We start from the raw sequence: 940,000 nt of genomic DNA on the forward strand, positions 1-940,000 counted from the left end.
CATAATGAAAGCATTCCCACCAAACATACACTATTGCTTAGTGACTTCATAATGAAAGCATTCCCACCAAACATACACTATTACTTAGTGACTTCATAATGAAAGCATTCCCACCAAACATACACTATTGCTTAGTGACTTGATAATGAAAGCATTCCCACCAAACATACACTACTGCTTAGTGACTTAATAATGAAGGCATTCCGACCAAACATACACTATTACTTAGTGACTTCATAATGAAGGCATTCCCACCAAACATACACTATTACTTAGTGACTTCATAATGAAAGCATTCCCACCAAACATACTGTATTACTTAGTGACTTCATAATGAAGGCATTCTCAACAAACATACACTATTACTTAGTGACTTTGTACTGAAGACAATCCCACCAAACATACACTATTACTTAGTGACTTCATTATGAAAGCATATTACTTAGTGACTTCATAATGAAGGCATTCCCACCAAACATACACTATTACTTAGTGACTTCATAATGAAGGCATTCCCACCAAACATACACTATTACTTAGTGACTTCATAATGAAGGCATTCCCATCAATCATACATTATTACTTAGTGACTTCATAATAAAGACATTCCCACCAAACATACACTATTACTTAGTGACTTCATAATGGAGGCATTCTCACCAAACATACGCTATTACTTAGTGACTTCATAATGGAGGCAATCCCACCAAACATACACTATTACTTAGTGACTTCATAATGAAGGCATTCCCACCAAACATACACTATTGCTTAGTGACTTCATAATGAAAGCATTCCCACCAAACATACACTATTGCTTAGTGACTTCATAATGAAAGCATTCCCACCAAACATACACTATTGCTTAGTGACTTCATAATAAAGGCATTCCGACCAAACATACGCTATTACTTAGTGACTTCATAATGAAAGCATTCCCACTAAACATACCCTATTACTTAGTGACTTTAGCCTAGACTTCCTTTGTCAAATAGCACACGATATGTCTGAGTTTTTTAATGACTTCAACTCACTCCAAGCTGTTAATGAACTAATAACACCAAATACTAAAGCTTATCACTATTTCTTTATAGACTTCATAATCACTTCTCATTCTGCAAACATTTCCTCCTTATCTACACCGCCCTCCCCTACCTTAAGTGACCACTGCCCTGTAACATTTCACATTAAAAATATCATTCTAAAACACTCCCCAAGAAGTCTTCATTCAGGCAAAAATCACCTGTTAATCTCCCTAAATTACTACCTTACCTCTCCCTCTTAGATTGGTCTCCAACACTTCTTCTATCAGATGCTAGAATTTCTGCAACTTAACTATCTCAATTCCTCCTCAACTTACAAAAGACTTACTACCATATAGTAATCAGACTGTTCAAACACAATAAAACTGATTATACAATGACCCCCCATTAATACTCAAAAACGTGCATGCTGATTGTTCAGCATGCACATTGTAAATCAGAGTTAAAGTAATGGAAAAAGGTCCAGTCACCCGAACATTTTCCATTACTATAACTCTTTTTTTACAGCAACGGAGAACGCAAAATCTCTGTTGCTTCACACTGTCTCGCTATGTTAAACTCCTTTAACATAGCGAGACAGTTTGTAAAAAGCAATGGAGATCTTTCTTTCTCCGTTGCTTTTACCCACAGCTCTGATGTACTGCATAGGCATACGCATGCGCAGTACATCAGAACTGCCGCAGAATACCAGACAGCTGTGGAAGGGCAGCAAGGAGGCATTATACAATGCCATTATTTAAGTAGTTATTTGTTTCTGAAATAATGTCATTGTATAATAGCAATAACCCACTTCTGGGTGTGGGTAATGCTGGATTTGCCCATGGTTGGCTTTGTTTGGCACTCGGGCTTCACCCTCGTGACCAAACCACACTAACCGTGGGTAAAAACAGCATTACCCACACCCAGGCGTGGGTTATTGCTATAATGTCTCATTGAAGAACTTAAGATGCCAATGCAGCTCCATAATGATGCTTGCTGAAACTGGAAAGGAATCCACATGCCACATAACAGAGAACTTGACACCTTCTTACACAACACCAAACAAGCAATTCACAAACACAAAATCAAACACCTAAAAACAAAACAATCCTCTGTACTATACTACCAAAAAGATTCTGGCAAAAACTGAATAACCAGACAGACAGAACACCTCCAGAGGAAGTCCCCAACAAAAAAATATATAACATAGCATTCTGGCAAATTATTACCTTCAGACTTTCCCCAAGAGTTCTCCCACTTGCCCACACTACCATCCATCTCCACCTCAAACCTCTAGTCTGACCTAGCCCCCAAGAATACATACCGCTCATTTCTGTAAAATTACAAGTCACACCCCTACTACTTTATTGGAAAGCTAGAAGGGCATTAATGCCTGTGCTTGAAATATTTGTATGCATGTATATGTACTAGAACCTCTAGATTCACCTATCAGATTTGACAGCCTATGCCCATGCCCATCGTTTCTATACCACTGTAGTGACATCTAGTGACTCCATTAGTTCACATCTATAACCTTTGCTTCACAACCAAAATCATGCCATTAATACGGAAATTAGCTCTTGTCACACCAACCCAAAGGAAATCAAAGAATCTGATACTAGCCAGTACTAGTCCATTTCTATACTTCTCACAGTAGACAAAATCCTTGAGAAGTTTATTTACAATCATCTTACCACACACCTCAAAAAAAGCTAACTGTTCTCCAAGAAACAGCAGGGATTGTTGTCCAGAACTACCATAACTGCACTATGGACCCTAACTGACAACATCCTAACAAACAGATAAAGATAACCTAACAAGTGCAGTTTTTGGTGTCTTTCACATGGCTGATCTTTTTCTGTACTACTAACACAGCTTATGGACATTGGCATAAACCCAGAAACCACCAGGTGGGATCATGGACTTCCCAAGAAACAGATCCTTCAGAGTAAAAATATGGCTCCTCCCTTTCTCAAACTACCTCTACTCAGTCAGGAGTTCTGCAAGGATCAATACTTGCCCCCCATACCATACTCAGTCTTCATAAACAAATTTAATACTTGACCTACTGCAACTAACCCTCCTTCTCTGTACAAATATCACTCATTTACAGGTCAAGCTCTGCACATAGAGAGCCAAAGTAAATTTCAAGCAAACCGCTTACAATTAAATAATTTGACTTATCACAAAAAACTCCTTCTTAATCCAAAGAGAACCAAATCAATTTTCTTTGGGACAAACAAAATGCCCCCCCCCATCCCAACTCCAGATAACAGATCAGTTCAACAACCACATAGAAATAATCACAACCTTTCGATATTTAGGCATACGGCTTAATCAGTTCCTTAATTTTCAAGACCAGATTAAAAAAACAACAAATATCCAAAGTAAATTCTTATTCTGAACCCAGAACTCTCCATTTTTCTCTACACCAGCCAGAGCAATATTAGGAAAAGGTATTCTACTCACACAACTTTATTATGGCTTATCACTATTTTTCCACCGCTTCTGTGAAAAAACAAAGTGATCTACAATCCATTTCCAAATAAGCATGTCACTTTATTTCTAACTCTCAAAAACATTAACATCACAGTCTATCAAAATCCAAATGGCTACCTGTACAAAACAGAGGCAAGTTACTCCTAAGTTTCTAGCTTACTAAATCAAGATGCACCATCTCCACTTGTTAAGAAGCTCATCACAACCAACCCAACCTATAACCTGAGACTCTAGTCCACGCCAGGCTCAGCACTCCGAACCCCCAAACCAAACTGTATATCTCAAACCACATCTTCTCAGTCTTCACTCTCAAACTATGACATTCTTTCCCAAAACATCTCAGAAACATCTCCAGTTGCCCAAAATACTGACCACAACTCAAACTATAATACAAACACAGCATAAATGCAAGTGCCACAATACTGGACATATAACTTAAATCTGACTAAATCAGTCCCTACAAGACCTTGACTGTTTCCTGTTTCAGCATCTGATACAGTCATACATAATGAGTATCAACTGTCTCAGATATAAATATGCACATAGCTGCAGCTAACTTAAATGCGAATTTGTAGCAACTTCACCACAGCTTAGACATTGTGCATGTAACTCTGTACTTTTCTTGCACATTTCTCTTTATATCCCTTTATTATTTGAAGTTACACTCAATTTGATTACACTTCTGGCATTCTCTCTTTTTTAAATACCTTTATTGAATTATCACGTAAAAGGGTGGCCAAGGTGGTGCAGCGGTTAGCGTGGTTACCTCACAGCAAGAGGTTCTCTGGTTTGATTCTCGGCTGGGGTGCCTTCTGTGCGGAGTCTGTATGTCCTCCCTGTGGTCGCGTGGGTTTCCTCTGGGTGCTCTGATTTCCTCCCACATCCCAAAGACATGCAGTAGGTGGATTGGACACTCTAAATTGGCCCTAGGTGTGTGTGTGTGTGTGTGTGTGTGTGTGTGTGTGTGTGTGTGTGTGTGTGTGTGTGTGTGTGTGTGCCTTCTGTAGAAGGTTGGGCGCCAGGCTGGCAACTCGACACCTTAAAACACCGCTGCCAATTATGAGCGGACAGATGATCCACTGTGGTGACCCCTAACTGGGAAAAGCCGAAAGAATAATAATAAGAAGACTGAATTATCACGTAAAGACATAGGCAAATATACATTTATACAAAAGCAAACAAACCATATTAATATAGACCCAGTTGGAAATATTATATATCACATATACTCTTTTGCATAATCATCAATCTAACATTACATAAATTGATAACTTCCTGCCTTCCCTTAAATATCACTTTTTTTTTCTATGTAATTTGCTCCTACCCTTTTCTTAAGATCCCACCTCCAGTCATACCTCTCAACCTCTTAGAGCAAGAAATCTGGACAAAACATGACAAAATGGGGAGACAAGACAGGTTTTAAACATGGCTCTTACAAACTTAGGAAGTTGCTAGAGTAACAGGGTTTGTGTTAACATTTTCTGAAGAATCTGAAGTCTGAAACTCAATTGCATCTCATTAGTGAATTACTTCAATCCTCAGATCAACCCAGTGATTTGACAAAAAAAACACATTTTATTAGGACTAGATCAAAAATATGAGGCAAATGTCTGGACATTCTGCAAAAATCTGGATAGTTCAGAGGCATGCCTCTAGTTCTTTTATCCCGGTTCAATATTCAATACTTCAAATACAGTTGATTTAGACGTTGATTTCCATTTTCTAGTAATTACTTCTTAGGCAGCCACCAAAATTAAACTTAACAAGGCCTATGTCTAGGCAATTCAGATCCTGTGCCCCAGCTTAAAAAATAATTTAATTATACCAATTTGTTCAATCAATATTTCTGGCAGAGTTTTTCTGTAATGAATGCTTAAAGTTGCCAGCTCATTACACTCCCAAAATGTATGTCCCCAGTTACCTCTTTCTTCCTCATCACACCTCCCACATTTGCTGTCTTACCTGAGGAAAATTATTTGCCTGGGATACAAAAATACCTATGCAAACACTTCCAAGCAAACATCCTAAATCATCTAGACCTTACTGAATATTTGGGAACCATACATATGTCCTCCCATTGTTTTCTTGTGAACTGATTATCCAATCTGTCTTCCCAATATTTTCTATCCTCCTCTGATTGATTCCTATAGTTATTGTGCAGTATTTTATGTGTCATGCTAACTAACCTTTTTTTTAAATATCAGCTTCTATTCTACATTCTGAAAGCTCTACTAGAGTAGGTCTTTCACTTAGGATTCCCCTCTCCTCTTCTCTTTGCCTGATAGGGAATGCAGTCTCTAGCCTGCAATCCAAAAGTCTTCTTTGCCTCTTCCCATTCTATTACCTTTACCTCTCTAGTTATTTGCTCCCATACCTTGGTTCCTTTGCCAGTTTTCTCTGGTAAATTCCATCCCCTTCTTGCCTATTCTCTGTACCCTTAACTACAATCATCAATATACTGGCAAAATCTCCTTCCTCATGTTGGCTGAGTTCTTATAGATTCATAGATTGTTACTAGGTTAATGACATGGGGGAACTTTCTAAACCTAGCCAAGTTTTCCTGAAAGAATAATATTGTTCTGTATCCAAATAGGATATTTAGGGACAAGCGTTTATAAGTTACCTCTGTCATAAAGGGCATGGGTGCAGGTCTGGTGAAAATTTCCTACTCCTCATCCACTGGTGTAGGGTGCACTTAAACTGGATAATAGACAAACTCAACTTTCCACTGATGGGAAGCCTGTTCCATAGGAGGAGCAGTCTCTGGGACAAATAGCTGTCTGTCCCGCATATTCTGTTTAAGTCATAGACAAAATTCAGGTCCTTAGACCTTGTGTTTGTGGTTCTGTTTGACTTACAAATGAGCAGGAGATTCATAAGTGTGGGGTTTGCAGATGTCTTGTAAGCCAGGCATATATCACCCCTCAGCAATCTATAGGAGTTTGAGTAGAGAGAAGGGGCTTTAAGGCACTCTGTGTAAGGCAGGTTTGTTACGCCTTGTATTCTTTTTGTAAGGAACCTCTGAGGTCGCTCTAGTTGCTGCATATGCCTGGTCAGGTACATACCAAAGGCAGCATTGTACTCTATGACTGATCTGATGACGGCAGAGTACAGTGGGATAATGATCTCTTTGGACCTAGATGCCATGCTCTTACTTATAAGTGGCACAACATAAAATGGATTTCCTCACCACTGTAGACACATGGTGGTTGAAGGTAAAGCTACTGACTACATGCATATCCAGATCCCTGACCACTGGGTCGAATATTAGGGTCATATTATCAACATGGTAATTAGGCAGGATGGTTGACATCCCAAAGGGTACAATTATGCATTTCTTAGCATTGGGTTTAAGACCATGACTTTGACATCATTTCTTATCAGAGATAGGCCTTCTTGAATAATGCTAGTGTCTGCAGGGGAGATGACAATGATCCCCAGCTTGCAATCATCTGTAAACTTAGTCAGCCATGAACCTTCAGCATTTGTTTCCATTTCAGCGAAATAGATGCCAAAAAGAATACTTTTTGCGATTTTTTGAATATAATATCCTGTATGGCTGCTGTTACTCCAGTCTCTCCTGGTCTCTCCCTGCTTCTTCATCATCCACTTCTGCTTTGAGTTATAGCTTTCTGCTTGTGTTGTGAGCCTTAAATGTGTCACTCTAAAGTATATCTTCAACTCAAGTAATACTAAACCACCTTGTTCTATTAGAAAGACAAACTTACCCCACTTGACTCTCGGCCTTTTCCCCTCCCAGATAAAATAATTCTGTTCTTTATTAGTTACTCTCCAGAACTATTCCTCTGGTTGATAGAAATATGCCTGACCTGTATATAAAACTAAAGGGACTAAAACATTTTTACTGCTTGTATCTTTCTACCCATAATCAAAAAACAACAGCTTCGAGTTTCTCAGTTTTTGTACTATTTTTTGTTTAGACTTTTCCCATATATCTTTAGGTGCGATAACAGAATCTTTTTTAACCCATACTCCAAAATACTTAACTTTGTCGTGCCCCTATAAATATGTGTATTGCTGAATCAATTCATGTGTGGGTGTATAGTTTACAGCTATAGTCTTTGTTTTACCTTCATTAACTTTATATCCTGAAAAGACATGAAACTGTCTAAAAATGTTCCACAACACTGAGATGACCTTTTCTGGTTTTATCAGGTGCAAAACGTCTGCAAATAAAGCCAACTTTTCTTAATTATCACATGAGGTGTGCTCTCTTTGATCAAATTAAAAAAAAAAAATTACAGTAGACAATTGATACAAACATGCTGTGCAACACATTGCCCAAGACTTACTGTATGCTTTGTTCTTAATGGTTCAAAACTCTACTTTACCAAAGATTTTGGTGTCTTCCTCATTAGATGCATTTTCTAGCAGTGGTTTATGTCATATTTTAATGAGTATAGACCTGGCCAGTTCAATATTCGCACTTCAACTGATTTACTGAACATGGAATAGTATATATGCAACCATGTTTGAAGCTTTAAAACCACTGCAAAGACAAGGCAATACTGCTGACTCTGTGGACGGAAAACATGACTGTCCGGGTTTACACAGCTTGCAGTTAAAACAGTTCCTTTTCTACAGTGCCACCTTATTTGAAATCATGTAGGTGGCACCATATGTTGAGGTCACACAACCTAATGCAGTAAAGACTTTATCATAAAGTGATATGTAAAGTTAAACAAAGATGGTGTACTGTGACAAAATCTGTTAACTAGAAACAAAGTCACAAATGCACTTGTTTTCTATCTACTGGTACTCACATGTGGCATCATTTTACTTCACAGTGGCAAGTCATAAACAAATGGGTTTAATGGCTTTGAAAAAAAATATGCTTAGAGACATGGTTCTTAAAACATATTTAGTGACCACTTCAGACTGGATTCTTCCAGCAGTACAGAACTTTATTGAGATATCTGAAAATTCGTTTGCTTTTACAGACAGTAAGGTTACAACATTATTATGAAAAGAATTTACATGATTTTTACTCACGTCTGCAACTTTAACTGCACATTAATCCTACAGAGAAAAGGCACAAACTTGGAAGGGTGACATTAACTTAAAGCAAGCTTTGCTTAAATCTATGAAAGAACTATTTTGCTTCCTCCCAGATGTAACTGTAATCCGTCCTAGCTGTACCAGGCAGTGGTGAAAAGCATTTGTAGTTTGAATGCAGTGCTAATGAATAATGGAATGGAATGCATTTCTAGATACATCAATAAATAAAAACAAATATTACATTCTTAATTATAGTGATATGTTAAAACTGATAGTAACAGTATTTTGTTTCTCTTGCAGGTAAAAGAGAAATACAAGAAAAGACTTCCATTGCTGTGCCTATCCATGTACCGATCAGACACTGGCTCAGCATTAGTGCAACATATGTGTGTAGGTAAGTCTACTCATGGCAATACCTGTTGTGGAACTGGACTCAAACTGATTAATGAGTCTCATCCTACAACATAGAATATGGAGCACACCTACATTCATGTGATGTACAAGTACATGACTGAAGTCTTGAGTCGCAGAATCCCAAAGACTAAAACAAATGAGCAGAAAAGACTGACATCTGCTGAATCCCAAAACCTGTTCAGGACTTCTAAGTGACTCCACTGACTCTTTGCCTTGTGCATTAATGGTCTATGTTCTGGTTGTTTTAGAGTTATCATACAGGAATCCTTCATACTAATAGAAGGGCAGACATTTTAAACTAAAAAACAAGCTATTTGTACAATTACAGTCTTGTACACTTTAAAAGTGCCTGAAAACAAAACAGTTTTCAAGACATTTTGTAGGACAGGCACCTGGTACACCACCCCCACCTATTCACATGTATTCCACCTCTATGTTCCTATATAACCTTTATGGAAGGAAATATCAATTTTGCTAGAAAACTGAGCATTTCTTCAAAGCTGTAAAACCTTTGAATTGAGGTTGTGAGAACAGGGGAAGTTGAAACAAACATGTTTTCATTCATTTTAACACTTCCAACTCAACTTGTAAATACTATACATTCCTTTGTTAAAGCATGTGCTATAAATTAGCACACTCCTTAGTCCACTTTGTGTATTTTTTTGCTTGAAGCATCTTAACAACAAACCACAATCACAATCCTGTGAATCAAATATTCCTGGCAAACCTACTACATATACTCTTTCTAATATGACTACACTACAAGATATTTGGAAAGCACAAGTTTCAAGAGTTTTTCCTCCAGCCTTGGTGCACGAGTTTTGGTTCAAACATCAGTCATGTACCTGACACTCACAGATTGTCTTTGGCTTTGTAAGATGTTTCTTACATACTCTTAATACAAATGCAGCAACTTGGGGAGAGATAGTGTCCAGTCATACTGGGAACGGTCATACTTATTGCTTTATGCAAGAACTTACTGTGTTATTGACAAGATAACAGTATTGCAACATTTTCCATTTGTGTATTATATTACCCCACAAAAGCACATGGAACTAACTACCATACTCTAAAAAAGCACAATAACATAATTATTTTGGATTACAGCTGTATGTAAAAATTCCCACAGTTTAATTCTTGCTTTGAAAATTACCATACAAGCTTGGTGAGACTGTACCATAACTCCATATCTGTGACAACATCTCATTCACTGTGTTACTAGTTTCTTTTGAACATCCTGCTAATTGGGACTGATGTGAATACATAAGCAATATTCCTCAAACCTGCCAAAAAAACATGTGACATAGCGGCCACCATGGAATCTGCTTTGCTTAGGTCATGCAAAAGATATACAGAAAGTGGGACAGCCTTATAGCCAAGGCAGAAACGTAAGAATGTTCAACATACTTTGTCTTAAAGGGAATGTTTACTTTCTTCTTTGGTTTTATCCTTCATTTATAATTGCATCAAATAATTTGCGACAATAAAATACATAGATACTTATCATTTCTGCAATGACTGCTATACCAATTAACATTTAAAAATACTGAACATGGTAGAAAAGTTAAGTAAAAAATAATACTTAAAAATAAGTAAAAAAAATGTAAAACAAGTCTTGCATAATACTTTTTGACTTAAATGTCTCATAATAATTTAGGCAATAAACTCAGATAAGATGAATTATGTGAAAGGCAACTAGGAGCTAGCCTTGTCTTCCTTTAGGTCATACCTGCAAATGAATAACAAAACACATTATTTCTAGTCTGACAGAAAAAAAAACAACAATCAATTTAGTTTTCATTTTGTTCTTTTTTCAAAAACAGAATGTTATCAGTAATTTATTCTAAAAGGCATGGTTATCTCCCACAGACACAGAGGTTTACACATGACAAACCACACATATCAGAGCAAAGCAGAGGGCTACAAGGATGGTTCAGGTGAAACAACAGAAATATCTACATTTCCGCACAATACTTTGTCAGGTATGTTGGGGGGTGCTAATGGTTTTAAATAAGAAAATTTGTTTGAGCTGGGATATGGGATGCAGATTGCCAGACACAGTAAGGCCTTACTAAGTCTAATGCTATTGGCTACAAAAAAAAAATACTAGAAAACTGAAATCAAAATCTAAACCATCTAAAATTGAAGTACTAAACACTGTAAAGGACATAAAGGAACTAGAAAATGGAAGCAGCAAAAATAAATGGAATTTGTGGAAACAATACATAAAGAATTGTGTTCAGAAGAAAGAGTGAAATTTAATACCTAAATTGCCCTGGCCAAGGCATTTGACACAATACCCCACTCAGGCATAGTTGACAAACTCAAGAGGTTAGGTAAAAACCCATATGTCATCCAGTGGACAGCCAACTGTCTCACAGACAGGACCCAGGAAGTTAGAATTGGGGAGTCCACCTCTATAAAGAGGCCAGTCACAAGTGGAGTCCCTCAGGGATAAGTCCTTGGACCGTTCCTTTTTGGCATTTACTTCTCAGAAGTCAAGGCCAATGTCAGTGGTCTATGGCGGACTAAATTTGCAGATGATTGCAAATTAGGAGCTGTCATTGAATCTCACACTGACACAAATGTTCTCCAGGAGGGGCTGACATAGACAAACAACTGGTGTCAGAGCCATGGACTAAAACTAAATGCCAAGAAATGCATAATAGTATCCTTTGGGAGGTCATCCATCCCTGGTAACTATCATATTGACAACACACCCCTTAGAGTTGACCCAGTAGTCAAGGACTTAGGGACACACATAGATAGTAATCTAGCCTTTCATCACCACATGTCTACAGTGATGAGGAAATCATTCTATGTTGCACAACTTATAAACAAAGGTATGGTATCTAAGTCCAAGGAAGTCATTGTTCCACTGTATTTGGCATTCATCAGACCTATCATTGAGTAAGTGGCCCCTTTGGTATGCACCTAACCAGGCATATCCAACAATTGGAATGTCCACAGAGGTTCCTCACTAAAAGACTACAGGGCATAAGTAATATGTCCTATGCAGTCCACCTCAAGGCCATATCCCTGTATTCTGTCTCCTACAGGCTTTTGAGGGGAGATCTATGCCTGGCATACAGTACATTGTCAGACCTCACTCTGATGAACCTCCTGCATATTCACAAAACAAACAGCACCAGAATTACCTGTTCTAAAGACTTAAACCTTGCCTGTGATATAAACAGGACCTGCTGGTGAGATAGGTATGTACCCCAGAGACTACCTCATCTATGGCTCAGGCCCCCCCATCCACGTGAAGCAGAGTTCCTCCCTAACCAAATTCAAGTGCAACTTGTACAATTGGATGGGAAACTGGAAATTCATCCATGGTTTGGCACCTATGTCTCTAATGGACACAGGTAACCTGTAAATGGTTCATCTCCCAGGCCCGTGCTTACACTTAGCAAGGGTATCAGAACTTGTCAGAGATTTGGGATGCATGGCTAGGCTTAAAAAGGCCCTTGTGGTCGTTAGCCTAGTAAACACCTATAAACCTATGATCCTATCATGGGAAGGCAGGAACTGAGCAATTTATGTACTGTTGGAGTGTATGAAAATAACAATGGTATTATGTTTTTCTTCTTTTTTGTTACTCTATGTGTACCAAGATCTCTTTTTAAAAAAAATGTCATGTTTAATGAAGATGTTTAAAAAAATGTGTCCCTCCTGACTCCAGAAAATGGACATTCTTTATAAACTCCAGGCTGTGTAATGCAAGTCCCTTATTAGCCATACTCTGATCAACTTGTACATGATCTCCTCAGTCCAGTACAGCATTAGGAGATTACAGTGCTTTAACTTTTGTGCCACGTTAGGGCCCACAGCCCCCAAATATACATCTCACAAGTCCAGATTCTACACTGCAATGATTAGGTCCTGGAGAAGCTTTCCTCTCTCATTAAGTCAGATCAGAGGAAGAAGTGGGCTAGACTCTGTGGATTTAACACTGTCTTCTACCTAGACTAAACTGTGATTGTAGGGATGCTGACACTAGGGACACAGGCTTAGGCACATGTCTGAGCAAGGTAGTTTGGATGAGGTTCTCAACCCTACAGGAGAAGCTCAGAGACTTCATCCTGGAAATTTTTTAATGGGGTGGCATACTTCTCTTCAGTCAGCCCTCACTGGACTTGATAAACTAAGTCTTGAAGAGGAAGCTTATTCTTCACACTATGGTGGATCCTTATGTTCCTGCTTTCCTCGCTACTCTTTCCTAACCAAACCAACACCAGAAGAGGAAAAAGCCTCATCACAAATCAGCCTATGGGAGGGTGGTTGTTCTCTACGTTTTTTTCCAGTTTGGAAAGATACCATAACTAACCAGTGGTTTCTGCATGTGGCCATGGTCATCAACACCTGAGCTCTTAGATTACTACCTAGACATGGCTCTGCTAAGGGAACTCTGTGAACAGGCCCAGACTTTTCTTCTGAAAGGGTGTTTAGAAGCCACTCCTGAAAGGGTGTTTAGAGGCCACTCCTTCTATGGAATGAAGCACGAGATCCTAATCTATCCTCTTTTTAGTTCTAAAGGGAAGGGTAGTTTCACTTTCACTGCAGACTTCAGCAGCTTCTACCAGCAGATCTGGTACAGTATGTTCCAGATGCTAAGTTGCCAAAGGTCATGCCACTGCCTCCTCAGAGCTCCTGGATTGTGTCTCTGGACATAATAGATACAATTTGGCATGTAATTCACTAGGACCCTCATAGGAGATTCCTTCTAGTCACAGATGGTATGTGACTTCATTTCTAGCAGAAGCAGTCAACTTAGCTTTTCTTCAAAGACAAAAGTGCTCATCAAGGTGTTATACATGGGGTGGAGAGTGCCTTACAGGAGAAGACCCACATACTTCCCTACCAAGGTGACTGACTCCTGGTGGCCCCATCAAGGTGCACTTTGGTAGTATCTCAGCAGTGAATGCTTCCATACTTTTCATCATCTCTGATGCCAGCTCAATTGGTTGCCTATAAAGGAGCAGAGTTGGACATTCCCCAGTATCAGTCATTCCTGCCCAAAGATAAGGCCTATAAAGTTACAAAATTGGTATCTTGGCTCAAGGTACAGCAAAGGGTTTAGTCGCAGACACTGTTGTACCTTTTTAACTTAATGGCAGCCACAGTCCTAATAGCGCAATTTGCATGCTTGCAGATGCAGCTAATGCAGCAAACTGAGGTGCTATGAATGCAGAGTCACTATCCACTCACTCACTCACTCACTCACTCACTCACTCACTCACTCACTCACTCACAGATCTGATGTTAGACTCACACCACTGGGCCTTGGAATAATACACAATTCTCAAAAATCTCCACATGCCCATCCATACATTTAGCGGAAATCAATACAGATCCTCATAATGGATGCTTCTCTGGTGGTGAAGTTCTCCTTAACTTCACCCCTGTTAATAGAATGAGGTCTGTCCTACCGAGGAAACTCGGCATCTATCAGATGGCACTACAAGCACTCTTCCTACCCCTTGTGGCCTTAGGGGAGAAGCTCCATCCTGGTCACCTTGTAATTCAGTCTGACAGTCAATACACTGTGTGATATCTACACAAGTAAGGAACATGCAGCTGTGCCCTATCTACAGTAATGCAGTTGTACCTCTGGTAGTGGGCACAGACAGAAATATTCTAGCAGTTCACATCCTGGATGAAGTAAATGTGCTGGTGGAATCCCAAAGCCATTACTCTAGCCATCTCCTGGAGGTGAAGATTAAGAAAGTGTGCCTGATTTGGATCTGTGGAATTGGGGTGCTCCAGAGATCAGCCTACTTGCCACTCAGAAGAACTTAGCTATTCTTTGTCTTCAGAACTCAATAAAGAAAAGCAAGGGGAAGTTATGGTGGATGCTTTCTCCATTTCACAGTAAGGGTGATTCCTGTACAGCTTCCCAGCATTCCCATTTACTCCATGACTCATTGCGAAGTTCAAGGAAGCTAGCATAAAACTAATATGTATTGCTCCATGGTGGCTGAGAAGGGTATGAATTTAGACTTTACATTTCCAGGTGGTACAAGAAGCTGAACCAGATGTACCCCTTATTGAGAGTGCCAAATGACTTCATCTTAGGATAAGACTTCTTTTGTTAATCCTCTGATCCTGCAAAATCTTCAAGCTGAGGTTTCATAAGTGACTGAAGCCATCAGAAAGCCTTCTTCAGGCAGATCTATGCTGACAACTGGAAGAGATTTTCTGCATGGAATGGTACCAAATACCAAACCAAGTAGTAAGTAATTCTGACCTATCTCAAGTATCTCTCTGACCAAGGTGCATATGTCACCTGTTTGTGCCCATCCTGAATTTGAGCAGGACTGTGGTCCAGTACTGGCTGGTCATGCAGTTCCTTTAAGGAGTGCTACATCTTCATTTGCATTTGAAAATAAAAAAATCTCCCTTCTGAGACCTGAACTTCAGGACTGACAGACTTTCCCATCCCACATTCAAACCACTGATTCAGTGGTGCCAAAGTTCATATCTTGAAAACTGCTTTCTTTGGTGGCCACCACCTCCACTCATGGAATCCCAGAGCTGCATACCATCACGTGTAGGGGACAGTACCCAGTTTTTCACAAGGATCAGATATCCTTTTAGTCCATCTCATGTTTCTTCCCAAAAATGATGTCTTGATTACTCCTGAATCAGTCTATTAATCTCTGTATTTTGTTCACCTGGGTGAAAACTACAGACCAGCAAACCTTCCAAATTCTGGATGTACACTGTCAGCACAGGATTCACCCAAAGGAGAGATATGACTTTAAGAAGACTGTTGCTATGTTGTTACAGGAAAAGAATGTCTGGTAATCACCAGGCAACCCCCTTCTTAGTTACTTGCCAACTGCATCATCTTTTTCCTTCAGGTGGCTCACTGACCTTTATAAAAATACTATCTACAGCCATGGCAATAAAGTCATGGCTGCTTCCAGTGTTTACTTCAAGAAGGTCTCAGCTACAGACAGTTATGTTGTGCTGTAGCCACCGGGTCCTCAGTTCACACCTTCACCAAACATTATTGTCTTGAGTGCAACTCTGTGAGTTTAGCCTCCTGTACTTCAGTAGTCAGCTTTCGGATCTTAGCCATTTATCTGTCCTTTGGCTCCTTCCATCCTGGTGTATTTAAACCTTGGGATTCAACCTCATTGAAGACCCCCAAAAAAGGGTCCTTCTTTTTGGGTCCCTAATACTATCAGTCCACTCCCCCAATGCTTGGCAGGCTAATCTGGCTAGACGAGGTTGTTGTAGATCTCTGTAAGTTGGGCATGTATACACTTGTATACTAGTTTTTACCAGTCTGAGTTTTAAAGCTGACTGACTCAATAGTTAAGCCTCTACCTCACAGCATCAGGGACTAAGGTTCAAATCTACAGTTGCTCTTCTGTGAGGAATTTGCATGTTCTCTCTGTGTCTGCATGGGCCTTCTCGAAGTACCCAGTGTCCTCCCAAAAACATGCTTATTGATTGGTTACTACGAAGTGTATATACAGTACATACATGTATATATATTTAACCATTACCCCAAAACAAAACACGTGCAACACATAGCTCACAAAGCCAGTGTGCCGAACAGTCACAACCCTTAAGGCTAAACAACACACCTGATACACTTGTAAAAGGTGACTCTATCGTCAGGCACACTGACGTCCCGCTCACCAGGCTGAACAAGGAGAAGGTCACGGTGAGCTGCCTGTCGGGCGCTAGGATCCGCCACATAACACAAGCACTCAGGTCACTCCAAGGCAAGTACAAATATGACTCAGTCATTGTCCATGCTGGTGAGAATGACCTGAGATGTACCTCCCTGGACTACATGAAAAGAGACATAGAGGAGTTCTCTGAGCATGTAGCCCAGGCCGGTATGACCCTGACCTTGAGTAGCATCTTACCCTCACCAAGAATGATGCCACAATATGAAGACAAGATGATCAATTTCAACAATTGGCTTAAGTATTGGTGTCATTCAAAGGGGATCCAATGTCTGTCAGCCTGGGATGACATGCTCGACAAGCCACGATGCTTCGCTAGGGACGGCTTGCACCTGTCACCCCTGGGCTTTTGGATATTGGCAAAGGCTCTTGCTGCCCCCATAGTGCCTTTTTTAGGCAAGGCTCAAAAGACAAACCCACCTCCATAGGTATCACAAGGAATAAGTAACTAAGAGTAATGCTACTCAACGCCAGAAGTCTAAACCTCAAGATGCATGCACTCGAAACTCTCCTTAGCATGGAGAACATCGATATCTGTGCACTAACAGAAACCTGGTTCAAGGCTCCCAAGAGCACCCCAGCACTACCAGGTTATACCTCATACCATGCTTTTCGGCCCCAAAACTTGGACCGAACCACAAAAGGAGGGGGAGTATCAATATTCGTCAAAGATACCCACACCTCCAGGTTGGTGGCACAGCACAAAGCATCAGAGACTATCCATGTGCAACTAACAGTGGGTAAAACTGCCTTCCAGTTTATAGCCTGCTACAGACCACCCTCCCACACCCAGGAACCCCACTCGGCCTTCCTGAGAACACTGGAAAATATCAAGGTCTCTCCAAACACCATTATATTGGGCGACTTCAACTACCCAAACATAGACTGGGAGCATTACTCTAGCTCCAACACCCTAGCCCAAAGGTTCCTAGAATTTATAAACTCAAATGCTATGGAACAACTTGTTACCACTCCCACAAGAGGGGAAAACATACTGGACCTGATCATCACCAACATGGGGACTCTATGCTCCAGACCAGAAGTGTATCCCTCACTGGTAAGATCAGACCATAAACTAATCTCACTGGATATTCACAACCCGACCCCACCCCCTGCCCAGAAAACCACAGTGAAAAACTTCTCTAAAGCAAATTTCACACTCCTCAAAACCGAGGTGGAATCCTTCAAAACTCCCGGGCCTGTGGAAAATACGGCCCAGACCGCAGAATCCTTTATAAACGCATTCTATGAACACCTTCAGGAATGCATGGATTATGCAATCCCAAATAAAACCAAGACCCAGTCCTCCAATCCCAAAAAGGGAAGGCATCTCTGATCAGTATTAGCAAAAAACTACGGGCACTCATAAAATCGTCTAAAGCCAGCTTCGAGAGAGAAATTGCACAGCACACTAAGGATAATCACAAGGCTTTCTTTAGTTATGTTAGGAACCTGGGTGGGAATTCCCAGATATGCTCAGAATTAGTCCAAAATGACAAAAAATACACTGAACCCACAGACATTGCCAACATCCTAGCTGACAGGTTCAGCGCAAACTTATCCCCCCCCCTCCCCACCAAAAGGGCAAATATCTATCCCAGCAGAGTGCTGCCCCCCTGACATCTCAGATGCTCAGGTAAGAGCCGCCCTCTCCAAAGCAAAAAACACAGCATCAATGGGACCAGACGGTGTTGTGGGCTGCGTCCTACATGAACTCCAAGAAGAGCTAAACCCAAACATAAAACTACTGTTCAATCTCAGCCTTACTACAGGATATGTACCCAAAGAGTGGCGTACAGCAACAGTGGTCCCTCTCCACAAAGGTGGTGCCTCAACGGATCCTGGAAACTATCGCCCCATAAGCCTGACAAGCTTGGTCTGCAAAGCTATGGAAAGGATCACCATGGACCTCATAAATAAAGATATTGGGGACCTATAGACACTGGATCCTACCCAGTTCGGCTTTGTTAAGGGCAGATTCTGCCTCTTAAACCTGGTCGATTTCTTTGAAACAGTCACCAAGGCCATTGACGAGGGGAAGGTGGTCCACACAGCCTACCTGGACCTCACAAAAGCCTTCGATACAATATCCCACTCGGGCATTATAGATAAGCTCACCAGCTTAAATATAAACCCCTATGTCACTAGATGGGTTGCAAACTGGCTCAAGGTCAGAACCCACATGGTTAGAATTGCTGGAGCCATGTCAGACTCCAAACCAGTTACAAGTGGCGTCCCACAAGGCTCAGTCCTGGGACCTCTCTTGTTCGGTATATATTTCTCGGAGGTACAGGCCAACACGGAAGGACTGTGGCTGACCAAGTTCGCAGATGACTGCAAACTGGGCGCCATAATCGACTCTCCAGCTGACACAAGCATCCTCCAAAAGGGACTCATAGAAACAGACAACTGGTGCCAGAGCCATGGCCTCAAGCTAAACGCCAAAAAGTGTATAGTCATCCCTTTGGCAAAACAAAGTGCCCACAAATTACCACATAGGTGGTAATCCATTAAGTACAGAAGAAGTAATTAGGGACCTGGGGACCCAAGTTGATAGCAATCTCTCATTTGACAACCACGTGGTCAAAGTGGTTAGAAAAACATTTTATATAGCCCACCTAATCATGAAGGGATTCACATCTAGATCAGGGGAGGTCATCGTGCCTCTTTACTCATCCCTCATCAGGCCCATAACTGAGTACAATGCTCCTTTTGGGATGTACCTTACCAGACACCTGCAGCAACTGGAAAGACCCCAAAAGTACCTCATGAAGAGGATCAAAGGGCTCAAACAGATGCCATATTCAGTGGCATACCGCCTGCTCAGAGGCGATCTGTGCCTGACGTATAAAGCCCTGTCCAATCCGGAATTAATGGACATGCTGCACCTCAGAAAATCCAAATCCCATTGAGCTACGTGCTTGAGAGACTTGAACCTCAGCACTGAAATAAACAGGACATGTTGGAGGGACAGATTCATAACCCAGAGGCTCCCTTCACTCTGGAATAAAATCCCAGTCCAGGTTAGGCAGAGTCCCTCATTGACTCTCTTCAAGAGGAATCTTGATAAGTGGATGGGAGATTGTAGGTTTACCCCGGGTATCACTTCTGTGTCACTGTTAGACAGAGGCACAGTATACTAACCTTGAAAAAGGGCACAGCAAAATTAATTTAAAATGGGTGGCGAAAGCCAAACACACTCTGGCTAGGCTTAAAAATGCCCTAGGGCAGACAGCCTAGTATGAACCTATGAACCTATATATATATATATATATATATATATATATATATATATATATATATATATATATATAAAGTATACATTCCTTTTGGTGTTGTCGTTGTTATACTTTGCACACGCTAGCATTCAAAATGAATATCAGAAAGTACAAAATATAGTGGAAAATTACATTAATAAAAACATGAAAGCAATTCTTATTAAGGGCAATTCAAATTAATGCCTCCAATAACTAATACATCAATATTCCAGAGAAAAACGTCCATGTGTCTTTTAAAATGCATTTAAAATTATTACTTAAGTAGAAATTTCCATCAAAATCTTAAACAATGATATCCTGAAACCAGTTTCAGTGACATTAAAATATCTCAGCTGGTCTAGTATGCCCAAACCTGTAAACATTCCCAGTTTCATGGAACTTCTGAAATACTAACAGTGCAATGTATTACATTCTTTAACTTACAACACTGAATATATTATATTCTGCTGTAACATTGTGAATATATTATATTCTGCTGTGCCCACTCTTTTGAAAGAAAATATACACTGCAAGTGACATTTGTACTACTCAACTGCAAGACTGAACTCCTAATGTAAGTTGCAGATCATTCAGTCCCTCCTGTAGGGCTAACTTCCTCAGTGTGAATTCTTTATTCTGGCAAACAGACTAAGACGAATATTAGAAGATACAAACAAAACTGATGCTCGTGGTACAACACAGTGCAGTCATTCATACAAAGTCACCATGCAACAGCTATGACTTTTAAAAATGAGTGACATGCAGCAGATAGTGGCATTTGTGATATTGTATATACAGCAGTTTAGCCACGGAGACCACTTCAGTCTGGCAGGTACATAAGCAGCAATACTCACTGCAGTGCAAACTGTCTGGGTATGGTACTGCTGAAATCTTTGTTAAGCAGCAGGACCTCTTAATGACAAGTTAAGTGCTTAGCAGTAACTTCTAAAACTGTGTGTGCAAAGCAGCTCTGCAGTCAAACTGCCATTAATACTTCCATGCTCTATATACAAGTGAACTCTTTTGCTCCTGTGTGTGCATCGCCATACACATGGCCTGCCTGAGTCTTGTTTTTACTGGACGTTTATTTTATTAATCAGATAAACCCACTAGGAACAAGCCTCCTTTTTCTGCATGATTTGGGAGCACTGTCTGATTAATTGACTTACTCATAGTTACATAATATGGGATATGCCAGTCTACGCATATGAGCAGCCCACAGGGAACAGTGATGGGGAATACTCATGTGTTACTACCAGCTTACTTTAAAATTTTTAACCCCTATGGCAGACTTCCCAGCAATTTATTATGAAAGGCCTGGATAGAAGGCAAGGAAGAAGAACCAGGAAATTCTTACAACATAACACTTGGTCTGACAACTCTGTCAAATGAAGTACACTGTTAAACTCAAGTGCACAGTACAAGTCTATACCAAAGGTTAAGTGCCTGTGGTACTAGTGTTAAGTGTAAAGCCTTACCTTAAGGTTTTATTAGATGCAGTATTTCATTTTGCTGTTCACCATTTAACAGTACTACAAACATACCATCTGGTTTTCTCTGGCAGAAAATTATGCAGTGAGGCATGCGGACTGTCTAATTAATGGATGACTATCTCAAACAAAAACAATTGAGAGAGACAATTGATTTGTTTTACAGAAATCTATAAACTATGAGGGACAGAAGAAATGCTTTTGCATAGCAGCAATATGAAACAACCACACACCTTTTCTAAAACTCATACAAAGAGATCAGAAAGTGAACATACTGGTTAAAAAACTCAGAACATATTTTGTTATTAAATATGATATGAATTAGCTTCTAGTGGCAGGAAGTATTCCTTGCAAATTTTATTCATCCTTTAATTGAGTGAATCCATTAGCCACAAGTGCCTCATTCCAGAGGAAATCTAAGAACGCTCAGTGGATACACGACTTCTTCACAGTCACACAGTAGGCAAAGACCACGGGAGGCTGTTAGCAGCTCACGGCCTTAATCCCAGCGAGAATGATCTTCCCATTAAAGCTGATCAGACTCGAGTCACGTAGGCTATGCAGTCGCAGACTAAGACAGAAGCAGGCAACAGGCTATGTTCTCCTACCCAAACAAACAGGCAATTTAGACGTTTGTAAGGTTCAGGATCAAGAAGACGAGAAGGGAGAACTCGGTCTCGGTCTTCTGAAGTAGTCATGACCTAAACACTAGACTGTTACCCCAGCTAGTAACCCCCCACAAAAGAAGACCGAGGAAAGCATGAGCGCAAATTCCATCTCTGCAAGTGAACCACAAATAGAAGCCAAGCTTAACATGTTCACCACATGAAAATCAACAGTGAATCCATAACCTCCCACCTGACCTCTGCCAGAAAGTCTGGCAGCAGTGGGCATGGGAATAAGTCACAGGCAGAAAGAACATCATACTGGAGGAGAAAAATCATCCACCAATCCCGTCCCTCAGTTCAGCTGAAGACAGCAAAACTGAGGAAGAACCACGCTTCCCTGATTTGTGAAGCAACTGATCTAAAGAAGATCTCAAACAAAAACGAGGCTTTGCATCATTGCATTTTCTCTGTGAACACCTCACCGTCAGTAAGGCATCTTTCCTGTCTGCAATGTTAGCCACATCCTCTAAATATGTACGGGGTGCCAATATTCACTTCTAGACTTGAAGCACTTAAATGCACAGAGAGCTTCTTTTAAAGAACTTCACTGTTTATACTAATCAGAAGAGGTTCTGTAGAAAGATGGCATGAATTCCAGAATCCAGAGTATATAGAGTGGCTGTCAACTCCAGAAAGCAAATGTACAATTCCATTTCCAGTGGGTTCCAGCAATTCTGGACTATAAAGGGATGCAAGAGAGTTCTTAACCCTCCAGTGAGGTTTTCTTAAATTTGGAAAAAGGAGCTAACTTTTAGATTTATCAAAGCAGTCTAACCTGCTAGTAAATATTGGTAAGGATGTGAATTTAGATGAACATTTTGAGTCACAAGACCTTACAGTTAATGGCACCAGACCGCATATTAAAGGACTAACATGTGAAAGACAGTGTGAAGAATTATAATTTATATGCTGCCATGACACCCAACAAATCCAGAAACATACTAGCTGAAAACAATCCACCAAAAGCATCAGATGGAATGATCAAGTTTGCAGCTGAAAGAACTTGCAGGAGTGCATAGATAAAACAGCTGCTCCAAAATGAAGATCTGAACAAGCTACACTGACATAAGAAAGACTCGTCACATGATGGAGATGTTGCAGACAAGACAAAACAAGTGATTCAAACACAAGTGAGCTTCAGGAGGGCATTACCATTAACTGTTTATCCAGGTAAAAAAAAAAAACAACCAGACCTGGACACTGGAGGGATTCTGCTGTCACTGCAAGTCATCTGAAGCCCCACTGTGTCAACATTAGGCCATCGAGAAGTGCTCCTTTCACAAAATGCAGATTCCCAGGCAACACTGAGAATATTCTGCATCCCTTTTCTAAAGAATCTCAGTGTGACACTTTGCATGTATCACACCAAGCGTATACAATAGCACTGTTGCGGCAGGGAGTAAGCATTTATCATACCAAGCACGTACAATAGCAGTGTCGCAGCAGGGTGTGATGCTATCTAAAATTTGTCACAATTCAAGTTGTTGGTAAAGGCACTAAACCATTAAACTTGCCTTAAGCTTCCGTCATTTTTCTGAACTAAAAACAGGCATACACAGCACTCCAAGTCATCCTCAACTAACTGAGTTGCCGTAATAGTTTGCTATCAGAGAAGAAAATAAGCCTACACCAGTAAGTCTAGAGAGATGGTCCAGTCTCTTAACTGTGGGTAGGAAGGGAGAGTTTGTATCAGTTCCAAAGTGGCAATTAAAGCTTGAAGTATCTTGCACTCACTGATCCTTGGTGACAGAGCCTAAAACTATTAGGAAACATTTCCCCTCATTTTACCATCACTCACTGTCCTGGGAAAATAAAGGAATGAAGTCAACACTAAGGGTGCAGGGCTACATGTTTTCGAAACTCGACTGGAACTTTAGGGAAAGAGACAGTGATTTGAGAATTTGGCTGCCTTATGACAAAGATGCTGAGGTTTCTTTCTATGAAAGTTTTGTGACTGCCATGTGAATATGAGTGAGGACACACAGCTCCTCTAGAGGAGTATGACTATACCACTGCTCTAGGTTCCCAGTAGTACCTTTTAAAACTCTGCAAAAATGGAACACATCTCTATAAGTGCATCCAAAATCCCCTTCTTGAGTTTCACTGGATATATGACAACAAGCCACAGTGAGATTTCTACACTACACTGATGAAGTGCCGGTATCACTACACGTCGTCAAGCTTGACATTTCTGGGACTATAAAAAATACCATCTAAAAATCATGTACCTCTTTTGCAGGAATCGTCCTGCACAAATAGTCCTGGATGCAGCATCTGAAATGTTACAACAGTACCTGGCCACATAAAAGCTGAGTAAGACTATTGTAAGAAAAACTTCCACCACGGCCTGACAGTTTGATGAACTTGACAAAAAATAAGCTGCTGTTAGAACTCACCATCTTAAAGAAACCTGAAACTATATTTCATATGATACAGATACTTAGGGAACTGACTGCCAGACTGACCGAGTAAAGGGTGTATTCCAGACAACCAGCAGGACAACAATATCCAGCACTTGACAATGCATTAAAGAACTTCTTTACTGCTACTTTATAAACGGACTAAAAATGAGCAGGCCAGTTTCGCTATAGCTTCCTCAGTGCTCATTTCTAATTAAAATATAACGGGGTCTTAAACAGATTTCCTAATCACATGACAGATTTAAATGCTCCTATATCCAAACAAGCAATTCACCATTAAACAGTACTACAAACACTGTCAGGTTTTCTGAGCCAGAAAATTATGCAATTAGCCATGCGGACAGTGTATAATTACTGGATTCCTTTTCCAACCAAAAGCAAATGAGAGAAGACAACTATTTCTTTTCAGAAAATCCATAAACCCTAACTGATAGAAGAACTGCGTGCGTGCAAGCGTGTATGTATGTATATACACACACACACACACACACATAAATAAATACAAAAATAAAAACAGTAAGAATAGTTTCCTACTCATGTAAAACAGACCGTTATCAAATTCAATACATGTTCATGTACCTTGTTCTCAACGTCTAAAAAAAAAAATAAGAACTTCATTAAACACACTAATACTGACATCTGGTGGACTTTCAAAATACTGTATACCAGTGGTACAAATTGCATATTTATGGGTTGAATTGCCATTCCAAGTTCTTTTAGTTTTGCTTATTTGTGCTAACTGTATTAACCAAACAATTATGGCCCACTGATGAAGTGATTTCCCCCAGCTGGAACTTCTGGATGAAAACTTATTTTCTCTCTTTTGGACATAGTTAGAACGAGTGTTTGTCACTGCTCTATTTGACGTTCTGTTTTTTGGATACAACAGCTGATTTTGACTCCTGTCATTTGGCTGCTGCCTGTTCTCTTGTGTCTGCTTACATTGTACACAGATGCTGACATAAAGGGACTTGGATTTCTGTTGATGATATCTGATTTTTTTAACCCATGCTTCCGAAAGTTTTAAGGTACTGTACCCAGGAGGATCAAACTGATTTGAGCTCAATGATGAACCAACAGTGAAATTTCTCCTTGAGATTAATTCAGCATTTTGGTGGTCTTTTCTGAAGAATATCTTCTGACTAACTTGTCTGATTTGCTTTACCTAGTCATCGTTTTAGAAAAGGTTTTCACTATCATGGAAACTGTTATGTATTTCCAATATAATCTGAATTAATGGATTTTGCAGTGTTAGGTTGTTCTAGATTATGATTCAGCAGTATCATTATTTTGTACAAGGCGGCCGCAGTGGTGCAGCGGTTAGCGTTGCCACCTCTCAGCAAGAGGTTCTCCGGTTCGATCCTCAGCTGGGGTGCCTTCTGTGTGGAGTCTACATGTCCTCCCTGTGGTTGCATGGGTTTCCTCTGGGTGCTCCAGTTTCCTCCAACATCCCAAAGACATGCTGTAGGTGGATTGGACACTCTAAATTGGCCCTAGGAGTGAGTGCATGCATGTGTGTGCCTTCTGTGGAAGGTTGGGTGCCAGGCTGGCAACTCGACACCGTAAAACTCCACTGCCAATTATGAGCGGACAAGTGATCCGCTGTGGCGACACATAACAGGGAAAAAGTCGAAAGAAGAAGTATCATTATTTTGTATACACATGCGTGCGTAAATGGGCGTGCCTTCGTTGAAGTTTGGGCGTCGAGCTGGCACCTCGGCGTTTCGTAAAAATCTGCTGCCAATCATTAGCCGACAGGAGTTCCGCTGTGGCGAACCCTTACCAGGAAAAAGCAAAAAGACAAACAACAACAATTTATCACTTAATTTTATAATGTGGACTTTTTTTTTTCTATTAGGTTCATAGGTACTTACTAAGCTATTGATCTGTAAGAATCTTTTGGAAGCTTAGCCTTACATTCACAGGGTAGTTTTTAGCCTTTATATTTTATGTACAAATAACCCACAGATGGGCAGAATAAGAACATGTTGGGACATGTACACATTGCCTCTATTTAAGAGGGATAAGGCTGCTGAACTGTGGTTGAATTTGCAGTTACCCATCCATTCATCTAAACTGCATTTGAATAGAGTACAAGAAATACTTTATGCGGAGTAAAAGATGGTACCATAGAAGTAAATGTTAAGTTGTCAATCTCGCCTTCATTCTTGCTTGATGGGTTCGGAGCCGATCCCTCGGCTCCGACTCGGCACTTGCTTGCTAAGCTCGAGAGTTTCTTCTACCAGCTCGAGGCAGCCCCATATCCCATGATGCAAGGCGGTAAGTCCCCAGATCTCGTTTGCCGCTTCGCTTAGGAGGTCTTCTTTTTACCAGCTCCTGGTAAGTTGTTCACTTTTGTGAGTTTTAAGCCCCTTTTAGTCAAAAACTTTGTATTGATAGTTTTTAATTTTATATTATCCCCTTTCTGACAGAAATTCCCTGTCTCCTTTATTTTTTGTTAGTGTATCTTAAAACCCTATCCCATCCCCCCCCCTGTTAGGGTGTGTGTATTGGTTTTGTAGAATACCTTTTGGTATTTTATTTAACTTAATTTTGACTGGTGTGTGTGTGTGTGTTTTTCGGCACCATGTCAAAGGAGAGGGTCTCAGGTTTTAAGAAGTGTGACTCGTGCTGTCAGAAAATGTCTCTGACAGACGGTCACACTTCTTGCCTGTATTGTCTGGGCCCTCTTCACCTGCAGGACTCCTGTGCTATTTGTCACTCCTTCAGCCAGAGAGTCCTGCAGGAGAGACATAATAAACTGGTTCTTAGGGGCCTTCTTAAGCCGGAGGGCTCTCCGGCTAAGTCGGCTCCATCAAAACCAGCAAAAGTTTCCAAGGCCCAGGCTTCTGTTTCTAAGCCTGCGGCCTCGGCTCCGACTTCGTACTGAGTCGAGATCGGCTCCGGCTGGAGCCGATTCTGGCTTGATAAAGCGTTCGGCACCGATGGCTATCGGTGCCGAACCTATTTTGTCCACCGATGTCGGCGCCCGATCGGTTCCGACACCCATGTGGCACAGGCATCGGTGTCGGCTCGATCGGCTCCGACACCGTTACTTTGGTGGCTGTATCGGCTCCGGCTGGAGCCGATACATCGAACTTCCTGTCGGCTCCGAAGTCGGCTCCGACAGGATCTATAGTATCGGCTCCGATGGCTCATTCCACGAAGAGGTTGAGGTCTCCTTCCTTGGTGCCGCTACTCTCGGCTCGGCCGCCTCTTCTATCGAACGGAGCCATCGGAGCCGATCTTCAAGGTCATCCAGGTTGTCAGATCATGACCTAGAGAGAGTGGTCAGTAGATTACTCAAGTCACAGGTACTGGCCCAAATGTTACACAGTCCGTCTCAGCAGACGACTGTTGGTCCACACCCCATTACAGTTCCTCCTTCAACTCTACCCCAGAGTTTGGAGTTGGAGTCTTCGGGCATGGTTACTGCTACGGCTGGGGACGGATACCCCCTTCTGTTCCTTCAGCCTCTACTCTTATCTCCTCTTCTTTAGAGGGATTCGGTGGTCGGGCTTCCATGGTCTCCTCCGAGGGGTGAGTGGCATCGGACCCTTGTCCGAGCCCGCTCTTCCCCTTGGAGCCTCGGCCTTGGTGAGCTCGGCTCCGACATCTGCCTCGGAGACTTCCCTTTCGGTGGTCCCGGGAGTTCCTAGCTCTTCGGAGCGGGTTCTCTCGGACCTGCCTGGGAGGGGAGCATTCGAGGTGATGAAGAGTGTACTGGCCACTGGTATCAGTCAGCAGTCTGTTCCCGTAGCTCCTCCCTCTATAGTACCTGTTGACATCTCTGCCACTTCTCTTGCTACAGGACCCAGAGATCCTCCGCCTCAGGTTTCCCCATTGGGAATTTCGCCCTCTTCCGAGGATTCTCCTGATGTTATGGGAGATCCTCCTAGGAAGAGGACTTGTAAGAGGAAGCATGTAGACTCCCGAGTCTGTCACTTCGGATACTGACTTTGATGAGTCAGAGGGATCCCTAGATCCCCTCTGAGGATGTCTCCTTCTCAGACATCCTAGAACTTCTGAAACAGAGGGAAACTGGCCCACCAACAATCCCTCTGAGGATGAGTCAGTATACCTAGAGGCGTTTGGATCTCGGCCCTCCACCTCCTGGGTGTCTCCGCCTTTCGACCCCCTTATGCAGGTTATTGCACGAAAGGCGTGGGCAGCTCCTGACTCTGTAGAGCCAGTCCCTAGGAGGCCTTCAAAATTTATCACTGCCCCGAGTGACAAACAATTCCTTACCAAGGGTGTCCCGCTGATGCCATGGTGGTGGCTGCGGCCACCAAAAGGAACTTGCAGATCCTTCCGTGCCCGTCCATCCTCCTAATAAGGACTCTAGGACCATGGATAGGTACGGCAAGCGGATGTTTTCCTCAGCGACCTTTGCTATGCGTTCGCTGAATTATCTTTGTCACTTCACCAGACTCCAGAGAGATATCCTGAAGGAGCTGGGAGAAGTAGTTCAGGATCCTACAGCTGCAGGGGCTCAAGAAAAATTGCTTCGCAGCTAGGAACCCTCAATTCCATTGCTAACTCCTCCATGCGGCTAATATCTTATGCTGCGGATGGAGCGAGTAGAGCCGCAGGCACAGGTGTGGCTCTTAGGCGCCAAGCCTGGATGCGGCTATGTGATTTTGCGGATCCTTTAAGGCGTCCTTCACAAATTCTCCCTTTGATGGGTCAGCTTTGTTTGGCCCTCAGGTGAAGGAAACCTTGACCAGGTGTGAGCAGGACGGCAAGACTCTTTCTGCTGTTGGAGTCCGTTTTTCCACCCCTTCTAGGCCTTATCCCAAAGGACAGAAGGGTGGGAAGATGTGGTTCCGTAAATCCCAAGGAGTCACGCCAGATTCACGTGGTCAGTTTACCCCTAGAGGCAGAGGGGTAACAACAACAGGCGCGCTCTAGAGGCAGAGGGGGTCCGAAGAACCAGGGAAACAGGGAGCCTCTCTCTGATAAGCCCTTTCAGCATCCCTGACGTGTTGCCCGGCTGTCCCTCCTTGGAGGCAGTCGGGGGAAGATTATCACTGTACCCAGAAGCCTGGCATTCCCTCACTCAAGACAGATGGGTACAGTCGATCATATCCAAGGGTTACATAATTCCTTTCGAGGAAAGTCCCTTACCCTCAAGTTCCCTTCCAGATGTACCACCCGGTCTAAGGGAGATTGCAGAGTTAGAAATTGCAGAACTACTGCAAAAGAGCCATTCAGCCAGTTACAATAGACCATTCAGAGCCGGAATCTACTCAAGGTTCTTTTTGGTCCCCAAAAGACGGGAGACTGGAGACCAATATTGGATCTCAGCAGACTCAACAAGTCTGTCAGGAAGACAAGATTCGAATGGTCACTCTTCAGTCAATTCTGCCCTTCTTACAGAAGGACAACTGGATGTGCTCAATAGATCTTCAGGATGCGTACTATCACATCAAAATTCACAGACGCCCAGGAGATTTCTCCGCTTCGGCTGGGGTCCAGTCACTTCCAGTTCAGAGCCCTGCCCTTTGGTCTCACTACAGCCCCCAGAGTGTTCACCAAATGCATGGCAGTGGTCACGGCTCACCTGAGACGTCAAGGATTCCAGGTGTTTCCGTATCTCGACGACTGGCTCCTGTCAGCCACCACCAGGCATCAGCTTATACAAGCCAGGGATTACACAATAGACCTTTGTTCTCATTTAGGCATCTCAATCAACTTCAAAAGTCATCCTTATCGCCCTGCCAGTCTATTACCTTCATAGGCGCAAACTTAAACACTGTTAGGATGTCAGCTACCCTTACAGAACAAAGAGTTTCAGACATTCAGACTCATGTCAGGATCATTCTGGCCAGCAAGAAAGTACAGGCCAGAATGGTTCTAAAGGTATTAGGTCTCATGGCTGCGGCCATTACTCTTCTTCCCTGGCTCGATTCTACATGCGCCTCCTTCAGTGGATGCTGTTCACACAGTGGTCATACCAGCAACTCCCAATGCGTCACCAGATTCTGGTGACACAAACATGCAAAGAACATCTTGCTTGGTGGATCACATCGTCTCAGGTTCACCAAGGCAGGTGCTTTGTACCTCCGTCCTCGATAGCCACTGTCACCACGGATGCCTCCCTGATCGGGTGGGGGTCATTATCAGGGCAGGATGGTTCATGGGGCGTGGCAACCGTTCGAGTACCATCTGCACATAAATGTCCTGGAGATGAGAGCAGTGCTTTTAACGTTGCAAGCCCTCAACGACTTTCTTCCCGTAGGGACAATTGCAGTCCACACAGACAACATGTCTGTAGTTTGGTATATCAACAAACAGGGCGGAACCAAGTCCTACCCCTTGTGTCGAAGCGCTCAGACTATGGCAATGGGCGATCTCCTCTCATCGGTTTCTGGTAGCAACGCATATCCCTGGGAAAACCAACATTATAGCGGACAGATTGAGCAGAGCTATTCTCATGCCTCACGAGTGGTCTCTCAAGCAATCTATAGCGGAAGAGATTTTTCTGGAATGGGGTCGCCCATGTTGCGATCTTTTTGCTACTCCCCAAAACAGCAAATGCCCAGACTTCTTCAGCCTCTTCCCTCTATCAGGCCATCCCCCCAGAGACGCTCTGACCCAGGATTGGCCCCAGGGACTTCTTTATGCCTTCCCTCCATTTCCTCTGATCCCTCAGGTGATCCAGAAAGCTACCGTTTTGAGAGCCAAATTGATTCTCATTGCCCCTTACTGGCCTCGACAAGTTTGGTTCCCGTTCCTCCATCATCACCTTTTGGTGCAGCCGTGGCATCTGGACCCAGTGCCAGATCTACTGATTCACCAATCCGGTCAGCTGCACCGGTCAATCCCTTCTCTCAACCTCACAGCATGGTTGCTCCACTTCCTTCCTTAGCCAGGCTTCCTTTGATCTCTAACCCAGTTAGAGACATTATAGTAGCTTCACTAAAATCCTCTACCAGGAGGATTTACACAAGCAAATGGAACGTTTCTCTTATTGGGCTAAGGCCCAAAATATTGATCCTTTTACTGCCCCTGTTCAGGCAGTTCTGGACTTCTTAGCAGAGATTTTTCATGCAGGCTCCTCTTCTTCCACAGTCAGAGTTCAGTTGGCTGCTATTTCTAATTTTCATGTCGGGATAGCAGATCATAATATTATGTCCCATAGGCTCTGCAGGGCCTTCTTGAAAGGAATTTTCCTACTAAAGCCTCCAATCAGGAATCCTCCTCCTCAATGGGATCTAAATTTAGTGCTGACATCCTTGATTCTTCCCCTTCGAGCCAGCTGTTTCTTGTTCCCTGAAATATCTTTCTTGGAAAACTTTATTCCTAGTGGCTATTACATCTGCCAGGAGGGTGTCTGAACTTCATGCTCTTTCGGTTCGACCCCCCTATTTGATTTTTCACAAAGACAGAGTATCTTTGAGAACTAATCCATCCTTTTTACCTAAGGTCGCTTCAAAGAACAATCTGAATCAATCCATTGATCTCCTGTATTTTTCCTAACTATTCAGATAGAGCTGAACAAAAGCTACATTATCTTGGCGTCCACCGTCAGCTTAGATATTATTTGGACAGAACAAAAAATTTAGAAAATCTGATCAACTTTTTGTTTCCTATGCGGATAATAAAAAAGGCCTTCCTGTTTCTAAAGTGACTTTGTCCAGATGGCTTTCTTGGTCATCACTGAAATTTATACGATCGGGGAAAACAGCTGTGCTCAAAACCTAAAGCACATTCAACTAGGAGTTTAGCTACTTCTACAGCTTTTCAAGCTAGACTGCCTTTGGACACTATTTGTGCAGCGGCCACTTGGGCCACTCCTCACACTTTTGTTTCCCATTACAAATTGGACTTGGCCTCCAGGGACAGAGCCAGTTTTGGCTCTACAGTCCTCAAGAGTTTGTTCCATTGAGCCACCCAGGATAGAGGTGCTAGGGACGCGGTCCCATCAAGCAAGAATGAAGGCGAGATTGACAACTTAACATTAAGAAGTTATGTACCTACCATAACGTTCCATGTTAGTTGTCTTCTCTCGCCTTCTTTCTTGCGACCCTCCCTCCTTCCCCCTGGCCTGGACAGACCTTGTATAAGAAACTATTATGCTAAGAACCATTCAGACCTGGTCCTTTTTACATCTGTAAGTTTCTTCTTCCTTTGGGAAGTATTGTATGCTTGGTGCTATTGCCCTTTGTTAACAAACGAGATCTGGGGACTTACCGCCTTGCATCATGGGATATGGGGCTGCCTCGAGCTGGTAGAAGAAACTCTCGAGCTTAGCAAGCAAGTGCCGAGTCGGAGCCGAGGGATCGGCTCCGAACCCATCAAGCAAGAAAGAAGGCGAGAGAAGACAACTAACATGGAACGTTATGGTAGGTACATAACTTCTTATTCTCTTTGATACATGCATGTCTGTCCCTCCAACATGACTTGCTAATCAGCTGTAGCTCTGAAAGGACAGAGTATGTTGAGGAACAGGCTTTGAGATGGTTCACACTGTTTTTATGACTTGGGCCTTTTTGTTCTTAAGCAAGAAGCATTGTGCTTTTTTTCAGTTATGATAACTATAAATATCGGGAATGGCATTATACTCAGTGACCAGCCTAATGAGTGCCGAGTACAGTGGAATGATTACATCCCTCTGGGCCTGGATGCCATACGTTTAGATATAACCTATGTGATGAAAAAAGATTTCCTTACAATAGTGGATACATAATGATCACAGAACAGTTCATTGTCAACAAAGGTTCTCAAATTCTTGACTACGGGATCAATTTTCAGGGTGTGTCGTCAATATGACAGTCACAAGGCGTGTTATGCTTTTTGAAGGATACAATTATGCATTTCTTGACATTTAGTTTTAGACAGTGGTTTTGACACCAGCTATTTGATTGAGACTTGGGATTTTATGATAGAACCAAGTTTTCTTAAGAACTTCTATTATGTTTAATTAAAAATGTGTAACTGAAGTTGAAAACTGAAAATGGGTGACAAACACAGATGCTTTTATAAAGCAGAGGAAGCAGAAGCCTTAACTTACTTATGAACTTCTTCATAAGTAAACCACAGAGCAGTTGTATTTGTAGTAAGTAATTTGAGGCTAGCCCCCCCATTATTATGGGTTAGCAGTACCATCTGTTTAATCAGGTGCTCTAAGTGTCTGGCCATATGGTCCAAATGACTGCCATTATAAGCAGGACAAGTCTTACAAAGATGGTTGGGGTTACATAACTCTATTTAACTATATCTGGGTAAGATCATGCGATTACCTTGTTACTTTTTGACAGGCTTGTATTGCACTGCACACTGCCAAGGACCCAAAGATCATTTCTGGGGGGGGGTCAGTGGCAAATAATTACAGTCTGCCTTATGAAATAACAGGATAATTTGACCAGTGTCTTCCAAGCTCCTTATATTGATTTGCCAAAACAAGAAGCATGGACAGAATCACCTTCTGATGTAGTTCTTACAGATCCAAGTACTCAAAGAAAGTTTTCTGTCTCTTCTTAATTTGTGCATTGGAACCCCATTACTTCCTCAGCTTATCAAAATAATTTTCCTCAGGAAGGGGCAGTTGCACCCAAAGATACCGGAAACCACACTCAATGAAGATACTAGTGAAATGACGTATTGAGACTGCTTTTTGGCAGCAAGATTACTAATTAGCATTATGGAAAACCTGTAAACTCTTAACTTATATTAAGAACAGGATCCCTGCCGAAGTCTTCATCAAGGACTTCAACAGGACTTTGGAACAGGATGTCATCCACAGGAAAGTCAATGGAACTGACCAGTGGACTTTACTGATAATTTTCTAGCAGTTCAAAGGAGGTCTGTAACACTGAGTTAATAAAGAACCAATGACAGAAAAGAAAACTACATTTGTTGTCCAGTCATCTGCTGCTTGAAGTGTGGAAGTGGAAAATCCATAATATCCATTTCCTGGAGGAGGAACGGGAATGGGTTTCAGGACCTTAGATCCTATGGTAGAGTGTAGGAGGCGGGGCAAGCTTGACCAATATTTTTGCAGAGACAAAAGAAAGAGGATTTCGTTGTGGAGATTACAAGCGGAACTTCCTATACTAAGGTGATGGAGACATTACTTTTCAAGCAAACTTCTTCCTAACCAAAACAGATGGAAAAGGCCATATTTACCTGACCAGCAGAATTGATAATACTTGGCTGCTTCATGCTTTTCTCTTTAATGAAGTCCTTTGATGCTTTCAATAAGTGTATCAGGAGAAAATTCATTGTCTCCAGAGAAGCCACAAAACTTCAGCTAATGATCAAGTTAGGACAGCACAGTGGTGCAGCGGTTAGCATTGTCGCCTCACAGCAAGAGGTTCTCTGGTTGGATTCTCGGCTGGGGTGCCTTCTGTGCAGAGTCTGCATGTCCTCCCTGTGCTTGTGTGGGTTTTCTCAGGGTGCTGCAGTTTTCTCCCTTGTTACAAAGACGTGTCTGCAACATTTCATTTCTCCCCTGGCCTCTGCTGAAAAGTGGCCTTGTTCCAAGTTGGACTTTCCCAGTAAACAAATGTTAAATAAATAAATAAGTCCCAGGTCTTATGTGCATATATGCTACTTATATTGCCTGGTGATCTTTTGGCCATACAGCTTGATCTGAATAAGCAATATGCCATCTTCATCTTGTACAAGAAAAAGTATTTGAAGACTTGAAGAAAAGAAACTTAAAAATGAACAGTTCTCCTCTGATAAATGATAAACCAGTCAGAATTTAGAATTCTGTGTCAACTTCCTTAAAAGACACAAGGGAAAAAACTAAGGATTCATATCTGACTGCTGCAAGCCTAACTATCTAGCCCTCTTGGCCTCCATCTCACTCATTTATCCTCCTTGATCCATGTGAGTACTACCAACACAGTTGATGTTTGGATACATCACCGTTGCAGTAATAACATCCTCCATCATTCCCTTTTCTCATATTTCCTTTTAGATCTCCCCCACTGGTTCTTATTACTCTATCTAATGCTTATCTCAGGATGGTGTCCATACGTCCTCTTCTATACCAGTATTCTCTTGTGCCACCTCGATATACAGTGCAGATGGAAGGCACCCAAAAGCTTTCTGTACTGGCCAGACATCCAGTCTTATATCAAGATGAGGTTCCCCTTATCTCAACCTTTCCCTTTTCTCATAGCATGTAAATAAATATAATAGCGCTCTAGCCTCCCTTTGTGGTGAGGCAAGAAAGCTCTGTATTTTGGTGTCTATACGTCCACCTTTATACCAGTATGCTCTTGTGCAGCCTCGGATGTACACTACACATGGAAGGTATACTGGCCAGATATACAATCCTTGGCAGGATATGTCTCATAAAGTATAGACTGCTGCAACAGTGATCTATTTGAACATCTACTGTTATGGTAAGTTTGCTTACACAACTGTACTTTTTGTTACCTATAACAGGATAAGAAGGATGGAAAACCTAATGTGCATGGTCTAAGCCACAACCTTGGACCACGGAAAAGAAATCTACAGCACCAAACGTGCCCTAGTGAAGAACCTCCTTAAATTGTTTAACCTGAGCTTAGTCACAGGATTTGTCCCTGAAGTATGGTGAGCTGCAGTCATGATGGTCTTTCACAAGAGTGACCCTACTACTAACACAGGAAACTACAGACTCATTAACCCGACTAGTCTGATTTACAAAGCCATGGAACCCATCATATCTCGCCTCGTAAACTAGGACATCAAAGACCTCATCAGACTACACTCACTTCAAAGGGAGACCCTGCATACTCAGTTTAGTTAACTTTTTCAAGAAAATTATACAGGCTGTTGACACTGGACATTTTGTTCACACAGCTTACTTGGATCTGGCCAAAGAATTTGACAGTATAGCCCAAACTGGCACTGAAAACATGCTTAATGCCTTAAAAGTACATCAAAATATGGTAAGGTGAAAAGACAACTGGCTGAAAGGCAGAACTTGAATAGTTAAGGCGACAGACACTTCCTCAGAAAGTATAAATGTAATTAGTGGTGTGCCACAGGGCTCAGTACTGGGTCCTCTCCTTTTTGACATCTATTTCTTTGACCTTTGGACTAGAAATCAGGACCTTCAATTTACTAAGTTTGCAGATGACTACAAACTGGGCCTTATTGTCAATTTTCCCTTGGTTACCCATTCATTACAACAGTAGCTAACCCTCATTAACAAATAGTGTAAAATAAAATGTGAAAAAGTGCAGTATTGTCACATTTTAAGTAACTCTCCCTCAATGTATAGTGCAGCCAACATCTAACTCCAAAGTGATAATGTAGACAGGTTTCATGAAACCTGGATTGATAACTTCCTCTCAACAACCATGTAGCAGCTGTAGTCAGAAATTCCTTCTATTTAGCACAATTAATATCTAAAAGTGTATTAGCTGGGTTAAAGCAGTTATCACCCCTCTTTACACAGCACACATATAGACTAATTATTGAGTACAATTTTACCTTCAGGATGCAAGTCTATATTAGAAAGATGAAAGATGAAATAGGCGAACCCAATATGATCGACACATAAATGTCGATCTACATAAAGAGAGAAGGACAGAAACGCCGAAAGACAACGCCGAGCGGATTTCTCTGGACAGCAGACTGATTGTGGGGATGAGGAAATATATCCTTTTCCCCACTGTAGAGCGGTCTCGGAGTTGGTATATATAAGTGGGGGGGATGTGAGGGGTGCAGGGGGGCTTGCCCCCCTGCAAAAATGTTAATAAAAGTGTTTTGCGTTGTGTTTGTTTACTTTGGGTTTACTTATGTGTATGGCGCTGTTGCTTCCAGGAAAGTGTTCGGCGTTGTGTGTTTCGGCGTTTCCGTCCTTCCCTCTTTTTGTAGATTGACGTTTATGTGTCACTGTTTTGGCATTCGCCTATGTCGGGTTTTGTGCTTATAATATAGACCCCAGGATGCACCTTTCTAGACATTTTAAGCAACCTGAAAGGCCAAAAAGGTTCTCAACCAAGAAGATTGTTGGCATAAAGTTCCTGCATTACAAGGAAAGGCTTCAAACACTATCCTTTTACTCTGTTTTTATAGGCTCTTACATGGTGATCCATGCCTTGAATTCTACTTCATTACAGACCCTGTTCTCCTTGATCTCTTGTATCACTGTAAGTCAAATAGCTCAACTAATACAGAAATGAGAAATTACATCTCCATCAGCATAAAAATAAAAGAAGCTAGAGAGACAAATATGTTACTCAATGCCTACTCCTCCTCTGGAACAAACTTACTATGCAAGTTAAACAAAGTGACACCCTTCAAAATAAAACCTAGATGATTGGCTGGGGACCCATAAATTTACACCAGGACTGACTGACTTTGCCTTTTTTGAGAAGGGTTACAGCATGATGGTAGATATTGGCAAGATGTAATGGTCTTGTGACTCAGTTGTCTTGTATTTGCTACGATCCTAAGAAAAGACTAAAAAATGGTAATACCTTTTGGCATTGTGTATGTGATAGAAGGGAGCAGAAGAAGGAATTAAAAATGCTGTCACTCTAGTAAGAAAATGGAGCAAAATGACCTGGCTATAGTTGTCTTCACAAATAATGCTGCTAAGCCTCTAGATGTGGACAATCTGTTCAAATTATCAATTTTCTAAAACAAAACCATTCAAAAAAGCCTGGATCCATTTCTCTGCTAACAAACTCATAAGTAACAAAAGACATCTGGAGAAAGAAGGACCAAGCAAGTTATTTTAGACATAGGGGAGTGGTTTAGTTTACAGCCTGGGAAAGTTTAGCGATTTGAGCTCTTAAGAACAAGGTGGCCCTAAGTCCTTTTTTGGGAAGGGTTTGCAGGCTCATCACAATGACTCTCCTTTTTGCACCTAATTGACCTATTTGTTCCTCCTCTGAGATGAGAACCCTCTGGCCATTTCATTCCCCAGTGGAGGTAAGAGTCAGGTATTAGGAAGCAGGCCAGGCTGCACATCCTGAGGATAATCATATCCACCCTTTCTGCAGCTGCTATAGTTGCACTGGGAAGTGTATGAGTACTTCCACCCATGCACGACCTCCTGACCTCAAAGCACACCACTTCTAGTGTGGTCCACACTAAGGTATTCGTGCTGCTACAATTGACAATGTAGCAAGCCAAGCTGTCTCCCTCACCCAAGGATGGATGAGCCAGCACTGACCTCTAAGTCCCATCATCCCCCACTCAATCCGTTCAGCACTCATGCCTTTAAACAAACATGGGGGTCATTTGGGTACAATCATGGCTTTATGCTTCTGTGCCACTGAGCCAGGTTTGGTGGTCCTAAATCCTTTGATCCTTTGCCTCCTTAGCATCTGCTGTTTAATGAGTACCCAGGCTTCTAACTATAGGTTTTTTGGGTACCACTGAATCTTCCTCGTGTGCATCCTGGCAAGGGGAACCATTGAACTTCATATTAGTTTTAGTCCGCATGATTCCCCCCATGTAATCCAGTGCTCTTAGAGCACTTGTGCAGACATGACTGTCTTCTGGCTGAGATTCAAAGAACCAGCTCAGTTGCAGGGCTCTGTTTTGTGGCAAGAACAACTTGTTCTGTTTGATATTTAACAATGCTCTCAAAACAAATGTTGTCCTTCTTACAAGGTTTGCCTTGGATAGATTTGGGGAAAATCTCAGCAGGAGGGACAAATGTTCTAGCACTTAATGACATTCTGCACTTCCCCACTGAATTTACTTGAATAAGGCAATCATCCAGGTAGGGGTAAATACAGACCCCTGTGTTCTAATGTGGGAACACACCAGTACACACTTCATAAATAATCTGAGTGTGGTGGCTACACCAAATGCCTGGAAGGTGAACTGGGAAAGAATTTTAACTGGGTCCAACTTTGTAATAACATTTTTTTGGTTACCATTGATGTTTGTAATTTATTTTCGGTCATACCACATGAGACTGGCCTGAGTTGGCTTGAGATTCAGTTACTAAAAACAGGTATATATGATCAGGACACTATCAATATCCTGTTGGTTTTAATGGAGCTTGTCCTAAAAAACAACTATATTTATTTTGAGGGTCAGTATTTCAAGCAGGCCACTGGTGTAGCTATGGGGACAGCATGTGCCCCCATATTTGCAAATTATGTCACGTCTCATTGGGAACAAGAATATGTCTTTAACAGTGAGTTTTATGGGTATATTTCTTGGTAGACTCAATTTTTGGATGACATATTTCTTGTATGGGATGGCAGTGAAAAGTTATTAAAAATCTTTTTTTATTACATCAATGGTACAGTACAATTTTTAAAGTTTACCTTTGATTATAGTATGGAACACATTACTTATTTGGATGCGTGTCTGAAGATAGATAAAGGAAAAGGTAGATCAGTTTCAGAAATTCATCGTAAACCAACCTTTTCACATTCATACCTGCATTTTGATAGTTGTCATCCCTATTCACAAAAAAAGTCCATTGTTAAGGGGCAGTTCGTGAGGGCTGGCAGAATGGTGAGTGAGGATGACACCTTCAAGGCAGAGGTGGATTTTACTTCCCAAATGTTTATAAAGAGGGGCTACCCTAGTAGAATGGTGAGCAAGGTGGCTAAGGAAGTAGTAAAAAAGCAGGCATATGGCATTTACAAGCCTATTTTGTGCAGGTCAGATGGAGACAATTTGAGATTGGTGGTTTTGCAGAAAGCTAAAATAGATCAGCCCAATAGGAAGCTTAGTTTCATTACAACTTTCAATTTGGATGCTGAGGCAGTTGCTGGAATCCTTAGGTGTAACTGGGAAATTCTATTATATGATCATCACATTGCACAAAGAGTGGGGTCTGCCCCTGTGATTGTTTACAGAAAGGATAGATCTTTTAAAAATCTGCTTGAGTCCAAGGGACATGAGAATTCAACTGTTTCTTCTAGGAGATGGGGGAATTTTAGAAGCGGTATGGGGAATTGCTGTAGGAATATAGCAGAGACCCCAGAATATTTTAAGTTAAATGGTGTGAACATTCACATAACGGCATTTTAACTGTTGCAGCAAAAATGTGGTATACCTGGCTAAGTGCCAGTCATGTCCCACCTTTTATGTGTGCAAAAACCTGTAGATGGTTTGAGGAGAGGTTTCATGAACATCTTTTGGACATAAGAAACTGTAAAATGACCAATGCTTTGAGTAGGCACGTATTTGAAAATAAGGACCACATTTTTAGATTTTCAGTTTTGCAGCAGTTGGTTAAGGATGCTCAGGGGAGGGTGCTTGATGTGCATCTAGACATCTGTGAGTTAAGGTGGCAACTTAGGTTAAATGCCACCCAACCACCTGGTATTAATGAAAATGTAAATATTGCTTGTATATTGAAATTAAATCATAGTTTAGGGTAATGGCATAAGCTGTGGTTAATGCCATTATATGTATTTTAATGCATAACAAGAAAGTAGTTTTTATGTCATGTTTTGATGTGAATGTAATATGTATTTTAGGCATTTTTATGTACATTTCTTATCTGCTTTTGGGTTGATTGGTCATTATTCAATTAGTCAATTGGGTGTGGTTTTGTATAAAAGTACTGGGTTATGGAAATGGCATTGTTTTAAAGAAGTCCCTTCAGTAGGGAAGAAAGTGCTAAAGCAGTGTGTGTTTATGTGAATAAAGCTGCTATTGGTTCCGACCTTCTTTTGTATTTAGAAAATAGTAATTTTATCAAATCATCTATACCCCTAAGCCCATGTGAAATGAATCAGGCAATAACAAATAATAGGTAAAATGTATAAAACACTGCATGACAGCTACAGAAATCAAGCAGAAGTCATCAAGAAGGAATGGGAAAAGAGAACCAGTAGACAGATACCAAAAGAACAGTAGCAGTATGTATGTGGACCACTTAAATATGCAGCAAAATTCAGGAGATTCAGAATATTTCACTGGAAGTGTCTCCATTCAGTGAAGAATTTGTCTTAACTAGTGAAATGTTGCACTTCAGCTGGGAAACTGACTCAGAAGAAGCCAAACATAGGGAGACATCACTGAGCATATTATTATTGGCAGCTACAAAAGCTACCACTAGAAAATGGAAATCAAAAGGCAAACCAATGGTTGGTGAGGTACTGAACATCATGAAAGAACTGAGAGAAGGGAAGTTATCCTCTTGAGCCAGAAGATGGGGAAACATGGTCTCAGTAAATGGATAATGGCAAACTGGTATAGTCAGGACATTCCACTAAACAGTCAAGAAGATCATTAAAAGAGATAAAGTTCCTGGATGACAGATGAGATGAGATGTTATCAATCAATTAGGAATCAAATGCAATGTTACACTCACTTTCAGATATCAAGGAAGATTAGAAAGAAAAAAGGGCATCATCAGAGGCCTGAAGTAAGAGTTCAGAAAGAGATATATGATAGGAAGTTAAAAAAGACATGAGATAAACATAATTAGATAAACAGTATTACAATGAGTCACATGAGTTTACAGCTGCGTTAATGACAAGTAAAATTATAGCTGGATCTCTGTTCAAAAGTACTTACTGCTTCTTAAAAAATCTACAGAGATTAAGGGAATTAAACAGAAGTTAAATTAACTACTTGGCAGTGTACAGTGGGAATGACATTTTGTATTAAAAATATGAAAGTAATGTGATTATAAATACTCTTGCAATGTAAAACAGAAAAAGAAACATTACTGGTTGGATATATGGACACTTCTTTTTTATTCTTAAAACTATATATCACACACATAAATTTTAGTGATTGTGGCTGTTGCCACTTTTCCAACCTTTTCTGAGGTGTACTGAAATATGATCTCCTTACCTAACTCTCTTTTGTAAAAGAAAAGTTCATTAACATGCATTCATTAAACCTGTAAAACAGTATCATTCTATGTAGTTTCTGTAGGCTTCTTCTGACAAGGCAGTAGTTACACAGACGGCATGGGTTTTAAATGTACGATAACCAATGATACTGCCACAAACTTACCACAGTGTGACTCCTTGGGAGAGGTCAATGATAGACAGATCAACCTGAACCTGGAATAAAAAAAATAGATTGTTGAGGAGCTGTTTTATAAGTAGATCAGGACAAAACTAGATGTCTACTGATACAAAGAAAGTGGAACTGCCTACCAAAAATGGAAAATTAGAGCAGTCACATGATCAATACTGTATCTGTGTTATTTTAATGCAGGGAAAAGCAGAGCAGGTACAACATCTTAAGCAGCACAAACACATATGGGAAAGAGCAGACCATACAAGACAACTTTCAACTTCAAGTTTATGCACTACAGAAAAGTACAGTAAGAAATAGATACTTACCACAAAAGGTTCATAGGTAGGTACTAGGCTGTCTGCCCAAAGGCATTTATAAGCCTAGGCAGAATGTGTTGGCTTTCGCCGCCCCCTTAGATTAGTTCCCTGTGCCACTGTCCAGCAGAGTCCCTGAAGTGATCCCCAGGGTAAACTTTGTTTCCCATCCACTCGCTAAGGTTTCTTTTGGAGTGTTAGCGAGGAGCTCTGCCTAATGTAGATTGGAATCTTGTTCCAAAGCATGGGAAGTCTCTGGGACATGAATCTATCCCTCCAGCACGTCCTACTTATTGTTGTGGTGAGGTTTAGATCCCTAGAGTGTGTGGCTCGAGGGGATAAGGTTTTCTTTAGGTGGAGCATGTCCATCAATTCTGGGTTGGACATGGCCTTGTATGTCAGGCAGAGATCATCTCTGAGTAGGCGGAATGCAACAGAGTACAGATGGAGTTTCTTAAGGCGAGCTGCATAGGGCATCTGTTTGAGGCCAGTGATCCTGTTGGTGAGATACTTCTGTGGTCCTTCCAGCTGTTGCAGGTGTCTTGTAAGGTACATCCCAGATGGGGCGCTGTACTCTATGATGGGTCTGATGAGTGATGAGTAGAGGGGCACAATGACCTCTTTTGATCTGGATGTGAACCCTTTTGTGATTAGGTGGGCCACGTAAAAGAATTTTCTAACCACTTCGGCAATTTGATTATCAAAGGTGAGATTACTATCTTCTTGGGTCCCCAGATCCCTTATTACGTCTTCCGTATTTAGGGGACTACCACCTATGTGGTAGTTTGTGGGTACTTTGTTTTTTACAAAGGGGATGACTATGCACTTTTTGGCATTTAGCTTGAGGCCATGATTTTGACACCAGGTATCCGTCTCAGTGAGGCCCTTTTGGAGGATGTCTGTGTCAGCCGGAGAGTCAATTATAGCCCCTAGTTTGCAGTCATCTGTGAACTTGGTCAGCCATAGTCCTCCTGTGCTTGCCTGTACCTCTGAGAAGTATATGTCAAACAGGAGGGGTCCTAGGACTGAGCCCTGGGGAAAGCCACTTGTAACCGGTTTAGAGTCGGACCTAGCTCCTGCAACTCTCACCATGTGGGTTCGGTCCGTGAGCCAGTTGGCAACCTATCTTGTGACATAGGGTTTTATGTTCAGGCTGGTAAGCTTATTTATAATACCAGAATGGGGAATGGTGTTGAAGGCCTTAGTGAGGTCTAGGTAGACTATGTGTACCACCTTTCCCTCATCTATAGCCTTGGTAACTGTCTCAAAGAAGTCCACCAGGTTTAGGAGGCATGCCCTTAAAGCCGAACTGGGTAGGGTCCAGTGTTTGGAGGTTCCCAATGTCTCTGTTAATGAGTTCAATGATGATGTGCTCCATAGCCTTGCAGACCAAGCTAGTAAGGCTTATAGGGCGATAGTTCCTGGGGTCTGTTGTGGCTCCACCTTTGTGGAGCAGAATAACCATAGCTGTGCATCACTCTATGGGTACGTAACCTGTGGAGAGGCTGAGTTTGAACAGTGTGTTTAGGTGAGGGGTTAGTTCGTCTTTGAGCTTGTGTAGGATGCAGCCTGGGACACCGTCTGGTCCCATTGATGCTGTGTTTTTGGCTTTGGAGAGGGCTGTTTTAACCTGTCTGTGACTTCAGGGACTCTACATTCTTCTGGTATGGTTATGGGCCCTTTTGGGGGTGTGAGGGGGGTGAAGTTTGTGCTGAACCTGTCTGCCAAGATGTTGGCGATATCAGTTGGTTCAGTGTATTTTGTGCCATTCTGCACTAACCCCGAGCAGATCTGAGCATTGCCACTTAGATTCTTGACATAGCTAAATAATGTCTTGTGGTTATCTTTGGAGTCCTTGGGTAGATTTCTGAAATTAGATGCTGCAGGTAAGACATAATACACAGAACTTGAGCCAATATGTGCCTAGATTGGACTCCTCAATCTGTTTTTAAAAGTCTAAGTACAGCCTGAAACACTTAACATTCATAAACTGTATCTCAGTAAAAGAGAGAACCCTTCCATTTTAACACCATTTCAGTTCAGCCAAGCACAGATGAGGCAAAGTAAGGCTCAAGTTATGCTCTAGAGAATCCAGCAGTGTTCAATACATTTTACTGAGAAGTCAAAAAAGTATTTGACATGACTCCATAGTTAAAGTGAATACAAAAGACAGAACTAGAGAGCAGGAAATGTATACCTGCAGAAACAGCACATCTTATGGAGAATAAGTTATTCCACAGTCACCTCCTGTAACTCCATATCTTCAAGATCAACTGTGTCAGGAGGTCCTCACCTCTTTTAACATCCTGACATTATGTAGCACTTTTCAGGTGACCATTCACACACATTTCCTATAAACCTGGTCCTCCCTTCAGGTTTTCTAATGTTGCTAATATGGGATGATCACAACAGAAAGACAGATAAATCTACCCCCTTTTACCAACAGGTAATGGCAAGAACACTGATGAAATAATAAAAAGTACTAAATTATACTCCCCCCCCCCCCATTCTCACTCATTGGCTATTCCACTGCCTGGGCCACTAGCTAACCCTGGGTTATCTGTGTTGCAGTCAAGACTTTGTCCCTCTGCATCAAAGAGCTGACATAGACTGCAGATAAAAGGGTTTGCATGCACTATGTCACCAAACTACAAATACCTGTACTGAAACCATCTTAGAAAATGTTGTAAAAGTAGACAAGCCTCTTCATGCAGTAAGGGTTAAAGAGCTCAGAAATGGACTTTTCCGATTTCATATAACAAAATGTTGTGCAATCAATTATGCAGTTAAAGACTAATGACTTGTTTGGTAATCACCTTAGCTATGGTACCTTGAGCATTTGGCATGGGTTGCATGGTGCCAAACTCGCTACATTATTGCTTATGAGTTCAACTCACGTTAAAAGTATGCAGAAGACCATCCTCTTTGTTGTGTTTACCTAGAAAATAGTTAAATTCTTGAATGATAATGAGTTACTTTAGGCAAAAAATAATACATGTTAAGTATTCACCATATGAATCAATCTTCAACAAGACCCTTTCTGGTGGGGGTGACACTTGGGTCCATCTTTCTAGGTCACTCACATGACTTGTCTGAAATCTTAGGTACCCCTGTTCAGGGCACTGCACCCATTTAGGTCACAGTATAGCATCCCTCCTCTGGGGCTAAGGAGTGTACATGCCTCATCATGCCTTACTTTTTACCCTGCTTAAACAGAAGGATGAACTGTAAGAACTCAAGCAAACTAACAACATTATAAAATTATAAATGTGAAATTTACTTGTAATAGCTAGGACATGAAGGGTGGGGAAAAGACCAAACTACTGACGGCCTTCTCACAGAAACTGCACTTATATTCTATCTGTATCAGGTGAACTATTAGACAACCCTCCTTGAAGGGTCATTTGTTTATTAATCTCCACCTAATTCTATTCTGTAAAATACAGGTGGGACACCTCAGGGCTCACCGCTTGGATCTCTGCTTTTTGGCATACACTTCAATGACCTCCAAAAAACATAATTCCATACCTATGACAGACTAAATTTGCAGGCAACTGTAAGCTGGGTGGTACTGTCAAACAACCCTCTGATATAAATTCATCACAACAAGAACTGACCCATACTAATCATTGGGTACAGAAAATGGTCTGAAACTCATTGCAAAAGAAGTACAGTATTGTCACATATGGAAAATAAAATCCTCCCTCATTGTACATAAAAGTTAATACCTCACTCCAAGTACAAACCTAAGAAACTACGAAACTCCAAGGAAAATCTTAATCCCATCTTGGAAGAGACCTTGGTTGGGTAGGCATATTTATTTACTAACTTAGCATTTGTTAACTGGGTAAGCACATAGTCCAAGGACCCATGTCAGGCACAACACAGGCATTGTGAGAAAGATTATACAGAATTAAACAAACATTTGCAAGAGAATAAAATGAAAAGAATACATATAAAATCACTGACAGATACATTTAGTTGAAGATACATAAATATTAATCGCCATAAGCACACAGTAAAACCTATAAAACAAATATGGTAGTAGTTCTAATGCCTATCTGAAGTACAAATACCTGTACTGAAACCATCTTAGACAATGTAAAAGTAGACACGCCTCTTTGTGCAGTAACGTACAGCTGTATATGTAAACATACCATAACACTAGATGTTTGCATGATCACTGCTGTGGTAGCCTAAGCTATACCGGTTATATCCTGCCATGCTAAATATTAGTAGCAAGCCTTATATACCATTGTTAATAATCATATATTTATAACAAATCAGTCTATAGCTGTGCTATTAGGTACACATGCTCCAGAGACCTCAACCTCATTGCCACAATCAACAGAACATGCTGGAGGGACAGGTTCATAACCCAGAGACTGCCCTTGCTATGGACTAGGCTTCCAGTACATGTCAAACAGAGCACCTCACTTGCCCTCTTCAAGAGAAACCTTGATGAGTGGATGGGAAATAGAAAACTCATCCCGGGATCACTCCAGTGGCTCTATTCGACAGAGTCACTGGGAACTAAGGTCAGGTGGCACAATGCCAAGGTAATCCTTTGGACTAGACTTGTAAAGGCTCCAGGGCCATTAGCCTAGTACACACCTATGAACCTATAAACAGTTTAAACCACATACACATCTGCATACATTCATATCTATTACACAAAGATTATATACAGAACAATGACTAATATATAGGAATGCACAACAGATTCAGTTTAGTTTGTATAGTTTCTAGTCATTTGGATAACTGCATCTGCTTCTACTGGATGTTCTTTCATTTGTTTACTAATATTTTTAAGATTGGTAGTGTCCTTTTTTTCTATAAGATTGTTCCAGGCTGCAGGGGCAATTTTTGAAAATGCTCTTTCAGTCTCTGACTTAGTAAAAGAAAATCTATGTAATGTAAGGTGCCTCCAGAATTTCTATGTGAATACCATCTACTTCTTATCTGTATTGTGTTCATTAGTGGCAGAGGGCTGTAACTTTAACACATTAGTTTGTATGTGAGGGACTTATAGAAGGAAGGTTGCTCTGGCTGTTGTAGGTAACCAGTTAGTTTTACTTAAGTTTGGGCAGTGATGTGCTGTTTTCTGATTTTTTATAGCATATTCACATTTTGATTAGAATATAAGGTTGTAATAGGTAGGGGAGATTTTAACTTTGATATTTTACTGACAACCTCAGATGTTCCAAGACAATCTGTGGCAATTTTCAGGCTGTCTAATATGTTTTGCTCTGCTTGTGCATGCCTGCAGGAGGCAGTCATACAAGTACTGTTAAATGTGGACCTCTTTTATCTTTAAAAAGGCTACTAAGGGGGCCACATGCATTGTAAATAACTTGGCTAGAGTGGAGAGTCCAAAAGGCAAGGAAGTAAACTGGTGATACTGAACTCTGAATCTAAACCCCTGCAACTTTCTGTGATCTTTGTGGACAGGGACATGCAAGTATGCATTCTTCAAATTCAGCGTCATCAAAAAGACCCTTTGACACATTTAAGAAGACTAAATTCAGCCTTCAGGGACTTTTTAGGGGAGCCAGAAACATGTGGTAGTAGAAATTTAACCCTTCTTCCCACTTTGACAACTTTGTTTTGCCCCAAATCAAGTAACTGTTGCACCAAGGGCAAGACAAGAGGTAGCTGCTCCATTAGTACTGAAGACACTCTCATAAAGGGAAGGACAGTCTCAAATTCTGTCCTGTAGTTTTCCTCAATGGCGCTAAAAACCTAGCTGCTCAGGGTTATCCTCATCCAGTCCACCCAGATATGGCTAAACATGCCTAGTGTACAAGATGTTTGTTGGGGATGGGGAGTAGCAGTGGGGGAGGAGTGGAGGTTCGTATAGTAGCTGTTCGGAGTGAGGAGTGGACCATCTTCCTGCCTGCCTTTGTTTTATGCTGCTTTATTCCCATATCCTGACTGCTTCTCTTTCATATTTCTTAACTCTCCCGTGTTACATGGATAGCTTCTGCTGTATTTAGGAATTGAGGGAGCGATATTTCATGTCTGAATGACCTTATCTTTTCCTCCATTTTTTAAAGATATTTCGAAAAACAGTACCAAACCGATAATCTCTGTCTAAAGGGGCACCTAACAGCTCTTCGTTGATGTTGTCAGACACACCTGTACCCCAAGCTAAGCATAGCATCTGATAACCAAGCCTATGGCAGCCACCCTAGAGACAAAATTCACTATACTGTAAATGCTTTTAATCATATGCTTACTGATGCTTAAAAACAGCTGAACCATCTTCTGGACCTGGAACTTTAGGAAGTCACCCTGAATTTCTATGCATAGGTCTTCAATTGTTGTCAGGTTACCCAGCTGATGTCTGATAATACGTTGTGGGTTTTTGTTCCTCCACACTTGAAAGGTCAGAATTTCTCTTTTTACTGTCTGATGCCTCTTTCATCTCCCACATGAAATGTTTCCTCACTCTAGTAAGGGCAATGCTAAAGGAAACCTCATTTTTTTGGGATCCTGATGAAATGAAGTCACCCTCATTTGAAACACATGGCGGGGGGCAATGACATTTGGGTACTGCAGGTCAATATCTTCTCCTTGTCCTCCTTAGAGGATATGCTGGTGTCTGCAATGTGAAGGATATCCCTCTTCTGCTTGACCTGCTCAGTGGGAGTTAGAGACAGAGACTTGCCCCCAATTGCTTGACACTGCAAGAAGGGTTCCTGAATTAACAATTAATGGGAACTCATTTCCTGGAAAGTGAGTGTCATCCTGGACTCAGTGCACTACAGAAAGGGTGCTGTCCAAACTGATAAAGAGACACCTCTTAAACTCTTAGCATTACAGGTTGATGGGTGAATACTAAGCTAACAGCCCTGAAGGGCCGTTTTAAACCTAGCCAATAACCTGTGGTCAGAATCAAACCCTGTACTTTGTGTCTATGAAGTAGATACCTTAACCTTTATGCCAAACTTCCCTTTGTTCCTCCTGCCTATCACCCCTGCATTCTAAAGGGGTTAAAGTTGGACTGCAGGGAGATTTCCCTTGAGAAACCACTATACCCTGAAGTTAGAGAGCTGCTATTTTAAGAAAAGCCAAATGCAGTATAATTTCTATCAGGACTTTGGCTCCGTAGGAAGTTCGGGTGACTACCTACATGTCCACCTCTGAAGGGGTTGGACAGGAAAACTGACATGCTGGTTATGGTACCCTCAACCCTACGTGACAGAGTTAGAATGACTTTTTCTCTGTCTGTCTCTCTCTATTGTCTGTCTTGAGGCACCTCTCCTCAACCATGTTGTTGATGCTCTTTCTTATGTGACTTTGAAGGACAGGACCTTCTTCCAAAAAGTTAGACTGCTCAAACACCTGCAACATGATGTTTAATTTCTTCTGCATCAATCTGTTTTTTTTTTTTTCTAGCTAATTCACAATAAATCTGGGAATCAAGCGATAGGTAAAACTCTTAAGCACAAAAAAAGACACTAGAATGAACAGTCTTTACATTCAAAGAATTTTCATACATGCCCAAGGCATACCCCAAAAACCACTATTAATGCACTTGGACAGAAGAAAACTCCTTTGATTTTCATGAAAGTAAAGTTATTACTGTTGTCAAGTCACAGCAATAATACTTATGTTGTTAGCTTAGGAAATGGGCAACCAGAAGCTGCTCTAGTGGTGTAGAAGGATAAAGCCCTGACTACAGCCTAGCCAACCTGGGTTCAGTTAGTGGCTTGGGCAATTGACCGAGTGGGAGGAAAAGAATGGGACTGCCCATCCAAAGTGGGATGGTGTTCACTGATGCACTCCCAAATGGGAGGTGTGGTCCTAAGAGGGGAGATACCCTCAGATGTAATCAACGAGTGTGGGAGGGAAGTGCAGAAAGGGAGTGGGTGGGTCATACATAAAAACTTCCCCTGGACAGAAGCACAGACGAGCAACGCCCCAAGAACACCCTCAGGATCCACGGCCAGCACCAGCAAAATGGAGTAAGTCTGAGGGGATTGGAGAGCTGTTACACCCAATGTGGACACTGGGTACTGTGGGCTGGGCCGGTACAGATGAGGTCCGAGGGGACCAAAAAAAGATATGGGTTACCAGTAATGTGCTGGTAGATCTGTTAAGAAATCTATTTTTTCTGTGTTTTAAAAACTGATGGAAATATGTTACTATCTGAGTCCTTAGTATCTAAGAGAAGGTTTCTGTAGCAATGCATTATACCTTAACTCGTATATTATCTTCTATGTCATTTGTTTAATTGTATAACATTGTCCGTCCCATAATAGACATGTATTTTATGACACTTATGCAAACTGAACTTTTCTTGTCTTCATGCATCACAAGCTGGGCTGGAAACTGGTAATTTCTGATCAGTCTCTGGTAAGCAAGTATAAATAAATAGCTAAACAGGAAGATAAAAATAAATAAATTCTATCTGGGATTATGCCTAGATGAGTCACTATAGCTCACACTTTTAAAATGGAAACTAGGAAGCAATTATATTGCTGAGAGACTTTACAGTATGTAAACTGAGGAACATACAGTGGGTGTGGGCTATGGTCAGCTGACATGCATTATTACCTGAAAGAAGCGATGCCTTGAAACAACTTTCTTTTAGCTATCACTGGCTACAGCTATAAAACACTCTGTAAACACTGTAGTATGGGACTGCAGAAATTACATTTATTGACAGAATATAAAATGGGTTTTATGTGCCTTTTCAGGGGATGAAGGAATGTTACCTTTATTACTATTACCTTAGTACAGGTTTAATAAGTGAGACATGACCTTTGTCACCACTGCTCTTCTGTCTTGCGCTTAACCCATTAAGCTGTCTACTTAACAGATTAGGCCTTAGTTACAATGTGGCTCCCAGATAACAACAAAATGTAAAGATTTCTCATCTTTTTGTAAACAATTTAAAACTGTATAGTTCATCAGATGAGGAGCTGAAAGAACTGCTCATGGTCAAAACTTTCTCAGGTGATATAAGAATGTCATTTGGTCTTGATAAATGTGCAAAAGCAACTTTTAAAGCAGGAAAGTTGCAGTACCAAGAAAATATCAGTCTGGACAGGAATGTCATATAAAAGAACTTGAGCAGGAGGGCATGTATAAATATCTGGAAATTGATGAATACTAGCAATAAAACATGAGCAAATGTGAACAAAACTCAGTAAGGAATATTTTAGAAGACTAAAATTAATACTGAAAACAGCCCTGACATCTAGGAACAATTTTCAGGCTATAAACCAATTTGCTCTTCCTCTTCTAACTTACAGTTTTGGGGTGACTGACTGACGCCAAAAGGTATTGGATCAGTTGAACAGGAAAACAAGAAAAATGCTTCACTCATATCAAATGAAATAAAAATTAGTGTATATTCCTTGTTTTGAAGGAGGTATGGGCCTCCTTGAAATTGATTACATGTACAGAGCTGCAGTAGTGGGACTGCATACATAACTACTGACCTCGCTAGATCCAAACATAGTGAAAGTTTTGAAACATGAAGAAAACAAATCTAAGATGACTTCCCTGCTTAGTTTAGCAGAAGCATATTGGTGTCAAGCAAGAATGGAAAACAAAACAGAAGTAGACAAAAAAATCAGGCAGCAACTGAATGTGCCAAAAAAAAAAAAAAAAAAAAGAACATAAAGAGAAGGATCAGATGAGAAGACAAGAAATGTGGAAGAGACATAAATACAGTTGCAAAACTCCAGGAACAACCTCATGTCTATCAGGATCTGATGCAGGAATGGTTAAGTAGAGGTGAATTTAAATCAAAGGATGAAAGGTTAATATTAAGGTCCAGGATAGTCTACTATGTTCACATTAGTTTACAAAGTCCGTTGAACATGTGGGAGAAACAGACAAATGCAGGTTCTGTAAAACAGAACCGGAAACAGTTGCACACCTTATTACTGGGTGTGATACATTAATGGCAGAGGTCCTGCACACTGAAAGGCATAATAATTTGGTGAGGCTGTTGCATTGGGATTGTACAAACATTACAATAGTGGAGATGTGAGCCACAAAGCATTACAGAGAATTAAGAAGTTTAATATCAAACAGGATTACCCATTACCAACAGTTCAAAAAATAGATGCAAAAAACAGATATAGTTAGTCCATGAAAAATAGCACTGATGATTGAAATTATTCCTCTTACCTTACTCTGGGTTGCTGTGTGTTCCCAGCCCTGGGGTAAATAGGGTCTTTAGGTAAATTTCATGTAATCATTTTTTTATATCAGGGATGTAACTCTACAGCTACCAAACCTTATTGCTCAGTAATACTTTGAGGAGCTGCCCTGCCTGCTGAATAGCAATATTTTCTGAACAGTACACTGCAGTCTTCCCAAACTAAAAGAACAGAACCCATCCTTCCCTGTGCAACAGTCCCCTCAAGGGAATACATTAAGTGAGAGAAACTACCAAACCTTATTGCTCAGTAATACTTTGAGGATGTGCCCTGCCTGCTGAATAGCAATATTTTCTCAACAGTACACTGCAGTCTTCCCAAACTAAAAGAACAGAACCCATCCTTCCCTGTGCAACATTCCCCTCAAGGGAATACATTAAGTGAGAGAAACTACCAAACCTTATTGCTCAGTAATACTTTGAGGACCTGCCCTGCCTGCTGAATAGCAATATTTTCTCAACAGTACACTGCGGTCTTCCCAAACTAAAAGAACAGAACCCATCCTTCCCTGTGCAACAGTCCCCTCAAGGGAATAAATTAAGCGAAAGAAACTACCAAACCTTATTGCTCACTAATATTTTGTGGACCTGCCCTGCCTGCTGAATAGCAATATTTTCTCAACAGTACACTGCGGTCTTCCCAAACTAAAAGAACAGAACCCATCCTTCCCTGTGCAACAGTCCCCTCAAGGGAATACATTAAGCGAGAGAAAGTATGTACTTTAAAAACTACTGTCTGTAGACATGTAATTTTGTACATTTACTCTCACTAGCCAGGACAACCAGCAACCAAACTCTATCTGTTCCTAGACCTAGTCTCCCTTCCTCTCTCCTTTAACCTTTGTTATAAACTCCTATCCTACCATACTCAAACTCTGACTTCTGCTACCCTCCCTTCTCTCTCCCAACAGATGCTATTACTGCAATCTCACCTCTGTCCACTAGGTGGCAATATTTATCTACACCTTACCTATTGTCCCCAAACTCACTTTATAGGCATCCCGACTCCTTGTTTCAGTGTATAGTCCCTCTCTACCCTCCTACCTTTACCTTCTTCACTGCTTTACCACTTTGTATTGTCCAAATACTATCCAGGCTATCTGTTACCTACCTCTCACCACCTATACTTACCTTAACAATTAGTGCCTCTGATTGTTCTTCTAGGATTCGCTTCTTCTTTTGCTCTTCCCCGCTCCGTTCGCCCTGAGGGCTCACTCTGCTCCCCTACCCTGCCCCCAAATTCCACCCACCCCCACTGGTCCTAACTAAATACCCCACTGGCCACACCCACTACATTATCACCAAACATAAACTCCTCTCCCTTAAAGTACTAGTACTCTACTCCCAGCAATTCTCTTCCTTCTATCTTATCTGCAAATATCCCTGCATTTTACCTCATTCATTTTGTTCCTGCAATGCCTCTACTATTGCACCAAACATGCCACAATCGCTTATTTTTACTACCACTGCTAACTATCCTAACTATTCCCTATCTACTTCCTCACTATGAACACCAGACAAGTCTAGGATTTCACTATCCCATCAAGCAAACCTCTATACCTACATTTAATCTTCCTCACAGTTTCAACAACTCTTTCTTCCCAGCAAAGCATTTGTCAGCCAAGTTTCATAGACTTGCTCACATTTCTTACTATAGCCCTAAAGCTAGAAAATTCCAAAACCTAACTTCTAAACTTTTACAACTCACCCTAAGAGTTCAAATCCACATCCTCATAGATGGTGATAAACATCCAAACCCTGGTCTTACCTCAAGTACTGTTACTAAGCCTGATACAACAACTTCATCTACCACACAACTACTTACCAGGACCCCCAACTCTCTTCTAATAGCTCATCTAAATATTCGAAGCATCAATAATAAACTTTCTCCTTTGCATGCCCTTATAGATGTATATTCATTTGATATCCTCTGCCTTACTGAAACCTGGCTTAACCCATCAATACAAGATACTGTAGTTATTCCCCCCGGCTATAATATCCAGAGACTTGACCGTAATGCTAAGAAGGGTGGAGGCATAGCTATACTTTATAAAAATGGACTACAAGTTACCTCAGTAGACCCCAAACTACCTCTTTCTAGTAATGCAGAGATTCTTATATCAAAGTTTCAGCTCAACAAATGTAAATCCATATATATAATCTGTATTTAACTTCCCCCAGGCAATAACACTAACACACTAGAAGCCATTCTAAACTGGCTATCCACCAACTATCCACAAGAAACCATAATACTTGGCAACTTTAATATCAGCTGGATTTCCTGCACAACTGAGCAGCCTTCTACTCATATTAATCTATATGGCTTTACCCAAACTATAACTTCCGCTACCCGAACCAACAAGCTTAATAACAAAAAAAGCACTCTAGACTGGATTCTCACTAATACTCACCAGCAAACGTAAAAATCAGGCACCCTCCCAGAAGATATAAGTGACCACTCACTTACCTACTTAATCAGATATAAGACTGTATCTCCAAACTTAACCACCTATAGGACTGTAAGGACCAACAAAAACTTTAACCTGGAAAGCTTCCAAACTGAACTTTCAGCCTGTGACAGGACACACCTCAAGCATCTCCTATTAGATGACGCAGTCAAATACTTTAATATAAAATTCTTAACCATTCTAGACTGCCATGCACCTATTTGTAAAATTAGAACTAGAACTAAACCAGCCCCATGGCTCACTAAAAATACCAAACAATAATCCTCCAAAGAAATAAACTATGGGCCAACTGGTGGGCATCAAAAAGCCCTTCAGATCACCTAAAGTTTAGGCAGCTAAGAAATGAAACAAAAAAAGCAATAGTGTCTGATAAAAAGAACTACTACTGCCATCTTCAACAAACCCACCAGAAAAATCCACAAAAATTCTGGCAAGGCATAAATAACCTCCTACATCCAGGACACTCTTGCACTCCCACTCCCTCTGGCTCTAATCATAATAATCCTACCCAAATAGACAACTCATTTATCACTTTCTTTACAGAAACCGTTCAATCCCTGGCCAACCAACTATCTCCTAGCATCACATGCTTTTCCACTGCCATGATCAATAACTCTCTCCTATTTCATTTTCAACCAGTTCCCACATCCCTTGTCTGTAAACTTATCCAGCAGCTTAAACCCACCACACTCTCTGCAGATCAGCTACCTGCAGAATACCTGCAAAAATCAGCTAAAGTAATTGCTTACCCCATATCCATCCTCATTAATAGAACAATTTCTGAAGGATACATCCCATCCATCTGGAAAGTCTCCCACATTATCCCCCTGCATAAAGGTGGTACTTCCAAGGACTTTTCCAACTACAGGCCCATAGCCATATTATCCCCTGTTGCAAAGATAATGGAGAAATGTATTCACAGGCAACTTTTAACCCATCTACTTGGAAAAAAATCTACTAGCCAACTGCCAACATGGTTTTAGACCATTTCATAACACCACCTCTGCTCTTTTATCCTTTTCTGACCATATTAATAGAAATCGTAATAACGACACTATCCTCAGCCCTCTTTATTGATCTGTCAAAAGCCTTCGACATGGTCAACCATCACCTCCTCATAAACACTCTCAGAAACCTGTCATTGGATGATCTTGCTATTCAGTGGTTCCAATCCTACTTAAATAATAGAAAATAGGTTGTACTATGGGCAAATACCTTATCTTCCCACCTTACAGTTACCCTAGGAGTCCCACAAGGATCCATATTGGGACCTTTACTTTTCTCCATCTTTACTAATGACCTCCATTCTGTAATCCCTCAAGCCACCTGCATCCAATACGCAGATGACTCCACGCTTATATGCTCTGCCACTTCCCCATCAGAACTTCAATCCCTAACCCAAAAGACCTTTAATACAGTTGAAAATTGGCTCCTGTATAGATATCGTATCTTAAACCCAAAGAAAACAAAAATGCTACTATTCACACCCAACCGTAGAACCTCCCCACTTAACTTTACCGTAACCTCTAGTAATGGAACTATTATATCTCCTGATACTACCACTAAACTACTCGGGGTTCTAATTGATAATAACCTCTCTTATGAGCCTCACATCAATAACACTATAAAACAGTTAATAAGAAATTAGGTTCCCTCTATAGGATCAAGCCCTTTCTAACTCCATTAGCCAGAATCACCATTGCCCGCACCCACCTTATATCTACTCTGCTTTATGCCTCTCCTATCTATACCAAATTATGTAAAAGTGCTCTGAATAAGCTGTCTACCTCTTACAACAATATTGCCAGATTTGCTGCAGGGTCCTCCTATAGAACCCATCATTGTATCAATTTGAATCAACTAGGCTGGCTTGAATTGCCAAACCTAATATTATTCAATCAAGTAATTGTGTCCCACAAGATCCTGTACCACCCACAAAATACTCCTATACTCACTTCCTTGGTCACCCCCTATAATAATTTCAAAACCCTGCGCTTATCTAACAAACTACTAGTACAAATATCTAAATCTAATAACTCAGCAGGGGACACTCTGTTCTCTAATACAGTGGGTAAAACCTGGAACAGTCTACCCAATCACCTAACTTCACTATCCTCAGCTAACCTATTTAAAAGTAAACTTAAACCCTACCTCATATCACACTGGCTATGCCCCTGTTCTAACCCAGATTAAACAACTAACCCTTCCCATTTTAACATGACTCTCATCACTTATCTTATTTAGGGCATGTACATATGTATATAGTGTCTGTCTTTATCAACTAAACCAGTCTACTTTTTTAGACCTCGTGTGTAATTTTTATAGTATGAGTGTGTTCATGTACTGCTTATAATGTACATTCACTACATTTTTCATTTTTTGACATTTTTTTTTGTGACTTTCTAATTAATAGTTCTAATGTCTTTATAAATATCATAGTCCTTATGTATTTGCTGTTTAACTTGTGCAGCTTTTCTCCCCGTGCCTCCACTGAAAATGGACATATATCCAGCTGGACTAGCCCGGTCAACAAATGTAAAATAAATAAATAAAATAAAAATTGCTACATCCAGTGACTACACTGTCTTACAAAGAGGCACAAAGTCATGAAACACCAGGATTTGCAGGCAGAAATGAGGACAATGTGGAAGATGGATACCCAGACAGTTCCAACTGTAGCAGGAGCAATGGGTCTCAAAAAAAAGAATTTGCAGTTTTATTTAGATATACTACTTTTACATGTAACACCATATGAACTCAAAAGGAGTCAATTCTGGACACATTGCATGTTTTGACATTACAATACCCAAGAGTCCTGCTTAGGTCACATGTGAATGACAGTTTTATAATCTCACACAAACGTTTACCACTATTATGGCAAAGTGCAGGAGACTTTGTTATTTCTGTCTGAATGCATAGCAGCTGAATTTTCACCTGTGAACTAGAAAACCAGGTCTGGAAACAGGCTTGGCCTGTTGATTTGAAACTTTGGCAAAGCAGAGCTGTAACTAGGGCAGGGAGAAGGGGTGGTTGCCCTGGGAACAAGCTGCCAGGGAATGTGATTGGCAGGTGCAGATGGTATGGAAGGATAATAACACACTGAATTATGAAGCTGCAAGGATATTGTGGCTTCATAAATGAATACTTCTACTGCATTTATGGTCACAGCTATAGTGCATAGTGTGTGGTGATGTAGGTGTAAGCAAGCTGGTTTTTACATTTGCAGCAAGCAGTATGCTACACTTTTAGGCAGAAAGACTTTTTTTGGATCTTCAGCTTTGACAAAAACTTTTTTCTTTATCATATATTTTTTTTTTTTTTACTCAACTTCGAGTTGAGTGAGACACCAGTTCAGGGAATTGCACAAGACACAACATGACCTAGCTATGGTTCTGTGGAAAAGAGCGTGAGTGGGGAGTAAAGCATTATGCTGTATACGGACTTATTATGTTGTATACAGACTTTCCCCTGCTAATGGACAGGTCACCTCAGGTCAGTCATGGAGTGATCTCTGGTGAGGAAAGAAAATCCCCTCCTGATGGACAAGTCACCGCAGGTCGGTCATGGAGTGATCTCTGGTGAGGAATGAAAATCAAAATCTACCAGTGTCAGTGCAGCATGTCTTCAGAAAGCAAATGAATGTCAATGTAGGACACTCTAGCATCTCAGCATGATTGACACTCAAGAATATGACAGCCCAGGATGGCAGCTGCTTTGTCAGCATCACTCCAGTTCCAAACCAAGCCACAATGACAAGAAATCCTTGCCCATGCCCCTATCACATCTGTCAGAGAAGGAGCAACTCAGCAAAGTGCAAAACCATAAATGAAAACAGTATGGTGAACAACAGAACAGATTATGAAGGAGATTAGCAGTGATGAGGAGGCACACTAAACTGACCAGCAAGTCAGAGGTCCACAGTCCATGGGATGAACAAGAAATACAATTTTCTAAAAAAACAATGAGAATTACTTTATGGTTAATTTACTTTAAAAGCACAGCTCTGGTTTGCTCTGAGGAAGCATTCCTCTATGGCATCAGTGACCACGGTTTTATTAACAGCCCAACCGCTGCATTACTACTGAGGTAGGGAGAAAATTAGCAGCTTATGGTTTTTGTCACCTTTATCTAGAGGAAAGGTATACAGGGTTCACCCTGTCAGTCTGTCAGAATACAAGTGCCATCTGTACAAGTTAAAATAAGCCAGGCTTAAAATTATGCATAATTGATTAAATCATATGCTTGCTATAACCTTTTCTTTAAAGAAACACCTTTATTAAATTAACACTTATGACATAGGCAATCATACATTTATATAAATGAAAACAAACTATATCAACATATTTTTAGTTACAATCATTATATACCATTATAATCTATCCAGTCATTGTCAGTCAAACATTACATGGCTCAATTAAATCCTGTCTTCTTTTAAACCTCATTCCTCTTCCAAAATGTTATTCTGCGTGTATTGTTCCGACAATTCCCATTTTTTTTCTATGTAATTTGCTCTTACCCATTTCTAAAGATCCCATTTCCATTTGTTTTATCTCTGTTACTAGATTCACTGCTTCTAGTACAGTTGGTTTAGACTTTGATTTCCACTTTCTAGTAATTGCTTTTTTGTCAGCCACCGTAATTAGACTCAGCAAGGTCTTACTATGTCAAGGCAATTCCGATTCTGTATCATAGCTCAAAAAATAAATTCATTAGTCATACCAATTTACTCACCCAGTATTTCTGACAGGGTACTCTACAGGAAATATTTAAAGTCTGCCAACTCATTATACTAACAAAAATATGTTCCCAATTATCTCTTTCTTCCCCATCATGACTCCAACATTTGCTTACTTGAGGAAAAATTCTTTGGCGTCTACTTGGGGTATACAAATACCTATATAAACACTTCCAAGCAAAGATCCTACATCTTCTAGATTTTGTTGCATATTTGGGAGACATACATATATCCTCCCATTGTTTCTTTGTGAATTGCTTATCCAGTCTCTCTTTCCAATCGTTTCTAACCTCCTCTGATTGATTCTTATACTTATCATACAATATTTTGTATGCTGCACTAATTAATTTTTAACAGCAGCTTCTGTTCTAGATCCTCCTAAAAATTATACCACTGCTTAGAATCTCTATATTTCTTTCTCTTTGCCTATACTCCGACATAAATCCTTGATAAGGAAGAAAGTCTCTAGCCTGCAGTCCAAATAAATTTTTGGTCTCTTCCCATTCTATTACATTTCCCTCTCTAATTATTTGCTTCCAATACCTTGGTTCCTTTGCCAGTTTTCTCCAATAAATTCTAGCCCCCACTGGCCTATTCTCTGTATCCCTAGTTGCAGTCATTCCTGTCAGCAGAATCTCCTTTCTCCACTCCCATGTTGGCTTTTTTTTTACACAAGAAACATCTTTATTAAATTATCACGTATGACATATACAATTTCACATTTATATAAATGAAAATAAACCACACTGACACAATCTCATTTGCAAATATTTTACATTACAGACCATGCTGACACAACTGCAGCTTCAAACATTAAACATCCCTTACAATATATCCAGTCATTGTCAGTCAACCATTACATAAGCTCATTCAATTCCTGCCTTCTTTTAAATCTCTTTCCTCCTCTGTATGCTTTGGTAACACACTTCCCATTTTTCCTGTGCAGTGTGCTCCTACCCTTTTCTAAGATCCCAAGTCCAGTTGTTTTATCTTTGTTATTCTCTTCACTGCTTCTGGTAAAATTGGTTTAGACTTTGATTTCCATTTCTTAGTAATTGCTTTTTTGGCAGCCATCATAATTATACACAGCAAGGCCTTACTATGTCTAGACAATTCTGATTCTATATCACAGTTCGTCAAAAAATAATTTCCTTAGTTACACCAATTTGCTCACCCAGCATCACCAACAGAGAAGTCTGCAGAGAGTCTTTCAAGTTTGCCAACTCATTATACTCCCAGAAAATATGTTCCCAGTTATCTCTTTCTTCTCCATTATACCTCCAACAGTTGCTGTCTACCTGAGGAAAATTCTTTGGATTCTACTTGAGGTATAAAAATGCCTATGTAAACACTTCCAAAAAAAGATCCTAAGTCTTCATATTTGGGAAGCATACATATATTCCCCTATTGTTTCTTTGTGAATTGCTTACCCAGTCTCTCTTCCCAATCTCTTCTAGCCTCTTCTAAATGACTTTTATAGTTAACATGCATTATTTTATATGCTGCACTAATTATTCCTTTCTTAAAAGCAAATTCTGTTTTAAATTCTACTAAAAAATCTACCAGTACTGGTCTTTCATTTAGGACACCCCCATTTGCCTATACTCTGATATCAATCCTTGATATGGAAACCAATCTCGAAACTGCAGTCCAAATAAGTTCTTGGCATCTTCCCATTCTATTAACTTTCCCTCCTTAGTTGCTCCCAATATCTTGGTTCCTTTGCCAGTTTTCTCCAATAAATTTCACCCCCTCTTGCCTATTGTCTGTATCCGTAATTGCAGTCACCCCTATCAACAGAATCTCCTTTCTCCATTCTCATGTTGGTTTACTTCTTATAATACTTTCTGATACTTTATGGATATAATATTCTGTATGATTACTGTTATTCTCCTTAAAGGTCTACATCCAAAATCCCACTCTCTCCTTGTTTCTTGAGCTTTCGCCCTGTTTCATCATAATATCATTCCACTTTGAATTATAGTTTTCTGCTTGTGCTACATATAGGAGCCTTAACTGTGCTGCTCTGAAATACCCTTCAAATCAGGTAATCCCAATCTGCCTTGTTCTATTGGAAGAATCAGCTTATCCCACTTGACTCTTGCTGTCTTCCCCTCCCAGATAAAATTCTTCAGCTCTTTATTAATTGCTAGTCACAACTTCTCCTCTTGTTTATAAAAATTTGCCTGACCAGTGTATATAACTAAAGGGACTAAAAACAATTTAACTGCTTGTGTCTTACTATCGATATCCATATAACAGAGCTTCCATTTTCTCAGTTTTTGCATTATCTTTTGATTAGTCTCTTCCCACATATCCTTACTGACACACAAGAATGATGTTTAATCCATACTCATAATTAATTCATTTTATCATGTCCCCATAAGTATGGATATTGCTGAACCAATTCATATGTGGGTATATAATGTACCACTATTGCCTTTGTTTTAGCTTTATTAATTTTGTATTGAAAATATATGAATGTCTGAATACATTCCATAGTACTGCAATCTCCCCACTTGTCCTCATAAGTATGGATATTGCTGATCCAATTCGTAAGTGGGTTCATAACTTACCACTATTGCCTTTGTTTTAGTTTCATTAATGTTGTATCCCAAAAAGATTTGAAACTGTCTCAATATGTTCCACAGCACTGAAATATCCCTTTCTGGTTTTGTCAGGTATAAAACAATGTCAGCTGTAAACAGAGCCAGCTTTTAATAATAACACACAAAACTATGTACATCTTCAAATAGTTTTACCCTCCTAATAGGAACACATGTTCCAAACTGACAGACACACACACACACACACACACACACACACACACACACACACACACACACACACACACACACACACACACACTCAAACTAACCTTAAAGAAAGGTTATCCATACTAAGATGCATTGTAGCCTGTGGTTCTATTAAGTGCTGTCTGGTTTTGTCTTATCTTTATAGGTCTCTCAGCTGAAAAAAAAACATTTGAATGATTTCAGAAAACATTTTCTCCAAGCAATTTCTCTTTATCAGATTGTGTGATAAAGACATGAGAACCAGATACAAACTGCTTACTAGAAAAAAGCCGTATAATTAAAATATTATTTTTCAATTACTTGCTTTCTCATAAAACCTGGTACTACATTAAGCTAATGACCTTAACCCAGTCATTCCCCTATGCAAGAGTAAGGAAATGCACACTAAGTTTCTTCTCTCATGCTCTTTTAACCAGATTGTTTTTACACTGCAATGCCTACATTTCTTAAAGACTGAACAAGGGAAAAGAGAGAAGAAGGGAAAGAAACAAAGGACAGGAGTGCCTATTTACATACACTTAAAAATAACTGAACAAACTTTACTTTATAACATGCAAAGAAAATCATGCACTATTTAAACAGTTGTTGTGTCTTTCGGCTTTTCCCGGTTAGAGGTCGCCACAGCGGAACTCTGGTCCGCTAATGATTGGTAGTAGATTTTTACATACCGAGTTACCAGCCCTGATGCACAACCTTCAACAAAGGTACGCCCATTCACACACGTCTCCACGCAGCTGACGCACAACCTTCAACGAAGGTACGCCCATTCACGCATGTCTCCACACAGAAGACGCTCTAGCTGAGAATCGAACCGGACAGCGTCTTACTATTAAGAAAAAAAACTTTCTCCCTCCTCAGAGTATTTTTCTGAACATTAATGACATGAAGTAGGGCATATGTTTTAGAGTACCCTACAAGTTTAACAAAGTCTAAAAAGGTCCATTTCCAGATTTTCTTGTTCCGTCATGTTTCACAAATATAATTTTTGCTTTGTAATCCCACATTTGTCAATTTCCAAGTTGCTGATTTTAGTCTCCAAACGTTAATGACATGAAGTAGAGCATATGCTTTAGAATCCCCTACAAGTTTAACAAAGTCCAAAAAATCCTATATTTCCAGATTTTCTTGTTCTATTCCTGTTCATCTCCTTCTCCCAAACTCTCTCTCTCTGTTTCATTTCCAATGTACTCTCAATTCTTTTAGTTAACTCTTGTGTGTTTTTCCCTCTCTCAAGTATTTTCCATTGAAATATTGGGAAACGTTTCACTGGCACAGTCTGTGTGTGGGTGGTCTTTATTACCCAAAGAACAAGCAGCAGAATCTCCTTCTGTTTCACAGCTCAATTTTGGTTGGACAAACTTTTGTATTTCTTACTTAGCATGTACTTCATCAAATGTTCCTCCAGGGAAAAATATTTTGAAGATAGCTGGGTAAAGCAGTTTGAATTTCATGTCTGCTCCTCGACATTCCCTGAATAATGGAATAAATGTATTCCTCTTCTGCCTGGTGTACAATGAGTAGTCATTCTCCATAAACACTCTGCTGTGTCCTACTTTTAGTATTATGCCCTTCTGCCACAGTTTTGTCAGAATCAACTCCTTCTGCTGGTAAGACTGCATCTTTAGAATTAAAGGTCTAGGTTGTTTTCTCATAGACACATTTGGAACATACACACTATGTGCCCTTTCAAATTAACAAGTTCTGTTGCGGAATATCAGTCCAGTTGCTTATTTGTGCTTTCATACAATTAACACAGTCTGCTCCTTCCAGCTTCTCAGGTACAGCAAAAAAATCTCAGGTTTTCCCTAGGTGCTCTGTCCTCTAATTCTATTATTTTTTGAAACCTTTCTTCTTGTGCAGACTCATATTCAGCCAGCCTTTTCTTCATTTCAATCTCTGCGTTTTGCAGTTTTATCACCTTATCTGAATATCTGTTTAAAGCATCTTCCATTTTTTTACCAGCCATTTATTGTTTGACTTGACATGCTCTACCAGTGTTTTGTTTATTTTAGTCAGGTCTGTGTGCAGTTGTCTTATACTTTCTTCTAGAATACTGGAAGTCATGTCTGGAGCTTCCACTGCTTTTTTGCTGAACAGCTACAGTACTTTTCCCAGTCAGTGTTTTTGTCACCTTTTGTAGCTGATTTTCCTTCAGGTCCTTTGTATTTCTTTTTCCTGGCATACAGACAGTGCATTTACTAGCCAGTTACTGAAATTTACCCAGAAATCTAGGTTCACTGGCCTTCTCTGCTAAGTTTCTGTTTTCACACTGGAAGAGGTAGAATTAAGCTGTTAATCAATGTGCAGCCGTCTTGGAAGTCTCGCATTCCTGTATTGGCTTAGTTCTTAGAATACTTTCTACTACTTTATGAATACAACATTCTGTAGGATTATTGTGATTCCCCTTAAAGGTCTGCACCAAACTACCAGTCTCTCCTTATTTCTTAAGATTCTCCCCTGTTTCATCATCATCCCTTTCCACTTTGAATTATAGGTTTCTGCTTGTGCTACATACAGAAGCCTTAACTGTGCAGCTCTGAAATACCCCTTCAAATCAGATAATTTCAAATCACCTTGCTCTTTTGGAAGGATTATCTTATTCTACTTGACTCTTGCAGTCTTTCCCTCCCAGGTAACATCCTTCAACGCTTTATTAATTGCTACCCACAACTTCTCCTCTGGTTGATAAAAACATGTCTGACCTATGTATAAAACTAAAGGGACTAAAACATTTTGACTCCTTGGATCTTGCTATGCATATCAATAAAACAGAGCTTCCAAGTTCTCATTTTTTGTATTATCTTTTGATTAGTCTCTTCCCATATATCCTTAGCTGCCATTACACAATCCTTTTTAATCCATTCTCCTAAGTACTGCATTTTATCATGTCCCTATAAATATGGGTATTGCTGAACCAATTCATGTGTGGATACATAGTTAACTATTGCCTTTGGTTTGTCTTCATTAACTGTGTATCCCAAAAAGAATTGAAAGTGTCTCAAAATGTTCCACAACACTGAAACATCCTTTTCTGGTTTTAATCAGGTATAAAATAATATCATCTGCAAATAAAGCCAGCTTTTCTTGACTACCATGCCAGCTATATCATTGAATTCCTGACTCTCTTATTTTCTTTGCCAATGGTTCTAAAATATAACACAAGTAACAAAGGGGAAAGAGGACACACCCCTTCCTGGTTCCTCTGCTCAAACAGAACTTATCAGAGAGGAACCCACACACTTTAATTTTTGCCTTCGATCCCTCATATATCCTCCTAATCAACTTAATAATTTTATCAGGGAATGCAAATACTTCCATTGCCCTGCTCGTAAAATCCCATCTTACTCTGTCGATTGCTTTCTTTGCATCAAGACCCACCAACAACAGTGGTATATCATTACATTCTGCATCCTTCTGGATCATCGTTCTTTTAATGTTGTCAAATGTTTGCCTCCTCTCCACAAAACCACACTGGTACATACCTATTAATTTTGGCATCACTGTTGCCATTCATTAAGCCATTATAAACATAAACACTTTATAATCATGGTTTAAAATTTAAATCGACTTATATGAAGCTGATTCTGATGGGTCTTTAACATATTTAGGTATTATAGCCAGCATTGCTTTTTTCCAGGATATTGGTGCTTCTCCTCCTTTTAAAATACTTTTAAACCAAACCTTCCAGATCTTTATCAGTTTTTACCCTCCTAGCTTCCAAACATCTGCAGGAATACAATCTATTCTTGGGGTCTTTCCTATAGACTGATTATACATCATCATTTTTATTCATCATTTTTATTTCATCTCCTCCTATCCTGTTAGTAATTGAACCTCATCTACCTCTAACCTTGTTCTTCCATAAACATTTCCAGTTGTACCTTTTCTTGATTTCCAGATTTCTCTACTTTATACAGATTTTCATAGAATTTCCAAAATATTTCTAGTACTGCTACAGGATTTCTGCTTATCTTCCTTGTTATAGGCTCCCTATGCTTGGCAACAACCCCTTCTACTTTCTGTTGCCAGAGTCATTTTGCTGAAAGTTTTTGTGGTCTGGAGTTATTATCAAGTGCTTGGAATAACCTTGATGTCCCATTGTGTAGGAGAGGGGATGGACAGAGTACAAAGTAGAAAATACCTCCTATCTTGCAGTGTGAAAGACCAGAGCCACTGCCTAATTCATGCCATGAGATAGAATGGCACCCATGAAACCTGAAGTCAACATGTAGGCGAACAAACAAGAATTTGGAATGAGACAGGAAGCACTACCAGAACCTCCTGCTGCATGCTACAGAGCAGTCTCACATTCAACAGTGATCCAAAGACCTGAAAACATTTTATAATTTGTGATTTCACTAGCATTTCTGCTTACCTTTCCGATCATCTCCTTCTCAAGAGACATAAAAGGCACAGTATGCTTCACAGAAACATCCAGTTTTCTCTTTTGTGCTTCCTCTTGTAGCATCTCAAACTCAAACCTATAATATTGGATGAGAATAAATATCATACAGTCACTGCCCACATTCTAAGCCATAATTTTCCTTCATGTACTGACTATATCATTGTTATTTACATATCTGGCTATTGCACTCAACTTTACAATTATACTCTGATAAAGCAGATGACTGAAATCACAAAAGGACAGGTGATATGTACTATCATTAAAAATAAAAACAGCTGTACAGTGACTCATAATGTAGACACTTGTGTCAATAACAGCAGAAAAATATTCATTTTAACTGATTATGGTAGGCTAAAACACTAGAATGAGATGCACATGCAAGTTCCAAGCAAGCAAGCAACCTGAAGGAAAGCAGAAAGAGGGAGTGGAAAAATATTTAATTTACAGGTACAGCACAGTAAACCTGACAACTGATACAGTGTTAAAGGGATGAAAAGTACAGCAAAACTAAGCTGGGTGAAAAGAAACAGACGGCATCCACGCGTGCAAGGAAAAACAAAACCACTACCTGTAACCACATTCAGGATGTCCTGCAGGCGCACATTTACATTGATATGCCATGGCAGTGGGGACAGTGCTGACACTAGTAATGTGCCTGACCATTACATGACATTTTATATTTGTTAACCAGGTAGGTGGGCTGATTTGTTGACCCTTTTCATACATGACCTGGAATGAGTTATACAACTGTACTTTGCTACATTTAATAATAACAAGAGTTACTACATTGTCTACATAATTATAGGTTCATAGGTTCATACTAGGCTATCTGCCCGAGGGCATTTACAAGCCTAGCCCATCGTTTTGTGGCTTACGCCACCCCTTTAGTATGGGGAACTATACCCATTATTTTGCTGTGCCTCTGTCGAGCAGTGACACTGAGGTAATCCCTGGGGTATATCTGCGATCTCCCATCCATTGGTCAAGATTTCTCTTGAACAAGGCCAGCGAGGTGCTCTGCCTCACATATACCGGGATTTTGTTCCACAGCATAGGGAGTCTTTGGGTGATGAATCTATCCCTCCAGCACGTCCTATTAATAGCCGTGTCGAGGTTTAAGTCTCCGCCCTTGTGGCTCTGATGGATCTAGATTTTTGAGGTGAAGCATATTCATCAAATCTGGGTTTGACATGGCCTTGTATGTTAGGCAAAGGTCACCTCTGAGCAAGCGGTGGCGACTGAATAGAGCTGGAGTTCTTTCAGTCGGGCAGCATAGGACAGATTTTGAGACCCTTTATCCTTTTGGTGAGGAACTTTTGTGGCCTCTCCAGCTGCTGCAAGTGTCGGGTCAGATACATTCCGAATGGGGCATTGTACTCAATCATTGGTCTGATGAGTGATGAGTAAAGGGAGACCATGACCTCCCTTGATCTAGATGAGAATCCCTTCATGATAAGGTGGGCAATGTAGAAGGTCTTCCTAACTACTTTAGCTACATGGGTGTCGAATGACAGACTACTATCAACCTGGGTCCCCAGGTCCCTGATAACTTCTTCTGTGCTCAGTGGATTGCCACCTATTTGGTAGCTAGGGGTAACCTTGTTTTTCCCGAAGGGTATGACTATGCATTTTTTGGCATTTAACTTTAGGCCATGGCTCTGGCACCAGTTATCCGTTTCTGTGAGACCCTTCTGAAGGATATCTGTGTCAGATGTGTTTTCTACTATGGCGCCCAGTTTGCAGTCATCTGCAAACTTTGTCAGCCATAACCCTCCTGTGTTTGCTTGTACTTCGGAAAAGTAGATGCCAAACAAGAGTGGGCCCAGGACTGAGCCCTGTGGGACACCACTTGTGACAGGCTTTGAGTCTGACATGGCGCCAGCAACTCTGACCCTGTGGGTTCTGTCACTCAGCCAGTTTGCATGTGATGTATGGGTTAACATTTAAGCTGATGAGTTTTTCAATGATACCCGAGTGGGGTATTGTATCGAAGGCCTTCGCCAGATCGAGGTAGGCTGTATGGACTGCCTTTCCCTCATCAATGGCTTTGGTGACTGTTTGAAAAGTCAACCAAGTTTAAAAGGCATGATCTGCCTTTGACAAAGCCAAACTGGGTTGGATCCAAAGTCTGCAAATTCCCTATGTCTTTATTTATGAGGTCCATTATGATCCTCTCCATGGCTTTGCAGATAAGGCTTGTCAAGCTAATGGGCCGGTAATTTCCAGGGTCGGTGGAGGCACCGCCTTTGTGAAGTGGGACCACAGTTGCAGTGCGCCACTCCTGGAGTGCGTATCCAGAGGTAAGACTTTGATTAAACAGCTGTCCTAGCTGTGGGTTTAATTCCTCATTGAGTTCGTGTAGCACACAGCCGGGGACACCATCAGGTCCCATGGATGCTGTGTTTTTTGCTTTGGAGAGAGCAGTTCTCACGTGGGCGTTGGAAATGTTTGGGGGGCTGCAATCGTTTGGTATAGATATCTCTCCTTTTGGGGGGAAGGGGGGGAGAAGTTTGCACTGAACCTGTCAGCCAGTATGTTGGCAATGTCTGCAGGATCAGTAATCTTCACATCATTTTGAACTAGTTCTGAGCATATCTGGGAGTTTCCTCCCAGGTTTCTAACATAGCTAAAGAAGGCCTTATGATTGTCTTTTGAGTCTTTAGCTATTTTTCTCTCAAAATTTGCTTTGGATGATTTTATGAGAGCTCTTTAGCTATTTTTCTCTCAAAATTTGCTTTGGATGATTTTTTGAGAGCTCTTAGTTTTTTACTTATAGTGATCAAGGGTGTCTTACCTTCTAAGGATTTTGCTCTATCTTGTAGTAGCTTCCTCCTTTTGTTGTAGAGTTTGTTTATGGCTGGGGTCCACCAGACTGGACGCTTGCCTTTGGTACAAAGAGTCTTTGTTTTGCTTGGGATTGCCTTATCCATGCAGTCCTGCAGGTGCTGGTAGAAGGCATTTGTAAGTGATTCAGTGGCTTGAGTACTGTTTTCCGCCGGCTCGGGGGCCTTAAAGGAGACCACACTAGACTTTAGAAGTGTGAAGTCAGCTTTCGAGAAGTTCTTTACTGTGGTCTTTTTTATTTCAGGTGGGGTGGGATGAGGACCTCCAGCGAGATTAGTTTGTGATCTGATCTCACCAGTGAGGGGTATACTTCCGGTGTTGAACATTGTGCTCCCATGTTCGTGATGATGAGATCAAGTATGTTATCTCCTCTTGTGGGGATGGTGACTAGTTGTTCCATGGCATTTGAGTTTATGAATTCCAGGAACTTTTGGGCTAGGGTGTTTGGGCTTGAGTAGTGTTCCCAGTCTATATTAGGGTAATTGAAGTCACCTAGTATGATGGTGTTTGGTGATACATTTATCCCCTCTAGTGTTTTCAGGAAGGCCATGTGAGGTTCCTGAGTTTGTGAGGTGGCCTGTAACATGCTACAATTTGCAGAGCAGTCTTGCCTATGGTTAATTGCACCTGGATGGTCTCCGATGCATCGTGCGTTGCCACCAGTCTTGAGGTGTGGGTGTCCTTGATGAATATGGATACCCCCCCCTCCTTTCTTGGTATTGTCTGGATTTTGGGGCGGGCATGATATGAGGTAAAACCTGATAGTGCTGGGGTGCTCTCAGGAGCCTTGAACCAGGTTTCTGTCACAGCACAGACATCGATGTTCTCCATACTGAGAAGGGCCTCGAGTGCGTGCATTTTGAGATTTAGACTTCTGGCATTGAGCAGCATTACGCTTAGTTTTTTTCCTTTTTTTGTGTTCTAGGGTGGTAGGTTTAGAATTTGAGCCTTGCCTAAAAAAGGCAGTATGGGGGTGGCAAGAGCCTTTGCCAATATCCGGAATCCCAGGGGTGACAGGTGCAAGCCGTCCCTTGCGAAGCAGCGTGGCTTGTCCAGCATGTCATCCCAGGCAGACAGACACTGGATCCCCTTTGAATGACACCAGTGTTTAAGCCAATTGTTAAAGCTGATCATCTTATCTCTGTATTGTGGCATCATTCTTGGTGAAGGTAGGATACTGCTCAAGGTCAGGGTCATACCTGCCTGGGCTACATAATCAGAGAGCTCCTCAATGTCTCTTTTCATGTAGTCCAAGGAGGTATGTCTCAGGTCGTTTACACCAGAGTGGACAATGACTGAGTCGTATTTGTACCTGCTGTTGAGAGACCTGAGTGCTTGCGTTATGTGGCGGATTCTAGCGCCCGACAGGCAGCTTACTGTGACCTTCTCCTTACTCAGTCTGGTGAGCGGGACGTCAGTGTGTCTGACTATGGAGTCACCAATGACTAGTGTGTCTGGCATTGTGTTTGGCCTTAAGGGCTGTGACTGTTTGACACTCTGACTGTGAGGTATATGTGTTGCAGGTGTTGTGTTCTGAGGTGGTGGTTGTTTGGGTGTCTGCTTTGGTGGCCTCTGCTGTTTTGGTAGATTTTTGATCAGAGCCTCCGAGTATGTCTTTGTGTGTTTATGTGTATGATTTGAGGTTGTGATGGTACTATGTGAAACTGGGTCTATAGTGTGTGTGGTAACCTTCTCCTCCTGACTGGTCTTGCCTTTTGATTTAACAGGTTACTACATTGTCTAGATTCTTACATTTGCTATAACAAAACTTGGCTCTCTATTGAAATGTCAGCACTTGCAATGCGGAGTGCCAATAAGCTGAAAAAAAGACCAAAAACCCAGAGAAAAGTGAATCGTGAAAATCACTCTTCTCCTTTAAACTTATTTTCTGCAGGGGGCAAGCCCTCCTTCACCCCATACCCTGCCCCAAACACACACACACACACACACACACATATATATATATATATATATATATATATATATATATATATATATATATATATATACATATATACGCACACACACACACACACACACACACCAAATGCCAAGATCGCCATATCTTGGCGAAAAGAGACTATTCTGAGAAAAGGCATTTCAGACTTGGTATATGCAAGTCCAGTCTGCTGTAGTAGGTCCTGACATTTAAAATGGTTACCACAAAAGTTAGTCTTGTCACACAATACAGTATACAAAATGCCCATAAAAGTAGTGGCAGCTGGTGACTTCAAAGCTAGAGGGGGCTGCAGAAAGCAACCAAATGGGTGGAGCCAACTACAGTGGGGCAGGGATGTTTTATAGCAAGTCAATAACCATTACCTATGATCAAACAAATGTGGTCATTTACTTTCATCCACAGACTACTTCAGTACAAACTCACTAATTATAGCTACTTAACTGACTATATACACCTTAGACGTCTAAGCCATAATCAACACTCCATGGATCACCCTGTTACCACTAATCTTCCCTGCACTGCTCCAGTTTTCCCCTCATCCTGCCAGACAGATTACTTATTTCTTGCTTTTCATACCTCTGTCATACTTTTTTTAACCCCCCCCCCCCCATGCTTTTAACACTCTCTAACTGGCCAAGACCCCAATGTAATTTAAATTTAGAGGAAGTAACTGAGTTAAGATGGGGGTTGCTAGGACCCCAGAAATCCTAAAGATGTAACTGCACTGAGGTGCATCTCAGATTTTTTTTAACTAACTTTCGACTTAACAATGGCCTGAATAAAAAAATCGTGAGTTAGGAAATATATTCAGTCTTTCTGGGAATATTGCTTGCCTTCCTAGCCCTCCTAAAAGAAAGTTATCCTCTATGTACTCTTGTGTTAGAATGGGATGAAAGTAACAGAACAAAAGGACGGAGGCATACATTATACTGCTCGAATGTCTGGGAGAAGGAACCAAAGCACTTGGATAAAATTCACAAAGAGAAGGGGACTGCACATAGAAGGAATAAACTGCTCAGAACTCAACAGGAGAACCAAGTGCTGTTATATGGCAACACCAATCGGTGCAACACACTGCCAATGATCAGTAGCTATCACACACATCCTGCCTGGACCACTACAGACAGCTGTTCATTGAGTGCAGTGCTGATGCTTGACTATCACAACATGTGACAAAATATACACACTACTTCTGAACAACCAGAATACTAAAGGCTTATTTTAAACAAATGACAACACTACCAGTCACTTTTATCCACAGACAACCCCTGCATCCAACTTTATAAAATGCATATACCTCAGATATCATAATGTAATACAATAGAAATACCAACAATTGGATAAAGTAATTTACATTAATCCCCCTACATAGCTGTGACCATCAATTATTTCCCTAATGACCCATTCAGTAGTTTGTCCATGTATGAAAAAGCTCTTCACTGACATCAAAATTAAACACTTTCCCCAATGCCCCCTTCAGTACTTTGTTCATGTACACACAAGCATTTCACTGACGTCAAAATGAAACATTTCCCCAACAACCCCTCAGGTACTTTGTCCATGTATGTACAAGCATTGCACTGACATCAAAATGAAACATTTCTCCCAATGACCCCTTCAGTGGTTTGCCCATGTCCTCACAAGCACTGCACTGACGTCAAAATGAAACATTTCCCCCATCTACCCCTTCAGTAGTTTGTCCATATATATTAAAGCATTTTACTGACATCAAAATGAAACATTTCTCCCAGTGACCCTTTCAATGGTTTGTCTATGTATGCACAAACAGACTCACAAATAGATACAGTGTAACACACACACACACACACACTTTAAGTACTCACCTTATTCCCACATCCTGACAGTAGCACACATAGTGCCTAAAAAGCATACTTTAAAATTAATAAATTTTCCCCAACCACATGATTCCTGTTGCACATTACTTTGTTATGCAGTAGTCTGTTAAGTCGCTCACTGAATGATGCTAATGTCACTGCTGTATGTTGCTGATCGAACCCAATTGCTGATCGGGAAGCCAAATGCTGTGCTACTTTTAAATCACTACAGTAATTATACGAAGCAAAATGTTTTTGTTAAAGGCAGTGAAAACAGTCACCAAAGACATGACCAAGTAGCTAAAAACCAAATTCAACGATATATGCAAAAAAGCAGCAGACAATAATAATTACAAAAAGGTAAGCACTTTCACATTCTAACAAATGCTTCTTCAGACCAATAAAAGTACAATTAAAAACAGAATATTTAAATTAAGCAAACTGACTGGCATAACCAGTCTGAAACCACTCAGAAACTAAGAAACTGCTCCATTCATAAAAACATGTCACATGATCCCCCCACATCCAATCAATTAATCCAAATTGTTCACACCTCCCAATACCAAACCAGGCTTCAAGGTGTACAGATAACATACCAAAGTGAAACTTGTAATACGAAAAATAAACATATCTAAAAGCATACAAATCATATCAAAACAAACAATAAAAATTAGTAAAACCCTACCTAACAAGCCTCTGCGACTTTAGCTTATTTTGCAGAGGTACACGTTTTTTCAAACCTGACCTTCTATTAGCCCATAACAAAATAATCCATTGTAACTCACATGATTCAGTCCTGTTACCTAAATCACCTAGCCTTTCTGTATTAAACAACCTATCCACTTCTAAAAATCTAAAATAATGATTTTTCGCCTTCACTAGCAACATGCTTAGCAACAGCATTACACAAACTATATTTACGTATATGATATAAATGCTCTCTCATCCTAAATCTTAAAAGACCTATTGGTTTTGCCAATGTAAAAACATCTGCAAAAAACACAATAAGCAAATAAACCAGAGTCCGCCCTAACTCTGAAGGAATATAATGTTCCTGTATCAGGATGTTTAAAAGCAGTTTGTACTATCAATCAAATGACAACAACTGCAACAACCATAAGGAAATGTACCAAAAACACCTTCATCCAAACCAAGATAATTATTATTCAAAGGATAGCATAACAATCTCTTTAGTGAACACCTATTCTTTTAGCGAAAACGAGGTTTGGTACCAATAAACTTCCTGACATTGTCATCAGTTAAAAGAACAGACCAATGCTTCCTAACAGTATCTGTAATCATTTTGGTATTACTACTATAAAACATAGGAACCATCACCTCAGTCCTTCCTAAGGCGGACCCAGCTGTGGTTATCTGTGCTGAAGAAGAAAAATAGGAGTTTGATCTGGTTTACCTCATAGCTATACCATAAGTCAGTCCATCCTCTAACGCCTTAGAACAATATCGTCTACTATCCTTTTTGTTGTATTGGATCTTCTCAGATCTCCATGCATGTTGCAAGGGTTTGGAACACAACAGAAAGTTAACTTTATTTTTTATGGAAAAATAATAGTTGACCTTATGAGTTACCACACTTTTTTTTCTCTTTTTAGCTGGAGGCTGCAGTCCAGCAACCAGTACCATGAGCCTTCTGAATAAAAGCAACCATAACATACAGCAACCATAACATACAGAACAGAAAATCGCATATACTTCGTCAAAATACTTATGGTCCAAAGTATTTTTCTTGTTGTACTTTGTACAGAAACACCACACAGATACCAGTTTTACTGTCTGAAAGAAATATGTTAGCATATATACTGATTGCACAACTTTCCTAACATAGTCGGATCACTGCTAGTTGTGAGAGTTACTAGACCAGTGATTAGTTATTTCTATTCAGAAATTATACTTTATGATATTATAGGCATGACTTTGTATACTGCATGCTGGTGATGAACCTGTTAATGCTTGCTTTGAGATGATTGTTCAAGATACTCAAAATCTGTGCTTTTTGCAATCTGTACCACATTTACATTTGTTCTGAACAGAGGAGTGGTTTAGAAAACCTGCTTTAAAGAATTTATTTTTTTTGGTCTTCAGATTTGGCAGTTACGTTCTATGGTTGACAGGGTTGAGTTCTGATGGCTCTTTTGGCATTTGACATGGGAGTTGTTGATCTGGAAAGAAAGTGACTTTTGTCATACTGAATTATGCTGAGATGAGTATGTATTTGCCTTTTTGTGCTGAAGGGGGACACTGATCTCAGTAAAAAAAAGGTCATAGGCAGGTGTACAAAGTAGCTGGTTGCACCATTTCTCAGGAATACATAGCAGTGATCAATGCATGCACGACTGACCACATTTTGCATTTTTTTGTCTAAATTGGGAGGTAATAATCTACTTGAGAGAAAATCTTTTAAAATTACTGTGTCCCACTGAGAATGCCAAAGTGGGGACTAATTAAAGTCCAGATTATAAGAATGTTTCTACCTGTTCTACTGATCTACTGTTATTGACTTTCTTGTGCTGATTTGAGTTTTGAGTTTCCAGCTGCTGCCAAACGACAGATTTAGTATTAGTTTTATTTATGTGATGATCACTTCTGTGACATCTGATGAATATGCTAACAAAGTCTTTATATAGTGACTGCTATACATGTGCTAAGGAGGATCCACTTTGCAGAACGTTGCAACTATCAAGCACTGCATTTAGATTGAGTGTTTTCAGAATCAGGTCTCTGAAAAACATGGAAAAAAAATAGAGTGCCTAATACAAATCATTGAGATGTGCTTTTTCCCCAGACTTTACCATTTAAATGAGAGCTGTTAACTCATAAAGTAATGGTTTTGTTTGTTAAGTAATTCTGAAATGAGTTACAAATACTACTGATGATTCCTGCTTCATGTAGTTAATTAAGAAGCATGTTGTGGTTAACTGTTACTGCGGTGGTGGTGCTGTGGTAGCGTTGTCGCCTCACAGTTAGACGGTGCATGTTCGATTCTCAGTTAGAGCGTCTTCTGTGTGTCGACATGCATAAATGGGCATTCCTTCGTTGAAGGTTGTGCGTTAGGCCTGGCAAGCCAGCACGTAAAAATCTACTGCTAATCATTAGCAGACCGGAGTTCCGCTGTGGCGACCCCTAACCAGGAAAAGCCGAAAGACAATTTGTGGTTAACTGTGCTAAAGGATCCACTTTTTAAATTTCTCACTCCTCTGGCTTTAGGCCTGTCCTGTCTAACATTTAGCTGACCAATTCATTCCTCTTCTGAGATGACAACTTCTTCATTCAGTCCCCAGTTAAGGCAAGAGCCATACAGCTCATTTGTTCCCTGACTGACACAAGGACCCTAACAGCCCATTTGTTCCCCGACTGAGATGAGGGCCCTAACAGCCCATTTGCTCTCTGACTGAGATTACTGCACTAGCAGCCCATTTGTTCTCTAACCGAAATGAGGGCCCTAGCATTCCATCTGTTCTCTGACAGAGATCAGGGCCCTAACAGCCCATTTGTTCCCTGACTGAGATGAGGGCTCTAGCAGCCCATTTGTTCCCTGACTGATATTAGGGCCCTAGCAGTCCATTTGTTCCCTGACTGAGAAGATGGCCCTAGCAGCCCATTTGTTCTCAACTGAGATGAGGGCCCCAGCAGCCGATTTGTTCTGTGACTGAGATGAGATCCCTAACAGTCCATTCATTCCCTTTTGACACTGAAAAATGGGCAACAGGTCAGGCAGGCATTTACTGATGTGGAGCCCACCCTTCCTACCATACTTCTTCCCTGCATTGGCTGATGGCTTCACTAAGATGACACTGGAGCTTCCTACGTGCGTGCCTCCACATGCCCTAGGGACTTTCGACCCTGGCTTGCATCATGAGTTATGCGACTATCAGTATCCAAACTCATGTTATGAAGCGTGACGCAATGGGTCACACTACCTTCCTTCCCCCAGGGTAGGCAGACCAGCAATGGCCACTTGCTCCCACCATCCCTTGCTTCAGTCCACCAGATGCCCATGCCACTAAATGAACTCAGGTTGACTGAGTCACATTCAGGACATGGCATGCTGAAGGCCTTTTTAAATTTTTGCAGACTACACCTGACAGCTGTGCATTATCTCAGTGAGTCTTTGCTTAGTTAGACACCACAGCTCTGTACGGGGAATAGCTGTTTTGAAGTGAGGGTACTATACACAGTAAGTTACTGTAGGACTTACTGATAAATTAGTCTTTCTATAATTTTTACTAGGATTGAGAGTAAGACTATGGGTTGGTAGTCTTCCAGCATTTTGTTTTATTGTTTTTTGAAAGTGGTATAGTGAAGGTGTTGTTCTGCATTCTGGGTACTATGTGTGAGACTAAAGATTAATTAGATGAGACAGAATTTTGTAATTATTGGCTCCATGTGATTGAAGAAAAATGTGTGTAATGTACTTAGTCCTGGTGATTCTAGTTTAAAGATTTTGTAATCAAGCTGTGAACTGTACAACAGGGTTATATTCTAGCTATTCTCTTGCTGTGCACCTATTATCTTACAAGCAGGTACACTGATACTCAAGTGTATAGGCAATTTTTGTCTAAAAGTGCAGTAACCTCTGATACTTCTCACATCATGAGGGAGTGAATTTATGCAGCTGGGGTGGTCTTTATAAAGGCTTTTTCCCCTCAGATTTGTTAAAGGGTGGCTTGACCAACAATGATGTTTTCCTATTACTTGAGTATATGAAGTATGTTATTTACATGTCAGAAAAAGATAAAGGGAGAACTTAAAGTGCTACAATCCTGTCCCAAAACAAAATGTACATTAGAGAAGGCACCAGCTCTCATTTTAATCTCATTTTAGCTAAAGAAAGTTAACAGGAGAGCTGATTGGTTAGTCATTTCAATCAAAATGTATTGGTGATGTCAAAGTCAGTCAGCCAGGTCACCGCACTGGCAGTGGCACATGCTGGGGACAGAGGATTCAGGCAAATTATGGTGACACACATTTCATTTAAATCTGCTTACTGATGCTTTCTCCCAACAGAATGATAAGCAAGAGCATATAAAATGAAATTATTCTGTCCAGTCAAGGCAAAGGATTCCTTACTCTACATCATAACAATGTGCATTTCTATTTAGTCAAGAATGTGAAATCCTTCATGGTGCAAATCTTGAAGAAATCATTGGCCCTTGTTCAGATATAGGATCTCAGTGAAATGTGTGTTTATTTTCATTAGTATTATATGTATTATTTGTCCTCATTACTGAAGCAGTCAGTCTGGACATCTTAAGTTTTGAAACACTAATTTTGTATCCATCAGTAATCACAGGAGTCAACCAGTTACTGTATTTGAACTTGTAAGCCTTTAAGTTCTGCAGTTTATGTGTAGCTCTTTGAGAACAAACCCACCTGTGGCATCTTTTTGACATCAGCACATGATAATACTACAACAGTACACTAATACTATATGGGTCACATCTCCCTGTGATCATCCCATCAACACCTGCTGTGCCTTCCTGTCTTGATGGCAGTTATGCATGCCTTCCCATAGTAGTTTACCAGGGGCCTGATGAATAGCTAATTTTACAATGTTGCTTTGTAGAAGATAGTAGTTCTCTTCTCAGTCTTTCAACCTCTGAATATTACTGACTCACTCTTAGTGATCCAATTTCAGTGATGAAATTGGGTTCCTAATATCACAAGCAGTACCAATGTACCTACTGCAGAAGGGCATAAAATCTTGATCCAAGTTATCCACACACTCTTCGAAGAGAGCACTTAGCTGTTGTCTGTACACAAATCATTATGAAGGGTAACTCTCAGTGAAAACTCAAGTGACAAATGTAAAGCTAAATGCCTGTCATCCTTCTCTGTAGCTCAAATGAATGGCTGCTGAAGCAGAAACATGGGTGGTATGCATCTTCATGTCTTACAGTGACACATCAATCACAAGTTACTTACATGTCTTGGACCAGTACTTCATGCACAGGTGACTCATACTGGACCAGTATCTCATCTAATAGTTACTGGTACTGAATCAACACTTCATACACTGGTGGCTAGCACTCTTAAGGACACCTCCAGCACAAGTGACTGACACTAAACCAATACCTCACACACATATGACTGGCACCAGACCAGCACCTCATGCACAGGTGACCGGCACTAGATCAGCTCCTTATACACAGTTGACTGGTACTGAAGCAGCACCTCATGTACATGTGACTGGCACTGAATAAGCACCTCATACACAGTTAACTAGTACTGAACCAGCACTTCATATGCAGATGGCTAACACTCTTAAGGGCACCTCCAGAGCAGGTGACCGGCAGTGGACCAGCACCTCACACACAGGTGACTGGTGTTAGACCAACACCTGACATACAAGTGATTAGCAGTGGACCAGCACCTCGTACACAGGAGACTGGTACCAGATAGCATCTCATGCATAGGTGACTGGCAGTGGACCAGCACCTCACACACAGGTGACTGGTGTTAGACCAACACCTGACATCCATGTGATTAGCAGTGGACCAGCACCTCGTACACAGGAGACTGCCCCTTGACCAACAAAGATGACTGGCACAAGAACAAATGCTCCAAGATGCAGCTGCGCCCTATCCACTCATGGCTTATCAGAATTCCTCAGAGTACTGCAGTTAGCTTCCACTCACCAGATAAAGGAGAATACTAGTTTGGATCCCAAGTGCAAGCTCTGCACTTTTAACCAACTAACTAGAACTATACTCTTGAGGCTGATCACAAACAGAAGTGCAAATGTGGTGCAGTGGTCAATATAAATAATGCTGTCCTGGGTTTGTTTCTAACAATCTCTACTTATACACTGTATGACTGTGCAACTGACTCACCCAGACTGATACACTGTGTGGCTGGGCAACTGTCTTGACAGACTGACTTCACACCCAACACTTTGATGGGTAGACATAAGACCGCATATATGAATGGCATATGAAAATATAATCTTAAGATCAAGTTGAAGGGAAACCCTAACCTGAAGGGAACTACATACTTGACATGGTAGTAGGGAATGACAGAACAGTGCAGGGCCTTGGTCTAGCTTCAAACTATACTCTTAACCTATGCACTCTTTCTCACCCACTTGTTAATCTTCCATCAAGTGCTGAACATTCCCCATATGTTCAGAGTACTAGGAGTGAATGAGGGCTCCAAATGTGCAGGGAGCTGTGACAATCTTATCAACCTTCAGTGGTGAATCTTCAACTCAAGAGATGGAAAAAGCAGAGAATGCTCTTGCTCTGAAGTCTGCATCAGATACATGACCCAGGGACTTGAGGATATTCTCCATTTGACAGCTGACTGGCTGTGTGAGTGTGGAATGGTTGGTTCACGATCTCTGGATCTCACTCACAACTACCACAGTCAGGGTAATGCTTCTCTGCTCTCTCTCGCCACCATCAGTGGATGATATATGGGATCTCTGCCCCTCATCAGATTGGTATTTCACAACCAATAAAGGCTCAAGAGGCCACCACAGTTATGGCAGACTCTTTAGCCGTCTGGGTCTTTAACTGAAGTCTGCCATCCCATTCCATGATTTCTGGCTCCTTCCAGCAATCATATATAGGACCCTTCTGACAATCCCTGTGCTAGCTGGCCATTCTTCACCACAGGACCCTTGCAAACAAACAGAGGCCTCAAGTTTCTCTCATAATTTCTCTGGCTAATGCTGGTTAAGTGCTGGCATTTGTGATGGGATTCAGGCTCATGCCCCTCCCACAGACAACACAGGAAGTTCTTATATGCAGGTTTGATCTGTGGTCTGACAACTGCTGGAATACTTATTTTTACGGCACTTAATGTAGTATTTTTCCAATGATGTGTATTGGAACTGAGAACTGAATTGCATGTGTATATAAAAGGACTGAAGAGTGTAAAGGTGGCACGTCCTCCTACCTTGGTACATGGATGTCCTGGTGAGCAGAAGTCAGAGGTAAGTGATCCTCAAGAAAATGAAGATAATACAGTTAAGAAATGCTGTGATAGGTGCTCAGGACAGATGAAAACAGCTGTTACCCTTTGACAAGGCTCTCTGTATTATGAACTAATGTTTTTCTATGTATTTTAATATCACTACGATACATTTTTACATGATTGACTATCAAACAAAATTCACTAGGTGCTGGGCAGTGGCTTGCTCCTTCAATTAAAGAGTCCTTGAAAAACTGGTCTACAGAACCGTCACATCTTGGCCATCATATCCATGTTCAATGTTTATTGAAAATGCTGGCAAAAGATAATCTGGCAGCAGAATATATATCTGCTCCTCTGTGCTCAGTGAAAAATCAGTGTTACTACAGTTTCAGCTCAATCAATTCATGCTCTGCTTGAGATGGGTCAGTTAGGGAATTAGTCACATTACAATTTGCACAGTCTTTAGTTTATATGTATCCATCACTTATAAACAGGTCTTTCATTTAAATAACAGCTTCCTGCTCTAAATGCATTCACATTTATTCAATGTTAAGTCATATTACTTGTCATTTTAATGACACATAAACTTCTCTCTCTGAACAATAAACCATGCAGATAATCAAATTTATGGACTTTAAATCTATACCTCATTCAAGTTACATCCACCTCAACAAATTCCTGTCAGCTCTGGTTTCTAGTGAAAAATAAATTATGTATATGTGTAGCATTTTTAAACACATTTCCCACACTGCTGGAACTTGTCTTTATTGGTAACCGAATCAGACTACTGTTAATTAGTAAGACTTAAATGTATTAACACATGAACTGCATCATCCCCAACTAAGTGAAAAAAGCTGCAACTTGAACTTCTTTATTATTTTCAGTTAATCCTGAAAAGGTGTTATAAAGATTAACTTTCTGCACCCATTGCTTCTAACTTTCTGCTGAGGCAAACTGTAAAACCAATGACGCTGCTAGAGAGATAAGTAAAACGGAAATCAGGATGAACGTTTAGCAGCTGTATGTAAAGGACGTAGTGGAAATCAAACCGGTTACAATTTACACCGTCTCCAAAAGTAAGGCAGCTGCTTAATAAGTGATGGCTTATTTCGACTTCTGCAAATGAGTTGTGGCACTTGCCTAAACTCATTGCCATTTTGTTCGCTTTTTATATAAGTTCCATTTTGTTTCATTACTCAGTGGTGTTTCAGTTTGGCTTAAGTCATTTCTGCTGGAAATGGTGATTCTTCTACTTGCAGTAACAGATTCGGAGTTTGCAATGTAATTTCATCAATTTACAGTGTAATGGAATACTTCAGTCAAAATGTCAGCACCTTCTGTGAAACTAACACTTTTTTTCATTTTCATTTTCATGTTGTCTAGGAGCTGCTTCCAATGATGAATTTGCTCCTAATGTCACAGGTTAAGTTCTTTAAATGCAGCACTGTTACAGTTTTTAATAAAGATCTTGTGATGCTGGGACTGATACAAACGGTGGGTGTTTGGATGACTGAAGAACTCAAAACTGCATGAAACTGATGAAAAGGTGAAACTACAGAGACTTCTACTATCCTGCTGTGGTAGTGTGAGTTTAGCAATACCATGAAGGACATACAGACCAGGTAATATTTCAGTATTCTGCAACATCTGCTCTTTCTGAAGTGTCTCCCAGTAACACTTCTCTATGAAGTAAGCTTGCAGCTGTAAGAATTAGTTTAGTCTGAATCTGTGACCACTTGCTGCAAAAATATTGTTGTATGAGTGGACGTTGACATAAATGGGACAAGCAGGAATTAAAAAGGACTGAGACTTAATAAAAGGTCGACATCAGTGACTGGCACTTTTTTTAGCAGCAGGATGTTACTAGGGCAAACAAACTGCAGTCTCAAGCAATAGCCATTACAGGAAGTTCAGCTATAAAAGACAGCACTCTGTATGCCCTACTCTGTTCTTTTTTGGAGCCCTGAAAAGAGACAATCACAGATATTATAGCATCAAGAGCTATAGAGGAAGACTAATAAAGCCTCAAAAACATTAGCCAAGGTTATCAACACAAAACACAAATAGCAATATTAGAATCATATTTGTATGCAGTAAACCATTCCCATATATACCCACAATAAAAAAAAAAAAAAACATGGAGGATAAGAAAAAATGCCCAGATACATACAGAATCATCCAACATAAAGCAAATATGCATTTACAGATGACAATAGAACCAACTACTAACACAGACCATCAGACTCACAAAATGTACAGGATCAGAAGGAAGGAGTTTTTTTTCTATTTAACACTGATCCCATTATATGAACCTGTACTTTATCATTAGTATACGCATTGTGCAGAACCATGTTCATTAGATGGCTCACTGCTGCAGGAATTACAAATTGAGCATACATGTTATGCAGGAAAGCTAAAGTAATTTTTTTCTGTAATTCTTGAGTGGGCATCCAAAAATTCAGTTGGCCGTTAACGGGAATTGCCTTTTTCCCCATCGTAGAGCGATCTCGGAGTTGGTATATTTAGTGGGGGGGGGGGCACAGCCACCCATGTCGGGGGGGTTTATTATTAACTTGATTAGGGTTTTGAAGTTTGTGTTTATTTGTGTACGCCCCTGTGAATTTCGTCCCGAGAAAAAATTTGAGGACATGGCCATTCGCGCTTTAGAGTGTTCGCTCTTTAGGTGTCGATGATTATATGTTTGAAGAAAAATCTCTTTGAGCATATAGTATAGACCCCATTTGAAGAAAGCTGTCATGGTAACTACAGTGCTGATGGAGTTAGCTGTAACTTCGTCAGTCAGAAACTTTTATATGTAACAAAATAAAAAAAAGTAATGCAATTTAGCCAACCACTTGGAACAATACTGTTTTCTCAACATAAAACATAAATAACTGCTCAGACTGCCAAAGATGTTTTTCACTGCAGTACTTGTGTTGACTATCCATGTCCAATATTTGCAGAATTACATCTCATTTATTCTCCTGAAGACTGGTAGATAAATGGACTGCTTCAGAGAGACTTTAGAGACCACCTTGGGTATAAAGGAAGGACTGTTTTCCACAGATTCCCTGTCACTGTGGAAAATGGTATAAGAATTCTTTACACATTAAGACTTAAAAGGTCAGCAAGCTTTTTGGAGTTGGTAACCGCTACCAAGAAAATAGTTTTCATCAAAAGGTACTTTAACCATATTCTACTTACAGGCTCAAAAGGAGGTAAAGTCAATTTTCTAGTAACAAAGTTTAAGTCTTGACCAAGAGAGACAAATGTCTTGGATGCTTCATTTAAAGAACTTCCTTGAGAAAATGTTTCAGAGTAACATAAGAAGCCAAAGTAGGACACCCAGGAGTAAAGGAAAAAATAGCAGATAACTGAAGTTTCAATGAAGAAAAAAAAGCCAGCATTAAAGAAGGAGGGCAGTACTGCAAGGCATATGAACTTGACACTCTTTCATCTCGACACCAAAAGGAAAATCATCTCCACTAATGTGTGTGATTTTTTTTTAGTAGTGTTAGTAGAGAGCATCTCATCCTCGTGCATGAAAGGCAAGACTACTAGAGAAAAGACATATGTGTTGAGGACTTATCCTCATGCTGTATGAGAAGTCACTGGTGAAGAGGTAACATTACTGGTTGAGCAACCATTATCTGTACTAAAACACAGCCATGACTGCCTTGGCCAACACAAAGACCTATAAGAATGAGACTTGCATTTTATTTTTGCCATTACAAAGAACTTTTAGAAATAATGCAGTTGGAAAAATATATTTAACAGATCCTTACTCTAGAATTTGGAATAACAAAACTGAGAAAACTGAAGGGTCAGATGAAAGACCAGCAGCTGCATTTCTAACTAGCCTCCTTCACTATTATCACAAGGAAGGTCTGTCTATCTATGCTCCACTCAAGACAGATGGAAATACCTGTGCTTCTAGTGTCTGTCAGGACATTCTGTTGGCCTGGAATGCACATGGCTTGAAGAGAAATGTCCACCTGAATGTCATGGCCAATCAGCAGGATAACAATGTGCATCTCTCTTTTTGCTGATGTGATATGGTATTAAAGTACTTTCTGTTACTGTTCATTGGATCCCACTTTTAAGACTGACCGGAATGTTGTTAAAATCAGATGGCTAGACAAAATCTCGAAATTGATTAAGTGTAGTTTCTTATGGGACTGGGGAACTCTGTAGATGAGCTTCCCAGCTAAAGTCAGAAGAGTCAGTGATCAGTTTCTGATTTGAATTTAGAGAAACAAAAGGATGTCCCTATCACAGGGCAACATGATTTTTCCACCATTGCAGTTTCTGTGTAATGGCTTAGACTAGTGTAAGAACATATTCCACAGAAGGGCAGTTCTAATTCCATAGGCTTCTGAGATACTACTGAACATTTCTCATGCGTAATCCTGCTTTTGAAATAATCAGGATTGAAAAGGACAACATTTTTTCTGGCCCTTTGGCCAGGATGATCATCTGTAGGAATCAATACTGCTCCTATACCCTCCTCTGATGAACTGTCTTGCTTCATGGAGTGCGGCCACCATCCTGGGGGATCATTCAAATCACCTTCATGGAGGGGAAGGAAAGTAAGGCATCTTTACCCTGTGATATCTCTTCCTGATTCTAGAGATTTTTTTGTATTTTTTTGTATGCCCTAGGAGTGCAATGTGCAGTGATGTATACTTATGACCAAAAGTACTCCCAACCATGATGTGCAAATGACTGCGTTCTTCTGTGTGTACACAAGTGTAGGCTACTCAAGCATACTCCCCGCCATCCTTTCAGTGTCACAAGTCACCAAAGTTGCAGAATGCTCTGCCTTTGTGCCAATTTGATGGCTCTGAAGAGGACATGAAAATAGTCTTGCTGCTAATGTTTGCTAGGACAAATATGAAAAAAGGTCATCATTACTTGCACCTTGTCTTTAGGAAGAAGAATTAATGAGGGTTTCATCTCAAGAATAAAAAGCTTCTACTGACATGGCTATAGCTTTTCTTTGATGAGAGATAAACCTAGACTCTAGAAACACTGAAAACTTTACTATGAACTAGTATGGATTAGGAAATCATAAGATAAGTTAGGTACAAATTCCCTTCAGAAAGAGGTGAGTGAATTCAAAAGCCATACACATGGTAAGCACTCAGTATGGATATGGATGTCTTTCACACAAAGTCTAAGAAGCTATTAGTGATTCTTGTGGATAAGGCTGTAAAATGATGCATCCTACATATCCACATACAGTCTTGTGGGCCTCTATTCAGGGGAGACCCAAGGTGGTATTTCTACAACTGGATGAGATCTGGCCAGGGCTTTGGGGAAACTTTCCCTTCTTGTTCTGAGTGTGTGTTTGTGAGTCATACATATCTTCTGGCTGTGAAGTTAAAGTGGAGCTGTAGGAATTACGGCAGAGGTAAGGAAAGAGTTTTGTTGATTGAAAGAAGAAGTTAAATAGAAGTGATGTTGTGGAAGATGATACTGTTTGCCTGTCCATCGTACAGAAAAGAGAGAGCAGAACACTGAATGTGGATACTACAAATAGTAACCATCTTGCTTAATTCGAGCATGGATTAACAAAAGAAATGATTGTGAATGAAGTAGCATCTGAAGGGTTAACCAATACACAACTGTGTTCCCTAATGGAGAAAGACAAGCCAGGTGAGGAGTTGGTGCTTTCCTGGTCTGAGTTGGTGGAAAAAAGTTTTTGATAAAAAAAGTGAGGACAGTGAAATGAATGCTGTGACTTTAGATGAGACTACTGAACATCAAGCTGGGTCATGGAAGTATAAGAAATAATACACTGCAGCTGAGGGACAGAAAAGTCTTCAAAAAGGTACTGTACAATCTTAAAAAAAATGAATACAGTAAGCATTTGAAACAAGGATGATGCTATCTATAGATACTATGAGTGGGACAAACTGATTCTGTCACTGGGCTTTACAGTTAAGGACATTAGATCATTCATTCATTTACGGGAAAAACATTTTTGTGGTGTGACTTTCGAAACAGAGTTTTGATGGACAATTTTTTTTCTTTTTGTGAAAGGAAAAAAAATGTTTTTTCCTGGAATAATTTTATTTTTTCAGTGCAAGGAAATAGATTAAAGGAAACAATTAAGGTGCAGTTTAGAAATGATGAAACAGAAGAACTTGAAGTTAAGAAATGTGTCTAAATCTAAAGATGAAACAGGTTTATGGAATGATAGTTGGGAACTGGATGTTTTGTAAAAAAAAAAAAAAAAAAAAATGAAAATGATGCTATTAAACATTTGCTTACTGTAGTTTTTGTAAAAGGAAATAATGAGCAGTTAGGTTTACTGACAAAGTTGTGTTATTGTGAGGATATCAAGCATTTTATTTAAAAATGTGATAACATTAGATATAATCAGTGTGGAGAAAAAGGTGATGAGTAAATGTAAAAAAAAAAAAAACATGTAGGATATGTAGTAAAGAGAGACATTTTTAGTCTGACTGTGCCAAAAGTAAATACAGGAATATTAATAATAAGGATAGTAATTAGATGAATGAGATGAACAAGGTGAGGAAGATGAGGATGTCATTGTACATGGGGAAGGTTTGAGAAAGGTTTTGAATGAAGCAAATGAGTGAAATGATAAAGAAATAATTAAAGAAGAATAAGCAGAGGAAAAGGAAGATAGTGAAAAAATTACGTGATGATTTGGATAGTGAAAAATCAGAAGCAGAAGAAGAGGATGTGCAGCGTGTTAGAAAAAAGTACAACTGGAACTAGAGTAAGGGTACGTAAAGATTGTTTAAAAAAGGGAAAGGAATAACGTGCTTTTCTTTCAATGTCTATAGTTTGATAAATACAGGAAGGAGATTTGCCATATTACAATGTCGTGGAAAGTATGAAACTGAAGTGATTTGTACACAAGATACTAGATTAATTTCTGAGCAAGATATACTGAATCTTAGAGCTTTATGGGGGTGAGATTTATTGGAATTTGGGAAAAGAAAGGTGTTGAGGTGTGGTATTGTTGTTTAAGGATTAAGTTAAAGTCCTGGATTTTTCTACTATATCTGCAGGTAGAGGGACAGCCATTGACATAAGATGGGTTGAAAATGTATATAGGTTGATAACGGTTTATGCTTCAACAGTCTTTTTTTCCAAACTTCTTTATTAAATTTACACACATGACAAAGGCAATCTTACATTTATATACATGAAAAACATACAAAATGATATCACTTTAGTTGCAAACATTTTACATTACAGACACCATTGAAACAACTGTAGTTGTAAACATTATACATCACTTATAACCAATCCAGTCATTGTTAGTTAAGCATTATATAGCTCATTCAAATCCTGCCTTTTAAACCTTGTTCCTGCTCTCCATATATTGTTCCTATGATTCCCATTTTTCCTATGTAGTTTGTTCCCTCCCTTTTCTGAAGATCCAAATTCCAGTTGTTTCATCTCTATTACTATATTCACTACTTCCAGTAAAGTTGGTCTAGACTTTGATTTCCATTTTCTAGTAATTGTTTTTTTGGCAGCCACCATAATTAGACTCAGCAAGGCTTTAATTTTACTATGTCCTGGCAATTCCAATTCTGTAGCATAACTCAAAAAAATCATCTCCCCAGTCAGTCCAAACTGCTCACCCCAGCATCTTTGACAGAGCAGTCTGCAGGGAATCCCAATTGTCTGCCAGCTCATCTCACTTCTAAAAAATATGTTCCCAGCTACCTCTTTGTTGCCTGTCACACCTGCAACATTTGCTATCCACCTGCGAAAAAATTCTTTGTGGAGTCTACTTGGGGTATAAAAATACATGTGTAAACACTTCCAGGCAAAGATCCTAAATCTTCTAGACGTTGTTGCATATTGGGAGATACACATATATCCCCCCATTGTCTCTTTGTGAATTGCTTATCCAGTCTCTCTTCCCAAACCTTTCTAAGCTCCTCTGATTGATTCTTATAATTATCATGCAATATTTTATAAGCTCTACTAATTATTCATTTTTTAATGACAGCTTCTGTTCTAGATTCTGTTAAAACCCTACCAGTGGTCTTTCATTTAGGAGCCCCCTATTTCTTTCTCTTTGCCTATACTCTGAAATTAATCCTTGACAGGGAAGGCAGTCTCTAACCTGCAGTCCAAATAAATTCTTGGCCTCTTCCCATTCTATTACATTTCCCTTTCTAGTTAGTTATTTGCTCCCAATACCTTGATTCATTTGCCAGTTTTCTCCAATAAATTCCAGCCCCTCTTGCCTATTATCTGTATGCCTGACCACAGTCAACCCTAGTGGCAAAATCTCTTTTCTCCATTCTTGTGCTGGTTTGGTTTTTAGAATACTCGCTATTTTATGAATATAATACTCTGTATGATTTTGGTCGTTCTCCTTAAGAGTCTGCATCCAAAATCCCAATCTCTCCTTATTTCTTGAGTTTCCTCCCTGTATCAGCATCATTTCTTTCCACTTTGAATTATAGTTTTCTGCTTGTGCTATGTATAAGAACCTTAACTGTGTTGCTCTACAATACCCTGTCAAATTAGGTAATCCTAGTCCACCTTGTTCTATTGATAGAATCAGCTTATCCCACTTGTCCCTTGCTGTCTTCCCTTCCAGGATAAAATCCTTCAACTCTCTTTGGATCCACAACTTCTCCTCCGGTTGATAAAAGTATGCCTGACCTGTGTGTAAGACTAAAAGAACTAAAAACATTTTAATGGCTTGTATCTTAGCATCCATATCCATATAACAAAACTTCCAGTTTCTCAATTTTTGTATTATCTTCTGTTTAGTCTCTACCCATACATCCTTAGCTGCCACCACAGAGTAATTTCTAATCCATACTCCTAAATACTTAATTTTATCATGTCCCCATAAATATGGATATTGTTGGACCAGTTTGTCTGTGGGTACATAATTTACTGCTATTGCCTTTGTTTTGGCTTCATTAATTTTGTATCCCAAGAAGATTTATGCTTCAACAGTCTTGATAGAAAGTACAGTTATTTGAGAGCTAGAAACCATACTTAATGGTTAATATGAAAATTATTATAATGGAAATTTGAACTGTAGTCTGAGAAATAAAAAGGAAATAAGAAGGCTGGGATAGATAATTGAGTAAAACATGTAATGAAAAGTGGTAAGTTGAATGTATGGTCTAAAAGTGGATGGACATATAAGAAGGGAGTTAAATAAACCAAAGTTGACAGAAGTGTAGATGAAGTGGAGTTTTTCTGTTTAATGGGTTTTAGATCACAAAGCTATTTTGGATGTAGTATGGAAGGAATATGGAATTTATAATGGGAAAGAAGGGGGTAAAAAGGTTAGATGTAAGTAATGTGAATCAGAAAGATTTCCAAAGGAAACTATATCAGCTATCGAATGATCACTTGACAATGAGAGAGTTTATACATCATGGACTGAGTGGTGGGGTATATTTAAATTAAAATGTAAAAGTGTTTTCTTAGAAATGTTGTTACAAATGTAAAAGTGTTTTCTTAGAAATGGAGTTACAGAGAAAAAAAACAATCGATGGAGTTAGAGAAAAAAAATCTATGGAGGTACAGAGAAAAAAAACAATCAAGTATGTTATAATAAGATATATAAACAGATGTTGAATAGTCTTGAGGAGAAGAGAAGGATTTTCTGGATTAAAGAAAGAGGTGATTTTTAAAGAAAGCGACAAGAAATGTGAGAGTTTATTATATAACCAAATATATTTTTTGTAAGGAAAGAAAGAAGAGGTGTTTCTTTATTTGGCTAAAATAGTGAAGGTTGAGGTGGGTATTGTGAGGGAAATGAATAATAATGGCATTATTGAATATAAATAGGAAGAGATTATGGACATTGTAGAAAATTTAGTGACATAAGCATACAAAAAAGAAAGGTTGTGGGAAAGAGGTTTTTTTTTGGCAGTTAAAAAAGTTTTGGAAAGAAAATACAAGATTTGGAGAAAAGCATTAGTTTATTAAAATTAGATGATTTATGAAGTGTACACATCTATGAAAGTATGGCTTCTGAAAGTATACAGTGAATAGTTGGGAAAGAGTGAAATGAAGAAACACATTTGTGAAGAAATTATAAAAATTAATTTGGAAAAAGAACTGGGAAATATGCCAAATTAAAAATTGGAGACCTTTAACATTAAATCATGTTGATTATAACATTTTTATGAAATTTTTGCACATGAGGTGTAATGAGACTTTACATGAAGTTTTAGTTGAGGGTATTTTTGGAGTGAAAGGAAGGTATACTTAAGATTTATTAGTGTTAATAGGGGAAACTGTGGATGATGTTAGAAGTGGAAAAAGTGATAGGTTGGTTGTACGTGATTTTAAGAAAGCTTTTCATTGTGTGGAACATGAATGTTAATGGAAACTTTTGGAAGAATATGGTTTAAAAGGGAAATATGTTCATTAAGGTTTATATATAGATATAATAAGGTGATGCTTTTAATTAATGGATTGTTTATGTCTGATAAAGTTTCGAAAAGCAGTGCAAAACACTCTAATGAGTAAGGTTTTACTTTTACTGCTTCACTATGAGGTAGGTGTTTCTCAAAATGAAATGTGCATAGTATTATGTTAGAAATTGTGTGGGTGTTCCATGTGCTACATCTTATGCTGATGATCTTGTTTGATTGCTAGGAGTACATTTTGTATTGTAGATGAAGAATTTGTTGAGATATGTTATTAAATGGTTAAGGGTCATTGGTTTTGAATTAAATAAAGAAAAGAGTAGTGGTAACTATAGGAGATATTCCTTTTTATAGAAATGAAGCAAGTTTGTTAGGATAAACATTTGAGATAGTGTAAATTAGAAAATCAAAAATATTTGAAAGGTATGGAAATTATTTATCTCATGTAAGAAAACTGTATATTTAATAAATGCTGTTATCACTAGAAAACTGATTATTGTCTAATACGTTTGTTATCTATTAATAAAGAAAAAGTACTGGGAACTGTTTTTGCTGTTTTGGGGTTTCTAGGTTAAATTGAGTTAAGAGGGGTGCTTTACATTTGCATGAAGAGGAGAATGAGGTTAGTTTTATTAAATCTGGTAGTGTACTCTGTTTTATGTGGTCATTTAAAGCTTTAAGGATTAATTTATATGTTTAGGATTTTAGAAGTTAAATATGCAGATTAGAAGAATTGTAAAGAAAAGAAAAAAATGAATATTAGAAGGGGAGAAATAATGGAATATCAAAAAAAAAATATTTGGAATGTAGAAATTAAAGAGGTGAAAATGAATAGAAGTGAGTGATGTGTGGATCTTGTGAGGAGATGGTATGGAATCAGTCTTTGGGAAGGGTTAGGTAAAATTATTAAAGCTAACAAGTACAGGAAAACAGATTTAAAAATAGTAGAATGTCAAGATTTTGGGGAGTTTAGGTATAAATAAATTAATGATAAAAGGGAATGTAAGGTATAAAATTTGGTCTTAAAGTTCATATTTATTTTGTAATGAGTTAAGAAACCATACAACATGCCTTTAGAGTGTGAAAGGGTAAAATGTTTATGGACAAATTTATTAAAGAATGCGTTGTGTAAGGGATAAAAAGTTAGAAGATATAAATATGAATATTGTTTGGGTTTTATGGGGGTAAAAAACAATTAGTGATAAGTATGATATTTGTATTTTTGGTATTGTACAGAACATCTGAAAAGCAAGACTGAAAGAACTTTTGTTTAATAGGATTTTGGATATGGCTGCAATTTTTGGTAAAATAAGATTATGGTTGTGGCAACATGAGTGGGGAAGTAGTGATAATTAAATTAATCAAATTGTTTAATGATGTATAAATAATCTAAATACTGTATATATTTTTATACAATGTGTCTAGCATGAATGAAGGATCCCTACTTTTTTTGATAAATGGCAAGGGATCTGTTACATATAACTGAGCTACCACCAATTCAAGCAGATGGGACCTTGGTTTAACATCTCATACTAAGGACCCCCCCCCCCCAAAAAAAAAAAATGATGCACTGCAGTATCAATAATCCAGTCACCTGGAGTGGGAATACAACTCACAGCCTTCTGGTATTCCAGCATCAAAGATAAGAGTGCTAACTGTTGTGCCACTGCCACTGTTTCATAAGAAGTTCCATAAGGTTCAGTTTTGAGCCCTGTTTTCTCAATTAACAATATAATAGAAGACTTACCTACACTTAATCTCAGTCCATACGCTGATGACATTTTACTGTTGGAACCCAATAACTCATATACAAACCTACATAATTACATGTATACTCCTTTAGACTTTGCCATAGGATATCAACTACCAAACTGCTTCTCAGTCCTAAAAAAACAATGTAATGACATTGGATTCATCCCCAAAAATATCAATCTTACCTTCTTCATTCTTAAAACCATTATAGGTAATACAATCCCTCACACATTGACCAATCCCTCAAACTAGGTAACCATACTGACGCTATTATAAATGCAATCTTTTCAAAACTAAAACTCTATTGCCGGATTTCTCACCCCCCCCCCTTCCACAGCAGTCATAACTGTAATTGCAAAAAATGTACTCCTAACCAAAAGGGAGTACTGTCTACCCTTTCTTGACCTGCAATCCACCTACAATACTCAAAAGTTACACATTGCTGAAAAAAATTGATTTGCACTTTTACCAGGCTCACAAATGCAAAACTGTAACCTCATCAAAGAGTTACACTTGCTATCAGTAAACGAGTGGACTGCATATCTATTTAACTCCCATCTGTTCAAAATATTAAAACTAGGACATTGCCTATCTGCAAGACATAAATTACCATTTAGGGAACAGAAATAGACAATATGATGACATTACACTACTCAAACCCACAATTCAAAAATAAAATAGGGGAAAAAACATATACTCGACTAGGGACTGTCTCCTGGAATAATTTGCCTGCTGAAATTAAATTAGTAACTAAACTGAAAGACTTCAAAAAGGCTCTACACAAACATCTTGTGGAAATGATCTGCAAGTGATGCAAGACAATGGGTAATCTAGCAACCAACTTGTATATCTATTTTGTATACACATGTGATTGACTAAAAAGTCAAACTATCCCTATTCGCTTAAACACTGAACTGTCCTGAGATTGTGGTACAGTGGGGATGAGAAAATATGCCCTTTTCCCCATTGTAGTGCAAGCTTGGAGTTGGTATATATAATTAGCAGGGGGTGTGGGAGCATGCCCCCTGGTATAATGCTGTTTTTGAGTTTCTACATATGTTTGACTTTTTAATTAGTCAATAAAATGAATCTGATCGTTTGAAATTCGACTTTTTAAAAAGTTGATCATATGACATAGATTCAAATAAATTATAGTTATATATTTATTGCCTTTGTATTGAGATATTGTATGCTGTCTTCCACTATGTTTATATTGATAAATAGTTTATTTTATACTTATTCTATCAAGATGAAAAGGTCAACAGACTAGCGCATGTAACCGGTCACAAATAATAGACAGATAGAGGGACAGATGGATGGATAGATAGATAAATCTTGCTAAGTGATGACAAAAGTAATTAGTAACCTTACAAGTGCTCTCTTCATAAATCTCACAAAGGCCTTTGACTTCAGCTCACATCCTCCTTCTTTATAACATAATAAAATTTATCAAACACTGACAAATCTTATCCAACAGACTCTTCAAAACTGAAACAGGCTCCTCCATGTAAAAGTGTTCCTCAAGCTTCCAAAGTTCCCTTATAATTTTCTCAAATTTCATCAACAAATCAGCTAATGACCACATAACTCTGAGCTTATACCAGACCATATAGTCATATTTAAGTCCAGACCCCTTCACTCTGAAATACAAAATCAACTTGAAAAAGACCTACACACCCTTAACAAATGGGTTAAACTACAGTAGACTACTACTATAATAAACTAAAAGTATGTTTTTTGTCACTGATCAGAAACTTTACAAATCTCTAATCTTGCTAGATATTAAATATAGTACAAAATCGCCGAAAGGTAGCCACTTAGTCCAACAAGCCACTCGTGGATATATCTTGAACGCTAATTTTATTTTACACAAAGAAGCGTTTTCGCCACAGTAAAAACGCAGCTTCATCAGAATTACAGAATTCACTCATCATTCACAAGTTTTAAATAACACAACAGGAAGTGACTTAAAAAACGTCAGAGAATACATCCTTACATTGAAACACACCTTTTCTCATTAAAATTTTTTTGGTCAAACTATAGAAGAAAAATAGATAAATATGTTCCTAAACAAGAAAAACACATCTACATCAAGATGTGTAATAAAAGTAAAAAGCCTTAATTACATAGGATAAAATTAAAATATTTTTATAATACTTTTTTAAATATTTTTAAAGTATTTTTAAAATAAATAATCAGTTAATCAACTTAAAAATCATTGTTCAAACAGATACCTAAACCTAAAAGAGTTTTTTTGCAGTGCATACTACCTCAAATAACTCCTCAATTTTAAGACGGCAGCTATGTTACAGTTTTCATTCAAACCTGGAGCTCTGAATGCAACTAACATAAGCTGCCATTCGAGCTCACGGGTCTCCAAAAGAAGAGATGAAGGGCCACCTCTAATGCTAACCGGTACATGATCAATACCCATAAAACTAAAAGAATGCCCAGGATTTTTGTCAATATGCTTTGCCAACGCATTGTCACCCCTATTTTTCTTTATCGCATAAAGATGTTGATATATGCGTTCACGGACCTTGCGGTCCGTCTTGCCTATGTAAAAGGCTGGGCAGCAATCGCAGAAGGCAGCATAGACAACAGAACAAGTTTGACAATTTAACCTGTAATGAACCTGATATTTTTTGTTTCTAATTTCAAATGAATTTCCTGTTTTAATAAACCTACAATAGTTACAGAGACCAAACGTTCCTTTCTGTCTATTGAAAGTCTGTGTAGTCTCTTTCCTTTGTAGAAGCTCTTCAAGGTTGCTACCTCTTTTATACACTATATAGGGAAAAGGGCCCAATTTATCCAAAAGATCTGGTGTACTGGAAATGAAATGCCAATTCTTACAGATTATAGAACAAATGGCTTGGGAATTAGTGTTAAATGTGGTAACAAAACTTAAAGTGAACTTTCGTTCATCATTTGTAGGCACAACATCAGCGGTAGTAATCACAATATCCTCAAAAGGGGCAACACTACAATATGTATCAGAAGCGGAAGCACATTCTGATTAAGGAGGGGTTTATAAAACCCGTCCAGCCTTTTCTGGTTAACTTCCGTAAACAGTTCATCCAATAAGTCCATAGGGTAACCTCGGTTGCCAAACAACTCCTTTAAAAATTTACATTCAATAAGAAAATCAGCCAAGGTACTGCACATTCTCCCTGCTCGAACAAGCTGGCCCTTAACAATGGACCGCTTTTGTTTGAAGGGGTGGTAACTGGAAAAGTGCAGAAAAGAATTACAATATGTCGGCTTTCTATAAACAGTCGACAAAAAAACATTCTTATTTAAATCCTTGACTAATTTTACATCAAGATAATCAATCTCTGTTGTAGAAAATTTGTATGTAAATTTTAAAAATTCAGTAGTTTCATTAATAGCTTGCACAAATTCTCTTGCTGGTTCAGCCCCTTCTCGGAATAAGATGAAGATGTCATCTAGAAATCTAGTATAAAAAATGACATACTTCATCAATTCAGGTTTACTCAAAAGGAAGTGCTTTTCCCAGTAAGCAACAAAGAGGTTGGCAACACTTGCCCCACAAGGGGAGCCCATAGCTACCCCTTGTTTTTGTAGATAGTACTCTTTATCAAAGATAAAGAAGTTGGATGTAAGAACAATCTCCAATAACTCGGAAACTAATTCAGTTTCACTTTTAGGTGCTCCCAATTCAATCAATAACAGCCCAATCCATTCGACAGCTTCCAAATGTGGAATGGAAGTATACAGATCGACAACATCGATCGTTAAAAAGTTGTAAGAACTGTCGAATGGAATATTATTGATGTTCCTTAAAAATGTCCAGGAATCTTTACAGATACCTGGAATCAGTTTAAGATATTTTGATAGAATGCTATCAATCAATGGTGATGGAAAGATGCTACTGAAGTAGTGAACATGGACAAGCTCCTTCAGCATACAGATGCACGAGACAACTGAGAAGCGCACACAACACTTTATTAACGTTACAATTTCTTCCACGTTTGTGTCTCCATCAGATGAAGTCTGCTTTTGGAGATGAAAACGTGGAAGAAATTGTAATGTTAATAAAGTGTTTCATGCATTTCTCAATTGTCTCATGCATCTGTATGCTGAAGGAGCTTGTCTGTGTTTACCACTCTTTAGGATTTTATTGGTTTTACTAGTTGGTGTTTCAACTCTCCTTATTTTTGAGTTAATGCTCCTGAAGCAGGTCTGGGGACTGGGCTTGTATAAGGAGGTTGTCGATATAAGGGAATATCTGAATTCCCTGCAACCTGCAGAATGCTATGACAGGAGCCAAGCATTTTGTGAAGACTCTTGGTGCCATAGAGAGACCAAAGGGCAAAGCACAAATCTGAAAATGCAAGGAAGCAACAGAAAAACTAAAAATTTCCTGAACAGAGGGTGAATGGGGATGTGATGATAACCACGTTTTAAAGACACCATGAACCCTTGGGGAAGAATGAGAGGAAGAAGAGAGGGCAAAGTCAGCATTTAAAGTAGGGGACTTTTAGAAAGATATTTAAATGGGAAAGTTTCGGGATGGGTCTCCAGGGGCTCCTGGGAATCAAAAACATCCTGGAGTAGAAACCTTTCCCTTGTTGGGAGCAAGGGACCTCTTGAATCATCTCCTGAGAAATGACCTGAGGGAAGAATATCAATTGATCCTTTGGTGCCTCTGGAATACCTCTGAAGGAGGCCTAAGCTTCCCAAACCATGAAATATCCTCTCTGGATGATGGAGAGGACCTAAGAGTCCTGGGTGATCTGGTTCCAAGCAGCAAGAGAGAGAGGGAGGGAAAGGGGAGTGAATGGCCCTGGAGGCCAACAGTCACAGGCTACCAGGCTTAGGTTGGGACTGAAAAGGCTGTTTTTGAGTCAGATCGGATGGGGCACATTTACAGGAAGCTGGTTTTCTAGGGCCTCTTTTACTTTTAGAGGAAGATGGCAGGACAGGCTTTCTCACAAAGGCGGTGTTTGCTGGATATTTCCTTTGGAACCTGGGGACTGGAGAAACCAGGATGTGCTTGCGGTCCTGTAGCTCCTTACCTTGTTCCTGTAAAGATTTTAATAGGTCTGCTGCCGAGCTACCAAATAAGCTTTTATTGTGTAGGGGGGCGTCCATCAATTTTGCCTTGAAGTAATCAGGCAAGGGGTGTAGCCTGAGCCAAGAATATCTTCTCATGACTGACCCAGAGGTCACTGCCCTAGCACAGGCATCTGCAGCACAGGCATCTGCAGCATCGTAACTGCACTTGATAGATACCTGTGCAGAGGAGTTGAGGACAGCTGCCAATTTTGCCTTGGTTGGAAAGTCTGGGAGTTCTGAAAGAGTTTCCCTGCATCTACAAGAAAGCCAGGGAATACTTGGCCATGTGGGTCTGGTAAATAATTGCCCAGAAGGCCAGAGTGGCAGAGATGCAAACCTTTTTCTTCAGTCTTTCCATAACCTTGTTCTCTTTATCAGAGGGCAATAAGGAGGTGGAAGGAATTAACTTGAAGGCCTTTTCATCTGAAACTGAAAAGGTAGCAGGGTCAGCAGACACAGCTTTGAAAAGAAACTTGGAGTCCTCAGGAATTTTGCAGTACCTATCTAGATGCTTGGGAGCAGGAGGGTGAGAGTCTGGGAACTGAGATGAAGCCATGAATGCATCCAGGAAAGCTGGCAGGACTGGGAGAATGGCAGAGGGAGATGGAGAATCCATCTGCAGGAGATCATGCTACTTTTTTATGTTAGAGACTTCAGAACAGTCCCACTTAAAAAGTCTTTCATTTTCTGGGAAGTTTCTCCAAAAGAAATATCCTCCCCAGGGGAATCTGTACTATTAGATTCCTCATCTGGGGAGGCATTACCCAGGGGGGAAGCAATTTGGGTGGAATAGGCCAATGATTCCTCACCCAAAGAATCCTCCTTACCTGAAGAGGAATCTGCAGCAGTCCTCTTGAAGGCAGTGGAAGGAGAGAAGGCCTGTAGAGGGACAGAAGGAGAGGCCTGGTGCAGGGCCATGAAGGCACTGAAAAGGCTTTGAGAGAAAGCCTGCCAATCATGGGTTTGCTCTTGTGAAGCATGATGCACATGTTTTGTCTTTAATTTTTTTCTTTTTAAGGGCTTCCATGGGGTGAAAGGTGGAAGGGCTGGACATCAGCCTACATTTCACTCACAGTAAACACATCCTCATGCACAATGATTTGGGTGACACCATGTAGACCTTCGGAAATAATGAGCCATGGTTCCTCCTTTTTTCCCTAAGTTGGACGCCTGCAGTTCCCTCACGGACGTGCTGGTAGATTCCTTCGGGGCTTTCCCTTTGGTACCTGCCTCAGGGACATCCATCAGCCTCGGGGTAAAATGCCCAGAAGAGAGGATGCAGCTGGAAGTTCAGGCCGAGATTTCTTGGCCTTTTTCACTAGGGCCTTGTCTGACGGACCCAACGTCACCACCATTTGCTGTGCCAGACGCTAGAGACATTGGTTTTCTAAGTAAGGTATGAGCAATGCTAAGCGGCTCCTAAGAGTTTTAGGGATGGATGACTTACAGATAGTGCGAGTGGTGTGATCGTGGTCTAGGTCTAGACAGAAAAAGCAGAGGTCATGGACATCTTCATGTGGAATCTGCCTTCCACACTGACACTTGCCTTTCCTAGCTGACATGAAATCACCCAACAAACAAGCAGCAGAAACAAGGAATTTAATAATTAAAAAACACAATGGACTACTTATCTGGAACACAAATGATCTGATGAGTGAATGTCTTGAGCAGGCGATTATACAGGCGGCAGAAAAGTTCTGAGGTTGGTGCACCCTGATGTCCACTTTATACCCATCCCTTTATAACTGACGTATGCGGGATGACATATGGCATCACACGTACGTCGCAATAGCATGCAGACTTTTGTATAATGGTCCGACGTACAAGTCAGCCGGAGGCGGACTCCCTAATGTGATGAATTCTGCATTACATGAATAGAAGGACACTGAAACAATACTAAGTTCATGACCTTTAATCATACTTTGAGTTAGGAATGGGGTCCATGGTATTAGAAACACAAAAGACTTGGAGAAATAAAAAAAAATAAAAGTGCACTGAAAACAGTAATCTTTAAGAGGAATTTGTCTTTTACAACTACATTTGTTGTGACTTTTTTCCAAAGAAGTTATGCCATTTGAAAAAAATCTCTCTAAAACTTCAAGCAATAGCAATAACATTAGAATACAAAGACAGTCAGAAAAAGCAAATCCAAGTGAACTTATCTTTTGCATTTCAAGCCTGGAATCATCCAATGAACTCGCCTGAAATGGAGCATAACAAACATAACCATATCCTTCAGCAGCAAAAATATAATTGAAGATAGTACAGGTTTCACTCCCTTATGCTGCTGGACTGTGGATAGTAAGATGGGAGATGGGGTAACTCATCACTAGTGGAGTAAATGTCAGTACTGCTATGGAAATCTGATATGAAAAGACATCTACCTGCAGCAGAAATCATGTTACGGAATAGGACCTCAGTAGTTATCCCTTTGAAAAAACATTTGCCTTTTCTGGAACCATTACTATCATTAATACACAGACAAGCTGTAGATTCTACAGAACGACATATTTTACTCAAAGCAGCTGGTCTACTGGTGCAGAAGTTAAAATGACACAGAAAGCCGAGGCTTGGTTACTATCGCAGGAGCTAGATGCATAGACAAGAGGAAAACAGGATTCACAAATCAAGAGCCAACAGTCATGACTTAGGTGGGAGGGTAAAAGAATCGCACTGACAGTATTCCCTTCACATTGGTGTTGGTGATCATAGATATAAATTAGCAGGTTAAAAATTAATTCCAGCCATAAGCAAACATCCAGTACTAGTACACAGTATAGTATGATAAGCTAGCTTTCATGACACTACAAACCCAAGCATATAGATGCTGCACACACACAAATAAAATGTCTCTCGCATGTAATGTGATATTCTACATAGCTACCAGATCCCCTCCCTTACTGTAGCTCAGTCCAAACTCAACAGCCCCTAAGATTGTCTCCCCTTTGAAAAGAGGAGAATCCACCTCTGGTGATATGTTGACAATGGACAAATTCTTGATTCTGTGCATACAGGGATAAAGCATGACAATAACCCAGATGGCTTGAGTTTGAATAGTTCACAAACGACAAAACACAAGAAAAATGCCCAGCAATTGTAGAAAATAAAGCACCAGGAGTACTTCTAAAGTAAGGCAGCCACACAAAAATCATCCAGTATTCCAAGATACAATTTGAAACATCATTTTCCCTCATTTAAATATCCTTATAAAACATGTCATGTGATTAACATCCATTTTTAGCCATTTTTAAAATTCACGGTAATAAAATTATTTGTATTTCACATAATAAAAACAAACACATGCATATTATTAATAAAAAGACCTTCTACTTGGAACTTCATACCTGTTATACATATACATAACTGTGTAAATCCTGCTACCTTATTTATTAATCTATTTATTAATTAATTTATTTGTTCTTAATAATTACTCAACTACTAGCTAAAATCTATACTAATCATGTATTCAATTTATTCTACTATTAAAATTCATCTGCTAATAATAGACCTACCCCTTTACACTCTTATTTATTAATGGATCTCAATTTTTTTCTACTCTCATATTAAGCATACTATTAATTGATATCCTATCGTTCAAGCCTGGTTTCATAGTTGCATTCAATAAAACTTGGCAAAAGGTCTCTCTAAATTCCAAAAAAATAGACCACTTACCTACTCTCTCTTATTTTTTAACCTTCTCCAGCACACAAAACCTAAATTTCTTAAAATCCTTACACAACACTATGCCTGTACAGGACATTTGTGCCATCTTGTTTTTTTAATGGCATAGTTGTGTTGGTATACTCTCTTCCTCAACTCATTTTCAGTTTTGCCAATGTAGTAGGCCCTACAGGTTTGACATAGGGCTACATATATAACTCCCTTAGTCTTACAATTGTAATTACCATTGATGTCAATAACCCTATCATAACCTTCAATAGTCAAGTTCCTTGTTTCATACATAAATCTACATTCCCTACAACATCCACAAGTACTCATTTTCCCAATCAAAATCCTATTCCCCTTATTTTGGTTCCTTTCAAAAAGGGTTTTCATATTATTACCCCTTCTGTAAACTATCCTAGGGCTGGGGCCTAGCTTCTCAATAAGACCAAAAGCCCCAAACACTCCATTCCAGTTCTTCTCTAGTATTCTACGAATTTCTGTGGAATGCTCATCAAATGTTAAGGTACAACTAAATGGGCCCACTTGTGCATTAGGTCCACCCATTGTCATATTTGGATTTTTGTGCAGGGGTGGGTAGCTTTCCATCCTTCTTTCTATCACATATATTTCCTGTCCTTCAACTAATGCCTTAGGATATCCCCTAGCCAATAACATCTCTTTCAAAATGCCAATTTCCTCCACAATTTTTTATATTCACTAGTTAATCTGGATACCCTAATCATTTGTCCTTTAATAAGATTTATTTTCTGCCAAAATATATGTTCACTATCAAAGTGTAACAGGATATTTGAGTAAGTGGGTTTCCTGTAGATTGATGACTCATAACTCTTACTACTCATGTTCTTATATAGATGCACATCCAAATACTTAACCATTTCCCTTCCTTTAGTACTTGTAAAGGTTAGAAAATTCATAGTGTTGTTAACATATTCAAGAAACTCATCAGCCTCGTCTTCTCTCCCTGTCCACAAAATCAGAATGTCATCTAAAAATCTATAGTATCTGTAGATATTAGCTTTAAACCTTGAGTCCAAAACAAATTTTGTTTCCCAATACCATAATACTACATTTGCAAAAATCGGGGCTACTATTGCTCCCGTTGCCACTCCCCAAATCTGTTTGAAGTACTCACCCTGAAACCAGACAAAATTGTTACCCAATACATGCTCCATAAGGGTTGATAGCATATAAATTGAGTCACTAGAGAATCTAGTACCCTCCCTAAGGGCTTTTTGGAACATTTCCATACCTTCCTCATGGGGGATACTTAGGTATAAATCCTTAACGTCAATACTTAAAAAAGTCACATTTTCCTCAAATTCAACCTCTGCTAAACTTTTCAATAAGTGCCATGAGTCCTTCAAAACATGATCCTTCCCCTCAAAAAATGTTTTCAAATGAAAATCCACCATTTTAGCTAGAGGTTCTATTTTACTTCCTCTCCCTGCCACTATAGGTCTCATCAGTGGATCAGTGACAGATTTATGGATTTTGGGTATCCCAAAAAATGAAGCAACTTTTGGATGTTCTACTTTCAAAAATCTTATTTCCTCATCCATAAAACTGTATTCCATAACCAGGTCCTCAAGTATAAAATCCAACCTTCTATTAAAAATGTTAATTTTGTTCATGGAAGCTGGAGTAAAATATTCACTATTATTTAAATGCCTCAGCATTCTACTAGTATAATCATATTGGTCCATTATAGCAACCCCACCTCCTTTATCGGGTTTCATCACCCTAATATTATGACTCTTCATTAGTCCCCTTAACACACGATCCTTTTCTTTAGTAAGGTTACCATGTCTGTGTCTCCTTTGCTTACTATACAGGTTCCTAATTTCCATTTCCATATGTTTTTCAAAAATAGCTACCGGGGGGCACTAAAGGGGGGTTGTATTTGCTCTTTCTAGACAGGGACCCATTCATGTGTTTATCATCTTCTTCACTTTTTTCACCCTTTTCCAATAATATTTTCAAGTTAATTAATCTCGAAAATAACTTAATATCTAGTATTGTGTCCACTCCATAATTCTGACCTTTGGGGACAAATGTAAACCCTTTTGATAATAATTCCCCATGATGTATTTCCAACACCTCATTGTTGTAGTTATATATCTTCAACCCCTTGTACTCACTCACTGTAATTTTAACTTCGTCAACCTCAAAAGTGTCTGTTGTCACATTTAACTGACCTATTTCATCAACCAAAAAGATGTTCGTACCATTTTGTGTACTCCCTGTACTTACAGACCCATGCAATACATTAGTTCAAACATTTTGACTTTTGTTAACATCATATACTGTTCTTTATGCATTAACCATATTTTCATCTTCTTCCTCTATACAGTAATAATCAAGCCCATCATCCCCAACATATACATACCATACATTGGTCCTTTTAAATCACCTGTATCAATACCATAATCAGAATCAACATCTGTTTGCACTTCTATCACATTACTAGTTGAATTAGTTACATTTTTACAAGATTTTTGGGCAGTCAATTCTTCATGCATGTTTCCAAATACATTACTATCCATAACAGTGTTACCTTCATCATTGTTATAACTTTCAACCCCATCAGCCCTTACAAACACAGCATTCATCGGTCTATTAACAGCAGCCAAATTTAAATTGACCCCAGGTATTTCGTCCACGTACACTTGGATCACATCATTAACAGACTTTATGATTTTTTCGTCAGCATTTTGGGCCTTACGATGATTAACCATTGTATAACATCTGTTACCTTCCATAGTGCAATCCTTCACAATACTAGTACATTCAATATAATCAGTTACTTCTGCAAAGTCACTTGGCAGGTCTTCCACCCCTGCACAGTTACTACTGCACAATTTGACACCAGTTATTTGCTCTTTAAACACACCTTCCACAGTCTTAGTCGTACCCTTTTTACATGATACACTCACCGCTGGTGGTAATGCGGGGGTCCTCTTTGCCATCTGCCCCGACCCCCCCTGCTGTGCTCGATCCCCCCCACATTCTGACCTTTGTTTCTCGGTGTCCAGTGGCCATTTTTGTTTTTTAGCCTTGCTGAACGCCTCGGCATTTTCTGAAAATCCTGCCCCCCATTACTGTTGACATTAGATTCGCTAAAAACTTCTCTTTCATTCTCCTCGTCATCAAATGGAATTTGGTTATCCTGCTCCTTCACCTCAACAAATGACACTCTCAGTTGTATATTGGTCTTAGGAAGGGGGTATGCTTTCTTATTTTTATAATCCTCTTCATCTCTTTTTAACTACTTACCTTTCCTTACCTTAATAGTTTTTTTATGCTGTTCCACCCTTCCGAACACACCTCGATATAAACCTTCATTACAACTGAACACCTCATTTTTAGTGATCTCCTTTTGTAGGTGCACAATCTCCTCCTTAAGCACTGTTAACTGCCGCTGATTGTCCCGAGTTAACAGCCGCATATATTCCATTCCCATATGGTCAAAAAGTTCCAATAACTCCTGGTGTAACACAGAGCCACTTACAAAGTTGTTAGGAAAGTTCCACATCCTCAGACCTTTCGGTACAAGTTGCACCCTTATGCAGTCTTCCAGAAGGCATTATCCATTTGCAAGCCCCTAAATTTCTTCAACCTTAACATTTGATGAGCATTCCACAGAAATTCGTAGAATACTAGAGAAGAACTGGAATGGAGTGTTTGGGGCTTTTGGTCTTATTGAGAAGCTAGGCCCCAGCCCTAGGATAGTGTACAGACGGGGTAATAATATGAAAATCCATTTTGAAAGGAACCAAAATAAGGGGAATAGGATTTTGATGGGGAAAATGAGTACTATTGGATGTTGTAGGGAATGTAGATTTATGTATGAAACAAGGAACTTGACTATTGAAGGTTATGATAGGGTTATTAACATCAATGGTAATTACAATTGTAAGACTAAGGGAGTTGTATATGTAGCCCTATGTCAAAGCTGTAGGGCCTACTACATTGGCAAAACTGAAAATGAGTTGAGGAAGAGAGTATACCAACACAACTATGCCATTAAAAAACAAGATGGCATGAATGCCCTGTACAGGCATAGTGTTATATGTAAGGATGTTTAAGAAATTTAGGTTTTGTGTGTTGGAGAAGGTTAAAAAACAAGAGAGAGGAAGTAACTGGTCTAATTTTTTTGAATTTAGAGAGACCTTTTGGCAAGTTTTATTGAATGCAACTATGAAACCAGGCTTGAACGATAGGATATCAATTAATAGTATGCTTAATATGAGAGTGGAAAGAATTGAGATCCATTAATAAATAAGAGTGTAAAGGGGTAGGCCTATTATTAGTAGATGAATTTTAATAGTAGAATAAGGTGAATACATGATTAGTATAGATTTTAGCTATTAGCTGGGTTATTATTAAGAACAAATAAATTAATAAATAAATAGATCAATAAATAAGGTAGCGGGATTTACACAGTTATGTATATCTGTAACAGGTATGAAGTTCCAAGTAGAAGGACTTTTTATTAATAATATGCATGTGTTTGTTTTTATTATGTGAATTCCAAATGATTTTATTAATGTGAATTTTAAAAATGGCTAAAAATGGATGTTAATCACATGACATGTTTTGTAAGGGCATTTAAATGAGGGGAAATGATGTTTCAAATTGTATCTGGTGAAGTTCTGTTTTGTATGTGCTGAATTAAAGGAACGAAAGCGCTCATACAGGCTTTCTTGGAATACTGGATAATTTTCGTGTGTCTGAGTTTGAATAGTGTTTTTTAGCACTGTAAGTGCTCACCGGAAGAGGACTGGAAGTGAATGTGCATTGTGTGCATGGGGGGGGGGGGGTGGCAGTTGCTACAGTCAACTTATTTCCACCACACAAATAAAAGCTATCAAGTAACTTGAATGACCAGGACTATGGACATGTGCTTGACAGTCCCAAGCCAGGGGTGACAGCCCTCATAGTTTTTGTGTGAAATCACATACCTACAGTGATGTGTGTGTTCACATTAGCCACCAGTAGCAGGGGTTAAAACCTCATTAGAGATGGCTTTATTCATAAGATGCTGGTAATGGCACAGAATACCACCATGGCATGCTGGGGATACCTAGTACAGGGGAATGAAATGGTTTCAGACTGACAAGACAAGGCTAAATGGTCAGCAGGCACAGAGAGAAAAAAGCACATAAAAATAAGTTAACATTGGGGCTACAACAATAACGGCGGTACATGGGGATGTTGACTGCTAGCAAAGGTCAGCAGGACAACTGAACCTCTGAAAAGAGACATATGTTGCCACCCAGAGCAAAGTAGAGCTAACAGTAATGCTATATGACTGCCTAGTCCAATCAGAGCAAAATATTGCCCAAGCTCACACTTTCAAGATATATTATCTGAACTTTTGTCTACCTGTGGGCAACAAGCTAATCTGGGTGACCAATATTCAACCTCAATGTACTTCCAAGAACTTATAAGGTACCCCAGTGGTTCATGTACATTTGCAGTTGTCAAAGAAGCTGTTTCTGTAGCTTGACCCTAGTTATAGCATTGATATCCACTGTATACTACGTACTGCAAACACACTTTTTCCTCAAGACAGTGTGACAGTGTTTTACCTATAATCCCTTCATCTAACTTACTGTCACTCCGATTCCTAGCATTTTACCAATGCAGTACCCTATAGAGGAAATGAAGACAGCAGGTCCATGAGTACTGACAAACTCAGACACGTCTGGTTTAGCTAGAATAGATCCTTACAGCCTTGTGGCTTTAGCTTTGCTTACATGTTTACATAATTTTACTTATCCTGTGTCTGTACCCTAGTTTTCATGCACTGTGTAACTGCTCTTTACCACAACTGTCCAGTGCTGTATTGTTAGTGCTCTATATTTTTCCTTGATTTCTACAACATGTGATAAATGTTACCATCTTACCTTTACCTTTGTGCAAATCCCTTTGCCTTGCAATGGCTGTGGCTGGAAAAAGTCCATCCCATATCATCCTCTGTCCCATGTTAACAAACAGAAAGCATACACAGATAGATGCAGGAGTGCTGATTGTGATCTGGTGCTAACGGTGGAAGTCTAGTCTAACAATGAAATAAAACTACCTTACCCAGTAGAAAGATAGGAGCTTAGGCAGAACTGATGGACATCCCCATCATTCAAAAGAACTAAGAGTAAATGAATTTGATCCATTTCACATAAAATGGGGAAATACTATCTATAGAAACATGTCTAGAAGAAATATTTATTTTTCTACACTGCTTCCAGGCTCTGTGAAAAAGGTTCATGGAGATCAGTGAGTACAAATGAAAACAAATACAAATAAAAATAAGTACAAATACAGACTGCTTTTTCTTCTACACTGTTTTGCTGCCAACAATCAGTAATTACCTGCTACACTTCTGCGCCTAACTATTCACTTATGAAAAGCAGTGGTGTACTCTTGGTATGTAGGATTGGTGGACATCAGGTTCTCTAAGGCAGTTTCAGCTAGAATAGATCAGCCTTGTCCATACCACCCTCACTACACAGTGGTGAGCTGCACAAGAATGTTAGTCCACACCTGAAGTGATTCATGAAGAAAAGCATGCATTTACATTGATGAACTTCTTGCTGAACTCTGATTAACAAAAGTTAAGCCACCAACTCCTATTTCATTGAACATAACCATAACATGAAGTGAGAGTTTACTATACCTCTCAACTGTACAGATTTTCACAGACTGTCCAGATTTTAGACTCATGTTTTTGGCCCATTTCTCACAAAATCGTGTTTTTCCTGGCAAATCATTGAGGGTTAAAGTCAGAAAATTATGACAGACATTTGAGTTGTAGACTTCATATCCTTCAGAATATTCATGCCAATGCAAAACCTGTTACTCTATCAATTTTCTAAGTTCATAAGAGCAACATTTAAAAAGTGTCCCTATTTTTAGGCCTTTGTCCCCCCCCCCCCCCCCCCATTATTGAAGGCATTTTCCAATTTTCTTGTTGTAGGGGATGGAGAGGTATGGAGTTCACTCAAGTATGTATGGGAGTTAATAAACTTTCCTGTTATCTTCCAAGGTTTATTGATGTTGAACTTGGTAAATATCACTGTATTTTTATTTCTGCCTCTGCATCACCTCAGTAATGCGTGCTAACCCTAACCCTGCCCCCCACCCCAACCCTAACCCACACCGTAAAAATCCTTCCTGTAACATTGCCACTATTAAGACAAATAGGAGGCTAATGTTATGGGAGATTATCAACCTCTATAGTTTACCTTTAAATGATCAAAATATTAAAAGTTTGAACTGCAAAAGATTGAACATAGTATATTGTACACTTATTATACTGAAACTTGATAGATCGAAAGAGGAACTCACTTTCCTCTTCTAATCCATTAACCCTACCACTAACTCCAGCCATATCTTGTTGGAATAGAAGTACTGTTATGAGAAGGGTTATTCCTAAATTGAGGTGTAGAGTTGGGATTAGTGGCAAGGCCAGGGTTAGGGTTAGCAGCCAGTCGTAAAACCCACACTTACCCCCAAAATCTTGTGCATTCAAACAAATGCACATTCAATTTTATGGGCACACATGGCAAAGGTTTAACTAAATGAATGCTCAATCTTTTGCAGGTGACCAGTGTATATATATATATATATGTATAGATGAGACTACTTTGATTCACTGAAAACTCATTTCACTGAATTTCAAAACACTCACACCAAATGGCTGAAAGTTCACATCACTGAAAACTTGTTTCACTGAATCACATTTCACTGAATTTAAGTACTATTGGGCAGATAAAACGTATATGCCCTTTTCCCCACTGTAGTGTAATCCTGGTTTTTATATATACAGTTATGGGGGTACAGCCCCCCACATTGGGGGGTGTGGGGGGCATAGGCCCCACCTACTTTTGATTTTATATTGTTAGCTTTCAGTGAAATGAGATTTATAAATATAAAAGCTAAGTAGGTGGGGGGGGGCTATCCCTCACACACACCCTAACTATATATAATAACTCCAGGATCGCACTACAGTGGGGAAAAGGGCATATACATTTTATTTGCCCAGCAGTACTTTCATTCAGTGAAATGAGTCTTCAGTGATTTGAGCTTTGAGGGTGAATTGAAATTCAGTGAAATGAGTTTTCAGTGAATCAAGGTAGACCCGTATAGATATATATGTGTAGGTGCACACGCACACGCGCACACACACACGCGCACACACACACACACACACACACACACACACACACACACACACACACACACACACACACACACACACACACACACTCAACTGTATGTGCGTGTGTGTGTTTGTGTATATACATGCAAACATACAAAGAGAAGAGAGAGCTCTGGAAGGGTAGCTTGCCACCTACAAAAAATATTTGTATTTATTTATGTAACTTTTTCAGTTCTCACTTTACTCAACAAATTTGTTTAACTGGGTTGATGAGTTGAGAATCACTGAGTAATGCGTTGACTTGAAACCACCAGTCCTTGATAAACACAGGCTACCTGTACCTTAATGTAATCACATAAATGTAATTTTATATAGCTATAGAATCTGCATCATTTAGTTGTACAACAGCTTAAAGACATTTCTGCAATATCCTGTTTGTACTATTTTAAACATGAGACTTTTCCAACTCTCCATTCTTAGCTTAAGAGGACAAATCTTAGAATTCCGCTGAGCTTTGGTGCATATTGCTATCCGCTGGTCTCTGCCAGGGACCCCAACAGCATCCATCACCTGCACTGCCTTCCCGCATGGCAGGGCAGCAGCTGCAGGTTGCTCTGCCCTTCCCAGACATTGCCATAACTAATACTAGGCTTACTTTTCATTGTACTCTGGATTCAGTGTTTTTTTCTTCACAGCAGTTTTCCTCTTAGTGACTCGATTCTTGTCCGGAAGCAGAATGAGAGAAATGTAGGGATCACAGGTATCTTTTGATTTCAGCTTCCTGTTGAGGAACAGATCAAAAATAAGTTAAAGCAGCAGTCACATTCACAACCTTATTCTAATTTACTGTTTGCCCACAAGTTTTGCTGATCACTGTACTACACAATTTGATTTCCACAATTCCAGAGCAGACAGAAAATACACACATATGAGGCAGGATGTGTAAATAATTAGAAAGTATATGCATTTCTATATAACAGAGATACAAAATGGAAATGACATGGTTCTAATCGTATGAGATATGAAAAACTGCAGTTTGACAGCTGATATGTGACAACATGTAGAAAGAAACTCAAATTCTAATGGCAAATAAGGATCACCTGTCCCACCTATTCTGCCCACTTTCTGGATAAACTGCACATCCTAATTAACCAACAGCTTCCTTCTCCTTCCTCCATGGAATTATGCCTTTTATAGGTTCATAGGTTGGTACTAGGCTATTGGCCCTATGGCCTATACAAGCCTAGCCAAACAATTCCCTGGACATTTCTTCCCACAATATTTACAAGTAGGTGGCATATGAAATCACCATTGGTTCATAGGTTGGTATTAGGCTATCAGCCCTAGGGCCTATACAAGCTTAGCCATAACAATTCCCTGAATATTTCTTCCCACAATATTTACTTCCCTGGACCCCTGTCTAGGAGGGCAACTGACGTGATCCACGGGGTGAATTTCCTATCTCCCATCCAATCGTCAAGGTTCCTTTTGAAGAGGGCCAAGGAGGCACTCCGCTTGACACGTATGGGCAGTCTACTCCAGAGTATGGGGAGTCTCTGAGTCAGAAATCTATCCCTCCAGCATGTTTTGTTCATTGTGATGACAAGGTTTAGATCCCTGGAGCGTTTGGCTCTGAGGGATTGGGATTTCTTTAAGTGGAGCATGTCCAACAGCTCAGGGTTTGACATGGCCTTGTATGTTAAGCAGAGATTGCCTCTGAGTAGATGATATGCCACAGAGTATAGCTGGAGTTTTTTTTAGACGGTCAGCATACGGCATCTGCTTTAGGCTTGTGATTCTTATAGTGAGGTATTTCTGTGGCCTTTCAAGCTGTTGCAGATGTCTTGTGAGGTACATACCAAAAGGGCCTTTGTACTCTATAATGGGTCTAATGAGGGATGAGTACAGTGGGACAATGACCTCCTTTTTTCTGGATGAAAAGACCTTAGTGATGAGGTGTGCCACATAGAAGGATTTCCTGACTGTTGTGGCGATGTGGTTATTGAAGGTGAGACCACTGTCCACCTCTGTCCCTAAGTCTCTCATCACACTTTCGGTGTTTAGTATACTACCACCAATGTGGTAATTCATGGGTATACAGTTTTTCCCAAAGGGGATACCTATACATTTCTTGGCATTAAGCTTGAGCCCATGGCTCTGGCACCAAGCATCTGTTTCTCTAAGGCCCTTTTGTAGAATATCCATATCATTTGGGGATTCAATAATGGCTCCCAGTTTGCAGTCATCTGCAAACTTTGTTAGCCAGAGTCCTTTAATGCGGGCCTGTACTTCAGAGAAGTAGATGCCGAACCAGACCGGTCCCAGGACTGAACTCTGAGGTACTCCACTTGTCACTTGTTTGGAGATGGATTTGGAGTCGGCTACTTTTACAGTCTAGGTTCTGTCAGTAAGCTAATTGGCAACCCGTTGAGTGATGTAAGGATTTATGCCCAGCTTAGTAAGTTTATCTATGATTTCAGAGTGGGGGATAGTGTTGAAGGTCTTGGCGAGGTCCAGATAGGCTGTGTGGACCACCTTACCCTCGTTCACAGCTCTGGAGACTGATTCAAAGAATTCAATCAGGTTCAGGAGACAAGATCGGCCCTTCACAAACCCAAACTGGGTGGGGTCCAGTGTTTGAAGGTTGCCAATGTCTTTGTTTATAAGTTCCATGATAATGCATTCCATGCCCTTGCAGATCAGGCTCGTCAGACTGATGAGATGGTAGTTCCCGGGATCCAAGGTGGATCCCCTCTTGTGGAGTGGGATAACTGTAGCTGTGCTCCACTCAGTAGGCACAAAGCCTGAAGTGAGGCTATGATTAAACATGACACTTAGGTGAGGTGCCAGTTCATTTTGTAGTTCATGTAGTACACAGCCTGGGATGTCATCTGGTCCCATGGATGCTGTATTCTTAGCTTTGGAGAGTGTGGTTTCTACCTGTGTTGCCGTGAATACCAGAATTTGGTAATCTTTTGGTATTGAGATGGGCCCTTTAGGGGGTGAAGTTGGCACCAAATCAATCTGCCAGGATATTGGCAATATCCTTGGGATCAGTATATTTAATGCCACTCTGTTGTAGCTCAGAGCAGATCTGAGCATTGCCATTTAGATTCTTGACATAACTATAGAATGCCTTGTGGTTGTCTTTGGAATCTTTGGCAATTTTATTTTCGTAACTATCTTTGGAGGATTTTATGAGGGATCTCAGCTTCTTATTAAGGTTGGTAAGGGAGTTTTTTGCATCCTGAGATTTTCCTCTTTTCTGCAACAGTTTCTTCCTTCTGTTGTACAGTTTGTTTATGGCATGGGACCATCAGATTGACTTTCTTTGTTTGGAGGAGAGCATCTTGATTCTATTTGGGATGGCAGGATTCATGCATGAGTGGATGTGCTCATACAGTGCCTTAGTGTAGGATTCAGCAGTGACTTAAGTAGCATGAAGTTGGCTTTGGAGGATTCAGCAGTGACTTAAGTAGCATGAAGTTGGCTTTGGAGAGGTTTTTTACGGAGGTTTCCTTACTGGGGGGTGGGGGTGGGATGTGGATGTCAGGAGTGATTTGCTTATGGTCAGACCTGACCAATGAGGGGGTGACCACTGGTGTGGAGCATCTTTCTCCCATGTTGGTAATGACCAGGTCTAGGATATTGGAGCCCCTGGTGGGACAATGGATTAGCTGATCCAGGGCATTGGAATTTATGAATTCCAAGAACCGTTGGGAAAAGGTGTTGGTACCCGAGTAGTTTTCCCAGTTAATGGCAGAGAAGTTGAAATCACCCAGTATTAGGGTGTTTGGTTGTGTCTTGATATTTTCCAGTATGTTTAGAAAGGTGTAGCGAGAATCTTGGGGCATGGTGGGGGATCTGCAGCAAGCCACAATTTGGATTGCAGTCTTACCTAGTGTTAGAGAATTTCAGATGCATTGTGTTGGGCAACTAGCCTGGAGGTGTGAATATCCTTGGTGAAGATGGACACTCCTCCACCTTTAGTGTTTCAGTCTTGGTTTGGTGGCCGGAAAGTGTGGTAAGAGTTGTAGCCTGGTATTGCACGGGTGTTCCCTGGAGTTTTGAACCAGGTCTCAGTTACTGCACAGATATCGATGTTCTCCATTTTTAGGAGAGCCTCGAGAGAGTGCATTTTGAGGTTTAGACTTCTAGCATTGAGTAGCATTAACTTCAGATTTTTGAATGCTTGTATCTGTTACAGTGGTGGTTTTGTCCTTTGAACCTTACCTAAAAAAGGCACTATAGGGGTGACAAGAGCTTTAGCCAGTAATCTGAATCCCAGGGGTGACAGGTGCAGACCATCTCTGGTAAAGCATAGTGGTTTGTTGATCATGTCATCCCAGGCAGACAGATACTGGATCCCCTTTAAATGACACCAGAAGTTTAGCCAACTGTTGAAGTCAATCATTTTGTCCTTATACTGTGGTATCATTCTGGGCGAAGGCAGGATGCTACTCAGGGCTAGGGTCATACCTGCCTGGGCCACATGATCTGAGAGCTCTTCCATGGAAATGACATGGTTCTAATCCTATCAGATGTGAAAAATTGCAGTTTGACAGCTGATCTGTAACAACATGGTGAAAGAAACTCATGTATTCTGACTTTTGACACTATTTCTGATACAATGAGCTTTCCAGAAAGTCTATTCCATTCATCCAACACCTGAGCCATAAAAACATGTTCCTTTTATGTCCTCATCCAGCACTTCAGCCATAAAAATACATTCCCTGTATGTCCTCGTCCAACATCTCAGCCATAAAATACATTCCTCATGTCCTTATCCAGCACCACAACCATAAAAATATCTTCCTTGTATGTATCATCAATCACCTCAACTTTAAAAATACCTTCCTTTTATGTCTTTATTCAGTACCTCAACCATAAAATACCTTGCTTGTATGTCCTCATCCAATACCTCAACCATAAAATAACTTCCTTATATGTATCATCCAGAACCTCATCCATAAAAATACCTTCCTTTTATGTCCTCATCCAGTACTTCAACCATAAAAATAACTTCCTTGTATATTTTCATCCAGTAACTCAGCCATAGAGATACCTTGTACATTATCATTGAGCACCTTGGCCATAAAAATATCTTCCTTATATGACCTTATCCAGCAGCAATAGCATAAAACATTTTCTTTGCATATGCCCATATAGCACTATTGCCATAAAAAATGACCTTCCTTGAATGCTCCTTGAACCTCCCATCTAGTTTCTTCAAAATCTTGATGTTAACAATACCATCATAGAAATTACTATATGACTAGACCAATCTCTTAACTTTCAAATACACATTGAAAACATTGGCAAAAAGCTCAACACACAACTGCTCTGGGTGAATAAGCTATTGCCTCTTCTGTCCAGACCTGCCAAAGCTGTAAAAGACAAAGGCATACTCTTATCTCATCTTGAATATGGACTACCCATTATAGCTACAGCCTCAAAGAAAAATGCCACCGCCTTACAAACTATCTCCAAAAAATCTGCTGGTTCATTACTGATTCCCCCAAAAATGAATGCCACTGCTTAACTCTCACCAAAGCTAAATGGCTCCTAGTACATTTGAGTCAACCTCCTACTAGGAGCTCTAATTCACATAGCCCTTTCTCCTGAGACATCACCCCCTCTCACTCAGAACTCCCACATATAATCTCAGGGGTATCTCTCAATCTGAACCCGCACTATTAACTCCAAAAAGTAATCTTTATTGCACTGACCATGCATTCTCCCTCCTAGCACCCAAAATAGGGGACTCCATTCCTTTCTCAGTCCGAGACATCCAAAAGTACTCTGACATCAGACAATAGCTCAAAGAACACCACTTCACCCCAGCAAAGTGCAGCTGCACTCCCTCAGGTCACGTTACATGATCCTGCAGCTCTCTCACACACCCTGTACCCCTATTTCATCCTTCCTTATCTCATCTTGTCATCCCCTTTACTTACTGCCTCTCATTCATCCAACTTCCCTCTTTTCTTTGCATCTCTCTCACACTTCTCCTTTCTTTTCCTCTTACCTCTCACATTTTCTCTGTCTTCTCCCCATGGTATCCTTTTCCTGCAACTATTCTAAACGTGCCTCTTTCAATGTCTTTATATCTCTCTACACATAACAATATGCTGCTATCCCTGTAACATAAGCCAGATCAGTCATTATTACTGCATCATATCCATAAAGCTCTGCTAAGCATAATTCCATTTTTCCATCCACGTTTTGACGTTCTTAACTGCTTCTTGAACTAAATGCTGTAGCATATTCTTGCACCTGTAAATATGTATATAGATATAGAATACATATATATATATATATATATATATATATATATATATATATATATATATATATATATATATTTCCCTTTTTTAGCATTTCCTTGTATCTGTAAATATGTTTTGTTCATTTCTTATGTGATCATATTCACCCGGACTGTGCCTGCAAATGGTCCACTGAGATCAGTGCACTACCATGGAAAACAAATACAAATAAATAAATAAAATAAAAAAAGTAAAAAAATCTACCCTTTTATACTCCTACAGCACTTTTCTGAAAGAGTGTATCTACTCTGGTTATGCAAATTTGTTTATGTTGCTCTTCAAAACAGTAAATATTAAATTCTAGTAATCTTTCTTTATGTGCCTTCTTGTGAAGACCATGGCAAAATTTCTGTTGCCTACTCCATATTGCCTGTAACCTGACTATATGCTGGTAGAAATTATATCTCCAACACAGCTATGCGATACTTCAGATGAGGTCTTACCAGCAGCCTATACAGAAGGGTAATAGCTGTTTTTTTAGGTCTACTCTGTTTGGTTAAAATGCCTGAGCTCTAAACATTATAGTTCACACATTTCTGCACACAGCCCATTACCTAGAATACATAATATAAGCCTGTGAGCAAAGGAATTAGGCAAATACGCCAACAGTTAAAGTAAGTATTTCTGTTGGGGAGCAAGCTCGGCTCGCTACACTCCCCATGCTGGTGCTTCCCCCCTTGCCCATATATTCATACTTTGAGGTCACTTAAACTCAGCGAAAGCATAAAACGGAAAAAAAATGATTGCCCTTTTTTTTCCACTGCTCTTCAAACTCAGAGTAATTTTAACACACACTTTCATGCATAAGTACACAACTACAACTTGTAGAGAGAAGGACAAACTGATTACCCCTCAAGTCAAACTGCACAGGCAAACAACAGTCAACAATTAGGTAAACCATTTTTTACTGCTGGCTTGTATTATAGGTTCATATACTAGGCTAATGACCACTTGCACCTTTTTAAGCCTAGCTAAATATATCTGACAATTTTTTGGTACCCAAGGTTACTTTAAGGAATATGTGTGGGCTTGGGTAGTCTATATTTACAGGCTGTTTCTGTCTATTCAAGACATAGGTGTCAGATTAGGTGTAAATCTCTGATTTCCTACTCACTAGTCCAAGTTATGATTAAACTGGGTTAGGGAAAAAAATCTGCTTCACATGGATTGGAAGCCTGTTCCAGAAAAGGGGTAGTCTCCTAGACACAAACCTGTATTTCCAACATGTTCTGTTTACATCACAGACGAGGTTTAAGTCCCTAAATTGAGTAAGTCTGATGTTATTTGTTTCATGAATGTTTAGGATGTCCATCAGAGTGGGATTAGCAGATGCCATGCACGCCAGGCACAGATCGCCTCTCATCACTGCATTTAAAAGACAAATAGGAATAATATCGCAGAACAATATTCTCAGGACATGAAATTTGACTCCTGCTGTGAGCTATCACAGCGGCAAACAGCTCAGATTTGCCACTATGACAGACACGAAGGGAAGGTGTTTAGGGGAAGGAGATAAGTTTAAGGACTACAACTCAGGCATAACAAAAGAATGAAAATTGGCTACTTTAGAAAAAAAAAAAAAAAAGAAGTAACAGGCACTGAGAATACCGTCCTCTGTGATTATCCCTATTTGTCTTTTAAGTAGTCAATGAAAGGCAGAAAAAAAAGAAGTTATGTACTTACCATAACGTTCCATGTGAGTTGTTCATCTCGCCTTCATTCTTACAGATGGGTTCGGAGCCGATCCTCGGCTCCGAGTCGGTCTACTGCAAAGCTCGAGGTCTTCAGATAGCTCGAGGCCAAGTCCCTATCCCATGATGCACCTAGAGTTACCTCAGATCTTGTTTGCTGCGTATAATAATACCATACATCATTCTAACACTCTATAAGAGAAAGCTATAGAAAGGATGAGCAACCAGGAAGAATCCAGCATCTCAGTCTTCGAAAAACCCTGGAGGGGGTAGGAGGGTGGGAAGTAAGAATGAAGGCGAGATGAACAACTCACATGGAACGTTATGGTAAGTACATAACTTCTTTATGTGAAGTTGTTCTATCTCACCGTTCATTCTTAAAGATGGGTAGCGTCCCAAGCACCATCTATTTTGGGTGGCTCATGGGAGTATGAATTTTAGGACAGTAGACCCAAAGGAGGCCCTGTCAACTTTGTAATGAGTGATAAAGGTATGAGGTCTTGACCAAGTGGCTGCTGCACAAATGTTATCTATAGGAAGTCTAGCAGAAAAAGCAGAGGATGTAGACACTGCTCTGGTATAATTATCCGTAATTTTTTGTTGTAAGGGCATATTAGCAGCTGAATAAGCAAATGTGATACAATCGGATAACCACTTAGAGTTGTTTTTGCCGCTGGCATACCTTTTCTGGAATTTGAAAAGGAAACAAAAAGCTGTTCTGATTTTCTAAGTCCAATCCAAGTAAAATCTGAGCTGTCTATGAACATCAAGCTTGTGCGGCATATACTCTAAGTTGCTGGAGTGACTGGGGAAGAACACTGGCAAATCGATAATTTGGTTAAGGTTAGCTTCAGTACAAACTTTAGGCAAAAAGGAGGGATTAGTTCTAAGTGGGAGATTGTCAGCATGGAAAATCAAATAAGGAGGCTTAATGGACAAGGCTTGAAGCTCTGATGGTCACTGTGGCTTGCTGGTGGGGGTAGAACAAAAGGATGACCTATTGTGACATGAAGAGAGGTCAGTCACCACTGAAGATCCTTTTTGCATGTGTTTGTGATCATTATAAGATGAGACATTGGGAGCTCTTGGTAAGACCACTGAGTGAACAACAGCCATTGTAGAATTCACATGTGCTTGTGACCCAACAGTATGGCTAATATTGCAGCTGCCATCATGCCTAACAATTTTAGTACTTCTGATGTTGGAGCCTTGTTTTTGGCTATGATATTGTGGTCATGCTGATGGAGTAGTAAGACTCTTTCTGCTGGAAGTCTCAGAGTGGTGGTGGTGGTGGTGTCCAATTTTGCTCTGATAAAAATGGTATGCTGCGATGGCGACAAGGCAGATTATCCTGGGTTTACTGTAATGCCCAGCTGACTGCAGAGTGAAAGAGTAGTGTCCCTGGCTTGTATGAGTTGATGCCTGGTGGTGGTGGTGGTGGTGAGGACCCAATCGTCTAGGTACGGAAACACCTGGAATACTAAACGTCTCAGGTGAGCCGTGACCACTGCCATGCATTTGGTGAACACTCTAGGGGCTGTAGTGAGACCAAAGGGCAGAGCTCGAAACTGGTAATGATTGGCTCCCAGCTGGAAGCGCAGATGATCCCTGAATGGTCTGGCCATTTTTATGTGGTAGAAGACATCCTGAAGATCTATCAAGCACATCCAATTGTCGTTCCCTAAAAAGGAAAGTATTGACTGAAGCGTGACCATCCAGAACTTCTCTTTCTTGACAGATCTGTTTAGTCTGCTGAGGTCCAATATAGGACTCCAGTCCCCTGTCTTTTTTGGAACTAAAAAAAATCTTGAGTAAGTTCCGGATCCTATCTGGTCTGCTGGGACTGGCTGGATGACTCTTTTTGTTAGCAACGATTGGACTTCTATTGTTGCCTGACCCCTGTAACTGGGTGGAACGTCCGGGAATTTTCTTGTCAATGGAGGGGGTGCAGCGAAAGGAATGAAATATCCTCTGGAAATGATACTTTGTAGCCAGTTGTCATTTGTTATTTTGAGCCAGACGTCTGGATACAAAGATAAGCGACCCCCCCAACTGCCTCTAGAGTAGGACAGTCAGGCCTCCTTTCAGGAGTGCTGGAAGGGCTTCCCAAAGAAATTATCTCTGTCGCCCTGATTTTGCGGACCCCTCTGCCACAAGGGTGGCATCTTCCATTATTGCCCCCTCCTCTGCCCCTGGAGGGGGGTTCACCACATGTGTCCTGAAAGGCTCTTTGGACTTTGCGGAACTACATCTCCCCCCCCCTTTGACCCTTGGGGTAGGGTCTGGTAGGGGTGGAAAAATGGACTCCGACGGCAGACAGAGTCTTTCCTTCCTGCACACACCTGGTCAAAGTTTCCTTAACTTTGGGCCCGAAAAGGGACGAGCCATCAAAAGGGGTATTTACAAAGGATGACTTAAAGGGCTCCGCGAAGGAACACAAGCGCATCCAGGAGTGTCTCCTAAGAGCAGTTCCTGTACCCGCTGCCCTGCTCGCTCCATCAGCTGCATATAAAATGAAGGGCATGGATGAGTTTACTATGGAATTGAGGATAGAAGCTGAGAGGCAACTTTATCTGAAGCTGCTGCAATTACTGTACCCTGAAGAGTATCTCTGCGCTCTTTTAGGAGATCTCTTTGCAGTCTAGTGAAACAGGTTAGATAGTTGAGCGAACGCAGTGCAAAAGTCGCTGAACTGTAAGTGCGCTTCCCATATCTATCCATGATCCTAAACTTTCTGTTAGGAGGATGAATAGAGGAGGAAGTTTCTGAAATTTCCTTTTTGGTGGCTGCCGCCACTACCATGGCATCAACTGGCACACCCTTAGTAAGAAAGGATTTGTCCTGGGAGGCAGAAATAAATGTATTAGGCCTTCGGGGACAGGCTCCATGTGTCCGGAGACTCCCACGCCCTTCGTGAGACCAGTTGCATAAGCTCATCAAAGGGCGGAGACACCCAAGAGGTGGAGGGCTGAGACCCGAAAGCCTTCAGGAGAACCGACTCATCTTCAGTAGGGTTGGTGGACTGCCAGTCACCCCCCTTGCCTAAGGATTTCTAATATCTCAGCAAATGAGATTTCCTCAGATGGGGACCATGGGGACACTTCTGATTCATCCAAGTTGGTATCGGATGTGAGGGACTCCTGTGGGGAGTCTAAATGCTTCCTCTTACAGACTGTCTTCCTGGGAACCTCATCAGTGGTGGCTTCTGGTGAGGTCTCAGAAGAGCAGGGGCCACCCAATGGGGCTTCCTGAGGCTCTGGGTCTCTACGCTTGGCAAGGATCTGTGAAGCAGAAGCAGACACAGGCCTTTTTGGGAAGGAGGTAGCCGGACCTGAAGTTGAAGATGTCTTAGGAGACATAACTTTCCTTATGGCTTTGAAGGCACCTCTGCTCCGATGAGAAGGGACAGATGGATCCAAGGAAACCGTCGATACCCCCGACACCGGGACAATGGGGCTCTGAGCCAGAGGTAGGAGCCGAGCTCATCCGAACTGACGCTCTGAGAGGCAGAGTCGGAACAGACAAGTCAGTCTGACTATCCTCCCCGGACCCGACCAGATAGTGTCGACTCCTAGATTCCTCGATCGCCTTCAAGGACGTCAGAGTAAACGGAGCCGAGGACACTGGAGCAGGCGTCGGCTTTGAAGGCTCAACGATCATCAAGTCTGACTCCTCCAGCTCTGAAGGGCCAGTATGGCTCGGAGGAGGAAGAGTAGTAGATGGTAAAAGGGTCTTCTGTTCCAAAGCTGTTCGGGTCAGAGCCGATAAAAATTTTGCAAAGGCCGGTGCCTGTAAAAGCTTCTGCACCACACAATCCATATCCAACTCGGAAAGGCTTATCAAATACCGAGAAGAGTGGATAGAAGGAAGTACAGACTGCAGGAGTGGAGACTTAGGCACTTCGGATACCAGTTCCAAAACCAGGGACTGGCTCCGAAAGGATAAGACGGTCGGCTCCGATGTCTCTGTCGAACCGACGTTGAAGATTTTTTTGATTTCTTTACTTTAGAAGAAGTAGAAGCCTTAGAAGACTTTGAGGATTTGCTGGACCAGTCCTGGTCGCTCAAAGCTTCTTGAAAGGAAGGTTTAACTAAACCTCTATCAATTAACTTTCTCTTTCTCTCCTGGAGAACCCTAGAAGAGAAAGAATGACAGATGGAGCAGCATTCCTGGAGATGCAATGCTCCCAAACAATAAACACAATTCACATGAGTGTCAGTGACAGACATTTTCTGCCCACATTTAGGACGTCTTAAACCCTGCTTTAGGGTGTTTATCTTTATCATGGTCAACCATACTGTAACACAAAATGTCAATAGGGTGCTGTAAAAAAACTAGACACATCCAAACAAGAAATATCAAACAAGCCCTTTTAAAACTATGGGCTTAAACAGTAATCAGCACACATAAACACTATACTATTTATCTACTCTCTAAAGACTAAATATATCAAAGTTGTGACAGAAAAGTCACGATACAAAGGCACACAACTACAATATAAACTAGTACTGCACACACTCTACACTGTTTATCTAAACTCTAAGACTAATTATACCTAAGCTTTGACAGAAAAGTCCCTATTCAAAACTCTAAGGACTAAACATAACAAGCTGTGACAGAAAGTCACTACTCTACGCACACACTACAATCTAAAGTACTATAAAAAATTTTAACATTGCCTAAAATAAAATGAGGCCAAGAGAGCTATTAATAGTTTAGCAAAAAGGAACAACAAGGGAAGGAAAACTACAAAATAATCTATAAGAGCGAATCTAAGTATCTAAAGATAATTTTTTATTAGTATGATAATATATTTGCAAGAAAAAAAGGTTTTACTGGACCAAGCTAGCGAGAACCTCCGATCTATTGCAGCGGCAAACTAGATCCGAGATAACTCTAGGTGCATCATGGGATACGACTTGGCCTCGAGCAATGTGAAGACCTCGAGCTTTGTAGTAGGCCCAGAGCTGAGGATCGGCTCCGAACCCATCTGTAAGAATGAACGTCGAGATAGAACAACTTCACATCTGTAATTAAATCTGACTGACTAAAAGAAAGCATGGTATACGTGAAAAGGCTATAATGTAGTGTACTGACTCACCAGATGCGCAGTAGCAAGCACCACCCAAAACCCTCCCCTGTTGTACGTCAATTGGAAGTATTCAATATTCATCCGGTGTGAATGAATATTAAAGCAATGCTGACTTCGTATTAAAAGAACGTAACGTTTCACAAAGCTTATGTGAAAGTTACATTTTCAAGTTAAATATTCAAAATTGTTTCACATTTATTTCAATGTATAAACTGGCACTAACGAAAAGGTGTTGAATTGAGGTTATGGAAACAGTGCGAGTGAGAGATTTTTCTTCTTTAAAAAAATTGTTTGACAAAGAGGGCCAAATCTATTCTTACAATTGTTACGCAATTTGTTCACACAAAGGATTGCTTATCTAAACACAATATCTTCCACAGTTTAAGAGGGAATCGCTGAAAACAATTTGCAAATTCAACTGCTAGGGGCAACATTTGGAACAATGTATCCATTTCTCTCTCTTCTACACTCCATCCTTCTGAAAACATGCTAAAATTATTACAAACCGGACTCGCATAAAGTCCCCTCCCACATCATACCGAATGCTCATAATACTAGACCCAAAAGATACACAAGCCACTCTTAATGACATATTTAAAGGTTTCATAAAGATGTAGAAGACCCACTCTGCTACACTGCTCATGCGGACCCAAACTTATGTTGTGTATTCATGTGATATTTTTATAGTACAATTATTTGTATCTGTACAAGTTAATCGTATGCATGGTGTCACTGCCTAATATAAATGGCATGTCAATCATGCCTCATTTCATATGCAACTGTTCACGCCAATCACCGGAGCCACGCCCACTCCTGTGCAAAACTGAAGGTGAGCCAGTACACTACACTATCGCCCGTGAAAACACATGTAAAGTCAATGGATCGACAGGAGCTTATGGGCTATGATGTAAAATTTTAAAGACAAACCTAAAGGTAGACTAAAAAATCAAGATGCTGGACCCCATGTGGGCTGACTCTGGAATTACATTAACAAAAAAAAAAAAGTATATTGAGTCTAAAAGTGATGCTAAAATGTAGGAAACATCAAGACGTGTATTATTTATTTATTTATTTACCAGGAAATTCCAACTGAACACAGGTCCTTTTTCAGTGGAGGTCAGGGGAGAAAAGCTTCACAGAACAATAAATGAGCAGCAGAGTACATGAAGAACAATTGAAGATACATGCAATAGCAAATAATACATACTGCAGCAAACATTAGCTATACATGCAATATGAAACATAGCAATGAGCAGATACACCAATACCTAGCTAGAGCCTAGCAATCATCCGTTTATTTTATTATTATGCATTTGTCAACTGCTTGCATTATACACTTTTGCTTGCTACTGCTTACCTTTTAACCAATTTATATTTATTTATTTATTTTGAAAAAATAAACATGGTTTTCCATTTGAGTGTGGTTCTCCTTTAATGACCTAAGTAAATTCTGTTGCAATCCTCAGATGGGTCTCATTGCTAAAACTGTTGCAGATGACTGATTTCTACTCCCACTTAAACAGCTGGATCAATAAGTCAGTTGGCTATTTGCAACAAATATAATGAGAATTTTAAAAACAAATCTCTGTGGTGGAATACCCACATAAATAAATGACATAACAAAAGATACCAGTGCTGTACTATAGGGCTCAGGATGATGCCTCTCCAATTTGGCATCTATATCTCAGACTTTCATGCCTATGGTTATCTAAGTTTACAAACTGTGTTATTTGATCTTCTGCTGACTCCTAATTGCTTCAATATTCGTTAAACCATGTCAACAATTGATGTAAGAGCAATTGTCTCAAATTAAATGTGAAAAAAATGTAGCAAAGTTCATTTTGGTATACAAAACATATTTACATACCATATAGCTAACACACTCCTCCAATCAGACATGGTCATAAGGGATCTAGGCACCCTTGATAATTCCTCATCATTTGACCATTGTGTCTCCACAGTGGTTTGGAAAGTCTTCTATCTGGCTCATCTAATTTCCAAAGGCACCTCTACTAAATCCAAAAAAGTCTTAATTCCCCTTTACTCGTATCTCATCAGACCCATTATTGAATATATTGGGGTTCACAACAGGTGCATGAGAGCCAGGCACTCAAAAATCTCTGTTTCATAGCCAGGGATATGAGCACCTTGTAGCTGCTGAACATAAATTATGTAAGCAAATTGGTGTAAAAGGGTACTGAATTTAATTGGTTTTGTCTGATGATGTTTGGTGACTGCACTAAACGAAAGTGCTTACCAATAAAATTATTTCTGATAGTGGATGGTTTGCCTTTTTTTTTCTACTGCCAGCTTTTTTGTGTTCCTGTTGTTTTTTCCTAGTTCAGTGGTGATCAGTACCTTGTAGCTCAGCTAGACTGCTGCTCATGTGCAAACTTGGTTATGAGTTTGGCCAATCAGCTGTGGGAGAGAAGCACTGCTCATGCTTGGATATGAGTTCAAGTAAGCAGCTGTGGGGAGGGAGGCATTTAGGATTAGCAAGTGGGAGGGATGTTTAGAATTCAATAGTGGGAGGGGGATTTTAAGGTTAGGGAATGGGAAGAGAGTTTTAGGGTTAGGGAGTAGTACGGGAGGTTTAGGTTTAGGGAGCAATCAGGTAATTTTGGTTTAGGGAGCAGGAAGGGAGTTTTAGGGTTAGGGAGCAATTGGGGAATTTAGGTTTATGGAGCAAGAAAGGAGTTTTAGGGTTAGGGAGCAATTGGGAACTGTAGGTATAGGGACTGAAGTTGGAATTTTAGGTTTAGGACGTAATCATGGACTTTAGGGTTAGGAAGGGGGGATGGAGGTTTAAGGCAAGGGACCAAGAAGTCTGGTTGGAAACTGAGTGGGGCTTTTCTGTTTTGGGTTGTGGTAGATTCCGGACCACATGCTCCAGTGACCTCAACCTCATTACCACAATCAACAGAATGTGCTGGAGGGACATGTTCATAATCCAGAGACTGCCCTTGCTACGGAACAGACTTCCCATACATGTCAAACAGAGCACCTCACTGACCCTCTTCAACAGAAACCTTGATGAGTGGATGGGAAATAGAAAATTCACCCCGGGGATCACTCCAGTGGCTCGACTCAACAGAGGCACTGGGAACTAAAGTCAGGTGGCACGATGTCAGGGTAATCCTATGGGCTAGGTTTGTAAAGGCTTCAGGGCCATTAGCCTAGTACACACCTATGAACCTATAATGTATCTCTCATATCTGGAACAAATTTCCACCACGTGTGAAGCAAGTAGCACCCTTGCCACCTTCAAAGTAAATCTAGATAATTGTATTGGCAACTTCAAATTCTCCTCTAATCTATCATGTCTTGCCCACCTTGAGGCTGGAAGGAACCTTTGAATGGGGGTTTTCACTAGGCTTGTAATAGTTTGCAGACTGATTGCCTAGTAGTTGCCTATGAAGCTATATACAAGGAAGAATTATTTAACCTGGTAGTGAACTGGGGTGATTTAGCAGACAGGCCAAACATACATGTCAGGGAAAGGCATCACCTTAGCACAGAATGGATAGTGATTGTCAAAGCTAGAGTGGAAAGGTACATCACTGTGAATTTTACCTGTAAATGAAGATGGAATTGAAAGGGTGCCAATGAAGCAGAATTGAGGTGTAGGAATTCATGTACTAGGAAAAAGGAATAACAGAATGAAACAGAGGAACAAACAACAGGAATTCTGAGTAAGGGTGGGCAGTATTACTATGCAATGCAAGAAGTTTGAAAAGGTAGATGGCCAAGTTGAAAGCAATGATGCAGGAAGGGAGTCACTGATATTAAAGAAACATGAGCTAGTAATAAGAGAGGTCTATAACAAGTGATGTCAATGGCAAGGGCTGTTTAGAAAAGACAGAGAAGGAAGGTTTGGGAGGGTTATTAATAATCTACCTCAGGGATGGGATCAACTGCAAGGTTTGAGAGCAAGAGAATATCACCCCATTAAGGCTATAAGGAAGAGACGATGGTCAGAACCTAAGGTAAATACATCTGTGGCTAAGAAACAAGAAGGGGGTGTGCTGGTAAAGTGATACAGTGTCATCCTAAAGGCACATCAAGGAAGGAAGATGACTGACTGGAGGACAAAATAAAAGGATGGCATAAGAGAATTGCAGGGGTATTTACATGAGACATCTGAACTTGACAGGTACAGAGTGGGACATCCACACTCTAGCGTGGGATTGGAACAAGGGTTAACATATGTTTCAGACTGCAAAACACTTATCCATCTGATGCAGGACTTTACCAGAAAAGACAGAATACTGTCATGGCTCTAACCAAAGCAAAGGATGTCAGCAATGCCCAGGTGAAGGCACTATTTGCCAACACCATTTTTGTTTCAAATGATGTAGAAAGATAAGCTTTCAAAGACAAACTCATTTGTGTGGGACCTCGAGAGGTGGATTATGTTGAATAGGAGGAGATGATAAAAGGTTAGTTAAGGATGTGGAAGAAAGATGATGCAGTTAATATACTGTGGAATTAGGTCAGGAATGCAGAATTCAAGGATATGAACAAGGACTTGAGAAAACTGAAGAACAGAAAAAGGCCAATGAGGCTACAATGTGAGGCTGTTTAATGGAAAAGAGAGGCAAAGTAGATGTAAATGAGAGGGGTCAGGGAGGTTAAAAAAGCACAGTACAAGGATGCAAACAAAAATCTCAAAAAGAAATTGATAGAAAAGTTGAAGAAGGTAAAACAAATGCTTTTATGTATACTACAGAAAGGAAGAAGAAAAGGGCATACCTTGTCAGGCTGAGTAAGGATGAAAGGTGAACAAAGAAGACGGGAACACGTAAAGGCAATAATGACTAGTTTATCTCACTCTTTACAAAGGAAATGAAGGACAGGGCAGCATGCTAGGGGACAGACAGGGAAGAGTGTAGACGAAAGGAAAGAATCACTAGGAAAGAGAGAGAAAAAGGGAAATTGCTGTGCTAAGGGAGGATAAGGCATGGGGACCAAATGAGCCACCTCCTGAGCCCTTCAGGAATCTGACCAGTGTGCTCAAGGATTCTGTGATAGAGATCTTCAGTAGATCGCTGGCCAGTAGGGGAGAGCCTGAGGTCTAGAAGTCATGAAAAGCAGTCCTCTTGTGCAAGAGAAGGAACAGGAAAATCCACAGAACTGCAAGAAAATTAGACTAACAGAAGTTGCAGGGAAAGTAATGTGAGAACATTATGAGGAACAAGCTGGTTGTTTTCACTAAGGTCAACAAGTTTGTGACCAGAAGCAGCTGCACGTCAAACCCAATCCAGTTTTACAAATGGGTTATAGAAAAACTTAATAGTGGAATTCCAGCAGATGCATTTTACCCAGACTTGGGAGAGGCTTTTAACTCATTCCAAACAGATGGCAGCTAAAAAAACAGTGGGGATGAGCAAACACAGATTGCGGAACTTGACTGCAACAAGGATGGAGGATAGGATCCAGAAGCTTGTGGTAAGACTTTCATTATCAGAAATAAGGAACATGGCTAGGGGAATACCAGAAAGGTCAGTCCTGGGTGCAGCGCTTCCCAATGTGTACATTTCAAACATATGTGATAGAACAGAGGACCGTATCATTTTATTTGTGGATGGATCAAGGATAGATGCAGAAGAGAAGGGCAGAACGAGTCAATTAAAGGACTTTAAAAGGCTGCCAAAGGGGGCAGAAAGTTAGCAACTGAACTTCACTGTACACAGAGTATTGCAACTGATCCACAATGACCTTGGTATCAACCAAAGGGACTGGTCTGGACCTGATGGAAAACAGAGCTAGAAAAGGACCTGGAAGTGTGCAACCCATAAAGAATGCAGCACAAGGAGCACAGTTAGAGGCTGTGGCAGCAGAAAACAGAATATTGCTGCATGCCTGCAAAAAGATAGATTCCAAAGGAAAGAAATGATATTTGCTCTACCATGCCCTGGCCAGACCACTCCTTGATTTGCAGAGGCCACAAAGGGAAACAGAAAGCTGCCGGAAGACATCAACTGTACGGCTAGAAGTCTGTGTGGGCTGGAATGATAAGGGCATCAGCAGATATTAAAAAAGCTAGAAAAAATCTCACTGCAGACAAGAACAGAGGATAAGTGGCGAGGATGCACAAAAAATGCATGCAAGGTGTGAAGGAGTCAATCTGAACAGAAAAGACGTAGATAAGAGGGGGCACAGGCTGCAGAAAGCTACAGGGCCAGCTACTCACTGATCTGTTAGGTACTTCATATACAGCACTGTGGTTACATGAAAAGAGGTCATCAAATAAAATGTCAGGCAATTAAATCCGGAGAGACATTCAAGGTGTGAGATAGGCAGTGAAAGGGGAGGAGTTGGCAGAGAGTTCAATTCTGTGTCAAAGACAGCCCAGCAGGGATAGAGATGCTCAAAGCTAGGATGGAAAGGTACCTCACAGACCAGGCAGTCTAAGAATCTCCTTCTGGTATCAGGAAAAGTACAGTTGTGTAAGTAAACTTACCATAAGAGTAGACATTCAAATGATCACTGCTGCAGTAGCCTTAGTTACAGGGGTTATATCCTGCCAAAGATATAACAGCCATCCAGCTTCCAAAGCTTCATCCATGAAATCAAACTGTCAAATAGCTCGAGATGAGCTGACTAAAATGCAAGTTTGGGGCAGGGCTTTCCTGCCAGCAGAGAAAGGGAGGCTGAGCCCTGAAAAGACAATGCTAGGAATAACAAAAACACACATGCACTCTGACATAAAAAAACACAAAAACAAAAAACAAGAGGGATGGAGGGAGGGAGTGGCTACTACAACAGTTACCATTCAAACATCTATTGTAATGTTAAGTTTACTTTCACAACTCTACTATGTTCATCATATTGATCACTGGTGCAGTAGCCTTAGTTATATGGGTAGACTACACTACCTTACTACATTTGGGAGATGAATGGAGAAGAATTCAGGATCCCCTGCAGATTGGTCCTAACCAAGCCTGACCTGGGCCTAGAGAAGGAATCAAGCTTATTGTGCTTTGTAAAAGTTTGTACACAGAACCAAGTAGCAGCTTTTGGAATACTTCTAGAATTCAACTCTTTCCAAAATCCACAGATGAAGCCAAGACCCTGGTAGAGTGGGTCTTGACCCTGCATGGAATAGTTTTGTTATGATGAGTATAACAAAAGTTAATTTCCTTAAACAACCACTTTGAAACAGTCTGTTTGACACAGGTTGACCCTTCTTACCTTCATGAGAAATGAAAAATTTATCCAAAGATATGAATGACTTTGTTCTGTCAAGATAGCACCAGGGTTTTTTGTGGACATCCAAGGTATGGAGTATCTTCTCCCTCTCATTTTTTGGTTCAGGAAAGAAAACTAGAAGATGGATAGTTTGGCTTAAAGTAAACTCGGACACCACCTTAGGCATAAAAAGATTAGTTCTCAAAGAAACCGTTTTGCTATGGAAAATAAGATAGGGTTAACTCATCATAAGAGCTTCCAACTCAGATACTCTTTTTGTAGAGGTAAGAGTAACAGCAAAACTGTTTTCCAATTTGAGAACCTCAAGTCAGCCAGGTTAGCTGGTTCAACTGGAACAATTGTTAGTTTCTCTAACACAATATTAAGATGACATGGAAAGGCCACCGGTTTACTTAAAAGCCTCTTGCGCAAAATCCCTTTCAAAAACATTTTGACATGAGACTGCATTGAAGAGGAAGATCCATGGGCAGACATGCTGAAATGGCCAATAAATGAACTTTGATAGAGGAGTGAGAAAGGCTATAAGATAGTAACTCTCACAAATATTGTAAAATCAGAGAGAAGCTAGACCTGAATGGGTGCTGGTTATGTTGTTGGCACAAACTAGAAAACCTTTTCCATTTGCTAATATATGATTTTCTAATAGCAGGCTTTCTTGCCCCCATTAGTACCTGCTACATGTCCTCAGTAAACAGGTGCCTAAAAGGAATTAAGGCTCTATTATCCAGGCAGTCAGCTGAAGTTGACTGATGTTGGGGTATATCAAACACCTCTGTTCTTGTATCAGTAGATCCAGTCTGTCAGCAAGCTTGCAGTAATTGCCCCTGGGCATTTCCAAAAGAAGTGAGAACCATGGTTGCCTGGGCCAAAAGGGAGTCACCACAATGATCTAGGATGATTCCTTCTGACTCTTCAGAAGTACCCTGGATATTAATGGAAATGGTGGAAAAGCATACAGGAATATTCCTGTACAAGGAAAAGAAACAGCATCTGTCTTCCAAGTATTTTTGCATAGAGTCCTGGAACAGAATCTTGCCAGTTAATTGTTGAGAGGAGGTAAAGAGGTCTACTTGAGGAACTCCCCACAGATGGATAACATTTTGGAAGACCCCCGATCTAGTTTCCATTTGTGATGGTCTGCCCTCGTCTTGATCAGCTTGTCTGCCACATAATTTTTCTCTGACAGAAGCTCTGATGGAATGTGGAGTGTCAGTAGAGTGAGACTGCGCTGTGAAGCTATACCCCAATCTAACATGATCAAAGATGATTCAGAGAGCTGAGTGCCCTGATCAGGGCAAACATCTCTTTGATATCTATATTCTTGAATCTGTCCTTGGCGTCCCCCAATCCCTGCACTTTTAATCTTCTTAAAACTACTTCCCAAACAAAGTCCAAGGCATCTGTGGTGACTGACTGCTTTCGAACAGGGAAGGAGAAGGGGAGACTTACATTTAAGGATATGTGTTGACTCCAACAAATGATATTTTTCTGATCAATCCCAGCACTGGGATTTGAAAAGGGAACTGGTGCTGAAACCAAAGAGAATTCAGATACCACTGTATCTTTCTCATGTGGAATCTTGTCCAGGCTATCATAAGATTCATAGTAACCATGATAACTCCAGATCATGAGGTATTCCCTCATAGTGATAATGGTCTGAGTGGAAAATCTTAGAAACAGACTGAGATATAGGTCTACTTTTTCCTGTGGAAGAAAGGCTTTTTGAACAGAGGTGCCTAGCTGAAATCCCAGGAACACAATCCTGCGTGAAGGAATCAAGAATGACTTAAATGTTCTTCAGGAATCCCAGCTTGTGTAAGAAATCTCTCACCCAAGACAGAGATTCCTGACACTCTGAAAAAGACTCTGCAAAGATAAGCACATTGTCTAAATATAGAAAAATGTGAATACTCTGTAGCCTGCAATGAGCTACAACTGGAGTCAAACACTTTATAAACACTCTTGGTACAGTGGATTGTCCAAATGGTAAGGCGGACAACTGATAATGTGATCCAAATTTAAAAAAGAAACAAAAAACTTAAGAAATGTCTGAAGTCTGGATGAATAGGGATGTGATGATAGGCATCTTTTTAGTGTAGTGTTACCAGGAAGCTTGAAAGAGGAAGAAGAGGTAACAAGTTGTGAAGTTACATCATTTTGAAATTGGGCACTATCACAAACAGGTTCAAGAAAGAAAGATCCAGAACTGGTCTCCAAGCGTTTTCTTTCTTTGGCACTAAAAACATTCTTGAATAAAAACACTTCCACATTTGGGAAAAAGGAGCTGGTTCAATCATTCAGCATCTGATGAAGAACTGGTGGAAAAAAGAATCTGATCTGGAGGATGCGGAAGGATTCCTTAGAAAGGAGGAATTTCCTCTCACTGCCATCTGTAACCTTGATGAATAATCTTCAGAACCCATTTGTCTGAAACTATCTGTTGACAAAGAGAAAAATGGAGATTCAGACTTTCTAGGAGAAAAAAGGGTACAGGATGGGAGGGGGATCACAAGGTCTCTTGAATAGTCATTCAGACTTGTTAAGACTGTCCTTGATTTTGGGAGGTTCATAGCTTATCTTTGGAATCCTCTTGCCATTTCTTCTTAAAAGTCTGCTAACCTTTATTTTTGAGACTGTTTATTCTGCTATTTGCTAAAATTGGATGAGTTACTAAATCCCTTAGAAAATATGGAAAAGGAGGGCTGAAAAATCTTAGAGACTCCCTAGATCAAATTACCCCTTTCACCACACTTTTTTTTCATCACCTCTGCAGCAGAGGGGACAAAAACTAAATCTCTAGCCAAAAACTAATTTAAAATCTCACTTTTAACATCAACTGTGAGGTTTTGAGAATGCAGCCATGCAAACCTCTTCAAAACAGTACCAGTGGCCATAGCCCTTGAAAAAGTATCAACAGTCATGCACACACCGTAACTGAGAGACTTGTGTAATAGAAGAAAGTGAATTACTTAAAACAGATTTTTCCTTACAAGAAGGAACTGTAGATAAAACATTCCAGATGCTTGTACAATTAGAACAAACTTTAACATACAAGCCTGACAATTCAATATTTTGAAAATTAAAGTTGCAAAGTATACACTTTTCCCCCATACTTATCAAGTTTCCCATCTTTGTCAGAAAGAGAAGGATTGGAATTAACTAAATGTTTAGCAGCAGTGGGATAAACTAAAGCTACAGCTGCTGGTTCAGGTTTGGCAATAATGCATAAAAATTTAAAGAGTGAGGAACTTTACACATCCTATCTGCTTTCTTATGGACAGCTGTCTGACCAACAGGAAAACTGCAGCAATAAAACACACATACACTAAACCAGACAAAACAGGTGGAATGGGTCTAGGTTCTGGAAATTTCTTCTGTAAAAACTCATAGTATTTTCTGAAAGACTGAAAAACCTCAGTTATCTCCCACTGAAACAGTGGCACAGTCTAGCACTAGTCTTGCAGAAACAGAACCCCCTAGAGGAAAAATCATAAACTGATCTCTTTTCTGAGTCTGAATCAGAAATCTGAGGAGAAAACCCTGTATCTCTCCCTGCATCTTCCTGTTCAGATTTAGAATTTTGAATCTCTTTAGGAAGAGAGGTGTCCCTCTTTCTTTTACCAGAAACTACTTTACAACAAGTATCAATAGTCCGAATTAAAACCTGAGCCAGATCCAATAATCTACTTCCCTCTAAGGAACTTAGAGGAGGAGTAGACATACACTCATATTTCTGTTTCTTTTAGATGGAAAAATGGGGCCAACTGTGTTACTACTGGCACAACAAGGAAACCTTCCCTGTTCCCTCTCCCAGGACCAACAAGAGTTGCTCTCCCTTGCCCACTGAGGGGACCCCAACAGCTGCAGAGGATGTGTCTAACCCCTGGCCCACAGTGATTGTAGGTGCTACACCAGAGGCATCTGGGGTAAAAGATGAGGGGTCTGATGTACAACAAATGGCCACAGCAGAGTCACCCACCTGCAGCTGAGGCAAATCGTTAGCCTGCTATGGTGGCAAAGGCTGTTTGGTTAACTTTTCCTTTTTGTGTCTGGAAAAAGGATCAGCTGTGGGACTGGTAGTTTGTTCCATGATCAAGATGTAAAAGATGCCTCTTTCCAGAGAAAGACAAGCAACAAATGCCAGTAAAAACTACAACTCTTTAAAATACACTTTTTCATAGAAAAATACAGTAAAAAGCACTTTAAATCACACAAGACCCAAAAAACAAAAATAAACATAATTATTCCACAGGGAAAAAAAACCAAACTTTTTTTTTAGTTATTTTACACATCTTTTAAACTGAAAGGAAAAAAAGAACGCTTCTGTTTAAAAGTGCCATAAAGTATAGTGACAGTCCATTAAAACACAAAAATCCAAGATTTAAAATAACTTTCCTGAAAAGAAAAATGATAACTTGTTTTCCCAAAGAAAACTTATCATCCCGCAAAAGAACAGCATCAGTAAATGCTTGAAAGCCTTAGAAGACCGTACTTTTTGGTAGCAGAAAATCTTTGAAGGGTTAGGTGTACCAACTTGTCTTTTTTTTTTTCTTTGATCAGAGAAAGCTGTTTGACAGTCATGGCATGTGGAAGGTGACCTGAAGCTTTGAAAGCTGTCCAGCTGTTATATCCTTGACTAAGGCTACTGCAGCAGTGCTCAATATGATGAATATGACCAATTCAATCTAATGTGGGAAGGGAACTACAGTTATCAAACAGATTATTAATGTACTTCAGGAAAATGGAAAAGAGTGGGTCTATCTAAAAAAAACTTTGGGTAAAATCCTGTTCTGCCAGTTTTTCTTCCTATAAACACCATTAGCCATTTATATTGTTATTGTTTCTTGTGCTGTTTTTGTTGGCTAGCTAATCTGTATTTGTCATACTTACATGTACAACAGGTAAATGAAATTAACAAGGAATATAAGAACACCACCTTTCTCTGAAAAAAAAAAGCTACAGTGGACAACCTCACTATTTGGAAGGCACGCCTCACAGTTTTGTAAGAGATCCATGTGCCTTCTTATAACTTGACAGTGCAGTATGGGGCTCAGACACTTTTAACAGAATCTCAGACAGTGGCCTGGAAGCAGAAAAATTAAACAGCTCTTTACCTAGCCTGAAAGCCACAGTCTCCTTTCTTGAAAATCAGCAGCAGTTTATTCTTCCTGAAACTACTATCTTAGGAATTCCATTGCACTTAGATCCACATAAGGTGCTACTGATGGGGATGCTTCATTATTTAGGAACCTAAAAAAAAAACTGCTCAAGTATTCCTCCCATCTACACTAAAACACTAGCATTGGAATGGAGCAATTCATTAACAGTCAATTACATCCTTGTCTGCAACCTTGTCCCCAAATCAGCAGCTTAAAAACCATGGTTATGCCTTAAAGAGAAATCAAGGTCTTGCTAACCCACCCTGTAACCCATCCAACCTAGATACAGACAGACAGAGACACACACACACACACACACACACACACACACACACACACACACACACACACACACGCACACATGCACACAAATAATTATGCAGCTAGATCCTCTATAACCACAACGTTGTTACCTGCTCAAGCACATTTCATGACTCACCAGAGGGAGTTAAAATTCATTTATCAAAAACTATGCTACTGAATTAAGAATATATATACATTGCTCAGTGGGGAGGTACAGCCAATCCCTTTAAAGATTTAAAGATACCATGCCAAAAGACATAATTTTATTTGCTATATACTCTGGATCCCTTAAAACCTACACTGGGGGAGGAAGTATGTTTTTTACAACCATGTAAAAATGCCATTGAGAAAAGAAATTCTACAACTTCAAACAAATGTTACTTTCCATAAAAATCACATTGTCTTAGTACATTAGTAATCCCCCAAAATTAAAACAGAACTATATCCATTGTAGAAAATATATACTACAAACTATACTTGATTTTTTAGAAGGATGAAATGATTGACTGTGTTGTGTTATAGAAAATTTGATTATGTTTTACAAAGGAGAAAACCAGAAAATACTGGGGTCTCGTGATATCACAAGCTGGTTTGCCACCTGCTATCTTCTTCTGTACACCAGCTCACCTATGTCCTTGCAGATTTTTTTTTATATACTGAGCACTCTTATTCCATTTTTTATACACCAGGTTGCTTTTCTCCAAACTGTTACTACTACTACCACCACCAAAATTACAGCAGTCACTGATTCTTTTACCAATGAAAAAGTACCCGGGTCTGATGGGAGCACTTAAAAATTGCAACTGCCAATTATTACTCATCTTGAAAATTGCAACTGCCAATTATTACTCATCTTGAAAATTGCAACTGCCAATTACTACTCATCTAATACACTACAACAAACCAAACACACCTGCATACACACACATACACACACACAACTTGGGTGAGGGGCATCATTGACAGTTTTGTGTGACTTAATTTGAAAATAAACTCTGATGGCAAATACAAACCACTTTGTCCATCTAGCTTGCCCATTTTATTTCCTTTCGTCCTTACTGGATAGGTTATACATTCTGCTTAAAATAAAAGTCCACCCATGCAAGCAGTTTAACTCAAACCTTTTCCTTACAGTATAAATCCAGTAGAGCTTAGTTACTAAAAAACAACCCATACTTTATAAAACTTTTATTTCTTCGCTTTGAAGAGAAAGCCACATACTTTTAAAAAAAAAAAAAAACTTAACCTCCCCCATGCTTTGTCAGAGGAAGTTGTGACCACCTGCATGATATACTACAGACAGTCTTACACAGGCAGTGCTCATCAATCTTACTGATGTCAACAGATGCTATAAACACATGCATAGTGCAGGAGAAATTTTCTCTACTGCTTTAGTTGCAGAGAAAAAAAAGACACATATTGGTGCAGAAAGCTCACCACGTTTTTTGGAAAGTGATCCACTTGCTGGAAGCAGTCTCTTGTTGATGCAACATTATTACTGACAATAGTGTTTCAGTTTTAAACTCAGCACAGATAAGGGTCTATATTACATTGTCGAATTTTCAAAACTTCAAATCTGATATGGTCGATACCATATAATCGAAGTCTTGAAACAATAAAACACAACAATCTACAAAAACAAACCATTTAAATGCTCTAAGCAGGGGGGCAAGCCCCCCTGAACCCCCCACATCGGGGGTTGCACACCCCCGCTACTTAAATATACCAACTCCGAGATCGTACTACAGTGCAGAAAAGGGAAATCTTCCCTTTCCATGCTGTATGGAGATCTCCGTTAAAAGATTTGAAGTTTCAAGACTTCAGTCATATGGTGTCGACCATATCAGATTCAGAGTTTTGAAACTTCGATCTTCTGATATAGACCCCACAGATAAAAACTACTAATTTGTAATTCTCAAGGACTATGGTTTTGATGAAGTGCCAGTATAACAATATGGGGGTAGCAATGCAACAAAAGTGGGAAATGCCACTCATGAAGACATCTGCGTCTCAGTTAAAAAACCAGAAAAATCTCATAAAACAAACTCAAGAAGAGAAGGGTGTAGCTTCTTTGTGCTATTGCTGCATTATAAGGACAAAAATAACAGGTTGTAAAAGTAAAATACATTTAAGCAATTACAGCACATTTGTCCAACAGCCATAATAAAAACACATACATTTCTTCCCACTGTACACACTGGTGAATAGCAGAACAAGTTCTTTGAGGTGGCAGTTAAGAGTTTCTAGTTTACAATAACAGCTTTGACACCTCTGGAAGAGTTGGGGTGGATTTAAGCAATAACCCATGCCTGGGTGTGGGTAATGCTGGATTTACCCACGGTTGGTGTGGTTTGGTCACGAAGACGAAGCCCGTGTGGCCAAACAAAGACAACTGTGGGTAAATTCAGCATTACCCACACCCAGAAGTGGGTTGTTGCTATTATACAGTGACATTATTTAAGAAAAAAATACTTACTTTTCTTAAATAATGGCATTGTATAATGCCTCCTTGCTGCCCTTCTGCAGCTGTCCAGTATTCTGCAGCAGTTTTGATGTACTGCTCATGCGTATGGTTACGCAGTACATCAGAACTGTGTGTGGAAGCAACGGAGAAAGGAAGATCTCCGTTGCTTTTAAAAACGTGTCTCGCTATGTTAAACTTGTTTAACATAGCAAGACAGCTTAAAAAAAGCAACAGAGATTTTGCTTTCTCCGTTGCTTTTTTTTAAAAGCTGTCTCGCTTTGTTAAACGAGTTTAACATTGCGAGACAGCTTTTAAAAAAAAGCAAAGGAGAAAGAAAAATGTCTGTTGCTTTTTTTAAAGATATCTCACTATGTTAAACTCTTTTAACACAGCGAGATAACAGCAACGGAGCTCTTCCATTTACCATTAATGTCCAACAAAAAAAAAAAGACATACTAATGGAAAAAGTCTGGGCAACCGGACCTTTTTCCATTAGTATAAGTCTTGAATTATACGTTTTGGAATATTAATAGGGGGGGGGGGTCGTTGCAGAATTGTGAATATCTGATGGACTACAAATTGTCTGCCATATCAAAACCTGCATTTAAACTACTTTAAGGATGCACAGCTGTTATGAAAAGGTTAGAAAAACTGAGAGCAATGTAAATCATGGCAATTCAGGCAAAAAGTGAAATGTTAGGTTGCAAAAACTGCAACTCACACTACTTCCATTCTACTTACAGATGAGTTAAAACATTGTGTTTATGTCTAGCATGCCTTGTATAAGGAGAATCTGAAATGGATTTAGGGAACCAGAATACAAAGCAGTAAAACAAGATTATGTGAGTACTGTATGTTCCAAGACAGCTATTTTGTGCTAAAACATTAAAGCATCACAAGAAGCACTTAAGAATAGTTTTGATGTATTAATATAGTTCAGATTACAAAGATGCAAAGAAAAAAAAAACACATTTGAGTTCAAAGTGGAATCTTCCTTTAACCATTTTTTTCAACCCTTGTAAGACCTATGTTATGCCTGTCAAACAGTCACATATATTTCTAAATTCCTTTACTGTTTTTGAATGTATGACCATCTTAGGAAGTCTGTACTTGCTAATAGTGACAATAGTATTCACATGAGTAACCATAACCAGATGTAATGAAATTTCAATTTGCTTTGCCTGGCAGTCCCCCCCCCCCAAAAAAAAAACTGCTTTGTTAGGAAAATGATTCTCTTTCCATCAAGATACAGCAATTTCGAGTTATCTTAATAAATTTGAGGTGCAAGAGGTTTCTTGCATGTGGGGGATTAAAGCCCCACAGAAAAAATATAACCAGCAATATTTCATTGTCAAATGCCAGTTCAGCTAATCAGCTGTGGCAATACTACACTGGAAGAGTATGTCTTTGACTACTGGTGAATCATCTGTGATAACTTTATATAAACACGTGATCTGTTTTGTTTTAATTTCTCCAAGTCTTTTGGGTTTCTAATACCATGATGGAAATTTACCCCATTCCTATTTTGGGGTATAATTAAAGTTCATGAAATTAGTATTGTTTCAATCTTTGATGTTAGCCTCTGAATACAGACCCCGCACTGTATCCAGAATTAACTCCTTCTGCAATGCATATGGAGTTACATGTATCAGTAGCATCTCTAAATATGACTGTAGATTCTTTTCTATTAGACACGTTGCTCCTACTACTGTTGGAACTGTCTGTGTATCTTTCTTCTACATTGCTCTCATTTCTGCATGCAAATCCTGACATATTTTATGACTTTGTGTTTGTAAGTGAGATGCTATACACCTTAGGTATAGCAATTTCAGTGACCAATGACACATTTGTCTTTTTCATGGACTACATCTTGTTTTCTCTCATCTATTTTTTTAAATTGTTGGTAATGGGTGATCCCATGTGATGTATACTTTGTGGTTCATGTTTCCAGTGCTTCTCAGCTATTTCTATACTATGGTGTTTGCACAATCCGCAATGCAACAGTCTTGCCACATTATTGTGCCTTTCAGTGTACAGACCCTCTGCCATGAGTGTATCACAACCAGCTACAAGATGTGCGACTGTTTCCAATTGTTTTTTTAGAGCCTACATTTGTCTGTTTCTCCCACATGTTCAACAGACTTTGCAAACCAATGCGTACGTACGCTATTCTAGGCTGCCATTATTAACCTTTCATCTTTTGGTTTTAACTCACCTCTCCTTAACCATTCCTGCATCACATCCTGGTTACCATGAGCTTGTTCCAGGACACCTCTATACTTGCCACTATATTTATGGATTTTCCACATTTCTTTCCTTCTAATTAATTTAATTTTCATTAAACAAAATTTGATATACCATATGCTGTTCTTGATGTTTTCTAAATGGTAATGATGCTAAATTATTTAATGGTTAAAAATATAAAGAAAATATCTGACAGCTAAACAAACCACAAGACACAGAACTGTGAAGGAGTAGACCAAATCCTTTCAGAATACAGAAATGAAAGTAAATCTGACACTGAAGGCAGGGCCAAATGATTACCAAAATGGGTGGGGAACGGAAATTTGCTTAAAGGCTTTCATAGCAACTCATCTTTTAAGGATGACCTCCTAATACATGAATATGTAAACCATCAATACATTATGAAAACAGGCTTCTACTTTACTCAGGTACCCAAAAAGCACTACATACATATTCAGTTTAAGCACTCACATTAATTGCTACCTACCTGCAGGCATGCACAACGACAAATAGCTTTCCGACTTCAGAATTATAGTAAATTGTCAACCGTATCTGACCAAATGGAGAGTCGAGCAACTCAGACTTACTGAAAAATAAAGCCAATGAAGAAAGATTATTTTCTGTAATGAGTGACAAAATAACATAAGCCATCACGTTCTTTCATATCTTGAAATATATCCTTTATTGTTTTTCTCTTTATTGAAACAATGCATATTTTCAATTTTTAATCTTAAACGTGAGTGTGCTTCAGTAAAATCTACAGTGCAGCCAGCTCTGTCCACGGTTTCTCACTTATCTTCTATTACGATTCCTAAAGAAGGCCCAACATCACAACTATGTCCCAGTGAGTGTCAACAATAAATTGCTCCTAAGGTACTTATAAAGGTGACAGAATTTTACTGGTATTATTCCCAAATGTAGAGCATACCCAGGTGGCATACACACACACACAAATACACACACATGCATTTAGAAATCAGGATTCTCTGCCTTGAATCTGTTGCTTGTGGTGGCCATGCATCATGCAGCACCACTAGACTTGCATCTGGTGGCAGTTAACAGCCCAAACAGCTAACCACCTCTGTTCAGTTAGGCACATGTCACTTTTTAATCACTTGTCCTCCACTTATTTAACAATGGTGACTCATTTCACCATTTTGGTAAAGGGGGTAATAAGCCCTGCATTACAATCATTTAGTTAGACTTAAGTCATGCCATAAACTGGTATGTGAATGATAAGTTAAGGCTACTCTATGCCAAAGTAGCTGTTAACTGGCAGGTATGCCAATCCTCTACCCAAAGACTACACAAAATGAAAGTTTATTGAATTTTCATTAAACAAAGGATTGATTTTACTTGGCTCAGTAATTACTGAACTGACAACATGGATGAAAGCACAAATATCAAATAAAGCAGCATCCTTCCCATAACATCTAATGCTTGCTGCAGACATGATACTTATTTGACTGATGTTAGAAATCTTACAAATTCTCTCCTCCCATGCAGTACGGTACTCTTGCACTTTTATTTAGAATTATGAAAAGCATGGAAATATTTTATTGCTTACATTACCTGAAGTCCAGCTTTCAACCATTATGATTACATAGCAGCTAAACACATTGTTCTGTTACCTAAATACAAGTCTAACAATTAAATAAAATCCTTCCTAATATACCTGTCTGTGGTTGAGAGACGCTGTCTCAAATCACGAGAAGAAGCAGAGGGGGGACTGGCTGGAACTGGTATGGAATGCACATTCTCTACTGTTTCAGAAATATGTGAGAAGACCTCAGAATCTGGGAATGTGGGAGTTCCAGCTGTCACATCACTCTCAGAAAGCACAGCGCTGCTTGTAGATACTGTTCTACCAGATAACTGATGGGGAACCAAAACCTGCAGAAAAAATAAATTTAAATGCTGAAGTCACAAAAACAAAACCAGCAGAAAACAAAGACTGAAGTCTAACACTGACATGCCACAGAAAGTGTCTCAATACTGAATCACTTAGAAAGTGGTTTACATTCAGCAACCTAGATAAGAAAGTGAAAAATTACATCCGCTCCCATGTTGCAGAGTGATGAAGCCCTGACTGTGACACAAATTATCTGAGTTTGATTAGAGATATGGGCATTGGAGGGGCCAGGTTAGGGAGGATGGCAGTGAGTGGCTGCTGCACGCTTGCCTATTGTGGTGCAAGGAATATGGCTCTAGCTTACCACTTGGTTACACCTAGCAGAAATAATTGGTACTGCACCCACGTGGCAAGTGTCTGCCAAGCAGCACAGTCCAAGGAGCAGCCCAGGGAATAGTATTTCTGTTTTGTGTGTGCAGACACATACAAGCTTCCTTGAGGTGGACAGCACTGTGGCGCTCATAGAAGTCAGCTAGGCAAAGTAACTCTAGGGGTAGGCTGCTTCAGAAGAATTGCTAGTTAGCCCACTCCTTACCATCTAGCTTTCAGCTCTGGGGAAAGAATAGGCCAATAGGGTTTTCTGGGCAACAATAAATGGGCTGTAGAGCTCTTGCCTGGCTTAGCTTAGTGATACCTAGTTCTCACCCTGTGGAACATAATGAGCGAACTGGGTACAGGTAGTGCTGCCATCTGGCAAGTTCCAGCAGAGGTATGAATGGCTATCTGCAGATTTGAGCATGCAACTGAACCACTTCTTCTGTCAGATCTGTATTATACATTACCTACAATTAATAAAGGAAAAAGAATGTCAAAAACTTCTTCAGTACCACAGAATTCAGGACTGTACAGCACTATAGAAATAAAAAGAAGTTATGTACTTACATTCCATCTGTGCTGTCCATTTTCATTCTTCCTCAACTGATGGGTTTGGCTCCAAGTCCTTGGATCCGACTCAGCTGCTGTGAAAGCTCATGGCAACCTTGAACTCTCGAGCTTCTCCCTTACCCAGAATGCACCAACCCCCATTACCTCAGATCTTGTTTGCAGACTACAGCAGAAAATAACAATTACTCTTATGTAAAGAACATTAAGGAATATATAGCAGAAAAGGTAAACAAAGCTATATCTGGAGCTTTACAGTGCAAGGAGTAGACTCAAAAACCTGTTGTATCCACTTGCTCTTCCCAAAAAAATTAAGGTTGGGGGTCAGTGGGTGGGGAGTTGAGGAAGTGTGAAAACGAACAACACAGACGGAACTTCATGGTCAGTACATAACTTCTTTATCTGATGATGTCAATTTTCATTCTGTCCTCAACTGATGGGACAGACTCCCCAGCTACCCAAATCCCAGGGTGGCCTCAAGGAAGGATACACCTAAGAATCACTAAGCGAAATGATGCCCTACCTCTGGAAACTAAGTCCAGTTTGTAATAAGAGATGAAGGTGTGAGGGGAAGCCCAAGTTGCTGCTGTACAAATGTCATCCATGGAGACTCTTGCTTGAAAAGCTGAGGAAGCTGCTATCAATCTTGTTAAGTGAGCATGAAGTTGTTTAGGAAAAGGCAAGTTCAACCTGTTGTAAATAAAGGAAATGCAGTTAGTAAGCCATTTGGCAAGGGAAACTCTAGACACAGGCTTGCCCAATCTCCCTTCAGCAAAAGAAACAAATAACTGATCTGAAGCTCTGAGGTCCTTTGCTCTGTGTAGACAGAAATGCAATTGCTCATGAATGTCTAGTAAATGTAACAAATATTTGCCTTTGTTTGTATAATCTGGGAAGAAAACTGGCAGATTAACAGCTTGGTTAATGTTGGACTCTGATGCTACTTTGGGCAAAAGGGATGCATTCATCCATAATGTAACTCTACCCTTATGAAAAACTAGGCATGGAGGCTTCACAGATCAGGCCTGAATCTCTGAAATTCATCTGGTGGAAGTAATGGCCACCAAAAACAAGGTTTTCCCAGAAAGAAATTTGAGACTGCAATCATGTGCAGGTTCGAAGGGAGGAAGAACTAGAGCTTGCAGTATGTGAGTTAAGTCCCACGAAGGAGAAATATCTTTTAGAAGTGTGCCTAGTAGAAAGGTTTTACAAAGTTTATGGGAAGCAAGTGAAAAGCCATCAAGACCAATATAGAAATTAGAAATCACTGCTAATTGAGCCTTTACTGTTGAACTGGCCCCTTGATTAAAAAGCAATGCCAAGAACTCTAGGATAGTATGAATTGGTGCAGAAAAGGAGTCCACATTGTTCTGAAGTGCCCAGCGCACAAATCTTTTCCATTTGCTAGTATAAAGTTTCCTTGTAGGGGTGGTATCAGCTCTGAGAGCTCTATGGATCCGAATGGACCAAAGAACTCGGAGCAAGTCTTGGATATGAGAATACAAAGTTTCTTGGATCCAAAGCAGACAGGTCTGGATGACTCGGATCTGAGGACTCTGTGGAGGTGTTGTGGATGTATGGGCCTTCTGACCCGATGGAGTAGGAGTCAGGAAAGGGGTAGGTTGGCTCTGCGCTGAGAGGATCTTTCTCATTAGCCTCTCCACATCCTCTTTGGTCAGACTTTTGGAAGAGTGGGAGGATAGAGCAGATGGAGATTTAGGTCTCTCCAAAAAAGGGGAAGGTACTCTTCAGGGAACTGGATCCACTGATTTAGACAAAGTTGACTTTAGTGTTTGATCTGAGATCTTCAGGTCCGACACATCTTTATTTTTCAGAGACTTTGGATCAAAAGAAGACATTGGATTCAAGGACAGCTTTTTAGACATTATTGGATTGGAAGAAAGGGATGGATCTGAGAGTTTTTGGTTTCTTCTTCAATGGATCCAATAAAACCATAGGATCTGAAGAAGCCCTTTTCACAAAGTTCTCCAAGCACCTGGAGAATGCAGAAGAGGTGCTCGAGGAAGCATAAGATATCTTTTTAAGCTTTTCTTTAGACACTCCAGAGATAGCTTCATCAAAGGAAAAAGGCAAGGGACCCTTTAAAATAAGTTTATTCCTATGATCTACCAGCACTCTCGGGTTGAAAGCATGGCAGGCTGCACAATTTTTCTGTAAGTGAAGTGAGCCTAAGCAAAAAACACACAGGGTGTGTGAATCAGAAAGATGTATCTTCTGACCACACTTTCCACATTTTTTAAAGCCTGCCGGGCTTTTCTTCTTTTCAGCCATAAGCACACAATCAGTAGATACAACAAAATGACCAATGTACTGAGAATACAATTAGTATGTGTATATATGTGTATCTATCTATCAATACACACACACACATATATATATATATATATATATATATATGTGTGTGTGTGTGTGTGTATATATATATATATATATATATATATATATATATATATATATATATATATATATATATATACATATACATATATATATATAAAACAAAAGATTACAGAATTTTTTTTTTAAACGGAATAGAAAGAGGTTGAAAAACTACCATCGAAGGTAGTAAAATGTAGGCGAATGTATTGCAGTATTACAGTAAAGCCAAGGAGAGAAAAAAAGAGAAATGAGAGAGAGATATTAACAATAGTACCAACAGCATACTAGTACAAAGGATTTAAAAAGGAGATAAATTTAGAGAACAGAATATGAAAAAAATCACTTATTGACCTAGTAGCTCGAGAGACAACAGAAACCACATCTTTCACCTAGAGGTGGCAAATGAGATCTGAGGTAATGAGGGTTAGTGCATTCTGGGTAAGGGAGAAGCTCAAGAGTTCAAGGTTGCCACGAGCTTTTACAGCAACCGAGTCGGGTCTGAACCCATCAGTTGAGGAAGAGTGAAAACTAACATTATCAGATCACTGGACTACCTAGGGTTCCAACAAGACAGATGGGGGGGAGTGAGAGTGAGTGAGTGAAATGAAAATGAAATTGAGGGAGATTAATGCATGGAAATGATAACAAGGGACAAAGTAGATTTACAAGGAACATTTGTATTATGCAACATAAGAAGTGACAGCACAGAGCAACACATCTTCCTGAAGGATGTGACTGTGGAAGCAACAATTACATGGGACTGATTCTTCTGCTCAGGGTTGCACAGCACAAGGAGGAGAAGTAACACATCAGATTATCAGTCACATCATAAGCACAGAGACATCCAAGATATGCCTGGCATACTAATTCAGTAAAATCAGTACTGCAGTGCATGAGTAGAGAGCACATCAGGTCGCCAAGGGTAGACTCAGCAAACGTAAAATGACAAAAGTTCACCAAAACTGCATTCAACAACAGTTCTGCGATCTTCGAGTTGGAATATATAAAAGTTTTGGGGGTGGCCCTCCACATGGATGGGTGCTGGGAAGCTTGAGTTCCTAAAAAAGAAACTTTCCTCTGATGTTCTCTGAAGGCAGTTTCAATGAACATTTTTTTATGTTTTTATGTTCACCAAAACTGCCTTTGGCAAGACAGCATGAATCCCATGAGCAGTAGGTATAAAAACCTACCTGATCCCTTTAAAAATGCAGACATACACATAGACATTGTTGGTGGAAGAAAGAAATAATTTGTTAAGTCCATGCACGACACAGCTACAATCTTGCAAATGCCCCCTACCAAAGTATTACTATCCTAGTTGTTCACTGACAGGAGACAAGACATCTGACTATCTTACCAGTGACAAGAAGTAAGAAATAAACTCAAGCAGCTGAAAGTGTCCCTGTTTGGGCCACACCACTCACATTGTTGTTACAGCCAAGACCTTTAACAGCATAAGACTATGGTGGAATGAATACATCGGGGCATATGCTTGACAATATGTACTAGTTGTGGCATTACTACAGAGCGCATTGCTAGGGTGATGGGAAAATGAGAATATTGCAAGACAAAGCATCCACTAGATAGGCTGGCCCAGACCAACACAACTGTCAGGCTGAACAGATCCATAATGCACTTCTGTACAGAAGGCAGCTTCATCCTCAGCACTGTGCACAGGGAGCAGTGCACAAACACAAAAAGGTGCAGGGCAACTAGTAGTGGGTATCAGATGTGGTCTGGACCCCTTTCACTAGGATCTGGTAATATGTCTCAGCTCTCTCCACCATAGAAATATGAACGCAGAAGACATTAGGAGACATTCATTTACAAAAGTGCTGCTCTTTAAAAAATGCAAAATGAAAAACACATAGACATATTTACATTCTGCTTTAATATGAGCTCATGTCCACTGCCCATTACTTATTTCTTCCTTTCTGGAATGCAGGCTACGCAATGGACCTCTAATTTTGTAATATTACATGGTCAGGTTTATCATAGGATGAAAGTTTAGCTTACAAGTCATAAACAGGCAACTTACTCCTAGCTGAACCCTAAGCAGGATTTCACTATCTGTACCAGAATTTGCAAGTGGGAACCAGTGATCAACGGTCAGCAAGTCAGCCTGGAGCAGATGGGATAGAGGAAGACTAAGTGATCCCAGTTTTTCTTTGCCATCATCTTTGACCTGCAAAAAGAGTTGAAAAAGCAATACTGAACTGTCAACATAGACAGGACATAATGCAAATCAAATACAAATCTGCCTACAGGTTCTTGAGGCTTACCTGTATGTCCAGAACTTGAACATATGGGTCCTTGACAAGGAAAGAAAAGGCCTCTTCCCAAACTGGAGTGTCTGTCTTAGTACAGGTCTAAAACAATAACAACAAGAATGAACCTGTTACAGATGATGCATTAAATCAAATTAACAATGATTATGTAAACAACTTGTGTCCGTGACTACAACTACCTACATGTAGGTTTCAGGGACATTAAATAAGATAATGCAGTAGTATTTCAACCTGTCTCTCTGGAAAACACGTCATCAAAATAGCCATCATAACATTTATTAACTTAAGACACCTCAGTGTTTTGAAACACGGCATATGTCCCTTTACATACTAAGTAATGCAGTTACTAAGTAGATGATGAAGCTCAAAACTACTAAAAACAATGGCTATTGTACTTACCATAATACTGGATCTTGATTATCCATGTCAGTCCTCTTCAAGGATGGGACTGGACATTGTCAGGCTAACGCAGCAAATGGAGCTCCTCCACAAAGCACAAGCTCCTCTCAATCCCCAAATTCACCACTCTCCCTCTTTAGCTCATCTAGATTTTGAATTTCTATTTATTTTTATTTATTTATTTTCAGTTTGTTTGCCAGGATGGTCCACTGGGCTACAAGAAGCCCATTTTCAATGGAGTCCTGGGGAGAAAAGCTCCAGAGAAGTACAAAATAGACATAGTAATAAGACAAATATAATATACATAGAAATGCAAGAAGTTACAGAGTAACAGGGTGCAATAACAATACAAATTACTTTTCTTATAAAATGTGACTATTCCAACAGTTAATGTTAGTTGTTATCAGACAGTAGGTGGCTCTTTAACAGACATATTAGCTTGTGGAGAGTAACTGTGGTTGGGAAAGCTATGTAGGATGGGAGCAGGAACATTCCCACTGTGAGTTTACATGGGAGTGGAGTAAAGTTTTAAAAGCAGAGGGTTTGCTAGTGGTACGGATGAGTGGTGGAAGTGAGTTCCAGTGACGTGCTATGGAGAAGGATAAGAGATGATTGCCTGGTGGACGGATAGGTTTATGTAGCTCAATAAGATTTTGAAAGTTGGATCTTAGACATCTATTTGGTTGATGCATTCGGAAGGTAGAGGTAAGGGAGGGGCAGAGAGAGGGGCTAAAAATAAGATGTGAGAGTGTTCAATCTCGCCTTTGTTCTTACACATGGGTTCGGAGCCGATCCTCGGCTCCGTGCCGGCCGACTGCAAGCTCTGCATCGAGAAGAAGCTCGAGGACATCCAATACCCACAATCCCCCTCTGCCTTTACCTCAGATCTAGTTTGCCGCTGCTGCATACGCATCGCTGGGGACTAGCTCGAGGCTTTTACAGATAAGAATTTATCTTTCTGTTTAAATTTTTCAAAAATTTTCTTCAATATAGTCTATGAATAGTTAGAGTAGGTGTGTGAGTGGACTTTGATATCTCGGTTCCTTAGATTAGTTACTTAGTTTAACTAAAGGGTACAGAGTTTTTCGGGCCTACCTCCCTACTTTAACAACTTGGACTAAGAATTGTGTAGTCTGCTTATTACAGGATTTGACACATATTACCGGATTTGACTGTTTTTTTCATTGGAAGTGACTTTTAATTACTGGACTGTCATTCTTTCTTGTTGTCATGTCAGAAAAATTAAAATCTGGCTTCAAGCGTTGTCAGTGTGGCCAAAAAATGTCGGTCACAGACAACCACAGTTCCTGTGTCTACTGTCTTGGCCCTCTCCACTTACAAGAGGACTGCTCTATTTGTCACTCTTTTAGTGGGAGGGTCATGACAGATAGGCGCAGGAAACTGATGGATAGAGGATTGCTGAAACCCTCTTTCCAGGAGGCCTTGGATGCTTCAGACCAGGCATCCAAGTCTTCGAAGGGGTCGAAGGCGTCGGAGCCAAAGACATCGGCTCCGAGCTCTTCGAGTTTAGTTGGATCACCGGTTCCACAGACTTCGGGGCCGAGTGTTCAACTGTTGGCAGTTTCCGAGCCTCGGGTCTTGGAACCGGTGACGGAGCTCCCTCCACCGACTCTATTGAGGTCGGCTCCGTCTTCGATCCCTTCGACTCGTTCTTCGAGAGCCCTTTCCGACACCGACGTGGACCGTGTGGTGCAGAAACTTATGGAGCATACGGCTCTGTCCAAGCTTATTTCGGTCTCCTCTCAGTTGATGTCGAAACTTGAAGGCCTGCCACTATCTCCATCTGTTCCTCCTCCGAGACCTGTTCAGTCTTCGGAGCCGGAAGAGGCTGACCTGATGATTGTGGAGCCCTCGGTGCCAGAACCGTCCTTTTCTCGGTCGGCACCGTTTACCTCGACTCCATCCGATCCGGTACCGGAGTCTCGGGCCCGAAGATCTGTCCTTGGTTCTGGGACCGAGAGTCGGACCGATGTTTCGGTTCCGACTCTCCCTCTCGGGGCCTCGGCACGGATCGATTCGGTTCCGTCCTCGGGGTCGGTGCCTTCGGCTCCTGTTTCGGGGATTCTTCCCATTTCTTCGGAACCGGGAGATACCTCGACTCGGGACCCGGGGGCCTTCGACCTCATGAGGAAGGTGTTGTCTACTCAGACAACCACATCAGCAGGTACAGCTTCTCCTCCCGCAAGGACCGTTATCCTCCTCTGCACCCACGGCCACGTCCAAGCGTCGGGCACCAGTGTCTCAGCCACCCCTGGAGGGTGCCCCCTCTTCCTCGGAGGCTTCTTCGGATGCTCCCCACGAAGAAGTTCCTAGGAAAAGACTGTGTAAGAGGAGACACTTGGATTCTCCACAAGAATCCTTGACATCTGATACTGACTTAGATGAGTCAGAAGGGTCCCCTAAGTCACCTTCAGAGGATGTCTCTTTGCTGACATCTTGGAGATCCTTAAACAGAGAGGTGACTGGCAAGCCCTCCCCCCTTCTGAGGATGAGTCAGTTTTGCTGAAGGCATTTGGTGCCCGTCCTTCCTCCTCCTGGGTCACTCCGCCCTTTGATGAGTTAATGGATTTAATTGCTCGAAGGGCGTGGGAGACTCCTGACACGGTGGAACCTGTCCCTAGGAAGCCAAATAAGTACATCACGGCACCACAGGACAAAGCTTACCTTACCAAAGGAGTTCGGTAGACGCCATGGTGGTGGCAGCGCCACGAAAAAGGAGATGTCGGAGTCTTCCTCATCTGTCCATCCGCCTAACAAAGATTCTAGGACCATGGACAGATACGGGAAGCGCATTTTCAGTTCAGCGGCTTTCTCTATCGGTTCCCTGAACTATTTGACCCATTTTACACGTTTACAGAGGGATCTAGTCAAAGAGTTGGGAGATACCCTCCAGGGTGCTACAGATGCCGCTGTCTCAGAGAAAGTTACAGCGCATCTCAACACCCTTACGTCCATTGTGAACTCGTCCATGAGGCTGATATCCTATGCAGCCGAAGGATCGAGTAGGGCAGCGGCTTCAGCGATTGCTCTTCGTAGGCAATCCTGGATGCGCTTATGTTCGTTTGCGGAAGCCTTCAAGTCTTCCTTTACTAACGCCCCATTTGATGGAGCCACACTTTTGGCCCTAAAGTAAAGGAAACCCTTACCCGGTGTGAACAGGAGGGAAAGACTCTGTCTGCTGTCGGAGTCCGTTTTCCACCCTTCCAGACCGTACCCCAAAGGGCAACGTGGTGGGAAAATGTGGTTTCGAAACCCCAAGGGTCTTTCCAAACACACAGGGTGATGCCCCTCTAGAGGCAGAGGGGGCAGAGGTGGAAGACGCCGCCCTGGCGGCAGAGGGTCCCAAAACCAAGGTGACAGGGATAACCTCCCTGGCAAACCTTTTCAGCACTCCTGAGAGGAGGCCCGACTGTCCTGCTCTGGAGGCAGTCGGGGTCGCTAGCTTTATACCCTCAGGCCTGGCAAAACCTTTCTTCAGACAATTGGGTAAAAGCATTGTTACCAGAGGTTACAAAATCCCGTTTCTATCCACCCCATTCCAAAGAGAAAACTCCCAGATGTACCACCCCATCTGCGAGACCCAGCAGCTACGGAAATTTCAAAGCTGCTAAGAAAAAGAGTCATCCAACCAGTCCCAGCGGACCAAATAGGATTTGGAACTTACTCAAGGTTCTTTTTAGTTCCAAAGAAAACAGGGGACTGGAGGCCAATTCTGGACCTAAGTCATCTCAACACCTTTGTCAAGAAGGAAAAGTTCCGAATGGTCACGCTTCAATCGATCCTTCCATTCTTACGGAAGGACGACTGGATGTGCTCAATAGATCTGAAGGACGCATACTACCACATCAAAATGGCCAGGGCGTCCAGAGATCACTTGCGCTTCCGGCTGGGAGCCAGTCACTATCAGTTTCGAGCCCTGCCCTTTGGTCTGACCACAGCCCCGAGGGTCTTCACCAAATGCATGGCAGTGGTAGCGTCTCATCTGAGGCGCCTAGGATTCCAGGTGTTTCCGTATCTGGACGACTGGCTCCTGTCTGCCACCACCAGGCGTCAACTGATACATGCCAGGGATTACTCCTACAACTTTGCACACATCTTGACATTTCAGTAAATTTCGAGAAATCTTTGCTACAGCCATCACAGCATATCTTATTCATAGGAGCGGAATTAGATACTCGTCAGTTAGTTCTAAAACTTCCGACAGAAAGAATAGTAGCACTTCAATCCAACATTTCCCTTCTGCTGTCGTCCAGGAAATCCCCAGCAAAAATTGTTCTGAAAGTTCTGGGTCTCATGGCAGCTTCTCTCATAGCAATACCATTGGGAAGACTGCACATGAGAGTGCTACAATGGCTTCTATTTGCACAATGGTCATTCCAACAACTTCCACTGACTCACGAAATATTGATAACGAAAACATGCAAATCACACCTAATGTGGTGGTTACAGACTTGCAACCTATCCAGCGGAAGACCATTTGTGCTACCCACACCGTCAGCAATGATAACCACGGACGCTTCCCTGATAGGGTGGGGGGGCATCTTTCAGGGACAGACAGTCCAAGGCGAATGGACCAATCTGGAGTACAATCTGCACATCAATGTTCTGGAGTTGAGGGCAGTGTTTTTGGCGTTGCAACACTTTGCTCCCCTTCTTCCTCCAGGGACCATTGCAGTTCAGACAGACAACATGTCCGTAGTCTGGTACATAAACAAGCAAGGGGGAACCAGGTCCTACCAACTATGCAGAGAGGCCATGAGAATTTGGCAATGGGCAGAGTCCACCCGTCGCTTTCTGATCGCAACGCACATCCCGGGGTCATCCAACGTCATAGCCGACAGGCTGAGCAGGGCAATACTATTGCCTCACGAGTGGTCCCTCAAACAGTCAGTTGCGGAAAAGGTTTTTCGCAAATGGGGCCAGCCTACCTGCGATCTGTTTGCGTCTCCAATGAACGCCAAATGCAGGAGCTACTTTGCCCTATTACCCTCCAGGGGAAGTCCCAAGGGACGTGCTGGTGCACGATTGGCCCCCGGGTCTCCTATATGCTTTTCCTCCATTTCCCCTGATTGCAAAGTTTCTGCAGAAAGCAAACAACCTTCAGAGGACTATAATTCTCATTGCTCCGTTCTGGCCTCGTCAAATTTGGTTCCCCTTTCTCTTGCGTCACGCATTCGGGACCTTGGATGCTGGACCCAGAGCCAGATCTACTGACTCACTCGTCAGGAGTTCCTCACCCATCCCTGGAATCTCTCCATCTAGCAGCTTGGCTGCTCCGCTTCCCTTTTTAGCCAGGTCAATCCCCCTTACATCGGCGGTTCAAGATATTTTGGTAGCTTCTCATAAAGTTTCCACTGTAAAGACTTATACTAGTAAATGGAAACGTTTTGTCATCTGGGCGGAGTCACATCAGTTGGACCCTGTTACAGCTCCGTTGAATAAGGTCTTAGAATTTCTAAAAATTTATTTCAGGAAGGAGCTTCTCCGGCTACCTTAAGAGTACAGTTGGCTGCCATTTCTAGCTATCATATAGAAGAAAGTGGTGCACCTATTATGGCTCACAGACTCTGTAAAGCCTTTTTAAAAGGTTCTTTTCATATCAGACCACCAGTCAGAAGTCCGACATCACCATGGAATTTAAATTTATTGCTCTCTAAATTGATGTTACCACCCTTTGAACCAGCTTCAAGTTGCACTTTGAAATTTTTGTCATGGAAAACATTATTTCTGGTGGCTATTACATCGGCTAGACGGGTGTCTGAGCTACAGGCCCTTTCAGTCAAACATCCCTATTTAATTTTTCATTCTGACAGAGTATCCCTACGCACTAATCCATCCTTTCTTCCCAAAGTTTGTTCTACTAGTAATATTAACCAGTCCATTGAATTACCCACCTTCTTTAAAGACCACTCTAATAAATTAGAGTATATGTTGCACAAACTGGACGTCCATAGACAACTCAGATTTTATTTGGATAGAACAAAAGATCACAGGAAATCTGATCAGCTATTTATAGCTTTTGCTGACAGCAGAAAGGGTCTTGCAGTTACTTAAACGAACTCTTTCAAGTGGCTAACTGATTGTATCATTTATGTTTATGAGAATTCTGATCAAACATTATCAGCAAAACCCAGAGGACATTCTACCAGATCAATTTCTACATCTTTGGCTCATGCAGCTCGTTTACCTTTAGACATCATTTGTGCGGCTGCTACTTGGGCTAAACCACATACATTTATTTCTCATTACAAAGTGGACAGGGTTTCTAGGGATAGGGCAACCTTTGGTTCCACTGTGCTCAAGAACGTTCTCCCTTGAGTTCCTCAGGATCATGGAGCTAGGGACGCTACCCATGTGTAAGAACAAAGGCGAGATTGAACACTCTCACATAAAGAAGTTATGTCCTTACCATAACGTTCCATGTGGAGTGTTCATCTCGCCTTGGTTATTACACTCCCACCCTTCCCACCCTTAGGAAGAACGTTCGATTTGGTGCCTGGTCTGGAGTATTCTCCTTCTGCTGTTGCAGTATTGCTGTTACTATCATACTCTTGGTATGTTTGTATATATGTACTTTTATGTATATAGTTGGCAGGTGTGCGTGCTGTATGTCTGGTTTGCTTGCAAACTAGATCTGAGGTAAAGGCAGAGGGGGATTGTGGGTATTGGATGTCCTCGAGCTTCTTCTCGATGCAGAGCTTGCAGTCGGCCGGCACGGAGCCGAGGATCGGCTCCGAACCCATGTGTAATAACCAAGACGAGATGAACACTCCACATGGAACGTTATGGTAAGGACATAACTTCTTTTTTGTGTGCTTGGATCAGTTGAGTATAGATGAGGTAATTGGGTAGCTCAAGCAAGTTCAGTTGATGTAAGGATTTACAGTGGTGGGTAGAGGATCTGTGGCCTGTAGCAAATTTAGAAATTTTGTAGTAGCAGGAGGAGAGTTTTGACTTGAGGGATGATTGAAGATTAGTAAGGATAGAGGCACCATATAAGAGGGAAGGGATGAGGTAAGTAGTAGCAAGAGTGGTCCTGGTGGCGGGAGAGATGAAGCGGTAGTGGCGGTAGAGCATGACAAGTTTATTGTGTGTTTTTTTGATGTTTACATGTATATGGTTATCAAACTTTAGTTGGTCATCAGTGAGGACTCCTAATAGTTTTGCAGTGGGGACTATTTCGAGAATTCGAGAACGGTGTTATTTTGGCTGGTGACAGAGAAAGAGTTTTATCTAGGATGGTGGTTTTAGAGTGCCAGGTGGTTGTCAAGCATCCATTGTTCAGTAGAAGAGAAGGCATCCTGAGTTAATTTCGCTAATGAATAGGCTGATGTGGCAGAGCAGATAATTGTAGAGTCATCAGCGTACTGGATGAGTTTAGCATTAGGAATGACAAGATAAAAGTCATTTATGAAAATGTTGAATAGGAGGGGTCCTAGAATAGAACCTTGGGGCACACCTGTGGGAGTAGTACGGAAAGATGAAATGGTTTTATTCCACTTGGCTGCTTGTTGTCTGTTAGTCAGGTAACTGGTACACCAGTTGATAGTTGCGTGGGAAAGATTTAGTTTGGAGAGTTTAGTAAGGAGCAGGTTGTGAGAGATGGTGTCAAAGGCCTTAGAAATGTCTAAGAGGAGGGTGGACACAATGTGACTGGAGTCTCGGGCCTTGTTGACAGTTTCAAGGATGCTATTACTGAAGGATTCTAGAACCATAAGAAAAAGGTTACTGCAGACAGACAGGAGAAAGCCAGGAAGGCCACATCCCTGCATTCTTCCCTTATAAGGCCCATTATTGAGTGCAATGCCCCATTTGGCATGTACCTCGCAAAGCACATGCAGCAGCTGGAGAGACCACAGAGGTTCTTCACCATGAGAATCCAGGGCCTCAAAAGTCTGCCATACACAGATAGGCTAAAAGCCCTATCCCTCTACCCTGTTTCATACAGACTCCTCAGAGTTTACCTCTGTCTGGCATACAAGGCGATCTCGGACCCTGCCTTAATGGAACTGCAGCATATTCGTAAGTCAAGCTCCACTCAAGTAACCCACACATGTGGACTCAACCTGGTCTGTGACATCAATAGGACTTGTAGGCGGGACAGATTTGTGTCCCAGAGAATCCCCCATTTGTGGAATAGACTCCCTCTCCATGACAAGCAAAGTACCTCTTTACCCCCTTTTCAAGTGCATCCTGGATAACTGGATGGGAAATATAAAATACATCCCTGGGATTCCACCCATGTCCCTGCTGGAAAGGGGCATCGGGTGCTGATTTGTCTATACATGGCCTAAACTCTTGGCTAGGCTTATAAGGGCCTCAGGGCCAAAAGCCTATAACTTCCTATGATCCTATGAAACAATCGGGGGGGGGGGGGTTGAGGGATGTTTTTTTTTAAGTGAACAGATATGTTTAACTAAGATCTAATTGCAATGTTAAGTACATAACTATTGTATCTTGGATTATCCAGTCAGTTCACTTCAAGGATAACATCCTGGGTAGCATCATGACCCTGAAGGAAAGCAATGACCAAGATATGACAGCTAGTTTATAATGTTTTGCAAAAGTATGCAGTGAAGCCCACACAGCTACAGTGCAGATATCATTCATAGAAGAATTGCTGTTGCCTCTAAGCTTGTGGTATATGGCTTAGGTTTAAAAGGAACAGATTTGTTACAGGAGGTGTAAACAAAGGAAATGCAATCAGACAGCTGTCTGTACACATGACTTTGCACACCTTCTGACCCATTTCAGAAGAGAGAGAGAGAATGAACTAATTATGTTGTCTAAGTTGCTTTGCTTTCTGTAAATTGATTATCAATTCTTTATGTACATCCAGACAATGAAGGTACTCTCCCATGTTCGCATATCAAGGACAGAACAATGGGAAATGGATGGTTTGTTGAATATTAGTGTCAAAAGTAACTTTAGGCAAAAAGGAGAAGTTAGTCTGAAGAGCGACTTTATTTGTAAAAGGCCAAGTAGGGGTCTGCAGAAAAAGGGTTTGAAGTTCTGAAACTCTGCTACCTGAAGTCACTGTCAGAAGAAACAGTGTTTTCCAAGACAGGAATATGAGATCAGTAGAAGTTGTTGGTTCAAATGGAGGGTCGGTCTACTTCTCCAACATGAGGTTAAGGTTCCAAGGTAGGGAAAGATCCTTGACTGAGGGGGGACTAAGATTGTTTCTTTCGGGAAGGCTTTGCATACTTTTTGGGAAAACAGATATGGAAAAACTGAAGCTTTGATGGAAATATGAAATACTTGCCAAGTGCATTGTTATCATGGAGAAGCCACACCCTGTATCAAAAAGTGAAAAGACAAACTAAGATGGAAGGAATGGGAGATGAAAAGGGATCTAAATCTTGTTAAATAGCCAATAAGGAAAATGTTTTCCATTTTCTTTTAAAAAGGTTGTGAGTAGAAGGTTTCTAAAAAGCAGTAAGGGTGTGGATTACCATGGGTAAGGATGAAGGGTCCCTGGCTGTTAAGGGAAATGGAGATACCATACTGCCAGTTGAAGGGATTGACAATCCAGGTGAGGCATGTTGGACAGATGGGGTAGGAGATTTAGAAAGGGATCTTGAAGCAGAATCTTGACATTGAGATGAAGCAAAAGCAAGGGGAACCACAGTTGTTGAGGCCATTATGGGGCTATGAAGATGACTGTCACTTTGTAAAGTTTGACTATCTGGAGAAATCTCCTTATCAGAGGAAGGGGGTGACATAATAAAGACCTGGTGGCCAGTGATAAACCAGAACATTCCTTTGGGCCTGACTCTGCACAGGAATAAGGGTGAAGAAGTTGTTGCACTTGGTGTTTGTCAGGGATTTAAATATGTTGCAGCATGACTTCCTCTTTCACCGGAATAACCTCCATGCTACCTGTGGGTCAAGGGACCACACACAAGGCATCCAAATGCATCTGCCTGGGCCTGTCTACTAAGCAGGTGGTCTAACTAGGGATGTACACTACTGACAGAATGCTTTGTGGAGAGATTGCTCAGTCTCACACTCTCATGGCTTTCCAACACAGTAGGTTAATAGCTGGTGTCATCTTACTTCTTTATATACCACACTAAGAACACATTGTCAGTGCGGATGGTTGTAACACCCTGGGAAGGAACTCCTGGAATAATTACAATACAAAAATGACTACGCTCATTTCCAATACATTGCTATGAAAACTGGTCTCTTGTGGGGACCTCGTCCCTTGGAATGTCTGCCCTGAACAGTGCCCACCCACCCTACTCCATCCCAAAGTAGATGGCCTTGGTAACTGTGGTAACTGTGAAGTGTAACACTAAGGGACAATCTGTGCTGAGGCTCTTGCTGCTCAGCTGCCAAATTAAGTGGCAAAAGCTTCATAAAGTAGGATAAGATTGCCAATGTCACCCTCTGGATGTATCTAGCGTACCCAGTGGGTCCACTGAAAAGTCTCATACAATGTTTTACACATGGTACTAGATGGATTACAGCAGCAGTTATAGACTGAATTGGGTGGGGAAGACTGGTTTAAAAGATGCTGTACCACTGATTGTATGGACAGGATCTGGTCATGACAGAGTCTAAATAGCTTGGGTATGTGTACAGATGGTATCCAATAAAGACAAGATTCTATGCACATTCCAGCTGTGATTTTGCCATGCTGACAGATATTCATACAGTCAGACAAAGATGGAGCAACCAATTCCTTGCCTCAATTAAAGACTCCTTGGTGGTAGAGACTATCAGTTATCCAGGTAACAGAAAATACAGATATGTGAAAGACAACCACTGACATGCACTTTACGAATATCAGGGGCAGAGGCGAGACTAAAAGCATGGCCTGAAACTATTAATGACTGGCTCTTAGTCAGAAGTGCAGGATACTGCAGGAGACATGGAAGAATGGAATGCACTGTGACCATCCAGAATTTCCTTTTCACAACATAATGATTCAGACAATTAAGATCCAGGACTGGCCTGAGATCCCGTATTTTGCTGGGAACCAAAAATAATCCTGAATAAACTCCAGATCCTCTCTAGTCTGGTGGGACCTCCTGGATGGTTATTTCTGAGAAAGCTTAATATCACTCTGGCTGCTAAGGTAGGATGTCTAGTAATAGCAGGAAGAATGTCTTTGGTACTTCAGAAAAGGTCATTATGTAGCCTCTGGCTATGATCTCCTGGACCCATTTGTCCTGTGTGATGGCCACCCATGCAATTTGGTGCAGAGAGAGAAGACCACTGACTGCCTACACAAAGGGACAGTCAAGCAAGTCCTAAGGTGTTCTGCTGCTGCCTCCCTTTGTGGAGGCCATGGAAACCCTGGTTCTGTAGAAAACCAATGCCTCAGGGCAGCATTCATTCAAACAGCTTCTGTGACTGTGGAAAACTCAGTTAAGAAACTTTTTAAACTGGTAATGTTGGGATTTTTTAATCATAATTTCCTGCACCCTTCTGACACCTGAAAAGGATCTTTCTCAGGCCATGATTTTAAGTCCCATGGCAGTCAAGGTCTTGTCCCAACTGCTCACTCTTGACCAGACACTCTTTCACATTTGGTTCACAAAGCAAGGATTCTTCAAACTGGGCATTAATGAATGACACCTTAAAGTTCTCTGCAATGTCACATGTTGTAAGCCAGGCAAAGTGCCCCTTGGTAATAATGAACAACTTAATGTTCTGCAAACTCACAAAGTGTGAGCCAAACAAAGTGTTCCATGGTAATGCTGGTCCCAGATGCTCTGGCCACTTCATCAAGTGTGTTGTGTAAAAGCTGCTTGACCAGAATGGAAGTGTTCAACACAGTCAACACCAGTGCCTTGATTTATCTGCTGCTATCAGCTGTTGGAGGTCTTTGCAGTGAATCCAAGCAAACTCTCACTTGAAGCACTTCATATGCATGCTTTAGTTAAGAGCAAATATGGCAAAAGTACTTGGTGCAAAGGCAAGCTTCTCCACAAGATCCATTGCCATGGAATCTTTAATTAGGCAGATGGACTGTTGGGCTCTCATTAGAAGACTGTTAGTGGCCACCACTGCCACCTTTAGGTCTGAAAGGGCTCCTTTACTCCAATATGGTCAGTCATTAGGAGGTTACAGTATCTTGCCAGGTCCCCTGGAATGGGCTTAGCCACATTGGGATCTTTAAGTAAAAGTTTAGTATAATTGGCTGTATTTTAATTGTTTACAGTTGGTAATGATTACTACATATGGCTATTTAAATCACTTGTGTATCTTAATTAATTGTGTTCTGATGAAGTCTACTGATTTCAGTAGACGAAAAGCGCTTCATTCGATTGTGTGGATCATTAAAGTGTCTGTGGATTTTTACCTTCTTGGTGTTTACTTTTAACGTGACGACTGCCAGTGATCGCCTTACTGCCTGACTGTGTTCTTTCCTAGTTTTCTTGTGTATTTAGTTCACATTGGGATCTCACCAAGCCTGCTGCATGACCAAATGAATCATATGCTTTATGGGGGAGGGGGACACCAGCCAAGATGTAGATGGGGCAGTTCAAAGGGTCTCCATCAGAAATTCTTCATTAGGATTGGGAGGATCTATGGACCCCATCTGCTCCATCAGTTCTAAAATTACCCCAAATTTGGGGTTATCTGGAGGGCACTATAGTAATCCCTCACTTTCAATTAGGTTTCAATTAGGAGTAAGATATTCTGTTGGAGAGTCCATGTGCTTCCTTTTGTATGTCCTCTTCCTAGGCACGCCAACTGAGGAGTCTTCTAAGTGATGGGAATAGGGGTCTAGCCCTGAAGAGTGTTGTCCTTAGTGGTCTTTCAAAACTCTGTGGGTCTGGAATTCATGACTGGTGCTTAAAGCTTGAAATTACTGGCTGTCAATGAGTGGATCTGAGATTGACGGTATGTCTGTTCTGCCTGACCATCTGGACCCAGAGGTTCATTTTCCAGGTATTTGAAAGCTGATTAAGTGCCTGTGGCAGCCAATGAGAACAGTACTGAGGCAGTTATCAACACAGAAAATGTTAGAGCTGGTTCTCCTACACATAGGGACATTGATCCCATGGTCACAGATAATCCTAAAGCTGGCATTGGCACTGAAAGATTGAATGTCAAAGTGACAGATACAATGAATGGCCCTCATGGGGACAGCACTGACATGAATACTGAATGGTCAATGTTGACCTCTCAGTACCTATTCACTTTCAGCATTGAAGTGATAGGAATTAAGGATAATAGAGGTAGCACAAAGGGGCATGCTCTCTTGACAAAGAAGCAGACAGAACTGGCAGCACAATCAACTCTGACACTCCTGGTGCTGAAGCTTGGCCCAAGGAAAACACCTCAGAAAAAGTGCCTGGGGGCTTACCATATCTGCCCTAGAGACAAAAGGGGAAGTAAGTACACCCATGTCAACATGTGCTACAAATCATACTGCATGGAAGAGCTTCTGACAGATCTTACCAACCCAGCTAATAGGCCAGAAGATTGCCTAGACTAGATACTTGAAAGAGCTCCTCTGAGGAGAAGCTCCCAGCTCTTTTTTTTTTTTTTGGAGAAGGGTCCTGGACTACAGAAATCTGAATGCGAGGGGCTCCCAAAGATGTGATCTGGGAGGAAGCCTGTGATGGGGGCTTCTGTGGAGGGTCTGACCTAGACTGGCATGAAGGCTGGACAGGTTTAACAGACTGGGTCACCATCTTGGGCATCTTGGGAGAGGATGGTCTGCTGTTTGGATAATTGTTCTTTCTGTTTTCCTTCTTGTTATTCTTCTTTTAACTGTTGTCTTTCCTAGTCTAGTCTGGTGGAATAAGCCCATTCAGTATAAGCTTATTACATCTTTCCTGGATTGTGAGATGCCTGAAGGCCTTGCTGATATCAATAGAACTCTTAGATGATCCAGCCCCAGGCAAACCACACACAGCTCATGGGTGTTCTGGAGTAGGATCTTGTGGCTAAAATGGCTACCCTTACAAAAGCTTGAGGATCTGTTCATGATGATATCCCTAAAGGTTAAAACAGTGACAGGAAAAAACAAATGCCAAGCCAAAGCTTGCAGAAACAACACTACCAGGGCAATCACAAGTGGAGTTACTCAAGTATCAGTACTGGGACCTCTCCTTTTTGGCATACACTTCTCTAAAGTCAAGGCCAAAAATCAAGGGCCTCTGGCGGACCAAATCTGCAGACAGCTGCAAATTAGAAGTAGTCACAGAATCCCCCACTGACACTAATGTTCTCCAGGAATTACTTAAAAAGACAAATAACTTGTGCCAGAGCCATGGACTAAAACTAAATAGCAAGAAATGTATAAAAGCATCCTTTGGGAAGTCATCCACCTCTGGTAATTATCATACTGACAACACACCCCAAAGGGTGAACCCGGGATTCAGGGATATGGGGGGCACACATGTAGACAGTAATCTGCTAGATCATCACATTTCTACAGTAGTTAGGAAATCATGCTATGCTGTGCAAGTTATAAACAGAGGTATGGCATCTAGGTCTAAGGAAGTCACTGCTCCACTGTATTCGGCATTCATCAGACCCATCATTGAGTACAGTCCCCTATTTGGCATGTACCTAACCAGGCACATCCAACAACTGGAACTTCGAACAGAGGTTCCTCACTAAAAGAATACAAGGAGTAAGTTACATCTTATGCAGTCCATCTTAAAGCCCTGTCCCTGTATTCTGTCTGGTACAGGCTGTTAAGGAAAGCTCTATGCCTGGCAAACAAGGCAGTGTCAGAACCCACCCAGATGGACCACTTGCATATCCGCAAAACAAACATTACAAGAATCACCCATTCTAAAGATTTAAACCGTGCATGTGACATAAATAGGACCTGCTGGAGAGACAGGTACACCCATGTGAAGCAGAGTTCCTCCCTAATCCAATTCAAGTTTAACTTGAACAAAACTGGATGGGGAACACGAAATTCATCCCTGGTTTGGCACCTATAACTGAAATGGACACAGGCAGCCTGTAAATGGTTAATCTCTTAGTTTCATTTATCAAGCCCTTGCTTACACTTACTAAGGGTAAAACTTGCCAAAAGATTTGAGATGCATGGCTAGGTTTAAAAAGACCCCAGTGTTCATTAGCCTAGAACACACCTATGAAACTATGAACACAGAAATCCTAACAGAGAAATAAAGATATTCTAGTGAGTTTTTTTTTTTTACATGACAACAAAGTTAGATCAGTCCCAAAGGCCTGTAACTGGGATTCGGGAGGAAAAGAAAGAAAAAGACAAAAACTGACTGACTAATCTAAATGAAGGGGCTTGTGTTTTTGATTAAGGAATGAGGTTGATTTTTATAAGCCACCTTAGCCTTCAATTAGATGTTGTAATTCATATCATTGTTTGCTGCAGTTTGTGAATTTGGTTTGTTGAGCTTGGACTGTCTCTTGCAGTCACTCATTCTTTGTTGATAGAATAATCTTTTGTAGAGTCTTCATATTTTCATAAGTGATTTGGATCTTAGTTGGCATAGTATATGTTGCCATGATAGAGAACACTTAGTGTATTGGCAGGTTCTGCACTTGTATACTACGGACATTTAGGGGTGAAATTAGCAGAGTAGAAGTAGCCTGCAGGTGGAGTGTTGGAGCTAGGAGTGGCTAATGGTCAGACAGCCACGATATCTAGTGTGGTGCTGGTGATACTGGCTCAGTAGTAATCTTCAGGAATATAGAAGGCTGCATGGGGTTGGAGAGAATTGGACTTGTGGAATATCTCCCTTCTCATTTTGTTAGGAGTGGAGGCTATATTTAATAACTGACATGGGATGGTGGTGTAGCATGTTTAGGAGCAGGAATGTACAACCAAGGTCCTTCAGACTTGTGATGGAGATCATTTGCCTTGTTTGCATGTGTTTGGATGTCACTTGTCTTGGTCATCTAAATAGTTACTCTTTGATGGTGTAACTGCAATATGCAAGCAAGAACAGTTACTAATCATTTGTTCATTTTATTAAATCATGTGATAGGACTGTTGTTTATTCAATGTCATTTTTCTAACATGGTGTTAGTTGTGGGTTGGAGGGTTGGTAATCGAGATTGCAGAACATTGTGCCTGTCCCATTGCTGACAGGTTAGTTTTTTTGGATTCTTTCTGTTTTTCAGTGGGAGGGTGCGATTACTGGGCTGTCTAGATTACATTGTTTTTTGAAGGGAGGCATTCATGGTGAAAAGTACAGTTGTGTACACTTACCATGATGTTCAAGTGTATTGACTGTAGCAGTCATCACATTTGGATTATCTGCTTGCAGTAGCCCTCAGTCGGCCTGATTATCAAAGTCTTGGGTCCTGCATCGGTTGCTGTCTCATCTTCCATGACGTCAGGTAGTCAGGGGTATAAAGCATGCAGCTGATGCCATTACATCAGTTTTTCTTGCCCTGGATGGCAGGTGCCCCCCTAATGGGAAGCAATTAAATATAAATATCTAAGGTTATACCTCAAACAAAAAAGCAAATACACCAAAAAGCTTTTAAGCATAGTAAAGGAGAATAGAGGTATAGCCAAAAGAAGTCAGGGGGCTGGAGGGAGGGTAACTAGGACTGCAACAGTGAATACACTCGAACATCTACATTTATGGGAAGTGTACACAATTGTACTATGTTCTTTGTGTTTCACTGTTGCAGTCATCACATTTGGGTAGATTCCCAAAGCTAAGGATGGAAGGAGGAATTTAGATAGCATTAGGACCAGCTATAAGGCCCTGCAAGACTGCAATGGCAAAGCCAACTCTGGATTTAGAGAAAACTGGCAAATGGTAATGCTTGGTGAAAGTATGTACAGAACTCCAGGTAGCAGCTTCTAGGATGTCCCTGGTACAGACACCTCTGAGAAAGGCTGTAGAGGTAGATGCAGCCCTGGTTGAATGTGGTCTAATCCCCTGAGGGATAGGTTTTCCATGGTGCTTATAGCAGAAATGAATGCAATGGCCTATCCATTTAGAAATGGTTTGCTTTGAAATAGACTTTCCCTCTGCCCCTACAGCAAATGTCACCAGCAGTTGTTTAGATTTCCTTTGAGGTTTAGTCCTGTCCAAGTAAAATCTAAGTTGTCTGTGCACATCTAAGGAGTGCAGTATCCACCCCCCTTTATTCTGTGGATTAGAAAAGAAGGTTGGCAAATGAATGGACCGATTAAGAGCCACACTGGATACTACCTTGGGCATGATGGAGAGATTGGTCCTGAGGGAGACCCTGTCCGCATGAAAGATGATGAAAAGCTCCACTTCCATAAGGGCCTGTAATTCAGACACCCTTCTTGCTGAAGTAATTGCTAAAAGGAAGACTGTTTTCCAAGAAATTAATTTTTACTCTGCACTTGCAGCTGGCTCAAAAGGAGGAAGAGTGAGTTTTTCCAATACAAAGTTAAAGTCCCAGGCTGGAGTTGGGGTGCTCCTGGGTGGTCTTAAATGTTTGGCCCCTCTGAGGAACTGCTTGAGCAGTGGATGAGAGAAGAGGGGTGGTTCTGTGTTGTAAGGAGATGAAATGGCTGAGGCATGAATTTTGACGGAGGAAAAAGGAAGGCCCTTGTGAAGCATCTCAGTTAAGTATTGAAGAATCGGAGGTAAACTGGGCGCTGCTGTGCCCATCATTTGAGTTTGGTTCCAGGCACAGAATCTTTTCCATTTTTCAGCATAAGATTTTCTAGTACTAGGCCTCCTTGCCTCCAAAATGACATCCAACACTTGTTTACTGAGGGATGGTAATGGAGAGATTAGGTAATTAGCCAGGCTGCCAGGTTCAGGGTTTGAAGCTGAGGGTGCATAATCTGGCTCTCCTGCTGTGACAGCAGGGTAGAGGTCTGAGGCAGGTGCCATACAGCCAGCATTGACACACTGCACAAGAGGGGGTACCAGTGTTGCCATGGCCAGTCTGGAGCAATCAGTACTGTCCTTGGTTTGTCCTGTTTGATCTTTAGTAGTACTTTGGAGAGGAGAGGAAAGGCATAAACTGATAGATTTTTCCAGCTGAAGGACAGAGCATCCACTTTCCAAGCTTGTTTCTGGGGAGTCCTTGTGCAGAATTTGTCCAATTGGGAGGTCTGGGGGAGGCAAACAGGTCTATATCTGGGCTCCCTCATTTGTTTATCAACAAGTTGAAAGTCTTTGGTTCCAGTTTCCACTCGTGTGGGTCCATGAGATTTCTGCTTAGTTCATTTGCCAGTGTATTTAGTTTTCCTGGCAGGAATTGAGCCTGTAGATGCACTTGGTAGCTCAAGGCTGTGTTCCACAGAGCCATGGCTAGTCTGCAGAGGGGGTATGAATGGGTACCCCCTGTTTGTTTATGTACCACATAACAGGGGTGTTGTCTGTCTTTACCATTAATTGTCCTGGAAGAATGTGGTCCTTGAAGGCTGTCAGAGCATTCTGTACAACTAACATTTCTTTTTGATTGATATGCAGGTGCATTTGACTTGGGTTACATTTGCCCTGAATGCACTTCCCTGCCAGGTGAGCTCCCCATGCATAGTCTGATGCATCTGTTGTTAGGGTTTGGACGGCAGGGGTAGAGTGAATGGTAGTCCCTTGTTTGGTGGCAGGCCTCTGCCCACCAAAGGAACTCTAAATGTAGGCAAGGTATGATAGGAATCATTACTTCTAGATCCTGAGAATGTTGACACCATAGGCGTTTTAGATACCACTGTAGTTTCCTCATATGCAGTCTTGCATATGGAATTAATAGAATGCAGGAGGCCATGAACCCCAAGGCATGCAGTATTTGCCTTGCAGATAGCAGGGTTTTTGTGGCCATTAGTTTGAAGTAAGTTGTCAAATGAATTTGTTTCTCTATCATGAGGAAATGTGGGAAGTTGAGTTCAAGCTTGCTCCCGGGAATATAATTTGTTGACAGAGTACAAGATGTGATTTCTTTTTGTTTATGGTGTACCCCAGACAAGTTAGCACCTTTTGTACAAATGCCAGATGATTCAAAAGTATGTCCTGGCTTTCTGCCTGAATTAGACAATCGTCCAGGTATGGGTATATTTGAATATTTCTTTGCCTGCAAAATGCAATGACTGGAGCTAGGCACTTTGTGAATACCCTGGGCGCAGTAGATAAGCCAAAGGGCAATGCAGAAAATTGGTGCATGTAGCCTGTTTTGAAGCGTAGGTATCTTCTGCAAGATTCCCCTGATTGGGATGTGTAGGTAGGCTTCCTTTAAATCCAGTGTTGCCAACCAGGCATTCTTGCCTAGCATAGGAGGCAACTGGTGAAGAGTTAACATTTTGTATTTTGGAATCACCAAAAAGGTGTTTAGGACAGAAAGGTCCAGGATAGGACACCATGAGTTGTCTTTTCTGGGTACCAGGAAAAGTCTTGAGTAGAAACCTTGTCTCTTTTCCTCTTCTGGTACAGTTCGAATAGCCTTTATGCTTAAGAGAGAGTACTTGCTTTTGAGCCTCTGCCCACTGATTTGGGGGTAGATCTGGCCAACCGTTTGGGGTTGGTAACGTGTGGAAGTGAAATCTGTATCCTTGGGAAACTATATTTAAAACCCATTTGTCCTAGGTAATGAGTTCCCAGTTTTTGGCCTGCACAGCAATCTTTCCCTCTAAAGGAGCAGTCAGTTGAGAAGTGTTTGGAAGTTTTAAAGTTAAGTCACTGAGACAGCTTACCGTAGGGAGGTGTCTTATAGGTTCATAGGTTCATAGGTTACTACTAGGCTAACTGTCCTTGTGGGCCATTTTAAGCCTAGCCAATTACCCCACAAAACCCTTGTGTTGTGTCTATAAACAACTAACCCACCATTAGGCCACCCTCCCTCCCTCCCTCCCTGATTTGGAAGTGGGAGGCCCCAACTGCTTAGTCCTGTGCATACCCTGGGACTGAAGCCTGGGTGTTCTGCTGGTTTTGGGTTTGGACTGAGAAGGCCTAGAAGAGGCAGGAAAGGACCAATTCTTAGAGGGTCAATGCCTACTAAATATTGGAGGCCGTACTTGTAGAAAATCTTTAACAGTTTGCATAGATTTAGCTTTTTCCTCCATCTTTTTAAGAACTTCTTCTGCTTTGTTGCCAAACAGGTGGTCCTGATTTAAGGGGGCATCCAGCAATTTAGTTTTAACATGATCTGGCAAAGATTGCTCCTTAAGCCAAGCATGCCTTCTAAGTACAGACGCAGTGACAGCAGCCCTGCAAGATGCCTCTAGTGAATCAAAACCACACTGCAAAGTATGTTTTCCAACCTGTTCAGCAGAATGCATTAAATCCTGTAAATCCTTATTTTCAGCACAGTCAGGAATCAACATAATTTTCTGTTTAAGCAATCCAATAATATGCTGCTGATACTTTAACATATGAAACTGGCAGTTTAAGGCCTTAATGGCCAAGGTTGCAGAAGTGTATACCTTCTTACTCCATCTATCCAGCGCCCTGGAATCTCTATCAGGGAGGGTAGGATTTTTTGGCAGTAGTAGCCTTAATGCCCTTGGGTCCCTGTGAAATGGTCTCAGGATCCGCAGTAGGATTTTTAAAAAGGAACTTGTGAGAGTCGGGAACCCTGTAATATCTATTAGGTTTTCTGGGAGCAGGAGGTAAAGAGTCAGGGGCCAAACTACAGTCCGAAAAGGCATCGTCAACAATGTCTAGTACAGGAGGGATAGCTAAAGGCCTGTGTTGGAGCAGGCATAAGAAATCCCTAAGCCTCTTTTTAGAATCAGAGTAATCCTGGCTTTCCCAAAGAAAATGCTCCCTAAGAGTATGCAAGGTTTCACAAAAAGAGAAATCCTCTGGGGGGGAAGAAGAGGGAATAGAATCCTCTGCATCAGAATCCTCATAGGTAGATAAGGGTAAACCTGGTCATCAGAGGAAACAGAAATTTCAGAATCCTGGTCAGAAGTATCATAAGCAAATTCAGTCCTAGGTCTCTTAGAGGGGGAAGGCTGGCTTCCCCTGATTAAAGTAATAAGGTCTTCAGCCATTCTTATCATTTGTTTTTTAGGCATAGAGGCCTGACCATGCGGTCTGGGCATCAGTTTTCTAGGCATGGTTCAAGTTTTAGGCCTTGAAGAAGAAGATTGCGTAGATTTAATATGCAAGTCAGTAGGCCTGAATACACCCTCAAAAGCCGTTGCCTGCACGTCTCCGGACCCATCCAAAGTAGAGACATCCACAGGTTCCACAGTTGAAGCATCTCGTAGCATACAGGACTCCGAATGGGTCTCAGTAGAGGCCTGCGAATGTGAAGTAGCGGGCATCAGGGGCTGCGAAAGCACCTCACTGAGTACAGGCGAACTGGCGACTAGCTTAGGAGAAGCATCGTCAGCAGCTTTGGACCTAGGCGGCCTGTCTCTGTCTTTATCTTTGCATTTTTTCAGAATGTCGGTAGTCGGGTGGCTTACCGAAGACATATCTGGATAATTGAACCGAGTACCAAAATATTTAGAAGCGTAAATATACAGACGACGAATAGTTCATTGTTTAAATAAGGCACAAAACCGACAGCGAGGTACGTCGTGGTCAGAGCCTAGGCAAGGAATACAATACGAATGAAAATCTTTATGAGGTATTTGCTTTCCATAAGAAATACAATTACTGACTTTTACTGACATCGGTTTAGAGCAAGAAAAAGTTTCCCCAACGGGGTACTTAGCTTTAGTTGAAGACTTCGGTTCTGAAACTCGAAAACGAAAAATTCAGGAGTCGGCCGACCGGCACTTGCGAACTGCTTCTGCTTTGGGCACAGCATGGCAAGAAAGACTGATGTAATTGCGTCGGCTGCATGCTTTATACCCCCGACTACCTGACGTCACAGAAGATGAGATAGCAAACGACGCAGGACCCAAGACTTTGACAATCAGGCCGACTGAGGGCTACTGCAAGCAGATAACCCAAATGTGATGACTGCAACAGTGAAACACGAAGAACATCTGAAGGTTACATCTGATGCAGCCTGATATTCAGTAGGGCTAACTACTTTTAATCTGATCATGTGGTAGTAGGTGCTCTGTTCTACAATTTCATAAACTGTGGAAATAAGATGTTGGTAATTTTTAAGGGATTTTATTTTTATTTTGTTAAGTATGAAAATTCATTGAAGACCTATATATAGAGCTATTTAAGTATCTTGGAGAAAAAAATGCCTATATTAAAAGAATTGAACAGTTTTGACCATAAAAAAGCTGAGGGGGGGGCAAACAGTGGTATATTTGGTTTTAGTAAGTTGCGTTTGGGAAAATGCATAGTCTTTGATACTTTTCTCTTGATGTTTGAAGTAGATCTGCCAGTTAGCCTCTTTTGAAAGATCATGGATGGGAGATAGGAAATTTACCCTGGGGATCACGTCAGTCGCTCTGCTACACAGGGGTCCAGGGAAGTAAATATTGTGTGAAGAAATATGCAGGGAATTGTTATGGCTAGGCTTGTATAGGCCCTAGGGCCAATAGCCTAGTACCAACCTATGAACTAACTAACAATCCAGCTGGCAAATGGTTAACATACAGATAAACTTACTGCTACCACAATAACACTTAGACAAAAAAAACTAAATCACTATGGTTAGCAAAGAGAAACATTTATTTATCTCAACACAAGCTGCATAGATTATACCTAATGAAAACAATGGCAATTTAGATCTCTGGTAAGCAGGGAAAAGTGGTACTTTGTTGAAGACAGGGAGAAGCCTGAGCTGTGTGAAAAAGCTCTGTTTCCTGTGTCCACATCTGGAGGTGGCCAGTCCCAGCCTTCAAGTTTATTGATTGGATATCCAGGATCTTAAAATTTTCAGAAATGTAGAAAATAAGTAGCTCAAACAAGCAAACATCCAAGCTAGTTTTCTAAGGAATGTCAGCAAAAAAGCTTAATTGACTCAAAGATACTAATAGAAACATCAATTTATTAAAATAAAAATCACATGCGTTTTCACACAAAAGGTGCTTTATCAGATGTGTAAAAGCTTATGTGTTGTTAATTGTTATTTTAATAAAAATAATAATAATAAAATGAAACTATAAAGTGCTTAACCTTGGCAATAAATCTATTCAAGATTTATAGTGGCGTTCACTGTTTGCTTTATTTTGCAGTGTTCTTGGTTTTTATTATTTTAATAAATTGCAATTTTTTGGTACATTTGAGCCAAAGGAGTTTTGTTTTACTGATTTCCAGAAATCAACCCACCTAAGGCACTTGAAAGCTACCTCAGCAAGTTCACTGACAGACATGTACAATAACCTACAAATATTAAAAGAATGGGAAAAAAATCCTATAAACTGCCATTTCCATTGGCACAAAGGGATAATGCACTGACTATGACCTATGTAAGCAAAGTTCACTTAGCAGCACAGGTACCTGTTTTGGACCTGATGTGGGGGGGGGGGTGAGATGGCGTTTCCAGCTCACCTCTCCTTGGGGAGACAGTGGAGGGTGTGGGAGTGCATGTCTAGAGTGCACATTCCATGGCAGAATCCCAGTACAGACCAGAGACTTCCACAGGAGCAGTAGCTTGGTGGGGGGGGGGGGGGGGGGGTAGAGCTGTGTTGAGGTGTTACATCTTTCGTGGAAGCAAGTGACATTAATTCACTGATGCCCAGCTGCAGGTTGAACGCCTGGTACGCTACTTGGCATGCACTCTGGGTTAGAGCCATATAAGAAAATAAACCATGATGGCTGCCTAAAATGACATTACCTCTAATGTGGTCTTAGCCCAGATAAAGAGGGACAAATGAGTCAATTAACCAAGGGGTGAGGGGGTGAGGTGATGGTCAGCAGGCAGCAAGAGGGGAGAATATAAAAAAAATACCTCCTATAAATTAGTTTAGAAATTACACGATGATAAACCTGACCTGTCTGGATGATGAGGCGATGAGCAGAGAAACCAAACATATGATCAATGAACAGTCATATACAGAATGCACAAGATAATTAATTATACACTGACACAAAGATATGGACCTTTAAATATAACACAGTTCTATGTGACCTAATAACTATCTCACTAGAAACAGGGAAGATGCCATTTAAATCCTGATTTTACAAAGGACAATACCCAGTGTTAGAGGACTAACAAAGATGCAAGATTTCAGATTTAATTAGTGGGGTATAGTACCTAACATATGTATCTATGTTCATTATGTCTTTGTTACATCTGAAGAGAGAAAGAGATCACTAATATGGTCGGTGGTTCATGGTGTAATACATGCATCTTTGCTAGTCAGCTTTTACAGTGAAATCACTGCATACATAAAGTACAGTTGTGTACCCTTACCATAAATGTAGATGTTCGAGTGTATTTACTGTTGCAGTCATCACATTTGGTTATCTGCCTGCAAGTAGCCCTCAGCCCGCCTGAATACCAGAGTCTTCGGATTCCTGCGTCAGATGCTGTCTCTTCTTCCATGATGTCAGGTCGTCAGGGGTATAAAACATGCAGCCAACGCCATTACATCAGTTTTTCTTGCCCCAGATGTCAGGTGCCCCCACAATGGGAAGCAATTATATGTAATGGTACATCTCCATCAAAAAGCAAATACACCAGAAAAACTTAAATATACCTAACAAGAAGGAAAGGTAGAGCCAAGAGAAGGCAGGGGGCTAGAGGGAGGGTAACCAGGACAGCAACAGTGAATACACTCAAACATCTACATTTATGGTAAGTGTACACAACTGTACTATGTTCGTGTTTCACTGTTGCAGTCATCACATTTGGGTTGATTCCCAAAGCTAAGGAAGGGAGGAGGCAGTTAAAGAGCATTAGGGCTAGCTATTAAGCCCTGCAGGACTGCAGTGGCAAAACCAGCTCTGGATTTAGAAAAAATAGGTATGTGGTAATGCTTGGTGAAAGTATGGGCAGAGCTCCAGGTAGCAGCTTCTAGGATGTGCATGGTAGGGACTCCTCTGAGAAAGGCTGCAGAGGTAGATGCAGCCCTGGTGGAATGTGATCTTATCCCCTGTGGGGTAGGTTTTCCATGGTGCTTGTAGCAGAAATGAATACAATGGGCTATCCATTTGGAAATGGTTTGCTTGGAAATGGCCTTCCCCTCTGCCCCTGCAGCAAAGCCAACTAGCAGCTGTTCAGATTTTCTGTGAGGCTTAGTCCTGTCCAAATAAAATCTAAATTGTCTGTGCACGTCCAGAGAGTGCAGTATTCGTTACCCTTTGTTTTGTGGATTACGGAAAAAAGTAGGCAAATGAATGGACTGATTTAGGGCCACACTAGACACCACCTTGGGCATAAAGGAAGGATTAGTCCTGAGGGAAACCCTGTCTGCATGGAAGATAATGAAGGGATCCACTGCCATGAGGACCTGTAATTCAGACACTCTTCTTACTGAAGTGATGGCTAGAAGGAAGGCTGTTTTATTAGAAAGGAATTTCAACTCTGCTGTTGCAGGGGGACAGTGAGCTTTTCCAGTACAAAGTTAAGGTCCCAGGCTGGAGTGGGGGCTCTCCTGGGGGGGGGGTCTTAAATTTTTGGCCCCTCTAAGGAATTGTTTTAGCAGGGGGTGAGAGAAGAGGGGTGGCTCAGTATTATAATGTGCTGAAATGGCAGAGGCATGAATTTTAATTGACGAGAAGGATAGGCCCTTGTGGAGCATTTCTGTTAAGTACTGAAGAATATGAGGTAAGCCAGGCACCGTTGTGCCTATCCCCTGAGTCTGGCTCCAGGAACAATATCTTTTCCACTTTTCAGCATAGGATTTTCTAATACTAGGCCTCCTTGCCTCCAGAATGACATCTTGCACCTGCTTACTGAGGGGATGCTATTGGAGAGCTCAAGGAATTAGCCAGGCTGCAAGGTTCAGGGTTTGAAGCTGAGGTTGCAGAATCTGGCCCACCTGCTGGGACAGCAGGGAAGGGGTCTGAGGCAGGTGCCATGGTTCCAGCAGTGTCATACTGCACAAGAGGGGGTACCAGTGCTGGAGTGGCCAGTCTGGTGTAATCAGTACTGTCCTTCGCTTGTCCTGTTTGATCTTTAGCAGAACCTTCGAGAGGAGAGGCAGAGGGGGAAAGGCATAAACTGAGGCTTTCCCAGGTAAAGAATAGGGCATCCACTTTCCAACCTTGAGTGTGGGGAGTCCTTGTGCAGAATTTGTCCAATTGGTAGTTCTGAAGGGAGGCAAACAGGTCTACCTCTGGAGTACCCCATTTGTTCCTCAAGAGGTTGAATATTTTTGGTTCTAGTTTCCATTTGTGTGGGTCCATGAGATTTCTGCTTAAGTCATTTGCCAGTGAATTTAGCTTCCCTGACAGGAATTGAGCTTGTAGGTGCACTTGGTAGCTCAAGGCTGTGTTCCACAGAGCCATGGCTAGTCTGCAGAGAGGGTACGAGTGCCCCCCCCCTGCTTGTTTATGTACCACATAACTGTGGTGTTGTCTGTCTTTACCAATAGTTGTCCTGGAAGAATGCGGTCTTTGAAGGCTGTCAGGGAATTCTGTACAGCTAACATTTCTTTTTGATTGATATGCAGGTGCATCTGTCTCAGGTTCCATTTGCCCTGAATGCACTCCCCTGCCATGTGAGCCCCCTATGCATAGTCTGATGCGTCTGTTGTTAGGGCTTGGGCAGCAGGGGGTAGAGTGAAAGGGAGCCACTTGTTGTGGTAGCAGGCCTCTGCCCATCAAAGGAACGCTGTCTTTATACAAGGAATGATAGGAATCATTGATTCCAGGTCCTGAGAATGTTGACACCATAGGCGTTTTAGATACCATTGTAGTTTCCTCATATGCAGTCTTGCATATGGAATTAGTAGAATGCAAGAGGCCATGAACCCAGGGCTTGCAGAATTTTCCTTGCAGATAGCTGGGGTTTTGTGGCCAATAGTTTGAAGTAGGTTGTCAAATAAACTTGCTTCTCCGGAGTGAGGAAAGCCATCTGGGAAGTTGTGCTCTAGCTTGCTCCCAGGAATACAATCTGTTGGCTGGGTACTAGGTGAGATTTCTTTTTGTTTATTGTCTACCCCAGTGAGGTTAGAAGTTTCTTTACGAATGCCAGATGTTGTAGTAGCAAGTCCTGGTTTTCTGCCTGAATCAAACAATTGTCCAAGTACAGGTGTATTTGAATATTTCACTGCCTGCAAAATGCAATGGTTGGAGCTAGACACTTTGTGAATACCCTGGGCACAGTAGATAAGCCAAAGGGAAGTGAAGCATAGGTATTTCCTGCAAGATTCCCTTATTGGAAAGTGCAGGTAAGCTTTCTTTAAGTCTAAGGTTGCCAGCTAGGCATCTTTGCCTAGCATAGGAAGAAACTGTTGAAGTGTTAGCATTTTGAATTTTGGAATTACCAGAAAGGTGTTTAGAATAGAGAGGTCCAGGATAGGATGCCAGGAGCTGTCTTTTCTGGGTACAAGGAAAAGTCTTGAATAAAAACCTTGTCCCCTTTCTTCTGCTGGGACAGGTTGAATAGCCCTGATACTGAGAAGAGAGAGAAAGTACAGTTTTGTACCTACCATAAATGTAGATGTTCGAGGATCCACATTGCTGCAGTCCTAACAATTGGGTAGTCCGCTGTCCAGTCGGCCCGAATACCAAAGTATATGGCTGACGTCGGTCAGGGCGCATTAGACTGACGTCAGTACGTCAGGGTACTAATGCGCATGACCGACGTCATATCCTCAGTCTTTTCTTGCCCCAGATGTCAGAAGACCCTAAAAAGACAAGGCCCAATATACCTGCACCAAAAATATGCACAATATATACAAAATTATCAGCATATAACCTCACCTACACAACCACACCTAAACACAGAGGGGAAGGAGGGAGGGTAAATTGGACTGCAGCAATGTGGATCCTCGAACATCTACATTTATGGTAGGTACAAAACTGTACTATGTTCTTCATTCCACATTGCTGCAGTCCTAACAATTGGGTAGAATCCCAAAGCAGAGGTAAGGGAGGCTGGCAAATCATAAAGAAGCAGGAGCTGACAACATGCCTTGCAAAATAGCTGTGGCAAAACCAGCCCTAGACTTAGAGTAGAGAGGAAGGTGATAATGCTTAGAGAAAGTATGCACTGAACTCCAAGTAGCTGCCTCCAAAATATCCTTAGTTGCCACCCCCCTTAGAAATGCTGTTGAAGTGGCAGTAGCCCTAGTGGAATGAGGCCTAATCCCAGCTGGAATCTCCTTGCCATGATGGGAATAACAAAATGCAATGCAAAACCCAATCCACCTAGAAATAGTTTGTTTTGACACAGGCTTGCCCTGAACTCAAAGCAAAAGAAACAAACAACTGCTGAGACTGCCTAAAATCCTTAGTCCTGTTTAAATAATAACGCAATTGCCTGTGTACATCTAAAGTGTGCAAAATCTTTTCCCCTTTATTTTGGGGTTCTGCATAAAAGTAGGCAAATGAATAGTTTGGTTTAAAGCCACACTAGAAACCACCTTAGGCATAAAGGAAGGATTAGTACGTAATGATACCCTATCCTTATGGAAAATCAAAAGGGCTCTACTGCCATAAGGGCCTGCAACTCAGACACCCTTCTTGCAGAAGTAATAGCCAACAGAAAAGCAGTCTTCCATGACAAGTATTTCAATTCAGCAGTAGGCGGAGGCTGATAAGGTTGTAGAGTAAGTCTATCCAACACAAAATTGAGATCCCAAGCAGGAGTAGGAGCTCTACGGGGGTCTTATATTCTTTGCCCCTCTAAGAAACTGCTTGAACAAAGGATGCGAAAACAATGGTGGGTCACAATCATAGTGAGCTGAAATTGCTGCAGCATGAATCTTAATGGAAGAGAAGGACAAACCTTTGTCCAATAACTCAGTAAGATATTGAAGAGCCACACTCAAATTAGGCTCAGAAATCTCCAAATTCTTTGCTGTACTCCAAAATAAAAATCTCTTCCATTTTTCTGCGTACACTTTCCTTGTACTAGGTCTTCTAGCTTCCATAATCACATTCAAAACTTGTTGAGGAAGTTGAGACCTGCTGTGTTTCAACACAGAATATGCCAGGCTGTTAGATGAAGAGAGTGAAGCTTGACATTGAGCAGATGACCGTCCTTCTGAGATAACAGATGTGGAATCAAAGGTAAAGGCCATGGAGGCTTCCTTACCAGACTCCTTAGTAGTGGGTACCAGTGTTGCCGAGGCCAATCTGGAGCTATTAAAATCATCCTTGGCTTGTCTTGTCTGACCTTTAATAGCACCTTTGGAAGAAGAGGCAGAGGTGGAAAGGCATACACATGAAGATTTTTCCAACTGAAAGACAGAGCATCCACTTTCCAAGCTGTGTGATGAAACCCCTTTGTGCAAAACTTTGGCAGCTGGTGGTTTAGTGGAGAAGCGAACAGATCTATGTCTGGAGTTCCCCATGACACTGTCAATGTCTGAAATACATGAAGATCCAGTTTCCACTCGTGGGGATCCATGATTTGTCTGCTTAACACATCTGCTAAGGAGTTCTGTGCTCACGGCAGAAACCTTGCCTGAAGAGTTAGTTGCAAGCTTAGCGCAGTCTCCCATAAAATCATTGCTTGCCTGCATAGAGGATAAGAATGTGTTCCCCTTGCTTGTTGATGTACCACATGACAGTTGTGTTGTCTGTTAGAATCAACACCTGCCCTGGAAGAAGTAACTCCTTGAAAGCCATTAATGCAAACTGGACTGCTAACATCTCCTTCATGTTGATATGTAGATGCTGTAGTCTGGCAGGCCACTTGTCTTGTATCCACTTTCCATTTAGATGAGCTCCCAAGCAATGTCCGAGGCATCTGTCGTTAAAATCTGACTCGCCTCTGGCGGGTCACAGAGAGTCCCTTGTTTAGGTGACATTCCTGAGCCCACCACAAAAATTCTTTTTGAAGGCAAGGTATTATTTGAATGACAGTGTCCAAATCCTGGCAGTGCTGTGTCCATACATTTTTGAGATACCATTGTAGCTTCCTCATATGCAGTTTGGCATTGGGAAGCACCAGAATACAAGATGCCATGAACCCTAATGCTTGAAGGACTGTCCTTGCAGTCAGCACGGACTGATGAGATAGTTGATGGAAGTAAAGTGACAGACTGTTTTGTTTGTCCGGGGTTAAAAAGGCCATCTGGGCTGCTGTATTCAGTCTCACACCCAGAAAGCACATGTCTTGAGAGGGTACTAGACTGGACTTTATTTCGTTCACAGAATACCCTAGGCATCTTAGCACTGCTATAACATATTCCAGATGCTGTAGAAGGTCTTCCTTTTCTTGAGCCAGAATCAGGCAGTCGTCCAAGTAAGGATAGATTTGAATTCCTTTTAGCCTGAAGTAAGCTATCACTGGAGCCAGAACCTTTGTGAATACTCTGGACGCAGTAGATAAGCCAAAGGGCAATGCAGAGAACTGATAATGAGAATTTCCAGCTCGAAACTGCAGATACTTCCTGCAACTTAGCCTTATAGGCACATGAAGGTAAGCTTCCTTGAGATCTAAAGTTACCATCCAGTGATCTTTGCCCAGCAGAGGTAAAAGCTGTTGTAACGTCAACATCTTGAACTTGGGAATGTCCAGATAAGTGTTGAGGATAGATAAATCCAAAATTGGTCTCCACGTGTTCCCCTTCTTTGGTACTAGGAACAGGCGAGAATAAAATCCTAGGCCCCTTTCTGATACAGGGACTGGCTGAATGGCCCCTATCTGGAGTAACTGAGAAATTTGCTTGTGAGCCTCTTTTCTTTGTGGAGGAGGAACGTCTGGCATGCCTTTGAAAGGGGCAAGGTATGGAAATAAAACCTGTAACCGTGGTGAATGATATCCAACACCCATCTGTCTTGAGTAATTAAATCCCAATTTTCTTTGAAAAGAGACAGTCTTCCTCCCAAAGGAGCTGCCAGACGAGAATCTACTGGCAGCTGACAAGGCAGGTCATTGAGTCTGTTTACGAAAGGACTGACCCCTGCCCTCACCAGAAGTCTGAGCAGGTGAACTCCCTGTTCTAGGCCTAAAAGAACCTTGAGCTCTGCCCCTACCACATCTAGACCTACCCCTAGACTGGGAATCATAAGCAGGATATGTCCACCCCTTAGCAGGCCAATTTCTACTAAACTTGGTGGCTGCACCTGCAAAAATCTTTAACAGTTTGCATAGACTTAGCTTTGTCCTCCATTTTCTTTAAAACTGCTTCCACAGGCGAACCAAACAACACATCAGACTGTAAAGGAGCATCCAAAATCCTTGTCTTAACATGCTCAGCTAAATTCTGATCCCTCAACCAGGCATGCCTGCGAAGAACAGAACTAGTGGCAGCCACCCTCGAGGAGGCCTGTACAGCATCAAAACCACATTGCAAAGAATGCTTACCCACTTGTTCAGACACATGAACTAAATCCAGCAACTCTTTACACTCAATACCTTCCGCCAAAGCATCCACCTTAGATTTCAATTGTGAAAGGAGATAATTTTGATATTTTAGCATGTGAAACTGACAATTCAACGCCTCATGGCTAAAGTGGAAGAAGTATACACTTTCTTTCCCCATCTATCCAAAGCCCTTGCCTCTTTATCAGTGGGAACAGGATTTTTAACAACAGAGGCCTTAACACCTTTAGGTCCTTGAGAAACAGTCTCGGGTCTGCCCTAGGACTCTTAAAAGATACTTATGAGCTTCAGGCACCCTATAGTACCTATCAGGTTTAACAGGAGCAGGAGGCAAGGAATCAGGGTTCAGGGAAGCCTCTGCAAAAACATCTTCTACCACATTTAACACAGGAGGGATAGCTAAGGGCCTATGCTGGGGTAAAAACAAGAATTCCCTAAGCCTCTTCCTAGAATCAGAGTAATCTTGGCCTTCCCATTTAAAGTGCTCCCTCATGGAATGCAGAGTCTCTGAAAATGAGAAATCCTCAGGAGGGGAAGCTGTAGGAGTGGAATCATCCACGTCAGAATCAGAATAAGGAGGATACTCCTGCAAGTCTTCCGCAGAAGACTCAGAATCCTCTGAACACTGTTCAAAACTCTCAAACTCAGGTTCCACCCTAGGCCTCTTATCAGGAGGGGGCATAGAACCTCTAATCAGAGTAATCAAATCTTCTGCCATTTTAAGCATATGTTTCTTAGGCACAGAACCTGAAATCCTACGAGAAGCCGCCACTGAAGCTAAACTTGGCCTACCTCTCAAGGAAGTTTTGGAAACAGAAGGAGAGGCTCTAACTACCTTGGGAAGAGAGGGAAGAACAGTTACCTGAGAAGCCCCTCAGCCTGGCCTACCTCCTGAGAAGGCACATCCTGCAACAGTAAAGTCTCTGCCTGAGACTCCAAAGAAACTCCTGGCAAAACCTCTGGCTCCACTGAGCCTTCTAAAGAACCCACGCCTGGGACTGCCCGCTCATCAACCCTAGGCTTCACTGTTTTGTCCTTGCGCTTTTTGACGAAGCGGGCGCCGGAGCATCCGACGGCATTTTATAATTACAACGCTTCCCAAACACTAACCTGGCACAGTCTAACCGTCTCTTAATAGTGCGTTTGTTAAATCTAGCACAAGAGCGGCATCCAACAACGTCGTGCTCAGGCCCTAAACAAGGTATACACAAGGTATGGTAATCCCTATGAGGTATCTGTTTCCCACAAGAAATACAGTTATTCACTTTTCTGACATCCGGTTAAATACTGAGGCAAGAAAAAACCAAAATGTTCCCCAACGGGGTACTTAGCCAACTTTGATTCGGTCTGAAACTCCGACTTCAGAAAATTTCAGAACGCCAACCTGCACTCGCAAAATTGCTTCTGCATCGGACCATGCGGCAAAAAAGACTGAGGATATGACGTCGGTCATGCGCATTAGTACCCTGATGTACTGACGTCAGTCTAATGCGCCCTGACCGACGTCAGCCATATACTTTGGTATTCGGGCCGACTGGACAGCGGACTACCCAATTGTTAGGACTGCAGCAATGTGGAATGAAGAACATCCTGCTGTTGGGCCTCCACCCATTGATTTGGGGTTAGGTCTGGCCAACCGTTTGGGGTTGGTAGTGTGTGGGAGTTTAATCTGTATCCTTGGGAAACTATGTTCAAAACCCATTTGTCCTGGGTTATGAGTTCCCAGTTTTTTGCATGCAGGGAGAGCTTTCCTCCTAAGGGAGCAGGCAGTTGAGCAGGGCTTGGAAGGGTTAAGGTTAAGTCATTGTGCCATTTTTCCATAGGGGGTGACTTACTACTCCCTGCTTTGGAAGTGGGAGCCCCTCATTGCTTAGGTCTGCACGCAGCCTGAGACTGTAACCTAGGTGGTCTGCTGTTCCTGGGTTTGGACTGAGAAGGCCTGGAAGAGACTGGAAAGGACCAATTTTTTGAAGGCCAATGCCTACTAAATCTGGGAGGCTGTACTTGTAGGAAATCTTTAACAGTTTGCATAGATTTAGCTTTTTCCCCCATCCTTTTGAGGACTCCTGCTTTGTTGCCAAAAAGGCAGTCTTGGTTTAAGGGAGCATCAAGTAATTTAGCTTTAACATGATCTGGCAAGTTTTGCTCATTAAGCCAAGCATGCCTTCTAAGTACAGACCCAGTGACAGCAGCCCTGCAAGATGCTTCTAAAGCATCGAAACCACATTACAAAGTATGTTTACCAACTTGCTCTGCAAAATGCATTAAATCCTGTAATTCTTTATGTTCAGCACAGTCAGGAATCAACATAATTTTCTGTTTAAGTAGTCCCATAATATGCTGCTGATACTTTAATATGTGAAACTGGCAATTTAAAGCCCTAATGGCCAAAGCAGCAGAAGTGTATATCTTCATACCCCATCTGTCTAAGGCTCTAGAATCTCTATCAGAAGGGGTAGGATTATTGGCAGCAGTAGCCTTAATGCCTTTTGGTCCTTGGGAAATGGTTTTTGGATCCGCAGTAGGATTCTTGAAGAGGAACTTGTGAGAGTCAGGTACTCTGTAATACCTGTCAGGTTTTCTGGGGGCTGGAGGTAAAGTGTCTGGGGAAGGCTAGATTCCAAGAAAGCATTATCTACAATATCAAGAACAGGAGGGATAGCTAAAGGCCTGTGTTGAGGAAGGAGAAAGAAATGCCTAAACCTCTTTTTGGAGTCAGAGTAATCCTGGCTTTCCCAGCGGAAATGCTCCCTAAGAGTGTGTAAGGTTTCACAAAAGAAAAATCTTCTGGTGGGGAAGCAGAGGGAATGGAATCCTCTGCATCAGAATCCTCATAGGTAGATAAGGGCAAATCCTGGTAATCAGAAGGAACAGAAATTTCAGAATCCTGATCAGAAGAACCAGAAGGAAAATCAGTTCTAGGTCTCTTAGAGGGGGGAGGCTGTCTTCCCTTAATTAAGGTAATAAGGTCTTCAGCCATTCTAAGCATTTGTTTTTTAGGCATATGGGCCTAAGCCTGCGGTTTGGACGTCAGTTTTCTAGGCGTGGTGCGAGTTTTAGGCCTGGATGAAGATGATGGCATCAGTTTAAAATGCAAGTTTGTAGGCCTGAATACACCCTCAGAAGTCGGTGCCTACACAGCGGCTCCAGACTCATCCAAGGTAAAGACATCCACAGGTTCCATAGTTGATGAAGCATCTCACGGCATACTAGACTCCGAATGTGTCTCATTAGAGGCCTGCGAATCTGAAATAGCAGGTATCAGGGGCTGCTAAAGCACCTCACTGAGTAACAGAAGTGTCATCGGTAGTTTTGGACCTATGTGGTCTGTCTCGGTCTTTATCCTTACTTTTTTTGGAAGATCAGTAGTCAGATGACCTAACGAAGCCATTTCGGAGTACTGAGACCGAGTACCAAAATAATTTGCTGCAAAGATAGCCTGACGACGAATAGTTCGGGGGTTGAACAAGGCACAAAACTGACAACGAGGGACGTTGTGGTCTGGGCCTAAGCAGGGAATGCAGCACAAATGAAAATCTTTGAGGTACTTCCTTTCCACAGGTAAGACAATTGTTAACTTTTATTGACATCAGATGGAGCAAGACAAAAGATCCGCAACATGGTACTTATCTTTTTTGAGGACTTTGTTTCTGAAACTCGAAAACGAAAATTTCAGGAGTCAGCCGACCGGCACTTGCGAACTGCTTCTGCTTCGGGCACCACACAGCAAGAAAGACTGATGTAATGATGTTGGCTGCATGTTTTATACCCCTGATGACCTGACGTCATGGAAGAAGAGACAGCATCCGACGCAGGAATCCGAAGAATCTGGTATTCAGGTCGACTGAGGGCTACCTGCAGGCAGATAACCCAAATGTGATGACTGCAACAGTGAAACACGAAGAACATCTGCAGCTTCTTAATGTGGTTTGTGCGTTACCAGGATGGTTAACAGTTGTCATTTACTTGGATTGATAACAACAAAGATGAAGAAATTCTAATATATTATTTATGAATTAAAAGAAATATTAAGCCATGCATTTGGAGGAAGGAACACAAGTGCCACCAGTTAGTTTCTTGAAAAGCCTAACTAAGCTGTTAACAAGGAAAAGATAAAGTCCTAATTACAAATGACTAACCTAAAAACAATACATAGTTATAGCTAGAAAGGTGAACAGACTAACTTCCATACAGCAAAAATTAGAGAAAAGATGTACTAAATAATAATTTTAGAACAGAACACATTCTTTCATGTCCAGTTTTTGAGCTTAACGATTCAGCAATTTTCCACTCATCCGACAAATGTTCCCTACCTGACTGTTCCCTAACATTTTAGTGTAACACTTGATTTTTCAGAATAAATATAATGTGACATAATGGAACTACAGTGCAGACACTGTCATTGACAATGAAATGCCTTCCGACTTAACAGCAATTAGTATTATACACTGCTGTAGTGTTCGACCAGTATGACTGCAAACTGAACTGCTACTTACAAAGTCTTTCCTGCTTGGGTTTGTACAGCAGATAGGCTTGGACTTTGACTCAATGGGACCACCCCACCAACATAAACTAACTATTGGATTTTTCCCCTTCTGATAACATCAACTGAGTATAATGCTGGCATTTCTCTAGCTCATGCCATTAGGGATACTGCTACCTCCTGCTGGTACACAGCAAAATATCGGTTTTAACATGGGTCGAGATAGGTGTTCAGTGTTATTGCCGAACTACAAACCTCTCCCCTATCTCAACCCATGTTAAAACCCATTCCTAGGTTGGCTTTTGGTCTTCGATATTACCGTTTTTGAACTTCCGTGTTCGACAACAGTACAGTCGACGGAGTTCACTTCGACATTCTAATAGTAAACCAAAATATCATGTGCTGGGCTAAGATGACATGCTTGACTTTGGCAGTTCTTCTCATGCAGCCTCTACAAATTAGGTAAGCACAATATGAAAGTCAAAGAAACACAAAAATATAAAACTATACATTTACCTGACTTAGAAAAAAGCTGTTCAATGATGCAGGACAGAAAGGCTGTCCAAGTACAAGGGAAGATTGGAAGGTAACAGTTGCTGCAGGCAGTCTTTTCATGGCCCAGTGGACAGAGTGAGTACAAATCTATTATATACCACTTACTGGAAAAAAATTCAAGATGTAATATTTTAACCTCCTAAGGAGAAAAATGTGATGGGAAAACCAAAAGGCAAGGCCTCGTAATGCTAAGTCCTAAAGGACTAAGGTGCCAAAGGATGCTCATCTTCTAGAGTCACAGTCCAGGAAATAATTTTTGGTGAAGGAGGATGTGACACAAGTCTGCAACAGAAGGGTGGGGGTGGGGTCCTCCCTCTCATCACTGTAGATAACCTTTCAATGTATTGCCATTAGTGTAGAAGGCTGTCATGCTGGCAGGCTCAAGCTTTTTTCTTTCTTTATTCACTACTTCTCCTTCTCCACCATGGCCAATAGGTGCATTGCCCTGGGAAGGCATGCAATGCCAAACACATGGAAGTGTGTTTCCACTCATCCCGTTTCTCACTATGCTGTTGCCTTCTGGCTTGCCCTACTAATTGAGTTTGCCACTGGCATGTCCCAGGCAGCACTAAAGAAGTGGAATCTAAACACTATCTTCCCACCAGGACACATGAGCAAACATCATCTGCTTGCTCCAATTCCTCTATCTGGTCTTCCAGTATCTAGATTTGCTAGTCAAACTCAGGTTGCCATGGTTTCATTCAAGGCTGTATCCCTCTGTGCCACAAAGTTGACTACATCCTGGCAACTGCAATCAAATCACAACAGAGAATCCTACTGGTAGGTATGTCAACAGCAGAGAATGTAAAGAGGTAGCCATGCACTTAGGTAGGCAGCCCAATGTAATGCAAATGAGGGGAAGTTCCTGTACTGCCAAGGAAATAACAACCTGAAACTACACCTCTGACAGCCATCACAAGGAAATGGCACTGATCTTTCCTCCTTACTGTTAAGGAAATAATGCATCCACCATTAACTACCTACCCCAACAGGTCTGCACAAATCAGGTAAAGGGAGGGCTACATTGTGCCATGCGGTAAGCAGGCTGCTCCCCTAAATGCCTTAATATTAGAACACCCTTACCATACAGTGCTCTTTAATCCTGAACTCAAGAAGATGGCTGCAAATATGAGTGAGGGTTTCTTCCAGCTACCAAACTCCACTGGTAGGTGGCCCCTTTCAGTGGCATACTATCAGATCCATATTGCCTCTTAGTAAAGGAAGAATGACTGCATGCCATACTGTTTGTTCAAGCACCACACCATGACATGGCTGTCAGACCACAACAGGGGGTGCTCTGGACTTAAATCCCTTATAGATCTTGAAGGATGACAAACACCACCCTCAGCTCAGGATAGTTCATATGAATATCCCTTTCCTAAGGCCTTTTTTTCCCAGTAAAAGTGAGAAATCCAATTAGGCTCCCCAAACCAGCATGAAAGCATCCTCATCAACCACTGTAACAGGTTCTGCTGCTAGAAGGAGAGATCCCTTTGATGATGGTGGGCAAGATCAGCTGCCTCAGATCCCTGTGACAGGGGTCTGACACATAATAAAGGCCTATGAGGGCATAACTACATTGCATTACTGACATGTCACTACCCAATACAGCATCCTCAACTGCAGCCATAAGAATGTGATTATGGTGACAGTGTCCAACATGAGGCCAAAGAAGTACAAAAGGAGTGTATATATTTGTTCATTCCTATGCAACTGCACACAGCTTGCTCTGCAAGCATGAACAAGGAACACTAAAGAGTTTCCATGCCCTTTGTAATAACAGCAGTTGCCTTGCTGGGGCAAATAAATTTTCTCTCTCAGTTTAAAATGAACCCTCAAAAGGCCTGTAAATACAAAGGGATCCAAGCATGGGACATTACCCGGAACTCCCTTCAAAGAGCTGTCCCAGGTAAGGGAAGACAAACAGTTAATCTTCCTGTAAAGCTTCTGCCAACAATGGTTAATTGCCCAGTACAAAAAAATGTATGTTTAAAGAGGAGAAATCAAACTTCAACACTTTGTAGTGAAACTCAGCCAGCATGAAATGTAAGAAACCATCTGTATGGACCAGTAATCCACCAAAAGGCAATCATCATGTTCATTGGCAGCATCTGAGCATGCTGGAGAATTGCCATTTAAAAACTAAGACAGATATGCATGTTGAAGCTACTGTGGTCAACAACAGCACAACTGTAATCTTGCTTCCCTTGGAAAAAGGGCAAATGACAAAAGAACCCTGTGTCTTTATCTGACAATAGAAAATCATTTGTAGCCTGCTTTGAGAAATATTGTCAGAACCAGGTACAGGAGATTTGGACTGGCAACCTAGTCCCTTAGTAGATCTCTTTTTGTGGCATGCCATAACAGCTTTTATTCATGACAGTCTACAATCACACACTGTTAGTGGTAATGGTTCCCCAAGCTGAAGTGAGACAATGCTTGATGGCTGGAAACCGTCTTCATCCTATGTGGAAGTCTCTTCTTCCTCTTCTTCTTGAAGTACTGTGTAGGTTTAGAGAAGAAAGAAAGAAAGCAAGTGTGGCATCACAGGCACTATTTGCAGTGGTCGATGCCAATTTTCTGTTTTGGAAGTGTCTGACCATGTCCTACGAAGCCTGCTCAAAACAGAATATATGACTCTAGAAAGAATATTCAAAATGGTCTGTCTCACCTCCACCTGAAAGAAGGTGAGCCTAAGACAGGGCATCTGGTGCAGACATACTTCTAAGCCTACTACCTTAGCCAAAGTGTCATTCTGGTCAAAATTACAATTGCCTGAATGAAAGCTCACTGAAGACTCCAACGCTGAGGGTCTTTTCTGGAAATTCCTTGATATAAAATCAAGGATCTCTGCCAACTTTTCCAGAAACTTGTCCACAAGGGAGAAAGAAAGTCCAGAATGGCAGAAGAGAATGCCTTCTTGTCCACCCTGTCTAAATCTTCTGATTCATTATATTCCAACAAGGTTCAAAGGTGCTATGGTCTCTGGGACATATATTGACTAAATGGATCATTCAGCAGTTGGCCCTGGGATGTTTTGTTAAGATGACCCTTCTTGGGGGCAGGGTCTGGCAGAAGGTATTCACCTTAATGCGAGTAGAATCAGGAAAATGTGGATGTTATCAAGCTGCACAATGTCATCTTTCTGTTTGCATTCCAATCATTATTCTTTTTACACCAGGAAATGGTCCAGCCATTTATGGGGTGAAGACAGAGCATCAACATATCTGTCAATACAAGACTTCATAAATGTAAATATCTCCCCAAGGGATGAGGAGGTAACTGCCAGCTAAATGGAGGGGAATTTTTATTACACTTCACTGTCTCAAAAACGTAATGCAGGATCCTCAGAATCCCCTTCCCACAGGCAGACTGAAAGAGGGAGAGACAGTCACCCTAACAGTACCTGCATCATGGGGTGGTATGAGCTCAACTGACATGTAAAAGCAATCACTGGATCACAGGAGTGGACTAGCTGTCAGTCAATGTGGCCTCAGTAGCAGGAGCACAGCAAGCCAAGGGTATCATCATCATCAAGAAAGCTTGGGCAGAGCGCTAGGAGGACACCAAACCATGCTCTCTGTAAAGGTGTTGTCCAACAGACTCAAGGACATATCTCATAACATGTTGAACTGTTTAGGCATGTCAGTGTGTGGGCTATACCAAAGAGTTGTATTGTATGGGAAGATGCATGGGAATCTTCTCAACCCTAGCTGGTCAGCCTTTCTCGACTTGTAATGAGGGTAAGTGAGAGTAGCAGACTAATAGTGCCCAACAATTCACTGCAGTGTAAGATGGCAGGGTACTGTGAAGCTCCAGACACTACACTAGTAAACTCAATGGTTACACCCAGGAAACAACATGAGGGATTGTCAGGCTGAATCTTTCCTGATCACCTCAGCTAAACTCAACAAACTCTGAAACCATTTTAGAAAAAATTAATAACATTTAAACAAGCAATCATTACTCAAAAAATAAGGGAAAAATAGTAAAATTAAACACAAAATAAAATATAATAATTCATAGAAGAAACCAAAACTACTAAGATGCCAAATACATTAAATATTTAATATTTCAAAATCACAAGAAAATATTTCAAATAAAATTTGCTTTACAACATATTATATAGTGCACAGCAGTTACTTTCCCAACCAGACTTTAAAACAAAAATAATCCACTAAGAAGTGAAATAAACTGGAGAGTGTTGTCAGGCACTAATGAGCAAAACCACCAATGTGATATTGCTAATCCTCGTTCATTCCTTACGAATGGGTATCGGTTCTGACCTCGGAACCGAGCCGGCCATCTTCCAAGCTTGCATCAGCTACAAACTCTCGAGCTAAACTCTTACCCAGAATTCCCCTCTCCCTCTTACCTCAGATTTCATTACCTGCATCGCCATTTGGTCGTGTCAAGCTACTTCTCTTGAGCTAAGTATAGATATTTGTTGTCAGACTAGTCTAATATAACTTTTTCTGTCAGAAAAGTTTATAATTTGTTGTCTCTTACTTTATCGCATTTAGCAACTATATTTCCTTGGGTTTCCTTCTCTTTACTCTGCACTTTTTTACCGCGAGGTATTTTCTCCCTTACCATCATTGGTAAACTCTTCCTTTCTTCATTACCTTCGGGTATTCTTTCGTACCATTGCTGGTACCCTTTCTTCTTTCTCCTTTTCTATCATGGCAGATAAAAAAGGTAGTCCAGGATTTAAAAGGTGTTCAGGTTGTGGACACAAATTACCTACATCAGATGCACACTCTCTGTGTGTCTATTGCTTGGGTGAGTCATTTATCTGTTGACCCGCCCTGTGATATTTGTAAGAACTTTTCCAACAGAACTTTGATTGAGAGGAAAAATAACTTGTTACTGAAGGGACTTCTTAAATCTCCCTTTTCAGAGGCTACTTCTGGGTCGGAGGCTTCAACCCCTCCTAGAGCCCATAAGAAAAAATCGGATGATCCTATGAAGGTCAAGTCTCTGCCTTCGTCCCCGGCTGGGGACTCCCGCCAACCAAGACCTAAGAAGGCTAAGATTTCTGCTTCAGAGTTCACTCTGTCGGCCCCAGCGCTTTCAGTACCTAGACCTTCAGCACCAAGGCCTTCGGCGCCATCAGTGATTTCGGCTCTAGTCTACTGTAGCCTTTACTATATCGGTACTGAGGGGCTCCTCGGTTCAGACTACTAGTACTACATCAGCTCCGACTGTTCAGTCAGCGCAGATCTTAACCACATCGGCTCCGACATCTTACCCGGAACTGACACCTCAGTTATTGACACCAATTTTGTCGGTTGCAGCTTTGGTACCGGCAACCAATTCAGCACCGATCTTTTTGTCAGTGCAGACCGTGACCTTGGCACCAATGATTTCCTCGGTGCAAACACCTGTAGTCCAGTCTCTCTCGGCACCGTTGTTCTCAGTGCGGACTGGTGAAGTGGGCACTGAGCTTGTCTCTTCTGTGGACAGACCTGTTTCTCCCTCAGCTGTGTCCATGAGTTCCACTTGAAGCCTTTCTGAATGTGATGTGTTGTGTCTTGTGGATCAAGTGCTTCTGGCCAGAGGTATTCTGCCTCCCAGGACCTATCCTTCCTTGGGAGGTGATCACCCATCACCAAATACCCCTTCTTATTCTCCTTCTTCATTGCCTTTGAAGCCCCTTGATATAGCACAGTCTTCCCCCTCTAAGGCTCCCTTTATGGACCTCACTAAGGAACCACAGTTGCCTTCATGGCAGGAGAGTTTTGCTATGACCCAGGATGATAGTTGTGACACCCGTAATTTGAGGTTTCACAGCCATCCGGGGACTGCGGGTCGGCAGACTGAGCCACTTAGGGGAGGAGTGACCCCTGTCCTGGACACTTACCCCTCTTCAGGTGGACCAGCCTTCCAACTGATGGAGAAGGCTTTGGCATCTGCTGGCGATACTATACTGTCTATCTCCCCGCCGTCCTCTGGACCGCTATGTTCACAAGTCGCACCTAGCGGACACTGGGCGCAAGGGCCTCAGGATGTATTCCCACAGGAAACCCCCTTTCCGTTGTCTTCCCCAGGTTCCCCCTCTGAGGAAGTTCACCGGAAAAGTTTGTGCAAGAGGAAGCACATGGACTCCACAGAGGAGTCCCTCACTGAAGACACAGACTTTGATGATGGGGAAGGATCCCCTCAGTCACCCTCTGAGGTATCCTTTGGTGATATCCTCGAAATCCTTAAACAGGGAGGTGACTAGCAGCCCTCTAATCCGACCTTTGAGGAGTCTGTGTTCCTGAAGACTTTTTGCGCCTGGCCCCCTACCTCCTGGGTTACTCCACCTGCCTATGAACTGGTCCGGCTCATTGTTCAGCATGCATGGAAGGCTCCTGATACCATTGAGGCTATTTCCCGGAGGCCAGATAAGATTTTGTCCCCTCTTGCTATGGATCCCCATTGGTCCAAAGGTCTTCCTGTGGATGCTCTGCTGGTGGTGGCCGCAACCAAAAAGGATCTGGCGGAAGAAGAAAGCCAGACTGTCCATCTGCCTAACAAAGAGTCCCGGGCCCTGGACAGGATAGGGAAGTGCACCTTTGCATCAGCGACCTTTGCTATCAGGTCCCTGAATTATATGGCACACTTTACCAGGCTCCAAAGAGATCTAATTTCCGAGCTCTCTGAAACCTTGGCTGGTGCTGTGTCTGATGAGGTCCGTGCCAAAGTGGCCTCTCAGCTGGCCACCACTGAGTCAATATCTAACTCCTCCATGCGACTGATATCTCACGCATTAGAAGGAGCAGCTAGAGTGGCGGGTTCAGCTGTAGTCTTGAGATGACAAGCCTGGATGCGCTTGTGCAATTTCGCGGAACCCTTTAAGGCTTTCTTTCTTAATGCTCCCATTGAAGCCTCTTCATTGTTTGGACCCAAAGTTAAAAGCACACTGGCCAGATGTAAACAGAAAGGTAAGACCCTTTCTGCCATAGGTGTCCATTATTCTTCCCCTCAACGTGCCTTCTCCCAAAACCAAAAGAGTGGGAAGATATGGTTCAAGAAGTCTCAGGGTCCTTTCCGTGACACACAGGCCGAGTTCTCCCCTAGAGGCAGAGGGGGAAACTCACAGAGAAGACACCCCTTTCGGGGCAGAGGGGGTCCACGTAACCAGGGTTCCAGGGACTCTCTTCCTGGCCAATCCTACCAGCGCTCCTGAAGAGAGGCCCAACTCCTTTCCTCTGGAGGTGGTTGGGTGTCGTTTCTCCTTGTACCCTTCTGCCTGGCTAACCATCACCACAGATTCTTGGGTACAAAGGATTATAACCAGAGGTTATCATATCCCCTTCAATCTTTGTCCTGCCCCTTCAAAAAACCTACCCGACGTTCCACCCAGTCAAAGGGAAGAAACAGCACTAGAGATAGCAAAGCTGCTAAGAAAAAAAGGCATCCAAATAGTCCCTCCAGACCAGATAGGATTCGGAATCTACTCAAGACTATTTTTGGTGCCAAAGAAAACCGGGGACTGGAGACCAATTTTGGATCTCAGTGTATTGAACAAGTTTGTAAGAGTACAAAAATTCTGGATGGTCAGAATACAGTCTATCCTCCCGCTTTTGGAAAAAGATGATTAGATGTGCTCGATAGATCTTCAAGATGCGTACTACCACATAAAAGTGGACAGGCCATCAAGAAGATTTCTGCACTTCTATGCGGGAGCCAGTCACTACCAGTTCAGAGTACTGCCCTTTGGACTCTCTACAGCCCCCAGAGTGTTCACAAAGTGCATGGCAGTCATCACAGCTCCCTTGCAACTTCAAGGATTCCAGGTGTTTCCATACCTAGACGACTTGCTCATCTCCGCCCCCATCAGACATCTATTGGAAGAAGCCTTGGCATACTCTCCCCTCGCTGCACAAAGGCTAGGCATAACCATAAACTGGCAAAACTCTAATCTCACCCCATCTCAGTCCACAGAATTCATAGGGGTCATCTTGGACACAAAGAATTGCAGAGCATCCATTCCAGAGCACAGAATTCTAAGGATAAAGCAACAACTGATCCCAATCCTTTCAAGGGAGAAATCCACAGCTCACTCTGTCCTACAGCTGTTGGGTTCCATGGCAGCCTCCATCACCATTGTCCCCCTGGCCAGGTTTCACATGAGGCTTCTACAATGGCTACTGCTCACCCAATGGTATCCTTTCCAATATCCTCTTTCAGCCAAGATTCGAGTAACTCACAGGTGCAAACAGGATTTAAATTGGTGGATGACCCACAACCCGTCACAATGGTCTCACCCCTTCTCCCCCCAGCAGCCCAAGGCTACAGTAACCACGGCCGCCTCCCTGATGGGGTGGGGGGGGCTATGTCAGGGACAGACAGTCCAAGGCACTTGGTCCGAATTGGAGGCCCAACTGCATATAAATGTTCTAGAGCTGAGGGTGGTGCTTCTGGTGTTGCAAGCATTCTATCCCCTGCTGCCGTCTGGGATGATTGCGATACAATCAGACAATATGGCGGTGGTCTGGTACATCAACAAACAGGGTGGAACCAAATCTTACCCCCTTTGTCAAGAGGCCATGAGGATATGGCAATGGACGATGGCTACCAACCGTTTTCTTCTAGCAACGTACATTCCCGGGAGTTCCAACGTGATAGCAGACAGACTCAGCAGGTGCATTCTACAACCTCACGAGTGGTCCCTGAATCCCTTGATAGCGGCGGAGATCTTCCACCACTGGGGCCGTCCTTGCTGCAACCTCTTTGCATCCCTGACCAACTACAAATGCAGCAACTACTTCGCCCTGATTCCCCCTCTGGGACAGTCACCCAGGGACGCTCTATCCACGATTGGCCCTCGGGTCATTTTTATGCATTCCCACCTCTCCCCCTCATTCCCCAGTTTCTGAAGAAAGCCCGTCGAATGAAGAGCAAGGTGATCCTCATAGTACCATACTGGCCTCATCAGATTTGGTTCCCCTTCCTTTGGCCTCACCTGCTAGATCAACCATGGATTCTCCATCCAACCCCGGGGTTGATCTCACATCCGCAGAACCTGATTCATCCCAACTTGGACAGCCTGAAGCTCACAGCTTGGCTCCTCCAATTCCCTTGATTGCCAGGCAGAATGATCTTTCTTTACCAGTACGGGACATTCTTATTGCATCTCATAAGTCTTCCACTAGAATTACTTATCTAAGCAAGTGGAAAAGATTTACCTGTTGGCTGAAAGAAAAACAAGTAGATCCCTTCTCAGCACCGGTGTCAATAATACTAGAATATCTGGCCGACCTATTTCAATCGGGTCTATCGGCCTCTACCATCAGAGTTCATTTAGCTGCAATATCTAATTTCCATGAGGGTGTCCAAAATTCCTCTCTTATGTCACACAAATTATGCAAGACCTTCATAAAAGGTGTGAATCATCTGAAGCCCCCTTTTAGAGAACCTATTCAACTGTGGGACCTGTCATTAGTTCTACAAGCTCTAACAATGCCACCTTTCGAACCAGCTTCTTCTTGCGACCTCAGATATTTGTCATGGAAAACCTTGTTTTTGGTCACCATTACTTCTGCCAGACGTATCTCTGAGCTTCAAGCCTTATGCATCAAGAGTCCATACTTGATTTTTCATAGAGACAGAGTGTCTTTGAGAACTAATCCTTCATTTCTGCCAAAAGTGATCTCTGAAATGTCCATTAATCAAACCATTGAATTGCCAGTTTTCTTCCCCAATCATTCAAACAAAGGAGAGTATTTCCTACATACCCTAGATATTCACAGGCAAATTCGCTTCTACTTGAACAGGACTAAAGCCTCTCGTAAATCAGACCAGTTATTTTTGGCCTATTCCGGACCTAGATTAGGATGTGCTGTTGCTAAGGTCACATTGGCTAGATGGTTGAAAGACCTTGTGACCTTCATTTATACACAACATAATATTCCATTGCTTACTACCATAAAGGCTCATTCGACAAGGTCGATGGCAACTTCTGCTGCCTTCCATGCCAGAGCTTCTTTACATGACATCTGTGCAGCTGCAACTTGGGCTACGCCTCATACCTTCATCAATCATTACAAATTGGATTTGGCCTCCAGGGGAAGAGCATCTTTTGGTTCTATGGTGCCCAGGAATGTCCTTCCATGAAAGCCTCCCAGGAATACAGGTAGCTGGGGACTCTGTCCCATACGTAAGGAATGAATGAGGATTAACAATATCAGATAAAGAAGTTGTCTTACCATAACGTTCCATCTGTATTGTTGGTCCTTGTTCAGTCATTATGACCCTCCCTCCTTCCCCCTCCTGTGGCTTCTAGTGGATATCACCATCCGGGTCTTTTAGGTCATTTGACCAGAGGTAGCCTCTACCTTCTTTTGACTTGCAAACTCAATCTGAGGTAACAGGGAGAGAGGAATTCTGGGTAAGAATTTAGCTCGAGAGTTTGTAGCTGACACGAGCTTGGAAGATGGCTGGCTCGGTTCTGAGGTCAGAACTGATACCCATATGCAATGACTGAACGAGGATCAACAATACAGATGGAACGTTATGGTAAGACAGAACTTCTTTTTCCTCTCCAGGAAAGAGCCAGTAGTCAGCAGGCAATCATGATGAGTTTGTGAGTGAAAGGTTTTATCCAATGCCTGGCCTCCTCATCTTTTTACTGTTTCCACTTTGTCCAGCACTGACCTGACTTCAGATCATGACAAGTACCCCTCTGCAGGGCATTGCTCTGGCCACACCCAAAGACTATTTTCCTAACAGTGATGCAGCTTCAAACATTTGCACTCTCTGTGCTGGGCTGGAATGAAACACTGGCACCTACAATCATTTTTGCATTCTCTGTGCTGGGCTGGAATGAAACATCGGCACATATGATAATTTCTCCATTCTCTGTGCTGGGCTGGATTGAAACACTGGCACCTACAATAATTTCTGCAGTCTCTGTGGTGGGCTGGAATGAAACACTGGCACCTATGATAATTTTTACATTCTCTGTGCTGGGCTGGAATGAAACACTGGCACCTATGATATTTTTTATGTCAAGTGTCTCTGTCAGGTAGTACAGACAGTGCTGGGGGGTGATTGGATGACAGCAAAAACACCTAGAAATTTTATGAGATTACAAAACTGAATGTTGGAACTTTCCAACAATGCACTCCAGGAGCAAGCTGTGTGACAGGCAAAAATAAAAAAAAAAAACTGGGGAGAGCATGGACTGAAGATGCCCTCCAAGCCTGGCACATGATATGATAACCTGTGTGACAGGAGGTGCATAAACTGAGCAAGAGAGATAACACAAATTTTACGTTTTACAAACTCTGGCTATAAGAACAGGAAGGCAGTTACCTACAGCAGAAGTCCTTCAAATCAGATCGGTATCACAGCAAATACTTCCTAAATACTCATACCTGAAGTAATGAACCCTGTGTTAGGTACAGCACTGAAATAAAACAAAGGACCCAAATGCATGGTACTAGGTATAAAGGAGTCTATATTAATTCATCGAAGGTTCATTCATCAAACCTTTCTTTACCGAACCCTAACCACTGAATGTTCATTTCAATGAATGGTCTCATCGAAAATAAATTTAAACAGGTAAACTTAGCACTTGGCCAAAACAACACTGGAACAGATACCACAGTATGTAAAATCCAACAAAATGGGGGGCTGCCCCCCCCCAACTATATATATACCAACTCCGAGATTGCACTACAGTGTGGAAAAGGGAAAATTTGTGCTGCTGGCCAACTGCTTCCTTTCCCTATGTAAATTTTTCGCAGATATGAACAAACACTGAAATGAACATTCGATGGTTAAGGTTCAATGAAGAAAGGTCACTGAAGTGAACCTTCGATGAACTAATATAGATCTGGTATAAAGGGCAGTTAAAGCTTCTCTATGTAGGCATTCTGCCATGTCCTGGTAGCACTCTAAATGTCAGTATATTTCCAAGTTTCACATGCGCCAAATTAAAGTATGATGCCTTCATAAGAAAAGTGAGCTTCTGACTCATCATTACCATAGGCTGGCTAGCTGATGAAGTGCATAAACGCAGTTAAGTTGATTCACTGCACTCGGACTTTGGCAATGCCTCCATAACACACTGGTTGCTGAAAATGAAGTTTAATGGGACAGATGTGGGTTAAAACTCTTGAGTTCAGTGCAGAAGTGACCGAAGAGCAGACAAAGGTAGGTTATGAGGGGAGTTCAATCTGGATTACGATTCAAAGGGTGCTGCAATAGAGCCAGTGTTGCTTAATGTTTATTTGTGAGACATTAGTTTGGCTGCAAAGGGTAAGACTATACTGTCTGTGAATTATACTAAATTAGGTGAGTTTGTGGGTGAGGAGGGGTTGTCTTAAGAGGGATTTGGGGAAAAGATGTTGAGTTAGGCTGGGGTTAATTGAATAAATAAAAGATACTGCATCTAGGACACTGTGATGCATTTATGGAACATTACCTCATGGGACAAATATTCTTCTTGAAAAGTTAAGAAATGATTTACAGATGTTGATCTGAGAAACCCAAAAAAGTGTGAAAAGGTGGTACCAAGGACAACAAAATAAAAAGATGCATTATGGGGGTATTCCAGAGATAGGCAATCGTGGACATACAGTCTCTTGCCTGGACCACTAGAACTAGTGTGACAGTTGCTTGAACACTGCATGTTGAGTTGGTAGGTGATTACACTGTATTTAATTTAGACCACTAGAACTTGTGTGACAGTTGCTTGAACACTGCATGTTGAGTTGGTAGGTGATTACACTGTATTTAATTTGGACCACTAGAACTCGTGTGGCAGTTGCTTGAGCACTGCATGTTGAGTTGGCAGGTGATTGCACTGTTTTTAATTTGGACCCCAAGAACTTGTGTGACAGTTGCTTGAACACTGCATGTCAAGTTGGTAGGTGATTACACTGTATTTAATTTGGACCACTAGAACTTGTGTGACAGTTGCTTGAACACTGCATGTTGAGTTGGTAGGTGATTACACTGTATTTAATTTGGACCACTACAACTTGTGTGACAGTTGCTTGAACACTGCAGGTTGAGTTGGTAGGTGATTACACTGTATTTAATTTGGACCACTAGAACTTGTGTGACAGTTGCTTGAACACTCCACGTTGAGTTGGTAGGTGATTACACTGTATTTAATTTGGACCACTAGAACTCGTGTGGCAGTTGCTTGAACACTCCATGTTGAGTTGGCAGGTGATTGCACTGCACTTAATTTGGACCACTAGAACTTGTGTGACAGTTGCTTGAACACTGAATGTTGAGTTGGTAGGTGATTACACTGTATTTAATTTGGACCACTAGAACTTGTGTGACAGTTGCTTGAACACTGCATGTTGAGTTGGTAGGTGATTACACTGTATTTAATTTGGACCACTAGAACTTGTGTGACAGTTGCTTGAACACTGCATGTTGAGTTGGTAGGTGATTACACTGTATTTAATTTGGACCACTAGAACTTGTGTGACAGTTGCTTGAACACTGCATGTTGAGTTGGTAGGTGATTACACTGTATTTAATTTGGACCACTAGAACTTGTGTGACAGTTGCTTGAACACTGAATGTTGAGTTGGTAGGTGATTACACTTTATTTAATTTGGACCACTAGAACTTGTGTGACAGTTGCTTGAACACTGCATGTTGAGTTGGTAGGTGATTACACTATTTAATTTGGACCACTAGAACTTGTGTGACAGTTGCTTGAACACTGCATGTTGAGTTGGTAAGTGATTACACTGTATTTAATTTGGACCACTAGAACTTGTGTGACAGTTGCTTGAACACTGAATGTTGAGTTGGTAGGTGATTACACTGTATTTAATTTGGACCACTAGAACTTGTGTGACAGTTGCTTGAACACTGCATGTTGAGTTGGTAGGTGATTACACTGTATTTAATTTGGACCACTAGAACTTGTGTGACAGTTGCTTGAACACTGCATGTTGAGTTGGTAGGTGATTACACTGTATTTAATTTGGACCACTAGAACTTGTGTGACAGTTGCTTGAACACTGAATGTTGAGTTGGTAGGTGATTACACTGTATTTAATTTGGACCACTAGAACTTGTGTGACAGTTGCTTGAACACTGCATGTTGAGTTGGTAGGTGATTACACTGTATTTAACTGTGTAATGTATGAGTAAGAGATTAAAATAACAAAGTAAGGGTGTGGGCGGTGAAGGCCCTAATGAAGGGGCACAGACACGTATGCCATCCTTAACTCACACTAAGACAAACTGAAATACATGTGTAAATTAGGTACTAGTCAGAATGCAACCAGAGTACTGGGTGCAGTTCTTGAGGCATTAGAGAAAAAGGATAGCATGATAGTTAAGGAGAATAAGGTAAGAAGTGCAACAGGAGCATTAGCATTTTCCAGTTATGTTTATTTGAAGGACTGAGAGATGGGAAAAATACATTAGTACTTTTTCACACTGAAGGCACAGAAGTTAGCACATGAGGAAGTTTTTTTTAGTATGTGTGGACAAGAGGAATGAAATTTATGTGTGGCTTATGTGGTGTAAAACCACAGAAACTTTTGTCATGGGGTGAAATACGTGGGATGGGAATGTGTAGGAGGAAAAACAGCAAGGAGTTAGCTGGATCAGTTTTGTGGGCTAGATTACACAGTGTCTTATAATGTCTTGTATGGGCACTTCACAAAAATGTATGTACATCGTACCAGTTCAGATTCATTATAAAAGAACCAAAAATCATGAAAAGTAGTTGTCATTAATAGCAGGTGCTCATGAAATCTAGCTCTGCCATTTCCATGGCAACAGTTTTCAACACAGCAATCCAGTTAAATGAACAATAAAGGATATTCTGTACTTTAAAGAAGCTACAGTTCCCCCATCTGTCACCAGCTATAACAGCTGCAAACAAAGCTGCAACCACTAAAGAATGTGTATGGGAATATAAGAAGTTAGTAACCAGGAGGAAGATGGCAAACTGGCAACACTTACAAAAGACGAAGAAGTTTGTCTGTTTATTTGTTTTTGTTGACCAGCAAAGTCCAACTGGGCAGATCACATTTTCAGTGGAGATCCAGGAACTAAAGCTCCATCTGAGTAAATTTATATTAACAAGTTAATTTCAGACAGTTCTCATGAAAAACAGTTAAATTTCTCATGAAAAAACAAACATATTTACAAAACAGGTGCATACAGTGAAGTATTTATATCAACAATTATAAGTCTATACAGTACTTGTAGCTCTAAATTATTGAAGGAAGTAAATGGATTGATACTGCAGAAGGAAAAACGTTGTAAAGAGGTCTAGTGTTCTTAAATTTCAGTAAAGAAAGGGTTGCAAGGAGTTCAAGATATATAATAAAGTAAATTATAAAATATTGTAGGAAGGAAGATTTTAGTATTGCTTAGCTTTGTAAAGAGTCCAAGAGATATAATGAAGTAAGTTACAAAATGATGTAGGAGAGAGGAGGAGATGGTAATACTGTATAGGAGGACAGTGGTTATAGCATATGACAGAGAGTATGGTATAGGATTAGTTAATTAAAACTATAATTCTGAGCAACAATCTATTGTTTGCTAAACAATAAAAATATTGACAATTATATACACTGTGAGATCACCACTAAAAGAGCAGGTTAGCAAAATTCATATTTATTTCTTGATGCCTACTGCTTGATGCTTAGATAGTTAAATGAAGCAGTTTTTTTCTAACTTGTTTACTATGCTTCTGAACCCTGTACCATCACACAACAGTGTAATCTACCTCCCAAAAGTATTACTCAACAAAGTAGGCAGTACAACAGGACTGTACACACCTTATTTTTACACTGAACATCTAAGACTTTAATCAGGTAAGTCACATTGGCTGATATTACTCACAGAGAGCCAGAGGAGCCTGAACAGTTATTCACAAATTCTATATAGACCAAAGAACAAATTCACAGAAGCACAGTTCTCAGAAAGGCGCTTAACATGAGAGTTGGGTGCTTTGCTGTGTTAAGCCATACTTTTCATCCCTGAGAAGTGTGCACAGTAGGGCACAGCACTTCTATCCTCGCTCACCACCTCAAATAGACGGTGGTACTCAAACTGGGATCATTCTTTCTGCAGGCAGTAAGGAATTCCTTCTCCCATACAACAGTGGAGATGAACCTCTGTATTTGTGTGTGATTGATATGACTAGGACTTGGACCTCAGCAAAGCAAAACATGATGTCTATCATAACTCTCAACTGTCCCTAATGCTGCAGACTGTCCCTGATTTTGCCTCATATTTTTGCCATAACCCTCTTAAATGTTTTTTTTTTCCCAAAAACATTTTTATTTTGTTCCCATTTTCATCCATGAGAAACAATCACTTTATCCAAGAGAAGTTATAAGTATTTGATCAAAGGTTTTCCTATTTTTGCCATGCTATTTTTACCCTCTTAAATGTTTGATTATTTGATAAAGTAATAAGGGTTACAGTCAGTCAATACTGCCAGACATTAGAGCAGCCTTCTTCTTATTGACCAGAAAATGCATAATGATGAAAACTTTGTTATTCTACTTGCACTTTAAGTGAACTACCGTAATAATTAACAATTGTCCATGATTTTGGTCCTTTGCCCCCCATATTTTCAGTTCTGTCCAGATTTCTTGTGCAAAGAATTGGAGAAGTATGATCCCTAACACGTCAGATGTCTCAACTGCTTTACTCAAGAATTATGGCCAAAGCAAAAACAAAAACTGGGGGAAGAAATGGATAAAAAAATGTAATTATGTGAAAATGTTATTGATTAGTTTATTTATTTAAATATGTTTATTAACCAGAGAAGAGCATCAGTCTACATAGACCTGTTCAGACTGAAGCCAATAACACTGTATTCTGTATTTAGAGACTGCACTCAAAGTTACACAGAAGGAAAATGGAGGCTGAGGGAACCAAACTGCAGGTAAAGTGAAGCAATGTAGTAAGAGATGCAAGCATTACTCCTCTCCACTAATGCCCAGATATGTAGGAGGATCAACTACAGATAATAGAAATGCTCAACATTTACATGGGGCAGGACAAAAAAAAAACACAGGATGCAAAATGGGAAACAGCTGCAGGATATGTAAGACAGACCTTTAACCACAACAATGATCCACTGAGTGCATGTCTACAGTGGCTTGTATAGCCATCATGTGCCTGTGGTACACCCTGAATTCCTGTAGTGGCTATGTGCCTTATAATAGATTTTTTTCTTTACTACTGCCTCCCATGTTGTAACTCTTCCTCCTCCTCCTCCCTTGCGATCTCCTTCATCCTTATCATTCACTGCTGGGCCTCCTTCACCCATTCATGCAATTCACTGTGCCAATTTGTGTTTCAGTGATAGCAATACATTGGCTGCAGAAACTCTACCATTCAAAGAACATCTAGTTGTCTTCTACTGACTAGCAGGGCATCATCCCTTCACTTCCTTCTGTGTGCTACTCCTGGTCAGATACTGAAATAGGTCCAAATGGATCAGTGCTCTATTTGTAAACAAATACAATAAAATTAAAAAAAAAAAACAAAATAACTGTCAGATAAGAAAGCATAACTTTTCTAAGTAATTCATGGGAGTGACATCAGAATTTCATTTTTATTATTTTGGTATGCAGTAGCAGATCAGAGATGGAGGAGGTGCAGAGTCAGAGCCTACAGCCTGGACTGCTGTGGTTTTTCCAGCACACACAACTGATTTATGAGTCCAGACACCACCTTGCTGTGGAAATTTCTAGATATGCTACTGGTATGGAAAATTCCTATAGGAAAGATCAATACATGATCATTTATAAAACTATTCTTCAATCTCAACTGATCAAAAACTCAATTCTCTGGCAACGCACTCCTTCACTGAATCTGTAATTTGAGACAACCCATTGATTCATTCATCTTGAGAGACCTTGGTGACTCATAGCTAAAAAGAGCAGTGATCTCAGACATCTTGGTTATCAGGACAGAGTGGAATCCCTCTCTGTACTTAGTCTCTTATAAACTCCTCTATGGAGATTTTTGTCTGGCCTTTCAAGCTACGAAAGTTTCAGCCCTCTTTAGCCTCCTACGCCTGCACAGAACAAATGGCACCTAAAATAGCCGGTTAAAGGAACCAAGCCTTTATCAACAGATAGATGAGACACACTGGTTTGGTAGAGTCACATCCCAGTGTATCCCGCACCTCTGGAAATGGCAGACTGCTGTACATCTCAGTGACACTAAATGAAAAATAATATACGGGAATGTAATCTTGGTGCTATGTACATGCTAGATCTAGTTTGTAAATATTTTATTTTGTCTTTTTCTATCATACATTCTATTTTCATTCAGGGTGACAATATACATTTGCCCACCAGATGGAGACAAAGGATTTTTTTCCACCTACATGTTCATAGGTTTCTGTTCAGTGGAACCAATGCATATTAAAAGCTATGGTTGTTTATTTTTCTACACAAAATGCAATATTTATCAGGATGGAAACATTATTATCTATTTATGCCGCCTGTTATATTTTTTCTTTTTCCTTAAACACGTTTTTTTACGAGTGCATTGACTGATGGAATGTTCTTTGGAATGGTTATCTGCTTCTGACTGCATTATATAATGGGCAGTATTCGTTGCTGTCTTTAGAATAAACTGATGAGGATGCCACTAGTGAATCTAGTTAGTGTACATTAAGATCATGGTATTGTTTATTGTGCTGTGTTGTGATGCTTAATAGTTATTGAACTATCTTCATATCACTTTGGAGTTTTTGATTGTGGAGTTTACGTACACATGTGGCTGGATCAATTATTTGATACTGAACAGGCACAATGTTGACATTCGGAATATCAATATAAAAGTGTTGAAACACAGAATGTCGACATTGTGAGCATGATTACCCTGCAGTGGGCTAAACCAACTGCAAGTGTTTTTACAGATGGAGGGGGCAAGCCTCTCTGCACTCCCCCTGGTAATTATAAACACTGAGTCCAAGATCACAGACTCCCTGGGAAAGGGAATACTTTCTTACCTGAAAATTTTGATCTCTTGCACGTCAGCAATCTGTTTCTGTCAACCAAATGGTGGACCAAACAGTTGTTGATGTTCTGCCCATTCGATAGGAAATAAAAGAACCATATTTATCTGTGCGTGTGTATACAGCAAAAAACATTATGAAGCCAAGAATAACAGACTGAAAGAAACAAATATGACAAGTTGTTCAAGATGGCTTCAAGAGATAAAAGTGATGGGTTCAGTATTTCGGGCAGTTGTTTGGTTAGGGAGCAGAGAATATTTTGTTTGTAAATGAAAGGGGAGCTTCAGAGATAATACTGGAGCTATAAATGGTAGAGGACTGGATTGCAAGGTCAGACAGCATAGAATGGGACGGAATAAAAGGAAAAAAAGAAGGTCAGTAGATGGAACGGAAAGAAAAAGGTAAGGGTAAGAAAAGCTGAGGATAACCGGACACGGGCTAAAACTGTAAGAGGACTGCAGACAGGTGGGGTGGCACAAAGTAAGATGAATAAATTCAATGAGTCTGGAAGGGTGATGGAGGAGCTTCAAGCAGTGATGTAGCAAGGGAATGTGGGCATTGCTGATAATCAAAGAAACATAGGCCAGTGACAATTGGAGGTATGACCTGGAGATGTCTGGGTACAGTTTGCTCAGGAAAGGTAGAAAAAGAGAGAGATAGTGGTGGGATGGCAATCAACATAAAATACAGAATTAAAATGGAACTTAGAGGGGAGGAAGAGCACCAAAACCTACAATGAGGCAAAGATGTAATCAGGATGAAAAGCTACATTATGGCTGAGGAAGGAAGGAGGAGGAGGGAGGACTGATGGAGCCACGTGGTGTATTACTGACCCTAGAGAAGAAAGCAAGATGAGAGACTGGAGTAAGGAATTAAGGAGGGGGTTATTAGGAAGAGAGAATAGTCATGGGGGGTTATTAGGAAGAGAGAATAGTCATGGGGGATATGAGCCTGGCAGGAGCTGACTGATGGATCCCATGCTGCAGGGCACAGAGGGAGAAGAAACTGAGTGAGGTCATTATCTATGATGGAGTCAGCCAAATAGTGATGAATTGTACCAAAAAGATAAGAGCATGTCAATGATGTCCGGGTTAAGGCACATTGGTCAAAAATCAAACATGACACTGCATGGTTTAGCATAAGGAGGAAGGGTACAAATAAAAAGACAAAGATGATGGTGTAACATTTTAGAACAGTGGATTGCACTGCTCTGGAGGACATATTCAAAGATACGTTTGCAGACTGAGAGCAAATCAAACAAAGAAACTAAGGAAATGGGTAGGGATGGAGTAACCAGAGGTATGGATAATGGTATGAGGAACAGGAAAAAAGACAGCAAAAAAAGAAGGCCAATGTAGCTAACCAAAGGGCTAGCAATTAGGACAAAAGACAGGGCCTACATGAGGTGGAAAGGGGGAAGTGGGGAGCTGAGGGAGGCACAGTACAAGGAAAATAAGAAAAGACAATAAAATTGGTAAAGACAGAACAGTTAAAATTTGAAAGAGAATTAACAGACTGGATCAAGAATGGAAGCACACTTTTTTTAGGTACATAGCTGAAAAAGGGAAGGGAGTGAGGGATAGAACTGGCTAGGCTGAGAAAAATCTGGGAAAGATATCATCAAATATAGGGAAAAGTACAGATACTGGATGAATACTTTAACTTAGTTTTAACAAGTGAAGAAAAGGTGAGGGTGATGCCATTCCAGGAGGGAGATAGGGCAGAATAGGAAGAACAGGAAACAGATGGCAATATGTAGAGACAGCAAATTCACAGGAAATTTATCAACAGATAGATGAGACCTCTGGAAATGGCAGACTGCTGTACATCTCAGTGACACTAAATGAAAAATAATATACGGGAATGTAATCTTGGTGCTATGTACATGCTAGATCTAGTTTGTAAATATTTTATTTTGTCTTTTTCTATCATACATTCTATTTTCATTCAGGGTGACAATATACATTTGCCACCAGATGGAGACAAAGGATTTTTCACCTACATGTTCATATGTTTCTGTTCAGTGGAACCAATGCATATTAAAAGCTATGGTTGTTTATTTTTACACAAAATGCAATATTTATCAGGATGGAAACATTATTATCTATTTATGCCGCCTGTTATATTTTTTTTTTTTCCTTAAACACGATTTTTACGTGCATTGACTGATGGAATGTTCTTTGGAATGGTCATCTGCTTCTGACTGCATTATATAATGGGCAGTATTCGTTGCTGTCTTTAGAATAAACTGATGAGGATGCCACTGGTGAATCTAGTTAGTGTACATTAAGATCATGGTATTGTTTATTGTGCTGTGTTGTGATGCTTAATAGTCATTGAACTATCTTCATATCACTTTGGAGTTTTTGATTGTGGAGTTTACGTACACATGTGGCTGGATCTATTATTTGTTACTGAACAGGCACAATGTTGACATTCGGAATATCAATATAAAAGTGTTGAAACACAGAATGTCGACATTGTGAGCATGATTACCCTGCAGTGGGCTAAACCAACTACAAGTGTTTTTACAGATGGAGGGGGCAAGCCTCTCTGCACTCCCCCTGGTAATTATAAACACTGAGTCCAAGATCGCAGAATCCCTGGGAAAGGGAATACTTTCTTACCTGAAAATTTTGATCTCTTGCACGTCAGCAATCTGTTTCTGTCAACCAAATGGTGGACCAAACAGTTGTTGATGTTCTGCCCATTCGATAGGAAATAAAAGAACCATATTTATTCATGTATACAGCAAAAACATTATGAAGCCAAGAATAACAGACTGAAAGAAACAAATATGACAAGTTGTTCAAGATGGCTTCAAGAGATAAAAGTGATGGGTTCAGTATTTCGGGCAGTTGTTTGGTTAGGGAGCAGAGAATGTTTTGTTTGTAAATGAAAGGGGAGCTTCAGAGATAATACTGGAGCTATAAATGGTAGAGGACTGGATTGCAAGGTCAGACAGGATAGAATGGGACTGAATAAAAGGCAAAAGAAGGTCAGTAGATGGAAAGGAAAGAAAAAGGTAAGGGTAGGAAAAACTGAGGATAACCGGACACGGGCTGAAACTGTAAGAGGACTGCAGACAGGTGGGGTGGCACAAAGTAAGATGAATAAATTCAATGAGTCTGGAAGGGTGATGGAGGAGCTTCAAGCAGTGATGTAGCAAGGGAATGTGGGCATTGCTGATAATCAAAGAAACATGGGCCAGTGACAATTGGAGGTATGACCTGGAGATGTCTGGGTACAGTTTGCTCAGGAAAGGTAGAAAAAGAGAGAGATAGTGGTGGGATGGCAATCAACATAAAATACAGAATTAAAATGGAACTCAGAGGGGAGGAAGAGCACCAAAACCTACAATGAGGCAAAGATGTAGTCAGGATGAAAAGCTACATTATGGCTGAGGAAGGAAGGAAGGAGGAGGAGGGAGGACTGATGGAGCCACGTGGTGTATTACTGACCCTAGAGAAGAAAGCAAGATGAGAGACTGGAGTAAGGAATTAAGGAGGGGGTTATTAGGAAGAGAGAATAGTCATGGGGGGTTATTAGGAAGAGAGAATAGTCATGGGGGATATGAGCCTGGCAGGAGCTGACTGATGGATCCCATGCTGCAGGGCACAGAGGGAGCAGAAACTGAGTGAGGTCATTATCTATGATGGAGTCAGCCAAATAGTGATGAATTGTACCAAAAAGATAAGAGCATGTCAATGATGTCCGGGTTAAGGCACATTGGTCAAAAATCAAACATGACACTGCATGGTTTAGCATAAGGAGGAAGGGTACAAATAAAAAGACAAAGATGATGGTGTAACATTTTAGAACAGTGGATTGCACTGCTCTGGAGGACATATTCAAAGATACGTTTACAGACTGAGAGCAAATCAAGCAAAGAAACTAAGGAAATGGGTAGGGATGGAGTAACCAGAGGTATGGATAATGGTATGAGGAACAGGAAAAAAGACAGCAAGAAAAGAAGGCCAATGTAGCTAACCAAAGGGCTAGCAATTAGGACAAATGACAGGGCCTACATGAGGTGGAAAGGGGGAAGTGGGGAGCTGAGGGAGGCACAGTATAAGGAAAATAAGAAAAGGCAATAACATTGGTAAAGACAGAACAGTTAAAATTTGAAAGAGAATTAACAGACTGGATCAAGAATGGAAGCACACTTTTTTTAGGTACATAGCTGAAAAAGGGAAGGGAGTGAGGGATAGAACTGGCTAGGCTGAGAAAAATCTGGGAAAGATATCATCAAATATAGGGAAAAGTACAGATACTGGATGAATACTTTAACTTAGTTTTAACAAGTGAAGAAAAGGTGAGGGTGATGCCATTCCAGGAGGGAGATAGGGCAGAATAGGAAGAACAGGAAACAGATGCCAATATGTAGAGACAGCAAATTCACAGGAAACTAGCTGTCCTTCTGGAGGATAAAACGCAAGAACTAAATGGACTGCTGCCCAGAATCCTCAGAAATATGGCTAGTGTGCTGGCGTACCTCCAATAGAGATACTTTACAGATCAATGACAAGTGCAAAAGTGCCATATGACTGCAAGATAGCAATTAGGGCATCCCTGAAACATAGGGGTGGGCAGAAAACAAGAGGAGGAAGGGCAATTATGGCGAGAATCCTGAGTGGAAGTTTAGTAGCATTTATAGAGGAAAGCAATGTCCAGGACAGCAAACAGCATAGATCTGTGACCAAAATCAGCTGTCAGCTAAACTGGCCCAATGTTATGGGTTACACTTGAACTTGACAGGGGAGCTCCAGCAGATAAGTCTCTCTGGGACTTCTGACTCAGTCCCATGAAGGCGGCTGATACGAAAACTGGAGGGGCTGAGGACAAGACCAAGAATGAGGAACTAGATAGATGTGTGGTTGAATGGTAGGACAGATAGGGTTGTGGTGAGAGGGACAACATCTCAAATGACAGAGCTCTGCCCTGGGTTAAGTATGTTTTACTGTGTTTGTTTAAGAGATACATGAGGGGAATATGGAGCAGGATCACCTCTTTGCTGATGGCACAATGATAGATGCAGCATGGGAAGATGAGAGCCTAGTGAAGGATTTGGAGAGATTGAACAAGTGGGCAGAAAGGTGGCAGCTCAGCAAGCTGCTAAGAATGCAACTATCAACAGTTTGGATTCTCCTGGACAGGCAATTCTACGTCACCACTGCTGGTTTTCTTGTATGTGATGAAAGATTATCAAATCAGGCCACAGTGCTAAGAAAAAAAAGTTGATCGCAAACATGCACTGCTGTCCAATAAAGACAAATATTTTTTTACACTATTAAGACCAGAAGGTAAAGCATGCAAAATTTATGGTGGGTGATGTAACACTTCTTTTAAAGCACCAGAAACCATCAACTGTTGCAGAACTTATAACTGCAAAACCTAAAAAGGCAAGCACAACAGCTGAAAGTGTAATTATGCCATTCTGTCAGGAAAAAGAATTACAATATTTGAAGCTGCTGTCAAGGAAGTTGTGAGCGCACGAATGTATGGCATAACAATCAACCTGAAGACATGTCATTTGAGATTTTAGCATGGCTTTGCAAAAAACTGTTTGCAAGTAAAGTTGCTGTGACAAAACTGGATGTGTTAACTGACATCAACAGGAATGCTCAACTTCTGACCTACATCGTACATGTTGATGGCAACAGCGTAGTTGAAAATCTCCTGTCTTGTAAACAAAATATATTGCCACAAGTCCAGAGACTTCTTTTGACATGGAAGGTCTGCAACAGAAGTTTTTTTTTTGTTTTTTTGCATAGAAGATGTCGCTTCCATGACTGCTAAATCAAAGAGATTTCATTCTGACCCATGTTTAGCAGCAAAATCTTGACATGCAGCAAAATCTTGACATGCAGGTGAACTATTGCTTTTTACACTGTGATTCAGTGTTTGTATAACTTTTACAAGATCATAAATAATACTTGGCATACCTGTAAAAGTGGTCAGTTTCTTTAGGTCCTATGTAGTAAAGCCTTGACCGCATTAAATATTATGTGAAGACGATCACAAAGTTTTGCTTCTGCATAGTAAAGTATGTTGGTTCAGTCATGGCAAAGTTTGTTCATGCATAATGCGCTCAGAAAACAACTGAAGACTTCCTTTGCTAATGATGGGTTGGAATTTTTTTTCTTGCTGATGAAATGTGGTGGGCAAAAGTGACATATCTCGCACATGATTTTGGACATTTGAATGAACTAACACAATGTGGGGGAGAAGTATAACTGTACTGTTCACTGCCGACAAGTTTTGTGGCTTTCAGCCGAAGCTGGCACTGTGGCACAAAAAGGCATCACAAGCAGTGTGTTAGAAACGTTTCCCTTCCCAGCTGCTGGGAGAGGTGTTAATGAAGAGTATTTGTAACTATGTGGATAATCTTCATCTAAAGTTTGCCTCTTATTTTCAAAACATCGGCATTGCACAGTACAAGGGTGTAAGAAATCCCTTCAGTCTGCTATACCACATGCCATGAAGTTGGACCATACTGCTCAGGAACAACCGAGTTTAGCCTGGATTGCACATAACATTGCAAATGAAATTTAGTAAACTTGAACTGGCCAGGAATACCTGAAGATATCTCAAGTTTTTGATATTCTGCTGGCATTTGCCACTTCTTAACTATTTTAATCAGGTCCTCCCTGCATGACTCGAATCAAGAGAAAACTGAGATCTGAAGTGAAATTTGCAGAACAGGAGCTAAGAGTTTGTCTTTAAACAATTTTGCCGTGAATCCAGAAATTTTCTTCTTCAAAACAGACCCACATTTTCTACATACAGCATAGTACATAACTTAGCTTAAATGCTTTTGTTGATGTTGTATTGTAGTAACATTGTAGTTTGTGTCTTAACTCTGAATAATGAGCAAAATATCTTAGTTTCAGCTTACTTCACAACAGGGATGCCATGCCAAAAATTCTACACTGTTAAGAGTGCCATGATGTGAAAAAGTATAAGAACCATTGCTATGGGGAATGGGTTTGTTGACAACCACTGCTACAGGGGTTAAGGATATGTCCTCCAGAAGAGCTGTACACATTTACTCTAAATTATCAGAAGACTGGACAAGTAAAACAACATCACAGGCATGAGAATTTTTACAAGACTGGACTGATACAAAAAAAAAAAACACAATTAAGTCTACCCCCTCTGCTCACAGAAATCAGATACTAAATTTCAGAATGCATACCTGGTCACTTAGTTAACTTTTTCTATTGGCTATCACCTGTTTTTCCTTACATCTCAAATATCACAATCTTGCTGTGCTTTTCATATATATGTATAAATAAATTCTGTCTGTGATATGTATTTACCTTTGTCTTGTAAGGTACTCCTCCCAGATAAAGCTCTGCAACAGGATTGGGTGCTTTGTTGCCTTTCTTCAGCTGGAAGAAGAAAAAAAAATATTTAATTTTATGTAAATTTGTCTACAGTATTTTTCAAAATCAGCTGCTGTTGTGATCACAACAGTGTATTTGCCCAACCTGGGGAAACATGCAGTGGAGCTCAGATACTCCTCTATGTACAGCAGGAAGTATATAAGACAGCACTCCAGAATTAGTCACTCCTGCAGTTTTCACAGCTCAGCAATAACTGCTTGTACCCTCACTGGTGCTCCACTCATGTACCCTTCACTGGTGCTCCACTCACATACCCTCACTGGTGCTCCACTCACGTACCCTCACTGGTGCTCCACTCACGTACCCTCACTGGTGCTCCACTCACGTACCCTCACTTGTGCTCCACTCACTTACCCTCACTAGTGCTCCACTCACGTACCCTCACTGGTGCTCCACTCACATACCCTCAGTGGTGCTCCAGTCACGTACCCTCACTGGTGCTCCACTCACGTACCCTCACTTGTGCTTCACTCACGTACCCTCACTGGTGCTCCACTCACGTACCCTCACTTGTGCTTCACTCACTTGCCTTCACTGGTGTTCCATTCACATACCGTCACTGGTGCTCCATTCATGTACCCTCACTGGTGCTCCACTCACATACCCTCACTGGTGCTCCATTCACTTACCCTCACTAGTGCTCCATTCACTTACCCTCACTGGTGTTCCATTCACGTACCCTTACTGGTGCTCCATTCACATACCCTCACTGGTACTCCATTCACTTACCCTCACTGGTACTCCATTCACTTAACTTACCCTCACTGGTACTCCATTCACTTACCCTCACTGGTGCTCCATTCAGAGCAAACACTGACAATGCATTTAAAAAGTATTCCTTACAGTGGAATAAGGAACAAAAATTAGAGTGGCACAAACTGATTGCTGAAAGATTTTTTTCCAGACTGGATGCAGCATGGCAGATATAAAGAGGTGGGATGAAATGGGGGTGTATAAATGTAGTGGGTATAATACATCAGAGAAAAAAAGAAAAACTGCACAACACGACTTCTGCTTTTCTATCTGCTAAAACCTAAAGAAGAGCAGAGAATTATTTGTCCCCTGAAATGCTCGCGCACTAGTAACATCAAGTGCCAAGAGACAAAAAAAAAAAAAAATGCTGAAAATCCAGAGAAGAGTGAATCTTGTACGTTGCTCTTTTCTTTTAAACTTCTTTTTTGTGGTGAGCCCCCCCCCCCACATACCAGAGGTTACGTATATAAACTTCAAGATCACCATACCACAGAGAAAAGGGAACATTCTGACAAATGGCCACCTCTGACCTCTGACTTGGTATATATGCAAGTCCATTCTGTCAAGCCATTCAGTATCCCTATTACAGGATTCACGCATGCAGGTCCTGGCATTTCAAACTGTTACTGTATTATTTTCTTCATAGGACATGAAAGAATGGGAGACAGACCTAACACATGGAAGAGACAAGAACATGGATGTTTCCTGTCCCAGATGGGATGGTTGATATGTGTGTGTATATATATATATAGCACAACTTATATGCAAAAGACAGTTCCATGGACACAATATCTTATCACAGTTTTTTTGGCTCTCTGAAAATAATGAACAAAGCGAACCTCCTGGCTGTGGTGCTAGGAATATCTGAGTGTAAAAATATTACTTCCTGACAAAACAAACTAGATATGCCACGCTACTGTCAGATCAATTTATAAAATGTAAAGTTTAACATTAATTAACATGCCTTCTATTTTTTTGTTTTAAAAATGAATTTAACATATCCCAACACATGTTTTGAAGCTCAAAACTCCAAAGGATGTGAGAAATATCTTTTTAACAGCTGTTCTGTCTACATAAGGAAGGGTCTGGGTTCACCTCCATGCAGAGGGCTTTGCCTCCTACTCAGCCCTGCTTAGTTTTACCCGAATTGCCACAGGTCAAGGGTTAGAAAAATTACTCCCAACATTTCCGAAATTTGGTCTTGAAATTCTGTGTTTCAGAACTTTTAAAATCTATACTGGGCCAAGGAAGGTCCAGATGTAATCAGACAGCTTGAAAGAACTTTCTCAGTCTCTTGCAGAAAGAACTGGGAAAAACAGATAAAGGTAAAATTTACTGTTTCCACCCTATCACCACCAGTGGGCCCAATTTCAGAAGGCATCACTCTGCATACAAGCAAGTCGGGCAGTGGTCACATTCCATGCACTGCTCGCGGAGGGTGATAGGGAGTGCCTTCTCACATGATTTTGTACCAACCTGTAGATGAGAGACAAAACAAAATCACTCTCTCTACAGTATAACAACCTCATATTGTAATGCTCAAAGGTCACAGTAGAAAAGAACAAGCTGTAACTTAATTAAGCCTGGGCTCTGGATCCATTGCACTCTGACTTCTGTGTTTTGCCTGCTATGTTATCCTCTCCTTTCCTAGTCCTTGCACAAGGCCTCCCTTCATTACATTTAAAAAGAAGTTAAATACTTATTATAGAGATGAACTTGCATGGCTGTTAAGTGTTTAACAGACAGATGGACAGATCTGCATAGTTGTGGTTTATCCTGTTCAATCCACAGGAATGACACAGCATATTTCATTCTACTCAGCACAAAGAAACTGCAGCTATACCGGTGACTTACCATAACAGTAAACACTGGAGTGTGGCCACTACTGCAGTCAGAAAATAACGATCTCTGCCACATGCTGAGTTCACTTTCCAGCCTGACTTTCAGAGCTGAGCACCTTTCCTCCCTGTCCCAGCTAATGCCACCTTACATCAGATCTTCATGTACCTGATATATGTGCTATCTGCCCACACCATCTTTAGTTCTTTCTTGATGCATTTATGATCACATCAGGACATTGTGTCTCAGTCCAGAGACAGTTCAGGTCCACAACTAAGATAATAAGCACCTCATTGGGGAAAGTTTTCTATCTACATTATTACAAATTTGTACAATGGTTTTCCTTTTCAAGTTTGTGCTATAATGGACGTTTGGAGGAGCAAATGCTGTACACAGAAGTATGGGGCATGTCTGTCCCAGAGAAAACTAACAGGTGTGCCTGTAGGTATCAGATTCCTCACCAGTGGGTATACTACTTAACTCTAAAGCACAGCATTGTTAACTGTCAGAATTGTCAGGATTTTATCCCAATACTGTTAAAAGAATGCAGAAAGCGACCTCCATACATACGTGACTAGAGAGACTTGATGTCATCCCCATGTCTGCAGAGTCACAGCAGCAAAGCAACACAGATGTCCCCTTAAAAAGAAAAAAAAAAACAGGAGACGTGAATGCCAAAGGAGAAGACAGAGGAGTCCCTCAAACTTGATAGTTCACCTACTACTCCTGGGTCTGAAGAATTAGCTCCTGAAGGCACTCAAACAGTTCCCATCCCTAGCAACCATTACAACCAAAACCTCTGGTAATACTCCTTGGGAGGTCTCAGCACCTTCAGCCCCTACTATGTCCCACTAGACTTAAAGACAGACATAATAGCCCATGTTAGATGTTGGCAAGGCAATGCTGTGGCACTAACTTGGTTGTAAAAGGGCAGAATGAATTCCCAATAGTTAATTTTGAAGAACAGGTTGAGATGAGGGAGTATGGAAGCAAGGGAGGACAACCTGAGGCTGTGCAGGGTCAGAAGGGGGTGAGGGAGGAGTATTAAGTAACCCAAGATCTGATTTTTCCACACCTCATCCCTTTATCTAGAAATCTAACTTGCTTTTCCCTAACTGCCTGTACTGGGTGCTTTTACTTTTTTTTCTCCCTCTGTCTCTCTCTGCACTCACGCTGTTTTAACTTCCTTTAATTTGGTCCTGTCTTGCACATAGTTAAACATTATGATGATGCTAAGTGATCTGTCAGACAGTGTCCATTAGGCCGCAGTATTTGGTAAACAAGGCCTGTTTACAGCATTCCTGTTTGTAGTGTATTACTTGTATTGGCACTCCCTAGTATCCCCATTATTTCTCTTCTCCTCATCATCCAACATTTAGCCCGCCTGACTCACTAGCGAAATTCCATTCATGTGAAGGAAAGGCCAGCACTAATCTAAAGTGCTACCATTCCACTTTTTCTCAGCCCCCCTCTTCAAAAAATGCCTGAAAGGTCTGGAAGTTCATGTTGGAAACCTTTATTGTTTTCCACCATTTCGATCGCTGGCTATTTGTAGTATTTCTCAAAAATGTGTTCAGTGTGGACGTTCAGCAGGGTTATTAAGGTGCACAAAAGAACAGTACCATGTGCTTCTCATATGCAGGGTGCACCAGGTATTCAGTAGAGAGTTCAGCTACATGGTGCTCCTTACATGATTAAAGAACAACAGAGCTGGGTGGGGGGGGACAAAAGAAAGTACAGTTGTGTACACTTACCATAAATGTAGATGTTCGAGTGTATTCACTGTTGCAGTCATTATATTTGGGTTATCTGCCTGCAGGTAGCCCTCAGCCGGCCTGAATACCAGAGTCTTGGATTCCTGCATCGGATGCTGTCTCTTCTTCCATGATGTCAGGTCGTCAGGGGTATAAAACATGCAGCCGACACCATTACATCAGTTTTTCTTGCCACAGATGTCAGGTGCCCTCATAATGGGAAGCAATTATATGTTATGTTACACCTCCATCAAAAAGCAAATACACCAAACAAGAAGGAAAGGTAGAGCCAAGGGAAGTCAGGGGGCTGGAGGGAGTGTAACCAGGACTGCAACAGTGAATACACTCGAACTTCTACATTTATGGTAAGTGTACACAACTGTACTATGTTCTTCATGTTTCACTGTTGTAGTCATTACATTTGGGTTGATTCCCAAAGCTAAGGAAGGGAGGAGGAAGTCACAGAGCATCAGGACCAGCTAATTAAGTCCTGTAAGACTGCAGTGACAAAACCAGCTCTGGATTTAGAAAGAATAGGCATGTGGTAATGCTTGGTGAAGGTATGTACAGAGCTCCAGGCAGCAGCTTCTAGGATGTCCCTGGTAGGGACTCCACTGAGGAAGGCTGTAGAGGTAGATGCAGCCCTGGTGGAATGTGATCTTATCCCCTGTGGGGTAGGTTTTCCATGGTGTTTATAGCAGAAATGACTGCAATGGGCTATCCATTTAGAAATGGTTTGCTTTGAAATGGCCTTCTCCTCTGCCCATGCAGCAAAGCCAACTAGCAGCTGTTCAAATTTTCTGAGAGGTTTAGTCCTGTCCAAATAAAATCTAAGTTGTCTGTGCACGTCCAAAGAGTGCAGTATTCGCTCACCTTTGTTTTGTGGATTCGGGAAAAAGGTAGACAAATGAATGGACTGATTTAGGGCCACACTAGACACCACCTTGGGCATAAAAAAAAGGATTAGTCCTGAGGAAAACCCTGTCTGCATGGAAGATAATGAAGGGTTCCACTGCCATGAGGGCCTGTAATTCAGACACTCTTCTTGCTGAAGTGATGGCTAGAAGGAAGGCTGTTTTCCAAGAAAGGAATTTCGACTCTGCAGTTGTAGCTGGTTCAAATGGAGGGAGAGTGAGCTTTTCCAATACAAAGTTAAGGTCCTAGGCTGGAGTAGCTTGCCTGGGGGGGTCTTAAATTTTTGGCCCCTCTGAGGAATTGCTTTAGCAGGGGGTGAGAGAAGAGGGGTGGTTCAGTATTATAATGTGCTGAAATGGCAGAGGCATGAATTTTAATTGACGAGAAGGATAGGCCCTTGTGGAACATTTCTGTTAAGTACTGAAGAATATGAGGTAAGCTGGACATTGTTGTGCCCATCCCCTGAGTCTGGCTCCAGGAACAGTATCTTTTCCACTTTTCAGCATAAGATTTTCTAGTACTAGGCCTCCTTCCTTCCAGAATGACATCTAGCACCTGCTTATTGAGGGATGCTATTGGGGAGCTCAAGGTATTAGGCAGGCTGCAAGGTTCAGGGTTTGAAGCTGAGGGTGCAGAATCTGGCCAGCCTGCTGGGACAGCAGGGAAGGTGTCTGAGGTAGGTGCCATGGTTCTAGCAGTATCATACTGCACAAGAGGGGGGTACCAATGCTGGCATGGCCAGTCTGGTGCAATCACTATTGTCCTTGGCTTGTCCTGTTTGATCTTTAGCAGAACCTTTCGAGAGGAGAGGCAGAGGGTGAAAGGCATAAACCAAGAGGCTTTCCCAGGTAAAGGACAGGGCATCCACTTTCCAAGCTTGACTGTGGGAAGTCCTTGTAAAGAATTTGTCCAACTGGTAATTTTGAAGGGAGGCAAACAGGTCTATCTCTGGAGTCCCCCATTTGTTTCTCAAGAGGTTAAATATTTTTGGTTCCAGTTTCCATTCATGTGGGTCCATCAGATTTCTGCTTAAGCCGTCTGCCAGTGAATTTAGCTTGCCTGGCAGGAATTGAGCTTGTAGGTGTACTTGGTAGCTCAAGACTGTATTCCACAGAGCCATGGCTAGTCTGCAGAGAGGGTATGAGTGGGTTCCCCCTGCTTGTTTATGTACCACATAACTGTAGTGTTGTCTGTCTTTACCAATAATTGTCCTGGAAGGATGTGGTCTTTGAAGGCTGTCAGGGAATTCTGCACAGCTAACATTTCTTTTTGGTTGACATGCAGGTGCATCTGACTCTGGTTCCATTCGCCCTGAATGCACTGCCCTGCCAAGTGAGCCCCGCATGCATAGTCTGATGCGTCTGTTGTTAGGGTTTGGGCGGCAGGGGTAGAGTGAAAGGGAGCCCCTTGTTCTGGTAGCAGGCCTCTGCCCACCAAAGGAACTCTGTCTTTATACAAGCAATGATAGGAATCATTGATTCCAGGTTCTGAGAATGTTGGCACCATAGACTTTTTAGATACCATTGTAGTTTCTTCATATGCAGTCTTGCATATGGAACTAGTAGAATGCAAGAGGCCATGAACCTCATGGCTTGCAGAATTTTCCTTGCAGATAGCTGGGTCTTTGTGGCCAGTAGTTTGAAGTAGGCTGTCAAATAAACTTGTTTCTCTGGAGTGAGGAAAGCCATCTGGGAAGTTGTGTTCAAGCTTGCTCCCAGGAATACAATCTGTAGGCAGGGTACTAGGTGAGATTTCTTTTCGTTTATGGTGTACCCCAGTGAGGTGAGAAGCTCCTTTACGAATGCCAGATGTTTTAATAGCAAGTCCTGGTTTTCTGCCTGAATCAGACAATCGTCCAGGTATGGGTATATTTGAATATTTCTCTGCAAAATGCAATGGCTGGAGCTAGATACTTTGTGAATACCCTGAGCACAGTAGATAAGCCAAAGGGAAGTGCAGAGAACTGATAGTACATGGAGACTGCCCTAAAGCGTAGGTATTTTCTGCAAGATTCCCTTATTGGAATGTACAGGCAAGCTTCCTTTTAGTCTAAGGTTGCCAACCAAGCATCTTTGCCTAGCATAGGAAGCAGCTGTTGAAGTGTTAGCATTTTGAATTTTGGGATTACCAAAAAGGTGTTTAGAACAGAGAGGTCAAGGATATGACACCAGGAGCTGTCCCCTTTCTTCTGCTGGGACAGGTTGAATAGCCCTGATACTTAGAAGAGAGAGAACCTGCTGTTGTGCTTCTGCCCACTGATTTGGGAGTAAGTCTGGCCAATCGTTTGGGGTTGGTAGGGTGTGGAAGTGGAATCTGTATCCTTGGAAAACTATATTTAAAACCCATTTGTCCTGGGTTATGAGTTCCCAGTTTTTTGCATGCAGGGCGAGCTTTCCTCCTAAGGGAGCAGGCAGTTGAGCAGGGCTTGGAAGGGTTAAGGTCAAGTCATTGTGACATTTTTCATTAGGGGGGTGTCTTACTACTTCCTTCTTTGGAAGTGGGAGCCCCCCACTGCTTAGGCCTGTGCGTAGCCTGAGACTGTAACCTAGGTGATCTGCTGTTCCTGGGTTTGGACTGAGAAGGCCTGGAAGAGACTGGAAAGGACCAATTCTTTGAAGGCCAATGCCTACCAAATCTGGGAGGCTGTACTTGCAGGAAATCTTTAACAGTTTGCATAAATTTAGCTTTTTCCTCCATCTTTGTGAGGACTTCTTCTGCTTTATTGGCAAACAGGTGGTCTTGGTTTAAGGGAGCATCCAGTAATTTAGCTTTAACATGATCTGGCAAGTTTTGCTCCTTAAGCCAAGCATGCCTTCTAAGTACAGACCCAGTGACAGCAGCCCTACAAGATGCTTCTAAAGAATCAAAACCACATTGCAAAGTATGTTTACCAACTTGTGCAGCAGAATGCACTAAATCCTGTAATTCTTTGTGTTCAGCACAGTCAGGAATCAACATAATTTTCTGTTTAAGTAGTCCCATAATATGCTGCTGGTACTTTAACATATGAAACTGACAATTTAAAGCCTTAATGGTCAAAGCAGCAGAAATGTATACCTTCTTACCCCATCTATCCAAGGCTCTAGAATCACTATCAGAAGGGGTAGGATTTTTGGCAGCAGTAGCCTTAATGCCCTTTGGACCTTGGGAAATGATCTCTGGATCCGCAGTAGGATTCTTGAAGAGGAACTTTAGAGAGTCGGGTACTCTGTAATACCTGTCAAGTTTTCTGAGAGCTGGAGGTAAAGTGTCTGGGGACAGGCTAGATTCCAAGAAAGCGTCATCTACAATGTCCAGAACAGGAGGGATAGCTAAAGGCCTGAGTTGAGGAAGGAGTAAGAATTCCCTAAGCCTCTTTTTGGAGTCAGAATAATCCTCACTTTCTCAACAGAAATGCTTCCTAAGAGTGTGCAAGGTTTCACCAAAAGAAAAATCTTCTGTAGTGGAAGCAGAGGGAATGGAATCCTCTTCATCAGAATCCTCATAGGTAGATAAGGGCAAATCCTGGTAATCAGAAAAAACAGAAATATCAGAATCCTATCAGAAGAATCAGAAGGAAAATCAGTTCTAGGTTTCTTAGAGAGGGAAGGCTGGCTTCCCCTGATTAAAGTAATAAGGTCTTCAGCCATTCTAAGCATTTGTTTTTTAGGCATATGGGCCTGACCATGCAGTTTGGACATCGGTTTTCTAGGCGTGGGTCGAGTTTTAGGCCTGGATGAAGAAGATGGCATTGGTTTAAAATGCAAGTCTGTAGGCCTGAATACACCCTCAGAAGCTGGTGCCTGCACAGTGGCTCCGGACCCTTCCAAGGTAGAGACATCCACAGGTTCCATAGTTGAAGAAGCATCTCGCGGCATACTGGACTCCGAATGGGTCTCAGTAGAGGCCTGAGAATCTGAAGTAGCGGGTATCAGGGGCTGAAAAAGTGCCTCACTGAGTACCACCATACTGGAGACTAGCTTAACGGAAGCATCGTCAGCAGTTTTGGATCTATGCGGTCTGTCTCTGTCTTTATCTTTACATTTTTTCGGAATATCGGTAGTCGGATAGCTTACCAAAGCCATTTCTGGGTAGTTATACCGAGTACCAAAATAATTTGCTGCAAAAATAGACCAACGATGAATAGTTTGTGGGTTGAATAAGGCACAAAATTGACAGCGATGGATGTCGTGGTCTGGGCCTAAGCAATGAATGTGGTATGAATGAAAATCTTTATGAGGTATTTGCTTTCCACAGGTAAGACAATTGTTAACTTTTACTGACATCGGTTAAGAGCAAGAAAAAGGACCCCCAATGGGGTACTTCGCTTTTTTGAAGACTTTGGTTCTGAAACTCGAATAAGAAAATTTCAGGAGTCAGACGACCGGCACTTGCGAACTGCTTCTACTTTGGGGCACCACGCGGCAAGAAAGACTGATGTAATGGCATCGGCTGCATGTTTTATACCCCTGACGACCTGATGTCATGGAAGAAGAGACAGCAGTCTCCAAATCCGACTTCAGACCAGTGATAAGTGGAGTACCACAAGGTTCAGTCCTGGGCCCTCTCCTGTTTGGTATCTACTTCTCTGAAGTACAGGCTAACACAGAAGGTCTTTGGCTAACGAAGTTCGCAGATGACTGCAAACTAGGAGCCATAATCAAAACTCCTAACGATGTGGACATCCTACAAAAGGGCCTCACTGAGACAGATGCCTGGTGTCAAAGCCATGGCCTCAAGCTCAATGCCAAAAAGTGCATTGTCATCCCCTTTGGTAAAAACTCTGTACCCATGAACTACAACATAGGCGGTAGTATACTTAACACCGAAAGTGTGATAAGAGACCTTGGGACACAGGTGGACAGTAGTCTCTCCTTTGATAATCACATCATCACAGTAATCAGGAAATCCTTCTACATGGCACACCTCATCACAAAAGGTTTCTCATCCAGAAAAAAAGAGGTCATTGTTCCCCTCTACTCATCACTCATTAGACCCATTACAGAGTACAACACCCCTTTTGGTATGTACCTCACAAGACATCTACAACAACTGGAAAGGCCGCAGAAATACCTCACAAAGAGGATTACTGGCCTCAAACAGATGCCCTACACAGACCATCTCAAAAACCTCCAGCTTGAAAAATGGCCTGTCTTACAGTGCTTAGAGAAGGTATGGACGATGATCCAGAAAGCTACTTCACAAACATCTGTGCAGAAATATTTCAGAAAAAGGCAGCAGAGATACCTTTTGCTCTTCTACAATGAGTCTTTCCTTTTCCTTTTAAGGCTTTACCATGATAATCTCAAGAAAAGGCAATGCAGTTAGCTAGCCATATGGATAATGTCAGCTTAGATACAGGTCTTTCCAGCTTTCATTGTTTGAAAGAAATGAAAAGCTAATCTGGGTTCCTCCATTTTTTTCATTCTAGCCATGTAAAATTTTAGCTGTCTGTGGATATCCAGGGAATGCAGAAGTCCATCTCCTCTGTTTTAGGGCTTGCGAAAGCAAGACTGGCAAATGGAAAGTCTGTTTCAATGCTAGGTTAAGAAACCACATTGGGCAAAAAAAACAGGTTAGTTCTGAAGGCTTTTCTACAATGATGCAATAGAGTATATGGCGGGTAGCCTTCAGGGCTTGGTGATCAGATGCTCTATGGAGAGATGTTAACAGCGACCAGGAAAAACATGGTTATCCTTGCCAAGATCTTAAAGGCACAATGATCAGCAGGCTAAAAAGGGTGAAATGCCAGCTTCTTTAGAGCAAACTTCAGGTATTATGGAATGGCCACTTCTTTTCTGGGTGAGGTAAGGTGCAGCATTCACTTCAAGAATAATTTGTGTACTGAAAAAAGAAGGCAACATGGGTTTCATTGGTAGGAAATGCAGAAACTGCTGAGAGGGTGACTTTACTGGGGCACAGGCTAAGATTACATTATAAAAGGTGTTTTAGGTAAGTGAGGACCTGTTAAACAGCGCCTTCTGTGGTACAGTGCTTTGGACTTTTCACCACAAGTAAAATCTTTTCCACTTGCCTAAGTGTGATCTCCTGAAAGTAGGTTTGCAGGCATCAAATCAATACAGAGAGAGAAACTCTGAACAAAGGTCTTTAATTTTGGAATCGGGGACAAATCCTACATGATGTCTAAGACTGGTAAGATTTGGCTACAGTAAGGTACCCCTAAGCTGGGTCAGCAGGTTACAATGAATTAAGGGTCAATGGGTATTTTTTTTATGTGATGCAGAAAAAGGAAGAATCAATGCTGTCTGGGCCAGAAAGGGGCAATCAGAGTTAAAACTGTCTAGCCCTTTCTGACTTTCACCGACATTTTGGAAGTCAATAATATGGGAGGAAGGGCATACAGGAGCTACTTTCTCCAGTGGATTCTAAAACTACTGATCATTCAAGCCTGCTTGCAAGGGAATCTTGAGCAGAACCTCATGATACGGCAGATAGATTGAGTGGAAAAGAGGTCTAAGTAGAACAACCCTACCATTATGTGGCATTCTTAAATGCCCCTCGGCCCAGTGCACATTCATTGGGACTTCTTGATCTATTCAGCCAGCCTGCTATTTTGTTCAGCTATGAGGACATGCAGACTGCCTGAAAAGGAAGTTCTTTTGCAGAGCCAGTTTCCATGCAAAGTCGCTACTACCTAGTCTACATACCTGGTAAAGGTAAGGGGGTCATCTTGTTCATTGATAAACCACATATCACTGCTGTGTTGTCCATCATCACAGTGAGGGTACTAGCTTCAGGATATCTTTAAAAAATTGCAAGATTTAATAAATCAGTGCCAACACCTGATTAACAACAATGTGCTGTATCTGTGATACCAGTTCCCCAAACTATATTTTGAGATGTGTGCACCCACTACCCCACCCTAGGAATAAAGCTTTCATGGTCTGGATCTGAGTGGTGGTTTGGGCTTGAGAAATGGCATACCTACAGTCCTTATCAGTGAAACTTGTTGTGGACAGCAAGGGATCACAGGTAAGGTTATGCCCAAGGAGTGCTGCTGCTGTAGCCATAGATTCCACAGGTACAAACGAAACCTTCTCATGTACAGCTTCATTAAGGAGAAAATCAGATTTCAGGCTGATATGAGAGCACGGAGGGCTTACGTGGTAGTTATGTGGTGCCTCATGGAGAAATTTAGGAAAGAGAAGCTGAGAAGAGAGAGCTTGTTTTAAGGAAAAAATAGTCTGCCTTCTCAAGGGTTCATGACTACTTCTAGAAATGCCTTCACCCTGGAGGGGGACAGACTCAAGTTTTGCTTGTTTCTAGAGATCCTCATGTTTGTTAAACAGCAGATGATCAGATTTAGAGCTGTCTGAGGTTTCACCCAGGATGGGGTCTAGCTCAAGCAGTCATCCAGGGGATGTACACATTTTTTAAATGCCCTTGGAGCAGTGGAAAGCCCCAAAGGCAATAAGGTGAACTGAAAGTTGTAGTGCTCTTGTCTAAACCTGAGAAACCTCCCATGGCCTTGTAAAATGGGGAATGTGGCTGCAGATGTCCTTCATATTTGAGGTTACCATTAGTGCATGTAGCATTAACAAGGGTAATGCAGCCTGCACCATTAACAAATTGAACTTTTTTACCCTTGTAAACTCACTTAAGGCTGAGATCTACAACAGATTAGTCATTTCTTGGAGACAGAAACCGTTCTAAATAAAAGCTTTCCCTTTTCTCTGCAGTAGAGCAGGCAAAAAGTTTATCTATAACCCACACTACAAGGGCCACCTTTTTAACTTGTAGATATCAGCTCCTTTACCCAAGTATCCAAGGTTACGGCAAGCTATTTATCTTTGACAAAATGAGCCTTCCTCTTATCAGGGTTGGTTTGAGGGGGATGGAGTAGGATTCTGTCATACAGTCAAGAGAAGTTAAGATAATCTCATCTTTCCATTAGTGTCCTCAGTAGAGTCTGCATTTTCTGAAAATTGCTTAAAAATATTTCATCCGAGATACTCAAAGCTGCAGAAGTGGACAACGATTTGCAATATGAACCAGGAACTTGCATTCTTTGTTAGGCAATGTACTGTTAATGAGCATCAGCTTACAGCCCCTCCTCATACTGAACATGATGATCGCTTGGTCTGTGGGGGGGGGGTTTATGCAAATCCCTAGCCTTTTGTTTTTCATTCAGCAGAACCAGTCATGTTTCTTGGGTAGAGAGGTTGTGAGCTCCAGGGATGCATACTAAATAGCATACTCAAATGTCTGGAACAAAGTAATGGCAGTGGGATTTGGGCTTATTTATGCTCAACAGCCCTGAGTACCTCTTGTGGGAATCTGATAATTCCTTTGAATCCAACTTAAAATGCTGTTACATTAGGCTTATGGGCTCCTTGAAAGAGATATACTCAGGTAAGAAGCAGGCTGGCAGTCACTCTTTGTTATCAGTTCTATAACCCTGGAGTAAATTTGTGAAATGTATGCCAAGTCTCTGTTTTCTTCCTCATTCCCTCAGAGTCTGATTATGGTTGGAATAAAAAAAATTCTCTTCCTGGATACCAAAAGTCCTGAGTTCAGCTGCCTGAAATAGGGGATACTAATTCTTTGATATTTAGCAATGTATTGACAAGGCAGATGCTGGAGGGACAAACAACCCAGGACCTGATGCCCAATCCAAAGATAGTCAAGCTGGTGTGACTGGGGAAGTGGTCAGGTGGTAAACTTAGCAAAAACAGCAATGAATGCCGACAAGCTCAACATCTGGTCCATGAAAATAGCAGATATCCTTGGGTATTTCTAACAGGGAATGTACTGCATGCTGGTCCACAAAAGATGCCTGGTGGCTGACATCCATCTGTGACCCTGCAGTATCAACAGCTGGGGCCTGATCATCAAAACAAGGTACTAGCCTACTGTTGACCTCTTTGGCAGCTTTGGAAGATGGCTGTACTACAGATGCTGAAACTGGGGGCTTACCAGTTGGTGCCTTGTAGAACTGGAATCTTCAGGCTTGTGTGGGACTGATAGGGTCTCTGAGGTCTCCTGCACCTTGCCTGCATCACTGGTTTTACATATCCTGCCTACTTCAATGGTTTCAACTTTCCTGAGACCTTCCATTTTCCAGCAGCAGTTTTCTTTGACTTTTTTAGGCTGATTAAGAGAAGATGTCCTTACTGGCAATGTCAAGGGTATGTGTATCCCTTACTGTATTGATAGTAACTGTTGGTGCTTCAGAAAGGCTTTCACATCTGTAGCTGTACATTTGGACACTTTGCATTTAAAATCCAAGAACTCCCTGCACTTATCTATAGGGTGATCCTCTCTCAGAATGAAATGGCAATGAAGGTGGAAGTCGTTTGGTGAGATCTTGCATAAGCACACCTGTTGATATATTTTTCTGGGGACATTAGCAGCCATAGAAATACAAACAGAGAAACTGCAGTAAAAAAAAAAAATAGCATACATAGAAATTAAGGAAAAAAACTAGGCAAGCAATCTTGGGGACAGTACAATGCCTGTTCATATACACCTTTAAGTAGACACACTTAAAAATAAAAATTCTTGTTATCCTTTTCAGCCACAAAAATAGTTCTTCCTCCCAAGTTGTGCAGGGCCACAAATCATAGGAAGCTATCCCTCCAGAGAATCCTCTTTATTTGTTGGTATATATTTATGTTCCTAGTGCTGGTGTTTGTACAGACACTGGTTTTACAAAGAAACAGGAAGTCAGACAGGATTGGGTCTTTCATGACCTGAAAACAGGGTCACACATGATGTTGGAGCAACTGGCAGGACACTAAGTTATAACTATAAGGAGACTTGTGCTAATCTGTCAGGATACTCGAGTTGAAGGATTGAAGGCTTTTTTTGTTTGTTAAAAATCTTTGGAGTCTTTCATGTTGAGTAAAATGGTTGGGTTTGTAAATAACAAGTGGGGCACTGTATTCCATGAGGGGTTTGATAAAGGAGGAGTACAGTGGCAGGATGACTGCTCTGGATCTCGACAATACTCCTTTGGGAATTAACTCAGCCATACAGAAGAATTTCCTGATATGTTGGAAACATGATGACAGAATTAGAGAGAGACAGAGAGAGAGAAAGAATTGTCTGCATTAAATACCCAAGTATATTATTACCAAAGCCGCCTGAAGAGGAGTATCATTTACAACGTATGGGGTGGGAGTGGCTTTTTTGACAAATGCTACAATGCTGTACTTTCCTGCACTTACGGTGAGACTGAATTCAGTACACCAAGTATATGTATATTATACCCCTTGCTGGAGTGTCTAATATCAGTGAATAAGTGGATAACAGTACCCGGTTTGCAGTCATCAGCAAACTCGGTCAACCACACCTTTTGGGTATTGGCATGGCTATTTGTGAAATAAATTTGGAAGAGAAGACTCTCCATCACTGGTATGCTACTAGTTGCAATTTTATGTTCAGAGAGGTTACCGACAATTTCTACAACTTGGGATATGTTGGATAGCTAATTTGCAATCCACAAGTAAATGTAGGGCGTTATGTTATGTTTATCTAATTTTGCAATAATACTAGCTTTAGGTATAGTACACAAATCACAAAATAATCATAGCACAACAGCTATCAAAACACGTCAGAAATATTAGAAATAATATCTCCAAAAGAGTACTTGTTACTTTCTAAGAAGGTTTTGGTGGCAGCGATGAACTGATGACCAAATGTCCTCATTATGGCAAAAAGAATTAAAGATAGTGTGGACTGCTCAAACCACTCTCCCCTTTTAAGCAGTGTCATTCTGATGTCTTTGACATGGGGAGGAAATCACTGCACACGGGATAACCACAGCTCTGGACATTGGGTCAACTGGGCAGATGTTTACTTGCAGTGAATTCCAAGTCATGACAAATGCTACTGTAGCAGTGATCCACATGATTTACATTTTGTGATACTGGCAAGTACACTTTTTAAAAGATCCTTGGGGAAGATAAGGTTTTATTACATCAGGAAGGGAACAGATATGACTCTGCTTTTCAAGACTCAGAGTAACAGAAAGTATAGAAAGTTCCCACTTGTCATCTTCACTTCAGCTGCAAGGAAACTATGGCATAATCGTTGTAGAGAAAGATAGTTATAATCAATAGGGTACCAAAGAGGTCAGTACCTAAGCTAGCCTCTTTCAATATGTTTATAAGTGACACTGCAAGAAATCTGAAAGAAAAAAATATGCAAAGTCATGAAATTAAGTTAATGTAAATAGGAGCAAAGAAGACATGGAGAAATGTCAAACAGCAAGGTTTGAGGAGCTGTTTATCATTCATTCATGTCTTCATTCTCTTATTGCCTGCTGTAATAGGCTAAGAGGTTGAATAGTGGAGGATAGGTATTGCATTCATAATCTTTAAAAACATGTGGCCTCGGATGCAAGACAGAATCTGTACCTGAAAGGGGTTAAGATTTTGAAGGTTGAATCAAACAAAAAAAAACTGAGTTTGCACACAAAATATTTTAAATAGGACACAAGCAGAAAGCTTTAATTCAAAGTGGAAAGAGATGATAATAAAATGGGAAAAATCAAGAAATAAGGAGAGAGTGGGATTTTCAATGCAGATCCTTACGTAAAATAAAAAAAACCCAGACAGAACATTATATTCATAAAGTAGCAGAAGGTATTCTAAGAATTACACCAACATAAGAATGGAAAAAGGAGATTTTGCCAATGGGGATGACTGCACTAAGGGGTACAGAGAATAGACAAGAGGGGGCAGGAATTTACTAGAAATAATTAGCAAAGGAGTTAAGGTAATGGCAGCAAAAGGGATTTTAAGGAAGGGCACATCTTTGTATGGCCCAAAATTAGCAATTATGAAGGTACGACCTTAAACAATGAGGGGGGGGGCACGCTAAACAACGCAATGACATCACTATAGAGAGTTTTGAAGAGGAGAGGAGAGGAATTTAGGAGCGAGAACTAAATCTAACGCTCCTCCAACTATTAGCGTTCCTTTAGCGATGACTTCAACAGCTCGTTTAAATGGTGGAATGGAAGGGAAGCAAAGGCTGGAATCCATTGAGCTAGTGTCAACAACTTTTGTTCACTCGAATGAAAAAGTGGAAGAGAGGCGAAGGCTGGAGTCCACCGAGGAAGTGCAACAAAAGAAAGCCATATCAGGAATACAAAATGATGGACAAGAAGGTACATCAAAACAGGTTTTTCACACATTTCCAATAAAACTGAATACTTCAGAGAGACAATTACAGAGAGGCAGGTCATACAGCATGAACCGCAACAAAAGGAAAATACCTACAAGCCCTCCAGCCCTGGGTGTATACTAGAAGGCATGGAGAAAGGAAGTATAGTTTTAAATATTTCCTCAAGGAATCTGACTGAACATGAAAGAAATGTATTGGAAAGGGGACTTTCTTTTATTCCATCACAACGGACTGAGGTAACTGATACCACTTTAGATCTGCACATGTTTGGTAGGAATGTTTTGCTAAAAATGCTTTTTAAAAATCAGGGTGGTGAGCCTAAAGATGTTAATGTATATAAGAAACCTAGTTTATTTATTCCACCCAGCCATCCAGTTATTGATGTTTTTATTAACATTTGTGAAAATGAAATATTTGAAAATGTGAATGGTAAAAACAGAACTAAAACTTTCTCCAATTTTAGCAAGGATGAATGGAATGCTTTAAAACAATTACAGTCTGACAAAAATGTTATCATTAAGCAAGCAGATAAAGGTGGCCCTGTAGTTTTAATGGATAAAATGTATTATGACGCAGCGATGTATGAAATGCTGCAGGATACTTCTGTATATGAAAATATCAGCCAAGCTGATATGGAGGGGATGTTATCACGATTGGATGGGATACTATATGGTTGTTTATTAGATAATACCATCTCAAATGAGCTATACGATTACTTTAAGGTAAAAAAACCTCTAGTGCCTAGCATACATGGTCTGCCAAAAATCCATAAGGATGTATATCAACCTCCTTTAAGACCTATAGTGTCAGGACGTAACTGGTCTACAGTCTATCTCCATATATGTTGAGAAGAATTTAAGAATGTTAGTAAATAAGAACAGGAATATTCTAAGAGACTCTAAGCAATTCTTGCAGGACCTATATGTGTTTAATAATGCATATGAAAGACAAGATGGAGATCTTCTATTAGTAACACTAGATGTATGCTCGTTGTTTACTTGTATTCCGAATACAACCGGATTAGAATTGTTAAGACAATATTTGCTGGAAGAAGGGACATGTGATGGAAAGAAAATAGATCTAATATGCTTATTAATGGAGTTAGTTTTAACCAATAATGTGTTGAGTTTTGATGGTAAGTTATATAAGTAGAAAGATGGTATGGCCATGGGGACAGCAAGCGCAAATAGCTATGCCAATCTCGTCATGGCCACATGGGAAAACAGGAATGTGCTTACTAATGAAAGATGGCCCCAGATCCAATTTTATAAATGGTTTGTTGATGACCTCTTCCTGTTGTGGAGTGGTGATGATGCAATGTTAAAAGAATTCACTACAGAAATTAATAACAGCACTGACTTTCTAAAATTTGAGATGAAATACTCTAGACAGGAAATAGAATTTCTTGATGTAATGATTAGTATGGATGATGTGAATGGGATAACCACCAAGTTGTTTAGGGAGAAATGCCATAGAAATACTTTACTCCATAGAAGCAGTATGCATCCAGGACATATCTTTAAGAATGTAGTAAAAGGGCAAACCCTTAGGACTTCAAGGCTAACAGCCAGGGATGATGAATTTAAGGAAGAACTAACTAGTCTGAAACGCAGATTTAATGAAAGGGGTTACACTGATAGTATGACCTCAGGTATCCTGGATGCATCTATTTCATGGAGAGATAGTATAGGTAAGCCATATTTTTCAATGCCCAATAATGATAGAACAGGTTACGTTCAACATAAAAATGAATCTGTTAGATTCTCTACTTATTTTACCAGCGATGTGAATATAGTAACCAATGTAATAAAAAAGAACTGGAATATATTAACACAGAATCCAGAAATCAAACAAGTTGTAGGGGAAAATCCAAGTTTTATATTTAAGAACAGGAAATCTTTGTAAAAGGATGTTATGCTATCCACATCATAATAAGGGACAAGATATGGCAAGAGTAAAAGGGACGGTTCCTTGTGGTAGATGCAATCAATGCATATACATAAATCATGAGAATGTATTTACACATCCAGACACTAACCGAATATATGATTTTAGTGTAGCAGCCAACTGTAACACAAACCATGTGGTCTACTTGGCTGTCTGTCAGAAATGTTCTGCATTTTATGTGGGCAAGACTGACAGACAGCTAAGATTTAGAATCAGGGAACACATTAAATATTAGGAATGGTGTTGCCACTAATGCGTTAGCCAAACATGTGTCCTCTGAAGGCAATGACCATAATTTCATGTTCTCAGTTATTGAGAGAATTATTCCTAATGAGAGAGGTGATGATATAAGGAATCATACAGAGACCTCTGAAACTAGGTGGATTATCAGATTAAGAGCTAATAAAGGAAAGGGCCTTAATGATAGAAAACCCTTGAAACCAGTTTTGAAGAATAGGAGGTTGTTCAAATGAAATTAAATTATTTTAATGAAAGACAGATAAACATATTAAATATATATTTTAATCATTTGTAACTAATTCATTTTTAACTAATGCATTTTATGTTACAATATTTATTACGTATCTATACTTTAAATGTTTTCCAGTATGACTTGTACATATTGTAGAATGACTGGTTTTACTTTAAGTGCTAATTACTTCAAGCATTAATTGGTTTGATTTGATTGGTTTGAATACTGTTTAAATATAGTTGAGTAGGAAGTGTTTGTTTGAAGGTCTGAAGAAGTGATATGTGTATCATGAAAGCGCTTACCTGAGTGAATAAATTTACCTTGGATTTTATCTACCTTTTATTTATCCTTGGACTGTGTTTAAACTAGGACATTCTGTGCCTTGTTTGCTTCACCATTTCTTTGTGGATTTTAATGGCAGCAAATAACTACAGAGGCAAAGGTTCAATAATGGGAAGAGGCCAAAAAGACATCATAATCATTAAGGTGTGGTAAAATGGAAAGGAGTCTTTTTATTCGGCAAGGCAGGAAGTCCTTGCTGTTTTGTTGTGTGCAAAACTAAAGAGAGTTTCTGCTGCTAGCAAGAAAGGCTGTACTTCCTTAGATGCTTTGTGCAAAACTGAAAACTGTGAAGCTCTGGTTGCTGGATTACCTACAGTTTGTATAACCTGTACACCATAGATAGAGACTGTTCAAAGCATTATAAAGTGCTGATACGCATTGTAAAGTGCTGATACTGCATTACAAAAGCTACTACTTGTCTACAGTGGACACAGAGCCCTTCATGTACAAATGGCCAGGACACCCTGGAGGTACGGTTTACTGGCAGCTGTTTAAGAACTACATTCTGGCTACAAACTGCTACATGAACTCTGTCAAAGACAATGTGTAAGCTGCATCTAATGCTGCTGCAGGTCAACAGGGATCATTTTACAGTCCAGTCACATGGACTACAAACTTGAGTGAGCAATGATTACATCACAGCTAAAGTGAGTGTAAGGCCTGTTAACCATTTTCACTGAAGATAGTGTTTGCTAAGCTTTGTGTAAGAATTCTGAGCTTCTTTCCTTTTGTTTTAATAAGGCTGCACTTCAAGTGACGGCATTGTTTTACCCTTGCCTAGTATATTTGAATAAACACATGATTAAAAGTCTATGAACCAGGAATTTGTATGCCTTTCCTGAAGGCCATAAGCATCAACACTGCTACATGCTTAATCCATTTTGGGTCACAAGGGAGTTGGAACCTATCCTTGCACTCACTGGGTACAAGATAGAAGAATTAATCCAGAATGGAGCACCAGCCGAATGCAGGACACACACACACACACACACACACACACACACACACACACACACACACACACACACACACACACACACACACACACACACATTCTCACACAACATACAACTAGAATAATGCCACCTTTCTTGTCAGACATCTTACGGATGTGGGAGAAAATTGAAGTATTCAGTAAAAACTCACTTTCATACAGTAAAGACATGCCCATACCTCATAGAAGGCACCCTATCCATTTAAAAGAATATAATACAGTCAGGAAGCCAAGAGTAAGAAAAAAAAGTACAAAGTCTGAGGGAAGGCAGAAGCAACATAAAAAAAGAAAAAACAATGTGAGAAAGTGACAAAGAAGACTGAAGAAAACTGGAGTGCCCAGTAAGAGGCTTCACCAAAAAAAAAAAGTCACCATCATTCTGGAAACTTCACCTTTGTAACAACATAGACAAGCCAGAGAGAACGACATAAGGGTGCAAGGTCTGCATCAAAAAAAAAAAAAAAAAATCAACATGAAGAGAGAATAGAAGAGCTTAACATGTACAATGATGGCATGACACAGAATTTTTGAATGTGCCTTTTTTCTTACAGAGAAGGTGGCAGATGACTGGAACAGTTTTCCTGAAGAAGTCAGGGTGTCAAAAACAAACAAAAAAAACTTTTTAAAATCATGTGGATTAGATGTTAACTACTGTTTAAGTAGAATCTGCAACTGCCAACTTCTCTAAAACAGACCAGAAGGGAAGTACTACAACAACATTATCTTTATTACTTCACAAAACTGATACTTTCTGTATGTTGATTAACGCCAGACTAGCTAAAATGTAGCAGAGATACATGTTTCTGAAATGAACCCTTTCATTCCTCCCACACCCTCCCCACTCTCTGCTTTGACTGGATAAAAACAAGAAAAAAAAGAAATGTAAATTAATCACATGTAACCTACCCTGTCTTTTTAGCATTCTGTCTCTCTTTCCCTGCTAAGGTGATGCATTAGGGCCTTGTTCCTCAGTATCTGCAGGATAACCATTTCACGAGCAAGTCAAATAACAGTACTTCATATTCCATCTTTTAAATTGAAAAGGCTGCCTAAAACACTTTAGTCTTTATTTTAAGCAACTTGTCCATCCACAAAAGTGCTTATGCATAATTAAGTTCACAATCTTCATTTGAGCTGCTAAACCAGGAAGCATCAAACCTAACATCATGCCTTCATGTGTTATAGTGAGTTATTCTCAAAGCTGAAAAGAAATCACTTGCCAAAGAATTTTTGAATTTCACCTAAGACACTTTCTGGATGCATTTCTTTTTGTTTGCTTTTATACTGTATTTTTCAAACTGCTACTTTCTGGAGTCTGTAACCCTAGTATAGAACAGACATATCTTTCCCAGTTCACTCCTGTACACTCATGTTATATAACAGACTTTGCTCCCAGTTACAGTGTTATGTAACTTGAAGGAGACACCACAAAATAAGGCAAACAAATATTAAAATAATACTTTTCTACTTGCCTCTATTAGGTCTGACCTCCCCTTTAAATGTACTGTTTATTTGCTTATATGCTTTTGTTTTCCTAGGTATGGTGTTCCCCTTTCAGTTGAAACCCATGGAGAAGAAGTCCAGAAAATGATTACATTAAAGAAATTATTTAATGCGTACAGCTAGCATTTAGCAGCAGTTTTACACAGAATGAGGAGACATTCAATACATACATGCAGCATTTAGTAGCACTTTTACATAGAACTAATAATAAATGACAGTATGAAAAACAGCATTTGGGTAGTTATTAGATGAAAATCAGTCTCATGATATAGTTCTAACTACACAGACAGTATCACTTGAGAAGAGTACTTATGGTAGTGATCTAGCTAGAGAAGTTATTTTAGCATGGATTGAGGAAGGTAGTATATTATGTCTTAATAGGTGTGTTTATAAAGGGGAGAAGTACAGTTACATTAACTGTCTAGGAAGATGCAGCAAAATACTAGTGAAAATGCATCTGCAGTACACAGAACAGGCCAAATGTTGGTGACTGACAACCATTCATAATACATTTCAGTAAAAACGCTGCCTGTGGTCATCTTTCCCTTGTTTTGTATTATTTTTCTGTCATTCTAGTACACAATGAGAAAACTGTGAACTTCTACCTTTCATGATACATATTAAAATCTAACAATAGCTTCAACAAATGTCAGTCTTTAGAAAGAACCTGATATTTGCGTACAATTCTGCGTCCAGGGCAGCTTAACAGCTTAATGGATTTGACAAACCTTTAGAACTTGCACATACTGAAATTAACCCAGGGTTTTTTTTTTGTTTTTTTTTTTAAGTGTCATGACTACATTTCTCTCTTCTGTTCTGCATTCTGGCTTCCCCATGTGCCTAAACACGGTGCTGTAAAAGCAGTCTTAATTCTGGAATACAGTAAGCTAGACTGCTGGTCCATCTGAACACATTTTCCCTGAGGATACCACGCTACAGGAGAGATGGCAGTTAGCACAACTGGTGAACAAAGATGCATGAAACCAGGGCTTATAGAGTATTATGTGTGACTGCTTTGTTAGTAACGAGCAACTCTTTCATCAGTGGGCATGGACACAAAAAATATGCCTGTTATAATATAGTAGACTTGCCTTCTTTACCACAATTCCATCCACATTTCACTCATCCCATCAGCCTGATTTTATGAAGACAGTACAGCAGAAACAGCTGTAGCAGCTCTGAAGTCTTATTTTATTATTTGAGAGTCTGTTCCTGTGTTGGATGGCTCTGAAAATAAGACTGTACAATCTGTGGGTTGTAGGGAACTAAACCATTATCTATCTCATTTGCCTACTGTGTCACCTTGTGTAAGTCACTTAACCATGCAGTGTTTAGCACCAATTGGGAATTTGGGCTAGGCTCTTCAATGGTGCCCTGGACTGCAAGCCTAGTAACAACCTATGAGCCTAATATTAACAATATGCTTCAGTTTCTGTAGGACAGACAGTAACACAGAACTCAACAAGCAAGCTAAAGGAAGCACATGCTATGAACATACTTGCAAACTTTCAGTAATTCTGTTAAATCAAAGCAAACATTTTACTCTGGACATGGAGTACTCACTGGGAGCTGCTGTGCTCGATCCACATATACAGCCAAGATGGCGCACGATAGATCAATCTTGTTTTCTTTTGGGGTGGCATTATTTATCAACATAACCTGAAAAGGAAATGAAATAAAACTGATGAAAATGTAAAATATAAAAAAGTCACATAATACAAATAGTTACAGCATGACACAGTAAATTAATTTACAGAAATATAAGATTCTTCTGAAATGGTTCCACTGTGAAATATCAGAATGCGATCACTTGGAAATCACTTCCATGTTCACAACAAATTACACACATTACAGGGGACAAATCACTCTGAACTCTTCACAACCCTGAACTTTACACACACACAGACACACACACACACACACACACACACACACACACACACACACACACACACACACACACACACACACACACACACACATATCACAATTCCATGATGGCACAACACTGGGAAAAAAAGTTTCCCAAAGCAGTGTACAGGAGTCTCCAGCATCCACTGCTTCTGCTCCAACAAGAACAAACAAGTGCTTTTGGAGGAACCATGGAATAAAGAAACACTTGGCAGTTACCTGAAATGCAGCAGTTTTCTTTGTGGTATAATAGCACTACAGGCCTACCTGGTTAAAATGTTTAAAATGTAAAATTATTAAACTATTTAAAACTGGGTTGCACAAAAGTAACGTCTTTTGGTCTTGGAATATCAATTAGCAACTAACTGAAAGCCTAATAGGTTATGAACATAACGATGACTGTCCAATAGAAAACCAGCGATAAGTGCAAAGCATGCACTGCCATCACCAGCTAATAGATTAAATAATATCAGGTTTGTCAGTTGTTTCTTTTCTCAAGTGCAATTACAGCATGCTCCTTAATGGATAGACATCATAAAGGTAAGATAAGGGTAAATGTATTAAAGACAAATCAAAATTCTCAGCAGAAGCACATGGCAAACACAAAATAAATAAATTAAATAAAAAATAATAATGATGATAATTATGATGCAGACGGTAAGAAGATCAAAGGTGAAGCAATGCAAAACCGGGCAGGGGTATCCCCTTTCCCCTTTATTTGCATTATATTTAGAACCACTGACAAAGAAAATAAGGGACTCAGAAGTTCAAGGATGTAATTGGTATGGTAATCAAGAAAAGCTGCCTTTATATGCAGGTGATATTAGTTTGTACCTGACAAAATTAGAAAAAGACATTACAGTGTTATAAAACATTTTGAGACAGTTTCAGATTTTTTCGAGATACAAAATTAATGAAGCTAAAATAAAGGCAATAGTGGTAAATTATGTACCCACACATGAACTGGTTCAGGAATACAAATATTTATAGGGACATGATAAAATGAAATATTTAGGAGTATGGATTTAAACATGATTCTTGTGTGGCAGCTAAGGCTATGTGGGAAGAGAATAAATAACAGATAATACAAAAACTGAGAAAATGGAAGCTTTACTATATGGCTATGGATAGCAAGATACAAGCAGTTAAAATGTTTTTAGTCCCTTGAGTCTTATAACCAGGTCAGGCATATTTTTATCAACCAGAGAAGTTGTAGGTAGCAATTAAAAAAGAGCTGAAGGACTTTATCTGGGAGAGGGAGATGGCAAGAGTCAACTGGGATAAGCTGATTCTTCCAAAAGAACAGGGCAGAGTGGGATTACCCAATTTGAAGGGGTATTTCAGAACTACACAGTTAAGACTTCTATATATAGCACAAGCAGAAAACTATAACTCAAAGTGGAAGGGATGATGATGAAGCGGGGGGAGCTGAATAAACAAGGAGAGACTGGGATTTTGGATGCAGGTCTTTAAGAAGAACAATAATCATGCAGAATATTATATCCATAAAGTAGCAGAAAGTATTGTAAGAACTAAACGAACATGGGAATGGAGAAAGGACATTCTGACTGTAGGGATGACTGCGCTTAGAGATAAAGACAACAAGCAAGAGGGGTTGGAATTTACTGAAGAAAACCAGCAAAGGAGCCAAGGTATTGGAAACAAATAACTAGAGAGGGAAAGACGACAGAATGGGAGGACACCAAGAATTTATTTGGACTGCAGATTAGAGATTGCCATCCCTATCAGGGACTGATATCAGAGTATACGCAAAGAAAACTAAATGGGGGGGGGGGGGTCAAACTGAAAGATCAGCACTGGTAGAGTGTTTAATAGAATCTAGAACAGAAACTGCCATTAGAAAAGGAATAATTAGTAGGGCATATCAAACATTGCATGATAACTATAAGAATCAGAGGAGGTTAGAAACGATTTATAAGAGAGATTGGATAAGCAATTCACAAAGAAACAATGGGAGGCTATATGTACGTTTCCCAAATATGCAACAGAATCTAGAAGATTTAGGATTTTTGCCTGGAAATGTTTACATAGTAGACTCCAGAGAATTTTTCCCCAGATAGACAGTAAATGTTGGAGGTGTTAAGGAAAAGCAAGAGGTAGTTGGGAACATATTTTCTGGAAGTACGGTGAGTTGGTGGACTTTAAGGATTCCCTCTGGGATGCACTGTTGGAGATGCTGGGTGGGCAGATTAGTCTGATGAGGGAAATGATTTTTCTGAGCTATGATACAGAATCGGAGTTGCTTAGACATGGCAAGGCCTTGCTGTGTCTAATAATGGTGGCTGCCAAAAAAGCAATTACTAGAAAACGGAAATCAAAATCTAAACCAACTATACTGGAAGTGGTGAATATAATAACACAGATAAAACAACTGGAAATAAGATCTTTAGAAAAGGGTAGAAGCAAACTACACAGGAAAAAATGCGAATTATGGGAACAATACATCCAAGGGAGGAATGACGCCTAAAAAGTAGCAGGACTTAAATGAGCTGTGTAACGTTTGAGTGAGACAGATTGGGTAGATTATAAGTGATGTATAATGGTTGCAACTGCGTGTGTGTTAGTATGGTTTGTGATGTAATATGTTTGTGACTAGGATTGTGTGGGTTTGGTATGTTTTCATGGTTTAATTAAGTTGTTTCTTGTATAAAAAAAAGCAGGAATTGAATAATTTATGTAATATTGCTTAGGGTATATGCTATATAGCAATACATGTGAAGTATAATGTTTGTTTTGTTAATATAGTTTGATTACTTTTATATAAATGTAAATCTGTCTATATCACAAGTGATAATTCAATAAAGGTGTTTGGGGAAAAAAGGTGAAGCAGTACAAAATAAATAAATGAAAAGTGAAGCCATGTACAATTGTAGCTTAAACATTTCTAACGTGACTTTGCTTTACAACATACAGCTGAGTAGCCAAGATCTGTCTGGGTGGATGGCTCAGTGGTCTGATTTATAATTGGCTTTGTTTCTTCCCAGCGTCTCCAGTGCCCATATCATGCCTAGCTGGGTGCTTGTTAAGTCGCTCACACTGAACGACTGCCTCAGCAATGTTTAAAAATAGTAAAAGGAACAAAGATTAGCTTACTACTGTCCCAGCTAATAACATTAAGGATATTTATTCAATAGTAAGGTATACCCATTGGATGAAATATTAAGTGATGCTGATGCACCTTTGTAAACACTAACCTCTGCTATTTTAGCAGCTTCCCTAAACCTGCAGGTCTCAATTTTGTGCTTCTTGTAGCCCCGTCTTAGCCTAGTGCTGTTCTTTTTTAACACTATTGGGATTCCTTTCTTTTTGTATTTTTTTCTTTAATAACAGACTTATTTTGCTACACTCACAATTCAGTGCATACTACAGATACGTATGCAGGGTAGGTGCTCTGGGTTACTGCACTGCACTTGCTGTGCCCTTTAACTTCTGATTTATATATATAAGGCAGACTGTCAGTAGTTACAAGAGCTGCAAAGTGGTTTAGTCTAATCATAAATCAAAAGTTTATAGTTAGGCTAGTGATTCAACTTTCTTTAGACCACTTTTTTATTTTAAATACATCTAATAGTACTATCTGACTGTTTGGTTAGCTTGCCTGGTTCACCCCTGTGCTACAGGATTTCTCAGTACTGACATGCACAAACTGATTGCCTTCCATTGATGTGAGAGTTGTGACCCAAGTTGCTCTTATCCTGTCATCACTTCTCAGCTACCCCATCCTTCATTATATTTTACTATAGCAACCCCTCCTACATTTCCCAATTGTCTTTAACAATCAGAACATAGCCAAGCCTATAACATTTTCTCACAGTATCAGCATGTGTTTTTGTTTAGTATAAGTTCTATGACAGGCCTGTACACACTGAGAGATGCCATGTTTCAGAACATGACAAAGGCCTGTTAACGTGCTGTCTTCAATGACATTATAAAGGCATTTGACTCAGTTGTCCACATGGTCATTTTACACTCCCTTCATTGGCAGAAATACGCTGCAAAGTAATACAATTATTCAAATACTAAACAATTGGCAATTTAATATAAAAAATGCTACCACATTATGCCATTCTGTTCCTCTTATCAAAGAAGTCTCACAATGATTATTACTGTCCCTGTACATTTTTCTTTATTCATTAACAGGCTGCCAGCTGCCCTCCTCATATTCCAGTTATTTTATACACAAACAACTTGGTGATGGGCAGAGCAACTGCCTCATCCACCAATTTACGAAATGCAGTAAAATGGGACTTTCACAGCCTTCAGACTGGTTTCTTCAATACAAACTCTCCTTAACACAGAAAGAACAAATCCATGTTATTTGGAACCACTCACAAATTAGACATCTTCTATGTAACCTCCAGGAAATGACTGAAACAGTCCAACAATACAGGCACCCTGACTCCAAAATGGCAGCAGTAGTACAAGCAGCTACAAACAGAGGTCTGGGCCTGAGAAATATTTAAACGACAAATGCCTTCAAACTACTGTAAATTATTTACAGAAACTGATAGCTGAAGTATGTACCAAATCTGGAGGGTCAATAAAGAAGATAAAAGGTGAGGTAAAGGGGAGATCAACTATCAACACTCAAAGAGACAAAAGAACATGAAGCAGATGTGAAATAGTGGGCGGTAATGGCAGCTGAAGGAAAAAAATTCCTCAGTCATCCTAGAGACAGACTGACCAAATGCACTTTGAGATTTTCAAGACAACTGGCTCCCTATGTGAATACACAGAAATACACAAAAGAAGGCTGCAGGAAAGAAAAGATGCATATACTCAGGCATTCAGAGGAAACAACTGGGTCACAAATTGCTGGATGGAAGGTAAAAGGACAAAATAGCAAACGTTAACTAAAATGTGAGCAAATGGCGCAGAAAGTGACTGAACTTGATGATAGGTCATACAGCGAAAACTTGAGGTTTACAGCTGTACCAGAACAAATTGAAGGAAGTACTATATAATGACTTTATGAGAAAAATACATCAGCACATAGACTGTTCTTGCTGATATTTAAATAGAAAGAGCACATAGATTATAGCATTCCTAACTTGACACTGGGAAAGCCGCCAAGACCAACATTGGTTAAACTTCAAACATACCAGCTAAAAGAGAAAATTCTTTCTGTTTTGTGGAAGAAATAAACAATCATAAAAGCTGGAAACACAAGAGTCTATATGTATAATAACATTTTTTGTTTTTCTTTTTTTATTAAAAACACAAACAAACATTTTTCTTTGTTCAATAAAACTTTGCAGAGAAATAAAACTTTCTTTCAAGTTAATATACCCTCGTATTACTATGAGTCTTCTCTCCACTTGGCTTAAAAGCTTGCAAAGATCCTTAACAAACACAAGATGAAATGACAAAAAAAAACTACACATGGAAGGAGGTAATGAAGGAACACGTAACCAGTCAACAGATGCAAAAAAAGAAATGTATACTTCAGTGGGCAGACTTCTTACAAAGCCCTTTCCTGGTTCTCCAAAGAAAATGATGGCTAAAACAAAGATGATGAAAGAGCTTTCAAAGAAACATGAGACTTTCCATAAAAAAAAATACACTGGGAACATTGAGAGAGCAGTACTTGAACTAAATGGATATGGATATATGTCTTTATGGACAAGGATACTTCATACAGATAAATCTGAGTTGCACTCTGAATGTTACTTTAAAACAATTGAAAGTTGTCTTGAAAACAAATGAAATCAGTAAGTACTGGAGAGAAAATACCTGTTTGATTAATATAAATGTAAAATACAAGTATTGTATTTCACATTTTACTTAAACATGAAAGTTTACGTCTAACTGTGGCAGAAGCATTATATTGCATACTGTCTGATGAAAGTGTCATTTGTTTTCAAACTGCAAACTGTGTGTTCTATGACAGTAAGTGAGGGAAGGAGAAAAAACAATAAATGAATGATGAATGAAGAATTAAACAAATATATGTTGAAAATAAGTAGGCAATAATGTATAAAGTTAGCTCTGGTAATTTATGCACAGTGCAATAATGAATAAAAGGTTAGAGACAAGTATGTTGACTGAACGTAGGTAGACAGTACTGCAATAATGTCTAAGTGTACAGGCAAGCATTGACAATTTCAGAAGTAACACGTGAACTGAAAGCTGTAGGCAAGTGAAACAGATTATGGAGAGATTCTTTGAAAATGCACTTGTAACATTAAGTGAGGGTAGTAGTTTAAATGCATGGACATATATGTATCAGCAAGGATATTTACTCAAACTAAAATGTAAATTGCACACTGAAAGATATTCTAATACCACTGAAGTCAGTAAGTACACAGAGAAAATAACAATATATTACATACTTTTGATTAAAGTGTCATTTGTCACTTGACTGCAGATCATAAGGTCTTTAGCCTGTGGGATGGCTTGTTTCTAGTGCTTTTGGAATACAATTTGCATATCTACTACAGTCAAAGGTGGGACATAGCTGTAAACCTTACTTACTGACAAACTATGACTGATTTATAGAGGATGGTGTCACTCTGTTAGAGTTAAAGTGGAAATGTTAAAATATGTGTACCAGGTCCAGGAATTAATAAAATTGTAAAGCAACAAACACACTACATAAAAGAAGGAAGGCAACAATGTAGGGCTGTTTAGCAACACAAGGAAAAACAGCAAGCTTCAGAAATAATATTTAAATTTCTAACTGCAGGAAGATGAAAGAAAAGATAAGTGATATATAGCAAATGCTCTTTACCCCAAAGGAGTAAATGCTGTTTTTACAGAAAGTTAATTCTACTGCCTTGAGAAAAATGTTTATATAATTGGTATGTTGTTTATTTTTTTTTTTGTGTAGCAAATGAGTTGTGTGTTGTTCAAATGAAAACAAAAGATAGGTTCAGATGTGACAATATTACACAAAATATATAAACTGACACAAAAAAGACTATGAAGGACTAGTTTGTACCAGAAAGACAAAGAATATGTGCAAATAGAATAATAGACAAGTTTTATTATGTCTCAATTGAAACATCAATATGGGACACTAATGAGATGGTAGACAGGAAAAGGCAGAATAAGGTTTTGACTTATATTTACAATAGTAAATATCTATTTAATAAAGCAAACAGAAATATTAAGGTATGAAGTCACTGCTCAAACAATATGGTCACTAGTTAATTTCTTATCTCAAATTATATTGTAAATAGTTAAGTTGTGTGTTTAAGTGTTTTGCTTAAAGATCAATGCTAAATCAATCTAATAGAAAAGCTGTTTGTTACACATAGATTTACATGCTTAATATGAGCAAGTAACTGAAGTTAAATGTAAGCACTGATTGTCTGACATAGCGCTACTTTATTAGTATTGTATAAACGTATGATTATAAAACCGTTATATTATCATGGTATCCCCAGAAGTCAGTAGACTAGCGGGACTAATACGGTCAACTAAGGAATGATACATAGATAGACAGATAGACAGATATCAGCAAATCAGTGCCAAAATAACAAGTGCACCATACATGCACCATACATGGAGAATACATTGTACATAAAAAGTGAAAATAGTGTATACAGGAAAAGCTTGCTCTTAAAAAAAACAGATACATTAGGATCTGGCTGGATCTAAACCTCAACGTTTAACAAAACATTTAAGCTACTAAAGCTACTGTAAACAAAAACTTCTTCTGTACAGGAAAATGTCCCTCTTCAAATCCCCACCTGGAAGGCTTGTAATATGGAAAGGAATCACTCCTCTATGACTACAGTACTGACTTCCCTTGATTGCAAGGAGAATGAGGCATCTCATCAAATATCCAACAGCATTCATAGATGAAGTTATCTCTCTCTCTCAAGTTATCTCTCTCAGTAGAAAGACCGCACTATTGTTCTATGCATTAAAAGGCAAAGGTCTGACAATTAAACATAGATCAACATTACCTGTAGTTTTATTTCCTATAAACTACTCAGCGTAACCTTTCCTTTTTTGCCTGCGTATTAACCAAAAGAAGTTCTCCATACAACTTGAATCTCCCCCCTTATACCCCAAACTACTCACCCTCACAATAAACTTCATTGTACATACCATGCTCTCTCAATGCTAGAACCAATAATTTGGGAATCCCTCCCCACTAATATAAAGTTCACATACTCCTAACAGAAATTCAGACTGCAATTTAAGCATTGCCTATGTAAGACAATAAATGCAAATGCTTCCCAAACTCCCCTGTTACCATGGTTACAAGGCACAGTTCCCAAGTTCACTTATCATAATGCTTTCCACTACTGTTTAATCACCCATATAAATGACAGGCACTTCTCCAGTAAGACTCATTTCTCTTCTATAACACTATTTTTCATCTTCCATCCTTGTTATCTTACTTCTCTCAGTATGCCTTAAGCCCCCTCTCCTGTCCACATCTGATCTGCTACATTCACTATTACCAATTAAATTCCAATCTCTCTATAACTTGTGCACGATGTACATATTGCAGATGGAAACAGTTTAACACCTATATTGGATTATCCCTTAAGACACAGGCAAACATAGATTTACATAAAAGAAAACAAACCATGTTAAATTGTTCACAGTTACAAATAACATACATCACCTATATTCTCTTATACAATTACCATCAATCCAACATTATATAAATTGATCAATTACTGCCATCTCTTAAACCTCACTTCTCCTCCAAAATATTATTCTGCATTTACTGTTCCCAGAATTTTCATTTTGTATGCAATTTCTTTTTCCCCTTTTCTAAAGATCCCACTTTCATAGTTTTTAAATTTGTTACAATATTCACTACTTCAACTACAGTCATGTTGGACTTTGAATTCCATTTTCTAGTAACTGCTTTTGTGTCAGTCAATGGAATCAAACTTAAAAAAGCCTTACTATGTCAAGGCAATTCAGGTCCTGTATCCTAGCTCATAAAAAATAATAATTTCCTTAGTTACACCAATTTCCTTACCCAGTATTTCTGACACAGTACTCTGTAGGGAATTTTTAAAGTCTGCCAACTCATTACCCTCCCAAATCATATTTTCCCAGTTACTTCTTTCTTACCCAACAAGGAAAAAAGGATCCAGGATCCAGGAAGCCAGTAAGCTAAGTCAACAGTAATAAAACCAGTAAATTCCAAAGAGCACTCCGGATTCATAAACACCAAAATAAACTTTTAATCTTTCAAAGCTTTTGGGATTTCTCCCTTCATCAGTGTTAAAAACATTAAAAAAAAATATCAGTCAGTTAAATACCACATTCAAATTTCATCATTAGTACAAGGTTTAAAAATATATTCACTACATACATTCTTGAGTCTAAAAGTCAGCATTAAAAACTACATCACCTGATATTCTTAGACAGTCTCCCATCCCAGTACAGACCGAGCCCAACCCAGCTTAGCTTGTAATATCAAACAGGATCAGGTTTATTCAAGATAGTACAGCTATCTAAGCAGATAAGTGCACTTAATAAAGGAACCATTTCAACTTATTTTGTTTTGCTGCAAAAGTGGTTCTAAGCTAACAGCTGAGTTAATGCCAACTTCATAATCAGCTTGAAGTCGTAAAATCCATTCATATTCAATAGTTTCTAATTTATTATTAAAATTACCACCGCTAGAGCTTTTTGCCAATACGTACACAGCCTAAAGTTAAATACATGATCAGAACCATAATCAGACACATGCTTAGCTAGAGAATTTGTACTAACTTAAATCCTTATGTCCAAGCGGTGTTCTGTAATATGTTCTTTTAGCTTCTTGGTACTTTTTCCTACATAAAAACTAATACACTTTGAGCAAGTAGTCAAATAGACTATGTTGGTGGTACTGCAAGTGGCAGTGCATTTAAAGTGATAGATCCTTCTTGTAACAGGATGGACAAACTAACAACTACTACATATTAATTTGCAACAAATGCAATTGTAGCAGGGAAAAGTGCCAACCTTAACATTGGATCTATGTGTGGTAATTTCCTTAACATCTTTATAACAAAGATGTTGTCAAACTATCTTCATATTAATCAATTTAAACATCTAAAAAACAAGTTTATTGATGGGAATAACTAAGCTTTAACTTAAGAAAGTTAGTAGTGTTGTTTAAATATCAGATGAATTTGGCCAGTCCTTGCTCACCATCCTCCCAGACATTTAAGAGATCATCAACAAACCATTTGAAAAAAAAGAATATACTTTGAAAAGCAAACGTAGAACTAAAGACATATTCAACTTACCATTGATTAAGGGCCAGGTTAGCATATGTGTTTGCAATGGGAGTGCCCATCACCATACCAGATAAATGATGATAAACTTAATTTTCAAATATGAAAACATTACTGGTCAATACAGTTTTAAGCAACTCACATATAGTTTCAATAATTCTTCCAGTTAAAGTACTATTACCACATAAAAAATGACGAAGTGCATCAACCCCATACTCATTTGGAATAACTGTGAATAGGGAATTGAAGTCAAGAGTTACAAAAACATAGTTGGTGTTTTGTTTACATTAAGACCATTCATAAAATTTACACAAAAATAACCTATCACAGGCACTTTCTCAGATCTAATACACAAATGTTAAAACATTCATTAAGTACACACTTTTAAATCTGGGCAAGGTAAGGCCCTAGATCTCAACACAGGTCTTAAAGGTACAGAATCGTTTAAACCTTTCCCAGTCAGCAAGTAGTTCTAAAATCCATTTTGTCTCTACACATTCAGTCTTAATTTAACATCACCTCTTTTAATACTAGGTTTAATCAACTCTAGTACCAGAAAACTAAATCTGTGGGTAGAATCAGGAACTAAAATGTGCCTAGCAAGGGCATTTCTAACACCTTTCTTAGAGATATCATTGTTATGCTCATGTATCCTTGTCCCTTAGGGCCCTATTCATTTTACCAACATAACATTCACAAACCTTGCAGACAGCAAGATACACTAAATTTGAACTTTTACAGTATGTATAAAAGTTAAATTGTTAAATATGTCCAGTCACAATATTCTTACAACTATTACTACTACACACATATTTATACATATTACAAAATTTACATGAATATGTCCCTTTCCAGCATGACAGCAGTTCACTTTTACTCCTTGCCAGTTTATAACACAATAACTGTTGCAAGGACTGACTGTTCTTAAAATAAAAATTAGGAGTATCACCCAAAAAGTTTTTGTATTTCTCATCAGCAGAACTCTGAAGTACTTTTATAATGTGATAGTAGGACCTCCAGGATATAACACCAAAAAACCAAGAACAAGAACCAATAAACCAAATCCAAACAATTTAGGTGGGAAAAACAGAAGGCACACATTTCTTAGCTGAAAGTGTTTAATAAAATTGAGCACTTTCATCTGTATGTATCATCAAAACTTCTTCAAAATACAAAAAATAAAAAAAAAAAATCAAGCAATTTAAAAGTCTCTCTCCCCTTCACATGACCTTAATTAACAAATAATCAAATAAACATATAAAAAGCTCTGACAAGTCATTGCTTAAATAACAAAAACAATTTCCATTAATAAATTACAGTTACTAAATATGAGTGCAGTTTTAATACACTAATAATAGACATATTGTCATTAAGACCAAGAGGTGTTAGATAATTCAAGCAAATTTGCCACTTTAGCTCATTGAATTCAATCAAATCCTCCAACGGCCTACCATGAATATCTCTATGAACAACATCCAAATCAAAAAACAGAAACTTGCAAGTAGGATATACAGAGATATGCTTAAACAGAGCATTATTTACATTCTTGTTTCTAATGTCCAAAGTGTGTTCATACATCTGGTCCCTGAAGCTCCAATGCGTTTTACCCACATAGAAGGAACAACATTCAGTGCATAAAGTAATATCTATAACACCCCTTGTGTTACAGTTACTATAACGGGAGGACCTAAGATGATGTCCATTAATACATATCCCATCAGCCTCATACACAAACTTACACATAGAACAAGTATCACACCTAAAAGTCCCATTTGTCTTATTAGTGTAGGACAAAGAAGGTGTCATCACTTTCCAAAAACTGTTTAAGGGATTTAACCCTTCTAAATACTAACTGGGGTACATCACCAATAATTCCTGTGTACTTCTCAAAACAAGAGAAAAGTATCCAGTGTTTGTTTTAGTACTTCAAAAATCTCAGTGTAGTCTACTGTGTATTTTGTGACAGAAGAGGTGCTGTATCTAGATGTAACCTTTCCATTGGGAGCAAACATTTCCTTGGGAGCTTCTTGTCGCAAAATAGGGCAAAAAATATCCTTTTCCCTTTTGGACTTGACTTCATCAAACATCTTAAGAACCAAATCCAAGGGATAACCCCTATGAGTAAACATAAATACAGGTTTATCACATTCAAGAGAAAAAGTGTCATCTTCGGTAACAAATGTGTCAGTCTAACTGCTTGACCTTTAACAATCCCCCTCATGTGAAAGTCAGGATGACAACTACTATAATGTAATAAACAGTTCAAATATGTAGGTTTTTAAAACACATTGCTAGTAAATCTCCTATTAATGACATTCTTGCCGATAGTGACATATAAATAATTAATAACAGTATGACTATAAACATGTGTAAAATGGAAAAATGAAGTACTGTTATTTAGAAAATCAATAAACCCACCAATACCTTCCTCTGGTGCTTGCCATAAAAATAAATATGTCATCTGAAAAAACGGACAAATAATTTCCATTGGGGGGGGGGGTCATGTCCCCAAAATGTGGGAATAAGATCTTCCTTTCCCACTGAAGCATAATGTTGGCAAAAGTAGGGGCGCAAGATGCACCCATGGCAGCACCCTTCTTTTGTAAAAAGTATTGTCCATCCAGAAAAACAAAATTGTAATTGTGTGTAAAGTACTTATCTCCTCATGACTTAAACTTGTGCATTCATAAACTCAAAATCATTCATGAACTCATAAAACCATTCCAGTCCAACACAGTGGGGTATAACATTGAATAGATTAACAACATCCACAGTTAAAAAATAAAATCATCAGAGAAATCTACATCCTTAAGCTTGAATATTCAAACTGCTCAAGAAAAGGCTTCAGTTTGGTATCCACATAGGATCACAGGAGGTTACTAGGCTAATGGCCCTGGGGCTCTTACCACGCCTAGGCAAGAGTTTATCCCCCCAAAGAACCTCAGTCAGCGCCTGTAGCCCCTGTCAATGAGAGACATTGGTGGAACCCCAGGGACAAATTTGTGGTTTCCCATCCACTCATCAAGGTTGCCCTTGAAGATGGTCAGCAAGGTACTCTCTTTGAAATGTATGGGAAGTCTATTCCAGACACAGAGCATCCTCTGGGAGACAAACCTGTCTCTCCAGCAGGTTTTGTTGAGGTTGCTTATTAGATTCAGGCCTTTTGAACAGGTAGTGCGCAAGGGGTTAGACTTGGCAGGGTCCAAAATTGCCTTGTAGGCGAGACACAGATCACCCCTGAGCAATCTGTACACTACTGACTAGAGTGATAGTGATTTGAGCCTATCCACATAGGACAGGTGTTGGAGCCCATGGATTCTCTTTGTGAGCTATTTTTGTGGCCTTTCCAGTTGGTGCAGATGTTTGGGGAGGTACATACTGAATGGGGTGTCATACCCAATTATTTGTCTAATGAGGGAGGAGTACAGAGAGGTAATAGCCTCATTTTTTCTGGAAGCAATCTCTTTACTTATAAGATGACCCAAGTAAAAGGCTTTTCTGACCACTGCAGCTACATGACGGTAGAATGCAAGATTGTTGTCAACCTGAGTTCCCAGGTCTCTCACCACAAGTTGTGTGCTTAGGGGGTTGCTGTTGATGTGGTAGTCAGCAGGGGCCATGTTTTTGCCGAATGGTATAATGATACATTGTTTTGTGTTTAACTTGAGGTCATGACTTTGACACCAGTAATTAGTTGATGTGAGACCCTCTTGCAGTATATTAACATAATCTGGATAGTCAATGACAGCATCCAACTTACAGTCGCCCACAAACTTGGTCAGTCACAGGCCTTTTGTCTTTGCCTGGACCTCTGAGAAGTAGATGCCAAACAGTAGGGGTCCCAAGACAGATCACTGGGGAACTCTTCTAGTGACAGGTCTGCTACTGGAAGTGTTGGCACCAATTTTGACCTTTTGGGTCCTGTCAGTGAGCCAGTTGGCCACACACCTGATGAGACAGGGATTTACGCCAAGTTGTGTTAGCTTTTTGATGATGCTCAACTGCGGGATTGTGTCAAAGGCCTTGACCAAGTCAAGGTAAGCTGTATGTACTGACTCACCAAGGCCCTGGATGAGGGGAAAAAGTCTCAAAAGAAGTCAACCAGGTTCAACAGCCAAGATCTGCCCTTGACAAATCTGAACTAGGTGGGGTTAAGTGCTTGGAGACTGCTTATGTCCTTGTTTATGAGATCCATAATAATAGCTCCATGGCTTTACAGATCAGGCTTGTCAAGCTAATGGAGCAATAGTTTCCAGGGTTAGTAGAGGCATCACCTTTGTGCAAGGGGATGACAATGACAGTTCTCCACTCTGCTGGAATGAAGCCTATACTTAGGCTGTGGCTGAATAGGGTGCTCAATGAAGACGCTAGTCCTTGCTGGAGAAGGTGCAGAATACAGCCTGGAATACTATCAAGTCCCATGGAAGCTGTGTTCTTTTGCCTTGGATGGGGCCTTTAACACTTGATCTATGGAGATGTGAAGTGCGGGACAAGTATTGGGGATGCTGAAAGGGCCTTTGCAGGGGACAGGGGGTTGAAGTTTGCCCTGAACTTATATACTAAGAGGCTGGCTAAGTCAATGGGATCAGTGTAAGTGATAGATACTATTAAGTACTAATTCAGAACAAACCTGGGTTTTGCCATGGAGGTTCCTGATGTAACTGAAGAAGGCTTTGTGGTTTCCTGTTGTTTCAGAGGCTAGTTTTGATTCATAATTGGCTTTAGTGGTTTCCACTAGTGATCTAATTTGCTTGTTGAGGCTAAGGAAGGAGTTTTTCCAATTTGGAATTTGTTCCTTTTTACCCTTGGACAACGTTTCTTTCTTTTGTTGCAAAGGCTGTTGTTAAATGAGATAGATCGATGATCTGATCTCACCAGGGAAGAATATACTACGTCAGTGGTGCAGCAGTCACCCATTTTGGAGAGAACCAAGTCCAGAATGTTATCTCCCCTTATGGGGGATGAGATGAGCTTGTCTAGTGTATTAGAACTAATGAAGTCAAGACATCATTGGGAGAGTGCATTAGTGCAGGAATAGTTCACCCAATCTATGGTGGGGTAGTTGAAGTCACCACAGATCAGTGTTTTAGGGGATACCGTGATGGACTCAAGTAGATCCAGGTAGGAGGAGTGGGTGTCCTGAGTCATGGGGGGAGGGGTCTATAGCTAGCTAGAACTTGGATAGGTGTTTTGCCAACTGTTAGTTGCACCTGGAGTAGTTCCAGTGCATCATGCAGGCAAACTAGACTAGAGGTGTGCCTGTCCTTAATGAAGATAAGAGACTCCACCACCCTTAGTCTTCCCAACCTCATTTTGGGAGGAATGTGTGGAATGAATGAATGAATGAATGAATGCCTGGTAAGGCAGGGGTGTTCTCTGCAGCCCTGAACCAAGATTCCATGACAGCACAGACATCGGCATCTTCCAGTGCAAGGAGAGCCTCCAGCGAGTGCATTTTCAGGATAAGGCTCCTCGCGTTAAGCAGCATGACCTTCAATTTGCATTTTGACAGATCTTTTATGTTGGAAGATTTGACTTTGGAACATTGCCTAAAAAAGGCACAATGGGGGAGGCAAGAGCCTTGGCCAGGATCTGGAATCCTAGTGGTGACAGGTGGAGACCATCTCTGGCAAGCATCGAGTCCTGTCAATCATGTCATCCCAGGCAGATACTGGATCCCCTTGAAATGACACCAGAAACTAAGCTAATTGTTGAAGTCAATTATTTTTTGTTGGTATTGTGGTATCACTCTTGGTGAAGGTAGGATGCTGCTTAGGGCTAGGGCCATACCTGCCTGGTACACATAATCTGAGAGCTCAATCATGTCTCTGTTTATATAATCCAGGGAGTTATGTCGCAAGTCATTCACACCAAAATGGACAATGACAAAGTCATATTTGTACTTGTTTTGGAGAGACTTAAGTGCATGCGTGATGTGGCAGATTCTAGCACTAGACAGACAACTGACTGTGACCTTTTCCTTGTCTAGCCTGGTAAGGGGAACATCGGTGTGTTTCACAACTGAGTCGCCAATGACTAGTATGTTTGGTTTAATGTTATGCCTTGTGGGCTGTGTGGGTTTATTGTTTTGCCTTGTGGGCTGTGTTTGTGAGACACTGGTGTGTTGTCTGTTGCGTGTAATGCATTTGGTGTTGTGTGTGGAATGTTTGAGAGTGCGTTTTGGAGGTCTCTGCTGTTTAGGTACATTTTTATTGAGGACCACTGCACAAGTGTGTGTGTGTTGTGCTTGGCTATGTAATGTGAAGGGTGCGGTGTTTGTGTTGGCAATCTCTTCTTTGTCAGTAGTTCTGACTGTGGCATGAGACAGCATGGATTCCGGGTTACTGATATAGATGCATTTCTCGCAAGTAGAAGAATTATGTGCTAGGAGAAGAGGGCTCTCAGTAAACATGAGGTAGTTCCTACACTGTCTCAGTATGCCCATGTCGACCAGGCTGGCAGGAGAAACTGATGGGAATTGTCCAGACATAGTGTCCACTTGGGTGGACTTGCAGAGAGGGTTTGATAAGGGTTTGCCCACAAGAGTGTAGACCACAAAAACCCCTTTGCCCACAAGAGTGTAGACCACAAAAACCTTTTAAATATAAAGTAACTGGCCTGACGCACAAGTGCTAAAACCAAAAGTAAGATGCTTAGAATAACAGATCAATTTAATCAAGCTACTAACAAACAGTAATAAATGCAGCAGAATAAAAGCACATGAACACCTAACAGCACACAACAAAAATAAGGTAATAAATTAGGAAGAACACAATTACAGTAAAACCAGCTGAATAAAGTGTATTTTTGTAAGTGGAGAGGGAGGAAACAGAATATAGTTCAAGATTAAGAAACTAAGGGGGTTGGCCCTCCCAAATGATCTCACTGCACTCAGTTGAGTGATCAAATGAGATGGGACTGGGAGGAATGTCCAAACTCAAAGAAACAAGGGTGGTAGTCCTTCCCAAATAATCTCACTGTACTGAGTTGAGTGAGCAAATGAGATTGGAATGAGTGGAGTGGCCAAAACCAAATTTACAGCAGGGGTGGGCAGTTCCAAAGCCACCAAGATTTTGGGTGGGAAGGAGGGAAAAACAAACAATGCAGACAGACAGAGGACAGCAATAAACAATGAAGGAAATATATAAATGCAGTACAGTTTTGTTAACTATTACTGAAACAGATAAAGTGCAAAAAAATTATACTTATATCAGCCTGGTATATCCAGATGGTTATAGAATCCAACACAGCCAGGTAATTAGCTCTGTACAGAGCACAACTTCACAGAAATGTAAAGCCTTTGTAACAGAAGTACAACAGAGAAATCCTCAGGCAATCAGATAAACACAGAGGTGTTGACCAATAGCTAACACCTGAGGTGGGCCGACTCCACAGAATGCAAAGCAACCCTCCACCGTGAAACTAGCTACCGAACTAACCTTGAGAAACAAACAATGCAGACAGACAGAGGGTAGCAATAAACAATAAAGCAAATATATAAATGCAGTATGCTTCGCTAAAGGATCAATTTGGAATTTACTAGAGTCCACTATCGACCTCAAAGGGGAGTCAGTTATGCTTTTGTGAATTTTAGGCAGTCCAAAAATAAATGGCACACTTTGGTGTTTTACACATAAAAAGAAATACATTTCTAAATCCATCTGCCCTTGCAAAAGCAAATCATGAAGTATAAAATCAATTTTTTGCATGACAACTGCACAACATTCAGAGAAGTCTCCTCATAAAAATGGTCATCAAAAACATGAGTGTATATATGTTACAAATAATCCACCTTGATCATAATAACAATACCCCCCCCCCCACACACACACACACATCAGGTTTCATCACTCACACCTGTTTATCCTGACATAGAGATTTCAGTAGTTTTAATTCAGAGTCAATTAAATTCCAACAGTTTCAGTCCTTGTTCTTAACTAAAATATTATGACACTCAAACTCACAGAGCTTCTCAAACAAAACCCAAGGCAAAGGTAGGGCGGGTTAAAAAGACTCTTTACGATCAAAGGGTTACGGCAAAACTCACCAGTGTTATTGTCATAAAACAGCAACCTAAGATTTACTTTTCTCAAAAACAACTTCAGGTCAATAACTAAATCAAAAATATTAGAACAAGCTATAAGTACAAAATTAAGGCATTATTCAAAAGGTCTGCATATTCAATTCCATAACCATTAAAACTACATTTATACAAAATAAAGTCACCTGTGGTGTTGTGTACCAAACCTGGGCCTGTATTCTCCAAAGAATCCACAAAACAAAAAGATGAAGATAAACTCAATTCTTTCTCTTCCTCCAACCACATCTGGAATAATTCCGGTGATTTTCCCAACCAGGATTGCCTCATTCCCAGGTGATTCTGCTTGTTTCTTATCCTTTCTGAACATCTGGGAGGAAGTGTTCCTAAAGAACGAAACTCTTCATCACCAACTGTTTGAGCAGAGGGAACAGAGGTACTTAAAAAGTTTTTGGATTCCCCGGGGGTCTCAAAGCCCCTCAGTTTAGGGTATGCTGTTCCATGTATATAAAAACGATCCTTCTCTAATTTCTTTTCTTTTCGATGTCGAACCTATTCAGCCACTTTATCCACATTTAAAAAAATGTTCTGGTAATCCCCAATGTTACATGGAAAATCAATATCCTTTTTAAGTACATTGTCCAAATCAAAAGGTGCTTCAACAAAGTATTAGTTTAAGAGTGTGCACACTTATGCAACCAGCGCAGTGTACGTTTTTTATTTATTTATTTTCCCCCCTAACAGACTTGTGTTTCAATTGAATTGTACAGATTGTAGTCACAATAAAGGTGGGAAAAGTTTTGAAATGATTTATTGTGGTCTCATTTTTTTATATCACAATAACCTGGCATTTTAAAGGGGTGTGTAAATTTTTTTATAGTCACTGTTATTTTTTACCCATATGTGAACAGTGATAGCAGTCTTGGAAAAGATATTTTTAAACAAATCAGCCAGGCGATGGAAACTGCATTTATTTTGAATGACTCTTTGAATGTATATCTGCAGAATAATCTCATCATCTAGACGTTTTTCTCTGAAGTAAACATGTTCACCCTAGGGTCCCTATGTTTATATCAAACAGTGGAAAATACTGGTGTCTGATGTCTACCTGCGGCTCTTACAGTTCAATCTGCTGAGCTTATCTGCACTGACATTCAGACCAAGATGACAGGATATGCCCCAAGGTAGCAGAGCCAGCCTACATAGTTGATAAGTACGGGTACCCCTTTCTGTATGTACTACATTACTGTGGTAATGTAAACAGACAGCAGTTTATCAGATGGAACAGGAACATTTCCCTGTTTCTCCTCTAGATAACTTTGTAGTGTCACTAGGCTACATTATCGATCCTTTGATCCCCTCCTATTTGCTAATATGGTCACCCATCATAATAAAAAAAAAAAATCACAGATCATACACTATGCAGATTACTCCACAATCCTTCTGATTCCACTCCCACTGTTGTCAGCCCCAAGCTTCAAGATAGCGTTAAGTCTTTACGGCACTTGCTCAGCAATATTGGTTTTCATGTTAATACTAATAAAACCAAATCTATGCTGTTTACTCCCAAACAGAACCAACTCTCTCACACAGAACTGTTCCTTGGCTACAGTATTGATTTAACTCAAAACTATTCTTCATCTAGCCTTAAAATCACTTCTCATGATAAATATCCCACTGAAAAAGATGAATAAGCAAAAATCCTGGAGGAACAATTATGAATAAGCCAAAAGCTGATAAACAGTATCAAACCTTCTCTTTAGATCAAAACAAAGCTGTTGCTGAGACAAACCTTTCCTCATCTCAGCTTCCTGAATCAATGTTACCATTGCATACTAACTTACCTCTTTACTCTGTGAACCTTTACGGATTTCTTCCTTCCTTACTCAAGAAACCCAAGTAAGCCTACAACAGAATACATCACTTTGCTACTGGGTACCAAGGTCACAATCACCACTGTGTCGTTCTGCAATAACTACACCATCTCAAATTCACCAACCATCTAACTCAAATTCATCTACAATTTGTCCAGAGAATTCTTTACAACTCAAATTGCCTTTCCTTAGCTAACATTCTTACTTGGTATAAAACCACCAGGAAGTTAGATAATTAGTAGGTAGACTTATTTTTGGCCCGTAACTCCCCCCCCCACCAAAAAAAAGATACAATATTGTATGCCACTCAGTGTGCGTGTAAGAAAACTTTGGAAGATGTACTTCTGAGTCTAAAGCATTTAACAGTGAAGTAAATGCTTTCAAAAAAAATTGGAATTGCAGTTGTGATGTCACTTAATACCTAGACTTTCTTGCTCTCATCTTTGCTCTCTTTTCATTTCTTACAATTCTTCTAAGCAAACCTCATGGTTAACTTTGCACATGATATATGTTATTGCAGTGCTTTTATTCTACCTGTTTCCCACTCAAGACCCTTGACTTGGGTACCCTTTAAATCTGCTGTCATTCAGTCCTTGTGCATCCCTTAGTTTTTGTATCCTGTCAGTTATATCTATGGTATCCTATCATTACTGTTATCTTAACCTGTCCACTGGAATTTTAACTAATGCAGTTGGTTTAATGCCGGCACAACTGATGAATAAACTATTTGAAATGTTTTATCAAGCCTCGTTACTTCTGACCTATACTTGGATTATACTGTACTATCTATTTTAACATAGCTAGTTAATTTATAACAAACTCGTTTACTCATGTTTGCTATGCTCTTTCTTTTCTGTCACACTATTGTACATACTGAACTGTTTTATGATGGAGATTTTTTTTCTCTGTATTATGCTGAAAATAGGTTTCCAAATTGGGCATTCATGGCTAATAAATGTAAATAAATAATCTGTGTCCACTTTCCAGGATACCGTCATGTCATGAAGGCTTTCAGGATCATAGGAAGTTACTAGATTATTGGCCCTGAGGCCCTTACAAGCTTACCCAGGAATTTAGCCCATGTTCCAACAAGTCAGCACCTGATGCCACTGTCCAGCAGGGACACAGGTAGAATCTCAGGGATTCATGGCAGAAAATAGTCGGCATCTCTCTTAGGATGATGTGCTTTTTTGGACATGGATGGACTTTAGGTGCCCAGCACCTTGATGTTACTTAAAAGAGCTTCTCAATACAGATTAAACACATGGATAGTCATGTTCTGGGAACCCTGTGAAATAAGGAGGAGAACCAACTGGTTCTTCAACACCCTGATGGAAGTAATTACAAGTAGAAGCTTTCCAGCTGGGTGCCAGTACTGTACCCAGATGCTATTTAGGTACCACTAGATCTTTCTCAGCTGTATTCTTGCCAGGGTAGCTGCACACTAGGGCTCTGAGAAACCCTTCTACTGACATCATCATTGTCTTATGGGCCAGGCCCAAGAAGAACAATTGTTCCATATGGAAAACTCTATCCTCTTTCAGGAAAAGCTTGCTCTATGCTGTGTTCAGAAAGGGCTCTAGAAGAGTTTTGATCTTCTCTGGAGGAAGGTTCCACTTGCGTCGCATTCATTGAAAATCCCATGTTAGTAACTCTCTGCATACAGTATGCTGGGCCAGTTTGCATCTCTTCTGCAAAGGATAACTGAATGATATAACAATTCAGGCACTAGTAACGATGAATGTCCTGGGATTTAAAAGTATGAAAGCATGGTGCTAAGCATTCAGTGAACCCTCTAGTTGTTATGTGGAGACCAAAGAGTCTGTCTGCCTGCTCTAAACCCTTGTGAATGGGAATAACAAGGTATGCATGTTTGAAATCCTGTGTGACTGGTGGAATAACAGGGCGTGTAATGTTGCAAAGTTAATATTCTAAAGTTGTATCCCTACAGGTTTTTGATCGACTTGACTACATCTAGTATTACATCTAATAACCCTGAATAACCACCCCTCACACGGATTTTGCAGGGGAACCCTCTCCATTGTTGAATTATTCAAGGGGCTGAGTGATAGCCAGGTATACTAGCTCTGACACAGTTACAGATGGTTTAAGCATTGGTTAACAGGTGGCTGTAAATTGAAAATTTAATGTTGCAGTTGCTTTCACTATATGTTGCATTGCATAAGCTGGTGGTGTGCATTTTGGAAATTTTTGCCCTTTTCTCAACTGTGATGTGATTGGAGTTGATATATATAATTTAGCGGGGTAAGGAAAGGGTGGTGCCCCCCACATCAGGATGCAGGATAGCTTGCCTCCATGCAAAAAAAAAAGATTTTTAATGTTTTCAAATTACCAGTATCAATATTTATTGTTCAGTAATTGGTGATTTTTTGTAGTATGAGTCAGTCACTTATAAGTAAACCACTAGCTCCTGTTGGTCAAGGCGGGGGGGGGGTGGAAGGCATTCCCAATTCCCAGGAAGGTAGGAAAGGTTCTGAATTTTGTCATTTAGCTAGAGACCACAGCCACTCTTACCTATTTATCTGATGTTAGTCTGAGCCAATCTTCCTTGAAGTAGGAAAGTGTCCTTCCCAGAATGCGGGGGGGGGGGGGTTGGGAGAACAGGGTGGTAGGGGAAGAGGAAACATAGTACTGCCCTTTCTTTTCTTGCAAGAGAGTAGACTTACATTCCCAGTCATGACCTAGATGTCTGACTCTATATCTGTTAGTCAATCAAACTATCAAAATAATTAATAAAAAACTTGGCTCACTATATAGAAATAAACCTTTCTTGATTCAGTTAGCTAGGACTGTCATTGCCCATACTCACCTACTCTCTACCCTTTTATGCGCCTCCCCTATACTAACTTGAACAAATCTGAACTTCATAAACTCTCAAACTGTTACAACCACATTGCCAGATTTGCCACTGGCTCTAAATATCGGACACATCACTGCCATAACCTTAAACTACTAGGGTGGCTAGAATTACCCAGTTTACTTCAGTAAAATCAGCTCATAGTAGCACCCAAAAACACCCCTGGACTAAAAAAAACCTCATCAATTCCTATTGTAACTCCAGGCCACTCTGTCCTTCTAACAAACTGCTGGTTCAAACTTACAAATCTAACAACTCAGCTGGAGACTCCCTGTTTTCCAACTTTGTTGGCAAAACCTGGAACTCACTTCCAGCTGACCTCACTCTAGTACCCTCTCTCACTCAATTCAAAAAAAGCCTCAAACAGTATTTTACAACACACTGGTTATGTCCATGTTCCATCCTGACTAACTCCCCAACTACCCAGTTAAGTATTCACCCACTACTCAGCCCCTACCCCTCTCTCTCTAAGGGTGAATGTGTAACACATGACTCAGTACCTCCACCATGCTTTCGATCATATTATACCCCACCCTACTCCATTCCCTTACCCTTTTACATCTTATCACGTTCTTGTAGGACTGTGGATTATTGTACTCTGATGCCCTCAGACTATAGCATCCTTACTAACTAGGCTGTAGTACATGCTTTTCCTCTTGTATACTCCTGCACCTGAATACTTACTTTTTTCCTCTCTTCTTTACTGTATAAAAAAAGTACTGTATGTAAGTCTGACTTTCTCTAATGCCCTTTTATATGACAGTCTATAAACCCCATCTTATTAGCCTTGTAATGTGTGTGTTACTATTACACTTTGTATACCAAGTTCTACTTTATCATGTATATTATTATTATTATCTGTATTACTGGCGCTTTTCTCCACAGGCCTCCATTGAAAATGGACATGTATCCAGTCGGACCATCCCAGTCAACAAATGTAAAATAAATAAAAATAAATAAATCTGCTGCCCCTTCTGGCCTGATGTTTTCCCCAGATACCCTTCTTTGTTTGCACTGGTACACCTGTAATTTATTTCTTTATAGGGGTCACTTTTTCATTGGATAACTCTTACTATAAATAGGTAAAGGAGAGTAAAACAACTGCTTTACTGATCCATTTCTATTTGTCTTCACTTATAATCTCTTCAATATATCTTATGTGGGGGCAGACAGCACATTCTTGTCCAGAAGGGCATCCAGAAGTTACTTCTTGTCATAATTAGGCAAAGGTAGAATCTCTATCCATGTGCTCCTGCTGTAGGCATCTATGGCCTCAGACTCACATTTTAATGCATGTTGTCCCACCTTGAAGGCTGTCTGAGTTAGGATGTTGAGCCTGACTTCCACAACCACAAATCAGATCTCCTTTGCCGTACCCTTTATCTGCATTAAATATATTACCTATGGTATTTTATAGTATAAAATGGACAAATTATAGTTCTAAGGGTCATGGTCGAAGTTGGCCATGCCTGACTTATACCCTGCTCTCCTTATCATTTGGGAGTGTACTATGTCCTACAGCCAGTTCAGATCCCCTGGTCACATCCACAGAGACCACTGGTGCACTGGCTTCAAAGCATTTATAGATACTTGCAGATGTCTTGCACCATATAAAGTCTTTCAAGCACTTACGGGGATGGGGTTGAAAATCGGGTTCTAAAGTGCCACTTTAAAAATATCTTCAAAGACTTATAACACAGGCAGAGTGGTCATCAGCCTAGATTCCACAACTGACAAGAGACACTGGTATCTTTTTTGCCATTGTGAAACCTCTGTAGATCTCCATTTAAAATGTTCCCTCATCAGACTCAGTTCTTTCCAAATAAAACATCTTCTAGAGAGGAACCTGACAAGACAGTCTCCAAGTCATCTGTATCATATCCAATGTCATATCAGTAGACTAGTAAATAACCCACACAGACATAGATGTGGTCTAACTTCCATGATATCTACATTCCAAGTGATTTTTACAGAAGCAAGGGTCTACCACGGAGCTGTAGCTAGGTCAACTGACAACATGGGCAGTCCCCACACTGGCACCCCCTAAAAAAACAAAAAAAAAGGCTTCTTCCAAAATTGAAGACCAAAAAAATTTAAACAGACTCTTGACTGAATTAAAGGGCTTCTGTGAGCTCTTTCCTACAGCTACAAACACACAAATCTACTAAATACAATAACTTAAGTAGCTGCAGTATCAAGCATATCAGCTTCTTAAATGAACATCAGCACTCATGGCCAGCGTTATATATAGGCAGCCACCTAAGAGCACATTTCTGCTATTTATTTATTTTTAAATGAACTGCAGCATTTCTTTAATTTGACAGAATAAGTAAACAAATAAATAAATCAACTTCTTTGGGTGTGTCTGGTTTGTGGCAGCAGCAGCAGTATCAGTATATTTTTGAAAATCCTTTTACTTTTTTTCTGGCATTGTTAACTGTGATCTTAACAAAATGATTTCTGGTTGTTCTTTTAGTAGCTCTTCATACATTATGATTAGTAAAAAGAGTAGAAAACCTGCAAGAAACCAAACTGAACTGCTTTCTTCGGGTGTTCTGAAGCTCTCCTGAGAAGAGCTCCACACAGATTATCTCAGTCTTAGTGCATTTAACAACTGTCCCTTAACTCACTCATACCAACAATGCTGAATGTGTTATTTATGGAGTCATTCATGCAGCATTAACTCTGCCTTAGCTCATTCTAGCCTACAGCTCTTGAAAGGCAGAGCACACAGACACTTTGTTATACTTGTATCCTATGTTCTAAGATAGTGGAAGGCTTGTATAATGGAGGAGTGGCAGATATCTTTAGTCCCAGAGCAGCCAATTTGGAATACTCAACACAAGTTCTAAGGTTTCTAGCTCTCTTCACAAAGATCTTTTTGTTAAAAGTCCTACAGTACTTGCAGATGGCTACATCACGGTCCTCACCACAACAAAACTGACACTGCAAATGGTAGCACTCAAAAGAATTTTGTCCTACAGTACTGAATTTGTGATACTTAGTGCCGTGACTAAGCAGTTTGAATGTGAGAAAATGATTTTAACTAAAAAAAAAGGCAACAAGTTTCATTAATTGTTCAGCTAAAAATATTTTTCTCATGGTTATAATTTTGGAATTATATACCATGCCATTCCAATTCAACCTGCTAGTGGTCAGGAATGTAATACTTCATTAACTGACTGTTAGCAGATGTTAATGAGTTAACATCTTCTATCAGGGGTTAATCCTGTGGGACAGATCCTTAGCAGATAATGCCACTGTTTATGCCACAGCCCAATGGAAAATGCATCAAAAAGGCCAGACCCTTTTTTTCAAACTCAGAATCTAAGGACCCTTCTGATAAAGGGTCCCCTTTTGTAGAGTAGCTAAATAGCCCTGTGTACACCTTTTAAAGTCAAATTGCTGAGACACTACATGTGATGTCTGTACTGTAGCCATCGGAGTTTCAGGCATCAGTATGCCCAACTGTCCATCTAAGGAGCAAAATGACTGACTAGTGGAAGCAGTCTTCCCATCCATAACAGCAGTCTGCTAAAATTGTCATAACCTACACTGCACAGTATAAAGCTGTGGGACTTGCTTTTGATTCTCCTGAGGAAGGCCAATTTGGTGATCTGCACCAGGTTGTGACGCAGCAACTAAAGTGTTGGTTTCTGAAGTCTGGGTTGTTTGCAACATCATTACTGTCCTGCAGTCTACTTTTAACAGAACTACCACTGGTGGACTGACTGCAGAAAAGGTAACCTGTGGCAGAAGTTGATACACCTTGGCTTTACTGGATTAAAAACCTAAGGCCTACAATTAGCTGTCCAGTTCGAAAGTCTCATGATCTGCACCCACAAACTCCTTGACTTGGGAATTCCTTGAAGTATCAATTTTGTGGTGTTTATGACAGTGTCTCATGGATTCCTTGAGCTTTTCTCCAATGGAAGGTTTGCATACTGGGGGACGAGGCAGAAGTCTTTAGTCCCAGGGCAACCAATTTGGATACGCAACAAAACATCTAAAGGTTTCAATGTCTCCTTTGAATCATGTTTTTTTTTTTTTTTTGTTAGAAGTCCTACAGTGTTTGCAAATGACTGCATCATACTTCTTAGCAAGACAAGACAGATACTTTAAATGGTGGCACTCTGACAAAATTTGTCTCCCAAAAGTACAACTGCTGATTACTTTTTCAATGGTCACCACTGGTCACCCTCCCCACAAAAGAAAAAAAAAACTATTAGAAAATTCTCAGTAAAAATGTTAAGCAATAACAGCAGTAACTAAAAATGCAAGTGACAAAGGATGCTGATCATTCCCTCAGTATTTGCCTAGAAAGGACTGACAAACGTGGGTAGGATGGACAACTGTTCACTTCATTTGCAAAAGAAACTAAAGATCTCACAGGCTGCATTCTGTTTTATAGACTAGTTTTATGTTACATCCACAGTGCCTTAGACAAAGAGTGTATGACTGTTAAAGAAGTCTGGCTGGAACTCTTTGAGATCCCATTTATCTACAAAGGGACTGCAGCAGTGATATTTTATGACCAACATCTGAACTTTACTCCGATACAAATTTCTCCAAAGCCATTCCAGTTGTTTGCTTATATGTTTTAGAAATACAAATTAAGTGCCAAGGTTTGCTAGGAATTTCATAAACAGTCTACTGATCATGAATTTTTTGCAAACATACATTGAAAACATGTTAGTATTAACAGAAGCTGTATTCTTCTTTGTATATTTAAGGGTTGTGCTCTGTACTTGTTTTCTATTGTGCTTATTTATTAGTGAACTTCACAGTATATTTGTCATCATACCTTTTCAATTTCTAAAGGATCGGCCTTTGGTGGCAGCCACTCCAGTCTCAGGTGCAACTTCCCAGATTTAACATCTGCAAGGGCAAACCACTGAAAAACAGAGGCAGAGATCAAAACTACAAGCCTCTGCATTTTAGTACAGCTGTTTCAGCAAGGAATATGCAAAATATGACTCCTACCTCATCGATGTATTTCTTTGCCATAATGTCAGACAGATTTATTTTAGTCCTGAAAAAAGAAGAAAACATTTAAATATCACGGGTACTTGCAGAAATTAATACAGTTAGTTCACTGCCTGCAAAGGATAAAAGTAGTTACAATGCTGTGTCACTTCTAGCGCTAGAAATATATATATATATGTATGGGCCTACTTTAAAGTATTGAATTACCACTGCATCAAATCCCACATCATTGAAATAACATCTCAGAAACTGCAGAACATCGAACATCCGAAACATCGATAACTAACCTCAGGGAAAAAAAAAACAAAGCAAATCAAACCCACCAATGTGGGGGGCTTTGTCCCTCACCTTACCCCCTAACTAAATATACCAATTCTGAGATTGCACTACAGTGGGGAAAGGGCAAAGATCACCATGGTGGCCCAAGTGGTTATTTTCCCATGGAAAGTTTTCAATGTTCCAGGTGTTTCATGTTCTGTAGTTTTGGCGATGTCTTCTCGATGATGTAGGATTCGATGAAGTCATAATTAGATACTTTGAAGTAGACCCATATATGTACATACACACACACATATATATATATATATGTGTGTGTGTGTGTATATAAACATGCACATATATATATATATATATATATATATATATATATATATATATATATATATATATATGGGTCCCATTCAAAATCCTGAAAGCTCAAAATCCTGAATCTCAAAATCCGAAACACAAAATCTTAGGGTTAGGGGTAAGGTCAGTCGGTAGATATTAGTGTCTTTGTATTGGCATATTAGCATTATTTGTGTTTTCAGGATTTTGAGTTTCAGGATTTTGTGGATATATATATATATATATATATATATATATATATATATTATACATATACACACACACAGTGGATATAAAAAGTGTACACATCCCTGTTAAAATGCCAGGTTTTTGTGATATAAAAAAACGAGACCACAATAAATCATTTCAAAACTTTTCCCACCTTTAATGTGACCTATAACCTGCACAATTCAATTGAAAAACAAACAAATCTGTTAGGGGAAATATATAAAAAATAAAAAATGGACAATACACTGGTTGCATAAGTGTGCACACCCTTAAACTAATACTTTGTTGTGTGTTCACACCCTTAAACTGATACTTTGTTGAAGCACCTTTTGATTTAATTACAACATTCAGTCTTCTTGTATACACACCTGCCATCAAGAAACTCTGATTAATCCCAAATAAAGTTCAGCTGTCCTAGTAAGATTTTCATGACATTTACTCAGTTGCCTGCTACACCAAAAGCCATGGTTTGCAGAGAGCTTACAAAGCATCAAAGGGATCTCATTGTTGAAAGGTATCAGTCAGGAGAAGGGTACAAAACAATTTCCACAGCATTGGATATACCATGGAACACAGTGAAGACAGTCATCAAAAAGTGAAAAAAACATGGGACAACAGTGACCTTGCAAAGAACTGGACATCCCTCCAAAACTGAAGAAAAGACCAGACAAAAACTGGTCAGGGAGGCTGCCAATAGACCTACAGCAACACTGAAGGAGCTGCAGGAAATTCTAGCAAGTACTGGTTGTATACTACACGTGACAACAACCTCCCATATTCTCCATATGTCTGGACTATGGGGTAGGGTTGCAAGACAGATGCCTTTTCTTACACAGAAAAACATCTAGGCCTGGCTAAAATTTGCAAAACAATGTATCAAGTCTCCCAAAAGCATGTGGGAAAATGTGTTGAACCTTTTGGCCACAATTCCAAAAAGTACGTTTGGTGCAAAAACAACACTTTGCATCACCAAACGAACACCATCCCCACGGTGAAGAGGGGTTGTGGCAGTATCAAGCTTTGCGGTTGCTTTTCCTTCAGCTGGAACTGGGGCTTTAGTCAAGGTGGACGGAGTTATAAACAGTTCCAAATACCTGTCACTTTTGGCCCAAAACCTTCAGGCGTCTGCTAGAAAGCTGAAGATGAAGAGGAATTTCACCTTTCAACATGACAATGACCCCACACATACAACCAAGTCAACAAAAGAATGGTTTCACCAGAAGAAAATTAAAGTTTTGGGATGGCCCAGCCAGAGCCCAGACCTAAATCCAATAGAAAATCTGTGGGGTGACCTGAAGAGGGCTGTGCACAAGGAATGCCCTTACAATCTGACAGATTTGGAGCGCTTTTGCAAGGAAGAGTGGGCAAATATTGCCAAGTCAAGATGTGCCATGCTGATAAGACTCCTACCCAAGAAGACTGAATGCTGTAATTAAATCAAAAAGTGCTTCAACAAAGTATTAGTTTATGGGTGTGCACACTAATACGACCAGCTTATTGTATGTTTTTTTTATTTTTTATATTTTTCCTTAACAGATTTGTTTTTCAATTGAATTGTATATGTTATAGGTCACATTAAAGGTAGGAAAAGTTTTGAAATGATTTATTGTGGTCTCTTTTTTTATATCACAAAATCATGGCATTTTAACAAGGGTGTGTACATTTTTTATATCCACTGTGTGTGTGTGTGTATATATATATATATATATATATATATATATATATATATATATATATATAGAAATACATATACATATATATATATATATATATATATATATATATATATATATATATATATATATATATATATATATATATATATACATATACACATATATATATATATATATATATATATATACATATATACATATATATATATACATATATATATATATACATATATATTTTATATATATATATATATTATATATTTACATATATATATATATATATATATATATATATATATATATATATAAATACACACATACACAAAGATATATATAGACAGATATACACATATGCATATTTATTTTGGAGGTGGAAAGTTTCTTATATGGTGACAAACTTCTGTCTGAAAACATATATGTTTGTATTTATGTATCCCTGGAATGTTTCTTCCCATATATGTCCTTTCTCTCTCTCTATTTTTGAGTGTGGGCACCCTATCAATGTTAAAAGAGGTACAGTACAACTACACAAACTCTGGTTATGTGCAAGTAAGGAAACTCAAGACTTAAAAAGGTCAACACACCTATGTTTCAGAGGTACTGTATTATTTTTAGGGAAATAAAATGCACAGAATTCAGGTTCTGCAAAATAAACTTCAAGTTTTAGTTCATGTCACAGTACTACACTGCTGATTTATTTATTATTTTTTTCAATATTTCTTATTTCACTGAAATGTGTACAAATGTTCTGCTCCTGCTGTACACATTTACAAGAAATTAATTCCTCCTTATCCAGGCTAATTTTAATCACAGCTCATGCTGGACCAGTGAGGACTACATTTTCAACCCCTGATAAAGACTCGTGAACTGGGCTACATCAGAAGGGGCAACTTAACAGAGTTAGGGTCTAACACAAAATTTTACAGAAGTCTCACCTTCCAAGGAAATCATCTTTATCCACATCTTTATCGTAAACATCAATGTCCACCTGCTGACCCGGAACTTCATTTACAATGACCTGGAAGGTGAAAACAGTTAGTTATCATGATTATCTTTGGACATGTTATCAGACACTAAACAGTTTGTCACTCCAGGCAAGGGTGCAGTTGCATATTATTACATTTATAGCATATGCATCTTCTGTCAACATAAAGTATGAGGGACTTAACACAGGCAAAACTACGATCTACATCAAAAGATAGAATGGCCACAGCATCGAATCCCAGTTCATTGAGACCAGAGCATCGAAGAAACTAATTGTCGAAAGCTGACTCGTTCAAATCTCACTGCATCAAATTGCAATAGTTGGCCAACAGCTCAGAAATCTATGTGCAAGTCAGAGTGAATACAAATATTTACTACCATCATGTTATACATACCAAAGTAACATGGAAGATGCTAACATCTCAGCTGTTGGCCAACTATTCAATTCGATGAGGTGAGATTTAGACAAGTGGGCTTTCTTGAATTATATTCTCCGATGATCTGGGATTCAATGTTGTGATGGTTCAGTCTTTTAATGTAGATCCCCAAAACTATGATCAAAATGTCAGCAAACAAAGGAAAGGTAGAGGCTCAAGGTATTCTGATGCAGGCCAACAAGAACACCACAATATCTGACGGCATTTTACTTAAGGTCTCCGAACTCATACCAGTTCTAAAACATCTATCTCTGCACAACACAAAACAGCTTTCACATGCAGCCACTTTGAACTAACTTTGTTAAATGCTGAGCAGTTAAGATTAGTTCCCAGCTACAGAACTTAAAAAGCATGACCGTGTTAAGTAGGGGGCCATTTACTAGCTTTCTAAGTGCTGCACTGCACAAGTGTCACTATCCCATGCCCCCAAGCATAGTGTACTTTACTAGAATACTGAGAAAGAAGCAACAGCTGCCATGCAGAACATCCCAACATTATGTACATCAAAAGATGTCTGTGTTGGCAGTACATCTTACCTCGTAAACCTCAAACCATTTTGGATTCAGGTTGTTATCTATGGTCTTACTGCGAAAGGATTTTCCAGCCAAACGTACAACTGCATATGGATCAGATTTGCCTTTTATCCCAAAAACTTTGTCTTTAGCAATCAAGTCCTCTGCTTCGACTAAATGAATCCGAACAACACTCTAAACAAAAACAAGCAGGAAAGAAAGGGTTTACATTTATTTTTCACTAAAGCCGCAGCATCCTTTGACATTTTATATGTATCTGCACTATGGGATAATATACATTAAAAAAGAATTAAAATGCCATGTGTAATAACAGAAGTTACCATTAAGGTAATCCATGTGTAATAACAGAAGTTACTGTTAAGGTAATACGCCTGTAGTTCTCAGATATAACCAGTGGCAAAAACAGATAAAGCCTTGACTACAACCCAGACAGCTGAGGTTTGAGAAATGTCTCAGGCATCTGCTGGAGCTAGTTTATGTGGGGGAGAAGAGACAAAGACTTACCATCTCACCTCTCCTTTGGGGGGAGGGTCTTAGAACATGCTCAGGGTATACGTACCTATGGCTGAATCACTCCTGGAGACCAGAGATCCCACAGAAGCACTGGTTTCAGGGGAGGCAGGGCTGTCAAGAGGGGACTTGCATGTCTGGAGGGGGTTACGTCATTTGCAGAAGTGGGTAAGATACCCTTTGATGCCTGCTGCACACCAAAAGCTGGATGAGTTACTAGGCATGCACAGAGGGGACAAGGCTGGGGAAAAAATTGGGAAATCAAACCACTGCTGATGGCTGCTGAAATTATGGTCACTCTTGGTCAACTCTGACTCAGGTGTAGGAGGGCAAATGGGCCAGTTGGCTGAGAACTGGGCTGATGAATAGCAGGCAGCAGGGAAGAAAAAAAAGTTAAATCAATACTACAATATTAAGAAGGCTGTACTGCCTTGGAAAGTACTGCATGAGGCAGCAGTAAGTCATCAGAAAGGTTCATAGTTGCTTGGTGCAATGCAGAGAAAGGATGGGACAAGGTTATAGAAGCAGCAGCCTCAAAGGGTTAACTGTAACATATGGATGGACTTTCCAGGACAGTGGTCTTTTTCTGTCTAAGCTTCAGACAGTCATACTTTAAAGTAGCAACTTACAAAACTATTTGTTTTCATGAAAAAAAAGTGAAATAAATGCCATTGTACAGAAATACAAAAGTAAGCTGACTGCCTGCTAAACAATGTGCACTTCTTCTAGACAGTAAACAAATATATATAACCTATTAAATGAATCCTACTGCACTCTTCTCATTAATTAAATTTTGACTCACTGTAATGCCCATCTACTTATGAGCCACAATGCATAGTACTCTGGAGACGAACCTTTCACTTAACTATTTGTGAAAATGCTTTCTCTGAATCAGTCCCAGCCAGAAGGAATGCATTTCCTGATGATCTAAGACAAGGGAATAACTTTCATAAATTATTTAAACAAACATCTTCAGTAACAATCGGCCTGTAACTGCTTTTTGATCGTGATAAAAATACATTATGATTTGCAAATCTTGACAGAGATGGATCAGTAATACCTTTGTATGAGTCATGATCAACATATTATATAATGATATACTATATGTCATGACTGACACATACTGTTACTAACTCAAGTTATTTGACAGTTTTGTCTGTTAACTCACTCTCACTGCTGCCTTCTCATCCAGATTGCATACTGATTAGTTTCCTTTTGTTATCTATCTAATTTTATAAAAGCAATTACTTTCAAACTATCATGTATTTAACCTATATGCAATATATTACTTGTGACTATTATCACATTATTTCTCAATACTACTTCTGTAATTCCCTCTAGTAAATAACTTATTCTGTATATACTAATAATTAGATATTTCTTGTATAACTCAGTTGTACTGTAATACCATTATTACTTTTAGGCCTGGGAAATGTCTGAAAAGGATCCTTGAACCAACCCATTCTCCTATTTAACTAATTTAAAATAAAAACAAAAACAGGCTCCCTATTGAAATGTCGGCACTCAAAATGCTGAGTGCCAAAAAGCTGAAAAAAAGACCAAAAGCACAGGAGAAGAACAAATCTTGAAAAATCACCCGTCACTTAAAACTTCTTTTTGCGGTGGGCAAACCCAATACAACCCCCCATATATACTTATATATATCAACTCTGAAAACACCATACGTTGGCGAAAATGGAATATTCTGAGAAATGGCACCTCAAGCTTAGTATTTACAAGTTTGATCTTTTGGCCATTCAATCTCTTGAGTTTTGGGACTCGCTTTAGCAGGTCCCAACATTTCAAATGGTTACCACAAAAATACCATAAATATATCTGTAACAGAAACATGGTACCAAAAGCAGAAGGACTGGGATGCAAACATAAAACGGTTTACAGCTTGGAACGGGGACTGGATGGATGAAATTAGTGGAAGTGCAACTATCTCTACAAGGGAAAGGAATCAAAGCAACAGGACAAACAAGTCAGTCTTTAACGACTTAACATTGTCAATCTCTCACTTTTCAGGTGTTCTCTTCAATCCTACCTCACTAACTCTGTTTAATGAACATGCTTTTCTACAAATAAATTGTATTTATCTTTTTCAATGTACTAATCTTTTAATTATCTTCTAATCTCATTTAGAGACATCAGATTTGCATTCTGTGGAATGACTTTCTGTTTATACTTTGAAATAATCATGAGTAAGCAGAACAATAACAACGCTCCTGACTAGGATGCCTTCCTTCGGGGTGGAATTTGCACACTCACACTTTGTCTGTGTGAGTTTTTGCTGGGCGCTCCAGTTTCTCCCCATATCCAAAAGACATGCTTTAAGTGAACTGGTTACTCTCGAAACTGCCTATTGTGTCTGTACCGTGTGTGTGTGTGTGTGTGTGTGTGTGTGTGTGTTTCGGGAAGTTTCTCCTTTCCCGACTGTTGAGGGGCTGCAGAGTTAGCATACATAAGTTAGGAAGGGCATGGGGTGTGAATGGGGCTTCTTCCACTGCATAAATGTTTGGTTTCATTGCTCAAATGGGTATGAGGTCCTTTGTGTTCTCAATCAGTTGATTGAGGTATGTTTTATTTTTTTGAGCGATTATACCTCAGTCATTCATACAGGGAGCCTACAGAATGCACAATGGTATAGTGAATGCAGTTCTCACATTAAAGGGTAACAAAACATGAGCAACCAAAGTAATCTGTACTGGGCAGGCCCATGTCAATGTCTTTGTACGTGAACCTGCAGAAGGCCTGGAAAGATTTTTTTTCTTTTTTCTTTTTTAATGATTTAAAATTAGACCACAGGAGTGATACAAAAACATGTAGAAAATATGACAACAGACCTGGCAAGACAGAATACAGAAATGGACAGAATAAACATCATCAGCAGAAAAGGAGTTTATAATACCCATGTACAGTTTAGAAATATCATCAGTACAATGATAGGCAGGAGAGAAAACAATTCGACATTTTTTAGCAGTTCAGGAGGCAACAAAAATATTGCAAGATTTATGTCGTAAGCCATCCAAAGTTTAATATGTGCAGTCTTAAGGAAAGTAAGAAGATATAAATTTGTAAGTACATTAATCTACACAGTCCAAGTGACGCAATCTAAAAAAATAATAAATAAGAAATGGCATGAGAATATAAAGGGAACAGCTTTGGGAGATAAGTAATACTTCGAAGTGCTGAATGACTGGGGCAGCTTCTGAAAAGGTGACAGATACAGTTAAAAGACTGACTGCATGGCAGAGACACAAAACTATCCTCACCAGGATGGAGGAAGGCTACATAAGCAAGACCTGCAGCTTATGTGATATTTAATGTATAGAATATGTGGGTCACATATCCCTTATCTGTAAGCAGATCTGTGTCAATACATACTACCAGATGTATGTCAACTGATTAAGAATCATGCGCGTCAAAGTCCACACCCTGGATGAATTACTCTTCAATGGTACTATAACTGAATCTGCATATAGAAAGATACACTGTGTGTTTGCAGGAAGGCAGCACCCCCTGCACTCCCACACATCCAAGACCTATACATATTAAGTCCAAGATAACTCTTGAGATCACACAACAGTGAAGAAAAGGCGAGACTCCTGTATCCTACCTGTTCACCAATCTACCATAATAAACCAATGTACTTTGATTACCTTGACAGTCAACTAAAATAAACTTGATATATCTAAAGTCAAGTGAAAAGGCACTCAACCATGTTACATAGTTTATTCTACACTTGTAGGACCAAGAGTTTGACTGAAAGGAAGATTTAAGAGGCTATAAGGCTCTAAATAAAAATCTGCAAAAGCAACAGAGACCTCCAAAGCAGACATCCAAGCAACCTCCACCCCCCTCAACACAAACCATGAAACACATACTTCACAAAACCAGTGTGCCACATAATCACAGCCCTTAAGGAAAATAACATACCCAACACACTAGTAATAGGTGACTCTATAGTCAGGCACAGTGACTTCCCACTCACTAGGCTGAACAAGGAGAAGGTTACTGTTAGCTGCCTGTTGGGTGCCAGGATCCGCCACATAACACAAGCACTCAGGTCACTCCAGAACAAGTACAAATATGACTCTGGCATTGTCCATGTTGGTGTGAATGACCTGAGCCGTACCTGCCTGGACTACATGAAAAGAGACATGGAAGAGCTCTCTGATCACGTAGCCCAGGCCAGTATGACCCTGACCCTGAGTAGCATCTTGCCCTCACCAAGAATGATACCACGATATGAAGAAAAAATTATCAATTTCAACAATTGGCAAAGTTTCTGGTGTCATTCAAAGGGGAGCCAGTGTCTGTCTGCCTGGGATGACATGCTCGACAAGCCATGCTGCTTCGCTAGAGATGGCTTGCACCTGTCACCCTTAGGCTTTCGAATACTGGCCAAGGCTCTTGCCACCCCCATAGTGCCTTTTTGATGCAAAGCTCAAAAGACAAACCCACCGCCATAAATAGTACAAGTAACAAAAACCTGAGGGTAATGCTACTCAATGGCAGAAGTCTAAACCTCAAAATGCATGCACTTGAGGCACTCCTCAGTATGGAGAAAATCGATATATGTGCAGTAACAGAAACCTGGTTTAAGGCTCCAGAGAGCACCACAGCACTACCAGGCTACAACTCATACCATACATTTCGGCCACTGAACCCAGACCAAAATACAAAAGGCGGGGGCGTATCCATATTCATCAAGGATACACCACACCTCCAGGTTAGTGGCACAGCATGATGCTTCAGAGATCATCCACGTGCAACTAACAACGGGCAAAACTGCAATTCAAATTGTAGCTTGCTACAGATCACCCACCATGTCCCAGGACCCCCATTCCGTATTTCTGGAAACAGTGGGAAACATAAAGGCCCTACCAAACACCCTAATATTGGGTGATTTCAATTACCCAAACATTAACTGGGAGAACTACTCAAGTACTAACTCCCTTGCCCAACATTTCCTAGAATTTATAAACTCAAATACCCTGGATCAACTGGTCAACACTCCCACCAGAGGTGACATATTGGACCTGATCATCACCAACATGGGCGACTGGTGTTCCACACCAGAGGTCAACCCCTCACTGGTTAGATCTGACCATAAACAAATCACTCCGGATTTCCACATTCTGCCCCCACCTCTGGTCAAGGAAACCACCATGAAAAACTTTTCAAAAGCAAACTTCATGTTACTTAAGACTGAGGTGGAAAGTTTCAAAGCCCCCATGCTAAAGGATAACACTGTCCAAGCTGCAAAATCCTTTACTAATGCATTACATGGGTACCTACAAGAATGCATGGATCGTGCTATCCCAAGCAAAACCAAGATTCACTCCTCCAAGAAAAGGAAACCAATCTGGTGGACTCCTGCCATAAACAAGCTATACAATAGAAGGAGGAAACTAATACAGAAAAGAGCAAAATACCAAGAAGGGAAGACATCCCTGATCAGTATCGGCAAGAAACTACGATCCCTCATAAAATCAACCAAGGCTAGCTTTGAAAGAAAAATTGCCAAGGACTCCAAAGATAACCACAAGGCATTGTTTAGCGATGTCAAGAATCTAAGTGGCAATGCTCAGATCTGCTCGTTGTTAGTGCAGAACGGCACAATATATACTGAACCGACCGATATCACTAACATCCTGGCAGACAGGTTCAGTGCAAACTTCACCCCCCTCTCACCCCCAAAATGGCCTATAATCATACCAGAAGAATGTAGAGACCCTGAAATCACAGACACTCAGGTTAAAACAGCCTTCTCCAAAGCCAAAAACACAGCATTAGTGGGACTGAATGGTGTCCCAGGCTGCGTCCTACATGAGCTCAAAGAAGAACTAACCCCTCACCTAAACACACTGTTCAAACTCAGCCTCTCCACAGGCTACGTACCCATAGAGTGGCGCAGAGCAACAGTTATTCTGCTCCACAAAGGTGGAGCCACAACAGATGCTGGGAACTATTGCCCTATAAGCCTGACTAGCTTGGTCTGCAAGGCTATGGAGTGCATCATCATGGAACTCATTAACAGAGACATTGGGAACCTCCAAACACTGGACCCTACCCAGTTTGGCTTTGTTAAGGGCAGATCATGCCTCCTAAACCAGGTGGATTTCTTTGAGACAGTTACCAAGGCTATAGACAAGGGAAAGGTAGTACACAAAGCCTACCTAGACCTCGCAAAGGCCTTTGACACCAGTCCCTATTCTGGTATTACAGATAAGCTTGCAAGCCTGAACATAAACCCCTATGTCACAAGATGGGTTGCCAAATAGCTCACGGACAGAACCCACATGGTGAGAGTTGCAGGAGCTAGGTCCAACTCTAAACCGGTTACAAGTGACATTCCCCAGGGCTCAGTCCTAGGACCCCTCCTGTTTGGCATATACTTCTCAGAGGTACAGGCAAGCACAGGAGGACTATGGCTGACCACGTTCGCAGACGACTGCAAACTAGGGGCTACAACTGACTCTCTGGCTGACACAGACATCCTCCAAAAGGGTCTCACTGAGACGAATACCTGGTGTCAAAATCATGGCCTCAAGCTAAATGCCAAAAAGTGCATAGTCATCCCCTTTGGAAAAAACAAAGTACCCACAAACTACCACAGAGGTGGTAGTCCCCTAAATATGGAAGACGTACTAAGGGATCTGGGGACCCAAGTAGATAGTAATCACTCCTTTGATAATCACATTGCCAAAGTGGTTAGAAAATCCTTCTATGTGGCCCACCTAATCACAAAAGGGTTCGCATCCAGATCAAAAGAGGTCATTGTGCCCCTCTACTCATCAGATCCATCATAGAGTACAATGCCTCATTTGGGATGTACCTTACAAGACACCTGCAACAACTGGAAAGACCAGAGAAGTACCTCACCAAGAGGATCACTGGCCTCAAACAGATGCCCTATGCAGCTCGACTGAAGAAACTCCAGCTGTACTCTGTTGCCTACTCAGAGGTGATCTCTGCCTGACATACAAGGCCATGTCCAACCCAGAATTGATGGACATGCTCCACCTAAAGAAAACCATATCCCCTTGAGCCACACCCTCTAGGGATCTAAACCTCACTACAACAATAAATAGGATGTGCTGGAGGGATAGATTCCTGTCCCAGAGACTTCCCATGCTTTGGAACAAGATTCCAGTCTACATTAGGCAGAGCTCCTCACTAACACTCTTCAAGAGAAACCTTAACGAGTGGATGGGAAACAGAAAGTTTACCCCAGGGATCACTTCAGTGGCTCTGCTGGACAGAGGCACAGGGAACTAATCTAAGGGGGTGGCGAAAGCCAACACATTCTGGCTAGGCTTATAAATGCCTTCAGGCAGATAGCCTAGTACCTACCTATGAACCTATATTCCAAAGCACTCAGGAGGGTATCTGCCAATATGCAAAAATATCTCAATTTGAAATCCTAGATTCTTTCCCCCATTATGACATCATACTGCAAGCAGAGTATACCATATATTACCCGGCACTATGCCATCACTACAAGTCTAAGTAGTACATACTATCCCAGTAACAAGTAATGAGATTCTGCCACAGTCTATTTAAATGAATGTCATAGTCTGTTACTCATATAATCTGATGATAATGGAGTTCTCCACATAATGTCTGAGATTCCCCCAAATCTGGGGTCTATATCAATTAATCAAAAGCTTAATTTCATTTAAGAAAAACATTTATTAGGAAAAAACTAGTTGCCCACTCACCAACTGTAACAAACAAAACAAAATTTAAACTCTGCAAAGTGGAGAGGTTCACCCCCCACTCTTCCAGCTAAATATACCAACTCTGAGATTGTGCTACAGTGGGGAAAAGGGCAAATTCCCGATGATGGCCAACCATGTCCCTTCCCTGGTAAGAAATTTGCTTAAACAATTGTTCGCTTAATTAAGCTTTTGCTTAAGCAAGTTTGATAAATAGCAATTTGCTCAAATAAGCTTTCGATTAACTGACATTTTTGGGGGTCTGGCTTCTTTATCTAAAAAGCTGCCAATTAATAACAAGACAGCATTATAAACATCAATGTATAAGTAACAAACTGACACCAAAACTGTTAAAAATGTTAACTGATTGTCACATACTCAAATTTTCATATTTTTATTCATAGTTTCAAAACTGGGAGATCTACATTTTACTGAGGGGCACAGTGTGAAATGAACACAGTTGTGAAAGACAGAAAAATGTATTGTCAATGCCCACTTATAGTACCCTATACTGGAGATAATGATACTTGTTTGCTAGCAATTATGAAAACATGCAATGTCTCCATATTTAATATTGTCAAAACCAAGTAACTTACAAACTATTGCATGGCATTAATTAGGAAAAAAATTAAATGATGTTAAAGAAAACTGTTATTGAAATTTGTACTATAAGTTGTGCATCTTCACAGAGACTCAGTGTTATTTATATTGCTACTTATAGAATTAAACATACTTTTTCATATATATTTATGTAAATATCTCAATAAAATAAATCATTCAAGAATATATTGCCGCCATACTAAAGCTCATGTCTTGGCAAGATACGATTGTCACTATTGAAGTGATACCCCAACCCCATGTGCAAAATGGGAAAAAGGGGGTTGAGGATAGATGGATGGATGGATTTGAAAATTCATGTCTGGCTAACAAAAAAACAAACAAAAAAAACAAACACAAAATAAAGTGGGGGGCTTCACCCACCACACACCCCTCAACCTAAATATACCAACTCTGAGATCGGACCACAGTGGAAGAAATGGCAAAGTCCCGAAAATGGGCCAGTGATTATTTTCCCTGGAAAAAAAATCACTGTTCCGTGTTTTCAGGATTTCACGGTTTTGATTTAAAATGGTTGATAAAACAGCGTTCGCTATTTTAAGCATTCCCTGATATACTAGGGAACCCATGTGTGCATGTATGGTATAAATACATACATGTGTATATTTTTATATATATATATATATACATACACACACACACTCACATAAATAGGTATACTTGTGCAAGCCTCCTGCACACCCCACCCCACCCCTGCTAATTATATATGCCAACTCCAAGGTAGCACAATAGTGGGAAAAAGGCATAAAACCTTCCACAGTATAATTTTGATTTTGTCAAGATTTTGGATTTAGATATTTTGCAGTTTTGATATTTTGACTGTCAATCATCTGACTGTTGATATTATGCTGTTTAGATCATTTGAAGTACACCCATATCTATTGTTTTATCTGTATATCTATCTGTACAGCACATACACACATTTCTGTATATATGAGTGAATGTGTTTGTGTGAGGGAGATGAAATGCCTTTTTTCTGCTGCTGATATGTATAGAGTAAGACTCTGTAAAACAACTTGTTGAGTCCTACTCTCAGCATTAATGACTCTCATGGCAGGAGATGCACACAAAAACACATTGACTCAGTTCCCACACCTCAGCTGTGTGAGCAGATTTTTAACAGACACTTAGTAAAGGTCTTTGCCATGGACACCACCTGGTTTAAAACTGGCCCTGCTAAGAGGCATGCACAGGAGGCTGCTGTACCTAGTTTGGGGGGCTGAAGAAGGTGTTATTATTTCATTAACTTCCTGACAATCAAACCTTTAGAGGCATACACAAAAGGCTACTATAGTTTTTGAAGAGGTCTGGGGACACCATGGTGACTATGTATGGGTGGGGTAATGTACTTGGGGTGGGGGGCAGCAGAGAGAATATGGAGGCAGCAGCACTAGATTCTAGGGTACAAACTGATTAAAAATGTTTATACTCCTGTCTGCAGGCCCTGGTTAAAGGCAGATAGCAGTAGCAGAAGTCAGTGACAAGACATACTGGGTGATGTGAGAAGGAAGCTGTAAAGAAAAGATGGAAAAATAGAAATAAATTATGTTATAATTAATGCTAGCTAAAATGGTAACTTTTCATTAATAATATGGAATGTTAGTTTGTTATAGCAAGTAAGGAATCCAATAAAGTCTGCCTTTAAAACATCCAACTTTTAAACATGAGATACAGGTTTGAAAAAAATGTTATGATCTCCAAATGAGAAAATAGGATCTCTGACAACAATGTAATAAGGTGATGTTGAAAGAATTTATGTTTTGGATAAAATGTGCACGTTCACCTCTTTCCCGAAGTGACAATCTGAACTACTGTGTAATGGTTTACAGGGCTCGGCCTTCTTCTCTACTGGATCTACTGAGTCTCCGATCTGATCAGCCTTTTTACCATCCTCAGCTCGTTTCACTGGCTCATTCGGAGATGTAGGGTCAGCTGGAGGACACGGAGACACACCGGCAGCAGCATCTAAATACAAGATCTACAAGACAAAACAGGACACTGTAATCAAAGTATGTTTTTGGAGAGAAGTGTTTCTCTTAATATCAAGTTGTCCTAGAAACTTCTGTACAAATTACATAAACACTAAGCATTCTACCCGCATGATGTACTTATCACATCCATTTGAAGAATGAATCAGTTTGTCTGGAGGGGAAAGGCTAGCCTCAGCATTTCTGTCTTTACTAAAACACAAATGGAAGGACATCTAAGCAAATCTTAAAAATAATTTTGTCAAGAGGATCACAGAAATCCTAACTCTATAAATAACAAAGCTAACAAATTTACTTGAGCTCTGTATCTCTTCCTTCGGTAATTTAAACATAAACCTACTAATTATAACACCTGTGTGATGTGGATTAACATTAGTCAGCAGGTAACTGCAATATGTGTAAAACTGCCACATAAAAAATACTGTATGGGTCACAAAGAAATTATCCACTACATCACGGAGTATAACATACAAGCATACCCATGTACATTTTACTTTCTGCGCTACAGGTTTTCAGTTTTTTAACTTTACTTTGTACTGCAGCGTACCTTACCATCTCAGCAGGCTTCCATGGCAAATTTTTTTCTACTGGCAATCATCCATTCTATCAGCCTTTTTTTTGTGGCCCCGTGCCCTATGCTGACCATAGAGCCCTACCCCCCCAACCAATGAAGCTGTCCACCACCCCCACACACACATGTCCTCCATGCCTGAGCTGCTAGTTGAACTAGGAGTCATGTGGGTCACAGTCAGGGATTTATCCCCCTGTCCCACTCCGCCAGGATACCACAGTGCTATTTTACTTCAGAGAAAAAGAAGCAAACTTTCTCTGCCTGATGTAGCACAGAAGCTAGGCAATGCTATGATGTTGCAGCAGAAGTGAAGCTAAGGACCAGGGTAAGAACAGCATTCATGTACTTAGTTGGTTTGAGGACAGAAAATAATAATAAATTATCCCAAAAATTAACACATCTTCTAACTTAAAATTGTGAAAACTGCACTCCTCACATAAGTACACTGAAAACACACCAGATGTAATAAAGGCTACACCAAAGAAAGGCACCACCAGTGAGCTGGGACCAGGACAAATGGGCCACACAATTAGTACAACAAAGAAACTTTTATGAATATCAGTTTGGTTAAAAAATGGCTACTGACTGAAAGGTTCGTGTACTTTATTTTGTATAACTATTCATGTATGAGACTGTGCTAGGTAAATTATAAACTCAAGGAGAACAAACACTACAGAAGTGAGAACAGGCTGACATTTCCCATACTATCAACAAGCAGTGCTTGATGACTGCACAGTGAAGTACTTTATTCCCATGAAGTTAATGTTTATTTCTTTACTTCCTGTTTGTCTAAGCATCTGTAAGCAAGGAGGAACAGACTGATCATAAACAATATAAACAATTGCCAACCTTAAGCAGAAAATGCTTTAACTTACCCTCAAGATAACCTTCAGATAAATTTGGCTGCCTGGGCTTGAGTGATCCAGCTTGAACCACTGGTCAAGAGTGAGTTCCTTACTCTCCAGCAAACGGGACAAAGGAAGAGTCAGTGATCCTAGAGTTAGCTGGCGGTCATCATCTTTTACCTATAAAAGCATGAAATAAAAAATTTAAATCTATGCAAGAATAAATGCACACTTCAACTCATAACTAACAGCTACCTGACTGTAATCTGGTAATCCAAAGTGGGAAACAAAAGAAAATATACCAATCACTAAACTCACTAACAATAAAGCTCTGAACAAAGTATTTTGTTTATTTCCATTACTTTTACTGTGCTGAGTAATGTCAGAACTGTCCGAAAGTATTACTAAAGAAGCTTCAAGAGAATGACTTGTGTCAAAAGAATCCCAAAAGGCAAGTGGGTGGGGGGCATGGTGTGGAGCTCAAGAGAAAGGAAAGGACTGAGAAAGAAGGATGGTGGGGGCATTGCAGGCCAATGAAATGGATTACATTGAAGATCATATGAGAATCTCCCTTGTAGAGGAGGGCAGCTAGACAGCTAGTATCCCTTTTTCAACGGACAATGGACATTTATTCCTGGGAGATCTCCAGACTGTTGAGATAAGTACAGTAAAGAGAAGGAGGTGATGAAGGGTGGCAGTCCCATAGGGATTGTCTGCAGGATTACACTGGCAAACACAGTTTCATAGCTTCTTTCTGCTTGTACTGGTCACCCCTAGGACTTTTGTAGGATACTGAATACAGTGAAAAGGCCTCCATCCTCTCTTGACAGATCAGGTCCTTTAGTCCCATTATCTTTTTTGTCAGGAACCTTTGGGCCTCTTCAACTACTTGATTTGTTTAGTAAGATACATCTCAAAGGGGGCATTGTACTTGATGAAGGGCTTGATAATGCAGAATACAGAGGGGTCAGGACTTCTTTGGACTTAGAGGAAACAATTTTTGAGATCAGCTCTGCCAGACAGAAGGATTTCAAGATCACTTGAGTAACAAGCAACTTGTTGATTAAAGAACAGATAGTTATCTATTCATATTCCAATATCTCTCACAACATCTTAATTTTGGAGTGAGGTGTTTTCTATACTGTGAGCTGGGTGGAGGGTTTGTTTGTCAAATTCAACAATACTGCATTTTTCAGAACTCAGTTTTAGCCTATTTTCTGTGCACCAGCTATTGATATGCAAAAGTTCACTTTGTAGCTTCTGCACATCAGAAAAGGATTTAAGTTTAACACCCAGTTTACAATCCTGTGTAAACCTGGTTAAGCATCATTCCTGATTTTTTGATTTGGAGATCAGAGAAGTATATGCCAAATATCAAAGGTGCCAACATGAAACCAAGTGGTACCCCACATGTTAACACATCTGACACCCTCCAGTACGGGTTCTGGCCCACAGAAATTGTTATACATCTAACTACATAAGGATCAATTTGGAACACATTTAGCTTGTTCATAATGTTGGCATGTGGTATAGCATCAAATGCTTTGGTTAGGTCAAGGTATACTGAGTGGAAAGTGTGACCACTGTCCATTGTTTGCTTTACCCTCTCAATTTTTTTTTTCCAGTCATTAGACAGCATCTGCCCTTAACAAAGCCAAATTGCTGGGAGTCGCATCTTAATATGACTTCTTATATTGTAGTTTATTAGGTCTTGATGAAGTTATTGCCTTGGTTAGACCCTCCCCCCTTTAAAACAGCTACAGGAGAAAGGGCTTTTCCTAAATTTGGACCTGCTCTATGGGAACACTTACCAAATAAGGTGAGAAAGCAAGAAACTTTGACAACATTTAAGAACAAATTATAACAACACCTATTTACAGAAGCTTCTAGTTCATGCTTTTGTGATAATGAATGGACAAATACTATAATAATCTCAGTTTGAGAATCTCTGGACAAAATTCAGAAAGATTCTATCCATCCATCCTAACTGGCCTTTGTAGGTACGGAAATTAGCATGAGGGAGAGAATCTCTGATTTAGAGACATGGTAAAGCTGCAGAGAAAAACACTTCATTAGCGGCTCATTACTACGTCTCTGTCTGAATTGTACACTGCTCTGTCACACTCCCAGCATGCACACAAACATATCCATGCTCCCTCAAACGAGTACCTACTGACAGGCTGGCATTCAAACTCATGGAATCTCTCACCCACACACCTGCATGCCTGTTCACACACAAACACACACACACATGTACACACACATGTAATCAATAAAGTTCTGAGTCTGGAAGTCCCTGCTAGAGGGAATTACAGCAGTCCAAAGAGGTTGAAACCAAGGCAAGCATTGACTGAGAGGATCCTCAGATTGAAGGAGAATATTCCGGAGGTGGAAACAAGACTTGATGAGAAGTGATAGCATCAGTTTGTCATCAATAACCCCTACATTATGTACCTTTGACATGAATTCCAGACCATCACCACAACAAACAGGATTACTTTGCAAGGCTGGAGTAATGGATTCTCAAGAAGTAGTATTAAGAACCATGACAAATTACTTGGTGGTACTGAGTTTCATCCACTTCTGGATGATTCCAAGTCACCCAAAAGATGTTTTACAGCATAGTTTGCTGAGAGAAACACAGAATCATGTGGCATCACCATAAAACTGGTAATAAAAATCCTTCCCCAAATAATGTCTCCCAATGGAAGTATGTACAAACAGAGGAATGAAAGACCCAAGAAAAACTCAAAGGAAAACTGAACACCACCATTAGTAGGGTACTCTGAAGGAGAATTAACACCTGAGAGTACTCCTTGTGACTGTGCCTGGCTCTGAGTTACAGAGGAATGAAGCCCTGATTGTATCCAAGGTGAATGGGGTTATGCTGTATTTTCAAGATGGCTGCACACTGAGTTAATTCAGCTCTACCATTGTGAAAACAGAAACTCAGAAAAGAGAGCCAGTGAATTTGTCTTTTTGGGTAAATTTCAGTTACTGGCTTGGAAGTGTACTGCCTGGATGCCAGCAAAGAAATTTAGAGAATCTGAATGAAAATCATCCACAAAATGTGTGGAGAAAAAACACTGCTGGAAAGAATCCTGCTAGCTTTTCAGCAAAAAGCAGTTCAACCTCCAGCTTTTGTGCAAGAGATATCTTCCAGTAATCTAGAGCAAAAATAAGTCAAATGTGCTCAGAACTGATTAAAATAAATGAAATGATGAAGCAGTATATCAATTTAAATAACAAAAGGCTGGAATAAAATAGAAGAAGCTGTAAACAGATAGTCAGATGAGCTGATGAAACTGTAAAAATCAGAGGATGAAATGAAGAAAAGGCTGCATCAATAATATGTATGAGTTCAGAAAAAATGTTAAGACAATAACTCCAATTTTTAGCACAACACCTCAGGCTGACAAAGTAGAAAGGGCTGTTGCCAAGCTTAGGGAGCCCATAACAAGAAAAATAGCCAGAGGTCCTGTAGAGGTATTAGAAATATTTCAGAAATGTTATAAAAATCTGTATAAAGCTGAGAAATGTGGAAATCAAGAATAAAATGCAACTTGGAATGTTTATGGAAGAATTAAATATGCCAAGGTTAGAGGTAGATGAGGCTCAATTACTAACAGGATAGGAAGAGATGAGATAAAAATGGTGATATATAACCAATGTACAGGAAATTCTACAGAAACGGATGGCATTCCTGTGGAAGTTTGGAAGCTAGTAGGAAAGAAAGTGATAAAGATCTGGAAAGTTTTATTTAACAACATTTTAAAAGGGGGAGAAGCACCAACATCCTGAAAGAAAGCTGTGGTGGATGTAATATTCATCTCACCACTGTTCCTCATTGTGCGTACTAAACTGGCTAGATCTCCCACATTATCTTACTATTTACAGTTAACCACCCCACACAAATGTATATACAAGCCATCAAATTGCCCTGCCCTTTCTTCTCTACTCACTCAGTACCATCCAAATAGACCTCTTCGATCTGAAAACCAATTACTCCTGAATGTAGAAAAGCCAAACCTCTCAGCTGGTTATCTCCCTCCCACCATCAGTGAGGACTACCAGCAATCCAGCTATCTTTAAAAAGTCCCTGAGACAACACCTTTCCTCTCTATGGCAGTGCACATGTGCCAAAATGGCAACTCCCAAAACCTGACTGTATCCTCAATAATTCCATATCTTCATTTATTACTACTCTAATATATCTAGTTCTATCTAAAACACTTAAATACAATGCTGGTACTGCCTGCTATACTTGATCTCCTATATTCAAGCTTATAACTTCATAAGTGTTAATTACTCAGACTAAGCTACTCACATTAAGTAACTTAGTTAACCTAACTTGTTATACCCTAATTGTGTAATCCACTTTGTCCTAGACATTGTACTCTTATATACAATACTCTGATTTTAAATTGTCAACTGTGACACTTCTGTTCCTTGTACTGATCATGCTGATATATTGTACTGTATTGTATATGTATTGTGCATTGTTTATATTATGTGTTGTTCATTTTAGTGTGGAGCTTTTCCCCCTGTGCCTCCACTGAAAATGGGCTCACTATGGCCCGGTGGAGCATCCCAGCAAACAAATGCAAATAAATAATAAAATAAGTAATACCTAAAGGTAGTAAAGACCCATCATATCCAGCTTCATATAGGCCCATTTCAATTCTAAACCAATGATTATAAATTGTTTACGTCTATAATGGCCAAAAGAATAGTAAAGTTGAGGCCAGAATTTATAGATACGGATGAATGTGGTTTTGTGGAGGGGTGGCAAACATTTGACAACATCAACAGAACAATGATGATCCAGGAGAAAGTAGAATGTAAGAAAATACCACTGTTCTTAGTGGGTCTTGATGCAGAGAAAGCATTCAACAGAGCAAGGGATTTTATGAGTAGGCCAATGGAAGCATTTGCATTCCCTGATAAAATACTAAGGTTGATTAGGAGGATATTTGAGGGACTGGAGGTGAAAATTAAAGTGGGGGTCCTGTATGAGCAGAGGAACCAGGCAGGGGTGTACTCTTTCCCCTTTGCTGCATGCATTATATTTAGAACCACCAGCAAAGAAAATGAGGGACTCAGAAATTCATGGATATAATTGGTATTATAATCAAAAAAAGTTGCCTTTATTTGCAGATGATACTATTTTGTACCTAATAAAACCAGAAAAGGACATTTCACTGTTGTGCAACATAATGAAACAGTCTCAATTATTTTTGGAATACAACATTAATGACGATAAAACAAAGGCAACAGCTGTCAACTATGTACTCACACACACAAACTGGTTAAGTAATACCCATATTTATGGGGAAATGATAAAATGCAGAATGTAGGAGTATAGATTAAAAAGGATTTAGTTATGGCAGAGAAGGATATGTGGAAAGAGGCTAAATAAAGGATAATACAAACATTGAGAAACTGGAAGCTTTCTTTTATGGATATGGACAGCAAGATACAAGCAGTGAAAATGTTTTAGTTCCTTTAGTTTAATACAAAGGTCAGACGTTTTTATCAACCAGAGGAGAAGTTGTGGATAACAATTAATAAACAGTTGAAGGATTTTATCTGGGAGGGGAAGATGGCAAGAGTCAAGTGGGTTATGTTGATCCTTCCAGTAGAACAAGGTGGTTTGGGATTACCTGATTTCAAAAGGCATTTCACAACTACACAGTTAAGGCTCCTATACACAGCACAAGCAGAAATGTATAATTCAAAGTGGAAAGGATGATGATGAATCAGGGGGAAGCTCAAGAAATAAGAGACTGGGATTTTTGATGCAGATCCTTAAGGAGAATAACAATAACCATACAAAATATTATACTGATAACGTAGCAGAAAGTATTCTAAGAATTAAGCCAAGATGGAATGGAGAAAGGAGATTCTACTGATAGGGATTACTGTAATTAACTGTACAGAGAACAGGCAAGAGGGGGCTGGAATTTACTGGTGAAAACTGACAAAGGACCCAAGGTATTGAGAGCAAATAATTAGAGAGGGAAAGGTAATAGAAAGGGAAGAGGCCAAGAATTCATGCGGACTGCAGGCTGGAGACAAAAGCTACTGTTAAAAAAGGGAATAGTAGGGCATATAAAATATTGCATGATAACTATAGGAATGAATCAGAGGAGGTTAGAAAGGATTGGGAAGAGAGACTGGATATATAATTCAGAAAGAAACAATGGAGGGATATATGCAACAAAGTCTAAAAGATTTAGGATCTTTGCTTATAGGTGTTTGCACATGTATTTTATCCTCCAAGCATACACTAAAGAATTTTTCCTGTGGTAGATTGCAAATGTTGGAGGTGTGATGGGGAAGAAAGAGACAAATGGGAACATATTTTGGGTGTAATGAGTTGGCAGACTTGAAACATTCCCTGCAGACTACTCTGTCAGACATACTGGATAAGCAAACTGGTGTAACTAAGGAGATTATTTTCCGAGTTGTAATACAGAATTGGAATTGCTTAGGCATAGTAAGGCCTTGCTGAGCTTAATTCTGGTGCCTGCCAAAAAACAATTACTAGAAAATGGAAATCAAAGTCTAAACTAACCATACTAGAAGTAGTGAATATAGTAACAGAGATAAGAGAACTGACAGTGGGATCTTAAGAAAAAGGTAGGAGCAAATGACATAGAAAAAAATTGGAACTGTGGGAACAATACATGCAGAATAATGTTTTACAGGAGGAATAGGGTTTAAGGGAAGGCATGAATTAAATGAGTTATGTAATGCTTGGCTGGCAGTGACTGTATAGAAGATTATAAGTAATATATAATGTTTACAATTGAAAATATGTCAATATGGTTTGTTTTCATTTATATAAATGCATGACTGCCAATGTCATACATACTAATTCAATAAAGATGACTGTTGCCTAAAAAATAAAAAGACAGAATGCTTTCTGAAGGTCACAAAAGGGTGAGCAGGGTCCTCTTAGCAGCCCTGGTACTGGAGGATCAAATGAAAGAGGAAGGGAGCATGGCTGACTCACATCTCCCTGGTGAAGGGAGGGTAGTGTGCAGTCATAGGCATACAACTCAGTGAAAATTATCCAGTGAAGCACAGACAAATCACCACTAAGTGCTTTGGGGTAGGGGCAGGACTGTTTGGAGGGATCATCCCTTGTGGAAATGAGGAGACATCCTCCATGGTCTACTCATTGCACATCCCTTCCTCAGTGCTTCACCTGGTATATGTGAGGAAGCAGGGCTAAAAGCTATAAAAAGTTAAAACCATCCCTGATGGCTATCTAAATGATAGCCCCTTTTGGTTGACCTCTCCTGCTGGGGATCATCGACATACAGCAGGAAAAAAAAGTGGCAAAAAAGAAAAAAAAATAAATCAACAAAATAACTACTCCTTGGGACTGAATGGACAGGAAGAGGCAAACACATCCAGAACTATACATGCAAGGCCACAGTAATACTGAAAATGATCAAGAAGGACCCCTGATACATTACAACAAACTGCTGACAACAGATCAAGCAGGAATAGAAACAGAGTAGTTTTCTTGGTCTCCTGCCATTAGGAGATCACTAAAGATGCCAGTTAAGACCATCTCAGTACTATATCTGGACTGAAAGCCAGACTAAAACTGATCAGTGTTATTACTTCACTTACAGAAAGAAACAACCTGTACATCTGTCACCTTGAACTTTACTGGTAAACAAGAGGTTCAATGTCAGGTAGTATTTACCCAAGCTATCAGGATCTGAACCCATTTTTTAGAACTGGGGAAACCCATGCTTACTTTAAAACAGTTGGAAATACTCCCAGTATGAGAAAAAATGTGACAAACTGGTATACAACTGGACCCAGCATCTGCATTCTGGAAATCTCCAGTCTGATGGGGCTCACACCTTCAACTAGTCTAGTGCAAGCTAGACACCAAAGAAATAATATATGTATAATTAGTAACAAACTCACTTTGATTTAAAGAGAATAACTACCTAAGGACCACTGGCTGTCCCTGTCAGTTCAATGGCTCATCTGCTGCTATCTATATTTGTTGGGAAAACCAGGTTTGCTCTGACCAGCTTGGAATAATGATGTAACTTCTGACCTTTTTTCAGACTTCCTCATAATGGATTTTTCATTGTGTGACAAGAGCAAAAATGTAATCAAAAAACAACCCACTGGCCCACCAGGTAGTCACAATATATAAAGAAAACATACAAAACAAAACTGAACAATCTGCAGAGTATTTAAAACAAAAAGTAGCGCATAATTCAAATGTAATAACTAAATATAACATAAAAATTCAGACTGAAATTTGGATCTGTGCATGATAATTTGATATAAACTTCTTCATGATACTTTCCAGTGAGTTAATTTTTTCTTTAATTAGAGACAGCTCACATAGATTTAAACACAATTACACATTCTGGTCTCTATTTCTTACATTTAGGAATACTTCTGGAATGAGAAGAACTGGAGGAAAACCATAAAGAAGCCCCTAATCCAATAGGACTGAGAATATAGTTGTCACCTGTACTCCTGTACACGGTATCCTGAAACAGAACTTGAACATTTAATGATTCACTTGGGACACAGGTCAGACTATCCTCAGTTTTTTCCACTTATTTACAATTTCCAGTTTTCAGGCTCCATGACTTAACGTTCAGTTCTTTGTGATCACCATACATAACTGTGTTCACAAAAGAGCACAATGATCAAAAGGAAATGTTTGATCAATGTAAAGCACTGAAAAAATGCTTTTTTGCCTGGGAGAAAATCCCTTGCACCTCTCTGATATGAAGGCTATACTCTCCCCTGACCACCAGTACTTATAAATATGAGCTCTGAGTCCATATCTCTGGGAAATTGAAAACTCCAATGTATTATAGGTTCATAGGTAGGTACTAGGCTATCAGCCCAAGGGCCTACATAGGCTTAGCCAACAAGGTTCCATAGCTTACGCCACCCAAGAAAATTATTTTCCTGTGCCACTGTCCAGCAGAGACACAGAGTGATCCCTGGGGTGTATTTTCTATTTCCCATCCACTCATCAAGATTTTTCTTGAAGAGAGCTAATGAAGAACTTTGCTTGACATAGATGGGTAGCTTGTTCCAGAGTATAGGAAGTCTCTGGTACAGGAATCTATCCCTCCAGCGTGTCCTGATTATTGTGGTGACAAGGTTTAGGTCCCTAGAGCATGTAGCTCGGAGGGCTTCTTTAGGTGTAGCATGTCCAACAGCCCTGGGTTTGACATTGCTTTATATGTTAGGCAGAGATCACCTCGGAGGAGGTGATATGCTATGGAGTAAATCTGGAGTTTTTTGAGGCGGTCAGTGTAGGGCATTGTTTGAGGCCAGTAATCCTCTTTGTGAGGTACTTCTGTGGCTTTCCAGCTGCTGCAGATGTCTTGTGAGATACATTCCAAAAGGGGCATTGTACTCTATAATGGACCTAATGAGTGAGGAGTAGAAGAGAACAATGATCTCTTTTTTTCCTGGATGAGAACCCTTTTATGATGAGGTGTGCCATGTAGAAGGACTTCCTGACTGCTGTGGCGATGTGACTATCAAAGGACAGACTACTGTCCACCTGAGTCCCAAGGTCTCTTATCACGCATTCCATGTTAAGTAGATCGCTGCCTATGTGGTAGTTCATAGGTACAGAGTTTTTACCAAAGGGGATGACACAGCACTTTTTGGCACTGAGCTTGAGGACATGGCTCTGACACCAGGCATCTGTCTCAGTGAGTCCCTTCTGTAGGATGTCCACATCATTTGGGGACTTGACTATGGCTCCTAGTTTGCAGTCATCTGCAAACTTCATTAGCCAGAGGCCTTCTGTGTTAGTCTGTACTTCAGAGAAGTAGATACCAAACAGGAGAGGTCCCAGGATGTTACCCTGTGGTACTCCACTTGTCACTGGTTTGAGGTCAGATTTGGAGTCTGCAACTTTTACAGTGTGGGTTCTGTCAGTGAGCCAGTTGGCAACCCATCTTGTGACATAGGGATTTATACCTAGTTTAGTGAGTTTAGCTATAATTCCAGAATGGGAGATGGTGTCGAAAGCCTTGGCGAGGTCAAGATAGGCTGTGTGAACCACCTTACCCTCATCCACGGCTTTGGTGGCTGCCTCAAAGAAGTTGATCAGGTTCAAGAGGCATGATCTGCCTTTAACAAACTGGAACTGGGTGGGATCCAGAGTTTGGAGGTTACCAATGTCTTTGTTTATGAGTTCCATGATGATTGAAAATCCATCAGACACAGATATCCTTCAGAGAGGTCTCATAGAAACGGATAACTGGTGCCAGAGCCATGGCCTTAAGCTAAACGCCAAAAAATGTATAGTCATACCCTTTGGTAAAAAAGTTACCACATAGGTGGCAATCCATTAAGCACAGAAGAGGTTATCAGGGACCTGGGGACCCAAGTTGACAGTAACCTTTCTTTTGACACTCACATTGCCAAAGTGGTTAGGAGGACCTTCCCACCTGATTATGAAGGGATTCACATCCAGATCAAGGAGGTCATTGTTCCTGTACTCTTCACTTATCAGACCAATGATTGAGTACAATGCCCCATTAGGAATGTATCTTACCCGACACCTGCAGCAATTGAAAGACCCAAAAGTTCCTCACCAAAAGGATAAAGGGCTCAAAAATATGCCATATGCTGCCCGACTGAAGAAACTCCAGCTCTATTCAGTCGCATACCGTCTGCTCAGAGGTGACCTGTGCCTGACATACAAGGCCATGTCCACCCGGAATTAATGGACATGCTCCACCTCAAAAATCCAAATCCACCAGAGCCACAAGAGCAAGAGACTTAAACCTCAACACGGATATAAATAGGATGTGCTGGAGGGACAGATTCATCACCAGAGACTCCCTATGCTGTGGAACAGAATCCCGGTCCATGTGAGACAGAGCACCTTGCTGGCTCTGTTCAAGAGGAATCTTGACCAGTGGATGGGAGAGGGATCATCTCTGTATCACTGCTGGACAGAGGCATGGCAAACTAATGGGTATAGTATTCTTCAACCTAAGGGGTGGTGAAAGCCACACAACTCTGGCTAGGCTTATAAATGCCCTAGGGCAGATAGCCTAGTATGAACCTATGAACCTATACGTTCCATGGCCTTGCAGACCAGGCTCGTCAGGCTGATAGGTTGATAGTTCCTGGGATCAGTGGTGGCTCCCCCTTGGTGGAGTGGGATAACTGTTGCTGTGTGCCATTCCAAGGGCACAAAGCCTGATGTGAGGCTATTATTGAACATGGTGCTTAAGTGGGGAGCCAGTTTGTTCTGAAGTTCGTATAAAACACAGCCTGGGATGTTGTCCGGTCCCATGGATGCTGTGTTTTTGGCTTTAGAGAGTGCAGCTTTTACCTGCGTAGTTGTGATTACAGGGACTCTGCTTTCTTCCTGTATAGATATGGGCCCTTTAGGGGGTGAGAGGGGGGTAAAGTTAGCACTGAACCTATCTGCCAGGATGTTGGCAATATCAGTTGGTTCTGTAATTTTCATGCCTTTGTGCTGTAACTCAGAGCAGATTTGGTTGTTGCCATCTAGATTCTTGACATAGCTATAGAATGCTTTGTGGTTGTCCTTGGATTTAGTGGTGATTTTGTTTTCGTAGCTAGCTATGGAGGATCTTATAAGGGATCTCTGCTTCTTACTGAAGCTGACCAGGGAGCTCCTCCACTCATGGGATTTTATTCTCCTTTGCAACAGTTTCTCCCTTCTGTTGTACAGTTTGTTTATGGCAGGGGTCCACCAGATTGGCTTCCTTTTTTTGGAGGATAGCATCTTAGTTCTGTTTGGGATAGCACGATCCATGCACTTGTGTAAGTGCTTATAGAGTGCATTTGTGTAGGATTCAGCAGTTGTAACTGTATTGTCCATCTGCATGGGTGTCAGGAAGTTCACCACTTCTGTCTTAAGAAGCATGAAGTTGGCTTTGGAGAAATTTTTTACTGTGGTTTCCTTAATGGGGGGTGGGGGCGGGATGTGGATATCAAGGGTGATAAGCTTATGGTTGGATCGGACCAATGAGGAGGTGACTTCAGGTGTGGAACACCGGTCACTCATGTTGGTAATGACTAGGTCTAGGATATTGTTGCCCCTGGTGGAGGTGTGGATAAGTTGATCTAGGGCATTGGAGTTTATGAATTCCAGAAAGCGTTGAGCTAAGGAGTTGGTACACAAGTAGTTTTCCCAGTTAATGGTGGGGTAGTTGAAGTCGCCCATTATTAGGGTGTTTGGTTGAACCCTAATATTTTCCAGTACATCAAGAAAAGAAGAGTGGGAATCCTAGGGCATGGTGGGGGATCTATACAATTTGGATTGCAGTTTTGCCCAGAGTTAGTTGCACTTGGATAACCTCGGATGCATTATGCTGAGCAACTAGCCTGGAGGTGTGGATATCCTTAATGAATATGGACACACCTCTGCCTTTGGTGTTTCGGTCCAAGTTACATGGCTGAAAAGTGTGGTATGAGTTATAGCCTGGCAGTGCAAGGGTGCTCTCTGGAGCCTTGAACCAGGTCTCAGTCACTGCACAGACACTGATGTTTTCCATTTTAAGGAGTGCCTCGAGTCAGTGTATTTTGAGATTTAGACTTCTAGCACTGAGTAGCATTACCCTCAGTTTTTGCTTGTCTGCTCCTGTTATGATGGTGAACTTGTTTTTTGAACCCTGCTTAAAAAAGGCACTATAGGGGCAGCAAGAGCCTTAGCTAGTATCCGGAATCTCAGGGGCGACAGGTGCAGGCCATCTGTGGCAAAACATCGTGGTCTGTCGACCATGTCATCCCAAGCAGACAGATACTGGATCCCCTTAGAATGACACCAGAAGCTTAGCCAATTGTTGAAGTCAATCATTTTGTCCTTGTACTGTGGTATCATTCTGGGCGATGGCAGAATGCTACTCATGGCTAGGGTCATACCTGCCTGGGCTACAAGATTGGAGAGCTCTTCCATGTCTCTTTTCATGTAGTCCAGGGAGGTACATCTCAGGTCATTCACACCAACATGGACAATGACAGAGTCATATTTGTACTTGTTGTGAAGTGACCTCAGTGCGTGGGTTATGTGGCGGATCCTGGCACCCAACAGGCAGCTGACAGTAACCTTCTCCTTGTTTAGCCCGGTGAGTGAGACATCAGTGTGCCTGACTATAGAGTCACCTATGACTAGTGTGTTGGGTATGTTGTTTTGCCTTATTGGCTGTGGTTGAGTGGCACACTGAGTCTGTGGGCTATGTGTCATTTGGGTTGTGTTGAGGGATGGAGGTTGCTTGCGTTTCTGCTTTGGAGGTCTCTGTTGCTTAGATTATTATTGAGAACCTCGGCGAATGTTTTTGTGTTACTATGTGTGGGTTTTGGTGGTGTAGATTTAGTGAGACTATGTGATGAGTGTGGTGTGGTGCAAATGTTTACCTTCTCCTCATGACTGTCAAGTTCAGTCTTGGTTGGAGAGAGCTTTACTTCCAGTTTGGCTAGATAAGTGCATCTCTCACAGGTTGTAGTGTTGGATGGTAGGAGGAGAGGGTTGTCTGTGTAGATGAGGCAATTTCTACATTGCCTCAAGATGCCCAGATTCATCAGATAGACAGGAGAGAACACTGGGAGCTGACCCTTGGACTGCCTGAATAAAAAACTATTTCCTCTAGATAAGTGTGGAAAGTGAGTACAAGAGCTGTTTTTCTCTAAGCAAGTGAGAAAAGTAAGTACAAAAACTGTTTTCCTCTAGGTAATGAGGAAGACTGAGTGCTATAGTAATTAGTAGCTTATTTAGTGCTTACAAGTTCTGAACAAGTGCTGAGCATGAATTAGCAAATTTAAGTGCTAAAACTAAGAATCTGTATCTGCACTAAATGAGTTACAGGACAGAAACAAGTGCAAATGCAGTCTTTCAAATCAGAAAGTTGAGAGAGATGGAAGATTGCCCAAATGGCCAATAACTACAATTTCTGGGCCAGAACCAATCCTTATGTGGTAGACAGGTTACCTAGTGCTTACCACTCCCACTTATAAGATAAAAGGCTTCCCTCCAACACAGAAAGGCTTGGGAGGCTCAGAAGCTTACATACAGTCCTGGATACAGCAAATCTGTATCTGGAACACTAGTTACAGGAAAGGTAGGAAACAGGCTTACAGTTTTTTTTTTTTTTTTACAGAAAAGTAGCAAAATCAGTAGTAAAAACAATTTGCATGCAGTGCAAGCTAGCACACTTGCGTATGCAACAATATTAGACCAAACACAGTTTAAAAAATGCAATTAAATTAAAAAGGAATAAAAGCAAGTGCAGAAAGAGTTTATTAGGTAGAATATGGAAAAGAAATGGGACTAGGGGAGTGTCCCAGATCAAATCTACAGTGGGGTGGGCAACTGCAAAAGCCACCAAATTTAAACTACAAACCAAAAATAGGGAGGGTGGGTGAGACAAAACAGTTTCAACAGAGATCTAAGGAACAACTAACAGTACAAACTTTAAAACCAAAAAAAATATTCTCAGCTCTATATATTTGCAGATCAGTCTCTCAGAACAGTGAGACAACAGTTTCAACAGAGATCTACGGAATAATTAACAAACACTATAAAAAATACTCAGCTCTGTACATTTGCAGATAATCTGTAAGGCAGTCTCTCAGAACACAGGTTCCAGCAATTTGAATGCAGCTGTTACTATACCAACTGAAGACACGGCAGAAAATGGGGGTGGGGTGGGGAAAACAGTTTCAACAGAGATCTAAGCAACAACTAACAGTACAAACTTTAAAACCAAAAAATATTCTCAGCTCTGTATATTTGCCGATCAGTCTCTCAGAACAGTGAGACAACAGTTTCAACAGAGATCTAAGCAACAATTAACAAACTCTGTAAACAAAAAAAAAATACTCAGCTCTGTATATTTGCAGATAATCTGTAAGGCAGATCACAGTCATGATCTTTAAAAGTAAAAGACAGGAATCAATTGCACACAAGTTACAACACATTATTTTATCAATCCCTAGTGTGGGTATTTAAGCATTCCATTTTCCATTTGGGTAGCGAAACGGTTTCAATGTCATACCTGATAAGGAAATTTGCAGACAGTATATACAGACTGCTTAAAGTGGCAGGTTGAGACTAACAAATCATCATGGGCAGTCTACACAAGGGATAAGAGGGGGTTGCCACATATTTACTCGTGTTGCATCAGTGTTGCAGTCTGCCTCAACTTGAAATGCTCTTGGTTTCAAGACTGACTAAAAGCTAGTACAGCATAATGGATGACCATCATCTACTTCAGGTTAATGCACTGCTATCTTTACTCCTTAAAACCATGGCACTGGACTCCAAACCCATAGCATATATACTGTACAAGCATAATCTGACTCATTTGCTGTTGGTCTCTGGCTTGGTTCTGGTGGTACAAAAGGAGATTGCTGTTTCCTGAAGGTGTGATCATGCCATCATTTGAATGTCATGGTCATGGCAGGAATCAGAGGAGGAAGTGTTCTGTTGGCTGTCCTGATTCCTGTGGTACCACCAGACCTTTCTTATGTAACCTCACATTCAGGACTAAGACTGCAGACCAGAACATGTAGTCTTGGTTCCTGTAGAAAATCCTGGCATAAAGGCACACCCTGGAGAAAATAAATTCACTTATTAACCATATTCTGTCCTCAGGACCCTGCAGTTCCATACCAAGGTGACCATGACTAATGACACTGATCCAACACTTTAACTTCAGCTTTTCTAGTGCAAAAAAAGAAACAGAAATAAGGCCTAATAATTTTGCCAGTTTAAAAAAAATGGTTACTGGCTAGTATGTACATTAGCTTGATGCCAGCAAAGAAGAAATTTAGGGATCCTGAAAGAAAAACAATTAGAAAAGGTAAACAGAAAACACTGACAGGGAGGAATCCTACAGCAGTTCAGCAAAAAGCAGTTCAAGCTCTAACTCTGGTACCAGAGATGGTTTCTAGTAATTAAGAGGAAAACATAATGCGGATGTATTCAGACATAATTAAAATAAATTAAACATTAGTGCACTTTTTCTTAAGGTTAAAAGTTAATGTTTTCTGAAAGGATGCAAGCTGATTTCACATCTAGGAGGGTAATAAAGATAAGACAAGAACAGACAGCAATTAGTGTAAGTAGGAGCACAGTCTGTAACATGAGATTTAGCATGGATAATCTTAATTTTAGGCTAATGCCTATGAGGGCTACTGTCAAGGGAGGAGGATTACACTGGCATGTATTTATATTCCACTTAAAACTGCTATTATGGAGATTAAGACAATTCTGAGAGAAATAATCAGCTTTCAGCAGGGAAAATAACCTGTAGTGGGGACTTGAACTTGATTCACAACAGTGAGGATGTATCCTGGGGACCTAGAAGAAAAAATATAACAAAAGAGGGTGGATTTCTGAAGGAATTTATGAAAATATTTGGTATGGAAGATGTAAATTCCGTAGTAAGGATCTCAGAGAGAATTTATAGGTTCATAGGTAGGTACTAGGCTATCTGCCCGAAGGCATTTATAAGCCTAGCCAGAATGTGTTGGCTTTTGCCAACCCCTTAGATTAGTTCCCTGTGCCTCTGTCCAGCAGAGCCACTGAAGTGATCCCGGGGTAAACTTTCTGTTTCCCATCCACTCATCAAGGTTTCTCTTGAAGAGTGTTAGTGTGGAGCTCTGCCTAATGTAGATTGGAATCTTGTACCAAAGCATGGAGAATCTCTGGGACAGGAGTCTATCCCTCCAGCAAATCCTATTTATTGTTGTGGTGAGGTTTAGATCCCTGGACCGTGTGGTTCAAGGGGATATGGTTTTCTTTAGGTGGAGCATGTCCATCAATTCTGGGTTGGACAAGGCCTTGTATGTCAGGCAGAGATTATCTCTGAGTAGGCAGTATGCAACCAAGTACAGCTGGAGTTTCTTCAGTTGAGCAGCATAGGACATCTGTGTGAGGCCAGTGATCCTCTTGGTGAGGTACTTCTCTGGTCTTTCCAGCTGTTGCAGGTGTCTTATACGGTACATCCCAAATGGGGCATTGTACTCTATGATGGGTCTGATGAGTGATGAGTAGAGGGGCACAATGACCTCTTTTGATCTGGATGTGAACCCTTTTGTGATTAGGTGGGCCACATAGAAGGATTTTCTAACCACTTTGGCAATGTAGTTATCAAAGGACAGATTACTATCTACTTGGGTCCCCAGATCCCTTATTATGTCTTCCATATTTAGGGGACTACCACCTATGTGGTAGTTTGTGGGTACTTTGTTTTTTCCAAAGGGGATGATTATGCAGTTTTGGCATTTAGCTTGAGGCCATGATTTTGACACCAGGTATCCGTCTCAGTGAGACCCTTCTGGAGGATGTCTGTGTCAGCCAGAGAGTCAATTATAGCCCCTAGTTTGCAGTCGTCTGCGAACTTGGTTAGCCATAGTCCTCCTGCTCTTGCCTGTACATCTGAGAAGTATATGCCAAACAGGAGGGGTCCTAGGACTGAGCCCTGGGGAATGCCACTTGTAACCGGCTTAGAGTCGGACCTAGCTCCCGCAACTCTCACCATGTGGGTTCTGTCCATGAGCCAGTTGGCAACCCATCTTGTGATGTAGGGGTTTATGTCCAGGCTGGTGTGCGTGTCTATAATACCAGAATGGGGAATGGTGTCAAAGGCCTTTTTGAGGTCTAGGTAGGCTGTGTGTACCACCTTTCCCTCATCTATAGCCTTGGTAACTGTCTCAAAGAAGTCCACCAGGTTTAGGAGGCATAATCTACCCTTAACAAAGCCGTACTGGGTAGGGTCCAGTGTTTGGAAGTTCCCAATGTCTCTGTTAATGAGTTCCATGATGATGCACTCCATAGCTTTGCAGACCAAGCTAGTCAGGCTTATAGGGCGATAGTTCCTGGGGTCTGTTGTGGCTCCACCTTTGTGGAGCGGAATAACCATTACTCTGCGCCACTCTATTGCTACGTAGCCTGTGGAGAGGCTGAGTTTGAACAATGTGTTTAGGTGAGGGGTTAGTTCTTCTTTGAGCTCGTGTAAGATGCAGCCTGGGACACCATCTGGTCCCATTGATGCTGTGTTTTTGGCTTTGCAGAGGGCTGTTTTAACCTGAGTGTGTGTGATTTCAGGGGCTCTACATTTTCTGGTATGGTTATGGGCCCTTTTGGGGGTGGGGGGGGGGTGAAGTTTGCACTGAACCTGTCTGCCAGGATGTTGGTGATATCAGTCAGTTCTGTGTATTTTGTGCCATTCTGCACTAACTCCGAGCAGATCTAAGCATTGCCACTTAGATTCTTGACATAGCTAAATGCCTTGTGGTGATCTTTGGAGTCCTTGACAATTTTTCTTTCAAAGCTCATCTTGGATGATTTTATGAGGGATTGTAGATTCTTGCTGATACTGATTAGGGATGTCTTCCCTTCTTGGGATTTTACTCTTTTCTGTACTAGTTTCCTCCTTCTATTGTATAATTTGTTTATGGCAGGGATCCACCAGAATGGTTTCCTTTTCTTGGAGGACTGAGTCTTAGTTTTGCTTGGGATAGCATGATCCATGCAATCTTGTAGGTGCCCTTAGAATGTATTAGTAAAGGATTTAGCAGCTTGAACAGCATCATCCTTTAGCATGGTGGCTTTGAAACTTTCCACCTCGGTCTTAAGTTATGTGAAGCTTGCTTTTGAAAAGTTTTTCATGGTGGTTTCCTTGTCTGGAGGTGGGGGCAGAATGTGGATATCCAAAGTGATTTGTTTATTTTCAGATCTCACCAGCGAGGGGTTGACCTCCGCTGTGGAACACCGGTCGCCCATGTTGGTGATGACCAGGTCCAATATGTTGTCACCTCTGGTGGGAGTGTTGATCAGTTGCTCCAGGGCGTTTGAGTTTATAAATTCTAGGAAATGTTGGACAAGGGAGTTAAGTACTTGAGTAGTTCTCCCAGTTAATGTTTGGGTAACTGAAATCTCCCAATGTTAGGGTGTTTGGTAGGACCTTTATGTTTCCCAGTGTTTCCAGAAATGCAGAATGGGGGTCCTGGGACATGGTGGGTGATCTGTAGCAAGCTACAATTTGAATTGCAGTTTTGCCCATTGTTAGTTGCAAGTGGATATTCTCTGAAGCATTGTGCTGTACCACTAACCTGGAGGTGTGGGTATCCTTGATGAATATGGATACGCCCCCACCTTTTGTATTTCAGTCCGGGTTCTGTGGCCGAAATGTATGGTATGAGTTGTAGCCTGGTAGTGCTGGGATGCTCTCTGGAGCCTTAAACCAGGTTTCTGTTACTGCACATATATCGATTTTCTCCATACTGAGGAGTGCCTTGAGTGTGTGCATTTTGAGGTTTAGACTTCTGGCATTGAGTAGCATTACCCTCATTTTTTTGTTACTTATGCTATTTACGATGGTGGGTTTGTCTTTTGAGCCTTGCCTAAAAAAGGCACTATGGGGGTGGCAAGAGCCTTGGCCAGTATTCAAAAGCCTAAGGGTGACAGGTGCAAGCCATCTCTAGTGAAGCAGAGTGGCTTGTCAAGCATGTCATCCCAGGTGGACAGACACTGGATTCCCTTTGAATGACACTAGAAACTTAGCCAATTGTTGAAATTGATATTTTTTTCTTTACACCGTGGTATCACTCTTGGTGAGGGCAGGATGCTACTCAGGGTCAGGGTTATACTGGCCTGTGCTAAGTGATCAGGGAGCTCTTCCATGTCTCTTTTCATGTAGTCCAGGGAGGTACAGCTCAGGTCATTCCCATCAACATGAACAATGCCAGAGTCATATTTATATTTGTTCTGCAGTGACCTGAGTGCTTCTGTTATGTGGCAGATCCTGGCACCCGACAGGCGCCTAACAGTAACCTTCTCCTTATTCAGCCTAGTGAGTGGGACGTCAGTGTGCCTGACTATAGAGTCACCTATTACTAGTATGTTGGGTATGTTATTTTGCCTTAAGGGCCGTGATTGCATGGCACATTGGTTTTGTGAAGTATGTGCTTCATGGTTTGTGTTTGGGGGTGGAGGTTGCTTGGATGTCTGCTTTGGAGGTCTCTGTTGCTTTTGCAGATTTTATTTAGAGCCTACGAGTATGCTTTTGTGTATTTGTGTGTGTTTTTTGCCGATGCTGGTTTAATGGGTCTATGTGAGACTGGTGGTGTGATGCAAGTATTTCCCTTCTCCTCTTGACTGTCTCATCCAGTTTTGGGTTGAGACAGCTTAGCCTCCAGTTTGGCTGTATAATTGCATCTCTCGCATGTAATAGTGTTTGGTGGTAGGAGGAGAGGGTTGTCTGTGTACATGAGGCAGTTGTAACATTGCCTCAAAATGCCCAGATTCACCAGTTGGACTGCAGAGTGCACCTGAAACTGCCCTTTGGACATGCCTGGGTAGGTACAGTGAACTGTTTTACTGAATGGCTGGTAAGGTTGAATAGACAGCCTTGTCCTTCTGTACAGTATGGGGGGGGGGTCTAGTGCTAGGGTTTATAAGTGCTTGCAATGAGTTTTGAGCAAGTGCTAGGCTGAGAAATTAATAGCTTGAGTGCTTAAGTTGAAAGTTTGACTAATTCCAAGACTTTGTGGAGCCAGGAATAGTTATACCCTAGCTAACTGACACTGCCCAGCGTGCAAAACCAGGCAAATGCGTTTTTTATAGCAGGGAAATGAAAGAGATAGAAATTAGCCCAAAATGGCCAATAAACTACTAATTTCTGGGCTGACACCACTCCTCCAGGGACAGATAGGTTGCTCAAAGCTCCCCTCTCTCACCGGTGAGCAGAGAAACTTCCTTCTATCCAAGTAAGGTATGGGAAAACACAGATATTTGTAATATAGCCCTGAATTCAGCACTAACCTGAAAACTGGACTATACTAGCTTAGAAAGGTGGGGAACAAGTATGTTTGTTTTTTTTTCAGAAAATAAAGCAGATACAATTAAAAAAACACTTTAAATGCGCAGAAAAGGATACTTATTTTTACATATCTCAGATCAGAATTGTAGTCAGTGCCCCTAGTAATAAAGTAGGAAGAAACACAAATACAGTAAAAGCAGATGAATAAAGTGCAATTTTTTTATATATATAAAATAACAGAAAACGAACAAACTGATTTAAACAAGTTACCCAATTAACCAGAGAGTGATGCCGAAGTGGCGCAGCAGTAGCATTGTTGCCTCACAACAAGAGGTTCTCCCGTTCGATTCTCGGCTGGAGTGCGAGGAGTGCCAAATGAGATGGACCCAGGAGGAGTGTTCAAATACAGACTTACAGGAGGGGCGGGCAATTCCAGATCCACCAACACTAACACCAACACAAGAACAAGGAGGTGGATGGGGAACTAACTGCAGAGACACACAGCACACTATTCTGTGAAAACAATTAGGTAACAGAAAAAAAAAAATTGTAATACAAGAAGACTGCACTTAAGTACTTACTTTAAAGCAGGTGAGAGTAGCCCAACAAGTCTCTGTGAAACTTGGCATATTAACATTCTCAAACTTTGTGGCTAGCACTTAAGTTAAATGAGCAAACTTTGACAACATAAAATATCAGATAACAATGATAGGAGACCACCACCCCTCACCCCTTAGAGCAGAGAGACACAATAAGCATTCTGATTGACAATTACAGCACAAATAAATAAAATACAAACTGCAAGTTTAACTTGACAACAGAGACTAAAATACAAAACTGCAAATTAGCACACAAGTTAGCACTTAACTTCAGCTTCTACTGTAGCCATCAAAAGTCTTCCAAGTTGAGCATAAAATTAATTCTCAAACTTTGTGGCTAGCACTTAAAGTACGGCGGAAGCCCTCTAGGCAAACAGTTAAATATCAGATAACAATGAAGTGAGACCACCACCCCCTCTTATAGCAGAGAGACACACAGCACACTATTCTGTGAAAACAATTAGGTAACAGAAAAAATGAAATACAGTACTTTTAAAACTGCAAGTTTGTACTTAACAGAAGACTAAAATACAATACTGCAAGTTAGCACTTAACCTCAGCTTCTAATGCAGGTGATTGTAACCAAACAAGTATCTCAGAAGTTGAACATAATCCCCAAGGTACAATAACTGGGCTAGACAAGACAGAAATTATATGTTACATGAACATGTGTATTCAATTGAAAGCTTCGACACACATCCAATAACTATTTCAGATCATTTTATGAACAGGGGCAATGTAAGCAATAACGACTAAGATAAAAATGCAGGGTAGTGAAGTAAAAATTGACAAAGGCACTTCCCTGCCTATCTATTAAAAAGAGAGAAATATAAAGAAAGTGCAATGGAAATTATTTGAGAGTTATTAGATAAGATACAAATTTCTTTAGAAGTTACAGCTAGCGAGTGGGATAAAATGAAAGTGGAGTTTACAAATAGGGAAGAAATGAAATAAAAAGAGATATGGTTAAGAAGTAGCAAGAATTAATCAGATGGCTGAGAAAGGTTAAATTATTGCAGATTAAGTGGAATCTCACAGAAAAAAGTGGCACAAATGCAGAGTGCTAAAAAGAAAATAAGGGAGTATTTTGACAATACGCATGAGTATAGAAAGACTGCTGTTAGGAAACTGTTTTTGATAACAGCTCCAGAGCACAAATATGTTAACACAATGACAGAAAGTAGAAAGGGTTCTTGCCAAACTTGGGAGCCTAAAACAAGACAAATAACCAGAGATACTGTACAGGTATTAAGATATTTTTTGGAAATTTCATGAACATTTGTCCAAATCAGACAAATGTTGAAATCAAGAAAAAACACAAATGGAAACATTTTTTGAAGACATTAAGTATGCCAAAGTTAGATGTAGATGAGGCTCAATAATTAACAGTTAAGATAAGAATATGAGATAAAAACGGTGACATACAACCAATCTACAGGAAAAGCTCCAGGTACAAATGAAATAGTATTTCTGAGGAAGTCTGGAAGCTAGAAGGGAAGATAGTGATAAAGATCTGGAAGGTTTTGTTTAACAGTATTTTTAAAAGAGGAGCAGCACCAACCTCCTGGAACAAACCTATGGTGGCTATTAAACCTAAAAATGGTAAAAATCCATCAGACCGAGCTTCATATAGGCCCACTTTAATTTTAATCCATAATTATAAAGTGTTTATGTCCACAATAGCCAAAAGAATGGCAAAGATGTTGCAAAAATTCATAGCTATGAACCAATGTGGTTTTGTCGAGGGGAACAAAGATTTAACAACATTAACAAAACAACAATGATCCAAAGGGAGGCAGAATGTAAGAAAATACCACTGCTATTGGTGGGTCTTGATGCAGAGAAAGCATTCAACAGAGTAAGCTGGAATTTTATGAACAGGGGCAATGTAAGCATTTGCATTCCCTGACACAACAATAAGGTTAATTAGGAGGATAAATGAGGGAACAGATCAAGAATTAAAGTGGGTGTGTTCCTCTCTGACATATTGTGTCTGAACAGGGGAACCAAGCAGAGATGGCCCCTATTCCATTTGTTATCTGCATTATGTTTAGAGGAATTGGCAAAGAAAATAAGGACTCGGAAATTCATGGATATAATTTGCATGGTAATCAAGAAAAGTTGGCTTTATTTACAAATGGTATTATTCTGCACCTGATAAAATCAGAAAAGGCATCTCAGTGTTATGGAACATTTTAATACAGCTTCAAATCCATTTGGATATAAAATTAACTACGATAAAACAAAGGCTATGGCTGTAGAGTATGCATCCACACATGAACTGGTTCAGCAATACTCATCTTTATGAGGACATGATAAAATTAAGTACTTAGGAGTATGGATTAAAAAGGATTCTGTTATTGCAGCTAAGAATATGTGGGAAGAGACTAACCAAAAGTATTACAAAAACTAAGAAATTGGAAGCTCTAGTTTGTGGATATGGATAGCAAGATGCAAGCAGTGAAAATGTTGTTAAGTCCCTTTAGTTTTACATAAAGCTCATGCATATAGCTATTAACCAGAGAAGTTGCAAACAGTAATTTATAAAGAGTAGCAGTATTTTATCTAGGAAGGAGAAAAGGGCAAGGGCCAAGTGGGGTAAATTGATCCTACCAACAGAACAAGGTACTTTAGGATTACCAGATTTGAAGGGATATTTTAAAGCTGCACATTTAAGGCTTATAGGTTCATAGGTTCCTAGGTTCATAGGTTCATAGGTTCATACTAGGCTATCTGCCCTAGGGCATTTATAAGCCTAGCCAGAGTGTGTGTGGCTTTCGCCACCCCTTGGGATGAGAATACTACGCCCATTTAGGGTTTAGTTTACTGTGCCTCTGTCTAGTAGTGACACAGAGATGACCCCTGGGGTAAACCTACGATCTCCCATCCACTCATCAAGATTTCTCTTGAAGAGAGTTAGTGAGGGGCTCTGCCTAACATGGACTGGGATTCTGTTCCAGAGTGTAGGGAGCCTCTGGGTTATGAATCTGTCCCTCCAGCACATCCTATTTATTTCTGTGTTGAGGTTCAAATCTCTTGCTCTCGTGGCTCTGATGGATTTGGATTTTCTGAGGTGGAGCATGTCCATTAATTCCGGATTAGACATGGCCTTGTACGTCAGGCATAGATCACCTTTGAGTAGGCGGTATGCGACTGAATAGAGCTGGAGTTTCTTCAGCTGGGCAGCATATGACATATGTTTGAGACCCTTTATCCTCTTGGTGAGGAACTTTTGGGGTCTTTCTAACTGCTGCAGGTGTCGGGTAAGATACATCCCAAATGGGGCACTGTACTCAATCATGGGCCTGATAAGAGAAGAGTACAGGGGCACAATGACCTCTCTTGATCTAGATGTAAATCCCTTCATGATAAGGTGGGCAATATAGAAGGTCCTCCTAACCACCTTGGCAATGTGAGTGTCAAAGGAGAGGTTTATGTCAACTTGGGTCCCTAGGTCCCTGATTACCTCTTCCGTACTTAATGGATTACCACCTATGTGGTAATTTGTGGGTACCTTGTTTTTCCCAAAGGGTATGACTATACATTTTTTGGGGTTCAGTTTAAGGCCATGGCTCTGGCACCAATTATCCATTTCTATGAGGCCTTTCTGAAGGATGCTTGTGTCCACTGGAGTATTAATTATGGCACCCAGTTTGCAGTCATCTGCGAACTTTGTCAGCCACAATCCTCCTATGTTTGCTTGCACCTCGGAAAAATAAATGCTGAACAAGAGGGGTCCCAGGACTGAGCCCTGTGGTACACCGCTTGTGACTGGCTTAGAGTCTGACATGGCTCCAGCAATTCTGACCTTGTGGGTTCTGTCCTTGAGCCAGTTTGCAACCCATCTTGTGACATATGGGTTTACATTTAAGCTGGTGAGTTTGTCAATGATGCCCGAGTGGGGTATTGTGTCGAAGGCTTTTGCAAGGTCAAGGTAGGCTGTGTGAACTGCCTTACCCTCATCAATGGCCTTAGTGACTGTTTCAAAAAAGTCGACTAGGTTCAAAAGGCAGGATCTGCCTTTGACAAAGCCGAATTGGGTAGGATCCAATGTCTGTAGGTCCCCAATGTCTTTGTTTATGAGTTCCATAATGATCCTTTCCATAGCTTTGCAGACCAGGGTCGTCAAGCTTATGGGGCGGTAATTTCCAGGGTCCGTAGAAGCACCTCCTTTGTGGAGTGGGACCACTGTTGCTGTACGCCACTCTTTGGGTACGTATCCTGTAGTAAGGCTAAGATTAAACAGCAGCCTTATGTGGGTTTAGTTCCTCTTGAGTTCATGTAGCACACAGCCCGGGACACTGTCCGGTCCCATTGATGCTGTGTTTTTAGCTTTGGAGAGGGCGGCTCTCACCTGGGCATCTGAGATGTTGGGAGGCTACACTCTGATGGGATAGATATTTCTCCTTTTTGGGGGGGGGGGGGCAGAGAAATTTGCACTGAACCTGTCTGCCAGAATGTTGGCAATATCTGTGGGTTCAGTGTATTTTGTGTCATTTTGGACTAACTCTGAGCATATCTGGGAGTTTCCACCCAGGTTTCTAACATAGCTAAAAAAGGCCTTGTGATTGTCTTTTGTGTCTTTTGCGATTTTTCTCTCAAAGTTGGACTTGGATGATTTTATGAATGATTGAAGTTTTTTGCTAGTACTGATCAGAGATGCCTTCCCTTTTGGGGATTTTGCTCTGTCATGGAGTAGCTTCCTCCTCCTGTTGTAAAGTTTGTTAATGGCTGGGGTCCACCAGATAGGACGCCTGCCTTTGTGGGAATGGGTCTTAGTTTTATTAGGGATTGCATGATCCATGCATTCTTGAAGGTGTCCGCAGAAGGCATTTATAAAGGATTCAGCGGTGTGGGTTGTGGTTTCCACTGGCCCAGGGGCCTTGAAAGATACCACTTCAGTCTTAAGAAGTGTGAAGTTGGCTTTTGAGAAATTTTTCACTGTGGTCTTCTGTGCAGGGGGTGGGGGTGGGATGTAGATTTCCAGAGAGATTAATTTATGGTCTGATCTCACCAATGAGGGGTATACTTCCGGTGTGGAGCATTTTGTCCCCATGTTTGTGATGATCAGGTCTAGTATATTATCTCCTCTTGTGGGAGTGGTGACTAGTTGTTCCATCACATTTGAGTTTATGAATTCTAGGAACCTTTGGGCTAGGGTGTTGGAGCTTGAGTAATGTTCCCAGTCTATGTTTGGGTAGTTGAAGTCTCCCAATATTATGGTATTTGGAGAGACATTCATACTCTCCAGTGTCTTCAGGAAGGCTGAGTGGGGTTCCTGAGTTTGAGAGGGTGGTCTGTAGCATGCTACAAACTGTAGGGAAGTTTTGCCTATGGTTAGTTGCACCTGGATGGTCTCCGATGCTTCGTGCATTGCCACTAACCTGGAGGTGTGGGTATCTTTGATGAATATGGATACTCCCCCTCCTTTTGTGGTTCGGTCCAAGTTTTGGGGCCGGAAAGCATGATATGAGGTATAACCTGGTAGTGCTGGGGTGCTCTCAGGAGCCTTGAACCAGGTTTCAGTCACTGCACAGACATCAATGTTCTCCATACTGAGGAGGGCTTCGAGAGCATGCATCTTGAGGTTTAGACTTCTGGCATTGAGCAGCATTACCCTTAGTTTTTTTTCACTTGTGTTTTCTAGGGAGGTGGGTTTGTCTTTTGAGCCTTGCCTAAAAAAGGCACTATGGGGGTGGCAAGAGCCCTGGCCAATATCAGGAAGCCCAGGGGTGGCAGGTGCAAGCCGTCCCTTGTGAAGCAGCGTGGCTTGTCAAGCATGTCATCCCAAGCGGACAGATATTGGATCCCCTTAGAATGACACCAGTAATTAAGCCAATTGTTAAAGCTGATCATTCTGTCTCTGTACTGTGGCATCATTCTTGGTGAGGGTAAGATGCTGCTCAGGGTCAGGGTCATACCGGCCTGGGCTACATAATCAGAGAGCTCCTCTATGTCTCTTTTCATGTATTCCAGGGAGGTACGCCTCAGGTCATTCACACCGGCATGGACAATGACTGAGTCATATTTGTACTTGCTATGGAGTGACCTGAGTGCTTGGGTTATGTGGCGGATTCTAGCGCCCGACAGGCAGCTTACTGAAACCTTTTCCTTGTTCAGTCTGGTGAGCGGGACGTCAGTGTGCCTGACTATGGAGTCACCTATTACAAGTGTATCTGGCATGTTGTTTAGCCTTAAGGGCTGTGACTGTTTAGCACACTGACTTTGTGAACTATGTGTTCCATGTGCTATGTCTTGAGGTAGTGGTCGCTTGGGTGTCTGCTTTGGAGGCCTCTGTTGTTTTGGTACATTTTTAATTAGAGCCTCCGAGTATGTTTTTGTGTGTTTATGTGTTTGGTTTGCAGTTGTGATAGGTCTATGTGAGACTGGGATTGTGGTGTGTGTGGTTACCTTCTCCTCCTGACTGGTTTTGCCAGTACTGAGTTGAGAGAGCTCAGCCTCCAGTTTGGCTATATAGTTGCAAATCTCACATATATTTGTATTTGTTGGGAGAAGGAGAGGGTTGTCTGTGTACATGAGGCAGTTGTAACATTGCCTCAAGATTCCCAGATTCACCAGCTGAACAGGAGAGGACGCCAGCAACTGACTCTTCGACATGCTAGAATAGTGTATACGATTGCTGTGTAACTGAGTCAGAAAGGACCTATAGGGAAATGGGTACTCAAGGGGATTTAGGTGAATGAAGTATTTCCTTTTTGTTTTAGAGTGCTTTATCTGTATAAAAATGCTTTAGGAGCAAGTGCTGGGCTATTCAGATAGAGAATAGACTGTTTAGATTGCAAGTAGAGCAGTTCTAAGGGAAAAATTGAAGAGCAGACTTTGCGGAGCCAGAAATAGTTTAAACTTGATTAAAGGGCGCTGCCGATGCTGCTCTATGAGCAACTTCTCGCAAATTCGCGCAATAAAGCAGGTTTTATAGCAGGGGGTTGAAAAGAGCTAGGAAATGGCCCAAAACGGCCAATAAACTACAACTTGCTGGGCTGGAACCACTCCTTTAGGGACAAATAGGCTGCTCAGTGCTCCCCACTCCCACTGGTGAACAAAGAAGCTTCCTCCTATCCAAATAAGGATATGGACAACACAGGAACTATGACACAGCCCAGAGATCAGCAAAATCTGAAGACTGGACTATTCTAGTTCAGTAAAGGTGGGAAAACAAGGATATTTTTTTGTTTTTTTGGGGGGTTTTTTTTGTTTCAAACAGACAAAAAGATACAGTAACAAACAGTAAATGCTTTAAATCGGCTAGAAAGCCATCATTTAAAGTGAAAAGGGATGATAATGAAGCAGGGGGGAAATTCAAGGAATACGGAGAGAGTGGGAGTTTGAATGCAGATTCTTAAGGAGAATAAAAATAGCTATACAGAATATTATATTCATAAAGTACCAGAAAGTATTTTAAGAACTAAGCCAACATGAGAATGGAGAAAGGAACTTTTGCCAACAGGGATAACTACAATTAGGAGTACAGAGAACTGGCAAGATGGGCCTGAAATTTACTGGAGAAAACTGGCAAAAGAACCAAGGCATTTGGAACAAATAACAAGAGGGAAGGGTAACAGAATGGAAAGAGGTCAAGAAGACATTTGGACTGTAGGCTAGAGACTGCCTTCCCTATCAAAGTATAGGCAAAGAAATAGGAATATTGGAATCCTAAGTGAAAGACCTGCTGTGGTACAGATTTTAGATTAATCTAGAACATAAATTGCTGTTAAAAAAGGGTAATTAGGGCATATAAATATTTGCATGACAACTACAGGAATCAACCAGAGGAGGTTAGAAAAGACTGGGAAGAGAAAGTGGCTAAGGAATTCACAATAAACAATGGGGTGTCACAACAAAGTCTGGAAGATTCAGGATTTTTCTTGGAAGTATTTCCATAGGTATTTTTATTGCTCAAGCAGACTCCTATGAATTTAACCTTAGGTAGATGGCAAATGTTGGAAATGTGATGAGGAAGAAATAGGAAACTGGGATCATGTTTTTGGAGTACAATAAGCTGACAGACTTTTAAAATTCCATTCAGAATACTCTCAGAAATATTGAGTAAGCAAATGGGTGTAACTAAGGAAATGATTTTTTGAGCTGGGTAAGGACTTATGTTTAATTCTGGTGGCTGTCAAAAAAGAAATTAATTAGAAAATGGAAATCAAAGTCTAAACCAACTGTATTTGAGGTATTGAATACTGTAATAGAAATAAAAATAACTGGAAGTGGGATCTTTAGAAAGAGTTTGAACAAATTACACAGGGAAAAATCAGAAATTGTGGGAATAATACATGCAGAATAATGTTTTGGAGGAGGAGTGAGGTTTAATGGAAGGCAGGAATTGATCAATATATGTAATGTAGAATTGCTGATAATTGTACAAAAAGGATATATGTGGTGTATATTGTTTGCAACTGGAGATATGTTAATATGGTTTGTTATCATTTATATAAATGCATTTTTATGTCTTAAGTGACAATTTCAATAGGTATTAAAAAACAGGAACTGACCACAAATAACCTTTATCAATCAGGACCTAAGCTAGACTTCCATACATTTGGGAAGATTTCTACACGCTGAAAATTCTGCACTGTTAGGTTCAGAGCTTTTCTGGACCTACAGTACAGAAAGAGCATAAACACTGTTCAGGTAAGAGAAAATGTGAACACCCTTCATTCTTGAATGTGAGGAACTGTGAGAGGGACTCTTTGATAACATATGCGTAAGTAGCGTCTACATCAGAACAGCAAACACTAAAAACAGCGAATGCTAATCTGTCGAACTATAAAGTTCGAAAGCCAAAATGTCAAAGCCATGATCAGCGAATTTTTTCCCAGGGAAAAAAAATTGCTGATCCAAAAAAAAAAAAAAATTACAAACAAAATAAAATATAAATAAATTTTCCCTGGGGAAAAAAAATCGCTGTTCCATGACTTCAACAATTTCAACTTTCAAACTTTACAGTTCGACAGAAGAGCGTTCGCTATTTTCAGCGTTTGCTCTTCTGACAGGGAACCACGTAAGTAGGTTTCCTTTATATAGAGTATACATCTTGAAGCTTTTCCTGACACATATATATTTGAACTTGATAAGTCAAGGACAGTTTCCCACTGGTCGACCCTTCCTGGAACAAGAAATAATCTTGATTTACCCTTTTACTCATAAGAGAGACAGAAGGAGAGGGAGAACTCTTTGGGAGTGTTTTGCAGTCCAGCAGTCACCCTACAGTGGGCAGTATGTGCTGTATACAGTCTTTCAGTGTAGAAAGAATGCCTCACTCTGTGGTGTAGCTGGTGGCTACAACCTCTCTTATGCATGTGTTCAAGGCTAGATGGAATTCTTGCTTCCTGAAGAGGAAAATCAATATGTCTGAGGATGAGGACAGAAATGACAGAAGGGGCTTTGTTCATTATTCACTGCTGCAGATTTTTCAACTTGATGAAGGGAATCTTGTCTCCAAGTGTCTGTCCCTGGGATTTCCAGCCTAACCATGTTTTCCTTTTCTCAAAACCTGTAGTGACTACTGTAACTGCCTACCCTACCTGTATTGTACTTGTTTAGTCTATACTCTATAAAATGACCAAGGTTTGGAAAGGCAATTCCTGAAATACTTAAGGATTTGAGGATAAAACTTCTGCTTGACAGACTGTACTGTTCCATTTTCTTCCATCCATCTATCCACAACCCCTTTTCCCATTTTTGCACATGGGGTGAGGGTGTCACTTCAACAGTGATAACCATCTAGAGCCAAGGTTTACTCCGCCAGATGGCTAGCCCTACCACTGTAGTTCTTCCCACCACACACACACACACACACACACACACACACACACACACACACACATTCACATCACAGCTAAGGCCAATTTAGAGTGCCCAGTCCACCCACTGCATGTCTTTAGAATGTGGGAGGAAACCAGAGCACCTGGACAAAACCCATGTTAACACAAGGAGGACATGCAGACTCTGCACAGAAGGCACCACAGCCAAGAATCAAACTGGGAGAACCTCTTGCTGTGAGGTGACAATGCTATTCACTGTACCACTGTTCCACCCATTTTTCTTCCACATTTTAATAATTTTCTGAGAAGAGGTTCCAGATGACTAACTATTACCTTCAGTGGCACTTGGCAGCTAACCATTTACATCATTATTACAGGGTTGGATATAAAACAGAGGAAGCCTCCTAAGAACAGTAACCGAAGTAGCAGCCCATAATTGCACTATACCACATACTTACCAATCCTAGTTATAGTATACCACAGTTTAGGCAGCTGTCTCACTCAATAGCCCTCCACTACAACATGTGCATTGGAGAGCTGATGGCCCCTGGGTCCATGGAGTATACCTTTTGTGTACAAAACCTATAAAAGCTTCTCCTCTCCCTGTTGTCTGGATGTGTATTAATGCCAGGTACCAGCTTCACCCCCATAGTGATCTCCATGGAAATAGCTGGATCTGCTACAGGTTTTATAAGTGCTGAACTAATCTCAGATCTGACAGAATATACCTAGGTTTTCAGGACCAAGGGTTCTGACTCAGATTCCAGCATACCAGTCAACTTCTTAGCATGAAAACTCTAGAAAAGTCAACAATAATCAACATCAAGGGGGTAAATCAGACACAGATTTTAAATACTGCTCCTATAAACTTAGAAAATTGCTAAACAGTAGATTTTACATTACCATGCAATTTCTGAAGGATGTGTAGTCCAAAACTCAAATGTCTGTCATTATTCAGTGATTTCAATGCTCAATGATTTGCCAGAAAAACATATTTTTTTTGAGGAGCAGACCAAAACTATGAGGCAAAAATTTAGATGTTTTGCAAAATTATGGATAGTTGAGAAGTGTGGATTCCAGTGATGTATTACTAAAACATAATATTCAAAGGCCTTGACAACTGAGGGAATGGCTGAAGGCGTTGGTTGTTCTAAGCCTAGTGGCTTATTGGACCCTCTCTTAGTAAGGGGCAACACTGCAGCCTTCCCCACCAGTGAAATTGTTCCTTCATGTGTTCCTGGTGGTGACACCATCCAGTGAGGTTCCCAACAACAATGGTTGGCAATTCTGATTAAAATGGAAGGGCATACATTAATGAAGTCCCCTCAAAAATGGCTGTCAGATCATGTTAAATGCCTTCTGAAGATGCATGGAGAATGGTGCAGTTTTACAGTCAGAAACCTCCAATTCCAAAGTCAGTATAATGGGTTTACCATAATTAATTTTATGCCATTTCTGATGCGATTAACTGAAACTAATATGTCTAAATTCTTGGAAGGTCTCACACTCAAAATAATAACTCTCCCAAGGTTGTACAGAATTCATAAATCATTTTTTTTTTGTAAACTCCCCTTGGACCCCCAAATATGGAAGCAAGCTCTCACACTTCTGATCTACATAGATGCTTACCAAGTTCACACAATCTTTGACAAGATAGACAAGGTGAAGAACAAAAGTAAACTCTCCTTCTCCTTACAAAGGTCCTGTGAACCACAAGAGTCAGTCAACGTGCAGCACAATGAGCCCCAATGCAGTGAAACGTTTCAACACTCTGGGACTTACTGTTACTGGAGGTGATGTACCATATGTGTTACAATATAACACAGTAGGGAGGTCTAACCTGGGGCAGGGGAAGAAGACAGTATAACCTCCTTAGATGGGAAGGGCAAAGGTGAATCATACTCTGTATTGTCACAGGTGAAAAATGTTTTGGGGGGAGATCTGTCTGTGTCAGTATGACGAAGGTCATCAGTCCAGGATTGGTACCAATATCCTTCTCAAAAACAATTTCCTAGGCTTCATCTTTTTTCTGATTTTAAATATGCATAGGGGATGTTTTATGCTTTTCTCATTTTCTGGGGAGAGTCTATAGAAATGGGTTCTCCTGCCTAATTAAACATGGGCATCACTAGAGCTAAGGCTGAGAGCTTGTAAAAATCTATGATGGTCTGAAGGCTACTAGCCCATCTTAGTAATATTACCTTATTAAATTCCCTACAATTACCACAATTCTCAATATCACAGTCTTTGTCTAGAGGGAAAAAGGCCCCATAAATGGTAGCCCTTAGAAGGAATCTTGTCTGTCACCTGCAAGAACACAATATTATATACCAAAAAGAAAGCTAGCAAGTTAGGCTGGGTGCACGGCAAGTAAGTTAGGTAAATCAACAAAGAAAAAAAGCCAGCACCCTGAAGGATTCTCATAAAACAAAAATTTTTATTCCACTGAAAGACGGTTTCAAGGCTTTCATCAGTAGTACATACTACTGATGAAAGCCTTGTTTGCTGAAACCGGTCTAGTTTCAGTGGAATAAAAATTTTTGTTTTATGAGAATCCTTCAGGGTGCTGGCTTTTTTTCTTTGAAGAACACAATATTAGCAATCTATTCCACAAACATAATTAGCCACCAGGAATTTGGTCACTATAATTGGTGTAAACGTTAATAGGGATCAACTCAGATGATGCTCCTAAAAAAAAATCAAAATGATTCCTTATCTTTCTCTCAGATTACCCAATGAAGTGACTGGCAAACTGTGGGGTCATACAGGCAGACCCTCACTTCAGACACAAGGAAGTACTGAATATGTTATGGGTTACTTTTTCCTTTACAGCTCAGCTTTTGCTAATGGTTGTTGTGTGGGACATAAACTCACATCCCCTAACGTTACTTGAGGACTACTTTTCAGATATGGCTAGAATATGAAGTCCACCAGCTGTTAACCCCATTATATTATGAATACACTGCAGCAATACTCCTTATACTGAACATCATAGCAAACTGGTCTCACTTCTGGAGGGAGGAAAACATCCATGTTCATACTCATCAGCCAATAGAGTTTTGCCTCAATCTCTTGCTAGAAAGGGAGTAAGCCGCCAACGAATTAGGAGGTCACTGGAGTTGTGGAACAGTCTCTGGAGGGCAGCCAGTCTTGTGAATAGAGCTATATTCTGGATACCTTATCATGAGTCTCTACAGCCTTAGAGAAGAAAGGTAGGTGGTAATGCTTTGTAAAGGTATGGACAGAGGTTCAGGTGGCAACTTCCAAAATGTCCTTGGTGGGAACTCCTCTGAGGAATGCTGTGGAAGTAGAGGTTGCCCTAGTGGAATGGAGACGAACAGACTTAGGGAGTGGTTTCCCATGCAGTCTGTAGCAGAAATGGATACAGTGTGATATCCATTTGGGAATGGTTTGCTTGGAAATGGGTTTCCCTTCTGCCTCTGGAGCAAAGCTGACAAGAAGCTGGTCTGTTTTTCTGAAGGCTTTAGTACAGTCCAGGTAGTATCTGAGCTGTCTGTGCATGTCTAGCGAGTGCAGAATTCTTTCACCCTTGTTTTGAGGGTTAGGAATGAAGGTGGGTGGATGTATGGCCTGGTTGAGGGTCACATCAGATACCACCTTGGGCATAAAGGAGGGGTTAGTCCTCAGGGAGACCCTGTCTGCATGGAAAATGATGAAGGGCTCCACAGCCATTTGTGCCTGAAGTTCTGAAACCCTTCTGGCTGAGGTGACAGCTAGTAGGAAAGCAGTCTTCCAGGAGAGGTATCTCAATTCTGCTGAAGCAGCAGGTTCGAATGGTGGTAAGGTTAGCTTTTCTAAAACATAATTCAGGTCCCAGGCTGGTGTGGGTGGCCTTCTGGGAGGTTTGATATTAGAAGCCCCTCTGAGAAATTGTTTAATCAAAGGATGTGAGAAGACGGGCTGGTCTGTATTGAAATGAGCTGAAATGGCTGAGTCATGGATTTCAAAAGAAGAGGAGAGGCCACTATTGAGTAACTTGGCTAGGTAGTCCAGGATAAGAGGGATGGAAGGTTGTGAGGTACTGCCCCCTCTGGACTGGTTCCAGGTGCAGAATCATTTCCATTTCCCTGCGTAAGATTTTCTGGTGCTGGGTCTCCTGGCCTCTGTGATAATGTCTAGGATCTGTTTGCTTAACAGGGGCTCCTTGTTTGCTTTTAAAGTATTAGCCATGCTGACAGTTTGAGAGTCTGCAAGTCTGGGTGCAGCATCCCCCCCACACCTGGCTCAAGAGGTTGGAGATCAGGGGAAGCTGCCTGGGAGGCTGTAATGTCAGGCTGCGCAGTAAGGGGTACCAATGCTGTCTGGGCCAATCTGGAGCAATGAGGATGGCCCTTGGTCGCTCCTCCCTTATCTTGATCAGTACCTTGGGAATCAGCGGCAGAAGAGGGAATGCATTCTGGGCAAGAATTAACCATTTACTCCATCCAGGTCAATTCACTACACCAAACCCTCAAAGTACAGACCAGGAAAATCCCATGCATACAGCCAATACCTTCAATACCTTTTTTACTGATGCAATCCAGACACTAGCTAGTCAGCTATCACCTAATACCTTCACTTTACCTTCCTATAACTCAGCCCCCACCCCCTCCTTTTCATTTCCAACCTGTCCCAACAACATACATTCTAACCCTTATACAGAAACTAAAGCCATGCTCTCCTTCAGCAGACCAACTACCTGCTGAATATCTACAGTTATCAGCCAAGGCTATTGTCTACCCCATTTCCATTCTGATCAATAGAACTATTAGTGAAGGTCACATCCCCACCTTATGGAAAGTCTCCGATATTATCCCCCTCCATAAAGGCGGACACTCCACTAACTGTCAAACTACAGCCCTATTGTCCCACTTTCTCCTTTGGCTAAGATCATGGAAAAATGCATCCATAGGCAGTTACTCGACCACTTAATCCAAAATAACTTACTTTCCAGCTGTCAACATGGTTTCAGACCTTCACACAGCACTACCACTGCCCTCCTTTCCTTTACTAATTGCATTAACAAAAACTGCAACCTTAATAATCTTTCCTCTGCACTATTTATTGACCTGTCAAAAGCATTTGACATGCTATATCACCGGATTCTCATAAACATACTCAAATCCCTGTCATTGGATGCACTTTCCATAAAATGGTTCCAGTTCTACCTAGATAAAATACAAGAGGCTGTAGTATGGCATAACACTATCCACCCACCTGCCCATTACCCTTGGTGTCCCTCAAGGGTCCACACTAGGACCTCTCATTTTCTCCATATTTATTAATGACCTTCATCTAGCCATCCCCCAGGCCACATGCATACAATATGCTGATGACTCCACACTGATATGCTCAGCCACAACCACTTCTGAACTTCACTCTCTTACCAAGAAGGTATTTAACACAGTTGAACAATGGTTCACACAGTGCTGCCTTCTCTTAAACCCCCAAAAAACTAAACTTCTCCTGTTCAATCCTACTCAAGTCATCTCCTTTTGATTTCTCTGTTACATCCACCAATGGTACCATTATATCACCAGACCCAACCACCAAACTACATGGTATGACCATTGACAACAATCTGAACTTTTGACATCCATATCAACAATACTATAAAAACTGTCAACAAAAAACTTAGCTCTTTCTATAGGATTAAACTCTTCCTTTCACCTACAGCCAAAACAACTATAGCTCACACTCATCTAATCTCTACACTCCTCTATGCCTCACCCATTTTTACTAATCTATCTAAGAATAACCTGAGGAAATTGGAAATGTCCTACAATAACATTGCCAGATTTTCTACAGGCAACCCATTTAGAACCCACCATTGCATTAATATAAAGCAGCTAGGATGGCTAGAACTACAAAACCTGATTAAATTCCACTAACTAACCATTGCCCATAAGACTCTTTATAAACCTTCAAACACTCCTATTCTATCTACCCCATCACCCCTATAAAAATCTGAAGTCCTTACGTTCATCACACAAACTTCTTGTATATACCTCTAAACCTAACAACAGGGCTGGCGATTCTCTCTTCTCCAGCGGTGTTGGAAAATCCTGGAATCTTCTCCCCAGTGACCTTTCCTCACTTGCCTCTTTATCACCCTTCAAAAACAGACTGAAACTTTTCCTCAGATCACCCTGGTTATGCTCCTGTACTAAACCTGACTAGTCATCTATCTCTTCAAACTTGGCTCTGCCTACCCCATACTTCTCAATAACTGTTATACCTTCCTTATTAACTATAAATCCGATCTCTCTCTAAATTTTATTTTATTTATTTTATTTATTTATTTCAGTTTGATTACCGGGGAAGTCCACTGGGCTAAAGGGCCCGTTTTCAGTGGAGGCCCGGGGAGAAAAGCTCCAAAACACAAACAAATCAATACATTTATATATACAGATTACAAAATAATTTCAAAGTACATGCTAATCCAAGTTCAAATTCTGAATTACAATGATAATTCCAGTAAACAAGTAAAGTTAAAGTCACTCTAAGAAACAAGTATCAGGTGGTTGTAACAGAAAAAACACAACAATTCCACTTTTGTTTTGAGAAAAAGGCAATACTTGGGATATTACTGTTTTTTGTGCTGTTCACTAAGCATAGTGCATTATACAAAGAAGAACAGGTGCAGAATAGAAGGAGGTTAGTCTGGGGCAAATGGAGTAGAAAGTTTAGGTATTAAAGGCAGAGGAGTGCAGTTGCAAATTCTGTTATGAAAGAAGTAGGAATGAAGCAGAGTTTTGAAGTTGTTTAGGTTGGTACTGGTCCTTAGTGACAGGGCAGGGCATTCCATTTCTTAGCAAGTGTAATTTGCTAATAAATTGCATTATTTCCAGCCTCTGTGGATACTTATTATTGAGGGAACTCTTTATTAATATTACTATACAATAACCTGCCTTCCTTTTTTTATGTACTGTACCTGTATGATGTATTGTACCTGCATTTTGCACTGTTATGATTTCTGCCCTCGCTGAAAATTCTGTGTTAACCTGTAATATGCATTGTATATATGACTGTTGTTGCTATTTGTTGTTTTTTTGTTTCTGCCTTGGAGCTTATCTCCCTGGGCCTCTACTGAAAATGGACATATATCCAGTTAGACTAGCCCAGTCAACAAATGTAAAATAAAATAAATGTAAAATAAATAAATAACTAGACAAAGAGGAAGTTCCAGGGGAAGATCAAGGCATCCACCTTCCATGCTAGCTGCTGATACTCCCTGGTACAGAATTTTTTCAACAGGTGGTTGAGGTGCAAAGCAAAGAGATCCACCTCCGGAGTTCCCCACTCCTGAATGACTTGCAAAAAGATTTTTCTGTGCAGCTGCCACTTGTGGGGGTCCAGTAAGTTTCTGCTTAGATGGTCTGCCAGGGTGTTGTTGATCCCTGGTAGGTATTAGGCAATTAGTTGTAATCCCATGGAGGAGGCTGTCAGCCATAGGTTCGTGGCTAAACTGCACAGAGGGTAAGACTGGGTCCCTCCCTCTTTGTTGATATACCACATTAATGTGATGTTGTCTGTTTTGATAAGGAAAACCCCTGGCCTGAGATGGGGTTTGAAGGATGTCAGAGCTTTTTGTACTGCCATCATTTCCTTCTGACTGATGTGTAAGGGAAGGTGCTGTGCATCCCAAAGACCTTGGGTGAAACTGCCTGCTAGGTGAGTGCCCCAAGCAATGTCCGAGGTGTCAGTGGTGATGGTCTGTCCAGTAGGAAGGAGGATGAAGGGAAGACCCTTGTTCTTGGCACAGGCCCCTGCCCACCAGAGAAACTCGGCCCTTATACAGGGGATCATAGGGAGGGAGGTCTCCAGAGGCTGACAGTGCTGACTCTAAAGGTTCTTTAGATACCACTGAAGTTTCCTCATGTGAAGCCTGGCCAGAGGAATTAGAAGGATGCAAGATGCCATGTACCACAAGGCTTGCAGGAACTTCCTCGCAGTGAGGTGACTTCTGGAAGCCAGCTGGGTAAAGTAGAGGGGCAGAAAGTTCTGCTTTTCTGGGGATAGGAAGGCCATTTAGGATGCTGTGTCCAGCAGAGCTCCCAAGAAAATGATCTTCCTGGCGGGTGTTTGCTTTAACTTCTTCTCGTTGATGGTGAACCCTAGAGAAGTTAGGAGGGCTTTGACAAAGAGAAGGTCCTGAAGCAACTTTTCTTTGCACTCTGCCTGAATGAGGCAGTCATTCAGATAAGGCTAAATCTTTATATTTATCTATCTGCAAAATGCTATGGCCGGGGCTAAGCATTTGGTGAATACTATGGGTGCAGTAGATAAGCCTAAGGGTAGCACAGAGAACTGAAAGTGTTGTGAGCCTGCTCTGACACACAGGAATTTCCTGCAGGATTCCCTGATGGGGATGTGGAGGTAGGCATATTTTAGGTCTAGGGTCACTAGCCAGGTATTTTTTGTCAGCATAGGCAGCAGCTGCTGCAAAGTTAGCATTTTGAATCTAGGGACCAGCAGGAAGGTGTTCAGAATGGATAGATCCAGGATGGAGCGCCAAGTGCCCTCCTTTCTGGGAACAAGTAATAGTCTGGAATAAAAGCCCTTGCCTTTTTGATCTGAGGGGACAGGTTTTACTGCCCTCTGGGATATGAGAGTTTGGAAATATTTCAATGCCTCTTTTCACTGATTTGGAGGTACGTCTGGGTACCCTCTTGGAATTAGGAGTTCAATGAAAGAGAATTTGTATCCCTGAAAAATTATCTTTAATTCCCATTGGTCCTTTGTTACAGAAAGCCAATTTTCTTTGCAGAGGGAGAGCCCTCCTCCTAGCTTTTGGTGAGTGAAAGGAGGGCAGAGGGGGGAGAAGGAGTCATTGAGAGCTTTAACTCCCTGCCTTTGGGGCAGAACTGGTCGCCTGAGTCGCGGCTCTGGACCCAACCGAGGTAGAGACAGCCAAAAGCTCGGAAGACGAAGAAGATTTCTGCAGCATACCAGACTCAGAAAGGATCTTGGTACAGGCCTGCATAAATATCGAATCGGGCATCAGGGGTTGCGAAAGCGCTTCACTGAATTTCAGAGAACTGATGACCTGCTTAGCAGCAGAGTCATTGGAAGGCTTAGCCTTGTGTGGTCTGTCTCTATCATTATCTCTGCGTTTTTTTCTGAATGTCCATGGATTGTTGGCTGACGGATGCTATTTCAGGATGCAAAGACAGAAGACGAAAACATCTGTCTACAAAAAGAGCTCTATGGTGAATGGTTCTCGCGTTAAAGAGGGCACAGAACAGGCAACGGGGGATGTCGTGGGCTGACCTAAACAAGTGATGCAGTAAGAATGGAAGTCTCGGTGTGGGATCTGCTTTTCACAGGCGAGACAATTGTTAACTTTTTTGGACATCGGTTAGTGCAAGAAAAAAGGATCCTCAACTGGGTACTTAGCTTTAGACGTTTTCAGCTGTAATTCAAACCGACCGGCACATTTGTAAACTGCTTCTGCTATGGGCTCCATGGGAAGAAAAACTGATGTAATGGTGTCGGTTTCCTTGCTTTATAGCACTGATGACCTGACATCAAACTACAAGTGACAGCAGCCAATGCAGAAAAACACTGACTCTGGTATTTGGGCTGACTGAGGGCTACCACAGCAGGGATAACCCACAAGTGATGATTGCAACAGTAAAACATGAAGAACATCTGCATTATGCATTATGATGGCTTAAAAGACAGCATTCCTCACAATACAGGGCATTCACTCAGCTCAGCTCGGATCATGAAAGGGAGCGCCATCTCCATCCTAGGACTCAGTGCCTGCAGCAGGTGCTGAGAAGGAGCTTTCAAAATCAGTGTCACATACATCCACAGGAAAAAAAAACTGAAAAAATAACCTCTCACAAGGGGATCTGATGAGGAGGAATGGAAGCTACTGCTGAAACAACAGATCTAGACAGGATGCCAGACCAACATATACTAAAACAAATCTACAGGTCCATTTCTTTCTGCTTTTTATGTTTCTGCTTGAATTCCTTGACTAACTCACCTAACCACTCATTGCACTGCAACACTTCCACTGCTGCCATGTACTGGGCACTGAAGAAGGTCTCTCACTTCTTCTTTGTTGAAGACAGTTTACTGAGTTGAAGTTGAAGACCCATCAGTGGTAGCAAGAGTCAATACTGTAATCTTTTCCTATGCAATAATGGCAATAATTGTAGAATTCTTCCTGGTCTGAAATCTGATAGATGCAGCAATACCTACACATTTTATGAAATACAATGCAGCTGGCTCTCTAAATGGCACATACCATGAAGAGTTCCAAAACAGTAAACAACTGAGGAATGTTAGGGTAAACACACTCTTATCCTCAGCATAAGAATGCAGTGAAAGATTACACCGATGACCATGAAGATTCACGATTTTCAAAAAAAAGCTACATGAGGGGATACTGCAAGAAATACCCAAGTGCTTGGGCCAAAATAGAGTCTTGCTTTGTCTCTTCAGACACCATACCACTAAAAGAAGTTAGACATGATCAAAATGAGCTTTCATTTAATGACCCCAGATGCTGTACAGAGCAATGTGTTGATATGCAACCCATAGCCCACCAGATTTCAGGACCCTTAGGCAGAAAAGAGGACCACACTCCATACTTTAAAAAGCATCTCATTGAGTTAGCAAAAGAAGAGGGGTTTTTTTTCCTGTTTTGCCCCCATTGTCTGAAAATCATTAGTGCCCCTCCTGCCCAATCAGCCCATTTGTTCCTCATCACCAAAACAAGATTTGTCCAGGAGGGGTCATCTTTTAGGCAGTCATAAGGAATGACATGAGATTTTTCTAGTTTTTTTGCTTTATTCCCTGCACACACTCTTCAAAGTACCAAGAAGGAACATGCAATGGGATTTTCCCTGCAAGCAAGCCCTGGCCCTACCCTGAAGGATGAGTGGTGGTTTCCCTAGTCTGCACCAGGAAAATCACATCAACTGTGTGTGCCTCTAAGTTCAAACAACCCCCCTCACCCCCTTTCAAAGGCAAGTTGGGCACGCCTCTTCATTCTCCCCTCTCCACGTCTTGCTCCTCCAGTGTCGATGCAAACTCTGGTTACCAGGACTGAAGTCAGAGACAGGCTTCAAAAGAAGATTTGGTGGAACTGTGCAGCACAGAGACTGTTAAGGATCTTAAGTAAGAAATAAGTCTGAGAGGCCATGGCAATACTAAAATCACTAATAAGCATTTCACTGCAGTCAGACAGTGGTATGACAACAATGCAAATAAAATTAGTGTTGCTGACACAGGCACTCTAATGAAACTATAAGTGTTTTGTGACTGACACTCATAAGTTTGAACTCAAAACCTCATAAACACCTGAACAAGAACTACACTTGCAGTTAAAAAAAACATAACTGAAAAAAGTGCCCTTGCATCCTCCCAAGATGGGAGGGCTGGACTTACCACCCCCTGCTATTTATATACAGCAACTCTGAGATGACTGTTTCTTAGGACAGAAATCCCTAGGTGAACACAGCTTCAGTCTTTAAATAACTTTCTCTGTATTTACCTATCAAGTGATTTGCGTAAGACTGCTGATCACTACTGTGTCAAATACAAGGCTGGCACAGAGCAAGGAAAGAACTGTACCTTAAGGAGGCAGGCATTGCATTTAAGAAGGTATCACCTTCCCCAGCATGGAGTGACCCTAACGTTGACTGGAATAAGCAAAACATTTTCAGTGAATGTAGCCCCCTATGTGGGAGGCTCTGTCTCACCACACACATACAATGATTCTAGAAGCTGAGCACTTAGGATTGATATATGGAGAAACTACCGGAGTGCATTGGCGTTTGGAAATGTTTTATGCTGCTGTTTAGTTTTGGATGTGTGTTGTTTGGATTCTGTCATTTATGCTGATGTAGGTTTAATGTGGAAGTGTTTTTTTACTCCTGTTTAGTTTTGGGCATGTGTTGTTTTGATTCATTGACTTACGGTGATGTAGGTTCAATGGCTTTATAGTCAGAGTTGCTACTAACACTTAACTCTCTCAGACCTACAATCCATTGCAGAATGTCTGTGTACACACTGGTATGGGGAGAGCAGGTATCAGCCACAGGAGACAAAAGAGCATAACAATCTGAACTAAACATCTTCAGAAGACCCAGTCCAGCAGAGGTTTCAGCAGCAGCTCCAGAATTTGATCTTATGGCAGAAAGTCTGCACAGACTGCAAGTCAAGAGCAGCTGCTGTCCATGGAGTGGTCTGTACTAGGACCAAATATGAGTTCTTCCAGATGATGTAAATACCAAAGGACTACGATTCAAGGCCTATAAAAAGGTCCAAGGTTAGAAAGCTGTGTGAAGAATCTGCTATTAATCAGTAATTCAGACACAGCAACAGCAGGAAGCATCTCTTCTGTTCACAGCTGCTAACACTGAAATACTAGATAAATGTGTGCACACTCCAGAGTCAGGCTGAAGGGACCAACACTGTACTGTGTTTTCAGTGCAATAGATGTACCAGTAGGCACTATTAAAATGGAAAGAGAAGATGCTGTGAAAATGGAGTATGAAGAGGCACTGCAGCAAGGCTTTCAGTCAGTGTTGGCAAAATAAATTATATTACTAATGTAAAGTAAACACAGATTCAAATAATATTACTTTGCCAGAGAACACTTTTAACTAACTGGGGCTGAACACTTTTAACTAACTGGGGCTGAAAGTCACTGAAATTAAAGCAGCGAGTACATTTCTGACTTGTTTAGAACCATGTTAGAAGCCATTGACAAGAACATAAAATCAGAAAATATATAATTCTCTTTCAAACAGTAGCACCAGATCAGAAAGTTAATTGTTTAATTGTAATATATTGGTTAACCTAGCTTGTCAGACACTGGCCGTAGAAACTATACTGACAGTTTACAAACACATAATAGATGTGTATAAGAACAGTTACAGGTTACAGTAACAGAGCCTTGCTGAATATTAAACAGAGACAGCAATGCCGTCTTACTATGTTCACTCATGTTCTTCCATCCTTACATAGCTTGCCAGAAGTACACCATATATGTTCAGGTGCTACTGCTATAACACATAATCAAAGAAATAATCAGTAGTTCTCAGGTTTAGAACTGAACAGGAATTAAACAGAATGAAAAGTTCAGATGTCCTTAACAGACACAGCCAACGGTAAAGGAAAAGGTTATGGTCAGTGTTGTGAAGCAGGACATGATTCACGTTTGTACTGATCTGCAAGATCTGAATGATATGACTGAAAGGGAAGCATTGCCCATTGCTTGCCAAATGTTAATTTCTGTAATGGATGAAAAACAGGGATTATGGCAGATAAAGATGTTTCAGGCTTTGCATATTTAATATATTATTATACAGACAAACTTCAGGCTTCAATTTTGTAGTCATCAATAGCAGAAGCATTTCAGAGAACAATTCTGCAAGTAAATGAAGGCTTAAAATAGACGATCTGTTATTGTGAGTCAGACATGGTAAGGGCAAAAACAAGAGATCGACAGGACTGTTAGACCAACAAAGTAAAACTTTAAATGAAGTAAGAACAAATACAAAGTAAGAGTGACGAGTCAAAACATATGGATCATAGCTTAACATAAAGGTGACTAAAGTCATGCTCAAAGAAAATCAGAGCAGTCTGTTACAGCAGCTAAGGACACGTAGAAAAAGACTAAACAAAAGATAATACAAAAACTGAGAAACTGGAAGCTCTTGTTTATGGATATGGATAGCAAAATGTTTTAGTCCCTTTAGTTTTATATAGGTCAGGTATATTTTTATCAGCCAGAGGAGAAATCATGGATAGCAATTAATAAAGAGATGAAGGATTTTATCTGGGAGGGGAAGAGGGCTAGGGTCAAGGTGGACAAGTTGATCCTTCTAATAGAACAAGGTGGTTTAGAATTACCTGGTTTGAAGGGATATTTTAGAGCTACACAGTTAAGGCTGATATACACAACACAAGCAGAAAGCTAATTCAAAGTGGAAAGGGATGATGATGAAACAGGGGGGGAATTCAAGAAATAACGAGAGAATGGATATTTGAATGCAAATTCTTAAGGAGAATAATAACAACCAGGGGTCCGAATACAGAGATGAAAAGTCAGCAAGCAATGGAGAGTAGTAGTGATAAAATTGAATTCATCCTCAAGTCTTGGTGAGTACCTTCATGAGGTGGACCCTGTTTTTCACAAAATCCCACCAAGGCGACACTGATATATAGACTGTATTTATATAACATATTTCACGGACAGAAGTAGGTTAAAAATTAAAAAAAACATAGCTGGGTCCACAAGACCCAGGATAAAAAAAATGCCCAATCCTGGTAGGCACACTGGTGCCAGGAATTGAAAAAAATGACAGTGTAGAATCCTCAAAATATGGACACATTCCTACAATGGGGCCAGGCCAGGCCTGGGGGTGGATGGCCTCCTGTTGGAGAAGGAAGTAGTAGTCCACAAAAATCACAAAAAAATGATAGGCCAAAGAAGAGCCACAACGACAATAAAGTGGACTATTGAGGATAAGAAATAAATTATGTATTGTTACCATTATGCAAAAAACCCAAACTTTCCAGACACAAGATATACAAAACTACTTCCACAAGAAAAACTGTCAGAAGCTTCAAATAAAAATTTGTATTCGTTAATGCAACAGATTTGTGAAAAACAGTATATAGATAAAGAAACATTGATATATTTGGACAAAGAAGCATCTGAGTAAGTGTAAAAATATAAGCAACAGAACCTAGAGATTTTGAAAGCTACAAAAAGGAAATATGGACATTGGAAAGAAAGAGAGATTTGATATGGTGCAATATTTATGCAAAGGAGAAAGCCAAATTAATAAATATAAAGAGTAGCCCCAAAGATATTCGAAGAGAAATACAGGCAAAGGCATCCAGATATGGAACATTTCACAATAAAGAAAATAATATCACAAAGAGGGAGTGTAGAAAAGAAGATTAGTAAAGTAGAAGTTAAAAAAATAGAAGGTGAAGTTATGGAGTGCCTGTGAAGTGAAGGATTTGGTGTAGAAGGTCTAACACAGGTTACATCACAGCATGATGGAGCGAATCCACAAAGTAAGGAGAAACAGGAAGATCAGGAGACATCTGAAGAAGAAATATGGACATGGGAAAGAAAAAGAGATTTAATATGGTGAAATATTTATGTAAAGGAGAAAGCAAAACTAATCAATACAAAAAGAGCAGCACCAAAGATATTCAAAGAGAAATACAGGCAAAGGAATCCGGATATGGAGAACTTTACAATACAAAAAATAAGAAGACAAATACCAAAAGTAGAAAAGGAGATTAGTAATGGAGAAGCTAAAGAAAGAGAAACTGAGGTTATGGAGTACCTGCGAAGTGAAGGATTCAGTGTAGAAAATCGAATTCAGAAAGCACCAAAACAGGATAGAGCAATGTATATCCAAATGAAGGGGAAACCAGTGGAATGGGAAGCAATTGGTCAGCTGCCATATGAAGATATTTTGCAGCCTTCAACAGGAAACCAGTATAAATGTTCACTTGAAGGTGGACAGCAAGAGCAAGGGAAGGAACAGGAAACTGTTGAGGAGTGACAGACCAGTGAGTTCCCATATGACAGAGCAATGGATGGCACAGGATGAAATTGAAGAGAATGTACCACAGGAAGATGCTATAGAACTTTCAGTACTTGTGTATTATCGCAACCACATTCCAAACATCTCACGGATGTAGATGCAGTGCTGAGAAACTGCAATGAGCAGGTCGCAGATAATGTAACTAATTAAACTGGTAGTATTAAAGACAGTGAAACTGAAGTGATTTCTTATATGTGAGTACCATTTGTTTTCAGAGTGATATTTAATATCTGTCCATTGTTTTGGCTTTGTTCAGGTTTTTTTGTGCTAAGAAGTTGAGGGGTATGAGCTATCCATTATTTTTTTGAATGTCAGTAAGGCGCCACAGACCAGCTACACTGATTTCCTTTTCCCATACTACCATTTGTTGATGATGTCTCCTAGTATCGGAAAACGAACAACGGTACTTACAAATAAGAAATCCCTTCAGTTTCACTGTCTTTAATACACCATTTTGCAAGGGACAGTGACAGTCAGATCAACAGCATCTGTACCATCCCATCTTGTCATGCATCGGAGATTCATTTTGCACATCACATAAGGATTGCAAACTGTAATGACTGGAAATTGCACTTAAAAAATCAATGTCATAATTTAATCTCATGAAAACGGAAATTAGTTTTTGTGAACCCTAAACCAGTGTCCCATCACCAACATTACTGTAATTTTTATTAGTAGCTTATATATGACTTCAGCAGATACACAGTGTCTGCTATATAAAGCAAGAATGCCTGGTTGTTATGTAAGTAAGGCACAGTCTTAAACCATCTTTCATAAAATTTAAGTAATTGCAGCACACCAGCAATATTTTAGCTGTAAACATAAGGCAGGAGCCTTTTTTGTTGTTTTACAGTGCTGCCGAGAATGGGTGGTTCCGATAACATAGTTAAAGTGCTGGCGAGAATGCGTGGTTGGGATAATATGTAAGTACCAAACTTTCTATAGAATAGCCACAGGAAATGTGCCCTCAGTTTTGAAGAAAACGAGCTTAGAAAAGAGTTGCTTGATTTAATAGAGATTGATGGACATATTAAGATGAATGAAAGAAATAGACTGCAGAAGGTCAATAAAACCCCAAAAGTCAGAAGTTTGATAAAACAAATGAACACAGTAATTAGGACTGTCCATAGAGATTCATGCGATATAACAGACGTAAATAGGATATACTACTGTGAAGCTAAATTAATAACTGATAAAGTCCTACTGCAAGAACACAGGGTAGTGAAGGAAAAGAAGGGGAAAAACGAATGCCACCATGAAAGTATCGAATACAGAAAACTATAAAGCAATTAAGACAAAAAGTGTTACTGTTAGAAGGATATAAAAGAGGGAACAGATCAATAAAAATACTAAGAAAGATAGACGTAATAAAAGCAATGTGCAGTATTTGAACAGACCAGGATCTATCATGCATTATCGCAAATAACAAGCTAAAAATGTCAGCACAGGAGGAAAAACTTAGAAGACACACAGATAAATATAAAGGAAAAGTACAAAATAAGCAATTTATTGATGACTCAAAAAAGTCTTACAGAGAGTTGGGAAACGAGATAAAAGGATTTGAAAGACCACCAAAAAAAGAAGAAATAGATACATTTTGGAGAAGTATTTGTAAAGATCCTGTGGAACACAGCAAAGGTGGTAAATGGATAGAAGTACAAGAAAGAAAAAGAAGTTTAAAGGTACAGGATATGAAATGGGATGAAGTAACAGCCAGAGAGATTGAAACAAAGTTAAAATAGCCTCCAACTGGAAAACCTTAGGCCCAGATGCAGTACCTAACTTCTGGTCAAAAGCATTAACATCTTTGCACGAACATTTAGCTATGAGAAAGAACTAGCCCACAGACTCAGTGTGCCAATAAACCACAGCCCATTAGGCAAACCAATGTACCCAACACACTAGTCATAGGTGACTCTATAGTCAGGCACACTGATGTCCCATTCACCAGGCTAAACAAGGAGAACGTTACTGTCAGCTGCCTGTCGGGTGCCAGGATCCGCCACATTACACACGCACTCAGGTCACTCCACATCAAGTACAAATGTGACTCTGTCATTGTCCGTGTTGGTGTGAACGACCTGAGATGTACCTCCCTGGACTACATGAAAAGATACATGGAAGAGCTCTCTGATCTTGTAGCCCAGGTAGGTATGACTCTAGCCCTGAGTAGCATTCTGCCATTGCCCAGAATGACACCACAGTACAAGGAAAAAATGATTGACTTCAACAATTGGCTAAGCTTCTGTTGTCATTCTAAGGGGATCCAGTATCCGTCTGCCTGGGACGACATGGTCAAGAACCCACAATGCATTGCCAGATATGGCCTGCACCTGTCACCCCTAGGATTCCCGATACTGGCTAAGGCTCTTGCTGCCCCTATAGTGCCTTTTTTAGGCAAGGCTCAAATGACAAATTCACCACTGTAACAGGAACAGGAAACAAAAACTGAAGGTAATGCCACTCAATACTAAAAGTCTAAATCTCAAAATGCACTCACTCGAGTCACTCCTTAAAATGGAGAACATCGATATCTGTGCAGTGACTGAGACCTGGTTCAAGGCTCTAGAGAGCACCCCTGCATTACCAGGCTATAAATCATACCACACTTTTCAGCCATCTAACCTGGACCAGAACACCAAAGGTGGGGGTGTGTCCATATTCATTAAGGATATCACACCTCCAGGCTAGTTGCGCAGCATAATGCATCCGAGGTTATCCAAGTGCAACTAACTCTGGGCAAAACTGAAATCCAAATTGTAGCTTGCTACAGATCCCCCACCTTGCCCCAGGATTCCCAGTCCTCTTTTCTTGATGTACTGGAAAATATTAGGGTTCAACCAAACACCCTAATAATGTGCGATTTCAACTACCCCACCATTAACTGGGAAAACTACTCATGTGCCAACTTCTTTGCTCAACAGTTTCTGGAATTCATAAACTCCAATGCCCTGGATCAACTTATCCACACCCCCACCAGTGGCAATAATATTCTAGACCTAGTCATTACCAACATGAGTGACTAGTGTTCCACACCTGAAGTCAACTCTTCATTGGTCAGATCCGACCATAAGCTAACCACCCTAGATATCCACATCCTGCCCCAACCCACCATTAAGGAAACCATGGTAAAAAATGTCTCCAAAGCCAACTTCATGCTACTTAAGACAGAAGTGGTGAACTAAATGCCACCCATGCAGATGAACAATACAGTTATGACTGCTGAAGCCTACACAAATGCACTCTATAACCACTTACACGGGTGCATGGATTGTGCTATCCCAAACAGAACCATTAAAAAAAGGAAGCCAATCTGGTGGTCCCCTGCCATAAACAAACTCTACAACAGAAGGAAGAAACTGTTGCAAAAGAGAGTAAAATCCCATCAGTGGAAGAGCTCCCTGGTCAGCCTCAGTAAGAAGCTGAGAGCCCTTATAAGAGCCTCCAAAGCTGGCTACGAAAACAGAATCACCACTGATTCTAAGGGTAAACACAAAGCATTCTATAGCTATGTCAAGAATCTCAACGGCAACACCCAGATCTGCTCCGAGTTACAGCACAGTGGCACGAAAATTACAGAACCAACTGATATTGCCAACATCCTGGCAGATAGGTTCAGTGCTAACTTTACCCTCCCCCTCACCCCCTAAAGGGCCCATATCTATACAGGAAGAATGCAGAGTCTCTGTAATCACATCTATGCAGGTAAAAGCTGCACTCTCTAAAACCAAAAACACAGCATCCATGGGACCGGACAACATCCCAGGCTGCGTTTTACACAAACTTCAGAACTAACTAACTGGCTCCCCACCTAAGCACCATATTCAATCATAGTCTCACGTCAGGCTTTGTGCCCACTGAATGGAGTACAGCAACAGTTATCCCACTCCACAAAGGGGAAGCCACCACTGATCATGGGAACACATTAGCCTGAAGATCCTGGTCTGCAAGGCCATGGAATGTATCATCATGGAACTCATAAACAAAGACACTGGCAACTTCCAAACTCTGGACCCCACCCAGTTCAGGTTTGTGAAAGGCAGATCATGCCTTCTGAACCTGATCGACTTCTTTGAGGCAGTCACCAAAGCTGTAGATGAGGGTAAGGTGGGTCACGCAGCCTATCTTGACCTCGCCAAGGCTTTCAACACCATCCCACATTCTGGAATTATAGCTAAACTCACTAAACTAGGTATAAATCCCTATGTCACAAGATGGGTTGCCAACTGGCTGACTGACAGAACCCACACTGTAAAAGTTGCAGACTCCAAATCTGACTTCAAACCAGTGACAAGTGGAGTACCACAGGGTTCAGTCCTGGGACCTCTCCTGTTTGGTATCTACTTCTCTGAAGTACAGGCTAGCACAGAGAGCCTCTGACTAATGAAGTTCGCAGATGACTGCAAACTATGAGCCATAGTTGAGTCCCCAAATGATGCAGACATCCTACAGAAGGGCCTCATTGAGACAGATGCCTGGTGTCAGAGGCATGGCTTTAAGCTCAATGCCAAAAAGTGCATTGTCACCCCTTTGATAAAAAGTCTGTACCCATGAACTGCCACATAAATGGCAGCCTACTTAATGCCGAAAGTGTGATAAGAGACCTTGGGACCCAGGTGGACAGTAGTCTCTCCTTTGATAATCACATCACCACAGTAGTCAGGAAACCCTTCTATGTGGCACACCTCATCATAAAAGGGTTCTCATCCAGGAAAAAAGAGGTCATTGTTCCTCTATACTAGGCACTCATTAGACTCATTATAGAGTACAAAGCCCCTTTTGGAATGTACCTCATAAGACATCTGCAGCAGCTGGAAAGGCCACAGAAGTACCTCACAAAGAGGATTACTGGCCTCAAACAGATGCGCTACACTGACCGTCTCAAAAAACTCCAGCTTTACTCTGTAGCATATCACCTACTTCAAGGAGATCTCTGTCTAACATATAAAGCTATGTTCATTGAGGAAGGCAAGTATGCCAAAACTGGTATGACGCTTTGGTGCTGGCTCTTTTGTTTCAATTTAAAGCTATGTTAAACCCAGAGCTGTTGGACATGCTACACCTAAAGAAATCCCAATCCCTCCAAGCTACACACTCTGGGGACCTAAACCTTGTCACCACAATAAACAGGACATGCTGGAGGGATAGATTCCTGTCCCAGAGACTTCCTATACTCTGGAACAAGCTACCCACCTATGTCAAGCAAAGTTCTTAATTAGCACTCTTCAAGAAAAATCTTGATGAGTGGATGGGAAATAGGAAATACACCCCGGGGATCACTTCTGTGGCTCTGCTCGACAGGGGCTCAGGAAATTAACTTTTTTGGTTGGAATAAACCAGGGAACCTTGTTTTTTAGGCTTACTTAGGCCCTTGGGCTGACTGCCTAGTACCTACCTATGAACTACTTATATGCTCACCCTGAAGAGACATCAACCTAGCTAACAACAGGTAAAACAATGCTACTTCTTAAGAGTGAACCTGCAAGCTACCCTAAAAACTACAGATCAATAACTTGCCATCCGATGACATATAAACTATATACTGGAATTGATGCCAATAGAGTTTATAGTCATTTAGAAGAAAACTCAATTATGGCAGTAGAACAAAAGGGCAATAAAAGAAAGTTATATGGAACAAAGGATCATTTGTTCATAGGTTCATAGGTTGATACTAGGCTATCTGCCCTAGGGCATTTATAAGCCTAGCCAGAGTGTGTTTGGCATTATCCACCCTTTTAGATTAGTTGACTGTGCCTCTGTATAGTAGGTCACAGAAGATAGCCTTTTTAAGGTTAGTTTACTGTGCCTCTGTCTAGTAGGGACACAGAAGAGATCCCAGGGGTAAACCTACGATCTCCCATCCACTCGTCAAGATTTCCCTTGAAGAGGGTCATTGAGGGGCTCTGCCTAACATGGATTGGGATTTTGTTCCAGAGTGAGGGGAGCCTCTGGGATATGAATCTGTCCCTCCAGTATGTCCTATTTATTTCTGTGCTGAGGTTTAAGTCCCTGGAGCATGTGGCTCTAAGGGATTTGGATTTCCTGAGGTGGAGCATGTCCATTACTTCTGGATTGGACATGGCTTTATATGATAGGCACAGATCGCCTCTGAGTAGGCGGTAAGCAACTGAGTAGAGCTGGAGTTTCTTTAGCATAACTGCGTAGGGCATCTGTTTGAGTCCATTGATCCTCTTGGTGAGGTACTTTTGGGGTCTTTCTAGTTGCTGCAGGTGTCGGGTAAGGTACATCCCAAATGGGCCATTGTATTCAATTATGGGCCTGATGAGTGATGAGTAGAGGGGCACAATGACCTCTCTTGATCTAGATGTGAACCCTTTCGTGATAAGGTGGGCTATATAGAAGGTCTTTCTAACCACTTTGGCAACGTGATTGTCAAAGAAGAGATTGCTATCTACTTGGGTCCCCAAATCCCTAATTACTTCTTCCGTACTTAATGGATTATCACCTATGTGGTAATTTGTGGGCGCTTTGTTTTTCCCAAAGGGGATGACTATGCACTTTTTGGCATTTAGCTTTAGGCCATGGCTCTGGCACCAGTTATCCGTCTCTGTGAGACCCTTTTGGAGGATGCTTGTGTCAGTCGGCGAGTCAATTATGGCACCCAGTTTGAAGTCATCTGCGAACTTTGTCAGCCATAGTCCTCCTGTGGTAGCCTGTACCTCAGAGAAATATATACTGAACAAGAGAGGTCCCAGGACTGAGCCCTGTGGGACGCCACTTGTAACTGGTTTAGAGTCTAACATGGCACCTGTAATTCTGACCATGTGGGTTCTATCCCTGAGCCAGTTTGCAACCCATCTTGTGACATAGGGGTTGATATTTAAGCTGGTGAGCTTATTTATGATGCCCAAGTGGGGTATTGTGTCGAAGGCTTTTGCGAGGTCCAGGTAGGCTGTGTGGACTACCTTCCCTTCATCTATGGCCTTGGTGACTGTTTCAAAGAAGTTGACCAGGTTCAAGAGGCAAGATCTGCCCTTAACAAAGCCAAATTGGGTAGGATCCAGTGTTTGGAGGTTCCCAATGTCTTTGTTTATGAGTTCCATGATGATATGCTCCATAGCTTTGCAGACCAGGCTAGTCAGGCTTATAGGGCGATAGTTTCCGGGGTCCGTTGTGGCACCACCTTTGTGGAGTGGGACCACTGTTGCTGTACGCCATTCCTTCGGTACATATCCTGTAGTAAGGCTGAGATTGAACAGTGACTTTATGTGAGGGTTCAGTTCTTCTTGGAGCTCGTGTAAGACGAAGCCCGGGACACCATCCGGTCCCATTGATGCTGTGTTTTTTGCTTTGGAGAGGGCAGCTCTCACCTGTGCATCTGTGATGTCAGGGAGGCTACACTCTGTTGGGATAGACATTTGCTCTTTTGGGGGGGAAGGGGGGAGAAGTTTGCACTGAACCTGTCTGCCAGGATGTTGGCAATGTCTGTGGGTTCAGTGTATTTTTTGTCATTTTGCACTAACTCAGAGCATATCTGGGAGTTGCCACCCAGGTTCCTGACATAACTAACGAAGGCCTTGTGATTATCTTTAGCGTCTTGTGCAATTTTTCTTTCGAAGCTGGCCTTAGATGATTTTATGAGGGATCGTAGTTTCTTGCTAGTACTGATCAGAGATGCCTTCCCTTTTTGGGATTTTGCTCTATCATGTAGTAGCTTCCTCCTTCTGTTGTATAGCTTACTTGTGGCTGGGGTCCACCAGACAGGTCTCCTGCCTTTGGAGGAGTAAGTCTTGGTTTTATTTGGGATAGCATGATCCATGCATTCCTGTAGGTGTCCACAGAATGCATTTGTAAAGGATTCTGCATTTTTGGCCGTATTTTCCACTGGCCTGGGGGCTTTAAAGGATTCCACTTCGGTTTTGAGAAGTGTGAAGTTTGCTTTTGAGAAGTTCTTCACCGTGGTTTCCTTGGCTGGGGGTGGGGACGGGATATGGATGTCCAGTGAGATTAATTTATGGTCAGATCTTACCAATGAGGGGTATACCTCTGGTATGGAACATAGAGTCCCCATGTTGGTGATGATCAGGTCCAATATGTTTTCCCCTCTTGTGGGAGTGGTGACCAGTTGTTCCATAGCATTTGAGTTTATAAATTCTAGGAACCGTTGGGCGAGGGTGTTGGGGCTTGAGTAGTGCTCCCAGTTTATGTTTGGGTAGTAGAAGTCACCCAATATGATGGTGTTTGGAGAGACCTTCATATTCTGCAGTGTTCTCAGGAAAGCCGAGTGGGGTTCCTGAGTTTGGGAGGGTGGTTTGTAGCAGGCTATAAACTGAAAGGCAGTTTTGCCTACTGTTAGTTGCACATGGATGGTCTCCGATGCTTTGTGCAGTGCCACTAACCTGGAGGTGTGGGTATCTTTGATGAATATGGATACTCCCCCTCCTTTTGTGGTTCAGTCCAAGTTTTGGGACCAAAAAGCACGGTATGAGGTATAACCTGGTAGTGCTGGGGTGCTCTCGGGAGCCTTGAACCAGGTTTCTGTTACTGCACAATTATCGATGTTCTCCATACTGAGGAGAGCCTCGAGTGTGTGCATCTTGAGGTTTAGACTTCTGGCGTTGAGCAGCATTACCCTTAGTTTCTTTTTCCTTGTGTTGTCTATGGAGGTGGGTTTGTCTTTTGAGTCTTGCCTAAAAAAGGCACTATGGGGGTGGCAATAGCCTTAGCCAGTATTCGAAAACCCAGGGGTGACAGGTGTAAGCCATCCCTAGCAAAGTAACGTGGCTTGTCGAGCATGTCATCCCAGGCTGACAGACACTGGATCCCCTTTGAATGACACCAATACTTTAGCCAATTGTTAAAATTGATCATTTTGTCTTTATACTGTGGCATCATTCTTGGAGAGGGTAAGATACTACTCAAGGTCAGGGTCATACTGGCCTGGGCTACATGATCAGAGAGCTCCTCTATGTCTCTTTTCATGTAGTCTAGGGAGGTACGTCTCAGGTCATTCACACCAGCATGGACAATGACGGAGTCATATTTGTACTTGCTTTGGAGTGACCTGAGTGCTTGTGTTATGTGGCGGATCCTAGCACCCGACAGGCAGCTTACAGTGAACTTCTCCTTGTTCAGCCTGGTGAGTGGGACGTCAGTGTGTCTGACAATAGAGTCACCTACTACAAGTGTATTAGGTGTGTCGTTTAGCCTTAAGGGCTGTGACTGTGTGGCACACTGACTTTGTGAACTATGTGATATGTGGGTATTGTTGTGGGGTAGCAGTTGCTTGGAAGTCTGCTTTGGAGATCTCTGCTGCTTGGGCAGATTTTTATTTAGAGCCTCCAAGTATGTTTTTGTGTGTTTATGTGTTTGGTTTGCTGTTGCGATAGGTCTATGTGAGACTGGATTTGTGGGTGTGTGGTTACCTTCTCCTCCTGACTGACTGCACCAGTACTGGGTTGAGAGTGCTCAGCCTCCAGTTTGGCTATATAGTTGCATCTCTCACATATATTTGAACTTGTTGGGAGGAGGAGAGGGTGGTCTGTGTACATAAGGCAGTTGTAACATTGCCTCAAGATTCCCAGATTCACCAGCTGGACTGGAGAGTACACCCAAAACTGACTGTTGGACATGCCAGAATAGTATAAGGAACTACTTTTTGACTGATCAAAAAGGACCAATAGTGAGCCAAGTACTTAAAGGGAGTATAAGAGGGTGTAGTGCTTTAGTTTATTAGTGCTTACTTAGAAGATTACTTATACGAGCAACTGCAGGGCTTTAGAATGAAAATAGAGTGCTTACTTTGAGATTTAGAACAGTTCTAAGGGAAAAAGTGAAGAGCAGACTTCGTGGAGCTGGGAATAGTTTAAACCCGTTTAAGCGGCGCTGCCCGATGCTACACTATGTGCAAAATTATGCAAAACCGCGCTTTAAAGCAGGGAAACTGAAAGAGATAGGAATTGACCCAAAACGGCCAATAAGCTACTAGTTTCAGGGCTGAGACCACTCCTCCAGGGACAGATAGGCTGCTCAAAGCTCCCCACTTTCACTGGTGAACTCCTATCCAAGTAAGGATATGGGCAACACAGGAAACTATACCACAGTCCGGAATTCAGCAAAACCTGAAATCTGGACTAATCTATTTCAGCAAAGGCGGGAAAAGAGAATTTTTTTTTCAGGAGACAGCAGAAAAACACACAGAAAGCACTGTAAATGCTATAAACAGGCTAGCGCACTTTAGTGTGTAGCCTACAACAGTTATACAGTACAGAAATTACTTAAATTGATATAAAACAAGTGCAAGAACTGTAAAAAGCAGAAGGCAAATGCAATTTAAACTTTTTGAAGCACAGATCAGTTAGAAATTCACTTGTTAGGCGGGAAAAGGCAGTCGGAGCAAAAAAAACAGAGAAAAAAATACTTAAATCTGCAAAAGTCTCTCTTGGGTCTCTCTGTTGCCTGCATCACTCTGCAGGACACCACGAGGAGCTGTGCAGAGTTGTATACTGGTGCAAAACTGCGCAAATGCGGGTTTTAAAGCAGGGAAACTGAAAGAGATAGGAATGACCCAAAACGGCCAATAAGCTACTAGTTTCAGGACTGAGACCACTCCTCCAGGGACAGATAGGCTGCAAAAACTCCACACTCTCACTAGTGAACAGAGAAGCTTCCCCCTATCCAAGTAAGGATATGGGCAACACAGGAAACTATACCACAGTCCGGAATTCAGCAAAACCTGAAATCTGGACTAATCTAGTTCAGCAAAGGAGGGAAAAGAGAATTTTTTTTGTTTGTTTTTTTCAGGAAACAGCAGAAAAACACACAGAAAACACTGTAAATGCTATAAACAGGCTAGCGCACCTTAGTGTGTAGCCTACAACAGTTATACAATACAAAAACGACTTAAATTGATATAAAACAAGTGCAAAAACTGTAAAAAGCAGAAGGCAAATGCAATTTAAACTTTTTAAAGCACAGATCAGTTAGAAATTCGCTTTTTAGGCGGGAAAAGGCAGTCGGAGCAAAAAAACAGCGAAAAAAATACTTTAATCTGGAAAGTTCTCTCTGTTTGTTGTTAAACAAAGTCATATTGGAGACATGTAAAAAGGGGAAGAGTCTAAGTATGGCAGGGATCGACTATAAAAAGCATTTGATAGTATCGCATATTCATGAATAAAAGAGTGCTTAAAAATGTATAAGACACACCCTACACTGATTGACTACATTACAGTGACCATGAAACAGTAGCAGACCACTTTGCAATTAAGCCATGATAAAGGACAAATTATCATTCCAGGGATAGAAATTAAAATGGGGTATTCCAGGGTGACTCTCTGTCATCGCTGTTATTTTGTCTTTCCCTTAACCCATTACGCCGTCTACTTAACAGCTTAGGCCATGGCTATAATTTGGCTCCTAGAAAACAACAATGTGTAAAGACTTCTCATCTTCTCTTTGTCAGTGATTTAAGACTGTACAGCTCATCAGATGAGGAACTGAAAGCACATCTGCAAGTTGTCAAAATTTTTTCAGATGATATAAAAATGTCACTTGGGCTTGATGAACATCCAAAAGCAACCTTTAAAGCAAGAAAACTGCAGCACCAAGAAAACATAAGTTTGGGACAAGAATGTGATATAAACAAACTTGAGCAAGGGGGAGTGTATAAATATTTGGGAATTGATAAAGGATCAACAATAAAACATGAACAAATGTGAATAAAACTTAGTAATAAATACTTTAGAAGACTTACATTAATCCTGAAAACAACGTTGACCTCTAGAAACAAAAATCCAAGCTATACACCAATTTGCTCTTCCTGTCCTAATTACAGTTTTGGAGTGACTGACTGGCCCCAAAATGTGCTGGACAGATTAGATAGGAAAACAAGAAGGATGCTTCATGCTCACCAAATGATTTATGAAAATCAGTGCATACCAAGATTATCCCTGTTACAAAGGAGGGATGGGCCTCTTTGAAATTGATTACATGTATAGATCTGCAGTCGTGGGACTCCACACATCTGCTGACCCTACAAGACCCAAATGTAGTGAAAGTTTTGAAACATGAGGAGACTAAATCTAAGATGACTTCTCTGCTTAATCTAGCAGAAGCATATCAATGTCGAGCAGGAATGGAAATCAAACCAGAAATAGATAAAAATCAGGCAGCAACTGAATGTGCCAAAAAAACAAAAGAAAGAATATAAGGTGAAGGAACAGATGAGAAGGCAAGAAATGTGGAAAATGCAATATATAGTTGCAAGTATAGAAAACTTCTGTAAGAACTTCATGTTGATCAGGAATGAACGCAGGAATGGTTAAGGGCAAGCAAATTCAAACCAAGAGATGAAAGGTTAATATTGGCAGCCCAAGATAGTGGGCTACATACACGCTGGTTTACAAAGTCCATTAAACATGTGGAAGAAACAGTCAAATGTAGGTTTTGTAAAACCGAATTGGAAACAGTTGCACACCTCGTTGCTGGTTGTGACACACTAATGGCAGAAGGACTGTATAAATAACGTGTCAAGACTGTTGCACTGGGGACTGTGCAAACATTATGGTATTGAAATGTCTGAAAAAGACTGGAAACATGAGGCGCAAAGTATCATAGAAAATGATGAAGTCCACATCACATGGGATCATCCATTCCCAACAGTTCAAAAGATGGATGCTAGAAAACCGGATATAGTAGTCCATGAAAAGAAGACAAAAGTAGCACTGATCTTTGAAATCACCACTCCCAGTGACTACAATGTCTTGCGTACAGAGAGACACAAAGTTATAAAATATCAGGATTTGCAAGCAGAAAACAGAGCAATGTGGAAAAAAGATACCCAGACAGTTCCAATAGTAGTAGGAGAAACAAGTCTTATAAAAAAGAATCTACAATGGTATTTAGACATGTTACCAGTACATGTAACCCGGTACGCATTGCAGAAGGAGTCATTACTAGGCACATTGCGGGTGCTGCAAAGAGCACTTCTGGCTAACATCAAAGAATAAAACAATACTAATTTCATGAACTTTAACTGTACTTTGATTTAGGAATGGGGTCCATTCCCGTCATGGTATTAAAAACCCAAAAGACTTGGAGAAATTTAAAAAAAAAACATTATATTCATGAAGTAGCAGATATCATTCTAAGAACTAAGTCAATGTGAGAATCAAGAAAGGAATTTCTGCAAATAGGGATGACTGCAATTAGGGATACAGAGAATAGGCGGGGGGGGGGGGAGGCTATAATTTACTGGAGAAAACTGGCAAAGGAACCAAGGTATTGGGAGCAAATAATTAGAGAAGGAAAGGTAACAGAATGGGAAGAGGCCATGTAGACATTTGCACTGCAGGCTAAAGACTGCCTTGCTTATCAGGGACTGATATCAGAGTATAAGCAAAGAGAAAGGGATAGGGGAATCCTGAATGAAAGACCTGCTCTCCTAGAGGTTTTAGTGGAATCTAGAGCAGACGCTGCTGTTAAAAATGAATAAATATTATGGCATATAAAATACTGCATGAGAAATGTAGAAATCAACCAGGAGAGGTTAGAAAAGACTGAGGAGGGAGACTGGATAAGCAATTCACAAGGAAATAATGGGAAGAGATAAGTATGCCTCCCAAATATGCAACAAAGTATAGAAGACTTAGGATTTTGCTTCGAAAAGTTTGCATAGGTATTTTTATACCCCAAGCAGACTCCAAATAGGTTTTCCTCATGTAGATGGGAAATATTGGAGGTGTGATGAGAGAGAAAGAGGTAACTTGGAACACATGTTTTGAGAGCGTAATGAGTTAGCAGACTTTAAAACGTCCCTAGAGAGTACTCTGTCAGAAATATTTGGTGACCAAATGTGTGTAACTAAGGAAATTATTTTTTTAAGGCTAGGATACAGGATATGAATTCCCTAGACATAAGGTCTTGTTAAGTTTAATTCTGCTGGCTGTCAAAAAAGCAATTACTACAAAGCTGAAATCAAAATCTAAACCATTTGTACTTGTAGTAAATATTGTAGCATAAATTAAATACATGGAAGTGGGTCTTTAGAAAAGAACAGCAGCAAACTACCTAGAAAAAATGGAAATTACGGGAACAATACACGCAGAATGATATTTTAGAGGAGGAGGAGGGGTGAGGTTTAGGGGGAAGGAAGAATTAATACATTTATGTAATGTTGGATTGATGATAATTGTATAAAAGCACATATGTCATATATAATGCTTGCAAGTGTGAACATATTAACAATGTTTGTTTTCTTTTATATAAATGTATATTTGCCTATATCTTAAGTGATAACTCAATAAAGGTGTTAAAAATACAGATCAGTAGTGCAAATGTCAAAGCTAAAAGTCCAAAACACGCATTAATGAGATTTGGTGAGTGATGCAGTACCTTTTTCTTACAAAACAAATGCGAGCAGGAAGTACCTGGGGAATTGTGCTATGAACAAGAAAGTAGATCTGAAATTCTCCAGATGCAGTAATAAAACCATCCACACTGAAAAATACTATGACTGAAATAAGTTTGAGAGTGAATGTACGCCAAAATGGTACAGGAATTGTGACCCTTACAATAAATTAGATTAGCTGTCTGTAAGCTGAGTGCATTTACAGAGTCACAAAACAGATATATTAACATTGAACTGTTCTCAACAGCAAGCAGACATGAGAAGTTCCACAAATATATCTTAAGACAGAGTACAAGCAGAAGCAAACCACAAACAACTGCAAAGCTTATTTAGCCTTTGTATAAAGTGCTATAAAGGTAATAGCATGGACTCCTCAAGTCAGGTCTTGTCCCCAGCATCATTCTCTCTGAAGGCAGTGTAATGGAGAATTTAACAGGATTGATACTCATTGGTGAGGATATGTCAGATGGCAGACAGGAAGGCAAAAAGTTTATAGAAAAAAATGAGCATTGCAAGTGGCAGTCCTTTTGGCAGGATATGTCTTCTGATGGCACAGTCATTTGTAAGTTTTCTTGGAGACAACCAAAGTTAAAAAGATCACAAAGCAAACATTTAAACAACATTAAGCTAGTCTAAGGTATAAAAAACAGTTCTCAAATTGGATACTTACTATTCTGTGGAAAAAGTGTTCTATCACAAAGACAGTGCCTTAAAATCACTTACATTTCTCCACACATTACTGCAAGAAAATTAAACTCTATGCCTCCCCACGCATGTGATCCTTGCCCCATTACATCAATCCGCTGAGTGAGGGCAGAATTTCTCTCTTTCCATGAACTTGGGAAAATATTTTGATATATGTTTGGATAAGAAAAAATTCTGGGGTCTGGATTACAAGATAACACTACTGGCTAGGCATTATTGCCAATCCATGCAAAGAATGCTAAGAGTCAAACAACAGCGGGTCCATATCATGCAATATATAACACATAGGTGTTATACAGACAAAGCCTTCTTCTAACAGACTGAAAGGGGATTGTGTCATGTTATTCTTGGTCACAAAGAAGCAGGCCGAGGGTTAGAGAACTATATTAATCCTGTTTGACCTGAACAGATTTCTCAAGGTGAAGGAGTTCTGCACTGTAATACTTCAGAGTACTTCAGTACTACTTCCTCAGGGACCACAGAAGGCCATTTTAGATATCTGAGACACTTACAAGCACTTTACTGTATTACAGGGGGTTTCCTGAGTAATACATCAACAGTTAGTCTGCCATTCTGCTATTTGACCCACAGCACTCCCTAGGGGGCTGGTTCTGATCACTGCACCAGTCAAGCTGAAATAGCTTCACCTACTTCCATACCTGAGCAACTGTCTTGACTCAGGGTATAGTCTAACAAACAGCTGATTAATTCTCTCAACACAGTGACTTTTATCTGGGTTTATCTAGTCTTTACCCTAATTCAAAATAAATAGCCTGATCAACATGATAAGGTCTTCTGCCATTTTAAGCATTTGACACTGAGGCAAGGAAGCATGCACATGAGAGTGGGTATTTGGTTTCTTGGGTGTAGTTCGAACCCTGGGCCTAAGGAACTCAGTTGTTTTCGAAAGAATGGTAGTCGCAAAAGAAGATGTCAGTTTGTGTTGAGATTTGGTTGTGAGAAGGACTTCCTCGGAAGCCGGTGCCTGCTCAGTGGCTCTGGACCCATACAAGGTAGAGGCAACTACAGGATCCTTCGATGAAAAAGAGTTTTGCGGCATACCGGACTCCGAAAGGGTCTTGGTAGCGGCCTGTGAATCAACTGAAAAGAGCATCAGAGGCTGCAAAAGTGCCTCATTGAGTACCAGAGGACTGACGACTAGCTTAACAAAAGTGTCATTGGTAGGTTTAGACCTGTGCGGTCTGTCTCTTTCTTTATCTTTACATTTTTTCAGAAGATCTGCTGTCGGATGGCTTACTGAAGCCATATCAGAATTTGAGAACTGTAAACGGATATACCTGGCTACAATAAGGGCACAACAACTGATAGTTCTGGCGTTAAACAAAGCACAGAAAAGACAATGGGGTACGTCATGGTCTGGGCCTAGACAAGTGACGCAGTAAGAGTGGAAGTCTTGGTGTGGTACTTGCTTTCCACAGGCGAGACAATTATTAACTTTTTCTGACATCTGTTAGTGCAAGAACAAAGGATCCCCAATGGGGTACTTAGCTTTAGAAGACTTCAACTTCAATTGGGAAATGAAAACTCAGGTAGCATCCGACTAGCACTCGTGTGAACTGCTTCTGCTTCGGGCTCCATGGCAAGAAAGACTGGTGTAATGGTGTCGTCTGCCTTACTTTATACCACTGACAACTTGAAGTCAGTCCTCAAGCGACAGCAACTGATGCAGAAATACTAAGTCTCTGGTATTTGGGCCGGCCGAGGGCTACCCTGGCAGGGATGACAAAATGTGATGACTGCAACAGTGAAACACGAAGAACATCCGCTGATTAATTCTCTCAGCACAGTGACTTTTATCTGGGTTTATCTATTCTTTACCCTAATTCAAAATAAATCACAGCTTTCCCAGCTACGTGAAAGACATGTTGGGGAAAGTTTTGGATGCTTCATAAAAAGGTTATTCCAAAAAATACACTTCCGAATTTGATTTCCTTCTTTAAGTAGGCTCTGACTCATTTAATCTTGACAGCCACAGAGTTACTCACAGTGCTGAGAGTCAGTAGGTCAAACAACAGAATGACGCTGAAAATGTTGATGTCTTCCTCAGGAAATAACCTGCTATGTGGTAAAGTGCTTTTAAATGTCTCCTCTGTGGTTGATTTGTCATTATTAGTTGGGAGCTGCATTTTTGGATTTCATCAGTGGTTTGCAGTTTTAGGTGCAACTCAGGATAGTTGTGATGTTCCAGATTTGACATCTATTCATATCAATGCCTCCAATTCACTTGTGTCTATATTTGCCATGAGTGTTTGATGTGCTCCCTTTTCATCTTGGTTCCTGGATGTCCGTTTGACTGCTTGCTGCTATATCCAACTTGGGGAGGCTGTTTGAACAATTTAGTAGCAATAATTCCAAAGAGAAAATCTGAAAGGGTCTCACTCATCAGGCAACCAAGTCGGCACAGGTTTACCCCTCAATGAAAGAATGCTTGGCCAGTGAAAGTGTGAGGACTGCTGTGAGCATGTTATTACTGCAGTTACTATACAAGATGAGCTACTCTGGCTGCAAACCTGGGGTAGCTTTTCTGTACATACAAGGATGACTTATGAATCTGTTTACTGCTTAGTCTCTACCCGATACCACTAATACACACAAGTCCAGTTAAAGTCCAATAATGCTAGTCTGGGAATTATGCTGTTCTCTTACGATTCAAAAAATGCCACCACAGACCACAGTGGAAGCAATGTTCTACAGAACTAAGGTAATTTTCTGATGTCAGCAATGATTTTGCTCCCCACACCCCAGGTATTGTGTGGCAGCTTTACTGACCAATCAGTCTTCTATACCCAGTAAAATTGCCAGTATAATAGAGATTGGTGCTACAGCTAGTGCCAGTTCCAAATTTATCACCACTATAAGTGCAAAGCGTGGCACTGTATGACATCTTGGTGCTTCAGACAACATTGTTGTGTTATGCTGATGCAGTTTTAGTCATTGAATTGTCACACTGATTGCTGCATTCACACTCATTCTGTATGTGGAAACTGTGCTTCAAATGCCACAAAGATTAATGGTGAAAATGGCAAGTGACACCCTGGATGCCAATGTTACTAAGAACTGTTCATGATGTAGTTGTTATACCCCTTCCAAAATTCAGTGTCATAACCAAGGTTCTGACCACTAGGCATCATCAACATTACAAACTCTGGCTTGGCTGCCTGTCTAAATGGTATCACTGGTTGGCATGATGCACTTCAAGAACAGGCTGAGATCTCAATGTCACCTTGGTAGAGATGGTCACAGTGTACTAAACTGATGGTGACAATGAAGGCGCAGTGTCGTCTTTCTACCACACCTTAAATGCACTCCTTCACATACATCACTGGCATTCTTCATACAGAATACCTAGAAATCCACTGAGACTCCACAGTGGAGCATTTTGTATCAACTTACTACTGCACTGACCATCTATCTGCAACACCCCCCCATCTGTCACAGAGCATACTGTAGTTTAAGGGCCTTCAGGTTCCATACCTTACCCATAATCTAGATTTCACTGATGAGATATGCCATCAGCTAACAACACAGACTAACAGAAACTGGCTCTCAGAGTAGGCATGTGCAGAATTTGTAGCAAAGAGTTCTCTTCCACAAGGTTTCTGTAAATAAGCGAATATGAGGCAAAGGTGGCAATCCAAAAAGACTGAATATGTGTATGGAGTTCTTTAAAGTTAAGGTTATGAAATCCAGATTTAAAAATCCACTCCTGGCCTAAGTATGCAGGGCTTTTTTTCCTTTGTCAAGGACCACATTCTTAAAATTGTGATGACTCTATCAAGAAACACTGTTTAATGATGCATGCAGCCAATACTATTGTAATCTTGATGGCTGGCATGGCTTGTTACAGCTGAATATCATTAAACAGTCAGCTAACTCACCACAGCAGTGATCTCTTTCTAAAAGATATCATACACTAGCTACTCTCCTATATATGCTTCTCCTATCAAGGTCTGAAACAGAATCTCACAAAGATCCACTCACTTCCCAATACAGATTCTAGAAAACACTGTTGTGTTTCATGGTCCCTGTATCCATGCATTTCAATAACCTTTCAGAGTTTCCTACTTTGTGTACTTTTAACATTTTATAAAAAGGTGTCAGTATTCAGCGTAAACAATTTCACTACATGCTGTTTCAATGTGGTTTGTACAAAACACACAAGTTCATTTCTTGTGGTATGAATTCCTGTAGCTATACTAACTTAAGTGCAACGTCAGTATGATGAATGCCACAGAATAACATTACTTAAGCAAAATTGTTTTCATTGCTCAAACTCTTGAAAAAATACACATGGGGTGGTGGAACATACATGTGCTGAAACTGTGCACTCAGATATTTTTTTTATTTGTCCTTTGTTAACCCAGTTAGTTCCTCGAGGTTAGTGGCCTATTTTCAGTGGAGACCCAAGGTGGTAAATATACTACTGCAGAAATCTGGCCAGGGCATCAAGGAACATCTCTACTCTTTTGATAGGGGTTGTGAGATATTTTACTTCAACCCGATCTACCACCAACTAAAGCCAATAGGACCACGGTTAAATATCTTATCCAAAAGACGACACAATCAGAGTGCAGCACTCCCCTGCCCCATGCTGCTGCATTGCAAGCACTCCATTCACCTGGTGTGAGAATAGAACCCACAGCCTTCAGCACCAAAGGGGAGGGTGCAACCTGTTGCACCACAGACACTGCATACATACTTAGAATGCAACGCTATGGACCATAGAATTCTGTGTAAAAATATGACCATAACCACCATTTCACCATATGAAAATGATTGAAATTTAATTCTACAATACACAGTTTTAATGAACTATACAGGGAGTAACCACAACTCAAGTGATTCACTATTAATTAAAATTTGTAAAATGAAGGCAAAACAAGGATAAAACTTTGGGGGAAACATTCTTTGAGGGGCTTAAATAATCCTTGATAGTCTTAATTTTGCTAAATTGTTGCAATACCTGAATATCAACATCCTGTTCCTTTGGACTGTGAACAAAAAACATAAAGGCATCTTCCCAGACAGGTGCATTGGTGTTAAAGCAGGTCTGTGAGAAAAACATAAAAAAGATAGTTAAAAAAATCAGTCAGCATACATTAGAGGAAGTTACTGTACAAGAACAAAACAGAAAGACAAAGGCACTCTACCCCACTGGAGACATAACATCAAATGTGTTTATAAACAAGACACTATTAAAAAAGACAATACTTTTTTCTTGTAATTTTCTATACACATCTAGTTCACCCCCAGTGCCTACCATTCCTTCAGGTCTAATGCAAGATCTCCAATTTCCCAAGTCAATCACATTCCGTCCCTGTTAAGAATTCCTGAATTATGGTATGTTAAGTGGCTGGGTTGCGAAATCCTACTGGAGAGGGCAGTGTTTTCTAAGGCTTTCCTTCCCTTCTCCTCTACAGACACAGATATGCAATACATGTGAAAGAGAGAGAATAGTTGTGTAAAATCTTACCATAACCATAGATGTCCTTCTTTCTATACGCTGCAGTGTTCATAACATAAGGGAGTCCCACCTCTAGCTGATTTGTACGTCCGGCCAGTATCTAAAGGTCTTCATGCTACCGCAAGGTACGTGCTACGCAGCACAACATAAAGTGTATATTGGCCATAAAGAGACATCTTGTATAACGTGGACGTCAGCGCGCACCTACCTCAGAACAGTATGCCACCCAGCACCAGCCTGAGATCCTAGCTGAGAAGCATGTCAGCAGGAGAACTAGACAAGCATCAGGGGGAAGGGAGGGGAGGGGGAAGCAATACTGCAGCATATAGAAGAAAAAGACATCTATGGTTATGGTTAGATTTTACACAACTTTTCTATGTCCTTCTATTCATATGCTGCAGTACTCATAATATAAGGGAGAATGCCAAAGCTCAAGCTTGGGACAGGTTGGGGAGGAGGATAAGCAGATGTTTTTTCTACAAATCCATGTAGGACTGCTCTTGCAAACCCAGCTCTAGACCTGAAGATGGTGTCAAGCTTGTAGTGTCTAGTGAAAGTATGGACAGATGACCATGTAGCTGCCTCCAGTACAGAGCCAATGTCCAAACCTTTAAAGAATGCCCCTGAGGAAGAAACTGCTCTAGTAGAGTGGGCCTTCACTGGGGAAGTAAGGATCTTACCATTAGACAAATAACAAAAGGAAATAGCTTTAGAAATTCAGTTGGAAATAATTTGCTTGGAAACTGATTGACCCATAGCTCTTGGGTAGTAAGAGACAAACAAGACTATCAGTCTTACGAAAAGGCTTGGTTTTGTCAAGGTAGTATATGAGCTGCTTATGCACATCTAAAGTGTGCAATGTTCTCTCACTGGGACACTGAGAGAAAGAAAAAAGGTTGGAAGGTTAATGGACTGATTTAGGGATAACTGATTTACCACTTTGGGCATAAAGACAGGGAAACCCTATCTCTATGAAAGACAGTAAAGGGGGGATTGGACATCAGGACCTGTAACTCTGAAACCCTTCTGGCAGAGGTAATGGCCAGTATGAAAACCATTTTTGAGGTGCAATGCTGCAAGGAAGAGGAGCTTGCTGGTTCAAAAGGTCCCCATATAAGCTCCTCTAGCACAAAACTGAGAACCCAAGGAGGAGGTACTGCATTCCTTGGTGGTCTGATAGAAAGGATGCCTTTAAGGAACAATTTTACCTCTAACCTACAGGTCAAAGGTGGAGATATAGGCAGACATGAAGAGATGGCTGAATGGTGAGCCTTCACCAAAGAGTAGGACAACCCAGCCCTCATCAATACACACAGATAGGACAAGACCACTGGAACATCAACCGACAGTGGTTGTAGATCCTTTTTGTGACACCAGATGGAAAACCTTTTACATTTGGAAATGTAGGATTTCCTAGTTGCAGGTTTTCTGTCCTCCTGCAGAACTTGTAGCACATCCTCTGACAGGTGTCTGAAAGGGATTAAAACCCTATCATCCATAAGGTCAGGTTAAGGGTTGACAGTTGTGGATGTACTAAGGTCTCCTTGTCCTGTGTGAGTAGATCCATCCTGTGGGGTAACTTGTGATGATTACCCCTGGTTAGGTGCAGCAGAAGGGGGAACTGGTGCTGTCTTGGCCAAAAGGGAGCCCCCAACAAGATTTTTGGTTGATCCTGCAGAATCTTCAGTAGGACCTTTTGTAGAAGAGGCAAGGGGGAGGGATGCATACAGAAACATCCCCTCCCAAGAGAAAGGTAGAGTATCCACCTTCCACACCAGGGGATGTGGGACTCTGGCACAACATTTTGGAAGTTGTCTGTTCATGGGTGAGACAAACAGATCTATCTGAGGTGTACCCCAAAGATATATTAGGTCCAGAAACACATCCCTGTGCAACTTCCATTTGAGGCATTGGGTCATGAACCTGCTTAAAGAGTCTTAACACTGTATTCTGAGCTGAGGGGAGATAGGCTGCCTGAAGGGGGATTTGGCTTTGTAAGGAAAATTCTCAAGTGAGTAGGGGTAGTCTGCATAGAATGTAAGACTTTGTTCCCCTCCTGCTTGTTGATGTACCAAAGAGCTGTGGTGTTGTTTGTGAACCACCTCAGTACTAATAGAACTAGGTTGCTTTTGAAGACTTGCCATGCAAAAAACAATGCCCTCATCTCCTTTACATTGATATGTTTCTGTGCCAGTTTGGGAGACCAAACATCTCTGACTCTCCAGGCTTGGAGATTTATACCTCAACCTGTGTCTGAAGCATCTGTGAATAACTCTAGGGAAGGAAGGGGTGGTAGGCCAGGATTTTTGTTTACCTGCAGGACCCACCATTCTAGTTCCCTTTTTATGCAAGGAAGGAGTGAGATCAGAAACTCCAAAGGATGTGAATGTTGCATCTATACAGTTCTTAGATACCACTGCAACTTCCTCATGTGTACTCTTGCTAAAGGTATCATGGGGATAGTGGATATAGTGGATGCCATGTACCCTAAGAAACAGAGGAAGTCCCTGGCTGTCAATGACTGAAGAGGAAGGATGCTCTGAAAATAGGAAGTTGGGAACAAGACCTTCTGTATGGGAAGAGAGGCTAGCATTTTGCCGTTTGTATCCTGCATCCCAAGAAAAAGAGATCCTGTGAGGGGGTGAGAGAGGACATCTGGAAGTTTATAGTAAACCCTAAACTCTACAGAAGGGCAATAGTGAAGGAAAGATTTTCTTGAAGAAGTTTTGGGGACTGTGCCTTAATCAGAAGGTTGTCGAGATAAGGGAAGATTCCCTGCATTCTGCAGAATACAGACACACATTTTGTGAAAGCCCTTGGTGCTATAAAGAGACCAAAGAGCAAAGCACAAGGCTGAAAATGTGAGAAAGCAACAGAGAAATGTAAAAACTTCCTGAACATTGGGTGAATAGGAATGTGAAGATAGGCATCTTTTATGTCTAGGGACACAATGAATGCCTGGGGAAGAATTAGAGGGAGAAGGGAAGGTAACGTCAACATAAGGAAAGAAGGGACTTTAGAAAGGTGTTTAAATGGGAAAGGTACAGGATGGGTCTCCAAGGGCCATACTTCCTGGGGGCCAGTTACATTCTGGAGTAAAATCCCTTTCCTTTTTGGGAAATGGGAACTTCTTGGACAGTCCCCTGAGAGATCAGGTCTGTGATGACCTGAGGAAAGAAGCTCAAGTGATCTTTGGAGGGTGGTGGGATCCCACTGAATGAGGGGAATTTTTCCCAAACCATGAAACATCCTGTTTTGATTATTTAAAGGACCCAGGAGTCCTGAGTAATCAGCTTCCAAGCAGCAAGAGATAGGTTGAAATGAAGAGACAAGGGAGTAGATGGCCATGGTGGCTAGTAGTCACAGACTACCTGGCTTAGGCTGGGACTGAAAGGACTGTTTAGGAGGAGGGATGGAAGAAGCAGACTTTGAAGAGGCTGGCTTTCTGGGTCCCCCTCTTACTTTTAGTAGAAGAAGAAGACAGGGATGAATTTCTTACAAATGTAGTCTTAACTGGATAATTCCTTTGAAACCGTGGAACTGGAGATACAAGAATGTGTTTAAGGTCCTGTAACTCCTTTCCTTTCTCCCGAAGAGACTTAAAGAGTTCTGCTGCTGAACTCCCAAACAAGGCTTTGTTATTCAAGAGTGCATCCAGCAATTTGGCCTTGAAATCTTCAGGCAGAGGTTGCAGCCTAAGCCAAGATTATCTTCTAAGGAACAACCCAGTGGCAGCTGCCCTAGCAGAGGCATCAGCAGCATCATAACTGCACTTGATGGAGTGCCTAGTCACTTGTGCAGAAGAATTAAAAATAGCTGCTAATTTAGATTTTGATGGGGGAATCTGGGATGTCTTCCAAAAATTTCCCTGCATCAGCCAGAAGGGCCAGGGAGTACTTTGCCACGTGGATCTGATAATTTATGCATGGAAGAGCAAGTGGCAGAAGTATAAACCTTCTTTCCCAAATGTTCCATGACCTTACTTTCCTTAGAAGAGGGTAACAAGGAAGTCGATGGTAACAATTTTAAAGCCTTATCCACAGAAACAGATATGGTAGCCAGATCAGCAGCATGAGCCCTGAAAAGAAACTGGGAGTTCCCGTGTACCATACTGAACCTGTCTGGATGCTTGGGGGAAGGAGGCTGAGAGCCTGGACATTTGGAGGCAGCCGAGAAAACATCCAGAAAGGCAGGCAGGACTGGAGGGTTAGCAGAAGGAGATGGGGAATCCATCTACAGGAGGTCATATTACCTGTTTTGAATGTCTGAAACTTGGGAATAGTCCCACTTGAAAAATCTTTCATTTTGAGAATAGTCTCTCCAAAAGAAATGCCCTCCCCAGGACAACCTGTACCATTACATTCCTCCTCTGGGGAGGCATACCCTAAAAGAGAACTCAACTGGGTGGAGTAGGCAAGGACTCCTCTCCAGAGGAATCCTCCTCCTCTGAGAAAGTGTTAACAGTTGTCCTTTTGAAGGTTATAGAAGGAGCAAAGGGCTGCAGAGGAACAGAAGAAGGAGAAGATTGGAGAGGGGCCATAGAGGCATTAAAGAGGCTTTGAGAAAAAAGCTTGACAATCAGGGGGCTGCTGAGGTGTAGCAGGAAACGCATGTTTAGTTTTACCTTTCTTCTTTTGGGGGGATTCCAAAAGTTGATAGGTGGAAGGACCAGACATCGGCCTGTATTCGACAATATCAGAGAGCACATCTTCTTGCACCGTGATTTGTGTAACATTACGAGGACCTTCAAAGAGAACAACCCTGGGTTCCCCCATATCACTCTGATGGGACACCTGCCCTTCGTTAGCAGACGTGCCAGTGGATTCCATCAAGGCTACCACTATGGTACCCACAAAAGGTACATCCAACACCTTCTGCATGGTCTCCAGGCCTTCACTGGCCTTGGAAGTAACAACCAGAAGAGAGTGCACAGCTGAAGGTACAGGCCGAGATTTTTTTAGCCTTCTTCAGTACAGGCTTGTCCTGATGGCACAACATCACATCTATCTTGCATGCTAGGCACTTAAGGTGTTTGTTTTCTAAGTATAACTTTAGAGAGGCTAGCCAACTCCTGAGGGTTTTAGGGACGAAGAACTTGCAAATAGTGCATTCGGTGTGGTCATGGTCTGGGCCTAGACAAAAGAGGCAATGTTTGTGGGCATCATTATGTGGAATCTGCCTTCTACACTGACACTTGCCCTTCCTAGATGACATGAACCCAACAAACAAGCAGCAGCAAAAATTTTTAGAAGAAAAAACCCCAACGGGTACTTATCTGGAAACTGGAACACAACAGTTCTGGGAAGCGAGCATCTGGAGCAGGTGATCGGACAGGCGGCGGAAAAGTTCTGAGGTAGGTATGTGCTGATGTCCACTTTATACCCAACATCTCTTTGTGGCTGATGTACGTGTTTTGTTGTGCGGTTTAGCATGTACCTTGCAGTAGCATGAAGACCTTTGGATACTGTCCGGACATCCCTTATGTTATGAATACTGCAGCATATGAATAGAAGAAGACAGATAGGGTACATGTTGTCACTTATCTGTCTTCATTAGACAAATTAGAGGATGGATACTGTTGTTTTTTGGCATGAACATGGTCTCACAGGTTCACCCTAGCCCTGTGCTGCAAATGATGAAGCCCTGACCATGACTAGATAACCTGTGCTCAACAAGCTGCAAGGGTGCTGGAAGGGTCAGGCCAGGAAAAAGGGGGTGAGTAGCCAAAATGGGTTCACCCATACTGATGGGGGAAGGAGATGGATCTGCCTTATTACTTGAATAACAACTTTAGGGATGACTGGGTGTTGCATCCATAGGTTATGAAGACTGAGTACGCTTTGCTAGTGGTATGGTGCATAAATCCAGGGAATCATGTGTGGTTGCATGCATGTCTCTACTGGCATGTAGCAATTGTGGAACTCAACAGTACTACAATGAGGGGCAGGGCTTCAGGAGTCAGGAAAGGAAGGCGGAGTATGCTTCTGGATCAGGCAGACTAGCTGACTCCCTACCACCTGACTCTTTTCAATCCAAGAAAAGAATGGACTGATAATGCCCTCTTGTTGGGGAATGGGCCTTTGCACTGATAAAAGGTATCCAACTCCCATCCTGGGAGAGGAACAAACAGATATATGGGGACAAAATGGGGAGCCATTGAGCAAGAGCCAGTCGATGGGGGGGGATAAAAAATGTTGTCATACACAGTGGTTTTGTACATCAGATGACCTTTCCAAGACACACTGATATCTTTAGAGCTTCCACAGTTTATTTCCAAATAAAAGTAGCTAGGATCACAAATGCATACCCACTTACTGTTCTATTAAGCCAGTCACCCAGGACACAGTTTAAATATAATGCATAGTATGCCATCTTTTTATCAGCCCATTCTCTGCTACATTTTTGAAACTACATGCAGGTATTAAGAGGATGAACACTACTCAAAAGAGAAAATTCCACTTCCAGAGTGGGTAATCTACCCAGGGGCTTGAAGTAAAATGCCTTGCTCAGATGCAGAACATCAGGGGATAGTACATGCTTCACTTCTGTTCTGGGAGTTTGATAAGTACTTGATGATAATTTGTCAAATTGGCAATAAAGTGAAAGAATATTGCTGAAAGCCGCTTTCTGCAATCATGTACTTTGCACTTTTCTGTAGAATGATGTGCAGTCATGGAGTGAGTATATATATAAGCCATGGAACTATAGGTGAACTTGCTCCATTCAAAAAGTTAACTTTGGAATTCAATGAAAGTGGCTTTTAGAGACATTTCTTCACAGTATTGTCAGCCAAAGAAATTTAATTCAATCAACCATTACGAATTCTTTGTTTTTTCAGTTAATTCATTACTTTTGGGTTAGCTCCTTCATCATAACTTCCACTAGTTCAGTGTCAAGAATTAACTAAAAAAGACCTGACGCCTAACACAGTGCTTCTCTCTGTAGTCTCCATGACCTGACACCTAACTCAGAGCTGCTGTTTGTAGTTCCCTAGGTGGGTAAGTAATCTTAAGAGCAACAGCAGGAGGGGTGTATGTAAGTAGTTGGCAAGACAAGTATATGCAGAATTTGTAGTCATTCGAGTACAGCAAATGTCCAGGGGGACTAGTCTATTTTCTCCAACTTCCAAGCAGTGGTCAAACACACTGCTAAATATTTATTTACTTACTAGTTACATTGTACTTGGAGGCAGAAAACAGAAGACCAGGTTTTAAGGTATAGATGAACCGATGTTTGTTTGTGGGGCTGTTTCAAATTCCTAAACTGCGTTTCTGTAGCTGTCTAAAGAAATACATTTTATCTAGAAAGCTGCTTTTATGGTTTTCTGCTGCTTGCTTGAGTAGTTATGTGGTTGACCTTAAGCTGTATCTCCCTGCAAAATGTCATTTATTAAAAATATCAAGCTCAATTTTCCTGTTTATAGACAAACCTACTGAGCTGCCTGTGGTTTATTCATAATTTAATACATTTTTTTTTATTTATTTAGGACAGATTTTACAGCTCTACATTTCATTTTGTGAAGTGTTACCCATTGTTCGCTGTGAATGTCATTCCATGGTGAGTGCCCATTTTACTACTGCCTGCCCAAGTCTATGGTCGTTACACATTTGCCGAGGTTTCGGTTAAGAAAAATGCTTTTTCTCCCCTTTGGTCTTAAAATGGTGATTTTAGAAAGAGAAGGAAAAAAGTTCCCTTTCTTTTCTTACTCTGAAGATAAAGTGAGGAAACAACAGTTTAGGATTAGGGTGATTAATTTGAAGGATGAAGAAAGAGTCCAATAGAAACTATTGATTATAAAACAGTTTTTTAAACTTGTGCCCAATGAATTAATACAATCTGAAGTTTCTTCCTCTTTTTTTCCTCCCCTAACTTTCCATAGACCTTTAGCAGCAGTGTGTGTATTTGTTATTCAAGATTTTGAACTTTTGACTATGGTTTTCAAGTTTTTGGAATAAGTTTGTAAGATTTCTTAAAACTCCAGCTGCTGTTTCAAAGATCATACTTCTGATATGGGACAGGTACATATGGCTAACACTAAACTGACTAAAAAAGAAGTGTTTGAGAAATCTCCACCCATCTCATAAAGGTTTGTTGGAATACAAGTAAACAGATACATATCTCATGTTCCACAGTTCTTAAGTTACTAGATATTCAACTTTAGTAAGCGCTCTGTGGCACAGAGGGATAAATACTGTATGACTAAAAAACAAAAAATACAAAAAAAAAAAACGGATACTAAACACCATGCCAACTTGTCCGTGCTAGGTGGAAGGCAACATTCTTGCCTGTATCAATCCTGACATCATAGAGACAAAAAAGTACATGATGTGCAGCATATTGGTTAGGTAGATGTGCCACGCTCTGCCAAGCCACATGCACATGGCAGCCTTCATGAATCACCCGCAAGAAAGTATATGCTCACAGAAGAAAGCACAGCAGGGGCTTATGTCTATGAGTGTACATGCCTTCCATCAGACAATGGCTTAGGGCCAGAAAACAGAAACATTTTCATGGCTGCCTGGATGACAGCCATAATATCAGTAGCTTTCACCTTAATGGGGAAATTAATAGGCACAGTCATGGTGGCCATCTGGTGGTTGGAAGGCATGGACAGAAGAAAAGGAATATAAAGAAAAGCTACTTTTTATTTTGGGATAGCAGCCCAATGTAATTTTACAGGCTCTTATGTAATTACAAGGCAATCATTCTACAGATCGTTTAAAGCCTAGCCAAAAACCCGATTCAAAATGTCCTGCTAGCCTCAAGGAAGGCAAGACTAGACAGACCAGGAGAGACATTCAGACTGCCATCCAGTTATCTAGGTTCCCTTGAAGGTGGAAAGGGAGCTGCTCTTCTTGACATGTTGTAGTGGAAGTTTGTTCCAGAGGTGAAAGATGTGTTGGGAATTGAATCTTTCATGCCAACATGTCTTATTTATCTGCTGATGAAGGTTTAGTTCCTTTAAGTGAGTATTTGATGTACCACTACTTCAGCAACAGGACACCAAACAGGGTAGGATCTTTCATGGCATGAAAGGCTAGACATAGATCTCCATGGAGGATTCTGTAAGAGACTGAGTATAGAAAAAAAAGCTGCCAGTCTCTCCTATTAACTAAGACTTTTGAGACCAATGATCATTTAAGTTATGAATTTCTGAGGTCTTTCAAGTTGTGTTTCATGTTTAGATAAATACATACCAAAAAGTTCATTATATTTAATAATGGGTCTGATAAAATATGAATAAAGGGAAATTAAAACTTCTCTGGATCTAGTGAAGAGACTTTCCAAACTGGAGACGTGATGGTCAAATGATAAGGAATTATCAGCAAGAATATCCAGATTCCTTATAACAGTATCTGATTTGGAAGGATGCATCTCGTATACAGTAAGCAAAACTGGTTTGTTTATCAAAATTAACTATGCTACACTTTCTTGCATTTAATTTGAGACCATTGCCCTTGCACCAATTGTTAACATGGTCTAAGCCATGTTGGAGCAATTATGAGTTAGTTGAAATTTGAATAACAACACCCAATTTACAGTCATCTACAAACTTAGTTAACCATATTTAGGCCAGAAGTGCTGGCGTAAAGGTCTGATAAATATAAGACAAATACCAGAGGGCCAAAACTGAGCCCTGTGGTACATTGGTAACTGCTTTGCTTTCAAAAGTGGCACCTGCTACTGTAACCACAATAATTGTCAGAAAACCAGTTAGCTATCCATTGCACAATATAAGACTTTATATTCAGATTTACAAGTCTGTCAATAATGCTTGCATGGGGAATAGTGTCAAAGACCTTGTTGAGGTCTGGGTATGCTGTATGTATACTATCCACTGCTTCAGTTACTTTTTCAGAGCAATTAATGAGGTTAAAGAGGAAGGACCTTTCTTTAGTAAAGCCAAATTGATGAGGGTCCAGAGTCAAGAGATTTTCAATGTAACTAAGTAAAAATTGAAAGAACAAACCAAAAACTCTGTAACGACACAGTGGAAACAGTCACAGACTAAGCCCAATAGCAAAACAAAGTATTTAATGAAGCGCTTTTCATTATTGTAGATACAGTAACTTCATCAGATATCAGTTGAAACTTTTTTCAACCACATTTAAATAAAATCTTTTAAACATCATATGACATCATTGGGCCAACCAGGAAAATGCACTTGAAAAAATCACAATGCAGAACACAAAATTAAACTTTTTGGAGTAAATTTTGCACTAAATTTATTACTAGGATATTAGCTATTTCATTTAGGTCAGAGTATTATTGTGGACTAGCTCCAAACACTACTGGATGTTAGCTCTTACCTTCCTGGAATAGATAAATAAATAATTCTAGTTATTTTTGGTTTTAGTGGTTGTTTTAAGGTCATACTTCCTAATGGTTCCCTTAAGCTCTTTCTTAGTTTGCTTAAGTTATGCCTTTCTCTCATTAGATAATTTATTTATATGGTTATTCCACTACAGGGGTTTGGTTTTAAAGTTCTCATTATACTTGTTGCTAATAGAGACTGCCTTATCATTACAACTACTTAAGTGGGAGTGGAAGTCAGAGGCATAGCTTCAGTTTTAGTAATGGGATCCTTCAGAGGAGGATTACAGCAGAATTCCTCCTCATGTGTTACCCAATTTGTCTGAGAATGAAGACATAAATAGGCTTGGCAGTTCACCAAACTCAACGGCAAAAACATACAAGTGCAGGTGTAGCTATGATGTGTCTTTTTTATTTAGGTCTGCTAAAACTTCTAGCATGCTCAGAATAAACATTTAGATAAGTAACAATCTCATGCAGATAATGTTTTGATCAAGACCAGAGGCCTGTTCACATCCCCAACTTTTCTTTTTGGTCCTGAATCTCAGGATTTGATTCAAGAATTAAAAGGAAAAGGCAAGACAAAAGAGACCAAGATCCTCATCTAACACTTTTCACATTATCTCAGATATAAAACTTGTCACTGGGTCAGGTGTAGAAGGCAGCCTTTTTATGAGACTTTTTACATACAATTCTTTCTTTTTTGGAGGGCAGTCATTCCATTATAGACCTTATAAAAAAGATAAGAAACAACAGCAGTCTAGAATGAAGTCTCAGAAGAATCAAATGCTTAACAGAACAGTCCCATTAGATAAAAGGAATCCTTCCGCAATTAATAACTCCGTGCTTCTACCTGTACCATTGAGGTGGGAGATCCTGTCATTAACAGCAGCTCCTCCACCCATCTAACAGTACTGTCATTTGGGAACAGAATTGTACAGCTGAAGACAGGTAGAGAAAACAAGTTCAAAACTTTGTGGTAGATGATTATTGCAAACATGGAAAAGGAAATAAGGTACTCCAAATGGAAAAAGCAAACTTGTAAACATAAAAATAAAAAAAACAGTCGCCAGAGAAAATCGATGGTCTTCCATTTTTAATACACCAACACACACAGAAATACCAAACGACTAAGTGCTTTCACCAGGCTACAAACCACTGGCTTCTTCAGAGTCATTTGGTTTAACATCCACAGTTCATTATATACAAACATTTAATTGGTTACATCACCACTTAACCCTATGATTTAACTAACTTCAATAGTACACTCAATTCATGTCTTTTCACCTTTCCTATGCCTAAAACTAAAAACTAAAACACTATAATGTTAGAAGAAGTTTTTTGTTCATATCAAAGTTAAAACTGACTTGAAACAGTCATGTTATTTTAAACAATATATACAAATTTATAGGCAGAATGTTCAACTTATTGCTACTATTGTAATGCTTAACTTGTAGTACATCTACATGGTTGCATTAAAAAGTGTCTTTCATAAACATTTTAAACCTACTGGTGTTTACCAAACTCTAGTCACCATAATAACTATTAAAATAATATATTTTTCAGTTGCACTTGATTTGACTTTAATTTTAAAATGGGCATCAGAGAAATTGCATCGTTTAAGCCAGGCAACTTCAGGGCATTTAATCTTAATTGCCAGGTTGTCTCTAAAGCTCCAACCTTGTTGTTAATATCACAACCCTTTTCACCCATAGTTACCCAGCCTATAATAAAGAATGTAAACTTCTTAAAATTCTTAGACATTTTTGAATGTAAAAAAAAGTGCATTATGTTCATCCTTTCTATTAAAACATCTCAGATGTTCTGAAATTCTATCACGCAGCCTCCTAATGGTTTTACCCACATAAAATCCATCACATGAAATGCATGAAGCAACATAAACAATATTTTTGGTGTTGCAATTACATATCCCTGGACATGGAATTGTGTATTTAAAACCATAAACACATAAGTATGGTCCCTCATTTATATATCTACAATATTTACACATGGCACATTTCTTCATACAAGATTTTTTTCTTCCAGTGTTGATTTCTCTTTCAAGTATACCCTTTATGTTGTTCCCTCTAGTATAAACTATTGATGGTTCAGGTCCTAAAATAACTTTAATGTTGTCACTAAGGCAAAACTTCCAGGCATTTCTCAAACTTGTCACTAACTCCTGAGCTCTATCGTTACATTTAAGTATAAGGTTGGCACCTAACTTTTCTACGTTATCACTCTTTGTGATAGGTGCCGTGTTCCGTATAATGGGGAAGTAACAGGTTTCCCTTTTTCTCATAATTTCTCTTTTAATGTTTAATAATAGTTTGAGTGGATACCCCCTATCCAAGAACATTCCTATTAATTTGTATAATTAATTTTTAAAGGTTGAGTTGTCACTGACCAGTCTAGATGTTCTCACCATTTGGCCCTTAATAATGCATTTCCTTTGGTGATAAGGGTGACAACTGTCAAGATGGAGTATGATTCCTTTCTATAAATGTTACTATATAAACCTTGACTTGTTTTTTTCATAGTTATATCCAAAAAATTAATCTCCTCATTGTGCCATACATGTGTAAATTAAAAAAATTCTGTTGTAGTGTTTAAATAATCAATGAACTCTACAATAGAGGTTCCATCCCCTTTCCATAATATTAATATATCATCTAAAATCTATTGTATGACAGTATCTTGTCTTTATATTCAGATGAAAAAATGAGGCTATGATTAAACATGACACTTATTATATTTAATGCCATTCTGTTGTAGCTCAGAGCATATATGAGCATTGCCATTTAGATTCTTGACATAATTATAGAATGCCTTGTGGTTGTCTTTGGAATCTTTGACAATGTTATTTTCGTAACTAGCTTTGGAGGATTTTATGAAGGATCTCAGCTTCTTACTGAGGCTGGTAAGGAAGTTTTTTGCATCATAGGATTTTCCTCTTTTCTGCAACAGTTTCTTTCTTCTGTTGTATAGTTTGTTTATGGCAGGGGACCACCAGATTGGCTTCTTTTTTTTGGAGGAGAGCTTCTTAGTTCTATTTGGGATGGCATGATTCATGCATGAGTGGATGTGCTCGTACAGTGCCTTAGTGTAGGATTTAGCAGTCGAACTTTCAGCTCCCGTCTGCATGGGTGTCATGAAGTTTGTCACTTCAGACTTGAGTAGCATGAAGTTGGCTTTGGAGAAGCTTTTTACAGAGGTTTCCTTACTGGGGGGTGGGGGTGGGATGTGGATGTCAAGGGTGATTTGCTTATGGTCAGACCTGACCAATGAGGGGGTGACCACTGGTGTGGAGCATCTATCTCCCATGTTGGTAATGACCAGGTCTAGGATTAGTTGATCCAGGGTGCTGTAATTTATGAATTCCAAGAACCATTGGGAAAAAGTGTTGGTACCCGAGTAGTTTTCCCAGTTAATGGCAGGGTAGTTGAAATCACCCAGTATTAGGGTGTTTGGTTGTATCTTAATATTTTCCAGTATGTTTAGAAAGGTGTAGTGAGAATCTTGGGGCATGGTGGGGGATATGTAGCAAGCTACAATTTGGATTGCATTCTTACCTAGTGTTAGTTGCACCTGGAGAATTTCAGATGCATTGTGTTGGGCAACTAGTCTGGAGGTGTAAATATCCTTGGTGAATATGGACACTCCTCCATCCTTAGTGTTTTGGTCTTGGTTTGGTGACCGAAAAGTGTGCTAAGAGTTGTAGCCTGGTACTGGAGCGGTGCTCTCTGGAGCCTTGAACCAGGTCTCAATTACTGCACAGATATCGATGTTCTCCATTTTTAGGAGTGCCTTGAGAGAGTGCATTTTGAGGTTTAGACTTCTAGCATTGAGTAGCATTACCTTCAGATTTTGTATGCTTGTATCTGTTATGGTGGATAAGGAAATGTGTAAGAAAATCATGACAGAATGAATGGAAATTTCATAATAATTGCAATAAACAAGAAATAAACAATTACACTGCAATCAATGAGTGTAGAGGCTGAAAAGAATGGCATGAAGAGCTGACGAAGCACATCGGAGCATCACTTGCAACAGACAGCATACATGTACCTGAATGAACATTGTGATCTAAACCAGGTCAACCAGCAAAGGATAAAAAGCAGTCTATCTAAGTGTACTAGACACAATAAAATCAGTTACCCCACTTACCTCTTGCAGTACTTTAGTAGGCATACAATCAGGCTCCTTTGCATGATCTACTTTCATTTTAACTAACTGCTTCTTTACCTCCCCTCCAGTTATCATCACATCTGTCAACCCTCTTCCCAGTACCAAATCTATTATCAAGCAGACATTACCTTATTATCTCATCATTTTCCTTTTAAAAACTGATAAGAGGTATTCACAATGTTATTAGCCTCCTCTTGTATAGGACTAATTTTCCTTCTCTGTCATTAGAATAAATTAAATCCCACCTGTTCTCTTTTTTAATGTTTTTGAAAAACACATCTATCAATACTACCAACCTCCTGCATTGTTTTTTCCCCCTCACCACCACCCATCTTACTAATGTCTCCACTACCTTCTCCCAGTTGGCCTGTTTTTTTGCTCTTATGAAGGTGAGGGTGAGGGATGACTCATTCCCAAGCCAGGCATGAGCCCTGCGGCCTGTTAATTCTGGGCATGGGCTAGAGCCTGATCATCCATTTGTTTCCTGGGGGCAAGGGTCAGTAATTAGGCAGCTGTCCAGTATGGGAGTCATGTGGGTCCCAACTCCCTGGCCTAACTCTTCCTTGCACTGAATAGCGGCTGCCTATCAAACTTATGAGATTCCTCCTGACATAATGTAGTTTGCTGTCACTGTCTCAATTAATTTGTAGTACTGTGGTCCTAGGTGCTTCCCTTCCCCTAGGATGAGTGAGATGGTATTGGCCACTTCCATTCTACCTAACCAGCCCTACAGGCACCTGAGCCATTAATCAAACTCTAGTCACCTGCAGTGCAGTCAGGGCTTTCTCCATCTGTGCCAAAGGGCTAAGCCATTTTTCTACACAGTTTGTCTCTCTTTTACAACTTTAGATACTCTAATGCCTTTCTGTTATAATTCCATATCTGATGATATTTTTCTATTCAGTTTTACATAGCCTGTACCATCTTCCAATAAATGTTCTTCACATCTGGTGGTTTCCTTCATCTTTAGACTATCCCATTACTGAAACTATAATCACTCTCTCTTTTTTTCCTATTAATACACACCCCCATTCCTTTCAGAATGCTTGACTTAATGTAGTTCCACATATGTTTCTTTTTCTGATATTTCTACATCTTAGAACACTGAACCAAACAGAGACAGGACTTTTCACCTGCCAGTTCCCTTATCACCACATTGAGTATTAGCAGCAGCCCTAAACTGCCCTCCTCTATCCATCTTGCAACCACTAATTCTTATATCTTCCATCATACTTTAAGTATCTCCCTCCTTTCTTAATTTCTTAATGCTGCTGTGCACACTTACCCCCCAGTCAGCCAGAGATGGACTAAAACTAGTCTCATCACTACCTTTCTCATGCAAATCCTTGTAAATGTTTTTAATCCTTTCACTGTTTCCTACATTTGCATCAAATTTGTATATCACTGCAAGCCACGCCTGTCTTCCAGCAGTCCTTTCAATTTTTATTGCAAACCTGTTTTAGAAGTTTCACAACTATTAAATACCTTTTCTCCCATCTCACACTATATACTTTCCCTTACCTTCACCTCTGTTTTCCATTGCATATAATACTAATAATCACCACTCAAACACAGGCAGTGTAGGATTAATCCATTACTAGCAATGTTTACTCACAAAGACAAATCATAGATGGGTAATATGGGTCTATATTATGTCGCCGAAATGGCAAAACATTGAGCGCCGTTTCAGCGACACATAAACAGGGAAGTACAACTTCTGCGAGCATCCAGATCACCGATTTTTTTCCTAGGGAAAAAAAATCACTTGGCCATCAGCATGTAATTGCCCTTTTCCCCACTGTAGTGCAATTTCAGAGTTGGTATATTTAGTTAGGGTATTTAGTTGGGGGGGTGGGGCAACAACCCCCCCCCACTTTGTAATGTTTGAGATGGTGTTTTGTGTGTGGTTGGGCTACGGAAAAAAATCGATGTTCTGGCCATTCACGAAAGTTGTCATTTACTGCTTATGTGTCACTGAAACAGCATTCGATGTTTTGCAGTTTTGGCGACATAATATAGACCTGGTAATATGAGTGGGTAAATCTTGCAAAACACTCAACAGAGAAATGATTGCTAGTGCTATCTACCTACTGGAGTTATCTTAAAAGTTATTTCTTACCTTTAAAAAAAGGATATGAAGTCTGTTACAGAATAGACATCCTTGATGTACTTGGGTGTTTCCAAAAGTCTAATTATAGAAGCATCACTCAAATGCACTGCGTATGTGTATAGTCTACATGAGTTTAAATACACAAAATGTGTTCTTCATGTCACAGAAGCTATGACATTATAGTAAACTTCTGAAAGTTTTCATTTTTTTAAGTTTTAAAAGAAAGCATAATTACAGAAATCTATATTCATTTAGTTTGCATAGCATTTATACTCCACAAATGGCTATACGTCTTTTTTCATTATCAGAAGCACTTTGATGAAGTTTCTGCTAATATCTTAATGGCAGCAAGTTCCAAAAGATTTAATTGTCAGAATGTTTTTTCTTGCAGTGGCAAGTGTGTTTCTCACTGATAAAATGAACCTGTTTAATCAACTAAATGACTGAGTTTCATGACTATTTTTAGATATGGTGCATAATTTTTAAACAACATTATATAGACTAGTAGTGCCACACTGATTTTCCTCTTATCAGTCACCTGCATTTCAGCAAAAGTAACTACATTAACCTCATTTTTTAAAATGATATTACTGGCAGCATAAGGCTACATTATCTGCCTGATTGTTTCAAATGCTCCAAGGCATCTACCCCTCTATTCCATCTAACTGTTCCAAGAATTTCAAGCTGTCTTAAAGGCCCTGGGTGTCTTATCTTGTACCAACCATGCCAGTAACTAGTTCTACCTTTCAATCATATGAAGACTGACATGTGCTCCCTTTATGTGCTGCTCATGGCCTCTCCTTCCTGCCCCACCTTTCTGGGACAGAGTAACCACATAATATCATTTGTACCCATATTATACCTCAAGGTCTTTCCACTGTTCCTTTGAAAAAGGCCGAGATCCACTGGCTTGTTCTCTTATGCCATGCTATCTGGTTCCCTCACCATCTTTCTCACCAGTCACTGAATCCTCTCCAACATTGTACGTTTGCCACCTTTTGTTGGACCTAAAACTGGACCAAAGTCACACCCTCACACCTTCCATAACCCCACCCATCTCATCTCTCCCCACCCACTTCCCACCCATTTTATGACAGCATAGGCATGTCGGGGGGAGGAGGAATGTCCTCTTTTACTGGTTTGCCTCACAATCATGACTTTTTTTTTTTCAAATAAAAGCATAGCAAATCTGCCAAATTAACAAACGGCAATAGTCTGTTTTTTTGAAACAGAATACCAGAGTTTGTACAGTGTTTTCTGGACTTCTGGAAAATCAGTTTGATTTCCAGGTAGTTCAGAGAAAAATGATGGCAACCCTACAACACTGTTATGTCCTCTTCCTTGTAAGAGCTCCAGAGCTGCACACATTAGTCCTGATACAACCAGTGACCAATAAAGAGGCATTACCACTCTCTCATCTCTGGATTCCTTTCCAGGACCTGACATGCCTCTGCTGACATCTTTTTTCACAACATCCCTAAAGAATTAGCTTTTTTATTACTTAATAACCACAAGCTCTTTTCTATGTTTGGAGTTTTCGGCCAGACTACTCCAAATGCCTATATTGTCTCTGCTTTTTTAGGCTTCATGTGCAGCCCCATACATGGGGCACTTAGTCCTTGCAGGAATAAAGTAAGATGCCAATTTTGCTCCAGGTGCCTTGACTTCAGAAAAGTTTCCTCTGGCCTGCAAGCCAATGAATCAGATTGACTGCCCTATATTTTCCTGTTGCACTCCATATTTACGAAGTTACATGACATCTACTTGTTTCCAGTCCCCAAACATCACCCTTACTAACAGACCTGTTGACTAATTCTATCAGAGGTTTAACCAAGACCTCAGCAGTTTCTTTTATGATCTTCAGTGGACTTTGTGAGTCCTGTCTGTGCAACCATTTTATCACCTTAATTATTTCATCTGTCCCTCTTTTCCCTGATCCACTACTGTCCTCCCGGGATGGAACATTCTCTTCTGCTTCTTTGGTGACAACCAATATGACATGTTTATTTAGAATTTCCTCTGGTTTTCTGGCCTCCTTTTTTTCCAAGTTCTCTGTTTTCTTACCTTTAACAAAACACCTAATGAATGCATTCTTCCCTCCCTTAATGTCTACTGCTAACCTTTTTCCCATATTCCCTTTAACCATTTCAGTACATTCTGCTGCCTTACTTCTAAGCTTCACATAACCTTTTCAGTGATAATTCTGCTTGTACAGATCTCGTTTTTCTCATGGCCATCCTCACCTCCTCAGTGAACCCAAAGTTTTCTTTCCTGTTTTGTCTGTCTTTTTAATCCATTTTCATATCTCCCCATATTGCCTTTTTAAGTTTTCCTACAACTCCTCCACTCCTCTGTTCCCTTGCCACCTATATCTATATCCCTATTTATGAACCACCCATCATACTCTACCTGTTAGTGCAAGAAATCTGGACAAAGTTTGACATAATTTATCTACTTATTTATTTACTTACTTATAATAAATAAATAATAGTAAAAAAATCTGGGCAAAGCCTGACATAATGGGGGGAGGGGGGGGGTTAAAGGCCCAAAAACAGGAACAGATTTTTAAATGTTCTTATAAACTTATAAAGTCACTAGAATAAGAGGATTTAGCATGCATTTTTCTGAAGGATATGAAGTCTGAAACTCAAATGTATGTCATTATTTAGTGGCTTCGATCCTCATCTCACCCCAGTGATTTGCCAGAAAACCACAGATTTTAATCAGAACAGACCAACAATATGAGGTAAAAATCTGGACATTGTGTGAAAATTAGGATAGTTGAGAGGTATGGCTACATAGTACACATGGCATTTTTAGTTGCTATTAGTTTAGGTCCTGAACTAAACATGTCTGTGTAACTTCAGAATATATATATATATATATATATATATATATATATATATATATATATATATATATATATATATATATATTACACACACATCATATATATATATATATATATATATATATATATATATATATATATATATATATATATATATATATATATATATACACACACACACACATATATATATATATATATATATATGTGTGTGTGTGTGTGTGTGTGTATGTATACAATGAAAACAGTGAAGACTCATACTGTTGTAATTTTGTTCATACACCTTAGAATGTCTACTACCTACTCTAGTATCTTCCTGTTTGGAAAACAAATGGTGGTTCCTTACATGTTATCTCAGACAACATGCATTTGTTAATTGATGTAAAACATCAACAGAGAATATGTTTCGACTGGAATGGAACACAGTCAGCAGACTATGATTACTGAATGAGATCATTTTAAAAGGAAAGCAAACTACAAGATAAATGAATATACAAATAATAGAAGGAAAAAGCTGAGATACATTGAGAAACAACAGATTGGTCAACAGAGTTGCAAAACAAATTTGATGAAAGTAAACTGATACTGAAGGGGAAAGTAGAAAAGATGTAACAGGAGGCTGATGGCTTATTAGCCAAGAAACATGATTTTATGTGGCATTAAAAAAGGACTGAAACTTCCACAATGCACAAGAACATCGAAAAAACATCAACAGATTGACACAGCGGGTATCACAATAATGACTTGGTGCAGATCCAAACATAATATGCTTCAAGAGTTTATAAAAGATACAATGTCTACATGGAAGACAGTTCATAAGTATGACCAAGCAGATGTGCATTACTCCGAATGTTTGGGGTAAATATAAGAATAAGATTGAACTTTACCTTAAGTATGGAGTTACTGAAAGTCACCAAGCTGTAGCCATAATGATCCCAGTTAATACTAGATGAGTTAATGGAGATATTACAATGTCTAGCATTGTATAAAACTCCAAGCAGTGATGGCATCCCTACACAGTTATGCAGTGCTCATAAGAAGAAACGAATGCCATGTTTAGTTAAATTGTTTAACAAGGTCTTGGGATGCTAGTAAATAGAAAGATACAATATGTTCCACAGTTGGTTGAGACTTCTGATAGCATTTAAAAAGTGGTATACACTGATAACGACCACACATTTAAAGGTAACACAAATGTTGTGATAGCAAGTCTGAATGCAGAAAAGGCATTTCATAGGACAGTTTTATTTTTATTAATCTAAGCCAGGTACTTATAAAGTTTGGGTTTACTTGTTCATTATGGTCATTTACATAGCTTCTACAGCAAGAGTTAAAATCCAGGCAGGATTGTCCATGCTCAAGCAGTGCAAGGCAGGGAACCCCACAGTCACTAATTTTACTTGGTTTGCATCTGGACCCCTATGTAGCATCAATCAGACATTCAAATGTAAATGGAAATTTGATTGGTCAAAGAAGGGATGAAGTTTTTGTTCTCTACATTTTAAATGTTAACATACTTGATGAAACACGATCAGGATATGGGATGTTTATTTCAATTTCTGAATAAGTTTAGTACTTGTGAATAATTTTTTTCACATTACAAAAGTAATTAAATAAAGACAAAGGGGAAGCATTGAATTATGTACCCTCTTAGTTTCTAAAAAACAAATGTGATTATTGACAAAATGTCTAAACATATGGTTAGAAGACATCCGTGAAGAGTCTATTAATAAAACATATGGTAAATTAAAGAATCATTTAAAAAGTGTCTTTCATTGGTGGAAAATGGTTGGTTTTCAGTCAGACCAGAAGGTCCCCACTCTGTATGATTCTTGCTCTTCCCCTGTTGCTGTAAGTACTTTAAGCCTTCCTGATGTACGTCACAGTTATTTTTTTAAGCACTGAAAAGTATGATGCAGGACTATGTCAGGGATGGAGGTAAGGCTTGGATATCCTGGGTGAGCTGATATTTTTGAAAGAAATAGAAGGTCTTAATGTTCCTTACCCCTATTAATGTTATGAAGCAGTACAACTGAAATGCAATTGCTTTCCATGCCTTTTTATAATAGTAACTGGAAAAGGTTAGTAAATTTGATTACTGCAAACCTCGATAATTTTGCTAGAATTTCAAAACGGCTGTATTATAGAATGTGGTTGGACTTTCCCTGCTTGATAAAGCAGGCAATAGAGACTTTGTGTAATATTTTAGCACTGCTGGAAATTAACCACTGGTCAAAGCTGTTAGTGCCTACTGGAGACAGCAAATTGGGAATACAATGGAAAAGATGTTTAAAGAACCAGAAATGTAGGACATCTAAAGAGATCTTTTAAGAACAGCTGTGGTTAGATTCAAACTGAGAAACTTGACTACAGGTTCAGATGATCTTTTATTTACCTAGTTTTGTACGATTAGAGTATGGAGGTTTAATTGGTATGCTTAGAAGAATATGTGAGATGGACTGTGCTCCCCAGCAGTGATATCATTATTACTGGTGGTGACAGATGATGATCCTGTAATGAAAGGTTTGATTAATAGAGTGTACAGAGTCTTAAGAGATTTATACAATGGGGCTAATTACTGATACATGGCAAGACTAGCATACTTTGTAAACTTGTAATGTAGGTGAATTAACCTGGAAGTGGATTTGTCATTTAAAATATGCCACCAAATCTAGGAGATTTAGGATCTTTGAAGTGTTTGTGTAAAACATTTTATACAGCTTGAAAAGAATGCTTTCAAATGTTGATCCTCACTGCAGGAGGTATAAAAATGGGATTCTAGGATTACTGCTTCAGTGATCCAAGAGTCCTGTTTTTGTCATGTTCTGGTGTAAATACTTTTATGGAAGACTTGTGTAATTTATTGGGTGCAATATCACAGAAAAATGTGAATCTCACAAATATGTCAATGATATTTTAGAATATGATAAAGGTTTAAAACATAGTAAAACTGAGATGGCAATGATGTTTTATTGATGTTGGTAATTAGGAAGAAGAGGAACTCAAGAGTGGCTCTGACAGTGAATGACTTAATTAAGATTATGGATGAATTGGATAAGGACAGTCATATTGTTAAAATGACTTCACAGCCAGCCCAGTGGTATAGAGAAATACAGCCCTGACTTTGATGCGGGTGACTCAAGTTTGATTGGAGGCTTGAGCTCCTAATAGTGCTGGCAGAAAGGATGGGGATGCCTTACCTGGCAAGGGGGTGTGACAAGAGTGGCAGACAGCAGCCACTTTCACAGCTCTGGGTACCCAGGGTTTGGGCTAAAAGACTGTGAGCAGGCTTGGAGGCTTCACCATAAAGTGGACGTGTTCCAGCAATTGCACTTCATTAAATGCACAGTACTGAGGATGATATTACCAAGTAGGTTAGGGCAGGGATAACCAAGCAGGTCACCTCCAGAACGCAGCTGTGGAGGCTCTCACATCTTCCTTTATCAACTCACTTCACCAGTGAAGAGGACCCTGGTGATCTTGTCTGATAGGTTATCTGATGAAAACTGCCAGAAGGTGAAAAGATATATAGGGAATTACAACAATATGGAAGGTGAAGATCAGGTCAACGTGGTAAATAACTAAGACTGCAAAAATAAAAAAACAAAAAAAAAAACAGAAGAACTTCATGACATCAATAAGAGGCCAGGTGGTTACCATGGAAAATGTAAAGAACATACTTATGACATACTTTTGACATAATGAGATGCTCTGACTGTATTAGAAGAAAACTGAATATTATATTTAACCATTTCATTTTGGCTGGATTGTGGACTGGAGCAAATTGCTGAACTTTTGGCTCGTGTGTTTGAAATGATATTATACACCTGATGTATAAGCATAAGATTATATAAACTCCTTCTCTGGATATGAAAGGTTGTCGCTCCTCTAAGACTCAAGCTTGGGATAGCTGAGTTTGATTTTTTGGAGGTTTAACATTTGTAATCTTGACTTATAAACTGCACTACGATGGTAAAAAGGTGTCTAGAATAACTGCACCATACAAGGTTAGCATCCAAACTGCATCCTTTGTTTTATGTATCAGTTTAAGTTGAAATATTGCCAGTGACTGTTATAAGTCAACCACTAGTCAACATGACGTTAAATATTCTTGATTATTCTTGTAAAAGTTGAATAAACTGGTAAAGAAATATTAAGGATATACTTATATGTGCCAGCAAAGATTTATCTCCAGGAAAAAAAGCCTAAACAAGCTTACTCAAAAGCTTTATGGGAAGATGCAAGGATACTAACAAACTCTCTGGACCAGATGTCCCAAACTCAAGTGACCATGAAGGCTGTATAAGGACTAGAACACACAGCCACAGGGCACAATATCCAAAAACAATAAAACCTAAACAAGCTTACTCAAAAGCTTTATGGGAAGATGCATGGATACTAACAAACTCTCTGAACCAGATGTCTCAAATTTAAGTGACCATGAAGACCATATGAGGATTAGCACACATAGCCAAAGACCACAATCTCCAAAAACAAAAACAAAAATAGTGGTATGATTAGGAATTTATTGTAGTAGCTGTCCTCACCCAGAATTATGCTGGTTTGAAACCTGTTTGACACCTGAGGGCCAAGAGTTTCAGATCTCCGCTCTTTAGCCATATTTATTTCCCCGAAGGCTCATGTAACTGGATGCTGGAAAATTGAGTATTTACTTTTTCTAAGCAGCCAAACTATCACCTGGGTTGCCAATGCACTCCTGGTACTAAACCCAACAATAGTATCAACTGCCCCTCATAATATATTATGTTCTAATTAAAATCAGTCTGTGTAAATAGCAAGCGAATGCTCAAACACAAGGGTAAAACATAGAGGCACAGTAAAGTTGTAACAGCCCCAATACATCAAACAACAGCAAATAAGTAATTGTATTTAGTCCTTTGATGAAGACACTAGAAAAGGTTGCCCAACAGCAGCTGTCCAAATACTTAAACATGACTATTATTTCTGGCATACAACATGGCCTCAGGTGGGGCCAGAGTATAAAAACAGACTTAACAGCAGACATGAAAGACAGATTCACAATCATCTCAGTCAAGACAAACACAATGTTGCTCTCTTCTCTGATTACTTACTAAATAGAACCCAGAAACGCAAACGGTACGCAAAACTCTTCATTCACACTTACAAAACACTTTTAGTACCCCAAGGGCTGGTTCTGGAATCAGCTATGCAACACTGCTAACATCTTCAGCATGCAGATTCCACCTCTGTCTACTACTTTACCTCCTTACAAAAAATACAACACATTCAATCAAAAGACTTTCAACACTTTGTAGGACTAATTAACTAGCAGCAGAGACCCAGAACAAATTTATTCTACTTAGAAACAAACAGTGTTTCCTTATTAGTATTATTATTATAATCCTACTAAAGGCATCTCATGTAAACTTTTTTGGATGCATCTCAGATGAAGGTATGACATTCATGAATAACACACACTAAGGGATCACTGAAGGAAATAGGTGCCTCGGGGTGTTCTACAGATTTAGCTATGACATCACCATCACAAAAAAACAAAACAAAAACTGCAACAAATAAAGTTGTTTTTTTCACTCCATCTGTTACTTGGAAATGATATCCACATCAGTTCATTGAAAGGAGTGCTACAAAAACTCGCTGCATATAAAAAGACTGCAATAAATTCTCCATAAGTCTATCACTGTGTATTACAGTCTGATTTACAAGTTTAGCAGTACAAGAGTCAGACCAAAAATTGGGGAGAATCTGAACTTTTTATAGCAGGATTCATTTCAGCCACAGCCCAGGAGATACATAAGAACATTCATAATCATAAGACTAAGACATTATAATAATCAGCAAACAAGATTATAGTATATATGGATTGTACCGTATAATTTCACAACAGACATAGATTAAAACAATCACAGAGAATAAAACTGCAATACATTTGGGAGGTACCGATGAAATTCACTACCTAAAATGTGGCTTTCAAAACTGCATTCAGAAAAGAATTAAAGGACAGTATCACAAAGAAATGAACCCATACACAGTACCACAAAGAAATGAACCCATGGACAGTATCACAAAGAAATAAACCCATACACAGTACCACAAAGAAATGAACCCATGGACAGTATCACAAAGAAATGAACCCATGGACAGTATCACAAAGAAATGAACCCATGCACAGTATCACAAAGAAATGAACCCATGGACAGTATCACAAAGAAATAAACCCATCAACAGTATCACAAAGAAATGAACCTATTGACAGTATCACAAAGAAATGAACCCATGGACAGTATCATAAAGAAATGAACCCATGCACAGTATCACAAAGAAATGAACCCATGCACAGTATCACAAAGAAATGAACCCATGCACAGTATCACAAAGAAATGAACCCATGGACAGTATCACAAAGAAATGAACCCATGCACAGTATCACAAAGAAATGAACCCATGAACAGTATCACAAAGAAATGAACCCATGGACAGTACCACAAAGAAATGAACCCATGGACAGTATCACAAAGAAATGAACCCATGAACAGTATCACAAAGAAATGAACCCATGGACAGTATCACAAAGAAATGAACCCATGAACAGTATCACAAAGAAATGAACCCATGGACAGTACCACAAAGAAATGAACCCATGGACAGTATCACAAAGAAATGAACCCATGAACAGTATCACAAAGAAATGAACCCATGGACAGTATCACAAAGAAATTAACCCATGCACAGTATCACAAAGAAATGAACCAATGAACAGTATCACAAAGAAATGAACCCATGCACAGTATCACAAAGAAATGAACCCATGGACAGTATCACAAAGAAATGAACCCATGCACAGTATCACAAAGAAATGAACCCATGAACAGTATCACAAACAAATGAACCCATCAACAGTATCACAAAGAAATGAACCTATTGACAGTATCACAAAGAAATGAACCCATGGACAGTATCATAAAGAAATGAACCCATCAACAGTATCACAAAGAAATGAACCTATTGACAGTATCACAAAGAACTGAACCCATCGTCAGTATCACAGAAATGAACTCATGGGAAGTATCACAATTCGCACAATATGATATGCAAACAGACTAAGTAATGAGGTATTAGATGGTGTGCTTTTTAGTTTTGGGGGTATTTAAAAGAACATACATTTTTGTGGATTGCGTTAACAGATACTTAGACGACAGACAACCACACAGCTGGTTAAGGTCATTTTGTAACTTTTTAAGGCAACAAATTGTGGGTAGAGGCTGACTGGAAGGGTATAAAATTGTCAGTATAGAGTATCATGTTCGACAGGAAGAGAGGAATGAGCAGGCCGTTAATGAAGACACACAATAGAAGTGGCTCAAGGACAGACCCCTGCGGAACCCTGAAGATGTAGTTATAGACTATTGCCTGTCCAGTCTACTGTGTATAGAAAGAACTCATACTAGTGCATTAAACAAAAAGGAATGAATGACACTGTGAAAGCTTTAGTTAGGTCTGCAAACAGGGCATCTTTCAAGTGACTTAAGTTGAACTGAGTCAGATACCATCCATAAGTGTAGCGTTGTTTGTGTGCTAATGTCCCTCCCAGAGGACAGATTGAAAGGATGTTGTATTTGTAAATATACTCCATGGTTTAATTGTAAATGGCTTTTTTAAGCAGTTATCCAAGCTAGGGAAGAAAGGAGTTGGGTCTGTAGTTAGAAGTTTGAGTAAGAAAGAGGTTTTGGGAATATAGATTATGGTTGTTTGTTTCCTGAGGTATGGGGATGAGTATTCAGTTATGAACTAGATGAACAGGTGACACACTAGGTAGGCAACATTTTCAGTGTAAAATCTGAAGAAAGTACAGTTGTGTAAAATCTTACCATAACAGTACATGTCCTTCTCTTCACTGTTGCAGTATTCTTTACAATGGGGATCTCCTGCCAAGGGAAGCCCAATGTCCAGCCAGTATACCAAAGCCTTTTGGTTGTTAAGGGTATGCCACACATCACATGTATGCTCCTCATGCATGGTGTAGGGCATAAAGGTGATGTCCAGATGCATGATCCTCAGAACTGGAAAGCCTCAGTAGGAATGACAGTCCAACGATACTAAAAGGGAACAATCACATCCAGAACGAAAAAGGACCAGGGGTAGGAGGGAGAGAGCGAATATTGCAACATGGGGAATGGCCCTAGCAAAACCAGCTCTGGCCCTAGAAATCACATCCAACTTACAGTGCTAGGTAAAGGTATGCACAGAAGTCCAGGCAGCTGCCTCAAGAATAGAGTTAGTATCCAAACCTTTGAAAAAAGCACCAGAAAAAGCCACAGCCTTAGTCGAATGAGCCATAACAGAGGAAGGAAGGCTCTTCCCATGAAAAAATAGCAAAATAAAATGGCTTTAGAAATCCAAGAAGAAATGATTTGCTTGGAAATAGGCACACCTAAAGATCCAGGTTGAAAAGAAATGCAACAGTATTCAGATTTACAAAAAGCTTTAGTTTTATCCAAATAATACCCAAGTTGTCTATGCAAATTCAAGGTGTGTAAAACCTTCTCACTTTCAGACTGTGCAGAAGGGAAAAAAGTGGGCAAGTGAACAGACTGATTAAGAGACGACTCATTAACCACCCTGGACATAAAAGAAGCATTAGTATGAAGGGACACCCTGCCCTTATGGAAAAATAAAAAAAGAGGAACAGCCATAAGGGTATGCCACACATCACATGTATGCTCCTCATGCATGGTGTAGGGCATAAAGGTGATGTCCAGATGCATGATCCTCAGAACTGGAAAGCCTCAGTAGGAATGACAGTCCAACGATACTAAAAGGGAACAATCACATCCAGAATGAAAAAGACACCCATCTGGCAGACGTGAGGGCAAAAAGAACACTCTTCCAGGAACAATGCTGTAAGGAAGCTGAAGCAGCTGGCTCAAAAGGAACCTGGGTCAATTTTTATAAAGCAAAATTAAGGTCCCAGAAGGGAGGGACAGGCTTCCTGGAAGGCTTAATGTGAAGGATGCCTTTAAGAAATTGCTTCACCTGAAATCTAGAGGCTAAAGGGGAACTCAAAGGTAGGCAAGCAGAGATATCTGAAAGGTGGGCCTTAACAGAAGAAGAGGCCACCCCAGCATTCAGACGGTCACACAAATAACACAGAATCAAAGGAATATCCACAGTAAGTGGATACAGGTTATGAGAAAGACACCAAACAGAAAACCTCTTCCATTTGGATAAGTTGGCTTTTCTGGTAGTGGGTGCCCTGGCCTCCTGCAGGACCTGAAGCACATCCTCAGGAAAAAAAATCTCTGTGGGGGATCAAAACCCTATCACCCACAATGCTGGTGAAGAGTAAACAGGTGGGGATGGATGAGAGATCCCTTGTCTTGTGTGAGTAGGTCTACCCTGTGAGGTACATTGTGATGACTGCCCTTGGCAAAATGCAGAACAAGAGGGAAACAATGCTGTCTGGGCCAAAATGGAGTCACCAGCAAGATTTTTGGAGCATCCTGTTTTATTTTGAACAGGACTTTCAGAATGAGAGGAAGGGAAGAGAAGGCATAAAGAAACATCCCCTTCCAAGTAAAAAGATAGGGTGTCCATCTTCCAAGCCAGAGGACATGGGACTCTAGTGTAAAAGAGAGGAAGCTGTCTGTTCAGATAGGAGACAAAAATATCTTCTTAAGGAGTACCCCAGTGGTGGACAATGACCAGAACCACATCCCTGTGAAGCATCCACTTGTGGAATTGTGTTATAGACCTGTTCAGAGAATCTGCCACTATGTTTTGAGCTCAGGGAATATAAACTGCTTGAACAGTCACCTGATATTGAATAGCTAGATCCCAAACCTGAAGAGCTAGCTTGCACAGGAGATGAGATATTGTCCCCCCCTTGCTTGTTGATGTACCACATCACTGTGGTATTGTCTGTAAGAATCCTGAGGGGCCCAGGAAAGAAAAGAGAATGAAAAGCCTGAACAAACAGAAGAAGGGCTCTCATCTTTTTAACACGGATGTGGTCCTTCTTTTGATGAAGAGAACAAAGGCCCTGCACTTTCAGAGAATCGAAGGATGTCCCCCATCCCACATCTGAAGCATCTGTGAAGAGCTCCTGAAAGGGGACTGGAGATTGAAAAGGAAGGACTGGGTTGAGGGACAACTTATGGATCCCCCACTGAAATTCCAGCTTAACACATGGAAGAAGACAAACTAGAAACTCTACAGGATGAGACTGTTGATGCCAAACTGACTTTAGAAACCACTGAAGCTTTCTCATGTGGAGCTTGGCTAGAGGGAGCATAGGAAAAGTTGAAGTCATGAAACCCAGAGCCCTCAAACATTCTCTGGCTGTGACTGAAGCCACAGTAAGAAGGGACTAGAAGAAAGCAATGAGAGTTAAGGCCTTGGGAGGAGGCAGGGAAGCCATCATTGGAACTGCCTGAATCCTGCAACCCAGACAAACATGATCCTGAGAAGAAGTCAGGAATGACTTCTGGAAATTTACAGTAAACCCCAGGCTTTACAAGAGAGAAATGGTAAAGTATAGAGGCCTGAATAAGCAGGTTGTCCAGGTAGAGAAAGACCTGTCCCCCTTAGCCTGCAGAAAGCAATCACAGGAGTGAGGCATTTGGTGAACACCCTTGGAGCAGTAGAGAGGCCAAAAGGCAAAGCAGAAATTGAAAATGCCAGGAAACAACAGAGAAATGTCAAAACTTCCTGAAAAGGGGAAGAATAGGAATGCGTAGATAAGCATTCTTGAGATCAAGGAAAACTAGAAAAACCTGGGAAAGTAGCAAAGGAAACAAGGTTTGACGGAATAGCATCTAAAAAGAAGGACCCTTCAAAAAAGTGCTTAGCTGAGAAAGATCCAGAATGGGTCTCCAAGTGCCTTCTTTCATGGGGACCAAGAACATTCTGGAGTAAAACTCCTTCCCCTCACGAGTTATTCCTTGAGCCAACAGCCCCTATAGCACCTCTGGAAAAAAGAGCAGTTGTTCCTGTGAAGGCTGAGGAATGCCTAAAAAGGGGGGAAAGGGATTTCCAAACCATATAATAACCATGGGGAATTATGGAAAGAACCCAGGAGTCTTGGGTGACTTTTACCAAAATAAGAAGAGACAGGGAAAGATGCAGAGAAAGAGGAATGTGGCTGAGAAGAACAGGGTAGTTACACAGCACCTGGTTTACTGGAAAGGAGGCTTCTGAGTAGACTACGTTTGGGTAGCCGAAGCGGGGGGAGCCCTTCTACCACCCTTCTTACCTTTGGGGGGAAGGGCAAGACTATCTACTAACAAATGCAGGCTTGTTAGGATAAGTCCTCTGAAACTTGGGTACAGAGGAAACAAAAACATGTTTTATCAACTGTAAGAACTTACCCTTTTCTTGTAAGGACTTAAACAACTCTGCAGTAGCAGCAGCACCAAACAAATGTTTATTATCCATAGGAGCATCCATCAGTTCAACCTTGCTATTATCAGGCAAAGGCTGAAGTCTGAGCTAAGAATACCTCCTCAGAACAGTTCCAAAAGCAGCAGCCCTAGATGAAGCGTCAGCTGCATTTAATGGAAAAGTGAGCTACTTGGGAAGATGTTCCAAGCAAAGCAGGAGCAGAGGCCTTCCCTTCGGAATCAGAGAGATCTGAAATAGCCTGAAAAGCGTCAGACAAAAGAGCCAAAGTGTATCTGGTCATATGTGTCTGATAGGTAACTGCTTTAAAGGCTAGGGTAGCAGAAGTATATGCCTTCTTACCCAGCCTCTCCATGGTTTTGCTATCCTTAACAGATGGCTACAATTTAGTGTAAGGCAACAACTTAGAAGGCTTATCAGAAGCCACAGACATCACAAAGGAGTCAGCAGAAGGACACTTGTAAAGAAACTTTTTGGGGGAGCAGGGGAGTTGGAAGTCAGGACCCTGAGAAGCAGTGGAAAAAGCATCCAGCAAGGCTGCAAGAACTGGAGGAACAGCAGAGGACCTAGGAGACTAGATTTGTAGAAGCTCATAGTACTTCTTCAAACATCAGACATCAGCACAGTCCCATTTGAAAAATTCCATCATTCTGGAAACAGTATTTGTCTGGGAGGAATAAATCAAAGATTCTTTGTCAGAATCAGCCCTGCTCTATAGGCCTCTTAAGTGGGCTAGAAGATCGGGGGCAGGCATAGAAACAGATTGTGGAGGTTTGAGAGTCATAATGGCATTAAACAGGCCTCAAGTGAAATTTTGCCATTCACTCTGAGGATCTTTAGCAGCAGGTGAAATATGTTGAACTTTCTGCTTCTTTTTGAGTGGGACATCAACCCTGAAAAACTATGAAGGCTCGGACCCCTGACAAAACTCAATAATGGTACGCAGAACCTCTTCCCTTACTAAAATTTGAGGAACATCCTTAGGCCCATCAGTAATAACCAGCCAAAGTTTCCCCTAAACATCCAAGGCAGATGTGCGTGGCATCTGAGCTATACCAGCCTCCAAAGTGGTCACAGCAGAGGAATTGGAAACAGTAACTGGACGATCCTCTGGGCTTTCACCAGCCTCAAGAGAGACATGTGGTGGAGTGGTACAGCCAAAGAATCAGACCACACCTTGAACTTTTTCTTCTCAGATGGCTGGCTCTCAGGCCGGGAAGATCCTTCCATGGCATCCTTAGTCAACAATTTAAGTTGTTGGTTCTCAATGTAAATCACAAGGGAAGAAAGCTGACTCCCCAACACGGAGAAAGGACTGACAAATTTTGCAACACTTACGGTGGTGGAAAGCACCTAAACAGAACAAACACTGCTGGTGATGATCTTTATGAGGAATCTGTCTCCCACACTGGCATCTCCCCTTTCTGGACGGCATGAAACCCAACAACCAGAAAGCACGGCAAATGTAAAATAATAAAAACAAAAACCCCAACAGGGCATTTATCTGAAAGTGGTAGAAACCAGCAGACGAATGAGCATTCGGACTGGTGGCAAAGAAGTTCTGAGGATGGTACGTCTGGATGTCATCTTTATGCTCTACACCACCCACAGAGACCATACGCGTGATTTACGGCATACCCTTTACAACCAAAAGGCTTTGGCATACTGGTTGGATATTGGGGTGCCCTTGACAGGGGATCCCTATTGTAAAGAATATATGGAAGGACATCCATAGAAATGAGCTTCTGCTTTCTGGGCCTACTAAACAGGAAGTAATTCTAAGACTTTACATATTTATTTTTAGAAAGATTTTTTGGGGGTTGGTAAGGCTCTGTTGGTCTGGGGTGGTATTACTAGAAGAGAATGGGTAGGTATGAAAGGTTGCAAGGAAAAGTCCTGTGAGGTAGAATTTTTGTTTCATCCAGTAAGTTTGTTAATTTCACCCTAGATGTTTTTATGCATATTAAATTGCCTTTTGATCTCTAACGGCCTATTTTGCTTTGTTGTTGCAACAGTCATTTTAGAGAAAATGGTCATATGATTTGGGGTTCACATGACATCTGAGTCTGTATGTTTTCCAAGCATGGTGCCTTTATTTAAATATACACAGAAGATCTGTAGACATCAAGGGAACCCTGTTTGATCTCTGTAGGCAGACAAAACAATTAATTTTGAAACTTACAGTTACATCAATAAGACATTTCTGCATGGGAGCTAATCCACCTCTCACAAGAGGGGCTATGCCTCCCCACACTCCTACTACTTAGTTACACTACCCTGAGATTAGTGTACCTCAGTATAGGGGAACACTGTAAGGTAACACAACCTTAGACTTTGTGTAATATTCCCTCAAATTTGCACAATCAGTTCTGTTATTTGAAGGACTGCAATTACACACAAATTTTCTTAAACCCAACTTACTTTCTAATGCAATCAACTTCATAAGCATAAATGCAGAAAACTTAACAGGAAAGTAAATAATGTGGGAAGAAATAGCCAGGGAATTGTTATGGCTAGGCTTGTATAGGCCCTAGGGCTGATAGCCTAGTACCAACCTATGAACCTATGAACCTATAACAGCATCCTATTATATACATTTGAAAGAGTCTTGAAAAAATGAATGTTCAGTACCACCTATATGCATGTAAAATGGGACAGAGCCAAAAGTTATCACCAATGTTCCACCTTTAAACATGACATCATCCATAATATGCAGGCTGATCTTTCAAAGATCAGCGGAGGAAAGCCTGAACTTGTAAGGTGGAAGTACATATGTACTGAGAGTATACTAAAGAATGCCTAAAAGAACTTATGCAAATTCACACAAAAACAAAAAATAATGTAACCATCCATACTACCCATGCATGGAGTGATTCATTGTACTCTTCTCTTAAGAACAGGCAGCTCTGAAGTTGCTGTAACTTGTATCCTTGAGAAAGGGACACAGAGTCTTCAGTGTATCAGTAGCTCACATCATTTGCTGTACAAGAATGGGAATCGTGTAACTTGTCTCTCATACAGTTGTTCTTCTACCAACTGTATGCATACCACTCAGTTCTTTGAAGCCTGCTTCAGACACAAAATATGGAGCCTATGCTAAAGGTAAAGAACAGATCACCAACACCACTATCTTAGTGTAGGTCATCCAAGGAATACTGTTTGAGTAATCCACAAATGCAGCCTATATAAGACTCTAACTTCCATCTATCAAAGTCTACTTTTAATCACTCCTGCTATTTTTTTTCATATTACCCCTCGTCCCAACAATCTGCTCTTGGTTTGGAAACTGCCTGCTTGATGGGCCCTACTGTTAAATCTTATACTATTCTACAGCTCTGTAATAAGTCATCAAACCATATGACATATCCTAAAATGTGCATATTGCAAATATGCTTTGTCCACATTTATGTATGAACTAAGTAACTGAATACAGTGTTTATGTATTTTCCATGATAAATATTACAGCGCAATAACAAATACGGTTGTTGTTAGCAACTGCATGTAGCATTCAGCAGATGGAACTGTCAGCTTAGCAGTTGCACTCTGAATTAAAACCGCGTCTACAAATGAATGTTACATGAAACCATAGATTTACGTACAATGTGCAGTCTCTGAAAAGTATTATTCCTGTTATTATGTCTGCGACTGTGCTGAAACAAGTATTTTTCAGTTTTGACTTTTTCCTGGTAAAGCTTCCATTGCAACAGGGCATGACTCAGAGGACTAACTACATCAACAAAGTGAAATAAAACATAATCAAACCCTTTCTCTTTACACTGACCATGAAGTATTCATTTAGCCTCCTTCTTCAGTTTAAAAGCTGCAGGAAACAAGAGATATGAGAGAATTTATCATTAACAGGACCACCTCTACAGTGGATAACAGAAGTTCCTCTGAGGATCTTCTCTAAGCACAACTACAGGATTTTCCAGCTCTCATACTTGGGGGATTTGCACAACTCCCAACAGTGCATAACATAATGCTACATGTCAAATCTAGAAGAGTGCAAATTCTGTAATTCTGACTCCAAACAAAACCAAGTGAGCAAATCTTCAAGAATTTTGGCAGCTTTTTGCTCCAGCTGCCTGCTGACCATCAGACCCTCTTGTGGTCAGCTGGTTCATTTGTTCCCCATACACCAGGAAAACAGCCATCTGAAAGGGGCTATCATTTAGGCATCAAGGGCTCTTCATTTTTTCTTTAAGTGACCCTAACCCCACAGAGCATGCCCAGTAACATGTCCATGGCTTAGTGTGCATCAGCAACAATACAACCCCTCAGGACATGCCTGCCCATGCCATGAAGCCATCATTCCTATGGGATTTCCAGCATCCAGTGTTGATTTAACCATGAGAAAATGCAGCCAGCAAAAATAGGTCAGGATGATAAATGGTGAACAAGTAAACAAAGCAGATAAAGTAAAAGCTGCCATGACACCCCACGAAACAAAGTCAGGGACGGAACAAGAAAACGGGAACGTATGAATTTATCATTCCAGCCAAGAGAAAGTGACCCATAGAGCAAGCAAAAGGATAGGGCTGTCCACATAAAAAAAAATCTTAGTGCAAAAAATCACTGTAGAGATGATGTAACAAGAGTCAGATTTACAATGAAATGCAAGAGGCCCACAAAGTTTCCTCTAACCTTATCTGAGCCCATTCAAGCCACTCCATAACTTCAGTACATGGGAAAGGGTATCATACTCTTCACTTTTTATGGGAGTGTACTTCCCAAACTCTGTGAGGAAAGCTTCACATTTTAAAGGAATCTAAATATTAGCTACACTGTTTTATCCAAGGAGGGGACTGCATAATATGCCCTTAGAAGAATGATTTAAAACCCACCATCTTCAGGATCCCTGCTCTGGCTGTCCCAGGGCCCCATATCCTTGCTCAGTCTGCCTTTACTCTTGATGGATTCTCTCTTACTAGAAGAGTATTCCTTAAGAAGCTGCCTGCATTAATCTCTCCTTGAAACCTGAAGGTCAAAGTCTTCCTGCTGCTCTGTTGCCAACAAGTGAGCATGCTGGGTAATTCAATCACCTTTAATGTGTCTGCTTTCTATTTCCCAAAAGACCTACAAATCTGTCACAGAACACTCTGGTAAACAAGCTTAAGAGGAGGCTAAAATCGGCAGTCAGTTATGATGTTTTTATTTAATGACTACTTATGTCACAAGAAGAAAAAGCCACATAATTAAAGGTTAAATTAATATACAAATGGATATGACTGCCTGCCCTTCTGCTGTTGCTATGGAGCTTGCAATCCAAGCTGGCAATCTCTCTGTTAAAAAAATAAGAGGATTTCCTTTTATGCTTGGCACTTCTTTGAGATCAGCAGTTTGAAGTGGAAGATTGACTAGCATACTTAAGTTGCTGTCTGAAGACATTTCTGGGACTGTTAAACAGACTTTTATACGAAGCATTTTCAGGATAATAATAATAAGGTACTTGCGTATTATTGCAACCAGATTTTCGCAGTTGCGAATTTTGCATACTTCAATAGAAACAAGCCCATGAAATGCTGGGAGGTGGTATTTTGAGTCTTTTTTGCTAAGGAATAAGTTTGGTTTCACTTCAGGAAGACAAACAATTGAGAAAACACTCTTCCTGTCTTGGCATGCATTACACATGCACACTTGAATTGTTATGCCCACTAGCTTACTGACCAACAGATTTTTTTTTTCAATGTGTGGAAGGAATCCTTCATGGAAGGAGCGCACATACACAGGGATTATGCTTCTGCCTCATTTTTTATTTTTAACCATATGTTCAGGTACAAATGAAGACAGTGCTACATGCCACAAACGACAAAAAGAAGCGCATTCAGGTAGTAGGATGTTTTTCAGTGCTGTCCTTACTAGGGTTAATCAGGAAGTAATTTTCACTTTAGCTTTCATCATTTCTAAAGAATGGGCAGTGCTTCCCAAACGGGGGCACTTTCTTACCATCTGGAGTGAAAATCTTCATACATAAAGGAAGCACTCCTTCTCCTTGCGAGATGTAACTTTTGCAAGGGTGACAGGGTGTATTGCATGACTCGCTTTCCTTTTGCTGACATCGTGGTGAGAAATGCAGCTCTTGCAAGGCGATGCGCCACTGGTTTCAGGAGGTATGAGGTGTGTCACACAAAAGTTTCACACTTAGTCCTCTTCCTGGTTCATACCCACTGCAACAGAGTAATGCTTATTTCTTCACAGACCCCTTATTATGTTAAGCAACTTGTTTCAAAACACACATGCCTAATTATGGCAGTGCGAAAATCTGGTTGTGATAATACGTAAGTATGTAATAATTTGTTAAATGGGTAAGTCCACTGGCTACATAGTCCCTTTTCAGGGGTGACCCAGGAGCCATATCTGGTTAAATGTCTTGCTCAGAGTCACACAGTAGGCAAATGGAGGCTGTGGGACTCTTACCCAGGACTACTGCAGGGTCTAGAGCTAAAAGCAAATAGTCTTAAATCTCTGTGAAGAACTGTCAGACTAAGCAAAAATGAAGGGACATAAACTATATTATCCCTTACTATTAAATACATTTTAAAGTTTGCTAAAACTAATTTAATTTAGTTTTGCATTGGCATGAGCTGCTTATTCAATGCATGAAAGCATTTTTTCACTCAAACAGCCTTAGGTGTGTTCATTCTTATGTACAGATATCTGAAAGACAGTACAGGAAGCAGGTGAATTAGATACCCACTGTTTGTTCTCATCCTAAAGCAATTTCCATTTGACATTTTTTTTTGCTATCTTTTTCTCCCTTTCTTTCACTCCAGCAGCTGTCCCAGTGCCCCATGTCCTTGCTCAGTCTGCCTCACTCCAATCACTCCTGGTCCAATGCCCACAATTTTTGCTGGGGCCCCTTTGCTTATATCCCCCCTTCTACAGCTCCTGTGGTTTGTCTAAAGGGTGGGCATGTAATGGAGGCTTGCAGCTTATCACCCTGCCTCCATGGCAGCTCAGTCATGTCTCCACCCTTTTCACCTCTTACGGACATGCCTTCCAATGCACTGTCTCTAGCCCCGAGCAGAAACTGACACAGGAGACACCCACAGATCTGCCCCACCCAGGGAGGCAACACCCATCCCTACCTGCTGCTCTGTCAGTCATTCAAGCAGCTAATCCATCCAGGATCAGCTGGGCCATAGTCAGATATTTATCCCTCTATACTACTGAAATGGATGACCTATTTTTTCTCAGTCTCACTTGCTACTATTTCTAAAACTCACACATGTGATAAAAGCGTCAGCACTACAAGGTTTTGACCATCTGCAATACAACCCAAATTACATTAATGATTTGCATAGCAAACAGTATTTCGGGTTCTTATTAGAAGACCGAAGACGCATTCTTTCAAATGCGTCTTGGTTGAACTTAAAAGACTGAAACGGCAAAATATCGAAGCGGCTTTTAAGCAAATTCTTTCCCTGGGAAAGAAATTGAATGGCCGCTTTGTTACTTTGCCATTTTTGGCACTGTAGTGTGGTCTCGGAGTTGGTATATTTAAGTAGGGGGGTGTGGGGGTGTAGCCCCCCACTTAAGGTAATGTTTAAAGTGTTTTGTTTTTTATTTATTTTTTTGTTGGAACAGCGAAAAAAATCGCTGTTCTGACAGTTCGACATTGTAAGTGTTCACTTACATAGGGTTGATTAATCACCATTCACTGTTTTAAGCGTTCGGTGATCTAATATAGACCCAGTATTTCATATCTGAAGAACAGACATCACTAAACCAATGACAGAGCATTTTTTTAAATTTTCATTACCACTTTTTCCCCTAATGCCCAGACTGTACTGTACTGCCACCTTAAATGCCTGCAGTGATCTCACAAGACAGACATCTCTGACTGATAAGTGACACTTCTTTGCCTAGTTCATACAAGCTTGTTTCAGAAAAAAAACAGCCTCAGAATGAATCAAAGTGTTGCAGATACTACCCTAAAATACAGCTTTGCAGTACTACAGTCAGATATCCATCTATGCCATCAGGCCTACCTAACACAGCCTAATTTTTTAAATGTAAAATGTTCTAATCACTTTTTACTTATGACCCCATACAGGCAGTTCACAACAGTCTCTCGCCTCCTTTTTTACTTTTACGGTTGCTTTACAATAACTTCATTAAATAATAGAATAGTACAGAATTAAACCATACCTTACTTTCTCGAGTGACATCCTTAACAGATATCTGAACCATGGGATTTGGTTCTTTACCACCCTTCTTCAACTGAAAAATACAGAAAAGACAAAGCATCTAATAAGCTACTGTTGTACAAGTCAAACAGTTTATAAAATGTTTTTAATCTCTGAAACATTATATGGTCAAAGAACTCACCTAAGCAAAACTTTGTTGACCAAACATTAACTAGTTCACTTCTTTTTAATCCACAAGAACATCTGATACAATATTTTCTCAAAACATCTTAAAATTATTATTTTGTGTTTGCAATTTTTTCCCCTGTCTGCTGAATAGCCATCCCTCTGTTTGTCAACTGCCTCCTTCATTCCTCATTACCAGTGCTAGGCTGAGATGAGACATTATGCAGGCAGCCTTAAGAGGTGGTTTGAGATTTATTTTCTATTTTTATGCCCCACTCCCCTGTGCAGAATTGGGTAAGCTACCTTCAGGTGGAAATGCAATGGAGTGATCGCTCAAGGCAGTCTCCCATTTAATGACAGCGTTCCTAGCAAGCAGTCCCACTCCCTGCTGTAGGACACTACAGCCCTCCCCCCTGGCCTTCAACAGGGATGATTACATCTATGTGTGCCTCCCCATTCCTGACAGAAGATAGCTCAGCCATCTTGGAGGGAGTAAGGCAGCCCTTCCTGCTACAGCATCAACGCCAGTGGAGAAGTGGGAATACAGCTCAAAGCAAATGGGCCTGGAATGTTCACTTGGTTCTGCTAAACTGAAATAACCTGCACAACCTGAAAGAGGGGAAGGCACACCAGACCCTCATGTGAGTGGACAAATCACCTTAGGCCAACACCAGAAAAGCCCTGACAGCTGCCTAAATGATGGTCTACTGCAATCACGTGAAGACCCGGGGACAGAGAATGAATGAGACAATTGATCACAGGGAGGATGATGGTTGGCAAGTGGCCAATTAGAAGGAGACTATATGTAGCACTATATATACAGATCACATTCACATTGCCGAAAGTACAGTTCTCCGAACCACATTTTGCCAAGACCATAACTCCGAATTTACACTTCTCTGAAATGGCACTTTACCGAAACAGAAAAGAGTTAAACCACATTAACTAATTTTCTCTAATTTTTGCAGGGGGCAAGCCCCCCTGCACCCCCCCATGTGGGGAGGGGGCTGTTCCCCCCACCCCCCCTGCTAATTATATATACTTACTCCGAGATCGCACTACAGTGACAACAGTATATTTGTTCATACATACTGTAGTACGATCACAAAGTGCCGTTTCGGAGAAGTGTAAATTCTGACTTATGGTCATGGCAAAATGTGGTTAGGAGAACTGTACTTTCAGCAATGTGAATGGGAACTTATATATATATATATATATATATATATATATATATATATATATATATATACATGTGTGTGTGTATATATATATATATATATATATATATATATATAGATATATATATAGATATATATATATATGTTAAAGCATACACTTAAAGAAAGAAGTATTAAAGCTTCTAATTTCTTTTCATATTAATAAAATATTTAGCAAGGGATATGCTGTCTCCATCACATAGAAGAAAGCAGTCCTGAGTACGGCTCACATGACTCAAAATTGTCAGGTCCAGGTGCTGAATAAGCTGGCTGGGGTGGGACAAGAATAAAGAGGTGAAGCATGCTAATCTCAAATGGAAACCAGGGTGGGGGGGGGGCATCTTCATTCATGGAAAGAAGGGCTATACAGAACTCACCTGACAAGCCCTAGCATCACCCCATAGCACTCCCAATCCTTGGCAGTTTGTGGCCATGCACAGGGGATGGAAAAAATAATAAAAAAAATAATGGGTGCCTAGATAACGGTCATGCTACAGCCATGCACACTTCTCATAGAAGGGGAATGAATGGGTGACAGCAGCTGCTGCAGTAGAGTGATGGTCAGCAAGCAAAGAGGCAAAAAAAATAACTAAAACATAATTGGCAAATGATAAGAAGCATGCATACATTTCAGGAGTAATTTTACTAAACAAACTGGCAATCAAGTTATTCTAATTGTCATTTAAGCAATTACAGTGAGCATAAGATATCTGTAAATAGAAAAATTGTAATTTTTGCTGAAAAAAATGCCCCAGTTGCATATAATATGATATCAGACAAAATACAAACAGCTTACAAACTAATTCTCTTTTAAAAGCTCTCTTCAGAAGCAAATATTAATGCAATTGTTATAGGGAAGAAGGTTACATCTAGGGAAATGGCGCCTAAGCTATCCTACTAAAAATCACACCATGTTCAGCAATGTCCAGCCATAATGATACACAGACAGCTATGCTCTAATAAGTATGCAAATAACAGTGCTAGTATCCTTGTACAGAATGCCGTGATTTGTGTAAATAACATCCGTGCAAAAAGTACAACCACAGTAGTCACTGAAATGTATGGTTATAAAGTAACCTGAATGTAAGTGTTGGCATGAAATGTAATTCAGAAGGTAATCTCATTGTAAATGTTACTTTGAAAAGTTGTTTGTGGTCATGGCTAAAACAGTCTTTGGACTACTTCACTTAATTGTTCATCAAAGTTAAAAAAAAAATAAATAACTAATAAAAGAAACTTGTATAGTCTGGAAAAGTTTGTGAGTTCTTGGGTGTGGGATACAACTTGGTCATAAAATGGCAGGCAGTCTGTTGGTTGTCTATGCACTTTTGTTCCCAGCATGGAAGGCCGGCCAACATACATGGAAAGAATAGAGTTGTACTGTGACACTCCCAAAGCTTAAGTTACAAAACAAATCCTCAACCTTTTTTAATGCGAGTCCTGTGGTGTGGTTCCAATCTGGTGACAGTAAATTCAAGACTGTTCCAAGATATAATACAAGCTTTACAGGATCTTTTGAATCCAAAGCCATCCATACCAGTAAAGCAGTTTTGATTTTATGAAAGAGATCAATGAAAAGAGGAAATCACATCTCAGTATGCACCAGAATACTTCAAGATACACAGACTGGTAGTACATTCCCAGGTTCATGACAGAGGGCCTGCGAAAGGCACAATGATGTTTGATATACGCAAGCATTACAAATCACAAGGTTCATGGACTACTGCAAGAGATCTCCAACAACTGCAACAAGAACTGGAGAAGTACACTATTACCATGGTACTTAATAAACATACTCAAAGCCACCATGTTTTTGTTGTGGCAAAGATCCACATTATGGTAGTAACTAACAGCGCATAGAAAAGTTTTGAATGATGTTCCATAAGAAAGGTCATGCTGATATGATGTATAAATAGCAGCATGATTAACATTATACAAAAGAAAACACAAACATTTGAAGTGCATGAAATTATTCAAACATCATGTCTGTAAGTGATAATGCCTGTGAACTGTAAGCTGTTCAGTCTTCAGAGGTGCATAATCTAAATATTACAGAGTCATGGATGTAAACAGGCTGAAGAGGGAAGTAGGTATGGGATTAGAAATGTGAATAAATATGAACAAGCATTCAGATACACCATAGCCAAATGAAATGTTCTGTTTAAAACAGTATCAGTGACTGGTTATTGCCCAAAGAAATAATGAAGCTCTCAGTCAAGCCGCAGTGGTGCAGTGGTAGCATTGTCACCTCACAGCAAGAGGTTCTCCCATTTGATTCTCGGCTGAAGCACCTTCTGTGTGGAAGTCTGCATGTCCTCCTCATGGTTGAGTGGCATTCAAAAGGCATGCTTGAATGGGCATGTCTTCATTGAAGGTTGGGCATCAGACTGGCACCTCGGCACCGTAAAAATCTACTGCCAATCATTATTGGACCGGAGTTCCGCTGTGGCGGCCCCTAACCAGGAAAAGCCGAAAGAAGAACAAGTTACATTTCAAGATAAAATGGAAATGTTAGAGCTACATGTGTGGCCAAGAAAGAGTGATATTATTTGGCAGAGAACTGATATGGCAAGTGAGGTGAACTCAGGCTTTATCCTCAAGTAGCAGAGACATCACAAGATGGCTGCTGAAAGAGTGAAACTAAAAATGGTCACAGTGACAATAGGATTAAGTGTGCTGACAATGAAGAAAACAAACATCTAAAGTCCAAGTTAAGGAAAATTAGACTTCAATGTTGCAAACTAAACAGTTTTTGAAAGGAAAGTGCAGTCTTGTACCTACCATAAATGTAGATGTCCGATAGATATGCAACTACAGTCCTGACATATGGGTTGTCCTGCCTCAGGCAGCCCCTCGGTCGGCCGGATTCCAAAGTCTGGGTCCGGCGTCGGCTGATGTCGCCTCCTCCCCGACGTCAGAATGGCTGGAGTATAAAGGCATCCGCCGACGCCATCTTCTTCAGTGTTTCTTGCCCCAGATGCCAGGTGCCCTCCAAGGAAGGCTAAATTTTGTGAATGGATATACCAAAAAATTCCAAACATGCACAACAGTAATAAACAGATACACCATAACAGATATCCCCAGCAAAAAAGGAGAGGGGGAATGGACCCAAGGAAAAAGCAGAGGGGTAGGAGGGAGGGAAAACCTGACTGCAGTTGCATATCTATCGGACATCTACATTTATGGTAGGTACAAAACTGTACTATGTCCTTCAAGAATGCAACTGCAGTCCTGACATATGGGTTGAATACCATAGCCAAGCTGGGGTGGTAGGATCTAAGCAAGGGATGGTGTAGCTAGAAGACCCTGCAGGACTGCAGAAGCAAAGCCTGCTCGGGATCTGGAGTATAAAGGCAGGTTGTAGTGTTTGGTGAATGTATGCATGGAGCTCCATGTAGCAGCCTCTAGAATGTCCTTTGTAGCCACTCCTCTTAGGAAGGCTGTGGATGTGGCTATAGCTCTGGTTGAGTGTGGCCTGATATTGGCTGGCACACCCTTTCCATGGAACGAATAACAGAATCTGATGCAGTGTCCAATCCATTTTGAAATTGTTTGTTTGGAGACTGCCTTTCCTTGCACTCTGGCAGCATAGGCTACAAATAGTTGGTCAGACTTCCTGGTGGTCTTTGTTCTGTCCAAGTAGTAGCGTAATTGTCTGTGTATGTCTAAAGTATGCAGCAGCTTTTCCCCTTTATTTTGAGGCTTGGGAAAGAAAGTAGGCAGGTGAATTGCTTGATTTAGAGACACCCTGGATATCACTTTTGGCATGAATGAAGGATTGGTCCTGAGAGAAACTCTATCCTGATGAAAAATGAGAAAGGGAGGAACTGCCATGAGGGCCTGTATCTCCGAGACTCTTCTTGCTGAGGTAACTGCCAACAGGAAGACCATTTTCCAGGAGAGAAATTGCATTTCTGAAGATGCTGCTGGTTCAAAAGGAGGAAGAGTTAATTTTTCCAAGAAGTAGTTGAGGTCCCATGCAGGAACTGGTGGTTTTCTGGGAGGTTTGATATTCTTTATCCCTCTTAGAAACTGTTTTAGCAAGGGATGCGAAAACACAGGTGGGTCACAGTTGTAATTTGCTGAGATTGCTGAAGCGTGAATTTTAATGGAAGAATATGAGAGGCCACTATGAAACATTTCTGCCAAGTATTCTAATATCTGAGGTATGCTCATCACTGATGCATCCTGGCTCTTTTTGGCATTCCAGATGATGAATCTCTTCCACTTGGCCGAATAGTTTTTTCTGGTGGAAGGTCTGCGTGCTTCCAGCAAGATTTCATGAACCTTTTCGGAGAGGGGGACATGGATCAAAGTCAAGGAACCCTCCAGGCTGTCAGGTGTAATGTTTGCAGGTTTTGATGAACAGTCCTGTAATTGTGTTGAGTCAGGAGCAGAGGCCATTGGGGCAAGGGCCACGGTTTGGTGTGAGTTATGCTCAGTAGCAAGGGATACCAATGCTGCCTCGGCCAGTCTGGAGCTATCAATATTCCTTTTGGTTGCTCTGCTTTGATCTTCAGTAACACCTTGGTGAGTAATGGTAGAGGTGGGAATGCATAGATTTTCAGGGTATTCCAGCTAAAGGAGAGAGCATCCGTTCTCCAGGCTAGAGGGTGGTGTGTCCTTGAGCAGAACCTGTCCAGGTGGTGATTGAGATGAGAAGCAAAGAGATCTATGTCCGGTCTTCCCCATGCAGTTGTTATTTGTGAGAAAATGTGTGGATGTAGCATCCATTCATGTGGATCCATGAAATTTCTGCTCAACCTGTCTGCCAGAACATTGTCCTTTCCAGGAACAAACTGGGATTACAAATGGATGTTCAGTTTCAGGGACTTTTCCTAAAGAGCCATTGTGAGTCTGCAGAGGGGATACGAGTGAGTGCCTCCTTGTTTGTTTATATACCACATGACAGTGGTGTTGTCTGTCCTTATTAGCAGATGGCCTTGTTGAAGAGATTTTCCAAAGGCTTCTATTGCATGTATCACTGCCAACATCTCTTTTTGATTTATGTGCAGAGGCATTTCTGTGGGAGTCCATTGACCTTGAATGCATCTGCCCTCCATGTGTGCCCGCCATCCATGATCTGAGGCGTCCGTTGTAATGGTTTGACTTGCTTGAACTTTGTTGAAAGACATGCCTTGGTTTAAATGGCTTGCTTGAGCCCACCACAAAAATTCCCTTTGCAGGCATGGAATGAGTGGTATTACGTCCTCTAGGTTGTGGCTGTGTTGAGATCATAAGCTTTTTAGGTACCATTGTAGCTTTCTCATGTGTAGTCTTGCCAGAGGAATCAGAAGAATGCAAGATGCCATGAAACCCAGGGCCTGCAGGATCTTCCTTGCGGTCAGCTGGGTAAGTTTTGCTAGGCTTTTGAAGTAATCTGGTAAATGCTGTTGTTTCTCCTCTGTGAGGAAAGCCATTTGTGATTGTGTGTCCAGTTTTGCTCCTAGAAAAATAATCTTTTGGGATGGCAATAGTCTTGATTTTTGAATGTTGACAGTGTATCCCAAAGCCTGTAGCAACTGAATGACATAGTCCAAGTTTTTTATCAAGGTTTGTTTGCTGTCTGCTTGTATAAGGCAGTCGTCCAGGTAAGGGTATATTTGAATCCCCTGGAGTCTGCAATGTGCAACTACTGATGCCAGACATTTCGTGAATACTCGGAGCAGTAGATAAGCCAAACGGCAATGCTGAGAATTGATAATGCTCTGTTCCTGCAAGAAATCTGAGGTATCTTCTGCAACTGTGTCTGATTGGGACATGCAGGTATGCCTCCTTGAGGTCCAGAGTAACCAGCCAAAACCCCTTGCCCAGCATGGGAAGGAGTTGCTGTAATGTCAGCATTTTGAATTTTGGCACAATGAGAAAGGTGTTTAGAATGGACAAATCCAGTATAGGCCTCCATTGCTTTTCTTTTCTTGGAACAAGGAACAGTCTTGAATAGAATCCCTGGCCTTGTTCCTGAGGAGATACCTTTTCTATAGCTTTTATTTGTAACAGCTTTGAAACCTGTATGAGTGCCTCTGCCCTTTGATTTTGTGGCAGGTTTGGCATGCCTTGTCTCGTTGGTAAGGTATGGAAGTGGAACCTGCAACCTCTGTCTATTATGTCCAGAATCCATTTGTCCTTGGTTAAAATGTGCCAGTTCTTTGAGAATAAGGATAATTTTCCGCCTAGAGGTGCTTCTCTTTGAGCCTTGGTCGGCGGAGTGAAAGTCAAGTCATTGTGATTGTCCCTGTGGTGCAGGCGAACTCCCTGCACCACTTCTCTGATTTGGTGGTTGCCATTGGCGGCCCCTGTAGGAGCCTCGGTATTGCCCTCTACCTCGAGCACGCCTGTTTTTTCCCCTTTGAAACTTGTCTGAGTCTGGAAAGGACCAATTTTTTGAAGGCCAATTCCTGCTGAATCTGGGAGGCTGAACCTGGAGGAAATCCTTGACAGTCTGTACTGATTTTGCCTTTTCCTCAATAGACTTTAATACATCCTGTGCATTAGTACCGAAAAGCTTCTGTTTTTCCAGAGGTGCATCCAGGAGCTTGACTTTAACATGGTCTGGCAGTGGCTGTTCTTTCAACCAAGCATGTCTATGTATAACGGCCCCTGTCATGGCTGCCCTACATGAAGCCTCCAATGCATCATAACCACACTGAAGAAAATGATTGCTAACCTGCTGAGTGTTATGAACCAAATCCTGCAATGCCTTTCTATCTATAGGCTCAGGAGAGGCCAACTTTTTCTGCAAATCATCCATTAAGTAATCCTGGTACTGAAACATATGAAAAAGGCAGTTGAGTGACCTCATGGCAAGGGTGGAAGAGGTATAAACTTTTTTGCCCCATCTCTCTAGGGACCTAGCTTCCCTGTCAGCGGGCAGAGGGTTTTTGGCTGAGGAAGTAGCCACTCCTTTGGGGCCCTGTGAAATAGTTTCTAGATCCACTGAGTGGGCCTTAAAGAGATGCTTATGGGTTTCAGGGACCCTGTAATATCTGTCAGGCTTGATAGGAGCAGGAGGGAGTGAATCAGGCGAAGCACTGGAATCTGAGAATACATCATCAAGGACATCCAACACTGGAGGGATAGCTAAAGGTCTGTGTTGGGGTAGCTTAAGGAAGGTACGTATCCTTTTCCTGGAGTCAGAAAATTCCTGACCCTGCCACTGAAAATGTTCTCTCATGGAGTGGAGAACTTCGCCAAAAGAAATGTCCTCTGGAGGGGAGGCAGAGGGAATTGAATCCTCAGCATTCGAGTCCTCATAGGCCTGGAAGGATTCTTCCTGGGTATCTGAGTGCTCTGAATCCCCAGAGGCTTCATCTGAAGAGAGGGTGTCTGTCTGCTCAGTTCTAGGCCTTTTATCTGCAGGCGGCTGAGAACCTCTGTCTGGGTGCAGCTGAGAACCCCTGATAAGAGAGATTAGATCTGCAGCAAGAGTCATGATCTGTCTATCAGAAGAGGGGCCCTGAGAGATAGATTTAGGCTGGGCCTTGGCCTGGCTGGCAGCCTTGGCACGTGCAAAGGCCTTGATGGACATGGATATCGGAGGCCTAGCTGCCCCACGTGCAGGGGTAACCTTGTCCACAGGAATGGTGTCGGGTAAATCCAGAGCTTCGGTTTCTGGAGGAAAATCAACAACCGGCACCGTTAAAATCTCCGGGACCGAAGAACGCATTAAAGCGGTGTCGTCGGCCTGGGGCGGTGGAATTACCGCTTCCGAAGGGACCGATGCACTCACAGAGGGCTTAGGCGTGGTATCGGTGGATGACGCGGGCCGAGGATGTCAGTCCCGGTCCTTGCGTTTTTTGGTAGATTGTGCTGTCGGTTGTTCCGACGGCATGATATAAGCAAAAGATTCGCCAAAAAAGTCTTCAGCAAATTCTGCCCGGCGCCTGAGTGTGCGCTTATTAAAGCAAGCACAGGCAGCACAGGCTGAGACGTCGTGGTCTGGGCCCAGGCAAGGGAGGCAGTAAGAATGGAAGTCCTTATGAGGTATTTGTTTACCACAAGGCAAACAATTATTAACCTTTTCACTTTTTTCTGACATCGGCTGAGGCAAGAAAAAATGTTCCCCAACGGGGTACTTAGCTTTTAGATGACTTCGGTATTTGAAAACACAGGAGCTGACCGACCGCACTTGCAAACTGCTTCTGCTTCGGGCACTGCGTGGCAAGAAAGACTGAAGAAGATGGCATCAGCGGATGCCTTTATACTCCAGCCGTTCTGATGTCAGGGAGGAGGCGACATCAGCCGACGCAGGACTCAGACTTTGGAATCCGGCCGACCGAGGGGCTGCCTGAGGCAGGACAACCCATATGTCAGGACTGCAGTTGCATTCTTGAAGGACATCAGTTATTTCTCAAAAACAGACTCTGCAAGCATGTAAACAAAATGGAGAAGGATGGGGACATACCTAGTCAAGTCAGTAAGTTGAAATGTCAATCATACCAACCAAGCACTAGAGATGCTCCTGCATGAGATCTTAACAACCACTCAGTGATCTGCACGTGAGAAGACAAATAACTGAGAATAAACCTTTATGACACGTAAAGCCAGTGAAACTGCAGATATTTTGTTTTGTGAAAATGGTACAGTTCTATTCTAAAGACTTCTGAAAAATAAAACAACAACCATTACTGTTTCAAAATGTTCAACAGAAACTGCTGCTTGTCTGCATGCCCAGATTTATACTGTGCCAAATGCACAGGGCATGGTTAAAAATCCTAAAGATAACTTCTCAACAAACTTTTGCACACAATTAAATGTTACTGTAAATGCAAGACGGAGAAGTTCAAACACCAGTACCATGCAATTACCAGTAAAAGTCCAAACCTAACTTTCATTAAAATGAAATAAGCAAGCTGGACCTATTGAAATCATCTCGATAAACAGTACCCACAGAAAGACAGAGATGAGTAACCAAACTAATTTTTACCACTGGATGACTGATCAGACCTACAACCAAGATGGAATGAAGACCTCACAACGCACCAGAGAGAAGGAAGGCTGCCTTACCTATCATCAATGGAAGGACGACCATACTAACAACCAGACAGCTAGATGACAGATGATCTTGGCCATGGCAATCTCCACAGATTGATGGATGACCACACAGAAGCTTAAAATTTAAACAGCTCAGAAACTCTACTAAAACTTCTATACTATTGGACAAAAAAAACCTTCTTCTTTCAACTTCAACAAGCCAACCAACAAAATCCTCAGAAACTTTGGTCAGGAATCAATAGACTTCTTCATCCAGGCTGCTCTAAGACACCTACCCCTTCCGGAATTACCCAAGATACTTCCAAACATATTGCTGACTCCTTTAATAACTTTGTTACTGAAGCTATGCAGTCACTTGCTAACTCATACCTCCTGTATCCTCTACTTCACCCCCATCCTCCTATACCTCTACACCCACTTTCCAACTCCAACCCAGCCCTACATCCCTCATCTGTACCCTCCTTCAGAAACTCAAACCATCTATCCCTTCAGCTGACCTCTTACCTGCTAAGTATCTTCAAATAGCAGCCAATGTTATTGCTTATCCTATCTCTATCCTAATAAACAGAACCATTAAAGAAGGTACCATCCCATCTATCTGGAAAGTCTCATACATTATCCCCCTACACAAGGGTGGCAATTCAACAGAACTTTCCAACTTTCGTCTTATTGCCCTACTCTCGCCCATAGCTAAAATCATGGAAAAATGCATCCACAGTCAGTTACTAGACCACCTTCTCCTAAATGGCCTATTAGCCAGCTCTCACTATGGCTTTTGACCCTTCCATAGCACCACTACTGCCCTCCTGTCATTTTCTGACCACATTAACAAAAACCATAACAACTACACCCTGTCCTCTGCTATCTTTATTGATCTTTCAAAAGCATTCGACATGGTTAACCATCAACTACTCTTGAATCTTCTCAAGCCCCTCTCACTAGATACTCAAGCACTACAGTGGTTCAAGTCCTACTTAGATAACAGGCCACAATCAGTGCTTTGGGAAAACATCTGCCCCTCTTCCTGTCACCCTTGGTGTACCCCAAGGATCTATTTTATGCCCTCTTCTATTCTCCATCTTTATAAACGATCTATTAGTATCCCTCAAGCTGTAAATATACAATACGCTGATGACTCCACATTAATGTCCTCAGCTACAGGGCCTTCTGAACTGCAGTTCCTTACCCAAAATGTCTTTGAGCTTGTAGAAGAATGTTTTTTACAAAGCGGTCTCCTCCTCAACCCAAAAAAGACTAAACTACTAATATTTACTCCTACACAAAAATCCACCCCATTTTACTTCTCTATCAAATCCAAAAACAGCACAGTCACATCTCCTGACACTTCTACCAAACTCTTAGGAGTTACTATTGACCACAGCCTTAAATATGATACTCATATCAACTCCACAATAAAATCAGTTAACCATAAACTAGGCTCCCTCTACAAAATTAAACCCTTCCTTACTCCCACAGCCAGAACTACTATTGCCCACAACCACTTTATCTCTACTCTCTTTTATACCTCTCCTATATACACTAATGTATCTAAAACTAACCTCAACAAGCTTGCAATCTCCTACAACAGTATAGCCAGATTTGCTACCGGCTCCCCCTTTAGAACCCACCACTGCCAAAATCTGAATCAACTGGGTTGGCTTGAACTGCACAATCAGATTTTATTTCAATAACTAATTATTACCCATAAAATCCTTTATTATCCAGGTAAAACACCAATTCTCACAAATCTTATCAGCCCATATAACAGTCTTACAACTCTACGCTCAGCCAACAAACTACTGGTATCTATGCATAAACCCTACAATAAAGCAGGTGATTCCCTCTTCTCTAATGCAGTGGGTAAAAGCTGGAACCTACTTCCTTCTGAACTTACCTCTCTCTCCTCCTTTCAAAAACACACCTTTCAAAAAGAAACTTAAGCTATATCTAACTAGCCACTGGCCATGTCCCTGTACTAACCCAGACTAAGATTATCTCATCCTGTTATTATTATCATCTATTCCTTCCTTTGCTATTCCACCTCTACTCAGTTTTCACTTTAAAGTCCACTGCCTCTATGTAGGACGTATTCTACCCAAGTTAGACATACTGGACTTCTCCCCTGTCGCTCTGAGTTTCTACCCCTCAACTCATTTTCTCCCAACTCTGTTCTCTTTAAACTAGTCTCTCCTGCTGCTCCTTACTTAAAACTTTGTTCTGGAATCTCCCTCATCCTTCTGAATACTTCCTTCCCACAGTGATTGGGAAAAAAAAAGGGTGTCTTATTTTGTTCTACTTTCTTATATCACATATGCTTATTTACCTTGTAGCACATGTTTTGAATGACTAGTATCTTTAATTGAAGTTTAATGTTTTGAAACTGAATGTTTAATGTGCTGTTTGTTTTATGTGGAGCTTTTCTCCCCGGGCTTCTACTGAAAATGGACATATATCCAGTTAGACTAGCCCGGTCAACAAATGTAAAATAAATAAAATAAATAAAAATAGTAGATGGGCAGTGACACTGACAAAAAATTAAAGGGAGCTTTCAGACATATAATAACAAAAGCCAACATTTTTCCATTGCCAGTACATTGAGGCTAGATGACCGTCTAATCAGCAGTGCAGAGATCTGGACAAGGAACTCTTCCCAAAAATTGATCTTACCAGACAGAATTAGACAAGCCCTAGATCAAATCAGAAGTGCTGTCCTACATGATTGAGGCCAACAAAAGCCTAGTCAGGCTTCAGAGATGCAATGCTGAGCGCATGACGTGTCTAATGCCAGGTTCAGCAGGTGAGCTGAGAGGAGGAAGTATAATGGACTTAAATTTGTAATTATGCTAGTTCTGGGTGATGTCCTGAAGAGTTATCAAAAACAATGAGGAAACACTTACAGGTCCTTTACTTTACAGAATGATAATTTGTGAACACAAGTACAAGGTGTGCACACTATATATAACACAGATAAATATATGTGTGTGTGTGTGTGCATGTACATACACACACACACACATATATATATATATATATATATATATATATATATATATATATGTATATATATATATATATATATATATATATATAGTGGATATAAAAAGTGTACACACCCCTGCTAAAATGCCATGTTATAGTGATATAAAAAATGAGACCAGAATAAACCATTTCAAAACTTTTCCCACCTTTAATGTGACCTATAACCTGTATAATTCAATTGAAAAACAAACAAATCTGTTAGGGGGGAAAATAATAAAAAATGCACAATAAGCTGGTTGCATAAGTGTGCACACCCTTAAACTAATACTTTATTGAAGCACCTTTTGATTTAATTACAGCATTCAGTCTTCTTGGGTACACACCTGCCATCAATTAAAGAGACTCGGATTAATCTCAAATAAAGTTCAGCTGTCCTAAAAGGATTTTCCTGACATTTACTAAGTTGCCTGCTACAGCAAAAGCCATGGTTCATAACAGAGATTACAAAGCATCAAAGGGATCTCATTGTTGAAAGTTATCAGTCAGGAGAAGGGTACAAAAAAATTTCCATAGCATTGGATGTACCATGGAACACAGTGAAGACAGTCATCAAAAAGTAAAGAAAATATGGGATAACAGTGACGTTGCAAAGAACTGGACATCCATCCAAAATTGATGAAAAGACGAGACAAAAACTGGTCAGAGAGGCTGCCAAGAGACCTACAGCAACACTGAAGGAGCTGTAGGAATTTCTGGCAAGTACTGGTTGTGTACTACATGTGACAATAATCTCCTATATTCTCCATATATCTGGACTATGAGGTAGGGTTGCAAGACGGAAGCCTTTTCTTACACAGAAAAACATCCAGGCTCAGCTAAAATTTGCAAAACAATACATCAAGTCTTCCAAAAGCATGTGGGAAAATGTGTTATGGGCTGATGAGACCAAGGTTGAACCTTTTGGCCACAATTCCAAAAGGTATTTTTGGCGAAAAAACAACACTTTGCATCACCAAAAGAACACCATCGCCACGGTGAAGAACGGCAGTGGCAGTAATATCATGCTTTGGGGTTGCTTCTCTTCAGCTGGAACTGGGGCTTTAGTCAAGGTGCAGGGAATTATGAGCAGTTCCAAATACCAATCACTTTTGTCCCAAAACCTTCAGGCATCTGCTAGAAAGCTGAAGATGAAGAGGAATTTCACCTTTCAACACAACAATGACCTCAAGTATACATCCAAAAACAAAAGAATGGATTCACCAGATGAAAATGAAAGGTTTGGAATGGCCCAGCCAGAGCCCAGACCTAAATCCAATAGAAAATCTGTAAGGTGACCTGAAGGGGGCTGTGCACAAGAGATGCCCTTGCAATGTGACAGATTTGGAGCGCTTTTGCAAGGAAGAGCGGGCAAATATTGCCAAGTCAAGATGTGCCATGCTGACAGACTCCTATCCAAGAAAATTGAATGCTGTAATTAAATCAAAAGGTGAGTCAACTATATTAGTTTAAGGGTTTGCACACTTATGCAACCAGTTTATTGTACATTTTTTATTTTTTATATTTTTTCCCCTAACAGATTTATTTTTCAATTGAATTGTACAGGTTATAGGTCACATTAAAGGTGGGAAAAGTTTTGAAATGATTTATTGTTATCTCATTTTTTATACATCACAAAAACCTGGTATTTTAACAGGGGATGTGTAACCTTTTTATACCCACTGTGTGTGTGTGTGTGTGTGTGTGTGTGTGTGTGTGTGTGTGTGTGTGTGTGTGTGTGTATATATATATATATATATATATATATATATATATATATATGTGTGTGTGTGTGTGTATATATATATATATATATATATATATATATATATATATATATATATATATATATATATATATATATATATATATATATATATGGGTCTACTACTAATGCCCGAAACGATTTCCCGACAGAAAACTCACCGACGCCAGATGACCGACAGGTAAGTGTACCGACAGGATGATTTGCCGACAGCAGAAAGACCGACAAGGGAATGTGCGATCGCGGTAAGTGTGCGATGGTGACGGAGTTAGAGCGGTCAGGTAAGTGCTCGAGATTGTGGGATGTCGGGTTAGGCTGTGGGAAAGGTGAGTGTGTGTTCTGTCGGAGGTATGGTTCGGTAAGGTAAGTGTGTGCTAGTGAGGGACTGTAGTTTAGGGACGGGTTAAGTGAGTTAGGGTTAGGGTGCAGGTAGGTGAAGTGTGCGTTAGTGTCGGAGCTTGTGCTAGGGGTGGGTTAAGTGAGTTAGGGTTAGGTGCAGGTAGGTGATGTGTGCATTAGTGTCGGAGCTTGGGCTAGGGGTGGGTTAAGTGAGTTAGGGTTAGGGTGCAGGTAGGTGATGTGTGCGTTAGTGTCGGAGCTTGGGCTAGGGGTGGGTTAAGTGAGTTAGGGTTAGGGTGCAGGTAGGTGAAGTGTGCGATAGTGTCGGACCTTAGGGTTAGGGTTTGGGTCAGGGCTAGTGTGTATGCTATGTAGTGTCGCGTGTTGTTTACGCCCGTGTCGGTGTAATGGTGTTCGTGTAATGGTGTTCGTGTTTTGCGTTGTCGGGTTTGTGTGTTGTCGGTCATCTGGCCGGTGAGTTTTCTGTCGGGAATCGTGTCGGGAATTAGTAGTAGACCCATATATATATATATATATATATATGTATATATATATATATATATATATATATATATATATATATATATATATATATATATATATATATATATATATACACACGTATATATATATATATATATATATATATATATATATATACACACACACACACACACACACACACACACACACACATACGGGCCTATATTATAAATTCAAATGCTTAACTGTTTGAATCTCTAAAGAATGAACTTTTGTGATCGAACAGTTAAATGTTCAAATATATTTAAAAATTATATTAAAAAAAACACAAAGTAAAGGGTTTCCCATTTCCTACACTGTAGCGCGATCTTGGAGTTGGTATATTTAAGTAGCGGGGGGTGTGGGGTGCAGGGGGGCTTGCCTGGCAGTTTCATCCTTAGCATCTTTTTCCCAATATACTCTGCATCCCTCCTCAGCACATGTCTAAACCAAAGTAATCTTGCCTCTCTGGCTTTGTCTCCAAACCTTCCAACCTGGGCTGACCCTCTAATATACTTATTCCTAACCCTGTCCACCCTCGTCACACCCAGTGCAAATCTTAACATCTTTAACTCTGCCATGTCCAGCTCTGACTCCTGCCTTTTGTCAATGCCACTGTCTCCAACCCATATAACATAGCTGGTCTCACTACCCTCTTCCCTTTCACTCTTACTGGTACTAGTCTGTCACAAATCACTCCTGACACTCTTCTCCAACCAATCCATCCTGCCTGTACTCTCTTCTTCACCTCTCTTTCACACTCACCATTACTCTGAACTGTTGATCCCAAGTATTTAAACTCATCCACCTTCACCACCTCGACTCTCTGCATCCTCATCATTCCTCTATCCTCCCTTTCATTCACACACATATACTCTGTCTCAGTCCTGCTGATCTTCATTCCTCTTCTCTCTAGAGCATATCCACCTCTCCAGGGTCTCCTCCACCTGTTCCCTACTCTCACTACAGATCACAATGTCATCTGCAAACATCATAGTCTGATCTCGTCTGTCAACCTGTCCATCGCCATTGCAAATAAGAAAGAGCTCAGAGGTGATCCTTGATGTAATCCCATATATATATATATATATATATATATATATATATATATATATATATATATATATATATTAGGTTCATAAGTCTGTACTAGGCTAATGGCCCTGGGGCCTATGTAAGCCTAGCCAATAAGAATCCCTAGTATCATGTCAACAGACGTTAGTTCCCATTGCCTCGATCTAGCAGGATAGCTGAGGTTTATCCCCGAGGTGAATTTTCTATTTCCCATACACTCGTCAAGATTTCTTTTGAAGAGTGCCAGACAGGATCTCTGCTTGACGTGGATGGGGAGTCTGTTCCAGAGCATGGGCAGTCTCTGAGTAAGGAACCTATCCCTCCAGCATGTTCTATTTAATGTGGTAACAAGACTGAGGTCCCTGGAGCATGTGGCACAGCGGGATTGGGTTTTTTTTAGATGTAGCATGTCTAGCAGCTCTGGGTCAGATATGGCTTTGTAGGTTAAGCAGAGAATATAGCTGGAGTTTTTTTGAGTCTGTCAGTATAGGGCATGTGTTTAAGGCCTAAAATCCTTTTGGTGAGGTATTTTTGTGGCCTTTCCATCTGTTGCAGGTGTCTAGTGAGGTACATGCCAAAATGGGCATTGTATTCTATAATAGGTCTACTGAGGGACGATGGCCTCTTTCTTCCTAGATGAGAAACCCTGTGCGATGAGATGTGCCACATAAAAGGATTTTCTAACCACACTGGCTATGTGGTTGTCAAAAGAGAGGTTGCTATCAACCTGTGTTCCCAGATTTCTTATTACACCTTCTGAGTTAAGTGGAACACCGTAGATGTGGTAGCTCATGGGAAAAGAGTTTTTCCCAAAGGGAATAACGATGCATTTTTTGGCATTTAGTTTAAGGCCATGGTTCAGGCACCAGTCATTGATGTCAGTTTGTTCCACCTTAGGATATCTACGTCAGTTGGGAATTCTACAATGGCTCCCAGTTTGCAATCATCTGGAAACTTGGTCAGCCAGAGTCCTTTTATGTTGGCTTGAACTTCTGAGAAGTAGATGCCGAACAGAAGGGACCCAGGACAAATCCCTGTGGGACACCAGTTGTGGCTGGTCAGTAGTCCGATTTGGAGACTGCAACCTTCACAATGTGAGTTCTATCTGTGAGCCACTTAGCAACCCACCTTATGACATATGGGTTAATACCTAGATTAGTGAGTCTATCAATGATTCCTGAGTGGGGAATGGTATGAAAGGCCTTCGCAAGACTGAGTTATGCTGTGTGTACCACCTTGCCCTCGTCCACAGCTCTGGTGATGGACTCAAAGAAGCCTACCAGAATGAGCAGGCATGATCTACCCTTCACAAATCCGAACTGCGTGGGGTCCAGAGTTTGGAGGCCTCCTATATCCCTATTTATAAGGTCCACGATGATAGGCTCCACAGCCTTGCATATCAGACTAGTCAGGCTAATGAGGTGGTAGATTCTGGGGTCTGTAGTCGCTTCCCCTTTGTGGAATGGGATGACCATGGCCATTCGCCATTCAGTGGGTACAAAGCCTGAAGTGAGGCTGTGATTGAACAGGGCACTCAGGTGTGGTACCAGTTCATTTTGTAGCTCATGTAGGATGCACCCAGGGATATTATCAGGTCCCATGGAAGCTGTGTTGTTGGCTTTAGACAATGTGGTTTTAACCTGAGCAGCAGTAATATTAGGAACTTGACACTCCTTGGGAATTGTGATTGGCCCTTTGGGGGGTGAAAGGGTGGTAAAGTTTGCACTGAACCTATCAGCCAATATATTGGCAATGTCAGCTGGCTTGGAATGTGTGTTGCCATTATGCTGTAGCTCAGAGCAGACCTGAGTGTTGCCCTGAAGATTCTTGACATAACTATAGAATGCCTTGTGGTTGTCTTTAGTATTTGCTGCTATTTTGTTTTTATAGCTAACTTTAGAGGATTTGATGTATCTCAATTTTTTGCTAAGGCTAGCTAGGGATTTTTTCCAGTCTTGAGACTTTACCCTTTTCTATAACAGTCTCTTCCTTCTGTTGTAGAGTTTGTTTATGGTAGGGGACCAACAGATTGGCTTCCTTTTTTTGGAGGTAAGTATCTTGGTTCTGTCTGGGATGGCTCTATCCATGCACTTGTGAATGTGTTTGTACGGCACAATGGTGTGTGATTCAGCAGTTGGGCAGCTTTTTTCCAACTGCATGGGTGTTGTAAAGTTTGCCACCTCCATTTTTAGGAGCCCAAAGTTTGCTTTGGAGAAGTTTTTTTACAGTGATTTCCTTTACAGTGGGGGGGGGGGGTGTGTGTGTGGACATCCATGGTGATTAGATTGTGGTCAGATCTGACTAGGGAGGAGTTAATTTCAGGTGTAGCGCAGCAGTTGCTCATGTTAGTTATGACCAGATCGAGGATGTTGTTATCCCTAGTGGGGGTAAGAACAAGTTGGTCCAGGGCATTGGAATTTATGAATTCCAGGAATCGTTGAGCAAGTGAGTTAGTACTTGAGTAATTTTCCCAGTTTAAATAAGGGTAATTAAAGTCCCCCAGTATTAGGGAGTTGGGTTGCACTTTGGTATTTTTCAGGATGTTTAGGAATGTGGAGTAGGAGTCTTGGGACATGGTAGGGAACCTATAGCAGGCAACCACCTGCATTGCTGTCTTGCCCAGTGTTAGTTGTACCTGGAGTATCTCTGAAGTGTTGTGTTGAGATACTAGTCTGGAGGTGTGTATATCCTTTATTAATATGGAGACACCGCCGCCTTTAGTGCTTCGGTCCAGGTTTTGAGGCCTAAAGGTGTGGCATGAATTTTAGCCTAGTAGTGCAGGGGTGCTCTCTGGAGCCTTGAACCAGGTTTCAGTTACTGCACACACATCGATGTTCTCGATTTAAGGAGGGTTTTGAGTGAGTGTATTTTGAGATTCAAACTTTTAGCATTGAGTAGCATAGCTCTCAGATTCTGTTTAGTTGTAGCAGTTATGGTGGTACTTTTGAGATCAGGACATTGCCTAAAAAAGGCACTATAGGGGTGGCAAGCACCTTGGCCAGTATCCGGAATCCCAGGGGTGACAGATGCAGGGTATCTCTGGTGAAGCATTGAGGTCTGTCGATCATGTCATCCCAGGCAGACAGATACTAGATCCCCTTAGAATGACACCAGAAATTTAGCCAATTGTTGAAGTCAATCATTTATTTTCTGCTTGTACCGTGGTATCATTCTGGGTGATGGCTGGATACTACTTAGGGCTAGGGTCATACCTGCCTGAGCTGCATGGTCCGAGAGCTCCTCCATGTTTCTTTTTATGTAGTCCAGAGAAATATGTCTCGGGTCATTCACACCAACATGAACAATAACTGAGTCATATTTGTACCTGCTGTGGAGTGACCTGAGCGTGTGTGTTATGTGGCGGATCCTGGCGCCTGACAGGCAGCTAACTGTAACTTTCTCCTTGTTCAACCTGGTGAGTGGGACATCAGTGTGCCTTAGTATTGAATCATCTATAACTAATGTATTGAGTATACTGTGTTGCCTTAGGGGCTTTTTTTGGGTGGCACAATGTTCATGTGAACCATGTGTTGCACGGTTTGTACCATAATGTGGTGGTTGCTTGCTTGTCTGCCTTGGAGACCTCTGATGTTTGGGTAGATTTTTAATGAGAGCCTCCGCAAAGGTGGGTGTGTGTTTTGTGTTTCTATGTGAGGATTGTGGTGCTGTATGTTTTGGAGGACTGTGTGTTTCATGTGGTGTGGTGCAGGTGTTGACCTTCTCCCCTTGGCTGGCAAGTCCAGTCGTGGCATGAGAGTACTTTGCTTGCTTGGATATATAGGTGCATTTCTCACAAGTCTGAGTGTTGGGAGGTAGGAGGAGATGGTTGTCTGTGTACATGAGGCAGGCCTCATGACTGCCTTAGGATGCCCCGGTTCACCAGGTTACCAGGAGTGAGCACAGGGAACTGACCTTTAGACATACCTGGATGGGTGTTAACTTAATAGTACTGAAGTTGTTTAGTGCTGGTAGCAGTAAAAATGCTCCAGTAAATGCTACAAGAGGGTTTGAGCAAGTGTTAGACTTTGATACTCAAGTTGATATTCATATTCACACACACACATGTCTATATATCTATCTATATATGCATAAGTATATATATGTTTGCATACATTCCCTAAAATTGGCATGCAGAATCACTGATGCATTTATATCGATTTCTGTACATCAAAACTCACTTAAACTGAAAAAAAGCATCAAAAATCAAAAAATCATAACTACACCAAGTGTTCAATTTTTGCAATTGCCCAGCTACAAGAAAAAATAGCCCATATAACACCTTCAAGCATAATTTGTTTGAATACTGATACTGTTAGGGAAAGGGGTTTTGGTAAGGTAATGTGAAGTGTTGAGGTTAGGGACACATAGAGAGTTAGGGTTAGCAGTCATGAGTAAGAATGTACAGGAGGGCACACATATGTTTAAATTGCCCCGGTCCTCTTAAGGACTAAGTACAAGCATAAAATGTGCCCTAAACACCATTCTGTGACTATCTCAACGGCTACCTTATGAAGTAGGAAGCAAACTTGCAACTGGAGTAAACCAACTTCTTTTTTAATAGAGGGTTGAATTGGGAGTCCTTACAAATTCAACAGAACATCTGAACTTCACAGTAACTTGTGTCAGCTTGTTCTAAGGAAGGGTTTCACATTTTGTTTGAAAGTAGAAAAGCTTTCCTCTCACTTTGATGTCCTAAGGTAACTAGATTCAGGCTGCTGCCAGGACAGAGAGCTAAGGTGATATGTTTCACCATATGGGTAGGTGGATCAGTAGCTAACAGAGTGATCTGGAATTTGACAGCAGTTTACCTCAAAGACAGGATGTTTTTTTTATGAAAAATCTGTGGTTGCAGTTGATTTTTAGTGACAGCACAAAGCTTCTTCTACCATAAAACAGAATTTGCCATGCTGCTGAAGAGATTCAGTAATGTCCTGAATATCACAGCAGAAGAGGAGCTGACTTCTACAAAAGGCATAGAAGAATCATCTGTCAGAATGCCTTATGTACAGAGGTAAATTCAAGCAAACCATGCAGTTCATGCAAATCTGTCCCGACAAAGGTCAAGATATAGTCTTATGCACAACTAACTGCAACTGGTCACATCAAAATTAATCTGGAAGACAATGAAAAGAAAACTCTCTAGCATCTTAGTCTGGTAAGAGATGCTGTCCAGTGTTTAAGCCACCATAAGAGATGGATAATGGAGGGACATGACAACTACAGATCTTATTCCTAAATTCAGCAAGGAAATTGAATGTGTACTCAGTGTAAGAGACTCCAAATGCTGTGTGTTATACATCTGTGCTGGACAGCATAAAAGATAAAGAAATCTGCCTCTGGAATCTTTTTTAGTAAAAAAAGAAAATTTGCTTCTGTCTTACAAAGGTGATCTACTTTTTAAGAACTGACAGAGACAGGCTGTTTTCAGGTTCCACATAGAATATCAAACCAGAGAAGTCCTAAATAAATGTTGACCCATTCTTCCACACGTCCCTGTCTAGGGCAAACATTCAGCCTCTTCTTAAAAGAGCAGGAATGCTCAGGTCAATCCAAAATGTTTCTTGTCATCTAGAAGGACTCCACAAATGGCATCCTGGAGGACCAAATGAAATGAGGAAACGGAGCAAAGTACTGCGACATAACTGACATAATATATGCAGAAATGAGTACCACCACAGGAATGGTATACACACACACACACACACACACACACACACACACACACACACACACACACACACACACACACACACACTGAAAATGCAGAAGAGTGAACATAAAATATTGCTCTTCTCCTTTAAACGTGCAACCCCGATGTGGAGGCAAGCCCACCACAACCCTGAAAGTACAGTTTTGTACCTACCATAAATGTAGATTTTCGAGTGCTAATACAGCTGCAGTCATAACAGATGGGTTCTCCTGCCATCAGGTGGGTCCTCGGTCAGCCGAATTCCAAAGTCTAGGTCCGGCGTAGGTTGTCGTCGCTTCTTCCCTAACGTCAGTGCGACAGGGGTATAAAGGAACCAGCCGACGCCATTTTCTTCAGTTTTTCTAGCCCCAGATGTCAGGTGCCCCCAGAAGGAAGGCAATACATAAATTTATGTAATAAAGCAATGCAATATAATCAAAATACAGTAGTTGCAAGCAAATACACCATAAATGAATACCCCAATCAGGTTGTATGAGGAGGTGTTAGCCAATAGGCCTGTCCCAAGAGAGGAAGGAGGGAGGGAAACCTGGACTGCAGCTGTATTAGCACTCGAACATCTACATTTATGGTAGGTACAAAACTGTACTATGTTCATCGTGCATACAGCTGCAATCATAACAGATGGGTAGAATCCCAAAGCTAAGAAAGGGGTGGTAGGCACTAGGTGGAACTAGGAGGAGCCAGGATGCCCTGCAAGACTGCAATGGCGAAGCCTGCTCTAGTTTTGGAGTATAATGGTAGGTGGTAGTGCTTGGAGAAGGTATGCACAGAACTCCAAGTGGCTGCTTCCAAAATATCTTTGGTAGGAACTCCTTTGAGGAAAGCTGCAGAGGTAGCTGTGACCCTTGTGGAGTGAGATTTGATGCCTGCAGGTACAGTTTTACCATGAAAAGAGTAACAAAAGCGTATGCAGTGGGCTATCCATTTTGAGATTGTCTGTTTGGAAATTGGCTTCCCTTGAGCTCCTATAGCATAGGACACAAAGAGCTGTTCTGTTTTTCTGAAAGGCTTTGTTCTGTCCAAATAATAACGCAGCTGCCTGTGGATGTCCAAGGAATGTAGTAGTCTCTCCCCTTTGTTTTGAGGATTAGGGTAAAAGGTAGGTAAGTGGATAGCCTGATTCAAAGCTACCCTGGATACCACCTTTGGCATAAAGGACGGGTTGGTTCGTAAGGAGACTCTGTCCTGATGGAAGATGATAAAAGGCTGCACAGCCATGAGGGCTTGTAGTTCCAATACCCTGCGAGCTGAGGTGATAGCCAGAAGGAAAGCTGTTTTCCAGGACAAATATTGCAAGTCTGTTGAGGCAGCTGGCTCAAAAGGAGGCAAGGTCAGCTTTTCTAGAATGAAATTGATGTCCCAAGCAGGTATTGGTTGTTTCCTTGGGGGTTTTATATTCTTAGCCCCTCTGAGGAACTGTCTTAAGAGGAGGTGAGAGAATAAAAGTGGATCAGTGTTGTATTCTGCAGAAATGGCTGAGGCATGGATTTTGATGGAGGAAAATGAAAGTCCACTGCTTAGCAGCTCAGCTAAATACTGTAATATTTGAGGTAAATTCAGTTTTCCAGGATTCTGGCCCTTTTTCTCATTCCAGGCACAAAACCGTTTCCATTTTGCGGAGCAAGCTTTTCTAGTAGACAGCCTTCTGGCCTCCAAAATGACATCCTGCTCCTCCTTGGAGAGTAGGGTCTGTTGTGATGTTAAGGAATCTTCCATGCGGCCAGATTGAGTGTTTTCAGCTGACTGTGAAGAGTTTTGAAGATGTGCTGAGTCAGAAGAAGAGGCATTAGAGGTAGGGTCCATGGTGGGGAATGCGTCAGGCTCCTCAGGAGTGGGTACCAGTGCTGTCTTGGCCAGTCTGGAGCAACGAGAATCATCTTTGGTCTGTCTGCTCTGGTTTTTAATAGAACTTTGGGCAGCAGAGGAAGAGGCGGGAAGGCAAAAACTGTCATTGTTGTCCAACTGAAAGAGAGAGCGTCCACTCTCCAGGCCTGTGGATGAAAAGTCCTTGAGCAGAATTTTGTCAATTGGTGATTTTTGTGGGAGGCAAAGAGATCTATGTCTGGCCTTCCCCATGCTTGTATTATCTCTGTAAAAACTTGAGGATGCAACTTCCATTCGTTTGGATCTGTCATTTCTGTTCAGGTTGTCTGCCCGCATGTTTTCCTTGCCTGGCAAGTACTGTGCTTGAAGTTCGATTTGTAATTCCAGAGCCATGTTCCAAAGTGACATGGCCAGCCTGCATAGGGGGTATGAATGGGTTCCTCCCTGTTTGTTTATGTACCACATTACTGTGGTGTTGTCTGTCCTTATCAATAGTTGACCTGGATGCAGAAGGTCTTTGAAAGCTATAATAGCATTTATTACTGCTAGCATTTCCTTTTGATTGATGTGAAGGCGCTTTTCTTTTTGGGACCATTTGCCCTGAATGCACCGATCTGTCATGTGCGCCCCCCAGGCGTAGTCCGAGGCGTCTGTTGTGATGACTTGATTTGCTTGAGTCTTGCAGAATGGGAGACCTGTGTTTGTTTGGCATGCTTGAGCCCACCTCAGAAATTCCTTTTGAAGACATGGAATTAGTGGTATTATTGCTTCCAAACTGTGGCTGTGTTGAGACCATAGGTTTTTCAGGTACCATTGAAGTTTCCTCATATGCAGCTTTGCACATGGGATTAGTAGGATGCAAGATGCCATGAATCCCAGAGCCTGCAGGATTTTCCTTGCAGTCAGCCTGGTGAAATTTGCTAGTTTTCTGAAGTATTGAGTTAGTTGCCCCTGTTTCTCAGGCCATCTGGGTGTTTGTGTCCAAGTTGGCACCCAGGAAAATTATTTTCTGAGAGGGTATTAGCCTTGATTTCTTTTTGTTGACTGTGTATCCCAGAGAATTCAACAACATTATTACAAAAGCCAGATGTTTCAGAAGTATGTGCTTGCTGTCTGCTTGGATCAGGCAGTCGTCCAAATATGGGTATATTTGTATCCCTTGAAGTCTGCAGTAGGCAATTACTGATGCCAGGCATTTCGTGAATACTCTGGGCGCAGTAGATAAGCCAAAGGGCAATGCAGAGAATTGATAATGGGTTGAACCTGCAAGAAATCTAAGGTATCTTCTTCAATTTTGTCTGATTGGGACATGCAGGTATGCCTCCTTGAGGTCCAATGTTACCAGCCAAGACTCCTTGCCCAGCATGGGAAGAAGCTGCTGTAATGTGAGTATCTTGAATTTTGGTACGAGTATAAATGTGTTTAGGATGGATAGGTCCAAAATAGGTCTCCAATCTTTTCCCTTCCTTGGTACCAGGAATAGTCTGGAATAAAAACTGTGACCTTGTTCTTGAGTAGGTACCTCTTGAATAGCTTTCATGTCCATGAGATCTGAAATTTGTCTTTGTGCCTCTGCCCTTTGATTGTGTGGCAGGTTTGGCATGCCTCTCATTTTTGGAAGGGTGTAAAAATGGAATCTGTAGCCTCTGTTTATAATGTCCAGGATCCATTTGTCTTTTGTGACAATATGCCAATTTTTCGAAAATAATGCCAGTTTTCCGCCTAAGGGTGCTGCCATTTGAGCCTTGCTTGGCATGCAAAGGGGAAAGTCATTGGGCTTGCTTTCTGAATGGCTGCAAACTATCCTCACCACCTCTTTGTGTAGGAGCTTGCCATTGTCTGCCTCTAAACGATCCTTGAGATTGCCCTCTGCCCCTCGGGCGCCTGTATCTACCTCTTTGGGGTCTGTCCGTGGTTGGAAAGGACCGATTTTTGGAAGGCCAATTTCTACTGAAACGTGGAGGCTGTACCTGTAGAAAATCTTTCACTGTTTGCATTGATTTAGCCTTTTCTTCCATTTTTTTAATACCTCCTCAGCTTTAACACCAAATAATACATCCTTTTGTAGAGGGGCATCTAGTAATTTAGCTTTGACATGATCTGGTAAGGTTTGCTCCTTGAGCCAGGCATGTCTACGTATGACTGATCCTGTAACAGCAGCTCTACATGAGGCCTCTAGTGCATCAAAACCACATTGCAAGGTATGTTTACCCACTTGTTCTGCACTATGCATGAAATCCTGCAACTCCTTCAAGTCTGGTTGTTCAGGTTGTGACATTTTGCTTCTCAACTGTGATAACAGAAACTGTTGGTACTTTAACATATGGAACTGGCAGTTTAATGCCCTCATGGTTAAGGTGGCCGAGGTGTATACCTTTTTTCCCCACCTTTCTAAAGATCTGGAATCTCTCTCGGAAGGTAATGGATTTTTTAGCAGTGGAGACCTTAATACCCTTGGGGCCCTGTGAGATAGTTTCTGGTCAGCCGCATGGCTTTTGTATAGAAATTGGTGTGAGTCAGGAACCCGGTAGTACCTGTCAGGCTTGACTGGGGCTGGAGGTAAAGAATCCGGGTTAAGGCAGGCCTCCGAATACACATCATCTAGTATGTCTAAGACAGGAGGTATAGCCAGAGGCCTGTGCTGAGGTAGCAAGAGAAAATCCCTAAGCCTTTTCTTGGAATCTGAATACTCTTGGCCTTCCCAGTGGAAGTGTTCCTTTAAGGTATGCAAGGTTTCCACAAATGAGTAATCCTCTGGGGGGGAGACAGAGGGAATGGACTCCTCTGCATCAGAATCTTCAAAAGGGGAGTAAGAATGTTCCTGTTCATCCGAGTGCTCTGAAATAATGGAGGCCTGGTCAGAGGAGGGGGATTCTTCCTCCACTCTGGGCCTTTTGTCCGGGGGGGGGTTGAGAACCCCTGATAAGAGCAATTAAATCCTCAGCCATTTTAAGCATCTGCTTTTTAAGCATGGGGCCTGGAGAAGGGCCCTGTGTAGCTGGTCTCTTAGAATGCATGGCTGCTTTAGACTTAGTGAAAGCCTTGATGGAAAAAGAAGAGGAAGGTCTGAAGACACCTTGAGAGGAAGCAGACCTGTCTACATTTTGAGTTTCACCCCCAAGAGTGGCTTCGGTATCTGTAGTCGGGGTGTGGGCCGAGGAGCCTGCGACCTCGGGCACAGAAGACACCGCCAATGAAGTGTCATCGGTAGGCAGGGGCTGCGTAGGCACCTCACTGAGAACCGGACCACCTGTAGTCGGCTTTGGCGTGGTGTCAGTAGAGGCCGCGGACCTCGTGTGTCGGTCCTTATCTTTGCATTTTTTAGATAAAACTGGAGTCGAAGTATCCGACGACATAATATAGTTAAATTTTTTGCCAAAATAGTGCTGGGCGAACTCCGCCCGACACTTAATGGTGCGTTTGTTGAATGTAGCACAAAAACGACAGACCAAGACGTCGTGGTCTGGGCCTAAGCAAGGAATGCAGAGGGAATGAAAATCCTTATGCGGTATTTGCTTCCCACATGAAATACAATTATTAACTTTGTCTGACATCGGTCTGAGGCAAGAAAAGTTTCCCCAACGGGGTACTTAGCTTTCAAGAAGACTTCGGTTGCAAAATTTTCGTAATTTCAGGAGCTGGCCGACCGGCACTTGCGAACTGTTTCTGCTTCAGGCACCACGCGGCAAGAAAGACTGAAGAAAATAGCGTCGGCTGGTTCCTTTATACCCCTGTCGCACTGACGTCAGGGAAGAAGCTACGACAACCGACGCCGGACCTAGACTTTGGAATTTGGCCGACCGAGGACCCGCCTGATGGCAGGAGAACCCATCTGTTATGACTGCAGCTGTATGCACGATGAACATCTTATATACAGCATCTCCAAGATCACTGTAACTTGGAGAAAAAGGAATATTCTTAGAAATGGCCACCTTAGACTTATTATATACAAGTCAATTTTTCAGCCATTCAGTCTTCACATTTCAAAACTTACTGACTGGGTCCCAACATGTCAAATAGTCACCCTTTGGTTAACAGGGAAGCCTTTGCCAGACAAATATTGTATACCCACATAAGTATACTATCTCTACCCGATACACCTACAGACAGTCTCAAGTCAGCTGCCAGCAGGCCAGAAAAAGTTTTCAATTATCAGTTGTCAGTGCAGGTGCCACCAGTAACAAACTTCATTTGAAATTAATCACTTTTTCAAACTCAAACATGAAATCAAAACCAACAGTGGAAACCCTGGTGTACTGAAATAAACCCAAGTATAAGCCACAAAGGTCTGAGAACAAAACCACATGGTGGCAGTCCCTCTGGAAAAAGGTGTGAGGTGATGTTGGTTATCATTTCTACATGCAATTCAATCCCAAAATCAGAGGTCAGGCAGTAAGTTTCACACTGCATGTTTAATGGGTGAGGTGACTCACTGGCTGTAGCTGTAGCAGCTGACCTCATGGATATGGCAAGCAGTAAATCTTGAAAACAGTCAAACCTGGAAGTTTGTTTCCCCTTGCCTTTTTGTCTGTCTGTTTAATGGTAGGTGTTCTAATTCACTTAATAACCAAGTAAATAAATTTGTCCCTTAAAGCTATGACCTGGTACAAAAAGGCAAGAGTAAGTACACTAAATATACAAGGAATTTACAGCAGTCAATCCAACCAGCACAATTCTGTGACGCAGAAGGAAACCAGAGTATCAGGAGAAAATCCATGCAGGTAAAGAGGAATATTCAACATCTACACAGTATTCAGTGAAAGTTGGGCAGCACTGAACCCAGACCTTGGATCTGTGATGCAGAAACAGAACCACTGAACTGTTGTGCTGCTGTTCTTAGACTGGTAACCCTCCAAATATTTCTGCAGACTATCCTCTTTCCTGTGCCTATCTCGCAACTCAGTGTCACCACTTCTGCAAGGCAGTTAGTGCAGGTGAGGGCCTCGAGCTTTGCCTACTAACAGGAAGTGATGCTGTTAAACTACTGGTATTGATAGCAGTAAAGATATCATGCAAAGGTCCACAGCAAACAGGTAAAGCTGGTGATACTGCTGCTCTGCAACTTGGATAACACATGCATACTCAAGTAAGTCTGAATGGCTTAGGCCCAGACGACTACTACAGCAATGAATGATGGCACTTACCACTCATGACTGCCTTGAGGAGATCCAAGCTGTAATCTGTAGGAAAGAACTGAAGACAGTGGCAATGAGCATATCCCTCATCCCAAGCACAGGGAATGACAGCACATGTCATGACAAAGGGTGGCTCTGGTGTGACTTTTATATCACATCCTAATCACAGAGGAATTATGTCATTGAATGGATCCACATCTTATGTCTTCTCAAAATAATGCCTGATGATCATAAATGGTGAATCGATAGTGATATATTAGGTGTCAACCTTAGTTTTCACACAAGCTTTGAGAAGTTCTTCCCCTTCCCCTGAAATCTGCTCCTGTAATTTATGAAGGCCACACATAAAATGTATCTACATACTGCACAGTTCCAACCATAACCTATGCCATAATCATAATGGTACAAGTCTTTCCAAGCAAGAAAAGGTGGTTGCTGGTGACAAAAGGGGAAAAAATTCCCCACTTACTGAAGGAATAGCCAATAAAAGGACCATTATTTAAAAACAGGTGACAGCTATACCAACTGAGAAAAGCATCCCCAGCCCATAAAGGAATGGTTAACAGAATGGCTTTGAATGGTCACTTACATGCAGGTGTGTCACTGGAGCCAGACTAGAAGATTGGTCAAGAACATTCATTAATGTGCCTACTATTTATCCCAAAAGGATTTTACAAACTTCCCTTATATGCCAAGATAATCAGCATTGAAAACACTACCACCACCACCACCTACATAAGCCCGATATAGTTTAAACATTTATGAAAAGCAATACCAAAAGCACGCCAGCTTCTTTCACCTTAAGACAAGTTATTTCTTCCTCAGTACACCATATGGACATGAAAGACAGTTTGCTCTGCAAAGTTACTGTTCTCCAAGAAGTTTTTCTGTTAAATGCAATGCAGAGCTGTTTAAACTATACAGAATTGAAGCCCATCTCAGATGATCTTAACCTATTTATGATACATTTATACCTGCCACTTTTAAACTTATTTAAAAAATGTATCTGAAGTATGGGATACAATGTGCCAGTGTTCAAGACAAGACTCTTCAGATATACCAGAGCAGATTTTACTGTACTCTGTTCATATTATCACTTTACCCAAATTACTATTTTCTAACAAGCACTCATATAACTAAAGACTAATTCTCCTGGTGGCAGACATTTTTAATTCACAAATCTACAAAACTGCACATGGCAGCAGAGAACAGATGAAAGCTTTGGGGCCAGAGAAACAAAATTTTAAGTGACAGCCCAGCATCTAATAAGGCCTCCCTTGCATACAGCAAGGTTCTCATAGAATGTTTAATCCTCAAATACATACAGGAAGCTCCTGTGCTTTGTCAAGATAGACAGCCAATATGGCAGCCGACGGTTCTTCATTCTTCTGGGAAGCGATCGCCATGTTGGTTTGGAGAACCTATGGAAGTGAAAGAAGTTCTGTAATTTCAATAAGTACTTTGCTATGATATATTATAAATCACTAACTGGCCTCCATGAACCCCCCCCCCCCCCACAGTAAAAATTTACAGCACTACATTTTTACAGACAAGTGTAAGTTATAATCACTGATTTCCATCAAATGAACTGGTGTGTGTGTGTGTGTGTGTGTGTGTGTGTGTGTGTGTGTGTGTGTGTGTGTGTGTGTGTGTGTGTGTGTGTGTGTGTGTGTGTGTGTGTGTGTGCAACTGTCTACTAACATGCAGCAAGCAGTATAGACTGTCATCCATATAGAGAGTTCACAAAGTTTAGGACACAAGGTATAATAATGCCATCTGAGAGCCAGTGCTTTCTAACACATTTCAACTGCAGCATTAGACAACACGATACTACAACTGATCTAATCCAAGACATGCATTACATGGTCAAAGAACATGCAACACATCCCAACCATTACCTCATCCAGTTTTGATGCCTCCGTAATCAGAGAAAGCCACTCCATCCGCAGGTGAATTTTTCCCTTCTCTACATCATTCAATGTGAACCACTGAAAAACAGAAGGAATACAGTCAAAAACTTTGCGGAGTGGACAACAATTATTTGGCCATAGCAGCAACTAAAAAAAAATAAATCTATGCTCATTTAAAAAACAGGAAGATAACTGTATACTTTTAAGTGTGTAGCACATGGAATTGATACTCGTGTGTGTACAGATGCATTTCTTTCTTTCATTTTTTCCCAGCAAGTTTTACAAATACCAGACTCAGGCAGGAAGTAAGCCTTATTTTTCTTGTTTCTGTGTTTGTGGTCTGTCAGAAGGGGTAAGTTGTTACTGGAAACTGCCAATTAGCATTACTGAGTCTGTGGGGAACACTGAGCACCCTTATGTAATTTGGCTTCTTCTTAAAAGAAGGGACACCTTCACTCAGACTTGGAGCTGCTGCTGCTTTCTGCTTACTGACTGAATTTTTAAATCATCTATATACAGGTTCTGTTTCCTTCCTAGTTTTATATATTATATGAAAATGTATTTGTGAGGTTTGTTTGTGTTAAAATGTATCACCAGCATATCCTGCTGGAAGGAAAAGAAATGTACAAGCATTATTGTAACTGTTTAAATGTATACACTATAACAGCATATGCTGGGAGAAAAGAGATCAATCCATCTGACTTTGAAAAACTATTCTTGAAATTAAATTACTTTATGAGTGTGATGATATGGGCAAGTGCCAGCATAGCCAGCTGGAGTTTTGAAAAGAATGATATGACCTTTGAATATCAAACTGATTTATACAAGATGCTTGTGTTGCAGATGTATTAGAACTGTATGTCATTTGCATATCAAACTGATTTGTACATATAAAAATGATGATCGACCGGACTGGCCAACAATGTAACAACAGGATAATCCAAAATCAGTCACAGTCACCAAGATATGCACTGAACACAAGGGCACGTACGAAATACTTTGGTACAAAATTTATTGACATCTACAACGATACTGGTTGAGCGCTTTCATCTACTGATAGTAGATTTCATGAGAACCAACATTAACAGCCACTACTCACTTTTTATGTGGCTTTAAACCAATCACAAACTTAAAACATTTCCTACCCTATGTATACTAATTAACTATTTAAAGTGCTCAGTGCATTAATTCCAGAACGACTACCTATCTAATATAACTTTAATACCTTGTACTAACACCTTTAAATTTAAACCTGTTCAAATTATCATATTTAATAAACGATGCCTAAATTGTATTAATTTACTAATAAAACAGACTTTAAAAAATATATTTTCCTTAAAAAACATTTAAAAAAAATACATAAAAAGATATTGCCCACCCTAATGTACTTCATATTTATATTACCATAAGCATGATCCCCTTGTAATCATATAACAATTATACTATTAACTATTACTGTTTGATGTTCCTAATACTTTACACTCAACTATTATTCTCTAATACTGGCTTAATAGAGATAGTATCATTAAGTCCAGGATATTCAGACGCATTAAGTTTAATTTGCCATCTTGTCTCCCTCTCTCTCAATAATAATTTTATATTGCCTCCCTTAGGGTTAGGTTTAATACACTCCAATATCCCAAAATTAAAAGAATTACATACCCTATTTCCATTAAGATGTCTCCATAGGGCATGTTTTGTATCCTCCCTTTTTATCTTATAATAATGCTCATACATTCTATTCCTCAGACATCTAACTGTCATCCCCACATAGTAACAAGGACATTTTGTACACTTCGCTAGGTAAACCACGTGGAGTGTCCTACAGTTACCTTTTCTGAATTTTATTTTTGTATTGTGAACATCTTCCAATGTAATCGACGGTGCTGACATAATATATTTACACTGATTACAACTCCCACATCAAGTGGTACGTGTATCCTGCTGTACATATTTGGAATTGTTTTTCTTCCCTAGTCTCATCTTGAGATTGTTCCCATTCCTATATACAAATTTGGGTCCATCTCCCACTACCTTAAATACACTCTCCTCAGTTTTTAAGATATTCCAATTATTCTGTATTATCCCAGTATTCGGATATGTTATTGGAGATGGACAATATAGGTAAAATGTTTGAAGTTAGGGGATATCCGAAGGAGATGATTTTGGGCATTATGGAATATGTAAAGAAAGAATGGGGGAAAAAATACAAGCCCATATTAGGAGAAGCGAATGGGGTTATCAATGGACATAAAAGATCCTCGGAAACGAAAGAATATATCCGAGCATGTATTGTACAATATGCCCCTGAAGTAAATGGCATCAAAAAAATAATACAGAAGTAGGACACCCCACGTGGTTTACCTAGCGAAGTGAACGAAATGTCCTTGTTACTATGTGGGGATGACAGTTAGATGTCTGAGGAATAGAATGTATGAGCATTATTATAAGATAAAAAGGGAGGATACAAAACATGCCCTATGGAGACATCTTAATGCAAGTAGGGTATTAAGTGGGAAGAAAGCGCTTAACCTGAAGTTTTTTATTATTTTGTGGAATAAAATTGGATTCAACTGCTGTGGTGTCTACAGTTCCTTGGTTACATAGTTTCTGGTCCAGTTGGTGTTATTACAGTATACAATACCCCAAGCAGGCCTGCAAAAAGTGCACCAAATGTAAAAGTAGAAAACCAAACCGGGAGGGGGATAGAAAAAGAGATAACTATAACTAGTAGTATAAGATAAAGGGTTAACCCAAAGAAAACAAGTCCCAAGAATAAAACACTTACTAAGACGAGCTGAGCAATCTACGTCTGTCTTGCTGAAGCGGCAAACAAGATCTGAGCAGTTAGAGGGCAGCAGAGTATCATGGGAGGGGAGGAGCTTGAGCTAAGCCGTTTGTGTACACTGGCTCAAATCCGATATTGGATCCAAGACCCTAACGTGAGGAATGGTGACTAAGATAACATCAGATAGTTGAGTTTAAAATGGAATATCCTTTAATGAAACATACAAACAAGCAGTCCTAGTTGAGTAAAGTGAAAAGCATTAAAGACATTCATTATTTATATATAATCAGGTTATTTGGAGCAAGGGAGTGGTTACAGAGGGTAGTTCTGTTAAAAGCAATAAAGGTATTCACTCAATCCTTTAAACAAATCCCCCTTCTCCCTTAACACCATAGTGTAAACTGAGACTGTGCTACCTTAGAACTGAAACTAAAAAGCTAGAGAAAAATTCAAATATATAAGAACAGCTTATTAAGGCTAAGCTACTAATCCAAACTTTATTAATTAAGAAACTAATTCACTAACAAAATGACTAACTAACTAATGAAAAGATCTACCACTATACATCTATCAGAATAAATATTAATACTTATAAGCTGAAACACTTTTAACAAAGACTGCTTTCATATCAAATAAATACTTCAGCAGGTATCTGTGTAAAAACATATAATATTAATGAACATGTGCATAAATGTAGAAGTGAACACCTAAATAGGTTGAAAACCATAGTTATAATTGCTAAGGTGGAATATAGTGCAAAATGTTAAAAATAAAGCAATAAGGCCTTGAGGATCTGTTCAAGTGTGGCATCTAAGAAAGCACTTGGTTTGAATGAGTAAAAGTGCACTCAAGAATATCAGAAAACAACAGCAATGCCAGTTAATTTCATTCTAAAATATTTAGAGTGTTTGATATTTGTTTATAAAAATATTAGCATGGAATGTCAGCATTAATCAGTCCCATGCCAGACTTTTAATAGTCTTTTAAACAGTGGGGCAGTTTTCTGAGTTGTAGTATGCTTTTTAAGGAGCAATAATAATTAAGCCCTAGACACACAGGCTTTAAATTTCAAAGTACTGATCGTGTGGACCTTTTGGAACTGGAAGGAGACGTCCCTAATCTTTTAGGCAGCTGAAATTGAACTCTCTTAGAAAACCGGGGTTTAATTATTATTGGTCCATAAAAAGCATACTAGAACTCATCCAGGACTGGTTCAATGCCTTATGAATGCTGCTTGCAGGGACAAGCTTCTGCTCTCTCATAACCACCAAAAGAATAAAGTGGTTAGAGATAAAATGAAGTATTGAATCTATGAAGTCATTAACAGCTTTAGTACATAAAAGTAAACAGGGCTTGGTTGTACACCAAGCAATGGATTATAGCACAAAATTCACAGAGTGCAAAAAATCCACTTCCTTTGAATTAAGGTCACTGTGAAGGAATTCCCCTTTTCCTGAACTGCAGAAACCTTAGTGCTAATAAATATTAAGTAATGATATGCAGGGGCAAAGCCCTCAACATGGGGATGCATTGAAGTTCCATGTGCATAAATGCTGAGCTCTGACTCTACTTCTGATAAATTTTTAATTTACATTCAAGCAGAATCTGAACATCTAATGTTTGCAGGGGTCATGTGTGTCCAACAGTGCTTACTCAGTAGCTCCCCAAAACATATACATGAATAAAAAGGGGTGACGTATGAAAAAGTAGTGTGTGCATATATAATTAGGAGAAAATGAAGCAGAAAAGCAAAAGCAAAACACTACTGCTGGTATTTCTACTTGAAAGATAACAGTCAAGCATAACAGATTCTATAAGCAAGTTAAAAACATGATTCCAGGCTAAGCATCTCTGCTGCAAAACTAAAGTGGGGGATATGGAGACACCAGTTCAAAATCCCATTGGATGATCTATGCATGACTTTTAAAAAGTGAAAATGTAGGGTCAAAAGAGAAAGACCTGTATCATACATTACCAACAGCAGTCATCTTGCAAAAAGAGGATCTTGAAGACTAAGTTCTTCTACCAGGAGGCCCACAAAATAAATGTCTTAATTTATTCTGCACGTCACCTAACAAGGAGGAAACAAGATTCCTAACTTTTGGTTAAGGCATTTCCCCTCCTAGAAGACTACACATCAATGACCATATCTGATATCTACTCCAACTTCTACTGTTCAGGACTGGGAAAAGAAATCTTGCAGTCTGGATGGTCAGAAACTATTATGTAATATAAACATTTGCAGCTTAAAGGAAACACTATAGAACAGGACCAGAAGGTAAATCTCCGCAAGTTATCCTTCAACTATCCAAACCTCTAGAAATGTCTTGGGGTATCAAGATATAAGCTCCTCATTTTGTTAGGGGTACAGAAAATGACCACACATTTCCAGACAAAAAGCATCCACCAATAAGAGACTGTGACTTTAAGGAAAGCTAATAGAATCTGTTTGTTTTCAGCATGGGATAGGCCAACATCTACTTTATACCCCCAGAAGTACCAAAGAGAAGCAGAGGTATTTTCCTTATGGACAAGCAAGATTTTACAGTTCTTAGAGAGAAAGCCTTTTAATAATACCAAGTCCTTTCAAGACTCAAGGACACAGAAGAAAGTGGCAACCTCATTCTATAGTTGCCTATCACTGAGAAAGCACATAGCACTTGTTTTACTATTATCTAAACATGATGCTGAAGTCTCCAGGTGCCACAGGCTTATTCAGATGAAAACATGGAAGTGTACTCAATCAGATGCTCCCAGTAGACCAGACCGCTGCTTCACCGTCTATACCTTAAAGCCTACATGAGTATTATGGTAATATCTGATGACACCAGTACATCAGATTCTTCTTCTATAATATGATGCCCCTGTGAGTATGCAGGAAAACAAACACCAAGATTTGATGTATTGAGACCCAAAAGAAAGCCCAATCCATTGTGGTTCACTTGTCTGTAGCATTACTATAGGCAAAGATAACTTCAGCTGAAAGATAAAGAAGCCAAGCAGAAAGTTATAGTCATGAACATTTCAATAATGGTGGCATCTCTAAAGAAGGGGAGCGGTCTGACTCAAATGACTTCCAAGGAAACAAGTAGCCCAGGTCTGTCCAATAACACACTACCATGACAACTAGGCAGCTAGTTAGTAAGAATTAATATCAGGGAGAGCTAAGCTTATCATGTGTTTTGTATTACTAACCTTCTCAAAAGCAATATTAAGTCAATCGTTACCTTAGATAATCTTCTGATTTTAAACTCTAATTATTATGCTGTTGGGCATCGGACAGAAAGGTCTGAACTACATACAGAATAAATATTATAAATGTCATTCTAATCAACTTATTCTGTGGAAATTCTAGAAGACGCACAGACCAAACTGAAATGCAGATTGAACACAGTGAAGGGATATTTTTTCAGCCATGTCCTGCTGTCCTCGAAGTTCCACACACACAGAGACACCTAAATATTTACCATGTCCTCCAGTCACTTAAAAGGACTGACACATTCTAGCCATAGATTGCTCATAACTAACCTTTACAGCAGCCTGTTTTATCATGTTAACTCCATCCTAAAAGACTGACAGATTCTGTCAACTTGTTTAACAATATTTCTAAGATGATTCTTTTTTGTAATATATGTTTTGCTCCCTGCTCAAATCTTAGCATCAGCTATTCATATTGCCCACCCTCAATCTTCGGATTACCAAAGACAACATTTTCCCAGACCTAGTATAGCATCATACTGCTGTAAATGAGAGATGGTTTTTGATTTATGCCCTACCAATGATCTGGCCCCCATGCACAAAAGTGCAGTGATACAACCATAGTATCCCAATGATGTCTGCCATGGTGTTCCCAATCTTTTGCAATGACTGCTGTACTCCCACCTAGATTTCACTAACATAGGGAGTAGCAGAATAAATAAAGCTCAATTCCCTCTCCCAAGACAGGCGATCTGGCAAAATGCTGCGTAATCAAACCCAGGTCTCCACGGTACCAGTCAAGGCTTGACCAATGAGCTGGCATAAAAACTCAGTAACTCTTAAGTACACTTCACGAGTACAGTAAAAATCATGCACTCGGCTGCTCTTTTAGCTAAGCATACTTAAAAAGAAAATCAGCCTGGAGGTAAAGGAGCACCATGACATTTTTTTCTTGACAGGTAAATACTCTAATAATGGAATATCTGATACACTGCAATTTAAATACTGTTCCAAGTGATTTGGCTAAAACACTGCTCCAGGAATGCAAAACCTGAAGCACTACAGCAAGAGTTCTCAAAAAAGTCTAAAGATCTTATCTGTCCACATATTGTAGCTGTGCATTTTATAAGTTTTCTCTTGCATACTTGCAATTGTATGTTTCCACTGACTTTTTTAAATAATGACATACTGTTAAAGACAGATAATAAACTATGCTGAGGTTACCTGTTAGTTCTTACTGCATTCATTATGTGGATATTCTCAAAAGTAGCTAACCTCTTCCTGCAGACAAAATCAAGACACTATTTTAAGACACTAAATGACTTACAGTATTGTTTTCAGAATATGTAAAGCATTAAACGTTTGCGACTTTTGAGACTCAGGCTTAAAACCTGAGCTTTGGCCAGCTAAGATCTAGCTGTATTCAACTGGATGTATAAGAGAATTTAAGTACTTTTTATCTGCACTTTTTTCAAACAATACAGCATTTTAATTGATTTATTTGTGTTGCATTGAGTATTAACTGAACTGGAAGTTTTGACTCTGTTTTTTTCAGTTAGAGTTTGCTAGATTTTATTGCCTGTTAGAATTCCTGCATAGACAGTAACTGCAGTCAGGGGTAGTCTCAGTCATTGATATACTGTTACTGCCTATTTAAGTTGTACATTTTGGTATATTTTCTGCTTAAAACCTGAGCTTTGGCTGGCTAAGATCTAGCTGTATTCAACTGGACGTATAAGAGAATTTAAGTGCCTTTTATCTGCACTTTTTTAAAATAATACAGCATTTTAATTGATTTATTTGTATTGCATTGAATATTTACTGAACTGGAAGTTTTGACTCTGTTTTTCCAGTTAGTGTTTGATAGAAATTATTGCCCGTCAGAATTCCTGCATAGACAGTAATTGCAGTCGGGGATAGTCTCATTCATTGATATCCTGTTACTGCCTATTTAAGTGGAATATTTCCTGCTTAAAACCTGAGCTTTGGCTGGCTAAGATTTAGCTGTATTCAATTGGATGTATAAGAGAATTTAAGTACTTTTTGTCTGCACTTTTTTAAAATAATACAGCATTTTAATTGATTTATTTGTGTTGCATTGAATATTAACTGAACTGGAAGTTTTGACTCTTTTTTTCAGTTAGTGTTTGCTAGACTTTATTGCCTGTTAGAATTCCTGCATAGACAGTAATTGCAGTTGGGGGTAGTCTCATTCATTAATATCCTGTTACTGTCTTTTTAAGTGGTACATTTAGGAATATTTTCTGCTTAAAACCTGAGCTTTAGCCAGCTAAGATCTAGCTGTATTCAACTGGACATATAACAGAATTTAAGTACCTTTTATCTGCACTTTTTTCAAATAATACATCATTTTAATTGATTTATTTGTGTTGCATTGAATATTAACTGAACTGGAAGTTTTGACTCTGTTTTTTCAGTGAGTGATTGCTGTATTTTATGGCCTGTAATTGCAGTCGGGGTTAGTCTCATTCATTGATATTCTGTTAATGCCTATTTAAGTGGTAAATTTTGGAATATTTTCTGCTTAAAACCTGAGCTTTGGCTGGCTAAGATGTAGCTGTATTCAGCTGGACATATAAGAGAATTTAAGTACCTTTTATCTGCACTTTTTTCAAATAGTACATCATTTTAATTGATTTATTTGTATTGCATTGAATATTAACTGAACTGGATGTTTTGGCTCTCTTTTTTTCAGTTAATGTTTGCTAGATTTTATTGCCTGTTAGAATCCTGCATAGACAATAATTGCAGTCAGGGGTAGTCTCATTCATTGATATCCTGTTACTGCCTATTTAAGTGGTATATTTTGGAATATTCTCTGCTTAAAACCTGAGCTTTGGCCAGCTAAGATTTAGCTGTATTCAACTGGATGTATAAGAGAATTTAAGTACTTTTTGTCTGCACTTTTTAAAAAATAATACAGCATTTTAATTGATTTATTTGTGTTGCATTGAATATTAACTGAACTGGAAGTTTTGACTCTTTTTTTCAGTTAGTGTTTGCTAGATTTTATTGCCTGTTAGAATTCCTGCATAGACAGTAATTGCAGTCGGGGGTAGTCTCATTCATTGATAGCCTGTTACTGCCCGTTTATGTGGTACATTTTGGAATATTTTCTGCTTAAAACCTGATCTTTAGCAGGCTAAGATCATGCTGTATTCAACTGGACGTAAAGAAAATTTAAGTACCTTTTTTCTGCACTTTTTTCAAATAATGCTGCATTTTAATTGATTTATTTGTGTTGCACTGAACATTAATTGAACTGGAAGTTTTGACTCTGTTTTTTTCAGTTAGTTCCCCACCCACCGTCCCTGGTTTTGTTTTGGTGTTAACCTTGGTGGCTTTGAAACTGTCCACCCCTCTTGTAAATTTGTGTTTGGATACTCCTTCTGGGCCCATCGCATTTGCTCACTCAACTGAGTGCAGTGAGATCATATTCTGATTTCAGGCACTGATACTGTGTACAAAGAGAGCATCTGGGAAAGAAAAAAAATTTAAGCTCGTTTCCTGGCTTTCCTGTAAGTTTTCTAGACTGTTTGTAAGCTTCTGAGCCCCCAAGCCTTTCTGTGGTTGAGGGAAGCCTTCTAGCTTAATTTTGTTTCTTAGAACTAGCCAGTTTTCTGGTTTCAGCACTCAAATCTGTTTCTTTGAACTCAGCACTTGTTCAGAACTCGTTGTAAGCACTAAATAAGCTGCAAATTACTACAGCACTCAACTTTCCTCACTTGTCTAAAGGAAAGCAGTTTTTAGTACTTAACAAATAAGCACCTATCCACACATGTCTAAGGGTCAGCTCCCGGTGATTCCTCCTGTCTACCTGATGAATCTGGGCATCTTGGGGCAATGCAGTGATTGCCTCATGCAAACAGACAACCCTCTCCTCCTACCACCCAACACTACAATCTGTGAGAGATGCACTTAAATAGCCAGACTGGAAGCAAAGCTCTCTTCACCCAAGACTGGACTAGACAGTCAAGAGGAGAAGGTAAACACTTGCACCACACCACTTTCATCACATAGTCCCTCAAAACCTACACCACCAAAACACACAAATAGAAACAGAAAACACACACCTACATTCGCGGAGGCTCTCAATAAAACCTGCCCAAGCATCAGGGACCTCCAAAGCAGAAACGCAAGCAAACTCCACCACCCAATACAACCTAAATGACACATAGCCCACAAACTCAGTGTGCCACTCAACCACAGCCCATAAGGCATAATGTACCCAACACTCTAGTCATAGGTTACTCTATAGTCAGGCACACTGATGTTCCACTCACCAGGCTAAACAAGGAGAAAGTTACTGTCAGCTGCCTGTCAGGTGCCAGGATCTGCCACATAACGCACGCACTCAGGTCACTCCACAACAAGTACAAATATGACACTGTCATTGTCCATGTTGGTGTGAATGACCTGAGACATACCTCCCTGGACTACATGAAAAGAGACATGGATCTGACCAACGAGGAATTGACCTCTGGTGTGGAACACCGGTTGCACATGTTGGTAATGACCAGGTCTAGGATATTGCTGCCCCTGGTGGGGGTGTGAATAAGTTGATCCACGGCATTGGAATTTATGAATTCCAGAAAACGTTGAGCAAAAAAGTTGGTATATGAGTAGTTTTCCCAGTTAATGGTAGGGTAGTTGAAATCACCCATTATTAGGATGTTGGTTTGTACCCTAATACTTTGCAGGTTATCAAGAAATGAGGAGTGGGAATCCTGGGGCATGGTATGGGGTCTGTAGCAAACTACAATTTGGATTGCGGTCTTGCCCAGAGTTAGTTACACTTGGATAATCTCGTATGCATTATGCTGTGCAACTAGCTTGGAAGTGTGGATATCCTTAAGTTAAATCACCCTAGATATCCACATCCCGTCCCCACCCCCAATTAGGAAAACCACCGTAAAAACTTCTCCAAAGCCAACTTCACACTTCTTAAGACAGAAGTGGCAAACTTCATGACACCCATGCAGATGGACAATAGAGGTACGACTGCTGAATCCTACACATATGCACTTTATAAGCACTTACACGAGTGCATAGATCATGCTATCCTTAATAGAACCAAGATGCTATCCTCCAAAAAAAGGAATCTGTTGGTCCGCTGCCATAAACAAACTTTACAACAGAAGAAAGAAACTGTTGCAAAAAAGAGTAAAATCCCATGGCTGGAGGAACTCCCTGGTCAACCTCAGTAAGAAGCTGAGATCCCTCATAAAATTCTCCAAAGCTAGCTACGAAAACAAAATTGCCACTGACACTAAAGACAACCACAAAGCATTCTATAGCTATGTCAAGAATCTCAATGGCAACACTCAGATCTGCTCTGAGTTACAGCACAATGGCACTAAATATACAGAACCAACTGATATTGCCAACATCCTGGCATATAGGTTCAGTGCTAACTTTACCCCCCCTCTCACTCCCTAGGGGGCCCATCTCTATACCGGAAGAATGCAAAGTTCCTGTAATCATGGCTGCACAGGTAAAAAAACACACTCTCCAAAGCAAAGAACACAGCATCCATGGGATCTGACAATATACCAGGCTGCGTTCTACACAAACTACAGAATGAACTGGCACCCTACCTAAGTACCATGTTCAATTATAGCCTCACCTCTGGCTTTGTGCCCACTGAATGGTGCACCGAGATGTTATCCCACTCCACAAAGGGGGAGCCACGATGGACCCCAGGAACTACCGCCCCATTAGCCTGACGAGCCTGGTCTGCAAGGTCATGGAACATATCATCATGGAACTCATAAACAAAGACAATGGTAATCTCCAAACTCTGGACCCTACCCAGTTCGGGTTTGTAAAAGGCAGATCATGTCTCCTAAACTTGATTGACTTCTTTGAAGCAGTCACCAAAGCCATAGATGAGGGTAAGGTGGTTCACACAGCTTATCTAGATCTCGCCAAGGCTTTCAACACCATCCCCCACTCTGGAATTATAGATAAGCTCACTAAACTAGGTATAAATCCCTATGTCACAAGATGGGTTGCCAACTGGCTCACGGACAGAACCCACACTGTGAAAGTAGCAGACTCCAAATCCGACTTCAGACCAGTGACAAGTGGAGTACCACAGGGTTCAGTCCTGGGTCCTCTCCTGTTTGGTATCTACTTCTCTGAAGTACAGGCTAACACAGAAGGTCTTTGGCTAACAAAGTTTGCAGATGACTGCAAACTAGGAGCCATAATCAAAACTACTAACGATGTGGGCATACTACAAAGGGCCTCACTGAGACAGATGCCTGGTGTCAAAGCCATGGCCTGAAGCTCAATGCCAAAAAGTGTACTGTCATCCCCTTTGGTAAAAACTCTGTACCCATGAACTACCACATAAGTGGTAGTCTACTTAACGGTGAAAGTGTGATAAGAGACCTTGGGACACAGGTGGACAGTAGTCTCTCCTTTGATAATCACATCGCCACAGTGGTCAGGAAATCCTTCTACATGGCTTACCTCATCACAAAAGGTTTCTCATCCAGAAAAAAAGAGGTCCTTGTTCCCCTCTACTCATCACTCATTAGACCCATTATAGAGTACAACGCCCGTTTTGGTATGGACCTCACAAGACATCTACAACAACTGGAAAGGCCACAGAAATACCTCACAAAGAGGATTACTGGCCTCAAGCAAATGTCCTACGCAGACCGTCTCAAAAAACTCCAGCTTTACTCAGTCACATATCGCCTACTCAAAGGTGATCTCTACTTAACATACAAAGCTATGTCAAACCCAGAACTGTTGGACATGCTCCACTTAAAGAAATCCCAATCCCTCCAAGCTACACACTCTAGGGACCTAAACCTTGTCACCACAATAAACAGAACATGCTGGAGGGATAGATTCCTGTCCCAGAGACTTCCCATACTCTGGAACAGACTACCTATCTATGTCAAACAGAGCTCCTCATTAGCACTCTTCAAGAAAAATCTTGATGATTGGATGGGAAATAGGAAATTTACCCCAGGGATCACTTCTGTGGCTCTGCTCGACAGGAGCACAGGAAAATAATTTTCTTGGGTGGCGAAAGCCAGGGTATCTTTTTGACTAGGCTTATATAGGCCCTAGGGCCAATAGCCTAGTACCTACCTATGAACTTCACATCAGAGTAGCATGAGAGAAATGTGTGTATATGGACTGTACAAATAAACCAGTAGAAGATCACCTCCTGTTAGCTTCACTTGTTTGTTGTAGTTCACCCCTCTGCACCTGTCGCCCCATTATTCCATCTTTTTCCAGGCTCCACAGAATTATCTCTGCTAATCTCCTTCACCTTCTTATCTCTTAGAACTGACTTGAAATTTTCACTTGTCAGATGCCATGCATGCTTCACTCCTCACCAGTCCTCCTTGACTCAGCTCCAACCAAACTCTGACAGTGAGTGCACATCATGCTCCTCCACCCTCTGCCTTCCTCTGCAGTGTACATACCACGTAACAATGGCCTTTCATCATACTTCAGCTTTCTTACCACCTTTAGCTGCCATTCCCAGCATACTCCATTCTGCTACTACCCTTTCCTTGCTATATTCTCCAGAAATGGAGACAGCAATGAAGATATTGCTGTACCAACAAATTATCATGCAGAAAAATTATATTTGCCTCTCCTGTCTATATCCACCTGATCAAACAGCCCAACATCCTGTAGGTCTCTGCCACTGCTTTCTTATATAGCGCTGATGCTAGGGGCAATTATTCCTTCTAAATGGGTTTTTTCCTCAGTCTTTCCCAGTGAAAGTTCCCTCAAACTACAGATTAATACTTGATTCTCCTAAAGAACGCATCCCTACATATCGTTGTATGTGTTTGTGTGTGTGTGTGTGTGTGTGTGTGTGTGTGTGTGTGTGTGTGTGTGTGTGTGTGTACACAAGTGTACTAGAAAACATCATAGAAGCACAATATCAAGCATCAAAGCATTCATCTCACAAGACTGAAAATTAAGACAGCTAAAAAAAACAATAAAAACACAAAACAGTTTTTTCAGACTCCCTGCAGCTTCCATGTGGGCAACTATGTGCCTCACATCCCCTGCTAATTACATACATAATCTCCATGATCACATAACAGGGGTGAAGAGCAAAATCCCAATCCCTGCATATCCCACAGTCATGCTAGCATTCTGCCATCATATGACTTTTCGATCACTTCTGCCAGCAATGTACACATTTGAAATTACGATATTACATCTTTCCCCCAACACAAAGTACTGTCAAATTCTCCTATCAGCATTTGCACACAGCTGTCTGTGTTCTCAACACTAATTATGTATTTTATTTACTCCTTGTTATTAATAACACACATCCAAACCTTCATCCCCTTTACTTCATCACCCAATTAAAACCTTAAAATCTAATCCAAGGGACAAGCACTAGGACTTATTCATAAGTTTCTAAAGCTCATAATCAGATTTCAATATAACCTCGTTACAGATGGGGACATCCATCCCAACCCTGGCCCATCTCTACCTGGTGACAATAGTGCCTACACCACCAACCCCATCAATAAACTACTCCTTAATAGTCCCGCAAATGCTCTCTTGACATTTCACTTGAACATTCGAAGTATAAATAATAAAATCCCCAACCTGCATGCCCTCTTAGCAGTTCATTCCCCAGACATAATGTGTCTTACGGAAACCTAGCTTAAACCTACTACTGCTGATTATGAGGTATTACCCCAGGCTACAACATACACCGATTAGACCGAACAGCTAAGAAGGGAGGTGGGATAGCAGTTCTTTACAAAAATACATTAAGTGTTAATACAGATCCAGTTCAACCGCCCCCATTTAATAACGCAGAAATCCTCATTACCAAATTGTAAATTAACAATAATAAGAGTATAAATATTGTCTGTGTCTACATTCCCCCAGGCAATAAAATAAGCACTCTGGAAGACATCCTCCAATGGTTATCTACTACCTACCCCCCAAAAAACATTGTTCTTGGTGACATTAACAACGACTGGTGCACCTGCTCAGCTGAATCCCCTGTCACCCATATAAATCTGCTTGGGTTCACACAAATAATAACCTCTCCCACTAGGATTAGTAAACCCACCAACAGGGAAAGTATCTTAGATTGGGTACTTATCAATAGCCACTCAAGCTTGTATACAGCTGGGACTCTCCCCGATGACCTAAGTGATCATTCACTAACTTATATTATTAAATATAAGGCAGAAACTCACCACAAGACTCTGTACAAAACAATCAGAAATAATAAAAACTTCAATCCTACTAAACAAACTTAAATTGGTCAACTGGTCAATCCTAAAAAATCTACCACTAGATGAAGCCGTAACTTTCTTTAACAATAAATTCCTGAGCATCCTTGACTTCCATGCTCCTGCACGTACTATAAAGATTAAATCTAATACTGCTCCATGGCTCACAAAGGAAGCTAAGATAAAAATCACACTTAGAAATATAGCCTGGACCAAATGGCGAACAACTAAAGCCCCCTCGACCAAGTGAGACATCGTCAACTTAGAAATGATAGAAAAAAAATAATTTTGCTAGACAAAAAAAACTACTACCAGAACGTTCAATTTAAACACCAAAACAATCCCCAAAAGTTTTGGGCAGGTATTAACTGACTTCTTCATCCAGGTCAATCTATTACCCCAACCTCATCAAACTACACCCATAAATCCCCAGAAACTGTTGCCACTACCTTTAATAACCTATTCACTGAAACTATTCAGTCCTTAGCTAACCAACTTACTCCCACCCACTCTGACTCTCCCACTAACACACCCACTTCTCATCCCCCCTTTAACTTCCAACCTGTCTCTACCACTTTTATTGGATCCTTTATCAAAAAACTAAAACCAACCACTCTTTCTGCTGACCCCTTCCTGCAGAGTACCTATCAAAAGCTGCCAACGCCATAGCATTCCCCATCTCTATCCTGATCAGTATAACACTAACTGATGGAACTATCCCCTTAGTCTGGAAAATATCCCATGTTATCCCAATCCACAAAGGTGGAAGTTCAACAGAATTGTCCAAGTACAGACCCACTGCCATTCTCTCACCTCTAGCCAAATTAATGTAGAAGTGTATTCATAAGCAGCTTATGGACTATCTCATTCAAAACTGTCTGTTTGCCAACGCTCAGCATGGCTTTAGGCCACATCACAGCACCACCTCCACCCTCCTTTCTTTTACAAATACCATATTCCAAAATAGGAACAACAACAGGCTATCTTCAGCCCTATTTCTAGACCTGTCAAAGGCCTTTGATATGGTCAACCACAAATTACTCATCTATTCCCTGAAATCCATCTCCCTAGAAAACCATGCTATTCAGTGGTTCCTATCCTATCTGAATGGCAGACAACAGGGTGTACTATGGCAGGGCAAACTGTCCATCCTACTACCTACCTCTCACCCTTGGTGTCCCTCAGGGCTCTATTCTAGGTCCTCTACTCTTTTCTATCTTCATCAACAATCTTCATACTGCCATCCCTGATGCAACCTGCATTCAATATGCAGACGATTCTACCCTGATCTGTATGGCCTCCTCTCCTTTAGACCTACAAACCTTAACACAAAACACATTTAACACAGTTAAAAATTGGCTCTCCGTCTGTTGTTAAATTCCAAAACTAACAAAACTAAACTGCTCCTCTTTACCCCCACCAGAAGATCCACTCCATTTTCCTTCTCCATAACATCCAACAACGGTACCTCTCTCTCTCCAGATGACCATGCTAAGCTTTTAGGAGTAATAGTGGACAATAATCTCAAATTTGATCTGCATAGCAATAAAACTATAAAAAACATTAATAAGAAGCGTGGCTCATTATATAGAAGCTTGGCTCATTATATAGAAGCAAACCTTTTCTAACTCCGTTAACTAGGACTGCAGTCGCTCGCTCACACCTACTCTCTACCCTTCTATATGCCTCCCCCATACTCTCTAATTTGAGTAAAACTGTACTTAGTGAGCTCTCTCACTGGTACAACCATATTGCCAGACTTGCCATAGGCTCAACATACAGGACACATCACTGTCAAAACGTCAGTCTTCTCCAGTGGCTAGAACTGCCTAGCCTACTTTTGTTCAATCAGCTTATAGTAGCACACAAAATTCTGTACCACACTGAAAATACTCCAGCACTCAAAAATATCATAAAGCCATACAGTAATTCAAGGTAATTACAATCATCCAATAAATTGTTGGTCCAAACCCACAAAGCCATTAACTCGGCAGGCGACTCCCTGTTTGCCAAAGTTGTTGGTAAAATTTGGAATTGACTTCTATCTAACCTTACCCTCGAACCTTCTTTAAGTCTCTTCAAAAAAGGCCTCAAACGGTATTTTAAAGAGCACTGGATTTGTCCCTGTACTAACCCTGATTAAGCACTGCTTATTCAATGTTTTATTTAAATTAATATTGTACGCATCTCTTGTTCATAATAGCTTACTGCAACCTGTTGTTTTTGTATACTATTATACACAGTGTATACTGTGAGTACCTACTAGAGGGCTTTGTATATATATATAACCAAAAATACACCGAGGTATCACACAATAGCATCTTTATTACACAAAAAATAAGAACAGTGGTGAGCGCTTTCGCAAAACTAATTGCTTCATCAGACAAGAAAATAAAACACTCCATTGCTTATATACAGATGGAAACATTGACTCAATCACTGATATCATACGTCAATTAAGGCATTAAAGCTATATAAAACTTATAAATGTATAAATGTAGAAAAGGCTACATATAGAGAAAACTGCATATAAAAGACACATATAAAAAACTGCATGTAAATGCATATAAAAACTGCATACAAAAACTATATACTAAAACTATATACAAAACTGTTGGTAAAAGACCTAAGTAATGTGCATAGATATAAACTCCATAAATACTGTAGCTATGAAAAAATAAAAAGATAAAAATCTAGATCTAGTTATAAAATCTATCTACAATATGTATGCATAACTAAAAGTAGTATATGTCTCTAAATTATGAAAAAATAAGGTGTAGTGGGTGTATGAGGTGCCTAAAATTAAACATGTTTGAGGCGTCTTGCTTTCAAGAAAGGAACCAAGTTTTATATAGCTTTAATGCCTTAATTGACCTATGACATCAGTGATTGAGTCAATGTTTCCATCTGTATATAAGCAATGGAGTGTTTTATTTTCTTGTCTGATGAAGCAATTAGTTTTATAAGCCACCACTGTTCTTATTTTTTGTGTAATAAAGACGCTATTGTGTGGTACCTCGGTGTATTTTTGGTTATATATAGTTCTGGTTTTGTGCACCTGGGTTTTACCTGAAGCCGTTTCTCTTTTTATACATATTTACTCTCTTTTTAGACGGCTTTGTAAATATGTTTGACTCACATCTGTTATGTTCTATTTGTGTTATATAGAGCTTTTCTCCCCGGGCCTCCGCTGAAAATGTACATGTATCCAGTCGGATTACCCTGGTCAACAAATGTAAAATAAAATAAAATAAATAAGTAAATAAATAATGTATATAATGTTTTATTTTTTAATGTATTTGCACAGATTGCACATATTGCTGCAGATGTGAAATCAACAATGCTGTTGGTGCTTATAAACAGAACTTTCTCTCAGGTCTCCCTTTTAAACTAGCATTGCAGAGACTGACCTTCCTGGTTAAGAATAAAAATACATACATACATACATACATACACAACATTATAATAAGGTAAAATGTGTATATAAATTAAACTGCTCAAGCTACATATAAATTAGTCAAAGAATAACTCTACAAAGTGCATCAGTGTAGTCTTATTTAGTCTAAAGATGATTAACTTTGTTTAAAATTATAAACAAATATTTTTTATGTTTGCTAACAAAAAATAAAAAAGATGTTTAAGAAAGAAACACCACTCATTTCACAATTTCATAAAGCCCTACAGCAGAATGCTTTCCTTTTCACTTAAAATGATCTAAATCTGAACGTGGTTAGTGCTACTATAGCCAAAATGTAAATGAGTTCTTGAAATAGAGATATGCAAAGTCTGTTAACAATCAGTATGTAGTGCGTTTGATAGTCTAAGGGCCGGCAGAGATAAGAGATAAGTTCTGTTGACAGTTTATATCTTAAATACATACTAACCTGCTTCATATGGTAATTGTGTTTAGAGGAATTCACTTAATATAGCAGCCAATGTTCAGTAACAAGGTTTAACGAGTCCTTCACACTGAAAAGTGCCACATACCTCAGTAAAGTGCATACACTTACTCTTGCTTTGAGTAATGTAGCCACTTACCCACACTCAAGCTGCATTACAGAAGCTGATCTCTTAGAGGTAAGAGGCAATGTTACAAAAATATGCGATATGCACATAAATCAGACCAGTGGATAAGTCAACTGTCACCCTGAGCATTCCCCAAACTGGAGCCCACCTCAACCAGATGTTGAAGACAAAAGAATTAAAAAGAAAAAGAAAAACTGTCTTCTAAAGCTGAGGACCAAAAACACTGTTTAAAAAACGGACTCAGAACTGTACATGCAAGCTCCCTGCTAGAGTTACTAACAGACTAAGCTACTAAATACATTAATTTAGGAAGCAGCAATATCATCTGCAGCTTTTTAAATGAATCCCAGTACTGCAGTCACACCCCACCTGCAACAGTTGATCACGCTCCATAACAGCTTGCACCTGGGCCATAGGCCCTCTACCCTGTTCTTCTTGCAGCTCTGATACAAACACTATTATAAACAATGACTGTAACTGCCATTTCTGCAAATGTGTATTGTTTAAACAACAGTTTCACTTTGTTTATGCTGTGAAATATAGTTAAATTACATGCAGACACACACACATGTATTTATTTACTGAATTTTTTTTTTACCAGGGTAGAACAGTGATCAAACAATGACCAATTACAGGCCAAGGCCAGGTTATGTCATAATGTAACAAAACAATGTAAAATATACAAATAACAATGTTTTACATTCATGAGTAAGCACAGACAATATGACAAACAATACATACTTAGAATATCTAACAAACCAAACATATGGACAGTTACATAACCGGAATAGAAAAGGGAGAATAAAGATAAAGTAGAAGTAGAAGCTTTGGAGATACGGACAGTAGTTGCTTGATTATGAAAGCTAAAAGAGACCTGTAAGATGAAAGAAGATATTCAGTAATGTATAGTGGTTATAGCCATAATGGTGTGGTAAGTTGGATCACAGTTTAAGTTTGTTTGTGTCTTTCGGCTTTTCCCGGTTAGGGGTCGCCACAGCGGAACCCCGGTCCGCTAATGATTGGCAGTTGATTTTTACGTACTGGCTTGCCAGGCCTGACGCACAACCTTCAATGAAGGTATGCCCATTCACGCATGTCTCCACGCAGAAGATGCTCTAGCTGAGAATCGAACCGGACAGCGTCTTACTGTGAGGCGACAACGCTACTGCAGCACCAAGTTGAATGAGCTAAATCAAGTGGATTAGGTATATGGGAGGTAAAGGTACTAAGCAGTTGGAGATATTAGTCTATGTGACATGTCCTTTAGATGGACAGATGCATTCCAACTGTTTTAGTAAGTACTGTATGAACTGTGGCCTGAACAGGGAGTACTTTATGTGTGATTATTTAAATCAGGAGGAAGTGACTACCACATATACACTTGTGAGCTGTGAGTATAATTATCTGCTAAGGTTAAGCCTACTAGCTTCCCCACATTTATTTGAATCTGAGCATGCCATTCTAAATTCATCAACAAACAGTGAGCACCATCCTGGAATGAATTCTCTGCCACTTGTATTTAACCACTATAAAATGTAATGTGAAACCTTACCTTATCCAAAACTCGTGTTGTCATTACATCTCCTAAGTCCAGTTTGGTCCTTTGGAAGAAAAACAAAGAAAAAGTGATAAACTTATCAGTTACCTACAAAAATCCTTTGAGATCACAACACTATACTGAAATGTATGGAAACATGCTATGAGAATTAAATGTCTCCTTACCATTAACCCCCCCTACACACACACACACACACACACACACACACACACACACACACACACACACACACACACGGTGCACACACAGTCTGCCATGAAGGAACGAGTAACAGAATCAGACTTTCGGAGCACAGAAGTACCACTGGACCTAACTATTCTTCCCATTTCCCTACCTACTTGATGAGCTATGGATATTAGTTAAGCAATAACTGCATTCATCCATGCACTTGTTAACTGATCTATGTCAAGCTTCTGCATTCCTGAAGTCTCTCATTTGTTTTTTTTACCCCACACCATCCACGAAAGGCACGACACCAGCTTTGAGGAGGCTGTCAGAACTCTGGACTGCTCCAACTGGATTCACAGTGTACTAGTCACAGGTTTGTACAGTTTTTGCTGCCAGATAAAATCTAAAAAGTACAACAGAGGGCTGCTACAGTACAGAGCACAAAGAAGACATCTGTAGGCTGTATGAAGAGGAAGTACAGTGATGTCCATGGTACTGACAGGAGTGCTCATGAAAACATAAGATTCTGGAACCATTTCCAATAATGGTAAAGGTTCAAAGGGGATAACTTAGTTTGAGAAACTTATGGGTATTTATCATAATGATACACATTTAGAAGACATAGGATTATGTGCCATAGTACTCCAGGATTTATGGCCCAAGGCCATCAAATTGCTCAGCAGGTACAACTTTCCCAGGCTGATGAAATTTTCCCTTGTCTAGTAATGTACTGCACCATAAAAGCCCTTTCCAGTTCAAGAACAGGTAAAAATTCTTATCCAAAGAAAAAAATACAACAGCTTAAAGGACAGCAATGGGATTCTTCTCTGTCCTTTTTCTCCCTATTATTGTCCCTACTATGAATAAACAACAATACAGCATTTAAAATATTTTAAATCGACTATTTCTCTCCACTAGAACAGTACCTTCCTGTACTGCTGTAGTTTTACTTTCAAAAACCTTAATCCTGCCCTGGAAAAGCTTGCTGCAGTCTCCAATTCATTGACATCATCAAAGGCAATGAATGCAGGTAGTTTTCTGGTCAATTCCCTCCCTAAATTGACATCACCATGACTGTCCTAAAAAAAACCCATGCTGTGATGTCACAGCTCTCTTCTCTTGTTCTTCCCCTACCCATACATAAAGTAAAGGCTAGAACAAGGTAACAGTACATGAGTCGTCTCCTGCTATGAGCTGTCAATCACAGCAAGTAATAGCTTAAATTAACCTTAGCACTTTGACAGCTAGGGAAGTTAAGTGTGAAGGAGGATGGGAGATGAGTCAAAGTAGTATAACTCAGGTTTCACAAAAGACTGCAATTTAGCCATTCTAAAAAGAAGCAGCAGTACAAAGCACTTTGAAAGTCTGTTCTGTGACATTTGCACTGTTTGTGCTTTAAGTAGTCATTGAATGGCATAAAATGTTACTTAAAACTAACTGACTGAAAGACAGCAGTGTATGCATGTAAAATCAATGCAGTGACAGGAGCTTTAGGAAGAAAGAGGCCTGTGTGATGTATTTTTTACAGACAAGCATTGCGTTGTGGGATACCTAGTAATCAGAATTACTTCAAGATGCCAGACCCCATGTAGTCAGACTCAGAAATTACATATAAAAGTATTTAAAAGCCTGTAAATAGTCCCAGAGTGGTGTTAAACTGTATGAAACACCAAACCATAATGAAATAAACATGTTTTTTAATCTGTGGGTGCAGTTCTCCTTTAAAAGCAAAAGAGAAATAATGGATTGCCTATAGCAGCTGCACCTCTTTTAACATATCTAGTGCTAAATACTCATAACTTTCGATAATGAAAAGCTCCATCTGCATCAGTCCTCTAAAAATAGAGTCATGAGCTTACCTATGGGGAGGCATAATCAAAGGGCAAATAACCTTAATAATGTGGCTGTCAAAGGTTAAACAAGAACTAGACATGATTGGTAGCTCATAGCTTCTCACAAAGTAGGTATTTAATACTGACCAGGTTGCAAATGCTTAAATGTTATCCACAGTGTAATGGCAGGAAAAAAAAACATGGAAATGGAGAATGCTTCAGCTGAATGTGTCTTTTGAGGTTCTTGATAAATACTTAATAAAGAAGGTTTAACAAAACTGAACACTGAATACAACTGGAAAGCCAGAAAGGAAAGCAATGCTTATTCACATTTTTATTCTCCCTTCTTTTGCAAAGAAAAAAATGGCCATCTTTATGTGCAGTGCATCCACTGATTTTTTGCCACAACATTTCGTCTGTATGTGTGAGTTCAGACAGTAGAAAATAAATTATACCTGGTTTGAATTGCTGGGTGGAGACTCTTTGCAACGTGACAACCACCAAAAATAACATCTTCCAAGAAAGAAATGTGAGCTTGGAGGATAGAGGTTTGAAAGATGACTATGAGTTTCTCTAGGATGAAATGGAGGTCCAGTAGGGGAACTGGATCTTTAACAAGTGGCAGAAGATGAAAGATGCCCCTGAGGAATACTTTAGAAAATGTCAAAGCAGCTATGAACATTGTATCTTGGCCTATGTAGACGATACTGTTAGCTGCCATACGAATATTCATAGTAGAGTGACTACTGTTAATGCAGTTGCACAAGTGTGGCCCAGCACCTGGCCCTGGCAATGACAGACCTATTAGTTTCACTAGTCGCCTTAATCTAGACAATGAAAATCTGTTACCCTGAACTCTCATCAATTTGGATTTGTCAAAAGGAAGGTTCTACCTCTTTAACCTAATTAATTCCTTTGAAACAGTAACCAAGTCACTTTGGTCCTGGCCAAGGCCTTTGACACTTTTTCCCTTGCAGGCATTATAGACAAACTGTAAATCTGAATATAAATCCTTATGTTGTGTGGTGGACAGCTAACTGGTTGTCAACAGAACCCATGTGGTTACAATTGCAGGTATCACTTCTGAAAGAAAAAAGTTTCCAGTGGTGTATCACAGTGGTCAGTGCTGGGCCCTCTGCTGTTTTTCATTTATTTCTCAGACCCTCAGACCAACACCCAAGGCCTATGGTTATCTATATTTGCACATGACAGTATATCGGGGGTGGTCATTTCATCTTTCACTGATTCACAACTGCTCCAGAATTGGTTAGACCGTGCCAGTAACGTCAGTTCTGATATTCAGTCAATTGTGAATATTCTGAATTTTGGTATTTTGACAACCTTCTTCAGTGGTCTTTTTTCAATCAATTCTTTTGTCTTTAAACATTTGGAAATATACAGCTGATTAATACACTGGTAAGCCCATACATATTCAAGGCTCTCCAGAAAGTATCACCTCCTTTCCTTATTTGGAGACTTTCTTTGGCAATTTCTGCACAGATTGTTTCTCTTACTTGAGTGTCTCTCAAAGATGTGTGAAACAGCTAAACTCAATTGCTAAAAATGTCAAGAGCGGCAACAAGGAACATATGCCCGCATGTGCTATGATTGTCCAGCACTGACAAAGTTCTGGTCTCGTCCTCAAATTGTATGCACGCTTTATGGAATAAGTTTCTACTTCCTAGCAAATTTTTATTACATAATTTTTGTTGTAAAGTAGCCATATTGATACGAGGGGGACATACTATTTTTACTGCACAGTTATCCAGAGCTATGTTTACAGTTCTGTTAACTACTGAAAAGTAACAATAGCAAAGGCACGTGTTGCTAATTTTATTCTCTTTACACTAGATGTTCTAAGCTAAAGCATAAATAAATCATTATACACAGTTTTTGTAAATCACACCATAATTACAGACATAAAATAACATTCAAAATCTCATTTTGCTTGGATTTTTTTAGTAAGTCTTTACAGCTACTTTACTAATAATGTTCTTGACAAACAATAACATTTTACAATGACTGCATTAATCTCTTACTGTCTACTGTAGTACACAATACAGTTTATTTTACTTGAACTGAAGCTTGCATTAATAAAGCTTGACTGGGGGTTCTTTTACTGTATCTACACTGAAGTTTATATTATCTGAATGCCTGACGGGATTTTTTTCTTCTTCTTAGTTCACTGTTATGTCACCCGTTTCCTCCCTTGTCTGTATGTGTATCTTATATCAATACAAGAAGATAAAGGCAACAAAAACAATGACACCAGAATAGTGACACTCTCTTTTCAGCCTACTTGTACAGCTATGCCAAGTTATACACTTAAGGCAAGGATGCAAAGCAGCCTTACCGTAAACTTGTCTGCCAGTATGCAACCTCAACAGTTTATTTGTTTACTTCTTTTTGTGTTTGCCATACATCCTCTGTGTTCAGCCTGCATGCACTATCACTGTTCTCTTACACAGTATAAATCAGTGTGTGAACAGTGGCAAATAGCTAAATATTTTACTTCCTCTGATCATCCCCCACTACCCTGCCTCTGTAACCATCAGGCTTCCCTCCCTCCCTTTACATGCCTCATACAGGCCATCCGTTCCCCCAACTGGAGAAAGCCCTACAGCCCACTCATTCCATACAACAGTGAGAGCCAGGAGGCAGACAGTGAAGCAGTCACCTAAATGAGGCTCCCACATGATCCTCGCTCTCCATAAGGGATTCTACTATGGGAATGACTGCCAGAATATGTACCCCGTCACCCAAACAGAGATGATCTGGCAAAGCTGTGACATTCCACCCTCCCCTCAACTCCAGCATGAATAGGATCTTCTGCCACTATTCAAGCTCAGATTGTGTAGGTTCCAGTCAGGCCTTTACTTCACCAAACCATCAGAGCTGGGCAGGACTTAATTCCCATGTGAAATGGAACCATTATTGATGAAGCTTGCAATTTTATGCAGTTACACTGTAGGACAGAAGTGTTCCTCCTTTCCCCATAAGTATCATGATAATGATTCTCATGATCCATGTGATCTGTATTCAGTATATTACCAAAAGCTACGCACATAGCCACTGCTGAGAATCAGGATTGTGCTGGTACAAAGATCACACTTTACAGAGTTATTTTTCACACTATACAGTTTAGGTACAGTCCTTGTAGAGAAAACATACTAGTCATGTGAGCAGCACATGTTGAAATGCAACTGTATCAACTGTGGGGTAACTTGATACTAGATATACAGTCTTAACCTTCAACATCTGACACCAACCTTACTGACTACACTGTCAGCTAATCTGACTGTTTTGCTCCACCTGAATGCCTGAATGTGCATAATTGTTCTGTGAATATGCTACATGTAAACAATACTCATGATTCTGAGTTCAACAAAAGAAAAGTTATACAGCTGGAAATGTGTAACATATGTATGCACTTAAAAGTACCTGCAGTGGAACAAGACAAATGCACCTTAACCTTTTACTGAACTGTTTATAGTCTACCTGTACTAAACTCTTGTATAACATAACGACAGTACTGTATTGCCTGTAATAAAGAACAGGTGGATAATACCCAAGTAGCCACTTCAAAGCATGTTGACTGATGTACGTACATTATACTAAACAGTCCTACTGGCATCTAAAGAAGGCTGAATGGCTACATATTACAACAACAGCCATTTTTGTACTACCTAATTGTACTTTTATTGAAAGCTAATAAACTAAATTTCTCTTTTTCTGAGTATTTTTCCAAGATTTCAAAACATTAGTGCTAAAACATTAATTTTCAAGTTATCAGTAGGGGTCAGGGCCTTCCATAAGACCACTTCAGACATCTGAAATTGCCTGTCATATCATATTAAAAGCAAGACAAAATCTAAAGAATTTTGCATATGAATATAAATGAAACTGTTATTAGATTCATAGATTTATAGATTAGTACTAGGCTAACTGCCCTTGCGAGCCATTTTAAGCCTAGACAATTATCCCTTGTGAGACTCAAACCCTGCACCTTGTGTTTGTAAGGCAAACACCTCAACCATTAGGCCACCCTCCCAACCCAGGACAATCATTTCCTTTTTTATCCTTCATAACATTCATTACAATATGATTTGATACTCAGATATGCAACATTCCCAACCAAAACATACACTTAATAATCTGTATATCTTGTATTTACTATTTCTGTACTTAAACCCTCACAGTTAATCTATGGATTAAATGGTGGAGCCAGGATGTGGGGTAGAAAAGGAGTGGTTTATGTGAGCCTGTCCAACCAGGGGCAGGAGGCATGTTTGTGACTGGGTGCATCATGGTGAAGAATGTTAAGAGCAGCATAATCACAAGCAGTCTAGCACTGACTCAGTCACTGAAGGCATTCAGTAGGTGTGTCACCATGTGAGGTGATATGATATCACATACACCATCTGCATAGGTTAAAATTTCCTTTTCCTGCATACCCAAAATTCCCCACCCCTAGGTTACATATATGATGCTTGCCTCCTGAATCCCTCCTTCGAATATGGACGATGATCTTACAAGGAAGATGCTACGAGGTACTCCTTCACTGAGGGAGGGACCCATCTGGCACAAGATACATTGCAGGACTTTGCCTGTCCACAGAAGGAGGAGGAGCATCAGTTCATAAGGGGAGGCAGAAGCTCAACACTTGAGGGGTCATGAGGCAAAAAAAGCTGTGTACATACCTTGATTATAACACACTGTACACGATGCGTATGTACTATGCTACATAGGAAGTGAATACACATTGCACTTTGCATTGTCTGTGTTACTTGTGTCTTGTGTTCAGGTTAAGGTTGGAAGGATTTGTTGACCAGCCAGCTTACCAAATTAACAAACATATAAATAAGCAAAGCAATCACTAAATGTATCTCACTAATGTCTGTAAACTGATGGATGCATTTATTAATAACATATTGCATTAAAGAACTGAAAGCTGAAGTTTTTGCACAATAAAATCTGGAACTTGGGTTTTTGGATGAAAAGAGATTCTTCATAACCGGGTTTACCCCCCCAAAAAGTATAATAGATGAATAATCAAACGTAACACACACACACCTAAGTTTGTGTCTCTTTCAAAATTTGAAAACAGCATGATGAATTAGGTTTAAGTTTATGAAGTACTGTAATAACACATAATTTACTTCATCACCTGCTTAACAATGATCACATACCTGCCAAGGAAATCATCCTTGTCTGGGTCCTTGTCAAACACTTCAATCTCCAGCTCTTGTCCAGGGACCTCATGGACCACAAACTAAAGAGAAAGGGCAAGAAAGACAAAAAAATAGGGTATGCAATGGCTCCTTAGCTTATAACTATGTACCTAAAATTCATTCTCTCCTTAAAGCTACTAAGTCCCATATTACTCTGCAGTCTGTTTATAAACAGCAAGCAATTATTTTTCATATGTCTGCTTCATGAACTGGATAATAGTTATTTTTCAATTATTCCTCAATCTTTTAAATATTGGTTTTATGTCTTAAGACTAAAACCCATAAATCTTGCTTCTCCAGACCCTATTAATTTACATGAAGAACTTTGGGATCAGACATAAGCTACAAAGAAAGTCAAGATAACTGAGAAAATGTTTTAAATTATTTGAATTTCTATTTTTTTAGTTCTAGTCAAATATGTACAAATCAAATATATTTTTTAACACCTTTACAAATGGACCTGAAATGAGTTTGACTGAAGGTGACAGCACTCCCATGAAGTATAGGAAATACAACTCATCACACATCTATCTAGCCTGTATAATATTTTACTGACACCAGACCCTATTGAACAGACTGATTTTCTGTCTTGTACTGAGTACTAATACTGAATAAAGTCCAAACTTTCCAATCCAACATTTCCATGGACATGATAGTAATAGCAAGAAACAACAATTCTCACACAAAATAAAGATCTGAGTAAATGTTAGAAATGGCCAGACTGATAGCCTCATGGTTTGCACTTAGTATACCGTATTAGCATATCTGCACAAAGAACTCCCTTTCAAAACAGCCGATACAAAGCCTCTCCATTCTAAACTTCATCTGCAGTGTATGGCATTAATAACATCTCTCATCAACTGATGTACATATTGCTACTATAAAAGCCTCAAACGTATTGCATTAATATGCTAAGAAAATACCACTGTTCCAGCTGCTATGGTTTCTAAAGGAAATACTACATAATTTAATGTTTCATTTCAACAGTTTCCTTATGTAAACGATATTCACATAAAAAACAGTTTTCTCTCATTATTTTTCCCCATAGTGAAGTCTGCCATCTGACTTAAGGGGCATAAGGCAGCAATATCTACCACTGGAAAATCTGAGATTGTAAAACTGGAATTGTTAAATCTGAGAAACAAGTTTTATGCTTCCAAAACAGAAAATAGCATGTTCAGCACTTGGCAGTGCTGAAAAGACAGACAAGCAACAGAAAGCATGGCGTTATCACAGTGCTGTAATGTTCCACTGACATGCAAACAGTCCTTTGAGATGCAATACAGTCTATGTAGGGTCAGGGTTACCTTGTAGATACCCTAAGGCAAAGGCTTATGCCAAAGCTGTTCTAGTCCTTAGGCATTGATAGTTGGGAAAATTGGGGCATGAATGGCTAAGCTTAAAAAGCCTCAAGGGCCATTAGCCTAGTAACCTGCTATGATTCCATAATCCAAAATAAACTGAGAAAAATGTGATTACTTTATGCTATGTGATATGAAACAATTCTAAACCAAAACCTTCATCCTTAAAAATGTCCTGCTTATTTATTCATAAAGCTGCAACATTTGACTTATTTCCTTGCAAAAGTGCTTTAATTTTTGACTACTTTAAACATCACAAACCTCGAACATCTCATTCCACTTTGGGTTCAGGGTGTCATCGATTACCCTGCTGGTGTGCATACGTGTACCAACTCTTAGGATGACATATGGGTCTGACTTGCCCTGCAGTATTGTGTCAGTTGACATCAGGTTCTGGGCTTCAATAAGATGAACTCTTACTACACCCTGTTAAACATAAAACGAAACATGAAAATGATACATTCTGATATCTTACAAGCCTTTTAATTCAGCTGCTTATGAAATGTCTGCTAGGACTTTAATCAACATTTGCATCACAAAACCCCAAAACCGCAGAAGGCCAACAAATGGCTTGAACATTCTAACAGCTGCTGAGCATGTGAACCTCTTCATGAGGGCCTGTAATGCCTGCTGCTTTACAGCTTTGGAAATAACACACAAGGCAGCTGACAATGTGCTTTATTATGTACTTTAGTGAGTAGATCTTGGTGGCATGTGACTGACTTTACACAAGCGGTGTAGCGTGCATACTACGAGGAAAAATTAGGAAAGAATGAATGAAGAAACACAGACAAGTAACTGATGTTTGTCATTCAGAGTATCACCACTGTACTAGAAGACTATTTCCAATTTTCACAAGATTCTACAATGATCAAAGGGAGTTAATATGGACTAACCCCTTCCACCAAGGGCCCCAAATCGTGAAGGCTGAGTGAGTCACAAATATAGATATGTTTTTGGGGATGGCTGATGATTGAGATTAAATGTTTCAAATATGTAAATTCTAATAAAACATTGTATCTATTAATCTAATGTAAAAGTATGAAATAAAAATGATCATAGGATTCCCCTGTACCCCTCGTGTTGTAGGTTCATAGGTGCGTACTAGGCTAATGGCCCTGGGGCCTTTACAAGCCTAGCCCATAGATGTGCCCTGACATCGTGCCACCCGATGTTAGTTTCCAGTGCCTCTATCAAGTACAGTCACTGGATTGATCCCTGGGGTGAATTTTCTATTTCCCATCCACTCATCAAGATTTCTCTTGAAGAGGGCCAGTGAAGTGCTCTGCTTGACATGTATGGGAAGTCTATTCCAGAGCATGAGCAGTTTCTGGGTTATGAACCTGTCCCTCCAGCATGTTCTGTTGATTGCAGTAATGAGATTGAGGCCTCTGGAGCATGTGGTGCGGCGGGATTGGGATTTCTTTAGATGTAGCATTTCTAACAGAGCTGGGTCAGACATAGCTTTGTAAGTCAAGCAGAGATCGCCTCTTAGTAGACGATATGAGACAGACAATAGCTAGAGTTTTTTGAGTATGTCCATGTAGGACATGTGTTTAAGGCCTAGGATCCTCTTTGTGAGGTACTTTTGTGGCCTTTCTAGTGGCTGCATGTGTCTAGTGAGGTACATGCCAAATGGGGCATTATATTCTACTGGCCTAATGAGGGAAGAGTAGAGAGAGATGACGACCTCTTTCTTCCTGGATGCAAAACCCTTAGTAATGAGGTGTGCCACATAGAAGGACTTTCTGACCACAGTGGCAATGTGGTGGTCGATGGAGAGGTTGCTGTCAACCTGTGTCCCCAGATCTCTTATAACGCCTTCACTGTTCAGTGGGCTCCCATCGATGTGGTAATTAGTGGGAACTGAGTTTTTCCCAATGGGGATGACAACGCATTTTTTGGCATTAAGCTTAAGGCCATGGTTTCAACACCAGTCTTTGGTCTCAGTGAGGCCTTTCTGTAGGATGTCTACATCACTTGGGGAGTTAATAATGTCTCCCAGCTTGCAGTTGTCTGCAAACTTGGTCAGCCAGAGTCCCTCCATGTTGGCCTGGACTTCTGAGAAGTAGACGCCAAAGAGGAGAGGACCCAGGACAAATCCCTGTGGGACTCCACTCATGACTGGTTGGCAGTCTGACTTGGAGTCCGCTACTTTCATACTGTAGGTTCTATCTGTGAGCCAATTTGTAACCCACCTAGTGATATGAGGGCTGATGCCTAGTTTGGTGAGTTTATCAATAATTCCTGAGTGGGGAATGGTATCAAAGGCCTTGGCCAGATCGAGGTAAGCTGTATGTACTGCCTTGCCCTCATCCACAGCACTGGTGACTGACTCAAAGAAGTCAACCAGATTGAGCAGGCATGATCTAACTTTCACAAAACCAAACTGAGTGGGATCTACAGTTTGGAGATTCCCTACATCCTTGTTAATTAGGTCCATGATGATATGCTCTATAGCCTTACATATCAGACTCGTCAGGCTAATGGGGCAATAATTCCCAGTGTCTGTAGTCTCTCCCCCTTTACGGAGAGGGATGACTGTAGCAGTGCACCATTCAGTAGGGACAAAGCCTGAGGTGAGGCTGTGATTGAACAGGGCACACAGATGTGGTGCCAGTTCACCCTGTAGTTCATGTAGAACACATCTAGGTATATTGTCAGGTCCCATGGAAGTTGTACTCTTGGCCTTGGACAATGCAGCTTTAACCTGTGCTGCAGTAATGCTGGGTGCCTGGCATTCCTCCAGTATTGTGATTGGTCCTTTAGGGGGGAGAGAGGGGTAAAGTTGGTACTGAATCTGTGAGCCAGTATGTTGGCAATATCTGTTGGCTCAGTATAGGAGGTACCATTGTGCAGTAACTAAGAGCAAACCAGTATATTGCCATGAAGATTCTTTATATAACTATAGAAGGCTTTGTGGTTGTTTTTAGTGTCTGCTGTACACCATCCTTTCCTTCAATCATATATTCCAACTCTGAGGTTATATCACCAAGGAAAAACAGGATATCCCACTTCAAACAATTCTGTTTCACAGCTGTGATAGTTATATTTCCAAATAATTGCAATATGGAAATTTACATCAGATCATTACAAGTGAACCGGATGAGAATGACCTCAAGACTAATAATGGCCTTGATGTTCTAATAAAGTTAGCAGAAGAAGTTAAGATTGTCACAGTTACGATGCCTTTACAAATCCACCTTTGCAAGAAATCAAGCAAAGCTGATGATCTCCAGTACTGCAGTAACAGTTAATGACATAACAGCACTTATGTCCACTTGTGTTTCTTCGTGTTTGTCCCAAAACATTCTTGCAGTTTCTTGTGAAAAGTACAAAATATCCAAACTACTTATAACAGATCAGAGCTAGCCAGCAGCACTCCATGAAGAAGAGTGAAGCAGCCCAATGGCTTTGTACTACTTGAAGTTTTTGTCCCACACCATAACAGCAAACAACATTAGAATTGTAAGGGGAAATGCAAGTAATGAATTTCTAGAGTGCTTGCCTGAGCAGTCATTATGTTCTCCTTGTATTATAACAGAATAAGTGATTCCTCAAGCACTGCAGATGACGCAGTACACAACAAAATGTTTGTGCATCAGCATCCTAAGAAATCAGAAGACTGAACACTTATGTTATAAGTACACTGGCCAGGCATCTACTGCATCAGTAACAAATAGTACGTTACATGAGACAGAAACGATAAAAACATTCTGCTTTTAACAAGGTGTGTTGCGATTACAGTGAGATAGTGATAAAAAGTTCTCTCCTTTGTCACCAAAGTCATCAACAGACGATACTGCTAGTGACAGCAGTTAGCATACCATTTTGTTGTCAGGCAGTTTAGTACTCAGGATTAGGGCTACAACTTGCTCATGGGCCTCACCTTGTAGTCTACAATTTATATATAGGTTTACTATTAAAATGTCGAAGTTAAAAAAAAAAAAATGGTACTTAACAGCGAACTATGTCACCGAAAGTACACATCACCTAACAGCCCTAATGTCAAAAATCAGCTGTTAATGCCGAAAATGTCGAACATGACATTTTATGACAGTTAACAGCAATTCCACCCTTGCCGTACCTCCCTAACTAGTGCCCCTAACATCCTGTGTATGCAGGGGGGCAAGCTCCCCTGCACCCCCCCACACCCCCTTAACTATATATTCCAACTTCAAGATCGCACTACAGTGAGAAAAGGGGTGTATTTCCCTTACCGAACTGTACCGCAATCCCTGTACATAATCGAACGTACATATTTGCGAATGCACAGTACATTCGCATATGTGACGTTCAGTTATGTAGCTTACACACATATGAACTATTCGAACATCTGTAGTTCGAATAGTTCATTTGCGTACAATGCAATACGTCAGCATTGTAATAGCAAACTATATATATATATATATATATATATATATAGATATAGATATATATATATATATATATATATATATATATATATACATATAGATATATATATATATATATATATATATATGGGTCCACTTCTAAATTTCGAGATCCCACAATCTCGACTTTCAATATCCCGAACCCATACCATGACAAGTTCTGAAAATATGTTCTTGCAGGGGGGCAAGCCCTCCTGCACCCACCACACCCCCTGCAACCTAAATATACTAACTCCTAGATTGCTGTTTAGTGAAAAGAACGGTAATGTAGATCGTTATACAGTACAGAACAGGAACATTACCATTCTCTTCACTGAAGTGCGATCTCGGAGTTAGCATATTTAATTTGCAGGGGGTGCTGCAAAAACATGTTTTTAGACGTCATATATATATATATTTTTTTTTATAATTTCAAGATTTCACAATCTCGACGTTATGTGTTCAGGATATTGAAAGTCGAGATTGTGGGATTTCAAAATTCCGTAGTGGACCCATATATATATATATATATATATATATATATATATATATATGTGTGTGTGTGTGTGTGTGTATACAATAAACTGGATTGTGACTGAAGTCTGTCTGAAATGTAGCTTGTGATTTTTTTACTAACTTTGCAACAATGTCTTGGCTGAAAAAGGGCCATCACAGCTCAGTCAAACTACTTAAAATAAAAGTAAAACAAGACAGTGCTTCTGGGGTTACCCCTGAAACAAGTTACTTACTAGGGTTACTTGGTTAACAAATTAAATAAAATGGCTCGGTACTCTACAAGCTTCACTGCTGATCACTGAATGCACTGCTTGACAACAAGGCTTCTGCTGTGCTGATGTAACATCACAGCAATGCAGCATTACTGCATCACATCAGTACAGGATCAATGTTAGGGCAAATTTTTGTCAAGGACAATTTATGACCATTAAGCACTGCATATTTTTATGTAATATATTCTGACATTTTAAACTCTTCTATATTTCTTGTTTCACTGTGTTAGATCAGCACATTAACACAAATCAAGATAACCATGTTTGTTTAACATAGACAAAAAGGTTAAATATACATTACATTTATGTATGTATACAAGCATGTTTACACACACAGTAAGCAATATGGCCTGTACTTTCTTACCCGTGGCAAAGGTGAACGGAGCTGTGCCACATGCAGGTCTTGCACCAGAGGAACAGTCAGTCTGTTAGGAAGCACCAGGAAGGAGGAGATGGTTTCGAGAATCATAGTGTCTGACATTGAGCTAAAATGAGACAAGACTTATGCTTAATGTGTACTTCTAGGATTCAACATCTGAAACCTTGGAAAAAAATGTTCCCCTTTCTGATTCATAATATTGCAGTCCTGAAAATAAATGTAGTGACACTGAACTACCCCGAATACAAAGGAAGTTGAGAACTGTTTTTCTTGCTGTTCTAGACAAAAAAACTGGTCCACTTTCCTCCCACATACCAAAGAGATGCCATAGGTGAACTTGTGATCCTCCAAATAGCTCAAAGTTATGTGTGTGTGTGTGTGTGTGTGTGTGTGTGTGTGTGTGTGTGTGTGTGTGTGTGTGTGTGTATACATCCTGCGAAGAGCTGACACCTGGCCAGAATTATTTGCTCTGCCTTGCACCGGCTGAGTGCTAAGACAGGCTCCAACTCCCATGTGACCCTGAATTAGGCTAACTTGTAATCACAGAATGAATGAAAGTTTTAGCTGTATACACTGCATGGGCAATCACCAGAAAATACACTGAAACTATGCAACTGCATTTTATGGGTAGATAATAATGTTCCTTCTAGGTCCAGAATTTACAGTGATTTTGGAGAAGCCTTTCTACTGACCATCATGGCTTTTCAACATTTTTAACCTGAAATCTCAACAATGAGCATGATTCCTCATATTGCCTCATGAGTGTATGCAGCTGCCTAGCCAAAATTCACTTACATAACTCATTTCTAAGTTATAAGGATCCCTGTGGAGTGAGGTGGCACATAAAGACATAAAAGGCAGATGACAATGTCCTAGCAATGCTATGGTGTACTGTATACTGGGAACATGGTTATTTTACAAATGCAGTAATCTTCAATGTCCATTATCTCACTCCACAACTTAAAGGATACTTACTTAAGTCCAGGAATGTCCAGCAAGTTTGTAAGGCCTGTCCAGTTTATAGTCAGCTTCTGTAATTAAAACAGAAAAAAAAAATCACTGCAGTATTTTCAACTCCACTATCAGACTTTTTGGCATTGCAAAATGCCTAAAAACTTTGTTTATGAATGTTTAATACATATAATGCATGTCTGTTCACTACAGACATTTTTCTGCATCGAAAATCAAGATTATAGGATAGAAAGTTTGCAAAAATTTCTGCAGAACAGGAGAGAATAGAAAAAATAATTCACACAAGAAATCATTAGCTTTACTGTATATTTTAACATGATAATGCGGGCACGTTTTGACAACACATGGTGTTCCTTATACATTAAAGATAAATGTCTCTTTGTAATAGAATTGATAACTTACTGGTCTGCGAATGAAAAAAAGAGTGATTGCTCCAACAATAGGCACATTCCCAATAAGTGGCTCCAGGATCACCCGCAGCATGCCGTGCAGCTGTATTACAGAGAAACATGTGATTAATGGCAGTACTGGCTCACAAAGGGAATCAGGTTTATGGTGTAAAGTGCAAATAACAGCATGCACTACCACTAAAAGAAAAAAAATGTGAAAACACTTACTTACTTACATCTGACTCTATTTTAATTATTCAACCAATTACACTACTATACAAAAGCTGCAATCATGTCCATCAAACTGCCAGAGGATTCAGACTCCCTTCAAGGTCAGTCAGTTGTCAACAGATTACTTTCAATACAAAAATTACCTAACTTGTGTTCTTTGATTAAACAAGGAAACTCAGGAAAACTACTAGACCTGGTTTTGTAAGAATCTATCACTATCTGACAGAAATCAGTTCTGAAAGTATCTTATATGGTTCACCTGGATCTCAGTGCAAGCCTGCATGTCACACTAGGTTTCCCTGTAAAGTTTTAAGTAGTTTTAAGCAGTTTGTATTTTACCACAGTAGGCCAGCAGCTTCCTCAGTCTTCAGGCACGAAGGACAACCTGCTTGGTCCCAGCATGTTTATCCCATGTAATTTTTCACCGCCTGTGTACCTACAGAAAACACAGTAGAACCATGCAACACATTGCAAAATAATACTTTGCATCTTTTGCACCTAAACTAAAGATTAAGAGAGAAAATTAAAGTATTTTAATTATTTCAATTCTGCTTAAGTATGTAAGTTGCACTTAGTGACCTGCGTGGTAATAATACTTTGTACTTTTCTGCTCTGTTCCATCTGTTTGCATTTTTAAGTTTGTCCTGGGACTTTAGTCTTGTATTTTTATTAACAGTTGTGGGAAAATAGTTTTTCTGCATTATTCAACACTTCTATTTCCACAAGTAGAATTACTTGTAAAAGCTATCCATTTGTATTTAAACCCTGCTAGTCTGTAGTCTTGTAATTTAATTCATAGTTGTGAAAGACCAATGTATTCCTGCAAAATTTTGAGCCTTGGTCACTTATTATTGCATTTTTTCCATAAAGAGTGTTACTGATAAATTTCTGCATAGTCCAGTGCCTTAGACTATAGTAGAAGAAGGTTAACAGTGAGACAATTGCCTCTGCTACAGTTTGTGCTTCAGTGCTTTTATATTCTGCTTATATTTTAACAGCTTAAAGTAATATTCTGTCTGTCCCATCCCCAGCTAACACATTAAGCTAAAGTTTCGGAAATAGCTCCAATATTGCCTTCATTTGGTTGTATGCCTCTCTAACTAGCCTGTTTGGTTTTCTCAACTCTCTCACCCTTATTGCTGTTGTTTTATAATAAGGCTAAGTCTCTGGCCTCTACCCTTATGATAATCTGATTTCCAAAGTCTTTCCCTCCCCTCTTTTAGTGGTACAGACTGCTGTGTAGACTATTTATGCACTCTTCCTACTAATTGTTTTCCAAAGATCCATGACAATGAGTGCCCACCCAGTAAACTGATATTGCTTTTTTTTTCTTTGAACAAGAAACATCTTTATTAAAGTATCATGTATGACATTAGCAATCTTACATTTATATAAATGAAAATAAAACATACCGACACAACCTCAGTTGCAAACATTATACATTTATAAACAATGCCAACACAACTGTAGATGCAAACATTATACATCATTTGTAATATATCCAGTCATTGTCAAACATTACATAACTCATTCAAATCATGTCTTCTTTACACCTTAATCCTCCTCTGCATGAACTGACCCCACAATTATTTCCTATGTAATTTGCTCCTACCCTTTTCTAAAGATCCCAATTCCAGTTGTTTTATCTCTGTTACTATCTTCACTACTTCTAATAGCATTGGTTTTGACTTTGATTTCCATTTTCTAGTAATTTTTGTTGGCACCCATCATAATTTGACTCAGCAAAGCCTTATGATGTCTAGGCAATGCCAAGTCTGTATCATAGCTCAAAAAATTATTTCCCTAGTTACACCAATCTGCTCACCCAGTATCTCCAACAGAGCAGTTTGCAGGGAATCTTTAAATTCTGCCAACTCATTACACTCCTAGAAAATATGTCCCCAGTTACCTCTTTCTTCCTCATCACACCTCCAACATTTGCTGTCTACCTGCGGAAATATTCTTTGGAGTCAACTTGGGGTAAAAAAATACCTATGCAAACACTTCAAGCAAAGATCCTAAATCTTCTAGACTTTTTTGCATATCTGAGAGACATCCATATATCCCTCCATTGTTTCTTTGTGAATTGCATATTCAGTCTTTCTCTCTTCCCAATCCATTCTAACCTCCGCTGATTGATTTCTTATAGTTACTGCAATATTTTATATGCTCTACTAATTATTCCTTTCCTAACTGCAGCTTCTATTCTAGATTCTACTAAATACTCTACCAGTGCTGGTCTTTTGTTTGGGGCTATATTAGCTGAGCGAAAGTCCATTTGAGCGAATACGTAAACGTCGACACATATTGCACAAAGCTGACTTATAGCGAACATACAAAAGTGCGATTTCGGAAATGTCAAATTACCATGGTTGGCCCATCTGTGGAATAGCTGTATAAGGTAAGTGTTGGATAGTTACGGATTTTCGGGTTAGGGTGCAGGTTAAGGTAAGTGCATAGATAGGTTTTGTATGTTAGATTTAGTGTAGGGTTACAAGTAGGGTTTTGTTAAATGTATGTATGTGGATTATTTATTTTGTTTGTGTATATTTTCATAGGGGAAGTGTGCGGTAGTTACGGACCTTAGGGTTAGGGAGGGGTTAAGGATAGTGCATAGATAGTTGTGTAAGTGGTGTTTAGTGTAGGGTTAGAAGTAGGGTGTTTGTGCTTTACTTTAGGGTTAGAAGTAGGGTTTGGTTAGTGTATGTATGTGCTTTATTTATTTTGTTTGGGTAGGTAGTATGTAGCGGGTGGTGGGGTTGGCAGAGTATGACAGTTCAACATTTAAAATTTTGCGGTTTACTGCATCTGGGATATCCACGGTTCGAGCAATAGGTGTCGGGGTTTTAGTATTCTCTTAATAGTATTTTCGCTCTTGTAATATAGACCCTTTTGTTTAGGACCCCCTCTATTTCTTTCTGTTTGCCAATACTCTGATATCAATCCTTGATAGGGAAAGGCAATCTCTAACCTGCAGTCCAAATAAGTTCTTGGTATCTTCCCATTCTATTACCTTTCCCTCGCTAGTTATTTCCTCCCAATACCTTGGTTCCTTTGACAGTTTTTTCCAATAAATTCCAGCCCCCTCTTGCCTATGGTCTGTATCCCTAACTGCAGTTATCCCTATTGGCAGAATCTTCTTTCTCCATTTTCATGTTGGCTTAGTTCTTAGAATACTTTCTGCCACTTTATGAATATAATGTTCTGTATGGTTAGTGTTGTTCTCCTTAAAAGTATCTATCCAAAATTTTAGTCTCTCCTTCTTTCTTGAGGTTTCCCTGTTTCGTCATCATATCTTTCTACTTTGAATTATAGTTTTCTGCTTGTGCTATATATAGGAGCCTTAACTGTGTTCCTCAGAAACACCCCTTGGAATCTGGTAATCCCAATCTGCCTTGCTCTACTGGAAGAATCAGCTTAACCCACTTGACTCTTGCCATCTTCCCCTCCCAGATAAATTCCTTCAACTCATTGTTAATTACTATCCACAACTTTTCCTCTGGCTGACAAAAGTACGCCTGACATATGTATAAAACTAAAGGGACTAAAAACATTTTAACTGCTTGTATCTTACTATCGATATTCATATAACAGAGATTCCATTTTCTTAGTTTGTGTATTATCTTTTGTTTAGTCTCTTCACAGATATCATTAGCTGCCACACCAGAATAATATTTTAATTCATATTTTTAAATATTTCATTTTATCATGTCCCCATAATATGGATATTGCTGAACCAATTCGTGTGTGGGTACATTATTTACAGCTATTGCCTTTGTTTTAGCTTCATTAATTTTGTATCCTGAAAAGATCTGAAATTGTCTCAAAATGCTCCACAACACTATAACTTCCCTTTCTGGTTTTGTCAGGTATAAAATAATATGATCTGAAAATAGAGGCAGCTTTTCTTGACTACCATTCCAACTATATCATTTCTGAGTCTCTTATTTATTTATTTTTTCTGCCAGTGGTACTAAATATAATGCAAATAACAATGGAAAGAAAGGACACCTCTGCCTGGTTCTTCTGCTCAAGCAGAAATTATCAGAGAGGTCCTCACCCATTTTAATTTTCACCTCCAATCCCTAATATATCCTCCTAATCAAATCAACCTTACAATTTTATCCGGGAATGCAAATGCTTCCATTGCTCTGCTCATAAAGTTCCAGCTTACTCTTGTCGCTTCCTTCTGGAACATCAGTGTTCTGTTAATGTTGTTAAATATTTGCCTCCCCTCCTCAAAACCACACTGATCCATATCTGTCAATTTCTGCATCACGTTTGCCATTCGTTTGGCCATTACAGACACAAACACTTTATAATAATAATAATTTAGTATTGAAATGGGCCTGTATAAAGCTGGATATGATGGAAATTTACCCACTTTTAGGTATTACAGCTACCACCACTTTCTTCCAGGATGTTGGTACTTGTCCTCCTCCGAAAATAGTCTTAAAACCTTCCAGATCCTTATCAGTTTTTTCCGTCCTAGCTTCCAAACTTCCAAATAAATAATATCTATTGCTGGGTACATTCCTGTAGCTTGCTTATACATCACCATTTTATTTCATCTCCTCCTAGCCTAACTGTTAGTAACTGAGCTTCCTCTACCTCTAACCTTGGCATATTTAATTCTTCCATAAGCATTTCCGTTTGTATGTTTTCTTGACTTCCATATTTATCTGATTTATACAGACTTTCATAACCCAGTACTGTTCTTGGGTAAACCTCCTTTACTTCATATTGTCTTCTGCTGATTTTCCAGGAGCTCAGCAAAGCCTGGAGTCCTAGACTGCATTCAAGAAGTGTTTTACTTGTATCCATTGTCATCAAGGCTTAGAGCATCTAGGTGGCAGTCAACTAGCAATACCTGTATATTTACAGTAAACTCTCAGTTAATGGGGATTGGTAGATGCAGGATAACTGTAGCTTCTTGTTGCTTGAGAGTTACTATTAAAAATAGGCCTGACTAATACTGTACCCTATACTATTTGTGTAGTTTGACTTGTTCTTAGGTTGGGGAGAGAGGGAATTTATTCCTATCTTCCTTTTTAAAACTCTAAAACTCTAAAAACATAAGGTATGTTTCTGCAGGAGGAACAGAAAGTGCAACACATGAAAATTGTACTGTATTTCTTGGATTTTTTTTTCCGGGTTGCCTGAGAGTTCTGGTTGCTTGAGTTCCGGTTAACTGAGAGTTTACTGTAGTTGAATTCAGTATAGGCTAAACATTAAAGTTAGTAGAACTTAGTACCATTTAGCATAATCTACTCTGATAAAGCACCCTTAATAACCTTCTAAAACCAATACACCACCCCCTTGTAGCTCAAAAATCAAAGGATTGGACAGAATGGATATGCAATTTCCTAACTTCTATGTAGCCATCTTGGTGGACATGGGCATCTTGAGACAATGTAGCAATTGTCTTGTTTACTAGCAACTACTTACTCCTTAAAGAAGCAGTCACAGTCTGTGTGAGGTGTATGTACACAATGCCACTGGAGGCTAAACTCTTACATACAAGTACATATCAGGTTGTCGAAACCACACACACAACAGCCATCTCACAAAGTACACAACACACACGTACAATAACAGATGCTGAGGCACTTAATAGCAATCTTCCTAAACAACAGAGATTGCCCAGATCACCTGTTGTCAAAACTATGCCTCAACAAGCCCAAAGACACTCAGAAAAAAACACCACCTAACACCACACATACTGTCACTCTGAGTGGAGCCCCAAACGCTAAACCCCTAAGGCAAGCAAGCACTTCCCAGGATTCTTGCCATAAGGGACTTCATTGTAAGATATACTGATGCCCCTCTAACCAGGATGAACAAGAAGAAGAGAACTGTTAGTCACTTATCTGGGGCCAGAATCTGCCAAATCATGCATGAACTCAAGTCATTACACCACATGTACCAGTATGATTCCATCATAGTCCAGGTAGGTGTAAATGGCCTGAAATGTACCTCCCTAGACTATATGAAAAAAAACATTATGGAACTTTCAGACTTTGTGTCTCAGGCTGGGATGAGCCTAGCATTACCCAGCATATCAACAGCACAATGCCACAATATGAGAAAAAATAATTGATTTCAATAACTGGATGTCTTTCTGCTCACATTCTAATGGGATCCAAAATTTGTCAGCTTGGGAGGACATGAGTAACAGATCATGTTGCTTTGCCAAGGATGGTCTGCACCTTTCCCCTCTAGGCTTTTGAATATTGGCTAAAACTTTATCCACCACCATAGTACCTTTTTTATGCAATGCCAAACTGATAAACCTACCAACATAGCAAAATCAACTCAACTAAACCTCAACATGTCACTGTTCAATGCCAGGAGCCTAAACAAAAAATAACTACACTCCCTCCAAGCCCTCCTCACACTCGAGAATGTAGACATTTGTGCAGTTATTAAGCCATGGTTTAAAGAAGCAGAGAGTATCCCGGCAGTGCAAGGTTTCTGTGCCTTCCACACTTTTAGACAAGTAGCTGCACAGAGAAGGGCTAAATAAAGAGGTGTCTTGATATACATCAATAACAAGCATACCTCTAGGGTGGTCAAACAGGATAACATGCTGAAATTACTCCACATGCACATCACCATAGACAAAATCCCATACCATATCCTAGTCAGCTACAGGTCCCCCTCCATGTCCCAAAAAGCTCACAATGCATACTTGGACCTACTGGAGACACTTTCCACCCAACCTAACACCCTACTTATGGGATACTTTACTCCTCTACAGAATGGGAATCCTACATGGCCTCAAATCTACTGGCACAGAGATTCCTAGACTTTGAAAATACAAACACCCTTGACTAAACAGTGAATACGCCCACTAGAGGCTCACAAATATGGGAGAATGCTGCCACCCCCCCCCCCCATGTCTCACTCTCCCTGGCAAGATGTGATTATAAAGCTGTCTCCTTCAAAATCAAAATCAGCTCTGTAATCCCATTAAAACCAGTAATGGTTGGGAACTATTCAAAGGCAAATTACATCATTTTATTAAGTAATGGATTGTCAAAATTCAATGCTACTCCAAACAGAGAACTTAGCAACCTACACTGAATTGCTCTCAGAAACTCTATACAACCATGTCAATGGCTGCATAGAGGCTGCTGTGCTTAACAGAAGAAGGGCCAGGACTAGCCCCAAAAACAAACCATCATGGTGGCATCCCAAATTAAACTGGATATACAACAAAAGGAAAAAAAATATAGCAAAATCGGAAAGTGTAACTCACATAAAGACAGAAACTCTCTCATCGAAGTAAACAGGCAATTAAGGGAGCTAATTAAGTCAAGCAAAGCCATGTTTGAGAGTAAGATTGCCTCCCATGTATAAGACAACCATAAGACCATCTACAGTTATGTCAGAAACCTCAACGGCAGCACACAGCAGTGTGCTGAACTGGTGGTTACTGGTGCCACATACTGAGCCTGGCAATATAACAAACCTGTTAGTAGACACATTTAATTTCAACTTTACCCCTCTCTCACCCCAACCAGCCTCTCACAAATAACCTCATACCTAACCCCTCCAACTATAAATAGGGAGCATGTACTGGCCGTATTCACTAAAGTCAAGAGCACAGCTACAATGGGCCCTGAGAACATCTCAGAATGCCTCCTGAATAGTCTAAAATATGACTTTCCAGGACCCCTGGAGTCATTATTTAACTACAGTCTTAAAACAGGCTTTGTGCCACGTGAATGGGGGATTGCAAAGGTCATCCCTCTTCATAAGGGAGGACCTATAGCAGATCCTGGAAACTACAGACCTATTAGTCTGACTAATCTTATTTATAAATCCATGGAAATAATTGTCATGGAAATTAGCAACAAGGACATAGAAGACCTCCACACACTGGATCCATTCTAGTTTGGGTTTGTCAAAGGAAGGTCATGCTTACTGAATCTGCTGGACTTCTTTAAAAAGGTCACTACGGCAGTGGATGAGAGGAAAACAGAGTATACTGCCTACCTAGATCTGGCTAAATCATTTGATACAATATCCCACTTGGGTATTGTCAACAAACTTACGGAACTGGGTATAAACTCCTTTAAAATATACTGGATAGCTAGCTGGCTCTCTGATAGGACCTAGGAGGTTCAAATTGGTGAGAAACCTCCACAAAGAGGCCAGTCACCAGTGGAGTCCCCCAAGGCAATGTGCTGGGCCCACTCTTCTTTGGCATCTATTTCTCAGATGTCAAAGCCAATGTCAAAGGCCTTTGGCTGACCAACTTCACAAATGACTGCAAACTGGGAGCAGTCACTGAATCCCTCAAAGATGAGAACACCCTTCAGGAAGATCAAATAGAGACAAATCCTTGGTTCCAAACCCATGGCTTAAAGCTCAACACCACAATATGCATTATAGTACATTTTGGGAAGTCTACTACCCCAGGTAACTACGTTATCAATAAAACACCCTTAAAAGTTGATACACTAATCAAGAATCTGGGAACTCAACCTAGCCTTCAACCAGCATGTGTCCAATGTAGTAAGAAAATCCTTCTGTGTTGCTCAACTTATAAGCAAGGACATGGCATCTAGGTCCAGAGAGGTCATGTACCACTGTACTTGGCCCTCATCAGACCCATCATAGAGTATAATACCCCTTTGGTATGTACCTGACCAGACACATGCAGCAACTGGAAAGTCCACAAAGGTTCATTATAGAAAGAATACATGGAGTAAACACAATGTGCTACGCTGATCACCTCAAAGCCCTGTCTCTTTACCTGGTATCATACTGAATTCTGAGAGAAGATCTTTGCCTGGTATACAGGGCATCCCTGGACCCTGTTTTGATAAACCTTTTGCATATTCACAAAACAAACAACATCAGAGCTACTAGATTAAAAAATCTAAATTTTGGTTGCAAAATAAATAGGACATGTTAAAGAGAGAGAGAGAGAGAGACATGTTTCTCAGGGAATTCCCATTCTGTGTAACATGTGAAGCAGTTCCTCCCTATTCCATTTAAACACAATGTGGATTAATGGATGGGTAATTGGAAATTCACCCCCTCTTTGGCTCCTATGTCTGATGGACAGTGGCAGTCAGTAAACCACCACCTATATAAATCAAATGTGTGTATCACTTTTGGGGTGCACACTTAGGCTTATAAGAGCCCTAGTGGCAGTTAGCCTAGTCTACATCTATGATCCTATGAACCTCTGTACCTGTGTACTGTCTGTGCAGTAAGCTGAACTAGTACTACTGTCTTCAGCTCTGGCTTCCTCACTGGAAATGTTATTACTCACTGATGCCCCCCACCACCAAACATTGTTCACTCCACTGGCTTCCTCACTTATAATAATATTATTCATATAGCTACAGCCTCCCTACACACTGTCCACTCCACTGGCTTCCAGACTCTGGGAATGTTATTTATTATTCATGTACCCTCAACAAAGTACAGTTGTGTACCTACCATAAATGTAGATGTTCGCGTGTATTCACTGTTGCAGTCATTACACTTGGGTTATCCTGCTGGCAGGCTACCCGCAGTCGGCCTGAATTCCAAAGTCTAGGTCCGGCGTCGGTTGCTGTCACCTCTTCCCTGACGTCAGTGTGCCAGGGGTATAAAAGATGCAGCCAACGCCATTTTCCTCAGTTTTTCTTGCCCCAGATGTCAAGTGCCCCCAAATTGGAAGACTGAAAATTATGCCAATAAGCATGCATGCACAAAAATAAACATTTACTTCATCTACAAGCAAATACACCACATAGGTTGTATAGGATAGAGAAGTACAGATAAGTCCCAGCAAAGAAAAGGGGGATGGTGGGTGGGTAACCTGGACTGCAACAGTGAATACACTCGAACATCTACATTTATGGTAGGTACACAACTGTACTATGTTCATCGTGTTTCACTGTTGCAGTCATTACACTTGGGTTGAATCCCAAAGCTGAGGTTGGGTGGCTGGGTCTAAATAGAATTAGGAGAGGCTATAAGGCCCTGCAGTGGCAAAGCCTGCTCTGGATTTAGAGTAGTGAGGTAGGTGGTAGTGCATGGTAAAAGTGTGCACTGAACTCCAAGTTGCAGCCTCTAAAATGTCTTTGATTGGTACTCCTCTGAGGAAGGCTGCTGAAGTGGTTGCTACTCTGGTTGAATGTGGCCTAATGCCCTTAGGCACTGATTTGCCATGTTGTGAAAAGCAGAAACGAAAGCAGTGGCCTATCCATTTTGAAATAGTCTGCTTTGAGATAGCCTTTCCTTGTGATCCTGCAGCATATGCTACTAAGAGTTGCTCAGTCTTTCTGAAAGCCTTAGTTCTGTCCAAGTAGAAGCGTAGCTGTCTGTATATGTCCAAAGAATGCAGGAGTCTCTCACCCTTATTCTGTGGGTTTGGATAAAAAGTAGCAAATGAATGGTTTAGTTAAGGGCCACACTGGACATTACCTTAGGCAAAAATGTCGGGTTCGTCCTCAGAGAAACCCTGTCTGGATGGAAAATGATAAAAGGTTCCATAGCCATGAGTGCCTGTAACTCTGAGACTCGTCTTGCAGAGGTTATTGCTAGAAGCAGAGCTGTTTTCTACGATAAGAACTTTATTTCAGCTGTATTGGTCAAAAGGCGGCAGTGTGAGTTTTTCCAAGACATAATTGAGGTCCCATGCAGGTACTGGTGCTCTCCTTGGAGGTCTTATGTTTTTGGCCCCTCTGAGATACTGTCTTAGCAATGGATGTGAAAAAATTGGTGGTTCCGTACTGTAATGAGCTGAAATGGCAGAGCATGGATTTTAATTGATGAAAAGGATAGGCCTTTGTCCAGCATCTCAGTTAGGTATTGTAAAATCTGAGGAATATTCGGTACAAATGTGTCAATTCCTTGTGCCTGGTTCCAAGCACAGAATCTTTTCCATTTTTCTGCATAAGATTTTCTGGTACTGGGCCTCCAAAATGACATCCATCACTGCTTAGAGAGAGGTGTGTTCTGAATGGCTACATTATTTGCCATGCTGCCAGATTTAGGGTTCTGAGTTGGCTGTGCAGGATCTGATTGTTTCGTTGGGTCAGTAAATGAGGAATTAGAGGCAATGTCCAGGCTGGGCCTTGAGACAAGCTCTTTAGGATTGGGTACCAGTGCTGGCTGGGCCAGTCTGGAGCAATCAGAATCATTTTTGTCTTCTCTTGTCTGACCTTTAGGAGTACCTTGGCAGAGGAGGAAAGGCATATACTGTTAGGGTTTTCCAGCTGAATGATAGAGCATCCACTTTTCATGCTTGCTTGTGATAAGTCCTTGTGCAAAATCTCTGTAGTTGGCAGTTGTGAGGGGAGGCAAAAAGATCTATGTCTGGGCATCCCCATTTCTTTATTATCATGCTGAAGACTTGTGGATCCAGTTTCCACTCGTGGGGATCCGTGAGGTTTCTGCTTAATTCGTCTGCCAGCGTATTTTTCTTTCCTGGCAGGAATTGTGCTTGCAGGAGTACTTGATAAGTCAATGCTGTGTCCCACAAAGTCAAGGCTTGTCTGCAGAGGGGGTAGGAATGTAGGCCTCCCTGCTTATTTATGTACCACATGACTGTAGTATGGTCCTTCCTTATCAGTAGTTGTCCAGGATGGAGTAGATCCTTGAAAGCGGTCAGGGCATTCTGAATAGCTAGCATCTCTTTTTGATTGATATGAAGATGCCTTTGGCTTGTGGGCCATGTGCCCTGAATACATTTTCATGCCTTGTGGGCCCCCCAGGCATAATCTGATGCAACTGTTGTTACTGACTGCCTGGCTGTGGGTAGGGTGAATGGCTGTCCCTTGTTGTGGTGACAGGCCTGCACCCACCATCGAAACTCCTGTTGCAGGCAAGGAATGAGGGTAATTAATGTTTCCAGGCTGTGACAATGTTGAGTCCAAACACTTTTTAGATACCATTGTAGTTTCCTCATATGCAGTCTAGCATATGAAATTAGCAGAATGCAGGATGCCATGAAGCCCAAAGCCTGCAGAATATTTCTTGCAGATAACTGGGTCTTTGTTGCCAACATTTTGAAGTAAGAAGTCAGTTGCATTTGTTTGTCTGGCGTGAGATAAGCCATCTGCGCAGTTGTATTTAAGCTTGCACCCAGGAATATTATCTCTTGAGAGGGTACTAGTTTTGATTTCTTTTCGTTTACTGTGTACCCTAGGCAAATTAGTAATCTTTTTACAAATGCCAGATGCTTTAGTAGAAGGTCCTTGTTCTCTGCTTGAATAAGGCAATCGTCCAAGTAAAGATATATTTGAATTCCTCTTTGTCTGCAAAATGCAAATACTGGTGCCAGGCATTTTGTGAAGACCCTGGCCGCAGTAGATAAGCCAAAGGGCAGTGCAGAGAATTGGTAGTGCATTGAGCCAGCTATGAATCTGATGTATCTTCTGCAAGATTGTCTGATTGGAATATGCAGGTATGCCTCTTTTAGGTCTAAAGTTACCAGCCAAGCCTTCTTGCCCAGCATGGGCAGAAGCTGCTGCACAGTCAATATTTTGAATTTTGGAACGTCCAGAAATGTATTTAGAATAGACAGGTCCAGTATTGGTCTCCAGGCTTTGTCTTTTATGGGTACCAAGAAAAGTATTGAGTAAAATCCTTGCCCCTGCTCTTGCTGTGGTACTTGCTGAATGGCCCTCATGTCCATAAGGGATGAAACTTGTTTTTGTGCCTCTGCCCATTGATTGTGTGGCAGGTCTGGCATACCTTTTGCCCTTGGCAGGGTGTGAAAGTGGAACCTGTAGCCCTGGAACACTATATTCAAGACCCATTTGTCCTGGGTGATCATGTGCCAATTTTGAGAAAAAAGTGCTAGTTTTCCCCCTAAGGGGGCTGCCAAAAGATAAGTGCTTGGTGCTGGCAGAGGAAAATCATTGGGACTGTTTTCTGTACGGCTGTGATTTGTCTTCTCCGCTTTTGGAGGTAGAAGCGCCCCACTGTTTAGGCCTGTATGAGCCCTGGGGCTGGGATCTACCTCTGGGGCATCTGTATCTGCCTCTTTGTGGCCTGTCTGACACTGGAAAGGACCAATTCTTTGTAGGCCAGTTCCTGCTAAATCTGGGTGGCTGTACCTGTAAGAAATCCTTGACTGTTTGCATAGATTTAGCTTTGTCCTCCATTTTCTTCAACACCTCGTCTGCTTTAACACCAAACAAGGTATCATGCTGTAATGGAGCATCTAATAATTTTGCTTTAACATGATCAGGCAGATTCTGTTCCTTTAACCAAGCATGCCTCCTAATGACAGAACCCATAACTGCAGCCCTGCAAGAGGCTTCCAGAGAATCAAAACCACATTGCAATGTATGCCTTCCCACTTGTTCAGTTGCATGCAATAAATCCTGCATTTCCTTATTTTCTGCACAATCAGAATTTGACAACATTTTCTGTTCTAGCACAGCCAAAGTAGCAGAGGTGTAAACCTTTTTTCCCCATCTGTCTAGTGCCCTTGAATCTCTATCAGAGGGGATAGGGTTTTTTGCAGTAGAAACCTTGACCACTTTGGGACCCTGAGAAATAGTTTCTGGGTCAGCAGCAGGGTTTTTATAAAGAAATGTATGTGAATCTGGAACCCTGTAGTATCTGTCTGGTTTAGCAGGGGCAGGAGGTAAAGAGTCAGGAGAAAGTCCAGACTCTGAAAATACATCATCTACAATGTCTAACACAGGAGGAATAGCCAAAGGCCTGTGCTGAGGTAGTAAAAGAAAATCTCTAAGCCTTTTCTTAGATTCTGAGTAGTCTTGGCTCTCCCAGTGGAAGTGCTTCCTCATGTTATGCAGGGTTTCCCCAAAAGAATAATCCTCAGGTGGTGAGGCTGAAGGGATAGATTCTTCAGCATCAGAATCCTCGTAAGGAGGAAGAGACCCATTCCTGTTCAGAAGAGGAGTCAGAGGAAATGGAAACCTGATATGAAGATTCATATTCTGTCTCTTGCCTAGGCCTCTTGTCAGGAGGGGGAAGGGAACCCCTGATCAAGGTAATTAGGTCTTCGGCCATTTTGAGCATCTGCTTTTTAGGCATGGAAGTCTGTCCAGGAGAATGCTGTACTTGTTTCTTTGTCTTTAGAACTGCTTTAGTCTTTGCTTTGGAAGCTGAAGTAGGCTTTACATATAACTGTGTAGGTCTGAAAACACCCTCAGAAGCCAATGCCTACTCAGCGGCTCCAGACCCATCCAAGGGAATAGTTTCCGAGTGTCCAATACCTTGAGTATCCAGAGGCCTAGCTGGCTCCACGTGGGAGTCGTCAGCAGCCTGTGGCTCTGAGGTAACAGGTGTCAGGGGCTGAGAAAGCGCCTCACTGAGAACCGGCGAACCAGTGACTGGCTTAGCGGAAGCCTCATCGTCTGTTTTGGACCTCGGATGACTGTCCTTTTCTTTTTCCTTGCGCTTTTTATAAACACCAGTCGCCAGCTGTTCCAACAGCATTATATAATTGAATCTTCGGCCAAAGTAATGAAAGGCAAAATCATACCGACACTTAATAGTGTGTTGGTTAAATTTAGCACAAAACCGACAGCTAGCAAAGTTGTGATCAGGGCCTAGGCAAGGAATACAGTAAGAATGAAAATCCTTATGATGTATTTGCTTCCCACAAGAAATACAGTTGTTAACTTTTTCTGACATCGGACTGGAGCAAGAAAAAAGTTTCCCCAATGGGGTACTTAGCTTTAATGAAGACTTCGGATCTGAAATTCGTTTTTGAAAATCTCAGGAGTCGGCCGACCAGCACTTGCAAACTGCTTTTGCTTCGGGCACCACGCGGCAAGAAAGACTGAGGAAAATGGCGTCGGCTACATCTTTTATACCCCTGGCACACTGACGTAAGGGAAGAGGCGACAGCAACCGACGCCAGACCTAGACTTTGTAATTCAGGCCGACTGCGGGTAGCCTGCCAGCAGGATAACCCAAGTGTAATGACTGCAACAGTGAAACACGATGAACATCCACTGCCCACTCCACTGGCTTTCTGATGAGAATGTTATTATTCATGTATCCTCATCCCCCACCCCCAATAAATGGATCAGTCTATCTCTAGTTCTTGTCCTCATACATTACAGACATCTGCTTCTTGGCTTCCTAAAGGATCAGCAAATATGCCTTTCTAGGCACAAGGTATAATGGAATCCCCTCCCAGAGGCCATATTAAAAGGGTGATTCTAGTCCCGATTTGGCCCATTTGGTCCACATACCAGTCCTGCCAGAATAACCTCTACAGTTTCATCTCTGGTTTCCTCCTTCGTATAGTGCTATGGACTGTTGCTTCCCTCATCAGCACAACTGAAAATAATACATCTGTAGTTTATACTCATTATACTGTAGGCCTACATACTTTTATCCGCTTGATGCAAGATTTAAAATCAAAACAACAAAACCAATTATGTTTACTAGACCAAAAATCTTCTTGAAGTTTTTAACTACAAAAACCTTTCCCTGCAGAGCTGGAAAGCTGTGCCCCTGGACTCTATGTTCTCATGAGGCTGCCTGTGGTGCAGGGCAACATCCACACACATACTACTCAACACATCAATCAGCTTTATATTCCACACACATGCTACACAACACATCAATCAGCTTTATATTCCGCACACATGCTACACAGCACATCAATCAGCTTTATATTCCACACACATGCTACACAGCACATCAATCAGCTTTACACTCCACACACATGCTACACAACACATCAATCAGCTTTATACTGGACTGGGTAGCAGCAGGCATAAGGCTCATCCTACAGAGGGCACAGTTTCAGGGGCATATGTGTGGAGGTTATTTTCTATGGTGGAGACCATTGAAACAAATGCACAACACTTGGGTGGGCAGGGCAGTCCAACTGATACCAACCTCAGTTAATTCCACTCACTATTTCTTATGTGTGATTTAAATATATTTACTTCTTTGTCAGGACAGATTCACTTATGAAACATCCCACTTCAGGTCTGGATAACACAAGTTGCTCAGCAAACACCTCTTCTACATCCTGCACCATGAGAATGTTGATGTGCAGCATGACGGCAACCAGGTTGGCCATACTGGCCGTTCTCCAGCAGGTAACCCATACCCATTACCTGAGATGTCCAAGCCACAGCTGGAGCAGATGGTGGTGCCTGCAATGGAGACAGAAGTAGGCAGATATATGTTGTGAATTGATGGCCTCCTGGAGTGGACAGTATATTCTCTTACCAGGTTGGCCCTTACCATTCTAGGTAGAGAGAGTGTGCCCCACACTACCAGTCATCCTGATCAATCAGCTGCTGATGGTTTCCAACAATGTCCATTTGGGTTGGGGTGACAAATGATAAACTGTTGCTCAACCACCACCACAACCCCAACCACATCTTCCTCCTTCCTCTTTTGTCACACCTTATATCCTGTGCATTGACCAACCCTCCTCATCACCACGTCTACCCTCTGTTTATCTCTATCCATCCCATGTCTCCTCATCCTACTATGTACGTGGCCTACTCTACCAAAGCACCTAACACAAGCAGCCAAGTTACTATATATAATGCTTTATTTTTCAGATGTATTGAACTGAGTTCATATTTTTGTTTCTTAACAGATTGCTTTATGCGGTGCACAATCAGACAGAACAAAAGGTTTGACGACATTAGGTACATTACAGCAATTCATCACATCTGTACAGTACATCAATAGTAAGTTCAAACTCATTATCAGATTAATTTTGAGCATGACCATAGGAAAATAAGCATAAATAAATAAATATCAGACAAAGTTGATAAGTGAAAAACAAAATACAATATGCAGCCAACATTTATTTAGGGGACAGCGGTAACTATGATGGACGACGGGCATAATGATAAAACAGCCTGAGTACAACTGAAGTACAGTTACTTACAAGGAAGATGAAACTGGTTTGAAAACATTCTAAATGAGTGGTAGGATGAATGGGCTAAGAATCTGAGTGGAGAAATCAGACACATGCTTGAGCACTTCACATGAACAGATATTATTTCATTAAACAGCCTTCCTAGGACCTTAAAATTTAGCCTCACAGCAAGCTTCCATACAATAGCTATATGGTACGAAACAAATTAGAAATAGAACCTGCACCTGTTTTTTCATTTAAATCCATCCCAGTACAGCTGATGAATCAGGTAGGATTTTGAGGGGAAAGGGGAAATTAAAAGCACTATCTTAAAGAAAAGATAACGACCAACTGGCATACGTTTTCAGGGAACATGGTCTTGGAAAAGTTAGTGGCATTGCCTAAAATGTATGTATGGTAGGTCTAAAAGGCAAGCACAAGGCTGGAAAGTGACCATAGTGCACACGGGGGTCACATACACAGGGGGAATGCATGCAAAAGGGGGGCATAGATGGCAAAATCAGGTTAGGCACTCTTCTAGCTCTGACAACAGATGGCTTTCTTCTGCTGACTTTACATACTTTATGTCTCAGTGCTCATATTACTTTGATGTTTCAGCACTTCCCATTTCCCCATCCTCAAATGAGAGTTAAGATGCAGTTTACAGAAGCAAATGGGCACTTAAAGAGAGCCTTGACAAACAGAGAAAGTGGTATACACAGAATACAAAGAACACCTTGAAGACAACAGAGAAAAAATCAGTTCTGAAAGTATCTTCCAAGATTTTTTTCTATAAGCATGCAATCTTAAATGCCTTACCTGAACACCTTTCACCCCTGCCTTACAGAAATACCGTCTCACTTCTACATCGATTTCTATATCACCAACATAACTAAAAGGAGAAAAAGGATACAATGTTAGAGAATGAAGACTTCTTTTTTTTTCGATAATCATTTTTATTGTTTTTCAAAACCATAATACAGTCCACACACTATTTACATTATATACAAAATTGCTTCCAGTGGTTAGCTCCACAGAATATATCAACATCATATATTAACAATAGATACAGCAGTAATCAGGAAAAAAAGGGAAGAAAAACAAAACAAAAAAAAAAAGAAAATTCGTGACAAATCAAAGCCAACAATCTGTAATACTTCTACGTCCTCTATTTAATCTAAGATTGATTTTGTTCTCCTACTATATGTCCTGAGAGAAAGTGGATAGGAACCTCTAGGTCAACACAATGTTGAAAATTTGCTCCCATATTTTTATACTGTTTATACTTTTCTTGTTACTAATTAGTAACTTATGCGCTAAAATATGCCTTATCGCTATCAATCTGAAATTTTCCCACGATGTCTGGGCTGGGTTCAACCAATTTGTGGCTATGTATAATTTCATTAGTAAACAGATATTCATAATTACAACCTTCCTTGATTTATCCAAATTCTCCGGTGGGATGTGGAGAATCATAAACTCCCAAGAGAGTGTTGAATTTTGATACCCCATTTTTTGTAACTGCAATTTTAATGAGTTCCACAATTTATAAATGCACTTACAACTCCAGAACATGTGTAGCAGGTCCGCTGTCTGATCTAAACACTGTGGACATTTGGGTGAGTTCTTCGAATCAAATTTATGAAGAGTGAGACGAGTATAATACGCGTTATTAAATATCATCAGTTGAGTAAAGACCAGTTTTTGCAGGGATACTGACTTCAATGTTAAGCTAAACGCCTCCAATATCTTACTGTCCTCTATCGATCCCAATTTCTCTTTCCAGTATTTCGATAAAAGAATATAATTATTGTATTTCCTCTCTTTTATCACGTTATACGCTGAGGTTATGTGTTTTCTGTCTTGTAGCAGGGCTTCCCACAAATTGCGAGAAATAACCCAGTCCTCTTCTTTAATTTCGAAATTATTAAAATAATTTATTTCCAGATCTTTCAGCTGCCTCATTATAATTAAATACGAAATGGGAAGATTCATCTCTTTTAGGATATCATGTACTGCTACTCCTACGTAAGGGTGAGAATGAAGACTTCTTACAATACAGGAAGCACACCATTGAATAAAGGTGTTCAAAATGTGTGAATGGCAATTAATTTCATTTTGGCTTGCCAACTGTGTTCTTTTTACTTTAAGTACCTTGCAGACCTACATCTTGGCACTCAGAAATGCAACTTGTTGCTCCTTGCCTCAGTTCAGGTAAGTTCAGTACTACAAGACTGAAGGTTAGTACTGTATGCTCCTTCAGCAGATCACCACAGTAAAGGTCCATGCAATATATGTGACCTCACCAAGGGCCATGCAATATATGTGATCTCACCCTTAAAGCCACTTTCATTTAAGTTTACATTTACAAAGAGTACTTTTCTTATGCAAATTCATAAATTCAGGTAAACTCCTTCATGGTGAGAGTACAACTTCACAGCATACGCCTATCAAGACATTTAGTTACTGATTACAACTAATCAGTTAATATAGTCAGCATAACTTTAACAAGAATAAACAGGTATAGACATTGCTCCCTTACCCCAACACACACACACACACACACACAACCAAGATTATACATACTAATGTCTGGAGACAACTGGGAGAAACCGGTCATTAAGCTGGCATTTAGTTACTGATTACAACTAATCAGTTAACATAGTCAGCATAACTTTAACAAGAATAAATAGGTATAGACATTGCTCCCTTACCCCAACACACACACACACACACACACACACACACACACACACACACACACACACACACACAACCAAGATTATACATACTAGTGTCTGGAGACAACTTGGGGAAACCGGTCATTAAGCTGGCAATGTGGTGCAGGAGGAGGCCCTGACTGTGCCTTAGCCAATCCTAGCTGAAGCAGTAATGCCAGGTGTTAGATAAGCTGGGTGGATTGTGATGGGACTGATTGGCTGAAGTCAGCTCATCTATCCCCTCTACAGTACTTCCTAGATGGTGGTGGTGGTGATAAGCTTCAGGGATGTGAAAGCTACAAGGACGCAACCTGCCAAGGAGTGCTGCAAGTACAGACAAGCAACGTGGGCAAGCAGCAGCCATGCCAGTCCTGGCACTGTAAACATGTAAGTATCTGCAAGCTGCCAGGAGAAGGGGAAATATGCACATACAGAAAGAATTCAACAACTGCGTAACTGAAAGCCACTGTTTGTTTCTCTTGCTGAAGGGAGAATGGCTGAAAGACATACCATGGCTTTACACTAAAGAATCTAAAAAAATTCATATACCACTTTTCTAATACCTTTTCATTGTTTCAACTTTCTCAATGGAAACTGCACATGCTGTACATGCTAACACTTAACATTTTAATAGTGTGTCCGTGTGTGTGTGTGTGTGTGTGTGTGTGTGTGTGTGTGTGTGTGTGTGTGTGTGTGTGTGTGTGTGTGTGTCATTGGAGGGGAGTTCAACCATCAAGAAGAAATTCTTGGGGCTTCTATTCCTAGGACAAAGCTGTCTTTTTTTTTGGGGGGGGAATAAACTCCATATGATCTCTTATCATTGTCTGTGCCACTCCCTTTTCAGTCCATTTGTTCTCCTGTGCCAGTATTAGCCCCATATAACCTAGTGGAGAGGTCTTTTCTGCAAACAACAGACAACAACTGGTTCCTGGATGAGAAAGGGTGCAAGTAAATCAAGAAAAAGCACAAATGCAAATATTTATGGAAGACTTAAGTACATCAAGGTTAGAGGCAGATGAGGCTCAACAATTAACAGTTAAGATAGGAAGAGATGAGATAAAAATGGTGATGTATAACCAATCTGCAGAAACGTCTCCAGGAATAGATACTATTCCTGTGGAAGTTTGGAAGCTATGATGGAAGAAAGTGATTAAGATCTGGCAGGTTTTGTTTATCAATATTTTAAAAGGAGTGAAAACACCAACATCCTGGAAGAAAGCTATAGTTGTTGTAATACCTAAACATGGTAAGACCCATCTTCATATAGGCCTATTTAAATTTTAAATCATGATTATAAAGTGTTTATGTCTAGAATAGCAAAAAGAATGGCAAAGATGCTGCCAAAATTGATAGACATGGATCAACGTGGTTTTGTGAAGGGGAGACAAACATCTGACAATATTAACAGAATGATAATGATCCAGAGGGAAGCAGAATGTAAGAAAATGTAAGCTGAGTTTTATGAGAAGGGCAATGGAAACATCTGCATTTCCTGATACAGTAAAAAGACTACTTAGGAGGATATATGAAGGATTGGAGGCAAAAATTAAAGTGGGAGAGTTCCTCTTTGATAAGTTCTGTCTGAACAGAGTAACCAGGCAAGGATGTCCTCCTTCCACTTTGTTATTTGGGCTATATATTTAGAACCACTGGCAAAAATAAGGGACTCAGAAGTTCAAGGAAGTAATTGGTATGTTAATCAACAAAAGTTGGCTTTATTTGCAGATGATATTATTTTGCACCTGATAAAACCAGAAAAGGATGTCTCAGTGTTGTGGAACATTCTGAGACAGATTCAAATCTTTTTGGGAAATAAAATTAATGAAAATAAAACAAGGGCTACAGCTGTAAACTATGTACCCACATATGAATTTGTTTGGCATTACCCATATTTATGGGGACATGATAAAATGAAGTAATTAGGAGTATGGGTTAAAAAGGATTCTGTATGGCATCTAAGGATATGTGGGAAGAGACTAAACAAAAGATCATACAAAAACTGACAACATGGAAGCCCTTGTTTATGGATAGGGATAGCAAGATACAAGCACTGAAAATGTTTTTAGTCCCTTTAATTTTATATGCAGGTCAGGCATATTTTTACCAATAAAAGGAGAAGTTGTGGTCAGTAATTAATAATAACTTGCAGGATTTTATCTGGCTGGGGAAGGGGGCAAAGGTCAAGTGGCATAAGTTGATTCTCCCAATAGAACAAGGTGGTTTAGGATTACTTATTTGAAGGGATACTTTAGAGCTACATAGTTAAGGCTCATATGCATAACACAAGCAAAAAGCTATAACTTAAAGTGAAAGGGATGATGATGAAGCAGGGGGGGAAATTCAACAAATAAGGAAAGAGTGAGATTTTGGATGCAGATCCTTAAGAAAAATAACAGCAGCCACACATGATATTATATGCATAACATAGCAGGAAGTATTGTAAGAACTAAGCCAACACAAGAATGAAGAAATGAGATTCGCCGATAGGGAATAGGGATGACTGCAACTGAGGTACAGAGAATAGGCAAGAGGGGGCTGGAATTTACTGTAGAAAACTGGCAAATGAACCAAGGTATTTGGAGCAAATAACTACAGAGAGAAAGGTAATAGTATGGGAAGAAGCCAAGAAGACATTTGGACTGCAGGCTAGAGACTGCCTTCCCTATCAGGGACAGATATCGACGTACAGGCAAACAGAAGGAGATAGAGGAATCCTAAATGAAAGACCTTCTCTAGCAGAGGTTTTAGGTGAACTCAGAATAGAAGCTGATGTTAAAAAAGGGATAATTAGTAAGGCATATAAAATATTGCACGATAACTATAGGAATCAATCAAAGGATGTTAGAAAAGATTGGGAATAGAGATTGGATAAGCAATTCAAAACAAAACAATGGGAAACATAAGTATGGCCCCCAAATATGCAACAAAGTCTAGAAGATTTAGAATTTTTGCTTGGAAATGTTTTCATATGTATTTTTATACCCCAAGCAGACCCCAAAGAAATTTTCCTCAGGTAGATGGCAAATGTTGGACGTGTGATCGGGAAGAAAGAGGTAACTGGGAGTGTATGTTTTGCGAGTTTAATGAGTTGGCAGCAGAGTTTAAAAATTCCCTACAGAATACTCTCTCAGAAATATTGGGTAAACAAATGGGTGCAACTAAGGAAATTATTTTATGAGCTGGGATACGGAATGTGAATTACCTAGACACAGTAAGGCCTTCTTAAGTGTAATTAATTCTGATGGCTGCCAAAAAAGCAATTTCTGTAAAATGGAAAAAAAAAAGTCTAAAGCAACTGTACTTGAAGTATTGAATATTGCAACAGACATAAAAGAACTGGAACTGTAGGTGAGATCTTTAGAAAAGGGTAGGAGCAAATTACATAGAAAAAAATGGAAATTATGGAAACAATACATGTAGAATATTTTTTGGAAGAGAGTGAGGTTTACAGGAAGGCAGGATTTGAGGAATTTATGTAATGTTGGACTGATGATAATTCTGCAAAAGAGTAAATGTGCTCTATGTTTGTAACTGTGAACATGTTAATATGATCTGTTTTCTTTTATATAAATGTATGTTTTTCTATGTCTTAAGTGATAATTCAATAAAGGTGTTAAAAAAAAAACAAGACGGGTTTAAGTAAGCTGTGGGGCAGGCATTTGTCTAATCCATCATAAAATACAACAGTGATCTTCATTAATGCATCTAAATTCTCATAACATTAAGAGTGCAATAAATGTTATATGCATGTTTTGCCAGACTTGTTACAATAATAAAACCTTTATTTAACCAAACTGTAATTTAGTGATTTGCCAGTGCTGCTAGAACTAACTTCTCTATTGTGTACCAGGGGATGCATCTCCAGCAGAGAAATTATGTACAGGAGATGGCAAGAGCTGCTGTAATTCTCCCCTGTGGACCCTTCTAATGCTTGAATTGATGTTCAAATTCGGGTTGGGTTGCTGCAAACTGGCATTGTGCCTCTAAGCCAACAGGCCAGCCAAAGGGGAGCTTTACTACTGTTTACTCGAGGAATGACTTTAAAATGTAGATGGGACAGAATTCAACACATGAATCCCCACAACCAATAATGTCTTATAGATGGGGACCTTTATGACAATTCCAGGACAATTCTGAAGTAGACACTAAAAAACTTGCCACGTACAACTCCACAGATTTACCTCTCCATGTCTGGAACAATGACAAGAAGACTTTCAAGAGTCAGACAAAAAAATGGACTCGCAAATGTAAGCATTTTGTGTATCAATATCATACTGTATCCAAAACAATCAAAATGAACTTCAGCTGGGAGACATCCAAGATGGCCACACACTGATCAGTAGCTTAACTTCAGCTCTCCCAGTATGAAAACTAAAACTGAGAAAAAGGAGTGCCATTGATTTATTTATTTATTTTTTTTTATTTTGTAAAATTCAGTTACTAGGTAATGTATACACTGCCTAGATGACAGCAAAAAAAAGAAATTGGGAAAACCTGAAAGAAATTAACCAGAAAAGGTGAAGAGAAAACACTGTGCAAAAAGCAGTTCATGCTTCAGCTTTGGTTCAAGGCATGGCTTCCAGTAATTTAGAGGAAATAATAAAACAAATGCACTTAGAAGTGATTAAAATAAATAAAACATTAAAAGAGTAACAACAAAAGGCTGGAAAAATAGAAGCTTTAACTAGCCATTCAGATGAGATAATAAAACAGCAAAAATCAGAGGATGACGAAGAAAAAGCTGGCTGAATATGAGGTTTCTCAAGAAGTACTGTTTAAAAATGGTAAGAGGTAGAAGACAGAGCACACAGAAAAAAACTAAGATGTTTTTCTGTACCACAGAAACTGAAAGAAATTGACTGTATTAATTTTATGAAAGTACATATTAAGCAACTGGACTGGTGTTCCACAACAGAACTTGTTAACTGAGAGGGCACCTCAAGTGTATGCTCTAAACCTGGCCATCAGAAAGCAGCCAAAACCTATATCAGTAAAGATGTAAACTTGACAAAATTGGGGCAGAAGGGCAAAATATTAAAAACTGGAGACAGCATAGTGTTCGTAGAACATGATTGTTCACTGAATACCAGGTAGAACAGAAGCAAATTTATCTCAGCAGTCGGGCAATGTCGAGAGGCAGGTGTGAAATTCAAGCTGCTCTATCCAGCTGTCTTCAAAGTCTTTTTTCCTGGAGAATCAAAGTCATTTTTATGCAGAATAGGCGAAGGAAGAAATAAAAATGTTTATCTAAACAAAATGAGTCAGCAAGCAGAAGGGAACTGTGCTTCTCATTCTTCTGACAGTAAGAATCATACAGAGACTTTGCCAGTGAAACCTTTTCCAGTATTCCAAAGGAAAATGCTTGGGAGACAGAAAAGAGCACAGGAGTTGACTAGAAGAATCATCAGTACCTTGGACTTGAACCACAAATGGGGATGAACAGGAAGAAGACCAGCGACTCTTGAAATTAGTGAAAAAAATGGAAGACTGGATGATTAAATTTCATGTTTTGAAGATGTATATAATTGTATGTGTCTGTTCCAAGTTAAGAGGGGATGGCAGTGTTTTGTACTTAGTTTTTTGTTTGAGGGTTTCATTAAAACAAAAAGTCTAGAAAATTATTAGATAAGTTCAAATGGAAATGAGAAGAAACAACTCTACAAAAAATCAGCCTGCCAAACATTAGTATATGCATGTAACACAAAAGCTGGAAATACAAATAAAAAAAAACTATCATGTCAGGTAGGAACAATAGCCTTTTATCATGATGGCTGTGCAGTCCATATTATACTGGAATGTGACTGGCCTTACATGTACAGATAAGATGGGAAGATCACTGAATTATATTAAGAAATGCAGAATGCAAATAGCAATGCTGCAGGAGACATATCTGGAAAGAAACAAGCATGTAAATTTGACAAAGAAAGGATTTCAGAATGGATAGTCAGCAGAATATCAGGAGCACAGGAAAAGGGGAGTAAATATTCTAACTGCTAGAGGGGCTCCAATAATGATAGATGAAGAAAAAAGAGAAAAATGATAAATTTGTGGAAGTTAGAGGCTATTGGCAAGGGAAGAGGTTTACACTGGCATGTACTTATATTCTGCCAAAAACTGCTATTATGATGATTATGAACATTTTTGGAGAAATAATCAGCTTTCAGCAGGTATTATTATTTACAGGTGGGAGAATGTAATTTGATTTGCAATAGTGAAAATGTATCAGGGGGTGTAGAAGGGACAATATAATAAAAGAGGGTAGATTTCTGAAGAACTTTATGAACATTTTTGCTATAGAAGATGTGAAATCAGTAGTAGGAACTTGGACAGATTGTACATATTATTCCACAAGGTACAACAACTGGGCTAGACTAGACAGAATTTACATTTCACAGGAACATGTACATTTAACTGAAAGCTTCAACACACATCCAACTATTTCTGATCATGTACCAATAAGAACTAAAATAAAAATGCAGGGTAAGGAAGTAAAAATAAGACACTGGTGCTTTCCCGCCTACCTGTTAAAAAGAGTGGAATTTAAGGAATGGGTAGTGGAAATTATTTGAGGGTTATTAGAAAAGATAGAAATATCTTCAGAAGTTATAGTGAGTGACTGGGATAAAATGAAAATGGAGGTTAAAAATAGGAAAGAGGTTAAAAAGGATGAGGAGGTTAAAAAAAGAGAAAGAGATGGTTAAGAAGTAATAGAAATTACTTAGAGCGGCTGACAATGGTTAAATTATTGCAGAATAAGGGAAATCTCACAGAACAAGAGGAGGAGCAAATGCAGAGTGCTAAGGAGAAAATAAGGGAGTATCTGGATAATATGCATGAGTTTCAAAAGATTGCAATTAAGCAACTATATTTGATAAATCTAGACCGCAAAACCATTTAACACAATGGCTTAGGCAACAGAATGTTGAAAAGGGTTCTTGCCAAACTTATGGAGCCTATAACAAGAAAAAATAACCATAGATCCTGTACAGGTTTTAGAGATATTCCAGAAATGTTATAAAAAAATTGTACAAAACAGAGAAATGTGGAAATCAAGAAAGATTACAAATGGAATTTTTTATGGAAGACTTAATTATGCCAAGGTTAGAGGAAGACGTGGCTCAGCAAATAGGAGGTGATGAGATAAAAATAGTGATGTATAATCAATCTTCAGGAAATTCTCCAGGAACATATGGTATTCCTGTGGAAGTTTGTAAATTAGGAGGGAAGAAAGTGATAAACATCTGGAAGATTTTGATTAACAGGATTTTAAAAGGAGAAGCAGCACTAACATCTTGTAAGAAAGCTGTGGTGGCTGTGTTGTCTAGAGATGGCAAAAACCCTTTAGACCCAGCTTCATATAGCCTCATTTCAATTTTAAACCATGATTAAGTATTTATGTCTATACTAGCTAAAAGAATGGCAAAGGTGTTGCCAAAATTGATAGATATGGATCAGTGTGTGGTTTTGTTGTGAGGAGGCAAAAATTTGACAACATTAACAGAACAACGATGATCCAAAGGGAAGTGGAATGTAAGAAAATACCTCTGTTGTTTGTGGGTCTTGCTGCAGAAAAAGCATTTGGTAAAGTAAGCTAGGGTTTTATGAGTAGGGCATTGGAAGGATTTGCAATCCTCTGATACAATAATAATAAGTAAGAAGATCAATGAAAAACCAATCAGTAAAAACAAAATGAAAACTCCAGCAAAGCTAGAACTTCCACTGAGTAACCTCACAAACCTCTTGTGTCAGAGGCACATGTGATATATGCAAATGATCCTTATGAACATCAGGTGTTTCAGCTAATTGGCAATTCTGAATGTCCATGACTTGTTTCATCGTTTTACTGGAAAATTTCAGGCCAATAAAGCCAAACCCCACTAGCTGTGGATATGCACATTTTGGCCTTGTTATGACCTCATCAGCACAGCACAAGCAGAGTGTTTGACTAAGCATTAGGAACACAGAGCTGTTATACCCAGCTGATGTCCATTATCATTAGGGTCACTGCAAAAATATCCTAAACAACAAACTAAAACAATAAGTAAGGTCACTGAAAAAAACAATCAGTAAAAACAAAATGGAAACTCCAGCAAAGCTAGAGCTTCCACTGAGTGACCTCCCAAACCTCTTGTGTCAAAGGCACATGGGATATATGCAAATGATCCTTATGAACATCAGGTGTTTCAGCTACTTGGCAATTTTAAATGTCCATGACTTGTTTCATTGTTTTACTGGACAATTTCAGGACAATAAAGCCAAATCTCACTAGCTGTGGATATGCATAGGCAAACACTCTGCATGTGCTGTGATGACAAGGTCATAACAAGGCCAAAATATGCATATCTGCAGCTAGTGGGGTTTGGCTTTATTGGCCTGAAATTGTCCAGTAAAATGATGAAACAAGTCATGGACATTCAGAATTGCCAATTAGTTCAAACACCTGATGTTCATAAGGATCATTTGCATATATCCCATGTGCCTTTGACACAAGAGATTTGGGAGGTCACTCAGTGGAAGCTCTAGCTTTGCTGGAGTTTTCATTTTGTTTTTCCTGATACAATAATAATATAAATTAGAAGGACATATAAAGGATCGAAGGCAAGAATTAAAGTGGGAGGGTTCCTCTCAAATAAGCCATGTTTGAACAGAGAAAGTCAGGAGTGTCCTCTTTCCCCTTTATTTGGTTTATATTTAGAGCCACTGGCAAAGAAAATAAGGACTCAGAAATACAAAGATATAATTGGTATGGTAATCAAGAAAAGTTAGCTTTACTTGCAGATGATATTATTTTGTACCTGATCAAGCCATTAAAGGACATCAAAGTGTTGTGGAACAACAGTTTCATGTCTTTTCAGGATACAAAATTAATGAAATGAAAACAAAGGCTATAGCTGTAAGTCATATAACCACATACCAGTTGGTTTAGCAATACCCATATTTATGGGGACATGATAAGATTAGGAGTATAGATTAAAAATGCTTCTGTTATGGCAGTTAGGTATATGTGGGAAGAGAGTAAACAAAAGTGAATATATAAACTGAGAAACTGCACACTCTTATCTATGGATATGAATAGTAAGATACAAGCAGTGAAAATGTTTTTAGTCCCTAGAGTATTGCATACGAGTCAGGCAAAACTTTAGCAACCCAAGAAGAAGTCGTATGCAACAATTAATAAAGAACTGAAGGAATTTATCTGGGAGGGAAAGAGGGCAAGAATTAAGTGGGACAAGTTGATCTTTCCAGTAGAACAAAGTAGTTTAGATTTACCTGATTTTTAGAGATACACTATTAAGGCTCATATATATAACACAAGCAGAAAGTTAGAATTCAAAGTGGAAAGGAATGATGATGAAGCAAGGGGGAATTTCAAGAAACAGACAGAGAATTGGATTTTGGATGCAGATCCTTAAGGAGAATAATAACCATACAGAATATTACATTCATAAAGTAGCAGAAGGTATTCTAAGAACTAAGCTAATATGAGACTGGAGTAAGGAGACTTTGCCAATACTGATGACTGCAAATAGGGGTACAGAAAATAGGCATGAGGGGAATGGAATTTACAGGATAAACCTGGCAAAGGAAAGGTAACAGAATAGGATGAGGCCAAGAATACATTTGGATTGTAGGCTAGAGACTACCTTTCCTATCAGAGCTTGATCTCAGAGTACAGGCAAAGAGAGAGGTACAGGGCCTTTTAAGTGAAAGACCTGCTCTGGTGGTTAGGTGAATCTAGAACAGAAGCAGTTGTTAAAAAAAGGATAATTAGTAGGTCACATAAAATAATGCACAAAAGCTATAAGAATCAATCTGAGGTTACACAAGAGTGGAAAGACAGACTGAAAAGCAGTTTACAAGAAAACATTATTTTTGGCTATTGTCTAGGCTTAAAATGAGCATTTAACCTAGTATTCACCTATGAACCTAAGATATATGTATTGCTCACAAGTATGCAACCAAGTTCAGAAGTTTAGGATCTTTGTTTAAAAGTGCTTGCATAGCTATTTGTTATATCCCAAGCAGGGTTTAAATAAATTTTCTTCAGGTACATAGCAAATGTTGGCAGTCCATTTTTATACCCCAGGCAGACTTTAAAGATTTTTTTTCTCAGGTAGATAGCAAATGTTAAGAGGTGTGATGGGAGAAGAAAGATGTAACTGGGAACATATGTTTTGGGAGTGCAAAGAGTTGGCAGATTTAAAAATTCCCTACAGAGTATTCTATCAGAAATATTGGCTGATCAAAAAGCTGTAAGTAAGGAAATTATTCTTTTGTTGGGATACAGAATCTGAATTGCATAAACACAGTAAGGCCTTGGCTGCCAAAAAAGCAATTGCTAGAAAATGGAAGTCAAAGTCTACAGCAACTGTAAAAAGAACTGGAAGAGGTATATTTAGAAAATGGAAGGACCAAATTGCATAGAAGTAAATGGAAATTGTGGGAACAATACATGCAGATTAATGTTCTGGATGAGGAGAGAGGTTTAAGGGAAGGCAGGAATTCAGTATTTTTTTGTAATATTGGGCTAATGATAGTAGCAAAGAAATATATGTAATGTATATTGCAGTTAAATGGAAAAATGATAAATTGGTTTGTTATCTTTTCTATTCATGTACATTTGCCTATGTCTTAAGTGATGAAAGCAGTGAAAAAAAAGATTAACTTTTGTTTTACTAACTAATGGTACAGAAAAAATAGAACCAATACACCTTTCCCACTAGACCAACATACACTGGAGGATGGGGGATGGGGCAATTAATAAAGACTGAATTCTCCAAGCAGATCTACCACTATAAGATGTACACAACATGTGTATCTAATATGGAGATTCAGTCTTCATTTGCCCGTAGTACAGAATCTCTACCTGATCCTCATGGGTTGCTGCACTACAGAAATATATCTCCGATCATACCAACCTCAAAGGAAAATCTGAATCTTCAAGCAATGTCCAGTTTATAATGCCTAGCAAAAGTGTTCTGTGAGAACCAAGCAGCTGCTGCACAGATATTACTTACAATTATCAACAGCTATAGCTGAAGGAGCCTAGGCACACCTGACAATTCCTTCTAATACTAAAAACAGACAAAGAAAATACAACTAGAAAGCCAGTGAGCCAGACAGACTTTAGTAAATCCTTGCCCTGCTTTCCATGAACAAAATGCAACAAATGGCAGATTAGCCTGCTCTGAAGGTTTTGGTCCTAAGAAAACGGTGTTCTATATCAAAAACTTAAAATCGGTATATGCCACTGGTTCAAATGCAAAAAGACTTGCTTCTCCAGAAATATGCCATAAATCCTAGTGGGAATGGGTTTTCTGATAGGAGATCAAAGGGATAGATACCATTAAGTAAAACACTGCAGACCTTAAGGGAGGATAAGTAAGATGGATCCTGCCCAGCATGAATGTTGGCTATATATCACAACCAATGAATATGTTAGACATGAACCAAAATACTGCATAAGCATGGCAATACTGTCTGAAAAGGGATCTAGGTTGTGATGCAGAGCCTAGATTGAAATCCTGTTCCACTTGCCTTTATATGCTTTTTGGGTAGATGACTTCTGAGATGATGACAGAATAGCAACCAAGTTTCTCAAAAAAATTAACCCCTAGTTATAAATGGAAATGGAATAGTCAAACTATTAACTTCAAGGCCTGAACGTTCAAATTTGCCTTTACAAGAATGAGAAAGAAGGGTCTTCTTCAAAGACAGCGTGAAAGTTGTTTCAACCTTAAACCTCCTCAAGAGCAGGAACCATATCTGTGTGAGCATAAATTAGGCTACTAGAATCACCTTGCCCCATGAAGTTTGGTCTTATAAATTTCATCACAAGAAGAAACACGAAAAAGCATGATGTAACCCCCTGGTCAGCCCTGGACAACTGTATCTTTACTATGTCTTCTAGGAGGATCAGATATTTGACTTTAAATGAAGAGGAAAACAGATCTTACATTGGGAAGCCCCACTTCAGGAACAACATCGCTTCAGTGGTCAGACTGAAGGATCACTCATGAACATCAACAGATAAGGTCTGATTCTGTCCACAGAACAGCTGACAACTCTGGGGATTATGCATGATGGTCAGAAAATAGTGTCTGGATACTGCCCACTCTCACCCTCTCATTCTTCCCTATCAAGGGGGTAGGTAGAACTTCATACATCCCTGCTTGTTGACAAACCAGAGTACAGCCAAACTGTCTAAATAGTGGAGGTGAGTCCAAAGTGCAGGAATAAAATCTGTTAGTGACTGAACACTATTTTGAAGTGGAAGAACTTACTAAACACTGCAGCAACTTTTATTAGCAAATAAGCATCTTGGAGACTGAACAGTCACATCCAGTCACCTCTTCATAAACATGAGACTGCAGTGTGACCACAAGGAAAAGCTCTTCCAGGATAAAGGTCTTTGGGTCACTGAGATCTAAACTGAACCTGACATTTTTCACCTTTTTGGGCACCAAAACTTATCTGGAATAAAAACATCTTCCTTGCTGGCCTGCTAGGACATACTGGATGGCCCTTTTTACAAGGAAGCACTGCACCTCCTTCTGTGTCTGAGTATTATATCTAGCAAGGGCAGAAACAAGCATTTTGGTCTAGACGTGAATGGGATAAAGTAATAATTTATGATGATCTCCCTTATTCACCCCCCTTTGGATGTCTTGCACCACTGAGAGGTGGAGGGAGAACTTCCTGCCGACTATCTCTAAGGGAAGATAGGAATGATGTGGACCTCATCCCTTTAAAGGGACCTTGGCATTTGTCTGATTGCAGAGACCTCTGACATGATTTGGAATTTGGATAAATAGGACTGACTAGATCCATCTTTCTTCTGTTGCAGGCTTCATAGCATGTGCCAAAAAACATGGCCACTGCAAGCTCTTTTCAGGACCGGCAAAGCAACGTTGGGGGTGTGAAATGTGACAGTAGGAGCTGAAAGCAACTGTCTCATCTCCTTCATGCCTTGTAGATGTTGGTCAATTTCAGGCCAAACCAGCAAAGGTCTCCTTAAAGAATGCATCCATAAATGCCATGTTAGTGTCCTGGCAAAGTAGAAAGCCTTTCTACCGTCAAGACTGCAGGTTCACAGCTACACAGCCAGGACTGCCAGAGCACAGCTCTCTCTTTTACACACTGAACATACTCAACCATGAGATTACTGACCATGGAAGATGTGGAAGCCTAACTGATGAGATTTTGTTTTGCAGAGCAATCGGGAAGAAAATTGGCAGTATAGTATGCAATATTTCATACAAAATGCCCATGGAAAATGAAGCATCTTTGTAAGATAATTCTGTGCTTTAAGGCACAAGGTGTATGATGCAAAGGTCAGCTTCCATACTCTGTCCAGAACCCTAGATTGCTTATCAGGAGAATGAACATACTGAGACTGAGGAAAGGGTTTTCACCTCAGAGTGACTACAGAGGTAGGTACAGCAAGCTTAGGGGTCTCCTCCCTCAGATAGCACAGTCTAGTGGGAGTCTGAAATGATGAAACTTGCCTTTTAGAAGACAACTTGAAGCTGGAAGTCCCTGAGTCATCCATGAAAGAGACAGGGACATTGTCTCTTCGGAAGCCTGTACTGGCGCAGAATGAAGAGGTCTGAGCTGGGATATTTGACAACAAGATAGTTGGCATCAGCCACCCCCAAGTGAAATGTTTCTGCATATCCTGCAGTGATCATGATAAGCTCAGTCTCTCTAACCATGGGTTGGCATGTGCTGCACCCAACATTTGCCCACTGCGAGGCTGAACCAGTGCCAGAGGAGCCAGCACGGCAGCTAAAGGAACCAATGTTGGAACCAATAATGCATCCAGGAGCAGGTGCATTAAAAGGGACAACAGTGGACTTCCTAAAGGCAGTACAGAACCAACATGTGGCATAGTAGCAAGAAGGCATGACACTGCAATACCAGATTCAGCCAACCCAGTGTGGGGAGGGGGGTGCTGACACTGGCAAGTATGAGCCCAAAGGATAGCATTCTGGCATGTGAAGTAATAAGCCCATCAAGTCACTAGAACCAGGAGAAAAATGAGTGTTCACATTTGATCCACGTTCATATCTTTCAAAGAGTTGAGAGGTGAGAAGTATAGAAAATATTTGCCTGTGCTGAAACCCTACAATGGCTTTAGCAAGCTCAATATATTTAAAAACAGAAACAGCAAGAGATCTGTGGATTGGAGGAGGGGAAGCAGAAGGTCCCCTCCAATCAAGGTATTCATAGGCAATGCAGGATAAGCATGCCCTAACACAGAACTCACCACCACTTTTGAATGATGCAAAGTAACAGGAAAGCAGTCTTCCATAACTAAGTCTTGAACCCCCTCCAAGTACAGAAGAAGGCAGGGCTTTGATCTTAACCAATCAAGTACAATTAACTTTAATGGCAAACTGTTTAACAGATTTGCCATTTTGACAAAGAAAGGAGGATCAGAAAAATACACAAACCTAGAACAGCAAGGCTTCACTGAAAAATATGATAAAGGTTTATTAGAAGAATGCACACACCCAAAACAGCAAGGCTTCACTGAGAAACTATGGGAACTAGGATAGTGAGATGATGGAGGCCCTCTCCATCTGTGCACAGACACCACAGAACCAACATGGAGATGCTGAGACCTATCCTAAACCTAATATCCTAACAAAAAGGATGAAGATACTTATTTAATTGTATTAAATGTGTCTAGTTAAAATTAGCATAAATATCACAGGACTCAGACAACTGCTGTGGACCTAAGCAATAGACACATCTGCTATGACTGTCTACAAAAGTGATTTGTTTGCTGGAGACGTACTAATTAGAGGCATGAGGTATAGTGGTGAAAAAAGGGAAAACGCTTTGAAACAAACTAAAGGGGAAACAGTTTTAGTTAATGTTAAGGTAACAATGTGTTAATGGCAGTAGAAGGTACTCATCATCTACACACACACACACACACACACACACACACACACACACACACACACTCGCACAAACGCACACGCAAAATCTTGAAACTCTGCAAAATGTTACAAAATACAATAGCAAAGAAACCTACTCATCTGTAGTCTTGAAAAGAGAGAACACCTTAAAGATTTTTTTTAAATGGTAGTCTGGGACCACTTGGAATCCAACTGAAAACATTTAATGATAGGAAGAAATTGGAAATTGATTAGAGAAAGTTTTAACTGCCGAGTTGAGTATATGCACAGAACCCAAGTCCTAAAGGCTAATGGGGACTGTGGCTGGGATTCATGCACAAGTGCTGAGTACCAATGCAATGTATATATTTTGAGTAGATCATTACACAAAGCACCAGAGACATAATCAAATGTAATAGACAGGGAATAATGCCTGTACACTGAGCAAAAAACTGCATAACAAACCAGGAGGCACAGTGGTAACGGCATGCACAGCACTATCCTATCATATGGCAGGAACAGCACTAGATCAGCACATATGGCCAGTATGACAGATGCCACAGCTAAAGGTTTGAATAGATGCCACAGCTAAGACAGACTACAGCAGCCATGTCAATGTGCACTCTCCCCACCCAATGCAGTGACATACACCTACAGACAATGACTACCTCCCACAAGAAAGACAACATGGTGGCCAACAGAAACACAAATGTGAGTGAGCACAGTTCAACACAGGGGCAACTTTGTTCAGCATGTAACTGTGGAAGAAATGGGGTAGATAGGGAAAACAGGAAAAGGATGAAAAGCGTGTAGAGGTAAACAAAGAAAAGTAATGATAAGACATGAATGACTGGGGATTTTTGAGAGGGATAGAGCACTTTTTATATTTTCCACAAACTATGGGCAGGTAAGGAATGCACTGAAGGATGGCTGTGGGTGGAATAGACTGAGAAGGACAGGAAGCATGGTCAGGAAGACAAACATGGAACAGTGACTAGCTTCTGCAACATGTCAGGAGAGCTACTGAAGACTCCTCTAGTCCAACTTCAGGACAGCAGCCATCAGACCTACTCCCGACAGGCAGAAATGGAGATCATACACAGACAAACAACTGGTGTCTGAGCCATGGACTAAAACTAAATGCCAAGAAATGCATAATAGTATAATTTGGGAAGTCATCCACCCTTGGTAACTATCATATTGACAACATAACCCCAAGAGTTGAGCCAGTAGTCAGGGACATGGGAACACTCATAGACAATAATGTAGCCTTTGTCCATCACATGTATACAGTAGTGAGGAAATTATTCTATGCTGCGCAACTTATAAACAAAGGTATGGCATCCAGGTCCAAGGAAGTCATTGTTCCACTGTACTAAGCATTCACGAGACCCGTCATTGAGTACAATACTCCCTTTGGTATGTACCTAGCCAAGCATATCTAACAACTGGAATGTTCACAGAGGTTCCTCACTAAAAGAATATTGAGTGTAAGTAACATGTCCTATGCAGACCCCCTTAAGTCCCTATCCCTGTATTCTGTCTCCTACACTATACCTGGCATAACATGGCATTGTCAGATCCCACTCTGATGGACCTCCTGCATATCTGCAAAACAAATAGCACCTGAATTACCTGTTCTAAAGACTTAAACTTTACCTGTGATATAAATAGGACCTGCTGGAGAGACAGGTATGCATCCCAGAGACTACCCTGTCTCTGGAACAAACTTCCCATCCATGTGAAACAGAGTTCTTCCCTAACCCAATTCAAGTGCAACTTGGACAACTGAATGGGGAACAGGAAATTCATCCCTGGTTTGGCACCTATGTCTCTAATGCACACAGGCAGCCTGTAAGTGGTTCATCTCCCAGGCCCCTGCTTGAAAATGTTTCATCTCCCAAGCCCCTGCTTACACTTATCAAGGTTATCAGAACTTGTCAGATATTTGGGATGCATGGCTAGGCTTAAAAAGGCCCTTGTGGTCATTAGCCTAGTAAACACCTATGAACTAGCGATCTGTCCAGGTCACCAACAGCAGTGGACCTGATGGCCACTGGTGACCTTTTTGCCTCTTCTCCCACAAAAGGCACTGCAGAAGCATGAAAGAATGAGAATAAAATTATCACACTAAAGATTTGCTACAAACACAATCCCAAGTTTTACAGTGGACTAGCACAGAAGTCACACTGACCCATCTAAGACAGGTGCTCCCCTCTTCTGCAGTACCCACCCAAGTTCAGCTGACAGTCCTCTACAGATATAAAGCAAAGCAAAGCATGAACTGCTAAACATACATGTACAATACCCGACACATAAGGGATGTTTAATACTCAAAGAATAAATGGTTAAAGTACATTTCAGACTCACTTTCCTGAACCTCTGCTTCTCACTGTCAGCATAGGTCAGGGTAGAACCACCACAGGTCATTAAGGTGATAGCAATGATCCCCAACACATGCAATGCCAGTGGCATCACTCAGCACCTAGCCTAGTTTGCACCAGTCAGGCACATTCTTCAAAGAGCAATCAAACTAGGCAAGCAGGCAACCCTTGAAGTCCCTGTGCAGTACCAGCGAGAAAATCCTACTCTACCTGGAAGACCACACAGGTATATATACAGACAGGCTATAAGTTTATACCTAACTTTTATGCTACTTGTGATACTACAAATATTATATATCTAGCTACATGTGACTCTTGCGATGTATATTATGTGGGTATGACAACACGTAGGCTCAAAGATCGAGCCTACAACCACCTATATGACATACGGAAATTGAATATTAATAATGCACTAGCTAGGCATTGTCAAATGTTTACATCGCATTTGTTTAAATTTAGAGTCCTACAGATACTTTATCCAAGTAGAAGGGAAGGTAATGCATGAGACACTTTAGAACTCTATGAGCTGAAATGGATACTATTGCTCAGAGCGCACATAGAGCCAGGTCTAAATACAGCGATTAATATTAGACCAGCGCTATTATAGATGTAACTGTTAAATTGAACTTGATGTTAGGAATATATGAATAAGCTGATGGTATATAAGACAGGGGTATAATAATTTATATAAATTTTGTATTAATTCTAAGTGTCTTCATTGGCATGGAAATATGTTGTTAATATAACCATACATCTCCTACATAGAATATATCTATATAATATATTTTTTATTGTATATTAGTTGATGGATTTATTTATTTCAAACAACATATAGTTTCTGTATATATATATATTTTAATTTAATCTAATGATAACTTTTTGTACAGTGAATGTATCAATATATATGCTATTTAATCCAATATATAGGTTTATGTAATATTAGTACGAATTGATTTGATATAATATTTTAATATGTAGATATCAATAAAATGAACGTAGCATATGATGTTTATCTTATACTAAAATTCCTTGTGGCTAAGAAGATAACATAAACACTTTTAGGTCCATTATCATGCTTATTCAGACTGACAGAAAGTTAATGGATGGGGAACATTTGATTTATATTTACATTCATTTAACGTGATACTTAGATTTTTATATGATGTTTTAAAGAAGTCTCACTACAGGAAGTACTTTCCATATATGGACATGATTTTAAATACAAGTGGCAATCAGGGAATTACTATTGTTTAATTGTTTTTACCCGCCGAAATATACAGCTAATTGGGAGGTATGTTTTATTATATAAGATGAACTCCTGTTGTATAAAATTGTAACCTGATGAAGCGCACTGTTAGGTGAAAAGCTTTGTGCGTGCTTTTGTTTTATTTTAAATAAAAATATTTGTTGCTGATCGTGGAGGCTTCAGTGATTTGTTGAACAACTACCTGGAAGACCACACAGGAACTTTACTTTTTCCACCTGCTGGGCCAGCCCTTGCCACTAATTATGTCTACTCAAAGAGCAATAAGGTAGCACCATTTGCATAGATGCAAGCTTGTGAATCACCATAGGTCTACATGCATGCATGTACTGTATGTATGAGCATACAGATCACACATTTCATTTTCATCATGACATGTATGGCTCAGACAGACAGGTAAGGACAGCATATTGTACAATAACAATGATTCTCAGGCAGCAGCCCTCTCAGGCTTCATTAGCACAACCACCTCGCTAACGGCCTACTGTTAGCACGATATAAGGTGTGTCACCACCATCTGCTCTGCACTACTTGTAACTATGCAACTATAACAAACAGGAATTTCAGTAAAACCTCTCCAGACATGGAGATTCATAGACCTAAGGAATCAGTTTTGCTTGGTAAGGTACCTCAGTGAGAACTATAAACACTAAGGTAGATGGCAAGGAAAGACAGTCAGATGCCATGATGTATGTGGTACTGGAACCCCATGATACTGACATGGCACAGCACTATCTTTCCATATGTGGGTGGGGTCCACCTGTGAACATATGAATCTCTGGGTTACACACCACAAGAGGTGTGGAGCTCCAGGTCCATATGTAGAAGCATGGATACATTAAGGGAGGGGAGAGCACGGCTATACTCGTGTGCATCCCACTGCATAGTATGCACTCCCATTGACTAACATGTTTTGCCCCCAAGTGTACAGGTACTGGCATGGCCACCCAAGGCAGGCAATGCCTTGAAAAGTTCACCACCCATGAGAATAAACTGCTATTGCATGTCCTATGCAAACATGACATGCACCTCTGAACAAAAGTACTGGAGACAAGCATTACTGGGACCAGATCTGGTAGAAAATGGTGCAGAATGTGAATGCTGTGGGCAGCTACAATAGTGGCTAGAATGGAATCGGACAAGCTAAGAGCTTATACAACTGCAGCTGTAAGCTGGAATAGGTTTTAGGGGAGGTAAGAGTAAGGTGGAAAGTTGTCTGAAGTGTTTGGGGTGCAAGTGACCTCAGGAAGTATATCACTGATGATGAGTAAGAGCTTTTTCCTTCTCTGAAAACCTCTCTCTCCTATTCAAAATAGATGACCTACAGTAATATGGTATAGTGTATGCTCCCAGCCACCCAAACTACCTATGACAGCTATTGTGAATTTTTCTTGGTTACACACAATGCAATTTTCTTTTCAACCTCCTTCAGGGGGTAAGCATACATTGTACTAGTAGAAACAGTTCCTACAAAAGCTCTGTCATTTTCTTCACAGAGTCAGTACTCTGGTAATCTAGTCCTACTTTCCAATCCAATTCACCTGCACCACAGATGTGCTGACTCTGCACTAGATGGCTGCATTGTAGCTCTTCATTTTAACAGGCTTATGTTTCCCATGAAAACCTATCAGGTATACTAGGATATTAGAATGTAAATGGTTCCAGAGCAAATGAACCCAATCAGGTTTGTTCATGTATTTCTTCTTAAAGGAACTGTTGCACTGGGATAGCTCAGAACAGGGGTGGCTCATGCTATAGGACTGCAGCCCCCCCCCACCTGTAGAAAAAAAAGAAAAGAATAAAAATTAAAAAAGAGTCCCCCCATCTGTAGAAAGAAAAAGGAAAAAAAAATCACGAGTCCCAGAACTCAACGCATGCGTGCTTGGAGTTCCTGGTACTCAGAACTCCAAGCACACATGCGTGCTTGGTACTCAGAACTCCAGACTGCTGTGTTAGGCAGTCTGGATAGGGAAGAAAGGGATCACCGCCCTGCCAGCCCAGACGTCTGTACAGTGATGACTGCACAGACCGGAATAACACCAGACTGCATCGCCTGCAGGCTCCAGCCTACTCTCGTGACATCTCGTGGGGAAACAGCTTACGCGGGCTGCTACGGGAACGGATTTTGATCAGCTGCTAGCTATGAAGGACAAATGGAGTTGCTGCTATGAAGGTAGGGTGCTACTGACGAACGGAGTTTGATGTGTGTGTGTGTGTGTGTGTGTGTGTGTAATGCCTCAGATGCTACATACTGGTCGCTAGAGAGAACACATGGTGGTGGGTAGAGAATACTCAGGCTTGAACCCTGTACCTTGGGTGCAGGTATGTAAGGGCCTGAATTCCCTACCTACCACCATTTGCAAAACATTTGCAGATTTTTGCATCATATTTGTTCTGTTCCTCATAAAATCTGTGGTTTCTGTAAGTTTGTTTTTTCTGGAAAAGTCAGTAGTGCAGTGGTGCACTGGTAGCATTGTTGCCTGACAGCTACTGGATCTCTGGTTTGATTCTTGGCTGGGGTGCTTTCTGTGTGGAGTCTGCATGTCTTCCTATCTTACAAAGACATGTATCTGGAGTATTTCTCCCTGCTCTGCTGAAAATTGGCTTTTTTGTTCCAAGTCAGACTTTACTGGTTAACAAATGTTAAAAAAAAATAACAGGCATTTGAATTTCAGACTTCATATTCTTCAGAAAGTACATGAACTTTTATGCTAGCAATTTTCTAAGTTTATAACATGGATATGTGAAATTTGTCCTTATTTTTGGGACTGTATTCCCTCATTACTGGCTTCGTCCAGGTTTTTTGTGCTAAGGTCGAGCGCTATGGTGAGAACTGAATTCACTGAATATGTTTGGAGGCTGTATTCCCCCATTAATGGCTTTGTTCACGTGTTTTGTGCTAAGAGGTTGACAGCTATGGTGAGAACTGAATTCACTAAATGGTAGTCATTTGAGTTTCAGTCTTCCTCTCTTTCACAGAACCGTTGATTTGGCATAATGGTATGTTGCTCTGACTGTTTTGCACAGGGTCCCCTGGGTTCAAGACTTGGCAGTGAAATGTATGGTGGCGACACAGCATTTTATTGTAGTAACTTTCCAACATTATATAAGCAATGTTTAAAATGTGTCCCTGGTTTTGGGGCTTTTGTCCCCCCCAATAAATTTTGGCTTTTTCCAGATTTCTTGTGCTGCAAAGTTCAGAGATACAGCAGAGAGTCAAGTAGATTTTACAAGGAGCTGAGAGCTGCAGGGGAACAAAAGTTTAGTACTGCTTATGGTGAGTCTACTTGCATTGTTAATAGCACAACAGGTAGTGTACTTGCTTTTGGTGCAGAAGGCTGTGGGTTCTACTCCAACAGTAGGTAGATGCATTGCTGATACCGTACTCTGTTGTAAATGGGGTGGATGCTGCAGTCCTTTTTGGCGAACATACCTAGTAACTATGAACCTGTTCAGTTTGCCATCCATTCCCTACTGCGATATTACTAGCTTATCCTTTTTTTAATGCAACATGGGCAATTTATTCCTCAAGGGCAACAACCACATTATTTGTAGATGAAACAATGACATATAAAGTTGTTTGCTAGCAGCAACCTCTTCATTAGTTACAGATTTCTTTAATGTGGAATTTAGATGACTTTTACTTCTTCAGAGATTGTGCATATTTACTGATACTGGAGGACTATAGACATTAGAGTAGACTTTTATGATGGAAATGTAACTTTGAGTAGACTTTTATGATGGAAATGTTCTGAATTGGGCAGTTTTGTCATCATTGGTGAATGCATTTTGTTTCATTGTTTCCTGGAAAAATGTTCAAAACAATAATGCCCTCTACCAACTGTACTGCATTGTACAAGGAATATAATTTAATACAATCAGGAAGGTGTATCAAAGAGCATGTGTATGTTTCATGTTCAAGGGGCCTATGATTTGAAAACAGCCCAAAGTTAATCTTTATCTGCCACTGGCAAAATGTATTTTCTTTGAATGTGGGTTTAAATGCTGTTTCAATGCATGTGAGTTTCAAGGGCAGAAAAGTTTTAATGCCAAGTCTTATTTTCATTGTGAGACTGCATTGCTTTGTTTAGCAGATATCTATTAGGGTTTGTGCTGTAAAATGCAAAATAAAACTTTCAAATGAAATCCAAATCATTGCAGAAGTAAAGCAGTATGCACATTACAGTGTTTATGGTAAATGGGACGAAATAACCAAGGAATGGGACATTGGAATGGCTGCAGGGGGAGGCTCCATTCGACCATGATTTTGTCAGGGGGAAGGGCAGCAAACAGACAGCCCCAGCTGAACTATACCTCTCAACTGTCCAGATTTTTGCAGAATGAATAGATTTTTGCTTCTTATTTTTGGTTACTTCCTCATAAAATTTGTGGTTTTCTGGCAAATCATTTAGGAATGAAGTCACTAAATAATGACAGACATTGAGTTTCAGACATTATAACCTTCAGAAAAATGCATGCAAAAGCAAGACCTGTTATTCTATCAACTGTCTTAAGTTTATACAATAGCAATTTTTAGTACTGCTTGTATGTTCCCCCAATATAATTATTTGGCCTTGACAAGATTTCCTGCATTAAGAGGTTGAGAGGTACATACAAATAAATCACTTTATAGAATTAGGAATATCCAAATCTCTCAACTGTCCCCAATTTTGGCTCAAAATGTTGCTCTCCCCCTAATAACCCCTCCGCAAAATGGAGATTTTGGAAGAAAACGTTGAGGGTTTAAAATTATAAATGACTGTAATGATCAGAGTTATATATTACTTTTATTTCAGAAATGCATGTAGATGCTCTTATTTTGTCAGCTGCTCAAATTAACAGTAGTAATATTAAAAAGGTGTCCCTTCTTTGACAGGTTCCCAGCTGTATTGTGTGGCAATTTTATATTTTTGCATAACATTTTTGGTCTGTTTTCGTAAAATTGTGGTTTTCTGCTAAATTATAGGCAAATCATTAAAGATTGAAGTTAGAAAATAATGGCAGGCATTTGAGTTTCAGATTTCATACCCTTCAGAAATGTCATACTAATGCAAGACCTACTACTATTCTATTATCTTTCTAAGTTTATAAGAGCAATATTTAAAAATTGTCCTTATTTTTGGGCCTGTGTCCCACTTCCATGTATGGCTTTGTCCAGATTTCTTGCTCTGAGGTTGAGAGTATGAGTGTCAGAGCCATCACCATCAGCCAGAGACATTTCAAATTGTGACTTACTTGTTGCACTCCACTCCCCATGTAGTGACTCTGGATGTGTCCAAGCAAGGAGTAGTTATGTAGTGTAAGTGTGCAGAGTATTCCCCCATCCAAGGTAGACACAAGTAGTACGACAGTGGCTTTTCATCTGTCCTTAATTTTGCAGAATGTTCTGGTTTTCTGTCATATTTTTATACAGTTGATTTATGCTTCTTATTATTCAGAAAATGCATGCTGTCGCAGTGCCCTGTTGCTTTGTGTTTAAGTGGCAATGCTTTAATGACCATTGGATAAGCTTGTCTGAGATTGTAAGATGCAAGTAACCTTTAATAAGCATACTGTTAAATAATTACCAACACTGAAAGCCTTTTTGTTGATGCCGTGCAGAGAATATTTACATAACTAGATAATGTACAAGCCTTAGGTATTGAAATGCATATGACAGTATTTGTAGTAAAGGACAGGATTACAGTATTTTCAGAAGCTCATTACATTTGTTGGAGATTTGCAGTCATCTTTGCAGGCTTTACCCGTAAACTAAACAAAATGCCGCTCTATCATGTGTGGTCCATAACCTGTGCAGTAATCCTTTAAGCAATTTATCTTCGAGCTTGTTTCTTGTTTGCTGTTCATTTTTTACTTTGATCATGTTTTCCCCGTGAAACGAGTAGATAGTTGTTGTCAGGCAGCAGATCTTTTCTGGATAACAAACATTTTTACAAGTGGGGGTATCATGGAATTTTCTACTTTCACCATGTTACTTGGTACTTTTATAAAGCTGAATATAAGTTATAATTAGAACTGCAGTGCAAGGAGAAGCTTGTTTTTTTTATACTTGATTTTGACTAGTATTCCAGTAATGTATTTAAAAAGTAATTTATTTTTTCATGCCTTACAAGCTTTTTGTTTCCATCAAGATATTAAGTAAACTGTCATGTAGCCAATGCATTGAAATATTTTTTTCTTCTACACTTTATTTTGTCTTGATTGGACTCTCGTAATGACGGTTTGGCACCCAGGGCAGCGTATTTAAAGTTCCAGTCATTGTGTTTTTTAGCATAGCTCTGCCCCTTTCTGGTTGGCCACACCTCTTCCCATTGGCCCCACCCATTCAGTTGTCTCCTGCAGCCCCCCTTTAATTTGAAGTCATCAGCCGCCATTGGCTCAGAATAATAAATCAAGGAGCTACAAGCCGAGAAAAAAATCATTACCAGATCCTGCATATCATTCAACAATTAACAAAATATTTTAGTCTGCTGTGCTGCTCACACACACACACACACACACACACACACACACACACACACACACACACACACACACAGAAACACACACACACACACACACAGAAACACACACACACACACACACACACACACACACACACACACAAACACAGATGTATGTATGCATGCAGAGCCAGCTATTCAGCACAGAAGATTAAGTGTATGAACTGTTAAGAACTTTCATCATGTCATTAGTAATTAGGGAGAGAGAAAAAAGGAAATGAAAAATACACTCCGCAGATGTCAGTAATTAATAATGTAGCCTAGAGCTGCATGGTAGGAGATGTAATATCTGTCTCATGCCTATGGAAGTAATTTATATTATAGTAACATAATGTGAATGCTGATAAAGACTCATTTGCCTGCAATGAAGATAAATGGAGAAATAGATGCATCTGTCAACATGAAGACAGCAATCAGTTCACACACTAATTACAAAGCAAAAAAGGGAGCCAATCTCTTTATAAGTAATATGCTTTAGTCTCTCAATTTGTCCGACTTGTAACAGTTCATTAAGTGCAACAGAAGACAGAATCTCAAGACTCAGTCCATGAGCATCTCATGAGCAGTCAGTGAGTCGCTTAGGAAGCTTGGCACTGCCAGTCTCAAGATTCATTGTGTCTCCTAAGCTGCTTGACACTGCCATTCTCAGGAGTTAGTGCATCTTCTAGGCAGCTTAGCATTGTCAGTCTCAGGACTCAATGCACTTCTTAGGCATCTTAGCAATGCCAGTCTCTGGACTCAGTGATTTCCATAGCTTTGAACTGCCAGTCTCAGGAGTCAGTGCATTTCTGCAACTTAGCACTGCCAGTTACAGGACAAAATCCGTCTCAGAGGCAACTTAGCACTGCAAGTCTCAAGACTCACTGTGTCTCCTAAGCTGCTTGATACTGCCAGTCTCAGGATTCAGTGCATCTTCTAGGCAGCTTAGTACTTCCAGTCTTAGGACTCAGTGCACTTCTTAGGCCTACCATAGTCAGAACTGACTACCCCAGTAGGAATACCAGTCCAAAGAACCCAAGAGGTAATCTGTACATCCAGGAAGGCAAAGGACTAGAGGGAAGGAGGGAGGGAGTGAATACTACAGCAGTGATGGCAAGGACATCTACCATTATGGGAAGATTTTACACAAGTGTACTATGTCCTTACATTCACTTCTGCAGTATTCTTAACATATTGGAGAGTGTCAAAGCTCAAGAGGAAACTAGGGAGGGGGAAGGAGCAGAAGCGTCCCCTAAAAAGCCATAAAGAATGGCACTAGCAAAACCAGCCCTAGCTCTAGAAATACCACCCAACTTGTAGTGCTTGGTAGAGGTATGCACAGAGATCCAAGTAGCTGCTTCAAGAATAGAAAATATAATTAGTATCTAAGCCCTTGGAAAAAATCACCAGAAGGAGCCACAGCTCTAGCAGAATGAGCCTTGACTGAAGAGGGGAAGGCTCTTGCCATGAAAAGTGTAACAAAAAGAAATAGCCTTAGAAATCCAAGAACAAATAATTTGCTTGGATACAGCAAGTCCCAAAGATCTAGGATGAAAAGAAACAAATAATTGATCAGATTTTCTAATACTAAACCTTGAGTTGCCTATGCACATCCAAAATATGCGAGAGGGGAAAAAAGTAGGCAGATTAACAGACTGATTAAGTGATAGCTCATTAACCACCTTAGGCATAAAAGAAGGGTTAGTGCGCAAGAATACTCTGTCCTTATGAAAGACCAAAAAGGAGGTCAAGCCATAACGGCCTGTAACTCAGACACCCATCTGGCAGAAATATGAGCTAACAAAGGAACAGTCTTCCAGGAACAATATTGGAGGAAGCTGAAGCAGCAGACTTAAAAGGAGCCTGAGGCAACTTTTCCAAAACAAAATTAAGATCCCAGGGAAGAGGAACAGGCATCCTGGGAGGTGTGATATTAAGGACTCCTTTAATAAATTGTTTAACCTCAAATATAGAAGCTAAAGTAGGAGAAAAAGGCAGACAAGCAGAGAATGCTGATAAGTGGGCCTTAACAGAGGAATAGGTCAAACCAGCATTGAGCAACTCACAGAAATAAGACAGAACCAAAGGAACATCCACATTAATTGGGTCCAGGTTATAAGAGACATCAAATAGAAAACATCTTCCAACTGGATAACTAGAACTTCCTTTTAGTAGGTTTCCTGGCCTTCTACAGGACCTAGAGCACTTCCTCAGGAAAAAAAGGTATCTACGAGGAATCAAAATCCTATCACCCACAGTGTCAGCTGAAGTGTGGACGGGTGGGGATGGGTGAGAGACCCCCTTGTCTTGTGAGAGTAGATCCACTCTGTGAGGTAACTTGTGATTATTGCCCCTAGCTAAATGCAGAAGAAGAATCGGGAACCAGTGCAATTGCTGCCAAAAGGGAGTCACCAAGAAGATTTTGGGAGCATCCTGTTGAATTCTGAACAGGACTTTTGGAATGAAAGGAAGGGGAGGGAATGCACAAAGAAATATATCCTTCCAAAAACATGACAGGGCACCCACCTTCCACACCAGAAGACCTGGAACTCTGGCACAAAACAGAGGAAGTTGTCTGTCCAGAGGGGAGGCAAAAAGATTCACTTGAGGAATACCCCACTGGTAGATAATGTCCAGAAACACATCCCTGTGAAGCATCCATTTGTGGGACTGATTTAAGGACCTACTCAGAGTGTCTGCAACAATGTTCTGACTGGAAGGGATATAAACTGCCTGAAGAGTCACTTGACACTTGTCAGCAAGATCCCATACCAGAAGTGCCAACCGGCAAAGAAGATAAGAGTTCATTCATCCCTGTTTGTTGATATAACACATCACTGTGGTATTGTCTGTGAATACCTTGAGAGGTCCTGGAGAGAAAAGAGGATAAAATGCCTGAACAGCCAGCAGAAGAGCTCTCATCTCTGACACTGATGTGATCTTTCTGCTGACAAGGCGACCATACCCCATTCCCTGTTTGAAGCAGACCCGGATCCAGCACTAAGCGACATAGGCAGTTGCCTAGGGTCCCAGGGCTGGGAGGGGGCCCATTCTGACCAGGAGGTTTAAACATTATTTTTAGTTAGTTAATTAAGAATGTTTGTTTGCCTTTTGGCTTTTCACGGTAAGGGGTCACCACAGCGGAACTCCAGTCTGCTAATGATTGGCAGTAGATTTTTACGAAACGCTGAGCTGCCAGCTCGACACCCAACCTTCAACGAAGGCATGCCCATTTATGCACGCATGTCTTCTGAATGCTACCCAACCACGGGGAGGACATGCAGACTCCACACAGAAGGCACTCCCAAGCCAAGCCGAGAATCGAACGGGAGAACCTCTTGCTGTAAAGTAACAACGCTACCCTCAAAAAAATACAACACAGCAGTGTGTCTTCCCCTTTAAGGAGAACCATGTGTGTGTTGCACACATGCCAACGCAGATGTAACCACATTCCACATTTGTGTGCAGAATTCAAAATAGTAATTCCATTGAGAGTGAAGGTAAGTAAGTTAATGTGTGTGTGTGTGTGTGTGTGTGTGTGTGTGTGTGTGTGTGTGTGTGTGTGTGTGTGTGTGTGTGCACGTGTGTGTGCGTGTAATTTAAATTAGTGGTTCTGTTTGTTTCTGTATGAGACAGAAAGTGTGTGTGTAAGTATGTATGTGTATGTAAGTGTATGAAATTTAAACTAGCAGCAGTACCGTTTCTGTATGAGAGAGAAAGTGTGTGTGTGTGTGTGTGTGTGTGTGTGTGTGTGTGTGTGTGTGTGTGTGTGTGTGTGTGTGTGTGTGTGTGTAATTTAAACTAGCCATTCTGTTCTTATGAGAAATACAGTGTGTGTGTGTGTGTGTGTGTGTGTGTGTGTGTGTGTGTGTGTGTGTGTGTGGCTGTATGAGAGAGAAGGTAGGTGTGTGTGTGTGTGTGTGTGTGTGTGTGTGTGTTTGGAATTTAAACTAGCCATTCTCTGCCCTATGAGAGAGAGGTGTGTGTGTGTGTGTGTGTGTGTGTGTGTGTGTGTGTGTGTGTGTGTGTGTGTGTGTGTGTGTGTGTCTGTAATATATATCTCAACTGTACAGATTTAGCCTCATAGTTTTGGTCTGCTTCTCATAAAAGTTGTGTTTTTCTGGCAATTCAGGGGGGGTTAAAGCCACACTAGATTATGACATATATATGAGTTTCAGACTTCATATCCTTCAGAAAAATGCATGTTAACACAGATACAGTTATTCTAGCAAGTTTCTAAGTGAAAAATAGCGGCATTTAAATTCTATCCCTATTTTGGGGCCACTGCACCCCTATTTAAGGCTTTGCCCATATTTCTTGCACTAAGAGGTTGAGAGGTATGAATACCTCTCAACTGTTTAGATTTTTGCCTCATATTTTTGGCCTGTTTCCCACAAAATTTGTGGTTTTCTAGCAAATCACTGAGAGTTGAAATAACTAAATAATGTCATACATTTGAGTTTCAGACTTAATTTCCTTCAGAAAATGCATACTGATACAAACACTGATGTTCAAGCAAATGCCTAAGTCTATAAGAGCAACATTTAAAAACTGTCACTATTTTTGGGCCTTTGAGCCCCCCCCCCCATTATTTTAGTTTTTGTCCAGATTTTTGGGCTAAGAGGTTGAGAAGTATGGAGGTATGGTATGTAATGCCCTATTTGGACAGGAATGGAGGGGCAGGTTAGTCAATGAACTTGATCAGGCTTGACCTGTAACTTAACAAAAAAATAGAAAATAAAATGGACCACCAAGGTCAATTGCTCCACTTTATTCAGACACACAAACCAAATGAACTAAGCACTTTCGCCAGATGCCAAGTCCAGCTTCATCAGAGTCACTTGGTAAAACATCAAATAAGTTTTTAAATAAATACTTAGTCATCTTAAGAACCAATCACAGGTAATGTGTTTGTGACCTCATAAAATTGTCATTTCACATTTAAAGAAACAGTTCATAAAGCTTGTCCATACAATTGTTACAAATTCTATACAATAGTTAAAACATTGTCAACTCACACTATCAATTACTATATGGATGAAAATGCAACAAAACATTATAATGAACATTAAAAAACTTTAAAACCATTACATAAATGTAAATATATAAAAATATAAACGTATATGGTCAACAAAGTAATATGTGTGTATAAAGCACAAACGGTGCTAGATCATGTTAGCCCTAAGTTTTAAAATGGGCATCAGGGTAATGCTATCATTTAACCCTGGTGAAGTCAAGGCATTTAACCTAAGCTGCCATTGTACTTCCATAGTTTCTACTTCAAGATTAATGTCTCCCCCTCTTTCACTAATACATACTCTATCTACAACAAAGAATAAAAACTTTTTGAAATTCATATAGTGTTGACAGTGTACCAGTGGCGGCTGGTGACTTAAAATCAAAGGGGTGCAGCAGGAGACAGCTGAATGGGTGGGGTCAATTGGAAGGGGTGTGGCCAATTAGAAAGGGGAGGAGCTATGCTCAAAACCACAAAAACTAACTTTAATTAAATACGCTGCCCTGGGTGCCAAACCATCATTAGAAGAGTCCAATCAAGACAAAATGAAGTGTAGAAGAAGAAAAATATTTCAATGCATTGGCTGCATGACAGCTTACTTAATATCTAGATGGAAACAAAAAGGTAACAGCAAGTATAATGACCTTCTTAAAATAATGTAATCCTGTCCTTTATTACAAATACTGTCATATGTATTTCAATACCCAAGGCTTATACATTATCTAGTTAAGTATTCTCTGCATAGCAACAACAGAAAGGCTTTCAATGTTGGCAATTCTTTAATAGTATGCTTATTAAAGCTTACTTGCATCTTACGATCTCAGACAAGCTTACCTGATGGTCATTAAAGCATTGCTACTTAAACACAGAGCAACAGGCACTTTGAGTAATAAGCATAAATCAACAGTACAAACATATGACAAACCAGACCATTCTGCAAAATCAAGGACAGATGAAAAGCCACTGTAGTACTTGTGTCTACCTTGGATGGGGGGATACTCTGCACATTTACATTGCATAACTACTCCTTCCCTTGCTTGGACACATCCAAAGTCACTACATGGGGGAGTGGAGTGTAACAAGTAAGTCACAATTGAAATGTCTCTGGCTGACTGTGATGGCCTTGACACATTTGTCATACCTCTCAACCTCAGAGCAAGAAATCTGGACAAAGCCATACATAGAAGTGGGACAAAGGCCCAAAAATATTTTAAATATTGCTCATATAAACTTAGAAAGATAACAGAATAGGTCTTGTATTAGTATGAATTTTCTAAAGGGTATGAAATCTGAAACTCAAATGTCTGCCATTATTTTCTAACTTCAGTCTTTAATGATTTGTCACTAATTTGCCAAAAAAAAAATGTACGAAAAATGGACCAAAAATGTGATGCAAAAATATAAAATAGCCACACAATACAGCTGGGAACCTGTCAAAGAAGGGACAATTTAATATTAGTACTGCTAACTTGAGCAGCTGACAAAATAAAACAATCTACATGCATTTCTGAAATAAAAGTAATCTATAACTCTGATTATTACAGTTATTTCAATTGTAAACCCTCCATGTTTTCTTCCAAAATTGCTATTTTACAGAGGGATTATTAGGGGAAGAGCAACATTTTGAGCCAAAATTGGGGACAGTTGAGAGGTTTGGCTATGCCTAATTCTATAAAGCAATTTATTTGCATGTACCTCTCAACCTGTTAATACAATAAATCTGGACAAGGCCAAATATATTGGGGGAACATATAAATAGTACTAAAAACTGCTCTTGTATAAACTGACAGTTGATAGAATAACAGGTCTTACTTTAGCATGCATTTTTCTGAAGGTTATGAAGTTTGAAACTCAGTGTGTCATTATTTAGTGACTTAATTCCTAAATGATTTGCCAGAAAACCACACATTTTATGAGGAACAAACCAAAAATAAGAAGCAAAAATCTATTCATTCTTTGAAACTCTGGACAGTTGGGAGGTAAAGTTCAGCTGGGGCTGTCTGAGTTTGCCTCCCTTCCCCCTCACAACATGGTCGAATGGAGCTCCCCCCTGCAGCCATTCCAATGATCCATTACTTGGCTGGCTATTTCACTCCATTTACCATAAACACTAATGTGCATACTGCTTTACTTCTATGATGATTTGAACTTCATTTGAAAGTTTTATTTTGCATTTTACAGCACAAACACTAAGACATCTGCTAAACAAAACAATGCAGTCTCACGATGAAAACAGACTTAGCATTAAAACTTCTCTGCCCTTGAAACTGACATTCATTGAAATAGCATTGAAACCCACATTCAAAGAAAATACATTTTGACAGTGGCAGATAAAGATTAATTTTGGGCTGTTTTCAAATCATAGGCCCCTTGTGTATGAAACATACATGTGCTCTTTGATACACCTTCCTGATTGTACTAAATTATATTCCTTGTACAATACAGTATAGTTGTTAGAGGACATTTTAAATTTATTAAACAATGAAACAAAACACATGCACCAATAATGACAAAACTGCCCAATTCAGAACATTTTTCCAGTAAACAATGAAACAAAATGCATGCACCCATAATGACAAAACTGCCCAGTTCAGAACATTTCCATCATAAAAGTCTACTCAAACTTCTACAGTCCACCATTATCAGTAAATATGCACAATTCTACAGTCCACCATTATCAGTAAATATGCACAGTCTCTGAAGAAGTAAAAGTAATATAAATAATTCCACATTAAAGAAATCTGTAACTAATGAAGAGGTTGCTGCTAGCAAACACCTTTATATTTCATGGTTTCATCGAAAAATAAAGTGTCTGTTACCCCTGAGGAATAAATTACCTATATTACATTAAAAAAATGATAAGCTAGTAATATTGCACTAGGAAATGGATGGCAAACTGATTACAGGCTCATAGTTAGTATCTTCGCCAAGGAAGACATTCTCAGTATGGCAGCATCCACCCTTTGTGGAAGTAGAACCCACAGCCTTCTGTATCAAAAGCAAGTACACAACCTGTTGTGCTATTAACAATGCAAGCAGACTTAGCATAAGCAGAACTAAACTTCTCTTCCCCTGCAGCTCTCAGCTCCTTGTAAAGTCTACTCAATACTCAACTGCATCTCAACTTCGCAGCACAAGAAATCTGGAAAAAGCCAAAATTTACTGGGGGGGGGGGGTGGCAAAAGCCCAAAAAACAGGGACACATTAAACATTGCTGGTATAATCTTGGAAAGTTGCTAGAATAAAATGCTGTGTTACCACCATACATTTTATTGCCAAGGTCCCTGTGCAAAACAGTCAGAGCAATATACCACTATGCCAAATCAGCTGCTTTGTGAAAGAAAAATGCTGTGTTACCACCATACATTTTACTGCCAAGGTCCCTGTACAAAACAGTCAGAGCAACATACCACTATGCCAAATCAGCTGCTTTGTGAAAGAGGAGGAAGACTGAAACTTAAATGGCTATCATTTAGTGAATTCAGTTCTCACCATAGCGGTCAACCTCTTAGCACAAAACACCTGGACAAACCCAGTAATGAGAGAATACAGCCCTCAAACATATTCAGTGAAGTCAGTTTTTGCCATAGCTGTCAATCTTAGTACAAAAAACCTGGACAAAGCCAATAATGGGGGAATACAGTCCCAAAAATAGGGACAAATTTCAAATATTCATCTTATAAACTTAGAAAATTGCTAGAATAAAAAGGTTGTGTTACTATGCATTTTCTGAAGAATATGAAGTCTGAAATTCAAATGCCTGTCAATTTTACTTCTGACGAAACAAAAAAAAATTTCAGCAGATACCCAGGGAGAAATAATGCAGATATGTCTTTGTAAAATGGCAGGGCACCAGAGCAAATCCACACAAACACAGGGAGGAGATGCAGACTCCACACAGAAGGCACCCCAGCCAAGAATGAAACCAGAAATCCTATAGCTGTGAGGCAACAATGTTACCACTGCACCATCAAATATGTAAGGAATTAAACTCTCAGAAACCTGAAGTCTGAAATTCAAATGTCTGTCAATTTTATTTAACATTTGCTAACCAGGACAGTTTGACTTGGAACAAAAAAACAATTTTCAGCAGAGGCCCAGAAAGAAATAATGCAGACATGTCTTTGTAACATGGGAGGATACAAAAGCAAACCCACACAAACACAGGGAGAAGATGGTGACCCCACACAGAAGGCATCCCAGTCAAGAATCAAACCAAAGAACCTGCAGCTGTGAGGCAACAATGCTACCACTGCACCATCAAATATCAAGCATTTAAACATTTAGAAACCACAGATATTATGAGGAATAGAACAGATCAAATATGAGGCAAAAATCTGCACATTTTTTACAAATGGTGGTGGGTAGGGAATTCAGGCCCTTAACACCTGCATACAAGGTACAGGGTTCAAGCCTGAGGTATTCCCTACCACACCACGAGTTTGCTCTAGCCACCAGTATATAGCAACTGGGGCATTACACACACACACACACACACACACACACACACACACACACACACACACACACACACACCTGTTTAAATGTGTACACTTCCATGAAGCAGTAGTAACAAGTCCACCCTCCATGAAGTCCGCTCGAAATCCAAGTCCGTGATGAACAAAATCCCCCGTGAGAACTTAAAACTTACCTCACCTCTCTCCTGATTGGTCCTGTCTGCTGATGAAGCATGTTCTGTGCGGTTGTCACCGCACAGATTCCTGGGCATCTGCGGGGCAGTCTGAGTGCGTCTGCGCAGAGTTAGTTCTGGGACTCGTGAAAACATTTTTTTTGTTTTCTTTTTTCTTTAATTTTATGTTTCACGGTTTGTTTTTCTTTTGTTTGTAGGTGGGAGGGCTGCAGCCCTATAGCACGAGCTGCCCCTGCTGTGTACATAAAGTGCATTGTGCTCATTTCTACCTTTGATACTTCTCAAATGTTCCGAAATTCTATCACGCAGCCTGCGTATAGTCTTTCCAACATAGAAAGCTTCGCAGGCTATGCAAGTTGCCACATAGACTAGTTTAGTACTATTACAATTTCATTTACCAGGGCACGAAATAGAAAATTTGTAGTCTTTTATACATAAATAAGGACCAACGTTAATAAATTGACAATCGACAACATCTGCACATACCACACTTAGTCATTGATGAGGTATTGTATTTCTTCTTGGTAGGGTTATTTTTCATATTCCTACCCCTACCATACACTATTTGTGGTTCTATACACAAAATGTCTTTAGTAGTTTTGTTTAAACAAAAATCTCCATGCGTTTTTTAAACTAGACACAAGTTGTGGAACTACTGGGTTATATTTTACCACAAATACCTCACCAGACTTATTGTTGTCATTCACTGTGTGGATCACCAATAAATCACTTCTTAGTATTGGGGTATATACTTTTTCCCTTTTTCTCATAACTTCTTTTTTTAACACTTAATAGTAACTTAAGTGGATATCCCCTCTCTAAGAACATACCAACCAATTAAAAAAATTCTTGCTTAAACACCATATTATCACTAACCAATCTTGATGTTCTTACCATCTGCCCCTTAATTATTAATTTTCTTTGAGGGTAAGGATGACAACTATCAAAGTGTAGTAGTGAATTTGAATAAGTATCCTTTCTATAAACATTACTACATAACCCATGTGGTGTTTTTTTCAGGGTAATATCCAAAAAATTAATCTCTTCTTTATGCCATGAATAAGTAAACTTAAAAAAATCAGTCGTACCATTCAGGTATTCAATAAATTCACCAATATTAGTACCGTCACCACTCCACAAGATGAGTATATCATCCAAAAATCTATTGTAAAGCAGAATGTTTTGCTTGTATCTGGAAGAAAAAAATATAAGAATTCTCCCAAGCAAGTAAAACTAAGTTGGAGAATACCGGTGCACACCTTGCATCCATTGCCACACCAGTTTTTTTGCTGATATATTTCCCCTTCAAATCTCAAAAAATTGTTTTTTAATATCAGTTCCATAAGTTCAACTAACAAGTTCAATCTAAATTTGTCAACCCCTTTACTGGCAAATAGACTGTCATGGAACATATTCAAACCTTCATCTTGGGGAATCACTGTAAACAAATTAACAACATCCACTGTTAAAAATACATAACTGGTTTCATTTTAACCATTTTTAATCTTTCCAAGCAATGCCAGGAATCTTTTAAAATGTGTACAGCTTCCTCAACTGCCACTTTAGACCATGTGTCCACATGGGATGCTGAAGGTACTGTTTTGGAACCACCTGCGGCAACAATTGGCCTAAAGGGTGAATTGTAAATATCCTTGTGGACTTTAGGTATACCAAAGATGACAGGAAGGGTTGAACATTTAACTGTTAAATAGTTAAATTCAATCTCGTCTATCATCCCTTGGAATAGTGCATCTTGTAAGTACAAATCAATCTTCTGGTAGACCCTGTTCATCTCATTTCTAGATGCCCTATAGTAAGTAACTTCCTCATTCAAAATGTTGTTCATCTTGAAACTGTAGTCCATAGTGGCCATAACCACCATCCCACCACCCTTGTCAGGTTTCATACACCTGTATCCTTTGTTGTTAACCATTTCCCTTAAAACCACCCTTTCATCATGTGTAAGATTGTCAATGTGTTGTCTACTATGGTTCAAAATACTTCTAAAGTCACTTTCAACACTTCTTTCAAGGGACAGTACCTCAAGATGTGGTGGAGGGATAAAAGGACTTCTTCTCTTCAAGGTAATTGTATTGTTAGCCACCTGCTTATTATGGCCCATAGAAGAGAAGTGCATTTTTAAATTTAACTGTCTCATTTACAATTTGAGATTAATGAGCATATTGGCAAAATCTAGCTGAAAATTCAGTACAAAGGTTGTACCTTTACTGAGTAAATCAAAATTTACATCACAAAATATTAATTTCTGTATAATTGTAAATAGTAAAACCTTGCTTTTTCACCACTTTGCAAATCATTTGTTCATCCATAGTATTAATGATATCAAACCCCATATCCCCAGAGGAAGCAGAGCTTGCTTCCATTGTTTGAACACCTTCCTCAAACATATCCAATTGACTTACAGCATCATGGTCAAACACAGCATCACTGTCATTAGTAGTAAATCCAAAAACAACCTCAGGGCACAGCACATAAGACACATTTAATGATAACCCCTCCTGTTCCCCCTCCCACCTCTTCCATTCCTGTTGTGGTAAAAGTTCTGTTGCATGTACCTGCCTCCACTGTTCCCTCTGTTCAGAAGTCTTTCCGACCTCCTCAATTCCATCGGTTGGTCCAAAAAACAGTCATGACTATCAAACACATCACCATAATTAGTATCAACTACATTGTCACTTGGACCAACATTAATTATATAATGTTTATTATAATGTTTTGTTGCATTTTCACCCATATAGTAATTGATAGCGTGAGTTAACAATGTTTTAACTATTGTATAGAATTCGTAACAATTGTATGGACAGGCTTTATGAACTGTTTCTTTAAATGTGAAATGACAATTTTATGAGGTCACAAACACATTTTAAGTATTTATTTAAAAACTTATTTGATGTTTAACCAAATGACTCTGATGAAGTTGGACTTGGCATCTGGCGAAAGCGCTTAGTTCTTTTGGTTTTTGTGTGTCTGAATAAAGTGAAGCAACTGACCTTGGTGGTCCGTTTTACTTTTTATTTTTTTGTTTAGTTGTGCTTGGTCCCTGTGGACTGGCTGTTTTATTTGACCTGTAACTTGGTTACAGGAGAAAAGAGCCTGAATCCTCTACACCAACTACCAGACTGCTGACGGAATTTTGAGTTTGAGTTTAAGTACATTTTCAGGGAAATATGAGTTTCAGTGCATTTTCAAGAGATTGTGAGTTTCAATGCATTTCAAGGGAAGAGAAGTTTACTGCTGCTCATGCCAAGTCTGTTTTCAATGTGCAACTAAATGTTCTGTTTAGCAAACAGCAGTCACTGTTTGTACTGTAGAATTTCAAAGCAATGTTAGTAGCATAATTGCCTTCAGTGCAGAAGGCTGTGGATTCTACTCCCACGCCATGTAAATGAAGTGCTAATATTGCAGTGCCCTTTCAACTGTTGATTATTTGGTGCATTTTAAGGGGGGTAGGGATTCTGCACTCCTAAGTTTGTCCTCGTTTGTATGAGATGCCTAGTAAAGTGAACTTGTTGGTTTGTCAGTCATTCCTTCTTGCAATATTATTAGCTTACCAACTTTTTAATGTATCACAGGCAATTAATTCTTCAAGGGCAGCAGGAAATGAATTTTTAGATGAAGCAGTGAAATGTAAAGTTTTTTGCCAGTAGCAACCTCTTCGTTACTTTCAGATCTCTTTAATGTGGAATTATTCAGAGGACTTTTACTTCTGCAGATATTGTGCTTATTGAATGATATTGGTGGATTGTAATGATAGACGTCTGAGTGGCCTTTTATGATTGAAATGTTCTGAAATGAATAGTTTTGTCATTACTGGTTCATACATTTTGTTTCATTGCTTACTGGAAGAATATTCAAAACTACAAATTTAAAACACATTCTAACAAGTGGAGCTGCATTCTATAAGGAATATAATACAATCAGGAAGGTGAATCAAAGAACACATACATGCATACCTCTCAACTGTCCCTAATTTTGACTCAAATTTTAGCCCTGTCCCTCTTAATCCCTCCTAAAAATTGGTGACCTTTGGAGAAAAGGTGGTCAATTATACTTAATAAATAATGACAATAATTTAAGTTTTGCCCTTCTTTTACTTAAAAAATGAATATTAATTCACATTTTCTTGTTCTGACAGTGTCTCAAGTTAATAGTACTAATATTTTAAAAGTGTCCCTGATTGTCCCTGATTACTTCTGGATTTCTTCCTGATTCTCCTGAGATTTGTCCCCGATTGGTTGAGAGCTATGCATACATGTATTCATGGCCCTAAAAATGTATGCAAGGAGCTTATGGTTTGAAAACAGCCCAAAGGTAAACTTAATCCACCACTGGCCAGATGCATTTCTTTGAATGTCAGTTTTAATGCCATTTAAATGAATGTGAGTTTCAAAGGCAGAGATGTTAACTGCTAATGCTAAGTCTGTTTTCACTGTGAGACTGTATTGTTTGTTGTCAAATGGCTAGCAGTGTTTGTGCTATTTTATTTCAATATCTCTAATCATTGCAAAAGTAAATAAGAAATTAGTACGCACACTAGCAGGTTTAAATAGTGTTTATGGTAGCTGGGGAGAAATAGCCAAGTAATGGGATACTGGAATGCTGGAATGGCTGGGGAGGGAGCTGCTGGTGGGGGGGGGGGGGCAGCCCAATCTGTTACCCTGCCTAGGGTCCCATTTGACTATGATCCAGGTCTGGTCTGAAGAATCTGTGAACAATTTCCTGAGAGTGAACAGGGGGATGAAAAGGGATCCCTGGATTCAGAGAAAACTGCTGAATCTACCCGTCAGGTTCCTGTCTGAGACAAGGAAGAAGAAGAGAAACTACAAAGTCTAGAGGATGTGCCTGTTGAAACCATAATGACTTCAGAAACCACTGAAATGTTCTCATGTGAAGTTTGTCTAGAGGGAGTATCGGAATGGTGGATGCCATAAAACCCAAACTTCTCAGAAACTCCCTGGTGGTAATGGAAGCCAGAGGAAGAAGAGTGTGAAAGAAAGAAATGAGAATTAAGGCCTTTGGTGGGGTCAGGAAAGCCAACACTGGCACCGTCTAAATCCTGCAACCCAGAAAACCATGGTCCTGAAAAGGAGTCAAAGAAGACTTTGTGAAATTTACAGTGAACCCCAGACTCTGAAGAAGGGAAATGGCAAAATGAAGATTTTTCAAAAGGGTCTCTGGAGAGGATGCCTGAATCAACAGGTCATCCAAGTAAGGAAATATTTGGATCCCTTGAAGCCTGCAAAAAGCAATCACAGGAGCAAGGCATTTGGTGACCACCCTTGTGGCAGTACAAAGGTCAAAGGCAAAGCAGAGAACTGAAAATGCCAGGAAGCAACACAGAAATGCAAAAACTTTCTAAAAACAGGATGGATCAGAATATTTAAATAAGCATCCTTGAAATCCAGACACACCATAAAAGCCTAAGGGAACAAGAGAGAAAACAGAATCTGAAGGGACAACATCTGAAAGGAAGGCACTTTAGAAAAGTGTTTAGATAAAAGAGCTCTAGAATAGGTCTCCAAGTGCCCTCTTTCCTAGGTACTAGAAACAGTCTGGAGTAGAACTCATTCCCCCTTTGCAACACAGGCACATCCTGAATACTACCCTCAGTCAAGAGATTTTGAAGAACCTCTGGGAAAAAAAGGAAGTTGTTCCCAAGGGGGCTGAGGAATGCCCATAAAAGGAGGATGGGATTTCCACACCATGAAGTACCCCTGACGAATCACTGACAGTACCCAAGAATCCTGAGTGATCTGAAGCCAAACAGGAAGAGAAAGGTGAAGAGAAAGAGGAATGTGGCTGGGAAGGAACGGACAGTCATACAGTACCTGGTTTGTCTGGAAAGGAAGGGTTCAGAGTTCCTGAAAACTGAGGAGCCTTAGCAAGAGGAGCCCATTTGCCACTCTTCTTACCTTTACTAGAAGGGTGGGATTGTCTATGAATGAAGGCAGGCTTAGCGGGGTAGCTTCTCTGAAATTTAGGCACAGGAGAAACAAATACATGTTTAAGCTCCTCTAAGGCCTTACCCTTATCCTGAAGGGACTTGAGCAAACCAGCAGCAGCTTCCCCAAACAAAAGCTTAGAACCCAGAGGAGCATCCATCAACTTACCCTTAATACCACCTATGGCTCAGTGATGAGGAGGTATTCTTGGCTAAGCCTAAGCCAAGAATACCTCCTTCATCACTGAACCAAAAACAGCAGCCCTAGAAGAGGCATCTGCCGCATCATAACTACATTTAATAGAATGATGAATGACTTGAGAGGAAGTTCCCATCAAAGAAAGAACAGAAGTTTTGCCTTCAGAAACTGGAAAATCAGAAATAAGTTGACAGGCCTGAGAAAGTAGAGCTGACACGTGCCTAGACATATGGGTCTGATAATTAATAGCCCAATAAGCTAGGGTAGCATAAGTATAAACCTTCTTACCAAGCCTTTCCACAGTTCTGTTGTCCTGGTCAGAAGGCAATAACTTGAGTGAAAGAAGCAATTGAGAACGGCCTATCAGAGGCAACAGACACTACAGAGGGGTCAGCAGCAGAACATTTATATAAAAAAATGAATGATCCTCAGGCACCCTATAAAACCAGTCATGTTTCTTGGGAGCAGGGTCAGAGAATTGGGTGCATGAGAAGCATTGAAAAAAGCATTCAGCAAAGCAGTCAAAACAGGAGGAATAGCCGCAGGCTTAGGAGATTCCAAACTGCAGCAACTCATAGTACCTGCTATGGATATCAGACACCTGAGCACAATCTCACTTAAAAAATCCATCATCCTAGAGTGTGTGTCCCCAAAGGAAATTTCCTCAAAAGGAGCATCAGGGCTAATAGATTCCTCCTCCTCTGACCCATCCTCTGACCCATAGTCCAAAGGAGGAGGAATTTGAATAGAATAAGTCAGGAATTTGTCATCACAATCCAACTCATCCTCAGAAGAATCCTGTTCTCTAAGCTTTTTAAGGGGAGTAGAGGATCAAGAAGGAGCAGGAACTACAACCCCTTGAGAAGGCTTTAAGGACATTAAAGCAGTAAATAGCCCCTAAGTAAAAGCCTGCCAGTCACATTGTGGATCCCTAGTAGCAGAAGAAGCATGCTTAAGTTTTTGTTTCTTTTTTAAGGGAACATCCCCTACAAAAAACTGAGGAGACTCAGACCCAGTGCAACAGTCGAGAACCATAGTAGGAACTCCTTCCCCAATTAAAAATGAAGGAACCCCCTTGGCCCTCTCTGAGAAAAACAACTGTGGTTCCCCCTGAACATCTGAGATGGAGGCCTGCAAAGCCTCTTCATATGTGTTGCCAGCCAAATCCTCACTGGCCTCCAACACGGTCACTGCAGAGAAAACCAACAACACAGCCAGACGAGCCTCCAAGTTTGTAATGACCTTGGGAGCAACACCTGGTAGAGGCTGGACAGCAGAAGAATCCAGTCATACGTTTTCCACCTTCTTTTTCCCTAACGTCTGACACTCGGGGCAGGAGATTCTTTCCATTGTATCTTTAGCGAGAAGCTTAAAACACTGGTTCTCAAGATACAAGGAAAGGGATCAAAGTCTACTATGAAGAGTTTTCTGGATGAATGCCTGACATATTGAACAAGAACTATGGTCATGAGAAGCTCCTAGACAAAAAAAAAAAAAACAAAAGACACTTGTTGTGCAGTTTTTATGGGGAATCTATCTCTTACACTGGCATTTACCCTTCCTGGATGACATTAAACCCAAGGAGCACAAAAGTCAAGAAAAAACAAAAACCCCAATGGGGCACTTATCTGCAACTGCAAAGAAGTCAGCAAACAGGTGTAGGTAGTCACTGGAGAATGAAAATGCATTCAACTGGCAGAAAATGGATGAAGGTAAACAGACCGATGGTGAAAAGATATGTTTGAACTGGCAGCAAAGAAGTTCTGACTATGGTAAGCCTGAACATCACCTTTATGCCCTATGCTATGCAAGGAGCATTTGGGTGATATTCGGCATACCTTTAAAGCAACAGGAGTCTTTGGTAGGCTGGCCGGATGTCGTGCATAAGAATACTGCAGCAGTGAAATGTAAGGACATCTGCTAAATGCTGCAAACATATAATTAGCTCCAAAAATCCAAACTGTAATAAGTGACAGTCTTTAGAACTACATGACACTAACACAAGCGCCACAACAGGGAATAATACAAGCTTTTCAACATCTGATCAAATACATTTGTAGCAAGTGAAATTTTATTAGTGGTGGTAAAATCCATTTCAGAGTTTTAAATCTATCCAAATCTTTGACACCCACGCATCTAATATGACACATTTTTTGGCTTCCAGATTCCCTCTCTGAAACGTAAGTAAGCCTTTCACAAAAATACTTTCTCACATCATCTACACCAGGGTTTACATTTGCAAGGCAGACGTGAATTTACCAGCAGGAAAACCCAGTCCTTCTTTTGTGCTGTTCCTGGGTTGTAGTGATTCTTCCATTTGACAGCTTTTGGGTATCACTGACCCTTCACCCCACCATCATTTTCAGGAATTGCCTTACCTTGCTAGGCCACAAATCCCTAGTGCAACATTATGACCCTGTCTACAGAAGGAGTCTTTACAAGTTCTGAGGATGAAGTTAGGAAAAATGTGTTCACCTCCAGAGCCATGTACCAAGTCCTTAAACTTAAAATGATACAAAATAAACATTTTCAAATCTTTACTTTTCTCCTAACAAATTCAAAGTCTTCAACAAGTGTCAGAGATTCCGGGTTGTGAATCATTCTTTGCTTCATGCTCTTTGGGAATGTTAGTAATATACTCTATTGGCAGATAAATGATCCTAGTTATTTTCAAGGCTGCTTACGATACTGAGCATTCTGGGAGATCATTATGCATGAATGAACCTGTAATGCTAATACTGACTGGACAAGACCTAGTCATTGGTACCAAGCCACTGTAATAATTAAAAAAAAAATGTTTACTACAGTGATTTGTTCATATTCATAAGCACATCACTGCATTTAATGAGCTAAGTGCCACAATATACTTGCATTAATTTAATTCCTTATTGATTTGTGCCATTTTTAATAAATAAGCTTCATAAACTTTTTTTTTTTTTTTTTTAATTAAACCAAAGCGCAGATAAATGTAGTGCCTCAGTGACATCAACTGAGGGCTAATGTAAGAAGCTTCTGCAGACTTTAATGGACGCATCTCTGCACATGTGAGATGATGCTTGCATTAAAGTCTTTGGACACACTGCATGTTTTCCCTAAGTTGACATCACTGAGGGTAAAGTTTACTTACTAGCCTCATGAGAAAATTGTAGGTAAAGTAGTATTTCTAAAAAGTTGTTAGCAAAAAGGGAACATCCAAAAATGTTCACCAATCGTGTGAAAATGCTGTTTGAAACTTCAGGCATCACATATTATGGTGGCAAAGTACATTTATTTATTTATTTTTATTTATTTATTTTTATTTTTTTTTTTTGAACAAATCACTTTAATGATTGGCTGAGAAAACTCTTAAGCATTAAGCATGTGTAATTTTTTGGAAAGAACTTCATTTCCTAGTAGTTTGCTTGTAACAAACCTTTGCATGAACTACATATACTTTTTTTTTTTTTTTTTTTTTTTTACAGAGGTCACCTCCTAGGAGACTACTGCACCTGCACAAATTTTAGCTTCATCACACTTCTGTCTGCATGATACTTTCTGCTCCTGTGCAAACCAGCCCCTGTCTGCTACACCACCCTCATTCTAACAACGAGTCAGGAAATCTCAGACCACATACCAACACACGTACTCATCCGTTCGTCCATCCATTCGTCCATCCATCCATCCACCCATCCATCTTCTTGAGTGAATTGTCCCTTTCTGTGTATCTGCCCTGGTGGATATAAATTTTCTTGAAATGGTTTAGAGAAATTTTTCTAAAAACATTTTGTCTATAAGACATCTACGTTACAGTGATACACTGAATATATGTGGTGTAAATTACTGTCTTGCTAACATTTCCCTTTTGTTTCTAATTCTAACAGTGCCTAAGTAGAGGGGATTCTTTATATTTTTGTGTGTGTTTGGAATTTTACCTTGACCACCATGCTGGGGGTTTCCAAGCTGAATGGATAAGGACATAAAGAAAAAACTCAACACCTATTTGTCCAGGGGATTTTGTTGGTCCAGTGGTAGTGATAATGTTACAGTATGTTGTAGGCCCAAGTCCCAAAATGAGAGCTAATATTACCTTTTCACTTCTGTGATTCTGACAGTGCCACAGCAGAGGAGTTTCTTTGTATTTGTGTGTGTGTGTGTGTGTGTGTGTGTGTGTGTGTGTGTGTGTGTGTGTGTGTGTGTGTGTGTGTGTGTGTGTGTGTGTGTGTGTGTGTGTTTGGCATTTGCCTGTCAAGGGAAAGTTATGTTTGGCTTTCAAGCCTGGACCCCAACTCATACGGCTTTAGTCTTATCAGTTACAAATGGTGGACTATCTGATCCTCTAGTTACATGCAGGAGTTATCCATCAGTTTAGGCCATAAAGTTCAGCTTTCCTCTGAAATCATGGAGTGAAGATGCATGGAACCAGTGTGTTCTCGGGTGCATGGCACTACCTTTCAGCTCAAATCTGCAAATCTGACAGTCTAAATTTTAAAGCTGTAAAATTCGGCAACGATAGACAGTATTCAAATGCCTAGAAAAAATAAATACTGATTCCTGAGGGAAAGCTGCACCATCACATAACAAAATCTGCTTCCTCTCTGTGCCTGATAAGGAGTACTTTTCCCATTCTCTTTATTACTATGAATCTTATTCTTCGTCTTGCTCCATACTAAAGAACTTCCTGTAAATTTTAAAAAGATGTTAAATTCGGTTTGACTCAAAGCTTATAACCTCACTCATAGAACACTCACTTTTTAATTAAGCAAAATGATAAGTGGGGAAACGTACAGTACTTCAGATTTTAGTCTTAGAAGGAACTCTTGGATGGGAGAGAAACTATGTTAGAAACTAAATGCAAAAAGGTGCAACCTTTTCAAGTTATTACAGCAAGCAACACAATTCTCAAGAACCTTAGGCATGGGACTAAGAAACCTATAAGTACATATAAATTGTCTCAGTAGGCAGTGCCTGGTGTCTTCTGTAGGTTGGGGTATATCACTGCAGCTGAGGTCACTACAGTAATTAGTAGCCTCACTGTGGAAAGCTTCTAGGTATAGATGAAATTAAATATGAGATGTTGAAGGCCCTGGTCTCATTAAGGAAGAGTGGATAATGCACTTCTTCACTGTTATGTAAAAGGCAAGGACAGTGTCTCTGAACTATCAAAATGGGTGCTGGTCCCACAATTAAGTAAGGGATCAAAACGTATGTTTGTGCCAGCTTTGATAGCACACAGGGATGAAGCCCTGACTAAGGCCCAGGCAACCCAATTTTGATTTGTGACTCATGCACTTGACAGAGCTGGCAGGGGAAGATGGGCATGGCAATCCAGGAGGAAGATATAGCAGGATGCGTACGGCTGCACTCTCAAAGATAAGGGACAGCACTCTTTTGCATGTTCTGGGGGCAGGCTTTGACACCAAGCCACCAGCTGGCGGTAGCCACTGTTAGCGAATGTACAGCAGTATACATTAACAAAGGAAAGCATTGTGGGTCCCCACAATGATGCAGGTAGCTTGATCCCTACCCTGGGGTAGGGGTTAGGCCATACAAATGGCCATACTGCTGGGGGTCTAGTAAGGGCATAAGAAGCCATCATGACTGCTTATATAATGCCCCCTGGACATCTCTCACCCCCATATGGTACTGGGGTAATTGCCAGGTATGGGAATTACCTTTTAGAGTCTAGCTTGGTGGAGGAAGGCTTGATAGTAAAAAAAAAAAAAAAAAAAAAAAGATAGCAAAAAGCACAAAGAAAAAAGAAGGTGTGTTCCAGACAGAAAAAGATCACACTTCTCAGCTGTCCTGTAAAAAGCTATACCAGACTTCCGCAGAACAGTCAAACTTCAGAATCAGTGAAAAACATGCACAAATTATGTAGGCCAAAGAACAGCTCTTTAGGCTTTCACAATTGCATGAATGGTCATGGGATTTACTAGTCTAGACTACAGTTACTTTGTAGATTTGGAAATTACTTATGACAGTGTGTCCCACCATATGTTATGGGAGGTGCTATGAGACTATGGAAGTACTAGGGTCACGTCCATATTCTATGTGTTCACTACATGGATGCAGAGAAAACTGTGTCTGCATGCTAGACATTAAATCATATTTAACTGAGGTGGGTTTTGACCTCCATCACAGGCATATCTTGTCAACACTGTTTTTCATGATTTTTCAAAGCCACTACATCCAAGATTCTACCCAGAGAGAGGTGTTCCAATCTAGAAATTTAGGGGTAGCATCTCTTTTGTTTGCAGATGATGTTATCCTTTTGGCTTAATCGGACTCTGACTTCTGACATACACTTGAGCTCTTCTCTGCTAAGCAAATGGGATGAAAATGAACACTGCCACATTTGAGGTCATAGCACTGCTCCTGAAAATAATGGATTGTTCCCTTCAACTGCAGGGAGATTAGCTGCCCTGAGTGCAGAGTTTCAGTGCTCTGGGATCTTCTTCATACCTGATGGAAAGTATTTGCTTTTTGAGATTTTTTATAGCATAAAATTCCTTAACTGGCTTTGTTGTTTTTATTAAAATGGACTTCACTGTTCTCACATAAATCATTATTTACTTACAAAAAAACTTGTTACACTTTTCTGTGGTACTTGTGGTGACGTGACCTTTAGTGGGACTCTTTTTTGCTAGGGTATCACAATGCATATGCCAGGTATGTCATGGAGTGGGAATGTGACTTGGCATTGGTAACCAAACATCTCACACAGGCATGCCTTGAAACAGCTGACACTGTCTGTAAATGTGCTGTGTGCTAGAGAGGAATTACTTACTTCCATTATCACAGCCACACCTCAGTGATGTGCAACTCAATCTATATTGCTGTCGTTTCACATGTGCTGTCAGAGCAGCTTAAAATGACCTTTCTACATCCCTCTATCTGATTTTCTCTCCCCCATCCGCTGGAGAACTTTCCAGACTGCACCCATCTACCCTCCTTTTTGCAAATTCCTGGATCTGCCACTGAGCACAGAATCTCAAAATGAAGCAAACATTTAAATACTAGAATTTACAACTTACATTACTTTGGAGGTTCATTTTACTGAAGAGTTCCCTTACTCACCACATCTGACTAGGGCAAAAGTTGAAAATTAATGTAGTTATGCTCCATATAAGTAGACTGCTATCATATGCCATTTCAGAATTTATATGATGAAGTATTAAGAGTGTAAGGCTCCACAAAGACAGAACAGAGGCAGTGGACAGCAAAGAAAATAAAAAAAGGGAAGCAAAGGAGGTGGGGCAGGAAACATTTGGCAGTACTATGAAACAGAGGAGAAGGTTAATTGCCAAACTAAATTTCCTTCCTTTGTCTCACCATTAACAACAGAAAATATTACAACTGCATTGAAAATGATATCCACAATGTGAACTGATCCCCTGTAAGCAGGAACCTCACCTTATCAGACTATACATTTCTCAGATATAATTCTGAAAAATAAAAGTTTGCAAAACAAGTTCTAACCCACAGAATGTAAATAAAAGAAAATGACTAGACTGTTAGTCTCCAAAAACAGACTGATAAACCATAACTGGTAAAAAGCTTTTCTTACGCACAAAAATGTAATATGCAGTACAATGGGGGAGGGGAAGAGAGCAGATATACATTTCATTCTTTCTGTTATCAGAATGAAGTTTTATTCTGCAGCAATTTTGCAATGTGAAATACTTTAGCTGATAACCACTGAATTCCTTGGGTTTGAAACAGCATTTGGATAAGTATGCATACTGCTTGTATGTTTGCATTCCTTATAAAGCACTGTGGGACAAAACTACCACTTTTGGAGAGACCTGTGTTTGCACTCCTTATAAAGCATTTTCGGACAAAACATTAAGATTCCTGCACAAGTGGAATATTTTTATCCAAACCCTAACAAACGTAATCCATAATGCCTTAAATACAAACTCAGACCCATGCCTCCCTAAACTTCATGTGAATATCTGAACTTATGTTACTTTCTTCTTAATTGCAGACAGAGTCCAGTTGCTAGCACATACAGTTTGTCAGTATACCATACCTCTCAACTATCCAGATTTTTGCAGAATGTCCAAATGTTTGCCTCATGTATTTGGTCTGTTCCTCATAAAATTTCAGGTTTTCTGCAAATCACTGGGATTATCTATGGATAGGAGTCACTAAATAATTACATATGTTTGAGTTTCAGATTTCACATTTTTCAGAAAATTCATTTTAACATATCCTGTTATTCCAACAACTTTCTAAGTTTTGAAAAGCAATATTTAAGATCTGTCCCTATTTTTTAGCCTTTGTCCCTCCCATCATTTAAGGCTTTATCCAGATTTATTGCGCTAAGAGTTTGAGAGGTATGCAGTACACTGCTTCATTACAGCAAAGGCTGCACAAAAAAATAATAAAATCTAATGCACGTTGGACGACTATAAAAATAGCTGTTAAACATTCTGCAATACCATGTGATAATTTCATATCAGTCTGTTTTACTCTGCCACACTGGCCTTAAGTGACAGTTCTCCAAAGTCTACCTTATGGGGCATTCCTCCTATCCCATTTTCAGTTCGCAAATAACAGCATATTTCAAGACTCTAGGAAAATGAAACTGATATTTTTCTGGTCATGCAATTTATCCTCTTCATTCCATCTTCTTCTACATACTTTGCTCTTACTCTATGTTTGACTGAGATTTTTTTAGCATACCAGCTCTAATGCCAGTCTACACATAATGCATGGATATATTGGGCTGGTTTCAGTAAAGGTCACAGACTTCAGAGCAGTTTGCCAATATCAGAGCTAAACTTGCGTATAACTTTGTATTAAGTAAATATACCGCAAGAAACTCAGAATAGCTTTGCGCATAATGAAGTACCGCACAAGCAATGGCACACTAACCAAATCCAAACATTATCCATAAGTAGTGAGAAATGGGTGTCAAAGAGAGTTGTACATTAACAACGTTACAGAAAGATGATCACAATTCAAACAGCCTGATAGTTATACAGCCACATAGATAACTGAATCTGTCCAGTAAGGTTAAGAGCAACTACTGAATATAACAGACTGTTACGATACAATAAACAAGAAAAGAATGCCAATTATCCCAATGCTAGCTGCATGGCATTCATAATACATATTTACACAAATTTGCCCAGAAACATTACAGACAACTGTGGATACTTCCATCAATCATTCACAGAAAAAAATACTTGCTTCAAAGCTCAAATGCCGTTTGTAATATATATCGTCAGCAATCTTTGCAGTAAACACAGAGACAACTACAGATATCTTCTTAAGACACGTGCTAATAAAATATTCCTGCTTGCACTTACAGATTCTGATATAATCCATAAAATTTTTAATAAAAATATTAATTTGGGCAAAGGGCAATCATGGCCACATCGCCACAGCTAACATTTGCTAACAATGGGATTGGGACTTATGTGGGGAACACAGGTGATGCATACAGCCAAGGAAAGTGGGCGATAGAAAAGAAGATGTGGGTATTTGTGAAGAAGAGAGACACACAAGAGGGATGTTGGAATAGAAAAATCTGAAGAAAGTTCAGAGGGGCATTGGCATTTTTTTTGTGGGAATAGGTCTAATTTTTCTTTAAGAATAGAAGGAAAGGCAAACAGAGAAAGAGGAGAAGGACATCACCACAGGTATACCCAAAGAAAGTACAGTTACGTAAAGTCTTACCATAACATTAGATGTCCTTCCCTTCACTGTTGCAGTATTCCTTACTAAAGGGATCCCCTGCATAGGGTAAGCCCTATGTTCGGCCGTATACCAAAGTCTTTGTTATTTTTTAGTAGGATGTACATCACATGTATGCTTCCTACTTATGGCTCAGGGCATAAAGGTGATGTACGGAAGTACATATCTCAGAACTGAAGAGTCCCAAGAGGAACAATACTCCAAAGAGAAGAGCAAGAACATGTGCATCCAGAAGGAATAAAGAAAAGGGAGTAGAGAGAAAAAAGGTGGAGGAGGGAGGGAATAAATGCCGCAACAGTAAAGGGAAAAACATCTACAGTTATGGTAAGATTTTACACAACTGTACTATGTCACTCTATATCACTATTTGCAGTACTCCTTACTAAAGAGTAGAGTATAAAAGCTCAAGAGGAAACTTGAGAGGAGGAAGGCCAGTCATGCAGGATAGACCTGGCAAATCCAGCTCTAGCTCAAGGAAACACATCCTGCTTGTAATGTTTGGTAAAAGTATGGTCACAAGTCCAAGCAGTAGCCTCCAGGATGGAATTGGTATCCAATCCCTTGAAAAAAAGCACCAGAGGAAGCCACAGCCCTGGTACAATAAGCCTTTACAGAAGTAAAAAGGCTTTTCCCATGGAAGGAGTTGAAAGGAAATGGCCTTAGAAATTCAAGAAGAAATGGTTTCTTTAGAGGCAGACAAACTTGCACAGCCTTGTGAATGACCTTAGTCTAAGCTGCCTATGTTAACCCAAGATGTGAAGAAACTTCTCACTAGCAGACTGAGAAGATGGGAAACAAGTGGGTAAATTAATAGACTGATTAAGAGACAATTCATTAACCACCTTGGGCATAAAAGGATTAGTACGAAGAGACAACCTGTCCCTATGAATAACTAAAAAGGAGAGGACAGCCATAAGGGCCGGAAGCTCAGATACCCTCCTAGCTGAAGTAAGGGCCAAAAGAAGAACAATCTTCCAGGTATAATGCAGCAAAGAAGCTGACGCTGCAGGCTCAAAAGGTGCCTGAGTCAATTTTTCAAGAACAAAATTAAGGTCCCAGGAAAGAGGAATAGCCTTTAAGAAATTGTTCGACATCAAACTTAGAAGCCAAAGGAGGAGTCAAAGGCAGACAAGCAGAGGGGTGAGCTTTAACTGAAGAATATGCTAACACAGCAAGTCACACAAATAAGAGAGAACCAGAGGAACCTCTACAGATAGTGGATCCTAGATACAAGCAAGACACCAGACAGAACATGTATTCCATTTTTACACATAAAATTTTCTGGTAAATGGGTTTCCTGGTCTCCTGCAGAACCCAAAGCATGTCCTCAGAAAAAAAGATGCCTAAAAGGGATCAAAATCCTATCATCCACAATGTCAGATGAAGCGTGGACAAGTGAGAATGGATGAGAAAACCCTTGTCTTATATCAGTAGGTCCACCCTCTGAGGTAACTTGTGGCAAATGCCCTTGGCTAGACACAGAAGAAGAGGGAACCAATGCTGTCTGGGCCAAAAGGGAGTGACCAACAAGATTTTGGGAGAGTCCTGTTCTATCTTGAACAGGACCCTTGGTATGAGAGTAAGGGGAGGAAAGGCATAGAGAGGGTGTCCACCTTCCATGCCAGAGGACATGGTACTCTGGTGCAAAAAAGAGGAAGTTGTCTGTTCAGAGGGGAAACAAAAAGATCTGCCTGAGGAGTACATCACTGGTAGACAATGTCTAGAAACATATCTCTGTGAAGCATCCACTTGTGAGTCTGTTTTATGGACCTGCTCAGACAGTCTGCCACAAGGTTCTGTTCTGAAGGAATATAAAAGTACAGTTTTGTACCTACCATAAATGTAGATGTTCGAAGATCCACATTGCTGCAGTCCCTAACACTTGGGTAGTCCGAATATCAGAGTCGGTCAAGGTGCATTTGACTGACATCAGAACGTCAGGGTACAAATGCGCATGACCGACGTCATATCCTCAGTCTTTTCTTGCCCCAGATGTCAGAAGACCCTAAAAAGAAAGGTCAAAACCCATAGACCACAACTAAACAACCAACTAGCCTAACACCAAAAATATGTATAATATATACAATATATACAAAATGCAATATACCTCAGATGGAAAACCCAACCCACACAACCACCTCAAACAACAGAGGGAAGGAGGGAATGTGGATCTTCGAACATCTACATTTATGGTAGGTACAAAACTGTACTATGTTCTTCATCTCACATTGCTGCAGTCCTAACACTTGGGTAAAATCCCAAAGCAGAGGTAAGGGAGGATGGCTAAACTATAATGAAGCAGGAGCTGCCAAAATGCCCTGCAACACAGCAGTGGCAAAACCAGCCCTGAATTTAGAGTACAATGGAAGGTGGTAATGCCTAGAGAAGGTATGCACTGAACTCCAAGTGGCTGCCTCCAAAATATCCTTAGTAGCCACCCCTCAAAAAGCTGTTGAAGTGGCAGTAGCCCTAGTGGAATGAGGTCTAATCCCAGCTGGAATCTCTTTGCCATGATGGGAATAACAGAAAGCAATGCAAAATCCAATCCACTTAGAAATAGTTTGTTTTGACACGGGCTTGCCCTGAGAGCACAAAGCAAAAGAAACTAATAACTGCTGAGATTGTCTGAACCCTTTAGTTCTGTCCAAATAATAAACTGCCTGTGAACATCTAAAGTGTGCAAAATCTTTTCCCCTTTAGTTTGGGGATTTGCATAAAAAGTAGGCAAATGAATAGTTTGGTTTAAAGCCACACTAGAAACCACTTTAGGCATAAAGGAAGGATTAAAGATACCCTATCCTTGTGGAAAATTAAGAAAGGCTCAACTGCCATAAGAGCCTGCAATTCAGAAACCCTTCTTGCAGAGGTAATGGCCAACAAAAGCAGTCTTCCATGACAAATATTTCAACTCAGCAGTAGCTGCAGGCTCAAAAGGTTGTAGAGTGAGTTTCTCCAACACAAAATTGAGATCCCAAGCAGGAGTAGGAGCTCGGGGGTCTTATATTTTTGTCCCTCTAAGAAATTGCTTGAATAAAGGATGAGAAAACAAAGGTGGGTCACAAAGTGAGCTGAAATTGCTGCAGCATGAATCTTAATAGAAGAGAAGGACAACCCTTTGTCCAATAACTCAGTAAGATATTGAAGAGCCACACTTAAATCAGGCTCAGAAACATCCAAATCCTTAGCTGCACTCCAAAATAAAAATCTCTTCCATTTATACACTTTCCTTGTACTAGGCCTTCTAGCTTCCAAAATCACATTCAAAACTTGTTGTGGAAGTTGAGACCCCTATGGTTTAAAACAGAATATGCCATGCTGTTAGGTGAAGAGAGTGAAGTTTGACATTGAGCAAATGACTGTCCTCCTGGGACAACAGATGTGGAATCAAAGGCAAAGGCCATGGAGGCTTCACAAGACTTCTCAGTAGTGGGTACCAGTGCTGTCGAGGCCAATCTGGAGCTATCAAAATCATCCTTGGCTTGTCCTGTCTGACCTTCAGAAGTACCTTTGGGAGGAGAGGCAGAGGTGGAAAGGCATACACATGAAGATTTTTCCAACTGAAAGAAAGAGCATCCACTTTCCAAGCTGTGGGATGAAACCACTTTGTGCAAAACTTTGGCAGCTGGTGGTTTAGTGGAGAAGCGAACAGATCTATGTCTGGAGTTCCCCAGGACACTGTCAATTTCTGAAATACATGAAGATCCAGTTTCCACGGGGATCCATGATTTGTCTGCTTAACACATCTGCTAAGGAGTTCTGTGCTCGGCAGAAACCTTGCCTGAAGACTTAGTTGTAAACTGAGAGCAGTCTCCCACAAAATCATTGCTTGCCTGCATAGAGGATAAGAATGTGTTCCCCTTGCTTGTTGATGTACCACATGACAGTTGTGTTGTCTGTTAGAATCAACACCTGCCCTGGAAGAAGTAAATCCTTGAAAGCTATTAATGCAAACTGGACTGCTAACATCTCCTTCATGTTGATATGTAGATGTTGTAGTCTGGCAGGCCACTTGTCTTGTATCCACTTTCCATTTAGATGAGCTCCCAAGCTATGTCTGAGGCATCTGTTGTTAGAATCTGACGGGTCACAGAGAGTCCCTTGTTTAGGTGACATTCCTGAGCCCACCACAAAAATTCCTTTTGAATGCAAGGTATTATTTGAATGACAGTGTCCAGATCCTGGCAGTGCTGTGTCCATACATTTTGAGATACCATTGTAGCTTCCTCATATGCAGTTTGGCATTGGGAAGCACCAGAATACAAGATGCCATGAACCCTAAGGCTTGAAGGACTGTCCTTGCAGTCAGCCCGGACTGATGAGATAGCTGATGGAAGTAAAGGGATAGACTCTTTTGTTTGTCTGGGGTTAAAAGGCCATCTGGGATGCTGTATTCAGTCTCACACCCAGAAAGCACATGTCTTGAGAGGGTACTAGACTGGACTTTATTAGAATACCCCAGGCATCTTAGCACTGCTATCACATATTCCAAATGAAGCTCTTCCTTCCTTGAGCCAGAATCAGGCAGTCGTCCAAATAAGGATAGATCTGTATTCCTTTTAACCTGAAGAAAGCTATCACTGGAGCCAGTACTTTCGTGTACACTCGTAGATAAGCCAAAGGGCAATGCAGAGAACTGATAGTGAGAAGTCCCAGCCTGCAATTTAGTCTGATAGGAACATGAAGGTAAGCCTCCTTGAGATCCAAAGTTACCATCCAATGATCTTTGCCCAGCAGAGGTAAAAGCTGCTGCAACGTTAACATTTTGAACTTGGGAATGTCCAGATAAGTGTTGAGGATAGATAAATCCAAAATTGGTCTCCACATGTTCCCCTTCTTTGGGACTAGGAACAGGCGAGAATAAAATCCTAGGCCCCTTTCTGGCATAGGAACCGCTGTATGGCCCCTATTTGGAGTAGCAGTGAAATTTGCTTGTGAGCCTCTATTCTTTGTTGGGGAGGAATGTCTGGCATGCCTTTGAAAGGAGGCAAGGTATGGAAATAAAACCTGTAACCGTGATGTATGATATCCAGTACCCACTTGTCTTGGGTAATCAAACTCCAATTTTCTTTGAAAAGTGCCAACCTTCCTCCCAAAGGTGCTGCCAGGCGAGAAGGTTCTGGCAGCTGAAAAGGTAGGTCATTGGGTCTGTTTAAGACTGTGCAGGAGAACTCCTGTCCTAGGCCTGAAAGAGCCCTGACCTCTGCCCCTGCCACGCCTAGATCTACCCCTAGACTGGGAATCATAAGAAGGATCCACCCTTTAGTAGGCCAATTTCTACTAAACTTTGGAGGCTGAACCTGCAAAAAATCTTTAACAGTCTGCATAGACTTAGCCTTGTCTTCCATTTTCTTTAAAACTGCCTCAACAGGAGAACCAAACAAGACATCAGATTGCAAAGGGCATCCAAAATCCTAGTTTTAACATGGTCAGATAAATTTTGATCCCTCAGCCAGGCATGCAAGAACTGACCCAGTGGCAGCCACCAGGCCTGTACAGCATCAAAACCACATTGCAAAGAATGCTTACCCACCTGTTCAGAAACATGCACTAAATCTTGTAACTCTTTACAGTCAATACCTTCCGCCAGAGCATCAACCTTAGATTTTAACTGAGAAAGGAGATAATTTTGATATTTCAACATGTGAAACTGGCAATTCAAAGCTCTCATGGCTAGAGTGGAAGAAGTATAAACTTTCTTTCCCCATCTATCCAAGGCCCTGGCCTCTTTATCTGCAGGAACCGGATTCTTGACAACAGAAGCCTTAACACCCTTAGGCCCCTTCTGCCTTGTCCTTGCGCTTCTTAGACATTTTGTAATTGCACCGCTTCCCAAAGACCAACCTTGCACAATCCAACCTCCGCTTATTAAACCTAGCACAAGCGCATCCAACAACCAGGTCCTAAACAAGGTATACACAAATTATGGTAATCCCTATGCGGTATCTGTTTCCCACAAGAAATACAGTTATTCACTTTTTCTGACATCCGTAAACCACTGAGGCAAGAAAACCAAAATATTCCCCAACGGGTACTTAACCAACTCTGACTTCAGTCTGAAACTCTGATGTCAGTCAAACCAGCCTTATACTCTGATATTCGGGCCGACCGAGGGACAACGGACTACCCAAGTGTTAGGACTGCAGCAATGTGAGATGAAGAACATCGGCCTGACGAGTCATCTGATATTGGACATCCAGATTCCAAAGCTGAAGAGCTAGTCTGCACAGGAGGTAAGAGTGTGCCCCCCTCCCTTGATTGTTGATGTACCACATCAATGTAGTATTGTCTGTAAGGATTTTGAGAGGCCCTGGAAGGAACACAGTATGGAAGGGCTGAAGAGCATGAAGGAGAGCTCTAATTTCTATGATGTTGATATGGTCCACCCTCTGATGAAGGGACCAAAGGACCTGAACCTTTAGAGGGCCCCCACCCTGCATCCATCTGAAAAAAAGTTTGAGAGAGGGAATTGGGGGTTGAAAAGGAAGCCCTGGTTTTACAGACATCTGATGAATCCACCAATAAAGCTCTAGCTTAAGGCATAAAAGAAGAGGAACTAGAAAGTCCAAGGATAATAATGTTGAAGCCATACCAAGTTTAGGAACCACTGTAGCTTTTTTATATGGAGCCTGGCTAGAGGAAGCAAAGGAATTGTGGAAGCCATTTAACCCAGAACCATTATAAACTCCCTGGCTGTAACTAAGACCTAAGGAAGAAGGGAATGAAAAAAGGCAATTAGAAGTCAGAGCCCTGGGAGGCAGCAGGGATACTATCATAGGAATTGTTTGGAGCCTGCACCGGAGAAAAATATGATCCTGAGAATGACACAGGAAGGATTTATCGAAATTTACTATAAACCCTAAGCTTTGCAAGAGGCAAATAGCATAGTGGGGGTGCTGAAGCAGGGTCTCTGGAGAAGAAATGAGCAGGTTGTCCAGGTAAGGAAAGATTTGCATCCCCCTCATCCTGTGAATGGCAATCACAGGAGCAAAGCATTTGGTGAAGACCTTTGGGGCAGTAGACAGGCCAAAGGGCAAAGCAGAGAAGTGAAAATACAAGGAAGAAACAGAGAAACGCAAACATTTCCTGAAATGGGGATGAATAGGGATATGAAGATGGGCATCCTTCAGATCCAAGAGACTAGGAAAGCCTGAGGTAGAAGAAAGTACAGTTGTGTACACTTACCATAAATGTAGATGTTTGAGTGTATTCACTGTTGCAGTCATTACATTTGGGTTATCTGCCTGCAGGTAGCCCTCAGCCAGCCTGAATATCAAAGTCTTGGATTCCTGCATCGGATGCTGTCCCTTCTTCCATGATGTCAGATCATCGGGGTATAAAACATGCAGCCGACGCCATTACATCAGTTTTTCTTGCCCTAGATGTCAGGTGCCTCCAATGGGAAGCAATTATATGATATGTTACACCTCCAGCAAAAAGCAAATACACCAGAAAGCTTAAAACAAGAAGCAAAGGTAGAGCCAAGAGAAGTCAGGGGCTGGAGGGAGGGTAACTAGGACCGCAACAGTGAATACACTCGAACATCTATATTTATGCCAAGTGTACACAACTATACTATGTTCTCTTCATGTTTCACTGTTGCAGTCATTACATTTGGGTCGATTCCCAAAGCTAAGGAAGGGAGAAGGAAGTTAGAGAGCATTAGGGCCGGCTATTAAGCCCTGCAAAACTGCAGTGGCAAAACCAGCTCTGGATTTAGAGAAAATAGGCATGTGGTAATGCTTGGTGAAAGTATGAACAGAGCTCCAGGTAGCAGCTTCTAGGATGTCCCTGGTAGGGACTCCAACTTTAGAGGCAGATGCAGCCCTGGTGGAATGTGATCTAATCCCCTGTGGGGTAGGTTTTCCATGGCGCTTATAGCAGAAATGAATGCAATGGGCTATCCATTTAGAAATGGTTTGCTTTGAAATGGCCTTCCCCTCTGCCCCTGCAGCAAAGGCAACTAGAAGCTGTTCAGATTTTTTGAGAGGTTTAGTCCTATCCAAATAAAATCTAAGTTGTCTATGCATGTCCAAAGAGTGCAGTATTCTCTCTCCTTTGTTGTGTGGATTCGGGAAAAAGGTAGGCAAATGAATGGACTGATTTAGAGCCACACTAGACACCACCTTGGGCATAAAGGAAGGATTGGTCCTGAGGGAAACCCTGTCTGCATGGAAGATAATGAAGGGCTCCACTGCCATGAGGGCCTGTAATTCAGACACTCTTCTTGCTGAAGTGATGGCTAGAAGGAAGGCTGTTTTCCATGAAAGGAATTTCAACTGTGCAGTAGCTGCTGGTTCATATGGAGGGAGAGTTAGCTTTTCCAATACAAAGTTAAGGTCCCAGGCTTGAGTAGGGGCTCGCCTGGGGGAGTCTTAGATTTTTAGCCCCTCTGAGGAATTGCTTTAACAGGGGGTGAGATAAGAGGAGTGGATCAGTATTATAATGTGCTGAAATGACAGAGGCATGAATTTTAATTGATGAGAAGGATAGGCCCCTGTGGAGCATTTCTGTTAAGTACTGAAGAACATGAGGTAAGCTGGGCACCATAGTACCCATCCCCTGAGTCTGGCTCCAGGAACAGTATCTTTTCTACTTTTCAGCATAGGATTTCCTAGTACTAAGTCTCCTTGCTTCCAGAATGACATCTAGCACCTGCTTACTGAGAGATGCTATTGGAGAGCTCAACGAATTAGCCAGGCTGCAAGGTTCAGGGTTTGAAGATAAGGGTGCAGAATCTGGCCCGCCTGCTGGGACAGCAGGAAAGGAGTCTGAGGTAGGTGCCATGGATCCAGTAGTATCATACTGCACAAGAGGGGGTACCAGTGCTGGTGACGCCAGTCTGGTGCAATCAGTATTGTCCTTGGTCTGTCCTGTTTGATCTTTAGCAGAACATTTGAGAGGAGAGGCAGAGGGGGAAAGGCATAAACTGAGAGGCTTTCCCAGGTAAAGGACAGGGCATCCACTTTCCAAGCTTGACTGTGGGGAGTCCTTGTGCAGAATTTGTCCAATTGGTAGTTTTGAGGGGAGGCAAAGAGGTCTATCTCTGGAGTCCCCCATTTGTTCCTCAAGAGGTTGAATATTTTTGGTTCCAGTTTCCATTCGTGTGGGTCCATGAGATTTCTGCTTAGGTTGTCTGCCAGTGAATTTAGCTTGCCTGGAAGGAATTGAGCTTGCAGGTACACTTGGTAGCTCAAGGCTGTGTTTCACAGAGCCATGACTAGTCTGCAGAGAGGGTACGAGTGGGTTCCCCCCTGCTTGTTTATGTACCACATAACTGTGGTGTTGTCTGTCTTTACCAATAATTGTCCTGGAAGGATGTGGTCTTTGAAGGCTGTCAGGGAATTCTGTACAGCTAACACTTCTTGTTGGCTGATATGCAGGTGCATCAGATTTGGGTTCCATTTGCCCTGAATGCACCGCCCTGCCAAGTGAGCTCCCCCATGCATAGTCTGATGCGTCTGTAGTCAGGGTTTGGGCGGCAGGGGGTAGATTGAAAGGGAGCCCTTTGTTGAGGTGGCAGGCCTCTGCCCACTAAAGGAACTCTGTTGTTATACAAGGAATGATAGGAATCATTGATTCCAGGTCCTGAGAATGTTGACACCATAGACGTTTTAGATATCATTGTAGTTTCCTCATATGCAGTCTTGCATATGGACAAGAGGCCATGAACCCCAGGGCTTACAGGATTTTCCTTGCAGATAGCTGGGTCTTTGTGGCCAGTAGTTTGAAGTAGGCTGTCAAATAAACTTGTTTCTCTGGCGTGAGATGAGCCATCTGGGAAGTTGTGTTCAAGCTTGCTCCCAGGAATACAATCTGTTGGCAGGGTACCAGATGAGATTTCTTTTCATTTATGGTGTACCCCAGTGAGGTTAGAAGTTTCTTTACAAATGCCAGATGTTTTAATAGCATGTCCTGGCTTTCTGCCTGAATCAGACAATCGTCCAGGTATGGGTATATTTGAATATTTCTCTGCCTGCAAAATGCAATGGCTGGAGCTAGACACTTTGTGAATCCCCTGGGCGCAGTAGATAAGCCAAAGGGAAGTGCAGAGAAAGTACAGTTTTGTACCTACCATAAATGTAGATGTTCGAGTGTATACCCTGCTGCAATCATCACACTTGGGTTATCCTGCCGTCAGGCAGTCCCGCAGTTGGCCAGAATTCCAAAGTCTTGGTCCGGCGTCGGTTGCTGTCGCTTCTTCCCTGATGTCAGAGCGCCAGGGGTATATCAGAGGCATCCGACGCCATTTTCTTCAGTTTTTCTTGCCCCAGATGTCAGGTGCCCCTAATAGGTAGGCAAAAAATAAATATATGTGTGTATATATATATATATATATATATATATATATATATATATATATATATATATATATATATATATACACATACACATAAAGCTATATGGATAAAATAAAACAAAATCCTTAGGCACAAGCAAATACACCACAGAGGAAGACTAGAATGGAGTGGTAGAGATAAGTTCAGCTAGTTCAGAGGGGATGGAGGGAGGGTAACCTGGACTGCAGCAGGGTATACACTCGAACATCTACATTTATGGTAGGTACAAAACTGTACTATAATGATGGTAGGAATATGGAAACTGCTCGTACAACAGGACAGTAGTCAGCAAAGATTTATTGAAAAAACACATACAACTCCTGGTTAAGCGCTTTTGACTGTATCCCAGTCTTCATCAGAACAATTAAATGTATAAACTTGTGATATATATACACATATCCCTTAATCATACAATAATGTAATTGATGAAAAAAACGCCAAAATGTTTAAAGAGACATGGCCATTATTCACTTATGCTGTATTCTATTCCCCTACGTTAAAATCAAACCACTAATTGTGAAATAAATTGCATATATACAATTTTGTAATGATATTAATAAATATTAAAAATATGTAATAAGAATACTAAAAACTATTATAATATCTAAATGCACAATACTACTAAAGTGCCACCTGAATGTACTAAATGTAATAGTATTTAGAAATATTAAAAAATGTAACAATATGTATGCCCATCTCATATTCTAAACAATGTTGTTATAAAAACAACTACACTGTGGATGGTGTACATCTATGCATTATTCTAAAGCTAAAAAAGGTTTAATGCTAATAAAATCGTTGAGACCAGGTGGTCTCATAGAATCTGTTAGAATTTGCCATTTGCTCTCACACAGTGCCAATCTCATTTTCCAGTCACCTCCAAAAGGTGTGACATCCACCTGTTCAATGATAGAAAATAAGAAGCTGTGGTCGTCTCCCTTCTCTAATATATGCCTATATAGTGCATTTTTGGTATCATGTTACCCTATTTTGTAAAGATGTTCATAAATACGCCTATTCAGCTGTCTCTCTGTCTTACCTATATAGTGTGCATTACATTTTGTACAAACAGCCAAATAGACCACCTGCTTCGTTTTACAATATTCTATCAGATTCTACGAGACCACCTGGTCTCAACGATTTTATTAGCATTAAACCTTTTTTAGCTTTAGAATAATGCATAGGTGTACACCATCCACAGTGTAGTTGTTTTTATAACAACATTGCTTAGAATATGAGATGGGCATACATATTGTTACATTTTTTAATATTTCTAAATACTATTACATTTAGTACATTCAGGTGGCACTTTAGTAGTATTGTGCATTTAGATATTATAATAGTTTTTAATATTCTTATTACATATTTTTAATATTTATTAATATCATTACAAAATTGTATGTATGCAATTTATTTCACAATTAGTGGTTTGATTTTAACGTAGGGGAATAGAATACAGCATAAGTGAATAATGGCCATGTCTCTTTAAACCATCAATTACATTATTGTATGATTAAGGGATATGTGTATATATATATCACAAGTTTATACATTTAATTGTTCTGATGAAGACTCAATAAATCTTTGCTGACTACTGTCCTGTTGTACGAGCAGTTTCCATATTCCTACCATCATTCTAGTTCACAAAACTGTACTATGTTCATCGTGTTACCCTGCTGCAGTCATCACACTTGGGTAGAATCCCAAAGCTAAGGATGGGAGGTGGAGTCAAACAGGGTTAGAGGAGGCAAGAAGGCCCTGCAAAACTGCAGTGGCGAAGCCAGCTCTAGTCTTAGAGTAAAGTGGTAAGTGGTAATGTTTGGTGAAGGTGTGAACTGAACTCCAAGTTGCAGCTTCCAGAATATCCTTGGTTGGCACCCCCCTGAGGAAGGCTGTAGATGTAGCTGCTGCCCTGGTGGAGTGGGGTCTTATGGTAGCAGGAACTGGTTTTCCATGGTGGGTGTAGCAAAAACGTATGCAATATCCTATCCATTTGAAAATGGTTTGTTTTGAGATAGCCTTTCCTTGTGATGCTGTAGCATAGGATGAAAAAAGCTGGTCAGTTTTTCTGAAAATCTTAGTTTTATCCAAGTAGTAACATAGCTGCCTATGAATGTCCAAGGAATGCAGGAGTCTTTCTCCTTTGTTCTGTGGATTTGGAAAGAAGGTGGGTAAATGGATGGTTTGATTTAGAGCCACATTGGATACCACCTTAGGCATAAAGGAGGGATTAGTTCGTAGAGAAACTCTGTCTTGATGAAAAATGAGGAAAGGCTCTACTGCCATTAGTGTCTGAAGTTCTGAAACTCTTCTAGCTGAAATGATTGCTAGCAGCAGGGCAGTCTTCCATGATATAAACTTTAAGTCAGCTGAGAAAGCTGGCTCAAAAGGAGGTAGCATGAGTTTTTCCAGAACAAAGTTGTGGTCCTAAGTAGGTGTTGGTGCTCTCTTGGGAGGCCTAATGTTCTCGGCCCCTCTGAGAAACTGTCTTAAGACTGCATGTGAAAATAAGGGAGGATCCATGTTGTAGTGAGCAGAGATGGCTGAGGTGTGGATTTTAATAGATGAAAAAGAAAGTCCTTTGTGTAACATCTCAGTTAGGTATTGCAGAATCTGAGGTATGTCAGGCTGAAGGGTATTTTGGCCTTTAGCTTGTTTCCAGGCGCAAAACATTTTCCATTTGTCTGAGTAGGCTTTCCTGGTACTGGGCCTCCTGGCCTCCAGCATAACTTCCATAACAGCTTGTAAGACAGGAGCTGGCTGGTTGCTTAGGTGATTTGCCATGCAGCCAAGTTTAAGGTTTTGAGCTGGCTGTGTAGAATCTGATTGTCTTGTTGTGTGAGCAGGTGGGTAATTTGTGGGAGAATCCATGGTGGGCCCTGGGCCATATTCCTTAATAGTGGGTACCAGTGCTGGCATGGCCAGTCTGGGGCAATGAGTATCATTTGGGGTCTTTCCATCCTGACTTTCAGAAGTACCTTTGTGAGAAGGGGTAGTGGAGGAAAGGCATATACTGTTAGCATTTTCCAACTGAATGAGAGTGCGTCCACTTTCCAAGCTTGATGGTGAAAAGTCCTTGTGCAAAACTTTGTTAGCTGATAGTTTTGAGGGCTGGCAAACAGGTCTATGTCTGGGAGCCCCCATTTTTGAGTTATCATTGCGAATACTTGTGGATCCAGTTTCCACTCGTGGGGATCCATGATGTTTCTCCTTAGGTCGTCTGCCAATGTGTTCTTTTTTCCTGGCAGGAATTGAGCTTGTAATTGAACTTGGTAAGCCAGTGCTGTGTTCCACAAGGTCATTGCTTGCCTGCATAGAGGGAAGGAGTGTGCACCCCCTTGTTTGTTTATGTACCACATTACTGTGGTGTTGTCTGTCCTTATGATAAGCTGTCCTGGATGCAAGAGGTCCTTGAAGGCTGTCAGAGCATTTTGTACAGCTAGCATTTCTTTTTGATTGATGTGCAGATTCCTTTGATCTGCAGCCCATATGCCTTGAACGCACCATCCTGCCATGTGTGCCCCCCAGGCATAGTCCGATGCATCTGTTGTCATAGTTTGCCTGGCTGGGGGTAGGGTGAAAGGCTGACCCTTGTTGAGGTGACAAGCCTGTGACCACCAAAGAAACTCCTGTTGAAGGCAGGGAATGAGATTTATCATTGTTTCCAAGCTGTGGCTGTGTTGAGTCCATATGCTTTTTAGGTACCATTGTAATTTCCTCATATGCAGTTTTGCAAATGGTATTAGTAGTATGCAAGATGCCATGAAGCCCAAGGCCTGCAGAATTTTTCTTGCAGGGAGTTGGGTCTTTGTTGCCATTGTTCTGAAGTATTGAGTTAGTTGTAGTTGTTTGTCTGGCGTCAGATAAGCCATCTGGGCCATTGTATTCAAGCTGGCACCCAGGAATGTCATATTTTGTGAGGGCACTAGTTTTGATTTCTTTTCGTTTACTGTGTACCCTAGGCAACTTAGAGGATGTCATACAAAAGCCAGGTGTTGTAAGAGAATGTCCTTGCTTTCTGCTTGGATGAGACAGTCGTCCAGGTATGGGTATATTTGAATTCCTCTCTGTCTGCAGTATGCAATTACTGGTGCCAGGCATTTTGTGAAGACCCTGGGCACAGTAGATAAGCCAAAGGGCAGTGCTGAGAATTGGTAATGGGTTGAACCTGCAATTAAACGGAGGTATCGTCTGCAATTTTGTCTGATAGGGACATGCAGGTATGCCTCCTTGAGGTCCAACGTTACTAGCCAAGCTTTCTTGCCCAACATGGGAAGAAGCTGCTGTAGTGTTAGCATCTTGAATTTGGGTACTTGCAAAAAGGTGTTTAAAATTGAAAGGTCCAGAATGGGTCTCCAAGCATTGTCCTTTCTGGGGACTAGAAACAGCATTGAGTAAAATCATTGGCCTTGCTCCTGTGTAGGTACGAGTTGAATGGCTCTCATGTCCATGAGAGCTGTAATTTGTTTTTGCGCCTCTGCCCATTGATTTTGTGGCAGGTTTGGCATTCCTTTTAACCTTGGCAAGGTGTTGAAATGGAATCTGTATCCATGTGAGATAATGTCTAGGACCCATTTGTCCTTTGTGACGATGCGCCAGTTGTCTGCAAAAAGTGCTAATTTTCCTCCCAAGGTAGCTGCCAAGAGGGTTTTGCTTGGCAGTTTGAGGTTTAAGTCATTGTGTTTGCCTTCTAGTGGTTTGGGACCTGTCTTCTCCTCCCTTCTGTGTTACAGTGCCCCATTGGCGAGGTTTGTAAGGGATTTGTGCTTGTCCTCTGCCCCTTAGGTGCCTGTATTTACCCCTCTGAGGTCTGTCAGAAGCTGGAAAGGACCAATTTTTTGTTGGCCAATTTCTGCTGAAGCGTGGGGGCTGTACCTGTAAGAAATCTTTGACCGTCTGCATAGATTTTGCCTTGTCCTCCATTTTCTTTAAAACCTCCTCTGCTTTAACCCCAAATAAAACATCCTGCTGTAAGGGTGCATCCAGTAACTTTGCTTTAACATGATCAGGCAGAGATTGTTCCTTTAACCAAGCATGCCTACGTATAACAGACCCAGTAACGGCTGCTCTAGAGGAAGCTTCCAAGGCATCAAAACCACATTGTAAAGTATGCTTGCCTACCTGCTCAGCTGCATGCAACATATCTTGCATTTCCTTGAATTCAGACTGTTGAGGGTGCGTGCCCATCTTTTGTTTTATTTGAGACATTAGGAATTGCTGGTATTTAAGCATGTGAAATTGACAATTTAGTGCTCTCATAACTAGAGTAGTTGAGGTGTAAACCTTCTTTCCCCACCTATCTAGTGCTCTGGAGTCTCTTTCTGAGGGTACAGGACTTTTAGCCATAGAAGCCTTGGCCCCTCTGGGACCCTGGGAGATTGTCTCTGGATCAGCAGCAGGGCTTTTGTAAAGGAATTTGTGAGAGTCAGGCACTCTATAGTATCTATCTGGTTTGGCTGGAGCAGGAGGTAGAGAATCTGGATTTAGACTAGATTCTAAGAAGACATCATCCACTATGTCGAAAACTGGGGGGGGGATAGCAAGTGGTCTGTGCTGGGTCAGTAAAAGAAACTCTCGGAGCCTTTTCTTTGAGTCAAAGTAGTCCTGACCTTCCCAGTGGAAATGTTCCCTCATGGTGTGTAAGGTTTTTTTGGTTTTAGAGGTGTCTTAAGCTTAGCATAAGATTTTATGGTGAGGGTAGTCAGTCTGAAGACACCTTCAGAAACCGAAGGTGTTTCTGCAGCACCGGCTTCCCCTACTGCAATGTCGTCGGTAGGGCCTAAGGAAAATGGCTGCGTCAGCCTAGAACTCTCTGCTGGGAGATCCGATGCAGTCTGGGGATCCAATTCAGCGGTAGCCAGGGGCTGCGTAGGCGCCTCACTGAAAACCGGAGAACCGGCGACCGGGCCAGCCGAGGCCTCGGTGTCTGGCTTGGGTCTAGGCTGCCTGCCCTTACCCTTGCAATTTTTATGCATGCCGGTAGTCGGTTGCTCCGACGTCATAGTGTAATTAAATTTTCTACCGAAGTAGTGTCGTGCGAAATCAAAGCAACGCTTTATAGTTCGCTTATTGAACCTAGCACATAACCAACAACCAGTGACGTCGTGGTCTGGGCCTAGGCAAGGTATACAAAAAGAATGAAAGTCCTTATGAGGTATTTGCTTCCCACAAGAAATGCAATTGTTAACTTTTTCTGACATCGGACTGAGGCAAGAAAAGGTTCCCCAATGGGGTACTTAGCTTTGAAGACTTCGGACTGAAACTCGATTAGAAAATCTCAGGTGTCGGCCGACTGGCACTTGCGAATTGCTTCTGCTTCGGGCACTGCGCGGCAAGAAAGACTGAAGAAAATGGCGTCGGATGCCTCTGATATACCCCTGGCGCTCTGACGTCAGGAAAGAAGCGACAGCAACTGACGCCAGACCAAGACTTTGGAATTCTGGCTGACTGTGGGACCGCCTGACAGCAGGATAACCCAAGTGTGATGACTGCAGCAGGGTAACACGATGAACATCTGATAGTGCATAGAACCTGCTCTGAAGCATAAATATTTTATGCAAGATTCCATTATTGGAATGTGCAGGTAAGCTTCCTTTAAGTCCAAGTTTGACAACCAGGCAACTTTGCCCAGCATAGGAAGCAGCTGTTGAAGAGTTAGCATTTTGAAATTTGGGTTTACCAAAAAGGTGTTTAGAACAGAGAGGTCCAGGATAGGATGCCAGGAACTGTATTTTCTGGGTACCAGGAAAAGTCGGGTAAAAACCTTGTCCCCTTTCTTCTGCTGGGACAGGTTGAATAGCCCTGATGCTTAGAAGACAGAGAACCTGCTGTTGAGCCTCTGCCCACTGTTCTGGGGGTAGGTCTGGCCAATCGTTTGGGGTTGGTAAGGTATGGAAGTGGAACCTGTATCCTTGGAAAACTACATTTAAAACCCATTTGTCCTGGGTAATAATTTCCCAGTTTTTTGCCTGCAGGGCGATCTTTCCCCCTAAGGCAGTAGGCAGTTGAGCAGGGCTTGGAAGGGTTAAGGTAAAGTCATTGTGACATTTTTTCATAGGGGGAGCCTTACTAATTCCAGCTTTGGAAGTGGGAGCCCCCACTGCTTAGGCTTGTGTGCACCTTGAGACTGTGGCCTAGGTGGTCTGCTGTTCCTGGGTTTGGGCTGAGTAGGCCTGGAAGAGACTGGAAAGGACCAATTCTTGGAAGGCCAATGCCTACTAAATCTGGGAGGCTGTACTTGCAGGAAATCTTTAACAGTCTGCATAGATTTAGCTTCTTCCTCCATCTTTTTAAGGATTTCTTCTGCTTTGCTGCCAAACAGGCGGTTTTGGTTTAAGGGGGCATCCAGTAATTTAGCTTTAACATGATCTGGCAAGTTTTGCTCCTTAAGCCAAGCATGCCTTCTAAGTACAGACCCAGTGACAACAGACCTGCAAGATGCTTCTAAAGAATCAAAACCACATTGCAAAGTATGTTAAACAACTTGTTCTGCAGAATGCATTAAATCCTATAATTCAGTTCAGTCAGGAATTAACATCATTTTCTGTTTAAGTAGTCCCATAATATGCTGCTGATACTTTAACATATGAAACTGGCAGTTCAAGGCCCTAATGGCCAAAGTAGCAGAAGTGTATACCTTCTTACCCCATCTGTCCAAGGCCCTGGAATCCCTATCAGAGGAGGTAGGTTTTTAGCAGTAGTAGCCTTGATGCCTTTTGGTCCTTGGGAAATGGTCTCTGGATCAGCAGTAGGATTCTTGAAGAGAAACTTGTGAGAGTCAGGTACTCTGTAATACCTGTCAGGTTTTCTGGGAGCTGGAGGTAAAGAGTCTGGGGCCAGACTAGATTCCAAGTAGGCATCATCTACAATGTCCAGAACAGGAGGGATAGCTAAAGGCCTGTGTTGAGGGAGGAGTAAGAATTCCCTAAGCCTCTTTTTGGAGTCAGAGTAATCCTGGCTTTCCCAGCAGAAATGCTCCCTAAGGGAGTGCAAGGTTTCACCAAAAGAAAAATCTTCTGGAGGGGAAGCAGAGGGAATGGAATCCTCTGCATCAGAAGCCTCATAGGTAGATAAGGGCAAATCCTGGTAATCAGAAGAAACAGAAATTTCAGAATCCTGATCTGAAGAATCAGAAGGAAAATCAGCTCTAGGTCTCTTAGAGGGGGAAGACTGACTTCCCCTAATTAAAGTAATGAGGTCTTCAGCCATTCTTATCATTTGTTTTTTAGACATATGGGCCTGACCATGTGGTTTGGACGTCGGTTTCCTAGGTGTGGGTTGAGTTTAGGCCCTGAAGAAGAAGATGGCATTGGTTTGAAATGCAAGTCTCTAGGCATGAATACATCCTCAGAAGCTGGTGCTTGCACAGCGGCTCCAGACCCATCCAAGGTAGAGACATCCGCAGGTTTCACAGTCGAAGAAGCATCTTGCGGCATGCCGAAAGGGTCACAGCAGAGTCCTGCGAATCTGAAGTAGCAGGTATCAGGGGCTGCGAAAGCGCCTCACTGAGTACTGGTGGACTGGCAACTAGCTTAGCGGAAGCGTCGTCAACAGTTTTGGACCTATGCGGTCTGTCTCTGTCTTTATCTTTACGTTTTTTCGGAATATCGGTAGTCAGATGGCTCACTGAAACCATTTATGGATAGTTAAACTGAGTACCAAAATAATTTGCTGCAAAAATAGCCCGACGACGAATAGTTTGGGGGTTGAATAAGATACAAAACTGACAGCGAGGTACATCGCGGTCTGGGCCTAAGCAAGGAATGCAGTACGAATGAAAATCTTTATGAGGTATTTGCTTTCCACAGGTAATACAATTGTTTACTTTAACTGACATCGGTTTAAGAGCAAGAAAAAAGGGATTCCCAATGGGGTATTTAGCTTTTTTGAAGACTTCAGTTCTGAAACTCGAAAATGAAAATTTCAGGAGTCGGCCGACTGGCACTTGCGAAATGCTTTTGCTTTGGGCACCACACGGCAATAAAGACTGATGTAATGGTGTCGGCTGCATATTTTATACACCCTGACGACCTGACGTCATGATATTCAGGCCGGCTGAGGGCTACCTGCAGGCAGATAACCCAAATGTAATGACCGCAACAGTGAAACACAAAGAACATCAGGGAACAGGGCCTGAAGAGACAGCATTCTAAAGGAAGGAATCTTCAGAAAGGTGTTGAACTGAAAAAGATCTAGAATGGGCCTCCTGGTGCATTGTTTCCTGGGAATCAAAAACATTCTGGAATAAAACCCTTCCCCCTTGGAGTAGGAAATGCTTGGATGGTGCCTTGAGATAAAAGGCTCTGAAGTATATCTGGAAAAAGGGAAGATGTCCCTCAGGATGTTGAGGAATGCCCAAAAAAAGGAGTAAGGGATTTTCACACCATGAAATACCCCTAACAAATGATGGACAAACCCAAAAATTTTAAGTGATCCTTAACTAATTGTGAAGAGACAGGGAAAGATGAAGAAATACAGGGATCAGTTCTGGGACCACTACTGTTTGGAATCTATTTTCACAGAAGTGCAAGATAAAACAAAAGTTCTATGGCTGACAAAGTTTGTTGATGACTGCAAACTGGGAGCAGTCATAGAATCTCCAAACAATGTCAGCATCTGCCAAGAGGGTCTTACACAAACAAATGACTGGTGCCAAAGTCATGGCTTTAAACTCAATGCAAAAAATGTGTTATCATCCCTTTTGGTAAGAGTGATGTTCCTGCTAACTACCACATCAATAATAACACCCTAAGTACGCATTCAGTGGTGACAAGACCTGGGCACACATGTTGAGAGCAATCTTACCTTTGATCACCATGTCTCCACAGTGGTAAGAAGGGCATTCTGTATTGCTCATCTCATAAGTAAGGGCATTGCCTCCAGAAAAAAAGAAGTTAAAACCTCCCCTGTACTCTTCACTCATCAGGCCAATAATTGAGTATAATGCCCCTTTTGGTATGCACCTTTCCAAGCACCTGCAGCACTTGGAAAGACCACAAAGGTTTCTCACAAGGAAGATTCAAGGTCTTCATCATCTGTTCCATGAGGACCATTTGAAACTACTGTCATTCTATTCTACTTCATGCAGACTCCTCAGAGGTGTTCTCTGCCTTGCATATAAGGCAATCTTTGACCCTGCTTTATTGGAAATGCTGCATATCCATCAAGTCAAATGGTACACTGGCTTACTCACTTTAATGGCCTTAACCTGGTATGTGGCATTAATAGAACTTGATGAAGGGATCACACCTTTGAAACAGACTCCAGGTTCATATCAAGCAGAGAGCACCTCACTGGCCCTCTTCAAATGCAATCTGGATGATTGAATGGGTAACTGTAAGTTCACCCCAGGGGTTCCACCTATGTTCCTCTTGGACAGGGGTGATAGGTGCTGATTATGGAAATAAGGGGTAAAACTTGGCTAGGCTTGTAAGGGCCCTAGGGTCATTAGCCTAGTAACCTCCTATAATCCTATGATCCTATGAATCTAACTTAGGAGGGAGTGAAGAAAGTGGTCAGACAGAACCAGGCTTTGCTGGAAAAGGAAGCTTCCATGGGGTGTATATCACATAATTTATTTATTTATTTATTTATTGCAGTTGGTTTACCAGGGTAGTCCATTGGGCCATAAAGAACCCGTTTTCAATGGAGTCCTGGGGAGAAAAGCTCCAAAAACAAAATGTACATTCAACATTTGACAGAGAAAATGTAGGTACAGAGAGTTATTAATACAATGTAGACAGGATACAAGTGAAAACTTATCAAATATACAGTAGCAGTCATAACAGTTAATACATTGAGAAGAAAAATACTAGTAATAGAACAAATGTTAAACATTAATACAGATTAGAGAACAAACATAGTAGCTACATAAAGTAGGATGAGATATTGGAGGACTATGAGTAGAGTTAGTTATGTAGGGTGGGAGCATGAGCATTCCCACTGTGATGCTAGATGTAAGAAAAGAGACTTTTTGAAGGTAGAGTGGTTGGAGGTGGTGCGGATGAGTGGGGGTAGGGAGTTCCAGAGGCAAGCGAGGCTGAAGGACAGAAGGCTTTTGCCTGGAGGATGAGTAGGTTTGTGCACTTCTAGTAGATTTTGATTATTTGAACTTAGAACTCTGTTAGGTAGATGCATTTTAAAGGCAGAGGAAAGGGAGGGAGGGGTTTAGAATAAGCTTATGGGCTAGAGTTAGTTGAGTGTAAGTTAGTTGGTTGGGAAGTTCTAGCCATTTTAGTTTATGGAGGGATAAACAGTGGTGAGTGGAGGAGTTATGGCTGGTGGCGAATTTTGCAATTTTGTTATAGCAGGAGGTAAGCTGTTTTTTTAACAAGGACTGAAGATTAGTTAGTAGTGGGGCGCCATAGAGAAGGGAGGGGATAAGGAAGGAAGTAGAGAGAGTGATTTTAGTGGCAGATGTGAGGTAGGCATTCTGTCTATAAAGCATGCCAAGTTTTTGATTCGTTTTTTTGATGTTTATTTGCAGGTGAGAATTAAATTTGAGTTGGTTGTCGATTTGGACCCTAAGTAGTTTGGTCTCTGACACTATTTCGAGAGGTGAGTTGTTTTGACTAGTAATTAAGAATGTATTCAGGTCGGGAGGAGTGACTCTAGAAGGAGTAAATAACATTAGTTTGGTCTTGGTAGAATTGAGGGCTAGATGATTACTTAGCATCCATTGCTCTGTGGAAGAGAAGGCATCTTGAGTAAGTTTTTGTAGCGTAGTGATAGAAGAGGCAGAACAGATGATAGCTGAATCATCTGCATATTGGATGATGCTAGAGTATGGGATTGATTTGTGGAAGTCATTAATAAAAATACTGAAGAGAAGAGGACCAAGTATGGAGCCTTGTGGAACTCCTGTAGGGGTACTAAGGAAAGAGGAGGTGGCTTTTTTCCATTTTACAGCTTGGTTTCTGTTAGATAGATAACTAGAGAACCAGTTGAAAGAGGTGGAAGATATGTAAAGGTTGGAGAGTTTAGTTAAGAGCAGGCTGTGTGAGATAGTATCGAAGGCTTTGGAGAGGTCAAGAAGTAAGGTGGAAACAATTTGTCTAGAGTCACGGGCTTTATTTACAATTTTAAGGAAGGAGAGGAGGGCAGTCATAGTGCTGTGGTTAGGTCTGAAACCGTGCTGTGTGGGAGTTATAAGATGGTTGTCTAGGAGGTGAGGAAGGAGTTGAAGATGGACACATTTTTCTAGGAGTTTTGAAATGGGGGACAGGATAGCTATGGGATGGAAATTAGTAATGTTATTATTGTTGCCACCTTTGTGTAGAGGTATAATAAAGGCTTGTTTCCAGATTTGGGGAACTGTACATTCTTGTAGGGAGCAGTTAATTAAGATGCTAATAGGGTAGGCAAGAGTTTCAGCTGCTATAATGAGAAAGTAAGAAGGGATATTGTCAGGAGCATTGGTACATGGTTTCAATTTCTGAAGTAGTTTCTTTATAGTAGATGTAGGTATGGGATTTAATGAGAAGAGGGTGCAGTCAGGAGGGGGGAAATTATGGGGTGGTGTAGATGAGGATAGAGTCTGTGTAGAAGAGGGGGTAGAGGAGTTAGTGGGTGGGGAGTAGGGTGTAGAAGTAGAGAGAGTGGGGGTGGGTGAGGGAGTATTGGATAGCAGGGAGGTGTTGGAGAATGAGGAGGTCAATTTGGAAATAGAGTCAATAAAGAAAGAATTAAATTGGGTGGCTAAATCAAGTACTGGAGCATTTGGGTCTGGAGAAGGAATATCTGCTTTTCTAGGGTGGAGGAGAGTAGAGATCCCTTTCCAGAACTTTTGAGGGTTGTTTTTATTATGGTTTTGGAGTGTAGAGAAGTAGTTTTGACGATCAGAAGTAATAAGTTTTTTTACTTTATTTCGGAGCATTTTATATTCGTTAAGGAGTGGTGCTGTCTTATGTTTTTGGTAGCGTGCCCAGACTTTGTCTCTCTGTCTCATGGTAGCAAGAGTACTTTTGGAGAGCCATGGGGCTGATTTAGTTTTTATTCTCTTTGTCCGTAAGGGAGCTTGGGAGTCTAGTAATTTTAAAAATGTTGAGTTAAAGTGTGAGACAGCATTGTCTAGGGGTAGTGTTTTTAAACAATTCCAGTTAATTGCTTGTAATGAGTTTGAAAAGGTTATTGGGTTGAAGTTTTTTTGGTCACGGATAGTAATGTAGTTGTGGGTTCGTTGGAGGATAGTGGGAAGCTGGTGGGTAAAGGTGGGTATGTGGTCACCAAGTGGGTCGGGAAGAGTGCCACTGTTGGTGGAATAGTGAGGATGGGAGACTAGAATCCAATCAATATACTTCCATTGGAGGAGTTTTTGGCAGGGTGAGTTACTGAAGTGATCAGTTGTGAGAAATTGTAGAGGTTGATGTTAATGGGATTTTTAGGAGTCTGGATAAGGGCCCAGTTAATATTTACATCTCCTAGGATTATGGTTTCATTACTAATGTTACTGGATAGCCAGGAAAGGATAAGTTCGAGTGTGGAGATATTATCACCTGGGGGGATATAAAAGGAAGCTATACATATGTGTTTATACTTACTGATTTGTAGTAGGGTGAGGAGAAGTTCGGCGTTGTTAAAGTGTGGAATAGGTTTGTTGTAGGGAGTAACTACTAGGGAGGAAGTAAATAGGAGGGCTACTCCTCTGCCTTTTTTATGAGGTCTGTCTTTTCTTATGATGGAGTAGTTTGGAGGAACAATTTCAGAGTCTTTAAGGTGTGGTTTTAGCCAGGTTTCAGAAATAGTCAGGATGTCAGGTTTATTGTGTGTGAGCCAAGCATGAAGGTTTGGGACTTTGTTTACTACACTTTGGGAGTTAAAGGAAGTGAATAATAGGGATTTATTTATAGCGGTTATAGTGGTGGGGCCTGGATTTGGATGGATGTCTCCAGATGTGAGAGTGCTAATCAGATGTAGTATGGAATTGTTTAGGTGAGTAACTAGCAAGGAGATGAGATTGGGTTCTTTTGTGAAATGAAGGGCTTTGCTAGTAGTTATGGAGATAGGGTTACTATGGCAGGAGATAATTTTGTGTCGAAAAAGAAGGAGGTTTTCTGAGGGGTATAAATTGTGGGAAATAAGAGAGTATGAGTTTGAGAAAGGTGAGTTGTGAGGATTAGTTATGTGAAAGGGTTGGAAGTGGATGGAAATTGTGGGCTGAGAAAGATGGTAGAAAGAAGATACGGTGAGGAGTAGTAATAGTGAAAGATAATCGAAATCCCAAAATATCGAACACCATAACCTTGAACTTGGAATGTTGAAATGTGATATAATCGAAAGCTCAGCTCTTCCCAGGGAAAAAAATTGCTGTTCCAGAGAAACACACACACAACACAAGCACACCAAAAAAAGTAATCCACACATATACACTTAAAATCCTACTTCTAACCCTACACTAAACCGTACATACACTGCTATCGATCCACTTACCTTAACCCAAACCCTAACCCTAAGGTCCCTAACTATCGCACACTCACCTTACCGGCTCCCTAACCCTAAGGCCCCTAACTATCACACACTCACCTTACCTGCTCCCTAACCCTAAGGTCCCTAACTATCCCATTCCCACACTCACCTTCACCCAGTCCATTCGCACACTTACCTTAATACGGTCCGTAACCTTCGCACCACAGTGGGGAAAATAGCAAAGCGGCAGAAATAGCCCACCAAATTCTTTCCCTAGAAAAGAATTCGATGTTCTGCAGCTTCACTGTTTTCAGCGTTCTCTGTTTTGGGTTCAATATTATAACATTCGACGTTTTACTACTTCGATGTTATAATATAAACCCCTTCCATGTAATAGCAGTCTTGAGTAGACTTAAGAGGAGAAGCCCTTCTAGAATCTTTTTTACCTTTGGGTGAAGGGCAAGACTGTCTACGTACAAAAGACGGCTTGGAAGGATAGTTCCTCTGAAACTTGGGAAGATGGGAAACAAAAATAAGTTTCAATTCCTGCAAGGCCAAACTCTTCTCCTTCAGGGAGTTAAAAACTCAGCAACTGCAAAACCAAAGAGGATTTTATTGACAAGAGGAGAATCCATCAATTTAGCTTAATGTCATCAGATAAAGGTTGGAGGTGAAGCCAAGAATAACACTAACACAGTACCAAAGGCAGCAGCTCTAGAAGAAGCATCAGCTGCATCATAACTACATTTACTAGAATCAGCAAAAACAGAGCCCAAAAAGCAGCAATATTGCAGAAACAAATGTAAAGTCCCTTGGAAACAAGGAGCAAAAGATCCAGGCTGAGAATGTTTCCAAAATAACAGCAAAAAATCCACGTATATACATTCAGGTACCAGTTTATTAACAGGAGACACAAGCGCTTTCACAGTTGCTTCTTCAGAATGATGGACCACTTGAGAAGAGAAGCCCAACAAAAAATGGCCTGAAGCCTTCCCCTCAAATCAGGAAGGTCAGAAATAATCTGATAAACCTGAGACAGAAGAGCTAAAACATACTTAGTCACATGGGTCTGGTAGTTAATAGCCCGAAAGGCCAAGACCGCAGTAGCATACACCTTTTTGCCCAGCCTTTCCATGTCCCTACTGTCATTGTCAGAAGGAAGTAATTTAGTGGAAGGCAACAGTTTGTAAGGTTTGTCAGAAGAAACAAGGACAACAGAGGGGGTCAGCAGAAGGACATTTATAAAGAAACTTACAATCAGTCACCTTATAAAACCTATCAGATTTTTAGAAGTTGGGGTCAGGGATTCAGGAGTCTGAGAAGCTGCTGAAAAAGTGTCCAATAAGGCAGCAAGGACAGGAGGGACAGCAGCGAGCTTAGGAGACTCCATCTGGAGGAGTTCATAATACCTCTTCTGGATATCAGAAACCTGGGTACAGTCTCTTTTAAAGAGTTCCATCATAAAAGAGATAGTATACCCAAAGGAAAGTTCTTCAAAGGGAGAATCTAGACTAATGGAATCCTCCTCTTCCTCAGAACCATAGTCTAATGGAGAAGGAATCAGAGAGCAATAAGCCAAACCTTCTACCCCAGAATCCAATTCCTCATCATAAGAGTCCTGTCCCTAGGCCTCTTAAGAGGAGTAGATGACCAGGGGTGCAAGAACTCTTGGGGGGGGGGCTTCAAGGCCTTGAGTACACTAAACAACCCCTGTGTGAAATCCTGTCATTCACACTAAAGATCCTGTTTTGCTTTCTCCTTCTTTTCAAAGGGACATCAGCCCTGAAAATCTTAGGAGATTCATACCTTTGCTGTTACTCAATCAATATAGTATGAATCTCCACCCTAACAAGAATATGTGGAACACCCCTTGGACCCTAGAATATCAACTTTGGTTCCTCCTCAACATCTGTAATGAAGGACTTCCAAGTTGGCTGCACATTGAGTAATAGCTTGATTCTAGCTCTCCCAGTGTGAAAGAGAAAATTAGCAGAGAAAGCCAGTGGACCTAGATTTCCAGGTAAATTTCAGTAACTGGCTAGTAACTGCACTGCCTGGATAACAGGAAAAAAGAAATATAGAGGATCTGAAGGAAAATCAGGCACAAAAAGTGACAAAAACACTGACTGGGAGAAGTACTGCAGCTGTTCAGCAAAAAAAGCAGTGCAAGCTCCACACAAGACTTCTAGTAACCTAGAGGAAAATATAAGGCAACTGCACACAGCCCTGACTGAAACAAATGAAACACCGATGGAGTACATCAACTCAAACAATAAAAGGCTGGAAAAATGGAAGAAGCTTTAAACAGATATTCAGAAAATTCAGAGGTCAAAATGAAGAAAAGTCTGGTTGAATATGCGAATGCACAAGAAGAGAGGTTTAAAAAACATAGAATTAGAGGACAGAGCACACAGAGAAAATCTGAGATTTTCTGCTGTACAAGAGAAACTGTAAGGAAAAGACTGTATTCATTTTCTGAAAGCACAAATAAGCAACTGGTTTGGTATTCCACAACAAGAATTATTAAGTGAAAGGGTACATTATGTGTGTATGCTCCAAACCTGGCTGTGAGAAAAAAAATTAGACCACCAACAGTAAACATGCAATCTTACAGCAGAAGGAGATGATGTTGAAAAAACTGTGGCAGAAGGACAAAGTACTAAAAATGGGACACAGCAGAGTGTTTGTGGAAAATGACTACTCATTGTACACCAAGCAAAAGAGGAGTAAATTTATTCCATTATTCAATGTTGAGAAGCAGGCTTGAAATTCAAGCTCTGTATCCAGCTATCTTCAAAATATTTTCTCTGGAGGGACAAAATCATTTTTTGATGAAGTATATACTAATAAATAAAATACAAACATTTGTCCAACAAAAAGTGAGCTGTGAAACAGAAGGAGATTCTGCTTCTTGTTCTTTTGGTAATGACCACAGAGAGACTTGTGCCCGTGAAACCTGTTCCAGTCTTTCAACAGAAAATGCTTGAGAAAAGGAAAAAAACACAAGAGTCGACTAGAAGAATCGAGAGTACATTGGAAATGAAGCAGAGACAGGATTTGGGAGATGGACATGAAGAGGAACAGAAGAGAATCTGGAAATATTAGACTTTCTTGGACTTTGTTAAACTTGCAGGGGGACTCTACAGCATATGTCCTACTTCATGTCATTAATGTTTGGAGAATAAAATCAGTAACCTGGAAATTGACAAATATGGGATTATAAAGCAATGATTAAATTTGTGAAACAGGACAGAACAAGAAACTCTGGAAATATTGGAGTTTTTTTGGACTTTGCTAAACTTGTAGGGGACTCTAAAGCATATGCCCTACTTCATTTCATTAATGTTCAGAAAATACTCAAGAGAGGGGAAGATGACAGAGAAAGTTAACTGTAAGTAAAACATTTTTCTTAATAGTACTACTTTAATGATGCATGATTTTCTTTGCATGTTATAAAGTAAAGTTTTCTCAGTTATTTTAAGTGTAATGGGGATACTAATGTAAATAGGTGTTCTCTGTTTTTTTTCCTCCCTTCTCTCTTTCTCCTTGTCCAGTTTTAAGAAATGTATGCACTGCAATGCAATAAAAAGAAGAAACATTTGGTTAAAAGGGCCTGACAAAAGAACAATTAGTGTGTTTTTTCTCATTTTTGCATAGGGGAGTGACTGGGTTAAGGGCATTAGCTTAATCTAGTAACACGTTTTAAGAGAAAGCAAGTAAATGAAGAAGAATCTGGAATATTATAAGGCTTTTTTCTACTAAACAAGGTATGCTTGGCAGTTTTGTGTATGGTTCTCATGTCTATAGCAAACAATATAATACAGAGAAATCATATGGAGAAAATGTTTTCTGAAAGCATAACTGTTTTCCCAGCTGAGAGGGCTACAAAGACTAGGCAAAGCCAGACAGCACATAATAGAAACACAGGCTGTAAGATTAGTCTTGACATGGATAATCATTCTGTCTGTCCGTGTGGCTGTCATTTTGGAAAATCTGTTCATATTAGGAGGGGAAAACGTCAATATTTGAAGATGTACATAGTTTTGTGTGTTATTATTAAGTTAATAGGTTTTATGGGGTACTGGGGATATGTTTGTATTTTTGTTTGAGGGCTTTCAATAAAGCAATATTGTTGTAAGATGTGACATAGGCTCAAACTGAGATGATAAGAAACAACTGTATAAAAGATTAACATGCCAAACAGTTGCATGTAACACAAAAGCTGGAACAAGATATTTAATAAAAAAAGTTGTTATACATAAAAAGTGGAAATAATAATTTTTCAAGAATATAATGCTTTCTATAATGTCTTTAAACATCAATGGTGTCACATTTAAATACAAAAAAGAAAAAAAGTAGTGAACTATATTAAAAATGTACAGTGCAAATAGCTATGCTACAGGAGACACACTTGGAAAGACTAAATATGAGAATTTGATAAAGAGAGTTTTTCAGGATGGTTATTCAGCAGAAACCTGGGGCAAAATGGAAGAAAGGAATACTTACATTAATTGCAAGAGGAGCTCCAATAGTGATAGTAGAGGATAAAAAAGACGATAATGGTAGATTTGAAACACTAAGGGGCTTCTGGCAAGGGAGGAGGATTACAATGACATGTACTTATATTCCACCCAAAACTGCTACAATGGAGCTTAAGAAAGTTCTGGGAGAAATAATCAGTTTTCAGCAAAGGATATTACTTATAGTTGGGGACTGGAATGATTTACAACAGTGAAGATGTGTCTGGGGGCCCAGAAGGGAAATATAACAAAGGAGGGTAGATTTTTGAAGAAATTTATGAAAATATTTGGTATAGAAGATGTGAATTCAGTACTAGGAATTCGGAGTGAATTTACATATTATTCCCAAAGCTACAAAAACTCAGCTAGGTTAGACAGAATTTACATTTCACAGGAACATGTGCATTTAATTGAAGGTTTTGAGAAGCACCCAATAACTATTTCAGATCATGTGCCAATAATAACTAAAATAAAAATACAGGTTAATGAAATAAAAATGAGACACTGGCACTTTCCCACCTATGTGTTGAAAAGAAAGCAATTTAAGAATGGGTAGTAGAAATTATTCAGCAGCTATTAGAGAGCACAGAAACTTCTTCTGAAAATGAAACTAGGGAGTGGGACAAAATTAAAGTGGAGTTTAAAAACAGAGGGGAAATAAAAGAAAGGGAGATATGGTTAAGAATTAACAAGAAGTACTTAGAGGGAGTGACAAATGTTAAAGTATTACACAATAGGGGAATCCCACACAACAAGAAGAGGAGCAACTGCAGAATGCTGAACAGAAAATAAGGGATTACCTCGACAATATGCATGAGTTTAGAAAGACTGCTGTTAAGCAACTGTTTTTTGATAATAACTCTAGAGCACAAAAACTTTTAGATCAATGACTCAGGCAACAGAAAGTAGAAGGGGTTGTCATCAAACTTATGGAGCCTATAACAAGGACGATAAGGGATCCTGTAGAAGTATTACAAATATTTTGGAAATTCTATAAAAGTCTGTATAAAGCAGAGAAATATGGAAATCAAGAAAAGATACAAATGGAAATGTTTATAGAATTATTAAATATGCCAATGTTAGAGGTAGAGGAGACTCGACTACTAACAGTTAGGCTAGGAGGAGATGAGATAAAAATGGTGACGTATAACCAATCTACAGGAAAGTTCCCAGGAATAGATGCCATTCCTGTGAACGTTTGGAAGCCAGGAGGGAAAAAAATTATAAAGATCTGGAAGGTTTTGTTTAACAGTATTATAAGAGGAGGAGAAGTACCAATATCCTGGAAGAAAGCGGTGGTAGCTGTAATACCTAAAGAGTGTAAAGATCCATCACAGCCAGGTTCATAGAAACCCATTTCAATACTAAACCATGATTAGAAAGTGTTTATGTCTATAGTGGCTAAAAGAATGGCAAAAGTGATGCTGAAATTGATAGGTGTGGATTAATGTGGTTTTGTGGAGGGGAGGCAAACATTTGACAACATTAACAGAACACTGATAATCCAGAGGGAAGCAGAATATAAGAAAATACCACTGCTGATGGTGGGTCTTGAGGCAGAGAAAGCATTTCACTGAGTAAGCTGGGAATTTATGAGCAGGGCAATGGAAGCATTTGTAGTCCTTGATAAAGTTATAAGGTTGATTAGGAGGACATATGAAAGATCGCAGGTGAAAATTAATGTCAGTGCTTGAGCAGAGGAACTAGCCAGGGGTGTCCTGTCTCCCCTTTGTTATTTACATTAAATTTAGAACCAACTGCAAAAAAAATAAACTCAAAGATATAATTGGTACAGTAGTCAAGAAAAACTGGCTGTATTTGCAGATGGTATTATTTTATATCTGACAAAACCAGAAAGGGACATAACAGTGTTGTGGAACATTACGAGGCAGTTTCAGATCTTTTCAGGATACAAAATGAATGAAGGCAATAGCAGTAAATTGTGTACCCACACACAGATTGGTTCAGCAATATCCATATTTATGGGGACATGATAAAATAAAGTAATTAGGATTGTGGATTAAAAATTATTCTGGTGTGGCAGCTAAGGATATATGGGAAGAGACTAAAAAATACAATACAAAAGCTGAAAAAATGGAAGCTCTGTCATATTGATATAAATAGCAAGATACAAGCAGTTAAAATGTTTTTAGTGCCTTAAATCTGATACACAGGTCAGGCCTATTTTTATCAACCAGAGGAGAAGTTGTGGACAGCAATTAACAAGGAGCTGAAGGATTTTATCTGGGAGGGGAAGATGGCAAGAGCCAAGTGGGATAAGATGATTATTCCAAAAAAACAAGGTAGATTAGGATTACCCAATATGGATGCAGACCTTTAAGGAGAATAACAATAATCATACAGAATATTAAACTCATAAAGTAGCAGAAAGTATTCAAAGAACTACGCCAACATGGGAATGGAGAAAGGAGATTATGCCAATAGGCATGACTGTAACTAGGGATACAGACAACAGGGAAAAAGGGGCTAGAAGTTATTGGAAAAAGGGCAAAAGAATCAAGGTATTGGGAGCAAATAATTATACAGGGAAAGGTAACAGAATGGGAAGAGGCCAAGAATTTATTTGGACTGCAGGTTACAGACTGCCTTCTCTATCAAGGACTGATATCAGAGTATAGGCAAAGAGAAAGAAATGGGGTGTCCTAAGTGAAAGGCAAGAACTGGTAAAGTTTTTAGTGGAATCTTGAATAGAAACTGCTGTTAAAAAGGAATAAGTAGTAGAGCATACAAAATATTGCATGATAACTATAAGAAGCAGTCAGAGGAGGTTAGAAAGTACTGAGAAGAGAGATTAGATAAGCAATTCGCAAAGAAACAATGGGGGATATATGCATGTCTCCCAAATATGCAACAAAGTCTAGAATATTTAGGATCTTTGCTTCAAAGTGTTTACATACGCATTTTTATACCCAGAGTAGACTCCAAAGAATTTTTTCCTCAGGTAGACAGCAAATTGGCTCATGGACAGGACCCACAGAGTGAAAGTTGCAGGTTCCAAGTCAGACTTTCGACCAGTCATGAGTGGAGTCCCACAGGGCTTGGTCCTGGGCCCTCTCCTCCTTGGCATCTACTTCTCAGAAGTCCAGGCCAACACAGAAGAGCCCTGGCTGACCAAGTTCACTGATGACTGCAAGCTAGGAGTAATTATCATCTCCCCAAGAGATGCAAACATCCTACAAAAGGGCCTTTCTGCGACCAATGACTGGTGTCAGAACCATGGCCTTAAGCTTAATGCCAAAAAAAGTGTTATCATTCCCTTTAGAAAAAACTCAGTTCCCATGAATTACCACATCGACAGATGCCCACTGAAGAGATCTGGGCATCCAGGTCGACGGCCACCTCAGCTTCGACCACCACATTGACACTGTGGTCAGAAAGTCCTTCTGTGTGGCACATCTTATAACCAAAGGTTTAGCATCCAGGAAGAAAGAGGTCATCATCCCTCACCACTCATCCCTCATTAGACCAGTCATGGAATATAATGCCCCATTTGGCATGAACCTGACACAACACCTGCAACAGCTGGAGAGGCCACATAAATGCCTCACAAAAAGGATCCTGGGCCTTAAACACATGTCCTACATGGACAGACCCAAGAAACTTCAGCTGTTCTCAGTCTCTTACCGTCTACTTAGAGGTGACCTCTGCTTGACTTACAAGGCCATGTCAGACCCAGTCCTACTTGAAATGCTACACCTAAAGAAATCCCAATCTCCCCATGCCACACTCTACAGAGATTGCAACCTCATTACCACAATCAACAGAACATGCTGGAGAGACAGGTTCATCTCCCAAAGACTGCCCATACTCTGGAATAAGCTTCCCATTCATGTCAAGCAGAGCACTTCGCTGGTCCTCTTCAAGAGAAATCTTGATGAGTGGATGGGTAACAGAAAGTTCACCCCAGGGATCACTCCTGCTGCCCTACTGGATAGAGGCTCTGTGAAGTAACATTGGGTGGCACAGTGACAGGGCAATTTTTTGGGGGCTAGGCTTGTAAAGGCCCCAGGGCCACTAGCCTAGTACATACCTATGTAAAATGTTTGCAACTAAAATGATGTCAACATGGTTTGTTTTCATTTATATAAATGTATGATTGCCTATATCATATGTGATAATTTATTAAAGTTGTTTCTTGTTTAAAAAATGTGTTTGTTTAAAAACTTTGCTGACTGGGTAGGCAGTCTGGACCACAGACCACTTTCAGCTATGACCTGGGCCAAAGGCCATTTAAAAATTTCAACATACATTTACAGTTCTGCAACATAGTCTAATACAAAGAAACAACATACGGAAGTAGAGACAATACATTTTAGCATACCTGCAGTACACTTTCAGCAAGTTGAAATAGTCACAAGTCACTGCTGCTATACTATGCATGAAGACTTAGAAAACATTTACAAACAACAGAAATAACTGATAACAGAATAGACATGGTGGCATAAGCAGTTATTTGCACATACACGACTTGGTCAAGATAGGAAGTAAGGTAGGCTGTTTAGTCCAAGTCTGAGCTACCTGTTGAGTCTAATGACTATCCTGTGACCAAACAATGAAATTTGTATTCCTTATGAAGAGCCTGCAGTATCTGTTTCTTTACTGTATTTAATTCCTGTTATACAGGAAATCTGATGGAATGTAGTGTCACCAATGCAAACATTAACTGCAGTCACTATGAGAGGGTATGACGTTTCCTCCAATGTGTAGCAACCTCAGACATCATTACAAACTACAGTGGGTACAGAGCAGCACCCTTCCTACATGGGGGGATACAGACAAGGTCTGTCCCTATAATTAATAAACTGTTTACTTGTCTTCTACATATGACTGTTTTAATAAAATACACCATGTGTGAACTTTGACTCACTCTTATGATTGTTCATGATTTGGTTGCTACTTAAATGTGCAAGACCCTCCAAACAGAAAATGAACATCTCCCAGTAAAGAAGATTTTAATATCATGTTCTTCACATATCTGAGTACATACCCTGACCCTTCTCTTACTTTTTTTCAGACGTACATAAATGAATTACAATTTAAGACAGAAAAACAGCCAGGAATGGAAGCACTCTAGAGCACCTCTCTCTTTCTCATAGGAATATTATTGCCCCAAATCCCATGAACCCACAATGCCAATACTGTCTTCCTCTATCCAGCTCTGAAAACACTAAATACCCCCCATGCAATTCAAAACAAATTGTTAGGCCCACAGTGTTCACACCATTAAGATTGAACATTGTGGCAATCTGGTGCAGCAGGTAGTGTTGTTGCCTCATGGCAAGAGGCTCTCCAGTTTAGTTCTTGGCTGGGGTGCTTTCTATGTGGAGTCTGCATGTCCTCCCAATGTTCATGTACTTGTTTTCTGGGTGCTCCAGTTTCCTCCCGCATTCCAAAGACAGGTGGACTGGAAACTATAAACTGGCTGTATGTGTGAGTGTGTGTATGTTTGGTATGGAAAAACAGGGTCTATGGTTAACTGTCAAAAGGAATAACCATTAAACAGCACAGCACAGCACTGAATGCAAATCATTAAAACTCCATCCATCAAAAGTGCAATCCGTCAAACCTGTGAGATGGGGAAAATAACCAGTTGGCCAACACTTCCCCATCTCACAAACAGCAGTATTTCAAACCCATGCATGTGTGGGAGGCTTAAGTTATGCACAGAGAATGGAACACTGTACTCATATATAGAACACAGAGTAGAACATTGTACTCGAGCATAGGACACAGAATGGACCATTATACTTGAATTTAAAACACAGAATAGAGCAATATATCTCAGTCACTGTCGTCATCCTCAACCCCCTTTTCCCTATTTTTACATGTGGTTAGGGTGTCACATCAACAATGGTCAATGTAACCAAATTATCTTTATAGGGAAAAAATGGATTTGAACAAATCTGTAAAATAACAGAATATCTGATGGTAACTGATTTACTAAGGTGACCAACTTGCTCCAAAGCTATAGATGTGATGGATAGTGTGCGCTCCCTAAAGGAGAAAATGCCTCCAATAAATATATACATGTATTTTTTTTTTTACTTTTGCTCCCCTGCAGGACCAAGCCTGATGACTGCTCTACCTACACTCAATCAAACCATAGCTGCTACCAGCAATTGTTTGGTTATAAGAAGCAAGTCAGCTTTGCTGGTCCTGCAAGGCACCTTACTGTCTTCCCTGGCATGTAATACCCCCTCCCCATATGTGGCTCTTCAAAACTTCATTATAGCTGCCCTGCGAGTATTCCCCTCTCCTCACAGGGTGACTGCACATAGTAGCTCAGGCTCAATAGACCCAGGCTCCAGTCAGTCCTCCTGCTAGATATCACCCATGTGGCAATCCACAGCTAACTCCCCACCCCCAGGATGGACAAGCAGGCAGCAGCTGCTAACTCCCATACTCCCCTGCCAGTCCTACAGGCATCCAAACTGTTATTCAGACTAAGGTTACCTACTCTGTAGTCGGGGCTTTATCCCGTCTGTGCCACAAAAGTGGCTCACCTCCAGAATATTATTATTAAAAAAATGGCAATCAGGTTGAAAGCTGCCAAATTTTACATTTGCTGCTACTGAAGTTAAGCCCTTGACTTTTTTGCCCATTTGGCAATAATACCAAAATAGGAATTATCTTGTTTTAATGTCCCTATAAAACAAAGAGCACCAAATTTACAGTTGTCAGCACACTTAGCCAACAGTAAGTTGTTTTTAGAAATAAAGAACAATTGTACAGAGGTAAGATGAAAATCAAATGTCGTACAAATTCCAGTGACACTCTTCTTCCTAAAATCGCGTATCTAGTCTGAACCATGCTTTTTACCATCTAGCAACCCACTTTATAATGGATAAATCTTCTTGAAAACCAGTATGCTATCAGCATGGAAACTGAACCTAACCTATGAACCAATGTGGCCATCACTGTGAACACCTTCGCAGTATTAAGCCTTAACATCTGAAATGAAATGTCTTTATAACTAAGAATATACCCATAGTTCATTTACTCAACTAAAATATATAGAAGCTTAATGACTAATATTCCTCCAAGCTAATGTTCCCATTGTTTCAGAGATGAAGGTATTACTGGGCTGCTTTTAAATTACAATGTCTAACTCTGCTCATCATACTGACTATTGGAAGTTACATAGTTCAGAGTGTTCCTTGGAATGGCCTACGTGATATCATTTACAGAGAATATATGGCCACTTTGTGATACAAAAAAAACTACCAGTACTTGGCTTCACTAAACTTGACATTATCAACAACCAGAGGTCAGCAAACAATAGTCTAAAATATTTTTTCCTTGTTGGGAGAGTTCTTTTTATGGATGGGGTAAGGAATATTCCAACTCCAAGATCACTGAATTTCAGAGAAGGTATAAACCTCAAAAGCAGTAATCTTACTGAAAAGTACAACCTTTAAAGTGAGAGCCATTGCTTTCTGAAGCTGCAGACATCACCAAAATCTCAATAAATCGATCTTTGAGCAAAAAAAATACTACCATTTAATGACCATGTTTTCTCTCTAACAGGAAGGCATTGCATATCTTATCTTGTATGTGAAATCTAATCTTACCACTAGCCTGAAATCTGTTAAACATTTCAATACTCTACATTATCTGTAATGCATTTAACAGTCCTGGACTCTTAATTTGTTTTGTACAGTTTTCTAAAATCTCCCACTCCTCTAATGCTAAATTACACCTCTAACAAAAAGAATAAACAATAAAAATAAGAAGTTATGTTCTTACCATAACGTTCCATGTGAATTGTTCATCTCGCCTTTGTTCTTACACACGGGTTCGGAGCCGATCCTCAGCTCCGAGTCGGCCGCATCACTAGCTCCGCATCTTCGAGAAAGCTCGAGGCACAGTAATATCCCATGATCCTCAGGTGTTAACCCTCAGATCTAGTTTGCTATACCAGAAGAATCCCTTTAGAACTGTGTCTTGAACACTTATAAACAGATACTACACAGTGTCTGGAACCCTACTCTCAAATAGAGGAGAAAAGATGCCATTACTAATGTACAATAATATGCTAACAATATCTAGAAAAGGCTGAAAGGAATTCAGTTGAAACTGTTCTCCCAGACCGCAGGATGGGGGATGGAGGGGGGGAATGTAAGAACAAAGGTGAGATGAACAATTCACATGGAACGTTATGGTAAGAACATAACTTCTTAATGTGAAATTGTTCAATCTCGCCATTTGTTCTTACACACGGGTAGCGTCCCTAGCTCCTTTTTCCTGGGTGGCTCAAGGGAGAACATTCCTGAGTACAGTGGAACCAAACGTCGCCCTGTCCCTGGAGCTTTTGTCTAGTTTATAGTGGGCGATAAAAGTATGTGGTTTTGCCCAAGTTGCCACTGCACAAATGGTATCTAAAGGCAAACGAGCGGTATGGGCTGAAGAGGTAGCGATCGCCCTTGTAGAATGAGCTCTAGGTTTGAAAGGGAGTTACTGATTCAATTCAGCATATACAAAATTTATGCAATCTGAGAGCCATTTGGATAAGGTAACTTTCGTTACTGCCTGTCCTTTCCTTTGATCAGTATATGAGACAAATAGTTGGTCTGTCTTTCTGTACTCTTTTGTCCTATGTAAGTAAAATCTCAGTTGCCTGTGAACGTCCAATTTGTGCAATGTGTATTCTAACCTATTGGAATGGTTGTTAAAGAAGGTAGGTAGTTCGATAGACTGATTGATGTTTTGAATCGAACAAACCTTCGGAAGGAAGGACGGATTGGTGCGCAAGGTTACTCTATCTGGATGAAAAATCATGTACGGGGGTCGGATAGATAGAGCCTGCAACTCTGAAACTCTCCTGGCGGAAGTGATGGCAAGCAGAAAAAGTGTTTTCCACGAAAGAAATTTTAACGGAGTTGTGGCTGCTGGTTCAAATGGGGGCAACATGAGTTGTGACAGCATGAAAAGATTCCAAGGGGCTATTGGATTACGAAAGGGGGGACGGAGGTGAAAGGTATCTTTCATGAAGGCTTTACAAAGCCTGTGGGACATGAGAACCATCTTCACGGCCAATATGAAAATTGGATATAGCCACCAGTTGAACCCTTATAGTGGATGTTGATGCTCCTTCTTGAAAAAGTGTGGTAAGAAAATCTAGTATCTTGTGTACTGGAGCCCCGAATGGATCTATACCTTGTTTGGAGGCCCAGTGTGCAAAACGGTTCCATTTGCTGTTGTACAATTTCCTTGTACATGGTTTGTGAGAAGATACAATAATTTGTTGTACTGCAGGTGATAGTAACTCCGACCTGGCTAAGATGGGAAGTGGAGCAGCCAAGCTGTCAGATTGAGGGACTTCAGGAAGGTGTGAGGAACTCCCGACGAATGTGTCAACAGGTCTGGCTCCGGGTCCAGCATCCATGGTTCCTCCACTTGATAAGATTGAAGGAAGGGAAACCAGATTTGTCGAGGCCAAAATGGGGCTATCAGTATTATGGTCCTGTCCAGACATTTGGCTTTCTGCAAAAACCTGGGAATTAGTGGAACAGGAGGAAAAGCGTAAAGGAGACCCGGGGCCAATCAGATACCAGTCGTCCCTGGGGACACCCCCTGGAGGGGGTAACAGGGCAAAGTAGCTTCTACATTTGGCATTCAATGGGGATGCAAACAGGTCGCAGCAAGGCTGGCCCCATCTGCGGAAGACCTCTTCCGCCACTTGAGGTTTGAGGGACCACTCGTGAGGGAACAGGATGGCTCTGCTCAACCTGTCCGCGATTACGTTGGAAGTCCCCGGGATGTGTGTTGCTATCAGAAAGCGTCCAGTGGACTTTGCCCATTGCCAAATTCTGAGGGCCTCGATGTATAACGGGTAAGATCTGGTTCCCCCTTGCTTGTTTATGTACCAGACCACTGACATTTTGTCTGTCTGAACTGTCACTGTTCCCCGAGGTAAGGACTTGTGAAAGTGTTGCAACGCTAGAAACACTGCCCTCAGCTCTAGAACATTGATGTGCAGATTGTACTCCAAGTTGGACCATTGACCTTGGACTGTTTGTCCCTGAAAGAATCCCCCCCACCCTATCAGGGAAGCGTCCGTGGTTAGAGTTGCTACCGGACTGGGTAATACAAACGGTCATCCTAGTGTTAGCTCTTGACTGTGTATCCACCACAAGAGATCCTTCTTGCAAAAATTCGTGATCAAGATTTCGTGAGACAGTGGAAGTTGTCGATACGACCACTGGGCGAATAGCATCCATTGAAGAATCCTCATATGCACCCTGCCTAAAGGAACTACAATAAGGGAGGCTGCCATCAAGCCTAGTACTCTTAATATTTGTCGTGCAGGGACTCTCTTGCTGTGTAGAAGGACCGAAATTTGATGCCTGAGGTCTGACACTCTTGGTGGGGGGAGAGTAACTTGAGCCAGGGAGATGTCTAGCTGTGCTCCTATAAATAAGATACGCTGTGATGGCGATAAGACAGATTTTCCAAAATTCACCATTATGCCTAGCGAAGAGCAGAGACTGATGGTGTAATCCCTGGCTTGTAGAAGACGATACTCGGTGGTGGCGGATAGGAGCCAGTCGTCTAGATAAGGAAACACCCAAAATCCCCTTCGTCTCAAGTGAGACGCTACTACTGCCATGCATTTGGTGAACACCCTGGGGGCTGAGGTGAGACCAAAGGGCAGAGCGCGAAAAGTACAGTTTTGTACCTACCATAAATGTAGATGTTCGACTGCTAATACAGCTGCAGTCATAAGAGATGAGTTCTCCTGCCGTCAGGTGGGTCCTCGGTCGGCCAAATTCCAAAGTCTAGGTCCGGCGTCAGTTGTCGTCACTTCTTCCCTGACATCAGTGCGACAGGGGTATAAAAGAACCAGCTGACGCCATTTTCTTCAGTTTTTCTTGCCCCAGATGTCAGGTGCCCCCAGAAGGAAGGCAATACATAAATTTATGTAATAATGCAATGCAATATAATCAAAATACAGTAGTTGCAAGCAAATACACCATAAATGAATACCCAATCAGGTTGTATGAGGAGGTGTTAGCCAATAGGCCTGTCCCAAGAGGGGAAGGAGGGAGGGAAACCTGGACTGCAGCTGTATTAGCACTCGAACATCTACATTTATGGTAGGTACAAAACTGTACTATGTTCATCGTGCATACAGCTGCAGTCATAACAGATGGGTAGAATCCCAAAGCTAAAAAAGGAGTGGTAGGCACTAGGTGGAACTGGAGGAGCCAGGATGCCCTGCAAGACTGCAGTGGCAAAGCCTGCTCTAGTTTTGGAGTATAATGGTAGGTGGTAGTGCTTGGAGAAGGTATGCATAGAACTCCAAGTGGCTGCTTCCAAAATATCTTTGGTAGGAACTCCTCTGAGGAAAGCTGCAGAGGTAGCTGCGGCCCTTGTGGAGTGAGATCTGATGCCTACAGGTACAGTTTTACCATGAAAAGAATAACAAAAGCGTATGCAGTGGGCTATCCATTTTGAGATTGTCTGTTTGGAAATTGGCTTCCCTTGCACTCCTAAAGCATAGGACACAAAGAGTTGTTCTGATTTTCTGAAAGGCTTTGTTCTGTCCAAATAATAACGCAGCTGTCTGTGGATGTCCAAGGAATGTAGTAGTCTCTCCCCTTTGTTTTGAGGATTAGGGTAAAAGGTAGGTAAGTGGATAGCCTGATTCAAAGCTACCCTGGATACTACCTTTGGCATGAAGGACGGGTTGGTTCATAAGGAAACTCTGTCCTGATGGAAAATGATGAAAGGCTGCACAGCCATGAGGGCTTGTAGTTCCAATACCCTGCGAGCTGAGGTGATAGCCAGAAGGAAGGCTGTTTTCCAGGAAAAATATTGCAAATCTGTTGAGGCAGCTGGCTCAAAAGGAGGCAAGATCAGCTTTTCTAGAATGAAATTGAGGTCCCAAGCAGGTATTGGTTGTTTCCTTGGGGGTTTTATATTCTTAGCCCCTCTGAGGAACTGTCTTAAAAGGGGGTGAGAGAATAAAGGTGGATTAGTGTTGAATTCTGCAGAAATGGCTGAGGCATGGATTTTGATGGAGGAGAATGAAAGTCCACTGCTTAGCAGCTCAGCTAGATACTGTAATATTTGAGGTAAATTCAGTTTTCCAGGATTCTGGCCCTTTTTCTCATTCCAGGCACAAAATCGTTTCCATTTTGCGGAGTAAGCTTTTCTAGTAGACGGCCTTCTGGCCTCCAAAATGACATCCTGCACCTCCTTGGAGAGTAGGGTCTGTTGTGAAGTTAAGGAATCTTCCATGCGGCCAGATTGAGTGTTTTCAGCTGACTGTGAAGAGTTTTGAAGCTGTGCTGAGTCAGAAGAAGAGGCATTAGAGGTAGGGTCCATGGTGGGGAATGCGTCAGGCTCCTCAGGAGTGGGTACCAGGGCTGTCTTGGCCAGTCTGGAGCAATGAGAATCATCTTTGGTCTGTCTGCTCTGGTTTTTAATAGAACCTTGGGCAGCAGAGGAAGAGGTGGAAAGGCATAAACTGTCATTGTTGTCCAACTGAAAGAGAGCATCCACTCTCCAGGCCTGTGGATGAAAACTCCTTGAGCAGAATTTTGTCAATTGGTGATTTTTGTGGGAGGCAAAGAGATCTATGTCTGGTCTTCCCCATGCTTGAATTATCTTTGTAAAAACTTGAGGATGCAACTCATTCATGTGGATCTGTCATATTTCTGCTTAGGTTGTCTGCCAGCGTGTTTTCCTTGCCTGGCAAGTACTGTGCTTGAAGTTCAATTTGTAATTCCAGAACCATGTTCCAAAGTGACATGGCCAGCCTGCATAGGGGGTATGAATGGGTTCCTCCCTGTTTGTTTATGTACCACATTACTGTGGTGTTGTCTGTCCTTATCAATAGTTGACCTGGATGCAGAAGGTCTTTGAAAGCTATAATAGCATTTATTACTGCTAGCATTTCCTTTTGATTGATGTGAAGGTGCTTTTCTTTTTGGGACCATTTGCCCTGAATGCACCGATCTGTCATGTGCGCCCCCCCCAGGCGTAGTCCGAGGCATCTGTTGTGATGACTTGATTTGCTTGAGACTTGCAGAATGGGAGACCTGTGTTTGTTTGGCATGCTTGAGCCCACCACAGAAATTCCTTTTGAAGACATGGAATTAGTGGTATTATTGTTTCCAAACTGTGGTTGTGTTGAGACCATAGGTTTTTCAGGCACCATTGAAGTTTCCTCATATGTAGCTTTGCACATGGGATTAGCAGGATGCAAGATGCCATGAATCCCAGAGCCTGCAGGATTTTCCTTGCAGTCAGCCTGGTGAAATTTGCTAGTTTTCTGAAGTATTGAGTTAGTTGCCCCTGTTTCTTTGGCGTGAGGTAGGCCATCTGGGTGTTTGTGTCCAAGTTGGCACCCAGGAAAATTATTTCCTGAGAGGGTATTAGCCTTGATTTCTTTTTGTTGACTGTGTATCCCAGAGAATTCAACAACATTATTACAAAAGCCAGATGTTTCAGAAGTATGTGTTTGCTGTCCGCTTGGATCAGGCAGTCATCCAAATATGGGTATATTTGTATCCCTTGAAGTCTGCAGAAGGCAATTACTGATGCCAGGCATTTCGTGAATACTCTGGGCGCAGTAGATAAGCCAAAGGGCAATGCAGAGAATTGATAATGGGTTGAACCTGCAAGAAATCTGAGGTATCTTCTGCAATTTTGTCTGATTGGGACATGCAGGTATGCCTCCTTGAGGTCCAATGTTACCAGCCAAGACTCCTTGCCCAGCATGGGAAGAAGCTGCTGTAATGTGAGCATCTTGAATTTTGGCACAAGTAAAAATGTGTTTAGGATGGATAGGTCCAAAATAGGTCTCCAATCTTTTCCCTTCCTTGGTACCAGGAATAGTCTGGAATAAAAACCTTGACCTTGTTCTTGAGTAGGTACCTCTTGAACAGCTTTCATGTCCATGAGATCTGAAATTTGTCTTTGTGCCTCTGCCCTTTGATTGTGTGGCAGGTTTGGCATGCCTCTCATTTTTAGAAGGGTGTGAAAATGGAATATGTAACCTCTGTTTATAATGTCCAAGATCCATTTGTCTTTTGTGACAATATGCCAATTTTTCGAAAATAATGCCAGTTTTCCGCCTAAGGGTGCTGCCATTTGAGCCTTGCTTGGCATGCAAAGGGGAAAGTCATTGGGTTTGCTTTCTGAATAGCTGTGAACTATCCTCACCACCTCTTTGTGTAGGAGCTTGCCATTGTCTGCCTCTAAACAATCCTTGAGATTGCCCTCTGCCCCGCGGGTACCTGTATCTACCTCTTTGGGGTCTGTCCGTTGCTGGAAAGAACCAATTTTTGGAAGGCCAATTTCTACTGAAACGTGGAGGTTGTACCTGTAGAAAATCTTTCACTGTTTGCATTGATTTAGCCTTTTCCTCCATTTTCTTTAATACCTCATCAGCTTTAACACCAAATAATACATCCTTTTGTAGAGGGGCATCTAGTAATTTAGCTTTGACATGATCTGGTAAGGTTTGCTCCTTGAGCCAGGCATGTCTACGTATGACTGATCCTGTAACAGCAGCTCTACATGAGGCCTCTAGAGCATCAAAACCATATTGCAAGGTATGTTTACCCACTTGTTCTGCACTATGCATCATATCCTGCAACTCCTTCAAGTCTGGTTGTTCAGGTTGTGACATTTTGCTTCTCATCTGTGATAACAGAAACTGTTGGTACTTTAACATATGGAACTGGCAGTTTAATGCCCTCATGGTTAAGGTGGCCGAGGTGTATACCTTTTTTCCCCACCTTTCTAAAGATCCAGAATCTCTCTCGGAAGGTAATGGATTTTTAGCAGTGGAGGCCTTAATTCCCTTGGGGCCCTGTGAGATAGTTTCTGGGTCAGCCGCATGGCTTTTGTATAAAAATTAGTGTGAATCAGGAACCCGGTAGTACCTGTCAGGCTTGACTGGGGCTGGAGGTAGAGAGTCTGGGTTAAGGCAGGCCTCCGAATACACATCATCTAGTATGTCTAAGACAGGAGGTATAGCCAGAGGCCTGTGCTGAGGTAGCAAGAGAAAATCCCTAAGCCTTTTCTTGGAGTCTGAGTACTCTTGGCCTTCCCAGTGGAAGTGTTCCCTCAAGGTATGCAAGGTTTCCGCAAATGAGTACTACTCTGGGGGGGAGACATAGGGAATGGACTCCTCTGCATCAGAATCTTCAAAAGGGGAGTAAGAATGTTCCTGTTCATCAGAGTGCTCCGAAATAATGGAGGCCTGGTCAGAGGAGGGGGATTCTTCCTCCACTCTGGGCCTTTTGTCCGGGGGGGGTTGAGAACCCCTGATAAGAGTAATTAAATCCTCAGCCATTTTAAGCATCTGTTTTTTAGGCATGGGGCCTGGAGAAGGGCCCTGTGTAGCTTGTTTCTTAGAATGCATGGCTGCTTTAGACTTAGTGAAAGCCTTGATGGAAAAAGAAGAGGAAGGTCTGAAGACACCTTGAGAGGAGGCAGACCTATCTACATTTTGAGTTTCACCACCAAGAGTGGCTTCGGTATCTGTAGTCGGGGTGTGGGCCGAGGAGCCTGCGACCTCGGGCACAGTAGACACCGCCAATGAAGTGTCGTCAGTAGGCAGGGGCTGCGTAGGCGCCTCGCTGAGAACCGGACCACCTGTAGTCGGCTTTGGCGTGGTGTCGGTAGAGGCGGCGGACCTCTTGTGTCGGTCCTTATCTTTGCGTTTTTTAGACAAAACTGGAGTCGGAGTATCCGACGACATAATGTAGTTAAATTTTTTGCCAAAATAGTGCTGGGCGAACTCCGCCCGACGCTTAATGGTGCGTTTGTTGAATGTAGCACAAAAACGACAGACCGAGACATCGTGGTCTGGGCCTAAGCAAGGAATGCAGAGGGAATGAAAATCCTTATGCGGTATTTGCTTCCCACATGAAATACAATTGTTAACTTTGTCTGACATCGGTCTGAGACAAGAAAAGTTTCCCCAACGGGGTACTTAGCTTTCAAGAAGACTTCAGTTGCAAAATTTTCGTACTTTCAGGAGCTGGCCGACTGGCACTTGCGAACTGCTTCTGCTTCGGGCACCGTGCAGCAAGAAAGACTGAAGAAAATGGCATCGGCTGGTTCTTTTATACCCCTGTCGTACTGACGTCAGGGAAGAAGCGACGACAACCGACGCCGGACCTAGACTTTGGAATTCGGCAGACCGAGGACCCGCCTGACGGCAGGAGAACCCATCTGTTATAACTGCAGCTGTATGCACGATGAACATCTGGAAATGACTGGCTCCCAGCCGGAAGCGCACGTGATCTCTGGACACCCTGGCCATCTTGATATGGTAGTACGCGTCTTTGAGATCTATAGAGCACATCCAGTCGCCCTTCTGTAGAAAGGGAAGGATTGACTGTAGCGTGACCATCCGGAACTTTTCCTTTTTTACAAAGGTATTTAATTTGCTGAGGTCTAAAATTGGCCTCCAGTCCCCTGTTTTCTTTGGAACTAAAAAGAACCTTGAGTAAGTTCCGGATCCTATTTGGTCCGCCGGGACTGGTTGGATGACTCTGTTTTCGAGCAACCTTCCTATCTCTACGGTTGCCTGGTCTCGCAGACTGGGTGGAATGTCTGGGAGCTTTTTGGAGTTGGGTGGCATTTTGAAGAAGGGAATGTTGTAGCCTCTGGTAACTATGCTTTTTACCCAGGAATCTGATGTAAGATTTAGCCAGGCCTCTGGGTATAAAGCCAAGCGACCCCCGACTGCCTCCAGTGTAGGACAGTTGGGCCTGCACTCAGGAGTGCTGGAAGGGCTTTCCAGAGAAAGTCTCTCTGTCGCCCTGATTTTGTGGACCCCCTCTGCCGGCGGGGCGGCGTCTTCCGTTTCTTCCCCCTCCTCTGCCTCTGGAGGGTCATCACTTTGGGTGTGCTGAAAAGATCCCCGAGTCTTTCGGAACCACATTTTTCCTCCTCGTTGCCCTTTAGGGTTGGGTCTAGACGGGATGGAAAAAAGGATCCCTACGGCAGACAGGGTCTTCCCTTCTTGTTCACACCTTGTGAGAGTCTCCTTTACTTTGGGCCCAAACAAGGAGGCACCATCAAAGGGGGCATTGGCAAAGGAAGACTTAAAGGCTTCCGCAAAGGAGCATAAGCGCAACCAGGATTGCCTTCTCAGGTCGATCACTGAAGCTGCTGCTCTACTCGACCCTTCGGCTGCGTATGAAATCAGCCTCATGGACGAGTTCACTATGGAGTTTAGGGTGTTAAGTTGCGCTGTCACTTTCTCGGCGACAGCAGCATCTGTGTGTCCCTGGAGTGTATCTCCCAGTTCCTTAATGAGATCTCTCTGTAAACGCGTGACATGCGTAAGGTAGTTGAGCGATCGGATGGAAAATGTTGCCGAACTAAATATGCGCTTCCCATATCTGTCCATCGTCCTAGAATCCTTATTAGGAGGATGGACAGAGGAAGATGATTCAGACATCTCTTTCTTAGTGGCCGCCGCCACCATAGTATCCACAGGAACCCCTTTTGTAAGATAAGATTTGTCCTGGGGGGCTATCATGTATTTATTTGGCTTACGAGGGACTGGTTCCACTGTATCGGGCATTTCCCAAGCCCTCCGGGCTATTAGATCCATGAGATCGTCAAATGGCAGAGTCACCCAGGAGGTAGAAGGTTGAGTCCCAAATGCCTTCAGCAAGACCGATTCATCCACAGAAGGGGTAAGGGTTTGCCAGTCCCCCCTTTGTTTCAGGATTTCCAAAATGTCTGCAAACAAGACATCCTCAGAGGGGGACCGTGGGGACCCTTCTGTTTCATCTAAATCGGTGTCAGATGTGAGAGATTCCTGGGGGGAATCTATGTGCCTCCTCTTGCACAATTGTTTCCTCGGAACATCCTCAGCGGGAGCTTCTGGGGATGCATCTGAGAAACCAGAGTCGCCCTGTGGGGACTACTGAGGCATTGGGTCTCGACGCTTGGTAGGAGCCGAAGGTACAGAAGCAGAACGCGGACCTTTTGGGGAAAGAGACGAAGATACTCATGAAGTATGTGTCTGATCAGACAAGACCTTCCTCATGATGTCAAAGGCACCGGTGCCCCGACCCGAAGATCCGACCCGATCCGAAGAAGGTGGTAGTTTCTCCGGAATCGGAACCACGGGCTCTGACACCGAGAATGGATCCGAACTGATCTGAGCCGAGGCACCGAGGGGAAGAGTCGGAACCGATATCTCGATTCGACTATCCCCCCCGGAACCTAGGAAAGATCTTCGGCTATGAGACTCTCTGGCTGGTTCCAAAGGAGTCAAGGTCAACGGAGCCGATAGTACTACTGGAGGCTTCGGCACCGAGGGCTCTACAATCATCGGTTCTTCAATTCCTAGCTCCGATGACTCAACGGGTCTCGGAGGAGGAAGTGTTGAGGGAACAGGAATAGTCTCGAGTTTCGAAACCAGCTGGGACAAAACCTCGATTAATTTGGACAAAGCCGAGTTCTCCATAAGCTTCTGTACCACTTGATCCACATCGGAGTCGGAAAGGGGCCTTGAAGAATGGGTCGAAGGGATCGAAGCCGTCACCGAGCAAAGGATAGCAGACGGTGGTACCTCTGACACCGGCTCCAAGACCTGAGCCTCGGTCAGAGATAAACACTCGATACCTGGCACCGAGGTCATAGGAGCCGGCGTCCGAATCTGAAAAGAGGTGCTCAGAGCCGATGACTTGGGCTCCGACACTCTTGAAGACTTCGACCCCTCTGAAGACTTGGATACCTGTTCAGCCTTGTCCACGGCCTCTTGAAAATCGGGTTTAAGCAACCCTCTGTCAACCAACTTCCTGCGTCTTTTCAGCATGACCCTCCCACTAAAGGAATGACAAATGGAACAGTCTTCCTGCAAGTGGAGAGGGACAAGTCAGTAGACGCAGGATGAGTGGTTGTCAGTAATGGTCATCTTCTGTCTGCACTGACACCTTTTAAAGCCAGATATGGCTTTCTCTGACATTTTGAAATCCAAAAAAAAAAAAACACAGCACACTTAAAAACACTATATAATACTAAGTGTAATAATTTTAAAGTTTGGAATAATAATCAACAATTTAAATCTAACCTAATATATATATATAAAAATCCAAAACACACAGCACACTATAATATATATATATATATATATATATATATATATATATATATATATATATATATAGAATAAAAAAGATAAAGTTAAGGCAAAAAAATTTTTAAAATACTGTCAATCCTGACAGAAAAAAACCGTAGGCCTTAACTAGAGAAAATTTAAACAAACTAATCTAGTCTAAATACTCACAAATAACACCCTATACTATATTACTTATTTAAACACTAAAATATGACTATAAATCTGTAGAAAAGAGAAATATATATCAAGAAAGTAGAAAATAAATATACTGGCCTGAGCCTCTCAATGCGATCTGCTGCTAGCGGCAAACTAGATCTGAGGGTTAGCACCTGAGGATCATGGGATATTACTGTGCCTCGAGCTTTCTCGAAGATGCAGAGCTAGTGATGCAGCCGACTCGGAGCCGAGGATCGGCTCCGAACCCGTGTGTAAGAACAAACGGCGAGATTGAACAATTTCACATCATCAGTTACGTTCAAGGTCAAAGCTGGAAAAAGCTAAGAGCACTAGCTGCACCACAGAACATAATATATGCAACTTGTAATAAATGGGAAGAGAAGCATCATCTGAAACAAAACAGTACTTGACAATGTAGAGCTGAAGTAACACAATCTTATAATGGATTTCACGTCACAGCTGTACAAGACCAGCAACATCATTATTTAGTCTGTTGATGAACAAATGCAGCTGTTAAAATGTTTACCCAGTCAAGGTAAGCATACACAGTCCAAAGCAACAAAAGTATGCAGCTGTGTGGTCCCCCCTTTGCATTCAGATTCAGTTTATACTACTGCTCACTGCAGGTTACATCAACATGAAACACAGCCACACAAAAATGCAAGCTGGATCTACAGGCAAGGAAATCAAGAAACTGGCTAAAGAATTAACATGGGACATGCATGCAAACAACATATTAATGCAAGAGAGTTAGTAACAAGTGTTCAGGAAGGTTTGCATTAGGATAGCAAAGAGAACTGTGTTGAGCAAAACATTAAGCACTTACCTAAGGTGTAGGTCAAGCAAGATCTGTCGTTTGTCCAGTTCTGTGTGGGCCTTTACTCCAATCACCTTTAGCGGCTGAAATAAAAATAAAAACAAATATTATAATCCCCTTCTTAATTCTAATAAGGGCAGTTTTTGTGAAACAAGTGGTCTTTGAGTACATTTGTAAATTTAACTAAAAACTGCAGTTTGTAATTTTTGCTACATAAAACCTGTAACTGTTATACAAGTATATTAGTTTTACTGCACAAAACCATTGTTTAGCAAGAGCAGGCACAATATATTTAGATATTTCATGTTAAAACAACTGTACTGTCAGTTCAGTGTTCTGGTACAAAAAGAAGATAGGATGCATGAGACTTGCTGTGTCATTTCCTTCTGCTTAGATTACATATGCTTAAATATGTGAAAAACAATGGTTAACTTAAAATAATACACATCTGCAGAGAGAGTTTCAACAAAATATGTCATTTGTACTCGTACGCAAAGCATATCTCACATCACCATCCTTGACCACTACTTAGGATACTGGAAATCTAATGCCTGTCTGTCAACACAGTCAGCTCTAATTGGTGGAACCAGGTTGTATCAAGAGATAAGTAATCGCTTCTTGGCCTTTTGGCTAAGATCAACTGTAATCCTAAACAAATTAAGGAGAGACTACCATTTTCTGCAGACATTTTACTCTTAACTTTATTTTGAATATTGTCCCCTTAAGAAGGTCAAATCAGTTTGTTAATGTCATGTTTCTGGCCAATTTAGTGTATAAAGGAAATGGTAAGTTTCTGACTTGTTGAGAATCACTCCAGTGATTAATCTAGAGTGTTATTCCATATGTACCTGTGTATTTCAATTACTTCTGTGAAGCCTTGTTTACTATGTAATGTACACTACTGCCTGGCCTAATTCATTTTAAATTGCCTTCATTTACTGCAATCTGAAATAAATGGGAATGCACCAGTGAAGAGAGTAATAAAGTTTTAGAAATCCCAGTGAAAGCATGCAAAACAAACTACTTTTGAATTTCCATTTCTGTCCAAAGTTCCATTTGTTGATGCTCTCTTCACATTAATTCTGTTTTGAAAACTGGTTAAATTAATTATTTGGTGGATTTTCCACATCCAGAAAGCCAGGATGACATGCAGCTGAAAGCCAAAGTGTATAAGAAAAAAAAAAAACAGTCCCAGGGACCTCAGAGCATAAGTAGATCACAAACCACAGGGAAATGGAATGACACCAGAGGGTCTGACGGGGTGCTGGTGACCCAGGGTCTGTTAGTAGGCTGGACGCTACACGGTTAAAACAGACATGGCAGATTACTTCCTAGTGGGGGAGGGGGGTTAATCACTAAAAGATCTTAGTGAGGACTGGAAATACTACAAAACCTGAGCCTCATATACTGCTGATGAGTGAATTTGCACATATTCCATTAGGGAACAGAAACAGACAATGTAATGTTCTTCAGGAAAGACTGTCTGTAATGCCCACGATGCCTATAGACTGGGTGTTTTGGAGCTCACCTGCATTGTTGTTTTGGTTTGCTTGTGTATGACAGTCTCGATAGACCCTCTTACTTGGTAAGAAGAAAGGAAAATACAGCTATACTGGCATAATACAAGGAAAGTGACAAGCTGAACAGTCATAACTATAACAATATGCAAACAGTATCTATCAGGATTCAAATTCAGCTTTTCCGCTGTCTGTATTGAATATTACAATACATTACTTACACTAACAAACAGTTAAGTAATAGAATAAAACAGGATGTTGTTGTACAGTACAAATGTACACAATTAGTTCTGTAGTAAAGCTTAGATAACAGCTTGCTGAAAAGATCTATTCTGACCGATGGCAGAGATATGTGAACTCCATCTTAAACAAAAAGTACCATTTGAGTTAGATTGCTGAACTTCCACATTACAATACACACTATAAAACTTATTTTCCCCATCTTATTCCCCATATCTGAAACTGAAAATAAAAGACAACATATTAGCAGATAAAGAATATTTGGGCTCATCTAGACTGCTACCCTACCAAGGTGAGGCCTTCTATGAATTTTAAGCTGTATTATACAACGACCCCACATTAACTATTCAAAAACGTGCACGCTGATTGGTCAGCGTGCACATTGTAAATCAGAGTTATAGTGATGGAAAAGGGTCCGGTCGCCCAGACTTTTTCCATTACTATAACTCTTTTTTTTACAGCAATGGAGAACGCAAGATCTCCGTTGCTTCACACTGTCTCGCTATGTTAAACGAGTTTAACATAGCGAGACAGCTTTAAAAAAGCAACAGAGATTCTCTGTTGCTTTTCTTAAAGCTGTCTCGCTTTGTTAAACTCATTTAACATAGCAAAACAGTTTTTAAAAAGCAACAGAGATCTTGCTTTCTCTGTTGCTTTTGCCCACAGCTCTGATGTACTGCATAGGCATGTGCATGCGCAGTACATCAGAACTGCCTCAGAATACCAGACAGCTGCGGAAGGGCAGCAAGGAGGCATTATACAATGCCATTATTTAAGAAAAGTAATTAATTTTTTTCTTAAATAATGTCATTGTATAATAGCAATAAACCACTTCTGGGTGTGGGTAATGCTGGATTTACCCACGGTTGGCTTTGTTTGGCCACTCGGGCTTCGCCCTCGTGACCAAACCACACCAACCATGGGTAAATCCAGCATTACCCACACCCAGGCATGGGTTGTTGCTATATTACACTTCCGCTCTTTTCTATGACAGCTTTATGTCTGTCTCATGTCTGTCCCATGCAACAGCAGATGCTGCAGACCCCCCTGCTTTTTAAGGGACTCTGTTGCATTTATCCATTACTTTTTCACTGAAGAATTCTTCTTCTTTCGGCTTTTCCCGGTTTACGTCTGAAAAAAAAAAACTTCTGCACATCTCCATTTCCCCCACTTATTTATTCTCCCAAGTTGTCTGCCACTGTTCATGTTGAACTTCTCCTCTTGAAGATATTGCCCACCTGATCTACTCTGTCAAGTCTCACAACAATGGATATTTACATTGCTCTTCTGAATTCTTCAGGACTCGCCAAGTTCCAAAAAATTAGCACAAATCTGAACTTTGAAATAGTCACCTTTGTTGTAGTCTTGAAGAAAGAATGGGATATAATCCAATATTTAAGCATCTCAGGGAACACACAGGCCATATGGGAAAAGTCAGAAATTTCTCCCATTTGAGACTTAACAGTATCAATTACCATCTTCAGCCATATATTTAGTTCCTAAGAGAATCAAAGTAGAAAATATACAGCCCTTGTTCACTGCATTTTTTCTGAATGCTGTTTGGTTTGTAAACTGATGGCTGAAAACCACTTCCAGTGAAGAGAAAAGAGTGTTTTTTTACAGGCGGTAAGCCCTCTGACCCCTCCCCAACACCATGATGGGAGAGACCTTCACACTCCCCAATTTACATATGCCAACTCCAAGGCCGCACAACATTGGAGAAAAGTCTAATCTCAGTAATTACTGAAAGCCATTTTCAGACATTAGCATTCAGCTAAACAGCATTAAGAAGATTACAATCCTCACTCCTTTTATCTGGTGCATTTCACAGCTACAGACATTAATTCTTTATGTCATTATTCATTCTCTCACCGGGTCTATATTAGATAAACGAAAGTTTATCTAATCGAACGCTCACATGAGCGAAAATCCAAGAACTCGAAACTGGAATTGTGGGGGGCTGTGCTCCCAACCCCCACCAAATATATATTCCAACTCCGACATCGCACTACAGTGAGGAAAGGGCAAATATTCCCATCTTCACTGTACCGCAATCTCACAATTGCGGTTTCGAGTTCTGCAATTTTCGTTCATGTGAGAGTTTGATTAGATAAACTTTTGTTTATCTAATATAGACCCCTCTCGCCACTAACATCCTACATTTCTGTAATCAACGTGTTATTCTATAGTTCTTTTACTATATTCATCTTCAACCTCATCCCTGCCCTGATTCACCACCAGGAACCTAAACATCCTGCCCCCTTTCTCCATTCAGTTCCACCTCTATGCCCACCTGGAACACATTCTTCACTTGTTTTCTACAATCCTCTGCATTACCTTGTTACATCCTCTTGTTTCCAGTATCTCTTCTCATATGGCATTCTGCATCCCCCAACCTGTCTTATGACCCTTATGCCACATTCAGTACCCCAAGCATGATTACCAGTACAATATAACCCTCTCAAGGAGACACACTCTCTCATTCATTCCTTTTACTACTGTAGCTTTCTTGTACCACTTCCTATTTTCTGTCTATAGCAAAATTGTAATGCGATCTATTCTCTAGAAAACTTGTACCAAATCTGCTGATGCAGCTCTACAATCCTTTGTTAACCAGGTTAATCCCACTTGGCTGAGGGCCTCTTTTCAGGGGAGACCCAAGATGGTATTTATATTACTAGTGGAAGAAATTTGGCCAGGGCATCAGGGAAAGTACAGTTGTGTACACTTACCATAAATGTAGATGTTTGAGTGTATTCACTGTTGCAGTCATCACATATGGGTTATCCGGCTACCAGTAGCCCTCAGTCCGCCCGAATACCAGAGTCCTTGGTATATGACATCGGCTGCCACCGGTTGTAAAACTGATGTCAGTACATCAGGTATAAAGGGAGGCAGCTGACGCCATTTCCTCAGTTTTTTTTGCCTCAACTGTCAGGAGCCCCCAAAAGAAGGCTAATCCAGGAATAGTAGCACCCTGGACACGTCATACAAAAAATAAAAATCCATAGTTTGTGCCTTAGGAAAAAAGGGGGAATGGAGGGTGGGAAACCAGGACTGCAACAGTGAATACACTTGAACATCTACATTTATGGTAAGTGTACACAACTGTATTATGTTCTTCTTATTTCACTGTTGCAGTCCTCACATATGGGTGATTCCCAAAACTGGTAAGAAGACAAAGGGGGGAGAAAGGATCACAGATTAAGGGTTGGTAAGGAGGCCCTGCAAAACTGCAGAGGCAAAACCAGCCCTGGATTTAGAAAACAGAGGTAGATTGTAATGCTTTGTGAAAGTATGGACAGCAGACCAAGTAGCTGCTTCTAGAATGTCCTTATTAGGCACACCTCTCAGAAAGGCTGCAGAGGTAGAGGCTGCTCTAGTAGAATGGGTCCTAACTACCCTGAGGGGGAACCTTCGCATGCTGCAGGTAACAAAACTGAATACAATGAGCAATCCATTTGGAGATGGTTTGTTTTGAAATAGCTTTACCCTGGGCCCCAGGAACAAAACTAACCAATAACTGTTCAGCTTTTCGAAAGGGTTTAGTCCTGTCTAAGTAAAATCTCAGCTGTCTATGCACATCAAAAGAGTGCAGAATCCTTTCCCCTTTATTTTGGGGATTGTTGAAAAATGTAGGCAGGTGAATAGACTGGTTAAGGGTTAAACTGGAAACCACCTTAGGCATAAAGGAGGGATTAGTTCTCAGAGTAACCCTATCTGAGTGAAAAATAATGAAAGGTTCTACTGCCATTAAGGCTTGCAGCTCAGATACCCTTCTAGCTGAAGTAATAGCTAAAAGGAAAGCAGTCTTCCAGGATAGAAACTTCAAATCTGCAGAGGCAGCTGGTTCAAAGGGAGGCAGAGTAAGTTTTTCCAGGACAAAATTAAGATCCCAAGCAGCAGTAGGAGCTCTTCTGGGAGATCTAAGATTACTAGCTCCCCTCAGGAACTGCTTCATCAAGGGGTGAGAAAAAATGGGGTGCTCAAAAGAACAATGAGCCAAAATTGCTGAAGCATGAATTTTGATTGAAGAAAAGGAAAGTCCACCATTAAGCAATCCTGCTAGGTAGTCAAGAATGAGTGAAAGAGAAGGATGAGAAGAGTCTTCTCCTTTAGCTAGCATCCAAGAGCAAAATCTCTTCCATTTATCTGCATAGGATTTTCTTGTGCTGGGCCTCCTGGCCTCATGAAGAACTTCAACCACCTGCTCGGAAAGATTTAAGGCATTAGTCAGGCAGTTAAATGCAGAGTTTGAAGATGAGGATGAAGGAACTTTCCCCCTCCCTGAACCAACAGATCTGGTACCAGGTGAAGATGCCAAGGCTGAGCCTGGGAAAGACTGCGAAGGAGGGGATAACCAATGGTGCCTGGGCCTATCTGGAGCTATCAGAATAGCCTTTGGTTTTTGTCCCTTATCTTAAGCAGCACTTTGGGAAGAAGAGGCAGAGGAGGGAATGCATAAACTGACAGATGTGTCCATGGGAAGGACAACACATCCACCCTCCAAGCTTTGTTGTGAAACTCCATGGTGCAGAAGGTTGGAAGGAGATGACTGGTGTGAGAGGAGAAAAGATCCACTTGTGGGGTGCCCCAATGATGAGTGATGCAATGGAAAATGTCCCTGTTCAGTTGCCACTCATGAGGATCCATAACATGTCTGCTCAAATGATCCACCAAGGAGTTTAGCCTCCCTGGGAGATACTGGGCTATTAGATGTAAGCCCATGGATGCTGCTATGGACCATAGTCTCATGCTTTGTCTGCACAAGGGGTAAGAGCGAGTCCCCCCTTGCTTGTTGATGTACCACATGACTGTGGTATTGTCTGCCCTGATTAGCAGAGTCCCAGGGTAGAGTAGGTCCTAGAAAGCCAGCAAGGCCTGCTGCACAGCCATCAATTCTTTTAAGTTTATGTGTAGATGAATCTGCTGGGTGATCCAAGTCCCCTGTATGCCCCTGCCCTCCAGATGAGCCCCCCATGCAACATCTGAGGCGTCTGTGGTGAGAGTCTGGCTGGCAGGCGGTGGGCGGAAAGGCAGACCCTTGTTCTGAGAACAGGCTGTCGCCCTCCAAGAGGAACTCCACTTGTACACATGGAATCAGGGGAAGAATCAAGTCTAAGTCCTGTGTGTGTTGACACCAAAGGTTCTTGAGGTACCACTGAAGTTTTCTCATATGCAGCCTTGCATATGGGATCATCAAAATACATGAAGCCATGAACCCCAGTGCTTGCAGGAATTGCCTTGCAGAGAGCTGGGTCATGCTTGCCAAGTTCATGAAGTAAGTGGAAAGATCTTGCTTCTGTTGAGAGAGGAATACCATCTGGGTGACTGTTTTCCTGGGAGTGAGTCTGAATACAATCTCCCTTGAAGGAACCAACTTTGACGTCTTTTCGTTGAGAGTGTAACCCAAAGAGGTGAGAATGTTCTTCACAAAATCCAAATCCTTTTCTAGTTGTTCTGGGGAGTTTGCTTGAATGAGACAGTCATCCAGGTAAGGATAAATTTGAATGTTTCTCTGCCTGCAAAAAGCAATGGCTGGAGCCAGGCACTTCATAAAAATTCTGGGAGCAGTAGATAAGACAAAGGGCAATGCAGAGAATTGAAAGTGTTGCTCCCCAGCCCTGAAGCGAAGGAATTGCCTGCAACTTTCCCTTATTGGGATGTGCAGATAAGCCTCCTTGAGATCCAAAGTTACCAGCCATGAATCCTTGCCCAGCATTGGTAGTAATTGTTGAAGGGTGAGCATCCTGAATTTGGGAATCACCAGAAAAGTGTTTAGAATGGACAGATCCAGAATAGGGCGCCAGGTGCCCCCTTCCTTGGGTACCAGAAAAAGCCTTAAATAAAAACCTAGGCCTGCCTGATTTGCAGGAACTGGCTCTATGGCCCCCATAGTCAGTAGAGAAGAAATTTGAGTTTCTACCTCTGCCTTGAGAGTTTTGAGTATGTCTGGGTACCCTTGTAAAACAGGGAAGGTGTGAAAGTAAAACTTGTAACCTTGGTTTACTATATTGAGCACCCATTTGTCGTCTGTGATGGTAGATCACACCTCTGAGAACCTGGCTAACCTTCCCCCCAAAGGAAACCTAGGGTCCGCAGAGGTAGGCACAAGAAGGCCGGAGTCATTGAGAATGCTTGCTTTGGGAAGCTGGCTTAGAACTCCCCGATTTAGCAGAAGAAGAATGCCATTGTTTAGCCCTTTGAGGGGCAGAAGCCTGCCCTCTTGAAGATCTGAAACCCCTAGGCCTAGAGCGACCCTGCTTGCCAGGATCAGGGAAAGATCAATTCATGGAAGGATAATGCCTACTAAACCAAGGAGGCTGAACCTGAAGGAAATCTTTTACAGCTTGCATAGATTTTGCCTTATCCTCTAACATTTTCAGTACCTCCTCAGACTTATTACCAAAAAGATTGTCCCTGTGCAAAGGAACATCCAGCAATTTAGACTTACCTGGTTCTGAAAGAGGCTGCTCCCTGAGCCAAGCATGCCTTTTAATTATGGAACCAGTGGCTGCTGCTCTGCAGGAAGCCTCCAAAGTGTCAAAACTACAACAAAGTGAATGCTTATTAACTAAAGTGGCAGAATTCAGTAAGTCTTGTAAATCTTTGTTTCCAGTCATGGAAGGAATATCTCCAAGTTTAGCCTTAATAGCCTCCAACGTATGCTGCTGATACTTAAGCATATGAAAATGACAATTCCCGGATCTAATGGCAAGAACAACTGCAGTGGTGGTGCTGCGGTAGCGCTGTCGCCTCACAGTAAGATGTTGTCCCGTTCGATTCTCAGCTAGAGCATCTTCTGTCTGGAGACATGCGTGAATGGGCGTACCTTCGTTGAAGGTTGTGCATCAGGGCTGGCAACTCGGCACGTGAAAATCTACTGCCAATCATTAGCAGACTGGAGTTCCGCTGTGGCGACCCCTAACTGTGAAAAGCCGAAAGACACAACAACAACAACAATGGATCTAATGGCAAGAGTTGAAGAAGTATAGACTTTTTTATCCCACCTGTCCAAGGCCCTAGATTCCTTATCAGAAGGCACAGGATTTCTAGCAATAGTAGCCTTAACACCCTTGGGGCCTTGAGAAATAATTTCTGGATCAGCAGTAGGGTTTCTAAAAAGGAACTGATGAGATTCAGGAACCCTGTAATATCTACCCGGTTTTCTGGGGGCAGGAGGAACAGAATTAGGAGTTAAAGAATTTTCCATGAAGACATCATCCACAACTTCCAAAACTGGAGGTATAGCCAGAGGCCTATGCTATGGCAAATCTAAAAATTCCCTGATTCTTTTCTTAGACTGTGGAAAATCTTGACATTCACATTTAAAATGCTCCTCAAGAGTATTCAAAGTATCCCCAAAGAAAAATCTTCTGGAGGGGAGGCTGAAGGGATAGAGTCCTCAGCATCAGAATCCTCAAAGCCAGAAAAAAGTTGATAATTTCCTTCTTCACCAGCAGACATACTGGAAATCTCAGAATCTGAGACAGACAAAACACCAGGAGAGAATTCCCTAGCCCTCTTTGAAGGGGGGGGATGAGAGCCCCTAATCAGGGAAAAAAGATCACCAGCCATCCTTACCAACTGGGATTGAGGTACAGGAGGGGAGGCCGACACCTACTTGTGAGTACGTTTGCGGCTGAAAGGTTTACTAGCAATCCGGAGGGACTCGGGAGGCCTAGCAACTGCAGAAGCCTAAGCTAAGGTAGTTGGTCTGGTTCTGGTCTCATGTCGAAAAGAAGAGGCGTCAGAAGCTAGTGCCTGCAAAGCAGCTCCGGACCCATCTGAGGCGGCGACAGGCGGAGGGTTTGAAGACAAAATAGCAGCCTGCAGCATGGAAGACTCTGTAAAGGTCTCAGCAGAGGCTTGCGGCTGAAAATCTGTGGACTGCAGGGGCTGCGAAAGCTCTTCACTGACTACCGCTGTGCTGATGACCAATTTCACTGCTGCGTCATCAGTAGATTTAACCCTAGGCCTGTCGCGGTCTTTGTCTTTGCGTTTCCTAGGAAGATCCGAAGTCAGGAGTCCAGAAGACGCCATACCAACGAACTTAGGCCAGACTCCGAAATGCTTATACAAAATCTTAGCTCTACGGCATATGGTACGCGGGTTAAAGGAAGCACAGAGATCGCAGTTAGGGACGTTATGCTCAAGGCCCAAACAAGTTATACAATAGGAATGGAAATCACGGTGTGGAATCTGTTTTCCACAGGCAAGACAGTTATTAACTTTATCTGACATTCGTTAAAGCAAGAAAAGAGGATCCCCTACAGGGTACTTATCTGAAGGCATCTTCAACTTGGTAGTCGGAAAGTGAAATGAAGGTAAATGGCTGACTGGCACTAGTGCGAATTGCATCTGCTTCGGGCTCTGCAGCAAGAAAGACTGAGGAAATGGCATTGGCTGCCTCCATTTATACCTGACGTACTGACATCAATTTTACAACTGGCGGCAGCTGATGTCATATACCAAGGACTCTGGTATTCAGGCCAACTGAGGGCTACCAGGAGCCGGATAACCCATATGTAAGGACTGCAACAGTGAAACACGAAGAACATCTTCCTCTACTCTTTTGATAGGTGCCATGGGATCATTTACATCTACCTGAGCTGCCACCAACTCAAGCAGATTGGGCTTCAGTTTAACATCTCATCCAAACGATGACACACTCAGGAGTGCAGCACCCCCTTTATGCTGCACAGCAGTGTTAGGAGTCAATCTACCTGGTGTGGGAACAGAACTTACAGCCTTCTGCACCAAAGACAAGTGTGCCACCTCTTGTGCCACTGACACTTTCTTAAAGCCATTATTAACCTTTCCAGCTCCTTGTATATCCTCTTCATTGAATACAATACATACCTCTTCTGTTAATCTTCATCTAAACTGCTCCCCGACAAGACATGCATTTAATAATTCTACTAACAGTACCTCTCATTTTTTTTCTATTACTTGTGCAAATGTGCTATAAAATGCTGTCTACACAGTTCTCTTATTTTGTGTGGCTTCTTTTTCACTAGCATCTGTTTTATCAGTTCCTACAGCAGGCTCAACAGAAGCTGAATAATCAGAATTATTATGTTGTATTTAATCAGCCTGCATAAAAATAAAACATAAAGCTGTTTGTGGAATTTGTAACTACTGATAATATTTTTGTCACGTGATTCACAAACAACAAGGAAATTATGTCAGCAGTTTTTCTAAAACAGAGCACAATGAACATGGAAGGATGGGTGAGTGGTCTACCACACTTTAGAGTTTTTCTGCAGAAAGAAACAGTACACCAAACTAAGCCTCTCAGCTAACCACAAACTCCTTATAATGATGTAATATCCTGTTTATCACAGAGGGTGTTAAAAATGTATAGATGCCAACAAGTGGCACTGTACTGAAAAGAGCACATCAGCACTTACCTTCCATTCAGATATAACAAGCTTTATAGATAAGTGTGTGTCTGAAGTCAGGCAAGTTCCTGTCCATCCCAGACATTTTTAAATTTAATTATGGAAACTCTCCTGTACCAAGAAAACATTCCTATATGTATAAACAACCACACGTTACTCTTCCAAATAAGAATCCCTTGCCTCCAAGATCAGGTCACAGATATATTTTTGAACCCATCCCCCAGCCAAAAAACAGAATTGAACGCCCACAGTTTTTGGCTCCTTATTAGAAGTGAAAGACCTGTACTTGCAAATCCTACAACTGCAAGAAATAAAATGTGATTGCAATATAAATGCAGTGAATATTAAAACCTGCTGTAATGTTATTATCCCTACACCTGCTCACAGAAGGGAATGACCCCCCACTACACTGCTTCTACTCATATACACTAACTTCAAAGACTTCATATATATTTACCACATTCTCACTTACAGTCTCACTACTCGAAGAATCACAAGTAATGTTCTTGGAATTTCAATAAATTTCAAGAGGAACCTTTTTTTTTGGAGGAGCTGGGAGAAACAATATAAGAAAGGCTTCTACATACACGCAAAAGCATTTATTGTAGTACATGCCTTGTAAAACAATGACCGCACCATCCAGTATTGTCTCATTTAAAATAAATCGCATTCTGTATGTCATTAACATTTTAAAGTATCTACAGTCATTGAGTCATACCATTTTATTCTGTCATGCACTGCTTTAAATTATGCTCAGAGTGACAGGACAACAGTACCTTAGATCTAGTAAACTATAATACCTTTAGCATAGAGAAATAAAGCACTGATTACAAACCAGAAGCCCCACATTCAGCTAGGGGGCTCAGGTGCCTGCTGAAGCTGGCTTAGGGCAGTACAGGAATGATGAGGCTTAGACTGCGTGCCTCTCTTGGGGGTGGAGGTCCAAGAAGGCATGATCTCCATAGTAGAATCCCTACTATGTACTAGGTATTACATAGAAGTGCTTGCTTACAAGGAGGACAGGGCCATCTGATCATGTCATGAAGAAGTATGACACATGCCAAGCCTTTGGATGATACTCAGCATGCACAAGGAGTCAGGACTTGAACAGAAACCCCCCCGATTTTCCTCACAGATAACGAAACCTTGCTCCAGAGAATGAATGGACCATATGGCTCTTACCTATGTGAATGAACAGGTCAAAACAGCAGCAGGGGAGTAAGCTTGATGGTCAAGAGGAAGACTGGATGAACTGTATGTCAGCCTGCCTTCTTTGTAGATTAGATACAACTGACTATGTACAGCAAAGTAAGTTATCATTTCTGGACAGTAACAATGTAATATACTTTTCACAACTCTCAAATGTCATTAATTCAGACATGCAGAAACCCATCCATCAATCCTCTATGCCCACTTTCATCCAGTTCACAGTCTCAGGTGGCTACAGGCTAGCCCAGCAAGTAAGAGATACAAGAAAGAAACCAGTATCAGATGGAATGTCAGACCATCACAGGGTACATACACTCATACCTAGGGATAGTGCAGTACCTCCAATAAACCTGCCAACATGTCTTTTGGGACATGAGAAGAGAGAGGAGACCCCAGTGAAAAACAGCATAAATGGAAGAATATGTAACTTCCACACAGAAGACACTAAGCCTAAGAACAGAAGCAGGGGACCATTCACTGTGAGGCAGCAATGCTTATCACACTTCTCAACCTCTTAGTGGAAAAATTTTGGAAAAATACACAAATAACAAGAGAACAAAGGCCCAAAATTCAGAACTGATTTTAAATATTGCTCTTACAAACTTAGAAAGTTGCTAGAGCAACAGGTTTTACATTATAGCATGCATTTTTAGAAGGATATAAACTCTGAAACTCAAACATATGCCAGTGTTTAGTGACTTCAATCCTAAGTCCATTTTAACTTTTACTTCCTTTTACAAAGTCTCCAACTTGTCTTCTCTTAAGGCACCACTTTGATACAGTATTACTCTCTTTTTTACTGGGCATTAACGATGTACATCATTAATTTTGCTTTCCAAATCCATTCATAATACAGACAAAAGGCAATAGCTGATGCTTTCCAAAAATAGTTTATAGTGCTTTGTAAACTGCAAACTTTATAAATGTCATGCCACACTTCACTCTACATCTACCATTGGGGCAGATCCTGTGTCACATTTTCTGTTCTGTGCCTTTTGTTATGTACTGCAGTACTCAGATAAACAGAAATTTTGAAAGCAGTCTTTGTATGTGTGTGTAAGAGATACAGAGACAGACAGACGGCTATAACATCTACTTCAGGTCACCGTCATTCCTACTAAGAACTGCTGTAGGTGCTGATGCAGGACTTATAAGTCTGGGCACACTTAACACATATCAGGCAATTGACAACATATTTTTAAAAAGATATAATAAACACAGAAATTAATTTCGGCAATGAATAAATCATACAGTAAAATGCTTACTATGTAAAAATTTTAATACACTCTCTATCTCACCCTGCAGTGGCAAGACATCTAGCTACCCTACTGCAACATAATGCTTAGCAGCAGTCATGAAGCACTGATACAGTCAGATAGGAATGAGGATAAAAAAATGAAGTGGCCTGTGGCATGCTCTCTCTTTTTTTTTTTTCAAGGTGGGTATGACTTTTCCTTGCAGTACCATAACACTTTGGTATCTGGAGTGTTATGTAATGGAAGACCTCAAAAACAAGTCTGAATTATGTGGAGGTTCCCCAGGATGGAGCAAGCACATTCACACTGTTCCATGGAGTCACTCCATGGGTGGCAAGGGATGGCTTTAGGAAGAAAATGTCTTCCTTGTCAATGCAATAGCGACAAGGACCTCCATGCTACAAGCAAGACTAGGCCTACACTGGTAAGGGTTCAGAGGGATAAAAACTCTCAACAGTCATGTGACAATTGATGAATGAGCCATAATTCAGTATAGGAGGCATTGGAGATGGGCAATGCTTCCAATAAATATATTTTTCAAATGACCAAAATAAGACAGGTTTTTCTGCACAGAAACAGGGTATCTATTTGCATGCTGCTGACTCATGATTGTGTGTGGGTATGGGCAGTCAGACTGTCAGCAACCGTGAAAAGATCAAGTGTCTAACAGATCTGTATCATGCAGGATATTCCACTGCATTCCTGAAACCTAAGAAATGAGATGCTCCTACTGCATGTATGAATGATATGATGCAAACATAATCAATGTACCTAAAGAGCAGTCAAAAGATTGCACCCAACAAGTTTACTACACACACACACACCAAAGCTCTAGCAAGAAAAGTGATGAGCACTTCTTAGATGAAGATGATCACTTAAGGGGAAGTTCCTAAATAGATATAATATTATATGCAAAACTAGAGGCCTAAATTAAATCTCTCTTTAGGAAACCAGAAGGTGACCCAATGTCCCTGGACTCCACATGAGCAACGTGGCACAACACAATGAAAAAAGGATTAAGGGAGCAGGTGGCTGGGTAAAGACCCAAACCATCATTGGCCTGATCGTAGAAAGAAGCACAGCAACTAAACTAAATACAAAGGCTGGCAGTAGAAGCTTTACTGGTTAATGATTTTCCCCCAAAAGAAAATAAAAAAAACAAAAATAATAGTACATCAATATACTTCACTAAGCAGTTACAAGCTGCGAATGTTCAGGAAAAAAATTGTCATAATCTACATGACTAAAAATGTTAAAGTAATGAAACCTCTTATTAACTTGAATGATCACTACAACCAGAAAATAAAAAAGCAAATATTTTGTTGTCTTGAAACGCTATGCAATCCAAACCTGCTTGTAGCACTACAAGAACTCAAAACTAATTTCAATTTTGTTCTAATTCTGAATGCCCTCATGGAGATAGGCAAAGTGATGTGACTTTGCCTTCCTTGGAAGTTACTGAGGGCACAGCTGATGAGATCTAAATGCCCTAATCTCTCCTGTCAAAATGCATTTCCATTCACTTAAAATGGAAATACTGAGACATATTGGAAAGCTTGAAGCGTCAGAGACTGGTTTGCAGTGATACATATATTTTTTCTTATTTTAACATTCTGTAAAAATAAATGCTAGGCACATTTTGTGCAAATAGCTGAGAGAACATAGCCTCTTTAAAAAATGTAATTTTGTGAATATAAGCTCCTGGGCCAGTTGTTTCTCCCATTTGCACTCCATTAGTCAGCCAAGGTAGCAGAATCAGCCAGGGTATCCATACTTTCTGCTGTGCAATATTCTGCTAATTAGTCAGATTTCAGTAACAGACATCAAACATAATAGACTTCCTGTTGTGCAAGAAAATACCTATCCATAGCTAGGGTGGGGTTGAAGGGAGCTAGCTGCAATGGGCACAAGCAGGAGACATGATTGGCTGGTGCCAATGGTAGTTATGAAGTTGCAATGACAATGTAGTTTCATAAAGGAATGCTGATACTGCCTTTTTTGGTTGTGGTTGAAATACTGAAGTGCTCAGTGTCTGGTGAATTAACACTGCTGAGACACATTTGTAATATACTGTTTCAAAGTTGAATTTTTTTAACTTGAACTTTGAGAAAAAAATACTTTACTCTTGAGGAAAGCTGGCTACTTTTTTCTCCTAAACATACATTTTCAAAGCATATCCAACAAGACCCACGATCTCCACACAAATCTCTCACACTACAACCCCAACATACTCACTTACTGAAACTTAGCTAAAGATGTAAACAACTAGTAATGAAATACTCCCCCTTGGATATAACATAAACAGGTCTGACAGACTAACAAAAATAGGAGGTGAAGTAGCAACAATTTTTAAAAACATCTTAAAAGCAATCCAGCATCCGCAAACTACATTGAAATTTCAAAATGCTAAAATTCTCATTACCCAACTCATCTCAATAATACTAAATTAATCTGCCTAATAGGACTGACTATACATTCCCCCTGGAAGCAATATAACTACAATTGAAGAAGTCCTACCATGACTGTATCACAATATAAAAAAGAGACCATAATCTTAGGTGACAAACACTAACTGGAAACAAATAACAAATACCTCACCTGACCTAAACTTATTTGGATTTTCACAACTGTTAAACATCACTAACGGGACCCACAAAACATCTAGTAAAGAAACCACAGTAGACTGGATTATTTCAAATAAGCCCCACAAGATCAATACTACAAGAACCTTACCAGACAGTATTAGTGACCATCTACCCACATACACTATCAGACAGCTACTGCTTTCAGAGGCATGTAACATACAAACAAGTCCATAATTAGTAGGATTTCAACCCTGAATGCTTTATAACAACTCTAAAGCAATAAAACTGGAACTGCCTAAAACATTATCACTAGATGAAGCAGTTACTGATGTGATGACATGATGTAGTGCCATCTGTGCCAGGGAGAATAGGGCAGTGCATGTGTAACATATGCCAGCATAGCTAGCTAAAGTTTTGCAAATAATTTTATGTCATTTGACTATCACATTGATTTGTACAGATGCTTGTGTTAAAAATATACTTGCAAAGTTGCTTGTGTTAAAAATACATCAACAGTGGGTCCTGCTGGACAGAAAAGAGATATACATCTATGTTGGATTATTATTATAACTGATTAAATCTATATGTTTTAACACAGAATTCTGGAAGGGAGGAGGTTAATCTCAGTCCAGCTAATTTTGAAAAATAGGTTGAAAATTAAATGGGTTGGTTTAAGCCATAAAGATTTTATCTTACTAGTCTGATTGCAATCAGAGACAAAAATGTCTGGGAAAACCAGGACTAGGAATCTTACAGTATTGTCCTTAGGGGTGAACTAATTGCTAGCCTGGAAGGGTGGGAGTTTTTGAAATTGCTTTTTAGCTTTCAGATGCTGCAACAGATCTTAACAAAGCTCTGTGTGTGTACTGTACCAGAGTCACATGACCAGATGTGATGTCATTCTATAACCAGCACTAAAATGATTATTTTTAGATATTAGGTAGAGATATGATGGAACTCTCACAGTAGCACTTTGTTTTGGAACCTGACAGGAAAGATCTCTCAGAAATGTCTCACACAATTGCACACCTCATCTTGCCTTGCTGTTGTAATAAAAGTACAGTTTTGTACCTACCATAAATGTAGATGTTCGAGGATCCACATTGCTGCAGTCCTAACTATTGGGTAGTCCGCTGTCCAGTCGGCCCGAATACCAAAGTATATGGCTGACGGTCAGGGCGCATTAGACTGACGTCAGTACGTCAGGGTACTAATGCGCATGACCGACGTCATATCCTCAGTCTTTTCTTGCCCCAGAAGTCAGAAGACCCTGAAAAGATAAGGCCAAAAACCAAAAACTCCCAACATATCTGCACCAAAATATATATATATATATATATACAAAATATATAAAATTAGCAGAATATAACCTCACCTTCACAACCACCCCTAAACACAGAGGGGAAGGAGGGAGGTTAAATTGGACTGCAGCAATGTGGATCCTCGAACATCTACATTTATGGTAGGTACAAAACTGTACTATGTTCTTCATTCCACATTGCTGCAGTCCTAACTATTGGGTAGAATCCCAAAGCAGAGGTAAGGGAGGCTGGCAAATCATAAGGAAGCAGGAGCTGATAACATGCCTTGCAAAATAGCTGTGGCAAAACCAGCCCTAGACTTAGAGTAGAGAGGAAGGTGGTAATGCTTAGAGAAAGTATGCACTGAACTCCAAGTAGCTGCCTCCAAAATATCCTTAGTTGCCACCCCTTAAAAAGCTGTTGAAGTGGCAGTAGCCCTAGTGGAATGAGGCCTAATCCCAGCTGGAATCTCCTTGCCATGATGGGAATAACAAATGCAATGCAAAACCCAATCCACCTAGAAATAGTTTGTTTTGACACAGGCTTGCCCTGAGAACTCAAAGCAAAAGAAACAAACAACTGCTGAGACTGCCTAAAATCCTTAGTCCTGCTCAAATAATAACGAATTGCCTGTGTACATCTAAAGTGTGCAAAATCTTTTCCCCTTTATTTTGGGGATCTGCATAAACGTAGGCAAATGAATAGTTTGGTTTAAAGCCACACTAGAAACCACTTTAGGCATAAAGGAAGGATTAGTACGTAATGATACCCTATCCTTATGAAAAATCAAAAAGGCTCAACCGCCATAAGGGCCTGTAACTCAGAAACCCTTCTTGCAGAAGTAATGGCCAACAAAAAAGCAGTCTTCCATGACAAGTATTTCAGTTCAGCAGTAGCTGCAGGCTCAAAAGGTTGTAGAGTAAGTTTCTCCAACACAAAATTGAGATCCCAAGCAGGAGTAGGAGCTCTACGTGGGGGTCTTATATTCTTTGCCCCTCTAAGAAATTGCTTGAACAAAGGATGTGAAAACAATGGTGGGTCACAATCATAGTGAGCTGAAATTGCTGCAGCATGAATCTTAATGGAAGAGAAAGACAAACCTTTGTCCAATAACTCAGTAAGATATTGAAGAGCCACACTCAAATTAGGCTCCGAAATCACCAAATTCTTTGCTGCAGACCAAAATAAAAATCTCTTCCATTTTTCTGCGTACACTTTCCTTGTACTAGGTCTTCTGGCTTCCATAATCACATTTAAAACTTGTTGAGGAAGTTGAGACCTGCTGTCTTTCAAAACAGAATATGCCAGGCTGTTAGATGAAGAGAGTGAAGCTTGACATTGAGCAGACGACCGTCCTTCTGAGACAACAGATGTGGAATCAAGGGTAAAGGCCATGGAGGCTTCAGTACCAGACTCCTCAGTAATGGGTACCAATGCTGCCGAGGCCAATCTGGAGCTATTAAAATCATCCTTGGCTTGTCTTGTCTGATCTTTAGAAGCACCTTTGGAAGAAGAGGCAGAGGTGGAAACGCATACACATGAAGATTTTTCCAACTGAAAGAAAGAGCATCCACTTTCCAAGCTGTGTGATGAAACCTCTTTGTGCAAAACTTTGGCAGCTGGTGGTTTAGTGGAGAAGCGAACAGATCTATGTCTGGAGTTCCCCAGGACACTGTCAACTTTTGAAATACATGAAGATCCAGTTTCCACTGTGGGGATCCATGATTTGTCTGCTTAACACATCTGCTAAGGAGTTCTGTGCTCGGCAGAAACCTTGCCTGAAGAGTTAGTTGCAAGCTTAGCACAGTCTCCCATAAAATCATTGCTTGCCTGCACAATGGGTAAGAATGTGTTCCCCCTTGTTTGTTGATGTACCACATGACAGTTGTGTTGTCTGTTAGAATCAACACCTGCCCTGGAAGAAGTAACTCCTTGAAAGCCATTAATGCAAACTGGACTGCTAACATCTCCTTCATGTTGATATGTAGATGCTGTAGTCTGGCAGGCCACTTGTCTTGTATCCACTTTCCATTTAGATGAGCTCCCCAAGCAATGTCTGAGGCATCTGTCGTTAGAATTTGACTCGCCTCTGGCCGGGTCACAGAGAGTCCCTTGTTTAGGTGACATTCCTGAGCCCACCACAAAAATTCCTTTTGAATGCAAGGTATTATTTGAATGACAGTGTCCAAATCCTGGCAGTGCTGTGTCCATACATTTTTGAGATACCATTGTAGCTTCCTCATATGCAGTTTGGCATTGGGAAGCACCAGAATACAAGATGCCATGAACCCTAAGGCTTGAAGGACTGTCCTTGCAGTCAGCCCGGACTGAAGAGATAGTTGATGGAAGTAACTGGAAAGATTCTTTTGTTTGTCCGGGGTTAAAAAGGCCATCTGGGCTGCTGTATTCAGTCTCACACCCAGAAAGCACATGTCTTGAGAGGGTACTAGACTGGACTTTATTTCGCTCACAGAATACCCTAGGCATCTTAGCACTGCTATGACATATTCCAAATGCTGTAGAAGGTCTTCCTTTTCTTGAGCCAGAATCAGGCAATCATCCAAGTAAGGATAGATTTGAATTCCTTTTAGCCTGAAGTAAGCTATCACTGAGCCAGAACCTTTGTGAATACTCTGGGCGCAGTAGATAAGCCAAAGGGCAATGCAGAGAACTGATAATGAGAATTTCCAGCTCAAAAACGCAGATACTTTCTGCAACTTAGTCTTATAGGCACATGAAGGTAAGCTTCCTTGAGATCTAAAGTTACCATCCAGTGATCCTTGCCCAGCAGAGGTAAAAGCTGTTGTAACGTCAACATTTTGAACTTGGGAATGTCCAGATAAGTGTTGAGGATAGATAAATCCAAAATTGGTCTCCACGTGTTCCCCTTCTTTGGTACTAGGAACAGGCGAGAATAAAATCCTAGGCCCCTTTCTGGCACAGGAACCGGCTGAATGGCCCCTATTTGGAGTAACTGAGAAATTTGCTTGTGAGCCTCTTGTCTTTGTAGAGGAGGAATGTCTGGCATGCCTTTGAAAGGAGGCAAGGTATGGAAATAAAACCTGTAACCGTGGTGAATGATATCCAGAACCCATTTGTCTTGGGTAATTAAATCCCAATTTTCTTTGAAAAGAGACAGTCTTCCTCCTAGAGGTGCCGCCAGGCGAGAAGGTACTGGCAGCTGAAAAGGCAGGTCATTGGGTCTGCTTACGAAAGGACTGACCCCTGCCCTCACCAGAAGTCTGAGCAGGTGAACTCCTGTCCTAGGCCTAAAAGCACCTTGAGCTCTGCCCCTACCACGTCCTAGACCTACCCCTAGACTGGGAATCATAAGCAGGATAAGTCCATCCCTTAGCAGGCCAATTTCTACTAAACTTCGGAGGCTGCACCTGCAAAAAATCCTTAACAGTTTGCATAGACTTAGCCTTGTCCTCCATCTTCTTTAAAACTGCTTCCACAGGCGAACCAAACAACACATCAGACTGTAAAGGAGCATCCAAAATCCTTGTCTTAACATGCTCAGCTAAGTTCTGATCTCTCAACCAGGCGTGCCTACGAAGAACAGAACCAGTGGCAGCCACCCTGGAGGAGGCCTGCACAGCATCAAAACCACATTGCAAGGAATGTTTACCCACTTGTTCAGACACATGAACTAAATCCTGCAACTCTTTACACTCAATACCTTCCGCCAAAGCATCCACCTTAGATTTCAACTGTGAAAGAAGATAATTCTGATATTTTAACATGTGAAACTGACAATTCAACGCCTCATGGCTAAAGTGGAAGAAGTATACACTTTCTTTCCCCATCTATCCAAAGCCCTTGCCTCTTTATCAGGAGGGACAGGATTTTTAACAACTGAGGCCTTCACACCTTTAGGCCCCTGAGAGACAGTTTCGGGTCTGCCCTAGGACTCTTAAAAGATACTTATGAGCTTCAGGCACCCTATAATACCTATCCGGTTTAACTGGGGCAGGAGGCAAAGAATCTGGATTCAGGGAAGCCTCTGCAAAACATCTTCCACCACATTCAAAACAGGAGGTATAGCTAAAGGCCTGTGCTGGGGTAAAACAAGAATTCCCTAAGCCTTTTCCTGGAATCAGAGAAATCTTGACCTTCCCATTGAAAATGCTCCCTCATGGAATGCAGAGCCTCTGAAAATGAAAAATCCTCAGGAGGGGAAGCTGAAGGAGTAGAATCATCCACATCAGAATCAGAATAAGGAGGCTACTCCTGCAAGTCATCAGTCAAGACTCAGAAGCCTCCGAGCATTGCTCAAAACTCTCAAACTCAGATTCCACCCTAGGCCTCTTATCAGGAGGGGGCATAGAACCCCTTATCATAGTAATCAAATCCTCTGCCATTTTAAGCATATGTTTTTTAGGCAAAGACCCTGAAGTACTAGGAGAAACCCCACTGAAGCAAAACTCGGCCTGCCCTCAGAGAAGCCTTGGAAACAGAAGGGGAGGCTCTGACCACCTTAGGAAGAGAGGGAAGAACAGCCACCTGAGAAGCCCCCTCAGCCTGGCCTACTTCCTGAGAGGATACATCCTGTAACAGTAAAGTCTCTCCCTGAGACTCCAAAGAAACACCTGGCAAAACCTCCGGCTCCACTGAGCCCTCTAAAGAACCGACGTCTGGGACTGTCGGTTCCTCCACTCTAGGCTTTGCTGTTTTGTCCTTGCGTTTTTTTAGCCGAAGCCGGCGTCGGAGCATCCGACGGCATTTTATAATTACAACGCTTCCCAAACACTAACCTGGCACAGTCTAACCTTCTCTTAATAGTGCGTTTGTTAAATCTAGCACAAGAACGGCATCCAACAACGTCGTGCTCAGGCCCTAAACAAGGTATACACAAAGTATGGTAGTCCCTATGAGGTATCTGTTTCCCACAAGAAATACAGTTATTCACTTTTTCTGACATCCGGTTAAATACTGAGGCAAGAAAAAACCAAAATATTCCCCAACGGGGTACTTAGCCAACTTTGATTCGGTCTGAAACTCTGGCTTCAGAAACTTTCAGAACGCCAACCTGCACTCGCAAAATTGCTTCTGCATCGGACCATGCGGCAAAAGACTGGGGATATGGCGTCGGTCATGCGCATTAGTACCTGACGCACTGTCAGTCTAATGCGCCCTGACCGACGTCAGCCATATACTTTGGTATTCGGGCCGACTGGACAGCGGACTACCCAATAGTTAGGACTGCAGCAATGTGGAATGAAGAACATCTCAACACTCATCATCTTGCCTTTCTGTAGTAAGTAACTTAACTAGGGAAAGTACAGTTGTGTACACTTACCATAAATGTAGATGTTCAAGTGTATTCACTGTTGCAGTCATTACATTTGGGTTATCTGCTTGCAGTAGCCCTCAGTCGGCCTGATTAACAAAGTCTTGGGTCCTGCATCGGTTGCTGTCTCTTCTTCCATGACATCAGGTCGTCAGGGGTATAAAACATGCAGCCGACACCATTACATCAGTTTTTCTTGCCCAAAATGTCAGGTGCCCCCCTAATGGGAAGCAATTAAGTCTATAATACAAGGATATACCACCAATAAAAAAACAATTACACCAAAAAGATTTTGAGCATAGTAAGTGAGAGTAAAGGTATAGCCAAAAGAAGAAAGGGGGCTGAAGGGAGGGTAACCAGGACTGCAACAGTGAATACACTCAAATATCTACATTTATGGTAAGTATAATCAACTGTACTATGTTCTTCGTGTTTCACTGTTGCAGTCATTACATTTGGGTAGATTCCCAAAGCTAAGCTTGTGAGGAGGAATTTAAATAGAATTAGGACCAGCTATAAGGCCCTGCAAGACTGCAGTAGCAAAACCTGCTCTGGATTTAGAGAAAATCGGTAAATGGTAATGCTTGGTTAAAGTATGTACAGAACTCCAGGTAGCAGTTTCTAGAATGTCCCTTGTATGGACGCCCCTGAGAAAGGCTGTAGAGATAGATGCAGCCCTGGTTGAATGGGGTCTGATGCCCTGCAGGATAGGTTTTCCATGGTGCTTATAGCAGAAATGAATGCAGTGGCCTATCCATTTGGAAATGGTTTGCTTTGAAACAGCTTTCCCCTCTCTCCCTGCAGCAAATGTTACCAGCAGTTGTTCAGGTTTCCTTTGAGGTTTAGTCCTGTCCAAGTAGAATCTAAGTTGTCTGTGTACATCTAAGGAGTGCAGTATCTGTTCCCCTTTGTTCTAATGGACTGATTAAGAGCCACATTGGATACCACCTTGAGCATGAAGGAGGGATTGGTCCTGAGGAACACCCTATCTCCATAAAAGATGACGAAAGGTTCCACTGCCATAAGGGCCTGTAACTCAGAAACCCTTCTTGCAGAAGTGATTCCTAAAAGGAAAGCTGTTTTCCAGGAAAGGAATTTTAAATCTGCAGTAGCAGCTGGCTCGAAAGGAGAAAGAGTGAGTTTCTCCAAGGCAAAGTTAAGGTCCCAGGCTGGAGTTGGAGCTCTCCTCGGTGGCCTTAAATTTCTGGCCCCTCTGAGAAACTGCTTGAGCAGTGGGTGAGAGAAGAAGGGAGGCTCTGTGCTATAATGAGCCGAAATGGCTGAGGCATGAATTTTGATGGAGGAAAAGGACAAGCCCTTATGAAGCATCTCAGTCAAATATTGTAGAATCTGAGGTAAATTAGGCACTGCTGTGCTCATCCCTTGAGATTGGTTCCAGGTACAAAATCTTTTCCATTTTGCAGCATAAGATTTTCTAGTACTAGGCCTCCTAGCCTCTAAAATAATATCCATCACTGATTTACTGAGGGGTGGTAAAGGAGAGATTAGGTAATTAGCCACGCTGCTAGGTTCAGTGTTTGCAGCTGAGGGTGCAGAATCTGGTTCTCCTGCTGAGACAACAGGGAAGGAGTCTGAGGCAGGTGCCATGGGGCCAAGCATGACACACTGCGCAGGAGGGGGTACCAGTGTTGGCGTGGCCAGTCTGGTGCAATTAAAATCATCCTTGGCTTGTCATGTTTGAACTTTAGCAGTACCTTGGAGAGCAGAGGCAGAGGAGGAAAGGCATAAACTGATAGTTTTTTCCAGCTGAAGGATAGAGCATCCACTTTCCAAGCTAGTTTGTGGGGAATCCTTGTGCAAAATTTGTCCAATTGATGGTTCTGGGGGAAGCAAACAGGTCTATATCTGGGCTCCCCCACTTGCTTGGCAACATGTTGAAAATCCTTGGTTCCAGTTTCCACTCATGTGGGTCCATGAGGTTTCTGCTTAGTCCATCTGCCAGTGTATTTAGTTTTCCTGGCAAGAACTGAGCTTGTAGATTCATTTGGTAGCTCAAGGCTGTGTTCCACAATGCCATGGCTAGTCTGCAGAGGGGGTAAGAGTGTGTACCCCCTCCTGCTTGTTTATGTACCACATGACTGTGGTGTTGTCCGTTTTTACCATTAGTTGTCCTGGAAGAATGTGGTCCTTGAAGGCTGTCAGAGCATTCTGTACAGCTAACATTTCCTTTTGATTTATGTGTAGGTGCATTTGACTTGGGTTCCATTTGCCCTGAATGCACTTCCCTGCTAGGTGAGCCCCCCATGCATAGTCTGATGCATTTGTTGTTAAGGTTTGGGCAGCAGGGGGTAGTGTGAATGGTAGTCCCTTGTTCTGGTGGCAGGCCTCTGCCCACCAAAGGAACTCTAGGCATAGGCAAGGTATGATAGGAATCATAGCTTCTAGATCCTGTGAATGTTGACACCACAGGCTTTTGAGATACCACTGCAGTTTCCTCATATGCAGCCTTGTATATGGAATTAGAAAAATGCAGGATGCCATGAACCCCAAGGCTTGCAGTATTTGCCTTGCAGATAGCTGGGTTTTTGTGGCCACTTGTTTGAAGTAGGTTGTCAAATGAGTCTGTTTCTCTGGCATGAGGAAAGCCATCTGAGACGTTGTATTCAAGCTTGCTCCCAGGAATATAATTTGTTGACAGGGTACCAGGTGTTTTTTTTAGGCAATAAAACACGTACAGTCTCAGGCACAAAGACGGTAGCAGCAGTTGTAAAAGCCAGAATCTTTATTTGATAAAACTGTAGATGAGCGCTTTCGCGTATTGCTACGCTTCTTCAGATCCCAGGGTACCAGGTGTGATTTATTTTCGTTTATGGTGTACCCCAGACAAGTCAGTACCCTTCGAACAAAGGCCAGATGATTCAAAAGTATGTCCTTGTTTTCTGCCTGAATTAGACAATCGTCCAGGTATGGATATATTTGAATATTTCTTTGCCTGCAGAATGCAATGACTGGAGCTAGGCACTTTGTGAATACCCTGGGCGCAGTAGATATGCCAAAGGGCAGTGCAGAGAACTGAAAGTGCATGTAGCCTGCTTTGAAGTGTAGGTATCTTCTGCAAGACACCCCAATAGGGATGTGCAGGTATGCTTCTTTTAAGTCTAGTGTTGGCAACCATGCATCTTTGCCTAGCATAGGAATCAGTTGGTGAAGAGTCAGCATCTTGAATTCTGGAATCACCAGAAAGGTATTTAGAGTAGAAAGGTCCAGGATAGGACCCCATGTATTGCCTTTTCTGGGTACCAGAAAAAGTCTTGAATAGAAACCTTGTCCTTTTGCATCTTCTGGTACTAACTGAATACCCCCATGCTTAGGAGAGGGAGTACTTGATTTTGGGCCTCTGCCCACTGATTTGGGGGTAGATCTGGCCACCCGCTTGCTGTTGGTAAGGTGTGGAAATGAAATCTGTATCCTCGGGACACTATATTTAAAACCCATTTGTCCTGGGTAACGAGTTCCCAGTTTTTGGCCTACAGACCAATCTTTCTGCCTAAAGAAGCATTCAGTTGGGAAGTGCTTGGAAGTTTTAAAAGCAAGTCACTGAGAGAGTTTTCTGTAGGGGGGAGTCTTACTACTCCCTGATTTGGGTGCGGAAACCCCCCACTGCTTAGTCTTGTGTGTCCCCTGGGACTGAAACCTGGGGTTTCTGCTGTGTCTGGGTTTGGCTTGAGAAGACCTGGAAGGGGCTGGAAAGGACCAATTCTTAGAGGGCCAGTGCCTACTAAATCTAGGATGCCGAACTTGTAAGAAATCTTTAACAGTTTGCATAGATTTAGCTTCATTTTCCATCTTTTTAAGGACTTCCTCAGCCTTATTGCCAAACAGGCGGTTCTGATTTAAGGGAGCATCCAACAATTTAGCTTTAACATGATTAGGCAAAGATTGCTCCTTAAGCCAAGCATGCCTTCTGAGCACAGACCCAGTAACTGCAGCCCTGCAAGAGGCCTCTAATGAATCAAATCCACATTACAAAGTATGTTTTCCAACCCGTTCAGCAGAATGCATTAAATCTTGTAATTCTTTATTTTCCGCACAGTCAGGCATCAACATCATTTTCTATTTAAGCAATCCAATAACAGCTGATACTTTAACATATGAAACTGGCAGTTTAAAGCCCTAATTGCCAAGGTTGCAGAAGTGTAAACCTTCTTACCCCATCTATCCAGCACCCTGGAGTCTCTATCAGAAGGGGTAGGATTTTTAGCAGTAGAAGCCTTAATGCCCTTGTGTCCCTGTGAAATAGTCTCTGGATCCGCAATAGGATTTTTAAAAAGGAACTTGTGTGAATCAGGAACCCTGTAATATCTGTCAGGTTTTCTAGGAGCAGAAGGCAAAGAATCAGGGGCCAAACTAGACTCCGAAAAAGCATCATCAACAATGTCTAGTACAGGAGGAATAGCTAAAGGCCTATGCTGAGGCAGGAGTAAGAAATCCCTAAGCCTCTTTTTTGAATCAGAAAAATCATGGCTTTCCCAGTGGAAATGCTCCCTTAGCATATGTAAGGTTTCACCAAAAGAAAAATTCTCTGGAGGGGAAGCAGAGGGGATAGAGTCCTCTGCATCAGATTCCTCATAAGTAGATAAGGGCAAATCCAGATCATCAGAAGAATCAGAAAAATCAGAATCCTGGTCAGAAGATTCATAAACAACTTCAGTCCTAGGTGTCTTAGAAGGGGGAGGTTGGCTTCCCCTGATTAGAGTTATAAGATCTTCAGCCATTCTTATCATTTGTTTTTTAAGCATAGAGGTCTGAGCATGTGGTCTGGGTGTCGTTTTTTTAGGCATGATTCGAGATTTAGGCCTAAATGAAGAAGGAGGCATCTGTTTAATATGCAAGTCCATAGGCCTGAATACACCCTCAGAGGCCGGTGCCTGCACAGCGGCTCCGGACCCATCCAAGGTAGAGACATCCGCGGGTTCCATAGTTGAAGCATCTCGTGGCATACTGGACGCCGAATGGGTATCAGTAGAGGCCTGTGAATCAGAAGCAGCAGGTATCAGAGGCTGAGAAAGCGCCTCACTGAGTACCGGCAAACTGGTGACTGGCTTAGGAGAAGCGTAGTCGGCAGTTTTGGACCTCAGCGGCCTGTCTCTGTCTTTATCTTTGCATTTTTTCGAAATCCCGGTAGTCGGATGGCTAACCGATGACAGTTCTGGATAATTAAACCGAGAACCGAAATATTTAGAGGCAAAAATATACCGATGATGGACAGTGCGCTGATTAAATAAAGCACAAAACTGACACCAAGGTACGTCGTGGTCAGGGCCTAAGCAAGGAATATAGTATGAATGAAAATCTTTATGAGGTATTTGTTTTCCACAAGTAATGCAATTATTAACTTTTATTGACATCGGTAAGGAGCAAGAAAAAGTTTCTCCAACGGGGTACTTAGCTTTAGTTGAAGACTTCGGTTCTGAAACACGAAAACAAAAATTTCAGGAGTCAACCGACCGGCACTTGAGAACTGCTTTTGCTTCGGGCACTGCACAGCAAGAAAGACTGATGTAATGGCGTCAACTGCATGTTTTATACCCCTGATGACCTGACGTCATGGAAGAAAGGAACAGCAACCGACACAGGACCCAAGACTTTGTTAATCAGGCCGACTGAGGGCTACTGCAAGCAGATAACCCAAATGTAATGACTGCAACAGTGAAACATGAAGAACATCAGTAATTCTTTAGTCAGTCAGGAAACTATAGTGATATTAATTAAGCATTGTTTTTTCTACATCTGTGTGAATCTATCCAACCATGTTATTTGTTTATATCTCTTGTGATTGAAACTCTGGTGTTTATTGTAACTAGATATTCAGTATTCTCATGTTTTCTATTTTATTATTTATTGTTAAATATTTCTATACCTTTCATCAAGAAGAAAAGGGTCTGGTATGGTAGGAATGCTCGAGCCCCAGAGTATGCTGTGGGACAGCAGGCTATGGTGCTCATTCTTGGCAGACACAATAAGCTCCAGGGAGATTGAGAGGTACCCTTCGAAGTGGTAAGAAAAGTCAGTGATGTTAATTACATAATAAACCTGCTAGGCAGGAGACAGAGGAACAAATTGTACCACGTTAACATGATGAGGCCTTACCAAGACAGGGAGATGCTGGTGCTGAATATCTGCAGTGGATGGCAGTAGGTGTCTGATGGGGATATGGTGACTGATCTCCTTAGTGAGGCTCAGACTACACCTCAGTGGAAGGGGCAGCAATGTCCCAGCAGTTATCCCCTACCCAGGCTCAAGAAATCTGAGCAGTGTTGTCAGTGTTTGAGGGCATGTTCACTGGGAAACCTGGGTGCACCCACCTGGTACAGCACCATGTGGATACAGGACCCCAAAAGCCTATCAAGCAGGCCCCTTACAGGGTACCTGAGCAAGTCAGACAGACTCTGAGGGAGGAGATACAGGAAATGTTGGAACTGGAGTAATCCATGGGTCCAACAGTCCCTGGGCCTCCCCAGTGGTGCTGGTACTAAAGAAAGATGGCAGAACCAGGTTCTATATGGACTACACAAAACTAAACAGTCACACAGGGTCAGATGCTTACCCCATGCCTAGGACAGATGAAGCCTTAGAGCAGCTGAATGGAGCTTATCTGACCACTACTGATCTGACCAAGGGCTACTGGCAGGTGCCCCTGACTCCCACCACTAGAAAGAGGTCAGCCTTTGTGACTCCTTTTGATTTATACAAGTTCATGAAGATGCCCTTTGGGATGAAAAATGCTCCAGCAACCTTCCAGAGGCTGGTAGATCATATCCTAGCATGAGCAGGAGATTATGCATTGCTTATCTGGATGATATTGCTATCTACAGCCATTCCTGATAAGAGCACAAACACCTTCAGTATGTCAGGGAGGTCCTGGTCAGACTGCAATGGGCAGGTTGACCATTAAGCCTGGTAAGTTATCAGGTGGGTATGGCAAAGGTCTCCTACCTGGAACACAGAATGGGGAGTGGTAAGATCAGGCCAGAACCTGCCAAAGTGGAAACTATTCAGTTGTGGTCTGCCCCTGTTACCAAAAAGCAAGTGAGGGCATTATTGGATACAGCAGGGTACTTTAGAAAGCAAGTTCCTAACTATAGTATAACAGCTGCTCCCCTCACAGACCTGATGAGGAAAAACAGACCAGATAAGGTACTGTGGACCCCAGCAGGCATTCCAAAATCTTAAAGGTGCTTTAGGAGGATCCCCTGTGTTAGCCAGCCCAAATTACAGCAAATAATTTGTTGTGCAGGTGGATGCTTCAAACCATAGGGGGATGGCTGCACTCAGCCAGGCTTCTTCAGAAGGAGAAGAGCAGTCAGTTGTATATCTCGGCTGTAGACTCCAACCCAGGGAGGAATATTATGCAGCTGTAGCAAAAGAATGTCTAGAAATAGTATGGGAACTGCAGAAACTTCATCCCTATCTGTATGGAAGGACATTTACTGTGGTTACAGACTACAATCCCTTAACATGGCTACATCATGCCAGCCAGCAAAATGCCAAGTTATTAATTTGCCACCTAGGGCTGCAGCCATATGACATGACAGTGCAGCACTGTAGTGGGTCATCAATGCCAGTGCAGATGGGCTCTTAAGGCTATAGGTTAATGTGCTCCCAGACAGGACCATTGCTTTCAAGCAACATTTTTCCAGGGTCACTTGAAAAACTAGCTAGAGTCTTCAAAGGGGGAGAGATGTGAAGACATGAGGTAGTGCCATCTGTGCCAGGGAGAGTAGGGCAGTGCATGTGTAACATATGCCAGCATAGCTAGTGGAGTTTTGTAAAGAATTTTATGTCATTTGACTAGCACACTGATTTGTACAGATGCTTGTGTTATAAAGTTGCTTGTGTTACAAATGCATCAACAGTGGGTCCTGCTGGACAGAAAAGAGATACACATGTATGTCAGACAGTATTATTATAACTGATTAAATGTATATGTTTTAACAGAGAATTCTAGAAGGGAAGAGGTTAATCTCAGTCCAGCTAATTTTGAAATATAGGTTGAAAATTAAATGGGTTGGTTTAGGCCATAAACATGTTATCTTACAAGTCTGATTGCAGCCAGAGACAAAAAATGTCTGGGAAAACCAGGACTAGGAATCTTACTGTACTGTCCTTTGGGGTGAACTAATTGCTACCCTGGAAGGGTGGAAGTTTTTGAAATTGTTTTATAGCTTTAAGATGCTGCAACAGACCTTAGCAAAGCTATGGGTATGTATTTTTATTTATTTATGTATGTAGGTATGTATGTATGTAATATTTGTTTACCAGGAAAGTCCGACTGGCCACAGGTCCTTTTTCAGCAGAGGCCCAGGGAGAAAAACTCCATGAGTAACAGTAAATTTTCATGCACACATTACAATAATCAATAACGTATAAAGTAAACAAAATGTAGCATACATAAGAACATACAAATTTGTTACACCTTGACAACAAAACCTAGGCTTTGAACATAGCTAGTACTATTTGTAGGTATGACTTATGTCAAGATATAAGCTTAAAACAGGTCTGTAGGAGCAAAGGATTAAACACCGGGGGAGAAGTTGGATATGTTTTGGGTATACTGTGGTGTGTCACAGCACTCATGAGGAGTTAGTACAGGAACATAACCACTTATATTTTAGATAAGCTTTAAGTGATGTCTTAAAGTGGTTAGTGGATGAGATTGAGAGAATGGAGTTAGGGAGGGAGTTCCATATACAAGAGATACAGTTGGAAAATAAAGGTTCTCCTGCAGTATTGTTGGCCTTAGAGACGGTGAGTACGTTCTTATTGTTAGAGTGAAGTGGTTTGCTGGAACTGTAAGGAAGGATGAGATTTTGTAGTGCAGGGATTCTAGTTGGTTGTGTTACAATTTTGTGAGTTAGAGATAGCTGGTTGTAAAGAATAATGTTGGGAAGCTCAAGCCAGTCTAATATCCTTAAAGCTGTACAATGATGTGTTCTATATGGGCAGTCAGATGCAAACTTAGCAATTTTATTATAACATGCTTCTAGCTTATTAGATAAGTCAATTTGCCTTAGATTAGTTAAAATTGGAGAGGCATATAGTAGAGTGAAGAGCAGATGGGTTTGTGCTAATGTAATTTTGGACATTGTGGTCAGGAGCCTTTTGTGCCTATATAGACTTCCAAGTTTCTTATGGACTTTTTTATTGTTAGGGAAATATGCAAGGCAAATGTTAAGGTATTGTCTATTTTCACTCCATGAAGCTTTGTATGGGTTGCTGGAGAGATCACAGTACTGTCTTTGGCTATTATGTTAAATGTTGGGCATGAGACAGACGTCTTGTTAGGTTGTAAGAGTAATAATTTAGTTTTGTTTGGGTTCAGGATTAGATGAGCATTGGCTAACCATGTTTCAACAGAAGTGAAAGATTCCTGTGCTTGAAAATGAAGAGTTGATAGAGAAGTGGCAGCACAGATAAGTGTTGAATCATCTGCATACTGTATTACAGAACCATGTGGAGTAGCTGTGTGTAGATCATTAGTAAAGAGGGAAAAATGGAGAGGGCCCAAGATAGATCCTTGGGAGACACCAATGGATAAAGGAAGACATGGAAATAGGTCACCCTGCCATAGAACAGATTGTTGACGGCCAGATAAATAGTTAGGAAACCATGGTGCGGAAGATGGTGAGAAGGATAGTTTAGTTAGTACATCTATTAGTTTGGATTGGGAGACCATATCAAAAGCTTTTGATATGTCTAGAAAGATGGCAGATGCAATGTTTTTGTTATTCCTGTGATGGTTTACGGTATTAGTGAAGGATAACAGAGCTGTAGTGGTACTATGTGATAGGCGAAACCCATGCTGAGTGTTTGTGAGAAGGTTATTTGTTAGTAAGAATTTTATAATCTAATGATGAATACACCTTTCGAGTACTTTACAAAGAGGTCAAAGAATAGCAATTGGCCGATAGTTTGCCAGTTCTGTGGAAGGTCCCCCTTTATGAAGTGGGATTACATGGGAAATTTTCCACAGTTGAGGGACCTTGTTTTTGAAAATGGATTTATTTATAAGGATTGATACTGGGAAGGCTATAAAGTCAGCTGCAACATTGAGGTATTCACTGGGTAAGTTATCTATGGCAAGTGTAGTAGGTTTTAGTTTCTGTAGTAGTTTTTTTACAGTGGCTGTAGGAACTGGGGAGAAAGACAATGAGGCATTGCTAGTTGTAGACTTGGCTGGTTTGGTATCAGGAGTAGGAGTTTGTTGTTTGGATGTATTGTACCAGAGTCAGGTGACCAGATGTGATGTCATTCTATAACCAGTGCTGAAATTAATGTTAAGATAATAGAGAGAGATATGACGGAACTCTCACAGCAGCACTTTGTTTTTTTTTGGAACCTAACAGGAAAGATCTCTCACAGATATCTCACACAACCACACACCTTATCTTGCCTTGCTGTATTAAGCAACTCAACACTCATCATCTTGCCTTGCTGTAGTAAGTAACTTAACTAGGGAACAGTAATTCTTTATTCAGTCAAGAAAATATAGTGAGATTAGTTAAGTATTGTTTTTCTGCATCTGTGTGAATCTATCCAACTATGTTGTTTTTTATATCTCCTGCAATTGAAACTCTGGTGTGTATTGTAACTAGATATTCAGTATTCTCATGTTTTCTATTTTATTATTTATTATTAAATATTTATATACCTTTCATTATGACTGGTATTTTAGATAATGCTTTTAATATCTTAAGAGTACTTATACTTATTTTAGTGACACTGTGGCCACTCCTGAAAGCCTTGCTGCATTGGTCAAACTCTACCATTTGTACTAGTATTCATTTTACTCAGTATAATTAGGTACCCTTGTAAGAGCCTTAGAGTAGCTGGCTGGTGGCAATGTAATTACCTTATAGTCTGGGCAAAGGAGACACAATTGGTAAATCTGTGCCAGGCTTTCCCAGGTGTGTGTGTGTGTGTGTGTGTGTGTGTGTGTGTGTGTGTGTGTGTGTGTGTGTGTGTGTGTGTGTAAATCAAATATTTAAGTGTGCGCATCAGCTATTTGTAACTGGGACACAGAGCTCCAAAATGGTCAGTGTGGAGTCTTGTTTTGGAGCCTGGAGAGAAAGAGAGAGAAAGTCCAGCCCCAGGTCTGAAGTCTGCTCACTGTGTGCTCTTCAAGGAAATTCTGCTTGGTGCAGAGAGCTGCATTTGAAAATACTGTGTTTATACATTTTTGTTCCTAGTGGCCATCCCACACCAGTGTCAGTGGTTAGGACTGAAGATCCTTGATTACTGGCTAATAGGGAACATCACAATTCATTTTAATCATATCTTCCTAACCATCCTAAATAAGCAGGTCCTACTCAGAAACAAAAGAATCAAATCCATTCCAGCACTTTAGCTAACAAAGTCTAGTAAGCAATTACTATTAAATAGAGGTTGGGCCTGGAATACATATACAAAAAATAAAACTCAGTTAGCACTACAGGATTATAGATATCGCAGAAATCTTAAAACAAAACAAATACTTGATGACAAAAAGAATATTTTACAAACCTACAAAATACCCGGGCTGGAGCAGTGGTGTAGCGATTAGCATTGTTGCCTCACAGTAAAGAGGTTCTCCTATTCAATTCTCAGCTGGGGTGCCTTCTGTGCAGAGTCTGCATGTCCTCCCAGCATTCGAGTGGATTTCCGTTGGGTGCTCCACTTTCCTCCCTCATTCCAAAGACATGCAGTAGGTGGTCTGGACACTCTAAATTGGCCTTAGGTTTGATTGTATGCATGCAAATGTGTGTGGTGCACCCTCCAAGAAGGGTTGGGCCTTGGGCTAGCAAATTGAGCCCGCAAAAACCCGTAACTTCTACAGAAATAACGAGTGCTGAAAGGTGCTCATTGCCCAATGTACCATATGGTGCTTAAATGGGAAAAAGAGAGAAAGACAGACAAAACTCCCACCAAAATAACCACAAACTGTTCTGACAGTCCTTAAAGTCACTGCTCAACCCTTAGCAACCCTCTACCCCCAACCCAACACAACCTCTAAATACCCAGGTAATACAGCAAGTCAATTCAATATCCAATTTGTAAATTCTATTTTATCACTAACCAAACAAAACTCCACCTCATCCCTCACTATTCTACATACCCCTAACAGCAAAGTAACCTTCAATTTTCATAGTTCACCCAACTCAGCAATAAAAAATTACCTACTAAAAATAATACCAACCACCTTGGCAGCCAACAAATTACGAGCACAGTACCTCAAAATAGCAGCAGAAGCTATAGCATTCCCAGTCTTCATACTTATCAATACAGCTATAAAACAAAACCACATACCCAATATCTGGAAAACATCATATATCATACCCCTACATAAAGGCAGAAATTCTACCGACCTAACCAACTACCATCCAATAGCCATCCTCCCACCCTATTCAAGATATTAGAAATATGTATCCACACCAAGTTGCTGAAATACCTCACCACCCCATAATCTACTCTCCTTGACTCAACATGGTTTTCAGCCTAATCATAGCACCACCACTGACTTTTAAATTTTACAAACACAGTTACACGACTCTGAAACTGTGGTAACCTAGTCTCAACAGTCTTCCTAGAGCAATCTAAAGCATTCAATACTGTCTCACACTACAAACTCCTTGAGGAATTAGCCTCTCCTAGTCCTCAACACTCCATCACTAACCTGGTTCCACAGCTACTTATCCAATAGGAAACAAGCTGTGACATGGCAACAAGACTATTCTGATTTCCTCACAGTCCGTGTCCTTCTGGCATCCATTCTAGGACCCCTATTTTTCAATAGTTTATTTAATAATCTACACTCCACCAGTAAACAAGCTACCCTGGTACAATATGCAGGTGATGCCACTCTCATCTGCTCAGCCCAAACACTAGCCTCCCTTCCAAAAAAAAAAAAAAAAAAAAATTTCACCTAACAGGCCTTTCTAACCATTGAATCCTGGCAAACTGGTTCAGACTTGCTCTTAAATGCTAAAAAAATACAACTGATGCTTTTCACCCCTGAAAACTACTCAAACAAGAAAAAGATCTTTTCATATCCTATCAGCCAACAAAACAAAAACAGAATATGTCACACAGACAAAGCGTCTTGGAGTAATGCTCGATGATAATCTCAAATATGACCAACACCTACACCTAGCCATCAAAATAAACAAACTGGAAACTAGGATCCCTCTACAGGGCTAGAAAATTCCTCGCTAATGACTCCAAAAAAAAAAAAAAACAAAGTACAAACATACTTCCATCCCTAATCCATGCCTCTCCTATCTTGGAAATCTTAACCTGCCCATCAGGAATAAACTAGAGACGGCCTATAACAAAACTGAGGAATTTGCTACAAATAGTCATCAAAAAACTCATCACTGCATAGCACTAAAAAGCCTTAACTGGCTAGAACTTAAAAACCACCTCAACTACCATCAACTTACTACATCCCATAAACCTAAAAAAACAGTCCAGAAAAATGTCCAGCTCTAAAAGGAATACTACAACCCTATACCACTAATCAAGCCATAAGATCCAACAATACAATTTTTCTATCCATCACAAAATCAAATAACAGTGCAGGAGACTCACTATAATCTAACCAGGTAGTAAAAACTTGGACCAAATCCCCCTGCAATAAAACAGGTAGACACACTGCATGTCTTCAAATTATCAGTAAAGAAACACCACCCCAGGCTACCCCCTCACTCAACCTAAATGCCACCTTCAAAGTTACACTCCCTCTACTTAACCTTTCTGTACCCTAATCATCCGCATGTAACTTTATATCTCTGTCACTAAGAAAACTCAGTGTATATATTTCCACAACTGTCATTTACACTATTCTTCTACAGACTGCCACTCCACACTCTACACACTTCCTCTCCTACAAAATGTCCATTTCCCGGGCAAATACTACTACCTCTATTTTCTTTAGCAAAGTTCTGTACAAGGTCATTACCTCAATCTACAAGTTTCATATAACTACTTCTCCTGTAAGTCCTGCTAGATCCCTTGCTACTTTTGCTACCTTCTTTGTACTTCCAACTGATAAGCATGTTATGTAACACATTCACTGCCTATATCTGTAAGTTCTCAGTAACCAACTACCTCATGAGAAAAATGTATTTCCTTAAATTCATAGGCTACTGTATGTTATATAATGTGTTCCAGATGTAATCATATAATTGTATTTTCATGTAAGCTCAATGTATTTTACTAAATGTAATTATTTTTGTCTAAAAATGTAATTGCTTAATATGTGTACTCACCCTTTTCCAAACTATCTATAAGGGCTCTTAACTGCACATAGCATGCCATAATCTATCAAAATTCCATTTTCAGTTTACAGGACAACATAAGTGGAATATAAAACAGAATAGTTGTAACACCTGACAAAACATGCGCACAGACTGACTGTATTTACACAGCTGTGGATGTAGGTACACTGCTTCACCATCTGGGGTACTTCTAAGCATATATGCCTGGTTAAGGATTGATGCTTACTCAGAAGATGTATAGACATTTTAGTTCTAAATGCCCTAATAACTAATAACTCGTTATTTGGCAAACTAGCTGATGATGTATCCATGATCTGGACAAAAAGGTAATGCTAAGTGAAGCAGCTATTCCACAAACCTACTCCTCAGTATTCTAGAAATTTCCAAGCTAGTAAAAAGAGTGTTTACATAAAACAATTTGTAGAACTATATTATAAGCAAAAACAAGCTTTGTTCCCATCTTCTCCTGCTGCACTTAAAAAGAAGCCCAAGCAACACAACAATACAAAAAATGTCACCTCAGTCTGGATCTTATGGTTACCTTTCCCCTACCCATGCTCTTTGAAGGCTATTTTTAGTTTTGCTTCACATCTTGAGAATACATTGCTAAAGACAAACAGGTTTGTTTATTCAGACAATTTCAAATGTTTTTTCCCAAATAAATTCGAAGTCATACTGTTTCACTATCAATTTCTAATATACCAACTCAGCAGGTGAAACTGTATTAATGGAACTGAGAACAAAAAAAAACACCAAAAAAGGAAAGGAACAGGCTTTTTTCTGTATCCAAAAAGCCACAATATGGAGATTAGTGCTAAACCTTTCCAATCAAACATAGTTCAATGTAACCTATGCATTTGCGATGGTAACACTAATTAAAGCACTGCCTTTAATGAAATACAACTCATTTCTGGCAACTTTGGACATGCACTGTACCTGCGCTCACATCCCAATAAGACCAACTCACTGTAAAGGCTGGAAATTCAAAGTTGCTGATTTCTATCTCCAATTTAAAGTTAATATCCACATCTCTGACAGTATTTGCAAACTAATTAGATCCAGGGTTGCTGATTTCAGGAAAAAGCCTATAAATACATTCCTTTATCTGGAAGACTGCTTGACTGTGGTCTACATATGGGAACTCCTACAACAGCAGACTGCAATGAATGCAGAACTGTTTATAACTCACAGACATAACAATAAATCAAATTTTTAAGTCCACACTAAGGAACGATATTCCTACGAGTACTACTGGAGTCATCACAGGTTAAAAATGTTCTTCCCCAAAACAAAATAAAAGCGATCATTCTTTCATGGAGGTGAAAATTTGCACAGTCAAAAAAGACAGCAAAACAAATACATCAGGGCTATAGGATACGTGTCCTGCAAAATGTTTTCTCATGCAAGACCACAGATGAGAAAACGTAAATGGATGCTAAAAGTACATGTCAGGAATCTGACCGCAGAGTTTCTGGAGGCTGTAACTCTAAGGCTGGCCTACATTCAGTTAAGTTCCCATTTTAGCAATCATCTTTGGTTGCATTTCCTTCATTCAGACATATCAAAAATGCATGAAAACGCATGTACTTTACTTATTGTCAGTGGTCTTGTTTGTGTAAGATTACTGCACTGTGTTAAGAGTTTTCGCTGCATGACCACGGAGTCAATAACTTTAACTAAAGGCTGTTGAGCTGCAGGAGGGCTTACCCCTTGCAAAAACGCTACTTCATCTATTTCATTTTTTTTGGCTTTTTCAATGAGTGTTTCATCTGATTAAAAAAGATCCATGAAACATGGCTCACTGAGAAGCCTCTGATGTAACATAATGAAATCCAGTTCCAGTAGTGGACTCATTGAGGAACCTCTGATGTAACACAAGGGAATTCAATTCCAGTAGTGAACTCATTAAGGAACCTCTGATGTAACACAGGGGAATCCAATTCCAGTAGTAAACTCATTGAGGAACCTCTGATGTAACACAAGGGAATTCAATTCCAGTAGTGAACTCATTAAGAAACCTCTGATGTAACACAAGAGATTCCAATTCCAGTAGTGAACTCATTAAGGAACCTCTGATGTAACACAAGAGAATCCAATTCCAGTAGTGAACTCATTGATGAACCTCTGATGTAACACAAGGGAATTCAATTCCAGTAGTGAACTCATTAAGGAACCTCTGATGTGACACAAGAGAATCCAATTCCAGTAGTAAACTCATTAAGGAACCTCTGATGTAACACAAGAGAATCCAATTCCAGTAGTGAACTCATTGATGAACCTCTGATGTAACACAAGGGAATTCAATTCCAGTAGTGAACTCATTAAGGAACCTCTGATGTAACACAAGGGAATCTAATTCCAGTAGTAAACTCAATGAGGAACCTCTGATGTAACACAAGGGAATTCAATTTCAATAGTGAACTCTGAGGTGGCTTAAAGGCCATCTGCACACCTGGCAACCCAAGTTTGGAAATGGACTTTAGCAACTGGTAATGTTAGCTGAGTGAATAGAATGAAGCAGCTGATGGCCAACCCTCTTATCTTGGGGGTAGGTTTGGGGAAGCTGAAATCTCTATGACCTCTGGTGGAATATACGGTCCTTACAAATCAGTTCATGGCAAACAGAAGTGACTCCATCCTGATGTTACAGCACTAACTACTTCTACAGCTAGGGAACATGACCAACCATCACAAACATAATGGTTCACAACTCCATGCTCACACCTCCCTACAGAATCCCCCACTTTCCAAAGCTAAACACTGAGTTACCTCAAGGCTGACTACCTGAGGATTTGGAAGGATCACCCAGCAAAGAGTCATGTTTGATGGTACCCAAAAAAGAGCCTTTGAAAAATCCTGGATTGGGTAGGAGGCAAAAAAAAAAGGAATCCAAACAGCTTGTCACTGGGACTTTTACCAATTACTCAACATCTACATAACAGTATTTAAAACCAAATACCCTCAAATTATGCATAGGAAGCTCACTTCAAAAATATATCAGTACAGAGCTTCTGGTCTCCACAAGAAATGTCCTTTCAACTGCAAAAGTTCTCGAAACATTTCAGAACAATCTTCAGCCAAGCCCTGATCAAATCAATGTGGACAGTACTACAGTGACATGAAACATCTGCAAACACACAGAAACAAAGTTTTGGCATATTTTCAGGGAAATTATACAGGGCAATCCATCACAACTTATTTTGGGTAGTAGTCTACCTTCCAGCAGGATGAATTCCCAAATATGTCTTTGCCTCATGAATGGCAGTTGCATACCTCAGCTTTTCATCAGACTGATTTTTTGGGATACACAAAAAGTATTAAACAGGAGATACAAAAAAGGAAAAAAATATGGTAAAGATTAGGAAAGGGTAATTCCCATAAAGATAAAAAATCTTTCAAATCAAAGTAAATAGGCAACTAAGGGGGTTAATTAGGTCAAGCAAAGCCAACTATGAAGTTAAAATAGACTCCCAAATGAAAGATAAACATAAGGCCTTCTACAGCTATGTCATTAACTTCAAGGGCAGCACACACAGCAATGTGCTGAACTGGTGGTTAATGGTGTCCCATTCACAAAGCCTGGTTGTTGTTTGTCTTTTGGCTTTTCCTGGTTAGGGGTCACCACAGCGGAACTCTGGTCCACTAATGATTGGCAGCAGATTTTCACAAACGCTGAGGTGCCAGCTCGACGTCCAACCTTCAAAGGCATGCCCATTTACACATGTCTTTCGAATGCCACCCAACCGCGGGGAGAACATGCAGACTCCACACAGAAGGCACTCCCCGCACTCCAGCCAAGAATCAAATAGGAGAACCTCTTGTTGTGAGGCAACAACGCTACCACTGCACCACCATTAAATTATAAGCAATGGACTGATTTGGTCATGCAACATGTTACCCACGGTAAAATGTTGCAGATGCAAACAGCATTTGTCACGTAAATTACCTTTGGCCAATGATTGTCAGAATAGTAAGCATAAAGGACAGCTGTACAAATTTTGGACAAACTACTTTTGTATGGTTAGGTTAGCACACAGCACCCTTTCCCTAACAGTACCACTACATGCTCAGACACCAGTTCAGGGCATCTTAGCACATCCTCATCTCAGAATATTTTACTCTCAAAATATCAATTAGTGTGACTTTGTCACTTCACTTTCTGCAACATTTCTATGCTACTGAACTTCCCAAGGATACAGTTGTTTTTGGTCACTATATGAAAGCTGCAGTGACAATTGGAGTAACTCTTGAAGTGCTACAGCAAACCCAAAAAGTCAGTCCTCTGAAAATGAGGGTGTGCAGTCCTATTATACAACCCTGACACTACAAAAAATACCAAATACTAATAAGCAACCTTAGTTTAGGGTTACATTACAATATCTACCCTTAGACCACAAAGCAGAAAGTTAGCATTTAAAATTACTTAACCCTCACAAATACGCAATGTTTTAAGCAGCAAGAGTCTTCAACTATTGATGTCCACGTCTGTTACTGCCCAGCCCCTAACAGACAGTTGTAGCATTCAGAGTTCTGTCCCTTTGCCCAGAATGGGCATGCTCACCCTCCCCTGCCAGCTTCAACCATTTCTACTTTAAAATGGATTGTTAACTGTATATCGCTGTATATTCCTTACATATTACTACTTTAAAAACAGATACAGCAAATCTATTAGCGGACAAATTCAGTTCCAACTTTACCTCCCTTTCACTCCTAACCATCCCTCCAAAAACACCCACAAATATAGCCTCTCCAACTATAACTAGGCAGCATGAACTGGCTGCACTTACTAAAGCCAAGTACATGGCCTTAATGAGCCCTGACAATATCCCAGGATACCTTCTGAATAGTCTAAAATATGGCTAATCAGGACTATTGGAATCATCATTTAACTATAGTCTTAAAAGAGGCTTTGTGCCATGTGAATAGGGAACTGTGATGGTCACCCCCCCCCCCTTTCATAAGGGAGGACCTTCATCATATCCAGGAAACTACAGACTCAATAGACTGACTAATTTTATTTGCAAAGTCATGGAAAGAATCATAATGGAAAATATCAACAAGGGAATAGCAGATCTGCAGATAACTACATCCATCCCCGTTTGGTTTTATCAAAGGAAGGTCATGTTTACTGAATCTGGTGAACTTCTTTAAAAAGATCACTAAGGCAATGGATAAGGTGAAAAGGTGCATGCTGCCTACACAGATCAGGCTAAAGCATTTGATACAATACTCCACCTAAGCATTGTTAAACCCCTTTATATCATTATGGCTCACTGACAGGACCCAGGAGGTTAGAATCAGTGAGGCCACCTCCACAAAGAGGCTGGTCATCATTGGAGTACCCCAGGTCTTTGTAAAAGGCCCACTTCTCTTTGGCAACTACTTCTCAGATGTCAAAGCCAATGTCAAAGGCCTCTGGCTAACCAAGTTCAATGATGATTGCAAACTTGGAGCAGTCATTGAATCCCCCTAAGACAAGAACACCCATTAGGAAGGACTAATACAGACAAAACACTTGGTGCCAAAGCTATGGCTTAAAACTCAATACCAGGGAATGCATTACAGCCAGAGTGTTATTCAGTGTGAATAAACTATTTAATATAAGATTGGTGGAATTTTTTTCGCTGGCTTTGTAGTCTGGTGTGTTTTGACACTTGCTTGGTGTTTTTTTAAATGCATTACAGTACCTTTTGGGAAGTCTGCCACCCGGATAACTATGTCATCAATAAAACACCCTTAAAGGTTGATTCACTAGTCAGGGATCTGGAAACCCATGTAAATAGTAACCTAGCCTTTGACCAACATGTTTCCAAGGTAGTAAGAAAATCCTTCTATGTTGCTCAACTTATAAGCAACAACATGGCATTTAGGTCCAGACAGGTCATCATACCACTGTACATGGCCCTCATCAGACCCATCTTGGAATATAATGCCCCTTCAGTATTTAGCTGACCAGACACATGCCCTAACTGGAATGTCCACAATGCTTTCTTACAAAAAGAACACAATTTTCTACTGATTGCCCTGTCTCTTTACTTCTGAGAGTTGATCTTTGCCTGGCATACAAGGCATCCATGGACCCTATTTGATGAAACGTTTGCACATCCACAAAACAAACAGCATCAGAACTACTAGAGTAAAGACCTACATTTTGCTTATGACATAAATGGAGCATGTTGGTGAGACAGATATGTGTCTCAGAGAATTTCCTTTCCCTGGAACAGACTCTCCATCCTTGTGAAGCAGAATTCCTGCCTATTCCTATTTAAATGCAACTTGGACCAATATATGGGAAATTGGAAATTCATCCCTGGTCTGGCTCCTATGTCTCTGATTGACAGAGGTAATCAGTAGATCATCCCTTATAAAAAGTTGTGGATCACAGTTGGGTTGCATGGCTAGGCTTATAAGGGCCCTAGTGGTCCTTAGCCTAGTATACGCCTATGAACCTATAAATCTATTCATTACTCATCTGACTGCATAAGTTCTAGTGTTTTGTTTATAATTCACCACATAAGTGCTTGGAAACTGGATACTTCTGCATTTCCTTGACATCAAAACTAACATATGTCTTCTTCCCAGTTCCATTGATTCAGAAAGTCCTTCAGAAAGAAAAACAGACAAGCTGGACTGATTTTCATATTCCCAGCCTGATCGAGACAACTGTTCTTTTCTATTCTAATGCAGCTTTGTACCTTTTTGCACCTTTCTGTCTCTTCAGCTACCTCTGGACTGAACAGTCTTAACACAACAGTAAGTCTTCATCCCAGACCAAAAGTCAGTCAACTTTTCAGCTTGGAGGCTAGGATTTTAATTTCAAACACTGAAGTGTATTCATCTGGACTTCTGAACATCTTAAATGAATCTAAAAGACAAACTATTAGAAAGTCGTGCACTCAGAAGTTGCAAAGATTTTAATAACTTTCAGATGGACAAAAATGCAGGGATTAGACCCCGTTAAGACTGTGGGCCTATTTCAACCATCTTATTGAAGAAAATCTATATTTCTCTTAAATAAAGGAACTCACCCATGCAACGTAAGCCTGTATTATTTTCATTTCCCCAGGTGGCAGCTAATCCTTCATTTATAAGTTTCATTAAAAAAGTTTTGTATTTAAGATGCCCAATAAAACTAGTATTGCTTTCCTGGAATTTGAATATTTAGTTAAGTATTGCTCCCTCTGATCCAGCAGAATTTGGGGACTTAAAAGTATATTTCAGAGAAATGTTTTCTTGTGGCAGTTACCACATGAAGGAGAGTCTCTGAACTTTCATTCTAATACATAATCCTCCAAGTAGTGCTACATAATGAGAGGGTACCATTAATTCTCTTTTTACATGAAAGGTGGTATCTGTCACTTCCTTGAAACAGTTCAACTGCAAGTGTTCAGCCCTATCAGAATGCTGGAAACCATTTACTTCACACTTAGCATATTTACAGAAAGCGGGCAACAGATCAGAAGGACCCATCATTGTTGGCAATATTATCAACTTTTTGTCTCCCTCGTTAAAAAAAAGTAGAGCAAGCCTGTTATTAAGCAAATATTATCGAAGCAGTTCACCCACTGTACCTTTATAACTGCAAGGATAACATTAAAATTCTACAGCAACTACAAAATAATGCAGATAATACAGCATGTTAGAGGCTTTGGATAACCAGGAAAAAACTTAGGAAATAGAACTTAATAAAGTCAAAACATAAAAGCGCATATAGACAGCACACACACATTCGCCCATAATGTGGCATCACTATTTCCTGACAAATCCAACACTCTCATAATGCACACACCCATAATGGGGTATCATTATTACCTGACTAATTCAACAAAGGTCTTTCCACTACATTTAACATTGCATCTCAGCAGCGGACAAAACTCTGTTTCATCATATACACGCACCTCCACACATTATCTCTGTGGTCAGAAATCAAATCCAAAACATACTCAGAATCTTACTAGTACATACAACATCTAACCCTGATAGACAACACTGCAAGTACTTTAAGAGCGCAGTTAATTATATCTCTGTCCCTGTGCACAGTCATTCAGACTTTCCTTTACTTAAGGGATATTCCTCGATGAGTAGAAACATTTTACAGTAATACAACTATGAAAATAATAAGTCTCCTTCCCTTCCAGAGCACTGTATAACATATACTCATATTCCTAACTCAAACCAACTTTTTTGTTTGAAAACACATTTTCATGCAAATGCACAATATATAGGTATGTATGGTATGCTGGCTAAGGAACAGCAAAGTTTCTGAAAATACAAGGGAGCATCAGCTCTGTTTGTTGACTCATGGCAAGGACAAAGGACTGGCTGTACTTCTTCAGAACTAATTAGGGCATTTCATACTATACACCAGCTATCTATTGACATAACTTACATATTTAAGTTTCAGAGCTTGCTAATAGTAATTCCTTTTGGTTTTCATATTTACAGACCTATACAGTTGTGGTCCTTTGTCTGTACAGCTACAGACAGAACATGTGTGGGTTTTGCATATCTCAACATTCATCTGTTATGGGACTTCTTCTCACACGATCATCCCAGCTCTTGTCTATACTATTTTCATTTAGCTGCATTTTGATACACATAAAGATTTCTGGTTCCCTGCCACCTCTCCCAACATGCACACATACCATGTGGAAGTAGAAGTGTTTTCTGTTAAGGCATACAGATTTATTGTAACCTGCCTCGGTCAGCTGTTTTCACTGTTCATTTTCAGACAAAAAAAGAAATCAATAATTACTCTTCACTCAAGGTTAAAAGATTACTATAATGCCACATATCTGACCTTCCACAACTCCTTAATATAACTTATTATTAATTCTGCAAGAAGCTGGGAGAAGTTCTTACTTACTATGGAACTTGAATCCTATAACATTAAACACCAGCATGGTGTACAGTAAGACAGGCGTGCACACAGAAGACAGGCCTTTCTCTACATATGAGCCTTAACAAACCCTTACCAAGAGCTAATGTGAAGACATACCATACAGGAGAAGACATTCAAAGTACACATTTAATTTTGTTGGCCTAGGTAAATGCTACTGTTACATGGCCCTTCTACAGTGGAGACTCTGGGAGAAAAGTCCCAGTTCCAGAATATTACAGATTCTTCATATATAGTGAACAGCATTATGTGTATAGTGCACAGCATTGAATATATACGGATCATTTGCTAATGCAGAGCAGAGCAGTGAATATAACATTAACCACAAGATCTGAAACTATTCTGATTTTAGGTACGCCATTTGGCCATAGGAGATCGGAAGCTTGTATTCTTTTCTGAGGACAGAATATGTTCCCTAGTAATAATAAAGTCTTGGACCATAGGTAATACAACATGGGGCTTTAAAGGACTTGTGACTAAATATGCTGAGGCAGACAGCAAGCTGGTGACGTGATCTATGTGACAAGTTGGGAAAATGCTTTCCTGGAGGGGAAGAATGGAGTTTAAGAAATTTTCTATGATGGTATCACAGTTATCTCGCAGCATCCCATTTTGCCAGTGAAGCTGAGTAAAATTCTGGAGCAAAAGGCATTCTATTTTTTGAAAATTTTGAAGGAGAGGGGGATTTTGTTTTGGCAGTGAATGTAGTACTGATTTGTCGGTGGTCACTAAGGACTGAATTATGGAATGCACGTACTTCTATATGGCCGTACTAGTTTACAGTAGTGTGATAATCAGATCTGGGGTTGAACCTACTAGGTTCAGATACAGCCTACGTGAGACTGCAGCTTCTGAGAGTATCATCTCTTTTCTGGTTCCGAGGCATCAGTGTGTGTGTTTAAATCACCATAACAATGCAGCTGACGCTGTGAAGCTACCTATGAACCTACAAGGCATACACAGGGTGGGGTTTCTACCGCATTACATGCCTCTGCTTGCATGGTGGTGATTGGCTAACCAAACCACTACTCCCTCCACTCAGGATGAGTAAGCCACTGTCACTCAACCCTCCCCATCAGAATCGTCCACATCCCAGGCCACTATTTAAATATGGGTCATCTGGGTTGTAGTCAGGGCTTTATCTCTGTATGCCACAGGTATTACTTCTCATAACATAATTTGATATAATCAGCTAATTATCTGTACAAGAACCGTTTAGAGACTTTGGAGTCCAATTTCTACTTAGAAAATGAGATGAATGTGCCATGCTCTGGGACACACAGAGACAAAACCCTATGACCCAGAAGATACAAGCTTTGAATAGCAGCTCAACTGCTGGAAGAGCTGGGAAGGGGAAGGCAGAAGTGAGCAGTCGACACTGGCTTGCCTATGGGGGGGGGGGCTATTGGTCCACTTGGGTGTTTCACCACATGCACAGGCTTATGGTGACAAAGTTACAGGTATTAACTGGTAGTGCGGGTTTGGCTTAGAAAACCATAGACAGTAATCCGTATTAGCATGTAAGTGGGAACACGTACATGCAAAGCGAGGCTATAATATGTCCTTGCAGTGACATGAGTAGTATATCAGTCATGTCTGCAACCAAAGGGTGGAGTGATGATCTTGATTAGACACGTTCTTAATGTTTTCAGTCTAGAAGCGAATGAGGGTACAAATACCTTCACAGGTGGCCAATGACAGCTCTGTTGGTTCAGCTCTCACCTCCATTCTGTGGGCCAGAATGGACTTAAGACTTAGAGAAGGAGGCTAATGAAAAGGAAAGGAAATGAGATGAACAGCTGTGACTCCACATGGACTTCCACAAGGTTCTGTCCAAGTAGCATCTGAGCTGCCTGTGGACATCCATACAATATAGTAAGCATTTGCCTCTGTTAGAGTAATTAGGAAAAAAGGCTATCAGCTTAATAGACTGACTGAGATTCATCTCAGAAGCTGCCTTGAGCACCCTGCATGACATTTGCTGGTAATTGTTAACTGTGGATGTTACTTTTTTTTGAGTGTCGAATAAAGCATGTTTTATTAAAAATGGAAGAGTTTGCAAAAACATTCTCCTTGTGGAACAATGAAACAAGTAAGGAGAACCAGCAACAAACATTGTAATTCAGAAATCTTTCTGGCAAAAGTAATGGCCACCAGAAATAGAGTTTATGAGGATACAAAAATTTTAAGTCTCCCACAGCAGCTGTTTCAAATGGAGAAGCAGTCAGTTTCTCTAAAACAAAATCTAAATCCCAGGAAGATACAGGATCCTTAACTAAAGATTGGGCAAGAAAAGTGCCTTTGAGAAAAGTATTGCAAACATTCAAGGAAGTCAGTACAATGAGTTGGAGCTTTGATGAAAATTTGAAATTGCTGCTAGTTGCACCTTAATGAAGGAAAAGCTTAACCTGGTGTCAAAGATCAGTGACACAGGTAGTCTAAAATTGACCAAAATGGAACAGGGACAGTATCCAGACCTTTGGAAGAAGCCCATACAGTGAAATGTGTCCATTTACTCCTGTACAGTTTTATAGTAATGGGCCTTTAGTTATTAGTGAGAATTTGCACTACCCTCTCAAGGTATGAGGAGTCCTTGGCCATTATTAGAAATGGAATAACTATGCATTTAGATATAGGGAGAGAAAGGCCAGGTGAGGTTTGCTGGGGATGTGGATCATCATGTGAGTTCTGAAAGGCTGAGATGAAGAGGCTTTGTCAAAAGATAAGGTCAAAACAGGGGGAGCCAATCTTGCTGAGGCCAATATAGGGGTTACATGAGGTTACAAAAATAACCCTGAACTTGCTTACCCTGCTTTTTGAATGAATTTTGGAATAAGAGGAACTGGAAGAAAGTACAGTTTTGTACCTACCATAAATGTAGATGTTCGAGTGTATATACTGCTGCAGTCATCACACTTGGGTTATCCTGCTGTCAGGCGGTCCCGCAGTTGGCCGAATCCCAAAGTCTTGGTCCGGCGTCGGTTGTCGTCGCTTCTTCCCTGATGTCAGTGCGACAGGGGTATAAAAGAGGCAGCCAACACCATTTTCTTCAGTTTTTCTTGCCCCAGATGCCAGGTGCCCCCAACTAGGAAGGCAATCCAAATAACTATGCAAAAATACCTTAGTAGATAAACAAAAGTACTAGCTGTTAGCAAATACACCATATAGACATGCACCCAACTGATTGATGTACATGGAGTTATAACTAACACCCTGGTATGTAGAGGGGATGGTGGTAGGGTAACCTGGACTGCAGCAGTATATACACTCGAACATCTACATTTATGGTAGGTACAAAACTGTACTATGTTCATTGTGTTATACTGCTGCAGTCATCACACTTGGGATGAATCCCAAAGCTGTGGATGGGTGGCTGGTACTAAACTGGGTTAGGCGAAGCTAGGATGCCCTGCAGAACTGCAGTGGCAAAACCAGCTCTGGTCTTTGAGTATAACGGGAGGTGGTAGTGCTTGGTAAAGGTGTGCACTGAACTCCAAGTAGCTGTCTCCAGAATGTCCTTGGTTGGAACCCCCCTGAGAAAGGCTGCTGAGGTTGCTGTAGCCCTGGTAGAATGGGACCTAATATTAACAGGCACTGCTTTCCCATGGTGCGAGTAGCAAAAGCGGATACAATGTGCTATCCATTTGGAGTTGGTCTGTTTTGAAATAGCCTTTCCTTGTGAACCTGCAGCACAGGATACAAAGAGTTGGTCAGTTTTTCTGAAAGTCTTTGTCTTATCCAAATAGTAACGTAGCTGTCTGTGAATGTCCAAAGAGTGAAGGAGTTTTTCTCCTTTATTCTGGGGGTTTGGCTAAAAGGTGGGTAAATGAATGGTCTGATTCAAAGCCACACTGGATACTACCTTTGGCTTAAAGGTAGGGTTAGTTCGTAAAGAGACTCTGTCCTGATGGAAAATGATGAAAGGTTCCACTGCCATGAGTGCCTGTAGTTCTGAGACCCTGCGTGCTGAGGTGATAGCCAGCAACAGAGCTGTTTTCCATGACAAGGATTGTAGTTCTGCTGAGAAGGCTGGTTCGAAAGGAGGCAGTGTTCATTTTTCTAAAATGAAGTTGAGGTCCCAAGCTGGCGTTGGGGGTTTTCTGGGGGGTCTTATATTCTTAGCCCCTCTGAGAAACTGCCTTAGTAAAGGGTGTGAGAATATGGGAGGATCCGTATTATATTGAGCTGAAATGGCCGAAGCATGGATATTAATGGATGAGAAAGAAAGGCCTTTGTGTACCATCTCAGTTAAGTATTGCAGTATTTGAGGAATGTTTGGTATCCCCGGATTTTGACCTTTAGCCTGGTGCCATGCACAAAATCTTTTCCATTTGTCTGAGTAAGTTTTTCTGGTCCTGGGCCTCCTGGCCTCCAAAATGACATTCAGGACGTCCTTTGAGAGAAGTGTTGATTGATAATTCATGCAGTTAAATTTAAAGTCCTGAGCTGACTGTGAAGGATCTGAGAGTTTTGCTGAGTCAACAGAAGTGGGAATTGAGGTAAGATCCATGGAGGGCTGTGGGTCAAGTTCCTTAGTAATGGGTACCAGTGCTGACGTGGCCAGTCCGGAGCAATGAGGATCATTTGTGGTCTCTCTGATCTGACTTTCAGTAATACCTTGGTCAATACAGGTAGTGGTGGGAAGGCATAGACTGTCAATGCTGTCCAACTGAATGATAGGGCGTCCACTTTCCAGGCTAGGGAATGATAAGTCCTTGTGCAAAATTTCTGTAGTTGGCAATTGTTGGGGGAGGCAAATAGATCTATGTCTGGGCATCCCCACCTTTGAGTTATCATTGAAAATACTTGTGGGTGTAGTCTCCACTCATGCGGATCTGCCATATTTCTGCTTAATTCATCTGCCAATATGTTTTCCTTTCCTGGCAGGAATTGTGCTTGCAGTTGTACTTGGTAAGTCAATGCTGTGTTCCACAAGGTCATTGCCTGTCTGCATAAAGGGTAGGAGTGTGTTCCTCCCTGTTTGTTTATGTACCACATAACTGTGGTGTTGTCTGTCCTTATTAGTAGTTGTCCTGGATGCAAGAGGTCCTTGAAGGCTGTCAGTGCATTTTGCACAGCTAGCATCTCCTTTTGGTTGATGTGTAGATGCATTTGTTTTGCAGACCATTTGCCCTGTATGCACTGTCCTGCCATGTGTGCTCCCCAGGCGTAGTCTGAAGAATCTGTTGTCAAAGTTTGGTTTGCTGGAGGTAAGAAAAAAGGAAGACCCTTGTTTATTTGACATGCTTGAGCCCACCATAGGAACTCTTTTTGAAGGCAAGGAATGAGAGGTATACTTGTTTCGAGGCTGTGCCTGTGTTGAGCCCATACACTTTTCAGGTACCATTGTAATTTCCTCATATGCAGCTTTGCATATGGAACTAGTTGAATGCAGGATGCCATGAACCCCAATGCCTGCAGGATTTTCCTTGCAGTGAGCCAAGTAAAAGTTGCCATCTTTTTGAAGTATTGAGTCAGTTGTTTTTGTTTGTCTGGCGTGAGGTAAGCCATCTGGGCCATTGTATTTAAGCTGGCACCCAGGAATATTACCTCTTGTGAGGGTATTAGCTTTGACTTCTTTTTGTTTACTGTGTACCCAAGGCAACTTAGCAGCTTTGTTACAAATGCCAGATGCTGTAGTAGAATGTCCTTGCTGTCCGCTTGGATCAGGCAGTCGTCCAGATATGGATAAATTTGTATTCCTTGTTGTATGCAGTATGCAATTACTGATGCCAGGCATTTCATGAACACTATGGGCGCAGTAGATAAGCCAAAGGGCAATGCAGAGAATTGATAATGCGTTGTACCTGCCAAAAATCTGAGGTATCTTCTGCAATCTTGTCTGATAGGGACATGCAGGTATGCCTCTTTGAGGTCTAACGTTACCAGCCAAGTCTCCTTGCCCGGCATGGGAAGAAGCTGCTGTAGTGTGAGCATTTTGAATTTGGGTACCTCCAGGTATGTGTTTAGAATTGAGAGATCTAAAATGGGTCTCCAGGCTTTGTCCTTTCTTGGTACTAGAAATAGTCTTGAGTAACCTTGCTCCTTTGTAGGTACCTTTTGAATTGCTTTCATATCCATGAGAGCTGAAATTTGTGTTTGTGCCTCTGCCCATTGGTATGGAGGCAGATTTGGCATGCCTCTCATCTGTGGTAAAGTGTGAAAATGAAATCTCTAACCTCGGGTAATAATATCCAGAACCCATTTGTCCTTTGTTATGATGCGCCAATTTTGTGGAAATAGAGCCAGTCTTCCTCCCAAAGGTGCTGCCAGGGCAATTTTGCTTGGCAGGCGAAGAGGGAAGTCATTGTGTTTGTTTCCTGAAGGGTTGAGATCTTTCGTCTCCACTTGAATTGTTGTATGCCATTGTCTAGGCCTGAAAGAACCTTGTGGCTGGCCTCTGCCCCTCGGTCGTCTGTACCTACCCCTTTGGGGTCTTGTCTGATGCAGGAAAGGACCAGTTTTTTGATGGCCAGTTTCTGCAGAAACGAGGAGGTTGTACCTGTAAAAAATCTTTGACTGTCTGCATAGATTTTGCCTTTTCTTCCATTTTCTTTAAGACTTCCTCTGCTTTGACACCAAATAACACATCTTTCTGCAATGGAGCATCCAATAACTTTGCTTTGACATGTTCTAGTAAGGCTTGCTCTTTTAGCCAAGCATGTCTATGAATTACAGATCCTGTGACAGCTGCCCTACATGAGGCTTCCAATGAATCAAAACCACACTGTAAGGTATGCTTTCCCACCTGTTCTGCTGCATGCAGCAAATCCTGCATCTCTTTGAAATCAGGTTGATCTGTCTGAGGGATCATTTTCTGCTTTAACTGTGTAATAAAGTACTGCTGGTATTTTAGCAAGTGGAATTGGCAGTTTAAGGCCCTCATGGCCAAAGTGGCAGATGTACACACTTTCTTCCCCCATCTTTCTAATACTCTGGAATCTCTTTCAGAAGGTAGTGGATTCTTAGCAGTAGAGGCCTTAACCCCTTTGGGACCCTGGGGAAATGGTTTTGGGGTCTGCAACAGGGCTTTTATATAGAAACTTATGAGAATCAGGAACTCGGTAGTATCTGTCTGGTTTAGCTGGTGCAGGAGATAAGGAGTCTGGGTCGAGACTAGATTCGGTGTAGACATCATCCAAAATGTCTAAAACTGGAGGAATTGCAAGGGGTCTATGCTGTGGAAGAAGAAACTCACAGAGTCTTTTCTTACATCAGAGTAATCTTGGCCTTCCCAGTGGAAGTGTTCCCTCATGGTGTGTAAAGTTTCCCCAAAGGATTAGTCTTCAGGGGGGAGACAGAGGGAATGGACTCTTCAGCATCTGAGTCTTCATAAGGAGGGAAGGAATAATCCTGGTCCTCAGAGTTAGCTGAGGAAATGGATGCTTGGTCAGAGGAAGGATAATCTTCCTCCAGTCTAGGCCTTTTGTCAGGAGGGGGTTGGGAACCCCTGATAAGGGAAATTAAATCCTCAGCCATGTTGAGCATCTGTTTTTTAGGCATAGGGGCCTGTGGGGGGGGGGGGGTCTGTGGACCCGGTTTCCTAACTTTTAAGGGGGCTTTAAGTTTAGCATAAGACTTAATAGAAACAGCTGTCAGTTTGAAGACACCTTCAGAAACCGAAGGCCTGCCCAAAATCTCCGGAGCACCGTCAGGGTTGGCGTCCGAGGGGTGAGATAGAACCGGCTCCTGAGGCCCAGCTGATTCGGTCTGGAAGGCCATCAGAATTTCTAAATCAGCGGTAGTCAGGGGCTGCGTAGGCGCCTCGCTGAAAACCGGAGAACCGGCGGCAGGCCTTGCTGAGGCCTCGGTATCTCGTCTTGGCCTTGGTTGCCTGTCCTTATCCTTGCGTTTCTTAGTCATTGCTGATGTCGGTTGCTCCGATGACATTCTATAGTTAAACTTTTTGCCAAAATAATGTCAGGCGAAATCTGCCCGACGCCTGATTGTACGTTTGTTGAAACTAGCACAAAACCGACAACCAGAGAAGTCGTGGTCTGGGCCTAGGCAAGGAATATAATAAGAATGAAAATCCTTATGAGGTATTTGCTTCCCACAAGAAATGCAATTATTAACTTTGTCTGACATCGGTCTGAGGCAAGAAAAGTTTCCCCAATGGGGTACTTAGCTTTAGAGAAGACTTTGGGCTGAAATTCGATTCGAAAATCTCAGGAGCTAGCCGAACGGCAGTTGCGAACTGCTTCTGCTTCGGGCACCGCGTGGCAAGAAAGACTGAAGAAAATGGCGTCGGCTGCTTCTTTTATACCCCTGTCACACTGACGTCAGGGAAGAAGCGACGACAACCGACGCCGGACCAAGACTTTGGGATTCGGCCGACTGCGGGACCGCCTGACGGCAGGATAACCCAAGTGTGATGACTGCAGCAGTATAACACAATGAACATCATAGAAGAGTCCCAGGAGCCATTTACAAATAAGAACATCCTTGTGATGTTCCCCCAGTGAAGGAATGACACGAAGGAAGGTCCCTGCAGTTATCACAATTGGGGTGAAAACAGGTCCCAGTATAGCTTCCCTTGCAATGGAAATTTTTCCATGTAACTGACAGTCTGAAGGGGTCATTAACGTGGCATCAGTGAACAAAGACTGAGCCTGTGTACTATTGATCTGTCTTCCACCAAGATGTGTCTGGTTATCAAAAATCAGTTTGAGGACACAATCTACTCTCATCTTCTCACTACTTCTTAACAAAGTGGGTAAAACCAAGTTTCACCCTACTTGTTTATATATCAAACCAGTGTCATGTTGTCAGTATAGATGGCAATAGCATCTTCAAATAGGAAGTCCTGAAATACTTGCAAGAGCTCCCTTTACTTCTTGAATTTTTTTTTCTCTTCTAGAATGTTGATGTGCAGACTCACCTCTGTCTATGACCACATTCCTTTAACTGTCTTGTTCTGAAAATACCCCCTACCCTACAATCGAAGCATCCATTGTAACAGCTACTGCATGGGTAAGGAATAGGAATGGACTGCAGAGAATAAGGTTTGGTTTGCAAGTCTTCAATACCTTTATGTGCTGAGTTACAGGATCTGTTATCTGAGACTACTGGACTTTTAAGGTCCACTAAAGAATTCAAATGTAAACATGTAAAGATTTGATGCCATGAGTCTCAAGACATGCAGTCATACAGAGATGGGGACTAGAACAAACTGAATGATCTGAAGTACCATGTTATGTAAGGAGTGGCTCCTACCTGAAGGAAGACACACTATACAAGACAAAGGGCCCAGCATGCACCTAATGAATGTGAGCATTTCAGAGGTATTCATCAGGGACTTGAGATGTTCAGTGTAATTTCCAAAGATTGAAAGAGACCCAAATGAGATTCCCACACAAACATTAGACTGTTCTGTATTTTACCAGTTAGAATACAGTCATCTAGGTAAAGAAACATCATCAAATCTTGCAACTTCTGGTTCACTGCTGCAAAAAAAGGTAATTTATAAACACTGTGTTGGCTGAGGTGTGACCAAATGACATCTGAAACTTATAATAGCTGAGTCCCACATGGAAGAGTAGGAACCTCATGGACTCACTGTGAAGGTATGTATCCTGGATGTCCGGTGTACCCACTCTTCTTCTGGCAGACAGGGAGGACGGACTGCACTATAGCCATAAGGAAGACCTCTTTGGGGATACATTTATTTAGGTTGCTCAGGGTGAGTACTGGCCTGAGATATTTTGTCTTTTTGACAACTAAAACGAATATGGAGTAAAACCCAATTTTTTCTGGTCTGATGGGACCTCATGTATAACCCTTTCTTGTATGTAGTTTAAAAACTTCCTCTTTGCTGCACTCTTTTGACAGTATGAGACACAGGACAATGGAAAAAAGTGGGGCAGGGGTGGGAAAAGGAATTGAATTGTACAGCCTCTGGATATTATTGTTCTGATCTACATGCCTTGCATGCTGCCCAGTAACACATTCAAGTAGAGGGACAGATGATCCCCAACTGCCTCCACAGTGGGACAGTCGGACAAGGTCTCAGGGATTAGAATGCTGTCAAAGGAAGGTTACTGTAATCCTGCTGTTGCAGAATGTCGCTGACTCTGGGCTGATGAGCGTTTGGGAAGCTACCATGGCCATTTTGTTGCTGTTGACTGCATCATAACCAAAGCTGATATGAGCTCTAATAAATTCTAGAGAACAGGCATTAGGTAGTTAGAAATTTAACATAAACAACCATGAGGACCTTATTCTATTTCTCCGTGTTCTCCAGGTGACGTTTTACAGCTGGTTTGAAAAGTATAGACCTGCTGAAAGGCTTATTAAGGAAGTAACCTTGGTATTCACAGTACAGTCCACAACATGAAGCTCAGTATTAAGGTAAAGAGCTATGCTGGTATCAGCACCTCTCACTGCACCATCAGCAGAATTGTGAGATAGCTGCTCAACGAGGTTTGCAATAGATGACACGGTGGTCATCTGAGTTTGTAACATGCCTACATCAGGTAAACTTTCCAGTGACTGACTCATTTTACCATGTAGCTCTCACTGGAATTACAGCATATGAAATAAATTGTTCACTGCTTTCAAAGTGATCAATGGGGGATGTATAAACTCATTTCCAAAATCTACCCTTGCCTTTAAATTATATACATACGGGATGGAAAGAAGAACTCTTTGGAGTTAGAGCTTTTCCAAGGCTGCCACAGTAGCAGCATCAACAGCAGCAATATAATATGTCTTATGAATCTCTGTCCAACAGGTCTAGTCTTTGGAAGACCATCAGATCTTGTCTGGACATCTCAGGATAAGTACCACAATATCAGGGTTTTCCCATACTGTCTTAACCACAAGGCACACCTTTTTTGTCAAGTGGGGGGGGGGGGGCACACCTAGGAAAAAAGCTGGGGGAATGCAAGTCCTCTTACAGGGTCTATTTGGAGAGGTTGAGGGGTCTAGGACCGCCCTATACTTATGATCATACAGGAGGAGTTCATAGCTCTTAGCCAAGTACAAGGCTATCTGTCCTTGTGGGCTATTTTAAGCCTAGCCAATTTTGATTGGGCAGAATCAAACCCTGTACCTCTTGCTTATGCGCTAAATGCCTTAAGCATTATGCCAACTCAATTCCCTCATCCTCAACAATATCTGGAATTAGGGAATTGAGGGGGGGGGGTCAAACTGTTTCCTCTTGCTTGTGTGCTTACTACTAGGCAATGGAGGCGATGGGCCCAGAAATGATAAATAAGCCTGCGAGGAACCAGATACACATGAATGATCCTGCAAGGTTCCAATGAACCCCTCTACCTTCTTTGTAAAGAAGGTGGATAGTCAAAGTGGCAGGCAATCCCTCACTGAGGTCAAAATCCAAGTTGCTACAGGTGTAGGTACAGGCACTGAGAGCAACAAATGCAGCATTGTCTATGCCAGATCTGTTGATATAGAGAGATACAATTCTAACTATGACTCAGGTGACCAGAGTTCAGTTAGAGGCTTGGGTGACTGCTACTAGGGGGATGAGGAGAATGCCAATGTTTAGCCCGCAAGCCTTTCTTCCAGGGGAGGGGGAGGCATGTGCTCAGAGCAAAGTGTCTGTGGTTGAACGTCCAGTGTAAACTGGGGATTACACAGGCTTCTTCTGTAGACTGGGTGGCAGGGCAAAACAATCACATGATATGTGATGGTATGAAAGAACGTCATTAAGGCCCATTGCAAACTACCTCCATGGATGCATGCCAGCATGTACAGGGGATAGGTAGGGATTAAAAGTAAAATCTCAATTCTCCTCACATATAATAATGACACCCCTAGTATGCTTGCCTCCACTCAGAAGGAATGAATGAGTTGTAGGGCTCCTACCTAAGAGGGAACAATTTGGTCAACTGAGCACCTAGGGGGAAGCTTGGTAGTCAAAGAAGGACCAGAGCAAAAACAGCACAAAATAGCAGCAAAGTCAACCAGCTATGTTGCTGTAAAGAGAGATAAAGCTTTGCTATGAGTATAGGAACCTGTTGGAGCTTGCAGGGTAAGACAAGCATGTCTGTCCTCTGAGGAGGGAACACAACAGGGCCATCCTATGTCACAATCCATCAGTGGAGGGGTACTGATGCTTTGGGCAGTCCTGGAGCTTATATTTATCTTATCAAGCTGTGAACATGGTCAACTTCCTCAGCAGGTGCAAGGAAGCATACACATGAATGAGGAGGGGGGCTTGTTCCCAGTGAGATTCAGCTCATAGATACCCTGCCCAAAGAGAGGGGTTTGATTTAAAAAAAAAAAAAAAAAAAAAAAAAAAGCCCTCATTGCCAGGATGCCTGCAGAGGTACAAGCAACCTATAAGGCTGCAGGATGATGGCCACTCTGGAACCCGGGGAGGTTTGCTGGTTAGTGGGCATGGAGCAAATTGTATGCAATAAAAAAATGGAGCAAAGTCAGCAATCATCACTGTCAAGGCTGGCATCAATGCAAGGCTCAAGGCCTATGGATGCGGAACCAGCATAAAGCCATAACCTGCCCCAACAAGAATATCCATGACAATGGGCTTAAAATGCCAATCCACTCCGCTCCTGACATTTAGAATGCTGACCCTGGTCTGGAAAGCCAATACTGGAGACATCAGTAGTAGCCTGATGGAATCCGTATCAGAAATTATGCTAACAGGCTATACCACAGGACAAAGAAAAGTACAGTTGTGTACACTTACCATAAATGTAGATGTTCGAGTGTATTCACTGTGCAGTCATTACATTTGGGTAATCTGCTGGCAGATTGCCCTCAGTCGGCCTGAATAACAAAGTCTTGGGTCCTGCATCGGTTGCTGTCTCCTCTTCCATGACGTCAGGTCATCAGGGGTATAAAACATGCAGCCGACGCCATTTTAATCAGTTTTTCTTGCCCCAGATGTCTAGTGCCCCCCACATGGGGAGCAAAAATATATATAAATAAACTGTAAATATATAAATGCACCTTAGAAACATAAAATTTACCTTCAACTAAAAGCAAATACACCACAAAGGCTTTTGAGTATAGTGAAGGAAAGAAAAGGTATAGAATGGGGGATGGCGGGTGGGTTACCCGGACTGCAACAGTGAATACACTCGAACATCTACATTTATGGTAGGTGTACACAACTGTACTATGTTCTTCGTGTTTCACTGTTGCAGTCATTACATTTGGGAGAATCCCAAAGCTATGGATGGGAGGATGGGACTAAACAGCATTAGGAGCAGCTATAAGGCCCTACAGGACTGCAGTGGCAAAGCCTGCCCTGGATTTAGAGAAGAGAGGTAAATGATAATGGTTTGTGAACGTATGAACAGAGCTCCAAGTAGCAGCTTCTAGAATGTCTTTGGTTGGGACCCCTCTGAGAAAGGCTGCTGAAGTAGAGGCAGCCCTGGTGGAATGGGATCTGATCCCCTTGGGCACAGGTTTACCATGGTGCAAATAACAGAAACAAATGCAGTGGCTTAACCATTTAGAAATAGTCTGCTTTGATATAGCCTTCCCCTCTGATCCTACAGCAAATGCTACCAGTAGTTGCTCAGACTTTCTTGGACATTTTGTCCTGTTTAGGTAGAATCTTAGTTGTCTGTGTACATCCAATGGATGCAGAATCTGCTCCCCCTTGTTCTGCGGATTTGGGAAAAATGTTGGCAGGTGAATGGTCTGGTTAAGAGCCACACTGGATACCACCTTAGGCATAAAAGAGGGATTGGTCCTGAGGGCCACCCTGTCCAGGTAAAATATAATGAAAGGCACCACTGCCATGAGAGCCTGTAGTTCTGAAACCCTTCTTGCTGAAGTGACTTCCAAAAGAAAAGCTGTCTTCCAAGATAGTAATTTTATATCTGCAGCAGCTGCTGGTTCAAAAGGAGGCAGGGTGAGTTTTTCCAGCAGAAAATTGAGGTCCCATGCAGGAGTTGGTGTTCTCCTGGGAGGCCTTAAAATTTTGACCCCTCTGAGATACTGCAGTGGATGAGAAAAGAGGGGAGGCGCTGTGTTGTAATGAGCCAAGATGACAGAGGCATGGATTTTTATTGAAGAAAAAGATAGGCCTTTGTCAAGCATCTCAGTTAAGTATTGTAAAATCTGAGGAATATTAGGCTTTGCTGTGTCTATCCCTTGTGCTTGGTTCCAAGCACAGAATCTCTTCCATTTATCAGCATAAGATTTTCTAGTACTAGGCCTTCTGGCTTCCAAAATGACATCCATCACAGGTTTACTGAGAGATGTGGTTTGAATAATTAGTTGATTAGCCATGCTGCAATATTCAGAGTTTGGAGCGGAGCGTGCAGAATTTGGTATTTCTGCTGAGACAGTAGCTGAGGTGTTTGATGCAAGTACCACGGAGGAAGGTGTGATATTCCTTAGAAGTGGGTACCAGTGCTGGCGAGGCCAATTGGAGCAATTATGATCATTTTTGTTTTTTCCTGTCTAACTTTTAGTAAGACCTTGGAGAGAAGAGGCAGAGGGGGAAAGGCATAGACTGATAGGTTTTTCCAGCTGAAGGATAGAGCATCCACTTTCCATGCTTTTTTGTGATGAGTTCTTGTGCAGAATTTGTCCAACTGATAATTTTGGGGAGAGGTAAATAGATCTATGTCTGGGTTCCCTCATTTCTGTGTTAACATGCTGAAGATTTGTGGATCCAGTTTCCATTCGTGCGGGTCCATAAGATTTCTGCTTAGGTCATCTGCCAGAGTATTTTGCTTTCCTGGCAGGAACTGAGCTTAAGATGTATTTGGTAAGTCAAGGCTGTGTTCCATAAGGCCATGGCTAGTCTGCAAAGTGGGTAGGAATGTGTACCCCCCTGCTTGTTTTTGTGCCACATAACTGTGGTGTTGTCCATCTTTATCAGTAGTTGTCCTGGATGAAGTAAGTCCTTGAAGGCTATCAGAGCATTCTGAACAGCTAGCATTTCTGTCTGTTTGATATGCAGATGCATTTGGTTTGGGCTCCAATTGCCTCGAATGCATCTCCCTGCCAGGTGGGCCCCCCCCAAGCATAGTCTGATGCGTCTGTAGTTAGGGTTTGGGTGGCAGGGGGTAGAGTGAATGACAGTCCCTTGTTTTGGTGACATGTCTCTGCCCACCAAAGAAACTCCTGTTGTAGGCAGGGAATGAGAGGAATCATTGTTTCCAGGCTGTGACAATGTTGACTCCATAAACTTTTTCGGTACCATTGAAGTTTCCTCATATGCAGTCTCGCATATGGAATTAGTAGAATGAAGGATGTCAGGAACCCCAAAGCCTGCAGAATTTGTCTTGCAGATAACTGGATTTTTGTTGCCATTTGTTTGAAGTATGTTGTCAATTGCCTTTGTTTGTCTGGCATGAGGTAAGCCATCTGGGCAGTTGTATTCAAACTTGCACCCAGGAATGTAATTATTTGAGAGGGTACCAGTTGTGATTTCTTTTCATTTATGGTGTACCCTAGGCATGCTAGAAGCCTTTTTACAAATGCCAGATGTTGAAGAAGAGTGCCCTTGTCCTCTGCTTGAATGAGACAATCATCCAGATAAGGATAAATTTAAATGTCTCTTTGTCTGCAGAATGCAATTACTGGTGCCAGGCACTTTGTAAAGACCCTGGGCACAGTAGATAAGCCAAAGGGCAGTGCAGAGAATTGGTAATGCAAAAAACCTGCTTTGAAGCGGAGGTATCTTCTGCATGATTCCCTTATTGGGATATGCACGTATGCCTCTTTTAAGTCTAGAGTTACTAACCAAGCATTCTTGCCTAGCATAGGCAGTAGCTGTTGTAAAGTCAGCATTTTGAATTTTGGAATGCCCAGAAACGTGTTCAGAATCGATAAGTCCAGTATTGGATGCCATGAATTGTCTTTTCTGGGTACCAGGAAAAGTCTTGAATAAAATCCTTGTACTTTTTCCTTTTCTGGTACCGGTTGAATAGCCCCCATATCCATGAGGGACATGACTTGTTTCTGGGCCTCTGCCCACTGGTTTTGTGGCAGATCCGGCCATCCATTTGGAATTGCCAAAGTATGGAAATGAAGTCTGTACCCCTGGGATACTATGTTTAATACCCACTTGTCCTGGGTAATTAACTGCCAATTTTGAGCATGAAGTGCTAGTTTTTCCCCCAAGGGGGCTGCCAAAAGATAAGTGCTTGGAGATGGCAGAGAAAAGTCATTGAGACTGATTACTGTAGGGTTGTGCTTTGTTTCCATTTGGAGGCGGAGGCACCGCATTGCTTTGACCTGTAAGAACCCTGTGATTGATATCTGGAGCCTTTGGAGCACCTGGGTTTGCCCTGAGTGGCTCTGTTGGACACAGGAAAGGACCATTTTTTAGTAGGCCAGTGCCTACTGAACCTGGGTGGCTGCACTTGCAAGAAATCTTTTACAGTTTGCATAGATTTAGCTTTGTCTTCCATTTTCTTTAAAACCTCTTCTGCCTTATTACCAAACAGAGTATCATGCTGCAAAAGGGTCATCCAACAATTTAGCTTTAACATGATCAGGCAGATTTTGCTCCTTGAGCCAGGCATGCCTTCTAATCACAGATCCAGTTACGGCGGCACTATAAGAGGCCTCCAAGGAATCCAAACCACATTGCAAAGTATGCCTTCCAGCCTGTTCTGCTGACTGCAATAAATCCTGTAACTCTATTTTCCACACAAACAGAAATCAACATCATTTTCTGTTTCAGTAAGCCCATAACATGCTGTTGATATTTAAGCATATGAAACTGTCAGTTTAAAGCCCTGATTGCCAAGGTTGCAGACGTATAAACCTTCTTACCCCATCTATCCAGCGCCCTGGAATCTCTATCAGAAAGGGTAGGATTTTTGGCTACAGAAGCCTTAACACCCTTGGGACCCTGAGAAATAGTCTCACGATCAGCAGCAGGATTTTTGAAAAGAAATTTGTGGGAGTCAGGAACCCTGTAATATCTGTCTGGCTTACTAGGAGCCGGAGGCAGGGAATCAGGAGCCATGCTTGATTCCGAGAACACATCATCAACAATGTCTAATACAGGAGGTATTGCCAAAGGCCTATGCTAAGGAAGAAGGAAATCCTTAAGAATCTTTTTTGATTCAGAGAAGTCCTGACTCTCCCAGTGAAAATGTTCCCTTAAAGTATGCAAAGTCTCTCCAAAAGAGTAATCCTCAGGAGGAGATGCAGATGGGATGGATTCCTCTGCATCAGAATCCTCATAGGATGGAATAGAAAATTCCTGAAAAGAAGAGGAATCACAAGAAATGGAAACCTGATCTGAAGATTCATAATCAGTGCCTTGCCTAGGCCACTTAGCGGGGGGGGGGGTTGGGAACCTCTGATCAAGGTAATTAAATCCTCAGCCATTTTGATCATCTGTTTTTTAGGCATAGGGGCCTGAGCACGTGGCTCATGCGTCGGTTTTTTAGACATAGTAGTTCTTTTTGACCTTGTTTTTGTTGCTGGCGTCGGTTTAATGTAAAAATGTTGAGGCCTGAAAACACCCTCAGAAGCCAGTGCCTGCTCAGCGGCTCCAGACCCATCCAAGGGAGAGACAGCCACGGGTTCAATGCTTTGCAAATCTCGTGGCATACCGGACTCTGAATGGGTCTCGGTAGAGGCCTGTGACACAAACTTAGTGGATATCAGGGGCTGCGAAAGTGCCTCACTGAGTACCGGCGAACCAGCAACTGGCTTAGGAGAAGCTTTGTCGTCGATTTGGGACCTCAACAGTCTGTCTCTGTCTTTTTCCTTGCATTTTTTGTGAACTCCAGTAGTCGGATTGCTAACCGTCAACATTTCAGAGTAGTTAAATCTTGAACCAAAATATTTAGAAGTAAAAATATACCGACGCTTAATAATGTGTTGGTTAAATTTAGCACAAAACCGACAGCAAGGCACGTTGTGATCAGGGCCTAGGCAAGGAATACAGTACAAATGAAAATCCTTATGAGGTATTTGCTTCCCACAAGTAATGCAATTATTAATTTTTACTGACATCGGTAAGGAGCAACAAAAAGTTTCCCCAACGGTGTACTTAGCTTTAGTTTGAAGACTTCGGTTCTGAAACTCGAATATGAAAATTTCAGGAGTCGGCCGACCAGCACTTGCTAACTGCTTCTGCTTCGGGCACCGCGCGGCAAGAAAGACTGATTAAAATGGCGTTGGCTGCATGTTTTATACCCCTGACGACCTGACGTCATGGAAGAGGAGACAGCAACCGACGCAGGACCCAAGACTTTGTTATTCAGGCTGACTGAGGGCAACCTGCCAGCAGATTACCCAAATGTAATGAGTGCAACAGTGAAACACGAAGAACATCTGCTGAGACTGAAAACATCAGTGTCAAAGCCATCAACATCCATGGAAAGGTCAATGTCAAAAGTGATCCCCAAAGGCTGTGGTCCTGAGATTTAGTATGCCACTCATGTTGACACTTCTGACAACACCAATACCTGTGCCTGGAGGTTGAAATCCATTCTCACTGAGATCAGCATCTCAGTGAGGACCAGTGGGGAGAACTGAGATGCCCTAGCAAAAAAAAAAGCTTGGCAAAGAAGAGATGACTCTGTCTACTCTGGTGCTGATGGGTAACGGACAATTTTGCTGAGCTTTGTTAAGTGCAATCTTTTTTTTTTTACTTATTTGGTTACTTATTTGTTTATTAATTAATTTATTTATTTATTCTAACTTCTCTGTCGCTATGGAACAACTTCAAGAAGACTGGAAGGACAGACTTGGAAGAACCAAATAATTTTCTGAATCCGAAATGGAAGAACACTGCTTGTTTTCATTAATTTAACATAAAATACTCAGATACAGCTCCTGATATTTCAGAAAATCTAGAAGGCGGATGAGAAGAAAAGACTATTCTGTCCCTAGTTTTTCCAAAATAGAATCTAAATAGGAATCTTAAAATCTGTGTCTGTTCACCTTTACCCATCCTTTGCTTTTTTTTTTTTTCTCTCTTCAGTTTGTTATCCATGAGCTCAATCAAAATGTAGAACTCTTCTTCAATGCAGGTAACAACTGCTGTTTTTTTTTTTTCCCCTATTCCAAACAGTATTGTGGGTAAAAAAATCACAAATACCATTGTGTTCTGTAAACTGTTCCTCACATAAAATACATAAAGTGCATTTGTCGCGAGGCAGAATCTTATGCCCACACTTGCATTTCTAGCAAAACCTAATGTCCATCCAGAAATTTTAAACAAATGCACTCCAAAGTAGAAAAGACAATAACAAATAACGGCAAACATTAAAGGCAACAAGTTATAAACATTTCTTGTTAGGGTAAGGTAAAAAAAAAAAAACTTGTCAAGACATAGACAGGGGAAATAATAAGTAAGAAAAAAAAAAAGAATAGACTGACCCAAAAGCTGATCCTTTCCAAGAGAAAGTGAAGACAGACAGCAAGAATGTTTTTCTGAGGAAGAAATTCTGGATTTTTTCTCAGAAAATATCAATTTAAAAAGAAAGCACAGCACAGACCCTCTCTGATGCAGGCACTTTCTCACTGGTAAAGAGATCGGAAGAGGAAGCTTGGTGGAACAGCATTATGAGTAAAAGAGGATGGGCTAGTAAGTTTCAGAAGTAGAGCTGCCTAAAGGCCTATAGCTTTACTATTTGTTAACATGAGTAGAACACCTCATATAAGATCTCAAATTAAATCAGCGAACACAATCAATCAATTACTCAGTAATCTACTGTCCAAACTGAATTAATAAGAATAATATGACATTTATATATATGCTCTGCCTTAATCTTACTTTAATGACCATAGAAGATAACAGTGGTCTAGAAATTTAGTTTGATAAATGCTGCATTATGTGTATGACTACATAAATTACTCTTTTTTGTGTCTTTTTACAGAAAAAAAGTCCTTCCAGGTTTGCTTCCAGTAGCACAAACAACCAAGTTTTCACTACAACAGCAGCAGCATTCATTCTATAGGGACAAATTAGCAAACGCCTGCTGCTACTGATGCCTACTTACTATCTAAAGTTCCTTTTCTGCCATCTGACTGAAACAATGCTAGGAAGAGCAGCACGTGTCACAAACATGGTATTTACTATAACACATCATAGCTCAAACAGAATGTAAGTGTGTAAATATGTTTACTTGTTTTTAGGTGTGGCTTCTGTAACTGTTTAAAGAACAAGGAATGAAAGTAGGAATAATCTGGTAACAATGGGTAGTTAACAGCCATGGCTAGTAAAATAATTGGGGAACAGATACTCTGTGGAAATAAGACCTAGGCCAGTCTGAATTAAGTGCATTTATATTTCACTTCTCTAATTAAACCACACTTCCAACCCACAATCACATGAAGCAGAACTTGAAAAAAACAAAATGATTTTTCTTCCTTGGTTTCTACTTTCCACTGATGACAAAATGACAATATAACAGCGCAGTGATGGCGAACCTATGACAAGGTGACATGCCACGACATTCTGGGTGACACACCAGTGTTCACCAAAACTCAAAGTTACCAAAGAAACTGCTTTTACATTTGTTGCTTGTGTGAAGTGCACTGAATTATTTTGTGCCAGGAGCCAGTTCAACAACACTGCTGCACAGGTAAGGAAGTTATTAACCTCAAAGAATATTTTGGCATACTTTCACGATAGAGTCTGCAAAGGGCAGTGCTGACTTTTTCTTTTCATGGTTACACTTCTGCAAAGGGCAACCAGTCTGCATTTCTAGGAACGTGCTGTTTTACATTCCTCTCAACTGTCCCTATTAATCCCTCCTAAAACCGGCAACTTTTTGCACTTAATAATGACAATAATTAGATTTATAGACTAATTTTACTTCAGAAAATGTATATTAATTCAAGTTATTTTTTTCTGTCAGTGTCTCACATTAATAGTACTAGAAGTTTAAAACTGTCCGTGTCTTTTATTTCTAGATTTGTCCCTGATTCTGTTGAGATTTATCTCTGATGTACTGAGAGCCATGCTGTTTTATTTACTTTTATTTATTTATTTTTTGTTTTGTTTGGGGGGGGGGGGTGACATGCAAGCAGCGTCAAGTTAAGCATTTTACAAAATTGTGATATGCCGAACCCAAAAGGTTAGCCATCACTGTAATAGAGCATATATTAATGCAAATGTCTCATCACCAAAGAAGGCTTCTGAAAAAAAAATAATCAGGTGCCAAAGCAATAATTGGAAACCACAGATGCTTCAGAACTGCAAAGGAGTCCTGATACTTCGTAAAATATGGAACATGAGATTAGATAACATCCCCCTGAAACAGTATGAAGAGCTTAGATTAAAACATCTAGCAGTCAGCAACAGAAAAGAAACTTCCACTGCACGAATACTGCCATATTCACAGGATTTTTACTTTTTTTTTTTTTGTAAATGTGTGGTATAGCATTTTCGGTACTTACGTATTATCGCAACCACCTGCGGTGGTGGTGCTGCGGTAGTGTTGTCGCCTCACAGTAAGACGCTGTCCGGTTCGATTCTCAGCTAGAGCATCTTCTGCATGGAGACATGCATGAATGGGCGTACCTTCGTTGAAGGTTGTGCGGCAGGCCTGGCAAGCCAGTACGTAAAAATCAACTGCCAATCATTAGCGGACCGGAGTTCCGCTGTGGCGACCCCTAACCGGGAAAAGCCAAAAGACACAACAACAACAACAACGTATTATCGCAACCAGATTTTCGCAGTTGCGAATTTAAAATACTTCTGTACAAACGAGGCCACAAACCACTGTAAGCTGGTTTTTATTTGTTGTGGGCTAGCTTTGCATTACAGGGTCTGTGAAGGGGAAGACAAACATTTGAGGAAACCCGCTTCCTGTTTTCAGAGTGCCTTACACATGCATGCTTGAATTAGAATGCCTGCTGTTGTTCTGATGAACGGATTCTTTTGACTGTGTGGAAGGAAGCCTTCAGAGAAGGCAAAGGCAGACCCTGTAATGATGGTTTTGGTCACTTTTTTTTTTTTTTGGGGGGGGGGGGTCATATTTGTAAAGACATCTTCAGGTCAAAATTAAAAAAAAAAAAAAAAAAAAAAAAAAAACTGCTAACAGCCACAAAGTACAGGAAGAAGCACACTGTCCGGCAATAAGATGTTTTGGGAAGTGTTCTTACTACATCTGTAATCATGAAAGTGATTTTGAGTTTATCTGTATTTCTAAAGTATGGCCATGGGGACACTTTGTTAGCACTTTAACTGAAATTATTGACTGGAGTTTGTGTAACTCAGCACTTTACCTAACCTAAGAAAAGCAGCAATCCTTGCCCTTGACATATTTACAATCTCCTATTGTTGCAGGGTGTATTTGGTGACTCGCTTTTCCAGTAGCTCACATTGTCTTGACAAATGCAGGCACTGCAAAGCGGATCACCACTGTGTAGTTTCAGGAGCAAAGAGGTACAAACTCGCACCCTTTCTCCTCTTCGTGGCTCATCCCCACATTGATAGAGTAATGTTTTCTTCTTCACAGTCCCATTTATAGATTAAGCAACCTGTTTCCACACACACATACCAAATTATGGCAGTGCGGAAATCTGGTTGCGATAATACGCAAGTACCGCATTTTCTTATGTCACTTTAACAACTTGCATTTGTACTGTTAATTGCTGTTTCAAATGGGCATGCTTATTTAAGATTTTCTACATATTCCTGGGTGTTTTTTTTTTACCAACCCATTTATTTAATTTGGCTTCAGAATCAATACCCATATGAAACATAAGAATATCAAACTGGACTAGTAAGGTTAAAAAACATAATGGGGGTGCTCAGTTTGTGAAGAAGTTGTGAGCATTAAACACGATCATGGTTAGTCCTTAAGGAACACAGCCACATCCCTGGAAAGGATCTATTTAAAGGCTCTGCTAGAAACAGATAAAAAAAAATGTGGCACATTAAATATCCTTCCTGCTTCCCTAACTAAAGAAAATAAATAGTTTCAGGAAAGGATGACATTTTAGAAGAGTAAGCTCAGGGATGAAATTGAAATATAATGTGGCCGGATAAAGGTGTTGAGCAATATCCTTTTTAGAATGCCTTCTGTAGTCAAACTTTCTAGAGGTTTGTCAGTTTAGCAACATACTTCAAACCCCTTCTTGAGAAATCAATCAGAAAAGACTGTTGTGAGAGTATTTCTATGTTTTGGTTTGTAGCTTGTATAAAGATGGCAGACATCCATTGTTTTCCTCTTTTTCCTCTTGTTTTACTGCACGCTTTTTTTTCCATTTAATTTGTTTTTCTTAGAGTTATTAAAGTTCTGCAGTAGGGTAGAAAGAAAACCTTGGGCTTCTTTCTGACAAACTGAAGGGATTAACTATCTCAGTATATGGGAAGAGTTGGAACTAGCTTGTTATTTAAATTAAGGAAACGGGTCAACATCTTCTTGACAAAGCTGCCAAAAAAGATTGCTGTATTTGATTTTTTTTTTTAATTTTTGTAGTTTGTGTACTGAACCCATTTTCTTGCTATTCTTGTTTTATTGCAGGTTTACTTTTAAGATTTTTTTTTTCTTTTCATAAGGAGTTTTAAAAGTTCTAGATTACAGCAGAAAGCAAACTTTGTATTTCATTCTGAGAGGCAAAGGAGAGTAACTGCTTCTGAACTGTTAGAGGAGCTGGGAAACAGCTTTTTATTTAAAGTACTTAAACAAGTTAAGGCTTACTTGTGGGTTCCATCACAGTGCAACAATATGTTTTTGAAGCTCAATAGACAAATGAAAGCATTACGTACAAATGTTTGGCATTTGAAGCTCTTCAAAGCCTACAAGGTCAAGGATATAACTCCTAGGGGATTAAGAGTTCGTATACAACCTATTGTGGCTAACATAGATAGTATGCTTTCTAAAGAATGGGCGGAGGCCCAACATTCTTCATCTATGCAATTTGTTGATTGTTTATTAAGGTATTATGATAGGACTATTCAGAGTCAACTTGTTGAGATAGAAAATTTGTGTGGGGAGGTAGAAAAATTCAAATCAGAAGTGGTATATTCACAACAAGTATCGGACTTGGCTAAGGACCTCTCAGTATTGGAAAAACAACTTACTAAAAGAAAGATTAATAAGTTTAATCGTGATTTGATGGACTATGAAAAAGGGAAACCTTTTGTAAATCAAAAATCAGTCAGATTTCAGGATTTTAAATCCGGTAATAGTTATAATAAGAAGAGACCAAGGTCCATCTTAAGACAACATAAATCTATGTCCGATACTACATCAGAGGAGGATGCTTCTTCTTTAACAGATGGGGAAGGTTCCCTATGCCAAGTGTCCCCAGCAGCGAAGAGGAAACAGCCCCCCCCTTTAGAGTTAGGGGTAGGAGGAGGGGGGGTAAGAAACACAAAAACAGATTCCGGCAACTTAACATTGCAGTCCCTGTTACAACAAATGGTGACATAAATGAAAATATACATAACATTTCCTCTTTTGAACTTTCATCCACACATGTAAAATTGTTAAATAAAGGGCTTTCCTTTGTACCCTCATTTTCGGTATCAGAAACTCAGTTATTACAAGATGTGGACGAATTTTGTAGAATACTTAATTTGAAAATCTTTTTTGCAGATCAGGAACATACTCAAAGATCTTCTGATTTCAGATTTAGGAAATCTAATTTTGTCCCCCCCATGAACAAACATGTGTCCATTTTTAGGGAGTGTGTAATGAAGGAGTTACATTTTTCTAATCTGTATGATCTTACCAATAATAATTTAACATCTTTAGAAAGACAAGCTTTGGTTGAGCTTAGTAGTAATCATGACATAGTTATAACTATGGCGGATAAAGGAGGAGCAGTTGTGGTATTGGACTATTCGGCATATAATCAGGAAGTTCTACGGCAGTTGGCAGATTCCAGTTTCTATATGGTATTGAAGGTGGATCCGACCCTTTCTTTTAAGAAGGAAATTGATGAGTTTGTGGATTTATTAGTACAACAGGGCATTATTACGACACAAGTGGGTGAGCAATTGAAGGTGGATGAGCCTTGTTCTCAGTATTTGTACATTTTACCTAAAATACATAAAGATCCGTTGTGTCCCCCTGGGAGACCTATAGTTTCTGGAAAGGGTTCCTTAACGGAACCATTATCAGTCTTTTTGACCCACTATTTGAAACCTTTGCTGCCATTTATTAGGTCCCGTATCAAGGACACCACGGAATTTTTGAATATAATTAGTGATTCTCAACTGGAATCCCACTGGCTACTTTGTACTCTTGATGTAGCATCACTGTATACGAATATTCCACATGATCAGGGCATTTTAGCGGTTTCTTTCTGGCTATATAAATCTAAGCTCTATCCTTTACCCTTTAATAATTTTTTGATTAAGCTCACTGAAATGGTATTACGGAAAAATATCTTCTATTATGCAGGTAAGGCTTATTGGCAGATTAAGGGCACAGCGATGGGTGCTTCCTTTGCACCCATCTATGCTGATTTGTTCATGGGGTATTATGAGGATAGGTATATATATGATGTTCAACATAATCAATTTTTACAACACCTGGATATCTGGCGCAGATATCTAGACGATTGTTGGATGGTGTGGCGTGGAGACAAGCATAGTTTAATGCAGTTTGTGGATTATTTGAATGACAATAGTTTTGGCATTCGGTTCACGGCTAATATTGAACGTTCTGAAATTGTGTTTTTGGATGTTAAAGTTATCAAACTTGCTGATAATACGTTATCGTCTACTATATTTCGCAAGTTTCCCAAATATAATACTTTGTTACATGCTGATAGTCATCATCCACGCCACACCATCCACAACATTCCGAAATCTCAATATATGAGAATTAGACGTATTTGTTCAATTGATGAGGATTATTTGGAATGCAGTCTGGATCTGAGACGTAGATTTCTTACTAGGGGGTATAAATGTCAAATACTTATGAAAGCGGAAGGTCAAACTTCATTAATGGAACGACAGGATTTATTGTGTTATAAAGCTCATAATAGGTCTACTGATACAACACAAGATACTCAGCCAATAAGGTTGGTAACCACATATGGGAACAATACTAACGGTTTCAGGGATGTTATTAATCAACATTGGGGTATCCTTTTGTCACAGGAAGTTTTAGGTAGGGTGTTGCCGGCAAACTGTCAGTTTTCTTATCGCAGAGGATGGAATTTGAATGCTTACTTCACACATTACAAAAGATATGTTGGTAATATGCCTCAACAAAGAACCTTAAGTGGTGATAGATTAAGGGGGTGCTATCCTTGTGGACATTGTGCTGCATGTCAGCATTTGCAACAAACCAAAGAATTTTCTAGTAAAAATACATCACGAATTTTTGAAATAAGAGTTTTTGCTAATTGCAGCACAGATTGGGTGGTATATTTGGTTACATGTAGTTGCTCTGCGTTCTATGTTGGACAAACGTCCAGACCTGTTAAATTTAGAATAGGGGAACATTTAAGTGCAATTAAAAACAAACGGATTGCCAATGCACTATTCAAACACACCATTGAGCATCCTTCAGCCATCTTTCGATTTGTGGTTATTGATAAAATTACCCTTCATAGGGGTTTTAAAGCTGGTTGGCATCAAAAACTTGACCAAATGGAACAAAGATGGATAATTCAATTGGGGGGCTTATTTAAACCTGGTTTAAATATGTTGGAATAGTGCTTGGCTTGGATAGATTGCATGTGCAACTATTCATATATTGAAATAATTTGTATTTATATTTCAATTATGATATTCTACTTGGAGTTGGTTTGTAGGTACACCATAATTCAATGGGAAGGGGGTGTATACACATGATATAGTTTTTTTATATATGTGTATATGGATATAATTATATATATTTATATATTATACAGGTGTGAGTGTGGAGTTATGTGTAAAACCAAATTAATGTAGATTTTGTAAAAAATGACTTATTTTTGTCATTTTTTACATATAACAATGGTTCTGATTAGTTGCTCTAATCATTGTATAGGTCCCTTCACAGTTTGGTGATGGAAGATGTTTAGGTAACATTTTATTTCCACATATATAATAACTTCATACGATTGTATTTTATTATATTATTTCAGTTTATTTTTATTTTTCATTATTATTTTTTATTTTTTATTTTATTTATTATATTATTGTACATGATATATATGTTCATAATGTATATATTTTTTTGTTATATGTATGATTTTGGAGCAATGTTTCAATGCATAGTGCTTACTATTATATAGGAATTGGTATCACTTTAAATGTTGAGTATATAAGCATGATCCACCAGGGGTCGGTTTTTCCTAATCATTTTTTGAACTGCATTGACAAAGGCCAGGGTATGGCCGAAACCGGTATGCTATTTAGTTATTAGATTCCTTTATTAAGGAATCTGGATTCCAATAAAGTTGGTTTCGATCGAACCGTATGTGCTGGCTCGAGTTTTTTGGATGTTTACTTGTGGGTGCTGCCAGAAAAGACTGTTCTGAGTGCTTCTGATGTTCTTCACATCATCCACGCTGTTGTGCTCTTAAGTCCAGTAGCCTTAGATAAGGATGTCTACTCCTTATATACATATACCTTTAAAATCCTCTTCTATGTATTCTTTGCTCCTTAAACTGATCACTGCATGACCATTCTGTCAAAGGTAACCAATTGACTTAATAAACTTAATTACCTTCTCATTCAAACATTCCCACCCATTAGATGTAGTGCAATGCATACAGCATTAATCATCTTTCCAGCTTACCTTTCAAATTACTGATTAGTACCATAACATGGTAATATCCTACAATCCAGATATTAACAGATAGAACACACACACTTTGTTTAAAAAGAAATCTTACTACAAAGTATATCACTTTACTGACCCTTTGACAATAGCAAAAAGAGGTTCTAACTAGCAGAACATATTTATCTGAATTATATGTTTACAAAGGGAGGATTTTACGGTATGAATGCACTTACATGCCTTGGTTTTCTCAAGCACTGTAATAAATGCCTTATCCCCACAGAAAATAAACTTCTTTTTGATGTGACCTTAAATATTTACGAGAGGTGTAATTATATATGGCATACACAGCCTATATTATCACCAACAACCTGATCCTGTGAGCCCACGCATGCATGCATACACACACACACACACACACACACACACACACACACACACACACACACACACACACACACACACACACACACACACACACACACACACACACACACACCACTGGAGGAAAAGAGAACCCTTTTGATTGAAAAGGAAAATGAATGTATGTATTACTGATATTGTTAGCCATGGTTACCATAAGCGTTATTACTATTAATGTAACTGTTATTGTTGATGTAATTGCATATTGGGGTCTATGTTCAGTCATCAAATGAGAAATCCATAGAACCTCTGTTCATCAAACTTAAAACATGGAACATTCACTTCAGCAAACATTCAAACATCGAATATTTTACCCAGGGAAAAGAGACAGTGGACCAACATGCATACCGAAACACACACCACAGTATATCAAACCCACCCAGGTGGGGGGTGCCCACCACTTATACATACCAGCTCCAAGATCACACTACAGTGGGGAAAAGGGCAAATTTCCTAATGTTGGCCAACCAACTCTGTTCCCTGGGTAAAATATTCTATGACTGAATGTTCACTGAAGTAAACGTTTGATGGATTTCTCATTTGATGACCGAACGTAGACCCGAATATTTCATGAGTAGTGTGTACTGTCTTGATTGCATTAAATCATTTTGCCTCCATGTACTAATGTGTATTAATCTTGCTATTTTCCATGCATATCATGTAATGGCATGCAACAAAAATACTGAAAATAGAGTGCATGAAGTCATGCCATTAAGAAGATCTGTGTCCTTGCTTCAGTAGATGGCATGCAATTACTTTTTTTTTTTTTAGCAAATAGGCCTCTGAAATGTTCAGAAACAAACATCTAACCTGTGACTAAAACACAGGGGTGTATCTAAAAGAAATTTGAGTAACACCTGTACTGAGTATCTGTTTTCAGGTCAGACAAAAGGTGGTATGACATGTAAAACATCAGAGCTAGATACATAAAACTATATACCATTTGCTTCTTGTACATGAAAGTGTCAAGAACAAAATGAGGTTCCAACTAGCAGAAGGGTGTAGCAAACTCACAGGATGTGAAGAAAGTAATGGCTACAATCCACTCTCTCTTTTCAGTTGTGGTGCTAAACAAAGAAATAATGTACTGTGGAAAGATAGACAACTGTGACAAAGGCTGGACTCCATCAGCTGCAGAGACAGCAAAGGAATTCCAAAATGCTCTCTGCACTTAAAAGAAACACACTGCAGTGCAACGGATTCATTTTGGTCAGCCTTTAAGAGAAGTCTCAGTCAGACTTCAGATTTTCAAAACTCATCCGTACTTCTTGATCCAGTTATATTTGGACTGTTGCTGGTTGCCAATTATCAAGCAAGCAGATGCCGAAAGAGCTTTGTAAAATGACTGCTATAGCTCCATGCTCTGGAAAAGGGACCAAAGACTCTGATACTGCATCTTGCCAATTCTAAGACTGACAAAACGTAGTGCCATTCTCAGTGAGGGGAAAGTAGAATATGCCAGACAGACACATTTAACAGACCGCCTGCAACTGAACTGGACTTTAGCCTATTAGAGGAGCCAGAATCCAAGTGCAAAGAATCATCCACAGTTTTCTGGCTCTCCCAAAGAGAAGGTGGCTAAACAATGCAGGACTATTTCACAGTGCTCATCCAGAAACAAAAGACTGTTAAGCATGGACTCCTGACTCACAAAATGATAGTGCTCCCACTTTACATAAAACAAACCTCGCACAGCTGACAGTACTCCCACTTTACATAAAACAAACCTCGCACAGCTGATAGTGCTCCCACTTTACATAAAACAAACCTCACACAGCTGATAGTGCTCCCACTTTACATAAAACAAACCTCGCACAGCTGATAGTGCTCCCACTTTACATAAAACAAACCTTGCACAGCTGATAGTGCTCCCACTTTACATAAAACAAAACTCGCACAGCTGACAGTGCTCCCACTTTACATAAAACAAACCTTGACAGCAGGTAATGCTCCCACTTTACATAAAACAAAACTTGCACAGCTGATAGTGCTCCCACTTTACATAAAACAAACCTCACACAGCTGATAGTGCTCCCACTTTACATAAAACAAACCTCGCACAACTGACAGTGCTCCCACTTTACATGAAACAAACCTCACACAACTGACAGTGCTCCCACTTTACATGAAACAAACCTCGCACAGTGCTCCCACTTTACATAAAACAAACCTTTGCACAGTCGAGGCACTAAATGCACAGCAATACTGTAGCACAACAGTAACAATGAAACAAATGAAAAAAAAAAAGCATGATGGGTAATAGGCACAGTAGCACAAAATATTAACATTCCAAGTTACTAGATGGATATATAAAATTCAGAAAATGAATTTCACTTTAGTCATGTTTAAAAATACAGTAAGAATAAATGAAAGCAACCACTTGAAAAAGTGCCAAATGCTGAAGCAGAAAGTGTTTCACTATCAAAGTCAATAATTTACTCATTTTACTACCAAAATAGTCCAGAGTGCTGGTCCTTCAAAACTCTGAGCTCTTCCAAACTGGCCAACTGGTTGACTTTTCTAGTCCACAAAAACAAAAGCCAGTCATTCAATTGGCAAAACAGAATGACAAAACAATGATAAATCTCTGCTTTTCCTACTGTTCTAACAGAAAAAAAAATCAAAGGGTTCCAAAGCTAAACCATTCATAATACGATTTCACCAAAGCTGGCAAAAAAAAAAAAAAAAAAAAAAAACGTTTGCAGCAGTTCTCAGTGTTTTGTATCTTCAATTCTTCAATTAATCCAAGTTCAATTTCTGATTCAAAGTACTGGTATTCCCAGTGAAGTTTTGCTACAGACATCCAACAAAAAAGGTAATAACACTGACATTAACAATGTGGTAGACCAAACCAAATACACAGAGTGAGAGTCAGAAATAATATAGAAATGTAAGCTAAAGGTTCACAGACAGCTATTTTCCACCATCTTGGACTAACAAATACAAACATGCACATATAAGGTGCAACATACCATAGCAGCAGAGGGACGGTCCATAACAACAAAATACCTGGGTTAAATCTAAACTAAGACTCAAAAACCCATAAGGCAGATTCTGTAATTTGACAACACCAGAAATGTCACAGTAAGTGATAACTTCACTATATATAAAGCAAACACATATCTCACTGTACTTTGTAAGACGTTTGTAACAGCGTCATGCCTGTCTAGGGCGAAAATTGGGAACAGCTCAATAGACTAAAAAGGATCATCAGGAATTTTGACATGACAATTGTTCACAAAAGAGGAAGCATTGCTACTCACACTAGAATGAACAGTCTATAAGATTACTGAATGTCAAAGCAAGCATAGAGAAAACTCACCGGCTAAGCAAAGCCCATCCATTCACTCATATGGCCGCTGCACTGCATATTAAGACAATCTGTCATTCAATCAGTGCCTTAGGGCATGATGTTGCAGAAGTGGAGAGGGGGCACTGCTTATGTACAGTGAAATGTGCAGCTAGGTAGAATGCTCTGTACCTGAAAGGCTTCACTACTCTCCCTGGGGAGTCCAAGTACTAAACAGGGAATGTTCCATCACCAGTGTCTTTTTAGACCTTTCATATCCCAAAACAAAAACAAATACAAAAATACACAATACAAAAAAAATATCAGAAGTCTCAATAAAATTTGTGATTTAGAAGGTTTCCTCTCCTTGGAAAATGACGATATCAGTACCACTACTAAAACAACAAAAACAGATAAAATATAAATATATAAAAATAGATTCAAACTGTGTAACACAAATCCCAAGGTATACTTAATTTTACCATTGCAGATCTGGTAGGACAGCTGTCAGTGTCTCAGCACTTGCAAATGAACATCCAAAAGCCAGAAGCCAAGAGATCAACTCAAGACTCCATTCCCTACACAACATGTTGAGTTCTTGACTAAACTACTGTATGAAAAATCAATGAAAATATTATCTGTTTGGGGGGATTCTAACTCCTCCAAAATACTGACTACTCAATATCAAATAAATAAGCATATTATTAACTAACTCCCTTCGTCAAACCAAATTTAGAACAAACCGTACAAAACCCAAACTGGGATGGCATTATCTTAGATACCATACTGACATAACTTGAATCTTTCAGTTGCCTACCCATTGTTAAAGCCTTTGTAATTGTCAATGATCATAAGACCATCATCTTTAACCTAAGAATAAATCAAATCTCAGACATAAAGAAATCATCCTTCCAGAACTTCACCAATGCAAACTACGATGCTATGTGTTATATTTAAAGACACAGACTCGGATATTATGTTCCATGAGGCAATTTAAGTCAATTTAAAACTAAACTAAAACTACACCTGGGGTCAATACGTACTTGCCATTGTCTAAACCCGGGCTAGCTAACTCTCTATTTAACATAGTTCCCAAGCACCTGGCTATTTTCCTATGCTAATTTTTCTGACATCCTGTATAAATATGATGGAATAACTTATTTGGTTCTGGTTTGAATTGTATTTGATTCTGTCTCTTTTCAAAGTTTTTGTCATGGCTGGAGCTTTTCTCCTCGGGCCTCCGCTGAAAATGGATATGTATCCAGTTGGATCTTCCTGGTTAACAAATGTAAAATAAAATAAAATAAATAAATAAAATGAGCCAAATAGATCTGCTTAGAATACTATCACATTGTATGACATTAACTTCAGTCACGAATGCACAGACGTTAAAACACACACATATAAGAAAATTCAATGAAAAGCCCTACAGTGAAATCGCAACACTAATAAGATATGCAACAAAAAGGAGGTAGTATTTATCTTAAAAAAATAACCTTACTCGTAAAAAGACTAGATTAAACGAAGTACACAGACTACTTATTTTTTGTCAAATCTTCAAGATCGAACCAAGGACTCAAAAGCTAAAAGCAGTAATAAGACAGTCTCTAATTACATAAAAAAAAATGAAACAAAAATTGTGACTGTAATGTTACCATTTAAGAATGAGACTTTCAGCCATTCACAGGACATAGCAAAAGTACATGCAGAAAAAGGTTGTGAAAATAGCACAACACGCTAAGAGAGAGTGTTACAGAGGTAATGGAATGGTATCCATTATATCTGGAGACATAATAATTGCTGCTACGAGTAACTAAAACCTCACGTTCAATGAGGCCAGACAACACACCTGATAATCTCCAATACAGAACTAAGGAAAACAAATTAACCCCCTACGAATCAGGTTAAAAAGTTAGCATGTCAACACATCTCTGACCTATGGCAAAAGGCTATAGTGGTACAAGTCCATAAACTAGGTGTCTACATTAGCCCTGAACAACTTTAGACAACCAGTCTAAACAATATTCTATGTAAAATTTGGAAAGTGTCAGAATGTCATAACAGAACTTATCCACATGACAAATGGGACCTACTCGTACTAGATACTGAAAGGAAGAGTTTGTTAAGCGGACAGCTTGCAATTTGGATAGGCTATCACTTCTGAAGGAGGTAGCAGCAGCATATGTCGAATCCCTGACACTGCATGGTGTCAACCTTGTCCTTGCAAAGGTACTCAATACTATTTCACATAAGGACATACTGTCCTTTCTAAGTTATCAAACATTATTTCACATAAGGGGATACTGTTCTTGCTAAGGTATCTGATACTATTTCACATGAAGGGATACTGTTCTTGCTAAGGTATCTGATACTATTTCACATAAGGGGATATTGTTCTTGCTAAGTTATCTGATACTATTTCACATAAGGGGCTACTGTCCTTGCTAAGGTATCTGATAATATTTCAAATAAGGGGATACTGTCCTTGCTAAGGTATCTGATAATATTTTACTTAAGGGGATACTGTCCTTGCCAAGGTATCTGATAATATTTTACTTAAGGGGATACCGTCCTTGCTAAGGTATCTGATAACATTTTACATAAGGGGATACTGCCCTTTTTAAGGTATCTGATACATTAGGGGATACTGTCCTTGCTGAGGTACCTGATAACATTTTACACAAGGGGATACTGCCCTTGCTAAGGTATCTGATACATTAAGGGATACTGTCCTTGCCAAGGTACCTGATAACATTTTACATAAGGGGATACTGCCCTTGTTAAGGTATCTGATACATAAGGGGATACTGCTCTTGCTAAGGTTTCTAATAATATTTTACATTAGGGGATATTATCTTTGCTAATTATTTCACATAAGGGGATAACTGAAAATTAAAAGCATTTAATGTCAATACATAATTTGATGGGTAGAACACTAATCATGCAAAGTGACACAAGTAACGGTGCAGGGTTACATGCCAACTCCAAAGGGGTTATCATTGCGTTCCACAGGGCTCTATGTGGACAGGTCCTTCTCTAACATATGTAGGAGAAATAGGCCATGGAGAACACAGTAAGCTGATGAATGCAGACTGTGTAACAATTACTGCAATAAGAGATGCTGACAAAGTTGTTATAAAAAATGCACAACTTGCGTAGCAGTAATGGGCTCATATTTAATGTCAGTAAATTCAGCAAAAATGACATCAATTATGGTTACGGAATAAATGGTCATATCATAAAGACTAATACCATCATTATGGACAATGGAAGGCACTCATTTATTCTTCTTGTACACAAGAAGCAATGTAGAAAAATTATAAACGAAAATACAAACATTTACATGAAAGAACTGATGCCTTATGCCTCAGTATGGATACCTTCTAGTCTTTTAAACTTTACTCTTATCTACCAAATCAGAAAAATATATTCTGTACCACAGCTAATGCTAAAGCTTAAATTACACCAAAGAGACCACTGTACCAGTTAATATTTCACTAATGTCACCCACTACTGAATATAATGCTGCCTTTTACAGCCTTCAAACAAGCCACCTAAAACAACTTGAAAAGGTACAATTATCCTCTACTAGAAAAATCTTAAAAAACTTGAGTTATTCAGAAAGGTATCACGAACTATCATCATACTCTGGTTCTTATATATAACTTAGAGATGTCCTCTGCCTGGTCTATAACGTAATGTTTGAAATGGTAGTAAAAAGAGTATGCCTGGAATGTACTTTTGGGAGAGCTAACACCAGAACAATGAAATGAATCCAACTAATAAATATCAATAATTTAAAAAAATGGCAGATATATTTAACCAATAACTAATTAGTGGGTGTGGATATATGAGGATTTACCCACACCCACAAGTCGATTATTGCTATTACATAATGACATTATTTAAGAAAGAAATTGCTTACCTTTCTTAAATGATGTCTTTCTATAATGGCACTGTAGTGTTCCTCTATGTTGTTTCCTGTTCTTCTACATTTGTTGATATATCGCACATGGGTATGGGACTTACATTCCCATGCTTGCACAATACTGTTCAATAGAAGCAACAAAAGAGAATCTCCATTGCTATTTTTTTAAATAATATCTAGACAGTTCAGAGATATGAAAGTCTGCCGAGACAGAGCAGAAATACAAGGAAAATCAGACATGTTTTCATTTCTTTAGTTTTGGAGATTTTTTTCTTTAATACATGCCTCTCAATCAACCTTTTAGCTCAAGAAATGTTAACAAATCTGTAAATAACAGGGGAGAAAGGTCCCAAAATAGGTACACATTGTAAATGTTTGCTCTTATAAACTTAGAAAGCTGCTACAATAACAAGATTTAAGTCACCCTGCATTATTTGAAAGACATGAAGTCTGAAACTTAAATATGTTTCACTCTTTAATGACGTCACTCCTCAGCAATTTGCCAGAAAACCACAAATTTTATATAGAACAGACCAAAAATATAAGGCAAAAATCTGGACATTCTCTGAAAATCTGTACTGTTGAGAAGCATGCCCCCGTAGCATACATCAATAAAAAAAAGTCTGGCCACTCAATGGTACTTTAGCGGACAGACTTTTTTCTATTGGTATATGCTCAATTTACAAAGGGCACCCTGGTTGGGCTGTCCAATCAGATTGCTCATTTTTGAATATAAATGACCCATCACTGTATAATACACAATGCCTCCCAAGACTGCAGAATAAGCTTCTCATAAGAATCTGAAGTCAGTCATTAATGTAGGCATAGGACATAGAAAATATATGAACATCAGGTTATGGCAGTAAAACTTCCTGAAGACCAGTAGGTCATAAGCTTAACAATCAACCATTTGAACCCCTTAATCATCCTTGAACAGTAAAAAAGGCACAGTCCAATGGTACTATATAAACTTGTTTAATTAAGAAAAATACTGTTGACAGGCGTTAATACAGCCGCGGTGGTGCAGTGGTAGCATTGTTGCCTCACAGCAAGAGGTTCTCCCGTTCGATTCTCGGCTTGTGTGCGGGGAGCGACTTCTGTGTGGAGTCTGCATGTCCTCCCCGCGGTTGGGTGGGTGTTCGAAAGACATGCGTAAATGGGCGTGCCTTCATTAAAGGTTGAACTTTGAGCAGGCACCTCGGCGTTCGTGAAAATCTACTGCTAATCATTAGTGGACCGGAGTTCTGCTGTGGCAACTCCTAACCGGGAAAAGCTGAAAGCTGAAAGACAAACAACAATAACTGTTGACAGGAGTTAGATACATTCAGTTACTTTTTCTTTGGGTGAGTAATATGCTTCTAAACATTTATTTTGCCCCAGAATGAAGGAGCTCTAACACCCTGAACACTAGGAATTCTTAACGGTTTGGGAGAATGTATACAGTTAAAGAATAGCTACACCCAAAACTGTAAACAAACAAAAAAGTAACATTTCTCCATTTCTTAAATCTTCTCCTCAATACTCATAACCTTGCCTTCTCATTTTGCTAAATAGCGTGAAAGGGGCTGTCATGCTGCTATGACTTTGTTTTTGAGGCACAGCTTCTTTATTTTTCTCCTGACAGTGGATTCTGTTGTGGTCTTTTTGCTTTACTGATTTACATGGAGAATACTGTGATTTTTTTTTCTTTTGCTGTTTGCCTCTGGCAAGAGTGTCAGATTACATTTTTCACTGATTGCTTTTAGTTTTTGCTAACAGTCACTTTCTAAATATCATTTAAGATTTACTTAACTATTAGGCTTTAAAAAAGTAGATAATTTAGTATTTTTTTAAGCTTCAGAACCATGTTTCCTGGCAACTCTCCCACATTCTACGGAAGGTGTGAAAGCTGGTCATTCGAAACTAACAGTTTATACTTACAGACTGATCTGACAATGCCACCAGTGTGTGTGGGTACCTAGTTTCAAGATTCTAGGCAGACTTTTACTGGCATTTTGTTATACATGGACTCAGTGGTCCAATGTTGCAAATTTCTTAAGTTTAGCTTCCCCAAAGGTTTAAATGTCATATCCATCTTCCCTTCTCAGTGACTGTCTCAACCAAACTCTGATTCTGTGATGTATATGATGTGCAATTAATTTAAAAAGGGAGAAAATTAAGAATTCACAGAAAGTCGAACTGGTGCTCAGGCACACTGCAGAATATGATAAAAAAAATACTACACACATTCACTTGGTATACGTGTTCAAAATGTATTAGTATAACCTGGAGCACTAAAAAGTGGAAGAAAGTATTTTAAAAAGGAAAAAAAGAAAGAAGACTTGTCACATTTATTTGGTCGGTGAAAAACTGATACATGCTGTAAATAACATTCCAGTGGCAGTGGACCGTAAAAGTCAGAACCGATTCTCATATCAAGCAGTTGTTCAGTCAGACAAGAGAATTGTACCAGTTCTTTTTATGAGTCACAGTATTAATGAAATTCTTTAACTTGATTAGCTCTGTTAAGAAAACATTTACTTTAAAACAAATCCTTGTGCAGAAATGTTACTGCTACAGGTAAAGAATAACAGCTTTAGAGAACTTTATACATTTCATGGTATCTCTAGTACGAATGCATTAGCCAAGCATGCGAAGAATACACAGAACAGCACAGTTTTAAGTTTTTCATGACTGAAAACACTAAGATGGATAGTAGACAAGGTGACGTGAGGAATAGAACAGAAACTAATGAAACAAAATGGATAGTTAGGCTTAGGGCAGATTCTGGGAAGGGTCTGAATGACAAGGTCCCTATTAAACAATATTAAAGAGTAGACCCCTGAAACACTAACATATATTAGTATACCATTTGGTATTGTTGTTTTCAACACGTATAAAAGGGGGGGGTGAGATATATTTCTCTTTACATGTACTATAGGTTTTTAGAGTTGTAATATATTTTTTATGTATATTTTATGTGGCAATATGTATTGTTTTGTGTCATGTGTTTAAATAATACTTTTATAACATTGAAGTGCATTTATTATATTAGACGTATCTTTTGTCAGAATACATGTGATTCAACATGTTCTTTTAGATCATGCATTACATGACTTTAAGAAGAGCGTGCATGGAGCAGGTGCTTTAAATTAGTGACTGAAGGTAAAAGTATATAAGTGGAAGCACTATTTCAAATATGTATACATCTGAGGAAGCAGTGGGACACACTGCGAAAGCGCTTACATTTTATTCCTGTTCTTTGTCGAATAAAAAGTGTTTCTGTGGAAGCCATTGGTTGGACTTGCATTCCGCTTGTTTGTTTTTGATATATTCTATATCTTTTGGTTTGCAAGCCTTTATTCAGGTCAACAAGGAGTTTGTTTTTTGGTATCTCTAGTACTCTCAACTTGACAAGGCTGCCAGTGTGAAGGAAAACTACACAAATATAATTTTGGACAAAACATGCAGTCTGAAAAAGCATTTGTACATTGTTTTAAAACACAAGGATTTTCTTTCCTTTGGGAGGGGCCTACCCTATACTCTCATCTATGGGTTTCTGTATTTTGCTTCCCCTTACTTAATAAACTCAGCTATGAGGTACTGCACATTGGTAAAAAGATGATCTCCCCTATGCAGTGACTACATCTGTAAAACATGAATTTAACAACTGTGCATTGCCACATACCTGGATTTATAATGACTGCTGTACTGGAATTATGACTGGCCATGCTTATCACTGAAATAAAATGGCATATGATTAAGCAATGGAGCCTGTCTATCTAGATGCCTGCAAAGCAGATAATTAGGTACATATTCCTTTTTTATTAAGGACTCTCAGCAAATCTAACCCACCAGAATTTTTTAAAAACTGCTTAAAACATTACATTTGAATTTGTCCACTACACTTTCAGTAAATGATATGCTATCCAAACAATTTCCTTAGTAAGTGAGGATAACTAGGTATCAACAAAGTGCTATTGATCACCAAAGATATACCCCCTAGATCCAAGAAAATCATTAGTCCTCTTTACTCCTCCCTTATGAAGTCCATAATGCCCTCTTCAGCATGTACCTGACCAATCACATGACCCAACTTGAAAAAAATGGAGCAGGTAAAGGAATTTCCATTTCTGCCATCTGTATCCAAAAACACTCTCATGGCACAAATGAGGACAGACTGATTGATAAAAGGAAAGCTTCTCCTTTAACTCAGGTTTCACATCACTACCACAGTCTGGTATAACAGATACAGTACTACCATTACTGCACTCATCTAGTGTTCAATCTCCCAGTCACCTCTACCTTTAATCAAAAGTTAGACATCACTTCTGGGGAAAAAAAACAAAACTTTTAGTTTATAGACTACTTAAATTCCCGATTTCATCCAAACTAGGGGCCACTCTTATCAGTTTGTTTTCAACCACATTCATTCCCCAATACCCACATTATCCTACATAGGTTCAAAGGAAGCTGAAGCCTATCTCAGCAAGCAATGGGCACAAAGCAGAGAGAAACAATCCTGGACAGGGCAGCAGTCTACTGCAGGACAGTGAGACACACAAATACTCATTCACACGTAGCATACACCTGCAAGCATGGTAGAGGGTAGCCAGTTCAAGTAATGTACCTTTGGTATGCAAGAAGAAGCTGGAGCACTTGATCAAAACCACACAGACAAAAGATGATCTGCAGGCCCCACACAGACAAGCAAGTGATCTGCAGGTCCCACACAGAAGAAATTGTATTATTTACTTTTTGACACCTAGAGTAGCTCCACTCAAGAAAAGGCTCAATGACTGGTCTACAACTTCTCAGCAGTTTTATTTAAATGCACCCTTTAACAACAAGAAATTAAAAGATCTGAGCTGATGCACATTGAGGATTTAGCAGCCAATGTCACATTAAAGACTTTTGAGCTGCATGTGTATACAGATGCATACATTCATACATCTACAGTAGCAACAGAAGGAGACATAATTACTTAGGTAATCTGAATGTTTGTTGTCCTTATAGATCCCATCCCCTAATCATCAACTCCCTTATTAAAATAATGTTTGGTTTACTGTAAACCACCCATCAGGACATTCATTGCAATTATCCACAAACCTGTAAATAAAATTGCTTTCTCATATCCAACCTCAGATCAATGCCTTCAGTCCAAAGACAATGTATCTCTTTCTAGTCTGAGTATCTTTCTTAACTGTATCACCTCACATACTCCCTTAATGCTTTACATATCTACTCACTAAAATGGGAGAGCATTGCACTCCCACCCCGTGTGATGTCCTACCTGGTAAGATCGGACTATAAATCAGTCTTGTTTGCTGTAATTATGAGAATAGATATCCCATCAAGCTCAAAAACGCTTAAGAATTTTTTCAAATAGAAATTACCTCCTACTAAGTGATGGTATAAGAAGTTTCAAAGACCCCTAGAATGCAGATAACAGGGACTCCTATGCAGAGGTGTACACCAATACCCTGCATAACCACTTAAGCAGTTGTACAGAATTGGCTGTACCTGACCAGATTAAAACCAGGTCTTGCTTAAAAAGCAAGCCAACCTGATGGACCCCTACTATAAATAGGTTATACAAGAAGAGAAAGAAACTAATGTCCAAGAACAAGAGGGGCTAGCTCAGCAGAGGAAGAAATCCCTCTCTAGCTTAAACAAACAAATTGGAAATCTTGTCAAGTCCTCCAAAGCTAATTACAAAGCAAAAATAGCCTCTCTAGCTAAGGATAATCACAAATTATTTTTTTAACTATGTCCGAAATCTAAAAGGGAATGTCCAACCATGCACTGAACTAGTTGTGGATGGTACCATCCATACTCAACCACAGGTAATAGCCAACCTGCTAGCTGACAGATTTGGAGCAACGTCACCCTCCTGCCCCCTCCAGTCATCCCCCAAAGTATAAATGCCACCACTCCTCAGCCTACTATCTCAAGAGAGCAGGTCATCTTGTCATTCTCCAAAGCCAAAAACACAGCATCAATGGGACCAGACAACATTTCAGGTTGTTTTTAAACAACTTAAATATAACCTAGCAGACCCACTTGGATCCCGGTTTAACCACAGCCCGTGAACTGGCTATGTTCCAGAGGAATTGAGGACAGCAACAGTAATCCCTCTGCACAAAGCAGGATCATCAACTGACCCTGGGAATTATAGGTCCAGACGCTTGACTAGCCTCATCTGCAAGGTCATGGAAAGAATCATTAAGGACCTTATTAACAAGGACATAGGTAATCTCAACACTCTGGACCCAACCCAGTTCAGATTTGTTAAAGGTAGACCTTGCCTGTTAAACATGGTTAGCGTCTTTGTGAAAGTCACCAAGGCACTGGACGAGGAAAAGACAGTGTATACCATCTATTTTGACCTAGCCAAGGCATTTGACACAATCCCCATTCAGGTACTGTACAGAAACTCTCCCAGTTAAGAATTAACCCTTACATTACCAGATGGCTAGCCAACTGGCTCACTGACAGGACACATACTGTAAAGGTGGGTGACTGCACATCCAGCAAAAGACCAATCACCAGTGGCATACCACAGGGTTCTGTGCTGGGCTCCTTACTGTTTGGAATTTATTTCTCAGACGTCCAGGCAAATTTGGACAGCCTGTGGTTGACCAAGTTCGCTGATGATTGCAAATTGGGAGCAATCACTAAGTCCCCCAATAATGTTAATATACCACAGACAGGGTTAACACAGACAAATGACTGGTGCCAAAGCCACAGATTAAAGCTAAGTGCAAAAAAAAATGCATTACACTAATTACATTATAAACAGTACTACTCTAAGTATAGACCCAGTGGTATGTGATCTGGGTACTCAGGTTGAGAGTAACCTGAACTTTAACCAACACGTATCCACAGTAGTAAGGGAATACTTCTATGTGGCACATCTTATAAGTAAAGGCATTGCATCTAGATCTAAGGATGTTATAATTCCATTATACTCAGCCCTCATCAGACCAATAATTGAGTACAATGCTCCGTTTTGAATGTACCTCACCAGGCACCTGCAACAATTGGAGAGACCACAGAGATTTCAAACCAAGAAATTACAGGTTGCACAAAACAAGTCTTACACAGAAAGACTGAAAGCTCTGTCACTGTATTCTGTCTCCTACAGGTTGCTAAGGGGTGACCTGTGTCTGGCTTACAGGGCAGTCTCTGACCCGGCCGTGATGGAACTGCTACACATTCATAAATCTAACTGCATAAGGGTCACTCACTCCAGGGATCTTAATCTAGCCTCTGACATGAACAGGTCATGCTGGAGATATAGGTATATCTCCCAGAGACTGCCACTTCTCTGGAACAAGCTTCCAATTCACGTGAAAGAGAGCCTCTCCCTGGCCCTCTTCAAACACAGTCTAGATGAATGGATGGGTGATCGCAAATTCACTCCTGGGGTGGTGCCCAAGTACCTCCTGGACAGAGGTTAATAATAACTACCACAGACCTTTACCTCTGCAAACTTCACTTATCTAACCACCAACAATTGGGGCAACTCAAGATAAATATGGATCCGTTAGCCTAGTAACCCTCTATAAACCTATGAACATCACATCCTTCTTTCTGTCCTAAATTTAAGTGAATATAATTACAGACTTTATATCCTCTCCTCATATTCCTACCCCCAATTTCTTAACCATCCTGATTACCCTTTTCTATACCTCTGCCATCAGCTTACTCACTCTTTCTCTTTCATTCTCCCTATATGGCCTGCAAAACTGCACACAATCAGACCTCTAAATTTCTTAGCACAAAAAAATCTACACAAAGCCTAAACTAATGGGAGGACAAAGGTCCAAAAATACGGACAGATCTTAAATATTGCTTTTATAAACTTGGAAAGATGCTAGAATAACATGATTTGTGTTAGCATTCATTTTCTGACGGATATGACGTCTAAATTTTAAATATATGACATTATTTAGTGACTTCAGTCCTTAGTGACTTGCCAAAAACCCACAAATTTTATGAGGAACAAACCAAAAATATGAAATGAAAATCTGGATTGCTGAGAGGTATGCACACAACATCCCATCTGCAGTCTGACTGATGCCTGTTTAATGGCATAATTAACTGCAAATCCCCAAAAATTAAACACAATCATAATGCATCCAGACTCCTGAGGACTCTGTTCTCCAGGACTAAAACACCCAAACAATTTTCATTTCTGTAACTAGAATCTGACATCTCATACGTGGAGTATTACTGTGGTGAGTTACAGACATGTGATGGGTGCCCAAGAAAAAAATTACATGACAGTGGAAGAACTCCAGACATGAGGAGGGCCTTATCAGTGGTGTGCAGTGAAGATGTAGGAAGACTATGAAGGAAGAAGATAAGGTGTGAAATGCACTGGGAAATAGGAGGAACCCAGAAATGAACCATTAGCCAAAAGCTGATATTGTATGGCTAGGGTGGTGACAGTGTAAAGAACCCAGAAATTAATCATTAGCCAAATGCTAATATTGTAGGAGTAGAGTGGTGACAGTGTAATCTGCTGGTTTACCCTTTCATGTTTTGTATTTTTTTAATTTTTATTTTTTATTTATTTATTTATTTTAGATGTGTAGTGACAGTTTTACCACTTTGGAAGTTTTTTTTATCCACTTCAAACGTTAATAGAACATCAGCATGCATTTTACAAACATTAAGAAGTGTTAAACTCTAATGTCTGGCACTGCTTGGTTATTTCCCAGAAAAGCAAACATTTCAGGACAGGACAAAAACAGGAGGCAAAAATCACAGACAATAAAAGTCAATAGTATGACAGGTTTTGCAATCAACACACATTTTCTGAACAAGATGTTCTAATGTTTGACACTGACTAACTATACTTTTCAGTGGTTTACCAGAAAATCAAACAATTTGTGAGGGACAGGACGAAATAAACACCACTCTGTAGAAACGCACAGCCATAGAAAAGTTTATTAGCATTTCAAGTGAAGGATCACTTAGCAATGCTGCTGATTACTTTCTTTTTGCTGTTTTTTTCTGACATGACTTTTTATAAAATATTGTTTGTGATAAGGTTTAGCTTGTTACAGCAAATGTGAGCAGCTGTCGAAGTGTGAAAGCCATAACATTCTAAGCTGTAAGCAAGCACACTACTGCAGTCCAATGTTCTCCATTAGCGCCAGAAGCTCTGCTCACCTTATCAAGACTACAGGTGATCTTATTTAAATACACTTACAAAAAAAACAGAATATCTAAAGATCAACTGAAGTAAGCAGAACCGGTTTATTTATTTATTTTATTTATTTATTTCCTGTTGTTGACAAAGTCCAACCGGGCAAAAAAAAAAAAAAAAAACATTTTTTTTAGCAGAGGACCAGGGAGAAAAACTCCACACAAAATTATACAATGTCATACATTAGTATAATTCCATCATAGGACAAACACCTAAGTTTACATTCAAGAAAATTACTGATATCAAATATATGTTGGAATCAGTAACAGGAAAGAACAACAACACAGATAGAGTTTGTTCAAATAAAAAATAAATAAATAAAAAATAAAAAAGGAACTTTTAGTTGCACAAATTGTAAGCAGTGTAGATATATGAGTAATTCCTCTTTTGTTGTAGTGGAACATCTGAAACAAACCTTTTGGGCCAAAAAGTATTACAACTGTAATAGTGAGTTAGTGGTTTATATGGCAACTTGTGTCACATGTAAACATTATTATATAGGAAAAACAAAGAGACGTTTTAAACGTAGGGTTTATGAACACATTTTGGCCATAAAAAAGAAAGATAAAAATAATGCATTGGCCAGACATGCACTTTCATGTTCTGATTTAAAAAAAACGAGTTTTTTGTTTTAGATAGTGTAGATAAAGGTTTATTAGTGGGAGATTCAAACAACATTTTGGAATGCAGAGAGGCTTTTTGGCAACTGGTGTTTGAGGCAGATGAAACACCAGGGCTAAATGAAGTCATTAATTTAAAATGTTTTTTATTATATAGATAGATAGTTCAAAATAAGACTGTATATGTCAAATATTCTATATATTATATTTATTTCATATATTTAAGTACAGACAAAATAATGTTTATTTCTTCTTTGAAAACATTTTAAATATGGTATTTTTACGTTTGAAGCTATTATATCATTTCCTGAGATGTATCAATTGAACAGTATAAAAGGAAAGGGTGTGTTCATTGTTAGTTTTTCTGAAGAAGTTCACAGTAAAAAAGTGAATGAAAGTGCTAAAAATATTTCATGGTCTGAGTTTTTTGCCTGTTGGAAGTTGTTCGTTCTGGATTTGGTGTTTTTACATTAGTAAAAGTCACATATGATAACAATTGCTGTACAGAGGCAGAGGATTGAGCAAAAACTTTCAAAAAAGCCACTTACTCCCCTGGTCTGCAGACAAAGCATCTTTATATCTTGTCAGAAAGTGTGATCGGAACTGCAAGTGTTACACTAAACAAACAGACAAAAGTATAGTCCTTTGCTTAAAATGTTTTGTGTAAGCCATCACGATCTACAGGCAGTTATGAGTGAAGATAAAGCCACAAGTAAGTGTGTGTATGTGTGTGGTTGTGTACGCATGTGTGCGCACGTGTATGCGCATGTGTATGCACATATATGTGTGTGTGTGTGTTTATACTGGTGTGTGTGTGCGCGTGCATGCGTGCATGTGTGTGCACGTGTGTGTGAACGTGTATGTATGTGTGTGTGTGTGTGTGTGTGTGTGTGTGTGTGTGTGTGTGTGTGTGTGTGTGCGCACATGCGTGTGTGCTTGTAACATGAACTAGGGACATTTTACACCTCACACCCCCATCTTTTGAGAACAGAGACTTGGCATCAGCTGCTCACTCCAGTTCTCTCCACCCAATCAGGCCATCCAGTCACCGAGCATTGTACTTGAACTTGGGCCTCCTGAGTCCTAGTTACGGCTCCAACTTCTGCAACCTGAGAGCCAACTAGTGTGAAGAAGCACTAGCACATGTACAAAGGAATATGTGGGTGTAACTCCACCAAACTGTTGTGTGCCATTCAATATAGTTTGAGCAGCTGTCAATAGCATGAAACTTCTCTTGGCTTGTAGTCTAGCATGTCTTTATTGAAAACCATAAGTTTAAGAAAATTTTGGCAACTCCAAGCAAAAATTTCAGACAGAAGAAAAGAAAAAAAAATTCTCATCAGGTGGAAAACAAAACCTTCTGATGGGAAATGTGGAAGCCAACAGTGTGAATATTATATAACATGAATGACAGGTGCCATTAGAAATAATGTTTCAGTGTACCAAAATATAATCCAGTTATTCTGCTTTGGGAAAGAAATTATACTGAACTTAAGGCACATAAATATTACTAAGATGGTGCAAGTGCTTTTAAAGGGAGCCCCAAAAGAATGTCAGCATGCAGATGGATAAAGCCCTGGCTATGACCCAGATGACCTAGGATTGATTAACAACTCAGGGACTGAAAGAGTCCTCTAGAGAAAGTTACTTTACATTAGGCTAGTAGAACTTGTTTAAACCTTACCTATCTTTTGTGGTTTACAAAGCATTTGTAACCATTTCCAACATTTTATAATAGGAGGTATGGCTATCTTCTGAGGTGAGCTATTGTGTTATTACCATCTGACCTTGAAGGCTTTTAACTAGTTAAACCTAAAACAGATCAGAAAAATAAAACAATCCTGGGATGGTGGCCATTCCAGTCTACTGCAATAATGACATCCATCAAATCTGATCATTGCATAAAGGCATTAAAAAGCCAAAGATGCTGTGATGCCCCACCACTAGACCAGTAATCAAGGAGCCTCAATCGTCAACACTAAGGGACATACATTGGAATGATGACAGGTACACACACACACTATTTCTAGATGCAGATTTTGCATCAAGTGCAATTTTGCTTAAGAGCACACAGAGGCCACAGTCAGCCCGGGGCTGGTTTCTCCCTCTTTCTCCATTTCTCCAGATTCCCAATAAGACTCCCCACTGGCACAGCTATAGCTGAGATCTCAGCTGAGTGGCCAAGCCAAGACCTCCAGCACCGTCTCCGTCCAACCAGTGTTTCATGCCCCTGCCCAAGTAGCTGACACACACACTCTTTGAGGTTTGATTTACATACACACACACACACACACACACACACACACACACACACACACACACCTGGAAAAGGCTGGCACAGGCTTACTAGCTATGTCCCCTTTTGCCCAAACTATAAGGTAGTTATCAGTGCCACCAGCCAACTCTTATCAGCTACTTTAAGGCCCTTAATAAAGGGTGCCCAATCTTATGTGTAATGTTAATATTAATACAAATGGTAGTTTGACCAAGAGCAAGGCTATTAGGAGTAGCCCACAGTGTCACCAAATAAATATGCAAGTACTCTCAAAAAACTTAAATATGTCTCACAAAGATCAGTCACAGTGAAAGGTTTAAATATATTTAATAATAAATAATACAAGAACATTACTCAGTATATATTCACAGTGACATTACAGTTCAAAACCAACAGGAAATATGTAAAACAACATTGCAGGACAGTCTCAAATAAATAAAGAAAAATATCTAAACTATGCTTCACTACGTGGTGAATGGTTCTTATTTTTGTTGTTGTCAGGTCCAAGACAGAATACATAATGCTTTGTCTCACTCAGAGATTTCTCAAATGAATATCTCAAATATTACTGTGGGGATAGCTTACAGAATGACATCATTCTTGTCATCTAACTCTATCCCAGGTAAACCCCCCACTGCTCGAAGATGGCATTACTTAGCATCTACCTGTAAAAATGCATAGACCTCAGATCTTTGGCAGATGCTGGAAATCATAAAACAATTGTAATTAGTTCACTCTGAAGACAATATAGAAAGCTTCTCAGGACAGATGTGTCTGAAGCTGCCATAAAGTAATTTAATTTCAGCTATTTTTCTGAAGTTTTGATGGACTGAAGTTAACCTCCTGTACTCCAGTTTCCACTGTTAAAATATATCCATTTAAAGAGTTACAACAGAGCATGTACATTTCTGTTCTCTTCCAGTAGGACACACTGTGGTTACATTTTAAGCACTTTGCAAAAACATTTTTCAACGCACGTCTGTACAAAGAAGTTATATATACACATGACATACAGTTCTAATACATTTGTAACACAAGCATCTTATATGAATTATGTTGAGATTCACAAATGACATATACTTATTTACAAAATTCCAGACAGCTGGGCTGGCAGTATCTCCTTTCATCACCCCCCCCCCCGAAGACTCAGGCTAGTTTTTCAAGTGACTCTTCAGAAACACTGCTTGACAGGGATGAGTCTATCTGAGAATACATTATCCCATTTCCTGTCTTGAGATTCCAGCTGCCTTTGCATTGCTGAACCCCTTACAGTGCTGCACTGTCATATCATATGCCTGCAACCCTAGGCTCCACCATAGTAATTTGGGATTTTGCTGACTGGCTCCATGTAGCCATAAATCCCCCTCAGACTCCTCCGGCCTCCTACTGTAAATACATAGCACCAAGGGGTCCCTATCATGGTAAAGTTTCATGGTGTTAACATGGTACAGTTTGTGCCCCTGCCTCCTGCCTAGCAGTTCTACCATGTAGTTAACATCACTGACCTTCCTTACCACCTTGAAGGGTCCCTCCCAAGCTGCCTGCAGCTTGTTGTGTCTGACAAGAATGAGAACCATAACCCACTGCCCCACAGCATACTCTCTAGCTCGAGCATTTCAGTCATACCAGACCTGTTTCTGCTGTTGGACTTCTGCCAGGTTCTCCTGGGTCAAGCCCATGAGTTCCCGGTGCCTTTTCCTGAGGTGTAAGACATATGCCCCTCACCCTATGCCCATACAGCAAGTGAAAGGGTGAAAAACCTGTGGATTCCTGGGGCACCTCTCTGTAAGCAAACAATAGATGGGGAAAATATTTGTTCCACTCCCTCTTAAACTGGTCTGAAAATGACCATAGCATGGACTTTAGTGCAGAGTTTAACCCTTCTACAAGACCATTAGTCTAGGGATGGTAGAGGTTGTCTTTAGATGCTTCACCCCACAGCACTTTCACAGACAAGCCAGCTGGTCTGACATGAAATTGGCAGCCTCTGTCAGTCACTATTTCTTTTGGCAAACCTAACCTGCTGAAAATCTCTAACAAACCATTTGCCACCTTTTCTGCCTCAATGGAGGACAGAGCCACCACTTCAGGCTATTTGGTAGCATAATCTTCTACCACTAGGATATACTTCTTTCCTGTGGAACTTGGGGTACTTAGAGGCCCCACAATATCCATAGCTACCCTCTGAAATGGCTCCTCAATCACAGGCAAAGGCATCTAAGGAGCTTTGACCTTGTCTCTTGCCTTGTCTCCCTTTTGGCACTGCTCACAGGTCCTGCAGTACTCTGTTACATCCCTGTAAATCCCAGGCCAATAAAGGCTCTGCATAATATGCCTCTTTGTATGCTTTATGCCCATATGACCTGCAAAGGGAATGTCATGGGGTATGACTAAAAGTGCTAAATGGTAGGCTCTGGATATTACTAATTGTTGTATTCTCTCACTTTCTAGCCCTCTCTCAGGGGTCCACTCTCTATACAGTAACCCTTTGTCCCAGTATACAGATTCTCTCTTTCCTGGAGAATGAGGTGCCTCAACTTTCTCTCTCTTTGTAACCCTTCCCAGCTCCCCTTCCACAGGAAATCTGGTATCCTCTGACAGCGGTTCCTCACTGTCAGTCTGGCTATTACTACTCACCACTGCCCGTGCAGTCACTCTGTCCAAGAGAACATCAATGCCCACAAGCAGATGTGGCTCACCTTCAGTCTCACTGCTGCAGGGTAGCTCCCTCTCTGAAGTAACCACCTCACCAGTCCTGGCTTAAAGTGTGTGAGAAGGTATAGGTATTTCTGATGAAGCTGCTTATATGATAGTGGCGAAAACGCTGTTATTTTACTCAATAAATTTGCGTTAAGAAAGGACTCTGATTTTGATTTTTGGGCTACAGGACTTAAGGTTACCTGTGTTCTCTTGGTTTGTAAAATAAAAAGCTCATCACTTTATATAGCTGAAGTTTTAAACCATATTGTTATAACATACTGCAAGTTTAGTACATTTTATGTAACTTATCCATAAAGATTTAAGCTAATTATAAGATTGTTTCTCATAGGTAATAACTATAAAATAATGAAAAGAAAAACAAATCTAATAGTATACTTCAAAGAAGAATATCTGTCTGTAAAATGACTCTTTTATAATGTTAAATGGTAGTCTATATGATGTATTTGTCATTAAAATCATGTATTGTTTAAACAATTTCCCTATTAATGATATTAGATTAGGTACAGACTATCTAGGTTTATGAATATACACACACACACACATATATATATATATTTATATTTATATATATATATATATATATAAAACAGATACATTCTTTACCTTGTATATTAACTTATTTTCATTATAGACACTTCTACAATGGATATATTGTTATTTCAATATGCAAGAAAAAATGTTAACTAAAGATCACTTAGAAATATATATATATTGTGACACCACTGCATCTCATTAGAAACTTTATGTAATAAGTTCACTAGGTGCCAATTTCTACTAACAGACTTTAAGGAGGTTAATTGCCTTTGCTGTCTACCATCTAATGGTAAAGATATTTACAATTTTGTTTTTCATACTACACGTAAGAAAAATACAGCTATAACTGAAGGTGCATGCAGTAATGTAACTAAATGTGTATTCAACAGGAAGTCAACATTTTTTACAAAATTTGCATTGTGTTACAATGTCAGTGTGGTTATTGCTTGTACAATGCAGTAATAATATTATATACACATGTACATGTCAAAATGTTGATAAAAAGTGTGTCTTTTCACTTAAATCTTTCTTTCTTTTTTTCCTTCCACTCCCTCTCTCTTACTTCCTTTTTTTTAAACAATTTTCATTTAACATAGTGTATAGATATAAATGTACATACAAACATATATAGATACCCCCATATGATTACATATACATAGATACATAAATACATACAGACATACGCACACACATACATCTACGTATATATATATATATATATATATACATATGTATATATATATATATATATATATATATATATATATATATATATATACACATATGTGTATATATATATATATATATATGTGATATATATATATATATATATATATGTATATATGTATATATACATATATATATATATATATATATATGCACACACAACCACTCATGCATACACATACATATTTTCTTTATCCTTTTTTACTATTAATTGTAACAAAAAATAAGAATAAAATTTGAAATAATAATGTTTTGAATGTTTGTGGAGTTCTTTAAAGTACTTTAAAACCTCATCGCGGGTAAACCGCGTTTTAACATTCCATTTTGTCTGTGCGACCTTCCCACGGGTTCAAAGATCAGATATTTGGTCGCACAGACTTGTCTGATGTCATCCAGCTGCTTCATGCTCTATTGAGGAAAAGTTTTTGCTCGAGCCGACTTCTTGATGAAGAGAGAAGAGAGAGAAAAAAGACTGTTCTTGAAATAAGCGGGAACTGTAAGTGTGTTTTTCTTTGGAATCCCTTCTTGAAAGATGAGCGTGAGACAAACTGCTTCACACTGTGATTGTGATACTATTAATTATGTGTTTCAAATTACAAACCCAGATATGTACAGTTCAAAAGCTTTTCTATCAAATCGAGGCTGCCATAAGCCCCACTGTTCATGAACTGAGAAAACTGCAGATCAGCTGCACTTTTAAACCCACAAAACACATCATGAAGTTAAAGTACAGTGCAGCCTAAGCAACATCAAGACCATCCTGCCATATTTCTTGTTCTGAAATAACACAAGGCCAATAATCCAAGTTTTATACCTTCTTATAAGCTGTCAGTTTAAATGTTATTCTCAGTGTCGCTCCCTTCAATTAACCCCATTTTATATTATAGTTGTATTCAATTTAACTAGTTAATATATTAGATTATAAGTATCCCAATAGAGCAAATTATTATGTAACATTACTAATACACACAATACACAATAGAGACACTATTAGAAAGAGATAGAGAGAAAGAGAGAGAGAAAGAAAGAACAAATATATAGAAGAAAGAGAAAGAAGAAAAGAAAAAAAATATTTAGATTATATTCTATTTTGGAACCATATATGACTAAACAATTATAAACATAGCTATAATACATAAATGGTATATACATATACATGACTTACTGACACAGACTTAAAGACACATACACTAAAATAACATAGTATTTAAAGTTGTGCACTTACATGGGCATGAAGACATTGTTTTATTCATAAGTCATTATATTTGCATTTACAGTTTCTAGTTGAAAAGAAAAATATTATTTTTTCAACTTTTTCTTCTTTTCCAATGTTTTCCAACTGTCATTTTCTGCTAATCTTTTAAGACTTGCACTTGCCCAATCCATTTCTTCTAATTTTTCAGTAATGTTATTAGATTTTATGAAAGTAAGGGCAGTATCCAGTTCTTCAAATGTTTTGATGCCATCTTGCAAGAAGATTTTAAGTCTAGCAGGGAACAGTAGATGAGTTTTTATTTGTGCCTTTTTAAGTTCCTTAATTAATAGTAAGAATTGTTTTCTTTTTGTTATTACTAGTGGAGAATAGCCATTGTCAAAACGGATGATGTTTTGATTTAATTTAATTGGAGCTTTTGCCCAGGCTGTTTTAAGAACTAGTTCTTTGTCATATGTTGATTAAAAACCTCACTATTACTGATTTAGATGAATTATTCTTACTTGTTTTAGATGTAGTCAGGGATCTGTGAGCCCTCTCAATGCCATATGACAAGGATTCTGGCAGGTCTAAGACTTCTTGTATCCAAGATGTTAGGAATTTGGGTAGATTATTGCCTTCTATATTATCAGGTAAGCCAAATATTCTGATATTATTCCTGCAAGACTGGTTCTCCAAATCATCCACTTTAGATTGTAAAAATGTATTTTGCTTCAATAAGTACTCTATATTTGTTTCTTCTTTATGTACTCTGCAGTCAATATCATTAAGTGCTAGTTCAAAAGCTGATATTTGAGTTTTTTGTATTTGAAGGTCTTTATGAATCTTTTCCATTTGTTTGGTACAGTCTTTTTTAAATATATCCAGTTTTAGATCCATTTTATCCAGTTTGGTAGATAAATCCTGTATGTTAGCAATGACTGTAAATCCTTTCTGAGAGAAGTTTCTTGGTGTGCTGATTTTGAAGTAGCCATTCCACTGCTGGTGAGGATATAATAAATCCAAAGTATTTTTGACAGGAAAATCACTGAATTTCTTCAAAATTTTTATATGAGGTTGTAGATCTCTATAAGATTTAGTTAATGAAGAAATTAACCTTCTCAAATAACTTTTAGCCAATAATTCCTGTCATACAAATATTTTATAGACAGAGCTGAGTAGAACTGCTGCTATACTGGGCACATCTTGGCCACGCTCCCTCCAACTTCAAAATTTCTGAAGAATTTGATGGCATATGATCTATGAAATGTCACACACCTGGAAAAGAAATCTCCACTGAAATGATCAAGTGTGCAAATGACGATTTGGGGCTGCATGCAGCAGTAATCTGCATAACAAATGCTGGAGGAGGTACCTCAGTGGGTTTTGTGTAGGAAAGTCTAATGCCAATGACAGATGGCACTGTAAATGACCCGACCCCATTCCAGAGGACTGAAACAGAGGACATTCTGAGCCTTTCTCAAACCAAGTGCAGCAATTTAATTTATTGTAATGAAGTCAGGCAGCTGAGCAAAGGAACAGTGCTCTAATGTTTTGTTCTTTAAAACTGAAGGTACTTCATTCAAAAATTGTAGCCAGCACACTGAGGGTGAGATAAACCAACATACTCTTTAATTAAAGTAAAAGCAAGACAAAATTGTGACTTGGGAATGTTGCGGGTAACATGTGGCTGATGAAAACTGCTGGCATGTAATATGGAGTTGTATTGAGGGAACTTGCGAAAAACGTGGGTGTTCAATATACCATCAACATTCTTAGTCACTAAAACATCTAAAAAAGTTATCTGATGTTGATCATGGTGGCAAGTAAATTGTAAACCCCATTTATTATCGTTGATGTATTGAACAAATTCCTCAAGATATTCCGCATCTCCCCTCCATATGAGCCAGCAGTCATCTAAATAGCAGCACCAAATATCAAGTTCAGGTATATAAATGTTATGTAGGGCATCATAAATCAATTGGTCCTCTACATACGCCATAAATAAATCTGTATATATTGGAGCAAATGATGCCCCCGGGCGGTGCCATGTGTTTGCCAGAAACATTCTTCTTGATAGTAAAAAATGTTCATAGCAAGAACTTTTTCTGTAAGCCCAATCAAAAAATTACTGAACTCAGGAGGATATAGCTCAGAGGTCTGTAACCAATATTCCACTGCCAAAAGACTGGCCCAATGCGGAATATTGATATAAAGGGTCGTTACATCCAATGTACATAGAAGCCATTCTGGTTCAGTTTGGCCATCAGAAAGAATCTGTAAAAATTCTGTAGTATATTTTATTCTTGATCAAACATGTTTCAACAATGGTTTCAAATATTTTGAAAGAAAAACTGATATGGGCTCTGTAAGGGATCCCTTCCCTGAAACGACTGGTCTGCCTGGTGGATCGGTTAGTGATTTGAGAATCTTTGGTAATAAATAAAGATATTGTCTAGTGGGGTCATGTACAGTCAGTTTTTCAGAGGCTGTATTGGAAATAATGACCTCTTCGACTGCCAATTTGATAAAAGCATCAATTTGTTCTTTGAAGAAAAGTGTTGGGTCGAGTGGCATAGGCATATAATATCATCGATCCCCTAGTTGTCTCCAGGCTTCTAAATTGTATTTATCAGAATCAATTACCAATCAATTACCAGCACTGTACCACCCTTATCAGCAGATATCACCACAATGTTGGTATTATTTTTAAGATCCTGTAAGGCTTGACGTTCATCATTAGAAAGATTATTAATTTTTGGGATATTGGATATTACCATATTGATCATGTAGATCTTTGAGAACCTGATTGATGAACAATTGTACTGTGGGGTTCAATGGTGGCATAAATGCCGATTTCATGAATCTAAATGCACCATCCTGTACCTTATTAAAGTCATCCTGAAAAAATAACTTTAGGTTTAATAACCGTGCAAAAGTATAAACATCATTAACAAAATCTTCCTCTTGTATAAAAAAAAGCAGGGACAAGATTCAACCCTTTATTGAGCAATCCAATCTGACTATTGGTCAAAACCTGTGAAGATATATTCAATACATTCTGATCAATCACTTCTTGCTCATCATGTGTAATAAAGTTTCCATATTCGGAATATCTGTACCGCTTTTTGAGTTTCCTCCCTGCCCTTCGTGTTCTAACCCTAAAGGGACATCATTATTGGTCCATTTGAGTGTGGGTGAAACCTGTGTTTGTGTGTGTTGTTTCAGTTTCTGTAAAGGAAGATAAGTCCTCCCCAGATGTACCCCAAAAGAAGAGGTGGATTTTCTTAAAATAGATCTTGGCCGCTTTCTTTTCCCAAATTTGGGCATAGAGCTTGCAAATTTGACATTTTTGTATGGACCGAAGATCCTACCCCTCTCGTAATCACCTAGATCCCTGTTAAATTTGTTCTTTCCTTTCTTTCAACTGACGTTCCAAAGCTAATAAATCCTGACCGAGTTGCTGAAGACATGTATGGTAAATGGTCTGCCCCTCAAATTGTTTAGTCTGTTCACTGAGTAAGGTAATCTCATTCAACCCCTGTTCAATACATCTGTCATAATAGGAAGCCAAAGCTTCCACAAAGCCCATTGAGGCTTGATGTTGTACCCTGGTCCAATGTTCTTCCAATTCTTAGTCTATCATATGTACCAAGGGCTGTGTCCTTACTCATAATCCCCTGGAACTAATATTTTTGGCCATGTAAGCTTTGAAAAGCCTTAAATGCCAAACATTGGAAAGTAAGGACTTCATGCTTTTATACAGTTTAGAAAATATGTCCGTACAGTCAGGAGTGTGTGTAGTTTGATCTGAAGTATTAGGAATGCTATTATTGGTATTTAACCCAAAAATCCCTAGGTCATTGCAATCAGAGGATAAACCATGTAACAGCTGATTTAAATCCATTTTAGTATAAATACCAAAAAGGAAAAAGTATAATTTTTTTTTTATATAAAAAAATATTTTTTATATAAAGAAATATGTAGGACCCAAACACTGGAGATGTTATTAGGTATCCAAAGATACTTTAAATAGGTTGGGTATATAATGATCAGTATCCAATCCAATAGTGATAAAAATCAAACAATGTAATATAAAAATATATATACACAAGGGCTACCAGACCATAGTGTACACAATCCCTCCATGCTCAAAAATGACCTGAAAACTATTACACACCAAATGAGGAAACATTAAACAGACCTGAGAGCACAATAGTAGCAATTCAAATAATAAAGAATACTTGCATCATACAAACATCAGTCATGCTGCGGCTCCTGATCATATGTTAAAATTAAATATAGACCCTAGTCTGACAGGCATCCAATAACAGCCCTTACTGATGTGTGTGCCCACACAAAAAACAATGTATGCTATATATCATGAAATTTATTATCTACCAAATGAGGGATTATTCCGCAGACCTAAGGACACAATAATAGCAATTTAAATAACAAAAAATATTTGCATCACACTGAATTCAGTAATGCTGTGGTTCCTGATCATATGTTAGAAATAGACCCTTGTCTAACAGGAATCCAATAACAGCCCTTACTGATGTGTGTGCCCACACAAAAAACTATGAATGCTACGTGACCCTTCGTCCATATAGATGTACATGCAACAATGATCTGAGAGCCCAAAAAAGTTATATCATCATTCTATTATTCAGATACCCTATCAAAATATAATAATGTTCCAACTGACAACCAACCAACTGATTATAACTAATCATAATTCCATATCCAGGGTTTCAGTTCAACATTGTTCAAAAAAGCTGTATATGAGTACCCTCAGATCCACAGTAATCGCTAGTGAACATATAGCATTCAAACAAAAAAGTTGTAACCATAAATCCAAATTAGTAAACTAATCCTAACTATAATACAATTGTAAAATGTGCATCAAGAATGTAAACCCGTATTGCTGTAATATCCTGGCCATTAAAAATTATAATCATGAAGTCCCAAAGGCAGAATTAAACCATAAGATGAGGCAAATAGCATCAAATAATAATATTCAAACTGTTAGGCCTTAACGACCAAAATATGAATGTAAATACACAAAAATTGTCAGGCCTCAATAGATCTCGAATATGACCGTTAAAATCCAGTCTGATACACAAAGCGTATTTGTAAATGAGTCCTGATATGATTCTAAAATGTTATTTTTAATTAAATGTCCAAGTACAAAAATCAGACCATGACACGATTATCTGCAGCCAAGATGACACGCTGTATGTCTCTAAACACTGGAAACACACAAATGGTAACACCATTCACTGAAGGTAGCAATACTCTAGAAAAATGAGCCAAAAATTAATTCTAGCATTATGATCTGTTTTCTTTGGTTTACCTTTGAAAGGTTGAAAATACAATGTACAAACAGTCATATGTGCGACCTATTTATGTGAAATTACGTAAAACTGTTTTGCAAAATGTCAAATTACAGATAGCGGAATTCCTTTTTCGCCCTTTTTTCGAACCTGTGTTTTGAAATGCTTGCTACTGTGCATAGATAGGTACTGAATAACTCCAACACAAACCTCTGTGAATCTAATGAAGTGCAGAATATCGAAATCCCTTCTGTAAACATCACGCTGAATGTATGCGCGGCGTACAGTCCACATTTAAAGTGAAACACATGTGCAAAAGTACAAATTTGCAGTCCATAATACCAACATATGTGTGTATGTTCCAAGAAGAAAGACCTCCCTGTATAGAGATTTAGTGCACCGTGTTTTAAAACGAACAGTGCTTAGCTACCAATTTTACGAAGCCTTGTGCAGTAAATTGTGACCTGTTGCAGAGAAGCTTTTCAAAGGCTGCTTCTTTATCCATGAGTGTCTTCCTTTGAGGTGATGCTGGTACATACAATTCATGTCTTATACACATGTCATCCACATGATTTTGCTCCGGCTGATTGGCATGCAACACATCTAACAGGTACAACTGTTTTTCCCCCATTAAACTCTGGAGTCTCCTGTGCCATCCCTCCACTGCGTTTGGCTATGAGGATAGCCCATGGTACATGTATCAAATAGATTCCAGAAGGGTATTTCAAAGGTGGGAGGCAACCTTTCTGATGTTGTACCCCACATGCCATATCGCCTTGGTCTGCTCAGGATATAGTTCTCCTTAAAAAAGGTACAGAGAGCCTTACCATTCTCTGGCATGTCTGATTCGATCTCTGAGAAGGTACATGCCACATCCTCGGGGGCCACGGAAGCAAGTGCTGGGATCTCCTTACAAAGCGTTGCAAAGGATACATCACTACCAAATGCTGAGCCTAAATGCAACTTTTGTATCTGATGCCAGGCTATCTGGCAAAGGTGAAACCAGCAGCCCTTTGCTGCAGATTCAGTCAGATGACATTTTATACAATTCAATGGAGCCCTCTCAAAATCAGTTAGAACCATGTTAGGCATTAGCTTCAACTCATGCTGTACACATAACTCCAACACAATACTGCAGAACAGGTCATAATACTGTTCTGACTTGCTAGGCAATATACCAGACACTACTGGACATACTTTCCTACTGTTAGCATTATCTAAAGCACAGTGTACACTGTAGATTTGGCTGCATTCAGTTGTGCTAATGGGAAATGTGCCATCTGCCATGATACACTCAGAGTTACAGAGCATTTTTAGGTTATACAGGGTAGTTATCACAACAATATGAATGGAATCATCAGTATCACCACTGCTGTGGTGTACTATAAAAGCACCCGATTTAATGGGTAGCATTTCAGGGCTCAAGTCCCTCAATGACCTCATGGATTGAAATGTTGCAGCTTTCTTGCTGTACCTATGCCTAGTTATCGTCTGCTTTAAGGCAGTTGTATTGGGAAGCCGTGTACTACATCAGAGGAGGTAGTGGCCAGTACTTCGGAGACCACCTTACAGGGGTCCTCTATAGAGTGCTCTGCCCTTCTTTTAAGCTGGTCTCGTACCCTGAATGACTCAGTTTTGAGGGCATCAGGAGCATGATAGTGCTCTGTACTCTTCAGTAGTTTAAACCCGTCGCACTCCACTTCAGTGACACACCTGCCTTTACACTTATCCTTATTCTTCTTTATACAGCACCAATACTGCTGGCCATTCACAGCCTTTTCTTTATAGCACTGGTACCCATCCACTAATAATAATTGCCTCCCTTTTTGAGTTGTACTGGTATACACAGCATTCAGCACTCCAGGCTTAAACTGCACATTACAAGCATCATCACCCTAAAAGTACACAAATACCATTACATTATGGTAGTACCGATGTACATTTTATCACTTTTTCCCTATCATGGTGTATATATCTTACCTGCATGGCGCCTGTACACACTTTGACTCTGCTAACTGTTTACGTGGCGAGACAACCGGTTAGGGGAAGCAAAACAGAACTATTTCAAGTACAGACTCACGTTAGATTATCGCGACATCCCATTAGCTCGCATTCATATGTGCGAACACAAAAAAGACGATTTGCAGAAGCAGTTCACAATTTCTGGGATCGCTCTGTTTATATTTGCATTTCTGTGAACTTGAAAACATACTTCCACACAACTGTATTTCGACATTTTGATTTTCAAACGTTCAAAGGTAAACGTTTTCTTTTGCGATGTTACCTCACACCTGAATGATCTCAACATTCAACTTCAGCAAAAAGTCCAACTTCTAATGTAACTGCAACAGTGAAACTTCTAAAATGAAACTGAAACTTCTCTGCAGTAAGCTGTGGAAAGCTGAAATGTGCCACTTCTCTGCTTTATACAACTTAGCCCTCAGTACAAACGTGATGAGATGGCATCAAATGAAGATGGTTGAATTTTTTCTAGAGTTGTAGAGCTCCAGTAAAACACTCTTTAAAAGCTTATCTCTCCTTCTCCTACCTCTTTTTCCACTTGCACCATTAATGTCCTCCCCCCAACCCTCAGCTCACCTTATCCAGCTATCTGCTTTCTAGCCTTTGAATATAATTCCTTTAATTGGTTAATTTCTTACTTCTTGTCCTTTACCCTGCATTACCCCACTAATGTATGCTCATTAACCATATGTGTACTACTGTCTCATTTCCTGTATAGTACTACTCTAGTCCTTCTACTCCTTACTCTGTTGTAACTCCTTGACTGTGAACGAAAGAGGTCCATGATGGATCAGTCCACTACCCAGGTCAACAAATGTAAATAATTAAATAAGTTCCTGTACAGTTAAGTTGTCAGACGTCAGTGTTTAATGATTTTCATAAGTATGGAGAGTGACAAGTACAGAAGCATTACAGAACTTAACAGTGAAAATGTTCAGCACCTTTGACAGCACTTACATATGTTAACAGTCATTATCAGCCACTTGGCTGATTGGTCTGCATTTAGGAGACATATTTAAATCTGCAGCTTCATAAATGGCCCTAGACTATGACAAGCTTGTTTCTGAAGAAGTGCAATACCTCACATTGATTAAGACACTGAAGTTCAAAGTAAGAACAAAAGTCAAACACAAAGCAGTACAGTTTTCAGCACTTACTGGATGGATAAATACTTATTTACTTTTTATAAAAACAACATACTTTGCCTTGTGTGTCATGACATTATAACAGTTCCAAAGGAATGTAAAGTTTGGCTGCATTTAGAGAGTAAACATCCTAAGCTTGCTAAACGTGATGTAAAGTAAATAAAGATACTGTATGTAGCTTCAAACAGCAAAGTAAACACAGAGTAACCAACCTCCACTTAAACACCCCAAATACAAATCATAGAAGTATTTGGTATGTTTCCATGACTTGTAATTGGAAAAAAAATAATTTAAAAAAGATCAATATCAATTCGTTGATGCACACATCATCGAGAATTTTTATAGCAAAACAGCAAATCTTGAATGAGTGGATTTCACTGAACTTGTTAAAAACCTTTAGGCAGTACAAAAAAAAACGTAAAACTGAGCTTTTGCAGAGGGGCAGGACATGCCCCCCCACATCTCCACTACTTCAAATATACCAACTCTGAAATTACACAGCTGTAAGGAAAAGAAGAAGACCTCATTACTCATAGTCTGCCAATCTCAGTGAGTGGACAGATATTACATATAAATTATGAGTCTAAGTGAGCAGAACATATCCATTCACTTACAAAAACAAACTGAACTGCACTTATCAAACAGTTATACCTTTTCGGAAAAAAATCTTTGTTATAATGTTGCAATGTGGCTTTCAACTAAAACAGGCTCAATTTAATAAATGTATCCCCCTTAAAATTTTCTTTTTTTTTTTACACAAAATCTACTCCTACAGATCCCGTCTGTTTTCCACTGACAAACACAGACAGTCCTTATGCTGTCCAGATTGTGCAGGCCTACGCTGGATATTTAACACTAAAGAAGTATTTTCAATAGTTGAAAAATATTTTCTAAAAACTAACCAGGGAGAATACAGTCTTCAAAAACCTGTAATAAAAAAACAATGAGACTAACATCAACTCCGCAGTTCATTAATGACAGGTTTGACATATGAGAGCAAAACTTTCTCCTCATCTTGTGTACATCTGCATCTCTGTTTGTATGCATGTTTATTCAGTAAACCAACCAGTTTTTCAGTAATTCCCATAAGACTTAACAGGACATATGACACAGACTCCGATGACTTCAAATAGCAGGTCTTGCGAAAAGAAAAATAAATAGAAGCCAGTATAAGAATTGAACAAAACAGTCAAGTCATATTCTTTTTTTTCCCCAATAAACATTACTAAATTATCAGGTATGGCATAGGCAATCTTACATTTATATAAATGAAAAACAAACACTGACTCCACTTTAGTTGCAAACACTATACATCACAGACTCCATTGAAAAACTGTAGTTGCAAACATTATACATCACTTATAATCTAGCCATTGTCAGTTAAGCATTATATGGCTCATTCAAATCCTGCCTCTTAAACCTCATTCCTCCTCTGCATATATTGTTCCCACAATTTCCATTTTTTTCTATGTAGTTTGCTCCGTCCCTTTTCTAAAGATCCCAATTATATTCATTACTTCTAGTAAAGTTGGTTTAAACTTTGATTTTCATTTTCTAGTAACTGCTTTTTCGGCAGCCACCATAATTAGACTCCGCAAGGCTTTACTATGTCTAGGCAATTCCGTTTCTGTATCATAGCTCAAAAAAATCATCTCCCCAGTCAATCCAATCTGCTCACCCAGCATCTCTGACAGAGCGGTTCGCCAGGAATCCCTAAAATAAGCCAGCTCACTACACTCCCAAAAAATATGTTCCCTGCCACCTATTTCTTACCCGTCGCACCTCCAACATTTGCTATCCACCTGCGGAAAAATTCTTTGGTGTCTACTTGGGGTATAACAATACCTATGTAAACACTTCCAGGCAACAATCTTAAATCTTCTAGACTTTGTTGCATATTTGGGAGATAATACATATATACCCCCATTGTCTTTGTGAATTGTTTATCCAATCTCTCTTCCCATCCTTTTTAAGCTTCTCTGATTGATTCTTATACTTATCATGCAATATTTTATATGCTCTACTAATTATTTCTTTTTTAATGGCAGCTTCTGTTCAGTCAGGTCATATTCTTGACAAAGATGGCTGATATTTTCTCGCCATAACTAAACCACTGAAAATGTGCCATGGCTTACCTTTTCTCCCAGCTTAACTTTTGTGAAGGCAAATGTCTGCAGGTGGGTATTCGACTGTCGAATGGAAGGTGCAATGCTTTCAACCAGCAGCTTTTCAAGGTACTGACCAATGAAAGGCCATGCTTGCTTCAGTATCTGCAGAACAGAGAAACAAAAACATTGCATACTGACAACTGCTTTACATTTTATCAAGGGTTTTAAGATCTAGCCTAATCATGCCATATCAATCCTCCAACTTTTATTTGAAGAAATGTGAACTGAAGAGGTAACCAACATTTTAACTTTTTTAATAATGGAACATTTCAGTCTGTCACAAAAAGGCACAGTCATCCTCTCTCATGATTTGTTATCCTAATCCCTTACAGCAAGGTATTCCTACTACCTGGTGAAACAGATCAAACAAAGCTCAATGAATGCAGCTTGAATAAAATGACAGTCAGTGAAAGAAAGGCTCAAATCATTCTCAGCTGAATGACCACATATATGCACTGAAACTCAATATTCTAAGGCAGACCAGTGCCGACCACTACCCCCTGCCACCACTACACCCACACACACACACACACACACACACACACACACACACACACACACACACACACACACACACACAAATACAGTCATCACCAAGACAGCACTATCTTAAAGAAATAAAAAATAAGTTTTCAGTGATATTGCAGTGAAAAATTGTTTTTAACCAAACAACTACGTCCATCAAAACTATCTCTGTGCAGGGGTTTCATGCAAGCTATCAAAACATTCAGCAAGAATTTAGTTAGCACAACTACTACCACTGTTCTTGTTTTTGAAAGGGTACTATTATTTTCCCCCCTCAGGACCTCACCCAATGGCTCCCTTCAGGTGTCATCCAAATGGTGAGTCAGAGCAGCCTCTATCCTTCCAGGATGGCTGAGCCAACACCAGCCATTTACTCTGCCAGCTCTTACAGCTACTCAAGTCATTAATCGAATTCAGGCCAGCTGTTCTGCAGTCAGGGCTACAAGGTTTTACTCAATACTGCTCTAAACCTTGTTTCTTTTGGTAGAAGTTGCTCGATGACACTTTTTTCTCTGCCCTCAATAACTATTCCCAAAACCAAAATCTAATTCATCACTTCAAAGGTTGCAATCAAAACCCAGTTATCACATTCAGCATATTTTAAGATAACTATTTTATCTGTTTAATAACACGGGATTTTTCTTCAAAATTTGAGAAATGAAAAATAAATGAAAATAAACATCTAATATTAAGGCCTTGGAAACTAAAATGGCATAAGCAGTTCACTTTACTAGCTCTGTGTCATAAAGGACTAAAGCTCTGGCTACAATTTATTTATTTTTTATTTATTTTTACTTTACATTTGTTTACTGGGAAAGTCCGACTAGACACAGGTCCATTTTCAGCGGAGGCCTGGGGAGAAAAGCTCCACATTACATGAAAGTAAAAAGAAGTAGATGATACATACATATGGCATATATACATATCAGGACAACATCCTGGTGATTAACAAACATACATATAGCATATATACACACAACAGGGCATCAAGCTAGTGATTAATATTTCTTACAGTAGACAATCAGAGGTACATTTTTTTTTCTTTTGCAGTTTTACGTTTTGTAATGTAAATGTATACGGGTTTTGAAGCTTTCAGGGGAGAAACTGTTTATACATAGCTGTACCCTGACAAATTATCTTGGTATGGATTAGCCTGGTGAGTGTATGAGCATAGCCAGTTACTTAGACAGTGGGTTTTCAGGAGTTTTTTGAATTGACTAAAGGAGGTGGTGGAAGTTATTTGGCTTGGTAGTGTGTTCCAGGTTTTGGCAATGGTGTTGGTAAAGAGGGACTTACCAGCTTCGTTTTCATGTTTGATGACAGTTATGAAGTTCTGATTACTAGATCTTAAGGCTCTACAGGGAATGTGGGGCTGAATTAGGTGCTGAAGTGCTGGAGTTATCTCAGAAAAGTAGTAGAGTTTGTGCGCTATAGAGAGTTGATTGAGTAGAAGTATATGAGGCAACTCAAGCCAGTTGAGTTTCTTAAGGGATAGACAGTGGTGGGACCTATATGAGGCTTCAGTAGAAAACTTGGCAATCTTGTTGTAGCAAGATTCAATTTTATTTAGATCAGTTTGGCGGAGATTGGTCAAGATGGGAGAGGCATAAAAGGGGGTGGATAGAAGATGAGTTCTTGCGATGGTTACTTTGATGTGTTTTGTCATAAACTGTTTGTTCCTATACAGGACACCAAGTTTTTTATTAACTTTCTTAATGGTTTGTGCTATGTGGATGTCGAACCTCAGGTTATTGTCTATTTCTACGCCTAGCAGTTTAGTGTGTGTGGTTGGACTGATTTGAATGTTTTCTTTGGAGCTAATGGTGAAATTATTATTTAGGGGAGGAACTCTGCCAGGGCTGAAAAGAATTTGTTTTTTTTACGATTAAGAAGTTTGATGTTAGTGAACCAAGTTTCGGCTAGGGTGGAGTTATTTTGGGTAAGGGTTTTCAGTTCACTAAGGATAGGGGCAGCACATATGAGGGTGGTGTCATCTGCATATTGTACTATTGAGGCCGTGGGAGAGGATGAAGAGATCTGATTTGTAAATAGAGAGAACAGCAATGGGCCAAGGATGGATCCTTCAGGGACTCCTATGGTTACTGGTAACAGGGGGGGGACAATTGGTCCTGCCATAGGACTGCTTGCTGACGGGCAGATAAGTAGCTGTTGAACCATGATATAGAGGAGGGACTTATATTTAGGGTGGATAGGGTATCAAGAAGCAGACTGTGGTTTACCATGTCAAAGGCTTTTGATAGGTCTAGGAATATGGAAGAAACAAATAGACCCTTGTTTCTGTGGTGGTTAACTATGTTGGTGAATGATAGTAGTGCTGTTGTGGTGCTATGGGAAGGTCTAAAGCCATGCTGGGATATGAAGTGTAGGGTGTTATTCTGGAGGTACTGTATTAGTTGAGTATGAACTCTTTCAAATATTTTGGATAAAGGTGATAGGATTGCTATTGGGCAATAGTTGGTGAGCTCTAAGGAGTTGCCTCCTTTGTGCAGTGGAATTATATATGATGCTTTCCATGAGGTGGGGACTTTGCATTCTGAGAGAGATCTGTTTAAGAGAATAGAGACAGGATAGGCTATAGCTTCAGCTGAGATCCGAAGGAAGTCTGCTGGCAGCTTATCAGCTGCTAGAGTGGTTGGTTTAAGTCTACCAAGGAGTTTAGATATTGTTTTGGTGGATACAGAGTGGAGGCGAAAACTGGGGCTATTGTTTTGTATATTGGGGTGGGTTGGGGTAGTTATTGGTGTGGGGCTGCAAGTACTATTTTGGGCATTGGCAAGGGTCTGGACTGTTTCGGTAAATAATTTGTTAAACTGAGTAGGAATATTTTCATGGTTATTTGGAAGCACAGGGGTTGGAGTCGTGGACTTTCCTGGATGCAGTATACCATTTATTGAGGCCCAGAATTTTTGTGGGTTGTGAATATATTTTTCTTGCATGCTTGTATAGTAGCTGGATTTGTCTAGTTTGATTCGTTTTTTGGCTTTGTTATGGAGCTCTACATAGTTTTGTCTCAAAGTAATGGTTTTGTTTTCCTGATATTGAAGCCAGGCCTTGTCCCCTTCTTTCATTATAGTTTTAGTATCTTTTCTTAGCCATGGGGTATAGTTAGTTTTTATTCTAATGGTTCTGGGGGGGGGGGGGGTGCATGATGGTTTAAGATTTTTATGAACGTTGTGTTAAACGTACTCGACGGCATCGTCTAGAGGTAGATGTTTTAGGGGGGGGTCCAGTTACAGCTTTTTATAGTATTGATGAGATCAGTAGCTATAAAGGTTTTTTGTTTCTAACTACTCTGAGGATAGGTTGGTTGATGGTTTGGGATCTGTTCCTAATTAGGTAGGTTGGATGATGGCCACTTAGGGTATCTGGAAGACAACCAGATTGCTGTGCAAGATCGGGGTCAGATACCAGGATCCAGTCTAAGATGGACTGGTGTTTGGAAGTTTTGTCAATTCAAGTGATCTGGGATCACCCACTGATACAATAACGACCTTGGGGACTGATGAGGTAGGATAGAACTGGGCAGCTGCTGCCAGCTCTCTCTCTCTTATCCTGGAGGACAGCGGCAGTCTGGACTAGCATATTAACAGTACCTATTAGAGATAGAGGTGCACTGCATTCACTGAGATGAACCTGTGATGTACACTCAGTGCTACCAAGTCACATTCATACTACACACATGCAGAAGCATACAAATGCATCAGGGACAGCACTGCTGGCCAACAAAGAAGTAAATGCACACATCAACCACCAACATCATCGCGGTAGCTGCCTGGATGATGGCCCCCATTCAGTCCGTACTCATCCCCAGAAAGAATTACTGAGACATACACTGCACTGAGGGAACAAATGGACTCAAGACCAACAGATGGCGGCTGATGGTTGATAGTTGAAAGACACAGAGGGAATATGCACTCAGGAAAAAAAAGTATTAAAAATGACATATATGCTTAAAATGGAAATACAATAAATGTCACTGAGAAATTTGTAAAAATAAAAAAAACAAAAGAAAGAATTAGCCATTAGAGCTTCGGAATACTGAAACTCTTATTAACCACACAAATAAATCTACAAACATTTAGCCTTTAAAATGAAGTGTTACATATTAATTCAGTATGTGCTCTGGCTACTGCTCAGTTGGGTATTAGCATCAGTTTTACTATATGGCATCAGAGTGAACAAACCAGATGGAATGAGAAACTATCTAATTTCTAGCTTTACAAAAACAACCTAATTCAAACACTGTTTTACAGACGAAGAAAAAGAATGCCTTACTGTTATGCATCTAAAATATGACCAGTCCAAACCAGGCAGTGTCACTTGAAGGAACTCTTTCAGGAGATTCTGAAGTAAGCAGTAAATAGGGAGTACTGCCATTCTAAATAATTACAGAGAAGATCTTATATGGTAGGGTACGGCATTACTACATCATCTTTGGAAGTCACACAAACTATTCTGAGAAAGAAAAAGCTAAGCCAAAACAAGTAATTATGCCCCTCTATCAGGTATGTTAAAACAAAACTAAAACAAGCAAGCAAAAATAAAAATAATACAGCTCTGATAACACAGAGCCATAAAGCCTTGACTGCAGCCCGAGTAACTTGGGTTAAATTAGCAGCTCAGGTGACTCAAGGAGCTGACAGGGGGAAAATGAGCATACCCTTTATAGGGGAAATGAGATGGAACCAGCTGTAGCATAAATCAGTTCTCTCAAAACAGTGACATTCATAACGTAAAGTGTTTGCATTACCGACTCACAATACTGAAGTGCTGCATAATAATTAGGTCAAAATAACAAAAACAAATGTCTGAAGATATTGAATTTGGTATTTTCAAAATTATCGTTATTTATAGCTGCTGTCACTTACACCTACCTACTGACCAACAGTATGAATACCTGACATACACATTTTTGCAGGGGGGCAATCCCCCCTGCAAAAGCAAGGGTGGTTAGGCTTTGTTTTTGAAGTTCAATATTACATAGATAAATGCAAGCCAATGGGTTGTTTGTTTGCTTGTGCTATATTTGAAAGGTTTAGTAGCTTTTTGCTTGGCTGGTGGCACACAGGTTAGGGGAGGACAACATTGTTCATTACTTGGATGATTTTATTTGTGGGGAGGACAGAATGGGGGAAGGTCAGTGAGCTGCAGATACCCTTACTGAAATCTGCAAAGAGCTAGGGGTACCAGTAGCAATGGGTAAAGTGGAGGACACTAAACATTGATAATTCATTAACAGACCTCCCCCCCCTTTTCTCTTTTACATTGGCCATGGGTCTGGTTGCTATCTCTCTCTTCCAACTCTTGAGATCGCACTACAGTGAGGAAAAGGGTAAATTTCCCAATCCACACTGTATCGCGTTCTCTAGTCTTGACGGTGACCACATATGAGCGAATGCACAGAGGCATTCGCTGTATAGAACACTTGCAGAATTGCAGTTTGGCAATACAGGAACTGACAAACACACGTTCGACATTCCTGTATTTGCTGAACCTCAATTCTACATTTTGATGGTAAACTCTCTCTCTCTCTATATATATATATATATATATATATATATATATATATATATATATATATATATACACACACACACACACACATACACACACACAAAAGCACACACACACACACACACATATATATATATATATATATATATATATATATATATATATATATATATATATATATATATAAACACACACACACACAGTGGACTTTTAAGCAATGAGGGTTATTATGTTTATTTTTTCTACAGATAACTGGTGGCCTAGATACTGCTGACTTGATAAGAGTACGATCTCTCTATTTTTCAACATTTTAAATCTCTAGGGGGATTATGACTGATACCACCTTATCAGTCATATATCACCCTTTCCACCCCACACTGAGCGAGCACAATGCGCTCAATTTTCCAAAGGTTTAACTGCATTCATATATGGCAATCCCTCCTCTACATGAAGAAAATAAAACAAATGGGACATTCTGTACAAACTTCTCCCTGTCACCACTTCACCACCCAAAAATGGTTGTCTATACCAGTCTGCTTGTTGCTAATCAAAGTCACCTGCATCAGACATATCTTGCCCATCACTGACAAGTCTGAATACGACACCTGTGACCTGGGAGTTTTACAAACCTTAGTCTACAATAAGAATGAATGTTTAGGTTTCCTCCAATCTACCTGCTAGATTTACACCTCATCTCCATCCGACAAAAGTGGGATGGATAATCATGTATATCAGCTGATACCTATACAGCACAGTTGAGTTATATCATTCACATTGCCAATGTCTGGGAGCATGAAGAATATTAAAAAAAAATGAGCAAAAAAACCTGTAAGTAATACACACCTTGTTTAGCCATTCGACTTTCTCCACATCTGGAAAACTGATCTGTAATAAAAGACAAAAGAAAAATGTTAATTCTTTATCGGATAAAAACTGAAGCGAATGCACCTCACAAAGCATATCACATTCTACAGTAATTTCTTCTCAAGCCCAGGTTAGTGCAGGGCCCTCAACATATACAACAAAGACAACATTCAGTCATATAATACACCTCCTTGTATGGTTTACCACATGGAAAACTAATCTGTAAGTGAAAATACACGAAGGATATTAAATAAAATCCACCTTTTAGTCCACTCTTCCTTTCAGACAATGACACTTGAGAAATCACGTTTGAGTTCTAAAGTACTGAATCACATGGTGTCACCCAATGGAAATTAAGCAGCTGGGAGGTGGAGGCTCTTAGGAGTTGTACATGGAAAGAATTGCCAGCTTTTATACATACTACCCTAAAACAATGTGATATTCAAAGAACAATATGGCTGCTTCTGATGATAATGGATTTATACAACCAGAGAGCTAACTGATGCTCTTGGACTACTTATAGCACCTGAACACACCACCAGTGACCGGGAGGGGAAGGTGCAACATGACTGTCTCCATAAAGATATCATTCATGGATAAAAAAGTTTAACTAGATATGCAGGAAGGAGAACTATGCTTATATGGAGATGGTAACATGACCAAAAAGATCCTAAATGGATATGCATCTGGAATACAGTCCAAACGGCATTTTTACTGTTTGTTTTCTCAAGACAGTTCCCAAATCAGAGTTTATACTAGTCATTTATAAATCTATTTTGTGTGGTCCTGCTCCTTTAACTGTTATCTTCACTGAAGTTGGTAACTAATCTATCATTGTTAAAATGATATGGGGTCAGTTAATGAAGGCTTTTAGTAAAATAACTGTCCCACTGCTCATCTCACATCATGAGCATGCTATTTCATCCAAACAAGCTTGAAAAATGCCTGAGCCTTCATCCCAGAGCATACGACTACCAGCCCTGGAATGCATTCCACTTAGCTGATTCATATGACAAATTCCTGTTTTTACAGTACCAGTGACACATAAAGTTTGTGTAAACTCAAGAGGCAGCTGCCCTAAAACAAAGTCAGCTGTCACCAGCAATCATTTTAACTTTATATCTGTACCTCCTCCTCAAGCCCCTCATCTTTGAAATTGCAGGGGTTTTAGTCATGTATTTATTTAATACACTCATTTCATTAACTGAGTATGTGGGCTGGTCTACAGATTCTTTTCAGCTTAAACATGGCCTAATAAGGCAACAACACATAAGTAAATACAAAGCTATTATACAAACTGCAATAAGAGATACAAAAGTACAAACGTTTTAAATTACATACAATATATGAAATTTGTAAAACAAGAACAGAATAAAAGTTAAACAGAAGTTAAAATGTTTACAGCCCCAGTATCTCATCAAAAATCAGGAGACAGGTGCAGGACTGACACTTGCACATGCAGTTGTGCATCCCTAAAATTCTTTTCAATTGAAAGTTAAAATCATCCCTTTCCCAGTAAAATGTAAAGGGTAGGTGTGTGTGTGTGTGTGTGTGTGTGTGTGTGTGTGTGTGTGTGTGTGTGTGTGTGTGTGTGTGTGTGTGTGTGTGCGTTAAAAATTTACGACCCTGAACTCCAAAGTAGTGCAGATACTTTGAAAAAACAGTTGACCAAAGCCAGTCCTTAATGCCTCTTACATTGAGGCAGTATGGCTCCCATTTTAAGTGCATCCTTCTGTGAATGTTATCTGCACAAGAGTAAGGACACAATAAAAAATTCACCTAAAGTTAGACGGTGCTACACAAAGACATGAAGAGGAATAGGTACATATTAATAACACAATTGTCTAACTTACATCAAAGCCACCTCATTTAAAGTCAAGTAGCAAATGGTGACAGATAACATTTGGTTCATGCTTCGATGGCACAGAGGGATGAGACTCTTAATGGGATCCAGATGAACAAAGTTTGATTAGTGGGTAAGACACTGGAGGGAGCGGGGAGGAGGATGAGTGTGAGTAGCCATTGCTGGCATCTAGTGGGAGTTCTGGGCATTGCACTCATGGTGATCAGACCAGCAGAACATGTGCTGCAGCAGTGCTTGCACTGTAGCTATGGCAAGTAGGCTTTTGGAGGCAAATATGTCCACCTAGAAGCAATGCAGTGATTGTGGAGCTCTAGAACCCTGCCAATAAAAGGTTAGATGTTCCATGGGCAGAGTTGCCTGACAGACCAACTGACCCACTCCCTACTGCCCGACTCTCACTTCTCAGGGGGGAGCCTGTAAGTGAAGTCAAGGTGAGAAGGAATTGAAGACTTTGACTTCAAGGGAAGGGATGGGCACAACCTTCAATCTGTCTTGGGGAAGCTGGTGAGTTGTTTGGGCCCAGTGGATCTGGGACGGGGGGGCTTAGTAAGCTCAATCTAGGGGCCTAGCCGACTCCCTTTAGGAGGAGTGAATGGCCTGACTGGGCAATGGCAGCACGGGCTATTGGGTCAATTAAGCATCAGGGGGTAAAAAAGCCCTTTTATTGTCTGATTCTATATCGTAGAGGGATGCAGTCCTGACTGTTACCCAGGTAACCTGGGATTGATTAAAAGTCTTGGCACTAGAGCAGTCAAACAGTGAAGGGGGGAGAGTGAAGGGGCAAAGTCAACTCACCTCTCCTGGTAGCAGTTGTGATGATGTGAGGTACTGCCAGATATGCCAGGAGCAGTAGGGCAGTGGATGTGTAACATATGCCAGTACAGACAGCGGGAGTTTTATAAACAATTATATGTCATTTGTATATCAAGCTGATTTGTACAGATGCTTATGTTGAAAAATGTATTTTTAAAGCTGCTTGTGTTAAAAATGTACCAACAGTGGGTCCTGCTGGACAGAAAAGAAATACACCTGTATGTAAGACTATACTGTAACTGTTGGAATTAATATCTTGTAACAGAGGGTAGTGGAAGAAAATAGGTTAATCTCAGTTCAGTTAACTTTAAAAAACAGTCTGAAATCAAATTACCTGGTTTAGGCCATAAAGATTGTATCTTACAGTTATGATTGCAGCCAGAGACAAAATATCTATGAAATCCAGGAATGAGAGTCCTACTGTATTGTCATTAGGGAAGGGTGAATGTTTGTGAAATGGTTTTATTGCTTCCAGATGCTGTAACACATCTTAGCAAAGCGTTATGTGTGTGTATCATGACACATGTGCTAGATTCTGGTTCAGTTTCTAGTAAAGAGTGTAGTGTGGGAACCAGAAGTCAGATGACCAGGTGTATGTGATGTCATTGTATAATCCGGCACTGAAATTATGTTTTAATACTAGATGAGACAGATGTCTCAAGGCAGTCTGTTTTTGAAACCTGACAAAGGAGGACCATTCACCTACACCATCTTGTCTTGCTCTAGTAAGTGAAGTAGGGGACAGTAATTCTTTAGATCAGTCAGGAAAATATAGTGAGATTAGTTAAGGATTATTCTTCTGTATCTGTGTGAATCTATCCATCTGTGTTAATTTTAATATTTCCTATGTCTAAAACTCTGGTGTTTATTGTAAATAGACATTTAGCTTTTTCATGCTATTTTATTATTTATTATTAAATATATTTAAACTTTTCATTGTGGCTGGTCTTTTACAGAATATTATAACCTTTGAGAGTACTTATATTTATTTTGTGACACTGTGGCTGCTGCTCAAAGCCCTGCTGCATTGGTTAAACATTACCATTTGAATTACTATTAATCTTACTCAGTATAATTGGATATCACGGTAAGAGCCCTAGAGTAGCTGGCTTTGGAGTGTTCTGGTGGTAGAATCTACCATATAGTCTGGGCAGAGGAGGGCATAGCTGGTAAATCTGTGCCAGCCTTTCCCAGGTGTGTGTGTGTGTGTGTGTGTGTGTGTGTGTGTGTGTGTGTGTGTGTGTGCGTGTGTGTGAAAATCAAAAACTAAAGAGTGCATGTGTCAGCTACTTGGAGCAGGGACACAGAGCACTGGTTTCACTGAGAGGGTGGTGGAGGACTTGGCTTCGAACACTTGGCTGAGGACTCAGCTTTACAGCTGTGTCAGTAGGGAGTCTTATTTGGGGTCTGGAGAGGGAAACCCAGCCCCAGAATGGAGTGTGCTCTTAAGGGAAGTTGTGCTCAGTACAGACAGCTGCATCTGAAAATACTGTGTGTATCTATTTTTGTTCCAGGTGAAAGTCCCTTACCTTTGTCAGTGGTGAGGACTGAGGCTCTTTGATTACTGGCCCAGACGAGAGACGTCACAGCAATGAAGTGTCTTCGTGTGTGGGGGGCACAAGTACGGGAAAGATCATCCCTGGTGATGAGCATGGACAGCCTGTGATGCATTACGGGGTGGGGTACTCCCTCATGAAAGCAAAAAGACTGTGGTTAACCTATTGCACACCCACCTTTGGGTCAATTACCTGTTCATGTGCAGGGGAAGTAGGATAAAGTAAGAAAAACAACCCCTGGTGGCTGCCTGAATGAAGTCCGCTCTCAGCCAACTTTCATCTCAGTGAAGGGGAATGAAAGGGCAAATTAACCAAGAGAGGATGGATGACTGGGGGCAGCAGTGGCAAAAGTGAGGCAAATAAAGAAAAAAGAGTTGTTAGCATTCAAGGAAATGCTGTATACAAACAAATACCCATCGGGCTAACTTAACTTTAACACAGCCAATAAGGCAAAACAACGTATCCAACACACTAGTCATAGGTGACTCTATAGTCAGGCACACCGATGTCCCACTCACCAGGCTACACAAGGAGAAGGTTACTGTCAGCTGCCTGTCGGGTGCCAGGATCCACCACATAATCCATGCACTCAAGTCACTCCATAACTACGTTTTCTAGAATTCATAAATTCCAACGGCTTGGATCAACTTATTCACATCCCCACCAGGGGCAGCAATATCCTAGACCTGGTCATTACCAACATGGGAAACCGGTGTTCCACACCAGAGGTCAATTCCTCGTTGGTTAGCTCCGACCACAAGCTAATCAGCCTAGACATCTACATCCCACCCCCACACCAGTTAGGGAAACCATTGTAAAAGACTTCTCCAAAGCCAACTTAACAGTTCTTAAGACAGAAGTGGCAAACTTCATGACACCCATGCAGACGGACAATAGAGGTATGACTGCTGAATCCTACACAAATTCACTTTATAAGCACTTACACGAGTGCATGGATCATGCTATCCCTAACAGAACCAAGATTTTATCTTCCAAAAAAGGAAGCCAAATCTGGTGGTCCTCTGCCATAAACAAACTCTACAACAGAAGAAAGAAACTGTTGCAAAAAAGAGTAAAATCCCATGACTGGAGGAACTCCCTGGTCAACCTCAGTAAGAAGCTAAGATCCCTTATAAAATCCTCCAAAGCTAGTTACGAAAACAAAATTGCCACTGATTCTAAAGACAACCACAAAGCATTCTATAGCTATGTCAAGAATCTCAATGGGAACACTCAGATCTGCTCTGAGTTACAGCACAATGACACTAAATATACAGAACCAACTGATATTGCCAACATCCTAGCAGATAGGTTCGGGTTCAGTGCTAACTTTACCTCTCACCCCCTAGAGGGCCCATCTCTATACAGGAAGAATGCAAAGTTCCTATAATCACAGCTGCACAGGTACAAAACACACTCTCCAAAGCCAAGAACACAGCATCCATGGGACCTGACAATATCCCAGGCTGCGTTCTACACGAACTACAGAATGAACTGACACCCTACCTAAGTACCATGTTCAATCATAGCCTCACCTCAGGCTTTGTACCCACTGAATGATGCACCGCGACAGTTATCCCACTCCACAAAGGGGGAGCTACAACGGACCCTGGGAACTACCGCCCCATTAGCCTGATGAGCCTGGTCTGCAAGGCCATGGAATGTATCATCATGGAACTCATAAACAAAGACATTGGTAATCTCCAAACTCTGGACCCTATCAGTTTGGATTTGTAAAAGGCAGATCAGGTCTCCTAAACCTAATTGACTTCTTTGAAGCAGTCACCAAAGCCATAGATGAGGGTAAAATGGTTCACACAGCTTATCTAGATCTCCCCAAGGCTTTCGACACCATCCCCCACTCTGGAATTATAGATAAACTCACTAAACTAGGTATAAATCCCTATATCACAAGATGGGTTTACAACTGGCTCACGGACAGAACCCACACTGTGAAAGTAGCGGATTCCAAATCCGACTTCAGACCAGTGACAAGTGGAGTACCACAGGGTTCAGTCCTGGGCCCTCTCCTGTTTGGTATCTACTTCTCTGAAGTGCAGGCTAACACAGAAGGTCTTTGGCTAACAAAGTTTGCAGATGACTGCAAACTAGGAGCCATAATCGAAACTCCTAACAATGTGGACAAACTACAAAAGGGCCTCACTGAGACAGATACCTGGTGTCAAAGCCATGGCCTCAAGCTCAATGCCAAAAAGTGTATTGTCATCCCCTTTGGTAAAAACTCTGTACCCATGAACTACCACATAGCTGTTAGTCTACTTAATGCCGAAAATGTGATGAGACCTTGGGACACAGGTGGACAGTAGTCTCTCCTTTGATAATCACATCACCACAGTGGTCAGGAAATCCTTCTATGTGGCTCATCTCATCACAAAAGGATTCTCATCCAGAAAAAAAGAGGTCATTGTTCCCCTCTACTCATCACTCATTAGACCCATTATAGAGTACAACGCCCCTTTTGGTATGTACCTCACAAGACATCTACAACAACTGGAAAGACCACAGAAATACCTCACAAAGAGGATTACTGGCCTCAAACAAATGCCCTATGCAGACCGTCTCACAAAAACTACAGCTTTACTCCATCGCATATCGCCTACTCATGGGCGATCTCTGCCTAACATACAAAGCTATGTCAAACCCAGAGCTGTTGGACATGCTCCACTTAAAGAAATCCCAATACCTCTGAGCTAGATGCTCTAGGGACCTAAAGCTTGTCACCACAACAAACACAACATGCTGACTTCCCATACTCTGGAACAGACTATCCATCTATGTCAAACAGAGCTCCTCATTAGCACTCTTCAAGAAAAATCTTGACGATTGCATGGGAAATGGGAAATTCACCCAAGGGATCACTTCTGTGGCTCTGCTCGACAGGGGCACAGGAAAATAATTTTCTTGGGTGGTGAAAGCCAGGGTACATTTATTGGCTAGGCTTATATAGGCCCTAGGGCCAATGGCCTAGTACCTACCTATGAACCTAAGTACAAATATGACTCTGTCATTGTCCATGTTGGTGTGAATGACCTGAGATGTACCTCCCTGGACTACATGAAAAGAGACATGGAAGAGCACGCCGATCTTCTAGCCCAAGCAGGTATGACCCTAGTCCTGAGTAGCATTCTGCCATCACCCAGAATGATACCACAGTACAAGGACAAAATTATTTGACTTCAAATATTGGCTGAGCTTCTGGTGTCATTCTAGGGGGATCCAGTATCTGTCTGCTTGGGATGACATGGTCGACAGGCCATGATGCTTTGGCAGAGATGGCATGCACCTGTCGCCCCTGGGATTCCAGATACTGGCTAAGCCTCTTGCCGTCCCTACAGTGCCTTTTTTAGGCAAGGTTCAAATGACAAATTCACCACCATAACAGGAACAGGCAAGCAAAAACTGAGGGTAATGCTACTCAATGCTAAAAGTCTAAATCTCAAAATGCACTCACTCGAGGCACTCCTTAAAATGGAGAATATTGATATCTGTGCAGTGACTGAGACCTGGTTCAAGGCTTTAGAGAGCACCCCTGCACTACCAGGCTATAACTCATACCACACTTTTCGGCCATGTAACCTGGACCAGAACACCAAAGGTGGAGGTGTGTCAATATTTAATAAGGATATCCACACCTCCAGGCTAGTTGCTCAGCATAATACATCCGAGGTTATCCAAGTGCAACTAACTCTGGGCAAAACTGCAATCCAAATTGTAGCTTGCTACAGATCCCCCACCAAGCCCAAAATTCCCACTCCTCTTTTCTTGATGTACTGGAAAATATTAGGGTTCAACCAAACACCCTAATAATGGGCGATTTCAACTACCCCACCATTAACTGGGAAAACTACTTGTGTACCAACTCCTTCACACAACGACTTCTGGAATTCATAAACTCCAATGCCCTGGATCAACTTATCCACACCCCCACCAGGGACAACAATATCCTAGATCTAGTCATTACCAACATGTGTGACCAGTGTTCCACAGCTGAAGTCAACTCCTCGTTGGTCCGATCCGACCATAAGCTAATCACCCTTGATATCCACATCCTGCCCCCATTATGGAAACCACAGTAAAAAATTTCTCCAAAGCCAACTTCATGCTTCTTAAGACAGAAGTGGTGAACTTCATGACACCCATGCAGATGGACAATACAGTTATGAATGCTGAATCCTACACAAATGCACTCTATAAGCACTTACACCAGTGCATGGATTGTGCTATCCCAAACAGAACCAAGACGCTATCTTCCAAAAAAAAAGGAAGCCAATCTGGTGGTCCCCTGCCATAAACAAACTGTACAACAGAAGGAAGAATTTGTTGCAAAAGAGAATAAAATCCCATGAGTGGAGGAGCTCCCTGGTCAGCCTCAGTAAGAAGCTGAGATCCCTTATAATATCTTCCAAAGCTTGCTACAAAAACAAAATCGCCACTGATTCTAAGGACAACCACAAAGCATTCTATAGCTATGTCAAGAATCTCAATGGCAACACCCAGATCTGCTCTGAGTTACAGCACAATGGCACGAAAATTACAGAACCAACTGATATTGCCAACATCCTGGCAGACAGGTTCAGTGCTAACTTTACACCCATCCCCCACCCCCTAAAGGGCCCATATCTATACAGGAAGAATGCAAAGTCCCTGTAATCACAACTATGCAGGTAAAAGCTGCACTCTCTAAAGCCAAAAACACAGCATCCATGGGACCGGACAACATCCCAGGCTGCATTTTACACAAACTTCAGAACGAACTGGCTCCCCACCTAAGCACCATGTTCAATCATAGCCTCACATTAGGCTTTGTGCCCACTGAATGGTGTACAGCATCAGTTATTCTACTCCACAAAGGGGGAGCCACCACTGATCCCAGGAACTATTGCCCTATTAGCCTGACGAGCCTGGTCTGCAAGGCCATGGAACGTATCATCATGGAACTCATAAAGAAAGACATTGGTAACCTCCAAACTCTGGATCCCACCCAGTTCGGGTTTGTGAAAGGCAGATCATGCCTCCTGAACCTGATCAACTTCTTTGAGGCAGTCACCAAAGCCGTAGATGAGGGTAAGGTGGTTCACATAGCCTATCTTGACCTTGCCAAGGCTTTCAACACCATCCCCCATTCTGAAATTATAGCTAAACTCACTAAACTAGGTATAAATCTCTACGTCATAAGATGGGTTGCCAACTGGCTCACTGACAGAACCCACACTGTAAATGTTGCACACTCCAAATCTGACCTCAAACCAGTGACAAGTGGAGTACCACAGGGTTCAGTCCTGGGACCTCTCCTGTTTGGTATCTACTTCTCTGAAGTACAGGCCAACACAGAAGGCCTCTGGCTAATGAAGTTTGCAAATGACTGCAAACTAGGAACCATAGTCGAGTCCCCAAATGATGTGGAAATCCTACAGAAGAACCTAGGTGAGACGGATGCCTGGTGTCAGAGCCATGGCCTCAAGCTCAATGCCAAAAAGTGCATTGTCATCCCCTTTGGTAAAAGCTCTGTACCCATGAACTACTACATAGACAGCAGTCTACTTAACACCAAATGTGTGATAAGAGACCTTGGGACCCAGGTGGACAGTAGTCTGTCCTTTGATAGTCACATCGCCACAGTAGTCAGGAAGTCCTTCTATGTGGCACACCTCATCATAAAAGGGTTCTCATCCAGGAAAAAAGAGGTCATTGTTCCCCCTCTACTCGTCACTCATTAGACCCATTATAGAGTACAACACCCCTTTTGGAATGTACCTCACAAGACATCTGCAGCAGCTGGAAAGGCCACAGAAGTACCTCACAAAGAGGATTATTGGCCTCAAACAGATGCCCTACACTGATCGTCTCAAAAAACTCCAGCTTTACTCCGTAGCATATCGCCTACTCCGAGGTGATCTCTGCCTAACAAATAAAGCTATGTCCAACCCAGAGCTGTTGGACATGCTACACCTAAAGAAATCCCAATCCCTCCGAGCTACACGGTCTAGGGACCTAAACGTCGTCATGTCAATAAACAGGACATGCTGGAGGGATAGATTCCTGTCCCAGAGACTTCCCATACTCTGGAACAGGCTACCCATCTATGTCAAGCAAAGTTCTTCATTAGCACTCCAAGAAAAATCTTGAGTGGATGGGAAATAGGAAATACACCCCGGGGATCACTTTGGTGTCTCTGCTCAACAGTGGCACAGGAAAATAAGTCTCTTGGGTGGCGTAAGCCAGGGAACCTTGTTGGTAGGCTTACGTAGGCCCTCGGGCCGATAGCCTAGTACCTACCTATGAACTTTAAGGAACTCAGAAAAGTGATGAAGCAAGAAAATTAAGTACACATTGTTTTAGGGTGGCAACTCTCTCACTTGATAAGAAAGCTAAGCACATTTTCAACTGCCTTTATAAAAAGGTGGCACATCAAGGATGTTAGGAGGAAAAAGGAGAATCATTAAATAGGACAAAGAGGAAAACTTCTCTTCAGTTCATGTGTTCATACTACCCTATCTATCGGCTGTTACAAGCCTAATAATGACCAGAGGTCAGAATTTAACCCTGTACCGAGTATTATGCCAGCCCCATCCCAATCTTTATAGTAGAAGAAAAAATCTAAGACTAGACATCAGTCGTATTAAAGATATGAAAAAACTGTTTCAAAAGGGAACTATTTCCAAAACTGAAAAGATTTATGTTGTTCAAGAGTAGGACGACTGAACCAGCTACCACATTTCTTAGAAACTTACAGTGCAGAGAACTGAACTAGCAACTCCTCTGACAGCTCTTTATATGTGTCTTTTAAAATAAAAATGAGTCCCCCTTCCCATTGATATTGAGGCATGGCAAGTAAAAATGATAATCTCTATATAGAATAAAACAAGGAAAAGTCACACAATACAATGTCTTCCATGAGTTCTGGAGTAATACAACAATGTTTTTTCCACTGAACTCTGCATAGTACACAGCTGTCTGCACCAGTCCACAAGAGCTCAATCTGCCACAAGTAGGTACTCAAGGGTGACTAGAAAGATTTGCTGTTGCTGCTCTTTCTCTTAGTAGAACTTGTAGAGAATTTCAGTTCCATGCCAGGGCACAAAACATGTATCACCATATCTGAAGGACCTACAAGTAGTGAAGAGAGTTAAGAGTCAGAGCACCTGAAGCAAGTTTGCACCGTTCCAGAATGTACTTCAGAGGACAGTTTTCAAAATAAAGCAGAATGTATGAAAATTTCAGATGTGGCTGCATTTATTCTATTACTGATATTTGGCCACTTTCAATTCTGCAAGCTAACACATCAATATGACCTGAACAGGACGTTTGTGGCAAACATAGCCATTCTGTCACAAGCAGACTGGAGAATATTTGCAAAGTTTACATGATTGGCAAACATCTGCAACCTATACAAGAAGCTTAGTATGATAAATGATGCTGGCAATGGCTGTCCTGGTCTTAGCTGACAGGAAACTCTACATACAGTACAATGTACCTGGTCACTGGCATATCTTTCTCAATTACTATTCACATTAAGAATCAAGTTTCAATTCATCATCAGTGTGCACACTGTGATGTTTTAATGTATTTAGTAGAGTGACAGTATGATGTTTTAATGTGTTCAACTGAGTGACAGTGTGATGTTTTAATGTTTAATGGCGTGACAGTGTGATGTTTTAATGTTTAATGGCGTGACAGTGTAATGTTTTAATGTACTTAATGGAGTGACTGTGTGATGTTTTAATGTATTTAACGGAGTGACAGTGTGATGTTTTAATTTACTTAATGTAGTGATAGTGTCTGCCATAAGCCCTTTCATGGTTTACAATATTTTGCTATTGATTGTTAGCTGTTTTTGTGAAAAGTACCTTTCACTTGGCAGTAGAGTTTTGCAGCAAGAGTTGTGGCAAAGTGACCACAGTATGTAGATGACATTCAGCAGCTCTGGAAGTCTGGCCAGCAAACATGACGGATTGCTGTGATATTTCCATGTCACATATATTAGTCTGGTCTGCAGTGGGTCCACATATTATTCAAAATGACAGAAAATAATAGTGGGTCCAAAACAAATCCTTATTTTCCATTGGGTGACACCATTCATGCACCATTCGTGACTCTCTTGGGGCAGGAGCAGATACCTCCACAGTCTAAACAACAACTCGGCAGCCCATTCGCTCCACATCTGGAGGGATTCATCTGCCCATTCACCGGTTGAGGGGTAAGAGTCATTCAACAGAGAGGAGCCACTCTGACAGACCCAACAGACTCCCTTCTTTAACTCCTGGAACTCCTATCCCTCCAGCACCTCTCTTGAGTTCCACAGGTGCTGACTACCCTGGAAAAGCATGCATGTTCATGCACATATCTTTTTCCTTCCCTTATTGTTTTTCACCCTAAGCAGCATTTACTCAAGTATGCCCATTCCATGTGGAGGAAACAACCAGTACTGCCACTAGATGTTATCCCAACACCAAGTCAGAATAGCCCATTTCTTCCTGATATGGATGAGACAACAGTCATCACTCACTTCCATTATCCCTAGCTCATCTCCAGAGCAAGTGCAAATAACTGAACACTGGTCATCTGGGTCAAAGTCAGGGTTTCATCCCACTGTGCCAGACATTTGTTTTTTATTTATAATTTTATTCATTAAGCTGTAAATTCCATTGCAGAATTGCCTAGATGATGTATTGATGATGAACACAGAAAATAATTTTTCTTAGCTAAAAAATTTTCAGCCCTGCATCTGTTCTTCACCACCCCATACTTCTGGAGTACTAGTTAGTATTTGGTAATTGGCATTTCTTTCAGTTTACCTCTGTTAACTGTCTACTCTTTTAAAGTCTGCTTCTTCCAAGGTTGGGATGTGGCTTCTATGCACACCTACTGCATGCTGTAAGACAACCCAAAATCTACAAAAAGATGTACTTACTCTCAGTTTGAAAAGAGGTTTTTTTTTTTTGCTTTTCATAAAAGCAGAACCTCAGTTAAATTAAATAAATTCAGACCTGTAGCCTTATTTACATCTCACTCTTCCAGTTTATGACCAAGGTAACATGAAAATAGCATGCACACATCTAACAGACCTTCCCCTATTACAAGGGGGGATGGGGTGGGGGGTAGTTGGTTAATGGAGACGATTCTCCAAGCATCTCCAGTGTTATGGTAAGTATATAACTTTCATCTCTGTCTAAGGCAAATTCATCCTTCATTAACCTTTAGTACATAGTCCAGAGCTTAGTCTTCTAGGTGGCTGGTCTACACACACATGTCCTTGATAAACTACAGCCACAAACCAAGACCTAGATCTGGAGATGATGTCCAGCTTACAGTGTCTCACAAAGATGTTAGCAAGGCAAGAGAAATGCATGGTTACCATCTGCACAGAGAGAAAGTAGATATGGCAAGGGGTCACAAGATCACTTGGCAGGTACCTTATCAATCAAGCAAACAGCATTTTGACCAGACTGTGCAAATTACTGACATAGCCTCATGAATGGCACAATTTTTTAATACATCTCTGGGGAACAACCCATGCAGTTCCATTTGCTATAAAAGATAAACATTCAGACTCCAAAATGTTGCTCTTTTCACACTCATCCTTCAGGCTTTTTCTCATTTAGACTCAGACCAAATGAATGCCCTTCGACTATTCCCTCTTGTGCAGAAAATACTTGTCAATTACCCACTACCTCAAAGGCAAGGCATCTGCCTGCACTATTTGATCCCTTTCATGAAAGCACTCCAGTCACTGTAAGGATTGGCCGAGGCATGGGAAAGTGAAATATGAAGTGATTTTTCTAGCTTTTCCATCCTTCGGGGTTATCCTTGTGGGATTAACCTCTCCATCATGTAGGCATTAACTAGAGAATGTAAGCAGGAGTGCCAGACATCTAACTTGTGGCACACTGGTTTGAACACCATCACACTGACATCACTGTACACTGCTCCCTTAGCTTGTGATGCTAACCAGCAACCAGAGTGGTAGCGCCCACTCACTACTCCCATCCGCCGAACTCTAGTAAGTCCACAGTACTCCCATCCGCCGAACCTCAGTGAGTCCTCACTATTCCTGTCAGAAAAATATGCATTTATGTATATGTTTAGTGCTTATTAGAAGCAAAAAGGGTTAACACATTTCATTCTATTTTATGTACAGCTTAACTCTGTATGAAATTATAAGATGCTTTTTCAAACTGCAGTATGCTTTCTGAAACTGCAAGATGCACCCTGACCTAGTATTTGCTAGGACAGCAAAATTCATGTTATGCCTTTTGGAAATGTACTGAGAAGCAGGTGATTATCTGCTAGGTCAGGAAAATGAATGAATAGTGAATGAACAGAACAATACTGTTTTCTATAATATGATTGAATATGAACAATCAGCCTTGTTCGTGTTATGAGAACATGCACAGCTACAGAAAAGAAGAGATACATCAAACAAAGACTGCCTGAAGAATCTGTACTTGCTTTGTGCTCAAATTAGCCATAGTACCTTGAATGGTAACATAACATAGTGGGAAGTTGTATCTAACAACAACTGTATGGTCATCAAGGCCACATTGTTTTTCTTAGGAAGTTTTTCATAAAATTGATAGTGCAAGTAGAAAATCATGGACAAACAGCTGCTATGAAGTAATGATGTTAGAACTTGTGATCTGTTACGTCAGCTTGGTAGGCAATGTCTTGTTAGAAAATGTATAAAGATGGATCTACTTCCTGATTTTAGTTAGACAAACTCTGTATTAGCACGTTTTTGTCTCCTTGCTGCAAGATTAAAGTGCCTTAACCTGAACCTGCCGTGTATTGATCTTTTTGAAGTTAATTTTTCCTTTGACAATTCCCATCTGCCTAACCCCAGCGAGTCCTCACTACTCCATCCGCCTAACCTCAGTGAGGCCTCACTAATCTCATCCGCCTAACCCCAGTGACGCCTCACTACTCCCCTCTGCTGAACCCCAGTGAGTCCTCACTACTCCCACCTGCAGAACCCCAGTGAGTCCTCAGTACTCCCATCTGCAGAACCCCAGTGAGTCCTCAGTACTCTCACCCACAGAACCTCAGTGAGTCCTCACTACTCCCATCTGCAGAACCCCAATGAGTCCTCAGTACTCTCACCCACAGAACCTCAGTGAGTCCTCACTACTCCCATCTGCCTAACCCCAGTAAGTCCTCACTACTCCCATCTGCCTAACCCCAGTGAGGCCTCACTAATCCTATCTGCCTAACCTCAGTGAGGCCACACTACTCCCCTCTGCCAAACCCAAGTGAGTCCTCACTACTCCCAACCACAGAACCACAGTGAGTCCTCAGTACTCCCATCCGCAGAACCCCAGTGAGTCCTCACTACTCCCATCTGCCTAACCCCAGTAAGGCGCCACTACTCCTTTCTGCCAAACCCAAGTGAGGCCTCACTACTCCCATCTGCCAAACCCCAGTGAGGCCTCGCTACTCCCATCTACCTAACCCTAGTGAGTCCTCACTACTCCCTTCTGCCTAACCCCAGAGAGTCCTCACTCCCCAGTTCTAGGGTACGCTATGCTACTGGTTTTGTCCCCTGAGGAGTTAGGAGGGTGGCCCAGTGAAGGGTTATGCTTGGGTTCCCAGAAAGGAGCCACAAGGGAACTCAAAGATGGTGCTTACAGGCATGGGGAAGCAAGCTGAAAGGTAGCTGTCCCTGGGTGGCAAGTCGGGAGAGCACAAAATAAGTTCTACTCAAGGCCAAGAAAACTTAACTCTTAATTAACATAACAAAGACAATCATTGTTTATACTGCTGCTGCAGCTAATAACGCACACAGCATTAGATTCTCCCTTTTACAAGGCACAACTATCTTAGCAATGAGGGTCAGTGTTCTGTCCTAAACCAAAGCATGACAACCTTCACACCTGAAAGACCTGACCAATTCATTTTTCATCACAAGTAGTTATGAACACTAATAAAATGTAAAACCTAGAAAGGAAACAAGGATTTATTTCACTAGAAAACCTCTAGTTAAGTAAAAAAAAAATGTTCTCTTAATGGGCAAATGAATAGTTAACTGACCTCAAATTCTTTCTAGTTCCAAAACTCATACTGCCCAAACACTCAGCAAGACAGACTTTTCCAATTTTTCTGTCAAACAACCTTTCTGCAATGTCCTCTCCTCTGCCGACTCTTCTTACTCACAAGGCCAAGCTTTGGATTAGTCTTGGGACAGACAGGGCTTGTCAAAGACTGTGACTTCTTTCTGGAATCAGCTAACTACCAAAATCGGAAACTGGAAATTAGTACAGGTTTTTTAACTAAATTAGATGAATATCTCTTTGCTGAAGATGAATGCAAATGCTTCACAAACTGTGGTTAGCCCTGTTCATGGCAATGTTAACATGTACAAACTTGAGATACTTTATAAGTGTTATTAAATGTTTAGTGTGATTTCTGATTAATTAAGTGAAACTAACATTGTGCTGAAATGTCATGTCATATTACATCTGAAAATGTCTTGTGTGTTACATTTATCCATCCACAACCCCTTTTCCCAGTTTTACACATGGGGTCGGGGTGTCACTTCAACAGTGACAATCATCTAGACCCAAGGTTGACTGTTGCGGCTGTTCTTCCACAGCACGCACATGCATGCACACTCACCCCTATGGCCAACTTAATTTTGAGTGCCCAGTCCACCTACTGCATGTCTCTGGAATGTTGGAGGAAACCAGAACTCCTGGAAGAAACCCACGTGAACAAAGGGAGGACATGCAAACTCCACACAGAAGGCACCCCAGCCAAGAATCAATTATGTTAAAAAGTATGTCTATTACCATAAGCAAATTGTCTTTAATCAGTTACTTGTAATTCTCTAAATTCTATGTGCTACAATGATCGCAGGATGTGGCTGAAAAGAGTCTAAAAAGTAGCCCATTCACATGGTTAACAGACTGATAAATCCTCATTGCTTTAAGGGTCTCCATGGAGTCTGCAAGTGCAGTTTTCTTAAACTAGCCATACATTTGAGACCACTTCACTGTTCATTTTCCCCTGCTTGGAACTTGAACTTCAAGACTGTTGTTATTAAAGATGTTCTAAAATTACTTAATGTCATAATTATTACTTGAACTAACTTTACTTATTGCATTATACAAATATTAACTATTACATATTATACGTTACTTTTGCTGTCTTCTCTAGGTTGAAACTGAAAGTAGTCCATTGAGCTCAAGTCTCCACCCTGGCCAACAAATATAAAATTAACATACACCTTATATTATATTATATTATATTACATTACATCATTGTGTGTACGTGTGTGTTTGTACAGATTGGTATAGACATAAATGCATGTAGGTATACATACCCACATATCACATACAGAGTTATAAAAAAGCAGGCTGCAAAGCAAGCGATATCAGTGAGCAGAAGTTGAATCATCACTACACTGCTGCAAGTTCTTACTCACGTACCTAATGCTATGGTGAGTAGTAGATACAATCTCTGTTGAGTGTCAGGTATGTTCTCATTGGTGAACATCTAGCAGTCGATATGTCCCCGTCCACCAAATGTTATGAGAAGCACAGCCACTTTTTTGGCCCAACAGTAGCATGGAAGGTCAGGTATGTGTTTTATATCCTACCAAAGGAGGACTGATTTATTAAATGCCATGGTTTCAAAACAGGATGACTGTACATTATGGCATAGTCAAGAACAGGCATGTGACTATTTTTAAATGGTCCCTAGGCCTAGTGGCTCACCACCTGCTTAGTAAAATGAAGCAAAATAAAATAAATGCATAAATAAAGAATCAAAGCTATTTAAAAGTGAAATGAAACAGGATTTACTATAGAAAACTGCACTCTATATAATTTTGTAAAATGTTGCAAGAGTCCAGTACTGACAGAGAGGTAGTTTATATCAGTAAATAAAAGATCAAAGCTCTCCAAAGAAGGAACAATGGAACATATTTTATTAAAAACCTTGTGCACTTTTTCCATCGCCCCTCAACCTTTGGATTAAGATCAAGTACAGTATCACCTTTCCATGAGACTTCCCAAGAATAAAATACTTACGACCCAACAGCACTATTAAGTATTAGAATCAGTGACATTACAACCAGTTAACCAATGAAAGCTCATCTGTTTTAATGGCACTTTATATTTTTATTGTCTAATGCTGGTAGATGATTTGCAAGACATTTTCATTAAACTCAAGCAATTCATTTAAATTATCGACCATGGACTTGAGCTTAACAAAAATCACCCTGAACAGAATACTTTTAAAGTTGGTAAATTTTATAAAGTGTTTAAACAAAGCACTGTTAACATTCTTGGATTTTACATTTTATTGGTGATCATAAATGTACTGGCAGGTAGCTTTCAAAGCTGCACCTGCTAAGATGTACCACTCCCCTTGTGTTGCAGTCAATGCCCAAGACCCTACTGGTGTGTCACATCTGCATATGAACCAACATCTGTAAACTTGCGATATTAACACAAACCTCAGGCAAATGCTTCTCAGGGCTTTCTGCACAAAGCATCAAGGTTTTCCAGGTCACTTCTAACACATATTATATTACATAACTTCAAATCAAAAAGTTAACCCCACTGCCATTGAGTTTTGCCAAACACAACTCGGCGAAGTTAAACACCTCAACCACTCTTTCCCATAAAAAATCACTGCTTGTGCAATTTTTAAATGTGCACCAACAGTGGCACCTTTATTTTGGATCATTTCTCTTTTTTGTGTTTTTGGGACCACGGAGTTGGCATATAAAGTTAGGGAGGGTATGCCCACCACACAAGGGTGCAGGGAGTCCCCCCCCTGCATAAAGTGCTTACATTTAATTTTTATCTCGGTTGACTTCTCAAACAGTTATGTTTGGTGAGTTGGTTTCTTGGCAGATTGTAACTTGACGATGCATAGTGGAAACTTGTATTATTGTTACGGGATAATCCTTCAACAATACTAGAAATAGGAAGTGTGATCACTGTCCCTCAGTATCTGTTATGCTGTTATTGATGAAAAATTCACAACAATTGAATTCTGATACCTAATCACCACGCCCATGTAGCTGCTGTATTTATAGCAGTGCTATTTTCCTCACCAAAAGGGAAGTAGCACCGCTTATCGACTGTGGCCAAATCTTTTTGTGCTACACATTACTTTTTACTCTATTCTGAGTTTCATAAGGTATTTAGTGTGGAAAAAGACTGATCTAAACTACTACTACTGTACTAAAGAACTCCAACAACACTTTACAAAGTCATATGATGTGCAGTATGCCACAACAAATTCAGTTTCATTTCATCTTTAATATTCAGATCCATGTTATAAAACAAAACCCCAAAAGCATTAGCTTATGCCTGACCAATAAGGCATTCTCTGATCCAGCTCTGATGAAAATATTGCATATTCGCAAGAAAAATTATACAAGGGTTACGTGTTCCATGGAAATGAACCTTACTTGTGATTCTAACAAAACTTGTTGGAAAGACTGATTCATATCCCAAAGGCTACCTCATCTATGGAGTAAACTTCCCATCTTCGTAAAACAAAGCCCATACTTCACTCTCTTCAAAAAGAATTTGGATAAATGGATGGGGAACCATAAATTCACTCCTGGGGTACTGCCCATGTCCCTTACGGACTGAGGCAGTCTGTAAAATGACTCAGGGCTCCAACACCCAAAGACCTACTACCCTGCTACTACTCTATCCCATAGCCGGGGAATTAAGACATAATACATCTTTGGTATTATTGGCTAGGTTTGTAAAGGCTCTTGTGCCATTAAGCTAGTAATCACCTATGAACCTATGGTAGAATGATAGCATGATTAACACGTGGTAGGAAATCTGGGAGAAGCTGAGTGCTTCTCAGGAATTCTTAATAGCCAACACATTTCTGAAATAGCTTTTCGCAACCATTTACTGTTTCACTTGAATGTGATCAGAATATCCTTTTGTTAGTTTTAACTGGCATCCTGGATGGTGTGAAATGCGACCGTTAGTAGACAATTAGACTGCTCAAAAGAATCCTCTTTATGTTACACGTCAGTAGACGTACACAGCATTTAAATAGTCTTGTGCCTTCTTTTTGATAAGAATAAAAGTAAAATAAAGAATACGTCCTCTAGTTGCACATTTTTCCTCTGTAGCAAAAGTATGAATGGCTTTTTGTCTTCAGTATAAATAACACTGTACGTGTAACTACAAACTTGGTTTAAGGAAAGTACACATTGCAGGAAACAGGCATCCATTCACCCACAACCCTTTTTCCTCGTTTTCACACATGGGGTCGAGGTGTCACTTCAATAGTGACAATCACTAGAGTCAAGGCTTACACTGCTGGGTGGCTACCCCTGCCACGGGCAGGAAACAATGTACAAATATTACTCATTCTTCTTCCTTTCCTCAGTGTGATTTTTAGACCCTCCACACTTATCTAATGTAACAGTTTCAACAAACATGCTGACTGCCAAGACAGTTAACCGCTCCATTAACATGTGCATGTTTGCATATTTGCACACTTGCTACATTTAGTGCATTATTACTGCCTCTTTAAGAATGTCGCAAGCATAACAGTGTTGCCACCTTTTCATATGCCCAAAGTGGGACATTTCTTACTGAAACTTAAGATTTTTCAGGACAACGCATACCTGTAACCACCACAAAATATGTTTTCACTTTAAGACCAAAATAATGAATCAGTGTTCTATAATTTTAGCTTTTTCAACTGGTTAATATCATATTAAGTTTTTTTTAGTTTGATGCAATATTTAGAGGAAAGTCTGAAATAATTTTCCCCTGAAATATTAGTACATTTGCCATTATTTTATGTTTTTTTCACAGGGTATTATCGCAACCACATTTTGAAGTTGCTGTAAGTGGTAATGTTAGAGTGAACTGACTCTGATGCAGTGAAAATCAGCGCTGCTACTGGCAAGCTGCAACTGAAGGCAAGATGTCATTAAGGCACACATTAGCAGCGGTAACAATTTCTTTAACTTTTATTTTCCAGTGCTCCTTCTACATGTAGTAATTTGCAAGCAATTTTCCACCAGATAGACATGTTTAACGATGTACACATTACTACTTAACTTAAAAACGCTTCTACAGACAAACCCACAGGTCTTTGCGGGTATTTGCGGGCTGCTTCACAGGCTAAAATAAGTAAACAGGAAAAGTGTACCTTAAAATGAAGACCACAGCTACAGTCCTTTTGTACAATTCACTTAGCTAAACAGGGAAACTCTCTGGAGACCAAGACATTACAAAAAAAAAAAAAAAGACCAGTAAATACGGACTCCCTTAAGACATTAGCTCATTCTGAGGTCATGCATCCCTTGTGCCCTGCTGTTTCCAAATAATGAATCACGTTTGTGAAAAATTGACGCACAAAATAGGGACAGAATGTAAACATTGCTCTTAGAAACTTTTTGGAAACTGGAGAAATCGCCACTTGTGTATTATCGCAACTACATAATACGTAAGTACCGACACAACTTCTCAAATCAGTACTGCCCTGCGAAGAGGGACACATGGTAAATCTAAAGCATGATTTTAACTCTAAAGAGAAGCAGTACATGCTTGCTTATTAAAATGGGTGGGGCAACAGGAGGGGCTATTGTCAGGTTTTTGACAGTTACAAATGTGGCAACCCTAGATAGTGCATTAATTGCTGTGTTGCCAGCTTGAACACAGCATCAGGTAGCTTGTATTTTTTTTTTGTTTCATTGTATTAAATAATTAGTTTACAGAAGTGTCCCTGTTTCGATGAGAAATAAGATAAGGCAAAAATATGGAATGGTGCATATAGCTGTGTATACACAATATTCAAGAGATAAAACAGTTTACACACACACACACACACACTTGTTAAGCTATGCATCCATGAGATATTTGTGTGTTAATGTTATGAAAGAAGGGACACAAAGTAAAAAAAAATCCAGGGAAGAGCATTACTCTAGCTGCCTAACTTCTGTGTACAAGCAGTGTCAATAAAGCAACTTCGAAGATAAATACAAAGATAAACATACGTATTGGTATAAGTCTGGCTCATATGAGAAACAACTATGTCCACATGTTTACTCGGATTCTAGTTCCACATAAGTCATGTGCAAAGGTACCTGACCTCCATGGTAACTGCACCAGGAATACCAAATCAGGTCACAGCATAGACAGTGAAGTGCTGCAGGCAGGAGCGGCCTTAGGTCAACTGGTGCCAGAGGCAAAAGGAATCCATGGCTCCCCCACCACACTAGCTGGTGCCCCCATCCTAGTCTACCTACACCAAATAAATACTGGAAAAGCGCCCCTGCTAGAGCGGCACCCTAGGCGGCCACCTAGTTGGCCTATGCCTAAGGCCAGCTATGGCTGCAGGCATTGCTTCAAATTTTGGCACACAAAACATTTGCTCTGTCTAGCTTAAACTGGAGGTTACAGGCAGAGTCCATCCATCATCCACAGAAGTTTAATGCACTTTGCATTCTGTACCTAAGGAAGATGTTCCAATACTCAATGTGGCTTCATCCGTGAGTGGACTGACCTGTGCTCAAAAAAGAAAAAAAACTCTTTTCTCTCTCCTATAAAAAAATATTGAAGACATTGTCAAATAAGCACATTCATCATATCTTGTAGCTGGGATTCTGCCCCACTAAATCAGCAACTGCCATTGTGTACACTCCTTCACTTCTTCAGTGTCAGAAAAGAAAAAAAATTCCCCTTCTCAGTCTGTAATATTCCTGCCTTATAAAAGTGGATATCCTCTCAGCCACTGAGAAAGATTTACTAGTAAAAATCCCAGATAGACATGCATCAAAAATAAATACATGAAAACGTCTGGAATAAAATATTCACCAAATCCAAAACCTTCATGCAAGGATTAAATCAGTTACTAAAATTTCCATAAGAATGATGAGCAGCAACTCAAGGAAATGCAGTTCACAACTGTTGACAAATTCTGTATCTTTATTTAGTTTGTGGGAAACTCCTGACGTACTTGCCCTTGCTGTGATTTAATGTGTCCCAGTACAGGTCATGGTATTTCTAAGTTTAAACCTGAACTTAAATCAGATCTAAAGAACACAGCAGTAAATTGCATTTATTTATTTTACTGCAATTGTAATTTAATTTCATGGCAGGGTGTTGGTGCGTCACTTTGCGTTGCTGACTCATGATGCACAGTTCTCTACTTTGGTTCCTACACGGGGAGGCCTTTCTCTGCAGAGTCTGTATGCCCTCCTATTGTCCATATGGGTTTTCAGCAAGGTTACCAATTTCATCCCACAAGCCAAAGATGTCCTGATATATGAAGTGGCAAGGCTTCTAAAGTGCTCACAGATACGAGTGTGGTAAACAGTGTGTGTGTGTGTGTGTGTGTGTGTGTGTGTGTGTGTGTGTGTGTGTGTGTGTGTGTGTGTGTGTGGAGGGGGGACTGGCATTCACTTCTGGATAGGTTGTTTACTGGGATAGTCTCTGGCAGACCTACAACCCTAAAAATGATAAAGCAGATATCAGACAAAGAAAGAATTAATGAATGTAATTTAGTTTTATCTTTTTTTCAGATGCTTATGTTTGTGGAGGCCTGATGCTCCCAGGTATAGGACAAAAGACTGATGCTGCTGAAACAGCAACTATTTAAACATATGAACCTTTTCACCTGTGCTATGTAATTCGCTGCTTCCGGCTAACGTTTGTAATGGTACTTGTTCTTCTTGTGTCTTTGCTGTATTGCATAAGGTGCACATTGCATGGCAAATAAGTTTCAAATTTTTTCACACAGATATTCAACAATGGCACGGACAGTAAATAGACAAAGACCAAAAAGGAGAAGGGGTTTTGAAGTCCAGACCAGTGACTGGTGAGAGACTGCACTAGTAGGCTGGTGTTCAACTGCCCTGTGTGTATATGTCAGGATGGCCCCTCAATGTCACAGGTGGCATAAGCCAAGTTACTACAATAATATGTTTATGAACAATGCTGGTAAGAAATCATGATGTAGTATTGAAACCCAGAAAAATGGATCCCCAACTAATGAATCAACAAGATCTAAACTGCATTTCCGTAGGCTACCAAGCCTTCCTGCACTGCTACCCCCCCCCCCCCTCTTACATATGCTAAATCCATTCCTGCACAACCGCAGGGAGTGCCTTCACTGAAAATTTCTTCTACTACCCTGCTACTTAACTGTAATGTGTAAAATTGGGTGACAGAACTGCAATAGCAGTTCAACAAGCATAAAAGCATGTAAAACAAAATAAAAACTTCAGCTACAATGTCATAGAAATGAGATTAGGGTTTCCAGTGAAGACATTAAGAAACCAACTACTTATTAACACAATCAGTTGATTGGACATCACTCAGGCAACTATCTGGTCAACAGAATAAACATGACAAAAAAAACAAATGCCTTTTATTTCTGCTTTCCCCTTACATGACAGATTAGCAAGTGCAGCATAACTCCAACACTAAAAGCTAAAACACAAGGATCTGTACCACAAATCAACTAAATACAGCTGCCAACATTTATAGTGTAACTCAAGGGTAAAAAGTCTCAGAATACTAAAATAAAATGCTGGGTGTCAAGAACCCTTTCTCTCTTAAAGTCTAACAGCAAGATCTAAATGGCTGCATCTCACAGATTAAACAAATCTTTAAATCTAAGATTAAAAAACTAATTCAAAATTATTTGTTAAAAGAGACCATCCACTGATGCAGGGGTGCCAGGACTGAGTGTCCCCCTGCACTACTGGCAACTGGAATACAATTAATATGTCAGATGCCAGTAGGCCAATCAGGAAGGGAGAAGAACAATGGCAGTCTTGTTAGGTTTTTGCTGAGACAGAGCTGGGGTGGGAAAAGGGGTTTAGGGTGTACTCCATTTTAAATCTTTGCCAGAGGCGTAAAGCTTAGTGGGAAGCAACAAGACTGCAAAGAAGACAGGGTTGATGAAGGGTGTGCCACTTTGTAAGACTTGCCCTATGTAAAGTCCACTGCACACACCTAACAGTTACATTAGGAATACTCTCATGGCTGGATGGCATGTAATAAACAGGTTTTCCAAATGCATCTATAAAAGCTGCAATTTCTCCCTTAAATGATAAAGGGTGGATGCATAGTGAGTACTGGGAACCAATAAATATTTTAAACATTGTGAAAAATGAAGAAACATGCACACTGTAGACATACATTACAATTCTTGCTGATGTAAATGATAAAAACGTCAAGGCCCTTTTATTATTTAATAACAGAAAAGCAGCCAAACATCCAAAAATCTTAAGATCAAGAGAACAAAGGCACCAGGAATAACCTACAACCTTACAGGATTCATGAACCATCCAAAGAGTCTTTCTCTTTGCTTGCTGTGCTTCATTAATACTCACTATTGAATTTGTTGAAGTCCAGAACAAGCTTTCATTGCTGAAAGGACTTGCAGATCTTTTCAACCAAAATACAGAAGCATGATGTTTCCAAAATGTCCTTCATTATAAAAATTAGATATAGAAAAGGCAAGCAACAGTAAAGTTCTAGGACAATAAGTAGGATCACATATAAGAACAGAACGCTCTGTACATGAAAGGACCATTTAGACTGTTTTACTCAAAGCACTGGAAGGCCACAGTAAGAACAGAAAAGAGTGAAAGGCATTTAACATTACTCTTCTTTGTCCTGTGAAGCAGGGCACAGTTACCCCAACATGCCCTTAAGAGTTTTTTCCCCTGTACCCACTTACCACCAAGCCTAAGATGTAATTGTGCCCATTTTTTCATAATAACTTGGACAAAGGCTGCACATAGACATTACGGCCATCCAGGCAGGCATGACAGTTTTTTTGTTGTTGTGGCTCTAATGCCTCCAATGTCAGCATGCTTTCAGATGCAACCACCTGCTATGTCTTTCCTGTTAATGTGCATGTTCCTGCATATGCTCTGTTAAGGTTACCATGTGGACATGGCCTGGCACAGACAAGCACACATCCTTGGCCTACACCCTACATGCTGTGTACCTCTTACTCCAATAAATGCCAGCACTGCAGTGGGTTGGACATGCTCCCTCAGCTGCTCATTTCTACCCTGTTTCTTCAAGTCCTCCATCACTTACCTATCTACTCAGGCTCAGATCATCTGGGTAATAGGGCTCTATCCTTGTGTACTATCGCACTAACCTAACATGCTCTGAGACTTCTGACAACATAATGACTGTAATATTGCTTTTAGCATTAATAGGTCTAAAAGCTTTGGAGAATTGAATGGGTTGCTTTGGAGGAAGAAATATGTGATGCAGCCAGTTAAGTCGCAGTAAGGATAATCATACAAAAGATCTACAAATTTTATGAGAACGCAAGACTTCACTTCTCCCAAAAAAATATGCAGACGTCCTTAAAGGAGACCTCCATCCAAGTGTCAAGATTTTCTAATCATAAAGTCATTTTCCTTTCATTGAAACCAACCTTGGTGGGAGGTTGGCATAATGTTTAAGGTGTTTACCTTACATACACAAGGTGCTGGGTTTGATTTTCACATGGGCTAATTGGCTAGGCTTAAAATGACCCCCAAGGCCATCTAGCCAGTACTAATCTATAAACCCCAAGAGTACCACATAAAGATTCACATATTAGCCTTTTATTTATTCTCTACACACAGTTCTTAAATTTCTTTTCACACCACTTTTGATTCTGTTAATTTTGATATTTCTCATAATATTCATCAGTTACACAACCTTTAAAAATGAATTGAGAACAGCATTACAGTAATCTAGTAATTTGCACTTGCTAATTCAGGCACAGAACTGACAGAGCTTACCCTCTGTTGTAATTGATATTGCCTAAAGCCTTGCCATGATTTGCTAGCACTCTGTAAATGCTACAAACATAAGACTTATGATGCATTATATCTCACTGTAAACACGTAAACAGTAATCTTTATAAACAACCAAATAGCTGCTCTAAGATTATCCTGTAGTAAGGAGATATTATGACACCGCATCATGAATAATCATGACAAACTGTGTCTGCATATAACAGAAATACTACCAATATACAGTACATGGCATTCAATCTCCCTTCTGTGCTTGTAAGAATGAACTTCTTTACACATATGTAATCCACGATACCTGTAAGATTGAAAATACCTTCTGTTATCTACGAAGTACATTACTTCCACTTTAAGAATGAAAATGCATTGTATATCTGCAGTGTATACTTGCAACCTATGTTACTTGCAAGAAGTAAAGTAACTTGTGACATTTGCAATATACTGTATCCCTTGAAGGAACAAAGACACCATGTGAAATAATACCATGGTACATCAGGGACTACTTGTTAGAACTTTGTAACAACTGTTGGTGATCCCCCACCTCACGACACCCCACCCCAGGCCTCCACTGACAATGGACTATGACCCAGTTGGTAATCAAAACATAAATAAAATACTGGCTACATCAAAAAGTCACTCTGTAGTCAAGGTGTGCAATGAGCAGGAGGTGGACAGTTAGACCTAAGACATTTACAGCCTTAACAACAGTGAACTAAACAGGGTACTAATTACGAGTGCAACAGAAGGCCAGTGAAAGTCTGGTATTTGAAGTGAACTGTCTGTCACAGAGAAACAGTTTCAAACCTCCGCTGTAAGTCTCTGTACAAGAGGGATGCCTAAAACTACAATACTAAGGCAACTAAATGAGCTATTTTTTTTAAGCGTAATTTAAAAACTGTTCAAAAAAATCCACTAACAAAAAAATCAAAGGGAATCTAGTCAGAACAATTAGCTGACACTTTTACTAGAAACTGTCCAAGAAAGCAAGAAACCTCAGTACTCCAATAATACAAATAAAAATCAGTATACATAGAATACCACTTTAATGCACCAAAAACAAAAACTGTAAGAGTAATGCTTTTATAGAGCAGGATCAAAGGAAACTTTGCATCTTTCTGATGTAATAATGCAGTATCAGTAAAAAGTGCTCCTGAAGTCTGTCACCTAGGCTTTTACCAGCTTGTACACAGGTACATACTGCTTACTGCTGCACATTCATAAATTAAGTGGTTGCCTTTAAATTGGACATGCAAAGTAATGGACATTTTGTGTGCCCACGGCATCCATTATAAGTACCAACAACCACATTACAAGAGCAAAGACTGCACTGTAGTGGAATGAACCTCTGTCTGGCATCAGATAACCTGTGTTTAATTAGCAGCATGGATGCTGCAGGGAAGGACCCAAGCAGGATGGGAGTAAGCAGCTGATCCTGCCTCACCCATCCAGGCAGTAGGGAGGCAGCTCAGGCTTACCACTTGGGTGATACCTAGTGGAAGTACTGTGTGTTGCATCCATGGAACACAAGCCTGAACAGCACCCATTACCAATTGGTGCTCAGCATTTAGCTAACCAGGAAGTAGTGTGTGTGTGTGTGTGTGTGTGTGTGTGTGTGTGTGTGTGTGTGTGTGTGTGTGTGTGTGTGTGTGTGTAAGCAAGTATACCTTCCAGAGATCAAACAGTGTTGTGGAGCACAAAGGAGTTGTTGAGGGGAGAGAGCTTCAGGAGTAGGTTTCTCCACAAAACCCCCCTCCCAATTGCCCACTCCCTACTAACCAACTCTCACAGATAGAGGAATGACTAGATCACCTGAGCTTCCAAGCAGGAATTAATGGGCTGTATGGCTGTCGCTTAGCCTAAGCATGCCTGGTGTTCACCTCTATGGAGCAAACAGGCCAAATGGATATTGGTAGCTCAGCCATTGTATAGGGCCGTGTAGAAAAGCAGTGAGGGGAAAAAAAAACATAACAGCATGACAGTTCATATTACGTCATTTTAGAATATAACAAATTAAAAAAACTAACACTAACCACTTAAAGTAATGCAGCTATATTAGTGCACCAGAAAAGTTTCAAAATAGCAATTTTAAAAAATACTTTTTCCCAGGCATGGGGTGTGGTTGTCCTTTAAGAGAATGCAAGGACCGCAGTCCCCATACTGACAAAGCAAAATGGACAAATCACATACAAAGAGTACAATGATAAAGTTACAATTTTTTTTTTCTTCTTCTTCAGCTAGTAAATATCTCACTCAGTGTATCTTTTAACTTTGGCAAACATAAGTAACTGTCATGATATTGCTCTATTCTCCCCTCCCCAACACACATTTAGCAAACAAAGGTTTAATGTAGCAGCTAAGACTAGTTGTACACTGCATCGTGTTTTGACTGGATCACAGTACATTTGACGGTTCTGCATTTAGCTATCTTTTCCTATTTTTAGCAGTCTGATCGCATAGTAACATCATTCCTATAAACCAAATAGGTATAGGAAGACATACGATTTTACAAATAGTTCTGCTTTTTTATTTATCAAGTCAAAAAAACAAGATCCTAGTTCTTTACTCTTAGGAAGAAAGATAAAAGAACATTGAGACATTTTAATAAGTGACTCTTCCATGCATTTCTTAGGGAGCAATAGCTTTTATGTTTCTATCCTTACTTGTTCCAGCATTCCTATATGCTCATACCATACCTCTCAAATGTACAGACTTTGCCTCATATTTTTGGTCCGTTCCTCATAATTTTTTTTTTTGACAAATCACTGGGATGATCTAAGGATTAAAGTCACTAAATAAAGACATGCATTTGAGTTTCAGACTTCATATCCTTCAGTAAATGCATGCTAACACACATCCTGTTATTCTAGCAACTTTCTAAGTCTATAAAGCAATATTTAAAATGTGTCCCTATTTTTGGGCCTTTGTCCCCCCATTATGTCAAGCTTTGTCCTGATTTCTTGTGCCAAGAGGTTGAGAGATATGCTTAAAACGCTTTTTGTAAGCTGAGCACTTCAGTGTAAACCAACATCCACGTATGGTATGATACACTACTGAGACGTTCTGAAACACTTCATTATGTACTTGTCTGGTTTGCTGGTCTGAATGCATTATGAGACATCCGCATCTTATTCTGCATTACCGAGTTAGTGTGCTGAAACAGTTCAATGTTTCAGGAGTAATTTACGTACCATCCATAATGCTTTGACAAGTGGAGGTTTGCAGATGTCTTTGTATACACTTTTATGTGTTTTGCCAGGGTCTTTCTACCTAAATACTTGATTTACTTATTTGAAGGTGTTAGTTTTCTTGTTTTCAGTTAAATAAAAGTCCTGTAGGGGTAAAACAGGTAGAGTACATCCTCTGTTGTTTAATAACACAGAATATTGTTCTAAATAGGTAAGACCAAAGCAGAGATAAGATCAAAGCAGACATCTGCTTGTTATAATAAACAAACTGAATGACAATGATCTTGAAGTGCATGATACATTAAACAGACCACAGACTGGAAAATGTGCCTTCTCTTTATAAAGCAGAGAAAGAAGAGCACATATAATATTAAAAAGGTTAACTGGGTAACCACACTGGAGGCAAAGACTGTTTTAAGGAGCAACTTGGGATCACTGTCAAATTAAATGACTTGCTCACATTCACACATCAGGCAAATGGAGGCTATGAGAATCAAACCCAGGAAAGCACCACAAGATGAGCAATAAGAAGCCCTAACCTTCATCAGACCCCAACTTCAAAACATTTACAGGAGAAAGGGCATTTTTCAGTGCTAGGTCCAGCCACTTGTTATCAATGTCCAGCTAAAGTATGAAAACAAAACTAAAGGAATATTTAGAGAAGAAATCTGAATGCTCATGCTACAAGGAAAACGGCTGGTCTTTGCATGTCATGCTTTAGTGAAGTTTACTGCCCATGATGCCTCAAACTATCACCTAAACGTAATTATGGTACAGTTGCTAAAATTCAGCTATGAATATTGTAAATATGTCTTATCAATTAATATTGTTAAAATCACCCCTGCAAAAGGGTGGCAAGAACTTTTCAGTTTGTCTGCATAAATGCGTGTATGGCTAGGCACCTTACTGTATCTGTGATCACTTGCTTACTATGCTTCAATGTTCCTATTTTAACTAAATTTGTAAAGCAAGTGCAATGTTTTTCCCCTGCTCTCGTATATTTTTTTTTGTAGCCTATGGGCCCAGGTCAGAGCTGAAATGGAGCGGGCAACCAGTCCACGTAACCAGTAACCATAATGAAATTAAATTAAACAGATAACTAAATAACTATATAAATAGATAAATGTTATGGAGTCTCAGTATAGCTGCACAGTCAATCTTCTGCAGCAAGCTGTCACACAGGTGTAAGCTGTACTGCTCCAAAAATTCAGTACGTTACAATTTGTAAAAAAAAGCAATAAAATGCTGGTGGTATGTTGTATGGATGAGCACCACAAAGTTATTCAAAGTAAGAGGAAGCATGCAAAGCAGGACATTAGAGAGTTTATATGTTGGTAGTTATCCCACGGAAAGGTGGTCACAGTTTAAAGGGGTTTCCCTGAGGGCACACAGGTGGGAAATCTGGGTCTAGTCTGCCACAGCAGTGATGGCAATTGGGTCTTCCAGACCTGGACAATGTAACTGCTTGAACAGAGATGCAGATGCAGATGCAGATGCAGATACGTGTCTAGGGCAATGTGAATGACACAGTTGGATTACACTGGGCAGCTAGACTTTATCACAACAGTAAAGTCTTTGTACAAGAGCGATGCATAAATAATTCTCTCAAAAGTTGTGGTAGCACTGTTAGTATATAATAAGAAGCCAGGAAACAAAACTGACCATGGCTTGCTTTACATTATGGATAGGTGCACCTGTAAAACACATTGGGGCAACTATTACGGACTAATACATTGATAAATGGGTACATGTTTGCACCTTCACTGTGCTTTCAATCAATCAGTTATCATGAACTTTAACAGATAGTGGATGCTTATTCAAAGTGCTGATGTTGTTTTGTTGAACAAAGGTAAGTGAGATCCTTTATGAACCTCTGTGACAATAAAAATGTTATATAATTTGTAGATATCTGTAAGGGGAGCATCACAGTTATGATGGAACAGGGAAGACCACGAATGCTGGTTGGCGTCACTGTTAGCAGAGAGTAACAGTACAGGAATAGTTACTTCTGTGTGCTAGGTAATGGGAATGTGTCTCAGGTGAAGTAGTCATTAAGGTTTTGATGAAACTTAACCCCATATAACAATATTTTATATACATATTCTTTAAATTTTATTACATTTGGAAGACAATGAGATTAATTGGGGGTCAATACTATGAATTTTTGTATTTCAGGTTTCAATATTTTGGGTTTTCAATATTGTGGGTTTTCAATATTATAACACAAGTCCATTTAAGGGGACACAATAAGAAACTTTTTAAAAATATGGATTAAAAAATGATTCTGTTATGGCAGCTAAGGAAATTCTGTTATGGCAGCTAAGGAAATGTGTGAACAGACTAAAGAAAGTAAGAATGATTCTGATGAAGTCCTGCTTGTGTGAGGATGAAAGTGCTAAATAAACGTCCTTTTTATACTTTAATCTTGTTTGGGAAGTTCCTTGAACTCTGGCTTTAGCGTTATTTTATTTGAATAACTGCAAGTAGAGGTAGAAGTCATTGGAGGAAATTAAAGAAAGGACCCAAGGTACTGGGAGCTAATAACTAGGAAGGGAAAAAGTAATAGAGTGGAATGAGACTAAGCAGAGGTTTGAACTGTTGTTTAGAGACTGCCTCCCATTTCAGACATTGATAAAGTATGGACAAAGAAAAGGGGTTAGGGGAGTGCTAAATGTAGTACCAGTTCTGGTAGAGTTTTTCACTGAGTCTAAAACAGAAGATGCTGTTAAAAATGGATAATTAGGACATATAAATACCGCATGTTAACTGTAAGAATCAATAACAGGAGGTTAAAAAAGATTGGAAAAAGTTAATGGAAAGCATTTTATAAAGGGACAATGGATGGACATCTGTATGGCTCCCAAGTATGCAACAAAGTCTGGAAGGTGTAGAGTTTTTGCATGAAGTTGTTTGCATAGGTGTGTTTAAACACCAAACGTACTTAAAAACATTTTCCTGAGGTACATAGCAAATGCTGGAGGCATGATGGGAAAAACAGAGTTAAATGTGAATGTTTTTGGAAATGTAAACAGTAGGTTGAGTTAAAAAAAAATCCCTGCAGAATACTTTGTCAGAAATGACAGGTGAGCAAATGGTCATTAAAAAAGGAAATGATTCTTTTGAGCTCAGATATAGGATCTGAACTGTCTCTACATAGTAAGGACTTACTAAGTTTTAATGTTACTGGCTGCCAAAAAAGCATTTACAAGAAAATGGAAATCAGAATCTAACGCAATAACTGAAGTAATGAATATTGTAAATGAGATCAAAGAACTGGACGTGAGATCTTTAGAACAGGGAAGGATTAAATTACATAGAAATAAGTAGAATTGTGGGGGAATAATACATGCAGAATAATACTCAGGAGTCAGACTAATTTCAAGGCATGACTTGAGTAATATATGTAACAGCAAACTGAATAATAATTATTAAGAAATAAACCAGACATTTATATAATATGTGAAAATAACAATGGAAAACATTACTACTATGGTTTGTTTTCTGCTCTATTAATGTATGTGCATTCATGTCATGTGATGGGCTTCATACAGATGTTTAAAAATAAAATCTAAAATAAACAAGTAAATAAATAAAGGCTAGTCATTTATCTGTTTCTACCTATTTATTTTGGACTGTGTTGATTATTGCAAACAAAATTAATATGTTCCTATGTTGTTTATTGTTTTTGGACATCTGCTCATGGAGCATAATGTATGGGTAATGACTACAATTGGTCCATCTGGATTAGCGCATTACATAGTACATAATTTTAAAACAAAGTGAATTAATTTCTTCAGTTATAATCCATTTTATGATTAGTTGCTTATTATGAGGCCACTTTAACAAGCTACATTGAGCCTTATGAAGTTCTAAGAGGAAGGAAGTTACTATTCCACTAAGTCACTATGCCTGGTTAGAACCACCAAATAGTACATTGCACTCTTTGGCAATTGTCTCACTGGCCACATAAAAAAAAAACTCTTGGACCTCAAAATTCTTAGCTATAGGGAAAAGCTGGAATTACTATTCCAGTACTCAGTGTCATATAGGCTGTTGAAGGAAGACCTGTGCCTTGCCCTTCTTTGCAATCAAGGACTCTACTTTCCATGACCTCCTCTTTCTCAATATATCAAACAGTGTAGCCAACACTAGAACAAGAGATCTCAATTTACATCAAGTAATACACAAACTAAGTATAGAGTTAGGTTTATATACCCAGTGCCCTCCCTTGCTCTGGAATAGATTCCCTTTGCATATCAAGCAATGTGACGTCATGACAGCCTTTAAACATAGCCTAGGCAATTACATGGGTGCCCTAAAACACACTTTGGGACTTACAGGCCTTGCCGTCCTTGAAATGGCTGGTAAAACCTGAGGGTGGTTATTGGCAAGAAATGCATGGCCCATGGTCAAATAGGCTTGTATTTCCCATGATTCCTACATTTCCTATAATGCTAAATTAATGGTAATGAAGAGATGAAAAGGTCTTCAGTGTCCAGTATAAGATTAGAAGACAGAAGATCAGAAAGGAGTGAATTAATGAAAACAGCGAAAAGAAACTGATCCAGAGACGAGTCTTGAACTCCTGAGCTAACCATGTAAGGAGAATAAAGGCTCCAGTGTGACTTGGTAGGATCGACCAAAGAAGCAATATTTAAAGTATCCAACACTTGAACCAAAAGAATCTAGCAAAGTAGACTATTGTGGTTTACCAAGTCAAACATTTGGGTAATGTCAACAGATAGCACCCCTGTCAGTAGTGTTTCATCCACAGCAGAGAGAAGTAAATGTACAAAGGTCACTAGTGTCATCTAAGTATTTCACCCTCAAAAGCACAGGAATCAGAATCCCATAAGGTTCAGTGCTATGGCTTGTCACATTTTCTTTATCTGTGATTGAGGTGCAGAATCAGTATGACAAAATGAAAAACTTTACTGCGCATTAAAGGAATGTTGCCCTAGTGTTTTCCTTTATTTGTTCTGCTGCATTTTGTAACAAAAGAGGTGCTGGCTCAAATGCAATGGACTGGTGATGAGTCTCCAATACTGGGCAGTGATCTCCTCAGTAGTGATTGGACTACCCTTCTAAAAATTTAGTATGCAGTCAACACAGCACCTGAGGTTCTTCCAACTGTTATGTTCCTCTAATCTTATGCTGCTAAATCTCAGATCTTAAATATTAAGTCTCAAATGACTGCACTGGTGTATCTGATATTGCCCAATGTCATAGATATATTTTTTGTAATTCTCTCTATAACAGCATATTTGTAGTACAGTTAACTACATGTACTCTTAACGTATACATCCAGCTATCCAAAACCCTCCCCTCCCCCATTTTTGCCCATGGGATCAAGGTGTGACATCAACAGTGACAATCATCTAGAGCCAATATTCACACTGCTGGGTGGCTATATATGCCATAGATTTCTCATTGTTACTGCAGTGTCTAATCTTTACAATAGTTACCTTAAGGTTTACTCACCACACACAAGTGCTAGATTGTAATTGTTATATTACTTATTCAATCTGTAACCAGAAACATAAGCTCACCCCAAAACCCCATTTCATGGAGATTCATGGATAATTTGCAATAAGTTTCATCCATTCAGCACAGATTTGAATTGCTTAATAAAAGACTGTAATAATGTGAGGTACACATATGAAGAAGAAATACATTCCAAAGACTAGGTCCCAGTTCTTATAAACACTTGCTTCCAATCTTCAACCCATGAGAAGGAATATAAAGAGATTTTTGGGAAGGGCACTGAAGATTTCAAAAACTCAATTGAATGGGATGTTACTAAGTTATGAGCTTAAGTGAGACAGCAAATAAGAAAAACTCAAGAATGCTTTATATCTGTGTTAGTTAGGGGAATAGTATAGACTACTGTTAAAATGTAGCTACATGACTTCTAATGGATGGAGGACAGACAGCGGGACAATGTATTACATAGTACCAAAGCCTCCTCTGGAAAAGGGTAACTGGCATAGTGGGGACCTTAATTCCTCACACATGGCCCCAACAATGAAAAAGAACAATCATATCTGCACACTGCAGAATCTTACTTTTGCTGCAGTGTTACCATCGGTCACTTACAGGATGCTGGACAAATGGCTAAGGAGTAAGGAAGGCAAAAGAATAAGTGGCTATGACAGGCTAGGCTGCTGCCGGATTATAAGGGAATAGACAAGATGTGCATGTCTGGTCATCCAATCGTATAGAACAGTAGTGCCATTAACGTCAGGATCCATCAGCATTTAACAAAAAACAGTAACTTTTATCTAGTACAAAATGGCAGCTCAATAAGAACCATGTTAACAGTTCACTCATCATGAATACACTGGCACTAGGCACTAGACACAATGCATTATGGAATGCATTCATTCTTAAAATGGTTATGCTATACAATAGTCTTAAAGTGGAAGAGACAATAATACATATCCACAGCATATACATACTCAAGCAGTTCTCCATTGCTTAACAACACAGGGCTAAATGGTGAGACAGCTATACAACTGAAGTCCTCAGACAAAAAAAAACTACCATTTGTCCAAGGCCTTCAGTATGCAGCTGGAGAATTTAGCAAAATGGTAACCAGCCCAAATTTTGATAAATTCTATCCTGAATGTATAACATGTCACAATAAGTCTCAAAATGTGATTTCAGTCAACAGTGAAACAATTTTTCCAGGACCTCAGCCAGATCTCTGAGCAAGAGAGCAGGTCTTTTAGATTTCTGATGCATGTCTACACTCCTATGATGAGGACACCAACAAAAATCATACCATAAGGCCAATATCTATAATGCAGTTAAAAAGATGGAGGTGGGAGAACTTAATGACCTAGAGAAGGCATAACTAAGGGAGAGGTTCAGAGCACACTAAAAGAAATGCATCAGCCAAACTACATTATAGCAAAAATGTGTTGTAGTCAAACAATATATCTGTACAGAAATAAATTAAATGACTTGACTACAACAAACAAAATAACAAAAGCAACATCAATACAAGTTGCCAAATAACTCACACAAGGCACACATAGATGATTGTTAAATAAAAACAAATTACTATGTTGACTAAGAAAAGGCAATTCGAACAACAACACAGTAATGTGTTTCTGTACGTCCATCACTGCTTTCTCATATTTCTGTCTGGCATAAAGCCTGTGATGCACCTGAAATGAACCAGCATCAGCAGCTATCTGTCTGCATTGCAGCAATGATGGCTGATTCTAGAATCATACACTTGCTATCAGCCTAAAGGCTTGCTACTTTCCCTGACACAGTTATAAAGAAGGCCTGCTATACTGCTGTGGTGACTGTTGCAGCTGTGGAGTCCCTCCCTGCCACCCACAGTACTGTAAAGCAGCGATTGCTGTTGTTGTGTACTCAAACTTGCTAGGGGTAGAAGTGTATCCCCTCCCCCCGGAACAGTTACACTAGGATCCTGCAAATTACAAGACAGAAAACTTTGCATGTGCTTGGACTATGCAATAAATCTGTGAATCAGTTTGGAAGAATTCAAGTGATCCAAACAGATGAAATTTTTCTTTCACTGGTATGGACTTAACTTCTGTCTACAGACCTCTCCTTCTGAACCAAAGGATAGAATAAGGTGCTATCCACATGGTAAGTATATGCACGGCGAGCTGCTTGGAACGTAACAGCTGTGGTTAGTTTGTGTCAGGTGGGAAGAAAACAAAGGCTTCATGGTAACCACTGGTGTTCCATCAATGAGAATACTCACTGAAGGCAGACATGCTACATCCAGCAGCTGTTAATGAGTCCTGCCCATCACTCTCAGACAACAGCTGCAAATAATGACACAATGAAATTAACACTCAGGATGTAAAATACATGGAAAAGTGGGACCACAAAAGGAAAGGACAATCCTCAAAGAACTTCTCCCTCTACAGTCTCTCTCTCTCTCTCTCTCTGATAGTTACAAGTTCCATCCATCCATTCATCTACCCATCTACAACCCCTTTTTCCTATTTTTGCACATGGGGTCGGGGTGTCACTTTAACAGTGACAATCATCTACAGTCAAGGTTTACACTGCCGGGTGGCTAGCCCTGCCACAGTAGTTCATTCACACCACACACTCACTCGCGCACACACACCTATGGTCAATTTAGAGTGTCCAGTCCACTTACTGAGTGTCTTTGGAATATGGGAAGAAACCGGAGCACCCACAGAAATCCACGCAAACACAGGGAGGACATGCATACTCCACACAGAAGACACCTTAGCCGAGAATCGAACCAGGGATCCTTGCTAAACTATATAAAGTTACCTTGCTATGAATGTCATAAGACAATAATTTGTGTATGTGGATAAGACAAGCCTTTATTTCTTATAATAAATCAAGCACCTCAGGACTACTGTCTTCTTACTCTGAAACAGATAACAATATAATAGTTAAGTAGCAATAAAGCAGGAAACTAGGCAGAAACTTGAGCAGCTTAGCCCTACAGTAAAACAAGGAGGGCCATGACCTGCATTCACTTAGCTTACTAAATGTGAGCAATGCTTTTAGCACCTCACAATGACAGAAAGTTAGTACAACAGAAAGGAGTGAAGAAACAAAGTTTACATTAGCAAGAATACCTTGCCACTTATCACAACAAATATTTCATTACCAATGTATTACTCATGTTAAGGCTACTAGGGTATTGAATTTAAAGATAAAAGATGGACACGAGACATCCATGACAATGTAACCATGACTCATCTTAAATAATGCAAAGAACTTTAACAAACTCCCATTATTATTGTGATTCAAACTGAAATTTTTGGTAACAGGGCTCAGAATGAGACATTTCTAATGTCATGCGTGTTCAAGAATACACACCCTCACTTTCCTGTCTGTCCTAAGCAGTACTTATTAGTAGGACAGTGCACTGCAAACATGAGATAGGATATGTTAGATTCACAGATATTCCAAGGCTGTTTAATTTTATGAACAATTGCACTTTACCAGTCCCCCCCAGACAGAACTTTCTTTCTCTAGGAGTACTACACTAGTTACTCCCAGAAAAGAAAAATGTGAAAAACTCATACAGTCATGAGTCTCACTGCTAGACATGCTGAAGTTCATTCTAAATGTTATGGAGGTGCTGTTGTTAGCCTACATGACTAAAGCTCTCAGATGTAAATGAGCTACTTCCAGAAAGCAGGGTACAGGACTTGATTCCTTTCACATTCTTTTGCCTACTCTGTGACTCTGAACAAGTTGCTTAACCAGATTGTGCATGTAGAGTGGGCTTACCCACTGAACAGAGGTAAAAAAAAATGGCCTTCCATTATATTTTAGTTATTTGTTGGTGAAGATTTAAGTCCCTGGTTCTAGTACTGCTGATACCATCGGACTTTTCGAGATACTGGAGGTCCAGTATAACAGGGTCTCTAACAGTTCTGTAAGCAAGGCAGAGATCTCTTCACAAAAGGCTATAAGACACTGAACAAAAGGATAGAGCTTCAGGTCTCTCTCGATAAATCAGAGACTTTAGGCCTGTGATCTTGGCTAAAAACCTTTGGTGTCTTTCTAATTGTTTGATATGTTTAGTGAGATAAATCCCAAAGGGGACATTATTCTTGATAAATGGTCTGATCAGTGTTAAATACACGGGACTGATTACCTCTTTAGACCTTGACGATATTCCTTTGTTAATTAGCTGGGATAAACAAAGGATTTCCTAATAACTGTTGCCACAAGATGATCAAAAGAGAAGAAATTATCAATCCAGATTCCCATATCCCTAACTACATTTTCATTTTGTTGTGGTGAACTGTCAAAACAGTATGATGAAGAGAAAGGTTTTCTACCAAATGTGATGATACCACTCTTTTAAACACTTAGTTTGCACCCATTTTTGTACACCAAAAGTTTACTACGAAGACTCCACTCACACATATTTTGTTAGTTAATATAACAGACCTGTGAGTCATCGCTGTGAACACACAATGTGCACCCAGAGTACTGCTCCAAACTGGAGGCCTGGTTTTCTATACTGAAATCATATACAGAAGAGGGCATCAACCTATATCCAAGGCTTGGGGAGCGCCTGTAAGTGATATCAGGTGTAGTTCTAAGGGTTTCAGATAAAACTTCATCAGTCAGAAATATATATCACTTCTTCCTGACTATCATGGAGGCATGCTGCACAAATACAACATATCTTACTATTTACTTTATTTTGTATTCTATCTTGTTGACCCAGATTAGTCCCACCAGGCCAGAGTCCTCTTCTCAAGGAAGAAATCTCCATCCTATCATCACATCTCCTATGATGACGGTAGTGCTTTTGCACCAACAGGAACATTCTGGACATAAGCTCTGCTTTGTCACAGGCCTTCTGCAACAGATTAATCTTTTAACCCGTCCTTCTAATAATCTCCCTGCCATCTCTCAACCACTTTATAGAACTCTGTATAATGCAAGCAGAGTTTGCATGCCCTTAGGGACTCATCATAAGGTTAAGATTCAATCAGATGTAATGGGTGAGCATTAACTGCTATAAGCCATGCCTTTTTGCAGATTTAATGCATTCTCTTTTATTTGATGACACTATAATAGACAAAAAAAATACTTCACAACAAAAGCACAGCGGTACATCTACTTTTTTTTCTTCCAATTAGATACTGTAAGAGTGAACACTGAACTACTACTTGTGGTTTTAAACTGTATAAACAATTTTATAAGACGTAAATAGTACACAGGCTGAACACCATATCTATGCACACAAAGTATAAAGATCTTTTTTTTTCATACTGTTCAGTTGCATTTAACTTTCTACAAACTGAATTATTAGGCACAGACTGCAGCACTGTGGAACTCCAATAATCTCTTTCTATTTGCATCTTTCTTAGTCATTGTGTGCTCTGATCCATATTACAAACATACATTAGTAGAATTCAACATGTACAACTAGAAAGTAAGCAATTAAGCAGCTTCAAAATAACACATATTAAAATATTGCAGATTAAGACCCTTTAAAACTGAGATATCGCATAATGATTACACATATACCATTTTAATAACTCTGACTTGTCTTGCTGTCCTGTCTTTAAATGTCACGGTGGCCAGGTGGTTAAGTTGTTGGACTCACAATCCAGTGCAGGTTGCCCCTCACACGTCAAAATCCTGTCCATGATGCCCCTTCACAGGTCAGAGTCCTGTCCATGATGCCTCACAGGTCAGAAGCCTGTCCATGATGCCACCTCACTTGTCAGAATCTTGTCCATGATGCCTCCTCACAGGTCAGAATCCTGTTCATGATGCCCCCTCACAGGTCAGAATCCTGTTTATGATGATAATCATAGGACAAAAACTCTGAGCTACATCCTGTGCCAAGGGTACAGGGTTTGATTCCTACCTTAATTTGCTTACTATGTGACTCTGAGAAAGTCACTTAACAATGCACTGCTTCCAGGGTGCCCCAAAAAAGGGCAACTGTGTCCAGTATGCTTACATCATCAACAAATAGTTAAAATAAAGCATAAGCTGTTTTAACCTACAGGATAGGGAACCTGGACATACCCTTAGTGTGGCTGCCATGTCCAGGCAACTTCTAGATAGACTTCATGTGCATTACGTTTTCCTGGATTTTAAGAAACTACTTTCATTTACAACAGTGTGTGTGAAAAATCTCTGTCAAGCAGAATGTATATTTTTTGATAGACCATTTTATTTCTCTACTTCATTTAAACCATTAAAGGAACAGTAAAGCAAAGTTATCTTTGAAAACTGTAAGGCTTTCAGTAGTGTTTCACATCGAAAACACTCACTCATCTGTGGAATCGTGTCATCTCAGGTGATGTAAATGGTAATATGTAAGAAAATAGGCAGGACTTGCAAAGTTGAGTCCGAAAATAATGAAAAAAAAAAAAAAAACCCGGCAAATATCAAACATCACTTTCACCTTAAAACTTTTTTTGTAAGGAGGCAAGCCTTCCATATGCACTCTGTGATGTGGGGAAAGGCCCTCAGATCCCTACACTGACATATCCCAACTCTGACATCATCATACTTCAGAAAAAAGGGAATATTCCGAAAAATGGTAATCGTGGACTTAGTGTATATGAATCCAGATTTTTAGTTTCAGTCTGCACATTTTGGGGCTCAGCATTCAAGTCCCAACATTTCAAACGTCTTTCAAAAAAAAAAAAAAAAAGTGCAGCCTAACCTTAAATAACCAAGGTTTACAAATGACTTCTACTAATTCCAGTAGTCTGGCATTTATTTTTAAGATAACAATAGAGAGGAAAAGTGATTTTTGCCAAGTAACACAGTAACCTTCAAGTTGTTATCTTCAGTTAGTACCAAGTGCTGAAAAAAACAATGTTGAAAAGATCACACAGCGATCAAGTTTCACAAAAGGAATTACTTCCAACAAGGCTGGGTCTGGGGACTCAATCAAGCAGTGTCACACCCCAGGATAATTACACAGCATATTCTCAAAAACATTAGATATTTGGTTGTGTACAGTATATACACATACAAACGTATATGCTATTGGCTGGAATAAATTTTCAGCTCCGAGTCCCGACAGTCATACTGAAGTAGTCAAGAAAGTGACAAGTTTCCACAGCCTTACACCAAACTGTTGAAAGATGACAAGGAAAAAAAGAACTCTGCTGAAATCAAAATGAACTGCAACAGTCTAAATCTGAATCTATATACCAATATCAATATACAAAAGTATTTACAGCTGCTTAGACCCAAAATTCAGCCCCCCCTCAACAAACATTAGGTATTTAGAAGAATCACACCAATTCATCACGGCCATAAATAATCTACTCCCCTTATGGATCAGCCCGTATTTCTGTATTCTAATTCCCCAGGCCACACAAGTGGGAGTACGCTAGCTCCCTTTCAAACAATGTTCTGATAAACTTGGTGCTGCTACTAGAAATGGTCACTCTATGTTTTTTCTTACTTTAGGCAAACTATATTATTCAATATATTTGGCTTCTTCTGCTTTAGCTCACAAACTGTTTATTACTGACACGGTTTGTAAATACATTAATAAACTACTGCTTTTTATGTTTTGTGCAGTACTGCAACCAAAAGTGTTCGGCTTTGTAAGCATGACTCAGAGAAGATGGGCATGAAAGACAGTTGAAGATTTTTCCACCAAATACTCATCTGGTCTTCCTGCATTTCAGTCCAGGTACCACAATGCACAAATACCTTCAATATCATGTCAGTTATCTTAAGCCTATAAGACAGAAGTACTTATAAATCTTTTAATACTGTATATTAAACTGTAAAATGTATTTATCACTCTCTGCTTAGTAGAGATAGCTGTACTTCCTCACCACTGATGATAAACATCAGCTTCAAAACATCACGAGTTGCCTGCATTCAAAGCAAATGCATTGCTTGGGCTAGAGTGCCGTGTCATTCTCAGACCTGACAGCCTGACCACTGGTAAGTAGTCAAACACTCAAACATGATAATCAGATGATACAAAAAATACAGGAAGTATAAAACGTGATGCTGAAAAATAAAATATAATCTTAAAGGAAAAATGCAGTCTAATAAGCAAGTATTATTCCTAAAAAACACATTTTTCTTAGCAGTAAGTTTAAAAGCTTAACAGCAGCCAGTATAAATTGAGAGCACTACATTTTATTGTCTGCCATTTTGTTAACATTTAAAGAGTGTCTTACGTGTGTAAAATGAGAGCTTGCAGCTTTGAGAAAAGGGAAAAGGTGAGTTTCCTTTTCTTTTGAATCTCTGAGTCTGTGCAGCTTCGCAGCCTCAGAAGTGGTATTACGTGTATGTACACACACGTTTGTATGTGTGTGTGTGTGTGTGTGTGTGTGTGTGTGTGTGTGTGTATATAGAGAGAGAGAGAGAGAGAGAGTGAGAGAGGGAAAACCCTACAAAAATGATTGTTTTTTGCAGTTCTGTGATTCTGTTATTCTCAACATGTTAAGGTGCAGAGCTGGAAAACGTTACATGCTTCTGTTACAATGTTTTCTAATGTGTTGCTTCATAATAGTTCCTTAATGATTAGTTATTTGAACTTTTCACCGTAATAACCAAGCTTAAAACAAAAAAAGAGCGCTCATCATAATGCTAGATCTGTGAGCTGATCTCCAGCTGCAGGAATTGATAGTGCTGATGCAGCAGGCGTTAAGATCGCTCATCACAAAAAACTGTGTCAGGCTGCCAATCCCTGCACCCCCCCCACACACACACACACACACACACACACACACACACACACACACACACACACACACACACTCCTGTAAAGCATTACATAAGTGGAGGAAGCAAGTTTTGGACCAAATGAAAGACACAGAGGAGAATAATGCACTGTGATACAGTACAGGAGTCATTGTGCAGCCAGAGATCTTCCTGCAGATCAAGCATTTTAATGAGCACCCATAGGTTTTTGAAACTGATTTTGAATAGCTCCTGCTGCAGGAAGTGTTAGGGTCCCTTGCTCACTCCTCCTAGGTGGTTCTCCAATGGGTATATGACTTGAAAGCTGTAGCCACCCCCCCCCCCCCAAAAAAAAAAAAAAAAAACATAAACCTAGAAGTCACATTCATGCTGTAATTACTGTTAAAAGTATTCAAAAACAGCAACTGCCAACATTGTGGATACATTCCAAAGACAGACTGAGAACAAACGTAGAAGAATGTAGAGACAGCTCCAATGGAATGTCCTCTAGGACATCTTTGCCAGGTTCTACCATATTTATCATAACATAAGACAATATGGTTAAAAAGCCATTTGGATAGACATTATTTACCAGCCTTCTTGCCTTTGCACCATTTACTCTTTTCACTAAGTTGACCATTGTTTTCTAATGCATTACATGTTTTCTAAACAGCACCCAAGCAGCGCCTCCATGTAACGAAGAACATTTTCACCTTGATCAGAGTCCTGTAACAAGAAAACTAGCAAATGTACTAAGCACTCAAAAAAGAATAATTTCAACACAATCAGGGACAAATACAGAAATAATCAGGGATAATCAGGAACAGTGACTGGTCTAAATTAGTCTCAGCAATAAACTAGACATAAAGAAAGTGGAAGTACATAATAGAAATCTTTCTCGTGAAAGGCAAGGCACAGAGGAGACATGGACCAAGTCTTGCAGTTCTAAGATTTGAATGGTTGAAGCAACCTTTGCTAAAACTAAGCTTTTCCCAGACAAAACCTTTAAATCTGCCAAATTAGCATGCTTAAATTGATGTTGTGATCTTTTCAAGCATGAAATACATATCCTAAGAGGAAAATGATCTCTAACCTGTTGCCAAAGGAGAAACATACCACAGAGAAAGGTGTTACGCAACTCTAGACCTGCTAACAGCTTGGAATCATGACTAATATGAAAATTAGAAATAGGTATTAAATTAACTCAGGTCAGAATAAAGGATCTCAAAAAAGGTAATGAAGGACAAGCCTGCAGGTGAGGAAAAGGAATAGGAATCCCTTGATGATAACAAAACTGATTTTTTTAAGTGGAATGTTTTTGAAAAGACAGCACTCTAGCTGAAAATTTCTCAGACCAGAAAACGACTGTAAGTGAAGTAGCTAAAACATCAGCATGAGGAACTGAAGAGCTGGATAGACTTTCCTGGAAGGGTGAGTCAACAAATGCTTGTGAAAATTAAAGTCAGAATTGTGGGGCTTGTGGAAACATGTCTGGACTAGCGAGGTAAGATAAAGGTTACTGGTTCCCCAGTGGTCTTGAAAAGAAATTTCACTTTCAGCAGAAGCAATGCAATAACACACACCAGGCATTTTTGTCAAACCTGGGGAAATAGGGAGAATATCATCTGACACTTTGTTCCTGCTGGAAGTGAAATAGTCACAAACTGGGTGGCTCCATTTCTTGAATATCATTTTTGCAGAAGAATGGCTGAGGGGTCATTGATTGCTGGAGCATCAGGATGCACTTCCTTAACCTGTTGGACTTGGACTTGGTCTGGACTGTTAGTTACTGATAAATACCTCTGTGACTTGAAGGCCCACCCCCAGATGTATATAACCACTTTGCACTGGGCAATGAATGAGCCCTAAAAGTATCTCCTTGTATGTTAGTGTACCACATAGGTTCATAGGTTCATACTAGGCTATCTGCCCGAGGGCATTTACAAGCCTAGCCCATAGTTTTGTGGCTTACGCCACCCCTTTAGTATGGGGAACTATACCCATTATTTTGCTGTGCCTCTGTTGAGCAGTGACACTGAGGTAATCCCTGGGGTATATCTGCGATCTCCCATCCATTGGTCAAGATTTCTCTTGAACAAGGCCAGCGAGGTGCTCTGCCTCACATATACCGGGATTTTATTCCACAGCATAGGGAGTCTTTGGGTGATGAATCTATCCCTCCAGCACGCCCTATTAATAGCCGTGTCGAGGTTTAAGTCTCCGCCCTTGTGGCTCTGACGGATCTAGATTTTTGAGGTGAAGCATATTCATCAAATCTGGGTTTGACATGGCCTTGTATGTTAGGCAAAGGTCACCTCTGAGCAGCGTGCGACTGAATAGAGCTGGAGTTCTTTCAGTCGGGCAGCATAGGACAGATGTTTGAGACCCTTTATCCTTTTGGTGAGGAACTTTGTGGCCTCTCCAGCTGCTGCAAGTGTCGGGTCAGATACATTCCGAATGGGGCATTGTACTCAATCATTGGTCTGATGAGTGATGAGTATAGGGAGACTATGACCTCCTTGATCTAGATGAGAATCCCTTCATGATAAGGTGGGCAATGTAGAAGGTCTTCCTAACTACTTTAGCTACATGGGTGTCGAATGACAGACTACTATCAACCTGGGTCCCCAGGTCCCTGATAACTTCTTCTGTACTCAGTGGATTGCCACCTATTTGGTAGCTAGGGGTAACCTTGTTTTTCGAAGGGTATGACTATGCATTTTTGGCATTTAACTTTAGGCCATGGCTCTGGCACCAGTTATCCGCTTCTGTGAGACCCTTCTGAAGGATATCTGTGTCAGATGTGTTTTCTACTATGGCGCCCAGTTTGCAGTCATCTGCAAACTTTGTCAGCCATAACCCTCCTGTGTTTGCTTGTACTTGGAAAAGTAGATGCCAAACAAGAGTGGGCCCAGGACTGAGCCCTGTGGTACACCACTTGTGACAGGCTTTGAGTCTGACATGGCGCCAGCAACTCTGACCCTGTGGGTTCTGTCACTCAGCCAGTTTGCAACCCATCTTGTGATGTATGGGTTAACATTTAAGCTGATGAGTTTTTCAATGATACCCGAGTGGGGTATTGTATCAAAGGCCTTCGCCAGATCGAGGTAGGCTGTATGGACTGCCTTTCCTCATCAATGGCTTTGGTGACTGTTTCAAAAAGTCAACCAAGTTTAGAAGGCATGATCTGCCTTTGACAAAGCCAAACTGGGATGGATCCAAAGTCTGCAAATTCCCTATGTCTTTATTTATGAGGTCCATTATGATCCTCTCCATGGCTTTGCAGATAAGGCTTGTCAAGCTAATGGGCCGGTAATTTCCAGGGTCGGTGGAGGCACCGCCTTTGTGAAGTGGGACCACAGTTGCAGTGCGCCACTCCTGAGTGCGTATCCAGAGGTAAGACTATGATTAAACAGCTGTCCTAGCTGTGGGTTTAATTCCTCGTTGAGTTCATGGAGCACACAGCCGGGGACACCATCAGGTCCCATGGATGCTGTGTTTTTTGCTTTGGAGAGAGCAGTTCTCACTTGGGCGTTGGAGATGTTTGGGGTTGCAATCGCTTGGTATAGATATCTCTCCTTTTGGGGGGGAGAAGTTTGCACTGAACCTGTCAGCCAGTATGTTGGCAATGTCTGTAGGATCAGTAATCTTCACATCATTTTGAACTAGTTCTGAGCATATCTGGGAGTTTCCTCCCAGGTTTCTAACATAGCTAAAGAAGGCCTTATGATTGTCGTCTTTAGCTATTTTTCTCTCAAAATTTGCTTTGGATGATTTTATGAGAGCTCTTAGTTTTTTACTTATAGTGATCAAGGGTGTCTTACCTTTTAAGGATTTTGCTCTATCTTGTAGTAGCTTCCTCCTTTTGTTGTAGAGTTTGTTTATGGCTGGGGTCCACCAGAGTGGACGCTTGCCTTTGGTACAAAGAGTCTTTGTTTTGCTTGGGATTGCCTTATCCATGCAGTCCTGCAGGTGCTGGTAGAAGGCATTTGTAAGTGATTCAGCGGCTTGAGTACTGTTTTCCGTCGGCTCGGGGGCCTTAAAGGAGACCACACTAGTCTTTAGAAGTGTGAAGTCGGCTTTCGAGAAGTTCTTTACTGTGGTCTTTTTTATTTCGGGGGGGGGTGGGATGAGGACCTCCAGCGAGATTAGTTTGTGATCTGATCTCACCAGTGAGGGGTATACTTCCGGTGTTGAACATTGTGCTCCCATGTTCGTGATGATGAGATCAAGTATGTTTTCTCCTCTTGTGGGATGGTGACTAGTTGTTCCATGGCATTTGAGTTTATGAATTCCAGGAACTTTTGGGCTAGGGTGTTTGGGCTTGAGTAGTGTTCCCAGTCTATATTAGGGTAATTGAAGTCACCTAGTATGATGGTGTTTGGTGATACATTTATCCCCTCTAGTGTTTTCAGGAAGGCCATGTGAGGTTCCTGAGCTTGTGAGGGTGGCCTGTAACATGCTACAATTTGCAGAGCAGTCTTGCCTATGGTTAATTGCACCTGGATGGTCTCCGATGCATCGTCGCGTTGCCACCAGTCTTGAGGTGTGGGTGTCTTTGATGAATATGGATACCCCCCTTTCTTGGTATTGTCCGGATTTTGGGGCGGAACGCATGATAAGAGGTAAAACCTGATAGTGCTGGGGTGCTCTCAGGAGCCTTGAACCAGGTTTCTGTCACTGCACAGACATCGATGTTCTCCATACTGAGAAGGGCCTCGAGTGCGTGCATTTTGAGATTTAGACTTCTGGCATTGAGCAGCATTACCCTTAGTTTTTTCCTTTTTGTGTTCTAGGGTGGTAGGTTTAGAATTTGAGCCTTGCCTAAAAAGGCACTATGGGGTGGCAAGAGCCTTTGCCAATATCCGGAATCCCAGGGTGACAGGTGCAAGCCGTCCCTTATGAAAGCAGCGTGGCTTGTCCAGCATGTCATCCCAGGCAGACAGACATTGATCCCCTTTGAATGACACCAGAGTTTAAGCCAATTGTTAAAGCTGATCATCTTATCTCTGTATTGTGGCATCATTCTTGGTGAAGGTAGGATACTGCTCAAGGTCAGGGTCATACCTGCCTGGGCTACATAATCAGAGAGCTCCTCAATGTCTCTTTTCATGTAGTCCAAGGAGGTACGTCTCAGGTCGCTTTTACACCAGCGTGGACAATGACTGAGTCATATTTGTACCTGCTGTTGAGAGACCTGAGTGCTTGCTATGTGGCGGATTCTAGCGCCCGACAGGCAGCTTACTGTGACCTTCTCCTTACTCAGTCTGGTGAGCGGACGCCAGTGTGTCTGACTATGGAGTCACCAATGACTAGTGTGTCTGGCATTGTGTTTGGCCTTAAGGGCTGTGACTGTTTGACACTCTGACTGTGAGGTCTATTTGTTGCAGGTGTTGTGTTCTGAGGTGGTGGTTGTTTGGGTGTCTGCTTTGGTGGCCTCTGCTGTTTTGGTAGATTTTTGATCAGAGCCGCAGTATGTCTTTGTGTGTTTATGTGTATGATTTGAGGTTGTGATGGTACTATGTGAGACTGGGTCTATAGTGTGTGTGGTAACCTTCTCCTCTGACTGGTCTTGCCAGTCCTATGTTGAGAGAGCTCAGCCTCCAGTTTGGCCGTATAGTTGCATCTCTCATGTATTTGTGTTTTGTGGGAGGAGGAGAGGGTTGTCTGTGTACATGAGGCAATTGTAACATTGCCTCAGTATTCCCAGGTTCACCAGCTGAGCAGGAGAGGACACTAGCAACTGATCCTCGACATGCTAGAAGGACTAGACAAAAAACTTTAAAAGAGATTCCGGGGCGTGAGTGACCGAGAAATGGGGGTTTGCCTTTTGGGGTGCTATCTATAAGAGTGCCGTATCAAGGTAATAAGTACTGTAGGAGCAAGTGCTAGGTTTAACAGATAGAGAAAAGTCTACTTGGAGTCAAGTAGAGATGATCTTTAGGTATTAGAGAAAGTGCTAGTAACAGGGATGCTTAAAGGTAAGATTGAAAAGAATGCACTCTGCAGTGTGCACTAGAGAAGTTAGATATGAAAGTAGGTAACTTGAGTTTTACCTGTTTAAAAAGTTAAGGTTTAGTGGAGAGTTACTATTTTTAAAACAGCAAGATGGACTGAAAGGGGTGGTTACTTTTGTATTTTGGTACTATGAAATACTGTAGGATGGCCAATAAATTTAAATAATTGAAGGGGTGGGATTTCAAAAGTGATGGTTTTGTGATTACTCACATAAGCCAGTGAAAGTAGAGAGAAATGAGATATATGGTCAGATTAACATAAGAGGCGGGCAACTAGAAAGACAGTGGTATTTAACAAGACAACTTAAATGGGTGGGAGGGAGGAGAAAAATTCTGCCTGACTCAGAACAGAGAGAGGTGTGGTCTCTTTTGAAGTTTTAATATGCTGTTAAACAGAATGCAAGCAAAACACAAGGTAAAGAAAACAAACTACAGTATTCAAAAATTGTCCAAATGTATAGAGATGGGATCTGGCAAACTCCATTCTTGTACACCATAAAATAACAGACAAACTGTTTTTAGTTGCAATACATTGATGAGAAACTTTACTTCTTTCATAAATCAAAGTTCTTGCGCCACATAGCCAAGGAATTCCTCTGCACTGCATGCAGGAGGTGTCTGCTTTAAGCATTGTTTTGGTGGTTTACTCAAAAAAAAAAGTTTTGCCTACTGAAAGATTAATTGGCAGGTGCCAAATAGGGCAGAAAGGAGGGCAAGAACAGAAAAGATGCTACAAGGGCCTTCAGGGAAAAAAGGCCTGTTGAGACAGCAAGTTCATTCCTTATACATGGATCCTCGAGGCAGATCATGACACTCTGTCACAAGTAAGGTAGGAGCTCTAAAGTGGACTCTGCCTTTGTCTCTACTAATGCTTCTAGTTTCTAAGTCTTCTCTACTGACAAGTGAGAGAGTCTGCATCAATTTTCTCAACACTTTTTTTTTCCTTCTTTTGGTGTCTTCTCTAATGAGGCGACTTAGAAGCTGAAATGGAAGGCTCATCTTCTAGATTCTGCAGTTTCTCTAATATAAACAACTTTTGTAAAGCATTCCTTTGACATTCCTAATAGTGCCCTTAAAATCTTTAAAACCTCTACAGACAGAACACCTTTGAGTGTCACAAGAAGGACCCAAATGATAGTTTCATAATGTTAGACACACGGATATATGTTTCAGAGGTCTTATAATCAATGTAACACTCTGAAACAGCATATGATCATTTTCATTATTACTCTAAACTGTTAACTTTATTCTCTACTTTAAATTTTTAAGATGATCTAAATAAAATTTCTTCACCAAAAAAGCATCCCTGCACATGAAACTAATAGATTCTTTTCTAACCTCCTGCTTAAAGACCTGTCGGAAGTGGAAAATCTTCTGCTAAACACATTAGAGCTGGGTGTGTATACTCACCATAACCAGAAACGTTCACGTAAAAGGATTACTCTAGCAGTGCAGTGTGCCACAGGTGGCTGTCTTTCCCAGCAAGACTTCAAGAGCAGTACACGTCCCCTTACCAAGCACCAACTTTACTTCCCATGCTGAAGATGTCAGCTGGAAAACTCAGTAGTACAGGAAAACAGTAACCTATGCGATCTTTGGTTCCTTCTTGGAGAAGGATAGCCACCAACAAATGTGTCTTAACCTCCCATTCTAGCTAGAAGGAAGATGACTCCACAACCTGAAACCAAGGAGGACTGGGATGACCATGATGGAACCTATAAGGAGAAAGAATAAACCAAACCAGCACATCCCTAGTAATATAATAATGCATGTTATATACTCCACAAACTACTCCACTTATAGGAAATACAAGTCACTTGTCTCACAAGACCATTTACACCTTGTCAATATCCCCCCTCATACTGTACTCCCATTCTTACAAAAGGAAAAGCAGGTCAGGCTCAGAGTAATTTTGTGGGTACCCATCCAATAATCTACATTTAATCTGAGGGCTGCTATGGTGCTATTTTGTTTAACTTGCAGGGAAAGTTTGCTCCAGAAGTGGGGTAGGCATTGGGTAATAAAGTTACCTCTCCAACACATTTTATTTATGTACAATGGAAATTTAAGTTCATAGTTATGGTATTAGTGGAACTATCTGACTAGTACAGATGCAAGAGATCAAGGAGGATGGGGCTGCTAATGAAGCAGATTGCAAAATATAAATAACTACCCAAAAACCTCTACAAATCCAAGTAAAGGGATAGTGCTTTAAGGCTTTCCTGATAGTGCAAAGACTTTAGGTCAACAATCTTCTTCATTAGAAACCTCCGGATCCTTTCCAGTTGTATAATACATCTAGACAAGTATATCCAGTAGGGGGTGCTGCACTTAGTAACTGATCCTTTATACCACAAGTACTCCTGTCTTGGCCCACATTCTATTACTCTATGGCAGATATTCTATTTCTCTTAGTACTCATCTCTAACTCCTACTCTCCTTATGGGTTAAAGACCACCAGAAAGATTATATGACAATCTATATGCTTAAAATACACATAACTCATAAAAAAGGAAAGTTAAGAAAACTGTTTTTCAAGCAAGAGAGACATTCTCAGTCTGTTCCAAAACAAAAGGAAAGGCTAGGAAAGAGGGAGATGGAAGATGGGAGATCCTACTGCAGCACTGATCATCTACAGTTATGGTTAGCACTACCATACAGGTGTAATACATTCATTATAAGGATCATCGCTGCAGTACATTCAGAATAAGTGAAAGATGGCAAAGCAGTAAACATGGGGGGTGCTCTGTGGCCATCACTACAGCTTACACTTAAAAATGTGCTCCACTTCCAGATTTTAGAATCAGCTTGTAGCTCTTGTAAAATGTGTGAACAGAAGTCCTGGACTCAGCCTCCCAGATACTCTGAGCAGAAACATTGCTAAAGAGCACTGCTCTTGTAGAGTGAGCAATGGCCCAGACAGCTAGGTTCTCCCCATAATGGTAACAGCACAAGGAAATGCAGCTGGGTAAGCCTTGGATGCTGGTCTTCCCTGTATGCCAGGTATGAAGGAGACTAAGAGATGATCTGACAAGTTAATGTACTTGGTTTTCTGGGTACAGTACCTAAGCTGCCTGTGAACATACAGGGTGAGGAGAATCCAGTCCCCTTTGTTCAGAGGTGTAGGTCAAACACTGAAAACTGAATGTACTGGTTAAGTGTTAGCACCAAGAGGAATTACTGGTCCTTATGGACCACATAAATAAAAAAAAAAATAACAGAAACATTAAAAAGACTACAGAAAAATATAACTAATTATTACACATAATGAAAACATTAAATGAAAAACAATATGGGCTGGGTAATGAATGAAGGAGTAAACATTACAAAGGATATCTGTCACAATGGGGTCACGGCCTGTACAATTGGATGCTCAACACATAGAGGGAGTAGACAGCACATTACAGTGGAGGACAGCCAGTGCACAACACATAGAGGGAGTAGACAGCACATTACAGTGGAGGACAGCCAGTGCACAACACATAGAGGGAGTAGACAGCACATTAGCTGATTCTCTTTCTCGTTCACAGTGGGCGTGGTTCAAGTGACTGGCACTGGAAGCAGCTACAATACCAGGGCAGTTACAAATTCAATTATGGTACTGGTGGATGTATGGGAATAGCAACAGAAACAAAACATCCTCAGTACAGGTATGTGGTCGAACTACAAAAGAGGATTATAGCATTTTATAGGCAACAGGAAGGTGCAAGATTGGCCAGTGACATTATCCATAACAGTAAAACAATGGAGTCATACATTCTGTTAATGTTGGAGGCAGGTTGGAGCAAGTGTAAGGCTGCCTTATACCTGGCAAGCTGTCAGATGGCTGCATAAAGCCATGAGGGGAGCACAGTCCACAAAAGCAGGTCTGATAAGCTACACGTTAAGCTTGAGCAAGGAGATACCCATGCAACCCAGACAGAAGACACCCAGATGGTTCTGCAGTAATGCAAGCCTTATGGGACAAACTCTCAAAGGTATGTCATCATGAATATAAGGTGTGGCTTTTCAAATGCTGTTGTCAGCAGCCCTATGTGGAGCAGGTAATTGGTCAGAATTAGCACAGACTAATGGTAAACAGGAACAAATTAAAGCTCTGCTTACCTGGGATGGGAGGTTGCAGACAAGGAATCATGACCAGATGGTCAGAATTAGTACTAGTTCAACCAAATGGAAGGATAGGCTGTGCTATAAAGTACAGTTGTGTACACTTACCATAAATGTAGATGTTCGAGTTTATTCACTGTTGTAGTCATCACCAGTGGGGGTTATCCCTGCTGTGGTAGCCCTCGGACGGCCTGAATACCAGAGTCAATGTTTTTTGTGCGCCGGCTGCCATCGCCTGAAGTCTGATGTCAGGTCCTCAGTGCAATAAAGCAAGGCAGCCGATGTCATTACATCAGTTTTTATTACTCTAACCCATCAGAAGCATAAAGTGAAAAAGGAAAAGTGGTCCTGGTGGCTAAAAGTCACCTTGGGAAGTTTATGTCCTCCTAGGGGAAGATGTTAAATGGGGAATGCAGGGAGGGAAATCAAAACTGCAACAGTGAATATTCTCGAACATCTACATTTATGGTAAGTGTACACAACTGTACTATGTTCTTCGTGTTTCACTACTGCAGTCATCACCTGTAGGAGGATTCCCAAAGCTGAGAAAAGGGGTGGAAGGATAGGTTGAGTCCTAGGTATGGGTCAGGAGGCCCTGCAGAATTGCAGAGGCAAACCCTGCCCTAGACTTAGAAAAGAGTGGTAGGTGGTAATGCTTTGTAAAGGTATGGACAGAGGTCCAGGTGGCCACTTCCAAGATGTCTCTGGTGGGTACTCCTCTGAGAAAGGCAGTGGAAGTGGAGGTTGCCCTAGAGGAATGGGAATTGATAGACTTAGGGGTGAGTTTCCCATGTAGTCTTTAGCAGAAATGGATACAGCGTGAAATCCATTTGAAAATGGTATGTTTGGAGATGGGCTTCCCTTCTGCCCCTGGGGCAAAGCTTACAAGTAGTGTGTTTTTCTGAATGGCTTAGTGCGGTCTAGATAGTATCTGAGTTGTCTGTGCACTTCTAGTGAATGTAGAATTCTTTCCCCCTGTTTTGAGGGTTGGGAAAGAAGGTGGGAAGGTGTATGGCCTGGTTAAGGGTCACATCAGATACCACCTTGGGCATAAAGGAGGGGTTAGTCCTCAGGGAGACTCTGTCTGCATGGAAAATGATGAAGGGCTCAACAGCCATGAGAGCTTGAAGTTCTGAAACCCTTCTGGTTGAGGTGACAGCTAGTAGGAAGGCAGTCTTCCATGAGAGGCATTTCAATTCTGTAGAAGCGGCAGGTTTGAAAGGAGGTTAGTTTTTCTAGCACAAAATTCAGGTCCCAGGGTTGCGTGGCAGGCCTTCTGGGATGTCTGATATTAGAAGCCCCTCTGAGAAACTGCTTAATCAAAGGATGAGAGAAGAGGGGTGGGTCTGAATTACAATGGGCAGAAATGGCCGAGGCATGAATTTTAATAGAGGAGAAAGAGAGGGCACTATTGAACAACTCTGCTAGGTAATCCATGATGAGAGGGATGGAAGGTTGGGAGGTACTGCCCCCTTTGGATTGTTTCTAGGAGCAGAATCGTTTCCATTTTCCTGCGTATGATTTTCTTGTGGTGGGCCTTCTGGCCTCTGTGATGATGTCTAGGACCTGTTTGCTAAACAGGGACTCCTTGATAGCTTTTAGTGTATAGGCCATGCTGAAAGGTTGAGAGTCTGTAGGTCTGGGTGCAGTACCTTCCCCCTCTCCTGGGTCAAGAGGTCTGAGATCAGGGGAAGCTGCTTTTGGGGCTGTAAGGGCAGGCTGCGTAATAGGGGGTACCAATACTCTCTGGGCCACTCTGGAGCAATGAGGATGTCATTTGATCTCTCCTTTCTTATTTTGATCAGAACCTTTGGAATAAGGGGCAGAGGAGGGTACGCGTACACAGAGGGAGTTCCAGGGAAAGGTCAAGGCATCCATCTTCCACGCTAGGAGGTGATACTCCCTGGTACAGAACTTTTGCATATGTTGGTTGAGGTGCGAGGCAAAGAGATACACTTCTGGAGCCCCACACTCCTGAATGATTTGCAGAAAGATTTCCCTGTGGAGTTGCCATTCGTAGGGGTCCAGTAAGTTTTTGCTTAGGTGCTCTGCCAGTGTGTTGTTGACCCCTGGTAGGTATTGGGCAATTAGATGTAGTCCCACAGAGGTGGCTGTAAGCCAGAGACTCATGGCTAACCTGCACAGGGGGTAAGACTGAGTGTCCCCCTGCTTGTTGATATACCACATCACTATGGTGTTGTCTGTTTTTATAAGGAGAACACCTGGCCTGAAATGGGTTGGAAGGAAGTCAGAGCCTTTTGCACTGCCATCATTTCTTTCTGATTGATGTGCAAGTGAAGTTGCTGGGCATTCCAAAGGTCTTGGGTGCACCTGCCTGCTAGGTGAGTGCCCTAAGCAATGTCTGAGGTGTTGGTGGTGATGGTCTGGCTGGAAGGGCGGAGGATGAAGGGAAAACCCGTGTTCATGGCACAGGACTCTGCCCACCAGAGAAATTCGGCCCTTACACATGGGATCAGAGGGAGGGTAGTCTCTAGGGACTGAGAGTGCTGATACCAAAGGTTCTTTAAGTACCACTGAAGGTTTCTCATGTCAAGCCTGGAGAGAGAGGGATAAGAAGGATGCAGATGCTTTGTATCCCAGGGCTTGCAGGAACTTCCTCGCAGTGAGGTGACTTTTGGAAGCCAGCTGGGTGAACAGGAAGCTCTGCTTTTCTGGGGATAGGAAGGCCATTTGCGATGCTGTGTCTAGCACAGCTCCCAGGAAAATAATTTTCCTGGTGGGATTTTGTTTTGATTTCTTCTCGTTGATAGTGAACCCTAGGGAAGTTAGGAGTGATTTGACAAGAGAAGGTCCCGTTGCAACTTTTCTTTGCACTCTGCCTGAATGAGGCAGTCATCCAGGTAAGGATAAATCTGCATACTTCTCTGTCTGCAGAATGCTATAGCCTGGGCCAAGCATTTGGTGAATACTCTGGGAGCAGTAGATAAGCCAAAGGACAGCACAGAGAACTGAAAGTGTTGAGAGCCTGCTCTGAAGCGCAGGAATTTTCTGCAAGATTCCCTGATGGGGATGTGGAGGTAGGCATCTTTTAGGTCTAGTGTAACTAGCCAGGCATTTTTTGTTAGCATAGGCAGGAGCTGCTGCGAAGTTAGCATTTTGAATCTGGGGACCACCGGGGAGGTGTTCAGTTTGGATAGATCCAGGATGGAGCGCCAAGTGCCCTCTTTTCTGGGAACAAGGAATAGTCTGGAATAAAAACCTTTTCCTGTTTGATCTTGGGGGACAGGTTCTACTGCCCACTGGGACATAAGAGTTTGGACCTGTTTCAATGCCTCTGCCCACTGGTTTGGGGGGGGGGGGTTGGGTACCCTCTTAGAACTGGGAGTTCACTGAAAGAGAATTTGTATCCCTGAGAAATGATTTTTAAGACCCACTAATCCTTGGTTATATAAACCCAATTGTCTTTAAAGAAGGTTAGCCTTCTCCTAGTTTTGATGAGTGAAGGGAGGGTGGGGGGGTCATTGTGAGTGCTTGCCATAGAAGGTGGGCTTAGAACTCCATGCCTTAGAGACGGAAGTGGTCCATGGTTTGCTTCTTTGCTGGCCCTGGGATAGGGGTTAGGATGGCCTGTCCCTGCGGGGCTTACCTTGACCCTGTCTGCTACGTGCAGGGAAGGCCCAATGCTTAGAAGGAAAGTTCCTGCTGAATCTGGGAGGTTGAACTTGAAAGAAATCTTTTACTGTTTGCATAGATTTTGTTTTGTCTTCCATTTTTTAAGCACTTCTCCTTTTTCCCCAAACAGGTGCTCCTTATCTAAGGGTGCATCAATAAGTTTAGACTTGACATGATCAGGGAGAGGTTGTTCCTTCAGCCATGCATGTCTTCTAATAACATATCCTGTCACTGCTGCCCTGCTAGAGGATTCTAGGATGTCATATCCACATTGTAATGATTATTTGGCCACTTGACAAGCAGAGTGCAGTAAATCTGCAAGCTCTTTAGAGTTGGCACAGTCAGGAGCGGTAGCAGTCTTCTATTTTAATTGTTCCAAAGTGTGTTGTTGATATTTTAACATATGGAACTGACAATTGAGTGCTCTGATAGCTAAGGTAGCAGAGGTGTATACTTTCTTACCCCATCTGTCCACAGCTCTGGAGTCTTTGTCAGAAGGAAGAGGATTCTTGGCAGAACTAGTCTGAGCTCCTTTGGGTCCCGGTGTAATAACCTCAGGGTCTGCAGCAGGATTCCTGTACAAGTATTTGTGAGAATTCGGTACTCTGTAGTACCTGTCAGGTTTACTTGGGGCAGGAGGTAGGGCATCAGGGGCTAAGCTGGACTCATGGAAAACATCATCCACCACTTCTAAAATAGGTGGGGTGGCCAGCGGCAGATCCAGAAACTCTCTAAGTCTTTTCTTAGACTGTGGGAAGTTTTGAGATTCCCACTGAAAATGTTCCTTGAGGGAGTGAAGGGTTTCCCCAAATGAGAGGTCCTTCTGGAGGGGAGGAAGAAGGGACGGATTCCTCTGCATCTGAATCCTCATAAACAGTTAAGGGAAGCTGTTCCTCTTCAAAAGCAAAATAATCAGATTCCTCTGACTCTTGGTCTGTCATAATTTCTGGAGAAGGATGCCTTTTCCTTTTAGGAGTAGGGGCCTGAGTACCTCGGATAAGGGAGATGAGATCCTCTGCCATTTTAAGCATTTGTGCTTGGGGTGGGGAAGCAGTAGCAATATGGTGGCTAGAAGCAGATTTCCTAGCAGTGGCCTGACTTCTAGGCCTGAGAGAATCCGTCGGTCTCTGAGAAGCGGTAGTCAGAAGCAAATATGTTGTTTTTTGTCTAGAATCGGTAATGTGAAAGGTCTCCTCGAAGTCAATGCCTGCGTTGTGGCTCCGGACCCAACCGAGGCAGAGAAAGCCAAAGGCTCAGAAGATAAAGTAGATTTCTGTAGCATACAGGACTCTGAAAGGGTCTCAGCAGAGTCCTGTGTAGAAAGCGAGTTGGACATCAAGGGCTGTGAAAGAGCCTCACTGAATTCCAGAGAACTGACGACTTGCTTAGTGGTAGCGTCGTCGGAAACTTAGCCTTGTGTGGTCTGTCTCTATCTTTATCTCTTTTTTTTCGGAATGCTCACAGATTGTTGGCTGATGGATGCCATATCAGAATTCGAAGACGGAACACGAAAATAACTGTCTACAAAAAGAGATCTACGGCAAATGGTTCTCGCATTAAAGAGGGCACAGAACCGGCAACGAGGGACATCGTGGTCTGTACCTAAACAAGTGATGCAGTAAGAATAAAGGTCTCGGTGTAGGATCTGCTTTCCACAAGCGAGGCAATTGTTAACTTTTTCAGACATCGGTTAGTGCAAGAAAAAAAAAAGAGTCCCCAACAGGGTACTTGGCTTTAGACGTTTTCTGCTGAAATTCAACTTCTGGTAGCAACCGACTGGCACTCGGCAAACTGCTTATGCTACGGGCTCCATGGCAAGAAAGACTCGTGTAATGATGTCAGCTGCCTTGCTTTATAGCACTGATGACCTGATGCCAGACTACAGGCGACGGCAGCCGGCACATGACTCTGGTATTCGGGCCGACCGAGGGCTACCACAGCAGCGATAACCCCACAGGTGATGACTGCAATGGTGAAACACGAAGAACATCCTAGCAATCACAAAATGTGAACATTTCAGACAAGGAAGTAAGTATACAGGTAGCCTGGTCAAAGACAGAACAAGAGTTAAAGGGATGTTGTGCAATGTCTGCAACAGTACCAAGCATGGAGAAGCATTAAGGAAGGCTAATTTTTCTAGCATTAGAAGGGTACCCTGCTTACAAAGTTTAATGTGAGGGCAACACTAAACAGAACAGAATAGTCAAGTGTTGTGGGCTAGACCCAAAAGATATACTTCACAGTCATTTAGAATATTGGTGGTCTCTCATGCACAATGGGGAGAGAAATTGTGGGAGAGCATCCATTAATTGGGAAAATGGAAGTCTAATACTTAAAAACAAATACTTGAGAAGTAACCTGCTATATCATGCTTAACATGTTGTCTTTTAGACTGCGGGATCAAGACCTGAAGCACATTGGAGAGTGTGAATACTGAACTACATGTAAATAATGACGATGTGGAAGGTAATGGGTCCTTGGTGTGATGCCAAATAAGGCTGGATACTGGCAGTGCTGCCTCTGTAGGATTGGGAAACTGATACACATACTGGTACAAAAGAAAGTCTCCCATTAGATCCTGTCTTCATGCACATCTCTTGAATTTAAAGTGGTAAGCAATCTGGCAATAAATATATAGCTGTAGCCATTCACCTCAAATTATGTTGTCTGTATCTTTATTACATGTCAATTGCTTGTAAGGGCTGAAGTGCAATAAAGGTAACAGAAAAGCAACTGTGGAAGCAATACATACAATTCTACCCATCAAAAGGTATAAAAGTGAATGTAAAGGAAATGATGATCTTGTCTTGTAGTGCTGATGGAGAGGGAAGAGCTCTTCCCAGTCTTGGACAAATGGATTTGCTACAGTAACATGAGGTAGGAGTTCAGAATAAGCTCCAAAATGCAATGTTAATGAGGAGCAAAGGACAGCCTTGTGGAGTGTTAACAATGGAAAGAAGAGATGACTGCATGGACATGAGCTGCCTTAACACAACCCTTGGGTAGTGCACGAGAGTCCTGGGTAAAGCATGTGACCAGCCACTGCAGCAGTCCTTCCAAGAAAAGACAACAGATGGCATCCAAAGCCTACTGCTAAAGTCTCCAAAGAAACAATCTTCAAGACAGCCCAAAATGGGTAACAGTTGAGAGCAGGATTGTGATACTGAGAAAAAAAAGAGTGCATTCAGACAGCAGTTGTGGGAGAGACTAGATAAAGCAGGAGAACATGAATTGGTGTTGATAATGGGTGACCTGAATGTACACATCAGGACAGAGACAACAGGATATGACAAATGCCTGGGTTCACATGAGTGGGGAAACAGGAGTAAAGAAGGAGAGGCCATTCTAGAATTCTCTCTGGCAAGTGGCTTAAAGGTGACCAACACAGGGTTCAGCAAGAGAGACAGTCACAATTATCACACACAAGAATGGCCAACATGCAACTCGTGTAAATTTCTTCCTAGTAAGGAAAGTGCAGTAGGGTAGAATCAGTGATTGTTAAGTCATCTCCAGAGAAACAGCCCATAGCATAAACCACTGGTGGACACAATCAGCTGCAAGCAATGGTCGGAGAAGGCTACAAGGTGAACAGAGACCAGGCTGAAGACCTGAAAGTTGACTGTAGAGAAAGCACAAAAGTTCAAGGGATTACTAAGGGTTCTACCAACCCAAGAAGAAGAGGAAATAGGTGGAGCTGAAGAAGAATGGCAGCACCTCAAACAGCATGTTTCAGGACCACAGAACAGATATGCAGCCGACCCATGTAAAGAAATAAGGTATATAAGGAAAGCTGGTGGTGGAATGCAGAAGCTTAGAAAGTCATCAAAAAAAAGGATATAGTAAAAAATGGGAGAAAGAAAAGACAAACAGGCTAGGAAGGAATGCTGGTTGGCTAACAGAGGAGCCCCAAATACACTCTTTCAAAACAAGACTCACATAAACACATATAGCCACATCTCATGGAGCCTCTACTTCTAAGTCCATAAGGCAAGTCACCACACAATCCAACATTCTGGTCATTGGAGGCTCCATTGTGAGACACACTAATGCCTCTCTCACCAGTACGAGTAAGGAAAAAGTCATGTTCAGTTGCTTATCAGGGGCCATGTTCAGCAATTCAGTCACTGGACCACAAGTACCATTCTGACTCAATCATAGCCCATGTGGGTGTAAATGACATGAGACATACTTCCCTACACTATATTAAGACAGACATCATGGAGCTCTTGGAATGTGCGTCCTAGGCCTGTACGAGTCTAGCATTGAGCATCATTTTACCTTCTCCAAGGATGACGCCACAATATGAACAGAACATAACTGACTTTAATAATTGGCTTAGTTTCTGGTGTCATTCAAAGAGGTGCAATATTTGTCAGCATGGAAGGAGAAGGTCAACAGACCATGCTGCTTTGCCAGGGATGGTCTGCACATCTCGCCTCTATATTTTTGAATATTAGCTAAAACATTGTCCTTCTACATACAGCCTTTTTAGGCAATGCCAAACTGAAAGTATGTCTACCATCAAAACCAAGAAAATCTAAAGGTGTTACTGCTCAAAGCTAAGAGGCTAAACAAAAAACTCCACTCCCTACAAGCTCTCATCATACTAGAGAACACGGAGACATGGTTTAGAGATGCAGACAGCACACCAGCAGTGCAAGGCTATGATACCTTTCACACATTTAGATCAGCTACTACACAGGCAGGTATTAAAGGTGAAGGTATCTCAGTTTACATCAAAAATAAATATACCTTATGGCTGGTTAAAACAGGACAATGCACTTGAGTTTCTCCACATTCAAATTGCCACAGGCAAAATCCCATACCACTAACCGTGCAAGCTATAGGTCCCCCTCTGTGACCCAGGAAGCCCACAATATGTATTTAAAATTATTTCTGAAAACTCTCACCATCCAACCCTAAACCATATTCATGGGTGACTTTAAATTACCCCACTATTAACTAGGAATTATACATGACACCAAACATACAGGCACAGAGATTCCTGGATTTTGTTAACACAAACTCCCTAGACCAAACTGTCATAGACTATCCAGAGGTGCAAACACAGTGGATCTGGTCCTCACTAATAGAGAAGAGTGCTGCACATCCTGTGGTGTAATGTCTTCTCTGATAAGTGCAGACCACAAAATGGTCTCCTCTGAAGTAAAAACCTTGAACCCCAGCTAACCTGGTGCAGCAGTAGCATTGTTGCCTCACAGCAAGAGGTTTTCCCGTTCCGATTCTCGGCTGGAGCGCCTTCTGTGTGGATTCTGCATGTCCTCCCCATGCTCGAGTGATGCTCGAAAGACATGCGTGAATGAGTGTTCCTTCGTTGAAGGCTGGGCGTCGGGCTGGCACCTCGGCACTGTAAAAATCTACTGCCAATCATTAGCAGACCGGAGTTCCACTGTGGTGACCCCTAACCGGGAAAAGCCAAAAGAAGAACAACAACTCTAAGGCTTACTTCCTACTATGAAGTGATAATATGGCAAATTTTCAAGCCCCCATAAACCCTGAGAACACTGCTGCCTATGCTGAACTATTCATAGAAACACTATACAAGCATGTTAATAGCTACAAAGAGGCAGATATACCCACCTGGAAGAAGTACAGAAATAACTCAAAAAACAAGCCACCCTGGTAGAATCACAACCTCAATAGACTACATAACAGAAGGAAGAAAACTGGCAAAAATTAGCGGCACAACACCCAAAAGGATAAAAACACTCTCAACAAACTAAACAAACAACTCAGAGGGCAAATAAGTTCTACCAAAAATAATTTCGGGTAAGTTTGGCCTCCCAGGCCAAAGACAACCACAAGGCATTCCTAAGCTATGTCTGCAACCTCGAAGGCAACACACAATTGTGTGCAGAGCTCATTGTTAGCAAACCTACTGGCCAACAAATTCAGCTCCAACTTTACCCCTCTCTCCCCCTCAACATTCCCTCAGGGAATACCATCAAATATAACTCCCCCAGCTATTACAGGGAACAGGTCCTTAATGCTCTCTCTCTCAAGGCCAATAACACCTCATAAATGGGCCCAAACAATACCACAGAGGATACCTTCTAAACAGTATGAAACATGACCTATCAGGCCCCCTGGAATTGCTATTTAGCTGTAGCCTCCAAACAGGCTTTGTGCCTCACGAATGAAGAACAGCAAAAAGCATCCCTCTGCACAAAGCTAGGCAATCTACAAACCTTGGAGAATACAGACCCTTAAGTCTCACTAGTCTCATATGCAAAGCCATGGAAAGAATTATCATGGAAATGATCAATAATGACATAGGAAGCCTTCAGACACTGGACCCAACCCAATTTGGTTTCGATAAGGGCAGGTCATGCCTCCTCAACCTGGTGGATTCTTTAAGAAGGTTACCAAAACAAGGATGAGGACAAAATGCTTCATACTGCCTATCTTGACCTGGCCAAGTCATTTGACGCAATACCTCACTCGGGCATTGTTGACAAACCCAAGAGGTTAGGTAAAAACCCTTATGTCATCCGGCGAATAGCCAGCTGCCTCACAGACAGAACACAGGAAGTTAGAATTGGTGAGTCCACCACTACAAAGAGGTCAGTCACAAGCATAATCCCTCAGGGATTGGTCCTGAGAACTGTTCTTTTTGAGATTTACTTCTATGAAGTCAAGGCTAATGTCAGTGGTCTCTGGCTAACTAAATTTGCAGATGACTGCAAATTAGGAGCAGTCACAGAATCCCCCACTGACACAAATGTTCTTCAGGAAGGGCTGGCACAGACAAATAACTAGTGTCGGAATCATGGACTAAAACTAAATGCCAAGTAATGCATAATAGTATCCTATGGGACATCATCTACCCCTGGTAACTATCATATTGACAACACAGCCTAATAGTTGACCCAGTAGTCAGGGACTTGGAGACACACATAGGCAGTAATCTAGCTTTTGACCATTGTGTTTCTAGAGCAGAGAGGAAATCATTCTATGCTGTGCAACTTGTAAATAAAGGTATGGTATCTAGGTACAAGGAAGTTATTGTTCCACTGTATTCGGCATTCATCAGACCTATAATTGAGTACAATGCCCCATTTGGTATGTACCTAAGCAGACATAACCAACAACTGGAATGTCTACAGAGGTTCCTCACTAATAGAATACAGGTCCTATGCAGACCGCCTCGAGGCCCTATCCTTACATTCTGTCTCCTACAGGGTGTTGAAGGGATATCTATGCCTGGCATTTAAGGCATTGTCAGACCCCACCCTGATGGACGCCCTGTATATATCCACAAAACAAATAGCACCAGAATTACCTGTTCTAAAGACTTAAACCTTGCCTGTGATATAAATACGACATGAAGACACAGATATGCATCCCAGAGACAAGCCCTTCTCTGGAACAGGCTTCCCACCCATGTGAAACAGACTTCCTCCCTAACCCAATTCTAGTGTAACTTGGACAACTGGATGGGGAACAGGGAATTCTTGTAACTCTATCTGCCCTGAGGATGTTATACCCAGGTGGGATGATTTCCTCATCCTTGGTGATAGGTTTGAGCCATGTTTCAGAAAGACACATGATGTCAGGGGAGTGAATTTCTAGCAGGCGTGAAGGTTGTGGACTTTGCTGTTGATGCTTCGTACATTGTGGTGAAGCATATGGAGTGAGCCTAATGGGCTTCTAGTAGTGCTACCGGAATCTAGGTTTAGGTCACTGGAGGGGCCAGGGTTAGGGTGGATGTCACCGTCTCTAGTTATGGATCTTTTTAAATGGTCAAGTATTCTTTGGAGTTTAATTATTAGAATGAGATTATCTCTAGATGAGGATAATTTTGGGTAAGAGAGGGTGAGGTGGAAGCAGTAGAGATTGTTGTTAGAAGTTGGGTAAAAAGAGGGATGAGAACAATTGAGGGTGACATTGGAGTATAGGGAGGTTTGGCTGTTGGGAAGGTAGGCGTCTGCAGGGTTTAAGGTGTCATAACTTGTTAGCAGGTAGGTTGAGATAAGTAGTGGAATGGCTGCAAGCAATGGTCGGAGAAGGCTACAAGGTGAACAGAGACCAGGCTGAAGGCCTGAAAGTTGACTGTAGAGAAAGCACAAAAGTTCAAGGGATTACTAAGGGCTCTACCAACCCAAGAAGAAGAGGAAATAGGTGGAGCTGAAGAAGAATGGCAGCACCTCAAACAGCATGTTTCAGGACCACAATGCTGGTTGGCTAACAGAGGAGTTGCAATAACAAAGAACAAGGATATGACAAATGCCTGGGTTCACATGAGTGGGGCAACAGGAGTAAAGAAGGAGAGGCCATTCTAGAATTCTCTCTCGCAAGTGGCTTAAAGGTGACCAACACAGGGTTCAGCAAGAGAGACAGTCACAATTATCACACACAAGAATGGCCAACATGCAACTCGTGTAAATTTCTTCCTAGTAAGGAAAGTGCAGTAGGGTAGAATCAGTGATTGTTAAGTCATCTCCAGAGAAACAGCCCATAGCATAAACCACTGGTTGCCACAATCAGCTGCAAGCAATGGTCGGAGAAGGCTACAAGGTGAACAGAGACCAGGCTGAAGGCCTGAAAGTTGACTGTAGAGAAAGCACAAAAGTTCAAGGGATTACTAAGGGCTCTACCAACCCAAGAAGAAGAGGAAATAGGTGGAGCTGAAGAAGAATGGCAGCACCTCAAACAGCATGTTTCAGGACCACAGAACAGATATGCAGCCGACCCATGTATAGAAATAAGGTATATAAGGAAAGCTGGTGGTGGAATGCAGAAGCTTAGAAAGTCATCAAAAAAAGGATATAGTAAAAAATGGGAGAAAGAAAAGACAAACAGGCTAGGAAGGAATGCTGGTTGGCTAACAGAGGAGTTGCAATAACAAAGAACAAGGCATCAGAGGCACTCTACCAGCTTCTGGAAAGTGACTTAGTAGATGGCGCAAAAAATCTACATCAAGTTGCAAGGCAAAGACAGAAAGATAAAGAAGATAGTCAGACACCCTTTATAAGGGATGCTAGCAACAACCTGCCCACCAGTCTACAGGAAAACAAAGGCAGACGGAAGGAGTACTTTCAACAGTTTCTGAATGAATAAACCCTGACAGACACTGTACTGCCCCAGACACAGCCTACAGTGAAAGAAGGGAAGCCTGTCATACATGAAGGAAGAACAATACTAAGGAAAATGGAGTCAGGGAAAGCAGCAGGTCAGATGAGGTCACAGCAGATATGATAAAGATGTTGGGTGAGTTAGGAGAGAACGGGATCCTGTGGGTACCCATAGCAGTATGAAGACAATGGTGCATCCCACAGGAATGGAGAATAAGGTTTTCAAGAAAAAAGGGGACATTTGCAACTGTGGGTAGTATAGAGCATAGGTGCCAGCTTGGAATTTGTGCTCATATTTTGCTAATGGTGAGAGAAGAGCAGAGTGCATTGATTCCTGACTGTTTCTGATTGGATAGTGAGTGTCTATGTTTGACCTTCTTGATTGGGTCTGGTTGCTGTTCAATGCATCTACCAGCAAAAGGCTACAACAAGCCTACAGACTCTTGCATCACCTAGGAAAAGATTGTTGATCACCAAAGAGCCTGTGATCTGCTTCTCATCTTGGGATTGGTGCTTTTGTTTTGTTTAGGGTGAGAGAAGAAGCAAAGGAGCATTGTATCCCAGCATTGTGAAGCTGTAGTGAGACCAGCACTAATACTAGCCAGGTAGGAGCCATTCAGGCAAATTCCCACATTTCATCATTCTTAAGAAGCTAATTCTTTCTTTTCAATAAGTACTGCTTGACTGCTGCTGTCTAACCTGATTTTAAAATATTTCCCTAAATCTTTCATCCATAAATCTTCAGGGTCTATTTATTTTGGCAGTGCCCTGTATAGATAGAGACAGACACAGACACCTTGACTTTACATTTTCCTACAGAAATACCCTTGAAATTTCACCAATACCTAGTTGCACACAGGACAATTAGTTTGCAGTGACAAGGACTGCTCCCAGAGTTGCAAATCAGATACTCCTGACGACTTTATATTCTCACTCCAACTGTCTAATCAATAAAAAACGGTCTGTTGCCATGGATATGAACTTTCCCACTATCTCTATTACTAGCTTGGTGAATATGGGCATCCTGAAGCAATGAAGAAATTGCCACATGTTTACTGAAAAACAGTTAATTCTCAAACAAACTGATATGGTATATGAGAGATGTTATTTACACAATGTCATTGGAGGCAAAGCTCTCACAAAAAAGCATTCCTAATGTCAGTCAGGTTATCAGTAGTATACACCCTGCACCCACCACACACATTTAAAAGCAGACACATAGACCCACATATGCTGAGGCATTTAAATGAAACCTTTCTAAACCCCAAATACCTCCTACATGAAGTACACATAACAAATACCCTTAGTAGCCCCAAATACACTCTTTCAAAACAAGACTCACATAAACACATATAGCCACATCTCATGGAGCCTCTACCTCTAAGTCCATAAGGCAAGTCACCACACAATCCAACATTCTGGTCATTGGAGACTCCATTGTGAGACACACTGATGCCTCTCTCACCAGTACGAGTAAGGAAAAAGTCATGTTCAGTTGCTTATCAGGGGCCAGGTTCAGCCATTCAGTCACTGGACCACAAGTACCATTCTGACTTAATCATAGCCCATGTGGGTGTAAATGACATGAGACATACTTCCCTACACTATATTAAGACAGACATCATGGAGCTCTTGGAATGTGCGTCCTAGGCCTGTACGAGTCTAGCATTGAGCATCATTTTACCTTCTCCAAGGATGACGCCACAATATGAACAGAACATAACTGACTTTAATAATTGGCTTAGTTTCTGGTGTCATTCAAAGAGGTGCAATATTTGTCAGCATGGAAGGAGAAGGTCAACAGACTATGCTGCTTTGCCAGGGATGGTCTGCACATCTCGCCTCTATACTTTTGAATATTAGCTAAAACATTGTCCTTCTACATACAGCCTTTTTAGGCAATGCCAAACTGAAAGTATGTCTACCACAGAAAATCAAAACCAAGAAAATCTAAAGGTGTTACTGCTCAAAGCTAAGGGGCTAAACAAAAAACTCCACTCCCTACAAGCTCTCATCATACTAGAGAACACGGAGACATGGTTTAGAGATGCAGACAGCACACCAGCAGTGCAAGGCTATGATACCTTTCACACATTTAGATCAGCTACTACACAGGCAGGTATTAAAGGTGAAGGTATCTCAGTTTACATCAAAAATAAATATACCTTATGGCTGGTTAAAACAGGACAATGCACTTGAGTTTCTCCACATTCAAATTGCCACAGGCAAAATCCCATACCACTAACCGTGCAAGCTATAGGTCCCCCTCTGTGACCCAGGAAGCCCACAATATGTATTTAAAATTATTTTTGAAAACTCTCACCATCCAACCCTAAACCATATTCATGGGTGACTTTAAATTACCCCACTATTAACTAGGAATTATACATGACACCAAACATACAGGCACAGAGATTCCTGGATTTTGTTAACACAAACTCCCTAGACCAAACTGTCAATAGACCATCCAGAGGTGCAAACGCAGTGGATCTGGTCCTCACTAATAGAGAAGAGTGCTGCACATTCTGTGGTGTAATGTCTTCTCTGATAAGTGCAGACCACAAAATGGTCTCCTCTGAAGTAAAAACCTGGAACCCCAGCTAACCTGGTGCAGCAGTAGCATTGTCGCCTCACAGCAAGAGGTTTTCCCGTTCGATTCTCGGCTGGAGCGCCTTCTGTGTGGATTCTGCATGTCCTCCCCATGGTCGAGTGGTGCTCGAAAGACATGCGTGAATGAGTGTTCCTTCGTTGAAGGCTGGGTGTTGGGCTGGCACCTCGGCACTGTAAAAATCTACTGCCAATCATTAGCAGGCCGGAGTTCCACTGTGGTGTCCCCTAACCGGGAAAAGCCAAAAGAAGAACAACAACTCTAAGGCTTACTTCCTACTATGAAGTGATAATATGGCAAATTTTCAAGCCCCCATAAACCCTGAGAACACTGCTGCCTATGCTGAACTATTCATAGAAACACTATACAAGCATGTTAATAGCTACAAAGAGGCAGATATACCCACCTGGAAGAAGTACAGAAATAACTCAAAAAACAAGCCACCCTGGTAGAATCACAACCTCAATAGACTACATAACAGAAGGAAGAAAACTGGCAAAAATTAGCGGCAAAAATTAGCGGCACAACACCCAAAAGGATAAAAACACTCTCAACAAACTAAACAAACAACTCAGAGGGCAAATAAGTTCTACCAAAAATAATTTCGGGTAAGTTTGGCCTCCCAGGCCAAAGACAACCACAAGGCATTCCTAAGCTATGTCTGCAACCTCGAAGGCAACACACAATTGTGTGCAGAGCTCATTGTTAGCAAACCTACTGGCCAACAAATTCAGCTCCAACTTTACCCCTCTCTCCCCCTCAACCTTCCCTCAGGGAATACCATCAAATATAACTCCCCCAGCTATTACAGGGAACAGGTCCTTAATGCTCTCTCTCTCTCAAGGCCAATAACACCTCATAAATGGGCCCAAACAATACCACAGAGGATACCTTCTAAACAGTATGAAACATGACCTATCAGGCTCCCTGGAATTGCTACTTAGCTGTAGCCTCCAAACAGGCTTTGTGCCTCACGAATGAAGAACAGCAAAAATCATCCCTCTGCACAAAGTTGGGCAATCTACAAACCTTGGAGAATACAGACCCTTAAGTCTCAACTAGTCTCATATGTAAAGCCATGGAAAGAATTATCATGGAAATGATCAATAATGACATAGGAAGCCTTCAGACACTGGACCCAACCCAATTTGGTTTCGATAAGGGCAGGTCATGCCTCCTCAACCTGGTGGATTCTTTAAGAAGGTTACCAAAACAAGGATGAGGACAAAATGCTTCATACTGCCTACCTTGACCTGGCCAAGGCATTTGACGCAATACCTCATTCGGGCATTGTTGACAAACCCAAGAGGTTAGGTAAAAACCCTTATGTCATCCGGTGAATAGCCAGCTGCCTCACAGACAGAACACAGGAAGTTAGAATTGGTGAGTCCACCACTACAAAGAGGTCAGTCACAAGCATAATCCCTCAGGGATTGGTCCTGGGAACTGTCCTTTTTGAGATTTACTTCTATGAAGTCAAGGCTAATGTCAGTGGTCTCTGGCTAACTAAATTTGCAGATGACTGCAAATTAGGAGCAGTCACAGAATCCCCCACTGACACAAATGTTCTTCAGGAAGGGCTGACACAGACAAATAACTAGTGTCGGAATCATGGACTAAAACTAAATGCCAAGTAATGCATAATAGTATCCTATGGGACATCATCTACCCCTGGTAACTATCATATTGACAACACAGCCTAATAGTTGACCCAGTAGTCAGGGACTTGGAGACACACATAGGCAGTAATCTAGCTTTTGACCATTGTGTTTCTAGAGCAGAGAGGAAATCATTCTATGCTGTGCAACTTGTAAATAAAGGTATGGTATCTAGGTACAAGGAAGTTATTGTTCCACTGTATTCAGCATTCATTAGACCTATAATTGAGTACAATGCCCCATTTGGTATGTACCTAAGCAGACATAACCAACAACTGGAATGTCTACAGAGGTTCCTCACTAATAGAATACAGGTCCTATGCAGACCGCCTCGAGGCCCTATCCTTACATTCTGTCTCCTACAGGGTGTTGAAGGGATATCTATGCCTGGCATATAAGGCATTGTCAGACCCCACCCTGATGGACGCCCTGTATATATCCACAAAACAAATAGCACCAGAATTACCTGTTCTAAAGACTTAAACCTTGCCTGTGATATAAATACGACATGAAGACACAGATATGCATCCCAGAGACAAGCCCTTCTCTGGAACAGGCTTCCCACCCATGTGAAACAGACTTCCTCCCTAACCCAATTCAAGTGTAACTTGGACAACTGGATGGGGAACAGGGAATTCACCCCTGGTTTGGCATCTATGTCTCTAATGGACACAGGCAGCCGGTAAATATTTTGTCTCCCAGGCCCCTGCTGGTACATGTTTCATCTCCCAAGCCCCTGCTTACACTTATCAAGTGTACCAAAACTTGTAAGAGATTTGGGGATGCATGGCTAGGCTTAAAAAGGCCCTTGTGGTCATTAGCCTAGTAAACACCTATGAACCTAAGATATATCAAACTCCTAACACACTGCATGAAAGATCTGGAGAGGGTGACTGTTAAATAGAAACACAAAGTAGTAGCAAGTAACCTGAGAGATGAGCAGTTTGGACTCAGATCAGCATGCACCACAATTGACCAGACATTTGCAAGTGAGGCAGACACTTGAAGCTAGAGATGAGGAAAAAGTCCAACTGAGTATTCCTAGATTTGGAGAAAGCATATGACAAGGTTCTAAGAAAGCTGGCTTGAGTAGTCCTGTGGAGGTTTGAATTCCCAGAAACATTGGTAGAACTAGTGCAGGATATGTACAAGGATCCAATGACTCAGTATGAACAGTGTTCAGTCTCACAGGAGGCCTCACAGTGGGAGTTGGTGTACATCAGGGTTTAGATCTGAATCCCCTCGGATGTTAATACTGGTGAAGGATTTCATTAGCAAACAGGTAGGAGGGGACAGATCAACAAATATACTGTATGCAGATGATGTGGCATTACAGGCAGACTTTGAAAAAGAACTTAAGCAAAGGACAGGGGAATGGAATGCAAAATTGAAGGCACATGGGATGAATTACAGATAAGAGTTGTAAAAACAGCAAATGGGTGAATCAGAAGAAGCTGAGAATTGATTTAGAAGGGAAAACAGTGGAACAAGTTAACAGCTTCAAGTATCTGGGAGGGGGTGGTTGAGGAGAAGGGAACTCTGAATGAGGAGATCAAAGCTAGAATCAGAGGGGCTGCAGCCAACTGGCACACAGTGTCAGGGGTAGTGTATGACAAAAGAATGGCAAAGAAACTAAAAATGAAGGCGTACAAACAACGATGAGACTAGTACTACTGTATGGTACAGAAACCTGAACAGTAAAGGCAGAGCAGTTATGGAAGCTACAGGTGATGGAGATAAAGTACATGAGAGAGGTGGTAGGGTGCATACTATGGGACAGATGAAGAAATGAGGACATCAAAGCAGAAGCCATAGTAACTCCAAATGCAGAAAGGTGAAAGAGAACATATTACAATGATTCAGGCATATGTGCAGAAAAGCAGAAGACAATCTGGTGAAGAAGATTTGGGACAGATGGGAAGAAGGTAAAAGGAAATGAGGGCATCCAGCAAAGAGGTGGATGAATTGTGTGACAAGACCTGCAACAGTCAGGCACATGTGTCAAAAAAGGCAGGAGAGGGGCCCTGAATAGAGAGGAATGGTGACAGTTGATACGACACCCTAACCCCATGTAGAAATGGAAAAAAGATGGTTGACAATGATGGATAATGTACTGTGAGTTGTGTTCTGTTGATTGTTAGCTTATCTGGTGGAGTAACGTACTGGCACACACTCAGGACCTAGGAAACAATAGCCATGAAGAGCATGTAGACAGGAATAAAAGCTGGAATCTGTGGCATGAATAGGAGTAGACATTTTACCCAACCTGAGGGATCACCAAATTATTGTAAGTGTAAACAAGAAGGTGAGTGGACTCTCCTTTTTCTACACACTTCATGAAGGAGGCCATCCAGTACAGACTGCAGACACATCTACTGCGCAATCCATTCTGACACAAGGACATACCTTTCATTCTATAAACATTAAAAATAGGAACAAAGGCCCTTGAAAAGTAGAAACATACATTCAGAAAATTAGATCTTAATTTGCATAAGATTTGATCACCAAATAGCACATAACTCTTCCCGCTTCCAATAGGAATGTGGGATACTACTCAGAAACATGTTTAAGAAAACAGAGCGACACAAATGATGGAAAAACATAAACATGCGCTCAAAGAGACAGTGTAAAAGCTGCAGAATTTAATGAACTGTACTGCAAAAGTCTACAACAAAAGATCATTCATTTTTGCTTCAGAAAAAGGGAGATGTAGGATGTGTTTCCACTTTCTTTAAATTATTGTTGCCACTACTATGCAGTTTGGTTTACTGTGTACTAGATTGGTTTAAACATCACAAGTGATGAAGAGGATTCAGAAATTGTGTGAAGGGGTAAATCAAACTCTGAAAATAGGGACATACCTCCAGGGGCATCCTGTGCATGGGAAAATCAGGCCTGAAAACAGGAACACTCCTCCAAATAGGGGTAGTTGAGAGGTCTGCAAAGGGCTTTTAGTGTGTTGAAGTACAGCTTGACAGCTTTCAAATCTTCTGTACTGATACAAGCTAAAAGCCAGGTACCTTGTGTCTCCAACGGGACTGAATGTTAAACTTTGCTGGTAATACTAAACAACAGTTAATTTAGAGTTTATTTTTTCTCACCGAGGATATGTCTAGTCTGATCATGAAACACAACAATCTGTTCAAGAGAATGGATGAAGAAATCATCTGGCTAATCTGAAGATTGACATTAGGTGTACTCTTAAAACAGTTCCTCACCTTACATGCACTGCTGCACTCCAGTTCCATTGATTTATCCTTTTCACTGACCTTTTTATCCTTTTCACTGACCTTTCCTATGGTTTCAGCATTAGTGATTTCTCATAAATCACTGCAGTTATCCTATTCTCAAGAACTTTGTTGAATATGAGATTCACTTCTTCATTTTTCTGCACCTTGCAACAGGCAGATTTTTTTTTTTTCTGCATATCCACTTCTCTCCTTCTCCATTCATCCCCAAGAATTCAGGTTCCCACTTGCAAACTGTATTTATAAGGCAATCATTTGATACACCTAGCAAGCAATGAGCTTTCCCCTTTTTGGATACGTTTGGAAGGTGATGGGCAACTGAAGGGAAAAAATTATGTCATGAGAAACAAAGTTGAAGCAAAACTGCAGATACAGCCAAGACTGCCAAGTAAGGGAAAGAACATGTTAGGGGAAGTGTGCTAGGGATTTACCTTCATGCTACATAAAATGTCTAGGAGAAATGTGGTTGGTGTGTAGTACTCAAGAAATAAAATCAGTGGCATTAAATGAAGTTGTCACTCTGGGTAGCTACAATTACATTATTACACAACCTCCATATTCCATTGACAGCATTTGTTGTGCACTTTGGCAACCCAGCCCTGATTTAACTATACGTGTCATTTGTTTTTAAACTAGTAAAAGTATGATCCATCTTCCCTCCCTCTACTCCCAGCCAGTAAGCAGATCTGACTAAACAATTTGATATCAGTACTAAATCTGAAACATGAAAACCAGCCTACAGTCAGAATACTGACATCCTGTGAGTCACTGCCCTCAGTTAAGAACTGAAACTTGCAGCTAAATTTTCTCCTGTGGAACCGGAAACCAGTAGTAAGTTGGCAAAGAACAAAGACCAAAGCAAAAAGCACAACTTGGTTATAGCAAAATTAAAACTCAGACCCTTGTTTTTTTTCTTTTTTAACGGACAGCAGGCTTTTATACAGTTCCATTACTGGCAGACATTTGTCTCTGCTGTTTAAAGAAAGTTCGAAAAAACAGTACTTGAAATACCACACCTCTTGCTTTGCTTTTTTTCCAGTTGGCATTTTAAGTAGTGAAACAAAAGCAGTGCTATCTTACAAGGTGCTGAAATTAACTCCATTTAAGGAAGTCTTTGCAAACAAATTTCTTTCTGCAGAGTAGGTAGTCGAGTCATATCTGCCTCCCTGCTCTGCTAGCAACAGCAGCAGCACTGAGCCTTCTGAGTGCAACAGTTCTGGGCAGGAATTGCTACTGGATGGCATTTCCGGAGATGTAATCATATTTATTGAATTGCCTGATTTTAACAATGTGCTGCCTCAATAATCGGGATACATTGATCAGAAACAGCAGTTGTTTTGTGCATGGTGTGATGTTGCATTTCTTGATCACTGGCAGTATTTATGAATAGGTTTTCCTGACCTTAATGCATACAATGTCCCTTCAGTACCCACATTTCATAATGCCTTATTTAGCAGTAAGTGACTTCAATAAAAAAATTCACCTAAATCTGTGCAGCCAAACTCTTTACCTTGGTGCAGCTACACTAACCACCCTGCACCAACTGTGTTCTCCCTGCTTCAGTTTGACTGCTTGGGTTTCTGCCACACAGCAGTATAACAGTATGATATGAATAGCTGAGGTATCCCCTTTCTTTTCATAATCATGCAAATGTTCTGCTTTTGATTAAGCTGCCTCCTGAGACTTCCAGCACTCCATAATCAAACCTTTCTTCCTTCTGTCAAGACTCACTTGTCATTCAGGTTACTTATCTGACTGCAGTGCACATGCATCCCAAAACAGCTAACAAATTCACCCCATCCCCCCATTAATTGACCCCTGGGAACTACAGGGACATCTGCAAAGGTGATTCTTCTGGATCAAGCTGGGAATACTGTGCTCCATGGAAAAAGATGAAACCATATGGAAAGGAATGGTAAGATACAGGCTAGGTAAGTTCAAGTACATACGGACAGCAGACGTGGCCACTATTAACTTATTTATTTACCAGTTTGTTGAAGGTAAATAGACTGAGCTACAAGGGGGCCAATTTTCAGCCTTGACTTTGTCACAAGATACTATGATCTGTGCAAATTTAGATACTCAAGTAAATAAGTAAGACAATGCAGAAAGCTTAAAGACAGTTGGCAAATTATGCACAAGTCCAGCCTTTTCCTACTTTAACTGTAATCTGAACAAGTAAACTAAAGTAAAAGCACAAGCAAAGCTCAGGAACACGCTGAGGCTAACGAAGGTCCTCCACATGTACAGATGGTACTCAAGTAAATACATGAAAAAGCAGCTCAGTAGAATCAAATATTTTAATTCACAAAAGACAAAAAAATAAAAACTGGCAAGCGCTTTCACCCTTATGGGCTTCTTCGGACTAATAATACTCCTTACAAGAACCATGTTTAAGTACACATTAAAAGATGACATAATTTCCTGTGTTGTATATTTATTAATTCATTCTGAAACATTAATTAATTCATTCTGGATCACCAAAGAACTGATGTAAAAATATATAAAAAACAAGTATATACATATGCGTATAAATATAAAACATATATTAGTAAAAGTATCCTAACAAAACTAGTATATAAAAAATGATAGTATTCATATGTAAAGAATACATATAAAAATATGTATATATATATAAAAATATGTGTAAACAGTATGTACGTTAAAATAATACATATTAAAAAATGTAACACAGTCAATATCTGAAGTCTTATAAGGAGCAATGATTTAATAAATATAAAATATTTAAGAACTATCTAACTTTTAATTACGTCGTGGATTTACTTGATTACCATCTGTACATGTGGAGGACCTTTGCTAGCCTTGGCGTGTTCCTGAGCTTTGTTTGTGCTTTTACTTTTTATCTCTTGTGCTACAGGAGCACTTATACCTGGGTAGCTGCTTTTGTGCTTTTATTAAGTAAATTAAGTAATGGATCCTTTTCAGCCAAGACCCAGGTAAAATAAAAATAGAATGTTAATACAAAATAATAGGAAATCTTTACATTAATATGTGTGGAGTAAAAGCAATTAGAGTTGACAGAAATATAAAAGAATAGTTTTGTAAAATCCTACCATAACCATATATGTCCTTCTCTTCCATGTTGCAGTATTTTGGACTCTAAGGTTTCCTTCTCTTGCTACCCTAACGTCTGGCCAGTATACAAAAGCTTCTTGTCACTGCTAGGTGCGTGGGACATCTGATGTAGCCAACAGAACGTGGGCCATAAAAGAGACGTCTGCATGCACCAGACCTCAAAACTGAGCGTCTCAGTTGGACCCCAGTCCCAGGAAAAACTATGCAAGTCCAGTGTCATCCAAGAAAGGACCATTATGGGAACAGGCAGGAAAGGAAGGAGGGAAGGAATACTACAACATGGAATACTACAACATGGACATCTACGGTTATGGTAAGATCTTACACAACTATTCTATGTCCTTCTATTCCCATGTTGCAGTATTCTGTACTCTTGGGTGAGCGCCAAAGCTCACTGGGAAGAAGAGCGTGATGGCTTGGAACTATTATCCATAAATCCATGGAGGATTGCCCCTGGCAAATCCAGTCCTGGATTTGGAAATTTAGTCCAATTTGTAATGCTTGGTAAATGTGTGGACAGATGTCCATGTAGCTGCCTCTAAACTGGTGGCAGTGCCTAATCCCTTAAAGAAAGCTTCTGATGAAGCCATAGCCCTAGTGGAGTGTGCCTTAACTTTGGACCCCAAGGATTTCCCATGGTGTTCATAGCAGAATGAAATTGCCTTGGAAATCCAGGCTGAAATTGTCTTTTTTGTCACTGCTTTCCCCAGGGCCCTGGGGTGGAAGGAGACAAACAATTTGTCAGACTTTCTGATAGATTTGGTGTTGTCCAAGTAGAAACTAAGCTGCCTGTGCACATCAAGGGAATGTGAGACTCTCTCACTGTAACTCTGAAGAAGGGCAAAAAGGGTACGGAGGTGAATAGCTTGGTTTAAGGAAAGCTCATTGACCACTTTGGGCATGAAGAAAAGGGTTGGTCCTAAAAGTTACCCTGTCTTTGTGGAAGATGAGGAAAGGGGGATGGCCATGAGAGACTGTAACTCAGACACTCTTCTAGCTGATGTCAAGGCCACTAGGAATACTGTGTTCCATGTGCGGTGGTTTGGAGAAACCTTAGAAGCTGGTTCAAAGGGGGCCACCATGAGTTTCTCCAAAACGTAATTCAGGTCCAGGGGGAGGAACAGGTTTCCTGGGGGGGCCTGAGATGCAGCACTCCCTTTAGGAATAACTTTGTAAGCAATCTGGAAGCCAAAGGGGGGGGTCCAAAGGCAGACAAGCTGAAACAGCAGCCAGGTGTGTTTTAATGGAGGAGTACGCCAACCCTCTCTGCAAAAGTTCACACACATAAGACAGTACTTAAGGGACATCACCCTGGAAAGGGTCCAACTGCCTTTGTAGACACCATATGGAAATTTATTTTCCATTTAGATATATAAGATCTCATAGTATTAGGTTTCCTGGCCTCCTGCAGGACTGTGAGCACATCCTCATTGTAGAGGTGTCTGTAAGGGATCAGAATTCTATCACCTACAGGGTGAGGTTCAGAGATTGCAAGTGGTGATGGATTAGAGATGCCATGTCCTGTGTGCGAAGGTCCACCCTGTGAAATAAAGTGGTGATTGCCCCTGGCTAAATGCAGAAAGAGGGGGAACCAGTGCGTTTTGGCCAAAAGGGGATTACCAGCAAGATTTTTGGTCTGTCCTGTTGAATTTTCAGTAGGACTTTCTGAAGTAGTGGGAAGGGGGGGTGCATATAGAAATATCCCCTTCCAAGAGATTGGAAAGGCATCCATTGCCCTTGCCAGAAGGCTGGGCAGCCTGGTGCAAAATGATGGAAGTTGTCTGTTCATCGGGGAGGCAAACAGATCTATCTGAGGTGTACCCCATTTGGGGACTGTGTCCAAGAACACATTCCTGTGGAGCATCCATTCATGGGACTGTGACAGGGACCTGATTAAGGTGTCTGCCTCAGTATTCTGTTCTGAAGGGCTATAGACTGCATGACGTGTGACCCCCTATTTTGTGGCAAGCTCCCACACTTGGAGAGCTAGTCTGCATAGCAAGTAGGATTTTGTTCTCCCCTGCTTGTTGACATCCACAGAACTGTAGTGCTGTCTGTGAACAATTTCAGTGGGCCTTGTTTCAGTGTTAGTTGGAAGGCTTTTAGGGCCAAAAGAATTGCTCTTATCTTTCTGATATTGATATGCTCCTGTTTGATGGAGTCTGGCCAAGCACCCTGGACTCTTATGGAGCCCGTGTTTGCTCCTCACCCCAGATCCAAGGCATCCATGTACATTTCCTATACTGGGAGGGGGGCCTGTAAGGGTAGACCTGGGTTGCAGTTCACTTGATTTAACCACCACTGAATCTCTTTCTTGAGGCAAGGCAAGAATGGGATTTTGTACTCTAGAGGATGAGAGTGCTGAGTCCATATGGACCTTAGGTACCACTGTAGTTTCTCATGTGGAGCCTTGCCAATGGCAACATGGAAATGGTTGATGTCATGTGACCCAGGACCCTGAGGTACTGCCTGGCCATCAAGTCTGTGGCCAGAAGGACAGTAAGCAGGTACTGCCTCAAGTTTTCCACCTTCTGGGGTGGTAAGAAAGCCCTCATGACATCCATTCTTATCCTGTACCCCAGGAAAACTAGGTCCTGAGAGGGGGTCAGGTTGGACTTGGGGTAATTTAACTTGACTCTCAGTGCCTGCAGGACAGAGGGAACTGTCTGTAGATGGAGTAGGAGGGATTCTTTGCAGTCCGCCTGAATAAGTAGGTAGTCTAAGTAAGGGAAAATTTGAATCCCTTAGGTCCTGCAGAAAGGAACCACTGGTGTCAAGCACTTGATGAAGACCCTTGCTGAGTAGAAAGCCCGAAAGGCAAGGCCAAGAACTGAAAATGTGAGGAGGCCACAGAGAATCGCAGGCATCTCCTGAAATCGGGCCTTATGGGGATGTGTAGGGAGGCATCCTTTATGTCTAAGGTGGCCATGAACCCCTGAGGTAAGATCAAGGGAAAAAGGGTTTGCAGAGTGAGCATTTGAAAGGTGGGCACTTGCAGAAAGAGGCTAAGGTGGGAAAGATCTAGAATTGGTCTCCAGGAGCCATCTTTTCTTGGGACTAGGAGGAGCCCGGACTAGAATCCTTTTCCCTTCTCTGTCAGGGGGAACAGGCTGAATAGTAACCTGGGCAATTGGGCTGTCTAGAACTGGTTGAAATAAAGGGAGACATTCTTTGGGGGGATGTGGAATGCCCATCCAGGACAGAGTAGTAATCTAGGTCATGAAATAACCCTTCTCTATTATGGATAACACCCACCTGTCTGTGATGATGGTTTTTCACACAGGAAGACAATGAGAGAGCCTTTGGGACAGGGAATGGAGTCAGGGATTTTCTCCATGAGTGGCAGGTAGTCACAGACTACCTGCCCTGTCTTGAAATTGAGGCTTCTGTGCTAGAGTCTGGACAGGCCTGGAAGAAGTAGCTTGCTTCCTTGCAGTTTTTCTGGTCTTGGAAGGAGGGGTGGGGGCAGAATGCTTCCTGATAAATTGTGTTTTTGAAGGGTAATTCCTGTGGAATTTTGAGATAGGAGAAAGAAACAGGTGCTTTAGGTCTTGTAACTCCTTCCCCTTTTGTTGCATTGACTTGAATAACTCAGCCACCTTTGTCCCAAAGAGAGCTGAGTTATCAAGAGGTGCATCCAAGAGTTTTGCCCTGATGTCATCAGGTAGGGGCTGTAACCTTTGCCAAGGATATCTTCTCAGGACTGTGGCAGATGCAGCTGACCTTGTAGAAGCTTCTGCCGCATCATAGCTGCACTTAATAGAATGCCTAGTGACCTGACAGGATAGGGATATAAGGCTGGATAACTGTGCTTTTGCAGGAGAATCTGGGATGTCACTCAATTGTTTAGTGGCTTTTTCCAAAAGGGCTAGGGATATTTGGACATGTGGGTTTGATAATTTACTGCTCTGAATGCCAAAGTAGAAGAGGTGTAGACCTCCTTCCCAAGGCATTCCATGGCCTTGCTGTCTTTGTCAGTGGGGAGAAAAGAAGAGGATGGAAGGAGTTTTGATGCCTTATCCGCTGACAAAGAAATAGTGCCAGCATCAGCTGCAGGGCACTTAACCAGGAATTTTGGTCCCTCAAGGACTTTGTAAAATCTATCAGGTCCTCAGGGTGCAAGAGGCTGAGAGTCAGGATTGAGAGAAGCTGCACTAAACACATCCAGATATGCTAGCAGTACTGATGGCATGGCTGAAAGGGATGGGAAGTCCATCTGAAGAGGTTCATAATATATTTTCTGAACTTCTGTCATCTCAGAGGAATCCCATTTGAAATGGTCCCTCATCTTTGCAATGGTCTCCCCAAAAGTGAGATCCTCTGCAGATTCTTCCTCTTGGGAGGCATAGCCAAGGGAGGATGGTAATTAGGAGACATAAGAAAGGGAATCCTCTGAGGAAGAGTCAGAAGATTCATCAGCTTCAACCTGGGAGGTATCTAAGGCCTGAGGCCTAGGGCTCATCACCAGAGGAGCTACTGGGGAGGCTAAGGGAGTAGCAGGCCTTAGCGCCATAAAAGCATTGAAAAGATTCTGTGAAAAAAGCCTGCCAATCTGGCTGGCTCTCAGCTAGAGGAGACACATGCTTCCTTTTCTCTTTCTTTTTAACAGAAGGCCTAGCGGGCGTTGGAGCCAGGGTAGGCCTGGTATCAGTTACCAGTGAGGTAATGGAGGGATATATATGGGTGGCCGGTGCAAGCCGAGGTTTCCTCTTGCCATCGGAAGCCAATGTCTGCATAACCTCCGAGGATGTGCTTTCCGCTCTGGATTATGTGGCTTCTATATCGGTACCCGCTGTACCCATTTCGGCGGTGACCCATCGTTCTTCCAGGCTGGCATCAGCCACAGGTGGGACATCAGGTGGAGGATGTGCAGCTACGGATTCAGGCCTAGCAATTTTGGCCTTTTTCTTGGATGGCTCAACAGGCTGACCAGACTGCTCCCTCCCTACCTAAAGGAGGTGATTTTCCACATAAATGTTTAAAGCATGCAGTCTGCTACTCAGTGTTTTTGTGATGAAGGCCTGGCAGATGGAACAGGACTTATGGTCATGCGAAGGCCCTAAACAAAAAATGCAAAGCTCAATGGCGTCTTTATGGGGGATCTGATGACCGCACTTACACTTTCCCTTCCTGGATGACATGAACACACACAGGCATGCACTGACCCAAAAACAAAACGTCCCCAACAAGGTACTTATCTCAGAAATTTTCAATCCGACAGCCAGCACGGCAGCAACAGCTGATGTTTGATTGGCGGCAGAGAAGTTCTGAGGTCTGGTGCATGCAGACATCTCTTTTATGGCACAAGTTCCCTTAGCCACGTCAGACATCCCACGTATCTAGTGGTGACAAGAAGCTTTTGTATACTGACCAGATGTTCAGGTAGCAAGAAAAGGAAACCCTAGAGTCCAGAATGCTGCAACACATGAATAGAATGACATCTGATATTCTAACAAAAACTACCAACAAGCTTCTACTAATAAACACACTGTTTCACCTGACAGCAGAGGCAGCATGTAATCCAGGTCGAAGAGATCAGCTGCAGCTCTTATCAGGTGAAGAGTTAACCTGTATCCAAGTTAAAAAAATGGTAACAGTTAGCCGAAGAGATCAGCAGATTCATCTCCCTCTGGTGAAGAGGTGGGATTTTAAAATGGAGAAAGTATCACGATTAGTGAGTAGTTTTGCTGTAAAGGAGAAAAGAGATACGGATTTAAATCCCATCAAAGATAAGTGTTATGGAATGCAGATAAACAGGCTGTTAGATATTACACACACACACACACACACACACACACACACACATAAGCACCTGAGTTAGCATGCACACACAGACACACACACACACACACACGCACAGACACACACAAGCACACACACACACACACACACACACACACACACACACTACATTAGGATTCTATTTTTCTTTCTTTCAAGCTCACATCTATGCTGCCATAAATTACTTGCTGTCTTAAATTTGCTCTAATTCAATTCAGGTAGCCAGGGTAGCCACAAATTATCATAGCGCTTAGCGAGTGCAAGGCAGAGAAACTAATCCTAGACAGGATGCCATTCCATCTCAGGACAGATATCTATACACAAATACATGCACACACCCTAATAGACACTTTAGAAGGTTGCCAGTTCACTTATGCCATGTTTTTGTATGTTGGAAGAATTCTGAATACTCAGCAAAACCCCATGCGGAAAAAAGGAAGACGTAGACTCCACAAAGTAGGCAGTACCTTCTCAGAACCAAACTTGAGAACCAAGTGCTATGCAGCAGCAGCAGTGTTAACCAATATGTTGTGGTGAGTTCCACATACATTCAGAGCTAGTAAAATGTATGCAAAATGTATTACATTCCTGTAGGCACAAGCTTGGAAGGGCCGGGCCTCCATTCAAAAGTACGAGACTATGAGGTAAAGACAGGAGTTCAGGTGGTGATGTGTTGCTGGAAAAGGTAGACTTCAGTGCTCTACAGGAATTCTCCATCCCTATACTCTTTCGTCACTTAAGGCTCCATGCTACCACTCACTATCAGGTCAGATCCATCACAAGTGTAGAAGTGAAGATGACACTTTTTAGATTATGGTTGTAATCTCCTTAGGTCCCTGTTCAGACCGTCGTCTACATCTCCTACCAGTCCCTTAATAGGGCTGTTATCTGAAAGGGATTGAAACACCCCCCAGGAAATGAATGAGACACAGCTCTCCTTCCTACGGGGTACAAAGAGGTCAGTAGTGTGAGTAGGGCAGCAAACTTGATGGTCAGTGATCAGAGAAGGAGCAGAGCAAAAAAATAATCACAAAGTCCATGATCGGAAAAATCAGCTATGAAAGTGACAATTCCAGAGACAGGCTGCTGTATTTATCTATCAGTATGGTTTTATCAGGCACCAAATAAGTAAAAAATGCTAAGTTTGCAACTGCTGGATAAAGCTAGTGGCAAAAATCTCCATATGCAGTTTCTGGACTCAGATAATATTTTTATTTATTTTTTATTTTATTTTACATTTGTTGACCGGGCTAGTCTAGCTGGACATGTATCCGTTTTCAGTAGAGGCCCGGGGAGAAAAGCTCCAGTACAGGCAATATACAATGATTTATCACATAAAACATTAATATGAGTAAAAACAATACAAGGTAAAAAGAAAGCAATTTCAACAAAAAAGAAATACTAAAAATAGGAGATAAAATTATAATACGTACTACTGTAGTTAGTCTTATAAAACAGAAACAATAACACAAGATGAAGTTACACGGGATAGAAAAAAGGTTACTGGTAGAGCCTATAGATTATAAGCCTAATAGATTATAGAAATAAATAAATAAAAACAGTGATTGCCCACTCATACTTGTAAAATTAAACATTTTGATTACACTATTGCAACTGTTTAAAAAGTCTTTACAACTGATGCAAACAAGAGTTTAAACTACATCAAGTAAATACTCACTTTAACAGCTGCATACTGCTGCAATGGTTCTAAATGACCCAGGAGGACATGACTTTAGAGGGAAATAACTTCCTCATAGCACTACCAGACACAGCCAGCATGGCATCATATCCAGTATACTGCATACAAGTAAGACTGATATCAACAATTTGTCACTTCATCATGCATTGCATTACTCCTTCCTACATATTCATGTCAATAGAAAAAGAGACCACCAGCAGCAGCAGCAGCAGCAGCAGCAGAAGGTGCTTTCACACACAGAAGTCAGGGGTACCTTGAGGAAAGTCCTCCAGTAATGCCTTAAATGCACTACTGCTTGCATACAGTCACCCTCATTCTAACCCACACTCCCCACTCACACACACACACACACACACACACACACACACACACACACACACGCATACGCACAGTTCATATTAAGAATACCTCTACCTTCTTAGTACATTTCTCATACTTGGCCAAGTATGAATTCCACATGTCACTAAATTACATAATTCCCTGACTGACATTAGAAAGACAGCTGTGAAATCCAACATAGTCTGAAAGGCAGATCATATTTCCCTCTTTCAATGAAGCACAGTCCACTGCTGTCTGTAGCTGTGAGAAGAAAATCACACATCTGTGTGTGTACAGCAGTTTCAATATCTGCTATGTGAGACTGGCTTCTTATGATTATTTTATGGTATTAATACAATATATTAAACAGGGCAGGGGGCAGACTTCTAATGAACATGAAGTATAGATTGTTTTCTGTGATACTGGGTACCTTACTCCTTTCTAATCCCTGCCCATAACATTCAAACAGAAACATTACATTTCATCAATGACTGCCCTGCTTTCTGCTAGCCATCTGACTTCTGGCTTTTTTTAAACTAATTATTTGCATGTAAGAAAAGTATGGAACAAACACCATGAAACCAATTACAACATTTTCTTTACCCCCCCCCCCCATCACTTTTATTAAGGTCTGTGACTAATGTTCTCATTTTTCTATCAGCTCTTCATCTGCTCCATTGTTTGTTTGTTTTTAAGCTGTGCCACACTTCCCAGCAGTGCAGTGTTCTGGCAGTAACTGAATGGATAAGGGTAACATGGTTATGAAAAGGGTCAAATGTTTGTATCTAATTACATTACATGACTTATCAGGACTGTCTGAAGATTAAAGGACTCCCGCCATTCAATTAATGAGGGAAGGCTGAGCAACCATTAGCCTTCTGTGATCTCTGGCTAGCCCTGGTCACATGGTTAGATGATACAACAACCTCATTCATTATTATGAAGTAACAGACAAGCAAACAGATGTAGCTGAATGCTGTTAGCAAATTGTGTATTTGGGGGAGGGGTGGAATGTTTCACTTAGCTTCCTTACCTCTGTCTTTTACAACATCATTTAAAAGCATAGTTTACATTACATACTCCTCTATGTATTAATTCTTGACAGAAAACAGAAACAAAACTAAAAAGAAATAAACTACACACAGTAAGGTATGTCCATATATGGTAACAAGAACACCATAGTGGTTATTCTGACAGAATCTGGAGTTAAAGCAGTTTTATAAAAACTCCCCAGACAGAGGAGTTTTTTGTTTCCTGACCAAAGCAAATGTTGGCATGTAGCACTCAGCATGCTTATCTTAGTACAATCAGAGAGGTTCCTGCGCTTACCGTGAAACTTGCTTGCCCTGCCGCCAGAGGCATACGCTTTACTTAGGCAACAGACACCCCAACTTCAGAGATGCACTACTTACTCCTTTCTACATTTGTTAATGTTGTGAAAACAATACACTAAGTACTTGTGCCAGTGTGTTACACTGTCTGCAAGGCTAACAGCAGAGTAAGAAGATGCATTTTCTTCATTGCACTGAGTTTCTTTTCTTTCTGAACCCAGATTTATAAACTGGAAATTTCTTGTTGGCGGTATCATCTTAAGGGTAAGAAAGTCGGGTTAGACATACATTTACAGAGGAAAATAAACACACGTGAAGGCAATCAATCTGGTTAAAAACGAAAGAGGGGAACAACCCTCGCTTCCTCCTTTATTATAAAGCACATGGTCATGTGACCTCTTTTGACCTCTCTACACCGACGACGTCAGTGTAAGAGCACACATACGATCATTCACTCTCTATTATTACCAGCTAACACCCCCACTTGTTCTTACACTGTACACAAAAAACATTTTAAGAACATATTTTTGGATAACTTTTCCTTCACATTCCAAATATATAATACATGAACTTTTCGATTTCGTAGCAGGTTTAGTAAAGACATCTGCAACCATGTCGGTTGTCGGGCAATATTCAATGCTTATTTTGTCATCATTAAGTGCTGACCTGACAAAATGATACTTAATGTCAACATGTTTACATCTCTGTCGGCTTACTGGATTCTTCGACAAAGCGATTGCTCCTTGATTGTCCTCAAATATTGTTACTGGCACATAGTGCACTCTCCATCCATTCCACTCAACAGCTGCACAAGGTACAAACTCTCCTGTGTTGTCGCTGCTAATGCCATGTACTCTGCCTTGCATGTAGGTAAAGCTACCGTTTGTTGCTTCTTTGATTTCCACGAAATAATAGGCCCATCTCTATTGAGGCTAAAGCAATAACCTGTTGTACTACGTCTATTGGTTTGATCTGTTGCCCAATCTGCATCACTGTATGCTATAAGCTGAAGTTTCCCTTCACTTTTCTTGTAACACAGCTCTCTGTCCAATGTACCTTTCAAATATCTTAACACATGTTTGGCTAGTGTTAAATGAGATTCACTCGGTTGTGACAAATATTGTGAAAGTTTGCTTACAATCCAGCTAAAATCGGGTCTCGTGCTTGTCATAACATATATCAAACTACCCACAAGCTCACGATATTTTCTTGGATTTGTAAATTCACCGTCACCCTCAAAGTTTGTTTTTTGTTCGGAAGGGGTACTTCTTACTTTACAATTAGACACACCTAATTTCTCAAGAATTTTTGTAATGTACCTCTTTTGGTTCATCTTTACTTCACTTCTATTTTGGGTAAAATCTATGCCTAGAAAATGTCTTAACTTTCCCAGGTATTTCATTTTAAATTTAGCCTTGAGCATTTCTTTTACATTGTTTAGTGATTCATTGTCACTAGCTACTATAATGAGATCGTCAACCCACATAATTAGAACTGTTTTCTCATTTTCAGCTTGTCTAGTGTATACACAATGGTCTGCAGGGTTTTGGATAAAACTATTTTCACAAAGATAATCATACAACATTTTGTTCCAGTTACACCCGGATTGTTTCAGTCCGTATAATGACTTATTCAGTTTACAAACCAATTTTTTATCGTTGTTTGATTTCTTTTCGAAACCTTCAGGTTGCTCCATATACACCTCACAGTCTATAGGAGCATGTAAATAAGCCGTTTGTACATCCATCTGGTGCAATTCTAAATCGTACTGAGCTGCCATCTGCATTAGACTGCGTACAGATGTCATACTGCAGTTGGTGCAAATGTTTCATATATACCAGCGACTTGACTGTAGCCTTTAGCTACATATCTAGCTTTGTAAGTCTCAGTATTATCTGCATTGTCTTTTACCATGAAAACCCACCTACCCCCCACTGCATTGTTATCTTCCAGCAGTGTGGTGAGTGTAAATGTGTTGTTTTCCTTTAAAGACTTAAGTTCCTCCTTCATGGCTTTGACCCACTTTCCCGAGTTAGACAAAGACATGGCTTCCTTAAAGCTCTGTGGTGTGTTGCATATTAGTCGGTAACAACAGTCAACATTAACTGTCACATAATCATCATTTTCAACTTTACACTCATAGTCTTTCAAGTATGCAGGTGGCTTTCTCTCTCTTTTAGAGTAGTATGTACCTGCCTTTCCTCTTCTTGCCTTACTACTGTGTCTTGACTCTTAGCTTTTGAGTCTAACTTAACATGCGCACTTCTTCTGGTATTAAGATCTTCATCTATCACTTCTGAGTCTGTCTGAATCTGGCATTCAGCTACATTCTTAGTAAAGAACTTGACGAACCTGTGTCTAAGGACCCTTCCTGTGTCAGGATAATAGACCAGATATGATGGGCTGTTTTTATCATATCCGACAAAGATCCCCTTATCACATCTTGGGTCTAACTTCTTTTTATCTTGTCTGTATGCATAAAGTACAGCTGTGTACACTTACCATAAATGTAGATGTTCAAGTGTATTCACTGTTGCAGTCATTACATTTGAGTTATCTGCTTGCAGTAGCCCTCAGTCAGCCTGATTAACAAAGTCTTGGGTCCTGCGTCGGTTGCTGTCCCTTCTTCCATGAAGTCAGGTCATCAGGGGTATAAAACATGCAGCCGACGCCATTACATCAGTTTTTCTTGCCCAGATGTCAGGTGCCCCCCTAATGGGAAGCAATTAAATCTATAAATACAAGGATATACCTCCAACAGAAAAGCAAATACACCAAAAAGCTTTTAGAGCATAGTAAGTGAGAGTAGAGGTACAGCCAAAGGAAGAAAAGGGGGCTGGAGGGAGGGTAACCAGGACTGCAACAGTGAATACACTCGAACATCTACAGTGTACACAACTGTACTATTTTCTTCGTGTTTCACTGTTGCAGTCATTACATTTGGGTAGATTCCCAAAGCTAAGGTTGGGAGGAGGAATTTAAATAAAATTAGGACCAGCTATAAGGCCCTGCAAGACTGCAGTGTCAAAACCAGCCCTGGCTTTAGAGAAAACTGGCAAATGATAATGCTTGGTGAAAGTATGTACATAACTCCAGGTAGCAGCTTCTAGGATGTCCCTAGTAGGGATGCCCCTGATAAAAGCTGCAGAGGTAGATGCAGCCCTGGTTGAATGGGGTCGGATGCCCTGTGGGATAGGTTTTCCATGGTGCTTATAGCAGAAATGAATGCAGTGGCCTATCCATTTTGAAATGGTTTGTTTTGAAATAGCTTTCCCCTCTGTCCCTGCTGCAAATGCCACCAGCAGTTGTTCAGATTTCCTTTGAGGTTTAGTCCTGTCCAAGTAGAAATCTAAGCTGTCTGTGGACATCTAAAGAGTGCAGTATCTGTTCCCCTTTGTTCTGTGGGTTAGGAAAGAAGGTAGGCAAATTAATGGACCGATCAAGAGCCACACTGGATATCACCATGGGCATGAAGGAGGGATTGGTTCTGAGGGACACCCTGTCCGCATGAAAGATGATGAAAGGTTCCACTGCCATAAGGGCCTGTAAGATACCCTTCTTGCAGAAGTGATTGCCAAAAGGAAAGCTGTTTTCCAGGAAAGGAATTTTAAATCTGCAGTAGCAGTTGGCTCGAAAGGAGGAAGAGTGAGTTTCTCCAAGACAAAGTTACGATCCCAGGCTGGAGTTGGACCTCTCCTGGGTGGCCTTAAATTTCTGACCCCTCTGAGGAACTGCTTGAGCAGTGGGTGAGAGAAGAGGAGGAGGCTCTGTGCTATAATGAGCTGAAATGGCTGAGGCATAACTTTGATGGAGGAAAAAGACAAGCCCTTATGAAGCATCTCATTCAAGTATTGTAGAATCTGAGGTAAATTGGGCACTGCTTCGTTCATTCCTTGAGATTGGTTCCAAGCACAGAATCTTTTCCATTTTGCATCATAAGATTTTCTAGTACTAGGCCTCCTTGCCTCTAAAATGATATCCATCACTGATTTACTGAGGGATGGTAAAGGAGAGATTAGGTAATTAGCCAGGCTGCTAGGTTCAGGGTTTGCAGCTGAGGGTGCAGAATCTGGTTCTCCTGCTGAGACAACAGGAAAGGAGGAGGCAGGTGCCATGGAGCCAAGCGTGACATACTGCGCAAGACTGGGTACCAGTGTTGGCAAGGCCAGTCTGGTGCAATTAAAATCGTCCTTGGCTTGTCCTGTTTGATCTTTACTAGTACCTTGGAGAGCAAAGGCAGAGGAGGAAAGGCATACACTGATAGGCTTTTTCCAGCTGAAGAATACAGCATTCACTTTCCAAGCTTGCTTGTGTGGAATCCTTGTGCAAAATTTGTCCTGTTGATGGTTCTGGGGGGGAGGCAAACAGGTCTATATCTGGGCTCCCCCATTTGCTTGTCAACATGTTGAAAATCCTTGGTTCCAGTTTCCACTCGTGTGGGTCTATGAGGTTTCTGCTTAGTCCGTCTGCCAGTGTATTTAGTTTTCCTGGCAGGAATTGAGCTTGTAGATTCACTTGGTAGCTCAAGGCTGTTTTCCACAATGCCATGGCTAGTCTGCAGAGGGGGTAAGAATGTTTAACCCCCTGCTTGTTTATGTACCGCATGACAGTGGTGTTGTCTGTCTTTACCATTAGTTGCCCTGGAAGAATGTGGTCCTTGAAGGCTGTCAGAGAATTCTGTATAGCTAACATTTCCTTTTGATTTATATGCAGGTGGTTTTGACTTGGGATCCATTTGCCCTGAATGCACTTCCCTGCCAGGTGAACCCCCCCCATGCATAGTCTGATGCGTCTGTTGTTAAGACTTCTGTGGCAGGGGTAATGTGAATGGCAGTCCCCTGTTTTGGTGGCAGGCCTCTGCCCACCAAAGGAACTCTAGGCGTAGGCAAGGTATGTTAGGAATCCTTGCTTCCAGATCCTGTGAATGTTGACACCATAGGCTTTTGAGATACCATGTAGTTTCCTCATATGCAGCTTTGCATATGGATTTAGAAGAATGCAGAAGGCCATGAACCCCAAGGCTTGCAGTATTTGCCTTGCAGATAGCTGGGTTTTTGTGGCTACTTGTTTGAAGTAAGTTGTCAAATGAATCCGTTTCTCTGGCGTGAGGAAAGCCATCTGGGAAGTTGTATTCAAGCTTGCTCCCAGGAATATAATTTGTTGGCAGGGTACCAGGTAGGATTTCTTTTCATTTATGGTGAACCCCAGACAAGTCAGTACATTTTGAACAAAGGCCAGATGATTCAAAAGAATGTCCTTGCTTTCTGACTGAATTAGACAATCGTCCAGGTATGGGTATATTTGAATATTTCTTTGCCTGCAAAATGCAATGACTGGAGCTAGGCACTTTGTGAATACCCTGGATGCAGTAGATAAACCAAAGGGCAGTGCAGAGAACTGATAGTTCATGTAGCCTGCTTTGAAGCGTAGGTATCTTCTGCAAGACACCCTGACAGGAATGTGCAGGTATGCTTCTTTTAAGTCTAGTGTTGCCAACCATGCATCCTTGCCTAGCATAGGAAGCAGCTGGTGAAGAGTCAGCATTTTGAATTTTGGAATCACAAGAAAGGTGTTTAGAATAGAAAGGTTGGGGATAGGATGCCATGTATTGCCTTTTCTAGGTACTAGGAAAAGTCTCGAATAGAAACCTTGTCCCTTTTCCTCTTCTGGTACCAACTGAATAGCTCCCATGTTTAAGAGAGAGAGTACTTGATTTTGGGCCTCTGACCAATGATTTGGGGGTAGATCTAGCCACCCGCTTGGTGTTGGTAACGTATGGAAATGAAATCTGTATCCTTGGGACACTATATTTAAAACCCATTTGTCCTGGGTAATGAGTTTCCGGTTTTTGGCCTGCAGACCAATCTTTCCGCCTAAAGGGGCATTCAGTTGGGAAGTGCTTGGAAGTTTTAAAAGCAAGTCATTGAGACAGTTTTCCATAGGGGGGAGTCTTACTACTCCCAGGTTTGGGTGCGGAAACCCCCACTGCCTAGTCTTATGTGTCCCTTGGGACTGAAACCTGGGGTTTCTGCTGTGCCTGTGTTTGACTTGAGGAGACCTGGAGGGGGCTGGAAAGGACCAATTTTTAGTGGGCTAGTGCCTACTAAATCTAGGAGGCTGAACTTGTAAGAAATCTTTAACAGTCTGCATAGATTTAGCTTTATCTTCCATCTTTTTAAGAACTTCCTCAGCCGTGTTGCCAAACAGGCGGTCCTGATTTAAGGGAGCATCCAACAATTTAACTTTAATATGATCAGGCAAAGGTTGCTCCTTAAGCCAAGCATGCCTTCTGACCACAGACCCAGTAACAGCAGCCCTGCAAGAGGCCTCTAATGAATCAAATCCACATTGCAAAGTATGTTTTCCAAGCTGTTCAGCAGAATGCATTAAATCCTGTAATTCTTTATTTTCAGTGCAGTCAGGAAATAACATAATTTTCTGTTTAAGCAATCCAATAACATGTTGTTGATACTTTAACATATGAAACTGGCAGTTTAAAGCTCTAATGGCCAAGGTTGCAGAAGTGTAAACTTTCTTACCCCATCTATCCAGCGCCCTGGAGTCTCTATCAGAGGGGTAGGATTTTTAGCAGTAGAAGCCTTAATGCCTTTGGGTCCATGTGACATAGTCTCTGGATCTGCAATAGGATTTTTAAAAAGGAACTTGTGAGAATCAGGAACCCTGTGATATCTGTCAGGTTTTCTGGGAGCAGGAGGCAAAGAATCAGGGGCCAAACTAGATTCTGAGAAAGCATCATCAACAATGTCTAGTACAGGAGGTATAGCTAAAGGCCTATGCTGAGGCAGGAGTAAGAAATCCCTAAGCCTCATTTCTGAATCAGAAAAATCCTGGCTTTCCCAGTGGAAATGCTCCCTTAGAGTATGTAAGGTTTCAACAAAAGAAAAATTCTCTGGAGGGGAAGCAGAGGGAATAGAGTCCTCTGCATCAGAATCTTCATAAGTAGATAAGGGCAAATCCAGATCATCAGAAGAATCAGAAAAATCAGAATCCTATTCAGAAGATTCATAAACAACTTCAGTCCTAGGTCTCTTAGAAGGGGGAGATTGTCTTCCTCTGATTAGAGTTATAAGATCTTCAGCCATTCTTATCATTTGCTTTTTAGGCATAGAGGCCTGAGCATGTGGCCTGGGCATCGGTTGCTTAGGCATGGTTCAAGATTTTGGCCTAAATGAAGGAGGAGTCAGTTTAATATGCAAATCCATAGGCCTGAATACACCCTCAGAAGCCGGTGCCTGCACAGCAGCTCCGGACCCATCCAAGGTAGAGACATCCGCAGGTTCCACAGTTGAAGCATCTCACGGCATACCGGACTCCGAATGGGTTTCAGTAGAGGCCTGCGAGTCAGAAGTAGTGGGCATCAGGGGCTGCGTAAGTGCCTCACTGAGTACCGGCGAACTGGCGACTGGCTTAGGAGAAGCATCGTTGGCAGCTTTGGACCTCGGCAGCCTGTCCCTGTCTTTATCTTTGCATTTTTTTGGAATCCTGGTAGTCGGAAGGCTAACCGATGACATTTCTGGATAATTAAACCTGAACCGAAATATTTAGAAGCGAAAATATACCGACGACGGATAGTGTGCTGTTTAAATAAAGCACAAAACCGACAGCAAGATACGTCATGGTCAGGGCCTAGGCAAGGAATACAGTACAAATGAAAATCTTCGTGAGGTATTTGCTTTCCACAAGTAATGCAATTATTAACTTTTACTGACATCGGTAAGGAGCAAGAAAAAGTTTCCCCAAAGGGGTACTTAGCTTTAAGTTGAAGGCTTCAGTTCTGAAACTCGAAAATGAAAATTCCAGGAGTCGGCAGACCAGCACTTGCGAATTGCTTCTGCTTCGGGCACCGCACAGCAAGAAAGACTGATGTAATGGTATCGGCTGCATGTCTTATACCCCGGACGACCTGATGTCATGGAAGAAGGGACAGCAACCGACGCAGGACCCAAGACTTTGTTAATCAGGCCAACTGAGGGCTACTGCAAGTAGATAACCCAAATGTAATGACTGCAACAGTGAAACACGAAGAACATCAAACTGATCCAAATTCTCTCATCCTTGAAAGTTCAGGTTTCTTTTCTGTTAGCATAAAGAATGGGTTTCTGCCCCACACGCCTGTTGTAACATCTGTTACGAATAAAAGCAGCCATCACTACTGCATATGTCCACAACTCTTTAGGTAAGTTACTCTCTATCAACATACACCTTGCCATTTCGAACAGTGTTCTCCACTTTCTCTCTGCTGTCCCATTCTGATGGGGAGAGTAAGGTGCGGACGTTTCATGTCTTATAACATTTTTACTTAATAGTGACTGAAAGTCTCTCAACATGAACTCAGTGCCATTATCTGATCTGATACACTTTACCTTCCCATAAGGAGCTGAATCTGCAATAAACTTTTCAATATCCTTGACTGTATCACTCTTGGCTTTCAGAAAGTAGACAAATATTACACCCGAGTAATCATCAGTAAATGCTAAAGTGTACTTAAAGCCATCTTTTGCTAATGGCTCAATTGGGCCTGCCAAATCAGTATGGACTAGTTCAAACACAACTTTTGCTCTTGCATCTGATTCTCTGTTTCTGCTTTGTACAAATTTCCCTTGCATACAGGTTTCACAATCTAGATTAGGTCTCTCTACTTTACCTTTAATTTTCATTTCTTTTGCCACTTTTTCTAATTTTGACACATCTTCGAAATTACAGTGACCAAGCATTTTATGCCATGCTTGAATGTCATAACAGCTCTGAGATGCATCATAATGTATCTCACTATCGTTTTCTTCATCAAATGTGTCTAAATAATAGAGTCTATCACACTCAATTATGTCAAATCTGGTGCCGCTTTTATAGATGAGTTGGTCCTGGCCTTGTTTAAAGTTGATCAAGGCCCCTTTGGACATTGCTGCCTTAACAGAAAAAATGCTTTGTGGATATGTCGGGATATACAGCGCCCGAGTCATCATCACCTTTACTTTGCACCCCTCTGTGTCTAGCAGCCATATCTCTGCATTACCTCTCTTTTGTGCGGCCCCACAGGTTCTCGTTCCATTAACTAATTCCACAATGTGTTCCTCCGGTTGGAAAGTTGCAAACTAAACTTTTGCAGGTCATTAATTATGTGTGTCCAGTGTCCACCATTAATCCCTTCTGTTTTAACTCACAAATTTGATGTTCGTTTATTCTGAAGACAAATGTGTGATCATCCGCATCAGTTGCTTGTTTCACATTATCTTTCTTCTTTCGTCTACAGTTACTGTCCCTGTGGCTAGAGTTTTTACACAAACTACACCACTGTCTCTGGCCTTTATATTCTCTTCGGCATTCTCGTGCCTTATGTCCCTTTTGGCCACAACCATAGCATATAATCTCTGCTTTTACTCTTTCCCCGAGGCCACTTGCTTTCATCACATTATCATTACTTACGTTGGCATTAAATTTCTCGGTATGTTCATAGCTTCTCATCCTTGTTTTGAACTCACCAAAGCCCAACTTATCATCATCTTGCGTGATGTATACTGCAAATGATTTAAAGGTTTCAGGCAACCCTTTTATGATCACTGCAATTAGTAATCCATCACTGAGCTTCTCCCCAGCATTTCTAAGTGCCGTAATGGCCGTCTCAGCCCTAATAATATAATCCGTGACACTTTCACTGATGGCCTTCTGGAGGCTTGTTAATTCTGTGTATAGGCTAATTACCCTCGGCTTCCCTTTCCCGGCATAATGGTCTCTCAGGATCTAAAGCGCTTCTCTACCATCATCTGCGGCCTCTCTCATGAGTAGGGACAAACTTTTGTCGTCTAAGAACTGTATTAGTTCTGCATATGCTTCCTCATTTTTCTCAGCATCGTCGTCGCCTTCCTCCTCATTCTCGTCATCTTCTGCGTCGTGCTGCACATTTCGCAAAATGGCATCTTTCAGCCCATAGCAAACGCAGGTGCCCCAGAAACTTTGTCTCCCACAACTCTTAATTCTTCTCATCTCCGTCGAAACATAGTCTGTGCCATCGGCTTCCTACTTCCCTCCTGGGCCCTGTTGGCGGTATCATCTTAAGGGTAAAAAAGTCGGGTTAGACATACATTTACAGAGGAAAATAAACACACGTGAAGGCAATCAATCTAGTTAAAAACAGAAGAGGGGAACAACCCTCGCTTCCTCCTTTATTATAAAGCGCATGGTCATGTGACCTCTCCACACCAACAACATCAGTGTAAGAGCACACATATGTTTATTTACTCTGTTTATTATTATCAACCAACTTTTCTTTTCAGGACAGTGTCTCTGGTTTATTTAGCTGTACTTTAAAAGGGACTTAATTTCACTCTTCTTTGCATCACTTTAATGGCAACACCAAGGTGCCCTGACCTTTAAATTCAACTGGGCATCAAAATGTATAGGGCAAGAACATGTAATTGCATCAGGCATGCTTTGTCTGTGTAGATAACTGTGGTTCAAGTTACTGTATCAAAATGATGTCAACCAACAGCTCAAAACTAAGACTTCAGTCAATGGTTTGTGAAAAACAGTCTACAGAGCAAGGTGGTGAAATGTAGGATGGGGTGATTTTTTTATTTTTTTTAACTGTACTCCTTTACAAATCACAACAATTTTGTTGAGATATGTTATATGTAAGTGGCATTCAGTATGCAAAAAGGCTTGCATTTCAGTCTCCAAATGTTCCTTCAACCACCACCCCACAGCCATACTGGGATTTGAATTTCAGTCTTAAACCTGCATCATTAATCACATTCTTTAGTTTTTGCAACAGGGAATATGAAACTTGGGTGTCCACATTATTTCTGCAAAAAATTAAACAAAAATGAAAGCCAATCTGTGTGCAACCATTATTAACCTTTAAGAACACAACGACCATGAGGAATTCCACAGGAAAAAATGCTTGACCACAATTGAAATATTTTACACTTTTAGTACTACATAACAAGGTAGTTAAGTGCTTTCATCTTTCTCTGGACATCATCAGAACTACCAAACACTTTCCATAACCTGATTTTATACTTACAAAATCACATGCCAAAATCAACCAATAACATTCAAGACATTCAGTAAAAAAAAATTTAAATAAAGGCATTATATAATTACAACAATGCAACCTATTGCTAAAATTCTCAGAATACGTAAACTTGTTCAAATACTTTAAACTACTTAATATGTACAGCAATAAACAAAATCATTGACTAAAAATTATATTGTGTCAAAAAAAGGGTTAAAAAAAAGTGCAGTGGAGTATTCCAGAAAAAGAAGTATAAAAAATAATATTTTAATGGCACAACATAAATGCTAAAACTGTAAAATATTTCCAGTGTAGTTGAGCATTTTACTCCTGTGGAATTACTCATGGTATATATATATGTATATATATATATATATATATATATATATATATATACATATATATATATATATATATATGTTCTTGGAGGTTAATTTCTGCAGAAAGTCTCATAAAACTAGATTTCTATACTGCTGTCCAGTACCATTATGACCTCTGAGCCAGGCCAGAATACAGCCCATGGCACTACCAAAGTGCTTCCAGTACAATTACCTCTTTCTGCCCTGGGAATTTCAACTAACTGCTACTTCCAAAGAACAGTTAATTTGAATTCACACGGCAAAAGGATATAATCATGCTAGGCACTCTGCTGATATTAGCATTAAACAAGTATAAGAAAAGCCAATTTTATGAGCAGTTTCACAGAAAACTATTTATAAGCATTGAGACCCCACGACAGGTAGTATGTCAGAATTTTTGTTAATGATATTAATACAAAAAGTAATATGGGGATGTTAAGGACAAAGTGCACCTTTCTGTATTTCAGAAAGGCTGGCCAAATTTGCTAGTGACTCACAGGGTTGAAAGATACGAAGAGAAACAGTTAATAGGAATCAGGGAGGTAGGACTTGCACTTTTCATTATATCAGACTGTTAGTGCCAGACTGCAGCAGATGTGCAAGTCATACACTTAAAAGCTTTCAAAGGTCACTCTTTCACTTATCACAGTAGTGTGCTGGAAGGCATCTTCCTAGCAACCAATTTCCTGATTAGTTTCCAACATAAAACAGAGCATCTCACATCTGAACGCTGTCATACTCAGGCTAGAAATGGGTGGGGCTGGTAATCTCACCCGTACAATGCCAGTTTTCAGATTATGGCTAAAAACTCTGATATCTAAGTGAAGAACTGCACAGTGCAGTCAGGAATATGTGTCATTTGAGCAACAGGACTGCAAGTAGTCCTTTGCCCAACAATGTTATCCTTGCAGTGAAAACATGGCTGCATTACATCACATCAACAACCTGGATATCAAATCAAATCAGAAATAATGCAACTGGCATAAATACCTCAATTACAGATCAGCAATTCAGATATGCAAAATACAAATACAGAGGGCTAGACATTTAAAGACCCAAGATATGCTAATTTGCTTGGGTATCAGTGCCTAGTGAATTCAGGTTACATTGATTAAAGCTAAACTTGCCCGGTGTCACACAGGTTAGTACTGCTAAAGAGAAACCTACAAGGCCTCTAACAACTTAAAATTAGTAGGGTGTGCTGCAGCAGCATTTACTATGGTGACTGTCCTCTGTGGGCTCATTAATAAATAATAAAGGACATGCAAGTTTCAAAGAGCCCTGGCCAAATTATCAACTGACTCTTGAGATCTAACATCACACAGATGGAGTAGGCATGCATACGCTAAAAGTCAAAAATCAATAAGATTAAGAGTACAGTAAAGAAACAGCTGAATCAGCAGCACAGACAAATGTAATGCTAAGCACCATGACAGAATTATCTGTTTCACTGGAAAACAAGGTAAACTGCTTCCAGTTAAGCATCTTACACAAACAGTTCCCAGAATCTTTTAGGTAAAAATCACGCAAACACATAAACGTTTTCACCCAACAAACACGAGAACAAGCAATCCATCAACCTGCTAGCAAATATTCAAATGCAGGGCACAAAACGGACTACAAAGTAGAAAAAACAGATCCTATCAACATCTTAAAAAGTAAAGAATGTTAGAGATTTGTAAGCATTTGATTTACAAAGTGTAGAAACAGTTTTTAGCTACATTATCGTCTTCATTTTCCTTTGCCTCAGTGATACAGTTGATCGGCTTGGTGACTGGCACTACATACCGCCCCTTCCCTTTGCCTCAGTGATATAGTTGATCAACTTGATGACTGGTACTACATACAGCCCCCTCCCTTTGCCTGAGTGACATAGTTATTCGGCTTGGTGCCCCCTCCCTTTGCCTCAGCGATATAGTTAATCGGCCTGGTGACTGGCACTATGTACAGCCTCATCCCTTTGCCTCAGTGATATAGTTGTTTGGCTTGGTGACTAGCACAACGTACAGCCCCCTCCCTTTGCCTCGGTGATATAGTTGATCAACTTGGTGACTGGCACTACGCACAGCCCCCCTCCATTTGCCTCAGTGATATAGTTGATCGGCCTTGTGACTGGTACAACGTACAGCCCCCTCCCTTTGCCTCAATGATATAGTTGATCGGCTTGGTGACTGGCACTATGTACAGCCCCCTCCCTTTGCTTCAGTGATATAGTTAATCAGCTTGGTAACTGGCACTACATGCAGCCCCCTCCCTCCCCAAACATCAGTAGTGGAGGATATTCTTTTCATACAGTGACTATGGTGGGGGGTTCCTTACTTTATCTTTCCTGTGTCTCCTTGTCCAAGGAATGGCAGTCATGCTAAATTCTAACCATCCATCCTTTGGATGACACATAAAACTGAGGTCCCATCTCCTTGGCATGGTGGTAGCTCAGGTGGATGTAAAAGATCCCACAGCACTTAACTGAAAAAAACAGGGAAAGTTCCCCGATACCCTGGCTAAATTTCCCCAATAGTATAAGTACTATCTCATGTCTCCCATGAAAAGAGGCCACCCCAGTGGGACTAACCCAGTCAGCAGAAGATAAATAAACAAATAAAAATAGACTCCCCAGTTGCTAAAAAGAACATACTTCTGTATGCCTAGGAGAAAGCTCTTTTTTCTGGGTCACATCCAAAGTTTTCTCCAAACTTTCCTAGGGGTGCCAGTACTCTAATAGGGAACAACATGAAACAAATGCACATGCCAGCAGCAGCTAGACCCCTTCAAGCCAGCCATATAGCACCCACACCATTATTTAAACCCAAGTCGTTAATGAATATAGACTCTTTGAATTTGCACTAGCTGCCTTGCCAGTTCAAACATTTGGTCATGCTAACCTGCTAATGTTTCCGCATACACGCCCACAGTAATCCTAAAAGGAATTATCACACTAAAGCAGCAAACCAGTTTTTCCCACTGAAGAACAAAATACTTCACAAGTCTGCAATCTAGAGTACAGCAGGAACAAATGCGTGCTTTGGAATAAAATGCAGTATTGTGAGATCAAGAATATTTTTATTACTATTCTGTCTATACTTCTACTACTTGTAGTAGGCTTTCCATTCAGTCTGGCCAACATAAAACAAACTACACAGAGAAAACTGCATATATCAGAGTCATAACTTACAACCTCATACCATTTGCTTATACTGTCTTACTTTAAGGTCAATAATGTTACAGACATATTTGCATATTATGGAACTGGAAACATGAGTATGCAATTAATACCGTCTTGCTATTTAGGAATACTTCTAAGAAATCAATACTTTCTCTTAATGTTCAAAATGCAGTATTAGAAAGTGCTACGTCATTGTTACATGAAGAAAGCAAGAACATAGTTTACAAAAGAAAATCTGTGTAAAATGTAGTGCATGTCTGAGGATGGGCAGACTGAATGGCCATGAAGGAATTTCAAGTAATAAAAATAAAAGTCTGGTTTACAAGAGACAATGACACGTAAAGGCAGAAGAAACACATATGTTATTAGCTGCTGAATGATGTACATGTCATTACATACAGTCAACAAATATAGACACCCCTCCCTCCCAAAAAAAACTCACAAGTTAAGCATTTTTTTCAAGGGAGAGTAAGGATAATTAAAACACCTTAACCCAAATATTTCCTGTTCCCAGAGTTTATATCCCTCCTTTAAAAACGTTCACTAAACTCACTGCCATATATAAGTACAGCATGAATTAACTGCAGGAACACAAGCATGATTTTTGGAATTGTACAATTTTTCAGAAAGTAGCCGTTTCTCCCTCCTAGCAAAACATTCCCCCAGTACCATTACTGGACTGCATATTTTGCAGTACCAAAAAATGATCTAGTCAGCCAGCCAACAGCCCAACCTTTTGAAAAAAAATGTTTAAAAAATGTCTAGATTTTTCTTTCTTATTTTAAATTACAGCACATTTTGCTTTTCAAACTAAATAAATCATTCAAAAAAAGTATATGCCATGACTGTCAACTCCTATGTTTATCTGTTTCTCTCCTTCTGGTATATTTCAGTGCCCAGAGGCTCTTGTTGGTCCAGCAGGAGTGACAGCAGCACAATATATTAGAGGTCTTGGGCTTGAGTCCCAAATGAGAGTTAATATTACCCTTTCACTTCTGTGCTTCTACCAGTGCCTAGGTAGAGAGCTTTCTCTGTAACTGTAGATATGTATTTGTAATTTGACCTTAATTACCATGTTGGGGCTTCGTAGCTGATAAGGCACTAAAGGGAAACTCAACACCTACCTTTCCGGATACTCTCTGTCAGTCCAGTGGCAGTGACACTGGCACAGTACGCTGAAGGTCTTGGGTTTGAGCCCTGAATGACAGCTACAACTATCCTTTCACTTCCATCATTCCAACATTGCAATGTCTGTATTTGTGGGTGTATACTTCTAGTTTCACCATTAAAAGGGGTCATTTTCAAATGAATAATCTTTTATAAACAAATATTTTGCCAGATATAGACATATTCTAGCCTCTTTAAAAGTCATAATGTTTGCAAGAGATGCTCTGAAAAAAGTGTATTCAATTGAATTCACAAAGTATTCCGTGTAACACCCTTGCCCAGCTGCCAGAGTAGTTTTAGTCTATGGGCTTATTCTATAGCCATAAAATACAGTTATAGGATTGCTGAACTCATTTGAAAACAACAGGCCAGATTCCAAAAGAGTTGCTTTCAATGTAAGTCTACCCTGACTCCCAAAGACCTGTCCTCAGTGTAAATGACTTACTTCTGTGTAAGGCCCTGTAAATGACTTACGTCTGTGTAAGGCCTATCTATAAACAGGCTTACACTGGGGATCAGATTCTAAAAGACTTGCTCTCTGTGTAAGTGGTTATTTAAACTGATAGCAAGTCTTTTGGAATGTAGTCCAGCTGGAGTGACATCGGTACAATATGTTAGAGGTCTTGGTTTAGAGGCCCAGATGAGTGCTAATATTATCCTTTCAAGTCTAATATTCTAAAAGTGGCTAGGAAGAGGACTTTTTAATACATTTCTGAACATCATTTCCAATTGCATATCTCTCAGCTGAACAGATTTTCACAGAATGCATAGATTTTTGCTTTAGATTTTTGGTCTGTTCCTTATAAAATTTGTGGGGTTTTTTTGGCAAATCACTGAGGACTGAAGTCACTAAATAATGACATACATTTGAGGTTCAGACTTCATATCCTTTATAAAATGCATGCTAACACAAATCCTGTTATTCTAGAAACTTTCTAAGTTTATAAGAGTGATATTTAAAATCTGTCCCAATTTTTGGGCCCTTGTTCCCCCATTATTTTAGGTTTTGTCCAGACTTCTTCCACTAAGATGTTGAGAGGTATGCCAATAGGCTATAACAAATATCTATATATTATGTACGGTCTTTACAACACTGTTTTTCTTTAATATTCAGGTAAAAATTAATAATAAGAAGGTAATAAACTAGTGCAGTTATGATAAGAGTGTTCTCTCTTATGTTAAGGTAAGACTTAGTAATACGAAAGCAGAGTAATAAACCTCTAAAGTACAACAGGTACACTTTTTGAAAACAGCCAAGTTGAGATGATGGAAAAAGAACTTGCAGAAGGCCACCACAAGCATCCTGCCTTCCATCAAGGAAAATCAAGCAGTATAGCTGTCCACAATTTAACAGTCAAGATCCTTGCTGAGATAACCTGGGTGAATGAGCTGACATACATCTATCTAGATGTCAGTGAGGTATTTAAGGTATAAGCCATCTAAAACTACGAGAAAACTTAATGAGAATGGACATTTATAAGGCTATCATAGCTTGGACTGAGAAATGGTTACTCAACAGAACCTGAAAGGTGCAATTAAGCAAAAGTATGTAAAACAGGGGTGTACCTCAGGGGTCAGTAATGACACCATGCATACCTCTCTCTGAAGAAGTTACATGTCTGTCCAGGAAGGAATACATATGACCAAATATGGTGATGATAAGAAAACTGTCAGGACCAGCAAGCCCAAAAACGATGCCACAACACTCCAATGCTCACTGCATATGCTCATCAATTGACCATTAGAAAACAAAGGTTTACTGACTACAGGTTAAAACAACACAATCAAACAGAGACAGCAAGCCGCAAAAGAACATAGTAGGCCATATTTCAAAACACACTAAACACTCTGGCACCTCGACATACAGCCTGAAACAGGTAAGATCATTGTGAGGACTCAGAAGTAACAGGACAAACTGTTTGGACCAACACAAGGTAAGCACCAAGTACACTAACAAGTCATGTGATAAAATTCATTACAGATGAAGACTACAGTGTACTTATTCCCTTACTTTCACTTATTCAGGGAAGATAGAGGAGAGATGTAACTATAGTACTGATGGCATTAAAAACAAACTAAAAGGAAGCACAATCATACTGCAGTTAACAAGAGTATGGAACTGAGAGAACACCACAAAGAAACCAGAGATCTAAGTGCAAGCAATATACTGGTTTAATGCTACCACAGTCACAATGCAGAACCACATACACAACCATTTTAAGGAAGCAAAGACACTCACAGAGGTTAAGACTAAAGCAGACACATTTATAGAGGGAGGGAAACATACTCAGGAGCAGAAAAATGGACAAGCACAAGGCCATTAAACTGCCCAAAGCCTGAAAAGAAATGTATGCACACACAACTTCACTTTGCTTTTTATACTACTGAACTGATTAAAGTGTTAGTACCAATAGCCAGATGGAGTACCATGTACAAAAATTATGAACATTCATGCTATAGTAATAAATAAATAAAATTATTTAGCATTCCCTTAAATTTCACTGCATACCTAAGGATTATTTATTCTAACTGAGCAATATCCTTTCATTTGATTAAAAATGTTTTATGTACTCCACCACATGATGAAGTTTTTCCACAGGAAAGCAGTAAATATTTTACGATGGCAGATATAACAGTATCAAGCCATTTCTGCAAAGGTGATTTGGAAACTCTGGGTTAGATCTACTTCACACAGTTGTGGGTGTAAGTTCCTGTCAGTACTATCTTACATGGACAGATGCATGCAAAACTAAAAGCTTAAAACAACTGGCTAGCAAACACCTTTTCAAATGCCCAGAGTGGGACTTTTTACAAAGATGATAAGACTTTGCAGGCATACCTCTCAACGGTCCACATTTTTGCAGACTGTTCAGATTTCTGCCCCATGTTTTTGGTCAGTTCCTCATAAAATTTGTGGTTTTCCAGCAAGTCATTGAGGATTGAAGTCAGTAAATAATGTCATACATTTGAGTTTCAGACTTTTCATCCTTCAGAAAATGCATATTAACACAACTCCTGCTATTCTAGCAACTTTCTAAACTTATAAGAACAATATTTAAAATCTGTACCTATTTTGGGCCCTTGTCCCCCTATTATTTTAGGCTTTATCCAGATTTCTTTCTCTAATAATTTGAGAGGTATCATGCCAGGACAAACCATATCTCATAACCAGTGCAAAATGTCTTCTGCCAAAATAGAAGCTCACTTTTGTAGAATTTAAGTTGTGTATTGTAACATTAAAGTGCTTCTGATAACAGAATATTTTTTTAAGCAAAATATTTTTTGTCCTAAAATTTGAGGATATTTGCCATTTTTCATGTTTTTTAACAGGATGTAATTGCCCAAACCAAGACTGTCCTGCAGGTGAAAATCCATCAATGGCAGCTTGTTCATGTAGCAGGAACATGAGCGTGAAAATAAGTTTAAATTTACGTAATAGCACAGTGAACTAGCAGAAACTTAAACCGTGACTCTGGATGAAAATCAGTGACAGCAGGTCAGGGTAGCAGGGACTCAGGGTTTAACTCTATGAAAGTAATTTAAAGATGAGACTACCAGAAACTCAGAGTGTAAAATGGGTTTATGTTTGCTTTCATTTATTAACCTGGGTAAAACACTGATTCACACAGACATTTTTCAGGTTCAGCCCAGGTGCACAAAAGTATAGAATATATAAACAGTAAATTCAAATCCAAGTAGTAACATAGTAAGAAAAATATATATAAACAAACTGCAGAGGAGTATTATAAAACATATTATCATGTTTACATTAGCCATATAATTTGCAGTCTGTGGGGTTAGCTGTTGTTTGGGGGTACATACAGTTGAGATGAGATCAGACTAAAGGGAACAGAGTAAGTCAGTAGGGAAAAGAGGGAAGCTAGAGAGGCACATGAAGAAAAGTATACTATAATATATACAGTTTTTTAATCATGTTATTTGTTTATATTGGACACACCAAACTTTATTGGCAAAGGTCGGTTGGAGCACAGATAAAATGCTGACAAAATTAGTGTTAATCCCATAACAATATATTCTGTCATACTGTATTCCTAACCACATTCCTGATTGTGCTGTAATGAAGGTAGCTGGCTTATGAAAAATGTGTTCTTCGCTGATTTTGGAATGTCATACATTAGCTAAGTAAAGCAGTTCTTGATCTACTTTTGTACTAAGCAACTATTTAGATTTAATGTTCTTTGGATGAGACATTAGACGAAGGCCCTATCTGCCTGGGTTAGTGGCAGCTCAGGTGGATTCAAGATCCCACAGCACCTATCAAAAAGAATAAGGGAAATTCTCTGATGCCCTGCCCAGATTTTCCCTAAGTATAAATAGCACCTCAGCTCTCCTCTGGAAAAAGTCTACTAGCCTAATGGAACTAACCTAGTCAACAAAGGATAAATAAAATAAGCTTATATTTCGACATTTTTTTGTGAAATGTTTTATATTCCACCTGGGCCAAGGCTGAAGCTGGTCAATAGTGATTAGTGCACTACTGTGGCAAACAAGTGTAAATAAATAAACAAATGTAGATTTTGATGGGGGTTGGCAGGCTATTCATCAAACGAACATCAAAAAAAGTAACTATAAATCAAATTCTTACTGCTGTTTGATATTGTTCACTTCTTTAAAGATGTTTATGGAGCAAGTTGGTTCATGGGTATATACTAGGCTAATGACCACCAGGGCCTTTATAAGCCTAGCCATGCAACCCAACCTAATTGTGTTTCTAAGTATCATGAGTGTTTATTGGGAGGGGGTAAGTTAGAAAGTTTCTAAAGGCTATATGGGGGTATGTTAGATTGGGCATAGTTACTGTCTGCCTCTGTCTGTCAGAGACAGGGGGCCAGACCTAGGCTGAATTTCCATTTTCCCATTCATTGGTCACAATTAAGCTTAAATAGGGTTAGAGATGGGCTCTGCTTGACATGGATAGGGAGCCTGTTCCGCAGCATGGGGATCCTGAGACACATATCTGTCTCACCAACATGCCCTTTTTATGTTTCAAGCAAAATTTAAATCCTTGGATCTAGTGGTTCTGATGCTATTTGTTTTGCAGATGTGGAAATGGTCCATCAGAGCTGGATCCAAGGATGCCTTGTAAGCTAGGCATAGATTGTTTCTCAGTAACCTTCAGGAGAGAAAGTATAAAGAAAGGCTTTAAGGTGATTCATACAGGACATTGTACTTATACTCTGGATTGTACTGGTAAGGAACCCTTGTGAGTGTTTCAATTGTTGCATATGTCTGGTCAGGTACATGCCAAAAGGGCATTATACTGAATGACGGATCTAATAAGGGCCAACTAAAGTGGCACAATGACTTCCTTGGACCTGGATGCCATGCTCTTACTTATACATTGGGCAACATAGGATGATTTTCTTACTACCTTGGCTACATGTTAGTCAAAAGCCAGACTGCTGTCTACATATGTTCGCTGACCTATGACTACCGGGTCAACTCTTAGGGGTATCTTATCGATATGCACCATTTTCCCCTCATCCATTCTTCTCAAAGAAGTCCGCCAGGTTTAGTAGGCATGACCATCCCTTGACAAAGCCAAACTGGGTTGGTTCCAGTGTCTGAAGGTTGCTTATGTCTTCACTGATGACTTCCATGATAATTTATTTCAAGACTTTGCATATTAGACTAGTCAGACTAATGGGTCTGTAGTTTCAGGGGTCAGTTGATGGTCCACTCTTTTGAAGAGGAATAACAGCTGCAGTCCATTCTCATAGTACAATGCCTGTTTTGAGACTAGTAGTTGAAAAGTGAATCAAGTGGTCCTGATATGTCATCTTTCACACTAGTTAGGATCCATCCCATTATATTGCCAGGGCCCAGAGGTTGTGTTTTTGGCTTTAACGAGTACCGCCAGGACCTGCTCCCTGCTAATAATTACATGGGGGATATGTTGGTGGGTATTTCATGGAGGGAGGCAGGGAGAGTGGGGGGTGCATTTTAAGCTGAATTTGTCAGCCAGCAGATTCACTATGTTACTGTGTTCGGTGAAGATGGCACCACTGACCACCAATTTGGCACACTGCTGTGTGCTGCCTTTGAGGTTTTGGACACAGCTGTACATGGTTTGCTGGAGGTACTGAGGTGATTTTTATTTTGAAGGAGACAGCTTTGTGGTCTGACCTCATCAGTGAGGGCATAACACTAGAGGATATGCAACTCTCTCCCATATCGGTGAGTACCAGGTCTAGTATGTTTGAATCTCTAATGGATGTACTCACTACCCTGTCAAGGGCAATTATGTTAATAAAGTCTGGAAATCACTGTGCTTTAAATTTGAGGCAGTGTATGTTTCCCAGTCTATAGAAGGGTAGTTAAAGTCACCCAAGAATGGGATATCTGGTTTAATGGTGAGTGTTTCCAGTAGGTCTAGGTATGAGGTATGGGATCCTTGGGACACAGAGGTTCATCTATAGATCACTAGGATATGGCATCAGATTTTGTCTATGGTGATTTGCACATAGATAAACTCCAAGGCATCTTCCTGTTTACCCAACCTAGAGATATACTTGCTGCTCATACAGGTTGAGACTGCTCCATCTTTTGTCCCCGTCTGTGCAGCTGTTGATCGAAATGTGTGAAGGCACTGAAGCCTAGCACTTCTGCAGTACTTTCTGCAGATTTAAACAATGTCTTGGTAATGGCATAGGTGTCTGTATTCCCCAGAGTGATTTGTAGGGTGTGGAGTTTCTTGTTTAGGCTCCTAGCATTAACCAGTAATACCTTTAGGTTTCTTTGGGTTGCATTTGCTACATCAGTTGTTTTGTCAATTTTGCATTGCCCAAAAAAGGCTCTAAGGATTGGATAACGTTTTAGCCAATATTCAGAAGCCTGGGGGGCAGGTGCAGGCAGTCCTTTGAAAAGCAATGTGGTTTGTTAACCATATTCTCCCATGTTGACAAATATTGAATTCTCCTGGAAAAGCACCAGAAACTATGTGAATTATTGAATTCAATCACCTTTTGTTCATACTGTGGCTTCATTCTTGGTGATGGTAGAATGATGCTTAAAGCAAGATACATACCTGCCTGAGACACATATTCGCAGAGATCAATAATGCATTTCTTCATACAGTCCAAAGAGGTACATCTCTGGTCATTAAAACCCACATGAACTATGACAGAATCATACTGGTACCTGTGGTGCAATTACTTGAGTGTCCATGTGTAACCTGGTAGATCCTGGCTCCAGATAAGCAACTAAATGTTACCTTCTCCTTGTTCAGTCTGATGAGTGGGGTATCTGTGTGTCATACAATGCAGCCCCCTATGACAACAGACTTGGGTGATGGTTTTCCTTGCCTTATGGACTTTGCTTTTGGAGATCCACTGGGTGTAGGCGTATGTGTCATGTTTAGTGTTGCTTTTGGTGAGTCCTTTACATTTGTTTACCAGGGTGTTGCACTGATCAATACTGACCAATTTCAGCCTTGGCCCAGGTGGAATGCAAAACATTTCACAAACAAAAAATACAAAAATATAAGCTTATTTTATTTATCCTTTGTTGACCCAGTTAGTTCCATTAGGCTATAGACTTTAGAGATTGCTGAAGATAGGCACTGCCATTTATAGGCTTAAGAGGTATTTGAGGTTTGGGAAAATTGCTTTTTAGGGTCTCAGCAAAAGTTGGTCTATGTATGTGGATGACTCTGTGTAGTGGACGTAATGTGTGCGTTCTTCACAAATTTGTTTGTATAAGAGTTTTTTGATCCAATGAAATTGTACATGTGCAATTCTTGCATACCGTGTTTATTTATTTATGGATTAAATGGTTGCCTGTGAACATGAGGCAACTGCTACATTGTCTCAGGGTGTCCATATCTACCAAGCTGGCTTTGGAGACATTTTCATTTTAGTAATTTTACTTTGTCTCGTGTACCTCATATTTATTTAACTGGCTGATGGAATAATTTATTTATACCAGACTAATGCTGAGTGAAATGGTCAGAATTTCTGGAAAGGTTATGGCAAGTATTCATAGCAATTTGTGAAATATGCACAATAAGCACAACTTCACAAGACCGTTCAAATTCATAGATCCCCCAGAAGGCATAGAATTACTAGGCAACAAGATTCACAGCGTCACATGCAAATATGGTGCCTCGTGGGAGGGATGTGTGTAACATACCATACCATCCTAGCATACTGACCAGGCACAGCACTTGCAGAGTTTGTGGAGTAGGGTTCCAAAGGTATTAAGGCTGGGCCGCATTCTTGTGATACATGCCTATGCTTTACTAGTGATGTGAATCTTCTGTGCCTTGTAAATCACAGCTGCTTTACCCTATACAGATAGCTAATGAACGGAAGTGGCTCCACTGTAGTTGGTGTGTCACTCAGTGTGTGTGTGTGTGTGTGTGTGTGTGTGTGTGTGTGTGTGTACGCATTTGTGCATCTGCGTGCGCGTGTGTGTGTGTATCTGCGTGTGTGTGTGTGTATCTGCGTGTGTGTGTGTGTGTGTGTGTGTGTGTGTGTGTGTGTGTGTGTGTGTGCGAGCTCATGCACGTGTACACATTTGTGCATCTGCATTCGTGTGTGTGTGTGTCTATGACAGGAATCAATACCTGTGTGAGGGTTCTTCCTGGGACTTGTGCTAGAGCATACATGTTAGATGCTTCACTGTACAGTTGTTTCAGTTACACAGTGGAGTGATAAACAGCCATACAGATTCCCTGTTAATGCAATGTTACCAGTGCAGGGCATTTTATGCCGAAGCACTGCTGGCTATGAATACAAGTCCACGAGTAAACCAAGGTACTGGTAGCATTACATCTTCTTTTATTGAAAAGCAAAATATGTGGTTCTTGGTGGCAGGTATCTTTTCTTAGCAATATTTTTCCTACAAGTGACAGCCAACCGGTTGTTTATATAACCGCAAAAAAAAAAAATTCCCTGTAAAAAGGAATGACTGGCTGATAAAAGTCCCTGAAAACAGAATCCATCAGAATCTACAAAAGCTCTCACGTGGCAACCACGACCCACAACGCCTATTGTTTATTTGTTTGTTTGTTTGTTTGTTTATTTATTAATTTAAATGAATTTGCTAATCTGGGACTAGTACCGAGCTCAGTGGACCATTTTCAGTTTCATCCAGAAAGTAGGTAATCAAACTAAAATGTAGACAATGAGTACAGAGTTCATAACATGGGAGCACACAAGGAGATAACATGCAGTTTTATAAGGAATATGAAAATATGTATAATACAAACATGCACTGATGACAACAGCTGGCATATTTAAATATCTCAGCTACTGCAAACAAAGATGATGGAGTTTAGAGTTTGAACAGAGGCAATGATTTCAAAGTCTGAGTACAATTCAGTGGAGTGTGTTTATTCACTAGATATTGTGAAGTAAAAGGACATTTAAATCCCACTCATGAAAATAAGCTACTGTCTGAGGAGAACTTGGACTATGCAGCTGATATACACTGTCTTGTAGTTTTATAAATGGATACAGTTGATTTATATTGTCTAGCGGCTGATATTTTGAATGGAAAAGGATCCAAGTCCTATTTGGGCACAGTTAGGAGATGGAAGTATTTTTGGTAGACAATGAGAAATTCTACTTAGTAAAAAATTTAAGATCTCACTGAATGTTAAACATGTAAGGATAAAAATAAGAGACATTACACAAAAAAATAATATTCCATATTTGACTAAGATGTGCTAGCTGGAACAAGACATTTACCTTTTGAAACAAGCAGAGACCTTGAAAATGACCAATGATTCATGCTACATGAAAAAAGCTGCCGAGATGAATCTCAGTCAATGACCTGATAAAAATAATTACTCAGCAGTGTGAGTGCCCTCAGGTGTAGCATGTATATAGCAAAAGTGCACTATCAGTAAGCGCTGAGGAATTGGTGGTTCTCTGAATAATAAGTGGAAAAAGTACTCTCTTCTCTAGAGTACACTACTGGACAATTTAAAACTTTCAGTGGGCCACTTACTACACTGTATGTTTTAATGGAAAGTTATAGAGTTAAAGTGAGAAGAAAACTGTAGAGCAATGTTTGAAAGCCCTTGGTTCTACATTAGGTAATTGCTGGAGAGAAGAACTTTGTGAATACCCAAGGCGTAGCTGTTAAACCAGAGGGTAAAGAGGTAAACTGGAAATGGCAATCTCCTGCTTCAAATCTGAGAAATCATCTGTCCACCCTGGCTGTGTGTCTACATATGTAGTCACCATGTAGGGTGATTACATAGACTTCTGGTAAGAGGAAAGGCAGAGAACCCTACAAGAATAGTGTTTTGAATTCTGGTATCTTTAGAAAATTGTTAAACCTTGAAAAGGTCAAGCTGGGTCTCCATGCATCTCCTTTTCTTGGAACTATGATCAGTCAGGAGTAGACGCCTTTTCCTATTTCTGCATTTGCCATATTAAAGAGAAAACTCTAGACAACATGTTGAGAGACAATCCCTTTACTTGCTGTATTGCTCCTTGTCTTGAAAAAGCCACACTGAAACATGGAATCTTCTGGTCCACAGTAAAACAGAAGTTTATTCCTAGATGAGCATTTTCACCCTTCTGAGGGCTTCTTTAAATATATTGTAGGCTTTGTGTAAAAGTCTAAGACACTTGAAAGGTAATGAATTAATAAGACACACCATGCAGCTTTTAATAAATCTTTCTTGGTGGTGAACGATGACATACTGTTAAGGCAGGAAATGGGCATTTATGTAATGTTGGGAGTGAATCCATCCATCCACAACCATTTTTTCCCTTTTTTGCACATGGGGTCGGGGTGTCACTTCAACAGTGACAATCATCTAGAGCCAAGGTTGAAAATTGTTAAAAAGAAAACATATGTATACTGCATGAAAATAACAAATTAAATATTATTATGGTTTATTTTCTTTTCTGTTACTGTATATGTATCCTTGTCACGATTTTAAAATGTCAGGTTTAATAAAAAAGTTTAAAAACTAACATACTGTTTTGACAAGGAGGCACTATGAGTTTACTAAATGATGTAAATCGTAAGTGGAATGAAGACGAACTGGAAGAGATCCAATGCAACCTTCACAGGCTTCTACCTTCAGCAGGACCGTTCCTTAATGCTCAGATATTGGTTTCTTATGGTGACTTTATACAGACATTTCTGGTAGTACACAGGGGCACATATGATAAAAGCCATCTCCCCAAAGGTGCTGTTAATGGATGTACGCATAAAGAAGGCAGTTTAGACCAATGACAACTACCAATTTACAACCTTGTTACGAAGCCTCTATAGTATCATAATATTATAGTAGAATACGCCTAATGACCCAACTGACCATTTTAAGCCTACCTATGTTCCCCAAAATAACATTTGATAGGTAATGGTTCCCAGATGTTTTGTGGAAAGTGTACATTCTTATGTAGACAAACAATTACAAGTTTCCTCTCTAGTAGACATGGGTGGCAGATCAGAGGTATAATTTGTAGTTCCCCATCCACTGGTACAGGTTCTGCTTGAAAGATTGTAGGGAAGAACTCTGCTTCACATGGATAGGAAGCCTGTCCAGTGAAGAGGAGCCTCTGAGACACATATCCGTCCCTCCAGCATGTCCTATTTATGTTGCTGGTGAGGGTTAGGTCCCTAGATTGGCTGTTTTTTAAGCTAGTTGTTTTCCAAATGTGTAATGTGTCCATTAGTGCTAGATCTGAGGAAGATTTGCAGGGCAGAAAGAGGTTGCAGGAAACTGAACATACAGACAATGATTTGACTGAGGCAGTCCCATAAGACTTTATCTCTACACTTTGTATTCTTTTCATGAGAAATCTCTGTAGATGCACCAACTGCTGTATATGCCCGGTAAGGTACATACTAAAGGGGGTGCTGTACTCAATTATAGGTCTTATGAGGCCAGAGTACAACAGAACATTGACTTGTTTGGAACTAGATGCCATACCTTTACTTATAGGTTTTACAACATGGAATGGTTTACTTACCACAGTAGAAACATGCTGGTCAAATGCCAACTCTCTGTCTACATGTGTCCCCCAGTCTCTGACTACAGGGTCAAGTCTCTGGGGTGTATTATCAATGGGGTAGTTTGCAGGGCTGGTCATCTTGCTCAAAAGATACTATAATGTACTATGGCTCTGGCACCAATTAGTCTGTGTCATGCCCTTTTGGATGATATTAGTATCCTGGGGGGAATCAATGCCACTCCCAATTTATAATCATCTGCAAACTTGGTCAGCCAGAGGCCCTTGAGGTTAGCCTTCACTTCAGAGAAGTAGATCCCAAACAGCAGTGGCCCCAGCACTGAACACTGGGGATCTCACTAGTACCTGGACTTTTGTAGCGGCAAATTCCTCTATTGTGATTTCTAGGGTCTTTTCAATGAGTCAGCTGACTATCCTGCAGGCGACATATTGGTTAATACTTAATTTAGTGAGTTTGTTAGCAATGTCCATATGGGATACTGTGTCAAATGCTTTGGCCAGGTTGAGGTAGGCAGTATGTACTGGATATGCCCTCATCCATTGCTTTGGTAACACTATCAAGGAAGTCCACCTGGTTTAGCAAGCAAGACATGCCTTTGACAAGTTGAAACAAACTAGAGTCCAGGTTTTCAGGTTACCTATGTCACCATTTATGATATCCATGATTATACACTCCATGGCCTTGCACAGCAAATTCATCAGGTTAAAGAGTTGGTAGTTTCCTGGATCCTGGATGGGCCAGCCTTGTGCACAGGTATAACTGCTGCAGTCCTCCACTCATTAGGTATAAAGCCCATTTGGAGACTCTGGTTGAATAGAGGTTCTGGTGGGATTGACAATTCATGTTTCTTATTATTAAGGCCGCACCTTGGGATATCATCAGGACCCACTGATGCAGTGCTCTTGGCCCTTGGAGAGTGCCTTATGGACCTGCTGTCTGTTGATGGTTGGGGGCAGGATAGATGTCTGAATTTCCTGAGAAATGTCTGGGGGGGTGGGTAAAGTTGGAGCCAAATTTATCAGCCAGGAGATTAATTATATCTTCCAGTTCCATATAGGTAGTACCATTTACAATTAATTAGGTGCAATGCTGAGTATTGCCTTTGAGGTTTCAGACATAGCTGTATAAAGCCTTGTGGTTGTCGTTGACCTGGACAGTTATTTTTACTTCAGATTTGGCTTTTGTGGGTTTATTAATCTTCTGAGTTACTTGTTTGGGTGCATATTAGAAGCTCAAAAGGTCCTGTTCAGCGAATACGAAAAGAGCTACACGTATTGCAAGAACAATGAAAACAGCGAACATTCAAAATGGGGAAATTCGAAATGTTGATTCGTCATATTTGGCTCGTATGCGGTATAGCTCCGTAAGGTATTTGTGCGATAGTTACGGACCTTAGGGTTAGGGTGCGGGTTAAGGTAAGTGCATAGATAGGTAATGTATGTAAGGTTTAATGTAGGGTTAGAAGTAAGGTTTTGTTAAGTGTATGTGTGTGGATTATTTATTTTATTTGGGTATATCTCTGTAGGGTAAATGTGTGATAGTTGAGGACCTTACGGTTAGGGTGCGTGTTAAGGTAAGGGTATAGATATAGTGTATGTATGTGGTTTATTTATTCTGTTTGGGAAGGTAGTATGTCACTGACGGTGAAGTTGGTCGAGTATGATGATTCGTAATTTTAAATTTCACGATTTACAGCATAAGGTGTATTCGCGGTTCGGTAAATATGTGTCGCTCTTTTCGTATTCAATGAACAGGACCTTCGATCTTGTAATATGAACCCACTTGTTTAGGTTGATGAGGGAGCATTTTCCTTGCTGGGTCTTGTCCCTCTTACTTTTTGCCACGTGTTTCTTCTTTTTGTTGTATAAATAACCAGCTTACAAAACGCAAGTGTACCACATGCTTACTTGAAGTCAGCCAAAGGAATGCAGCTCCAATAGACACAGTATTCAAGTTAATATCCTTATGCACTTTGGGAATGCCTACTATGGTAGCCATATAAGGGAAATCTACTGTCATAAAATTGTGCAACTCATATAACTTCCCAAAGTGCATAAGGATATTAACAACCCTCCATTCCGCCCGATTATTTCCGGAAGTAAATCCAAAACTTTTCCAATAGGTGTAGTTATTGATACACTTCTCAAACCAGTGCATTCGGAAATTAGACATCTTGTTAAAGATTCATGGGAATTTTTAAAGAATTTCCCAATTCACATAGATGGTCATGATTTACTGTTTACTTCCATCGATATAGTGGATTTGTTCTCTTGCATTCCTCCGGATGAAGGTCTAACAGCTTTCACGAATAGTATGAGAAAACACACAGGAATGAGTTGGGACAGAATAAGTATGTTGGCCGATTTAATGAGCATTGTACTGGACCATAACTACATTTTCTTTGAAGGGGAAATGTTTCGGCAAACCAAAGGAGTGGCTATGGGGGCAGCTTGTGCCCCCATATATGCCAATTTGGTGTTGCTTGATTGGGAGGAGACCACTATATTCAACAGTGTACATTCGAGGTCTATCAAATACTATTCACGATACCTCTACGACATTTACATCTTATGGAAAGGAGATATTGATGCATTTAAAAATTTTGTACAATATCTAAATGATAGTACTGATTATCTAAAATTTACATCGGAATGTAATGGCACTGGAGTGGCCTACCTGGATACATTAATTACTTTTGATGGTAATAGATTCAAATCCAGGATACATAGAAAATCCACCTTTACGAATTCATATTTAGAATACAGTAGTAATCATCCCAGACAGCTCAAACACAACATTTTCAAAGGACAACTCATTTGTGCAATCAGAATGACATCTGATTATAATGACATGATTGATGAAGTTCGGTTCATCACTGGTCTTTTCAGAGAAAGAGGTTATGATGAAAAGATGATGTTAGATGCAAGCAAATATGTCATAGATGAATGGGGAAAAAAGTATTTACCCCTGTTAGGTCTTAACAGTGTCAATTGTACTACTGGATTAAATTCGGTAGATACTAATACAAGTAATAAGGACAAAACAACTATTAAATTTAATAGAGCATGTATTGTAGAATACGGTCCATACTCACAAGCAGTGAAAAATATCTTGACGCGGTATTGGCAAACATTTTTTATTGACCAGGATATTTTGAATATTCTTGGTTCTAAACCACATTTTGTATATAAAATGGGAAGAAATTTGAAGAACATCTTTGAAAATGGAACTCAAACTAAGAACATTAATGACCGACACACTACTAAATGTAGAGCTTGCCATCAGTGTAAGGACATTTTAGAAGAGAGACAAATTACATTGGAAAATGTTAACAAAACTGTGGTTAGATCTAAATATGGCAACTGTAGAACCAGTATGCTTATATATTTAGCCAAATGTATGTCCTGCCCAGCTTTTTATATAGGCAGGACAGAAAGACAGTTTAAAAAGAGAATTTACTCTCATGGATACAGTATAAGAACAAAGGACACTAAAAATGCTCTTTTCAGGCATATTAACAGACAGGGAGAAGAACATTATTTTAAGTTTGCCATTATAGATGTCATACGAGTGGATCCTAGGGGGGGTAATGCCAAAAATATTTTAGCATATAAAGAATATTGGTGGCAACTATTTACTGATGCTATGACACCACCAGGAATCAATGATTCCATTTCAGTTAAACCTATTCTGATGTTAAAATGTCAATCCTGACATCTGCTAATATGATATAGTATATAGTATTTAGATTATTATTATTTTACTTTATTTGATTTATCCAATATTTATTAACAATTTTAACATTTTCATATTATGTTTATACTACATGTTTTTTATATATGTATATATTGTAACATGAATTTTATGCACTTATTAGTCATTGTAGCAGTTGTTTAAGATATTAATTAAATGCGAAAGACTGGTGCTTTAAGACCTGAAGTTTTTGGCGCCAAATACACGTATTTAAATGTTGAAGTTAAATTGTATCTGTTTGGTCTGATGAAGCTCGTTTGACATGAGTGAAAGCGCTTACCAACTTTCATCTTGTTTATTAAAACTTTCTTCAAACTTGAATACTGTGTCTATTGGAGCTGCATTCCTTTGGCTGACTTCAAATAAGCGTGTGGTACACTTGCGTTTTGTAAGCTGGTTATTTTTGCACTCTTGTTGAACAAAACACTCTCTCTTTTTGTTGTATAGATTATTAATGTTGGAATTCCACCAGTACGGCTTGTTTTTTGCTCTGGCCCTGCACTTATTTTGGGTAGGTACAGCAGTTTCTGTACAGCTGTTGATATGGTTATACAGGGTTTCTGTAAATGTTTCTGCAGAGGCAGCAGTATTCTCAGGGTTGGGGAGGGGCTTGAAATTTACTTAGGGGTGTCAGTAGTGGGAAGTTTGCCTTGGTGTAATTCTTAAAGGTTTTAAGGTTTCCAGGTGTCCCATTTTTTTACATTTACCTCAAAGGAAACAGCTTTATGGTCAGACCTGACTAGCAAGGACATAGGGAGAGGAGCACTGTTCTCCCATGTTTGTGAGGATTAGTTCAAGGATATTTGACACTCGAATGGATGTATGAACTAGCTGGTCCCAAGTGTTGGCATTTACAAAGTCCAGGAATCTTTGGGCCTGCAAGTTAGGGCTGTGTATGATTCCCAGTTTATACATGGGTGGTCAAAGTCATCCATGAATATGGTGTTGGATTGGACGGGGAGTGTATCAAGTGCCTTTAAGTGTTGTGGTTTTCCTGGGTCATTGAGGGGGGCCTATAGTTTGCAAGGATATGGTGTCTTATACTATGGGACAAAAAGAAAAAGTAAGCCAGCAGCAAGTAGACTAAGTTGAAGCAAAAAGTAGTTTAATAAAAACTACACAAATAGCATTATAGCATCCTTACACAAGGATGCTATAATGCTATTTGTGTAGTTTTTATTAAACTACTTTTTCAACTTATCTACTGCTGCTGGCTCATTTTTTCTTTTGGCTGATTCCTGAGAGCGGGCAGCTCCGGGGGACACTTTTGCTAGTTGCTTATACTATGGGACCTTATTTATGATGACTTGGACATGGAGAAGCTTAAGTCCATCATGCTGAAGGACCAGCTTTGAGGAATTTTAATGATGGCTGCACAGACATCTGCATTCTCTAAAGTGAAGATAGCCTAAAAGGAGTAGAGTTTCTTGTTCAGACTTTTGGTATTGAGCAATAACACCTTCAGATTTTCCTAGTTTGTTACAGCTATGTTGGAAGGTTTACCTGGCTGGCAATGCCTACAAAAGGCAGTATGGTGATGGAAAAGTTTTAGCCAATATTCAAAATCTCAATGGGACAGATGCAGACCATCCCTGACAAAGCTTTGTGGTCTGTCAACAATGTCCTCCCACGTTGACAAATATTGTACCCCCCTCGAATGACACTATATTTTAAGCCAATTGTTGAAGTCAACTATTTTCTGAACATATTGTGACATCATCCTAGGAACAGGTACAATGCTACTCCGTTTTAAATTCATAATAGCTTGGGACACAAAGTCAGACAGCTCAGTCGTGTCTCTCTTCATATAGTGCAGGGAGGTACATCTCAGATCGCTAACACCCAAATGGACTATGACCGAGTCATACTCGTACTTGGGGTTAATTGACCTGAGTACATAAGTGTTAGGATGGATCCTCGCCCCTGATATGAAGCTGACCATGACCCTCTCTTCATTTAGCCTAGTGAGTGGGATGTCTTTGTTTCTCAAGACCGAGTTTCCTATGACCAGAATACTGAGTTGTGTAGAGGTATGCATTATGGGCTTAGATGCTGAGATACAGTGGGTTGTGGCAGTAATTGCTTTATTTGTTGCTGTTGTTTTCATGGAGTGCTCTTGAGCTTCCCAATTACTTTTTTTCTATGTGTAGTATCTGAGAGAGCTTTGTGGTTTGGGGAGATCACATTTAACAGACTCAGCTTATATGCGTCTATGTGACTGGTCTATACTATGTGAGGTGGGTGTCGTGTGTGTGTGTGTGTGTGTGTGTGTGTGTGTGTGTGTGTGTGTGTGTGTGTGTGTGTGTGTGTGTGTGTGTGTATGTATGTGTGTGTGTATGTATGTGTGTGTGTGTGTGTGTGTGTGTGTGTGTGTGTGTGTGTGTGTGTGTGTGTGCTGCTGATAACCTGCTTAGTAGTGTAGGTGACTGTAGGCTAGAGTCTTGCCTCCAATAACATTGTATAACTACATCTCTCACATACCTTATTTGTTTGAGGATTAGGTGGCTGTGCATTGTCTCAGGATACCCACACCAGGCCAGCTGTGGAGATACCAGATAAGTGAATGTCCATGGCACTGGATCCTGCCTAGTTGCTTATTCCATAGGAGGATAGTACAAGGTAGGTTCACAGCTAACTACCTTGGTTGCTGTAGGAATGTAGATTACTAACAAGACTGCCTAAAACTGCCTACAGTCAAGCTCAAAAAGTGGGAAATTCTCAGCAAGCAAAAAAAGCCACTTAGTGCACAAACTAGCTGCTCAGTGCATTGCTAGAGATTTAGGAAATTAGAAAGGTAGTTTTACTGGAAAAATTTAACTACAGGTGTCTGTGTCTGCACTGGGCACTACCAACTGCCACTGGGTGTTGAGCAGCATTGCACAAACATAACAATTTTATATAGGCAGAAAGTAAGCTCAAACAAACAAATTAGCCTTCTGTCCAACAGCAAGAAGGCTTTTGAAGGTTTTATATGTTCATAGATTCATAGACTGGTAAGGCTATCAGCCCTAGGGCCTATACAAGCCTAGCCATAACAATTCCCTGGCTACTTCTTCACACACTATTTACTTCCCCGGATCCCTGTCTAACAGGGCGACTAACATGATCCACGGGGTGAATTTCCTTTCTCCCATCCAATCATCAAGGTTCCTTTTGAAGAGGGCAAAGGAGGCGCTCTGCTTGATATGTATGGGCAGTCTATTCCAGAGTCTGAGGAGTCTCTGGGTCAGGAACCTATCCCTCTAGCAAGTTTTGTTTATTGTGATGACAAGGTTTAGATCCCTGGAGAGTGTGGCTCTGAGGGATTGGGATTTCTTTAAGTGTAGCATGTCCAACAGCTCTGGGTTTGACATGGCCTTGTATATCAAGCAGAGATCGCCTCTGAGTAGACGATAAGCGACAAAGTATAGCTGGGGTTTTTTAAGGCGGTCAGCATAGGGCATCTGCTTTAGGCCTGTGATTCTTTTAGTGAGGTATTTCTGCAACCTTTCCATTTGTTGAAGATGTCTTGAGAGGTACATACCAAATGGGGCGTTATATTCTATAATGGGTCTAATGAGGGATGAGTACAGTGGGAAAATGACCTCCTTTTTTCTGGATGAAAAGCCCTTAGTGATGAGGTGTGCCACATAGAAGGATTTCCTGATTGTTGTGGCGATGTGGTTATTGAAGGTGAGACCACTGTCCACCTGTGTCCCTAAGTCTCTTATCACACTTTAGGTGTTTAGTGTACTGCCACCTATGCTGTAATTCATGGGTACATGTTTTGTCCCAAAGGGGATAACTATACATTTCTTGGCATTAAGCTTGAGCCCATGGCTCTGGCACCAAGCATCTGTTTCTGTAAGGCCCTTTTGTAGAGTATCCACATCATTTGGAGATTCAATAATGGCTCCCAGTTTGCAGTCATTTGTGAACTTTGTTAGCCAGAGTCCCTTAGTGTTGGCCTGTACTTCAGAGAAGTAGATGCCAAACAAGAGCGGTCCCAGGACTGAACCTTGAGGTACTTCACTTGTCACTTGTCTGGAGCTGGATTTGGAGTCAGCTACTTTTACAGTGTGGGTTCTGTCAGTAAGCCCGTTGGCAACCCATCGAGTGACGTTGGGATTAATGCCCAGCTTAGTAAGTTTATCTATTATTCCAGAGTGGGGGATGGTGTCAAAGGCCTTGGCAAGGTCCAGATAGGCTGTGTTGACTGCCTTACCCTCATCCATGGCTCTGGAGACTGATTCAAAGAAGTCAATCTTAAACAATGTATCCCTGCTGAGAAGTAACTTACCCCCTTTTTTCATCCACTAGAGAGCAAACCAAAGACTTCCTTATGCAAAAACACTGTCTGGGGCTACCCAAAGTACAGAAACAAAAGATTAAGCTAGATGCCAAACTGAAAGTGCAGGAAATCAAAGGCAATGGCTGTGGCTATAGTCCACAGCACTGATAATTTCAAACCAAGAACAAGGTCACAGTACCTAATACACAGAGTGATAAAGCACTAACAAGTTTTCAGATAAAGTGCAGTTCAGCACTCATCAGTAAACATACAGTAAATACATAGTTCTGGCTGGGTCTGGATGCAGCCCAACAGGCACTTGCAATATACTGGTAATAACAGCTAAAAAGCAGGTTTAACATGCAAAATTGTCTTCAAAAATAGCACAAATTAACATCTGAATGTTAAATACTTGATCAGAATATTAAATACTTGAAATACAGTGCCAATCAACCTTTTCATGCACTTACCTAGCAGTGGATTGATCTGGATGCACCAAAAAGCCTCTGAAAACAATGCTGTCATTCCTAAGTGAGATGGAGCTCTGAGATAATGAGCCAGGCAGAAACAAAGCTCAAACAAACAAATTAGCCCTTTGGCCAATAGCAAGCAGGTACTTGGAGATTTCAAACAATGTGTCCTAGCTCAGAAATGACCTAGCCCATTCTACTGCCACTAGAGAAAAGAACAAAGACTTCCTAATGTAAAACACTGTCTGGGGCCACCCATAGTGCAGAAACAACATGTTAATGCCAGAAGCCAAACAGAAAGTATAGGAAATCAAAGAAAATGCAGTTGCATGAGTCAAGGACACTGATAACTTCAAACCAAGAACAAGGTCACAATAGTTAATGCACAGATTAGGGAGACAGATTTTAAGATGAAGTTTAATTCAATACTCAGCAGTAATATATAGTTCTGGCTGGGTCTGGATGCAGCTCAACAAATACTTGCAGTGTATCAGCAATAACAGTTACAAAGCAGGTTCAGAGTGTCAAAATCTTCTGCAGAAAAACAACACACAATTTAACCACAGAATTCTTTAAAATATTGGAAATATAGTTGCCAAAACAGCCTTTCAGGCATTTCTTAACTACCGTAGGATCGGATTGACATTGGATACACCAAAAAGCCACTTGTAAACAATGGCATCAGTAGCTATGTGGAGGGCAACTGACAGTGACACAGTGGAGGGCAAACACAGTGGTGCAGTGAGAGTGCGTTGTTTATCTTACAGTGGGAAGAGTGTTCTCAGGTTCGATTCTCAGCTGGGTTTTCCCTCTGTGTGTGGAGTCTGCATGTCTTCCTGACGGATCATGTGGAAGGTTTACCCAAGCGCTCAAGTTCCTCCTATACTCCAAGATATTTAGTAGGTGGACTGACACACTCTGGAATTGACTTGTAATATGTGAGTGTGCATGTGTGTGAGTGGTATGGAAGAACCATTATTTACAGCAAGGTGCTAGCCAAATGCCAGTGGTGAGAATCGTGGCTCTAGATGATTGTCACTGTTGAGTGAGCACCTCAAGCCCCATGTGTGTAAAAAAATCGGGAAAAACAGGTTGTGGATGGATGGATGGATATATTTTGTTTTTCCAGCCTGTGTGGCTGACTGCTAGCTGCTGCTGGTGCCTCAATCCTTCATTTTCCCATACCTCTGCTGACTCCATAAGTTTCAGAGTCTCATTAACCATTGCCACCCATGATCACAATCGAGGTCCATCTCTATGCACAGAGCCAATTCCTTCTGTTCTTTTTATTTGCCACCCTGATTGAAGGTTACATGTATGATGCAAGTGTTAACATTGCAATACATAGTGTAACAAGTGTACAGTAGCTTAAGAATAGAAGAAACATCAATGCAAACCTCAGTAGGCAAGAAATCGAGTAAAACTGCCTCATGTAGTAACCTACAGAATAAATACATGGTGTTGGTAGAAATATAAGTGTCTGTCTCTCTTTCTCTAGAAATGTTTTTCTTTGCCATGAACCATTCCATTAAGCTCTCCTTCTAAGACAGGAGCTTTTTATCTTACCACAATTAATGTCTTAATGGAAAGTTCCCAAGAAATTCAATACAAAAATTAAGTTTACCCAAACTGCTTTCTGAAGGAGAAGTGGTGAATAACTTTTACAGAGGAGAAAGACAAACCCTTATCTAACAATTCCGTAAGATATTGAAGAGAAACACTCAAATCAGGCCTGGAAACATCAAAGCTCTTTGCTTTGCTCCAAATAAAAAATCTCCTCCATTTATCAGCATAAACTTTCCTTGTACTAGGCCTTCTGGCCTCCAAAATAACATTCAAAACTTGTTGAGGAAGCTGCGACCCTCCAGGTTCTAGAACAGAATATGCCAGGCTGTTAGATGCAGGGACTGAATTCTGACATTGAGGAAATGATTGCCTGCCTGAGACAAAAGGTGTGGAATTGAAGGCAAAGGCCAAGGAGGCTCCCTGCACTAAACTCCTCAGCAGAGGGTACCAGTGCTGTCGAGGCCAATCTGGAGCTATTAGAATCATGGAGGGCTTGTCTTGTCTGACCTTCAAGAGCACCTTGGGAAGGAGAGGCAGAGGAGGAAAGGCATAGACGTGAAGATTGCTCCAACTGAATGATAGAGCATCCACTTTCCAAGCTGTTGGATGAAACATCTTTGTGCAAAACTTTGGCAACTGGAAATTTAGTGGAGAAGCTTAACAGATCTATGTCTGGAGTCCCCATATCACTGTCAACTGTCGAAATACATGAGGATCCAACTTCCACTCGTGGGGATCCACCATCTGTCTGCTCAAAACATCTGCTAAGGAGTTCTGTGCTCCTGGCAGAAACCTTGCCTGAAGAGTGAGGTGCAAACTGAGAGCAGCCTCCCACAAAATCATAGCTTGCCTGCAAAGAGGGTACAAATGGGTTCCCCTTGCTTGTTGATGTACCACATGACAGTTGTGTTGTCTGTTTGAATCAACACTTGTCCTGGGTGAAGTAGATCCTTGAAAGCCATCAATGCAAATTGGACTGCTAACATCTCCTTCAAGTTGATATGTAAATGTTGAAGTCTGGCAGGCCACGTGTCTTGAACCCATTTTCCATTGAGGTGAGCTCCCCAAGCCTTGTCCGAGGCATCTGTCGTTAAGATCTGACTCGCCTCTGGTCGGGTCACAGAGAGTCCCTTGTTTAGGTGACATTCCTGAGCCCACCACAAAAATTCCTTTTGAATGCAAGGTATTATCTGAATGACCGTGTCCAGATCGTGGCAGTGTGTCCATACATTTTTAAGATACCATTGTAGCTTCCTCATATGCAGTTTGGCATTGGGAAGCACCAGAATACAAGATGCCATGAACCCCAAGGCTTGAAGGACTGTCCTTGCAGTCAGCCTGGACCGTAGAGACAATTGTTGGAAGTAAAGTGTAAGGTTCCTTTGCTTGTCCAGGGTCAAAAAAGCCATCTGGGAAGCTGTATTCAGTCTCACACTCAGAAAGCACATTTCCTGAGAGGGTACTAGACTGGACTTTGTTTCGTTCACAGAATACCCTAGGCACCTTAACACTGCCATAACATACTGTAGATGGTGAAGTAGCTTGTTTTGTCTTGAGCAAGAATCAGGCAATCGTCCAAATAAGGATAAATTTGTATTCCTCTTAACCTTAAGAAAGCTATTACCGGAGCCAGAACCTTTGTAAACACCCTGGGCGCAGTAGATAAGCCAAAGGGCAATGCAGAGAACTGATAATGTAAAGTCCCAGCCCGAAAACACAGGAATCTCCTGCAACTGGGCCTGATAGGAACATGAAGATAAGCCTCTTTGAGATCCAGAGTTACCATCCAGTGATCTTTGCCCAACAGAGGCAGAAGTTGTTGCAACGTCAACATTTTGAATTTTGGAATGTCCAGGTATGTGTTGAGGATAGATAAATCCAAAATTGGCCTCCAAGTGTTTCCTTTCTTTGGTACAAGAAACAGGCGAGAATAAAATCCTAGGCCCACTTCTGACTGAGGGACCTGCTGTATACCCCTCATTTGAAGAAGTAAAGAAATCTGTTTGTGAGCCTCTAACCCTTTGCTGAGGAGGAACGTCTGGCATGCCTTTGAAAGGAGGCAATGTGTGGAAATAAAACTTGTAGCCTCGGTCTATAATGTCCAACACCCATTTGTCCTGGGTGACTAAAAGCCAGTTTTGCTTGAAGAGTGCCAACTTTCCTCCCAAAGGAGCTGCCAGACAGGAAGGATCTGGCAGCTGAAGATGCAGGTCATTGGGCCTGTTTACGAAAGGACTGGCCCCTGCCCTCACCTGTAGATTGTGCAGGGGAACTCCACGTTCTAGGCCTGAAAGAACCCTGAGCTCTGCCCCTACCACGTCTAGATCTGCCCCTAGACTGTAAATCAGAAGAAGGGTAAGCCCATCCCTTAGTAGGCCAATTCCTGCTAAACTTAGGGGGCTGCACCTGCAAAAAATCTTTAACAGTCTGCATAGACTTAGCCTTGTCTTCCATTTTCTTTAAGACAGACTCCACAGGAGTACCAAACAAAACTTCAGACTGCAAAGGAGCATCCAAAATTCTAGCTTTAACATGCTCTGACAAGTTCTGATCCTTAAGCCAGGCGTGCCTGCGAATAACTGATCCAGTGGCAGCCACCCTGGAAGAAGCCTGTAAAGCATCGAAACCACACTGCAAAGAATGCTTACCCACCTGATCAGAGGCATGAACCAAATCCTGTAATTCCTTACACTCTATGCCCTCTGCCAAAGCATCTACCTTAGATTTTAACTGAGTAAAGAAAATTCTGGTACTTCAACATATGAAACTGGCAATTCAAAGCCCTCATTGCTAGAGTGGAAGAGGTATACACTTTTTTACCCCACCTATCCAAAGCTCTAGAATCTTTATCCATAGGAACTGGATTCTTTACAACAGAAGCCCTGGCACCCTTAGGTCTCTGGCTAATAGTTTCTGGGTCAGCCCTTGGGCTCTTATACAGATATTTATGAGCCTCTGGCACTCTGTAATACCTATCTGGCTTAACAGGCGCAGGAGGCAAAGAGTCTGGATTAAGAGAAGCCTCAGAGAAAACATCTTGAACAACATCCAAAACAGGAGGTATAGCCAAAGGTCAATGTTGTGGTAAAAACAAAAATTCTCTAAGCCTCTTTCGGGAATCTGAGAAATCCTGACCTTCCCATTTAAAATGCTCCCTCATAGAATGCAGGGTTTCTGAAAAAGAAAAATCCTCTGGAGGAGAAGCAGAAGGACTGGAATCCTCTGCGTCTGAATCTGAATAAGGAGGAAAATCCTGAATGTCTTCAGCCGAAGACTCTGAGTAATCTGAAGCCTGTTCCAAACTTTCCACCTCTGGCTCCACCCTAGGCCTCTTATCTGGAGGGGGCATAGAACCCCTGATTAAGGAAATCAAATCTTCTGCCATTTTAAGCATGTGTTTTTTAGGCACAGAACCTGCAGAACTAGGACTGACACCTGAGGAAGGCAAACCAGGCCTGACCTTGGAAGGTACCTTAGAGACAGAAGGAGAAGGCCTAACCACCTTAGGCAAAGAAGGGAGTACCGCAACCTAAGAGGCTCCCTCAGCCTGACCTGACTCCTGAGAGGCCACATCTTGCAAAATTAACGGCTCCCCTTGAGACTCAACTGAAACCTCGGCTGGATCTACAGATTCCACCGTAGTTTCTAAAGAACCGGCGTCCGGAACGGACGACTCATCCTGCTTGGACCTTAAACGATTTTTCCTTGTGCTTCTTAGCGGTAACGGGCATCGGAGGATCCGACGGCATATTGTAATTACACCGCTTACCGAAGACAAGCCTAGCACAATCTAACCTATGTTTAATGGTGCGCTTATTAAATCTAGCACAAAAGCGACACCCGACTACGTCGTGCTCAGGCCCCAAACAAGGAATACAGAGAGAGTGGTAATCCCTATGCGGTATCTGTTTCCCACAAGAAATACAATTATTCACTTTTTCTGACATCCGGAATTAATTGAGGCAAGAAAAAACAAAAATATTCCCAACGGGTACTTAGCCCAACTTGGTTTCGGTCTGAAACTCAGAATATGAAAATTTCAGAACGCCGAACGGCACTTGCAAACGCTGCTTCTGCCGGACCATGCGGCAAAAAGACTGAGGATATGGCGTCGGTCATGCGCTTTAATACCATGACGCACTGGCGTCAGATCTGTGCGCCCATGACCGACGCCAGCCTAATACTTTGGTATTCGGGCCGACCGAGGACAGCGGACTACCCACAGGTTATGACTGCAGCAATGTGAGATGAAGAACATCAACATGTTAATGCCAGAAGCCAAACAGAAAGTACAGGAAATCAAAGAAAATGCAGTTGCATGAGTCAAGGACACTGATAACTTCAAACCAAGAACAAGGTCACAATAGTTAATGCACAGATTAGGGAGACAGATTTTAAGATGAAGTTTAATTCAATACTCAGCAGTAATATATAGTTCTGGCTGGGTCTGGATGCAGCTCAACAAATACTTGCAATGTATCAGCAATAACAGTTACAAAGCAGGTTCAGAGTACAAAATCTTCTGCAGAAAACACACAATTTAACCACAGAACTTTAAATATTGGAAATATAGTGCAAAACAGCCTTTTCAGGCACTTAACTACCATCGGATTGACGTGGATACACCAAAAAGCCACTATAAACAATGGCATCATAGCTATGTGAGGGCAGCACAGTGACACAGTGGAGGGCAACACAGTGGTGCAGCGAGAGTGTTGTTATCTTACAGTAAGAGGTTCTCAGGTTCGATTCTCAGCTGGGTACCCCTCTGTGTGGAGTCTGCATGTCTTCCCTGAGATCATGTGAGTTTACCCCAAGTGCTCCGGTTTCCTCCTATACTCCAAGATATGCATTAGGTGGACTGGACACTCTAAATTGACTGTATGTGTGAGTGTGCATGTGTGTGAGTGGTATGGAAGAACCATAGCAAGGCTAGCCACTCAGTGGTGAGAATCGTGGCTCTAGATGATTGTCACTGTTGAAGTGACACCTCAACCCCATGTGGAAAATGGGAAAAACAGGTTGTGGATGGATGGATGGATATATTTTGTTTTTCCAGCCTGTGTAGCTGACTGCTAGCTGCTGCTGGTGCCTCAACTTCATTTTCCCATACCCCCTGCTGACTCCATGAGTGCTAGGCTCATTAACCATTGCCACCTGATCACAATCAAGGTCCATCTCTATGCACAAGAGCCAATTCTTCTGTTCTTTTATTTGCCACCCTGATTGAAGGGGACACAGCAAGTGCACATAATACATAGTGTAACAAGTGTACAGTAGCTTAAGAATAGAAGAAACATCAATGCAAACCAGTAGGCAAGAAATCAGGCTAAAACTGCCTCATGTAGTAACCACAGAATAAATACAGGAAGGGAAATGTAAGTGTCTGTCTCTCTCTTTCTCTCTAGAAATGTTTTTCTTTGCCATAACCATTCCATTAAGCTCTCCTTCTCAAGACAGGAGCTTTTTTTTTATCTTTTACCACAATTAATGTCTTAATGGAAAGTTCCAGAAATTAATATCAAAATACTATCAATTAAGCTTTACCCAAACTGCTTTCTGAAAGCAGTGAGGAAAGTTATATTAAGATTCCCCTGTGAACATCATCCTTACTGTAGAAAAATGATTCTGTAGTTAAATATTCTACATGTGTCTTTGTTGACTGAGTAAAATAAGGCAGCCATTATTAATCATGAGTTACAGGAAACAACAGCAGTTAACAGAGCAGTTTATTTTCAGCAGCAGAAGTTTACATTCAAAACAATTAGAAGAATCAAACGAGGCTTTCCTTTCTTGTGACTTGGTGGCATTGGTAGCTGTACTTCAGAAGTAAAGCTTGCACTATTAGTGGAAGCAGTAAGTGTGATGCAGCTGCAACAGCATATACAAGATCAGCTGCATGTACCAAATGCGGCTCTTGCAATAACAAGTGCAGTGCAGGTGCTGGCTCAGTGCCTTAGAGCTGCAGGCTTGTTTCAGTAATCCGTATCTATGGAGATTCATCTGGGAGGATAAGTTTGAGAGGGCAGAGGACTATCCTGGGGAAAAGGAGAGGTACTAGCCACTGACTGATTAATCTTTAGTGATGGCCACAGGAAAAGCCATCAGGACTGAAAAGCATTAAAGGACTCAAGCACAGGAACATGATGCAAGTGTGCAATAGTCACCGCAAGTTCATTTTCTGACATCCCATAGGGCTACAGCAAACAATGCTCAAGCATCATATGACAGGCCCTGCTTGCAGATAGCTCCTCACCTTGAAGAGGATGACTAATATCCTAACAGCCTTTAGATTTCTGCATGGAAACAGGAAACCCAAACAATAAGAGATCACAAAGCAGTGCCCACGTGCACAGGACATGGTGACAGAAGGAAACCATCACAGGCAGGTGGAGGCCCCCAAATTCACAGATTGACAGAAAGAAGTGCAATAATTAAAATAAAAGCAAAAGGCAAAGTCACCTGCACTGATGGTCATTTAAAACTGAATTAACATACAAAGAAAACACAAAGTGTAGGTATTAGGTCTCATATTTACTATGCAGTCATGTACAACTCTTGTTGAGACCGATGCATCCTCAGTACTGACTCTAGCACCAGTACTGATTACTGATAGTGGAAGAGATAAAGGCAGCAGAAGTAGCATAAAGGCACCTTACTGTTCCAGCATATGTCATAGGAGTAACCAAAGCAGTGTCAGCAGTGGTAAAGGAAGTCACAGCTGCAGCCAAGACAGTGACGGTTTCTGCAATAGCGCTAGTAGCAACTATAATAAACCTGAAGTACATGCAACCACTGCAAAGGTAGCAGCATCATCTTTCTAAAAAAAAAATGTTCTTACTATTTTAGTTTATAGAAGGAGGGAAATTTTACCAGATTTGAAATATAGTTCTGTGAGCTTTAAGGCCAAGCATTGGAAAGTTGGTCCTAGTCCCACCAGAGCTATTTCTCTGCATGTGATACTAAACAAGTCTTTGGAAAATTCAGTCATAATATGGAAAGGATGATGACAAACTATTCAAGGTTGAATTTGTAGCTTAGGTAATTTACTTCTTTTTTTTAAGTTCCCCCAGGACTGAGGCCACCCCCAGGTTGTGGAGACCTTATTTCTAGGGGCAGCATGTAAATGTTGTGCTCATCTCTGGGTCATTAGTATTTAAAATATAAGGGCTAAAACCTTTATGGGAATGTAAGGCTCGTCTTCTAAAGATCCACATGGATCAATACCCTAGCAAGTATCTAAGAACCTATGAACTTCATCTGGCCAGAAGAGAACAGGAGAGTGGTTACTGTTACAATGACATTCCTTGGCATCCAGTGCCATATATATATATATATATATATATATATATATATATATATATATATATATATATATATATATATATATATATATATATATAAATATATATATTTATATATATTTATATATATATATATATATATTTTATATATATATATATATATATATATATATATATATATATATATATATATGTATTTATATATATTTATATATATATTTATATATATATATATATATATAGTATGCCCTAATCTCCCCTCCCTCCCCCCTCCTCTGATGGCAAACACGTGTTAATGCATGTTATACCAGGCTTTCTTGCCATCTGTGCCACTGGTTTCAGTGCAGTCCACTTCCTGACAGGCCACACACCCCAATCCAACAGATGAAGCCTGTCACCCAGCTGTCTGCAGGTGGCCACAAAGTGGCAGAACATGAACTCCTCTCACTTTCGGGAGGACGACACTGATGGGTCACTCCACCCCATCTCTGGCAACTTCTCCAGTCCCATGCTGACAATTCCGTGCTAGGTCAGCTAGGTTGCAGTTATGCCTTTGTATCTCTGTGCCACACAGCTGCACGAGTGACATATTTTAAGTATTTAAAAAACTGAAAACAATGCAGGCAGTAACTAAGTCAGTTATTTGCATTATGCAAGATCCACAAGATTCCATAAGATTTAAAAAATGAATACAATGCTATCAAAGAAAGTAGAAATAAAATCAGTGTTTTCTAATTTAGCTATCATGTGTCACACAGAGTGGAGTGAGTTACAATTTAACACAATAACAAAGCAGTCTAGATTTACATTTGAAAGTGGAGATTACATGACATGTTGGGCATGTTTGTACAGGAAGACAAGAGGTTTTACTCCCACCGAGGTCATGTAAAGTGGCTCAGTTAACTAAAACAGCATTTGCTTTGGGATGACAGTTTATCTTAACTATTATGGGAGTAAGCTGCAAATGACTTACAAATCCTTCTCCTACATGTTAATCAACTCTGAACAAATCATATTACTCCAGAAAACCAGAACTGCTGCCGACTGTGTCTAGTTCAGTTACCACTTACAGATGAAATGCAGCATGATGGCTTCTGTGTATCAGTGCATCATCAGCTAAATCAAAAAATAATTACTCTGTTCTAGCCCACCTTACCTAACCTGTCTTATCATATATGAACTGCTGTTTATGAAACTAAAATAAGCCTAACTATAATTAGAATTCATCCTAGACAAAACTGCTTCTAACTAAACCAGAATGAACCTACCTAAAAGTAACTATAAACCTCATAGAATTACTGTGAAGAATGCCAGAAGCTGTAAAACTGACACTGCTTGTACAATAAACATTTTTTTATTAAATTCTAGGTATTATGCAACAAGTTGAGTACACCTCTCTCTCTGTGCTGTCTCTCTCTATCACTTTGATTAGGTGAGTGCTTCCATATAAATTATAGTTTCATGTAAATGATTATTAAAATTTACTTTACACAAACAGACACCCATATGTATAATATATATATATATATATATATATATATATATATATATATATATACATACATATATATATGTGTGTGTGTGTGTGTGTGTGTGCGTGTGTATGTATATATACTTATGCATCCTTTGTGTATCTCCCTGTAAAACAGTCCTCAGCCCTTGTGGAATTTACCCACCAAATAGATCTGAAAAAAATCATCCTAAAGTACCTTACCTTACATTACATTAAACATAAAGTTATAATACGCTGATTTAACTTGGTGTGTGCTTTCTTCTGTAATTCTCATAAATACTTCAGTACATGGGAATATTTGAGAATATATTCGTTTTCCCTTGACACCGTACAGTTATTTGTGGACAGCAAAGTGTGTTGCTATGGCAAGCATTATGACATCAAAGGCATCATGAATTTAACAAAACAGAAAAACTTTTTTTGGAATGAGTAGCAGAACATACTATAAAAGCATACTATAAATCAAGGCATGCATAATCTGTGAATCCTACAAATTGGCAACAAATGAAGTCATCATATCATTTAGTAATGTAAATAATGAAAAGCACAGTAACGCAAAGAATTTAACACATTTTTCCAGAAGGATAATTTGTCAGTTTTAAGCAGTCATCTACAGACCCACTTCCATGCAATGCGACAGAAAACTGACTGTAAAATGTTACAACAGGAAAGCACCTCAGTTTCAAATTCTGCTTTATACAAATCAGATACTTGTTCCTTAACTACTAAACTGCGAGTCCATGTCTCTTCTGATTTCTGATGATACACATTCCAGCAGGTCCTGTCCCATAAAATTCCACAGTTGAACCTATACAGCATTCATGGGCCAATGTAAACGAACTTAAAAATATACAACTCACACAGATGTCGAATAGCAAAGTGCATCTTTTGCAAAGCTGACTCGCCCTCTACCAACCAGCCATGCTCATTCTCACCAACATGTGGCTAAAGCTGACCAAAACAGATAGGGTCATATCTTTACAGGTTAGTACTAAGCTGTTGATTTCAATGAACCATTTGTAGCCTAGATGCATGATTCCACATTGAATTTAACAAGACATGAATTAAGTCCTTATGGAAAGAGAATATATCTACTTCTAGAGTAATTCACCTTGTTATGGCTCTGGTATTGAGGGGCCAGACTAAAGGTGTACTTAACATTGCTCATCTAGTCATCCAGCTTAAAAAGGGTCTGGGAACTAATATGCATTACATCCATGGAGGGGGTCTACTCCAGAAAAGTGGGATTCTCTATGAAGTATAGTTCAAAATGTTGATAGTTCAAAATGCACACACTCAAAATACTGACACCAAAATACCAACAGTTCACAATATCAGCAGTTCAAAACCCCACTAGTTTTCATAAAATCGACAGATCACAATAAACTACTCACAATGCTAACAAAACCCACCCAAAATCTAACATTAAATTATTCACAAAAAACAACTAAACTACACTGAAACAAAACCAACAGAAATCATCAAAACCATACCAATACTATAAGCGATGTATATCTAAACAGTGGTAGTGTTATGGAAAGGGTTTTTTAGGGTAAGGTGCAAGGTTAGGGTTGATGCATTAGCACATATTAACAAGATGATCAAAAGATTCTTCTCAGATAAAGCATGCGTAACTACTCCAAAGTCATACTCAACTCCTCTGTTTAATGGGTCTATATTAGAACATCGAAGTTTCAAAACTTTAAATGTTCTAATATCAACCCCTACTCAGCAAAAGCTGAACATATCGAAGCAACAGAAAACCAAATTTATTCCTAGGGAAAGAATTTGGTTGTCCGTTTCTGTTGCTTCAGTACTTTCAGCGCTGTGGTGGAAAGTTACGGGTCGCATTTAGGTAAGTGTGCGACTGAGTGCGGGTTAGGTTAGTTAGGGTTAGGGTGCAAGTTAGTTATGTGTGCGATTGTGTGCACGTGAGGGTTAGGGCAGGTTAGGTGAGTTAGGGTTAGGGCGTGGGTAAGGTATGTGTGCGATTGTGTGGACATGAGGGTTAGGATGGGTTAGGTGAGTTAGGGTTAGGGCGCGGGTCAGGTAAGTGTGCGATTGTGTGGACGTGAGGGTTAGGGTGGGGTAGGTGAGTTAGGGTTAGGACGCGGGTGAGGTAAGTGTGCGATAGATAGTGACAGACCTTAGGGTTAGGGTTAAGATAAGTGGAGAGTTAGTGGTGTATGTATAGTTTAGTGTAGGGTTAGGTGTAAGATTTTAGATGTATGTGTGTGGACTGCTGTTTGTTTGGTGTGCTTGTGTTGTGTGTATGTGTTTTGGAACTGTATGTTCGATGTTTTCAGCTTTCGCTGAATAGGGGTCGATATTAGAACATTCAAAGTTTTGAAACTTCGATGTTCTAATATAGACCCTATTTAATGCACTTCCTCCATATCTTGACCAATGTCTTCACCACTGCAAAAGAAACTAGAACAAGCCAACAAAAGAATATGCAGGTTCACTGTAAGCTACCATGGTAGAACATGTCAATGTCAATCATAATGTGGCACGGGCTGCCTGGAATTTAATCATCAGCTTACAGTAACTCAGTTGTATCTAGTTCACAAACCTTTCTACTCACCCAAATGCCATTTCTTCTGGCAAAATAATATTTAGAAGAACCTTCCCCAGAACTTTTAGGCTTAAGTAGGTCATCTTATTGTAATCTTAAAGTCTAAAAACAGACATGGTGACTCAAAAGTTGCAGTCAGCAATGGAAAATGTATGGAACAAGCTCCCATTCAAAACTAGATTTTTCCCTCCAATAAAAACTACTTAGTGTTATAGGAAAAAAAGTTCTATAATGTAAAGAGTCAACAGTATTGTAAATGAGCGCTTTCGTTCTTTGACTTTACACCAAGAATGTCTTCAGCTTACTTAGTGTTAGCTGACATACGGTTGTATATTAAACTGAATCTTCAGCTACATAGGTTTTCAGTGAAGACTGCAGAATAGCAGAGTTTCCCACATACATGAGTACATAGGAGGGGTGGGACAGGTATCAGCACATCACATGCAGATATGTGCATGTGCACATGACACCATTACACATCTATCAGTAGAGCATACAAATCCTGACATAAGAACAATTGATACTGCACTGGGATGCCTTGACTTTCTCTCTGCCATCCCCAAGTAATGATATAGTTATCTTCAACATGCTATGGTCTTAGGATGGCAGATCCAGTCAAAGCAGTGTACCAAAAAATTCACATTCTGATTAAAAAATTAGAAACATAATAGAAGAATAAAGTGCTACTTTGAGGCACTACATACCCTGCCTCAAACACAGGGACTGTCCAATCACACTCTGCTTTTTAAAACTAATAAATCTAAGACTGTGCTACCTTGGAGATAATGGGGGGGAGGGGGCGCTGCAGCTACATAAAATAAGTACAGGCAAGCACAATTTCAATGTATTTCCATTTCAAAACACGTTCACATTATTATTAACAAATATAAATATAATATAACATATTATACAATCCATACCTCTCAAATGTACAAACTTTTGCAGAATGTCCAGATTTTTGCCTCATATTTTTGGTCTGTTTCTCATACAATTGTGGTTCTCTGGCAAATCATTGGCAAAACACTGAGGGCTGAAGTCAGAAAAATAATGACAGATAGTTGAGTTTCAGACTCCATACCCTTCAGAAAGTTCATGCTAATGTAAAACCTGTTATTCTATCAACTTTCCTAAGTTTGTAAGAGCAATATTTAAAAAGTGCCCCTATTTTTGGGCCTTTGTCCCGACATTATTTATGGCTTTGTCCAAATGTCTATCTCAGAAGTTGAGAGGTATGATAAATGCTCATTATTATGCAAAAACAAGCACCCTGATTTTACAGTCCAACCAGCGTGCCAGTTGTAAATCCAATAGATATCAACAGAAAAAAGTCTGGCTGCTAAAGAACCACTGAGTGGCCAGCCTTTCTATTGGCATATGCTAAGGGACAGAGCAAAATAGAAGAAAAATAAGGTATGTTCTGCAAAACGAAACAAACAGAAACCTACCTAATTTTCATTATACATTTGCACTGTCTCTAATAAATCTCTATTTTCTTAATAGTAAAAAAAAAAAAAACAGCAACAAAGATTCTGTTTTCCCTGTCGCTTCTCCTGCACTGATCAAATGTGAATGTAAGTCCCATACACATGCACAGTACATCAGTACAAGGAAGACAACACAGAAAAAGACTGAAGTACGTTTATACAAATGCATTATTTAAGAAATGTAAGCAATTTCTTAAGTAATGTAACTGTACAACAGCAATAATCTACTCCTGTTTGTGGGTATATCAGGATTTACCTATGGGTGGCTTTGTTTAATCACTTGGGCTTCACCCTCATGATCAAACCACACCAACCACAGATAAATTCTGATACACCCACACACAGTTGTGGATTATTACATATAATTAATATAATATAATATAATATAATATAATATAATATAATAAAGTATAACATAATATACAATTAAAATATTTGTTTTATCATGAGTATGTTAAGTGCATCCACTGGATCTTTTCTCCATGGGTCTCTGCTAAAAATTATAGCTCTCTTTTGGGATCTTTTCAATGTAACTTTGTGTTAAATTAAATATTTGACATTTTTTATTTTAGTTCTGTGAGGTGTGCACACTTACTGAGATGATATCTTTAGTGTTCCCTCCCCTCTGCTTTACCATTTAGTGGTACGTTCCTATCCTTTTTAAATTACTTTTACAGCATGCTTTTACTGATAGTCCTGCATGCTGTAATCTTGTAATGTACTGTTTTTCCCAAGTTAGATATTGAATTTGTATGACTATCTCCTGCGTTTTAAACACTACCCCTCTCTAATTTATAGGCTCTATGGTATATTTTTTCATTTAGCTTTCTGCTTGATTATATGATTAAACTGCAGTTAGCTTTCTACATCTAAAGCAACTGCTCTTTATACCTGAACACGTTCTCAGGAATCAGCATGCACCTGCTAGTTTCATCTTTGATCTTTGCTTTTTAACTGCAGTCTGAGAGCTGCTTTAGTTGGTGGAATTTCTCCATATTACTGATCTGATACTGATCTGTAGCCTTTTATCTTCTGCTCTCAGTCCTACCTCCTCCGTTCGGGCTCACTCCTCACCACTATCCTACCCCCATTCCCACCCACCCCCATATCAATTTCCTTTATAGCTAACCTTCTTGACTCCACCCTCCTCACTCTCACTTCCTGTGCACTATACCCTATCTAGCCCTAACACTTGTTCCTAAGCCCCACCTACATCTCTTCATATCACTCCTTTCTCCACCCTCTACCCCTCTCTCTATTCATACCTATTATACTTACCTTTACCCTCCACTCTCTCATACTCTCACTTGTTTTACTCTTCTCTTCCCTTTAATTACATTATGATTCTATCTCCCTTCTTCTCTCCTCTTCTCCCTCTCCTTACATCCATTATTCTTATACACCTTTCCAGCCTTACCTCTTATCATAATCAGCTATATCTGCAGCCCTGTTTTCCCACTTCCTCTTACTTTACTACACTCTTATATACCCATTACTCCTCTCCCATATCATCCTCTCTTTTACATTTCCACTCATGAACTCCCCACTTAACAGAATCAAGCACAAAATTCTCTGTTACTCTCCCTTTATTACACTTCTCTTTCACCATCTCTAGTCCCATTCATAAGCCATCCACTATTTCCTCTATCAAACCACTTTGCACTCACATAACCTTCACAACAAAATTCTAACCTTTATTCCATTAATATTCACAGTATCCTTAATAAGACATCTGACTTTCACTCCTGGATAGACCAATATTCTCCAAACATTGTTACCTTGTCTGAAACATGGATAAAACCATATAACAATGACAATGAAATTCTTCCCTCTGGTTGCAAAATTATACGCCATGGCAGAACATATAAAAAGGTGGAGGTGTTGCCATTGTATACTCTAATTTCCTGACCCTAATCCCCTCTTCCATACCACTTCCCTCTTTTCACCCAGCTGAACTCATCATTGCTAATTACAAACCCAATAAATACAAAACTTTAACTATAGTCACCATCTTTATTCCCCCGGGAAATAATATTCCATTATTAGAACAATTTCTTCATTGAATGTCTGCTAATATACTCTGGATATAAAAAGTTTACACACTCCTGTTAAAATTCCAGGTTTTTGTGACATAAAAAATGAGACCACAATAAATCATTTCAAAACTTTTGCCACCTTTAATGTGACCTATAACCTGTATAATTCAATTGAAAAACAAACAAATCTGTTTGGGGAAAAATATAAAAAATAAAAAACATACAATACGCTGGTTGCATAAGTGTGCACACCCTTAAACTAATACTTTGTTCGGTGTGCACACCCTTAAACTAATACTTTGTTGCAGCACCTTTTGATTTAATTACAGCATTCAGTCTTCCTGGGTACACACCTGTCATCAATTAAAGGGACTCTGCTTAACCCCAAATAAAGTTCAGCTGTTCTAGTAGGATTTTCCTGGCATTTACTCAATTGCCTGCTACAGCAAAAGCCATGGTTCGCAGAGAGCTTACAAAGCATCAAAGGGATCTCATTGTTGAAAGGTATCAGTCAGGAGAAGGGTACAGAAAATTTTCCACAGCATTGGATATACCATGGAACACAGTGAAGACAGTCATCAAAAAGTGGAAAAAATATGGGACAACAGTAACGAAAGAACTGGATGTCCCTCCAAAACTGATGAAAAGGCAAGATGGAAACTGGTCAGGGAGGCTGCCAAGAGACCTACAGCAACAGTGAAGGAGCTGCAGGAATTTTTGTCAAGTACTGGTTGTGTAGTACATGTGACAACAATCTCTCTCCCATATTCTCCATATGTCTGGACTATGGGGTAGGGTTGCAAGATGGAAGCCTTTTCTTACACAGAAAAACATCCAGGCCCAGCTAAAATTTGCAAAACAATATATTAAGTCTCCCAAAAGCATGTGGGAAAATGTGTTATGGTCTGATGAGACCAAGGTTGAACTTTTTGGCCACAATTCCAAAAGGTACATTTGGCACAAAAACAACAGTTCACATCACCAAAAGAATACCATCCCCACAATGAAACATGGTGGTGGCAGTATCATGCTTTGATGTTGCTTTTCTTCAGCTGGAACTGAGGCTTTAGTCAAGGTGGAGGGAATTATGACCAGTTCCAAATACCAGTTACTTTTGGCCGAAAACCTTCAGGTGTCTGCTAGAAACCTGAAGATGAAGAGGAATTTCACCTTTCAACACGACAATGACCCCAAGCATAAATACAAATCAATAAAAGAATGGCTTCACCAGAAGAAAATTCAAGTTTTGGAATGGCCTAGCCAGAGCCCAGACCTAAAATCAATAGAAAATCTGTGGGGTGATCTGAAGAGGGCTGTGCACAAGAGATTCCCTCATAAACTGACAGATTTGGAGCCCTTTTGCAAGGAAGAGTGGGCAAATATTGCCAAGTCAAGATGTGCTATGCTGACAGACTCCTGCCGAAGAAGACTGAATGCTGTCATTAAATCAAAAGGTGCTTCAACAAAGTATTAGTTTAAGGGTGTGCACACAGAACAAAGCATTAGTTTAAGGGTGTGCACACTTATGCAACCAGCGTATTGTATGTTTTTTATTTTTTATATTTTTCCCCTAATAGATTTGTTTGTTTTTCAATTGAACTGTACAGGTTAAAGGTCACATTAAAGGTGGGAAAAGTTTTGAAATGATTTATCGTGGTCTCATTTTTTATATATCATAAAAACCTTGCATTTTAACAGGGGTGTGTAAACTTTTTATATCTACTGTACCTAATGAGACCATAAAACTTGGTGATGTCAACATTGATTGGCTTACCCTACGCTCTAACTCTCATACCTCTAGTTTAAACCTATATGGATACACTCAACTTATCTCTACTCCAACTTTTCATCATAAGCCTACTAATACTAGCTCCACTACTGATTGAATTCTAGTCTCTAATCCTCACGTCTGTCACTACCCTGAATCCCTCCCAGACTCCTTAAGTGATCACAGTCCAATGCATATACAAAGATCATCCTCCCATCAGGCTCAACCTCATCAATTCAAAGAATGTCAAAAGCTAACTAATTTTGACCCTGAAACTTTTAACACCTCTTTCCAAGCAATTGATTGGTCCTTCCTATCTTTCCTACCTTTAGATGAAGCTGTATCTTAATTTAACTCCATCTTTCTTAATATGCTTGACTCTCTTGCCCCTGCCAGAACTGTCAAGAATCAAATATTAATGCTCTCCTTAGCTTACTAACTTTATTTGGTCTCTGATTTATAAAAGAGACAATGTGTGGAAACTTTGGACCAAAACAAAATCCCCCACTAACCTTAAAAAATATAGGGAACTTCAGAATCTTACTAAAAAGCACAATATTAATGATAAAAAGAACGTCTATCAAACTCACCAAACTCTAGCTCTAGAAACCCTAAAAAAATCTGGAACACTATTAACCATATTCTCCATCCAGGCAATCCTTCAACTCCCAACCTCTGCCTCAATAATACACCACTAGAAACTGCTTCTCTCTTTAACTCATACTTCATTGATTCCATCAGTAAACTCATGCTGACTTCCAACCCACCTAATCGTTCATCTCCTACCATCTCTCAACTGCACAACTCCCCCTTCTCTTTAAGAATAATTCCTATTAACTATATTAAAAACCTACTTCTTAAACTAAAACCATGTTCACCTTCAGCTGACAAACTGCCACCTTCCTTCCTAAAGATTGCTGTTAATTCTATAGCATACCCAGTCTCCATCCTCATAAATCGATCCATTAGAAAATCAACTGTCCCTATTATTTGGAAAAAATCACAACATAATACCCATCCACAGGGGAGGGAATTATATTGAACTCTCCAATTATAGGCCTATAGCCATACTCTTTCCTCTTTCCAAAATGCTACAACACTATGTTCACAAACAAATCTTAACCCATCTCATTCACGAAAACCTGATTACCTCAACCCAGCATGATTTTTGCCCTTAGCACAGTACAACTACTGCTCTCATTTCCTTTATCAACTTGATCCGTCTTGCCAGATATTACAATAAATTTGTCCCGCCTCTTCTTAGACCTTTCTAAAGCCTTTGACACTGTCTCCCACTCCATCCTCCTCTCCAAACCATCCCAACTTAATTTATCCACATCAACTATCTCTTGGTTCAACAGCTACTTTACAGACAGGATGCAATCTATCAAATGGCTCTCTACTCTCTTTCTCTTGCCCTTTCTCCCCATCAATATGGGTGTCCCTCAAGGCTCAATTTTAGGTCCCCTACTTTTTAACATCTTTAATAATCAGCTTTACTAATCTTGCCCCCAGTCCTCCCTCATTCAGTATGCTGATGACTCCACTATCATCTCTTGTGCTGACAACCCTTCTGACCTACTAACCATTACACAAAAATCCTTCAACCTTGCTGAACCTTGGCTATCTAACAATCAACTTATTCTTAACCCTAAAAAGACAAAACTCCTCCTCTTCCTCCCAAAATCCCTCTACCACCTTAAATCTTCATTTACCATCTCCTCACTAAATAACACTTTCATTACCCCTGAAACTCGTACTAAGATCTTTGGTGTGACCTTAAATGATCAGCTCAAATGTGATCTACATGTAAATCACCGCATTAAGAAAACTCACCAAAAGCTTGGTTTATTATACAGAACTAAAAGGTTCCTCATCCCCGACTCTAGAATTTTACTAAGTCATGTCTATTTTCTTCCTAAACTCTTCTATGGCTCACAAACTCTAACTAATCTACAGTCTTCACTTCTCTCCAAATTAGAATCTACTTACAACAAGGTAGCCAGATTCGCTGCTAATCTGTCCTTTAAATCTCATCATTGACTAGCTCTGAGGACTCTCAGCTGGTTAGAGTTGCCTAATCAACTCTTATTTTCTCATCTTCTAGTTATTCATTCTATCCTGAATAAACCCTCCACCTGCCCTAGTATCGTTGCACTTATCTCCCTCTACACCCCCCTCAATATCTCAGAAGCTCTAACCAAAACCTACTGCAAATTTACAAACCTAAAAAATCAATTGTTCAGTACGTCTGCAGCTCTTCTCTTGTCACCCAATGGAACAAACTTCCTTTGCCCCTGAGAAATATTTCCAATGTTCATGAATTTAAGAAAACACTTAAACTACATCTAAATAGCACTTGGTCTTGTCTCTGTAATCATGCAACTTGAACCCTTCAACTACTCTAGCTCTACTTTATTCCACTACTCTCCTTTTGTTCCCCTACCCCCCCTCTTTTTCAACATTTTTTTACATGGTGGCCCAACTTGACTTTCATATTTCCTTTTTTTCTTCATTTACTCTTTCACTGTTATCTATTTTCTCTGTCTCTTTCTTATTTTTACTTAGAGTTATATTTTTACTATTAATGCTTATATTGTCAAACAATTATATGTAAGTATTTGTCATGTATTTATCAAGTTCTTATTTTTATAGTTGTAATGTGGAGCTTTTCTCCCTGGGCCTCTGCTGAAAAAGGGCTATGCCCAGTGAGACCATCCCATTTAACCAGTGTCAAATAAATAAATGAGCTTTGCTTATTCAGACTTTCCTGGTCAACAAAAATAAATGAACAAATACATAAATAAATAAATAATATGTGCCATTAAGGACAACTTTTTACATACTGCTCCATTCCTGAGCTAAACAATCTCATACAGTTCTAACTTTTTAAGTAAATTATTACTTTTTCTTAAAATTAAAACAGTAATAATTTTAAAATTAAAAGAGTAATGTTTTTGAGGAAATGTACCTTTAACTTTAAAGTTGTACAGATTTATTCTCTAACAGGGTACTTCAAGTTCACTGAATTGCTTAAATGAGCTATGTGGAATTCAGTGTTGTATACAGGTACCTTCCCAACCCCCCCACACACACACACACAAATACACACTTGCACACATACCACTGATGAAGCCTGGAGTTGTGGAATAGTATTGGTGCCAGCAGTGTACACGTTTATTTGTTTAAAAATGGTTGGATGGTTCCTAATCATATCAGAAAAGCAAAGGAGGAGCAGACAATAAAAGATGAAGAGCAGTGGAAAGCAGTTGCAGGATTTTTTTTTGAGTGACCATTCAGATTTAAGCGAGTCTTGCTGATAGACAATGTTTTCTTATCTTCTCATAGCTCAACTAAAACTCTTTATAAAGGGCATCTACATCCAGTTTTCTTTTGATTTAGATCTCTAATGGTGGACACTGTTCTTGAATATTGTTAAAACCCTGAAACCTGCAGTCTTCTATCATAGGGTCAAGGCTCTGCCTGCTTTGTCACCAGACCATCAGCTACATTGTCAGGGTAGGCAAGGATTAAGTGAGTGTTGCTTCTCTGGCTTACATTGCAGAGATTAAAATAAAGACCTGGGGCTGCAGCAGCACCCTTCTTCATAGGTTCATTAGGTAGGTACCAGGCTATTAGCCCTAGGGCCTATATAAGCCTAGCCAAAAAGGTACACTGGCTTTCGCCACCCAAGAAAATTATTTTCCTGTGCCCCTGTCGAGCAGAGCCGCAGAAGTGATCCCTGGGATGAATTTCCTATTTCCCATCCAATCATCAAGATTTTTCTTGTAGAGTGCTAATGAGGAGCTCTGTTTGACATAGATAGGTAGTCTGTAATAAAAGAACATGTTTCCATCAAACCTTTATGGAATGCATAAGGAAAAAAGGAGCTCATGCCAGGTCTTCAATTCGAGTTAATTGAAATCAAGTCATCAAAGGAGCATTTTTCTAAATATTAACAATGTTAGAGGTAGGCCTAGAACCTCAAACATGATCTTTATTAGCTGTTTTCCATAAAGACCTGGATCAATATATTTTATCACTGAACCATACATCTAAATTCTTTTTTAAATCATTCCAAACTCTTTTTTTCTGTCTAATCTCAATATGTAGTGAATTCCATTTTTGTCTGGCCTCTAAAATAAAATAAATAAATAAATAAATAAACGTTTTTGCCTAATCTAACATTCAAATATTCCAGTATAACCATGGTCTCATTATTCCTAGTAACATTCTCATGAATTAGGAATGAAATTCCCGGAGTATTTTCTATTTCTCCATTTTTCCTACATTTAAACACCCAAATCAGATTTCCTCTTACTATCCTATAGTAAACTAAAAACAAATTCATTTTTGATCTTGCTTGATACCACATGTTCCTTAAACATTTAATATTCCTAGAAAAAAAGAAAGTATTTGCACCTTTTCCAGCTAACTGTTTTCAAAATCACAATGCATACAGAACCCAGTACCATATTCCAATATTGGTCTAGTAATGGATTTATAAACTGGAATCATTACAACCACTTCCCCAAAAGTTAATGTTCTAAATATTATTTTACGATTTTATGATTACAAAATAACTATTTTACTATATTTTTCACACAATCTGTAAAACTGACATTTTTCTTTATCATAATACTGTTGGCACTCACCAGTTAATGTCCCATTTACACTATATGGGTATTTTATATTTCCTTTACCCAAATGCAAGATTTTTGGTTTTGATTTCATTAAATACAGCTCCATTTGAATTAAATTTCCATTTGAATGAATGAATTTGAATACTTATACAGTCTAAGTGCCTGAATCACTGCAAAACTTAAAATAAATTTTTCAAGCACATTTCTGCAAAACTGGAACCCGTTCACCATCCCCTACTTACCATTCTTAGGTTATACAGACAGGGAAAATCTGGACAACCTTCCTTTTCCAAGGATGACTCATGTTGAATAGTAACACCTCCAAGAGGTGGACCAGGGTCAAAGTTCAGAGGAGTTACAATTCCCCATGTAAAGCAACATGGAGAGCTTGCTTCCCTATAAAAATCTGAGATCATAATTTTCCATTTACTTTGTCAGCTGGATAAAATGCTGGTATGATGAGTTACTTTAGATGAACATTGACTTGCTGAACAAAGACTCAGCAAGCTGACAAAAAAAACCTAGAAAGACAATTTCATTGTTTTCTAGAATTAGGCATTCAAAGGCATAAGGAAGTTCACAGTGTACCTTTGTATTCATTAGTCACTTCTAGACCAAATGCTCAAATCTATTCCACAACACTGTCTAAGCCCCCAGCCTACAAATGAATTATGATCCTTGTATCTCCAAGAAGAAAATCCTTTGTATGATGCAGTAACAGAGCAACGGATACTGACAGATATGTACCATTTGTTAGCAATCTGAGTGGGAATGTGATCTGCTCACCCTTATGTATGTGACATTTCCTCTATGGTAGGGTACAGCACATACAGCACATAGTATGAGAAAAGTACAGTTGTGTACACTTACCATAAATGTAGATGTTTGAGTGTATTCCCTGTTGCAGTCATCACATTTGCGTTATCTGCTTGCAGTAGCCCTCAGTCGGCCTGATTATCTAAGTCTTGGGTCCTGCGTTGGTTGCTGTCTCATCTTCCGTGACGTCAGGTAGTCAGGGGTAAAAAGCATGCAGCCGACATATATATATATATATATATATATATATATATATACACACACAATGGTATACCTCCAGCAAAAAAGCAAATACACCAAAAAACTTTTAAGCATAGTAAAGGTGAATAGAGGTACAGCCAAAAGAAGTCAGGGGTCTGGAGGGAGGGTAACCAGGACTGCAACAGTGAATACACTCGAACATCTACATTTATGGTAAGTGTACATAACTGTACTATGTTCTTCATGTTTCAGTCATCACATGTGGGTAGATTCCCAAAGCTAAGGATGGGAGGAGGAATTTAGATAGCATTAGGGCCAGCTATAAGGCCCTGCAAGACTGCAGTGACAAAGCCAGCTCCGGATTTAGAGAAAATTGCCAAATGGTAATGCTTGGTGAAAGTATGTACAGAACTCCAGATAGCAGCTTCTAGGATGTCCCTGGTAGGGACACCTCTGAGAAAGGCTGTAGAGGTAGATGCAGCCCTGGTTGAATGGGGTCTAATCCCCTGAGGGATAGGTTTTCCATGGTGCTTATAGCAGAAATGAATGCAATGGCCTATCCATTTAGAAATGGTTTGCTTTGAAATAGCCTTCCCCTCTGCCCCTGCAGCAAATGCCACCAGCAGTTGTTCAGATTTCCTTTGTGGTTTAGTCCTGTCCAAGTAAAATCTAAGTTGTCTGTGCATATCTAAGGAGTGCAGTATGCGTTCCCCTTTGTTCTGTGGATTAGAAAAGAAGGTTGGCAAATGAATGGACTGATTTAAGAGCCACATTGGATATCACCTTGGGCATGAAGGAGGGATTGGTCCTGAGGGACACTCTGTCTGCATGAAAGATGATGCAAGGCTCCACTGCCATAAGGGCCTTCTTGCTGAAGAATTGCTAAAAGGAAAGCTGTTTTCCAAGAAAGGAATTTTAACTCTGCACTTGCAGCTGGCTCAAAAGGAGGAAGAGTGAGTTTTTCCAATACAAAGTTAAGGTCCAAGGTTGGAGCTGGGGCTCTCCTGGGTGGTCTTAAGTTTTTGGCTCTTCTGAGGAACTGCTTGAACAGTGGATGAGAGAAGAGGGGTGGTTCTGTGTTGTAATGCGCTGAAATGCCCGAGGCATGAATTTTGATGGAGGAAAAAGAAAGGCCCTTGTAAAGCATCTCAGTTAGTATTGAAGAATCTGAGGTAAGCTGGGCACTGCTGTGCCCATCCCTTGTGTTTGGTTCCAGGCACAGAATCTTTTCCATTTTTCAGCATAAGATTTTCTACTACTAGGCCTCCTTGCCTCCAAAATGACACCCAACACTTGTTTACGGAGGGATGGTAACGGATAAATTAGGTAATTAGCCAGGCTGCCAGGATCAGGGTTTGAAGCTGAGGGTGCAGAATCTAGCTCTACTGCTGTGACAGCAGGGTAGGAGTCTGAGGCAGGTGCCATGGAGCCAAAAGTGACACACTGCACAAGAGGGGGTACCAGTGTTGGCGTGGCCAGTCTGGTGCAATCAGTATCATCCTGGGTTTGTCCTGCTTGATCTTTAGTAGTACTTTGGAGAGGAGAGGCAGAAGGGGAATGGCATAAACTGATAGATTTTTCCAGCTGAAGACACAGCATCTACTTTCCAAGCTTGTTTATGGGGAGTCCTTGTGCAGAATTTGTCCAATTGGTAGTTCTGGGGGGAGGCAAACAGGTCTTTATCTGGGCTTCCTCATCTGTTTATCAACATGTTGAAAGTCTTTGGTTCCAGTTTCCACTTGTGTGGGTCCATGAGATTTCTACTTAGTTCATCTGCCAGTGTATTTTGTCTTCCTGGCAGGAATTGAGCCTGTAGCTGCACTTGCAGCTCAAGGCTGTGTTCTACAGAGCCATGGCTAGTCTGCAGAGGGGGTAAGAATGGATACCCCCTGCTTGTTTATGTACCACATAACAGTGGTGTTGTCCGTCTTTACCATTAACTGTCATGGAAGAATGTGGTCCTTGAAGGCTGTCAGAGTGTTCTGTACAGCTAACATTTATTTTTGATTGACATGCAGGTGCATTTGACTTGGGCTCCATTTGCCCTGAATGCACTTCCCTGCCAGGTGAGCCCTCCCATGCATAGTCTGATGTGTCTGTTGTTAGGGTTTGGGCGGCAGGGGGTAGAGTGAATGGTAGTCTCTTGTTTTGGTGGCAGGCCTCTGCCCACCAAGGGAACTCTAACTGTAGGCAAGGTATGATAGGAATCATTGCTTCTAGATCCTGAGAATGTTGACACCATAGGCTTTTTAGATACCATTGTAGTTTCCTCATATGCAGTCTTGCATATGGAATTAGTAGAATGCAGGAGGCCATGAACCCCAAGGCTTGCAGTATTTGCCTTACAGACAGCAGGGTCTTTGTGGCCATTAGTTTGAAGTAAGTTGTCAAATGAATTTGTTTCTCTGGCGTGAGGAAAACCATCTGGGAAGTTGTGTTCAAGCTTGCTCCCAGGAATATAATTTGTTGACAGGGTACCAGATGTGATTTCTTTTCGTTTACGGTGTACTCCAGACAAGTTAACACCTTTTGTACAAATGCCAGATGATTCAAAAGTATGTCCTGGCTTTCTGCCTGAATTAGACATTCATCCAGGTATGGGCATATTTGAATATTTCTTTGCCTGCAAAATGCAATGACTGGAGCTAGGCACTTTGTGAATACCCTGGGTGCAGTAGATAAGCCAAAGGGCAGTGCAGAGAGCTGATAGTGCATGTAGCCTGCTCTGAAGCATAGGTATCTTCTGCAAGATTCCCTGACTGGGATGTGCAGGTAAGCTTCCTTCAAATCCAGTGTTGCCAACCAGGCATCTTTGCCTAGCATAAGAAGCAACTGGTGAAGAGTTAGCATCCTGAATTTTGGAATCACCAAAATGGTGTTTAAGACAGAAATGTCCAGGATAGCACTCCATGATTTGTCTTTTCTGGGTACCAGGAAAAGTCTTGAGTAGAAACCTTGTCCCTTTTCCTCTTCTGGTACAGTTTGAATAACCTTTATGCTTAAGAGAGAGAGTACTTGCTTTTGAGCCTCTGCCCACTGATTTAGGGGTAGATCTGGCCAACCGTTTGGGGTTGGTAATGTGTGGAAGTGAAATCTGTATCCTTGGGAAACTATATTTAAAACCCATTTGTCCTGGATAATGAGTTCCCAGTTTTTGGCCTGCAGAGCAGTCTTTCCCCCTAAAGGAGCAGTCAGTTGAGAAGTGCTTGGAAGTTTTAAAGTTAAGTCATTGAGACAGCTTACCATAGGGGGGAGTCTTACTACTCTCTGATTTGGAAGTGGGAGCCCCCCCACTGCTTAGTCCTATACGTACCCTGGGTCTGAAGCCTGGGTGTTCTGCTGGTTCTGGGTTTGGACTGAGAAGGCCTGGAAGAGGTAGGAAAGGACCAGTTCTTAGAGGGCCAATGCCTGCTAAATCTTGGCGGCTGTACTTGTAGGAAATCTTTAACAGTTTCCATAGATTTAGCTTTTTCCTCCATCTTTTTAAGAACTTCTTCTATTTTGTTGCCAAACAGGCAGTCCTGATTTAAGGGAGCATCCAGCAATTTAACTTTAACATGATCTGGCAAAGATTGCTCCTTAAGCCAAGCATGCCTTCTAAGTAGAGACCCAGTGACAGCAGCTCTGCAAGATGCCTCTAGTGACTCAAAACCACATTGCAAAGTATGTTTTCCAACCTGTTCAGCAGAATGCATTAAATCCTGTAAATCCTTATTTTCAGCACAGTCAGGAATCAACATAATTTTCTGTTTAAGCAATCCAATAATATGTTGCTGATACTTTAACATATGAAACTGACAGTTTAAGGCCCTAATGGCCAAGGTTGCAGAAGTGTATACCTTCTTACCCCATCTATCTAACACCCTGGAGTCTCTATCAGAAGGGGTAGGATTTTTGGCAGTAGTAGCCTTAATGCCCTTGGGTCCCTGTGAAATAGTCTCAGGATCCGCAGTAGGATTTTTAAAAAGGAACTTGTGAGAGTCAGGAACCCTGTAATATCTATCAGGTTTTCTGGGAGCAGGAGGTAAAGAATCAGGGGCCAAACTAGATTCTGAAAAGTCATCGTTAACAATGTCTAGTACAGGAGGGATAGCTAAAGGCTTGTGTTGAGGCAGGAGTAAGAAATCCCTAAGCCTCTTTTTAGAATCAGAGTAATCCTGGCTTTCCCAGCGAAAATGCTCCATAAGAGTATGCAAAGTTTCACCAAAAGAGAAATCCTCTGGAGGGGAAGCAGAGAGAATAGAGTCCTCTGCATCAGAATCCTCATAGGTAGATAAGGGTAAATTCTGGTCATCAGAGGAAACCGAAATTTCACAATCCTGGTCAGAAGAACTATAAGCAAATTCAGTCCTAGTTGGCTTCCCCTGATTAAAGTAATAAGGTCTTCAGCCATTCTTATAATTTGTTTTTTAGGCATAGAGGGCTGACCATGCGGTCTGGTTGTCAGTTTTCTAAGCATGGTTCGAGTTTTAGCCCTTGAAGAAGAAGATGGCATCTGTTTAATATGCAAGTCAGTAGGCCTGAATACACCCTCAGAAGCCGGTGCCTGCACAGCGGCTCCGGACACATCCAAGGTAGAGACATCCGCAGGTTCCACAGTTGAAGCATCTTGTGGCATACTCCGAATGGGTCTCAGTAGAGGCCTGCGAATCTGAAGTAGCGGGTATCAGGGGTTGCAAAAGCACCTCACTGAATACCGGCGAACTGGCGACTGGCTTAGGAGAAGCGTCGTCAGCAGCTTTGGACCTAGGTGGCCTCTCTCTTTATCTTTGCGTTTTTTCAGAATTTCGGTAGTTGGATGGCTTACCGAAGACATATCTGGATAATTGAACTGAGTACCAAAATATTTAGAAGCATAAATATTCTGACAATGGATAGTTTGTTGCTTAAATAAGGCACAAAACCGACAGCGAAGTACGTCGTGGTCAGGGCCTAGGCAAGGAACACAGTATTTGCTTTCCACAAGAAATACGATTATTGACTTTTACTGACATCGGTTTAGAGCAAGAAAGAGTTTTCCCAATGGGGTACTTAGCTTTAGTTGAAGACTTCGGTTCTGAAATTCGAAAATGAAAATTTCAGGAGTCGGATGACCGGCACTTGCAAACTGCTTTGGCTTTGGGCACTGCACAGCAAGAAAGACTGATGTAATGGCATTGGCTGCATGCTTTATACCCCTGACTACCTGACATCACAGAAGATGAGACAGCAACCAATGCAGGACCCAAGATTTTGATAATCAGGCTGACTGAGGGCTACTGTAAGCAGAAAACTCAAATGTGATGACTGCAACAGTGAAACATGAAGAACATCACACCATCTGTCCTTTGGATGAGACATTAAAATGGCCTTTTGATGAGACACTAAACCAAGGTCCCATGTCCAGGAGTTCAGATGGATGTAAGAGATCCCATGACATTATTGAAAACAGTAGGGGGAAATTCCCTGGTGTCTTGGCCAAATTTCCCGTAGTTAGTATGAATACCACCTTGGGTCTTCCAAAGAAGTCTCTGGCCTATTGGGACTGACCCAATCACCAAAGGGTAAATAAACAGATTATGATCAGTATTGTCATACGTGTGTGTGTGTGTGTGTGTGTGTGTGTGTGTGTGTGTATGTGTAGACAGCTACATGACTTGATTTCTAGAATTATCAGACCCAAGACACTCACAAGTAGTAAATTCACAGACAAAAAACAACTTAAGAAAGACTTCAGTTTTCCTATTATAACAAACCTGGGTAATGCATGAAAGATAGAGAAAACCCGAAAAGAAAAATTCACCCAACAAACAAGGAAATCATAAACATCTAACATATCTGATATTGTTTTATGAAAGGTTTATGGATTATATTACTCTTCCTTTTAGTTTCATCCCACTTGTGAATCACACAGTAGGAAAATCCTGCTGCACTTTTCTCCAAAAGGAATAGGAATATGATGAGCAGCTGCAGCTAGATGTCTACAGAGTAAAGTATTCTGCTCCACACTCACTTAGAAATAGTGTGCGAGTATACAGTTATGACAATGTGCATTCAGTACGAGTTAAGCACTGTCTGCAATTTCCCAAAGAATCAGTGAAACAGTGCACACAATGCACCCAAATTATTCACCCATTGCAGTATTTGGCAGAGATTTGTCAGTTACACTTATGAACAAAGCACAGTCTTATAAGATCATTTATGTGATTTTTTTCAAAGCTCACGGGTAATATGATGTCCCCAAAGTTTTAAAACAGAGGGGACCCCACCAGCCAAAGCACTGACATACTGGGCTACATTTAGCTGCAGATTTGACTCCTGGCATCAGGAGCAAAGCTTGGGGCAGCTGCTACATGGCAGTTTAATGCTTCTGTAAAGAGCAAAAGGGATCAAGCCTCTCATCGCAGCAACCTCCTCACATCTAACAACCTCACACGGATATTGTGCAATTATACCAGAAATGCATCATTTACAAGGTTCTGCGCATCAGCCTCTAAGACCATCTGAACCCTAGAACCTTTCTGCATCCTACATCTTAACCCAGAAGAGCATTACTTTATAATTTCTTTGCAATCCCATAGAGAAAGTTATGGGGAGCAACCACTGGCTACAGGCCCTACATATAAAATGGGGAGGTTAGAGCTGTACAATGATTTAAACCACTGAAGTACAGCTTCCACACGATGTGATTTATTCAGTCAACATCTGTTGACTAGGATATTGGATGTCAATTTGATTAGCATTTGCTACCTTACAGGATTTTGTTTTACAGTTCATTTCCTGGCTGGTGTGCATTCTTTGGAGTGTTTGCATGTCTTCCCCACATTCACATGGCTTTTAATCTGAGTCTCCAGTTTTTTCCTACAACCCAAAAAGTTGCTAATTAAGGGACGACAATTCACCCAGTTCCCTTTAATTAAGCGTCTGTGAAGTATACAATGGTGTCATATCTTGAAATGGCTAGCATTCTATCAAGGGATGGTTCCATGCCTTATGCTTACAGACAAGACACAGAGTCTGTGTCCCTGAAAAGAATAAAGTTAACTTACAGGGAAGACCCAAGGAGAAAGGGACCACCCAAAAGCATGCTACAAAATAAGTACATAACTATATCACAGCCACAAATATCACAGCTATATATTGTAACTGGATCTATGTCTGAAGACTGAAGTTTCAGAAAGCCGAAATTCATATGGTCAAACCCATATGATCCACTTTCCAAAACATCAAACAAGACAAAACAAAAATCTATGTGTTTGCTGGGGGGATGCACGCCCTTTTGGATCCCCCATGCGAGGGGCTGTGCCCCCACCCCCTGCATATTATACACAACAACTCTGAGACTGCACCACAGCAGGGAAAAGGGTAAATTCCCAGATTCCCACTATAACGCACTATTGATACAAAAATGTCGTTTTGGATGCTCAGTCATATGGTCCTGATGATATGAAGTTTGACCTTCTGAAACTTTGATCTCCTGAAGGTGACTCATTGTGACTACATACCAAAATAATACCAGTATACCATCTCACATAATAACATTACCATCTGTATATACAGTTATTTGCAACCCCGTGGCCAAGGGTTTAAACAGGATTTTCTGAGAAGTATACCAGCTTCCAAAGTGTTGTCCACATACTTGTGCATCCCAAACACAAACATAAAGGTGAAGCATGTATACGAAAAATATTAGCAGTTCAAAATGTGCAGCTAATAAGAATGACAATTGTATATTTCTGTGGATTCAGTTATTTTCTTAGTTAGCTGACTTGTAACCTTTTTTTATTTATTGTGTTTGAAGTTAGGATATTTGCTGCCCTTTTATCTGGGCAAATGTTGCCATTGTAGAAATGAATTTGTACATAGGTTCTTACAGAGAAAACAGCAATAGGAATTTCTGTAGCTTGGAAAAGTGGAAGGACTGTGTAAAAACACAGAATGATGGTAACGCAGAAAATCTCTGGTCAGTGACATATGTTTTCAAAATATGCAGGCACTGTGATTCCTTGGTTTTTTTACCCTGTTTTGCTCATCAGGTTAGGTCTTAGAGAAACAGAGCTTAAAAGATGGGTTTTAGGGAGACAGCTGCTACTGAAAGGGACATCCGAGTCACACATTTACTCACTGCTGACAGGGCAGCATCTGGTAGTTCAGCTCCTCCATCAGCATAAAGCTTGCATGTCTGCCTCTCCAGTGCACACATATTGTTCTAATGGATTTCTTGTAATGCTGCCAGACTCAGCTATAAATAGAAAGAGCCCATTCCTCCTCTCTGCACAGCTGTGACTCATCACTGCACACTCATCCCAATGAGTAGGGAAAGCACTCAGTTTGCACAGTCATTGCTGTTAGTGAAATTCAGGAACTGGCAGGCTAACAAGAGTGCAAAAATTCACAAACTTGCTGCATATGTCTGCTTACACACTGCAAGAATAACAAGGTGAAAGGCAAGATCTTGCTTAGAAGGTAAGCACTTTTTGTACACCCACATCTGAAGTTTAGATTAACCGTAGCAAAGTCAAGTAACATGGTAAGAGTCAATTATCAAGCCAGTGGCTAGCCCTTGGTTCACAGATATGTACTAGGCTAGCTGCTCTTGTAGGCCTTTTTAAGCATGGTTAATTTTAATTTTTATGCTAAAAAAAATATCTCATTTGGTTGTAGATCGGCCTTACTCATCCTACGGTCGATAGTTATATATATTACCAGGAGAAATATACTCTCTGCAGTTATACATATTACCCCTGTTGAGAACAACTTGGATCACACCATAAATAAGTTGAGGGGACCCATGCATGGAATAAAGCATTTAGGAGCTTCCTCTGTCCATTAGTAGTACAGGGGCCAGTCCTGGGGTAAATATTTTGTTTCACATCCATAGATCTAAGCTGTGTTTTATGTGGATGGTGAGTCTGATCCACAGCAACGGTATCCTCTGTGAGATATACATATCCCTCCAAACCCTTCTGTTGATGTTGCAGAACAGGTTAAGATGCCTAGTCTGAGCATTTCTGATGCTATCTGACTTGCTGATGTGCAGTAAATCCATCAGTAATGGGTTGGAGGATACCTTGTATGCCAGTCACAGGTCACCTCTTAGCAGTCTGTAAGATACTGAGTACAGGGACAGGGCTTTGAGTTGGTCCATGTAGAACATGTTGTTTAGGCCTTGTATCCTTTCAGTAAGTTATCTCTGTGGCCATCCTGTTGTTGCATATGTCCGCACAGATACATGCCAAGGGGGGCATTATATTCAATGACTTCCCTAATGAGGATATAGTAAAGAAGGACAAGGACATCCCTAGATCTGGACATAATCTCTTTGTTTATCAGCTGTGTACTATGGAAGGACTTTCTTGCAACAACAGACACATGTAGGTCAAAAGAGGTCACTGTCCACACAAGTTAATAAATCCCGAACAACTGAGTCAACTCCTAGGGGTGTATTGTCAATGTGACAGTTCCTTGAATCCTAGAAAAGGACAGAATAATGCATTTTTGGCATTTTGCTTTGGTCCATGAATTTGGCACCAGTTATTTATTTGAGACAAACCTTCCTGAAGCACTAACAGATATCTTTCTTCCTACAGTGTTTCACATACAGACACGTCACATTCATCTTCAGTTCTGATGGAGCTACCCACCTAAAATTACTCTGCTGTGCATTCCAACACTGTAGGATAGCTGCACATAAAAGTAAACCAGATACAAGTCACTTCAAAACTATGTGAATACAGACCATAAAAGAATGACTCTGCAGACCACACTATTCTCTCCTCATTCAGCATAATCCAATATTACTGGAGTGACAAACTGTCACAAGATGACATTTATCAATCATATGACAGTCACAGTTTCTTACACTTATTTTATGATCCCTGTGAATTGTTCTTAATTGCTTTACAATATACTGTAAATACAGAAATGCTAGTGGAGTTGTACCTTTCTCAGTCAGCACTTCTTTAACCATGCAATATGCATTTAACACTCTCAGTAATAACAAAATATGTTAATGACAAAAACAACATTATACCCTGCAGTACTCCAATAAGGGGGATTGCAAACAGGAATTTCATATAAACAGTAACATGATAATTTAATTCTGCACATGATGATTCATTTGTTTGGAGTAGCTGGTTAAGCCACCAGTGATTTAGGTTCAACTAGTATCCTAGTTCCTAGAGGACCTTTTTGAGTAGGAAAGTTTTTAGCTCTTGTGCCTTGACTAGTGGCTCTGACTGTCATGCTCCAGCAGAGGCTCACCCCTACCCATGGTGGCAGCAAGGGGTGGCTCATCTGTCCTACATGGATAGTATCTACTGCACAAGGACTGGCTGTGTACAAAGGCTTGCCCAAGCATGCAAAGAAGTAGGTGTGTGTGTGTGTGTGTGTGTGTGTGTGTGTGTGTGTGTGTGTGTGTGTGTGTGTGTGTGCGCCCACTTTCCCACTACATGAACAGCCTGGGAAACAATGAGGCATGTGCAAGAAAAATCCAAAGGTTATCTGCCATGTTAGTGTTAGAACAAGACCATAATGCTTTCCACAGCTCTCGTCTCCTCCTCCCTAACTGGTTTATCTATGCAGATATACTGTACAGCCCTCAGTCTGACAAACTGAGAACTAAAGCGTCTTACACCGAGGCCTGTGCTTCATCACTTATGACAGAGGACATGCTATCTGGCTCCTAGTTTACAGTCAGTGGGAAATCAGAATCTTTTACTAAAAGTATAATTTCCTGTAATCTTGACATTTTTCCCTAGTAATCCCAAAAGTAAGGAAGAAAATAGTACTTAGGTTCAGCAGTTTAATATACATTTATACAGATCAAAACGTTATGGGTTAGGTTGCTACATACAGCAGACTGTCATTCCATTCCATTCAACTGTTATGCTTTAGGCAAAGCACCATAACTTTCTTACCTCAGATTTTGGCAAGCTCCTCCTATATAAGCCTTTTCAAAGATATATATATATATATATATATATATATATATATATATATATATATATATATATATATATATATATGTATATATATATTATTAAATAACTGAAATAAACCTATAACAAGATTACTTAATCACTAGCTGCATGGGACCTAGCATCTAAAAACCTTCTATTGCAAAAAAAGTGCTCCTGTTTGGGCCCTCTGCTCTGCTTTCTACATTTTAGTGCTATGATTTTTAATGTTCAGAGATTGAGATATATGCTTGATGTATTCCCGATTTAAATATTTTTGCTATCTCAAAAGACAGACAATTAAAAAAAAAAAAAAATATATATATATATATATATACACACACACACACACACACACACACACACACACACACACACATGCACACGTATTTACATCGATCATAAAGTCAGGGCTTACTACTGACACCCTTTTAACCACAAACACTCATGTGAGTCAGGAACCCTGTAATATCTGTCAAGCTTAACAGGATCTGGAGGTAAGGAGTCAGGGGTAAGGCTAGACTCCGAAAACACATAATCTACAATGTCTAACACAGGAGGGATGGCTAGTGACTTGTGCTGAGGTAGTAACAGGAAATCCATGAGCCTATTTTTATATTCTGAAAAATATTGGCTCTTCCAGTGGAAATACTCACTCATGCTATGTAAAGTTTCCCCAAAAGAATAGTCCTCAGGAGGAGAAGCTGAAGGTATGGATTCTTCAGCATCAGAATCCTCATAGGGGGGAAAAGAATATTCCTGATCAGAAGAGGAATCAGAAGAAATGGAAACCTGATCTGAAGATTTACAGTCAGTCTCTTGCCTAGGCCTCTTATCAGGAGGGGGATGGGAACCCCTGATCAAGGTAATCAAGTCTTCGGCCATTTTGAGCATCTGTTTTTGGGCATGGAGGCCTGTCCACATGGCTCTTGAGTTTGCTTCTTTGTCTTTGAAGGTGCTTTAGTCTTTGCCTTTGAAGTCAGTTTAATGTATAGATGTTTGGGTCTGAATACACCCTCAGAAGCCGGTGCCTGCACAGTGACTCCGGACCCATCTGAAGGATTAGTGTCCAAGGCTCCAATACCTTGAGTTTCCAGTGGCATGGCCGACTCCATGTGGGAGTCGGTAACGGCCTGTGACTCTAAAATAGCAGTCGTCAGGGGCTGCGAAAGTGCCTCACTGAGAGCCGGCGAACCGGCGACTGGCTTAGGAGAAGCTTCGTCGTCGGTTATGGGGCCTCGGCTGTCTTTCTTTTTCTTTGCGTTTTTTGTGAACTCCGGTAGTCGGATGGCTTTCCGACGACATTTCTGGATAATTAAACCTGCGTCCATGTAGCAGGCATACAATCACAAAACAACATCAGCTGCATGACTAGTTTAGAAGCAGGAAGGGATCTGGTAGGGCAGCACTGCAGGGATCCTGTATCAGCTGTTCATAACCACAGACAAATCTTACAAAACTGCTGAGATTCTGTCCAGCTGTTGTAATCCTATTGCAAAACTCCCTCTAAGCACAGCTGTGTGACATGCCAAACAGTATGACAGAGGGACACTTTGTGGCAGGACATATACCTTCTGACCAATCCACTTAGTTTAGATGCTATTTTAAAAATCCTTCTGTATAATCCAGTTACTACAGACTACATAGTTAATGTTTACATGCAGCGTTGCAATTAAGGCATTAAATGTACAGTTAGTTTCTCAATAAAAGGATGGAAACTGGTACGGAACTGCTACTTTTACATGGGAACCATTTTATTTAACTGAATAGGCCTGCTGAGCACAAGCATCCTTTCTCAGAGGCAACCTGGGAGCACTGGATGGTTCAGTGACTGGCTCAGTGTCACATCATAGCCAAATAGAGACTGAGAGAATCAAACCCTCAACTAAAGAAGCACTTTGCAAGGAGTATACAGCTTTACTCTGTTATTCTAACTGCCAGAATATGCTGGTGGAGCAACTGTGCAAGACAGATTTACCCATCCAAAGACTATCCTTGCCTGAAAAAAAAAATCAGCAAAGATCAAAGTGATGAAGCAAAAATACTTAGAATAAACATGTAATATACAGGCAGATAAACCTAATAAACTTCCACCTCCTTTAGTACATCAACAGATAAACTGTTATTAAATAAAGGCTCCCAGTTATAGTGTTAGCTACTCAATGAATATATGATTATGCACTTATAAAAAGAAGCTTTGTTTTTAAATTTCATACGAAAATAGCCTGAAATACCGCTCTTGTTTATTAATAAACAAATTACACTACTGCTTACTGAATAGATAGCTGATAATATAGGTCTTTATGCGCACCTCCTTATCTAATGAAGTGTGTGAAGGTTTACAGCGTTTTTATCTACCACTAACTTATCTATTTTAAGCACATTTGTTTCCCCAGTTTACTTTCTGCAGAGTTTCTTAAGCAATTTGAGATTGTCTCATGCAAACTATTCACAGTCATTCAGCTGTCCTTTCTGGCCAGAAAAAAAGTCAGGAAACTGGCTGATGTTTTCAAACGGAAGCTCTACATGTTAAAATGCTCCATGTTTCATTCTTAAACATATTGTGTTACCCACAAAACTCCTGTTACAGAAAAAATAAATGTACGACATATACATAATAACATACATTGATATAAACTTGAAGTAAAAGCATCCCTAGAAGTGTAATACTTGTGTAGAGGAAGCATTTAAAGACTGAAGAAATATGTAGACATCTGTTAAAAGTGAGGTGGGGGTGAGCAATAACCACTCGGACAGGAATGCATTCCATTTTTAAATGCAGCTCTAGAATGCAATGGGTAACTGGGAAGAAGGAGGTTCTGCAAATCCTTTTAGACCATTACAAACTGTTTCAAATAGCAGGAGAAAACAATGTGCACCATCTAACTGCACAAATCTTTTGTTTCCTGTGCTTGGCATGCTCAGTGGGGCATGATGACTGTACACTTTTAATACATAGAGGGAGAAATGCCAGCCATTCACCTAAATCAACATTAACTCATTCAAGGCTAGGCCCAATGTCACTTTGTGCATGCCAGCTATACTTCAGTTGAAAGTTTAACTGCAAACATTTTCCTCATCTTCATTAACTTGGCACTTCTCCAATAGGAATGTACTTACGCTACTTATTAAAGTCTCAATATGCTAATGAAGTGAGAATTAAGGTATAGAGAGTCTGTGCCCCATACTCATTTTCACAGTGAAACACTGTTACCCATCTTTTTTGCCTATATTATTTGATTTATAATCACAAACTAAACTATTAAGTAATGCCAAAACAACGTCTGGCTCTATGGTATAGAATGACAAAGCCCTAACTATGACCCTGATGACCTGAGTGTGAACAGAAGCCCAGCAATGGGAAAGCCAGACAGGAAGAGTGGCAGTTACTGTCACATGCTGCTCCTAGCCAGCCCATCATGTGGTGGTGGTGGTGGTGGGGGATTGTGATTCAGAAGTTTGCATGATATCGATAGCCAAGAAATGGGAGTCTGTGAGCTTGGATATCCCAAGCCATTGATGGCACTCTTCATGGGTATGTGCATGGGAGTGCAAAAAACACACACATCCACACATACACACACACTCGTATGGGATGACAATGGATGCCCCTGGTGTGGCACATGTGCTTATGATAGCTACAAGGGGCAGGATTATGGCTATAAGAAATATCCTTACTGCTTTGGATGCCAGCAACAAAACTGAGCACCCTCTTGACTGCCTGAATGATGACTCTCCAGATGGCACTTGCCCTTGTCCTAAGGATACCCCTTACAGGGGAATGAATAAGCCTAAGTCTAATCAGAGGAGGCCTGACTGGGGAACACAGTACCTAGAAAAACAATTGCATAAGACTATAAAGACTGAAAAAGAAAATACATCATATGTTATGGTGCAGATTAACTGCACTATAACTCCAATACCTGGAATATTGGCATACCAGCATTTAACTGAGCAACTATAGGAGTTATTTCTCTTGTAACTTCTGTATTCATTTTTTTTTTATCCTGGTGGATATGTCATTAAATCAAACACCATTCAGAGTAGCAGATGGTTTGCTTTTATGCAGATATTGCTGGCTTATGGGTTATCTTTCAGTTCACATTACAACTGTTGCAGATACTGTACAGGGAAAGTTGCTTATTTTTATTTTTTATTTTTTTGCTAAGCTTCTAAGCTGTTCTATGGCTCAGAATCCTAACTGCATATTGGCACCTAGACTGCTCCTGGATCCAATTACTTGCATAGTCCAAAGTTTTTATCTCTTCAACTTTGTTGTGCACTATTTTCTACTACAATCTTTAATTTTGCAAATTCCCATGCTTTTCCTACATAACCTACCATCTTCAGGTATTATTCCTACTGTGCATAATTTTTTACCATTAATTGGACGCTATTGGTCCTGCTTTGGTCTACTCTGCAAGCCCCAACTGTGGTTATTACCTGGAGTACTTTCCACCAGAATCTTTTTTCTATGTTCACTAGCAGTTAGACATGGTGTACAACTGTTCCCTTACTGGAATTTTGGGATCTGTTGGCGGTCTATGTCTGCAAGTGCATGAAGTGGTTTTCTACTGCTTCCAAACTGGAATTTGGGGATTGACTGGTTCTGTCTAATTTATACTCATATCCAAATTGGTGCTACAATCAAGATGATAAATATTATCTTTAGTTTCTGTGTGCTTCTGGCTACCATACTGACTTTCTGCTAGGGTTCAGAGGTTAAGTTCTTCAGACTTGTTGTCAATCATTTTGTAGTTTTGGCAACAATAATCTCAGCTTTATCATGTTATGAGACATATTACTTTTAACTAGCTTTTAACTCTTACAATCTAGTCCTTTTATGGTTAAACCTGTTCATTTCCAAATGCCTCCCAGTTGCTGTTTTTCAGCTCTATAGACAGCTGCACACTTTGGAGAGGCACCAAGATAGATGATGGAAGCAGAACCAGTAGGAGCACTCCGGGAATATTTCCCTGATAGGACATCAGTCTTCTCAATAGTGAAAAACTGGGAATCTATTCCCTCTGTGGTAACCTGAGTCCAACTTTTCCAGCAGCAAGTACGTGGGCCCTACTCACTTGGTGGCCCTACTTAGAGTGTTCGAAGTAAGGCCATCACTTAGGATGCTCTATTCTACCTCCAGATAAATACAAAATAAAATGGAGATTATCTCTGACTTGTTCCATGATGTCAACCTTGCCTCTTCTAGACTGATGACAATTTTGCCAGCCCCCAGCAACTGCTGTTCCACTACTGACCACCATGACACAGTGCCCTGGACAGAATACATTTTTGAGGTGGGGTTGCTATTTGCTATGACTCCGGGCTTCAGCTGACTCAAGCTGCCTCAAGGACAACTAGCTCTTTCCAATTAATCTTTGCTTCAAGAGCAAATTGAGCACTTCTCACTTACTATCCACCCGGTTGTGTGAAAACATTCATTCAAGAGTTTACTGACTTCCTCACTGACCCAGTCTTGGGTCACTGACACCTTGTAATGCTTGGTGACTTCAATACCTGGGACATGATGAATCAGAGACTCTGACAGAGTTCAGTTATACCATGACATGCTTTGGGTTTGCTCAGGTTATTATACGTACATCACCCACATCCAGACACAGTTTAGACCCGCTCTTCATACTAGATGTGAAGGCCTCAGATCTGGTGGAGGAATCCATCTCATATCTGATCCTTTGTCTGTTTTGGACTGGAGCTACCCTGTCTTACCTCCCCTCATCCTGAAGTGAAGTAGACACATTCTACTACCCATAGTACTCCTAACGTTTTTCCACTACACTCCCTGAATTTCTCTTAGAGGACGGTGATGGATCCTTTGATGATTTGGTTGATAAGTATAACCAGTCACGGTCTTTGGCACTCCTGGACATACTTCTCTGGTAGGATATCAGTCTCACTGCTGCTTACCTGGGTTAATTTATTCTCCTCACAGCTATTAATGAGCTGCCACCATCTCCATTCATAATTCACTGGGTCTACTGACCCCACCTTAGCCTCTCACAGGCTCAACCCAATCCAAGTCTGGGGCTGTTGAGCAGACTGAGGCTGCTGCTGTAGCACCATACTGTGCCAGAGAGTGTGCCCTAGCTTCCACCAATGTGTGGCAGCCTTGCAAGCTCTGCAATGGCTGCCTTTATGAGGTGTATGTGTGCTTCCTCACAAGTGCAACTTCCCAACTAAGCTGTAAACTGCCTACAGCATGAAGCTTGCCAGGCACCTAACACTGTTACTGCAGTGAGACTAAGCTGCCTCCCTCTTCCTGGGATGGGCAAGCTGGCATCAACAACTCAGTCCCATACTGCCCTGTCCAGTCCCGCTGAAACCCATGTGGTTAACTGAACACAAGTCATCTAGGGAGCAGTAAGGGATAAGGTGAAGTCACAAGACTGGAAAAAACTCCCTTATCAGCCTCAACAAAAAGTTGAGATCCCTCATCAAATCCATTGCAGCAGATAGTAAAAACAACCACAAGGCCTTCTATAGTTATGTAAAGAATCTCCACAGCAATACCCAGATTTGCTCTGAGCTACTGCACAATGGTACCTCTTATACCGACCCAACAGATATTGCCAGTAAACTGGCCGACAGATTCAGTGCCAACTGTTCCCCCCCAAAGGATGAATCACAATAACAGTAGATTGCGAGGCACCCAGTATTACTGCTGCACAGTTTAAAGCAGCACTGTCCAAGGTCAAGAATACAGCTTCTATAGGGCCTGACAGTATACCTGGCTGTGTTCTACATGAACTACAGAGTGAACTGGCACCTCACCTGTGTGTCCTGTTCAACCACAGCCTCACCTCAGGCTTTGTCCCTACTGGTGCACTGCTACAGTCATCCCTCTCCACAAAGGTGGAGCGAATACAGACCCTGGGAACGCCCCATTAGCCTGATGAGTCTGAAATGCAAAGCTATGGAACCCATCATCATGGACCTAATAAACAAGGATATAGGAAATCTCCAAACTCTGGATCCCACACAGTTTGGTTTTGTGAAGGGTAGATCATGCCTGCTCAACTTGGTCGACTTCTTTGAGTCCGTCACCAGAGCTGTGAATGAAGGCAAGGTGGTTCATACAGCCTACTTTGATCTGGCCAAGGCTTTTGATACCATTCCCCACTCAGGAATCATAGATAAACTCACTAAGCTAGGCATCAACCCCTATATCACTAGGTGGGTTGCAAACTGGTTCACAGACAGAACCCACAGTATGAAAGTAGCTGACTCCAAGTCAGACTGCCGACTAGTCATGAGTGGAGTCCCACAGGGTTTGGTCCTGGGTCCTCTCCTGTTTGGTATCTACTTCTCTGACGTTCAGGCCAACATGAAAGGAATCTGGCTGACAAAGTTTGCAGATGATTGCAAGTTGGGAGCTATTATTAACCCCCCAAGTGATGTTGACATCATACAGAATGGCCTCACTGAGACCAACGACTGGTGTCAGAACCATGGCCTTAAGCTCAATGCCAAAAAATGTGTCGTCATTGCCTTTGGGAAAAACCCAATTCCCATGAATTACCACATTGATGGTAGTCCACTGAACACAGAAGGCGTTATAAGAGAGCTGGGAACACAGGTTGACAGCAACCTCTCTTTTTCCCATTCAGTTACATCAGATATTTGTGTTACTTTCATTACCCAAATCAGCAGGCACTGCTCTAGTTTCCATCAAAAGGCGTGCATATAGGAAATGCCAGTCCATCTGGGCTGCAGGCACTCCTTCAGCTTACTAAAAGATACATTGAGCTGTCATGAACCCAGAAAGCTACAGACTGTAAGGAATGTTTATGTGCCATGTTCACACAAGAGATGGAGTTACCTTAAAAAATCCAGTCAGAAATTAAACATACTGATCTTATTAGCCAAACATAAAAATCAAAATATGCACGTGAGCTGATCAAAATGCACTGACTTAAAGGCTCCCCGAAAAAGCTGGAGAAGCTTAACTTACCTGAGAAGATGTGCCCATTTTAAATGTTTCCAACAAGTGACAGATTCAAATGTGTTGATTTTGATTGCTAGGTGACAGATGTTAATGTGACTGCTTTAAAGGTCTTGGTTCTCCAGTTTGGTTTTCCAGCAGTAGTGCCTTTTGTGTGCAGTCTACATGTCCACCAGATATCTTTGTGGGCATAGAGGGACAGAGCCCTAGCCATGGCCAAGGTGACCTAGGTTTGATTAGCAGCTCAAGCATTTGAGGTGCTGGCATGGAGGTATGGGCATGGCTATCTTGGGGGGGGGGAGCATTCGAAGACACTCCCCAAGAGGAGGTGTGGCCCACAGATGGGAGTAGCCCTTAAATGTTGTGTGGATATTCTGCCATTTAGCTCAACACAGAGGTCAGTTCTGAACTGTACAGATTTTCGCAGAACGTTCAGATTTTTACCTCATATTTTTGGTCCATTTTTCATAAAATTGTGTTTTTTTCTGGCAAATTATTGGCAGATTATTAAACACTAAAGTTAGAAAATAATGGCAGAAATCTGAGTTTCAGACTTTATAAACTTCAGAAATGTCATGTTAATGCAGAACCTGTTATTCTATCAACTTTCTAAGTTTGTAAGAACAATATTTAAAAACTGTCCCTATTTTGGGGCCTTTGTCCCACTTTTATTAATGGCTTTGTCCAGATTTCTTGCTCTAAGAGGTTGAGAGGTATGGTTACTGTACTATATACACAATAAAATATTACAATAAATGTTATACCCTCAGGACTACTACCAGTTTAGAGCAGTTTCCTTTAGACTGTTGTAGAATCAAGAGTGTACAACAAAGAGCTGCAATCTAAACATCATATAGAGAGAGACACCTCACCATAAATAATCACACCTGTTAAGTTGAAAATGCATTTTGTTGAGTTTAAAAGTCTACATAGGGCAAGCCTCCTGCACCCCCCAACACACAACAGAATTTCTAACTATTCTAACTCCAAGATCACACAGCTTTGTGGGTAAGAAGAAAAATTCCTTATCTCCACAATTCTGTGATAGAACTGAATTCAAGACACAGTTTTCAACAAAATGCAGGAGTCTAGTGAAACAAACAGGGTCTTCTTGTTTCATGTACAATAGTTTCTGATTGGCAGCAGATATCGCATTTAATATAATGTGAGAAGCAGTGCTGGCATTCTTCAGGCAGCTGTGACTGACAGGCTTTCCTACTACATTCTGGTAGAGGGGTGACAAACCCATATCCAGAAAGTAGTGTTACTACTCTCATCTTCTAAAGGACACCATTAAATACTGGAATGACATCCACACTTTGCAAAAACACATATGAACAGGTTAATGATAGGCACATTCTTCATTCACTCACTACACACACACACACACACACACACACACATATATATATATATATATATATATATATATATATATATATATATATACATATACATACACACACACACACACACATATATATATATATATTTACATATATATATATATGTGTGTGTACATATATATATATATATATATGTAGGGGGACAGAGCTTGAGATGAAAAATCCTTAAAAAAACAACTATTTTATCTTGGCCCAGGCTACAGGAATGCTGGTATTCTAGAAGATTGATCAACTGCATCCTGACAGCCTGGTTTCTCTGACAGAAACTTTCCTGTCACTGAACTACCTGTCGGAGGTTGAACTCAGTAATACCACAGAACTGTGGGGATAAGGATGTTTTTCTTCTTACCCCCAAGGAAACTACAGTGGCTTCTCAGGACATAATGAAGCAAGACAAGGAGGTATCCCTTGGAGACAAAGAAAAGCTCCACACCTCTTTACCAGGTGCAGGACCTGGCAGAATTGTTGAGGGAGAGGCACCTTTCGTTCCTTTAAAATAAACTACCAGTACAACTTCACTAACCTAAGATAACCTTAACCGTTAGCAGGACCTTATCACATTAACAGCCTCTTCACAACAAATCTTAATGCAGCCTTGAGCAATTTGTTTAGTGATGTAAATGTTTGCTCCCTTTCTGTGCAAAGGACTGCTGCAAACAAAAGAAATAATATCACTGCCAAAATTTACAATATAATCAAAAAGCATTACACTCACTCAAACTATCCTGAGAAGCCTTGCAACTATGAAAATAACTCAGATGCAAATCACTTTAGTTGGTAATATTTGTACTCTAGCTATCAGATACTTAAAGGCAAACTAAGCGGATTACAAATGCTACAGCAGGAGTGAAAAATGTCCCCAAGTGTCACGATTATCCTTAAAGATGGGTCAGCAAGGATAGGTCAGCTAGGTTAGGGAAAGAATTCAATTTTCCTTCAAGTGGATAACCAAACATTACAACAATTCTACAACAGATGTGGCACATACAGGTTTATTTATGGGTACTGTGGGGCACACATACATGATACCTGTAAAATACAGACCCTGACCACATGCATGATACATGTAAAATATAGGTGCTGACCACATATCCAATGTAACTTTATACGTGGAAAAACTTCAGAGGTGAATCTTTTCAGTCTTCACGCAAATTACAGCTACAAATTCTGGCACAGTAACGCTATAGGAGGACTCCTACTTAATGGAAAGTTCAGGAAAATTACTGTACTCCTCTTCCTCTGCTATAACTAATATAGGAGTTCTCAGCATAGCAGCTGTCTTTGAAAGAACCCTCTGAAGTGGGTGTAACTCTTGCTCACTTGCATGACTGTACAACAGTCCCTCTTGGTCATGCGAGACAACCCTGCTCATGATTAGAGGATATGCAAAACTTGGGGGGGGGGTTCCCTTTCTTGACCTCCAGTCAAACTGTGTTTCACCTGCAAGAAAACATATTAAAAATTCAGAGTTATAAATGGGGGGAGTACATTGCACAGGGCGTCAAAGAAAAAACACTAGAAAAAAAGGGACAAAAGGTAGAGATAACATGCCCAATGAAAAAAGCCCTGTCAGAGAATGGCTTACCCAGTTAACAAAGGAATAAATAAAATAAATAAATCTACCAAGGAGTCGTAATATATATATAACCTTTGAAGGTTTGCAAACTTACAAATCTAGATGCTGTGTGTTCATCTACAGCAGATATTTTTGTTCTTTTTATTACCTAAATCAACAAGCAGGCACAGCTTTTGTTTCTAGCAAAAGCTGTACATATGGAAAAAGCTGGTTCACTTGAGCTGCCGGCACTCCTTCTGCTGGCTAAAGCAAGTTAGCTTGAGCTGCCATGAACCCAGAAGAGCTGCACAGTATAATGAATGTTCTGTGCCCACTTGAAGGAAAATCTGAACTGTTCCCCTACATACTTACCTATGTGCTATATCCTGCTCTAAGTTGTCCGCAAATATGGACAGAACATTGATAAAAAAAAAAATCCAACAATAAACATGGAATGATACTAACAGACAAAAGGAAAAATTCAAAACAAAATGTCCCGAAGCACTGTCCACCCAAAATAAGCTATACTTATGGAGTGAAGGTCCATTTACAGTACACGGTAAAAATGAATATTAATAACCAGGTAACCACGCTATGGGCATGTCTTTTTTAATGCTTGTTTTAGGAACATCTCCTTCTGATGTGCTTTTGAACAGCTCTCATCAGACAGGACAGAAGTCTCATGACAAAAAAGGTGTTTCCATGTGGAAGCCACTTGGGTAACCATGTTCAGTCATGGCAGCACGCTGATTGCCTGGAGTAAAAAAAAAAAAACAAAGTAAGGTCCTAAGACCACAGACCAATGATCTAAAGTATGGAAAACATCTGGAAAAGAAAAACAGAAGGTCAAATGATAGGTTGGCCACAACTTTGGAAGGAAAGTGAAGATTCATTCGGAGTGAAGCACAGTCATTTTGTGGAGGTGACTGCTACCAGGAACATAATCTTTCCGGAAATTAATTTAGGTTCACAGAATCAACAGTTTCAAAGAACACTGCAAATAAAACCAACCAAGGTGGGGGTTGCATCCCCCACATACCTCCAACTATATATACCAACTCCGAGATCTCATTGCAGTGGGGAATAATGGAAATTTATAAGGTTTCTCTTCACATACCATATGCATCACATTACTTTCTGGTTGATGGCCGACTATGGCTATCCGATGAATTTATTTTTGTTGATGTCCTTGTCCGCTGCTTTTTTGTTTCACCCTTTTCCATTCCAGATTTAGCCGTTTGTGTTTTATTGTTTTCAGTAGCTGAATATGGACCCTAAAAGTACAGCATTGGCCCATCTTAAATTGACACAGATGGGGTTACAATTCAAAATTAACTGAACATTGGGAAAGCATGTCAGTGCATCAATAATTGTTTATGTAACTGCCGAACCATAAAAGAAAACAGAATGAAAATAGAATTTTCCAATAGCTGAGTTTTCCTTTTTCTCAACTGCTGAGTGACCTCAGGCTAGCTATATATATATATATATATGTTTGGGTGGTGTAGAGGGGGTATCCTCATATAGGGAGTACAGAGTGATTGCTCCTCTGCAAAAACAACTTACCTCTGAGGTTATTTGAAAAGTTGTTTTAAACTTTTTTTTGATGACTCAGCATTCAAGTCAATGAGTTGTTGATCCATTGACAAGAATCCACCATTGGTATGTAAAACTTTCTGTCTCTCTACAAAACATATGAGGAAGCAGGTCATGCAATACTTTTTTTCTTACTGTCTGAAATCTGATTCAAAACATAAAATTTGTAAGCTGCTAGTCTGGCAAGGAGAAACATTACTACAAGCAATTCATGTTTCCTCTTTCTCTGTCACTCTGCAAAAAAAAATCTTCATCATATGTGTTGAAAAAATAAGAACTACTTTAATATTTTGCAATTCTTACCTTCCTGTCTTGAGTACTAAAGTCTTGAAATTATTACCTGCCTGTTTTGAGTACAAAAGTCTTACCTTATTACGGATGTGGATAGTGGTACTACGAAAGTCATGAGACTCAGATGACAGCAGTTTTTTTCAAGACATTGCTGAAAGAAAACCTTCCTCTTTTCCTGTGTGGTCTAAGACAACATCCATTTAGCCCCATCCAAGAGCTACAGCTATCCCCTACAAAGCTCACTCTCTGACAAACAAGCCATCATCAGCTGTTTGAGGAACTCCTTCCAATGAAGACCACAACTTTGGCTTATCTGTACAACAAGAAATTACTAAAACACCTTGCTAATTTTTCTTATTCCCTTTAATAAGGTGACTGTTGCTTAGCAGTCCTCTGTAATTTCAGTAACAGTTTTAGAATACTGACAGATACATTCTAATTTCATTGTTTGCTCTGGCATGGTGAGCTGCACAGGCATCTCTCATTGTTAATTTGTTTGTTGTATCGTTTATTTTACTTCACTGGTCTTAACTGTGCTTTATTACTGCATGTTACTTGCTGTCACTCATAACTTCCCTTGTACCCAGGCAGGATCCTTCCTGGATCAGTCTGCTTAACAAACAATAAATACATAAATAATGTTGAATGTGAAGGCTTGTCACCTCTGTCATGTGCTGTGCAGCTCTAGATTTTCATTGTTTTTAAACATCTGTCACTTTAACATATATCATATGTCTTAATCATCGTTTCCTGCACACATAGACTGGTAGATTATTATTTATATTTCTGTTCTAAATTTTAGCTGACCATTGCTGCTGGCAAAGACTGAAGCAGAAAGAACTGCTGGCTTCATCCAAATGCCAGCCTGTTGTCTTCATCTGAATGCTAGTCTTATCCCAGTTTTATCATCTGGTGTTTCAGTAATAAAGGACGGTCTTACAAGGTTCAGTTAAAATTTGTCTTGTAACATTGTTTGAAGAAGCAATGAAAATATCTCCCAAATTTCCAACCTTACTGCTCTGTATAAAGCCTAATCACTGTCATGGTATTACTTCATACTATACACAGATGTTCTCTACATACTGAAGTACTATAATTTTTTTACAGTATGAATTCAATAAACAAGTCCTAATCTACAAAAATGCTTTCACTGCAATATCATTTAGATATGCAAAACACATATCTCTTTATAAGCTAGTAATGCCATTACGGAGACATTCCAAGCCATAAAGTTAAAATGTTTCAAACTGAGGATTTATAATTTTCTATGTATTAGGATCTTTAAAGTTGTTGCGCCTACATCTGTGCTGATCTGCAGTGCTGGATTTATAAAACACGTCATAGAAGTAGGTTGTTGGAAAAGAACGGCTTCACAATGACTCCCAGTTTTTTGAAAGGACTCACTTTACAACTCCCCCACCACAACTCACTCCATGCATTGTTCTGCAAGAACCCCCACACTCCATGTCTCACTAGCTGAAGCAGACCAACACAAGCACTACCAGATGGAACTTATCTCTTCAAGATGCAGGAATTAATTTGATAGAACCCACGTTCCATGACGGTAACTTCTGATTCCTCACTTGCTACTTCACAAGAGATCAGTCATGGCAGTAGTTTTCATACTCAGTAAAATCTTTAGCTATACAGCAGTCTAACCCCATACTCTCTAGCTTCAGATAATCTCACTCCATCTTCTTCAGCCAGGGGTAATCTCACATCAGATCTTTTATGTAGGGAATAATCTCTCCCCATGTCATTTGGCTGGGGTAATCTCACCATCTCTTTTAACTGGGAGTAATCTCACACCATGTTCTTTAGATGGGGAGCAATAGCACCCCACTTCCTTTATCTAGAAGGTAACTTCACCCAATCTCATTTAGCTGGGGATAATCTCACTTCACTTTTTTTTAGCTAGGGAGTAACCCCACTTTAAGTTATTTCCTTGAAGAGTAATCACACCTCATCTCCTTTGGCTGGAAGTATTCACATTCCATCTCCTTTGCCTGAGGAGTAATCTCACCCTATCTCTTTAAAATGGGGAGAACTTACACCCCATCTCCTTAAAATGGGAAGAAATCTCATCCCATATGCTTAAAATGCAGAGAAATCTCAACACAGTTCCTTTAGCTGGGAAAAAATATCAACCCATCTCCATTAGCTGGGGAGTAATTTCACCCCATCTGCTTTATCCAAGGGATAAACTCACTCCATCTCCTTTAGCTGTAGAGTAATCTCACCACATCTCCTTTAGCTAGGGAATAATCTCAACACATCATATTAAGTTAGGGAGCAATATCACCCCATCATTTTATCTGGAGAGAAATCTCACCCCAACTACTTTAACTGGAGAGTACCTTACTCCATCTCCTTTAGATGAGCAACAAACTCACTCCATCTCCTTTAACTGTGGAGTAATCTCACCCATCATCTCCTTTATCTGGGTGTAATTTAACTCCACTTCATTAAAACGTGAAATAAATCTCATTCAATCTCCTTCATATGGGGAGCAATCTCACCTCAACTCATTTTACCAGTGAGTAATCTCTCCATATCCCCTTGAACCGGGGAGTAATCTTACTCTAGTTCCTAAAGATGGGGAGTAACCAAGTATTACGGCAAGCAGTTCAATAATAAACAAAGTTTGAAATTATTGGAAGTAAGTAATAAATAGCAGCTTCTCTAGCAGCCTTAACACTTTAATGCATTTAATAAACCAGTTTAGAATTTAATTTTATTTAAAGATATCCGGTGCACTTTTCTTAAGGCAAAAAGTTAAAGTTTTCTGTAAGCAAACAATCTGTTTTTCACATTTGGGAGGGGAATAGAAATAAGAAAGGAACAGATGTCAAGTCAGTGTAAGTCAGAGCACAGGCTGTAACAGGCACTTTAGCATGGGTAGCCTTAATTTTAAGTTAGGTAATGGTGCAGCTGTTGATTTGGGGTAATTGTTCCTATCTGGAGAGTTAAACTTCATATTTTTGAATACAGTTTTACATGTTTATTCCAAGTTAATATGTTATAGAGGTGTTCTAAAAATGTATTTAGTTGTTTGTTTGAGGTTTTTCATTAAAACAAAAAGTCTTGGAAAATGTGACATAGGTTCAAATGGAGACAAGAAACAACTGTATAAAAAAACAACCTGCCAAACATTAGTGAGTGCATATAACACAAAAGCTGGAAATATAAATTCAAAAAGCTACTGTGTATAAGAGGTGGGAACGATAACTTCTTATCATAGTGGCAATGCTATCCATATTATTTTGACATTTAAATGGCCTTATAAGTATAGACAGAAAGGTAAGGGCACTTAATTATACTAAGAAATACAGCATGCAAATAGCAATGCCACAGCAAACATATCTGGAAAGAAAAGAACATGTGAATTTGATAAAGAAAAGATATTCAGCAGAATACCGTCACGGACAAAGAAAAGGGGAGTAATTACACTAATTGCTAGTAGAGCTCCAAAAGTGATAGAAGAGGGGAGAGAGAGAATATTAGAAGATCTGTGATAGTAAGGGGCTAATGCCAAGACATGAGGATTGCACTGGCATTTATTTACATTCCACCAAAAACTGCTGCTATGGAACTAGAATTTGATTTGCAACAGGGAGGATGTATCGGGGGGGGGGGGGGCAGACGGTAAAATATAACAAAAGAGGGTAGATTTTTGGAAAACTTTATGAAAATAGTTGGTATGGAAGATGTGAATTCAGCAGTAAGAACTAAGGGAGAATTTACATATTATTCCCCAAGGTAAAATAACTGGCCTGGACTACACATAAATTATATTTCACAAGAAAAGGTGCATTTAATTGAAAGCTTCAAACACACATCCAGTAACTATTTCAGGTCATGCCCCCAATAAAAACTAAGATGAATATGCAGGGTAATGAAGTAAAAACGACACACTGCTGCTTTCCCACCTACTAGTTAAAAAGAGAGGAACGTAAGGAAAGAGTCATGAAAATTAGTCAAGAGTTATTAGGGAAGATAGAAATTTCACCAGAAGTTATATCTAGTGAGTGGAATAAAATGAAAATGGAGTTTAAAATAAGGGAGAAATAAAAACAAAAAGAGCCATGACTAGGAAGTAATTGGAATGATTTAGACAGCTGACAAAGGTTAAACTACTGCAGAACACGAGGAATCTCACAGCACAAGAAGAGAGGCAGGTGCATAGTACTACAGAGAAAATAAGGGATTATCTGGATACTATGCATAAGTTTAGGAAAACTGCTGTTAAGCCACTATTTTTGGATAATAACTCCAGAGAACAAAAACTTCGAGCACAACAACTTGGGCAACAGAAAGTATAAAGTGTTGTTGCCAAACTTAGAGAGCCTTTAACAAGCAAAAAATAAACAGAGATCCTGTAGAGGTATTAGAGACATTGCCAAAATTTTGTACAATGTGCAGGAAAGGATGGAAATCACAAAAGAGCACAAATGGAAATATTTACGGAAGGCTTTAGTATGCCAATGTAAGAGGCAGATGAGTCTCAATGATTAAGAGTTAAGATAGAAGAAAAAGAGATAATGATGGTGATGTATAATCAAGCTGCAGGAATGTCTTCCTGTGGAAGGTTGGAAGTTAGGAGGGAAGAAAGTGACAAAGATCTGGAAGGTTTTATTTAACAGTATTTTAAAAGGAGGGGAAGCACCAACATCCTGTAAGCTCTGATATCTGTTAATACCTAAAGATGGTAAAGACCCATCAGACCCAGCTTCATATCAATTTTAAACCACAATTATAATGTGATCATGCCTTTACTAACTAAAAGAATTGAAAATGTGTTGCCAAAATTGATAGATATGAATCAATGTGGTTTTGTCGAGGGGAGGCAAACATTTGACAACATTAATAGAACAATGATGATCCAGAGGGAAGCAGAAAGTAAGAAAATACTGCTTCTGTTGGGGGGGGGGGTTAATGCAAAAAGCATTCAACAGAGTAAGATGGGATTTGATAAGCAGAACAATGGAAACACTTGCAATTTCCTGATATAATAATAAGGTTAATTAGGAGGATATATGAAGGACCAAAAGCAAGAATTAAAGTAGTATGGTTCCTCTCTGAGAAGTTGTGTTTGAACAGATGAACCAGAGAGCAGTTTCCTCTTTCCCCTTTGTTACTTATTCTATATCTAGCTCCACTGGCAAGAAAATAAAGGAGTCAGAACTTCAAGGATATAACTGGTATGGTCATCAAGAAACGTTGTCTTTATCTACAGACTATATTACTTTGTACCTGACAAATCCAGAAAAAAAAACATCTCAACGTTGTGGAACATTTTCAGGCAGTTTCAAGTCTTTTTGGGATATAAAATTAATGAAGCTAAAACAAAGGCTAAAGCCATAAATGATGTACCCACGCATGAACTGGTTCATCAATACCCATATTTATGAGGATATGATAAGATGAAGTATTTAGGAGTTTGGATTAAAAACGCTGTTATGTCAGCTAAGGATACGTGTGAAAAGACTAAAAAGTAATAAAAAAACTGAGAAACTGGAAGCTCTTGTTTATGGATATGGATAGTGAGATACAAGTAGTGAAAATGTTTTTAGTACCTTTAGTTTTATATATAGGCCAGGCATATTTTTATCAACCATAGGAAACGTTGTGAACAATAACTAACAAATGAATTTATCTGTAAAGGGTACAGAGCAAGGGTGTAGGTGGGATAAGCTGATCCTTCCAATAGAACAAGGTGATTTAGGATTACTTGATTTGAAAAAATATTTTAGAGCTACACAGTTAAAGCTCATATACATAACACAAGCAGAAATTTATAATTCAAAGTGGAAAGGGATGATGATGAAGCAGAAGGGAAATTCAGGAAATAAGGAGAGACTGGGATTTAGGATGCAGCTCTTTAGGGAGAATAACAACAACCATACAACACATTATATTCATAAAGTAGCAGAACGTATTCTAAGAACTAAGCCAACCCAAGAATGGAGAAAGGAGATTGTGCTGATAGGGATGACTGCAAGTAGGGGTACAAGAGAATAGGCAAGAGGGAGGCCAACATTTACTGGTGAAAACTAGTAAAGGAACCAAGGTACTGCGAGAATATAACCGGAGAGGGAAACGTAGTAGAAGGGGATGAGACCAAGAAGGCATTTGGACTGCAGGCTAGAGACTGCCTTCCCTACCAGGGATTGATATCAGAGTACTGGCAAACAGATTGGGATAGAGGACTCCTAAGTGAAAGACCTGCTCTGGTAGAGATTTTAGTTGAATGTAGAGCAGAAGCTGCTGTTAAAAAGACATAATTAGTAGGTCATGTAAAATATTGCACAAAAACTATCAGAATCAGTCAGAGAAGGTTAGAAACAATTGGGATGAGAGCTTGGATAAGCAATTTTCAAGAGAATAATGGGAGGACATATGTATGGCTACCATGTATACTGTACATCAAAGTCTAGCAGGTTAGAATTTTTGCTTGGAAGTGTTTGCATAGGCATTTTACACTCCAAGTAAACTTCAAAGAGTTTTTCTTCAGGTGGATAGCAAATACTGAAGGCGTGACGGGGAAGAAACAGGTAACTGGGAACATATGTTTTTGAGAGTGTAATGAGTTTGCAGACTTTAAAAAATCTCTATTGAGTACTCTGTCAGAAATATTGGGTGAGCAAATGGGTGTAACTAAGAAAATGATTCTTCTGAGCTAGGACACAGGACCTGAATTGCTTTGTCATAGTAAGGCCTTGTTAAGTTTAACCTTGATGACTGGGAAAACAAGCATTTACTAGAAAATGGAAATCAAAGTCTTAACCAACTGTATTTGAAGTACTGAATATTCACCTCAACAGAGATAAAAGAAGTGGAAGTGGGATCATTAGAAAAGGGAATGAACAAATTACATATAAATAAACAAATTGAGGGAACAATGCATGCAGAATAATGTTCTGCAAGAGGAGGGAGGTTTAAGGGAAGGTAGGAATTGAACAACTTATGTGATGTTGGACTGATGATATTTATAAAAAATCAAATGTGATATATAATGTAAGTAACTGGAAACATGTTACTATGGTTTGTTTTCTTTTATATTAATGTATGTATGTACACCTCTGCCTTAAGCAATAATTTAATAAAAGTGTTAAAAAAAGATAGTGGTTAACCTCATTCTCTTGCCTTTAGTTAGACAGTAATCCCACCAGACCTGCTTTAGCTGGGTGTAATCTTACCATCATCTTTTTAAAATGGGGAGTATTCTGTGTCTGCTACAAACCTCAGTGTCCCAGGTGCTCAAAGAATATTGTCTGTCAGCCAAGGACTCAATCTTATTGTAGCTTGCACGGGCTGCCATTCTTAACTGAAGTTAAGTATTTGTTCGAACAACGTATAGCAGCTGTGTGAAAAGAGTGGAGCTGCCACACTCTGCCCAAAGACATATTCTAGTGTGAGCAAGATAAGTGTGGCAGCATGGAGTGAGAGCGAAAAAGGTGGGAATGTAGCTTAGGTTTTCAATCAGTGTTCAGAAGGGAGAGTTAGGCTTCGGGGAGGGATGGAGATGTCTTATACAAACAGAAGGGAAGTTTAAGATTACCAAGTGATCATGGTATTTGAGGTTTAGGGAGAAGTGGAGTTTTAGGATTAGGGAGCAATCAGAGAGTCTAGGGTTAGGAGCTTTAGGCTAAGGCAGCAATTGGGGACTCTAGGTGTAGGGAATTGAATGGAGTTTTAGGATTAAGAAAACTGGGGGACATTATATTTAGGGAATGAGAGGGGGAGTTTAAGTTAAGTTTAGGAAGTGGGACTTCAGGTTAGGGACTAGGTTGGAGTTGAGTTAGGATTCTGGCAGGGCTATACAGTTTAGCAGGGTCAGGTAATGGGAGGGCTAGGTGATGAGGTAGGATCCGGTTAGTGGGAGCTAGGGCATGTGCAGTTTAGTGCAAGTGGTAGCAAACAAGTGTGTTACAAGTTACTACCTTACAAGCACTTGTAGTAAATCCAAGTACCATTCCATCTCATTTAGCTGAGGGATAATCTCACATCATTTCCTTTTGCTGGGGAGTAAACTCACCCCATCTCCTTTAACTAAGGCATGGTGCCACCTGAAATCCTTTAGCTAAGGAGTAGTTCCACCTCAACTCTTTTAGCTGGGGGATAATCCCATTCCAACTCCCTCAGCTGGGGAGTAATCCAACTTCAACTCCCTTAAACGGGGTAATTTCTCCTTAACTCTTTTAACTGGGGGTAATCTCACCTCAACTCCTTTAGCTGGGGAGAAATCTCACCCATTCTACTTAAACTGAGGCATAATCTCACACATAATCTCTAGCTGGGGAGTAATTTCACCCCATCTCATTCAACTAGGAAGTAATCTGATCCCAGATCCTTTAGCTACGGAGAAATCTCATCCCATCTCCTTTAACTAGGAAGTAATCTCATTTCAGATCCTTTAGCTAGTGAGAAATCTCACCCATCTCCTTTAGCAGAGGAGTAACCTCAAACCATCTGTTTTGGCTGAAAAGTGACATCACCCCATCTCTTTAAACTAGGGAGTGATCTCACTCCATCTCCTCTAGGTGGGAAGTAATTTCACCCCATTTCCTTTAGCTGGGAAAATAACTTCACTCCATCTCCTTTTTATGGAAATGAAAAATGCAATGATGATAAAAATGTCAGGAAGTCAGTCTTTTCCATTCACCTCTCACAAGCTGTCCCTTATTTATGGTCCTCAGAACGACAGAATGTTTATTTCTATAAAGGGCTCTATTGCCCTATATTTACACTAGTTGTAACCCCTAAGAAAGAAAAGCATTTGTGTTGACATTTGAACCTTTCCTTTGCACCCAGCCCTCCACTAAAAAAGATGCCCTTCTACCTAATCACGAACACAGCAGATAAAAATGAGCCACTATTCTGAAGGGCCATCCATTAACTGTGCATCTAAAAAGCAAATATTTAGAAGGCACAATGACAAGCTAATGACTGAGTTTTTAAATGAATTATTTAAACAGGATACAAATCTTACCTGACTGAGATATATATGCATGATTTTTAACACAAATAATGGTATTACTTGGCTAGATGGACAATCTGTGAGACAGAACAAAGACCAATTAAAAACAGACAGCCAAGGTTTTGCCCTTGTATAAACAGTCTATGCTTCCCTGTATTTTCTCCCATTAGATTATAACCATTTCCACTGATGTCTCACTGTGAAAGGCATACAAGACTAGTAGAGGAACAGACTTCAGCTAACAATCTTAAGAAAATTATACAAAGTGCTACATTTCCTTTCACATATGATAGTGAGTTACATAACTGTAGGAGGTACTTACTTATCTCTGTGATACACTCTCCGTGTGCTAATAATATACCAGTATAGTGATGCTTGTACAACACTTCACAATAGCGAGAGTTTCAGAACCGTACACCGACTTCCAGAATGCAAAAAGTGCAGCCCCCGACTCATCTCAGACAGTACACTTTTCTATACAGCATACCTTTTATAGCCATTAAAAACTCCTGAAGTCATAAACTTAAGTAAAAAAAAAAAAAAAAAAACAGCAATAGCAAGCTGGCATTCTTTAAAAAAAGTTTCTTTAAATTCTAGCACATCCCATTGCATAAATATATTTTTCCCAAAACTTGAGGCACTCCTTAAAATGGAGAACATCGACATCTGTGCAGTGACAGAGACCTGGTTCAAAGCTCCAGAGGGCACCCCTGCATTACCAGGCTATAATTCATACCACACCTTTTGGCCACCTAAACTGGACCGAAACACTAAAGGCGGAGGCGTGTCCATATTCATTAAGGATATCCATACCTCCAGGCTAGTTGCTCAGCATAATGCATCCGAGATTATCCAAGTGCAACTAACTCTGGGCAAGACCGCAAATTGTAACTTGCTACAGATCTCCCACCAAGCCCCAGGATTCCCACTCCTCATTTCTTGATACACTGGAAAATATTAGGGTACAACCCGACACCCTAATAATGGGCGATTTCAACTCCCCACCATTAATTGGGAAAACTACTCATGTACCAACTCTTTTGCTCAACATTTTCTGGAATTCATAAATTCCAACACCTTGGATCAACTTATCCATACCCCCACCAGGGCAGCAATATCCTAGACCTGGTCATTACCAACATGGGCAACTGGTGTTCCACACCAGAGGTCAATTCCTCATTGGTCAAATCCGACCACAAGCTAATCAGCCTAGACATCCACATCCCATCTCCACCCCCATTAGGGAAACCACCGTTTCTCCAAAGCCAACTTCGTGCTTCTTAAGACAGAAGTGGCAAACTTCACAACACCCATGCAGGTGGACAATAGAGGTATGACTGCTGAATCCTACACAAATGCAGTTTATAAGCACTTATACGACAGCATGGATTGTGCTATCCCTAACAGAACCAAGATGCTATACTCCAAAAAAGGAAACCAATCTGGTGTTCCCCTGCCATAAACAAACTCTACAACAGAAGAAAGAAACTGTTGCAAAAAAGAGTAAAATCCCATGACTGGAAGAACTCCCTGGTCAGCCTCAGTAAGAAGCTGAGATCCCTCATAAAATCCTCCAAAGCTAGTTGTTGTGTCTTTCGGCTTTTCCCAGTTAGGGGTCGCCACAGCGGAACTCCGGTCAGCTAATGATTGGCAGCAGATTTTTACGTGCCGAGTTGCTGGCCCTGACACACAACCTTCAACGAAGGTACGCCCATTCACGCATGCCTCCACACAGAAGACGCTCTAGCTGAGAATCGAGCAGGACAACGTCTTACTGTGAGGCGACAACGCTACCGCAGCACCACCACCACAGTATGAAAACTAAATCACCACTGACTCTAAAGACAACCACAAAGCATTCTATAGCTAGGTCAAAAATCTCAATAGCAACACTCAGATCTGCTCTGAGTTACAGCACAATGGCACTAAATATACAGAACCAACTGATATTGCCAACATCCTGGCAGACAGGTTCAGTGCTAACTTTAGCCCCCCCCCCCACCCCCTAAAGGGTCCATCTCTATACCAGAAGAATGCAAAGTTCCTGTAATCACGGCTGCACAGGTAAAAACCACACTCTCCAAATCCAAGAACACAGCATCCATGGGACCTGACAACATCCCAGGCTGCATTCTACATGAACTAAAGAATGAACTGGCACCCCACCTAAGAACCATGCTCAATCATAGCCTCACCTCAGGCTTTGTGCTGACAGCGGCAGTTATCCCACTCCACACAGGGGGAGCCACCACAGACCCCGGGAGCTACCGCCCCATTAGCCTAACAAGGCTGGTCTCCAAGGCCATGGAACGTATCATCATGGAACTTATAAACAAAGACATTGGTAATCTCCAAACTCTGGACCCCACTCAGTTCGGGTTTGTAAAAGGTAGATCATGTCTCCTAAACCAGATTGACTTCTTTGAAGCACATACCAAAGCCATAGACAAGGGTGAGGTGGTTCACACTGCCTATCTAGATCTCGCCAAGGCTTTTGACACCATCCCTCACTCTGGAATTATAGATAAACTCACTAAACTAGGTATAAATCCATATGTCACAAGATGGGTTGCCAACTGGCTCACTGCCAGAACCCACACTGTGAAAGCAGCAGACTCCAAATCCGACTTCAGACCAGTGACAAGTGGAGTACCACAGGGTTCAGTCCTGGGTCCTCTCCTGTTTGGTATCTACTTTTCTGAAGTACAGGCTAATACAGAAGGTCTTTGGCTAATGAAGTTCACAGATGACTGCAAACTAGGAGCCATAATTGAAACTCCTAACGATGTGGACATCCTACAAAAGGGCCTCACTGAGACAGATGCCTAGTGTCAAAGCCATGGCCTCAAGCTCAATGCCAAAAAGTGCATTGTCATCCCCTTCGGTAAAAACTCTGTACCAATGAGCTACTACATAGGTGGTAGTCTACTTAACATTGAAAGTGTGATAAGAGACCTTGGGACACAGGTGGACAGTAGTCTCTCCTTTGATAATCACATTGCCACAGTAGTCAGGAAATCCTTCTACGTGGCACACCTCATCACAAAAGGTTTCTCATCCAGGAAAAAAGAGGTCATTGTTCCCCTCAAATCGTCACTCATTAGACTCATTATAGAGTGCAACGCCCCTTTTGGTATGTACCTCACAAGACATCTACAACAACTGGAAAGGCCGCAGAAATACCTCACAAAGAGGATTACTGGCCTCACAGATGCTCTACGCAGACCATCTAAAAAAACTCCAGCTTTACTCCGCCGCATATCTCCTACTCAGAGGCAATCTCTGCCTAACATACAAAGCTATGTCAAACCCAGAGCTGTTGGACATGCTCCCTTAAAGAAATCCCAATCCCACCGAGCTACATGCTCTAGGGACCTAAACCTTGTCACCACAATAAACAGAACATGCTGGAGGGATAGATTCCTATCCCAGAGACTTCCCATACTCTGGAACAAACTACCTATCTATATCAAACAAAGCTCCTCATTAGCACTCTTCAAGAAAAATCTTGATGATTGGATGGGAAATAGAAAATTCACCCCGGGGATCACCTATGTGGCTCTGCTCGACAGGGGCACAAGAAAATAATTTTCTTGGGTGGCGAAAGCCAGGGTACCTTTTTGGATAGGCTTGTATAGGCCCTAGGGCCGATAGCCTAGTACCTACCTATGAACCTAAAACTGTATGACATGCCATATATGGTGTATCCCTATCTACACTTTTTCTTTTTGAAACTACACTAAACTGCAAATTATCCAGCTTCTAACATCAATTTATTTACTTATTGACATGTGTTAACCGGGATAGTTCACTGGGCCTGGAACAGCCATTTTCAGTGGAAGCCCTAGGAGAAAAGCTCCACAATACAAAGTACAATATGTAAAATATAAACTATAAGAGTTAACAAAGGGTAAGGATTTACAACTGAATAGCTCAATAAAACATGCACAGGAAAAGTAAAATAACTGTAAAAAATACAGATGAGAAAAGGATTTCTCAACAGTTGCAATTTCACAGGGATTGTAATACAGAGTAAGTCAAATTCAGATACAAGGTAAACGTTGAATAAAACACGCTGTACAGTTGTGGGAGGCATACAACACTGAGACGTTAGTAGATGCTAACAGAAAGAAGGGAAGAAAGTGTCAAGTAAGTGAAAGCAAGATCACAAAGTCAAGCATTACAGTGTGAGGTGTTAGAGCAAGAGCAGGTCCAGACTGTAGAAAGGGAGAGGTGACAAGAGCTGTTGAATGAGAAAATGTTTAGATCTAATAGCTAGTGTTAAGGTGCTCCAGGCTTTGGCCACAGAAAAAGATTGAATCATGTCATGTCACAGTTCATTTGTTTTGGACATTGCAAAGCTCTGTTGCAGTTTTCTTACACTTTTCCGGTGTGTGAGAGTCCACTGCGATGGTTACCACTGTAGTTATATTTTAAATGTGTACTCCTTGCCAGCCATCCTGCACATGCACATCTAAAACAGGTACAAACTAGATTCAAGTTTTGCTGAACTGCATGTATAATTTCCAACACCATATATGATCAGCTCAAAAGATGAAGCCAAAAAATAAAAAAGGCCACTGTGGAAAAATGTGCAGTTCAGATGTTTAGTATGACTTTACACCTCAGATTTTGACACAGTGACATACTGTGATTTACTTTCTCATTAAAATGTCTCTTGAGCTGTTACCTTATCTGCGACATGAACACACTACTCTAACGTTTTATGCAAAACTTTGACTGTTACTGCCTGGCATGATTTGGTCAGACACATACACTGCGTCTGATGTGTGGAGTAATATTAAACTGAGTTGCATACTTTTTCTTGTCAGGATTTAAGAGATTAATAAAAAGCCATCTATCCAGACCAGCATACAACATTGATTCATTTCATTATCTTTTTACCTATAGCACCAGCACTTGTTATTGTTTTTATTATTTTGTATCCGTTTTATGTTTGCATAGCTGTTAGCTTACACAGTGCTTGGTTACAAGTACCATAACAATCTAGAAGTATTCACGTGTAGAACAGACAGTATTGCAGAATATAGGGCCCAGTTATTCATTCACCTTTTTATTTACTTCCTGTGCCAACAAAACAAGACATGCTCCATTGTTGTTTTTCATATAAGATGTGAAACAGTTTTCTCCAGTCTGACAACACAGCAAAACAGGAGAGGGGGGTATTTATTTATGTGGAAGTCTGCAGAGTCACTGTACTCCACAACAGATCATCATAGTTCCAGGGCTTCAATAAAGTTTTGCTGCCAAGCAGTAATCATCTGCTTTCTCTGCCAGTAATTAAAACAGTTTCCACCTGAAAAATAAATTACAAATGCCTGCTACCGATGTGTTTCTGCTCTTACAGCTACACTGTTACACCTGCGAGTTGAAAATAAAATTGCAGGCAATTACGCATCCAGCAGTCATCTGCAATGACAACTACGGCATTTCTAAGAAACGCGTGGGAGTTATATTGTGCTTTGCTCGTGGAGGTGGATGCACTAAACAGAAAGTCATTACTAATGAAAAATAAAACAGTTTAGAAAAAATACGTTCGTACATGTTTTAAAATTCGAAATTGTGTCTGAAAAGACACGTACAACTTGTCAATGAGATTTATGTCCTCCTCTGGATCTGGTATGAAATTCCCTAAATTCCAGTCAGCAGCAGAATCCACCGTCACCACCACACCTTAAATATGACAAGAGGCATCACAGAGCTATCTAGTGTGCTCCACGTGCAGAGCCTATACATGCAAAATTCAACAAACAATATAAAAGAGGATGACGTATACTACCTCTGTCCCTTCCTCAAGCATGCTAAAGTGGCTCTCTTGTCACAAAGTCAGCTTCTTATATTATAACTTACTATATATGCCTGTTTGGTGTGAAATGCAATGCATAATTCCTTGTACGATGATGTACACCAATGTACCCAGAATTGACACTAAGCATAGAACAGCAGAAACAAAGTAACTTTGATGAGCTATACTGCAGACAGGCAGTGATCGTGGAAGTTACAGTTAGTGATGATGACCTGAAGGGGTAACTTACCCAAGCCGGGAGGTCCCTCTTGGTGAGGAACATACTCTTGGCGGTGACAGCATCCCGCTCGTTGTGCAGCACATAAGAAGCGCTCTCTAGGCTCTGCTCCTTGTTTTGTCGAGTCGATCTCCAGCCCAGGTAGAGGCCGAGCCCCAGTAACACCCAGGCCAGGCTCAGTCCAAAATATCCAGCCAAGTAGACGGGTATCAGGAAGGCTATCGTTTTAAGGAAGGTCATAGCCCCAGCGACCACGTCTGCCATGGGGATGCTGCCATCCGAGGTGCTAGCTGTTTCCTCCTTTACAGGCTCGGTTCTTTTAGACTCCATATGTTCAACTCTTCTGTCCCCACCACTGGACACAGCACAAAAGCAGATAGTTATAAGCAGTACAGAAGTTTGCAGAAACTCTCAAAACAAAAGATGGAGAAGCTAATTACCGGGCGAGAAAAACAAGTACAAAAACTGAGATCCTAATGCATACAAGACGTCTGCACTCTGAAGTTTGCAAAGTCTGCAGCAAAAAGCTGCTAACCCCAACTGCCGTGCCAACAATACTATCTAGCCAGTTGTCGTCGGTCCTGTTTTTAACAGGCTGACCAATGCTTAGGACAAGTACCAATGAAACCCCCCGCCTTCCAGCGTGGCCCTTCCCTTTAGATGCCCGTTACATCACCCGCTGCCCCGCAGTCTAGTGATGCTCGCCAGCTGCAAAGCAATAGTAAGGAGGTGGGCGGGCCGAAGGGAGGGGAAAACAGACGCAGACTGGACGGGTGGGGATGAGATGCTCCAAATTAACAAAGTTACTGTTCCCGTTATTCACTTAATTAAACTCGTCTACACTTCTTAACAAACGAATGTCATGAAACATCCATAATTAAGAATAAACAATAGAGTCAGATCATGTTGCCATTAATTTTGCAGAATATTTTCCCTCAAGCAAATTGCGCGGAAAGTTTTACAGCATTTTAGTGCTTTAATAACGTATTTATTATTATATAAAGTAATAAACACGGCTTATGTTTCTTAAGACTCTAGTCGATCAACACAGAGTGAGAACAGTCAGAAGTCAGCTTGTGACATAACAAGTCGGTAGTGAAGGCTCTTTTCTTCGGCGTGTGTGTTTGTGTGTGCGTGCGAGCGCGCCTTCTAGGTAATTTTATATTTACTGCATATGTGTTTCGCAGTCGTAGGACTTCTTTCTCGTGGATGTTTTTAACTAAAGTTACAAGTATGACATGTATGCATTCGTAGTGTCAACAATTACTGACATTTTTTTTGTAATCAGAGAAACTGTTTCCGTATGAAACGCGTACATAAAGAAACTAATTTAAATTTCTATTTCATCCCGCAACACAAATTTCGTTAAATTGCTCCTGTTTTTGAAAACTGCAGGTCTAATCCGCTCTATAACGTGAAAGTTTATATGCAAGAATTCTTGTGGTCTGAGACTCTGAGAAGGGCGGTGATTGTGTTAAGATGCGCACGACAGCAAACCCCGTCAAAGACAACCCTTACCGATGTGACTTTGCAGATTTTTGCCTCATATTTTTGGTCAGTTCCTCATAACATTTTTGTTTTACTGGCAAATCATTGAGGATTACAGCCAGAAAATAATGTCAAACATTTGAGCTTCAGACTTGATTTCCTTCAGAAAATCCAAGCTAATACAAAACTTGTTAATCTATCATCTAAGTTTTTAGGAGCAATAGTTAAAAATGGACCCTGCTACTTAATTCCAGCAGAGTGGAGAACTGCCATAGTCATCCCTTTGCACAAAGGTGGTGCCACTACTGACCCTGGAAACTATCGCCCCATTAGCATGACAAGTCTTATCTGTAAGGCCATGGAGCGTATTATTATGGACCTCATAAACAAGGACACAGGCAATCTCCAAGCACTTGACCCTACCCAGTTCAGATTCGGCAAGGGCAGATCTTGCCTGTTGAACCTGGTTGACTTTTTTGAGACTGTCACCAACGCACTAGATGAGGGAAAGTACATACAGCTCACCTTGACTTGGTCAAAGCCTTTGAAACAATCCCCCACTCGGACATCATCGAAAAGCTAACACAACTTGGCACAAATCCCTATCTCATCGGGTGGGTGGCCAGCTGGCTCACTGATAGGGCCCACAAGGTCAAAATAGGTGCCACCACCTCAGACAGAAGACCTGTCACTAGTGGTGTCCCCCAGGAATCTGTCCTGGGACCCATATTGTTTCGCATATACTTCTCAAATGTCCAGGCAAAGACAAAAGGCCTGTGGCTGACCAAGTTTGCGGACGACTAAGTTGGGTGCTGTCATTGACCTCCCCCAAATGATGTTAACATACTTTAATAGGGTCCCACAGGAACAAATGACCTGGTGCCAAAGTCATGGCCTTAAGTTAAATGCAAAAAAATGTATTATCATACCATTCATCAAAAACACGCCCCTTACTGATTACCACATTAATGGCAACCCCCCTAAGCACACAACCTGTGGTGAGAGACCTAGGTATACAAATTAACAATTTCACGTTTGACCACCATGTAGCAGCAGTGGTCAGAAAAGCCTTTTACTTGGTTCATCTCATAAGTACATGGATTGCATCTAGAAAAAAGGTTATTACCTCTCTGTACTCCTCCCTCATTAGGCCAGTAATTGAGTACAACACCCCATTTGGTATGTACCTCTCCAAACACCTGCACCAACTGCAAAGACCACAGAAATACCTCACAAAGAGAATCCATGGTCTCCAACACATGTTCTGTGTGGACAGGCTCAAATCACTATCCCTCTACTCTGTCATACAGATTGCTCAGAGGTGATCTGTCTCTCTCCTACAAGGCACTCTCAGACCCTACTGTACTACAGATGCTCATTATCCATAAGTCTAACTCCTTGCATAGTACTCAATCAAAAGGCTTAAATCTAATATGCGACATTAACAAAACCTACTGGAGAGACAGGTTTGTCTCCCAGAGGCTGCCCCATCTCTGGAATAAACTTCCCATACACGTCAAACAAAGTGCGTTGCTGACCCTCTTCAGGTGCGACCTTGATGAGTGGACGGGTAACCACAAATTTGCCCCAGGGGTTCCACCTTTGTCCCTCCATTGACAGGGCAACAGGTGCTGATTGGGGTTTCTTTTTTTGTGGATAAATGGCTGTGTTCTACATGAACTATATAATGAACTGGCACCTCACCTGTGTGCCCTGTTCAATCCCAGGTTCAACTCAGGCTTTGTCCCTACTGCATGGTCCACTGCTACAATCATTCCTCTCCACAAAGGAGGAGCAACTACAAACCCCGGAAACTATCACCTTTGGCTAGACTTGTAAGGGCCCCAGAGCCATTAGCCTAGTAATCTCCTATGATCTTGTGATAAATGGTCAAATCATGTGCAGGTCATAAAGTATACATGGGAACATGCGACAGTGCAGAATACACTAAAATACATTTCACACTTGTAGTTTCCCTACTATCCTTATGTAGTGTTGAAAGGATGGGATCACAGGAGAAACACAGGAGAAACATAATCCGTATAATATCCCTGAGGATATTTATAGCTATTTATTTAGAGATGAAGAGCAGATTATAGCCACACTCTTGGGAGGTTTAGTTTCAGTTTGAATAAAAATCCAGCTGTATGGTCTTAACATCTTATTCATTGTACTGGAATGTACTGCTTTGAAGCACTTGTAACTGCTCTTCATTTGCATTAAAGCATGATTTGGGAGTCTTCCAAGCCAAAACAGTGCTTTTGTCATTGTTTTATTTGTTTTAAAGTTGAACAGGGGTAAGAGAAATAAGGGGAAAAAAAGTTTTCGACAATTTTTCTACCAAGAGTTCATTCCTAGACCCTGGATTAAAATGAAGCATTTATGAATGTTAATATGGGTTATGACTCCAGCAGGCTTTTAAGTTGCTTCTTACTGCCAAGAGGAGCTCTGAAAAAGAAGTTAAGGAATTCTTTTTCATGAAGTACACGCCTGCAAACCTCATTCTTAACTTTGGTGGTTTATATTCACTATTTTAACACAGTGGAGTGTATAAAACTGGAAGGATATTCTGGTAGAAACAAAAGCTAGACCTAGCACATAGCCAGCCTTAGGCATAGGCCAACTAGGCGGCTGCCTAGGGCGCCACTATAGTAGGGGCGCTTTTCCACTATTTATTTGGTGTAGGTAGACAGGATGGGGGCACTTGGTGGTGTGGTGGGGGGCACCGTGTAGACCTTTTGCCTAGGGTACCAGTTGACCTAAGGCCGCTCCTGTGCCTAATGTCAAATGACTAGATAATTTTTATACAGATCAGATGGAAGAGTTATCAGGTTATATTAAATAAATATAAACAAAATGTTAGGTAATGTAGTTGGTTCCTTTCTTTTTTGTTTGTTTAGGAAGCAGACTTCACAGGTAGTACAGCCTATGTGAGTTAAGGAAGGGAGCTGAGTTACTGAAGAGAGAGGCAATTAAATCTTAAGGAGACTCGTGACAAAAAGAAGTAACCTTATTTTACACTTTCTGAACTAAATGAGAGTTACGTTTCAACTGGATTTATTCTTCCGTGATAAGCCTGCATTTGTTGGAAAATTTGGTTTACTTAAACATAAATTAAACAAATGTAGGTGTGGGAGACGTGTTGTTGCTGTTACAGTTAACAAAAGTTGAAACTGAGATCTCTAGATGACTGAGAGAAAACATTATATGAGTGGCTAGCAATCGTATCCAGTTCCAACATACAGAAGGTGTTAAACTCAAACAAGGTAATTATGTTACTATTGTTGACTGAACAATGTCTCTCTTTTTTATTAAATGTGATGATTAAAAAAAGGCAGAAAGGAAATGGTTCTGATAAAACATGCAAGTTGGTGATTGACTGCAATATTATTGACAATTTTGTAATCTCTCATATGCATACCTTACAAACCCTGAGTTATCCCTCTGTCTCAACTGTATTGATTTTTTACAGAATGTCCACATTTATGCCTCATCTTCTCCATTTTTCATACATTAATGATTTGCCACTAATTTGCTAGAAAACCACAAAGACCGAAGTTAGAAAATGACAGACATTTTAGTTTACCCTTCAGAATAGTCATGCTAATGCAAAACCTCTTATTCTATCACCTTTCTAAGTTTGTAAGAGCAATGTTTAAAAATTGTCCCTATTTTGGGGTATTTGTCCCACTTTTATTTATGACTTTGTCCAGATTTCTTGCTCTAAGAGGTATGTGGTTGACCAGTAACAGTGAGCAAATGAGAGAGAGTGAAGTTGAACTAAGTGATTCAAGTGAACGAAGCCACGGCTGAACCTGAACAGTTGGATAAATTAATTTCTTTAGCAAGCCAGGACTGGCACGAGTGGGCAGTATAGCAGCAGCGAGTGAGCTATTTTAATAAATTAATATTTAAGATCCAAGATGCCGAGCAGCCGAACTCCAAATTTGAAGCAGTGCAGCAGCAGCTGTAGTACTACTTGTCTTAACGCGACTTAAGAAGACAAAGTTTTGTTGTAGTAAGTCCCAGGCAGCTGGCAATCCCTTCCCAGACAAGACCCAGTTGCAGACCCAGGAGGAATCTATCGATCAGGACATTCAGCCAGATCACACAGCACACAGGTAGAGGAGGATGAGAAAATATTTCCAGCAGCGGTTTGACTTCTGGCATCTCTAGGTGAAAATAAAAAATAAAAAAAAAAAGCCACTAAGTTATTCAGCATAGCTCAGTTCAGATGCAGTCTGCAACATTATTTTTGAATGACAACATACTTTTCTGGTTTAGTTATTTAAGGGAAAGGGCAGAAGGTTCATAATCTCTCAGTGAGTCTGGACTGTCCCAAAGGAATACTCAGCTGAGCAGCTCTTATGTTTTTTTCTGTTTCTTACTCCCAACATATCAGCATTGTTTGGTGATTGTTGTAGTTTTGTACACCAACTACCATTAAGAATAAAATATTTTATTTGTTCTTCCTCTACATTTTGTTGCAGCTGTTAATTATATAGTCAGGTCTGTCAGTTTTCGTTTGGGCATATCAGATTGATGCTTCAGTTAAATAACTTAAGATGTGAATTCAGTGTCGGGAATGTTCTGATGGAATACTCATCTGCAGCTATATTGCTTTCAGTAGTTAGCCTCAGTCAGTCGTTGTCAGTGTATTTGCAATTGTCTCTTCCCACCTCAAAGAAGAAATGCTCAGTTTCTCAGAAAAGATCATAGTTGTTGAACTAGCTTGGTTGAGAGTTACCCGACTCAGACTTTGTAATTTTTCTGAATCAAATGTTTTGAGTAGTTTTAAGAAAATGATTCGCTTGATTGTCCTTTATTTGTGACTTTCAGAATAGTTGCTTGTGAGGAAAGGGAGCAATTGAGAGGTGTCAGGGAGAGCATCAAAGAATATTTAGATGACAGTGATGAGCATGGAAAAGTGGCACCTTGGCAATTGTTCTGTGATAAATGTAGAGCAGAAAAAACTTTTCGCACAGAGGTTAAGTACATAGAAAGTCGGGAGAGCAGTAGTAAAGCTGAGGGATCCTAAGTCCAGAAAATGATAAAAGACCGTGAAGGTATTAGGGAAATAGTCTGGGTATTTTATGACAATCTTTAGAAAGTAGATGAGTCGAGTGAGCAGGATAGGATTTTGATGGAAAATTTCATTGTCAACACTGGCTTGCCAAAGGTTGTGAGCTGTTGGCTAGGCAGTTAACTGTAAATTTAGAGGAGGTAGAAATAAAAATAGTCCTGGCAGTCAAGCTACAGTTAAGTCACCAGGGTTGACTAGTATACCCATAGGAATCAATACTGGAGGAAAAACCTAATAAGGATATGGAAGAAAGTATGTAATAGTGCTTTGAAAGGGGGAGAGATACCCACTTCCTAGAAGAAAGTGAGTGTAGTAGTTTTACCTAAAAAGGGGGAAAGATTTTGTTTTGTATAGACCAGCTTCATTATTAAATAATGACTACAAAGTATTAATGTCTATATTAGCAAAAAAAATGTATATAGCAAGAGTGCTGCTGTAGTGGGTAGACTTAAATCAATGTGGATTTACACAGGGGCGGTAGAGATTTGACAACATTAATAGAACTGTGATGATTTGGAAGGATGCAGAAGGGAAGACAATAATGGCAGTTGGTTTCCTCCCACATACCAAAGACATACTGTAGGTGGATTGGACACTCTAAATTGGCCCTAGGTGTGAGTGTGTGCCTTCTGTGGAAGGCTGGGCGCTGGGCTGGCAACTCGACACCGTAAAATTCCACTGCCAGTCATAAGCAGACAGTTGATCTGCTGTGGTGACCCCTAACTGGGAAAAAGCCGAAAGAAGAAGAAGTTAAAAATGGACCCTATTTTGGGCCTTTGTCCCCACATTATTTATAGCTTTATTCCGATTTCTTCTGCTAAGAGGTTGATAGGTACCATTCTTTAAGTACAAGTCAAACAATGTAACACTCTAGTGACTGTGACTTCAAAAGAAAGCTGGAGTCTGAACAAGCAACTGAATGGAATGAGCTAATTGGAACAGGGCGGGGCTATATTTTGTTTGGGTCGACTTTGTGCTTGATTACAATTTGTACATAAATGTAACGAGTCACACAGTACTGCAGATTGCAGAATAGCCGTCCATTAGTAGCCTTCCTCTTAGGGCACATCCCTCTCAAATGCCCAGATTTTCGCAGAATGTTCAGATTTTTGCCTCATATTTTCGGTCTGCTCCTCATACAATTTTGGTTCTTTGTCAAATAATTGAGAATGGAAGTCAATAAATAATGACATGCATTTCAGTTTCAGACTTCAGAAAATTCATGCAAATGGAAATTCTAGCAATTGTGTAAGTTAGTTAGAGGGGTATTTTAAAACTGCCCCTTATTTGGACCTTTGTCCCCCCAATTATTTATGGCTTCGTTCATATTTTTTGCTCTAAGAGTTTGAGTTGCATGGTCAGATATAATCCAAAAAATGTTATCTCAGATGTGTGAGGTGGTTGAATATGCTCCACTATAATACCACAAAACCCAACACTTCTAAACACAAAATTGGTTGGCTCTGATTGTACAAAAACATATGTCTGAACTGCCCAGATTTCTGCATCACATTTTTGGTCTGTTCCCTATAAATTTGTGGTTTTCTGGAAAATCATTGTGGCATGACAGTACAAAATAATGACAGACATTTGAGTTTCAGACTTCTAATTCTTCAAAAAATGTATGCAGAAACAAAACCTGTTATTTTTAGCAGCTTTCTAAGTTTATAACAGAAATATTTAATATATGTCCCTATTTTGGGAGCTTTTGTCCCCCCATTTTTTTTGTCTTTATCCAGATCATACCTCTCAATACCTTAGAGCAAGAAATCTGGACAAAGCCTAAATAATGTAAGGACAATGGCCCAAAAATAGGGATGCTTTTTAAATATTGCAGTTACAAAGTTAGAAAGTTGATAGAATAACTGGTTTTGCATTAGCATGAATTTTCTGAAGGATATGAAGTCTGAAACTGAAATGGCTACTATTATTCTCTGACTTCAGTCCTCCTCAATGACTTGTCAGAAAAATATAATTTTATCAGAAACTGACAGAAAATATGAGGCAAAAACAGTTGAGAGGTATGGTCCAGATTTCTTGAGTTAAGAGGTTGAGAGTTAAGACAAAAACTGCTTAATGGAGTGCACAGGTGATGCAAATACATGCACTCTATTATTTGTTTATTTATTACAAATATGAAATATTGCAAAACACAACCAGTCAGGCTTATACATCTGATAGTAATAGCACAGCAAAAATCTACCAGTTGCTCTCAATGTAGATGCAGTATATCAGGATGAATCATTAACAAGATGACAACAGTAGCATTGATCATTGAAATCACCACACCCAGTGACTATAGTGTCCTGCACACAGAGAGACATAAAGTTATAAAATATCAAGATCTGCAAGCAGAAACAAGAGCAATGTGGAAGAAATATACCCAGATAGTTCCAGTAGTAGTGGGAGCAATGGGTCTTATAAAAGAGAGTCTAAAATCTTATTTAGATACACTACCAATATATGTAACTCCATACGAACTGCAAAAGGAGTCATTACTGGGCACATTGCGGGCCCTTGCACTTTTGGCTGACATCAAAGAGTGAAACAATACTAATTTCATGAACTTTAATCATACTTTGACTTAGGAATGGGGTCCATTCCCATCACGGTATTAGAAACCCAAAACATTTGGAGAAATATAAAAAAAAAATTGAAAGGTATTAATCAGGATAAGGGTACAAAAACATTTCCACAGCATTGGATATACCATTGAGTACAGTGAAGACAGTAATCAAAAAGTGGAGAAAATATGGGACAACAGTGACATTACAAAGAACTGGACATCCCTCCAAAATTGATAAAAAGACAAAACAAAAAAATGGTCAGAAAGGCTGCCAAGAGACCTACAGCAACACTGAAGGAGCTGCAAGAATTTCTGGCAAGTACTGGTTGTGTACTACATGTGAAAACAATCTCCTGTATACTCCATGTGTCTAGCCTATGGGGTAGGGTTGCAAGACAGAAGCCTTTTCTTACATAGGCAAACATCCAAGCCCAGCTAAAATTTGCAAAATAATACATCAACTCTCCCAAAAGCATGTGGGAAAATGTGTTATGGTCTGATGAAACCTAGGTTGAACTTTTTGGGCACAATTCCATAAGGTACGTTCGGCACAAAAACAACATACAGAACATTATGGTGAGTACATAACTTCTTTATCTGATGTGTGAGTATGCACAAGCACCAAAACGAAACATCTCCTCAGTGATCCCTTCCACAGTCTGTTCTACTATGCACAAGCACCAGAATGCAACATTTCCATCGACAACCCCTTCAGCAGCCCTTCCAAGTATGCACAAGAACCAACATGAAACATTCCCCCAATGACCCCTTCATTAGTATAGCCAAGTATACACAAGCTCTAAAATGAAACATTTGCCATGTGACCCCTGCAGTAGTATATCCAAGTATGCAGAAGCACCCAAATGAAACATTTGCCATGAGACCCCTTCAGTAGTATGTCCAAGTATGCAAAAGCACCAAAATGAAACATTTGCCACATGAACCCTTGAGGAGTATCTCCAAGCATGCACAAGAACCAAAATGAAACACCTCCGGAGGTATTAGCTGCTACTGACCATGCATAAACCACATTTTCCTTAATTATCTCTGTAAAAAGTACTTCCAGCTATCACAACTGAATAAACTGAGTGGAATTTACAACACTAGTCCTATGCACAAGCACCAAAATGAAACATTTGCCACGTGACCCTTTGAGTAGTATATCCAAGTATACACAAGAACCTTTCTAGAAGGATCCATAATGGAATGAAAGGAATTGTAACAGGGTACCTCTTAAAATGCCTGTGTTGAACCCCATGCTGGGGTTGTTAGCATGGAGAAAATGGTAACAAAACCACTACAGTCAGTGAAACAGAGTACTGGTGGCCCAGCTTATAGACCCTGATATCAGCCATAATGCCAGAAGACAACATGCCATGACCACTTATGCCAGGAATGTCAGCATCTATAAAAATAGTGGTGACATAGTGGAAATAAGCACTGATATAACTAAAATTAGATAGGCTGACAGTGGAAAAGAGACAGCTGATGACAATAGAAAAGGTGCTGGAGACATTGGCATCTCAGGGAAAAGTGGCTCTCAGATCATGTCTTGAATCAAAGATGACAGGGAAAATGGCTTTGGACCATCTTGCTACAAGTCTTTGAATTATTCTCACCAGCTAATACTAATCAGCTGTAGGATAAATTTGGAGACAGTCTCAATGAACAAGGAATGAGGTACTGCAGACATAGACTGAAGAAATGAGGCTTGAACAGCTAGGCTAAGAGGAGCATTGGACGCAAACAACAACTAACAGTATCTATTTCAATTAATCCCTTGTGGAAGAGCATGAAAAATCCAGTGGAGTGTCCATGGTAACAGAAGGATGTATCTCAGAAGAAACTCCATTATTTAGTACAGTTTTCTTTAATATTTTTTTAGTGAAAGATGTTTTTTCATCTTCCACAGTACAGTATAAAATTAACCCTGAATGCTACTTTTCTGAGAGCAAGACCTGTACAACCTTCCTTTGCTGACATTGAGTACTTTCCTTGAAACATAGGCAAAAATAGGCGCTACCACCAACTCAAGCAGACAAGACCTTGGCTTAATTTTACATCTGAAAGACAATCTATAGTTCTGCTAATGCACTATTCTGTTAATTAAAGAAATTTGATAAAATACTGTTATAAAGTGACAAGCAAAAGGATACAGAACAATCGCTCTACCTCCTAACATTATTTCCGTTGCTTGCCTTAAACCATAATTACAACATTAATATAACATTTACTTATGTTGCTTTTATTTGGAGTCACACAAATGGGAAGGGAGAGAGTACATATACATGCCATCAGAACCACAGCTTTAATAAATTGCTACAGCACATTGTAGCCTTCGGTCAATGACAAGGAGCACACAGCATTATCAAACTGTATTCTTCAGCTGGATATGAAACATGTTTGTGCAGAGTAGCATTCCAGTGGCTCTTTCGCTAGCTTTTGAAGCACCTAAGAAATTTTTAAGAAGCTGGGACCCCATAATTTCCTCATACAAACAAAAGAAGATGGGAAATGCATTAATCTTTGGTTGGTCATTTTCAAGTATTGCATCAGGGCCTCTAAGTATCAAAAATCATGGCAGGGAATCCAAAAAAGAGCACCCTCTTACTTTTCAGTAAAACAAAGTTCGTTGCACGATAGGGAAACTTCAACGATCCACTAAAGTGAAACCTAAGTACTGAGCTGTAGACCTATTCAGATCAAAGCTAGTAACACAGTTGTTCGACTTGCAAGGTCCATATAGAAACATACGGAAAGTGCAATCACATTGGCTCCGCACAAATGGCGCTGCCAATGTAGCATTTCAGAGCCCCTTACCAATTAATATGTGCAATAAAGAAAACTCGATAGCTTCTACAAGTTTGAGCATTGTTCCACTTCAACACAATTTAAAATCAAGCTTAGAGTACAGTAACTCAATGCCCGTGTCACATATTTAACCAAAACAGGCACAAGAGCAAAGTAGTTAGTGCATGACTTTGTGGAGCTAGAGTAAAATAAATACAATAATGCTTGAAAGGCAGGACCAAGTGAGATTAGATGATGACACAGTGTTTGACTAAATTCTTGTACATTGAACATATATTTCCGTACTCTCGTAATAAAAACTGAATCCAACATTTATTGCTCTGAAACACAGAAAAGCAACCAAAAGACTTTATTAGAACTAATAGACATCTACATATCTTCCAACCAAGAAATAAATGGCATCTGACAACCATCTCACAACACTTTGGTAAGATCTTACCATAATTACAACCAAGAAAACCAGTGGAACTTCCTGATGACTATGGCCAAACCGGGGTGATTTCTCCAGTAGTGATCTGTGCAATCGGTGCCCAGAATAAACAGAGGGATCCAGTAGCAGGTAAAATCTGCAAATATCAGCAGAAATAAAGGAAATACCTGCTGCTGAACCCTCTATTTATTTGGGGAAAACAAAAGAAAATTAGGTCGGCGGTGGAGGTGTTATGCAAGTGGCTTGGATTGCAAGAATCTGGTTGGCTGCTGCAACTTGCTTTATCAAAGGCTTACAAAGACGATTTATTTTAAAAGTTTAATGTCACCAGTATGTAATACACACTAAATTGTAAGTTTAGCAGGAGAATAACAAGTATGCTTATGATTTCAGTGTGTTTTGCCATTAACACATTTATAAAGCTACATTAAAATTTCTTGCGTGACTGGAAGGCATTCGGGGGTAACAGACTGAAATTTCTATCATCTCATAGTGAACTCAGATGTAAGCACAGAGGCACCATGAGATGGTAGTCGGGGTTAATGAGTTAATAGGAATAAATGCTCTTGCCTTGTGTGCTTTTATACCCAAAGGAGCTATTAAATTGTCCCATACTTCATACCTGACCATTTATTTGTTTTCTTTACTCTGAATCCTTACCATGTACTTCCCTTTTTCATTTTCTTCTACCTTTTTTTCTGCTACTCTACTTTTGTGGCTTCTTTTAATTTCTTCTCATATGTTTTCTATTTCCCCACTGTTTTTCAGGATTGTCTCTGCATTCTCTCTTTGTATTTTCTCCATAATGTTGCCTCCAGGAAACATCTCCTTCATTTTCTGGCTCACTCTGCACCACCATTACTTTAAGAAAGTCATCCTGCTACCCTCCTGACTGAAGGGTTGCAATTATACATCCATTATTTGCTGACTCAGCTCCATCAAACAGGCTTCTTTGAATCATTTCCTCAGAATCCTGCACACATTCTCTGGTCTCAATATTTGCTTTCTCCTTCATTTCTTCCACCACTCCAGCATCTCCTTTTCTCTCCATCTGCCTCCCTTTTTCTCCAGGCTGCCTATGTGCATGGAATGCAAACAGGAAGTACTCCTTCAAAATGGGTCCTACTCACAACAATGCCGAGTAGGGAAAGTTCCCCAGTGCCCTGGTCAAGTTTCCCTAGTAATATAAATACCACCACGGGTCTCTCCCCTGAAAAGAGGCTATCAGCCTAGTGGGACTAAACCAGTCAACAAAGGATGGGTGGATGAATGAATGAATAAATAAATATGTCCTTGGGTAGCTGCAATTTATCCCAGCACTCAATGAAAGTAAAGCAGAAAACTAATCCTGACTGAGTGAGACTCCAGTCCATCATAGGACATGCACGCACACGCACACGTGCACACACAGACACACACACACACACACACACACACACACACACACACACACACACACACACACACACACACACACACACACACACAAAACATAAGCATACCTATGGACAGTTTAGAGGATTATGAATTCAACTAATAGCACATCTGTGAAATGTTGGAGGAAACCAGAGCACCACTGAAAACCTAAGTAAACACAGGGAGGATATAGAAAGTCCACACAGAAGATACCCTAGATTGGAATCAAACCAGACAACCGAATCTGTGAGACAATACTAGAAAGGTTAAACTGCAAAGCAATACTAGGCAAAGAAACGTCTGTGAGAGTGAATGAGGAAGGAAGTGGTGATCCAGTCAACTAGGGTGGGATACAGATGAACTGAAATCATTAGGCAATAATGGATACAACACAGTAAGCAAAGATTTAAAATACTGACAACAGACCTGTGAATATTGATTAGTATCATTTTACTTTATTTTTGTTTGGTTTACTGGAAAAGTCTGACTGGGCCAAGCAAGATGAAGCCCAGAGGAAAAAGCTCCACTATCTGACATTCTTATAATCGTTAACATAATTTTATTTTATGTCACATTCGTTTATCAGGATAGTACACTGATCATAACTGACCATTTGCAGGTACTGCTCAAGCAGAGTACATTTTTACATTTAGGCAACCATTCCCCACTCAGGAATTATTGACAAACTCACCAAACTAGGCATCAACCCCTATATCACTAGGTGGGTTGCAAATTGGTTCACAGATAGAACCCACAGTGTGAAAGTAGCAGACTCCAAGTCAGACTGCCAACCAGTCATGAGTGGAGTCCCACAGGGATCGGTCCTGGGTCCTCTCCTCTGGCATCTACTTCGCAGAAGTCCAGGCCAACACGGAGGGACTCTGGCTGGCCAAGTTTGCAGATGACTGCAAGCTGGGAGCTATTATTAACTCCCCAAGTGATGCAGACATCATACAGAAAGGCCTCACTGAGACCAATGACTGGTGTTGAAACCATGGCCTTAAGCTTAATTCAAAAAAATGCATCGTCATCCCCTTTGGGAAAAACTCAGATCCCACTAATTACCACATTGATGGGAGCCCACTGAACATTATAAGAGATCTGGTGACACAGGCTGACAGCAACCTCTCCTTCGGCCACCACATTGCCACTGTGGTCAGAAAGTCCTTCTATATTGCACATGTCATTACCAAGGGTTTTGCATCCAGGAAGAAAAAGGTCATCATCTCTCTATATTCTTCCCTCATTAGGCCAATCAACGAGTATAATGCCCCATTTGGCATGTACCTCACTAGACACATGCAACAGCTGGAAAGGCCACAAAAGTACCTCACAAAGAGGATCTTATGCCTTAAACACATGTCCTACATGGACAAACTCAAAAAACTCCAGCTATTCTCTGTCTCATATTGTGTACTAACAGGTGATCTCTGCTTTACTTACAAAGCCATGTCTAACCCAGCTCTGTTAGAAATGCTACATCTAAAGAAATCCCAATCCCTCCGCACCACACGCTCCAGAGACCTCAACCTCATTACAGCAATCAACAGAACATGCTGGAGGGACAGGTTCATAACCCAGAGACTGCCCGTGCTCCGAAATAGACTTCCCATACATGTCAAGCAGAGCACCTCACTGGCCCTCTTCGAGAGAAATCTTGATGAGTGGATGGGAAATAGAAAGTTCACCCCAGGGATCACTCCAGTGGCTCTACTTGATAGAGGCACTGGGAACTAACATCGGGTGGCAGGATGCCAGGGCACGTCTATGGGCTTGTAAAGGCTCCAGGGCCATTAGCCTAGTACACACCTATGAACTCCACTACAAAACATTCTAATAATCATTAACATTATTTTTGGTAACTATAATCACGACATAATGTTTTTCTTTTTTTGTAGAAGTGTGACCACTACTTCTAGCAATATGCAGATTAGAGCACAGTTCGGGGGGGGGGGGGGTACATGAAGTACAGAATAGAAATCGGGGAATGAGAATCTCAGAGACTGCAGACTGACAGGTAGTTTTTAAGATCAAGGTATTGACAGTAGATATTAAACAGATGTTCATGAGGTAATTGGTTCTACATAGGATCGCTAGTTGGAGTGATTTATGAGATGGTTTCCAATTAAGACACTGAACAGAAGACAGAAAGGTTTTAGTATGTGCAGTTTAGTGAAAACTATTGATGAATTATTGGGTAATAAGGTTAAGGTAAAGCAGTAGTTGATACTTTCTGCTATTTGTTGTATTGTTTGTGGTGACTTGCTGTGAGTTGAAGCACATGGAGGTTTTTGGGGAGCCCATGGAAAAACTGAAGAGGGGAGAATTGAGCCAGAGTGTTTTCAGTTTGTGTTTGAAATTACGTTGGCTTTGTCTGATGTTAAAGGGTACAGTAAAACAGAGTTTGCTACATAATTTGAGTAGAGTGGGTCTCCAAAGGAGTTTACGGATTTGGAGATAGAGAATAAGCACGTGGTTTCTGCACTTAAGGACCATTGTGGGGTTTACCACTGTAATAGAGTTTGTATAACTGGATATATTTGTGGTTGATAGAAAATTTTGTGGGCTTTTCTTAGCTGAGAGAATTTAAACAGATTAGGAAATTCCATCCATGAGAGTTTTTTAGGTGGAACTCAGTAATGGCTTCATTTTGGGAGATGTGCTGCTACTTTGGTGATTTTGTTATAACATTGTTGCAGTTTCCCTAATTGAGAAGAGTGGAGGTGGGGTGAATATGGGTGATGCACAGAGAAGGCAAAGTAGATGATATGAGGTTGCTGTGATTTTGCATGCCTGGACGGAGACGTAGGGGCTGGTCTTGTAGAAGGTGCCTGAATTCTGGTGTGTATGTGTTTTTTTTTTATTTGATGGTATGTTGAAGATGGACATGGAATTTCAAATTTTCTTTAGTTATGACACCAAGTAGTTTTGCAGTACGGGCCTCCTCTAGCTTGATGTTTTCTAGTGAAGTAATTGTGAATAATTTTTTATATTGAGTTAAGGCTTTGGCGGTAAAAAGAAGTTATGTATTCACCATAATGTTCCATGTTTGTAGTCCGTCTCGCCCTTCATTCTTACACATGGGTTCAGAGCCGATCCTTGGCTCTGACTTGGCCTTTTTACAAGCTCAAAGTCTTCTAGTTGGCTCGTGGCTAGGTAGATATCCCATGGTGCACCAGTACAATCCCCATATCTTGTTTGCTGCTAACTCAGAGAAATAATAATAATAACCATAGAGAAAGAACCCAATAATAAAAGGTCTCCAGTGAAAGATAATAGCAATATTTTTCTGTCGCCAGATGCTTCCAGGATGGGGGTAGGTGGGTGGGTTCGTAAGAATGAAGGGCGAGATGGACTACAAACATAGAACGTTATGGTGAGTACATAACTTCTTTATGTTCTGTAGTCCTATCTCACCTTAATTCTTACACATGGGACAGCATCCCTAGCACCTTATTCTTAGGTGGCTCAAGGAAAAATACTCCTGAGTACCATGGAACCAAAGGATGCTCTACCCCTGGAGGTTAAATCCAATTTGTAATGAGTAATAAATGTGTGAAGGGTAGCCCAAGTTGCTGCTGCACATATATTATCAAGTGGGACCCTGGCTTGAAAGGCTGCAGAGGTAGACTGAGATCTCGTAGAATGAGCCTTCATTTTGAAAGGTAAATGCTTACCATCAGAAGTGTAAATGTAAGCTATATAGCTAGAGATCTAATTAGAGAGGGTCACTTTGGAAACTGGCAGATGTAATCTGGAGTCAGAGAAGGAAATAAATAATTGGTCTGACTTCCTGAATTCCTTGGTTCGGTGCAAATAAAAACGTAATTATCTATGAACATCCAACTGATGAAACCTGTATTTTGCTGCTTTGGAATGATTAGGGAAGAACACCGGAAGTTCTATGGATTGGTTCAAAGTGTTATGGGAACAGACCTTGGGGACGAAGGATGTATTAGTATGAAGAGATATTCTGATTTTGTGAAATATCAGATAAGGGGGTTTGACAGACAGTGCTTGTAACTCTGACACTCGTCTAGCAGATGTGATTGCCACCAGAAACAAAGTTTTCCAATTCAGAAATTTCAAAGACGATGAATGAGAAGGTTCAAAAGGTGGAGACATTAATTTGGATAGCACAAAATTCAAGTCCCATGAAGCAACTGGTTCCTGAAAGGGGGGTATTAACAAAGTGTACAACCTATGTGACATCAAATTAGAATCTTGTAGACCTAGGTGAAAATTAGAACTTGCTGCCAATTGAACCTTGATTGTGGCAGCCGCAGATCCCTGGTGGAAAAGTTCAGACAAAAATTCCAGAATCACCAGAATGGAAGTGGTATAAGGGTCAACATTCTTTTTCTCAGCCCAGATTGAGAACCTCCTCCATTTACTGGAATATAATTTCCTAGTGGAGGGTTTATGAGAGGACGTAAGGATATGAGTGACGAAGGGTAAGAAGTCATGAAGCCTGACTAGGGATGGAACTGGAGCAGCCAAGCTGTCAAATTAAGGGTGTGTAGGCTGGGCTGAGGAGAGCCTGACATGTGCGTCAAGAGATCTGGCACTGGGTCCAGAATCCATGGATCATCTAGAAGGAGAGGCCCGAGAAAGAGGAACCAAACCTGTTGATGCCAGTATGGAGTAATGAAGATGATCAGTTTGCTTCCCAGCTGTTTTGCTTTCTGAATCACCTTGGATATGAGAGGAAAGGGAGGGAAAGCATAAAGGAGACACAGAGGCCAATTGTGAACAAGTGCATCAATCGGTGACTCCCCCGGAGGGGGGGATGAGGGAGAAATAGCTGCTGCATTTGGCATTGATTGGACTGGCAAAGAGATTACAGCAAGGCTGCTCCCATCTGCAGAAAATCTGCTCCGCTATATCCTACTTCAGAGACCACTCGTAAGGCATCAAAATTACCCGGCTGAGTTTGTCAGCTATCACGTTAGTTGTCCCCGGGATGTGCGTCGCCACCAGAAAGCACTGGGAAGATATCGCCCATTTCCAAACTCGAATGGCTTCTCGACACAGTGGGTATGATCTGGTTCCACCTTGTTTGTTGATATACCATACTACCGACATGTTGTCTGATTGTATTGCAATCGTCCTAAAGGAAGAAGGTCATGAAGTACTTGCAACATCAGGAGCACTGCCCTCATCTCTAGAACACTGATATGCAGGTGAGCATCATGATCTACTATGTGCCTTGGACAGTTCTGCCTAGATAATGCCTCCCCCCACCCTATCTGTGAGGCATCCGTGGTCACAATGGCAATGGGTTGGTAAAGGACAAATGGAGTGCCCGTGGTTAACTGATTGGATTGAATCCACCAAATGAGGTGCTTCTTGCAAGAGTCTGTCAGCAAAATGTGATGAGTTAAGGGTAGTTGTTGAAAGGACCACTGGGATGACAGAAGCCACTGAAGAATCCACATGTGTAGTCTGGCTAGCAGCACTAGTATTATGGTAGAAGCCATGGTCCCTAGAAGCTTCAGAACAGTCTTGGCCTTGACTTTTCAGAGGGGGAGAAGATGGTGAATTTAAAGAACCAGATTCTGTGCCCTTTCTACTGAAAGATGAGCCAACATGGCTACCGTGTCTATTTCTGCACCTATAAAAATCACAAATTGAGAGGGCAATAAGGCAGATTTTTCCCAATTGATAGTAATCCCCAACTGGGCATAAAGATGAATAGTAGCATCCCTGGTCTGAAGAAGTAGATGCCTGGTGGGTGCGGTCAGGAGCTAGTCGTCCAGATATGGAAACATCTGGAATCCTTGATGTCTCAGATGAGCTGTCACTACTGCTATACACTTCGTGAACACCCTGGGGGTTGTGATGAGACCAAAGGGCAGAGCACAAAACTGGTAGTGACTGGCTCCCAGCTGGAAGTGTAGATGTCTCCGTGACGCCCTGTCCATTTTTATGTGGTAGTAAGCATTTTGGAGATCTATTGAGCACATCCAAGTGTCTTTCCCCTAGTAACAGAAGTATAGACTGTACTGTCATCATCCAGAACTTGTCCTTCTTTACGGATTTGTTTAATTTGCTGAGGTCCAAGATGGGCCTCTAGTCCCCCGTACATTTTGGCACTAAAAAGAATCTGGAGTAAGTTCTGAATCCTATTTGGTCTGCGGGGATGGTTTGGATGACTCTTTTTGCTAGCAACTTGTTGACCTCCACAGTTGCTTGATCCCTGTGATTGGGTGGAACATCCGGGATCCTCTTGGGAACATGAGGTGGCAGAGAAAAGGGTATGGAATAACCTCTGGTGATAATTCTTTGTACCCATCTGCCTTGAGTGATACTTAGCCAGGCTTCCGGATATAAAGAAATGCGATCCCCAACCGGCTCCAGAGAAGCACAGTCGGGCCCCACATCAGGAGCACTGGTAGGGCCGGCCCCGAAACAAATCACGGCCTCCCTGGTTTTGCGGTCTGCCCCTGCCTCTAGGGCGACATCTACCATTTCCTCCTCCTCCTCTGCCTCTGAAGGAGGAGTCACCCTGTGCATCCTGGAAAACCCTCTGGGACTTCTTGAACCACATTTTACCACCACTCTGACCCTTATGGGATGGTCTAGAGGGGATAGTAAAACATAATCCCATGGCAGAGAGTGTTTCCCCTTGTTGCTCTCACTGGGTGAGTGTGTCCTTTACCTTAGGTCCAAACAATGAAGAACTGTCGAAGGGTTGGTAAAGGTAGACTTGAACAGTTCCACAAAATTACACAAGCGCATGCAGGAATGACGCCTTAGGGAAATTCCTGAACCCACTGCTCTGCTCGCTCCATCAGCTGCATAAGAGATGAGCCTCATGGACAAGCTGACAATAGAGTTCAAAGTGGACAACTGGGCACACACCTTCTCAAGGACTCCCTCAGTGGATGTACCTTGTAGAGTCTCTCCTAACTCCTTAAGGAGATCTCTCTGAAGCCTCATGAAATGTGTAAGATAGTTCAGTGATCTAAGAGTAAATGCCGCTGATGAAAATATATGCTTCCCATATCTGTCCATCGTTCGAGATTCTTTATTCGGTGGATGGTCAGAAGAAGAAGTCTCCACCAGCTCCTTCTTAGTGGCCGCCGCCACCACCAGGGCATCTATGGGAACACCCTTTGACAAAAATTCCTTCTCCTTGGGAACTGATAGAAATTTATTTGGTCTCCCGGGGAATGGCACCATGGCTTCAGGAGTATCCCACACCTTCCGACTAACGAGCTCTAACAGTTCGTCAAAAGGTGGAGACACCCAAGAGGCTAAAGGTTGAGACCCGAAAGCCTTTAGGTACACCAACTACTCATCAGAAGGGGTGACAGTGGGCCAGCCGCACCTCTGTTTAAGGATCTCCAGGATGTCTACAAAGGAGACATCATCAGAGGACAACTTGGGGGACCCTTCTAACTCCTCGAGGTCGATGTCCGAGGTAAGAGACTCGTCCTGGGCATCTACATGCTTCCTCTTGCATATTCTCTTCCATGGGATGATGATCGGGACAGCACACTCCTCATCATCTTGAATGCCAACCTCTCTGGCTCCGAAGACCTCCCCAGCTCCAAGAAGACTGAGAATGCCATCGGTTCCAGAGCCATTGGATCCGAGACAGATGTAGGGTCTGAGCTCACCCTAGCCGACGTGCCGAGAGGAAGGCTCAGAACTGAAGAGGCTTGGTTCCAGGTGTCCATGTCGGGACTGACTGGGGAGCTTTGGCTCCTAGACACCACAGACAGCACTGAGTGTGTCAGAGTGGAACCCGGCTCCAAAATATCCTCAGGGGGAGCTGGAACCGAGGGTTCCACCAGCGGTACCGCACACTCAGGCTCGGAAAGATCAGCATGGCTGGAGGAGGAATCACAGAAGGGGTAACAGACTTAAGTGGCCCCAGAACCAACTGGGTCGGAGCCAACAACATTCTAGGTAAGGCAGATGACTTCAGGAGTCTTAGCACTACTCTCTCCACATCTTCTTCCAACAAACTCATGGAAGACCTGGAAGACAGTGTGGGAGAATGGGATCTCTGTAATATGGGTGACCTTAGTGTAGGCGAGACCGGTAAAGGATCCGTAGACCAGCTCTGATGTCTACTATCAGTGGTCAGCTCCAAAATACCTGGTGCCGACACTGTAGCAACAGTAGTAGTAGTAGAACCCTCGATCGGCTCTGAACTCAGTGGAGCTGAGGAGGCAGCAGGTTTGTCAGATTTGGAAATTTTGAGAGGCTACTATCAGTGGTCGGCTCCGAACTACCTGGTGCCAACATTGTAGCAACAGTAGTAGTAGTAGAACCCTCAATTGGCTCCGAACTCAGTGTAGCTCTCAGTGGAGCTGAAGAGGCAGCAGATTTGTCAGATTTGGAAATTTTGAGAGGCGGCTCCAATGCACCAGTCGGCGCCAGGGAGGGCCTCTTAGAAGATTTAGATTTCTCCTTTTTAGATCCATGAGACTTAGTAGAGGAGGAAGAGCTAGCCAGATCTTCCTCAAAAGAGGGCTTAAGGAGACCTTTTAGTATGAGTTTATTTTTCCTCTCCTGCAATACCCTGGCACTAAATGTGTGACAAAATAGGCATGTCTCCTGTAAGTGGATGGCCCCAAGACAGTATACGCAGTTACTGTGGCCATCCGTTATGGACATCTTCTGTGAGCATTTAACACACTTTTTAAAGTCAGATGGCTTATGATCCTTAACCTCCTTAGACATTTCACAGAAGATTGCAATCAGACACACAGAGAAGAAAGGGAAAGTGGGAGGACTAGGTCCTCTAACTTAAACAGGCCTAGCCCTTAAAGTACCAACAAAGATACAACCATGAGGACTAGGTCCTCTATCTTAAACAGGCCTAGCCCTTAAAGTACCAACAAAGACACAACCATGAGGACTAGGTCCTCTAACTTAAATGGGCCTAGTCCTTAAAGTACCAACAAGACATAACTATGAGGACTAGGTCCTCTAACTTAAATGGGCCTAGCCCTGGTAGATAAAGAAGAGAGAAAATCTAGGTCCTCTAACTAAAACGGACCTAGGAAGGAAAGAATCGCACACATACCAGAGAAAAAATACAATCCCTAATAATGCAAAAACCAGACAACGAAGGTAAAAGGAAAACCCCGTTCTAATCGCAAATCCAATAAGCGGAGCCCTGCAAGCAAAAGTATTTATTTTAATCTATTTATTTTAATCTAAAAGTACTGAGAAACTTTATCTAACATGCACACACAGTCTAAACTATGAGCAAAGGTGCATACAAGCACTAATATCAACAATATCTGAAACTAGGGGTATATCAATACATAACACAACCCCAGTGAAGAAACTAACTGGCATACAGGATACCAAAGAGAAAGATAAGGCCAACGGCCCACTGTTCTCAGAAATACTTAACACCAAAAGAACTATAGTAACTTGAAAACTATGAAACTACAAAAAGACTCAGTTATAAGAAACTATCTAAATATGAAAAACAGCAAAATTTAGTCAAAAAATTAGCAAAATGTGTTAGACTTAGCCACGGCCAAGAAGAAGAACATCCGAACTCATCGACTCTGCAAACGAAATCTGGAGATTGTACTGGTGCACCACGGGATGCCTACCTAGCCACGAGCCAACTAGAAGACTTTGAGCTTGTAAAAAGGTCGAGTCGGAGCCGAGGATCGGCTCCGAACCCATGTGTAAGAATGAAGGCGAGACAGGACTACAGAACATATAGCATTAGTGTTTTTTGGGGGGAGGGTTCAGTAGTAGTTCGGATCTGTCACATCATTGTTCTATGCTTGTAAAATACTGTTAACTAAGGGACTGAAATCCCGTTATGGTAATGACTGAGCAGATGAGTGTAGATTCATTGGCATTGTGGAGGCTCCTGGTACTGGGTGCTGGACTATAGAAAATGTTTTAAATAAATTAAGAAAGTCGACTATTATTCTTAAATAATAATTGACTTTCTTGTCTTTCTGGCTTTCAGTTCTGTTCTGTTGTGACTCCTCAGAACTCAGCGCATGAGAAGAGTTCTGAGGAGATTGGGGAAAAAAACAAGAAGAAATCAAAAATGGTATAATCTGATTGCCAGGCTGTTTTGAAAATCAGCCCCGCATTTGGCTTACCCAAGCATTATTGAGTTTGATCGGTGCAAATTTGCACCAGCTGAAGCACTGAACTCACCAGGGAGGGACCAAGCTGCAGCATGTAGCAGTAATGATCCCTTCCTGTTGGCTCAGACTGCTTCAAGTGACTAAGACAGCCTGAGAAAGGAAGAAGAAAGTAATTAACATGGGAAAGAAGGCATGAGCGGGTCAAGTGCGGGAATAGGTTTAAATTCACTTATTTTCTTTAAATTCTTTACATTTTTTCAGGTACTCTGCTTGCTGTTGCCAGCATGTAGGAAGAAGGTAATTAGATGAAGAGAGAGAGTGTGTGTGTGTGTGTGTGTGTGTGTGTGTGTGTGTGTGTGTGTGTGTGTGTGTGTGTGTGTGTTGGTATGTATGGGAGGTATATAAGCTCTGATTATGTTTTTGTCTGTGTGTTTTTTTTTTTTTTTTGGGGGGGGGGGGCATATAAGCTCTCAATTGTAGCCTGGCAAGATAAATCAGTGCACTGCTGCATATGTCTTATCTATCCAGAATTTTGCTGTCTGTCTAGATTTTTGCCTCATATTTCTTTGGTCTATTTCTCATAAAATTTATGTTTGAAATTACTAAATGATGACATACATATGAGTTTTGCACTTTTCAAAGTTCATATTTTTCAGAAAATGGATGACAGTGCTTAAACCTGCTATGCTGATTGTGAGGCTTTTTTCAAAATTCTTGAGAAAAAAAAACGAGAGGTGTAGTTTGGGGGATTATAGAAAGTCCCAACTGTCTCTGATGTTTGCCTCATACTTTGGTCTGTGCTGCTGTGTAATATGTTGTGTTCTAGCAAATCAGCAAGGTTTATAATTATTAAATAATGACAGACGTTTGAGTTTCACACTTAATAGCCTTCATAAGAAGCATGCTAATGCAAAGCAAGCCTGTTATTGCTGCAACTTTCTAAGTATATCAAGACAATATCTGTCCTTAATTTTGGTCCTTGGTCCTTTGTGTGTGTGTGTGTGTGTGTGTGTGTGTGTGTGTGTGTGTGTGTGTGTGTGTATGTGTAGGGAGGGTTAATATTACTATATCCAGTTGTTTTCTATTTTATTACATTCTGATATTTGAGGTGTATAGTCAATAAAAAGAAGTTATGTACTCACCATAATGATCTATCTGTATTGGCAATTTTTCATCTCTCCTTACATATGGGTTCAGATCCAAACCCTCAGATCCAACTCAGCCATTAGCAGGCTTGTAGCAACTAAAAAAGCTCTTGGATACCCACTTACCCACAATGCATCTCTCCCAAATACCTCAGATCTTGTTTGCTTTGATAATATTAGTAGAAAGGAAAGGCTAGTATTTAACACCCAAAAGAATCTTAAGTTAGACAATTTCTGGAGTCTAATGGAACCCAATCTAACCCCAGAAAGCCTCCTTTCGTTCAACCAGGAATCCAAAGATGGGGGTTGAAGGGTGGGATTGTGAGAAGATTTGAAAAATCAATAATACAGATGGAACGTTATGGTGAGTACAAAACTTCTTTATTTGATATTGTCAATTTTTCATCTCCTCCTCACATGTATAACAGAGTCTATAGCTACCCTTATCCAGGGTGGACTCATGGGAGAATATTCCTCAGAACCATCGTGCCAAAGGAAGCCCTTCCCCTGGAGAATAAATTTAGTTTGTAATGAGTGATAAAGGTATGATGGTTTGCCCAAATGGCCACTGCACAAATATCATCCATGGAAGTCGTGATCTGGAAGACTGCAAATGTGGCCATTGCTCTAGTAGAATAAGCCCGAATGGAATTGTCAGGCTTCATGCCTTTTGATGACTAAATAAAGGAGATACAACCAGAAAGCCACTTGGATACAGTAACTTTGGTAACTGGTACGTCTTTCCTAGGCCCTGTGAATGCAATAAACAACTGTTTTGCTCTTCTAAACTCTGGTTCTAAGTAAACAGAAGCATAACTGTCTATGAACATCCAGCAGATAAAGTACATACTCTCCCTTATTACTAAAATTAGGAAAGAAAACAGTTAAATGTATAATCTGATTAAGATTTGTTTGAAAAACAACTCTGGGCAAGAAAGAGGGGTTGGTAAGCAATGAGACCCTGTCTTTATGGAAAATCAAATATGGGGGTTGGGAAGACAGAGCTTGAAGTTCTAATATCCATTTCGCTGATGTGACAGCCACCAAAAAGGGAGTTTTCCAAGTAAGATAATTAACATCACAAGTTGCTGCAGGTTCAAAGGGAGGTTGAATAATCAGACGCAGAACCAAATTTAAATCCCAAAGGGTAGAAGGGTCCTTGTATGGAGGTTTTTAACAACATGGTCCCTTTTAAGAAGGCTTTGCAAAGCTTGTGGGAATTCAAGGACAAATTATCAAACATCGTATGAAAATTTGAAATGGCTGCTAACTGTACCTTAATAGTAGAAGCTGCTGCCCCATTATTGAAAAGGTGGGCTAGAAATTCCAGAATAAAATAAATGGGAGCTGTGGTAGGGTCCATATTGTGTTGCTGTGCCCAGAATATGAACCTCTTCCATTTACTCCTATATAGTTTGAGTGGACAGTTTATGGGAGGACATCAAGATATGACAGAACAGGGAGGAGAGCATAGGTTTCTGGCGATCAATAGAACTGGAGGAATCAAGCTGTCAGCTTCAGATTGTGAAGGTTAGGATGAGTCTTTCTTGTTGGATGTGACAATAGGTCTGGAAAGGGATACAGAATCCAGGGATCCTTCTTTAAATGAGGCCAGAGAAAGGGAAACCAGATTTGTTGAGGCCAATATGGTGCAATGAGGATTACTGTCCTCTTCAAGCTTTTGGCTTTCTGAAGAAAATTGGGGATCAGCGGAATGGGGAGAAAGGCATACAAAAGTCTGGGAGGCCAATCGTGTATCACAGTATCCCTCGGGGTTTGCCCTTGTGGGGGAAAGCAGGGCAAAATAGTTGCTGCATTTGTTGTTTAGGGGAAAGGTGAAAGCTCACAGCAAGGCCATCCCCATGTGTGGAAAATATTCTCCTCTACATTCTGGTTAAGGGACCACTCGTGAGGCATGAGAATTGCTCTGCTCAGCTTGTCTGCTATGACATTGGATCTCCCCAGAATATGCGTTGCTATCAGAAAGAGGTTGGATGAGATCGCCCATTGCCACACTCAATGCGCTTCCTGACAAAGAGGGTACGATCTGGTTCTTCCTTGTTTATGTACCATACTACTGACATGTTTGAATTGCCATCATCTCTGGAGGAACAGCAGACTGAAATGCCTGCAATGCTAAGAGCACGGCCCTCATCTCTAAGACATTTATGTGGAGATTCACCTCATTTTCAGACCAGGTACCTTGGACAGTCTTTCCTAGATAATGACCCACACCTGATCTGGTAAGCAGCCATGCTTACTGTAGCCTGTGGTTGAAGTGGAATAAAGGGTCAGCCTTGTGTCACCTGTTGACAGTGAAGTGACTATGAGAGATCTTTTTTGCATATGTCTGTTATGAGTATCTGATAGGACATTGGTTGGTGAATTATTAACCACTGAAAGGCTAGAAGACATTGCAGAATTTGCATGTGAAACCTGGTTAGTGGGACCAACACAATTGCAGCAGCCGTAGAATCTAAGGCCCTTAGAACATGACGGGTAGGTAGCCTTTTGTTTTTGATGAGCCTTGTGGTCTGGATTTTGATTGTTAATATTCTGGAAGCAGGAAGTCTGGCAATAATCTGACTTGTGTCCAGCAGGAGTCCTATGAACTCTATTGTTTGAGTGAGTTCTAGATGAGAATTTTGGTGATTTATGGTCATGCCTAGTTCTGGACAGAGTTGAAGAACAGAGTATCTTGTATAGATTAGTAGATGCTTGGTTGGGGTGGAAATCAGATGGTCATCTAAGTATGGAAACACCAGGAATCCTTGTCATCTCAGGTGAGCCGTAACCACTGCCATACATTTGGTGAACACTCTGGGGTGGTAGTGAGATCAAAGGGCAGTAGTCTGAATTGGTAATGACTGACTCCCAACCAAAAGTGCAGGTATCTTCTGTAGCACCTGCCCATTTTTATATGGTAGTACAGGTCCTGAAGATCTACTAAGCACATCCAATCATCCTTTTCCAGGAAAGAAAGTATGGACTGAACCATGCCCAAATCGGAACTTGCTGCATTGGATTGACTTGTTTAACTTGCTGAGATCCAGAATCGGTCTCCAGTCCCCTGTTTCTTTGGTACTAAAAAGAACCTTTAGTAAGTTCTGAATCCTCTCTGGACTGGGAGGGTCCTTTTGGATGACTCTTTATTTCTAGTAGTTTTTGAATTTGCAAGACTGCTTGATCCCCTTGACTGGGTGGAATGTCTGAGATTTTCTTGTTGGGAGGGGGTTGTTGAGAGAAGGGAATTTGCTAACCCCTGGCTATTATCCTCTGCACGCACATATCGGATGTTTTCTGCCAGGCTCTCCAGTGCAGGGATAAATGACCCCCGATAGCCTCCGGAGGTGGTCAATTGGGCTTCCTTTCTGGAGCACTGAAAAGGTTTCCTGAAGAACGGCTTCTGAGAACCTTGGTTGTGTGGACCTCCTCTGCCATGAGAGTGACATCTTCCATTATTGTTTCCTCTTCTACCTCTGGGGGATAACACTCCACGTATGTCTTGGTAGGACCCTTGAGACTTCTTGAACCACACTTTCCACTGCCTCTCTGACCTTTGGGATAGGGTCTCTTAGGAGTTGAAAAGTGTATGCCCATGGCAGAAAGAGTCATACCTTCCTTCTCACATCTGGATAGCGTATCCTTATCTTTGGGGCCAAAAAGTGAAGTGCTGTCAAATAGAGCATTGATGAATGAAGACTTAAAAGTTCTGCAAAATCGCAAAGGCACATCCAGGCATGCCTCCTCACGGAAGCATGTACTGCAACCCCTTTAGTCCGGAAAGCCTTATCTGAGGGAGTGGTTATAATGTTATTTGGTCTCTGGGAAATTGGCTCAGTGGAATCTGGGGTCTCCCACAACCATCATGAGATCAAATCTATAAGCTCATTGGTGGGCAGAGTCAACCAGGAGGTAGAAGTGTGGGAACCAAAGGCAGCCAGGTACACCGACTCCTCGGGTAAAGGTTTGTTAAACTGCCAGTTATCCCTTTTCCTGAAAATCTCTAGAACCTCCCCAAAGGAAATGTTCTCAGGGATGACTATGGGAAACCTTCACCCTCATCGAGGTCGGTGTCTTCCATGGCTGACTCCTCTGTGGAGTCCAAATGCTTCCTCTTGTATGACCTCTTCTGAGGGACCTCTTCAGTGGGATAGTCTGTGGAGGTATCGGAAGAGTCAGGGGTACCCTGATGGGTATCCTGGCACCTAGGGTCCTGCTGTCCCGTGGAACAAGATGAGATGAAGAACACCAGGTATCTGCATGGGATAATGGACCCAAGGGGGCAGGTGACTTTTTTTATGCAGTAGCAGCTATAGCTCTGTCCAAATCCCCAAAGGTTGACTGCTCCTGAATGGACAAGGACTCCAGCTCTGATAAGCCATGCTTTTGGTTCAGAAACCCCACCAGTCCAGAAGACAGCTCATCTGAGGTTGAAGCCAGAGATGAGCTCACCTTCTCTGAAGCCCTGAGGGGCACTGACTGCTCCAAAGATCTTGAAGTCAATTGCACCCAAGGTTCGCGAAGCTTGCTTTGACTCTGGGAGCTCTTCGGCTCCAAAAAGTCCAATAAGCAACAAGCAAAGGTCTGATTGGAGGAATAGGATTACCTCTGATTTGAACTTAAAGGCACTGGGTGTAACGGATCCGTGGGCTCCAAAGCTTGCTCCAAAGTTGGGTAAGACTCCTGGTCGAACAGGAGGATGAGGCAGAAGGGGATCTTGGCCATGACAGAAATGGGGAAGGTACCCTTGAAGAAACTGGTTCATATGACAGGGAGTACCTTACCCTCGGTAAAGACATAATTGGCTTGAATGGGCTAAGTGCCTGATCTGGTCTTGACAGATCAGACCCATCCTTTCCAGATGGAATTGGAGCCAAAGATGTCGGATCTGATAGAATAGTGGTCAGAGCAGAAGGCTCCGATCAAGTCCTATACTCCCTGGATGAGGGCGATTTTGTCTTTTTTGGCTTCAACTCCAAAGTATCTGTCAGCGCCAAAGAAGGTATCTTTCTGGCCTTGTCCGAAGTTCTGGAGGAAAAGGATGAGGCAGGGCTCAAATGAACCAATTTAACTTTAGAAGTAGAGCTTGACTTTTCTTTACCTCCAGAAATAGCTTCACCAAAGGAGAAAGGTTACATACCCCCTAAAATGAGCTTGTTCTTGTGATCAATTAAAGCTCTATTATTAAAAGTGTGACATATCACACAGTCCTCCTGTAAGTGCAGAGGCCCAAGGCAATACACACATAGGGACACTTCGCTAAAAGGAATTTTGTGCCCACACTTTGTGCACTTCTTGAAACCTGCTGGTTTCTCCTGTTTCTCCTCCATGACAGATGAAGAAGGGCAGAGTAAACATGCATGCAAACACACTCACTCAAAAAAGACAGTGAAGGAAAGACTTGTTTTTTTTAAGGGAAGACAGAAGGAAGAAAGAATGGGAAAAACCTATTAACAATAGTAGGCAAGAAATATCTCAAGGGTAAAGGAGAGTAAAGCAACCTATAAAAAAGTGGTTACTGGCAGGCAGGAGGAAGAAGAAGTGAAAGTAGCCTAAATAGAGAAATGATCACCGCAAGATAAAGTCTTGAAGTTCAAGGGAGGGACAGACAAGAATTATTATACCAACATTTTAAGAATTAGAGGTGAAATAAGGAAAAATACTGAAAAAATATGACCTGACACTAAGAGTTAGCTTGGATGACCACATCTTCGCAAAGTGGCAAATGAGATATGGGGTATTTGGGAGAGATTCACTGTGGGTAAGGGGAGGTATCCAAGAGTTGATTTGGTTGCCATGTGCTTGCTAACAGCAGAGTCAGATCTGAGGGCTCGGATCCAAACCCACATGTGAGGAGGAGATGAAAAATTGACAATATCAGATTACTGGCTTTAACTTCTGGGTACTGGGGCTGTCTGTGGATGGAAGTGATTGACACTGTTGTCATTTTTCATTTTAAGCAGTCATTATTCTGCTTTACAGAGGTAGTGTGCACTTTCTGTGAAGCCAGCTGGAATACTTTCCTGAGTCTATTTTTAACAAAATCAAGTATCTGAGGTGCAGAGTCAAAGAAGTGGCTTTAACTGATGAGTATATCCAGATTCCATAACAGCGTCTTCCCACGTGCTATCAGACTGCTGAACAACAAACCCATAGCCTAACCTGCTAAATGGGTAAACAAACATTATTTATGTGCAATATGTCATGGTTACTTACATAGCTCATTTTACACTTTATACTTTATTTTGTTTATTTTTAGTATCTTATTTTTGATTCTATTTCAGTATTTTTAAATTATTATTAATCTTCCTTCTGTAAACTATAATTCTTATGGTACGAGCCCGAGTATCGAAATTTCGTGCAGTGACACTTGCTTTTTCCTCTGTGTTCATCTGTATGACAATAAAGTTTACTTTGACTTTGATAGGGACTGTGTCTAAAAATGGCTGAGTATGTGTAGTGAAGGGGTTGCAGTAGTTCTAAATGAAACAAGTTGGCCATATTTTTTTCACTTGCCATTACACTCAGGCATCAGTGCTACTTAATAGATGGTTGTCTTTGGTGGTCTGGACAGGATGTGTGTGATAGCAACTATCACTGGCAGAGTGTTACAATGTGAAGTGCTGTCATTAGATACCATTTTGTTCCCTAGTTGATGTTTTAGCTGTGATACTTTCTATATGAAGTCGGCATGTACTCCTTGTTTTAACAATGTATTTTGGTTTCGTCACCCAGATGCTCAGCTGTATGTCATCTGCCTCTGGCCATTTCTGCTTTTTACTTTCATCACAGTCTATTACCACAGGGTGCACAGAAGGTCTATTTTTTGGAGGGTTTAGGAAGACATCAGACACTGTTAACAGATATGATTGTATATCCTTGCAAGAATTTGTCTTCTCAGTTTATTGATGAACCCATGTTTTGTTGGCTTTGCATCTTAAACTTTAGATACAACATATTTTCCTTGAAAAAAAATGAGACTGAAAGCTGGGTTTAAAAGCATGATGAGGAGTTAAAAAGTAACACAAAGTATGGAAAAAAAAAAAAACAGAAAGACAATCTAGCTGGATGGTGTTGGGCCAGAATAACAGAGAAAACAGGGGAGAGGCACTGGGAAGGTGCTGGGGAACTAGTGTGTAACAGGGGCCTCCATGGAGTTCTTTGTCTGCTCTGTGTCACTTAAGGCTGGCCTTGTTGATTGCAGTCAGATATATGAGGAGTATATATCCAGTAAAGTGGCTGTACTGAGCAGGTACATACTAAGACAGTGTATAGGTGAAAGTTGTTTTTTGATCACAGGTAACAGAGCTCCTTCCATTCAGTTGCTTCCTGAGTGCAGCCACTGTTTGCTTTGAAGTCACTGCCAATCAGCTGCCACCAATTGGCAAGCTGAATAAGAGTATAAGGATATGAGTCTGAATGTGGGTTAGTTATAAATAGACTGAATATTAACAGACCTAGGAGTAAGCCTTGCAGGGCTCCTACTGTAAGTAGTAGGGAGCTTGAAAGTATTGATTGCCATTTTAGTCATTGGGTTCCCTTATCCAGATAACTGTTAAGGTATTTGATTATGGGTTCAGAGAGTCCGAGAGAAGCTAGAGTATGAAGAAGACTGGTATCGGTGTGGGTCACTGTGCTTCATAGGTTCATACTAGGCTATCTGCCCTAGGGAATTTATAAGCCTAGCCAGAGTATGTTTGGCTTTCGCCACCCATTTTAAATTAATTTTGCTATGCCCTTTTTCGAGGTTAGTATACTGTGTCTCTGTCTAACAGTGACACAGAAGTGATACCCGGGGTAAAACTACGATCTCCCATCCACTCATCAAGATTCCTCTTGAAGAGAGTCAATGAGGCACTCTTTTATTCCAGAGTGAAGGGAGCCTCTGGGTTATGAATCTGTCCCTCCAGCATGTCCTATTTATTTCAGTGCTGAGGTTCAAGTCTCTCGAGTGCGTAGCTTGATGAGATTTGGATTTTTTGAGGTACAGCATGTCCCTTAATTCCGGGTTGGACATGGTTTTATACGTCAGGCACAGATCGCCTCTAAGCAGGCGGTATGCCACTGAGTAGAGCTGGAGTTTCTTTAACCGGGCAGCATATGACATCTGTTTGAGCCCTTTGATCCTCTTGGTGAGGTACTTTTGGGGTCTTTTCAGTTGCTGCAGGTGTTTGTTAAGGTACATCCCAAAAGGGGCATTGTACTCGATTATGGGCCTGATGAGGGATGAGTAAAGAGGCACGATGACCTCCCTTGATCTAGATGTGAATCCCTTCATAATTAGGTGAGCTATATAAAATGTTTTTCTAACCACTTTGGCCACGTGGTTGTCAAATGAGAGATCGCTATCAACTTGGGTCCCCAGGTCCCTAATTACTTCTTCTGTACTTAATGGATTACCACCTTTGTGGTAATTTGTGGGCACTTTGTTTTTGCCAAAGGGGATGACTATACACTTTTTGGCGTTTAGCTTGAGGCCATGGCTCTGGCACCAGTTGGGTTTCTATGAGGCCCTTTTGGAGGATGCTTGTGTCCGCTGGAGAGTCGATTATGGCGCCCAGTTTGCAGTCATCTGTGAACTTGGTCAGCCACAGTCCTTCCGTGTTGGCCTGTACCTCTGAGAAATATATACTGAACAAGAGAGGTCCCAGGACTGAGCCTTGTGGGACGCCACTTGTAACTGGTTTGGAGTCTGACATGGCTCCAGCAATTCTAACCATGTGGGTTTTGTCCTTGAACCAGCTTGCAACCCATCTAGTGACATAGGGGTTTATATTTAAGCTGGTGAGCTTATCTATAATGCCCGAGTGGGGTATTGTATCGAAGGCTTTTGTGAGGTCCAGGTAGGCTGTGTGGACCACCTTCCCTTTGTCAATGGCCTTGGTGACGGTTTCAAAGAAGTCGACCAGGTTTAAGAGGCAGGATCTGCCCTTAACAAAGCCGAACTGGGTAGGATCCAGTGTCTGTAGGTCCCCAATATCTTTATTTATGAGGTCCATGATGATCCTTTCCATAGCTTTGCAGACCAAGCTAGTCAGGCTTATGGGGTGATAGTTTCCAGGGTCCATTGAGGCACCACCTTTGTGGAGAGGGACCACTGTTGCTGTACACCACTCTTTGGGTACATATCCTGTAGTAAGGCTGAGATTGAACAGTAGTTTTATGTTTGGGTTTAGCTCTTCTTGGAGTTCATGTAGGATGCAGCCCAGGACACCATCTGGTCCCATTGATGCTGTATTTTTTGCTTTGGAGAGGGCGGCTCTTACCTGAGCATCTGAGATGTCAGGGGGGCAGCACTCTGCTGGATACATATTTGCCCTTTTGGTGGGGAGGGGGGGGAGAAGTTTGCGCTGAACCTGTCAGCTAGGATGTTGGCAATGTCTGTGGGTTTGGTGTATTTTTTGTCATTTTGGACTAATTCTGAGCATATCTGGGAATTTCCCCCAGGTTCCTAACATAACTAAAGAAAGCCTTGTGATTATCCTTAGTATCCTGTGCAATTTTTCTCTCGAAGCTGGCTTTAGACGATTTTATGAGTGCCCGTAGTTTTTTGCTAATACTGATCAGAGATGCCTTCCCTTTTTGGGATTATGCTCTATCATGTAGTAGCTTCCTCCTTCTATTGTATAGTTTGTTTATGGCTGGGGTCCACCAGACAGGACATCTGCCTTTGGAGGATTGGGTCTTGGTTTTATTTGGGATTGCATGATCCATGCATTCCTGAAGGTGTTCATAGAATGCATTTATAAAGGATTCTGCGGTCTGGGCCATATTTTCCACAGGCCCAGGGGCTTTAAAGGATTCCACCTCGGTTTTGAGGAGTGTGAAATTTGCTTTAGAAAAGTTTTTCACTGTGGTTTTTTGGGCAGGGGGTGGGGTTGGGATGTGAATATCCAGTTGGATTAGTTTATGGTCTGATCTTACCAGTGAGGGATACACTTCTGGTCTGGAGCATAGAGTCCTCATGTTGGTGATGATCAGGTCCAGTATGTTTTCCCCCCTTGTGGGAGTGGTAACAAGTTGTTCCATAGCATCTGAGTTTATGAATTCTAGGAACGTTTGGGCTAGGGTGTTGGAGCTAGAGTAATGCTCCCAGTCTATGTTTGGGTAGTTGAAGTCGCCCAATATAATGGTGTTTGGAGAGACCTTCATATTTTCCAGTGTTCTCAGGAAGGCCGAGTGGGGTTCCTGGGTTTGGGAGGGTGGTCTGTAGCAGGCTATAAACTGGTAGGCAGTTTTACCCACTGTTAGTTGTACATGGATAGTCTCTGATGCTTCGTGCTGTGCCACCAACCTGGAGGTGTGGGTATCTTTGATGAATATTGATACTCCCCCTCCTTTTGTAGTTCAGTCCACGTTTTGGGGCCGAAAAGCATGGTATGAGGTATAACCTGGTAGTGCTGGGGTGCTCTCGGGAGCCCTGAACCAGGTTTCTGTTACTGCACAGATATCGATGTTCTCCATGCTAAGGAGAGTTTCGAGTGTGTGCATCTTGAGGTTTAGACTTCTGGCGTTGAGTAGCATTACTCTTAGTTTCTTATCCCTTGTGATACCCATGGAGGTGGGTTTGTCTTTTGAGCCTTGCCCAAAAAAGGCACTATGGGGATAGCAAGAGCCTTTGCCAATATCCGAAAGCCCAGGGGTGACAGGTACAAGCCGTCCTTAGCGAAGCATTGTGGCTTGTCGAGCATATCATCCCAGGCTGACAGGCATAGGATCCCCTTTGAATGACACCAATACTTAAGCCAATTGTTGAAATTGATCATCTTGTCTTCATATTATGGCATCATTCTTGGTGAGGGTAAGATGCTACTCAAGGTCAGGGTCATACCGGCCTGGGCTACATGCTCAGAGAGCTCCTATATGTCTCTTTTCATGTAGTCCAGGGAATTCTGAAGGCTTTTAATGGATCTAAGAATATCAAGGAAACAAGTTTGTTTTCATTTCTGAGGAGGTGGACGATGTTCAAAAAGTATAGAAGGGCAGTGTCAGTGCTATGATGAAGGTGAAAACCATGTTATATATGAGAGATTAACTTGTTATTTAGTAAAATGTTCAGCACTTGGGTGTGGACGCATATTTCAAGGATCTTAGAGGGGGTAATATTGCTATTGGTCTACAGCTGGAGAGTTCATGAGAGTTGTTGCCTTTATGATGCGGTAGGCTAAAGGACTGCGTCACTGAGAGATCTACTGATTAGAATGGAAATGGGTTACACTAAAGCATCAGCAGTAATTGAGGGCTATTTTAAGAGGAATCTGTTGGCATTAAGTGTAGTGGGTTTAAGTTTGGATAGGAACTTCTTTATTGTAGTAGTGGATTCCGGTTTTAGATAGAGGGATGTGGGAGTGTTGAGTTTGAGTAACATTCAGGGGATGGTAGGGAGAGTAACAAACTTGTTAATGTTTTTGCTACATTAACAAAATATGTGTTAAGTTTACTGGCTATAGTCATATCTGTTTCATTCGGTAGGGGGTTTGATTGGGATGGTTTGCTAGGTTTCAAGAGATTATTAACAGTGGATCAAAAGTAGTGAGGATACTTGATTTAGGCATCCTGCATTATGAGGTAGTATTTCTTTTTATCATCTTTTGTGTGTGCCTTTAATAGATCACGTGGCAGTTATCCAGCTAAAACAGTTTAGGATGACACCCAAAACAGTTATTACCAAGACACATTATAGCAATAATCCACCACCTCCCAAGTGACAGCACCAGTTAAACAAACAACAGAACCATAAATTATAAAAAAAAAAGTTAACCAATGCAAACCATATATGCAGCAAAGCTTCAGAACATAAATAATAGAGAGATATTTTTCAGTAATGGCAAGCCCCACCCCACAACCCTACACCTATTACATAACATAAAATGCATGACCAGTGCACCTTGGGTGAAATAGAAAGTTCACAACTGCAGGAATACTCCCATTTGAAAAGATGGACTATCAATATTGGTCCTATTCACAAACTGGCTAGTCTGTCTGGCTGCCTCATTTTGTTGAGTTTCAGTGGCCCAGACAATGCGAAATAATTATATCACTGGAGATAATATGAGAGCTGGGAAATTAAATTAAAGTGAAACAAGATTTTTTTTTTGCCCTCCAAATTCATCTGTTATTACTCCATTCATGCCAAATATTTGAGACACCAGCCCATATTCAAGAAAATAAAATGAGCTATGAATAAGATGCATCTTGTAGATGTAGACTCAAGGTATATATTAGGGTAACTTAGTCAACAGTGCCTTTAAAATACAAGCCATGCTGCGTTTGTTATCATTTATTTTTTGCTCTTGCTCATTAGTTGGTACTTAAGGCCTCTGCAGAACATTTGCACCAACTCGTACCCTCCAGCAACAGTAACAGGCTTTTTAAAAATACTCCTTACCTAGTTTGAAAGCCATAATGATGCATCTTTGAATGAATTCCCCTTTTCTAAAGAAAATTCATTTTCTAAGATGTTAGCGAGAGCAACTTGGCTACTTCATTGGGTATTCCTTGATGGCTGTTGGCAGTGGTTTTCATCTAGGCAAACCAGGCCTCAATTTATCTTATTTCAGGTAAGGTGTAAAAATGCATACCTCTCAACCTGCAGACATTGAAAATAGGTACGAAAGCCCTTGAAAAATAAGTACCTCCAGGCAAAAATTTGGACATCTAATTAGCATAAAATGTGACTACCAAATAGCACACAACTCTTCCACTTCCAGTCGGAACGTGGAATACTACTCAGAAATAAGTTTAAAAGACAGACAGTGACAAAAATGATGGAAAATATAAGCACATGATTAAAGAGATAGTGTAAAATCTATAGTCTTCAATGAACTGTGTTGCAAAATTCTACCACAAAAGATCAAGTGTTTCCTTTTCTGAAAAAAGGAATTGTAAGATATGGTGTCCTCTTTCTTTAAATTACTGATGCCACTAGTATGTTGGTCATGTAGTGAGTGTTTCTGCATACTAGACAGCTTTGTAACTCATGTGCAATGAAAACTGTGTGAAGGAGTAAATCAAAACAGAAATCAGGCACATGCCACTAAAAATAGGCACAGCATCTGCAGGGGTAAATCAGGCTGGAAAAAAAAAAGTTATGTACTTACCATAACATTCCATGTGAGTTGTTCATCTTGCCTTTATTTTTACTGATGGGTTCGGAGCCGATCCCTCGGCTCTGAGTCGGCCTACTACAAAGCTCAAGGTCTTCAAATAGCTTGAGGCCAAGTCCTTATCCCATGATGCACCGAGTTACCTCAGATCTTGTTTGCTGCGTATAATACCATATGTTATTCTATCACTCCATAAGAGAAAGTATAGAAGGGTTGAGCAACCAGGAAGGATCCAGCATCTCGGTCTTCTAAAAGCCCAGGAGGGGGTAGGAGGGAGGGACGTAAGAATGAAGGCAAGATGAACAACTCACATGGAACGTTATGGTAAGTACATAACTTCTTTATGTGAAGTTGTTCTATCTCGCCGTTCATTCTTACTGATGGGTAGTGTCCCAAGTACCATCTATCTTGGGTGGCTCACGGGAGTACATTTTTCAGGACAGTGGATCTAAAGGAGGCCCTGTCAATTTTGTAATAAGTGATAAAGGTATAAGGTCTTGACCAAGTGGCTGCTGCACAAATGTTATCAATAGGAAGTCTGGCAGAAAAGGCAGAGGATCTAGAAACTGCTCTGGTTGAGTGAGCTTTAATTTTATGTTGTAAGGGCATATTGGCATCTGAATAAGCAAATGTGATACAATCAGATAACCATTTAGACAGAGTTGTTTTAGCCACTGGCATACTTTTCCTTGAGTCTGAAAAGGAAACAAAAAACTGTTCCAATTTCTTAAAATCTTTTGTTCTATCCAAGTAAAATCTGAGCTGTCTGTGAATATCAAGTTTGTGCAGCATGTATTTTAGATTGCTGGAGTGATTGGGGAAGAAAACTGGCAAATCAATAATTTGGTTAAGATTAGTTTCAGAAACCTTAGGCAAAAAGGAGGGGTTTGTTCGAAGTGAGAATCTTGACAGCATGGAAAATCAAGTAAGGAGGTTTAATGGACAAGTCTTGAAGCTCTGACACTCTGTGAGCAGAAGTAATAGCTACTAAAAAGATAGCCTTCCATGACAAAAATTTGAGGTCACATGAGGAAGCTGGTTCAAATGGAGGAAGAATAATGTGGGAAAGCATAAAATTTAGATTCCATGGGGAATAAGGAGATTTCACAGGCGGTCTGAGATGAAAAGTCCTTTTGAGAAAGGCTTTGGATAATTTGTGTGACATAATATTCAATCCTTCGAATCCAAGATGAAAATTAGAAATGGCAGCAAGTTGAACCCGAACCGTTGCTGCTACAGCTCCTTTGCTGAAAATCATGGTCAAGAACTGCAAAATGGAGGCCACAGGGGCTTGGTAAGGATCAATATTGTTTTTAGAGGCCCATATAGAATTTTTTTTCCATCTGCTAATGTATAGCTTCCTCGTGGAGGGTTTATGAGAGGATAAGAGAATATGCTTAGTCTCATTGGAAAGGTTATGGAACCTGGCTATGATAGGAATTGGAGCAGCCAAGCTGTCAACTTCAGGGACTCCGAAAGTTCCCCCACCAAGTGCGTCAGAAGGTCCAGAACTGGGTCCAGAATCCAAGGGTCCTCCAAAAGATGAAGTCGAAGGAAGGGGAACCAAATCTGGTGAGGTCAATGAGGGGCTATTAGAATGATGGTCCTTCCCAGAGTTTTTGCTTTCTGTAGAACCTTGGGTATCAACGGGATTGGTGGAAATGCATAGAGGAGACCTGGAGGCCAATCGTGAACGAATGCGAACCTTGGGGCTTTTCCCGGAGGGGAAATCAGGGCAAAGTAGCTTCTGCATTTCGTGTTCATGTGACTGGCAAAAAAGTCACAGCAAGGCTGGCCCCAACTGCAGAATATCCTGTCCACTATTTCTTTCTTGAGGGACCACTCGTGGGGCAACAAAATTGCTCTGCTTAGCTGGTCTGCTATCATGTTGGATTTCCCCGGGATGTGCATTGCTAACAGAAAGCGCTGGGTGGATATAGCCCACTGCCATATTCTTAGGGCCTCACTACAAAGGGGATATTACCTGGTTCCTCCTTGTTTGTTCAAGTACCAGACCACTGACATGATGTCTGTCTGAATCACAATCATACCCAGAGGAAGAGAGTCCTGGAAGTACTGCAACACGAAAAGTATTGCTCTCATCTCTAAGGCACTGATATGCAGATGTGTCTCTTGATCGGTCCATGTGCCTTGGGCTGTCCTTCCCTGAAAATGCCCCCCCCCCACTCTATCAGGGAAGCATCCATGGTCACTGTGGCTGCTGGTGGGGGTAAAACAAAGGGACGTCCTTTCGTGACATGAAGTGAGGTCAACCACCACTGAAGATCCTTTTTGCAGGAGTTTGTGATCATTATCAGGTGAGACATGGGAAGCTCTTGGTAAGACCATTGAGTGAACAACAGCCATTGCAGTATCCGCATGTGCATACGACCCAGCAGTATGGCCAGAATTGCAGTTGCCATCATACCTAACAACTTTAGAACTTCTGATGCTGGAGCCTTGTTTTTGGATATCAGAATACGGACCTGCTGATGGAGTAGTAAGACTCTTTTCTACTGGAAGTCTTAGCGTGGTGGTGGTGTCCAGTTCTGCTTCAATAAAAATGGTATGTTGAGATGGCAACAAGGCAGATTTTTCTGAGTTTATTGTAATGCCCAGCTGGCTGCACCTGGCTTGAATGAGTTGATTCCTGGTGGTGGCGGTGAGGAGCCAATCGTCTAGGTATGGAAACACCTGGAATCCTAAATGTCTCAGGTGAGCCGTGACCACTGCCATACATTTGGTGAACACTCTGGGGGCTGTAGTGAGACCAAAGAGCAGGGCTTGAAACTGGTAATGATTGGCTCCCAGACAGAAGCACAGATGATCCCTGGATGGTCTGGGCATTTTTATGTGGTAGTAAGCATCCTGGAGAGCTATCGAGCACATCCAATTGTCTTTCCCTAAGAAGGGAACTATCGACTGAAGCATGACCATCCGAAACTTCTCTATTTTGACAGATTTGTTTAGCCTGCTGAGGTCCAATATAGGTCTCCAGTCCCCTGTCTTCTTTGGAACTAAAAAGAATCTTGAGTAAGTTCCGGATCCTGTCTGGTCAGCTGGGACTGGTTGGATGACTTTTTTTCTTAGCAACGTTTGGACCTCTACTATTGCTTGTTCCCTGTAACTGGGTGGAACATCCAGGATTTTCCTTGTCAGTGGAGGGGGTGCGGCGAAAGGAATGAAGTATCCTCTGGAAATGATACTTTGTACCCAGTTGTCATTTGTGATTTTGGGCCAGGTGTCTGGGTACAAAGATAAGTGACCTCCCGACTGCCTCCAGAGTAGGACAGTCAGGCCTCCTTTCAGGAGCGCTGGTGGGGCTTCCCAAAGAAGTGATCTCTGTCACCCTGGTTCTGTGGACCCCCTCTGCCATGAGGGCAGCATCTTCCATTATTGCCCCCTCCTCTGCCCTGGAGGGGGATTTACCACGTGTGTCCTGAAAGGCTCCTTGGGCTTTTCGGAACCACATTTTCCCTCCCCTTTGACCCTTGGGGTAGGGTCTGGTAGGGGTGGAAAAACGGACTCCAACGGCAGACACAGTCTTTCAATTCCTGCTCACACCTGGTCAATGTTTCCTTAACTTTGGGCCTGAAAAGGGAGGAGCCATCAAAAGGGGTATTCACAAAGGATGATTTGAAGGGCTCCATGAAGGAACACAAGCGCATCCAGGAGTGTCTCCTAAGAGCAATTCCTGCACCTGCTGCCCAGCTTGTTCATCAGCTGCATATGAAATGAGGCACATGGATGTGTTAACAATGGAATTGAGGGTAGCAAGCTGGGAGGCAACTTTTTCTGAAGCTCCTGCAGCTACTGTACTCTGAAGAGTATCTCCCAGCTCTTTAAGGAGATCTCTTTGCAGTCTTGTGAAATGGTTCAGGTAGTTGAGCAAAAGTCGCTGAACTATAAGTGCACTTCCCATATCTATCTATGATCCTGGAATCTCTGTTAGGAGGCTGGATAGAAAAGGAAGTGTCTGAAATTTCCTTTTTGGTGGCTACCGCCACCACCATGGCATCAACTGGCACACTCTTGGTCAGAAAGCATTTGTCTTGGGGAGCGGAAATAAATTTATTAGGCCTCCTAGGGACAGGCTCCATGGTGTCTGGTGACTCCCACACCCTTCGTGAGACCAGCTGCATCAGCTCATTGAAGGGCAGAGACACCGAAGAGGTGGAGGGCTGAGACCCAAAATCCTTCAGGAGAACAGACTTATATTCAGTACGGTTTTTGGACTGTCAGTCACCCCTCTGCCTAAGGATTTCTAGTATCTCAGCAAATGAGATATCCTCAGAGGGGGACCATGGGGACCCTTCTGATTCAGTCAAGTCAGTATCAGATGTCAGGGACTCCTGTGGGGAGTCTAGATGTTTCCTCTTACAAATTCTCTTTCTGGGAACCTTATCAGTGGAAGCTTCTGGTGAGGTCTCGGAAGAGCATGAACCACCCAATGGGACTTCCTGAGGCTCTGGGTCTCTACACTTGGCCAGGATCTGTGAAGCAGAAGCAGACACAGGTGCTTTAGGGGAGGAAGAAGCCAGACCTGAGGTCGAGGATGTCTTAGGAGACATAACTCTCCTCATGGCTTCGAAGGCACCCCTGCTCCAATACAAAGGAACCGACGGATCTGAGGAAACTATCGATACCCCCGGCACCAGGACAGTGGGCTCTGAGTCTGAGGTAGGAGCTGAGCTCATCCCAGCCGAATCTCCAAGAGGCAGAGTCGGAACCAACAAGTCAGTCTGACTATCTTCCCCGGACATGACCAGAGAGTGTCGGCTCCTAAAATCTACGATTGGCACTGAGGACGTCAGAGTAAATGGAGCCGAGGACTCTGGAGCAGGCATCAGCTCCAAAGGCTTCACAATCAACAAGTCCAACTCCCACATCTCCAAAGGACCAGTATGGCTCAGAGGAGGAAGAGTTGTAGCTGGCATAAGGGTCTTCGACTCCAAAGCCACTTGGGTCAGAGCCGATAAAAATTTTGCAAAGGCCAGTGCCTGTAAAAGCTTCTGCACCACATGATCCACATCCAGATCAGAAAGGCTAAAAGAAGACTGAGATGATTGGACTGAAGGTGGTACTGACTGTAATAAAGGAGACTTTGGTATTTCGGATACCGGTTCCAGGACTGGGCACCAGCTCCAAAAAGATAAGACAGTTGGCTCTGAAGTCTGTGGAGCCATTGTCGAAGACCTTTTGGATTTTTTTGTCTCAGAAGTCTTAGAAAACTTTGAGGACTTGCTGGATCCATCTTGGTCACTCAAAGCTTCTTGAAAAGAGCATTTCAGCAAGCCACTATCAACTTCCTCTTTCTCTCCTGGAGAACCCTGGAAGAGAAAGAATGGCATATGGAGCAGCTATCTTATAAATGTAATGCTTCTAAACAATTCACACAGTTGACATGACTGTCAGTGACAGACATTTTTTGGCCACATTTGGGGCATTTTTTAAATCCTGACTTGGGATGTTTATCTTGGTCAGCCATATTGTATCAAACACAAAATTAAACAAGATTACTGTCAAAGTGAACACTTGAAAACTGATCAGTAACACAGTCAAAAGCCTTTAGAAAAATACAGGCTAAAGTCACACACACACACACACACACACACAGACACACACACACACACACACACACACACACACACACACACACACACACACACACACACACACACACACAAGTACTTATCTAGACACAGATAAAATATTAATTGTGACAGAAAACTCTGTCTAAAAGCACACAGTATTAAATGCTAAGCAGACTATAACTATAGTGGATAAAGACAGCTGCTATTTCACATACACTAAACCTTATCTAAATATTCTAAACTAAGTACACTCTAAATAAAATAAACCTTAAAGTACACTCTAAATAAAATAAACCTTATCTATTTTTTTTTAAACTGTGACAAAAGGTAATTAACTAAGCACACTCTAAATATAAGAATAAGACAACAGTGACAGAAATGTCACTGATAAAACACTCTTTAAACTAGGCCTAGGAAAAAAAGAGGCCAATTAGAAATGTATAAGAAAGCACACCAAGGGAAAGGAAAATACACCATTAAGCTATAAGAGCTTATACAAGTATCTAAAACTATCTAGTCAAAGTTATCAATATTATAAGAAAATATTTGTAAAAGTAAGGTTTTACTGGCCCGAGCTAGTGAGAACCTCCAATCTGTTGCAGCGGCAAACTAGATCTGAGGTAACTCTAGGTGCATCATGGGATAGGGACTTGGCCTCGAGCTATTTGAAGACCTCAAGCTTTGTAGTAGGCCGAATCACAGCCATCAGTAAGAATGAACAGCGAGATAGAATAACTTCACATTAGGTATGTTCCATCAAAATAGGTACAGTTGAAAGGCCTGCAGAAATGTAATGGCATATGTGTTCTCTTCTACAGATAACTGCACAACATTATTAGAGTATTTGTATCCTTCTGAGTCTGAGCATCACTTATAGAAACCCCAACCTCTACCAATAATCACTGGACAACTGCATTGTTTCTGTTAATTCTGCATTGAAGATCTTATGTAGTCAGCAAACAGCATGCAGACACTGGAAGTAAAACCTCATCCATGGACCTGAGTCTGTGTAAGATTAATCTTATCACACCCACAGCCAGTACCATCTCTAAATATACAAAAATGTTGGACATTCTTTTATCTCTGTGGGCTAAAGATTAAAGTAACACATCTTTAATGTTTGCAGGTTATCTGATCTTGTTATTATGTACATTCATTTAAAGTTTTAGATTACATCTTCAGGCTATCTGCCAAATCATCTCTGGTTATTGATATGAAATGAAGATTTCTGCAAAAGTGCTCAGAATCACCAGAATGGAAAAATGTAGCCCATGAGGCTGATAGAGTAAATTATAATGAAAGAAGGTCTGTCTATCTGTCTTTCTGTAAGAGCTGGATTCCTCCAACCATATTATTACAGTGTAAGCTCTGTCCCAGAGACAGAGCACATATAGCATCATCACTTATAGTATGCAGGCACGTATGTCATTATCACTTATAGTATTCAGGTACATATATCATCATCACTTACAGTATGCAAGCACTGACACAATCAGTCCAGCTTATGTGTTCGTCTATCACTAGTTCCCCACCCCACCACGAAAACCATACATTTCCTTCCCCTTTTCAGCAACAGGTGAAAACCTTCAGTTACTCAACCCTGAGCTATGTATTGACAAAGGATATTCCAGTTCCTACACAGGCACTGTGTGGTTTTAAAATTAGCTTTGTGAAACGTGTAGACAGGGGAGGGCCAGCTGTAGAATTTAACAGAGAACATTTAGTATTCACCTTTCCTTGATGCCTGCTTGAAGTCATAAAGAAGTGGTTCAAATGATCAGCATAAAATGGGGAAAACTAGAGGCTGGAGATAGTAAAATGAAGAAAATACCTAACAGAATTGCATACATGAAGCTACAAAGTCAGCAAATAAATGAATGCCTACTATTTTAAATATTAAGACTGACATTTTTGGGATTAGGGGATAATTCATTATTAATCTCTATATTTCAAATTCAAACATATACTGATGACATAGAAATATAAAGTTTGTTTACCGGAAAAATGTATATAAAATCTGTTAAATCTTAGTCCAATATATGTATTTGTTACTTTAATGACCTTACTTATTCCCTGTGCTACCAGAACATCATATTCTAAGCTGGAAAAAATTTTGTTCCATCTCCTTTCTCAGATGTAGGCTCTACTGGCTTCTTTTTCTGTGTTAGCCTTACACATTTATGAGAATTCTGCAAATTGTCATGACATTAAGACAGATAAAAACTATAAGTCACAAATCTGACCTTGATAAGCATTTGCAGAAACCTGCTGGCCTTAGTATCTAGGATGCTCTGGAATTCAGTGGGGCAGAATTGTGGAAATCAGTTCTAAGCATACTAAAAACTATGACTTCTTCCAGCCTTTGTCTGCTCAACAGGTAGAAAATGAGCTATCAGCACTGAACCTCCAAATTCTGAAGACAACACTATTCCTTGAGTTCATTACAGGTGACAGAACAGCAGGGGAATTCAGATAACCCCCAAAGGAATACACATATAAATCACCTACAAGGCTTATCACTGGCAAACCTGTTAACTTCTTACCAACAACAGGGTAGTAAATACAATTAATATAAAACACATTGTTGTCTTCTAGACTGCTTTTCCTTCTTCCCTCCCCACTTCTTCTAGCATGCCAAAATTGGATATACTCTGTTTTTTAGTGCCACCACATTCTCTGACCCTGTTTATATTATATCATAACACCAGTCCCACTGCAATCTTTTACTTGGATATTTCTATAGCTTCCCAAGCTTTGTGCTTTCCTTTTTACAAAGGGCTTGGAAGTTAGAGGCAGAACCTATGAGCCCGGTAGCTAAATATCTTCATTCTTCCAAGCTGTCAGTTAATAACCCTATTGTAAGTTGAAGAGTTTGTCTTGTTTTAGGCATTCCCTGTTATTCCATCCCATTACAAGTGCAGCATTTAAGCGTATCACTTCCAACCATCCTCCACTGCATCACACGAGTTGGACTTTATTTATTTTCCATCCCTGAGAAATAAAATTAGATCACCAAATGCTCCCTCCTATCTACCCACCCACCCCTTCCATCAAACCTTATCAGCATCCCAAACCCATTCTGATATCCACATTATAGCAGCATAAATAGCTGCATTGTCTCAGTGTCACCAGACACTCACTTCAGCCCCAAAAGGTGTTTATCAAATGCATGTTTGTAGCTGTAGTGCATTTGTGCTTGCATAAAGCCAAAGTATTTACATAAGAGAACAACTTAATAAAGGTAAATCTGGAAAGTTCCCTATTGCAATCTTTAAAGCAGCTCACTTTTATAGGCAGTTTGTGCACAAATCATGCAGAGTAAGACTCCTCGTGGATAAAATTCAGTATCTTCAGTCCAGCGTCTCAAGTTTTCCTGTATCTTCAACAGCTACAGCTCTGTTTCTAGGTGCTGGGTCACATGCTGCCAACCATATTTATGGTTTCTCATGTGAGATATTATATGACAGTACTTGAGTGGACCCTTTAAGTTCAGTAGTCTCAGGATTTGACAGTGGTACATCAGATCTTCAGTTCTCATGCCTGCAAGCATCATTTAGCATGGTGGCTGGACATCAATAGCTACTTCCTCTGCAATCCTACCACCTACTCTCTTCCTTGGTAACAATCACAATGGATGTATTTACCCTGCGTTTATATCACATTATCAAAAAATGAAAATAGTGAATGCTATTTCATTGAACCTAAAATATCTAAACCACATAATATTGAACATTCAGAACAGCGAATTGTTTTCCTTGGGAAACAATTCGCTATTTCAAAACACATACACGCAACACGAGCACACCTAAAAAACATCAATACACACACATACACTTATAATTCTACAACTAACCCTACACTAAACTATACACACACTATCTATCCACTTACCTTAACCCAAACCCTAACCCTAAGGTCCGTCACTATCACACACTCACCTAACCCGCGCCCTAACCCTAACTCACTTAACCCGCCCCTAAACCTAATTCACCTAACCCGCGCCCTAACCCTAACTCACCTAACCCATGCCCTAATCCTAACAACCACACAATTGCACACTTACCTGAACCCGACCTGAAAATAGCGAAGCCACAGAACCGGCCAAACGAATTCTTTCCCTATGAAAGAATTTGGTGTTGTGCAACTTCGCTATTTTTAGCGTTCGATTAGAACGAGTCGATATTAGAACATTTGAAGTTTTCAAACTTTGATGTTCTGATACAGACCCTTTACCCTGAGACTGGAGGTCAATTTGATAGCCTAGTAGTTCAAGGTGTCTTTACTTTTTGGAGCTATCCCTTCATATTAATGTAATGTAATGGAGATGAGTGCATTTCTACTGACCCTTCAAATATTCCAGGACTCCCTTCCAGTAAGAGTTTTCACCATGATGACGGCATGCTTGTTATACAGTACATCAACAAGCAAAAGCAACCCAATCCTACCACCCATACTGGGAAGCTACATGACTGTAAGAATAGATGATGTTCAGCAACCAACTCCTTGCTGCCATCTATATCCCTCGGTGTCCATTTCCTCGACAGACAAACTGAGCAGTTGCCTGCTGCTGTCTCTCGGCACATTAGTAGCAGGGAAGATTTTGTGAAAATGTGAGATTCCCTACTGCAGCCAGTTCACCTCCCAAACCAATACCAAATGCAGGGACTTTCTCCCTCATTCAATCATCAGGAAAACATCTAAGTGATGCTCTAACCTACAAGTGGCCTTCTGGACTCCTCTCTGCTTTCTCACATTTAGTCTGATGATTACATTCATTCAGGTGGCAATATTTCACAAAGCAAAGTCATCCTATTGCTGCCAGCAGAGCTGTTTCCTCTTCTGCCTCACCTTTTGGATAAGTCCTTGTTCTTAAGTCCCATGACAATACTGGTGACCCATCCATCAGGCAAGTCTCACCAGATATTTAATCCTCATGGCTTGCAACTCAGATTCTCCACTATAATAGATGCTGACATTCATTCTCTTTTGGAAGAGTTATCAATATCCCAAGCCCCAACACAAGGAAAATAATTAGGAATAAATGGACATTTATTTTTCAGGACAGGCTAATTCCAATGGCTTAGATCCCTTTTTGCTCCTGTTTTGAAATGTTCAAGATTGATCCATGTTATTCATCCATTAAAGTACATTTATCTGCTATTTGTAAGTCATCAAGACAAACTGCAAAATTGTAACTATATATCTTAAAGTAAAAGTATGCAAGGCCTTCCTTAGATTTTTTTTTTTTGTGGATTCTATTGTGAAATTGTGACATCCGGTACCCCTACACTAGACTCGTACTGTATTTTGGAAAAATGTGCTCAAGCTCCCTCTGAAACTCAAATGTGCTCAAGCTCCCTTTGAACCTCCATGTAGAACATCTCTCTCTCTCTCTCTCTCTTTCTCTCCAATCTCTGAGAATGCCTAGAGGAACTGATTATACGACAGACAAATCACTGCATCTAGCTTATTAGCATTAAGACTATATATCAATAAATATAATACCCGCATTACTTATCTTAGAATCAGACTTCAGCTGGTTCTCAGTTAACTGCCAAGCAGTTTAGTTGCACTAATGTCTTTAGGTTGAGAGTTGTCAATGGAAAGAATATCAAGAGTGAGCCTAAGCTTTGATGAAGTACTGATAATGTCAACGCTGGCATTGTGTTGGACATGTGTTAGGCAAAATTACCATTGACTTTGTCTTGTCAGCACGTCCTGGAATGGTTAGCCATTTTTGTAGTGTGGGGTAACAGATTTGCAGGTTGCTTTCAATGGATAAAATATAATTATCTTTGAGTTATGGTTAAATCATCTGCATATTGATAGGTATGGCATCACCACAGTGGTTTCCCATTTCATTCACAAAGAAAGTAAACACCAGTGAGCCTAACACAGATCCCTGTGGTATACTAAAATTAATTACTATGAGGGTGGAAATGTAGTGATTTCATGTAATGGTTTGTAAACTTTAATCTATTTATATTTATTAGTGAGTCCACATTTACTCTGCCCATTTACTGAATTTGTTGCTTTCTTCAGACAGTTTCTAATCTGTAAGGTAGTTTGAAAGCCAACTGAATGGACTGGAGCTAAAACATATAGAAGGTCTAAATATTATATGATTTGTAGGAAGATAGGAGTTTTAATGGAGTAACAGTATCAAAGGCCCTAAACAGGTTAAAATGCATTGTATTTTTGTTTAACTGTCATCAAATAAATTCATCCACATCTAGCAGTGAAATATTAGCATAGAGGCCTGACTCTGTAGCACAGAATGAGGGAGCCCTGGCTGATCCAGGTGATCTGGGTTCAATTAGCAGCCCTGGCACTGGAAAAAACAAGTAAGTGATGGTGGGGGAAGTGAAGGGTTATGGACAGCTAGTCTCTCCAAGGGGTGAGGAGGGTTGCACACTCTTGATGGCATAGGGGCATTGTGATTTACCTTGTGGACACGAGGGAAACCACCATTCATGCTTTGGATGAAGGGCAGGACTGCTTGGTGGGAATAAGCCTTACAGAAGTGAGGGGTTGTTCTCTGTTGGCCTATTGCAAATCAGTCCCAGGCTCTTTATTGATGATATGCCAGAGTTAGTGCTACAGTAAATTGACAGCTGTCTAAACGATGGCCACTCACTATTGACCCCTTTCCAGTGATGGGGGATGAACCAGCTGATTGGCTGGGAGGGTGATGACTGACATACAGCAGGGTCAAAAAGAGCAAAAATAACAATGTAAAACATGTTATAAATTGTAAAAAATATCTGAACAAATAACATATTTTAAAAGTTTTTGATGGATGCATTTTTAAAGACCATGGATGATAGAGGTAGCTATGCAATATGATGAAGGCTGTACATCTCCACATAAGTTTTCCTTTGTAGATAAGCAAAATGAATGCACATTACCATATTGTGAGAATGCTAACTTATTTTATGAATTGGTAGATCAGAATGGTAGCTGAGTAAAAAACTAGGCCTTGTGGAAATTTTCAATAATTCAGGCAAGAGAAAGTTGAGAGCATGTGCTCCTGATTCAAGTATCTTTAGGTATTTTGAATAGGACAGACTGATATTATTTGTAGAACAAATGTGGTAGACATACTGATAGATGGCAGATTAGGACATGCATTGTGATTTTGTGAAATGAGAGTTTTGAGACAATCTTGGAAAAGACTTAAAATAGATTAGTGACATTAAAGTATTTGAGACAAGTGAAAGGAGATGGGACAGAGTTGTGGTCAGGGGGTAGAATATAGCTGATGATACTCCACAGTTTGGGGAGGGATTTATTAGCATTTAGTTGCTGTTGATTATGAAAGTAAAATGTTTTACTACCAAAGATAAAAAGTTTAACTTGTTTAAGAAATTCTCTGAATTTGACCTACTCCCTGTTATCTATGATGCCTGGAAAACAAATGAAAGGTGATCTTTTACCTTCTTCTTGGTTTTAAGTTTAGAAGTAACCCATGGGAAATTTATAGAATGGAGTCATTTTTGTCACAGAAGTGTCATTTTTACCAAGAGTAAAAACAGAGTTAAAATATGAAATTGCAATATCCAGACAGAGATTAAAATCAAATAACCAGCTCTTTGCTTGCAGGACAGAATTAGAGGCTTCAGTATAACAATGTTTTATATTTCTTGATAGTATTGAAGGAATTTAAGAATATTAGAGTGATTCCATACCACACATATGGGGAGGTGGTCACTAACGGAGTCAGCCATGATCCTCCATAAAGCAATGCTATGGGGGGGTTAAATGTAGGATCCAATCAGGTGTACTTTCATGCAGAGTGCATTTGTCTGCTTTAGCGATTTGTAAGATAAGCTAACTACTGACACAGATTTGAATCTGAGAATGAAAACACAAAGTGAGAAAAGGTTTCCAATGTATAGATCTCCTATGATAATTGGTTCAGATTTGATAGTTGGTTAACCAGTGCAGAGATCAATCAACTGTTGGATCAATGACAACAGGTAAGTATATGCATTATACATATGCCACTTAGCCTGTAACTCTGAAACAGCCTTTTAGGAATTAACAGTGAATGTACATGCAGGAAGACTTCAGGAATGTTTGGTGGTGAACGAGAATCACAACCTGCAGCTTAAGAGAATACTTTAGAGAATAGCGGACATGGAAGATGGGAACTACTGCAGCATCTGCACATATTAGGGCTCAAGAAGGGTATAGAACAGGGGTATATGTATACTTTATTGGCAAAAGTCAAAATGGACACTCTAAACATCAACCCAGTGCACCCCATAGTGACTGAAAGAGTCCACCGGGCATTGGGGCAGAATGGGAGGACTGCCAAGATAAATAGTGTTCATTTTCTAAGTGATTCAGACAAGCCAAGACTCCTTAAGCAGGAAAAAGAGGGGAAACTCTTTTTGATGATGGGATGTCATGTTAAATTGTTCTGAGACTTTGCTCCTGCAACAATGCAGGCTAGAAAGGCCTTTGCTCATGGAATGCCCCTATACTTCTATAGTCCCACAGTGGATGACATTCTAAAGTGAGCAGAGGGCTCCCTGTTACCTCAAATGAGGAAGCCAGCAGCTAAACACCCGGTTGAAATGGAACTGTCTAGAACAAGATATGTACTGCTGATTCTAGAGGAGGAATTGGAGGAGGAGATGACAAGCCAGTAGTGTCAGGGGACAAAGATAAAATATCCCTATGAAGTAATGGCTAGCCCACCCTCCAACAGAGAGGGACTGAAAAGTTTGTTCAAAATACAGCAAATGCTGTTTTATGACGAAAAAAATAAAGCAATGCATAAGTGATTGTGTGCTCTTGGTCTCTTGGCTGCTTGCTATGCATTACTTAGAATTCTATAAATGCCACAGGGTACAGGTTGTCCTAAGTCATGTAATTCCTGGGTGTTTAGACTGCATGTAATAAATGGCCAGTTGCCTCAGACCTTTTGGTAGCTCATAAATGTGCACCATAGCATTTACACACCAGGAAGAGCATTATGGAACTGCGAAAAGTTTCACACTCAAATGCATATTTAAGTGATGATTTTTATACTGCTGATTTTGGATTAAAAATGTGTTAGTTTTTGTTAATTCATTATGGTTAAATTTGATTTTACACTGTTAATGTTTGAGGTTTAGTTACCCCATCCAAAAGGAAAGCACTAAAGAAGTGATTTAGGCATAACAAAATAAATGTAATGTGGTGTCAGGGGTATAACGTGGTGAAAAGATATGCTATTTTGCTGAAAGGGATAAGGGACAGGCACCTTTTGTTCAGTCTCAATGAATGCTCTAAGGCATATCTGCTGCTAGTGGTCAAATCATTTCTAGGATGGTCCCAAATTAGAAAAGCTGTGGACAGTGAGAAAAGGTGAGCTATAAGGGTGTATAGAACATCAGAGGAAATTATTCCTGTCACTTCTGTCTGTGGTCCCAATAATCATATGCTGAAATTTGTTGCACATTTCTTTGTAACTGTAATAGAGCTGAGAGGACCTGGTGGCAACCTAATTACAGCTGGAGATTTCAATACCACCATAGATTTGGTCTGGGCAGGATACAGTCCTCCCCAGAATGTCATGTGGGGGCCCAGAGGGTGATTAAGGAAAGATGTGTTCAGGGTGCATTAATGGATATATGGAAGCTGATGCAGGCTGTTGATGCTGAATACACTTTTTCCCCCAACAATCATTCTGCCAATAGGCTTGACTGTTTTTGCTCCATATTGAAATGTTGGTAAAAATGTCAAGTAACAACACACCACAAAAAAATTCCAAAAATGGAGGAGAAGAGCAAATATTGAACATTTTTCTTCTCCTTTAAACTTGTTTTCTGCAGGGGCAAGCCTCCCTGCACCCCTGATGTGGGGGATAAGACCCACATCCCCTGAACTTATACATACTAGATCTAAGACTGCCATACTTTGGAGAAAAGGGAATATCCTGAGAAATGGCCATCTTGGACATACTATATGTAAGCCCATCTTTTTAGGTTCATAGGGGTGTACTAGGCTAATGGCCCTAGAGCCTTTACAAGCCTAGCCCATAGAAGTGCCCTGGCATCATGCCGCCCGCCTTTGCTTCCCAGTGCCTCTATCAAGTAGAGCTACTGGAGTGATCCCCGGGGTGACCTTTCTATTTCCCATCTACTCATCAAGATTTCTCTTGAAGAAGGACAGTGAGGTGCTCTTCTTGACATGTATGGGAAGTTTGTTCCAGAGCATGGGCAGTCTCTGGGTTATGAACCTGTCCCTCCAGCATGTTCTGTTGATTGTGGTAATGAGGTTGAGGTCACTGGAGTGAGTGGTGCGGAGGGATTGGGATGTCCTTAGATTTAGCATTTCTAACAGAGCTGGGTCAGACATGGCTTTATAAGTCAAGCAGAGATCGCCCCTTAGTAGACGATATGAGACAGAGAATAGCTGGAGTTTTTTGAGTCTGTCCATGTCGGACATGTGTTTAAGGCCAAGGATCCTCTTTGCTAGGTACTTTTGTGGCATACCAGCTGTTGCATGTATCTAGTGAGGTACTCTTGTGGCCTTTCCAGCTGTTGCATGTGTTTAGTGAGGTACATGCCAAATGAGGCATTATACTTGATGACTGGCCTAATGAGTGAAGAGTAGAGAGAGATGATGACCTCTTTCTTCCTGAATCCAAAACCTTTGGTAATGAGATGTGCCACACAGAAGGATTTTCTGACCACAGTGGCAATGTGGTGGCCGAAGGAGAGGTTGCTGTCAACCTGTGTCCCCAGATCTCTTATAACGCCTTCAGTGTTCAGTGGGCTCCCATTGATGTAGTAATTAGTGGGAACTGAGTTTTTCTCAAAGGGGATGACAACGCATTTTTTGGCATTAAGCTTAAGGCCATGGTTTCGACAACAGTCACTGGTCTCAGTGAGGCCTTTCTGTAAGATGTCTACATCACTTGAGGAGTTAATAATGGCTCCGAGCTTGCAGTTGTCTGTGAACTTGGTTAGCCACAGTCCCTCTGTGTTGGCCTGGACTTCTGAGAAGTAGATGCCAAACAGGAGAGGATCCAGGACTGATCCCTGTGGGGCTCCACTCGTGACTGGCCGGCAGTCTGACTTGGAGTCCACTACTTTCACACTGTGGGTTCTATCTGTGAGCCAATTTGCAACTCACCTAGTAATATAAGGGTTGATGCCATTGCACTGAGGTAATTCATTCCCCGTGTTTCAGCACTCCCTCTAGCAGGTCATGATATTAAAAAATAGTTACATTATTTTTAGTGTCAAATAGCTTGTCTTGGAGGATAGAGGTAGCAACTATTATAAGAGTGCCCCTCACAAACCAGTAAGCAGTGGTACTTCAACTCAGAGAGGTGGAGCCATCAGTGAGTCTCAAAAATTGGAGACTAAAGCCTTTAATTTTGAGAGACCCCACAATTGTGAAGCAAAGTCAAAACAGTATGCCTAAGTACAAGGAGGCAACTCCTCCTAGATATCTTCAACCCCTAGTATGGCAAGAATCTGCTACGGTGAAATTAAATTGCAGCCTGCAAATGGGGCAAAAAACAGGGAATGAGAGTATTAGAGGTCTGGAGTACCCAAGTGAAGAAGCATGGCTGAAATGCAAAACATGCAAATTTAGGGACAAGCCCATCTTATACAGTTACAAACAGACCCAAAAAATGTTTAAAGTTGTCTAAGACAGCTAGAGCTCAACTATAAATAGCATGAAACATTATCTATCAGGGCCTCTGGAATTACTATTTAACTCTAGCCTCCAAATAGACTTTGTGCCTAATGAATGGAGAAAGGCAACAGTCATCCCTCTGCACAAAGGTGGGCCATCTACAGACCCTGAAAACTCCAGACTCATAAGTCTCACTAGTCTTATATGTAAAGCCATGGAAAGAATTATCATGGAGATGATCAATAGAGATATAGTAAACCTCCAGACACTGGACCCAACCCAGTCTGGTTTCGTAAAGGGCAGATCATGCCTACTCAACCTGGTGGACTTCTTTGAGAAGGTCACCAAAGCAATGGATGATGGCAACATTGTTCACACTGCCTACCTTGACCTGGCCAAAGCATTTGACACAATACCCCACTCGGGCATTGTTCACAAACTCAAAAGGTTAGGTACAAACACGTGAGTCACCCAGTGGATAGCCAAATGGCTCACAGACAAGACCCAGGAAGTTAGAATTGGGCAGTCCACCTCTACAAAGAGGCCAGTCACAAGTGGAGTCCCTCAGGGATCAATCCTTGGATCGCTCCATTTGGCATTTACGTCTTAGAAGTCAAGGCCAATGTCAGTGGTCTCTGGCTGACTACATTTGCAGATGATTGCAAATTAGGAGCTGTCATTGAATCTCACACTGACATAAATGTTCTCCAGGAGGGGCTGACACAGACAAACAACTGGTGTCAGTCATGGACTAAAACTAAATGCCAAGAAATGCATAATAGTATCATTTGGGAAGTCATCCATCCCTGGTAACTATCATATTGATAGCACACTCCTTAGAGCTGACCCAGTAGTCAGGGACTTAGGGACACACATAGACAGAAATCTAGCCTTTGATCATCATGTGTCTACAGTGGTGAGGAAATCACTGTTGCACAACTTATAAACAAAGGTATGGCATCTAAGTCCAAGGAAGTCATTGTTCCAATGTATTCGGCATTCATCAGACCTATCATTGAGTACAATGCCCCCTTTGGTATATACCTAACCAGGAATATCCAACAACTGGAATGTCCACAGAGGTTCCTCACTAAAAGAATACAGGGCATAAGTAATATGTCATATGCAGACCACCTCAAGGTCCTATCCCTGTATTCTGTCTCCTACAGGCTTTTGAGGGGAGATCTATGCCTGGCATACAGGGTACTGTCAGACCCTACTCTGATGGACCTCTGCATATCTACAAAACAAACAGTACCAGAATTACCCATTCTAAAGACTTAAACCTTGCCTGAGATATAAATAGGACCTGCTGGAGAGATAGGTATGTATCCCAGAGACTACCTCGTCTATGGAACAGGCTCCTCATCCATGTGAAGCAGAGTTCCTCCCTAATCCAATTCAAGTGCAACTTGGACAATTGGATGGGAAAACAGAAATTCATCCCTGGTTTGGCACCAATGTTTCTGATGCAAACAGCTAACCTGTAAATGGTTCATCTCCCAGACCCATGCTTACACTTATCAAGGGTATCAGAACTTGTCAGAGATATGGGATGCATGGCTAGGCTTAAAAAGGCTCTTGTGATTATTAGCTTAGTAAACACCTATGAACCTATATATGGAGAAGACAGGCCAGAGGACATTGGCTGAAGGGGATAAGCCTGGCAAGATTTTGACTTATAAAGTGAAGTTACATAGGAAACAGATGAGGAATGGCACTAGCCAGTGAACTGCAATACCACAATTGGATGCAAGTACTCACTTTAAGGGTTTATATGACTCCCTGTACTTGCAGCTGTAAGACCACATGACTGAGGATGAAGCTGTACAGAAATTTCTGGAGAAGGTAGAACTCACCATAGTGTAGTGGATGTAGGCTGCCCAAGCTGATGACAGGGTAAGAAGTTTGTAAGGCTATAATTAGTTCCCCGAAGGGCAAAGCACCTAGGCCTAATGGTTTCAATGCAGAACTTTATGCTGGGTTAAAAGACCAGACTACCCCTGGGTTGATAGCAATTTTCCATCACTTTAGGTATCAGGGGTAGTCAGTCCTATATCCTGTACCTCAATGATCAGTTCTTCCCAGTCCAGGGAAAAACATGTCATTAACGGCCAACTATCAGCCTATCTCACTAATTAAAAGTGATCTCAAATTGTATGGAAAAATATTGTCCAAAAGACTAAAGGGGCTAATGTCTAGGCTAATTTTACTGAATCATGTGGGTTTCATTCCAGGACACAGTAGTACTGGACATTTAAGAGCTGATGATGCAGGATCTACAAAGGTTACCAGAGCTGGCATTGTCAGTGCAGATGATAGTCCAAACATCTCTGACTCAGTGAGATTGGTATGTATTTGGAAGGTGCTGAAAACCACTGGTTTCTTAGAACAGCTCACTGGGTCAGTATGTGCTATGTATGTGGCCCCTTGCATGAGAGTTCTCACTAACAGGATGTCTCCCTTGTTGCTGTTAAAAAGGGGCACAAGGCAGGGATGCCACTTTTCCCCTCTTGTTCTTTTTTGGCAGTAGCACCCATGTCTCTCTGGATGAGCAATGCATGAGAGAGCACTTCCTTTCGCTGACGACTGCCTCATCCTAACACATAAACAGGATCATGATCTCCCAAGGGTTGTAGCTCTGTTGGATGAATATGCATCGGTCCGAAGCTTAAAGGTTAACAGGTCAGAGATGGAACTATTCTCTGAATTCCCTGGCCACATAGTTTAAGCTGAGGTGCTTCCGAAGCTCCTTTACATGGGCAAATCCAATCCTAAATGCTTAGGACTTTACCTTCACCCCATATCCTCATAATATGGTGAGCATAAAGCTAAATATGATTTGGGGCAATCTGTGTGTGTTGCTTCACTCATCAAAGACATTTGGACTTTTCTTACTGGCCAGGAAAGTGGCAGTTAAAATGTTTGCAGCTCCACTATTACTCTAAGTCTTCTGCCATTTGCCTGTCTCCATGGGTCATCCCTGACTAAGGAAAATCTCTGCACTGTTAAGTCAGTTTATTTGGAATGGATGGAGGTGCAGAATTTCAAATCTGGTGATAGTACCTACAACATCTATAGGGTTTGTTGTATCACAATAGATGAGTACACATGGGCCGTTACACCCCCCCCAACTATTCTCTTGTTCTGAGAAAAATATGCCTTTGTGAAAAAAACTAGATGAGTGAATTATGAATGCACAGTCACTTTGGGCCATCAGCTGATATATCAAATTGGTTTACCTTTATATCGTCGATCACATATGATCGGCCTACCACTTCGTCGACATGTTTTCCATGAATTCGAATCTGCAACATGTCTTAAATATCAAATTAATGTAGAATTTCGATGTTTCTAGCCATGACACACCTCCACACCAGTGCTACCATGGGTCAAAAAGGTGTGAGATTTAGCCGTTCGCATATATGGATATGGTTTTCTGCATTTGGGACATTTGCATTTCGGAGTTCGCGGAAGCGTGGTCGATCATGTTGAGATTGCCATTTTAAAGGTAAACCTATCAAATCTCTATTCATGAAAGTGAAGAATGGTCCCTAAAAGGATCTATAAGGTGACAGAGCCCACCAAGGTTTGGGGTAGGCAATTCTAATATGGGGCAATTCATACTTTACAACAGACAGGCTACCCCTCAGAATCCCAGTGTGGGAGGAACAAGGTGTTAAGTGGCTTTCAGGCTTAAAGGGGGGGTCACAGGGGGTCAGAACCATTGCAGATTTTCAAACTTTTAAAGAGAAGTAGAAGCAAGGGAATTCTGACTTCAAACAATATTTGCCAATTAAATGCATCTTAGGCAGATCTCCTTTTTCAAAATAGTTGTCAGAAGCACTCTTCACATTTAATATAACTAGCTGACATTTTAATGAATCATATGGACATGGCACCCCCACTTAAAGCTGCTAACCTGTACTGAACACTCATTAGAGGGGGATCACCCAAAAAGAGAGGGAGGTACATAGCTGGATGGTTCAGTGTTGGGGAGACCATGCCTCTCAACAGGTGCAAGACTTAATGAGTTAGGTCAGGTCAGAATGCTTAGGCACACTCCATATCTACATGAGAAGACCATGTTATTCATTCACGATTATTATTGTTCTCCATACGACAGTATTATTAAAGGATTCTTGGAAGACGTGATAAGCACTACATGAGGCAAAAATGAACCATTCACATTACAAAAGTATTGGTTTTGTCATTCAAGGCAGCAGACACCTTACTGGCATAGCTCCAGGTACTGGTCCCATGCCATGAGGACTTTGGTTAACAGGAAATAAATCTTTAAGTTGGCCATGCAGCTTGCGAACAACTTTCTGGATCCTACTGCTCTTGGCATTAGTTAGGATCTTTATAGCCAGCAAATGGAAACATTCTGAGGTTTTAGCTTGACAAGAGTTACAACAATGGTTTAGAATAAAGAGCAGCCTTTAGATCAATCCATTAGTGCAGATGGAGATTCTGGATTGACAGCCCAACAAAGAGTCACTAAATTTGGCATGTATATGGTTTGAAGTGCTGATTATGAGACATGATGAATGTATTTTAATAAGTTTATTAGATACTCCCCGAGATTCATGGCACTAGCCTTGCGCCGAGCGTGCGTCGTAGAGATGGCGCAGCAGCACCATATGCATATTAATGAAGGTGCGTTGCCACACCGTCCACATGCACAGGAAACATGCGCGAGTGCAGGGGACATGTTTAAGCACTGCACGGAGGTGTGAACATGTCAGCTACAGTCACGCAACTTAAAATGCTGACTAGTATAGCCTGCCTCTAATAGTAATCATTCCTGTCAGTGTCCATGGATACTGAAATGTATGCAAAGCATACAAGAGAGTTCCATGAACACCAAAATAAAATCACAGGAGTAAATACAAAAGCACGTAGCTGAATGTTGAGCCCCCATCCCTCGAACAATGACATTTAAAACCCAGTGTCCATATTTCATTGTAGTGTTGATTTTTATACCAAGTGGAAGCAAAACGTAGAGTGTTTGCGCACCGCTGCCCTTTACTAAGCCTAGCCCAATGGAATGGTCAGAATATTCGCTCAATATCTGCCCATTCGTGGTCCGAGTTGTCCTTGTCTGGATGGCCCAAAGATGAATGAGTAATACCCGGGTCAACCTACCATGTCATGAAAGATAAGTATTTGCGTGTACCTATGTGCGTGAAGTACAGCATGTGGAAGACCAAATATGCTGGGGTTGTCCTCACAACCATATTGGTACCAGAGATACGTAGAGTATGCAATGTGTACTGCTGTCTGTGCTATGGGCCAGCAACCAGAGAAGGGATGGATGATGTGTTTGTGGAATTTGGGGGGAGGGTGACAGGTAATGTAATAATTCGCCAAGGGGCGACCGGGTCAGATGTACAATAGGTGAACTGGAGGTGTACGAGGGAGCATTGGGTGAATCAAAAAGGAAACCAAAGAACATACATTCACATCCCCAATACACCCTGACAGGCCATACTGCAGAACACAATCCCACAAACATATGAACATTAAAATGTGCGATACACATGTACAGAAACGGTACCAGCTCACATCCACATAATGGTCTGGCCTGAACTCAGCCATCCAACCCCTACACACCTGGATACATAATTGAATATCCATCATCCCCTCCACAGCACCCCCCCCCCCTTGCTGAATGTCCACCAAAACCACCCATACTCGGGCTGCTAGCTTGGGCCAGTCATATCTGCACATAGTGCCCCCTACCCACATCTAGTAGGCAGTCTCACCCTAGGCAGTCTCAGGCTTGCAAACTAGGTATCCCATGCATGTATAACCCTCCCTCATTTTCATATAGCCAAAAGAATGGAAGTCACTGGTGTCTGCAATTTTTGGACATCCCTCATGGGATAAGTGTCTGTTCTAAAGATTAGACTTGGTGGCACAACACGATGTCCAGCCCCGTAGACATCCGGACACATGTTGCATTAGTAGTAGTTGTCCACAACCCTGCTCAGCCTCTAGCCGGTCCTGCATAACCTACGACCTGGGATTAAACACCTGACTGTGATGCACGTCTTCCCATGTGCATTATCGGGAATATATACCTTTCATGTGTTCCCTAGAAGCTTCCCCATTGCCATCGTCCAAATAGTACACATCCACAAATTGTATACCCTGTCCAGGTTCCACGTCGTAATGATGCACACAACCCCTGTATACAAACAGTACACTTCCCTCCCAGATGCGGGTGTTCATATACATGGCCATGTACAACCCCAGATATGTAGTCATACATCTATAAATGTGCATACTTATATACGCATAGCTATAGCTACACATAACACATACATGCATATAAGTAGTTGTCAAGTATATGTCCTATTTATAAATATGTATATTTGCAAATGTATACATGTCTCAGAAACATATGAACATTACATGTACTATACATATATATATATATATATATATATATATATATATATATATATATATATATGTACACCAACCATCACATTTTGTTGCCAGTAGTGTGGAATGCCTGTAGTAAAGTCATATATCCTAACTATCATCCATGCAGAATGTGCCACGGATGGTGTAGTGGTCAAACCGGACTAAGGTGTTCCTGAGTCCAAACCATGCAAGGGCAGCTAATTTTATATGATGCCCAGAATAATGGCCGTCAGATATAGGGTGATTAAGTAACTTACAAGCTGACGTAAGGGAGTATGCGCGGTGGTAAGTGGCGGTCATTCAACAGTATAGGAAATGTAAATAAGTATGTAGGTGTATATGCATGTGTGTCTACAGATATATATATATATATATATATATATATATATATATATATATATATATATATATATACACATATCAATGAAGAATGAACATGGTCACAGTAAAGCAGTCATAGCGAATGTGAAGGGAAACAGCAACGGAATCCCCCCCGTACTATTTAGTGCTGTCATATCAAGCTGGCCAGATGTGAGCAAAACCTCCTGCGTCTCCAACCGCAGGTAGAATGCTAACAGTGGAACTAACTTTGTCCATGTGCTAAGTCTGACTTTCAAACAGGTACAGGGCAGTCCCAGTCTAAATTCAGATGAGCCGAAAACCGGAAGACTAATTGAACAACCTGACCATTATATGAACGTATCTCCCAAGACTATAAGTTTGGGACGTCTGAATATATTTGGAGTGAGCCAACATACGGGACATGTCTAGAGCAGTAGGGAGTGGCGCATGTGTAGTGGTGTGGTTTATTTCCAACCAGAGAATGGATGACTGCTGTGTTAGTGATGTTTTGCTGTGTTTGTTCTGGTAACTAT

General features: G+C 40.6%; 1 protein-coding gene across 1 annotated transcript; it reads right to left on the reverse strand.

The window, feature by feature from the left end:
- Positions 1 to 8,421: 8,421 nt before the first annotated feature.
- On the reverse strand, positions 8,422 to 878,018 carry ESYT1 (extended synaptotagmin 1). Its single transcript, XM_044083745.1, has 31 exons — positions 877,333 to 878,018; positions 691,474 to 691,515; positions 684,538 to 684,672; positions 575,420 to 575,493; positions 473,578 to 473,650; positions 455,713 to 455,802; positions 455,314 to 455,369; positions 454,324 to 454,444; positions 449,039 to 449,203; positions 447,375 to 447,457; positions 440,180 to 440,228; positions 419,338 to 419,427; positions 418,765 to 418,860; positions 387,681 to 387,752; positions 348,169 to 348,255; positions 281,328 to 281,477; positions 279,677 to 279,871; positions 269,042 to 269,212; positions 268,020 to 268,102; positions 264,572 to 264,620; positions 264,393 to 264,482; positions 236,228 to 236,323; positions 211,927 to 211,998; positions 148,956 to 149,042; positions 148,712 to 148,858; positions 143,155 to 143,372; positions 141,967 to 142,065; positions 111,644 to 111,769; positions 67,300 to 67,405; positions 42,403 to 42,452; positions 8,422 to 10,683 (listed from the first exon to the last, which is right to left on the reverse strand). The coding sequence occupies exons 1-31, from the start codon at positions 877,648 to 877,650 to the stop codon at positions 10,650 to 10,652; spliced, it is 3,324 nt and encodes a 1,107-aa protein (XP_043939680.1). The 5' UTR covers positions 877,651 to 878,018; the 3' UTR covers positions 8,422 to 10,649.
- Positions 878,019 to 940,000: the final 61,982 nt, after the last annotated feature.

This window comes from Protopterus annectens, chromosome 9.part0 (genome assembly GCF_019279795.1).
Source record: "Protopterus annectens isolate FY-2018-M chromosome 9.part0, PAN1.0, whole genome shotgun sequence".
Classification (NCBI taxonomy): domain Eukaryota; kingdom Metazoa; phylum Chordata; order Ceratodontiformes; family Protopteridae; genus Protopterus; species Protopterus annectens.

Bases quoted from the DNA above. Each gene is read 5' to 3' on its own strand.
- ESYT1 (XM_044083745.1), bottom strand. From the start codon at position 877,650: ATGGAGTCTAAAAGAACCGAGCCTGTAAAGGAGGAAACAGCTAGCACC. The intron at 684,673-691,473 runs GTGTGTATTACT...TCTGTTCTGCAG, and splicing joins AAGTCGAATGGCTAAACAAG to ATACTGAAGCAAGCATGGCC. The intron at 419,428-440,179 runs GTAAGGTTTCAC...TCTGTTTTTCAG, and splicing joins CAACACGAGTTTTGGATAAG to TGGTTCACATTGAATGATGT.